Source organism: Aureobasidium pullulans, assembly GCF_000721785.1.
Source record: "Aureobasidium pullulans EXF-150 unplaced genomic scaffold scaffold_5, whole genome shotgun sequence".
Taxonomy (NCBI): domain Eukaryota; kingdom Fungi; phylum Ascomycota; class Dothideomycetes; order Dothideales; family Saccotheciaceae; genus Aureobasidium; species Aureobasidium pullulans.
This window is the reverse complement of record NW_021941025.1, coordinates 1-1,015,714: the sequence shown is the minus strand read 5'-3', so window position 1 is coordinate 1,015,714 and position 1,015,714 is coordinate 1. Positions and strand designations below refer to the sequence as shown.

At 50.1% G+C, this 1,015,714-nt stretch overlaps 421 protein-coding genes across 421 annotated transcripts; 219 read left to right on the top strand and 202 right to left on the bottom strand.

Annotated features, from left to right (window-relative positions):
* Positions 1-3,498: 3,498 nt before the first annotated feature.
* M438DRAFT_333512 (uncharacterized protein) lies at positions 3,499-6,348 on the top strand (the record flags this gene model as incomplete). Its single annotated transcript, XM_029903614.1, has 1 exon — positions 3,499-6,348. The coding sequence occupies one exon, from the start codon at positions 3,499-3,501 to the stop codon at positions 6,346-6,348; it is 2,850 nt and encodes a 949-aa protein (XP_029762812.1).
* Positions 6,349-8,035: 1,687 nt separating this feature from the next.
* On the bottom strand, positions 8,036-9,130 carry M438DRAFT_353730 (uncharacterized protein; the record flags this gene model as incomplete). The annotated part of the gene is made up of 1 exon (XM_029906900.1): positions 8,036-9,130. One exon carries the CDS (start codon positions 9,128-9,130, stop codon positions 8,036-8,038), a length of 1,095 nt encoding a protein of 364 aa, XP_029762811.1.
* A 1,202-nt stretch (positions 9,131-10,332) lies between these two features.
* Positions 10,333-11,507, top strand: M438DRAFT_269113 (putative translation initiation factor eIF4E3; the record flags this gene model as incomplete). Its single annotated transcript, XM_029900308.1, has 3 exons — positions 10,333-10,373; positions 10,428-11,255; positions 11,309-11,507. 3 exons carry the CDS (start codon positions 10,333-10,335, stop codon positions 11,505-11,507), a joined length of 1,068 nt encoding a protein of 355 aa, XP_029762810.1.
* Positions 11,508-12,012: 505 nt separating this feature from the next.
* On the top strand, positions 12,013-14,149 carry M438DRAFT_269227 (methylenetetrahydrofolate reductase-like protein; the record flags this gene model as incomplete). Its single annotated transcript, XM_029900314.1, has 4 exons — positions 12,013-12,105; positions 12,164-13,657; positions 13,714-13,880; positions 13,936-14,149. The coding sequence occupies 4 exons, from the start codon at positions 12,013-12,015 to the stop codon at positions 14,147-14,149; spliced, it is 1,968 nt and encodes a 655-aa protein (XP_029762809.1).
* An 852-nt stretch (positions 14,150-15,001) lies between these two features.
* Positions 15,002-17,293, bottom strand: M438DRAFT_344047 (uncharacterized protein). The gene has a single exon (XM_029905130.1). It carries the CDS (start codon positions 17,176-17,178, stop codon positions 15,265-15,267), a length of 1,914 nt encoding a protein of 637 aa, XP_029762808.1. The 5' UTR covers positions 17,179-17,293; the 3' UTR covers positions 15,002-15,264.
* Positions 17,294-17,563: 270 nt separating this feature from the next.
* On the top strand, positions 17,564-18,490 carry M438DRAFT_353726 (uncharacterized protein; the record flags this gene model as incomplete). The annotated part of the gene is made up of 3 exons (XM_029906899.1): positions 17,564-17,598; positions 17,674-18,302; positions 18,414-18,490. 3 exons carry the CDS (start codon positions 17,564-17,566, stop codon positions 18,488-18,490), a joined length of 741 nt encoding a protein of 246 aa, XP_029762807.1.
* Positions 18,491-21,764: 3,274 nt separating this feature from the next.
* On the top strand, positions 21,765-22,524 carry M438DRAFT_344045 (uncharacterized protein). Its single transcript, XM_029905129.1, has one exon. It carries the CDS (start codon positions 21,932-21,934, stop codon positions 22,202-22,204), a length of 273 nt encoding a protein of 90 aa, XP_029762806.1. The 5' UTR covers positions 21,765-21,931; the 3' UTR covers positions 22,205-22,524.
* Positions 22,525-23,453: 929 nt separating this feature from the next.
* M438DRAFT_344044 (uncharacterized protein) lies at positions 23,454-24,695 on the top strand. Its single transcript, XM_029905128.1, has 2 exons — positions 23,454-23,803; positions 23,871-24,695. Exons 1-2 carry the CDS (start codon positions 23,791-23,793, stop codon positions 24,365-24,367), a joined length of 510 nt encoding a protein of 169 aa, XP_029762805.1. The 5' UTR covers positions 23,454-23,790; the 3' UTR covers positions 24,368-24,695.
* Positions 24,696-25,466: 771 nt separating this feature from the next.
* Positions 25,467-26,925, bottom strand: M438DRAFT_269532 (uncharacterized protein; the record flags this gene model as incomplete). Its single annotated transcript, XM_029900332.1, has 3 exons — positions 25,467-26,262; positions 26,313-26,674; positions 26,878-26,925. The coding sequence occupies 3 exons, from the start codon at positions 26,923-26,925 to the stop codon at positions 25,467-25,469; spliced, it is 1,206 nt and encodes a 401-aa protein (XP_029762804.1).
* A 2,587-nt stretch (positions 26,926-29,512) lies between these two features.
* Positions 29,513-31,159, top strand: M438DRAFT_179720 (uncharacterized protein). Its single transcript, XM_029899180.1, has 3 exons — positions 29,513-30,047; positions 30,109-31,086; positions 31,135-31,159. The coding sequence occupies exons 1-2, from the start codon at positions 29,890-29,892 to the stop codon at positions 31,004-31,006; spliced, it is 1,056 nt and encodes a 351-aa protein (XP_029762803.1). The 5' UTR covers positions 29,513-29,889; the 3' UTR covers positions 31,007-31,086; positions 31,135-31,159.
* Positions 31,160-32,160: 1,001 nt separating this feature from the next.
* M438DRAFT_269817 (uncharacterized protein) lies at positions 32,161-33,233 on the bottom strand (the record flags this gene model as incomplete). Its single annotated transcript, XM_029900347.1, has 3 exons — positions 32,161-32,286; positions 32,341-32,889; positions 32,973-33,233. The coding sequence occupies 3 exons, from the start codon at positions 33,231-33,233 to the stop codon at positions 32,161-32,163; spliced, it is 936 nt and encodes a 311-aa protein (XP_029762802.1).
* Positions 33,234-34,261: 1,028 nt separating this feature from the next.
* On the top strand, positions 34,262-35,504 carry M438DRAFT_344040 (uncharacterized protein). The gene is made up of 6 exons (XM_029905127.1): positions 34,262-34,616; positions 34,677-34,738; positions 34,794-34,871; positions 34,926-35,003; positions 35,054-35,232; positions 35,307-35,504. The coding sequence occupies exons 1-5, from the start codon at positions 34,536-34,538 to the stop codon at positions 35,124-35,126; spliced, it is 372 nt and encodes a 123-aa protein (XP_029762801.1). The 5' UTR covers positions 34,262-34,535; the 3' UTR covers positions 35,127-35,232; positions 35,307-35,504.
* Positions 35,491-38,765, top strand: M438DRAFT_353721 (cysteine proteinase; the record flags this gene model as incomplete). The annotated part of the gene is made up of 3 exons (XM_029906898.1): positions 35,491-36,803; positions 36,852-37,895; positions 37,949-38,765. The coding sequence occupies 3 exons, from the start codon at positions 35,491-35,493 to the stop codon at positions 38,763-38,765; spliced, it is 3,174 nt and encodes a 1,057-aa protein (XP_029762800.1).
* A 1,273-nt stretch (positions 38,766-40,038) lies between these two features.
* Positions 40,039-40,581, bottom strand: M438DRAFT_269336 (uncharacterized protein; the record flags this gene model as incomplete). Its single annotated transcript, XM_029900319.1, has 2 exons — positions 40,039-40,493; positions 40,554-40,581. 2 exons carry the CDS (start codon positions 40,579-40,581, stop codon positions 40,039-40,041), a joined length of 483 nt encoding a protein of 160 aa, XP_029762799.1.
* Positions 40,582-41,095: 514 nt separating this feature from the next.
* On the top strand, positions 41,096-42,390 carry M438DRAFT_315275 (uncharacterized protein). The gene is made up of 2 exons (XM_029902648.1): positions 41,096-41,545; positions 41,621-42,390. Exons 1-2 carry the CDS (start codon positions 41,382-41,384, stop codon positions 42,219-42,221), a joined length of 765 nt encoding a protein of 254 aa, XP_029762798.1. The 5' UTR covers positions 41,096-41,381; the 3' UTR covers positions 42,222-42,390.
* A 62-nt stretch (positions 42,391-42,452) lies between these two features.
* M438DRAFT_344036 (uncharacterized protein) lies at positions 42,453-43,371 on the top strand. The gene has a single exon (XM_029905126.1). The coding sequence runs from the start codon at positions 42,728-42,730 to the stop codon at positions 43,298-43,300; it is 573 nt and encodes a 190-aa protein (XP_029762797.1). The 5' UTR covers positions 42,453-42,727; the 3' UTR covers positions 43,301-43,371.
* A 169-nt stretch (positions 43,372-43,540) lies between these two features.
* Positions 43,541-45,614, top strand: M438DRAFT_344035 (uncharacterized protein). Its single transcript, XM_029905125.1, has 4 exons — positions 43,541-43,712; positions 43,789-44,234; positions 44,361-44,404; positions 44,461-45,614. Exons 1-4 carry the CDS (start codon positions 43,573-43,575, stop codon positions 45,142-45,144), a joined length of 1,314 nt encoding a protein of 437 aa, XP_029762796.1. The 5' UTR covers positions 43,541-43,572; the 3' UTR covers positions 45,145-45,614.
* Positions 45,615-48,177: 2,563 nt separating this feature from the next.
* M438DRAFT_269226 (ferredoxin) lies at positions 48,178-48,801 on the bottom strand (the record flags this gene model as incomplete). Its single annotated transcript, XM_029900313.1, has 2 exons — positions 48,178-48,446; positions 48,501-48,801. 2 exons carry the CDS (start codon positions 48,799-48,801, stop codon positions 48,178-48,180), a joined length of 570 nt encoding a protein of 189 aa, XP_029762795.1.
* A 157-nt stretch (positions 48,802-48,958) lies between these two features.
* M438DRAFT_344033 (mitochondrial carrier) lies at positions 48,959-50,729 on the top strand. The gene is made up of 2 exons (XM_029905124.1): positions 48,959-49,869; positions 49,921-50,729. Exons 1-2 carry the CDS (start codon positions 48,995-48,997, stop codon positions 50,552-50,554), a joined length of 1,509 nt encoding a protein of 502 aa, XP_029762794.1. The 5' UTR covers positions 48,959-48,994; the 3' UTR covers positions 50,555-50,729.
* A 1,519-nt stretch (positions 50,730-52,248) lies between these two features.
* On the bottom strand, positions 52,249-53,559 carry M438DRAFT_344031 (L domain-like protein). The gene has a single exon (XM_029905123.1). It carries the CDS (start codon positions 53,343-53,345, stop codon positions 52,302-52,304), a length of 1,044 nt encoding a protein of 347 aa, XP_029762793.1. The 5' UTR covers positions 53,346-53,559; the 3' UTR covers positions 52,249-52,301.
* A 278-nt stretch (positions 53,560-53,837) lies between these two features.
* M438DRAFT_353716 (arylsulfatase) lies at positions 53,838-55,643 on the top strand (the record flags this gene model as incomplete). The annotated part of the gene is made up of 1 exon (XM_029906897.1): positions 53,838-55,643. One exon carries the CDS (start codon positions 53,838-53,840, stop codon positions 55,641-55,643), a length of 1,806 nt encoding a protein of 601 aa, XP_029762792.1.
* A 504-nt stretch (positions 55,644-56,147) lies between these two features.
* Positions 56,148-56,543, bottom strand: M438DRAFT_333493 (uncharacterized protein; the record flags this gene model as incomplete). The annotated part of the gene is made up of 1 exon (XM_029903613.1): positions 56,148-56,543. One exon carries the CDS (start codon positions 56,541-56,543, stop codon positions 56,148-56,150), a length of 396 nt encoding a protein of 131 aa, XP_029762791.1.
* Positions 56,544-56,716: 173 nt separating this feature from the next.
* Positions 56,717-57,937, top strand: M438DRAFT_344029 (uncharacterized protein). The gene is made up of 3 exons (XM_029905122.1): positions 56,717-57,115; positions 57,341-57,679; positions 57,735-57,937. The coding sequence occupies exons 1-2, from the start codon at positions 56,993-56,995 to the stop codon at positions 57,662-57,664; spliced, it is 447 nt and encodes a 148-aa protein (XP_029762790.1). The 5' UTR covers positions 56,717-56,992; the 3' UTR covers positions 57,665-57,679; positions 57,735-57,937.
* Positions 57,821-59,906, top strand: M438DRAFT_179515 (glycosyl hydrolase). Its single transcript, XM_029899179.1, has 5 exons — positions 57,821-58,069; positions 58,133-58,444; positions 58,499-58,973; positions 59,025-59,198; positions 59,247-59,906. The coding sequence occupies exons 1-5, from the start codon at positions 57,977-57,979 to the stop codon at positions 59,801-59,803; spliced, it is 1,611 nt and encodes a 536-aa protein (XP_029762789.1). The 5' UTR covers positions 57,821-57,976; the 3' UTR covers positions 59,804-59,906.
* A 1,043-nt stretch (positions 59,907-60,949) lies between these two features.
* Positions 60,950-62,054, bottom strand: M438DRAFT_353714 (uncharacterized protein; the record flags this gene model as incomplete). Its single annotated transcript, XM_029906896.1, has 2 exons — positions 60,950-61,934; positions 61,990-62,054. 2 exons carry the CDS (start codon positions 62,052-62,054, stop codon positions 60,950-60,952), a joined length of 1,050 nt encoding a protein of 349 aa, XP_029762788.1.
* A 1,555-nt stretch (positions 62,055-63,609) lies between these two features.
* On the top strand, positions 63,610-65,434 carry M438DRAFT_363766 (4-coumarate-CoA ligase). Its single transcript, XM_029907671.1, has 2 exons — positions 63,610-64,221; positions 64,328-65,434. The coding sequence occupies exons 1-2, from the start codon at positions 63,641-63,643 to the stop codon at positions 65,409-65,411; spliced, it is 1,665 nt and encodes a 554-aa protein (XP_029762787.1). The 5' UTR covers positions 63,610-63,640; the 3' UTR covers positions 65,412-65,434.
* A 9-nt stretch (positions 65,435-65,443) lies between these two features.
* On the bottom strand, positions 65,444-67,364 carry M438DRAFT_344025 (uncharacterized protein). The gene is made up of 2 exons (XM_029905121.1): positions 66,966-67,364; positions 65,444-66,912 (listed from the first exon to the last, which is right to left on the bottom strand). Exons 1-2 carry the CDS (start codon positions 67,146-67,148, stop codon positions 65,725-65,727), a joined length of 1,371 nt encoding a protein of 456 aa, XP_029762786.1. The 5' UTR covers positions 67,149-67,364; the 3' UTR covers positions 65,444-65,724.
* A 303-nt stretch (positions 67,365-67,667) lies between these two features.
* On the top strand, positions 67,668-70,469 carry M438DRAFT_269967 (uncharacterized protein; the record flags this gene model as incomplete). Its single annotated transcript, XM_029900353.1, has 5 exons — positions 67,668-67,763; positions 67,824-69,128; positions 69,179-69,431; positions 69,483-69,940; positions 69,990-70,469. The coding sequence occupies 5 exons, from the start codon at positions 67,668-67,670 to the stop codon at positions 70,467-70,469; spliced, it is 2,592 nt and encodes an 863-aa protein (XP_029762785.1).
* Positions 70,470-70,699: 230 nt separating this feature from the next.
* M438DRAFT_395799 (nucleoside diphosphate kinase) lies at positions 70,700-71,380 on the bottom strand (the record flags this gene model as incomplete). The annotated part of the gene is made up of 3 exons (XM_029909236.1): positions 70,700-70,965; positions 71,022-71,192; positions 71,353-71,380. The coding sequence occupies 3 exons, from the start codon at positions 71,378-71,380 to the stop codon at positions 70,700-70,702; spliced, it is 465 nt and encodes a 154-aa protein (XP_029762784.1).
* A 3,730-nt stretch (positions 71,381-75,110) lies between these two features.
* M438DRAFT_363762 (putative alpha glucosidase II, alpha subunit) lies at positions 75,111-78,439 on the top strand. The gene is made up of 3 exons (XM_029907670.1): positions 75,111-75,263; positions 75,316-76,093; positions 76,152-78,439. The coding sequence occupies exons 1-3, from the start codon at positions 75,176-75,178 to the stop codon at positions 78,241-78,243; spliced, it is 2,958 nt and encodes a 985-aa protein (XP_029762783.1). The 5' UTR covers positions 75,111-75,175; the 3' UTR covers positions 78,244-78,439.
* A 155-nt stretch (positions 78,440-78,594) lies between these two features.
* M438DRAFT_333486 (vacuolar sorting protein 1) lies at positions 78,595-80,875 on the top strand (the record flags this gene model as incomplete). The annotated part of the gene is made up of 4 exons (XM_029903612.1): positions 78,595-78,614; positions 78,677-78,749; positions 78,805-80,651; positions 80,707-80,875. 4 exons carry the CDS (start codon positions 78,595-78,597, stop codon positions 80,873-80,875), a joined length of 2,109 nt encoding a protein of 702 aa, XP_029762782.1.
* Positions 80,876-81,188: 313 nt separating this feature from the next.
* M438DRAFT_404182 (DNA replication licensing factor mcm5) lies at positions 81,189-83,720 on the bottom strand. The gene is made up of 2 exons (XM_029909714.1): positions 83,504-83,720; positions 81,189-83,451 (listed from the first exon to the last, which is right to left on the bottom strand). The coding sequence occupies exons 1-2, from the start codon at positions 83,641-83,643 to the stop codon at positions 81,396-81,398; spliced, it is 2,196 nt and encodes a 731-aa protein (XP_029762781.1). The 5' UTR covers positions 83,644-83,720; the 3' UTR covers positions 81,189-81,395.
* Positions 83,721-83,811: 91 nt separating this feature from the next.
* On the top strand, positions 83,812-87,462 carry M438DRAFT_293228 (Vps54-domain-containing protein). The gene is made up of 2 exons (XM_029901812.1): positions 83,812-84,058; positions 84,118-87,462. The coding sequence occupies exons 1-2, from the start codon at positions 83,863-83,865 to the stop codon at positions 87,153-87,155; spliced, it is 3,234 nt and encodes a 1,077-aa protein (XP_029762780.1). The 5' UTR covers positions 83,812-83,862; the 3' UTR covers positions 87,156-87,462.
* Positions 87,463-88,307: 845 nt separating this feature from the next.
* M438DRAFT_363758 (DNA mismatch repair protein MutL) lies at positions 88,308-91,380 on the bottom strand. Its single transcript, XM_029907669.1, has 3 exons — positions 91,156-91,380; positions 90,717-91,095; positions 88,308-90,665 (listed from the first exon to the last, which is right to left on the bottom strand). Exons 1-3 carry the CDS (start codon positions 91,370-91,372, stop codon positions 88,436-88,438), a joined length of 2,826 nt encoding a protein of 941 aa, XP_029762779.1. The 5' UTR covers positions 91,373-91,380; the 3' UTR covers positions 88,308-88,435.
* A 193-nt stretch (positions 91,381-91,573) lies between these two features.
* On the bottom strand, positions 91,574-93,403 carry M438DRAFT_315233 (MFS hexose transporter). Its single transcript, XM_029902647.1, has 2 exons — positions 91,947-93,403; positions 91,574-91,897 (listed from the first exon to the last, which is right to left on the bottom strand). The coding sequence occupies exons 1-2, from the start codon at positions 93,267-93,269 to the stop codon at positions 91,628-91,630; spliced, it is 1,593 nt and encodes a 530-aa protein (XP_029762778.1). The 5' UTR covers positions 93,270-93,403; the 3' UTR covers positions 91,574-91,627.
* Positions 93,404-93,865: 462 nt separating this feature from the next.
* On the bottom strand, positions 93,866-95,491 carry M438DRAFT_363756 (FAD-binding domain-containing protein; the record flags this gene model as incomplete). Its single annotated transcript, XM_029907668.1, has 1 exon — positions 93,866-95,491. The coding sequence occupies one exon, from the start codon at positions 95,489-95,491 to the stop codon at positions 93,866-93,868; it is 1,626 nt and encodes a 541-aa protein (XP_029762777.1).
* Positions 95,492-96,131: 640 nt separating this feature from the next.
* Positions 96,132-98,018, bottom strand: M438DRAFT_178913 (kinase isozyme 4). The gene is made up of 2 exons (XM_029899178.1): positions 97,516-98,018; positions 96,132-97,457 (listed from the first exon to the last, which is right to left on the bottom strand). The coding sequence occupies exons 1-2, from the start codon at positions 97,710-97,712 to the stop codon at positions 96,287-96,289; spliced, it is 1,368 nt and encodes a 455-aa protein (XP_029762776.1). The 5' UTR covers positions 97,713-98,018; the 3' UTR covers positions 96,132-96,286.
* A 144-nt stretch (positions 98,019-98,162) lies between these two features.
* M438DRAFT_333479 (uncharacterized protein) lies at positions 98,163-98,541 on the bottom strand (the record flags this gene model as incomplete). Its single annotated transcript, XM_029903611.1, has 4 exons — positions 98,163-98,250; positions 98,313-98,381; positions 98,431-98,471; positions 98,527-98,541. 4 exons carry the CDS (start codon positions 98,539-98,541, stop codon positions 98,163-98,165), a joined length of 213 nt encoding a protein of 70 aa, XP_029762775.1.
* A 390-nt stretch (positions 98,542-98,931) lies between these two features.
* Positions 98,932-102,789, top strand: M438DRAFT_293212 (putative ribosome biogenesis protein). The gene is made up of 2 exons (XM_029901811.1): positions 98,932-99,264; positions 99,314-102,789. Exons 1-2 carry the CDS (start codon positions 99,127-99,129, stop codon positions 102,653-102,655), a joined length of 3,480 nt encoding a protein of 1,159 aa, XP_029762774.1. The 5' UTR covers positions 98,932-99,126; the 3' UTR covers positions 102,656-102,789.
* Positions 102,790-102,930: 141 nt separating this feature from the next.
* M438DRAFT_363752 (amino acid transporter) lies at positions 102,931-104,904 on the bottom strand. Its single transcript, XM_029907667.1, has 4 exons — positions 104,322-104,904; positions 104,092-104,272; positions 103,214-104,042; positions 102,931-103,164 (listed from the first exon to the last, which is right to left on the bottom strand). The coding sequence occupies exons 1-4, from the start codon at positions 104,733-104,735 to the stop codon at positions 102,975-102,977; spliced, it is 1,614 nt and encodes a 537-aa protein (XP_029762773.1). The 5' UTR covers positions 104,736-104,904; the 3' UTR covers positions 102,931-102,974.
* A 1,735-nt stretch (positions 104,905-106,639) lies between these two features.
* M438DRAFT_333476 (uncharacterized protein) lies at positions 106,640-107,385 on the top strand (the record flags this gene model as incomplete). The annotated part of the gene is made up of 2 exons (XM_029903610.1): positions 106,640-106,747; positions 106,804-107,385. The coding sequence occupies 2 exons, from the start codon at positions 106,640-106,642 to the stop codon at positions 107,383-107,385; spliced, it is 690 nt and encodes a 229-aa protein (XP_029762772.1).
* Positions 107,386-107,947: 562 nt separating this feature from the next.
* M438DRAFT_333475 (Pkinase-domain-containing protein) lies at positions 107,948-110,904 on the bottom strand (the record flags this gene model as incomplete). Its single annotated transcript, XM_029903609.1, has 2 exons — positions 107,948-109,664; positions 109,718-110,904. The coding sequence occupies 2 exons, from the start codon at positions 110,902-110,904 to the stop codon at positions 107,948-107,950; spliced, it is 2,904 nt and encodes a 967-aa protein (XP_029762771.1).
* A 1,504-nt stretch (positions 110,905-112,408) lies between these two features.
* Positions 112,409-113,764, top strand: M438DRAFT_344011 (putative GTP cyclohydrolase I). Its single transcript, XM_029905120.1, has 3 exons — positions 112,409-112,906; positions 112,958-113,262; positions 113,310-113,764. Exons 1-3 carry the CDS (start codon positions 112,552-112,554, stop codon positions 113,610-113,612), a joined length of 963 nt encoding a protein of 320 aa, XP_029762770.1. The 5' UTR covers positions 112,409-112,551; the 3' UTR covers positions 113,613-113,764.
* Positions 113,765-113,827: 63 nt separating this feature from the next.
* Positions 113,828-115,737, top strand: M438DRAFT_404171 (uncharacterized protein; the record flags this gene model as incomplete). The annotated part of the gene is made up of 2 exons (XM_029909713.1): positions 113,828-114,956; positions 115,009-115,737. Exons 1-2 carry the CDS (start codon positions 114,108-114,110, stop codon positions 115,735-115,737), a joined length of 1,578 nt encoding a protein of 525 aa, XP_029762769.1. The 5' UTR covers positions 113,828-114,107.
* A 136-nt stretch (positions 115,738-115,873) lies between these two features.
* M438DRAFT_353696 (glycoside hydrolase) lies at positions 115,874-117,862 on the bottom strand (the record flags this gene model as incomplete). The annotated part of the gene is made up of 5 exons (XM_029906895.1): positions 115,874-115,954; positions 116,009-116,134; positions 116,183-116,771; positions 116,822-117,399; positions 117,446-117,862. The coding sequence occupies 5 exons, from the start codon at positions 117,860-117,862 to the stop codon at positions 115,874-115,876; spliced, it is 1,791 nt and encodes a 596-aa protein (XP_029762768.1).
* Positions 117,863-118,076: 214 nt separating this feature from the next.
* Positions 118,077-119,505, bottom strand: M438DRAFT_344007 (nucleosome assembly protein family; the record flags this gene model as incomplete). Its single annotated transcript, XM_029905119.1, has 3 exons — positions 118,077-118,543; positions 118,596-119,354; positions 119,422-119,505. Coding segments are annotated over 3 exons (1,007 nt in total), but the record flags the coding sequence as incomplete, so codon positions are not given.
* Positions 119,506-119,731: 226 nt separating this feature from the next.
* On the top strand, positions 119,732-121,734 carry M438DRAFT_344006 (pyruvate dehydrogenase kinase). The gene is made up of 3 exons (XM_029905118.1): positions 119,732-120,006; positions 120,055-120,174; positions 120,228-121,734. Exons 1-3 carry the CDS (start codon positions 119,873-119,875, stop codon positions 121,309-121,311), a joined length of 1,338 nt encoding a protein of 445 aa, XP_029762766.1. The 5' UTR covers positions 119,732-119,872; the 3' UTR covers positions 121,312-121,734.
* A 289-nt stretch (positions 121,735-122,023) lies between these two features.
* On the top strand, positions 122,024-122,886 carry M438DRAFT_269515 (signal peptidase 22 kDa subunit; the record flags this gene model as incomplete). Its single annotated transcript, XM_029900331.1, has 3 exons — positions 122,024-122,166; positions 122,216-122,289; positions 122,351-122,886. The coding sequence occupies 3 exons, from the start codon at positions 122,024-122,026 to the stop codon at positions 122,884-122,886; spliced, it is 753 nt and encodes a 250-aa protein (XP_029762765.1).
* Positions 122,887-123,264: 378 nt separating this feature from the next.
* On the bottom strand, positions 123,265-125,361 carry M438DRAFT_269996 (glutaminyl-tRNA synthetase; the record flags this gene model as incomplete). Its single annotated transcript, XM_029900356.1, has 2 exons — positions 123,265-124,170; positions 124,297-125,361. 2 exons carry the CDS (start codon positions 125,359-125,361, stop codon positions 123,265-123,267), a joined length of 1,971 nt encoding a protein of 656 aa, XP_029762764.1.
* A 173-nt stretch (positions 125,362-125,534) lies between these two features.
* Positions 125,535-129,730, top strand: M438DRAFT_404166 (putative cation transporting ATPase). Its single transcript, XM_029909712.1, has 3 exons — positions 125,535-125,586; positions 125,651-128,969; positions 129,022-129,730. Coding segments are annotated over exons 1-3 (3,933 nt in total). The 5' UTR covers positions 125,535-125,584; the 3' UTR covers positions 129,634-129,730.
* A 776-nt stretch (positions 129,731-130,506) lies between these two features.
* Positions 130,507-132,346, bottom strand: M438DRAFT_333466 (WD domain-containing protein; the record flags this gene model as incomplete). The annotated part of the gene is made up of 4 exons (XM_029903608.1): positions 130,507-130,564; positions 130,618-130,765; positions 130,820-131,734; positions 131,791-132,346. 4 exons carry the CDS (start codon positions 132,344-132,346, stop codon positions 130,507-130,509), a joined length of 1,677 nt encoding a protein of 558 aa, XP_029762762.1.
* A 240-nt stretch (positions 132,347-132,586) lies between these two features.
* On the bottom strand, positions 132,587-133,822 carry M438DRAFT_344002 (starch-binding domain-like protein). The gene is made up of 2 exons (XM_029905117.1): positions 133,301-133,822; positions 132,587-133,244 (listed from the first exon to the last, which is right to left on the bottom strand). The coding sequence occupies exons 1-2, from the start codon at positions 133,651-133,653 to the stop codon at positions 132,716-132,718; spliced, it is 882 nt and encodes a 293-aa protein (XP_029762761.1). The 5' UTR covers positions 133,654-133,822; the 3' UTR covers positions 132,587-132,715.
* Positions 133,823-135,017: 1,195 nt separating this feature from the next.
* On the bottom strand, positions 135,018-137,743 carry M438DRAFT_333464 (uncharacterized protein; the record flags this gene model as incomplete). Its single annotated transcript, XM_029903607.1, has 3 exons — positions 135,018-135,761; positions 135,813-137,621; positions 137,672-137,743. The coding sequence occupies 3 exons, from the start codon at positions 137,741-137,743 to the stop codon at positions 135,018-135,020; spliced, it is 2,625 nt and encodes an 874-aa protein (XP_029762760.1).
* A 253-nt stretch (positions 137,744-137,996) lies between these two features.
* On the top strand, positions 137,997-139,325 carry M438DRAFT_373121 (glycosyltransferase family 15 protein; the record flags this gene model as incomplete). The annotated part of the gene is made up of 3 exons (XM_029908397.1): positions 137,997-138,153; positions 138,209-139,091; positions 139,145-139,325. 3 exons carry the CDS (start codon positions 137,997-137,999, stop codon positions 139,323-139,325), a joined length of 1,221 nt encoding a protein of 406 aa, XP_029762759.1.
* A 258-nt stretch (positions 139,326-139,583) lies between these two features.
* M438DRAFT_178549 (uncharacterized protein) lies at positions 139,584-140,363 on the bottom strand. The gene has a single exon (XM_029899177.1). It carries the CDS (start codon positions 140,234-140,236, stop codon positions 139,841-139,843), a length of 396 nt encoding a protein of 131 aa, XP_029762758.1. The 5' UTR covers positions 140,237-140,363; the 3' UTR covers positions 139,584-139,840.
* A 532-nt stretch (positions 140,364-140,895) lies between these two features.
* On the bottom strand, positions 140,896-141,319 carry M438DRAFT_353686 (uncharacterized protein; the record flags this gene model as incomplete). The annotated part of the gene is made up of 2 exons (XM_029906894.1): positions 140,896-140,917; positions 140,979-141,319. 2 exons carry the CDS (start codon positions 141,317-141,319, stop codon positions 140,896-140,898), a joined length of 363 nt encoding a protein of 120 aa, XP_029762757.1.
* A 1,229-nt stretch (positions 141,320-142,548) lies between these two features.
* Positions 142,549-143,123, bottom strand: M438DRAFT_293176 (uncharacterized protein). The gene is made up of 2 exons (XM_029901810.1): positions 142,775-143,123; positions 142,549-142,716 (listed from the first exon to the last, which is right to left on the bottom strand). Exons 1-2 carry the CDS (start codon positions 143,110-143,112, stop codon positions 142,695-142,697), a joined length of 360 nt encoding a protein of 119 aa, XP_029762756.1. The 5' UTR covers positions 143,113-143,123; the 3' UTR covers positions 142,549-142,694.
* A 1,188-nt stretch (positions 143,124-144,311) lies between these two features.
* On the bottom strand, positions 144,312-146,000 carry M438DRAFT_343997 (CoA-transferase family III). The gene is made up of 3 exons (XM_029905116.1): positions 145,807-146,000; positions 145,070-145,745; positions 144,312-145,020 (listed from the first exon to the last, which is right to left on the bottom strand). The coding sequence occupies exons 1-3, from the start codon at positions 145,865-145,867 to the stop codon at positions 144,543-144,545; spliced, it is 1,215 nt and encodes a 404-aa protein (XP_029762755.1). The 5' UTR covers positions 145,868-146,000; the 3' UTR covers positions 144,312-144,542.
* A 58-nt stretch (positions 146,001-146,058) lies between these two features.
* M438DRAFT_343995 (ATP synthase alpha subunit vacuolar) lies at positions 146,059-148,385 on the bottom strand. Its single transcript, XM_029905115.1, has 6 exons — positions 148,152-148,385; positions 148,075-148,096; positions 147,971-148,019; positions 147,834-147,918; positions 146,215-147,782; positions 146,059-146,159 (listed from the first exon to the last, which is right to left on the bottom strand). Exons 1-6 carry the CDS (start codon positions 148,354-148,356, stop codon positions 146,103-146,105), a joined length of 1,986 nt encoding a protein of 661 aa, XP_029762754.1. The 5' UTR covers positions 148,357-148,385; the 3' UTR covers positions 146,059-146,102.
* Positions 148,386-148,470: 85 nt separating this feature from the next.
* Positions 148,471-149,725, bottom strand: M438DRAFT_315181 (sulfite oxidase-like protein). The gene is made up of 2 exons (XM_029902646.1): positions 149,146-149,725; positions 148,471-149,099 (listed from the first exon to the last, which is right to left on the bottom strand). Exons 1-2 carry the CDS (start codon positions 149,644-149,646, stop codon positions 148,509-148,511), a joined length of 1,092 nt encoding a protein of 363 aa, XP_029762753.1. The 5' UTR covers positions 149,647-149,725; the 3' UTR covers positions 148,471-148,508.
* A 625-nt stretch (positions 149,726-150,350) lies between these two features.
* On the top strand, positions 150,351-152,803 carry M438DRAFT_404157 (glycoside hydrolase family 31 protein; the record flags this gene model as incomplete). Its single annotated transcript, XM_029909711.1, has 4 exons — positions 150,351-150,366; positions 150,419-150,573; positions 150,625-151,315; positions 151,383-152,803. 4 exons carry the CDS (start codon positions 150,351-150,353, stop codon positions 152,801-152,803), a joined length of 2,283 nt encoding a protein of 760 aa, XP_029762752.1.
* On the bottom strand, positions 152,787-153,671 carry M438DRAFT_395768 (uncharacterized protein). Its single transcript, XM_029909235.1, has 3 exons — positions 153,343-153,671; positions 152,954-153,260; positions 152,787-152,902 (listed from the first exon to the last, which is right to left on the bottom strand). The coding sequence occupies exons 1-3, from the start codon at positions 153,588-153,590 to the stop codon at positions 152,876-152,878; spliced, it is 582 nt and encodes a 193-aa protein (XP_029762751.1). The 5' UTR covers positions 153,591-153,671; the 3' UTR covers positions 152,787-152,875.
* A 498-nt stretch (positions 153,672-154,169) lies between these two features.
* On the top strand, positions 154,170-154,646 carry M438DRAFT_333456 (uncharacterized protein; the record flags this gene model as incomplete). The annotated part of the gene is made up of 2 exons (XM_029903606.1): positions 154,170-154,303; positions 154,355-154,646. 2 exons carry the CDS (start codon positions 154,170-154,172, stop codon positions 154,644-154,646), a joined length of 426 nt encoding a protein of 141 aa, XP_029762750.1.
* A 499-nt stretch (positions 154,647-155,145) lies between these two features.
* Positions 155,146-156,084, bottom strand: M438DRAFT_333455 (cleavage and polyadenylation specificity factor, 25 kDa subunit; the record flags this gene model as incomplete). The annotated part of the gene is made up of 3 exons (XM_029903605.1): positions 155,146-155,432; positions 155,485-155,984; positions 156,044-156,084. 3 exons carry the CDS (start codon positions 156,082-156,084, stop codon positions 155,146-155,148), a joined length of 828 nt encoding a protein of 275 aa, XP_029762749.1.
* Positions 156,085-156,337: 253 nt separating this feature from the next.
* M438DRAFT_343990 (N-terminal nucleophile aminohydrolase) lies at positions 156,338-158,129 on the top strand. Its single transcript, XM_029905114.1, has 3 exons — positions 156,338-156,493; positions 156,549-156,556; positions 156,606-158,129. Exons 2-3 carry the CDS (start codon positions 156,549-156,551, stop codon positions 157,663-157,665), a joined length of 1,068 nt encoding a protein of 355 aa, XP_029762748.1. The 5' UTR covers positions 156,338-156,493; the 3' UTR covers positions 157,666-158,129.
* Positions 158,130-158,425: 296 nt separating this feature from the next.
* On the top strand, positions 158,426-160,005 carry M438DRAFT_293153 (Rhamnogalacturonase A). The gene is made up of 3 exons (XM_029901809.1): positions 158,426-158,855; positions 158,906-159,198; positions 159,251-160,005. The coding sequence occupies exons 1-3, from the start codon at positions 158,497-158,499 to the stop codon at positions 159,937-159,939; spliced, it is 1,341 nt and encodes a 446-aa protein (XP_029762747.1). The 5' UTR covers positions 158,426-158,496; the 3' UTR covers positions 159,940-160,005.
* A 92-nt stretch (positions 160,006-160,097) lies between these two features.
* On the top strand, positions 160,098-160,528 carry M438DRAFT_178379 (uncharacterized protein). The gene has a single exon (XM_029899176.1). The coding sequence runs from the start codon at positions 160,148-160,150 to the stop codon at positions 160,439-160,441; it is 294 nt and encodes a 97-aa protein (XP_029762746.1). The 5' UTR covers positions 160,098-160,147; the 3' UTR covers positions 160,442-160,528.
* Positions 160,529-161,664: 1,136 nt separating this feature from the next.
* On the bottom strand, positions 161,665-163,204 carry M438DRAFT_178376 (uncharacterized protein). Its single transcript, XM_029899175.1, has 2 exons — positions 162,748-163,204; positions 161,665-162,691 (listed from the first exon to the last, which is right to left on the bottom strand). Exons 1-2 carry the CDS (start codon positions 162,955-162,957, stop codon positions 161,891-161,893), a joined length of 1,011 nt encoding a protein of 336 aa, XP_029762745.1. The 5' UTR covers positions 162,958-163,204; the 3' UTR covers positions 161,665-161,890.
* Positions 163,205-163,338: 134 nt separating this feature from the next.
* On the bottom strand, positions 163,339-163,946 carry M438DRAFT_260527 (uncharacterized protein; the record flags this gene model as incomplete). The annotated part of the gene is made up of 2 exons (XM_029899772.1): positions 163,339-163,495; positions 163,561-163,946. Coding segments are annotated over 2 exons (543 nt in total), but the record flags the coding sequence as incomplete, so codon positions are not given.
* Positions 163,947-166,844: 2,898 nt separating this feature from the next.
* On the bottom strand, positions 166,845-170,391 carry M438DRAFT_343987 (uncharacterized protein). The gene is made up of 4 exons (XM_029905113.1): positions 169,403-170,391; positions 169,269-169,352; positions 168,344-169,220; positions 166,845-168,296 (listed from the first exon to the last, which is right to left on the bottom strand). Exons 1-4 carry the CDS (start codon positions 170,284-170,286, stop codon positions 167,310-167,312), a joined length of 2,832 nt encoding a protein of 943 aa, XP_029762743.1. The 5' UTR covers positions 170,287-170,391; the 3' UTR covers positions 166,845-167,309.
* A 1,909-nt stretch (positions 170,392-172,300) lies between these two features.
* On the top strand, positions 172,301-172,638 carry M438DRAFT_178278 (uncharacterized protein). The gene has a single exon (XM_029899174.1). It carries the CDS (start codon positions 172,368-172,370, stop codon positions 172,545-172,547), a length of 180 nt encoding a protein of 59 aa, XP_029762742.1. The 5' UTR covers positions 172,301-172,367; the 3' UTR covers positions 172,548-172,638.
* Positions 172,639-174,669: 2,031 nt separating this feature from the next.
* M438DRAFT_363726 (mitochondrial succinate dehydrogenase subunit C) lies at positions 174,670-175,438 on the top strand (the record flags this gene model as incomplete). The annotated part of the gene is made up of 3 exons (XM_029907666.1): positions 174,670-174,709; positions 174,760-174,835; positions 174,900-175,438. The coding sequence occupies 3 exons, from the start codon at positions 174,670-174,672 to the stop codon at positions 175,339-175,341; spliced, it is 558 nt and encodes a 185-aa protein (XP_029762741.1). The 3' UTR covers positions 175,342-175,438.
* Positions 175,439-175,577: 139 nt separating this feature from the next.
* On the bottom strand, positions 175,578-178,049 carry M438DRAFT_343986 (TPR-like protein). Its single transcript, XM_029905112.1, has 4 exons — positions 177,734-178,049; positions 177,007-177,679; positions 176,767-176,950; positions 175,578-176,714 (listed from the first exon to the last, which is right to left on the bottom strand). Exons 1-4 carry the CDS (start codon positions 177,832-177,834, stop codon positions 175,729-175,731), a joined length of 1,944 nt encoding a protein of 647 aa, XP_029762740.1. The 5' UTR covers positions 177,835-178,049; the 3' UTR covers positions 175,578-175,728.
* Positions 178,050-178,318: 269 nt separating this feature from the next.
* M438DRAFT_269366 (ERG20 farnesyl diphosphate synthase) lies at positions 178,319-179,356 on the top strand (the record flags this gene model as incomplete). Its single annotated transcript, XM_029900322.1, has 1 exon — positions 178,319-179,356. The coding sequence occupies one exon, from the start codon at positions 178,319-178,321 to the stop codon at positions 179,354-179,356; it is 1,038 nt and encodes a 345-aa protein (XP_029762739.1).
* A 331-nt stretch (positions 179,357-179,687) lies between these two features.
* Positions 179,688-180,533, bottom strand: M438DRAFT_353671 (uncharacterized protein; the record flags this gene model as incomplete). The annotated part of the gene is made up of 2 exons (XM_029906893.1): positions 179,688-179,753; positions 179,805-180,533. The coding sequence occupies 2 exons, from the start codon at positions 180,531-180,533 to the stop codon at positions 179,688-179,690; spliced, it is 795 nt and encodes a 264-aa protein (XP_029762738.1).
* A 321-nt stretch (positions 180,534-180,854) lies between these two features.
* Positions 180,855-182,843, top strand: M438DRAFT_259768 (DNA ligase/mRNA capping enzyme; the record flags this gene model as incomplete). Its single annotated transcript, XM_029899756.1, has 1 exon — positions 180,855-182,843. A coding segment is annotated over one exon (1,989 nt), but the record flags the coding sequence as incomplete, so codon positions are not given.
* Positions 182,844-184,149: 1,306 nt separating this feature from the next.
* On the top strand, positions 184,150-185,640 carry M438DRAFT_373105 (uncharacterized protein; the record flags this gene model as incomplete). Its single annotated transcript, XM_029908396.1, has 2 exons — positions 184,150-185,381; positions 185,433-185,640. 2 exons carry the CDS (start codon positions 184,150-184,152, stop codon positions 185,638-185,640), a joined length of 1,440 nt encoding a protein of 479 aa, XP_029762736.1.
* A 610-nt stretch (positions 185,641-186,250) lies between these two features.
* Positions 186,251-186,989, top strand: M438DRAFT_333444 (putative mitochondrial import inner membrane translocase subunit; the record flags this gene model as incomplete). The annotated part of the gene is made up of 4 exons (XM_029903604.1): positions 186,251-186,340; positions 186,397-186,492; positions 186,574-186,744; positions 186,804-186,989. The coding sequence occupies 4 exons, from the start codon at positions 186,251-186,253 to the stop codon at positions 186,987-186,989; spliced, it is 543 nt and encodes a 180-aa protein (XP_029762735.1).
* Positions 186,990-188,268: 1,279 nt separating this feature from the next.
* On the top strand, positions 188,269-189,707 carry M438DRAFT_395757 (glycoside hydrolase; the record flags this gene model as incomplete). Its single annotated transcript, XM_029909234.1, has 4 exons — positions 188,269-188,377; positions 188,546-188,717; positions 188,777-189,632; positions 189,693-189,707. 4 exons carry the CDS (start codon positions 188,269-188,271, stop codon positions 189,705-189,707), a joined length of 1,152 nt encoding a protein of 383 aa, XP_029762734.1.
* A 1,488-nt stretch (positions 189,708-191,195) lies between these two features.
* M438DRAFT_333442 (NmrA-domain-containing protein) lies at positions 191,196-192,389 on the bottom strand (the record flags this gene model as incomplete). The annotated part of the gene is made up of 2 exons (XM_029903603.1): positions 191,196-191,673; positions 191,731-192,389. The coding sequence occupies 2 exons, from the start codon at positions 192,387-192,389 to the stop codon at positions 191,196-191,198; spliced, it is 1,137 nt and encodes a 378-aa protein (XP_029762733.1).
* Positions 192,390-195,940: 3,551 nt separating this feature from the next.
* M438DRAFT_404142 (Pkinase-domain-containing protein) lies at positions 195,941-198,570 on the bottom strand. Its single transcript, XM_029909710.1, has 3 exons — positions 198,265-198,570; positions 198,039-198,206; positions 195,941-197,986 (listed from the first exon to the last, which is right to left on the bottom strand). Exons 1-3 carry the CDS (start codon positions 198,394-198,396, stop codon positions 196,328-196,330), a joined length of 1,959 nt encoding a protein of 652 aa, XP_029762732.1. The 5' UTR covers positions 198,397-198,570; the 3' UTR covers positions 195,941-196,327.
* Positions 198,571-200,570: 2,000 nt separating this feature from the next.
* On the top strand, positions 200,571-202,565 carry M438DRAFT_353664 (uncharacterized protein; the record flags this gene model as incomplete). Its single annotated transcript, XM_029906892.1, has 1 exon — positions 200,571-202,565. The coding sequence occupies one exon, from the start codon at positions 200,571-200,573 to the stop codon at positions 202,563-202,565; it is 1,995 nt and encodes a 664-aa protein (XP_029762731.1).
* A 9-nt stretch (positions 202,566-202,574) lies between these two features.
* Positions 202,575-203,935, bottom strand: M438DRAFT_395753 (WD40 repeat-like protein; the record flags this gene model as incomplete). Its single annotated transcript, XM_029909233.1, has 3 exons — positions 202,575-203,724; positions 203,785-203,828; positions 203,884-203,935. The coding sequence occupies 3 exons, from the start codon at positions 203,933-203,935 to the stop codon at positions 202,861-202,863; spliced, it is 960 nt and encodes a 319-aa protein (XP_029762730.1). The 3' UTR covers positions 202,575-202,860.
* A 452-nt stretch (positions 203,936-204,387) lies between these two features.
* On the bottom strand, positions 204,388-206,960 carry M438DRAFT_333438 (uncharacterized protein; the record flags this gene model as incomplete). Its single annotated transcript, XM_029903602.1, has 2 exons — positions 204,388-206,258; positions 206,312-206,960. 2 exons carry the CDS (start codon positions 206,958-206,960, stop codon positions 204,388-204,390), a joined length of 2,520 nt encoding a protein of 839 aa, XP_029762729.1.
* Positions 206,961-207,226: 266 nt separating this feature from the next.
* M438DRAFT_269970 (CoaE-domain-containing protein) lies at positions 207,227-208,048 on the bottom strand (the record flags this gene model as incomplete). The annotated part of the gene is made up of 1 exon (XM_029900354.1): positions 207,227-208,048. One exon carries the CDS (start codon positions 208,046-208,048, stop codon positions 207,227-207,229), a length of 822 nt encoding a protein of 273 aa, XP_029762728.1.
* Positions 208,049-208,278: 230 nt separating this feature from the next.
* Positions 208,279-209,337, top strand: M438DRAFT_353661 (ribokinase-like protein; the record flags this gene model as incomplete). Its single annotated transcript, XM_029906891.1, has 3 exons — positions 208,279-208,791; positions 208,841-209,041; positions 209,095-209,337. 3 exons carry the CDS (start codon positions 208,279-208,281, stop codon positions 209,335-209,337), a joined length of 957 nt encoding a protein of 318 aa, XP_029762727.1.
* Positions 209,338-210,069: 732 nt separating this feature from the next.
* M438DRAFT_177876 (uncharacterized protein) lies at positions 210,070-211,194 on the top strand. The gene is made up of 4 exons (XM_029899172.1): positions 210,070-210,257; positions 210,306-210,901; positions 210,953-211,128; positions 211,180-211,194. The coding sequence occupies exons 1-3, from the start codon at positions 210,205-210,207 to the stop codon at positions 211,015-211,017; spliced, it is 714 nt and encodes a 237-aa protein (XP_029762726.1). The 5' UTR covers positions 210,070-210,204; the 3' UTR covers positions 211,018-211,128; positions 211,180-211,194.
* Positions 211,195-212,033: 839 nt separating this feature from the next.
* M438DRAFT_395749 (uncharacterized protein) lies at positions 212,034-213,011 on the top strand (the record flags this gene model as incomplete). The annotated part of the gene is made up of 3 exons (XM_029909232.1): positions 212,034-212,091; positions 212,198-212,755; positions 212,809-213,011. The coding sequence occupies 3 exons, from the start codon at positions 212,034-212,036 to the stop codon at positions 212,853-212,855; spliced, it is 663 nt and encodes a 220-aa protein (XP_029762725.1). The 3' UTR covers positions 212,856-213,011.
* On the bottom strand, positions 212,991-213,692 carry M438DRAFT_177869 (uncharacterized protein; the record flags this gene model as incomplete). Its single annotated transcript, XM_029899171.1, has 2 exons — positions 212,991-213,258; positions 213,310-213,692. A coding segment is annotated over one exon (219 nt), but the record flags the coding sequence as incomplete, so codon positions are not given.
* Positions 213,693-216,241: 2,549 nt separating this feature from the next.
* On the top strand, positions 216,242-218,135 carry M438DRAFT_343973 (GPI-anchored cell wall organization protein Ecm33). The gene is made up of 3 exons (XM_029905111.1): positions 216,242-216,409; positions 216,604-217,530; positions 217,585-218,135. The coding sequence occupies exons 2-3, from the start codon at positions 216,620-216,622 to the stop codon at positions 217,874-217,876; spliced, it is 1,203 nt and encodes a 400-aa protein (XP_029762723.1). The 5' UTR covers positions 216,242-216,409; positions 216,604-216,619; the 3' UTR covers positions 217,877-218,135.
* Positions 218,136-219,496: 1,361 nt separating this feature from the next.
* On the top strand, positions 219,497-220,070 carry M438DRAFT_177706 (uncharacterized protein). The gene has a single exon (XM_029899170.1). It carries the CDS (start codon positions 219,618-219,620, stop codon positions 219,960-219,962), a length of 345 nt encoding a protein of 114 aa, XP_029762722.1. The 5' UTR covers positions 219,497-219,617; the 3' UTR covers positions 219,963-220,070.
* A 520-nt stretch (positions 220,071-220,590) lies between these two features.
* M438DRAFT_373093 (uncharacterized protein) lies at positions 220,591-221,872 on the top strand (the record flags this gene model as incomplete). The annotated part of the gene is made up of 2 exons (XM_029908395.1): positions 220,591-220,604; positions 220,654-221,872. The coding sequence occupies 2 exons, from the start codon at positions 220,591-220,593 to the stop codon at positions 221,870-221,872; spliced, it is 1,233 nt and encodes a 410-aa protein (XP_029762721.1).
* Positions 221,873-222,265: 393 nt separating this feature from the next.
* M438DRAFT_363708 (uncharacterized protein) lies at positions 222,266-224,049 on the top strand. The gene is made up of 4 exons (XM_029907665.1): positions 222,266-222,703; positions 222,842-223,470; positions 223,528-223,656; positions 223,712-224,049. The coding sequence occupies exons 1-4, from the start codon at positions 222,531-222,533 to the stop codon at positions 223,993-223,995; spliced, it is 1,215 nt and encodes a 404-aa protein (XP_029762720.1). The 5' UTR covers positions 222,266-222,530; the 3' UTR covers positions 223,996-224,049.
* A 583-nt stretch (positions 224,050-224,632) lies between these two features.
* M438DRAFT_315111 (uncharacterized protein) lies at positions 224,633-227,580 on the bottom strand. Its single transcript, XM_029902645.1, has 3 exons — positions 227,297-227,580; positions 227,151-227,244; positions 224,633-227,099 (listed from the first exon to the last, which is right to left on the bottom strand). The coding sequence occupies exons 1-3, from the start codon at positions 227,521-227,523 to the stop codon at positions 224,829-224,831; spliced, it is 2,592 nt and encodes an 863-aa protein (XP_029762719.1). The 5' UTR covers positions 227,524-227,580; the 3' UTR covers positions 224,633-224,828.
* Positions 227,581-227,679: 99 nt separating this feature from the next.
* Positions 227,680-230,036, top strand: M438DRAFT_315110 (uncharacterized protein; the record flags this gene model as incomplete). Its single annotated transcript, XM_029902644.1, has 2 exons — positions 227,680-227,885; positions 227,938-230,036. Exons 1-2 carry the CDS (start codon positions 227,771-227,773, stop codon positions 230,034-230,036), a joined length of 2,214 nt encoding a protein of 737 aa, XP_029762718.1. The 5' UTR covers positions 227,680-227,770.
* A 558-nt stretch (positions 230,037-230,594) lies between these two features.
* On the bottom strand, positions 230,595-231,606 carry M438DRAFT_343969 (ribosomal protein S12/S23). Its single transcript, XM_029905110.1, has 3 exons — positions 231,585-231,606; positions 231,162-231,425; positions 230,595-231,094 (listed from the first exon to the last, which is right to left on the bottom strand). Exons 2-3 carry the CDS (start codon positions 231,418-231,420, stop codon positions 230,916-230,918), a joined length of 438 nt encoding a protein of 145 aa, XP_029762717.1. The 5' UTR covers positions 231,421-231,425; positions 231,585-231,606; the 3' UTR covers positions 230,595-230,915.
* Positions 231,607-231,841: 235 nt separating this feature from the next.
* Positions 231,842-233,866, top strand: M438DRAFT_363704 (uncharacterized protein). Its single transcript, XM_029907664.1, has 2 exons — positions 231,842-232,710; positions 232,764-233,866. Exons 1-2 carry the CDS (start codon positions 232,032-232,034, stop codon positions 233,687-233,689), a joined length of 1,605 nt encoding a protein of 534 aa, XP_029762716.1. The 5' UTR covers positions 231,842-232,031; the 3' UTR covers positions 233,690-233,866.
* Positions 233,867-234,479: 613 nt separating this feature from the next.
* M438DRAFT_353651 (mitochondrial carrier) lies at positions 234,480-235,911 on the top strand (the record flags this gene model as incomplete). The annotated part of the gene is made up of 8 exons (XM_029906890.1): positions 234,480-234,656; positions 234,732-234,766; positions 234,817-234,887; positions 234,943-235,161; positions 235,210-235,389; positions 235,449-235,594; positions 235,647-235,758; positions 235,811-235,911. 8 exons carry the CDS (start codon positions 234,480-234,482, stop codon positions 235,909-235,911), a joined length of 1,041 nt encoding a protein of 346 aa, XP_029762715.1.
* Positions 235,912-237,210: 1,299 nt separating this feature from the next.
* On the top strand, positions 237,211-240,767 carry M438DRAFT_315098 (uncharacterized protein; the record flags this gene model as incomplete). The annotated part of the gene is made up of 3 exons (XM_029902643.1): positions 237,211-239,192; positions 239,592-239,748; positions 239,959-240,767. 3 exons carry the CDS (start codon positions 237,211-237,213, stop codon positions 240,502-240,504), a joined length of 2,685 nt encoding a protein of 894 aa, XP_029762714.1. The 3' UTR covers positions 240,505-240,767.
* A 221-nt stretch (positions 240,768-240,988) lies between these two features.
* On the top strand, positions 240,989-242,280 carry M438DRAFT_343965 (NAD(P)-binding protein). Its single transcript, XM_029905109.1, has one exon. It carries the CDS (start codon positions 241,162-241,164, stop codon positions 241,951-241,953), a length of 792 nt encoding a protein of 263 aa, XP_029762713.1. The 5' UTR covers positions 240,989-241,161; the 3' UTR covers positions 241,954-242,280.
* Positions 242,281-242,710: 430 nt separating this feature from the next.
* On the bottom strand, positions 242,711-243,804 carry M438DRAFT_343964 (uncharacterized protein). Its single transcript, XM_029905108.1, has 2 exons — positions 243,440-243,804; positions 242,711-243,387 (listed from the first exon to the last, which is right to left on the bottom strand). Exons 1-2 carry the CDS (start codon positions 243,706-243,708, stop codon positions 242,826-242,828), a joined length of 831 nt encoding a protein of 276 aa, XP_029762712.1. The 5' UTR covers positions 243,709-243,804; the 3' UTR covers positions 242,711-242,825.
* Positions 243,805-244,050: 246 nt separating this feature from the next.
* M438DRAFT_343963 (acetyl-CoA synthetase-like protein) lies at positions 244,051-246,315 on the top strand. The gene is made up of 4 exons (XM_029905107.1): positions 244,051-244,687; positions 244,741-245,132; positions 245,184-245,867; positions 245,925-246,315. The coding sequence occupies exons 1-4, from the start codon at positions 244,159-244,161 to the stop codon at positions 246,015-246,017; spliced, it is 1,698 nt and encodes a 565-aa protein (XP_029762711.1). The 5' UTR covers positions 244,051-244,158; the 3' UTR covers positions 246,018-246,315.
* A 224-nt stretch (positions 246,316-246,539) lies between these two features.
* Positions 246,540-248,085, top strand: M438DRAFT_353646 (S-adenosylmethionine decarboxylase proenzyme; the record flags this gene model as incomplete). Its single annotated transcript, XM_029906889.1, has 2 exons — positions 246,540-246,654; positions 246,707-248,085. 2 exons carry the CDS (start codon positions 246,540-246,542, stop codon positions 248,083-248,085), a joined length of 1,494 nt encoding a protein of 497 aa, XP_029762710.1.
* A 2,026-nt stretch (positions 248,086-250,111) lies between these two features.
* M438DRAFT_343961 (uncharacterized protein) lies at positions 250,112-251,811 on the top strand. Its single transcript, XM_029905106.1, has one exon. It carries the CDS (start codon positions 250,512-250,514, stop codon positions 251,538-251,540), a length of 1,029 nt encoding a protein of 342 aa, XP_029762709.1. The 5' UTR covers positions 250,112-250,511; the 3' UTR covers positions 251,541-251,811.
* A 61-nt stretch (positions 251,812-251,872) lies between these two features.
* M438DRAFT_177369 (acetoacetate-CoA ligase) lies at positions 251,873-254,582 on the top strand. Its single transcript, XM_029899169.1, has 5 exons — positions 251,873-252,234; positions 252,306-253,089; positions 253,138-253,848; positions 253,906-254,246; positions 254,297-254,582. Exons 1-5 carry the CDS (start codon positions 252,121-252,123, stop codon positions 254,453-254,455), a joined length of 2,109 nt encoding a protein of 702 aa, XP_029762708.1. The 5' UTR covers positions 251,873-252,120; the 3' UTR covers positions 254,456-254,582.
* Positions 254,583-257,951: 3,369 nt separating this feature from the next.
* Positions 257,952-259,161, bottom strand: M438DRAFT_373079 (uncharacterized protein; the record flags this gene model as incomplete). The annotated part of the gene is made up of 3 exons (XM_029908394.1): positions 257,952-258,136; positions 258,191-258,851; positions 258,892-259,161. The coding sequence occupies 3 exons, from the start codon at positions 259,159-259,161 to the stop codon at positions 257,952-257,954; spliced, it is 1,116 nt and encodes a 371-aa protein (XP_029762707.1).
* A 714-nt stretch (positions 259,162-259,875) lies between these two features.
* On the top strand, positions 259,876-261,709 carry M438DRAFT_293068 (MFS general substrate transporter). Its single transcript, XM_029901808.1, has 8 exons — positions 259,876-260,176; positions 260,232-260,422; positions 260,472-260,509; positions 260,563-260,636; positions 260,687-260,837; positions 260,888-261,029; positions 261,078-261,292; positions 261,351-261,709. Exons 1-8 carry the CDS (start codon positions 259,919-259,921, stop codon positions 261,626-261,628), a joined length of 1,347 nt encoding a protein of 448 aa, XP_029762706.1. The 5' UTR covers positions 259,876-259,918; the 3' UTR covers positions 261,629-261,709.
* A 295-nt stretch (positions 261,710-262,004) lies between these two features.
* M438DRAFT_404117 (RmlC-like cupin) lies at positions 262,005-263,033 on the top strand (the record flags this gene model as incomplete). Its single annotated transcript, XM_029909709.1, has 1 exon — positions 262,005-263,033. Exon 1 carries the CDS (start codon positions 262,056-262,058, stop codon positions 263,031-263,033), a length of 978 nt encoding a protein of 325 aa, XP_029762705.1. The 5' UTR covers positions 262,005-262,055.
* An 83-nt stretch (positions 263,034-263,116) lies between these two features.
* Positions 263,117-264,483, bottom strand: M438DRAFT_373076 (uncharacterized protein; the record flags this gene model as incomplete). Its single annotated transcript, XM_029908393.1, has 4 exons — positions 263,117-263,460; positions 263,511-263,970; positions 264,024-264,131; positions 264,190-264,483. 4 exons carry the CDS (start codon positions 264,481-264,483, stop codon positions 263,117-263,119), a joined length of 1,206 nt encoding a protein of 401 aa, XP_029762704.1.
* A 3,544-nt stretch (positions 264,484-268,027) lies between these two features.
* On the top strand, positions 268,028-269,575 carry M438DRAFT_293061 (alpha/beta-hydrolase). The gene is made up of 2 exons (XM_029901807.1): positions 268,028-268,570; positions 268,623-269,575. The coding sequence occupies exons 1-2, from the start codon at positions 268,298-268,300 to the stop codon at positions 269,505-269,507; spliced, it is 1,158 nt and encodes a 385-aa protein (XP_029762703.1). The 5' UTR covers positions 268,028-268,297; the 3' UTR covers positions 269,508-269,575.
* A 126-nt stretch (positions 269,576-269,701) lies between these two features.
* M438DRAFT_293057 (MFS general substrate transporter) lies at positions 269,702-271,462 on the top strand. Its single transcript, XM_029901806.1, has 4 exons — positions 269,702-270,049; positions 270,100-270,918; positions 270,968-271,040; positions 271,093-271,462. Exons 1-4 carry the CDS (start codon positions 269,820-269,822, stop codon positions 271,330-271,332), a joined length of 1,362 nt encoding a protein of 453 aa, XP_029762702.1. The 5' UTR covers positions 269,702-269,819; the 3' UTR covers positions 271,333-271,462.
* M438DRAFT_257047 (MFS general substrate transporter) lies at positions 271,437-272,801 on the bottom strand (the record flags this gene model as incomplete). Its single annotated transcript, XM_029899727.1, has 4 exons — positions 271,437-271,778; positions 271,832-271,975; positions 272,029-272,238; positions 272,292-272,801. Coding segments are annotated over 4 exons (1,206 nt in total), but the record flags the coding sequence as incomplete, so codon positions are not given.
* A 986-nt stretch (positions 272,802-273,787) lies between these two features.
* M438DRAFT_177256 (uncharacterized protein) lies at positions 273,788-274,703 on the top strand. The gene is made up of 2 exons (XM_029899168.1): positions 273,788-274,120; positions 274,177-274,703. The coding sequence occupies exons 1-2, from the start codon at positions 273,980-273,982 to the stop codon at positions 274,585-274,587; spliced, it is 552 nt and encodes a 183-aa protein (XP_029762700.1). The 5' UTR covers positions 273,788-273,979; the 3' UTR covers positions 274,588-274,703.
* Positions 274,690-279,120, bottom strand: M438DRAFT_343954 (phosphoribosylformylglycinamidine synthase-like protein). The gene has a single exon (XM_029905105.1). The coding sequence runs from the start codon at positions 279,046-279,048 to the stop codon at positions 274,936-274,938; it is 4,113 nt and encodes a 1,370-aa protein (XP_029762699.1). The 5' UTR covers positions 279,049-279,120; the 3' UTR covers positions 274,690-274,935.
* Positions 279,121-279,185: 65 nt separating this feature from the next.
* On the bottom strand, positions 279,186-281,224 carry M438DRAFT_293048 (uncharacterized protein). The gene is made up of 2 exons (XM_029901805.1): positions 281,053-281,224; positions 279,186-281,003 (listed from the first exon to the last, which is right to left on the bottom strand). The coding sequence occupies exons 1-2, from the start codon at positions 281,205-281,207 to the stop codon at positions 279,545-279,547; spliced, it is 1,614 nt and encodes a 537-aa protein (XP_029762698.1). The 5' UTR covers positions 281,208-281,224; the 3' UTR covers positions 279,186-279,544.
* A 572-nt stretch (positions 281,225-281,796) lies between these two features.
* Positions 281,797-284,258, bottom strand: M438DRAFT_343952 (uncharacterized protein). The gene is made up of 4 exons (XM_029905104.1): positions 283,687-284,258; positions 282,724-283,633; positions 282,336-282,675; positions 281,797-282,285 (listed from the first exon to the last, which is right to left on the bottom strand). The coding sequence occupies exons 1-4, from the start codon at positions 284,137-284,139 to the stop codon at positions 282,180-282,182; spliced, it is 1,809 nt and encodes a 602-aa protein (XP_029762697.1). The 5' UTR covers positions 284,140-284,258; the 3' UTR covers positions 281,797-282,179.
* Positions 284,259-284,413: 155 nt separating this feature from the next.
* Positions 284,414-286,039, top strand: M438DRAFT_395723 (DNA topoisomerase IV, alpha subunit; the record flags this gene model as incomplete). The annotated part of the gene is made up of 6 exons (XM_029909231.1): positions 284,414-284,717; positions 284,769-284,835; positions 284,890-284,998; positions 285,046-285,213; positions 285,263-285,331; positions 285,387-286,039. 6 exons carry the CDS (start codon positions 284,414-284,416, stop codon positions 285,849-285,851), a joined length of 1,182 nt encoding a protein of 393 aa, XP_029762696.1. The 3' UTR covers positions 285,852-286,039.
* A 1,804-nt stretch (positions 286,040-287,843) lies between these two features.
* M438DRAFT_363683 (uncharacterized protein) lies at positions 287,844-290,770 on the top strand. Its single transcript, XM_029907663.1, has 2 exons — positions 287,844-290,527; positions 290,600-290,770. The coding sequence occupies exons 1-2, from the start codon at positions 287,909-287,911 to the stop codon at positions 290,699-290,701; spliced, it is 2,721 nt and encodes a 906-aa protein (XP_029762695.1). The 5' UTR covers positions 287,844-287,908; the 3' UTR covers positions 290,702-290,770.
* Positions 290,771-291,326: 556 nt separating this feature from the next.
* On the top strand, positions 291,327-292,090 carry M438DRAFT_353630 (uncharacterized protein; the record flags this gene model as incomplete). Its single annotated transcript, XM_029906888.1, has 2 exons — positions 291,327-291,555; positions 291,618-292,090. The coding sequence occupies 2 exons, from the start codon at positions 291,327-291,329 to the stop codon at positions 292,088-292,090; spliced, it is 702 nt and encodes a 233-aa protein (XP_029762694.1).
* A 396-nt stretch (positions 292,091-292,486) lies between these two features.
* On the top strand, positions 292,487-293,515 carry M438DRAFT_353629 (uncharacterized protein; the record flags this gene model as incomplete). The annotated part of the gene is made up of 1 exon (XM_029906887.1): positions 292,487-293,515. The coding sequence occupies one exon, from the start codon at positions 292,487-292,489 to the stop codon at positions 293,513-293,515; it is 1,029 nt and encodes a 342-aa protein (XP_029762693.1).
* Positions 293,516-294,178: 663 nt separating this feature from the next.
* Positions 294,179-295,311, top strand: M438DRAFT_353628 (uncharacterized protein; the record flags this gene model as incomplete). The annotated part of the gene is made up of 3 exons (XM_029906886.1): positions 294,179-294,703; positions 294,913-294,958; positions 295,142-295,311. 3 exons carry the CDS (start codon positions 294,179-294,181, stop codon positions 295,309-295,311), a joined length of 741 nt encoding a protein of 246 aa, XP_029762692.1.
* Positions 295,312-295,744: 433 nt separating this feature from the next.
* Positions 295,745-296,557, top strand: M438DRAFT_404108 (uncharacterized protein; the record flags this gene model as incomplete). Its single annotated transcript, XM_029909708.1, has 1 exon — positions 295,745-296,557. The coding sequence occupies one exon, from the start codon at positions 295,745-295,747 to the stop codon at positions 296,555-296,557; it is 813 nt and encodes a 270-aa protein (XP_029762691.1).
* A 347-nt stretch (positions 296,558-296,904) lies between these two features.
* On the top strand, positions 296,905-297,774 carry M438DRAFT_333401 (uncharacterized protein; the record flags this gene model as incomplete). Its single annotated transcript, XM_029903601.1, has 1 exon — positions 296,905-297,774. One exon carries the CDS (start codon positions 296,905-296,907, stop codon positions 297,772-297,774), a length of 870 nt encoding a protein of 289 aa, XP_029762690.1.
* Positions 297,775-299,731: 1,957 nt separating this feature from the next.
* Positions 299,732-301,366, bottom strand: M438DRAFT_343948 (putative monocarboxylate transporter). The gene has a single exon (XM_029905103.1). The coding sequence runs from the start codon at positions 301,187-301,189 to the stop codon at positions 299,798-299,800; it is 1,392 nt and encodes a 463-aa protein (XP_029762689.1). The 5' UTR covers positions 301,190-301,366; the 3' UTR covers positions 299,732-299,797.
* Positions 301,367-301,742: 376 nt separating this feature from the next.
* On the bottom strand, positions 301,743-303,125 carry M438DRAFT_333399 (uncharacterized protein; the record flags this gene model as incomplete). The annotated part of the gene is made up of 1 exon (XM_029903600.1): positions 301,743-303,125. The coding sequence occupies one exon, from the start codon at positions 303,123-303,125 to the stop codon at positions 301,743-301,745; it is 1,383 nt and encodes a 460-aa protein (XP_029762688.1).
* An 882-nt stretch (positions 303,126-304,007) lies between these two features.
* Positions 304,008-305,306, bottom strand: M438DRAFT_353624 (CDC73-domain-containing protein; the record flags this gene model as incomplete). Its single annotated transcript, XM_029906885.1, has 2 exons — positions 304,008-304,652; positions 304,707-305,306. 2 exons carry the CDS (start codon positions 305,304-305,306, stop codon positions 304,008-304,010), a joined length of 1,245 nt encoding a protein of 414 aa, XP_029762687.1.
* A 519-nt stretch (positions 305,307-305,825) lies between these two features.
* M438DRAFT_269960 (uncharacterized protein) lies at positions 305,826-307,542 on the bottom strand (the record flags this gene model as incomplete). The annotated part of the gene is made up of 2 exons (XM_029900352.1): positions 305,826-307,104; positions 307,160-307,542. 2 exons carry the CDS (start codon positions 307,540-307,542, stop codon positions 305,826-305,828), a joined length of 1,662 nt encoding a protein of 553 aa, XP_029762686.1.
* A 1,026-nt stretch (positions 307,543-308,568) lies between these two features.
* M438DRAFT_315044 (uncharacterized protein) lies at positions 308,569-309,808 on the top strand (the record flags this gene model as incomplete). The annotated part of the gene is made up of 3 exons (XM_029902642.1): positions 308,569-308,879; positions 308,926-309,185; positions 309,243-309,808. The coding sequence occupies 3 exons, from the start codon at positions 308,569-308,571 to the stop codon at positions 309,362-309,364; spliced, it is 693 nt and encodes a 230-aa protein (XP_029762685.1). The 3' UTR covers positions 309,365-309,808.
* Positions 309,245-310,298, bottom strand: M438DRAFT_343946 (uncharacterized protein). The gene is made up of 2 exons (XM_029905102.1): positions 309,685-310,298; positions 309,245-309,622 (listed from the first exon to the last, which is right to left on the bottom strand). The coding sequence occupies exons 1-2, from the start codon at positions 310,163-310,165 to the stop codon at positions 309,501-309,503; spliced, it is 603 nt and encodes a 200-aa protein (XP_029762684.1). The 5' UTR covers positions 310,166-310,298; the 3' UTR covers positions 309,245-309,500.
* Positions 310,299-311,336: 1,038 nt separating this feature from the next.
* On the bottom strand, positions 311,337-316,046 carry M438DRAFT_293028 (uncharacterized protein). Its single transcript, XM_029901804.1, has 2 exons — positions 315,713-316,046; positions 311,337-315,656 (listed from the first exon to the last, which is right to left on the bottom strand). The coding sequence occupies exons 1-2, from the start codon at positions 315,779-315,781 to the stop codon at positions 311,523-311,525; spliced, it is 4,203 nt and encodes a 1,400-aa protein (XP_029762683.1). The 5' UTR covers positions 315,782-316,046; the 3' UTR covers positions 311,337-311,522.
* Positions 316,047-316,756: 710 nt separating this feature from the next.
* M438DRAFT_269959 (DUF1546-domain-containing protein) lies at positions 316,757-318,159 on the bottom strand (the record flags this gene model as incomplete). The annotated part of the gene is made up of 2 exons (XM_029900351.1): positions 316,757-317,733; positions 317,784-318,159. 2 exons carry the CDS (start codon positions 318,157-318,159, stop codon positions 316,757-316,759), a joined length of 1,353 nt encoding a protein of 450 aa, XP_029762682.1.
* Positions 318,160-319,056: 897 nt separating this feature from the next.
* M438DRAFT_404100 (alpha/beta-hydrolase) lies at positions 319,057-321,106 on the top strand. Its single transcript, XM_029909707.1, has 3 exons — positions 319,057-320,071; positions 320,124-320,840; positions 320,906-321,106. Exons 1-3 carry the CDS (start codon positions 319,519-319,521, stop codon positions 320,965-320,967), a joined length of 1,332 nt encoding a protein of 443 aa, XP_029762681.1. The 5' UTR covers positions 319,057-319,518; the 3' UTR covers positions 320,968-321,106.
* A 722-nt stretch (positions 321,107-321,828) lies between these two features.
* M438DRAFT_177099 (uncharacterized protein) lies at positions 321,829-322,367 on the bottom strand. Its single transcript, XM_029899167.1, has one exon. The coding sequence runs from the start codon at positions 322,199-322,201 to the stop codon at positions 321,863-321,865; it is 339 nt and encodes a 112-aa protein (XP_029762680.1). The 5' UTR covers positions 322,202-322,367; the 3' UTR covers positions 321,829-321,862.
* A 1,023-nt stretch (positions 322,368-323,390) lies between these two features.
* Positions 323,391-325,067, bottom strand: M438DRAFT_315033 (Formate/nitrite transporter). The gene is made up of 2 exons (XM_029902641.1): positions 324,445-325,067; positions 323,391-324,388 (listed from the first exon to the last, which is right to left on the bottom strand). Exons 1-2 carry the CDS (start codon positions 324,726-324,728, stop codon positions 323,809-323,811), a joined length of 864 nt encoding a protein of 287 aa, XP_029762679.1. The 5' UTR covers positions 324,729-325,067; the 3' UTR covers positions 323,391-323,808.
* A 1,255-nt stretch (positions 325,068-326,322) lies between these two features.
* Positions 326,323-327,225, bottom strand: M438DRAFT_177058 (uncharacterized protein). The gene is made up of 3 exons (XM_029899166.1): positions 326,997-327,225; positions 326,929-326,942; positions 326,323-326,864 (listed from the first exon to the last, which is right to left on the bottom strand). The coding sequence occupies exons 1-3, from the start codon at positions 327,003-327,005 to the stop codon at positions 326,567-326,569; spliced, it is 321 nt and encodes a 106-aa protein (XP_029762950.1). The 5' UTR covers positions 327,006-327,225; the 3' UTR covers positions 326,323-326,566.
* A 19-nt stretch (positions 327,226-327,244) lies between these two features.
* Positions 327,245-330,374, top strand: M438DRAFT_343940 (DNA repair helicase rad25). The gene has a single exon (XM_029905101.1). It carries the CDS (start codon positions 327,498-327,500, stop codon positions 330,030-330,032), a length of 2,535 nt encoding a protein of 844 aa, XP_029762678.1. The 5' UTR covers positions 327,245-327,497; the 3' UTR covers positions 330,033-330,374.
* Positions 330,375-330,548: 174 nt separating this feature from the next.
* M438DRAFT_343939 (uncharacterized protein) lies at positions 330,549-332,282 on the top strand. The gene has a single exon (XM_029905100.1). It carries the CDS (start codon positions 330,557-330,559, stop codon positions 332,090-332,092), a length of 1,536 nt encoding a protein of 511 aa, XP_029762677.1. The 5' UTR covers positions 330,549-330,556; the 3' UTR covers positions 332,093-332,282.
* Positions 332,283-333,254: 972 nt separating this feature from the next.
* M438DRAFT_353612 (uncharacterized protein) lies at positions 333,255-333,674 on the top strand (the record flags this gene model as incomplete). The annotated part of the gene is made up of 1 exon (XM_029906884.1): positions 333,255-333,674. One exon carries the CDS (start codon positions 333,255-333,257, stop codon positions 333,672-333,674), a length of 420 nt encoding a protein of 139 aa, XP_029762676.1.
* Positions 333,675-335,505: 1,831 nt separating this feature from the next.
* M438DRAFT_269374 (ubiquitinyl hydrolase) lies at positions 335,506-336,591 on the bottom strand (the record flags this gene model as incomplete). The annotated part of the gene is made up of 3 exons (XM_029900323.1): positions 335,506-336,075; positions 336,126-336,503; positions 336,556-336,591. The coding sequence occupies 3 exons, from the start codon at positions 336,589-336,591 to the stop codon at positions 335,506-335,508; spliced, it is 984 nt and encodes a 327-aa protein (XP_029762675.1).
* On the bottom strand, positions 336,589-338,493 carry M438DRAFT_343936 (uncharacterized protein). The gene has a single exon (XM_029905099.1). The coding sequence runs from the start codon at positions 338,281-338,283 to the stop codon at positions 336,958-336,960; it is 1,326 nt and encodes a 441-aa protein (XP_029762674.1). The 5' UTR covers positions 338,284-338,493; the 3' UTR covers positions 336,589-336,957.
* A 164-nt stretch (positions 338,494-338,657) lies between these two features.
* On the bottom strand, positions 338,658-340,218 carry M438DRAFT_404092 (alcohol dehydrogenase). The gene is made up of 2 exons (XM_029909706.1): positions 339,303-340,218; positions 338,658-339,253 (listed from the first exon to the last, which is right to left on the bottom strand). The coding sequence occupies exons 1-2, from the start codon at positions 340,092-340,094 to the stop codon at positions 338,957-338,959; spliced, it is 1,089 nt and encodes a 362-aa protein (XP_029762673.1). The 5' UTR covers positions 340,095-340,218; the 3' UTR covers positions 338,658-338,956.
* An 845-nt stretch (positions 340,219-341,063) lies between these two features.
* M438DRAFT_176916 (uncharacterized protein) lies at positions 341,064-341,760 on the top strand. The gene has a single exon (XM_029899165.1). The coding sequence runs from the start codon at positions 341,288-341,290 to the stop codon at positions 341,654-341,656; it is 369 nt and encodes a 122-aa protein (XP_029762672.1). The 5' UTR covers positions 341,064-341,287; the 3' UTR covers positions 341,657-341,760.
* Positions 341,761-344,010: 2,250 nt separating this feature from the next.
* M438DRAFT_176912 (uncharacterized protein) lies at positions 344,011-346,294 on the top strand. The gene is made up of 2 exons (XM_029899164.1): positions 344,011-344,655; positions 344,707-346,294. The coding sequence occupies exons 1-2, from the start codon at positions 344,137-344,139 to the stop codon at positions 346,153-346,155; spliced, it is 1,968 nt and encodes a 655-aa protein (XP_029762671.1). The 5' UTR covers positions 344,011-344,136; the 3' UTR covers positions 346,156-346,294.
* Positions 346,295-347,070: 776 nt separating this feature from the next.
* M438DRAFT_363664 (uncharacterized protein) lies at positions 347,071-348,781 on the top strand (the record flags this gene model as incomplete). The annotated part of the gene is made up of 3 exons (XM_029907662.1): positions 347,071-347,244; positions 347,301-347,495; positions 347,556-348,781. 3 exons carry the CDS (start codon positions 347,071-347,073, stop codon positions 348,486-348,488), a joined length of 1,302 nt encoding a protein of 433 aa, XP_029762670.1. The 3' UTR covers positions 348,489-348,781.
* Positions 348,782-350,138: 1,357 nt separating this feature from the next.
* Positions 350,139-351,470, top strand: M438DRAFT_293003 (uncharacterized protein; the record flags this gene model as incomplete). The annotated part of the gene is made up of 4 exons (XM_029901803.1): positions 350,139-350,286; positions 350,345-350,626; positions 350,681-351,147; positions 351,216-351,470. 4 exons carry the CDS (start codon positions 350,139-350,141, stop codon positions 351,414-351,416), a joined length of 1,098 nt encoding a protein of 365 aa, XP_029762669.1. The 3' UTR covers positions 351,417-351,470.
* A 1,532-nt stretch (positions 351,471-353,002) lies between these two features.
* M438DRAFT_404088 (uncharacterized protein) lies at positions 353,003-354,392 on the bottom strand. Its single transcript, XM_029909705.1, has 2 exons — positions 354,128-354,392; positions 353,003-353,717 (listed from the first exon to the last, which is right to left on the bottom strand). Exons 1-2 carry the CDS (start codon positions 354,325-354,327, stop codon positions 353,021-353,023), a joined length of 897 nt encoding a protein of 298 aa, XP_029762668.1. The 5' UTR covers positions 354,328-354,392; the 3' UTR covers positions 353,003-353,020.
* Positions 354,393-354,946: 554 nt separating this feature from the next.
* M438DRAFT_343932 (acyltransferase ChoActase/COT/CPT) lies at positions 354,947-357,336 on the bottom strand. The gene is made up of 3 exons (XM_029905098.1): positions 357,043-357,336; positions 356,275-356,990; positions 354,947-356,225 (listed from the first exon to the last, which is right to left on the bottom strand). The coding sequence occupies exons 1-3, from the start codon at positions 357,077-357,079 to the stop codon at positions 355,155-355,157; spliced, it is 1,824 nt and encodes a 607-aa protein (XP_029762667.1). The 5' UTR covers positions 357,080-357,336; the 3' UTR covers positions 354,947-355,154.
* A 483-nt stretch (positions 357,337-357,819) lies between these two features.
* M438DRAFT_315011 (malate dehydrogenase) lies at positions 357,820-359,085 on the bottom strand (the record flags this gene model as incomplete). The annotated part of the gene is made up of 5 exons (XM_029902640.1): positions 357,820-358,505; positions 358,558-358,660; positions 358,716-358,756; positions 358,817-358,934; positions 359,020-359,085. The coding sequence occupies 5 exons, from the start codon at positions 359,083-359,085 to the stop codon at positions 357,820-357,822; spliced, it is 1,014 nt and encodes a 337-aa protein (XP_029762666.1).
* An 883-nt stretch (positions 359,086-359,968) lies between these two features.
* On the top strand, positions 359,969-360,618 carry M438DRAFT_343931 (NAD(P)-binding protein). The gene has a single exon (XM_029905097.1). The coding sequence runs from the start codon at positions 359,988-359,990 to the stop codon at positions 360,507-360,509; it is 522 nt and encodes a 173-aa protein (XP_029762665.1). The 5' UTR covers positions 359,969-359,987; the 3' UTR covers positions 360,510-360,618.
* Positions 360,619-360,940: 322 nt separating this feature from the next.
* Positions 360,941-363,090, bottom strand: M438DRAFT_343929 (phosphatases II). The gene has a single exon (XM_029905096.1). It carries the CDS (start codon positions 362,883-362,885, stop codon positions 361,344-361,346), a length of 1,542 nt encoding a protein of 513 aa, XP_029762664.1. The 5' UTR covers positions 362,886-363,090; the 3' UTR covers positions 360,941-361,343.
* Positions 363,091-363,300: 210 nt separating this feature from the next.
* Positions 363,301-363,987, top strand: M438DRAFT_253417 (uncharacterized protein; the record flags this gene model as incomplete). Its single annotated transcript, XM_029899676.1, has 1 exon — positions 363,301-363,987. A coding segment is annotated over one exon (687 nt), but the record flags the coding sequence as incomplete, so codon positions are not given.
* A 99-nt stretch (positions 363,988-364,086) lies between these two features.
* M438DRAFT_333376 (uncharacterized protein) lies at positions 364,087-366,918 on the bottom strand (the record flags this gene model as incomplete). Its single annotated transcript, XM_029903599.1, has 1 exon — positions 364,087-366,918. One exon carries the CDS (start codon positions 366,916-366,918, stop codon positions 364,087-364,089), a length of 2,832 nt encoding a protein of 943 aa, XP_029762662.1.
* A 180-nt stretch (positions 366,919-367,098) lies between these two features.
* On the top strand, positions 367,099-369,175 carry M438DRAFT_176764 (DEAD/DEAH box helicase-like protein). Its single transcript, XM_029899162.1, has one exon. The coding sequence runs from the start codon at positions 367,119-367,121 to the stop codon at positions 369,141-369,143; it is 2,025 nt and encodes a 674-aa protein (XP_029762661.1). The 5' UTR covers positions 367,099-367,118; the 3' UTR covers positions 369,144-369,175.
* A 484-nt stretch (positions 369,176-369,659) lies between these two features.
* Positions 369,660-370,388, top strand: M438DRAFT_176776 (uncharacterized protein). The gene has a single exon (XM_029899163.1). The coding sequence runs from the start codon at positions 369,949-369,951 to the stop codon at positions 370,339-370,341; it is 393 nt and encodes a 130-aa protein (XP_029762660.1). The 5' UTR covers positions 369,660-369,948; the 3' UTR covers positions 370,342-370,388.
* A 4,069-nt stretch (positions 370,389-374,457) lies between these two features.
* On the top strand, positions 374,458-377,771 carry M438DRAFT_269048 (PGAP1-domain-containing protein; the record flags this gene model as incomplete). The annotated part of the gene is made up of 5 exons (XM_029900303.1): positions 374,458-374,736; positions 374,787-376,623; positions 376,675-377,029; positions 377,084-377,252; positions 377,307-377,771. 5 exons carry the CDS (start codon positions 374,458-374,460, stop codon positions 377,769-377,771), a joined length of 3,105 nt encoding a protein of 1,034 aa, XP_029762659.1.
* Positions 377,772-378,368: 597 nt separating this feature from the next.
* M438DRAFT_314995 (uncharacterized protein) lies at positions 378,369-381,356 on the bottom strand. The gene is made up of 9 exons (XM_029902639.1): positions 381,125-381,356; positions 381,021-381,066; positions 380,847-380,964; positions 380,604-380,793; positions 379,991-380,546; positions 379,898-379,936; positions 379,778-379,843; positions 379,473-379,723; positions 378,369-379,401 (listed from the first exon to the last, which is right to left on the bottom strand). The coding sequence occupies exons 1-9, from the start codon at positions 381,220-381,222 to the stop codon at positions 378,738-378,740; spliced, it is 2,028 nt and encodes a 675-aa protein (XP_029762658.1). The 5' UTR covers positions 381,223-381,356; the 3' UTR covers positions 378,369-378,737.
* Positions 381,357-381,529: 173 nt separating this feature from the next.
* On the bottom strand, positions 381,530-384,115 carry M438DRAFT_395694 (uncharacterized protein). The gene has a single exon (XM_029909230.1). It carries the CDS (start codon positions 384,064-384,066, stop codon positions 381,790-381,792), a length of 2,277 nt encoding a protein of 758 aa, XP_029762657.1. The 5' UTR covers positions 384,067-384,115; the 3' UTR covers positions 381,530-381,789.
* Positions 384,116-385,865: 1,750 nt separating this feature from the next.
* M438DRAFT_269349 (uncharacterized protein) lies at positions 385,866-386,342 on the top strand (the record flags this gene model as incomplete). The annotated part of the gene is made up of 1 exon (XM_029900320.1): positions 385,866-386,342. The coding sequence occupies one exon, from the start codon at positions 385,866-385,868 to the stop codon at positions 386,340-386,342; it is 477 nt and encodes a 158-aa protein (XP_029762656.1).
* Positions 386,343-387,432: 1,090 nt separating this feature from the next.
* On the top strand, positions 387,433-389,153 carry M438DRAFT_373037 (uncharacterized protein; the record flags this gene model as incomplete). Its single annotated transcript, XM_029908392.1, has 2 exons — positions 387,433-387,496; positions 387,550-389,153. The coding sequence occupies 2 exons, from the start codon at positions 387,433-387,435 to the stop codon at positions 389,151-389,153; spliced, it is 1,668 nt and encodes a 555-aa protein (XP_029762655.1).
* Positions 389,154-389,553: 400 nt separating this feature from the next.
* On the top strand, positions 389,554-390,745 carry M438DRAFT_343918 (palmitoyl-protein thioesterase 1 precursor). The gene has a single exon (XM_029905095.1). It carries the CDS (start codon positions 389,667-389,669, stop codon positions 390,690-390,692), a length of 1,026 nt encoding a protein of 341 aa, XP_029762654.1. The 5' UTR covers positions 389,554-389,666; the 3' UTR covers positions 390,693-390,745.
* Positions 390,746-393,917: 3,172 nt separating this feature from the next.
* Positions 393,918-395,641, top strand: M438DRAFT_363650 (uncharacterized protein; the record flags this gene model as incomplete). The annotated part of the gene is made up of 1 exon (XM_029907661.1): positions 393,918-395,641. One exon carries the CDS (start codon positions 393,918-393,920, stop codon positions 395,400-395,402), a length of 1,485 nt encoding a protein of 494 aa, XP_029762653.1. The 3' UTR covers positions 395,403-395,641.
* A 3,553-nt stretch (positions 395,642-399,194) lies between these two features.
* Positions 399,195-401,728, top strand: M438DRAFT_390137 (uncharacterized protein; the record flags this gene model as incomplete). The annotated part of the gene is made up of 2 exons (XM_029909051.1): positions 399,195-399,847; positions 400,058-401,728. Exons 1-2 carry the CDS (start codon positions 399,398-399,400, stop codon positions 401,726-401,728), a joined length of 2,121 nt encoding a protein of 706 aa, XP_029762652.1. The 5' UTR covers positions 399,195-399,397.
* Positions 401,729-402,811: 1,083 nt separating this feature from the next.
* Positions 402,812-404,816, bottom strand: M438DRAFT_395690 (nucleotide-binding domain-containing protein). Its single transcript, XM_029909229.1, has 2 exons — positions 403,355-404,816; positions 402,812-403,288 (listed from the first exon to the last, which is right to left on the bottom strand). The coding sequence occupies exons 1-2, from the start codon at positions 404,487-404,489 to the stop codon at positions 403,065-403,067; spliced, it is 1,359 nt and encodes a 452-aa protein (XP_029762651.1). The 5' UTR covers positions 404,490-404,816; the 3' UTR covers positions 402,812-403,064.
* Positions 404,817-405,235: 419 nt separating this feature from the next.
* Positions 405,236-409,578, top strand: M438DRAFT_343914 (uncharacterized protein). Its single transcript, XM_029905094.1, has one exon. The coding sequence runs from the start codon at positions 405,571-405,573 to the stop codon at positions 409,492-409,494; it is 3,924 nt and encodes a 1,307-aa protein (XP_029762650.1). The 5' UTR covers positions 405,236-405,570; the 3' UTR covers positions 409,495-409,578.
* A 731-nt stretch (positions 409,579-410,309) lies between these two features.
* M438DRAFT_353590 (uncharacterized protein) lies at positions 410,310-411,944 on the bottom strand (the record flags this gene model as incomplete). Its single annotated transcript, XM_029906883.1, has 1 exon — positions 410,310-411,944. One exon carries the CDS (start codon positions 411,942-411,944, stop codon positions 410,310-410,312), a length of 1,635 nt encoding a protein of 544 aa, XP_029762649.1.
* A 689-nt stretch (positions 411,945-412,633) lies between these two features.
* Positions 412,634-418,654, bottom strand: M438DRAFT_363645 (chitin synthase). The gene is made up of 3 exons (XM_029907660.1): positions 418,085-418,654; positions 414,412-418,029; positions 412,634-414,357 (listed from the first exon to the last, which is right to left on the bottom strand). The coding sequence occupies exons 1-3, from the start codon at positions 418,378-418,380 to the stop codon at positions 412,974-412,976; spliced, it is 5,298 nt and encodes a 1,765-aa protein (XP_029762648.1). The 5' UTR covers positions 418,381-418,654; the 3' UTR covers positions 412,634-412,973.
* Positions 418,655-419,746: 1,092 nt separating this feature from the next.
* On the top strand, positions 419,747-425,914 carry M438DRAFT_343911 (CHS5 chitin synthase, class V). Its single transcript, XM_029905093.1, has 2 exons — positions 419,747-420,341; positions 420,402-425,914. Exons 1-2 carry the CDS (start codon positions 420,061-420,063, stop codon positions 425,689-425,691), a joined length of 5,571 nt encoding a protein of 1,856 aa, XP_029762647.1. The 5' UTR covers positions 419,747-420,060; the 3' UTR covers positions 425,692-425,914.
* Positions 425,915-426,151: 237 nt separating this feature from the next.
* Positions 426,152-428,154, top strand: M438DRAFT_314972 (uncharacterized protein). Its single transcript, XM_029902638.1, has 3 exons — positions 426,152-426,682; positions 426,736-427,227; positions 427,285-428,154. The coding sequence occupies exons 1-3, from the start codon at positions 426,368-426,370 to the stop codon at positions 427,735-427,737; spliced, it is 1,260 nt and encodes a 419-aa protein (XP_029762646.1). The 5' UTR covers positions 426,152-426,367; the 3' UTR covers positions 427,738-428,154.
* A 1,310-nt stretch (positions 428,155-429,464) lies between these two features.
* M438DRAFT_255555 (uncharacterized protein) lies at positions 429,465-430,145 on the top strand (the record flags this gene model as incomplete). Its single annotated transcript, XM_029899713.1, has 1 exon — positions 429,465-430,145. A coding segment is annotated over one exon (681 nt), but the record flags the coding sequence as incomplete, so codon positions are not given.
* A 1,546-nt stretch (positions 430,146-431,691) lies between these two features.
* On the top strand, positions 431,692-433,758 carry M438DRAFT_353585 (uncharacterized protein; the record flags this gene model as incomplete). The annotated part of the gene is made up of 3 exons (XM_029906882.1): positions 431,692-432,852; positions 432,906-433,001; positions 433,057-433,758. 3 exons carry the CDS (start codon positions 431,692-431,694, stop codon positions 433,756-433,758), a joined length of 1,959 nt encoding a protein of 652 aa, XP_029762644.1.
* Positions 433,759-435,238: 1,480 nt separating this feature from the next.
* M438DRAFT_353584 (uncharacterized protein) lies at positions 435,239-435,908 on the bottom strand (the record flags this gene model as incomplete). The annotated part of the gene is made up of 2 exons (XM_029906881.1): positions 435,239-435,562; positions 435,849-435,908. 2 exons carry the CDS (start codon positions 435,906-435,908, stop codon positions 435,239-435,241), a joined length of 384 nt encoding a protein of 127 aa, XP_029762643.1.
* A 5,825-nt stretch (positions 435,909-441,733) lies between these two features.
* On the top strand, positions 441,734-444,247 carry M438DRAFT_333357 (uncharacterized protein; the record flags this gene model as incomplete). The annotated part of the gene is made up of 5 exons (XM_029903598.1): positions 441,734-441,745; positions 441,833-441,995; positions 442,100-443,214; positions 443,285-443,626; positions 443,684-444,247. 5 exons carry the CDS (start codon positions 441,734-441,736, stop codon positions 444,245-444,247), a joined length of 2,196 nt encoding a protein of 731 aa, XP_029762642.1.
* Positions 444,248-446,133: 1,886 nt separating this feature from the next.
* On the bottom strand, positions 446,134-448,612 carry M438DRAFT_343903 (uncharacterized protein). The gene is made up of 4 exons (XM_029905092.1): positions 448,092-448,612; positions 447,869-447,960; positions 447,240-447,808; positions 446,134-447,187 (listed from the first exon to the last, which is right to left on the bottom strand). The coding sequence occupies exons 1-4, from the start codon at positions 448,389-448,391 to the stop codon at positions 446,163-446,165; spliced, it is 1,986 nt and encodes a 661-aa protein (XP_029762641.1). The 5' UTR covers positions 448,392-448,612; the 3' UTR covers positions 446,134-446,162.
* Positions 448,613-449,107: 495 nt separating this feature from the next.
* Positions 449,108-450,998, top strand: M438DRAFT_343902 (uncharacterized protein). Its single transcript, XM_029905091.1, has one exon. The coding sequence runs from the start codon at positions 449,444-449,446 to the stop codon at positions 450,845-450,847; it is 1,404 nt and encodes a 467-aa protein (XP_029762640.1). The 5' UTR covers positions 449,108-449,443; the 3' UTR covers positions 450,848-450,998.
* A 201-nt stretch (positions 450,999-451,199) lies between these two features.
* Positions 451,200-452,050, bottom strand: M438DRAFT_314962 (putative glutathione S-transferase; the record flags this gene model as incomplete). Its single annotated transcript, XM_029902637.1, has 3 exons — positions 451,200-451,607; positions 451,693-451,944; positions 452,001-452,050. The coding sequence occupies 3 exons, from the start codon at positions 452,048-452,050 to the stop codon at positions 451,229-451,231; spliced, it is 681 nt and encodes a 226-aa protein (XP_029762639.1). The 3' UTR covers positions 451,200-451,228.
* Positions 452,051-452,483: 433 nt separating this feature from the next.
* Positions 452,484-453,919, bottom strand: M438DRAFT_343900 (uncharacterized protein). The gene is made up of 2 exons (XM_029905090.1): positions 453,080-453,919; positions 452,484-452,990 (listed from the first exon to the last, which is right to left on the bottom strand). Exons 1-2 carry the CDS (start codon positions 453,762-453,764, stop codon positions 452,674-452,676), a joined length of 1,002 nt encoding a protein of 333 aa, XP_029762638.1. The 5' UTR covers positions 453,765-453,919; the 3' UTR covers positions 452,484-452,673.
* A 111-nt stretch (positions 453,920-454,030) lies between these two features.
* Positions 454,031-456,600, top strand: M438DRAFT_404062 (uncharacterized protein; the record flags this gene model as incomplete). The annotated part of the gene is made up of 3 exons (XM_029909704.1): positions 454,031-454,144; positions 454,349-454,534; positions 455,099-456,600. 3 exons carry the CDS (start codon positions 454,031-454,033, stop codon positions 456,536-456,538), a joined length of 1,740 nt encoding a protein of 579 aa, XP_029762637.1. The 3' UTR covers positions 456,539-456,600.
* A 264-nt stretch (positions 456,601-456,864) lies between these two features.
* M438DRAFT_314958 (uncharacterized protein) lies at positions 456,865-460,212 on the top strand. Its single transcript, XM_029902636.1, has 2 exons — positions 456,865-457,055; positions 457,105-460,212. Exons 1-2 carry the CDS (start codon positions 456,893-456,895, stop codon positions 460,014-460,016), a joined length of 3,075 nt encoding a protein of 1,024 aa, XP_029762636.1. The 5' UTR covers positions 456,865-456,892; the 3' UTR covers positions 460,017-460,212.
* Positions 460,213-460,349: 137 nt separating this feature from the next.
* Positions 460,350-462,802, bottom strand: M438DRAFT_314956 (acyl-CoA oxidase). Its single transcript, XM_029902635.1, has 2 exons — positions 462,381-462,802; positions 460,350-462,326 (listed from the first exon to the last, which is right to left on the bottom strand). The coding sequence occupies exons 1-2, from the start codon at positions 462,741-462,743 to the stop codon at positions 460,590-460,592; spliced, it is 2,100 nt and encodes a 699-aa protein (XP_029762635.1). The 5' UTR covers positions 462,744-462,802; the 3' UTR covers positions 460,350-460,589.
* A 960-nt stretch (positions 462,803-463,762) lies between these two features.
* M438DRAFT_314952 (3-methyladenine DNA glycosidase) lies at positions 463,763-464,763 on the bottom strand (the record flags this gene model as incomplete). Its single annotated transcript, XM_029902634.1, has 3 exons — positions 463,763-463,847; positions 463,903-464,028; positions 464,084-464,763. The coding sequence occupies 3 exons, from the start codon at positions 464,761-464,763 to the stop codon at positions 463,763-463,765; spliced, it is 891 nt and encodes a 296-aa protein (XP_029762634.1).
* A 780-nt stretch (positions 464,764-465,543) lies between these two features.
* Positions 465,544-466,287, bottom strand: M438DRAFT_292934 (ubiquinol-cytochrome c reductase complex 14 kDa protein). Its single transcript, XM_029901802.1, has 4 exons — positions 466,165-466,287; positions 465,988-466,096; positions 465,873-465,926; positions 465,544-465,813 (listed from the first exon to the last, which is right to left on the bottom strand). Exons 1-4 carry the CDS (start codon positions 466,278-466,280, stop codon positions 465,724-465,726), a joined length of 369 nt encoding a protein of 122 aa, XP_029762633.1. The 5' UTR covers positions 466,281-466,287; the 3' UTR covers positions 465,544-465,723.
* Positions 466,288-466,503: 216 nt separating this feature from the next.
* M438DRAFT_404057 (mitochondrial carrier) lies at positions 466,504-468,301 on the top strand. Its single transcript, XM_029909703.1, has 2 exons — positions 466,504-467,234; positions 467,283-468,301. The coding sequence occupies exons 1-2, from the start codon at positions 466,835-466,837 to the stop codon at positions 467,951-467,953; spliced, it is 1,071 nt and encodes a 356-aa protein (XP_029762632.1). The 5' UTR covers positions 466,504-466,834; the 3' UTR covers positions 467,954-468,301.
* Positions 468,302-469,396: 1,095 nt separating this feature from the next.
* Positions 469,397-481,410, top strand: M438DRAFT_363629 (uncharacterized protein). Its single transcript, XM_029907659.1, has 3 exons — positions 469,397-469,792; positions 469,854-480,439; positions 480,494-481,410. Exons 1-3 carry the CDS (start codon positions 469,738-469,740, stop codon positions 481,271-481,273), a joined length of 11,421 nt encoding a protein of 3,806 aa, XP_029762631.1. The 5' UTR covers positions 469,397-469,737; the 3' UTR covers positions 481,274-481,410.
* Positions 481,411-481,827: 417 nt separating this feature from the next.
* Positions 481,828-484,040, top strand: M438DRAFT_292926 (glutamyl-tRNA synthetase). The gene has a single exon (XM_029901801.1). The coding sequence runs from the start codon at positions 481,833-481,835 to the stop codon at positions 483,756-483,758; it is 1,926 nt and encodes a 641-aa protein (XP_029762630.1). The 5' UTR covers positions 481,828-481,832; the 3' UTR covers positions 483,759-484,040.
* M438DRAFT_404054 (uncharacterized protein) lies at positions 484,010-486,401 on the top strand. The gene is made up of 6 exons (XM_029909702.1): positions 484,010-484,065; positions 484,121-484,838; positions 484,891-484,934; positions 484,995-485,362; positions 485,415-485,894; positions 485,951-486,401. The coding sequence occupies exons 2-6, from the start codon at positions 484,501-484,503 to the stop codon at positions 486,311-486,313; spliced, it is 1,593 nt and encodes a 530-aa protein (XP_029762629.1). The 5' UTR covers positions 484,010-484,065; positions 484,121-484,500; the 3' UTR covers positions 486,314-486,401.
* Positions 486,402-487,565: 1,164 nt separating this feature from the next.
* M438DRAFT_176113 (uncharacterized protein) lies at positions 487,566-488,984 on the top strand. Its single transcript, XM_029899161.1, has one exon. It carries the CDS (start codon positions 487,858-487,860, stop codon positions 488,944-488,946), a length of 1,089 nt encoding a protein of 362 aa, XP_029762628.1. The 5' UTR covers positions 487,566-487,857; the 3' UTR covers positions 488,947-488,984.
* Positions 488,985-489,022: 38 nt separating this feature from the next.
* On the bottom strand, positions 489,023-490,383 carry M438DRAFT_363625 (uncharacterized protein; the record flags this gene model as incomplete). Its single annotated transcript, XM_029907658.1, has 5 exons — positions 490,133-490,383; positions 489,933-490,006; positions 489,801-489,864; positions 489,613-489,748; positions 489,023-489,562 (listed from the first exon to the last, which is right to left on the bottom strand). Exons 1-5 carry the CDS (start codon positions 490,147-490,149, stop codon positions 489,023-489,025), a joined length of 831 nt encoding a protein of 276 aa, XP_029762627.1. The 5' UTR covers positions 490,150-490,383.
* A 907-nt stretch (positions 490,384-491,290) lies between these two features.
* M438DRAFT_343890 (uncharacterized protein) lies at positions 491,291-493,465 on the bottom strand. The gene has a single exon (XM_029905089.1). The coding sequence runs from the start codon at positions 493,135-493,137 to the stop codon at positions 491,506-491,508; it is 1,632 nt and encodes a 543-aa protein (XP_029762626.1). The 5' UTR covers positions 493,138-493,465; the 3' UTR covers positions 491,291-491,505.
* A 2,628-nt stretch (positions 493,466-496,093) lies between these two features.
* M438DRAFT_353566 (uncharacterized protein) lies at positions 496,094-497,036 on the bottom strand (the record flags this gene model as incomplete). Its single annotated transcript, XM_029906880.1, has 3 exons — positions 496,094-496,768; positions 496,822-496,948; positions 496,999-497,036. 3 exons carry the CDS (start codon positions 497,034-497,036, stop codon positions 496,094-496,096), a joined length of 840 nt encoding a protein of 279 aa, XP_029762625.1.
* Positions 497,037-498,118: 1,082 nt separating this feature from the next.
* On the bottom strand, positions 498,119-499,013 carry M438DRAFT_333338 (uncharacterized protein; the record flags this gene model as incomplete). The annotated part of the gene is made up of 2 exons (XM_029903597.1): positions 498,119-498,775; positions 498,831-499,013. The coding sequence occupies 2 exons, from the start codon at positions 499,011-499,013 to the stop codon at positions 498,119-498,121; spliced, it is 840 nt and encodes a 279-aa protein (XP_029762624.1).
* A 576-nt stretch (positions 499,014-499,589) lies between these two features.
* On the top strand, positions 499,590-500,860 carry M438DRAFT_343886 (uncharacterized protein). Its single transcript, XM_029905088.1, has 2 exons — positions 499,590-499,726; positions 499,781-500,860. Exons 1-2 carry the CDS (start codon positions 499,645-499,647, stop codon positions 500,737-500,739), a joined length of 1,041 nt encoding a protein of 346 aa, XP_029762623.1. The 5' UTR covers positions 499,590-499,644; the 3' UTR covers positions 500,740-500,860.
* A 322-nt stretch (positions 500,861-501,182) lies between these two features.
* Positions 501,183-502,430, top strand: M438DRAFT_314933 (LexA/Signal peptidase). The gene is made up of 2 exons (XM_029902633.1): positions 501,183-501,941; positions 502,002-502,430. Exons 1-2 carry the CDS (start codon positions 501,435-501,437, stop codon positions 502,152-502,154), a joined length of 660 nt encoding a protein of 219 aa, XP_029762622.1. The 5' UTR covers positions 501,183-501,434; the 3' UTR covers positions 502,155-502,430.
* Positions 501,779-503,557, bottom strand: M438DRAFT_343883 (tartrate dehydrogenase). Its single transcript, XM_029905087.1, has 5 exons — positions 503,279-503,557; positions 502,776-503,227; positions 502,299-502,601; positions 502,002-502,179; positions 501,779-501,941 (listed from the first exon to the last, which is right to left on the bottom strand). The coding sequence occupies exons 1-4, from the start codon at positions 503,521-503,523 to the stop codon at positions 502,148-502,150; spliced, it is 1,032 nt and encodes a 343-aa protein (XP_029762621.1). The 5' UTR covers positions 503,524-503,557; the 3' UTR covers positions 501,779-501,941; positions 502,002-502,147.
* Positions 503,558-503,925: 368 nt separating this feature from the next.
* Positions 503,926-506,177, top strand: M438DRAFT_292910 (TPR-like protein). Its single transcript, XM_029901800.1, has 2 exons — positions 503,926-504,152; positions 504,209-506,177. Exons 1-2 carry the CDS (start codon positions 504,056-504,058, stop codon positions 506,011-506,013), a joined length of 1,902 nt encoding a protein of 633 aa, XP_029762620.1. The 5' UTR covers positions 503,926-504,055; the 3' UTR covers positions 506,014-506,177.
* Positions 506,178-507,160: 983 nt separating this feature from the next.
* M438DRAFT_333333 (uncharacterized protein) lies at positions 507,161-508,781 on the top strand (the record flags this gene model as incomplete). Its single annotated transcript, XM_029903596.1, has 5 exons — positions 507,161-507,207; positions 507,264-507,307; positions 507,366-507,733; positions 507,795-508,298; positions 508,416-508,781. The coding sequence occupies 5 exons, from the start codon at positions 507,161-507,163 to the stop codon at positions 508,779-508,781; spliced, it is 1,329 nt and encodes a 442-aa protein (XP_029762619.1).
* A 717-nt stretch (positions 508,782-509,498) lies between these two features.
* Positions 509,499-511,089, bottom strand: M438DRAFT_363616 (uncharacterized protein). The gene is made up of 2 exons (XM_029907657.1): positions 510,853-511,089; positions 509,499-510,791 (listed from the first exon to the last, which is right to left on the bottom strand). The coding sequence occupies exon 2, from the start codon at positions 510,605-510,607 to the stop codon at positions 509,867-509,869; it is 741 nt and encodes a 246-aa protein (XP_029762618.1). The 5' UTR covers positions 510,608-510,791; positions 510,853-511,089; the 3' UTR covers positions 509,499-509,866.
* A 177-nt stretch (positions 511,090-511,266) lies between these two features.
* M438DRAFT_343876 (sulfide,quinone oxidoreductase/flavo-binding protein) lies at positions 511,267-512,808 on the top strand. The gene has a single exon (XM_029905086.1). The coding sequence runs from the start codon at positions 511,337-511,339 to the stop codon at positions 512,672-512,674; it is 1,338 nt and encodes a 445-aa protein (XP_029762617.1). The 5' UTR covers positions 511,267-511,336; the 3' UTR covers positions 512,675-512,808.
* A 228-nt stretch (positions 512,809-513,036) lies between these two features.
* On the top strand, positions 513,037-517,792 carry M438DRAFT_314920 (uncharacterized protein). Its single transcript, XM_029902632.1, has 2 exons — positions 513,037-513,125; positions 513,214-517,792. The coding sequence occupies exons 1-2, from the start codon at positions 513,057-513,059 to the stop codon at positions 517,600-517,602; spliced, it is 4,458 nt and encodes a 1,485-aa protein (XP_029762616.1). The 5' UTR covers positions 513,037-513,056; the 3' UTR covers positions 517,603-517,792.
* Positions 517,793-518,422: 630 nt separating this feature from the next.
* M438DRAFT_404044 (uncharacterized protein) lies at positions 518,423-519,355 on the top strand. Its single transcript, XM_029909701.1, has 3 exons — positions 518,423-518,795; positions 518,861-518,940; positions 519,015-519,355. The coding sequence occupies exons 1-3, from the start codon at positions 518,497-518,499 to the stop codon at positions 519,101-519,103; spliced, it is 468 nt and encodes a 155-aa protein (XP_029762615.1). The 5' UTR covers positions 518,423-518,496; the 3' UTR covers positions 519,104-519,355.
* A 1,168-nt stretch (positions 519,356-520,523) lies between these two features.
* M438DRAFT_404043 (uncharacterized protein) lies at positions 520,524-521,969 on the bottom strand (the record flags this gene model as incomplete). The annotated part of the gene is made up of 1 exon (XM_029909700.1): positions 520,524-521,969. Exon 1 carries the CDS (start codon positions 521,958-521,960, stop codon positions 520,527-520,529), a length of 1,434 nt encoding a protein of 477 aa, XP_029762614.1. The 5' UTR covers positions 521,961-521,969.
* Positions 521,970-523,339: 1,370 nt separating this feature from the next.
* On the top strand, positions 523,340-523,934 carry M438DRAFT_175909 (uncharacterized protein). The gene is made up of 2 exons (XM_029899159.1): positions 523,340-523,828; positions 523,897-523,934. The coding sequence occupies exon 1, from the start codon at positions 523,458-523,460 to the stop codon at positions 523,779-523,781; it is 324 nt and encodes a 107-aa protein (XP_029762613.1). The 5' UTR covers positions 523,340-523,457; the 3' UTR covers positions 523,782-523,828; positions 523,897-523,934.
* An 84-nt stretch (positions 523,935-524,018) lies between these two features.
* Positions 524,019-524,978, bottom strand: M438DRAFT_353555 (uncharacterized protein; the record flags this gene model as incomplete). Its single annotated transcript, XM_029906879.1, has 1 exon — positions 524,019-524,978. The coding sequence occupies one exon, from the start codon at positions 524,976-524,978 to the stop codon at positions 524,019-524,021; it is 960 nt and encodes a 319-aa protein (XP_029762612.1).
* A 382-nt stretch (positions 524,979-525,360) lies between these two features.
* On the bottom strand, positions 525,361-526,389 carry M438DRAFT_333325 (uncharacterized protein; the record flags this gene model as incomplete). Its single annotated transcript, XM_029903595.1, has 1 exon — positions 525,361-526,389. One exon carries the CDS (start codon positions 526,387-526,389, stop codon positions 525,361-525,363), a length of 1,029 nt encoding a protein of 342 aa, XP_029762611.1.
* A 427-nt stretch (positions 526,390-526,816) lies between these two features.
* On the bottom strand, positions 526,817-527,557 carry M438DRAFT_353553 (uncharacterized protein; the record flags this gene model as incomplete). Its single annotated transcript, XM_029906878.1, has 1 exon — positions 526,817-527,557. The coding sequence occupies one exon, from the start codon at positions 527,555-527,557 to the stop codon at positions 526,817-526,819; it is 741 nt and encodes a 246-aa protein (XP_029762610.1).
* A 1,282-nt stretch (positions 527,558-528,839) lies between these two features.
* Positions 528,840-530,978, top strand: M438DRAFT_404040 (uncharacterized protein; the record flags this gene model as incomplete). The annotated part of the gene is made up of 4 exons (XM_029909699.1): positions 528,840-529,570; positions 529,970-530,030; positions 530,080-530,540; positions 530,645-530,978. 4 exons carry the CDS (start codon positions 528,840-528,842, stop codon positions 530,976-530,978), a joined length of 1,587 nt encoding a protein of 528 aa, XP_029762609.1.
* Positions 530,979-531,358: 380 nt separating this feature from the next.
* On the bottom strand, positions 531,359-532,465 carry M438DRAFT_343873 (uncharacterized protein). The gene has a single exon (XM_029905085.1). It carries the CDS (start codon positions 532,344-532,346, stop codon positions 531,423-531,425), a length of 924 nt encoding a protein of 307 aa, XP_029762608.1. The 5' UTR covers positions 532,347-532,465; the 3' UTR covers positions 531,359-531,422.
* An 822-nt stretch (positions 532,466-533,287) lies between these two features.
* M438DRAFT_292899 (uncharacterized protein) lies at positions 533,288-535,222 on the bottom strand. The gene is made up of 2 exons (XM_029901799.1): positions 534,775-535,222; positions 533,288-534,722 (listed from the first exon to the last, which is right to left on the bottom strand). The coding sequence occupies exons 1-2, from the start codon at positions 534,950-534,952 to the stop codon at positions 533,362-533,364; spliced, it is 1,539 nt and encodes a 512-aa protein (XP_029762607.1). The 5' UTR covers positions 534,953-535,222; the 3' UTR covers positions 533,288-533,361.
* A 1,464-nt stretch (positions 535,223-536,686) lies between these two features.
* On the bottom strand, positions 536,687-538,311 carry M438DRAFT_269780 (cytochrome P450 6A1; the record flags this gene model as incomplete). Its single annotated transcript, XM_029900343.1, has 3 exons — positions 536,687-537,744; positions 537,796-537,923; positions 537,986-538,311. 3 exons carry the CDS (start codon positions 538,309-538,311, stop codon positions 536,687-536,689), a joined length of 1,512 nt encoding a protein of 503 aa, XP_029762606.1.
* An 835-nt stretch (positions 538,312-539,146) lies between these two features.
* Positions 539,147-539,986, bottom strand: M438DRAFT_343869 (uncharacterized protein). Its single transcript, XM_029905084.1, has one exon. The coding sequence runs from the start codon at positions 539,877-539,879 to the stop codon at positions 539,553-539,555; it is 327 nt and encodes a 108-aa protein (XP_029762605.1). The 5' UTR covers positions 539,880-539,986; the 3' UTR covers positions 539,147-539,552.
* A 458-nt stretch (positions 539,987-540,444) lies between these two features.
* M438DRAFT_292893 (ribosomal protein L1) lies at positions 540,445-541,574 on the top strand. Its single transcript, XM_029901798.1, has 3 exons — positions 540,445-540,711; positions 540,798-541,362; positions 541,443-541,574. The coding sequence occupies exons 1-3, from the start codon at positions 540,479-540,481 to the stop codon at positions 541,536-541,538; spliced, it is 894 nt and encodes a 297-aa protein (XP_029762604.1). The 5' UTR covers positions 540,445-540,478; the 3' UTR covers positions 541,539-541,574.
* A 1,270-nt stretch (positions 541,575-542,844) lies between these two features.
* M438DRAFT_343865 (uncharacterized protein) lies at positions 542,845-543,765 on the top strand. The gene has a single exon (XM_029905083.1). It carries the CDS (start codon positions 542,866-542,868, stop codon positions 543,658-543,660), a length of 795 nt encoding a protein of 264 aa, XP_029762603.1. The 5' UTR covers positions 542,845-542,865; the 3' UTR covers positions 543,661-543,765.
* Positions 543,766-544,027: 262 nt separating this feature from the next.
* On the bottom strand, positions 544,028-545,487 carry M438DRAFT_292887 (uncharacterized protein). The gene is made up of 2 exons (XM_029901797.1): positions 545,430-545,487; positions 544,028-545,374 (listed from the first exon to the last, which is right to left on the bottom strand). Exons 1-2 carry the CDS (start codon positions 545,442-545,444, stop codon positions 544,430-544,432), a joined length of 960 nt encoding a protein of 319 aa, XP_029762602.1. The 5' UTR covers positions 545,445-545,487; the 3' UTR covers positions 544,028-544,429.
* A 137-nt stretch (positions 545,488-545,624) lies between these two features.
* On the top strand, positions 545,625-547,057 carry M438DRAFT_314898 (uncharacterized protein; the record flags this gene model as incomplete). The annotated part of the gene is made up of 2 exons (XM_029902631.1): positions 545,625-545,808; positions 545,883-547,057. Exons 1-2 carry the CDS (start codon positions 545,715-545,717, stop codon positions 547,055-547,057), a joined length of 1,269 nt encoding a protein of 422 aa, XP_029762601.1. The 5' UTR covers positions 545,625-545,714.
* A 239-nt stretch (positions 547,058-547,296) lies between these two features.
* M438DRAFT_404031 (splicing factor 3A subunit 3) lies at positions 547,297-549,062 on the bottom strand. Its single transcript, XM_029909698.1, has 2 exons — positions 548,951-549,062; positions 547,297-548,791 (listed from the first exon to the last, which is right to left on the bottom strand). The coding sequence occupies exons 1-2, from the start codon at positions 549,038-549,040 to the stop codon at positions 547,373-547,375; spliced, it is 1,509 nt and encodes a 502-aa protein (XP_029762600.1). The 5' UTR covers positions 549,041-549,062; the 3' UTR covers positions 547,297-547,372.
* A 224-nt stretch (positions 549,063-549,286) lies between these two features.
* M438DRAFT_333316 (ATP-dependent RNA helicase fal1) lies at positions 549,287-550,594 on the top strand (the record flags this gene model as incomplete). Its single annotated transcript, XM_029903594.1, has 3 exons — positions 549,287-549,575; positions 549,629-550,522; positions 550,575-550,594. The coding sequence occupies 3 exons, from the start codon at positions 549,287-549,289 to the stop codon at positions 550,592-550,594; spliced, it is 1,203 nt and encodes a 400-aa protein (XP_029762599.1).
* Positions 550,595-551,597: 1,003 nt separating this feature from the next.
* M438DRAFT_333315 (uncharacterized protein) lies at positions 551,598-553,178 on the top strand (the record flags this gene model as incomplete). The annotated part of the gene is made up of 1 exon (XM_029903593.1): positions 551,598-553,178. One exon carries the CDS (start codon positions 551,598-551,600, stop codon positions 553,176-553,178), a length of 1,581 nt encoding a protein of 526 aa, XP_029762598.1.
* Positions 553,179-554,170: 992 nt separating this feature from the next.
* M438DRAFT_242760 (uncharacterized protein) lies at positions 554,171-554,389 on the top strand (the record flags this gene model as incomplete). The annotated part of the gene is made up of 1 exon (XM_029899563.1): positions 554,171-554,389. A coding segment is annotated over one exon (219 nt), but the record flags the coding sequence as incomplete, so codon positions are not given.
* A 489-nt stretch (positions 554,390-554,878) lies between these two features.
* M438DRAFT_343860 (uncharacterized protein) lies at positions 554,879-555,554 on the top strand (the record flags this gene model as incomplete). The annotated part of the gene is made up of 1 exon (XM_029905082.1): positions 554,879-555,554. A coding segment is annotated over exon 1 (533 nt), but the record flags the coding sequence as incomplete, so codon positions are not given.
* A 1,904-nt stretch (positions 555,555-557,458) lies between these two features.
* On the bottom strand, positions 557,459-557,695 carry M438DRAFT_242763 (uncharacterized protein; the record flags this gene model as incomplete). Its single annotated transcript, XM_029899564.1, has 1 exon — positions 557,459-557,695. A coding segment is annotated over one exon (237 nt), but the record flags the coding sequence as incomplete, so codon positions are not given.
* A 498-nt stretch (positions 557,696-558,193) lies between these two features.
* M438DRAFT_314888 (uncharacterized protein) lies at positions 558,194-560,348 on the bottom strand. Its single transcript, XM_029902630.1, has 4 exons — positions 559,994-560,348; positions 559,521-559,932; positions 558,738-559,468; positions 558,194-558,690 (listed from the first exon to the last, which is right to left on the bottom strand). The coding sequence occupies exons 1-4, from the start codon at positions 560,150-560,152 to the stop codon at positions 558,292-558,294; spliced, it is 1,701 nt and encodes a 566-aa protein (XP_029762594.1). The 5' UTR covers positions 560,153-560,348; the 3' UTR covers positions 558,194-558,291.
* Positions 560,349-560,674: 326 nt separating this feature from the next.
* Positions 560,675-563,159, top strand: M438DRAFT_175624 (protein phosphatase 2A regulatory beta sub-unit 2). Its single transcript, XM_029899158.1, has 5 exons — positions 560,675-560,832; positions 560,907-561,209; positions 561,263-562,399; positions 562,453-562,580; positions 562,632-563,159. Exons 1-5 carry the CDS (start codon positions 560,806-560,808, stop codon positions 562,966-562,968), a joined length of 1,932 nt encoding a protein of 643 aa, XP_029762593.1. The 5' UTR covers positions 560,675-560,805; the 3' UTR covers positions 562,969-563,159.
* Positions 563,160-564,516: 1,357 nt separating this feature from the next.
* On the bottom strand, positions 564,517-565,617 carry M438DRAFT_292868 (COX5A-domain-containing protein; the record flags this gene model as incomplete). The annotated part of the gene is made up of 4 exons (XM_029901796.1): positions 564,517-564,996; positions 565,052-565,169; positions 565,234-565,279; positions 565,436-565,617. The coding sequence occupies 4 exons, from the start codon at positions 565,615-565,617 to the stop codon at positions 564,878-564,880; spliced, it is 465 nt and encodes a 154-aa protein (XP_029762592.1). The 3' UTR covers positions 564,517-564,877.
* A 585-nt stretch (positions 565,618-566,202) lies between these two features.
* Positions 566,203-567,985, top strand: M438DRAFT_363594 (elongation of fatty acids protein 3). The gene is made up of 3 exons (XM_029907656.1): positions 566,203-566,830; positions 566,883-566,952; positions 567,006-567,985. The coding sequence occupies exons 1-3, from the start codon at positions 566,420-566,422 to the stop codon at positions 567,554-567,556; spliced, it is 1,032 nt and encodes a 343-aa protein (XP_029762591.1). The 5' UTR covers positions 566,203-566,419; the 3' UTR covers positions 567,557-567,985.
* Positions 567,986-569,124: 1,139 nt separating this feature from the next.
* On the top strand, positions 569,125-570,967 carry M438DRAFT_314878 (uncharacterized protein; the record flags this gene model as incomplete). The annotated part of the gene is made up of 2 exons (XM_029902629.1): positions 569,125-570,137; positions 570,903-570,967. Exons 1-2 carry the CDS (start codon positions 569,282-569,284, stop codon positions 570,965-570,967), a joined length of 921 nt encoding a protein of 306 aa, XP_029762590.1. The 5' UTR covers positions 569,125-569,281.
* Positions 570,968-571,866: 899 nt separating this feature from the next.
* Positions 571,867-573,540, top strand: M438DRAFT_269175 (DUF1688-domain-containing protein; the record flags this gene model as incomplete). Its single annotated transcript, XM_029900311.1, has 4 exons — positions 571,867-572,190; positions 572,262-572,751; positions 572,810-573,399; positions 573,457-573,540. The coding sequence occupies 4 exons, from the start codon at positions 571,867-571,869 to the stop codon at positions 573,538-573,540; spliced, it is 1,488 nt and encodes a 495-aa protein (XP_029762589.1).
* Positions 573,541-574,574: 1,034 nt separating this feature from the next.
* On the top strand, positions 574,575-575,660 carry M438DRAFT_269330 (GTP-binding protein GTR1; the record flags this gene model as incomplete). The annotated part of the gene is made up of 2 exons (XM_029900318.1): positions 574,575-574,783; positions 574,847-575,660. 2 exons carry the CDS (start codon positions 574,575-574,577, stop codon positions 575,658-575,660), a joined length of 1,023 nt encoding a protein of 340 aa, XP_029762588.1.
* Positions 575,661-576,747: 1,087 nt separating this feature from the next.
* Positions 576,748-577,959, top strand: M438DRAFT_395650 (uncharacterized protein; the record flags this gene model as incomplete). Its single annotated transcript, XM_029909228.1, has 1 exon — positions 576,748-577,959. The coding sequence occupies one exon, from the start codon at positions 576,748-576,750 to the stop codon at positions 577,957-577,959; it is 1,212 nt and encodes a 403-aa protein (XP_029762587.1).
* A 764-nt stretch (positions 577,960-578,723) lies between these two features.
* Positions 578,724-579,574, bottom strand: M438DRAFT_390059 (uncharacterized protein; the record flags this gene model as incomplete). The annotated part of the gene is made up of 1 exon (XM_029909050.1): positions 578,724-579,574. The coding sequence occupies exon 1, from the start codon at positions 579,261-579,263 to the stop codon at positions 578,724-578,726; it is 540 nt and encodes a 179-aa protein (XP_029762586.1). The 5' UTR covers positions 579,264-579,574.
* Positions 579,383-580,132, bottom strand: M438DRAFT_333303 (uncharacterized protein; the record flags this gene model as incomplete). Its single annotated transcript, XM_029903592.1, has 1 exon — positions 579,383-580,132. The coding sequence occupies one exon, from the start codon at positions 580,130-580,132 to the stop codon at positions 579,383-579,385; it is 750 nt and encodes a 249-aa protein (XP_029762585.1).
* Positions 580,133-580,961: 829 nt separating this feature from the next.
* On the bottom strand, positions 580,962-582,676 carry M438DRAFT_269456 (sugar porter family MFS transporter; the record flags this gene model as incomplete). Its single annotated transcript, XM_029900328.1, has 4 exons — positions 580,962-581,346; positions 581,404-582,189; positions 582,244-582,551; positions 582,602-582,676. The coding sequence occupies 4 exons, from the start codon at positions 582,674-582,676 to the stop codon at positions 580,962-580,964; spliced, it is 1,554 nt and encodes a 517-aa protein (XP_029762584.1).
* An 868-nt stretch (positions 582,677-583,544) lies between these two features.
* Positions 583,545-585,394, top strand: M438DRAFT_269255 (alpha-glucosidase; the record flags this gene model as incomplete). Its single annotated transcript, XM_029900316.1, has 2 exons — positions 583,545-583,747; positions 583,804-585,394. 2 exons carry the CDS (start codon positions 583,545-583,547, stop codon positions 585,392-585,394), a joined length of 1,794 nt encoding a protein of 597 aa, XP_029762583.1.
* A 190-nt stretch (positions 585,395-585,584) lies between these two features.
* Positions 585,585-587,478, bottom strand: M438DRAFT_269351 (uncharacterized protein; the record flags this gene model as incomplete). Its single annotated transcript, XM_029900321.1, has 2 exons — positions 585,585-585,878; positions 585,958-587,478. The coding sequence occupies 2 exons, from the start codon at positions 587,476-587,478 to the stop codon at positions 585,585-585,587; spliced, it is 1,815 nt and encodes a 604-aa protein (XP_029762582.1).
* A 307-nt stretch (positions 587,479-587,785) lies between these two features.
* M438DRAFT_343849 (uncharacterized protein) lies at positions 587,786-588,285 on the bottom strand. Its single transcript, XM_029905081.1, has one exon. It carries the CDS (start codon positions 588,266-588,268, stop codon positions 588,050-588,052), a length of 219 nt encoding a protein of 72 aa, XP_029762581.1. The 5' UTR covers positions 588,269-588,285; the 3' UTR covers positions 587,786-588,049.
* A 138-nt stretch (positions 588,286-588,423) lies between these two features.
* M438DRAFT_343848 (ankyrin) lies at positions 588,424-589,464 on the bottom strand. The gene is made up of 2 exons (XM_029905080.1): positions 589,164-589,464; positions 588,424-589,105 (listed from the first exon to the last, which is right to left on the bottom strand). The coding sequence occupies exons 1-2, from the start codon at positions 589,378-589,380 to the stop codon at positions 588,747-588,749; spliced, it is 576 nt and encodes a 191-aa protein (XP_029762580.1). The 5' UTR covers positions 589,381-589,464; the 3' UTR covers positions 588,424-588,746.
* Positions 589,465-589,892: 428 nt separating this feature from the next.
* M438DRAFT_292842 (PQ-loop-domain-containing protein) lies at positions 589,893-591,328 on the top strand. Its single transcript, XM_029901795.1, has 3 exons — positions 589,893-590,082; positions 590,152-590,303; positions 590,358-591,328. The coding sequence occupies exons 1-3, from the start codon at positions 590,010-590,012 to the stop codon at positions 591,189-591,191; spliced, it is 1,059 nt and encodes a 352-aa protein (XP_029762579.1). The 5' UTR covers positions 589,893-590,009; the 3' UTR covers positions 591,192-591,328.
* Positions 591,329-591,419: 91 nt separating this feature from the next.
* M438DRAFT_363583 (uncharacterized protein) lies at positions 591,420-592,127 on the bottom strand (the record flags this gene model as incomplete). Its single annotated transcript, XM_029907655.1, has 2 exons — positions 591,687-592,127; positions 591,420-591,613 (listed from the first exon to the last, which is right to left on the bottom strand). The coding sequence occupies exons 1-2, from the start codon at positions 592,081-592,083 to the stop codon at positions 591,420-591,422; spliced, it is 591 nt and encodes a 196-aa protein (XP_029762578.1). The 5' UTR covers positions 592,084-592,127.
* Positions 592,128-592,627: 500 nt separating this feature from the next.
* M438DRAFT_333297 (uncharacterized protein) lies at positions 592,628-593,431 on the top strand (the record flags this gene model as incomplete). Its single annotated transcript, XM_029903591.1, has 1 exon — positions 592,628-593,431. One exon carries the CDS (start codon positions 592,628-592,630, stop codon positions 593,429-593,431), a length of 804 nt encoding a protein of 267 aa, XP_029762577.1.
* On the bottom strand, positions 593,262-594,849 carry M438DRAFT_390047 (uncharacterized protein). Its single transcript, XM_029909049.1, has 2 exons — positions 594,533-594,849; positions 593,262-594,481 (listed from the first exon to the last, which is right to left on the bottom strand). Exon 2 carries the CDS (start codon positions 594,465-594,467, stop codon positions 593,532-593,534), a length of 936 nt encoding a protein of 311 aa, XP_029762576.1. The 5' UTR covers positions 594,468-594,481; positions 594,533-594,849; the 3' UTR covers positions 593,262-593,531.
* A 1,241-nt stretch (positions 594,850-596,090) lies between these two features.
* On the top strand, positions 596,091-597,406 carry M438DRAFT_363582 (GDSL lipase/acylhydrolase family protein). The gene is made up of 2 exons (XM_029907654.1): positions 596,091-597,019; positions 597,087-597,406. Exons 1-2 carry the CDS (start codon positions 596,153-596,155, stop codon positions 597,321-597,323), a joined length of 1,104 nt encoding a protein of 367 aa, XP_029762575.1. The 5' UTR covers positions 596,091-596,152; the 3' UTR covers positions 597,324-597,406.
* A 983-nt stretch (positions 597,407-598,389) lies between these two features.
* On the bottom strand, positions 598,390-598,851 carry M438DRAFT_353521 (uncharacterized protein; the record flags this gene model as incomplete). Its single annotated transcript, XM_029906877.1, has 1 exon — positions 598,390-598,851. One exon carries the CDS (start codon positions 598,849-598,851, stop codon positions 598,390-598,392), a length of 462 nt encoding a protein of 153 aa, XP_029762574.1.
* Positions 598,852-599,482: 631 nt separating this feature from the next.
* Positions 599,483-600,789, bottom strand: M438DRAFT_269594 (Formyltransferase; the record flags this gene model as incomplete). Its single annotated transcript, XM_029900334.1, has 3 exons — positions 599,483-600,209; positions 600,266-600,467; positions 600,519-600,789. 3 exons carry the CDS (start codon positions 600,787-600,789, stop codon positions 599,483-599,485), a joined length of 1,200 nt encoding a protein of 399 aa, XP_029762573.1.
* Positions 600,790-600,992: 203 nt separating this feature from the next.
* Positions 600,993-601,797, top strand: M438DRAFT_343844 (uncharacterized protein). Its single transcript, XM_029905079.1, has 3 exons — positions 600,993-601,114; positions 601,206-601,280; positions 601,416-601,797. The coding sequence occupies exons 1-3, from the start codon at positions 601,019-601,021 to the stop codon at positions 601,620-601,622; spliced, it is 378 nt and encodes a 125-aa protein (XP_029762572.1). The 5' UTR covers positions 600,993-601,018; the 3' UTR covers positions 601,623-601,797.
* M438DRAFT_175387 (uncharacterized protein) lies at positions 601,561-602,552 on the top strand. The gene is made up of 2 exons (XM_029899157.1): positions 601,561-601,980; positions 602,072-602,552. The coding sequence occupies exons 1-2, from the start codon at positions 601,730-601,732 to the stop codon at positions 602,292-602,294; spliced, it is 474 nt and encodes a 157-aa protein (XP_029762571.1). The 5' UTR covers positions 601,561-601,729; the 3' UTR covers positions 602,295-602,552.
* On the top strand, positions 602,424-605,477 carry M438DRAFT_175320 (uncharacterized protein). Its single transcript, XM_029899156.1, has 2 exons — positions 602,424-603,451; positions 603,500-605,477. The coding sequence occupies exons 1-2, from the start codon at positions 602,810-602,812 to the stop codon at positions 605,135-605,137; spliced, it is 2,280 nt and encodes a 759-aa protein (XP_029762570.1). The 5' UTR covers positions 602,424-602,809; the 3' UTR covers positions 605,138-605,477.
* A 170-nt stretch (positions 605,478-605,647) lies between these two features.
* M438DRAFT_343842 (major facilitator superfamily transporter) lies at positions 605,648-607,372 on the bottom strand. The gene is made up of 3 exons (XM_029905078.1): positions 607,235-607,372; positions 606,117-607,174; positions 605,648-606,031 (listed from the first exon to the last, which is right to left on the bottom strand). Exons 1-3 carry the CDS (start codon positions 607,354-607,356, stop codon positions 605,802-605,804), a joined length of 1,410 nt encoding a protein of 469 aa, XP_029762569.1. The 5' UTR covers positions 607,357-607,372; the 3' UTR covers positions 605,648-605,801.
* A 614-nt stretch (positions 607,373-607,986) lies between these two features.
* Positions 607,987-610,305, top strand: M438DRAFT_175303 (uncharacterized protein). The gene is made up of 6 exons (XM_029899155.1): positions 607,987-608,063; positions 608,125-608,518; positions 608,571-609,206; positions 609,257-609,667; positions 609,718-610,007; positions 610,062-610,305. The coding sequence occupies exons 2-6, from the start codon at positions 608,403-608,405 to the stop codon at positions 610,136-610,138; spliced, it is 1,530 nt and encodes a 509-aa protein (XP_029762568.1). The 5' UTR covers positions 607,987-608,063; positions 608,125-608,402; the 3' UTR covers positions 610,139-610,305.
* Positions 610,306-610,727: 422 nt separating this feature from the next.
* On the top strand, positions 610,728-612,066 carry M438DRAFT_292828 (NAD dependent epimerase/dehydratase family protein). The gene has a single exon (XM_029901794.1). It carries the CDS (start codon positions 610,837-610,839, stop codon positions 611,791-611,793), a length of 957 nt encoding a protein of 318 aa, XP_029762567.1. The 5' UTR covers positions 610,728-610,836; the 3' UTR covers positions 611,794-612,066.
* Positions 612,067-613,051: 985 nt separating this feature from the next.
* On the top strand, positions 613,052-614,492 carry M438DRAFT_343838 (putative cytochrome c peroxidase Ccp1). Its single transcript, XM_029905077.1, has one exon. It carries the CDS (start codon positions 613,145-613,147, stop codon positions 614,222-614,224), a length of 1,080 nt encoding a protein of 359 aa, XP_029762566.1. The 5' UTR covers positions 613,052-613,144; the 3' UTR covers positions 614,225-614,492.
* A 378-nt stretch (positions 614,493-614,870) lies between these two features.
* M438DRAFT_343836 (acyl-CoA N-acyltransferase) lies at positions 614,871-616,043 on the bottom strand. The gene has a single exon (XM_029905076.1). It carries the CDS (start codon positions 615,836-615,838, stop codon positions 615,098-615,100), a length of 741 nt encoding a protein of 246 aa, XP_029762565.1. The 5' UTR covers positions 615,839-616,043; the 3' UTR covers positions 614,871-615,097.
* A 95-nt stretch (positions 616,044-616,138) lies between these two features.
* Positions 616,139-617,845, bottom strand: M438DRAFT_372981 (uncharacterized protein; the record flags this gene model as incomplete). Its single annotated transcript, XM_029908391.1, has 2 exons — positions 616,139-617,613; positions 617,665-617,845. 2 exons carry the CDS (start codon positions 617,843-617,845, stop codon positions 616,139-616,141), a joined length of 1,656 nt encoding a protein of 551 aa, XP_029762564.1.
* A 701-nt stretch (positions 617,846-618,546) lies between these two features.
* M438DRAFT_404001 (glycoside hydrolase/deacetylase) lies at positions 618,547-619,779 on the bottom strand (the record flags this gene model as incomplete). The annotated part of the gene is made up of 5 exons (XM_029909697.1): positions 618,547-618,839; positions 618,890-619,173; positions 619,223-619,434; positions 619,488-619,550; positions 619,606-619,779. The coding sequence occupies 5 exons, from the start codon at positions 619,777-619,779 to the stop codon at positions 618,547-618,549; spliced, it is 1,026 nt and encodes a 341-aa protein (XP_029762563.1).
* Positions 619,780-620,076: 297 nt separating this feature from the next.
* On the top strand, positions 620,077-621,907 carry M438DRAFT_404000 (putative amidase). The gene is made up of 3 exons (XM_029909696.1): positions 620,077-620,203; positions 620,261-621,390; positions 621,462-621,907. The coding sequence occupies exons 1-3, from the start codon at positions 620,175-620,177 to the stop codon at positions 621,875-621,877; spliced, it is 1,575 nt and encodes a 524-aa protein (XP_029762562.1). The 5' UTR covers positions 620,077-620,174; the 3' UTR covers positions 621,878-621,907.
* M438DRAFT_314829 (P-loop containing nucleoside triphosphate hydrolase protein) lies at positions 621,898-624,346 on the bottom strand. The gene is made up of 3 exons (XM_029902628.1): positions 622,794-624,346; positions 622,589-622,708; positions 621,898-622,493 (listed from the first exon to the last, which is right to left on the bottom strand). Exons 1-3 carry the CDS (start codon positions 624,117-624,119, stop codon positions 621,960-621,962), a joined length of 1,980 nt encoding a protein of 659 aa, XP_029762561.1. The 5' UTR covers positions 624,120-624,346; the 3' UTR covers positions 621,898-621,959.
* A 628-nt stretch (positions 624,347-624,974) lies between these two features.
* On the bottom strand, positions 624,975-629,984 carry M438DRAFT_343833 (uncharacterized protein). The gene has a single exon (XM_029905075.1). The coding sequence runs from the start codon at positions 629,796-629,798 to the stop codon at positions 625,170-625,172; it is 4,629 nt and encodes a 1,542-aa protein (XP_029762560.1). The 5' UTR covers positions 629,799-629,984; the 3' UTR covers positions 624,975-625,169.
* Positions 629,985-632,986: 3,002 nt separating this feature from the next.
* On the top strand, positions 632,987-634,121 carry M438DRAFT_353507 (Aldo/keto reductase; the record flags this gene model as incomplete). Its single annotated transcript, XM_029906876.1, has 2 exons — positions 632,987-633,651; positions 633,707-634,121. The coding sequence occupies 2 exons, from the start codon at positions 632,987-632,989 to the stop codon at positions 634,119-634,121; spliced, it is 1,080 nt and encodes a 359-aa protein (XP_029762559.1).
* A 318-nt stretch (positions 634,122-634,439) lies between these two features.
* M438DRAFT_269992 (tRNA ligase) lies at positions 634,440-636,887 on the bottom strand (the record flags this gene model as incomplete). Its single annotated transcript, XM_029900355.1, has 1 exon — positions 634,440-636,887. One exon carries the CDS (start codon positions 636,885-636,887, stop codon positions 634,440-634,442), a length of 2,448 nt encoding a protein of 815 aa, XP_029762558.1.
* Positions 636,888-637,386: 499 nt separating this feature from the next.
* On the top strand, positions 637,387-638,097 carry M438DRAFT_333279 (uncharacterized protein; the record flags this gene model as incomplete). The annotated part of the gene is made up of 1 exon (XM_029903590.1): positions 637,387-638,097. One exon carries the CDS (start codon positions 637,387-637,389, stop codon positions 638,095-638,097), a length of 711 nt encoding a protein of 236 aa, XP_029762557.1.
* Positions 638,098-638,993: 896 nt separating this feature from the next.
* M438DRAFT_314816 (uncharacterized protein) lies at positions 638,994-641,671 on the bottom strand (the record flags this gene model as incomplete). The annotated part of the gene is made up of 2 exons (XM_029902627.1): positions 641,157-641,671; positions 638,994-641,039 (listed from the first exon to the last, which is right to left on the bottom strand). Exons 1-2 carry the CDS (start codon positions 641,529-641,531, stop codon positions 638,994-638,996), a joined length of 2,421 nt encoding a protein of 806 aa, XP_029762556.1. The 5' UTR covers positions 641,532-641,671.
* Positions 641,672-643,451: 1,780 nt separating this feature from the next.
* Positions 643,452-645,597, bottom strand: M438DRAFT_363565 (uncharacterized protein). Its single transcript, XM_029907653.1, has 3 exons — positions 645,127-645,597; positions 644,465-645,075; positions 643,452-644,148 (listed from the first exon to the last, which is right to left on the bottom strand). Exons 1-3 carry the CDS (start codon positions 645,219-645,221, stop codon positions 643,655-643,657), a joined length of 1,200 nt encoding a protein of 399 aa, XP_029762555.1. The 5' UTR covers positions 645,222-645,597; the 3' UTR covers positions 643,452-643,654.
* A 1,468-nt stretch (positions 645,598-647,065) lies between these two features.
* Positions 647,066-648,289, bottom strand: M438DRAFT_363564 (putative mitochondrial 2-oxodicarboxylate carrier protein; the record flags this gene model as incomplete). The annotated part of the gene is made up of 4 exons (XM_029907652.1): positions 647,066-647,875; positions 647,926-648,096; positions 648,153-648,163; positions 648,218-648,289. The coding sequence occupies 4 exons, from the start codon at positions 648,287-648,289 to the stop codon at positions 647,224-647,226; spliced, it is 906 nt and encodes a 301-aa protein (XP_029762554.1). The 3' UTR covers positions 647,066-647,223.
* A 708-nt stretch (positions 648,290-648,997) lies between these two features.
* M438DRAFT_372970 (uncharacterized protein) lies at positions 648,998-650,266 on the top strand (the record flags this gene model as incomplete). Its single annotated transcript, XM_029908390.1, has 2 exons — positions 648,998-649,019; positions 649,086-650,266. The coding sequence occupies 2 exons, from the start codon at positions 648,998-649,000 to the stop codon at positions 650,264-650,266; spliced, it is 1,203 nt and encodes a 400-aa protein (XP_029762553.1).
* Positions 650,267-651,389: 1,123 nt separating this feature from the next.
* Positions 651,390-653,322, bottom strand: M438DRAFT_343826 (acetyl-CoA synthetase-like protein). Its single transcript, XM_029905074.1, has one exon. It carries the CDS (start codon positions 653,135-653,137, stop codon positions 651,599-651,601), a length of 1,539 nt encoding a protein of 512 aa, XP_029762552.1. The 5' UTR covers positions 653,138-653,322; the 3' UTR covers positions 651,390-651,598.
* A 227-nt stretch (positions 653,323-653,549) lies between these two features.
* Positions 653,550-655,589, top strand: M438DRAFT_363561 (uncharacterized protein; the record flags this gene model as incomplete). The annotated part of the gene is made up of 3 exons (XM_029907651.1): positions 653,550-653,569; positions 653,619-655,005; positions 655,057-655,589. The coding sequence occupies 3 exons, from the start codon at positions 653,550-653,552 to the stop codon at positions 655,156-655,158; spliced, it is 1,509 nt and encodes a 502-aa protein (XP_029762551.1). The 3' UTR covers positions 655,159-655,589.
* A 74-nt stretch (positions 655,590-655,663) lies between these two features.
* M438DRAFT_403989 (uncharacterized protein) lies at positions 655,664-657,035 on the bottom strand (the record flags this gene model as incomplete). Its single annotated transcript, XM_029909695.1, has 3 exons — positions 655,664-655,902; positions 655,954-656,839; positions 656,916-657,035. 3 exons carry the CDS (start codon positions 657,033-657,035, stop codon positions 655,664-655,666), a joined length of 1,245 nt encoding a protein of 414 aa, XP_029762550.1.
* A 666-nt stretch (positions 657,036-657,701) lies between these two features.
* M438DRAFT_333271 (uncharacterized protein) lies at positions 657,702-658,404 on the bottom strand (the record flags this gene model as incomplete). Its single annotated transcript, XM_029903589.1, has 2 exons — positions 657,702-658,241; positions 658,306-658,404. 2 exons carry the CDS (start codon positions 658,402-658,404, stop codon positions 657,702-657,704), a joined length of 639 nt encoding a protein of 212 aa, XP_029762549.1.
* Positions 658,405-658,823: 419 nt separating this feature from the next.
* On the bottom strand, positions 658,824-659,506 carry M438DRAFT_314802 (P-loop containing nucleoside triphosphate hydrolase protein; the record flags this gene model as incomplete). Its single annotated transcript, XM_029902626.1, has 1 exon — positions 658,824-659,506. Exon 1 carries the CDS (start codon positions 659,442-659,444, stop codon positions 658,824-658,826), a length of 621 nt encoding a protein of 206 aa, XP_029762548.1. The 5' UTR covers positions 659,445-659,506.
* A 6,025-nt stretch (positions 659,507-665,531) lies between these two features.
* On the bottom strand, positions 665,532-666,643 carry M438DRAFT_174974 (uncharacterized protein). The gene is made up of 3 exons (XM_029899153.1): positions 666,309-666,643; positions 665,760-666,255; positions 665,532-665,703 (listed from the first exon to the last, which is right to left on the bottom strand). The coding sequence occupies exons 1-3, from the start codon at positions 666,485-666,487 to the stop codon at positions 665,668-665,670; spliced, it is 711 nt and encodes a 236-aa protein (XP_029762547.1). The 5' UTR covers positions 666,488-666,643; the 3' UTR covers positions 665,532-665,667.
* Positions 666,644-667,326: 683 nt separating this feature from the next.
* M438DRAFT_333268 (uncharacterized protein) lies at positions 667,327-670,576 on the bottom strand (the record flags this gene model as incomplete). Its single annotated transcript, XM_029903588.1, has 4 exons — positions 667,327-667,986; positions 668,038-668,485; positions 669,203-669,585; positions 669,662-670,576. The coding sequence occupies 4 exons, from the start codon at positions 670,574-670,576 to the stop codon at positions 667,327-667,329; spliced, it is 2,406 nt and encodes an 801-aa protein (XP_029762546.1).
* Positions 670,389-672,314, bottom strand: M438DRAFT_343821 (Metallo-dependent hydrolase). Its single transcript, XM_029905073.1, has 2 exons — positions 671,910-672,314; positions 670,389-671,819 (listed from the first exon to the last, which is right to left on the bottom strand). The coding sequence occupies exons 1-2, from the start codon at positions 672,119-672,121 to the stop codon at positions 670,865-670,867; spliced, it is 1,167 nt and encodes a 388-aa protein (XP_029762545.1). The 5' UTR covers positions 672,122-672,314; the 3' UTR covers positions 670,389-670,864.
* A 285-nt stretch (positions 672,315-672,599) lies between these two features.
* On the top strand, positions 672,600-674,637 carry M438DRAFT_395622 (sterol C-22 desaturase). The gene is made up of 3 exons (XM_029909227.1): positions 672,600-672,947; positions 673,001-674,400; positions 674,457-674,637. Exons 1-3 carry the CDS (start codon positions 672,785-672,787, stop codon positions 674,490-674,492), a joined length of 1,599 nt encoding a protein of 532 aa, XP_029762544.1. The 5' UTR covers positions 672,600-672,784; the 3' UTR covers positions 674,493-674,637.
* A 416-nt stretch (positions 674,638-675,053) lies between these two features.
* On the top strand, positions 675,054-675,492 carry M438DRAFT_257909 (Rhodanese-like protein; the record flags this gene model as incomplete). Its single annotated transcript, XM_029899735.1, has 2 exons — positions 675,054-675,123; positions 675,221-675,492. Coding segments are annotated over 2 exons (342 nt in total), but the record flags the coding sequence as incomplete, so codon positions are not given.
* Positions 675,493-676,197: 705 nt separating this feature from the next.
* M438DRAFT_314789 (putative copper amine oxidase) lies at positions 676,198-678,526 on the top strand. The gene is made up of 2 exons (XM_029902625.1): positions 676,198-676,580; positions 676,629-678,526. The coding sequence occupies exons 1-2, from the start codon at positions 676,246-676,248 to the stop codon at positions 678,316-678,318; spliced, it is 2,025 nt and encodes a 674-aa protein (XP_029762542.1). The 5' UTR covers positions 676,198-676,245; the 3' UTR covers positions 678,319-678,526.
* Positions 678,527-679,076: 550 nt separating this feature from the next.
* M438DRAFT_395619 (zincin) lies at positions 679,077-680,668 on the bottom strand. The gene is made up of 3 exons (XM_029909226.1): positions 679,915-680,668; positions 679,344-679,849; positions 679,077-679,294 (listed from the first exon to the last, which is right to left on the bottom strand). Exons 1-3 carry the CDS (start codon positions 680,309-680,311, stop codon positions 679,253-679,255), a joined length of 945 nt encoding a protein of 314 aa, XP_029762541.1. The 5' UTR covers positions 680,312-680,668; the 3' UTR covers positions 679,077-679,252.
* On the top strand, positions 680,203-680,956 carry M438DRAFT_174800 (uncharacterized protein). Its single transcript, XM_029899152.1, has one exon. It carries the CDS (start codon positions 680,398-680,400, stop codon positions 680,797-680,799), a length of 402 nt encoding a protein of 133 aa, XP_029762540.1. The 5' UTR covers positions 680,203-680,397; the 3' UTR covers positions 680,800-680,956.
* M438DRAFT_343815 (Zip-domain-containing protein) lies at positions 680,833-683,345 on the top strand. The gene is made up of 8 exons (XM_029905072.1): positions 680,833-681,219; positions 681,268-681,423; positions 681,478-681,582; positions 681,632-681,928; positions 681,976-682,095; positions 682,146-682,377; positions 682,427-682,757; positions 682,805-683,345. Exons 1-8 carry the CDS (start codon positions 681,113-681,115, stop codon positions 683,224-683,226), a joined length of 1,770 nt encoding a protein of 589 aa, XP_029762539.1. The 5' UTR covers positions 680,833-681,112; the 3' UTR covers positions 683,227-683,345.
* Positions 683,346-685,198: 1,853 nt separating this feature from the next.
* On the top strand, positions 685,199-685,927 carry M438DRAFT_333261 (uncharacterized protein; the record flags this gene model as incomplete). The annotated part of the gene is made up of 1 exon (XM_029903587.1): positions 685,199-685,927. The coding sequence occupies one exon, from the start codon at positions 685,199-685,201 to the stop codon at positions 685,925-685,927; it is 729 nt and encodes a 242-aa protein (XP_029762538.1).
* Positions 685,928-686,992: 1,065 nt separating this feature from the next.
* On the bottom strand, positions 686,993-687,661 carry M438DRAFT_333260 (uncharacterized protein; the record flags this gene model as incomplete). Its single annotated transcript, XM_029903586.1, has 1 exon — positions 686,993-687,661. One exon carries the CDS (start codon positions 687,659-687,661, stop codon positions 686,993-686,995), a length of 669 nt encoding a protein of 222 aa, XP_029762537.1.
* A 256-nt stretch (positions 687,662-687,917) lies between these two features.
* Positions 687,918-690,431, top strand: M438DRAFT_314781 (uncharacterized protein; the record flags this gene model as incomplete). Its single annotated transcript, XM_029902624.1, has 1 exon — positions 687,918-690,431. Exon 1 carries the CDS (start codon positions 687,933-687,935, stop codon positions 690,429-690,431), a length of 2,499 nt encoding a protein of 832 aa, XP_029762536.1. The 5' UTR covers positions 687,918-687,932.
* Positions 690,432-691,209: 778 nt separating this feature from the next.
* M438DRAFT_269445 (uncharacterized protein) lies at positions 691,210-692,323 on the bottom strand (the record flags this gene model as incomplete). Its single annotated transcript, XM_029900327.1, has 2 exons — positions 691,210-691,972; positions 692,031-692,323. The coding sequence occupies 2 exons, from the start codon at positions 692,321-692,323 to the stop codon at positions 691,210-691,212; spliced, it is 1,056 nt and encodes a 351-aa protein (XP_029762535.1).
* Positions 692,324-693,335: 1,012 nt separating this feature from the next.
* On the bottom strand, positions 693,336-694,773 carry M438DRAFT_343811 (uncharacterized protein). The gene is made up of 2 exons (XM_029905071.1): positions 694,557-694,773; positions 693,336-694,477 (listed from the first exon to the last, which is right to left on the bottom strand). The coding sequence occupies exons 1-2, from the start codon at positions 694,643-694,645 to the stop codon at positions 693,514-693,516; spliced, it is 1,053 nt and encodes a 350-aa protein (XP_029762534.1). The 5' UTR covers positions 694,646-694,773; the 3' UTR covers positions 693,336-693,513.
* Positions 694,774-695,137: 364 nt separating this feature from the next.
* Positions 695,138-695,857, bottom strand: M438DRAFT_353484 (uncharacterized protein; the record flags this gene model as incomplete). The annotated part of the gene is made up of 1 exon (XM_029906875.1): positions 695,138-695,857. The coding sequence occupies one exon, from the start codon at positions 695,855-695,857 to the stop codon at positions 695,138-695,140; it is 720 nt and encodes a 239-aa protein (XP_029762533.1).
* A 637-nt stretch (positions 695,858-696,494) lies between these two features.
* On the top strand, positions 696,495-697,819 carry M438DRAFT_343809 (uncharacterized protein). Its single transcript, XM_029905070.1, has one exon. It carries the CDS (start codon positions 696,695-696,697, stop codon positions 697,733-697,735), a length of 1,041 nt encoding a protein of 346 aa, XP_029762532.1. The 5' UTR covers positions 696,495-696,694; the 3' UTR covers positions 697,736-697,819.
* Positions 697,820-697,961: 142 nt separating this feature from the next.
* Positions 697,962-698,647, bottom strand: M438DRAFT_363544 (uncharacterized protein; the record flags this gene model as incomplete). Its single annotated transcript, XM_029907650.1, has 1 exon — positions 697,962-698,647. The coding sequence occupies one exon, from the start codon at positions 698,645-698,647 to the stop codon at positions 697,967-697,969; it is 681 nt and encodes a 226-aa protein (XP_029762531.1). The 3' UTR covers positions 697,962-697,966.
* Positions 698,648-698,992: 345 nt separating this feature from the next.
* Positions 698,993-699,744, bottom strand: M438DRAFT_269733 (putative glycolipid transfer protein HET-C2; the record flags this gene model as incomplete). The annotated part of the gene is made up of 4 exons (XM_029900341.1): positions 698,993-699,287; positions 699,339-699,457; positions 699,507-699,565; positions 699,615-699,744. The coding sequence occupies 4 exons, from the start codon at positions 699,742-699,744 to the stop codon at positions 698,993-698,995; spliced, it is 603 nt and encodes a 200-aa protein (XP_029762530.1).
* A 424-nt stretch (positions 699,745-700,168) lies between these two features.
* On the bottom strand, positions 700,169-700,589 carry M438DRAFT_333253 (uncharacterized protein; the record flags this gene model as incomplete). Its single annotated transcript, XM_029903585.1, has 2 exons — positions 700,169-700,363; positions 700,413-700,589. The coding sequence occupies 2 exons, from the start codon at positions 700,587-700,589 to the stop codon at positions 700,169-700,171; spliced, it is 372 nt and encodes a 123-aa protein (XP_029762529.1).
* Positions 700,590-700,820: 231 nt separating this feature from the next.
* M438DRAFT_314768 (SGS-domain-containing protein) lies at positions 700,821-702,219 on the top strand (the record flags this gene model as incomplete). The annotated part of the gene is made up of 1 exon (XM_029902623.1): positions 700,821-702,219. The coding sequence occupies one exon, from the start codon at positions 700,821-700,823 to the stop codon at positions 702,012-702,014; it is 1,194 nt and encodes a 397-aa protein (XP_029762528.1). The 3' UTR covers positions 702,015-702,219.
* Positions 702,220-702,889: 670 nt separating this feature from the next.
* M438DRAFT_343807 (Scramblase-domain-containing protein) lies at positions 702,890-704,702 on the bottom strand. The gene has a single exon (XM_029905069.1). It carries the CDS (start codon positions 704,656-704,658, stop codon positions 702,988-702,990), a length of 1,671 nt encoding a protein of 556 aa, XP_029762527.1. The 5' UTR covers positions 704,659-704,702; the 3' UTR covers positions 702,890-702,987.
* A 143-nt stretch (positions 704,703-704,845) lies between these two features.
* Positions 704,846-706,897, top strand: M438DRAFT_403970 (uncharacterized protein). Its single transcript, XM_029909694.1, has 2 exons — positions 704,846-704,912; positions 705,280-706,897. The coding sequence occupies exon 2, from the start codon at positions 705,313-705,315 to the stop codon at positions 706,723-706,725; it is 1,413 nt and encodes a 470-aa protein (XP_029762526.1). The 5' UTR covers positions 704,846-704,912; positions 705,280-705,312; the 3' UTR covers positions 706,726-706,897.
* M438DRAFT_403969 (DDE-domain-containing protein) lies at positions 706,838-708,781 on the bottom strand (the record flags this gene model as incomplete). The annotated part of the gene is made up of 1 exon (XM_029909693.1): positions 706,838-708,781. One exon carries the CDS (start codon positions 708,779-708,781, stop codon positions 706,838-706,840), a length of 1,944 nt encoding a protein of 647 aa, XP_029762525.1.
* Positions 708,782-708,837: 56 nt separating this feature from the next.
* On the top strand, positions 708,838-709,896 carry M438DRAFT_343805 (ubiquitin-conjugating enzyme E2-18 kDa). The gene is made up of 2 exons (XM_029905068.1): positions 708,838-709,483; positions 709,543-709,896. Exons 1-2 carry the CDS (start codon positions 709,237-709,239, stop codon positions 709,794-709,796), a joined length of 501 nt encoding a protein of 166 aa, XP_029762524.1. The 5' UTR covers positions 708,838-709,236; the 3' UTR covers positions 709,797-709,896.
* A 1,192-nt stretch (positions 709,897-711,088) lies between these two features.
* M438DRAFT_353476 (UPF0029-domain-containing protein) lies at positions 711,089-712,218 on the bottom strand (the record flags this gene model as incomplete). Its single annotated transcript, XM_029906874.1, has 2 exons — positions 711,089-712,092; positions 712,212-712,218. 2 exons carry the CDS (start codon positions 712,216-712,218, stop codon positions 711,089-711,091), a joined length of 1,011 nt encoding a protein of 336 aa, XP_029762523.1.
* Positions 712,219-712,272: 54 nt separating this feature from the next.
* M438DRAFT_395607 (pre-mRNA-processing protein 45) lies at positions 712,273-714,446 on the top strand (the record flags this gene model as incomplete). Its single annotated transcript, XM_029909225.1, has 3 exons — positions 712,273-712,559; positions 712,602-714,188; positions 714,309-714,446. The coding sequence occupies exons 1-3, from the start codon at positions 712,494-712,496 to the stop codon at positions 714,444-714,446; spliced, it is 1,791 nt and encodes a 596-aa protein (XP_029762522.1). The 5' UTR covers positions 712,273-712,493.
* On the bottom strand, positions 714,405-716,596 carry M438DRAFT_292735 (kinesin-domain-containing protein). The gene is made up of 2 exons (XM_029901793.1): positions 716,331-716,596; positions 714,405-716,275 (listed from the first exon to the last, which is right to left on the bottom strand). Exons 1-2 carry the CDS (start codon positions 716,512-716,514, stop codon positions 714,672-714,674), a joined length of 1,788 nt encoding a protein of 595 aa, XP_029762521.1. The 5' UTR covers positions 716,515-716,596; the 3' UTR covers positions 714,405-714,671.
* Positions 716,597-717,403: 807 nt separating this feature from the next.
* Positions 717,404-718,465, top strand: M438DRAFT_333244 (uncharacterized protein; the record flags this gene model as incomplete). Its single annotated transcript, XM_029903584.1, has 1 exon — positions 717,404-718,465. One exon carries the CDS (start codon positions 717,404-717,406, stop codon positions 718,463-718,465), a length of 1,062 nt encoding a protein of 353 aa, XP_029762520.1.
* Positions 718,466-719,103: 638 nt separating this feature from the next.
* On the top strand, positions 719,104-723,144 carry M438DRAFT_314746 (uncharacterized protein). Its single transcript, XM_029902622.1, has 2 exons — positions 719,104-720,153; positions 720,269-723,144. The coding sequence occupies exons 1-2, from the start codon at positions 719,184-719,186 to the stop codon at positions 723,088-723,090; spliced, it is 3,792 nt and encodes a 1,263-aa protein (XP_029762519.1). The 5' UTR covers positions 719,104-719,183; the 3' UTR covers positions 723,091-723,144.
* An 18-nt stretch (positions 723,145-723,162) lies between these two features.
* On the bottom strand, positions 723,163-725,612 carry M438DRAFT_343800 (uncharacterized protein). The gene has a single exon (XM_029905067.1). The coding sequence runs from the start codon at positions 725,482-725,484 to the stop codon at positions 723,445-723,447; it is 2,040 nt and encodes a 679-aa protein (XP_029762518.1). The 5' UTR covers positions 725,485-725,612; the 3' UTR covers positions 723,163-723,444.
* A 1,355-nt stretch (positions 725,613-726,967) lies between these two features.
* On the top strand, positions 726,968-728,255 carry M438DRAFT_343798 (uncharacterized protein). Its single transcript, XM_029905066.1, has one exon. It carries the CDS (start codon positions 726,996-726,998, stop codon positions 728,178-728,180), a length of 1,185 nt encoding a protein of 394 aa, XP_029762517.1. The 5' UTR covers positions 726,968-726,995; the 3' UTR covers positions 728,181-728,255.
* Positions 728,256-728,560: 305 nt separating this feature from the next.
* Positions 728,561-729,823, bottom strand: M438DRAFT_239364 (uncharacterized protein; the record flags this gene model as incomplete). Its single annotated transcript, XM_029899508.1, has 1 exon — positions 728,561-729,823. A coding segment is annotated over one exon (1,263 nt), but the record flags the coding sequence as incomplete, so codon positions are not given.
* Positions 729,824-730,427: 604 nt separating this feature from the next.
* M438DRAFT_363528 (Sm-like ribonucleo protein) lies at positions 730,428-731,300 on the bottom strand. Its single transcript, XM_029907649.1, has 3 exons — positions 731,137-731,300; positions 730,864-731,055; positions 730,428-730,796 (listed from the first exon to the last, which is right to left on the bottom strand). The coding sequence occupies exons 1-3, from the start codon at positions 731,137-731,139 to the stop codon at positions 730,605-730,607; spliced, it is 387 nt and encodes a 128-aa protein (XP_029762515.1). The 5' UTR covers positions 731,140-731,300; the 3' UTR covers positions 730,428-730,604.
* A 137-nt stretch (positions 731,301-731,437) lies between these two features.
* On the top strand, positions 731,438-733,619 carry M438DRAFT_314739 (uncharacterized protein). The gene is made up of 3 exons (XM_029902621.1): positions 731,438-731,693; positions 731,749-731,822; positions 731,911-733,619. The coding sequence occupies exons 1-3, from the start codon at positions 731,570-731,572 to the stop codon at positions 733,333-733,335; spliced, it is 1,623 nt and encodes a 540-aa protein (XP_029762514.1). The 5' UTR covers positions 731,438-731,569; the 3' UTR covers positions 733,336-733,619.
* A 71-nt stretch (positions 733,620-733,690) lies between these two features.
* Positions 733,691-734,828, bottom strand: M438DRAFT_403958 (uncharacterized protein). Its single transcript, XM_029909692.1, has one exon. The coding sequence runs from the start codon at positions 734,817-734,819 to the stop codon at positions 733,869-733,871; it is 951 nt and encodes a 316-aa protein (XP_029762513.1). The 5' UTR covers positions 734,820-734,828; the 3' UTR covers positions 733,691-733,868.
* Positions 734,829-735,185: 357 nt separating this feature from the next.
* Positions 735,186-739,232, bottom strand: M438DRAFT_403957 (uncharacterized protein). Its single transcript, XM_029909691.1, has 2 exons — positions 738,836-739,232; positions 735,186-738,779 (listed from the first exon to the last, which is right to left on the bottom strand). The coding sequence occupies exons 1-2, from the start codon at positions 738,894-738,896 to the stop codon at positions 735,463-735,465; spliced, it is 3,378 nt and encodes a 1,125-aa protein (XP_029762512.1). The 5' UTR covers positions 738,897-739,232; the 3' UTR covers positions 735,186-735,462.
* A 743-nt stretch (positions 739,233-739,975) lies between these two features.
* On the top strand, positions 739,976-741,709 carry M438DRAFT_343794 (protein disulfide-isomerase tigA precursor). The gene is made up of 2 exons (XM_029905065.1): positions 739,976-740,970; positions 741,025-741,709. The coding sequence occupies exons 1-2, from the start codon at positions 740,463-740,465 to the stop codon at positions 741,603-741,605; spliced, it is 1,089 nt and encodes a 362-aa protein (XP_029762511.1). The 5' UTR covers positions 739,976-740,462; the 3' UTR covers positions 741,606-741,709.
* On the bottom strand, positions 741,659-742,971 carry M438DRAFT_314730 (tRNA pseudouridine synthase B; the record flags this gene model as incomplete). The annotated part of the gene is made up of 2 exons (XM_029902620.1): positions 741,659-742,875; positions 742,935-742,971. 2 exons carry the CDS (start codon positions 742,969-742,971, stop codon positions 741,713-741,715), a joined length of 1,200 nt encoding a protein of 399 aa, XP_029762510.1. The 3' UTR covers positions 741,659-741,712.
* Positions 742,972-743,294: 323 nt separating this feature from the next.
* Positions 743,295-744,897, top strand: M438DRAFT_372942 (uncharacterized protein; the record flags this gene model as incomplete). The annotated part of the gene is made up of 3 exons (XM_029908389.1): positions 743,295-743,762; positions 743,814-743,972; positions 744,025-744,897. The coding sequence occupies 3 exons, from the start codon at positions 743,295-743,297 to the stop codon at positions 744,895-744,897; spliced, it is 1,500 nt and encodes a 499-aa protein (XP_029762509.1).
* A 235-nt stretch (positions 744,898-745,132) lies between these two features.
* Positions 745,133-745,474, bottom strand: M438DRAFT_269651 (uncharacterized protein; the record flags this gene model as incomplete). The annotated part of the gene is made up of 3 exons (XM_029900338.1): positions 745,133-745,215; positions 745,266-745,368; positions 745,421-745,474. The coding sequence occupies 3 exons, from the start codon at positions 745,472-745,474 to the stop codon at positions 745,133-745,135; spliced, it is 240 nt and encodes a 79-aa protein (XP_029762508.1).
* Positions 745,475-745,786: 312 nt separating this feature from the next.
* M438DRAFT_269438 (Ebp2-domain-containing protein) lies at positions 745,787-747,151 on the top strand (the record flags this gene model as incomplete). The annotated part of the gene is made up of 3 exons (XM_029900326.1): positions 745,787-746,086; positions 746,142-746,775; positions 746,838-747,151. The coding sequence occupies 3 exons, from the start codon at positions 745,787-745,789 to the stop codon at positions 747,149-747,151; spliced, it is 1,248 nt and encodes a 415-aa protein (XP_029762507.1).
* Positions 747,152-747,499: 348 nt separating this feature from the next.
* On the bottom strand, positions 747,500-748,101 carry M438DRAFT_292705 (mitochondrial import translocase, subunit Tom22; the record flags this gene model as incomplete). The annotated part of the gene is made up of 3 exons (XM_029901792.1): positions 747,500-747,572; positions 747,640-747,929; positions 748,014-748,101. 3 exons carry the CDS (start codon positions 748,099-748,101, stop codon positions 747,528-747,530), a joined length of 423 nt encoding a protein of 140 aa, XP_029762506.1. The 3' UTR covers positions 747,500-747,527.
* Positions 748,102-748,892: 791 nt separating this feature from the next.
* On the top strand, positions 748,893-751,888 carry M438DRAFT_333229 (uncharacterized protein; the record flags this gene model as incomplete). The annotated part of the gene is made up of 4 exons (XM_029903582.1): positions 748,893-748,976; positions 749,032-750,715; positions 750,767-751,077; positions 751,130-751,888. The coding sequence occupies 4 exons, from the start codon at positions 748,893-748,895 to the stop codon at positions 751,886-751,888; spliced, it is 2,838 nt and encodes a 945-aa protein (XP_029762505.1).
* Positions 751,889-752,688: 800 nt separating this feature from the next.
* M438DRAFT_343791 (aromatic amino acid aminotransferas-like protein) lies at positions 752,689-754,680 on the bottom strand. The gene has a single exon (XM_029905064.1). The coding sequence runs from the start codon at positions 754,620-754,622 to the stop codon at positions 752,811-752,813; it is 1,812 nt and encodes a 603-aa protein (XP_029762504.1). The 5' UTR covers positions 754,623-754,680; the 3' UTR covers positions 752,689-752,810.
* Positions 754,681-755,046: 366 nt separating this feature from the next.
* On the top strand, positions 755,047-757,241 carry M438DRAFT_343790 (uncharacterized protein). The gene has a single exon (XM_029905063.1). The coding sequence runs from the start codon at positions 755,202-755,204 to the stop codon at positions 757,107-757,109; it is 1,908 nt and encodes a 635-aa protein (XP_029762503.1). The 5' UTR covers positions 755,047-755,201; the 3' UTR covers positions 757,110-757,241.
* A 1,290-nt stretch (positions 757,242-758,531) lies between these two features.
* M438DRAFT_403948 (uncharacterized protein) lies at positions 758,532-759,168 on the top strand (the record flags this gene model as incomplete). Its single annotated transcript, XM_029909690.1, has 2 exons — positions 758,532-758,597; positions 758,646-759,168. The coding sequence occupies 2 exons, from the start codon at positions 758,532-758,534 to the stop codon at positions 758,904-758,906; spliced, it is 327 nt and encodes a 108-aa protein (XP_029762502.1). The 3' UTR covers positions 758,907-759,168.
* Positions 759,169-759,498: 330 nt separating this feature from the next.
* On the top strand, positions 759,499-760,878 carry M438DRAFT_333225 (uncharacterized protein; the record flags this gene model as incomplete). Its single annotated transcript, XM_029903581.1, has 4 exons — positions 759,499-759,504; positions 759,556-759,821; positions 760,361-760,415; positions 760,480-760,878. The coding sequence occupies 4 exons, from the start codon at positions 759,499-759,501 to the stop codon at positions 760,876-760,878; spliced, it is 726 nt and encodes a 241-aa protein (XP_029762501.1).
* A 180-nt stretch (positions 760,879-761,058) lies between these two features.
* M438DRAFT_363514 (MFS general substrate transporter) lies at positions 761,059-763,024 on the bottom strand. Its single transcript, XM_029907648.1, has 4 exons — positions 762,372-763,024; positions 761,799-762,319; positions 761,382-761,748; positions 761,059-761,332 (listed from the first exon to the last, which is right to left on the bottom strand). The coding sequence occupies exons 1-4, from the start codon at positions 762,760-762,762 to the stop codon at positions 761,091-761,093; spliced, it is 1,521 nt and encodes a 506-aa protein (XP_029762500.1). The 5' UTR covers positions 762,763-763,024; the 3' UTR covers positions 761,059-761,090.
* Positions 763,025-763,225: 201 nt separating this feature from the next.
* On the bottom strand, positions 763,226-764,524 carry M438DRAFT_395591 (alpha/beta-hydrolase). Its single transcript, XM_029909224.1, has 3 exons — positions 764,382-764,524; positions 763,884-764,237; positions 763,226-763,830 (listed from the first exon to the last, which is right to left on the bottom strand). Exons 1-3 carry the CDS (start codon positions 764,449-764,451, stop codon positions 763,517-763,519), a joined length of 738 nt encoding a protein of 245 aa, XP_029762499.1. The 5' UTR covers positions 764,452-764,524; the 3' UTR covers positions 763,226-763,516.
* Positions 764,525-765,016: 492 nt separating this feature from the next.
* Positions 765,017-765,993, top strand: M438DRAFT_292687 (uncharacterized protein). Its single transcript, XM_029901791.1, has 3 exons — positions 765,017-765,391; positions 765,447-765,733; positions 765,789-765,993. The coding sequence occupies exons 1-3, from the start codon at positions 765,379-765,381 to the stop codon at positions 765,873-765,875; spliced, it is 387 nt and encodes a 128-aa protein (XP_029762498.1). The 5' UTR covers positions 765,017-765,378; the 3' UTR covers positions 765,876-765,993.
* A 2,803-nt stretch (positions 765,994-768,796) lies between these two features.
* On the bottom strand, positions 768,797-769,081 carry M438DRAFT_269727 (uncharacterized protein; the record flags this gene model as incomplete). The annotated part of the gene is made up of 1 exon (XM_029900340.1): positions 768,797-769,081. A coding segment is annotated over one exon (285 nt), but the record flags the coding sequence as incomplete, so codon positions are not given.
* Positions 769,082-770,258: 1,177 nt separating this feature from the next.
* Positions 770,259-772,164, top strand: M438DRAFT_270057 (uncharacterized protein; the record flags this gene model as incomplete). Its single annotated transcript, XM_029900359.1, has 2 exons — positions 770,259-770,554; positions 770,610-772,164. The coding sequence occupies 2 exons, from the start codon at positions 770,259-770,261 to the stop codon at positions 772,162-772,164; spliced, it is 1,851 nt and encodes a 616-aa protein (XP_029762496.1).
* A 1,248-nt stretch (positions 772,165-773,412) lies between these two features.
* M438DRAFT_333219 (MFS general substrate transporter) lies at positions 773,413-775,045 on the top strand (the record flags this gene model as incomplete). The annotated part of the gene is made up of 4 exons (XM_029903580.1): positions 773,413-773,534; positions 773,595-774,730; positions 774,793-774,877; positions 774,928-775,045. 4 exons carry the CDS (start codon positions 773,413-773,415, stop codon positions 775,043-775,045), a joined length of 1,461 nt encoding a protein of 486 aa, XP_029762495.1.
* Positions 775,046-775,178: 133 nt separating this feature from the next.
* M438DRAFT_353449 (uncharacterized protein) lies at positions 775,179-777,794 on the bottom strand (the record flags this gene model as incomplete). Its single annotated transcript, XM_029906873.1, has 1 exon — positions 775,179-777,794. The coding sequence occupies one exon, from the start codon at positions 777,792-777,794 to the stop codon at positions 775,179-775,181; it is 2,616 nt and encodes an 871-aa protein (XP_029762494.1).
* Positions 777,795-778,198: 404 nt separating this feature from the next.
* Positions 778,199-779,311, bottom strand: M438DRAFT_395586 (uncharacterized protein). Its single transcript, XM_029909223.1, has 3 exons — positions 779,205-779,311; positions 778,429-779,142; positions 778,199-778,379 (listed from the first exon to the last, which is right to left on the bottom strand). The coding sequence occupies exons 1-3, from the start codon at positions 779,296-779,298 to the stop codon at positions 778,297-778,299; spliced, it is 891 nt and encodes a 296-aa protein (XP_029762493.1). The 5' UTR covers positions 779,299-779,311; the 3' UTR covers positions 778,199-778,296.
* Positions 779,312-779,348: 37 nt separating this feature from the next.
* On the bottom strand, positions 779,349-780,300 carry M438DRAFT_343783 (Sm-like ribonucleo protein). Its single transcript, XM_029905062.1, has 4 exons — positions 780,134-780,300; positions 780,011-780,071; positions 779,806-779,935; positions 779,349-779,752 (listed from the first exon to the last, which is right to left on the bottom strand). The coding sequence occupies exons 1-4, from the start codon at positions 780,188-780,190 to the stop codon at positions 779,641-779,643; spliced, it is 360 nt and encodes a 119-aa protein (XP_029762492.1). The 5' UTR covers positions 780,191-780,300; the 3' UTR covers positions 779,349-779,640.
* Positions 780,301-780,440: 140 nt separating this feature from the next.
* Positions 780,441-781,227, top strand: M438DRAFT_372928 (HAD-superfamily phosphatase; the record flags this gene model as incomplete). Its single annotated transcript, XM_029908388.1, has 4 exons — positions 780,441-780,662; positions 780,716-780,865; positions 780,913-781,092; positions 781,144-781,227. 4 exons carry the CDS (start codon positions 780,441-780,443, stop codon positions 781,225-781,227), a joined length of 636 nt encoding a protein of 211 aa, XP_029762491.1.
* Positions 780,821-781,976, bottom strand: M438DRAFT_343780 (uncharacterized protein). Its single transcript, XM_029905061.1, has 3 exons — positions 781,556-781,976; positions 781,144-781,506; positions 780,821-781,092 (listed from the first exon to the last, which is right to left on the bottom strand). The coding sequence occupies exons 1-2, from the start codon at positions 781,815-781,817 to the stop codon at positions 781,235-781,237; spliced, it is 534 nt and encodes a 177-aa protein (XP_029762490.1). The 5' UTR covers positions 781,818-781,976; the 3' UTR covers positions 780,821-781,092; positions 781,144-781,234.
* Positions 781,977-782,321: 345 nt separating this feature from the next.
* On the top strand, positions 782,322-784,131 carry M438DRAFT_314683 (uncharacterized protein). Its single transcript, XM_029902619.1, has 3 exons — positions 782,322-782,543; positions 782,600-782,788; positions 782,999-784,131. The coding sequence occupies exons 1-3, from the start codon at positions 782,343-782,345 to the stop codon at positions 783,935-783,937; spliced, it is 1,329 nt and encodes a 442-aa protein (XP_029762489.1). The 5' UTR covers positions 782,322-782,342; the 3' UTR covers positions 783,938-784,131.
* Positions 784,005-785,786, bottom strand: M438DRAFT_314680 (alpha/beta-hydrolase). The gene is made up of 5 exons (XM_029902618.1): positions 785,536-785,786; positions 785,052-785,476; positions 784,984-784,992; positions 784,618-784,925; positions 784,005-784,518 (listed from the first exon to the last, which is right to left on the bottom strand). Exons 1-5 carry the CDS (start codon positions 785,751-785,753, stop codon positions 784,288-784,290), a joined length of 1,191 nt encoding a protein of 396 aa, XP_029762488.1. The 5' UTR covers positions 785,754-785,786; the 3' UTR covers positions 784,005-784,287.
* A 356-nt stretch (positions 785,787-786,142) lies between these two features.
* M438DRAFT_403938 (uncharacterized protein) lies at positions 786,143-788,418 on the top strand (the record flags this gene model as incomplete). Its single annotated transcript, XM_029909689.1, has 1 exon — positions 786,143-788,418. The coding sequence occupies exon 1, from the start codon at positions 786,373-786,375 to the stop codon at positions 788,416-788,418; it is 2,046 nt and encodes a 681-aa protein (XP_029762487.1). The 5' UTR covers positions 786,143-786,372.
* A 411-nt stretch (positions 788,419-788,829) lies between these two features.
* Positions 788,830-793,016, bottom strand: M438DRAFT_353443 (TIP120-domain-containing protein; the record flags this gene model as incomplete). The annotated part of the gene is made up of 2 exons (XM_029906872.1): positions 788,830-789,552; positions 789,753-793,016. 2 exons carry the CDS (start codon positions 793,014-793,016, stop codon positions 788,830-788,832), a joined length of 3,987 nt encoding a protein of 1,328 aa, XP_029762486.1.
* A 603-nt stretch (positions 793,017-793,619) lies between these two features.
* On the top strand, positions 793,620-794,772 carry M438DRAFT_343774 (uncharacterized protein). Its single transcript, XM_029905060.1, has 3 exons — positions 793,620-793,809; positions 793,873-794,437; positions 794,487-794,772. Exons 1-3 carry the CDS (start codon positions 793,667-793,669, stop codon positions 794,742-794,744), a joined length of 966 nt encoding a protein of 321 aa, XP_029762485.1. The 5' UTR covers positions 793,620-793,666; the 3' UTR covers positions 794,745-794,772.
* Positions 794,773-795,020: 248 nt separating this feature from the next.
* On the bottom strand, positions 795,021-796,602 carry M438DRAFT_173949 (uncharacterized protein). Its single transcript, XM_029899151.1, has 2 exons — positions 796,458-796,602; positions 795,021-796,135 (listed from the first exon to the last, which is right to left on the bottom strand). Exon 2 carries the CDS (start codon positions 796,131-796,133, stop codon positions 795,060-795,062), a length of 1,074 nt encoding a protein of 357 aa, XP_029762484.1. The 5' UTR covers positions 796,134-796,135; positions 796,458-796,602; the 3' UTR covers positions 795,021-795,059.
* Positions 796,603-797,346: 744 nt separating this feature from the next.
* On the top strand, positions 797,347-800,298 carry M438DRAFT_403934 (AAA ATPase). Its single transcript, XM_029909688.1, has 5 exons — positions 797,347-797,515; positions 797,572-797,599; positions 797,660-797,718; positions 797,772-798,021; positions 798,075-800,298. Exons 1-5 carry the CDS (start codon positions 797,463-797,465, stop codon positions 800,154-800,156), a joined length of 2,472 nt encoding a protein of 823 aa, XP_029762483.1. The 5' UTR covers positions 797,347-797,462; the 3' UTR covers positions 800,157-800,298.
* Positions 800,299-803,548: 3,250 nt separating this feature from the next.
* On the bottom strand, positions 803,549-804,408 carry M438DRAFT_314671 (uncharacterized protein). Its single transcript, XM_029902617.1, has 2 exons — positions 803,754-804,408; positions 803,549-803,696 (listed from the first exon to the last, which is right to left on the bottom strand). The coding sequence occupies exon 1, from the start codon at positions 804,178-804,180 to the stop codon at positions 803,812-803,814; it is 369 nt and encodes a 122-aa protein (XP_029762482.1). The 5' UTR covers positions 804,181-804,408; the 3' UTR covers positions 803,549-803,696; positions 803,754-803,811.
* On the top strand, positions 804,369-806,592 carry M438DRAFT_314670 (uncharacterized protein). The gene is made up of 2 exons (XM_029902616.1): positions 804,369-804,975; positions 805,030-806,592. Exons 1-2 carry the CDS (start codon positions 804,519-804,521, stop codon positions 806,094-806,096), a joined length of 1,524 nt encoding a protein of 507 aa, XP_029762481.1. The 5' UTR covers positions 804,369-804,518; the 3' UTR covers positions 806,097-806,592.
* A 539-nt stretch (positions 806,593-807,131) lies between these two features.
* M438DRAFT_269636 (Rhodanese-like protein) lies at positions 807,132-807,663 on the top strand (the record flags this gene model as incomplete). The annotated part of the gene is made up of 3 exons (XM_029900337.1): positions 807,132-807,440; positions 807,483-807,538; positions 807,600-807,663. 3 exons carry the CDS (start codon positions 807,132-807,134, stop codon positions 807,661-807,663), a joined length of 429 nt encoding a protein of 142 aa, XP_029762480.1.
* A 363-nt stretch (positions 807,664-808,026) lies between these two features.
* Positions 808,027-808,617, top strand: M438DRAFT_333205 (uncharacterized protein; the record flags this gene model as incomplete). The annotated part of the gene is made up of 2 exons (XM_029903579.1): positions 808,027-808,083; positions 808,138-808,617. 2 exons carry the CDS (start codon positions 808,027-808,029, stop codon positions 808,615-808,617), a joined length of 537 nt encoding a protein of 178 aa, XP_029762479.1.
* Positions 808,618-809,228: 611 nt separating this feature from the next.
* M438DRAFT_314664 (putative RTA1 domain protein) lies at positions 809,229-810,285 on the top strand (the record flags this gene model as incomplete). The annotated part of the gene is made up of 2 exons (XM_029902615.1): positions 809,229-809,409; positions 809,464-810,285. 2 exons carry the CDS (start codon positions 809,229-809,231, stop codon positions 810,159-810,161), a joined length of 879 nt encoding a protein of 292 aa, XP_029762478.1. The 3' UTR covers positions 810,162-810,285.
* A 283-nt stretch (positions 810,286-810,568) lies between these two features.
* On the top strand, positions 810,569-812,699 carry M438DRAFT_333203 (xylosidase : arabinofuranosidase; the record flags this gene model as incomplete). Its single annotated transcript, XM_029903578.1, has 2 exons — positions 810,569-811,148; positions 811,624-812,699. The coding sequence occupies 2 exons, from the start codon at positions 810,569-810,571 to the stop codon at positions 812,697-812,699; spliced, it is 1,656 nt and encodes a 551-aa protein (XP_029762477.1).
* A 194-nt stretch (positions 812,700-812,893) lies between these two features.
* M438DRAFT_292644 (glycoside hydrolase family 62 protein) lies at positions 812,894-814,091 on the bottom strand. The gene has a single exon (XM_029901790.1). It carries the CDS (start codon positions 813,978-813,980, stop codon positions 812,994-812,996), a length of 987 nt encoding a protein of 328 aa, XP_029762476.1. The 5' UTR covers positions 813,981-814,091; the 3' UTR covers positions 812,894-812,993.
* A 3,644-nt stretch (positions 814,092-817,735) lies between these two features.
* On the top strand, positions 817,736-819,712 carry M438DRAFT_314658 (alpha/beta-hydrolase). The gene is made up of 3 exons (XM_029902614.1): positions 817,736-818,305; positions 818,355-818,408; positions 818,460-819,712. The coding sequence occupies exons 1-3, from the start codon at positions 817,914-817,916 to the stop codon at positions 819,454-819,456; spliced, it is 1,443 nt and encodes a 480-aa protein (XP_029762475.1). The 5' UTR covers positions 817,736-817,913; the 3' UTR covers positions 819,457-819,712.
* Positions 819,713-820,155: 443 nt separating this feature from the next.
* M438DRAFT_292640 (uncharacterized protein) lies at positions 820,156-821,430 on the top strand (the record flags this gene model as incomplete). The annotated part of the gene is made up of 1 exon (XM_029901789.1): positions 820,156-821,430. The coding sequence occupies one exon, from the start codon at positions 820,156-820,158 to the stop codon at positions 821,395-821,397; it is 1,242 nt and encodes a 413-aa protein (XP_029762474.1). The 3' UTR covers positions 821,398-821,430.
* Positions 821,431-823,716: 2,286 nt separating this feature from the next.
* On the bottom strand, positions 823,717-825,674 carry M438DRAFT_389965 (uncharacterized protein; the record flags this gene model as incomplete). The annotated part of the gene is made up of 2 exons (XM_029909048.1): positions 823,717-824,332; positions 824,453-825,674. 2 exons carry the CDS (start codon positions 825,672-825,674, stop codon positions 823,764-823,766), a joined length of 1,791 nt encoding a protein of 596 aa, XP_029762473.1. The 3' UTR covers positions 823,717-823,763.
* A 450-nt stretch (positions 825,675-826,124) lies between these two features.
* M438DRAFT_403925 (general substrate transporter) lies at positions 826,125-828,226 on the bottom strand. The gene is made up of 2 exons (XM_029909687.1): positions 827,268-828,226; positions 826,125-827,218 (listed from the first exon to the last, which is right to left on the bottom strand). The coding sequence occupies exons 1-2, from the start codon at positions 827,789-827,791 to the stop codon at positions 826,210-826,212; spliced, it is 1,533 nt and encodes a 510-aa protein (XP_029762472.1). The 5' UTR covers positions 827,792-828,226; the 3' UTR covers positions 826,125-826,209.
* A 1,098-nt stretch (positions 828,227-829,324) lies between these two features.
* Positions 829,325-829,804, top strand: M438DRAFT_242743 (uncharacterized protein; the record flags this gene model as incomplete). The annotated part of the gene is made up of 1 exon (XM_029899562.1): positions 829,325-829,804. A coding segment is annotated over one exon (480 nt), but the record flags the coding sequence as incomplete, so codon positions are not given.
* Positions 829,805-830,463: 659 nt separating this feature from the next.
* On the bottom strand, positions 830,464-830,835 carry M438DRAFT_261463 (uncharacterized protein; the record flags this gene model as incomplete). The annotated part of the gene is made up of 1 exon (XM_029899782.1): positions 830,464-830,835. A coding segment is annotated over one exon (372 nt), but the record flags the coding sequence as incomplete, so codon positions are not given.
* A 1,376-nt stretch (positions 830,836-832,211) lies between these two features.
* On the top strand, positions 832,212-832,880 carry M438DRAFT_343763 (uncharacterized protein). The gene is made up of 2 exons (XM_029905059.1): positions 832,212-832,286; positions 832,339-832,880. Exons 1-2 carry the CDS (start codon positions 832,225-832,227, stop codon positions 832,820-832,822), a joined length of 546 nt encoding a protein of 181 aa, XP_029762469.1. The 5' UTR covers positions 832,212-832,224; the 3' UTR covers positions 832,823-832,880.
* A 608-nt stretch (positions 832,881-833,488) lies between these two features.
* M438DRAFT_395567 (uncharacterized protein) lies at positions 833,489-834,360 on the top strand (the record flags this gene model as incomplete). Its single annotated transcript, XM_029909222.1, has 3 exons — positions 833,489-834,083; positions 834,131-834,207; positions 834,257-834,360. The coding sequence occupies 3 exons, from the start codon at positions 833,489-833,491 to the stop codon at positions 834,353-834,355; spliced, it is 771 nt and encodes a 256-aa protein (XP_029762468.1). The 3' UTR covers positions 834,356-834,360.
* An 881-nt stretch (positions 834,361-835,241) lies between these two features.
* On the top strand, positions 835,242-836,096 carry M438DRAFT_333194 (uncharacterized protein; the record flags this gene model as incomplete). Its single annotated transcript, XM_029903577.1, has 1 exon — positions 835,242-836,096. One exon carries the CDS (start codon positions 835,242-835,244, stop codon positions 836,094-836,096), a length of 855 nt encoding a protein of 284 aa, XP_029762467.1.
* Positions 836,097-836,135: 39 nt separating this feature from the next.
* On the top strand, positions 836,136-837,498 carry M438DRAFT_333193 (uncharacterized protein; the record flags this gene model as incomplete). The annotated part of the gene is made up of 2 exons (XM_029903576.1): positions 836,136-836,374; positions 836,667-837,498. 2 exons carry the CDS (start codon positions 836,136-836,138, stop codon positions 837,496-837,498), a joined length of 1,071 nt encoding a protein of 356 aa, XP_029762466.1.
* Positions 837,499-837,716: 218 nt separating this feature from the next.
* M438DRAFT_333192 (NAD(P)-binding protein) lies at positions 837,717-838,731 on the top strand (the record flags this gene model as incomplete). The annotated part of the gene is made up of 2 exons (XM_029903575.1): positions 837,717-837,989; positions 838,042-838,731. The coding sequence occupies 2 exons, from the start codon at positions 837,717-837,719 to the stop codon at positions 838,729-838,731; spliced, it is 963 nt and encodes a 320-aa protein (XP_029762465.1).
* Positions 838,732-838,735: 4 nt separating this feature from the next.
* M438DRAFT_314645 (acetyl-CoA synthetase-like protein) lies at positions 838,736-840,968 on the bottom strand. Its single transcript, XM_029902613.1, has 4 exons — positions 840,581-840,968; positions 840,394-840,531; positions 840,014-840,342; positions 838,736-839,954 (listed from the first exon to the last, which is right to left on the bottom strand). Exons 1-4 carry the CDS (start codon positions 840,674-840,676, stop codon positions 838,874-838,876), a joined length of 1,644 nt encoding a protein of 547 aa, XP_029762464.1. The 5' UTR covers positions 840,677-840,968; the 3' UTR covers positions 838,736-838,873.
* A 745-nt stretch (positions 840,969-841,713) lies between these two features.
* Positions 841,714-843,707, bottom strand: M438DRAFT_395565 (steroid monooxygenase; the record flags this gene model as incomplete). Its single annotated transcript, XM_029909221.1, has 4 exons — positions 841,714-842,189; positions 842,242-842,608; positions 842,661-843,509; positions 843,585-843,707. 4 exons carry the CDS (start codon positions 843,705-843,707, stop codon positions 841,714-841,716), a joined length of 1,815 nt encoding a protein of 604 aa, XP_029762463.1.
* Positions 843,708-843,718: 11 nt separating this feature from the next.
* Positions 843,719-848,268, top strand: M438DRAFT_395564 (putative 5-oxoprolinase). The gene is made up of 6 exons (XM_029909220.1): positions 843,719-844,112; positions 844,161-844,346; positions 844,404-846,763; positions 846,814-847,092; positions 847,142-847,343; positions 847,400-848,268. The coding sequence occupies exons 1-6, from the start codon at positions 844,070-844,072 to the stop codon at positions 848,215-848,217; spliced, it is 3,888 nt and encodes a 1,295-aa protein (XP_029762462.1). The 5' UTR covers positions 843,719-844,069; the 3' UTR covers positions 848,218-848,268.
* Positions 848,269-848,420: 152 nt separating this feature from the next.
* Positions 848,421-851,214, top strand: M438DRAFT_173748 (uncharacterized protein). Its single transcript, XM_029899150.1, has 6 exons — positions 848,421-848,505; positions 848,557-848,584; positions 848,640-848,706; positions 848,758-849,595; positions 849,650-849,784; positions 849,837-851,214. Exons 1-6 carry the CDS (start codon positions 848,452-848,454, stop codon positions 851,106-851,108), a joined length of 2,394 nt encoding a protein of 797 aa, XP_029762461.1. The 5' UTR covers positions 848,421-848,451; the 3' UTR covers positions 851,109-851,214.
* A 201-nt stretch (positions 851,215-851,415) lies between these two features.
* On the top strand, positions 851,416-852,482 carry M438DRAFT_292619 (NAD(P)-binding protein; the record flags this gene model as incomplete). Its single annotated transcript, XM_029901788.1, has 4 exons — positions 851,416-851,604; positions 851,656-851,984; positions 852,033-852,170; positions 852,230-852,482. Coding segments are annotated over exons 1-4 (894 nt in total), but the record flags the coding sequence as incomplete, so codon positions are not given.
* Positions 852,483-852,764: 282 nt separating this feature from the next.
* Positions 852,765-853,744, bottom strand: M438DRAFT_372904 (dihydrodipicolinate synthetase family protein; the record flags this gene model as incomplete). Its single annotated transcript, XM_029908387.1, has 2 exons — positions 852,765-853,304; positions 853,355-853,744. 2 exons carry the CDS (start codon positions 853,742-853,744, stop codon positions 852,765-852,767), a joined length of 930 nt encoding a protein of 309 aa, XP_029762459.1.
* Positions 853,745-854,042: 298 nt separating this feature from the next.
* Positions 854,043-855,766, top strand: M438DRAFT_372903 (MFS general substrate transporter; the record flags this gene model as incomplete). Its single annotated transcript, XM_029908386.1, has 3 exons — positions 854,043-854,078; positions 854,252-854,502; positions 854,569-855,766. 3 exons carry the CDS (start codon positions 854,043-854,045, stop codon positions 855,764-855,766), a joined length of 1,485 nt encoding a protein of 494 aa, XP_029762458.1.
* A 93-nt stretch (positions 855,767-855,859) lies between these two features.
* M438DRAFT_372902 (uncharacterized protein) lies at positions 855,860-856,946 on the bottom strand (the record flags this gene model as incomplete). The annotated part of the gene is made up of 3 exons (XM_029908385.1): positions 855,860-856,303; positions 856,363-856,629; positions 856,689-856,946. 3 exons carry the CDS (start codon positions 856,944-856,946, stop codon positions 855,860-855,862), a joined length of 969 nt encoding a protein of 322 aa, XP_029762457.1.
* Positions 856,947-857,346: 400 nt separating this feature from the next.
* On the bottom strand, positions 857,347-858,684 carry M438DRAFT_372901 (Six-hairpin glycosidase; the record flags this gene model as incomplete). The annotated part of the gene is made up of 2 exons (XM_029908384.1): positions 857,347-857,439; positions 857,500-858,684. 2 exons carry the CDS (start codon positions 858,682-858,684, stop codon positions 857,347-857,349), a joined length of 1,278 nt encoding a protein of 425 aa, XP_029762456.1.
* Positions 858,685-858,888: 204 nt separating this feature from the next.
* On the bottom strand, positions 858,889-860,211 carry M438DRAFT_292617 (uncharacterized protein). Its single transcript, XM_029901787.1, has 2 exons — positions 859,224-860,211; positions 858,889-859,176 (listed from the first exon to the last, which is right to left on the bottom strand). The coding sequence occupies exons 1-2, from the start codon at positions 859,779-859,781 to the stop codon at positions 858,934-858,936; spliced, it is 801 nt and encodes a 266-aa protein (XP_029762455.1). The 5' UTR covers positions 859,782-860,211; the 3' UTR covers positions 858,889-858,933.
* Positions 860,212-860,421: 210 nt separating this feature from the next.
* M438DRAFT_343756 (uncharacterized protein) lies at positions 860,422-861,452 on the bottom strand. Its single transcript, XM_029905058.1, has one exon. It carries the CDS (start codon positions 861,292-861,294, stop codon positions 860,572-860,574), a length of 723 nt encoding a protein of 240 aa, XP_029762454.1. The 5' UTR covers positions 861,295-861,452; the 3' UTR covers positions 860,422-860,571.
* A 220-nt stretch (positions 861,453-861,672) lies between these two features.
* Positions 861,673-862,397, top strand: M438DRAFT_395558 (uncharacterized protein; the record flags this gene model as incomplete). The annotated part of the gene is made up of 2 exons (XM_029909219.1): positions 861,673-862,191; positions 862,248-862,397. The coding sequence occupies exons 1-2, from the start codon at positions 861,847-861,849 to the stop codon at positions 862,395-862,397; spliced, it is 495 nt and encodes a 164-aa protein (XP_029762949.1). The 5' UTR covers positions 861,673-861,846.
* A 335-nt stretch (positions 862,398-862,732) lies between these two features.
* On the bottom strand, positions 862,733-864,441 carry M438DRAFT_343754 (UDP-glucoronosyl and UDP-glucosyl transferase family protein). Its single transcript, XM_029905057.1, has 3 exons — positions 863,785-864,441; positions 863,121-863,738; positions 862,733-863,073 (listed from the first exon to the last, which is right to left on the bottom strand). The coding sequence occupies exons 1-3, from the start codon at positions 864,330-864,332 to the stop codon at positions 862,803-862,805; spliced, it is 1,437 nt and encodes a 478-aa protein (XP_029762453.1). The 5' UTR covers positions 864,333-864,441; the 3' UTR covers positions 862,733-862,802.
* Positions 864,442-864,609: 168 nt separating this feature from the next.
* M438DRAFT_395556 (MFS general substrate transporter) lies at positions 864,610-867,124 on the top strand. Its single transcript, XM_029909218.1, has 7 exons — positions 864,610-864,949; positions 864,999-865,256; positions 865,308-865,497; positions 865,543-865,619; positions 865,746-865,901; positions 865,955-866,319; positions 866,370-867,124. The coding sequence occupies exons 1-7, from the start codon at positions 864,699-864,701 to the stop codon at positions 866,873-866,875; spliced, it is 1,803 nt and encodes a 600-aa protein (XP_029762452.1). The 5' UTR covers positions 864,610-864,698; the 3' UTR covers positions 866,876-867,124.
* Positions 867,125-867,473: 349 nt separating this feature from the next.
* Positions 867,474-868,967, top strand: M438DRAFT_269825 (DUF1479-domain-containing protein; the record flags this gene model as incomplete). The annotated part of the gene is made up of 4 exons (XM_029900348.1): positions 867,474-867,846; positions 867,904-868,125; positions 868,184-868,650; positions 868,719-868,967. The coding sequence occupies 4 exons, from the start codon at positions 867,474-867,476 to the stop codon at positions 868,965-868,967; spliced, it is 1,311 nt and encodes a 436-aa protein (XP_029762451.1).
* Positions 868,968-869,465: 498 nt separating this feature from the next.
* On the bottom strand, positions 869,466-870,952 carry M438DRAFT_314626 (uncharacterized protein). Its single transcript, XM_029902612.1, has 3 exons — positions 870,662-870,952; positions 870,186-870,608; positions 869,466-870,131 (listed from the first exon to the last, which is right to left on the bottom strand). The coding sequence occupies exons 1-3, from the start codon at positions 870,777-870,779 to the stop codon at positions 869,938-869,940; spliced, it is 735 nt and encodes a 244-aa protein (XP_029762450.1). The 5' UTR covers positions 870,780-870,952; the 3' UTR covers positions 869,466-869,937.
* Positions 870,953-871,910: 958 nt separating this feature from the next.
* M438DRAFT_343751 (uncharacterized protein) lies at positions 871,911-873,623 on the bottom strand. Its single transcript, XM_029905056.1, has 4 exons — positions 872,914-873,623; positions 872,502-872,862; positions 872,137-872,451; positions 871,911-872,087 (listed from the first exon to the last, which is right to left on the bottom strand). Exons 1-4 carry the CDS (start codon positions 873,555-873,557, stop codon positions 872,010-872,012), a joined length of 1,398 nt encoding a protein of 465 aa, XP_029762449.1. The 5' UTR covers positions 873,558-873,623; the 3' UTR covers positions 871,911-872,009.
* A 299-nt stretch (positions 873,624-873,922) lies between these two features.
* M438DRAFT_314623 (cytochrome P450) lies at positions 873,923-875,871 on the top strand (the record flags this gene model as incomplete). Its single annotated transcript, XM_029902611.1, has 2 exons — positions 873,923-875,382; positions 875,435-875,871. The coding sequence occupies exons 1-2, from the start codon at positions 874,299-874,301 to the stop codon at positions 875,869-875,871; spliced, it is 1,521 nt and encodes a 506-aa protein (XP_029762448.1). The 5' UTR covers positions 873,923-874,298.
* Positions 875,872-877,232: 1,361 nt separating this feature from the next.
* M438DRAFT_372892 (putative alcohol dehydrogenase) lies at positions 877,233-878,376 on the bottom strand (the record flags this gene model as incomplete). Its single annotated transcript, XM_029908383.1, has 2 exons — positions 877,233-877,770; positions 877,823-878,376. The coding sequence occupies 2 exons, from the start codon at positions 878,374-878,376 to the stop codon at positions 877,233-877,235; spliced, it is 1,092 nt and encodes a 363-aa protein (XP_029762447.1).
* A 1,003-nt stretch (positions 878,377-879,379) lies between these two features.
* On the top strand, positions 879,380-887,326 carry M438DRAFT_343749 (uncharacterized protein). Its single transcript, XM_029905055.1, has one exon. The coding sequence runs from the start codon at positions 879,693-879,695 to the stop codon at positions 887,256-887,258; it is 7,566 nt and encodes a 2,521-aa protein (XP_029762446.1). The 5' UTR covers positions 879,380-879,692; the 3' UTR covers positions 887,259-887,326.
* Positions 887,294-889,089, bottom strand: M438DRAFT_292599 (alpha/beta-hydrolase). Its single transcript, XM_029901786.1, has one exon. It carries the CDS (start codon positions 888,895-888,897, stop codon positions 887,494-887,496), a length of 1,404 nt encoding a protein of 467 aa, XP_029762445.1. The 5' UTR covers positions 888,898-889,089; the 3' UTR covers positions 887,294-887,493.
* Positions 889,090-890,118: 1,029 nt separating this feature from the next.
* On the top strand, positions 890,119-891,048 carry M438DRAFT_269271 (uncharacterized protein; the record flags this gene model as incomplete). Its single annotated transcript, XM_029900317.1, has 1 exon — positions 890,119-891,048. A coding segment is annotated over one exon (930 nt), but the record flags the coding sequence as incomplete, so codon positions are not given.
* A 101-nt stretch (positions 891,049-891,149) lies between these two features.
* Positions 891,150-893,321, bottom strand: M438DRAFT_269480 (uncharacterized protein; the record flags this gene model as incomplete). The annotated part of the gene is made up of 2 exons (XM_029900329.1): positions 891,150-891,285; positions 891,367-893,321. The coding sequence occupies 2 exons, from the start codon at positions 893,319-893,321 to the stop codon at positions 891,150-891,152; spliced, it is 2,091 nt and encodes a 696-aa protein (XP_029762443.1).
* Positions 893,322-895,095: 1,774 nt separating this feature from the next.
* On the bottom strand, positions 895,096-895,675 carry M438DRAFT_343747 (uncharacterized protein). Its single transcript, XM_029905054.1, has one exon. It carries the CDS (start codon positions 895,603-895,605, stop codon positions 895,108-895,110), a length of 498 nt encoding a protein of 165 aa, XP_029762442.1. The 5' UTR covers positions 895,606-895,675; the 3' UTR covers positions 895,096-895,107.
* Positions 895,676-899,460: 3,785 nt separating this feature from the next.
* On the bottom strand, positions 899,461-900,564 carry M438DRAFT_269428 (uncharacterized protein; the record flags this gene model as incomplete). The annotated part of the gene is made up of 2 exons (XM_029900325.1): positions 899,461-900,205; positions 900,275-900,564. The coding sequence occupies 2 exons, from the start codon at positions 900,562-900,564 to the stop codon at positions 899,461-899,463; spliced, it is 1,035 nt and encodes a 344-aa protein (XP_029762441.1).
* Positions 900,565-900,901: 337 nt separating this feature from the next.
* Positions 900,902-903,243, bottom strand: M438DRAFT_333166 (uncharacterized protein; the record flags this gene model as incomplete). Its single annotated transcript, XM_029903574.1, has 3 exons — positions 900,902-902,248; positions 902,300-903,104; positions 903,161-903,243. 3 exons carry the CDS (start codon positions 903,241-903,243, stop codon positions 900,902-900,904), a joined length of 2,235 nt encoding a protein of 744 aa, XP_029762440.1.
* Positions 903,244-903,579: 336 nt separating this feature from the next.
* Positions 903,580-905,364, bottom strand: M438DRAFT_292581 (high-affinity nicotinic acid transporter). Its single transcript, XM_029901785.1, has 5 exons — positions 905,323-905,364; positions 905,205-905,268; positions 904,513-905,152; positions 904,181-904,458; positions 903,580-904,131 (listed from the first exon to the last, which is right to left on the bottom strand). Exons 1-5 carry the CDS (start codon positions 905,338-905,340, stop codon positions 903,770-903,772), a joined length of 1,362 nt encoding a protein of 453 aa, XP_029762439.1. The 5' UTR covers positions 905,341-905,364; the 3' UTR covers positions 903,580-903,769.
* A 619-nt stretch (positions 905,365-905,983) lies between these two features.
* M438DRAFT_269810 (putative 5-oxoprolinase) lies at positions 905,984-909,972 on the top strand (the record flags this gene model as incomplete). Its single annotated transcript, XM_029900346.1, has 2 exons — positions 905,984-907,167; positions 907,218-909,972. 2 exons carry the CDS (start codon positions 905,984-905,986, stop codon positions 909,970-909,972), a joined length of 3,939 nt encoding a protein of 1,312 aa, XP_029762438.1.
* A 979-nt stretch (positions 909,973-910,951) lies between these two features.
* M438DRAFT_372883 (uncharacterized protein) lies at positions 910,952-911,509 on the top strand (the record flags this gene model as incomplete). The annotated part of the gene is made up of 2 exons (XM_029908382.1): positions 910,952-911,115; positions 911,161-911,509. 2 exons carry the CDS (start codon positions 910,952-910,954, stop codon positions 911,507-911,509), a joined length of 513 nt encoding a protein of 170 aa, XP_029762437.1.
* Positions 911,322-912,671, bottom strand: M438DRAFT_343743 (alpha/beta-hydrolase). Its single transcript, XM_029905053.1, has one exon. It carries the CDS (start codon positions 912,598-912,600, stop codon positions 911,608-911,610), a length of 993 nt encoding a protein of 330 aa, XP_029762436.1. The 5' UTR covers positions 912,601-912,671; the 3' UTR covers positions 911,322-911,607.
* A 147-nt stretch (positions 912,672-912,818) lies between these two features.
* Positions 912,819-915,460, bottom strand: M438DRAFT_343742 (catalase/peroxidase HPI). Its single transcript, XM_029905052.1, has one exon. It carries the CDS (start codon positions 915,180-915,182, stop codon positions 912,909-912,911), a length of 2,274 nt encoding a protein of 757 aa, XP_029762435.1. The 5' UTR covers positions 915,183-915,460; the 3' UTR covers positions 912,819-912,908.
* A 623-nt stretch (positions 915,461-916,083) lies between these two features.
* Positions 916,084-918,273, bottom strand: M438DRAFT_333161 (uncharacterized protein; the record flags this gene model as incomplete). The annotated part of the gene is made up of 1 exon (XM_029903573.1): positions 916,084-918,273. One exon carries the CDS (start codon positions 918,271-918,273, stop codon positions 916,084-916,086), a length of 2,190 nt encoding a protein of 729 aa, XP_029762434.1.
* A 260-nt stretch (positions 918,274-918,533) lies between these two features.
* M438DRAFT_314586 (uncharacterized protein) lies at positions 918,534-920,037 on the bottom strand. Its single transcript, XM_029902610.1, has 2 exons — positions 919,753-920,037; positions 918,534-919,691 (listed from the first exon to the last, which is right to left on the bottom strand). Exons 1-2 carry the CDS (start codon positions 920,005-920,007, stop codon positions 918,588-918,590), a joined length of 1,359 nt encoding a protein of 452 aa, XP_029762433.1. The 5' UTR covers positions 920,008-920,037; the 3' UTR covers positions 918,534-918,587.
* Positions 920,038-920,163: 126 nt separating this feature from the next.
* Positions 920,164-920,725, top strand: M438DRAFT_403892 (vacuolar ATP synthase; the record flags this gene model as incomplete). Its single annotated transcript, XM_029909686.1, has 3 exons — positions 920,164-920,242; positions 920,302-920,337; positions 920,390-920,725. Exons 1-3 carry the CDS (start codon positions 920,183-920,185, stop codon positions 920,723-920,725), a joined length of 432 nt encoding a protein of 143 aa, XP_029762432.1. The 5' UTR covers positions 920,164-920,182.
* M438DRAFT_363456 (uncharacterized protein) lies at positions 920,440-921,575 on the bottom strand (the record flags this gene model as incomplete). Its single annotated transcript, XM_029907647.1, has 3 exons — positions 920,440-921,041; positions 921,098-921,314; positions 921,373-921,575. 3 exons carry the CDS (start codon positions 921,573-921,575, stop codon positions 920,931-920,933), a joined length of 531 nt encoding a protein of 176 aa, XP_029762431.1. The 3' UTR covers positions 920,440-920,930.
* Positions 921,576-921,924: 349 nt separating this feature from the next.
* On the bottom strand, positions 921,925-923,640 carry M438DRAFT_353391 (HAD-like protein; the record flags this gene model as incomplete). The annotated part of the gene is made up of 4 exons (XM_029906871.1): positions 921,925-922,698; positions 922,884-922,980; positions 923,185-923,512; positions 923,568-923,640. 4 exons carry the CDS (start codon positions 923,638-923,640, stop codon positions 921,925-921,927), a joined length of 1,272 nt encoding a protein of 423 aa, XP_029762430.1.
* Positions 923,641-923,926: 286 nt separating this feature from the next.
* M438DRAFT_173321 (uncharacterized protein) lies at positions 923,927-924,675 on the top strand. Its single transcript, XM_029899146.1, has one exon. The coding sequence runs from the start codon at positions 924,169-924,171 to the stop codon at positions 924,589-924,591; it is 423 nt and encodes a 140-aa protein (XP_029762429.1). The 5' UTR covers positions 923,927-924,168; the 3' UTR covers positions 924,592-924,675.
* Positions 924,357-925,478, top strand: M438DRAFT_343739 (uncharacterized protein). The gene is made up of 2 exons (XM_029905051.1): positions 924,357-924,546; positions 924,604-925,478. Exon 2 carries the CDS (start codon positions 924,769-924,771, stop codon positions 925,102-925,104), a length of 336 nt encoding a protein of 111 aa, XP_029762428.1. The 5' UTR covers positions 924,357-924,546; positions 924,604-924,768; the 3' UTR covers positions 925,105-925,478.
* Positions 925,479-925,831: 353 nt separating this feature from the next.
* M438DRAFT_403889 (uncharacterized protein) lies at positions 925,832-927,110 on the top strand (the record flags this gene model as incomplete). The annotated part of the gene is made up of 2 exons (XM_029909685.1): positions 925,832-926,299; positions 926,354-927,110. The coding sequence occupies 2 exons, from the start codon at positions 925,832-925,834 to the stop codon at positions 926,642-926,644; spliced, it is 759 nt and encodes a 252-aa protein (XP_029762427.1). The 3' UTR covers positions 926,645-927,110.
* A 19-nt stretch (positions 927,111-927,129) lies between these two features.
* On the top strand, positions 927,130-927,755 carry M438DRAFT_343738 (acetyltransferase). Its single transcript, XM_029905050.1, has one exon. It carries the CDS (start codon positions 927,198-927,200, stop codon positions 927,702-927,704), a length of 507 nt encoding a protein of 168 aa, XP_029762426.1. The 5' UTR covers positions 927,130-927,197; the 3' UTR covers positions 927,705-927,755.
* Positions 927,756-927,807: 52 nt separating this feature from the next.
* M438DRAFT_395538 (alpha/beta-hydrolase) lies at positions 927,808-929,552 on the bottom strand (the record flags this gene model as incomplete). The annotated part of the gene is made up of 3 exons (XM_029909217.1): positions 927,808-928,860; positions 928,934-929,275; positions 929,328-929,552. The coding sequence occupies 3 exons, from the start codon at positions 929,550-929,552 to the stop codon at positions 927,808-927,810; spliced, it is 1,620 nt and encodes a 539-aa protein (XP_029762425.1).
* Positions 929,553-929,991: 439 nt separating this feature from the next.
* Positions 929,992-930,747, top strand: M438DRAFT_353387 (uncharacterized protein; the record flags this gene model as incomplete). The annotated part of the gene is made up of 1 exon (XM_029906870.1): positions 929,992-930,747. One exon carries the CDS (start codon positions 929,992-929,994, stop codon positions 930,745-930,747), a length of 756 nt encoding a protein of 251 aa, XP_029762424.1.
* Positions 930,748-931,292: 545 nt separating this feature from the next.
* Positions 931,293-931,723, top strand: M438DRAFT_372874 (uncharacterized protein; the record flags this gene model as incomplete). Its single annotated transcript, XM_029908381.1, has 2 exons — positions 931,293-931,451; positions 931,508-931,723. 2 exons carry the CDS (start codon positions 931,293-931,295, stop codon positions 931,721-931,723), a joined length of 375 nt encoding a protein of 124 aa, XP_029762423.1.
* On the bottom strand, positions 931,541-932,940 carry M438DRAFT_343735 (NAD(P)-binding protein). Its single transcript, XM_029905049.1, has 3 exons — positions 932,860-932,940; positions 932,395-932,811; positions 931,541-932,339 (listed from the first exon to the last, which is right to left on the bottom strand). The coding sequence occupies exons 1-3, from the start codon at positions 932,890-932,892 to the stop codon at positions 931,887-931,889; spliced, it is 903 nt and encodes a 300-aa protein (XP_029762422.1). The 5' UTR covers positions 932,893-932,940; the 3' UTR covers positions 931,541-931,886.
* Positions 932,941-933,402: 462 nt separating this feature from the next.
* On the top strand, positions 933,403-934,762 carry M438DRAFT_363447 (PLP-dependent transferase; the record flags this gene model as incomplete). Its single annotated transcript, XM_029907646.1, has 2 exons — positions 933,403-933,409; positions 933,462-934,762. The coding sequence occupies 2 exons, from the start codon at positions 933,403-933,405 to the stop codon at positions 934,760-934,762; spliced, it is 1,308 nt and encodes a 435-aa protein (XP_029762421.1).
* A 212-nt stretch (positions 934,763-934,974) lies between these two features.
* M438DRAFT_333148 (acetyl-CoA synthetase-like protein) lies at positions 934,975-936,819 on the bottom strand (the record flags this gene model as incomplete). Its single annotated transcript, XM_029903572.1, has 4 exons — positions 934,975-935,304; positions 935,367-935,568; positions 935,621-936,698; positions 936,753-936,819. The coding sequence occupies 4 exons, from the start codon at positions 936,817-936,819 to the stop codon at positions 934,975-934,977; spliced, it is 1,677 nt and encodes a 558-aa protein (XP_029762420.1).
* An 829-nt stretch (positions 936,820-937,648) lies between these two features.
* Positions 937,649-940,209, bottom strand: M438DRAFT_314557 (GMC oxidoreductase). The gene is made up of 3 exons (XM_029902609.1): positions 939,813-940,209; positions 939,022-939,760; positions 937,649-938,969 (listed from the first exon to the last, which is right to left on the bottom strand). Exons 1-3 carry the CDS (start codon positions 939,857-939,859, stop codon positions 937,731-937,733), a joined length of 2,025 nt encoding a protein of 674 aa, XP_029762419.1. The 5' UTR covers positions 939,860-940,209; the 3' UTR covers positions 937,649-937,730.
* Positions 940,210-940,671: 462 nt separating this feature from the next.
* Positions 940,672-943,104, bottom strand: M438DRAFT_292539 (uncharacterized protein). Its single transcript, XM_029901784.1, has 7 exons — positions 942,690-943,104; positions 942,493-942,628; positions 942,206-942,427; positions 942,081-942,148; positions 941,647-942,029; positions 941,527-941,594; positions 940,672-941,467 (listed from the first exon to the last, which is right to left on the bottom strand). The coding sequence occupies exons 1-7, from the start codon at positions 942,804-942,806 to the stop codon at positions 941,169-941,171; spliced, it is 1,293 nt and encodes a 430-aa protein (XP_029762418.1). The 5' UTR covers positions 942,807-943,104; the 3' UTR covers positions 940,672-941,168.
* A 1,070-nt stretch (positions 943,105-944,174) lies between these two features.
* On the top strand, positions 944,175-945,644 carry M438DRAFT_314549 (Cloroperoxidase; the record flags this gene model as incomplete). Its single annotated transcript, XM_029902608.1, has 6 exons — positions 944,175-944,244; positions 944,298-944,416; positions 944,476-944,506; positions 944,559-944,708; positions 944,761-945,084; positions 945,139-945,644. 6 exons carry the CDS (start codon positions 944,175-944,177, stop codon positions 945,642-945,644), a joined length of 1,200 nt encoding a protein of 399 aa, XP_029762417.1.
* Positions 945,645-946,235: 591 nt separating this feature from the next.
* On the bottom strand, positions 946,236-946,910 carry M438DRAFT_353379 (uncharacterized protein; the record flags this gene model as incomplete). Its single annotated transcript, XM_029906869.1, has 1 exon — positions 946,236-946,910. The coding sequence occupies one exon, from the start codon at positions 946,908-946,910 to the stop codon at positions 946,236-946,238; it is 675 nt and encodes a 224-aa protein (XP_029762416.1).
* Positions 946,911-947,922: 1,012 nt separating this feature from the next.
* On the top strand, positions 947,923-948,818 carry M438DRAFT_333143 (putative NADP(+)-dependent dehydrogenase; the record flags this gene model as incomplete). The annotated part of the gene is made up of 3 exons (XM_029903571.1): positions 947,923-948,494; positions 948,566-948,680; positions 948,747-948,818. 3 exons carry the CDS (start codon positions 947,923-947,925, stop codon positions 948,816-948,818), a joined length of 759 nt encoding a protein of 252 aa, XP_029762415.1.
* On the bottom strand, positions 948,765-950,296 carry M438DRAFT_343729 (uncharacterized protein). The gene is made up of 6 exons (XM_029905048.1): positions 949,938-950,296; positions 949,789-949,865; positions 949,672-949,728; positions 949,544-949,621; positions 949,411-949,491; positions 948,765-949,355 (listed from the first exon to the last, which is right to left on the bottom strand). The coding sequence occupies exons 1-6, from the start codon at positions 950,183-950,185 to the stop codon at positions 948,922-948,924; spliced, it is 975 nt and encodes a 324-aa protein (XP_029762414.1). The 5' UTR covers positions 950,186-950,296; the 3' UTR covers positions 948,765-948,921.
* A 413-nt stretch (positions 950,297-950,709) lies between these two features.
* Positions 950,710-952,347, bottom strand: M438DRAFT_372868 (Dak phosphatase; the record flags this gene model as incomplete). Its single annotated transcript, XM_029908380.1, has 3 exons — positions 950,710-951,485; positions 951,533-951,828; positions 951,881-952,347. The coding sequence occupies 3 exons, from the start codon at positions 952,345-952,347 to the stop codon at positions 950,710-950,712; spliced, it is 1,539 nt and encodes a 512-aa protein (XP_029762413.1).
* Positions 952,348-952,877: 530 nt separating this feature from the next.
* Positions 952,878-954,125, top strand: M438DRAFT_353375 (Dak kinase; the record flags this gene model as incomplete). The annotated part of the gene is made up of 3 exons (XM_029906868.1): positions 952,878-952,941; positions 952,995-953,568; positions 953,618-954,125. 3 exons carry the CDS (start codon positions 952,878-952,880, stop codon positions 954,123-954,125), a joined length of 1,146 nt encoding a protein of 381 aa, XP_029762412.1.
* A 500-nt stretch (positions 954,126-954,625) lies between these two features.
* Positions 954,626-955,337, top strand: M438DRAFT_173062 (uncharacterized protein). Its single transcript, XM_029899145.1, has one exon. The coding sequence runs from the start codon at positions 954,819-954,821 to the stop codon at positions 955,224-955,226; it is 408 nt and encodes a 135-aa protein (XP_029762411.1). The 5' UTR covers positions 954,626-954,818; the 3' UTR covers positions 955,227-955,337.
* Positions 955,338-960,341: 5,004 nt separating this feature from the next.
* On the top strand, positions 960,342-961,024 carry M438DRAFT_389887 (uncharacterized protein). Its single transcript, XM_029909047.1, has one exon. It carries the CDS (start codon positions 960,361-960,363, stop codon positions 960,796-960,798), a length of 438 nt encoding a protein of 145 aa, XP_029762410.1. The 5' UTR covers positions 960,342-960,360; the 3' UTR covers positions 960,799-961,024.
* A 1,651-nt stretch (positions 961,025-962,675) lies between these two features.
* M438DRAFT_333137 (uncharacterized protein) lies at positions 962,676-963,613 on the bottom strand (the record flags this gene model as incomplete). Its single annotated transcript, XM_029903570.1, has 2 exons — positions 962,676-963,169; positions 963,235-963,613. The coding sequence occupies 2 exons, from the start codon at positions 963,611-963,613 to the stop codon at positions 962,676-962,678; spliced, it is 873 nt and encodes a 290-aa protein (XP_029762409.1).
* A 485-nt stretch (positions 963,614-964,098) lies between these two features.
* M438DRAFT_389881 (uncharacterized protein) lies at positions 964,099-965,281 on the top strand (the record flags this gene model as incomplete). Its single annotated transcript, XM_029909046.1, has 1 exon — positions 964,099-965,281. Exon 1 carries the CDS (start codon positions 964,184-964,186, stop codon positions 965,279-965,281), a length of 1,098 nt encoding a protein of 365 aa, XP_029762408.1. The 5' UTR covers positions 964,099-964,183.
* Positions 965,282-966,749: 1,468 nt separating this feature from the next.
* M438DRAFT_333135 (uncharacterized protein) lies at positions 966,750-967,112 on the bottom strand (the record flags this gene model as incomplete). The annotated part of the gene is made up of 2 exons (XM_029903569.1): positions 966,750-966,960; positions 967,027-967,112. 2 exons carry the CDS (start codon positions 967,110-967,112, stop codon positions 966,750-966,752), a joined length of 297 nt encoding a protein of 98 aa, XP_029762407.1.
* Positions 967,113-967,494: 382 nt separating this feature from the next.
* Positions 967,495-968,386, bottom strand: M438DRAFT_173046 (uncharacterized protein). The gene has a single exon (XM_029899143.1). The coding sequence runs from the start codon at positions 968,246-968,248 to the stop codon at positions 967,601-967,603; it is 648 nt and encodes a 215-aa protein (XP_029762406.1). The 5' UTR covers positions 968,249-968,386; the 3' UTR covers positions 967,495-967,600.
* A 1,256-nt stretch (positions 968,387-969,642) lies between these two features.
* On the top strand, positions 969,643-970,547 carry M438DRAFT_173015 (uncharacterized protein). Its single transcript, XM_029899141.1, has one exon. The coding sequence runs from the start codon at positions 969,879-969,881 to the stop codon at positions 970,431-970,433; it is 555 nt and encodes a 184-aa protein (XP_029762405.1). The 5' UTR covers positions 969,643-969,878; the 3' UTR covers positions 970,434-970,547.
* Positions 970,548-971,231, top strand: M438DRAFT_173016 (uncharacterized protein). Its single transcript, XM_029899142.1, has one exon. The coding sequence runs from the start codon at positions 970,662-970,664 to the stop codon at positions 971,127-971,129; it is 468 nt and encodes a 155-aa protein (XP_029762404.1). The 5' UTR covers positions 970,548-970,661; the 3' UTR covers positions 971,130-971,231.
* Positions 971,232-972,688: 1,457 nt separating this feature from the next.
* M438DRAFT_314541 (multidrug resistance protein 3) lies at positions 972,689-977,074 on the bottom strand. The gene is made up of 7 exons (XM_029902607.1): positions 976,869-977,074; positions 975,972-976,816; positions 975,488-975,920; positions 974,726-975,437; positions 974,081-974,672; positions 973,910-974,026; positions 972,689-973,854 (listed from the first exon to the last, which is right to left on the bottom strand). Exons 1-7 carry the CDS (start codon positions 976,947-976,949, stop codon positions 972,879-972,881), a joined length of 3,756 nt encoding a protein of 1,251 aa, XP_029762403.1. The 5' UTR covers positions 976,950-977,074; the 3' UTR covers positions 972,689-972,878.
* Positions 977,075-977,340: 266 nt separating this feature from the next.
* M438DRAFT_353368 (uncharacterized protein) lies at positions 977,341-979,556 on the top strand (the record flags this gene model as incomplete). Its single annotated transcript, XM_029906867.1, has 4 exons — positions 977,341-977,397; positions 977,461-977,484; positions 977,541-977,656; positions 977,708-979,556. The coding sequence occupies 4 exons, from the start codon at positions 977,341-977,343 to the stop codon at positions 979,554-979,556; spliced, it is 2,046 nt and encodes a 681-aa protein (XP_029762402.1).
* An 83-nt stretch (positions 979,557-979,639) lies between these two features.
* Positions 979,640-981,184, bottom strand: M438DRAFT_269072 (cytochrome P450; the record flags this gene model as incomplete). The annotated part of the gene is made up of 3 exons (XM_029900306.1): positions 979,640-979,914; positions 979,969-980,402; positions 980,454-981,184. The coding sequence occupies 3 exons, from the start codon at positions 981,182-981,184 to the stop codon at positions 979,640-979,642; spliced, it is 1,440 nt and encodes a 479-aa protein (XP_029762401.1).
* A 1,403-nt stretch (positions 981,185-982,587) lies between these two features.
* On the top strand, positions 982,588-983,664 carry M438DRAFT_353366 (NAD(P)-binding protein; the record flags this gene model as incomplete). The annotated part of the gene is made up of 1 exon (XM_029906866.1): positions 982,588-983,664. The coding sequence occupies one exon, from the start codon at positions 982,588-982,590 to the stop codon at positions 983,662-983,664; it is 1,077 nt and encodes a 358-aa protein (XP_029762400.1).
* A 1,304-nt stretch (positions 983,665-984,968) lies between these two features.
* On the top strand, positions 984,969-986,771 carry M438DRAFT_353365 (cytochrome P450; the record flags this gene model as incomplete). Its single annotated transcript, XM_029906865.1, has 4 exons — positions 984,969-985,153; positions 985,202-985,692; positions 985,746-986,583; positions 986,654-986,771. 4 exons carry the CDS (start codon positions 984,969-984,971, stop codon positions 986,769-986,771), a joined length of 1,632 nt encoding a protein of 543 aa, XP_029762399.1.
* Positions 986,772-986,876: 105 nt separating this feature from the next.
* Positions 986,877-988,356, bottom strand: M438DRAFT_172894 (uncharacterized protein). The gene is made up of 2 exons (XM_029899140.1): positions 988,026-988,356; positions 986,877-987,935 (listed from the first exon to the last, which is right to left on the bottom strand). Exons 1-2 carry the CDS (start codon positions 988,174-988,176, stop codon positions 987,181-987,183), a joined length of 906 nt encoding a protein of 301 aa, XP_029762398.1. The 5' UTR covers positions 988,177-988,356; the 3' UTR covers positions 986,877-987,180.
* Positions 988,357-988,615: 259 nt separating this feature from the next.
* M438DRAFT_353363 (uncharacterized protein) lies at positions 988,616-989,372 on the top strand (the record flags this gene model as incomplete). Its single annotated transcript, XM_029906864.1, has 3 exons — positions 988,616-988,783; positions 988,873-989,044; positions 989,182-989,372. The coding sequence occupies 3 exons, from the start codon at positions 988,616-988,618 to the stop codon at positions 989,370-989,372; spliced, it is 531 nt and encodes a 176-aa protein (XP_029762397.1).
* Positions 989,373-991,279: 1,907 nt separating this feature from the next.
* M438DRAFT_389868 (uncharacterized protein) lies at positions 991,280-993,024 on the top strand. Its single transcript, XM_029909045.1, has 2 exons — positions 991,280-991,904; positions 992,082-993,024. The coding sequence occupies exons 1-2, from the start codon at positions 991,414-991,416 to the stop codon at positions 992,602-992,604; spliced, it is 1,014 nt and encodes a 337-aa protein (XP_029762396.1). The 5' UTR covers positions 991,280-991,413; the 3' UTR covers positions 992,605-993,024.
* A 1,302-nt stretch (positions 993,025-994,326) lies between these two features.
* M438DRAFT_403865 (uncharacterized protein) lies at positions 994,327-995,676 on the top strand (the record flags this gene model as incomplete). Its single annotated transcript, XM_029909684.1, has 2 exons — positions 994,327-994,665; positions 994,865-995,676. The coding sequence occupies exons 1-2, from the start codon at positions 994,491-994,493 to the stop codon at positions 995,674-995,676; spliced, it is 987 nt and encodes a 328-aa protein (XP_029762395.1). The 5' UTR covers positions 994,327-994,490.
* A 5,887-nt stretch (positions 995,677-1,001,563) lies between these two features.
* Positions 1,001,564-1,002,601, top strand: M438DRAFT_172858 (uncharacterized protein). The gene is made up of 2 exons (XM_029899139.1): positions 1,001,564-1,002,320; positions 1,002,376-1,002,601. The coding sequence occupies exon 1, from the start codon at positions 1,001,716-1,001,718 to the stop codon at positions 1,002,298-1,002,300; it is 585 nt and encodes a 194-aa protein (XP_029762394.1). The 5' UTR covers positions 1,001,564-1,001,715; the 3' UTR covers positions 1,002,301-1,002,320; positions 1,002,376-1,002,601.
* Positions 1,002,602-1,015,714: the final 13,113 nt, after the last annotated feature.

Genomic DNA, 1,015,714 nt, shown 5'->3' with positions numbered 1-1,015,714 from the left:
TTAGTCATGTGTAAACTTACACTAGAATCTAATATCCATTTGTCCTAGAGGATAGTACTAACATTCTCTTTGTAGAAGGTTGCTATCTCCTTAACTTCTTCTTTATCGTCTTCTAATAAGACTAAAGTGTTATCTAAGATTATGTCTTTACTAGTAGATTTAGCTAGGTATGCCTTCTTAGATCTCTTTTCTACTCTAAGGGATTTGATCTCCCTAGCTAGGTTGCTAATCTAGGATTCTAGCTAAGAGATCTTAGTAGACTAGGTACTAATTTGATTAGTAGATTTCCTTAACTTAGTCTAGCTTCTCCTTTCCTAGTTAGTAGTCCTCTTAGCTGTAGACATGTAAGGACATGATCTTATCTAATAGTCTAATCCATTACAAAGGAAACAGTTCTAGCCATCCCTTTAAATAGGGGATCTAGGTCTCTCTTCTTAAGGTCTAGGCCTTAGCTTTCTATATANAAGAACACTTTAACTACTAGTAGGGCAAGCTCCTTAAGTAGACAGAGATTCTACTTAAGCCCTCTTTAAGCTCCTCCTATGTTACATAACCCTAACATCTCTTATTAAGACATCTTACTTAACCCTAACCTAACTGGCCGTCACATTAGAATCCTAGTTCTTAATCCATTTAAGGCTACCCTTCCTTACTTAAACGACTTAATTACTAGAGTTACTACCTACTTAACTGCCCTTTATAACCTTTAAAACCGCGTAACCCGTAGTAAAGTTCTTTAAGTTAAGGAGCTGCCTAAGACATTTGTTAATGATAAGGAGTCCTTTAAAGGTTTTGATTAATGGATTTAAGAGGATGGAACTTAAGGAACAACTTAGAGAAACTTAGGTTAGTTAGAAAGGATATAAGGGATAGCTAGGAGGATTTCTTATGTTTTTAAAGGCTTAAGAAAGTTTAATGCTAATGGAGAGAGAGATAGTACTACCTAACAAGGCTTAAGAATGCTTAAGGCTAGTTAAACCTTGTGTAATAACTCTTTAATTAAACAACTTAATAGGAGTTAATTTATCACCATCTTGCTATTCTAAACTTGATACTCTTAACTTAAGTTGTTCAAATATCTTAAAGTTAGCAAGACCTTCTCTTAACTAGCTTCGAAGGCATTAAGAAGTAGTAATACTTCTTAAAGATAGTGATGATCTATAAGGTGTAATCATTAAGCTACAAGAGCTAAAAACTCTTTTAGGTTCATCGGACATTGTAGGAATAGTAAAGACATTAAGTGCAAGCCTATAAAGACGTAGATATGAGTTAATAATAGCCCTACTTATCTAATACTTAAGTAGTAGCCTCTTAATTATAGACTAATCTCTTAGCCGGCGGCACTAACGCTTATAATCATCTTTAGCTTAATTTTCAATAAGATGCCTAAGGCTAAAAAGCTTAGACTTGTGCCAGCAGTTTGTTAATGAAGAACTTAAAGAATGATTTGAGGTTACTAGCATGTCCTTATACTCTCCCTAGAGCTTTAACATCTTAAACTTAGAGTGTTAAAGCTAAATAGGCTTATGTGCCTAGAGACTCTTAATGTTAACCTAAGTAAATGCAGGATATAGAATAAGGCTTATAACATATGCAGTTAAATGGTCCGTCAACTTATAATATTTGTTAAGCTTTAACTAACCTTAGTTAATCTAAACATAGAGAGTTGCATAGTAGTCTAGCTAGCTACTTAAAGCTTAAGTATATGCTTTAGTAGCAGCTTAAGACTATAGCGGTTAAGAGACAACTAGCTGTTAAGATAGGGCTTCGAGGTTTTGTTAAGATAGTTCTTAAACTTGTGGAGTAGGGGGTGTTAGCAATGGTCGAGAATTAGCTCCCCTATTACGGGTAGCTCGTTAACCCCTTCTTAAAGGCATAGCTAGAGGTAGCATCTTAGATGTTGCTATTAAGGAGGCAGGTTCAACTAGTGGTTAATAGGCACTAATAGGATTTGAAGGTGCAATAACAAACTTTTCCTTAAGATCTTTAAAGTGCTTAAGAAGACCTTCCATTATAGGGATAGTCTGCTAGATTAAGCCCTAAGCTCTACCTTTGCTATAGCCTTAAAGGATTGTTATTACCTTATTAAGAGGTTAAAGGATATCCTGGTATTCCTTTAAGACAGCCTAGTCTAAGGGGTGCAACCAGTCATTAAGTACTAAGGGTCGTTCCTTAAGTTTTAATTAAGGCATTACCTTNCTAGGATTATTGCGATGCTACTAGGCCTTAAGAACATCCCATTTCTTAGCAATTTCTTCTATAAGAGCTTAAATTGGTCCTTGCTGTTTAACACCTCTTTTAAGTAAGTTAAAGAAGGCATTCTATCTTATGTTATTATTAGGAATAAGCTTATAAGTATTCTCCCTTTTAAGGTTAGTATCTTAATTAACTAGAGGATGATTTGCTTAATGAAATCTAAATCTCATTCGGCGTTGTAGAGAACCTCGAATATAGGTGTTAATGTTATNTGCACAGCTTGGCACGCTATGCAAGGCCTTATCCACCAGTTATGAAACGAGTATAATCATTTAGTCGCCTGCATATCTAAAAATCGTCTAGAGGTCAGACAAATTTGCCACAGGCTACCAACTCCAAACTGGAGTACCAGTTCCAACTTTCTTGTGCAAAATGCTGTTAACAGGCTAACTTCACATCCTAATTCGATTGCGCGGCTGATGACAAGCATGGAACCGTGGTAATGGCGCACAACATCCTACGGAAAATATTGACATCTCCCTGCAGCTGCAAACACTGCACTCTACGGCGAACGGTTGGAATCTTGCTGGTCTGCAGGACCTCTCCCTTTGAGCGGATATCATGCGTAGGCGCGCACCCATTACCGATCTCCCCTTGTCAAGGCTTCGTGTTGGTTGGATGTATTGTTTCGTGTCAAATGCCTTCCCTAGCCGCTGATGTATCACTCTGGCATATGCTCTTCCTGAGACTTTCATCCAATAAGACCGTCAACCTGCCTTCGGATACGAGCAATGTAGACCTGTCGTATTGCGTCTTTTTGTCATCTAGGGAAGTGTGTGGCATCCTCTCAACTAAGATGTGCTTGAAAGAGTCCTGACAGCTTGTGTCTGTATCATAATATACCACGGCAACACACAGTGCCGGTCAAATGACGGAAATCAAGAGACTGTTTGCCCGAACATTCTAGCTTACAAAACAGAAAGGTTGACGGCGCAATCTATGCATGAGCAAACGTAGGCAACAAACGATATTCTGACCGCCATGCGGGTCTTGGAATCATCAATGTCATGATCGCGGATCATCTTTCAAGATGCGGCTAATGTAGGCATCAACTTGTTTGACCATCCGGTCACTGAAAGGCTCAGGGTTTGCTGATCAATGTACAGTCGCTACATTTAGCAATCCTTTTTCGATTGCATGTCATTTAAAACCATCCTCCAGCCTCGTAAATTCACACTCATCCACTCAACCTTTCTGGATTTTGTTGATCAGCTTCTACAAGGTAGCAGCGAGAAAGACGATATGCAGCCTCTCCCTCCAGGCGAAACCGCTCAGTCCCAGGAACACTCTCGAGAGCATACTCAAGACCATCTCCAGCGCCCTCATCAGGATGTCCGCGAGGAATCTCCTCAGAACACGCACCTGGACCAGGAACCTCGCGAGAACCTTCCTGTGGTTCCTGTGGTTCCCTTGACTCCTGCCGCACTTACCCATTTAGCATGGCTCGCGTATTTCATCTCGATCATCCTCCCTGTGCTATGGTTCACCACCTCGTACTTGGCTTCAGCTACTATCTTTGCAAATGTTAGCCTCCCTTTGGTCAACAGTACTGCACTCAACACGACTCTGGGGTTCTTCCACCACGAGCCTTCTCTGGAACATACATTCACCAACAGGCAAGTCAACGCTATCAGCGCTGCTCTCTTTGCCCCCAATGTTGTTTTCGCTTTCCTTTTCATCCCTGTGAGCATGGCGTCGGACAATACCAATGCTTTCCTATGGGCTTTCTTCGGCAACTTGCTCACGATTACGGCCTCGATCCTTTTCTTGTGCATACGGACTCCAGTATCTGTTTTGGTTTCGAGGAACATCATGGCGCTTGGCGAGACCATGGTATTGCCACAAGGTCTTCGTTTCGCGGCCTCTCTTACCACTGGAAACACCGAAAAGCCGCACAGTGCAGGCATGCGTACGCTCGCCACGCGTCTCTATTCCGTGTCCAACATCGAACTCAATATCGTCGGCGTTATCGCAGGCGGTGTACTGTTGACTCAGCACCCTAACATCGGCTACATCATCTGTACAGCTCTTTCATGTCTCTCACTTGTTTGTCTTGTTGTTTACGGGCTCACCAATCAACTGGAAAATGCTGCTTGGAGCCCGTTTTTCAATGTCCTTGAGCCCATGGTTCCGATCAGCGCTGAGGAGGAGGCTTTTAGGCTTCGAATCCGCACTGAAGGCCCCACCATAGCACAATGGCAGGCCTTACGCAGAGGAGAATTCCAAACGACCCTCCTCGGTCTATTTGCCCCTGGGATTCTGGACAGATTCAGCGTCATAAAGTTTGATTATGCGGCCGCTCTGCTTGCGGGCCTGTCAATCTCCTTGTTTGCCATGGCTCTTGGGCCGATTGCTTTCGCAGGTGTCGGCCTGCTAGGCCAGGATACACCTCTTCCTTTGCACTTTCAAAGCCTTTCTGCTTTTGCATACTTTGGTGCTGTGTGTGCTGGAGCCTGCGGTCTCAGAGTCATTCAATTCAACAACCACCCTCGAACACGTGAGCTGGTTCGTGTGCCTCACGCCGGTGATGATTCCCCTGCAGTTTACTATCGAGAGAACTCACTGGTCCCTCCTACCCTCTTCAGCCAGCCTACGGCTGTCACCATTGTACGCAGGGAGCAACGTAGGTCCGTCCCAGCACCCGTCACCAACACTGAGCAGGGTGTCCAGCCTCAGCTAGAGACTCAACAGGAGGCTCAGCAGGAGGCTCAGCAGGAGGCTCATCAGGATCATGGACAGCACGATGCTTGGGTACTACCCCAGGAACAGCATGCCAGGGAGAATCAGACCTACCAAGCCTTGTTCGCCTCCCTCTTGTCCCTGATGCTTAGCATGGTAGCGTTCCTTAGCTGCTTGCCCCTGTTCTTGAGGCTTCTATCTGAAACCGGCAACAGCCATGCCCACCTCATGTGGCTCATGTTCGTGGCCCCTTTGATCTACCTCCTTTTTGGCACTTTCACGCAAACTCGAGTATTCCCACACTCCCGGGATATGTGCTTTTACCAAAGACCTCATTTCTGGCTTTGCACACTGTCAACCCAGCCCCACAATCATCTTGCCGTTCTGAACATGCTCTCTGCGACCATCTCTTTACTCATTGCATCTTTCAAGGAGATTCCCCTGAGCACCCCTGGCCTGACCTTTCTTCTATCGATATGGAGCCTCAACGTCTTCGGCAATTTCTCCTTTGTCGTCTGGCTCATCAGCAACAGACTACAAACGCTGGTAGGGTTATCGACCGCGCTCTTGGATGGCGTCTTACAGTTGTCTCTCGAGCTATCCTTGACCCTGAGCAAGGTCATGGATAAGTCCATCGCCTCGGCGGCCGGACCTACCCCTATCTTTGATCTTATCACTACCTTTTTCGTGTCCATCCCACGCTTAGATGTTATTGACAGCACTCAGCGTGCATTTGGTATCATTATGTGCCTCCAACTTCTTGCTACCGCCGTGGTGTTCACTGGCCTCAGACTCCCTGCGGAGGCAGGCTCAGAGATACAGATCGAAGACCAACAGGGTTCCCAGGGTACCCAGGATGTCCACGGTGTTCAGAGTGTTCAGGATGTTCAGGGTGTTCAGGGTGCTAATCAGGATGCTCAAGATACTCCGGCTGTTAGTCAAGGTGCCCATAACGCTCAGGGGGCCAGTCAGAGTGTTCAGGATGCCCAGGGTGCTCAGAGTGCCCAGGGTGCTCAGAATTCTCAGGATACCAGTCAGGGTGTTCAGGATGCCCAGGATTCTCGGAATACTAGTCAAGGCACCCAGAACGCTCAGAGTGCTGCTCAAGGCACCATTCAGCAGGTTACTCAGCAGGGTACCCAGCAGGGCGCTCAGAGCGACATGAGGATCCGAGTACTCGAGCCACAAGTGGGAGACCTTCAGCAGCAACAACCCCGCGGTCAACTCTCGACCGCACTCGCTCCTGATCCTATCGTCGATACCAGCAACCGTTCCGCAATCGCTCATGAGCTGATCCCTGTCACGCCCAAGACCGCTCAAGGCTTGACTCGTCAAGGCGAATCGCCCCAGTCTACCCGTGAACAGCACAGTACCCCTGGTGGCGGCTCAGCTGTCAATCCCCGCGAGTTTTAACTCTGACACCTGACACAGTTCGATTCATCATTCACGGCCTGTCACGAGAGAGAGCAACTTTTTCGGCATACTTACACAGCATTGATACCCATATTGCGATAGCGTACCTTACGACTTGATTGAACTTCCATTTCTTTTACTTCGGTTTCTCAGCGTGATCATACTCGCCGAGTGGTGATTAGACTAACTCGTATACAATCTTTGTTCAACCATTCCACTTGTATGCGTGACTGATGTGGCATATGTTTTAATGATGTAACTTGCTTAGAACTCACCGAGCTCTCAGACCGTCGGGTCACAGAATAGCCAGGCAAAGCCACGATGCTTTCGGCCTTGGTCCAACTTTCCAATGAGATGCTGGAAATGGTGGCGCTTCCGTGGACAAGGAGGTGGTTGTCAAAAACCTCTTGCCTTTTGACAGTTAAGTTGTCAATGAATGTCTAGTGAGAGAGAGAGCAGGGAGTTCGAGCTCTCAGCGATCCATCCCTCATTCTTGAATATCTTTGCGCATCTTTATAGCTAGCAACAGAGCAACAGTACTCCAATGGGAGGCAGGAAGAAGAGTTGGCAGAAATACCTGAGTACCCCCCAGCAACAGTCAGGGGCAGAATTTGACAGTGAAAAGACACCAGCGTTCTGTGAGTCTAGCACGTATCCAGTGTGAGAGAGCAGATAATTTAGCATCGGATTGAATTATCTCCTTGTTTGCGAGCTAAAAGTAGATATTGATAGCGCTGTGACCAAGAGTCTGAATTCTGCTTCAGATCCCATCATCATCTGTCTCATCAGTGCCAGTTATTGAGGTACTGTGCCGATCAGTACCAATCTGTTCCGCAACTCTCTTGTTTTCAAGTCCCAGCTTGTTGTAGACACGTATCCCATTTGTCACAGGTTCCCCTCTGGGGCTTGCTGAAGGATCGGGACGCTTCCAGACCCAAGTACGCTTCACTTGAAACTTGGTCAGGAACAGACCATCCGCCCACTGTAATTTTCCCACAACTGAAGACAGCCCGAGTTGAAGCACATGACAACGAAGACTCTTGTGGCAACGTCAGCCAATGTTTGCCATTGCGATCCACGGTGGCATGTTGATTCGAGAGACCGGACTTAAGTGCCATCAGAGATTCATATGAGGACGCCATGGTCAATCGCTGCAGAATGGGACATTCTCTACCATCATCCGACGTACAGACTTACAGGCTCCCACAAAGCATACTTGAAGAATATACAAAGCTCTTGACAATTGGTAATTTGTTCACCATGTTTACCAGAAGCCTTGAACGGACACCTCTGTGGAGATCAGATTACTCGTGCATTTTGACAGCTACATCGGAACAGTAGGAAGAACGTGGGAAGACGAAATTCCTGGATAGATGCCAAGTGGCTTCTCACCGCTGAAATTGGTCCTTTACAGGAGGGCGAAATGACAAAATGGTGTGCAACTGGAACAGTGTGCTCTGGGTGGGGTTGAATAGAAGTCGATAAGATGAACCAGTCGAGTATACTGCTTGGGTCTATGTACATAATCGTCTTGATCACAACCTTGCACAATGATTCCACTATGCCGTTTAGATACATAGCTTTTCCCTCTATTGCCAACTCATCATATAGTCACTGTATCTGCGAACAAAACAGTTTCGCGACCTAATTGAGGTTTGGTTCATTGTACGTATGCATTGAGTATCCGCTACGACAAAACCTCCTTGCGCTCTGGTCCAAGTACTGTCAGTTTCTCATTATTGCTTTTCAATGAGGACAGATTCCGTTCGGCTTCAAGTCGCTTGCCGATTGTCTTGTTCTCAAGTTCGACGTTGTCATAGACATGTATGCCGTCCATTACAGAATCTCCTCTAGGCTTTCTTGGGAACTCGGGAGGTTTGCCAGCCCACTGGAATCTTGGTTTGCAGGGTCTAAGCCCGTGAACAAACCAACCCGGATGAGGATAGAAACCGTCCAGAAAACGGAGCCGAGGTCGATTGCCCCCAAGGGCTTCGCGTAAGATTGTTCGACAAGCATAGTGCGGTCGGGCAGCAAGTGCCTCCCTAGCACCCGCTGCCATGGCCTTTGCAACATCGGGTTGAGCTTCCATGAGTGAAAAAAGCCTCCAGAATCTGAAACTAAATCGGGTTCTTAGGGCAACGGCCTTGTCGTAGTACTGCCATTGGAACTCGTTCCAGTCCAATTCGGCTCCTAACATATGCTTAACGAAGGCTCGAATCCTGGCATTGTTCGTAGGTCTAGAGCAATCCGCTTCTTCAGGGTACGCCAAAGCCCAGAATTCATCGCAGGCCATGACACAATGGTGGTCACAACGCTCTTCGGGATCATAGATATCGTAGCTCCAGAAATGTAACACCTCCCAAAGATGATGGTCACTGCCAAATTTGCACCAAAGATGTTCGACGGAGCTCAAACGATCCTTCGGGTCGGCAAATGAACTTGTTTCAGAATCATCAACTCGAACTGCGAGAATGAGCTGAGGTCCTATTTCGAGGTCGCGGCTCTTGTAGTGTAACATTTTCTGTATGGTAACCAGAAAATCCGGAAAGACGTGTTGTTCAAAGACCCTTGGACCCTTAAGATATCGTGTTCTGCCTTTGAGCTCGGGAGGAAACTGTATCTCATAGAGGACTTTCGCGAAGAAGAGTGATGTGTCAAGGCGAGCCACCCTTAAGTGTTTGGCTTCCCTAGCAGAGATTTCGCATGTCTCCAACGAGTTGACATCGAGATATCTGATGCTAGCCTCGCGACGCCCGTGAGTCTGGGAGGCTTTCGATTCCATTCTTGAGAAAGGTAAAGTAGAGGAAGTGGGAGAAAAGAAAAAAGTGACAGAAGGCAGGCTTTGTACCTCGAGCTTGTAAAACTTGCGTCAATTCCCCGCCAACTAACTCGTCCGAAGTAGTCATGTGGTCGTACCACCGTGTTCCCGATGACTGTTGAAACAATCTATTCAGTGATAGAGTACCCATCTATGAATGGGGTTTCACGAGCTTTTGAGAGAACCCCCTGGAGTCGACAGAACCTACCACATGTCTTGCGCACCGAGGGCGCCGGATCTAATGAGAGTACAGATCTTCGTACTCTTAGTCACCTAAGCATGATATATGTTGGATCTCTTTCAACTGTGCAGGAGTCAGTAACACTGATAAATACGTAGAGTATATCGCGCCCTTCTCGACGTGTGCTCAGTCAAGCCATTTCTCGCCATGCACAACCAGCAAGGGCATCCATTACAGAGCGTCGCGGCTGCGCTAGTAGTGCGATTACCAATTTCAATATTGATCATCATTGCGATTGCGAGGGAGAGGAAGCGGTAGTAAATCGAAACATACATTCACTATTCTATTCTATTTGAGTCGAGGTGTCCCATCTTGTAGGTCGTCGCCATGTCCTGGGAGCCACCACGAAGGGGCCCTCGTGAAGACGGTTTTAAAAGTGGGGTAGAATCAATCTCGACACACGCATCGGAGTCGCCAACCAGGTAGAGTGTATAACCGGCCGGCGAAGATTTGAGTTGGTGGTCTTGGTTGAGAAAGAAAAGAAGAGGGAGACTCGGACGAGGTTTCTTGTAGTGAAAAAGTGACGATGGGGCCCGTGCAGGGCTTGGCGCGAGCTGGGACAGTTCTGCTTCTGCTTCGACGGCGACTTGTCTAGGGCATCATGCAAATACTCGATCCCACCACCAATCACCCCTCCACGCGCCATTAATCACCTTCCAATTCTGCTTCCCATTCAGCTTCAATCTGGTCTTCGAACATCGCCGCATCTAGAGCTACATCGCAAACACAGTCAACCGCATCTCGCAACATAGCATACTCCGCAGCGCCAGCTTGCCCATCACAATTTTCTCCACCTTGCCTTTGTCCACCTGAGAAACACGCCCACTACGCCCTTCCGTCCTTGTCCAGCCTGCCTAGCTAGCCCTCTCCTCCACTCGAAGCTCCTCCCTGTTCCTGCATCCCTTCCACGCTAGCAGTCGCCGCAATGGACAAGGACACAAACAACCTTTGGTCCCGTCGCACAAAGTATTTCTTGACCATCTCCTCTTGCTGTACAGAGCTAACCATGTTTTCGCGCAGTGTTGGAAAGCTTTCCCTGTCAATGGACAAGTCAGACCGTCAAGATGGACAAACATCATCAAGACGTTTTGGTCCCAATTCCTCCCATGGGCGCAACAACCCTTTCAATACAGTCACACCATTGAGTACTAGCGGGATCTCGTCGCCTACCACAGGTGCTGCCTCGGGCGCTTTCGCCCTAGGTACTGGCGCCTTTGCTTCATTTGGTTCTGCGACAAAGACACCCAAGACCCCAGGAACTGCCTTTGACTTTGCCAAAGCTGTCGTTGGCACATCTTCGATCACCAACTCTGCTGAGAAGAAGGACGGTGACGAGAAGAAGAGCTTTGCTAGAAAGGTCGCGCCTGTCACTACACCCCGCCCCACGACTTCACAATCAATAGAACCGGCACCAAGAGGCAATGACAGCCCCTGGCCGCTCAAGTACACCTGGGTCATCTGGTACAGACCCCCCACGTCCAAGAACTCGGACTACGAGAAATCTACCAGGCCTATGTGCAAGATTTCGACAGCGCAACAGTTCTGGCAGGTCTATTCGCATCTGAAACACCCGTCAGGACTTCCTACCGTTTCGGACTACCATTTCTTCCGTGACGGCATCAGACCTGTTTGGGAGGATGAGGAGAACAAGAAGGGAGGAAAATGGATTTTGCGATTGAAGAAGGGAGTCGCAGACCGCTACTGGGAGGACTTGCTCATGGCCATGATTGGAGACCAGTTCGCCGAGGCTGGCGAGGAGGTCTGTGGTGCAGTTGTCAGTGTGCGCAGCGGTGAGGATGTTTTCAGCATCTGGACCAAGAACGATGGCGGCAGGAACGTGAAGATTCGGTAAGTCTTGGACGCGACGCGATTGTGGAGAAAGCTGCTAATATTCAAACTAGGGAAACCATCAAGCGCGTCCTGTCTCTGCCGGCAGACACCAACATGGTTTGGAAAAGCCATGATGACAGCATCACTCAACGCAGCGCCATTGACCAGGCTCGTCAAGAAAAGACGGGCCACCACGGTGAAAGACGCCGCAACCAAAACCAGAGCTCGACCAACAACAACGGAACGAGCGAGGAGAAGGTCGCAGCCTAATGAAGTGGTATATGAGCAACGATATGGCAGTAATTTCAGCTGCATGTATTTTAACGCATTGATTACCTGATACCTGAGTGGAGCGTTTGGGAATTGGCGAGGACATAGTGCTTTTTCGGCGATGCAGGCGACGGCATGCTTGGGGATAGCAGGTATGCATTGGCACCTCCGACGCGGGGTCGCGTTGTCGAAGCCGCAGATGAGGTGGGGGATAATGGACAAGCTACCTATGTAAAAGTAGCTAGCCGTCCACGCCTGGAAAGCGGAAAGCCATCACGGTCGTTGAAAGACAGACCGCATTGAATGAACAAAAGCAGTAAAGAAGCGCGCACGACTTTGTCCGGGTGGACTTAATGACGAAAGTCCGTGACTCTCCACGAATTGGCGGTATCGGGGGGACCCTTAAAGAGAGCAACTGCCGAATTAGACGCAATCTTGACATTGCCCTTTCATTTTTTCGAAGCTCGCAGTCACACGAGCAACCATGCACGCAACAACATCAGAAATGCCTTCAGACAGGATTGTCGACAAGATCGCCGCGCTGCCCGAGGACAGCACCTATTTCTCCCTCGAGTTCTTCCCGCCAAAGACTCAGCAGGTGGGGCCGCCATGAGTGAAGAAGCATGCACCAAGAACATGGCTGACTTGTTTCGCAGGGTTTCGCAAATCTCCACGCCCGTCTTTCTCGCATGGCACACTCATTACGGCCATTATTCGTCAATGTAACATGGGGTGCTGGTGGCAGCACTTCGACAAAATCGCTGGCTCTCGCCGACATGACGCAGCGCCAATTGGGTCTCACTACTTGTCTGCATTTGACATGTACGAACATGTCGCGGAAGCTCATTGATGAAGCTCTGGAACAAGCAAAAGCATTGGGAATCAGGAACATTCTTGCCCTGAGAGGCGACCCTCCACGAAGTGACGAGTACCGCTCGAACGAGCTGGAGAACGAGGAAGAGGACGACAGCAACAAGGAATTCACATGGGCCGTAGATCTGGTACGCTACATTCGCAAGGAGTACGGCCAGTACTTCTGCATTGGTGTTGCTGCATACCCCGAAGGCCACTCCGATCAATCACATCCCGAGCATCAGCATGCCACCTACGACCTGCCATTCCTGGTCGAAAAAGTCGAGGCTGGCGCCGACTTCCTTATGACCCAACTTTTCTACGACGTTCACGCATACCAAGATTACGAGAAGCTGCTCAGACAGCACGAGAGCGGTGCTTTCAAGACTATCCCCATCATCCCTGGCCTTATGCCCATTCAGAGCTACCAGATCTTGAAGAGAACCACCAAGCTCAGCCACGCCAACCTTCCCTCCGAGCTCTCCAACAGACTCGAGCCCATCAAGAACGACGACGAGGCTGTTAAGCGCGCTGGTGTCGACATCCTGAGTGAGATGGTTGAAACGCTCAAGAAGAACTCCTACTCCGGACCTAAAGGATTCCACTTCTACACTCTCAACCTCGAAAAGGCTGTCGCACACATCGTTGAACGTTGTAAGTTGATCGGTGCAGTCAACAACGTAGCTGTGGAGGACGATGACACACCAGTTGCAAACGGAAACGGTGACAAGAAAGCAAAGGCTCGTCGCAGATCCTCAATCGCAAACTCGGCACCTCAAAACCGTGTTGTCATCGACAAGACCTCAAGGTCGGCGTCAAGTGGAAGCGCGACCTTCGAGGCATTCGACGATGAAGCTGGTGTGCCAGGCGAGGACCCACCATCGCGCAAGGATGCTCTGGCGATCTCAGAAGGTGAGGGTGCTTTGGGACGAGAGGCCACATGGGATGACTTCCCCAACGGAAGATGGGGTGACGCTCGCAGTCCTGCATATGGTGAGATCGATGGTTATGGTGTCAGTCTGCATGTGTCTATCCCGAGCGCACTGAAGCTGTGGGGCTACCCAGTCGACACAAAGGACATCACAAGCATTTTCGCGCGCCATGTGCGTGGCGAACTCGATGCCATCCCTTGGAGCGAGGAAGGTCTCAACCCTGAGACAGAAACGATCAGAGAAGAGTTGGCTGGCTTGATCTCGAAGGGCTGGTGGACCGTAGCTTCCCAGCCTGGTGTCAACGGCTTCCGCAGCGACCATGAGATCTTCGGATGGGGTCCGCCCAACGGCTTCGTCTTCCAGAAGGTATGTTTGAATTTATCTGGAACCATGATGAGCGCCTTTGCTAACAAGTCTTGTAGCCATTCGTTGAATTCTTCTGCTCACACGAAGACTGGACACGACTACGCACCAAGCTCGACAAGGATGATCAAGTTACATATTTCGCATGCAACGGCAAGGGCGACTTCCAAGCAGCCGACGAAGAGAGCTTGAACCCAGTGACATGGGGCTGCTTCACTGGCAAAGAGTGCGTGTTGACATTACCTTTACACAGAGAAGCTCAATGCTAACATAACCATCAGAATCGTCACACCCACCATGATCGAAGCAGTCTCCTTCCGCGCCTGGGCCGAAGAGGCTTTTGGCATCTGGACAGAATGGCGTCACGTATACCCCCCTCGCTCGCCATCTGCCAAACTGCTACGCGAGATCAGAGATAACTACTGGCTTGTTAACATCATCCATCACGACTTTACCGAAAACAACGGCTTGTGGAAGATGCTCTTGGAAGCATAGAAAACACTACTATGAACGAGGTGGGAGTTTTTGGATATGCATGATGCATTGGTTGCGGCGTTTCGCTTCGAGTTTGTACATATTGAACGTTATCGTTTGAAGGCATGCTAGCCTCTCCATCTCCAGCAGCGCGTTGCCAATCGAAAACTTGCGCATCAAAAGGCACGATGATTTTTGAATATGAAGAAATGTCCACTGAGAGCTCAAGTTTTTTTGACCTCTCATTGGACAAGCACTCTGTTATGAATACAACCTTGCATTTTGACAGGCTGGGGGAGAGACATGTGTGTTGGATAAGAGAGCCTCCTCTTCCGCTGACCCCTTTTATCCTTACCTCCCCCTGGTTTATTACTTTCACAGAAGTTGAAATGCACGATATCTTGTTGTTATCAGAACCAGGTCCAGAAATTTCTCACCTGGAGCTCTCTCTCTCTTTGAACATCGTGCTGTCTCAAACACCCGCTATGTGTTTTCGATGATAGGTGTATTGCCACGCATCGTGCGGATGCGAGAGAGCCCCATGATGACAAATTTCACATGGACCTGTGGTGGTCATACATAGGTGGAACACCCTAGACTAGACTTCATTGGACAGCTATATTCATATCTAAACAGTCCTAGCCCTGCCGCTCTGGCCTGGGGGTTTTATTAGTGGTGCTTGTGTTTAAGGGCAGCGAAAGCTAAGAGGATGGCATATGGCTTAGAAGGTGATATTTAGTGCTATATAGTACATCTGAGACAGATGTTTGCTTGTTCCACGGGTGCTGGTGGGGAAGATTTCTTGTCAGGAAATAATAGAAACTACATCTTGTAAGAGGAACATTGTCGAGGAGAGGAGTCAGTGTCTGAGACGGCTTAGGACGGGTTGTACAATTTTCTACAGAGGTTTTTCGATGGTTGGAAATGCTGTTGTATGTTCGTAGATGTGCTTTGCGATGTGAGGTTGGAAAGTGAGGTACGAGCCAGGGTGGCCCAGCTGACTAGTCGGACTTCGGTCAGAGATATCCTTTCAAAATCTGCTCCTCGACAACAACACCCATACGTCGAGAACAGCCATCAAGTATCGAATTGTATACAAGCAGAGAAATCCATCGTCGCGCAATCTAGATCGGTGCTCACTTCTTCACACCCACCACCACCAAGTTCCTGGGACTATGCTTGAACTCAAACACCGCTTCCACCCAAGCCTCCTTCACCTCCTCTTGCTCTTTAAGCCACAACCATCTATCCACCACAACAGCAGCTTCTATAACGCCCGCACTGAAAGCCATCAAACTCCACATGACACTCAACTCCTTACCTCTTTCCTTGAATTCTTGTTCATAGCGACTGATTTCCTCATCGCTGATATCAGACATTTTGGCAGCGAAATCGGGGCCGCGGATGGGATCGAGGAGAAGTTTTTCCAGCGCCCCTCGCACGTAGGTTAGGAAAGAAGTATAGCAGCTTTTGCGCAAGGAGCCTAAGATGATGGGAGCAGTGCCCCCGCCAGCAGACCAACCAAGAGGACTCCCATTATTCCCCTGCACATCCTCCACCTGCGGCTGTTGCACAACACCTTTATCCATAAACATCTTTTGCAGCAGAGCACGGTAGAAATGGCGCTTGAAGAAACTTTCAGAATCTTTCTTGCCCCAGTTTTGGGGAGCTTGGACGGCCATCATGCGGGCTGTGATGTTTAGGCGTAATCCTTTGCCCGTGGCGGTTTGGGCATTGCAGAGGCGTGAGGACATGGGGAAACCGTGGGGGTCGTGGGAGGATGAGGTTGAGTCGAGGCGGGGGTGGTTGCTGCGGAGGGAGGGCAGTTTGTAGGTTGCTGGGCCTAAGCGTTCGGTTATGAGGTTGTAGCAACATCCTACTAATGCGACTGCGGAGACGGAGGGGTTGAGGAGGAGAGAGCGGATGCCGTGGTGAACTAGGTTGCCGCAGCTGTGAAGGGAGATGACGAGGAGTTTTGGGTCGAGGGCGCGGATGTCGGAGTTGAGGGAGAGGTTTCCTTCGACGAAATTGTCGGGGATTTGTTTCGAGCATGGTTGGGCAGAGGTGGAGGATGTGAGGTCGGAGATCACTTTTTCGCGGACGACGGATTGGTCGACGATCTGAGGCACTACTCGCGACAAGTCTCCGTCTTTGATGTAGTGTTCGACGTATTGAATGCTTCCGACGCCTTCGTTTGAGATCTTGAGGGTGGCTTGTTGGGTAGGCTCTTCTTCCCGTGTTGGCTCTTCTGCGTGGAATCCTCTTTCACCTTTGAGGTCCAGTTTTGAAAACTCCTTTTCAGAGATTCCTTGTTCGGCCATGGCGTCTCGTTGAGTCCTCCATTCCTTTTTGTTTCTCATGATTTGTTGCTTTGGCGCTAGTTTGGCAAGCACGTCCCAGTTTCTGGCTCCTTCGATGTTGTGTTGTTTGCTTTCTAGAGCGATAATATGTTTGTTGTATGGTTCTGAGGCCAATGCTCTACCCAAGTAATTCTGACCTGCTCCAAAGTCTACCAGATGTGTGATTTCTTGATCTGCCAATTCCGCAATCTCGGTTGTAAGTTTATCCAGGTAACGGCAAAAGTTGTCGACTTCGTGAATTTTCTTCACGTTCATACCTACTGCTACTTGACGAGCTAAGGTGTGTGTTGTCTTTGGTCCATTCGATCCTTTCTCGTCTTTTCTGTTGATGGGAGTGTGCTCACGTCGTAGAGACAACTTTCTAATTTGCTTAATGTATTGCAATAGAGTCTCCGGTGGGACAGGGCCTTCTCTCCAAGACTCTGGCCTCTGATCAAATATTTGCAAGTCCTCTCGCATGAGTAAATCCAAGATGTCCATTATATCGTGTGCTCGGAAGAAAGATCGCCATTCTGGAGCTATCACGAGAGTGTAGAGATCCGGCTTTCGTGTGAAGAAGTCCAGCACATGGACTCCACCGCAGAGAGTGTGTAATAATTCATTTGATCCGATAAAGTCCAGTAAAGAATCGACATATTGCTCCGAGCTCTCAAACTCTGGCGAGCATGGGAGGGCGCTCTCCGGACCCATTGTCGCGTGAACTTTGACGTTCAGATATTCTGTTGATAATGAGAGACCTCTTCTTTTCCTCTCCTCAGGATATCTTCCAGCTCCTGGCTCCTCTATCCTGTGGCATATGCAGATGTATAAAAATGATGGACGTGGAGAAAAATCACCAAAAATGCGGCTCCCAAAGTTTAAACGCCGCGGCTAAAAGCCGACACCTTGCCGGCGACGACACAGCTGTTCCTGGGGAAAGCACTTCAACGAAACAACATCCAACTTGGAAGCCTTGCAAAGCAGCTTCTCCCTTTCTCCCTCTTCTGCTTTTCAGTCACAAACAATGAGCTAGATTGTCATTGCGGCATAGGCGGGCCGCATGTTAGCAACACCAACACACACTTAACACACCATCATGGCATCCGAAGACCCCTTTCTACAGGTGCAAGCGTATGTTGACTTCCTCCCTCACACTCTTGCACACCATTGCGCAAACGATCTTATCACTAACTTGTGTGTATCTAGTGACGTGCTATCACTCCTAAACACAACACGACCACTCTTCAACAGCTACATACGCATCCGCTCCTCAGCCTCCTCAGCGACCTCCCCAGAACTCGTCGAGTCCCGCGCCGAACTCGAATCCACACTCACAGACCTATCCGCCGACCTGCGCGATCTCATCGACAGCGTAAAAGCCGTAGAACACGACCCTTACCGCTATGGCCTCGAAATCGACGAAGTGGAGAGACGCCGCACATTAGTGGAAGATGTAGGCAAGGAGGTGGAAGATATGCATGCGGAATTGGAAAAGACGGTGGAGCAGGCACAGATACATGGGAAGGGGAAGGGCAAGGAAGCACTACCGCATCCGAGTGCGTTTGATAGTGAGGATGAGGATGGGAGGGATGGGGATGGGGATTATGCGCAGTTTGAGCAGCAGAGGCAAGAGCAGATTATGCAAGAGCAGGATGAAGCGTTGGATGATGTCTTCAAGACTGTGGGCACGCTGCGACAACAGGCAGATACTATGGGACGTGAATTGGAGGAGCAAGCGGATTTGCTCGATGATGTCGATAATATCGCCGATCGCGTTGGAGGGAAGCTTCAAAATGGCATCAAGAAGATTGGCTGGGTCATCAGGAAGAATGAGGGTTTGTTTTCTCCTCCCTTTTTTTCCTTTTCCCTATTTTTCCACTCCAATCATTGGCTGTTTTGTCGACGAGATCGATTGTTGTGACATGTGCTGACGCGCTTTCTTCCAGACACCTACTCCAGCTGTTGTATCGCTGTTCTGATTGTCGTCTTGATCATTCTGTTGATCTTCTTGTTGGCGGCTTGAAGCAGCTCCAAACTCGCCACCTCCGTAACGATCATCACCGTAATGTATCCAAAATATCTTACACCACTTGACCGTGGTTCTGCATCAGGTTGTCTCTGTCATGGATGGGCGGTCTCAGAGTATCTCTCGTCGTCAACCCAGGGGAATATAGTCACAAGAAACTTGTGATCATTGATCATCGCCATTGTGGCGAATGACGCAGTTTCGTGACCCATCTTCGTCATTTCTGCTTGTTTTCTTTTCGCAGACAGAAAAGTGGCATCGATGGAGTCGACTCCACCAGCTCTCCATCGTGTTGGGTGGATTGGAAAGTCAAGAGGATGAAATCATGTTCATTGTCATAAAAATGTGTTATTGCTTTTTTTTCCCGGAGAAAATAATGTCATAGGTGATCTGGCGAAACGGGTATTTCCAAGTTGTTCTATGAGGAGAGCATCACTATGAGGTTATGGTTGAAATGTCACTGCCAACCGCCATCTGACGCGGTGGTGGTGGTGTTTATCCCGATATTGTGGTTGTGTATTGCGACCCGCAAGTCAGTAGACGAGCCGCAATCAATTAGTGTGTTATATAGGCGCGGCAAGTAGGCAGGTACATCTATTCTGAGCAAAAGTAGGCGTCCTCAACGAAGAGGCTCAAGCAAGGAAACATGCAAGCCTCAAGTGACACACCAATGCATGGCTTTCGAAACAGTGAAACTCTATCCAACATACCATACCGTTTGGAAACGTGATTGCAGAGACGCACGATGACGGAGCTGACGGGAGAAACGATGAACGGGAGAGCAGGGAAAATCCCCCTCAGGCTGGCGATGGACAGGATGCCCCAGGTTTCAAGGGCATGAACGAGGAGCCCGATGTCCTCCAAGATGGTGATCGAGACAAAAAAGGCGTCGGAGTACATCCCGTATGCGGTTTGGGAGGCTGGAATCTCACCCTTTCTGGTAGGGGTCAATTGTTGAGGATCATGAAGCTCATAAACCGCTCATGATGCGGGGATCATGAGCCGACTTCATGATGTTTCCTCTTTAAGATTTCAAGCAAAAATTTACGTAAAATCTCGGGCATGCCCCGAACTAGCATAGATACGATAGTATACTGCCAAGTGTAGGGTAGTAGTGGTGTTTAGCACTCTTGGCAAGTGCTAAGACTACCTACTAGCTATGTTATCACAAATCTTGGCGGACTTCATGAGCTACCGCATTGGTTAGCGTAAATGAGGATCATGAAGCAGCCAGGTCCCTACTTTCTGGCCAATTGGACTCTCATGTATGGGAAGTACTCCGTCCATCGGGGCATCGAGCGATGCCGATGGTATGGGTCAAGTCCGCAGAAAAGGTGTGCCTTTGAAAAGAATTCGCTGATGTAAGATCGATCTAACGATGTGCTTGCGATTGTACTCGATGGTCTAAAGGACTGCGATTGCGACCTGGTAAGAGAAATCAATCGACGATACGATGGATATGGGTGCGAAAACGATAGGAACTTCTGTGTACGTAGCCAAAGTGAGACGATTGATGATGTGTGGACAGTGGATCAGAGGAACTCGTGAGAGGAGCGTGAGGCAAGCATCACAAGCGAGTTTCTCCGATGTCCAGGGCATGTTCTGATTCCTGAAGCTGTGTGTGACGTCTGGTCTCGAGCCGCATACGTAGCTCAACACCGAGCAGATTGACGGGGATGACGACCTTGTCCGACGGTACGAGACTTGTCACCTTTGTTCAGTGTCAGGAATCAGATTAGATCAGCAAGTCCTTGAGCGAGGTCTCGAGATTGGCAACAGATTAATGCGATGAGTTCGTCTATGTCCTGGTGCTGCAGTTGAGAATTGATGGCCTCAGGGATGCGGGATGCCCTAAACACGGCCTATCCATGCGGCTGGAAGTGTCAGAAACACTCATGCATAAGCCCAGCCAAAAAGCATGTAAATAGATGAACATACCCATTTGTGGTACGAAAGTAGGTAGCGATGGTGATTGATCTTGAGAGTCCTTTACTTTTTCGATGGACCAATGATCGTGAGCTTCGACGGACTCCGAACTAATCAACTGGCTCGCGTGCTTCGATTACAGAAATGAGTGGGTTTCATCAGAGCACTGGGTGATATGACGAAGTATTACGCAGTGCGTGCCCCATACTTCGCTACTTCCAACCCTTTGCACCTATAAAGGTGGCCGAATGAGGAAATAGATAGGTGATCGTCCTGTTCATCCTGCTGATGTCAATCCTCCTCCACAGATTGAATAGGAGGATGAGGTAGACAGTGGAGTGCAGCACAAAAGTAATACAGAGGCAAACAGCATCATAGTGTGCCAGACTGTGCATCCACTTTGCATCTTTCAGGAATTTCCGAGAGCATGGTTCCAGCGACGTCAGAAGAGAGCAATTCGCAAAGACAGTTCGAGGCTGGGAAAGGTCGTTGCCCCGACTCCCCAACTCTGTGCGTGCCATGCGTGAGTGACATGAGACCCGAATCTACGTCATTCGGCATCTCCAAGGCGTCTCTCCCTGCGAACGGTGGTGGCGGCGGCGGCGGTGACGGTTCGACTGCCCGTGGTGGTTTTATGTATCGGCTCACTGACTCTGTGACGCGCGGGTGTGTTCACGGTGTGCCTGACAGAAGTCACGGATGCTTGTCAGCGGTGTACATCTCGATTCATGAAGTCCCGACCAAAGGGTCACGGCGGACTCGGCGAGGTCTGGAAAGCACATCAACATCAATTCATAGGTCAAAGGAATCTGGTAAATTAAACACCAGCGCAGGGTAAATGCGGAGGATAGTCGTTGAGCAGTTCGTAAGCAAAAACAACGCGAGGGTTATGATGCATCCAACCGAGGAGGAGCGACACGCGACGTCGTCGTTGCTCTTCCCTCCCTCTCAGCGACAGACCCGACGTCTGAGAGCTGCCCGTATGAACCGCCGGAAATTTTGCCAGCTACATCATGATCAACAGGGTCCTCTCTGGTCACGGTCTAGCCTCCTCGGGGCCGTTGTTGCACACAGAGCGATGAGCTAATTGCGGGCTGGCACGATCCAATGAACAATTTCCGATACTCGCAGCTTCCCGCCTCCGTGACAGGGAAGCTCTAATCGAAGCCTTGGACACGGGAATAGACTGGTTTTGCTTGCGGGCGTCTTTGACCTTGCGCCGTTGCGCTGCCGATCTTAGCGCCAACGACCACAGTCTAGAGGCGCAGGGTCTGACGTTGATCCAATCCTCTGCCTAGCCGTCATACTTTCGGTCTCTGCTCACTCTGAAGAACCACTCCCACTGTACTGTTTTGACATATAAGGAACCTGGTTCTTCCTCTCCGTCCAGCCTCCTTCCATCAACACATTCCCACTTCAACAAACATCTTTCAAGCCTTCAAACTTCCACTCGAAGCATCTTTCAAGCATCTTCTATCAACGACTTTAAACCAAACAACCAATATCTTCACAATGGCCGCTCCATCCGAGATCCAGCAAGTCTACATCGCTGAGGACTTCTCCGAACCTACTGCTCCTCAGTATGAGTTCCCTCAGCACTACGACCTGAACGACCCAGACTCTGCTCGTCTTTCCTACCAGAGATTGATGCACGAGCACACCAAGCAACAGTTTGAGCTTGCCACATCATCTGCTCGTCGTCGCGGTTCTCCCCCAGAGCACGACATCTCAAGCCTGCGCAAGGAGACCTCCGGCATGAGCATCGATTCTACCTCATCATCATAAACACTTCGGTCTGCGACCAAGTCACGACAACATCTACCTTCAGCGCACTGTCTCTTGTAGCGGCGCGACTGGCATAACGACTTTCATGGAACGGAGTTTGATTTTTGTATTATTGGGAATGGCGGGTCTCGCATAGAGGCAGGAGTTTTGTTTTAGATGATCGTTCAGCCGGTTGGACGTTTTGGTGTTCATAATCTCTGGCATTTTCAAGTCATGCATTGTCGATATTAGTCGACCGGATCCTCAGAGTATTTGGAGCCCCAGTCTTTGCTATCAGCGCAAGATTTTCAGAATTGAATGAACTATTCTCTCTTCACCTCACTTTCGATCATGATTTCCAACCGTGCCTCTTTGTCTAACAGACTCTCATGGCTCTTGGCTTGTTTCATCTTCATACAGCTCAGCCTCCATGTCTTTTTGGCTTTCCTTCGTCGCCGGCCAGGTTTTCCGGGCGCCAGAGTCGTGGCACTCCTCGGTTGTATGCAAGAGCGGATCTTAACCGTGAGTGAGATAGGCTTACAGCAGATCTATGGTTGAGGTGTGCGAACATGGGGGGCTGATTGAAGCGAGACTCTGCAAGCCACGAAAGCAGACCCTTGCCAATCCCCCGGAGACGGCACGAACAGCCAAGGTCAATCACCACCTCCACTCTCCTTCCCCTCCTACTTGACGACCATTCACGGCGCGTTCCTTGCAGATCGACAGCGAGTGAATCAAAAGTCCATACCTGCTCATCCGGGCTTCAATCAACGTGTCTCTAGGACTGAGGATGAGTTTCTGACAAGTGCCGAGTACCACACGTTGCAAGAAGTCAAAAGCCAAAAAGATTGGGCGGCAGGATTTGACCTCGTCCGGCAGCAGCTGAAGTTGTTGAAGTTGATGCAAGGCACACGGGTCGAGGCCGTGAGGGCCGGGAGTCAAGTCGGAAACTCCAGGTTTGCATCTCCTAGGAAATTGCTGTGGTGAGAGATCTGCAAACAGCACAACAGGATGTCCTCTCTGCGGAGGAAGAAGGAGGTCAGCCTAGACAACGCCATCTACGTGGTACATGGAGCCGCTTCCGTGACAGACAGGTGGAAATTGGCTTGACGAAGACGGTCAATCGGGTCACGGGTGTAAGACTGGACTCTCGGAGTGGTCTCCTTGACGAGCAAAGTTCCTCAACGAGGCATCCACGTCGTCATGACTGTTTCGTCTTCACGAGCAGTTCCGTTTCGCTAGTAAAGTTGTTTCGCCGGAGCATGGGCCGGCAAAGGAGGCGCACGCGGACGGGTGGCTTTTTCTGGTCAAGGCTCGACCCTTGGAGGTTGGTCCCATCCATGATCTGCAGCTGTGCGGGGCGGCTATCTCTGTTCCGGTCAAGACTCAAGAGGGCTGCGCGACTCAAGCTCACCGAGACACACGACAACAAGGTGGAAGTTGGCACCCAAACGGCTCGGATCCGAAGCCTCCTTTAGACCCTGTGAGGCTGTGAGAGAGTCATCCAGCGACAAGCACGGATACCATCAGCCACAAACCGAACCTCAGCGCCATACACACCCACCTCCACAGGCGCCATCCACGTCTAGACGTCACGACTCGACATCATGCCCTCGGAACGTAAGTCTCTCTCTAGACCCTGATGACTCTACGACCAGCGCGCCTAACCAGCGTGCGCCGACAACAGAGAACGCACTATTGGCCCAAGTCCCATTGACGGTATCCCCGTTCGTCACCCTACCAAAGGCCCCGACCTTGCCACACAATTACGCCAGTATACCATCTACCTTACCGCCATCCATCCTCAACACCGACAGCGATGACCCATCCGCACCTCCTACCTACGTGACCTCTGGCACAGGCTTTCGCGCCCACCCCTCCACAATCATCACCCAAAACAAAGCCCTCTGCGATCAACTAGACACCGCTGCCTCTGACAGCAGAAAGAAGATACACGATTGGAGACAAGCCATCGATGAGCGCGAGTTGGCAGAGAAGAGAAGGAAAGCTCCTGGCTGGTTGGACAGCGATGCCAAGATCTTGAGGCCTGCGACGACGGTACCGCCGCCTGATACTAAGCCTGGCGCAAGTTTGCTGGATGCTGATGAGCAGAACACTGACGCGCTGCGGCCGCAAGAGTCTGCCAATGACATGGGCTCGCAGATGGATCGTGCTTTTGGTTGAGCATTTGTGTCTGTGAAAGACACATTTCTCTTCCGACACGCATCTCTTGCGCCCAGGACATCGTATACGCGCTGTAACAGCATGATGCTAGAGCATGCTGGCCTATAGTGCAGTCCAAGCACGCAATGCTATGGTTCTACTTAGATCCTAGAGCATGGTAGCAGCCATAGCACAATCCAGTCAGCGACTTGCCATTGCTGCAAGATCAGATACAGTAGGAGGCCTTACGCTGTGAAGCAGACAATGCCTACCCATGATGGCTATATGAATTACGAAGCTAAATAATACCACGAAACACCAGCTTAAATTACATCATCCCAATCTCGTCATGTCAACATCACTCCCCTGACACCCTGTCTCTCATTGACCAAATCACTCAACCTCCAAAACGTCTTGCCTCTCTAACACTCATCACTGATATCGGAATACTACAAAAACCCACTTCCCACTTCCCACTTCTCACTCGTTATCGTTATCGACCCCTTGATGGTTACCTTGACTCACCTGATGAATGTTCTGCTTTCCCATGACTGCTTATCGCACTTTACAACACCATCGAGACTCAATGCCTACTCTTCATTACATTGCTCACAATGTAAATCTTTTCCCGCAAATCACGTCGAGATCCCAAAAAGTATCACAAGAAGCCTTATGAGCTGGTCAGCAACATTACAGATCATGCGAATGTGATGCTGAAAAATAGCTGTTTCTCTGCACAATGATATTTGACTGCACGACTCAGGTTCTGGACAGCTGTCAAGAATAATGGGTGTATCTCATGTTCTAGACGATGTTGACCACAGATGGGGAGGGACGCATAAGGGCAGTTCCACAGGGCGTGACAGTATCCGAGGATACAAATTTGTCCCCACGCCTGGTTGCTGCACTGGATGATACGAGTTACCGCACTGAGACACAATCGATTTGGAAAGATCAGAATAGAAGACAAGTAGACAACCGAAAAGTATATTCATTATCACCACCACCACCATCCAAAGAGTCATCCAACAACCAACATACAAACAAAGAAGCGAAAAGTTATAAACACAAGAACTTTTTAATCCATGATCGGCCGTTAACCATTTCTTCCAGCTCCTTGTCAATGTCCATTCATACCATCAATGCCATCCATGCGATGAAGACTATCCACACTCAGTGCCTCCTCCTCCAACAACGCTTCCAAAGCATCATGCACCTCATCTTCCTGCACAATAACGTTACCCGTCCTCGCCGTGGACAAATAACTCATATTGAACGCCGCTCCCTCTCCCGCTCCACCATCATCTCCTAATCTTTCAAGTAACCTGCCAGCAACACCGCAAATAATACCCGTACTTTCCTCAGGGAGCTTGCGCAGATCAAACACGATGGCGAAATAAGTCTGGTCGTTTTGAAGTAGTATGCCTTCGCCGGACTCGGGGAAGTTGGAGAGGAGTTGTTGGTCGAGCGTGATGGAGACGGTGTCGGTCTGGGTCAGTGTGATGGACATGAAGCGGGGGTTTGTGAGTAGGCATCTGAATACGCCTAACATGATTGCATCGTGGACGTCGTTGCTGTCACTGCGATAGCCTGCACATGTCCTCAGCTCTAACGTCTCGTCTACCAGCGGTAAGATGTCATTTCGATGCAGTGTGCTGAACGTCTTGGTTTGCCATTCTGCGACCGTGGCTGGAGGGGGTGTACCGGGAGGTTGAGAGTCGAGAGAGGAAGAGGAGCTGCTGTTGCGGTTGTGGGAGTGGAGAGGTGAGGAGATGTTGGTCATGTTTGCGCCATGGCCGTTGGAGATGGGCTCGAAGGCGAAACCACGTTCTTCCAAGGCAGAGATGACAGTGGATTTTGAGTTGTAGGGGACGAGGACGAAGTCACTGTAGTAGCTGGTGATGAAGAAGATGGAACTGGGCTTGTTAGCTTGTGATACCCGAGAACGTTGGATTGTTGTACTCACATTCCGGCGAGCGCAAGAGGTGCAGTGAGGTCTAGCACTCTTTGTCCGGCTTCCATACCTTCGCCTCCGACTTGTATGACGACAAAATCATCATTGCTGATAATAACAGCTTGCTTTGCTTTCGCGTCCAGTCTCTCAATCAAGGGTCTGAACAGCTCGTCGACCAACGGCCGAGGGCAGACAACCGAACACTCGATGGTCGTGACCGAGATGTTGGTAAAGGCGTTGGGGTATGCCCACTTCCTACGTGGGAGACCGTCCACCTCATCTGTGCTGTCCGACAGCGTCAAGAGACGTAGAATAGGCTGGATAAAGTGAGGGTATAAGTGTAATGGTATGTGCACGATTGCTAGTTTGGTTTCCTGTACAAGGGGACCGAGGTCAGTACAGGCATAGATGGATGGCCAACAATGAGAAGAAGAACAAATGACCATTCTGTTGTACGGGAATTCAAAACTAATGTGTATAGACCCCTGAATCTACCAAACCAGACAGAGGAGCCAAACGCAAGTAGTCCCGTATAAAAGAGTGAGCATTTCCGAGGAACATCAAGACTTTTACGTACCAGAAATTGGACCTGAGCATTTAGGAGTACCATGGAGTGATCCATCATGGTGGAAATCCCGACTGCGGGGTCGAGATGTGTGGAGCGGTTTGCTGCTGCCTCTGCGACGTACACAGAAGAAGCAAGCTTCCGAGACCAAAGGGTTAGTGTGAAACAACGATTGACGTAGTTTGTGGATGGTGTTGAAAATGTCGATATCAAAGTAAAAGGCTCAGCGGTTGATGTGTTCCTGTCCGGCGGGCCAATGAGAATAATCGTTTTTGAAGTTCATAATCCGAGTCCAAAGGTCAAGTAGAAGGCGAGTCTGGGGATGTCCCCGAGTTAAGGAAGTAAAGGTGATCGAGGGGAAGAAGCGTGGACCGTGGAGATTTCAAAGAATAGAGAGGAGGAGCTCAAGGTATATATAACACGGACCGGTATAAAGCGGAGAAGAAGACGTCTTCACGAGAGTTGGTCCTTGCTGTCCGGTACTTTGCTAGCTTGGAGTACTCGTATAGAAGAGACGACGGGTTCGAGGATCCTGCAAGTCTAAAAGTCAAGTTTCGAGTGTCACGACCTCCAATGTCGCAAAGCTGTCCTGCGGCTCGAGTCAATGCTTTCAAGGAACCTGACGAAAGCGCGGGGGTGTGCTGGTGATTATATGTGCGTGATCGAGCGGATCAATATGCGTGACCAGATGAAGTCGCAACCGATAGGACGTGGGGGTGTGAAGCAGAATTCCTGCTTGCACCGGATTGGCCTGAATTAATCGCTGCACGCGCGCAAGCTCCGATAGCGTGGGATTGGTGAAGATGGTGATGGCTCCTGTAGACAGCGAAAAAAGATTTGAGAAATGTCAGAGACGATCTTTTGCGTGACTTGTCGGGGACCGCCGACACGAACAAAGAGACGTGAAAAAGGAAGCCTCGATTGCGGCGGATGCGGCTACCTCTATTCTAATATGCGATCACAATGAGGATTACAGAATAGGTGGAGGCTGGCAAAAAAAGTGTGTTATCTTTCTTTACTATTTCTTTTACATTCGGCGTGACTCATGAGGGTGAGGACGGAGTTGTGTCGATGAGTTGTTTGGCTTGCCCTCGCCAAATCTCCGTTTCTTGCCGGGCGCGACGAGGGACGAGGCTCCACCAAGCTCTCAACCGTCGGGAGTTTCTTTCCCCTCAGGAACCACTTGCTCTCGATCGACTCTCGCGCAACACTGTGAATCCCTCGCGCATCGACAAGGGTGCTTGCTGCGCGTGCATTGAAGCTTGAGACAGCGTGAAGCCAAGCGAAATGCTTGCTCGCAGCTCAGCTGCCATCCCACGCAGAACGCGACTGCATGATTCGCACTTCAACAGCAGCGTCAACATCGCATATCTTGCCCTTCCCCACCTTACCCTGGAGTTTCGTGTTGTTTTTAGCGGCAGCGGCAGCAACAGAGCCACGGGTCTTCAGGTTTCTGCAGGTTATGCGCCACCAGATATGGCCTGGTGACTTTGGATTTTGTACCTGCTCAACACCTTCAGCAGAATTGTTCCGATTCGCCTGATGTCGGCTTTTGCAATCTGGAAGCCAGATCCCGCTCTCGCCTGGCCTCAAATTATCTTTCTAGATCGCAATGGCTTGCGGATGACGGACATTGAGGCGCGTCCTTGTGTGTCTGTTGTTCATGCGAAAAGACATCCCACTCACGAGTCGCACCCCTGGGTCGTTCCCGCCGGTTGATTTGCATGCACGCCGCACGGTGGCTGTTCGGCTCTCTGCTGCACGGGCTCATCCTTGACGACATGCCTCCGCGTGGCTCTTATCTCTTGCGCCATGTATAGTACGCAATGCCATTTGATAAGCGGCAGTAAGCTCGACTGCAAGCGCCATCAACTGTGTGAGTGGAGAAGAGACGAGGAGAATCCTACGCTGAATATGATCAGTCAATCTTCAATCAAAAGTACAAAATCCATGGCTTGAATCTGATATTGCTTTCGATATCGTGGCGCATTGCCAGATGACCCTGTCTGCTTCTTGGCCTCTTTGCCGTACAGGATGTTCAGGTACGCAGAAGCTCTTCATCAATTCCTTTTTGCTTGGGCAACGCCACACATCAATCATCGCGCATGCGCACTGCAAGAAAGTCGAGTGTAAAGAGGGGTGCATGCATGGCGCAGCGACGAGTGGGGTAGTCAATCAGAACTCCTGCTGCCTCAAGACAGCTGGGACGCTCGGCAGCCAGGGGCCGCTCCAGCGGGCCAGGAGCTCTAATGATCATTCATTATACTAAAGAGGACAAACTCGCATTCTTCAACCGTCAGAAGGACATGGCGAATCACACAAACCTGGCGAACATCGTGTGTCATCCCACGTGAGAGGTACCTGTGGTACATCACTTCTCATCGGCCATCGGGAATGTTAGAGGTGACCTCCGTAACGACTACGCTTCCGTCGTGATACAACAGAGTCTCTTGAAGACGCTAGATACGACCGGCGTTTGTCGTCGGGTCGCTAGTTCTCCGCTGTCACGCCGTGTAGCAGAGCGTCGGACTTCTCGATGTCATGATTTCAGCATCGGCTTCCTATCTTTCGTCAAGCGAGCTCAGCTTGTTAGGCCGTTTGCTCCCGACTAGCACTCTGCGAGCGGAGTCTCTTCGCAATCTGCTGAGTTACGAGGTTCGTCGGTAGACATCGCATGAGTGTTCTCTACGAGAGATGCACGTTCGACACATGCAAATTCTAGCAGCGCCATCTCAGAAGGAGATTCTTAAGAGATCTGTGTGAACAATGACCTCCTGGAAATCTTGCTGGCATTCTGTCGAAAGCGGCGCGGCAGATCCTCTTCCAAAATGCTCACTTTTGGAAGTGAAGCGATATGTCGATGTTCCTCGCCTCTTACGATAGTCTGTCCGAGATACAATAGAATTGTCTCGCTCAAAAGTAGGAAGTGAGTATGACTTGATCGAGACTCATAACCATCCAGAATGTGAGTCGAACAATAGCAGAAATAGAGTGAGGTTGTCCACAAGTTCCATCAATTCCTTCATGCACGAGGTGAACCATAGCTTCTCTCGATTTGAAAGAGTTCACTTTTGCCTGACTCTCTACCTTCTCTTCAAGATTCATCGACCTCGAGCCTTTTGTCCTCTCAAGCCGCACTATTTATGTTACCCTTTCTATCCAGTCCGATACTGCATCACAAGGTTGTTATGTTCCCTTTACTGCTCGAGCTACGAACAAAGTTGCTGACAGAAGCGAGACCAGAACCATGTGCAGCCGTGCTCCCCACCCCACAGCCTTGCGCACCAAGAAGAAGCAAGGCTTCAGACAACCTCCTGGTTTGAACCTGCTCAAGTCTACTCCGCTTATTCGTTCTTCTCCTCAATTTCTCAACATGGACGGCATGGGAGACGTGTGGGACTTGGGAGGCTATGGCGACAAGGCACTTCAACCCGGCACAGACATTGAGCCTGACACAGGTGGTCAGCTTGACAAAGATGTCATGGACGACTCCGATGATGGCGACGGTCCTGACGACCTGGACGAAGTGAGGCACATCTCATACACTGCAGGACTCCGCACAAAGGCTTTCCAATCCGAGAAGGTTCGTCTGGCCAAGAAGTTTCTCCGCGAACTCGATGATGAGATCACTGGAGGCGAGCTTAGCAGAATGACAAGCTCTTCTGGTGGCATCAAGATCGTCTGGAACAAGAGATACTCCAAGAAGGCTGGCAATGCTAGCACAAAGATCACTCGCGGCGTGGTGACATACAGCGCCACAATCAGCTTGTCCGAGAAGTTCCTCACCAACAGAACCCGCCTACTCAACACTCTCGCCCACGAGTTCTATCACGTTGCAGACAACTTCATCAGCAACAAGCATGGCCATGGTACATCGTTCGAGTCATGGGGTCGCAAGTGCACCCAGGCTTTCGGACACCGCGGCATTGGCAGGATCGAGACTTACCACAAGTACGACATGGAGTTCGATTACATCTGGACTTGCACCAACGACGATTGCGGCAAGGAGTTTGGTCGTCATTCCAAGAGCATTGATCCAGACAAGGTTCTCTGTGATGACTGTGGTGGTGCTATCGTACAGACGAACCCTATCGCTAGAGCTCTTCGCAACCGCCGCGACTGGAAGGGAGGCAATCTCTAAGTCGCATCGAGAACGTTCTCTGTCGCATAGACAATGAAGGCACGGTATAATTCTGCGTAGCATCAAGACAAACAGCACCCGTAAGCATTAACAGCATCGACTCATCTGCCCTCCGCTAACAGCAGAAGGAGTGCGTAAATCACCTCCCTTCGTAAGCTTAGCATCCATCGAAACAACATTTACAATCAAAGCACAACATGGAAGTATCGGCGAATATTCATTAGACTGTCACCCTGGAGGTCATCAAGAACAGCAACATGCCGCCGATACAAATCGAGGAGGGAAATTCAAGAAGAAGAAGAAGGAGAAGGGGAAAATCCCAACATCAAGTACATCCCAACACAGCACATATCAAACACGAAGAAGTCAAAAGCAGGACTTCTGGCCTCAAACCAGAGATATCAAGTATGGGCGGATAAATATATTATAATCCGACAGCACAATTCAATGGAGCTGGGCCGTCGTTGTTGCCATTTCACGATGGTTGTGTATCTTTGTGTAGTGTTGTTGTGGCGAAAGAAGACAGGGGCTTTTTGGAGTTTCGTTTGTCTCCGCCCTCTGGTTCCCATAACGAAGTATGCTTGGCCATCCTCCCTGTGCTAGCTGTGCTTTGGATGAGCTTTACATGGCAACTCGGTCCTGAACGAAAACAGAGTGCCGTCTACCATGCTATTGGTGCCCCGGTGAAATCGATGATAAACGAGTAATAACGCATCTCTGCTAGTTCACAATGTCATACATCTCTGCAGCCAATAGAGGATCGATAGACCAATAATTGTCTAGTGATTGATCTTTGACATGCCCAACTCTTGCCTGCTTATGCATGGGATGCCGGGTAACTTATTGTGTTCTTCCGGTTGAGAAGTTTTGATGATCGATATGATTCATATACAAGCAGAGCAAACACGTGCAGCCGCTAATAACGTGGTAGCAAAAAGGCAAAAGAAGATGTCGCAGCCGTGAATCGAACACGGGGCTCGTGCATGGCAAGCACGAATTTTACCACTAAACCACTGCGACTTGTATGATCATCACGTGATGTGTCGTGCTTGCGCTTGAGGCTACAAGACCAAATCACAAACGCTAGATTTCAGTTCCATGTCCAAGGCGATATGAAGTTAATAGATGCTCGATATATCAATTCTACCTATGTTTTACAGATCTCCATCCCAGAAGTTGGCAATTCCCGCAAGATCGTCTGCATTGATGAGTGTGGCACCCTCGTTGTAAAGCAGACGCCAAATGGCATTTCTGTTACCAATAGGCCAGTTGGGAGTTTCCTGAGCAGAGATGTCAGTGTGATTTTCAAGTACGACAAGATGAGCATGACTTACCCAATAACGTGTGCCAATGCCTCTCGCACTGGCAGACGCAATCTGTCCGCGCAGCTTGGCCAATGCAGTTTCATTGAGCTTGCCGTCCCTAGGCCATCCGAATGAAGCCTTGAAACTGGTGCTGGCAATAGGGCTAAGGAATTGAGTAATGTTGGTGTTTGCCGTGCCATTCAAGGTCGACAAGGGTCCATCGAAGAAGTAGTCACGCTCATTCAGGCTCTCGACTTGTGCCCTGGGAGTGTTACCAGTTCCGATGACTGTAACAGTGCCATTGGTAATTCCGGTTCCGTTGTACTTGGTAAGCCAGCCACCAGCGCGAAGAGGTTCGAGCGCACGGACGACGTAGGGCCAGGTAGAAGGACCATCGGTCTTTACGTCGACCCAAAGGTAGAGAGTTTGGCCAGCGTCCGTATCGAAGACGCCATTCTTCGTAGGTGCAGTTACGACAGGAGAGCTGGGGTTCTGCTTCTTGAGAACAGAAAGAATGGGTTGAATATAAAGAGAGTCAAAAGTGCGGGCGTGTGTAAGTGCAGATTGCTCATGGCCAACCTGAGATGTATGAGTAGGCGTTCGCAGAAGTATGAGACGATTGCTGCTATGCAGGCAATTGGATCTCATCAACAATTACTTACATATAGCGTGCCATTATATAACCAAACATCAGCTTCGACTGAGATTACTCCATTCGAGAGAGCGCTGTAAAATGGCTTGGGTCTCCAATAATCGTTGTGAGAATGTACGGTCTTGGGCATAATGCCTTGAGTGAAATCTGTTGGGTATGTATATAGGTCATTGTTGTTCGTAGCAAGGACACCCTGAATTGGCTGGGATAGAGGAATGTCTGACTGGCCAAGAGCGAAGGGGGCCGCCAGAAGCCATAGTGTGGCGAGCATGATTGATAGCGATAGTAAAACGATCAATGAAATCTTCGCGAAACGAGACATAATCAAGAGGAAGTAGTTTGCATCTTATATCGCCATACGGCGTCGAGATGGACGGGAAGAACGATGGGAAGGTGAATTGACCAGGCGTATGACGCTTTCTCGAGGAAAGACGTGCTCGGAGGTTCCTGCTGCAGCCAATGACAGTCTCCACGTGCCTGGCAAGGAAGGAGCACCGACAAGTGTGAGACCCGACGTGGCTGAGGGTTTGATTCGTTTGACTGCCACGGGTCTGAAGAAACGGCTTTGAGTGGAACAAACCACGAAGCGTCGGCTTGCTCGGCTGTCGATCATAGACTCGAAAACCACTTCGACCCATGCCTTGCAATTTTCTTGCACGTACCCTTGTGACTGCTTCGAATCGCAAGTATGAATTAGCATAGTAGTGCTGGTATCCCTAGATGCGACTCGCGAGAGACCCATTCGGATCGATATGTAGTCGGGGACTCTGTGTGCAATTGTTTCCGATCGCGACGAGATAGCCCGGGTTGCCTTCGGATACTGACACTTGTCATGGCTTTCAGTCAATGTCGGAATTATTGGGTCCTCCGAGCACAGTCGCTACACCTCACGAGGTTTGTTCTTGCCAAGCTGCCTTTTTGAAGCAATAGTTGTTTTCGACTCTGTCTATTGTACCGCACACCGTTGTGAGACTCCCCGAGTCCTTGACCTCGAAGAAGAGCCTATGACGTAGTGGTAGATGAATCCAGCTGAATGTCCCGAAGACCACATTCTCGATGAGGCATAAACTCTTGAATATAAGTAGAGATTGACTTGATCTTCAGGTGACCTTATACACGTCGAATATATCTCATGAGACTCTGGTACTTGTTGTCGCAAAGTTGAGCCATTCTTGTTGCTTCCAGTCGCATCCGAGTCATTCCATGCCATCGACTGCTTTGCACATGACTAGTGAAGATCAACAACTTCCGCATCTGGATAGCAACGGCCCGAGGTGTCGGAAGATACCAAAGGAAACAACGAAGGTACGAGTAGCGATGTCGAGATATGTGTGAAATTGGAGAAGGAACATGTGCTCACTTCGAAGAGTACACAAACAGATAGCATCAATCACAAGTCGATCATCAAGCTCAAACAAAGAAGTCGAAGGCGAAATTGCAGCTTCGGGCACATTAGATTGATCCACGACGACGCCAAAAGTTTGCCAGTGCGGGCAGTCACAGACACAGCGCTTTCCCGACAAGATTCTCTGCGACAACTGTATACACATGTCCTTGTCTAGCACTATGCTCGATGGAGGGACTTGTTAAATCCATCGGGGGAGGGTTCAAGCGAACCATCAGCACACTTATCGGCAACGACTCGAACACCAAGGTGGGATGATATGGACGTCAGTGAAGTGACGGCATGAATGCTGACTCGAACGTCGAACAGGGCGATGCTCATGAAAGCGAAGACACCAACACACATTCGACACATCAACTTTCGCCAACGAGGTAGATCACCCCCGATAATCTTGTCGACCCGCGCAATCTGACAAAGTTTCGACAGCCCAGACAGCCAGCCCCGATACAAACGTGCACGCACGCAATACGATACCGATCCAAGACGAATCGCGTCCCCGAGACAGTATGCCACATTTGGAGGAAGAGAGCTGCACAGAATCTGACCATATCTTGTCAGCCCAGAGGAACGCCCACGAGCCAGACAAGCGCACAACCAACCCAGTCCTCACCAAGAACCTGTCGCATCACCGATAGAGTATGCCACATCCACTTCTCCCGGACATGCACCATCTGATAGTCTTCTAGTCGCCCAGAAGGAGAGCCCAGAGCCGGACAACCAAGTGCTAGCCAAAGAAGAGGCCTTTCGCCAACAGAGTAGGCCGTCCCGGGTCCCCGTCGAGCCACGTTATCTTATCATATCCCAGGCACTTGGAACAACGGCGTCGAACTGCACAGTCACGCACACGATTGACTGCTGGAGAGAGGCAAGTCCCTTCGCGAGCAGACTCGAATACCCGGGCACCCGTCGAACTACATGATCTGACTTGTGTTTCAATAGCTTTCAGAGCAGCCAGCGAGCCACAAACCAAGGCAGGAAGCCAAGTGCCGATGAAATCAGACTGTTTCCAGGAACATATCCGTACGCGACTCCGACTGTTACCCGAGAGCCGCGACGACTGACACCCTCCAGCCAAACAGAAGATTCCAATCCCATCCACGTGCCCAAGGAAGATTGGATCAGCATGAACAACACAAGAAGAAAGCCCTTAGGCAGTAAGATCAAGCCAGCAAACACCCTGAATCGAGCAGGCCCGGGTGCAAGTTCTCTATCGACATACAGCTCTCGTGGGATGAACGTTGAAGAGCCGTCCATTAAACGCCAAAAGACAAGCCACGGCGAATCCGACGAAGACTTTTTCAACCGCAGCGTACAGGAACAACCATCGGCCACATTCGGAAGACAGTCAAGCATCACAAGTCTCAACAGTCAAAGCCAGGAGGCTTCCAGTCAGCGATCCAACGCTTTCCAGCACAACGAGTCCCGGAATGTGTACGGGGTCCTGAATGTGAACAGGAAGAAAGCGCGCAAGTCCAAGGCTAGTGCAACGCAAGCAAGCTCGCCTTTCTTCCACGGCACCGATGACGATCCAGTCACCGTAGAAGACGACGATGACCTTCAAATCGTCGGCGAACAGACTGCCACACCTCGATCAGCCCGCAAGGTAGCCACCAGACAGATGCCTCTTCCGAACGCAGCTCAGATTACCTCGAACCAAGTCCGCTCCAACAACACCCGAGATACCATCGAAGTCGACAGTGCGTTTCATAGAAACCACAGGGCAGAGGAGAAGAGGAAATCCGCACTAACGCTAGACCACGTCGAGATCCTGGTACAGCCGCGCAAGGCCTCTGTCGCGACACCAGTGAAACGCAACTTGTCTCCGCGTATGGGTGAGAGCTTTGTGAGAGATCGAGGAGCATCCCCGACGCCGCAACAGAATCAAGCAAAAATCAGGGAAAAGATGCAGTCAACATCGAACACCACTCGTTTAGTCCAACCTCGACAAGTTGATGTAGAGTCAAGCGAAGACGAGTTATCTCGAGAACCCGCCGCTTCAAAGTCAGCGCGAAGGTCTGGTCGTGCCAAGCGGTCACCATCTCCAGATCATATAATTGCTTCAGAGTTCTTCGCTGGCGGCCGGGAAAAGGCTGCAGGCCCTGGAGCCATCGACATTCCTCTATCATACCTTCGGATGAAGGGTGGTAATTGGAAGAACGTGCACCTTCTTTACTCCTATCGATACAAGATCATTCAGTTTACTCAGAACGAGGAAAACCTTCACAGCGATGCAAGGATGATTCAGCTAGGAAGTCAACACGCACATAGAGTCATCTGCAGTGTCGAGAGCTCAAACGGTATCATTTTGATCGGAGCCATCGGAAACGCAACAGCCGGTCGGATATGGCTGGCACTCGCCAACGCAAAAGACCTTGACAGGTTCATAGAGGCCATCAAGCACATGAACGAGAAATGCAACGTCAAGCAATACGATGAGTAAGCATCTTCGTCCTCTTTCGACCTTCAACGCTAACAATCTTACAGGCGTCAATTTGAAAACGCTCGTGATTCTACTGAAACGTTCCTCACCCCAGTCAGTGACACAGATCATCCGAAGTTGCAAGCCATGAAACTTCGCCAAGGCATAGTCTCCAAGCCTATGACCGAGCGAGAGCGTAACATAGCCATGCAGAAGGCTACTCTGCTTCCCGAGTCCGATGATCGATCGCCGACACCAAGAAAGACTCGAATGAGATCGGAATTCACCAATCGACCTGCTACGGACAATGCTGTGGACTATTCATTGCCACCACCAACACCCCGCGCCGAGCGAGTCACAACTACTAGAAGCAGTCAACGACTACAGACCAAAGTTGGTGGCAAGGCCGCACAACCCTCAGAGCCAGAGCTTGTTAGATGGACCCACGTAAATGGCATCCCTGATTGGGACGGACCTTTAACCTATCCTTTCACTGGAACAAACAGGACTACGGTGGATGCTGAAGACATTGCGCGCCTGGATGACGGAGAGCTGCTCAACGACAACCTCATCTCATTCTGTCTGCGAGACATGGAGGAAAACAACCCAGAGCTAAAGGACAAAGCACACATCTTCAACAGCTTTTTCTACGAACGTCTCACCACTCTGGGAACGGGGAAGAAGGGGTTCAACTACGAGGCTGTCAGTAGATGGACAAGAACCAAGGATCTATTCAGCCTGCCTTTTGTTGCTGTACCAATCAACACACAATTCCACTGGTTTTTGGTCATCATCTGCAATCTCGATCAACTGGAACGCAAACTTTCATTGGACGGGCTGGAGAACGATCAAGAAGAGAAACCCGAGTCCGAGTCATCGTTAACTGCTCAGGAGCCCGCGCAGTCTCAATCAACAGTGCAAAATGAGATTGAGATTCCAGAATCCCCACAAGAGCCCAAGGACATCGATCTCTCGCAGGGAGTAAAACGCATCTCTTTAGATGCATCTCAGGATCAAGAGGGGGAACTCCCCGCTGCTAGCAAGTTGAAGGCAACACAACGCAGAGTGAAAAAACAGGGTCCCCCACCACAGAAGATAGACCCGGCCACGTACGTTCTGACACCTAACATTTATCCAGTGCACGAGAACTAACCAAAAATAGTCCCGCGCTTCTCCTGCTTGATTCTCTGGGCGGCTCCCATCCCCAAGAGATCAGAAATCTCAAGCAATACGCTGTTCACGAAGGCCGTGAAAAGCGAGGTCTGGAATTCGAGTACACCGAACTCAAAGGCATGACGGCTCGCGGCCTCCCCCAGCAGACGAACTTTTGTGATTGTGGTGTTTACCTGATTGGGTATATGGAGGCTTTCCTCCGCGATCCTCATGGGTTCGCCCGTAAGGTCATGTCTCGAGAGCTTGATCACAACAACGATTTTGCCGACTTCGACCCTTCGAAGAAAAGAGCAGAGATTCGAGAAAGACTCATCAAGCTTCACGAAGAGCAGACTCTTGAGAAGAAGCGAAAGAAGAAAGAGACTCACCTTGCGAAGATGGCAGCGAAGCGAAACAGCGAGACCAAGAGCGCAGCTGTCACTCCTGCGCAGATGAGTTCACCCATGAAACCTCCAGCGGCATACGACAACTCCAGAATGGTTCAGAGCTCGCCCATGAAGCCGCGGCCGAAGCAGATACAGACGCAGAAATCAAGTCCTCCTGTTCCGCCGTCGACTGGTAAGACACCAGCAACAAGCGACCGCGATGCTGATGAGGATATGTTGTTCAATCCAGCGTTCGAACGTGGTAATTACGACAGCACGAGCACTGCACCCAGCAGTCGCGGCAGCCATAGTCATACTCAACATGACTTCGATAGCCGCAGCAACAATCAGCCCAGCAACATCAGATCAGGGCCATCGTTCATCGACGAGCTCAACCAGGCCATCCGGGAAGCCGGCCAGGTAGAGGAGATTGAGGAATAGGACCTATCACGGTAGTAATGCGTAAGCAAGCATGGACGAAACGTCGTCTACTTATTTTTTGGACCTCATGGAAATTACATATATCTTTGCTCCTCACACCCAAAGCTGGGATTACTTTTGCTGCAAAACACAAATATAACTTTTCTACTCTCATATCGTGTGTACTCGGGTCCCTAACACGAAACGCCTCGGGCACGTAACGTCGACTGCTAATCCTTGTAGTCGCAGAGTCGTGACGCTCTCGAAATCGATCGGTCGTGCTGTCATTCCGTGATATATATGTATGGCGAGGGAGTGGGAAGGTACAATGAGACGGGCGGATGCGACGAAAAAAACCGGGCTCGTGGCAATTTTCATAGATTTCCACACTGTATATGATTGGTATACTCGCTTTGGATGTATGCAGCACCGCACGACGGACATATATGAAGCATGGAAGCACCGAAAACATGTATCAAAGTCCTTTGGGCCACTATACATATCTATACCTTTGCACCTCTCTCAAACATATGAGTACAGTATGCTCAAAAACGTTGTGCATTTCTACCACTACAGTTTCCCTGTCACTGATTAAAGAGATAGCGAACATTGTTACCCAGCGAACGGAAATGGTCGGGTCTATGTCACAGGAGCAGCATGCCAGGTCACTGTACTCCATCCTTATCTTATAGCATCCCTCCGTCAGGGAGACCTTCTTTGATTTCTATCAACATGCAGAAGGCTTTGTGGACGGGGCGATTTGTCCGGTGAGATGATGGTTGAAGTTGGTGGAAGGTGGCTCTCACCGGACTCCATGGGAGGTTGAATTCAATTGTGCATTTTTACGTGGGTGTTTGGGAAGGGTACAGGGGAGCAGGGGAGCAGGGAGCAGTGAGATGGAATCACAATATTGAGCTCTCAGTGGACAGATTGAGGTTTATGAATTCAATTGTGCATTTTGATAGGGGAATAGGGAGGAAGACAAAGGTGGTGGGAGTCATGGTTTCTGTAATCTAGTGCATCTTGTGTATCATCATGTTTTCATGTCCTGCTTTCATGTCCTGCTTTCAAGTCCTACTTCGTAATGGTCATTCGCTAAACAGCACTCTTGAGAGGCTCACCCTCATTGCCGGACTCTTGCTTGAGCTTCTCGTGCTCTTCTGCGAGTTTCTGGGCGATGTGGCCGTTGCCTCCTCTGCCTCCGGTAGGGTCGATGTTCTCGTCAGTCTTGACATCGTCGTCCCAGCCTTGCTCTGCGTATTTTCAGCTCTGATTTATGATCCAAGTGGAGCGTTTAGAACTCACCTTCAGGCTCGCCGCCAGCCCATCTGTGCAGCTTTTCCTTTCTGAATGTAGCATAGTCCCACTCTTTGTCCTCAAGACGCTCCTTATCATCGATCCAGATGTATGTCTGAGTTTCCATCTCTTCACCTTCAACATTGCCTTCTCCTGTGGCTTCATCTCCTTCTGTCTTGAGCAGACGCACGCGGACGGTCTTGAGTTCGTACTGGCTGCCTTCGAACATGTCGAGACGGTAGATGTCGCCATCGGTGAGGCCAGTGACATAGGTGCCGCGGACAGAGTGACCTTCACTGGGGATAACGCCGGGGTAGTCGCAGTGCTGGACGCGAGAACGCTTGTGGTTGTGGAGGATGGCGGGGGTCTGGGTGACGGTCTGGATGTTGTATTTGCTGACTGTGGAGGTGCCGAAGATGACTTGGAAGAGGACTTCCTTGGCCATTAATGTACCTAGTTAGATGTTGGTCACTGGCTCTCGGACTAACAGCAGGCACATGTGGGATTTATTACCATAGAAGAAGGCGGTACGGGAACCCATGCTGGTCTGGGCGCGCTTGATGCGATCGGCAAAGGAGTAATCCCAAACGGAATAGTCTTCTTCAGTCTCAGTGAAAGTGTCCGTCATTGCGCTTGACTTGAGAGATTCGGATTGATGTGTAAAGTGGGTTGCGATTGATGAGAGAATGTGGGAAGATGCACCTACCTTGATGTATATAGAAGGAGGTGATTGATCGATGGATCTAGAAGGTGCCACTGAGAGACAGCAAGCAGACCAATCCAAAGACACAAGGAACTACGATCAAAGAAAAGACCTACTGTGTTGTTCCTCAATTCATTGTTGACAGTGAGGTAGCTGCGACTGAAGCCTCTCCGTTATCGCCGCGATAAGCTTGCCCGCACATGTGGCTGCAGCTGTGGCTTCTTTGTCTGTGGCTGATAAATTGAGGCTCTGCTGAGTCTTGGTCAACGCAGGGTTCGTCGTAGGGCTGAAGACGATCTCGACTTCCAACAACGGGCAACCTTTCTCTAACGACCCCTGATAAATTTGCAAGACTTCGTGTCCTCCTTTCTTCTCTTGTGAATCTTTGCTCACGGCCACTTGTTCAGATCTTCATTCAAGAATTCAATGACGACCATCTGACGACCCTTCCTTCGACATTTTTCCAATCCCATCTTCTGACAACAATTGACGACAAGCTCTCCTGCCAAGCGCCGGTTTCTTGGACCCACGGATCGATTGGGATCGATTTGCTGAAACAAGCGCAATCATCTCAAAGCCTACGAGGAATCGGACAATAAAGCAGACTACCTCTTTCTCCTCAGAAAAGACTAGCTACTATGGGATTCATTTCTTGGCTGATCACGCATCTTGCGCCGGTCTTTCTTGCTACGTCGCCTGTCACCAGCTATGCCGATCAAATCTACTCGATTCATCGTTCGAGGTCGTCGGCCGGTTTCTCGCTCGACATACCCCTCATCATGCTGGTAGCGTCAATCTTGAAGTGAGTCAATTACCTGTCAATGTTAAGCTTAAACACCTCCTTCATCGAAGCTCGGTAACTCAACGCGACTCGCAGATTGTTTTACTGGCTTGGAGCGCGCTTCGATTTGTCTCTTCTCTTGCAAGCTGGTCTGATGGTGACTGTGCAATTGGTACTTCTGCGAGTCGCTTTGCAGAACCGCCCTCTTGCCAGCGCTGCCAGCAACATCCACCAGCCATTTGCAGGATCCAGGGAAGGCGACACTCATGTCAAACGACCTTTCGAGTTCTGGCAATGGAGACAAGCAAAGCCATACTGGATGTTCCTAGCATACTTCAGCGCTACTCTCTCGGTCTTGCAGATTCTGTTTGGTCGCTTGGACTCGTACGTCGCCCTGCAAGGTTACGTTGCTCTCGGGATTGAGGCAACGCTGCCCCTCCCGCAAATCTTGTCAAACCAGAGAAACCGTAGCTGCAAAGGCTTCCGTCTCAGTGTTCTTGCCAACTGGCTGTTGGGTGATGCCATGAAGATGTCGTTCTTCTTCCTCGCCGAGAGCACAATCCCTTGGTCGTTCAAACTATGTGGTATCTTTCAGGCATGCTGCGATTCTTACTTGGGTGTGCAGTACTTGATGTTCGGTGAGGGACCGGTCGATAGCATTGATGGTCTTGCAAAGGAGTTGAAGAATTTAAGTTGAGCTACGATCAGATGACGACAGCTTTCACGGACGAGAGCGACAGGCGCGTTGAGGCCAAGGCCTCGCAAGGTCTGGCATGGCGGACTCATTCGAAGGGGTTTTGACATGTGATACGCAATGTTGGATCATGAAACATAAAACATACAATGAAAGATTTCCTTTTCCATCAAACGGATATTCCCAACTACTCAGAGCATTTATGGCAGTATCGATTGGCCGTACGGTATATTTGCAAGGACGTAGGATCTTTTTCTACAGAGAAATGGACAGCTTTAGAAAACTAAAACTGTGTGCTGCAAAGGCTTCGACAATATGGATATCGTTGACCGGCGTTGTGCCTTCAATGATCTCAAACTCAATCCGTCCTAAGGTGCGTGTGCAAGGCTTTCACTCGCACACTCTCTCCGTGAAGCTCCACTGCGTGCACAGGCAAGCTTGTTAACTAAGCTTGGAGCTTCTCTCTCCTCCTCTTGAACCCTTCATTACGGTCATCATTGTACAGCAAAATGCAGCTCCCAGAGCATTCTTACCCTACGCCTGTTGATGGTGATGAGGCGGAGTGTGCTGATGTGGACTACTCAATTGATGTCCATCAACATGATACAGCCAAATTCCTGTCTGAATATTCAATGGATAGACGCTGGCATTCAGCTTCTAGTCTTCCTCCGCAGCCAGATCGAGGCGTAAGCTCGTTTGGCCCCTACACGACACCTCTAGTGTGGGATCAGCTGCCTGCTAGCACCACCAGGATCGACGGCTACCTAGAAGATTTCGGTTTTGGCCAGAGAGGCAACGTCGGTGCTTTTGATGTGCATTCAGGTCCAGGAGCTCGCGAGGTCAATGGATGGCCACGTCCTACTTCCAACGACTTGGCTTTCAGTGAATACACAAACCCACAGTCTGCCTATCCCGGAGTGATTCCTGGACTACTCTATGGTTCTTCCAGCGGGTGCTCCCCGAAGAACGTTTCGATGTACGAACCAGTCTGCAACAACGTGTTGATGGCTCAACATGGGTCCGCACCGGGTGATGGGAACAATTACTTTTCAGAGGCCGAGTTGAAGATTTTAGAGTACTGAACCATGATGACTGAGCAACAAGCTCAACACGATCAGGGTAAGATATATAAGAGAGGGTTTGAAGCATCTTGGTTAACGGCAGAGCAGTCTATCAGCATCCACAGCAGCAGTTCCTGGCAGCAGAGAGTTGGCCGAGGGCGGCGATCGCGCATGGACCAACAGGAGCGATTTCGGCCGCCAAGGCGCAAATCACGACAGACCACAATCTCTATCAATCAGATAAGATCCATCTTCCCTCATCTATCCTCGGTCATCCAAACCACTACTACAACATGACGTCCCTTGCATCTTCCCAACCACAAAACACCGGCTTCCAGTCCGGCTCTTCACCAGACGTTTCGCTTGCCCGGTTTCGGTCGGCTGACGGCGCTCATCCGACATTGAAGAGAAGCCTCGGCTCATTCGACGAGCAGTAAGTTGCGCCTTCCTCGAGTCAATCATCGTAGTCGCCATGGGGTAGTCCAAGGATACTGACATGATGGTTGCAGGTCGCCCGTCTCAGCAGCATCACCAGACGCACCTCCTGGCAAGGTGGCAATCCCGGCTCTACCGCCTCCAAAGCGACCTCGCAACGACTCGGCTGTCAACAATGGCCCGCTCAGCAAGGAAGTCAAGCTCATGGCTCGACCGAAGCCTGGCCGTAAGCCCATGAACGACCCAGACGACTCACAAGATAAGCGCAAGACACAGAATCGTGTCGCCCAACGAAACTTCAGGGATCGTCGCGCTCAGAAATGTGCCGAGCTCGAGGTTGCAAACAAAGAGTTGGACGACAGATATAACAGAGACATGCATGTAAAGAATGAGCAGCTCATGGCTCAAGGTGCCCGAATTGCACAACTGGAGGCCGAGAAGGCTCAGTCCGAAACCGAGAAGACTGCCCTTGCGCTCGAGAACGATAAGCTGAAGGTGCAACTGCAGCAGAGGGAGCTTGGTACGTCTTATATCTCTCAATTACCATCCCCTCATACCCGTCTATGCGTCATCATGTCGCGCTCATGTCGTCGTATCGACAAAACTTGCTCAAATCCCACGTTCAATCATACTGACTTACACTCAGATATCGCCAAGCTTCAGTCAGCCTCTTCTACTGCTCAATCACAGGTTTGTGTTTTGTCATCAACCACTCCATCTTGATGCTTTTGCTAACTTGATTACAGCGTTCCATGCTCGCGCCAAGCTCGGTGTCTTCTGTTCATCAAATCTTGACTCCACCCTCCGACAGCTACCATGATGAACTGGAGATGGATTTCACCAACCTGTACTCGAGAAGCAAGCCATCTGTCTTCACAGTAGATCCAGAAGAGCACTGCGGCTTCTGTAGCGATGTGGAGAACTGCATTTGCCGCCAGCAAGAAGAACTCAACAAGAGCCTCCCTCCTATTGACTCATCGCGTGCTACTTCACAACCCAAATTGCCCATCGACGTCTCTACCCCAAGCTTTCTCGAGGCTCCGACAAACGCCTCCGGTCCAGGCACTTGCGATATGTGTCTAGCTGATCCCGAGAAAGCAAGGCAGTGCAGAGAACTCGCCGAAGCTACTGGCCTTGATGAAAAGAACAAGCCCATCGGCACTGTAACTCTTCGACGACTCAAGGATCTTGATACGGCAAAGCACAGTGCGCGAACCTCATGCTCTGACTTCTTCCAACTTGCACAGCAGAAGAATGTCAAGCTTGGTCCCGCCGACTACAAGCCCATCAAGCATGTCTACCGCTATCAACACCCCGATGGCCGACCTGAGCATTCTCCTTACATGGAGATGGACGCTCAGGACGCTGCCCATGCATTGGCTGCCCTCTCAAGGCAGGATACGAGGTCTGGCATGGACCGTCATGCTTGATTACGCTAATATTGTTCATGATCAACGTTTACACGATAGATTGTTGGCGGCGTTTCTGGGATGTTTGTGTTCTTTCGCTATCCACAGGAGTTTATCGGGTCCGGCTGTCTCAATACTGCTTTCGTCAGGCTTCCGCCTTTGATCACATCGTTTTTCCTCTCGATGTCAGATTATGCTTTCTTGTCTATTGCTTTTTCCAACTAGTGTCTATATCACGTCTAATCAAAAGCTCTCAAATCTAGATGAAGGCTGTGCAACGCATGGCACTTGCTCGACACAGGGACTGATACTCAAAGTCAACCATCAAGGTACACGTTCTTGTCTCTCGACGTCGCAACCGAGACTCAAATGGCCGTCTACCATTTCATCCAACCTTGGACGTCTCATCTCGACGTACCAAGTTGTTGGGAACAGCGAGATCTTCGGCGCCAAGTACACATTCGATCACACTCCATGATTTTCTCATCGAGACTTGCTGTGCATCAAAGCTCGCTCGAGAAAGCAAAATGTACCCCAAGCAGAGATTTGACCATCCGAACCACTCTCTTCCGCAGACGGAGCTAACAAACGTGCAGGAAACTTGAGCGCATTTCTGCTAGCCGAGCATTTCGAGTCACGCACACCGCCTACGATGCTTCTGGATTCGTCAATATGGAGGGTTTTCAACATTGACAGGCCAGTGGTCTGTTCTCAGTCTGAAGTTACCGATGTAGGTTCTGCGGCTCCGTGTGTACATCCTTTGGTGTTTCGCTTACCACGTGGGACTGACAAACTCTCTGGACTGTTAACTTTATTGGGAAGGTGCAACCACACGATCTTCATCTCGCATCTCTGATAGAGAGGCTTGGTATCAGGCAATCACAATCCCGCCTCCACATATCGAGGCTTGGGTGTACCAAAGGTTGATTCCTTGATGCCCCATCACTCGCCTCCGAACTCAGCACGCCCGATTGATGACCACGATCGTTTCTGACACGTCTGCCTTGAAACTGGCACTCCTGTCAGCTAGTCTCTACCGTGATTCATTTGAACTCACTGTCTCAGTTATACGGTGGAAAAGTCCAACATGAACTATCGTTCCATAGCATGCTCCAACCCAGGGCCCACGTCAACCAAAGGATCACACTCATCTCACAGTCCCTTTTTCTCCTCGCACGCCATCATCAGCCAGCGCTTCAAAGGCAGCAGGCGAGAAACACCTGATACCATGACATGACTTTAAGGATGATCATCTATTTCTTCCCGTCCCTATTGGATGATTCAGAAAGTGACGGGAACCCGTGTCGTGCTGGAGAAAGAGCAAGTTAGGATATACAGGAGGCAGGTACGATGCACCTCGTACTTCGTATTCTTTTAGGTATTTCTGGGTTTCCTCTGACACTGCTTTGTTCCTTTTCATAGCTCTTGAAATGAGAAGTCCCTCTCAATCTCGCCGTCTTTCCCTGTGGAAGGCCGAGTCTTTGACAAACACCGGTCTTTCCCTTCTCCTTCCATCTTCTCCATCGTCGAGAGTATCCTTTATGATCACGTCAGAATGCTAAGAAAAATTCACCTTACTAGATCTCATCTTGGAAACACATACTGCTCTTGTCCCTCCAGCATAGTTTCGACGCAATACCAAGTCATCGGAATGCAAAAGGATTCCATGTAGTCTGATATATCCATGGACAAAGCTTTGCTGACATGACAGAAACCCCTTCCCTTTTATGCTCCCGGGACAATGACCGTCGTCATATACATTCATCACGATGCGCAACTCCATATCGTCAATTTACGATGGCTATTGGAGCCCTCCCAATCTGTTTTCCCGTCGTCGTCTCCACACTCGACTGTCAAAAAGCACGATGCTTCGTCGTCCATATAAAATGGCCGTTCAGTGTGTACTACCATAACCAACACAATGTCAAGTGTTGGACACAAGAGTTCTGGCTACTCTGCTCTTACTAACAGCAGAACATCGGCCGTCCACAGGAAGCGGCAGAGAGCAGGGTCAGTAATCCGTATAAAAGACGCAAAGACTTTTTCAGTCGATACAAAAGGTGCTAGAGGTACAGAAGCAATGCAGCATGTTGTTCTGAAATAAAGGTCTAGTACGGGCACATGGTAGATCTTTGTCAAAGATAGGGGTAACAGACTTGGAAAGCGAGGTCAGGATAAGTGACAAGGACACAACGATCCCTGAGGTCAATTAAAAGCTTGCTAAACGTACTGAAGCAATGCAACATATCGTGTTGAATCAGGATACGAATATGGGGATGTACCAATATGTGTAGAAACGTGTTGGTAAAGGGGGGGTAGCAAATCGGGTCTCGAACGCACAAGGGCGCTTTCTGCGGACAAATTGCATCAACACAAATCTTTCTTGCATTTTCACAGGGGTACAAGCATAGTGATCTAAGCCGGAGAGGGCGATATAACAGGAGAAAACATAGGGATACTGCGGCCAAGACAAGGGGGTTTGCTCTATCCCAGGCTTCAACTGCAGAAATACAAACCCTCGTGCCTATACGCATGAACAGGAGACTACATGGTCATGGGTAGTGGGTACACTTCTCACACGTCTGAATTTCGGGTACCGGATGTTCGAAGGTGGGTCGCAGAGTCGGCGTCCGATTTGCGAGAGAGGGCAGGACGACACACTTGAAGTTGTCTCCCATTGCTCTTCCGAGCTACAAGCTCTTCGTCCGTCAGATGGATGAGAAAGAGAAGTGGCTGAGGCGAAGGTAGAGGCTTTATAGGTGTTATGGAGTGATATTCTGCCATGGTTGACTCTATGGTTCATTTGTTGGTTGATCTCGAGGACCGAGCGCTGCGGCTGAGTAGCATGTCAGAATGCAGAGTGATTTTGTGAACTTCTGGAGGGTCCATAGAGAGCCACGAGAGAGAAAGGCAGAGAAGTTAGGTTGATTGCGTATGGTTGAAAGATGGGAATATAATGGTTGTGTTAATACAGAAGAGGAAGATTTATATACAAACTTGGCCTGGGATATTTTGGGTGTGCTGTAGCATCTGTACAGCAATTCGATGTGGCGTCTATTTCTTAGCGAAATCGCTGGCTTGAAGGTTCCTGGTCATGGTAGGGAGCTTGACGACCAAGCCATCCAGTTCCTTGGACATCTTGACCTGGCAACCCAGACGACTTGTTTCGGTCAAACCGAAGGCCAAGTCGAGCATGTCGTTCTCATCATCATCGGGCTCCTCCATCTTGTCAAACATGTCCGGGTCCGAGACGATAACGTGGCAGGTCGAACAGGCGCATGAGCCGCCGCATGCGCCCTCCATTTCGAGATCATTGGCTTGTGCTGCGAGGTGTTAGTCGGATGAAAGGTCTCGCGGAATTGTGTCTAGCAACACACCGATATCGAGAAGGTTGTCGCCGTCGGCTACTTCATAGGTGAACTCGTCGCCATCCTTGTCGATAAAAGTGACCTTGCGCTCCTCGCCAGGCTTGGGAGGGTCCAAATGGGCGTGCAAGAGAGATGAAGAGGAAGAGAAGGGCCGCCTTGAGGGCAAAATTGTGGAGGAAGCGACCGAGAGACGACTAGATTGACATGATGATTGCGGGATGGCGGATCTAAGCGGCGACGAGGTCGAAACGGTTGAGCGCAGCGAGCGCTGTATTAATCTGACGGCAGATCTGGAAGCGGCGACGGACATTTTGTGGTGGAGGAAGGTGCTATGCGAGACGATAGACAGGAAAGGAAAGAAGCCAAAAGATGGCAATGTCAATGACGGAAACGCGGTGGAAAAGTGGTCAGCATGGGAATTGCGGAGGAAGCTGCTTCTCCGACGACGGCGGACTTTGGACCTTCCTGGAATCACTTTCTGTCTATACCAACAAGACTCAGATATGGCGCATCCGGTACAATTGACGACATCGCGCGACACGCCGAACCCTCTACGACCATACTATCGCCCTCCCTCTATAGGCCTCCCGCCGTCGGACGCAAACGCGACAAGCTCGGCCACTGGAGCAAGCAGCAGCCTGGGAAGCTCAGCACGCGATGCCTTCAACGACCTCGACTACTCTTCGTTTTTGAGCGATGGCGACTCTGCTTCCGTCGCCGACATGGGCCGCAAGGTCCTCGACCAAGCCCTGTGGAAATACACTTCGGTCCTCCTAGCACAACCCTTCGATGTCGCAAAGACCATTCTACAAGTTCGCCTGGCTACACAACTCGACGCCGAATCCACCTTGAGGCGAAGAACTTCTGCCCGTTTCGCTGTCGACCAGTACCCTCCGAGCGAAGATGAGTCGGACCCGGATGAGCCAAGCTACTTTACGCCTACGAAGCCTACGAGAGCGAACGAGTCGGACAGGTCTCGCTCTCGTCGTCCTCGTACCCCGCCATCACGCGATTCAAGAGACCAGTCGCCAGCTCCCCATGTCCTGCAGCTGCGCCGGCCAGACTCCATCATGGAGACTCTGTCTCAGCTGTGGCAGCAAGCCGGTGCTGCTGCCATGTGGAAGGCTACAAATGCCACCTTCATCTACAATGTCCTGGTCAAGGCTGTCGAAGGTTGGACACGGAATCTGTTGTCTGCTCTGTTCGACTTGCCAGACCCATCTTCGCTAGCATCTGTGCCTGCAGAGGTTGTTGCTGGCGCAATGGGCGGTCTTGATGTTGCCGACAGCCCCTCTCCATTGGCTTCGTTGGGCATCGCAGTTGCTGCTTCTGCTATTGCTGCTTTGCTGCTTGCCCCGCTTGATCTTGTCCGCACAAGGTGTGTATTGTCTAGTACTCCCATCTTGTCCTCTCACTGACCATCACCCAGACTCATCCTCACACCCACCACATCGCAACCTCGCGCAATCCTACCAAACCTCCGCTCGCTCTCTAGCCTGACCATTCCTACCTCGCTCTTCCCCATCACCCTCCTCCACTCGACTCTTCCAACGCTTCTGAGCACCAGCACTCCTCTCGTCCTCCGCCAATACCTCCGCATTGACCCTCTCTCAACACCAGCCACCTACTCTCTCGCTACATTCCTTACTTCCACAACCGAGCTCTTCATCAAACTACCCCTTGAGACCGTCCTTCGCCGCGCCCAAATCGCCCACCTCAAATCTGGCCACAAGCACGCCTACAACAAGGCTGCCCTGAACTCTTTCCGCGGAAGCAAAAATGTCTCCAGTCCTGACATGGACACCATCGTTCCCGTCGGCCCCTACAAAGGCATCTTCGGCACTGCTTGGAGTATCGTCTCTGAAGAAGGTATTCGCGAGCAACCGCCCCAATCTCGTCTCAGCACTCCCGCCAGACCTGGTCTTGTCGCCAAAAACAAGGAAAAGAAGGGACAAGGTGTCGGTGGTCTATGGAGAGGTTGGAGAGTTGGCATGTGGGGTTTGGTTGGTGTCTGGGGTGCTTCCGCTCTTGGAGGCGGTGGCAGGACTGGTGGTGAGTTCTAGAAGAACGCTTTTCGTCCCTGAGACCATCCCTTTGCGTGGTCAATTTTGTACTCTACTCTTTGGTTTGATGGTTTGATGGTTTGCATGTCTGTTACTGGCGAGGCGTTTGGGAGGTGTCTTGCTCTTTTTTCACGAAAATACATCATCATGCTACTCTTCTTCGAACACTGTACTCTTCTCAACATCTCCGTCTTGTTGTCATTTCCACAACGTTTTCATTGAACACTTTTACAAGCTCTACATATCTGTTGTCCTGCGATCCTAGAACTTTCACCGGCTCCAATATCAAAAAGTCTGGTTAGAGGGAGACAGGCATTGGCTTAAGACCTGAACAGCATCTGTAAAGTATCTCCTCCATCTGGCATAACACTCTTTCTTCTCTTCTAACCAAACATTGATATCTGGAAGTTCATTGTTCGACGAGTTAAAGAGCCAAGCTACTCGAGCAACGACAAGGAGCATACAACATCATAGATATCTAAGGCAGGTGTACGAGGCATGATCAACCCAGTTTCCATACTCTTGCTCGAAAGAGACAGAGCACAGGTCACTACCACGCATGGACAAAACTCTTCATAAACGAATCTGAGCTTTCAAGAAATATTCTTGCATTCTGATAAAACTATATACGCAAGTAATCTGCTTGTTAAGAGTATTGTGATATCTGAAAGCGCAATGTCAGCACTTAAATCCTCATCATGAACGTGTTTGTATGATTGAAAAGGACGGTTGTAAAAAGTCATGTCAGATTATTCCAAGTTATCCGTCATCAAGGATCGGAACAGGTCTCCAAACCGGATATTCATCATGTAGACTTTTGTGTTGCGAGGGTAGAGGGGAGGGATGTGCTTACCATAAAAGAGGTGGACTGTGAGAGTTGCTGGGTCATTAGTCGTTGGCGTCGAAAAGTCAATGGAGGTTGTTAGATGCTTGTCATCGTAGCGAGAGCAGCTATCTTCGGGGCGTCAATCATGGCCGAAGAGCATCACTGATGCATATATCGAGTGTGTTCAGTGACCACGATTGACACGCGTGGAAGATGTTGCTGGTCGCATGTTGTGATGTTGATGGTCGAAAGTGTTGCGAAGACTTTTCCTTTTTTTTGGCAGAGCGAGTGTCGGGCCGATGTTTTACCGATGATGAAATGCCCGCAACCCTGTCTCTCTCTTCACTTCACATCTTTTGGAGACGTACTCGAGTATGGCAAGCAATTTGTATGGTGTGTCGTAGAGAAGGCTCGTAGGTAAGTGATCCACCATATGAGTGGCCAACATACAAGTATGGAACATGGCATTGATAAATGAGATGATCAAAAGCGAAGACTGAGTACGTAATGCTGCTTGAAAGATGGAAACCATGCATTCACTTGAGGAGAAAGACGTCCGATAGAAAACAAAACACAAATGCAAAAAACCTATGAGCGAGCGTTGCCTTCCAGATGATGTCCAGCGCCACGTTGTTGGCGCCAAATATCTACTCAATCATGAAATCATCTCAATCGAGCTCAGTGGCCGAGATCCCTGAAAACCGTAATAGAATTAGGCTAGACACCCAGTGATCGGAGTTCAATAGGTAAAGAAGCATCTGCGAAGGTTTCGAAGGCCTTGTTTGCACTCATGTCGAGAAATACCATTCCTTCAGGAAATACAACATCACACGTAGATCGAATACGATTATCATCTAGATGGAGAGTCCTTAGATTTGTTGGTAATATCGTGACAACTCCAAGAACAGAAGATACCTGTAATTACTCCTCAATTGTCGACAGAACCGTTAGGGTGAAGGCCTCTTCTTGGTTCATGTCATCTTCGATCTTCCATTCACCTAGTAGACTTTCTTTCGAGGTGTACTCTCTAAAGGGGCCGAAACAGACACATTCCAGTGTTGGTGGCCATTGTTTCGCGAACTTTCTCGAAGATTTCTCCTTCCACATGTGCTCGTTCAACGTTAGCTTTCTCAGGTTCCGAGGCAAATTGGCGGCTACCAAGAACTCAGGACGGCAGGACAATGACAAGTCTTTTAAGCGCGTCAAGTCGCATAGTGACGAATCTTTCAAGGAGATGAGGTTTCTGACATCCAGTCTCAGCGTTTCGAGACCGGAAGGCCACCTGATGTCCCTCAACGTTCGGATGAGATTGTAACCGATGTCCAGTGCCAGGAGGCTATCGGGAAAGATGTACCCCTCAAGATCCTCAATCTTGTTACTCCACAAGCCGAGTTTCTTGAGACCATCAGGCAGTACCAGATCCCTCAGAGAACTTACTTGACAATTCCGCAATTCAAGTTCCTCGAGACTTGCCGGCAGTGCTATCATCCGCAGTATCTCTGGACTCAGTCCAATCGACGTAAGACTCAAAGTGCGGGGATTGCGCGGAAGATTGTGCGTTCGAAGACTGTCCATATTGAAAATACAATCGAATGCACCGAGATGCATATGCTCCAGGTGTTCGAGGTGGCTAAGGCCTTCGAACGAAATTATCATGTTGTCTGAAGCGTCCAGAAATCGTAGCATGGCAGGCAGGATTGCGTCTGAGAAGTCATGCATGACATTCCAACGAACGTTCAGGTGTGTCAAGTTAGGCGGAAATGATATGCCTGCCAGGGAGCTGAGTTGATTCCATTCCAGGTCAAGATACTCCAGGCTTGAAGGAAGGACCGTGATGATCGACTCCAGACGCTCTTGCTGTTTGGACAGGACCAGACGAGTGAGCTTCTTGAGATGAAATGCATCGAGGCACAGCTCGACAGCTATACTCACAGCCAAGCTCTTTCGAGCGGGGATTGCGTCCATTACGACAAACCATTTTCGAAACTTTGGCAAGAGTTGGTATGTTCTGGTAGAGTTTCGTGAATGCGGCAGTTAGGAGTGGAGCTGTCGCGAGCTGCACGCGCCTTGTTTAGGACGCCGTGCAGACAAAATCTACCTCGCATCAGTCTGCTAGATCTCGGCGAGAAGATCGGACTCGTGACAAACGTCCTTCCCCTATGGATATCTATGTTCCACTGGAGACGAGAATGATTATAATTGCAAAAGCGCCGACAACGACTTTGGCAATGGAGAAGCCGGAGTCGTTACTAACGTTTATTCCACGATTACGCCATAGACTCGGAAGAGTGATGGACTTGACAATTCTTCTTGCGAGACTCGCCAAGACGAATGGCATCTTCTGAGTGAAGCATTGGCACAGACATTTATAACTCGCAGACCTGAAGCACGTTGTCGTGATAATTCATCGACGTACATCGGACGTCTGCGGACAAGAGCGCTGCGCAATCAACAAGGATGAAGACCAGTCTCCTCAATTGGCTGGCATGGGCTGCTTTGTGCACTTGCGCTCTGGCTAAGCAGCCTAACATTCTTTTCATCATCACCGACGACCAAGATGGGCACATGGGATCTGTCGAGCACATGCCTCTACTCAAGAAACACATCATCGACCAAGGAACTTCTTACGAAAACCATTTCTGCACCATCGCCATCTGTTGCCCTTCAAGAGTAAACCTCTGGACTGGACGCGCAGCTCACAACACCAATGTCACTGATGTTGGTCCTCCGTACGGAGGCTACCCGAAGATTGTGAAGGAGGGCATCAACGACGACTATCTTCCCGTGTGGATGCAATCTGCCGGTTACAGCACATACTACACTGGCAAGCTCTGGAACGCTCACACGATTAACAATTACAACCAGCCTTTTGTCAAGGGCTATAATGGCTCTGACTTCTTGCTTGACCCCTTCACCTACGACTACTGGCATGCCAGAATGTCGCGCAACGGAGAGGCACCTAGGGACTACTCTGGCCAATACTCGCCTGATGTCGTGGCTGACAAAGCTTACGGCTTCCTGGAAGAGGCCATCGAGGGTGATGCTCCATTCTTTGTCACAGTCGCTCCCATCGCTCCCCACAGCAACATCGTTGCAAACCCTCCTAGCGGCCCTCTGAACGAGCTGGAAGTACTTGCACCAGGACCTGTCAACAAGTTCGCCATTCCAGAATATGCCCCACGTCACGCACACCTCTTCAAAGACTACAAGATTCCAAGAACCGAGAACTTCAATCCTGAGCAGGCAAGCGGCGCAAGCTGGGTGGCTCAACTGCCGAGACTCAACGACACCATGATTGATTACAACGACGAATTCCAACGCGCCAGACTCCGCTCACTGCAGTCGGTTGACGAGATGATCGAGCGCTTGATCAACCTGCTTGAGGAGAAAGGTGTCCTGGAAGACACTTTCGTCTTCTTCACCACCGACAACGGCTTCCATGCTAGTCAACATCGCATGCATCCCGGCAAAGAGTGTGGCTATGACACCGACATCCACATTCCTCTTGTGATCCGAGGACCTGGTATTGCTGCAGGAGCCACAAAGAACATCGTCACTTCACACACCGATATGGCTCCTACTTTGATGTCTCTTGCTGGTGCGAGCCGAGACGACTTTGACGGTTCGGCAATCCCCCTGCTTGAAGATCATGAATCTACTGAGGTGTCTCGCGGCGAGCACGTCAATGTCGAATTCTGGGGCATCGGCTTACCCGAAGGGAAGTTTGGCATTGCTGAGCCCTTCGGCGGACTATCATACCCCAACAACACATACAAGGCTCTGCGTCTCGTCGGTCACAACTACAGCCTGTACTACTCCGTCTGGTGCACCGGCGAACGCGAGTTCTACGACCTGCACCGCGATCCTGGACAGATGCACAACTTCTTCGCCGACCCTCAACTGGCAAAGGACTACACAATCGCTGGACGGTCGTGGCAGCAACTCATCTACAGACTCGATGCTCTTCTGGTAGTTCTCAAGACCTGCAAGGGCAATACCTGTGTAAAGCCATGGAACTCGCACCACAAGAATGGTAGCGTTGAGACACTCACCGAAGCTCTGAACCCAAGATTTGACAATTACTACATGAAACACCCCAAGGTCGGCTTCTCTTCTTGTGAATTGGGCTACATCAAGGAAGCGGAGGGAAATCGCGAGCGTATTTCACATGCCGGCGTGCAATGGCAGACCGGATTGGAGGCACCTACACCGGAAGGCCAACAGCCTTTCCAGTACAGAGGTAGCTGGAGCGACTGGGTCTGAGCATGTCGATTTGGAAATCTTGGGCGTGATGGAACTTCTTTGTATATATTGGCTTCCATCGCTCATAGACTTTTACATGAGCACAGTAGCGCAAGCTATAACGTATACACAGTCGTGCACGACAGAGATCACTCGTCAACTATACGCTTAGATTATTGCCGAGGATCTTACAGCTTGAGCGCAAGATCGAGGATCGTTAGGATGTGGGGGTCGACGCTTAACCAGAGTGAGATGTGTCACTACCCGTCAATGAATACCCATGTTTGCCTATGACATGGCCGATGGTGGTAAAAAGATGGGGGTTGCAAAAAGTCAGTCAAGTGTTGCAAGAAGAGGAATAAAAGAGATGCGGAGTTCGGAGAAGTGGTCCGATATGATCAGTGGAACATGGCTCAATGAGCCATTCGTGAGAGAGAAAATTCCGCTGATATCGGTGTTACAAAGAGGAGAGGTGTGTACGAATAGCCAAATAGTCACCAACGCGAGAAGGTAGGTCGCGACCGATCAGTCAAAGTAACCCAACAGACCTGCTGCCAAAGCTGTTGTGACTGGCGTGATCCCCAGAAAGATCCATCCCATCTTCCTGCTCTGCTTCTGTGCTATCCAAGCATCACCAACAGTGATTGCACCCAACGACATCACAGCCCAACCTAAAGTCTTCGGGCTGCCATAGCGGGATGCAGCAACCATGGAGATGCCGAGCGAGATCTCGCGGAAGCCGTAGAGTGGGATGAGCAAGTCGACCAGCCTCTGAGATTCGGGTGCTGTGGGAACTGTGAGGCCGAATGCTCCAAGTGCACTGCGCGGACTGATGATTGCGACGGAACCGCCTAGGAGGAATAGGTGACCGAGGACTGCAGCAGCATTGATGAGATGTGTTGATTCTGATAGCAAAGACATTGTGGACGGTGTTTGAGATTGAGATTAGAGGTTGAGTCGTGTCGTGATCTCCTCGGACCGAATAATGGCGTTTTCGTAATTGAAAGTCGGCGAGGCCCGTGGGTGGTGAGCTCACCTCCTCATATACAAACCTCGTCGGTGCAAAGTTAGACCGCGCTCAAAACTCCCAGCTTGACTTGACCAGATCTGTCTCATCAAATAATAACAAACGAACTAAGGCGCGCAACACAGCTCTTCAGAATTGGGTAGCAGACTTACAAAATCACATCATCTCGATTCTGTTGGCGTTTATTAACACCAAGCAACCTTCACGCGACGGAGAACGTCTCCGATGCCAAAGCCGTGATGTCATCATCGACAAAGACTTGGACGTGAACCAGCGCATCACATCTTGACGACCACTTCTTTGGCACATTTTCTTCCCAATTATACATCTAATCCAGCCGATCATGGACCAGCAATCTGTTATGGACGACATCAACCGTATGACAGGTAGGGAGAAAGGCTGTTGGCGCATTCAGGATTGCGGCAGTTGCTTGAAGAGCAAGCACCGATGTGGATGGTGTCCTAGCGTAAGTGATGCATACTGCTTTGGCAATCCACCATGTATTCGGGCTGTCATGAGGTTGGGATCATGGCTCCACTCCAGCTCCTCTTCTCCCATGACCTGGTAGTTCCTGTCTGAACTTGTCTACCCTGTTGGTCGTCATGATAATCCTTTACCTTTCTTCCACTGCCATACAGTTCCGAAACCGTAACATATGCTCGATTTCTCCAATATCTGACTATACCTACAGTCATCCACATGCGTCCCTGCAACCAACCTTCTCTCCCCAATCAACCATCCTGTATGCCCTCTCGCTTCTGAGCGTTATGAGCTTCGCACAAGCGCTCTTGGTTGTGATTGCAGCACTACAACCTTGCTCAGCGTTATCGTCGCAGTCTTTAGCACGATTGCTGCGATCTTGTTGTTGTCACTTGTACTGTGGCTTCTGAAATGGTGGGGCCGAACAATGAGATCTGGAGGGTGGGAGATTGTAGTTCAAGAGGACGGTACGGTCAGGGAGGGTACTTGGAGAAGAGGGAGCTTGTGGCCCAGGTTCCTGCTTGCTAGGAGATGATAGAGATGCTTGCAGGTAAGTGGACTGGTCTGTCACGATACAGTGTTGGTGTAAATTAAAACCTCCGTAGGGACCTAGAAGCAACGTTGGATGTACTAGTCGTTCTAATCCTTCCTAAACAATTTGTTGACGACTGACAGCTATCCTAAACATATCGTAGAAACGAAGCATCTAGCCAAACAAAGACTGCTCGATCTTATTGGCGGAATAATCATTTGCCAAGGAACTGCAACGAGGCTCTACAACAGGAACAACCATCATCGGTCCTCTGCCAGACCCTTTGAAGAATTGTATGAACTTATCGGAATCATTATGCCCCTACATCAGAATCCCATACTGCCTGGATTCAACCCTGATCCAAGCATTGTCAGGGTGAAAGATGACTTCTTCCTAGTCACGTCCACGGTCTGCCACCCCGCGTTTCCTCCACTCTCAACATTCATCGATGGCTGACGACACACTGGATAGTTTGAGTACTTCCCTGGTCTACCAATATATCATAGCAAAGATCTGATAAAGTGGACACTTGTTGGACATGCCTTGACAAGGCCATCGCAGTTGAATCTCAGGACAGGGGAGCCTGGATCCGGCATCTGGGCACCAACAATCCGCTACAAGGACAATGTCTTCTACATTACTTCCTGCCTTTGGACCGCTTACTCACCCCAGCAAAACGTGAGAGTATGGCCTCGAGGATTCTATGTCTCGAGTATAGACCCGTGGAAAGCAGATAGCTGGTCTGAACCTGTCTACTTCGACCAACCAGGTTTCGATCAAGATGTTTGTGCTCAGCCCGATGTATGCGTACGTTGAATGTTCTGCTAATAGTTGCAGCTTTTTTGGGACGACGATGGGACGGTATACCTCTCGACATGCCACAGAATGCTGGATCACGACATGAGCAGTGGTCTGAAAGGCTTTGCAGTACATGTGTCCAAAATCGACTTGAGCACAGGAACCTCACTGGATACATCTCAAGTTGTCCGCAAATCCCCCTCGGGAGTAGCAGAAGGTTCACACATCATCAAGAGAGGGGAGTACTATTATCTCTTCGTTGCTGAAGGCGGGACTGAGAGCGGTCACCGCGAGATGGTATTTCGAAGTGGAAATTGTCCCTATGGTCCTTGGGTAGCTGGACCAAACAACCCCTTGATCAGCGCTACCACCCAAGATGATGTTCAGAATACGGGACATGCCGATCTGGTAGAGGACGCAGCAGGACAGTGGTGGGCCGTATGTCTTGCGGTCAGGCCACACCGACAGAATACAAGTGGCCAGGGCCACGATCATTTCCTCCCTTCTCCATTTGGTATCCACTGCCGAGCAACTGCCAAGTGAGATCCTCGCTGACAGTCACCAGGCCGAGAAACTTTCTTGATGAAGGTAGACTGGCACGATGAGTGGCCAGTGTTCAACAAGAACGAGAAGCTCCGGCTCACAATCGAGGCTGACCCAGAGCCTCTCCAGGCTGCCTTCGAGTGGCAGGACAACTTTGCGAATAGTAAAGATCTTGATTTAGGATGGTACCACAAAAGTATCAACTGCCCTGGCCCTCGTCCTAGCCATTACTGACACGTCTAAGATACGCCTCTGAAACGTGAATACTCTCTGGCCGAACGAAACCACCATTTGCGGCTCTGGGGAGGACCGTACGACCTGCGATCACTCGAAAGTCCGACCGTGGTCCTCCGCGGACAGACCTTCGCACGCGGCATATGGGAGACCAGATTGGACTTCCTCCCACATCAACCGCACTGCGAAGCTGGCACTGTCGTCTACTGGAACCCTTACACTTTCTCCAGCATCGGCATCCGTAAAGGACCTAATGGAGAGAGTCGAGTCATCCGACTGACACGTCCAACTGCGCCAGGGGAGTTCACACATGTAACTCGACTCCTTCGATACATGGGATCCGTCAGACTGGCTGTCAGGTGCTCTGAGATGGGGTTCACTCTTGGATATGCAGAGCTGGATGAAGACTATACATGGCTCGAGCCAGTAAGCATGGATCTCATGACAGCGAATCCACCTAGAGGCATGGCATTTACAGGTATGATGCTTGGGCTGTATGCTTTTGGAGAGCTTCAAAAGTGTCTCACGCCTGCGGACTTTGCCTTTGCTTCGTTCAAGGCTGAGTAAAGTCGACGAGCTAGTGAGCGGCGGTGGACAAGGATAGACTTGAACACGTAGTGCTCCGGATAGATCTCGACATCCAGTGAAGAACTGCCTCTCGTGACGGAACCGGGTCTTAAGAACACTTGATCATCTGGAGATGTTCAGCAGTCTCTCAGTACAAGATCATCTCAGCTCTACAGAATATCACGACTCGATCGAACACTTCTTTGATGTCACAGGCTGTCAGCGAAAGTAAATATTCCTTTTGTCAAGATTTCGTATTCAAAGGACTTGTCTCCAAGATTGATTTACAGTCTTCTCGCACTTCTCTTGCGTTTTACACCTCTCGACAGGCGGATCGACTAGAAGAGCTAGCTTGATCAGGCAAGCGTCAGCCAAGTCGAGTTCAAATCACATGACGGCCCGATAAAATCGATCATTCCACGTGACCCGGAAACTCACTTTTGGGACGGTGCTACTGTCTTCCAATTAGCCTACTAGTACACTGCATCAAGAGCAACCATACCTGCTTCTAATGATTAACTGCATATCTGGCACAAGGGACTCTATCCAGATGAGTCAACAGGCAAATTGGTTTTAGTGATTAGCTCAGTGTCCAAAGAGAGCGGCACCATCATACGGCCTCTTGGGAGAAGCACACTGGGATGTATAAAATCGTGCCTTTTAATATCACAGAAGGGGTTTCGCCAGGGTGATGAAGGCAGGTTCACTTCGCCGCGAATCCATAGACCCGGCAGGGTGTGTCACTGCGTGGCATTAACCAAGCTTCCGATTGCTCACCAGTCAAACGGATAATCTAGGGTATGGAAGGATAAGGGTGATGAATTCAATCGGAAGGTTTTGGATAACCTGATCATGAGGATGTACCACGTGCAGACTGGGCATGTCACTTTGACATTCGTGTTGGCTGTTGAGACAAATCGTGTCTGCGAAAGCGAGGAGTGTTGCAACGGCGTGGCGAAGAAGTTGATGAGAACTTTTGTGCGTTATGCTTAGCGGCGCCATCTACGCGAGCAATGGCTTGTTTAACGTTAACGAAGGTAATCACAATGGGCTGAAAGCGAATAATGTCCGATGAGAGCTGTTCCACGAGTTTCTGCTGTATACGAAATCAGAGTGAAGATAAACTCATTATATTCAAATACGTTTTCATTTATCATCGCCCACATGTCGACTATATATACTGCTTGTGTTGGAAGCGTAGCTAACACCACGACGTGCCGAGTTAAGCTGTCTAATGGAGGGTGGAGGAGCGAGTAACGCCGAAGGGAGTCGGTTTGATTGACTCGGAGGCGTAAGTACCACTGGGAACCGTCTTGGAGCTGGACCGTTTCCTTGTATAGCTGGAGTGTATGGTGTAGGGGCTCGCCTCATTGAGTATAGATTGGTTGGTCGGGTGAGAGGCATGTGTACAGGGGGCGAGACTGGCATTGTCTCGGGGACACCTCTTCTAGGCGAGGAAAAGTTCATCGGTGCAGGTGGTCCCATGTGCGATGTAGGAGTTAGGAATGTGGATGAGACACGCCTGGATGAGTATAAACTCGTTGTCTGGATCGGAGGCAGATCGAAAGATTGTTTTGGTGGGTACGCATCACCTAGCGAAGCTGATTGCGTAGCTATCGCAGGTGCAGAAGCCGAAATTGTTTTAGGAAGATGCTTTGGCGAGTATAGATGGGTGCCATGGGGTGAAGGCACATATGCTGTGGGTACCCTTGATGGTAAGTACGTGTGGACCGACGGCACGTAGGCTGTCGAAGCCTTATGCAAGCTTTGCATAGTGCCACTGGAGCTGACCGAGTGTGAAGACGAATGCGAGGGGCTCTTAGAGAGCAAGGGAGACTTCTCGATAGAAGGACGACTTGATGAAATGCCGAGACCATTAGGCTTCTCGTCGCCAGCGTTCATTGCCATACGTAATGGCGAAGATATTCGTAGGGGCGACGAAGCAGCGATTGGGGATAGCAATGCCGAACGGCACTTGAAGGAAAGTGTCGAGTGTCTCTTGACCATCTGAGGGGTTCTTTGGAGATCCGATGGTGACAAGCAGACACTCGTCTTCTTCGATCCAAACAGTCCTGCTGTAAAAGGATCGTACGACACATTGTACGTGAAGCATAACACAAAAGAGACGATGCTATGTGAAACCCAGTTAGTCGCGTGCGCATTAGGGTAGCATAAGAATTGCTTACAAGGCTAGCATGCTCACCACAAGAGCAATGCGCTGCAGAACACAGACGCGACCCTTCCTCCACATTTCATGTGTACCCGAACTGGCTGGCCGACATGTCGGCTGTCTTGCAAGAGTAAAGATGATTCCTAGTCCGACTGTTGTTATCCATAGCAACACCGCTGTGCACGAAACGAACAGTATGATGACTTTGAAGACTGTTGCTGCAGTTTTGGCCCATCTGCTGAAGACGCTCCCCTGGAGCCGTACAATCAGACTATGAATAAGGATAACGAGAAGCGAGGTGCCAGCCTATTAGGTGAGTTAGTCTATACTTTGTCCGCAATGCTTCAATTCTGAACGCTTACTGCTGCAATGCAGATGATGTTGGTCAAAAACAACGACGAGTCAACCTCGGAGAGAGCGAAAAAAGAAATTTGTATTGATAGAGGAAAAAGACTGGACCAGAGCAGAAGTTGAAGCGAAATCGTGATAAGGTTGTTCGTAAAAGAGTGTCGTTTGGATTGCTGTGTTGTAGATGCCTCCATGTTCTGGCAATAGCTAGGCAGTATTGAGATTATTCAGAGGACGGAAAGAAAAGGATCATCCAAGGCATGTCATTTTTCCAAGATCTACCGCCCTGCTCTAGGAAGTGGCGGACATGCGAAAGGGAGGAGAGAGGCTTGAATTCCTCGAGGGACGCGTCGCGTGCTTGCTTTTTGTCAAAGAGCTGATCCAGGTTCGGAATGCTACGTATCAAGCTAACACTGCGTTTCGGCGAGAAAATCCATGGCCGGCCTTTTTCGAGAAGGTTTGGCAGATGGATGAAGGCGATCCTGTGGGTAGAGTCGACGCCACTGTCAGAGCTGCGTTTCACCACGGGAACCCGTCAAACTAGGTGTTAGGACCTTGTATGAGGGTTAAAGAAAGTAAAGAAGTCCACAGAAAACAAAGTCTACAGCCTTCGGGTTCGGGATCAGAAGCAATGGCGTCGAATTACTGTAGTAGTCAATTCTGTTTGCTTCGCAGCAGAGGTCCAGTTGTCGCTGTTGTCGCTGTTGTATGACCCACCTGCCCAGCATGTTTCGTTATTGCAATTGTGACAATCATCCATGTCCCACTCTAGCCTTCTGCATCTTATCTAAGCAACTTGTTGAAACACAAGTCCGCAAGGTGCGTGCTGGTATACAAACAAGATACAAACGCGATGCTGAGCGCCTCGATGCGGCTCTTCCTTCTCCCCGCATGTCCGGCACTTGGAGGCGTGGAGATCGATACCAAGCACATCAGGCTTTCTTATCCGACGTATGCATATCTTCATCGTCAATGAACATTACTTTGGACTCTGGGATGCCATCGAAATAAACAAAGGTATCGAGAACCCTGAGATTATTTGTCAAAAAAGGAAGCAACTTAGGCTCCTCACAGTGGAATTTGTGGAAGAAATATTCTCGTGTCGATTTAGAGGTCGTGCACTAGCCTGCCAGAGCGTTCGCTAAGATATTCGAAACCACTGGTTACCAACCCGCGTGGAGGAGTCGATCATTGAAGTCAAACCCGTCTTCCTCGGTCTTTGATGTAGCAACGACTTGTACCCCTCACTAGACAGCGACACAAAATGGCAGTCGAAAGGCATTGGACAATGTCTCATCTACATCATCAGCACTATTATCATGCCGCAACAATCGCCGTATCAGATTGACATCCCAGCAACTGACATACTGTCCTATGTCTATCCTGAAGGAAAAGCACCGTACGAGAAACCGATATGGATAGATGCCGCAAACCCGGAGAGGTCCTTGTCGCCAAAGCAAGCCTTGGCCTGGATTAAAAGACTCGGTCTTGGACTTGATCATCTCAACATCGGCCGCAACGATGTAGTAATGATGTTTTCTACCAACCATATATTCTGTCCAGTTGCCTACCTAGGAGTCGCGGGCAGTGGTAGGGTATTCAGCGGTTGCAATCCAGCTTACACTGTCAAGGAAATCGCATTCCAGATCACAAACACAGGAGCTAAACTCATTCTGGTGGATCCCAGTCTTCTGGACAATGCCTTGAAGGCTGCAGAGCAAGTCGGATTTCCTCATGACAAGATCTTCCTCTTCTTGGATGAGCCATGTGAGACGCAGAGAGGAATCAGAGACTGGAGCTCTTTCCTTGCAACAGAAGAAGCTGCAGAGAGCTGGCAGTGGCATCAAATGTCGGCTGATGAATCAAAATCCAACACGGCAGTTTTGAACTATTCTTCGGGGTAAGTAGAGCCTGACTCGAAGCCTCCGATGTTGAGTACTATCGAACCTTCATTGGAGACTCTGCATCGCAGTAACACTGTAATATTATGCTGACTGGGACAACAGCACCACCGGTCTACCCAAGGGAGTAAAAATATCGCACCAGAACATCATCGCGAATGTCTGCCAATCTCTATACATGAGGGAGCTCGAGCAGTCTTACCCCTCAGGTCAGAAACCACCTGAAAGGTTTTTGGGGTTCTTACCACTTTATCATGCTTATGGACAGCTGTGGAGTATCACGGCCGCTGCCATCACCCAAACACCGTGTTATTACATGCGAGTGTTCAACTTCGAACCTTTCCTGTCGCATATTCAACGTCACCGGATTACCCACATCCAGACCGCACCTCCGGTTTTGGTCATGTTGGCCAAGCGACCGGAGACCGAAAAGTATGATTTATCATCCTTGATAAATATTTTGTGTGGTGCCGCACCCCTCAGTAAAGAGCTGCAGAACGAAGTCAGTACGAAGTTCAACCTCAAGGTTGTTCAGACTTGGGGCATGACTGAGGTCACTTGCTCATGTTTACACGTTCCTGGCGGGCTGGATGATCGCAGTGGAAGTGTAGGTCAAGTCGACCCCGGCGCGGAGATCAAGCTTATCGACGACAACGGAAACGAAGTCACACAGCCAGGCCAACGTGGAGAGATATTCGTAAAAGGGAAAAATATCTGCTTAGGGTATTGGAAAAATGAGAGCGCTACCAAGGCTACCTTCGACAGCGACGGTTTTCTCAAGACCGGTGATGTTGCAATTTTCGACGAAAAGGGCTGGTTTTGGATTGTTGATCGTGCGAAGGAGATCTTCAAGGTCAATGGATTCCAAGTTGCTCCGGCCGAACTTGAAGCAGTACTGCTAGAGAATGACGACGTTGCTGATGCTGCTGTCTGCGCATTGAACAGAGATCACGAAGACTATCCTAGAGCGTACGTCGTGCTTAAGGAGCAGGCTAAAGGGAAGGTGACCGAGAAGGACGTGGTGGAGTGGATGGCTTCAAAGGTCGCGAAGCACAAGAGACTCTCAGGGGGTGTCAAGTTCATTGATGAAGTCCCGAAGAGCCCGAGCGGCAAAATCCAACGAGTCACGCTACGTGAATGGGCTAAGAGGGATGCGGATCAGGTCACGGAAATCAAGGCTAGACTGTAGAGATGTAAAATGATGTAAGAATGATAACATTGCATATGTTCTTCATTTTTCAGATTGCAATCGAGCTGTTTGGCTGAGTGGTCGACTAGATAAGAGAAGTGTTTGTGATGAACACAATCTATGCGCGTATCTTGATCTACTTGCTGTACTTGCAATGCCGTTGATCGTGCATGATGATAGTATTACAAGCCGGGTGTTCTGCCGTTGCTAGGACCCCAAACGATCTTGCTCGATGCTTATAGTGACCCCAAACAAGCAAAGTGATTGCAAACGATCTGTCGCTCTCGATCCAGCGCATGACCGGTTCGTCTGCTTAATATGGTCGGTACCCATTTGCACCACCTCCTCCCCAACCCCGGCCTCTTCCGCGCCAATTTGCCCCTCCACCTCCACCACGCGTTTGTTCACCTCGCCAACCTGCACCGCTGCCGCGTCCGTACTCGCCCTGTCTATAGCTACCTCCGCCCATCTGCAGTGTGTCTCTACTCGGCGGTGGCGGAGGCGCGTTAGGTAAGAAGCTGTTATGGAAGGGTGGAGGCTGAACGAACTCCGGTGGTGGCGGGGGCATCCAGTTTTGTGGGCGCTCCGGTCCAGTAGGCGAGTTCTTCTCTATGTTCTGGAAGATCTTCATGAAAGGTACGCTGAACCCATAATAGCCCTCGACTACTTTGAGTTTCGGTCTATCGTCACGGTTCATAGGATCTCTCGTTAATCGAAGGCCAAGGCCATTGAGGATGAATTCATTCCCGTCGTCTGTCGTAGGCACATTGGGTATTGCGTTGATGTCTTTGCACTCTTCAATGTGCTCGAGCACCGATTCCATCATGTCGGGATCGACTGATCCGTTTGGCATGTCAAGTGGTTTGATGCGTCCAACTTTTACGGGATGGCCAGGCTTTGTCGCTTTCATTGCTTGTACCATGGTTCCAACGGGAAGATCGAACCACGCATCCTCAGCCAGTCCATGGGTATCAGGAAACGTGTTTTGAACATCTTCGGATTGAATTCTGGTCATCAGTTTGTAGTGATATGACTGGTGATTCCGCCTCAGCCAGTCCAGCCAGTCGATGTAGGCCTTGCGCGCAATATTGCGGAGACCGAGACGTATGCGATTGGTGAACAACCGCTCCTGAGTCCAGCTCTGCAGCAGGCAAGCCAGATCTTGGTGGAGACGAAGGGCCTGGACACCATGAGAAGGGGCAGCCATCTCAACAAGCTGGGCGACATTCATCCCGATAGTCTTTGCAAATATCGCGTAGGTCTCGAGCGGCTTTCGGAGTAGTCGGCCTGGATTCTCGCGAATGCGAAGGAAGATGGCGTCTAGCAAGCGAAGTAGATCGAGGCCGACCTGAGCTTGAAGCAGAGGCAACTGGTCGGGGCTGGCTTGAGATGTCGCTGATAGCAGAGAATCCGAGAGCTTAAGTAGGTAGTCTCCAAAAGCAGCAACCCTACGCCGAGACTTTGCTACATGGCACACAATCCAGGCAACGCATTTTTTGAACTGACATCAGTTTAGCGAAGGATGCATGGAAAAGATTGAAGCTCAGGAAAGACCTCTTTGGTGGAGCGGGTAGTGTCTCGAATGGCGATTTGTAAGAGGTTGTGAAAGTTGTTAATGTCTGACGAGTCAAGAGTAGACCTCTTGGATTGGCCGGTGGTCAGACAGCCAACGAGCTTTCCCTTTGCGAGAAGTAGTCCGACATCAGCCTTTGATGTCTGCGCGGTCCTGGAATCCATTTCCGAACGTGATGGTCGAGGTCGAATGTGTTGTCAAAGTTTGACCGAAGGGCAGATTCAAGGAGGGGTGGAGCGTGCAGCAAGCTGTTCCTGACGCCGGCCGTCTTGCAGACTTCGTTCTAGACCGTTGTGCGCCGGTTACACAGTGTTTACACGCCGAGTGGAAGCAATTTTCTACAACAATCCTCGGAACATCAGCATTGGATACGGAGAGCTTGCATGGGTGAGGGTACTGTAACGAGGTGCTGCTGAATAGATTCAAAGCCAACCCTCGGGCGCCCGGGCCGGATCCACCTTCGTCGGGATAACCGAAGACCCTTGATCCCTAGACTGGCAGGCACGCCGACGTCACTGCTCAGTGCTGATTGCTGGCCCTAGCCTTTCGCTGAATCTCTCGACAAACACGCACAAAGTCCAGCTACCTACTTTCCGTCGCTCTACCAAGAGCCGTCACTGTGCATCCGGACAGTTGCTCCATCAGCCTGTCAAGAGACATCCGTCTCGCGCTCGCGCCGCATCATGGGCGCCGTCCAGAGTGATCTCAAGTCAAACATCGTCCAGGCCTCGTCTGGTGATGTCGCTATTCCCTCCACTCTGACCGACTTTTGGCAAACCGTAACCACCTTCTGTACTCTGCATCGCATGTGAATTACTGCTGACACGTGCCCAATTCAGTTCTGGCAGAGACCAGAAACAGCCGAACATGTCTTCGAGACCATCACTCCGTCCGATCTCCGCACCATGCGCGACAACCCCAATTCTTTCAAAAACTTCGAGACCCTAATACTGACCCTTTCACTCCATCTGATCGACCTGCGCTGGTCCGAAGACTCTCTCTTCGAAAGAGATGCCAATGCTTTCATCCGCGAGGCCCTAAACTGCGTCCGGACTCTCACACGAGTCCTTCCCTTCGTCTACGAGTGTGACCGCCTGTGTGCCTGGGAGCAATCTTTCTTCTGGGAACCTTCAGACAGAGTTCCTCCTCCCACCATTACTCGCAACATCTCTGGCGAATCAACTACCGCCGAGAACCTGGTCCATTCTGGAGCAAGTTCACGTCCTGAACCCTCTACATGCCTTGGTGTTGAGCTGATCGATGCTCTTCTGGATTTGGCCTTCTGGTCGGGCTTCACACTTCCGATCAACATGAACGGCAAAAATGGCCCTACCTATGGCTTCTGGCAGAGCGGAATTGCTTACGAGCGACGCTTGGAGACAAGTAAAGAGTTCGAGAGCAGGAGGACAGAAATCATGCAGCTTCTCTTAGTCTTGGAGAGCAAGTGCATCTACAAACCCGCAAACGCCTTCACCACTTTTGGTAGTGAGGCCGTCGACTTCATCTCCAACCACCGCGATCGTAAAAAGGTCCAATACCTGTTGTGTTCGTTGCTGAACACCGTCTTGAAATATCAGCCCGACGCGCGTTATCTGTCTCCCTCGCCCAGAGAGGTCCACGAAACTCATGTCCGGACTTGTCTGCATTTCCTACAGGTCAACTTATTGAATAGGTCACCTTGGAGTGAGGGCTCCGCTCCACCTGACAACCGTTTCCGTGACCTATTCTCTCACCTACACAAGGCTACCCATCTCCAATTCCTAGCCGATGGTATCCTCAAGATTCTGCGCCAACCACTTGAAGCAAACAGTAATGGATTGAACATTGTACAGAGGCCGCTTGTCTGGGCGCATGAGATCATTCCACTCCTGTGGGAGTCTCTTTACTCAAACAAGTACTTTCGCGCCTTCATCTGCGAGACCGGTCGCCAGTTTGAACTTACTGTATTCCTCTTGTTCTACATTTTGGACCCGAACAAGAATGTAGAAGGAGTCAAACGGGTGAGTCTGTTGTGCGTGCAGACAATGAGCGAGAATCCCGAATGTGCCATTTCCTTGAACAAGCAGTTCGAAGGACATGACAATCTCCCTTCGTTCATGCAGATCAAGAATTTCCACGGATCGTATGCCGACTATCTGTTCACCGTGAGTCAACATTGGTAATGTGGTTTGTGATCTTCGCTAACGTCCTGCAGTGGTTGCTCACTCTTCTGAAACCTAAGAAGAATGGCCATTTGGACGCGATGGCTGCTGCCTTGGTCGGGATAATTGTTAACGTTTCTCCGTACATATCTCACCTCGGCCGGGCGACTAGTCTAAAACTTATCCAGCTGGTGGACCTATACACACGAAACTCTTTGTCTACTAGTGTTGAGGTGAATGCCATGGTTCTCACTCATATGGTTCGCGCCGTCAACTCGATGCTGGAAGAACACAAACCTGGAACCGGTTCGTCATCTGTGATGAGTAACCAAGACAATGCTGACATTTGTATCTCAGAGAATGAAAACCTGCTCTGGGCGATATGGAAGTACGGAACCACATTCGAGCATTTGGCAGATCTCAGGATGGAGGTCGACCCGAGCTTCAAACAAGTGGTCGAGCAGATTCGTGAATCTGGCATCACAGAGCCTACTGTGTGCCCAGATGGCACAGTATTGCATCCCTTGGTCGCAGCTAGTGATATTGCCAACATGGACAAGGACAAAGCACCTAGACCACGTCTTGGAAGAGGACGTACATGGTTGGAGCTCCGTGACATCTACAACCCGGCGACATCTCCAGTAGTGCCCCCAGTGGATGATGTGCCACCACCCAGTGGCGATGGTGCAGATGAGAAACAGCCTTCAGTGTCTTCGAGGGCCATGGGCAAGCAACCCGAGAAGAGCAAAGACTCTGCAGATTTTGAAGAAGAAAGAGCCAGAGCACTGACCTCACCATCAACAGATATGGAAATAGTACGTTTTTGATGCCGTCTATGAGACGTCACCTACTGACTACATACAGGTCCGAACATGGCTTCCTCAAATGCCCCTCCTGACGACTCTCTCGCTGTTCTTGGCGCTACAAGCGTGGACTGCAAAACTGTTGGAAGAGAGAGGCATGGAGAGCAGCCAAGAAGCTGTAGACGGGTTAGGCATGGACGAAGTGCTGCAGCCAGTACGAAACATGGGCCGCATCTGTGTTGAAACGACAACTCGCAACATCCATACATTCCCCATGACGGCACCCTTCTCGGAGGCATACGCAGCGTTCTATTGGGGTCTCGTAATTTCGCAAGACTTGCAGCATGCATCAACATCCGGAAGCGGTATCTGGAGCAGCACCAACGTCAAGTTGTTCAAAATCCGGGCAGGTGAAGTGGTGCCACCCAGCCTGTTGAGCCCAAAAGGAGCAGTGGATGCTCTTGGAGAGAGCTTGGTAAGTGGCGTACAAAATCTGGCGTTGAAGTTCCGGCAGCAGCTGAATGGCGGCCCTGAAGCATGATCATAGGCGGGCAGGTGGTATTTCGGCAATGCATTGACGGTCGGACAGTTGCGAAATGGATACCCAGGAGTTTAATTGGCGTAACACGGTAGTGGAATGAGTTTTTATGCTGTACTTATTAGGCATCTAGATTCGCTGGCACGTTGAGGGATACAATGTGAGACAAGACCATGAAGTTTTGATTCTATGTGTTGTATCTCAACCGCTGTATCTACAGACTTGAGAGACGTTTAAGGCTTCTCGTAGATCCAGTCGTTCTGGGCAGACTTCCAGCTGGTGACCTCGTCCTTCTTGAACCAGAGAGCGATCTCCTTCTGGGCGTTCTCGACAGTGTCGGAACCGTGGCAGACGTTGCGGCCGACGTCAATGGCGAAGTCGCCACGGATGGTGCCAGGAGCGGAGGCAGCGGGGTTGGTGGCACCGAGAAGGGTACGGCCAGTCTTGACGGCGTCACGGCCCTCCCAGACCATGGCGCAGATGGGGCCAGAGTTCATGTCTGTCGTGAGATTGTAAGCAGCTGCTTCGGAGCCTGCAGGAAAGTGATTGACGTACAAGAGATCAAACCGCGGAAGAAGGGCTTGTCGCTGAGGTCGGAGTAGTGCTTCTCGAGGTGCTCCTGTCCGGGCTGGGTCATCTTGATGGCAGACAACTTGAAGCCCTTGTTCTCGAAACGGGAGATGATGGGGCCGACAAGGCCTCTTTGAACCCCGTCAGGTTTGATAGCTTGGCGTTCGTTAGCAGACGGTATAGGTCGAGAGACGGTATAGGGTAGAGGTCGAAAGATGGTATAGGTAGAGCTCGAAAAGTGGTATGGGGGGTCAAAATCGAAAGGCGCGGCGGGGCGTCTGGGGCAGCGCCCAATCGAAGCGATAGCGACACTCACCGATGAAGGTTTGCTCGTTGGAAGACATTGTGTATGAGTTGACGATGGTGAGATGTGATCGGTCTTTGGCGGTCAAGAATTTGTGGATGGATGGGGATGAAGACATGCAAGCAAGCTGAATTAAGATCTTGGCAGGTCTGGAGGTCCAGCCAATGAAGGGCCAGTTCACGTGACGAGATTATCGAAGTCGAGACTCGACACCAGTGAAGGGACAGCTGTTGAGTAATGGGTTGTGCTCGGTTGACAGGATAGGTACCTTTGAGAACCGCTCACGACAATCTTTCACCGCCAGGTTTCGCGTGTTCCTGAGTGCACCAGATAATTCCAGTATGAGTTGAACAACGTTTGATCATTGGGAAGCTCAATGAAGAGCCTTGGAGTAAGGTCTTGCATATGAAAACAACGATAGTCTCTTTTTCTCTGACTGACAGCCGCATTGGCAACAGACCTTGACCGACAGTCCATACCGCTACTCGGGTATACACTCCACGATCACGACCAGAAGAAAAGTGCGCTTCAGTTGTCTCGCGTTCGTTGGGATCTTCAAGAGAGTAATTCTCTGGACGATGGGACCAGGTTTGAATTATGTTGTAAGGCTGTCGATCATCTAGCTACTACAGGTTGCCGACAACCTTTCGATGAGAGAAGTCCTTGACCGGGCGCTAATGTTGTTGAACTCATACTGGCAAGCGCTTTTCGGAATTCGCATCATCATCGTGTATGATGCCACTCGGCAGTCTTACTTCCAATGATCAGGTTCAGCCTCTTGTCATCTGGTAGAGATTCAACTGGTTAGCGAAACATGTCCAAAAACCCATTCGACACGTGAATCAGAAACAGGATATTATCGCGAAATGGTCAGAAACCAAAGCGCTCTGTCCCAGCGAACTAGACTAGCTGCGAACTGGCACGACTGTCAGCCAAACTCAAACGCAGCAAAAGAGGATCGACTTACCCTGAGAGAACTCACTTCCCGGACGCTATCGAACAGTTAAGCTGACGATAGAATTGAAAGAACTAGACGCCAGATGATCCATCCTCTTGGAAGTTGATCACATTTGCGTCAAGAGACCACGTCGTTTCACCATGCGATTGCAGTCGTTGTCAAATGAGAGCAAGGTTGGCGCACTTAGTGTGTTGAAGCAGTGTTGCAATTGCGGGTTGAAGATTGGATCGGTGTAGGAAAGGCAGCGCCGTCTCTAGTGTGGTCAATCGGAATCACGAATAGATATATCGGAACATGCATCTTGTGGAATTCAAAGACGCCGGTAGAAATCTCGGTTAAGGTTTCGAAGACTCAGAAAGTGATCTCTTCTTGGAAGGCACGATCAAGGTTTCGTTCCTTCCTGAGTCGGTGCACTGCAGTCTTGGGTCAAACAGAACTAGATTTGAGCTGACATTTACGTGAAGACAAGGAAGCAACCACCGACTCCAGCGAACTCTGAGCTGCCTCGAAATTGCTACTGAGTCGACCCTGGTCAATGGTTTGCAACCACGACGACGGCGGCGACGACGAGGTAGTTACTGCTGGCATATAGGAAATTTGACTCGATCTGCTGTCTCCATTCCATGCCGATAGAGTAGAACATCCTACTCAAGATCTGTGGAATATTCGAATATCCTACTAGCTATTGCATGCCACAACGTCCACACTGGTCTGATCTCACTCGTCGTCCTCGTCCCTATCTCCTTCATCGAGTTCCACCGAATCCTGGTTGTCCTGCTCTACTGGAGATGCAGCTTGCCGAAACGTCACTCTTGTATGCGCTGTTCTCAGATCTGCACGTTCATGGAATTATCTGTGGTCTTGTACCCAGCTTTGCATTAGCCTGATGGCATACTCTGAACTGCTGCCGCCATTGTGGAGAGCAATCCCGGTAAGCTCAAAATCAGTGTACGCGCGGAATATGAAGCGACCTCCGATGTCATGAACATGCCTCTCCGTCCAACACCCTCTCCGCCTGAACGGAACGTGCATGCTGGGTTTTGTATCGGCAACGAACGAACCGACTTGGGATATGTACATCGATCAAGTTACCACAGACTTATTAGTTCATACCTCTAGACTCGTTCGTTACGAACCGTCGACAGCTTTTGCCCCTTTGGACATACTAGCTCTGGCTGGAACCACCAGAGTCGTGTCCGTCCTGCATTTCCCAGGCCATTGGACGATATTTTCAATCGATCCAGTATCAGGACATGTAACCTTCGTAGACTCAATGCCATACGGTCCACGTAGGGCATTTGCAAGCTCCGCTCTTCTGCAATTTGCCCGGCTCCTCGAGGTCACCCTTGGCTTATCCATCGGCGAATGGACTTTTGAACGCCTCGCGCCATCTCACCAATACAACGGTGAAGACTGCGGGTTCTTCGCGATCGCAAACGCCATCAAGCTGCTCCGGGCCTGGCTCCGGAACGAGTCCGCTTCAACAGAGTGAGTTCGGAGCGATACGCCACAAGGTACAGGTGGTCGATGCTTAGGATGTTCCATACACGCCTCGGCGGTACGTCTCCTGTCCAGCATTCCCGATGCCAATGCCTGGAAACATCGTCGACGACCCGATGCCTAGTCTTAAGGTACCTTTAACCATTCCCTTGCTCGTTAAGAGCACTCGGTTAACTAAGCGCAAGCGCTCGATGCATTAACAGGAACAGCGTACCCGATTGCGAGCAGGAGCCAAGACTCGTGATCTCTCTAGCGAGGTCTATCCCGGCTCGATCTACTGTCCGCATCTTGTCGCAGGCGTGAAATCATCTAAAACATATTTTCGTCTGACATATACGCGGCCGGTTCAACAATTCAAAAGCTGGCCTCGACTATCGAAGTTTCTCTTGTTACCGCGCACCGCGACGTTCCGGACGACTTAGTTGATGTTCTAAATTATCTGCTTCATGATTCGCTCCATCATTTTACATATTCCGGGGTGACTCTAAGATGGTCAGTTGTACAACTGCAAGGCAGAACCCTTAACACTGCCTTCTACAACCTTATGCGTTCATCCGAGTTAACTACCCTACTCTATACTAGCATTAACCCTATCAGTAGTCATCCAATGCTAACCATCATTATTGCGAGATACAGCGGTATGCTTAAGAAGAGATAAAAACCCAAATTTTTAGAGATTCGAGCGCACCATGGATGCGGTGGACGCGTGCTTTAATCTATCGCCTTCATACTTAACTCGACAGTATCATTCGGATCAACCGCGCTAGCCAAGCTATGTTAGACTTCTTTTACCTAACGTGAAGGGAACTAAGTCGCTCCTCTCGATGCTCTAGTCGGATCCTATAGTGACCAAGGCGTTGCAACAACTGACGGCTTAAGCGGCCTTCTAAAGAAGCAAACCAATCTATCGAGTTGTCACGTTTGGTCTATCTATTAATCTAGTTAATGGTGAAGCACGATAACTAGGAGTCGATGGAACTCTATTAAGGCGGAATGGGTAAGGACCACGAACAAGATTAGACAGGTGCCTAGAAGGGTGAGGTCGATGCCGGCGAAAGTCAATATTTAGCTTAAGCTAGGTCTCCATTAAAGTATTGATAACTTTGAATCAAACGAAATAGCGATGTTTGCTGTTTGGAAGACATGGCCGTAGAGGTGATTGCTTGATCAACAGTGTAAAGCAAAGATCTATTTTTGGCAGGCAAGATTTTGGAATTCATGAGGAGCGGTCGGGGCGGAAACTGCCGATTGTTCCTGGCGGGGTTTACGTTTCACTTCCAGTTGGCCAAAGCTTCTGCATCACTGCCCCGGACTCTTCAACTAATGGAGAGTCGAGAAGTGTAAAGTGTCAATTGGCAGCAACTGCATCGGCGAATCATGGCTACTGCAATTGCAGTATCTCCGTCCAGATGGACACAACTGCTTCTTCTGCTTGCAGCCTTGTGCTGTCTCTTTTCACCAGCTGGTAAGTCCCCATTCGATGCACCTTAGAAGGGCTATAGCTAAAACCACCCAAGTGTCTGTGAAACACGAGAACTTCAAGACGTGTGACCAGTCTGGCTTCTGTAAACGCAACAGAGCCTACGCCGACTCTGCCGCTTCACTCGCTTCCTCGTGGACTAGTCCTTATGCCCTCGACTCCGCCTCCCTTACTTTCTCCAAGGGCCAGTTGTCAGGAACCATCCTCAAGACCATTGCAACTTCCGATCAAACTATTCGCCTACCCGTCACCATCTCGTTCTTCGAATCCGGCTCTGCCAGAGTTATTGTCGATGAAGAGAAGCGTCAGAAGGGTGATATCGAGCTCCGCCATGGCTCAAAGGCCCGTAAAGAGCGTTACAACGAGGCCGAGAAATGGGCTATTGTTGGCGGGACTAAGCTCAGCTCTGGTGCTGCAGCTGCCAAAGATGCTCAGCCCGGTACCACCAAGATCTCGTATGGTCCTGGCAGCAAGTTCGAGGCCATCGTTAGTCACTCCCCATTTGGTATTGAGTTCAAGAGAGATGGAGAGACACACATCAAGTTGAACGATAGAGGCTTGTTGAACGTCGAGCACTGGCGTGCCAAGGTTGACAAGCCGCAACAAGAGAAGAAGGAGGGAGAAGCTGAAGGCGATGAAGTCAAGAAGGATGTGGGTGAGGATGAAAGTACTTGGTGGGATGAAGCCTTTGGTGGAAACACCGACACCAAGCCTCGCGGCCCTGAGAGTGTAGCCCTCGACGTTACTTTCCCAGGCTACGAGCACGTCTTTGGTGTTCCCGAGCACACTGGCCCTCTTTCATTGAGACAAACTCGGTACGTGCGAACTATCTGTAGTTTGCTACAGTCACTAGGATGCTAACCTGCTCAACAGTGGTGGTGAGGGCAATTTCAACGACCCATACCGTCTCTACAACGCCGATGTCTTCGAGTATGAGATGAACAGCCCCATGACTCTCTATGGCGCCATTCCCTTTATGCAAGCTCATAAGAAGGATTCAACCGTCGGTGTCTTCTGGCTCAACGCTGCAGAGACTTGGATCGATATTGTCAAGTCCAAGTCAAGTGCCAATCCTCTGAGTCTTGGTATTGGATCTCACACTGACACTCAGACTCACTGGTTTTCTGAATCTGGCCTGCTTGATATCTTTGTCTTCCTCGGTCCTACGCCCAAGGATGTTGTCTCATCCTTCTCTGAGCTTACCGGCTACACTCAACTCCCTCAGCAGTTCGCCATCGCTCATCACCAGTGCCGATGGAACTATGTCACCGACGAGGATGTCAAAGACGTTGACCGCAAGTTTGACAAATCTCAAATTCCTTACGATGTTATCTGGCTTGACATCGAATATACCGATGGCAAGAAGTATTTCACCTGGGATCCTCTGACCTTCCCCAATCCTCTTGGAATGCAAAAGCAGCTTGATGATCACGAGAGGAAGCTTGTTGCTATTATTGATCCTCACATCAAGAACGAGGGTGGATACTCTGTCGTCGACGAGCTCAAGTCTAAAGATCTTGCCACCCATAACAAGGATGGCAACATCTATGAAGGTTGGTGCTGGCCCGGTTCTTCATACTGGGTTGACTGTTTCTCTCCTGCTGCCCGCAAGTGGTGGGGACAATTGTTCCAGTATGCAAAGTTCAAGGGCTCGGCTCACAATCTCTGGTTATGGAACGACATGAACGAGCCTTCAGTCTTCAACGGTCCCGAGACTACCATGCCCAAGGACAACTTGCACCATGGCAACTGGGAGCACAGAGATGTACACAATCTCAACGGACTCACATTGGTCAATGCCACTTTCGAAGGTCTGGTGTCGCGTAACAAGGAAGAGGAGAAGGCTGGAGGAGTCAGACCTTTCGTCTTGACCCGTTCATTCTACGCTGGCTCGCAGCGCATGGGAGCCATGTGGACTGGTGACAACCAAGCAAACTGGGAGCACCTTGAGGCATCTCTTCCCATGATATTGTCTCTAGGCGTCTCAGGCTTCCCTTTCGCTGGTGCTGATGTCGGTGGTTTCTTCGGCAACCCATCCCGAGAGCTACTCACTCGCTGGTATCAAGCAGGCGCTTTCTACCCCTTCTTCCGTGCCCACGCTCACATCGATACTCGCCGCCGCGAACCTTACCTTCTGCCCGATCTTGAAAAGGGCATCGTCACACAAGCCTTGAGACTTCGCTATGCTCTGCTTCCTGCATGGTACACAGCGTTCCACACGGCAAGCAAGAACGGAGCACCAATTGTGCAGCCTATGTACTATGCACACCCAGGTGATGAGAAGGGTTTCGCTATCGACGATCAGATGTACCTCGGGTCGACTGGTCTGTTGGTCAAGCCCGTCACCAAAGAAGGAGCTACCAGTGTCGAGATGTACCTGCCCGATGGTGAGAAGTACTTTGACTACTCGGACTACACCGTTTACAGTGGTCCTGGCCACGTCAAGATAAATGCTCCTCTCGACAAGATCCCACTTCTCATGAGAGGTGGTCACATTGTCCCTAGACGTGATCGCCCAAGAAGATCCAGTGGACTGATGAAGTTTGACCCTTTCACGCTTGTTGTGGTGCTTGGCAACGACGGAAATGCAGAAGGCGAGCTGTACCTGGACGATGGCGAGACGTACGATTACGAGCAAGGCGCATATATCCATCGTCGCTTCACATACACTGGTGCTACATGGTCGCTCGCCTCCGAGGACCTAAGCAGCAAGGGCAAAAAGACGGCCCAATATCTCCAGCAGATGAAGGATGTTAGAGTAGAGAAGATTGTGATTGTCAACGCGCCTTCATCTTGGAAGGGCAAGACAGAGGTTGATGTGTCAGAAGAGGGAACAAGTAGCAGCGGTGAGAGCAAAAAGGCCGGATTCGAATTTGTTGGTGGAGAATCAGGCAAGGCAGATTGGGCTGTAGTCAGAAACCCTCAGGTTAGCATCGGCGGAGGTTGGAAGATTGGGTTTGCATAGACAAAACGTAGAGGCTAGATAGACTGCTACAAGTATGAGTGACTGTTTTCTTTGTTTGGTGTAATTCGGCAGGCTCGAGAAAAGAGAGCCTCGGAGGCTGTGTTTGAGGCAGCATGATAAGGGACTCGAATTGTGGAGAGTGCTTGGAGCAACCAAACGTCACGCCCGCCTTGGCAAGGTGGTCAATCAATCCAAGAAGCTAACTGAACATTGACCCTAATCACACCGCAACTACCTTCTTTCGCCTTTTTCGTTTCGTATAACAGCAGGACGCTCCAAAAGCCTCTGCTAGGCTCCCTGTTCATCATCTAACACTTGCGCAACAAGCACACACGCAGCTCGCCGCCGAAGATGGCTACAAATGCGTCCGCGTAAGTCGGATTCAGGAGGCAGCAACTCTCACTTGACGTGTAGCTCTAACACGTCTGAATAGAAGTATCAACGTCAACGACCCCGGTCTCATCACACTGGTGAACAAGCTTCAGGATGTCTTCACCACAGTTGGCGTACGACTCTACCCCACTGCGTGCCCGGACTCGATGTTAACAATGCGCCTCGCAGGTCCAAAACCCCATCGATCTCCCCCAAATCGCCGTCGTAGGATCGCAATCAAGCGGAAAGAGCTCGGTCTTGGAAAACATAGTGGGCAGGGACTTCCTGCCGCGAGGAACTGGTATCGTGACAAGACGGCCGCTCATCCTGCAACTCATCAACCGAGCCCCTCTGCCCAAGCAAGAGAATGGCGCAGCTGCCGAGGCTGTCGATGGAGCCGCCGACAAGGAGTCCAACGTGGACGAGTGGGGCGAGTTCCTGCACATTCCCGGCCAAAAATTCTACGATTTCAACAAGATCCGCGATGAGATCGTGCGCGAAACCGAGTCCAAGACTGGTCGCAATGCCGGCATCTCACCTGCACCCATCAACTTGCGCATCTACTCGCCCAATGTCTTGACCCTGACGCTGGTCGATTTGCCCGGTCTCACAAAGGTGCCCGTGGGTGACCAGCCCCGCGACATTGAGCGCCAGATTCGCGAGATGGTCCTCAAGCAGATCAGCAAGCCCAACGCCATCATCCTCGCTGTCACTGCTGCCAACACCGATCTGGCCAACTCGGACGGTCTTAAGCTGGCCCGTGAAGTCGACCCCGAAGGTCAGCGCACCATTGGTGTTTTGACAAAGGTTGATCTGATGGACGACGGTACTGACGTCGTCGACATTCTTGCTGGTAGAATCATTCCTCTGCGACTGGGCTACGTCCCTGTGGTCAACCGTGGCCAACGCGATATTGAGAACAAAAAGGCCATTTCATACGCTCTCGAGCACGAGCGCGCTTTCTTCGAAAACCACAAGGCCTACCGCAACAAGAGCAGCTACTGCGGTACTCCTTACCTTGCCCGCAAGCTGAACCTCATTCTCATGATGCACATCAAGCAGACACTTCCTGACATCAAGGCCAGGATCTCTGCCTCATTGCAAAAGTACACGGCCGAACTCGGGACTCTCGGCGATTCCATCCTCGGCAACAGCGCAAACATTGTCCTCAACATCATTACCGAGTTCTCCAACGAGTACAGAACCGTCCTCGAGGGAAACAACCAAGAGCTGTCCAGCATCGAACTTTCTGGTGGTGCCAGAATCTCTTTCGTCTTCCACGAGCTCTACGCCAACGGTGTCAAGGCTGTTGACCCCTTCGACCAGGTCAAAGATATTGACATCCGTACCATCCTCTACAACTCCTCTGGCTCTTCGCCCGCTCTGTTTGTCGGTACTACCGCATTCGAGCTCATCGTCAAGCAACAGATCAAGAGGCTAGAAGATCCCAGTTTGAAGTGTGTTTCTCTCGTCCACGACGAACTTGTGCGTATTCTAGGTCAACTCTTGAACAAGCCTCTTTTCAGAAGATATCCTGGATTGAAGGAGAAGCTCTACCAGACTGTCATCACCTTCTTCAAGAAGTCCATGGAGCCGTCCAACAAGCTCGTCAAGGACCTTGTTGCCATGGAAGCCTGCTACGTCAACACCGGTCACCCTGACTTCCTCAACGGCCATAGAGCTATGGCTATCGTCAACGAGCGTCGCCATGCCGCCAGACCCACCCAAGTAGATCCCAAGACTGGCAAGCCTCTGCCACCATCTGCCGTGCCGCCGCGTGCTGCCAGCCCCTCATTGTCTCTTGATGGCAACGAGGCGTCGGGCGGTTTCTTTGGCAGTTTCTTCGCCAGCAAGAACAAGAAGAAGATGGCTGCCATGGAGGCACCCCCACCTACTCTCAAGGCCAGCGGTACACTCAGCGAGAAGGAGAGCGAAGAGGTGGAAGTCATCAAGCTTCTGATCACCAGCTACTTCAACATTGTGCGCCGTACAATGATCGACATGGTCCCCAAAGCCATCATGTTGACTCTGGTGCAGTAAGTTGAACCCTTCGCATTCCTTATAAAGCTTGACTAACCATTCTCTAAACAGGTTCTCAAAAGAAGAGATGCAGCGCGAGCTTCTGGAACAAATGTACCGCACACAAGAATTCGACGACCTACTCAAAGAGAGCGACTACACCGTCCGCAGGCGCAAGGAGTGCCAGCAAATGGTTGAGAGTTTGGGCAAGGCCAACGAGATTGTCAGTCAGGTGCAGTAGTTTGTTCCTTGCTTGCCAATTGTATTCTGTTCTGGTTTCTGTCCATTTTGGTTCACCGGCGTAATAGTTTGCTCTTCTTTTCCCCCCAAATCACGGAGCATAGACGAGGATGAGACAAGTGAGCATGAAAGGGGTGACGGGAATGGAGGCAAAACGTCTGTTCTTTGGTTCTCTTTGCCGCAGAGTGGCGCTTGGTGTATCAATGGTCTATGTAAGAGAGAGAGAGAGAGAGAGAGAGAGAGAGAGAGAGAGAGAGAGAGAGAGAGACATTTGACCATTCCCAGATGTGTGCACTTTGTGGGGTTACGGCAGCATCTACAGAATACTTCTGCCGTCAAATGAGAAAGCATTGAGGTGAACGTTTGTTTATCAAGTTTAGGAAACAAAATGGTATCTGATTGAACTTGCATGTAACATGGCTTCTGAGCCTTCCTAGACCACACCTCAACGCCCATAAACAACCTGGCCAAGACCTCATATCCCATCACTCTGAACATACGCCGTATATCGCACTGGGTCATTAAACACCGCTTCTGTACACTTGGGCACCACCCTTTCGGAGTTGAAGACTGTCTCTCTTCTGCAATGCCCAGATGGCTCTGTTGAGAGATTGTTCAGAGTACTTTTTCCTTTCCACGAACTCGCGCCTCAAGGTGGCCAGACTTGCTGTGTAACCGATAGGCAAGCGCTTTCGCAACTCGTCTTCGACCTTTGAAATTTCATCAACGAGCTCACGATTGCCAGAGATTCCGGCGGCGTTGGCAGCATTAGACTCGCCATTTTGTGACAAGACGGCATCCATGGTACTGCCCAAGAACAGGCGGATGGCTTCATCAACATGGTGTTCTGTTGCGATGGGGGAGAGAGAGATTTTGGCCAAAGCTTCGGTGATACGGACGAGCGACTCCAACTGTCTCACAGTGATAGGGATACTCGAACGTTGGTTGGCAGACGCTTCGGCTTGGGCGACTTGTCTTCTGATGCTGACGAAGTGCGAGGACAGCTTCTCGGCGGCTTCAGGTGATAGACGGGGCGCGCATCGCGTCTTGCAGTAGCTAATGTAGCGCTTCATTTTCTCGACCGGAATTGAGGGAGCAGCTTGTTGTTGATCTTGGTTTCCGTTGCCACCCATATGAATGCCCATGACGTGCTTTGCGATGCGCTCATCACGGCCGCGGTCGTGCTCGTCTCTTACGATGAAGATGAGATCGAATCTACTGAGAATGGTTGTCTGGAAGTCAATGTTCTCACCAGGAGACTTGAGGTCATCGTAACGGCCGAAGATAGGATTGGCAGCCGCAAGGACAGAAGTACGGGCGTTGAGGATGGTTGTGATACCGGCCTTTGCGATCGAGATGGTCTGTTGTTCCATGGCTTCGTGGATGGCAACACGATCTTCATCGCGCATCTTGTCGAACTCATCGATACAGACAACACCACCGTCTGCAAGAACCATGGCACCACCTTCCAGGTAGAATTCACGGGAATTTTGGTCACGTTGTACTGAGGCCGTCAAACCCGCAGCAGATGAACCTTTGCCGGAGGTGTAAATGGCAATGGGAGCGGCTTTCTCGACAAACTTGAGAAGTTGAGATTTGGCGGTACCAGGATCACCAAGGAGCAGAACGTTGATATCACCACGAAGCTTCATGCCGTCGGGTAGAATCTTCTTGCTACCACCCATGAGCAAACATGTGATGGCCTTTTTAATGTCCTTGTTCCCGTAGATGGATGGGGCAATGCACTCTGCGAAGCGCTCGTATAGATCGGGCCTCCTGCTCATTTCCAGGAAGTCTTGTTCCTCCTCTTCTGTGAAGTGAGCGCCACCTTTTGCGGTGTGGTCGACGTCAGTTTGGATACCGACGGCGCGCAGGTAAGGAGTGCGGATGGCGACAGCGGCTCCTGAGCCCTTTGTCTTTGACTGGTATGTGCTGAAGACGCCCATGACGGTGCATCGTGAACCGGGCACGACGCGATTGGTCAAGTAGCGGTCTGCTGAGATGTGGATGTGGCGGGGCAGTTCACCAACGGGGACGTCGTCGGGAGCCTCTTGCAGCTTGATGACCTGCTGGTCGATGAACTGACACTTTTCGTGGACAACAAAATAGGGATCCAGGGGACACTTGGCCGAGTCTTCACCAGGTTGTGTTGAGCGAGCACAAGTGCGAGGCAGGGTCAGGCCGGAGAAGCCACCCAGTACTGAGATGTTTTGCGAGTGTTGACAATTGCGACATTGGATGTGCAAGACTGTGGCCTTTGAGGAGAGAGTGCTAGCGCCAATGACGATTCCGGGGATGCGGACCAGATGGGAAACGTGCATAGCTGTCAGGCCACGGATCAGGGTCTGGGTGACGGACGAATGCAACAAGAGCTGGTGTGCAGGGAGGTTGATGTTCCGTTGTGAGGGGTAGACGATTCGTTGGGCGCAGTGCTTGATGGCAGCTTCGAACAGGGGGATCATGTCGCCGGGCTCGTTGTTCAGGCGGTGGGCGAGTTGCTCGTCGTAAGCAATGAGGTGGGCCATGTCGACGTCGCAGTAGTACTGTTTGGAGAGGACGTTTTCTCGGATCTGATCTCTGGTCGGACTTTGTCAGAATTGCGACAGACGTACGACGCAAGCCAACACACCTGTATAGGAAGGCATTTTGGATGTTAAAGTCCAAGATGAAATTGACAAGTTGTTCTTGAATAGCACCGCGAGAATCGGGACCGCTTTGGCTGCGGTCCTCAGGGAAGACACTCAAGGTGTAGACTGAAGCTCTGTCCATTGTTGCGATGTGAAGGTGATATTTGGGGGGGTAAACACGCAGGAGAAAGTCGAAGGAAACAAGGCCCGAGTCGCGGTCGCGCGGCAATCAATTAGCGCCTGATCGGGCATAGCGTCGGGTCGTCTACAGAATAGCGCTGGCGTCGGTGGATTCACTTGATGATGATTGCGGAGGGAGCTTCAACTCTTGACATCGACTTGGTGATAGAATGTTCATGACATGTCGGAAGACGGTGCCGATCTGCTCGACTCGCCCTCGTCGCTCCACTCGGCCTATCCCTTTCCCTCGTCCTACCAGCGCCGTCCTTCGCGCCGCCTGTCCAATGACAGTACCATCTCGATAGCCTCAATAGGCGGCTCCCTAGATATCAATGCTCAAAGAGGCAGTCATTCACTCAGGGAGGCCGGTCAGAACGGTGCGCTTCCTGTCAATCCACACACACCGTCTACCATGCCTGTCCTAAACGTGATACAGCCATCTCGACCCTCCTGCAACCTCCCATAATCCGCACTGGCCTCCTGACTCCGGCCGCCTCGACTTCCTCCACCTACCGTGCTCCCACCACTCGCGACATTCCTCCCGTTACTCTGACCAACATACCCAACGTCGACCCGTCTGCCTTCAAGCACTACATCTCCCGCCTCGGTCCCCTGTTCGACAACCTCCATCGTCTACGTCGCGACACAAAGTCCACCCAACAGACCCATGTCCCGACGAGCCCCGTACTTAGTCGCCATAACTCGGCCGCCTCTCTACTCTCTCCCACCGACTCTCCCCAGCCGACTCGTCGTTCTAGCGCCTATGCGAGACGACGACTGAACGAGCCTACCCCCTTGTCCACCATCCCCTCCGTTTACTTCGATGAGAACTTCCAACTTGAGAACCCCAGGACCTTCGATGTCGTCAGCGAACGCGCCGAAATCGCCCCCGGATCCGCAAAGCAAGAGCAGTCTGCAAATGGTCTCCCTCTCCCTCCGCGAAAGGCTCTGGCTAGTAACGCCATCCTGCAAGAGAAGCTGTCATGGTACTTGGATACCGTAGAGGTCCACCTCATTCAGTCTATTTCGTCCGCCTCGACTTCTTTCTTCGCTGCACTTGGCTCTTTGCGCGATTTGGAACAAGAGGCTTCGGATTCTGTCGCAAGGATACAAAAGCTAAGGGCTGGTTTGGCCAAGTTGGATCAAGATATGGCAATCCGTGGTTTGGACGTCGCAAACTTGCGCAGGAGATACCAAAATATGCAAAAGCTCGCCAATGCTGTCGACCAAGTTGCCCGTGTTGTTCAGGATGCAAAGGATTGTGAAGAGCTGGTCGAGAAGGGTGAATACGATGCTGCTGCAAGTGCAATGTTACGTCTCGATCGCTTGATCGCCGGACAACCGAATCTCTCGTCAGATGCTCCTGCCGCAGAGTTGCATGATTTGCGCTCCCTCCATGCTCTCCAAGGTCTTTCTGACTCTATGAACCAACTGCGCTTCCGCATAGGCCGAGGCTTCGAGTCTCGCTTCCTCGAAACATTACTATCAGATCTACGAAGGCATATCGATCACGTTCCACCGAAAGACACTATGCGCCGCTGGGCCAGTACATCAATGCGTTTACGAGGCTTGCAATCTGGTCCGACGGCTTACATGGAGATTGACGAACAATTCCGAAAAGATCTGCTGGCTTCATTGCACGGCTTGAGCAATTCTGGCCAGACTGCACAAGCGACGGCTGATTTCAGAGAGGCCATCATGAGGGAGATGAAGCATCTGATACGGAAACACCTCCCTAGTTCCAATGACGACGACAACGAGTCTGTCACGTCAGTTGCTACCCGCACTAGTAAAGCTGCGAGCCAACAAGAGAAGTCCATAATTCTCGCCAGAAACCTACGTGCCATGGATGAGGAGACTGCTGAAGATATGGTGGTCAACATTTACACCGATATCAGTGAAGCTTTGCGACGTCTAAGTATCCAGATAAAGGTGCTACTAGATGTCACGAGTACTATGGACGCTCCGGACTCGCTGAAGTCACCTTTGAGTCCCAGTGTGAGGCCAGCCGATCGATCACGAAGTCCAGCACCTCGCATAAGCGGGATACAAGAAGAGTTGAGTCAAGCTCTGGACATGTCTAGTCTGTTGGGTCAGGCAGTCGATGTCGCGCATACTCAGGTCACGAGAATCCTCAAGGTCCGTACTGAGCAGGTGAACCAATTACCTCTGGAGCGCTTCCTTCGGTACTTCACCATCAACCGCTTGTTTGCCGACGAGTGCGAGGCCATCTCAGGTCGCTCTGGCACTCAGCTCAAGGCTTTAGTGAACACGCAGATCAACACTTTCGTGCGGGCATTTGGCGATGCCGAAAACCAGCGTATTGCGCAGACTCTGGACTCGGATCAATGGGAGGCTAAGGACTTCAAAGAGCCAGACCAGGCATTGCTCTCTCGCATATTGGAAGGCATGTCCTCAGATCCGGCTGTATGGCTTCGAGGGACGCGTGTCTGGGAAGACCCATCGCAACCAGAGTCCACTAATGGCACCCCTGCACCAAATGGCGAGAATAATGATACAAAACCAGCTAATCGTCCTGCTTACGTTGATGAAACACGCTACATCTTAGTTTCGTCTGCTATTTCTCTGCTTCGCCCGATCGACAACTTCCTTGCTCTGATGGCCAGCATACCATCCATCACCTCGGCCGCGGTGCCCGCTCTGATCGATGTTCTGCGAACTTTCAACTCTCGGACGTCGCAACTCATTCTTGGCGCTGGCGCCACACGTATTGCTGGCTTGAAGAACATCACCACCAAGCATCTAGCTCTCGCATCGCAGGCGCTCAGCTTCGTTATTGCCATGTCACCATACCTCCGTGAATCGGTACGGAGACACGCAAGCTCGGCCAACAAGGGCGAAGTGCTTGGCGAGTTCGACAAGCTGAAGCGACTATACCAAGATCACCAAATGGCCATCCACGACAAGCTGGTTGAAATTATGACGGCCAGAGCAACATCCCATGTCAATGCTATGAAGAAGCTCGACTTCGACGCAGAGGCGAAGAAGAATGCAGATGGCACAAGCGCATACATGGAGACCTTGACGAAAGAAACAGGCACATTACATCGCGTGCTGAGTAGACACCTGGCGGACATGGATGTAACAGTCATCCTGAGTCAAATCTTTTCCAGTTACAAAGAACAATGGCTCAAGGCTTTCCAAGGGGTGGAGATCAAGACGGCGGCTGGCAAGCAGAGGCTTCTCAAAGATGCACAATTGTTCGACTCCAAGCTAAGCAAGATCGATGGCTTCGGAGACATGGGTAAAACTCTCATCGATGCCGTAAGTGCAAAGACCGTTGTTCAGGAGAAAGCAGTTGTCCCACCGCCGCCACCGCCGTCCAAAGACGCAGACTTGAAGACAATCGAGGTTGCAAAGGAGAAGCCATTACCTGTAACGCCTGAGCCTGTCGAGAAGGAGAGTGAGAAGACAACGACTGAGCACCAGGAGGAAGACGATGCGAAAACTTAGAGGATATAGATATGAAGATACTCGACCACTATTATCGCATTTTGTGCGAGAAACGACTTTTTGATCAGACGAGAGCTCTCGCGAAGTTTATGGCCAGAAACAGCTAGCTCGTTTGAAGAAATTGTAGTGAAGGCAGGTGCCATGCATGGTTGGTATACTTGCACTCAGGCAATCAGGCAGCCGAGGCCAGGGTGATATGTTCAACGACCACTTTTTGCCATCATCATGCGATTTTGCCACCGACACCAATGCTAACTAGTTGATACTCGGTTGAGACTATAACTCGGTGTACTTTCCAAACTTCCTGCCTTTTTTAGATGCTGAAAGGTCGCCGTCGCCTGGCAATCTGCACATGTCATCTTTCTAACCACTAATTATTCAACCCGACCCTGAGCCACATATGTCTCGTAATGTCCTTCGAGACATGGTCAATCCAAAACTCTGATGTTGTGCAAGGGCTCCAAAACACTCCAAGAGTCCATCGAATCAGAACCACAGACCTGAAATTGTACCTTCGTGCTGACGGTGTCTTCAATGTGATGCCGCCGCGGTTACTCGTCTTGGTGGCCCACACCAGTGAAATATATTTTAACCTGATCAGGAATCAAGCACGTACGGCCACAGTCAGCTGAAAACTGGGCATCCCGTCCGCTCTGCCATACATAAGCAGTTGAACGGCAGATTAGTACTACGGTGGGTGACCACGTGGGAATCCCTGCTGCTGTACGTTTTGTTCGTATGTATACTCATTTTGTTTTTGCCATCCCAATGCAAAGTATCCGAGACGTCATCGTTCATTCTCATCACAATTTTCATTTTTCGCGTTGTATCTCGCTTCGATTACGGAGACACTGTGAACATGATGTAGGCCTGTCCTGTTGGATATCAGTCAAGACAATGGACATCGACTATTTGGGTAACAGAGAAGTTCGCTTTGCACTCTACAGTGATACGGTTGGTGGTGAGTGGTCGTTGGGAAGGCCTCGCACTTGCTTTCGGTGTTGATCTACTATTGTGCCATCCAATGTAGGTGCGAGCTGTGAATGAACAAGCGGCTTGTGCAACCCTCACCTGACGATTGACTTTGAAAAACCAGTATTATCGATAGACAAGCATATCGCTCTAGAGAGGAGCGTGAGCAGAAAAGAAAAACATGTCTTGTTGATTGTATGCTTCTGCTAAAGTATGTAAGTAATTTCTTAAGCTCTAAAAGAATGTATCACAAGGGTATCATTAAGCGTCGCAAAAGCATCATTCCTCATCACTCCTCATCCTCTGGATCACTTGCAAGCATCATCATCTTCCGCCTTCGCCTTCTTGACCCATGCCTTCCAATCCGTCTTCGGTTCCTCCTCGTCCTCGAAGCCCCAAGCTCCCAAATTCGCAAGGTGCCTCATCGTGGGTCTTCCATGGGGACAGTTCCAGGGTTTGTCCATTTCGCCCAGATTCCTCACGACCTTGAGCATTTGATTACCCGTCAGAGAATTGCCAACCATGATGCTTGCGCGACACGCTCTCGAAGCCAGAACTTTTCTCACTCTACTTGGGCGTGGAATATCCCCGCCCGCATAATCAGAGAGCAGATGGAGGAGCTCTTCCAAGTCGCTGAGATCAAATACGACAGACTTGCTCATGGGTAAAGCAAGAAGCTTGCAACGAAAACCCACATCGCTTTCGCCAGAGACGTCTGTTTCAATTATGAATCCATTGGCGGTAAGTGCTTTTTTGTTTTCGAGAATGATCTCTTCCTCTATAGCTGTAAGCTCTAGCTGTTTGGGCTGTGCCAAAGGCTGCGCTTCTAAGGTCGAGCTGGCGGTAAAGCGTTCGAAATTAAATTTCTCGTCTGCTGCGTGCTGATCAATGATGAATAGATCAGAGGACTTGACCGCTTCGCTAGAAGGTCGAACTGCGAGGACAAAACCCAAGTTGAACTGTCCGATGACGTTCATTTGTGCAAAATCGGATTTTAACACGGTCAGAGAAAGGCGGGCTTCCGCGTCCACTTGCTCGATGTCATCAGCGACAGGTTTGTCCGGCTGCAAAGCTTCTTGAGACGTCGGTAAGGACTGTGAGAGGAGTGCCACCTGTTCTGCGATTGAGGCTGTAGAGATGTCAAAGGCTTGAGTGAGGTTCAAAGTAGTGTGCTTTGATACTTTTAGAGCTTGAGCAGCACGTTTGATGCTGTCTTGGACGGGACGAGCGGCTTCATTCTCTGCATCTTGGATCATTCGAGCCACCTTAGCGTCTTCTTGGATGCGTCTCTCATCCTCGTCAACAAACTCCGGATCAGAGTCAGCCTCGCTTTCGCCGGCTCTTTGTAGATGGTCATCGAACTCCTTCGTGCTATGCAGAAACTCGTCGATTGGACTTGTATGCGAGCTCTCCAGAGCCTGAGAAGTGAGTTGAGGAGTCTCATGTCTTGCGCGATTAATTTCACGTTTGTCGTTTTGAGGAACGAAAAGCATTTCCTCGTCGCTGTCTTCGACAGCCTCTTGTCCATCTTGTTCCTCTCTTTCACCAGATTCGCTCTCCTGTTCAGGGCGTTCGTCGTCGCTTTCCATTTGAGTGCCAGGCATAGCGAACTGACTGAACTTCTTTGCAGCAGAATCTTTGGGTATGTGAATCCTGCGTCTTTTCGGAGTGAAGCTTCCACCGCCAACAACAGTTCTCGTAGTCTTATCTCCTATTGTGATCTCGGCTACCTGCTGAGGTGTACGCTGAGGACGCATACGGTCGAAAGCGTTCTGCACCGGTGGTTTCTGTTGTACTTTGGGAACGTCGTCCCGATCTTGAGCACCTCGACCTACCCAATCGTGAATCAGACGTTCAGGAGAGGCTTTCCGAGCTTGCTCCCCAAGTAATTCATCAACCGCGGCTGGGTCTTCTTGGCTTGATGATGGTTCTGGAATAGCTGATTCAGGTTCAAGCTCAAGCTCAAGCTCAAGCTCAGACTCAGGCTCTGTACGGCGGGCGATAGTGAGTGGTTTGTATCCAGGCAACTTTGGCTGAGTGGGAACACTTGTCTGTGGTACTGTCTGTTCGTGAGACTCGAACAATTCCATGAGGGACACCCTCAGAGATTCAAGCAACGCTCCCTGGTCATGCAGGAGGATGGTCCGCTTGTCAGGAGAGACGTTGACATCGTACGAGTTCGTGTCCATGATCAGATTTGCAAAGACAAAAGGAGATTGCGAAATGTTGAAAGCCTTGTATACCTCATTGAAGATCTTGGCGACTTGAGGGAGGCCGCAAGGACGTGAGTTGACATAGAACATTTGGCGGTCTGGTGCTGAGCGCCCCTCCCCTGTCACAGGACGGGATATATGTCCTTCCACCTTGACCGCACGACAAGAGCCACCGTCTTGAGTCGAAAGCCCAGAGGTGGTCGCTTGCATCTCGAACTTCAAATCAAGCGCTACCAGATCTCGTAAGCTTTTGGAGCCAAAGACTTTGATGATGTTGTCCTTGGTGGCTGCGCTGCCTGGAGTGGTGAAAGATGTGGTTTTAGTTCTGTGATACTGTAAGTTATAATGATCTTGCTACTCGACGCTCGATACATACCCTTTCGGCATCTGGTTGCTGACAGTGAATCTGACGCCAGTGCTTATACAAGCATATGCTTGCAAAAGCGTCAGAACTTTGCTGTATTCACGCTTGATGTTTTTCTCCAGCTCTTTCTTCCGTACAGGCAGGTTATGGAAGATCTTCTCGACAACGACTTTCGTACCTCGCGGCGTAGCAACGGTGCTTGTATTCTTGAGTCTTCCAGAAACTTCAAAGTCCAGACGCGTTCCTCTTGGGCGATCGACCTCGCGAGCTGTGATTACATAGAGCTGGGACAGGGCACATAGTGAAGCGAGTGCTTCGCCTCTGAAGCCAAATGTGTCCAGATTTTCTAGATCATCGTAACTACGTAGCTTGGACGTGTGATGCTTGAGTGCTGAGTAGCAGGCGTCAGACAGTGACAGGCAGGCAGTCAAGATAGTAAGGCAGGACATACCAACAGACTCAAAATCCTCAGGTGCGATGCCGGTACCGTTGTCAATTACCTCGATGGCTTCGAGACCATGGTTGCGGAAGCGGACTTCGATCGAAGTGGATCCAGCATCCAGGCTGTTTTCAACAAGTTCTTTGACGACGGAGTTGTGATCTACAATGACTTGACCTGACTGAATTTGATGCACCGAAGTTTGCTCGATTGCCTGAATCGAGGCCATGATGATGCACGAAATAGAGAGGCGACCATGATCCAGATGGCTGGAAGACGCGTCAGGCGTAAAGTGGCATCGCGCCTTCCCGTGCTGAGGCTTGGCATTTATCCGTCCAGGGTCACCCTTTACTGCGTAGATTATCTCTGAGTGCTACGCCATTCATCGATCCTCACATGCTTTCTCAAGGTAGGTGAGTTGCATATCCAAGTCAGGTTTATCGACATTCAACAGAGTATGGGTCATTTAATCGTAAATTCGCTATTATGGCATGGGCGCGTTATAACCTGCGAGAACGCTCAAACGAAGACCATTCTCGGCTTCTGTTTTGTACACCTTAAAACCCCGTGCTGGCACTTTCTTGACAAACATCTCATCCAATTCTGCAAATGACCGGCCTGAAGTTTCTGGCTGACACGACCATAGATAAATCGTCGACACGACTGCGAAAGCACCAAATATAAAGGCAACTCGAGCTCCAAGATTTGCTTGATCGGGGTTGAACAGATATGGGATCACAAAAGCCCACATTGCCTGCCAGGTTGTTAGACTGATTTGTAGATCTCCTATATGCTGAACTTACAAAGAGCCCGTTTTGAAGCGTCAGTCCAATTGCGGCTGTCTTGGTGCGTAATCGACTTGTGGGTGTTTCGATCAAAATAGGATAGGCAGTAGCTCCAATCGTGATCGAATAGAGCCAGTTGTACAACAGAAGTAAGCCTACTGTCCCTTTTGTGGCCGACTTGGTCCCGATGCAAGCAAGCCCTCCTGTGAGCAAGAGCAAAACAGTCAAAAGTAACATGCCATAGCAAGACAAAGGCCTCCGACCGACCCGGTCGATCAAGAACCAAGAGCAAGCATTTCCCGTCATGGCAAGTATGTTTTGAACAATGTTGAGACTGAAGGTGGTTGAGGTGTTGTACCCGGCCAATTGCTGGTAATAAGTCGAGTACGATGAGACAAAGAACAGACCACTCAAAGCTTGAATAGATAGAGGTGCCGCTGCAATGATGGTCCGTCGAAGATTTGTTTTCTGGAAGCATTCAAGGTACGTCGCACCTTTGGTTTCCTCTCTAGCGTGATCAAGTGCTGTAATAGCAGCCGTCATATAATCCTGTGCCTGGTCGACAGTGTATCCGAAATGAGAGAGTGCAACACTAGCCTCATGTTTTCGGCCTTTACTAAGCAGCCACCACGGTGACTCGGGCATACATGGAAGAAGAAAGGCACCTGTCGCGCTGAATCCATACTGGGCCAGGAAAACTGATCGGTAGGCCCACCGATTTGGTTCGTCGCCTGTAGCTCGAACGACAATCGACACGATGAAAGGACCGACTGTCAAAGCCATGCCGGCTGCTGCAGTGAGTATGCCCCTCGCTGGACGAGGAGCAACTTCACCTAGGTAGGTAAGAGCGGTCGTTGTGAAGGCGCCTATAGCAAAGCCAGCAACAAACTTGCCAATAAAGAAGACTAGGTTTGAAGTTGACAAGGTCTCGATCGTGATGGAAACGAAGACAATCAGATAACCAATTGCGAACATCCATTTCCTGCCAATTTTGTCCGCAAGCCAACCAGAGACTAGTAGACCAACGATCGAGCTGAGGACCGGTGCGCCGCTGTAAGCAGATTGCCATTCGGCCGACAAGACATAATTGCCATCATAAGGTGAGCCAAAGTCTTTCCGAAATTGTGGGATCGAAAGAACGACCCCGCCAGCCTGATTATCGAAACTGCTCAGGACCAGTACAAATATGGCGTAGATACACCATAATAACTCGCGCGGATGTCGTTTGGTCGCCTCCGAAGGAGCCTGGGGACGCGAGCTGCCCACCTCGATGTCTCTGTTGCTTCCGCTGTCGTCCGTTTCGTCGGTCGTGATAATGCTGATTTTAGGAGAGTCGGCCATAGAAGGCAGTGGTAGTCGTCGCGTCGCGATCAATAGGCACACATGCTGAATGAGCTCTAGGCTTCAGTTGTCTAATGACAGGAGGTCTCCAGATGCATACAGGACGCACCAAAACCAGTCTGCTCGGTGTGTCGGGCGAAAGAAGGTATCATGTCCACCGAGCGCGAAGCCGTTCGCGCCTTCCCGCCATCTGGATCGGATGCGGGCCATCACTGATCCGTGCTTTCAGAGCATCATGCGGGAAGTCTGTGGAGTTTATTTTTCCTACCATAGAGTCGTTCAGCAGTTGATCTACTCGCCATAAATCAAAGGAACACGGTAGCAATTGCTCACAATTGTCTCATCACTAGTCACTGTCGAGGCACCATGATTGTAATTATTTACGATGTTCTCAAATATAAAGGTTGTTCAAAAACAACGGCTAAGCTCCGTCGATCAGTATGGCTCAATATCTGTCGATCAGGGGCACTGTCCTCCACGATGAAGTCAACCATGAAACGCGAAGTGCTTCGTGGAAACATGTGATGCCTCTTACAACCAAAATCGCAACTCACCAAGAGATGGTCTTTGAACGTTCAACACAGCTAAATAATCTATTAATCATGATCTGCTACGGAGTAGCCCTTGCGAGGGTAGATATTTGCCCAGCCATGTGCGATACAGGTGTCAGAGGCAAAGACCCTCCCTTGATGGATCCGACATTCAGGATCGTATTTGGCTTTGATCTTGATTAGTCTCTTGACATTGTGTCCCCACACCCGGTAACCATCTGCTTTTGGTGAGATGTAATTCGGATAGTCCGCGACGAAAGTCCCGAATGACGCTTGGTGATCGTGTGTGATCTTGTTGAGGGCATCATTCTGCTGGACTACGAAACCATCATTGGAGGCAGATTTCCAAGCGGGCGAGAAAAGTGTTTGATGAGCGGTTTGTGCATGTGGCCATGCAGTAGCGCTGTCTGATACTGGACCATGGCCATTCTGACCAGGATACATGTACTGTAAGACCCAAACGGCGCTATGCGGGACGTCCCCTCGGTCAAGTGACTGGTTGATATAGGCCTCCATTCTATTCGATGCAGCAGTTATGTATGGCTTTGTGACCATGGAGATTTGAGGGCCCCAAAAGCCTCTTCGGAAACCATATGGGAAGAAAGGTGTGCTTAGCTCGGTCGCTTGTCCATACGGTACGTTGTATTTTGAGGCTTGCTTTAAGACGAGCCCATCGAGGAGATTGGAGAATGTCGAGTTGAAGCTCCTCTGCTTTGACATCTTGGAAGACATTCCGTGTGAGTTTCCAAATCTCAGTCCCACAATTACCATAACGGTGGTCAAATTTCCAGTCGTAACGTACTCAGGATAATACCCGAGTGAGTAGTACATGAGCGAGAATGGATCATCGTTAGTCTCGAAGAATTCGACAGTATTCTGCCGCGCCCTGTCCCACGAATCTTTGGCAACAACCCAGATCCCGAACTCGGAGGATGTTGGTTCTGGTACCGCCTCTTGATAGAAAGTTGTCACAATGCCGAATTGGCCGCCTCCGCCTTGTATTGCCCAGAACAGATCCGAGTATCTGTTAGTCTTGGTAGCAAGTACAATCTCTCCAGACATCAAGACCACCTCAACTGCTCTTAGACGATCGATGGCGTATCCATATGCGCCAGCCAGAAATCCAATGCCACCTCCCGTCGAGAATCCTCCCACACCGACTTCCCCGACTCGAGCGCCGACTGCTGTGAAGCCTGTTCCGTTTGTGTTGTCGGCGACGTGCTTCCAGAGTGCGCCTCCTTGATATGCCACGGCGATAGATACCTTGGTATCTCCTAGCTTGATGTTGTGCAAGACCTTTGTCGAGTTCATCCAAGAGAGGTCAATGAGAAAACCCGACGAGCTCGACGCATTGGTTTGTCCATGACCTCCGCCGACGAAAGCGAGGTCCCAACCAAATCTCGAGGATGCGGCAGCCCGTACGGCATGGCTAACATCGATTTTGGTAATCGGAAACACCACGACCGCGGAGTTCTTGGAGTATTGCTCGCCCCAATATCGACCAGCGGTATGTTCTTGTAGTGGGAAATATTGACAAGATATTGCTGCCCCAGGAGAAAGCTGCGAAGCCAGTATTGTCAAGGCAGCATCGTGCTTGATACAGTCACCCTGTACAAAGGCATGAGCAACATGTGCGGTGAGAAGAAGAACGGAACCAAATGATGGATACATTGGAGTGATGGTGGGTATAATACCAATGGGAGGAAGGAATTTATATTCCTGTTACGTGACCATGTTGTCAATAGACCAGTAACAAATATGGTTGGCGTATTTGTCAAGCCTTTACTTCGAGCGGGCAACGCTCATCACCTGTGATGAGATCTGCGAGAGCATACAAGTTGAGCCTCGTAGGGATTGGCACCGCAAGATCGCCCTATGCTAGCGTGATCATGTACGATCAACCGGGGGATGTAACCGGGTTGTTGGGAAGAGGGTTTATTGAGAGATTGGATAGTGAGACAGATATGAGAACGCCATGACAGCCGAATGTCCGAACAGCATAAGCTTGATTGCAAGGCATTGAAAACGGAACGAGCTGCAGAAAGTGGAGGCCGCCATGGCCTGCTCCACAGCCACGCCGTCTTCTGTTTGCCATCTTCGGTGCTTTCCACACTTTGCAATAGTCGAATACCAGATTGAACGTGACGTGCCAACATGCGCACTATGCAAACCAGTTGAGGCTTGATCGTGTTTTCGGTCAAAGTTGTGTCGCTCGAGCGCTCACTGTCGCTTGGTGAGGCTAAAAGCGACTTTGACCATGAGGTCCGAGTGTTATTCAGTAAGCCTGAAATCTGGCCCAGATGCTTCTGTTTGCTTGGAGTAGATCCTCTGGTGTCGCACTAGAATTAGATAGAACTCGATAGGTTTCGCTGGCACGTTTTCCCGTCATATGACAGCTGTCGTACTCCGATGACTTTCGATCACGTCCCCATATATCCCCTTACCATTCAAAGTCGTCAAAAAAGTCTACTTGATGTTTCCTACACCACGCAAGCTGAGGTAGACATCTGTACCCCAGCCAAGCAAGCTCTGTACTCTGATACCGCCACCAAAGTACTCAGCATACGCTCTGCCTAGCTTCAAGCCATAACCCAAACCCGCCAGGCTGTTTTCAGCACCGCCAGCATTTGAGAGAGCATTCAAGCCGTCGCCGTCATTAGTGCCTCCGCTGGTTATGTCGACGATCTCTTGCTCGTTGAAAGTGGTGAAGCCGAACTCCCAAAGTTTGGCATAAGCCGCGGGGGGTATACCGCCCCCTCGATCACGAATGCGGATAGTGACGCCTGGAGTGGACTTGTCCAGTGGGCGGATGTTTGCTGAGGCGGCGTTGGCAGGCCTCTGTGATGCACTAGCCGCATCCACAGAACCTTGGTCATAGTTGGTAATGCCATCAGGCTTCCCCTTTGATTCTTCTGGGGTTGGAGCAATCGTCACTTCAATTGGGTGGCGTTCGTTTCCCTTCTCGATGGTTGCTCTGAAGGCGTTCTTCAAGAGCTCTGTGATGATGTACTCCAGATGCATTGGAATGTGGGCCAGAGTCGTTTCCGCCTCGCCACGAATGACGACAGAGGGCCGTACGCCATATTTGAACTCGCAGATATCGCCGACAAGGCCTTCGCAATGTCTAATGATATCTACAGGCTTCAGCTTCGTATCGATTACACCAATATATGTTGAGTCGATGTGCGAGTCCTGTTCCGAGAGGTCAAGATGAGGCTTGGAGGAGAAGTGCAGAGCGATGTGCTGCTCGGCAATCAGGCGGGTGCCTATTCTCGCGCGCAAGTGTTCGTCGAGGAACTTTGTCACCTCGTTTGGGCTGATGTATTTCCTCGCTTCGAGGAAGCCACGTGCGAGGATGGAAATGGTGTTGGAGTGCGTCTGGACCAGATCGGCCATGACACTTGTGAACTGTATTTCCTCCTCGAGTGTCTTGATCTCCTTCGAGGCATAGGGCAAGAGTGTGGACAAGGAGTGGACGTAGTTGTTGTGGATCTTGGACACGTTTGGGTTGGCGACTACGATGAAGGGCAGGTTGCGAAGAGACTGGATGCGATGGGCGAGTCGCGATGGTAGGATTGAGAGGGTGAAGTTGGCCGAGTCGAGTAATTGCTCGGTCGAGAGAGGTGGCCGGCCGGACCTAGAAGGTGCCTTGTCAGTCATAAGGTACTTGGAGCTCTCGTCGACGACCGACTCACTTGGCCAGGTCTGCTAAAGTCAATGGGTGTAAGGGCCTACCAGCCAGCCGAGCGACTTCGCCGTCTGTGACCTTCTTCTTCTTGAGTCCGTTGTCGGGTATTCGGAGCGTCCTTGTCGCGGATAGCCGTCTTGTGGTATTGGGACCCGAGAAGCAGGAGGACCTCCACCAGCGGCTTCCTATACCTATACGGTTCATTGCGACGACCAAGATGCGCGATGATCCGTTGGCTTCATGTTACGGAGTGTCAACTTGCAAGTGCATTTTATCTGGGCCCACAAGGCTATGACGCAGGGCTGCGATACATCGTCACGCCTCACGTGCTTGATGGGGAGGCCTGATGAGAAGCATACCAACCCCTTAGGGCGCAACATGACTGTGTATCTGGTGATTACTAGGCCATCTGTCACAGAGAATACCATGTCTGCATTGGTGTTTCGAGCTGTTGGGCACAATCTGTGAGGCCATATGGCCACATCACACGACTCCGGCCTTATCGCACTGCATAGCGCCGGCCATATCGCCGAGTGCAACCGAGAGGTCGTGTTTGGGTATGGTATATTGTTTATCGTATCCTAAAGGTTCCCTCCCATATCTATGTCATATTCGTCGTCGATCAAAAGCACGGCATGTCTTGGTCGGCCCGCTCTACTGGGTTCTGACCTCTCCGTCGTTCTCAACGTTGATATGGTCGTTGGACGAGAGGGTGTGGACCTTGTCTTCAGGGAACTCGGCACTGTTGTGTGTCAACTAATGTGTATGCAAAGCCAGGAAGGTTCTTGTAGAAGAGAGACATACGTGAAGCCCTTGATCAGCTTGAACTCGGTGGTAATCTTGCCGCCCTGCTCGGTGACTTGCTTCTTGGCGCTGCCATGGTCAATATAGGTAGGCTGAACTTGGATATGGGCACTCTTACGAGTCGAGCTGGGAGGCATCGGCACCTTCCTTGAGGGAAACCTAGGCAGGTTAGCTACGCGTCTGCCTGGTTAAGCTTGTTCACTGGTGGGCTTACGTTGATCGAAGGCATGTTGATTTGAGGAGTATGAGTGAAGCGTGAGCTTGATGTGGTAGAAAGGGTATGTCGGAGAGAAGAATGCAGAAGATAGTTGAGAGAGTTGGCTTTCAAGAAGAAGGTGGGCATGAAGCAGCGGACAGTTGCCAATCTCACTTCTAAACCCGCTTCGACCCCTCCGCTGCGCGTTGACGTAGCTTCCTCTATTTACCATGAGCACGTGAAGAACGCCGCCGAAGTGCACGGTCGATCTTGATTTGTGCCCGTTGGACACAAACTCACCAACAGCGCTCTATTGGCTAACCATGCAGACGATCACCTTCTGCCACTTGTGACGAGGCTGTTCCCAGCATATACACAGAGATCAAGCCGGCATCATGCGTGCTGGCAGCTGCTTTGTTGACAAGGACCCCTCAAATGGGCTGGGGAAGCCGCGGCAGGGCGTCTGAGCACGGAGAGCAGATAAGATAAGGGCAAGAACGCCAAGAGTGCGGCCGCCTTCCGATCGAGGGTCCCGGGCCAGGGCTTTCTTCGAAAAGTTCAGGTCTTTAACATTTTCTGAGCTTTGCCGCCGTCAGCAGTCTTGTTACGCCGTACAAGATGTCGGAAAACCAAACCAACCGGCCGCATCGCGCGACCAAGGAGAAGAAGGCAGCACATACCGGCGACCGTAATCCGAAAGCCTTTGCCTTTTCGCGTCCTGGAAAATTGCAGAAGCAGGCCGCTCGTTCTCACGATGTACGACTAAGACGAGGCTCATTATTCGTCACTTTCTAACACAAGCCAGGTCAAAGAGAAGCGATTGCACGTTCCCTTGGTCGATCGTTTGCCCGAAGAGGCCCCTCCCATTGTCGTCGGTGTCGTTGGTCCGCCAGGAGTAGGCAAGACAACTCTCATCAAGTCACTCGTCCGAAGATACACCAAGCAACCCATCACTCAGCCCGTCGGTCCCATTACTGTTGTCACATCCAAGAGGAGGCGACTCACGTTTATGGAATGCCCGGCTGATTCCCTGGCCGCTATGATGGACGTGGCCAAGGTCGTCGACATTGTCCTGCTCATGATCGATGGAAACTATGGATTCGAGATGGAGACAATGGAGTTCTTGAACGTCCTCTCTTCCAGTGGTATGCCTGGTAACGTTTTTGGCATTCTGACCCATCTGGATCTTTTCCGCAAGCAGGAAGCCCTCAAGGCACAGAAGAAGCGCCTGAAGCACCGTTTCTGGAGCGAACTGTACTCGGGAGCCAAACTCTTCTACCTTTCCGGTGTCGTCAACGGTAGATACCCCGACCGCGAAGTCCTCAATCTCTCACGTTTCTTGTCCGTCATGAAGAACCCCCGTCCTCTTGTTTGGCGTAACAGCCATCCCTACGCTCTAGCCGACCGCTTCCTCGACATCACTCCTCCTACAAAGATTGAAGAAGACCCTAAATGCGACCGTACCGTCGCTCTATATGGCTACCTCCGTGGCACCAACTTTCCCGCCAACGGTGCCAGAGTTCACGTGCCTGGTGTTGGTGATCTCAGTGTCTCCAATATTGAGGCTCTGCCCGATCCATGTCCCACCCCATTCCTCGACCAAGCAATCGCCAAGGCTACGGGCAAGTCCGGAAGAAGAAGGCTAGGAGAAAAGCAAAAGCTCATCTACGCTCCCATGTCCGATGTTGGTGGTGTACTTGTCGACAAGGACGCTGTATATGTCGACATCAAAAGCCAGACATTTGACCCTGAAGATGACGAGCAAGAGCGAGGACTAGGAGAACAAATGGTCGTTGGTTTGCAAGGAGGTCGCAGACTGCTTGGACAGGCCGAGGGCGGTTTACAACTTTTCGGCGATGGCGAGAGGTTGACTGGCGAAGACCTTGGTCGCAAATCTGCCCGTGTCTTATCAAGAAGAATCGATGACGATGAGGCAAGCCCAGAAGACGAGGGCTTCGAGAGCGGCGAGGACGAAGACGAAGAGTTCCAGAGTGGAGACTCCGATGCTGACGAGGACGCCGAAGAAGACATGCTTGTTCCCGCGCCCAAGCGTAGAGAGGCCAGCCCTGACGCGACCGGCGAGGAGATTGCTTTTGCCGACAGTGATTCTGATCTTGGTTCCATGTCCGAAGCCGAAGATGTCAGCGACCCAGAAGACTACGATGAGGACGCCGAATACAGTGAAGATGAAGATGGAAATCTCCGCTGGAAGAAAAACATGACCGAACGTGCCGCTGCTTTGCACCAACGCAAGATGCCCTACCGCACCGTCGAGCTCGCCCGTCTCTTGTATAACGATATGCTGTCCACAGCCCAGGTTTTGCGACAATGGCGTGGCGAAGAAGACGAGGAGGACGATATTGAAAATGAGGATGAGGAGGATTTGTTCGAGAGAAAGAAGCCTACAGAGTCCGAAGCTGCCCTCGACCGCCACATCCCAGTATACAACAGGGCGGAGCTCGAAGAGAAATGGACAGACGAAGAAAACCTGGAAGCCATCCGGTCCCGATTTGCATCCGGTCATATGCTCAATGGAGGAGAAGACGATGATGACTCTGAAGCCGAGTTCAATGGCATCGAAGACGACGACGATGAGGGCGACGGTGCTTTCCAGGATCTAGAGACTGGCGAAGTCCATGGCGATGATAACGAGGCTCCAACGAATGGCGCCGATGGCGAGGAGGAGCCGGATCTGGACGCCGAGCGTGAGCGCAACGCCAGAAGGAAGGAAGAGCTCAAGCTTCGTTTCGAAGAGGAAGACAAAGAGGGCTTCGCAAACGACAAGGGCAACGCAAAACGCGAGACTGCCGGTGATGATGAGTTCGGCGAAGATGACTGGTACGACGCACAAAAGGCGCTTATTCAGAAACAGCTCGATATCAACCGCGCCGAATTCGACGCATTAGATGAGCAATCTCGAGTCCGGGTTGAGGGTCACAAAGCAGGCACATACGCTCGCATCGTTCTGGAGAACGTACCTTGCGAATTCGTGGAAAAGTTCAACCCTCGCTTCCCTGTTCTCATCGGTGGTCTGGCTCCTACGGAAGACCGTTTCGGTTACGTTCAGATCCGTATCAAGCGTCACAGATGGCACAAGAAGATTCTCAAGACGAATGATCCTCTGATCTTCTCTCTTGGCTGGAGACGCTTCCAGAGCATGCCAATGTACAGTATTTCGGACTCAAGAACAAGGAACCGCATGCTCAAATACACACCGGAGCACATGCATTGTTTCGGAACCTTCTACGGACCGCTAATTGCACCCAACACTGGTTTCTGTTGCGTTCAGTCCTTCTCCAACAAGAACCCTGGATTCAGAATTGCCGCAACCGGTGTGGTCTTGAATGTCGACGAGTCGACCGAGATTGTCAAGAAGCTGAAGTTGACTGGTCATCCATACAAGATCTTCAAGAACACCGCCTTCATCAAGGACATGTTCAGCACTTCTCTCGAAATTGCCAAATTTGAAGGCGCTAGCGTACGCACTGTCTCCGGTATCCGTGGTCAAATCAAGAAGGCGCTCAGCAAGCCCGAGGGCAACTTCCGTGCCACTTTCGAAGACAAAATCCTCATGTCAGACATTGTGTTCTTGAGAGCATGGTACCCTGTCAAGCCTCACCGTTATTACAACCCGGTGACCAACTTGCTGGATGCCGACGTGAACAGCGAAGGTTGGCAAGGAATGCGCCTTACCGGTCAAGTCCGCCACGCCCTCGACATCGCCACACCCAAGGACAAAAACTCAGCCTACCGCACCATCGAGCGTCAAGAACGTCACTTCAACCCTCTACGTGTACCTCGCAAGGTCGCTGCTGAGCTCCCATTCAAGTCCCAGATCGTCCAAATGAAGCCGCAGAAGAAGGAGACATACATGCAGAAGCGTGCTGTGGTCGCCGGCAAGGATGAGAAGGAGGCCAGAAGACTCTTGCAACAAGTTCAGACGTTGAGAAACGAGAAGGTCGCGAAGCGCCGTGCTAAGCAGGAAGAGCGCAAGCAGCCTTACCGTGCCAAGGTTGCCGAGAACATTGAGAAGAGAGCGGAGAGAGAGAAGAAGGAGAAGGAAGAATACTGGCGCAGAGAAGGCAAAAAGAGAAAGGGCTGGAATGATGGCGAGGGTGGTGGTGGCGGTAAGAGAAGAAAGGGATGAGCATATGTTTTGTAATCTGTTCAAAAGCGAGTCCATATATAAGCATTTGTTAGGCGTCAAAGAAAGGTGTTTTCCTCCAATTCGCATGCTCGTGTACGTTTTAGGATAGAGACCGCACCAAAACCGAAGCCCCCACCCGAGAAAGTGCTGCTGGCATGCTAGCTATGGAAATGCAAGATGTTTTCGTTAGCTGATCACATGCACCACTCAGGTCTTCGTTAATACCCAGTTTGGAAACCATACGTTGCGTGAACACCATCTTGCATCTCGATAGCCGAGAGGCCAAGGTAAGAATCGGAAGCTTGCAGACCTGAGCACTTCAAGTGAAGATGCTCTTGACTGCCTTCTTCACCAAATCGTCCTCTTTCTTTTCCATATCTTGAGCATCAGTGTAGAAGCGCCGTCCGAAGTCGAGGTCGATCTTGGAGATGTCAACCCACCAGGGGCCGCGATAGTACAAGCGAGCGCCCAGATACAGCACAACGATTGCCACAACCGATACATAGTTTCTGCTACAGTCAGGTTGGTGCAAAGATTCCAGAGTGGCATGGAACTTACGCGAAGAATGTCTTTGCGGACGAGGACTCGCCGAGGGGCCAGACAGAGAGATAAAACTCAACGACAAGAAGGATTATGCACCAAGCCAACCCCCACCATGCAGCATAAGGATACGTCCAGGACTTCCAGGGTAGTTCATCCACCGAACGACCTTGGGTCTTCCAGGCGAGACGGAAGCGAATATGAGATAAGCATATTGAACCCCAGCAGAAAAGGGTGAAAAGCGAAGTCAGGTCGGAGAACCAAGTGAAGACCTCAGCGCCAGAGTTATTGACATTAAGATACGCTAGGCCACCACCTATGATTAGCGTAGGTACGATACCATACCATGGACGACCAGTCTTATCTGCCTTGGCAAATCGCTTAGGTGCCATACCCAACTGAGCCAGGCCCATAAGAGTGCGTGCCCCCGCATAACAGGAGATACTGCCAGTCGAGACAACCGAAAGGAAGATGATTGCATTCATGATATGTGCCAAAACTGGGATGCCCGCGTTGCGGTAAGCGATGACAAAGGGCGAGGCATTGGTGCCTGAGCCTCCAAATAAGTTTTCGTCATATGGAGAGACACATATGGTTATCATCAACGATCCAAGGATATAGAAGAGCGAAAGGCGTAGCCAGATGGACCCAACAGCTTTGGGCACAGATTTTCGTGGATTTGCTGTCTCGGCTGCAACAAGGCCACAGTTCTCGGATCCTGACATAGCAAAGATACAAGTAGGCATGACACTCAAGAAGCCTTTGAATCCATTGGTAAATCCTCCAGTTTGGTTCCAGTACCGGAAGCCGATAGCGTCGCCCGTGGGTGCTCCACCAGCTGATATGACTAGTAGATTTTAGCTCACGACTACAGGGTACGGTAGTTCCTTTCTTACCGATCATTGAAATGATGACTACGAAGATCCATCCAAACTTGATGAGCGAGCAAACTACTTCGATCTCGCCGAAAACAGTCACCGCACCAACATTGATCAAGATGATGACGATCCAGAAAACTGTGATCCAAACAGCAACTGGCACTTTGTCGGTCCAGAACGACAAGACCGTGACCACTCCCTGGTACGTCAAATTAGTGAGAGGCTGCGGGTGGCGACAATGTACCCACTTGGAGCTCGTTCGCGATGGTAATCCAGTATGAAATCCAGTAAGCCCAACCAAGAGCAAAGGCCATGCTAGGACAGACGAACTTGCCAGCCCACTGTACGTACGCAGAAGGTAAAGGATACATAACGGCCATCTCTCCTATTGAATGGGTTACAGACCAAATCATAGATCCTGACAATAAGTAGCCGATGAAGATAGCCGCGGGTCCTCCGTTGGTAAGTGATGTACCGCTTCCAAGCCATAGACCCATGCCGATAGAAGACCCAAGAGCAATCATGGTGATATGGCGTGTACTCAGACTTCGCTGCAGCTCCGAGTCGGCTCCATGATCCAGAGTGTCGAAGATATTGCCATGCTCGATCTCTGGCGAACGTGAGATCGGCTCGGCTACGAGAGGGTACTTGTTTTCGCCCATGCTATCAAACGAGGATGAACAGTACGTATAGTGTACTTGAAGGAACTTGAAGAGATGGGTCGGCTTTTATAACATGAGGTATCAACCAGGAGAGCCAGATGCCTCGAGACAGGCACTGACCTGCCTATGTCCTTATCGAAGAGAACCCCGATCCGGGCGACACGCCGTGAGGCCAAGAGATAGGCATTCCTATTCGAAGTTCGTGCCACAGGACCATTGTTGGGATCCTGTAATAATTCAGCTGGCTTTCGCCAATGGTAGACGCGCAATCTATCATCGAACCGGATGGCTTCGACGCCTAGCTTCGGGACCCGACATGAGAGTTAGTTACCCTAGTACATACAGAATCTCTTGTCAGGGCGGAAAAGATTGTGCAAGAACTCACTTGTTGGACACCTACAGAACACTCAGACAGTTCATGTGTTGCCAGACGCGGATGTTGAAGGCATCAGAAGGTAACGGACAACGATCACATTCAAACAAAGCAATGCCTGATAGGTTAAGCTGAGACCGAACAAAATTCGCCTGATAACAAGGGTACTATCCTGACTTCTGTTTGGTGAGGATCCTTCGATATGCACAGATAAGCCTCTGTGACCAGATAACAAGCATTCACGATGGAGTCTTAAACATCCAAGGCGTAGCAGCTCGGATTACCTCCCACCAGCCAATTCGAGCTTACAGATGAGTAACGATTATTGTAGTTACACGGACTGGATTTGTCCGAGAATGAGGACTGGAGCTGATGTACTCTAGCAGATATGGATATGTTTGAGGTGTGAGGAAAGAGCGACGATAAGTTGCGTTGCGCTTGATCCCAAGAGTGGGAGCGCGGCTCTTGGCAACACCATCTCCAGTCAACCTCCTGCCTGACTCCCCACTGCTCATTCACATACCGCATACCACATACTATGCTCACCTCATTGCTCCCTCGGTTGACCAGTGCTTTGCTTGATATGCGCCGTCTCTAGGCTTGCAGTTCTGCCCCATACGCATCGCACGAAAAGGCTCGCTTTCGCCGTCGATCGGATCTTCTTACACGCAATATCACAGGGCTGTGAAGGCGTTAGTCGACAGCAGGCCTGCTTAGCAACAGACAGATAGACAGCAACCAGGAAAACAACGAGGGCTTCGGCCGAAGAGATGCAAGGGTAGGTAATAAGGCCTTCGCAACTACTGATACCACCACATCATCAAGAGGCTGAGCCAATGGGTTGGACGGGTCGGTGATGAGGATGTACAAAAGACTTGCGAGTCACCAACGAGAAGCAACGACTTCTGCAGAAACAGTAAAGCAAGTCCTGTTACATCGTGCTACTCCAGACATGCTTGAAGCAAACGAGTTCACAAGAAGGTCAACAACAAACAACACGTACAGGATTGACCATCTGGTTTGGGAACCTAGCTAAGCATGTCTGTTCAGAGTCGTTCCAGGCATCGGACCATATACTGGTCTACCACAATGGATCAGGGGAAGTCGGAAACCTGGGCTGCAGATGTGTCATCGGCCAGGATACGCCGCTGCCACGGTGAAGCGACTCGCATGCGCCACTGTTGAGCCCGGGATTCAAGCAAAACCCAGTGAGTGTGATCTTCAAGGCACAATTTGTGTGAAGGATGAACGCGTGGATATGTCTGCTTTAGTGTGCACGTGAAACAACTCGTTTGAGTTTCATGATTGCCCCACAATTCGATCGACCTTCGCCCAAAGCTCGACCACTTGACAAGCAACTAACATATTTCGATCGACTACGTGTTGCAGTACAAAAGGTTCACATCCTGGGCCCATTCTCCAAACGCACATCTCTCATTCTTTCTCCTTTCACCACACACTCACTCACTTCCAAAACAAATTCTTTGCGAATTTCCACCTTTCGTTTACCATCAACAACCGCCATATCACCATGCGTTACACTACTGCCACTGTTGCTCTCGCACTTGCAGCCGGTGCAGTTGCCGCTCCTCAGGGTGTTGTCTATGTCACCAGCGTCGTCGAGCAGACTACTACTTGGGTAAGCGTTGAACGAACGTCCTTGTGTCGGGATTGGAAGCTGATTCGTTGTGTTAGTGTCCTGCTGGAGCCACTATCACCCACGCAAGCGGTACCACCGTTCTGACTGCTGCCACCATGATGACACTTCCTGTGGTTTCCACAACTGCAACTGCTCCTGTTTCTTCTGCATCTGCCTCTTCGGTATCTTCAGTCCCTACTGCTGGCTCATACGAGTCTGCACCCGTCTCGTCTGCTGTGGTTCTCTCGACTTCTTCCGTGGTCACTGGCGCTATCATCTCGTCCATTCCTGCTTCAAGCCCCGTCTCGCCTGAGGAAACCTCCAGCATGCCTGTCGCAGTCTCATCAAACTCTGTTTCCGTCCCATCGGTCGCAACTGCGACCCCTATCATCCCCGGCGCTGCCTATGGTTCTTCTGCCCCTTACCCCGTCTCATCGGCTACTGGCGCAGTTGGCTACGCTCAGCCCTCCGGTGTGGCTGGTGCTTCTGGTAACGCTCAGCCTTCTGGTATTGCTGGCGCCACTGGCTCTTCGTCGGGCGCCAACCCTTCCTCGACATACACTGGCGCTGCCTCGCGCAACTTGGCTGGTGCCACTGGCCTCTTCGCTGTTGCCGCTGCCTTTCTTGCTCTCGCTTAAGTGCCCTGAGCATATATTCCCGTCGTTCAGCGTTTTCCGCTAAGAACATGAGATGTGGAAGTGTGTTTTGTTTTACGCCAATGATACCATCAAGCGCTGCTGGGAAAGCAGTGTCTTTTCTTCTTTCGACCCATCGGGGGTCTGTTCTTGTCCTTCAACTGCGCATAATGTGTAAAGAGGGGTTTTGTAGTTTGGCCAACTCGAGTCGTCTGCTCGACGTCGGGCTGCACATACATGTTAAAATTAAATTTCCGGAGACCGATTGTACATCATACCACTCTTCTGATTTCAATCGCGTTTTTCGCTGGCTTCTGTAATGATCTCTATTTCTTGACCCTTCTTGACTGACATCTCGAGCTAATATGGACGATACTAGCAATTGCGTGATGTGCTTGATAGGGTTTCCATTGTGAACGAATGCAAGGACTTTCCGAGCTCCATGCATCTAAATATCATGAACCACGTCTTCAGAAACTCAGCACGGAAGGCGAATGTTAGAAAGCTTCACGCGGGAAATGTGTTTCGATCTTAATCATTGATTTTGGTCCATGCTCGCTGTTCATCAAGCCTGCGCATCGGTCGTCTTCACTCTCTTCAACTCTCTCTCATCACCTATCGGGCCCTCAAGCTTCCGCTTCTCTGCGTTCTCCTTGTCTCTTCTTCTCGCTTCACGTTCTTTCTCCTTCCGTAAAGCTTTACTCTCAAACTCATGCCAGTCGCCTTCCAGATTCTTCAACTCTATCACCTTTTGTGCCTTGGGTTCTTCAGTTGCAAAGTACGGATGCTCCAAGACTTCGCTGGCAGTAGGCCTCTTTTCGGGATCGAAGATGAACATGGCGCTCAGGAGTTCAAATGCTGCTGTCGACACACGCTCTTGATATTTCTCGGTGAACGTGGATGGCACTTTGTGCATCGGCCGCAGGAGCTCATACCAAGCAAGGTCCACGATTCCGGGCCAGTCTGATCGCGAGGGCGTGCCGAGAACGTTATAGATCTTGTCAAGTTGATTGATCTCACCACCATCTCCTGGGAAGATGGCATGTTTGGTAAAGATTTCGACCAAGACACAAGCTGCCGACCAAATATCGACAGCTGGCCCGTACTGCGTCTCTCCCAGCAACAACTCTGGTGATCGGTACCAGATTGTGATGACTCGGTTGGTGTAATCCTGCTTTCGTTTTGCGTTCTTGTTATAGAAACGCGCAAGTCCAAAGTCTGCCAACTTCAGCTCGCCGTTACGAGACACAAGGATATTGGCCGCCTTGATGTCGCGATGGAGTACACCGCGCTTGTGAAGATAATCAAGTCCCTCGAAGAGCTGTTTTGCCAGGTCCTTTTTATGTCCCTCAGTGAGCACAAATGACGGATGGTTCAACAAGCCCGTCAAGTCGTGAGAGAGATACTCGAAAATCATGAAACAGTCATTTCGTTCGACCATAACTTCCTGCAACTTCACTACGTTTGTGTGGTTGAGAGATTGTAGAAGTTTGATCTCGCGAATCGCCGTGACTGGGAAGCCGTCGCGCTCTCCTTCCATTCTTATTTTCTTGAGAGCAACCTTGTCACCAGTATAGACGTGGACGGCCTTGTATACTTTTCCGTAGGTTCCAGATCCGACGACTGATTCGTTACCAGTCTTGCGGTAGTAGACCGAGTCTGAGGCAGCAAAATCTGTCGTCAACTTTGGCTTAGGCTTCAGTCGTTTGCGCATGACTATCTCTTTTCTGGTGCGCGGCGCAGCTAGGGGTGCTGGCCTGTGAGGAGCTGAGGGATCTGTTCTCCCTGCCATACCCTTGATGGAAAAGCTAATGCCCGACTTCCTCTTCTCGGTTTCATCCTCAGCTCGAAGATCCTTGGGCGGCCTGAAAGGATTGTCGTCATCATCAACAGAATCTGTCGTTGACCTAGGCGCAAGAGGAGTCTCGGTGCCAGATATCGAGTTCTCACGCTTGGATACTACTTTTCCGCCTCTGCTGCCGCTTGAGGGAGTCCAAGAAAGATTTGAGAAGTGGCCACCACGACCACCTCTACTAGCAGGAGGCGCAGGCGCCGGGGCGGGAACTGGAGGCCGTTGAGAATTGTTGTATCCCCTGGAGGGAGGTTGGCCACGGTATGTGTGCTGAGGCGGATATGCCGACATCGGTGGCTGGGCGACATAATGCTGTGGTGGTGGCGGTTGTTGTTGTTGAGCTTGGTAATAAGGACTTGCAGCGGGAGGCGGATAGTTCTGTTGATAATAGGGAGAAGGAGCAGCCGAATAAGCGGCATGTGTAGGAGAACTAATTTTTTTTCAATCAGCTTTAGTCAGTGAGCATGCAAGATCCAAACATACCCGTGGTAGCTCGCATAGGCGGCCTGTGGGGGATATGTACGGCCATAAGGAGACTGAGCATGAGGCGGAGAAGGTCCAGCGGGTGGGTATTGCGGCGACTGAGAGTAGCGCGGGTCTACGTACGAGCGAGGAGGGATTGGCTGGCGAGGAGGGCCACCTCTGCCGTACATGGCGTCTGGTTCACGCCCGTCGCGATAACGTTCTCTTCTGTCGTGGTAATCGCGTCGACCTCCTCGGTCGTAGTCTCGGCTGCGACCGTAATCTCCGTCGTAATCTCTTCCGTAGTCTCTATCTCTGTCTCTATCTCTTTCTCTTTCTCTTTCGCTCTCGCGGTAACGAGGCGGGTCCTGTCTGTAAGGCCGACGGCTATCTGGTCGAGGTGACCTGGAAGAGCGACGAGAATGCGCCGATGGGCCCCGACGTCTGCTAGACTTTGCTTCTTCGGGACGAGCAGTGGTCGCAAGCTGCGAGATCAGGTCGTCCGACGGGGAGTCAGAACGTCGGGCGTCACGAGGGGGTGAGCGTGTTGGAGGTTTGCTATGACGAGAGGCGTAATTATTGGCAGGACGACCACGAGCCGAATGGCCTGAATGGCGATACTCTCTGGTTGGTGGGGGCGAGTATCTGCGACGGTCGTTGTAGCGGTCTCTTTCAGATGGATATCTCGGTTGGCGTGAGCTGTAGCGAGATTCGATTGAACGGGAACGTCGTCTTGTCGGATATGTGCCCGGCGACTGTGGTCTACGAGCTGGTTGAGCTCGATCGGAATATGGCCGCTGAGCGTATGAGCGTGGAGGTCGAGGGGAATAATCTCGAGCTGAACGCTTGGCGTATCTCGAGCTGGTGGATGGAGCTGGCGAGGGACTTGCACGTCTCGTGTTCAGCGACGACGGCACAGCAGGATCGTCGGCCAGTGGAGGCGGTGGTTGGGTGCGAGCCGAGTCGTGATGGTGATGTTGATGATGGTGGTGACGATGGCGGTAATGAGCAGGTCGTTCGTGGTTGGGGTCTTGGGCCCTGTGTGCAGATGTTGAGCGAGGGCGGTGGTTATGCGATGTGGAAGGATATGGTGCGCGGCCTCGACCAGCGGGTGCAGTGGGCGACGGTGATAGCTTACTATCACGCTCTCTGCTTCTGCTTGGAAAATCACGTCCACGTCGCCCGTGCTCTGTTTCGTTGCCTGCCATGGGGAAAGGACATAAATTCAAGTCCGACAGCGAACGCGGCCACCGAGACAGCCTTGAAGCCCACGCGCCAATGACACGGCAGTGACAGCAATCCTCTTGACTCAGATACGACGTGCCAACGGCGACAGCAGTAGCATTTGCGCAAGCGGTACAGGTGCAGAAGGGGAAAGGGGCTTAAGAATGAATGGAGTGATCAAGTTTCCCTCACCTGTCGAATTGATCAGAGCGACAACTCTTGCTTCAGACGCGCTCTCTTGCCCAACATGGCCGAGCGAGGCGTTCCCCGCCGCTTACGCCTACCCGAAGCTTAAGCGACCTCCATCGACACCAATTGAAGCTGCTCAGTCTAGAGTGATTATTAGTATATCTTCACTTGCGGGCTCCTTGTCAAGTGAGCCAGCCATGTTACCTGCTTGGGGTGCTCCTGCAGACCGACCTCGTCTGGCTTCCGTCATGGTCGTGATCCGAATCTAATATTCACCCGCAATGCCAGTCACTCAAATCCAATATCCAAACTTCCCTTTCATGTCACTCGCCATGACTAGAAGAATGCTGCAACCTGGCCCCGTACCCTGAAAGGGCATCTTGTTAGCTTCTGAACAAAGCCAGGTCAATCTATGGTCGTTGTGCGGGTGATCAGATCTCGGTGCTCCAATTGCCTTCTAGCAAGGAAATGATGGGATCAATTCCAGAGTATCATACTGTCGAGTGCAAGCTTCGTCCTCATAAAGTGAATTATGATCAGTGAGTGTTGCGAAGCAGTATTGCTGATGTTCCTGCTGCATTCAAAAATGCAAGGAAACTGGCGCAGCGAGAGGCCAGACAGATGGTCCTGCCGAGCAGATGGAACAGGTGGTCAAGAGAGGCTAAGCCAGATCACAGACTCAACGTGTTAGCTGGATGAAGGACGTGGCCTCCAGAGGAAAGTGTTGCAAGCGAAGCCATCACGTCTCTTGAGCGACGTCAGAAACACGAGTTAGTTGCGGCTCGGAGGACAAGAAGATCTAACTAGGTAGGTGGTTGGGCGCAGGCACGGCAACAAGAGGCGCGGGTTGCACGAGTCAAGACGGAGGGGAGGATACAAAGGGCTGAAAAGAGCAAAAGTCAAGATAGAACAGAGAACAGCTTGTCGGGCAGGATGTGATGGTCGCTTTGGTGCGGCGTGGTGTCAAGCAGGCTGGCTGGTTGACAAGTTGGAAGGGCACTGGAGCGGCTGCCTGTGTTGGCCCTGTTGGGCGGTGGAATGCGTGCGCACGAGCCATGTGTGCTCTAGCTTGTTTAGCTCCAGGGCTTCGGGAAGGCGTGACTCAAAGAGAAAAAGTTTGGCGAGACCGGCGGGGCTCATGATGCAGCAGGAAGAATACTCGTACTGATGCCCGCTGCCTCTCAATCGCAGCCATGTCTCTGTAAATCTAGACAGACCGTAATGGACTTTCTCTTCTACCACATACAAGCTTCGCATTCAAACTACTTCCTCTAGGACGTGAACAATCATCTAGGCTCAATCTTCTTTCTACACCATCCACTACCTCGTGGACCGCCAGCACAATCACAAGCTCATATCCATAACTCTGGACAACCACAAGCTCATACCCACAACTCTGGACAATCGCAAGCTCATATCCACAACTCTCGACCGTCGCCGCCATGGACCAACAACCAAACTCGCCCATCAGGCCCAAGCACATCCCTTCGCACATGATCAACGGCTCTTCTCCCCTCGTCTCGCAGGAGAACCGGGATGCGCGTGAGAGGGAGAACGCCTTCAAGTCCATCAAGTCCTCGATGGGCCCCAAGAAAGAGCCTCTCGATCTCGAGGGCAACTACTTCCAACCTCAGACCCACGCTCAGCCGCGCGACAAGCGCCCTTCGAGGCTGGCAAACCTGGACGAGGTTGACGCCAGAGACCCGCGTGACGACTGGGCTTCCCAGCAGACTAGCCGAGCCAGCAGCCCCTACACCCTCGCTCCTACCATCGATTTCGATGGTCTCAGTTGGCCCAGTATGCTTTAGTCAGCTTCCCATCGCTTTTCCACATCTGACAACTCTCTAGGCACTGGCACTCGCGAAAGACTCGAGTCCACCCCCGAAGAGGCCGCCGCCCGCCTAGAGAAGCTCTCGGGAGCAGTCCGTACACTTCTCGAATGCATCGGAGAGGACCCTGAAAGAGAAGGTCTCCATGGCACACCCATGCGTTATGCAAAGGCCATGATGTACTTCACCAAGGGCTACGAGGAGAACCTGAGAGACATTGTTAATGGCGCAGTCTTCCACGAGGACCACGACGAGCTCGTCATTGTAAAGGACATTGAAGTCTTCAGCCTTTGCGAGCATCACTTGGTCCCCTTCACCGGAAAGGTAAGATTGAAAGCAGACACGGTCGAGAAGCTCTCTGACTTGTCTAGATGCACATCGGCTATATTCCTAATGGTCGTGTTATCGGCCTTTCCAAACTCGCACGTATCGCCGAGATGTTCTCCCGCCGCTTACAGGTCCAAGAGCGCCTGACCAAGCAAGTCGCCCTCGCCCTCTCCGAGGTCCTTCAGCCTCAAGGTGTCGCCGTTGTCATGGAATCAAGCCATTTGTGCATGGTAATGCGTGGTGTTCAGAAGACCAGCGCTACAACCACCACCAGCTGTATGCTCGGTAGAATGAGATCTACCGCCAAGACGAGAGAGGAGTTCTTGAATTTGATCAACAGAAAGTAGACAAGCAAACAAGGGTCAGCATTCGGTGATAGACAGGCGCAGGCGTTCCTCGGAGTACATGGATTTCAGATGAAGGATGAATGGCCACTCAACAGCCAGGTTACGGAATGATACCACTCAACGATCGTAAGTAAATGAACGAATTTTGCATATTTTTCTCTTTCTCAAGTCATGTCGATGCGCATATACGTCTTACGAAATCAATCATCGCTTAGAGCTCACTTCCTTCTCTCACTGTGGAACTCGTTCGTGGTTCTGATGAGAACCCACTTCACTCACTACTGAAAAGTGAAGCGCCAAATCATTCACACCGTTTTCTTGCTGCTATTGTCGAGAGCTGCACCGTGTGACAACAGCTCTCCAATATCCCGACGCTTCTTATTGTCGACTTGTAATCCATAAATCGAGTCACGACCGCACTTCGCATTTGCGCGCTTACGAAAAACATTCCTGATCAAACATTCGACAACGAGATCGAATCTAGCATCCACCACGATGACAGACGATAACAGAGCTACTCGAAAGCGCGAATTGAGCGAATCTCCTGAACCAGCAAAAGACGGTGGCTTTGGTGCTCTTTCCAACAAGAGGCGCTTCATCCTTGATAACGAACCGCTGCAGACCACGAACGATCGCAAACATCTGGAGGGCGAAACATTCAACGCGCTCGATGTGCTCGCCCAAGTCGCTGCTGCAGCTCCGCGTCTTCCAATCGTCAGAAATCGCAAACGCGTAATTCTCAAGACACCGACTCCACCTCCTCAAGTCAAGACATTCAACCTTCTGACTGGTCTTGTTTCGCATGTCGATATCTTGCTTCAAGTCACAAGCTATCTTCCACCACAGACGCTGCTTAATCTATACAGCATCTCCGCGCCCTTCCACTATGTCATGGATAGTCACTTTACAGCGTTCATCAAGGCCGCCACGCACACATGGGCTCCCGATGCAGACCGATACTTCCCTTGGTGGTGTTACCGTCAGCTCTGCATCGAAGATCCTGCTTTGCGTCGCGCTAGACCCGACCGCCGAAGCGTGAGTTGGAACGATTTCACTCCCAAGCCGGAGTCGGACACGTCTTCTCAGGACAAGTTCGATGGATCTGACACCCACACTTCCAATTCTGGAGACAGTCCAAACAGCATCAAGTCTGAGAGCCAAGCCGAAACAAAGGCAAGAGTCAGCAAGCTGGTCAAACATCGTCAGACAATCGCCGCACCAGTGCCAGGCTTTCGATGGCTGAAGATGGTGGTGTATCGTGAATCAGTTTGTCGAGAAATTGTAGGTTGGCTCGCAGCCCACGGCCATCGCATCCCGCGTCTGGAAGGTGTTGATGCTCTCAAGGTAAGCTGTCATCGACCTTGTCTGGATTTTTCAGATCTGACCGCTTTCACAGAAAATGTGGTTTCTTCTCGATGTTCCTGTCAACGGGCCGCGCATAGCCTTGATACACAACACTATCTACTTCACCAAGGAGACGCTCGCCGTGTTGCAACTCTTTTTCATCAAACTCGACATGCTTTATTGCAATCCAGTACACTTCTATGGCGGTGAGGCATCTATGCGTGAGATGCTGCTCGCCGAGAGAAGCCTCACCACCCTTTGGAACTATCTGCGCGGTGCGGATGGCACTTCAAAGCTTGACACCATGCGCCTCTGGATCAGACATCGCTACAAGAGACCACAGCCCATCAGACCGATGACTAGCGAGGCGCACGAGGAGCATCTGGCAAAGTTGAGCATGCCGATCATGGGCGTTCCTGCACAACTCGTCGGTCGCTGGGGCTACGAATGTTGGGGCCTAGGACAGACCAAGTTGTTGCGCCCTGACGAATTGGTATTGAAGGAAGCTGTCAGACGTCGTGCTGGTCTCCAGAGAATGTTCCTGTCTTATCTTTCCTACGGATATCTCGATGCAGACCTCAATCCTCTGCCGACCAATGTCAAACCTGAAGATGTCGTTCTCAGTATGATTCGCAGAAAGAAGCACAGGGAGCTGAAGGCAAAAGAGTCCGATGGTATGGACATTGACAAGAAAGAGGAGGACGAGAAACCTGCTCGGGGCCAAGGCTCTACATCGTTGGAAGACAGAATTAGGGCCATGCTCGCTGAGAGACACGGCTGATGGCAGCCAAAACAGGTTTACCAGAAGAAACTTAGTTATGTAATGACGCGGATTTGTACAAGTCATCGCTGCATCCTAAACATGTCTCATAGACCGAGCGAGTCATCCATCGTCAATGTTTGCCATGTTCCATTGTTCAAATGTGCTGGCTGAACCAGTTCAGGAAGGTGAACATACTTGCCTTTGGAGTTCTCTCGAGACTCGTGTAGTTAACATACTGTAAATATGTTAGTAAATTTGCCTTCCCTCGATGATAGAACGGATGTCTCACCTGGAGTCCAAATCGTGTGTTGAGACCAGATCCCCACTCAAAGTTGTCAAAGATGGCCCAGCCAAATGCTCCTGTCACATTGACACCGTCGTAATGAATCGACGCAAGGATGTTGTCGAGGTATGACTATAGGCAATCAGTACCGAACGTGTGTTATGTGGTGAACAGACTTACCTGGTAATAGTCTGCGCGTCTCAGGTCCCACAAAATCGTGTTGAGTGACGATAGCGCTGCTTCCCCTGGCTCAGCAAAACCGAACTCAGTAACCATAATATCAGGCACACTCGGAAACAACTCAGTCGTGATCTTCTTCAGGAAGCGACGGAGACCAACAGGAGCACTGTACAACCAATTGGCACCCCCATCTGCAGAGGGCCCAATAGGGAAACCATCTGGGGCTGTGGACTGCGAGCCAGCACACTCAGGGTATCCGGGATACGAGCTGTTGCTAGTGCAAGCCTCGAGATCATCGATGCCAGAGGCGTAGAAAGACGTATACCCGTCCAAGGCGAAGAAGTCACATGAACCCTTCACCAGTGCCTTTTCTTCGTCTGTGAATGTGGGAAGAGTATCACCTAAGGTCTGGCGAAGACTTTCTGGGTAGTCGCCATCTTTCCAGACTGGGTCATTGAACCAACCAAGAACAAAGTCGTAGTTTCTCTGCACAGCCACCGCATCAGCTGACGAGGTTGTGTTTGGCTCGAAGTAGTTGGCCGAATTCTTGAATGTGATTCGACCTCGGCCTTTGAAGTCCTCGTGATACCTGTAGGTAAAATGAATTAAAACCTGTTTCAATGATGGGGACCTTCTTACCATTTGGCTACGCGAGCATGAGCAAGCAGGGTGTAGTGCCCACAAAGGAACCTTGCTTCCAGGCCTCCAGTGACATTGTTGTAAGCAGGATAGTATTTTCCAGCCGGGTATGAAGCATACTGCCAGTTACAATACTGCGGTTCGTTGATGGTGAACCACGTTTCCACGTACTGGTCGTATCTTTGTATGATGAACGTTGCGAAGTTGAAGAAGTCGTCAACAATTTGTGGGTCGGTCCAAGCACCGTACTCGTTGAACAACGCCAATGGTGTGTCCCAATGGAAAAGTGTGATGGCTGGCTTTATACCGTTCTTGACTAGCTCGGCAACCACGTCGTCGTAGTGGTGAACTCCTTCCCCGTTGATCGGTCCCTTTCCGAACGGGAAGATTCGAGGCCAGGAAATGGAAGGACTGAAGACGGGAACGCCCAGTGTTTTCAGACGAGCAAAATCCTGCTTATATAGATAGTAGTGCTCGGCTACGACATCACCTGTGGTATTGTCGGCGACTTGATTAGGTACCCTATGAGCCAGTAAGTCCCAGATCGATGGGCCTTTTCCCTCGGCATTTGCTGCACCCTATGTTACGTAAGTAGGTGTCCTCTAGCGATACTGACTGGCATACCTCGATCTGATATGCAGACGAAGCAACACCCCAAATAAAGTTTTCAGGCAGTTTCGCATTGCTCAAATTTGCTTCGTAGCTTGGTATGTAAGGATGCATAACACCTGGCCTTGCCAAGGGTGACGACTCAGGGGTAGGCGAGACGGTCGTAGTCACAGGCCCAGCCGCAATTGGGCCGACTTGTTGCCAGAGAGCAGCCAGACGTTCGTTCGAGAAATCGGTCTGGACCGAGTACGTGCTTGCCAGGGAGTAATTGAATGAGTTGGTTGCAAAGGTTGTCGAAACACCAGTAGGATCATGGAAGCTGATGGTAGAAGCGTTGGCGGATGCGGTAGCATTGCCATATTGAGCAGCCACCACAGATGGCACACAGGCCAATGCTGCGAAGAGTGACCTCTTGCTGCTGATACTTATCATGGTGTTGTTCGGGATGTGATAACCAACGCTATAACCATAGTGAGTGGTACGGTACCATCAACTTATATGTTTGACCATCTTGCAGCACGTCAGTCGATACTGTGCAAGGATCCGTTCTTCATGCATGGCGTTTGCGGAGTAGATGCTCCATACGAAGCGAGTGAGGGGAACTGAGGGGAATGAAGTAGATCGACTTCAATCCATTGGTGGAACTCAGATCACACTCGCAACATGGTCAAGGATATCTCTTTGGTTTTTGGCCGATGCTCTGTCACGAGATCTTCGGGCCAGATTGGGAGTGGTGGTCGATGCGGCATTCTTGGCAACAAGGAATGGTCGTGAGTTTAGCCTGATTGTTGAAAGGGAAACAGCAGCCAAAAAAACGAGAATCGAAATAAAAGACTTTAATTCTTACAGCATAACCTTTTGCCGGGGCCAATACCCAGGGTATATTATTGGCTTCCTCTCAGTACATCACCAAATTCGTCATAAACATACAGGTTGTTGACAGAGTCATCTATTTCTTCTGCTTCTTCTTGGGTGGCTCATCGTTGGAAGGCTTGCTCTTGGGCTTACCCTTACCGACCAGTGCTCTCAGATCGATAGGCTCGTCGTCATCGTCTTCGTCGGACATGTCTTCGAAATCCATCTCAGACATGTCTTCCATCTCTTGGGCTTGGGCTGTGTGGTGGTTAGTAAGGTCCGTAGTTGGAGATGGATAGTGGAGTCTTACTGAAGTACTTGATGGCGTTAGGCCACACGTCCTCGGCGATAAGCTGGGCGAGCTCATCGCCCTCTGGGTGGACTTCATCGTCTCCCGACATGTCGGCCATGTCCTCCTCTTCGGGTTCGGGGCTCTCGACTCTCTCGCCCTTTGATCTTCTGTCCTGGCGCTGCTTGTACTCCTTGTTGGCCTGTGCTGACTCGTCGGCAGAAATGTAGCGGGTGGCAGAGACGAAACCAAACCAGGTGAAGAAAGAAGTGTTGTCAGCATTCCAGTTCTCGATCATGTCAACGAGCTTGTTGTGAGCGGGGAAATCCTTCTTCTTCATGTTTCCAGCCTTCTTGCGAGCCTCGAAGACGGCATAGGCGGCGTCGGTAAGACCCTCGGTGGGATCCTTGGCGTCCTTCCAATCAATCTTGACGGGCTCAGAGACGAGACCAGACCAGCCATCGTTGGATCTTCTGTACCAGAACTTCTTCTCGAGGACGGAGTTGGTGAAGTAGTCATTGTCATCGAATTCGAAGCGGATGACAATGCTGCGGGGGTCACCAGCCTCGGCATCAATCTTCTCGGGGCCCATGGGGATCTCGAAGCGCTTGACATCGAGGCTCTTCAGCTTGGCGAAGATGTTTGCATCGTTGGGAGTGATGTAGCGATCAACATCGGGGGGAGACTGCTCGAAGACGAGAGGCCAGAAGTTCTCGATCTTGGAGATGACCTCTTGACGCTTAGCGTAGAGGGGAGCGGTGCTAATATATTGCTTGGCCACTGCATGAATGCTTGTCAGACCACGTTCCAACGACGAGCTACTCGTAGTCAGTCTTGAAGAACGTACAGATTTCGCGGTCGACCTCGTCGAATTGAGTCTCGAGCAGAGCGAGGTCCTCGTAGTATACAGGTACTTGATCTTCGGCCATTGTGATATGAACGAAAGGATTTCGAGTATGTGTGTAAAAGTCGAGTCGAGGTCAGGCAAGAGGTCACAAAATTTTGGAGGCCTCGGTCGCGCAAGCTCCACACACACGTCAGTCAGGGTCCAGCGTGCAGGTGCAGTCGTGCTCTTTTCCTGGGGCTTGTCGGACGACCAAAACGTCGCTTTCGAGGAGGGCCGACTCGACCTCTCCTGCATCACACAACTCACCTGATGTCGCCGCATCTACATCGTGACTTGCACACTGTCCGGTAGGGAAGCTGTTTGTTGGCCGCATGTTCACGATAATATATTTCTCGTATATATAGTTTCGTAAACATCCATTTCCATCAAGATGTTGAACCACTCATTCAGAATGAAGGCCTCGCAGCCCTTGCTTTGTAGGGCTGTATCGTCAATACGCCCGATGACTCGCACAACATGGATGTCAAAACGAAGAAGCATCTCAATAGTCCCACCTCCGTGGCGCCCTGCTTCCGTCCTGGATAAGTACGGAATGCAAAACCTTCACTACTTTCTCGTGCTAATGTTTTGCAGATGGGTTGAACGAGAAGCGAGGCCTATTAGTCTACGCCAGCTCACCTTCTTCGGCCGACTCTTGACTGATACGCGGTTACTTGGATCAGCCAACTATGTTCGACTCGAGCTGCCTACTAGGTGACTATGCTTCCGAACCACGTATCCACACCACTTTATTGACTGTCGGCTAGAATCGCACACAGACTCCGAGACATGCAAACATTACCTTACGCTGCTCTGGTCAACCCACACATTAGCCATGTGTACGAACTTTATTACTCGGCATTCGAAAAGCTACGAAAAGTTCCAGAAATAAAGACTCTGGAAGATAACGATAGGTTTTGTGACGTTGTTCGAGAACAACTAAGGGATCATCTCAGCGTTATCCCGCGTCTGGCCATGGGAGTCTTGGAGATATCCGAAGCCATCCCTAGCGACCAATGCGACAAGTTGGTGAACTCGCTTTTGAGATCGAGAATCAGCCGTCGTGTCATTGCTGAACAACATTGTGCCCTGACGAAAGCCTACCACTCGCCCGATCATCTCCCGCCCGCGGCAAAGCTTCACCCCGAGCATGGTGATGAATTTGTGGGTGAGATCTTCCTCCGGTGTAATGCGAAGGAGATCGTCCAGGACTGCGCAGATACGATCAGTGATCTCGCAAGACAGGCATACGGCTCAGATGTTGCGCTACCCGAGGTCGTCATTCAAGGAGCCGAGGACATATTCTTCCCTTACATCCCCAGTCACTTGGAATACATCATTGGCGAACTATTGCGAAACTCCTTCCAAGCTACCGTCGAACGACATGGTCACAAGCCTCCTCCGATTGAGGTACTGATATGCGAGGCTGCACAACATGTCATTATCCGGGTATCGGACCAAGGAGGTGGTATTGACAGGGAGGGCCTTCCAAATTTGTGGTCGTTCAGCAAAGGTCCGGAACGAAACAGAAGACTACGGAATCTAGAGCAAGTCCCCAAATTGGCGGCTACACTTCAGGACCTGAAAGTGCCCGACTCAGAGTCATCCGACGAGCTACACGACCAAAGGCAAACACGATTTGATCACTCTCTGGGGTCACTCTCTGGCAGACACCCCGACCTCCGTCTGGGGATTGGCCTTCCCATGAGCCGTATCTTTGCCGAATACTGGGCTGGTAGCCTCGAAATCCATAACTTGGAAGGATATGGTGTAGATGCTTTCCTGCAGATCAGCAAACTCGGCAACAAGAACGAAACCTTGAGCACAAGAACTAGCATGGACGCGCTATAAGATCAATCGCCTTGTCGCACGAACATATTCATCTTGCGGTCCCGCATTGATCCACATGGAGTAGACGAAGAACTCGTGGCGATCAAGTATGCACAGAAGTTCCCTTACAACAACCGCCCCTGAGAAGGGGCGCACGACCGGGAGCCTCGCTGTGGCTCCAAAAAAGCCAACAAAACTCAAGACAAGCCCGTTTCGGGTTCAGAGAAATCGATATCTACATCATCGTCTCCCACGCTATCAGGTCCAACCACATATTCTTACGAGATCTCGAGGAGCCTCCAGCAACAGTGACTAAGGACACTTACTCGCACTCAGCAAAGGCTACAACAGTATTGTCGCAGCACAAGTATTATCGTAACGAGACTATGATCAAAGGAGTTTTATAGACAGAAATAGAAGCATGCTAGAACTTTGACACACGCACTCTCACTCTCTCTTTCTCTCTCCTGCCGGTGTCAACATTATGGAGGCCTAGAACTCGGTAAAAGTAGACTGTTCAGTTTGCACCCCAGCTGTGACTGTCAGACGAACGAAGGGTTTGGAGCGTATATTGAGGTGAGGAGTGTATTGCATAACTATGAATCAGAGTTGCATAAATCCCCAGATTCAGGGTGCGGGACGGCCACCTAAGTGACCTTGAGGCTTGTACCTTGACGCTGATAGTATTGCTGGCTTCAAGCTCTCTCAGTCTGCCGAACAAATCACAAACAAAATGCATTCGTCACTGGTGCGGATACAGAATGTCTTCGGCTTCTTCACGACCGTTGCCTTCAGTCTGGGCATGCTGATAGCGCTGAGTGTGGTTGCGTCGCATCAGAACCCATCAGCAGAGCTCGAGTTGCGCAACGTTCAAGTGTAAGCACCGATTTTATCACTGTTCTAGCACTATCTGACGAGTACAAAGTGTCAAGGGCCGTCCCCACTACTACAGCACCAAGAAGGAGGAATATGCGCACATCAAGTTCGACCTCGAGACTGGTATGCGACACCCTTCCCCTTACTGAAGACACGAGCCTCTAACATTACGACTCTTTTGCAGATCTCACATCCCTCTTCTCCTGGAACACCAAGCAAGTCTTTGTCTACGTGACTGCGACCTTCCCTTCCAAGTCTCCTCTTTCTCCTCCCTCGGAAGCAATCATCTGGGACGCCATCATCCCAGCCCCTTCGGAGCCCTGGCACGAGAACACCTACATCCACCCGCAGAAGAACCGCAAGCAACCCAGCCGTCGCCAAAACACCGCCGCAGCAAACCACAAGGCCTACCCTGAGGGCGCCGCTCCCGGCATCCTGAAGCTGTCAAACCAAAAGCCCAAATACCAAATCACGACTCCGTGGTCAAAGATTGGTGGTGCGGAAAACTGTACGTTACAGTTGAAGTACAATGTGCAGCCTTGGGTGGGTGCTCTGTATTGGAGTTCGCCTAGACCGTTTGGAATGTGGGAGGGTCTGCAGGGTGCTATGAGTGATGTCTTCCAGATGCCTTTTGTCAAGAACTCTGCTCAGGCTTCCAAGAGCAGAGAGGAGCTCAAGACCGAAACTGGTGGCGAGAGGAACAGAGGAAGCCCCGCTTGAATGTGTGGACAAAAGGGATGCCCTCTTTGCAGCAACCTACTTCTACATTGTTAATGAAGCAACCTTATTTTCTGACCCGTGTTCTTGGTCAACATTTGCACTTCACACGTGGAGAAGGTTCTGGATGGTTTGAGATGCTCCGTAAAGAGGGCGCTTGCTTTGCATTGTGCTCCCTGCGAACAAACAAACAAAAAAGCAAGCCAACAAGAGTAGTTCTGACACAATTAAAGGGTGGAAAGAAAAGATTGGGTATTTTGAGCATCTCTGAAACAACTCCTTTCTTTATTGGCAAACCCCGTCGTGATTCTCATAACTCAAGTTTCCCAGACGCCATCCTTATGCTACGCTTCAATCGTCCAAAACGACACATGGTGTCCTTCATTTCTTAGCAGTGTCCTCCTTCAAGCTGACAATGCGGTTGAGGATGATGTTATCAGCCGAGCTGTCCTTGTCGACGCAGAAATAGGCGGTGCGCAAGCCCTGGAAGCGAACGGCCTCGGGACCGGTGTTACCCTTGGCCTCACCCTCCTCCTTAGGCCAGGGTGCACGCTGCTGAATGTCAAAGAAGCCAGCCTCGATCATAGCGTTCTTGTGCACAATCTCGCTGTCGGGGTTGACATTGTCGTAGTAGCCACCCTTCTTCCAGTCGAGCTCGTTAGGACGAGGGTTCTTGAAGAGCGAGTTGAAAATGCGAGCTTCAGCTCGGATAGGCGACTTGTGTGCTGCCGACTCACCGATCCAGTGGATGCGGGCCTTGCCAGCCGGCACATCAGCACCGTATTCGGCGCGGATCTCGTTGACCTTACCGTCTTCGCCCTTGGTGAATGACTTGCAGCGGAGAGGGTGCTCGGCATAGAGAAGACCAACAGACTTTCCAGGGGCGAGACGGAAGAAGTCTGGGTCGTCGACCTCGCGGAAGTCGTCGCGGTCGATGTAGATGGTCTTTGTGAACGGGAGCTTGTGCATGCCCTTCTCCTTGTCCTTGGGATCAAATGGCACTTCGCGCTCCTCAAGGTAGTCCTCGGGAAGGTTGTCGATGATGACCTTGATGGGGTCGAGGACCACGATCAGACGAGGCACAGTGCGCTCGAGGTAAGTACGAATAGAGGCATCAAGCATGTGCATCTTGGTGTCGGCGTTGGCCTTTGTCACACCAAGATCGAGAACGAACTTCTTCAGAGCACCAGGTGGTACACCACGACGGCGAAGAGCGACAAGAGTGAAGAGACGAGGGTCGTCCCAACCACGGACGACAGGAGGAATCGATTGAGCACCAGCGACAGGCTTGGAGACAGCAGTTTCCGCACCAGCCTCTTCCTCGCCAGTCTCGGCGATCTGAAGCTCATCGGCAGCTCCAACGAGCTCGTCTTCCTCAGACGGCTGCTGACCACCAGTGTTCACACCCTCGACCAGCATCTGGATTCTACGCTTGGAAAGAATAGTACCCTCAACATTGAGTCTTCCGTACTCGCGCTGCATGGGACCCTTCTCCTCTGAGGCGAGAACCTTGTGATCAAGAGCCTCCAGAAGCCAGTTATAAGCAGGACGGAGAGTCTCGAACTCGACAGTGCACAAGGAATGAGTGATGCCCTCGAAGCTATCACATAGACAGTGGGTGAACTCGTAGGTGGGGTAGATTTTCCAGGTGTAGTGGGTGCGGTGGTGGTAGTTCTGGTCCTTGACTCTGTAGGCGGCCACATCCCACATGGAGGGGTTCTCGGCCAGAGTCTTCAGCTTCGATTTCTCCTTCTTGGTCTCTGGTGTGTCTTCTTCGGTGATAGCGTACTCCTCGGGCTTTGTTCCGAGGTACTGCTTCATGCGCAGGACAGCCTGGCCAGCCTTGTATTTTCCATCCTTCATGGCGCGGAACTCCTCCAACGACTCTTCAGCGGGTCTGCTCCAGTGGCTGCAGACAGAACGAGGGCCATGCTCAGAGCCTCCTCTTCCCTTCTGGACTTCCTCGGCGGTACAATGGCAGACGTAGGCCTTGTTGCGGTTGATCAGTTCCTCGGCCAGACGGTACAGTTCATCGAAGTTATCGCTGCTGTAGGTAATCTTGGCGGGCTCGAAACCAAGCCAGCTGACCATGTCCTTGATGCTGGTGAAGTAGCGCTCCTCCTCCTTGGCCGGATTGGTGTCATCGAAACGGAGGTTGCACTTGCCGCCATAGGCTCTGGCGAAACCAAAGTTGACGGTAATGGCCTTCGCGTGACCGATATGGAGGTAGCCATTGGGTTCGGGAGGGAAGCGAGTCTGGACTTCCTGGACGGGCTTCTCGTTGTAAACACCCTTCAACCAGCCCTGCTTGAAGTTGGCATTGGGGTCGGCAGGTGCGGCGGGCGTGCTTGGGGCGGCTTGTTTGGCAGGAGCTGCTTCCTTGTGCTTCTCCTTTGCCGCCTTTGCAGCTGCCTTCTTGGCTGCCTTTTCGGCGGCGCGCTTGGAGATCTTCGGTTCTTCGGGTGCTGCGTCGGCCATGGTTGCGTTGTGTGTTTTGGCGTGTTTCCGGGCAGGGAAGAATAATTATTGCTCACTCGCGCGACGGCTTGCGAGTCACTCAGTCGGCCAAGACCGAGGGGTCGCGATAAGCTGATAAGCTCCGAACCATGAATTGTGCCAAGCGAGCTCCCCGAACTTCTTGAGCCTTCGATGCTTCCATGAGGCGACGTGTAAACCACCATCTCCCGTGACAATCGCCAACATGTATGTTTCTGTCCCTCCCTTTGGCTCTCTCTGCCTCTCATCACTGACTCATGGCTTCTCTCAGGGCGCCACTCGTGGATAATGCGCAGGTCAAGTCTGCCTCGCTTCACAACCCGCTGCCTCTGGCACTGCATACCTACATTTGGCCCTTCCTGATCGTCTGGCCCGTCTTCTTCGCCTTCTACCTGTCCGAGGAGCGCTATGAGAAACACTTCGGCGCTCAGGAATGGACCTTCGTCTGGTCTGGTAGTATTGTCACTATTCAGTCCCTCTTCTGGCTTTCCACTTTCTGGAACATCAATATCCGCTCCCTCTTTACCACAACCCCCGCCTCCGATGTGCGCAGTGCTGGTTTGATCAAGGTCCTCCCTGCTGAAAATGCTGGCTCCGCCGACATCTGCCCGATCGAGCGCGAAACCGTCGACGGCAAGACCAACGTCTCCTTCCTCTTTCAAAAGCGCCGCTTCCTGTACTCTCAGGAGACCGGTACCTTTGCACCTCTCTCATACCCTCTGGACCAGGAAATCAAGCCTACCATTGGAGAATTCCAGAAGTCAAAGGGTCTCACTACCGCACAAGAAGTCGCTCGTCTCCAGCAATACTATGGCCCCAACACCTTTGATATCCCTGTTCCCTCCTTCACCGAGCTGTTCAAGGAGCACGCCGTTGCGCCCTTCTTCGTCTTCCAGATTTTCTGTGTTGGTCTCTGGATGCTCGACGAGTACTGGTACTACTCGCTCTTCACTCTCTTCATGCTCGTCGTTTTCGAAAGCACTGTCGTTTGGCAGAGACAACGTACCCTGACCGAATTCCGCGGAATGAGCATCAAGCCTTACGATATCTGGGTGTACAGAGAAAAGAAGTGGATTGAGGTTCAGAGTGACGCCCTTCTGCCTGGTGATCTCGTCTCGGTTGGCCGTACCAAGGAAGACAGTGGTGTCGCATGCGACATGCTTCTCGTCGAGGGCTCGGCTATCGTCAACGAGGCCATGCTTTCCGGAGAAAGTACCCCTGTACTCAAGGATTCCGTTCAACTCCGTCCCACTGATGCTCGCATCGAACCCGAGGGTATTGACAAGCTTGCTTTCTTATACGGAGGTACCAAGGTTCTCCAGGTCACACACGGTAATACTGGCTCGGACGATTCTGATAAGATCCGTCCCGTTGTTTCGGGCGTTCCTGCAGCTCCTGACAATGGTGCGATGGCCATCGTCGTCAGAACCGGTTTCGAGACCAGCCAGGGCAGCCTTGTCCGCACCATGATTTACTCTACCGAGCGTGTCTCAGCCAACAACGTTGAAGCTCTTCTCTTCATCCTCTTCCTTACTGTTTTCGCCATTGCCGCCTCCTGGTATGTCTGGACCGAGGGTGTCGCCAAGGACAGAAAACGCTCCAAGCTTCTCCTGGACTGTGTCCTCATCGTCACCAGTGTCGTTCCCCCCGAGCTGCCCATGGAGCTGAGCTTGGCTGTCAACACCTCGCTTGCTGCCCTCAGCAAATATGCCATCTTTTGTACAGAACCTTTCCGTATTCCCTTTGCCGGTCGTGTCGACATCGCCTGCTTTGACAAGACAGGAACTCTTACTGGAGAGGACCTTGTCGTTGATGGTGTAGCCGGCCTTACTCTTGGCCAGGAAGGTGCGCCTGCCGAAGCCGATGGTGCTCAGACTCAACTTGTTCCCCTCAACGATACTGGCGTTTGCACCACTCTGGTCCTCGCTACTGCCCACGCCCTTGTTAAGCTCGAGGACGGAGATGTCGTTGGTGAACCTATGGAAAAGGCTACTCTCGCTTCTCTTGGCTGGACTGTTGGCCGCAACGATACCCTTACTAGCAAGACTGCTGTCGCCGCAAAGGGTACCGGCCAGTCTGCAGCTGACTTGGTTCAGATCAAGCGCAGATTCCAGTTTTCATCTACTCTCAAGCGTCAGAGCTCTGTCGCTACTGTCGTTACCACTCAACGCGATTCCGGGAGAAAGACCAGAAGCACCTTTGTCGGTGTCAAGGGAGCTCCCGAGACCATCAGAAACATGCTTGTCGATGTTCCTCCCAAGTACGAGGAGACCTTCAAGTACTTCTCCAGAAACGGTGCCCGTGTTCTTGCCCTTGCCTACAAGTTCATGTCCACAAGCGATGAAATTGGTCAGAACAAGATCAACGACATGAAGCGTGAGGAAGCCGAGTGCGACCTCCAGTTTGCTGGTTTCCTTGTCTTGCAATGCCCCCTCAAGGATGATGCTATCAAAGCTGTCCGCATGTTGAACGAGAGCAGTCACCGTTGCATCATGATTACCGGTGACAACCCCCTTACAGCTATTCACGTTGCTAGAAAGGTCGAGATTGTCGACCGCGAAACTTTGATTCTTGACGCCCCTGAACACGACAACTCTGGCCAAAATCTTGTCTGGAGAAGCATTGACGACAAAATCAGCATCCCCGTCAACCCTGCTGAGCCAATTGATCCCGAAATCATCAAGACCAAGGATCTTTGTGTTACTGGGTATGCGCTCTCCAAGTTTACTGGTCAACAGGCTCTGAAGCAGATTATTCGACACACCTGGGTCTACGCTCGTGTCTCGCCCAAGCAGAAAGAAGAAATTCTTCTCGGTCTTAGAGATGCCGGATATGTTACTTTGATGGCTGGTGACGGTACCAACGATGTTGGTGCGCTCAAGCAAGCCCATATCGGTGTTGCTCTCCTCAACGGAACCGAGGATGATCTCAAGAAGATTGCCCAGAACTTCAGAGAGACCAAGATGAAGGATGTCTATGAAAAGCAGTGTGCTATGATGAAGCGCTTCAACCAGCCTTCTCCTCCTGTCCCTGTCCACATCGCTCACCTTTACCCTCCCGGTCCTACCAACCCTCACTACGAGAAGGCTATTGAGCGTGAAGCTGCCAACAAGGGTACCACTAGCGAAGTCCTCAAGGCTGTCACCGAAGCCAAGCACAAGGCTGAGGTTGCTACTGCTACCGCCAAGGACGGTGAGACTGGTTCAAGCGCTCCCCTTACCGTCCAGGAAGAGCGCAGAAAGAAGGCTCAGAATGCTGCAAGTGCCATGGCTGAGAAGATGTCAATCTCTATGATGGAAGACGCTCTCACCGATGATGAACCTCCTACTATCAAACTCGGTGACGCCTCGGTCGCTGCTCCTTTCACCAGTAAGCTTGCCAACGTCATTGCCATCCCCAACATCATCCGTCAGGGTCGCTGCACTCTCGTTGCCACTATTCAGATGTACAAGATCTTGGCTTTGAACTGTTTGATCTCAGCCTACAGTTTGAGTGTCTTGTACCTTGACGGAATCAAGTTTGGCGATGGTCAAGTCACTATCAGCGGTATGCTCATGAGTGTCTGCTTCCTCTCCATCTCTCGTGCTAAGGTATGTCGATTGCTACTTTTCATTTCCTGAACATTGCTAATTCGTCTCACAGACGGTTGAAACTCTTTCTAAGGAAAGACCCCAACCTAATATCTTCAACCCTTACATCATCGGCTCCGTTCTTGGACAATTCGCTGTCCACATTGTCACCCTGATCTACATTTCTCGTTACGTGCAACGCACTGAGCCCAAGAAATCTGACATCGATCTTGAGGGTGAATTCGAACCTTCGCTCCTTAACTCTGCCATCTACCTTTTGCAGCTTATCCAGCAAATCTCCACGTTTGCCATCAACTACCAAGGTCGTCCCTTCCGCGAGTCCATCAAGGAGAACAAGGGTATGTACTATGGTATCGTCATGGTCACTGGTGTCGCTTTCTCCTGTGCCACCGAGTTCATCCCTGAGATCAACGAACAACTGAAGCTTGTCCCATTTACCACCGAATTCAAGATCACCATGACCACCATCATGATTCTCGATTACTGTGGTTGCTGGATCATTGAAAAGGTGCTCAAGCAAATGTTCAGCGACTTCCGACCCAAGGATATCGCCGAGAGACGTCCTGACCAGCTTGCCATTGAATTCTCTCGTAAGAAGGAGGAAGAGGAGAAGATTGAAGCTGAGAAGATTGCAGCGCTTGAGAAGCAGCTTGGCAAGGCATAGACGAATCGAAAGTTAGATGGCAGATTTTGTACAAATACAGGTGTAGGAAGTTTTAGATGCATACCTTTACAAAAGAATTATTGTTCACCTTACCGGATCTTGTCACCCTTGAATAGTGGTAGTAGGATTGATCGCCCTCCATGCTGAGAGTGTGGCGAGGTTGAAGTGACTGGCAATATCCACTACACTCAATGGTAGAGCCGCTCTTTCAAATCGTCACTGTTCTCCCAAGCGTTCGGCTGTAGGTATTCCACCCATCTCATGGTTCGTTTTCCCATACACTATTCGTACCATCCTGACAATGGGAGTCTCGACTTCTCTGTAAATTAAAAGCACGCCTTCCCCTGGGCTCTTGATTTGAAGAGGCTCTTGTCACCAATATGCTTGTCTGGGGGACGACCCTGGCCTTTTGTATCTCTACCTCTCAATTCCACTACAAAGTTGAATACGATCTACAATGATTACGAACCGAGCTCATAAACACTAAACATGTCAAGTGTCTTGCGTCGCAACATTGCGACACGCAGATGCACTGTGATTTATGATGAAGCGCAAGTTGATCACATGTCCATGCCTGGGAGACAGTGACTTGAGCGACGGGCATTGATTGATATGATCACAATATCGAAAGTCCATCATTCATCTACCTCATCCCCAACCTCAAAGCCAAAAAGCGAAGGCAGCAAAGAAGAGAAAGAGAAAAAAGCTAATACTGATGCACGGGAACCGCGCCCCAAACTCCGTTGCGTGCAATAAGCTGTGCCGCCCCAGGAAGAAAAGTACGATCAAAAGAACACTCATACAATATTTGAGGTGGAGTGTGAGCCAGCGCCGGAATGCGTGTGGGTAATGATAAAGGACGTGCCGTCCTTGCTAAGGAATAGAAGCCATAAAGGATGAACGACGACGGTCGGTGGGTCGATTTGACCATCTGTGAAAGAGTCAGTAGGTAATCATGATGGCGAGATACAGGTGATAACTCACATCCTGACTCTTCTGTCATCGCCAGCAGAAGCGAATATGGCTGGGTTGGTGGGATGCCATGCCACCGAGTTGACGGTGCCAGGGGGGTGCGCTTCTAGCGCGACGACAAGCTGACCGGTATGTTTTCGCCAGACATAGACTCGTGAATCTGGCAGTCGGTTAGCAAACTATGAGGCATCAAGCTGTGAGGTTGAGTTATCACCTTCGCTGCCGCTAATGACAAAGTTCTCACCGGCACCACCAAAACCACTTCTAATAACGAATTCACTTTGGGTCAAGCCGGTGTAGCGTTGCAAGACTTCGCCAGTGTCCAAGTTAAGAAGTACCAGACGACCTTCGTTCATACTGACGAGCAGCGATTTGCCATCGCGACTGAGACTGACACAAGTTAGTCTGTCCTCCATGACCCACTCTTGGACTTTTAGACGAGTCTTGAAGTCGTAGACGATGACACGGTTGTCGTTGCTTATAGCGACAAGCCTTGATCCGTCGGCCGAGATGGCACAGTCATTGACGCGGAGACTCTGAGCATCATGGCTGATCCACGAATGCAGTATGGACAGGTCAGATAGCTGGAAGAGAGCGAGAGGCCTTCTGGAGTCTTGAGAACCAACGACGAAGCTTTGGCCGTCAGGAGCCCATGCAGCAGTGGTGACAGGGTAGTGGAAGTGATCGACAAGGCCCACCCGGGTACCTGTGCGAGCTTGATGGATGGCAAGCTCTCTGGACTGGGAGCAGGTGAGAATATAGGTATCGTCCGGACTCCAAGAAACATAGCAGACGCCAGTATCTTGGTCGTTCTTTTTTTGCTGACCGAGACGGCAGATGGGCATCCACGAAGTGGTATCGTAGATGACAACAGTGTTGTCTTTGGAAGCGGTAGCTAGCATTGAACCATTGTGGGAGAACTCGAGATGCCAGACTTCATCCGAATGATGTTGCAACTCGTGGAAGATGTGCAAGGGGAACTGTTCGCGTTCGCAGACGTGGTCATGTAATAGTGAAGGTGGTTGTGTAGTGTTGTGATACAAACACTGGTCGATGTGCTGCTGTTGGACATGATCTAGGAGGACGGCGAGACGGTGTTCGGGAATCATGACGGAGGGCGAGATTGACCCTGAGACTTTGTCAGTAAAAGAGGGCTACAGAGAGAGAGACGTCGGTGGAGCCTACTCGACAGTTCGGACAAGAGGTCCTTTCTCGAGCTGCCGTTGGCGCCATCCCATCTCGCTTGTTGCCTCAAGTCGTCGGCTCCACGACACATGATCAGACTGGATAGAGCGTGCAGACGAGAAACATCATGATGCAGAGGCGTCAACTCTTGTCGGAGGACCATCAAGGCCTTGGAGAGGTCCCTTAGTTCGAGTAGCTCGAGGTACTTTTGTTGGCGCATCAGAAACACCATGTCGTCCCTCTTGGCTCCTTCGCATAACGGTAGACCCTCTCGACCACTGCTTCCGAACAGCAAGGCTTCGGCCTCGACCCAGTTGCCACTCTGTACTGCAGTGCGGAAGGCGGCCACATTCGGTACCTCGAGCTCGAAGCCACTCTCTTGACTCAGTTGGTTGGCGGTGGATTGGTAGCCTAGGTCCGACAGGCTCTGGATGATGATGCGCGTCACTTCTTGTCTATTGTGGCCGTAGAAGTCGTTGATCTCGTGGGCGTCCTTGTCCGAGGCGCCGTTCGAGGCGTGCTTGGTCTTGTCGTCATCTTCTGGCTGGAGGTGCATTCTGCCTCTCTTGTGGGCTGCCGATGCCTCTGACGGCGACGCACTGCGCGGACGCTTGGCGGTCAAGGATGCAGCCACGGTTTACGACGACGAGAGTGAGTGCAGGTCGTGGTGAGCGATGTACCACGGTGTCGGGTAGCGTAGATGGCGTGTTTGCCGTTATCGAAGGCCTGCTTGCTAGAGTGACTTGGACATGGTCAGGTTCCCCCACTCCGACCGACATCAAGCATGTCCATCGGAGGACCGAAGCTCACTCCGCAAAATGACGTGCCAAATCTTCACATGTCACGGCTTTCACTATTCTCCATGCATACTTATTACTCGTGCTTATCCATATCATACACTCGTACATGTCTTTGTCCATCTCCTCTACTTGTAGACAGCCGTCCCCCCACCCCTGAACCACCCAACGTCTACGCTCTGCTCGCTGCATGCAGAGTCGGCCGGAACCGTAAACTCTCTGTTCTCGCAGCACTCCCAACTTCTGCTACCATCTGCTTCTTGCATAATATACTTGTACTCGAAAGTCGTGCCCTCAGCAATATCGAAGCGTCCGCCAAACGACGGTGCCCCGGCACTCTCGGCATCAAGATTCGAGAGGGCAATTGCTTTGGACGTATCCCAACCACCAAGTTCTGGGATACTGCCAATCAAGAGAATACTCTCGCCCGCATTCTCAAACGATCCGCTGACCTCGAAGATGATCGTGGCTTTGCCTGAGGTACACGCTTCTGCAGACTCCACTGGGATCGAGTAGGCACTAGCGTTGCTAGCCATGTTGCAGTCGCCCTGGGCATGCTGGAGATACATTATTTCAATCGGGTTGATCTTGCAATTGAACCAAGACGTCGAGTTGCTGATGTGCGTCGTTCCATTGGCAGTGATTTCTTGCTTGATCCTGCCTAATAGTTAGAACGACCATGTTCATGTCTCGCTCAAGAATCCCGGACTTACGCTGTGTCGGTAAAATTTTGCTGGATGGCTAGACTGAAGTTGCCAATGCTGAAATAAGGGAACAGCTTGAACCGGAAGTCGCTTGAGTCGCAATCAATCCATTTCCCTGTTGGCACTGCAACCGAATACGCTTCTGGTTCTGTCCAAGAGTTGTCTCCCCAGAATGTCTGGCAGGTTGCCGACGAGTTGGCTCCACCGTTGGATGACGAAACATCAAATGCGATACGATAGTAGTTTGTTTGACCTTCATTGTTGCCGATTGGTTGATGAGTGGACAGAGAGTTGACAAGGAACGGCGAGTATGCTGTTGCTACAGTGCACAAGGCAGCCGCTGAAGCAAAGGTCTTCAACATGATGGCCAGGTATAGAGGAAATGACCGGAACAACGAGAATGAAAGATCGTGACAGAAGAGAAGGAGGAGCAAAGAACTTATCTTGGTGTGGCCTACTTACCCTATGAGGTCGGCTTGCATGGCTTTAGTCAAACGCAAGAGAGATCCTCCTGCAGATCTCCTTCATTACACACCAGATGCAGAGAGGCACGGCACGGCAACAGACAGAGATATGCTTGCTCGCTCAACAATCGAATGTTTCACGGACCAACTCGCGCGCCGGATGTGCAAAGAGTCAAGGACTTGTCAACTTTTCATGCCGTGCAGCACGAACGCTCGAGCACTGCGGACGCTGCCGCGTGCCGGTCCATGGATTTGACTTTTGCCGAAGTTCCATCCTTGAACTTTCCTTTCGTTTGGCGTATCTTTGCCTCCGGAATCCGAATCCGCGAGTCTGAACACGCATCCGACAGTCGCCTTGTGCGGCTCCTTTATTTGGAAATCGATTGCCTGGGAGCTTACAACTATGAAATTGTGAGGTCTGTTCTCGCTCTGGGAGAATCTAGTCTGCATTGAGCCATTGATCTATCGAATTCCAATGCCACAGGCCATGCACCCCGCGCCATATTGGCTGTGTAACCCATGCCCCCAGACTGCTAAATATACGTTTTACAAGCAACCATCCCACGTTTGTCCATTCCGGTCAGTGAACGAGCGGTGAGCTGCATGAATCGATCAGAAAAGGCAGTTCTCAGTCACAAGCATGCACCACAGTCTTTGCAACACTATCGTGACAGGCAGATCCCCAACGCTTCACGGGTCACTCGAGTCCATCCACGCACACGATGCAAATTTAGACTTTTATCAAACATTGTATCGCAGGATGAGTTATTCCTGGGCTGTCTAGCTGTGTGATAACCGAGGCGTAGAGTCCAAATCTCGTAGATTGAACAGTGCTACTGGCACGACAGATATCAATTTATTGTTTTTGCCGACCCATCCCGTGACGCAACACGTGTTCCGGGCGCTAGCCAGATCCGACCAGCGTGAGGATCACGAGAGGTACGAGCAGTACGAGAAGGCAGCAAGATTGTGATCTGTGTTACCAGGAGCGTCTCAAGATTACCAGGTTCCTATGACAGCAGCAAGAAAAAAGTGGATGTCTGCCTGTCACTCTCCTTCTCTCCTCCATTGGCAAGGTCCGTGGGAGCGGAACAAGGAGTATGCTCTGAATCTCAGTCGAGGAGACGTTCATAGTTTTGGCACAGAAAAGAGTTGCAATGCACGTTCGGAGATATTCGCTACTGTCACGACTACAGTGTTCATTGTAGGCCACGACAACGTGGAAGTTGAGGGCAGTGAAGTGAGCAAGTGAACGTTCGGTGCTATCGTCTTTCTGTTGCTGTAATACCCCATTGCAGTCTCTCAGATAGCATGATCCATGCTGGCTCGCCCTCTATCCTGCTCACACTGCGTAGTCCGGCTAGCAAGAAGGAGAGCTGCCGGTTGTACTCTTTGGAAAGGCTGGGGACACTTAAGACGGACCTTTGATCATACTGTCCAGAGTTCGCTTCTTCCTCACCTTCCGAGAGGTCTGCTGTATCGTCGATCTCGGGTCTGCTGCGGCGAGCAGAGTAGTTTTGCTGTATGACGAGTTGTCGGGGTGTAGGTCGAGATGTGTGGTTGCTGACCTGCTTGACTGCATCTCGCCATTCAAGAGCCAGGTCCTCGTAGAGATCGAACATTGCAAGTAAAGACCCTCGGATAGGCGCCAGATCTTCGTGCAGGAGCAACTTACTGATCAAGTTGGACTGGAACGTGTCAAATGCCGCGACCATACCATCCACGTCTGCCGTAGCTTCGAGATCGGTGTTGAGTTGCTTCATGACAACTGAGAGCATCTCACAGACATAACCTCTGAAAGTTGTCGCGAACCATGATAAACGCTGTCGCAGGGCCATAAGTTCTTTGACTCTACGTTCATTCGAACGATCACTTATGATGTTGAGTGTCCACTCTTGTTGATTCAGCAGATATTGAGCCCGATACAACCTTAGCAAAATCGTGAGTGCTTCTTGGCAAGCTGCCAGCGTAGCTCTCGTTAGAACATTTTGTAAGGCCCAGGTGATCTAATAAAATGTCAGAAAATGGTTAGAGCATGAGCTTTGACATATACTCACAGAATAATCGAGGATGATTCGACCCATCACGTCTGGTCGCCGCTGATGTGCACCATGGCCGTGGTCACTGCGCGGCTTAACTCGAACCGTGATATGGTCGGAGTCCACGGCTCTAATAGCCTTGAACGCTGTTTGAGCTAACTCTGTTAGCAGGAACCGGTCATCCCAGCCATTGCCTCGATCCATGCGTTGGAAGACAGCGTAAGCAAAATCCTGGAAACATGCGCCGTTGGCAGCGAAGTACAGGTGGTTGATCGCTTCGATGGCTGTTTGCAGACCACATTGCGACACTAGAACCTTGCGCAGTGTTGTGATCTCTGATCCTTCCAAGGCGTCAGCCCATTGCGTCAAGGCGATCGTGAAAACCTCCGAGAATGGTAATAGGGTATTGTCTATGGACTGCATGATTTGGGAGATTGTCAAACTTCGTGCGCTGCGTTCAGACACATCAGGCTTACGGCCAAGAGCTTCGAGGAACATGACACTCTTGCCAGCTCTAAAGATCCTCTCTGTTATGCTTTGCATGAAGCTGGGAGCGAATATGGAACCGTCGGCATTTTTCAAGAGCGTGTAACGCGAATGCCAGATAGACCCACGATCAGAGTGCTGGTCATCGGATCGCACGAAGAACAGTTCGTTTGAAGCAATCAGCTTGCCATCGATCATCCATAGCTTGACAGGACGAAGATATGGGCTCAAGCAATCTAACAAAAGACGAGAGACGCTTGCGCTTTCGTCATCTTCGCCAATGAGCTGGAGGCTACAAGCTTGCTCAAAAAGCCTGTTGAGCAGTTGCAATGCCTGGACGTTGTGCCTGAGAGAGTTGTCTGGTATCAAACTAGCGAGATGAACGAGTGGCGCTGATGTTCGATCGATCTCAGCGTGCATGCTTATTAGGCTGACAACTGCTGAGTTGTGTGGTTGGAGAAAGCCTTGCTCGATTTTTGAGAGCACTTTTCCCAGTTCATGCAGACGAGCTTGAACTGCAGCTTGGAAGCTTTGCAATACCACACTTTGCTGACTTGATGCGACGAACTGTCGTACAATCATGATCTGAGAGCCGAGCAATGCAAACTCTTGTAAAACACGATCTGATGTTGATGGTGCGACGTTTTGTATACGACACGAGTATTTTGCTCGGATGCGGTCGCTACTGCCATGGCTGAACAAATCTGTTGGCGTTCCATGAAGCATCGCCAGTACCTGACGAGCGGCTTGCAGCTCAGTGACTTCCGAGTCCGAATGCATGCCTGTCATACGATCACGCAAATCTTTGACCTTGTTCAGAGCCTGGGAATCCTTGGGCACAACGAAAGCACGGGCAAACGAAACAACATCTTGCGCGTCAAGAGATGAGGAGTGAGTCGATGTAGTAGGCTCTCCAACGGACTCATCGCTAAGACTCGGTGCACAATGTTCGGAGTAGTCTGACTCGATGTCGACGTCGTCCCAGATGCCCTCCTCGGTCAATGGGTCGTCGGCGATAATGTCAGCCCATGTCAGCTGTTCGACTGGCTCATCAGGGATTACTTCCAGTGCTTTATTGATGTCCGTCTTCTCGGCTGGGCGGTCTGAGAGAGCTAGCAGAAGAGCCAATGTTTCAGGTCTCCATTTGTTGGGTATAGCAGCCAGTTCATCAAGACGGGGTTTCAAAGCGTCGGCCAGTGGCTCATTGTTGAGAACATGGAACTTTTCGAGCAAGCCTTCAAGACGGGCGTCAATCTCGAATTGATTGACACGAACGTGCTGTTGTGATTTGAAAGTTCTGAGGGCAGAATCCTTGGAATGTCTGAATTGACGAGCATCTTTCTGTATCTTGTCAAAATATTGCGGATCATGGAAAGAACAAGACAGCGTACACGAGGAGTTGATGCAGCGATGGCATTGATCAGGTCATCGGTAAGGGTACCAAGTTTCGCAGCTTGAGCCATGTTGAGCCTATCAGGTACATGGTTGCATTGAGACTATTCCATCAGATGATTGACTAGACGTTGACTGTAGAGTTTGGACAAAGGCCGTGAGGGTGTGGCATGGAGACGCGTTCAAAGGCGGTGAGGGCGGGGACTTGGCCGAAAGTCGGGGCGTCGTCATGGCTGGCTATGAGCTCCCCGTTAACGTTTGGCACTTGTCGAGTTGTGCTTTTGAAACTTGGTGTAGCAAAGACAAGCACCAGACATCGCAGTCATGGCATTGCCTCCGGCGGTCCGCTTCATGGCGATTGGCACTATGGTTGTCTTTTGCTATCTATGTGTACAGATATTCCGAGCGCCGACGAGCCTGTCGGCGGGCGGCAAGGATGCTGTCAAGTTCAGCGACATGCCCAGGGACCCCAATCTTGACCGTACGTGGGCCATCTTCTGCTTCTGACGTGCTCGAAGTCTAACGCAGCCTTGCAGCCACTGGAGAGCCGCCGGAGCCACTGCACAGAGTGTCGGGCAATAACTATGCGCCGGACAACGCAAACTCGAACCGCATCAACGCTACCATCTTGTCGCTTGTACGCAACGAAGAGCTGGACGGAATCTTACAATCAATGCGCGACTTGGAGCGTACATGGAACCACAAGTTCAACTACCCTTGGACCTTCTTCAACGACGTACCTTTCACCGAAAAGTTCAAGGACGCTACCCGTGCCATGACCAAGGCCGAAGTCCGCTACGAGCTCATCCCTACAGAGCACTGGGAAGTCCCCAGCTGGATCAACCATGACCTGTTTGTCGAGAGCGCAAACGTCCTCAAGGAGCACGATGTCCAATACTCGCACATGTTGAGCTACCACCAAATGTGCCGCTGGAACTCGGGCCTGTTCTACAAGCACCCTGCTCTCAAGGACATGCAATACTACTGGCGTGTCGAGCCAAAGGTCCACTTCTTCTGCGATGTCGACTACGATGTTTTCCGCTTCATGCAGGACCGCAACAAGACATACGGCTTTACCATCAACCTCTACGACTCTCCCCAATCCGTCGCAACCCTCTGGCCCGAGACTGTCAAGTTCCTGGCTAACAACGGTCACCATCAGCATCCTAATAATGCCATGAAATGGCTCACCGACAAGGATCGTAGACCAGAAAACTACAAAGAGGCCAATGGCTACAGCACCTGCCACTTTTGGAGCAACTTCGAGATCGCCGACATGAACTTCTGGCGTTCCTCAGCCTACGAGGAGTATTTCGAACATCTCGATCGTGCCGGTGGCTTCTTCTACGAGAGATGGGGTGACGCTCCCGTGCATAGCATTGCACTTGGTCTCTTCGAAGACAGTCGCAAGATTCATTGGTAAGTCCTCTGTCTTCAAACTGCTCTTGGCTTTTCTAATTTTGTCTCTACAGGTTCAAGGACATCGGATACCAACATATTCCCTTCTTCAATTGCCCCAACTCACCCAAATGCCGAGGCTGCGTTACTGGTCGCTTCGCCGACGGTGAGAAATGGCTCAACAGAGAAGACTGCCGGCCCAACTGGTTCAAATATGTTGGTATGAGTCCTGAATGGGCTGTCCAGAAAGACTAGAAGCCGGAACAACTCGATGCATTTCTATACGGCGTTGGAGCGTGGTCACTTTTCTTCATATATACCTCTTGTCTGACCATCTCTTATGAACACGGGATGTTGCATATACCAGAACATCATGCTTATACACTTCTTCCTCAGGCTCTTGTGCCACACCCATATCTCCAGTATCATCACAGCTTCTCGATGCCGCCTGTTACCTGGAACCGGTCTGCACAAAATTTGCTCTGTCACGAACTAACTCAAACCACCTTGGCCTCGCCACCAACAAGCTCGCTGCCGCCCACAATCCCACTAGCCTTTATATTCGAGCTTTTCTGGTCCCTTTTTAACAAGCAAAAAGCCGTGGTGGTGTAGTGGTATCACACCCGAGGTCTTAACACGTGCGCAGTCATTCGTTGTTACTCAACGCCGTGTCAGTCTAGATCCGAGGAGGTCGCAGCCTCGATTCCTGCCCATGGTGCTTATTCTTTTTTTGTTCTTCCAATCATCAGTTTGTATTGTCGATGGTGATGTCAGTTTTTTACAGAGTTGCGAATTACAGATTCACTTGTGAGTCTTGTGCGAACAGTTTTCCCTACTGCTCTTTTACACCTGCACCTGTCTTCGGCGGAGTCGCGTTGCAACATGTTGTAAGTACCAATTTTTGCCTCAAGATTGAGTTCAGTATTTGAGACCACGAACCTCAAGACAAGGTATGAGCGATGATGTTCCCCTTTCTCAGACCTCATGACAAGCTGCGCACAAATATCGGCCAGGGATAAAGAATGATAGCTGAACTCGCTGTCCAACAGGGCTCTGTCGCGCGATTGGTATGTTTCCGCGCCGTGACTTTGGTCAAAAGCGCAAAACAAAACAGTCCAAAATGTCCACCCCCTGAATCGAACACCAGCCCCCTCCTTCAAGTGCATATATTCCTACCAAATTCACTTGACCACAACAATCCGCTGAGTTGGTGTAGCGGCTAACAACCCTACTCAAGATTGACGATAAAACACTCGTTCAAATCTCCGCCGTGTAGTCTTAATTTGGTACCAATTAAATCCAAGCCAGAAGAGCCGCTGCTCTGGTGATATTGATCAAGGAGATTTGAGAGGTTTTCCCAAGCAGTGAAAGCTCTGGTTTTTTTGCTGTTTTTGTTTTGTGTGATGGTGATGGAAGAGGATGATGGAACGACTGAGAGGCGTTGTGCGCCTTCCTTTTGAGTCCGTTACTGTTTGCTCTCATCGAATCATGGTTGGCAGGGTCGTCCTGAAGAAGTTGTTATTAGCGAGTGCAGCTTCCGCTTCGTCACTCGCGGATGCTCTTTCCATCTTCATCAGTCACTCAGCTCCACTCTGCTTCTCCTTAATGTCAAAACTTGCTTGACTGACAGAACCCTCAAGGAATCATAAATTGCATACATATCTTAAGGACGGTCGATATTCTCGTGTTCACTGACACGTTGAAAACCCCAAAAGCCATCTTCACTACCGCTACCACCCATCTTGGTCATCTGTGTTCTCGGTCTCTTCAATACTTCCAGACATCTTGAATCTTGTTGAGCTTCGAGATTGGGCCAAACAACCATTTAACAGCCACCAGGCTTTGCACTATCCGACTATCAGTACACGCCCACAATGTCATCGCGTCTTCAAACTCCCTGAAACTCACCGGAAGAACCATCCAGCAGCAGTCGTCTCACCACCATGCGGACATTTGCTGATCTCACTGTTCAGTCTATCATAGCAATCCTTATCGGCCAAGTCGAAACCAGTATTTCCATATAGATTCTGGACCACGAAGTCGATGTTCTGGCCTTGACCGCGAGGACACATAGCCTTCAATTGACGTGGCGCATAGTTGCCGGTAAACATGCCACCGGACTTGTAGCAGGCATCATTAATGAAGGTACGGGCTTGTTCGCGGTTGTTCCACGTCGCGCCGTCGGGAAAGCAGCGGGCTGAGGTGGTCATGGCCAGCGCAAGGGTAGTGAGAATGATAGTAGTCTTCATGTTGGAGTGGTAAGGTCGGGTTTCGGTTGGTAAGAGATTCGTTGCTTTGGATCTTTGTGGCTGGAATGATGAGGACTCAAAGGTGGGCAAGAAGCATCATTTTATATCTTTTCAACCTGACCATCTGCCTCCTAAAGCCCTGCAGTATGACGATTGAGCTCATGTGGCTTGGAGGATTTGAGAGATTGTTCCCCAAATAAGGGTAATGTCTGTAGCGACTGCGAGTCTCGACCGTTCAGCGAATTTATCCAAAGTGCGTTTGGGAGTAGTGATCATGCGCTCTGAAGGATTGAGAAGATAGTTTTTCGAACTCAGAAAGTCTATACGACTAACCACAGCGCTTGACCGGTTGATGAAGGCCGGCATGGCATCTCTCGAGTCTAGACGCACTGTGGAACGTCAACACTGGTTCCACCGCCAAGGAGGCAGGGACGGTCATACGCTCCGACTGGAATCCGCGGCCTTCATTAAAGAACGAAGCTTGGAACATCTGGCGTGGTCTCTCGTATTCATGTGAGTAAGGTCTGGTCAGGAGGTAAAGCCATAAGGCGATCTGGAACAGTTCGTTGGGAGGCTGTGTATACGGTCCTACTTGGTTGGCTCATGAATCAATCCTTATGATGTTAACGACAGAAGCGAGAACGCAGCTATATGAATTTGCTGTGGAGCCGCGGTATGTAATAGGCCTATCCTGATTCCATAAATAGAGCACTGTAGAGTGCCAAGCTCATCTGATGTGGTTAGTATAATGTATCAACTAGTGTATCAGATAGCCTTATACTGTAGCTTAGCTACGTGTCGAAAATATCTGTAAGCTTTCGTGTAGTCAACAATGATTTTGACGCGGAGACTGTGGTGCTCTTCATGAACAATAGTTGCAAGATTACAGCCACACCACTAGTTAGTTTTTACCAAGTTACAACTTTACTTAAACTCTGTTTCCATTGGGTTGGGTTAGTCAAGGTACTCAATCTGTTAGGTCTATGGAGTGTGAGTTGAGCAACACCAAAGATTGAACTGGGCAAGCGTACATTTTCTCGGCTTTTCCTCACAGATCACTCACACGAGTTCAACATAGCAACGGCAAAACATCCAGCCCATACTTCAGGCCTTGAAACTCAGATCTTGCTTCTGATACAGAACATATCTCTCCCCTCATCACTGTTTCTGATTTCTGTCGTCGACATTGTATGTTTTTCAACGCTGGCTTTTTTATTGTCTTCCCGAACACTAAACACTTTTGACACTACTGCTATGATCTGGTACCATATAATCATCATTAGGATAGATCATATTGCTGTCACTATCCGTCATCTCGAAGTCAGGTTCTCCATCTCTCTCCTAGGCTTTTGCCGATGCTGAAGATCACTGTCCTCTAGCAGGTACCGGGTCTGGCACTGTTCACATCGTCAGCGTTTCATCCTCATGGTTATCACTTCGTTGTTGGTAGCTTACCGGAAGAACCATCCAGAAATCGTACTCTCACCACCATGATCGCAAGAAATCTCATTGCTCAATCTGTCATAGCAATCTCCGTTTCCCAGATCAAAACCAGTGTTGGTGTTCAGGTTCTGAACCACAAACTCGAGACCGGTATTTCCAGAGCGGGGGCACATGGATTTGGATTGGCGGGCTGCGAAGTTGCCGGTGAACATGCCGCCGTTGTTGTAGCAGGCGTCGTGGACGAAGGAGAGGGCTTCGTCGCGGTTGGGGAAGGTCGATCCGGAGGAGTAGCATCCGGCCGAGGCCAGAGCGACAAAGGAGGTGAGGGTGGTGAGGATGGTGATCTGCATTTCGATGGATGTCTTTGTAGGTTGGGTTGATGTTTTTTGTTATGGAAGTGATTGAGGTGATGGTGAGAACTCAATGGGTGAGCCAGAAGCACTCTCTTTATAGTCTTTCTTTTTCGCATTTCTGATCATGGCTCTTCTTTTTTTCTCGAGTCCGTGTAGCACAAGATTAGCGCTTATAATATGTTGAAGGAGCCAGGATTCGATCCTTCTCAAACTCCTGTGGTATCTGTGACAAACTGCAGGCCTCTACCGGTCAAGAGCATCACTACACGGTAACCTTGAGCATCAAGGTAATACACGTATAGGAAAGTGTAGTTAGTCCGCAGCGGTTTGACAAGTCCAAATTCGGAGAAAAGTTGGCTCGCTGAGTGTGTGCTAAGGACCGGATCTCAGTGAGCCTCTATCACAGCTCTTTTCTGCAAGTGTTGCGGCTTTAGATAGTGCTTCAAACGCCTGTCAATCCTGGGCTCTCCTGTACCAATGATGACAGGCCATCGCTGCGGTAGCTCCATTGGGCAAGAAGTAGATGCGCAGAAAAGTCTTTAGTGCAAGAGTATGGATACGATGAAAAGGCCAACTAAGTTGTGTGCTTGAAGTTTCCACTACACTAGACATTCATAGTAAGCAATGTCATGCCATGGTGGGACGGGACGGGGAAGTTGCAGCAGTCAGGAGGGATTCTATACGTTGACCGAGTGTGCCTTCCTGTTTGAGCAATTGATGGAATTCAGGAGAAGATGGGCCCCTGCATGTTTTCTCTAGAATCTGTAAGCTCACTGTTGGTTGTCAGTTGACTGCCAATCACGCTGTCCCTGCCAAGCCGGGATCTTGTGCTCCTGCTGGAGTTCGTGCTACAGTCTCGAAGAGGGCGCTCTGGAGGCAGAAAGGATCCGGTGTGATGCTCCGCTCTTTTCTGAACAATTGACGACGGCTTTGTGATGGTATTTCTGCTGGAAGAGCGCTGAATCCTTCGGCCCCTCAACCCTCCTGCTGTTTTGTGCCTCGTGTTTTTGGTGTAGGACACCTGGAGAAACGGTGTGAGCCAGGTTCTACGGCAGTCCAGAACAGCCTTGATCAGATGGTTGTGTACCCGAGTTTACTTGGTTACTGGTAGATCTGGCCTTGCTCCTGATCGTCCGACTCCTGATCTTCCGACTTTCAGATTGCCACACTCCGCCATGCTACACTTCGAAATCATGTGGGGAGCACGATAGATGGCATGATATTCAGAATCCAGCGTCCTGTGGCACCAGAGACTACACACCTGTCTCGAGAAAGGTCCAATCAGCACACATCGTGATGCTGTCTCACTTACGAATTCGCTCTGACATTCAATCTCATAAGCCCACCTTCCACGAGATCAGTACTTTCTCCATTGCTTTCTCAACCACTATTCCCAGCACCAATTTCTTGTCCCCTCTTGCACTCTCTCACAGTTTTGATCCGGCTTTCAATCTCACAAGCCCACCATCGACCAGATCGTACTGCCTTCCCCTCTTCCAGCCCATCCATCTGGCCAGCACCTCCTCACCACCGACACCTGGTGCTAGTCCCTTACTCTCCCAACCACTGCCCTCAACGCCGATACCTTGTCCTTCATGTGCAGGTCGTGTATCGGCCTCAGCTTCTGAGATCGCTTTGCTGGGCGAATCCTTCAATGTCACGATTGGTCGTTGGTCGTATCCGTTGTTTTCCAGCTCGTCTTGCGTAAGCACAGGAGTGCAGCATGCATCTGTGTCATCGAAGATCTTCTCCCACTCAGCTCGAGACTTCGACTTGAATCTTGTGGTGAAGAGTTGTCGCAGAGCTGGCCATGTCGTGCGGTTTTCTCTGGGACCAGGTAGATCGGCTGCTTCGATGTCAAGACCCTTGAGCAATTGAGCGAAAAACTGCGGCTCCAAAGCTCCTCTACTCCATTGTCAGCAACGTTCCAGCAAACAACTTGACACATACTCACACGGCCATATACCCTCCACGTTCACACTCATAAGTATCATAATAAGGACACCCACCATCCAACAAATTCTCCCCCCTCTCACCTCCCCACATCTGAGTCTTCCTTCCCAACCTCGGCATAACACCCAAATAAGCAGCCCCATCAACCATGTTCGCCTCGACGACCTGCCCCATCCCCGTCTTCTGGCGCTGCAAAACTGCCATCACAATCCCCAAAAAACAAACCAATCCCCCACCTCCAAAATCTCCTAAAAGGTTCGCAGGTGGATATGGTGTCTGCCCCGCCCGTCCAAGTTGAGATAGTACACCAGATACGGAGAGGTAGTTAACGTCATGACCGGCCATGGAAGCATATTTGCCATCGCGACGAAATCCGGTCATCCGTGCAACTATGATCCTAGGATTCAATCTTAGCAAGACTTTTTCCGGGGAGAGGCCTGCTTTCTCGAGGACGCCGGGGCGGAAAGGGTCGATAAGGACATCTGTGTTTGGGATTAGAGAGAGGATGAGGGCGACTCCGGAGGGTGATTTGATGTCGACAGTTATGGAGGATTTGTGCCGGGTTAGTAGGTCCGCGGTGGGTGGTGGCGAATTATTGGTGTGAGCTCCTCGGACAGCCCGATCAATGCGGAGGACGGAAGCCCCCCAGTCTGCTAATAGAAGGCCTGCAAACGGTCCTGTGGGATTGTTAACACAAAAGACGTAGTTTAGACGGTGAAGATGATTTTCGATATTCACCTGGAGCTAGGCCAGCAAACTCAAGGACCCGAAGGCCCGTCAATGGTGGCGACTGTGACATTTGACAAGTTGATCTAAGTCAATGCTACGATTACGAATGTTGTTGTTTTGTCAAGCTGTCAAAAGTTGATGTGAGGTCGTCCTTGATCAACCTCGGATGCGGAGAGATGGCCGAGTCACAGAGATGCGGGGAAATCATGTCGAATGTAACAACGCTTTCAAAATGAAATTATATACAGTCTCGAAGGACCATGGGAACGCCCTAAAACAATCAAAACATGTGTCTATTGTCTTCTTTACTCGTCCATGACGGAAGCGAACTTCTCGTTCATCTTCTGCAGAAGCTCCTCGTACTGTACAAATTGTTAGTATACAGACTTTCATAAGAACACTGAAATTTTGACTTACCTTCTTGGTGATCTTCTCCTCACCATCATCCGGAACCTCGAACTTCATACTTCTCAATTCACTCTGGATCTCAGAGGTTGACTCTCTGACCTTGCTCCAGGCGTGACCTTGAGAGATGGCCTTCTGAGCCTCGTCGTGGAAGCCCATCATGTTCTTCATCATCCAGAAGGTCTTCCAGAGAGGGCAGAACTGGTCGTAGTCACTGTAACCGTTTTGTTGCAAGAAGTCCTCCTTGAGTAGAGTAGCGACATCAAGAGTAATCTTGTCACTGTCACCGAGTGCAGACTTTCCGACCAGTTGGACGACCTGTTCGAGATCCTCGGAAGTGGTCAAAAGCTCCTTGATGCGGTCACGCAGACGAGGGAACTCGGGGTTGTTTTCTTGGTAGTACTTCTCCAGAGAAGTGGTGTACTTGGAGTAAGAGAGCGACGTATTGATCGAAGGGAAATGCTTGCGCTGGGCAAGCTTCTTATCCAGACCCCAGAAGACCTGCACAATACCAAGAGTAGAACTGGTAACAGGGTCTGAGAAATCACCACCGGGAGGAGAGACGGCACCGACAATGGAAACACTGCCCTTGCGGTCAGGGCTACCAAGAGCGGTGACGCGACCAGCACGCTCGTAGAAAGAGGCGAGCTTGGCACCGAGGTAAGCAGGGAAACCTTGGTCAGCAGGCATCTCTCCGAGGCGACCGGAAATCTCACGAAGAGCCTCGGCCCAACGAGAAGAGGAGTCAGCCATCATGGCAACATCCTTACCCTGGTCACGGAAGTACTCGGCGACAGTGATACCAGTGTAGATGGAAGCCTCACGTGCAGCGACGGGCATGTTGGAGGTGTTGGCGATAAGGGTGGTACGCTTCATGATAGGCTCCTTCTTGCCGTTGACATCAATGGTAAGCTCAGGGAAGTCCATCAAGACTTCGGCCATCTCGTTGCCGCGCTCACCACAACCGACATAGACGATAATGTCGGAGTTGGAGAACTTGGAGACAGACTGGGAAATAACAGTCTTGCCGCAACCGAAAGCACCAGGGATACAGACGGTGCCACCCTGGACACTGGGGAAGAGGGCGTCCAGAACACGTTGACCGACGATGAAGGGCGAGTCGGAGCCGAGCTTGTCGTTGACGGGACGAGGGACACGGACAGGCCACTCCTGCATCATGCTGTATTCGAATTTCTTGCCCTCGAATTCAACCTCGAGGATCTTGTGGTCGACGGTGTAGCTGCCAGCCTCTGCGATACGGGTGATGGTACCGCGAGCTCTGGGGGGAAGAAGGATCTTGTGGTCGCTGAGTAGCGAGTTTTCCCAAACGGAACCGAAAACGTCACCACCAGTGATGTGGTCGCCAACCTTGTAGCCGGCGGGCTTGAAGTCCCACTTTCTCTTGCGGTCCAGGGCGGGCACATCGATACCACGGGGAATGTAGATGCTGTTGGAGACGTCCGAGATGCCCTTGAGGGGGCGCTGAATACCATCGTAAATGGTCTCCATCAAACCGGGACCGAGCTCGACTGACAAGGGCTTGCCAGTTCTGTAGACGGGGTCACCAACGGTGACACCAGCTTTCATAAATCAGCGGACTGTGTGTGATCAGTGTCCTTGTACCAACATACCAGTCTCCTCGTAGACCTGAATGGTGGCCTTGTCGTTGTCGATTCTGATGACTTCACCGACCAGACCGTCCTTTCCAACTTTGACCTGCATCTCTTAGTATGACGCATTGTGTATCCGAGGCAGAAGCGGTACGTACGAGTTCGTACATGGCAACACCGATCATGTTCTCTGCGATAATGACGGGACTGGACAGGCATTAGCAGCCGCTGGGTGGTGCTGGGCGGCGACGACACGACATACCCTGATACGGAGAAGATGGAGCCTGCGCCATGGTTAGCTCGAGTTTGGTAGCGTAACGGATTGCACGATTCACTCACCCTGCTGGGACTCGACATCTCTTGAAGGGGCCATGTTGACTGGCTTGTGGTTCGTTGAGCTGTCTGGTATGGGGCTCTCTGGGAGGTCGATGGACAGCGAGTCCTGTTCTACGGGCGATAAGGCGGCGGCGCGATCTATGTCCTTCGTGGTGACTAGATCGATTAGGGAGGGTCGCGTTTGTAGTCTGGGTCGCAATCCTAGCATACAATTGTCTAGGCACGAATGGGGGAGTTGTCCAGGTCGTCCGCCTGTCGCTGAGAACTGACGTCGCAACCGCACAGACCACTCTTCCCGCTCTTGGGGCTTCATGAAACAGACGCCTGCCAATTCTTATCATTAATTCTCCTTTTTCTACTCTACACGACCTCAACATCTGTCGTCTCTCCGAATCCGTTGTACGCTACACCTCTCAGGTTCCACTGAGATCTCTCTGGCTGTACCTGTCCAGCCTCGTCGGTGGCTTTACTCAAAATCTTCAATCCCTTACCTGTCGACATCTCGATGTTCGCTCTCCACAGTCTCCAGGACCACTTGCTTTCATCAGCATCGTGCTCAATCTCTGCCTCCGTCCATGTTTTGCCTCCATCTCCAGATACCTCCACCTTGACAACAGCTCCACCGTCACCACTAGGCAATGCAAATCCTTTCACCCTCACTTTGCCTTCTGCCGATCTTTCTACTCTTGAGCCAGGTTCGGGGACAGCGATGGCACTGTTGACAGGCATGGTCTGGAGTGCCGGTGTTATATCCCAGAACTTCTCGGCTGACTCGGTATCAACTGCCTCTGGTGGAAGGATCTTGTAATCATGTTGCTGGTAGAAGTTGGAGCTCTCCATCGTCTGTACCGTGATACGATCCAACCACTTGACACTTCTTGCACCGGCAATTCCAGGCACCACAACACGTACTGGAAACCCGTGCTCTTTCGTAAGTGCTTCTCCGTTCATCTGCACCTATCAGTCGCAGCCTGTCATTGTATCCATACAATCATACCTCAAGTGCCAAAATCACGTCTTTGTCTTCATCCATAGCTCTCTCGAGGTCGATCGAAGCTCCGTACCAGTCATCTTCCTGGCAAGGCTGTATATGGCTTGCAAAAGCAACATGTCCCTTTTCTTCCTTGCTAAGAGTAACCTTTGCTCTTTCCAAAATATCCTTCAGCTTCGGTCCACTCCATTTGCAGTTCATCACAGCTCCATCAAACCAATCGATGCCTTGAACTTCCTTGATCGCCGTGCGCATTGTATGTCTTCTGATGCCAGCGCACTGCAGTGCAGACACGACCGTGTGTTGGGACAGGCTTTGCAGATCCGACACTGAAAGATCAAGTATGTTTTCAACTGCTCCATCTATCCGAACATGATGCTTCGAGGCGTCAATCTCTGGTATGCCTCCATGGTTGCGATCGTAAGCATCTTTTGTTGTAAGAAATGATGACACCAATTCGGTAGTCTTTGGCTCGCGATTAAGAGGGTCGAAGCCGAGATCAGGCATGGCATATACTTGATCGAGACAGTGCTTGTGTTAGGATGTGCGGACGGAAACCGTGAATTCAAAGACAAGTAAGACCTACTTACGAGAACTTACAATGTGTCGAGAAGGAAAGCTGCCTTTGGTGTTTGGAGAGCTCTGCTGCATCAAGCGATGACGAAATGGCTTGGCGGAATGAAGCTCCTCTTCCAGTTTGCTCAGACTTCCTGACTTTCTTCATGAATGAGATCTCTTGACTCTCGCTACTTACCTTGACGAAACACTCTCGGGTGCTCAGCCGTGTAGTGTCGCAGAAGCACCATCTTGGCAACAATTGCTTGTGATCTGCACCGAAGGATGATCGCGACACAGAGCTTCACACCTCGAACCACAAGAACACAACAGACAGTCAGATACACAAAGATTATCTTCGTACCACCTGCAATTATGCTTGCTGGATTCTACTACTCCAACAGTAATTCTTCCGGTCAATTCACCACTGCTGCAGTGTTTCAGCCTATATGCACTGCTCGGCAACACCTTTCCCACCTGGGACGATTTCTCCGTGACCCCTCCAACATCAGATAGACCCCGCGCCGGTTCAAACTGGTGATCTTCGTGTAAGCCCTGAGCAATAGATTGTGTATAGGTGTTGTCGTCTTGACAGGTAGGTATCTCGTTTCTTCCGCATCTTTTCCTCTTGTGTCTCCTACCTCCAAGCAGCCAAGATGAAGTTCCGTGATGGTAAGTCAATAGATTGTATGGATGCTATGTCTTGGTCTGATAATGTGACCAGGCATGTGGCTTGTCGCCGAGGGCAAGCGATTGGAGTATGCTGAAGAAGTGTATTCTATCAACGAAACTGAAGATGGCAAGAAACTCACTCTGCTCTGCCCTACCATGCAAATCCGCAGCAGAGGTGATACCTTGAACCGCCCCACTCTGACAGTGGTATGTACTGCCCGCTCGACTCATTGAGTAAACAAAACCAACATTTTCTAGGAACTGGAAGCCGCAATGGACGACGTCCTCTCAGTTCAAATAACCCACTGGCACGGCGCCCTGAACAAAGGCCCCCATTTCGACCTCTTCCCCTCCGGAAGACCGACCGTGAACGCCAATATCCAAAAGACAGAGAAAGGAACTACGCTTTCGGCAGGAAACCTTTCAGCAACCGTCTCTTCAACCCCCCACACCTTCGACATACGCTTCCACAACAAGACCAACACTCACAAACTCACCTCCCTTCAAAACCGCAGTGTTGGCCTCTCCTACTCCCCCGCCACCTCCTCTCCAATGCAAACCTCAGACATGCGCAACATAAATCACCACATTCTAACTCAATCCACCCTGAGCGTCGGCGAACAAATCTACGGCCTAGGTGAACGTTTCGGCGCCTTGAATAAAGTCGGCCAAGCGATTTCCCTCTGGAACGCAGATGGAGGAACTTCTTCCGAGCAAGCTTACAAGAACATTCCATTTTGGATGAGTAACAGGGGATATGGTGTCTTCATCGATGCGCCGGAGAGAGTGGAGTTGGAGGTGGGGAGTGAAAGATGTTGTAGGGTGCAGACTTCTGTGGAGGGACAGAGGTTGAAGTGGTATATCATCTATGGACCTTCGCCGAAGGAGATTCTGGACAAGTATACTACGTTGACGGGAAAGCCCGGAAAAGTGCCCAGTTGGAGCTTTGGTGAGTCTTTGCTTTCTTCTCTTGTCTGCCTTTATGGTATTGGTGGTATACTGACAGCGGATATCAGGTCTTTGGCTCAGCACATCTTTCACAACAGAATACGACGACGCCACCGTTCTTTCCTTCCTCGAAGGCATGCGCGCCCGCTCCATCCCCCTAGAAGTCTTCCACTACGACTGCTTCTGGCTCCGCGCCTTCCACTGGTGCGATTTTATCTTCTCTCCCGCCCACTTCCCCGACCCTGCCTCTTCCATTTCCAAACTCAAAGCTTCCGGCTTGATGAACAAAGTCTGCGTCTGGATAAACCCTTACCTTGGTCAAGCATCTCCTGTTTTCAAGGAAGCGGCGGAAAAAGGATATCTGTTGAAGAGAAAGAATGGGGATATCTTTCAGTGGGATCTGTGGCAGAGTGGGATGGGTATTGTGGATTTTACTAACCCTGCTGCTGTGGAGTGGTATGTGGGATGTCTCAACAAACTCTTCGATATCGGGGTCGACAGCATCAAGACCGATTTCGGAGAACGCATCCCTAGTAAAGATGTGGTTTGGTTTGACAGCAGTCTGGATCCTGAAAAGATGCATAATTATTACGCGTTCATTTACAACAAGGTTGTCTACGAGGCATTGCAAAAGAGATTTGGAAAAGATGAGGCTGTGTTGTTTGCCAGAGCTGCGACGGCTGGTACTCAGCGGTTCCCATTGCAATGGGGAGGTGACTGCGAAAGCACTTTTGAAGCTATGGCTGAGAGTCTGCGTGGTGGGCTTTCGCTGGGCATGTGTGGATTCTCCTTCTGGAGTGTCGACATTGGCGGATTCGAAGGTACACCTGACGCTTCGATCTACAAACGCTGGGTCCAATTCGGTCTACTTTGCTCGCACTCGCGACTCCACGGTAGCAACTCCTACCGCGTTCCCTGGCTGGTCGACAACGACGACGAGACCGAACAAGGCTGCAGTGCGGTACTCAGAAAGTTTACGCAGTTAAAGTGTAGATTGATGCCGTATTTGTACAGTACGGCTATGGAGAGCATCAAGCATGGTTTGCCTGTCAGTGTGAGGGCCATGGCGATTGAGTTCCCAGAGGACAAGACAGCTTGGTTGTGCGATCAGCAATTCATGCTTGGGGAGAGTCTGCTGGTTGCTCCTGTGTTCGATGAGAGCGGAGGGGTTGAGTTTTATCTGCCTGCAGGCAAGTGGACTAGCTTCTGGAACGATGAGGTTGTGGAGGGGCCAAAGTGGGTCAAGGAGACGCACAAGTTTGATACTTTGCCGTTGTATGTCAGGGAGGGAAGTATCCTGATTCTTGGCAAGGAAGGAGAAATGAGGACAACTTGGGACTGGACCAAGGATGTCGAGGTCAAGACATTCTTCCCCAACGAGAAGTCGAGTTTCAAGCTCGTGGACCCGGACAACAAGAATCTGGCTACTATCACCGCAGTCAAGGAAGGGGATGAATGGAAGGTCAAGGGCACTGATGCTTTGGCTTGATTACGCAAGGTTTAAAGAAGGTAGATTCAACATTTCTAGAGTACGCTTATTTCACTTATTCATGTATGTCATCTACAAAGTCTCCGGCGGCTGGGTGATCTGCAAATCAGATTAGCGTGAGCTCATCCTCTCGGAGTCGGATGGGCATACCTTTGTCAAATGGTCACCATTCAGCGTCTTCATAACCTTGCCCAAGCCCTCGTGCGAGTAGTCGTTGTGATTCCACATGTCCTTGTGGTACTTGACCTTTCCTTGGTCATCCAACGTCAAGGTGATCAAGCTGTTCACGGGCTTCGAGAAGTGAACGACTCTGGGTGTGTATTCTTGTTGAAGCTTGAAAATGATGCGATCGGGTTTCGACTCGACGACTTCGGTCTTGAGGGTTTGCGACTTGGCCATGACTTTGGGGATGCCGTACCATTGACCGGCAATCTTGTATCGGGTGTCGCAGTATGACCTGTGTTCAGTCAGGACATGGTTTCCTATGTGCCAATGATGTGGATGCTCCTAGAGAAACAGAAGGGCCGCCTCAAACATACCAAGGATCGTCGTATACCGCCTTCTCGGCATAAACCTGCATATCCTCCTCACTTGCACTACCAGAGTACAAAGCACAGATGGACTTCACAATCTTTTCTCTTTCTGGCTCGAGCTTGATGCTCTTCTCGGGATGAGGTTCATAGTCGACACCGGTGGATGCGTTCTGGCTGGGATCTTCTTTGTTTCCAGTCAAGGCTTGAGGATCGGGTCTGATTTCGTAGGATTGAGGAACCGATGGGTCAGGCATTGTTGCGGTATTGGGGATGCAAGTATGGTAGTCAGGTTATGAGGCTCTAGGAGGAAGGTTTGTTGATGGGGTTGTTCGCAGGATATAAATCAATAGCTTGAGAACGGAACTATGCCGTCACTATTTCACATGAAGGGGTCATTGGGGAAACTGCTACCAGACGCACAGACTCTCTTAACGGCAGCCGTCTCTTTCTCTACCAATGTTCCCGAGATGCCTGCGCTCCACGAAAGTGTCGGGCGTTCGTTATTCGAGGAAGCTGCAGCCCACCTATGACGCGCGCAGCAACCCTGGTGGTTCCTTCCATCAATGTTTTCGAACGACAACACTCGAGTGCAACCATCTTCGTACAGGCTTCAGCTTGCTCTCTTCTTCGTCCACGTCCAACTCCATCACTGTCCTTGACAAAAGACGCTTCATTCCTTCGCGTCTATCAATCTCCATTCCATCTATTTCTCTTTTCCATCAGTACATTCTTCGCTATCGCCGGCCGATACGCATTCTCATCGTCCACCTACCGAATCAGCAACTTCTCTTCAGCGGTGCTCATCTAAGCCACCAGTCAATTTATCAGTCAAGATGCCGGAAAAGGCGGTTGACCTCGAGCTTGTCGGCCTCACCATTCTCGCTATCCTCTCACCGATCGTCTGCGTCTTCTTGATCAAAGGCTGCTGTGGAACACTTTTCATCACTTTTCTGTTGACCGCACTAATGTTTGTCTCCCCGCAGCCATTTACTGTGTATCCTCTGACCCAATGTGACAGGGTTTTTCCCGGCATCTGGCACGCTCTCTACATCGTCAGCAAGCATCACAAGAGACAGCAGGCAGACAGGGCCACCAGCAGCGTGCAGGTCATCCAGACCGTCCCTCAGAACTCCGGCTCCGGCATGACTCCTGCTCCAATGGTCCGCGTCATTACATCTCCACCCGCAAACCAGACCATCCAACCCGCACCTGCCACTCAGACCTCAACTCAGACCATTCAAGCTGCTCCTTCACCCGTTGAGCAGGTTGTCGTTACAGCACCAGTCGTTCCGATCCCTGCCCCACGTTGAGCACAAGCACAAGGAATTGTTTCAACACCTGCTGTTCGACTCCACTGAGCCCTGATAGTAAGCATGAAGGACGGAAACATGAATAACGATACCACGACCCTCTGAAAGATACCTACTTCCATATCACATCTAATAAACCTCTGCCTCCACCATGATTGTCTCTCAAGCTTTCTCGTTATCTGCATCCCATGACTGACTGTAGCCATGTTTGTTCACTCAGTAGTAACGTTACGGTCAGCGTGCTCTCGAGGTCCAAGTAGAAAGTGCAAGATGAGTGGAAACTTCTCATTGTGGTCCCGATAAAGTCAGTAGTGAGTCTTGAGTCTGGAATGAATGCCATTCACTGCCATCAAATATGTCTCAGACCAGTTCCAGGTATATGTTGCCAAAACCGGCAATCCTTAGACTTCTGCTCCCCCTTCAATGCAAAGTAACCAAATCCCCCAAACCAACGCCCGCTCAAATGCAAGAGCAAGATAAAGTCCTCTCCACGATCCAGTTATGCCTGAGTGTTGTCCATTTTCAAGTCTTGCTGGGCTCCATTTTCTTGTTGCATGGATTCATCGCCGCCTGCAAGGACCTTTGTTCTGGGTACACTGCCCTCGTTGGGGTTGCCTCCGGGGGTGACAGCTGAGACCTTCCCTTGCTCGTCGACGAATTCGAAGTTGTAGCGGGATAGCAGATGAGGTATGGCCGAAAGCTGGGGACCGTAACGCTGGGCATTATCGTAGAGCTCGAACAGTGGAACCGCGAGTAGCTTCATGTTCTTGGGGACACTCAGGACCTCTGTAGTCGACTGTCAGTGTTGGAGCAGTATTTAGGGTGTCCTGGCACATACTGCTACTGGGAAGCTGGATGAAGTACAGCTTCTTGCATTCTTTCGGACGAGAGACGTGCGGCGGGATGAAAGGGTACATGAAGGTCTCGAAGTTCGGTCTCCACCATTGCGCCAAAGTCTCGCCAATCTCCCATTCACCCTCGTTGCCGTCGTTTGAGAATTGGTTACCAGAAGGAGCCAATCTCTCGTTCAGACGGGTCTTGAAGCCTGAGATCTCGTCGGCGTCGTGTGGAAGGTAGTCTCCGGGCAGCTTGAAAAAGGCGTTTGCGATTTGCAGCATGAGGACGTGTGGGTGATTGTGGTCGTGGCAGACAAGAATGCCCTCACAGGTTCTTCTCATGCCGTATTCGTCGTAGTGCTCTTCCAAGCGCTTCAGACGAGCGAGTACTGACGGATCTTCTTCCGGTTGTGTCTCTTTCGTGCCGAATGTGTAGTTGCTCAATGGGTATAGTCTGACTGTCTTTGGCTGGTGTGAATTAAAGTCTGGAGGAGCTATCGGACTGTGGGATGGTCCTTGTCGTCAGTCGTGTATGCGGTAGGTGGATGGATCATGGCATACGGATATGAGCTCTGCTGAGCATCTTTTGAGATTGTCGTCATGGTCTAACCAGTGGGAGCTGTGTGGACTTGTGGGAATGAGAGGAGGGCGTCGAGGTTGCGAAGTAAGATTTGAGCGCAACAGGATTGAAGGAGTGCTTTTCGATGGAAGTAAAAGTGATTGGCAGCAAGTCGACGACGAGACTCCAAGCTTGACGCCGACTCGGCCCAAGATGCGCGACTCGCGACAGACCGTGGATCTTTTGTGGGGAAACTCGTTCCTGCCAAGTTGGGCTCGGTGCCTTCACTCCGATCACTCGCCCTTCTCGACCGCTCGTTCGCTCCTTCCTTTCTTCTGACCAAAAGAAGGGTAATCGCAGCTATTGGCCTTATCCGGCATGTGACAGCATCGCGAGCTAGTGCCACGCAAGCACATCTCACACCTAGACATACGGCCAAGTAACCTGTTTCCATTGTTCCTATCATCTCTCGCAACCACTTACAACAGTACTCATCTACAGCTCACAATGTGCCGGTAAGTATCACACAACGAGACTACAGCTTCGGAGACCAATTCCTCGCAGTTGGTTCGCCTATCTCTCACCTACAGAGCCCTGTCTGCTCTCAGACGTCCTCATAACACCTAAACACGCTCTTACCAACCAAGTAAACGACCACTACCTACCTCGCCTTATCGCCCATCTGCCCGACAAAATCACTGCAGAACACGAAGCTAATGCGCGAAACCGCATTCTCAACGCCGATGGTCTGGGAGTAGCTTGGTACACGACCTCCTACAGCGACTTCGAAAAAGGCATCACTGGCGAGAGCGAAGATGGGAAGCCTCATGAAGGTCTCAGACCTGCTGTATACAAGACGATACAACCTCCAAAGGGAGACATGAACTATCGTTCCATCTGCGCCAACACTGAGACTCGCTGCTGTTTCGCTCACATCCGTGCTACCTCAGCATCCGCCGTCACTCAGGTGAACAACCATCCTTTTCTGTTCGGAAGAATCACTTTCATGCACAACGGTGCAGTCTCGGACTTCATCGACATCAGACGTGGTATTTGCGACATCCTGGATCCCGACACGTACGCCAATATTGAGGGAAGCACCGATAGCGAGCACATCGGTGCGTTATTTGTCCACTATTTGTCTGAGGGTCGAGGCAAGGACAGCTGGGATGAGGATTACTCAGTGCACGCCATGGCAACTGCCATCCGTATAGCCGTCAAAACAATCATCGACTTGCAGAAGGAGATCCTCGGTGCAAAGAGAAAGCCCAACTCGTTGAACCTGGCTGCAACCGATGGCACCAAGATGATCGCATGCCGCTTCCGCAATCACGCTATTGAGCAGCCTCCGAGTCTGTACTACTCGACCAGAGCCGGTGTGACTCTGAACCGCAAATACCCAGACCATGCCGATGGAAAGAATATATCCGATGAGGGCCCAAAGAAGTCAGAGGACGAGCACGGAAACCACGTCATTGTCGCCAGCGAGCCAAGCACATACATAGACGAGGATTGGGAGTTGATCGGCAAAAACCAGTACCTGCTTGTAAACAAGGATGGCAAGGCTATCATACAGAACATGATGTACGGTCAGACATGGGATGCAGATGATGAAGAAGCTTAGAAGGCAATCTTGGCGGAGGCCGCTTCACGTCGTTCATCCGAGGCATGATGAGAGGGACGTGTCTCAGCCAGCAGCTTAAACAAGACTCATAATCGCCAATAGCAATCGCCCTAATCTAGGCTCAGATGCACCTACCGACCGGCTTGGTCCCTTCTAATGCCCCGTCACATTGATAGAAAGTTCCATCTCACTATCACAAGATTGAGCAAAGCGGTGCGACCGTATTATTGTCCGTATGTACAATTGCCGTGAAATCCGGAGGTCTTGATGTTGTTAGGGCTCTTTTAGGAGACAAGCTTCTTCATGGCGTTTCAAGCATTAAGTGTTTCATCGCATTGTCGTTCGTGGTTGACTTTAAGCGAAGCCAGTCAAACTTCCACCCCGGCCCTAAACTTCAACTCTTGACACTGGTCCCTATACCTGGGCCTATAAAGAGTCCACTCGTTTCTATATTTGAGCTCTTAATTGGTGGCTTTTCTCTGCAAATCTTTCCTTCTTGGATATTGTTGTTCGAGATGCGGCATCGGCGGGCACCAGTTTCATGTTGATCATCCGCCCCAGGCTCGACGCCCAGCCCTTTTGCGGAAGGTCTTTTGGATCCGTTTCATCGAAATATAGAGGCGTCGTCAACCTTACACCTTCATCGAGTGTATTTAGGAACCAAACTTGGCTAACCAAGGATCTATCGGTTGTGCCCTAGAGAGGGTAGGGTTGTTCAGGTAGGATATCAGTCGAGTCTCGTCCGCTCAACTTCTCCTTCGTTCTCTTGTGCCCTTTTCATCTCTAACCACCAGTCTTTCGTTAAACATTTCCTGTCATTCTTTCTCAACCATGCGTTCGTTTTCTACTCTTTTGGCTTTCGCTGTCGCTCTACCTGCGCTGGTCGCAGGTGAGCTTTCCGGCAAAGTCGGTCCTACCACTTCCCACGCCACCAAGGCTGCAAAGAAGACTTGCGATATCACCAAGTATGGTGCTGTTGCTGACGGCAAGACTGATATCAGTATTGCTCTGAACAGCGCTTTCACTGCTTGCAAGGCTGGTGGTGTAGTTGTTATCCCCTCTGGCAACTTTGCCATGAGCAAGTGGGTCAAGCTTGCTAATGGCAATAACTGGGCTCTGCAACTTGATGGTATCATCACTCGCACTGGCACTGATGCCGGTAACATGATTATGATTGAGCATAGTGATAAGTAAGACACCCTAGATGTCTGCTTGACAGGCGTTTACTGACTAGGTGCAGCTTCGAGATGTTCTCGTCTACTGGAAAGGGTGCCATTCAAGGTAATGGCTACCAGATCCACAAGACCGGCAGTACATCTGGTCCCCGCCTGCTGCGTGTTTGGGACATTACCAACTGGTCTGTTCACGACATTACCCTGGTCGACTCTCCTTCCTTCCACTTCTCCATCGACACCTGCACGAACGGTGAAGTTTACAACATGGCTATTCGTGGTGGTAACGAGGGCGGTCTCGACGGCATCGACGTCTGGAGCAACAACATCTGGATTCACGATGTCATGGTCACCAACAAAGGTAGGAGTTATCCTTGTGCCAAGACAAACAATCATGCTAACCAAAATCTCAGATGAGTGTGTCACCGTCAAATCACCCTCCAAGAACATTCTTGTCGAGAACGTCTACTGCAACTGGTCAGGCGGTTGTGGCATGGGTTCTTTCGGCACTGATACTGCTGTCTCTGACATCACATACAAGAATATTTACACCTGGTCCAGCAACCAAATGTTCATGCTCAAATCCAACGGCGGTTCGGGCACAGTATCCAACGTCGTCCTCGAGAACTTCATTGGGCATGGCAATGCGTACAGCCTAACGTTAGACGAGGCATGGAGCTCAATGAAGACAATTGCCGGCAATGGTGTCCAACTTTCCAATTTCAAAATTTCAAACTGGACCGGCACCGAACTCAAAGGCACCGCCCGCGGTCCCATCAAAGTCGCCTGCGCAGCCAACGCTCCCTGCCACGACATTTCCATCACTGACTTCGCCATGTGGACCGAGCAAGGCAGCTCTCAATTCTACTCTTGCGAAAACGCATATGGAAGTGGATTCTGCTTGAAGTCTGGAACCAGCTACAAGTCTTATGCTGCTACTACCCAGTGGGTCAGCAGTGCTCCTACTGGATATGCTGCACCTACTATGGCTGCGGATTTGAAGACGGCCTTTGGTACTACGCAGAGTATCCCGATTCCTACTATGCCTGCCAGCTTTTTCCCTGGTGTGCAGCCTTATACTAAGTTGGCTGGTAGCAAGTAAGTGCGATGATGGCTCATAGGGACTCTGGAAACAACGGGTGATTGGAGGGAACGTAGTCTTCTATTCATCGTATTGTCAAGCTGTTCCCAAACTTTTAGTTTCTATGCGATAGGGGTGATTCAGGGGTAAAACCATCGCCCTCCTATCGCGATTGTTGTGATTTCGTCTTCATGGAGCGCCTTCCTCAGTAGCTTTGTCCTAAGGCACAATGCTTTGTCGGAACGCCTCAGCCTCCAAGGAAGCCAACACTACCACCGGCATCCGATCCGATCCGATCCATATGAACTATTTTTCATTCTCATGTTCTCGTACTCTCGTGCTCTCTGATGGTTCCATACTCCCACTATCTCAAGTCCATGATCATTGTAAGCATAGTAGTAGTGCTTACAGATGCGATGCTTGTCAGCGTCATCATGGGGGTTTCTGCACATATTTTACGAAGAGAGGCCACTCGGTCGCAGACTTATTTGCTACTTCAAAGCCCTACGCATCTTCCTATTAGATTCATCGCTCTTTTCTACTTACCAAACTCCATTACAAAATCTCATGGCTACCAGGATACACAACACAATCACATCTTACAAGAGGCAATATCAAGCATAATATCCACATCAATTCAGAAATCACACTACATCTCTACAGGAGGCGAACGACCCAGCTCACTAGATTAGGAAACAACAATCTGGCCTACCAAATTGAGAAGGGTCAATTCAAGTCACCAGATTAGGAAAGGGTGAACTATCAATGAATCATGGAAGGACCAATCGACTAAAAGAAATTGACGAACAGGAAAAGAGCGACTTGAAGGGAAAGACCGACAGGGTTTGTGAGGATGAAACAAGAAGAGACTCCTCGCGGGTGCACCGAGAAGAGAGACATAGGAAACTTTGACAGATGCACATACTTAGAAAGAACGATAAAACTTAGCAAGCAGAGAACAAGCAGTCTAGTTAACGAAGCACAAAAGAGCTATACGGCTAGGGGTAGTGGCAGGGCCAACGGATATTGCGAAATTACACATAAAAAAAGCCTAGCCGACAAAACACAGATGCAAGACAGGTTACAAGAAAATAGAGAAGTAAACATTTAGCTCCATATAATCACAGAACAAGCGATCGAATCAAAGGCTAGTACGGAAACGCATGAGCAAAAAGATAAACAAGAACAGGTCTACGGAAAGAGAAGAATATAGAGATAGTGAATGACGAATCCAAGAAAGGAAGGATCGACTTACAGATACAAAAAGGAAAGGAATGATTGATTACCTAGCGTACGAGAAAAGAGCGACCCAACTGACAAATAAGGAAGTAACGACCCAATCGCGAGAATAGGAAGGCACGAAAACGGAAGGAGCAACCTAATTGACGGAATAGGAAGCAACGATTGGGTTTATGGGTTAGGGAGGAACTATTAGGGGCTAAAGATAGAAAATGAGAGAGCGACTTCCTGGCAAAGGAGGAAACAACGACCAGCTTTTAATAACAGGGAAGGGATTTGAGATGCTGCACAAGGAAGGAGCGATCAATACTCACGGCAATTATAGCTTTCACTGACAATTCATCATCTCACCACGCGCATGCAGTAGAAATGCAGTGTTTTTGAGATTAGTATAGCCCTCCACTGAGAGCGTAATAGTTAGCGGCTTTCCACGGACGACTAGAGCGATTTTGAGAACATTGTGCATTTCTACAGACCAAACAATATTAGGCATGGCCATGAGGGATGGCTAGAAGTGACAGAACTTAGCACACGGGGATGATTGCAGCAACAGGTCAATATCGGTACATGGGCGCGTCGGGAGTCTCAGATACGTCTGGACATCCCGATCTCGTCTTGAAGCACATTTGAAGGTATGCGATCTGGTGAAAGCCACAGAGTGAAATTTGGTTTGTATTCATCTACGCTGCGCACGTCTCATACCAACCCCTCAGTGCGCACTGTTCGTTGTGTTTCAAACCAATAGATACTCTTGCATCGTGTCGTCCTTAGCGGCAGCTCCGAACTTGCGGGTTAGACGCTCAATGACCTCGCCAGGAAGATCGCCGTAGACCTCGAAGTTCTCGACAGGAATTCCAAGACCCGCGAAAGCATCGGCCAGATCAAACCCAGAAGTGTGAAAGCGTCTAACATTGTTGTGGGTGAAGGTGAAGATGGTGTTGTCCATACGCATCATCTGAACAGGATGAGCAGTGGGCTGCGTAAGAAGAGGGTCAATGTCTCCGCGCATCTCCTCAACTCTGCCGGCGAAGCAAGTGATAAAGCGTATCTTGAGTGATTCCAGGTTGTTGCCGAGCTTGTTGAGACTTTTGACGATGTGGTTGAAGTTGTGCTTCAGAGCGGCGACACCATTGCTGTGGCGAGGGTGTTTGATATCCAGCTGTGTTGACACGCTGATGACCAAATGCTTGATCTGGGACAGAGATTCAAGATCGAGCTTACGGGTGAACAATTGGCCGGTGATCTGGTAGCGGAAATACTCCCCAACAGGGATGATGAAGGTGTTCTGGGTGAAGAGGGTACTGGTGAGCTCGGCGCTGATCTGCTTGTTTGCATGAAGGAGACCTCTAGCATTGACAAGAGGCTGGTAGCCCTCAGTTCCCCACAGAGGAGTGCCGGGGCTGATCATCAGACGCTCTTCCACGCTGTCCTTGAGATTTCTGATGCTGAAGGGGTCGCCAGTAGCGTTGATGAGGGAATCATGCTCTGCCTGTTGGGCGGGCGTGTAGCGAGCGACAAGGAGATCTTCGTAGACCTGTTTCGTTCAGTCAGTGGTTGAAACGAATGAGATTTAACGGAGGACGGGCTTGCCTTGTTGCGAGCCTCACGACTGAGGTTCAGAAATTCGAGAATGCCTCCAGGCATAGGCACATAAAGAGAGCAGTGCTGCTTGTGCTTGGCCCAATGCTCCTTCTGGCAGGTCTTGCTGCAGTAGAATATGACCTTGCACTTGCCGCATTGAAGGGTGCCATCCTCACGGCAAGAGCTAGATGCACATCGCTTAGTCTGAGCAGTTGTCATGATCCAAGAATTGTACGATGTGGATGATGGGTGTGATGGAAAGAGAGCTTAAAGCAAGGAGAAGGGAACGGGTAAATAAGCAAGATGTGCGTGTTGTAGCAAGCGACGGTGAACGACACAAATGGCAGACGCGGAAGACAAACAACACCAGGTCCGGCACGATGAATGAGACACACGCAAGGCTTTCATGTTCTTCAGACTTCTTCGCACAGGCAACATGCCGAGAGCCGTGTCGTATGGCATGGTTCCTTGTCACGTTCTGTAGAATACTCTTGAGCCAATGCTAAATCCTCCTGGTGTCTCGCAGTAAGGCCTTCAATAACATGTTCCTTACTTGACGGCCTTTCCACCCACGGCATTGGTTCCATTGGCAGGAGAAGTTGCGACCTTGCTAACCGGAGCAGCAATCGCCGCCTTCCTCTTGAACAGCCTCTTCACAGGCAAGGTCGAAATTCTGGCAAAGTTAGGAGTAAGCCAAAGACTCAAACCCAATCTCAGCGGCAACAAGGCTTTCGTAATCGCATATGCAGTCGCAAACCTGTATCACTTGTGTCAGCTTCCCTCCGCATACACGTCTCTTGTTCTTCTGGCAGAGGAACTCACTCAACAAGCAATCTCACACCCCCCTCACCCCTGGGCCACCACTTCGCCAACCCCTTTCTGTTCTTCTCCTGCTCAAATCCTTCTCCATCGGCGTCTCTGATCCATCCCTTCTTCCTGAAATATCTTCCGAACTTTTCCACTCCCTCTTTAACGTAGTAGCCCTCTGAGAAGAACGGTGGTAACCAGTTGAACTTGTGGAATGCAGCGGTGAGCGCGAATAGTGGTAGGATAGCAGTGAGCTCGTGGAGGATCAGGAAAGCGGTGATGTGGGAGATCGGTGCATTGCGGAGCGGTTGGACGTAGCGGGCTAGGAAGCGTGGAAGACGGGCCTCGAGGCGCGAGATGCGTGAGTGTTTTGACGCTTCGCCCGTCGGCTTGGTGGATTGATGGCGTATCTGTTGTTGAAATGTACTGCGGCTATTACGGAAGAGCGGTGACACTCGCGATAGAAGCCTAGACGGCGGCATCATGGGAGGTATCTATCTCGATGGTTTTGTATTGATGTGGACGCGAAGTTGCTCGAGAACCTGATATGTGGCTACGTCATACTTGCTTCAGGCATCACCCTGTCTGACAGCTGTCATCCCAGCATCGTTCTATCGATAGCATTCCGCGCTGTAGCATGGTATGACTCTCGAACATCTAAGCTGAAGTAATAGAATGGTAGAGCAAATCAGTCGCCCCCAGTGGACAGCGTGCACAATTTGAAAAGGATCATGCATTTTGATAGACATTTCCCAAGGGCGTCGTTGCGGCAGGAGCAGCCAGCAATTCCATTGTGACCAACGACCATAATTCGTACGATGTTCATTTTCAGTCAAGTCCTTTACTGACAGTTCCAAACCCTTATATACTCACCGCCTTTCAATTTTGCTGGCCACTGGCCCCGGAAGAGACCAGTCACAGACGAAAATCCCCATTCCAAAAAAAAACTACAAAACAATCGTATGAGTAGCTGAGGTGGTGGCTGGGTGACTGGACCAGTGGCCGACTTTTTTTTTGTTACGATTGTTACGGCAGGTTGGGGTTCAATCCAGTCGAGCCACGTTCCTTTTCGCCTTTGTTTTTGATGGTGTTGATTGAGTTGGGCAGAAGAGAATAGAGATGGGGTCTATCGGTACAGTAACAAGAATGACCATCATGTCAAAGGTGACCCTGCTTCTGACCTTTTCTCGCCAAACCTTCCACCAGATAACCACGATACGCAACTTCCAATTTGGGGCTAAAGCAGGGCTCATAGATCCTCCATCGCTCGGTGGGGTTTACCTATCGCGTCAGTGAGAATCGGCTACTCGGTTTGAGCTCTCAACCTCGGGATTTGGGCATTTGCATTTGCAGTAGTTCGAGACCCCGAATCCATTTCGCTAAATCAATGCACGCAATGATAATGCTCTTATACATACCCGACAGTCGGGCAGCCAATCACTTCAGTTACGGAGAAGTGTTGTGGTGTGCACAGAGCCTCATCAATTAGTGTTTTGCGGTTTATTGTGAGTCGTCACGATTTCTGCATGTCGATATATCGATAAAATCTTTTGATATTGAATGAGGTAGTTATTTAGCATGGCCGACGGCATAGATTTCTGGCTCTTGAGAGTCAGGGCACTCTAGGGCCACGGCTACGGACTCTTTTCCGAAAGCATGTCGGGCATGCTCAGGGCTAAGTTGACTCAACATCAGAGCCTCTCCATCGTGAAGTCGCACTTGAAGTGGATATATCAATGTCAGAAGTCAAGTCTCTACTCCGTATCACCGTATGCTCAAGCACAGTGAACGCGATTGCACCGAGGCTCACCATCTCATCTCCGAGATGAGCTATTGCCAAGCGGGTCTTCTCTTTGATGCGATCTGCCCTGCTTTGTTTTGGCCAGTATTTGCTCATCGATACGGAGTCCACAAATGCACATCATGATCCTTCGCGAGGGCATGAAGAGGGGGGCGAAGTTGTCCAGGGCGTCGTCGTTGAAAGTCCGCCAATGAATCCTCAGGACGAGGATTCGTGAGAGGGTCAGCATACAGCATGATTATGCGGAATTGTGCCGCGGAGTGGACTCCTTGTGTCATTTGAAGCAGGTCTGCAGTTTGCTTCATGTACACACACCCTCTTCGATGTACAATACTCATCTCCCTTCCGAGATGGGGGTTACATGTTCCTCATCACGGTCATGTTTCGCGTGTCGAGCAAAGCTCTCATTCGAGGCTCAAGATGCGCAGCGATTCGCTTACCACGAAGATCACATTAAATTGATCCAGAAATCTGCGACTGTGAATCTTGTCATGTGTCATGTCCAAGGGCCACTCGGATAGAGGTCGGCGAGGTACAAGCGCGTCACACAAGCCCTTAATAAGGTTTGCTAGCGTATATGCACTCATGATCCGGTAGGACTCAGGCACGGCCCGCTCGCTCGCTCGTCGTGATTTTTCTTAAATGGACAGTTTTGCGAAGTCATGCTGGTGCTGCTGGCTGTTGGCAAAGTGTGGGACTGGCTCGTTTTCGTTTCTTTGGGACGCCTACTGCCGGACAGGTTTCAACGCTTTTCCTTGCTCTGCCATATTGCAGACCTGATATTGGGGCATGCTCTGTGCGCAGGACGATAGCCGTGTAAGAGTGCGCAAGACTGGCGGTTGCAACTAACGACAAATCATGAGCGAGCATCTCCGCAGCAGTTAACTCGATCTGCAGATCGGTGTGGTTTCTCGGCTTATAGGGGGGGGTTGAATGTGTTTAGCAAGCGTTGTGGGTTGTAAACGAGACATTTTGTCTGATCTTCCCAAGACACGCATGGCTGGTAGCGGTGGGCTGAGGAGTGGGACTTTCTCCTCCTGCATATGCAGGTCGAGACACGAGTATCTCGAGGAACTCCATGTGGTAACATAGCGGCGAACGATATGTCATTACCGACGCATTGCTGGCTGGCTATTGCCTCGTCGGCCATGCATTTCCGGCCACGCGCACTGTCGACAGCAAGGGTTTCCGAGGGGGTCGCAATTGACAACGTTACAGTTCGCTTTGCATCTACGAGTACCATCAGAGGTATCCGACCAAGTTCGATCCCATGAAGCACCTCGCGGCATCTTATGCGGCAGTGTAGTCAGCAGCTTGCATGCCGAGCTGGCCTTCCCCATGTTCGTGGAGGTCTCTCCTTGCCTATGGTCTTGCTATCCCGGATTACGAACACCGAAAAGCCATTGTATTACGACTACCGTACGGTCCGTACCCGTATTTCTATGGCGGTACAACTGTCACCAGGAGGAGTCAGCTCCGTCGAATATATCCTCATCATGTTTGATATATGCATTAAGTTACGTACTCTACCAAGTTACAACCTTGCCCTGCACATCTCCCAACCAACAACATGGTCCGACGAACGTTCAAACCAATGTTCATGCAATACGGCTTCGGTACTTAGTATCCGCATCTCGGCTCTCACGTACTGTATATTGTACATGAGTACTGTAGAACAAAACAAAAATGACTTTTGGTAGTTTTTTCTGCTGGGGCAGAACCACGAACTACACCGCTTGAAGGAAATGGCTCAGTATGACCAATTAACAGCCCGTCCCCAATCTTGAGAACCATTGTGAGATGTGTACAAGCCGGTAAGAGTAATACACCCGAGATACACAAAGCAAACGTCCTCGGAGGTCGCGTCAACCACGTTCGCCAAACTCCTCGCTGTTGTAAAATACAGTTTGTTCATAGTCATTCATGCGTGGCTCATTTCAAAGTCTAATAACTTGGGTATCCTTCAACGACCTTCTCTTAGCGCCGCGAAATAGATCGTGGGAGAAGTTCCGTAGCTCACGTCTTGCTGCAACGTGAACACCTTTTCCATCGGTTCATTGATCCTCCAACAGTCCTGATTCTCTCTGCCGTTGATTGCACGAGGCGCTGCTACCACTGCCGTTGACTCGAAGCTTTCAGCTGCTCGTACCTCGATTAGTGCCATCCTCTTGCTTGTTTGCCTCGCCTGTATTTTGGCACTAGCACAGAACTGAGAGAGGTCGTGCAAGGTGGCTATACCATCGTTCATGAGCATTATAGTGCGTCCAAAGTCTTCTCTCAGGCCACCTGCGCTGAGTGTGTCGATAGCTGCAGTTATTCCGTAGGCGAAGAAAGGTGACAAGAGATTGATCGGATCCTGGTCTTTGCCTGATCCAGGAGACTTTGTGCTTCGCACGTCGCACACCATCTCCAAAAGCTGGATAGCATGTGAGTGTGCAACATTGATCTGTCGCGCCATAGTACGGGGAGACAGGAGCTCATGGTGTGCGTTCCGTGCTGCTTTTAGTTGCGAAATGTGATACAAGGCATGCATGGCAATGAGGCTGCCGGCGTACCCATGCTGATTTGCCTCAACGAGCTTTTGTCGGCTGTATTGCAGGTGAGACGGCAACGCGTTTCTCCAGTCAAAGAGCTTGCGTTGAACATCGTCTAGTAACGATTCGTGGCTCTTCACGTAGGATCCGGGACCTGCAGTCTGACGAGGTCGGCGGAATATGAGCTTCGTCACGTCAGTCCAGAGAGAAGCGACGACCATTGTGTATGCTGCAGGGCTTGGTGCGCTTGAGTGAGGGTCCAGAGATTGTATACCCATGCCTGGCTGGAAACAATCAAACAGTGGTGCATCGGAGGCTAAGCCTTCTTCGTATAATCGCTCATTACAAGGGAGTCGAAGCTGAATGTCCTCAAGCTGGATGGCACAAAGTAACCCTCCGCAGAATCCATGGTAACGCTGGCTCAAATTAGTCCACACTCTTCCAATGTTTCGGAAATACTCACATCGACAAGAAAAGCGGTCCAGAAGGTTCGCCTGCGACACTCTTTAAGCTGCTCCCGCGAGAAGCTGTAATATCGGCGGGTGTATTCATCCAAGTCTTCCGCACATCCATCTTCGCTGTTCAGTCGCATTGCACTGATGACTCTGAGAGCAGAGCCGCTCAAGTCCCAGCCTGTGCTGTCTTTTCCGACCAGATGGTTGTATCCAGCTACAAGCAATCTTGCTTGTACCATAGCCATGCTGAACTTGCCATCGATACGCGAAACTGCTTGACCAGCTTTCTCCGCACAGGTTTTGGCAAAGGAAGAGAATTCGTTCTCGGCGAAGATGGAACCCAGAGCAAGGACTGCGTATAGTACCATACATTCCCGTTGACATTTCTCGCGACATTGCTGTACCCAGCGGGTGAAAGCATCCCGAGGAAACATGATGCTTATCTCGCGAGCAGACTGGGCAAAGAATAATTCGAGGAAGCGCATTGTAGCTTCAGGGTCGTGGAGGTACGGGTCCTCATCCCACGATGAAAGACTCTGCTTTTCTGGTCGGGAGAGTGGGTGAATCATATCTTCGAGGTCGACTCTTTTGCTGTCTTTGCGTTGTCTCTCATCAGTGGCGCCATCGAAAGAGGATGCAGAGCCGTCGGACTTGCGTCTCTTTACACTTTGAGGGGATCTGTCGCGGCTCCAGGTAGGCGGAAGATTAAGCACGTCTTGTTGTGCTGCTTGTGCTGAACGCCTGCGTTTCTGGTTCGGCACCTCTGCCATGACAATGCTGCCGGAAGATTGACTCGACCACTCAGCTCGCCCCAAAGGAACATTGGGGATGGTCAGAGTCGGATTGTTGGCAAGCTCAACCTGTGACTGTGGAGCTGGTGGCCTGCTTTCATTCCTTAGTAGACAGTCCGCGACTGATCTTGGAGACGCAAACCTGTGGCATTCTCGCTTGGCCTTTTCGCATTGGAGGCAACTCTTCTCACCAGGTTCACATTTGATTTTCTTTTCACGACAGTTCCTGACCTTCGTTAGTCGCAGCTTCATGCGGATTTATTTTGCTCAACCTACAGGCATGCCTGTGCAAGTCTTTTTCGAGCCTTGCCTGCCTTGGTAGTCCCCCAAAGCGGGTTTACCGGCTCTCCGTCAATTATAGTTGGACAAGTGCTACCGTCTTTGAAGACGTAGCACATCCCTTCTCCAGGTATGTGGCGTTGACCAACACATTGCAGGCTGTAATTACTAGCAGGAGGCGCATTTCGCATCCCTTGAGTCGCGTTCAGACGTCTGGCCATGTCGCCATCAGAAATTTCTTCGTGGTAGGGAGAGGCCACCTGTGATTGAGGGGGGCACGCAATCTCAACGACCTGTGTAGATTGGGACAGTTGGTCTGCAGCGCGCGAGCTTTGATAATCCGAAGGCCTGCGAAGCGGGGGTGGTGGAGGGGCGGGCAAAGAGGGCCTCGCACCCAGGGGAATATTAGATGAATGTTGAGGAAACCTGTCGATTGGAGAAACATCTAAAGACAGGCGATGGAAAGGTGGAGGAGTAGGGTTGAATGGGATTGATCCAATTTGTGGTGGTCTGTTGGCTGGCGGAAGCTGCACATTGGCCGAAGAGGCAGGGCCATCCGACCATTTAGGTTGTGAGTTGTTGACCGATGGCCAATTGGGAGAATATGACGGGGGGCCAGTTCTCAAAGGCGGACTTAATAGTTCCTGGAGGCCAGGTAGTTGTTGTCGTGGCTGGTTTGGGTCATTAATCCGAGCGGGCAAGTAAGGCCTTGGTGCATTTCCCATGCTGGCGGGCTCCATGGGTCTCAAAGCCTCTGGTTGCATCATGGATGGCCTGCGGTGATCTGGCAGCGGGTAAGGGCTACTCTTGTCGTCATGCGTCCAGGATTGCAATTGCCTAGAGGGCGTAAAAGCCGATGGACGGTCCTGGATAGATGGCATTGTAGTTTGGAGGACAGAGGGTCATGGGAATCAAGACAATTGCAGGGCCCTGGGGTTGTATGTAATGGTGGAAGGAGCGATACGTGCGAAGCTTGACCCGCGGCCCACAGGGACGAGATTGGAGCTAGGAACAACGATAGGGAGCAACGGTGACAATGAAATAATACCGTGCGCAAGAAGCCGGTCAGAAATAGCCGGAGCTGACGTTAAGAGGACATGCGCCACCTGGGAGATTAAAGTTTGCGGGACCAAACAACCGATAGGGACAAGTTCGCTAGACGGGAGTGATGCTGATCTCTGGCTGGTGTGGAGAGGATTTAGATCCTTCAAGATGCAGGATCAAGAAACCAAGACCGTACCGTGCGATCCGTCAGATTGTGCAATTGGGGGCGAAAACGTGGGCTCGATCTATGCTTGTGACGGAAAAAAACATATCCCATATATCGCGTGAATCGAGTTTGCAAAATATGCAACAGATCCGCAGAGCCCAACAATAGCTGCAAGAAGAGACGATCCGGTCGTCGTCTTGTACCGACCACACCAGGGTTGAGCAAAAGTCACGACGCCGGCAATAGCTTAGGGCAGGTACAGCGAGCGGTACTCTTCCCGGCTCACAACAACGGACGGATCCTGGTGAGACTGTCCAGGCAGTTGGTGATACTCCCGAGACCGATCGAACAAACGCCTCACGCGGGTGTAAAGCTAATAATCGAGATCATTTTCGTTTTGCGGATACAAGATCTGGGCAGGCAATTCAAAGCGACGGCGGGCGGCGACGGCGAATGGATACCGAAGTAAATTTGCTAAAGCACCGAAGTCACCACCTCGGCGGCGGACTCAATTTTCAGCACCTCTCACAGGAACAGGACATGGTGGGCGACAGAAGTCGTCAGGCGAGTCAGGTTCAGCACCCCGTCGCCGGCCAGGTTCCGAATGGCTAAAACGCGTTTGCACGTTGAGACTGATTCGCGCTTCTTCCTCCACACTATTATCGACTCACTACTTGGCCCAACAGAGACAGGGTATAGCAAGATACGGATTAGGATGGCTTGCATGTGGCTCTCTGCAGACCGCCAACCCAGCATTCGCAGAATGCTCGTCACCGCGGATGCGGTGCCGCGATGGCTCTGGTTCTAGGCCATGGCCCATCAACCAACAAGACGTGTCGGTCCGTCCAAAGATGCACCCCAATCAAGCGAGGAAAAAGCATACGCAAACCTGCCCTAGACAGCCTATTATCCTGTTACCGACCAAGAGATTGCGCAAACGAGCTTTGCTAAAGAGGGCCAGCTCACCACTACTACCTGAGTACATCACGATCGATTAGGTACATCATTTTCTTGGATCCTCCGTAACACGGAGGCGGCCCGAGCTTTGAATGTATCTCTCCTACTAACAGCCCTCCTTCTTGATGTGGTATGCATCTGATAATGCTGCACGGAACCGGCGGTCCTCCACCTCATGTATTGGCGACGACCATGCTAACAGGCCTGCATCTACTCTATTGGTTCCCCTCGGCGGCAAACAATAATCCTTCTGCATGACGAACGGAGCTGGCTCCTGACCGATTTATACCCTGCCAATGTCTTTCCAGAAACCTTCACTGACGGCATTTGTTGTATGGGTTTCTCCCCTAACGTCAATGACTGATCTACATGGCGATCGGCCAAGCACACCAATTGCTGTTGCAGATGTATGCAGAACAGCGTCCTGTACGTGCGTAACAAATATATTTGAGTTGACTAGCGGGGTTAGATGTACATGCGAGCCTGTGACGGATCCGCACCAAGACCAACGCCGTTTCTATCGAGTAGCACTCGACGAAACCGGCGGCCGTCGGCTCTGCAACCCATGGCCGTCGGGGAACGCAAGCAGAATCCATCGGTATCCACGCAGCATGGTGAGTCGCAGGTCGTGACAGGAATCAAGAATCACTCTTGGCTTTTAGGGTTGACCTAATTAACGAAACGACGGTTGACCCGGCGCCGGTCTCCGGGGGCTGAGATCTCATGAGGCCTGCAGTGTGTGCTTGCATTTCTGTGCCGCCAGTGCACGATTCCGACGACCTGGATAAGTCTGTCATGATTTCCCCATCGCTGGTACTATCCAAAGTGGCTAGTCCCTCGCCATCTGTTTCCACAAACATGACTAGCTGTCTTGCAGTCCCTTCGATTGCCATGTCATCTCGCTACGTAACCCGTCATTTGCCTATGGACAGACAGAAAAGTCGGCATCATCATGCTTGGGGTTTCGTCACGTAAGAAGCGCCAGCACACGCCACTGCCAGTTGGAAAACGGAGCTGTCAAGCAGCAAGGGCTACAAACAACGTGCAAAAGTTAAGCTGACAGCAGTCAAAGAGGGAACACATTGGGGAGGCTCAAGTTAAGGTGAGGTCATTGCCTTAGACTCACGGCGCCTTGAAGACTATTTGGAATCATGGATTCATACTCGGCGGTAGCGAACAAACTCAAGTGTTCCCTCATGTATTTGACGAACGGTCAAGGGGTTCTGGCAGGGTATGTACACAGGTACCGCACATCCGTTGTGACCTAATTCTGACTCGAGAGAGTGCCGTTGGCGACTCCACGAGCTCGGCTCCATGCCTGGAGCGTGAATCAGCCAGGGATGGCAGTAAGAAAGTCAATTCTGGTTAAAGTTTCGGTTTTTCAGATATAGAAAATGGTCGATGTAGAGAAATAAGAACGGAGATGCAAAGGTGTGGTTGGCTGAGATGGAGAAAAACATATGCTACGCCTCTGTTGACTAACAAGTACGGATTCAGATGCGAACCTGACTGACTTAACCGCTTAACCTTGTGGCAGATAATGGCTCGATCATGCCTACAGAATGTCAGCCGAAGTCGCCCGTGAAGAGGTTATCGTTTCAACAACCGCAGGATGCAGCCCTGGGCTGGAATAGGATTGCTTAAACCACGGTAGTCCGAAAAGGAGATCAGCAAGGTTAGCTAGCCAACATCTCCTAAATCCTCGTACTCCATGGGACCACGGCATGGCATCACAATCGATCAGACGGCTCAACAGAGCAACATGGTGCGATGGTGGATCTGGGAGGATGCAACGATTCGGCCAAGCCGAGACACACGCGCTTGAAGACAAATATCTTCGACCTGCACATGCTCAACGATGAAGTGTGACACGGCCGACGAAGAGATCGTTGTTGCAAGAAGAAAATTGCACCAGACCAATGAATAGACGCCAATCATCTATCATCCCTGTGAGATGACACAGAAGCCGTCAGTCCGGCATTGTATAGCAATACCGTACTTATATTAGTGTGAACCACATGATGGCTATGCCGACCAGCAGCAACAAACATTGCGGCATAGTAAAGTTTGGACGAACGGATGGTTGATATTGGGCGACGGCTTACTGGCCGACTTGTACAGCCGGCGAGAGTTTCGGCAGCCAGCAGTGGGGACATGCGCGGTGTAAAGCCCTTCAGGGGCCAGTTAAGGACTCGAGAGTTACGGCATAGCTTGTCCGCAACACTTCGTTTCCGATGGCTAATGAGGCTCCGTTGAGGCTGTAAATTGCTTGTAAAAAGACTTCCGGCATTAGCTACGTAGCGTGAACGTCCTTGTTGTGCATTTGATGGCAGACGTCGGGTACTTTCTCATAATTATGACGAGGGATATCGGCGAATAGTCTGGAGGCCTCTGTCTGCATCCGTACATTCCAAAGATGAAAGAAAGATGACCACGGAAAAGTGTTGACAGGGACAGACAGGGTTGCCCAGTTGATTCGCAGAACCGCGGAAATACCTCGGGACACGAAACAGAGGAATTGGGACCCCGTAGACAGTGCGTCGCATTTCCGCTGCACAAGGCAACATCATGATCATCGCCAGCGATTGTTGCTCAAAGCAAGAGAAAGCATAGGAACATGGACGCGAAGCAGGAAGGACTGCAGAGACATCCCAATCGAGGCAGGATTGTGCAAATTGTGATAGAAGACGAAAGAGATGTGGCCCTGAATATGAAACCCACCGAGCCATAGGTCACGGCAATAATGGGCGATTAACGACGGGCAGTTCGGTCTAGAGACCTGGAATGGGGTCTGACAGAATGTCAGACAAAAAACACCGGTATATCATACTGAGATAGTCCAAGCGGTGGGTGCCAGGTCCCATGTTGAAAGAAAGGAAGAAAAGAATTCGGAAAGCAGGAGTTTTGTGCTGCGCGTGCTGCTCGCCAAGCTTCCGAACGTGGAAATTTGGCCAATCACAGTCAGCCAAATTACAGGCTAGCCTCGGCCATCGGGCAGAGGGTGCGACTTCGATCCAAGGAAGCCGGGGATTCGATGTTGCTACAGCACTTGTAGTTATCTGCACTTGACGACGAAGACGTAGACGCGATAATCACAATGCTTGCTCAGAGACTTGGCCTTCAATCAGCGCGCCGCTGTGCGTATACCCATGTCCTCCTTCAGCTTCATTGACTAACACAACAACAGTGGCGGTCCGCCAGCCTGCGCTCCTCTCATCGCGCGCTCCTCAACTTCTCGCAACCACCGGCTTGACTCAGTTCAGGTACGAACAGTCTTCACTTGTGCCGCTCTAGCTTCCACGAAACTTACATATCTCCCACTTGCAGAGGTGCCGCCTTCCAGACCGTCTCCGACAACGAGGCCTCGCAACAGATCTTGGCCAAGCAGCGCCTGAACCGCCCCGTCTCGCCTCACTTGGGTATCTACAAGCCTCAGATCACCTGGTACGGCTCCGCCCTCAACCGTGTCACTGGTGTCGCCCTGTCCGGTACCTTCTACCTCTTCGGCCTCTCATACCTGATTGCTCCCGCCTTCGGCTGGCACGTCGAGAGCGCCAGCATTGCCGCTGCCTTCGCCGCATGGCCTGCTGCCCTCGCCATCCTGGCTAAGCTCGTCGCCAGCTTCCCCTTCACCTACCACAGTTTCAATGGCCTGCGACACTTGATGTGGGACATGGGCAAGGGTATTACCAACAAGCAGGTCCAGGTCACCGGCTGGTCCGTCGTTGGACTGAGCGTCTTCACCAGCTTGGTTCTGGCCCTTTTGTAGATGTCCCATTCTCTCTCCTGGCATGATGTTGTTTTTGTTCTTTACCCAAGTTCTGTCTTTCTCATGAATATATTTCCTCCTGAGTTGTTCCGACAACAAAAACTTTATTCTTGACTTGAGCTTCTCTCCACTTCGAATATCCCGCTCTCGAGGCTTCAGCTTGCCTTCCTTGCGCGATCATACTCGTTCTCTGTGAACGTGACTATGTGTCAGTGACAGTGTTATTGAAATCGGCATGTGGAATACTAGTTGCATGTGAAGCATAGGGCCTAGTATGTGTATCTGCTTTGACGCAACGACTACGTTTGAGACAAGGGTAATGTTCGCTACTGCTAATCATCTGGAGACTCCCAAGCTAATCTCTCTAGCCTTCAAATGTTGCTTTTCTCATCCGCCTATATGTCCTTCGGCTTCCAATCGCGCTCTCACATCTCTCACCAGAGCTTTGGCCTCTTCTACTTCAACTCCATCTTGACACAGTTCATTCGCCAGTTCTGACGCCCGCTGCCAATCTTGCTTGACAAAACTCCATTTGGCCAACCATAGTCTTGCCTTGCTTGTCGTTTGTGTAATGCCAATGCCTCCCCCAGCGCTGGACAATGGTGCTCCTGGAGGTAGGTCATCCTCATCCGGCCCCTCCTCTTGAGCCAGCGTAAGCTCCATGTATGCCGATGCCTCGTCCATGTTGTTATCTCTTTCAAACAGCAAAGCAATCTGATACAGTATCTCGGGATCCAAAGCACCGCCAACAGCTCCAGCAAGAGGGTCAGCCGAAGACGTGAAACTTACCGCACCGCCGCCATTGTCAAGATAGCTGCCAGCGACCAAAGCGCGCTTGTATGACCTTATCGCATTCTGCAATCTACCGCAATTGGCAAAGGAATTTGCAACAGCCATCCACATTTTAGGATCCCAGGGTTGCAAGGCCACCGCGCGTTGGAAGTAGAACAGAGCATACGAGTGCATGTCCAAGAGTTCATAGCCCTGACCCAGACCGTACCATGCTCTGTAATCCTTTCTGTTTGCATCGACAGCGCGTCTGTAACTTTCGATGGCGGCTTGTGTGTTTTTGAGTTCGATGTATTCGTGGCCCATCAGAGTCCAAGCGGAGAGGAATTGTCGGTCCAAGGTGAGCGCGCGGCGGAAGTACATGACTGCTTTCTCGTGTTCGGAACATTGTGAATAGTAGTTTCCGATGATGCAGCAGGTTTCGGGGCGGAATTTGTCGATTGCTGATGCCACAGATGCGAGGTAGGCTAGTTTCGGCCTTGATGGCATCACGTACAAGATGTTCGAATATGAGTCCATCGAGTCAAGTCGATAGGGGTGTCGCGAGAGAAGGTCAGCGAACAGCCCATCGGCCTCCTCAAATTCTGCAGGATGTCAACAAAATCGTACGAGAAGGTTCAGAATGCAAAGACATACCTTTCGAGTGGTAATGCAGCAGAGCGCGCTGAGTTTGTAAGAAGGCAGAATTGGGGAATATACTGCTGATTTGATTGATCTCGTTATGGACCTTTTCCGTGGATTGAAACAGCTCCTGACTACAGTAGATGTGAAACATGAAGGTCATGATGTTCTGCGGCAGGTGATCAGTTATCTCGTTGAGCTGCAACTACTTGTTAGCAAAACGTATAACTGCATTTCGGTCACGAATACACTGACCTCCTCGGCAGAGCTCAGGAGGTCTGCAAGCTCTTGCCATGCGCCCCAATTCCATGGACAGTGGTTTACGCTTTTCAGAAGCCACGCTTTTGCAAGCACATCGTTCTTGCCTTTCAACAGAACGATGCCATATAGGTATTCCAGGAAGCCTTGTGATTCATTTGTGCTCTGGAGGCCTCCACGAGCACTTAGATGTTCATCGAGAATGTTAGATATTCTGCTTAGCTCCTTGTTCAAGGTCACAGAGCCATCGGTAGGGCCTAAGATCATTTCACTGTCCTCTTCCTTTCGCTTCTCACCAGCCATGTACTTTGCGTATAAGGCGAGGAAGAGTGAACGTTGGCTCAGCTGTGGTATACCAGGTAAGGAATTCGTTGACTTCGGCTTGCTTTTCGTCGTAACGTTTGATGGATCTCGTGTGATAGGCTCCTGGGGCACCAGACTGGGTAGTAAAGTGGCAGCACACCTATCAAACTCTCGACAATCGAAGAAAGATTTGGCCATGAGGAACTTGGGATACTCTCTGCGTTCCAGACGGGCCTCGTGTCCATCTTGTGAAAATTGAAAGTTGGACCAAGGATCGCCTTCACCGGTTGGGGAGTTAGGCTCTGTGTCCGAGGCAATATCCAAGTCGTGGTCTGGTTCTGGGAACGAATTGAGAAGTTCTGCGGCCCTATTGTCACTTGATCAGAAGGGGTACGAATTGGCGATTTCTCGGAGTACGCACCATTTTGCAGAACGATATAAGCAGCGATCGTTACATGCTATTACAGCTTGATGCAACTGAGTGCGTAATTGTAGTGTTTGCTCGGCAGATAATGTAGCCATGTCGGAGATGTCGGATTGATGGTCGGCTTGCCCAGAATTGTTTTGTTGATGTTTATGTTTCACAAACGCAACATCGGAATAGCTCCCACTCGTGACAGCAGTATATTCTATGACCAGCGACGTGCAGACTGGTGTGGTCGATGATGACTAGCTGTGCAGTGATTATGGCGAATTGTTAATTTCGACTGAGTCGCGACAGTCTGTCGAGATTGGTGGGGCTCAAAGGGTCTTGCGGCGCAAGGGGAAAGAGAGCGGGCTGTCAAGGTCGCTCAATTTACTTTGCGCCAACAAATCGGACGACTTTTGATTCTGCACCACACTCTTTAGTATTGTCGCCATTCCACCTCTCGCTCGCTCCTTGTCACTACTGCGCTCTGCAGGTCATCGCCGTATCCTGAATTGCCAATCCATCGTCCCACTGCGACTCGACCTCCACACCCCGTCCCCTATACCCTCTTTGCGCCTCGCTACCACTGCCACCATCATGCCTACCACTCTCAAGCAGTTCGAGTCGGTCTTTCCTCAGCTCATCCAGGACCTCAGCGACCACTGCAAGCAATACAAGCTCCCCCAGCAGGCTCTCAAATGGTTCGAGGAGTCCCTTCAGCACAACACAGTTGGCGGCAAGTGCAACCGCGGCATGTCAGTCGTCGACACATCGTCTCTGCTTCTCAAGCGTGACCTCACCGAGGAGGAGTACTTCCGCTCTGCCACCCTCGGCTGGATGATTGAACTGCTCCAGGCCTTCTTCCTCGTTTCAGACGATATCATGGACTCGTCCAAGACACGCCGCGGTTCTCCTTGCTGGTACCTAATGCCCAATGTCGGCATGATCGCTATCAACGATGCTTTCATGCTCGAGAGCGCCATCTACATCCTTCTCAAGAAGTACTTCCGTCAAGAGAAGAACTACGTCGACCTGATGGAGCTGTTCCACGAAGTATCCTTCCAGACCGAGCTGGGCCAGGCCTGTGACTTGCTCACTGCCCCTGAGGACAACGTTGACCTCGACAACTTCAGTCTGGAGAAGTACACCTTCATTGTCATCTACAAGACCGCATACTACTCCTTCTACCTCCCCGTCGCTCTCGCCCTGCACTTCTGCGGTTTGGCCACCGAGAAGAACCTGAAGCAGGCACACGATATCCTCATCCCCATGGGCGAGTACTTCCAGGTTCAGGACGACTACCTCGACAACTACGCCGACCCCGAGACTCTGGGCAAGATTGGCACCGACATTCAGGACAACAAGTGCAGTTGGCTCGTCAACCAGGCTCTGAAGCGTGCCTCCAAGGACCAACGCGCTGTTCTCGAGCAGCACTACGGAAGAAAGAACAAGGACGACGAGGCCAAGGTCAAGGCTCTCTTCAACGAGCTGCAGCTTGACCAGGTATACCACGCATACGAGGAGGAGAAGGTCGGTGACATTAGAAAACACATTGCAGAGGTGGACGAGAGCGACGGCCTCAAGAAGGAGGTGTTTGAGGAGTTCCTCCGCAAGATTTACAAGAGAAGCAAGTAAACATTTGGTCGACAGTACGGGCAAGCTATGCTGCAAAAGATACCTCTAGAGCCATTATAATATATCCGTTCAATTTCCTCTCCCACCAGGGGAAACATCAAATTAGCCTCAAGTCATGCCTCGCCTCATGTATGCGAGCCTTTGTCGCATTTCTGCAATCATCTCGGGAGATGATCGAGCTGTAACGATGCACAACGCTTTCTGTTTCAGTGGCACCGTCAAAAGAGATGGGCCTTGTGAAGCTCTCTGACTGACTTGGGCACCACTCTAGGAAGATTCGTGCATTTCCACATCTACCTACAGTGACCGGTTCCGGAGTCGGAGACCTCGCTCAGTAAACGTATGGGAAGAGCTTGTAGGGCGTCTGCTTCCTGTAGTTCTGCCATTGTTCACCATACTGGACGCAACATTAGCTCAGCCGCAACATGCAAGATCAGAACAAACTCACCCTCTCCTGACAATATCTGTTGAGCTCTGGTATACCATCGGAAATGAAATTGTACGAAAAGAAGGCGCCAACAATGGCGCCCCAAGTCCAGCCGCCAGCGGCCAAGGCGTATCCGGCGCGCCAGAGGGTGTATCCAGCGTAGTTGATGTGTCTTGCGAAGCGGAACAGACCACCGGTGTAGACCTTCCCCTTGTTCGCGGTATTCTTCTTGAATTGCAGTCTCTGCCATTCCGAGAAGGTCTCGGTGAAGATGCCGACGACGTAGAGTGCCGAGCCGACTATCAACGGAGTCTGCGGGAAGTGTTCGCCGTTGACCGAGGCAGAGGTGAGTGAGCAGGTGAAGAGCAACGAGTTGACCGAGTTGAAGACAGTGTTGAAGACGGAGACCTCAATGGCAGAGAGAGGGGGAAACTCCTCTTGACAGATGCCGACAAGCCAGTAATTCTGCTTGATGGCACTGCCTGCTGCCATGGCAAGCAGGATCAAGCGGTAGGGCGACATGGCGAGTCGATCGATGAGAGTATTTGTGACGACTGGCGGACCTTGAGCCAGAGTCTTTCCTCCCAGCCTGTGAATGGCGGGAGCTGCGATGCCCTTGGCCAGGAAGGCATACTGAAGCACCGGGTCGATGCTACGGAGGCCTATGAAGAGACCAGTGCCCAGAGGGCTACTCTGCTTGCTGCCACGAAGGATCAACTTATTCTTGTGCACGTTCTCGTCCGAACTCATACTGGATGTGTGGTTAGGAGAGGGAGAGTAGTCGACTATCGTCGTCAGGCAACCAAGCCTCAACATCAACAGAGGGGTCCCCCACACAATCACATGCACAAAATCGGACCATGTTTTCCCGTTGAGCCGACGCGCAGTCTTTAACGCGTCTTCCTCAGCATTCAGACAAAGCACTCTGTACCATTAACAAACATCTTTTTTTTCTCGTTGTTCGACTCCATTGTTGTGTATTACTGCTTGGTTATTCGCCACTTATCATATTGGTTACTTGGGCATCACCGGTGCTCCTCGCCGTCTGACATACCCGTCATGCTGTAGCAAATGTCCTTCAAATTTGCTCATCTCTGCGACTATCTGGAGAGATGCGAAGAGATAGTACATCACAACCCTCCTCTGGCTCCGGCTGAACAAAAGTCAAGACATTATCGTCAACATGCTTCCTGGTTTGCCTCTCACCGCCAGGCCATTGATGCCCTGGATCAATTCGGCACTTCCGCATTACTATCAACGTTTCTCCCTTGCAGAAGAAAAGACCGTATCTATAGCTTACAGCCTGCTTCGCTTTTCAAGTTACTCGGCAGATGTCTTGGTTTGAGCGCTTCTGCTAGACAGGAACTTGCCACCTTCAAGACTCCAGGGAATGGCGACCTTGGAGAATGTTTACAGCGCCTTCTGCGGACTCGTGGCCCGCCGCCTCTCCCTACTGTCACTTTGCAAGAGGTAGATGACGCATTACACGCTCTTGCCGCCGCTAACAGGTTCTCTGGACCGTCGGTCCGCCAATCCTTTCGCCCTCCTGCAACGAACGACCCCTCGCTCGCCGATGTTCTTCTTCGCCTTCATGCTGTCGAGGCAAAATGGTTTGTGCGACTCGTTCTCAAGGACTTTTCTCCTGTCACTGTGAACGAGCGCTCGATATTATCATCTGTTCACTTCTTGCTACCCGATCTGCTGTGGATGCAGGACGATTTTGAAAGCGCGTGTACCGCCTTGAGATCGACTTTTGGCGCCTATCCGAGTCGTCCAGACATGCAGTCTTTGCATATTCTTAGACAAACAGCGCTTCCATCACTGAAACCAATTCCTGGTATCAAGGTTAGTCGTCCTGAATACACCAAGGCTCGGTCCATAAAACACTGCCTACAAATGACTTCCGGAGAAAGGTGGTTACTGGAAAGAAAGTACGACGGGGAATATTGCCAGGTTCATGTTGATCTTACCAAAGGAGAGGACTGGCTGAGAATCTACTCGAAAAGTGGTAGAGACTCGACTGAAGATCGGGCAGGTCTACGAGAAACCATCAGAAAATGCCTACGAATTGGCAGCGATAAGTGCAAGTTTGAACGCGCATGTATCCTGGTCGGAGAACTTGTGGTCTTCTCAGATACGGAGAACAGCATCCAGGGGTTTGACAAGATACGCAAACACGTGTCCCGTGCAGGCGTGTTCCTCGGAAACGAGAATGATTCACCACGCCAATCAGGTGAGCATTTGATGATCATTCTGTTCGACCTCCTGTTGTTCGATGACGAGGCCGTCCTGTCGCGGTCTGTTGAGGAACGCAAAGCGAAACTCAGCAGCGTCTATAAAAAGATCCACGGTCGAGCCGCGCCAGCCGAATCATGTGTGATCGATTTCTCTCAACCAAAAGCCGAACACAGGCTTATGAACCAATTCGCTGCGTCAATCGCATGTCGTCATGAAGGTCTTGTCCTCAAGCCATGCGGTGTTCCATATTTCGCCCCTGGCTCAGTAGCTGGTATCAAGCTTAAAAAAGACTACATCACCGGTCTTGGAGACGAAGCTGACTTTGCTGTCGTCGGCGCATCATACAATGCTCAAGAAGCCAAGAAACGACCAGGGCTACATTTGAAATTCACTCACTTCTATCTTGGATGCTTACTGAACAGAGAGGCTATCGACAACGATGGTGTTAGGCCTATTTTCAAGATCGTTGCGACAATGTCATATGACCATTGCATGTCGACAGAGATTTTAGAGAGGGTCAACATCGAGGGCAGCTTGCTGTCAGAGCCTTACAGCAAGTCAGGCTCCTCAACGTTTGACATTGAATCAGACGAGACGCCACGAATGGACTTTTGCTTTCGAGATCCCTTGGTATTCGAAGTTTTAGGAAGCTCGTTCAGCAAATCGCCTGGAGGTTACTTCATGTTACGGCACCCCCGTGTCAAGAAGTTACATCAAGATCGTACATGGAGAAATTGCATTACTCTCGACGATTTGCAACTGGCGGCTGCAAAAGCTTTGGAAACTCCTCAAGAGTCTGAAACACAAGAGAATATCACTTGGATCACGAAATTGGAAAATAGCCACAAGAGAAGGTATGCCAGGCATAGTCTGAACACTACACCTCGATCGAGCACCACTTGTACCACTCCACGATCGAATCGTAGCGATTCCGCTCGTACACCGCATACCGGGAGCGTATCAAGAATTAGGCCGCTTGCTATATTGGAGAGCGGGAAGAACTCGAAAGCGTCACATCTCACTCACATTACTCCTGAAAAGCAGAACGCACCACTGCCTACACCGCCAGATTCGTCTCCTTTGGATGAACACCGTTCGGATGGGTCATCTACCGCAGTGGCCAAGCGTAAATCGGATGACGGCAAATACGACGTCTCCAAGAGACTCTGCATCCAAACAGCATTCACACCTTCAGCGATAGGGCAACCACAAGGAAAGCACGTTGTCGAGCAGAGTGTCAATTTGCTTCAGCGCACGCCACTTGCAGACATCACTCCGACAGCCATACAGAGACTAGTCGAGTCGAATTTGAACAGCCTTGCGACGCGTCAACCGGGCTGGACTGAAGGGCGCTGCAAGTTCGAGGAAACTGCGCCGCCGGCGAAAAGAGACACATGCATCTTCGCTCAATCGGTTGTCTTTATAACAGATCTACAAGACGCAGAGAAGGAGAGAGTCAGACAAAAAGTGCTCGACCATGGAGCGTTGGTAATTCAAGACTTGGTGCATTGGGACCGTGATAGCCACGGATATGCCAACCGCACAGATACGGTGTGTGAAAGTCAGGCGTACAAAGGGATGCGAAAGATGGTGCTCGTGGATCCTCGAGAGAAGCAACAATACCACACTTGTTACGCAGAGGTTGAGAGGCTGGGCTTGCAAAGAGTCGAGATCTTTGACTACCGGATAGTTGACGCCATGTGTAGCGCAGCAGATAGATAGGCAGACAAGGGCTACGCGAACGGATGTCCTGTGCCGGATTCAGAGCATGGGCATTGGATTGGGTACACAGACCAAATAGAACATCTTGACATCAGTTCGAGTTGCACAAAGATCATGCACAGAAGCGAACTGTAGAACAAGACGAGGAGCGTTGAAGGGAATTAAAAGACGTTGTAGATTAGCCGGCAGGAAAACAAACAATCATGACGGTATTGAGGTGCGGAAGAGGAAGGCGCGAGTCAGTGGAGGGGTCGCCCCCTGTTTGATTGGCCGAATGAAACATCAGGGTCGTCGGATGCCCTTAATTCCAGACCGACCATGTTACGTGGGCAGCGGCGGAGAACAGAACGTCGACCATTTCAATGCAAGAGTTGAATGTAGACCTTTGCTCATGAGCAACCCGAGCATGGAACCACAACGGCCATGGAGCAGATCTGGCGTCAGTCCTCATTCGCGCTCCATGTCAGAGCGCAAGGCGAAGCGCTTCAGCCTCACATTCCCTATCCAAACATCCTTGTCGCCGACATCCGCAACACTCTCGCCAGTGCTACCGTATACACCTCTGTTGGCTGAGAAGCCAGCTCCTCCTGCAGGACCAACAGATTCGGCCTTCCTTACCGCTCTTGCCGCCCACGAACGACGCGTGCTGGAGTTAAGAGAGGAGCTGGTCAAGGCCGAGCACGAATTGCACCGTCTCAAGCAGACATGGGCTGCTCACGAGGCCCACAAGAAGCGCCAACACGATCCTCGCAAAGTACACAAGCTTCAGTCCTTCCGCACAACAACAGAAGCACCCGAAGTCATACCAGTCTCCCGACAACAGGATATGGAGCGGCGAAGAGCACTGCTCAATGGCAATAAGACCTCGAATCGTACCGTCTTCTCAGGATCTCGCCATGCTCGTACCTTGTCGTTGCTATCACCAGAGGCCATGCGCCCACCGCCACCTCGCCCACAAGAGATCCCACGTCCCGAACAAGACTCCCGTCCTCCACACCCTTCTCGCGTACCGACCGATGCCGATCTGACTACCGAGGTTGCGCGCACAGCAGACGATGCAATCGATTTGGGCTTACCTCGTGAGGTTCTGCTCAAGACAGGCAAACAAATGGCTTCCGACTTCCGAGACGGCCTATGGACTTTTATCGAGGACTTGAGACAGGCCACTGTTGGTGACGAGGGCGTCAATGGAACTACTTCGCGAACACAATCCCAATCTCCAAACCTCTCGAGGTCTCCTGCACCTCACTCTGGTAGAGGCAGCCTCAAGCCATCTCCAAACCCGCAGCCACTGAAAAGAAGTGCTACGACTGGCAGCAGACGGACTACTTCTCGCTCACCAGCTCCATCTGCTGCTGAGGAAATTGCTTATCTCGATATTGGTAACTCTTTCTGGAAAGAACATGGATTGGAAGAACCCAAGCCTGCCAATCCCCCTATCGTCCGTAAATCTTCAAAGAAGGGAGCGCATCCTCCCGCCAAAGCGAATCGTGCCTCAACCACATCTCTTGACACTTGGGAAAACTGGGAGGCTACTATCCCAGAACCAGAACCGAAACCTTCGCGATCAAATTCATCGGTATCTGAACCACGAACCTCTCCAAGTCCTGATGGCACCAGTCCCAGGACTAGCATGAGGTCGGTCGTACCCGTCCCAGTCACAACATCACACGCTGACCCTTTACTCAGTTCAGTCAGAGACCCTAAGCGAGACTCGCTCCCATGGCCAGCATTAAACAAGCTAGCGCCGAGTAATCTTCGACGCACTGCTTCGCATCTCATGAATGAATGGGAGAAGAGTCTTACGCCTTCTCCTGGTGATGGTGAAAGACAAGGCGATTATTTGGGAAGAGCCATCTCTCCGGCAGGATCCTTCAAGGAGACCAAGAATGATTGAAATTGAGTGTGGATACGATCACATATCATTGGCTACGAGGCAATTTTCACGGCATGTATGTAGCAGGACATTTACAGTAGATTTCAGACGATGCAACTTGCATTCGTCTATGGACATATTCCAATTTTAACCTCTATTTCGATACCAGCATGGCACGATAGCCATGTTGACGGTGATTGCAACACGTTTTCCTTCCTGTGGCTAGCTAGTGCAATCAAGGTCTGGCAAGACGAATGGTGCTTTGAGGTGTTTTCAAGACTGAGTTCAATTGACAAGGACTCATCGCCATAACTTTTCTGCATGATGTTCAGATGGCCTGGATCTGCCATGTAGGTAGCATCTTCGCCATGGTCATCGAACGATGTAGAATCCAGGTCCATCGAGCTTGAGGCGGTGCTGTCGTCGACGATAACAAAGTTTATGAGCATGTCTCCGGGATGACCCTGGCAATACCATCTCGGTGATTACCTAAGCTCCTCCGCAAGCTTCGCCGCAACTTTCAGAAATCTTGGCGCTGATCAAGGTCGTCGCCGTTGGTCGCAAACACCTTGTCAGTGCTTTTGTCCTCTCGTTGCGCGCGCAAAGTCCCGTACACCAACTTTACGAAACCATGGCTTTCCCTGGCATGTCGGCTCCTGGCCTGAGCGGTGACGCCAGCTTGGACGAGCAGAAGTTGAAGGAGCAGCAGATGATCAAATACGTACGCATGCGCATTCTCGCCTGGTACTTGTGAGCAAGAGACTAACAAGAGGGTAGATGCAACAAGCGATGGAGTCGTGCCCTGCTAAGACTGCCATGTCTGGTGTCATGGGTTTCGGTCTTGGTGGTCTGTTTGGTCTTTTCATGTCGAGTGTGAGTATCTCTGCCAATGACAATCATCACTCAAAAAGCACACCAAGGTTGGACATAGGCTGACAGATATCTTGAATTTAGATGCGCTACGATGCACCCATGACGGCTGGAACAGACGCCATTACGAAACTGCCAGTAAAAGACCAACTACGACAAGGATTCAAAGAGATGGGCAAAGCGAGTTGGAGCAGCGCAAAGAACTTCGGCCTCGTCGGCTCCATCTTCGCAGGAACAGAATGTTGTATTGAGGGCGTACGTTGGATCTTCATCACCAAAGTGCATAGGTCTATGCTGACAAAACAACTACACAGTTCCGCGCCAAGAACGATCTCTACAATGGTGTGGCAGCTGGCTGCATCACAGGCGGCGCTCTCGCTGCCAAAGCCGGTCCTCAGGCCGCTGCTCTCGGTTGCGCTGGGTTTGCCGGTTTCAGTGCCGCTATCGATTACTACATGCGCATGCCGAACGACGACACCTCCGCCGATCCGATCGCTTAGATATCCTGGACGTCCGGTCCCTTCTGTAATACTAGGAGCATTTTGGGTTTTGAGAAAAATGGCGTTAAAGGGCATTGTTGGTCTTACCGACCATATGGAGTATTTGTGGCGTACAAAGAGAGAAATCTTGACTCTTGTCCTGTTTTGGTGGAAGATATCTGCCTGTTCTGGTTGTTCCGAGTATGCATATACCACGTTACCTACGGCATACCGCTCTCCAACCACGTCTGCAGTATTGACGCGTTCCAGCTGTATCCGTCCAGCATCGGCTCAGAGTTGAGCCTCCGTCCATCCGATCGCAAGCATCTCGGCACGGCTAAACGAACACGCTTTCTATATTGTCCTATGAGACGATTTGCCCCTGCTTCTTTGCATCGGGGCAGAGCCGGCAGATCAGATCGAATATCCGCAAGGCGTACGCATGCTTCGATGGTTCTAGACATTTAATGTCATGCGGCCGCTTGGATAGAAGAGAAAATGGCCCCTCTTGAATTTAGCCAACTCGAAATTTCACGATTCTGGGTTCTGGGTTAAGGTCACGAAGGGCATTTTGCATACGCAAGCGAGATTCGGCGTATGATGCGTCGATAGTATATGCATCTTGGAGGCTCATGTGTTGTATGCCACTGCCACAGTTGCTTGGTATTGCTTGATAGTATGCGTTGTGTAAAGTCAAGCCTTCCCATCAACCGGTGTCTTGGTATACTAAATGTCTTGGGAGAAACGATCATGTTGAAACACCAACTATCGCAGCCACATATCCTGACAGAAGCCGAGGCCTCTTCAAACCTCAAAACCTCATTTTACAAAAATCCACCAATACATATATCATATTTAACCGCCCCGCTTCTCCGCATAGATTGTACGAGGAGAGATGCGGGTGCGGGAGCGGGTATGGAGAAGAGCAGGGCAAGATGCGCTCTTGCCTGTTCGTCTGCCGCTTGGTGGGGCCCCGAAGGCCAGTGCTCTCCACAGTCCACTCACTCTCCTGCCTTCTACTCGAGAGAAGGCGAAAGCGAAGCTTTTGGCAATCTGCCACTGCCAGCCAAAAGCCTTGTCCTTTTAGCCTGTTCGTACGCACGCAATGGAAGCTCTTGGATAGAGAGTCTGGCATGCAGGAACTCAAGCATACTATGGCAGGTACAGATTATCCGGCCAACTGAGGAGTGTCAAGGGTCTTTGAAAGCAGTATATATATGTAGGTGGATGGATCCTGTGTTAGTCTTCTCATCAAGCCAGCAATCAGCAACTTCCTTCGTTTCAACTACTGCTCTTCACGATGTCTATCCGTTCGCTACTCAGCTTTGGCTTGTTGGCTGCACCTCTGGTGTCTGCCCTGCCTGCTGCTGATTACAAGTCAACTTCTTGCAGCACCAGCACTTCCCACAGTACTTCGCACTCGACTTCTCACTCTACCTCTCATTCTTCTACTCATACTTCTACTCACACTTCCACTTCCACCCATACTTCTGCCCACAGCTCTTCTGCAACTTCTGCAGTTGTCACCACGACCACCAGCTCTGCTTCCAACACTGTGCAGACTACAACTCTTGTAGCTACAGCTACTGGAAAGAAGGGTCTGAATACTTATGCCAAAAAGGCTGGCAAGCTCTACTTTGGCACAGCAGCAGATGTCCCTGGAACCAATGAGACCACCGACAAGTACTACCGTGCCGAGCTCGCCAACAACGCAGATTGGGGATCAGTCACTCCCGCCAACGCCATGAAGTAAGAGAAAACGTCAAGATATCTACTTATTTGGAATCGGATGACTAACCTTCTCCCAGGTGGGTCTTTACCGAGCCTGAACAAGGCGTCTTCAACTACACCGAAGCAGAACTCTTCCTCGCCGCCGCAAACCCCGACGGCAAGAGAAAAGTCCGCTGCCACAACCTGAACTGGTACAACCAACTCCCCAACTGGGTCACTTCAGGCACCTGGACAAACGAGACTTTAACCGCTGTGCTGATCAACCACGTCACCCACCTCGTCGAGTACTTCGGCGACCGCTGCTACGCCTGGGATGTCGTAAACGAAGCCCTCAGCGACAGCGGCACGGGCAACCTCGCCGACAACAGCACCTGGAGATCGGACATCTGGTACAACACCATCGGCCCCAACTACGTCGCCGTCGCCTTCAAAGCCGCCGAAGCCGCCGTCAAAGCCAACAAACTGAAGGTCAAGCTTTACTACAATGATTACAACATCGAAAGCGCTGGCAACAAGGCCACTGCCGCTCAAGCTCTAGTCAAGAGCCTCAAGGATGCTGGAATCCAAATTGATGGCGCTGGTCTGCAGTCTCACTTTATCGTCGGAAGTACTCCTTCCAGAGCTGCTCAAACTGCAAACATGAATGCATTCGCTGCTCTGGGTGTCGATGTCGCCATCACAGAATTAGATATCCGCACTACCGTTCCTGCAACCGCTGCCGCTCAACAACAACAAGTTGTCGACTACGCCAGCTCTGTAGGCGCTTGCGCAGACGTTAATGCTTGTGTAGGCGTCACAGCCTGGGACTTTGACGATGCTTACAGTTGGATCCCATCCACTTTCCCTGGCCAAGGCTATGGAGATCTTTTCTTCCAGCCTGGTGGTTATGGTACTCCTCTGGTCCGCAAGGCTGCTTATGATGGTTGTATCCAGGTAAGTCTTTGACATGATTCCTTTGACTTTTGAGTTTAGGTGCTAATATATCCACAATAGGGTCTCACCAGCTAGATGTCTTTGTTGGTGATATGACAAGCTGCCAAAAGCCCAGCAAAATCAAATCCATGGTTCGCATTGATTTCTGGAAGAATCGCAAAAACAGATGGATATGTACGCGTGTAGTTTACCAGTTCCGAAGCAACTTCCTTCACATCCATCAATTGCTCCTTCCCCAATGTGTCTTCTTCGCTCATTTCTGATGAATAGGTATCTGTAGGAAACCATGCTGTAGAGACGCATGATGTGGTTCGATATTGGCAGTCGCCCGCGATAGTGCGCCAAACTGACAAGCTTCTCGCTATAGATTCCTCTAAGGTGGCGAAAGTCATACCTAAAAGGCTTTACCGCACCAAAGGCAAAAGGCACGATTGAATGTTTTAGGAAAAATGACAAGCAAGGAAGAAATCCGGAAGGAACGACGGCAACAAACTGGAAACAGCGGTCGAGTTTTGAGACCTGGAAAGGACGATCAAGCGGAGAAACGAAAAGTAGCGAACCGGAGCAAGAAGAAAGAGCATAGCATGGCCAGAGCGGAGAGAGTCACAAGGGACGATTGGAAAAAAAAAAGAGAAATAGAAGGTAAGGAGCAGCCAGATTGAGGGAAATCACCAGTGTGTAACCAGGAAGAGAGTATCAAGGGGAGGGTGTATAGGAAGAAGTATAGAAAAGAGAGTATAGGGAGAAGATTTAGAGAGAAGTACGTAGAGAGAAATGCGTAGAGGCGGTAGAAGGACATACTTAGAGTTATACAGAGAGAGAGGGGTAAAGCGAAGCCTCTACATCCTAGACGCATAGTTACAATGATTCAACGAGGCTCGACGATGTCCTAGACAAGTAGGCAGAATGACACAGCTGTGCTCTAGCGAAAGTCATTATAAGATTTGACGGCCATGTGTTCTCTTAAAGTACTTCATCTCTCTCTTGTCACATGCGATGGACCGGATGTTTTGCTTTCAGGAACTGTATATTCTTCGGTTGTTACCTGCAGTCGAACAAAACAAACAGTATGCTCGCCGAAAGTCAGAATAACCTATGCGCTGTTACGCCGTCGCTGTGATTTGAGTAAAAAGGAACAAATGAACACAACAAAGTCCCCCATAACAATATGAAGAAGCAAAGCTCAAATCCGAGAAGATGGATGTTGGCCGAAAATAGCCAAGAATTTGGCTAGAAGGTAGAAATATACCTCCGATGTATATGCTTTCTGTTGGCCAATGGTATGGCCACGGAAATCAAACCAGGTGACCACAAAATTTGTGGTCGATAATCAGATTTGTGTCGATAACTTTTTTATGCCGTATAACGCCGAAAATGCTTGCTTGTTGCAAAGCAGAAGACCCCCCTCCCAGAAAACACCTTTTCAATGCACTTTTGATAGTCCTTGCGTCCTTGATTGGACGGGACAAGAGGATCTCGTATTCGCGTGTTCGTTCAATTGCGGAGTCACAATTATCCGAGGGAAGCGAGTTGAAGGAATGCGGAGAGAAAGGAAGGAAGCGGTCAACAGCTTCCTACGAAGAAGTTGTGGGCATCGGCTTCTGGGTGGTTGAATGGCGTTCGCATACCAGGTGTCCACGAGGGCGTGATATTAGTGGTGCTGGAGACACTGCTTTCGTCTCTATCCTCATCAGGGTCTTCATTGCTCTCGGCGTATTCGGGGAATTCTTTGTCGTCGTCCATCCAAGTCAATCCATTGGCAGCTTCTTCGTCCGGGAAAACTTCGCGAGCGTATTCTTCCAGTGAACGGTAGCCTTCCCAAAGACTTCTGGCTTCTTGAGGATATTCGAGGGGACCGAAGTAGGGGGCTCTTTTCTCGCCGAGAGTTTCCTGAAGCGATTCCAAGTGTTCCCGGTAGCCGCTAGGAATGGAGACTTCGATGTCTATCGGTCCGTGGATGTACTTGACGGGTCTACCTACGCCGCGCGAAAACTTGACACAAGCCTGAATTGGACTAAGGCGTTCAAAAGCAAGTGTGACCCTATTGAGGAGCATTAGCATAGTCGCGCGATACTCGCAAGGTTATAATTTGCCCTACCTTTGGCCTTTCCAGGCATTTGGACCCATCTTGAATATTTGCAAGAGGGCTGGGCCGACATCATGCTCGGCGTCTAGCCAAGGCAATGGGTCGTGAGGGTGGAAAGGAGCCTGCCAGACGAAGCTGCCGTCTTCTTGGAGTTCCATGCGGAAGAGCGGGTAGGGTAGTGATGTGAAGTTGTTGTTGTAGATTCCAGTGTAGGTAAAGGTAGCCGGGATTCCAAGCTGGCGAACATAGTTTTCTATCGTAAATTTCTGCGACCACAAGGGGAGCGGTCTCCAGTCCGGGTTGTAGACAGAATGATCTGGCATGGATGAGTAGATGTAATGAGTTACACCCGCCCTTTTGGCGGCGTCCGCGCAAGCTTTGCCGATAGCGACCTCATCACCCCAATGAGTAGTGTTGATGAAGGCGAGTTTAGCACCTTCGAAAAGGTGATTTAAGAAGGGGATCAAATCGGCCTTTGGTTGGCACAAATCTCCTTCAACGATTTCGACATTGGGTAGAGCGGCAAGTTCCTCGGCGACCAAACCATCGCAAGTTCGGACCTGGGCTCTAACGCGCCAGCCCACAGCAGAGGCGACACGGACAAAGGAGGCCGTCTGACGGCCAGTCGAGTTGATTGTAACTACGGTCTTCGTAGGCATCATCAATGGCATTATACCAGGAGTGTCGGGCAAGCCACCACACGTGATATGGCGACCGTGCCCAGATTTAGAGGAACCGTTTTTTTCTTTTGAAGAAAAGAGAGGGGCGAAAAGAGGACTCTTCGAGCAAGTAGCAGCTGGAGGAAAAGTTTGCAAAAGTTCCAAGGGTCCGGTGAGTGGTTTGGCGACACTGGTGCTGCGAGTGCTGTGTGTGCGAGGGAAATAAATTTAGACGATCAACCAAACAGACCAAAGAAGCTTCTGCAAACTGACGCGAGACAGGACGCAGAAGGGGGAACGCTCGGATGATTCGCCGGCTTCGTTCACCGCAGGGAGCAAGGTTTCGATCTGAGCGCAGGGCGAGGAGACGTAATTTTGTACTTTGGGCGGCAGCTCCCCAAAACAAGGGCTCTCTAGTGCAAGGTACGAATTTGTGGGAAAACGTGCGGGGCAGCGACCAGTGGACAGTTGAGAGGCGAGGCAAGGAGACGGAAGGAAGGATGAAACAAGCTGGCAACACGTTGCTGCTGATGCTGACAACCGGCTCTTGTCGTCAGTGGTAGATGTGCTTTTCGATGGTAGCTGGGAAGTCGTGACTATGTGGCTTCGCGAAATGGACGAAGCCGTGCATTTTGGGTACAACATCACTCGCCCGGTGAGATTCGACCTCGTGGTGATTTCCTGCACCGTCTGTCGAGCACATTTTCATCCTTTTCGGACTAGGCTTTTGCAGAGTTACATAATCGTCCCTGATGGCACTTTTTGGTAGGCCCGGGATCGGAACGATCGATAGCGCTACGAAACAGTACCTGGCTCTCTTGTCAGTCAAACATTCCAATGAAATTGCATGCTGTCATGGTCAGTGGCCTGCCGCGTAGCTTTGCTATAGCCAAGAAACACCGCGTGACCAGTGCGATTTGCTTACACCTTCCTTATTCGTGGTGAGTTTACTCAAGCCAAGACAACAGAGGTGCAGCATCTCCGTTCATCTCCTCTCCAAGCCACTGGAAGCCACAGTTCCTGCTGTGAGTCGTCCGCCAAAAGATCGAGCGGCATCACCGACCTGTGAACCACGAGAGTGTCGACATCGGCCGTTGATCGATCGTCCCGGACCATTTCCCTCGTGCGTTCAGAGCCGAAACCTACCGCTTGCCGGCAGTCTCAACTTCACATCGGCGTGCGGCTCCGGAGCGGCATCGCACTCTTGAAGAGCAGTCGGCGTGAACCCACCGGGGTGGCTCCTCCGAGGCTCCTTCGTGTGGCCTCATTCCCGTGAAGCATCACGAGATCATGTTATACCTTTCCAAGGATCAAGTGATGAGCTCAACCACATATAACTAGTCACACACGTCCCACCCGATTCGATGACGCGAGCACAGAGAATAAAGACATCATGGAGACACAAAATCCTGATGTACCTGTCAAACATCCAGTTGTACTCCCGGACTTGCACGTGGCATCTTCTAGGCGAAGACGACCTCACAAGAGGGTTACATTCAGGCACGATTACTTGCAAGTTACCTCGACTCGGTGAACGAGAGCAGAATTACCAAAGGTCACTCGTCTTCACGTTTTTACCTATCGGAATCGTTCCCGATGCCACAACACTGGGATTGCAATTACGGCAGAATACGCCGATACTGACCCGCCAGTTCAATCTCCCAGACCACCAACCTCGCCACGTGCTTTCAACATAAATCGCGCTCGAATTTCGCCCATTTACGAATCGAAGAATTGCAAAAGCACACAGATCTTTGCCAGGGTCCAAGATGCCCGGAGTAGCGTCTCTCTTGGATCAAGAAGAAGAACACGTATTGACGGACCGCATGGCTACCAAGTATGAACTGTCGTGGCTCCAAGACTTGTGTCCTTTCATGCGACTGAAAGTCGTTGTTTGTCTGGTCTTCTCTGTATTGGAGTTCGGGGGATTTCTCGGTGGACAAATTCAACCAAACGGATGTTGATCTCTGATCGTACATGGTCTTCGAGCTTCAGAAACACCCCAGCCTCGTCGGCCGCAACAAGACACCAGTATCGACCAGGATCGAGACAGTTCATTCCCAGGTCCGAAATGTTGGGTGCCTTTTGCGGTATCTGTCAGTGACAGATGCGTACATGCATACCTGTCGCTCACCATACAAGACCAATCTGAAGGCATACTGCTAGTAGAGGCTGAGAAAGGAACAAGATCTTCATCCACTGCGCTACGTCGAACGCCTGTCTGGTCGACCGAACGACTCGACAAGAACACAAGACCCCACGTGCACCCTCTCCGTCCATCGTGGCAGATCGTGCTGCTTTTCTGACCGGTTTTGCAGAGTAGAGTATTGCAGCTGGACCCTCATTATTGACTACCCCAATTGTGCTTCATGGGTCGTCTCACCCTGATCTTTTGGAGGTCTGACCAATTTTTGGTGCCAGAATTTTAACACCTGGCTGCCTCAGTAACAAACTCACTCAATACCCCTTTCCTCCCGCCGTCACCCGCCTGATCTTTCTAACCTTTATATACGAGCTTTTCTAGGTCCTTTTAATAAGTCAAATCAGCCGTGGTAGTGTAGTGGTTAACATACCCGTGGTCTTAACACGTGCGCAGTCATTCGTTGTTACTCAACGCCGTGTCAGTCTAGATCCGAGGAGGTCGGGGGTTCGATTCCTTCCCATGGTGCTTATATCTTTTTTTGTTCAAGCCTTGACATGAACGATTTGCTTTTGGTCGCGTACCGGTGTTGACTCATTTGGAAAAGACAACTTTGGCATTTTCTTTTAGTGCGCATGGTGTGAAGGTCTTGCAAGAGACAGGGATCGCCCATCTCAATCTCGCCTTGTCTTTTCAAAGAGCCAGAGTCGACATGCAATATTTGAGAAAATGTCGTGCGCTCGATTTTTAGGAGTTCATCAAAGGATCCTTTGATATCCAGCTGGTTTCGGCAACATCGTATTTAAAAGCTATGCTCCACCGTCAGAGCTAAGTTGACTTGTTGCTCAACTGCTCAACGTTACCGACTTGCCAAAATTCTAGCTTTCCTTCCTAAGATCGCTGCACACTGCATACATCAGAGCTCTCACGACGCTACGACTCCGAAGAAGCTAACGCTTCGACCTCTCGCAATTTTCGAATACGGGATTCGAGGTCATTTAAATGTCTCATCCTGTAGAAGTCATCTTTTCCTATAAGCCAAAATTTATTTTGCTATCTTCTCTTATCTTTGTAGCAACGACAACGACACTTTCCTCGAAATGACTATGATATATGATTGGTAATTTATCTGCAAGAAATGAAAATTAGGTACTGCACACTTTTGTATGATCTGGCAGGTGAGCCTCTGTAAAGCCAGCACTCGATAACAAGCTCGATGATATTCGAGACGGAGATGATTATGCGACAACTCAAGAGAGGCTCAGCTGGAGAACTCAACCCAACTTTTCCTAATCCCCAGATAGCCTCTGAGTCGTCAACAAACATAACCAGACTTCCAAGAACATTCGGTGCCTTGGAAGAGTTGCACGTATTTGAGAATAACATCACTCGGGAAGCAGCTTTGCAAGTCAAAGGTAAGAGTAGAAGAAAAGCAAATGATCGCTCGTTTCGCAATATAGATCTATCAACAAGAATCAAAACCCATCCGCCAGAACCAAGCCCTTAGACCAGGCCGTCCAAACCACGCTATCCCGGAAAACTCCAACAAGAAGAAAGTGTACAAGTCCAACCAAATGACAACCAGAACCCGGTCCCTCAGATAAGGGGGTATCAAACTTAAAAGACAGAGCATCGCAAGAAGAAAAAAGGAGGAGGAAAAGCGATAAAGAGGTTCCGGCCTCGCTCGCTCAAAAACGCCATCCCAAGACAAACGCACGCTATGCTATATAGGTATTAGAGGAAAAACATTAGAGGATGAGAAGAAACCGCCAAAGCATTTTTGTAGAGATTGTTGTTGTTGCTCGGCGGCTTATGCGTTGGGCCATCGCATGCGCAGACCCTCGCTCCAGCGGCCATATAAGGCGTCAGCAAGCATGCCGATGTGTTCGAGGCCAGTCTCGACTTTGCCGGGCATCTTGTCTTCTAAGATGGCGGTGCGAAGAACCTTTTCGCGTTCACTGTCGACAAAAGCGCTCTGGCGACGCATGGAGCGAGAATGAGGAGCGGGCTCCAATTTGTAAGGTGAGGTGGGAGGAGTAATGGTGGTTTCCTTTTCGGTCACGAGGGGTGTCTTCTTGACGGATGGGTTGCTGCGGAGGGTGGCGAGTTGAGAGGCGGGCATGATTTGAGCGGCGAGTCTAGGGTCTTTCTGGACTCGCTCGAAGATGGCTTTGAGTAGGAGTAGTTCGCCTTCGGGGTCTGTTTCGTCCAGGACATTCCAGGCTTCTGCCATTCTGGCTAGAGCAGTCTGCTTGGGGCCAGGGGCTGTGGAGGCGTACAGCTCTTGCAGTGCCGGATCGATACACTTGACGTAGGCACGTCTGCCAAGAATAGCTTCCTTAGTGTCGGGCATCATGACGGCGGCGGCAGGAGGTTGGTTCTCGGAATCGTCGACAGCTGTCTGTGATGAGCCAGAGCTCGAGGGTCGGGTTCCACCAGATGGGACGCGCTTGAATTGGCGGACAGTGGAAGCCCCGTTACCGAAAGACATGTCGAGACCAAGAGGCTGCTTGGCTTGAACGGAGTGATGGCGTGTGGTGCGGTTAGAGGTCGAGCTTTGTCTGCTTACGCGACGCGCTGTAGGAGTTGAACCGGACACTTTACGAGTCGTGGCCGAAGGGTCAATCTGGTGTGATGGGGAGCTAGACGTGTGCTTGGAGGTACGGATGGTGGCAGAGGGATCGTATGAGGGCGAGTCTCCTAGTGAAGCGTCAAGCTTCTCCATGGCAGCGAAAGCCTCATCGGCGTCACTGTCCCATGCAATCATTTGCGACGGATCGCGTTGCTTGATAGTCTGTGATTGATATGCTCCTGGTCTGACGGTATCGAAGACCCAATCATCCTCCTCGGTTGGGGGGTGCAGCGCGTGCAGGGTCTGTTCGTAGTATCTCATGCGGTCCTTCTTATCGTTGGCAATGCGGTTGCGTGCTCTGTCGACCAACAACTTGAGGGAGTCAACTCTTCCTGCACGCTGGATGAACTTGTGCTTGAGCAGAGTCTTTGCTGTAGGTCGTGTGTCGGCGTCCTTGTTGAGGCAGAGAGCGACAAAGTCGCGGAATTCTTTAGACCACGTTCCACCTTCGAGTCTGGGAGCCCTCTCTTTCGGGATCAGGAACAGAACCTTCATGGGATGGACTTGGCTGTGAGGGGGCTCGCCGTTGGCCAGCTCCATGGCGGTGATGCCCAAACTCCAAATATCGGCTTTGAAATCGTAGCCGGCTTCTTGGATAACTTCGGGGGCCATCCAGAAGGGGGTGCCGACGAAGGTCAAACGCTGAGATTGAATGTTGGTCAATTGGGCGGCGACTCCAAAGTCGGCGATCTTGACTCTGCCAGAGCTAGACAAGAGGACATTAGCAGCTTTGATGTCTCTGTGGATTTTGCCAGTGTTGTGCAGGTAGTCGAGGCCTAGCAGCAGTTCGCGCATAATGATGGCGATCTGAGCCTCGTTGATGGGGCCGGATTTAAGCTGCTTGTGTGTTAGAATGTATGTCAAGTATCCGACGAGCTGGTCGACATACCAGGTCCAGACACGAGCCTCCGCCAAGGTATTCCATAACGATCCATAGTTTGACGCCTCGCACGAAGCTGGCCTTGTATCTTGTAACGTGTTCGCTGGAACATGTGCTCAAGAGCGCGATCTCTTGTTGGATTTCTTGAATGTCGTCGTCGCTGCCTTCGAGATCGATCTGTTGCAATTGCATTAGTCGAGAGATCTTTGGCATAGGGGTGTGGGGGAAGACATACGTGTTTGATGGCGACCAAATCACCCGTGGCCTTCTCGACGGCCTTGTATACGACACCGAAACTGCCGCTTCCCAGCTCCTCCAGCATGTGATAGTCGTCGGCCATGGCGGCTTCTCCGAGAGCAGGGTGCATTGTTGTTATTGTTGTGCAGCCTGGGTCAAGTGTGGAGTGGGCGTTGCAGCAAGCTGTGATGGACACAGCAGAGAGAGGATGAGCTTGCTAACAATTGAGGTCGAAGCATAAATGCGAGCGAAACATGTTGGCTTTTTGTATCAAAATGCTGCCCGAGTTGCAAAGAAAGCACAGATTCAGAACGACGCATTGGCCCGTTGGAGATGATATGGCCTTCTCGGAACATGGCCGTTGCTGCGGCGACCAAATGGCCAAGCAAGATGCCCGTCCGGGGTTCTTTCCCTGCGGCTTTCTTCTAGAAACTAGGATCTCCCTGTGCGTGCCGCTGCAAGCAATCTATATATTATGAGCCGCTTGCTTGCATCGACTCTACTTCAACTGCACTCGTTGTCACCTATCCGACATCTGCTCGACTCGTCCTTGTGTGCTTCTTCTCAGCTCCCCTTTGGGCCTCCAGAAATGCCGGAACACCGCCTACGCACTGATAGCTAATCTAACGTCGCAGCCAAGGAGCCTTTTCTATGACGATTGTCTACTAACCATGGTACCAGCACGACCGCCAGAGGGTCAATGAGTCAAAGGGAGCCTCAACTCGAGACCTTCCAACCGTCACCGCAGCAATCTTACTGTAGCCGTACCCGTTGCCAGTCAAGTCCACCGCTCGAGAGCCCTGTATTGGTTCAATCGTATGCCTACCCGCCAGCTGCCGTCACGAGTCTGCTGCTATCATTACTCGTTACCGGTCTAACCCTACACACCATCTTCCTCCGCACCATTGCTCTGACTCTAGCTCGCTGACCGTAAGACCATTGTTCGGCCAATGTTTCCCGACGTCGCTTCTGCTAAACATGTTTCCGTGACAGCGGCAGTCACTGCTCGACATGCCCGTGTGTTGACACTCTTCTCTGCCTTCAAAACAACACGAGCGTCCATGATCAATGATGCCTGTTCATCTGTCTCTCGGCCGATACGGTCAGGCCGCCTTCTGTGAACTGTACCTTTGACCGTTCTACAGCCCATCCAGGCAGGGGTCTAATCGGTCTGTTCAGTGCGCCCACGGGACCAGATGGTCGACGTTTTCAACAGCTCCCTCTTACTAGACGTTGCAAGATGTTGTACACCCCTTTCTCCTATATCACGAGCCGACCTTGACTCGCTCGCCAGACATCAAGGTATGCTATGTGGCAGTCATGTTCGAAAGATCGATCTCGATAACTGTTGTTATCTTGTTCCTTGATTTTGATAGCGTCAAGCCGGAGATTGTTCCACCGTGCAGTCACATGGTTGCCAAACCGCCATTGCATCGGGCCGCCATGGCTTTCCGCACCTTGACGAGAGTTAGGCGGCAACAATTGTATGGATATGAAGTCATCAGCAAAGCACAAGCCGGCGGTCAAGGATCTTCTTTGACAGGAGACTAGACTCCTGTGTTACGAGATTAGTGAGAAGAGAATTTTTCGCGTCCAGACGGCGGCGAAATGAGGTTGGAAGGTGAGCGGTCAGTGTGTACGAATATATCACCGATATGTACAGTAAGCGCGTGACGACAGCAGTGTACCTTCGTCCTTAGGGAGATCGGCTCGGGTATCGGGGCCAGGAAGTGTGCATAAATGAAACGAACTTTCTTTCCAGCCCTGCAGCGTCCACACCTGATAAATCGGAAGGTCATTAACCGACATGTCAGCGTCAGTGCTTGCGACGAGGCGGCAAGGCTCAAGCGGCTTCCTGATTTCTTCTCGAAGTTTCAAAAGCAAGCTCAGACTTGACATGCGACCTCGGGTGAGTCAGTAGGCGGGCATACGAGGTGTCATCAAGTTGTTCAAGTACTCAGCACTCCCATGAGCTAAAACAAAAGGCACAGGAGTGCCATGGCCGAGCATCGATGCTTGTTGTTGCAAAATGCGGAGGTGAGCCGCAGACCAAAAGCAATCGAGCGGCTGCCAGCTTTTGAGGTGTGGAGCAACGATTGAGGCGCATGCCAGCCAAGTGACGTGAAGAGAACGGCTACAAAGAAACTGCCGACACGTCTTCGAACTTGCTCACTACGAGTGGCACCGTCGTAGGCACACCGTCATGCCTCACCTGATCTTCCTTCTTCGCACATGTCAGACGACCTTCAGCTAACACGGCCATACCAACATGCCAATGCAACGCGCCTCAGCCCACAATCAACCATGAACGCGCAACACACAGCCGATGCTTCTCCACAGCGTGCTCTCTCGACCAAAGAAAAAGTAAAGAGCTTGGGACGTGAAACAAAGGCGAAGACGAAGAACTTGCTGCACCTCAACAAGCACTCTCTCACTCGAGAAGAAGAAGCCACAGAGGGCCAGGAAGATGATCCCTATGGTGACATTCGCCATGATCCCGCCTTCGACCCATCTCAGTTGGTCACGCAGAAGCCCAGTCTCTCAACGCGCATCGCTGGCGGTTTCACCAACGGCGTGAAGATTATCATCCACCCTCAAGACGCTGCCAAGAAGTTGGCTGCCTCCAAAGCAGCTGTACAGGACCGACCTTATCTGTCCGAGGAAGCCGATAAGGAGTTTCTCGATGCTCACGACAGTCTCTCAAGAGCCAAGACGTCGGCCTCGAGATCAAACAAGTCTGGTGACCATGAAGCTGTCGATGATCAACGTGAGCGCGTCAAGAAGATAGAAGCTCTACGTCAAAGCAGAAAGGTCGCTTGGACCACAAGTCGACACTTCAGACGCGCTCTTGTCTTTCCTAAACGTGACTTCCCTCCACCTGCAAAGGAGGACTTCTACTATGTCGATGAGAAGACAGGTACGCGCCGTCTCGATTACATAGCATGGATGCAGGCGCGCCAGCAGAATTCGATGAAAAGCTTCGCTGTGAATCGTTTGGGTCATGTTGATTATACTGGCCAGCCTCCGTTCGACAGGGATACAACTTCACGCTTCGTAGAGCGTATCCTTATTGCTTCTGCACCTTGGCAGACATTCTTCCTCTCACTTCGCAGCCTCTACCTATGGGAGGACCCGGCACGAACCAAGAAGTGGCTGGCAATCTGGTTATTCGTATGGTACATGGACTACTGTGTCTGTTTCGTTCTAGCCTACTCTGCTGTGGCTGTGCTACGAAACAGATTCCAGCACAAACAAGTCGAGGAGATGCGCGAACAATATCAAAGTGCACTGCAGAAAGGAAGTTCCGCCTACAAGTTCAGCGCCCTTCTGCAACAGCACGGTTCAGATTGGGTCGACCCTGTGCTTGAGAGCGCTGGGCCCAAGATCCAGCTTCATCTGGGTGACTTTGCTGATTTGCTCGAGGTACTAAACAACTTCTATGATTGGCGCGTCCCCAAGCTCACATGGGCTACTCTTTTCTGGTTCTTGTGTGCCATTTTACTTGGCGTCTTCACTCATTCGGAATACTCTATCAAAATCTGCACCATGTGTTGCATCGTCATGTTTTTCGGATCCCGCTTCGTTGCTCACAACCACCCTGAGTACAGACACGTTACCAATTCGTTCAATTACATCTTCTGGGGTATTCCAAATGATGCAGAATGGTCAATGATGTACCTGAGGGAAAAGGCTCAAGAGACCAGAGCAGAATTGATCGGAAAGAAGGTCCAGGAAGAGTGGGACAGGGATCTTGGTCACTCTAGCAGAAGCGTAGTTGCTGGCAGCCTCGACCTCCCTCAGGTTACCAGAACAACTTCCTTAGAAGTCGATGGCCAGCTTTCGGACAGTGATGATGACGATGACGCTGCCAGCTTCCACACTATGGATTCCGCAACAAGCATCCTGGGCAGTCTCGACATCCTATCCTTCCGCTGCTCCATGCACAACATGCCAGGCCGTCTTATCATCTATTCAGACGGCCTCCGTTTTCAAAGAACATCTCCACTCGCATCCATGCGCAAAGAAGTCTGGAATCGCCTTTGGTCAGAACTCGTCGAGATCGAGAAGATGGACTACAAGACTGCCGGCTTGATAAAGTCAGATGGCCTTCACTTCGGCTTCACGGATGGGAAAGAGGTTAAGCTTGAGCATGTGCGCCAGCGCGACAAGGCTTTCAATTGCGTGATTGGATTCTCAGGCTTGCGTTTCCAGGTCGTGCAACCCGCTGCAAAGACTGGCACGGATGACGACAGATTTGGCCAAGATGGCGAGGCATTCGGTCATGGCAACCAGCAATGATTTCTCTTTCCCTTTTTCTTTTCTTTTCTTGTTTATTCTCATTCTTGCTTTCTTGCTTTATTTTTATGATACCCATCCAGCCAGTCGTTCGATTATGATTATCACTTCATTCCTTCCTATGACCATCATTCTTATGATCATTCAACTTTCACCCGAGTCAAGTGTGCGTAACAATCATGTCAGAGTAGAAAGATGTTTCCTCCAAACAGGGTCAGCATTACGTAGCAAGTGGCATAGACACCACTGTAGAATAGTCTTGGAAGCGTGTACTTTCAGCCATAGTCATGCTCTTCTATCAAATGCCCCAGACGGTTACAGTGCCATCTCCACCGGCGCTCGCCCATTCCTTTCTCAATTGGTTCCAGACCACCGAGTTGACCACATCCCTCTTGGAAGACATGGAGACGAAACTCTTGGAGCCATCCGTCAATGCAGGAGCAGAATGCTTGAGCTTATGGTTGAGGCCTCCCGTAAGCAAGTCCCAGACATAAATATACCCGTCCTCCGATCCAGAGATCGCCACGCTGTCTCCAGCAGCCAATGTAGACCTCAGTCTATAGTTCGTGTTCTTGAATCCTTCATCCCTGAACGCCTGCAACAATTTCCCATCTCTTTTGTCCATAAGTCGTAATGTCGAGTCCAATGTGCTGGCAAGGTAGGAATCGTTAAGCACAGTAGGTGTGACGGAAGTGACTGGATGGCCCAACACATCTTGCTCCACCACACCCATCCTAATATCATAACACCTGACCCTACCATCCACACTTCCAGCAATAATCTCCGCTCCCCTCACCGCTAAACTGGAAACCGCATCTTTGGCCTCTGTAAACGTCATCACCGGTTTCTCCCCCCTCTGCTTGCAATCCCAAATCTTGACCGTGGAGTCGAAACTCCCGCTTATGACAAGCGCATCTCCTTCTCCGGCGAACGCGCAACAGTTTACTCTTCCTGCGTGTCCTGTCCAGCGGCGTAGGGTTTGATGCGTGCTCACGTCCCAGAGGAAAACGATCTTGTCGCCGCCGACGGAGATGAAGCGGTCGTTGTCTTCTGCGACTGCTATGTCATGGATTTCGTAGCCGTGGGCCGAGTATTTTTGGACCTCGAGGGAGGTGGTGGGATTGAAGAGGCGGATATGGCGGTCGGTGCTGCCGGTCAGGAGCTGCGGAAGCGGTCAGGTCGTGGATAGAGGTGGGGAGGGTGGTGGGATGGAAGATCGTACGTATTGGCCTGTTCCGGCGCTGTAGCAGAGTGCGAGGACTTGGCCTAGGTGTGTGTCAGCAAGGCTTTCAGTTCGAGAGGGTAGGGGAAGGGAAGATACCATTGTGACCTGTGAGGCGTGATATTGGACGGGTTGGAAATTGTGCGCTCATCACATTGTTGTGTTGTGTGATAGGAAAGATGGATGGCATGGTTGCGCCGGACTTGTGTTCCGCTGATGTTGCACGTCACGGCTGTCACCGCGGTGTAACCCTGTCTCCAACGAGCAACACCAATAACAGTAGCCTCCCCGTCACGTCTGCCCTCATATGCTGTTCAATATTTTCTGAGTAGATCCAGATATGCTCTGTATAGGTGGATTTACGTATGACTATGATCACAGAAACCCACATGTTCGTCGAACTTCATATTCTCAATCATAAACACCGGGTATCTTCACCATGTTTCCATTTGGTGAGACATAGAGGCACAAACATAAAGTAACTCACAATTTGAATTGTGATTATCTGATCTCATCAGCATGGTCCAAGCAAAGATACAAGAAGCTCAAAGGAGCAAGCAAAAAGCAAAATCATCCCCTCCGTTCCCCTGCGAGAGCCATCGTTCACCACAACTTCCATCCTCCAACAAGTCCCTTCTTGGCGGGAGTCTTTGACTTTCTCTCTCTACGAGCACCGTCCAACACTCCTTCTCTACTTCCATGACCACGACCATCTTCTTGTGCAGATTGATAGACTTGTTCATCCGATATCTTTGTTCTTGAGCTTCGACGACTATGGCCATTCCTGACTGCACCCGAAGATCCACTCGTAGTGGAGTCGCTCTCAACGTATGGTCTCTGATACTCGAGTCGGTGAGGTTCAATTGTAGGTGGCTTACGAGCTGTCACGGCAGACGAAACAGAACTCAATGGGTGAGGTGAGATGGCACCTGGTCTTGCGAAGCGCGTGACGTTCTCTTGGGTGAGCATGGTTTGAGCATGGCTGAAATTGCTAGGCTCTGGCTCTTCATAGATGGTAGTGAGCATTGGCATAGGTGGAGGAAGTCGGCCATCGTCTGAAGGCGACGGCAGGTATTCGAGTAGTTCTTCCTGGATGTTAATGGCTGATGAAGGATTGGAAGTTCTGTTTGAGCCCTTCTCTGTCGTTTCTGCTGCTTCCCAGTCTACGTAGCTCTGTTCAGAGTCTTCTCTAGAGTAATGGCGAGAGGATCTGGATCTGTGTGATCGGCTGCGGCGCGACGTCGATTCCCGAGAGACTTTCGAGGTCCTTGAGCGATGTGAGGATGGTAACGCTTCCCATTCTGCGGTCACCTCTGATTCTGTATCTTCTTGAATTGTTTGGCGCGACGTGTTCTCCGAAGGTGCTTTGTCTTCCCATTCTGAGATGAAAGGCGCCGAAATTTCATCCCACGTCTGCTCATCTTGTATCGACTTTCGAGACGCCGAGCGGGAAGGCCGTCGAGAATGTGTCAACGATGATCGAATTTTGCTTTCTTCGGAGGGAGATTTGCGAGAAGAAGGCGATTGGGTGTGGTGAGTTGACTGGCTCTTGTGGGTGGATTGTTGAGTTGTTTCTGATGTGATCTCCTCGAATCGATTCTCGATGATGTGTCCTTCTTCGGGAAAAGGAGAGAAGGCTGAAGGTATGGCCGAAAGCGATTGATCCCAGAAAGCATCATCTTCTGAAGTGTCTATGTGCTGTAAGAGCACACCGCCAGAATGGCTGGAGTATCCGGACGGCGGAGACGCACTCTTCACAGTAGAGTCGGAGTACAGAGAGTCATTTGGCACCTTCCAATCGTAGTAGGCATCTGGGTTCGACCACTCTGGCTTGGAATGCGACAAGCTGGCTGGCCACGGCTCTGTCAGGCGAGGTGTTGGTGGTATAGAAGGTTTTGGGGATGTCACGACAGAGTGCTGGGATGCCGTAGCAGCTTGCTGAGGTGGCATGATTGATTGGGTTGGAGTCGAGGCATAAGAGGAGGCTGATTGACGGGCTGATGGGTTGCTGGATAACTTGCTGACCGAGTCGCTGGAAGAGCTTCGCGATGAGGGAGCACTAGTGCAAGAAACAGGTGACATAGGCCTTGACGACACAATGGCATGAGTCGACAGGGCTGAGATAGATCTTGCTGTGACGGAGCCCTCGAGGGAGTCATCCGGAACTATAACAACCGCCTTCTGTGAAGGAGTATGGAATGAGTGCTTCGAAGGAGTGTAGCGAGATAGATCCTTACTGGATTGTCTGCTGTTATAGCGCGGGGAATAAGAAGAAATAATAGAATCATGGATAGAGCTGGCTGGCTTCTCGGGAGGAAGGAGTCGGGATCTCGAGGAGTCGGGAGTTGGAGCAGGTGACGAGTCTGGAAGAGCTCCTGACATCTTGACAGAACTGCCTATTGACGATGGCGCAACACCCGGAGTAGCGTCGGTGACAAAGTCAGTGAGTGTAGTGGGTCCTGCTATGAGTCCTGCTGTGAGTGCTGGTCAGCGCGGCTCATGTAACCGAGTTTCAAGTCTTGCGTACATTTACTCTTGACTCCCTGCTCACGTTGAGGAGACGAGTGTGATGAGCTGGCGGACCAGTACTTGACCTCCTCCGCATCGGCTTGGTCTCCAGCGACAGTCGTACGAGCACGACCGGATTGAGAGGCGAAGTGCAAGGGCCTCTTGATCTCCTGTATGGCTTCCTCGCCATTCTTGCCTCTGATACGGATCTGGAAAGTGCGCGAGCGAGCGGCTGATGAAGAAGAATGCTGGCTTGCCTCCTCCGTCTGTTCGGACGGGGCAGCTTCGCTGGGCGGAGGGCGACATGTTTTGCGCAGCACAAATGGGTTGCTAACAACAACACTATCTCCATCCTTGCTGCGAATGCGGAAGCTAGGCGACGGACGGCGCTTTCCATGGGCTGCTGTCTTGGTCGATGATCGGTGGCGCTTCTGATCACTCTCCGCTGGTCTGGTCATGTTATTGTTGTTGTGGTGGGGATATTCGACTGCCCCAAACTCCGTAAAGCACCTGTCATCAACAGCACTGCGTCCATCTCCTGGCTCGACGTAGTGTTGATAGTCGACTGGGATAGGCGCCGCATTGTGACCAGATGCCCATGCATCCGGCGCATTTGTGAGGGTTTCGAAACTGTCGTCGATTGCGGACCCTTGGACACTGCCAGCCATCTTGACGTCTATTTGGTGATCTTGGTGGAAGCAGGATAGTGAAGAATGGGAAGGCGCAACTAGATGTGTGTTGTTGCCTAGGGCGGGGAATTGGGTGTGTAAGCGACGAAGATGGAAAGCGCACAACACAAGAAGTGAGTGAGAATTGAACAGTGAGAATCGAGAGCAACGATCTGCTCAGCACCGCGCAAATGAACTTGAAGTCGTGATGAACATTAGGGTGCCTCAGATGTGTAGGAAAGTCGTGAATGTGAATAAAAAGAAATTTAGAGCTTTGCCTTTTCTCTCAGCTTTTCCTTCTCCCAGCTCTTCTTTACCCACACCCCATTGAGATAACTCCAAGTTCCCGATGCAACTGCCAATGGCGGGCAGAGTAAGAGCAACCAAGACCACCAGGACGGAGAACCGGTTCTAACAACCTCCATGACCCTATCAAGTTCGCGTTTCAGCTCTTCCTGATCGCCGTCGTTCCAAATGACAACTCCGCTCTTCTCGCCTCTGCGTAAACATCTGGCAGCCTTATCTCTAACGTCCCACTGACTTGCGACTCTGTTTTTTGCGTCCTCTTCTGTCAAGTGGGCATCTCTGGCCAGTAGTCTTTGCATTTGGATTTGGGCGTCTTTGACTGCGACTACCATGATGGTTCCACAGAGCGGCTCCCAGCCACTCTCAAAGAGCAAGGGTATATCCAGCACACAAGCCCAGTGGCCCTTCAAGTATGCCTGGAGCATCTGCTTGTACATCTCGCGACGCACAGCCGGATGAACAATGCTGTTTAGAACCTTCCTATCCGACTCTTTACCCTCACCAAATACCCGACGTCCCAGAGCCGGCCGGTTGAGCGGTCTGCCTTTGCCATTGGGTCCATTTTCACCACCTGAAGAGGGGTCGACCGGTACAAGGAGATCAGGCGTTGATGGTCCGAAATGTGAGACGATTTTGCTATAACCAGCGGTTCCTGGTTCGACGACCTGACGTGCAATCTGATCGGCGTCGACGATCGGAAGTGAATAAGGATGCGCCGACAGCAGTCTTGACACGGTAGACTTGCCGGTGGCGATACTGCCCGTGAGACCTAGCAGAAGCATGTTGATGTCTGTTTGCGATGAGGCCCCGAGCTGTCAACAAGGACTGTCAGTGAAGGTGTCAAGGGCAGGAAGGTGGCCGGGAATCGGTCTTGGCTTACGTAGCTTCTTTGTTGCAACTCACTCGGCCTTCCTTCCGTCTTTGGCTTCCAAGAACCAATAATTATCTTGAACGTGGCATTTATTCAATAATCTTTGAACAGACATTCGATCCGTCTTGTCAATATACCAAAATGCCGGGCTCTATCGCTGTCGTCGGTTCTTTGAACATTGACTTCATCACTCGCACCCCTCGTGTACCAGCAGGAGGTGAAACTCTTGAAGCCAGCTCTTCGGATACTGGCTTTGGAGGTAAGGGTGCAAACCAAGCAGTGGCATGCGCTAGACTGTCCCGCAACAGTGATGGCTCGACTCCTGCCGACAGCAAACCCATCAAGGTCAGCATGGTCGGCTTTGTTGGTGAAGACTCGTTCGGATCAGATTTCATCTCAGCCATGAAAGAGACCTTCATCGACACCGCGCATATTCAAAAAGTGCCTGGTCAGAAGACTGGTATCGCAAACATCATTGTCGAGGAAAAGACCGGAGAAAATCGCATTCTCTTCTGCCCAAACGCAAACTTCTCAGGAGGGGATCAGGTCAAGGACCTAGTGCCCGAGGATGCAGACGTTGTTGTCTTCCAATTGGAGATGCCCCTTGCTCAGGTAGTACACAACATCAAGCTCGCACACTCCAAGGGCAAATACGTACGATCCCCTGCTACTAATGCTGTGTTTGCTGCTGACCTTGAGCTAGGTCATCATGAACCCAGCACCCGCACAGAAACTGCCTGATGATCTATACCAATACATTGACTGCCTGATCATGAACGAGAGTGAAGCCGATATCCTTCGCGAGGCCAAGGAAGAATTGAAGAATGAAGATCTACCACAAATCTGCGAGGACTTCTTCAAACGTGGTGTTCCTGACCTAGTCGTTATCACTCTTGGAGCCAAGGTAGGTGGATCATGCATGCCATGTCTGGCGCCGATGAGCTAATATTAGAGCAGGGCGTCTACCACTCTGCCAAGTCGAGAAGCTCAGGACACACACCTGGTCGCAAGGCGAAGGTTGTCGACACCACGGCTGCTGGCGATACTTTTGTCGGAGGCCTCGCTGTCGAGATTGCAAAGAACGGAGGCAAGACTCCTCAGTCACCAGAAAGCATGATTCAGTTTGCCAACTCAGCTGCGGCCCGCACGGTAGAGAAACCTGGAGCCATGGCTGCTATTCCCTGGGTCAACGAGCTGTAAACTATTCCCTGAGACTCTAAGATCATGCCGACATCACATCAAACTAAATAATAATGAATCTCAACATCTGAGCTGGATTCTCCGATCCGGATGCCAGTGCACTGTTCTGGTGAGTGTGTAAGTGAAGGTGATGGCCTGTTCTTTTATGCGCCAAGGCAAACTCGTCAAAGTCAAGCCATATATACTGGAAAGATCGGATTGACCTCCAAGAGGAAAGATGGCAGTTTAGCACAATCGGCAAATCACCTCTTCTGGTAGGACCCTTGTTTGTAACCAACAACCCGAACAGGCGCAACTGGAATCATGTGGCCCTACCAAACCGAAGACTCCTATTTCTAACCAACAACCCGAACAGGCGCAACTGGTATTAGGCAGTCTTCAACTTCTTTTTTGGTTCTTTACCCAGAGGAGTGGTTGAGTGTTGATGTTTTGTCACAATGGATACGATGTTTGTATTCACACCAAAGGTCAGGGGTTCAATTCAGAGCATGGTTTTGGTCAGACTTTTGCGAATTTCCCTATCTCATACTCTTGACATACCCATGTTCAGAGACTCTCTCACGTCGCCGAGACATGGCATGATCAGTCTCACCCGCACCAAGTCTCGTAGCCTCAACAAAGCTGAGACTGATCTTACTGGTATTGACAAAGCGACGTGAGACATCGACCAGCACACCATTTTCACACCAGCACACTATACTCACACCAGCAAGATCCCGGAACTTACGATTTCAGAGCAGCCTCTTATATATGGCTTCCTCTATCTTCTGAGCATTCGATTCTTCGTGCTCTCCTGCAAACACAAATTTGTTGCTTGAGGTCAAATTTGTGTCCACGGCTTGACGATTTTGTTTTACCAACGAAAGAATGGATCAACACGATGACTGTCAAAGGCACATCTGGACCAAGAAAACGGTGGAGTAAGTCTTCTGCGGACGCTGCTGTGACGTCCTGCTAATATCATCAAGTCAGCTCGTAGCCACACCTTGCGAGACGATTCAACTATGCTCTTCGCAGGGCTCAATACAAACTATCAACAAGGAACTTCTGTGCTACTTCTCCAAGTACTATCGTGCCGCTCTGAACGGTCGATTCGCTGAGGCTCACCAACAACTATTCAACGTTGATCTTTCAGGACAGCAACTCAGAGTGTTCACAGCTTGGATCTACACAGGCCAGCTCGAACTTCTGAAATGGAACCGCGAAGATCGTCTGATGCTTTACGTGTTCGCCGACTTCGCAGAGATTCTCGCACTTCGTCGCCAGATCATGACCGAGGAAGGAAGAATGGAGAGATACAAAGAAGTGGGTCTGGCAATCACCCACCTCCCAGATAACTCTCCATATCGCAGGCGAATCGTCGATCACTACGCCCGCCACTGGAAGACCGCAGATGATCGGTACGACGGTTGGCATCCGAAAGATGACGCTATATACCGAGGTTTCTGGTACCAGGTGTGGGATGTCCAAGCCCAAGAAGGATGGTTCAAACAACCCAAATGTCCTTGCTGTCGCAACCCGTGCAACTATCACGAACACGTGAACGAAGAGGAATGGGAAGCAAGTAAGTGACATCCCTCTCTGTCCGTTTAGCAGTCGCTAACTGGTCGGACAGCTTGCGGACAGCTGGCAAGATCGAAAAAGCCAGAGGAAAAGTTCTTCCTCCGCAGTGATCATTAGGTCAGGAGGAACGGCGAACAAGAAAGAAGGCGATCAAAGTAGGCCAATTTGCATACCGCAACTCTCCCTGCAACTACAATGAGCACAAGACTATGAAAGAATGGCAAGGCAGTAAGTGATCTGAAGCTTGATTAGAATTTTTCGTGTATTAATCCGAGTCAGCTTGCGGAATTTCAAAGGGCCAACTCAAAGCCTTTTGAGAGATACTTGGGCAAGACCCTTCTCTGACTGAGCGGCACAGCCACTTCTGCTTTCTGGGCTTAGTGAGAGGTGACTGATCGCTTGAACCGTGAATGATCATAATCAGTCGATCATTGTCGAATCGCCGGTGAAGACAGACTTGAGGACCTTTTGAAAGAAACTTAGCGAATATGGATGAAAATGGAGAGCAAGAAGAGAAAGAAGGGCAGTTGCGATCGGGAGATTGGTCACTGACATCCGCAGTTGCCCAACATCGATTGGAACTTGGGGTATTGGTTCGCAATGACGCTTGACATCCAGATTGGCATCACGGCGGATAGCGACAGGCAAGAGTGATAGACAAGTGATATTGAATTTCTTAGCAAGACAATAACCCTCACTCGGATACATGTTGTGCTTCACTTTTTGCTCTCTATTCAACTGGTCTCATACCCCAATTCAGATCAAATCCTCAGCGGCGATGGCTTATTCAACCAGTGAGATACTAAATATTGACCACATGATCACTCACAACCGCAGTCGTCGATGATCGGTCACTCTCGGTGTGTGAACAGTAAGAAGTCCGCAGTGTCTCTGAGCCTTTGTTACGTGGTTCATGCACAGTGAACTCTCTAAGGACGATAACAAACTTTGAGTTTCACTGCAGATATTCAAGTCGGGCTTTCACACTTACACTCTCACTCTCACTCATCGTCACTCCGGATCCTTCTCTTTCTCTCAACTCGACACCGCTTCTCTCTTGTTCTACACGGCATCTGCCCCCATACCCACCTTGCATCTTGCATCGCACAGTATGGCAACCCAAGCTGAGAAGAATGACACGGGCTCTTCAACCGATTGGTCGAGTCACATGTGGTCTCCTGGAGAAGTCTAGTAAGTCTTACGGAGAAGTGGTATGCTCACGACTAATGTCTTAGTGCTGCTGTCACCAAATCTCCAGAGACCATCAAACTCGTATCGAAGAAAGGCAAAACAACAGTCTCTGTTCACAAAGAGCTGCTTTGTTTCTTCTCACCTTACTACAAAGCCGCTCTCAAGGGCAACTTCACCGAAGCAACAACAGATTCACTTCAAGTTGATTTGACTGACAAGGGTCTCAAAATGTTCGTAAGATGGATCTATACTGGTGAAGTTGCCAGCCCGAGATGTTTTCCTCGTTACTTCAGTCTGTACATCTTCGCCGACCTTGTCGACATCGTTGCACTTCGCCGTATGATCATGACTCGGATCCAGGGCTATAGTGAGGACCTACCTGAGTACAGTACGGTCAAGCTTGCTTTGATGAATCTTCCGGAGTCCTCGCCATTGCGTGCGTGGATTCTGGATGTCTACATCAGCCATTGGGAGCCGGCCTACGACGATTGTGATCCCTACCCAACTGATACGGCCAGCGATCCGGACAATACGCTAGCAGCATTCATGTACCAAGTCGCAAGAGGCCTGGCGGTTCGTGAAAGTGTAAACACCGCCGGTTGTTTGTGTTGCTATAGCGACTGCAAATACCACGAGCACGAGAGCAAGGAGGAATGGGAAGCAAGTATGTTGAATCGTCCATGATCAACCAGAATCTTATCACTGACCACCGACCAGCATGTGGACAGATCGAGGACATGGAGATGCCAGACCATCTGAAGTAGCCGAACACCAGCAAATCCGACGATGCGATACGGGGGACAAGCTGGCGGTCTCGTTGCCAGAGCAAGACGCAAGACACCGCTCAGAATGGAAAGGTCCAAGCCATATCAGCCTCGCAGTCCAAGACTATCGAAGAGGTTGTAATTTTGGCACAGCAATAAGATTTGATCTTGCTGCATAACATCAAGTAATCAGACCGAAGATCAATACCAACTATCCTCTATCAGAACCCCTCATAATACTACATTGTTCATCGCGCTAGTAGCTGCATTCAGTCGTGACCGTCGAGATATGAGAGATCGAAGTGGTGGATCCTGAGAGCGTGTCGAGATAGTCAAGCTGAGTACTGTAGATGCACAATGCTTTTCTTCTCCTACGATCGCCCACTGAGACTATAAGCTCTCTCTGGACATGGCATCAGCTGAAAACCCATAATGTCTTGCGACAGCTACTTACGGGACAGACTTTGGCACTTGGGAGAGCTGACTTTGGTCGCTCCTTCCCAAAGTCATACTCACGTTCTCTTCTCTCGTGCGAGCTTCTGCTCTACCGCATCGCTCTTTTCCATCGTCGACCGTTAGCTTTGCTGCTAGATCTCAACGCCGATCTTCACGCTATGCTCAGAGACAATATCGAGAACACATAAGGACCGACAAAAAGAACATAAGATGGTGCTCCCAGGAAGGCAAAGCCAAAAGGAAGGTACAAAACAAAACGTACAGCAGCAGGGATTCCCACGTGGTCACCCACCGTAGTACTAATCTGCCGTTCAACTGCTTATGTATGGCAGAGCGGACGGGATGCCCAGTTTTCAGCTGACTGTGGCCGTACGTGCTGAAGTTGTGGTTTGTTGAAAATATCAAGGTAAATTGTCTGAGAGACAGGGTGGCCCAGCTCTGCATGACAGGTCTTGGTGCCAACCCGTGTATTGCCTGTGTAGAAGGATGGCTAAGGGTTGTCTGTACTGTCTGGCGTGTGAGACAGAGTAATGGTCTGCCGACTTCTTGCTATACCATCTAGTCCTCCAGGTTGCTGTGTGATACCGTTTCATCCGCGTGTCGTCCTAAGGCTCATGAGCGGCAGAGGAAGCTGACTATGTAAGGCCACTTCGCTGGTAATGCAGAAGATCCATTAAGCTCGAAAGTGGTATTAGCATCCAGATGTTGCTGGTCTTCCGGCCTATAAACCTAGTGTGCAGCTGTGTGACCAGAGTGGAGGCCATTGTAGATGCTAGAAAGTAAGTCATATCGAAACTTGCTCTTCTGGAGACTGTTTCGGCCGGTTCATGTCAGCGAACGGTGTGAACTGTTTACATCTATACAGCTTTGCCTATCCGCATGCGAAACGGTGGTCCGAAGAACAAATCTCCGTGGCTTCGGCCGTGTATTTATATTCTTGATTGCTTGGTGATGGTGAGGTCGATTTCTGAAGAACCGTCGCGGGCAGCCGAGAGCGATGATTGCCTTTTCCTTTTCGGTGGGTGTATTTTTAAATCACTCTATTGGTTGTGTCAACATGAAACGAAGCTTCAGGTCATGAGTTGGGCTTGAATGAATCAGAGCAACGGCAGCCAAGGATAACATCCCGCAGACCTGACTCTCTGAAATGCTTCCAACAATTGTCAAGTTGCTTGGCTGATGATGATGATATCAAAGTCCTGTTCTCTGCATGCCATGACAAGCTTGTTGGTCTGTGGGAGAGAAAGCCCACAAATATTTGGTGATCATGGAGTTGGCTGCGGATGATCTTCTGGAGAGCCAATTTGGCGACCAGGGGGCTTGACAGCTTCTTGTCCCGGACCTTGCAAGTCTTGTTGAAGTCTTCTTCATGTAGCCTTGTACAAAGTCCGGCGCTGACATATTCGACTCGCAATCATGTCCGAAGGTCGCGGAGTAGATACCACTGCATTTTGAGTACAATGTACATCGAGCAAGTAGTGCATCTCAATGAACTCTAGCGAGGTGTGCAATGTACAATATAAACTTGCATGAGAGGCTGATACTCCGAAAGCGTCGCACAACATGTTATCGGCTGGGAGACGTGAACTTGCCAGCGAGTTGCTCCTTGGAAGCAAGGACTGTGAAGCACGCTGGACTTCCAATATTATTGCGACATGAATTGTGATGAGCAGCTAACGTTTCTGTGCGAGAGGTAGTCATGCACCAAATCTGCTGAAAACACCGGACAAGCCGGCGATAGGGTACGATCGTCGCCAAGTGCAAATTGATTCCTGTCGAGCCGCAGCTAGAACGAAGACGATTTTGGCAACCTGAAACATAACTCCCAACAGGCAAGCACACCGAGCAGAGGTTGTTTAACTTTTTAGAGGGATGCAGCACTGTTTCCTGCCACGGAAGCTGGAGTTGATCTTTTCTTGACGGAGATGCCAAGTCGGAGGGTTCGATCGAGCGGCCGAGGAAGCAGCCACATTTTCATGACGATCATGTATGTTCGAAAGGCTTTAACAACGGGTATCACGGGACCCGCTGAGCTTGAGTCGAAGAGAAATCGGTCGTTGAAAGCATGATGTCAAAAGAGCAAGCTTTTGCGAGGTGATTCGTATTGCCGGAACCTTGACGCGACATCCAGCAATCGGAGGCTGGGTGTCAGCCTTTTTGAGCATACAGCATGCAAGTCTGGTCGAGAGGGCAACACCTTCGGCGAGCTGGAATGGTTGGTGTGCTCCACATCAATCGCGAACTCGCCACCACAACCAAGCACGAAAGCAGTTTAGGGCAAATCTTGTTTGTTTGGGGACGGGAAGGCATCCCGACCGTTGATCTGAGCCACGACGGAGGAGAGAAATAGAACAAGAATCTCCTCCTGATGCAAAAGAAATACAGGTAGCTATCAAGATTGGGAGGAGTACGAGAGCAATTTGGGGAGCTTTAGTTGAGCAATCAAATCGTTGCTGATAACGGACATGTAATGGACCAAAAGAACGATGCGAGATTGCGGTGGCTGCAGGGATGACATCCAGCCGAAACAGTTCGAGCACCGGGACATGTCAAAGCGTCTGGCCAACGACAGAGCGAAATCAAGAGATCGACCATTCGGTTGGCGACGGATTGTGGATGGGCAAAGAGGTCGGATTTGATATCAGAGTTGTGTTGAAGACCTAGAGGCTTGGATTTGGGTGGAGCTGGATGCCGACCAAGACACGTTCGCCACGCAGTCTGGTTGCTAAAGAAAGAGAAGAGTTTCATTCCGCGGCGCTTCAGAGCGGCCAGAGCCTGGGGAAACCTGATGTTTGGTGGTGGTGTTTGTGCAGGAAATAGCCGCGTAACGATGTTTGCCACTAAAATGGCACTAAGGACTTGGCTAAAGCTCAACCCAGGGCGGACATCTTTCAAAACAACCCCCTGCCCGGCCCTCTCTTTTTGAAAGCACCTTCGCACCTTCCTCTCGTTGATTTCATTACGAGTGCTTTTATACCGCAAAAGGCCGCTTCTCTTTTCTCACATTCGCTCTCCATTACTGTTGCTTCTGGACTTTTCCACTTGCACTACACTTATCCCAGCGCTTTCTCACCTGCAACAGTTTATACACTTTCAAGGTACGTTTCCAACGAGCATCTGAATTTTTCGACATCAATCCGCCTGTCTGCGCCGCCCATCCACGCGATCCTCCTTGTGACTCCAGGATTGAGTCGCACTTGGAGTCCGGTCAACTTGCGCAGTCGCACATCAACCCCTCTTCTGTACACATTACAGCAAGCCTTATCATCCATACTGACGCGCGGCCTCACAGTTAATTCCCTCTCACAATGTCGATGAAGTACCTCGTCCCCGCACTCGCCGCTGTTGGCGGTGCCTACGCCCAGAGCTCTTGCAGCGTTTCTGGTACCACCACCATCAACGCTGCTGCTGATGCTTCGGCTCTCTCTGGCTGCTCCACCTTCTCCGGCTCTATTGCCATTGCCACTGGTCTCGGTGAGGCTGTCTCAATCCCTGGTGTTAGAAGAATCACAGGTGATCTTGTCGCAACCAACAACTCCCTGATTCCCTCCATCTCGGCCGACAGCCTCCAGATCATCGGCGGTGCTTTCCACCTCGACGACCTGCAGATTCTTTCGACCCTGTCGTTCCCCCAGCTCACCCAGGTTGACGCCATCCAATGGAACGCCCTCGCTGGTCTCCAGCTGCTCTCCTTCACCACTGGTGTTCAGCAGGCCAACGAGCTCAACATCCAGAACACTCAGCTCCAGACCCTTGACGGTATTAACCTTGCTGTTGTCGACACCGTTTTCATCACCAACAACAACTACTTGAACGACATCTCTATGCAGCTCGGCAACATCTCCACCTCGCTGACCATCGAGTCCAACGGTGGCAACGTCTCTGCCATCTTCCCCAACTTGATCTGGGCCAACAACATGACCTTCCGCAACGTCTCCCAGATTGCCTTGAACTCGCTCGTTTCCGTCAACGGTTCCCTCGGCTTCTACGCCAACGAGTTCGAGTCGCTGCAGTGCGCCAACCTTACCACTGTCGGTTCCAACAAGGGTGACTTGACCATCGTCTCCAACCAGAACCTTAACAACGTCTCCTTCCCCCAGCTCACCAAGGTTGGCGGTGGTCTCTCCATTCAGAACAACACCGACCTCATGACCGTCAACGGCTTCCCCAAGCTTGCCACTATCACTGGCGCTTTCGACCTGTACGGCGACTTTGCCAAGTAAGTCCCCCTTGAACAACTTCCTGCTCGTTTCACATGACTGACATGCTCTAGCGTCACCATGCCCGCTCTCAAGGAGGTTGACGGTGCTTTCAACATCCAGTCCTCAAGCGTCCTCGGCGGCTGCGACGCCTTCCAGAAGCTGAAGTCTGGCGGTGAGATCCGCGGAAAGTTCTTCTGCAACGGTACCGTCGCCAAGCCCTCCGGTGTTGGCTCCAACCCCAGCGTCACTGGCTCCGGCAGCTCTTCCAAGTCCACCGCCTCCGGTGCTGCCAACGCCATGTACGTCCCCACTGCCGCCGCTGGTGTCATGGGTGTCGTCGCCGCTCTCTTCGGTCTTCTGTAAACGGGTCAGTTCTTGACTTGGTGTTGATCAAATTGCATGGCGTTCGATTTCATTTTCTTTGTCTTGCGTAGACTAATCGACGGGACATTCTCAATCTATTCAATTCCCCGAAGGTTTACTCTACCCACATACCGGCTTCGGGTTTCACTTGAGCGAAAGCATTCTTTTAAAATACAGGATAGCGTGCATCGAATGGTCCTTTTACTCACAAAGTTTATTTCCTTTTTTCTTCTAATGGCTTCTAACGAGTTAGGCGGACGGGGTTTATTGTAATAACTCTCTTATCGTATGAGATTCTTCATGTTCATACTTTTCTCAAACAATTGTTCATCTCAACACCTCTTTTCCTCAGAAATGATGAGTGTGTCGCTTGGTGGTAGGTTGTCGTCAACCTGAGACGCTCGGTGCATAATTAGCCGACAAGATGTCTCAAGCGTGGAACTCTGATTTTGACACAATGCAGACCACACTCTGAGGCTCTGAGCTTTTCTGAACGTCACGCCGTGTCATGAATAACATGACCTCTCGAGTTTTCATGGTACAAGATCCATGAAGTGAGTCGATTGGATGACGGGCAATCTCCATCGACTCTAATTCACTGATGCTACTCGTATATTCTGTGCATATATTCGGGGACCTTCGACACGAGGTCGGCGAATAACTGCGTCTGCAACATCTCGATATAGCAAGGACGGGACAATTGTCGACTCATGACAACATGCATCATGTGGTATACCGCGCGGAACTTGTTTCATCGGTCTTCAATACTTGCACGACACAACGTCCTGGCATTATCCTCCGCGCCTGTTCAATTGACTGTCGCACAGCATTCGCCGCATGAGCTTGTTGATTGGGAAAGTGGAGCCAAGTCTTTCGCGACCTGCATGAGCAGAACGCCTCCTCTGCGAAGCTGCGGCTGCGAACCAACCGGGGCTTGCGGATGCAAAGAGCCGATTCTCAGAGAGTCAGTCAAGGTCGTGTAACCTGAGTCCAGCATCCAGCAGCCGCTCTCGTAGACCGACGATTGACTTCCGGCAGTCAGATCTTTCGCGCATCAACTGACCGTTACCCGTTGATGATTGGGGCAGCCATACCTGCACGCTCCCGCACTGTAAGCAACTTACATCGCGAATCAATCGTATGGTCCTCGCTCGCCCAAAGCACTACTCATCCGATCATGTTCCCACAATTCGGTCAGGCAGCTGCTGCATATCTCCCGACTCATCTCAGGCTCTCTATCTCAATCTCGACCAACAGAGGACGCCTTGTGGATATCATTTGATGCCCATCAATCTAGGGTGTGCTCGTCTGATGCTCTCGAACTGGTGCACGCACCCGCTGTAGGACAATCAACCTGGTGTGCATTTCCGCTTGCCGCTCACATGGCAGATTGACAATGAAGCAGCTATCCGTTGAACAATGTGATGATATGCAAAAGAGCGGTATACACTGTCTGTTTGCCATGACATCTGCCAGACAAGGGATAACCGCATGATACATACATACATACAGCACGCAGTTACAGGTGTATCAAAGGTGTCAGTCTGCGCTCACGGAAGTATTTCCGATCGATGCGGCGCAGAGTCCCCACTCTAGCATCAACAAGAGCCTCGGAGTGGGCATCGGATCTTCCCCGCGCGCGCAAGGGAGTCAGAACCTGGATGCCGGACCCTCACGTCGACAACTGCCTAATGAAAGCCGTGCAGCTTGAAATCTGGTAGAGCTACTCTAACAACTCGGGATGGCGCTCGTTCTTGTTTCAAGCCACCAACTAATCAGCTTTCTCGGTCTTCCTCGATCCTTCAAGACTTTGATATATCAGTTTTTCCTTACTGCTCGTGCCCTGCTAGCATGCTTCGGTGCCCCGGCTGCGCCGCTTAAACAGACGAATCAGAGGGATAGATCTGTCCATCTCATCGGCTTGGACCCGCTATCTTTACCGCCGGATGCCGGTATTCTTCTGCCGATACTAGTTGCGTCTTCAGACACGACATACCCCTTGACACTTTTGTTCGCAATCGGGATGCAGAAGAAGCGCCTCACCTTGATCTTCATGTCTGTTTCTGTAGAGCCTACAGATTTCTGAATGAGAGTATATTGTCCAAGAAGCAGCGGTGAAGGATATGACGCATGCCACTGGTGCTCAAACTGGAAGATTCTGGGCGGTTGCGTGACTGGAAGAAGATCTGGAAGGGAGCTGACCAGGTTTGCGAACGCTGTCCCTGCAGACAGGCTCAAGCGTCTGACGCTCGCACCAGTAAATTCCTCCTGTTGGACACAATCTGTAACTGCCTTGAGCGGCAATGGCTGCGGTACTAACACTAGCGTTCATGTTGTGCACAGTTCCCCGGCGGCCGGAAAAATGTCATGATCGAGGGTGTAATACTGACCATGCCTGGAGATGCTCTGGTTATATATCAGGTCGGCAGATACCTCCCTTCTCACTTTCATTCTTCTTCCATCTCACTTCACAACTGCGTTACGTTCCTTGGCTTGGTTCTTGTTGTTCATCTTTCATATCATCTGGGTTGGGCTTTTTGACTTTTGCATCTTTGGAACGAATCTTCTGTCAGGTCAACAAGAGTCAACATAAGGCATCATCAGCCGACAGACAGCAAACCAGAAGATCTCAACCATCAATCCATTCACCAGAAACTCGGATATCTTCGTCGAAATTTGCTCTCCAATTCTACACCAATACTGAGCAGTTCAAGATGGCTCCTCAGGTGTAAGTACTTAATATGGGTTTGCAAAGACAGAAAGTTAATTCGATATAGACACAACCACACAGCTGCTACACAAACAGCAAGAAATCGCGTCGAGCATTTCAGCAACCACTTACCACCGTACCCTGTGCAAGCCCGGCACAACGTGATTGGGTCACAAATACAGCACGTGGTCGGCTCTCCTGCCATGCTGCATCACCAAACTGGTCTTCCCCCGAGACAGGCACCGACACCTTGGCATAGTCCTGCTCATGCAACAGTGTCTCTTCCGCCATTCAGTTGTTTCGCTGAAGTTGCCGATCAGTCGAACTTGCACTATATGCGGTCTCCTTCGGTCGGGTCGGAGTACATCCCGGTACCGCTCATCAAGATGGAGTCGACTTACAACTCACCTCCTGAGTCTGTGGTTTCCTTGAGCCGGTCTGGGTCTGTCTCACCCACCATCTCCGCAGCTACTCTCTCCAGTTGCAATACCACGAAGCGACGTGCCCCACTTCCTTCAAGATCTCGAATCGAGAAGAAGACCAAGTGCACAAAACGGAAGGATATGTCGGCCATGGCTGAAGCGCTGGACGAGAGTATCAACCGACGCGTTGATGAAGTCCACCGTCCTTACCGAGATGGCAACATTCCCGGTACCGCTTCAAGCCGAGTCAACGCTAGCCAGTCGTTCCCTCGGTTTGACCATGCGCATATCCCTCGTGGAGCCAAACGTGCCAAGTCAACGACTGGAAGCAGCGACCCAAGTACTAGACACAATGTCGCTCAAACCTACCTTCGAGCTGAGAAGGGAGGGTCCAGGATGACACTTCAGCGTCTTCTTGTGAATGGCATCAATTGGAGAGGTCAAAAGCTTCAGACCAAGGTCAATGCAAGAAGCAGTGGTATGCTGTACGAGGAGAAGGAACTCCTCCAAGCCAGTACACAGTTCAACGCATTCGCCATCCTCATTTTGCAACAGCTTTTTGGACCAGAAGGCATGCAGCACATTGGCAGTATACTTGAGTGTTTCGAGCCCGAAGAGGTGCATCCTATGCAGGTGGCGAGGGATCCGCAAGACGACGACAAGACGTATGAATTCAAGCGTCAGGCAGCAAGGGTCGAGGTGATTGCAGAGGCATCACAGCCGCTTGGTTTGAAGAACGTGCAGAGCATGGACGAGCTTCTCCACATCATCGAGGAGAAAGTGATGCCTATCGCCAACAACATCGGCAAACAGGTACTGCACCAAATGTGCTACAGACCTAGGGAATCTCAGGCCAAGTTTTGAGCGAGAAAAGGAAAGGCGAATTGTTTCATGGGATGGTTTAATGATTGTGACGAATACCCTCTGTTTTTTGTTATGTTTTGTATGGTCTGGAGAGTTTCGAAAAGTTGTTTCATCTAGACGAAGGACAAGAGATTCCGGCAGCATATTTATCAAACTCTACAGCATATATTGTATGTTAATTAATGAATAGACGATCAGATCGAGGAAGCACGTTGGAATATTGGCAGAAAGTCGTGATGGATGCTTGACTCAGGGGTCGGTTCCTCCAGGCTGGACATGTTCGCAATAAATAGGTGGCTTTCGGGATGCTGGGGTCGGTCCATCATTTCCGAATGGGGAAAGCTCGACTATGTGGCAGAGACGAGAGGCCAGCCGTCGCAACAGAAACAACGACTCCAGACGAAACTCGCAATCCTCTTGTGACAAGGCAGAAGAGGCTGATATCCGAACGAGCAAAACATCCCTTCCCACGACCGACGACAGATCTTGGCAAGCCAAGCAGAACTCCAGCGTATTGAAGCAGCGTGCACGCCAACGCTCCACGGGTTCATACCAAGCGCCAGCCAGCGCGGAGCAGGTTGCTGTCATCTCGACTTTCCCGCGACATCAGATTGCTTCAGGGCCGCCTGGCGTTCACTGGTCATAGTTGCACATCACCATGCTGTTGCCCAAGAGCGGCGTATCATGGAAGGCGGCTAAGGCCAGGCTGCCCCCGACCAGAGCCGTCTGGACTTTTCTCACGCGCACCCGCTTCCTGCTGGTCGTCGCCATAGTCGGCCTCGTCATCTTATTATGGAGAGGTGTCACAGGCACGGCAGAAGACCTGCAAAAGTAAGCCGCTCTCTTGCCTTCCCTTCTCTTATCTTCTTCCGATGCGACATGCCATGTACCGTCTGTACAATCGCTGTCTGCCGTCGGCTGTAGCCCCAGCTCTCTCGCTCAACTCAATGCACCATGCTGACCCGTCAGGTTCTACTGCTTCGGTCCGGCCAAGTCGCCCATGCAAATGACGCCAAATGAGCAGATGCTATGGACCGGCAGCCTGCAGACTCCCGTCATCTTCAACCACCACGCTCCCGTCGAGGTCAACCACACCACCATTACCACCGTCGACCTCAATCCCATAAAGAGCACAAGGCAGGCCATTGACAACAAGGAGCGCGTACTCCTTCTCACTCCTCTGCGCGACGCCGCTCCCTATATCAACGACTACTTCGACTTGATCTCGCAATTGACCTACCCTCACGAGTTAATCGATCTCGCTTTCCTTGTCGGTGACAGCACCGACGATACTCTGGCCGTCCTTGCAAAAGAGCTCGAGCGCATTCAGACTCGTTCCGACTCGATTCCCTTCCGCAGCGCTACCGTCGTTCAGAAAGATTTCGGTGTTCATTTGAGCCAGAGTGTTGAGGATAGACATGGTTTCGCTGCCCAAGGTCCTCGCAGAAAGGCTATGGGCAAGGCTAGAAATTACCTTCTCAGCTCCGCCATGAAGCCTGAGCACAGCTGGGTCTACTGGCGTGACGTCGACATCAAGGACAGCCCTTCGAAGATTATCGAGGACTTCATCGCTCATGATCGCGACGTCCTTGTTCCTAGTACGTTCACTCCATGAATTTGGGTTTACTCGACCAGACTGCTAATTGCGATTACAGACGTCTGGTTCCACCGTTACGAGAACGGTCGCGACATTGAGGGTAGATTCGACTACAACTCATGGCAAGAGTCTGAAAAGGGCCTCAAACTAGCCGCCACCCTTGACAAAGACACCGTCCTGGCAGAAGGTATGTTGCCTCCTCATCTCGCCTACCCCAGCTCAACACTAACAAACATACCCAGGCTACAAAGAGTACGACACCGGTCGTGTCTACATGGCCAAGATGGGCGACTGGCGCGAGGACAAGGACGTCGAGATCCCACTCGACGGCATCGGTGGTGTCAACATCCTCGTCAAAGCAGACGTCCACCGCTCCGGCATCAACTTCCCCTCCTACTCTTTCGAAAACCAAGCCGAAACAGAAGGATTTGCAAAGATGGCCAAGAGAGCAGGGTATGGTGTTTACGGATTGCCGAATTATATTGTGTGGCATATCGATACGGATGAGAAGCCCGGAAACGCGTAAAAGATGAGATGTTTGAGTTTTTTGTGTCGTCTTTTTGAAGAATTGTATTTTTTTCTTTCTGGTTTTCGTTTTCCTCGTCCTCATTGTCCTTCGTCATCGTTCTTGTTCTTTTTCTTCTCGGGTGTTGTTGGGCTTAGACTTGGTCTGTTGGGGCATTGATTGTTTCTCTTTTGTTTCGAACACTGCAAAGATAGCAGAAGAAAGCATATAATGAGAGGGGTTCTTGAATATTGTTCATCATTATTGGCTATCTGTGTGTGTGCATTAATCTGTTGTTCGTTGGCTTTGTTTTCTGAAGTCTCTTGCGATTTTCCGTATCCCATCCATCCCTATTTCCTCTTTCCTGGTATTGCAGAATTGTTGTTTTGTCAGTTGGTCGAGTTGCATGTGTGTCCTTTGTGAGGTGTTTCAGTCATAGGACTTTTTGTTGGGGTGATTGATTGGAAATGGACTTGAGGAGGTTTGTTTGCTCGTGGTGTGGTTTTTGTGTCAAAAGTCCATGAAAAGGCGAGGATTCAATATTCAAGTCTATTTCACGATTAGGCACACCGGTCATCCTATTGCTTTTAGAGGGTATTTGCGAGACTGGATAAGATCAATGAGTAGAGAACATATACATGACATGGTCTCTACAGGTGTTGTTTCGACATGGTGTGGTGAAGATCAGGGTGATACCATCAGCCAGAATGACTTGGTGACGAAAGAACCCACGTATCCTCAGCTTGACTACAACAGAGGAGAGAGAGAGAGCAAACAGCGTAAATCACGAGATATGAAGCAAAGCAGCATATTGTCAGCAACGACGACTCAACGTTTCAAATTCCTTCTCTGCTCTACCTGTTCAGACTCAACAGATTCTCGACATACTTCCTCGCATCAATTCCAATACCTCCAGCCAATGCGGCAGCACTACCCCATCCATTGCCAGAATTGTCTTCTCCTGCACTACCACTACCGCTTTCCTGCCCACCTCCTCCCCTGGCCCCGACAAGATTATACATGCCACTGCTAACGCGACTAGCCATCCCCTTAGCGCCACCCATATTCCTCTTCTCCACAACATGATCGCGAGCTTTGCGGACGAGGAAGGCAGTACGGCAATGTTCGGGACGGGGATGTTTGCCATCCTCCTGACCGGGTTGAGGTACGCGAAGCCATACTATCCACCAATGCCTGCTGGTTTTTGAAGTGCGTTCGGTTTCTTGCGGGTTGCGGAAAGAGTGCTGGAGTGTGAAGAGGATGTGAGAATGCACGTTCAGGGCTTCCAATCTCGTCCATTGGGGAGGTGCATCCCTGCCACTGGATGTGGTGCCGATACTTCCATGTTGTGGTGTTATTTGCCCTGGCTCGGGGATATTGGGGAGGGAAGTGTGGCAGGTCAAGTTCACGGGGTCGAATACGAGGTCGAATACAGGGCTGTTGCGGGGAGGTGCGTAAGGTGGGTTTTGCGGGTTGACGGATAAGGGTTCGGGGGGAGAGGTATGTGCTGCTGCTATCCGTTCTGCTACTTTTTGTGCAGAGGTGCTGTTGAGGAGGGATTTGTGCAGTGGTCGGAGGTGTTTGTGTAGGTCGCGGTAGAAGCCTGTCATGGTGAGGGAAGGTGTTCTCTGCTCGAAGAGGAAAACGTGAATGAAAGGTCTATGCACATAGACCAGGACGCGGAAGCGCGAGGACGTGTCGTTGTTCATAAAGCTGGCGCGAGAATCCATTTCTTCCATCTGCGACGCACTTTCTGTGAGGTCGACTTTGATGGTGCGCAAGAGGTTGCGTTCAGCTTCGGGAACTTCGGAGCCGCCGATTGTTGTGTCGCTGTCGTCGTCGTTTTCGGCTGGTTCTTTATCGAGGTCGCCTTGGTAGCCGATCAGGAATTGGCCCTTATTTTCTCGGTTGCGCTGACGCTGGACTGCAGCCATTGCTTCATAGCCGTCAGGATTAGGGTCGAGGTGCCGCATAGGAGGTTCGTCCTTATCCTCTTTGGACTTTGAAAACGGAACTCCTTTGACGGTCCTTGAGCTGGATGTCGATGTACGGCGTGGACCCTCAGGTCGTTTTGGTGATTCAGATCGCTTTCCTCCTGATGCTAAACCAAAGCTAAGATACTTAACCCACTTGTCGGAGCTTCCTAGACCCCATCCTGACGACTGTTCAGGAGGTGGTGCAGGTTGATCAGAAGTGTGGGAGTCAGCCGAAGCGCTGGCTCGATTGAGTGAGGCCTCCACAGCGCTGACGATAGGAGGAGGGATGCCAGGATGCGAAGCGACTTGAGTTCCTGCATCACCAGTCGCATGGTCGTGAGAAGCGACTCTATCGTGCATCTGCGGACGAGGATCAGGTGGAAGCTGGATGCCCTTCAACTGCTTGATGGCTTTCTTCTTGAGATCCTCTTCAGTAGCGATCGGGGTCTCAGACTCGGGATCTGGGTTGCCCACAGGTTGACGCCTACGCCTCTTACGACGTTGACGGTGTGGATTATCTTTTACACCATAAGCATGCTCGCCATAGGCATATATATCACGGACCCAAACAGAGATGTCGCGAATGGAGGGACGTATGATGGCACCCACACCACTGAAGATAAGACCATCGGGAGCCTGAGGTTCGTGTCCGCAGCCTAGCCAGGGGAGACCGTGTCGAGCATCATCGATTGTGTCTTGAGACGGGTCGTCGTTCCGGAAGTCATTCTCGGGAGGAGCGGCCTCGCCGAAGCGATGGACAAGCAGATCGACCAGTCCTTCGGTACGGTGAACCAGGTCCTCGAGCACTTCCCTGTCTCCACTGCCCCAGTCTTCCTCACCGACACCGTAGCCCAGTTCACCTCCCGCTGCAAGCTTCAAGCCTCCGAAGATATCAATGGCGGGGTTTCCGTGTAACAGGACGTCCCAGTTGCGGCAGAAGCGACTCCAGAAGCGATCGAGGACGCCCGTGAACTTGTCTCTGGTGAGCTTGACATACATGTCGCTGATTGACGGGCCATGGTGCAGGGTAAAGACGCGATATGCGGCAAGGACCTGTTGTAGGAGGAGTGGTGCCGGGCTGACTTCTCGCGACGAGTATTCATATTCCTGCTCTTTGTTTGACGACGGGAGACGAGTGAGGTCGACGGACTGCACGACATAGGTAAGCTACCGGTCAAGCAGATGACAAACATTACATACTGCCAGCACCCACCAGTCCTTCTCCAATTCGTGTATCAAGATACGCGACTTCTCCGTCTCGACGGCTTCGATGGGCTCTCCGTCGGAAAAGTTCCTTGACCATGTTTAACACGCATCTCTCTCAGTCAAGCGTTTGCTGGTTGTACCTGGCAAAGCCCGCCATGCCTTGAGCAAGGCCAATCTGTCGTAGCTTCTCATTCTCGGATAGTCGGTCTTCGTCTGCTGTTGCTTTGGCCTTCAGACGCGCATCCCGGACGGATCGCGAATAGTAGAAGACGACCTGGTCGCCGAACGTCTCGTCGGTCGGTCCCAGCGGCGGACTGTATATGGCAAAGAAGGACAGTTGCGCCGGCGAGAACTGTTCCTTCTCCATGATCGTCTCTAGTCCATACGCGACGTTGATGTCGGTGCTCTGTTGCTTCCAAATGAGGCTCTGCTGCTGCAAAGGTGCTCGTGCCCGACACGCTTCAAAGGTGACGTCGATGCATCTAGATTCGATTCACGCTCGAGATCGTGCAACATGAGACCACCACTTTTCGTGTTTCTCCTTTTCGCATCTCGACATTGCTGTCGAGTTGAGCTGTCTTTTCTTCCAATTCTGTATTGTTCATGTTCTACCAATGTCGTTGTCTTCTATTCCAAACACTGGTGTTGCCATCACCAATCCTCTCGTCCTGTACCGTGCCCTAGTCGCGACCAACCGCATAACTCAAGATCCTGCTCAACATCGACTTGGTAAGCAAACTTCAGATACATTTTGCAACCTTCCTGTACCAATGTGTTTCAGCAATCCATTTGCAAAAACTGTACGATCGGTTGAAAGATTATGAACCCACAATCGAGTACAAGCACAAACTTGATCAGATAACACGGGCCGTCGGTCCTTCGACAAACACCAATGTAGAGGCAGATGGTTCTAAGCGAGGAGTATGGCAAAGTCTCCTCGCTCAAAGAGAGAAGCGGGACAGTCTGGCTCTGACCAGAGTCCTTACCAGCCATGAAGCCGCCATGAACCTCGACTCACCTCGAGGGCTAATGCTTCATGGTGAAGTAGGCACTGGCAAGAGTATGCTTATTGATCTTTTCGCCGACTGCTTGCCAAACCGGAAGAAGGCCCGATGGCACTTTAACACTTTCATGCTCGATACTTTCGCCAAACTTGAGCAATTAAGACGGGATCGTCTGTCGAGGCTACCTCCTCACATTGCCAACGCGGATGTGGAAGAGCACTCACTACTATGGCTTGCTCGTGATATGATCAACAACTCTCCAATCCTCTTCCTGGACGAATTTCAACTACCCGATAGAGCGGCCTCGAAGATTATGACCAACCTGATGACCTCCTTCTTCCAGCTTGGTGGCGTGCTCATTGCAACTAGTAATCGCATGCCCGAGGAGTTGCACAAAGCTGCTGGTATGGCTTTCCCACCTCCTTCACGACTGCAGTCAATCACCCAAAGACTGGGTATGGGACGAGCTAGCAAAGGTAGAAGCAAGAACATGTTTGCGGGACAAGGCGAATTCGCTGGCTTCCTCGAGGTTCTCAAGGCTCGGTGTGAAATCTGGGAGATGAGCAGCGGAAAAGACTACCGCAGATATGAAGCTAGCTCACAGGCACCACCTCCAATTGCTGAAGAAGATAGATTCATGGATGTCACAGACACAGAAGCTTTTGAGAGTGACACTGCTGTCTCTGATGCTCCAGTCGTAAGTGCTGAGGAGGCCTTGGAAACACCGAATGATGCTGTAAAGGCACCCACGTACTTCCTGATCAACCCCGGACCCACGGCTTCGCAAGAAGAACAAGCAGACTTCCTGAGTCAGGTCTCAGAAGCAGAGAAAGAATTACTTGGTGCTGATGCCTCGACTCTCGAATGGTCACCCTCAAGCATCCGTGTCTACGGTCGCACCGTCCCCATCCCTCGAACATCCAACGGCATAACTTCCTGGACCTTCGCCGAACTCTGTGCTTCCAACCTCGGACCCGCCGACTACATATCCCTCGCCTCAACCTTCCACACGATAATCCTCCGCGACGTACCAACCCTATCTCTGCTCCAAAAGAACGAAGCCCGTCGCTTCATCACCCTCCTCGACGCCCTCTACGAAGCCCGCTGCAAACTCCTCATCACCGCCTCCGCCGGCCCCGATGACCTCTTCTTCCCCGAAAGAGCCTCAGGCGCAGAGGGTGTAAACCAAGATGCCGTATACGCCGAAACCTTCGCCGAAGCCTACCAAGACGCCACCGCACCTTTCCGCCCCAACATCTCCTCTTCCACCCCAGACTACCAGGAACCAGACTACACACACTCACGCCTGCAAGGTATGCTCGCCGCAGATTCCCTAGAAGACGACCCACCGAACCGTATTCGAAGACTCTCCGAACGCGAACGTGGTCCCATAGATCCAGACGACGACATGCGGATGCGAGGATTGCGACAAGGAAACTCCGGCCCCGACTTCAGCAACACTAGATCTTTCACCGGCGAAGACGAACGTTTCGCTTACCGTCGCGCTCAATCCCGTCTTTGGGAAATGTGTGGTCGGAAATGGTGGGCCAGAAATGAGGACGGTTGGCATAAACCCCTCCCCTCTTCCATCCGCTCTTGGGAAGTTTCAAAACCATTGCCTGTCATGGGGGCGGCTGCGACTGCTGTATTTTCCGAGGGAGTAGGAGATGCTAGAATGGGAGCGAGTAGAGGTGTGGATGAGGTCAACGATGAAGTCATGTTCCGCCACGGCGCCAGTCCCTTCAGAAGGAGTGAAGAGCCACCGCCAAAGTTTTCCTGGACGCATATCTGGGGCACCATGAAGTGGGGCAAAAAAGCCGGTGCTTGGGGCCAAGGTGTCGAAGGGTTAAAGGATAGGAAGAAGGAAGGAAAGTAAGAGTGTTTTAGACATTGTATATAAAGTGTTTTTGGATTATAGATGTCAATCTTTTCGAAGTTATGATGTGATCTGATGCTTAAGAGGTGATGTGTGGATACAAGGACACGAAAGACACAACAGGCACAAGTAAGGTAATATCGATCAAGGAAACAATAATACGGGAAACTGAGCAATGAAAAAGGACAATGTATGTATGTTGATAAAATATGGGAAGCTGCAAGGTATGTTGACCTTAAACATGGACCGATATGCCCACGCTCCGAAAGAGGAGACATGCCGGTGAGTAGTAGGACAGAAGATGTAATCTTCTTTGCACTGAAAATTGGACAGGGCCACGGTAAATATGGGCAGAGTCCAGAGTGTGGCAAAGTGAGGAATGGGTAGGGGAGAATAGTCAGAAGATGACACAGGTCAGGATAACCGGGACCTGGGAAAGCTTTACCTTTACAAGTCTACGTTAGGAAAGCTGTTGGTTAGCAAGATTGACACATTGGTACTCGTGTGAGGAAGAGGCAAGTGGACAGAAGAGAGAATGCGGGTATCTTTCGTTCATCAGCCAGAGCTGGACAAGTGCATTCCGTAACTATGTCACAAGACGCTGGGTAGGATCTGATGCCAGAAAAAAAGAGGAAGCAGAGCAGGGCAGGGCGGAAAAAGAGGTGCTCGCAGCAGCGGGGAGAAGAGACGTCGTTGTTGGGTGTTTTTGGAAACTGTTTTTCATTTTTGTTCGCAAAGTCCCATTTTCGCCAGCCGAATCAACCCGCAAGCATGATGATGTTGACACCAGGTGATGTGAAAAGAGAATCTTTTGTTGTTGCTTGTTTCCGCCCGCGAAGAAAGAAAGCGTAAGAGTCGTACAACGCAGAGACGAGTTGTTTACGATCTGGGCTTCTCCTTCTTCTCCTTCCAGAGAGCGGAAAGACCGACACCGGAGACCTTAACGACCTTGAAACGGACACCGGGAATATCACCCTTGGCCTTGCCCTTACGACCGAAACCGGCGAGGAGGACCTCGTCGTTCTCGTCGACGAAGTTCAAACAACCATCGTTGGGGACTGGTGGGTGAGAGTTAGAATTGCTTGTCCTGTGGTGTGCGCCCTTGATCCAGCGTCTTTTACGTACCGAAAGCCGTGACCTTCTTGCCGTTCTTGATGAGCTGAACACGGACACACTTGCGAATGGCCGAGTTGGGCTGCTTGGCCTCGACACCGACCTTCTCGAGGACGATACCCTTGGCGTGCGACGAACCACCGAAGGGAGAGGACTTGTAGGCGGTACCGAGCAGACGCTTCTTGTAGTTGAGATCGGCCCAGCGACCCTCGCGGCGGGTGTTCTGGAGCTTGCGGGCGGCGTTGAGACCTCTTGGCTTTCCTTTACCCATGATTGCTGCAGGCGGAGGATGTTAGTTGACGAGTTCGAGATGTATGAGGGTTGGGACGGCGGTGCGCGCGCGTTTCGAGGCGAGAAGTTGTCGGCGCGGCGAAATAGAGAATCGTGACGGTGCTGTTGACGGGCTTCTGGAGAGGGTGAGGAATTTGAACGTACCGGTTGTTGGTCGTCAAAGGTTGTCGATGAAAGGTCGCGGACAAGGAATCAAGAGACGCTGGAAGATGGCGACGAATTCTGGCTGGTGGACCAAAAGTGTCTGTGCGTACAAGCGAGAAGCTGGACATTTTCTCCCGTGGGCGGCGCCAAGCAATCCGACGGGCCAAGCTAGCAGGCCATTGGCTTTCCAACTCCAGCTTTTGGGCTCGCTCACTCGTTGCTCACTCTGCGCCAGCATCCTGCTTGTTGCGCTGTAGCTCTGGCAACGCTAAGTAGGTATCACTGCAATGCCAATCTATTTTCCTTTCCGTCTCACTCTGCGATATATGCTTGGTTATGCGCCTTCACTCCTGAGTAAAAGATAACCCTTTCTACATTTCCCATTGTTCTCTACGTTGGAGTTGATGTGATTGCGCCGAGCTTACGAGATCCTTACTTCGAGCACAAATGCGTACTTCAGTGGTAGGGCTGTTTGCCTTGCCTGCTACTTTGTTCACTGTAATTTTTATTACTCCAGTCAATGGTCAAGATTGGCCCTATAACCTACCAGCAGGCGCAAAATATTTTCCCGAACATGAGCACCACATCAGACGGGATCTGGAAATCCAACAAAGACTCAATGTAGCTTCACCATCCGGCATCCGCAAAATGAGCGAAGACGAAGGCGAAAAGTTCTTCCTGGACTACTGGCAGTTCGGCGAGCAAGATTTCAATTCCTTTGAGATAGGCAGTCCCCTGAACCTCCGGCGTTCGGTCAATCCTGCAGCACTGTTGGCAAATATGACCAACGTTGAAGAACTGCTTCCACCGCTGCTTCTGCATGCTGAGTCTCAACAATTTCCAAGCCTCTACAGATTTCTTGGTCGTGGTTTGTCCGAACGGGCATATCAGTGTCCGACCGGAACTGACAGCTGTGCATCGATTGGGTATCCCAACAGCTGCTGTGCTACAGGCGAAACCTGCATCTCCCTTCCAGAAAACGATGGGGCAACTATAGGCTGCTGCCCTGATGGAGCAAGCTGTGGGGGAGAGATTGGATTGTGTGATACTGCTGCCGGATACACGAGCTGTGACAATGAAAATGGCGGTTGCTGCGTTCCTGGGTACTCATGCCAGGGTATTGGATGTGAGCCGACCACCATTTCCATCCTGAAGATCTGTTACTAACACAAGAGCTAGGCGTATATGCATCGACCGCTACAACCACTACTACACTACCAACAATTACCGTGACTACTGGAGCTTCCTGGTCAACGTTGTCTGACAGCACCACTACTCAAACACTCGTCGTTCCAGGGAACCCTACGTCACAGACAGCTTCAATCTGTACGACTATAACGACATTGGTGGTAATAACGTCCGGAACTGCTGCTACAAATACAGTCATCCAGACGACAACAGTAATCCCTGGCTCGAGTGCGTCAATAACGTCGTCAAGCCTGTCAACACCAATCAGCCCTTCATCTTCCGGCCAGGGCCCATTGACATGCAGTCCTGGTTTCCGAACTTGTCCTGCGAGCCTCGGAGGTGGCTGCTGCCATACTGATAGGGCTTGTGGCTCTCAAACTTGTCCGCCGCTGTCAACAGCTGCTCCGCCCGTTCTGCCAACAAGCGGATCTGGATCAGTCTCGACCTCGACGTCAATATCAAGTTCCTCATCACGCACGCGCACATCAACACGCGCAACCACATCGCCCTCCAGCACAGTCACCTACTCTGGGTGCCCTACTGGCTTCTATATGTGCAGTGCATATTATCTTGGCGGATGCTGTCGAGTTGGGAGGAACTGTGATACAACCAGCTGCCCTACCTCTGCAAGTACTGCTGTGGTCACCAACTCAGACTTGACTGTGATAGCTCCTAGCGGTGCCACTTCTGCAGCTCTCACTGGAAGTTGTGCTAATGGATGGTTTAGCTGCGCGGCCAGTGTAGGCGGAGGCTGCTGTCCTTCTGGCTATGGCTGTGGAACCAGCTGTACGGCCATGGCTAGCGGACAAAGTAATGTTGGCAAAGGAGCGCCCAGCGAGGCAGCCAAAGCGAGAATATGTGGATGGGTGCTTCTGAGCCTAGGAATCATTTCGGGAGCAGGGATGATCTTTTTGTGATCTGCCAATATAATGTCCAGATTGGAAAAGCTCGCTCGTTCTTTTTTGCACCAAGACATGCATGCTTTTAGGATCATGGGCGCGGGTGTGAAAGGGGGAATGGTAATGGACTCGACATGCTGCAACGTAATATATACGACTCAGGAATTAGCATGAACAGACAGCCAAAGATGCCGGTGTCATGCTCTTTCACATGTGGCCAATCCAAGCAAAAAAGCAGCCGCGTGATGTCCACAGCAAGACAGTATAGAGGTTAACTCTAAGCGGGTGGCTTGAGAGAAGGTGCGGCGCGGGGTAGCGGCCAATCAAACGTCAGTGCAGCAAGAGTGACTTTCACGCTGCTTCTTGCTGCTGTTACAAAAGTCGACCTCTGCCCAGTCTTTCTGCCACGCCGCCGTCGCTGACTTTGTCGAAATATCATTCAACCTTCTCCTGCCGAATAGCTGTATACAAGATTCATCCTCGACAGGCGACGGCGTGCCCGCCCGAATCGTCGTCCGTAGCTCTGACCTGCGCCTGGTCCCCGCATATCTAAAATCGCTCACGAGCAAACGGAGCCTTCTCCCCGTGCTGTTGGTAGCCTTGAAACAACTCGAAGTCCGCCGAGTCCTCCGTATCTCGCTGCCTTGATTAGTCGTCGAAAACGCCGAGAGCCATTGATTAATCGTCGAATACACCGAGAGCCAATGGAGCAAAGCTCGCCGCTTGTTTAACAGCGCGCGAACTGAAAGACATTCTTGTCTTCAGCAACAATTCCTCTGCGAACCATTTGGATCACGCACCACCCAGTATGAGAGATCCAAACTCCGACTCGGACAAGTCACACAATGAGCAACAGACGCCTACACAGCCACCTAGGCTCGGCATCTTGGAGTACGAGGCCAGTGATGATGTCAAGAGATGGGCTAGAAGATACAGAACTGAGTTGGCTTCCATGTCATCCAGCGTGCTCTCGACATTCATAGCGGTATGTCTACTCGGACGACTCGGCCATTGGCCTTCGGGCCTGCTTATGCTCCCAATGCTTACGGTCCTTGTGCAGTTTCCGCTGGACTTCGCCAAAACTCGCATGCAATCGTGGGTAGACATCGACAACAACTTGCGTACCACTGCTTACCCGATCCCAGTTACGACACTCGTTTCATCGCAACAGTCAAGGATGCCTACCAAGTTGAAGGCCTGCGTGGCTTCTGGAGAGGTATGTACAAGGTTCGTCTAGCATCGCTAGGACATTAGCTAAGCTCAGCTCCCAGGTGTCGGAACCCCCATGGCGAGTGTCACGCTCGTGCGCACCATATCTTTTGGTCTGTATCAACGCTCCAAGCACGCCATTGATCGCTACATGACCCAGATGACTGGTCAATCTCCGCTCGACTTGGCCAACCAGAAGGGACAGTATCCCACACTCTCTACAATTGCCTGTTTCAGTAGCGCAGGTGCAACGGCAGGAGCTGCTATAACATTCATCTCTTGTAAGTCCAATCCTTGAGCCGACATGGATGATTGCTAATTCTCGCAAGGTCCTTTCGAGCTTATCAAGCTCAATGCCCAGCTTGCTGGTAAAATGAAGAGAGAGGTAAACCCTTCAGATCGCCCTCAACCTATTAGCGATCTTCGCACTGGTGCTTTCAGAACTGCGCAGCAGCTGGTCCGGGATCGCGGAATCCGTGGCCTGTACTGTGGCTATCGCTTGCATCTTGGTAAGTCACATACATCGAGAATCAAAGTCCCGCACAGCTACTGACGTATCATCTTACAGTTCGTGATACTATCGGCACTGCTATATACTTCGGTACCTACGAGACCGTGAAGCAGGTTCTCTCGAACGGTCGCGGAAACGAACCCGCCGAGCCAGCAGCAGTAGCTCTTGCTGGAGCAACCTGCGGTATCGTCAGCTGGGTATTGGTATGTTCAATGCAGCTCTAACGTCTTCATGCAATTCCTAACAATCTTGCAGATCTACCCTATCGACGTTGTCAAGACCCAATTCCAAAAGCATCAGCTGGAGACTGGCCGCACACAAGTCACGCGTCCGGACATCAAGTTCTTCCAGCCTGGTTCATATAGAGGTAAACAGAGCCGGAAAAAAACATGCATGAGCAGTAACTGATATGAAAGCAGGTCTTGGAGTGAGCGTCATGCGCTCCGCACTTATCAACATGATCTTCTTCTCCTCATTTGAGCAGATCAAGAAGCGCATCAACAATGCGGGAGACATATAATTGAGTTTCTGGGAATGTACATGTGTAGCGAGGCGTCATCTGGGAGGGAGGGATTACTGATTTACGCATGAACGATTGCGCACGAACTTGCATGGAAGGAGTTTTTTCGTGGTGGCATAAGGTGTTATTCTGGCTTCTTCAAAACGGCGTTTATCCGAGGGCACGAGCTGTATCATATCCGGAAGGGTCCTGGACACGAGAGAATAACGCTATCGCTAAATGTTAGACATTGCTCTCTTTTTCACAGATGGAAGAATTTGAGACAGCACAATCTCAACATGCTGTTTGACCGTTCGTTGCTCGTGATCTTTTGATATGTCAACGGTGGTTGCTGTAGCTGTGAGATTGCGGCATGCCGGACTTGTCTATAACGGCTCGTTTATCCTCGTGGTTGAGCGACCGTCTTTTGTCCAGTAATACTTGGCGGAACACAGAAACCGACTACTAGACAACAGTTCGGTCCTACAGTTGTATGAAGTAATCAGAGTCTGCAATGCTTACCGCTGCTTTAGATCAAGATATCTCATGATAGCCGATGGGTCCGAGAAGTGGCTGGTCGGCTTGCGGCTGTGCAAGCAAGCGTCAGAGCCCTAGTATCTTATCGTCATCCAACAAGGGTGGACACGCTCGTACTTGAATATAGCCTTTCCCTCGACCCTCAGATTTACGGGATGGCTGTCGCAATGCAAGATTGAGTCAAGCGAAGACGTGTTTTCGAGTAAGAACCAAGTTCTGATCCGAGTCGGAGGGGCAGAAGCTAGCGAACAAGGGTTCGGGTTTGGGGGGTTGCTGCAGCAACTGGGTTGATAAACTTCTCCAGGGAAGGAAAAAAGTGCCACAATCGCGAGAAGGAGCTGTGGCTGCCAATTTATCCAAGCATGCCTTTCCACTGCTGCCCAGCGACGCGTCAATGTAAGCAGGGCCCAGACGTTGGTATCGAACGGTGGCTGGTGCCTCTTGATGCAGTGGGTATCAAAGTGCGTGACGAGCTTTGTTTACTCTAAGGACCGGAATGACCGGGCGGTCGCATGTGCGAGGCCCTTGTCCAGCTGCAGAAGAGGCCTGTGGCCCTCGATTGATTGGATTGCTTCCTTTGTTCGTTCCCCGCCATCTATTTACCTTGAAGGTACCTACCTAGCCACTTCTTGTCTCACCCCGACACTACTATCTCGCACTTCCGCGTCCGCTCTTTCTGTGAAGCATTGCACCCGCGACAAATCGATCAAAGACGCGACGATCACGACGGTAATGATGTATATGGGTTGAGAAATCCGAGTTGTGATATTCTGTCTCGCAAACATGTCGAGGACAGCTCTCCCGAGACACGTATTTGGATATCTCGCGCTCACGGCCGCCCAAGTCATTGCACTGGACTTACCATACAACCCGACACACATTGTCATACCTGAACAAAACGACGAAGACGACCAAACGATATCTTACGCATATATTCTACAACCCAAAACCAATGGCCAGGCCAGCTTACTCTCGCTCGATCTCACGAAATCATTAGAGACTTCAAAACTTTCCTTAACAACACTTTACGACTCACTACCGTTCTTGGGCACGACATCAAACCGAGCATACACACCACTCAAAGGCAGCGAACAGAATATCACTGTTGTCGCCGGCGACTGCGCCACTGACGGTGACGCTCCGGAAGTATGGACATTCATTCCAGCAGCTGGTGGCAAGAATGGCAATGGAACTTGGTCACAAAGCACACCTGCAGCAGCAACGAAAAGCAAGGTCCACGGGCCTGATTTCCTGAGCTCTGGAATTGCTTTCTCCGACTTGGCCAAGGGCAATGCATCGACGACAAGCTTGTATGTGTTTGGAGGAATGTGCCCGTTGCCCAACTCTACCGATGAAACCTGGATGTCTGCGGCCAACTATACCAACCAGATGATGACATTTTCCCCGAAACTGGATAGCTCGAAGCAGGTGGCCTACACCTCCGCGTTCCTATCAAGCAAAGGTCCACCCGTCGCTGAGGCAGGCTTCAGTATGACACCCTTGGCCCCAGCCTTCTCGGACAACTCCAGCAGCACACAAAGTGCAAGACAGAGCTTCGTACTTGTCGGAGGACACACCGGAGCCGCCTTCATAAACATGTCATCAGTAGCTGTGTTCTCTCTTCCTGAAGAGACTTGGACGTATCAGCCTGTGGATCAACCTTCATCAGCCAGTTCAGAATCGCCAGTAGAGCCAAGGTCAGGCCATACTGCAATTCTGACCGAAGATGGCAAGAGCTTGGTTGTCTTTGGTGGATGGGTTGGAGACGTGACAAACGCTGCCTCTCCTCAGTTGGCCGTCTTGGAACTCGGCTCTGGCTATGGTGGCGATGGTGATTGGGAGTGGACAGTACCTCTACAAACAGCTTCTGGTCTACCTGGAGCAGGTATTTACGGACATGGTGCAGCTATGCTTCCTGGTGGCGTCATGATGATCATGGGTGGTAACAACATCCCCACCAGCTCGTCAAAGCGTCTCATACGACGCTCTTCAGCTACAACAAACTCAGAGACACTCTTCTACAACGTCACATCGAGATCTTGGATAACCTCCTACAGTCCTCCACCCGCTGTAACATCAGGTAGCAGCGCATCAGCGCAAGATCAAAGGAAAGGTGCTCTTACCACAACATCCCAGAAAGCTGGCCTCGGCGTCGGCTTGACTATCGGTGCGATTGTCGTTGGCCTTCTCATCATTTTTTACTTCTGGTACAAACGTCATCTCAAGCAGAGACGAGAAGCTCGTGAAAGCGACAGAGAACGTCTTTACAAGAACGGAGGCAATGGTTACGAGCAAGCTTGGTTTGGCAACGCTACCTACGAGCCCTACCACAGCGACTACGCCTCTGGTGGAAACTGGCAGGAAAAGGATGAGGAGATGCACGATGGATTCACCACCTGGACTCCTCACGGTGTTGAGAACAGCCCTGCGCAGATGAAAGAAGGAAACAAGGAGGTCGAGAGATCTGGGTTGTCGATCAACGCCCCAAGCCCGACAAGAGGACTCAGAAAGAATGGTCTGACGCGCAGCCAATACCAGTATCATGCCGCTCCTCGATATGATGACGGCAGGTTGAGTAGAACTAGCGGCCACATCCATCCGATCCAAGAGAGGGATGAAGAGGAGGAAAGACTATCATCCCGTCACAGCAACCGCTCCTTCAGGGGGCTTGGAAACATGATTGGCTTGAAGGGCAGTGAGCAGGATCCTTTCAAAGATCCTCTACCCAACCCTCTTCGCAGTCACCCTGTTACCCCTGAACTTGGGTCTGCAGTCGAAGGCTCTCCTATCCACCGCCAACCCACAAACACCAGTGTTATGACAAGCACAACTAATGGCACAGATCAAGTCAGCAGCTGGATCAACCACTGGACAAACTCTTATGCCGCATCTCTACGTCGTACAATGTCAGACTACCCCACCAGTAGATCTGGATCTCCTGACAAAACTGACGAGAGAACTTCCTCTGGTCTCAGCGAGAATTCGGAGCGATCCGGTTTGTCGGGCGATGGCCGCTCTGTCGCCCGAACGTCATCGACTCGTTCTGGTCTATTCTTTGGTCTGTCAGGTCATCCATCAATCACTCCATCGCAAGCACCTAGTGCATCAGTCATGTCACGTAGCATGTCACCTGCATACTGGGAGAATCGCCCCAAACATGCAAGCAGTCTGCATCCGCCGAGTTTGCGTCCTGGACTTGAGAGAGCACCCGACTCTTCCTCAACTCAGTGCACGACCTTCGGCCAGCTGATTGCCGAAAGTGAAATCCTTCTTGGGAACCCAAGCAGCAACCAACCTACAACAGCACCGCTCAGCTACAAGGTGAGACCAACCTCGACAGAGCTGATAGCAGCTGCCGTTGGAAAGACACCCCCACTTCCTCCTCGACGTCGTGGATGGATGGGCAGCATTCGTCAAGTTTTCAGCGGTGATCGCAGCATGAGCGCCTCTCATGCTCAACGACGTGTTGGTGCTCCCATGGTACCGATTCCTCCACAACAATATAGAGATCGCAGCAACAGCCCGGTCAAGGGTCACGCTCGTACCGGATCATCCATGTCAACATCTGCCCCTCGTCGTGCAGCTAGTGACAGTTCCCAGTTCTTGGGAGCTAGACGTGGCAAACGCGACTGGGAGGGTGACGAGAACGATCCGCGCTGGCAACCCTACCGAGATGACCCCGATACTGGTGACTGGGGCGACGTACCAGAAGCAGAAGCAGCAAAGGACGCTGCTAAGAAACCGAACTCTGATGACGAGCGTGAAGACTGGGACATCGAAGAGGCTGCCGCCAACCGTGACGTTCAAGTCATGTTCACGGTCCCAAAGGCCCGTCTACGTGTGGTCAACGCCGATGTCGACAAAGCCAGTCTGAGAAGCATCAGCGATGGCGCGAAGAGCATCCGCGCTAGACAGATACTCAAAGAACAAGAGGCAGAAGAGGCCAAAGAAGAAGCAACCGAGGCAGGCGCTCAGCGCAAGCCGTCCAACTACGGCATCCAGATACAAGACTGGGAGAGAGAAGCTCTAGAGAAAAGAGATGCGGAGGAGGCACAGACGAGCAAGAAGCTCGAGTGATGATGCTTCGACGATTGATATGAATATGGGCGGATCTTTGTGGATATACTGAGGAGGTTACCTGTTGATTATAACTTGGGCAAGGGTGTTTTTGGGAGTATTCTCTCTGCCGATTGGGAAGCCATCGAGCATGACTGTTTTGTTTTTGGATGCACTTGCATCTCTTCTATTCTTCTTGTCAATCATTCATTAGACTTTTTGATTTTGGCTGAAAACAGCTATTTTATTTCTCTGGACTTCTTCAATCAAATCTTGATTATCATGAATAACTCCACATTTCCTTGGACAGAGCAGCGATTTTGAAAAGCATCTTGCATTTTTACAGATGTATAGCTGACCCTACCTGCTGTCAGGGATGGCGGATTCTCATGTACTGTAGATCAGATGACGTGACGTGATTTGCAGTATCGATTGCACCTTATCTATTTCTATATATCTATCTTGCAACCTCCGTTAGTCCTTCTACTTCTCTACCAAATATCATCATGGACTTGGGCCTCGGACTCGAAGATACGCATGTGCTAGTCACCGGGGGTAACCGCCTCTTATGTCTATGCCAATGATCCTACAGCTAAAGCATTCACAGGCGACGGCATCATAGGCAGCATAATAGTCTCTGCTTTCCTCTCCGCCGGCGCAAACGTATCATCTCTAGATATGACCCACCCACAAGATAGCCAACCATCTGTCGAATCCCTCTCACCCGGAAAACTCCTAAACCTCCACGCTGACATCACATCTACTTCTTCCCTAACCACAGCTTGGGACTCTGCAACTTCTGCATTCGGGACGGTAGAATGTTGTATAGCAGCAGCAGGACTAGACCTAAGCGTCCTCCCCCAAAGCGGAATCACCGACATGGATCCCTCCACCTGGAACCGCATCTTCACTACCAACATCCACGGAACCTTTCTAACCACACAATTCTGGCTCCGCGGTCTCCGCGACCATATTTCCTCCTCCACCTCTTCTTCTTCTTCTTCTTCTTCTGCAAACACAGAGATCAAAAATCCAGGATTGATCGTCATAGGCTCAGAAGCAGGTCATTTCGGAGTAGAGACACAAGCCGCGTACTCTGCGTCCAAATCCGCTGTTCAGTATGGTTTGCTCTCATCCTTGCGTGTTGAAGTACCTAAAATTCACGCGAGAGCAAGGAGTAATGCTATTGCGCCTGGTGCTGTAGACACGCCTCGGTTTCGGGAAGAAACTAATGGGGCGGGGACGAGACGGTGGTGGAAAGAATGTGAAGCCACCACTGGGCTTAAGAAACCGGTGGATGTCGAGGCGGTGGCGAGAAGTGTGTTGTTTTTGGCTAGTGAGAGGTGGAGTGGAAACATACATGGACAGTGTTTGAATGTAGATTCGGGGAAACAGGGGGTGGTCGTTTGGGAATACGAGGGTGATGATGGGGGAAAGGAGGAGGAGGAGAAGGTTTTGATGGATGGGTAGTGTTTTTGGCGGTAGAGAGGTGCTGTGGTGTGTTTGTGGAGTTGCAGGATGGAGTTTCAGAGTCATGGCTTTGTTCATGCAGACTCTGAGCACTCATCTGCTCTCTATGGACGTCTATTCATCTCCGAATAACTTGTTGCATTCCTACCGTTACTTCCCTGACTCTACCGGCAGACAGAGACATCAGGCATTCAACAGCAGGGCGCACATCGAGCTCATATAGATAGACCATCTCTAACAGCTGGTAGCGTCAACAACAATCCCCCATCAAAATACAAGAAGTTTCAAGATGTTGTCAGATGGAAAAGAAAAGGGGAAGGAAAAGAAAAGAACGTCTCGATATAAGGGGCGTAGCTCCCTTATATCAAGAGACTACTCTTCTAAAAATGAACACTGCTATTCCTTCTAGAGCTTATCCTAATAGGCCATGTTTTAGAGTTTCCCCTAGAGTAATTGATTCTACTAGGCACTTAGCTCTACTAGCAATAGCAGCGTTCATTTATGGAGGAGAAGTTTTAGACCCTACTATTAACCGGTAGACCTACTTGACTAAAATTGAACGCTNGAGATACTATCGCAGATAGTCAATATGCTACATGCGTCCAGTACCATAGAGGCTGTAACACATTCGATAAAATGCACAATGCTTTTCTCATTTGTTGAAATGTTCACCAGGGAGAGGTCGAGCAAAAGCGCTTCTTTTTAGTGGCACACCGATGTGGAAATGTATGTGTGCATTTTAATGTGGTAGCAAGTGGCCGCATTGGGTGAATGAGATACTGCTCAAGCGACATGTCACAAGTGAGGAGTTCGGATAGTATAGAAACGTGTATTTTCTGTATGTTAGCCTAGGGTATAAGATATGGATACAATCATGCAAAGACGGCTCTTCCGTTGGGACTACCCTTTCCTCTCTCGTACAGCCACTTGCTGTTCAGCGACACACTTGCCTTTCCAGTGGCCAGACCCGACGAGCTGCTTCCCAAGCTGTTGTCCAAGGGGGAAGAAGTTCTTGCGGCCGAAGCACCTCCTACAGCCTTTTGCATCAATGGGCTGACAGAGAAAGGGCTTCCGGAGGGACCTTTGCTGACACCAAGAGTGCTCTGGTCGAAGGATGACGGGCTGCCCTTACGTGTCATTGGCGAACCCGAAGCATGTCTCTGAGCGCTGGAGCGTGGTGTAGAAGAACGCGAGTATCTTGGAGGAGTGATGTAACCAGGAGAACCAGTGGGCAGGGGAGCATCTTGAGGAGTCAGGCCGAGGAGTTGGCGCTGTTCTCTGGTCAAGGCGATGTCGGTCATGTCATCAGTGGGACGGGCGAGCGGCATCAGAGCGAGTGCGATGTTGATGACGGGTACGCAGCGGACGAGGATGGATGCCCAGCTGGCGTATGGGTCCATTGAGTGGAAGAAGGAGATTAACGCCGAGGGAGTGCTGTGGTATGATAAGCTCCAGGGAACGTTCGGGGAGGATGGTCGAGTCTTACTAGCTGTAGAGCATGGCTGGAGCCAGCAGGAAGGACAGCAGAGCGACGAGATTGATCAGGATGCTGTGGACATTGTCCGAATTGAAGGTCGAGGCATTCTTGCGACGGTTGATCTCATCCATGTTGGGGTGACGCCAGGTTCCGGGAGTTTCGACCTTGGTGGGAGACTTTTGTGGTGTAGAGGGAGCCGACGAGGGTCTCATTGGCGTTGTAGGAGCGACAAAGCGCGAAGCAGCCGGACTCGGCTTCAAGACTGCCGTCGAAGACATGCTGCGATGTGTTGTGTGTGTTGCGAGGTGAGGCGGGAGTAGACGATGGAATTGTCTGTTGTCGAGTGCTGCAGGGGTTAGTATCAGATGCGGAATTGCGCTTTTAGCAGACAAAGCGCATCGCGTGACAATCAAATCTCTCAATCGATGTATGCTATCGTCGCTATTGCTGGTGTGTTTGTCGTCGGTTATTAAAGTGACTTGATCTTGTAGAGAGCAAGCGACTGTGACAGTCGATCGGATTCAATTGTTGATTTCTTGAGCTTGGACCCCCGAGGCTCGTTTCCACGACGGCGGCGGCTGCGACTGCTGTGGCTGTGCTTGTCCAACACCCCGCCATGGCTCTGCTGACATCCGATATTGCCAGTTGTATGCACGGAGAAGGCCAATCTTCTTTCTCTACTTCCAGATCTTGGTCTTGCCGGACAAGTCCTGAACACTACTGACACCATGGCCGGTTTGATTGAGCAGCTGGATGCTCTCATTGCAGACACCTTGTCCGCTTGGAACCTCTATACCACTCTGATCGCTTTGGGTTTGTTTGCCTTTGTAGCATATCCACTGGTCTTCTGGGCTGAACCTGATACTCATCCTCTACTTCTCGCCCGTCAGGCTGCCGCTTCTCCTATTCGTCAGCCTCGCGAATCTGCTGTCTACCGCTCAACTGAAGTTCCTCATGGCTACGGTCTGAAGTCCGGTCTATCCGTCCGTCCTCCCGGTGCTCCCAAGTGGACTGCCGGTAAAGATGGGGATCTCAGAGATATCTGGCGTGAGGTTATCAACCCATCGTCTACTACTGCTACTGCCCCTCCCAAGGCAAGAATCTTTTCCGTCCATGGAACCGATGCCGTCTTCGAATACGACTTTGCCGAGCTCTCCAAACTCATCAATATTATCGGCTCTCATCTGCAAAAGTCTGGTCTACAGAGAGTCGCTATCTACGCACCCAACTCTGTGCAGTACCTTGTTACTATCTTTGGTAAGACATCTGTCGTTTCTGCACAATACTTCGCCCTGACTGTCTGAATTCAGCTTGCTCATTCTATGGCCTGACTCCAATCCTCATCCCTTACAACCAAGACCATGCCACTATCTGCAAGCTTCTTGAGGAAACTGAGGCTCATGGTGTCGTCGCTACTGCCGGTTCTTTGCCCCTAGCCGGTCTTACTGAAAGTGTCCCCTCATTGCGTCAAGTCATCTGGATTGCAGATTCTGCCAACAAGCATATGGACTGGCAGGGTGCTCCCGAGAACGAGACCAACGGTAAGCTCGGAGTATCTGTCTGGCACAATCTCGTAAAGGAAGCCTCTTCGACAAGTAGTGAGCTACCTAAGGACGATCAAGGCATAGTACCCGGTAACTTGATCTTCTTGTGGCAGAAGAGCCCCAACTCTCCCGCAAAGATTGTGGAGTTCACTCAAAAGGTAAGACTTATATGCTCCGTCATTAGCAACACCTCTCGCTAAGAACAATAGAACATGGTCGCAGCTATTGCTGCCTTGATCTCGGCATTGCCTCTTCGCCAGCGTCTCGGCCCTTCAGATCTTGTCTTGCCAGCGGACTCATTCAGCCACTCTTACGCCTTTTGTCTGACAATGGCTGCACTGTTCAGTCACAGTTCTCTCTCCATCAACTCGGTTGCTGGTACTGGTGTTGACCTGGCTCTCGCTTCTCGTGGTGTGGCCCCTACCGTTATTGTCGCCTCATCTCAATCTCTTTCGAAGCTACATCAGAACCACATCTCGGGAGGATCTTCTGGCCTTCACAAGCTGGTGCACGCAAACCACAGTCGCGCTCTTGCCTCTGGTCGCATGCCCGGAGAGAGTTTGTTGTACCGTCTTGTCGCTCCCAAGAGCAGCGCCATTGGTACAGCGCCTGGCAAACTACGTCTCATTCTTGCTTCAGAGAGAGCAGGCACTGAGGCCGAGCCCTTGAGCAGTGCTGCTCTTAGAGACCTTCGTATCGTTACACGCTCTAGAATCTGCTGTGCCCTGACCGCTCCTTCGGTGGCCGGTGCTGTCGCACAAAGCAACATCTACGATTACAGACACAGTGACCGTCCAGGACATAGCCACTTTGGTGCGCCTCTGAGCAGTGTCGAAATCAAGCTCGTGGACAAGGACGACACAAAGGTCGATGGTAGCACTCCATCAGGAGAAGTAAGTTTCTTGCTTAATCCCCACCTCTGTATAACTGATACTGACAACTTCCTGCAGATTGTCGTGTCTGGTCCCGCAGTTGCTGGAGATGAGAGCAACCTTGGTGTGAGGGGTATCTTCCGCGAAGACTGCACCTTGGGTTATGCATAAGCGTGGTTACATTGTCGAAAAAGCATTGATTGTCAATAAACATCTGTCTGACAGCATGTCCTGGGGGCTTTTCCGGGCTCTATACGAATGTCCTATTAGAGAGATCGCATGCCTCATGTCGCGTGTCCAATCGGAAGAGAAATGGTTGGGATTCCGCGCATTGACGTAGGCAATTGTAGTTAATTGTAGTGTGGGGGAGGGGATCAGCGATGAGCGGCGGTGACATCGCCAAGGCCTTGATATATGCCGCAGTGAAAAAAATAACAGCGACGCGTTTGTGTGGTCCAGCGACAGCACGCTTCCTCCAACCTGCGACCTTATTGTTCCTGAGGCTTACAGTCTCGCTCACCTTTCTGACCCGGTACTTGAACAGGGTATCCGGGCTTCTCATAGTCGCCCAAAATTCCGCGGCAACAGTCTTCTTTCATCCCCCTCTCGGCCAGGCCACCATAACGTCCCTTCAAGGCATCTTATAATACCCGCTTGTTGCTGGCGCAAGCCAGCCTCCCCCGAAAAGAAGTCATGGTCAACATCGATATCCCTAATGACTACACTGTCTCGCCCTCTTCGGCCACCCCCCACTTGACTATCAACCGCGATGTCACCATCGACCTCGACTCTACCAACGCCTTTGAAGGTCAGCTGCTCTTGAAGACTGTATATCGAGCCTTTGTCTGATTGTAGTACAGGTCCCGAGAAGCTCCTCGAAGTATGGTTCAGCCCTTCAGCCAGCTCCCTGCCCGATGGGGCCAAGCCCTACGGTCTGAAGGCCGTCTCGTCAGACACATGGAAAGAGATGCTTGATCTTGTAAACTGCAAGGTTCTCTCGATTATTGGACATGGACACATGGACGCCTACCTCCTCTCCGAGTCCAGCATGTTTGTCTTCCCCCACAAGCTCGTGCTCAAGACCTGCGGTACCACCACTCTGCTGTACGGCCTGCCGAGAATGCTTGAAATTGCTGCCCTCGAGGCCGGTTTCCCTGGTGTCAAGGCCAACCTCTCTGCCGCCATTCCTGCCGCCGCCACTCCTCATCGCGTCTTCTACAGTCGCAAGAACTTCCTCTACCCTGACCAGCAGCGTGGTCCTCACCGCAGCTGGCGCGACGAGGTCAAGTTCCTTGACCAGAGATTCATGGGAGGCAGTGCCTACATGATCGGAAAGATGAACGGCGAGCACTGGTACCTCTATATTACTGGTCCCAACACCCAGCTCACTCCTCCTGCCACTCCCGAGAGAGAGACCCCAACCAAGATTTTGGATTACCCGGAGCAGCTCGCTGCTGACCTTGCAAACGCTGAAATCGACGAGTCCCAGGATGAGACTTTGGAGGTCCTCATGACTGATCTCGATGAGCAGAACGCACGCCAGTTCTACCTGGAAGACGCTAGTGCTATTGCCGAGAGCAAGTACCTCAAGCAGTCTCAGGAGGCTCGCAAGGACGCCATCGCGCACTTGGGCAACATCACCGAGACCGGTACTGAAGATGTCGACGTGTTCGCCAATACTACCTCAGACGCGTCTGAGAAGCTCACTTTCCCCGAAGAGCTGACCACCGAAGGTCACACTCTTGGTTCTGTTGTTTCTGAAGCATGTGGACTGGCCGATGTCTACCCGGTGTCTAAGTACCCTGAGGCCAAGATAGACTCTTACCTCTTCACACCTTGCGGTTACTCTGCTAACGGTGTTGTCCCTTCGACTGGAGAGTCTGGCTCAGCCCACTACTTCACCGTCCACGTCACCCCCGAGCCCCAATGCTCCTACGCATCCTTCGAGACCAACGTCCCTGCTCGCCAGACCGGGCGTGAGACTCACGACATCGTCATGCAGGTTGTCAACATCTTCAAGCCCGGTCGCTTCAGCGTCACCATCTTCGAAGCTAAGACCGACGAAGACGGTTACGGCAGAGCAAGAGTCAAGAAGGACAAGAACATGGACAACATCCCCGGCTACAGACGTGTCGATCGCATTGTCCACGACCTCGAGGGCTACGAGTTGGTCTTCAGATACTTTGAGCGTCTGGACTGGAAGGGTGGCGCTCCTAGATTGGGCGAATACATGCTGTAAGCAAAGGCTCCATCTATGATCGGTGACGCCTATGAACTGCTTGTTTACACCTAACAGCAGAAGTCTCCCCGACCTGACCACCAGCCAATCCACACTTGGATGATGTCAACATTTATGATGCGCCAGCCATATGTTTGACATGCGTTTGTACTTTGGTGACGGTAACGCACATGGAATGACAGAGCGATTTGGAGATGATGATGTTGTGTATACGGCCGCAGATAAAAATTCCTGTCTTTTCCTCTTGCCTATCGAGCGTTTCTTTGTTATCGTTGAGCAGTATCTAAAGATCAACCTAATAGATAACCGGTGGCTCCCAAGCAATCCGGATATGCTGATCCCACATCGTTGATCCTGGCAAAAGTGTTCGCAGCATGTTCAACGTGAGTTCGTGAGCTTCTCAAGATTGCTTTGAGTCAGGGGGGTGGTAGAGTTGTAACCGTCTCGTATGACTGACCTCCACCTCGTGTGGCTCGATGTCGACATGTTGTATCAGGCAAATCCGACTCGGGACGACAGGTCTCGCACCTTGTCCAAACATGAAGTTATGCTCGGATGATCGGTATTGGCAGTAGTACCATGACTGCCGTAGATCTATACCTGGTGACCCCATGAGTCGACTCCGAGACCTGCCCACCACGGATGTTCCAGCCTCACGCCGGCAAGACGTTGCTGATCCAATGCCCAGTCATGCGTCGAAACCGGAGCCACACCGTGTCTTACCACGGCATACGGCACTCGCAAACTCCCATCTGAGACCGAAATGTCTCTGCTGTGAACACCGACATCATGATTTCACCACCTCTTTTGCTTACCTAAAATCGTCCTGTTTTTGTTCGCAAAACAACGACATTGCAGCTGGGGAGATTGAACAGCTGCTATTTACGAGCTTGATAACTCGCGTGCAGCACTGTTATACGTTTTGATAGGGGGTTGCGTATCGATGGCAACAGCTAAAAACCGTTTGCACGCGTGCGTTGTCGATTGTGAGGAGATTGCTGCAAAGCGTTTTGGGGGCAGGGGAAGGGGAGAGAGAGGCTGGATAAACAGGAGACACGAAACGGTGATCGTACGAAACAGAGACTCCCAAACCATTGCGATAGTCGAAACAAGACAGGCATCAAGGGCAAGAAAAAAAAACATGTCTAGATGATGCAGTTCGCAAACAGTGGTTCGCTGTCTCGGCAGCTCAGATTGAGTACATGGGCGGCATCGAGCCTTTTTCTCTCTTCCAAATCTCGAGTGATCCCACCGAGTCAAGCCGCAGATTCCGTGCATGATGCTTGACGGTTGCGTCTACTGCACCGGGTCTGACGTGCGAGTGAGGAAAAAGGCTGAGAGCAAAGCTCCTCGGCGGCGGGAGCCAGCAAGCAACCAAGCAGGAGCAAGGAGGAGCAAAGCTCGATCCAGAACTGTTCTCGAAGCCGCACAATCGATAATATGACAGCTGGCGGGAAGAAAACATGGCATCACCTCACCCGTTCGATAAGGTAAGATAGCATGCGTGCCCCATCAACGCAAGCAAGGGTGCTAATGCTGGTAGAGGTTCATGCATGGCAGAATTTTCATCGCTGAGAGTCAGGACGTCAAGATTGTGTCGTCGCTTTGGGGACCTGAACACCCTTGCAAACAACGAGATAAACTCGAGGTAGGCGCGTAGAAATGCCTCTTCTCTGCCAATCGGAGTCGAGGCGTGCCTTTCGATACCCAATACTTTGGGACGATGCACCATGATGATCGACTCTCCCACGCAACATCTTCGATTAAGCTCGGCTTCCCGCTGAAACCGTTGGATAGGCGCGGTTAGTGCCAACGACATTGTGCACTCTGTAGGAGGCTCCTACACGCTGATTGCTCGTTCCTATTCTTGCGTGCGGGACAGAGACGTAGTGTAGGAGTGGAGCAGACGTGGTTGGGTTGTACGTACGTTTGTACCGTTTTCGACAAACGCATGGTACATTCAAAAAGCGTCGCGTAGCCGCATCCACGAGCGCAAACAAGGCCATCTCATTCATTTTGTGTGCACCGCTCGAACAACCACACACCCAAGCCATTCTTTACCCGCCAACTGCTGACCGTCGTTTGATTGCCATAACGTTTTCCGACCCTGCCATTCTTTCAAAAATCTATTCCTGTCATTTATTCATATCTACGCGCTCCTGCCGCTACTTTTGCAAACCCAACCCCGCCCAACACTCTGGACGCTCCGACAGGCGAATAACCCGAGATCTCCAACTAAGAACAAGCCACTGCTTCACTGCAGGATCGATATTCACAACAACCCAATTAACGTTTCAGGACCCCTTTGCTGGGCACTGCTCCTCCACCTTCTCAATTCAAGTGTGCCCACTTCCCTCCAACAACACTCACACTCCCTTTCGCTGTTGGTCAGATCCAGTCAGCCTGGTCACACTGCCAACGTAAACATGTCAGCCGAGCCTGTGATATCTACTGGGGATGTGGAGCTACTGCTACACGCAACGTGCGTCAGGGGCGTACCTAAATCTGGACCCGCACCTGCACCCCTTCAGGAGAGGACGATTGACTTCAGAATACTTGTCGAGCCTCCTCTTCTATCAGCTACCATCACGGATCTTTGCAACGAGCCTCTTTTCTATTCAGGATACCTATCAGAAGAAGAAACCATGTCGTCGTCGTCTTCCGATAACTCAAGTCTGTCGTCCATCAGCACCGTTGCTGACGAGTTCCTCGACGAACTCGAAACAAACTTTCCGGAACTATTGGCCGAGGACTGCACTTTCGTCGAACAAGCTCAATGCAATCAGGCTGAGGTCGTGACTCTTGTCTCGCCTGGCAAGGCAAGAGTAGTTCGCGTATCCCGAGTCAACTTGAGTGCCTCATCGTCGCCAATCATCAAACGTCCTGCAACCTCGTCAAGCCTGACACCTAGTGGTAGCTCATCACGTCTGAGCATTATATCAATCCGAGCCCACAGCCATGACGGCTCTGTTGCTTCTCCCAAGATGGTCTCCCCCAAGATGCCATCAACACCGGAACTTGAGCCCGGATCACAGACACCGGAATCCAGCCACGGGCCCCCGACCCCAGGCTCTCCAGCCTCCGCATACTTCGACGCCCTCACCAGCCCCACATACGCATGCCCACCCAAGCATCGCATGTCACGAAATGGCTATCACTTGAAGCTACCTGGCATGACCAAGCAGCGTCCTGGCTCTTCCCAGTCGATGATGGCAGCGCCTCTTTCCGCCCCGCTCGTAGCACCCGCCTCATTCTTCAAACCTAAGATGATGGCCCGCGGTGCTGGTGAGCGCATGGCATCTCTCGACCTGCCACCCTACCCTCGGGACTTCATTCAACAGCCTCCCAAAAGCCGATGGACCGTCCGCAAGGACTCCGTCAGTTCCATATCCTCAAAAGAGGTGCCCAGATTCAGGCTCAAGCGGGCCGAAAGCGGCATCCTGCCGACTTGGTGATGATCCTTCTACCACCAACTCAACTGATTAATGTTACTACGAATATTGCGCATATCATGAACCATTGGAAAATTTAGCGTTGCTTTTTATAGCTCTCGGGATGGTTGTCTTCAATACCATAGTCTTCAGCTCTTGGAGAGAGTTCGGCTTTTGTACCTTTCTTTCAGCCCTCACATACCTTACCCTTTGGCTTCGGGTCACTGCTGATTTTTTGGCTTTCGAACGATGGAAGGAGATTTATTCTTGTCAAGTAACTAGAGAAAAAACAAACTCTCGGAGAAAATGTATTCTTATCCAAACAAGCTCATCGCTATCCGCCTGCTTCGTTGATGTTCTCGTTCTTGAATAGGTATCGGATCGTGTTTAGGCTTCCCCGCTTCCGTAGCCGAGGGATCTCAATTGATCGACAATGGAGGAACCGCCTCCCCACCTCGTCACGACCTTTGATGGGAGACATCATGTTCTCTGTTCGTACATCCGCTTGTATAGCCTTGGTATCGTTTGACTGGAGCTCTAGAAGTTGATTTGTAGCTTCTGTCTGATTGATTAGCTCTTTGGCAATCACATCTTTCATCCCATCATGGCTTCCCCGTCAATCATGCCTCGCAAACTGTGGGAGCATCCCAATCCAGATGCTACCAACATGGCCCAATTCATCAGAGATGTTAACAAAAAGAGAGGCTTGAACATGAAAGTATGTCGCTTATCGAATGATCAATCTTTGGTCAAAAATGACATAACCGATAGCACGATTAACAATACCAGACATTCCAAGACCTTCACAAATTCTCCATCGACCAACGTACAGACTTCTGGTCTGATCTCTTCCAACTGCATCCCCTGATTCATACTGGAAGCTATACTCATGTCGTGGATCCCAACGCCAGGATGGATTCTGTACCTTCCTGGTTCTCTGGTGTCAAGCTCAACTTTGCAGAAAATATCTTGTATACTGCAGATCCAAGGAACCCTTCCATCCGGACTCTCGCTGGGAAAGAAAGCGAAAAAGTTGCTTTGACTGAGGTTCGCGAAGGATGTACCGAGATCAAGCACTATACCTGGAAACAGCTCCGCTCCAAGGTTGGGCTACTAGCTCAAACCATGAAAGCACATGGTGTTGCAAAAGGCGATAGAGTCGCTGTGGTCGCTTCCAATTCTACAGATACATTGACTGTATTTTTAGCAGTAACGACTTTGGGCGGAATCTTCAGTTCGAGCTCCACTGATATGGGAAGCCAAGGTGTTCTGCAGAGGCTTACACAAATTGAGCCCAAGTGGATCTTTGTCGACGATTGGGCTGTGTATAATGGCAAGACTATCGACTTGAAGCCGAAGATGCAGGAGATCGTGCAGGGTATGAGAAAGAGCAAAGCCAAGGGCTTCCAAGGTGTTGTTAGTATGCCTAGGTTTCAGGAAAAGCCGGCGGATGTCAGTGATGTTGCTCAGACTATGAGCTTGGCAGCTTTTCTTTCGAGAGCGGGTGGTAATTCGGAGTTACCATTTGAGAAGGTCGATTTCAAGGATGCTTTCTTGATCGTTTATTCTTCTGGTAAGTCCGACTCAGTCTGACTTTCATGCGCTCGCTGACGAGTTGTAGGCACTACCGGTGTACCAAAATGTATCGTACATGGCTGCGGACCAGTTCTGATCAGCAGCAAGAAGGAAGGTATACTACACGTGGATTCTGGTCCTACGACTGTCAATCTGCAATACACAACAACAGGCTGGATCATGTACCTCATGTCCACGATGGCACTTCAGCACGGAGCTCGGTCAGTGCTATACGATGGTTCGCCATTCCTACCAGATCTCAAAGCCTTCATTCGCCTTGTGGGAGAGCAGAAAGTCACGGACCTAGGTATCTCGCCCCGATACCTGCAAACTCTTGCTTCGGCGTCACCTCCAGTTATCCCTAAAGAAGTTACGGACCTTTCAAACTTGCGTCGTGTATCGAGTACAGGCATGGTTCTGCCAGAATCTCTCTTCTACTGGTTCTACGACTCTGGCTTCCCTCCTTCTGTCCATCTCAACAACATCAGTGGAGGTACTGATGTCGCCTCATCATTCGCCATGGGTAACCTACTCACGCCTCTATACGCTGGTGGCTGTCAAGGACCAGGTCTAGCCATGAATCTCCAAGTCTACGACCAGACCATCGAAGGCGGAAAGGGCATCAAAGGGAAGCCCCTTCCCATCGGTGAAGCAGGCGAACTGGTCGTGACTTCCGCTTTCCCTAACCAACCAGTCAAGTTCTGGGGCGACACTTCAGGTCAAAAGTATTTCGATGCATACTATGCTCGCTTCGACAGTAATTCACCCTCTCCTTCCTCCTTAACCGCTCAACCATTACTAATCTCCTCCACAGACGTCTGGACCCACGGCGACTACATCTTCATCCACCCCAAAACCGGAGGCGTCTACTTCCTCGGCCGCGCCGACGGCGTCCTAAACCCCTCTGGCGTCCGCTTCGGCTCGGCAGAAATCTACAACGTGCTCGAAACCTTCTTCGCCGACGACATCCAAGACAGCATTTGCGTTGGCCAACGCCGCCCTTCCGATAATGATGAAAGTGTAATGTTGTTTTTGCTCATGAAGCCCGGGAAGAAGTTCCACGAGCAATTGGTAAAGGAAGTCAAGCGGAGGATTGGAAAGGAATGTTCGCCGAGACATGTGCCGAGGTTCGTATTTGAGACGAAGGAGATACCTGTGAGTGAAGTGTTACAGAATGTGAGGGAAATGATACTGATATTGTGTAGACGACGGTCAATCTCAAGAAAGTGGAATTGCCGGTCAAGAGGATTGTTTCTGGCGAAAAGGTCACGCCGTCGGGAACACTGCTTAATCCGCAGAGTTTGGAGTATTACTACAAATTCGCCAAGGTGGAAGAATTGGTCGGTGTCAAGAGTAAGCTGTAAGATCGAGATCTTGGTGGGAGCTTCGATAGAAGAGGAAGGTAGAAGGAAGAAGGTCTTGCGACTTCACAACTATAGCTACAGTATACAATCACTGATGCCAACAAATGAACTACACTTGTTTCAGAGATGATCGTGGTTGGTCGGTCGTTTCTCCTAGTCGACTGCTTCCTGCTCGAGGCTTCCTTCCCCTTCTTACTAACCTCGAGTCTCCTCGGTCACTCTTTCCTCATCAGTCGCACCTTCCTCATTTCGGTGTTTTGCCATCCGGTCCCGGTCGCTCCTTCTGTGTTTCGCTGCTCTTTCCCTTTCTGTCCTCGTTCATCGCTCCTTCCTATGTCTTCGGTAATCGCTCTTTTCTTTTTCGAATATCATTGTCTCCTCGATCGCTCTTTGCTTTTTCTCTTGGAAATCTTTGTGGGCCGTTCTGTTCTAGATTTATCTCCCACAAGATGTTTTGGATGTTATGCCTCTCTATCTCTGTAACGTGTCTCTTATCTCACCGCGCCTTCTGCAGAAATACGTCTTACAAATCGACAATGAAGTAGTTAACAAGATAGGAGGTGTAACTAGGAAGATACATATATAATAGGGTAGAGGTAATAGAAACAGGAAAGAGCTTTAGATTGATAAAATAGGGGAGATTGTAGATGAGAATAGAGCATATAATAGGAAAGATCGTAGACTAAGAAGAGCGTATAATAGGAAAGAGTAAAGTAATAATTAGAGAAGGAGCAATCCATCCATCGGTCCTTCTTCTTGCATATTCATATAGATTACTCCTTCCTTTCTCGTCATCTTCCGTGTTCAAACGACATAAGCATCCAATCCTACAGTTCACTCTTCCCTGTCATGGATCTGTCACAGCATCAAGTTGTGTTGAGAACAATATCATAATCGTCTATTCTTACAATTCTGCTTTCTACATAGCTTATTATCCTCGTTTATCACATAGCTCCTCATGCTTCCTAAAACGTTCCAATCGTTGGTGCATCCTGGAGTATAGTCCTTTGTGAAGAAGAAAAAAAAAGAGAGAAGGAAGGAATGATCCCTAAGCAGAACAAGAAAAGAGCGATCGACTCGACGAGGAAGCTATGTTGGGCAGGTCGCTGCTTCCGTCGCAACTCCCTTCTTCAATAAGACGAGAACATAATGTCGAACATCAAAACAGATTTATATTCATTTTCTCTGCTACTTGTTTGTATGAAACACCACTATTAGAACAATGTGATCTTCTTTTCCCTCCACTCTTCTTCTAAACATCTGTTTCTATTTCAACATTATATCCGTATACACACTCTTTGTTTTTCTGACATGATTAGGAACGATGAGGTAGACTCTACTTTGACTCGTCGTCGGGCTCATCGGTCTCCTTGGTGGTAGGATGAGCTTTGGTTTTGGTACCGGAAGCGGCAACCTTGGTCTTGGTACTGGAGACAGCAGCCTTGGTCTTGCTGCCAGAAGCTCCACTCTTAGTCTTGTGACCACAAGAACCCTTAGTCTTGCTGCTGCTGCCATAAGGCACAGTCTTGTTACCAAGAGATCCATTCTTGGTTGCCGAAAGCATCGAGGACACGGTATCGTCTACAACCTTAGGATCAGTGGTTGGTTTGGCGACCGCACGAGCTTTGGTGCCAGAAGGGTGGATGGTCCTGTATGAGATAGGCATGCCGTTGGATCCAGTAGGCTCAAGTGAGGTAGCTTCCATGGTCTTGGAGCTGTGATGGGTCTTCGATGCCCTGTGGGTCTTGGATTGGACGGCACCCTCTGACTCGACATCATCTTTTTCAGTCTGCTTGGGCTTGGAGCTCTGATGCGTCTTTGAAGCTTTGTGAGTCTTGGATTGAGAAGAACTTTCTGGATCGGCGTCTTCTTCGTCAGTCTGTTTGGGCTTGGAACTCTGGTGGGTCTTGGAAGCTTTTTGGGTCCTGAATCGAGAAGGGGTCGCCGACTCAGTGTCTTCTTCCTCGGTCTGCTTGGGCTTCGGGCTGTGGTACGTCTTCGAGGCTGTGCCGCTCATGGGTCGAGAAGATTTTTCCGACGCAGGATCTTCCATTTCAGTCTGCTTGGGCTTAGTGCTGCTGCGACATTTCGAGGCTTTCCTAGTCTTGGACTGAGCAGAATTCTCAGCTTCCATATTCGAGGACTTTGCTGGAGCGGCGGTTTCTCTGGCAGCCAAAGTGACAGCAGCCCACTCATCGGTAGGCCGGATAGTCTTGATCGTTCTGTACGAGACAGACTCTTGGACCTTGATGTCTTCACTCGGTGCCGTGGGTTGTGTGGAAGGGGGAAGGGTCACCCATTGGGTAGAAGGGTAGACCGAGATGGTCGAAGGTTGACAACTCTGCTTAGGGACTTCTTGGTGGACAGTCTGCTTGGGGGCTTCTTTCCAAATGGTCTTATAAGATGTGGATAAGACTCTTTCGATCTCTTGTGGCGAATCCTTGACGGTAGTAATAGTCTCTTGTGGCGATTCCTGGGTGGTACGGGTCTTATGGCATGATTTTGTGTGGTGGTGGTGCTTCTTGGACTTTGTAGACTTCTTGTGCTTCTTGGACTTTGTGGACTTGCCAACATCGTCATCGTCGTCGTCGTCTTCATCATCATCGTCAACATCACCACCCAAGATAGCAGCATTGTTCTGCTCGTCTCTAGCGGCTAAAGCAGCGCTGAGGGTCACAATCCCAAATGGCTTGGTAGGGTAGGCTGCGTCGGCGACACTTGCTGAGTCAGTCACCATATAGGTTACGACTTCAGTCTCCTCGACAATTGTTTCTACGAAGTCGGAGTTGGTAGGAGAAGGAGATGCTGTGATATATTCCTCGGTCAAGTGGTGCTTGGTCTTGCTCTTGTGATGAGGCTTATTAGACTTGAGCGATTTCGTGACAAAAGTCGAAAACTCGGCGTCATCGGTAGCACTACAGCTCTGGGTGGCGGTTTTGGTCTTTGACTTCATGACTGCGGAGGAAAGGACACCTTTGGGGAAAGGCTCGAGCGGAGCAGCAAAGACGCCGATGCTGCTCAAGACTGGAAGAACCAGCGAAAAAGAGACGGGCCGCATGATTGGGGGCTGACACGTATGGACTGAATAACGACAGACTGAGTTGCAAGCAGAAAAGAGGAACAAGAGAAAGAAGCGTGGTTTTGTAGACACAAAGGAGAATTTTTAGTGTCCAGACGAGGACGCTCCGATCCTCCAGCCTTTGTGGATGATATACTTCTGATCAACAGGCCCAATCTCGATGGCCCTTTCGGGCATTAGTCCGCAGAGGTATGGCCATGTCCACCAAGAGTTCAATGGCCGGCTGTTTAATTCGAACGCGTCCTGCAAAGTGGAGATTGAGGCGGGCGTCAGTAACAAGCCAAGAGCAAGAACCAGAGCGTAGGTGTGATAGGCCGAAGGTAATGTGGCATTGCCTTTGTGAGGTTCATGTTGGGAGAGAGTGTTTACTGCGGGGTATTGTTGATGTTGATCAAGCTAGAGGTATTTTGCTCAAATCTACGAAGCTTTTCTTTGGAAGGCGAACAAGGCTTCGTCTTTGGCAGCGAAGCTGGGAAGAGGGATCTGGCAGACCTTTTCGAAGACGGGCATCTCTCTGGCGATCCAATCTGCGATGGTTTCTTTGGCAAAGGCAGTGTAGCCGTTTGAGTTTTGAGTGCCTGCACAAATGATCGTGTCACCCTCTGTGGGGTGGTCAGTGGATGAGTTTAGTATGTTGGGAGCTCAATGAAACATACTGTATGCTTTGAGAATCTTGGAGGTGAACTCTAGGCCGACTTGAGGGTAGACAAGTAACAAGACTTGGTCCTTTCCATGGGCATTCTTCTTGAGGTAATCAACACCATCGGTCTGGATGGTATCACCGACCCAGACTGTTCTCCACTCGCTGATGCCGTTGTCTACGGGAACGACAGTCAGAGGCTTCTGCTTGTTGAAAACTCTCAGCATGTATGACCAATAACCATTTCCACTACCAAGGTCGAGGACAGTTCGACCCTTGGCGAGCTGGTAGATGATAGACAGCGACTCGTAAGACGGGCAGACGCAGCCGAAGTGGTGATACAGAATCGGCAGTATGGCATGCGAGAAGCGGACCTTGCTCGTGGCATCTTCGGGACCAGCCCATTCGAGGTTCTGGCATGACCAAGCCCAGACGTCAAAGTAGGGATTTGTGTGTTCCTTCTTCAGCTTTGATATGACAATCTTGCGATCGGGCGACGGGGGTTGGTATAAGGCCTGCAGATGTTGACCGACTGAAGCACGGATCGAATCCTTTTTCGCGTTCGAAGCCAGTCCGACTAGGGCCTTTTGAGTGGCAGTCGTGCTCTTGAAGATGTTGGTATAGGCAGCAATGTCGACAGCGGGCGGCGGCGGTCTCTGAACAGAAGATAGTGTTGGCTTATGCGTACGGGTTGGTGGTGCTTTATGGCGGGCTTACTGGCTTGCCTTCATCGTCTCTGTACCAGGCGTGCAATCCACCTTGGCCACCAAACTCGACGTATGTCTGAGCTTGGAGAAGCGAGACCTCTGCTACGGCAGCATATGTGTATGTGTCGTCGTGAGGCAGTCCGAAGGTGCTGAGGATGAACTTGCGAAAGTCATTGTCGTATGGTGCTGTGATGTCGCCCTTTTCCCACGCCTCGAAGTATGCATCCGGACTGAAGCTTGTCGAGTCCTCCGTCTGCGCCCTATTCGGTATCTCAGGCATTTTGATCGTACCTTCCTATGGAAATCGTGTAGACAGCAGTGAGATGGTTGAGCATCCCACTTTCCGACTCGGTTTCGCATGTGAATGTCTGTCTTGGCATGACGTTTGAGAAGTCAATTCATGAACTTCCATCGTCGACGCCCGAGTCTTCCTCGGCACACTCGTTCATCCATCTCTTCTTCTCGTCCACAGAAGTCTCGGATGCCCTAATCACAAGGCTCTCAACTGTTTGTCAGAACTAGACCACTGTCTACGGGAGGAGCAGAAGCTGTCACCACCAAAGTCCTTCACACGAGCTTCAATTGGTCAAAAAGGACAAGAAGGATTCTCTGGGCAAATCACACCATCGCTCTTGACAGGAGAACCATCCTATTTGACCCATCTTTTCGCCGATCACCCCATTCAACGCGCTGTCATACAATACAATTGCCTAAACACCTTCCATTTCCCATGTATTCCACTGTCGCTTGCGCCCGCTTCAAATTATCCGCTGTCAAACAAAGTGGATACTCACGCTGGCGACATATGGCACAATCGTATCTGACATGAGAATTTTTTCAATGCTGCATACACATGTAACATCACCGATCTTGTATATAGAACGAGTAGCATGAGGTAGGTATGGCTCTTTGTTCTATTGTATTGCATCTCTTCGCATTCTCCTGTTGCAAAAATGTCGGCCTCGACCAACTCCGACCTGGCTGAGAGCCATGAGGAACATACCACAACCGAGACCAAGAAATGGTACCGATCAAGCATGTTTAATGCATGTGTCATTGGTATGGTGGGCTTCATGGCACCAGGCCTCTGGAATGCTATGAATTCACTAGGAGCTGGTGGCGCACAGAAGCCATTCTTGGTGAACGCAGCCAATGCCTTGGTCTTTGGCCTGATGGGCTTCTTCTGTTTGTTCGGTGGTCCCATCGCAAACCGCATTGGTCTCAAATGGACCCTCGTTCTTGGAGCCGTGGGCTACCCAGTCTACAGTGCTGGACTCTACACCAACAATCGCTACGTAGGTTCTTATCCATATTCACAATACTACTAACTGGGACTGACCGATCTCGTAGGGCAACGTTTGGTTTGTTCTAGTCGGTGCAGTTGCATGCGGTGTTTCCGCTGGTCTTTTCTGGGCTTCAGAAGGAGCCGTTGCTCTGGGCTATCCGCCGCCAGGCAAGCGTGGCCAATACATGAACATTTGGCTTGTTTTCAGAACAGGAGGACCTATCTTGGGAGGTGCCATCCTTCTTGGCCTCAACCAGTATGTTGAAACAACATGAACCATCCACTGGCGACGCTGACTCTTGTAGCTCTCCCAACCAGAAAGCAAAAGGCAAAGTTGGCTACCGTAAGTTCAGCATCATTGAGAGTGCACTGATTCCTTACTAAGCTTTGTTGCAGAAACCTATCTTGTCTTTATCGCTTTGCAATGTCTCGCTGTACCTGTTGGACTCTTGTTGTCACCACCCGAAAAGGTATGAGATCTTCTTGACGCGTTCTGTAACACATGACTCACGGGTTCCAGGTCCAACGCTCTGATGGTAGCAAAGTCAAGATTGTTCAAGAAAAGTCATTCGCTGCTGAGATGCGTGCTCTGATTGCAGCCTCGAAAAGACGCGACATCCTTCTCTTGCTTCCTGTCTTCTGGGCTGCGTACTTCAACCAGTACTCTGGAAGTAAGTAAAAATGTTGCATCAAAATCAGACATGCCTAACACCTCTTTCAGACTTCCAGACCTACTATTTCGGCCTTCGCGCGAGATGTCTTATCGGCTTCCTGACCAATTTCAGTGGTATCTTGTCTTCATTCATTGTCAGCACCTTGCTTGATTACAAGCCATGGCCTGTCAAGAAGAGACTGAACATATGGTAAGCCTTCTGTGTTTGCAGTGTTGAAACATATCTGACATTACATAGCTTCTTCTATGTCCTCTTCTGGCACCTTTTGGCATGGTCCTACGGCTGGGCCATTCAGGAAAAGTACACAAAGCACGAGCCTGTCTGGGACTGGACCGACCCTGGCTTTGTCGAAGGCTTCTTCGTACTGGTGTTTTGGGGCTTTGCACAGCAGTCTCTTCAGAACTTCCTTTACTACTTCTTGTCCACCAAGACTGATAACATCTCCGAACTCTGTAAGTCTACACCATGGAAGCATCATATGTGTGAAAGACTGCTAACACGTCTTTACAGCCCGATTCTCTGGTATCCTCCGTGGCCAGGAAAGTTTCTCTCAGGCAGTCTCATTCGGTATTAACACCAGAGATTGGAAGGGTGGTAGAGTCCCTCTTGCTGTCAATACTATTCTTTTGGGTCTTGCTGTCGTCCCTACGTGGATCGCTCTGCAAGAACACGTCCCTCTTGAAGGCCCCAAAAAGTATGATGATGCGGCGACTGAGCTCGCCGAGGAGCTTCCTTCTGAGGAGGATAAGAAGAAGTATTCAGTCAGACAGACTGCTACAGAAGTATAATGCTCACACTGCACAACATGAAAGGAGGACAACGCACATTGATAAATTTAGTTCGTAATACAAACACTGAAGTTTAACAACTGTTTCGAGACATTATTTCTCTGCTCACGAAATATTGCTGGTCGCTGCAATTCAGAAGGAAGCAGCTGTTCGTTCGTTCAGTTATGCTCTCTATTGTTCATAATGTTGATTGTGTCAAGATGTTCGTTAAGCATGCGCCAGGAAGCTTGTGCAAATTTTTGACCAATGAAAATGCGCACTAATTAATGGTCAGCCCACATCTTCTTATCCCACTTAACACGAATTTCGGAGCTCGATAACGGCATGACAAACCTTCGGCATGGAAGCTGTGGAATAAATATCATAATCAACGTCCCTTCCATTCCAAGTATAAGTATTTTTCAATTCTGCGTTTTTACTTTTTCGCATGTCTTCTCAAGCGCCTGAAACCAATAACACCACACAATCTCCTTCGTCTGCACTCAACCTTAAAGCTCTAGCCGTTCTTGTAGGCATAGCAGCGATCACCGTGGCTTTCTTTACACCTTTGCGAAACAGTCTTCCAACTCTCTTCTCCAAATCGACACCGGCAATTCAACGCAACATGTCTTCTGCCACCAACAACTCTCTCAAGATTGTCAAGCGTCCATGCCATCAAAGAGGCCACGCTGACCATGGCTGGCTGTACACCTTCCACACCTTCTCCTTCGCCTCCTACTACGACCCCCGCCACGAGTCCTTCGGCCCCCTCCGCGTGATCAACGAAGACCGCGTAGAAAAAGGCACGGGCTTCGGCACCCACTCGCACGCCGAATTCCTCATCTGGTCCTACATCGTCAACGGCGAACTCGAACACAAAGACAGCATGGGCAATCTGGAAAACCTCAAACGTGGAGAAGTTCAATTCACCTCTGCGGGCACGGGAATCAGACATTCCGAGTACAATCGCAACAAGAAGGAAGATGTGCATTTCTTGCAGATCTGGGCTAAACCTTACACCAGGGGTTTGCAGCCTAGTTATGTTACCAGGAAGTTTACGGATGAGATGAAGGAGAACAAGTTGGTGAGGATCATGGAGGATTTGAAGAGGCATTCTGGCAAGGATGCGGAGGATCAGCCTATTCCTTTGCATGCGGATTTGAGTATGGATGCTAGTATCTTGGCGCCGGGCAAGAAGGTTGTGCATGATATTGTTGCTGAGGGAAAGAGGAATGTGTTTGTGCATCTTATCATGGGTGGCAGGACACAGCCAAAGTCTGGAGGTGCCAAGATCAAGGTCGGCGATGTTGAGTTGGGTGAGGGTGATGGTGCCTACATCACCAACGCTACTGGACCTGGCAAAATCGAGGTGGAGAGCGTGGGAGACAAGCCTGCCGAGTTCTTGTTGTTCGACATGGGTCTCTAGATTTTGATATCATTACAATTCATAACCCTATCTGCGAAATCTTATTAATACATGATGTCTTGCCATAGCATTGACCCAAATCATTATATGGCATGCCCAGTCTTGTGACTTCCAAAAGATGATGCTTGAGATACTTCTCGAGGCTCGGCACGTTTGGAATTGCGAGCAAAGGATAACTCGATGTGATCCTCACGCAGGATCCCATCTGACTCCGAGTCGATGGTGTTGCGGCGACCTCTTCCAATCACAGACTGTCCTTGTGTTCCCTTGGACGTTCCCTGACCCAAAGTGGTCCTGCGGATCCGCGAAGATTGAGTGATCTCGCCCCAAGCTTTGGGGATGAGAGCACTGATGACAGGCAGTGATGCTACTACTACCGCAAGAGTGAGATCGACCACAGTCCATGCCAGCAGACTTGTGTAGCCATCTGTTGATAGTCAGTACATGTGGCCTGATTACATGTGGTTGTTGACTTACAAGTGATATCTTTGCTAATGCTTTTCTGTGCAAGCTCTCGCAAAACACTGGCCACGCATGACAGCGAACCCATGGAAAACACAATGAACAATCTTATCTTTGTGCCCTTGTTCAGTCGCACTTTCCATAGCACAACGATGGGGGTAAGGAGCAGGACAAAGTCCATGACGACATGGATGATACTTAGTGCGTTGGCGACAACCAATGTAGACCAACACTTTGCCGGTCTTGCGAGTTGTCCGGAGTATATCTTGTCCCACATGGCAGGTGCAGGTGAGCATTGGAAGCAGGACCAGAATAAGGCGAGCAAGGTATAGCCTACAAGTAGAAAGAGGAAGAAGTCATTAGCGAGTCGAGGATATTTCGATGTGGCCTCCGAGATGCGGCGAAGGAAGAGACAAATCGATATCTTAATAATGCCAACAGTCGTGAAGAAAATGATCTTGCAGACAATGGCAAGCTGCGTTCGATTGAGTCAGTCGTATTCTTGACCTCATAGGAGTTCTCACGAACCTTGTTGAAGATATAGTATTCAGCATAGGTGACATCCCATGTGTGCTTTCCGCCCCCACCGTGCGTGACCATTGCGATCTGTAGTGCCGGATACAATATGGCCATGATCTGCAGTCGCACGTCAGCAACTGGGGGATCTGCTTTGTGGTAAGACATTGCCCCATACCGCTCCAGGTATTAGTACCCAGTCGTCCGCTCCCCATCGCACACCGGTCTTGAATTGTCGAAGAGCGAGTCGCAGAACTGTGGTGAGAAACATGATGGCTATCGCCACTGACATGCCAGCAATGATACCGGCTTGCTTGTCGTTGTATTCATAATGGGTGGGTCTTTTAGGTACGAATAGGTAACCTTTGCTCGGATCTTTGTCGAAAGCGTAAGCAGCTCTGTACATGCCCTTGATTGTCCAAAAGTCATCCTGGTTAGCTGGAGGCTGCCCGAGAAAGGCCGAGCTCGACATTTCTCCTCTATACAGATGTACAGTGAGAGGCGTAAGCAGAAGGAATGGAAGGAAGCTAGAAATCGGTGTCTCACAGGTGCAAGAGGACTCAGACCATATGTTTATGAAGATCATTCACGGACCTTTGATTTCTGCCGATATCTGGGCTCGTAAGTTGAAGCATAGGCGAACCTTTGCTCTAGGGTCAGAAAGTCTGGATGGCAGATGTTTATTGAGGACTGAGTTCATCTCCCAATCTTGGGGATTTGCCATTGGTTCAAGATGAAACTCATCGCGACACACACGAGTTTGCTCAGAGCGATGAGTTGCTCGACATGTGTTGTTTCGAAGGAGTAGCGTTTTGTAGGCTCCTTCCTCTTGTCGCGATCTTACAGTGCTCTGGAACACACGCTTGAGCCCTGGAGCGACCCATGAAATGTGCTGGCTAGAAGCGAGGGTTCCCAAACGATGGTCCGTTCATTTGACAAGGGTAGCTCCGCATTGACACACCATCACGCTCTCTTCGAAGTTGCGCTTTGCTGAGCTGAGGCAGGGTTCCTCATCTAATTCGGTTACTATTCATCTGGGATAGAGATGTTGTATCGGTAGAAAGCTTCCAGATTGAGAGTGCCCCGATGGAGCAAGACAAGCGAAGTCGTGAGGTTGTCGCGAGTGCCAAGCCTGGTGTCATCACGCGTCGGCTAAAAAGACAGACCATGTGTTTGAGCTCTTGAAACTCTAACCTCTACACCGCTCGACTAGGCATGATGTCTGGTTTTTTTCGTTTTGTTTTAAACGGTTTAAAACTTCTTGGCGTTTGTTTTATTGCTTAATAAAACGTTCAAAAAAACCGGATGGTATAGCCGGCAGTTGGCGGAGGAGGGGGAGGTGGCGCACGTGACAACTTTAAGTGGTAGTCTATAGGGACCCCCGTAGACTAACATTTCGACCCCCTCTAACAACACTAACATAAGCTATTAATTTATACTCTTCTGTAGGAAGTCAGATAATGGTATTACAATGATATTAGAGTAATAATTAATTGATTTAGACTAAAGGTAGTAGTATTATAGCCATTAAGTAGATCGGTTTCGGGTTAAATGTGTAAGCTTCCCCTACTAGTCGCAAAAGTTTTAATAAGTCTAAATCGTTCAAATTAGCAATAATAATTAGAGACCTGTAACTATTAAGGTGTTTGCTTTGTTTGCTAGACCTATTATAACTACGAGGGCTCTAACATCGAGCTAATGTCGTCGTAGCCGACGTATTGCTACGAGTCGCCTTAGGTCTCTACTTAACATAGATAGCTATTACTAGAGCAGATGTGTGTATCGTAACTAATTAGCTTAGCAGCAGCAGGCTCGTAAATAGGTAGCTCTACTAGATAGACCTCCGAGGTGGAGGTAAATTAGCCCTCCTCGGGATCATTAAATTCCTAATCCTCTAACTCTGCTACGAGGTTAGTAATATCTAGCTCTAGTTGTTCCTCGACCTCTTTAGAAACGTTCTACTAGCTTACTGTCGGCTAGCTAGGAGCTCTTCGGAAGAGACGTACGTTTATGCTAATTATTACGAGCTTATTAAGTCGGTCGATCGTAAGGTTCCCTCTAAAGTCGTTCTTAATAAGATTTATAGCTAAGAAGGAGCGCTTATTAGGAACTAAGTTTATAATAGTTAAGAAGATGCGTATAGTAAGGGCAGTAAGGGGTCCCCCTTCGCATCGTACATATCGCTAAAAGTTAATAGGACTAGCGACTATGTCGTCGCTCTAAAGCTCTTCGTTTAATCGAGAGAATAGATGCTCGCACTCGCGGAACGACTAGAATAAGGTTAGCGCTTGCCTAGTAAGCTTTAGGTCGCTAATATAATACCTAATAACTCTTATAACTCGCTGCTATATAGGCATAGTTATGGTCATTATTTAAGTAGCTAGATCGAGTGCCTAGGCGGCCTAATAGAGATCGTCGTGCTAGCGCTAATAACGGTAATAAAACATACCCCTAGGCTTAAATATCTCTATAACTTCCGCACTAAGTAATAACTTAGATAGAGCCTTAATCTAGTTCTGTACGTTAATCTATCTACTATTAACCTTACCTAGGTAAGCTCGCTTAGATTTAGACATCTTTTACGCCTCGTAGATAGGAAGTAATAGCGCCTTTAAGTCTCTAATGCCTATCTAAAACGACGAGTCTCTAAGGACTGCTATTACCTTAGTTAGCGACCCTAGATTTGCTTGTTTAGTAGCTCGTTTTAATGTTGCTTAATAGGCGCTTATAACCCTTAGATCTCGTAGCTATATTAGCAATGCTTCTTCGTTTCTAAGGACCGATACGACGACTCCTATTTATAATCCCTATCGGGTAATAACGCTTAAAATAAAGGCTCGGACTCGGCCGTAATAACGGATCTAATGCTCGCGTAGATATACGAGATAGAGGCGCGAGCGCTTAAAGAACTTTAAGATAGTCTAACACTATACGAAGAGGTGTTTAATGCGAGGGATCGAAGCAATATCCTTAACTAAAAGCTAGAGCCTATACGAGTCGCATAGAATAAAGAACATATGGCGGAACCGGTTATCCTTAAGCATCTCGGCATGCGTTACGCGCATAGTAGAGTAGGTGTCTATTACGACTAAGTTAATACGAGTATAGTCGCCTTCGTAGAACTCTAAGATATGCTTAATGGCCTATTAGGATAGATTCTTAGCATTTGCTGCTATGCTTCTAAGGCTCTCGATGCTAAGCTAAATAGTACTAACCCTATTAATATGTATAGCGAGGGAGATAACTCGTATGCTACTAATATCGTCGCTCTTATCTATCGAGAAGTTAAGGAAGTTCTTACTAGTTGTAAGGGTCTAAATACGACGTTTTATGTAGTCGTATTCTATATCGAGAAGCGGTCCGGTAATGGTTATACGGTTAGGAGGTATATACGTAGGATTTAGAGCGTAGATGAAGTCCTATGTCGTAGGTTTTATGGCCTTATCGAAGTTATTAAAGGGACGGTAGTCCTCGTAGATGCTCCTATAGAGTAGGGCATCTAGTCGTTATTTCTTAGTTGTTAATACCTAGGTAGCGAAGCCTACGAGGACGGTATTCGCGTCCCCTTAACGGACGATATAAGCATTATAGTTAGCGCATTTGCTAAGGTGTTCGGCCTTGCGAGAGGCGGCATTAGAGAACCGCTTATTGCACTACCTATATACTACTCTATCGGTCTTCTCTAGCTCGATCTTCGGACTATAGGTAAATTGTGCGTGTACCGAGGTAAGAGGCGGTCTTATAGCGACGACGAGGGTTAGGATAGCGAGGGCGACGAGGTAATGACTAGAGAAGGTAGTTAGCAAGGGGAATAGAAGGAATAAAACCAATAAAACATAAAAAAACGGTGTTTTAAACGTACGTTTTAATAAAACCGGTTTTTTGGGAAAAAAACATTAAAACATCAACCCTACGCTCGACACGATGTTGATCATTGCACATATAACAGTCAGAATCGCTGCGTGCACAGCGACGCGAGGCAGCGAAAAGTGGGATTGTCGCGGCTGCTCAATCGGCAATCATCAGGCAGCCCACGCTGCAGCACATCGTCCTGTTCTTATCAATTGTATTGCTTTCGGAAATCACAAGGGTCGAGCTCAAGTCAGTCTCTATTGTGGATCTTCGCGATATGAAGGTTGGCTATGATTGCACTACTTTGGGCGGACGGATGTTCGGATTGACAGCCAGGTGAGGAATACAAAAGCAACTGACTTCCGCAACCCTGCCGACACCCATTTCTTCTTGGCTTGTTTCAAGTATCGTGAATTTACATCTCTCCACGCAAAATGATCTCCTCAACCCTGCTCAGTGTTGCCACATTGGCAGGCGCTGCTCTGGCCGCCGTCGACTGTACTGGTGTCAATGCTATTGCACCAGGATGCGCCTCTCAAGAATCGCTGCACTATCGTGACTTCTTCTACATCGGAGGACGATACGTGGCAGGTGCTGCTGGCAACCTCACATACGATCAAGTTTACGTTGAGAAGTTGACTCCCGCAAGTGGAGTAAACCAGAGTCATCCTGTCGTCTTGTATCATGGCGGAGGAACTTCCGGGGTGGTGGGTTTTAGTACAAGCTCGTCTTTCTCGAATTAGGCTGATCAGAATCTAGACATGGTTGAACACCCCTGATAATCGCAAAGGTTTCGCCTCCCACCTTTTGGACTATGGCTATCAAGTCTATATTGTCGATCAGACTAGCGTCGGAAGAGGCAGCTCAGAGAACCTTAACGATTATGTTATGCGCATTGGCTCAACCGCCGAGATCACCGAGAAGGGTTTTACTGCTCCTGAGCTCACCAACGCCTATCCCCAGTCCCAAGAGCACACTCAATGGCCTGGTACTGGTGTCAGGGGCGATCCTATCTTTGATGCATTCGAGTCGACATTCATTCCTCTGACCAGCAACTTGACCGTTCAAGAACTCTCTATGCGCTCAGCAGGCTGCCAACTTCTCTCATTGATCGGTCCCTCGTTCTTGGTTTCTCACTCCATTGGTGCTTTGCACCCTCTGCTCCTCTCCAATGATTGCCCCCAATTGGTTGCGGGCAACATCAACCTGGAGCCTGGAAACATTCCCTTCCAGTCATATGTTGGAAACGCCACTTCTTCAGTCGGCCGTACTTCTGCTCGTCCCTGGGGCATGACAAACACCTATGTCACCTACGAGCCTGCCATCAGCAGCTCTTCAGAGCTTACTTACGAACTCGTCGGCGACGACACTCCTGCCAACCGCAGCTGTTACATGCAGACTGGAACAATCCACAAGCTCACTGAAATTGCCAAGGTCAAGTACGTTGCTCTTACAGGCAGTGCCAGCCCTCATATCACCTACGAGCATTGTGTCATTGATTTCCTGCAACAAGCTGGTGTCGCTGCTGAATGGATCAAGCTTGCCGACAAGGGAATTACTGGTAACGGCCACTTCGGCTATCTCGAGAAGAACAGTCCTCAAATTGCTGGTGTTGTCCATGATTGGATTCAAGCGAACTGTTAATATGTATGAATTGGTCGAGAACTACACAATGTATAATAATACCACACAATGTTTGTTGATTTCTCAATGCAGTATTTTTGTGCCTGGCAGCCAAGGAAGGAAGCTTGGAGATGGCCGGCGCAGCGGCCCGACGAGCCGCGACTGCCTCTTCCGACTTCCACCCCTCTTGCTCGGATGACTTTACAGTCTGCCTTCCCATTTCCTATAAGATGATGTTGCTTGACCGATGCTCATCTCACCCATCATTTTAGCGACTAGAAAGCCACCACCGCGATTGCTTTGTAATAATCTACGAAGCCTAGCATCAAGAACATGTCTACAACTTCCGAACAATCACCAATTGAACTGTCAGAGGTTGTGGCAGAGACCGAGACGAGCAACGAGACTGCTGCGAGCTCCCGTATTGACAGGCGCACGCTTCTGAGACTGCTAAGTGCTGGCTTTTCCTTCTTTGTCGCCGGCGTCAACGACGGCAGCCTCGGTGTATTGATTCCTTGGGTGATTCGTGACTATGGCATCAACACAGCGATTCTTTCCAGCGTGTAAGTAACCACAAACGCGATGATTCGCGACGATGACTGAACCGTCTCAGCTACGGAGCAAGTTTTCTGGGCTGGTTCACGGCCGCATTGACAAATACACATCTGAGCCAATACCTCGATCTGGGTTCGATACTTGTGCTTGGAGCAGTTTTGCAGGTGATCGCTCAAGCTCTACGTGTTTGGTCGACACCTTTTGGTCTCTATGTCACGACATTCTGGCTCACCTGCCTTGGTCAAGCATACCAGGACACTCATGCCAATGCATATGTTGCGGTTGCTGCTAAAGGTGCCCATCGATGGCTCGGTTTTATTCATGCTATGTATATGGCTGGCTGCCTGATTGGACCTTTCGCTGCATCACCTATTGCCTCTTCCAAAGGATCGACTAGCCCGGCTTCTCCCTGGTACTTATTTTACACTATACCACTAGGCCTAGGTGCTGTGAATGTTGCCCTTTGCTTGATTGCGTTCAGTGACACATTGCGTTTGAAGCCAAAAATACCCGAGCCTGAAGCTCAAAACCGAGAGACTGTTGGCCGCCAACCTGATACCAATCAACAAGCACCAGACAGCAAGACAGCGATTGAACTCATCAAGAAGACGCTCGGCCAAAAAAGCTTCTGGAATCTGAGTGTCTTCTATTTCTTCTACCTAGGAGCCACAATCACAGCAAGTGGATGGGTCGTCGAGTATCTGGTCAATGTCCGAAATGGCGATATAGTTGCAATGGGATATGTTCCGGCTGGCTTCAGTGGAGGTGCCTTACTGGGTAGACTGCTTCTTCCGGAACCAACTCGCCGCTTCGGAGAGAGGCTGATGGTCAGTATCTACTGTATCATCTGCATCGGTCTCCAAGTGATATTTTGGCTGTAAGTCTGATACTACAAAGACTTGGTGCGGATGCTAATATGCTATCAGTGTACCCAACACAATTGCAGCAGCCGTCGCGATCAGTTTGGTCGGCTTCTTCTCTGGCCCTCTGTTTGCCACAGTAAGTCAGACGATACAGCTCTGATCTCCAAGATGTGCTAATTCCCCTGCAGGGCATATCCGTCGGCTCACGACTCTTCCCGGCCGATATTCGAGCAACGGCACTTTCACTCGTCTTCGTGTTTGCGCAGATTGGTGGTTCTTTATTCCCTATCATCACAGGGCTTGTCAGTTCTCACAAAGGTGTATGGGTACTCCAACCTATGCTAGTAGGATTGATCTCAGCGACGGCGATCAGTTGGCTGCTCGTGCCTCAGCCGAAATCTTCGAATCTCGAATTGCATCAGGAGTAAACAGAATGGGCCGGAGTTGGAGCAAATCAGGCTCTTGAAATGTATGCAAATTGATATTCTGTATTTACTTCTCTATATGGTCCTTCCCAAGACGTTAAGCTTTCTTAATCCTTCTTGCGACCAATTCTGGGAAGGCACAGCCACAAGACCAGCTGCACGGCGAACAAGGAAAGAATGATCGGCTGCAAAACCTGAACGCCTTTCGCTTGCGCCAATGCACCGATGGCAAAAGGGAAAATAGCACCTCCAGAGCCACCAAACGCTGCCGCAAAACCAACAGCAGGCACATGCAAATGCTTTGGCAGCAATTTCGTCGTCACCACAATGATGGCCGGGAACATTGGGCCCAAGAAGAATCCTTGGAAACTGACTGCGACTGCTGAGACATAGAATGACGGTACCAGCCAGAAGAGAAGTTCCAGACCCATCGCAATAGGAAGGTAGATCTAAACTTGTCAGACATGATCTCGTGCCGTTTTGATATGTGTTTGAGGCTTACCGAAACTGCTAGCTTTTCACCTATGCGAGGTGTGATGAAGCCAAGCACGATACGACCCAGAGTGATGCCGAGCCAGAAGCCGACAGACACCATACCACTAGCGAATTCAGTGCCATCTCGAACTTTGAGCATGAATTGCACGATCTGAGACGAAAAATTTAGCAGGAGATTCTTGCCATGCCAGGCACTTTACTTACCCAGCCACCCAAAGCGACTTCGCTTCCAACGTAGCAGAGGAGGAAGGCTGCACAGAGCCAGGTGATTCGAGCTGCCGGCATCTTCAGGGTCACCTGCGCCAGTCCACCCTTACTTTGCTCTTCTGCAGAAGTGGCTGAACGATATACGGTCTCGTTGGCGCCCCAAAACGCGTGCACGGAGGTTGCAAGCTCAATAAGAGCAACACCGATCTGTGATTGTTCTTAGCATTCTATTTCAGTCCGAGACACTGCTGGGTAGATACCATGACATAGTACCAGGAGTACCAGGGAAGGCCGGCTTTCGAGATCATCGAAGTGGCGATCAAAGGCGCGATGGTAGCACCAGCGCCGTAGGAACCATGAAGCAGTCCCAATATTTCATTCGCATTCTGCATAGCACCAATCCAAGCGTTCCATGCTGAATCAACCAATCCGTTGCCAAAGCCGGCAAGAATGAAGGCGACCACGAGGACTGGGTATGGCGGGTGAAGACAGATGATTATGTATGCGATCAGGTGAGCAGTAGGTGCGATGAATGCAACACCTCGTTGTCCAAACTTCATATGAATTGAATTGTTGATGAGAGCGGAAAGGGTGTATCCGACAAATGGTGAAAGAAAGACCAAAGAGACGATGACATAGCTCAAGTCGTAGTATGACTCCAGATATGGAAGCAGCGGACCGTAAGACGCATCGTTCATGCCCGTGACTGCCAATGACCAGAAAGTGACCGGGACTCGGTATTTGTTTATCGAAGGCTCCTTCCATGTTTGCTGCGAGTTGATGATTGCGCTATCCGACTGGTCGTCTCTTGAAAGATTTGTAGTCTCTGTCTGTGGTTGCAGTTCGATTGTTTCCGTCATGGTAGCCATGTTGGCAACGAGATGATTGTTCCAATGGACGCCGAGTTGTTAGGCAATTTGTTCCAAGATGTGTCTTCACAAAGCACGCAAAGACTGGAGTTTGGAGTCGAGGTGCTGCCGCTTTTATATCGATCACGAGCTGACATCGACACGTTGCATGGCTTGCATAGGATGTGTCAATGATATACTGTTATGGCATTCCGGAGCGCCTGTTCCAAGCTCATTGGCAGGAAGCGAGCTTGGCTTCAACGAGCCCTAAGTTCATCGCATGGATCGGAATGGTACATCGTCACCGGTTTACTTCCAAAAGAAACTCTTGCGATGTTTGTCAGACCGATCATCTTCAGTGAGCAAAATAGCAGACAGATTGCATTGAGAACTGGCAGTGTTGCATCGTGACGAGGTCCTCGGTCCGAGGACGTCCCGCGCGTCGCGAATTTGAAATCCACCTCCACCGAGTCCACTCCACTCTTGGCGCCGGGCAAGAGAAGCTGAACATCCTTCGGTATTTCGTACCGCAATCCCGTCGACACCTCAGCTCGACGGACATGTTGTCCCGCTTCTCTCGAGGTGTTCCATCATGATCTGGCAGTCGCAGAACGTGGCAGGAGCGCACGGCAGTTTCGAAGACTCGCGTGTGAGGTTGGGCGCTAACGCCGGGGACCTCCGGGTCTTGCAGCAACCAGCTTGACCAAAGACCCATACAGACGCAGGCGGCCAGAATCTGTCAATTCAACAGGAGACCTGTCGTTATCTGTCAAGAGATAGGATGTGATGGAATACTCTGCAAGGATTATGCTTGTTGTGGTTGTAAGCTTTGAGCGGTAACTGACCAAGCTATGGAGTACATGAAGCAGAGTAAAGGTTAGGGCGGCTGGCAACATAAAGTGCCCATCCTCTCTGCTCTTGAAGTTGGTTCGAATGTCGCTTCGCTCCTATTGACAAAGACGTTCATCGGGCTTGGACTTCACCTTTGCGTTCGAAATGAACCAGCTGACTAAAATACCCAAAGGCAAGCATGGCAAGAAACGCGGAAGCAAGGACTGCCCTACTTCAACACGTGAACAGTTACTCGAGCGTTTCTCGGTATGAGCCCTCCATATATCTCCCGTCAACCAACGTCTGGCTTTAAGACACAGAAGGAGAAGTCCTTCCTCACCGCGTTCGAGAAACCTCTCAAACCAGATCCTTACCCACCTTGTGCAGTACCGCTGAAGAAGCTCAAGCGTGTGAGTGTCATCCTGTGAAATGGCTCCTCAAGAGCTGACTTATCTGTTCTTGCAAGATCTACCTCAAGGATCTCAAGAGTAACACTCACAATCATGGCTGCTATGTTGTTCTTCGAGCGTTCGGTGAGCCTGTCATCAAGCCTATCGTCATCAATGCAGTCGAAGACCAAAGTGGTGAAGTCGATCGACTAGCCATCCACGATATGTGCGAACCGTCTCGTGGTTATTTGGTGATGGTGTATATCTCTTTACAACACTCCTTTGTCTCTTGGTGTCGAGTGAACAATAGTCTTCTCACATCTCGGTTGGTAAACATGAATTACATCCTCACTTTACCTATGAATCGCTTCCAGAGTCCAGGTGATTTAGTAGCTAATCTGGATAGACGGTCGATGGATACCCTAAGGGCTTTGACATCGCGTCAGGCATTTCTTACTTGTCGTTCGGCGAGAAAGGAAGTTTATTGAGTGTTTCATCATCGTGCAAACTGCGAAGTCACATCTGATGTGAACCATCGTCATGATAAACCGAAATCATCATGTTAACCATCACCATCAGACACTGGTAACTTCTTCAAATAAAAACTTCAATTGCAAAACTGTCAAGGCAAAAAACTGCATCGCTGCTTATCTTCTTCTTTAGCTAATTTGTTTACTCCTCTATCTTAGAGAATCTGCCTCCATCCCTCAAAAATTTCATCAAACGCCATTTGCCCGTTTCCCCAATATCTGCCCGTAGTATAATTTCCTCGTGAATGTCCTTTAATATAAGCAGCAGCAACCGCTCATTTGTATACAGTGCGCTTCCCTTTCCTTCTAACCAACCCACTTTCTGGCGCTCTTGAACATTCTGACCCAAGGGCCGAATTCGCCCCAAGTGTCGGATTGCTCTCTGGGCATCCAGCTGCCGACTTCCTTGAGAATAGTACGCTCAGGGTGGGGCATCATGGCCAGGACGCGACCGTCAGGGGTTCTGACACCAGTGATGCCTTGAGGAGAACCGTTAGGGTTGTAAGGGTACTTCTCGGTGGGCTTGAGGTAGTTGTCGACGTAGCGCATGGAGACAAGACCCTCGTTCATCAGGGCTTGCGGGCTTGCTGATGAAGCGGCGGAGGTGTCGAAGGTAGCTTGACCTTCGCCGTGGGCGGTGATGATGGGGATGTAAGAGCCGTTCATGCCGTGCAAGAACACACTGGGTTGTTTAGGCTGGTCCATGACCTCGACCATGCAGACGCGGGCCTCGTATTGCTCGCTGACGTTGGTTTCAAAGGTGGGCCATGTCTCGGCACCAGGAATTATGTCTGTGAGACGCGACAGGAATTGACAGCCGTTGCAGACACCAAGGGTGAAAGTATCCTTTCTCTCGAAGAAGTCCTTGAACTCCTTACGGGCACCTGAGTGGAGCAGGATGCTCTTGGCCCAACCTTGACCGGCACCGAGGACATCACCGTATGAGAAGCCACCACAGGCTGCCATACCAACGAATGATGCGAGCGAGACGCGACCAGAGAGGATATCACTCATGTGCACATCGACGGCAGAGAAGCCAGCAACGCTGAAGGCGAAAGCCATCTCGGACTGACCGTTGACACCCTGCTCACGCAAAATGGCGACGCGAGGCTTGGCGCTGATGGCCGAAGAGATGGTTGTGGTCAGGGGCAAGATGTTGTCCTTGGGGTTGAAGGTGAGCTTGTATGAAAGACCGGGGTCCTGGTTGTCGGAGGTGTTCTTCATCTCAACATCGGCACACTCGGGGTTGTCTCTGAGGCGCTGCATAGCCACAGATGTAGCTTGCCAGGTTTGTTGCAGGTTTTGGCGGGTCTCTCTGTAGATGACGTCGGTCTTGTAGTGGAAAGAGATTTCTTGCTTGGTGACTGCAGGAACTCTACCGATCTTCTTGATCATGCCAGGAGGAGGACCGCAGCTTGAGAAGCAACGGTTGAACTCAATCTCGTCCTTCTTCCTGACCTGGAAGACGGCACCAATCTCCTCGTTGAACAGAGCCTCAATGACATCTTCGGTCTTGTCTGACTGTGAGATGCCGTCAAGCATAATCTCGAGACCAGTACGGCCAGCGAACATCATCTCGACGAGGGTGGTGAAGAGACCACCATCGGAACGGTCGTGGTATGCAAGAACAATGCCAGACTCGTGAAGCGACTCGACAGCGTCGTAGAAGTCCTTGAGCACCTCTGCATCACGAACATCGGGAGCCTCATTGCCGATCTTGCCGAAGACTTGAGCAAGAGCAGAGCCACCCATTGCCTTCTTACCGGCAGCAAGATCAACGAAAAGAAGGACAGTCTCGCCGACATCTTCGAGTCTGGAGAGAGTAGGAGTCCAGGTTCTGTCAATGTGGTCGACAGGGGCGAAGGCAGAGATGACCAGCGAAAGAGGTGCAGTGACCTCCTTGGCTTCCTTGGTCTTCTCGTCTTGCCACTTCATCTTCATGGACATGGAGTCCTTGCCTACGGGAATGGAAATACCAAGCTCGGGGCAAAGCTCCATACCGATGGCCTCCACAGCCTCGTAGAGAGCGGCACCCTCACCAGGGTGACCACTGGCGGCCATCCAGTTGGCGGAAAGGCGAATGCGCTTGAGTCTGTCAGGGATGCTGGCAGCAGCCAAGTTCATCAAAGACTCAGCCACCGACATACGAGCGGAAGCAGCAGCCGAGATCAGAGCAAGCGAAGGACGCTCACCCATAGCCATAGCCTCACCGGTCTTGACACCAGCCATGAGCGAGGTGGCAGTGACTGAAACATCAGCGACGGGAGTCTGCCAAGGGCCGACCATCTGGTCACGGACAACGAGACCACCAACGGATCTGTCGGCGATGGTAATCAAGAACGACTTGGAGCCGACCGAGGGCAACGAGAGGACACGCTTGACGGCCTCGCCGAAGACATCCTTGGTGGAAACTTTGGGGAGGTAAGTAGCAAGAGTGGTGTCGAATTGGGGCAGCTTGAGTTTTCTAGACTCGACAATTCTTGACATCTTGGGAGGCTTGCCGAAGAGGATCGACATGGGGAGGTCGATAGGGCTGGGGTACTTCTCGGAGTTGCGGTCCATGAGGATCAGACGCTTCTCCTCTTTCGAGGCGCGGTCGCTGGCTTGACCAACGACAGAGAAACCACATCTCTCACGCTTGCAGATCTTCTTAAACAGCTCCAAGCCCTCGGGAGAGACGGCCATAACGTATCGCTCTTGTGCTTCACAGCACCAGATTTGAAGAGGGCTGAGGCTGCGATCAGCGTTATCGATCTCTCTCAGCTCGAACTTGGCACCGAGTCCAGCATCGTGGACAATCTCGGGCAGGGCGTTTGACAGACCACCAGCGCCGACATCGTGGATAAGCTGGATGGGGTTGTTGGAGCCAAGCGAAGTGCAGGTGTTGATGACTTCCTGAGCACGTCTCTGGACTTCGGCGTTGCCTCTTTGAACACTGGCAAAGTCGAGCTCAACGTTGCTCTCGCCGGACTGAACACTTGAAGCTGCACCACCTCCGAGACCAATAAGCATAGCAGGTCCACCAAGAACGATAAGGTGAGCTCCAGCGCTGACAAAGTCCTCTGACTTGAGAGCGTGCTGGGGACGGACAGTGCCGACACCACCAGCAAGCATGATGGGCTTGTGGTAACCTCTGATCTCAGTAGTGTTCTCGTCAATGGGAACTTCGGTGGTCAGAGTACGGAAGTAACCAGTAGTGCAAGGTCTTCCGAATTCGTTGTTGAATGCTGCGCTACCGATGGGAGCTTCAAGCATGATGTCAAGAGCACTGGCAATGTGGCCAGGTCTTCCAACGTCCAGTTCCCAAGGCTGTTCGTGGCCAGGAATGAGAAGGTCGGAAACGGTGAAACCAGAAAGACCAGCCTTGGGTTTTGAACCCTGTCCAACAGCACCTTCGTCACGAATTTCACCTCCAGATCCGGTGGCTGCTCCAGGGTAGGGAGAAACTGCAGTGGGGTGGTTGTGGGTCTCGACCTTGGCCAAGAAGTGGACGACTTCCTTAGTTTGCTTCCATTCACCAGTAGAGTGCTCAGGGGCCCAGAGACTGGCATTTTCACCCTGAAGAACGGCTGCATTATCGCTGTAGGCACTGACGACGTACTCGGGGTGCTTCTTGTGGGTGTTTCTGATCATGCCGAACAAGCTGTGAGGCTTGCGCATGCCATCGATGGTCCAGTCAGCGTTGAACTGCTTGTGTCTGCAGTGCTCAGAGTTGACCTGAGCAAACATGAAAAGCTCAACATCCATGGGGTTGCGCTTGAGCTGGTTTGAGTAGGCCTCGACCAGGTAGTCGATCTCTGAGGCGTCAAGAGCCAGACCGAGAGTACGGTTGGCCTTTTGGAGGGCATCCTTGGGCGAGCTACCTTCAGCGAAGAGTTCAATTTCTTGAGCTTCGGCGGGCTCGTGCTCGGCAAACATCAGATTGAGATCCGGAGCTCCAGATTCGATGGTCTGAGTCATACGGTCGTGAAGCATGTCAGGGTTTGGGATATCGTCCTTGGCAGGAGCGTCCTTGAAGCTTGCGGCAATAACCATACCGCGCTCAATACGCTTGATCTGCTTCTCGAGACCACAAACGTGGGCGATACTGGTGGCCTTTGAGCTCCATGGTGAGATAGTTCCGGCTCTGGGAGAAACGTAGTAAAGACGAGTGTTGTCGTCTCTGGCGTCACCTCCACGGTGGACGGCATCCAGAAGAAGTTGTGAAAGTTTGTCTTGAGTAGAGAGTTGAGTACCATACTTCAAAAGTTGGTCCAGAATCTTCGAGTCCTCTTCACTGAGCTCCTGCTTGGGGTTGACATAGTGCATCCATACTGCGCGCACTTCAGTGGCGCCGATTGCGGCAGCGATGCGAGCAGTGCGGAAACCAGAGAATGCAGAGGAACCTGGCAAAGCCAAGTAGGGTGTTTGTGAAACCATTGTGTTATGTGTTGAGCGACCGAGGCTCACACCAGAAGGAAGTGAGATGGATAAAGAAGCGTTAAAATAATGGTCGGCGCGAGATTTTTTGGAAGGGACGAGTGGAGGGGCTGCTTAAAACGGCTAGCGTCGTTTGAACCCTGATAACCTTTTGGCCTTACTGAGCCTCTTCCTTCAGTTTTGAGCAAGGTTGTTCTTGCAAGCACATGTAACTTGGCTTCATGTCTCGATTGGAGCCTTGAAGCCTTCACAGTGAAGAACGTATTTCTTCTATACTACAGCTTTCACCTCACGCTGCTTCACCCACATTGCTCACTTATGATGTAGCAAAACGCGCACTGACTCACGAACCCCAACCTCCCCGGCGTTTGACATGGGGTTTTATCTAAATCGCCGTCAGGATGAGCAATACCATAGAAAATTTTCAGACGAAGTGGATTCTCGAGGCCGATATCGTGCGATTGGGAGAATACTGTAAGATTGTTTGCTCGAACTATCAATCCGTCCTTGCCTTGAAAGCATCGATTGTACTTGTGGCAGAAGTGTTGTCGGACTTGATTTCGTGAACTTTCATGTCCATGCCAACCCACAATTTCTTGCCTCTCCACACTACAGTGACACCTCCGTAAACTGCCCATGTCCAGATGGGTAGTGCCAACGTTTCGCGCGCAAGCCAAGCAAACAGCCAGACATGGAAAGGTCGTCGCTTGCCATCCTTTGGTGGACGTGCAAATGCTGGCGTGTTCTCGTCGACTTGGACTGACGCGCAAGAGTGCAGCTTGCAATATAATGTCCAGTCAACATAACACCACATGCACACGCTGAACATCCAGAACAAAGCAAAAGCGGTCCATGTCTGTGGTACACCGAGCTTGTTGTGGAAGAATGGCAGTGTTGTGAATGCAAAAGCACCGTAGAGTGAGCAGAGGAAAGCCTCTGTACCCGGCTCGACAAAAGTCGCCAGAGTGACTGTGAACTTCCTTACTCTGAGCCATCTGCTTCGGCGAGCGATATACTCGGCCACACTCATGCCAGCCATTGGCTGAATGGCCAAATCACCAAAGACCTGTGCATGCTTGCCCCATTTCTCACCACGCTCTTCTTCCGGAATCTTTCCCTTCCAAAGCAGGTCACCGATCAGATGATCCTCGCAGATGTTCTCCGAGAAGTAGTCGATGCCTTGTCCGCCGGTAAGACTGTTAAGATGCGATTTCCGGAACATGGTGGATTTGCCGACAATGCAAGGTGCGATGAGGACGGTATTGATGGCGGTGTAGAACTTTGCATGTGCCGATGACATGAAGAGTTCTTCGATTCTTCCGCCGCCTTCGCTCAAAACGTCCAGTGAGGCACTGTCAGATGCACGCAATTGGTGACCAGCAGTGCTCGTAGAGACGACTCGGAAGTTGTTGTCTGGATCGTGGCCCTCGAGGAGACCCTGTGCACTCTCAGGAACAGGAGTGCCTGCAATATCCACGACTAGCGGTAGCAGGTGGACGAATTTGTTCTTGATGCCTCTATTGCCGATCAAGGTATCGACCATTCTGCCGCAAGCCCCCCTATTGACCCAGACATTGCAGTCGATGATCCAAATAACGTCGCCTTTGGCCTCTCTGTACGCACGGCTCATGTTTCTGACTTTAGGGTTGGGTCCAAGTCTTGTGTCTGCCGCATCTCCCTGAAGTTCTGGGTCTTCCTCTTCAACAAGCACATGAGCGTCGAAGGTTGGATTGTCTTTGATGAGTTGCTGGAGAATGGGAAAGGCCGGATCTTCGCGATCAGCCACGCAGAGGAAGACAGTCAATTTGTGTTTTGGGTACTCCTGGAGGAACGTCGACTCCAGACATTGGTACAGACTGGGCTCGAGGCCTTTTACAGGTCGGATGATTGTGACATGCGGCGCATCAGAGTCGGAGACTTGCGGTTTCGGTGGTGGACGAGAATAGTGACGCCTCCTATATAGTGTCAGTACCATTCAGCAGTGATGCAGCATCACGTACTCACACTTGGGTATAGCCCACGGCGCAAACTAAGGAGACTGCGGCGTACCACACGGTGCAGACTACCGCGGCTCCCAGTGCAATCGACGAGACATGAGCGGCATGACTTTCGTCACTTCGAGACACCAACGTCTCTGTGATAGCACTCAATCGGTTCATGCGCTGCGAATGTTGTGTTCTGACAATGTCAACAATAACTTCCGACTTGTTGATCGGGAGAGACATCTCTCGGCCCGAAACTAAAATAGATTGACCATGACCTCATCTTGCAAATGGGATGACCCTGTCGCTGATATCTTCCCTTTCGGCATCCAACCACAAGGTGTGTGACACTTTTCTAATAGTTCAAGGACGTGTCAGGCACACAGAGGTAGGCACTCAGATAGAACCGATGTCTTTAGGGGGTGCATTAGCGTCACACTGTAGAAGCTGATGTTGATCATCAATTGTCCTGACAGTCCATTGCGTTTCAGATCATTTTCTGGGAAGTCGATATTGAAATAAGTGTTTTGCACATTTCGCAGCGACAAGGTACTTCAGAGACAGGACATGAGTACACGAGATGCCCGAAGGTACTCAGGATGGTCTAGCATCGTCAAATACTGAGGAAGTCGTGTGGTGCTGCTTCAATATCGTCAACAACCTCAGCAAGGCATGTCAGGAGTACCACCCTGACTCCCAGCCACCTCCAAACAAGATGTTATGAGTAGTCGCGCGTGCACAGATTCGGATAGGCAGGTCATAATATAGGGTTGTGAGCACTTTGAATTATGTGATCGTCTATGAACATGCTTTCCCAGAGAGCATGCTATCGGAAACTAACTTGGTCCCTTGTCCGTTCCACAAACAGCCATCGAATGAGTAACAATAACCTCTCGACATGCCCATAACAGGTGTGTCGGAATCGGTCAGAAAGCTCGAGCAGTGAATTCGGCCTCTTAGTGGATGGTGACAGTCCTCGTACCAGTACACCAACCAGTAAACAAAGTATACCGTCTCGATACAGGTATGTCGCTCCAAAAACAACGCTCCAGTGTTAAAAGCAAATGCGGCATTGTAATGTGTCGTTGAAGAAGAAGAGAAAAGCAAAGAAAGGCGATGAGCAAAAGGTCGTTATAGGGGTATGGTAGTTCATGAAGCAACGGCTTTCCAGACTTTGTCGGCTTCGTGTTGACCGACTCGGGCGAAGCAACTTGACAAGGTTGCCTTGATGGTATCGTTGGTGTGTTTTGGGAATCTGTACATTGTTAGAGATAGCTGGACGGTGCTGTGAGCATAACCACATACCTCTTCTTCAGAGCCTTCGAGAGCTCGATCTTGTTGAGATTGCTGCCGTCGACAGCTTCCTTAAACTCTGCCAGGTCTGAGCCTTGTAGAGGCTTAGGGGCTGGTTTTGCGGCCTTGCCAGAGATCACGCTCATGATGGGCCCCTTCATGCCAGTTGAGGCACCGACGATGGTCATGGTGTCGTTGGTGTTCGATCTTTGCATCAGAGGGAGCTTGGGTGGTTTCATCTTGCCATCCAACTGCGTCTGAGCACCGATGACTTTGGAAGCCACAACGGCTGATGTTAGTGGAGTCTGCCAGTAAGCAGTCGAGAAGGGATTGATGGATGGTTGAGTGAGAGCTGCGATATGTTAGAAACAGTATGTCACACGCAGGATCATCGACTTACGGATGAGGAAGTCGATCTTCATGCTGTCGAGATCGACAGGTGACTCCTCAGTCGATGGAACGACTACGCCCTGAGCGTTTTCCCAGCAAAGACCTGTGCTGACAGGCTTAAGGTCGCCGGTGATCATGTGCCTCTTGTTGTCGGCAGCATCATCGTCCAGGAACTCATCCATCTCTTCGGCATCACCCACACTCTCTTCATCTTCCTCGCCATCAGAGCCAATATCTTCACCCTCCTCAGGCTCTTCCCATTCTGCTTCCGAGTCATAGTCGTAGTCAGTGTCCTGGCGGAGCTTGCTGAACGGGTTCTTGCGTAGCTTAGTAGCGTTTGTCGAAGAGACCTTCCGTGAGTAGGTACCGAAGTACGCCGGTCTCACGTCCTCGCCGAAGTGGAGATGGCGGACAATCAAAGAGTCGAGAAGGTCTGTGGGACGATAGTGCTCGCCCGATTCGTCGGTCAAGTCAATGGGAGCTTGTGACGAGCCTTGTAATGACTCGATGACCTCACGTGCAGTTGGTTGCCAGAGTCCACGTGAACGCGTTCGCTCCTTGGAGAAGAGAGACTGTAGAGAGGAAGCGGGCGACATGGCGGAGCGTTCCTTCTTGGAGATGCGTTGTAGAAGCTTGTCCATCTCTTTGTGTGAAGACTCGAGCTCACCGGCGTTAAGCAACGGCAGTTGAGGGGCACATTTAGTATGAGCCTTCAACTGAAAGGCCAGGAACATCTTCTGGTAATCAGTCTGTTTCGGTGACGTTTGAGGTGTGGGAGATGTCATGGGAACATCGGAGGATTCGGGAGGTTGCGATGCAGTGCTTTCCTGTCTGACAGGAGTAGGCGGGACTTTTGTAGGGGTTGCTGGAGACTTCTGCGAGGAAGGCATCTTGAAAAAGGACGCGATTTTGGGTTGCGCCTGGAGGGAGTTAGAATGCAATCGAGAGACTGAAACGGACAGACGAAACCGACCTTTGCTTTCTTCAACTTCTCTTCCTCCTCTTTCGCTTTCTTCAAGTCCTTCTCCCTTTGCTTTGCTTCCTTCTCCTCATTTTTGCGACGTCTTTCCTCGTCCTTCTTTTGCTTCTCCTCTTCTCTTTTGAGCTTGGCCTCGGCCTTGACCTTGTCGCTCTCTTCCTTCTTCAAACGCTTCTCTTCTTTCTCAGCAGGTGTGAGCTTTACTCTTTTCTTTGGCGGAGCATTGGGGTCTGCAGGTTGATCGCCAGCTGCCGATGCAGCACTGCTCAGGGCCGAACTGCTTGGAGCAGGACTGGCTCGACGAATTGTGTCCTGGTTGGCGGGACTAGCGGTGAGCGGCGGTGTCGGTACCTGACTCTCTGACTTGGACACGGAGGTCTGGTCGTCGTCGGGTAGAGAGCGTTTACGCGACGGCTCTGGTGAAGTGATGTCCATGGCGTCGGTCATGGTTCGTGATGACAGAGAGACAATGTGATGGTGAAGAAGATCAGAATCGGTTATACGTAAATTAGACGGCGACAGGTCAATGCCCGGCGGGTTGCAGGTGTTGTGTCGAAGAAAGTGTGATAGCGGGCTGGAGGTTGACGCGAGACGCGGAACGCGCCAAATTGAACTGCATCAAGAAGGAGCTGCACAAGCCACTCTCCGCCTTCCCCGCCAACTCGCGCTCCATCTTCGAACCCTGACAACCTGCTCGCCGTCCTTCACAATTGTGAATGAAATGGACGACGAATTCGATCATGACATGCTATTCGAGTTCGAGAGCCCCGTAGCATCTCCTGGCAGTCGAGATGCTTTCCTTCTAGACGCCCCTCAACTCAGCCGTCAGACCAAGCACAACGACGTAATTGCTCAGATTGAAGCAGTCTTTGAGACTGTAGCAGATGCTCTACTCAACGAAAGGGCTGACATAACTGTATCATTGGCTGCTCATTCAACGAGCAGTCAAGATGACCCGTCGACCCGAGGTCCTAAAGCGACCTTCACTTTCCCTGGAAAGAACGCCAGTGATGCTTGGAGATTCTGTTGGTAACATGGAGATATCTAATAACTCATAAACTGATAAGCAGATTTAGCTGTGGTTATCAGGATTCTTGAGCTTATTCACGAGTCACTCTCCGACGGCGTCATCTTGACCAAACGGCATGTGAGCTAAGACTGAGTGCAAGAGGCCGCCATCTGACTTTCCTTCTCTAGAGATCTGTACTATCGCGATCCAGCTTTGTTCGGTAAGCAAGCAACTGTCGACCGCTATGTCGACCAGATTGCCGCCGCTTTTGCCGTACCTAGGTCATCTCTCAATGTGGTTCGTACGCTACTATCACAGCGATCGCAACTTACTAAGCATTGTAGACTGCCGGAGTCAAAGGCTTGATGGCCGGAGCCGCTGTGATCCATCGACGAGATGGTTCAAAGATTGGCCTTACCAATGTGCAGAATGGTGTTCTTGTACCAAGCATGGAAGAAGTCTTGTCTGTAGACCTGAGTCGAGTCAGGTGGATACTTGTCGTTGAGAAAGAGGTAAGGTAAACAGGAGCTTGGAGGCCTATAAGATACTGATTTAAACTAGGCGACATTCCAATCAATCATCTCGTCCGAATTCTGGCAGGAGATGATGTGGCATGCCGTAATTGTCACCGTGAGCTCGCAGCCTTGACGCTTCCTAAACGTCAATCTGACAACCTCGATATTAGGGCAAGGGTTATCCAGATATAGCGACTAGAGCGATAGCTCGCTTCATGAGTATTGCCTCGCCTCAGAACGGCTTCGCAGAACCTCCAGTCTTTGGCCTTGTGGACTACGACCCCGACGGCATGGCGATATTACACACATACAAGCACGGCTCGAAGAAAATGTCTGAAGATAATGCTGCACTTATCGTGCCGACAACACAATGGATGGGTTTGCGCAGTCGGGATATTACGGACGAAGACCACACCCATCGGAACCAAGGACTAATGCCCTTGACTCGGCGAGACCGCCACAAAGCCAGGAAAATGCTCGAGTGGGAACAGTTCAGTGATCTCGAAGAAGCGGCACAGTGGCGGCGTGAGTTGCAGGTCATGCTGATGCTCAATCTGAAGGCAGAAATACAGATTATCGATTCCGACCCATCTGGTCTCGCAAAGATGATAAAGTATGCTGTAAAAGACACATGAGCCCGCTACACTTCAGACTTCAGAGGGAAATCCAACTTTCTACAAGGCGGCACGTCGATGCGAGGACGCATTGTCCAAGGAATTGAGTCGGACACGATTAGAAAATATTCCGAGGGTTGCTGACTATGCTCGATATGTAGCCGGAATGACTGGCTACAAATTCAACATCACTCTGCTTACATGCGGGGGTTTTATGCTGCATTACAAATGCCTATAAGCACATGTGATGGTGTTTCACGTTGCCTTATGTCTGAACGTTCCTGACATTCATGCAAGGCCAATCCTAGTAGATCCATGTCTACTGGGTGTGGTGACATCTCACTGGCGCAAAGCCACACTTTCCACGAAACAGGTCAAGAACCAAATCTTCCAACATGACGCGGCCAGCCTTCGAAAAAGACAGTAAGAATCTTCTTTGTCGCATTGCATCCAAGTGCCGCACCAATAGAGGGTGAACGAAGATGGTGAGGGGTCAAATGCACCCGCTTGACAGGGGAACGAGTGGTTCAAGAGAAACAGCGCTGCATGTCGAGACCACCAACACGCTTTTCTATTCCGGAGTGATACAGCAGTTCGTCACATCGGGACCTTTGTATCAACTGGAAGAATTTTCATTTGCTACGTCGTATGCGGAAGTACTTGTAATGTGGGTAGAAGGTAAGATGAAGGGTGCTGGTGGCGCATCCTTTTCATATTCCTTAGACTGTCGAACTTGCCTCTTCTTTTCTATATCACGATACGAGATCCATCGACAGATTTGCCGCTGATCAAGACTATTTCTTATAATCTCTCCAAGATGCAGCAAGCGCTCCTCACAATTGCGATAGTTTTGTCGGCGTCAGCAAATGCAGCAAGCTGTCAGCTTTCAGCTTACTCTTGCTTGGCCTCAAACGCGGCGGCCTCTGCATACTGTACCTCAGCACTCGGTGTTGCGGCACAGGCAGTTGTCACTTCGATGGCCATTGTCTCGAAAACGAAAACACTGTCCGACGTTCCTACCAGCACGGTCACTGTCACTTCGATCAAGTCGATCGTATCCCACAGCACTGCAACGACATTCACGACATCCTCGGTGAAAGCAACTCGCAGAAGGCGCAGAAGAGCAGCATCATGCAATGAGCCTGAGGATATTCTGTCTGGTCTAGACGACTCAGCACTTTCAGAAGCATGCTCTTGTATTGGTGCTCTGCCGACTGGCGAAGGCGACTTGCTCAAGGCTGAGCCATCAACGACGACCATCACCGGAGAAGTATGGTTTACCGTCGCTCCTCAAGTCACAGTCTCAATCACTAAGACTGTATCAACCTTGTCCGTTGAGACAGTCAAATTGGCAGCTCCCTCTTTTACTCAAGTCTGGGGGCCCACAGCCGGCTGTGATGATATCGGCATGGCATCTGCGCAGTCCTACATAAGTGGAGACATGGACGAAGAACAAGTCACTACCATCTGCAAGGCGACTTGTACGAGTATGTTGGCGGATCTAATATGTTTAGGATGATGCTGACTCTAGATCAGAACAAGACGACTGTGATTTCTTGTATGTGCAGTCGATCTATCCAGCAAACAACTTCTGGAACTGCTATTTCAACAATCATACTTTCGACGAAACTAAGGATCTCAATTGTAGCAAGGACAAATCGATCTGGGGTATGGCAAAAGGTCACAGGTAAGCTTGACGGGACCAAAAACAAGAGCAATGGCTGACCAATTTTCAGTGTGATCGGACGAGGCTAGGATTGATGGACGATAAGTACCAAGATGTTCAGAGCACTGTAGCAGGACTAGCTGCTCGGAAGACATTTCGTGAAAACATGTTCAATCAGCAAGGAGGAAGAGACAGATTCAGGATTTAGGTAGAAAAAAGTATCGAGTACAAGCTGGTGGGGAAGGTTTGGCGAGCTCCCCCAGATTCATGTCAACACGGACCCCCTTTGTCTGGACCAATGACGCCGATTTAACGGCGGCCATGTGTTTCGTAGCAACCTGAAATAGCAAAGCAATTCCCATCAAACATCAATTTCCTATGTCTGAAGACTTCCGACAGTGACGCGCTTAGTATGGACGATCTTCTGAATACGGACTGGAAGGCTCCGCCGCCGCCGGCAAAGCAGAATGCCCCTCGGCCAGCATTCGGCATGCCCATGTCCATCCCTAGTGCACCGTCTAGCTCGCGTGCAAGTCCGGCTCCCTCACCCTTTGGCAACAACCTGCCTGCTCCGAAAGCCCCTACAAAAGCCCCATCGCCTGGCAATGACATCTTCGCCAATCTGGTGTCCACAAATGCAAACAAGAACCAAGGCAACCTCAGTCTCCTGGAACGTCAGAAGCAGTTGTTGCAAGAGAAGAGCAAGCAAGAGCAGGAACAACGCCAGAGATATGCCCAGCAGTATGGCAACGAGGCAAGCTTCTGGGACAATCTAGGAAGTGGAAAGGGCACGCCTCAGCCAACCGCACAGCGCGTCGCACCTCCTGCCCAGGACGATGAAGACGACCTGCTTGCTGCTTTCAATTCGGCTGCCCCTGTGGACAAGTCATCACATTTCCCTGTGCCTGCTGCCTCTACTGTCACTAGTGGACGCAACACTCCGGCCGTCGCCAACTCGACCAACTCTACTTCTCTGCTCGCAGATGACGATGATGATCCGTTCGGTCTGGGAGCAGCCCCTCAAAGAAAACCCAGCCCTTATCAGCCTCCTCCTTCGAACACAAACGACGACGATGACGATATCCTTGGCGACCTTGGAAAGCCTGTAACGGCCAAACCACCTCGACGCGAACCTCCCAGACGAGAGCCTGTTGATGAAGCCTTCGCTGTCAATGATCGCCGCTCTCCTGCACCTTCGGATCCTCTCGACCGTCAGATTGCCGAACTGGTTGATATGGGCTTCCCCGCCGACCGATCCCGGGCTGCCTTGCAAGAGACAGGAGGTGATGTTCAGTCAGCTGTGGGGTGCTTGCTCAACCAGGCGCATCAAGAGTCAAAAGAGAGAACACAAGCCCGTGGTAGCGCTCGTGCGAGTCCAGCTCCTCAAGCTCGTGATGAGTCAAGACGTGGGAGAGGTCCCTCAGACGATGCGTTGCCTCCTTGGATGCGACAGGAGTCCCGTCCGAGCTCGAGTCAACGCAAGCAGGACAACGGAACTCCCTCTTCGGACAAGGATGTGGCTGCCTATGCACAAGAGTTTGGCACATCCTTCTTGAAATCTGCTGGCTCTCTCTGGAAGACGGGCCAGAAGAACTTGAAGAAGGCCGTTGCAGAGTTCCAGCAACCAGAGGGCGACCTAAACACACCCAAGTGGATGAGAGATGTAAGCGCTGATAGAGCACCTTCGAGACCCGGACGCTCCTCGACTCCCCGCGCAGCTACGTCTGCACCTGCTCAGACTGCCGAGGAGTTGACCAATGAAGCCATGCTGCTAGAGGCCAGGGATGAAAGACCACGACCAACAAATTCGCGTACTCCTGAGATACGTGAGTCTGTATCGAGACCTGATTCTAGAGTGCGATCTCCAGCCCAGGATTTACCTGTACGCACTCAGCCGCAATCGCGATTTGCACAGCAAGCACCACCCCCGCAGGCTCAGCGTCCCAACACCAAAGTTAGTCGCTTTGATGTCGAGGAAGAGTCATCACAGGCATATGTCAGCTCTGCAAGACGGAGGAGACCCGCCAAACCAGAGCCTCAGCCAGAACCCGAAGTCGACTTGTTCAGCCCAGCACCCGTCCAGCCTCCTTCACAACCCACCTCTACCAGGGCCACGCCTGCGCCGCGACCAGTCGCAGCCAAGGCTTCCACTCCAGTACCCCAAGCCCCACGACCGAAAGCACCTCCACGAAACGTTCCCGCCATCTCTCCCTCTGCGCTTTCAACATCCAGCAACCATCGCCGCGCAGGTACGGAAGCCTTCAAGAGAGGAGACTTCGATGCTGCACACAATTCATACTCTGCTGCGCTTACTCCCCTACCTCCCACTCATCCCTTGATAATCATTGTCCTCTCAAACAGAGCTTTGACGGCCATCAAGACCGGTGACCCAAAAGCAGCAATCATCGATGCCGACCGTGCGTTAACCCTCATCGGCTCCAGCAAAGGCGAAAACGAAAAAATCGACCTCGGCAGCGGCGAAGGTGAAAAAGATATGAAAGAATTCTACGGCAAAGCCCTCATGCGCAAAGCAGAAGCTCTAGAGAATATGGAGAAGTGGTCAGATGCCGCTCTCGTCTGGAAAGATGCCATTGCAGCAGGCGTAGGAGGTGCCGTAAGCTTACGAGCTCGCGACCGCTGCGAGAAAGCCGCTACTGGAGGAACAGCAAAACCAGCCACTCCTCGACCTGCTGCCGCTGCTACCAAAACACCAGCGGGTAGACTCGCCCAACCCAAACGTCCTGCAGTCTCTCAAGTACAGTCGCAAGAAGCAGTTCGCAAATTGCGCGAAGCAAACGCCGCAGCCGATAAAGCTGACGATGAGAAATTCGCCCTTTCCGATCAAGTTGAAGCCAAAGTCATCGCGTGGAAAGGCGGAAAAGCTGATAATCTACGCGCTCTGCTGCAGAGTCTGGATACAGTGCTTTGGGCTGAAGCTGGGTGGAAGAAGGTCAGCATGAGTGATTTGATTATGCCCAATAAGGTCAAGATTGTGTATATGAAGGCGATTGCCAAGGTGCATCCTGATAAGGTATGTTTGTAATCTTCTCTTGGACACATGTTGTGTGATTTGAGGACATGAAGTGCTGACTGGTACAAATAGATACCGCAGACTGCTACTACGGAGCAGAAGATGATTAGTGGATCAGTCTTTAGTACATTGAATGAGGCTTGGGATAAGTTCAAGAAGGACAACGGGTTGTGATCGCACGACTGTGTTCAGGTAACAACATTATTGCCAGATGATTGGAAATTATAGACATCTTTTTCTTTTCTTTTTCTTTTTCTTCTGCTTGATCAGAAATTCATGACTGTATTCTGTGCATCGGGGCTGTGAAAACTATGCAGAAATTCACAAATTATGCGTGATGGTGCAGCTTCCGAAGCCTTGTTCACGGAAGAGTTGAGGACGACGTTTCCTTCGTGCTTGCCTTCGTCATGAATGTCCAGCCGCGAAAGAATTTCAGCTACTGCGATATAAACGTCAAGGTCCAAGTTGTCGCGATACAGCATACTGAAGCCTGTTGAGCCTCGAGAGCTTCGCCTTATTCAGGACGTCGTTGATTCGGGTGGCTTCTCCTTTCTAATGACAGTAGGCACCGGTAGTCTTGTTCAAGGTCTCAGCAGCTCCTATCTCTTGTTCAGTAGCCTGTATTCATTTCAGGCCATAGGCGGGTTTGCAACGTGGCGATGCGTGACTTTACGGTGCTATCAAGCTCCAGACCAGTCATGAGAAATCGTTACACTCCATAAAGATCCATGCAAATTCTCATCGCTACTTGGTCGCAAAAATCTGCAACTCTAATAATTCCCAGGCCACTCCAAACAACATGGACGACTCGCAAACAAATCAACACCTTTCCACCAACTCACAACTCCCGGATGTCGTGTTGACTTTCGGTGATGAGAGGGTTGATGCACACAAGGACATCCTGCGCTCAAAATCAGAAGTGTTCGTCGCAGCATTCTCCGGCAAGTTCGGCGAAGTCAACGAATATGCCATTGAAGGCCATTCCGACGCTGCAATCCACGCTATGATCCAGCATATCTACGGCTTCGGTATCGCACCGGAATATTATCCCAACCGAACTACACAACCTACGAAAGAAACAAGACCGTAGCCGCAATCGTCGCCAAGTGTGAGCTCTTTCTCGGTGTCTATCTTCTCGCCAACGAATACGACATTGTTGGACTCACTGTTGATGTGACTGAAGCGATCATCTATTGCATGGAATACTTGCTGTGTGTCCAGAGATTCGAGGAACCGTCACCGCGCGCTCTGGACTCTGTCATATCGAGCGTAATCTCGCTCTTTGAAGAGTATGTCATAATAGACGAGACCCTAATCGATGCCACAGCCCTTTTCTGCCTTCAAAGGCGTTACAACGTTATGCAGAAGTGCAGTTGCTCGGCGGCACAGTGCATCAAACGTCCGACCGAGCTCGGTGCGGGCTACACCATGCGCTACAAATACTCAACCACAGATCCGAGCTTGGAGCTGCTTGTCGAAAAGATGTCCGTAATCGATCTCGATATCGACGCTGACGACCTTGGATTTTTGAAATCAGGAGCTTGGCATGGGTTCGAAAGATAGTGTCGTGGTTGGAGGGACGAATGGTATGAGCTCAAGAGGCTCAGGGCACTGCAGAGCGCCAGAATATGTTCTTGCTTAGATGTAGTTACTTCCTTCGAGACTTGTTGTGCAGTTGTGTATTCAATGAGTAGACGCCTCGCCCCCATTTCACTCTGAGCAACTTTGAGAGAACCTGTCCCTGTGGAAGAGATCAAGCAGACACTTATTAGAAATGGTATCTTAAGGTGAGTCATGCGGTCGAGCACTAACCTCTATTCAACATTTTCTTTCTGCTTCTCTCTCCATCCGTTCGTCCACGATCCCGCTCGGAAACTCTGCAAATCTCGTCAACCCACTTCAAAGAGTATATGCAAAACTATTCAACCTACACAACCACAGACCATGGCTTCTTCAAACATGTATTCATCAAGCATTCCTCTCCCAAGCATGTCTCCCTCGCACATCTCCCCGAGCATCTCTTCCCTGAGCATCTCTTCCTCGAGCATCTCTACCTCGAGCAGCTCTTCTCCGGGCGAGTTTTCCTCAAGCGACTCTTTCTCAAGCGAGCCTTCCTCGAACGGATTTTTCTCAAGCGACTCTTCTATAACGACTACCTCAACCCCTGCTCCGAACAAAACTACTACCTACAAGGATGAGATTGCCAACGGAATCATGCTGACCTTTGACGGTAAGGTCAAGCTGGTTGACAGGGAGCTTCTGCGAAGCGCCTCTGAAGTCTTCCGCAAGGCGTTCGACGGCGAGTTCTCCGAGGCCACTACCAACAGCTACAAGATCCAAGACCACAGTCAGGAAGCAGTGCTGATGATGATACAATGTATCCAACGTGACCAGCTTGACCGCGAGAACACCAAGCGTTACTTCGAGAACCCAGATGACCACGACGCATCGGAGCAGGCCAGAAACTTTGGTTATGACTGGAGCATCGAGCTGGATACCTCAGACCCGCACAGCTTCTCACGCAACGTGGACTTTTGCCTGGAGGTCTTCCTTCTCGCCAACGAATACGATATTCCTACATTATCCATAGAAGCCATAAAGCTCCTCATCGACCTTAGAAAAGAACTTTTGATGCATGGCCTCCCCCTTTCCACCGACGAGATTGTCGACAAAGTCGTCGAACTCTACGACACCAACCATGTTTCGACTTCATCACTGATGCAGAGGTTGGCATCGGAGAGCGTCTGGAACCCAGACGAAGTCTCAGAAATATATTGCAAGGTCGAGGCCAGATATGGATTCATCGAGGGAATCTGGCAGCACATCGGGCGAAGATGGGGTGTGAAGGATCAATACCATGCTTCTTTCGTGCTGGAAATGAACAAGGTTCAGGAGGAGAAAGAACTTGCCGAGAACTCGTATTACTATTATGATGATTACGAAGGTGGTTGTGAGCTGGAGGACTACTACTATGGTAATGATGACTAAATGGATTTGGAACTTTGGATTTGCCTTTGGGTAGCATTGCGTCGCGTTGTCCCCTTACATCATCTTGCGCTCTTTCTTGTTCGCATCAACGCAAGGTGTTGATTGACACCGGTCAGTACTCAATAAAAGCTTGCACTACACTCGACATTTGTGCATCCCGTCTAAACACACATAATACACCGGAGAAGTGCAGAAGCTCCGCTCACTCTTTGGTGAAGCATATCCATGCCTTCCATCGCGTCGTTGTTTGATGAAGCTGGGCAGACCTTTGCAACGTCCCGTCATTGCGTGATTGAGATGATCGAACTGAGCATAGAGCGACGACAGACTGAACGCCCTACTCTGATGCAAAACTGGATTACTATGCGCAGAAGTTGACATAACCTTGCAGTGCTTTTAAAACTCCAGGTGCTTGTTTTTTTCATTCGCTGCTAGAGGTGTTCAAGACATATCGAGCTACAAATTGCTGTGACTAACATACAGAGAGAAAGAGAGACTTGTCGAAGACTCATAACATGCATTGCATACGGAAAGAGTCATCATACAGAGGCAGTGGCCTACACCTCCTTCAGAAATAGACCGAACTTCTTTGTCTGCACCAAAAAATTAACAACGTCTTTCCAACAGCGGTAAAATCGTCCTTTGTCCGCTTTACATTTCACCATGAATGCACCTTCCAGATATACGACGTTTGCGACTTCTTCAACTGGATCAGCGGTGCGAACTTCGAATTGGGCCAAGGACCATACATTGTACGAAAATCCTCACAATCACGGTGATGTGGTGCTTGTCGTAGGAGGGAAAAGATTTAGAGCGCACAAAAAGGTCCTAGGTGCGATGTCTGAAGTCTTTCATGCCGCCTTTACCAACCCAGAGTCCGAGAACAACATCGAACTAGAAGTCACCGGTCACTCCCCCGAAGCAGTCAAAACCATGCTGAAGCATTGTCACGGCATCAGACTTAACCCTCATCTTGAAATCGACCGTCTGGAACAACAAACCGACATACGCTACTACTCGGACGAAAATGACTATGCAACAAGGAAGATGATCAGAGATCGAGTGATGGCTCGTCGCACCGCGGTCCAGGATCATACCATCGAAAAACGACTGCATCATCTCTTTGAGGTCTATCTGATTGCAGACGAGTACCGCATCACTTCTCTGACCACTTACATCACACAGAAGGTACACTGTCTATTGAACACGACGATACACAGATATCTCAAGAACCAGAAGAGGTTCGATTTCTTGTTCGCCAAGATCATGGAATTCTTGGAGAACAGCAATCTATGTGATTGGTCGCTGCTGCATGTTACGAATGCCTTTGTGGAGGGAAGTTTTGGCTCGGGGGAATGCGGAACTATGAGAGGGCCTACACTGGCTTCGATGTATAGGTGGAGAAAATTGGTTGCGAGTCTGGCTCCTCTAATGGTGAGGAATGTAAGTGAACAAGGGAAGAATTAGATCGATGAGGACGAGCGATGGTACGTCTGACCACAGTTGGCATCTGCAGTCTTTTCAATGACATGTTTGAATCTTGATGACTCGGAAGACGACAGCCTGATAAATCATGCTGTCTCATGCTCCTCGTTCCTCTTTGTTCTCTTCAACTTGTCTATTCAGTGTTTTCGACAACACAACCAGAAGCGTTCGGTACCAACAACGGCGTACACATTGCCGTGACCTCACTGACTATTAGCCGACTATTCACTCGGATGGAAGGACAACGGCAAGATTCGGTTTTGAGGCCCTATCAATTTCTTGCCAAAGTCATGTCGGAGCAAGTGGTCTAGTGATCGTCCGTGTATAAGAGTCTTGCCTAAAGCTTTGAGAAAATAAGACCGGGAGGGCTGTAGTAAATGCCCACGAAGTAGCATTAGTATGTACGGCTAGAATGAGCGGCTATTAGGGATAAAAAAATGACAATCCCGTTCAAAAGATCATCCCCGATGACCTTGACGCAAATCGTATATAGTTTCTCGATGACTAAGCCATTCTTTGTACAGTCTACTCTATTGTTATTCGTTAGTATCGCGAGGCAAACTGCTTAAAATGTTACTTACTCGATAAATACAGAATGCTAGGACCTATTGCAGCAGGTAACTATCAGTTAGGCAGCCGCCGTGACTCATTCAAGAGACCATAACTTGTATGCTTCGCTCTACTCCAGTCTTTCACTCCCATCTACACTTGCAACTCAAATATCGGAATCCAACTACACCAACCATGTCTTCCACCAGCCACGTGCCGAATATCAACCCTACCAACATGGATCGCACCTCAGTCCTTGTCTCCCATACAGAGCCCAGACTCTATCACAATGGCGTTGCCTCCGAAGGGGTCAGACTGAGCTTCGATGGCGAGAGCATAGTAGTCAACAAGACGGTACTGACGAATGCCTCGGAAGTGTTCGCCGCCGCTTTCAACGGCAACTTCTCAAACACTGCTACCCAAGAATATACCATCGAGGGTTATAGCAAGTCCACGGTCCTCGAACTACTGAACCATATATACGACACCAATACCGACTTTGGCATCATATGGTGGGAGAGTCTTGACAATGCAGTCAAAAAAGATGCTTGCTACCATTTGAGAGAGGTCCTACTCATCGCAGATGAATACGGCCTCCCTGAGCTTGGAGAACAAGTTCGCATGGCAATAGTTGAGATCAGAGAGAACGCCTACAGCAAATTAGGCTACTCCGGTAGAGATCGTACCCATGACGCCGCGCACGAAATCGCAGTCAACACAATGCGCGACATGGTCATTGATCTCTACAAGAACAACTACATTCCAGACATGTCCTTGATGGAAGACGTGGCCTGGCAATGCGCTTACAACTCTCTCTACGAGGACCACTCCGCGATGTACCAAAAAGCTGATGTTGAAGGTCCAGACCAGGTCACACGCAATCAGTGGGTTGCCAAAGCTCCTGAATATGAAGAGTTGGTGCGAGTTATGCACCTGGTCGAGGATAGGCACATTGACTTTGATGATGATTACGACTATTCTGAGGACTCTGGTTTTGGCAGGGATTGATCGCATCTGGCATCTCAGAATGGTATAGATAGACGCATATTTCAAAAGCCCATCTTTGCCGCACATTTCTGCAGCACTTCAAGTTTGTGTGACGCATCGGATAGGTACTCAGAAGAAAGACTTGCGCAACTTATGACACACCTTTTATCTTCTGCTTCTGCGTTCAGGTGAGCAGAAACTTCGCGGTGACTGGTTGCGGTGACTGAAAAATAAGAAGGAGCGACCATAGAATCTGATGCCCATCTCATTCTCGACGCTACTTCTTCCTTAGCTCTCAGAAAAATACAGATTCACAAGTAACAAATTTCATCGCCCATCAAACAACATCCTTCAGCTTCGACAAAACCATGGCTCCAATTATCACCAAATATTTGACTGAAGCCGAGCTACCACATTACTACAACAACGAGAGCCTATCCAACGTTGTACTTCACTTTGGCAACAAGACAATATTCGCGCACAAGAAGTTGCTCGCTGCAAGAGGCAGAGGTTCCCGCGTCTTGCGCAACGAGTTCAAGGAGAATTCGCCGTTCGCGAAGGCTGTCGAGTACACAATCGAAGGACATGATGAGGAGATCGTAGAGGTTATGATAAGGCACATCTATGGGTTCCAGTACGATAACACACTGGTGCGCAGAAACTTCGATACTGAATTGGCCAAAACAGAACGCCTAGAATGGCTTATCAGCGTTTACCTTGTCGCTGTGGAATACAGAGTCCCGTCTCTGAGCATTCTCGTCACTGACAAGCTTGTTGGAATGCTATCCGAAGGCTTCCATACTTACAGATCTCGGCATGGAGACAAACTCAACAAGGAGCAGAAAGCAAGGATAGCCGAGAGCAAGCAAGTCCTGGAGAGAATCGTCGCTCTGTACGAGCAGAACGCTCTGCCCGACAAGTTGACATGGAAGATCAAACCGTACGAGCTATTCCACAAGGCTGCTCGACAGATGGTGCAATACAGATCTTTCTGGGTGGCTGAACTCTGCGGTGGCTCCGATGAACGATACACTCCATTTGCCATACGAATGGCTTGGTGGTTCGCGAGGATAAAATTTGACAACATGCAGTGTGTGGACTGTGGTTTTGACGAGGAACCCCACTATCACTACCTCTACTACGGAGAGTGGCCTGTGGAGTTCAGGGATTTGCTGTGGCGTGGCTTCCATGAACATATTGTGAAGCAAGATTACCGTGTAGGAGAAAACATGTTCTGAGAAAGCATGCTCTGAGAAACAGGATACACCGGCATCGCAAATCACATTCAAGACCCGCAGTTTATTTCGATTCAGCTCCCTGTTACTAGCAATTATAGTAAACAGAAACTTACGTCGCGTTTTATACCTTAGGCCTTCTCAGAAAAAGGAGTCGTTGTTTAATAATACGTGCTATTCTTGAAGAATGATGACTGCCATTGAAGCCTCAAATCAGGTCAAAGAAATATCATATCATCCGGCTTGGGTTTGTATCGCGGCCAATAACCCGCACACCTGTCATCTGTGAAATCGCTCAAGTTCTTGCGGCATCGTTTGACTGTTGCCACAAGCAGTGTCGTACATCAAGGTATGTGTGTCAAAAAGTGTGATAATTAGCTCGAAAGGAGAACATAGGTCGTTCTGCGATGCTATCTTGCCGTTTGCAGAAGGCCAGTACTAATGCAACCGCATTGGCAAGAGATAGTGTATGATAGAAGTTTGCAAGAAGATATACACACATGTGAAAGTCAACTTGTCGAGTGTCCATGGAATCAAAGCCGTAGATATGCTTTATTGTTGCCTCCTAGGAGATTCCGTGTTTGGCAAGGGAGATAAGCTTAGCACAGAAAGCAAGGACATAAACGGAAAACTCGCCTTTTTCTCCCAGGACCAATCACAGAGGATGCTCCACGGTTGCGGAAAGCGGCTGGCTAGGTGGATGTGATTACAAAGTCCGAACTCCTATTTTTGCACACTAACAGTCCATGGTTCGACTCATGGACTCACGTGTCAAGATCATTTTGCCTGGATGCTGTAGGTAGTCACATAAGACCCAAAAGCCATTGAAATCAAGTATAACGTATAGCAACACCTATTACCTTTCTAAGATCGTGAAGCATAGTGCATACTGACAAACATCGAAAACGTCCACAGCATCATGTCATCATCTTCTACCGCTCACCATCGGCCGTTGATGGCGAGAAGAGGAAAAAGGCGAGATTTGTCGAGGGACGAGTCACTCCTAGTAAGATGTAGTGGAATTCAGTGAATAGCACGACCAGTGTGCGAGAAGGCAAGCGTCGCTCCTTCCGTAACATGTCATTGAATTTATGTGTTATATGGAAGCACAAATTGGCTAAGATTGCCCAACAGACCGGAGAAATGGCATCCTATTCAAACGCATCATAGTCCCATCTACGCTCCGCCTCTGTTCGCTTCCCCTTCATCATGGCAAATACTCGTCTGTTTCTGTTTTCATTGTTAAAAAGCTCTGTATCCACATAATCTCCTTCCTCGACTGCTCTTCATTATAGCATTCAATCAAAGTATAAAAATAATCCTCTATCAAAACACTATCCAATATCATGATCCTTGTTCGTATATCTAGAGTCGTCAGAACCACTTGCGAATCTCGCCACTGAATATACTGTACCGTCTATTAAGAGAAACGCCTTTTTCCGCAACATAGGCTGGGCGGTATCGAACGCAAAATCAAGCCGCCTTTACAGTAAGAGTAGCTTTCTCCGTTCCTCTCTTATTCGCCAGGCTTAGCAAAGTCTGTGAACCCGAAAGTCGTGATCAATGAGCATATTCAACACATCTACGACATGAACTATCTGTATGGTTTTTGCAGCGCGGCGATCGTTTACTATGTTCTCAATCTGGTGTTTTCGGCTCACGAAACCCTGCTCGAGAGCCCTGTCTATGATGATATTGTCGTCCAAGATGGTGTTGAGATAGTCAACGATGGGGTCCAGCTGAGCAGCGATATCAAACTCAAGAACCATCCCGAGATTGCTATTGTGTCAGACCTTTGCTCGCCCTGAAAGCTCTGGAGAAGATTCTCAAATGATTGCGACAGGTGGGTGGGATTGCATAATTCCCAGAGCGCGAACTACGGCGGATGCGTGTTCGGGACGGTGCTTCCGGAAATGGAGTGATGATATTTCTGCCTGTGTAAGAATTCATAGTACTTTTTGACCAACCAAGCAAACGTCCGAAGAAACACTTTTCTCAATTCTTTTTTTTAAAAAAAAACGCCATTCTAGATGATGACTCTCAAACTCCAACCCCCGGTCAACCCTCTAGCAACCACAAAAGCAACACTAGCAGCAACATACAACCCCCCAGCAAAGATGATCAACCCATCATAATCCTGTCCACTCCCAAGAATAGCCCCAGCAATGGGAATACCCATCAGTGTTCCAAAACTACTAATCGTAAATGTGGTCCCTGTCCTTTTGCCAATGTCCTCAGTCTTGCAGACTTGTTGGATGCACACCGGAGTCAGAGAAATAGCAGCGCCAGACCAGAAGCCGAAGAGTACTGTATAAGCGATTATACAGGCGTGAGAGGATGAGCCGATCAGCCACAGGAGAAAAGTGAGGAGCGTGCAGATGATTGCTGTAACAGTCATTGTGTTAAGCCGACCATACTTATCAGCAATGTATCCAGGAAGCAGTCGTCCAGGAATAGCAGCAGCGTTGAGGATAGGGATAAGTGCATAAGCCAGCTCCCTTCCCATCCCAGCATGCAACGCCTGATCCACCAAGAAAGTATACGGGATAAACACTGCGAACTCTACCAAAAAGATAGCAGCAGTTGTGGCGGCGTACTTCGGATCCCTGAGCGCCAGGATATCGATTTTTGCCCCTTTGGTCTTGTTGGGGGGAAGTCGTCCGCGCAGAAGCAAACAAGCCACCACACAAAGTGCGGCGCAAATGAACCCGATGATGCGGATTGCCCAGCCGAACCCAATTTTAGGAGCGAGGAAGAGAATAATGAGTGAGAATGCAAGACCACCGGTGCCGCCGGCTGTACATGCAATACCCATAGCAAAACCTCTGCGCTTGTTGAACCAATGCCCCACGCAGGAAACAGCGGTGGTGAATAAACAACACGTACTCAATCCTCCCAGTACTCCAAAACTCAGAATCAACTGATAATACTCCGTGCTAACAGACAATGTCATAAGACTAACCACAAGGCCCAAGCTCCCCGTGCAAACCAAGACCTTTGCACCATAAACATCGAACAGCGGACCTATCTGGACGCCAGCGAAGTATAAAAAGAACGGAAATGTAGAGAAGATCCAACCAACACTCGAGGATGAATAAGATTGTAATTGATGCGTTGATATCCAAGCGTGGAGGGTGCCGAGGGTATTTAGAATGCCCATGCCGGCGGTCATGGCGCACCAGGAGCCGAGAACTACTAGCCAAGCTTGTGCGCCGCCTTCGGGGTATTTTGTGAGGTCGTCATCGCTGGATGAAGAATCCAAGTCGTCCTGAGTTGATGGATCCGGATTCGATCGTTTCTCGGAAGTGGTTTGGTGGGATTGGGAGGATGTATCCAATGTTTGTGATTCTACTCCCTGAAGTGATTCCTCGTCCAAAGATCGAACATTTTTCGACGTGTTGATATTTTCATCTTGCATTTTTCGAATCTTTCCAGATAAGAAGTCGTCTCGAGATGTTGTGGTCAAGTCGGCGTCTCCAGTGTCGCGGGCTTCAATTCGCCTCCTCAGAAAAAAGTCGTCAATTGCGCGCGAACGATAGTTTTCCTATCCATCGATGCTTATAGACAGACAAAAACATGCGAGTGTATCTCAAAAAATTGTTCAATGACCTTATCGTCGCTGACAAACATCGTTGACGGTTCGGAAAAGGAAAGAATGTCCGTAGCCGATCTCCGACGCAGCTGATCCGATCTACATTTTTTTTTTCGAACATAAAGGGCAGAAAAATTAGAGACCGAGGAATCTCACATTGAGCATTGGATGGAAGTCCAACTGTCAAGTTGCCGAGCCCTATTCTCGAGTTCAAGCCTTGGTGATAGTAGTGCCTGATTTTGATTCGATTTGGGAATACTTTCGTGCATTGTTATTGAGTAAATATTGTTGTCGCTAAGTGGAGTACAAATGGTTGTCATGAGAAAGCAGTTTTCCTTCGCTCCTGCCGCATGCATTTCATAGACTTGTCGTTTTCTGTTCATCGATAGAACCGTGAGATATCCTCGTCTTCATCAGACTCACTTTCGCTGTCGCTGTCGCTGTCGCTGTCGCTGTCGACTTTCTGCTGCTGATCCGGCTCCGGCTCCTGTTCCTGTTCTACTCTCTCGCGCTTGATGACAGGGTCAAGATCAGTTTTCTGTGCGATCGCCTCATCGTCGAGTCTCGACTTCTCTCCTTCGAAGCTGCCTCCGTCTCTGGAACCATAAGCTGAGTCGACTCTAGACGGTTTCTCTGACCCTTCGTCCTTGTCATCATCTCCATCGTCAATTTCAAGCTCGAAGCTGTCATGCTCTGCAAAATCAGTCGTGCGGTTGACTTCGTGAGCGGGTAACAATCCTGCTGTATCGCTATCCAGAGCATCGAACAACTGGATTGCCTCGGCTCCTGCTCTCACTGCGCGTGCTTTCAGCAAAATTATAGCAGCTTCAGCATTGGGCCTGTTTCTTATGGCTCTAGGCTTGTCGTTCGTGCTTCCGTGAAAGAACCAGAGGAACAAGGGGCTGTCGTCTAGAGGATAACCAAAGAGAAGTTCGTCGAGACGCGCCTCGTCTAGCCGATTTTGATCGAAGAGATTCTCGACAATGCCAAAGCGTTGACGGTTGACCAAAAGCTGTTGATCGACGATCATGACGCGAGTGATGTATAGTATCAAACATGACGGGTTAATTTGACTCAAAGATGTGATAGCCTGTCCGACTCCCATCCTGTCCCGGTTGAGTAGTTTCGATCTCTCAAATGGCTGTCCTATTTCACTGGCTTGTGAGCCGGTTGCTGTGGCGGATGGGCTAGGAGGCATAGACATGGAGGAGATCACAGGGAATGGTGTGGCTCTTTCTGTCATAGTGGTCCGTTGCCGTTTAGTCTGAGGCTGGTCGTTGCGATCTTCGTCTTCGTCTTCATCATTTTCGTGATTGTGTTGGAATTCGTTCCTCTTTTGGGCCTTCCTGTGCAAGTTCATAGCTGCTATGAACTGCTGAGTAACATTCTTGCTGTTGTATGGCTGGTCTGAGATGGGTTCGGCACTGATGAATTCGGGCACAAACCACGTAGGCGGGTCCGAGCCATGTCGTTCGACGAAAAGATCGGGGTGTTCGCGGACTAGCTTCTTCTGTATCACATGGCGTAGTCTGGCCTTAGGACCGGCAGTGGGGAAACCTGCGGTGTTACCGAAAGGTTGTGTCTCCAGCTCAGTGATGGTGTATTCCCTTGCTTGGACGTATTCCTCGTACGACCAACCGAAGAAGCTTAGAAAGTAACACTTCGGTTTCTTGCTCCTGTTTTGTCCCACATAAACCTTGAGCGCCTCGTATGTCCAGGTAGTCACGTTTGTAACCGCGAATGGAATGGCGGCGCGGGCCATGATGCTTCGGGGTTTTGGTAGAGAGGGCGAATGCAGAAGATGGAGTTTGTCCCAAGACGTGATGGGGATATGCCGTAGAGAGGATGTTTCAAGGCGCTCGAAGACCAATCAAAGATCTAGAGCAGATTTTGTGACCGAAAGCAAGATAGTTCGCTCCGAGAAGAGAGATAAGTGGAAGGTTATGTGAGTCTTCTGTAGACCAAGCTGGTCAGTGTGATGTAGGGTGGTCGCAGATTCTGTTCTGAAGCCTCTTTAGGCCTTCAACACTTCTCGAGAAACGAAGGTTCAAGTGAACAGAGGTGTACCTAGGAGCTGCTAGAATAAGCCTAGGTGAGGCTTGAATCGATGAACAGCTTAGATGCAAGACAACCTCACGAGAGTCGATTGTGGTTGTGGGAATCCGGCACAGCGAGAAGTGACTCCAGAAATGCCAACGCTCACTCAAAAGCTCGTGATGAGTGAACCTTCGATGAATGTATCCATCAAGGATGATGACGAGTATTCGAAGGATTGTGTTCCACAGATGGAAGAGGGATGAACGCCAGGCTTCGGTCTCTCGGCTGCATACGAATGAACACACTGAAGCAGTCTTTCGCGGATGGAAGGAGTGTGAGCTCTCACTCGAATGTGTGCTGGGATGAAAGACTTGGCTCTCTCACAAGGAGCTGACCAGTCGACAAGCCGCAATGGAAGTCCCAGGATGGCGAATGCCTAAAATTTCAAAATTTGTAAATTTGAGAGAGGCATATCATAGTTGACGATCATTCTACCATTTCCGACCTCTGATGCTTTTTCTTCCAGTTTTCCCCTCCTGGTGACTGATAATGAACCAAAGATCCCGCTTGAACGCACGACAAAAATACACAAAAGCAGAGCACTAGCTTATCTTCCCTCTCTGGTGAAGCCACGAGCTCTCATCGAGGCTTCAATGGCACTCCAGATCTCCTCAACAGTTTCACGGTCTCTCCATCTCTGCTGAGCGGTCTGACCCTCGCGGTATGCATCGATGCCGACGTTCAGAACACCTCTACCCCAGCCCTTGATGGTATCAGGCAGTAGCTCGTTGCGCCAACCAACATAGACACCCAGAGCATGGCTGAAAAGTTCGGCAGGCTGACTCCACTTGTAGCCCTTGAACTGCCAAGCTTGACCGGTGGTGAAGACAGCAACAACGCGATTCCAGTAGTCGGGCTTGAAGTTATCAGGCGACTCGACGAGAATAAAACGCAGAGGGCGGGTGGGGTCGATCGAAGGCATGACACGGTTGACGTGAAGGATGTTCAAGGCGGTCGAAGTTGTGGATGTGGGAGGAGTGTAGACACCATCCATAAGGAATGACTTGACGTTGGACAGGCGGAGTAGAGACGAGGCGGAAGGTGAGAGAAGGATGATGGGCTCAGGGCGACGGCCGCCGGACGGCTTAGCAGGACGAATGGCAGGAGCAGGTGCGACGAGGGCTGGAGTAGGAGCAGAGGCCTTCGAGCGGCCAAGGAAGGTTTCGGCGTGTTTGCGAACATGCGAGAAGTCCTGTGAGACTGGATTAGTTTGACTAGTTGCAGAAGAGGTACATGGCCAACGTACGATGGGCTTGCTGCCTCTGAGGAGGGTATTGCGGTCGCCAGTCTTGCGCTCTAGTGCGTAGATGTCACGCAGCTTGTCATCCTCGGCCCTGGCATCTTGCATAACGACATCACCGTCTCCGCTAGCCATCTTAGCAGCATCGTGGGCTTGGGCGCGTGTCTGACGGTTGTCGTCCAGGCTCTTGATGAATTCGCTGTCGTTCTCGCCAGACAACCAATTGATCAAATCCAGCTTTTCGGCAAAGACCAGGTTGCGAACTTCGCTGAGGCCATGCGATGTACGGGCTGTGTTCAACTCTTGTGTAGCAGCAATGTAGTCTCCAGTGCTCTTGTCCTTGTTCTGCCAACACCAGAAAACACTGGCCAAGTCGAGGGCGCCATTTGTTTGCGACACGAATCTCGTAGTTGTTGTGAGCGGAAGGGCGGTATGTTGAGCGCCATCGGCAGCGGATTGTGTGTTGAAGAGTAGGTGTGATGCTTCGGTCAAAGGCGCAATGTCGCTCGCTGATGATACATCGGCGCTGCGTGTTGGCAGAGGCGACGACGTGGCGGCCACACTGGTCCGGAACAATGTCAGAGCGTCAATGTCTCCTGCGCTCATGTTGACTTGGTATGTTTGTCGAGATGATTAAATCGTGTCACCGTGTCTGGCCAGCTTGATCGCATCCAAGTCGAGCTGCTTCCCACGGGGAAGGTTTGCCGCGCCTTGGCATTTCACCTGTCAAGCATTCATCGACCAAGAACATTTTACTTCTTGCCTTCACACTTCCTGTCGAATCATCTGGTGACCAGCATTCTCTCATGCAGTCTCAATAAGATACAGTAGCTAGGTATCCTTATCGAACTCGCTAGCAAAAGCCATTCATATTCCATCAGCCAAGCCATGTCAAAGCCTCATCAGCATCTTTTTGAATGTTGTCGTCCTGCCATCCCTACTCGTTCGTCGCTCTGCTACAATACTTCCTTTGCCGTGTATCGGGCACAACAAATTCCTTTTCGCGATGTTCTTGGGGTGAAGAGGACAAAGCGGACTGTTGGGAAGATGTTCTGGCACATCGCTTGCCAACTCTTCTTCATCCATGTCCTCTTCTGCCTCAGCTTCCACCTGTTTCATCTTTTGCTAGAAGTAGTCCGGTTTTTGCATGGCTCCCTTTGCGTTACCCATACCATTTGCTTTCGCTTCCCATGGAGTATTGAATGTCCAGGGTACATGCTCCATCGATCCTGCCACCGAGTCGCGCCGAGTCTCGGGTTCATCGCCTACTCCTGGAGGATTCGTGTAATCGAAGAAGAATCCTCGTGACTTTGATCCTGGGCTCATCAGCGCTCCCCCCATCGGTGGAGTATTGACTCGCTGCATCTCTGATGGTAGGAAACTCAGTCCAGGTACAGCTCGGCTCGGATATTCTCGTCCGTCCGAAGCAACATATGATTCCTTGCGCTTCGAGGATTTACCTTTGCCGGTATCTGATGTCTGAATTGATGAATGCGTGCCTCTTCGACGAGATCGAGAGCTGAAAAGGCCGAAACATCTTGGCTCGGGTGATGGTGGTCTCGACACAGCTGACGCTTGTTTTGACTGGCGTCTGTGAGGACTTTCGTTCTGCATCAACTTGGTTGCCTCTCTTCTGATAGGACCTGGAACGATGCTGTGCACCGTCAAGACTCGTAGGAAACCTTGTTTCGGTGGCTCTTCGGGTGGAGGAGACGGCTTTGCTTCTTCTTGACCTTGCTCAAGTGATTCTCCGACCGAGCCGACTGTGCTGACAAAAGATACAGGATTTCCTGGATGCCCAGGTCTTCGACGTATGTCTCGTATGGGGATGGCGTCGCTCGATCTTTGGGGTGTGATTGCAGGTGGACTGAGTTCACGAGATACTGAACTTCGGTAGCGTCCTCTGAATGGGCCACTGTTGGCTGGTCTTGGAATTGAAGTGGCGACAGAGGCGCCTAGTCCGATGGATGCTCTCACACGGCGATTCTTGAGCTTTGAATTACGAAAGGATATATGTCCATGGTCTGCGTCATGATGATGAGGAGAAGCATGGCGTGTCTTGTTTACGGCTTCAGAAAAGGTCATTGATTTAGCGATTGGTTGGAAGCCAGGACTCGGGGGAGCAGATTGCATAACAATAGCGGGTGAAGATACGATTGAGCGAGGTGGAGCAGGTCGAGCGGGCGTAGCTAAGGATAGATGCGGTGGCGATACCATGACCTTTTTGAAGGTCTTCTTACTCGTGCGCTCTCTTCTCAGGCAATAAGCAAAACTGCTGGCTTCGGAATACGAATCTTTTTCGCTGGAGGAAGGAGTCGGAGTAGGTGCAGGTGGGAGTGGTGATGGTCCTCGGACTGGAGTGGGAACTGGTCCTTGTGCTGGTTTGGTCGGTGCAGGGTGTAATCTGGACATGGTTAGTGATTGAACTTCGACAGTCCATGAAACTTCCATAGACTGACTCAATAGTTGGAGTTCGGCTCAAAGCAAATTCATGGTTGGTTTCAGGTTTGGCCAAAGCAAAGAAGTCATCGTCGTCATTGGTGTTGGTTGGAAGCCTCAAATTCCCTTGAGGGTATTCTCCCAAGCGAACGGGTCTTCTGCTCTCGAATGGATTGCTTGGGGAGAGTTGTGTCTTTGGTGATGGCTGTGGTGATGGTGCGTGTGGTGGGCGTAGTCCTGAGCCGGAGGGTAGGGATAGCGAGCCCGCATTCCATCCCTCGAAGTAGTGGGATACTGAGCTCTTCTCGAAGGAAGGGGTTCGTCTAGGCTGCTCTGACTGCTGCTGCTGCCACTGCTGCTTGACGACTCCGACTCCGACAGGCTTCTGCGGTGGCGACCACATGCTCTGTTCGTAGGCTCGTCGGCTTTCTTCTCCGATCTGAAGATGCCGCCTGGGTTGGCAAAGCACAGTCCTGCAAGTGCCACTGCAAAGAATGAGAAGATGCCGCGCTGAAAGGTTCTCTTGTCATCAAGGTAGTCGTAGTAAGGCATTGTCATTTGGAATGGGCGGTGGGGGACAATTGAAGTAGGGAGGATGAAGAACAACTCAATAGCAGCTCAGCATCGGGTGTAGAGATGAGGTTGAGAAAGGAATCTAGGTGTGCGCAGAACCAATTTCAGGCTGCCACGTTTTTCCCTTTCAGACACGATGTCCTGCTTTTTTTCACTGCAAGAGGAAGGTTCGGCCAGGTCGTGACTGCCATAATCGTGCCGTCGACTGAACTTGACCTACCAAGCTTCGAAATAATGGCGTTTGCCTCAGCATCAAACATGCATCAACACTAGACGCTCTTCTTTCTCGCCATCCTGCATTCGGAAGCTATGGTTGTTTGTTGTGCGATGAGATACACTGGAGATGGTTCTGGGGTCATGACTCCAGGCATTGGGCACTTTACAGATATCTGTAGGTACCGGTGATTCTTCCAGGCATCCCTGCATAGGTCAGCCATTAATTTTCATCGTCTCTGCAGAGCATCAAGGTAGCCGTCATTGCCAGATCACACGCGATTGGCTTTGGACAAGTAACTAGAGCGAAACGACTGCTTGTGTTGCAACATCAGCATCGTCCTCTCGATAGGTCTGGACACCTATCACTCCAAAGTCAAGACATTGCTGCCGCCGACATTGGAGGTTTGACGTCCAGTAAACTTCAAAGATCGACTTGCGGTGAGCAAGAAAGAAACGCCACCAACCGGAATGTCTTAAGATTAAGGGGTCACGAGACTGGCGCAATCAACCGCCAATTGATCCTCTCTCATCAGATAACATATCAGTTTCAACATCGCAACAAAAAACAACGCGTTTTGGTACGCGTCTTCATCTCACATCAAGTGCACAAGGTTGGAAGAAGAAGGAAACACACGCCAAAATGTCGACACAAGCGCCCGCGCCAACGGCCCCGCAGCAGCCACTCTCGGACCCGAACACAATTCAGATCCCAGAGTGGGACTCAAACGCAGTGCACACCTCGAAAGATGGAGTTGCGACAACATCACAACCTGGAGCTCATCATGGAGGGAAGGCAGTACTCCAAGAGAAGTTCAATGCAGTCCTCCCAAGATCGCGATCATATTTCGGTCTCAAAAGACGCACCTTCCTGATCGTCGTCGCTTGCGCATTTCTTGCATTGCTCGCTCTCATTATTGGTCTCGCTGTTGGTTTGACCAAGCATTCAAAAGGGTGGGTTAGATTCAATATAAAGTGGCTTTGACTGACGTTCTTCTAGTGGACAGAATCTGCCACTCCCGACAAACAGCGAGCAGCATGAAGGAGATCTTACCTACTACGGTACTGGTCTAGGCTCTTGTGGCCTTACATCCACTGACAGCGACATGATCGTTGCTGTCTCCCACTACGTCTTTGACGCTGCGTCAAGAAGTTCGGATCCGAATCAGAATCCATTGTGTGGTCTGAAGCTCAGAGCCTCGAGATATGATGAACAAGTCGGAGAGAGGAGAAGCGTTGATCTTAAGGTTGTTGATCGCTGTAAGTCCTACCTCTGCGTGATTAGATATTTAGGTTGAGACTGACATAATCCTGTAGGTGTGGGATGTGCCGCTACGGACATTGATGTGTCTCCGGCTGCCTTCGACAAGCTTGCAGCTAGAGCCAGCGGCAGAGTCGACGTGACTTGGGCATGGCTTTCTCCACAGGCCACTGCTTGAGCAGTCCATCATCTAGGAACCACGACCGCACATGGGATATGGACGAGAACTGGTGATCGACGAACGTTGATGAAGACATGATTAATTCGTTTCGCGCATCGAAGTGCTCTTTTCTCTGCAGAACCAGCCTGCAACTCTAATTTGAAGAAACAAACTCCGCAATCAACTGAATATCGACACAGTTGCGAGGAGTAGTAACGTTCATCCACCTGTACCAAATGGCAGTAGCTCTGCCCCATTCCAATGCCTGATCGCAGGCTATTTATCAAAGTCAGCATCTCACATCCCACAACTCTTAAGGATCGGGGAACGAAACTCACCATACCAAGCCACTCTCTGAGAAGCCCAATCGACGATTCCACCCTCGTTGACAAACACGCCCTTGGTACCCTGTTGACCAGAGAAGATCTGCGCAATCGAAGCATTCGAGTACGACAGCAAGTTGTACAACACAAACCCTTGAGGGTACTCCCCATCACCGAATACTAAACTGCTGTTGCTAGCATTTGTGGTATCGGTAAGGTGACCAACAATAGCTTCAGTCTTGTTGGGTCGCAGAGTTGCGTAGTAGCCGGGAGGGTATGCGTATTCGGCGTACATGTAACCCAAAGTCTTTGAAGTGTCGTTGAATTGTTGTGCGCGGATGATGAAGTTGTCGGAGTTGAGATCAAGAGGAGGAAGAGTGTAGTTGGATGTTGATGTGGTGTTGGTGATTGTGCCATTGGCCTGTCTAGGCAGGACAGCTGCAGTGGCAGCGTTGACGCTGAGGACCAGCGAGGTGATTGCTCTTGCGAAATGCATTTCGGACGACGAAAATGTTAATGAAGGATTGGGATAGGAATGATAATGCGATTTCAACAGTAGATGGTATTATTTTATATCCTTCTCCATCTTGCTGAGTTGTAGTTGGAGAAGGGAAAAATCTCAACAGACCTGCTGGATGACGATCTCGAAGGCGGGTCTGACTTGCATGGTTTTTTCCCATCTCGTAAACCCGGACCCATGTGCGGCCTGTACGATATGCAGTGCTACATATGCCAAGAAAGAATGCTTCGATACCTGTTTTCGGTGTCGTCTTTCGCTTTCTTCGCGGTCTGTGTTGTCGACTTCTCGAAGCTGCTTAGATTTTCTAGAAGTCGCTGCTTTTCTCGGACTGGCCAGCTCACTTGGATTTCCTTCGTTTCCAAACGACTATGCTTTGACTGCACACAGCAATTTTCCATCCTCGTATGTTAGGTATTTTCCTTGTCTCACTTCGCGACGTCAGGACCGTCGAAGAACAAGCTCAGAGTTCTTCGCAACGCTTTCACGTTTCGGCTCTCCTGTCGATCTTTTCTGGACCGTTGCATGACGACTTTTTGCAAGCATGACGGCTTCGCGGTTTGTTCTCAGCCACAGTCAGTGAGAACAAACACACTGAGAAGATGATAATAATGTCTTTAGCTGGTGCTTGAGGTCTATATATCGCACAATTGCATAGAGAAGATCTGATGGGACAATAGCAGAAGCAAAATTGTTGTTTCGACAATTTTGCTCCAGGGCTGTTTTGGACGTTCTAGTCGGTCATCTTGGTTCACGCACAGCAAAAGCACGTGACCATCGGGATACCCATGAGCCTCTTGTCATATGTCACTACAATTTTGAAGCATTTGGAGACCAAGACCAATGTTCCCACCACCGTCCTCGTCGAAAGGTGATATGGATAGATCAGAGACAGGGTCGCCCCAATTCTCAAATCGCCAAAACTTCGGCTCTTCCCTTGCTCGAGGAAAACCTTTCGACTGGTCCTTGGTGCATAACATGCATTTGGCTTCATGTCCGTCTCAAGCATCTTCAAATGACTGTCCGAGACACTGTCTGAAGATCAAAGAAAATGCATCAACGAAACATACATGAAAAGAAAGCATGCTTCGTGTGTAGATTTAGCACTTTCTCACGAGCAAGAGCATGTTCAAAAAGTGTAACAGCTCTTCTCGAGCATTTATAAGAACGAAAAAAAAGCATTATAAAGTAACAATCGCTATGCTACCATCAGTACAACATGAAACTCCTACAACCTGTTCCAGTAAAACCCGAAACCTCAAACTCTACTGATATCGTACAACATAAAACTCCGGCGTACAATTGTCAAGTGCAAAAAACAGTCCAATCATAACGATCAAACACATTCCCACTCGGCAAAAACACACCATCTGGCACTTCTATCCGCCAGTACAAGACCACGATAAACTCCCCTCTCTCCAACCTTGATGACAGTCTCCCACGTACTCCCCATCCCTTCATCTTCATCTCTAGAACTGTTTCCACTGCCCGAACCTCCATATTCTTGCTTTCTGGTAAACCTTATGATCTTCCCACTCGGAGATTGAATGGCGAGTTTGGCAGGTTTGGATTGCTTGTCTGTGAGCACAGAGGAGGATTCGGAGTACGTGGAGCCGGTGTGGGAGAGACCTGCTGAGGAGGAGGCGATGGACATGGCGGAGGAGGGGCGGGCGTAGGGGGCTGGAGAAGTGGAGCGGAGGCCTAGAGCGCTGTTGCTGCGGCCGCGGCTGGACGATGAAGCGTTGTTGGAGCTGCCTCCCCATGTGTCTGGTGAGAAACGAGATAGGGAGGAAGGATGTTGGCGCACGCAAAAGACGAAGGTATTGTTGATGACCAATCTTGCGCATTGAGGTTGCGCGACATAAAGATCATGGCGCTGAGCGTGAGGGGTGGGGTGGCGTGTCAGGAAAGTATAGGGTGGGTTCTGTCCTGTATGCAACAATGATATGGCGAGGGCGAGAGCATGCGGGTTGTCCTTGATAGAGTGCATGAGCCCGCGTTTGCCTGCGTATACTTTCAAAACACCTTCGCCTTCATCGCCGGGGAGGAGTGCTTTCACAACGTAACTCTTTCTGCCGCCAATCCAGGTTGGTTGGGCAAGAGCGATCTTGCGAGTCACGTCGCCGGATTCAAAAAGGTCACCATCCATGTCGCGGGCGAAGGCGCGGGCTTCGACTTCAGCAACTATCTCCACGTCTTCGGGGACTGTGAGTTGGATGTGTGCCATCTCCAGATTCTCGAGGTAGGCTACTGATGTGTCGTAGTTTGCGAGCTCCACATGGTGGCGGAAGTAAGGCGGACAAGCGCATGGAAGTGAGATGAGGACTTCGTGAGGAACAGGAGGGACGATGTGCTGTTGCTCGGGAAGAAGAGGAATGTGAGTGTAGCAGATCTCCATGGGTCGGGTAAGGAAGAACCAGTGGTCGGCTACTGTGTTGTTTGCAGAACTGTACATGTTTCGTTTTGGGTTGGTAGGATTGGCCAGAGAACAGTCCATGATACGCCACTCGCCGTCAATGATGACTGCGTTCCAGAAATGATTGGCTCTTGCGATCGTCTCCAGGTCCAGTCTTTCTCCAGGCCCCTTTAGGTATCCACGAACGACTTCGGCATGTAGACCGACAGCTGAGCAAAGGTCGCGTACGAGAACAGCGATCTCTTCGCTGCAACCCCGTTTTGTCTGCAGTACTCGTCTCGTGTCGACCTGACCCTCGAAGTCTTCCTCCCAGGTGATTTTCTCAGCCACCCAAGTAAAGATCGCACGTAGACGTTGCACGTCGCTACGATACGGTCTGCACAGATAGCTCTGTGCCAAGGATGTCGGAGTGACCATTTGAGGAAGAGCTGAGATGAATCGCGTGCCCTTGTCTACCAGTCCTAGGCTCGGAGCAACAAAATCGGTTGGTTCAGTGATGGCCAGCCCATCGAGACCCTCGTCGCCTTCAGTTCGCTCAAGCAGCTCTTCGACAGGGTTGAGAACAAGAACATCCATCATCTCGCAACGTTCAATACGCTCAACCCTCTCATTTCTACTGAGCGAGTTGGATCGATTGACGTCTCTTCTGACCTGCATCCAGCCATCACCACCTCCAAGTCCCATATCGCGATGAGCGGTCGATGTGAGCGCAGAAGGCGAAGTAGGTGTGCCACCGGAGATTGAATTGACACCATCGGGTATGGTGTTCTTTCTCGGTGAGCCTGCTCTACTGGGCGGCCTGCCAGATGCGATGCTACTTCTTGCATTGGCTGCTCCAGTCTTTGCAGTTGTCTTTGCTGTGTCGATCATCTTCCTGAAAAAGCCGCTCTTTTTGGCCTTGGGAGCAGAAAGTCCTCCAAGTACACCAGCAGTCTCGAAAGGGTTAGTAGTCCAGTCAGCGACGGGTGTAGGAGCAGGCTGTGTAGCATGGCTTGAGTGGAAGCTGATACCTGTTTCGGGCGATTGTGGTCTTGATTGCATGGCCGTCTTGGGTCGTTCCTCCTTTCCGAACTCTCCACGAAGATCTCCGTACGATCTCGAGCTCAAAGCGCTCAGCGGACGTCTGCCCTTCACACTTCCAGTCAAACCCCACTTTCGCCTGGCAAAGCTACCAGCACTAGTGGCACTGAAGGCACCTGCAGAATGGCCACTCATGATACTTGTGCTAGTAATCTGGGTGCTCGTAGTGCTGGCTGTGGATGTACTGTTGGTACCTGAGGATGAGCTGGTCTTGCTTGTTTGGGTCCGGCGGAGTTGTTGGGGCCTGCTTGCAAGGTCGTAGACGGACTTTCTGGGGCTAGGAACCTGTGTGCTGAAACGAACACTACCGGTACTGCCTTGGCTACTAGATGTGGTGGGTCTGTTGTCATACTGAACAGCGCCTCCTGCAGTCTGGAGCTCGCTGCCGGATGATTTTGTTCGTCTCAAGCGTGTTTCCATGCGCGAAACGTATTCATCCAGTGCGGGTGGGCCGTCTCTTGAAGGCGGAAGTGATGGGATGGAATCGTGGTCTTCTTGCACATCATCTAGCCGATTCGGGCTTGCTTCTCTTCGGTACATATCCATGGCCGACTTCGCTCTGGCTTGGTGGGCTGATCGGGAGCGGATGAGATCGAATGCGTCAGGCGACCAGATTCCATTGGGACTTTCGGGACCGGGGGCAGGTGAGGATCTGCCTGCAACACTGCTCATATCGTGTAATGAAGACATGACATCGTTCATAGCGTCACGCAAAGGAGAAGGAGTCATGCCAGAAGATTGGCCGTCTCTGGAATGACCTCCAGGGGTCGCGTAGCCATTGTTGTGGTCGGAAGAGTCGTAGGACGGACGCGGAGAAACTGGCCTGTTCTGTTGGTGGAGGATACGATGAGGTGGCGGTGCAGGAGGTGGAGGAGAAGAAGCATCGTCTTGCGGTATCGGCGAAGGCTGTCTTGAGATGTGGTGCATAGGAGCTGGGGGAGCGGGAGAAGCGGCTCTGAAGTAATCATAATCCTGTTGAGGTCTGTAGGCTTGGTATCCACCTACTCCGGGCATAGGCGTGGGTGTGGGTGAGGGAGACGGTGTGTGATGGAACTGAGAAGCAGCAGGAGATGGACCGCGGTATGGTGAATTGCCTTGGTTCAAAGGAGCGGGCGATACGGCTCGGTATGGGTTTGGAGAAGCAGCTCGGTTGTATAGATCAGAGTTCATGTTGGGGTTTGGTGAAGCGGCTCGACTGTATAGATCGGAGTTCATGTTTGGATTGGGAGAAGCAGCACGATACATGGCAGCGTTGGGCGAAGCGTGTCCACTATACATCGCTGTTGGATTAGGAGAAGAAGGGCGATAAACATCTTGTGGATTGGGTGAAACAGGACGATACATGGCTGAAGGAGCAGGCGAAGCGGCTCTGTACATGGTCGAGGGAGCTGGTGACGATGTTCTGTACATGGCTGACGGAGCTGGCGAAGTGGCGCGGTAGAAAGCCGAAGGAGCAGGAGATACTGAGCGGTGCAACATGGTGGGTGCTGGAGAGGAAGCTCTATACATGTCGACGGGCGAGGAAGCCCTGCTGGGTGTTCGGCGCGGGAGTGGTGATGGGACACGGAAGGTCGACTCTTCCTTCAGCGGTGATGATTGTGGTTTCTTGTCTGAGCCAGGAGCCTTTGCTGTCTTCATACTCGAGTATGGGCTGAACTTCTTCTTGACCGGCCTGTCCTCTGGTGTACTGCCACGCGAATTGCAGCCGTCATCGCGGTATCCAAACTCTTTATATCCTTGGAAGGGTTTGCGGAAGACGCTCTTCGACTTTTGCGGCGCTGCGACGGTGGGTGGTGAGACATTTCGGCGAATGGGTGCTGGTTGGAACTTCTCGTCGAGCACTTGGACGAAGTTGGATGGAAAGAGGCCGACCATGCGCCTGTCGCGTCGTAGACGACCCATCCACCATGATCCATCTCCTGCGTTCAGACACTCGATCAAATCTCCCTCGATGAATCCCAGGTCTTTCTTGGTCTGCAAAGTTGGTCAGCTCGTGTTGCGCTCCTGACCACGTTTGAGTGATGACCCACCTCTCCACCCCATGAGTATACAGCCTTGCACCAGCAGGGGAATTTCGTAGGTATCGATTGTCCAGCCATGTTGCGCAATCACGTCGTTGCGCCGAGTTGTGCGAAAGTCCAGACAAGAGAGCGGCTTGTTTACGTTGGTAATCCAGCAACCAGAAACGCGCTCCTCCAGAATAACAAGTGCCAACCTCCACACGGAATGACAGAAAACAAGAAACGCTCAAGAGGAATTATTATCAAGACTCGACATGCGACCGCTTGGAAGGCCTTATGTTGTGTGGCCTGTCGCTGTCCAATTAGCTATATGTTTCGTCGTCGGTTGTCAAGGGCCGCTTTTGTTGATTTGTTTACAAAACTACCCAGGAAGATGGAGACGGCCAGCCGTGTGCGACATCCACATCCAACAAACGCACCCTGGCCAAGCTGCTGCTTGCCGTGCCCCATCCAAAGCTTTAGACTCCATAATCCGGATATATAACAACATGGGTCTGTATTCTCGTCGACCTGTCCCTTGCGACCTTTTTCTCACTTTTGTTTATACTTTTCCATGCCCCTTACAGGGCTCGCTGTCATAACAAACCATGTCCCTTACTGCAACTGCCCTGGATTCATCAGATAGACTATCATCACAACCACGGTCCTCGCGTGAACCGTATCCTCGTGCACAAGGTTTGCTCCACATGCGAGCATTGGCATGCGCCGAGATACTCCACTTGACTACTGCATGCCCACACTCTTCCTGCCCTGGTTGAGCGACAGACTCCATGCAGCTCATCGCCAGCCACTTGTTTTCCATGCATCAACAAGACCCGTCATTTTTTCCGACTATCACAGCAGATCGCAAATCATCCGAACCTTGTTTCATCGATGCTTCATCCTCAATTGGGAGAGCCTGCTTCTTTTGTACACATCGAGTGCGTCGTCCTGGTATCATATCTATTTAGAATCTCAAACCCCTCCCCGAACTCCATTTTTCTTTTGCCTAATCAGCCCCACGCCGCTATGCATTAACTAAAAAAGAGAGGCGCCAATCCTACTCGCCTTATTCTACACCGCCATGTCTTTGTCAAGCACCACGGATACAAGCCCTGCTCTTCCGCTCTCATATACCCGTGCGCCGAGTACTTCGCCGATGGCTTCTGTCAAGCGTTCCTTCAATTCTGCACCTTCGGGGTGTCCGTTGGTCATGTTTGCCGAGTGTTGCTCGAGAAGCTCCAACGACTGAAGCAGCACCAATGCGACGCGTTCAGCTTGGTCCTTCTTCTGTTCATCCGCCAGGCCCTGCTTAAGCACCTGGTCGTAAGCCTGAAGGTTGGGAAGAATAAGCGTCCGGACACCTGCAGCACCAGCGATGCCTCGTAGCCCGAGAATGGCTCCATAGTGTGTGCCGAAGGGCTTGTGTGAGTCCAAGAAATCCTTCAGACATGAACGTGCGATACGAGGCTTGAGAGTGCCTGAGGTTTGGCCATATTGCTTAGCAATAGCTGACAGTAACGAGGCGGAGAAGTCGCGAAGCGCGAAATGTGCTTCTGGTCCGTCTGCGGATATAGATCCGAGGTGCTTTCCGATGAGACATGTAAGGACCGGAGGGATCAGAGAAGCGACGTATGGAGCAATGTACAGACTTGGGTTCTCCAAGAGAGCAGCTAGCAATTGCATCATTTGCCTGAGAACGAACAGACTCTTGAGGTTGTGTGTGACCTTGTCAGCGACGAACTGAACAAAGTAGGGGACCAGTTGGTGAAGCCCAGGATCGGTGCGCAAGCTGGCGAAGGCGGAAATGCGGAACTCTTCGTTGGTCTCGTCGAGAATGGCGCTGCAGATTCGTTCGAAGTAAAGTTGTAATTCTTTCGAGATGACGTGTTTGACCAGAGGCTTGACAGCGACATTGTCGTTTCCACCGATAGCAGCCAGATTGGGATTGGCGCCAGGACCCTTGGGAAGAAGTTCTTGGTGTCTCTGGTCGGCAGAGGTGGGGTTTTGAGGGATCGAAGGTTGAACACCTTCTACGGCGAGCCAATGTGCTGTCAAAACTGTCAGCTGAGAATAAAAGAGTAAGAGACGATCAACAAACCTGTGAGGGAGATCTCGCGAGGGACCTTTGGTAGTGGAGCGTTTATGAACTTCTCAAAGTCGATCTCCTCATCTTCAACATAGTATAGCGGTTGTCCAGGGCCTATTGAGGCTTCTCCGAATCGCAGAGGTCTGGTTGCTTCGTAACCGTATAGAGGCTCAACGTCAAGCAGGCGCAATGCCTGAGAGATGTCCTGTGTGCTCAAAGTGGTCCTCTTTGCATTGCGCATGAATTTGAGGGCTTCTTCCAGAATCTGACTGACGCGGTATTCAACATCCTGAGCCAGCTGAGTAACGACTTCGTTGTTGAGGGCACCAACGCCAACGGACTCGGCGACGTCGGTGATGTTTTCTACATTCCAGACTGGGTTCGACATGGCGGCAGGCGCGGCAGTGATGCGCAATCAAAAGACCGGACCACGTGTGATAAACACTTCTCAGGGGTCTTCGAGATACGATGGGCTAGCCAGTGAAGTGGAGTCGTGGTATGGTGTTCGGTTTGCGCGTGGTCGTGTCCAGGTCGAGGCTGCGATGATATGCAGCTCACGGCAGCGGCGTCGTACGTCCGTAATATCGAGTGAGATTCAATCTCGCTTGTACTGTGAGAGAGGGTAAAAGCGCCGACTTAGTTGGTGAAGTGTTAGTAGAGCCAGCTAGCACTGAGTGGAGTTGAATAGTGCTATGTACAGTAAAGTGCTCAGTTCCAGCCCGCATCAAACGCGCCAGCTCGGAAGACGCAACTCCTTCCTCCTTCCAAGACTGCGGTCTTTCCCGCGCTTTGCGACGCCAAGCTTTGCCCTTCTTGCCTTTTAGCTCCAAAGCTCTCCTCGGTTACGCCTTCTGCCCCTCGTTTCGCCCTCTAGCTTGTGTCTTTGCTTCCTTTTCGCTGCTCCATCACGGACTTTTGACCCGCCGAGCCCTCTCGATCTTCTGGTGAAGGCTTGATCAAACTGACGCGAGCCATCTTTACGTGCCGCCCGCAATTGCGCTATTGACACGCCATCAAGTTCAAACATGTCAATCTGCCTGGGCATGATTGTCATCTGTCATAACCATTAATTGTCATCATCTGAGCCTAACAAGTACTCTGTTGCTTGGTGATCTCTTAGGTGAGCACACTCGCTATCAAAGCGCCCATAGCGCCGAGACTCGGCATGTACACCTGCTTTGGCGAGAGACACTTGTGTCGACTATCCGTCCATGCAGCTGCATGTCTCTAGATACCCACGTTGCATCCTTGTCTGTAAGGTAGTCAGCAGGCGCTACCATGGTGAGCTTTGTCCTTCCCATGACTTTTGTGCTTAGAAGCTCGTGGTCAAGGCCCGACCCTTTCAGAGTTCAACAGCCCGTGCCGTGGTATTGTCCCCTCTCTCCAACGATTGACATGACGTCCGCAAAGACCCCTTCACTATGCTTAAGTTCGAGCCGCTTGAGCACCGGCTGAAGGGACTCTTATGACATTTGGAACGCTAGCGGTCTTGACTGCAACCAGTGCATCCACAATTGCGCTCCTTCCACACCTGCATGTCCGATCATATGCTTGTGCCGTATTCTCGTCTGCCAATCTATGATTCTCATCTCTTCGGAAGACTAGAACTTCGTGACCATCTATTTGACGTCACGTCTTCTTCCATGACTTTTGGTTGACAGTCCTCAGCGAAGAATAAATACCTCGTGGTCTCCCGCGAAGAACCAACGCCTATCCATCATCAGTCCTTCATCCATCTTACTTCGCCATGTCATCCATCGCCATTCTTGCCCTGCTCGGCACTGTGGCCTCAGCAGCCAAGGTCTGCACCAATGTCACTGTCCCAGTCTACATCAACGCAAGACAGGCCGTCTTCAATGTCCCTACCCTTGAGTCGAACCTTGATGCCACCACTTTTGCCCTCAATTTCACCAACATTGGCATGAACTTCACCGATGTTGTCACTACTGGCTTCCAAACCGTCACTGGACACTACAACATCAGCGCCAAATACTGCAAGCCTCAAGGTGACAACAAGGCCAACCCCGTTGTTCAAGTCTTGACACACGGTATTGGTTTCGACAAGAGCTACTGGGACTTGTCATACGACAACTACGCCTACTCCTATGTTGATGTAGCTGTTGCTGCTGGCTACCACACTGTCTCAATTGACAGATTTGGAATTGGCAACTCTTCTCACGCCGATCCTCTCAACATCGTTCAAGCCCCCGCCGAGGTTTCTGCCCTGCACGAGATCACCACAATGCTCCGTAACGGTACTTTCCCTTCGGTCAGCCACAAGTTTGGCAAGGTTGTACACGGTAAGTCTCCTCATCTCAAACTGTGAGATTCCATCAAACTGACAATTTTCAGTTGGTCACTCTTTCGGTTCTCTTCAGAGCTATCTTTTGACCGCTCTCTACCCTGGCTCTTCTGACGGTGTTGCTCTTACTGGCTTTTCTATGAACGCCACTTGGCTCGGCCAGACCCTTGCTGACTGGAACCTGCACCTCGCTCGTCTCAACCAGCCTCTCCGTTTCGGCAACCAGGCTATTTCACGCACCAAGACCAACACTGCTTGGCTCGGACAGAACGTCATCTCTATCCTTCAATCTGCTCTTGGTGCTGTCGGTATCGACCTTTCAAGCTACGAGCTTTGGGAAGAAATCGCCACTACCGAAGTTGGTGACATTATTAACGGCTGGAATGCTACCGTGGCTCCTGTTGCACAAAACTTGCCCACTGGCTACCTCACTTGGAGCGACCTTACATCAAACATTTTTGCCTTCCTGTTCCCTGGCCACTTCGATATTGGCGCCGCTGTCTACGCTGAGATGACCAAGCAGCCCGTCGCTCTCGGAGAGATTTTCACCCTCGGAAATGGTGCTCCCGCATCTTCTCCCCACACCGGCCCTGCTCTTGTCCTGACCGGTCGCCAAGACACCATCTACTGCGGTGGTGACTGTCTCGCTACTGGTGGTGCCGCTGCTAGCATTCCCGCTGGAGTTGCCAAAGCTTTCCCTAATGCCAGCAAGTTCGAGGCTTACATTCACCCAAACACTGGCCATGGAATTAACTTCCACAAGAATGGTATGTCGTCTCAGACGTACGAACGTTGGAATGCGTGGGATATGCTAACGTCTTTTGTGTTTCAGCCACCGGTGCCTACCAGGTCATTCAAAACTTCTTCTCCTCCAACGGTCTCCAGAGCTCATAGGTGCAAGACCAATTGTGATTCCTCCATCTTTCGTCTAATTGCTACTTGGACTCTGACCGACTGTATTTGTCATATCAGCATGATCAGCGACCCGATGGAGCATCTTTAATGTATTATGTATAGACATTGTTTTTATTCCTATCAACAACTTTTTCTTCTTTTACTTGCCGCATATTATCGCGCATCTGAACTATCGAATATCCCCATTACGGACGTATCATGTCGTATGGGGAAAGCTTGCGGCTTGAGGTTATGGATGCTGTTAATATATTTTAGCCTCGTGGCACAGAAACTGGACTGCAGCTTTCTCATGCATGGCGGCTGTCGGTCAGGTACCCAACCCGACACATCTCTCTCCCTTGCTTCCATGATACGGATGTCACCTCATCTCACTGCAAGAGGTTCTGGAAGAAGGGGCTTGCATGGAAGCATCAATGTTGTGTTTGTCTTGAACATTCTCGTCAATCTTCCATGGATCGAACTTCGGGAGCAAATTTCGTGATGAGAGTTCCAGGGTGAAGTTTGTCGTAACTGCAACCGAAGGTAGTGGTGGCTAACCTCAGACAAGAACTTGATGTTCATCAATTAATATATTCAGGGCTGCACGCCGCACGTTCTCGGCTGGTTTGTTCGCGACGGGGCGTGCGCGCCAGTTGCCGTCTCCCGAAAGAGCCGTCCGTCCCTGCCGCAGAGGCCCGCTCCCTTTGCCTCCCTTGCCGACCCGTTTGACAGTGAGACTCGCTCATACCAATACCGACAACTCGAACATCAGCTCACTGGTAGTCCACATCTGCGGGTTCTTCCACTGACACTGCTCCTTCCCAGTCAGCTTAACATGCAGTTACGGTCTTTTGCTGTCGAAAGAGGATGGCATGTCGTTGGAAAGCCATGATCTTCATTGCTTCACACGCCTCTCCACTCTTTGCACTCGGTTAATAGAGTGGTGAAAGTGGAGTCTGATTTCTGGATCTGCAGAAACACCAAGACACGTTTCGGCCCTTGCGTTTTGCTCTCTTTCTCTTCGCGTGCAATATATTAATTTACGCAGCTGCCCCTTTTTCCTCGTTCGCAACAAGGTCTGGAAGGAAAGAGGAAGGTGGGTTAAGTGGTCAGATGTCTTGGTTTGTTGCTGCATGATGGGAGTGCTTATTTCCGGCATGTGGTATGGTGGTGTTTTCTGCTTTGCTTTTGAGGTGTGAAGAAGCAGGACAAAACTACTTACTCGGAACAGCATCTCTACAACGGTCTCTTACCCTGCTGAAACCCCGGCTCTGCTTGAACTCGACAGCCTGGCTGTGTGACTCTCTCGACTACAAGATGATTTTAGGGCTCGACATCTGGATCTTTCGACCAAGCCCACCCACTCAGCTAAGCATTCAATAGCGCACTCATCGGCCACCAAACACCACTATACCAACAACCTTATCTTCTACTCTCCCTATTCATGATCGCGCCTTTTCCGTGTGGCGTAAACAACCAAGGAAAATGGCGCAGATACTTTGATCGCGCAATTGCCTTTGCGGACAAGCGAGACCATGAGCACCGGACTTTTACGCAGGTGGGAAGTCAGTGGATTTCGGTCCTGGATCGTGCTGCTATGGGGCTTGATACTAACTCGAGCTTGCGTATATTTCGTTTGTATGTATGTACTCCGTACGCGCATCGGAGATCTAGACATGAGAAAGTGACGAGAACCAGGTCTGCAATGCAAGGTGGGAAGGAGGGCAAGAAGAGACGAGGGATGATTAGGCTGTGTGTAGCAAAGTGATTGTGACATGCATCTTCCTTGTGTCGTGTTTGAGTGTCTTGTCTCCTTTTTTTTTCTATTCCTTTCAATTATTGTCTGGAGATGAGAGATACCTTGATGTGCTTGATGTTTCTCAGTCCATACACTTATCCCTGAAGACTGGCTGTTGACTGCACTGTTATTGTTGACATGTCTGACTTGGATTACATGTTGTGACTGCATGGCCTAATCGGCCAAGGCGCAAAGTTGGGTGTATCACATCTCTGCGTCTCCACCAAGTACTTTTTCCACCACACTCTCAGCGACGAACACTATTTCGCTATCACTAGAGCTCCTTTCTGTTCGCTTTGATACGTGTAGATATCGAGGTCGCTACGACCATTTTGTTCGGCCCTCGTTCCAGTCGTCAATCTCGTCGCACTCAATTGGAAGCGTTCTGTTTGCGTTTCCTGGCAAAGACCATCTCAAAACACATATTTCAATTCCACGCCACCAATCCTTCTTACATTAGATAACCGACAGTAAGCCTCACTCAAGTATCCATCACCTACTAGCAAAAAGTGTTTTCTGTACAATAGACCTTCTCGTCGACACGTAAAGACCAATTTCGTCCCCAAAACCATTGCTGCGGGTATCACCCTGTCGATTTCTCAACCATTGATATCACGACAATGATCTGGCAATGGACTCTATTCTTCTGAAGACGAGTAGAGATATGTTACTAGGGGGACAAATGATGCTTAGAGAGATGGGATGTGTAGTTTGATAGGTAGGAAGTGCGGGTGAGTGTGCCTGAACGAGCACGGGTTGTGGAAAGCTACACGACCGAGCAGTACGTCAAGGGAAGTGATCCAAGGACGGCATAGTCAGTGGCTTGTACAGTGCTTTATAAAGAGAATATCCTAGACCTGATGGGTCTGACAGAAGGACCGAGAGAACGGAAGCAGCGATTGAGAATATAGAAGGAGCACTAGTCCAAGCGCTCTTTCCTTCGTATGCTGGGAACAGTCCAAAATGTGTGATCTTCGTCGTTGCGGTGATTCGTGATGCTTGTGGCTATCGTTGACATGTGGTAGGCAGAGAACGCTACAGGTCTACTCGTCGTCGTCAAGTCTGACGCTTCCCCAACCGTTTCCATTTGCATCTCCGTGTTTGACTCCCTTGTCATCGCAGTAAAGATGCACCCACCACGAGTACGCTCCGGTGAAGATGCCTCCACCAATTGTGTTGCCAAGTGTGACCGGAATGAGACATTTCCAAATGAACATGGCAACCGACATTGGGCTGCCCAAAAACATAGCCGTGGATCCAAGATACATGTATTCGACCGTGTGCGGACACTTCGCCGCTGTCGAGATGAAGAATGGCAGATGCAAAGCTAGAGCTTTACTAATACCATCTTGATTCTGGGATCCCAGCATCATGGAAAAGGTGACCAGCCAGCCGCAGAGAATCGAGCGGAGGAAAATGATGTGCCATTGGGACTCGATAATGTCCTCGGAAATCATGGAGATGGTGCCGCTGCGGAAGGGTTCTTCGGAGAGGATGTCTGTGAGGTGGGTGAAGAGGCCAGCGAAGAGCAGGGAGCCAAGGAGGTTGCCGGTCCATGAGGCTATGGCGCCGCGAATGTATTGGAGGGGCTTTCCTTTGCGCTCAAGGGCGGTCATCACAAACCTTGAAAAGATCATCAGGGCACACATCTTCTAAGAATGTTGGTATGGAGAACTCACCACATCGGGTAACCAGTGTACAGTTCTGCTCCTACCAGATAGACCAGAACAAGACCAATTGGGAATGTGAGTCCTTGCAAAATGCGAGGTAAACCTGGGTTGGACTCTGATAAACCCGGACTTCCAGTCGTTATGGTCAAGGACAGCAGTCCTCCTGCAGACACCAACAAAGCACCATAGACATTCTTGAGAAAGGTCAATTGGAGGTCCTCTTCCAAATGATGCACACCAGTCTCCAAAGTCTTCTCAGCAGCCTTTCGCGGCGTCAAAGCTCCAGTAGACATCGTTGAGGCTCAATTCACTGACGATGATAAGTGATACGCGTATCGAGTAAGTTGTCTTGGCCAATGTCAAGGAAGATGGTGTCAACCTACGACCCAAACGCGAGTCGAGGTCAAGGGCAGACCCAGAATGATGACGCAGTTCTGATACGATGAACCCTGATGATCTTATCTGATCCAACCTCCTCTGACTCCATCATCCTCAACGGTGGGTGGATATCCTCAGACCATTTTTCTCACCGCCAGACGCGTCTGCTCGTCGCTCGAGTGGAAGTGACGCGTTGCCGGCGAGGATGGAGTGGAGATTGACGTGTCTTGGTTTGAACAGCGAGTCAACATAAACTTACGGATCCGTTATCGGTGTATGTGTGCTATGCAGACAGCATGATTGTCGGAGAGAAACTTGAGCTCTCAGTTCTCGAGTGGCTCGAATACAACTGCCAGAGAGAATACTGCCAGAGACAGGTGTCAATGTGGTGAACATCAAGGTGTACGAGCAAATATCCATTTCAATCGAATCAGGAAATTGTAACCCCGCGAATCGAACAACAAAGCAGTCAGGGTCACTTCGGGCGTGTCCGGGCGTAGAATCGGCCCCGCGTTTCTCTCTCCCTCTCCAAACATGCCGACCACAACTTCCGCCCTGCAAACACCGCAACCGAAAAGCAGTCACAAGTACTTCCTCTTGCCAAGTACGATTGAAACCTGCCGAAACAAGACTCCGAAACTCTGAATATTATCGGGTTCTATTTGCGGTAAGAAAATCTGGTAGGCAAGCAAGCAACGGAGAACAATTTCCCTGCGGGCAGAGGGGACAAGCGCTGGAAGCAATGGCGTGACCTTTTGTCATTTTGGCGGAATCGCTCCACATGTCATGCCAATGGAACAGTCGAAAGTGGGGCTGGTTGCTTGAGGATATGGTATGATTTAGGCACGCCATAAGGCAGCACTGCATGTGCGTTAGTTTTTGAGTTGTCGAAGGTAGGATCAGGTCGGGTATATAAGGGAGGAGCTCCTCCCTGCTCCAGAAGGATTGAAGGTATTTTAGACACTGCGGAAGAAACATCTACTACTTATATCCTGTTGCTCGCACCCATTGATACTGGAGACTACCAACACGTTCATCCTCAACGACTCGTAAGTACTCGTGTTAGCATTACTGCTGGAATTCACGTACTGACAACAAGGCTAAAGACCACAATCGACCCCACCTACCATCATGACATCTCCCTCAGCAGCCCTTATGCAGAGCATTCGCTCAGGCACTACACACTTCAACGCCATGAGCCCCAAGGACCGCGTCAAGTTTGTCGGAATCATGGGATACTGCACACTCGCCTTCAGCGCACCCTTCGCGGGGGCAGCAGAGATGAGCAGACGTACACGCGACGACACAACATACGCGAAAATGTGAGTCTTGGTCACAGCTAGGATATGTCTTCAATGATACTGATAGTCCATCAGGCGTCCCCTCAGCTACAGAGATTGCCTCGCAAATGGCTCTCGTCTCGAAGACTATGCTGGACTGGCACGCAGATCCTGAGGAAAGGACGAATTGGTTGTACATGACATGATGTTTGCTTTTGAGGATTGGCGTTCTGGGAACAGCCTGGTATGGCTTTGCATGGAACAGGGCGTTTGCAACAGATGAACCTTTCGCAAGGACATTCGTATTGAGAGAGGAGAATGGTCGGTGTTGTTGTTATTCATGATATCCAGGAAACAGGAAACGCATCCCTTAGTAGGACAGCGGTTTGCGCTTTATGCGCAGCAATAGAAGAAAGTGCCAAATGAACTCCATGACGATGCTTTATAGTACAACTCTTTCTTTGATGACATGTTCAGCTGAAGCGATCGCCCTTCTTGCTCCTGTATGGCGCGGAGCTCTCGAATGGACTCTGACCTCCGCTCTCTGCGGCGTGACCAGAGGCGGGAGACATGTCTTCGGTGGCCTCTTTACTCGGGTTTGCGTGGCTGTCTTCCTTCTGGGCAGGGACGGGGTATCTGTTTTGGAGTTCGCGCATTTGCATGCGTCTCTTGTTGTCTGCTTCTGCGCGCTCGGCACGATCTGCGTTGATGCTCTTCTTGGCGAAGTAGTATGCGCCGCCACCTGCGACGATGAGGACACCCCAGCCGTAGCTGTGAAGGGAGGTAAGTTAGGCGAATTGAATTGCGAATCTTGAGAATTGGAGACGAAGCGTACCCGACAGATCTGACCTGTGGGGCAAGTTAGTCTTCGGAACAATGCGCTGTGACGTCCAGCGAGCTTACAGTGTTCATGATTGTAGGATTGATGCGTGAAGTGGAAGTTGCAATAGAAAGTAAAAAGTTACAAACAAGAGGATGCCTGAATGTCGAAGAATCGGGCAAAGTCGTGGCAGACGAATGGTTGCATCACCTGAGATCTACGAGGGACGGAAGCCGCAGCCGCATCTTTCCTACCAAACAAGCAATCGCAACCGACCATCTTCTTTTCACATGTTATTGGAGCATGCTGTCAAGTATCTCTACGAAGTCAACTCAAAAGTCCCTTCACTAGTCATATCGACAAGCCAGCGCATACTGCTGCCTTGCCTCAAAAACGAACAAGGCGGTGTTAGCGGAAATAAGGGCCTTCCAACCATCACCGAAGCTTCTCCGCCTCTTGAACAATTCCGTCATCCATCACTATTCAAAGCAACAAGCACGTGGAGCCAAGAGTAGAGAGTCACTCAAGGCAGACACTTCCATACCTTCGACACTTTCTCGACTCACTCTTCACATTCCATCGCCATGCCGCCCAAGAGGAAAGCCCCTGCCGCCGGCGCCGGTCGCGCAACCAAGCGGGTGGCGTCTGGTGTGAACACTCCGGTTTCCATGGGCAGCAGCGACGATGAGTACATGAGTGACGATGGTGACGACTACGTGGCCGAGGATCACAACTACGACGATGTTGTGAAGAAGTTCCAGGCTTCCTCATACCGCACCAAGAATGCGAAGCCCCAGGAGTCTGATCAAGCCACTCGTCTCTTCCGCAACGATCGCGACCTGTCCGCCCTTGAACTGAAACCCGACCACTCCGTGCGTCCGCTTTGGCTCGACCCTGAAAAGGGCAGGATCGTTGTCGAAACCTTCTCTCCTTCCTTCAAACAAGCTCAAAACTTCCTGATCAACATCGCCGAACCCCAATCGCGAACGACCAACGTACATGAATACACCATCACCGCGCACAGTCTGTTCGCCGCTGTCTCGGTCGGCTTGACTACCGACGATATCATCCGCCAACTCGAAGTCTTCTCAAAGACGAAGCTGCCCGATGGCTTGAAAGATTTCATCTACACTGCCACTCAGTCTTTTGGAAAAGTCCGTCTGGTCTTGAAACACAACAGGTACTATATCGAAAGTCAAGATGCTTCGGTACTGCAAATGCTGTTGCGTGATCCAGTCATCGGTCCGGCCAGAGTTCATGAGACGGATGAGTTGATTCAGGAAAAGGCTCCACAAATGGGCGGGCTGGTCATTCCAGGAACAAAGGATGCCGCTGGCGTAAAGCAAGCTGAGGCACAAGCAAAAAAGAAGGCTGCCAGGAATGATGATAGTGATGATGAAGACGAGGATGAGAAAAAGGACGATGCCGAGCAAGACATGACTGCCTACCTGAGAGATGAGGACGACGATGATGACGAGACGGACCAGGTCCATTCATTCCAAATCGATGGTGAGAAGATTCAAGCCGTCCAAGAACAGTGTAACGTCAAGCTACAACTGCCTCTGACGGAAGAATACGATTTCCGAAACGACGAGATCAACGCAAACCTGGATATTGATCTACGCCCTATGGCTCAAATTCGATACTACCAGGAACACGCACTTAGTAAAATGTTCGGTAACGGTCGTGCCAGAAGTGGAATCATCGTTCTACCCTGCGGTGCCGGTAAAACTCTGGTCGGTATTACAGCTGCTTGCACTGTCAAGAAGTCTGCCATCGTCTTGTGCACATCTGCCATGAGTGCATACCAATGGAAGAATGAGTTTTTGAAGTGGTCAAACATCAATCCTGACGACATTGCCATCTTCACCTCTGGTGAGAAGGAGAAGCTGAATCAAAGGGCAGGAATCATCGTCTGCACATACAGTATGGTTACTCAAAACACCCGAAGAGCCCACGACAGTCAGCAAGTCATGGATTTTATCACCAACAGAGAATGGGGTCTCATGGTTCTGGATGAGGTTCACGTCGTGCCAGCTGAGATGTTCAGACGTGTCACTTCCAAGATCAAGACTCATTCCAAGCTTGGGCTGACTGCTACTCTGTTACGTGAAGACGACAAGATCAAGGATCTGAACTTTCTCATTGGTCCGAAATTGTACGAGGCCAACTGGCTGCAGCTGTCAGAGGAAGGTCACATCGCCCGTGTCCAATGCGCTGAGGTGTGGTGTCCCATGACGACCGAGTTCTATGGTGAATATCTGAAAGCGCGTACTACTAATAAGCGCTCTCTTCTCTCGACCATGAACCCCAGAAAATTTCAAGCCTGTCAATTCTTGATTAACTATCACGAAAAACGAGGCGACAAGATTATCGTCTTCTCTGATAACGTTTACGCGCTCGAGAAGTACGCGAAACGACTCAAGAAGCCATACATCTACGGAGACACACCTCAAAGAGAACGCGAGATGGTGTTGCAGAACTTCCAGCAAAACGAATCTGTGCGAACAATTTTCCTGTCCAAGATTGGAGACACCAGTCTGGATTTACCAGAGGCCACTTGCTTGATTCAAGTGTCCAGTCATTACGGATCACGTCGTCAGGAAGCGCAGCGTCTAGGTCGTATCCTCCGTGCTAAACGTAGGAATGACGAAGGTTTCAATGCCTTCTTCTACTCTCTGGTGTCGAAAGACACAAACGAGATGTACTACTCGTCAAAGCGTCAAGCTTTCCTGGTCGATCAAGGCTATTCTTTCAAAGTCATCACCCATCTGACAGGTATCGATGAAGTCGAGGGTCTCCACTTCCGCGACACTTCTTCACGCATGGAACTTCTCGAAGACGTTCTGATGGCTGGCGAGGACAGCGGTAGCGTCGAGAATATCCAGGATGATCTCTTCAGTGGTCGACAAACGCACAAGGGTCCCAGAGGCAAACCTGGTGTCCGTCGCACTGCTGGTGCTCTCTCCGAATACGCCGGTGGCAAAGACATGGCCTACATCGAGTACAACAAGAGCAGAAACAAGGAACTCAAGAAGAACAAACCTGCGAGTAAATTCTTCAAGGACATTCAAAGGACGAATGAGAAAAGAAAAGCGGCTTCGAAAGCGGATTTGTGAGCCTTTTCTTCTTGCATTCTCCTTTTGTCCTTACAGAACATTGCGGCGTTCATGATTATGATACGGAGGGCGTCTTGGTTTTCATAGGCGCACGGTGGTATTACTATCACTTCTTTTTGCGAGGGATTACAAAGAATCAATGACAAGAGCTATGATTATTCTTATCCAACTCAACATTTCACCACTGTCTTTCTCGAAGCTCCAACTTTGAAGCATTTTCGCTCATGGCGTGGAAAAAGACCATTTTTTTCTCTGTCAAAATGTCCATTCACGATCAAATTTCAAATCATGTTGTTCTGATCATCATCCAATGCCATTCCTCCCTTTTCTCCAACTTCCCGTGAAATTTGAGAGGGTACCTTTGCTAAGTTAAGTGATTACGACTTCTAAATAAGAGAATATCCTTGGCTTCCTCCGTTACACGAACGAGCGGGGCAGTGCAAGGGTCACTAACATGCAATCTTCTGCTTCTCCTTTCCTCTCTTTCCTTCCTACTTCCATATAGATAATTTTGTACTGCAATCATGGCTTATAATTTCGGGATGCAAGAAAGATTCGAACTCGCAGAGGCGCAATGCGGATTCCTGCCTCTTATCACCATTATAGGCTTTTTGTCTGTCGCCGGAACACACGAGCTCAGGATGACCCTCGAAGAAAACATACAGACTTTGACCACAACACATCCGATACTACGTGCCATCATTATCAACAGATTGACCAGAAGACCGGAGTGGAAGGAAATGGACGTGGTGCCCACCACTCAGGAGATCCTCGATGCAGACACGTCTATAGCGATGTCTGTCGAGGAGGTCATTGTCCAAGAAGACAAAAAGGGAGCACTGCTCAATCTGGACACTGGACCGCTCTGGCGTGTCGCGATCTACGAGCAGGAATCCTCTGGTGTTGGAAGAGGATGCTACATTGCGTTGAGTATATGTCACATAGTCACGGACGGCAGCGGTGCATTGGAGCTCTATCGCCAGCTCTTCCGGACCAGGAAAGGATCTGATACGAACATGGTCAAGGATCTTGTCCCGATACCACCTAGGGCGGAAGATACAGTGGACTTGCGACCCTCTCTAGTGACAGCGTTGAAGGCGTTCGTACAGGAGATTGGCGTGAAGGTACTACCTTCAGCTCTCCAACGCTATGTTGAGAAAATCCCGGCTTGGCCGGCACAGAACACTTCGCCCATTGATCCGATTTCTCCAAAGGTAAATCGTATTGCTCTCGAGCTCGGGTCAAACAAATCGCTGGTTCGTGAACTGAAATCATTCGGCAAGATTGGCGGAACAGGGACGCTCCAATCGGTGCTAAACACTGCTGCGATTATCGCTTTGACAGCAGCTATTGATACGAGCGACGGTCTGACAGCACTTGGGACAGAAACCCCAATATCACTCCGTTCTCGCGATCTTGGGCACCCGCCTTTTGGGGGCAACTATACCGCCCTTGCAGAGTTTATCTTGTCTCCGGAAGCAATTCGAAGCCAAAGCGTTTCAGATGTGCTCTCTGCGTACGGGGAGTGCTTGCACACCCCTCATGGTCTGGAAGAAGCCCGGTCGAGAGCCGGGATGCTGCAGCTTATTCCAGACATCCCATATCTGGTCAGCCCCACATTCAAGATACAAAATCAGAGGGTGCAGCCACCTCCGACAGGCTGGGAGTCGTTCTTGAATCAACAGGCGGCATCGAGGAATCCCTACCGTAACTCTTTCGCCATTTCTAACCTTGGACTATTCGACTCAACGGCCCATCCGGAGTTGGCGGGTGTTTGGTTTTGTCAATCCCCAATGCCTTGGGGTGTTGCATTGTATCTTGACGTCGTTGGTTATACCGTGCGCGGCCCTCCAGAAATAGATGGAGGTGTAGAAACCGAACTCGGCATAATCATTTCATACTTCGAAGGCGCTGTCAGCGGCAATACCATCGACAACTTCTGCAAATATTTCGTACGCGCGCTCGAGCTTTTTGCTGCCGCCGGAAATTCTGGCGTCGAACAGACAAACGCATTGAAAGCCTCTAGGCTCGCCGAGCTGGTTCGAGTAGTTAGGTGTTGAGAAATAACAGATAGGTATAGAAAGGGTACCGTGGTCTCATTGGTTCCTGCAGGATTTTTTCGTGATCAACTGCTTGATTAACACCTCTGATGGTACACAGCTTGGTGTAATCCATTCCAGTATCTCGGTATATCCATCAATGTTAGATCCCCAAGCAAGATACCTTCATCTCTCATTCCTCTTACGTGTCCTCACGTTTATGCTGTTGAGAAACCTGACAACCAGCCTTAGCAAAAGAAATACATCCGCTACTTTTTCCCCTTCGTGTACATTTGTACTATTCCCCTCAACTACCAGACTTTCCATGATCATCTCTCTCTTCTCTCATACATAGTGGTGTGTGACCTGGGAATTTCCATACAATCAACCCCTTGGAAAGATGGTAATGTTAGAACGGGAAGAGAGAGAGCACTACTCCAAAGCAGAAACCACATTCACTCCAGTACAGAAGGAGGCACTTTGACCGTGAAAATCTTTTTCGCACTTGTAACGAATAGCGATTTGCACGTGCTGGGTGGTTCGGAGAACGAAGGTTCTCGGACCTGGTCGGTTGTTGTTGTAAAGAGACGGGGGCATGACGCATCAGCAGAATCAGGCAACAAAACACTCGTTGTAACCAGTGTCAGGAGAAAAGCGACGAAAGGTGTGACCGAAGCAGGAAACCACCACGACTTGAAATAGTTGTTTCCACGTTTTGTGTTTAGTCATAATCAGGCAACTGCAATCCACCAGGAGCAGATGGAAGGCCCGCTTGGTGTAATTCTTCAGGTCAGGTTCGATAGCAAACGGCTTGTGTGTTCATACGACGAGAATTCGTATGGCTGGACGAAACCCGATAGCGGAGAGTCGAAATAGAATGCAAATGCAAGTATAACTACAGCTAGCAACATTAAACGTCCTTTAGTACCTACCGTTTACAACAGGGCAAACACTCCAGATACTTGTAATCAAGAAAGTGGTAGATGGCGCAGTCTTCAAAGAACAAACCCAGAATCTCTTCTGTCAATACACTTCTTGTCAGTGACTCAAAAAAATCAGCGAGGTGACTCGGAACAAATCTGCATCCATCAGTCACCAGTCTCTCAAGCCTGCATGAATATTCCAAACGCAAAGTCCCCAACTCGGCTACCAAACTCGAGAAGCAAACGCTCACACTGCAACAATGTGCGGCTACAATGAACTTCTCACCCCGTGCTGCCACGAAAAGACCGGCTTCTCCCCAACCATAAAATGCACCCTCTACTTCCAAAACAACCGCTACTGCCGCACCGGCTCCATCCACAGCTGGATACTGTCCTCTCCCCCATTAACTTCACGCATCCTCTGCGACAACTGCAAAAAGATCGACGATCACGAGATCAAGGAGATCGAGAGGGAGATTGAGGAGAGAAAGAAGGCTGAGGAGGTGAAAAAAAGAGGTGAAGAGGCTAGAGAGTTGAGAGCGTTGGACAAGGAGATCAAGAGGCGTAGTGATGGGAGAAGGGAGGAGAGACAGAGTGCGGCTGCGGCGTTGAGGAGTCAATTTGCTGGATTGAATATTGAAGATGGTGGCGAGGGATCTTCTTCTTCGTCGAGGAAGTGATGCTGTGATCGGAATTGATACAATGTTATCGGACTGGCGATCGATCGGTTGCGTTTCAGAGAATTGTTCATGTGCCATGTAAGAAGTGTAGCTCACATTTAACACCGAAGAGTTGCGATCCCCCAAGGCACGCTCTGTCTGAAATCAAGCCATCGAAATGCATGATGTTTTTGCAATCTATAGAGATGTCCGATGAAGGCCCCAAGGAGAAGCCGTGCGGGTGGATTAAAACCAACTCCTTAAACCGGATCGAGAGCCTTCTCACCAACAATCGACATTCCTCGTGAGCCAAGCAGGCGTTGACGGGCGCACAACTATCGTGTGGTGTGTGGTGCTCGACCATACCGGTAGACCGAGCACGGTACCGTCCTTCGATACTCGGGTCGACGATAAAGTAACAGCGAGCCCCCGTTCCCGATGCCTCGTCGTAGGATTGTAAGCCGAAACGGATAGCACGCACGAGGTGCCACAATTAAGGAGGCCGAGGAGGAGCAAGATTGATGGTACGTCGACTACCCGGTACGGTCGTCGAAGTGTACCGCTAAGGCAGGCAGTGAGCACTCGATCGGTGCTTAATACTCCATGTGATTAGGCTTCATGGCGGAACAGACTGGCAAACATCAGAAGTGTCTGCTCAGGATACCATAGAGCTGCATCAAACATGTGTGTCGGCGACCCGATGCGTACAGCGGAGTGTGCGAGCCTTGGAACGAGGGCGCTGAAAGGTCTAGAGAGAACCGCTTATTGCTTGAGCGAACAAGAAAGCTGCGACGCTGCCATTGATCAGTGTTCAAAGAGCCTTATGATTATTCCAAGGGTCTCTGTTGTCGAGGATAGTCGTTGACAACCTAGTATCGCAAGGATCGGGGGCTTTAGCGTAAAAACGATCAAAGACATTCCTCTGACGCCTGACTGATACCGTCTGCATATGCTGATGTTGTTCAGCAACAGAACCAGAAAGAAGCGAGATTGATTAAAGACATCGGTGACGCCAACAGCCAGACAAACGCAGAAGATCAAAGACGTCGGCTATACGCTTCAAGTTTCTTACAGGCGTTAGTCATATCCATGAACACAAGCAGACCGAAAGATCATCGACTGGAAGGGCAAAGAGGAAACAACGACTCACCGTGCTGAACGTCAAACCATGGCAACCGTCTCGTGTAACCTGCAGGCATCAATCGATTTCACGGACGGAAGCAGAAAGAACCACCCAACCAACAAACACGCCGAGAACGACGACTAAGCTAACTCAAACATCAACCGCCCGCCTCTTCTTCTTCAAGTGACCTGACCTACCAAGCACACCGAACTCAACTACTTCTAGCATCCCATCCAACCACCACATTCTCACACATCACCACTCATCACAATGTGCTCCAAACGCGTCAGCCCCTACCACGAATGCCCCTACAGCCACAAGGAGGTCACAGACGAGAAGTTCTGCTTCAGAGACGGCGTCATCGTTCCCTGCGTCAACTGGGAATGGCTCATCATCAAAGAGCTTCCCACCCCTGGACCTTGCCCTTGTGCCGACTGTCAGGCTTGGAAGCGTAGGCAGAATATGCAGAACGGTACCGTTGGCTCAAGATCGAACGATATCTCCCAGTAACGCAAGCCCGGTAAGTGGATTCGATTGTGCATTTCGATGGGCGGAAAACTGATGATGAATAGCTGTCGAGATGTCAACAAGAACGCCAATCCAGGCACGATAGACACAAACATGGCCCAGAAAGGCAGGAGATCGCTAAAGAGTCATGAGCGTAGCGGAGTAGCGGAGGATTGGAGGAGTGTTCTTAAAATTCGTCAATTGGTGGCATGCATCGCATAATCACATCTCCATCTCATCAGGATTGTATCCCTTCTTCTTGCTCTCTTCGAGCTTCTTCTTCGTCTTTGTTTTCGAGTCCTCGATCCAGGCATCGTAAGAGCCGTCTGCAATCTTGGCAGCAGTGACACCCTTCATCAATTCACCTACGAAACCGACAAAGTTGTGTCTGCGCAGAGCATTCTCCCACTGCCATGCACGTCTCTTCTCTTCTTCACGGTACACCATGTCTTCATCTCCGAATTCTCTTGCTTTTACGCGGAGGTCTTGGCACATGGCGAGTAGGTTGAAGCGGATCTCGTTGGAGGGGTAGCGTTCGATGCGGCGTTGGAGGACGGGAATGACTTTGTCGGCAAAGTCTGTGGGGGCACAAGGGCCGTGACTGATGGGAGCTTCTTGGAGACCGTCGAGTTCGTACAATGTGCCGTTGATGCTGGTGTATGCGATGAAGTGGAAGAGGTCGTCGTCTTGAGTGGCCATACGGGTCTCGTCTGAGACGAAGGGCGAGCTGCGGGCGAAGGAGTTGTGCGTGTCGCGGATAAGGTCGCTGTTGCTGAGAGCCTCACCACGGATCTGAGATGGTCAATATCTAATTGACATGCTCTCGAATTGATTAGACATACATCCGGTGGGAAGGCAGCTGTGAAGTCCTTGAAGTCTGTCAAATGAGGACCCAACTCAACACCATCCTTGTTGTCCTTGTTCATCAAGACACTGAGCAATGCCTGTGTGCCGCAAGCATTTTGAATTGTCTGAGCGGCGAACCACACCTTGCCCTTGCCATCACCTCCACTGCCAGCGTCGTCCAGGTTGTAAGTTGCTTCAAAGTCGAATTGACCGTCTAGCGGACCATCTGATTTGCGGCCATCGTTGTTGTACTTGAAGAGGAAGATGACGCCTAGCGGCGACAGTCGACCGAGCGATTGTGAGTCTAATGAGATGAGCTCTTCGAACTGGACGTTCTTGACACCGAGGTTCTCGAGTAGGTATGTGAAGACGCCCTGCAGATTGTTAGTATGCGCAGACTGAGGTTCTGTCAAGAAGGCTACTGACAGCGTCTGACTCGATTGTGTTCCAGCCTCCCGACATGTTTGCTGGTTCAAGTAGTTGATGTTGACTGCTCAAGCTTTGATTGTCGCCGCGCAAACATTCATGTCAAGCGCGGACGTCATGAGCTGCACAAGCTACCGCCAAGCCCGCTCGGTGATCGGCAATCCGGTTCGAGTGACCTTCACAAGTTCGCTCAGAATCCTTCTTTGATACTTTGCTATGATAATCTATCAATTTCTAAAGGTGATGTATACTCGATTGAGTAGCTAGTCTTTCCCAAAGGCTGGATTTTCAAACGCACGAAGCTTTCCAGAATCGATGAAGGTCCAGTGAGTAATGAGAGAGCAAAGTTCGGACATATGGTGGACACCCGTCGTTCTTAATACTGTTGTACATGTCTTCCATTTAGCATGAGCTGGAGGAGCCCGACGATCCTTCAGATGGCCGATAATCCGGATCCGACCGTCGTCCACTTGAATCTGACCCTTCATCAGAAAGATATGGTGCAGGGCTCGAACTAGCTAGGAACTTCGTGGTCTGGGAAACTGGGGTGTCATTCTCGTTTACAGGGCGGTATAGCGGTGTGTTCTCTCGTGAGTCGTTTATTTGACCTGCAAGCCTTCGAGCGATCGAAAAAAGACTGGCAAAATTTATTACGCAGACAGGGGACGGCGTGTTGTCAGGTAGATGGGCATTCTTACAGAAGTCTGACCAGGTGCCACATTTAATGTCTGCCCATCCGATATCGAAGGTCTGATTTGGGACAGACAAGGGACTAGGAAAGACTGGCAGCCTGTCTATGACTTGTTTGCCGGTCAGAGTGCGATGTGGCCGAGATTCAGACGCCGGCTGTATGACAGATTTGTACACATGTACATGTACAGTGTCGTGGTCCGCAGATAGATTCTCATCGCCATTCTCAGACGGGCGTGTCGTGGGTGGGTCAGCCTTATTCGGCTTCTTTCTAGGCCTCTTCTTGACTATGACAAGCACCACGAAGATAACTTTACCCTTGGAGAGCAGGATGTAGTCTTGAGCCTTGCGTTGCGCGTGTTCTTCTTTCTCCGAATACGCGATTTCGAGCACCAGGAATGGATCGCGCGAGCCGAAGAAAGAAACACTTGCATCTGGTGCCATGATCACAGACCCGTAGTCGAATTCGACACTACCAGTCTGCAAAATTTCGTTTCGCTTATAACGAGTTGGCAAAAATCCTGAGTTGTACAATTGATCGCAGATATTTGTGCCGAAGGTGACGAAGGCTTCATGTATGCGTGAAGGCATGGTGATAACCAGGCGGCCTCGCTTGCTACGTGAGGCAGTGGCATGTGCAGATGTTTGACGACGGAAGAATTCACACTTCCAAGCAGAAGTCCGAGGATCCGAGCGAAGCAAAGGACAAGTGATTTTGAAGATGGATAAAGGAACTCTGGGAACAGATATACAGTCCGCCAAGATCGAGGCAGTGGGATGAATAGCGGAGGCGCATAGAAAAGGGGGCTCTACAGCGCGTAAGACAAGACGCCGAATCTCTGATTCGTCCCAGGTCCTGATTTTGTTGCTCATGGCTGGTATCTGGTCAACAGAAGTTGGGTCTTGTCCATGGAAGAGGCGTGATCTTTTAGGTTGCTGCAGGCTGCGTTGGTCACTTGCACCACTACCTTCCGAGTCGTCTTGTCTGTCATCATCTCTCTGCCGTTTCCATGAAACCTTGCGAGATTTGTGTGCCATCTGTTGGTATTTGATAGGGTGTCGCTGACGTTGACGTGAGCAGACGTGCTGTTGGCGATGTTGGAGCTGTTGCTAGAGCGCCCGTGAGTGGATGGATGGTATCCATACGTGTTGACCAGACTTCGTACTGGGAGCTCAGCCAGAACTATTTTTGCTCATCATGGGGTCTTTTGTTTACTTGTTCTCAAAGTTTGATGTTGTCTCGAGCAGTTGACAATCACTTCTTTGAACGTTGTGGGTTCCTCATATGTATTCATTCGCTACAACCCACCGCCAAGCCCGCTCGGTCATCGGCTTTTCGGCTTCAACAAGCGCTCGCTTCCCCATACCGTTTTCGCAAAAAGGAGGTTGCACTTTGTAAATTTTTCATTTCTGCCAGCAAAAGGTAGTGTACATCTACAGCACACAGGAAAACAAAAGGATGGAGTAGCTGGGAATCGAACCCAGAACCTTCTCCACTCAGTAATGCTCGAAGAGCAATGCTAAGAAGATGTCATACCACTAGACCACAACCCCATTTGATGAGAAAAAGTGTTTCAAGAGGGTATACAAACTAACTTGTGGTGAGTAGTTTCGCCTGGTCACGGCTGATGAATGCCTGAAGCTTGTGCGTGGAGCGCTTGGAGTATAGAATTGAAGTATACATGATTCGTGATTCATGAAGCCTACTGATCTACAGCTTGCTAGCTTCTGTTGCCTTCTCAAGCTCAATGACCAGTTTGCCGAATTGGCTAGCATTCTTCATGTCCTCGAACAAGCCGTTGATCTCTTCAAGGTTGTCGAGTCCGGAGACGCTCCTCGATACAATGGGTCGGATGTTCTTGGTGGAAACAAAGCTGACCATGTCGGCGAACTCTTTTCTGGAGCCCATTGTAGATCCACGGAGGTCAATGTTTTTGAGAACAGCGGCCATGGTGAAGGGCATCTTGGGGCCTACTGTCATGCCATAGGAAACAATGACACCACCAGGCTATGTCATGTTAGTGGAAGACAACACTGAACGAATGCAAGATGCTCACCTTCATAATTTTGAAAGCCTTCTCAACGATGTCACCGCCGGCACCGTCAATGACAGCATCGAGGAATTTTCTGTCCTTTGGCAATTGTTCCAACAGCTTCTTCTCCCATCCCTCCTCCTTGTAGATTGCACCCCCTGCAGCACCAAGCTTCTTTGCCTTGTCCAGCTTTTCCTGGCTTCCACTTGTCACGAAGACGTTGGCACCAGCTGCGCTTGCAAATAGCAGGGCCATGAGCGCGACACCACCACCAATACCAGTGATGAGTATGTTGCGACCAGGCTTGCAGTTACCACTCTTGGTGACAGTCGCTCTCCAGGCAGTAAGACCCGTGAGAGGGAAAGCGGCAGCCTCAGCGTTCGTGAGATGCTTAGGTGCCTCCTCCAGTTCAGACGCATCAATGACCAAGCTCTCAGTCAATGTGCCTAGAGGGTTGAGCTTTGTTCCTCCAAGTATAGCATACCCCTTGGGATCTTCAGGACCATCAGGGTCATCTTTCCATCCACTACCGGGGTTGAGAATGACGCGCTTGTTCAGCCATTTCTTTGCTTCGGGTGACGATCCGGTCGAGGTTACAATGCCGGTGCCATCTGCGAGTAATGGTACACCGAATGTGGTGCCAGGGTATAGATGCTGGCGAATGAACAGGTCTCGATGATTCAATGCGGCAGCGGTGATTTTGACGACGACTTGATTGTCTTTGGGCGTGCTTTCGGGAACATTGATCTTCTCTAGAGGGTAGTAAACTTGACCGGGCTTGCCGTCAACCTTGCGAATCGAGATTGCAGCAGGCATTTCGAAGATGTGTGTATAGTACAGTTGAATACAACAGAGCGAATATGCAGCGCTTGACTTGTCTTCAAAGGTTACAAATCAACATTGAGAGGGCTCCTTTGCCCCAGTTCACGCGGTTATTGCGGGGATTGGTCGAGGTGGGGAGAGCTTGCGAAGGGTCAACTTGAGCCGAGGCTTCTTGTTCTCTGCTGAGTCAGCTTTGTGCAACTTCACGTCCTGCCTTTGAGGCTTCAGTGCTTTGTATGTCCAAGGACGGTCACCGTGATGCCATCAAGTTTTCATTGTGTTGGACACCAAATATTTCAATCATAGATATGGACGCAAGGACTAGCGTTAAACCTTCTTGCCGCACCCAATACCGCAGAGTCGAGGCCTCAGCTCTGAACCTGGATGTTTGATCCTGACCACGGTAACTCCTTCCGATGCCCGACATGATCATTCAATCTCAACCCATGCGATGGCGAGTAGCATCGGTCAGATTTCTCTCAAGAGCTTCTTGACGCATCTCAGCAAGACGACGATTCCACTTGACACAGTCGGCATGCTCGCAAGGGATGTTTGTTCCTCCGAAGTACTCCAGCCTCTCATAGGACCACTTATCAGCAGGACAAGCCGAGCCAGTACGTCTGGCTTTGTCACAAACACCTCTGTCGACGGTTTCATGGCGACATTGGTACCAGACCTTTCGCTTTGTCCAGCACATCTTGACGGTTCTGGAATGCTTGTCTATCGCTTCTGTCAGTAAATGGCAAACGACCAAAGCCCACGGAAATCTCACCTAGGAGGCTTCGTGATTTTTCTCTTTCACGCAGTTGGGATAGTACCGCCTTCCTGGTGTTGAGAAGCATTCCTTATACCACCATTCGTCCAGCAAACTGGCATTACAACCATTGGAAGATCTGACAGCCACGCTACTCCGCAAGATATCCTACTTTGACCTCCACTCCATCGCGAGGCATCCATGCATGGAACTTGTAGGCTTTCAAATCTGGATTTCGAGTACTCATTCCGTTGTCCTTGCAAGTTGGACACTCGTTGCGGTGTGGAACAACCTCGTGCTGACACTGTAACCACTCGCAAGCTCTTCTCTTCTCTAATGCAACTTTGCATGGCTTAATAAGCGTCTCGCTTTCGTGTCGGCAGCCTGGCCAAACCATTTTCTCGTATCGACACATGGCGGCAAGACTTGTTTGATGAGCTACAATTTCGGAACGAACAAGCTTCAAGGACGGAAAAGATGTCGATCAGGATCAGCAGGAAAGATAGGATCAGCAAGAAAGAGTGGCTGCATTGTTCGTCTTGAGCATGCTCTCAGACTTCTATTCCACTGCCAGAAGCCTGTGCATCTCCCTCTCCCCAGACTGTGGCGCTCTGTACCACGTCTGTCATGCTTTGTGTTACACGTCAAAAGCAGGTCCGTTGAAATCGAGCCCTGTGTGCTGACAGCAGGCTTTGGGATACAAGCGGCTTTGTTCCAGCTATATTATGCCATGCACCATTTGGTATCAATTGAGGCTCGCTTGCATGCCTCGGTTTGCATCGACCCAGTTTCGGAAATGTGACTCAGCAACCCTTTCAACATCTCGGAGCTCAAAGTCTCAGGTACCCCTTCTCACAGGTCACATGAAAGATGACCAGTCGCTTTTTTGACCTGCTCGATTGATCCGCAGAGTCAGCTTCTGTAACACCCTTGCTGCTGAGTACTCTCAACAACAGCTTGCCGCTTCTTGCTTTGTTCAACTCACCCCAGATCTTTGATGCGGACCCCAACTATACACCCCACAGAGACCGTACATTGTTGCGCATCTTCGCTGCTGATTCGTCGGCTCGCTTCTTGGCTGCACATTGCGAGCACTCCTTTGTCTTTGATGGTGATTGTACAACACGCCAGTATCTTTCTCCGCAAGACTGTCCCCGCTCGCGAGCTCCATCGCATTGGTTGAATGTACGTGTCTCGGGATGCCCGCAAGCAGAGCATGTCGGCTGCTTATAATGACACATCGTCATGGCATGTCCGAGCTTTGAGAGTGGAAGAAGAGAAGACAATCATGCCTGGGTGTCTATTCCGGTGATCTTATGTCAAGGATTGTCGTACCCTCTGCTTGACGTTCCCGAAAGACCTCGTCGAAATCCGGCTACAAGAGCTTATTCTGGTCACACAGTCGAATGTCCAATTCCAGGTGGCTGAGGTATGGTTCGAGCTCTACCTTTTATCCGGCTCCATTTGAGCCATGTGATTGTCAGCCAGTGCAAATTATCTCTTTGATGAGGCTGTTGCTGAAATCAGGGAAGCAAGACACTGGTGATCGTCCACCTAGTCATCGAGCCTACTAGATCTATCTTGGTGCCTTCACAAAGACGATTTCCGGAGAATGACCAGTGATTCGATTCAGGACTTGGACGTCAGACACTTCCGAGGAATGCGCGAGCTTTCGATAGATTCCTAAAGTCCTTATCAGCATTGGCTCTTTCCTGTCATGCTTGTACCGGTTCGACGCCCGACCGTGGAGGAAACCACGCATTCACAGACATTGCTTGGAAGATTGTTGGCGCAGACTAACAGTGGCCGTCATGGTTGGAAACCAGTCGTTGCGTCCCTCGCGGTGGTGTGCCGACCCATGAGATCGGCACACTGGCTGGAGCTTTGAGTGTCAAATCTTGCAGCTTGAAGGCGCGACTGTATAGCATCGCGAGCAAGTCCATGCCGACGACCTACCTTCTCTGAACATGAAAGCAGTTTGTGGAGCGCGTCAAGGGGATCACAACACGCCAAGACTCAAACTCGACCAGGCTTTATATTGAGTGCTGCCTCAGAATTTCCAATCCGCACAACGGACCAGTCGGACCCTCCGTATCCGGGACCCAGCCCAGCTGTGGTACATCCTTAGTACGAGGGTCGGGCGCCCAATTTCCTTTTTGAAGGTCTTCCTTCTTGAAGGTTGCGAGTTCGATTCACCTCGCGATCAAAATTTTACTTTTTTGCAACTTTCGAATGCGTTGCGTTCTTTGTGGACTGAAGGCGAGACCATGCCAACGGCATTCTCTGGAAGCGAGTCTCGACTCTCGAGCACGTCAGAGGCAACAAAATACACCAAGGCCCATGTTTGCCCAAGCTTTATATTCAGCGTTGGCTCAGAATTCCCAATCCGCACAACGGACCAGTCGGACCTTCCGTATCCGGGACCCAGCTCAGCTGTGGTACATCCTTAGTACGAGGGTCGGGCGCTCAACTTCCTTTTTGAAGGTTGCGAGTTCGATTCACCTCGCGATCAAAGGTTTACTTCCTTTTTGCAACTATCGATGGTACCCGCGCTCTTCACCGCCTATCGCTCCATCTTACTCTAACAAAAGCTGCCGCATGCTCTGTTGAAATATCTCCCTGTCACTTTTTGTCGAGTTAGTCAAAGATTCTCAACGAGCGCGCTTTCGTGACTTAGTCTATCGCTGATCCCTTGACATCACGATGCGTCGCTGCTGCCGGCCTTTATACCTTGCTGGAATATGAGGTCAAGCTTGGACTCTGGCTCTCTATGGGTGGCTCTCAATTCGACCTATCGTGACATAGCTGGCAAGAGTGCAGCAGTCGGCAAGTGCATTTCGTGAGTCGAATACGCCACAATGTTTCGAAGACATGCGTAGAGTAAACAGCTCTTCTTTGCCGGTGACGAGTTTGATTCTCACCATGCTCCCGCTAGACAGCACTGCTTCGTAGACGGATGTGTATGCCTGTGCAATGTCTTCGTCCTGCAGCATGGCCATCATGGCGTGATTGTGTGGCATAATATCCATTCACCCAAGGCTACAGGAACAACTACCCTCACTGCATGGAAGGTAATGTTCGCAACATAATTTTCTATCATGTTCGATACCCCTAGCGGAGGCCAAGAGAGACAAAGCATCTGGAAGAAAAATACAACTCGCAAAGATCGAAAGCGTATGATCGGAGCTCTTTTCAATGGACCTCTCAGCAGCCTGAAAAGCATCGTGCATTTTTAGAGCAATAATTCGGCATGTCGCCGGAACAGGGGGCTGGTTTGCAAAAATGAAAGCCGTCCAGCTTCTCATCACTTGGAGTCCCACTTTCACACCACGAGCGAAATTCCTAAAACTCTTCGCCAAAATTTGTCAAGATTGCAAGTCTTGTCATCCAACCTGCCTAATGTCGACCTCGCAGCACACATTCATGCATCCCGCGCGCTTAGCTAGGATGGCGCCATCCCACTCTCCATCTGCCCCTGTGAAGCGCGAACCGGATCCCACTGACCAGGATGCAGAACTTGAAGTGGAGGCACAGCGCCAACAAGATTTACACTTTTGTGATCAAGCTAGATACACTGAAGCTGCCGAAAAGGCTACAGTGGACGGCATCTTCTACCAGGAATTCTTCCACAGGCGCCTAGGTATTCCGGACACTCCGTTTGACACAGATGCACAGGGCCGTCGCCTGTATCATGCGTGTGACCCAGCTCTATACTACAGAGCTATTGACGAGGCAAGCTTCGAGGGCGCCATCTCCACAGGATTCTTCAACAACATTGTTGCGCACATCACCTACCGTATCGTGAGTTCGAATTGTGTTGTCTGTCTCCCTCAGAATGCTAAACCCGCACAGGTCCCAGGACCTCTACGCCAGGCAACCCACGCTACGCACGGTCAGGCATCCTCGCCCTCCCGCTGCGATCGCAAACTGTCGACCCAGGCCCCTTCCCCTGCACCAGGTCGTCCTTCTCAACTCACACAGTCTCAAGACGACCAGGATAACCATGAGTGCCCTCAATCGCCTGTCGTCTTGTCGATCGAGCCCCGTGGGAACACTCAGAACCTTACCCGCTCTCCTGATGCTCAGGCCAACTACAATCACGCCCCTCTTTCACTTCGGCAGTCAACAGAGCCACGAGAAATGTACTCTCGCGCCGGCTCATTCCGAGTCTGCACTCCCCAGCCTCCACAGCCCTCAGAGTTCACACAACACTCTCGACCTGCTCGTCCCTCACGCCCCCGTCGCGGCTCACACACTCCTCGTCTCCCCCAAATTTCTCCATCTGACGCGCTTCAGCCTGGTCGAGCCCTGAGCGATCTTGCTCCTCGTGCACAGCAGAAGCTTAGCCCTGGTAACGGACCATGTCTTGACCCGGCCCTCGCAGGGCCTTCTCGATCCCACTTTACTCAGAGAAACCAACCTCGATCTGAAGACGCTCAAGATGGTAGTCGCGCACCTCAGCACCCTGGCATTGGTGCCAGCTTTGGCTCCGACTCTGGTTCCGAGCCACTCGGCCTAGAAGTAATTCCTGCTGCACGTCCTGCTCGACTCGGTGGCTCATCAAACCAGGATGTTCACTCTCCCTACAGCCGCAGAAGCCGCAGTCCAGACGTCGCCATGAGCCTCGCTCTGACTGACCGCAATGGCTACAGATCTCGCAGCCCGCTCGACTACGGTGATGCAGAGACTCCTGCAAGCAACAGCTGCAGGGGCAGAGAACATCACCACCTTCCTGAGGTCAATGACCACGAAGCATCAGGTGCAGCACCTCCTATGCACGACCACGTCGGACTATCAAATTCTGAGCTACAGAAGACGAAGAACCAGCATATCGTTTGCGTCCAGTGCTGGGTCAAAGACCTCTCATGCGATCACAGCTGGCCATGTCATTCGTGCGTCAGTAAAGGCAAGGTCTGTGCCTATGTCTTGTGCCCTCTCTACGACTGTTCGCTTAACACCAAGTGCCCGGCATACCATGTATTCCCAGGGCTCGCAAGAGAGCCTGACGAGAAGGTCGGCTCTTCGATGCACCTCGTGGCATTGCTGAATCTTAAGTGCGACTTCATTCGTTCTTACGACTTGCGCCAGATTCGAGAGCTCCACGATGACACGAAATCTGCACAGCACATTTATCTGATGCTCCAGAAAGAGATCGACGACATTGTCCAGCAAAAGAAGGGATTCGGCGACTCGGCTGCCAGAAAGCTGCTCAGAGATTCGGAAAAAGTGCCTGACATAGATGGACCGTCGTTGAGCTTCAAGGCTTGCATGATTGCTAAGCTGGTTCAACAGAAGAAGTAAGCACTTTCTCTTGTTTTTGAGCACGTTGCTGACCCTTGACAGGAGACAACCTTACACTGAATTGTGGAAGTACGACCACAGACAGCGCAAATTCGCAGCTACCCGCAGAAACTCAGGCCTGGCAAGAGATCATCCAAGACTATTAGGTGAACGGTGACATGTTAAATCGCCTTGTGCATTGCAACAGGCTTTCAACAAAGCTCGCTGCTGGAGTCAAATTGAAATCAGACTGGAATCCAATTGGAGTCAAAGCATTTGCTCAGCATTCGTCTTGACAATGCTCACGAAGGCGATTAGAAGAGAATCTTGTGGCAGATGGGGGGTCTTGGGGGTTGGTCAGGAGGATTTCGGGTTTGTGTATTTCAGAAGGTCGCACATGCTCTGGCATCGGAAGGTCTGGTTCAACATTCAGGCTTTCTCTTCGTCAAGTAGTATGCCGACTGCGACAAGCTTGTCGGCCATCTTCTGTCATGAGGATCCGTAGGTACACTCTACAGCACACTCCCTCCAATCAACTTCCTTCCCCCTCTAATCCTCGGATGTAAAATCATGTTGAGATGATGCCTCTAGTCACACGAATACAGTGATCAAGCTTCAAGTTTTTGAAAGACAGCAGCTTGCTACACTGCCACCAAGAAGCCGAAAGCTTTTCGTACTGTCACATGTGTTTCAAGAAAGATATGTGGAAGTGTGAGCCCCTTGAATTTGTGTTTCATCCTCTTTTCCCCTCTTGTGTCATCCAAGACTTGTGCAAGCAAGTACAAATCTTCGAAGATACAGCTGTGGAAGTCGGATAGGCTTTCACCTGAAAAATTCCCGAACTAGCGCGACAATCAACTGTTCATCAATTTTCAAGCCAGCACGCAACAGCCACATCTTCAAATCATTGGTTGCGCGGCCATCCCTTCATCGGCAATGGCGCGCACACTTACGAATAACAGAGACTCCCCTGTAGCGCACGAGTGGATGGAGGAGTTCATTGCCTATGAGCTGGATGATTGGAAGGAGGCCACCCGCAAGGCCACTTTTGGTCAGCACGTACACAAGAGTTACTTCGACAATCTTCTAAAGTTCATGCAGCCACGCACTGTGAGTCTGAACTTGAACCGCCCACTTCCGCAGACAGCTAACACTGTACCTCATAGCGCACATGGATACACGTGGGAGAGCGAGACAGAGCTCGCCGTGCCGCTGCTCGCACAGCTGTGCAAGACCGTGGACGCAAGTTCATCGTCTACGACAAAGGCGACTGGAACGTGGCTAGCCGTGCCGCATTCTGTCAAGGAAGTCCCGTGAAGCACATGTTCGAAGAGGCGCTCACAGGGATGCAATACATTGAGGTAAGTCTTCTCTGCATCAAAGATCCTTAGATTGAGCTTTGTCCTGATTCATGTTTGCAGTACACAGTGCCTTACCCTAGACGTCGCGTAAGGCTCGACTCACACGGTAATGTCACTGAAGTCATTTGGGACCGCGACTCGGTTGAGAATGTGCCCGCACGCCGCAGGAGGAGAAGCAGAAGCCCTGCACGCCATGAGGATGCCCGCACAACTACTCCCGCCCATCTCGAACGCCGCCACGCACACGATGCCATCAGCCCTGGTTTCTACTCACCCCCTCCACGTTACACCAGCCGCCAGCCTAGTAGTGGCACTGCTAGCCACACACACTCTCCCCAACTGCCTCCTGACTTACCACCTCCGTACACCGAGCGCGCTCAGGATTCTAGAGCAAGAGAAGCCCATGGCCATGCTCGACGCCACCATGCTCCTATGATTCGTCACCAAGCTCCGGTCAACGTATCCCCACGCCGCAGAAGCAGAAGTAGATTCCGGGCTCGTATCGACAGTGCGACTGCTGCTTCTCGCCATCGTGGCGCCAGCATTGACCAACACACGGGCCGTGATCAGCTCCCCGGTGAGGCTCGAGGACTGCTGCTTGTTCGTCCACCGCGGCCGCCTCCTCCTCCACCACCAGGCGTGCCATCTCAACTCAACTCTGATCGCCGCCAAGTGTATACTACAGTTAACTCTCTACCTCGCTCTACCCCTCCGCGCCGTACCACTCGTCCTGACCGTGGTCCAGACGGTCGTCCGCATCCTAATCTATCAACCCCTTACGTTGGCCACCAAGACCGGAACGGCGCGGTCCCTCCTGTAGCTCGCCAACATCTTCGTCGCTTCGCTGTTGACGAAGGCGGGCCCCCTTTCGCAGCAGACCAACCTATTACTTGCCAGGAGGCCCGCAATCTTGTCGCTCTTGAGCAGGAGATGGCAAACCTGATGCGCATGATGCAGGAGCTTCGTCCTCGCAACCTTCTTATCCTCGACTAAAGCAAGTCTACGCTGCTCAAGCAATAATACGGTGTCTGCTTGTGGGATTGCATGACATCTTGATTGAGGCTCTTTGGTCGTGGAAATTTAGCCTCCATCACGAAGCGCAATCTCCTCGACGGCAAAATGAACGAAAGGCTTTGATTTTGTCCCGGCGGATCTGGTGGACTCTACTATGGTCTGGTAATTCTTGGGTTGCGCCATACTGTACGCAGCGCTTGGTCATTGTGTAGGCAGCCAAGGTTAGTGGTTTACGGAAATTTGGTCCATGTTGAGGTCAAGGAAGTGAGAGCAAATAAGTCAATGGATTGCATTGTCTTTAGTAATAGTATCATGCTTTGTTATTCAGTATCCGATGCCCATGCACAAGACTTCTGTCGACAAGCATGTCTAGATATGATTTGCTTGTCCTACGATGACTGGCACAACTTTTGAGATGATAGAATCCTGGTCTATCGCGAATCACGCTGTTGTTGGAAACATTACAAATATGACGGGAAGAATGTTGCTGTTCCAAGATTGAGATGGTAGTCTATATCTTTCTTTGCCAATCACTCGAGCAGAAAATGCTATGCTCAGCCATTGGTCGGTGTTTAGGAAGACGAGAAAACTGGAATGAATCGGTGGGCTGGTTTGGATGCGGATGGTCTTTTTGCATGATATTCCTTTTGCAAACATGGGACACGATCAGATGTGTCCCAAGCTCAGCAGCGGTAAGATGCCCATAACTTTTGGGGTGTTTTTGAGATGCATCCACGAGGGGCAGCTGCCTGACTTCCTCAGCAGAAACAGGATCAATGCCCAAAACTCTTTGCACTCTTGAACTGGTATCAGATAGAAAAGCTCTTGTACTCAGGAGAGCAAGCTCTGGGCCAGGGTTGGCCCCATGACGAGGCATCGGCGTTTGGAAATCTTGAACGTCAACTATCCATCGTGACTTCCTTTGCCAACGACTGCTAACACAAGTTCTGTCACAGATCAGGACACAATCACATTAAAAGCAAACGAAAAAGTCCATCAAACGGAAAGTTTTGAATGCGAATTCTTGAGCGTGGCGACCTTCGTTCCCCTGTGTGCTTCTGCCTCAGCAAGCCCCGACGCCCCGTAAACGCCCTTCATTATCCATCATCGCACGAACGTATCATCGTCACCATCTGAGGATCTTCAATTGGCCGATATCTCATGATCATCTAAGGTCACTGCGCGTTGTGAACTGCAGGGAGAAGTTCCGGAGGTGCACTGCAAGCAGAGCAAATCCCGAAACACCGCCAACGTAACACCCAAAGCCCGAATCGATCGCAGTAGATCCGAACTTGGAAACAAGCCATGACAGCACACCACAGCTTATCTCGGGATCTGGTGTATGCTGTGCTTGTGGCAGAACATAGCACATCATACGACTTCTCGAAAGTCAGGCATCTCCATCCGAGAATGCTACGACGGCAAGGTAGGCCTGAACGTTTTGCCACTGCATTGAGCAAGAGGGACGCCGAGTATCAAGCGGTGTCGGAAATGCACGGTAAGGTGACTGCGAAGGTAAGAAGATATATAAACCCGTATGCTCTGGACGATGGATAGGAGTATCACTCATCATCACAACTCGCAAACACCAAAGCAAACCCTCTCTGATTCATCAACAACATCTTTAACATGGTCGCTACTATCAAGAAGTACAAGGCTGCTGCCGTCAACGCTGAGCCTGGATGGCTCGACCTCGAACTCTCCATCCAGAAGACTATCCACTGGATCAACGAGGCTGGCCAGAATGGCTGCAAGCTGATTGCCTTCCCTGAACTGTGTATGTTCATCACTAACCAATCCTGCACTGTAATTCTACTGACAGAAGGGATAAACAGGGGTTCCTGGCTACCCTTACTGGATGTGGCGTGTCAACTACCAAGAATCTTTGCCTCTGCTGAAGAAGTACCGCGAGAACAGTCTTCCCAGCGACAGCCCTGAGATGCACCGTATCCGTGCTGCAGCAAAGGAGAACCAGATCTTTGTTTCTTTGGGATACTCCGAGGTTGACCTTAACTCGCTTTACACCACTCAGGTCTTGATCTCTCCTACTGGTGACATCTTGAACCACCGCCGCAAGATCCGCGCTACCCACGTTGAGAGACTTGTCTTTGGAGATGGTAAGCCACTTCACCCTCACTTGCATCCAGGAGACTGATGGGAATCCACAACAGGCACCGGCGACACCACCGAATCAGTCGTTGATACTGAGATCGGTCGCATCGGCCAGCTCAACTGCTGGGAAAACATGAACCCCTTCCTCAAGTCATACGCCGTCAGCAAAGGCGAACAAGTCCACATCGCCGGCTGGCCTCTTTACCCTCACGCCACAACCCTCAAGTATCCCGACCCTTACACCAACATCTCCGATGCCAACGCCGATATTGTGACTCCCGCATACGCCATCGAGACCGGCTCTTTCACCCTCGCTCCCTTCCAGATGATCTCCAAGGAGGGTGTTGATCTCCAAACTCCTCCCGGCAAGGAAAGAGAGGACCACAGAATCTACAACGGCAACACTAGAATCTACGGTCCTGATGGTCAGCTCTTGATCACCAAGCCCAGTGACGACTTTGAGGGTTTGGTATACGTCGATATCGATCTTGATGAGACACACTTGAGCAAGGCTTTGAACGATTTCGTAAGTACCTCTGCCTATCTCTCTACACTAGAAGAAGCTCAAGCTAACATGTATCTCTGAAATCACAGGGTGGTCATTACATGCGTCCCGATCTTCTCCGTCTCGTCGTCGACACCGACCGCAAGAGTCTCATCAACAAGGTCGATGGCAGTGGCAAGTTCATCGTCGAAAAGACCGTCGACCGTGTAGGCTTGAGCACTCCTTTCAAGGACCTGCCTATCGCTCGGAAGGCTGAGGCTGACTCTACTTCTACTCAAGACAAGGAGTAGGGAGTGGTATAGTGGTGGTCGGAGGTCGATGATAAGTCAGCTAGCTCTTCTTTCTTGCGGGTTTATAAAAATCTCTACTCTTTACTCTCTCTCAAACAACACTTTATCCTGAAAAATGATCAATCTTGATCCTGTGAAACATACTTCCTGGTTAACTTCGGAATCGATGTGGAATGTGCGACCAGATATTATAGCGAGTAAGGAAGGAACGCTCGAACTCGCTCTTTCCAATTTTATCGTTGTATTAATCTTCCTATTTGCTATGCTGGACTATGATACACGGTTTTCCTCTTCTCATCATTTGCTCGTTGCTTCGACCAAGTACAAGAGTTGATCCCCTGATATGCAACAAAATACACAACTGGATTGGTCTTTGAATGGACATGTAGTCACTCGTTTCCACCATTGCCCCTCCTTGTGCGCTTACAAATTCAAAAATCAACGAATGACTTTCCAAAGTGCTCCTTCCATTTTTCATACACAAACCCATTCCTCCCAAACAAAGTCAAGAAATTGTTTCTTCCTAACTCTACCAAAATCTCACCCCTTACTCACCCTATGGCATAATCACCTATTATCTTTCCTCCTTTTCGAAACTCACTTCTTCCCAAAACCGTACAAAAGGTTTATTTTCCCCCATTCTTGATCTCCATCTCTATCTCTATCTCTATACTCCTCAACAAAGAAACCTGAACAAGCAAAAACCAGCACTCATCTCCAAATAACGGCAATGCGTCGTTCGAAAATCAGGCATTCGTGTCCCTTCCAGGTCATAACCACTGACTGAACTAGAAGAAAATTGCCCAGATCTATGGAAGTCAAGTCAACCAACAACGACGTGTGGATTCGAATCGATGATTGACTCTACGTCCTTACGTACAGACAAATACCGATGCAGCGTAGCGTGCTTTTGTCCCAAGAACCCAGCGAGCTGCGGAATGTTCGGAGCAAAGAGGGAGGTATTAATACGGTACGGCTGTTGTTTATGGTTTTGATGAGGAGGTTGTTGGACAGGGTTGGATTGTTTTTTCAACACGCTGCATTTTGTGGTCATTTAGGCCGAGTCGAAAACGTTCAAGCTTGCCTTTTGACAGAGAGCTGAAGATAATAGGGTTGCTGGCTGGGATCTGTGATGGATGTTTGACGATAAGGAGACAAGATGTCATTTTTAAGGAATTGAGGGAGGATTCGGTAAGCTGCGTGAGCAGATGTGAAGCGAAAAATAGTCGAAAGAGAACAGAAGAGTGATCAATAACTTGTAAGCTATGCAAGATGAGCCTCGCGCAGTGGATCAAGAAGCAACGGCCTAGCTAGTGACACACGGAAGATTCAAGATTGTGAAGACATTCGCAGGGAAGAGCGATCAATACAGACTACTCTTACTAGTTGAAGGCTATATCAGACATAAACGATTCCAATCACAGCAGCTAGAAGACAAGGAACGAATAAGCTCAAGATGATTGAACATGAAAGGGACCATCTGCCCACTAAGATAGAAAGAACGATCTTTCCGACGGACTATGAAAGAACAATCCAGCCAATCCAATGACGATACAAAGAAACCTCCCCTTCCCACCTACCTTGCTCTCCTAACCATCGAATATCTACATCTTCGCAACAACCCACTCCACAAAACTCCAAGGCAACGGCCCCTTCAGATGCGCGCCCATCCTCACAGCAGGTCCAAACCACACAATCAACGTCGCCCCCTGGAAGCAAAACACCCACACATATCCAGCGATCCTCCAACCTCTCCCCTTCAACCCTAATCTTCTCCCCACCTCCATAACCTTTTCTTCAACCCAAAATGCAGCAACTTGAGGCACATAACGATACAAATCCGCCGTGTACCCCCCACCAGCGATCAAAGTGCCATAAGCATGCACAGCCCAAGCCCAGAAAAACGCACAAGACACTTTGACCCAATAAGTTGATTTCTGGCTGGGGTTAAGATGGAGTGTGCGGACCAGGGCGTTTGTATATGGGAGGGCGAGCGTGCGCATCATTTGATGCCAGGTGTGGGACCAAAACCCCTTGATCGTATATGCATGTCTGAAACTGCCGAAGAGAGGTGGGAAACCAGCGGGAGAAAAGATGTGCAGGGGTACGGTTATGGCGGCGAGGATGGAGTGGAGGGCATTCATTGTCCAGCGGGCTTGAAGGCGTTGAAGAGGGCTAGAGGGAGGGGTTGGGAGGTTAGGGGGCGTATGGGTAGAGAGGCGATGGGCGAATTGTGGCGGAGGTGGTAGTATGATAGATCGACTAGGAGGAGATCGATGGCTGCTGAGACTAGATGTTTTGCTACGAATGGTAGGCGCGGAGTGTCTCGAGCTGGTGTTGGAGGAACTTAGGAAGGTTGCGGAGTTGGAAGTTCCTGGCAACGAGATCTCACGTCAGTATATGACTGTGCTCGTCGATGTTCTGATGTTTCGCTGATGCGGATTGGGTACATGGACTCAACATCTCACCGTCGTCGACTTCTCAAGTACGACAACAGCGATATGCAAAGAAAAGGGCGGCAGAAAGGGTCCGAATCCTGATCCGAAGCCTGTTGAGATGACACAGAAGGCAAGCATTCCAGGAATCACTGTACCAGAAGCCACAGAAAGAGCAACGTAGTCCTCTCGTACCAAAAAGGAGACGTTCTTGACTCCAAGTCCCAGTTCGAAAGGGGAAGAGAGCAATAGAAACAGAAAAGAAACAGAACTCACCATCCAACACCCCTAGGGTTCATGAATCCCAATTCCACCGCATCTAACCCCGTCTGTACCCAACCCTTTGCCGTTTCTTCCATCTTCTCTCCCACTTCGTAAACCTCCTTCTTCTTTTCCTCCTCCTCCTCCTCGCCGCCCTTTCTCACCCGCCCCCTCCTCTCAACGCCCCCATCCTCCAAGTAATTAACGTCAATCATCCTAAACACAGCGCTAAAAATCGTACACCCAGCAATATAAACATCAGTATAACCACCCGACCTCCTATCGATCGCCAAATCAAATAACCAATAAATACCAGCCCCGATGGATAAAGTAGTAAAAGCGTGCGAGCGAGTGGTCAGGGAGAGACCAAAGAGGAGTTGAGAGAGTGGTGCTATAGAAGTCGGGAATGGCGAAGCTAAAGGCACAAGAGGTGATGGTAGTGGTGGTGGAGAGTCTATAAGTGGCGCCGGTCATAAACCAACAAGTGTTCCGAAGTGGATAACTCAGAGTCAGATCAGTGGGGATGGGAATGAAAGAGCAGTGAAAAGATGAGGCTTGGGAAGGGGGGGCATGCAGTGGCTTTTATAATGATAAGATGCAATACCACAGGATTGGGATGTGAGGTTTATCTTGCACAATCCGACCGGTGTATCAAGTCACATCTCGCGTATGTGGTTGGAAGATCGTCGTGCCTCTTCAAGCGACGGAAAGACTTCCTTGGCCTGCTGTCGGTCATGCAGGTCGAGTGTTAGCGTCGAGACGAGCAGCATGATCCAAGGCCAGGGAAGGTCAGTGCTCATGGACGATGGTGATCAACAACACGCAAAGAGCAAATTGGTCGTTAAACAAGAACTTTCATATGCTTTGCTGCTTGCAAGAGGAAAATAAAGAATCTAGCCTATCCAGCTGCTACAATGCTTGCATGCGTGCGATAAACAACAATCGGCGGTCTAAGACGTCCGGGGGCCAAATGTCCCAAACGACCTCTGTCGTCCCAAATACCCTTCTTACTTCCTCTACCATCCCCAGAAGAATAGTGTTTCTAAAGCTTGGCCTTGGTCTCGATGGAAGGAAGCATGAGTTCCTTCATCTCCTCGGCGGCCTCGTTGATGTAGTGGCTCATACGCTCGGAGCCCAACTTCTTGGATACAATGTTGAACTGCAAGCTGTTCTCGTTGATCATGTAGGCGATACCCCAGCCCTCGTCGATGACTTGGCTCCAGCCGTAGCCGTTGAAGTACTCGGAGGATAGTTGAGAAGAAGAAATGAACCAGGAAGATGAGTATGAGAAAGCAGGGTCGCTGAAGATGGAGGGAAGTTGTTCGCCTTCCTTGAGCAACTTCTTGAGACCGAAGAGGTGGCGATCGACACCCTTGCCGTCGGAGGCGTCGGAGATGTAGGCGACGTGCTGCTTGATGGCGGCCTGCAGCTTTTGTCTGCATTCTTCAGGTGTGGCGTCAGGGCTTGCCATGGCATCCGTGAAGGCGACAGATTCCTCGCTGACGGTACGGCATGTCTCAGTACGTCCCTGTTGGAAGCGGCGGGTGGCAGCTGATTCGTAGGTAGGTCTGTTCTTGCCGTAGAACTTGTGGTAGGCGAGTTGAATGATCATCTGGACGTATGCGTCGGGACTGCACTTGAACTTCTTGATCAAGCCCTTTCCGTAGCCTTGGTATGCTTGTACCTTGAGCTCGTGCTCGCCGATGACCTTTGTGAAGTGTGATTGAGCGCGACCAATATCTTCAATGTTTGAGGGAGAGAGGTCGAAGCGGATGGGAGTGGGTTCGGGGAGGTTGCTACGGACTGAGGGATTCTCGTAGTCGAGCTTGTTGTTGAAGATGAGCATGTTGATGTAATCGTTCAGACGGTGGGTGGGTGTGCCATCCATCATACTGTGCTCGCCCATGAAACCTGAGGTTCCGTTGTCGTTGATGATGAACTGGAGGGGCTTGTCGAAGAAGCGGTTGGCACCGTTGCCGTGCCAGTATTGGTGTGCACGCTCTTCGAGTGTTACAGGCTTGGCCTCGTCCAGGCAGACGACGAAGGATGAAGCCTCGATGGTTTGGAGGGCGGCCTCGTTGGCAGGGTTCTGAGCGATCAAGGCATCGCGCATCTATGGCTGTCAGTGCTTGTTCTCTCATCTCTTCATCTTCTCCACTTACCTCAGTCCAGGTGTCTCTGTTCTCGGTGGTCATGACACCAACAGCAGGAGTGTCCTCGGCCAATTGGTAGATGCGGAGGAACTGCTGCTCCAATTCCTTTGTTGTGAGCTCCTTGCCATTGACCTCGTGGAAAACCTTGAAGAACTGGTTCTTGCGAACAACAGTAATGTACTTGTGGTCGTTGGGAGCGTACTGCTTGGGGTAGTCGGCGGGCTTAGCGGGGATACGACAGCAGTTGAACATGTACTCATAACTGCTCATGGCAATAGGCAGCTTCTTCATGTACTCGGGCTCGAGGGTGCCCTCCACGACTTGCTTTCGGAAGTCAAGGACAGACGATGTGATGGCAGCGGCTCTCTTGGCGGGGTCTCTTCTCTTGCGGTCATCGCGGTGACTGTAGAAGTATGAGACGTAAGGTACGACGGGGTCACGGTAGCCAAGGTAGGCAGCGTTGTTCCACCACTCGTGAATCCAGTTCTTGATGTCGGGTGTCTCTCTTCTTGCGATCAGACGCTTCTGGAGAGTTTGACCAAGGCTGTCGGGAGAGATGAAGTCGTTGACGGCCTTCTCGGTTTGTGCGTACTCTGACTTGCTAAGAAGAGGGTGCACCGATCTCAGGTAGCGCTTGGCTGTCTCCTCGAGGGTGGGAACGGGCAGACGTGGCAGCGAGTCCTCGAAGCGCAGCATGGGACCCTTGGACGCATCCTCCCTGTAGCCTGTCGACTGGTCAGTGTGCTGGAGTGCGCAAAGATTCAAGGTTGCACCAACCTTCCGGCAGCGAACTGCTCTTGCGCGCAGGAGCCATTCTGGACTTCGCAATCGTCGAAGGGATAGTAATGCGTGGGCGGCTTAGCGGGGAGGAGATGATGCGGGCTCGGAGACCAAACATCCCAAGTGTCGTGCGTGAGGGTTTGTAGGGAAAAGAGAAGGGAGAAGGTAGGTCTCCAAAGGATGGAAAAGAAAACAAAGACGTAACGATGCAAGCTTACCGTCACAGGCTCGAGAAATAGCCTGCTGTTGCGTGTTTGCTAGCGAATGGCCGAGGGTTCCTCGGTCGAGAGCTTTTCCCCAGACTTCACTGCGGACCGAGGTTCACCAACCATGTCACTCCGCGTGAAACCCCAGAGTGGGCCCAATCCTGATAGAGAACAGTCCAACTGTTTGCTGTCTTCACTGTGGATACAACTCATGCTCTTGATAGCAATTCGGATGTTCAGAAGGATGACCCTAAGTCCTCTTTGAGAGAACTGAGTGAGCAGAAAGAAGTCTTGAACTCACCAGGAGACAGAGATACAGTCAGCTCGCATAGAAAGCGAGCTTACCACTGTTCGATACTGTGGTACAACCGCTCTCTACTGTGACATCGGCCACAACACAGCCGAGTCGCGGCCAAGATGGGCCACCGGATGTTGGAATTTCGGCCATCTGACAACAAGAACATGTGATGGGACATCAGAAACAGAATTGTAGGCATGCACATAGATTTTAGCCATGTATATACCAATTGCTACTAATACACATCATCATAAGAGATCACCTCATAATTTAAGGGTTCTCCTTGGCGAACTTGACACCCTTCTCAATGTTACCCTTGAGGTCCTTGAGGCAGGCGTCGAGGAGCTTCTGCTCGTAGTCGGTGATCTGGCCGACGGGGTGGATCTTCTCAACACCGTTGGGGCCAAGCTCGACCTGCGAGGCGAAGAAGTCAACACCCTGGTCCTTGTAGAGAGGAGAGTCGACGAAGGTGGGCTCAATGACACCCTTCTCGCCCTGGGCAGCCTTGAGGAGAGACTCGGCGAAACGGGCACCAGCCATGGCCATGGAGAGAGTGGCAGAGCCAGCACCGCCCTTGGCCTGGACGACCTCGTCACCACCGAACTGGACGCGCTTGACGTAGGCGTCGAGCTGCTCGCCCTCGAGGTTGTAGCCAGACTGGGAGAGGAGAGGGACGATGGTAGCACCGGAGTGACCACCAACAACGACAATGTTCTCAGAGGCGGGGTCGGTGCTCTTGAGCTGGGAGATGAAGCGCGAGGCACGGACAACGTCGAGAGTGGTAACACCGAACATGCGCTTGGGGTCGTAGACACCGGCAGCCTTGAAGACCTCGGCGGCAATGGGGACGGTCGAGTTGACGGGGTTGGAGATGATGAGGATGTTTGCCTTGGGGCAGTGCTCAGCAGCAGCCTTGGCCAGGTCGCGGACGATCGAGGCGTTGGTGTTGAAGAGGTCTAGGAAGTGTCAGTCTGTGTATCCTTCTCTTGACATCTCGAAAGTGCATACCATCACGGGTCATGCCAGGCTTGCGGGGGACACCAGCGGGGATGAGGACAATCTCGGAGTTCTTGAGAGCCTCGGCGACATCGGCCTGCTCGTAACCCTTGACCTGTGGAGATTGTGAGTATGGTGATGTGCGTGTATCGACAGCGGTAGCTACTTACAACAGACTTGGTGTTGACGTGGGAGCAGTCGGCAGCGACACCTGCATTGACAATTAGATTAGCGCCTCTTCAAAAAGATGAACGGAGGCGACACGACATACCGGGAGCACCACGGACGTCGTAGAGGGCAAGCTCAGTGACTCTGGGGTTGAGCTTCAGGAGAAGCGACAGAGGCTGGCCAATACCACCACCGGCACCGAGGACGGCGACCTTGGAGGCCTGCGCGCGGATAAGTTAGTATACCATTGAAATGATGAGAGACATGAACTGTCTTGAGACATTGGCAGCTAGAGTAAAGACATACATCGCGGGCAGAAGCCGAGAAGGCTCTGCGCTGAATAGTACCAACAACTTGACGAGCGGCGAACATCTTGATTGTAGCAACGAGTGTTTGTTGGACAAGAGACGGTAGAGAGACGGACACAGGAACTCAAAGATGTTGTGCTCAGCGTGCGGAAGCTCGAGCCACCCGATTGATCCTGATCCTGATCATCTCTCCGATCGTGTCCGGCGCTTGGCAGGTGCAATGGAACCCCTCCACCGAGTTTCACTTTGTTGCTCAAGTCAGCTCATGCAGGTGCTGCTTACGCCGGATCAGAGGATATCATGTCTACAACCAGGTTCAGTCTGGCTCGGCTCGTGAGGGGTACCAAAAGTCACGACAGTCTTGGATCTGCACCTTCCGCAATGAAGCTTGAAGCACGAAGCTTCTAAAATCCCATCTCAAAGCTGTAAATCCTGACACCCTGGCATGAACGTCAACTAGTAGAACAACATCGTTGAAGCTGGAAATGAGTTCAAACAAACAGGCACGAAGTTACGCATCAGGTCATGATGTTGTACAAAGATTAGCTTCAGTAAGTTTCGCTAAGGTTGATATCTCAACAATGATATTGTCTTTTTCGAGGTCTTGTAAAATTGTGGCCAATCTTCTGCGAGGCTCATGCCCTTTGCAGTGGCTGTCTACCGTAAGTCTACGTCTTAACAACCCTCTCCATCACACCGACATGATCATTCGCGTCTCCGCCGTGTGAAGCCTCTTGACCACATTACCAAACACGGAGTCTGATAGCTAAATCCGAGCCGAACCCTCGATGCTCCATGACGTCGAGCACAGTAAGCTTCCACTTCCTATATCAGAACAGCCGTCTCTTGCATTCGATACTCGAGTACTCTTTTCTCAATCATCACACAAGCTTTGCAATATCATAGCGCACCTTCTTTTATACAACAACATCATACTCTGCAGCCGTCAGACCCAATTCGCTCAACATGCCAGACTTCAACAACGATCTCATCCTCATCACATGCGCTTCAGGCAAACAGTCATCCGCCTTGATACCCCATCTCCTCAAATCATTCAAGAAACTCCGTCTGCAATGCAACAGCTCCAAATCCGAACGAATGCTCTCCTCAAAATACCCCGGAGTGGAAGTCGTCCAAGCAGACATGGCCTCCCCCTCCGACTGTCACCGCATCCTAGACGGTGTAACAACCTGCCACCTAGTAGACCCACCCTTCCACCCCCATGAAACCCAATTGGGCATAAATATGATAGACGCAGCCATCTCTCAACGGTTCTCCTCCTCCGGTCCTTTCACCCACATGATCTACAGCAGTGTCATCTTCCCCCACCTCCGCAAACTGCTGAACCACGATTGCAAACGATACACGGAAGAATACCTCATCGAGTCCGGTCTCAACTACACAATACTCCAACCAACACACATGATGGAAATGCTCCCGCTTGCCCTACTGATGTCGCAGAAAACACCCATCTATCAAGCCAATTGAAACCCCGACACGAAATTCAGTTTCGTCACCGTGTTGGATGTAGCGGAAGCCGCCGCGAAAGTAATCACACATGCGGAAGAGCATTATTTTGCCACGTATCAACTCGTCAGCACCGCGCTGCCTCTTTCGTATACGCAAGTGTGCGAGCTGGTTGGTAAACACATTGGCAAAGATGTCGCGGTAAAGCAAAAATCCTTCCAAGACGCCGTCAATATCTCGATCAAAATGATCAATGGGGGCAAAGAGCCTCCTGCTGCGACCAAGGAGATTGGCGCGAGGATGTTTTTGTATTATAATGAGAGGGGACTGGTTGGAAATAACAACGTGTTGGGATGGTTGTCGGGGAGGGAGCCCACGAGTTATGAGAGTTGGTTGAAGTTGAAGGTCGAGGAGATTAATGGGCAGAAGGCTTGAGATATGGAGAAAGGTGTCTGCGTTTGCTTTTTGAGTTGTGTTAGCAGATGTTAGGAGAAGATGCCAGAGCGAGTTTTCAGCTGCTTCATCGAGAGTGACGTTGAAAATTTGCTGTCTGCAGAGTTGTAGGATGCAAAGAGAATTACCACGATAACATCTCAGCATGAGAATGATTACAAACGGAAAGATCAGAAAGGAAAAATCATGAGACACATTAGGAGTAGCGAAAGAGACCGAAGCTTGATCCACAAGAAGAAAAAAAGAACAAGGAAAATGCTTCCATAAGAAAAGAAGAGGTATCGTGGTCTAAAGAAAAAAAAAAAAAGAAACAATGCTGTCGTGATTTCATACCAACAACTCTCGCTTTGCATCGATCAATTGCAATCAGGATTCAGCCACATCAAATCATTCTGTGAAATATCATGCATCAGCAAATTTATGTTCGGGCCCGGGGAGATCACTACTCAACGGCAACGGACCCTTTTTTCTCTCCACTTGGACTGCTTTTTCCTGCTGCACTTGGGAATGTCCCTTGACTCCTCCATCGACATAGCTTTGCACGCCTTCGGTGTCGCTGCCTATACCGTCTTCTTCTCTTGTACTGCTTGCTTGACTGACATCTCTGCTGGCGGGAGTTTCACTTCGCAAGCCTAGGTTTCTGCCTTGGCCTGGTGAGGGGTTGTTGTATTGATGGCCTCGCCAATCTGCTGCTCCGGTTTCAGGGACGTCGGTGCCTGGTGGTGGTTCGTTGATGACTACACTTGTTCTTCTGCCTCGTTCGGGTTGCTCCACCGTTTTCCAGACCACGGCGAGTTTGTCGAAGCCCTTTGTGCCCTTTTTGAGACTACCCTTGATGCCGTCCATGGCTTCCCAGTCGATCTCGAAGACGCCGGAGTTGGCGGGTGGGAGGTTTTTGGAGGCGTTTTCGGGGCCTTGGCCTTCGAAGAAACAGTTGAACCAGACGTGGGCAACGGCTGTTACCATGCTCATGCCGTAGCCTGCCTTATTCCTTCGCTCAAAGTCGATGTTAACGTCGCTGGTGGGGAGGATGAGGTCGTGGGAGGGGCGGAAGACGACGTCGCCGGTGGCATTGTGCAACTTGTCCTTGGTGACGGTGTCTGTTGTAGCCTTTGCCTTCTCTTCCTTTTCGAGCTTCTCCGCTTCCTTTAGTTGTAAATTCTTCTCGGCATTGTTCATGCCCATGACTGCGGTGACGGCGTCGGCAAAGCCGCCAGACTTCTTGATTTCGCCGCGGACGATCTCGCGCTCCTTCTTGGAGAAGGTGTGGAAGTTTTTGATGACACGGCCTTCGTCAACGAAACCTTCAACGCTGACTTTGACACCATCTCTCAAGCCCCAAACATGTACCTCCATGACTTGGATCTCACGCTCGACATAGGTCTTTTTGTGTTGTGTCCAGCGATCCACATAGCTGATCCAGCGCAATTGGCTAGGAATACTGACGCCAGCACCAAAGCCAGGACGCATTCTGCGCTCGGTAAATCTGCGAATGGCGTCTTCTGCCTTCCAGCCCTCTTCCGAGATCAAGTAGCTGCAGCTCATGGAGCCACTGCGTCCCTTGCCAGCTTTACAATGTACCACTGCGACCCTCTCTTTATCTTCCTTCAGCCAGTTGCGCATACTAGCCATGATCAACGGAATCAAGGCGAATGGCGGGGGATGGTGATCAGGCCAAGGGTAATGCTTGACGCGACCGTAGACTTCAGAGTCAGGGTATCCGGTCCCCTCGGCGCGGAACTCCCAGATGGCCCAGTTTTCACCATGTTTCTTGTCAAGGAAGGCGACGAGTTGGGATAGGGGGTTACGGTAGGCGAGTTGAGGGTAAGTGCCGCTGGGGCCGGAAGTTGCGATGATGTTGTCTGTCACGTAGCAGAGATCCAGGCCGGCTTCTGGATGTTGGGCGCGAGGGCCTGCTACGATTTGTCGTAATATTGAGGCCATTGCTGATGTGCTTGTGAATGTTGCAGAAGCTCAGTCTGCTTTGTTTGGGAGCGAGCGTGTGACGGTTGCGAAACTTGGTTGTTTGAAAGTACCGACGTCATCGCTCAATGCCTCGGAGCCCTGCACTTTGACCAATCCAGCACCTTCTTCAGCTTGGAGTCCTGACTGTTAGACGTTCTAGAGATAGAGAGCATGACCAGCAGCAATTAACGTGGAGATGTAGCTGGAAAGTTTCGTAGAGCCTTCAATTAATGGTCGTCAATGCATGCCCAGGACCTCATGCCAATCGACTTGGCTCAATTGTCCACTCGTCCGATATCTCCGATGTCGTCTCTTATCGTCATTGTACCTGTACATCAATGTCCTTTTTCTCAGGATACCGATAGCATTGTTTCTCCATCTCAACAACATATCTACAACCATGTCATCTCTACTATCACTCCCTGCTGAGCTTCGAAATCAAATCTATGACCTCCTGTTCATTGAAACATGTCCCTACACCTGCCCTACCAATGACACCTCCACCTCACAGCCGACCCTCGCCGACTTTGGCAAGTCTAGCAGCCTAGACGACGCCGTGTTGATTCGAGCACAACCACTCCTCCTGACATGTCGTCAGATGCACCGAGAAACACAGCTCCTGCATCTCCAACGCACCTCCTTTGCAATTGGCGGCAACTACGCTGATCCGGAAGCTTTCTCGCGTCTCTGCACCGCCAATCTGCCTGCCCCGCTCATCTCGCAGCTCAAACACATCACCCTCGTGGGTCGCATCAATCGTCTTCGCGCTCTGAATGAGTCTTGGAATGGTGTACCGTTTGGATGTCAACATCTCTCACTCGAAACCTTGGTTCTTGTACCGCGACGTCCTGCGCAATACGATCGCCATTACGCCGAGATTGCAGACTTGGACTCGGCACATACTCTATCATACACACTTTCCGAGACGCTGAAGAATCTACACAATGTTGAAAGAGTAGTTGTGAGGAACGAGGACGAATGCTTCAATGAAGTCGTGTGGAAGGTCATATACAGAAGCATGATAAGTCGATTGCTAAGGTGGGGTGGGAAATTGTGTAGCTGTAGATTCAGAGAGGGCGAGGGTTGGTTTGAAGTTCTGGTCGATGGTCGAGATGCAGATCCTGACGTGTATAGTGATGCTGATAAGGAGTTCCAGCGATTGGTTGGTTGAGGATGAACATTAGAATCCAGATTTCCTCTTCGGCTTCCTGCTTCGAGATCTTGTCGAACGTGCTGGTTCCTTTGATTCTGCCCGGCTTTCTTCATGAATGCTCGCTTGCTCATCCTCTTCAGCGTTCACTCCTTGGCTGATCACGTCTTCATGAACCCCGTCCTCTGGGGATCTAGACAGCTCCTGTTCCTCTTTGGGCGTGACAGTGCTTTCAGTTTCCACCGACATCTTTCCTGAGATAGACTTGCGCTTTGCTTCCTTTGCTCTCTTCTTTTCTTCTTTGACTTTTTGCTTCTCTTCTTTGATCCTCTGCTTCTCCTCTTCATCTTTTTGCTTCTTCTCTTGTTGTCTTTGCAGTCTCTTGTTCCGCTTCCGTTCCTCTTTCAGCTCTTCGTCTAACGCCTGCTTTTCTTCTGCTGACATCAACTTGCGAGCTGCTCTGGCCTTTCTCTTTTCTTCCTTTGCCAGCTTCTCAGCCTGCAGTTTTTCAGCGGCAAGTCTTTCTTCCTCGTCGACTTGCTTCGCGTTGCTTTCGATTTGCTGGGTAGGTGCTCGACTGAGTAGACGACCTGCCAGACTCAGACCTCGTGGATTAGACTTGTCGCTGCGAACAGAATCCTGTGAACTCTCCCTCATGGAGGATGCCCTGCTCTGAACTCTGCTGAGTATAGGGTTTGGATGCTTCTTTCTCGGCACTCCATCGTCGAGAGTTTCTGTTGTAGGAATGACCGCTTCTTCGTTCGGGACATCTTCCATCTCGACATCGGTGTCAGTCGGATTGGCCTTCTTCCTGACAACGATAGGTTCAGGCGCCTGCGGAGGAAGCGTAATAAGACCTTTTTGCTCAAGATATTCATAAGCCAAACGTCTTTTCTTTTTCCCCTGTTCGCCGCGTCTGCACATGTTTGCAAACTCTTCCGGCTGAACAGCCTCAAGTCCATGCTCCCATGGTGGCTGGTACTCGAGACCGCTCCTCCAGTCCACGATATCAGAGAGCCGTCTCTTGTTGACTGGTTGTCGAGGTATCTCGATTTCTTCGTTTTTAATCTCATTGGGCGGTGGCATGCCGAGAGTATCCCACATCTCCACCTCATGTATTCTACTGATCTCTTGGTCCATAGCTTCGAGGTAAGTATCATGAGCCTTCTGGAAGTTGCGCTCCATGCGTCCACGACGATGCCGTTTCCCTCGGGCAGCAGCTTGAGCTTCTTCGCTGTCCGCTGGGTCGTATGCAGCTTCATCTCCTGATTCGTTTGACTGTTCATCGTCGGGTATAGCAATTGGTACCTCGTCTTCGCTTTCAGACCCTTCGGTCCAGAGTTCGGGATCTTCGTAATAGCGGTCTGGGTCGAGAATATCATCCTCCACACCATCTTCGACGCTATGAACAACTTCGTCATCCGTTTCGACGTTGACAGTAGAGGTTTGACCAACGCCCATCCTCTTCTCCGTCTCTTCCATACTGAGCTCGGCACCAGATCTTGACTGACCTTTCGCGAATTTTGAGCCACGCTCGTACACTCGAAGTCCATGTCTTCTTGGGACGCCTGACCAGAATTCACGCGAGTTCGGTGGCAATTCCAGGATGTCGGCGGCGGTACGTACATCGTTGACTGTTATCGTAGTGCTTGGCTGGTCCTTGTCTCTTGCTCGTAAACGAGTCATTGTCTGGAAGATAGTAGCCTGTACGAGACGACGGGTCAAACTGACTGTCAAGTTGTGAAAATCTTGAAAGGCAGTGTGGTACATCGATGGCGTCTCATGACGAGACGTGACGAAGTTGGTCCAACTGTCGCCTGACTCTGGCGGTTGGTGCATGAACAGCAGAGACAATCGGAGCCACATAGGAAGATCGAGAAGTTCCGCTGCAGGTACCATGAGTTCTTCTGCGGGTTCGGCAAACTCTTGGTCAGGCTCCCCGGTCTGAGGCGCTCCTTCCCTTGCGATACTCTGTCCGCCATTGATGCCTGGTTCGAAGCCATCTTGGTCTGTCTTGACATCATTGAGATGTCCATTTAAATTGTCCTGGCCATCTACCGTGTCTTCCGGTTCCAGTTCTCGCTCCCCGTCTTCCTCTTCGTCGTATATCTTGGAATTCATGTACCACTCATCACGCGCCATAACCTCATCCTCAATTTCTTCTGCAATCTCGTCCGTAAGCAACCAGTAATCACCATGTCTCTTTTTCTCCCTCTTTTGATCGCTCTTCAGCTGGTATTTAGCAAGGCCGTCTGCGTATTCTTCAAGCAAGTCCTCTGACTGCTTGCTGATCTCAACCGCTGGTGAAACGTCGGCGGCAGAAAACACAGGCAGTGCTAGCGTCACGTTGCCCTCAACAGTTCCTTGGTCCAGGAGTGTAAGATATTGGCGCACTTCCGATTCCGACTTTGTCTTGATGGCGTCCGAGACTGCTTTGATATTGTTCTTACCCAAGGTAGAAACTTTCTGAAATAGGATTTCCTTCTCAAGAGGTGTCCAGACAGTTATTCCGATCTCTGATGCAGGCAATCCACTTGTCCTGGGAAGAAAGGGATGGGCAAGCTCTTCCACGTGATCATTGTAGTAATCACGATAGGCGTCGCTGTATGTAGCCTTCGAAGATTTGACAATTTGTGGTTGAACAGATGTTTTCATGTTTGACTTCTTCAGATATCCAGCGTTCGAAGACCTTGCACTTGTCTTGCTAGACCCGCTGCGTATAGAGTTTGCCTCATTCTCGGAATCATCGTCGTCGATTTGATCATCTTCGCTGTGATATTCGGATCCAGAGTCTTCCTGTGGTTTGAAAGCTTCGTTGTCGTCATGGTGAACCGACCCTCCGTCGGCCTCGTTGTCGCTCATCCCATAGTCTGTGTTCCGAAGATACGTTCTTCGGCGCAAGAATAAAACTTGAGATTCCGAAGCATCAAAACATTGCATGTGAAAGAGAAGCGCAGATCAGCAAAGTCTTGGCACGATTACATAATCGTCGCATCGCTGCATCGCATCCATCTTGACGAGGAAGAAACAGCAAATGCGATTCGAACATCCTTGTCAAACAGATGCTTAAAGTCTTTCAGGTCATCAGAGACTCGCGTGCACATTGTATAAGCCGCCAAAGTGTCTGGTCCCTGTCAAAATCTCAGCGGTCACACTTCTTTCGTCAATATGCCACTGTTGAGCCTGCGGTGGCAGCCCCCAAACCGCAAATCAAATTGAGATCATATCAGGAAGAATGTATCGAAGCAGTGTTACAACACTTAAACCTCGGTCAGAAGCGTCTCGGAATATCATTGGCGACAGGAAGTGGCAAGACCGTCATTTTCAGTCACTTGATCGAACGAATTCCGGAACCAACACCCGAAGCCACCCAGACCTTGATCTTGGTCCATCGTCGAGAGCTAGTAGAACAAGCCGCTCGCCATTGTCAAAATATCTACCCAAACAAGCTTATCGAGATTGAAATGGGCTCGAGACATGCTACTGGAGTCGCCGATATCACTGTTGCCTCTGTTCAGAGCATCATGTCTGGAGATCGCATTGAAAAGTTCGATCCAAGGCGCTTCAAACTCTTGCTCGTAGACGAAGCGCATCATATCGTTGCAGCAAGATACCTCGATGTTCTCAAACATTTCGGACTCGATGAAGAGTCCCAAAAGATGCCCGACAACCGAGCCCCGGCAGCTCTTGTAGGCGTTTCTGCAACATTCTCTCGACATGACGGTCTGAGACTCGGGGCTGCTATTGATCAGATTGTATATCATAAGGGCTATCTGGATATGATTGAGGGTGAGTGGTTATCTACCGCTTCGTTCACCACAGTGCGGTCAGGAGCAGATCTCAGCAAAGTGAAGTCGCTTGGAAAACAAGGAGACTTCCAGACTGGAGACTTGTCTCGAGCCGTGAACAATGACGATATCAACCAAGTCACGGTCCAGGCATGGCTTACAAAAGCAAACGACAGAAAGGCCACATTGGGGTTTTGTGTCGACCTGGCTCACGTCTCAAGTCTGACAGCAATGTTTCGCCAATTTGGTGTTGATGCTCGGTTCATCACTAGTGAGACGCCAAAGCAACTTCGAAGCGAGCGCTTGGAAGCTTTCAAAAATGGGGAATATCCTGTCTTACTGAACTGCGGCATTTTCACAGAAGGCACTGACATTCCAAACATCGACTGTGTGTTACTTGCTAGACCAACAAAATCTCGCAATCTTCTGGTACAGATGATCGGTCGAGGTCTGAGACTGTATCCGGGGAAGGAGGACTGCCATATCATTGATATGGTGGCGTCTTTAAGTACCGGAATCGTGACCACACCAACCCTGTTTGGCCTCGACCCTTCCGAAATTGTCGACCGTGCAGACGCCACCTCCATGACCAAAACACGAGAGAGACGTGAGGCGGAAAGTCAGGCGGCAAGGCAACGTGAAGAAAGTATCAGGAATGAGCCTCTTCGTCCTGATTGGAAAAGGTCTGGTCCACCCATCTCCTTCACCCACTACGATTCGGTGAACGACCTCATAGAGGACACTCGACATGATGCCTGGATCAGGCAGGTCAGTCAATTTGCTTGGGTCCAGGTCGGTACTGACCGGTATGTCTTGTCAAGCGGTAGTGGTGATACCTTGAAGATTCAACCAGACAGCTCTAATGTACAGCAACCCTGGGTTGTCACGATTGTTGTAAAGCTACCGGAAAGCTATGGCTCGTTGAGTCCGTATGCAAGGCCCCGAGAATTAGCAAGAGTTGAGACATGGGAGCAGGCTGTGAAAGCCGCTGATACCTATGCGACCAAGCACTTTCCCCAGAGAAACATCGTTACGAGAGCAGTATGGCGTAGGTTTCCCGCTACGGAAGCACAACTCGCTAGGCTGAACAAGTCGCGCCCTCGAGATCGACAACTTACGCCAGAAAACACCACCAAAGGACAAGCGGCAGACATGATAACAAAGATCTTCCATGGTGCCAAAGGGAGATTCGACAAGCTCGACCACATCCGGCGCAAAGAAGCACAAGAAACGGAAAAGCGGCAGGGTATGCAAAAGAGGTTCTCAAGACATCAAGTACAGGTCGGCCCTGTGCGATGATATGCGCGTTTGCCGCTGCCCATCTCGGTGGGAACACCTGTCATGAGGCCGAGTGACTGCACGTTCATGATCGACTGCACCTCTCAAACAAGCATGTTGTGCTTCCAGCTCTGCAGCGGGTGGCTACATGCAGACTGTCCAGCAGCCGCACGCCGCACGCCATATGTGCAACCTTCGTCTTGTTTGCATCTAGTTTGTGTGTCATGTCCTGTGGGGGAAGACGCATTGAACAAGACACCGGCAGCCACCTACAACATTTCTTTATGGATACATGCAAGGAACATCGCAAGTGTATGGTCGATGGGATTGTGCAGATCCTCCAGTTCGATGGCTGTAGAGAATTGCTCAGAGGATAAATAGAGTCTCTTCGCCGTAATCCCTAACTCACTCACCCCTCACAATAACACTGATCATGCTCTCTACCATACTACTGTTTGCTGCTCTGTCGATTGCAGTCACTGCGCAGGTTGGAAGACGCCATCCTTATGGCATCTATCCCAGCCCCAGTATCACGGCTTCTCTGAATTTTGTGAGCCGGCCTCGAGTATAGCATTAGCATAATCCCGAATATTGACGAAACGAACAGAGTAGCTTGTTAATCTCGTCCAGTGGCTATCCGACTGCTGTATCATCGATCAATACCACTTCGTCTGATGCGTCCCTCTCTACCGGAACGTCGACACCAACCTTCAACCTGACAACTTCGACAACACCCGTCACCATTTTGACCTCGACTATATCAGGACCTCCACTGAGCTGGACAACTAGCAATGGAACATTTGTCCTGGGGTCATCGACCACACTGATGGCAAGCAGCACTTCTGCAGCCGGGAACGACACTGCCGCTGGGAGCACATCCACCAGCGCAGTCTTGCCCAGAGCAACTTGCGCGTCCATCACAATCGGAGACGTTACAGCTCGAGGAGCATGCGGATGCAACTACAACATTCACACCTGCCTGGAACGTCTTTCCAACTTGAGCGAATGGTCAAACTCGCAGACGACCGAATCGTTTAATGGCTGCATGGGAGCTTGTGACTCGGAGCCAAACTGTTTCAGCTTCACGTGGCAGACAAGCAATGGGGTGTGTAGAATGTTTGGTGGCATGTTGAATGGAGGCGCGGGGGTTGTCTCTGACGCAGATTTCATCTCTGGAGAGGTTGTCAAGGGATCCTGCACCGGAAGCTGCTCTGGGTAGTGAGGGGTGGAGTTGAATGGCTTGCGACGCTGCCGTCCACGTGTTTGGTCTTTTTCTTGTGCCTTGATTCAGACAGAAGTATCTTGACGCCTTTTATGATAGTGAACCATTATGTCCAACGTTTATTGCTACTTGAGGCTTGAGGGCAGTGATGATTCGGTCTAATGCGGGGAAGCCCATGGTCAGCGAATGGTCAAGGTTTCCCGAGGCGTCTCGTCTCCAGACGCCGCTGGTACCCCCGACCGCGCGTCCCGTGTATCTTTGAAAATGAAGATGTACGACACAGCCCTTTGCAGAGTCGAGGGGGTCAGGAATCAGGATAGCGGGTGGAGCATGGGACTAGGGGAGCCGTTGAGCTTCTTGCGGAAGTCGGCGGCTGAACAAGCAATTGCAACTACATCATTGACTAGGCTTGACCAAGTTACGGAACTTACGAGTAAGTTACTTAAGGTAAGTTACTGCCGTAACTTGCTGCAGATTTTGAGTAACTTACCGGTCTCCGATATAGCCGAGCTCGGCCGAGGGTTTAACGTTAGTGGCGTAGCGGTATTGGTGAGGGGTTGTTAAGGCTATAGAGGTAGTTAAGACCGTCGTCTCGAGTCCTATATACATATTAGATAGTTAGTAATAATGTTAGCAAAGAAGGGAGGCAAGCTAACCGGTGTTATTAGTCGTTAGTTCACTAATATCGGCGACGTCTAGAAGTGCAATTAGTGTCCAGATTTTACCCTTAGGAATAATGGAAACGACCGTAAGGTAGACTACCTTCTCGAGTATATACCGTTCCTCGAAGACTTTAAGGTGCTAGTTAGATAAGGGGACCCTAAAATTAGCTAATACCCGGATGTTTATCGTTAAAAGCTCCTACGGAAGGTTAGCGTAGAAGGTACTGTTTCCTCGTCGCCTGTTTTAAACCGACATAAGTTAGATAAGATAGCTACTATAGCTATTTATCGAGGGGGTCTGCCCTTTAATACGTACTAAAAAAACCACGAGCTTAGAGTAATGTTTAAGGCTCTAAATCTAGAGCTCGATTATACACCTCCTACGCGAGGTCGACTATTAAAAGAGCTACTCTATAAGTGCTATTAGGAAGTTAAGGATTAGCTCGAACAAATCATCTTAGCTAAACGACCGCATGGAACTTACCGTCACCGCCTATACCTTAATTTTATTACCGATAAATCCGGTGCAAACAATAGAGATAGAGTCTCTAATCTTTCTCTTAATACTGCTAATAGGCAAGCATTCTTCGTCGACGTAATTAATAGAGGAGGGGCGACGATAGGTAGTAACTAGACTAAGGAGGTTCTAATCGAGAAGGTTAGTAACTTAACGGGAAATAAGCTCTTAAAATGGAACAGCATCTACACTAATATATGCTCTACTTAGCGCAATTTCTACCGCGCTCTATAGGCCGATGTTAGAACTAAGCATATGTTCTACGTGTTATACGATAAGTATAGGTTATAGCTCGGATTAAAGGATATAACTAACTAGGAAACAGCTAGGAATATTAAGTTCTATTCTTTAACTTTAAAGGAGGTAAACGTAGCCTTAACGTTCCTAAGGGCTTCTAACAAGGTCTAGTAGTTATTACTCGAGTTAGCCGACGAGGAAGGGGAGAAGTTATATGCCTTTATAATCGCCTATATAACTCGTTAGGGGTCTTACTACGCCGCGGTAATGGCGCTACTAAAGAATTAGGTAATATTAGAACGGGCATTGCAGCGAGGGTTACTATCTAATGTTAATGTCTCTACGCTCATTAAATCATTAGAATGGTAGCAGGAAGTTAAGTGCCTAGCCTTGCTAATTAAACCGTTCTACTTTACGTAGAAGCTCTCTAAGAACGATAGGTCGACGGTCGGTATAGTAATTCCTCGCTAGCGTAATCTTCGACTTAAGCTCGAGGCCCTTCTAAACCTACCTAAGAAGGAGCTAATTCTTAAGAAGTTAGACGAGCGCCTTACGATCTAAACAACTAACATCTACTATGCTGCTTACCTTTTAAACTACTAGATCGATGCCGAGGACATCGAGTAATCGCCCGAGGAGTAGGTAGCTATATACCGGTTCTTCGAGCAGCATGTTCCTACTAATAAGATAGGCGCATTCTAGCGACAACTTGCTTACTATGTCGAGCGTAAGGGAGTCTTCTTAAGAGCATAACTCTAGCGAGAGGAAGTAAGGTTTAAACTATAGAACTTCTAGAACTTTACTAGCAACTTTAGTGCGTTAGCTCTAGCTAAGTTAGCTAGTCGTCTCGCTATCACTCCGGCGAACTTAGTACCCTCTAAACGGTCCTTCTTAGTAATGAATTACATCTAGAACGCCTTCCGAGCTCGTATGTCGACTATTACGACGAAGATGTTATACGTAATCTACATAAATTCTCGAGCCTTTAACCGGCGCGAAGTCCTTTAGACTAACTAATTACGGCGCGAGCTAGTTTAAAGGCGCGTAGAGCGACATAAGGCTTACCTTAACTAGCAAAAGATCTATCGCTATTGCATTAACGAACTTAAGCGTATTAACAACGAGGAAGAAGTGCATATCGACAACCTTATCGACGACATTACTATATTAGTTAGCGCCTCTCGAATCGATTAATTAGAGGCAATAGAGGACGCTAACTTACCTCCTCTTCTAGAATCTTCCTACTAGTACGATGTTATTCCTCCTACGCCTTAGTCACTTTAAACTATAGATGTTAACCTCTTAGACACTTTATCATTACCTGTATAGGTTATAAGGCCTTATTAGCAGTTTCTTTAACATCTTTAGACCAGCGAGAACTATCTAACTAAGCGACAGTCTTAACCTAAGGCTATAAGGAAGAGGAAGAACGACGGTACGTAGTCTTAAGCATCTCGTACGTTAATACCGGCTCCGGATCCTCCTTCGAGTTAGCAGTCTATATTAACTATTAGGTCGTCTTTCCTAGGCCACTAATATTCTCGCCCTAGGACTCTATATTAGACCTATTAATATACTGGATTACCGTCGCTATAGGTCACTCTAGAGTAGCCCTAGCGAGAGCGACGACCGTTAGAAATGACTACTTAAGATGACCGCAGTTAGTCTTAAAGAACAACATAGACTTAAGGCTCTATAGCGCCGCCGGCGAGGCCAGTCCTTAGAGAGCTAAACTATAACTTAAATAGCTATAAACACCATGCTTAGCGGAAGACTTATTCATACGGAGGGGTGCCGTTGCTGCCGTCGCCGTAGTTTAACTTTATGAATTCTTCGCAATAGATATCATTAAAATATGATTTTTGAGAATCCATGACATCTGACCCGTGCTGACCCAATAAATGGCCCTTTTCCCTTACTAAATCGTCCAAAAACAGGGCCTCGGCGGGCGATCAGGTCACCGGTGCGGGGCGGTCGTACCTCGGCCGTAACTACGAGGTAAGTTACTGGGAACTTACCTGTCAGTTACCATTTGGTAAGTTACTGGATCCACCCCTATCATTGACAGACAATGCCAAGCATAGAACCGCGCAATGAAGGGTGGAAAACGCGGTGGCAGACGGGCTGTTGTATGGAAGCGCAGTGGGATGAAAAGGCTCAAGGAGGTGGCTGGAAGGGTTATCTTGTGTTAAGCAGCGAACAGAGCGTTTTTTTAATAATGACGAGGGCGCCTGTGCTTTGTTCTTTTCGAAGCAGCTCGTATTTCGTCCAAAGTTCCAAACATCTGGCAGGCACGCGGGTCCGCAGTAGCATTGAGGTTCGAGGTCCCTGAGCCCTGACTATCCTCGACTTATTTTCCTCGTCTCTACACCACCACCCCTCTGTCGCTTCTGTACCTGTGTGTGTATCCGACCAAGTCGAGGACGGACTTGTCGGCGATTTGTCTCTTTCTGCCGAAGATTGCTCATGCGAAGACGGGCCTCTCTCGCAGGCGCCGATGAAGATGACGGATTGAAGGTTAATATGCGAAGCAATGTTGAAGAGGTGGATAGCGACGACAACAACGACGGTTCACCTGCATCTGCACCTGCCTCATCACGAACCACACGATCCGTATCACGCGAAAAGGAAAGCGACGACGACATAGACTCTCAATCGACGCCCACACCCACGCCGGCGCCTTCGGCCGACACCAAGATGGAAGACTTCTATCGCAAACAGCGCCAACGCGCAAGGCTTCGAAGCCCTTGGGCCTGTTCGTTAGTGACCATGGTCTGCACAGCCTTGTCGCTGCTGCTACTGGCGACGATAGCGCAATCCTTCCTCGGACGACAACTAGATCCTAAGGGGTGCAACATGTCATACATGCTGTCGGCGTTTGCCAAGTACACAGACTTCGACACGGAGCATACGAGATTCGCGACAAAGTACTCGCTGTATCTGTATCGCGAGGCTGGTATTGATCAAGACACAAGGGTGCGTACAAGACAAAGGGACACAAAGAAGGCGGCTGACACGAGACACAGGTCAAGGGTATTCCGGTGCTCTTCATCCCAGGCAATGCAGGCAGCTACAAGCAGGTGCGCTCTCTGGCAGCAGAGGCAGCCAACTACTACCACGATGTGCTGCAACACGATGCGCAAGCCCAGCAGGACGGCAAGCGCCCCTTCGACTTCTTTTCGGTCGACTTCAATGAGGACATCACCGCTTTCCACGGCCAGACGTTACTGGACCAGGCCGAATACTTGAACGAGGCAGTCGCATACATCCTGTCGCTCTACCACAATCCCCATCGAAGCCTCCGCGACGAATCGCTACCCGATCCTAAATCAGTCATGCTCGTCGGCCACTCGATGGGCGGCATCGTTGCTCGTACAATGTTCACAATGCACAACTACCAACCTAATACCATCAACACTATAATTACTCTCTCCGCCCCTCACGCCCGTGCACCTGTGTCTTTCGATCAGGATATTGTCGACACCTACCAAAACATAAACGAATACTGGCGCAACTCCTACGCACTCGACCAGAGTCCGTTGGATCATGTTACTCTGGTATCAATCGTTGGTGGCGGTCTGGATACCGTTGTGCCTTCAGACTATGCCAGTCTGACTTCGCTCATGCCCGAATCGCATGGCTTTACAGTCTTCACCTCAACTATCCCCCATGTCTGGACTGGTATGGATCACCTGGCCATCATATGGTGTGATCAGCTCCGGAAAGCAGTCATCAAAGCTCTGTTCGACGTAGCTGACGTAAAACAACCTACCCAAACGATCCCACGCGAGGAGCGCATGCGCCACTTCCGGAGACGCTTCCTAACAGGCTTGGAACCAAGTGTGAAAAAGGCTCTCCCGGAGCAGGAGGCCAAAATGCTTCTCTCTTTGGACGACCAATCATCAGCCATACTCAGTATCGGCGAACGCTTGAGTTTACGCCAATTGGGCTCTTCTGCAAAGACTGAAGCCCATGTCTTGCCCGTACCTTCCTTGATCGAGAAGGATACACGAAAACTCTCAGTCCTGACTAACCAGCGCATCGATGAACATGGACCTGTTCAGGTTTTCCTTTGCTCGTCTCACATTCCTCAAGCCGGTGCGGGCGGCAATGCTTATGCCATCAACTTGGATCTCTCTGGCGGCTCATCGGGTTTTATGCGCTTGTCCTGCAAAGACGCAGCCTCTGATGCGATTGCTCTTCCTGCATCGACTTCAGGATCTGCATTCGCTTTCGACGATGCTTCGCCGTTCACATACATCGAGTATACGCTAAAAGACCTGTCTGACTACCAGTACGTGGCTGTCATCGACAAGGCGAGCGAACTTACAGACGGCTGGGTGGTCGCCGAGTTCAGCGATTCCGCAAAGTCAACCATCACCGTAAAGAGATCATTGCGTAGCCTGATGCTGAGTGGTATGCACCGTATTCTGCCGGCTACTCGTGCCATGGTTAACGAGATCCGCATTCCACGCGTGCATTCGAGCTTGCTGGCTTACACGCTGCACATCCGCCAAAAGTGCAAGAGCGAGCCTCTTTTCCAGCCTTTGTTGAGACAATATATTTCGGAGCCTTATGAGTCAAAGTTCTTCCCCAACGTGCGAGGGGACGTTAACATCAACTTGCACGGTGTGTCTCCCTACGTGCCACCACCAGCAAACGCAGCTCACACCAAGGACGGGCTTTCCCTCCAAATCTGGTCGGACCCAACTTGCAACGCAGAGATGGAAGTGGCTCTGGACATCGATATCCTTGGCAGCTTGGGCAAGCTTTACATGCGTTACAGAACTGTATTTGCCGCGTTCCCCTTGGTCGTGGTGGCTTTGGTGTTGAGAAAACAGTTCAAAGTCTACGATGCTACTGGTAGGTTTCATGAGATTTCCACGACCATTTGAGATGCTAACAACGTGCTAGGCATTTTCATGAGCTTTTCCGAGGGCATGGACCAGTGCATTCGCACGTCTCTGCCTGTACTATTTATCGCGTTGTCATTCTTGTCACTTGCTTTAGCGAACCATGCCACTGCAGCAGTTGGAGAAGAGATCCTCGGCCCCCAGCACGAGGCTACTGAGTCTTTTCTAGCATTCACCAAGAATGACCTGTTGCTCGGCTCTAACGATCCGTTTTTCTTCTGGTTGGTGCCATTATTTGGAGTCATCAGCGTTGGCGTCTGCATCGTCATCAACTACATCGCATTGGCTGTGACACAGATCTTCACATTCTGCTATACGAAAATAAGAAACGTGCGGCTGAGAAACGATGAGGGAAGGTGAGTTCGACATGAGTATCAATATGGAGAGTTGTCCATCTGACAACAACACAGACGAACGACAACAGCATTCGCAGTGACCAGCCCTCTACAACGTGTCATTACAACCAGCATCTTGCTCATCATGGTCGCGACCATCATTCCCTACCAATTTGCCTATCTAGTTCTCTGTCTCGTGCAACTCGCAACCTCGGTGCGCGCATTGCGACTAGCACAAGAAACAGTAAGCAATTGCCCGGCTGCTCTTTAATTTCAGGACGCTAACACAAAGATTTAGCGTTCTGGCAACAACTACAACTTCTACAATTACGTCCACAGTCTCCTCGTCCTCATGCTCTGGATCCTCCCTATCAATCTCCCTGTCCTCGTCGTCTGGATCCACAACCTTGCCGTCCACTGGCTGACTCCCTTTTCCTCCCACCACAACATTCTCTCCATCATGCCCTACATCCTCATCGTCGAAACAATGAGCACAGGTCACATCATCCCTCGCCTATCCTCACCCTGGAAGCTGGTCAACAATATCATGTTGTTCGCTTTAGCACTATACGCAGCCATCTATGGTGTCAGTTACGCGTACGTCTTGCATCATTTGGTCAACGGCGTTTGCGCATGGTTGGTAATCGTGCACTTCGCACCAGTGTTGAGAAAAAGAGGATCAGGCATGGAGGCAGAACAACGTGGTGCTGGGAGTCCACCGCCTGGACCGCCGCAGGACGGACATGTCAAGAAAATACCTTGATTGCATAGGCAGTTTACACCATCACACATCATGGCATAGGGAGAATGTGTATATAGATGTTTTTGTTTTGATGTTTTCTTCTCCCTCTCTCTCTCTCTCTCTCTCCCTCCCTCCCTCCCTCCCTCCCTCCCTACCTGTCTTGACTCTTTGGTATCGCTTTCCCTTGAGCGAAATTCTTGTTAGCTTTGGGGTGTCATATTTGTAATGATTAATCTCTTCTTTATTTCTTTTCTTTTCTTTTCCCACATTGATTGTGGTGCTATTGCATCCCGCTCATGGAAAGAAGTCTTTCTTTGTCCCCAACACTCGCAGTGTGTGGTTTTTTTGGTATTTTGACAAAGCCGATCCTTGATGTAAATACCCCCCCTCCCTTTGCCCCTCCCTCCCATGCCTTTTTTTGTTTCATCACTTGCTACTATTACTGTATGCAAATTGTGTGTTTTTTCATCGTACTTTACATACAATAGCCTTTTTTTTTTCTTGGAAATTTATTTCTCTGCAAAGTGCCAAACCCTGTCATTGGCGTTTTTTAAGGTTGTTTTGCTCATCGAGAATTTTTTCAGAGGTAAAGAAAGGGTTTAATGTCAAAAGTGTCGTGTGTACGGTACGTGTTGATGTGTTTTTGCGAAAGTAAAGGCGGTTAGGTGGGGTTGGAGGGGGAGGTTTGGTGAGGTGTACGGTGCGTGTGTTAGTTGGATTTACTATGGGATGGGATGTTGATGGGATGTAATTGGATGTGGCAAAAAGGTATAAAGATGGTCGCTTGATGGGTGGATAATAGCACGACCATTGATAGAGTAGAGCACGAGCACGTCAATCGAAGATGTGCACACAGAGAAACAATTTCAAATAAAGAGAAAAGAAAAAACACACATCAATCGCTGTTTGACGGGCAGAGAATAAAATGAATAAATTCATCATTTGTAGCAAACACCATTCGCCAATATTCTCGCGTTTTACACCTCCTCAAACTTCATCACCTAATCGCAAACAATCCACCGCCGCTTGTATCTGATCTCTCATCCCCCCCAACGCCTCGAACGCGACGGAATAATTCCCCAACGCCTCTAGAATAGCCCTCAACCCCGCCTCACATCTATCCAACAGCTGTTCGGCTTTTTCCCTGCCGTCTTCTTGTTCTTGTTGATGGCACAGCACCCAAGTTCGATGATATACCATCAACAAAGCATACGCGGATTGCATGGCACAACATGCGAAACTGGGCATGGTGCGTGGAAGCAACGGACCCGTGGCGGAGGGAAGAGGTAATACAGAGAATGCGGCGGCGATAGCGAGGGCGGAGTTCAAACACAACCGCGAAGAATCATGGCTGCTAAAGGGGAAAGGGTGGAAATATTCCGTCATTGTGGAAGCCGAGGATGTAGAATTTGGAGGCGAGACTGAAGAAGAGGTCAAGGTGGGCAATTGCAAAGGTAAAGAAGAGGAGGAACTGCAACTGCAGGATTGTGGTGATGGAGAGTTTGTCAGGGCGGTTGTGTCGAGGGGATCGGAAGTGGTGGAGGAGGAGGAGGGAGGGAGAAAAGGTTCGGATTTTTTGAGATCGCAGTGTTTTTCGCTGAAGACGGGGATGTCGAAGAAGGCGCTGTAGCGGTGGAGTTTTATCCTTGCACTGGAATCCCGATATCAGCATTGCTTTTTTCTGCTTTTGGTTCCAACCTCGATGGAGAGTTCTAAACATACCTGTTTAACTTGATCTTGGACATTTGCTTCAGCGAGTACGCGATCATGGCTTCTGGGTCAGTGGACACTGGTTTGATGTCTGTCCAGGTATTGGCCTGTGCAATCAGCGGTTCTATGGTATTGTGCAACTCCTGCATTCGAGTAGGAACGTCCGTCCAGTCTTCTCGGCCGTCCACTGCTCGTCCTACAGCAGAGACGAATTGTGTTGCCAGGAGAATGGTTTGTTGTGATTTGATGAAGAAGGGCCATGCCTTGGTAAGCTGTCAGTCGTGATTCTCCATACAGGAAGGGGGTTCTGAGCCTACCTCTGGATCTGATGCTTGTGGAAAGCTCGTTGTAAATCGAGAGTCAAACAACGGTATCGCTGGAGGCTTCGCGAATGTCAGTAACGTCCTCTCGTTGAACAAGGTGGGAGCTGGACTTACCGCGGAGCTCACAATCGAAGCCTGACATACACAGATGTACTACGCCTCAAATCAGCATACTGCCAAATTTCATTCTTGCAGCTTCAGACTTACCGTCATCCACCAGATCCTCCTTCTCGCCTCTGCGAATCCATTAAGCTCAGTTCCTCGATCATGCAACGACAAATTCATTGCCATCATCAAAGCCTGACTTGCTCGATCCCTCATCTTTGTGATATTACCCCGTTGCGCATACTCATAAACACTTAGTATGCTCAACGCAATCACACTTTCCAACCCCACCGGTACTCTTGAGTGGAAAGCCGGTCTTGAGATATGTGAGTATCCATTCACAAGAGCCTGTGCTGGTGAGATAGAAGAATCCGGCATCTCGGAGTCACTTTCTATGCTCTCAATTGTGCGTTTAGCAAAGTGGTGGGCGGCTTCTCGACGGGCTTTTATGCTTTCTTCGGAGAATGGTGCGCCCTCTTCCGGATGTGGTATTAGAGCCAAGATTGCTGAGATAGCCAGACTAGCTGGTGATCGTGGCTCAAAGGTACATGCTGAAGATTCCGGAAACCAGAGTTGTGGGTTGTCTTTTGGATGAGTAGCTTCCGATGGTGGGAGGATTGGAAAGAACGGATGTAGCCAGATGTAGTAAGCATCCAATCTGCATCATAATGTGAGTACTTAGTAGAAGATGTGCTTAGATATATGTGAGACTTACATGTCACCGTCGCAATGATATCTCCGCACTGAGCCAGCTGCTCGAGGAGTTTCATCCAACTCAATTGGTTGAGGTAAAGGTGCTGCTGTGAATATGCTGTCAAACAAGTTGTCCGTATTGTCTAGACTCAGATCCAATTGTGTTAATCCAGCCCCAGGCTTGACCATAGTAGGTACTGATTCATCGAAACCTAAATACCGTCAATTGTGTTCTACAGGAATCGCTGATTTCTGCACCACTCACATTCTTGTGCGATCTTGACATAATCCGCCTTTTCGTTGTCTTGTCTCTTACTCCTCGGCACACGAGCACCGCCTCGTCGACTTTGGACATATACACATTCTTTTCCTCGATGATTGCACTTTCCGAATGTCAGATTGTGATTCTTCTCAGGAGACAGCGAGATGAAGTACTTACACCAGAACATGGTTCTTTCCCATCACATCGAATCCGCGACGAACGACTTTACAACATTGTTAGCCACCATCAATTGACCATAAGTTGATCACTCATATACACACCATGACAAGCAAGCAACTTTGACCGGAGGAACAGCAAACGGCTTCTTCCGAATGCCAGAGATTGAAGTCTTCTGTCGCGTCTGCGTCTCCGTGCTCATGATTGACCGTGAATGTGGGGTCGTCACTGTAGAATAATCGTTGATGGAAATTTACGAATCGAGGTTTCGATAGTAAAATCACGTAAAGGAGCACGAGTAGTAGTGGCAATCAAATTCAACTCATTGGATGATTTCCAAGGATGAGTCGGGACGAAGCCTGAGGGTTTCTCGGCCGTTTCGGAGTCTAGGTTTCGAGGGTTCGAGCTTCGCGATCGAGGATGACTCGTATCACGTGGTGGCCTGATTCGAGAAAGCAAAAAAAATACCATTTCCTGCCCTCGTATGTAGCAACAGAATTGTAGTCATAGAGGAAGGCGCTATCTAGAAGAAGTTTCTACAATATTGAGAAGCAAGAGAAGAGAAACAAAGAACGCGATTTTTGTGACCCCCATATCATAATGTCCTTTCGTTAAAAACAAATTCTCCAAGAAAAGAAAAAATGCCAGCATTTGGTCGCGCCAAGAAAAAGAGATTTGTGAACACAAAGACATTACCCAAACCCATTGTATCGTGATAGTGCAAGCTTGAGAAAGGGTTATGGAAAAGAGGACTAGTAGAAGCGTGATATCAGACTGCCAAAGCCTTTGGCTGCGCACCGGGCGGCAACTTGGGCAGAGGAAGTGATGGTGGAGGTGCGGGTGGTGCTAGACCGACAATAGGCATGCCCAAGTCAAGGGGAGGTAGAGGCGATGAGGTAGGTTTTTTGACCATGGGAGCTCTGGGAAGGGTGCTCGCACCGCGAAGGCAGGGTACAGATTCGGCTTTGTATAGTTGAGGACGGCTTGAAGAGGTCTTGGGGCGAACAGAAGAGAGAAATGGAGCGTGGTTGCTGCGAATCTGGATACTAGCCGGTCGACGAAGCGGACGATCTTGGGACCGGACCATATCCTCAGCGGGAGAAGGAGGAAGAGGCTTTGCAGGAGAAGGAGCAGAAGTTGGAGCGGCCACAATATCAGCGTTGGGGAAGAGCGAGAGTTTAATCGAAGGGGTACGCTGAGGCTTGCGAGAGAAGTTCTCAACCTGTCTAGAAGGCATTGTTGGAATTGCCGGTAGTGCTCTCGTAGGTGGTGGAGTCGGTTTTTGAGGTGAATGTGAAGGCCTCTGTCGAGGTAGAGACATGCTGTTGGATGAAGGATTCACCTTCAGAGGCAGACGCTTCATCGGTGGTGATGATATTTGTTGATTGATGGATGCCAACACTGCTTCGGAGGGCTTACGTGCTGGCCAGAGCAGAGGCAAGTCGGCAACAAAAGAGTCTGGACGAGGTCTGTCGACAACGGGGTTCGGCTTTGGACGTTCAAGTTGACCAGTGGTTGCTGATCGAGGAAGAATAGGACTATCAGTACCAAATTCGTCATGCAAAGATCCTATCGACGACTTTTGAGATGCGTTCTTCTCACGGAGCATGCGCTTTCCTGCGCTCATGCCGAAACTGACAGCTGAGTCGTGGGTAGTGACAGACAAGGGTGAGTCGTGAGATCCCATCGTATCGAAAGAAGCCATCTTCTTGAGCCTTTCGATACCATCGCGCTCTGGTAACGGCTTGCGAGGGATCGTCGCATTGGAGTTTCTTCGCGGGTGCGAGATGATCTCAGTCACTTCTGGCTGACTGGTAGGTGCAACTGCAGCACTAGAGTCGCGTCTCAATCTTCCGGTGCTGCCCAACTCCGGGCTGGTCTTCGGGAATGAAAAGTTGGTGAATGATGGCTGGTCTTGTTGACTTATCGAAACCCGTTGCTTTATTCGCAGTTTAGGCGCAGTAGTGCTCTGCTTCTCGATTGCGTCTGGCTTGACACCTTCGCCAACGACGGCACCCAAGACGAGAATTTGCTTTCTCACAGCATTCATCCAAGAAGTAAGCTCTTCAGCAGTGTCAAGGATGATGAGTATGCTATGTTCGCCGACACGAGGGAGGTTGTCCTTGAGTCCAATCTTGGTGAGAAGTGATGTTTGCGAATGAAGCATGTGATGTTCGGAGACAGCATTTGGCTTTTGGTCGACCTGTAACACATATGGTCTTCCAGGCACCAAGTCACAAGCAAAAGCAACAGACTCGGGTCCCAGTTGCAGAGCTCGCTCAGGCAGTCTCTCACCACCACCTTTCTCAGGGTATTGGAGGATGAGACCATCGTTGGAAAGGGCAAAGATCTTGCGTTGGAAAGGTCCCTGGCTGAGCGAGTTTCGTCCGCTCCTGCTTTGTGCTTTGTGTTCCCCCTTGATACTATCGACACTGCCTCTTCTCTCTTCATGAATATGTGCTGGGATGATGTGGGAGGCGTTCGATTTCCGAGGTCGTGTCAAACGAGATGCGCCAGATTCGTCGATGGCTTGTGCGATGGTCACTTTGCTCGAGTCCGAGTAAATGTCGAATAGTGTAGGCAATGCAGGCGTTTCGTCTTCTTCTCTGACATCGTCTGACGTTGGTGTTCGGCTTCGTGCCAGTTTGCGAGGATCTTCACGTACTGAAAGTGAGGTACTGGGTCGTCGGTATACCGATTGCGGTCCATTAATAGAGGGAGGTGCAGGTTCGCGCACAATCAGGTCCGGGCTGGGTGTATCTCTTCCAGGCTCGATGATTGGGGTGGCAGCATAACCAGACTCATTGAATCCTCTTTGCTTCTCCACCTTTGGTCGACTGAAGAGATTAAATAGACTAGACTTGGGATTCAATCTTCGATACCCACGTCCGGTTCTGTTTGAGTTTGGTGTATCTCTGCCATTATCCTTTGGAGGCTCTTTTATGGCCGGTAAAGGTTTATCCTTGAAAGAAGTTTGAATCGGAGGCAGATCCTTGAATTTGCTCTTGTTGATAGCATCAAAAGCGTCATTCTGATCGGCCGCCATGAGGAGCTTCAATGCATCCAAAAAGTCGAGTCGTTAAGGTTCGAGGGAGGACGACTCGGAAAGAAGGATCGAAGGAAAAAAGAAGATGAGCGAATGGCTAAGAAAAGAAGCAAAAGAGCCGTGGAAGCGGCATTTGGATATGACAGGAGCGAGCGTGGAATAGAAAGAAAGAAAATGAAGGAACAACAGAATTAGATTAGCCATGTTGTATTGGGAGTTCGAGGGCTTAGTCGGCCCAAAGTTCTATCTGAAGCAAACGAGACAGTGGAGGCGGACCATGCGGACCGCGCACGCAAGCGGATTTAGTTGGGCTCATTATTGAGAGGTCGTGCTGTAGGTGGCGTGCAAGCAAGCAATAAAAGGTCGAGTCGAGAAGCGTCACAATAGCACCGAAAGAATGGTCATCGGATAGGCATTACAGCACGAAAGAGGACTTACGGGGACGGATTCCAGAGGCATCTGCAGGCAGCGCTGTGACGGGCAAGGGCTTTGTTGCAGTCTTGATGATTCCATCGACACCGGTACAATAGATTGCAGATGAAACACGGCTGAAGAAGGGGGACGAGCGTGGACGAGGGGGAATCGGGCATGCTGAAACGAAGGTAATTTGCATAGCCGGAGCGAACGCCCAGACGCCAAAGAGCAAAGCGGGTCAATAACATGGAGCGGAAGCCGCGTCAGATCTCCCGTCTACGATGCAAGCATTGACTGTAAAGAGAGTCGAGAATGTAGGTTATCGGGAGCGTACCAGAGATGGCATGAGGGGGGAGGAACGGAAAGTGGGTTGCTCGAGTAGAGGTCAAAGCAGTGCGTTGCGAAAGTGGCCGTGTGCATGCGGTCAGTGGAGGTTAAGCGAAGGATTTGTAGTTGTCGGCCAGCTACATATGTCTGGCTTCAACCTTATAGCAAAAAGTAGTCGTTTGTAGACGAGCAAGCAGATGGCTAGTCTAGAAAGTTACGAGGTCGCAAGGCGAAGGATGGAGGCTTCCAAAAGTGAGTGGATTGTGAGGGTTAAACGGCGCGATTGCGGGCAGTCGAGGGCAGGGTCGCATATTGACAAACGCAGCAGCTTCTGCATGCACGAGCTCACAAAGGGGGGGCAAAAAGCACAGAAGTGATTCTGGACACAGGCCATGTCTCTGTCGGCTGAAGCATTGTCTACTCGAGTACACAGGGTCTTCGGGTTGTCGAGGGTCTAGTTGTGCTCGCGAAGTGTCTTCGGACTCGAGCGGTGATTCCAGGACAGGCAGCTCCGCAAAAGTCCGAAGATTTGGCCAGCCTGAAGGAAGCCCTCGGAGGCCTGACTGGCGGACAACTCAAGTGAGCCGACTTTGATGTCTTGAGTCGAGCAGTGCATAGATAGTGAAGTGTATTATTGACGTGGCTAGAGAATGAGGCCAACGGCCGACATGAGATGTGATGGTCACAGGGTGCTGCTGGTCGCTATAGGTGGAGTGACTTCTCCAGAACATGTCGTGACTCGTCACGGCGGGGCACGTTTGGCAGGCAGCGGTCAACGAGTGATGGAAGCACAATTGACGCTTTAATATATCATGGCTCCAGATCTCAACTCTCTGCCTCCATCACCAACCCTAGGACGCACGCCAGACACCATGACAGGCAGCGAGAACCATCCGTCGCCGCACTCGCCGTCGCTCTCGTCGCTGCAAGCCGCTGCAGCCATCAATGCCGGCATGCGCAACTCAACCTCCCCTCGCACAAGCGCCACCCAGCGCAGAAGATCCAGTCTAATGACAAACTTGCATCTCAATGATGCCCAAATGCCCGCTCCCGGAGAGATGCAAGATTCCCACCACCACCGTGCCCCCAGCCTGGGTCAGATGCATCAAGAGCTGGAGAACGAACAAGAGGCCCAAGTCAATAGACTGCTGCACATGATAAGAGTCCAACAAGACCAGATCGATGAACTGCATGGTGATCAGCCCGCTACTGCCTCTTCGCCCGCTGTCACGGACTCCGAGAACAGGCCTCGTACTCTGTCAAGCTCGAGCAGACAGCAGCCAGCACTGCCCCAGCGCCCCGTCACATTATCGCGACACTCATCCCAAGCCATATCCGTCACCAGTGGTCCCCGAAGCAGTAGCAGATCTCCTGCCCTCCGTCCTGTAGCCTCACCGTACGACAACCAACGCGAGGATTGGCTGCTCGGTGCCAACCGTGATGAGAGTGCTTTCTACCAAGCAGAGACGCAGATGTTGACCCGAGAGAACCAGATGCTCAAGGCCCGCATCCGTGAACTTGGTAAGTTCATCTAAACATATACCTGGCAAATACTGATGCACTTCTGCAGAACGTCAATTGGCAAATCCCGAAGCTTCTCCTACTCACCATCAGCCACCCACGCCTCACAGTCCCGCCGTCATCTCTCCTCTGACTAGCCCTCCTATCGTTTCTGAGCCTGCTCGTCAACCTCAGCAACACCCATGATTTCCATTTTCTGACGCGTCACGATTCGCATCGCATCTCCAGCAAGGAAAAAGGCGTTATCAGGAGTTATCGGCCTAGGTACAACACCGCCGACTATTGCTTCCATATTCATCTCTTCATTCTCTTCTTTTCAAACTGCTTGTTGTCGTGAATCCGTATTTTCTGACCAGTTTTGGGGTTTGTGTCGTTGATCAGACAATCACAGCTGAATTGCCCCTGTCGCCTAGGGCAAGAACAGCATTTCGCTATCTCTTGCTGTGTCTGCCCTTGTCTGGTTCCGCATAGGTTCAAGAACCAAAACGACTGCTCCGCAATATGTCAGTCCAAATGAGACACTGGGGTGGGTAACAACGTCTTGTATAGGTAGACTCTCCCACTCCAGACGTCGATATAGGGCTCCAGCAACAACAACATGCAAGCCCTACACGTGTTTCGCTGCCGAACTGCAAACACCCATCAACTACCGGCGTTCGCTTCTTGCCAAGAATCAAACGTTTTCAATTTGCCTGCGTGGACTTTTGATATGGCCGTTTCGATACCCAACTGATAGGCATAACGTTCACAACGGTCACCGCAAACTGCACTTTCTGACTGGTCCTTTTCCATCTCGACAACAATCCGACCCTGGATCTTCAATCTTGTATGAGGCGAACAACGTGCCTGGGCTTGATTTGATCCAGCGAGATCAAAACGTCTACCGGCGAGAATGTCCTGGACACTCAACATGTCTTGTGTTATCTCTTTATGCTTTATCTGTTGTGGTTGTTATATAACCATGAAGCCTCCTGTCTAGTAATTCTCTTTTCTCAGGTCGTCCACTAACTAACAGTCTATCCTAAGAGCCTCGCCTGGTGCGTTGCTGTCGTCGCCAAGTTTCGAATCATCCTTAATATCTGTACCTCGCCTTAATCCTTAATCATGAAATTCTCCGCCACTGCTATTGTGGCTTCTGCCCTCCTGCTCCAAGATGCAGCCGGTCGTGGTATGTTGATCCTCTTCTCAATCGAGTCTTGTCCAATGCTAACATTCATCAAGTCATCGAACGTGCTACTGCTACTCCTGTCAAGAACACTGGCAAGCGTGGTCTGTCATACAACAACCCTGCTTACACCATGCCTTTCTCCCTGTCCGGTCAGAACTCGCAAGTCTCTTGGGCATACAACTGGTACCAAACTCCTGGTAGTGGATTCAACCCTGCGCTTGAATATGTTCCTATGCTGTGGAGCAACGCTTCCGACCTTCTCAGAGATTGGCCAACCAATGCACAGGCTGCCATCAACGCTGGTAGCAAGCATCTTCTGGGCTTCAATGAGCCTGACCTTTGCGTCGCTGGCGCTGGAGCCTCTTGCATGGAAATGGACTATGCTGTCAAGGCTTGGAAGCAATACATGGAGCCTTTTGCTGGCAAGGCACTTCTCGGCTCCCCTGCTGTGACCAACGGAGGTTCGCCCCTCGGTCTGACTTGGCTTTCGAACTTCATGGGCAACTGTACTGGCTGCCACATCGATTTCATCAACATTCACTGGTACTCGAACAAATGGGCTGGTGCCAACTACTTCAAGCAGCAGGTCCAAGCTGCTCATGCCATGTCTGGAGGTCGTCCCGTCTGGATCACCGAGTTTGGTCTTGACAACAGCGACGGCACTTACACGACTGCTGAGCTCCAATCCTTCTTGGAAGAAGTCATGACCTGGATGGACGAGACCGACTATGTCCAACGCTACGCCTACTTCATGGACACCACCGGAATGCTCATGAACTCTGCCGGTACCGACATGAGCGACACTGGCAACATGTACAACAGTTACCCCGAGGTGAGTTCTCCCTCTTCGACAGCTGTGCTGTCATCTTCCTCATCATCATCTTCGACGGCTGCGCCGTCTTCCACCTCCTCTTCCGTAACCTCACTCGCTGGTTCGACATCGACTTACGGTTCCTCAAGGATTACGAGTGCGACGACTAGTTCGTTGACAACCATTTCTACCAGCAGCAAGGGTTCTGCCGCTACATCGACTACACAGAACTCTTCCTCTTCCACCAAATCTGCCTCCCCTTCATCGACCACTACGAAATCTAGCGTCGGTACATCGACTTCATCGGCTGCTGCAACAGCTTCTGCCGGCATTCAAATTCTCAGCGCCTTTTTCGCCGACAAAGACGTCACCACCGCTGCCAGAACTGCTTTTGTACAGAGTGGCAATCTGGTCGTCAACACGTATACTCTTGCCTCTGCATTGTCAGTGTCTGACCCTTGGTGGGGCACTGTAAAGACAATCTCGGTCTTGTATTCCTACAACGGCGCCACCTACATCTTCTCCCAAGCCGAGCAGACCGGCACCTACACAATCACACCCTCCACCATCGCCGCTTCTGCAAAAACACCTTCCATCGCAGCTACCCATGGCGCAACCGTCAACATCATCGGTATGGTTTGGGGAGCACAACAAATCAAAACCGCTAGCGTGTTCGACCGCGTCGACTATGAGCAATCCACAAACTGGGGTTTCCAGATCACCACCGCACTATTCGGCGTCGACGGCTTCTGGGGCCATGCCAAAGTTGGCATCATTTGGTACAAAGATGCACAGGGTGTATTGAAATCTCTTGTCAGCAAAGAGAATGGATGGGTCAAGTTCTAAGAATGAGAAGCTTGATTTTGACACATCGTACTCGTACTCAATCAGTACAATAATGTTTAGTAAATACACACTAAAAGTAATAGAAGTAATAGAATGATAGTTTCGAAAGAAGAAAGCTAGAATTTGTCTTTCATCGATGATCTTTGCGACCCATGAATCGAGTGTGTCTAGGTCAGTCGGTGAGATGAGATTGGGTTATTGGACCAATCTAAAATAGAGCTAAGTAGAGTACCAGAAAGAAAAGGTCTTCGGAGATTCAACCCGTTGACATTGCCCCTGAATGTGTTTGCATGTGAAAGGACAGGGTGAGGGTCTTCAACAAGAATTTCCAACGGAATTGCTTCCGCGACTGGAGGCTTCAATCAATGACGCGCTTCCTGGCAACCGCGTCGTCGTTGCCAAACCACTTTGCCCTCTCTTCTTTCGAAAACCAAGATCAATGTCCTCATAGCCCAAGACCGCAAGACCATCACAATCACAGCCATTATCGCATAACGCACCACACCCGCACCAATGCGTCTTTCAGCAACCCTCCCACTACTTCCCCTCGCAGCTGCCCTCCCCACCGCCCACCCAGACGCAAACGCAAACGCAAAACCTCTCCCCTTGATCATCTGGCATGGCCTCGGTGACCGCTATGATGCCGACGGAATAGCAGATGTCGCCGCCCTAGCCAACGAATTACACCCGGGCACCCTCGTCTACCCCATCCGCGTCGCCCCAGACGGCAGCGCCGACTCTCGCGCCACCTTCTTCGGCAACCTCACCACGCAAATAAACGACGTGTGCACCACTTTATCCTCCAATACCTCTTTCTCCGCCAACAACACACGCATCGACGCCCTAGGGTTTTCACAAGGAGGTCAATTCCTCCGCGGTTTGGTGGAGAGATGTCCAGGCATAGAGGTTAGAAGTCTAGTAACTTTCGGCTCCCAACACAACGGCATTGCCAAGTTCCAAAACTGCGGCACTTGGGATTTGGTTTGCAAAGGAGCCATGGCGGCGATCAAAGGAAATGCATTCGGGGATTGGGTACAGGGCAATATCATCCCTGCTCAATATTACAAAGAGGTCAACGCAACCACCGGAAACCCCACCACCGAATACTTGGAAAAAAGCAATTTCATCGCCGATATCAATAATGAACGCGCCAACAAGACAAAGGAATACAAACACCGTTTGGCCAGGCTCGATAATTTCGCAATGTACGTTTTTGAGGACGACAAGACTGTTATCCCCAAGGAATCCGGATGGTTTTCTGAAGTCAACACGACGAGTTTGGAGGTCACTGCTTTGAGGGACAGGGAAATCTATCAGCAGGATTGGATTGGGTTGAAGCGGTTGGATCAGAAGGGTGCGCTGGTGTTCAGGAATGCTAGCGGTGGACACATGGATTTGAGCGAGAAGGTGTTGACGGAGGCTTTCTTGGATTTCTTCGGACCGGAGAGAAAGAGTTTAGTAGAGGAGGTCAAGGAGGAGGTGGACCAGGTTATGGAGAAGGTTAGGGAGGGGGCGCAGATGGTTTTTGAAGAGCTGTAGATGACCCGCCGGAAGAAAGACTCTAGTGTCATTTAATCTATCCTTGCATCACGTCCATCTTTTTCAACCGTTCCTCTCATCCATGCTCGGTCTGGTATCTTTGCATGCTTTCGGATATGCCTTTGGTCATCAGCATGAGCATTGATAATCAGCATCAAGTACTGAAACCTTCTGCAACAGTGACCCAAAAGCGACATGACTACATCTGCCGTGTCGGGATCTCATCGTCCAATACTAGTGGTCTCGGGCGCATACACTCTAACCCAAACATCACTAGAGAAAGGAGGACGTCTCTGCTGCTGTTGCTTTTCCTCAAAATCAGTATCTCTGCACCACTAACCCACCACTAAACCCTTGACCAAGGAAGGGGTAGAAGAAGATCCTCCCGTCCAACGTAAGAAAATAGGGAGGGAAGGCAGGATGAGGAAAGAGTACACCACACGACCTTCGACGCAGGAGTAGTAGGAGGGGGCAGGAGGGGGCAGGAGTGGGTCTAAGGAATAGGAGGGGAAATGTCAGGAGGTGTAGGACTCACAGCTACCGCAACATCATCAAGTTCATATGAAGAAGCCGAGTTTGTAGGCGAGGTTCCTAGACTAAAGATGTGGTCGCAGATGCGGTTGAAGAGGTGTTTGAAGAGGTGTTTGAGGGGATCGTAGAGGCACATTTTTGGTGACTGGGGAGTGATTATTAGATAAAGGAGTGTAGTAGTCGGGGATAAAGGAGGAAGAGAGGTAAGGGAATAAAGGAGTTTAGTAGTAGGGAAGGGGATAAAGGAGTGTGAGAGGGTGGAAGAGAGGTTGGAGAGTGGAAGAAGTGGAAGCAAAAAGACTTACCGGCAGAAATGTTGAGGCGTGGAATTGGATACAATGGACAAAGCCAGTAACATGGTCACGACTGTGCATTTCCTGCAGGCTCGTTCCATGATATTATAATCAACCGCTTCTTACCTTGACATTCCAAAAATTCCATCAGCTTCCACTATATCTGCTTCTTCTTTCCCTCTCCATCTCTTTCTTCTCGAAAAGCTCTAATTAAAAATCCCGGAATGCTTCTGAAGGACCCGCGCGTAAAGTCTTGCTTTGTCGTACTTGTTCTTTCTCGCTTTCAAAGCCGCGACTATCGCGAACGAGGTCGTCGTCGCCGATAGGGAGATCTCTTTGCTTCGTGATGGAAAGTGAGGGATGGTTTAGGATATTTGAAGTAATGCAACATTGTTCGAGCAGTTGCCGATTTGGGATGTGAGAGCGAAGGAAGGAGGTGATTGTGATTGCCGGCCTGTCCCTGGTTTAGGGTCTTTGAAGAAGGCACCGAGAGATGTTATACTACAACAGACCTTACTTCTGTCTCCAGAATTCGAAAGCGATAGTCTGTCAAGATGCAGGATGAATTTGAGATCGGTGTGTTTGTCCAAAGAGAGGAGGCAGAAGTGGTGCTCACAATGGATATCCAGTTATGTGTAAAGATGATGTTGCTTTTTGGCAGAGTATGTGTGGGAAGCGATTTCTGTTTGGGATGTCATATGCTACAAAACATCTCAGAACCCGGGAACAAAGGCGGAAAGCTCAGAATCCCATTAACTTACACCGACTTCCCTGGTCAAAGGACTTTTGAAGTTTGCTCATTGGTCCCGATAGTATATAATGAGCCGACGAGTGCCCAGGGCTCAAGCGTTGATGATTCCGTCCCTCTCTTCAGCAATACTACTCCGGAAAATCATCGGGCAGTGCGATACAATCGGAACGGCTCAAATGCTCGTCACCCATTTATCGAATCGGATCTCTGAGGACAAAGAGATTCGTTGTCCAGATATGGTCCTCGGTTTGGTAGCTTTTGCTGCAGTGGATGTACAATAGAGAAGGCCAGCCGAGGTTTCCCCGTTGGAGGGGTCTTCTGAAGCTTCGGACTTCATCTCTTTCCTTTTCGATCTTGAACACTTCCCTTCCAGCGAGCATAGGCTGGACTATATACGGAGCCCGGTACGAGGTGTTTGTAGTATATACATAACCATGGCCTTGGAAGTTGGAACCCATGCTGCCATTACCATCATGGCTCCCAGCAAGACAACTATGACCATCACAACCAGAATTGCCATGGCAGTCCATCTGTCAAGGCGCAAGAAGCGCGAGCAAGTCAAGCGTGTTGCATGCTAAGTTGAGATGATGGGAAGTGCAGGATTGAAGTACCGCAACAGTGTATTCGGCCGCGAGGCTCACGACGAAGGCACCGAGATTGTCGAGATTGTCGTCCCTGGCAGGAAACTGGCGATCAAGATGGCCAGAGCGCAAGAGCAGACCAGCCAGGTCACCGCATCCAGTCAAGCCCTCGATGGATCTCTCACAACCGCTAGACGCTCGGGGCCGTTGATCAGCGTGATGCTTCGTATGAACGGTGAGTGCTTCTCTTTCTTTGACATCTATCATTCATCACCCCTTTGAGAAAGAGAAGAAAGAGAAGGTACGCTATGAACGAATTTCTAGCGTGAACTCAGGTGGAGAATGGTATAAGAATACAATCGCTTGAGAGGATGGAAGTCTGCAGTCGGCATCAGGCACGTCAAGGATGGGATGAGTCTCACCGGTGTATCCAAAGGTCTTTGAGATACTCGGGAGCTCAATATGTAGGCGGCAAGCACCTCGTGGTCGATGTCGCTTCCTCATGAGATGAGCACCGGCCTTGGGGTTCTCAACGAGTCTCAAGCATGCTGCACATATCGACAGCGACATGCTCGGTATTTCAGCAGGCACAAAGACAAGCTCCAGCTAAGCCAGAATATCTGAGGCACATTGTATAGTCAGCTATAGTCTGCATCGAGGGATGAAAGGTCTCTTCTCTGGTCTCAGACTTGTCTTGCACAGGTTTCAGTCTCGGACTCAGCCGTCTCAAGGCATCGCTCTGAGGGACATCATATATGCTGGCCTTGGTCTATATTTTCAATGATACATCTCTAGGAGAATGGGTCTGTCTCGAGGGAAATTGGGATAGTGTATGTTGTTGGCCCGGACGACACCCTGCACACGGAAGCACAGACCAACCGCACAACAAGCTCGCTTTCACCACAATACTCGACTCTCACACATTCAATCTGCCATCCGATCTGATCGCGCAGATTCTCCTCTCCATATACCAACCTTCTCTCCTTGACACCTCTCAATCACCCCATCACAGCGCCCTTTCTTCACGCGCAAACACATCCACAACTATTCATCCGTTCCAACTTCCACCATGGATAGTTTCGGCTCCCACGAGGAGCAGCACAGTGTTGCTCAATTCAACCTACCCAACTCGGACTCGCGCAGCGCCAACATACACAGCCAGGTCACCGACATCGCCGTGGAGAAGTTCTCTCTCCGGTTCCATGACTTCATCGCTCCCAACCCCGCCAACTCCAACGCATCCATCTGGATCAAGGGCAGCAAGGCACCTGTCAACGATCTCGCCTCGATCGTGAGCGAGGGCGGCACAGTACAGCGCAACGTCAGAGCCGACCAGGAGGTCGTGGCTTACACCCCTCTCGTGACTGCTATCAACTCAGTCTGCGCTCGTCATGGTCTCTTCCCGATTACTGAATACGATCTCATTCATCTTCAGCGTGAGCACTGGTTCGACGCCTTCGCTAAGCAATTCTTGAAGAAGTATCGTGCGGAACGTAGCATCGACTACATGTCGTTCTACGATATGAATGCGGTGACGGGTGACCGCATGGTACTGCTACTTGAGGCTCTGGAGTTTGCCAGAAGGCTTCCCAAGGTCGCGCTCGGCGTAGTAATCCACAACAATGGCTCACAGCCATGGGTCACCTTGTACCCGTGCCCCATGTCCGAGAGCCCCATGACTGCCTGGGTTCTGGTCGAACCCAACTCCACTGGAAACAGGTACTACGGTATCGGTGTTATCACCACTCAGCAAGTCAGCGAACCCGACATGGAAGAAGAAACTGAGCATGCTGCACCCACCCCTGCCCCTAGAAAGACTGCAGCGCGTATCTTAGCCCTACAGGCACCCCTTGCCGCCGGCACCTCCATCGACGACATCCTCGACAATCACCCAGAGCTGGTACATTACGTCAACCTCTTGAAGGTTGGGCTGAGACTCAGTAACAAAGACATTGCGAAGCGTTTGGGCTTTGACTATTCCAGCGTTATCGTCAAGCGCATGACTGTCGCTGTCGATTACATCGAAAGTGAGTTCGATATCGATCAGAACTGCTTCCGCACCCTATACGACCGCGAGCGCAAGGCTGCAGAGGTAGCAACCCGTGGCAAGGATGAGGCGTCAGAAGAAGCTCTTACAGCCAACGAGGGCAAGATTGCGCAGGCCATGGCCTGGATCAAAGCCGGAGGTCCTCGCCCGACACGCACTACTGCCGGCGCTCATGCCGCTCCTTTTGGTCGGGGCGTTGCTCTACCCCCAACCATGAACCCTGGTCCTTTTCCCAGGTCCTACACTGCTCCTACCTCTCGTTCCGTGACTCGGGATGCCACTACGGCCTACCATAGTGCTCCACTCGGCTACGCTCCTGCCTCCCATCTTCCCCTCGACCACCAACATTTCTCCGATGCTCGCGGCCCTGCTGTCCAGCGCGTCTCCACCGGGGCCAACTCCACTGGTTTCGCTTATCAAGACTTCCAGGGCTCTTCAGACGCCTCTAGCCACAACCAAGGCTCGCAGATGGAGATCGATAGAAACGACCCCCGAACTCCACAATAGGACCAAGCACATCAAACGTCGTTTTCGCCATAACGTGAGAAATTCGAAGGTGGAGAGGTCGTTTCGAGATGGGTTTCAAGCAAGGACACTCTTGCTGACATGCTTACCAAGCCATTGGGTCGTGGCCAAAAGCGCCACTGCTTCCCTCCCTTCTGAAGACATCCGGCCTGTTCCTTTGATTTACTCCTCACGACTGCCCAGCGGGGAGGCAGCCTTCCTCATACCACTCTCATTGCGGCTATCTACCACATTTCTTCACCTTCTTGCACAACAACCGGCCGACACAACTCTGGTTCTTACTCAGTTTTTTCATCCTGCGTTTCATCATAGAGCGACCATCAGCTTGATGTCAAGAGAAAGACCTCGGGTGAGAGACACCTGCCTTTGCTTTCCGTACACCATACTCAGCTCAGTCAAAGATCTTGGAGCTTTTCTTGCTTTGCCCGTTCACGACACAAACACTCGACGTCGTGAGCCGAAGCTTGTGTCGATGGACATCACGGCCTTTACAACCACTTTCCTTACCACTGCTTGATGCCAAGTTTGCTTTTCTTCCCCACTAACAATTCGCATCGATGCCAGCCCATCTTGGTACCTTTGCACACATATTTTCCCACTATCACGGTTACTCGACGTTGGTCTTTTATATGGCGGCTGGTTTTTGCGTCCAAGATACCCCTATTGCAAGTGCGTTAATCAACTCTGTCTTTACCGAAGTATGTGCGTTGTGCTATGCGTTAACTATACGACCCGAGTGCTGGCTTATGCTCGACTGGACTAGTATCTCTACTACTTAGCTGCTTCCCCCTTGTGATTACTTCTTATGATCTCACGCCTTAACGCTTGCTGCAATCTAATATCATACTTGATACAAGCGGCTATCTATTATGGCATATGGGTTGTAGCGCTCATATTATAGCTACTAACTTAGTAGCATCTCGGAACTTGTTCCTGTTAACGAACACGATCTCCTCTAGATCCAGCGTTAGCCGTGATTTGCGGCGCCTTGAAAAAGCAATCCATTCAAAGTTACTACGCCGAGGCCTTTATCGACCACTTCAGCTTCGATAAGATCGACAATCTCATGGGTGGCCGCATGGTCCTTCTGTTGGAGGCTCTGGAGTTTGTAGGCAGACCGCCAAAGATCTTTCTCGTCACCAGCATGGCTCACAGCCTTGGGTTATGCATTACCCCTGCCAGGTTTCTCAGTGCGAGAAGACTGCCTGGGTGCTTGTCCAGACTAGCCCTACCGGAGACAGATACTATGGTTTCGGAGGCGCTGTTGCTAGATATATCAGTAGATTGCACACTTGCTGGAAGGAAACACATTTCTTACCGCCACGAAAAGGTGTTCACACCGGAGCACGAAGTGGGTAAATTACCCTTCCACCCGAGCCTGCCAACTAATCTCGCTTCTTTCCGAGCGTGACCAAAGGAGGTGACCATGCTTTCTGCAGTCAGACTCCAAAGACTCATCACCATTTGTGCAGCTGATATAGGAGACAAGTCTGTTGAGCAGCCTAGAGACTAGGTGCGAAGCTCTCTTGTGAGTGTTGCTTTGGCCGCTCGTCCAAGATAGGTCATAGTCGATTGGTCAACCAGAAGCTGTTTCTGTGAGCACTCGTTCCCCTGATCAGAGGTTGGCAGCAAAGGTAACAGCTCAATCGCCTCCCGCAGACCGTTTAGACCAATAAGCAGCTCACAAAAAGCATCCAGGTCACACTCACTGCTTTAAGAGAGTTCTGCCCCGCTGCAGAAGAAGCCATGGTTCCCGCCACTATCGTCTACGATCAGGAGACATACGACAAGCGCCGCAGATCAGTACTAGTGTCAGACTGCAGAGCACGCGCTTACAAGATAGATCCGCTCTACATGATGTATTTACAGATGGCCTTGTCGACTCATGTCCGTAAAGTCATCATGACCACTTGAACAAACGATTAAACGTACCCATCGAATGCCTGCTGGTCTCGACGATCACTAGATTATACAGGAAAGACTCCCTTGATACTTGACCCCATTCTCCTACCTTTATATACCCCCAATATTTTCTCTCCCTCAGCATTGCCATCATCTTATCAGCAGATGGTGGTGGCCCAGTGGTAGCGAGCGCACGCCCAAACTCTTATTTGGGAAACCCCCCACACTGAAGGTCATCGGTTCGATTCACGCCATCGAAGACAATGTTAGAGTCATGACACTCCAATTAGAAACGAAACTGGTCCGCTAGTTCCTTTCCACCTCCGAAAGGGGGCGTTTGTTTTGCTCGATGGCGTAACAATTCCGGTATAGAGTCTGTATGCTTTGCTTTTACTGAATTGGCAGGCTATTGATGTGTGTTGTTGTTTTTCCAGGTCATTAAGCCAGACCGCCATCAAAAAGGAGCAACAATAGTCTCACGCCAAAGAAGAGCCCTTAGCACACGAAAGCCTGGACTTCCATGGCAACTACGCTCAATAAGATCCTCTGGTCAAAATGAGCCTGTTCCTGAACAGAGCACCAGCGACCGCACGCTTCAATCGGTGTCCCTCAACCCACTGCTCGTCAAAACTCTTCCTCTGCTACCGCTCAGCAGGCCCGCGGCGAGGCTACTCATCACGCTGGGGCTGGGTCGTAGGAAGCCAACAAGTAAAGACGGAAACCCCTTCATGACCGCTATGGTCTATGCAAATCGACCGCCAAACTAGCAGGCGGCAAGTGAGGACGTTTACACATACAGAATTGTGTTGAACACGAGATATTAGAGCTATATTTGGAACATAATAGGTGGTTTGTTATCGGGAAGTAGTAAACACAGAGTACGCACGCTATATAAACAGAGTGCATATCTTATGCAGGGTCATCCGATCGCATAGACGAAGAAGAATTGCATCGACATCCATGTCAAGTCCCACAGCGCCGAGATAGAAGTCGGTTTTCACACTCAGTCATTTACACACTCAACTTTGCGCACATCTTTCTCTTCTCTCTTTTTAATTCTTCTGCTACCCTCTCACACAACTCCTCTCTTCGTATCATTGATCCATCTAGCCTCCAACAACAAGGAAAGCAACAACCCCTCTTCCATCGACACTTCCTATAGTCATTCAGACTCTAAAGGCTCAGGTCAACGAGCAGACCGACAGGTTCGGGGACTTTGTCACCCCAAACTTGTACGCAGACATCCTGATCACCGGGACATTGCCTTGAATCACACTTTGAGTCGAGGTTCTTTCGTTCAGCACACGACCGAGCCTTTCCCTCAGAAAATAGACAAAGACTGAACAGAGTACTATGTTATAACAAAGAGACAAAAGAAAAGATGGAAGTGACAAAAGGTGACAGAGAAGAAAAAATGAGGGAAAAGAAAGGAAAAAGGGGTAAAGTTGCTCTTCAGCATTTTTTGGGGAACGAATCTTATGTGGAGAGAAGCTCTCTTATTACTTGTATGGACGCTTCCATATCAGCATCTTAAATGTACCCAAGGCATAATGGTTCCATCTACTCTCGATGCATTGAGATGGCCGTGATCTTCAAGACTGCCGACAAGTAAGGAGCCTGTCTAGTTATGGAGAGAGGTGTAGGAAGAAGCTTTCGCACCTCTGCGGTCGGTGAAGGATGTTCTTTCTTGCCATTCGATCTATGGTAGCTCTTCAGAGTTGTGGAGAAGTGATGTGCGATTCGATGCAAGGTTATCGATGAGATAATCCTCGCTCATCTACCAGTCAAACTGACATTATTAAGCATTGGCTCTGCTTACAGCTACTTTGATGCTCGACCGCCTTCTTGTAGTTGCCTTCGCAACTAGACTTGCCCCTGCTTGTATCTTAGAGGTTCATGTGCCCCTAGAGAATAAGTTAGTATTATAATATAAGCACACGAGCGACGACCTCGTGTATCCGGCGTCTCTCGATCTCCAGCTTAGAACAGAACTTTCTCGCCTTCGGATCCGATCCATATATCCTGCTTGAGGGCCATGAGGTCACCTTAAACCTCTTATAGAAGTGTCTCCGGCAATGAACGAATACCTGCAAGCGTTGTGGTGGGTGGTTCGCATGTTTATTTGCCAGCGTGCGGACAGCGAAGACAATCACGTCAAACAGTATGGTACTGATTGGAAAGATCCGTTCTGGAGATATGAGCTCGAACACCCTGCCGACACCATGGACGTTGGATATATCAAAACGCAGCTCAAACGCCAACCCCAAGTAACTACTGACGACATTTGGATCGCTAACGAAGTCGACATCCAACTACATGAACCATGGGAGGACGACATTCTATCTCAGTCAGATGAAGCCGCAACTATTCCAGTAGGGCCGGACACACAAGATCTGATGGATGTGGATCTGCAAGATTTGAATGAAGCAACACAATCAACTTTGTCGGGAACAGAAGTTCATATAGCTCTTAGGAGCAAAGCCTCTTGGTTGTGGTTATGGTTCAGTAAGCAACTCTTTCCTCGAGTAGGTGATCATGTCTTCTTTTGAGCATGCAATCGTGCAACATCATAAGTTGGTTTATAGTAGTCAAGGGATGGGCTTGTCGTAGCGAGAGCAGCATAGGTGCAGCGATCGAGTAGATCCTGTCGCGAGCAGAAGTTCGGCGCTTCCAGGAGGTCCCTAAGGTCTCACCGTTTACGGCAATTGCAATCGCCATGAACGCTATTTGCCCAGCGTCCTGCTACACAAAGGCTCTCAATACGGTCCAATTCTCGAGCCTCGTCGATACTCGACCTCCTGAAACAATTTTGGCTTGGCGGAGGGGGTTCCGGGACGAGTGAGGAGCAATACTGCACTCTCGAAAAGAGCCATGTAAACACTTCACTTGAATTTTCCATCGACGATTGCTGTGAATTGCGAAGTCTGTTGACTCGACATCGCGCATCGAGTCCGCTTTCACAACCACACACAAAAAGCTTACCAATTCTACAACCATCTTCTATTCTCCTACGCTCAACATCACCGCCAACAGTACGACCACGCAAAACCCACAAAATGTCCAACCTGAACAGTGGCAACGTCTTCATGGCGTTTGAGAACTTTCTCGCCTTGGGATCGGATCCTTACATCGTGCTTCAGGGCCACGAAGCGACTTTGAACCTCCTACAGAAGTGTCTCCTGTTAGGAGCCAAAGTACAGCGCTTCCAGGAGGGCCCAAGGGTCTCGCCATTTACCCCCATGGCGACTGCACTGAACGCTGTTCGCTTAGCACTGCAGATCGCCGTCATGACTGAAGAAGTTCTCTATCGCTTGAGCCTGGAGCCATGGTTCTCGGTCCTGGTCGAAGTATACCGCCAACAAAACAAGATCGACTCCCCACTAAGTATCGAAAAGATACTCTCAGGGCACATCTGTTGCTTGGACGTACACAGCAGCTTTCTGCTGGTCAAGGCGGTTCAGATCTCATACAATTTGCCGGACCTCGACTTGGGCATTATCCAACTCAAAGACAACATGACAAGCGCATTTGTCTTCGGACAAGATGGCCTCCATGATGCTCCTACCGCATGGCTCCTCGCTGAAGGGGCACCGGGCACCCTTGTCTTCCATGGCATTGGCCCTGCTCCAGAACAGCAGGTGGAGGTCGTCGAACTGGAGACGGATCAAAAAGGCGATAGTGAGGAAGACAGTCCGGAGCGTACAAGCCCTGCCGCAAGCTCTACGCCGCGCAAGACAGCAACTCGCATCATTGCGCTACAGACTCCGCTTCCTGGAGATCTATCAGCAAAAGAAATCATCACAAACCATCCCCGAAGTCTGCACTATATAAACCTGCTCAAGGTGTGCCTCGACTACGACAACAACGAGGTCTTCAAGGTCTTAGAAAAGCTTCCAATGCTCCACCAAACAAAGGCCGGAAAGGAAATGGAGATGAAGAAGGCATCAGGAGTTGTCAAACGGCTCAAAGTGGCCATCGAGTGGCTAGAGAAGCTGTTCGAACTCACCAAGGGAGCTTTGAGGGGAACCTACGACCAAGCCAGGGTCGCCAACGGTCGTAAAGTAAGATCAAACAAGGAGGCCGAAGAGGTCAGTGATGCGGCCGAGGGTACCCTGATCGTTGCCATCATGGCATGGGTCAAACAGGGTGGCCCCATGCCTGCCGGACTTACCGCTAGTGCTCATCAACCTACTAGCACTGTCGCCGCCCCTGCAGCAACAGGTGATGCACCTACATCTCCTATTTCACGCAACGCTACCCCTGCACGTCCCGCGCTCCCTCCTCAACCCTCTGCTGAGCCGCTTTCTATCAACTACAACGCAGATGCTGCCGCCGAGGCTGACGCTCTCGCCATCTTCACACGCCAACCACGCCTCTACTACAACGATAATTACAACCACCAGTAGAGAGCGCTCCGAGTCCCTCGCCCGGGCGCCCCTGCCCCTCATCTCTGTCATCAGCATCGACCGCGATAGAGCAACACTGCCATAGAGCACCATCGTCACGTCCTCCAAGAGCAGCTACACCACCAAGAAGTACTTTCTTCGCTTGCATCCCACCCAGACCAGCACCCCTGCGACATAAGGAGAAGGAAAGACCTTGCTACACAGCTCTACAAATCAATACCTCCAAACCAACAGAATCAGGATGCTACGAGCAACATTCAACCTTTCAGCAACCCTTTGGGGCAATACATTGGCCTTTCTGGTTTTTCGGCTTTTGAGGGAAAGCAGCTCTGCACAACAGATGCATTTTAAGCAGGAGTTTTTTGGTTTTCTTTATTTCTTTTGGTTTTTTTGGTTTCCTTTATTTCTTTGGTTTCATTTCTTTTGGTTTCTTTCAGGGTCGCGAGCCTCCGCACATTGTTGCGTCGAGCAGGAGTTCTTTGCGTTTCATGATTTTTACAGAACGATACAAGTACCCGCTACGTGCGAGGGAAATTAACGATTTGATGTTTTGCTCGATGCGTGTGCCTGGTAGTTTGGGGCTTTGAGGGAGGTGTGTGATGTGCTTTTCTCGATGTACTGTGAGGGTGTTGTAGTAGGTGTTTCGGTAGAAGGCGTTGATGTGCGAAGATCGAGTTCATTTGGAGAGATATCCTGGGCAATTGCCATGGTGCTGGCGAAAGGTAATCTAGCACTCCTACATCTATCTGCTGTGAAAGAATTATCTGACCATGATAGCAATCTCACCTCTAGGCCTATTATCTCATGATTATGGTCTTTCTCCATAACGAGGAGAACGACTACCAAACGCCCCTCTTAGATTTCGCTCGCTCGCTTTCTTGATCTGCTGTATATCTACCGTCTTTCGTTGATGTACCTATTCATCTTTCTCATTCCAGATCAGGCAATTCGATCAAGAGATATCCGATGGTCAAGTCTGCGTGAAGTTGCGGACGACGCAGATGAGGTTGATACTCGAGAGCAAGGGGCTTGGAGGCTACCGGAGTTAAGAGGGCTGGAAGCAGACAGAATGGAGGGATGGCAGGGTAGTATTGGCAACAAGGGACAATGAGGAGAGATCCTTGTTCCAGGAGTCGGCGAGCGAGCCTCACTGAGCTCTTGTGGATACGAGAGGGATGGAGGCTGGGGACGGGGAGGCAATGCAGCGTCGATTGTGTAGTAAATTGCGGAGAGGACGGGTACTTTGTAAGAGATGGTTGGAAAGGCGCCCGAGGTGTGATGTTGATGGAGCCCAAGGTCAGGGATTGGTGTTAGGACTCTTGTGCAGATCCATCACTTACAGTTTCCACTCTCTACTTTGCACGAACACCTGTTTGTCCAGAGTCCTCCACCCCTTCTCTCCTTCCTCTAATCCATTCCTCTTGCCCTTAGGCACATCCCTCCAAGCGAACATCTTCGTGTACTCTGTGCTCTTCCCTTCGACAACATCAACGACATGTTTTCCTAGCACAGGCAAGAACTTGAACCCATGTCCACTACCTCCACTCGCAACCATCAAGCCTGGTTGCCCAGGAACGTGAGAAATCAAGAACGAATTATCCACACTGTCAGTATACCAACACAGACGTCCACGTTGCAACTCCAAGTCAAGCAGATTGGGCATATTTTCCGCGCAAAAGGCTTTTACGACATTGAAAGCACGTTCGGGGATTTCCTCGATGTCGGTCTTCGGGTAAGAGATTTCGGTGTTCCTAGAAGAAGCAGGAAAGGCATAATTCGTCCACTTGGCGCCACGGAAACCGAATTTGATCACTCCTTCTGGTGTACGTGGAAAGCCGTATAGGCCACCGGGGTTCTCGGAGGCGGCATCATATCCGCCCATATTCCAAGACCATACCGGGAAACTTTCTGGTGCGTATTTGTCCCAGAGATCCGGACGGGAAGGGGGAAGGTTTATTGTAAGAACTGTACCTGCTGTAGTTTCGAGCAAGGACTGTGAGGTTGGGAGAAGAGAGGGTGTCCACCCTCCTGTTGCTACGATCACCAATGCTGCCTGATGGGTTATGCCATCTGCGGTCTTGATGCCGGCTATTTTGGTGGAGGCGGTGAGCAAGGAGGTGAAAGTGCCGATGGAGGGACCGAGATGGAGGTGGACACCAGCGTGACGACAGAGGTGGAGAGCGTAGGTACAGGCTTTTGAGGCGAGAGTGTAGCCAGCTGTCATGTCTAGTATGCCGTCTGTCTTCAGCCCACGGCTTGCGCGATTGAAAGGGTCGAACTTTGAAGCTGGAATGCCGGATTGGGTGGCCTCTTGTGTCCGTTGCTGGTCTGTGATGCGATATTGTGTGTGCTTGATCTCCTTTGGAAAACTGTTCTGCGTATCGACTTCATGTTGGCCGAAAGACACCTCGATGCGCAAGAAGCCACACCTGTCCCAAAGTTTCTCTGTACCTTTCAAGGCTTCGGGAAGGTTTTTGTCAGAGGTCATGTCTGAATTCCATCTCTCCCATTCTCGCATTGCTTCGAAAGCCATGCGTTGGTAGAGTTCTTGGCCTCCATAGGATGCTCGAAGGATCTTGTTCTCATCTGCCGATGCACCATCGCTGCCGGCAGCAAAAGAATAATTTGTAGACAGGAAGTCTTGTTTGTCAAATAGATGAATGTTCGTATAGCCAGCGCGGGCAAGATGAAGGGCACTGGACAGGCCAAAAACGCCGGCGCCAACGATAATGATGGATTCGTCTCTCTTGGGTCCAGGCATGGTATGCGTCTATCGAGACTTTCGTTTGAGGTACCTTAGCTGATGGACAGTTCTTGAAGAATGTTCAAAGAGGTACTGTAAGTTCGGCCTCCCAGATAGGCGTGCGTGATGTTGGCCGATAAGCACGAATGACGTGCCGCATCCTTCGGGCGGAATGATCGTTATGCCATATCACGCTCCAACGCAAGCTATATGAGCAAAGGGTAAGCAGCTGTCAAGCGAGACTGACCATACCAAGTAAATCTCTCTAGAGTTATTGTATAGTATGTCAGTATCATCTGATGATTGCTTAGATGGCACTTTCATGGCCACCTAAGTTCTTTTGGCAATGCACAAGGCGTCAAGGAAAGCATTCTCGTAACGAGTTCATATATATATTGCCCTGATATTGACTTGCTGACGCGTCTTGCTCTGATGGCGTGCAGGGCGATCTGACATTCCAATGTCTTGCGGCAAGCTCGACCCGGAGGCTCTTCTTGAGCAAGAAGGTTGTCGTTTTGGGAACGCTTAGGAGCCGAGGGAGGCAGTTTGACGCGCGGTCGAGAGCAGAGTTGATAAAGAGCAGTGGAAGGCGTGCCTATTGAACAGCGCTTGGCATAATATTCCGTGCTTTGGAAGCTTGGACCGTTCTAGAAAAGCTAGCCAATGTTCGCTATGAGATTGTCGACATGCCAAGCCGGAGTCATGACCACTGTTTTGCAAGCTTCCAGGTTTTTTGACTTCTTCCAACTCGATTCCAAGGGCGCCGAGACAAAAGGCGCTCGCGAGCCGGTGGGCGATCCGTTCAAATCCGTACCCAAGACGTCAGTCCTCCCAAGGGTAACGTGAGGGGCACGCGGGTGCGTAACTCAAGTCGCGAAAGCAGGAAAAAATAGCTACCAAGGCCTCCGTCAATCCTCGTCAATGGGTTAGGTAGTAATCAATCCTCCTCCTATCTTTGCATTCCTTTTCCTTCCTTCCCTAGAGCAAGACTCGGGAGGTATTCCGTGCTATTCTTTGCATATATATACGCGTCCTTTATACCCAACGCCAACAAGGGCTGGACCCCTCGCACCTTGACGGTCGCGCATTGGCAAATCAGATGACGGTCCAAGACGAAGACCTCGAACGGCGTCGATACAAGGCGCCGTACAGCAACCACCGACCTATACCAACCATTCAAAAGTACCAGCAAGAGAAGGAGAAACGGCAAGCAAAGGCTGGCGCTGGCGATGGCTACCCACCACCAAAAGGGCAAGAGGGGGAGCAGGAGGATACGGATACCGCGAATCGATACCTATACTCGAGAGAGCATAGCGATGTCGACTCGGACAACTCGGACCTCGACAACCCTGCCCACGAGAAAAAGGACCGCACCCAGCACTTCAAAAAGAAGCTTGTCGGTGGTGGCGCCCATGACCCTTCAGACTTGATGAACGACACATCCGAAGCTCCCATCCAAGACCAGGATCCCAAGCAACGACGCAAAGCTTTGGGTAAAAGACAACGTAAAGGCGAACGCGCCTACCGAGAGGTCACCGACCCCGTCACCCATCTTCCTGTACGCATCCACGACTTACAACCTGGAGACTTGAAGAGAGTACCTGAGAATCTGGGGCCACCTGGCTCCGAGTCAAGGTCGGCGACAGGCTTGCAGAACAAAAGAAAGACCGATGACATGCTGGCTGAGGAAACAGAAGAAAGTGGACGACATCACGCCGCGCTCGAGAATCTCTTCCCACCACCAGACTTTGACGAGATTAAGAATCGGCTGAACAAGATTCAAAAGCTAGGAATCACAATTGGTGTCGTCGCCGTCTTTGTCGCCATTGGAGCTTACAAGGCTATGGGGGCTTTCTTCTTTGCGCGGAATGATGCTCGCCCTGGCGTTTCGTGGTCATTCCTTTGGCCGTACATCTCCAGTGGCTTTGGTACCATCTCGCTACTCGCTCTTACGGTGGCTGTCATATTCTGGATTCAGAAATGGACCGATAGACAAGTCAATAGGCTGTGGGAGGAAGAGATCTGGCACGCCGATAAGCACACGGCGAAGGATCACGACGGTAAAGAAGAGACGACTCAATGGCTCAACAACATCCTGACTTCGCTTTGGCCGCTTGTGAATCCCGACCTTTTTGTTTCGCTAGCAGACACTGTCGAGGATGTCATGCAGGCTTCGCTTCCGTCAGTTGTCCGCATGGTCAGCATTGAGGATATCGGTCAGGGTAGCGAATCTATGCGCATCCTGGGTGTCAGATGGCTACCCACCGGTGCTGCTGCCCGTTCAGTCGGCGCAGATGGAAAACTCAGCTCAAGGCCGCAGGAAGAACAGCACAACGATCGCAGTGTACCTGGTGAATGGCAGGTCGACGAAAACGCATCTCCCGAGCAGGCCCAGAATCAGGATCAAACCTTGGACAACGCTCAAGGACCCAAGAAGAACCGAGAACAAGAAGAATCGGATGACAAGCAGATCGCCGAAGGCATGGAAGCAGAGGAGGGCGACTTCATCAACATTGAAGTTGCATTCGCCTACCGAACTCGTTCTACCTCGAAGAAATTCAAGGATCGAGCAAAGCATGCGCACTTATACATCTCTTTCTACTTGCCCGGCAACATCAAGATTCCCGTATATGTCGACTTGCGAGGTTTCGTTGGCATCATGCGTTGTAGGTTGCAGCTCACGCCGGACCCGCCGTTCTTCGCCCTTTGCACGTTCACTCTTCTTGGACAGCCCAACGTCGACGTTGCTTGTACGCCTTTGACAAGAAAAGGTCTGAATATCATGAATCTGCCAGTCATATCGCATTTCGTCCAGACTGCGGTTGATGCTGCTGTGGCTGAATATGTCGCTCCCAAGAGCATGACCATCAACCTTCAAGACATGATTGCTGGTGAGGATTTCAAAAAGGATACCAGAGCTCGAGGTGTGATTGTCGCCAAGATCAAGCGCGCTTTCGATTTCAAGGAAGGAGATCCTGCCATTCCCATGATCAGAGAAGGCTCGGCTGACCCGTACGTTTCGGTCGGATGGGCCAAGTTCGTCAAGCCATTGTGGTCGACTCGTGTCATTCTTTCTGAGATGAACCCGCACTGGGAGGAGACTGCGTTCATCCTGGTCACACCTGATGAGCTGAACGTGGATGAAAGACTCCGCGTACAGCTTTGGGATTCTGATCGCTTTACTGCAGATGATGATCTTGGTCGCATCGAAATGGACCTTAAGGAGTTGATCCGCAACAAGGAAACCAGAGGCAGAATGTCCGACCGTGTTGATGGATTCAAGGCTCTACATGCTGGTGAAGGTCTTCCTGGAAAACTCGAATGGAGCGTTGGCTACTTCCCCAAGGCCCACATTGTCGAGGAGCAGCTCAAGCGACAAACCGAGGAACCCGAAATCAGATCCAGGGACGCACTGGAGAAGATGGTCGAAGAATCTGCCAACCGGAAGCTTCGTGAAGCTAAAAAGGATGAAAGCAGAGAGACGGAACAGCTCAAGCTACAACAGTACAAAGAGGTGGAGGATGCGATGATCATCTCCGCACCGCCCCTTCACGACTACCCCAGCGGCATTCTGGCCATCCAAATTCATGAAGCTACTGGTTTGGAAGTACGTGCACACCACAACGCTGCTCGCTACAACGACGATCCAGAGCCAAGCGGCTTCGAAGAGCAGGGCGATGAACTCCCATCCTGCTACTGCAACATTATTCTCAACCACCAAAAGATCTACCGAACACGAGTCAAGCCCAAGAACGCAAAACCCTTCTTCAACGCAGGCACCGAGCGCTTCGTTCGTGACTGGAGAACCGCCGAAGTCTATGTCACCGTCCGAGATGCTCGCGTCCACGAAGACGATCCAGTCATGGGAATCGTCCGACTCCCTCTGATCGATATAATGAAGAAGCGCTCGCAAGTCAACAACACATATCCCCTCTACGGTGGCGTAGGCTACGGTCGCATCCGTATCAGCATGGTCTTCCGTAGTGTTGAAAGCCAATTTCCCAAGGAACTACTTGGTTGGGATTGGGGCACGCTTATCATCGACCCACGCATTACCTCCTCCGCCTCTTTCCCTTCTGACCTTCAATCCTGCCGCCTGAAGGTCCAAACTGCGATCACGGTGGCGCATATGAAAGCGCACAAAGATGAGCATGCATGGGCTAGTCGGCATAACAATGGCATTCATCTAGGCGTCCGCCGCCGCTACGCCAGTTGCCTCATCATCCAATTCCGCAAAGATGCCTCTCTGCGTGACAAAACCGCCGCCTTTGCCGTGCTTTGGCTCTGCGAGATCCCCGACAACGAAGACGTTTCTCTCTCCCTTCCAGTCTGGAAAGGCGACTTGAAGCGCGCTACAACTTGTAAATTGGACTCCTACGGCGACAAAATGGGCGAGATAAACATCAAGCTCAAATTCTGCAGAGGCTTGAGCAGATATCACAAGAGATTGGCCAAACACGATAAACACCTCGCCGACGTCATGGAAGTTGTGGAAACGGCAAGATTCCAAATGACCAACAGTGAAGCCGACGACCCCGGCGCCGTCAAGAACAACATTGCCAAAAATGGGGACGGCGAGGCTAAAGGCCTTCAAGACTCCACAGGCGCAAATAACGGCAGTTGCCCGCACGCCGAAGGCGACAGTTCCGACCACTCCTCCTCCTCCGACTCTTCCTCCTCCGACTCCGACTCGTCCTCCACAACCACAGAATCCCTCTCCCACCGCGAAAGAATTAAACGAAAACTATCCCACCACCGCCACTCCAGTATTTCGAAACTCACCACTGGCACCTCTGAAGACAAGACACAAAGAGGGGAAAACGGAAGTAGAAATGTGGTGGACTCGTATCATGAGTACAGGGAACACAGTAAACAGATCAATAGGAGGCACAGAGGTGTCATGCAGTTCAAAAGTGCGAGGACCATGTGGTGGATGAAGCACAAGGCTGAGCATTTGCAAGATAAAGTGCAGGGGATTTTTGAACATCATGAGAGAGCTACGGGGATAGAGAGTGAGGCGTAGGGAAAGGGAGAGGAAGTGGAGGGTGATAGGGGTGTAGATGGAGATGGAAGTGGAGGGTGAAGCACCTAATAGTGGTAGAGGTGGAGAAGAAGGAAGAAGATGCTCTATACGATATATGACTTGAAAAGAACCAAAAAGCTTAATAATGCAATCTCTTTCTCAACTGATCCTCGGAAGGTTGTGTCCCTTTGATCAACATGTGGTGCCGAATATGCCAACATCCCGATCTCATCTTTCTCCTATTTATACCTTTCTTGTCCACCAAACCGAGGTGAATTGTCTTGGTCTTGGATACATTCGTTCATTACCGATCTTGCTCTAGACTCCTACAGGCCCTCAAAAGGGCATTTTCATCTCCCTTCCTTTTGCATCTCAAGTCAAGCCCGGGCATCATCGATCAGATCGAGTTCGTTTTGCCTTCAATATTCCTTTACAACTCATCCTGAAGATCCCGCAGATCGCAGTGCATACTCGGTCCTCAGGCTTTAAACTGAGCTAGATCAAAAGAGGTATATACGCTGTTGGGCAGTCCTCCATGCATCTCGACTGGCTGCCGCTGCCCGCCGGCTACTACGCGACATGCGGCGGGGGATCTACCTTTCCACCCCTTTACAGCGAATCCGCTCGTTGTTTTCCTTTTCTTCGGCAAGGTCAAGTAGAAAAGGTGTCTCGAACAAAGAACTCCATCTCGATTGTCCAAGAAGTTGCGTCCCCAAAATCCAACTTCCCATCAACATCACACATACAAGCTTGATATGCCCTCAACATCCCTGCTCAAACCCCCCAACTCCGTCCCAATCGACATTTATCCCAAATCAAGCCTCAGCCTCATCCTTCAAAACCTCATCCCAATCCTTATCAGGACACTCCCCAAATATCTCCACCTCAGGCTGGATATTATACTTATTAATCGAATACTCCACCGGATCCATTTCCAAATAATGCTTCAAATTCCCAGTACTCTCCACATATCTCTGCAAAGATTTATCTTTCAATTCGACCACGCCGTTGTTCTTTGTAATTGTTTGTGGCTTCTTGTCGAGTTGGCGGAGGAAGAAATACTTGGTATATCCGCATTGGCGATCTGTGCGGTGGTCTGGGTGGAGGGAGAAGATTGTGCGTTTGGCTATCCAGTTCATGAAATCTTTGGGGGTGTAGTGTGTGTTTGCGATGCCATTGAGGTAGCGGGTCCAGTGTTGCAGTGCTCTTGCGATGGCGATTTGGTAGATTTGCTGGATACCTGTTTGGGGATCGATTTCTTTCTTTGTGGAAGGGTCTTTGTTGAAGTAGTCATTTATACCGTCGTCGTTGGCAATGAACTTGGGGTTTTCCTTGACCATGGAAGATTCGTCGCCGTTTTTGAAAACATAGGTTACACGAATACGGTCATGGTTGGCCGGTTTGTTACATTCCAGCATTTGCCAGAGACGAAGCAGGACGACGAGTGCGCTATGAGTAGGCAGCGGGAAGTCTTTTTCTTCACGTTCCTCCTGCGAGGGAAACGATGGATTGGTGAGGATGATCTCAAAGTTTATTTGTTGGCGACATGCGGGTACTGCTGCGCGAGACTCACGTATGAAAGTTGTGAGTCTGGCTGGGTGTGGGTTCTCTGGATCATAGAAGATTTGGAAAAAGTCTCGTACGATGGCCAAGAAGTCACGCCATGGTTGCTCGGCTCCAGCAGGCAATACACCTTTGGGGACACGCCCCCAGACTTCGCCAGGGATGAAGAGGTTTGAGTATCGCCAATAAGTGATCGAGGCGGCTTGCCCTTGGTCCGCAATGAACTGGGGCACTTGATGGGAGCTCCTTAACGTGAGGTCTAGTGGTGAGGTTTTGGCGACCATCTCTTCGAGAGCGCGTAATGTGATCGAGTCACTCAGAGGTTCATCATTCTCCAAGATTTTCTTTTCGAATACCTGCACGTCCAATTCCTGCACGTCGATTTCCATGGCGTCCGGATGTGCAGCGGGAGTCGTGCCGGATGAAGGAGGCCTAATGGCAGCGGGATGGACTGGTCCAGGGGTTACCGACTTCCTCGCCGCTGTCCTTTTCAGTAGACCTGGCCCAGGAGGTGCCGATTTCCTCGCAGTCATCTTTGTCCGTGGAGCTATCTTTATTGGTGGAGCTGGTCTCCCCTCAGGCGAAGGCTCATCGAATAAAGAATTAGGCTCGGATGAAGATGAAGATGAGGATGAAGATGGGGCTGGCGACGAAGACCCAGAAGACACCTCCATCCCCATATCCCTTCTGTCACCTTTCCCCATTCTGTGTCCTCTTGCTTTATCCTCTTCCGTGTAGGGTTTTCCTTTTGGAGCCATTTTTCTTGCAGCTCTTGAAGGTGGCTTTGGCGGCTTTGGCTTCTTTACTTTCTTTGCCTTTTTGGCTGGTGGTGGGCCATCGTTGCCTGCCGGGTCTTGGCTATGTGGACGTTTTCTTTCGTCAGTCATGATGTCTACTATTTTTTTGGAAACATATTACCGAGTAGAGTGGACGTCAAGATGAGTGCTTTATGTTGATGGTTGACAATGGGTACAAAGAAGTGGTGAGTTCGCCGGATCCGGACGTGAAGTCGTAGAAGGTAATCTAAGGGAAAATCGACTCATGGCAAACGGCGCATTGTCAGTTCCATCGAGAGATAGCATGATTCGATGGAACAAGACAGATAAGTGCTGCTTGCGGTCGGTGGTAGAAGTCAACAAAGAAAAGTCGAAAGGTAATGATGTGGCCTCGACATCTCTCAACCACAACTCGAGAACAAAGGGAAGCTACGACTCTCAAGCATGCATGCACTCTTTTCAAGTTGGCTCGACGAGAACAAGGAGACCCCACGCCCCTCATCATACCTGCCTAACAATCGCTCCTGTGCTCAAGCTAAAAACTATTGCAACGAGTAGGATTCGGAACCCACAATTTCCTCAAGGCTCATCATTACAACACACCTCTCACCTCCCAGTCCATGCCGTCAGCAACCAGGCTCAGGCCAGGTAGGTTTGGGCGAAGATCACAGCGACTAGACCATCATTGCTTTGAGGGTTGGAAGTTTGATAATCTAAAAGGTTGAGACGTGGAGAGATGTGGTATGGAGAAGAGTCGAGGAAGCCGCGTAGCGAAATTGCGGTTGCCGGACTTACGAAATGCGTTGTCTGTTTTCCGTCAGTTGTTTTGGATTGGGAAGTTGTGCCTTCAGACTTACCTCGTTTGACGGCGAGGATGAGATGGTCAGACGGGATTGTCCTGTGGTCGAATTGTACTGCGCTCATCTGGGCTTGAAGCAGCAGCGATGGTATGAACCGAACTATTGAGAACACTGTATAAGACAAGAGCATAGTTATAGACAATTCTTTGGCATTGATCCATTAAGGTGAAAATGATTGACAGATAATAAATTCCACCAAAACTCCCCAAAATATGTGATCCCATTGAAAAAAACAAAAAGACTCCAAGATATGCACCTTCTCCCTTTTTCTTTCCTCCTTCTACATGTTGGCCAGTTCAAAGTCAATTTGCTGGTCGAGGAAAGCTCTCTTTTGAGGGTCAAGCTGGACCTTTAGTCTCTGCTCTGTGAGTACCTTGAGTTGCTTCTTTGTCACGTTGTCCAAGTCAACTTCTCTCAAGCAGTCTCTGACGGCATCAACGATTTGACCATCGGTGACTCCTTGGGTTTGGAAGCCAGGTAGGCCGAATGTGCTGGCCGGACGAGATGCGGTCTGCGAAAGCGGGCTGCGAGAACGAGGAGGGAAGCCGGCAGAGGGGGGTGGCGAGAGCTTGGGTGCAAGCAGGTCGGGTTGAGACGACAGGTATTGGCCGCTTGGGTTGCGGGTGAGGTGTGGTGAGGCATCGCTCATGTTGCCCATGGACATGAGGCGAGAGTTCTCGTTGGCACCAGGCATAGCGTCTGTGAAGCGAGAGTAGCTCGACATACGGTTGTATGCGTTGTAGGGGCCAGGAGATTGGGTAGGAGGGCGGTAGGGCATGTTGTTGTTGGGAAGACCAGTGAGGATGGTGGAGGCCGGGTGAACAGACGAGTAGACTGAGCGGATTTCATCCATCTCGTAACCACCGTTATCCTGGAAAGGCGAGAAGCCCATCTCCTTCTCCTGTGCAACCATACCACGACGACCAGGAAGTTGGTTGACATAGGCATAGTCGTCCCAGCGTTGGAGAGGAATGCTGCGAGGGTCGAACGTTTCGGCATCTACAGCAATGACTTGCTTGGTACCTGTCTCTCCGATTACAACACGAGTATTACCCCATGAGAAATCATCCTGCTTCCAGAAAGAGTAGACAGGCAAGACAAACGAGTACAGGGGGTAGGCAGCCAGGTAGCAGATCATCCATCCAATGTGCTGCCATTGTCTCTTCGCAATGAAGATAATTGCTTGCAGACCGTACACACCAGCCAACATAATGATGGAAATCAGAGGAAACTGACCACCAGTGGATGCGGTGACGATGAGGTAGACTAGGTATACGACAGTGGCGGGAAGGATGACAGTACCGAACAGATCGATGAACACGACGAAGCGCATGGAGAAACAACAGAAACCACACATGTCCTTGATGAGCATGAGTTCAGCCAAGTTGTGAATGGTCGAGTTAATCCAGCGACGTCTCTGAGAGAGAAGAATACTCCAAGTCTCTGGAGCAGCAGTTTGAGCGTATGCATCGGGAATAAACTTGAAAGACATTGTGGGGAAGTTCTTGGTCATCAACGTGGTCAACCAACGATCTTCACCAAGAGACAACAAGTTCTTCTTGTGCAGGGTGTCAACGTTGCAGTCACTGTACTCTTCGATGACGGCATCGGCGATAATAAGAGGTTTGCCCTTATCTGCTGTTCGGAGACGGTACATGGTGAAACTAGAACGATGTTAGCAATGCAAGAGCATTGTGTAGCGTGTGCATATAACTCACCATCCAGGAAGACAGGTGACACTGCCGAACAAACTCTCGAAGGCCTTTGACAAGTGATGGGAAATGTAGTACTCGTAAACCTGAATCATGGTAGTCCAAGATTGTTCTTCGTTTTCGAGACTGGTTTCACCACAGATACCGGCGATCTTGGAATCGTTGGTACAAGCGGCAACGAGGCGAGTAAGAGCGTCTTCCTTGACCAGAGTATCGGCGTCGACCATGAGCAGGTATTCGTAGAGTTCAGGATCCACACCAATAACGTTGTTGATTTGATGGAACATCTCCAGCTCGAGCGGCGACATAGGAGAGCGGTGGTGGACTCTGTTGAGGAAGCTCATGAGCAGAATTTGAGAGTCACGCTTACCACGGTTACCAGGTTTGGCCTTGACTTGTTCAGACTCTTTGCCGCACTTGACGACAACGATGTATGGGACGACGTTGCCTTCAAATTCATACAGACCAGAGTAGACCTTGCCGTAGTTCAGTTGTTCGGCACCAGCACCAATAGACTTGAATGGGAGAGCAGGAGGATCGATCTTGGGATCGACACCGAGAATATCCAGAACGATCTTGGGTGTTGGGCGGTCGTTACCCCCTCCAACAATCATGCCGTCGCAAATAACACAAATGAGCTTTCTTTTATTGTCGTATGCCAATGACGTGAGCGAATCGAGACCCTTCCTAAGGTGATCTTCGCCCTCAGTATAGGCAGGTACTTGACAGATGACGAATTTGTCTTGCGGTGCTGGTCGAGGCTTGGAACCAAACTGAAGGGCAGCCAGGAACTTGACCACAATGACGGTACAGAGGATGATGGTGAAACTCAACAAGATGTAGTTGTTTACCTGGCAGCGGGCAGACTTTCTGAAATCGACCTTTCCAGCATAGAACATATTGTCCAAGCAGTTGGTGATTGCGGACTGTTGGGTCACGTTGCCACCAAACTTTTCGTTGAATTCTTTCTTGATATTGAGACCAGGATTGCTCTGAACCATGGATGAGAATGTATCGGGGAAGAACTCGTAAGTGTCGAGGTTGTTCATCAAATCCAGAGTATGGAAGTAATCAGTCATATCGTAGAGCTTGTTGTCCATGGTGAACCAATAGTGATTGAGATCTTGGCCGTCGCTTTTGATTTTGCTCTGCTTGACAACTAGATCACCCTTGTAGAACTCCTTCATCTTAGGCAAGAAATCATCTCTGTACCAGTTGATGCTGTTCAGTTTCGAATCCGTATCGGGGGCGGCGACAGGGCCTGAACTGTGTGTGGCTTGGGGGTATTCCAAAGTCGTGTTTGAGGTAAGTGAAATGGTTGATGAAGATCCTACCAATCCGGGACAAGCGACGGTAAGAGGAGGAACAATGTATTCGCTGACATCAGTGCCACCAAAAGGCTCCATGTTAGTAGTAGTCGTGGTAGTGGTGGAGTCACTGTGCTGGGTCTTGTGGAATTTGGTAAGATCGTAGACATGACCGCGGAAACTGACATAGTAGTCATTGGATGCCGCGTGGTAGCCGACTTCCTTAGCATTCCAAGCTTTGTCGAAGTTCGGGCAAAGTAAACGACCAAATGCGACGATGTAGAAAACGACGACGGCGTTGATGATGAAGATGATGATCATGAGGGCAAACTTCTCTCTCCACGCTTGACGAACGTCAGGTCTCTTCATGCGACCAAGGTAACGAAGAGCAAACGAGGGAATGTAGAAGGTCAAAGCCCATACAGCCCAAATCCAAGCCTTGCGACTGAAGGTGATGGGAACCTCGGTGACAACTTTGGCGTCACCATCTTCAATCTCGCCATAGTAGGTCACATCACCGTACTTGTCGTCGCCCTTAGTACCAAGACCGTAGTCTCCAGGGCGGCCTTGCTGAGTTGGTGCTTTTGAAGGCGCAATTGATTTGGCTCCGAGCTGACTTCTGCTTGCGAAACTCTGGTTGCGACTCAAGAAAGGGTTGCTAGGGTTATCGTGGTAGGGTTGTTGGTAGAAACCGTCCTCGACCATGGGAGTAGACACCTGGTATTGACCACCAAATGGCCCAGCGTCCATTGAAGGATCCATAGGCTTCAGATCAAGCATGCTTTCGGCTTCCCACCAAGGTGCCTCACGGATCCAGATTCTTTCGTGGCCGATGACGACTTCGCCATTGCTCCAACCACGTTCCATAACCCAACTTTCAACACCATCGCGGCCGAACTGACAGCCAAGACGCGCATAACGCTCCTGGAATTCGTTGATGTCGAAATCGGCAGTGTAATCAAGCTTCTTGTTACGGTGGTTGGCCCACTCGGGAAGTCTCCATGAGCGAATCTGGCTAGACACAGATCCTGCAGACCATGGGAAAGTGTTGGGCGAGTGGTTTGCCAAAGATGCTGGTGATTCATCGGTGGGGTGGAGAGCGAGTTGGAACCAAACACGACTGCTTCCCAGAAGGTTTGTAAGGCTGAACCGGCCAGTCTTACCAAGTTGAATACCTTCGCCTTCGATAGGATACAAAAGGCGTCTCAAAAAGCTGTCGGCCTCGGTCTCAAGTCCCACTTTCTCAAGCAGAGCCTCGCGACGGTCGAGGATCTCCTCACGTTCCCTTGTCGCAACAGAATTCTGGACCTCGAGTTCGGCTTCGTTCTCGGCAACAGCGTTATTCATCTCTTTGATGACCGAGGATCCGGCTTGATATGAGGGCACGCCATCTTCTTTCATCTCGAGGTTGATACCCGTCGAGTCATCAAAGACAGTACGAAGGGCCATGGCCTTACCCAGCGTCACACTAGGCAAATCCAGGATAGTAAGGCTGACAGTATCTGCGCCCTCCTCGCCTGGAGGGGGGGTCAGAACACCGCCGGAGTTCTCAGTGTCGCTTCCACTGGACGAGTTGACGACACCTCCGTTACGGAGCTCCATGCGGATGGCCTCGTTGGCACGAGCAATGACCCAGTCGACCAGAGCCTCGTAGATGGCAGCCATCAAAGTTTGACGCTCCATCGTGTCGCACTTCTTGGTCAAGACGGCAGTGTCTAAATCCAGCAAATCGGCCACTTCTTCGCAAACGTTCTCGAGAACATCTTCGTCAACCAAGAAACCCATAGTCTCTCCCAGCTTGAGAATGGCGGCGACGACAGAAAGCATGTTCCTGAGAGCAGCTCCTTTGATGCCAATTTCCTTGAGCGAGGCGCGGAAGTCGTCCGCAGCGGCAGCATCATCGGCTGTTGGGAGATATAGCGGAGGAGTGTAAGTGTCGGTCTTTTTCAAGAGAGAATAAGCCTTGGGTTCTTGCAGGTTCAAGAACTCCTTCTCGGCTGGCGAAGCGCTCGAGAGAAGATAGTAAAAGACATCAAAGGCACGGTATCCAATCTCAGCAGGCACATCAGTAAGGCCTCTTGCGACATTGATGCCAGATGAAGACAGGCTCAAAGAAGCGCCCGTCAGCTCGCCCTCCAAGTTGAGGTTGAGTACAGCGGCAAGACCGTTGTGCTGCGCTGCCGAGGGATTGCGCGGTGTGACTGAGTAAAGGAATGGGCGGACGGCGTTGAGGGCGGTGTAAAGAGTTGAGGGTACCGCAATAGGTAGCGAGGAGAGAAAAGGGACGAGAAGCGAGGGTGTCGACTCATGGAGAGAGCTGTGGCATGAATTTTAGCAGGCTGAACAACTGGCCTAGTAGTATATCGACTTACCCCAGAACAACACAGCCATCTTCGGCTCTTCTCCTGGCGTGTTCCCAGGCACGTCGACCCAGCTCGGCGTCCACAGTACCACCTTGCCTTCCATCAGGGCCGACGATTAGGCTAGTGACCCATGTGTTGACGACCAGACTAGTGCTGGATTCAAGAGCGTACGGCTGACTGCTGGTCCATACAGAGTGCAGCGCATTGAGCAGTGTTGTAGTTGAGACTTGTGCAGAAGGTTGGGCCGGTCGAGGAGCGTTCGAATGATTCGAGTAGACCGACATGCGGCTGCCAGGTCCCGCCATGATGAATTCCGGGCAGAGGAACAACCTCTGTGTCTAATTTGTGGTTGTAACGAGTGCTAGGAGCGTGGCAATAGGAGTTTGTCTCGTCGGTAAGCAGGAGAACGGGAGGTTCCTGATTTCGAGGGGTGAATTTAAGGCAACGATCGAGTTTCTGTTTGTGTCGTGCAAGCGAATGTCGAGAGAAGAGGAGAAAGCACCAGACACGACGACGACAACAGCACAATGTGAGAGCAGAAAAGATGAGAGGCAACTATGCAACACGAGAGAGCCAGCCTTCCCGATACAAGCGGCGAAGCGGGAAAGGAAAGGGTTCCAACTTCCCAGTCTGTGCACCAACCAGCCAGGCTAGCACGACCACCAGCGGATTTTCCATTTCGAAACAACACCATAGACCATCGCCACTTTAGTCACGACAATAATTTCAAGTTGTAGTTCTAGTCAATTCAAGCTACAATAATTTCTGCACTCATCTCATCAATTGCCAATCTTGCTAAACCACGAGTAAGTAGTCCTCGAAATCCGTGGGGACTGTTGCTATTGTTGATTGTGCCGTGTTTACCTATGGTTGCTAATTCGGGGACACGGGGCTATTTTTGGTGGTTGGGAAGGAGCGGCCGGCCAGTGACCATTAACCCTTCGCCTTCGTACTCTATTGCTCCTGCCCTGCAGACAACAAAAATTCTATGAGCCTCACACCACACGCTTCCAGTTGACATGTCACCTCTGCAATCATTGCGTGTTATCGACAAGGACAGTTGCTCTGGCGGAACGCTGGCTAGTCATGTGGGAAGGGAAACATCTCACACCGCGAAACGTTTGTTTCAATGTCTCACTCTCGGCGAGATTCAAGATTCAGGAGAGATTTGCCAAGTAGATCCCCATGGGCCCAACAATGCTTTGCATCGAGTAGATGGCGTCTCGAACGCCCACTCTCTCAGGTTTCTGACGGCGTTATCTTTGAGCGTCGCCCTCTCGACGAACGCTGTCTGAGGTCATGAATATGGTAAGGATGTTCGTCTGACACGCGTTCTCGGCGGCAGGAAACTGATGAACGGAAGAAGAAAGCAAAAAGCCATCCGGTGGTTGGCTTGAAATCTTAGCGTGTCTGCCCCGCGTCCGCCGCTGACCTCGTATTTTGTATTGTGCCAAACACACGAATGGCAAAGATGCGGTGCCTGGATTTGTTTTGGTCATTGATCGATGGGACAACAGAAGGTGTCAGTTGCATAACATAGAGCTCATAGTGAGCAACGATAAAACAGAAAATCAAACAGTGACCAGGCATGCAAAACTCACAGTTCTTGAGATTGTCATTATTCTGCTCGCGGGGCTGAAACGCACTGCAAGAAGGCAAGAACGGTCCGTCCGCGATGGAACTTGCTGCACGGATGGCGACTGCTTAAAATAATACGGTACCGCTAAAGGAGGCACCGGAGGCTTCGCGCTCTACGCCGTCCGTGTCTGAGCATTCCATCGACCACTTCCATTTGCTCGCCGCCACAGACTGTTTTTCACGTCGCGACAAGACATAATTTTGGGCTTTTTGTTGTTTTATCACAGCCCACCAACAACCACGCATCACCACACTCGCTTCTGTCTCGTCTTTCGTTCAAAGGGGTCGACTGATAATCCGACTCAGCGTCTGCTAGGAACAGGAGAGCAAAGCAGCACAAGGCCAAAATGGCTGTTCCTGCTCACGCTCAGGCTTCGTTGCCTGCGCTTCCTGCTCATCTTCAGGATGATACCCACTTGACAGCACACCTGGCCAGCAGATTCCACGTCTCGCTGCCCACGGCCCAGTTGTCATCACACGCCATCATCGCCCTCAACACATACACATCTTCAGCAAAGGGTCCAGATGGCTCAAAAGAAGGCAGCGCTATGGGCGCGGCCGAAGATCTGGCTTCAAGGGCGTGGACTCGTCTAGGAGCCAGACAGGAGAATCAGGCTGTCGTCTTTCTGTATGTGTCGTTCCGTCGCTGTGTCACCAATGCCCACGTTCTTTTCTAATCATGTCACAGCGGTGAAACCGGTTCAGGCAAAACAACCCTACGTTCCCATGTTCTGTCTGCCTTGCTCAACTACACATCGACTCCCTTGTCCAACAAGCTGTCCTACGCCGCCTTTGTTTTCGACACTTTGACCACTACCAAATCCGTCACCACCCCTACCGCCTCCAAAGCCGGTCTCTTCTTCGAACTCCAGTACGACACATCTTCAAGTCTGCATCCGACACTGGTTGGTGGAAAGCTGCTCGACCACCGTCTCGAACGCAGCAGAGTCGCCACTATTCCTCCTGGCGAGCGCAACTTCCACGTCCTTTATTACCTACTCGCCGGTACCAGCCCCGCAGAGAAGGAGCATCTCGGTCTTGACCAGGCCGGCCCTGCAACCAACAGACATTCGTTAGGCACGGGCGGTGCGAAAAGGTGGAGATACTTAGGACACCCCAGTCAGCTCAAGGTTGGCATCAACGATGCAGAGGGTTTCCAACACTTCAAGACGGCATTGCGCAAGCTTGAGTTCCCTCGTGATGAAATTGCTCACATGTGCGAGATGCTCGCTTGTATCTTGCACATCGGTCAGCTTGAATTTGTCACAACCCAATCGACCACTCCTTCGGCCGATGACAGCGGCGGTTACTCGCACGAGGGAGGTGAGGACGTAACCTCCGTCAAAAACAGAGAAACTCTGCACATCGTTGCGGCTTTCCTTGGTGTCTCCGAGAGACACTTGGAGGAGAGTCTAGGATACCGCACAAAGAAGCTGCACCGTGAGCGTGTCACTGTCATGCTGGACCCTAAGGGAGCTAGAGACAATGCTGATGAGCTCGCACGCACTCTATACTCGCTCTTTGTCGCATACATCATGGAGCGCATTAACCAGAAGATCTGCTCGTCAGAGGAAGCCATCGCCAACACTATTTCTATTGTTGATTTCCCGGGTTTCGCTCAATCTTCTTCGACAGGCTCCATTCTGGATCAGCTGTTGAACAACGCAGCATCTGAGTCTTTGTACAACTTCTGTCTCCAAAGCTTCTTCGAGCGCAAGGCCGATCTTCTCGAGACCGAAGAAGTCAGTGTACCCGCAACCAGCTACTTCGACAACACCGATGCCGTCAAGGGTCTCCTCAAGTCTGGCAATGGTCTCCTTAGCATTTTGGACGATCAAATGCGCCGCGGCAAGACCGACCAGCAATTCCTCGAGAGCATCAGGAAGCGTTTCGAGGGAAAGAACCCTGCTATCGAGGTTGGTGCTGCCACTCAGACCCTTCCTGGCAACAACTTCGCTACTCGCAACGCCAATGCTGCCTTTACCGTCAAACATTACGCTGGTGAAGTTGACTACCCCGTTGAGAACCTCATCGAAGCCAATGGTGAGATCATCTCTGGCGATCTGATGAACCTCATCAGCTCTACTTCAAACTCGTTTGTTAGCGACCTGTTCGGTCAGGAGGCTTTGAGCAAGGTTGTTCATCCTAAGGATCGTTCTGCAGTCATGCAGGCATCGGTTGCCTCGAAGCCTTCGAGAATGCCCAGTATGGCCAAGCGCAACGGCGAGCGCCCTGCAAGACTTGGTGCTATGAGGCAGGACAGTGATAATGGCAAGAGAAGTGTTTCTCGTAATCGTAAGGGCGAGCCCGAACAACAACAAGGCGCCGCCGCCCAATTCTTGTCCTCTTTGGACAATATTACCAAGTCCCTGTCGGATCCTCGCACCAATCCATACTTTGTATTCTGTCTGAAGCCCAACGATCGTAGAATCGCCAACCAATTCGACAGCAAATGCGTTCGCACTCAAATGCAGACTCTTGGTGTTGCCGAGATCAGTCAGCGCCTGCGCAATGCTGATTTCAGCGTCTTCATGCCTTTCAGCGAGTTCTTGGGAGTTGCCGAGGGTGACGTCTCCGTCGTAGGAACTGACAAGGAGAAGGCAGAGATGATTCTGGATGAGAAGATCTGGCCTGGCAACGAAGCAAGAGTTGGCAGCACCGGAGTCTTCCTCAGTGAGCGCTGCTGGCGTCAGATCGCACGAGTCAGCGATCTTGACGTAGCTCCCGCAGGCATGCACGACCAGACGCCTTACGGAGAGCAGGAGGGTATGCTGTCTCCCGAACATGCACGCAACGGTCGCAATGATTCAAACCTAAATCTTCTTGGAGGTGTCACTCCTTCTCCCGGCGCTTTCTACCACGATGACAAGGTCGCGGGCTACTTTGGAAGCCGCGACCTCGACGCAAAATCAGAAGCAGGTCATTCGGCGTTCCACGGAGGCGATATGTTCCAAAATCTTGAGACCGTCTCGCAGCTCGCTGAGAAAGGTAACGAAGCCAAGGTGGCAGCGATTGATGAGGTGCCCACCACAGGTGAACGTAAGCGTTGGTTGTTCCTTGTCTACTTCTTTACCTGGTGGATTCCCGACGTCTTTGTTCGCATCATCGGCCGTATGCCTCGTCCCGACATCCGCATGGCCTGGAGAGAAAAGGTGGCCATCAACTTTATGATCTGGCTCGCTTGTGGCAGTTTCTTGTTCCTCATGATTGGTTTCCCTGCACTCATTTGTCCGACGCAACACGTTTACTCGGCTGCTGAGTTGCAGTCGCACAACGGAAAGGATGGTGCTTCTTCTTACATTGCAATTCGTGGTGTCGTTTTCAATCTCGGAAACTTCGAGTCCATCCATTACCCTAACATCGTCCCGACGACCGCTCTCGATAAGTATGCTGGTACTGATGCGACCGCCCTTTTCCCTGTTCAAGTGTCCGCTCTCTGCCAAGGCAAGGACGAGGACGGCATTGACCCTGCTGTTCAACTCAACTACAAGAACACTAACTACACTGGACAAGCTTCAGCTGTCAGTGGCTCTGATGCTCATGCTGTCTACCACGACTTCCGCTGGGCCACAAACGACTCTCGTCCAGACTGGTTCTCACAGCAAATGAACTTCTTGAACCAGAACTACAGAAAGGGTGCTATGGGTTACACCTCCCATTATGTCAAGTCCCAGGGCAAGAAGCAGCAGTCAATTGCTATCCTCAACGGAAAGATCTATGACTTCACTGACTACATTGTCGGTGGTCGTGTGCCTCAGTATCCTCCTGGTACCGATGCGCCTGAATCTCTGCCTGACTCCAACTTCATGGATCAGCGTGTTGTCAGTCTCTGGCAGCAACATGCTGGTAGCGATGTGACCGAGCGATGGAACAAGCTTGGCATGACTGTCGATCTGAAGAACCGCATGCAAGTCTGTCTCGATAACCTCTTCTACGTGGCCGACGTCGACACCAGAAACTCGACCAAGTGTCAATTCGCAACCTACCTCTTGCTCGGAATCTCGATGTTCTTGATTGCGGTCATCGGTGTTAAGTTCCTTGCTGCTCTGCAATTCGGTGGTAAGAACGTTCCCGAGAACCTCGACAAGTTCATTATCTGCACTGTACCAGCCTACACTGAAGATGAAGACTCCTTGCGTCGTGCCATCGATTCAGCCGCCAGAATGAAGTACGACGACAAGCGTAAACTCTTGCTCATTGTCTGCGATGGTATGATTATTGGTCAAGGCAACGACCGTCCTACTCCTCGCATCGTTCTTGACATTCTTGGTGTTCCTGAGACTGTCGACCCTGAGCCTTTGAGTTTCGAGAGTTTGGGCGAAGGTCAGAAGCAGCACAACATGGGCAAAATCTACTCTGGTCTTTACGAAGTCCAAGGTCACATTGTTCCTTTCATGGTCATTGTCAAAATTGGCAGACCTGCTGAGGTCGGAAGACCTGGTAATCGTGGTAAGCGTGATTCCCAAATGGTTTTGATGAGATTCTTGAACAGAATCCATTACAACCTGCCAATGGCTCCCATGGAACTCGAGATGTATCATCACATCCGCAACATCATCGGTGTCAACCCAACCTTTTACGAGTTCTTGCTGCAAATTGATGCCGATACTGTCGTTGCTCCGGATTCAGCCACTCGTTTCGTCGCTTCTTTCCTCCACGATACACGTCTCATTGGTGTTTGTGGTGAGACGGCTCTTACCAATGCCAAATCCTCCATCGTCACCATGATGCAAGTTTACGAGTACTACATTTCGCACAACCTGATCAAGGCTTTCGAATCGCTCTTTGGCTCGGTTACTTGTTTGCCTGGTTGTTTCTCCATGTACCGCATTCGTGACTCGGCTTCCGGCAAGCCTCTCTTCGTTTCTAAGGAAGTCGTTGAGATGTACGCTGAAATCCGTGTCGACACACTCCACACCAAAAACTTGCTGCATCTGGGAGAAGACAGATACCTGACGACTCTACTAATGAAGTGGCATCCTTCTTACAAGACCAAGTTCATTATGCGCGCTCATGCCTGGACCATTGCACCTGATAGCTGGACTGTCTTCATGTCTCAACGTCGTCGCTGGATCAACTCTACCGTTCACAACCTTGTCGAGCTCACATCTCTGTCTCAGCTTTGCGGTTTCTGCTGTTTCAGTATGCGCTTCGTTGTCTTCCTTGACTTGCTCTCGACCATCATTCAGCCTGTTTTGGTCGGATACCTGGTTTACATCTTTGTTCGCATTGGACAAGATCCCGGTGGTGTCTCGACAATCGCTATTATCATGCTGGTCGCCGTTTACGGTATGCAAGCATTGGTCTTCATCATTCGTCGTAAGTGGGAAATGGTTGGTTGGATGATCATCTACCTCATTGCCACTCCGGTCTTCTCCATGGCCCTTCCTCTTTACTCTTTCTGGCACATGGACGACTTCTCATGGGGTAACACTCGTGTCGTCACTGGAGAAAAGGGCAAGCAACTTGTTGTTTCTGACGAGGGCAAATTTGACCCAGCCAGTATCCCAAAGAAGAAGTGGGAAGAATACCAGGCCGAGCTTTGGGAAGCGCAGACTTCGCGTGATGACGACGCCCGTTCTGCAATCTCCGGCGTTACCGGCGTTTCGTACGCAACCAAGTCAGCTTACCCTGGTATGGGTGGCTCTGTCTATGATTACCCACCTTCGCGCCCCATGTCCACGTTGGGTGTGCCTCAAGGACCATTCGCCAACCCTTCGCGCCTCAGTCTTGCACCAAGCGAGATGGGTATGGGTGGTGGCTACAGCCCTAACTCAGTGGAGATGACCGACATGCCTCTTCCCAGTGACGACGCCATCCTTGCCGAGATTCGTGACATCTTGAGCACAGCCGACCTTATGAGTATCACGAAGAAGAGCGTCAAGCTCGAATTGGAGAGACGTTTCGGCGTACCGCTGGATGCTAAGAGGGTGTACATTGGCTCCGCTACGGAGGCGATTCTTAGTGGACAGCTTTAGGAGGAAGAAATGTGGTGGTAGCATTTGCATCTGACGGCGTTGAGCATTCTTGCATTTTTTGGGTTCATTCATTGTAACGGGCCATCTTTTATTTAGCTTGGGTATGTGGGCGCTTTTGCATATAAAATGTTTGATTGTCTTCTTCTTTACCAAGTCAGAAATATGATATGTATGAAGGTAATTGGCCCTCACTATAACTCTTCCGGCATATTGAATCCTGCAGAATCGACATGACCCGCCTATCGAAAGTACACGCATATCCGCCAATCCAGAATCTAGAGTAAGTGCGTGGCAGCGCTGTGTGATCGATTAGGATCAGATGCTAAAAGCCGTCACCAGGGTTATCAGGTCAAGTCAACGCATTTATCTAAGAATTATGCGCATGATGATGACATTCACATGACGACCGAAGAGCTAAGTTGTTGAAAAGTACGAGATTCGCTTCACTTGGTTGCTGTTGCTCGGGAGTTTGGTCAACGTTCGTGCCTCCGCGCAACCCTGCAACGGGCATCCAACAGCCAGCCCACGCAACGCTCACAGACCCTTCTTGATTTTTATATCACCCATCCACGCTCATTTTCAACCCTCCTTCTCTTCTTCATTGTGCTCTGCGCATTCTTTTCCCAAACCACACTTGCTCATCAATCTTCATCAAATCCACATTCGCTATCACACGATGAAGACCGCTAACATCGCACTCTTCGCGTTAACCGCCGGCAGTGCTTCCGCGCAGTTCTTCGTCCTTTACGGCAGAGACACTGTCGTTTCGCGTATCGATCCCATTGTCTCGCCTGGAGGCATTGGCATGCACGCTCACGAGTTCATGGGTGCCGGTAACGTCGACCAGAACACCGACTACGATTCGCTTCAGAAGTCAACCTGCTCGAGCATGGGACGCGCCAACGGCAACCCCATCATCGAGGACAAGAGCGTCTACTGGCACCCTACTCTCTACGTCAAGGCCAACAATGGCACCTATCTCAGAGTTCCTGTAAGGCACGCCCTTTTTTGCACGCAAGATTCCATGGCTGACAGACATGCAAGACCAACGGACACCAGATCTACTACATCAACGCCGGCACTGGCCAGATGCGTGAGCCCTTCGAGTTCCCTAAGGGCTTCCGCATGACTGCTGGAAACGCCTACATCCGTGCCGCGCAAGAGCACACTCCTACTAACAAGGATGACATCACTCAGTGGATCTGCCATGAGACTCCTTCATGGAACGAGGGCGCTCAGGGTGGCTTCCCCAAGGGTGTCACTTCCTGCTCGCAGTATCCTTACTTCAACGGTGCCATCGAGTTCCCCCACTGCTGGAACGGAAAGGACTTCAATCTCAACTCTCCTTACTCGCACGTCGCTTACCCCGTCGGCGACATCAGAAACGGAGCTTGTCCCGACACTCACCCTATCAAGCTTCCTCACATCTTCATGGAGAACAACTATGATTTGTCGAGCCTTCAGGGAGAGTTTGAGGTTGACTCGTTCGTGCTCTCTAACGGAGATCCCACCGGCTTCGGGTTCCACGCCGACTTCGTAAGTGGAGCACCCATTCATAGACCATCACTCAAGTAGAGGCTAACATTCCGACAGTACAACGGCTGGCAAGAAGGCGTCCTGCCCAACTTGCTTACTGGCTCTAGCGCCTGTGATTCTCACGACGTTGGCGACTGCTCAGGCGTCACCTTCGACTCCAGCATGAACTGGGCTCAGTGCACTACTACTAACAACTTCTCTGAAGATCTCGACGGTCCGCTTTCTGCCTTGCCCGGTTGCAACCCCATCACCACCGTCAACCCTGCCCCGCAGTGTAAGGCTTGTGCCGCTGGTGTGGTGGGTGGACAGTGCAATGTTGCCGGCAGCTCTATGACCACCAGCACTAGAAAGGCCACTTCTTCAACCCTGAAGACCAGCACCAAGCCTGCCACTTCAACCATGCAGACGACCACTACCACAACCACCAGAACTGTGACTTCGACCACCACTCAGCAATCGACCACCACCGTGACCGGCAGCGCTCCCACGAGCACCGAATGCGACGACTAAAAACCTCACTGTTCTGACTTCATGACGGCGTCCCTTTGAACACGAATACATGAACCTGGCCGCTGGACGGACAGGTGAGTAAGGCATGCATCGCGCTCGCTAACTTTCTTTCTTCTAGGCCGTTGAGACTGCGTTTCAAGTAAGAGCCCATACACCATTACCACTTTCCGATACACGATGCAAGACGTCGCTTGCTATTTCGAGCCCGATTCGAACACGAATGCCCTCGCTACCGTATCGATTCCGAAAAGGAGAAGACTGGTCTCCACCAAAAACAAATCGCACGAACCACGATCACGACTGAGACATGAATGCATGGAGGTCCACTTCGGAAGGAAGGAAAATGCTTTTTTTTTAATGTTGATGAGTTGCTGAGCAACATTCTCTTCTATAACACAATTCACTTCTGTCAAACTCAAAACAAATGCTCTTTCCCGTCGCACATCAACATCAAATTCCTACGTATCTTTTCGTGTGCTTCTGATTTTTACTTTGTGTGCTCCATTTTGTGTGCTGCAAGTCGTGTTGCTGAGGCTGGTAACCCTGCTCATGCCAAGCACTTTCCATCTGCAATCACTATCCGCCGAGAGCTGCTGTCTTCAACCTTTGGGGGCACTGTTTGACTTATCTCAAGGTCCTGTTGCTTCGTTTGCTCTTCTGTTTATAGCCATCTAGTTTTGGTCTTTCGAATGTTGTCCTTCGTTTGGTGGTCACAATCCGTCTGGTTTCGACACATTTTCTGACGGAAGGATGTTTCCAACACAAAAGTACACTCAGCTCCGAGACTACCCAATATTTCAGCACGACACTACGTTCTGTCCTTAAAAATAAGTCAAAGAGTAGATTATAACATAGAGTATTCGGATAGGTCAAGTGTTGAGAGGTAAAGGTCAAGATATATGCTGTCGAGGCTTGTTTTGGGTATCACCCTGGCCACATGGTCCTTGCGCTGTGTCTCGCCTCAAGTCTTCCGGCGTAGCGACGTGCAGTCTGCATCCACCAAGATGCGGAATGTGTTTATATAGCGATGTACTGTCCACTGAGAGCGAGCATCTGATCCTATCTCACTAGACGGAGGTCTACTTTTGGAAACGATGGATACGTTGGAAGGAAAGAAGTGGTATCGGGGATTGCGGACATAACTCAATGAAGCAGTTGAAGGCCGAGCCGGCGTGTAAGAGACCACATGATTCATCACGCCATCTGACAACCTCCTATGCTTCATCTTCTCCTATGTCAGACTCCTGTACCACAAGACAACGAACAATAGAACAAATATGGAGATGATCCAGCAGCAGCTGACTCCTCCGCCAGAGAAGAGCAGCCCCTCTGAGAAGGCACTGCATCATGACCCCGCAATCTCCCAGCCACCGCCGGTTGCAGGCAGCTGCAACCAACCATCTATGATATCAGCAATTTCCCACTTTGACCAACTTCCGCTGGAGCTATTGACGCTCATTGTTTCTGAAGTCGAACGGAGCGATCTAGCTACAACCAAATCATTGCGATGTGTTTCCAGGAGATGTGCCGACGTTTGTACTGGCTTGGTCTTCCGCAGCTCGACACTGCTGTTGCGACAGAAGAGTATCAACAATTTGAGAAGCCTGCTCGATAAACCGGGTCTCTGCTCCGCTGTCACGCATCTAACCATCGATACGGCCGAGTACACGGACACCTGCATGGATACTTATGACTGGGAGTATCGCGATGAAGAGTTGTTACAATCCTTCCTGGCTGTCTTGAAGAAACTAGGGCGACTCCGAAACTTACGGTCTGTCAAGCTGAAAAGCAGTAGTGAGTGCGTCGGTCCGCAGCAACGACGACACTGGTGGGCTCGTAACGTTCCCGAAAGTATCAAGTTCAGGGCGGATGTGCTGCAGAGCCTCTTTGCAGGCCTGAACGCCGAGTACGCTTCGCCGAAGCTTGATCAACTTTGCATCGAGAACCTGCAAGGCTGTGGAAATGAGATGTTGGTTCGATCCAAGGACTTTGGGGCTGTTCTCTCTCGAGTCCAGAAGCTGGAACTCCAAATCACCACCGAAGATGTCGATGGCGATGGCTCTTTGCCTGCTAACCTTGGAAAGAAGGAGCTTCATTCTTTCTTTGGACAACAGCTTGTGCAAGGCTGGCTTGAACCCGTCCGCGAGCACTTGACGCATCTCAAGCTGTACTCGAGAGACATGTACTTTGGATATCTTCCCAAGTGTCATCTTCCCACCTTTCCAGCTTTGAGGTCTCTAATCCTCGGCGGCTTGAGCTTCAGCCACGAAGAGCAGCTGACCTGGGTACTGACACATGGAAACACTCTTGAAGAGCTCGTCCTCGACAATTGCCCTATTGTCATCGGTGTTCGCATACCATCGACGCTGGACTCGAACAATTTCCCCATCGAGCCGCTTTTCAACTCCAGCAGCACAGGATCTATACTCGCACCGTCCAGCTTCTTGTATCCAGCACGCTGGCACGACTATTTCTCTCGCTTTGCAGTCGGTCTCAATAAGTTGCGGTCTATTCGCTGCGGCTTTGGCGACTGGTATGCCAATGCCGCTTTTCCGAAGTCCAGAGAGCTTGGTGTCGGTCTATGGGCGCAGAGATACAGAATCCTCGATGATGGAGAGTGGAGAAGGCCACCATTTGAAGGAGGTTCGTATGATGGTGTCTGGAACAATCCACCCGAATATCCTGACTGTACGGACGAAGACTGGATTGCACTCTGTGAGGTCAAGGCTGCAATCGAATCGCGAGTCGGTACTTGGTAAGCCTCTCTCGCGAGGAGTGAACCATGAAAACTGACTGTCAAAATGCAATGCTCTCTTGAGATCACTCACACTGTCTATTGAGAGCGGTTGCTCGATGGCGTCTCACATGAGGTGTATCCGCTTTCCAAAAACATCGTGCAAGTTTACAAACTCGACCGCGCCACCATGCGAGTGGAGGAGAGGGGCACCTTGGAGAGTAATCCCTGCAGCCACTAACCCGTGAAAAGTGTCTGTCAGGACGCAAGATACTTTTGAGATCACCCACTCTGACCACTGAGAGCCACTGCTTGAATGTCTCTCACTAGGGATATCTCTGGTTCTCAAAAGCATCGTGCAGTGCATGTCTGTAGGTCATCAATGGAAGAGCGTAGAGAAATATCGTTCCTTTCATCTCGGATCGTACCATCGTTCAAAGCCCAGCACATTTCGAGATTTTCGTTTGGAGTCATCCCGAGTACTCTGGTCGACATCTCGAATGGTCGCCGGTACCCTTCACTCTAATTCACGACAGTGACAACGTTTAGTAGCTTAGCTTATTCCGGGAGCTTCCATCCACAGTCATCGCCAATCACCCGGTCGACACTTTCAATCTTCCTATGTTGTTGCCTCGGGTCGACAGCAACTCTTGCTACAACGTCTTCCAACGCGCCGTGTCAAGAAGATCGATATCGTTTCTGAAGCTCCTCCAAAGGTTCTGCACCTTGAAGCGACCGTAAAGCATAGAAGCAACTCAATCCAGACTCAAACCTTTCTCTGTTTACTTTGTCAACAACCAAACGGAAGTCACGCACGACATCTCTTGTCGACCTCGATCGAGTCGAGAAACAAACAAACAAACAGTGAACAACCCGTGTTGTCACTTGGCCGACCATCACTTAGCCTCGATACCTCGTCGTCCGGAGCCCGCGCTAGACATCTCTTGATCCTTCACCAATAGACATAACTCTCTCGTGTCTTTCGACCGCTTCACAGAGTCGCCAACCGCTTTCACATCCGTTGCGTCGCTGTCGAAGCCCCTTCATCGACTCTCACTCAGCCTCGATATTGCGTCGTCCCAAGCCGTGTCCGACATCTCTTCAACCATTCTCAACACGCGACATCCCTTCGTGCATTGAGCATCTCTCTTTTCAAGGACTTGATCACCAACGAAGCAATCGCGCATAGCAATTCATACAAGCAGACACAGACGCGTAACATGAGCGCCTCAAACCCCGCCGCTCCAATGGCTACCCACAACAACAGTCACCAAGTCGAAAAGACAGGATGGCCCATCCAGACAGCAAAAGAGATCAGTACGGACACTGGACCATCGTTCGATGCCGCCGCCTTGGATCAGAACTTCGCAGCCGCAGCACTCGCTGAGGACTTTGATTTTGCAACCGCAGATTTTGGAACTCTTCCCGACCTCTTCACAATGGAAGGCCAGCCGACGGAAAACAACCACAGCCACAACAACCACATGATTATCAGCAACAACAACCATTTCGACGGTGACTACGACGAGGCCCGTACAGCAAAGACTCCCGGCTGGAGCTTCGGTCACGGCAACGCCGACAACATGTCCTACCAAACCGCTGTCCATGCCAACGAGGGCTACCAGTCTTACGGCGGCCAGATACCTTTTCAGCCATCCTCTGACGCATATGGAGTCCAGACCCCCTATGTCAACCGCAACTCATTCTCCCCACGTTACGAGTCGCCTACCGACAACTACGACCGTGTCCCTGAGCACAGCTTCAACATTGACGACAGCACAAGGACCGCCGAGGACTTTGTCCCGCCCGAGAGTCCTCTGGCTGCCAACTTTGCCGCTTCGACCGTAGCCCTTCCTACCACCAAGCCAGGCTCTGCCAAGAAGACAACCAACAAGGTGCCCAAGAAGACCCCCGCCCCTCGTACCAAGAGCTTGGCCAAGTCGAAGTCAAAGGCCCCCTTGATTGAGGATGACAGTGGCGCAGATGACGACGAAGAAGGACGCAAGGTTGTTCCAACTACTCGTCCCAAGGGAAAGGGTAAGGCGGTTGTGGTCGAAGAAGATGATGCCGGTGACAACGAAGAAGAAGCACCCAAGTCTCGCGCCTCAACTCTTTCCAAGGGCAAGGAAAGAGCCAGACCGTTCGTGACCGCCGATGATGGTGAAGACGAGGATGAGGACGAAGATGGCGACAGTCGCATGAAGACTGCGCTAACTGCTGCCTCGGCCAAAAAGGGAAAGGGACGCAAGCGTCCCGCCGCCGGCCAGGCGCCTGTCGGCGCGCCATCGAAGAAGCCCAAGTCCAGCACTCCCAGAAAGTCTTCCCTGAAGAAGACCACAACAGGCGCACAGAACACCATGGGACACCAGCGCAAACGCGGAGTAGGTCTTCACCATATCTTGAACGGGAAGAGTATCAACTAATGTGTTATCAGGCTGCCAAAAACGGAGTAATTGTCAGCACCAAACCCATCCCCAACAGCTTTGAGGACTGTAGCGAAGGTGACAAGGTGCTGATCACCACTCGCGATGTAAGTTTGTGCTTTTCTCTTGACCACATTTCTTCTCTGACAACCCTCTTCCTAGGCTGGCGGTTCTTGGGCCGAGTGCAAGGCCGCCTACTTCAAGGCCACTGGCATCCAGCACGGCAACTCTACCCTTCCCAACCGTTACGAAAGACTCAAGACTGCATTCATCGACATGCGTGACGAAGATAACCTCCACCTTTTCGACGCCAAGAAGAACATCGAAGAAGAGTTCAACAAAACCAAGTGGGCCATGATCTCCAAGGCCATCGAGGACAAGTCTGGCAGCCGCATTGATCCCATGGACCTCAAGCGCCGCTTCAAGCAGTTGATGGAGAAGACCGGCTTCGCCGTCGACGAAGGTTTCGCTCGCAAGGACGTCGACTTCATAGGAGAAGGCGATGACTTCGAGGAAGATGTCGACGTTGAGGATACCCCCGAGCCCTCTCGCAAGTTGCCCAACATCGAATGGGATCCCTCTTATGAGGATGAGGAGGACGCTGTCGGTGGTGCTGAGCTGGAACACTACGACGGCAACGAAGATGCTAGAGACTTTGATGACTCCCACTTCGAAGACTCTCGTTTCGACGACACCCACTTCGATGACTCCCGCTTCGACGACTCTCACTTCGACGACTCTCGTTTCGAGCAGTACGGCGAGCAGTATGGCGAGCAGTATGGCCAGCAGTATGGCGAGCAGGATCAGGAGCAGATGGATGTCGACGATGACGATGAGGAGGCTGACCGCGGTCCCGCCTGGTAGATGTTGACCTTCTCTTCTACAAAAACTCGATCATCAAAATCTGCAGAGCGCAGAACAATTGACCGCTGAAGGATCAGCGGCACTGGATGGAATGACATACCAGGAGAAGCAACTCTGGAAGCATGGACATGCCAGGAAAAGACTTTGAAAGCAAAGCACACACACACAGATACTCTTTTTACACAATGCATAGTGGTTCTTCATATAAGAGACCGAGAAAACTTGATTTTCCACACAACTTTGACACCCGCTGCCTTGTACGTGAACATCGTGTTTTTCATCCTAACTATTCAACAGGCCAATTTCTTCGACCTAGCTAACCTGCAGCTGCCAAAACAGCGCTGTAGAAATGCAGCTTACTTTTCGCAGTAGCTTAGATGTCCACTAAGAGTATGCAAAAGCACTCGCTCTCAGTGGTCATCTGAACGGAAGAGAAAAACAATCTTGCATTTTGATGGGCGTGGAATTGTCGACCTCGTGGGCGAAGAGAGCGCGGGTATCTTGTCACAAGCAGAACAGTGTTGGAAGTAGATACAACACTCTTCGCTTCCACAAAATGGGTCCACTGAACGGTAACAAGAACTCTCGTCTTCAGTGGGGTATCTTGGTTGAGGGAAAAAGAGAAACATGTTGCAGTGTTTGAGGGCTACCTTTTATATCAACGCAATCGCAAAGCAAGGGGGTCTTTGACGTGTATCTTTCTTTCTTTCTTCCGATGACAAAAATACTTCTCCCTTGCATCTTTTTAGCAGAAAGATTTGGCATTCTAGCCATCGACGAATGAAACTTGTAGAGCTGGAAAAAGGCTTGAGAAGCAGAGAGAAATAGAGAGAATGTGTATTCACACACCTTCCACAGACAACTCTACTATATTTAACCCTTTATATACCCTCCCAGCACTACCACCCCTGTCCTAAAATGTTGATGTTGTGGTGAGGTCCAATGACTATCACCTATCTCCACCCCCCTTCACACGGGGCGAATGGTGTAGTTGGCGGCTCCCCCATCACAGCATCAGCATTTTAGGTCAAATTTTTGGTGCGCGTGCGCGGTTCAAATCTCTCGCTCGCTGATTGGGAATATTGCTTTTCGCCCTTTTTCTTGGTGGTTGGTTGGACTTGAGGTATGGTTGATGGTCATTTGTCACTTTTGTTCAGGGATTGTAGAGGGTAGAGTTGTGTGGATAGAAGACAAATATTGTGCCAATTGTGCTAATTACGTGTAGAGGTAAGAGCTGGATCGTGTTGGGCTTCGCGAGGCGTCTCTGTAGACTCGTCTTGTTGCCAGTTCTCATCTGTGCGTGTGAGCTATGTACCGGTGAATCACCGTGTGGGATAGGTAAGGAAGAGGGTAGTTGGGCTCAAGAATAACTTTCATCTGTATATAAGGCAGACCTTGGTTGTTCTCCATATCGCACATGTTGAAGAGGTGGCAATTCGTCATGGTAAGATGTCTTATCGCTGCCGTAGCCATGTTTTTTTCAGGTCGTCGTAGCGAGTGGGTAGAAGTCTTGATTGTTCGTCGCGGCGAGGACACCTATCCTCGCGATAGCCTTGCCTTTGAGAGTTGTAGTAGCCAGAGCGTTCATTCCTGTGACTGCCAGGCCTTTGACAATCCTCGTAGCGGTTAGGTATTCGGCGCCGAGGAGGTTCATCGCAGTGAGAGCGGTCGTTCGTGCGAGAGCCAGACCTTTGGCAGTCGGCGTGACGAGAAAGCTCATTCCTCCGATGATCATACCTCTGCAACTCCTTGTAGTCAATGGATGATTGATGCCGAGCTGGAGGCTGCCCTTTACTGCGGTAACCTGATTGTGTCAATTCATGAGATACAAGAGCAATTGATTCGAGGAAGGTACGATCATGCAGCCTGGAGAGACTCTCCTTCCTCTTGTCATGCTTTCTTCATCTCATCTTTCTTTATCTGCCGTCCTTATCTCTCTCTGTCACAGTGGAATTTCGCAGGCGTAGACAGTAGATCTTCAGGTACAAAAGATACAGTTTCTCGGACCAGGCGATGGTTCTACTCTTTCGAACGTCACTCGGAGTCTCAAGCAGCGAGAATAGTTACGATGGCACGGAACTGCAGCGTACCTTCCCAATTCGACCACATTTCACAGTGAGACATGTGGTTGTGATCAGCATGGACGTCATTGTCCGCCGACGACTGCTTTATGCTGATGGACAGGAGACAGAGGAGAAAAGGAAGGTAATCAGACCAAGGAGAGTACAACCGGGCACCATAACCACCTTGCTATCTTCCGCTTGCCCGGTCCTCTCGCTCGCGGTCCTGTTGTCGCTCATATCCACGAGCTGATCTGTAACACATAAACCACAATCCGACGATCTCAACACAGAAGGCTCGTCCCCAGAAAATACTGATATACCGACGATCCCAAGTATGATCTCCTGGGCTTCCTTGTTTGAGAGTCCTACATTCGATCAACATTGCCAAAAACGTCAGAGGCAGAGGTTGGAAAGATCCCGCAAACACTTGCCGCTGTTGAGAAAAGCACCTAACCATTTTATATTGCCCGAGCACACCCACCAACTAGATTGGGCTTTTTAATCTATTATACTCAGCAAATGACACCTGCCACGCAAAGTCACGGGGCGGTCAATATGGAAATCTTGTTCCGAATGCGGCAGTGCTCCTCAAAATGACCGAATAGGTAAATTGAAATTGAAAAATGTACGCACGCGATTTTGATGAAAGGTTGGTGTGGTTGATGGTGGTGAACCGATTTTCAGGCCTGGCGTCGTCGCCGATGTTCGGGGGTTGGCGTTTGGTAAAAGCCGAGTCCCTGGTTCGCCGCTGTGCACTGGCTGGCAGATCTGCTCAGATAGATGGATCAGACGTAAGCATTTTCGAAGATCGCATCCAACAGTAAAATGGTGATTATGGTTGTTATCAGCTTATGCGATAAGTGACCAGATAGAAAGTCGACGGCGTTGTCGCTGGCCGCTGCTTTCAAGCCTGCTGCAGGAACAACCCGTAGACGTTGTTGGCGGCTTCACAGCCGAGCCGCACCACCCACCACCAAAATGCAAAATGGCACCAGAAATAAAAGCTCGCTGTCAGAAAACGTAGATGCTGCGGCAAGAGTGCGGGAAGGAAGGAAGGTAAAGCGGACCAACAGCGAAGGAAAGCCAAGAAGGAGAGGAAAATATGCAGGGTACTCTAATACTTGACCTGTACGAGTAAGGTGTCGCCGAGAAGTCCGACGACATGTCTTCTTTGTATCCTGCGATACCTTTGTTCAATGTATCTTCTCCTTTTTGTCGCAGATGTTGGTTGTGTGGCTAGCGATGGTAATTGCATATTTGCGTTCATCTCATCTCACGTCGAGATTTGTATCGGTAATTGAGATTTTGACAGCAAGTGGCACGGCCATCCAACCGGAGATATAATCCGGGCGAGAAAGGGCGGGCGTTGTACGAGTCGGGCACCACACCTTGCCGTCGACTCGTATCTCGACTCGCGGATGACGAACCGCAAAGTGCCGGACTTTCTTTCGGAATCTCAACTGAGTTTTTCTAGGTGTGAGATTGGCGTGTTTTGGTGTACGGAAGGGCGCGTGCATGTGCGGACCCGTGTTTGATGGGTGTGGAGAAGGAACAGATATAGGGAGGCTTGTGGGAGAAGAACCGAACCGTCATTGGGAGTTCTGGTGTGGTATTGGGAGTTGATGTTGTTGGAGATCGAGGTGCTTCATGCCCGTAGCCAGACTCCAAGGATTGCTGAACGGTGTGATTGCAACAGAAAAACCATTGGCCTTTGAGAATCCAAGCTGTGGGCTGTAAGTGAAAGCTTCAATCAGTTCAGGACATGGAATGTCAGAGCTGTAAACATGTATCCTGTACTCACGAAGGCTACCGAATCATGTAGAGGCCACCGATACAGTCATACGTGTGCCAGAACTTCATCTTGGAAAGTTGAACATGGCGAAGAAAGGCCACAGCCAGAGAAGCATAGCTGACTGTTCACGAACGATGAGTGCGAGCGGTGGTTCAGAGGCTGTGCAGCGAAAACATTGGCAGAGTACCCACCCCTGATCCAACCCCCTCTTCTGGTCTGGACGTGACGCGTAGAGACGTGAATATGATGATGTTATGGAGTGGATATCTTATCAGGATATAGTGAGACAACACAAATGTCGCCAGATTGCAAATACAAGGCTGGACGAAGGATCGAGCTATGAGAAGAAGAGGTTGGTTTGTTTTTATTTGAAGGCCGGTGGTCACCTGGCCATTTCGGAAGTGCGGCGATAGTCCAACGGCAGACTGCCTTGATATCCTAAGGCATAGAGATGAGTTGGTAAACAGGCGGACTTACCGACATACCGAGACAGGAGGCAGGTTAACCTTCTCCATCATGTCTAGAACATGTTACTCAGATGCGACAACGTGGAGGTTGATGGATATCGTCGTGGGAGATGGACGTGTTTCTGAGCGGGTAGGGATAGACAAACTCAAGCAGGGAGAGACATGGCAGACAGAGTTCGAACTCATGTGCAATAGAAGACAAGTTGCTCAGAGGGTTGCTCCCGAGTCTCACAAATCGCGTGCGGACGACTTGACCGTGAGACCAAGACATACCTTCGCATCTAAGACAGATGTCTACTGGTTGCAACTGACCGAGATTGTAGCCCTTGGTGACTCGAGCTGACAACGGACAACAGGACTGAATTGCCAACCTCCTCCCGACTCTGCTTCGCGCGTATAAGCGGACCTTTTTCGCTCTGCCCCCGCTCCACTGAGACAAAGCGTTGCCTGATACGCAGCCCTTGGCTCTTCGTAGCGAAGTGCGACCGACGATCTCTTTGTGGATTTCCTCGCGATGGTCACGAGAGAGTATTGGGAGAAACGGTCGCTCAAAGAAAAGTATGGTAGATACTCGGGTGTGCCGAGTAGTCCAACCGACGCGTAAACGGGGTGTGAAGAGGGGGTTGAGGGAGATAGAGTTCTGGAAGCAAAGAGAAGAAGCATGAGGCTCCTGATGGTACCAACTCTGATGATCCGGATAAACCGACACCATTATGTTACCTACTGACATACTCTTCCGGGTGTGAGATACCCGTCCGCCATTTCCGAGATCTGAAGGCCGCTCTGCTTCGAAGGACCAAGGCCGGTGTGGCTGATAGCCATTACTTTTGCTAACATGCCGTTATCCCAGATGGCTAGCAATCAGCCTGCTGAGACAAAGGCTCCTCCTGTAGGATCAAGACCAGTTGATTGGGTGATGTTCATGTGGTTACTCAGAAGAGTAGGTACATGGATGAAGTCTTCCTATGGGCCTGGAGTTGTCATCCTGATCCGGAAAGGCCTGTCCAGAGAAAGATCGTTGTCTGTATGGTGGAGCAGTAACAGACTCCATTGGCCGGAAGTCAGTAGCTCCTGGAAATACGCGTGACTGAATAGAGATTTCTTCACGTTTCTCGCGAAGTATAACCGCACTTACCATACACGTGTTAGAAAAAAGTAGGACGGTTGTCTGAATAGAGTCGTCCATAGTCCACAATTGCTGTCGGATAGTTGCGATATAGGTATTGGAGCAAACGTGTGCAGTGGAGGGTATGAAGACGTCAATGATCCCTGGCTGTAGGGCTCCCGGTACCGTTTTCATGTCAGACGTTGCGATAAAGCAGCAACGGCGTTATCGATATTGGCTTGCGAGTGGAAGAAGCTGCAGAAGGCCGAGCGAACCTATCACCAATATCGATAGAAGGATTACAACGGCGATTCTTCGTGCTATCGAAGGCCGTTTGGCACATACAATGACCGTTGTTTTTGCAAAACAAGCGTGCGCGACTCAAGAAATGATGGCTTCAATTCGGCGTTTGTAGGGAAGCCTCGAAAGTTGCGAGAGTCAGCGCCTGTTTGCGACCTCTTGTGCTTGGGAAATGAGAAAGGAAATAAAAAAGGAGAAGGTCGTGTAGAGTTGCGATCGGCCAAGGCAGTGCGCCCATCTGCTTACGCCGCAGGCACATACCGCGGTTGAAATGAGTTTGTGGAGATACCAAGCCAATCCCAGCTAGCGAAGCGGGTAAGTTGAAGCGGTCGATCTGCCAGCTTGAGTCGATCGTTGATCGAAGCGGTTAGACGCAAAAAATCAGTCTAAACCTCTTCCATCGTCAATTCTCCTTGCTGGTGCTTGGCCAGTCCGATTCTGTGTCAGAGGCAAGGGTCAGATGAAAAAGCACTCAGGGTTCTCTGCGGCGGACGAACCGTGCAGATCTGTATGCAGGAACCAGCTCTTCTACAACATCTGCTTCCCAGTTTTCCAGTTGCCGCCGCTGATCGAGGTGTGCAGAAAATGCCTCCGGCTGCGTCAAGCAAGGTCCACTCGAATCGTCAATTGCGCAGCGCTTCTTGTCAAGGGTAAAAGATGCTTCTTTGGCCAAGGGAAGGCCTTTACTTTGGGCCCGACCAATGCCGTTTGTCCGCCGACGAACCACATCTGATATAGCTAATGACCAGAGCGCGCCCGTTAGCGCTCGCGTCCGAGAATGGCCGAGGGTTGTGTCAACTGCCAACGCCGTGGTCCTTTTTGTATTGCGAAAGCTCGCAGCAGTTGAGCAGAACGTTTGCAGCCCACAACCGTCGTGATAGAGTTGCTTAAGGTTTCTGCTCAAATGCAAGGGCAGACCGGCGCACCGGCGCGCGGACCCAGAATAGGCGGCGCCCACAGTTGCGCCCACAGTTGCGGAAAGCTCCTGCCTGCTTCTCGCTCTAGCGTTCCATCTGTCACCGTTTAGAACGATTGCGGGAGCTGCTCCAAGCTCCTTGTCATCCACTCAGCGGTCGATGATGCGCTTCAATGGCTTCCACAAAATGCACTGATACCGTTCGGTGCCCTTCTTTTTAACATATCACTATCCCTCCTCTCCACCTAAACCCTCCTCTCTCTACCCGACTCGCTGCTTTCCCCCCTCTTGTGTGCAGCATCCAACCGGCAAAGGGAGGCACACTCACACTCACACAGCAGCGTCTCTCTCCACATATCTCAGAGAGTCACGCCCCCACGCTGTCAACCAACCTTTTTTCGATTCGCACCTGCCTCTTGCGAGACCTGTTGAAACACCTTGACTCAGATCCGGATCACGGCTGCGCGCATAGCGACCCAATCATCCATCCTTCCAGCTACTTCCTATTCGGCTTTGCATATACTTGGAGGGCCAACTTTCACCCAATAATCTATCGACCCAAGACATCAAACTAATACACACCCATACTACTGTCTTCATCTTGCGCATTACTGTCGCACCTAATACCACAGGACCGGATCCATTCAGCCTCTACTTGAAATAATGTGAGTGCTATCCTGGATGTCGGGACCTGCTTCTTCAACCTCCTTGCATGCTTGCAACGGTCCGACAGACTTGGTCAATCGTGCAAAAAGCTAATCGCAGGCAAGCCTAGACTTTAATATTCATCGCGCCATCCGGTTCACTCCAGCTCGACTATTTCTTTGTCAACACGAAACGATAGTGAGTATTTCCTTTCTTCAGTAGGCTTGGACTCTTGCTCCATCCTACATGTTGTCTTGACGACATTGCCCAACATCGTCAAAGTCGGACGGGAGCTTACCTTAGCCGTGTACCAGAGCCTTGGGACCATCTTCGGAAGACACCTGCAATCTCCTGCGAACGCCCTCTCCGAGTATTCTCATCGACAATCCTTCCAACTTCAGCTGGACTGTCTCTTTTAATAATCCAATTGCAAGACCTGGCTGGATCTACGGACTGTACCTTGTTTTGGCCTGTATATCCATTAATCATCAACCATCGCATTTTACGCGTGCAAGCCATCGACGGGTTCTTGCTTTATTACTCCAGCAAAAGCGTTCGTCAGGTTTCTGATTCCCAGCCCACCTGACGCAAGTCGACCTTCACCGCGGTGTGCATTCTTGAGGTCGCTCCGTGCCTCATTTTGACTCTGTTCTCCGCTACTTTGCAAACCTGGCGGTCAGCACACTTATGCGCCTTCAGGTTCGTCGCCATCCCTTCTTTCTCAATTATTCTTTCCTTAGCATTTTATCCTGACTTTCATTTCTCTTCACGCAGTCTCCTCCACAGTTGAGAACTGCACCTGTCATCGTCGACGAAGAATCGGCTGTCCCGGAGTCCGTTATCATTGCCTGTCAGGAGGCCCAAAAGGGTGGCCTCCTGGCCTCGTCAGATTACGGAAATCTGCTCGCATCAATGTCGGGTTACGAAAAACCCCCTTCCTATGGCTACGGTATGTTATTGGTGCTTCCAAGGAAGACCTTCGGCCGCTTAGCGGATCTACCCGAGGGTGCGAGGCTTTATCATGGCTCAGATGACTGACCAGTACCGAACTAGGCTACGGCATTGCCACACGACCTGATCAGGCACCTGGCTATCCCGCTTACAACCAATCATCATATGGCCTCTCCTACTCAAATTCCCACGCGCAGGTCCCATCTGGCCTACCTGATGCTGCTCAAATCCCCCTTCTCACTGAAGAGTCATACCAATCCCATGACTCCTCTTTTGCTCAACAGAATGCATCATCCTATCCCTCTTACATGGCTGCAGGATCCCGTACCTTGCCTGACATCGTCTCGATTACGCCACAAAGAGGCCCTGCAGGTGGTAGATTTATCATTTACATGAACGCCACGGAGGATCTAGAAAGCAACGGAGTCTCTTTCATCGTCTCATTTGGTACCAAGCGCTGCGAAGGTCGTCTCACCACTTTGCCCGGTTCAGGTCAACAACCCAACTTTGCCATTATTGTTGACGTTCCCGCATTCGAGTCCACTGCATCATCAAGCACTGCTGTCAACATCTACCTGGAGATGACAGATGGTAATAAGCAGGCTCTGAGCATGCCCATCGAAGTCGGTCAGTACACGTACACAGACGCGACACCTTACGCCATTTCGAGTCCGTCGCAAGGCAGCACGCGCAAGAGAAAGATGTCAGAAGACGCTCAGTCACCATCAAAGCGTCCTTCATCGCAAAATCTCCGCGACTCTCCGCTGCACAACCCTACCGACGTCAAGTTCTCGCCGCCTTCGTCCACTATTGTCGACCCGTATTCGTCGCGTCCTCAAACGGCTTCGAGCGCAATGTCCTATGCCCGTTCGTTCAACGCTCCCGCGCCTACTCAGTACTCACAGACCATGCAACAAGCTCCGACATACAGGCTGGCTCCTACGCCTATCGGCATGCCTCAACCGCAGCCTTTCAACTCTTACCCTTCGACCTACATGACTGGCGACCGCGCAGCACCTACCTCCCAGGTCAGCAATGTCTCATCCACCGGCGCAAACCCACCTCTGATCCGTACCACTGCTCTGCAGCCATCGCCTACTGGAATGTCTCCAAGTCAGCCTTTCAACCCATACGCCATGTACCCTTCCAACATCAAAGCTGTCCTCAAGCTAGAGGGTGACTTGAACGGCATGGCTAGCGACTGGAACGCCGACGAAGTCTGCAAGACGTCGCATCGTCCGCTTCCGTCGCAGTCAAAATGGCAGTGTCATCTCTGCTTCATTCCAGCCCGTCACACCCGAAGAGCATGCACAAGCGCCTGGCTGCATCTACGTCAACTGCATTTGGTGGGAAGAGGAGAACGGCTGCTACATCACCAGTGTTGATACTATCCAACTTCTGGAGTCTCTGGTCGCTGTCCGCTTCACCGTAGAAGAGAAGAACCGCATTCGTCGCAATCTTGAAGGCTTCAGACCTCAGACCGTGTCCAAGACCAAGACGAAGTGCGAAGAGTTCTTCAAGATCATCATGGGCTTCCCAAGTCCTAAGCCGCGCAACATTGAGAAGGATGTCAAGGTCTTCCCATGGAGAATCCTTGCAGGCGCCCTCAAGAAGATCATTGGCAAATACGTGAGTTTTACATTCCTGTTGTCTGGATGCCCATACCCTATGCTAACGCACTCGCAGTCTGCAAGTTACTCTTCGACTGCTGGCGCTCTTCCTTCCCCAAGCTCGGTCGCACCGCCCAGGCATCAGCTGCACAGCTCGTCCCCTCCTTCAGTCACAAGCAACACCTCGATGACCTTCCCCACCAGCATGACTGCAACAAGCATGCCCATGCATCAGTCAAATGTATCAGCAGGTATGGGTGCTATGTCAGCAGGGCTCGGCGATTCACGCCTCATGATGCAGCAACAGCAGCCGCATGCGCAGCAGCAACAACATCATCAACATCAATACCAGCAGCAGCATCAATATCAACACCAAGGTCAACAGCCGCCGCCACATCAAGCTCACGCTCATCAGGCACCTCAGCCTGGTATTTCATGGCACCAACCGTCGAACAATTACACGACCGAGCCAATCATGCCAAATCGTACCGGCAGCATAGACTTTGCCACGTTGTGGGAGACTACCAACCCACAAGCGCCCCAGGGCCACCAACAGCAGCGTATCCCGTCTATCAGCCAGTCGTTGCCTCACCTGTGGCCGCAGCAAGACTGGAAAGACTTTCGCACAACACAAGCCTAGGCGAATTAGACTGTGATTGAAGCAACTTGTTGCGATGCATGCCGCAGTGTATCAAGTTTCGCATGCATGATGGTCGGTCATGTGGTCGAACAACGCTAATCAATTCCCGGATCTCTCTACACCTATTTGCTACTCCCCTTTTTTCCTTGGCGTTGCGCCCTGCTGTTGGTCACACTTGCAGATGATCGTCATGGCTTGTGACTCCCCTTTTGCGAACCACACGCCTTGACTGCATCATCCACCAAATATTCCTATCGCCTTGCTCTCTCGACCAAGCGCATCATCGACCACAATTATCTATCCCTGGTCACATCACCCTTCTCGGAGTTCTTTTCCTTGGCTTGCTGGAAATACATCTTGCGATCTAGATTTCTCAAAGACATGTCTCTCGCGAGACTACGGCGGGCGTTTGATACCACACTTGATTTTCTTGTCCGCGGCGTTTTTCGCCACAATCATCACCATCACTATCACCACACAGTCATTCTTAATCCACCACCACCATCACCACCCACACCTTACACTTAATTTTAAACCAACACAACAAGACAAACAGGCTTTGATCAAAGGGGACTGGGACGGTGCATTTGGGCGTTTTTCCTTTTCTGGTTTCGATTCTCACAAGGGTTTTTGAATTTCGTTTTCGGCTTATCGCTTCTTTCGCCTTGGAGGTTTGAAAGAAGAATGCATAACTTTACTGTCCGGCTTTGAGATACCCCCCCTTCTTATTTAGTTAACAACGCTCGCTTCAAATACCTTCTTTAGTCTAGATAGGTCTTTATCTTTTTTTTACTATTTTCGGAGCGTTCGCTTTGGTCGGCTCTTTTTTGATATATCTCTCCTTCTCAATTTCTCTTTGGAGATGTGGCTTGGCTGTGTAGTGATCCCAACCCTATATCTGACAAACACTAGATCAAGAGGCTAAAAGACTCTTGTGAATTCTTCGTCTACTAGACAATCTGGAAATTCCACCAAGGACATGTAGTCACTTTTAAGCACATCCACGACCGCAACCCAAGTTACCCGACTTTTTCAACTCCCCACCGCCAAAACTAATGCACCCACGCTGCACGAGAGGCCCGAACCCGAACCTTTTTTTTTTTTTTGTCTCTTCCTCTTCCTGTGATGGTGCGATGGGGAGTCGAAAAGGAAAAAGGGAAGGGAAGGGAGCGGGGGAAACAGCGGGCCGTGCCGAAGTTTATCTTTGAGAGTGGGTGGAGGTGGTCTGGAATACTTTTGTTGAGCGCTCGGATGTGGCGAGTAGGGAGGAAAGGGATTGATAGAACGCAAGGATAGGTATGAGGCTGGAGATAGAGTAGAATCAAACTCGAGGAGTAAGTGGTAGTATGAATGTACAGCGATTTCGGCAAAGAATAAAAAGGTGTAAGCGAGGACGATAGTTTTTCGTATGTACAGTTCAGCAGTGACGAGAGTAATATACAAGAACGCAAGAACAGTGATGGTGATGATCGAGAAACGTGCGATGCAAAAAAGAAAAGGCAATTAACGAAAAGATAATGTGTACAAGATGCTCGAAATATGCGCAAGAGAGGGTGGGTCTAGTGTGGTTGAGATGAGGGCGGCTTCTGTATACCGCCGGGAAACGTTGTTGAAGATATGCAAGAAGGCAGACAAGATTGATGGTGGAAGGAAGGAAACTGTGGTTAGTAAAGAGGAAAAAAGGGGAAATCTGCCGGATGAGTGAGCATCGAGGTTGCCAATAGCAGAGTGTTGATGCCGAGATCGAAATCCACGCAGCCGCTGTGTTCAGATGGCCACATGCTCGTAAGCGGCAAGCAGTGCTCCGTGTCTGTGCTTATTCATCTCTTGAGATCCTCCTTGACGCTGCAAGAGGTCGATCATTTGCCGAACGGCTTCTTTGCACTTGGTGTATAGAGGATCTCTTGAGTTTTGTTCACTCGCCTGGAGGGTTGCAAGAAGATCGGTCATGGTGAGCTAAGATGTCAACATTAGCAATCGTTAGAAAATCAACAGCTGATATGGCGCTTACGGCTTCTTCGAAAGCACGGTGTTGGAACACCCACCAGACACCAGCATCACCTCCGAAGAAATCATTCAGCTTAAAGTAGGTCCAGATAGCTTCGTGAGCGGCCTCTAGCGCACCACGGAAGTTGAGCTCGACACCGGTCTCTGCATCTTCGAATGCTTGAATGATCATGAGACAGTGGTAGTAATTGCTGGTGAAGAACAAGTTCTGACGAACTGCTCTGCCACTATTCTGTGCCATTTGGCGCAGTGTCTCGTAGTCCGAGGTCGTGAGGAAGGAAGGTGCGTTCTTCCAGATCTCACGGAAGGAATTTACGAGTGTTGTCTTTGCTCGAGGGTTCTTGGCTATTGGGATAGAGAGCGATACTGGAGAGCAGAGATTCTCTTGGACCTTCAATGCCAGTCGCCACAGTGACTTGACGTATAAGACATCGGCTTTGTCGACATCCTCAGTAATTCTTTGGTGGGGAAGAATGTGTGGTTCGGGCTGCTTGGGCACTTCCTGTGGAGGCGCGATAACGCTAATGCTCATCAAATTCTCGATACGAGCACTGCTTCCTGTGTATCTCGTCGAGTCCTGTGCCTCAGCCTCTGTCTCATTGGCTAGCGAATCGATGGACACATCGCTGTGAGTGGCTGTCGGCGGCAATTTGAGGAGCACTGTAAGGAAAGTGTCTTGATGCAGAATAGCTTGCCAAAATCTGCGACGAGTGTGCTTCTCGACAGGCGAGATGTTTGGTAGGATGATGTCAGGATCGCGGTGAAGTCGTAGAGCATATGCTTGTCGCACAATAATGCCAGACCAGGCATAAGCATCTGATGCGTGATTGTCGTTCATCAAGAAATAGCACAGCAGAATCTGCGCACCTAGAGCTCTGAGCGAGGATCGGTTGAGATATGAGTAGATACGAAGTGCCTGGTTGGCAGCAGATGCTGTTGCTCCGTTAGTGATCGTGGTTGTCATATTGTACTTAGGTGGACCTACCTAAGAATTCTGCACTCGAACTCTTCGCATCGTAAGCTGGAAATTGCATGAACTGAGTTCCCATGGCATAGAGAGCAAAATGCAACGCAATCAAATCAGCATCTGCTGTCTCTCGCTCCTTCTCCGGCAGTTGCCAGAAGCGTTCATACGCCACGTAGAATGTTCGGCGATGCAGGAATGGATAGACAGGAGCGACGCATTCAAAGTACTTGGCGATCAAGATATCAGCCTGCTGCTTGCTCGGCAGCACTGCCAAAACTTCCGGTAGACCACCCTGACATGTCCAATAGTTCGTGAAAGGATGGGAAGAGCCGATGCCGAATATGTTGGATGGTGTCTGTTTCGAGAATGGGACTTGCGATTGCAAGAAAGGTGAGCCGAAACCAACAGAGGTTTCCCGTGGAGACCGATGATGGAATTTCGAAAACAGATCTGTCCGTACTTGCTTGATGCCAGAAGCGCTTGAGGGAGAAGATGAAGAGCCATCGAAAGACCCCGTAAGTTTCCTGATCTTGGCTGGTGGTGGCTTCACCATGTGTCTTTGCCTGTCAGCTCCGCCATCTTTTTGGCTTTGTTCGGCGTTAGCATCACTCGATACAATCAGCTTCGTGATGTACACGTTCGCTTACCTAGCATCAGCGATTAGATTCGCGACATGAGTGTATTTGCATGTCGATTGCCGTTTGATGCAAGCCAAGCATCCCGGACGTCCTCGGTCGCACTAGAAATGTTTCGTCAGTACTTATTGGTCACAGCCAAGTTTTTGAGCTAGGCAGATGTTGTTTTGTGTGTTCGCAATCGGGAATAGCAGTGCTCACTGTTGATAAAAGATAATAAAAAGAACAAACTGACCTTTGTCTTACGTTCGACACATTCCTCACAGCTCAAAGTTGGCTTGTTTCGCTTCTGCTTAGGCTTAGCGCGTTCGCCATCAGGTGTGTATGTACGTGAATCCCCAGCTGGTGACTGGCTGGCACTAGTATTGAGTGGTGGGAGTGGTGGCGCAAATGCATTAACAGGCGTCACAGGTACTGATCCGTAAGTCGCGGCATGGTATGGCGACTGTTGCTGGGCGAACTGTTGGACTGGTGGGAGGTGACCTGATTGATGTGGTGTGAATACCGACGATTCAGAGATGGGTAACCCCGACATTCTTATCGACTCGGGTTCCTGCAGTGGTTAGGCGGCTGAGAATGGTCGTGTTTCTTGACCCCACGTTATTGCGCGTCCTTTGGAGAGATGGAACGTGGAGGAGGTGGGCCGATCTGCGTCTTGTCAGAAGATGCCTCTTGGTGGAAATAATCTGATATGAGCAGTTGCCGCCGGGAATAGAGATTGAACGCGACTTCGTGGGAGGCATCCGGGGCGACCGGGGATGTCATGACTGGAGGAAAAAAAGCCAAGCCCTTTTTCCCAACATCGGCCGTTTTTCATGTCGTTGAATCAAGCAAAACACTAACAAACTCAATGGTGGCTAGCCTCTATTCGACCAGATGCATCCGAAAATGTACCACGGCGATGGTATCGAGGCCAGAGTGGCAGTGCAATCCTTTGGAGGTCGCGATGAGTCCGCGGCACCGGAAGAAGCTGGGGAAACAAAGTCCGCGACCGGCGCTTCGCCAGCGAAAAGTGGACATCTCTACGCCAAAAATGGATAGCCCCAGTCGACGACCGTATATCGACCGTCTTCAGTGCAGTAAAGATCAAATCTGTAGGTCAAAGCTAAATAACCCGTTGATTTGGCTCTTGATCGCCGGAATCTACGATATCTACTGCCAAGACACACCGTTTGCAACTGCTCTTCGGAACCTGTTGAGCATTTCCGACGTTCATTATCGGATGTCCATCTCGCATACCTACCTTTTGTAGACACTGTCCCATGCCTTGAAACGCGAGTGAGGGCTCAGAAACCACGATTCCCCTGTGAAGACAGTCTACAGCAATCTTCCGGAAATATTGCACCACTCAGTCAGCGATAGGGAAAAAAAAAGGAAGAAACAAGAAGGAAGAAAAGAAAATCGCCTTTGTCAAAGCAAGATTGACATCTAATATCAGCTTGTTTCTCATCTTGCGAGATATGCCAGCGTAAAACCAGCGCACTCCTCTGTGCGGATTCATGCTAGATCCGTTGCCTGGATAGTGTCTGGACATTCGCAACCAACTTATCTCGAACACGCTTTCGAGCGTGGTCTTTCGGACTATCAATGTCTCGACTTGCAGTCCAGACTGCATGTCCCGAGTCTTCTATCTGGCGTGACGTCCCCGAGGCAGCTTTTCGTCAACATCTTGTTGATCTCGAGAAGCAATGCAATGCCGTTCCCATCGCATCCGAAGTTTTCACATCCTCTTCATGGACGCACGTATCAAGTCAACATAAGCTGTCTGTTGAAGAAGAGCAACAGACTGCAGATGATTTTGCGTTCCTAGTAGCGGTCAATGAAGGTGCTCAGAGCGTCTCGGCAGTTTGTATCGAAGAAAATACAATACTCTCAGAGGGTCTGACTCTACGGATTGCGGCACTGGATACGACCCTCGGAGATGACGTGACTCAAGCACTCAAGAGTATATGCGGTCACCTCACAAAGATTGCAAACAAGACGACCCAAACACCAGAGGATGTTGAGGAAGTTTTCCATGACATCGTCGCGCTACACCAATATCGACTCAAGGGATATATGCGATCATGCAAATGGACGAAACCGAAACATCTCGCTCTAAGCCACAAGAAGCCACTGTGGAAAGACTTCCCTTCCTTGTTACATCGCGCACAACATTTATACACTAAAAAAGAGAAGCAGATGCGTCAACAGATGGAGTCTTCTATCTCGTCTCTAGCGCTTCTCTATACCATGTACGAACAACAAGAGGGCGATGAAATCATGCAATTGAAGCATCTGGTCAGAGCCACCTACCACTTTTGCATCAATCACAGTACGAAAGACTTTGTCGAAAGACTATTGAACAGTGTTGGAGCAACACCAACATCGCAAGTCCAAGCGGCGATCAACCAGTACAGACAATTGGAGAAGATTGCTGCTTACTATCGCATCGCCACCTTTCTCGCTCGCATCGCTGTCAAACACTCTAGTCTGTTCAAAAGTGGAATTGCCATTGACTATCTCAAACCATATGAGAGCACTCCAACGACAATTGCTCATGAGTCTTGGGCACATACCTGTCACGTCCACGCAGAAGTCCAACTCGCCGTCCACTACGACTTGAAAGCATCATCAGCCGTGACACTCCGACCCAGATGCATCGGGACTTCAAAATGGCTCTGCTTCCTCTGTTACTCATTCTTGGAAGCCCACGGCAAATTCTTCCCCTCAAAAACGCATGGAAAATTGTACGACCAATGGACGATACCGGACTTGGTGGAATTCGACGATGAGACGGTAGCAAGATACCGGGACGTGATCGCAAGAATCGACTCTCGAGTTTTGGAACTGGATGGCAATGTTTTCTGGAGACCAGAGCCTTTGACGAGTCGTCAAGACTTTGCCTTGATTCACACGGACGACGGGTTAGTGACAGGAAAATTGAACACGGGTCTATCGAAATTGGCCCTTTCAGACTCCGTCGAGCCAACAAAGGAGATGGCTATGTAAGAAATAGAATATTGATCCAAGTGATCTGAGCGTTCAGTATCAACATGGTCCGAACCACTCATTCCAAACTGGTGTTTAGACACTGCTCTATAATCGACTACGCATCTTTTCATATCGTGTAGTGTCTATGAATGCCATGATCTTGCTGAGAATGAAAGCACATATGATGTCTGTCTTTCATTACCTCGAGAATCCGTTGCTGGTGTTGCGTTGCAGTCACTCCGTAAGGGACATATGTCCTCATCACACTCTCATTGAACAGAACATAGCCTGCAGAACCCAGTCACTATTCTCACGATAGGTTCACAAGCACAGTGGGCATGGGTTGACGGGTCTGTCGTGTTTTGAATACGTCTCGAGCTATCTCATTCAGATCCCACTCTACTCCTTCTTCTCAAAGTTCTTCTCCCTCTCCTTCTTCATCTCCTGACTAGCAGGTCTCGCCATAATTCTCTCGAACCAAGCATGATATGTCGGCAACTCCTTCTTCACCTCCGCATGGAAAGCCTCAGACTCTTCACCAAAGATGAACGGCAACAGCAAGTTCCAAGGAATGAAGGCCAGATCTGCGTAGGTGTATTTGTCGCCGACCAGGTAATCGGTACCTTGGTCTTTGAGGTGCTTGTCCAGCACGGTAAGCACACGCTTTATTTCCTTGCTGTAGCGGTCGATGGCAGAGGGGATCTTGTCCGCATGGTAAATGTTAAACCACACACGTTGGCCAAAGTAAGGACCTTGACCGGAAACTTGGAAGTGCAGCCTATTTCAAGTCCTTCTTATCAGCATAACCATCCAAAAAACCAAAAAACTTTCATCCACACATTTGCATTGCTGCTCTTCCTTACCATTGCTTCAATTGATACTTTTCCGGAGAAGAGGTGTATGTGAATTTATTCTCCTTGTCGTATTCTTCGATGAGGTATTCGAGGATGGCGCCGGATTCCCACAATGTGATGCCGGTGTTGGGGTCTTCGATGGTGGGGGTGCGGCCGTTGGGGCACAGCTTCTCGTACTCGGGCTTCTTGAGGTCGGGGAAGTCCCAGAGCTTGTGCTCGTAGGGGATGTTGAGCTCCTTGAGGAGGAGGACGACCTTCCAGCTGAGGGAGAGAAGGTTAGTATGGGTTCTCGCAATAGGAGGGGGCGGAGAACTTACGGGTTGGGGCCGCCAGCGTGGCCGTGGAGAAGAATGGGCTTGAGAGACATGTTGTGTGGTGTAATTGATGTCAAGAAGTATGGAATAAACAGTCAATGGCTGCGTTGGAGCTGCACTGAGCTACCTTATATACCCTATCTACACCTCTTAGTGATAGTCTGGCCTCTTGCCCCACTTACCGTTGTTCGAAGGTTCCATGATGTCGATGCGGGAGGTAGCGTTTCGGCATTTTCGGTGTTAAGCTTGCATGTCTGGTACGCTGCTTAGAAACCCCATACCCCTCCTCGAAGAACTTTATTAAGCTCTGAACAACAGTGACAATCTTGCAGAAAAGCGGTGTGAGAAGCGCACAGGATAGTGGCGATATGATGGCTGATAAACATAAAAACCACATTGATGGTGGTACCTGATCCTTCGAGGCACCCGATTCAAGTGGAGACTCTCAAGATGATTGCGGGGAAATGTTTAGTTAACATGAAAAAAGACGGTAAATTAAGCTGCATTAAAATAGAAATAGAACTATTAGATGTTTCTGGAACTGGGTATCTCGCAGGAATGTAGCAAAAAAAAAGGACAAGTAGCAGAAAACAAACGTAGATCGTTGAATCATCAGTTGACACCCATGGCCATGTTGTTCCAGTAGTCCCAAAGACCACGAGAATCGAGTTGTCCTCTATCTTTTCGGCGACGGAGGGCCTCCACGTATGACAAGCTTCTTTGGCTTTTTTCGCGAGGGACTCTCTGCGTCTCCGTTGACGTTGTGAGGTTCGACTCTTTCTCCTGTGATCGGACTCTTGGCAATGGTTCTGCTGGTTCCGTTGAATCGTCGGACTCCGTATCCGTTGTTTCGTCGAGCTGAGTCTGGGGGTGTTGGGGGACCAGACTCTCTTTCTGATGACTGTCCGGAGTCTCGTCTTCGTTCGGCGCCTGAGGCTGCAGAGGGAGATGTTGGTCGTCTGGGAGATGTTGGCGTCAACATGGATGCAGGACCTTGAACTCTTTGTTATTCGAGTTCTGATGCGCGTAGAACGGCAGAAACAGGAGCTGAGTTGGGTAGGAATAGGCGTGGGGCTAAATACCTTTGCCTTTGCTGTTCAGACGTGGAGTGGTATCCTCGTGATATGCGTCCTCATCACCGTCGGTCGGGTCGTCGAATAGTATACCTCCAGTACCCTCCTTGATGGCATTGACCATGTCGACAGCAAAATCTGGATTGTCTTTGAAGCAGTTTCGGTAGCTCTCTGCATTCTTATCACTGTCCGGATCCATGATCTGTCGAGCAGCAATTTGAGCCATGAGCTTTCGGAAAGGCGAGCCTGTAGGAGAGCTGCGGTAGATGTCGTTGATCTCATCGGCGTCTGGAACAAGTTGGGCTTCGAGTAGTCCTTGTCTGTAGCGATCGATAGACTCGTTCTTCAGGTTGGGAATGTCGAACTTGTTGCAGAGCAGATATAGCTTGTGGCAAGCGACTGAGTAGTCGTACTTTTTCTCATCCGTCATATCAGACGTGTCGTCCAACGTCCCTTGGTATAGCCATTTTACAAGCAACTCAAACCCGGCAGGGTCCTGGTCAGGTAGGTCGAGTTCCGATCTTTTGGAAGCCTTCGGCGGTGCGGTGTCAAGAAACTCGGACTCGAAGTAGGGCGAGTGGTGACATAGTAGATTTCGGTGCAGCGACCAATGCCGGCGCTCTTCACCGACATAAAAGTCGATAGTCGGGCCAGAGAGGAGCCTTTTCCACAAGGTCTTAGCTTCGTCAGGCATTTGCGCCAACAGGAAACAAGCAGACAAAGCTCAAGTGGAAGCGATGCAGTGCAGTGTAACGTACTCGGCAAAGGTCTTTGCAGTTATCTCGCTGACGTTAGCTCTGGCCATGCGAAGTACTACGGGCGCGTTGTTGGCATACGCAAAGTCGCGCGAGTAGATTGGTGGCAGGTATCGATAGGCGTGCTGATACAGTCTTTCAGACCATGAACCCATGCGATGAAGCGAGTATTAAGTAGACGTGATGAAAGGCAAGGGAGCAGAACATGGCATTCCAGAGACGATGCGACAGGATTGAAAGGGGGGTTCAACAGGGCGCAGGAGAAGAATTGGAACAAGGATGGCTGGCTCCGTCATCATCGAGGGGTGACAAGGTTTCGGTACATTCTGCTCGACCTCCCGCCTGTCAACCCGCTGCCACCACGATTCCCCTTTTCGGTAATGATCTTCTGCTTACACCCATGACACGGAAAAGCACTCATCGCGTGATTGTTGAAGACTCGAGGACCTCTTGTACTGTACCTTATAAAGCGCGTGCATACATTTTGTTGGTTCCTCGAATCATACTATTGATTGCTTGGTAGGCAATCAACACTGCTTGTTGGTCCTCTGGAGTTCACGGCCCATCGTTTGAAAGCTGGGCTGGCGCGACGCGTGATAAGCTTGGCAAACTCGAGAGCGCTTCTGCCTTGCGACAGCAAATCCATATCAACTCTTTCGTTCGCGACACCATTTCTTTTCTTTCCATACCCACTATTTTCGCATCGTTTGTACGTGTCGCCGCTCATGACAATCCTTGTCGCTCTTACACATTCCCATCGCTCCTACGCTCGCCCGTAAGCATTTCTGCTGTTTTGCGCATTATCCTTCTGCACTCGCTCATACACATACAACACATAGGTGACGTCCCCATTTCTTTGAATCCTTGAGTCAGGGCTGCTCTCAAAGCCCGGTCGGGAGGTTGGGACCGGCTACGGTCAGCTTCAGAGTTAAGATGCCTAGGCGTTGACCACCAACATGGCAGAGTTCAATGGCAGGCCATTCTACTAGTCGCACTTCCGAGTGTTGCTAGGGTCTGTAGGGTCCGTTGGTCACCGATCGTCATCGTCTAACAGCTCATGAGCTGCAGACTTTACGAGCAGGTCAGCTGGTCTGATCTGTTAGGAGCCGTGAGAAACCCGACATTCGATCTCTAACCATGATGCTGGTCCGCTGCGGTACTATCTCTGTTGAGTCAGGGCTGCTCTATCACAAAGCCCGGGTGGGAGGGTCACGCTTACGCTTGCGTGGGGTTCTCATTTCTACTAATTCTCATTATTGCTTTTGACTGACAGGTCCATCTATCCAGTCGTATCTCAATAGATCAAATGGAACCAGACTTTTCTGTTGCATCGAATGCTTTCGTGCAAGTTTATGCAAACCTTCAAGATGACTCGATATCGCGACCATATCTCCTGGACATTGCTTTTGAAAAGGAAAAATTCCACCTCAAGCTTCGTGCTCAGGCAAGGCTTTGGAGCTCGCTCAGGAAGACAATCGTCTACCTGTTTCTTGACGCCAGCCACGTCGAAAGTCTTGTAGTATGCGATGAGGTCGCCCCACCCGACATCGCAAGTACCCTTATCAAGCAGGGCCGCTGCACGACGACATCCAAAATCACATGTTTGCAAATATTACTCAAACAACACGGGACTATCCTTGCTCCCAGAGCTACGCTGCAGAAAAAGCCGGCCATACGCGAAGATATGAAAGCCTTGATGCGGTTGAGCCGATGCAAAACGTTCAAAATATACATACCATCAGACTCTATTGACAAAGAGAAACTGTCGGGCCTCTGCAATGCGCTGGCGAGTAGCTCTGTCAGACCGGCACCGGACGTGGTGAAGACCTTATACGAAGGCAGGGGCAGCAATATTGTGACGAATGTCGACGACCTATGGACACTGGCGCCGGTCGAGGGTCCACCTTCGTACGATGCAGCAACGGCTGCTGGGGCAAGCGCCCATGGGTCGTCAGGTCACTCAGACACCGAACCATCGAGGGGTCCCAGAGCCCCTGGTAAGAGACAGATGTCTCCGGAACCAAGTCAGACACCTACGAAACGCCATGCTTTGATGCAGAAAGTTGCACCAGTGGCATGGGAGGCCGTAATCGCTGCTCAAGCCGCGCAGCTGGCCATGCTCAACGAACAGGTCACAGCGCAAGCAGTTCAAATGACTGCTTACAACACACAGCTTGCCGCTCTACGTGAAGAGATGCAGCATTCCCGGCGCCCCCCTATGGTCGACGCAGGGAGTCAAACCGAGCCAGCAGTTCCTGTGTCTGAGCATCACTCATCGCCAGCAACTCCTGTGTCTCAACAGCACTCGTCGCCAACGTTTTTTCCTAATTCAGCTAGCCAAGCTAGCACGATTGAGAACAGTATCGAAGACCGTCTCATAATGCTTGAGGATGGCTTGATCGACGAGCAAAGGATACGGAGATCATTAAACGAGAAGATAGATAACAACGACGAGCGAATCAAGCGAACACTCGATGTAGAGTGTAGCGGATTAGAGCACGCGGTCACGGAACTTGAATCTCGAGTCGAGGATATAGAGAACGACTTCAAAGAGGATTTACGGCAGGAGTTGTCGCTTGAGCTACAGACTAAGCTCGAGGAATTTATCGAGTTCCGACTAGAGGATGTAGAGGAAGTAGTCAAGCACGACGTGCGAATGGCAATGGAGAATGCGTCGTACAATTTCAAGATGGATCTAGGCTGGGTAGAATAATGTATATACAGCATAGGCATCTCATCCATGTCAATTCTCACCATTTCCAGCTGCTTCAAGACACTATGCCTGTCCGTTTAAGAGTTTCTAGTGGGAACAATCCCTATGACAAGCTCTCACTGGGACTTGCTCTATTTCTCAAAGACAGCGTGCATTTTGCTGGGCATATGGCGGAGTTCAGAGCATGTAGGATCTGTGTACATAGTAATGTCTATGCTCGGATAGCGTGAGATATGTAGATGTTATGCATATTTGTGAAAAGACAATCAAACGCGCTATGTCGCGCTTCGCGTCCACTCGGAAAGCGCTTCATGTTTGTCCGGAACCAAAGCACGATACGAACAAGATGAATCAATGAATGCAGATATTGAAGAACCGACGTTCTCAGATGATCTTGCAGCCCTCTACGAACAAGAAGCAGAAACACGCGCAGACAAGAAACGACGAGGAATTGTGATACAGCACCGAAGCTGGCCTTTGGCAGACGCTTTCCGCAGCGAAGACGACCGATCTAATTGTAGGATTGAAGACTGATATTTGATGACCTGTTTCTGATCAAGAGCCAGATCCACCTTCGAGTCAGGTTCTCTACAAACGCAATCACGACCCACCGTCTTCACCACCTGCGATGCCCTTCATGTCCTCGGCCATCGCACCACCACCCGCACCAGTCACAATGTCGCCCAAAGCAAAAGAGATGACGAACAATGTCTTCATGGAAGACTCTGATAGTGATGAAGAGATGCCTTTACCCCAGAAACAACCGAGCCCGGAGCAAAGTCAACCACAGGAGCAACCCGCTTCGAACAGCCAACAACCCACCTCGGCACCTACACAGTCGCAAGCCAGTCAACAGCCGACGAGTCAAAGTCAGAGCCAATCTCACGACCTAGGCTTGTCTCTCTTCGCCAAACGTACTATTCACAACCCGCTCCTCTCATCAAACAAGACTCCTTCGACGGCAAGAGTCGCTATCCGCACATCCTCTGGCAAGTCGTTTTCTGTCAGAAAGAAGCAGAATGCCGAAGCCTTGTCTACCGAAAGACTAGCAGCATCACGCTCCGAAGTCGTTGAAGGAAGAGCTCAGAGAAATTACTATGGCGTCGATATCCACAACCTGGTCAAGGAAGCAAAGGCCCAACAAGTCATCGACCAAGCAGAAGCAGAAAGAAAGGCTGCCCTGCCATCGATAGAGCCTGCTATTCTTACCGAGGGTACAAGCAAGAGCCAGAGAACATTGATGTGGACGGAAAAGTACAGAGCCCGCAAGTTCACCGAGCTTGTGGGAGACGACCGCACTCATCGGTCTGTCATGCATTGGCTCAAGCGATGGGATGAGATTGTGTTCCCTGGCTCGAGCAGAAAACCCAAACATCGCAAAAATGCAGAAAACCCTATCGAAGAACGACCGCATCGCAAAGTCTTGCTTCTTACCAGCCCTCCTGGTCTAGGAAAGACTACACTGGCTCATGTATGCGCTAGACAGGCAGGCTACGAAGTTCAAGAAATCAATGCTAGTGATGAAAGAAGCAGAGATGTTGTCAAAGGTCGTATCAGGGATATGGTCGGCACTGAGAACGTCAGAGGTGTGGATCAGAAGACTGCTGCAGGCAAGATTCGCAAAGCCGGCCGTCCTGTCTGTGTCATTGTTGATGAAGTCGACGGTGTTGTTGGTGGCAGTGGTGGTTCTGGTGAAGGAGGTTTCGTCAAGGCACTTCTCGACTTGGTTGCTCTCGACTCGAGGAATTCGAACAAGACGCGCTCGCAACAGCCACCTGGAAAGAAAAAGGGAGACAACTTCCGCCTACTACGACCTCTCATTTTGATCTGCAACGATGTCTATCACCCTTCGCTACGACCGCTTCGACAAAGTACTGCTGCTGAGATCATTCATGTCCGCAAACCAGCAATCAATTCCGTCGTTGCAAGAATGCAATCCATCTTCGACAAGGAGAACATTCCTTACGATGGCGATGGTGTGCGAAAGCTTTGTGAAGCCTCTTGGGGTATGACCAACCGCAAAGAAGGTGGTTCGGGCAGCAGTACAGGCGAGGGTGATATTCGAGGGATTTTGGTCGTGGGCGAGTGGATCGCAGGCAGACTACGAGCTACCCACGACCCACTCGCAAACTCGATGCAAAGACTAACTCGACGATGGATCGAAGCCAACATCCTAGCAGATCTCTCCCATGGAGGAGGTTCAGCAAGAGGAGTGGGCCGAGGCGGACCAAAAGAAGTAGTCGAACGTGTCTTTAAAGAAGGCGCTGGCTTCTCGAAACCTACAATGCTAGCCGCACCGTCAACTTCAACCACTGGCATGAAGGGTGTAGCTGAATCAGCAAAACGACAAGCCATGGACCGCCTGCGCGAGATGGTAAACACATCTGGTGACATTGACCGCATAATGACCGATTGCTTTTCCGCATTCCCGGATCAACCCTATCAAGATGACAACTACCTCAGCAAACCATCTGCAGCCTACGAATGGCTATACTTCCACGATCTTCTTTCCTCCGCCGTCTTCAGCCACAGTGAATGGGAATTGGCCACCTATCTCAGTCAACCAATCCTCGCTTTCCACCATCTTTTCGCCACACCCAATCGATCTCACGGTATGACTGGTAAATACAACGATGCGGAAAACGCAGAAGATGCGGAAACACCGATCCCATTTTCCGGCCCTCAAGCCTCCTTCCAAGCCCTTGAAGCTCAGAAATCAAACAAGGAGATCTTGCAAACGCTGCAATCTTCGCTATCACTGCCTCTGCTGCGTATGTTCCCTGCTCCAGCGGCTATGGCGACGGATTTCGTGCCCTACCTCACGAGAATGATAAATCCAAATGTCACTCCCGTGGTTGTGCAGAACAGTGGTACTTCTACCGCTTCCGTCCGTAAGGCTTCTGAGAAGACATTGGTGGCTAGAGCGGTCAATGCCATGACGGCATCTGGTGTGCGATTCGACCGTGTCCGCTTGGACTCGGAAACCTCCTCCTCCTCCACGATGCACACGTCTGGCCCGCAAACGTGGGTCTATCGTATGGAACCCGCTATTGATGATTTGGCTGTATACGAGACCCTTGACCTGAAAGCTGCGGGAATGGCTGCGGTGGATAAAACACGATTCGCCGTACGTCAAGTCTTGGATCAAGAATTCAACATCGCGACCAAGAAATCTGCGGAGGCGGCGAGGGTTACCAGAGGTGGTGGTGGTGCTATCACTTCTCTCACCGATGTCGTTGCTGGTGCTACTTTGCCCGCTGAGCAAGGCAAGGGCTTGAAGCTCAAACGAGACTTCTTCGGAAGAGTTGTTGAGAAAGCGGAAACAGCAGAGGAGGAAGACCAGGATGAGGGATCTAAGAAAAAGAGGAAAGTCGAGGAACAAGATGCGGAAAAGAGGGTTTGGGTCACTTTCCACGAAGGCTATTCCAATGCTGTGAGGAAACCTGTTTCGTTGAAGGAGTTGATTGGGGCGTTGTAGAAAGAGTAGGATGGGATGTTACAGAAGCTAGTATCAAGTTTTTTTCTGGTTTGATGGCTCCTTTTCTTGTTTTTTTCCGTCTTTCACTTGTTGTGTGTTCGATATCTTTGCTTTTGCTTCTCTTTACACGTTCATATGTCGTGTATGCGGTCGCTGTTTACCTAGAGATTGATCCAATGCTTTCTTTCTTTGCTGCATGTGGATGTCGTTCTTTCCTTCTCAATTCCCTTTTCCGTCATGTGTCCAACTTCTAGACGTGCGTCCTTGCTAATTCTTATGAGCACTGTCTTGTTTGCCACATACAATTCAAATACTCGATGGAAAACACAGGAAGAGATGGAGAAAAGGAAAGATTTGACAAGGGAGGAGAAGTATTTTGTTCAAAATTTCATTTCATTCTTTGCAGGTTTGTCGCGCGAGCTATAATCGTGATGAAAAGGTAGTACATTTGTCGGGAGGAAAAGAAAAATCATCATGAAAAGAGCAGGGAGAGGGAGAAAGAGCGTCATTTCTAAAACCTCCATCCAAATCCCTTTTGTTTTTGTTACATACCCTCTGGATATTTATTTCTTCTCAAAGCTTGCTCTTGAACTTATCGCTGTCGTTGGTCTTGAACAGAACCTCACTGTTCGGGTACGGGTCCACTGTGATTGCGTTCAAAGGGTTCAACTCGCTGGCACGGTAGAACATATCCTCATACACTTTGCCGTCGTAGCGACCGAGTGATGAATCGAGCTGCCAATCGGGGAAAGCCCATGCGTCAACCAATCTCACGGCGTGAGGGCGGATCTCGGCCAACAATTTCATAACGGCATTTGTGCGAGCAAGTTGGATCTGACGGACTGTGACGGCGGCGGAAGTGTAGAATTCGGAAGCCTCGGATTCGAGGGTGTGCAGGGCGTAGAGGCGGAAGAGCTTGTGCATGAGTTCTCTGGTTTCGGGGTCCAGCTCGGAGTTTACAGAAGACGAGTTGAGGGCTTCGTAGAAGTTCTTGACGACCATGTATTGCGAGTGTGCGCGAGACAGACGGTAAAAGTCAACGAGCAAGTCATTCCAGGCCTTCTTGTTCTCATCTCTGTGCTTGAGAGCTTCGAAAGTTAGGAAGGCTGATCTCCATGCGAAAGCGGAAACCAAATCTTCGTCCTTGTCCATGATGTTGAAGGCGGCGCCGGTTTCGGACTTGGCGAGGAAGTTTGCGAGGATGGCGGTCGTGTCGTTTGTGGGTTCGTTGCCCTTGAGGACGCTGCGGGCGGCCTTGAGTAGGTAGCGGGCTACTTGTTGGGTCAACATGTAGTTGTCGCCTTCCCAGGTGGCGGTGGGGAGGTAGTCGGCGTACCAGGGGCCGATACCTGAGAAGTTGCTGTAACCGTGACCACCGCAAGCGCGACGGCAGACCTCGAGGCCGTCGACGGCGGTGGATGAGGCGAGTGACTTGAGACCGCAGGAAGTGGCGTGGAGGTCGGCGAGCAGGTCGCTGCCAGGAGTGACTTCCTCGGGGCCTGCACCCCGCTTGGAGGTGCTAGCCTTGCCAGCATCCTGGCTCATCTTCTTCTGGTTGGCCTCGTAAAGCTGCATCATACCGCGACCTGTGAAGTGCAGGGCGTAGCAGGTTGCGAGCAGAGTCAGAAGTCTGATCTGAACAGTTGTGTAGTTGAGAACTTGGTTCTCGTCCGACTTTGGATCTTGAGCATCACGGTCCTGGAATTGACGACGGACGGCAGCGTAACGAGTGGCGATGGTAACACCACGAGCGAGGACACTACCAGACTGCAAGACGATGGTGCTACGAACCCAGGTGAGGGTACCGTAGATGAGCGAAGGCGAGGCAGGACGCAAGTACTTGCTGGTGCTAGGGTCGACGCTGGAGAAGCGAGCCAACATGCTGATGTGAGGCACCTTGACCTCGTTGAACAGCAGGAAACCGTTGTCCATGGTGTTGTAACCGAACTTGGGACCAATGTCACCAATGTGGATGTTCTCGAGCGGCTGGTGTGTCTTGAGATCACGGATCTGGACGACGAAGGGGTGGGGGCCGTAGGGCTTGTTGTTGATGTACAGCTGAGCCATGACGACGGCGTGGTTGGCAGTGCGGCCGAGAGAGCCGATCCACCACTTGCTGGCAGTCAGGGTGGGCGAGTTGATGATGAAAGTCTTGTCCTCGGCACTCCATGTTGCTGTTGTCTCGAGTCCTCGTACGTTTGAGCCATGGCCGAGCTCGGTCTGGGCGTAACAACCAATGTATTCGTAGTTTTGTGCTTTCTTCAGGAACTTCTCGTGCTGCTCGGGTGTGCCTTGGTCGCGAAGGGTGATCTGTGGAGCTTGTTAGCAGCTGTCTGGAGTGTCCATCATCGAGATACGACATACCAAGAACATGCTCTCGTGCAGGCCGTACGGACCAGGCTCACTGATCAGGTCATTGGCGACCGTCTTGTCCTGGTCGGTCCAGCCGTGCTTGACCTGCAGCTGTCGGAGTCTCTTTGCTCTGGCCAGTGCCGTCTCGAATCTGTCAATGCGTCCAGCAAAGTAGTTCTGCGACTTGTCAAAGACCTTCTCGTTCTGCAGGATCTTGAGGATCTTCTGCTTTCGGTCGAGTCCTTCTTGTGTGAACAGGAACGTCGACAGTGCCTCGACATTGACGTTGGACTTTGCTCGCTCTTGCGACAACAGCTCGGTGCCTTGGGGGCCCGCAGGCTTGAGGTCTTTGACCCATGAAGGTGTAGGTGCCATGATGTGTGATGATGTGAAGGGTTTGAGAGTGTGAGGAAACAATCAAGGTGATGATCGCTGCATTGTACTTAACACTGCGCCTTCGGCTGTTTGACTTCGACCCTGTCTCCCTGCCTCGGTGCCTCGGTTACGATACACTTTCTGGGGCAACCTGTGACTAGAGAACGCTGACGTGAACCATTTCACAACCTCTTGACAAGCCGGATTTCGCCTGTCCTCGCCGGACATCCTTTCACTGCAAAATTACTCGACTTTGCAAGGAACCGATCTTTATGCCTGTTCTCTGTCGAAAGAAAGCATCTTCGCCGGACTCCCTTGCTCGCATCTCTTACCCGAAGAAGCCGGTCACGTCCTCGAAGCCAATCTTCTCTGTTCGCTAACTAGTCTCGACGGCCCCATACTGTCGTTTTGTGGAGACGCCTTTGTCTGGGGCAAAACCACCTTCAAGTCTGTGCTCTCTCTCCATTTGCTTGTGAAAACGGCGAATCGTCCGACGAAGACGTGCACATGAAAGATGATGAATGATTGCATGATTCATGGACACGGATTTGTGTTAGGAGGTGCACATGAAAGCGGTAAAGGAGGTTATGTCGCTAAAAGTGCGTCTCACGGGAGACGGTGATTTTGCCGCTCGCTTCTCTCATGGCAACATCTTGGTGACTGGCCGAGCAATGTTATTAGCAATAGCAGTCGACCGTCTGAACAGATTAAATGGCAATGCTTGAATTGTGCTTTCTACTTTTTCCATCGAGCTAGACAGCTCGAGCTGTAGGGGCATGCTTGCCACGGATGATGGAGGCTATTTTTTGGTTTCGACCTTCGGAATATACCAAAATCCATTTCACCCTTGGTTGATGCCCACGATCGTACCAACCACCGCTCAGCGGTATCTTGAGATTAGAATGGACGCTTTTGTGCATTACAGCGCTAGTCAAGTGCCTTGTGGACCGTCCGATTGAGTGCCGATGCAAAATCGAACTTGTTAATGGTATGACCCTGTCAACTATCATGAAAGGGAATCACTCTGCTTCAGTACGCTCCATCTTCTCAAGCGCTGATACGTCAACGTCGCTGAGACGCCACATATACCACATGAACAAGCTCCTGTAAGAAACTTTAGACTCGAATCACAAGGGGTGCAGATCATGGCAAGATTTACCTGTATGGTGAGAACTTCTCTGCAGCTTCCAACATGGCTTGCTCAGAGCCCATGTACTTCCACTTACCTCCTCCTTTGGCCTTGAGTTTGTTGACGTCTTTGCCGGTATAGACTGCCAAACCACGTCTGAATATAGAGTCAGCACACTTTTCCGATCGACATGTGTTCAATCACGACTCACTGTACACCAAGATCTCCTGTAGAGAAGACGTTCATCCTCTTGAGATCGAAGCAGGCGAACATCTCAACACTCCACTTGCCCAAGCCTCTGACCGCTATCAGCTTCTCCATGACCTCTTCATCCGAAGCCTTTGCCAACATCTCAGCGCTCAGCCTGCCAGAGTCGAAGTGCTCGGCCAAGCCTTGAATATATTCCGCTTTCCTCTGACTCAATCCAGCAGTTCTGAGGGTCGGAATAGGCATCACAGCAACCAATGCAGGTGGCGGGAAATCAGGCGATCCAGCATAATTATGCGCTTCAGAAGCTTCAAACAGACCCACAAACTTCTTCTTGATACTGCTCGCTGCCGCACCTGAAACTTGCTGAGAAATGATACCAGAAGCCAGAGAACGGAAAGGATCAATTGGTTGTGCCAGTCCTTCGGCGTCAAAGACCTTGCAGTGGAACTTCTCAATGTATGGAGTCAGTCTTCCGTTTTCGTCCATGCGCTTGAGGTGGGCTACGGCGTCATCCAATATTGAATTGGTCGTGCCTGTTGGAGCAGGTCCGGCGATACCGCTACTCCAGGTCGAGTAGGCAGTAACCACCTTATTGGAATCGGGTGACTTGATTGGCGCATTTGCGACGTGAGGTTCTGCAGGTCTAGGAAGTGGATCTTGAAGTGGGACAGTTCCATTCATCTTCACCGCACTGTCTGGCAAGGCGGATTCTGTCTTCACAGCACTGATGTCCGCAGGCGTTGCAGTGTCATGTTCAACTTTCGTGCGCTTACGAGGTATTTCTCGTTTGGCAGGTGTGACTGATGTGGAGGTTTCTTCACCATTGATTATTGGAATTGCTTCGGCAGCAGATTTTGATAGGTCCGAATCTGCAGTAGATGCCTTGCGCTTTGTGACTTTGAGTTGGGCAGTAAGCGTAGGTGCCGCTTTCGGTAGCGCCTGCACTCGAGTAGAGCGTCTGAGAGCCATCCTAAGAAGGTTTGTAGATAACGAGACAGAAGCCAGTGTCAGAGTCAATCGAAGAGATGTGATGGAAGAATCGATTGGTAAGATTGGTTGATGGTTTGCAGAGTCACGGGAGGTGGTCGAGAGTTCTCAGGTCTGACGCAATGACGCATGCAAGTTGGTCGCTTTCACTCGCTACAACTGAAGATAGAGATGCAACACGAGTCACAAAGCAAGTAGATGCGTAAAATCTGCAAGTTTCGAGTGAGCAATTCGAATTGTAACAATGAATCACGTACGGGCACGTAGAATGGATATCAGATTAGGCAGTCGTGAGAGAAGCACAGACCATGCATGAAACGCGTGAGGCAAAATGGTTCGCCGAGTCCAGTTGCATGCATGCATATGGTGCATTTATAGGATAACTCTCGACCGCGACCGATATGTTGCCAATCGCAGACCCAATGTCAAATCCAGTATTGTCCATGTACTCGCGTATGTTATGATCGGTAGAGGATAGCGCGATGCAACTATGCGAGGTACACAAGAGAGTTGTAGAAACAGAGTAAGAATTGGCTCTTCTTGTATAATCTTTTCGAGTCAAAGGAAAAAGCGGTTTTGGACATTCTAAAGGTATAGAGTACATGAAAGCGGCGGCGACTCGGGGAATGCGAGCAGATGAAAGGGTTGGGGCGATTATTTCTTGATGACCATGGCGTCAAGGTCCATTCTCTCTCTGCGCTCGGCCTCGATCTCCTTGATGATAGGGCTCAGGTATGGGATATCCTGGTGCACGTGTAAGCAATTGGCCATCGGGAAGCAGGATATGTTGTAGAAAGACGCACCTCGTCGGGCTTGGTCTGCTCGTTCTTGGGGAGGAGCTGGTGTGAGATGGAGCACTGCAGTCGTATGTCAGTCGTGTATCCGGGTTGAGGTGGACGTTGGTCGAGTTGGGCGAACCTGGAAAGCGCGGCGCATGCGGAAGACACGGTCGTAGGCCTCCTTGGGCGGGAGACGCTTGAGGGCGAGGAGGACGGTCTCGGACTCCTCAGGAATCAGGTCGTCGGCTCTGCAAGGCACAAGCGACGTCAGCAATTGGGTCGGAATGGGCGATTGAATACGGGAGGGGCGGCGGACCTCAAGCCCAACTTTCTGTAGCCAGCGGCGTCGGTGTACCAGTTGGCGAGAGGGGTCATCCAGCGCTTCAACCAGGGGCGCTTGACAATGAAGTTGGTGAGCGAAGGCTGCGACATGGTGGCGGTATGTGTTGTGTGCGGAAGGAGGGAGCTTCAATGTCGACTGTCTTCACGTCGATAGACTTGAACTTGTCGTCCAACTTGCAAGCCCAGCCCAGTGCGAAGGGCGGACGCTGATTGGCTGCTTACGTCGACAGCGCTGATTGGCTGATCTCGGTCGTCTTGTCCCCCGCTCTTTCCGCCGACCGAAGCGGTTGTTCCCTTTGATGCTCCACGCCGACCGGGCCAAGGTTATTGCGCTATCTGCCTGCTTTCTGGACACGCTGCCACCTCAAACAATCCACTCAACTTTTGCTTAGCTGTGCCTTTCGCAAACATCCTCGCTCTTGGCCTTTTTGTGCAGATTCATGGAGACTTGCAATCGCTAACGAATCCTTTCTGGCGGTGCCGGGCCGCGCGCGCATACAACCTCCCGTAACTGCTCGACGACAATCAGTGACGGATCTTTCCTCACCGTCACTTCTATACCAACAATCTCCACTCAGTCCGACCTTTCCGAATCCGCCTCTGGCCTGAATATGCGAAGCTATTGAGGAATATACCCCGATACAATGTCAGCCCCGGCATCCGACTCCCACGATCTAACCATCCACAAATCCCCGCCATCTACTGCGACTCTCCTTGCTCAACGGCTGCCCAAGCCATATATCAATAGCTTCTGTGGTGCCGCTGCTGGTGTTGCTTCGGGTATCGTCACTTGCCCACTTGATGTTATCAAGACCAAGTTGCAGGCACAGGGCTCTTTCCGTCACCAACAACATTTACAAGGCTCTCCCTCAACCACCCAAGTCTACCGTGGTCTCGTTGGTACCGCAAGAACAATCGTTCGCCAGGATGGTCTCAAGGGCATGTATAGAGGTCTTGGACCCATGATACTTGGTTATCTGCCCACCTGGGCCGTCTACATGAGCATATACGACATAGCAAAGAGCTCATACTCGGAGCGTATTGGTGCGTTGTTCATGCTGTATTCAATCGTCCTATACTGACCTCTCCAAGAACCACAATGGTTTGCTCACGTATGCTCATCTGTCACGGCCGGCGCCTGCTCTACTCTCGCGACCAACCCAATCTGGGTCATCAAGACTCGTCTCATGTCCCAAATATCTACAAAAGCCGTCGAGGGTCACCGCACCCCCTGGCACTATAACAACACCTGGGATGCTGCTCGCCAGATGTACAAAGGCGAGGGCATCAAGGCTTTCTATTCTGGCCTGGCTCCTGCTCTTCTTGGTCTTACACACGTTGCTATTCAATTTCCTCTATATGAGTTCCTGAAACTCAAGTTTACCGGAGTCGAGATGGGTGCTGCTCCTTCGAGCCAAGGTACCAACTCGGTTGGTGTGCTCGCTGCCACCTGTATCAGCAAAATCTGCGCTACAACTGCCACATACCCCCACGAAGTCCTCCGTACTCGCCTGCAAACTCAGCAACGAGGCATTCCCAGCTCTGACGGAATGATCAACAAGCCTCGCTACCAAGGTGTGCTCAAAACCTGTCGACTCATCTTGTACGAAGAAGGCTGGAGAGCCTTTTACAGCGGCATGGGTACCAATCTTATCCGAGCCGTTCCTGCTGCCATGACCACGATGCTCACGTTCGAAACGCTCAAGAGCGTCATCGTTCGCATGCAGGCCGAGGACGAGCAAGGGCACCCTCAACCTCTTTAGATCGATGTTACATCCGACACAGCTTTTCTCATCCTCCATCTTACGAGCTACGCCCAAATGTATAGAAGCTTCTTTTACGTCTTGCCCGGACTGTTATCCTCATCTCGCTTTACCGACCAACTCCTCTGGGGCCTCTTTCAATTTTACACACGGCATTGCTTTGCATTTAAACCCCGGCTAGGGTGTTCACAGCAAGGCGTTCTGGCGTTTACTTTGCCCAAACAAATCTGGTGGTTCTTTTGCATGATTTCGTACTTTTTTAGTCCTGCGAAAATAAAATAACGTCAACTTCAGTCTTCATCTTACGTTTGGACGACGCGTGCGTTATAGATCACTCTATCCCTCGGCAAGCGAGTACAATGTCTCTCAGGTCGAATTTTGCTTACTAAGAAACTCTCTCATTGACGCGCTCCCTACCCAGCTGACACCTCGCCGCCGCCCGTACAGTCTAACCTTTATATTTTATAGATTCTGTGCCCTTGTAAGTTCTCAGCCGTGGTAGTGTAGTGGTTCAACACACCCGTGGTCTTAACACGTGCGCAGTCATTCGTTGTTACTCAACGCCGTGTCAGTCTAGATCCGAGGAGGTCGGGGGTTCGATTCCTTCCCATGGTGCTTATTCTTTTTTCATTTTTGCTTTTTGCTGTTTGTCCAAGCCACCTCGTTAGTTATGGCGTAGGTTCTTTGCTATCACGTTGGTGTTCTGAAACAATCAGCCCTTTGCTTGCACACCTTTCGGCAATGCCATTGTTGAGGTGGACGAAGGTAAGGCATATCGATGATTGATCGACATGATGAGCGTTCCCGTGGTAGTGATTTGAAGGTGGCAACTCGTTATTACCTACGACTGTAACTTTTAATCGATTGCACGCAAGTACATAAGAGAGCAGCGGCTGGACAACGTTTGTCATGGTAAATTCACGAAGAAGCAACAGACGCCGCCGTTGTTATGATATCTTACTTCCCTGAAGAAGGAGCGAGCGACGTGGTCTGTAGTGCCCGTCAATGTGAGGCAAAGTGGCTATGGCAGGGAATAATGAGCCAGGCACTGCGCGATAACTCATTGTAAGAGCTGCAATAAGTGAGCGGTAAAGCACATAGACGTAATCATGTATCAGAAGCAATGCGTGAGATATCCGGCCGGCTTCGACATCTAGCCAAGCCTTGAGCAATCCCGTCACCACTTGGGAGTGTGAGAAGTGCAGTAACTAAGCAAGCCTGCACAGCCAACATGTCAAAAGATGTCGGACAAAGCTGTGATGGAATTCATGAATTCAAGTGACGAACTGAGACGGAGATGGGAAAAGCCGGCGGACGAATCGGGAGCTGAGCGGGAGCGGGAAGACTAGATGGTAAAAGGCTAGCGTGGTTTGATTCGCGACCTGTCGCGCCCTCCTCTTTGGACTGGCGATTCCTCGCGGCGAAGCTCTCCAGACTTGCAACACTTGACGCTCTTAACGATTATCTCTTTTACGGCAGCTTGTTCTTTCTTGGGTCACAGTCGATCGGCGCATTCGATTCTTGTCTTTACCACCCTTAATTAACGACCTTGGTGTCTAGTCACACGACTGGATACACTGTAAACCATCAAAAGTCGCAAACCAGACTCGCTTTCCACCCCGCGTGTCTTCTCTACAGCACCTCTTTGCGCGCCCGACATTCACCACCACGTCAATCACTCGCACCCGAGCAACGTCCTTTAACGGCGCCCCATTGATGGAAGGCACATACTAGGTTATTGTTGAACGTTCTCATCGCTCGCTGTCGTGCGACACGGCGCAGCCATGACGGAGCGAAACCTTGACATCTTCGAGAGCAAACTCTCCGATCCGAACACAGGTATCCTTGAACCCCACTACAATTACCCCGTCGCCGGGACATTTGCTGACCATCTATCTAGACCTCCGGACAAAATGTAACTTCCTCATCGAGATCCGTGATGGCATGGACCATTGGTGCCAGGGCACCACCTACCCTGTCTTTCTGCAAAAGTTCGTCCCCATATTACTGGACATTCTCAGCGGCTCTCCGGTCTTCGTTAGTACATCGCCAGAGCAGCGGCTACGAAACTGCGCCCTCGAAATCCTACATCGTCTGCCCATGTCCACCCCGGACGTCACCGATCAGTATGCTCCACAGATTGTCGACAAGTTGCTGGAACTGGCACGAATTGAGAACGAGGATAATGCTGTGCTTTGCATGAAGATCATAATGGAGTTTGAGAGAAACCACCTGAACTCATGCGCAAGCAAAGTCCAGCCTTTCCTGGACCTCATCCTGGAGCTTTTCCAGACAATGGACCAGACCGTCAAGGATACTTTCGACACCCCAGCCGCGATAGGCTCATCTTCCGCCGTCGCCCCAGGCACGCCCCAATACAACTCGCCCAGGCCAGCTTCACCGGTCGCATCAACCACTTCTCTCACAGCCGACGTGGGTAGCGATCAGCCTCAGACCAGACAACTCCAGAAGGGAACACAGTCGTTCAAGCTTGTCGCAGAATGCCCCATCATCGTTGTTAGTATCTTCCAGGCGCATCGCAGCATGGTGGCCAAGAATGTCGAGGCCTTTGTTCATCGTATCAAGGCAATCCTGTCACTCCAAGCTGGACCGCAGAAGAGAGCACACGAAGAGGCTAGAGAAAGGGGCGTGGCTTTCGTGGGAGTAGCAAAGGACATCAAGAACCGTGCCGCTTTCGGAGAGCTTGTCACTGCTCAAGTCAAAACCATGAGTTTCTTGGCATACCTGCTGCGCGTTTACCAAAAATTGCTGGCAGACTTCCTTCACGAACTTCCGGAGATTGTCGTGCGTCTTCTGCAGGACTGTCCAAGAGAAAAGTCCAGCGCGAGAAAAGAGCTCTTGGTCGCTATCAGGCATATTGTGAACTTTAACATCAGAACTATATTCCTCCCGAAGCTTGACGAGTTGCTGGATGAGCGCACACTGATTGGTGACGGCTTGACGGTATACGAAACATTGCGCCCTTTGGCCTTCACTATGCTGGCCGATTTGATCCATCATGTCAGGGAAAATCTAAAGCCAGCACAGATCGAGAAGAGCATATTCGTCTACACCAAGAACCTACATGACGACTACCCGGGAACAAGCTTCCAGACCATGAGTGCGAAATTGCTCCTGAACATGGCGGAATGCATGGCAAAAGTCGAGGACAAGCAAGACGCTCGCTACTTCCTCACCTTAGTCTTGAACGCAATCGCCCAGAAGTTTGCGTCAATGAATCGTCAGTACCACAACGCCGTCAAGGCCTCCGCGCAGTATGCAGAGACGACGATGGAGGCGGGAGCCGAGAACTACCTCGCAGATGTCAACCAGAAGCCGGAATGGGACGAGATTGACATCTTCAACGCAACACCAGTCAAGACAAACAACCTTCGAGACCGCGGATCTGACCCTGTGGCCGACAACAAGTTCCTTTTCAAGAACCTCTTGCATGGCTTGAAGACGCTCTTCTATTCATTGCGCGCCTCGAACCCTACTCGTATTCGCGATGAAATGGATGCAGCCAACGTACCTCCGAACTGGCAAGACGTCTCGTATGGTTTCAACGCGGAAGAAGTCAACGTTCTGATCAAGCTCTTCCACGAGGGTGCCCAAGTCTTCCGCTACTACAACGCAGAGAAGACCCCCACTGAGACACCCATGATGAACCCTGTTGAGTTTCTCGCCAACAATCATATGATGAGCAGCGGAAAGGAGGAGAAAGACCTTCTCGAGACCTTTGCAACCATCTTCCATCACATCGACCCTGCCACATTCCACGAGGTCTTTCAAGCTGAAATTCCGCATCTCTACGAGATGATTTTTGATCATCCTGCTCTTCTGCACATCGCACAATTCTTGCTTGCTAGTGAGGCTACGTCTCCTGCGTTCTGCGGCATGATGTTGCAATTTTTGATGGGCAGACTTGAGGAAGTTGGCACTTCTGATGTTCAAAAGTCGAGCGTGCTGCTTAGACTTTTCAAGTTGTCTTTTATGGCGGTCACCCTATTCTCTGCGCAGAACGAACAAGTCCTCCTGCCTCATGTCACCAAACTCATCACCAGATCTATCGAGCTATCAGTGACAGCTGAAGACCCCACAAATTACTTCCTCCTTCTCCGATCACTCTTCAGAAGTATTGGAGGTGGTAGGTTCGAGAACTTATACAAGGAAATTTTGCCTCTGCTTGAGATGCTGCTGGAAGTGTTAAACAACCTCCTTATCTCGGCACGCAAACCGCAAGACAGAGACCTCTTCGTCGAATTGTCTCTTACAGTACCAGCTCGCCTCAGCCACCTGCTTCCTCACCTAAGTTACTTGATGAGACCTCTGGTTGTGGCTCTCCGTGCTGGCTCTGAACTGATTGCTCAAGGCCTTCGCACGCTAGAACTCTGCGTCGATAACCTCACTGCTGATTACCTCGACCCTATCATGGCGCCTGTGATTGATGAGCTGATGGCAGCTTTGTGGGATCACCTCAAGCCTCAGCCTTACAGTCACTTCCATGCTCACACAACGATGCGTATCCTAGGCAAGCTCGGAGGCCGTAATCGCAAGTTCCTCACCTCACCACCTGCTCTGGTTTACAAGCCATACGCCGATGACGAAGCAAGCTACGACATCAAGCTCATCGGCTCGATGAAGGACAGAGCATTCCCTGCCGCACTCGGTATCGACGTTGCTATTGACAAGTTGCGAGAGCAACCCAAAGCAGCAGCAGCTAAGAAGTCAGACGCTTTCCACAAACAACAAGCACTTAATCTCGTCAAGGCCCAGATCAAGCTGTTGGTCGGATTCGACCACTTACCAGACGACTTTGCGAGACTTGTCCGCTTGCAAGCAAATGACTTGTTTGACAAGAACTACGACGTTGGATATGATCATTTCTCATTGTCTCAGCGTGACAAGTCTGTTGCGAAGAAAGACGCCCAGCAAGCTACTCTGCTCAAATTGATCAAGGCTGCCATGTTAGCTGCTGCAGTCCCCGAACTGAAGCAAGACGTGGTACCTTTCTTGAACGGGCTCTACAAGCATCTGACCATTCTCGAACTCGGCCGATCGCTTGGACAAGAGAAGCACACCAAAAGACCGTTCGACCCAACCTCTGGTGAAGGCCCTGTCTTTGTTGATAGTAAAGTTATCGCAGATGCCATTGCCGACACATTGTCTTCGGACTCAGCAGAGGTTCGCGATGTTGCTTTCAACGCCTTGGACACGATGTGGAAATCGGCAGCTATGATATTTGGCTCAGAGGACCGAGTTGAACGTCTGCCATTCTTCCGCGACCTCACAAAGTCTTTGATCCATCACTGCTTCGAGGAAGAGTGGTTCTCAAAGTCTGGTGGCACTGCCGGTATCAACCACATCGTCAACAAGCTCAACTTCAGTGCCGCCTGGCTGAAAGACCGACAAATTGATCTCATCAGGGCGCTTTTCTTCGTGATGAAGGACATGCCCCAAGACCTCCCTGCCAATGTCCGCGTTCAAGCCAAGGACGTATTGAAAGACATTATCAGGAAGTGCAACGAAGGCACTCCAAGTTCAGACGTCGGCACGGCAAACACCACTATAAACAACGTCTCCAACAAGCTTGTCACCGAAGTGTCGCATATGAATCGACATGTTCGCGAGGCAGCTCAAGACGGTCTTCGACTGCTCGCCGAGGTCGTTGGAGTCAAGCTTTGGGAGATCGTCAAGCCAGTCAAGGAACTGGTCCTTCAGCCTATTTTCAACAAACCGCTTCGAGCTCTTCCTTTCTCCGTGCAAATCGGTTACATCGATGCTTTGAACTTCTGCTTGGACATGGAGAATGAGGTCTTGCACTTTGAAGATCGCCTCAACCGATCGCTCTTGGAGACGTTAGCTCTGGCAGACGCAGAGGACGATACTCTTGCACCGAAGCCAATGGAGCATAGAAGTGCCGAGTCCATAGTGAACCTCAGGGTTTCTTGCCTTCGCCTTCTGACCACTGCAATCCGATTGCCGGCATTCAACACATCGCCACATGCGCAACATCGTGGCCGCATTATTACCGTTTTCTTCAAGTCTCTGTACTCTAGAAACACTGAAGTAAAGACAACGGCCAACGCTGGTCTGCAAATAGTTCTGCAAGCCACTCAGAAGCTACCGAAAGACCTTCTCCAGAGCGGCTTGAGACCGATCCTCATGAATGTCCAGGACCCTCGCAAACTGAGCGTTGAGGGCTTAGAAGGTCTCCGCACGTTGCTCCAGCTTTTGACCAACTACTTCAAGGTTGAAATTGGTTCACGCTTGCTTGACCACATGAAGCATATTGCAGACGCGCAAAGCTTGCAAAAAGTGTCTTTCTCACTCATTGAGCAAAATCCGAAGATGCGTGTGGTCACAGCAATCTTTGGTGTCTTCCATCTTCTACCTGCCGCTGCTGTGCAATTTCTCCCTACGCTGGTCGAAAGGGTGCTTGAGCTTGAGCATAGTCTGCGCAGGACTCACTTCAGTCCATTCCGTGAGCCTTTGATCAAATACCTGAACCACTACTCGAAGGAAGCCTTAATCGACTTCAGTGCAAACCTGAAGGACGAGGCAAAGGGCAGATTCTTTGCTCAGATCTTGTCTGACAAGGCAGCCGCACCACTGCGGGCAGCCGTCATTGAGTCTGATGCCTTCTGGGCCCCGCTCACGGGTGAAGGTCTGACCGATGTCGAGAAGGATCAAGCAGCAGTGAATGCGGTGCATGTCGCTTTGTCCCTTTCGGAGTTCCCTGAAAGTCGCACTTGGCTCACTACACATGACAAGACCAGATTGGCTTTGTTCGAGGCTGCTAAGTATCTCCAACAGAAGCTTCAGAACAAGACATTGGCTTCATCGCTTCGTCTGCCAGTCGAACAGGTTGGAGACCAACTCATGATCATCATCACCAGATATCTCGCGGTGAAGCCAGATGACTTGGACTTCTTCTTCGATCTTGTACAAGCCTGCGCGAATGACGAACTCCCAGAGTCGCATCGCTTGTTCCACTTTATCTACGAGTTCATCATCACCAGCACGTCTGTTGACTATCAGCGCTCGGTTGCCGTCCGTTGCATTGACATCTACACCAACCGCCAAAAGACACCGCGCATGAAGTCTTTCGTTTTCCACAACATCTTGAATCCTATCTTCGCCATGGATATCCAACGCAACTGGGAAAGCCTCTTCGGTAATAACAAGGGCACTGAGCTATTTGACAAGTCGATGACCGATATTGTGCACGCCAAGCTGTGGAAACCCCAAGCCAACAGTGACATCTCCGAAGACCCTACCCAACCTGGTGTTGACCAGTCGAGAATGGAGTTGATTCAATTGACCTCTATGCTCCTCAAGTATCATCACAACATGCTATCTGATGCTCGCAAAGACGTGATCATGTTCGGCTGGACCTACATTCGACTTGAAGATACCATCAACAAGTACGCATCCTACGCGCTCATCTCATACTTCATCGCGCATTACGACACACCTGCCAAGATTGTTGTGCAGATCTACGGCAAGCTGCTGGGAGCACATCAGGCTGAGGGCAGACCTCTCGTCATGCAAGCTCTTGAGATTCTGGAGCCTGTTCTTGTCAAGCGTACTGGTGGTGAACAAGCCAGAGCACCTGCCTGGACTCGTATTCCTCGCCGTATACTCAGCGAAGAGACGTCTAACACACCACAACTCACCAGTATCTTCCAGTTCCTTGTCAGACATCCTGACCTCTTTTACGAGGCTAGAGAGTCCTTCGCATCCATTATCATTCCTTCTCTCAACAAGGTCGCACAGCTTCCGAACCCCTCCACCGAGAACAAGAGATTGGCCATTAACCTCTTCAGTATGATCTGGCACTGGGAAGAACGTACCGTCAAGGAAAATGGATCCCTTTCTGGTCCTCAATCTCCCGATAGCGAAGCAACCGTCGCAAACAAGAAGGCTGCTTCGGTTTCCTACGCTCTTCGTACAATGATGATCAAATACATGGTCAACTTCATTGCTATTCTGCCAGAGAGGTTCCCTGTTCCTAGCTCTACCGACGAAGGTAAGGATGCTAAGGAAGGTAAGGAACGTACCGCTCCTTCTTCCAACGAGACGATAAGGAAATCTTTGGAGTTGCTCTGGCGATTCTTGTCACCAGGCTACTGGGATGATATTGATGTCGATGCCATGTTCCCCAAGGTCACTGAACAGATCCTCCTCTCTGAACCCAAGCAGGATGAGAAGATGGAGGCCTGGACCAGCCGTGTCATCAACACGTTGCAGATGTTACGTGCTCTTGTCAACGCCAAATCCGACGAGTGGATTGTTGCTCGTCTGCCTCAGCTGCAAAAGCTGCTCGCAAAGTCGTTGAAGAGTGAAAGTGCCGAAATCCAGGATTGCTTGCATTGCAACAAGTCGGTGGATGGCTTCCCCGAACTCAAACCATTGATGAAAGCCATCTTGGATGCTGTACCTCTCCAACAGTCGGAAGAAGATTTGCCTGATGCCGAAAGCCCGACTGATGATTTCGTCAATTTCCTTTCTACCCTCGCGGGTGATTGTATGTCTGCTACTGGCAAAGACACTCAAGCTCAGACCGCTGGTATCAACGTCCTCTGGACTCTGGCGCAGCGCAAGGCAGACAGTGTGGACGCCCACATCCCTGCTCTTCTCAAAGCCCTTCAAGGTAACTTGGCAAAGAACCATCTTGCGGCCCAAATGCCGCAGCCAGTGGCTACCGCCAACGGTGTCGCAGCCCAACTTCCCGCCAATCCTCAAGAGGTCGACCTTAACACTGTCTTGATCATCAGAGTGATTGAGATGCTCTCTGCTCGTATTGGCGCGCTCGGAGAACAGCGCAGACCTTACCTGAGTGTTCTTGCTTCGCTCGTCGAAAGATCCCAAAACAACATGCTTTGTGAGAAGATTTTGAGCATGGTCGAAGAATGGGTATTCAACTCCACAGAGCCGGTTCCCACTCTCAAGGAGAAGACGGCCGTGCTGCAGAAGATGCTCATGTTTGAGAACCGCTCTGATCTGACACTTTACCACAAATTCTTGGACCTCGTCATCCGTATCTACGAGGACCCGAAGATCTTCAGATCTGAATTGGCTGTTCGTATGGAGCATGCTTTCCTCATTGGACTTAGAAGCCCCGATATTCCGATGCGCACACGTTTCATGACCATCTACGACCGCAATCTCAGTCGTACTGCTGCCAATCGTTTCTTCAAACTGCTCGCTGAGCAACAATGGGACGTACTGGCTGATAGCTTCTGGCTTAGCCAAGTCATTCACCTCATGTTCGGCTCCATCGACATGAACACTTCCTTGAAGTTGCACACGGACGACTTCAAGTGTCTGGCAGCTTCGAAGCTCTACAACACGCACTCCGCGGACCCGCGACTTGCTGATCTCATGCTCGACTCCGAGTTTGAGAACTTCATCGCAGGCCACAAGCGCTTCGTGCAAGAGCTTGGCGAAGTGAAAACTAGAGACGTGCTTGAACCGCTGGCCAACCTCCAACACACCGATTCAAACCTTGCTCATGACATTTGGACTGCCTATTTCCCACTCATTTGGTCGAGCCTGTCGAGAGACGACCGTGAGGATATGGAGACGGGTTTGATCAACCTCTTGACCAAAGACTTCCACCAACGCCAGACAGACAAGCGCCCCAATTGTGTTGCTACTCTGATCGACGGCATCGTTCGTGCTAGACCACGCGTCAAGTTCCCACCCCATGTGCTCAAGTTCCAAGCTAAGAACTACAATGCTTGGTACAGTGCCGCTACATACATCGAAGAGCTGGCAATGAAGCCTATCGTCGACACTCCTGCCATCCGTGAGAGTAACCTGGACGCTCTCGTCGAGCTTTATGCGACACTGCAGGAAGACGATCTGTTCTACGGTACTTGGCGCAGAAGATGCCAGTTCGTTGAGACTAACGCCGCTCTTTCATACGAGCAGAATGGCGTTTGGGACAAGGCTCAAGCAATGTATGAGCAAGCACAAATCAAGGCTCGTACCGGTTCCATCGCATTCTCACAAGGTGAGTACATGCTGTGGGAAGATCACTGGGTGTATTGTGCTGGTAAACTCCAGCAGTGGGAGATCCTGGGAGACTTTGCCAAACACGAAAACCTTAATGACCTTTTCCTCGAGGCGACCTGGCGCAACTTCGATGCTTGGGAAGAGCCCGAAAACCGCACTCAGCTAGACACAATCATCAAGGCTGTGTCCGATGCTCCTACCCCTCGTCGTATGTTCTTCCAAGCTTTCATGTCTTTGCTCAAGCTGCACAACAAGACCGAAACTCAGCAAGACTTTAACCGCATCTGCGATGAGAACATCCAGCTATCGATCAAGAACTGGCACAAGCTTCCCAAGCAAATAACTCAGGCTCATATCGGGCTGCTTCAGAACTTCCAGAACCTAGTCGAACTGCACGATGCCAGCGTTATCTGCAGCAGTCTTGCACAGACCACCTCTGCCAATCTCGACGTCAAGAGTCAGGAGCTCAAGTTGCTACTTGGCACGTGGAGAGACAGACTGCCCAACTTCTGGGACGACATCAATTCGTGGCAGGACTTGGTCACCTGGCGTCAACATATCTTCCAGCTTATAAACAGGACATACTTGACGCTGCTACCATCTACAAATCAGGGTAACGCCACAGGTCAGTCATATGCCTACCGTGGATACCATGAAACTGCTTGGATCATCAATCGATTTGCACATGTCGCTCGCAAGCACCAGATGCCAGATGTTTGCATCACTCAGCTAAGCAGAATCTACACTCTGCCTAACATCGAGATCCAAGAGGCTTTCCTCAAGTTGCGAGAGCAGGCCAAGTGCTGCTACCAGAACCGCAATGAGCTCACCAGCGGTCTGGATGTTATCAACAACACCAACCTTAATTACTTTGGTGCTCAGCAGAAAGCCGAATTCTACACTTTGAAGGGCATGTTCTTGGCCAAGCTCAACCACAAGGAAGAAGCTAACGACGCGTTTGGTACTGCTCTCTACTTCGACATCAAGCTTCCCAAGGCTTGGAGCGAGTGGGGTAGATACAACGATAACCTCTTCAAAGAGAAGCCCGAGGAGAGCATGGATAAGGCCAGCGCCGCGATTAGTTGTTACCTCGAAGCTGCCGGTCAATACAAGAGCGCCAAGTCAAGAAAGCTCCTCAGCAGAATTCTCTGGCTGCTCAGTCTGGATGATGCGGACAATACCCTCGCAAAGGCATTCGAGAACTTTAAGGGAGAAACTCCTGTTTGGTACTGGATCACGTTCATCCCTCAGCTGCTCAACAACTTGTCTCGCACCCCAAGTGAGGCCAATATTGCCCATGGCATCTTGAGCAAGCTTGCAAAGACATACCCACAAGCACTTTACTTCCAGCTGCGTACTAGCCGTGAAGATATGTTGGTCATCAAGAGAAGTCAAGAGGCTAAAGAGGCCAAGGAACGACAGCAAAGAGCCAGACAGTCCGGAGGCACACCCGCTGAAGGTGTCAAAGCAGAGACGAAGCCAAACGGAGAGACTGCCAGCGCCACTCCTCAGCCCATGTTTGACGATCAAGTTGCGAACCAGGGTACAAAAGTCGAAGAGCCCGCGAAGCCCAAGAAGCCTTGGGATCACACTGAAGAGCTTACTCAGACGCTCAAGACTGCCTTCCCTCTCCTGGCTCTGTCAATGGAGACCATGGTCGATCAAGTCCAAAAGTACTTCAAGTGTACTCTGGATGAAGATGCATACCGTCTTATCGTCGCTCTGCTGAACGATGGTCTGGCCTATGTGGGAAGATACCCGACCTCATACGCTCAAGGCGTGAATCTGCCACCGTCAACCGAGGCTAACATCACTCGCTTCGCGGAGTCCATTCTGCCAGCCCACATTCGCAAGTCGTTCGAAGCTGACTTTGTGACCAAGAAACCATCAATGTTTGAATACATTGCTAAGCTTCGCAGGTGGAGAGACAGATTCGAAGAGAAGCTCGACCGTAGAATGTCGAAGTGGCACCTCGAACAGACCACTCATCTGGCCGAGTTCCGTTTCTTAAAGTTTGATGAAGTCGAGGTGCCCGGGCAATATTTGCAGCATCGTGACAAGAACCAAGACTTCGTCAGGATTGAGCGCTTCTTGCCTGATGTTGAGCTCGTTAGAGGTGTTACTGGCTGTCATCGCAGACTGACAATTCGTGGTCATGATGGCAGTGTACATCCATTCGCCATTCAACACCCAACTGCAAGACACAGTAGGCGTGAGGAGAGAGTTTCGCAACTGTTCCGAATCTTCAACAGCACACTAGCCAAGAAGAAGGAGAGCAGACGCCGCAACTTGCAGTTCCACTTGCCTCTGATGATTCCTTTGTCTCCTGGTATCCGCATGGTCCAGGACGACGCTTCGTACATCAGTTTGCAAGGTATCTACGAAGACTACTGTCGCCGAAATGGCATCAACAAGGATGACCCGGTCTTGTTCCAAATCGACAAGCTCCGCGCCTTGACACCGGTAAGCAATCCCAACGGCATCGCCACAGAACGCGACACTGACCGATGGTTCCAGCAAAAACCCGAGCAGGCCGCAAGCATTCGCTTGGAGACCTTTAACGCCATCCAGGAGAAGTATGTGCCCAATGATGTCGTTCAAGACTACTTCCAGCAGACCTACCCTTCGTACGACTCGTTGTGGTTGTTCCGCCGCCAGTTCTCTTCGCAATTGGCTGCTCTCACGTTCATCACTTTCACCATGCACATGACTATGCGCTATCCTCACAAGATGTCGATCTCACGCGGCACTGGTAACATTTGGGGCTCAGAATTGGTGCCTGCAATGGCTGCTGCCAAGCCGTACTTCCACAACCCGGAAGCAGTGCCCTTCCGTCTGACACCCAACTTGCAGACCTTGATGGGCCCGATCCACACCGAGGGTATCTTCGTCGCCGCATTGATGGCGATTGCGCGCTGCCTGACAGACTCGTCTTCTTCACCCGCAAACTCGACTCCACCTGCCATTCCTACACCTACCAACTCGACCAATGGAGGTAACAACCAAGAGGAGTCTGAGACCAACACATCGGATCTTGAAGGCCAACTCAGTATCTTTATTCGTGATGAGATGAACTTCTGGTCGCTGCAGCAGCACAAGCAAAGCATCAAGGATGGAGAACTGCGCGAGCACGTCCACCGCAATGCTACCGGCATTGTCAAGAAGGCAGTTGCCATGGCCAAGGAACCGGACGCAAAGAACTTGCCTGCTAGTCAGAGCGTGCTGGACTTGGTGGCTAAGGCTACTGAGCCTAAGAACCTGTGCACGACTGATGCACTCTGGCAGGCTTGGCTCTAGATAGAGGAGGAGAAGGATGATGGTTCTTTTGAAGTTTTTCTGGTGTGCTTTCAAAATCCGTTGCTTTTATGCATAGCGCTAGGCGAAAAGGATAGGGGAAGGATCCTAGCGATTTGCTGTTTTGGCTCATGATTGAGATTCGATTCTTTCTATGTACTTATATACTTATCACTGTTTCACTTCACCGCTTTCCTCTCTTCGCTCTTTAGTTCCGTGAATCAAAGCGTTCGCTTCAACCAATGGTCAACGTGATAAAACTTGGCGGAGATTCGGATTGATCTCTGATCTCCAGCAATTAATCGCACAGCTTGGACTAATATCGAAAATGAAACTGTCATATCTTAGGTTCAGCGGGTCTCATCATGTAAATTGTACACAATGGCATCTCTTTGTTCGTTGCCATCTTCGCTGATCTCTACAAGCGGCCAGAGTGACGCTCCGAACAGTGGTTATCATAGACGCGATAAGAAAGCTTGGCGCATGAGTCAAGCACGCGGCGGGGTTGAGCTTCTGCGAGTGAAATTCACAATTGACCTTGTTTCGTCACACAACATCAATCATGGCAGCAGCACAAATCGCCGAATGGCAGAAGCGCGCAGAGGCCTTCAAGCCTCTTAACCTCAAGCAGATCGAGGGACCTATCGCCGAACTCGACGCACACCTCACCCTCCGCTCATACATTGTTGGCTACTCGGTCACCGACGCCGACCTTGATGTGTGGAAGGCCATTCGCGGCAACCGCATCGCCCACTCGTCCGTCATCAAGCAGGGTCTCTACATCAATGTCAGCCGCTGGTTCAACTTCATCGAGGAGAGCGAGCGTCCCGTCGTCGAGCTCGCCAGCCGTGGCAAGGAGATGGCTAAGAAGGCCGAGGGCAAGTCGGACCAGGGCAACTACGACATTGGTCTGCAGGGCACCGAGAAGGGCGTCGTCACTCGTTTCCCTCCGGAGCCTTCAGGCTACCTCCACATTGGCCACGCAAAGGCCGCTCTTCTCAACGACTACTTTGCCCACAAGAAGTACCAGGGCAAGATGATCCTCCGATTCGACGACACCAACCCCACCAACGAGAAGCAGGAGTTCGAAGACTCGATCGTTAAGGACCTCGAGCTCATGGGTATCAAGCCTGACCAGGTCACTCACACTTCCGACTACTTCCAGGAGCTCTACGAAGCCGCTGTCAAGATGATCAAGAACGGCAAGGCCTACGCCGACAACACTCCCCAGGAAATCCTCCGTGATGAGCGCATGAACAACGTCGACTCCAAGCACCGCAACGACTCGATCGAGGACAACCTTGCCCATTTCGAGGAGATGAAGAAGGGCACCCCCGAGGGTACCACCTGGTTCATCCGCGCAAAGATCAACATGCAGGACCCCAACGGTGCCATGCGCGATCCCGTCATCTACCGCTGCAGCCCTCAGGTTCACCACCGCACCGGTGACGCCTGGAAGATCTACCCCACCTACGACTTTGCCTGCCCTGTTGTCGACGCTGTTGAGGGCGTCACCCACGCCCTTCGTACCACTGAGTACAACGACCGCGATGCTCAGTTCCAGTGGATGCTCAAGGCCATGGACTTGCGCCATGTCTACAACTGGAACTTCGCCCGCATGGCCTTCGTTCGCACTTTCTTGTCCAAGCGCAAGCTGACCAAGATCGTCGACAAGGGTGATGTCTGGGGCTGGGACGACCCTCGTATGCCTACCGTCAGAGGTATCCGTCGTCGCGGCATGACTGTCCCTGCCCTACAGGAGTTCATTCTGTCTCAAGGTCCTTCAAAGTCCATCACTTTGATGGACTGGACCAAGATTTGGGCAACCAACAAGAAGCACATCGACCCCATCGCTGGTCGTTACACTGCCATCGACACCAAGGACAAGGTCACTGTCACCGTGACCGGCGCCCCTGCTACTCACACTGACATGAAGGACTTGCACGCCAAGAACCCCGCTGTCGGCCAAAAGAAGGTCGTCTTCAGCAAGAACATCATCCTCGACCAGACCGATGTCGCCTCGTTCGCCGAGGGCGAGGAGATCACCCTCATGAACTGGGGTAACGCCATTGTCAAGTCCAAGTCCACCACTGTCGTCGACGCACTCAAGTCTCCCCTCGCAACCCTCAGCGGCAACGCTCCCATCTCCAGCCTTGAGCTCGAGCTGCACCTCCAGGGTGATGTCAAGAAGACCTCCAAGAAGGTTACATGGCTCTCCACTGACCAGGAGCTCATCCCCGTCAAGCTCTACGAGTTCGACTACCTGCTCACCAAGGACAAGCTCGAGGAGGAGGACGATTTCGAGAAGTTCCTCAACCCTACCACTTCTGTCCTCACCGAGTGCTTGGCCGACTGCAACGTCGCCGACTTGAAGGAGGACGACATTATGCAGTTCGACCGCAAGGGCTTCTTCAGAGTGGACAAGGCTTTCAAGAATGGCGAGCCTGCCGTCTTGTTCCAGATCCCTACCGGAAAGGGCGGTAAATAGATGATTTCTCTTATGACGATGGAACGAAAAAGGAGCGCGATGTGGAAAAGTATGTAGGTGTAGATGAAAACAAACCAAAAATCTGCCATGGACGATCGCTCCTTCCGATGTTATTGATGATGCTAAATTTGTTCGTCGAATGGCAGGCAGTGTGTTGGCCCAGTAGGCTGTGACTTCCCTGCAGGCGCTTAGACCTTCTCAAATCCTTCGCCAGCGTGGATGTGATCGCTCTTGCATCTTCTCACGAGTCACCAAAATATCCTCCACTCGAACCGATGCCAGCGAATTCCGATATGCGATCGAACCTGTTCGTTCTCAAGTGGCGTTGTCGGCCTTATCTTCTACTGACTGATATTCTACAGTGGTTTCTAAGCGACCGTCGAGATGACGCTCGAGCCTCCTGTCGCTCGAATCCTACTAATCTATACTGCATGCATCGTATATTATGTGGCTGAATTGTTCCGCATGGCAAGGCCGCCAACTCACTGACGGTCCTTGTTGTACACAAAACCCGTCTTTCCCAACCGTTGTTAAGGTGAACCGTAACACCTCTTGAACCTTTAGCACGCTGTCATCGATACACGCCAATTGACTGCCTGTAGCGAATATAGGTCACTGCTACTACCTTGATTTGCTGAAACATTTGAACGACTTGGAATTCAGACTACTTATCTTAACCAACACCTTCCGTCTCACAGTGGACGACTGACCTGATTCTGCCAACGGAGACAACAAATGCGCGATGTCCTTCGTGAGTCGCCATTGGAAGCAGTCTTCCGACAAATCCGAGCCGGAGCCTCTCGTCCAGGAGGACACTGATGACAAAACAGACGACGACTCGTTTCTTCAACCTCGGGAGTTCGACGCACCGAGTCCAGGATACAATCTCTGGTTCGGAACTGGACAGTTCGAAGCACCCAAGGCCGGCAGGAGAGCGGGCTCTTATCTCGATCTGAGATACTTCATTCCGGTATTGGCGATAGTGTGTGCTATCGCAGCCATACCATTGACCATACCAGATGCCACAGGAGAAAATCTTGCATATGACTATCGCTATGGGATGAAGGTATATGACTGCGCGTCAGTATTGCCTAAGACTTGACGGCGTTGGGAGTTTACTGAACTTTATCAGGTCGGCGAGTGTAACTTCGAGTGGTACAATGCTTGGTGACTTGGGTATGTTCACACTGACTTCTGATGTTGAATCACCGAGCTTATTTACGCGACCTACCATAGCAATTAACCTTGTAGCTTTTGACAAGCTATCATTCACAGCGGCAAAAGCCATCGATCTTGCCTGGAACGTGCTTGCGGGCCGCCTCTCTCAATTTCTTGCGGCATACCTCTGCTATCGCGTGTCGACTGGAGTATTGTATCTTACGGCCGAGCAACAGAGGGTACCTGCAGAAGCATTTGCAGCGCTATCGTTGAATCCGAACAGCATATGGAGCTGTCTACCGGTCTTCAAGTCGTTGTCTCTCACCAAGATGAGACTGTTCAATAGGCTGGCTCTTGTTTGGGTCATCGTCTCCACAATATATCTACTCTGTATTGTCACGATGGTCGATTTGATGACTGGATATCAGACGGGACAGGCGACATGGGTAAGCATCTTCATGAGAACTCAGGGAATAGCCGGCTAACCAATTCTCACAGCTCAAGCAACCGAACGGAAAGATGGTCAACACAGACGTAGGGCCTGAAGCCATATTGAAAGACCTTCCCACTACAACTCCACCTCAGAATATCACCATGCCTGGTGGTAAACTAGTCACACTACACTGGAACGAAGATACCGGAGACATCCATGTTCGCCAAGCGCCAATGCCGACCGATCCAAATACCAATGAGAGCACAATCTTCTACCAATCATGTGTTGATCGCGAGACGATGGGCATATACTACCTCAACGTCACATACACCACTCCAGATTACTGGTCCCCGTTCACAACATTCGACAATGGTACTCGCCATGGTAGTACGCCCAGTCTTATCACCAGCTATGAAGACGAGTCCTGCAATACCCTGTTCGTGACTCTGCAGTTGAGCTACTACGACCTCTCTTACGGAGTAAATCGCACATTCTGGGAAAATCCGACTAATTTCCTGTGCGTACCGGCTGACTATTATCGCTGGGTAATTTTTCGCTATACACCGCACACGGAATGCTCACATACTGACACACGATGCAGGGCTTCTCGCAGCGCTACACCATTCTCCTCACCTCCATCAACAGCGTCTGGCTCCTCATCACAGCTGCACTATGGCTATACGTCGAACTCTACAGTCAATTACTCCAAAAGCGCGGTCGCCTGGACAAGTGGCGTGCAGTTTTGGACATGGCATCCGCTCTACAACAGAGATTTGGTCACGACACTGGAGCTTATACGGAAGATGAATTGGAAAAGGAGGTTGAGAAATTGACGCCTTTGTGCTATAGTACTGTTGCGCATGAGGGGATTAATGATGAGAGGATTGTGTTGGAGGAGTGTGAGAAGGGTGAGAATTGGAGAAAAGGGAGGTTGAGGTTGAGGTGGAAGGTCAAGTATTGGTGATTAGGATGGCGCCGGTCATACGGTTCGCATGTTGTCTACTGTGTTTAGTCGAGGTTACGATAATTTCACTTCAAGCACTCCTTCGTTCAAATCAAGAGAGAAACAATCACGAGCTCCTATCCATCATAGTATATACGCAGAATGCACTCGGTATCAGCGAATGCGTGTGTCGGGGCAAGACCAATTAGAAGCAGAGCTTCCTGAAACCGATCTTCGCACCAGCCCAATAAGCAGTTTAATAGTCTTAAGGCAGGCCTTGAAGAAGTCATGTTCGCAGTTGAACTCGCCACCAAATTGATTATAGCGGTTGTAATGGGGCAGCACTGGCGCCGTGTTTTCGGTGTGACTTGATAGAGCTGGTCAATCACCCAGTTCTTCTTTAAGTTGCCTAGATTGTCGTTTCCAACAGATAGCCAGGCGTTGGAGCTTAATCCGGCATTTTTTCAGCAACACCGGTTGTGCCCTATCATGTTAATTTCTTTGTGTTTCTTTTGTTTGGTTTCTAGTCTCCTGTTCTTTGTGGCACCAACCTCTTCTCCTCACAATGGCTCGTTTGATAACCATACACGGACGGAAGAGGCTTTAAAGATATCCTCTGTCATGATTGTGTCTTTGTCACCTCGTGATCCGACGACGCTGCTTTTTTCTTTTCCTTTCTCAACATGATCACTGCCACCGAGTGGATAACAGACCATTCTCGAATGTGTCCACGGGTGATCAGGAGAGTCGCTGGGGACGTTGGTAATGGGTACAGTCGAGACTGGTTGAGGACTTGAATGCTTGCTCGGAGATCGACGGTGGCTCGGGCGAAAAGAATGATCCTGAAGTGGTTGTAAGAGGTGACGATGTAATTATCAGGAGAAGAGATGAACCAGTATGCTACCGGAAGGCTTTGCTAACAGCGATGGGTCGATGTCAGCTCTTCATCAACAGGAAAGCCACATCATCTGCCAGAAACATCCTCAGTCAGCATATCAACTCAACGACTCAATAACCATCAGCGCTGCGATCAACATCACCTCAAGATCACCTCGTATCTCCACCCATCTACCCACATCCATCAAAACCACTCAACCCAGTCTTCATTACATTAACCGGTTAACCCGCTTTTACACCGCCCCAAGACAACGACACACGCGAAGGAGCAAACTTGCAAATCGGCACGAAGGCGTCAGCAGAGGGAAGCCTAGGCGGTGGCCTTGGGTCTCGCAGCCATGGGACTGGAGTAAGGGTGTCGCGTGATGGGCCGTCGCTGGTAGAAGTGCTAGGGGAATTTGATGGAGGTGGGTAGATGGGTGGAGATGGGAGATGATGGTTGATGGTGGGAAGAACTTGACGGATGTGCGTTGAGACGGATTGGAAGGTGCAGAGGATATGACGTTGAAAAAATTTCTTGGAAGGAGGTGGGTTGGTTGCGTCTTCCTGGAATTTGACTTCAAGCACATTCATGAGGCCGGACACTCTAGCCTGTCAACAACTGCAACACCTTAGCCATCGACTGTCTCTTGATTCTGCAGTTTGCTGCATCTCTGGTCGCCACTTCCATGATGTATATCTGTCTGTATCAAGTTGATTCGCTCTACGCTAGTATCCCGAGTTGGCACATTGAGTGTTCATTGTTCTTCCAATTGCAAGTCGCTCCTTCCATCAAAGAACGTCAACAAAAGATATCGTCAACAAAGCGCATAAAGAGTGGAAGTTGCGAAGCCTCTCCGCCCACGGAACAACGAGCGCAACAAAGGCTAGACAATGACAATGTCAATATCAAATTTGCCATGTGTGCCACAAAAGAATTGTTCTTTGAAGCGTCTTCGACGACCAAGCCACCAAGAGAGGAGTATAAGTCTTCCATCCCCGCTCTTCTGAGTCCGCTCATACATATTTCCGTTCGCCACTTTTTTGTTTCTGTTCTCAACACGGCTGTGCCGCTGCCCACTACTTTCATCATGTCTACAACACTTAGCCAGCTGGTTCTGGATATCATCGTTTTCAGTATTACTTATTATATCATCCTTTCCCCACTAATGCAGCGTGCTTTAGAATACAGTTATGGACAGCCGATAACACCTTTGAGGTTCACAGCAAAGTTCGACAGTATCAAGAATTGGATCAGAAATCAACTCCGCGACGACCATGAGATCCAAGATTGGATCAAGCAACAAGTGCAGAGGAACCGGGATGCAGAGTCAAAGTCTGCCACAGCGTCGACAAATTTGACTGCAACAACTGAGGTGGAACCGACTGAGTGCGACAGATGCTGTGGGCTATTCGAAGATGAATCATCTATATTGAGATGGTGCTGCGGATGCACCTGGTGTGCAGAGTGCGTGGAATCATCTTTCGAAACTGCCATTAATGAGGGAGATAAAGCTGCGGACAAACCTCTGAGGGCATTGAGTAAGAGATGCCCTTTCGCCCAGAAGCACACTATTCGTGAGATGCTTCCCAGATCTGAGGCTGTGCTGTCCGAAGGCTTCTATAGACACATTCAGAGAATGATCATGGAGCAAGACACCTTGGCTAGCATCAACATGGAGAAGAACGATTGGATGCTCGAGGCTGATGAAGATGAAGAGGTTGTGAAGAGGAGGTCGCTTCTCGACTTTTCTCCCATCAAGCGCGAATCTTGGTAATTGAATAATCGATAATAGAAATTCTCATGAACCACTAGATCCGAGATATTCAATGTGTGCAATGTACAGACTGTGATCATGTGCTAGCCAGTGAGTTGTCTTCGGAAGCAAAAACCTGCGACAAATCCAAGTCTTTACTAGGACCACGCTGTCCAGTCTTGAACTGTTGAAGCCGACCTCCGACTTCAGCGAGAAGTGGCCCTGCGAATGTTGAGTGCAGTAATGTGCCATCCAGGAGTAAATCATGAAAGGTCTGGTTTTCCAGTAGAGTCTCAATGTTCTCAAGGCATAACTCGAAAGCAGTATCTTGTAGCGATGTGTCGGCAAGGAACAGAGCAGAAGGACCAAGTAGTCGTTGGAAAGCGCAAGGGACGACTCTAAAGCACATCAGGTTGCACACGTCCATGGAGAACCAATCTACGATGTCGGCACGCAAGGTTGAAACGTCGTACTGGTCCGCCAGAGCAAACAGGCTGATACCCAAGTCTAGAGTTTGGGGCATCGGCACCGAACATCGCAGGTCGGAATAGGAGGAACCATTGAGGTACCGCAGCATCAGGAGAACCAGTTCAAGATCGTCTTCATCACCAAGATCAATGATAGGGCTCGCAGCAACCTTCGCTGTCAGCTTAATGGCCCAATATCCGAGTCCTCGTGCCATCCTACCGGAAAATCTCCATAGAAAGCCCTTTCAAAATACTTTGATCCGGCTGCGAGGCGGCACTTGGTAGCCAGAAATCGGTTGTTCCTGAACTTCACTGTGACACTGAGCTTAGACTCCAGAAGACTGCGTGGATCCATGCTATGCTGTCGTCAGCATCATGGTGCACTGATGTGGTTGACATCACACAAACCTTCTCAAGACTGTGTGGTCTTCCATGAGATCTCTACCGAACGAACTGATCTGGAAGTATTTTGCTAGAAGATGGAGTGAGAGATAGAGGGCATGGTTCTGAAGGCCTACTGCGTCTTGAATTATCACATACTATCACTGAAAGCATGAAAGCCTGCGCCGAAACATCTTCCATGCAGAAGACTGCGAGCCTTGAGACAACCAAGACTATGTCAAACGATATCAGAACAGCAATAACGCTTCTGTGTTGCAGATTTTGTAAGAGTCGCCTTTCAAGATGCAAGACAATGAATTTGGTTCTTTGTCCCAAATGGTGAACCGATATCCGGATACGTGAGCTCGCGCGACATGGTTGCAGTGCCGCGGCGGATAGGACTCGTTCTTTCAGAGGTAAGATCAAGAACCCATGAAGCGCGTCTCTTATTTGCGAGATGACACGACTTTGCAAGGCAAATAGCAGGTCAAAGAAGAAGTCCAAGTCGTCGCCAACCCTAAAACCACTTTAATACGATCCTGTCGTCTAGGAGAACAACCAAGACGATCCCGAATCGGGTGTGTGTAAGAGCCCATCTGAGAGCATTGTGAAGAAGTTGCAAAGATATTGGTTGATAGCGGTAAAGTCTGTGCGACGAGATAGGGTAAGAGTGCCGCAGAATTTTGTAAGAAAGTATGGTGTAAGGAGAATGGCAAGTCCATGGAAGAGGCGGAAGTGTGGCTACAGAGTGTCAGAACTGATCGGTACATTAGTTATGTGTATTGAGTCGGCTTGGGTAAGTCAGCGATGTGTTGGATGCACGTCGCAGCTATCAATGCAGACAAGTCGTGGAAGACGAATTAAAGAAGCTTGCGGCGAGGCGTCATTGGGCTTGCAAGGTCTTGTCTCTCTAGAGCCTAAACTGCTGCTTAGGCGCGACCGATGGAAAGATAATCGCAGGCGCATGCTCTAGCAACATGTGTTAAGAAGGGAATATGTCCGTGGAAATGCACAAAGAGTTTGGAGCATTGGTGGTTGTCCATTGAGGTCTCGAGCTCGTTGCTACTTCGGATCCAACATCTTGGTGCAACCTGAAAATAACGACGGTTACTTCAAGCGTTGGGTGGCAGTCGCGTCCGAGGGGTCCATGTGGTGAGAACAATGTGGTGGAAACAACGCCAAGGCCGATGGGACCCTGGAGCGTGACAACTCGTGGGAAGCTTGGCAGAGCGCGCAGGTCAATTTTGTTTTTGGCAAAATTTGATTCATCAACTGGTTCTGTGGTGTAGTTGGTTATCACTTCTGTCTAACACACAGGCGGTCCCCGGTTCGAACCCGGGCGGAATCATCATTTTGGCTGAATTGTGCATCATTTTTGGTCTATCAAAGGTCACGGTATAGAGGTTTGGACAGGTGGTTGGAATTTTGGAATTTTATGGCGTGGAAGGTGCGGCAGTCGCGGCGTCACATTCTCCCGATTCCCCGACGGCGTGGTAAGCACGCGACAACACACCGAATTTGAAACAACGACCTTCGTTCCTTCCATTGTTCAATGCTTTTGGCTGCCCTAGCATTCGTGACTTTGTTAAGTGCGATAGTACAGTACAACAGGGGTAGATGATACTCGAATCACCTCCGACCTCTGGAACACCTTATCATCCGTTGTCCGACTTCCACGACCCAGCCCTTGCCTCCTCACTCGTTGACACCGGACTTCAGGTCGATTCTTGATTTATATCACGATGTGCAATAGCTGAGCCACCTCGTCCTCCTGCGCATACTCCAGAAGGCGCTTCAGAGCTTGTGTCTTGGTGATGACGATAGGCACAGTCTCGATCGAGAGGATGGGACTGAACTTCAGCAGAGTCAGCTCGACAGTGGCTTCGAGCGAGGCTTCTGGGTAAGAGACATCGAACTCGAACATCTGCAGCCCTCTCTCGTCTTCATTCCCGGACGACACGAGCTTGATTCTCGCTCTGCGAAGAAGCTGTCTCGCTTGATCCATTGAGATCTTACTGGACGTTTCGTGGAATATGGGTTCCATCCTTGCAATTGGGGCCGGTAGTGAAGTCTCATGGTGAGGCGCGATGGTCGGACGACCCACGAAATGCTTGCTGAGACTACCAATAGCAATTTTTTCTAAAGCGCGGATAACGCGCTCGCGACTACGGCCTACCGGTGCAGTGTTGATCGATTCCATCGCAGAGAGCTTGAGAGTTGGCGCTTGGAAAAGAGCTTTGGGTAGAGTGGCAGTGATACGCACCCGGGGTGTATTATCAGTTTCGGCGACAGAACACGAGAGTTCAATGTGTTGCATCAGATGAGCCATAACGGTTCTTGAGGCTTCGTGAGCCGAGGTGCTCTCCAATGAGACCTCGGGTCGCTCCTGAGTGCCATCCAGGGGATCCACGGAAGACTGTTGCGATCTAGACACAGTGTTCTGGCTAGAGATCCTGTTCTTGCGTGTCGAGCCATCGCTGTCACTCGTATCACTCCGCTTCCGTTTGTGTCCTTGTTTGAGTGCGCTGTGGCGAATATCGCTTTCGAGGGCGCAGGCTGAGGGTGTCACCTGGTGCCTCTTCTCGTCGTCGATGGATATGCGCCCATTCGTCGAGTCCTGTGACTGGGCTAGTAGCCGATCACGAAGCTCGGTCTCAGAGCGTCGCGATGGGATGCTATGCCGATGGAGAGACCGCTGCTCTCGCAACCACTTGGAACCGGGCAGGAAGGGAAGTTCTGGCGGCTCGGAGCTTGAGAGAGCGATACCGGGATTATCAGGATCAAGAGCCCGGCGCATCGACTTGAAGTTGGACAGAATCTCGTACACACCGATTAGGTACGTATTCTGATCCTCTCTGATAAGATTGGCAAAGTCGAAGAGTCTGGTGAAAGGTGGCCAGATTTTGTCTTCGTCCACTCTTTCAGCAGTTCCCACTGGCCTGAATGCTGTATGTTCGGGGCCGTAGCAAAACACGATCTTGCGTGCCTTTTCTTCATACAGCGGACGATATCCCACAGCGAAGACACCATCTTCAAACTTCTTGCGGCCTAGCAACACATAACCATCATCCCAAACTAAGTCAAGGTGCTGTACGAATGCGAAAAGTGCTGTTTCGCAGCGACGTTTCCTCCACTCTGCATCGACTTTGGCAAGCAGCTCGAGTTCATTCCTGATGGCGTTTGTGGGCGTCCAGCCGGCTTCTTTACAAAGGTTGTCGAATCGTGTACGAACGAGCTCTTTGACCTCTATAGAGTCTGCCTCGGAAACTCGTATAGTGTCAGGATTTATCACGTACTTGAGCGGCGACTCTCTTGTCTGGATTTTGTTGCGACTGTCTACTTGGGCGGCACTGGAAGACTCCATGATTGTCTGGATTGATCGTCAGGGACTGCTTCTGGGCGGATCGGTATCAAGACAAACCTTGGTATCAGACGTCGCGATGAGACAATTGCGATGTTGCTCCGAAAGGAACGTTTGGCTGGTAAACAAATGTGTACGCAAGCAGTCGCTGAAGAGCTGGTGATCAAGGTTATTCAACAAGTGAGATGTTGCGGCAATGAACCAAACAAAAGTATGCAGTAAATACACGTAAAAAATTGAAGGAACTTCTGCAAACAAATCGTGCTGACGATCGACGAAAACCAGTCCACGGTTTGAGCTGGATGAAACAAATCGTTTATAGGGAGCTTGAAAGGACGACGTCGGAGTCGGCGACTCTGACATGCAGAACCCGAGAGATCTCTCACGTCAGGAAGGCTGAGGAAGCAAAAGAAAAGGATAAAAACGTTCCGTTTGCTGGTGAAAATCGAAGGACGATTGTATGTACGGCACGTGATGATGTCTGTGTAACGTGAAAAACTGATAGATCACTTTTACGCATCACCAGTCTACTGTCAACCTAACAAAGCAGTTCAATCTACAAGCGAGCGATCTTATCCGCAGCATCGTCTTGAATAGATTGCAGTAGAACATGCAAAGTGCACACTTCGCGACCTCTTTCACCATCTCTCACAATCCAAAACACAACCTTCCATCGGATTCATATTTCAACAAATCCATCCCTCACCATCGAACCGGTGGTGTGGTGCAGTTGGCAGCTCGTGACTCACTGTGGACTATTGGCCACCGGTTCGATTCACACCAACGCCATTTGACTAGAGGTCCCAGTAATCCTCACCCGACAACAATTATGATGAAAATTGGTTTCTCTCCCCTCCAGAGCTAGTCTCCTGGGGGGTTTCTGTTTTGCCAAAGTTTGAGAAATCTTTGGTGATGGTTTGATTTTGCGCATTAGGGGAGATGTTGCTGGTGTGTGTGAAGATGCGAGATGAAGTCAAATATGCGGCTGCTGTGTGTTGCAACTACGCGAGGTCCGTCAGTTGTCAACAAAGATCTCCTTAGGCCGTCTATCCACATTTACAAGGAGAGACTCTGCCAACAGATGTTCTCTAGCTTTGAACACTATGGTCTCTCTTCTGTTCATTCAGAAACGCTGAGCGAGGCACCCAATCATCTTCGAGGCGCTATCACGATCATACAACTCGCATGTCGCCTGATAGCCGTGGTATTATTGATATGTGAGTCCTGACAGATACCCTCCCCATGGCACATCTCGAGCGCAGTCAGATATCCCTGAGTCTTGCACATTCAATTCAATGACATAGGCTTTCTCACTGCGAATTTTGATAGGATTGAACAACAACTTCGCAATTTCCTGGGCTACATATGAACCTTGAATGTGTTTTTATCTTTCTCCAAGGTCGTTCCAGCTCTGTCGGTCATTCTCCTCGACAAATGAACATTCACCGAGAGCAATTTTAGACTTGTGATCTCTTCGTGGGTGTTCCTTCGGTAGAACCACTAGCTCTACGCTTGTGCGAGGAGCGACGGATGCTTGAAGGTGCTTGACGAGGAGTAGAGCGTCCAATCTGTTGGATCTCTTGGGTGTAGAAGGTCCAGCTCCAGCATTGTCGAATGATTGTCCCTCCTTCTCTTCCAGAGTCTCGGAGCTATTGGTATCTCCAGTGGCGTGTTCGGCAGGTCTGATTGTTCCATCGCGCATTCAGGCAGAGTTGGGCAGAAAAGGGAGCTCTGCAGGTTGAGAAGGTGGAAGAATCATATTTCTGGTCGGATCGAAAGAGCAGCGCATGGAAGGAAACATCGCCAAGATCCAGTAGATACCCATGAGGTATGTATGCAGATCATTGGGCATTTGAGATTCGCCCAGGAGACTGATGAAGGAAGCATGGCATTCAAGAACCCTGTCCCTAGAGCCAGTGAAGGAGATCTTGTCGGCATCTTGAGCGAATCTGATTTTCGTCTGCAAAGCTTGACCACTTTGTACCAACGTGAGCGAAGCCCTCCTCAGCGTAATTTCTGCCGAGAAGAACCCATCCGTCCTCCTAGATAAAGTCGAAGTGCTGCACAAAGGCCAGAAGAGCTGGTTCAACTTCAAAGAGTCACCAAGTCATCACTGCGACCTCTTGGATCTTGTTTCTGACGGCGGTGGTAGGTGCCCATCCGGCGTTTTGGCAGAGGTGGTCGAATTGATCTTCCCATTGCCACTTGATCTTGATAGGTTGCATCTCTGTAGCACGAAGCGGAGGGTCGAAGATGTCGTGGAGGCGAACATGCTCGCCGTTATCCAGAGTTAGATCAACAGACGTCTTTCTGGTTGCCTGTGATTTGCCAATTATTTGTCGATCGCTACTAGCCTGGAGGAATGATGCAGCGAGCATCGGGATGTTGAAGGACGGCGTGGGCGCGGGTGTAGCTATGGTTGGAGATTCTGTTGGAGAATTTGGCTGCAGCCGGTGATTTTCTAAGTCGATATGAGCAGAGGTGTGGACTGACGAGCGGGGTGTGTGATCTATAGGCATATCAAGAATCCGCCCAGAGTCAGCGAGCAGTTTCTTTTCCACTCTCCCATTGAGATGCGTGTACAAAGAAAACGAGAGAAAGATTCGGGATCAGACCGTATACGCGTTCCAACAGCGCAGTGCGTCAAGATACGATACCTAGTCGAATTTCTCGAGCATTGTCGACGACGTTATACGTTGGTGAATCTGTTGCTATCAACTGTTCATTTACGGAGCTTTGTGAGAGGGAGATTATACAGAATTCACATTCGCACGTTGAAACACTGGCACCATTCAACAACGAAACCAGTACTTCTTGATTATAGAATACTCTTTCAGGTATGCGATCCCGCATCACCTGTCGCTAGAAAACAGTGCAACTCTGAGGCTACACCAAGTGGGAACCAATGCGGGCTGAATGCCTTAGTACGAGTAAGGACCATGCCCGTATCTGGCGACTCTTACTGAGATCCAGAAAATTCGGTCCAGGGGGTCAGAGAGATGTGTTCGTACATGCCATTATCATCATAGTATGGTGTGTTAGTTGTGCAATCGCAGTGCATGCAATGCTTTCTCGCATATTCTCGGACACCGCTAAGAAACGCAGGGTTCCTTTCACCAAGTTCCTTGCACTTTGACTGTTGACATCTGAAAAATGGAACAGGCGGTAGTGCAGAGATACCAGTCACAAAGCCAGTGAGAAGGCGACCACTGAAAGGCTCCTCGTCCTGGATCATCTTGACGAAGGTCTCTTTCTTGATGAGCTTGGTGAGATTCTTGGCGCAGAAAGCGGCAGCGGCGGCCTGGAGAGTGTTGTCGGCAAGGTGTCCAGCGGACGGACCGGTAAGCTTCTGAATGGCGGTGGCGAACTGGTCGCCCTCCCAGGTGGTTTCCATGAGATCCTCGAATTTCTTGACAACCAAGGGACGAAGGGTAGAAACGTCGTACTTGTCGGCAGCGGTGAAGACAGCGATGTGGAAGAGCAGATCTTCATTGGTGCTATAGGCGGCTGTGTCGTCGAAGGTGTTTGCCTCGAGCATCTGATCGTAGGGAAGATCGTAGATGTGGCGGATCATGGCGCGAACGGCTTCGGGGTCATCATCGTCGCCGAGGTCGATCTCGTTGCTTGAGGCGACCTGTGATGATGGTTAGAAATGACCAAATGAAAACATGAGATTGGGTGACATACTGGAAATTGGCCAGTGAAGGCTCTGTAGAAGTACTCAGACTTGCGCGCGAGAACCGTCTTGTGGCACAAGAGCTGCTGTCCGCCGAACTTGACCTTGACATCAGAGAGTGCCTCAGTGTCGAAGAAGCTGTTATCACGTTAGTAGGCAGGAAGTTATGATTGAAATGAAACGCGGACCTTCTATCACTGCGGATGGAGATTGTATTGGTAGCCATGTTGGATAAACTTGGATTCCCAGATCCACTTGGTAGAGGCGAAGATGTGAATGAACGTGGAGAGTCAAGAGGAGTTGAGCTGAGGCTGGAGTCAAGAGAAGTTGAGCTGAGGCTGGAGTTGCGTCTGCGATTGTATGAGCGCCTGTCCCGCGGCATCGTGCAAAGAGGAGAACTTAGTTCAAGAAACAAACAGCGCGTGCAAACAGCACACTTTTATGTTTTTCAAGAATTTCCGCGTGTTGCAGCAGTGTAAGCGAATAATGTGTTAGAAGCTACTTCACTATCAGCAGAAACCGATTCAGAGCTGCGACCAATAAAGCCAGTGAAGACCACTGACCACTCAGAAGATTCTGGCACAACGAAATGCAAAAAAGAAACCACTGGTCTGGTGATTGAGGAATTGTTTGACTCACCCTCTGTTTGTTCCGCCCCTCTTCATGTTCAAATCCTCCCGCCTCAGATGTTTGACTCGACCTCCTTCCGAGAGGCACCTTCACCCAGAGACCCTGAACCGAGATTCAGTTGTAGAGGAATTTCACCTCCAACGACCGAAGTCATTGATAAGAAAGAACAGTTTGTGCGAAATGATTAGCTGATGCTTGGATTCGAACTCGAGTGAGGGGCTTGTTGTTGAGGGTTGTGACTGGAGGATGAGGTTAGCTTGGCGTGAGTTTGATGATGCTAACCACCAGACCAGATAGGATTGTTAGTGAGGGCTTGATTATGTGGGATCAATAGGCCTCGGAAGCGGTGGTCACCATAATATGGCGAGCGGTGAGTAAAACATTGAGACGATGAGAGGAGAGCCTGACCTACTGCAAACCATCATTGGTTTGCAGTAGGTCAGGCTCTGCTCGCGCTGATCCGTAGACGCCTGGAGAGAAAGCAGGACATGGACATACGGAAAGGTGGGACTCTGTTGGGAGTTGCGAGAGAACAGGTGGTATTTATGTGCTGTATCTTTGGAGCAGTCAGAGCAATCGTTACGTGCACATATCGTTTGACCTTCATGATCACTATAGGAATGCTCTCAACTCGAGAGTGAAGACCAACATGTACCTCGAGCTGCCTTTGTATCGGCCTCAAAGCGGCAAAAAGTTCTTGTAGTGTTGAAGTGTGGTTGGTGATGCACTGCCAGGAGATCCGCCAAAACGACCACCAAAACCAGCTTCGTGGGGATATGCAGAACGTGAGACGCAACCTATGCATTTCTGGCTCAGATTGGCCTGGATAGTACTGTCTGGCAGCGATTCGCATTTGCTGCATTTGCTAGTTCGGATCACACTCCCAGAGTTGCCTCTCAGAACAGCGGTAAGGAGGCGGCCAGCGAAAGGTTCTCCCTCCTCTAGCATCGTGACAAAGCTGTCAATCTGAATCAAGTCCATGATGTGCGAAGAACAGAACGAAGCAGCTGATGCCTGGAGTGATTTATCCGCAAAGCTGACAGCACCGGGTGCACAGAGACGCTGTATAGCCTTGCCAACCTCTTCTCTTTTGGCAGACCAGATTTGTTCCATCAATCCAGTAAACTTGCCAACAACGAGTGCACGCAACGAAGGAACGTCGTACTTGTCGGCAGCCTCGAAAACATTGATATGGAACATCAAGTCCGCACTGGCCGAATTTGAGAAGAGCACGGAAGCCTGATCGTAAGGAAGGTCGTAGAGATGGCGAATCATGGCATGGATTGCTTTCGGGTCATCGTCGTCACCAAGAGAAATAGTTCCGCTGGAAGCAACCTGTGTATCACTTAGTATACCTCACAATGATTGCCCTTTCACGCATAAGACGGACTGGAAATTGACCAGTGAAGGCTCGAAAGAAGTATTCTGATTGGCGGGCTAGGATGGCCTTGTGCCCAAAGATGTGCTGATCATTGAACTCAATGCGGACATCTGAAAGAGTCTGATCATTGAAGAAAGCGTGGGAGAGGCGGGCAGCGCTATTCACGGGTGGAGCAACGCCGGGCTTAGACATGTTTGATTTTGATGTAGAGGCAGAGGGTGTGAGAGACATGTCAAGAAGAGATAGCTGTCGAGATGTGGGAAGAGACTGCAAACGAAGTAGTAGCTGATGAGCCTAATTACAAGATCAATCATGCAGCCGATGCCCTGTGCTTTCCGCCCAGACTACACGCGCCGCAACAGTAATTCGGTAACATACGAACATTTTGACGGTGAATGGACGGCAAGCTGCAGGAGTTGAGGTTGGAAGCCTTCACTCACATGAGTCATGTGGATCTTCGAGATTGCGCACGGACCGCCAGAATTTCCAGCGCGTCGCAAAAAAACCAAAAAAGGCTCAGAGCTTTCGAGCATCAGTCTTGTGTAGCTTTCGATTCCAACTTCTCTTCAATCCTATTATCAACTTCTCACCGACCGTCACTACATTGTCGCGTCGATTCACACTTTACGAAGCTCTACTTAAACGCGCATCCAACACAACCCGTCAATCACATATCACAATGTCCGACATCAAGGTCACTCCCACCGCCGAGCCCGACCCGGCCGCCACTTCCATCCAGAACGACAAGACCGTCGAGCAAACCTCAAACCCCGATCAGACCACCGAGCTCTCCGCCGCACCCACTACTTCGGAAGATGCAGTCATGGCCGAGGCAAAGACCGAGGAGAAGAACGAGGTGAAGGAAGAGAAGCCTGAGGAGAAGGCCGAGGTCAAGACCGAGGAGGGTACGACCATCCATCATGCGCAAAGACATTGCGCAAATGCTGACCAGAATCCAGCATCCAAGCCCGCCGAGGAGAACCAAGGCGAGAAGAGAGGCGGCCGTCCCCATAACAACGGTCGCGGCCCCAAGCGCGTCAGACCCAACTACGAGGAGCTCCCAGAAAGCAGCGACCCCGAGGAGATCCGTCGCCAGGTCGAATTCTACTTCTCCGACTCCAACCTCCCCTGCGATAACTACCTCCTTAAGCAGACTGGTGGCCACAAGAACAACCCCGTCGACCTCAAGGTCATCCACAACTTCAAGCGCATGCGCCACTTCCAGCCTTACTCCGCCGTCCTCGAAGCCTGCAAGGCCAGCACTCTGATCAACGTTACCGATGACGGTCAAATCACCCGCAAGGAGCCCATCAGCGAGGACTTCAGCGACAACGCCGATGAGAACCGCAAGAAGCTCGAGGACCAGACCATGGCCCGCAGCATCTACGCCAAGGGATTCGGCGAGGAGAAGCCCAGCACCCAGACCGACATTGAGGAGTTCTTCACCGTCTACGGTGCCTTCAACGCCGTGCGCCTGCGCAGAAGCCAGCAAGGCGAGTTCAAGGGAAGCGTTTTCGTCGAGTTCGCAGACGAGAAGACCGCCGAGGAGTTCCTCAAGCTTGACCCCAAGCCCGCATTCCAAGGCCAGGAGCTGAGCATCAAGAGCAAGAAGGCATACGTGGATGAGAAGCTCGAGGGCATCAAGAACGGAAGCATCAAGCCCAACGACAACTGGAAGGAGCGCAGAGACAACGACCAGCGTGGTGGCCGTGGCGGCCGCGGTGGACGTGGAGGCCGTGGCGGTCGTGGAGGTCGCGGTGGCAGAGGTGGACGTGGTGGTCGCGGAGGCCGTGGTGGTGACCGTGGCGACCGTGAGGAGCGCCCCAACACCCGCAACGCAGAGCGCGAAGACCGCAAGCGCGGCCGCGAGGATGAGGGTCAGCAGGGTGAGGCCAAGAAGGCCAAGACCGACGAGTAAACAAGACAAGAGAGGATTGTATATCCCAGGATCCACGGCAAAAGGGTGGAGATCTGATGTTGCTTGACGACCAAAAAAGATATTGCATGGGCCATGGCGTTTTCTTCTTTGAAAAGGACTGGGAGGTGGTTGTACAATTTTCGGGCTTGATACCTGTGAGTACCCCTAGAAGGAGGGGACTACTCTGAAAAAGCAATTTATTCTTTTCTGCTTCGATTTGAAACTTAGTCAATCTCCTATTATCGTGTCTTCATCTTGGTTGTGGTTTTGTACTCATATATGTCTTGTGCATGGACAAATCTCTACACGGCAGCACACGCGGAAACCATCTCTGATTCCAAGTCTTCTCTTGCTTGGTCCGTAACATCGGTTCACGATTGTTGTTCTCCATCCTTCCATCAAATTGGTTCCTGAGTCTCGAGATCAACTTGAATCGCGAATTGACAAAGTCCGCAAAGTCCGAAGCACGTCCTCCAGAAAGTTCATACCACAATCCATGCGACGTGAACAATCGACACTCAATCATTACACCCTTTCTCTCGCATTCTATATCAGCCTGTCAGGAATTGCCGCTGTGCACTGACCGAAATCATATATTACCGGTCTTGGACGGATAAACCACTCATCACGCAGACGACAACAGACCACTCGATCACCTCTCCCGACCTCATACCCTGGACACACCTGCCGCCGCCATGTTCACCAGACTCACCCGCCTATTCAACAAAATCCCCGCCGAAGCCCGCCTCTGCGGCAAAGGCGCCTTCATCGGCTGCAGCACGTGGATCGTGCTAAACGACCACGTCCTCGAACCCATAACCGTCGAAGGCGTCTCCATGTCACCGACCCTCTCCCCTACATACCACGAAACCGGCGCAAAAGACACCCTCCTCATGAACAAATGGTCACCGCTCAAAGACCTGCAAAGAGGAGATGTGGTAATGTTGGACCTACCGCATAAGCCTGAAAAGCTGGGGATTAAGAGGGTTGTGGCGTTGGAGGGGGATTGGGTTACGTTGGATTATAGGAGGAGGGATAGAGGGGGCAAGGAGGGGAGTACGGCGGAGGGAATGATTTGGGAGGGTGTTGGGGAGAAGAAGGAGTTTGGGGTGGGTAAGAAGAGGTGGAAGGTTCCGTATGGGCATGTGTGGGTTGAAGGCGATAACGTGAATCAGAGTAAGGATAGTAATTCCTACGGTCCGGTAAGTCTTGTCGCGTGGACATCTGATATTGTGTGTTCTTGCTGACATGGTGTGATTTAGATCTCAAAGTCTTTGATTGTGGGCAAGGCGATATTTCAACTACGCCCCTTCAGCAAATTTGGTGAAAAGCCATGGGAGGGATACAACATCAAGACCAAAGTCGAGAAAGATACCAACTTCGAACGCGAAGGATGGGAAGATTTGTTCTACTGAACACGATATGAAGAACTCAATCGACGTAAGCTGACGTCCCTCCCTACATCCTGAAGACAGCCTCAATCTCCTTGCACACTGCTTCCGTCACTTCTTTGGTGTTGCTGCTTCCTGCCAAGTCCTTCGTTTTGACACCAGCTTTAGTTACATTCTCAATCGCTTGCATCAGTTTGTCAGCGGTACCATCCAATCTTCCTTGACCGAGCCACCTGACCATCTCGGCCGCACTCCAGAAGGCGCCAACGGGATTAGCAACACCCTTACCAGCAATGTCCGGAGCGCTACCATGGATAGGCTCGAACATACTCGGATGCTTTCTCGTGGGATCCAGGTTACTGCTCGGAGCAATACCGATACTGCCGCTCAATGCGGCTGCCAAATCACTCAAGATGTCGGCATGCAGATTCGTTGCGACAATGGTGTCCATACTGGCAGGGTTGTTGACCACTAGGAGTATAGTCAGCAAAGCTTTATGGAAGAATGGATACGGTACTTGGTCAATGAGTCAGCGCACACATTGTGATCGAACATTGCTTAAACGGCGTCCTTGGACCCCATCTCATCAATGTCCAGACATATGTTCAACACCGGCCCGTCGACTGTACCTTCGAGCAAACGTACTGCGTACTGTCATCGCATCGACAAGCATCTTATCCCAAGTCACATCTGGATAGTCCTCGGCGACCTCATAAAACACCTTATCCCACAAGACCATACCATGTCTTTGCGCATTACTCTTGGTCACCATTGTCAACTTCTTCCTCTCTCTGGATCTTGCAGTCTCAAAGGCGAATCGCATAATACGCTCGATGCCGACACGGCTGAAGATGGCGAGCTCGGTGGCGATGGTGTGGGGGCTGTTCTCGTGTGTCGTGCCGCCCTGCCCTGCGTATTCGCCCTCGCTGTTTTCGCGGATGATGATCCAATCGAGAGTACCTGGGTTGGCCTCGCATGCAGAAAGAGGAGACTTCGTGCCTGGGAGGATTCTCGTGGGTCGGACGTTGACGTACTGGTTCATGTTTTTGCGAATGGGGAGGATGAGACTCCACAGGGAGATATGGTCGGGTACATCTATCTCGCATCAGCATGTTTCTCTTTTCCATGCCTATCATGGTGTCGTACCTGGCCAACCCACAGCGCCGAAGTAAATAGCATCATGCTTTTTCAATTGCTCCATTCCATCAGGTGGCATATACCATCCTCTCTCCAGATATGCCTTACTGCTCCAATCGAAATGTGTGTAGTCGAACTTGAAGCTGCCATCTACCGAAGCCAGTTTATCCAAGACTTGAATAGCTGCTTCTGTGATTTCAGTGCCGATACCATCGCCGGGGATCGAGGCAATCTTGAAGATTTGTGTGTCTGACATTTCGTTCACTGCTGTTTGGAACAATCGATGGAAAGTGAGAAATGGTATTACCGATTATGGAGGGGTATGGCGGGGTTTTGTGGGTTGGGCGGAGTAACGAATATGCGGATATGCCGAACTCGGAGAAGTGCATGTCCGGTGATGATCATATACCTCTGGTTGATGATATAATAGCCTCATCCTTTTGCCGTGCTATATCCCCAATTCTAAGAACAATGCTTATCGATTGTAATGACCGTATCGTCAGATCGAGATCATGGTATCAAGACAGTGCCTAGATAATCATACAGCTCGGAGGAGAGGTTGCGGAAGGCATCGGAGCTTGAGTGTTCTAAACGCCGAGGGTGACGATGTTTACCTTTGAATTGTTTTGCGACAGCTTCCAGCACATCAACAGCATCAACCATCCTCGCCATAAACAGATACTATAGTGCATTTTAACAATTCAGCTCTTATACCTTGCATCTGTTCCAATTGCATCATATCCCGCCTAGACACACCTAAAAATCAAAACAACAGAACCGCCGTGCACATGGAAAAGTTCCTCCGCGACTGGAGACAGGATGCTCTGAACAAACACCAGTACGAGTCAGCCATCTTTGTTGGTGACAAGCTGCTCGCCTTGACCAGTGTGTGCTGCATCTTTTACAGCTTGTGATTGAAGCATTTCTGACATGTGATGCAGACAATGACAAGGACGCCTTCTGGCTGGCTCAAGTCCACTTCTCGACAGCAAACTACACACGCGCCCTCGGTTTCCTATCTCGTCAAGACCTGATCGCACGCAATCCATCATGCAAATACCTCGCCGCACATTGTTACGTCAAACAGAATCGATACGATGAGGCATTACATATCCTCGGCGACAAGAACCCCGTCCACCTCATCACCTCCTCGGATCGATCGCGTCGGAAACTGCAACATCTCGATCCACGCAATGGTCTTGGGAAGCTGGCGAAACTGCCACAGTTGAGATCGGATCGAGTGGATCGCAGTGAAGAAAGAGACAAGGAAGACATGAGCAATATTCGTTTCGAGGCCGCCATGTGCTATCTACGTGGTCTTTGCTACGCCAAACAAAACGCCTTTGATCGTGCGAAAGACTGCTACAAGGATGCCGTACGGATAGATGTCTTGTGTTTCGAAGCTTTCGACCAGCTCATGAAGAACTCGCTCATGTCTCCAGCCGAAGAATGGGAGTTTCTAGACTCTCTAGACTTCGATAGTGTCAGCGCCTCCGACACTCCTACCTCGAATATGCAAGAAGCTGGAGAGTTTACAAAAATGCTCTACATGACGAGGTTGTCCAAGTACAGCAGACCCGACGACTTCAACGCCGCCGTCGAAACCCTGTCGACCCACTACAACCTCTCCAGCAACTCTTCCATCCTCCTCTCCAAGGCCGAACTCCTATTCACAAACTGCCGCTTCCGAGACGCTCTCTCCCTAACAACCCAAATCGTCGAAACGGACCCTTACAACTTCTCCGCCTTGCCCGTCCATCTAGCCGCTCTCTTCGAATTGAAAGAAACAAATGCGCTCTTCCTGTTAAGTCACGATCTAGCAGACACACATCCAGAAGAAGCCTGTACATGGCTAGCAGTAGGAACCTACTACCTCTCCATCTCCCGCATCCCCGAAGCCCGTGGCTACTTTTCCAAAGCATCACTCATGGATCCTCATTTTGGCCCCGCCTGGATCGGTTTCGCTCACACCTTTGCCGCAGAAGGTGAACACGATCAAGCCATTTCCGCCTACTCCACCGCAGCACGCTTGTTCCAGGGTACACATCTCCCTCAACTCTTCTTGGGTATGCAAAATCTGTGTTTGGGCAATTTATCGCTAGCAAAGGAGTATTTGGAAACGGCGTATACAATGTGTGAAAATGATCCGCTGGTCCTTAATGAAATGGGAGTGGCGTACTATCAAGAAAACGCGTTCGATTCTGCCATCCGGACGTTTGAATTGGCCATCAGTATCTCCTCTGAGATTTCCACTTCCTCTGCATCATCGCTGGATACGCGCACGAATTTGGCACATGCCTATCGTCGCTGTCAGCGGTTCCCCGAAGCTCTGGAGACATTCTCGGAAGTCCTCAGGTTAGGAGGGAAAGACGCGGGCATTTTCTCAGCCAAAGGGTTGGTGCTTTTGGAGATGGAAGAATGGTTTGAAGCTACGGTCGTGTTGCATGAAGCACTTGCTCTATCGCCGCAAGATCCCATCGCCACTGAACTTTTATCTCGCGCGTTGGAAGGATTGGAAGGGGAATCCAGAGCGGCGGATACAGAGGATGAAGAAATGGATAGGGTTTTAGAGCAGAAGTTGGCTCTGGCTGAGAGAAATAACAGGAGAAGAAGGAGGGGAAGGGGAGGCTTGGAGAGTGAAATCGAGATGGAGGAGTCAGGAGTAGAGATTTCAGGCGTGGAGATGACTGAGGTCTCTGGTGTTGATGGAGAAGATTGGACGGGAGCTGATGAGTCGGGGGTCTAGAACGCTGTTCTACACTTCGAGTGGGAGTGTTAGATATCCTAGGTTGTCTTTCCCTTTCTGCTTGATTATGCATATTCTTTACGATTACTGGATTCTCTTCTGATATGCATTTGTGCTGTGTCAGAGAGCTGTGTTTACCCCTTTTTCTTTTTTTTCCGCCTTTTTTCTTCTTCGAAAAGACAGAATATGGTTTCGAAAGTTTTGTCATCTGAACTCGATGAGGATGGAAGAAAACAAGGAGGTTAAGGAAGTGCAAGTGCGGAGATCATCTCGTTTCGAACTGGAAGGAGCTGCCGGCAGTGTTGCTGCCCGCAGACGCCACAACGGTTATACCTTCCCAACTTTGTGGCTCGAGACGCGTTGCACATTTGCAACGCATCGCAGGACTTTGTTTCTCTACTACTCGAGCACGTCAAGTCACGATTCGTTCCATCAAGTAGTATTGACAGCGACCATCGATTCTTCATTCGATATCACCAACCCAGTGTGCCTGAACCCGAAACTTTGCAAGCGATGTGATCCTTTAGAAATGAACACAGCCCCTCATGCACGAGCTTATTGGACTTCATAGGAATGGCAAGGATTCTAACCATGTCATCTTGCATAAGGTCTGTGACCATAAGATATCACGACCATCCCGACGTCTAAAGTTCCTGGACATAATGCTGAGATTCACTGGCTGAATACACGTGTTCACGTTTTTCTGAGCATGGACAATATTGACGTCGAGCAGTGTGCATTGTACAGCGGCTCAGATCTTTCCCTCCGAAACCCAGCTCATCATCTTCGTACCGCGGATCCTAGTTCCAGGTCCTCATCTGCTACTCGTACCAAAGATGCAAGCTCGAGACGATATCTATCATTTGACGACCATCATTACCAACAGCTCCAACCTGATTCCAAGACTGAATGTCACGTCAACCAGCAAATTGAGACAGCTTCTGCTGAAGGAACCCGCCTAAGACCCCGAAGCTTTGAAGCACCAAACTCGCGTCACACCTTCTGGCTCGGGAGCAATCCTTCTGAGACGACCGAGAGTGGGGAGACGGGCAACCATGTTGATCTGCGATACATGCTCCCAATAGCGACAGTGGTCTGTGTGGTCGCTGTTGTGCCTTTGATAGTGTTCGCTGCGACACATAATAAAATGGAGAAGATCATATACGAGTACCAATACGACACATACGAATGCTCGTGGGTACTGCCGCAAAATAGGCATAGCATCAAGCCTTGCTAACACGTGTTTTCAGTGTTGCCGCAAAGGCGTCAAGAGATATGCTCTCTGGAGATCTAGGTAAGACTATGTCAGTAATTTAGCCTAGAAGAGCAGACAACTAAGCATATTATGACAGCAATCAACCTTATTGTTTTCGAAGACATATCTTTCACAGCTGTAAAGGTCATAGATCTAGCTTGGAACATGCTTGTGGGTCGCGGTTATCAAGCTATTGCAGCATTCGCCTGCTACCGTCTCTTTACCGGAATACTATACCTCACAGCAGAGCAACAAAGTATATCCGCGAGAACTTATTCGGCTGTTGCTTTCTATGCCACGAGTTTGTGGAGCTCTGGATCGATCTTCAGAACGATACGCCTGGAGAAGTTGAGATTGTTCAACAAGCTGGCTTTTGTCTGGATGTTGATTTCAGTCATGTACCTACTTTTCGTAGTGACTATGGCTGATCTGATGACTGGTTATGTGGCAGGTCAGGCGATGTGGGTGAGTGCAATCTCTTAAGAGCGCAACACCCTTCGATAATATTTGGCTGACTACAGACCAGCTCAAATATCCCAATGGTACTATGATGGAAACAGGCCCGATCAACGAGACTGCGCTGTTCAATATCGTATTAGATGTGCAAAACGCGCATCTGCCTCCACAAAACATTACCATGCCGGACAAGATGGCCATCGAACCGAATTGGACCCTGTCAGCCGGAGGAATACACATGGCTGTCATACCGTCATCGCCAGAAAGCAAAAACGGAACTATGATTTTCGAAAGCTGCCTCAACGTCAATGAGATGGGTCTGTACTACGTCGACGCATATCTTGACCCTAGACCAGGTAACCCGTATGGACCCTATTGGTACTCATCTGGCGATTATCGGTATAACGACCCTCCTCGGCAGAAGCTATTGACCTCCTATTCTACTGAGTCGTGTTTGAATCTCTTCAACTTTGGAACTACGGACTTGTTCCAGCTACCTAATTATTCTCCTAACATGACATGGTGGCGAGATGAGAAGAACTTCCGCTGTCTGCCTTCTGAGACTTATTCCTGGGTGAGCTTTCTTCCTGCCATTTCCCCTTCTTCTTCTTCTTCTTCTTCTTCTCTCTCCCAGACAAAGTCAAGGGTAGGGGCCTGATAAAGTACAAAATCTGACAAGAGATCTCTTCAGGGCTTCTCATACCAATACACCATCCTCCTCACGTCTATCAACAGTATCTGGCTTCTCTTGACCGCATTACTATGGCTTCACGTAGAGCTTAAAAGTCAATTCCTTCAAAAGCGCGGGCCGCTTGGCACCTGGAGAGCCGTCATAGATCTAGCCAACGCTGTGCAAGAGAAACTCGGTCGCGACACTGGAGCATACACAGAGGCGCACCTGGAAAAAGAAATCGGAAAGATACAGCCATTGACGTACAGTATTGAACAAGATGCACCGGATGGTTTAGGAAGAATTAGACTTGGAACATCTGGTGAAGGTGACGAGGAATGGCCAAGAAGGGACCTCAATTTGGATTGGAAGGTCAAGTACTGTTGAAACATTATTGGCCACAACCACATCGTATGACCCGAGCCTATTCTATCCGAAAGTGGCCAAAGTAACATTGATGTAGTATCACAATGACCCAACCATGCGGGCGTCACCGGCGGAAGCGGTGTATTTGTTCAGGTAACGATGGTGCGAGATGGTGGGACCTCCGAGGTAGAGACCGTCCTCAAACTTCTGCTCCGGGGAGCAAGACTTGTAGAAGAGCAGACGTTTGACGCCATTAGATTTCTTTACGCCAACGAACAGGGCGCCGTCGATCCAGGGGAACTTAAGGTGTTGCACAAAGTCGAATCATTCAGATCATCGTGGCCAGTGTTTCTCCATCGCACGATGTCGGAAACAGAAAATGAGACCAGGCAGCCATATTCACCACGTCCACAAATGTCTCCTGTGCCATTATTCCACCTACTACACCGTTGCCCTCACCAGTGGATTTTAGAAGTCGACCCGAAACAGGATCGAACTTGTAATAAGCAACCATGACCATCTCGCCGATAGATTTGTTTCTTGGTTGTACACTGGCCAGATACTGGTTAGTGATGCCAATCATCTGTTTGCCTTGTGTGTATTCGCCGACACATTGGATATTTTGGCTTACGCAGGGCTATCATCAGTATGCTGATCAAGGAGTGATTAGTTCCACTGTAGAATACTGGTCCTACGGTAGAGACACAGAAGGCGAACGTTTTTGCAAGATTTCATTTTGTAAATGCAGCTACATGCTTTTGATCTGGATTTGAGTGCAGAAGTCGCAGCGCAGGGTTTGTAGCAATGTTGCAAATATCCCGAGCGCTCTTGTCATATCAATTTTTGCTTCAAATTCCACAAGGCCGGTGCAGTATTTTGGTCTGATTCTCATCGGGGCAGACTGTCTCTGTCCCAGGCCCATAGCTATCGATATCCTCCAGGTCCAGCCAATGATTCGCGGCTGAATGGTTCCCTTGTTTCGTAGGCATTGCACAGAAGAGCACTTGCTGTGACATGCAAAGACGTTCTGCAAGCTCTTCTGTGTAGGCGTTTTGGTAGACAGCATGAGTCGGGCTATCGACGCCTCACAAGAGCCGAGACCCCGGTCAAAAGTACCAAGAGTCAATCGCGTAACCATCAATGGCAGCAGGTAACTCAGGCAACTCGTTGGTACCGTTTCTGCGATCTCGCATTGCCGAAACAATCACTTGTCTGGTATAGGCCCATCTGTCCTCGGTGAACTCCACACTTCTGTAGTTTTGGAACCGGCTTGGCTCAAAGATACTGGCTCTGAGTCCTTGTCTGGTCGCTTCCTCGTCGCTCAGGGGATTTTGAATGGCTGTGTAGAGTTTGTAATAGTCCCGAAGTTGGTTGGCTGAGGATGTTTGAAGACGGGCATGCAGTGCTCCCCTCGCTTCAGGGTACTCGAAGGCAAGCACACACAAGCGGATGGGGTAGTAGCAAGCAAGGTGTGGAAGATCATCGCGAGGGCTCCACATAGCTCGGTATGAAACACAACCGGCGTGTGCAGTCGCAGAGAGGTCCAAGATACGAACCAAGTTTGGCAGCCAAAGATGTGATGGTGGCGGACTCTCGTGGCTGATGAGTCCACGACATCTGGTCTCCAGCACGGCGAGGTCCATTGCTTCTTTGGCTTGAGGAATCGTGGACTTAGCGATACTTCTGACGATGTAATCATTGTTGTCGAGCCAGATGTTGTGCAGAAGTTTGTGCACGCTGGAAAGACGTACTGAGGTCGGGATGTCTGGACTGTCCTCGAAGATACGGATGAGCAGCTCGGTCGGCATTGAAAGAAGACCAGTCGTAGTTGATGCAGATGGTGCCATGCCGTAAATATCTTCGATGGGGTTCGCCCTTGTTAGCCCGAGCAATCACGGCAAGTATCGATAGTCGCGTGCTCGAGATAAACTCTTTGTGATGCACTGGGAGGGCCAGGGTCTTCGACGAATTTCGAAATTTGATGATGTCGCGAATGACCGCGTTTGCGTGGGTTCGACGAATCGACTCGAACTGAGCAAGATTCGAATAGGTAAGCGATTCGACCCAGTGCTTCACAAGAAGTTTCACCTACACATTCGACACCCCTGCTATCACATTCGAACTTCGTGGAAGTGAATGATGGTATTGTTCGGCATGGTTCATCACAATGGTCGAGATGCATCTCTGTAAACAAAATGTTTGTGTGGCAGGCATCACTCCTGATTCATGTGTCTATACTGAATAGACTATTATCTGTACGACAAGGCTCATAGAACACTTGCGTACAACCTCTATCAAGCCGGCATATATCCAGACCTCATCACTTCTTTGTTGTGAGATGGTGAAAGGAATCAGGTGAGGTTGCACGAGTCGTTGAGCGAAGGCGTGATCGCAAAAATCTGGGGATGTGAAAAAAGGCCGTGCGCGACCTCCCGCGACAGCACCCTGTCCACAACGGGGAAGCCAGCACGCGCGACTTCGGCGATTTCCTTGATCTCCCTTTCTTTCCACGTTCTGCTTTCTTGTGCTTCGTTCTCTCATTTACATTTTGTCTATATCGAGGAGTTTCTGGAACTATGCACAGAGTAGCCTTTTCCGCTGGCCGTTCGGTCAACACAGCTAGCAAGATTTCGAGTTTGAGAACTTTTGCATCAGTAAGCTCCGCTTCAAAAAACCACAGAGTTGTTGTCGTTGGTGGTGGATCTGCTGGTCTGGCAATCAGTCACCAGCTCCTCCGTACCGGAAAATTTACACAGGACGACATTGCCATCGTGGATCCTGCGGCCTACCATGATTACCAGCCTGGATGGACACTGGTCGGTGGCGGCCTGAAGACCAAGGAGGAATTGAGGAAGCCTATGAGCAGTCTTGTGGACTCTAAGCTGAAGCTGTACAACCAAGGAGTCGGTAGCTTTGCTCCTGAGGAGAATCTGGTCACACTCGGCAACGGTGATAAAGTAGGGTACGAGCACTTGGTTGTGGCACCTGGAATTGGCATCAAGTACGACAACATCAAGGGACTGCCCGAAGCATTGGCAGATCAGTCAACACCAGTCTCCACCATCTACGGCTACGAGACTTGCGACAAGGTCTTCCGCAACATCAAGGAGTTCCGTGGTGGTGAAGCCCTTTTCACTCTCCCTACTGGTGTTGTGAAGTGCGCTGGTGCACCGCAAAAGGCCATGTGGCTCGCTCTGGACCACTGGAAGAAGGCCGGTCTCTATGATCCCAGTAATGTCGCCAACTCACCCATCAAGATCAGTTTCGCAACTGCTTTGCCCGTCATGTTTGGTGTGCCAAAGTACAGCGCTACTCTCGAGCAGCTGCGTAAGGAGCGTGGTGTCGAGGCCATGTTCCAGCACGATCTGGTCGAGATCAACGGCGACAAGGCCATTTTTGCCCGTCTTGACGGCAGCGAGGAGAAGGTGTCCAAGCGCTTCGATCTACTTCATGTAGTCCCTAAGATGGGACCTCACGCCTTCATCAAGGACAGCCCTTTGGCCAACGCAGCTGGGTTCGTTGATGTCGAAGACGCCACTCTTCGCCACAAGAAGTTCTCAAACGTCTGGTCAGCAGGTGATGCATCTTCATTGCCTACCGCCAAGACTGCTGCTGCTGTTACTTCTCAAGCTCCTGTACTGGTCCAGAACATGCTGCTATCCATTGAAGGCAAGGAGCTCAACGCCGCCTATGACGGATACACATCTTGCCCTCTGTTGACCGAGTACGGCAAGGTTTTGCTCGCCGAGTTCAAGTACGGTGGTCAGCCGAAGGAGACATTCGCCAAGTTCGGTGTCGATCAGGCTGTTCCCCGCCGTGCTTTCTACCACCTCAAGAAGGATTTCTTCCCTTGGGTGTACTATAACAACATGGTCAAGGGTACTTGGGGCGGTCCCAAGGGTTGGGTTTGGTAGAGAGTTCATCATGTTCAGATGAGGAGCGCTGTTCTTGATTTTGGTAACATTTGCATTTGTTGGATGGATTGATCTGGAGCGAATCATGAATGGGGTGTTATATTGTACATACATAGAGGACATAAAAGTTATAGGACACATGAAGAGAGACTTTGAATATACAAAGCTCTTGTACTCAACGTCAGACCGATCTTCGATCATGTTCCTTTCATCTCTGCTCAGAATCAACGTGCTCTTTGTTCCATGACCGAATTGAGATTCGGCGTTGTTCGTTCAGGCCGAGCCGCAACGCGTGAAAACGCGTCATCCGCCGCCAGTCGCGACTTCCACTTCCACTCAACTCAGAAGGCGCTCCCCCATGGAGCTGAATGCGGAGAAGGAAATGGCGACCCAGGATCAAAACAGTCTCGAAAGCGAGCATATATCGTTACTGCACGAGAAGATACTACAGGTGAGTTTTCTTTGAAGTTCAAGAGTCGAATGCACGACACGATCGGCGACCAGGGTATGCAGCATGGCGGCTAACAAGCGACGTGCAGGAAAACAACCACTTCTCTCTCACACAACTGTCGCAACGGATGAACGATGGTCAGAATGATCAGACACGACCTCGTCACACGTCAAACACAAAGATCCAGCGAATGAAGCCTTCATCCACCGCTCCTGCTGCGCCTACCCTGTCCGACATGGACTCGACCGACCAACAGCATGCCACGCCCTCGCTAGTAAAGCACACGACTTTCCACGGTTTTCCTCTTCCTCTCGACCTCGATGGCGACACACAGCCAATGCCTTCGCAGTTCTACAAAAACTTCACTAGCGGTCTTGGAACAGAGGAAGACACTCAATTCGGAGACGAGACGGCGCCTGAGACAGAGCAAGAGACGCCACAGATCCATCTGATGCAACACTGGCAAGAGCCAAAATACCATGAACTTTCGAGTGACGACGAGGAGGAAAAGGACGAGGGTCAATACTTCCTCAGCTCTGTTGCGAGACCTGCCTTTCCGAAAACACCTGCGACCGCCGGCCACAAGCGCACTCACCGCGGTGATGTTATCCCCTCAACTACCAGCACGAAGACACCAGGCTCGGGCGGCATGTCAGCTTTTGCGTTTGGCAATGCTGCGCCTTTGACTAGCACTCAGCTCTTCCAAGCGACACAAGCTCCCTCAAGTCCAGTACCCGACGTCCCCAGAAGCGATCCCGTCTTGAGTCGACCAAGCCCGAATATCAGACAGAGCTCACCTGGACAGAATCTGGCATACTCGTCTCCGCTCAAAGGTCTGGTGCAGAGTCCAAGTCGATCTGTCAATATGGCAGGCAGGCTAAGCAGGCCAGGTACAAGAGATGGACTTTTCCAAGGCAACACCGGCATATTGCATGGTCTAGAAGACCGAGGTGAGAATGAATGGGAATATCACGATCGTGAAGGAGTCAGTCTCGAAGACGACGAAGGCCACCTCGGTCCGGCTAGCGAGTCGATGGATGAGTACGATGAGTTCGCTCAGTCAATAAGATTCAGTCAGAGACAAGCTTCTTCCTCACCACAGCCCGCCCAGCAGTCGGATGATGAGAACGATGATGTCGACTCCTCCAGCCGTACGTCGACGCACTCCAGTCAGCACGCTCTTGAGGCTGAAATGCCGCATGCGTCTGGACCTTCAGGTCGTCAGCAAAGTTCACATCAACTGCCCACAACGCAAATGTTAGGCCGAGATGCAGAGAACGACGACTATACTATCGCCGATTCGCAACCTACCAGACAAGAAGAGACTCAACTTCCGCCACCTTTGGTCGAACCCTCGTCCATGTCGTCTTTCGTTCCTGGATCATACCCACTCAGCCAAACAACACAACGTCTGAACGTTCTCAAGCGCGATGCCGCAGACTCGTCTTCCATACCCAAACCACCTCCGACGACAAGTCAAATTGCGCCTCAAACGCAGAACCGTCTACCGAGTAGTCCTCCTCAGCTTCCTGTCGCATCTGAAGAGTCTGAACAAGGGGAGCCTCCGGATTTGAACACACAAGCACAGACCGTCGATGGCGGCGCACATTCAGGTGCATCCTCTCCACTACCAGAGACCCGACCTGCCCCGTCTCAGAGAACCAAGGAACTGAAACAAGATAACCACCAGCAAAGCTCTAACGTTCCCGATACTGATCCAGCCGATGAGGGCCGGTCCTCCAATCAAACTACAGAGCCGGTCGCGGGACCGGATATCGTTGTTGCACAACAGCAAGTTTCGAAGTCCGTTACAAGTACGCAGAGCGAAGCTTCCCCCGTCGTTCCTTCCGTTTCCCAGTTCGACAAGCATCGTGCTAGCCAACTGCAAACTCAAAGTCAAGTTCAAAACTCTCCATCAAGTACTGAAAGTCCACGCAAGGCCGCAGGCATTCTCAACTTCGCGGACATTGCCACAGACTCTACTCCACCAGGCGCTTCTAGCAAGGACCTTGACCTGAACATTGACATACTCTCGAATGACGATCACGATTTTATGGACATCATGACATCGCCACCTGCAAAGAAGATGCGCTTGTATGGCAAGAAAGGAAGAGGCTTGGAGAGGACAAGGTCGAAGATGGATGACAAGAGTCCTACCAAGCACAGGACTACCACGAACAGTCCAGACAAAACTGCAGCGAGGACTGTCACTTTTCATGACGACGTTTCCGAGCCTGTCATCACTTATGCTGCGGATGTCCCCGAGGTTGTCGTGCAGGAGCCGGAACCCTCGAAAGCAGCAGACCATCATGAAACGACGACCAAAGAGTCGCTTCAACCAGCGGCGGCAGGATCGGGAAAGTCGCCCGAGGTAGCCTATGAGCCTGCTGCAGAGGCTACAAAGACAAACACAACGCTACCGGACAGGTCCGCCGAAGCAAGGCAAGCCCAGGCGGTTGAAAATGAGGAAGACGAGGAGACACAAGAAGATGGTCTCCATCCTCAATCCATTTCGAACCTTGATCCAAAACTCCAAACTCCGCCGTCTGCAAGAAAACGAGAGCAAGCTGGTGCATCGGCAGCGACAAAGGCTCGCGAAACAACGCTCGCTCGGCGAACACTCGAAACAAGAACTCCGAATGTCAAGAGCAGCACAGGAAGACTCGTCCGACCAAAACGGAGGACATCTGAACAGAGCCCTCTACGAACACCTATCTCCAGGGGACAACATGCTGAAGCGCCAAAGTCAAAGCTTTCTCACGTCCAGCGCGTCTCGCAAGATCGCCCTCAGCAGGCAAGATCGACTGTCCAAGATGAAACTACCGCTTCCGTAGCTCCCGCACAAGAAGGAACTACCACTACTACCACTACTGAGCATGCAGACATACTCACGGATGTGTCTATGACTGACATTGCTTCCGAACAGAACGAAGCTCAAGAGGAGAATGTCGTATCAGAGTCGGAGATCACCCAACCAGACAGAGTACTGGCTCTGTTCAAAGGAACTGCACAAGCATACTACCCGGCTACTTGCCTCGGTGCGGCTACGCTTGATGGTCTTAAGCTCCGTATTCGATTCGATGACGGTACAATCACTCAACTAGATTCTTATCTCGTGCGACGTCTTGACCTGCGTCGCGGTGACCAGGTCAAAGTTGATCTGCAAGGCATGCGCAGCAAAGTGTATGTTGTCGTCGGCTTCCAAGACAAAGTCGAAGACGTGCAACCTGATTCTTATCCTAAGACCGATGTCCATGGTTTCGAGACTCTACAGTTGGTGCCCAAAGATAGAGACAGTGTCGCAGCGGTGCCCCGAGCCGACACTGCAGCATTGATCAAAGCACCTGTCACCAGCGCTTATTTTACACAAACCATGTGGGTCCGCTTCGAAGGCAGGGACTATCTTCCTTCCACGGCAAGTATGACGACTATTGCGACCGGATTCTCGTCTCGTCCACAGACGCCTGTGCCTCAGAACACTACTCTTGCCACACCAGCCTCGAGATCTAGACGAGGTACGGTGACTTCTATCCATACATCAACAATCACCTCTGTGCGCTCATTAGCACGGCCGGACTTTGCCTCACCTCTTCCAGCTGGCCGCGGTATATTCTCTGGTATGGCTTTTGCAGTGTCATACAGTGCGGATTCGCCTGAGAAGAACCGTGTTCTCGAGCTCATCCAATTGCAAGGAGGCCTGACACTTGAGAAGGGCTTCGATGAACTCTTTTCTGTCAAGGATCTTGGTGACGCTTCTGAAGAGGCAGCCACGCCTTCATCAACAGCGACGAACGATACTGATGCTTTGGTCTTGTCTGCTCGTGCTCAAACGCTAGGCTTCGTTGCCTTGATCGCCGACAAGCATTCCCGAAGGGCAAAGTATGTACAAGCTCTTGCCCTCTCCTTGCCTTGTCTATCGGGACGCTGGATCCTTGACTCGGTCGCTTGTACGGCACCACTGCCCTGGACCAAATATCTCCTACCAGCTGGCGAGTCGGCGTTCCTCTCCGGAGCCGTACGCAGTCGCACCTTGACGTCTTACCTTCCGACCACTGTTAAGCTAGCACAAACAGTGCAAGAGCGCGAAAGGCTACTCCAAGGTGGACGAGTGCTTCTCGTCAGCGCAGGAGCCGGCGGCAGAAAGTGGGAAGCCAGGCGCGCATACGCTTTCCTCACCGTTGCTCTCGGAGCTAGCGTCGTACGTAGAGTCTCTGGCCTAGATTCTGCCAAACGCATCCTCGACTCAGAAGAAGGATGGGGTTGGGTATATGTGGAAGGCACTGTTGAAGAGGCAGAGACTGTCCTTTTCCGCGATGGCAGTGTCGAGAGTACTGGAGCTGTAAAGAAAGGCAGAAAGAGAAAGAGAGATGAAGAGGGGAAGGAAAAGATGGTAGCAACTGGTCGTGATGGCAAAGTCAGGATTGTTGGTGATGAGTTCGTGGTACAGAGTCTGATTCTGGGAGACTTGATGTTATAATGGTAAGGGAGCGCGCAGTTCAGGTAAATGGTGGACTGGACAAGTAGCCTCACTAAAGGCAGGACATTGGACTAACGGGCCTCATAAATGGCATGACGAATAATATTAGCTTCTAAAGGATGTCTTGCATCACAACCTCCGACTTTTGCTGGATCCAAGCTGGCAGAACACGCATGGATAAGGTCCCCACTTGTATGTGACTATGTTGCATCCACTAATCTTAAGTATCTGCACCTGACGTTCTTACTGCTCGGTCGAACCTTGCTCAAAATCACAACAAGTCCTCCGTAATCGGTGCTGGAGTACAGGGACTATGAGTACGCCAAGGCTTTCTATACTTCGAACAGACACGAAAGATTGTGGGGCACTCCACTTCTCCGTGCTCCATGCTCCATACTACATCCTTCGCACTGTCTAGCATGAATGGCGGGGCAATGATCTACTTATACGTGACACAATGATCAACAATTGAAGCAGGTAGAAAAGCATACAAGGTGCCTTCACATCCGATGGTTAGCGTGGGAGTCCACTTTCCTGCATCACAAGGTCATTTGGCCAATGACAACAGTTACCAAGGTCGATACAAGCAGTGTTCGAAGCTCACACACTGACCGTCGGATGCAACTACACCCTGTACTGTTATGCCCTAGTGATATCCGGTCGTCTATCCACCTCCCTTTAGTGCTTCCTTCGCGCCAGAGTCGTTAGTCAGGCACAGCGGATCGATCGATGCAAGACTTTAACGTGTGGAGTGATGGTCGTAGAATCAGGAAGAGATATAAAAAAGCCACAGACCAGCCATCTCACAAGTACAGCAGCACTTCTCTTGCGTTCTCTTTACAACCCAAAAGTCTTTCATCTGAAGAAAAAGAAACACCAAATTCTTTCGCAGTAATGCTCTCTTTCTCTCTCCTCGCTTTGGCCTCTGTAGCTTCCTTCGCCACGGCCGTTCCTTCTGATCAGAGCGGCACCGCTCAATTCGCTCTCTCCTGCAGTGGAATTACAGTGCCTGACGTCGTCGCTCAGAGTGGCACGAGCTACTTTACATCCTCGCTCAAATTCTTCCCCGACGGTGGAGATGGCGATGCGATCCCGGCTACCGCTTGTACAGACGAGAGTTCAACTTGCAGCAACTGCCTATTCGAAGGCGGCGGTCTCAGCTCCCCGACCAATGTGACCGGTTGCTGGAATCCGTGAGTGTTTCACCGCACCCAAAGTTGCATTGATCTTTGCTGATGGTGACTTTTTTTTTCTCAAGTCCTGCCGGTCAAGCTGGATGTTCTGTCAGTTTCCAATACAATGGTTATGACTTTGATACTCAGAACAAACAACCTTACTGTAAGTCCCACATCACTGCACCCCAATCCCCTATTCGAGACGGGCGGTAGTGGCTTATGGGAATCATGTATCAGGTGGACATAAGAACGGATTTCAACCTTTTGCTTCTGACCTTACCGCATTGTGCTACTTCAATGTAGACCAGAACTACAGTGGAGCTTAAGGAATGGGTTGCATAAGAAGACGTGTGGTGGTTTGAGGGCTCAAGGACTGGATGTTGAAGAGTCATGGTGACTGGAACGTGGAAATCCAGCGGTAAACTCGAAACGAGAAGACGGCAGAAAAAGATGTGGTTAGCATGGCCATGTCAAAGCACAAATTCTAGAGAATGGGCAGATCAAGGATGTCTCTAGAGGCAAGATGGCGAACTACAAGACCTTAATGATGGCGTCACACATGCTGATGGCTTCTGAATGACATGTTCTATTGATTTTCTATCTATCGATTTTCTTCTATGCTCATCCTGCGTGATGATTTCTGCACAGCGCCTTCCTCTCAAGTATCACGGACTTTTAGCCAAGTGGTGCCTTCTGTGCTCTTCAACGACTCTTTCTTCCCCCATAGCCTTTTCTAACGTGGTCCTGCCACAGTGCCACTGATAAGACATCGACAGTAGTCGTCAAACACTGTGTTCTCAGCTTTCAAGCTATCGACAAATTTGTGTCGAGGCTATCAAGAACCAACTCGTTATTTCAACTGCTGTTCGAGTGCAGAAGATGCTCTTGTATTCGGGAGGTCATGTGTCACTGTGGAAATGAGAGATTGTATCTAGACACGCTTTCTCGAGAAAAACGTCGATCCTCATATCCACGATCACGTTAAACTCGCTGGTTTCTAGTTTGAGACATCAGATCAGTGTGAGTTCGAGGGTGCTGGAAATAACAGCACTAAGAACGAACAACGCTCAAACCGAACTTTGAATCGATTTCCTTTTAGCTTTGTCTTCTACTTCCTGCGCAAAAATGTCAGTTTGAGCCAACAGAGTAACTTCCATGGATGATGCCCTATGACCAAAACTGTAGAGTAAACTTGAAACGGAAAAAGGGAAGTTTTACGATAAGTGGAACATGATTACTAGTATGGAAAGGTATTAGAGAGAGGGAAGTGTTTTCTATTCTTCAACTGTAATGACTGTAAAGACTGCGTGTTGCTGAAGCCAATTTCCTGGGCTTAGAGCAAGGCATGATGTGTGCTGAGGCACGAGCCTTAAGTGATGAGAGAGAGGTCCTGAACCTGTCTCAAGTCTGATACTAAGGATGTTGAGGCGGATCAAGGCGTAAAGGACGATGAGGCTTGAGCTTTGATTGATGTGATAAGGTCGCGTCAAAATGGAAGATGGATGAGCATATTCCAGGGCAGGCCAAGGCGTAAGTGGTGCATGAGGCACAAGCCGTGAGTGACACAGAAGATGTCTTGAAGGTTACGATGAAAAGTGCTGGATGAGCAAAAAAGTGAGACATGCGCTGATGAAGGTCAAAAGCGGAAAGGAAAATGGAGAGTGGATGTCCGGCGCATTGGAGAAAGAAAAAGCGAAGACAGTGAATCCAGACTGGTCACCAGCCTAGTTCTCCGCCTTCCCTTTTCCTTTACTCTTGTCTTTCTTGCTTCTGCTCAGACTTAAACGACTCAAGCCCTTGACCAATGTTATTGTCATCGAAATCGTCAAAACTGCAGACTGGGTCGATTTTTAGAGCCTTGAGAAGATTCTCTGCTTTTTGATTGAGCTCTAGTCGATAGAGAAGCTTGTCGAACACCGCTTCCAACTCGTCGTCCTCCATAGTTTTCTCGCTGAGGACCTTTCGAACTGCAGTGTGCAGACTGGTGTTGGGACTCAGATTGTCAGGTCCAGGTCCCGAGGTAAGATATTCTTTCGCCGCACTTCGGACTTGCCTGCGTACAGCAGACATCGAAGGGCCTGCACGGATCCTTGCTGACGCAGTCAAGATCCTGTACGGACTTGCCATGTGTGAAAAGAAGTCATCATCTGTAATGGACGAGGGGCTCAATTGGCCAGCATGTCCTGATGCACCGCCACGGAGAGAGACAACATGGTCTCTGCTTAAGTTTACATGGCTGACGAAAGCATCAAGCTCCTCCAAGTAATCCTCCGAATGATAGCTACGGTCGGATAATTCGTACTTGGGTGGATCCGGCGCAGGATGTATCGGCAGGGCATGAAAGCGAGACGTGAACTCACTCAAGGGTAGATTGATCAGTTTTCTCCATGGCTCCAGGATCTGGTTCTCTTGAGCAGAAAAGGTGATTCCGTGTTCATCGTGGAATCGATCGAGCCAGGCAAGTTTGATTTTGATTCCTCTTACAAGATCCAAGAAAGACTTGTCCTTCGCCTTTTCGACAACATCCTCTTCCTTGAGGAGCTGCTCAGTGACAGCAGAGGCGTAGATGCCACCGCACCTTCTCTCAGAGATACTGCCTACTTTCTCGCCCCACGAGATTGACTTTGTTTGTGCGCCAGCAGCTGCAAGCACGGTCATTGCCGGCGAGCACCATGCCCCTGAGTAGCATGACGTGAGCAGGACATTGACAGTCAAGCCAGGGAACTTCGCAAGGATCTTCTCCACCTCCTCAGGTTCGATCTTGGCTTTCACGTTTTCTTCGTCGCCAATGACAAATGCTCCACTGTCAACACCGTGACCAACGAACACAAGCATCACTTTTGCCTTATTCTGGTGGACAATGGCAAACGTCTTCTCAACTTCGCTCAGAAAGGCTTTCTTGAGCGATGAGTGTTCGACCACTGTGATGTTTGTTGGGAGTGGATGGTCTTTGCTAAGCACAACCCGTCTATCCTGCCACGGATTTCCATGGAGAAATACTTCGTGTCGTTGTAGGAGATCATGGGGAGCACATGATGTCAACCATTTGTCCTCAAAGTCTTTTGTGTTGGCAAAAAGGTGATGGAAGAGGTAAAAGTCTGATATGAACCAGCCGTCGGCGTCAGGTCTCGACAGCTTGATATCCGTACCACACAGAGCAAGTAGATGGATCTTTGGAGCCATAGAAAAGGTTGTCGGGAAGATGGTTGAAAGTACAGGTTAAGAGCACAGGACCGGCCACTTAAATAGTAGGACGATGCGTTGGGAAGCCTACATGATTGCGTTGCCTCTGTCTTTGATGAACACATGTAGCAGCAGGTCTTCGGGATGATTGGAACATGCTGCTGGTTTCTAGAAGCTGTCGAGGTTTTCTGGTCCCTTTACTACCGGTACAAACACAAGGTAATGAACAATCAAATTCCCCTTTTTCTCATTGAGGATGGTTCCAGAACGGCAACCCGTGAAGAACAGATTTCCTTGTCAAGTCGCCGACACAACAGCGTCATATCTTTGATTAGTTTCGACTGCATCTGTGTCATATAGACCCATCTTCAAGTGAGATTCAGCTCATGGTCGTGTGAACAAAGAAACTCGAATGCAAGTCCGCGTTGTGTGGTTCGACGAATTAATGAAGGTATCAAACGGCACGCTCTGGTGTTCCACGAGCACGGCACTGGGGCATTCTTTATCGATATAGCATGTCCTTCATCACAAGAGCGCTAGTATTGGAGCAAGACCTTCTTAAAGAAAACGAATGACATCGGCAAAGAACACGTAGTCAAGTGGCCTGGATGGGGAAGCAAAAGTGATGAATTGGTGGGGCTAGGCGGTGAGGTTCTGCCGCGAATGTTATTTTCGCTCCGCGACAGGCTACAGCGCATCACAAGGTGTCCACAAATACTCGTCTAGAGCTTCTAGTCTTGTCCTTTGATGCAATCGATAATTTCCAGCTTTCTTGCGGTCGCAAACCTCTCCTCGGCGTGCGCCTTTATCAGTACAAGCTTGTTCTTGAAGGCTTCCACGTCCAGCTCCATAGCATGAACGACAATGTATTTGTTGATCTTTCGATGCAAGGCTGAATCTGGCGGCAGTATCTCTTGGGCCACAGATAGGAGTTTGTCTGCCTGAGCCTGACGTGACCTTCCTCCAGTGGTGACAAGCAATGCCCATTCGTAAGTACCAAATCTTTCAAACAGCCACATTGGCTCAAGTTCCATGGCTTCCAACACATCGTACGCATACTCATTACAGTCGTTGCGATAAGTTTGTACGTCGACCTTTGCGCGAACCACTCTTTTTTCGAACTCGAATTCCTGGTCCATGTTGCAGTTTTGCCTCAAAAGGTTCAGACAATCTCCTTCAGTCTCGTCAGAATCTCTGAGCTTCAAGGTCCGTTCTTTGAGAAATAGGAATAATGTCGATTCCCTTCCTGATATCGATTTTGCCATCTCAAGCTTTTCCTCAAATCCTTGCCCAGGCAGAAAACCAGCGGCCAAGAGGCTATGTAAGACAAACATTTGAGGCTCGTTGTGAGGCTGACCAATGGCTGTGTCCTGAAAGAATAGGTCGGCCTCGCGCATCATGCGGTATGCGTCTGTTTGGCTCGCCAAAGCCTTGAGCTTCTTGTCGCCGAGAAACTGATGATCAAATTCGTGGAAATCGCACACAGGAGCAATAGCCATGACGTCCAAGTATTTTTGTGCTAGTTCAGTGACTGCGTTACGGTACAGCAGAGCCGAAGAAAGGTTTGCCAATTCTTCAAGCGACACTTCTTCTCTGGACAGACATCTCCTAGCGCGGCTGTGCAAAGAGGTGTTGGGGCCTACACAATCTGGTCCTGGATTGCTGGAAAAGTACCTAAGAGCCTCCCTCCTAACGGCGTCGCGTGCCGAGATCTTGAAATTCCTTGATGTGGCCGGGTTGGCGCTCGGTTCGTTGCAAGTAGATGCTTGGGTCATCTTTGATGTGTTGTGGAAGTTCTTCGCTGATGCAGGAAGAAAATAAGAAGTTGGGAAGAGAGAATGGAATGAATGGGTGATGTTATATGATTAGTGAGTCACTCTCAAATTTGCTCCGTTCTATTTGATTCCTGTTGACGCTTGTCACGACAACGCTTGAGTCTTGACCAGGATCAATCCAGTACAAGAACTGTTCGACTTCTGACTTCCATTGTACTGATCGAAGATCTCTACTTGGGCTATCTGTTCTTGTCACACTGACAGGCCTTCCCCGCTCTCAGCATCATTGCATTCTCTCGACGGCTTCCTTCAAGAAAGACAACCCCTTTACCGGGCCCGCATTTAGGAACAAGAAATGACAGACAACGTATCTTTGCACCTTTCTGTCCAAAGCAGTCTCACTGGGACAGATGCCTTCGAGCAGAGAGAGGCCGCGGTCCGACAAATCCTTCGCTCTGTTATGTAAACTCCACTCATAACTACCGAATGCCTCAAACAGGTAGAAGGGCTGGACTCCAATGGCTTCGAGAATGTCATATGCTCTCTTGTTGGCGTCAGAGTAGTAGTATAACTTGCCGCAGATCTCTCGTTTCTCGTATTCAAATTCTCGGCTCATATCGCAACATAGCGGAAGCAGATTAGGATGGTCACAGACGTATGCTGCTGGACAGCTATCTCGAAGGTGCGATCTTGCTGCCGAGACTCTGTTGTAAAGCACCGTTTCCTCGTTTTTGATCGACTTTGCCATGGCCAGCTTTTTGTCAAGATCATCCCCAGGAAGAATGCCAGCAGCGAGGATGCTGCAATCCAAGAAGTCTAGCGGCTTGTTGTAAGGTCGAAAGCCTTCTCGTCTAATGCACACGAACAGGTCTGCTTTATGGACGACATGAGTCAGTCCTGCTTTTTCCCCAAGATCTAGTAGCTCTCTGCCGATCGCTAGGGGACTGTGGTACTCCGAGAAGTCGCAAATGGGCTTGTATCCCATTGCCTCGAGGTATGCTTGCGCCATATCGTTGAGAGTATTGCGACAAAATATGCCTAAACAGACTCTAGACAACTCCTCGACAGTCATCGGTTCAGTGGATAGCACTTTGCGCGCTTGATGGTGGAGACCGATATTGTTTGCGAGGCTATCTCGTCCAGGGTTGCTAGAGAAGTACTTCAGAGCTTCTCTTCTAACAGCATCGCGTGGTGATATGATACAGTCGTCAGCCAGGCTTTCGATATCCATCGTTGATGCCATCGTGGAAGCTGGTAGTCCTGTTCGCTTTGTGATCTTCGAGACGATCCAGAATCTGGTCTCTTACGAACGGAATACGGAAAGATTTCATCGGAAGAGGAAGAACGGAGAACGAAGGACCGCTAACATCCTTGTAAGCGATGATTCTCGCTCAAACTGACTCATCTACTTCTAGCGCCACTCTCCGAACATCAATTGATGGAATCGTACTCTTGAATTTTCTGCTTATTATACAGAGACAAGATGCGACTCCTCTGAGCAGTGAGGATGAACCCGGGCCGATGAGGTGATCATAAGATGAAGGTGGCGCGCGAACACCCGCCAGCGTCTTGGACATGTTACTTTCTCGAAATGTTTGCTTGCTCTCGGCTTATCTCTGACAGTTCTAGATGGTATATTCTTTGTTCTTGATGTGCTGGATCTCCATCGAGTCTTTTGCAGAAGCAATCTTCTCGGCTACTCCTTTTGTCAGCTCCAGCTTCGCGTCGATGGTCCCGGCAAGTCGCAAGACATGACACACGATGTATCTGGTAGTCTTTCTGTGCAAGGCCGTCTCGTTAGGAAGTATCTTGCGGATCAGAGAAAGACATTCCTCCGCGGCGTGTCGACATGTCGGTCCGCCAGTGACGACACAGTTCTCCCAGTCGTAAGGACCAAACTTCTCAAACAGCTCGAAAGGCGCAATCTTGATGATCTTCAGAGCGGTGTATGCATCATTGTTGATGTCACTCCAGTAGACAAGCTTGCCGCATATCTCACGTTTGTCGTATCCGAGCTCTTGGTCCATGCCGCAGCTTGCTAGCAGCAACTCCGGGTGCCCTCTTGTATCAGCCTGAGAATTTCCGATGAGAATTTGCTTCCTCGCCGCTTCAACGTCGCGGAAGACCGTGGTCTCCTTCTCCATCACTGATTTTGCGAGGCCCATTTTTCTATCGAACTTGTCACCAGGAAGGATGCCGGCCGCAAGTAGACTTTGCTCTAGGAATCTCCTTGGTTTGGTGTGCCGGCGATTACCTGCAAGGTTGACCGAAGGGAATATTCGAGCATTCAGGATTATCTGACTTGCTCCTGTCTGTATTGCGAGCTTCCAAAGATCCTTGTTAGGCGAGAAAGTGCAGTCAAACTCACTGTAATCACAGATGGGGGAGATTCCCATGGCTTCGATGTACTTTTGCGCCAACTTGATAGAAGTGTTACGGTCTAGCAGTCCCAAGGAAAGTCTTGCGAGATCTTGAACAGATATATCACGCGCTGACAGGCACGTACATGCGCTGTTGTGCAGTCCAACATTAGGTGCTGCGGTGTCCATGCCGGGGTTACTGGAGAAGTATCGGAGAGCTTCTCTTCTAACAGCATCGCGAGGTGAGATGTTGAAGTCGTCGGTTGCGCTCTCGATGTCGATTATCGACGCCATGATGCAGAGGCTAATATGAGTCGATGCTCTTGTTGGCCGTTGACTCTCAGAATTTGTTGCACTGAGGGACGTTGTTCAATGATGACTTGGGAACTGGGAGAGGGTTTTACCTGTACGTGTGGTGAGTCGCACTCAAACTTACTCATCTGCTTTCAAGATCCTTGAATGCTTGGCGTAGCAGTCACAAGATAACTACTCATGATACAGCTCCGCTGCAGCAACTGACAACTCGTGGTGGATCTGACCGTTCTACGGCTGTATTTTCACTTCTTTCATGGAAAACCGGCTGATCTTTGGCACGCTTATGTCGCCAACGCTTTGATTGTGAACTTCTCTAACCTCCCACAACGCCTGGCATTGACCTTGAGCATTTCCCGAGCACCATTTGGGGCTCTTCATAGCATATGCGTCCTCTTCCTCACTTCTTCTAGAAACAATTTCCAACTGTTCGTCCGCCATGATGATGTGGCGCGCCGCGAGTCGCACGAGGATAGTCCTGGACGAACGGACTCTTGTAACGACTCTGGATATCTGCCCGCATGCTCTTCATATCCTCAGCGAACGCCTCAATCCAATCCACCGAACAGCAGACCGTCTCGCTGCCGTTCTGCCACGAAACGAGTCGTGATTCAACATCCCGTCGAATAGTCTTGTTGAAGTGGGCCCTGACCTCCGTGAATGTAAGTATCTTTGGTGGTCCTTCTGCTTGAAAATCGACGTGGAATTCGAGACCAGCATGACTGCGAGAGAACCCGACATGCAAGTTGAGTGATCTGATGTGATGAAGCTGATTCTTTGCCAGGTTCGAGTCGCTGAAAATCTTCCACTCGTTTCTGAGGTGTGTGTCACGAGGGTCTTTTTGTAGTAGTCCCGGGTGGTAGGTCTTATGGGTCCATGGCTCGGGTGTAGCTGGGCGAAAGTCCACCGACCATGAATGTTTTGGGTGCTGAAGCCAGCCGTCGAGATGCAGCGTCAATGTGCGCATCAACACCGGTGAACTTTCTTCTCGGACTTGTTTTGACACTAGCAAAAGCGGGCAAGTCGGCATAAAAATCCTGGATCGGCTCTTTTCTTCGTTGCGGCTCTTGACGTATTCTGTATAGATCTTTAGGCGAAGTCTTTTGGGTAGATCGATCAGCCGAAACTGGCTTACGCTCGCCTGGGACATTTTGACTATGCTTTCCGACTTTCTCACTCGGGATTGCGGTTGAGGTTGTGGTGGTTTTTGGTGGTTGATGGTTGGTGATTGTTGGAGATGTTTGGTCGAGGTTGCAGCGAACTTGTTTGTTCTTGTTTGTAAGATTTGACAAAGAGTCTTGGTATGTGCACAAAATAACTGGCTTGAAAGACTGGAAGGAAATGCGAGTAGCAAGGAGAGCTCCAAGGTGAACTTGCTGACTCAATTTTATAGGCACCAATCAACGACAATTGCCTCAATCACCCTCACTATGACCGATCTGGACTCCATATGTTTCTTCCTAGAACTCACTCTTGACAACAGGTCCGCAACAGTGATTCGCCACACATCCTATCAAGAAAGGGCAAGACTTTATGAACACTCGAATCGAGGCGATCCGGATTCTCCTGTCTTGCCTTGTTGACTTCTTATTGCAACATTGATATCCTTGACAAAGGCTTCAATCCAGGCAACAGAGCAAAGAACTGCCTCAATCAAACTCTGGAGAAGAGCGATACCTTCTTGCCTTCGTCTTGGAGTTCTCGCACAAATCGAGTACGACATCCTATCTTGGTGGGTGGCCTATGCCTGGAATGCTATAGCGCGTTCGAAGACTCGGGAAGTCCGTACAGATGTCTTGGTCCACATAAGGAGTGTACACAACAAATTCTCGTGGCTAGCTTCCATGTTAGGTGCTACCTTGATGAATAATCATTTGTAAGCTTGAGATAACATGCCTTTGCCGCTGGCCAGGCGATTTGGCGTTATTATCATCTCAACCATCACGAAAATTACGGCACTTGCCCCACGATGCGGGTCATCGGTCGATAACGAGATTCAACAGCCAGAGATATTGGAGCCCACACCAATGCAGAGAATGTCAAAGAAACCATAAAGGTATGTATGAACGGCAAAAGACGGCTGAAGGTGCTCTTCGAAGCACTGAGCTATAGCGATGCGGCAGGAATTGAAGATCGTGAAAGGTTGATTTAAGCAATAGAACGGTCGCGACCGTGTTTAAGTCGTATTCAAGTAGGGCTCATCCGCGATGTTGTGTGATACGGTGGACTCGGATTCGGAGCCGGAGTAGTCACCGATAATATCAACAAGGTATCAACGGAGTTTGTCCCGTGAAAGGCTAGACCTTTAAGTCATCGAGGTTTACTCTGGAATGCCCATTGAGTATCTATCGGAATCAACAGGTTGCTAAGCCAAACGACGCTTTTTTGAAATCACGGGTCCTCGTGCTTTTTTACTGTATCCAGATTCCAGAATGTCGAGGAAGCTACGTTCCTCACTCCCAAGCATTGCCAACCCTGTTCCGGACCTTTCCGAACAAGACGACCACCGACTGGAAGGAGGAAAGAAGCGACGACTCATGAGCAAGGTTGCCGCTTGCAACGCATGCAGAAAACGGAAATCTCGCTGTGACGGAGTCCGACCTTGTTGTGGCGCGTGCAACCAGCAAACTCGAAAATGCATCTACGACGTTGAGCCAGGTGTCTCGCGACATAAATCTATACGACACAGACTGGATGTTCTTGAAACCAAGCACAAGTTTCTACAGGATGTGGTTCATAAAATCCGCGATGGCACGCCTGAGCAGGTGGACTTGTTGTTGCGGCGTCTCAAGGCAGGGGACGTTGATGGTATTGAGCCTATGGGCATCACGCCTATGCAAATGCCTGACTCGCCGCCAGATTCTTTGATAGTCCCGGATCAAGATGGAGATAGATGTGTCTGCTTGGGATCTGATACTGGAGAACGGCATCCGCTTGTCGACGACACTTCGCACGGTTGTTGTAGCATACTTCCCCCAAGGCATGTCTTCGATACCGCTGTGGCTGGTTACCTCGACTCAGTCGATGTGCTATTTCACGCTTATACGTCGGAGCAAGTCAGACACTTGCTAAATATCGTGTTTAGCTCGGATCAACTTGTACAACCTGTACAACCTAGCAGCGCTCTTACGCAGCTATGCAGCATAGCGGCTGTAGGTAGTCTGTGTGTCTTGAGTACGGCTTCCATTCAGACGACTGAGAGCTTTTACAACTTTGCTCAAGACTTTCTAAACTCGTTGGCTAAAGAAAATACTCTGGAAGCGGCCAAAGTGGCATTGATGCTTGCTTATTGTGACATCACGACGAAGACCACAATGGCACTAAATCACATCAGTAAATATTTTCTAGCAATCTCGTGCTCTGAACTAGGGATTTGGTTGACAAAGAGCTAGATTTGGGGCTGACGCTGTCGGAGAAGTGCATTTCAAAACCTAGTCAAGATCCTACTTCTGCTACTACACCTGAATGGTTGGTTCGAAGAAGACTCTGGACCACATTGATCATATTGAAAGGGTAATATGCCCTGGTCTCACATCATCAGGACATAGCTAATTTTCGATAGATGGATCTTTAGTACGACGGACCTATTCGTGGAGATCAACTGGCTTGCTTGTCACCAGATGGTGTGTAACCTTTTCACATCATTTATATCCTTACTGATCGTTAATCCAGCTCCGGGACTTCCAGTTCACAACTGATATGCACTGGCGTGATGCAATACAACTAGAAATGGCCAAGATCACAACTATCAAGGCTGACGTTCGCAGCACTTTACACAATACCAAGAATTTCCAGCCACAAATCTTTGCAGAAGCTCGCTATCAACTACAAGGATGGTGTAGGGACTTGCCTGAGTCCATGTGCCTCCACTCTCTGTTGGACAACGACTTGCTCGCCACTGAAGACCGGAGTAGAACATTGTTCACCCATTTAACATACCTTAGCGGTCTGATGTTGCTTCCACAATATCTCGCGCGGGAATGGATTACGAAAAACTTCAGCACAGCAGATCTCTCATCTGTGGAAGCAGTCAGAGGTCTCAATGCAGGATTCTCGGCCGCAGAACAATCCGCTCGTATGTTAAGTCTACTCAGACCACAGCAGGACATCATCATGAAACGGTGGTTCTGCACGTAAGTCCTTCGAATAATCGCCATTCCACAAAGATACAACATTCTAATCCCCAAGATAGATCAATAAGCTACACATCAAGCACGATGTTGCTATTCACACTCAGCCAACAACTCCTCCGTTCCAGCCCCCACATCCAAAACAAAACGACATTCAAACCAGCCTGGGAATCGTTGAAATGTCTGCAACTCTGCGCGAGCAAAGATCATGCTGCCAAAGTCCTTTATTCTCGCTTGCAACCACATATCGCTGTAATACAAGCAGAGCGGTTACGGATATCTACGCTTCCTCGACAGTTGCCAGTAGGAGATGGGCATCTATTCGCTATCCCTAGCGGTGATAGTGCGCTTTATCGTACTGCGCATGCACTTTTGGATCTTGTGGCGCAGCCGTTTCCTATCATCACTGGTGATGGGGGATATAGTGTAAGGGATGAATGAGACGGTGGACCAGGGACTTTATGGTGAAAGTGCAGAGATAAAAAAACGTTGACACTCGGCCAAACAAACTCAGACATAAGTAACGTGTATGGCAAAAGATCCCTCTGGCATACCTACAGCTGCCGTGTATGATTTCTGGCTAAGAAGTATATCTATCAAACATGAAGTTTCTCTTGCCTTTCGCATTTTCTCTTGTCCTTAATATTTTGCTTCATAGATCATCCATTCTTGAGGTCAGTCGTTCTTTCTTCTTTTGTCGACTCGATCGTTCCTTACTTCCTCGAAACGCTGTTCGCTCCTACCTTGAGTGCGAAGTATCATTTTTCCGTCTACTTCACCGCTCCTTCCCATCTTGCCAGTTCTCTACATCTGTATTCTAGCTTCGAGTAAGTTGGAATTTCATGCGCCTTTCTCCTTTTGTCTTCCACGGCAAGCAAACGAATATTACATCAATTTCGATGCTTGTAACAGCATATCCGCCAATTCACTATCGATTCTTGAATCCTCCCTAACATCTTCTAACCTCCACTTCCAAAATGCCCACCTCCTCTCATCAACTACATTCGTTCCATCTCGATCTGGCCAAAGTTGCCCTGCACTCGCTGTCCAATATCTACCCTCTTGCCCCACTTCCACAGCTTCCCAGACGGTATCTCTAGCCAAGCATATCCACGCACAAGCAGCAGGAAGATGCAAAATCATATTCCTACCCAACCGAGACTTAGGCGGGTGTTCGAGAGCCATCGCCAAAGTATCAAAAGCATGCCAAATTCGACCGCCAAAGAGAGTCGGGGAAATTGTGGCGTGGTCGCGGATGAGGATTGCGAGAAAGGCGTTCATGTTTTTCCACTTCCTTGCGGCGAGTTTGGGGGGCTCGTTGTAGCAGAGATAGGTTTCTGGTCCTTGCATCCGCTCGGTGATGTTTATGGATAGTAGAGAAAGATCGTGCCATGGATGTTGGTTGTGGCCGGGTGAAGTGGCAACGATTGAGTGATCTGGTCGGATGGTTTCTTGCTCTATCACTTCGTCATTGACAGCATTCGGGGGACTAGCTAGACTGGCCAGAAGATCTGATAGAGTTGTAAGAGTCTGGAAATCCGAGAACGATTCGACGGCGTTAAAGAAGCAACCCCAGAGGTTGTCGTAAAGGGTTTCGGTGTCTTTCGATGGCAATATCACGTCGGCTAGACGCTGAGCTGCCTCTTCTCCTCCAATCCCAGATTCAAGCAGATCTTGGAATGTCTGGACAATGTGCCATTGGGGAGATTGAGGATCAAGATTCCGCTCTGTAGGCGGTAAAACGTCTCCATGCTTCGGGTACAATTGTCCGAGCCATGCCCTCTGCTCTCTCACGTATTCTTCAACCATGTTTTATGAACAGGAGTTTCGGATTCAGTGAGTAGTCAAGGTCGCGATGTCTTGTGAATGCAAGATAATCCAACTAGCGATTTAGACGTCATCGCCAAGTACAGAGGATCTGAATCGAGACACCGCAGGGTGAGAAGTAAACTGTTAACGCACCGCCTGTGATTTTGCCACAGAGCAGGAGTTGGAGAACTGCATGAGGCTTCTGGAAAAGTCAAAGGTGCGCTCTCGAACACTTGGCTGCCTACTACGAAACGTAGCCTATTTTCGATATCCAGAAGTCATCACCAGACTGAATATTTCGTCAAGACCGCAGATCAATGTTAGATATAGGTCGATTCAATGTCTCCATCAAGTGGTCGATACTCGAAGGGGAAAGAGCGACCTACGAAAGAAGACAAGGGTCGCTACTCAAGTAAAGCAAGAACAATCAACGAAGCGAGACTCAAAGAAAGAACGACCAACGCCGCAGAGAGAGACATAAGAAAGAACGATCACCTGAAGAAGGATAGAAATCCACTCAACATAGGACACAAGCGTATGGATCTACAATCAAGCCAGCGTCGATCTTAAAAGCAATAATAATATCACATCAGAGAACGACAAGACGCAAGAGAGAGAGAAGATCAAGAGTAATGGTAAAAACGATTCTTTTATACAAAACTGCAGGAACCCGCCCGCAATGATAGTTAGAGTTCTTTAATTGGTTCGCGCGCGATCGTGTGATCATAAACTTGGCCTGATAAAAACTGCAGCATTTGTATATCGAACAAGACAGAAAAATGAAGAACAAACAACGAATCAAAAGAGGTGGGTGAATAAGAAGAAGTGTAAAAGCCAACAAGCAACAACAAAAAGGGGAATAACTTGTCGCAGAACTCTCCATAAGTAATAAAAACACAAAAAGGTTGGTTGGTTGGGGGGGTGGTCATCAAAAGGTATAAAAAAGAGTTTTTGCTACGTCCAAAACAACAGGCCTGCTAGTACCCAATCATTGATAATACAACAAAAGAGATGCTTAGCGACGAGGGTGACCGCGAACACGGCGGTGCTCCTTGCCAACGTGGCGGCGGGCGTGTGCGTTGGCGGTCTCGACGGCAGTGGCGGTGACGGTGACGTCGACCTCCTCGATCATCATCTCCATGACCTGGTTGCCAGAGGTGTACCAAGAGGTGGCGATGATGTTGCCGGCAGCGTCAGTCTCAGCATCGGCGAGCGAGGCAGCGGCAGTGACGGTGGAGGCAGAGACGGAGACGACAGCGGTGGGGCTCTGGACGTATGAAGAGGCGGTCTCGGCGAGGAGGATACCACCACCGTACTTGTCAGTGACGGAAGAAGTGCCAGGAGTGTAGCTCAAAGTGGGGACAACAGCCGAGGCGGAAGCAGCCGAGGTGGTTGCCTTCGACGAAGCCTTGGTGGAAGTGGCAGCAGCCTGAGTCTCGTCACCGGCAAGGACGACGGGATAGTTGGTGGCGTAAGAAGGACCAGACTGGATAGGAACAGCAATGGGGAGACCGTCCTCACGAGGACCAAGAGGGTTGTCGTCCTTGATGGCATCAACTTCGGCGAAGGTGCACTGACCCTGGTCGGCCTCGGATTGGATGTTGAAGAGCGCGCAGTCCTCGATCTCACCAGAGGCGTTGGTGCAGGTGTCAACGGCAGACTGGAGGAAGTCGACGCTGTCCCAACCCATCTGGAAGTCACCGTGGTATCCGTAACCGGTGGGATCACCGTTGGAGAGAACGAATTGACCGTCCATGCCCTTGAAGGCGTAGGTGTTGAAGATGGTCTCAAAGAAGAGCGAGGGGAGCTTGGTGCCGAAGCCCTCGGGGCAGGCACCGCTCATGACAAGGTCGGGGAAGGCGACGTGCGACTTGTGGTCGTCAGAGTCGACATCCTTACCGTTCCAGCACGAAGGGAACATGAGCTCGAGACGGATACCGTCAAGGCAGTTGGCATCGAGGTAGTCCTTGTCGGGCAAGAAGTGACGGTAAAGAGACGCCTCGGGGGTGGCGGCGTAGTTCAAGCAGTTGAAACCAAGAGCCTTCTGGGAGAGAGCGCTCTGGGTCTTCTGGTCGGCAGTCCAGCTCGACTTGTCGTTGTCAGGAATGGGATACGGGAAGCTGCGTTGACGCTTGTCGCCAGAGATCATCTGGAAGCCCTCAGGGAAGGCAGTGATCTTGCCGTTGGGGTTGGCAGAGTCAGTGTAGAGAAGGTAGTATGCGAGCATGCCGCCGACCTGCTCAACCATCTCGGCAGTGCCGTTGGAGTGGAGGAAGTAGATCGGAGGAGTCCAGTAGGCAGACTTGTCCTGAGTAACGGCACATGAGGTGCAGTCAGAGCTGGCAAGATCTTGAGGAGTGTTGTCGATACCGAACTCTGGGAGTGTATTAGTATGTGGCAAGTCATGATATCAATATCAAAAACATACTGTTACCACCGTGGATAACGTGAACGTGGTCAGAGACCTCGCCGGGGTCCATGATGGGGTCAAGACGGCCGACACCAGTACGGCCACGGCAAGGAAGACGCCAGAAAGCATCGGCACTGCCAGCGAGGGTGAGGGCGCTGACTGCCAGAGACAGCGCGGAAGCCTTGTTGTTCACCATATTGGCGAAAGATGTTTTTATCGATTGGAAGTTGTAGGGTTGATCAAGCTTGACAAGACTGACTGCAAGGCCGGTCAATTGTCAGGTGAAGGAGGATGGGAATTACGCAAGCCACGGACGACTCGAGTTGTTTTGCTGCTGCGACTAAGGAATGTGGGAGAGAGTCTGGATAACGAGTGAAGGTGGTGCCAAGAATTGGGCTGCAGCGGATGCAGGTAGATAATGAATGTTTTTTGACCGAAGGGAGGCCAGGTGAAAAGAGTGACGGTAAATTGAAGCAGCAACAGAAACAACAGACGAAAGTGAGGTGACCAAGGCGTGCAGGGGAGCCAGAGGGGGAAGGGTGTTTAAGGAAATGAAGCTGTTTCTAAAAGGGGCACGGTGCTCCAACACGCGCCGCCACAATTTAGAGCGTTTCATCTTGCAGTACCCCCGATGCACCCTGCGGCATCTGCGTTAAGAACCGTGTTATTGCCTTGCCTTGTGTGAGTCCGGGTCCTATCGATTGTCCGCTGCTTTCACTGTCATTGTCACCTCGCATCGCTGTCACTAGCCGTCCGCCGCGGCCCTCGTGTCGGAGCGCAGATTGTGCTCTGCGACCTGCTTTCGCCTTCTGCAAATCAGGGCCCCAAGACAGCGTGGATCATCGTGTATTCTTGGGATATCGATCTGCATGTCGGAAATGAGCCTTGTCAAACAGTCGAGCCAGTGGTTGTTGACACCGCGAGAGACGAGGTCACAACAGGTCTCAACTTTTGGTTTCGCGGCAAGCCTCAAAGCTTAGCTCACAACGGCCGGCCAGCGGCAGAAAGAGGAGCAGGAGCACCATCACACAAAGCACAAAAATGCGTGTCATCCTGCATTCTTTTCTTGTTGTGTGGGATATGATTGCAACGAATGAAACGTCTGCTAACACAACGATGCCTCCTCCACAGCAACAGTAACCGCGACAAAGTCTCTTGTCATTGCGACACCCCTTACTTCGCTCACATTCTTTGACAGGTGCACATGACACGGTCCCGCATGAATCGACCACGCTGTTTAATGCATCAAATCGCAATCTTGCCATGACGAGGCCGTGGTTATTGCCAATACGTGGCAGCCACTGCGGCCCTGGGCGCCTCTGGACATTCGCGGCACAGCGCGGGCGGGATCTCTCCTTATATCGTTTTCCAAGAGACGCAGTAAAATTATCGATATGATTGCGCACACCGTTCTTCCGGAATCTCTACCGGCCTGGCATAATGCAAACCCCTTATGCAACAGTCAAGCGACTGGCCAAGCCTGGATGTCGGAACCATTGTATGGGGAATGGTGGCGATCCCCATACAATCGCAAAGGCAATGGCCTGCTCCTGGTCACCCCTTGTGCATCTTGCCATTTTTATCCCCTAGACACGTCGATCGTTTCGTGTCAAATACCAACACAAGGAGATCTCATGGCAACTGCTTTTCTACCATGACGTTTTTGTTTTCAATCGAGGCTCCGATGCAATCGATTTCCCATCTTCCCGTACTCCTTCCAACGGGCGGTTCCCCTGGCGTTCACCTGCACTGCCCCTACTAATATACAAACCCCGCTTGTTAATTGGCAGGGGCCTTATCCACGCAAGAGTTTCACGGTGACACGGCTTTCGGCATTTCAGTATAGGGATGCATCGAGTTCAAGCCACAGGGTTTGACGTTTTGTTACAAGTATCGCACTGCGACGAACCAACATTTGCCTCTTCCTCCATTATACCCTCGATCTGTACTTGACGTAAACACGCTCCTTTGGCTTAACGGCAGCGTGGTTGTTGGAATCGCTCTGCGGCACTTTGACGCCGGTGTTGCCATTCTTGTCCGCCAACTCAAAGTCAAAGTACGCTAGGAAGAAGGCAAGAATGATGTTTTGCTCGAGTTTCGCAAAGCGCATGCCGAGGCATGGATGTCTTCCTGCGCCCCAGCCGATGAATGCATGTTTCTTCTTTTGGTCCTCTTCCTTTCCTGGTAGGTATCGTGATGGATCCCATTGGTGAGGGTTGGGGTATACCTCGGGATCGAGATGAACGTCCGCAATGGGATATGCTACGTAGCCTCCTGCTGGTACTTCGAAGTCCGCTATTTTGACAGACTTGGTGCTGTCATTCTTGCGGAACATGGAGCCAGAAGCATTCAAGCGGATACTGTCTCGTAGGCACAAGTCAATGGTAGGCAATTCATGCTCCCACGCTTCTAGAGGCACGTTTGCAAGACGTTCTGCGAATGTTTTCGACGTGTCGCGGTCGTACTTCTCAGCGACTGCTTTGACCTCCTCCCAAACGACACCGCGCCAGTAATCGTCGTTCGCCAGATAGATGATGACCCAAGCAGCATTGATACCAGAATTGAGCTGACCCGCATAGAGCGCTCCGAGCACGAACGTCAAGATCTCCTTAGTGTTGTCGCCTTGGTCAATGAGGTACTGGAGAGGATCTTCCTCTCGATGTCCGGTCTTGGCCCGTCCATCGATAATGTTCTTGAAGATCATGTAGAGCTTGCCGCCGTACCACAGTCGTCTCAGCTTTCCAGGAAATAATGGGAACCAAGGGAAGATGATCAATTCTGCAGAATTTGCAGCTTCAATCTGCTCGAACATTTCCAGTGTTTGGTCCAAAAGAACACGGTCGTTGGCGATATCATTGCATGCGACCGTTCGCATGGTGAGTTGGTAGACAATACCATATATGCTCTCGAACGGGTCCGTCAAGCCTTTGGGGTCTTTCGCGAGTTCGTCTAAACGTGTCGTCGTATCGGATATCAAGAACTGAAGACCTGGGCTTTTGTGAGTCTCTGTTTTATGAGATCCTCCGTTTGCAGCCATACCTTTCACGAAATTCTCTTTCCTGGTCATTCCCAAAAGACGTCTGAAGAACAAGTGATCGTCCATCTCTCCTTGATCTGTGTCATGCACCTTCGATACAGTCGGCGAGCCAGCAAATAGTGCAGCATATCTACAACAGACCTCATGTTTAGTACATTTGGACAGTTCACCAAAGACTAATTTCTGACTCACCCAGCCGTGGCATCTAATTGTTTGCTCTCCAAGAACACTTTTCTGCCTTCATCTCCAGTGACTCCAACAACCTTGTGTTGTCCAACGTGAAATGAGAAATGGCCATTAATCGAGTGCCTTGCTGCCTCCTGGAAGAAATCCCATCGTCTCGTCCAGAAACTCGTAGGGCCAATTATGGGCCAATTGCCCTTGACTGGTGGTGGTAGTTTGCCAGAGGAAGACCGATTGACGAATAGATAAGCGGTGATGATGCCCAGCGTCAGAGACAAGACGGTTAGCAACGTCTGAGAGGAACCGAGACCCTGAAGCACTTCCGCCAACGCCATGGTGATAGTATGTCAAGAAACCAGAGAATGTGGAAAGTTGAGATCAGAGCCGCAGGGCCTTGCAGACATGATATAGGAAGCCATGACCCTCGTGATGGGCCGCAGTTGAATCACGCTATCCACGACTATACCTTAGCGATGTAGGATCCTCTTGGAGTCGTGGTCGTGCCTCTCCAATCAGATGGCGTGGACGTCACGGCCGGTACAAGCGAGCTGCAGGTTTATCCGGCCCTTCCATTCTCCGCGCAGATCCTTTGGAGTCTATTCGTGCCCTCGGATAGGCATTTACGACATACGTGACGTGCGGCTACCAAAACTGCTACTGATTCATGCGGTTTGTATCTTCAACTATAGGATTTCTTGCTTTAGAGTCTGTTGTACAAGGTTAGAAGGTGGTTGATCGTACGTAGCAAGATCGTGGGGTCATAGTAGGCGGACCTGAGAGCCGCTGCTCTACTTCTGTTAGCGACGACGATGTACATTCTTGCGACATGACACTACTGATATCTGGTTATGACATGGCGTACAGCCACCGAAGATGTTTACCTCGGGAGGCTTTTCGTACCTTAATATTTATCATGCTTATATTCTCGTAGAGGCTGGGACAGTTTCGCAGCGTTTTTCCTGCACTTTCTCCGACTTCGCGTCTTGGATATCAAAATTTACTATTGCGCCATTGGAAGCAGTGTTTTCACAATTATGACTTGAAAATATGGTCGGAATTATCATCAAAAGCCACTATGAGCATTGAATCATATTATATATTGAGCGTGCGTGTCTCTGTGGTAGAAACACTCGCCGGAGCAGTCGTTACGGGTACGACCCTGGTATATCAGTCCAGGTGGATCTGGTGGAGCCTCACAACGGCCGTATCAACTGTAGTCGTTGCGCCTCACTCAACAAATCAGAAAAAACCTGCAGCAAGACATTCGATAAGAAGCCTCGAAGCGGCTGTTCTCAATACGAACTGCCGAATGCTTGATCGAAGAGCCAATGCGATGATGCCTGAGTCGTGTGTAGTGCATGGCTTCGCGTACTGGACAAAAGCCTCGGCAGCACGCGCGCATACCATAACGTGAAAGATGGAGACGTGGGTGGTAATAGATATGTCCAATGCTTGATATGGATACAAAAGCTCATTCGAGCAGGGTCGTAGAGTTCATTGCGATCTGTTGGTCTTTCCGTCGACGTCATGACCATGCATTTCCTCCTCATGGTATGCGTATGTCTTGCAATTCCACCTATTGCTTATCGGTCCTGGCACCTAGACCAGCCTTTCCTCCCTTAACCTCATCGACTTCTTGGAAACCGGTGCTTCTGTCGCTAGGCTTTTGAGGATCGGGCTGCTTGGCAGGATGGTCGTCGCCGCTCTTGTTTGCGGCGGAGCTCTTTGTAGAGGCAGAAGACTTTGTGTCGTGAGCTGGTGACTCAGTATGGCCCTTTTGCTGTCTGCCCGGGGGAATGTTTGGTGGTGGAGGAGCGTCCTTTTGTGCGAGGCTGGAGGTGGTGCTCAGAGGGCGCATTGAGGCGATGCGGCTGGTGCGCATGAAAGATGTTCGTAGAGACATCATGATGGTGGTGATCGTGTGAGTTGATTTGGAGATTGTGTCTGGGTGATTGAGGAACAATTCAAATGTGAGTTTGCTGAAGGTGAGGACAAGCTCTATGACAAGCAATCAAATCGACTCGTTCATGATATCATCATGATGGAGATCAGTCCGGCGGGAGAATGGATAATCTCAATCATATCAGATCTTCATTTACCTTCTTGCTGTTGAGCTCAATTGAATGGCATTGCTTGCTGCAATAATTATACATGCTGGGGAGGTGCAGCATTCTCAATCTCAACTCGAGCAGTGAGCTTCGCGTTGTATATAGAATGTTATTTCTGACATTCGAGTAAAATCAAACCAATGATCTATATGTAGTCGACATGATTGAACCTGAAAGTTCAAGAGACGTTTGTGACTGTGCCTTGCATGATTACGATCGAATCGAGCAGTCTCCGAATGTGAAAGTTATTGTCGCCGTCAAAAGATGGTATTCATAGCGGAGCGGAAACAGCCGCCATGGATCGGAAGTCTTGGCATGTCCGAAGTTCGAAGTCGAGGCCGAACAATTTAGTGGCAGCGAGCTATCGACATCTGATATACCACACACTGTCGCCATGGCCTCCACAAGAACTTGCTTGTCACAATTGACACGAACGACTCTATCACGACCAACCCTCTACGTTCCCTCTATCTCGATACAACAGCGCGGCGCTGCACAGAGTGCCAACGCGCAAAAGTACAAGCGCAAGGAACTGCCCACATCACAGCGCAAGAAGAAGAGCAGAACAACCTTTGTCAACCATGACTTGAAAGATGCCATCCAGTTCCCTCTGGTTGATGCCATGAGGTATGATTTTCTGCCCGCCCTACACCATACCCATTACATCTTTCGTCGACCCATACCATAAGATTGGTGAGACTGACAGTATGCAGATACCTTCGCGCAACAGAAGTTGGTCGTGTACCGACATCGTCCAAGTACGAAATCCATCTTCGCCTCAAATCGCTCAAGAACGGTCCCGTAGTCCGCAACCGTATCCGCCTCCCACACCCTGTAAAGACCGACCTCCGTATCGCTGTCATCTGCGATCCAAACTCTTCGGCCGCCACTGCTGCAAAGAAGGCTGGAGCAACCTTGGTCGGTGAGGAGGCCATCTTCGACGCTGTAAAGGAGGGCCGCATCGAGTTCGACCGCTGCCTCTGCCACCAGGACTCGCTCGCAAAGATGAACAAGGCTGCTTTGGGAAGAATCCTGGGTCCCCGAGGCTTGATGCCGAGCGCAAAGACCGGAACAGTCGTCAAGGACGTTGCAGCAAGTGTGCAGGACATGGTTGGTGCAAGCGAGTACAGAGAGCGTCTGGGCGTCATCAGAATGGCAATTGGACAGTTGGGCATGACTCCTGAGGAGCTTTCAAGGAATATCAGAAGCTTCATCGAGAACGTCAAGAAGGACATGGCTGGTATGAGCGACAGAATCGCCAAGGACATTCACGAGGTGGTAAGTAACATTGCTTTCCTGCGCCTCTACCGTTTCGAAGAGGTCGCACACTCTAAGAATCGCAGACTAATATGGTATAGGTCCTCTCCTCTACCAACGGACCTGGTCTCAGTCTGAACGGTGACCTCAGAGGCCCAGACTCGATACCCACAAAAGACCTCGCAACTGCTATGTAAGCAAAGCAAGCAGGTAATGCATTGTAAATATACCCGACTTTTCATGTGCCCTTCTTCTTTCTGTTCACTTTTTGTATCATTATCCCGAGTCTTCAATATGATCTGAAGAGGCAATCAAAGATGTTTTCTAAGTTTTGCTCTTTTCTAAGCCCTTGATATTAGCCCACCTTCACTTGGTGGTAGCGTTTCTCTCCTAAACCCCATCCCCAAGACTTGCTACTTACATTCGCCCTTCTACTTTCGCCCGTTACCTTCGCTTGTTCACTAGGCACCTGCTTCTTTATCACTTCGATGTTTGGTGACCGGACTTCGCTTTGATACCTTCCCTCGTTATTTCCTCTCTCTGCACTCGAGGATCCAATTGTCCGAGCACGATAACAACCGGCACAAAGCCTTGTGCGTCTGGGTTGACGCCTTCGGGTCTTTACCGTCGTTGCTCCCAATCTGAGCGGGCACAGAACCCCAGCATTGCTGTTATTAGCACCGCGAATTTCTTCGCGTAAACCATCACTAAATCAAACAACCTCGTTTCCACAACCAGCGCGTTGACGAAAACCAGAACAGCATCCGCGCAGACACCTCGATCTCGTGTCGACTCGCCGATACTTTGATAACAGCATTACCCCTACCCCGAGTGTCATTCGATATCATCGGACACGTCAAGTCTGACACTCAACTCGTTAACCACCGTCACTCTTCTTCCAAGATCTTACAACTTTTCGTGAAGATCATCGAGACGAAGCCCTTCTGTCTGTTATTGAGAAGAGATAACTGGCACACCAACCACTGTGCGCTCTACTCATAACTTTCGGACACCGACTTCAAGTTGTAAGATCCCCTTGGACCATATTCATGTTGGATCTGCACTAATGCAAGAACAGCACACGATCTTGTCTCTCATTCACAGAAACTCACAATGGACGGTCAAAAGCGTGCTCGTGAAGACGCGCTTACAGTCGAGTCCGCTGCATCTAAGTCTGACGCAAAGCGTGTGAAGACCGACCCGTCCGTTTCGGTGGTCATTCACAAAAGCTCAACTACTGCTAGGCCCAAACGAACACTCAGTCTACCTGCTCCAAGCGACTCTTCGTCAGAGCCCACGAGAAGAGAGATGGAAGCCAGTCTTAAGTTCTGTGAGCACATTCTGGAAGAGTTGCGCAAGTCTAAATACGATCGCTGGTCCGCGCCATTCCGCATTCCGGTCGACCCTGTTGCTCTCAACCTCCCAAACTACTGTGCCGTCATCAGACAACCCATGGACATCTCTACAATCACCAAGAGACTCCGGGAAGGACAGTATGCCACTGCCCTTGAGTTCAAGCATGATATGGATTTGATGTTCCATAACTGTTTCAAGTTCAACCCTCATGACAACGTCGTGAATCAGATGGGAAGAGACTTCCAGTCTGCGTTCGCATCTCTGTGGTCCAAGAAAGACGCCTGGATAAATCATTATAACGATCTCGAGTCAAACACCACGTCAATTGCTACGCTCATAAAACAGGTCGAGAAAAATCTTTTCGCCACACACGGTGAACCGAAGAAATCAAAGGTTGTGTGTCTGAAGGTCGCGCAGAAAGACAAGCTGCAGGAGATTCTGAAACGACCACCAGGAAAGCAAACCAACGAAAGGTCTGCAATAAGCGCCAATCATCTCCTTGAAGTACCTGCTCCTGCCACCTCAGAGCCCTTCAGATCACTGAAGCCAGCAGTCAAGCAAGTGGCTAAGAACTCACTCAGCCCCGAAAGCTTTGAAGTCAGGATCGCTCGCCTGGAGAAGATCAAAGCAGACGCCGAAGCGGCCGATAAGAAAACCAGAGCAAAAGCCGAAGCAAAACTCGCTGCCAACAAGAAAATCATCGAAGACGCCGAGGCCGAAATTGCCGTCAGCAAGAAGAGAAAGACACTGGAGGAGGAGAACACAGTCCTGGAACTGGAAAGAGGAGAACTCAGTAGGAAGCTCAGCGAGAAGAGGGCCGAACGCGATGATGCCGGCAAAGAGCTCGAGAAGATCAAAAAGAAGGTTTCGACTCTTGATCAAGAGATCGAAAGCATGCGCACGAGGGATGTCGAGGCTAACAACGAGCAAAACAGCATCCGGGCGAAGATCAAAAAGATTTGAGAAGATTCAAAAGGCTCGACAAGAGTGACTAGCTCGCTGCTTGAAATAGGAAGAGTTCCAGCAGAACATTTTTTGATCAGTGAGCCCCTCAAGTCCGTCGTCAACGGCGTCCATTTGCACACAATATGTAGAGTAACAAAATCTGACCTCTCTTCACCACACAAAGCTTTCAAAACACATTTCCTTGCTTCCCCCTTTTTACAATGACGCTGATCAGAAGACTTACTGATCACACTGATCACACTGATTACACTGATTATACTTCACGCTTATCACACTTGTCACACTGATCACGCTCACCTTCCTATACAGCAGGAGACTGGAAAAGAATGCCAAAATAAGCAGATCGACATCTGTCTACCAAGAGCTCTCACTATTTTCATGATGCGGACCACGACTCTTTGGTCACATCCAGATACCTTTTCGTAGTAGAAAAAGAGATGCACTCTAAACACAACATCTAGCCAGTCACTTCTGTTCTTCAGCCAGACCAACACATACGGCGAATATCAAGAAGTAGATAGATGTAATCGAAACGACAAAAGCGTGCGGATGGATCTCTTGCCAAGCATACAGCAAAATGCTTCAGAGGCAAGAGATCGGCTGGGTAAAGTGTGTCTAGCTATCCACACAGTAAGAAGGCTTCCTTCCTTCTGTGAAAAATGGGCATCAATCTTGACTTAATGCTGCCATTGCTGCCACTACACAGCATAAATCTGCCCCTCTCTGAAAATATTCCATCATACCTCTAACTCTCTTCCTCACTCTCTCAACCCTGTTTCAAAGCACCAGCACCTTCCTCCCCCTCTCCCAATTCTCTATATATGACCAAGAAATCGAGTAATTGTTTCCCGCCAACTCCAGCGGTTTGTGCTTGTTTCAAGCTCGTCCTCAAGTCCAGTAATAGTGTATTTCTGATGCGTAAAAGTCGAGATTGCTGGGCTGTGATGAATGGGTGATGGTGGAGTTTTTGGGTCAGGTGGGTGAGGAGGAGGTAGGCTTGTGCGTGTTTCCTCAATCGCGCGAGAGTGGCAGTGGTCGCGGAATCTCCGTCTCCGTCTTCGTAATCCTCGTCCTCGTCTGAGTCTGAATCCGAGTCGTCGTCATTGGCGGATGTGTTGTTTGCAGATAAAGAGTTGGAGGGTTCGACCATCAATCTGGCTTCTAGGTCTTCCAATCTCTCTTCAATCTCCAAGAGTCGTCGGCCAACCATGACGTCTTTTCTAATCCTCTTTTTCTCTTCTAGTAATGTGCCGAATTCTTGCACTTTTTCCGCGACTGCATCTCTGACGTTTCCGACTTCTCTGCTGAATCCTAGTACGCCTACGCGAACTTCTTCTATCTTCTCCTCTCCTCCTTTTAACCTTAGACCCAGGGATAGAAATTCCTCGTAATTGGCATTTACCAGATCTAACAGTTCTTTGGAGAGTAATTGAGAGCGTTGGCGTAGATCGGATCGCAAGTCCTCGAGGGTTTGGTGGCGGTTGGAGAGGGTGGAGAGGTAGGCTTCGGGTGTGAAGTTTGGGGTTAGGAAGTCGCTGCGGGGGAGAGCTGCTGGGAATGGTAGGGGGGTGTTGTCGGCGTCGGAATCAGAGTCGGAGTAGGTAGAGTAGTTGTTGGAGGAGTAGGGTTTGCGGTCCAAGGGATTTGATTTGGGAGATGGAGGGGAGGTGAGGGGGGAGGGTGTTGCTGTTGTTGCTGTCGAGTCTGGGAGCTGTAGAGGGGTATGTTAGCGTTGGCTTTGGGATTGGGAGGATAGAGAGATGTACGTAGAATTTGCTCATGGTTGCGGTATCAATGTGAGTAGGCGACAACGAGGTGAATTGCAATCATCGCAAAGTGGTTGGTTGGTTGCTACTAAAGACAAAGGTCCCGGTATACAGATGGATAAGATAAGATTGGCTTTTGCTATCTCCGCGATACATTGATTACCAATAGCCGAGGGCCCGGTGACGACATGTCATAACGAATAAAGCAAAGAAAGAGGATAACTGTGGTCCGGTTGTTCTTCTTCTTCTCTTGTAAATGCAAGATCGAAGTGCAAAGTGACAAGAATGCCTACACCTTCTCTCCCTCAACCCGCACATCCAGAGCTTGATTCAATGCTGACGCGGAAGTTTGGCAAGGAAGTCGCCAACTACTTTGCCGGTAATTGGACACCCCTCCACCTATTTTCTCAATCCAACAAGATAGCAATGATTCTGATAACGGACAAATCACAGGCTCTCCTCTGAACCGCTTTGGCTTCCTTCGTAGCGACAATGTCTTCCTCTCTGGAGCCCTGAAGCACCCGTCTGCTTCCTTCCTCCTCTGCAACAACCTGCAGCCATTGACTAAGGACAAGACCAAGCTCGCCTATGTCCAATACAAGGATGTCCAACCCATCATCGGCGAAGACCCCTACGCCACCCCGGAGTCCAAGATGATCGAAACCTACAACTCCAAAAACTTCATCCCCCAAATGATCTTCCTCGGCCTGGACGAGTCCGTCAAGGAAAACTCCTTTAGCTACGAAGCAAAGAACGCCGTACACAAGGGCGCTCCTTACTTCGCCATCGATGTCACTCCCAAAGACCCTCTGACCCAGCAATGCAACGACGTCATCAAGTCGTGCGAAGACAAGGGCCTCACATTCGCCCAAGGCAGAGCAATGGACCTCATAGCAGGCGACGCAGCGATCTACGCCGAAGCCCGCCAACTCCTCGACTGGAACATGCGCAACCCCTTCTGCGCTCAATGCGGCCACCCTACCTTATCCGTCAACGGCGGCTTCAAACGCACCTGCCCACCCACCGATTCCAGCACCTTGCCCTCCACCGCCGTATCCACCTCCAACACCGACGCCTCCAGCATCGACCGCCCCGCCTGCGCAACCAGAAAAGGCGTGTCCAACCTCTCCTTCCCCCGCACCGATCCCACCATCATCGTCGCAGTGGTCAATCACGCAGGCGACAAACTTTTACTCGGCCGCAGCAAGCGTTTCCCCAAATACTGGTATTCCACCCTCGCCGGCTTCTGCGAACCCGCAGAGTCGATCGAAGAAGCCACTCGTAGAGAAGTTTGGGAAGAAGCTGGTATCCATCTCGGTCGCGTGATCATTCACTCCACCCAACCATGGCCATATCCCGCAAACCTGATGATCGGCGCAATTGGACAATCCGTGCCCGAAGGAGAAAAGATTGATCTGGGCAATGATCCAGAATTGGAGGATGCCAAGTGGTTTACCTTTGACGAGGTCAGGACGGCGTTGAGGGTGGGGACTAGTGGGTTGGATGAGGGCCCGAAACCTGAATACAAAGAGGGAGATTTGAGATTGCCTCCGGAGACTGCTATTGCTCATCAGCTCATCAGTGCCGTCGTGGAAAAGGGCTTTTTGGCTGCAGAGTCAAAGATGTAGATGCTGCTGCTTTGGTTAGATTTGTTGATATAGTTGGATTGATGTAGATTGGAAATACAGATCCAGGATTTGGGAAGAAACTATCGCCCGCGCTCTTTTCGATGTCATGTCTTGCCGCTTTGTTGATTAGAGCAATGGTTGGAAGATCGAGCCATAGAATACAGCACAATGAGCCGAGTTTCAACATGAGTCATGAAGCAAATGAAGAAGTAGATGGAGCAATAAGTGAACAATGTCAAGGTCAAGGATATCGTCAGTTCTTTTTCTATCCATATGCCCCGTTATCCAACTCTTCCACGACCTTCATCAAGCCGTCTATAGCAACCCTTGCTTCTGCAAATCATAGTACACCTTCTCGGGCATGACATTGCCCTCTCCATCCTCCATCTGCACAACCTGATCACTAGCCGTACTCTCCACCTTCCTATCCCCCTGCAATTTCTTCCACAACTCGGTCGCCTCCTCAATACCCGTCACATCCCTAAACATACTCGAATTGGTGATGCCCAATCGCTTCAACCCGTACAAATGTCTGGCTTCTCCGAAATGCTTGTCGAATGCTCTGCGGCCCATGTAGACGTAATTGCCGCAGATTTCGCAGGGGAATTCGACGCCTAGGCCGTGCAGTTTGTAGAGCCAGAAAGGGATGGGTTTGTCGTCCCAGCCCAGGGGGAGTTTTAGCGGGTTGTAGACTTTGCCTTCTTCGTCTTGTTCGGGGTCGTCGGCCTGAGGGTCTGCGGAGGCGAGGTCCATGGACTCGGCGTAGAGGGCTGCGAGTTCTTGTTGGCGTTCCTTGTCTGTCATGCCTTGTTTGCGTTCGACGTTGGCGCGAGTGTCGGAGCGCTCGGTTTGCATGGCAGCAGCCAGTTTACGGATGCGGTGTTCGCGTTCGGCCACGGCCTTTTCTTTTAAGCGGTGCATTGAAGCTGCTGCTGTGTTGGCGCTACCATTTGTGGATGCGGCTTCTCCGTCTGCGGCGCGTTGTTTTCTTGCTTCTGCGTTTTTGATGTGCTTCTTTCCTGTCAAGTGGCCTTTGTAGACGTTGTCGTTCTTGAACTCCTTCTCACAGTCCGGGCACCACATTCCCTCGCCTGTACCTTCTGTTGCTGGTGCGTCTGATGTTGATTTTGTGTTGAGTTGCCAGCCGGGCACTTCGTCCTTTTCCCAGAGTTTCAAAAAGTCCTCGTCGAAGCTGAGGAATAGTCTATCCAGATCCTCCAAAGGCTTGATTCGGCGCATGAAGCTTTCAAGGTATGTAGCCAGGTTTCCAAGGTATTGGAAGTATTGATCCTTCAGCTTTTCCGGTCTGGACATGCCATCAAACTCGTCGAATGTGTCCAGATATTGCAGATATGTGATGCGCCTCTTTGAACCAGGCAGGTTGATGTAATCCTCGTGCAGGGCGTTCATGTCGAAGTAGCGACCAAAGGCCTCCTCTCCAGTGAACATGGTGTCGATCTCGGATGGGAAGGGGGCATCTTCTCCAACAGCTCTGCGCTTGTATGCGCGCTCGAGGTTCTCAACAGGCTCGTTTGGGTAGCGCTTGTGGAAGTCTTTAATGTGGTTTAGTTGCTTGTAGAACTCGTCGAATGTGTCGCCGGTCGAGATGGATTGGACTTCGCGTAAGCGACTGCCATCGTTGTCTTTGTACAGGTCGACTGCGCGATTTGATTGCGACTTTATGCGATCGAGGAAGGCAGCGATTTGGTGGTCTCTTTGTAGGCGGTCTCGAATCTGAGAGTGGATTAGCATCTGCACATGAATGGCATAGTATCTTCGCAAGAAAACGTCCTCATTTCCCTGGAGGCTGATGTGCGATTGAGAGCAATACAGCTCCCAAAGAACTGAAGCGTAGCTAGATGAATTAGTGAGATGCGAAAGATTGACGCTTACATGTTTGGGATCTTCAAGCGAGCGCTCGGCTATGGCCTGCTCGAGACGCTCAAGGTCCTCCCTCGTATTGCGCAAGTCTTCTAACAGCATGGTGGTTAATGTGTGTATGTGAACGTGGAAGAAAGATGATTGCTGGTATACTGATTCGGCGCGCGGCGAGAGATGGAAGAGGGTCCGTGCTTTGGATGCTTCGTTCGTTCTTGCCTTTCGAGCTTTATTCCTCTTTGACCGTCACTGCCACTTTTTATATCTTTACGACTCGTACTTTCCGGATCTTTCGGTCTATCGCGCCTGCCGCCTGCTATCTCCCGCAAACACAAAGTCACATCATCCAAGATGGCGGAAGGAGGAATCGACCGCAAGATGGAGGAGCGCATGGAGTTTTCGACATCCAAGGAAGTTCGCGTCGCGCCCACCTTTGAGGCCATGCACCTGAAGGAGAACCTGCTCCGTGGAATCTACGCATATGGATACGAATCTCCCTCTGCCGTTCAGTCGCGCGCTATCGTCCAGATCTGCAAGGGTCGCGACACCATCGCCCAAGCCCAGTCCGGTACTGGTAAAACTGCCACCTTCTCCATCTCCATTCTTCAGGTCATTGATACCGCTGTGCGCGAGACTCAGGGTGAGTCGCATCTTTCTAGTCGGATAAACCTGTTCAAATGCTGACGTCCCCAGCTCTCGTCCTGTCTCCCACCCGTGAATTGGCAACTCAGATTCAGTCCGTGGTTATGGCCCTCGGCGATTACATGAACGTCCAATGCCACGCTTGTATCGGCGGCACTAACGTTGGCGAGGATATTCGCAAGCTCGATCACGGCCAGCACGTCGTCTCTGGTACTCCTGGACGTGTCGCTGACATGATCCGTCGCCGCAACCTCCGCACTCGCAACATCAAGATGCTCGTCCTGGATGAGGCTGATGAGTTGCTCAACCGTGGTTTCCGCGAGCAGATCTACGACGTCTACCGTTACCTTCCTCCTGCCACTCAGGTCGTCGTTGTGTCAGCCACTCTCCCTTACGATGTGCTCGACATGACCACCAAGTTCATGACTGACCCCGTTCGTATCCTCGTCAAGCGTGATGAGTTGACCCTGGAAGGTCTCAAGCAATACTTCATCGCTGTTGAGAAGGAAGAATGGAAGTTCGACACTCTTTGCGATCTTTACGACACCCTCACCATCACACAAGCCGTCATTTTCTGCAACACCCGCCGCAAGGTCGACTGGCTTACCGACAAGATGCGTGAGGCCAACTTCACCGTGTCCTCCATGCACGGTGAGATGCCTCAGAAGGAGCGTGACAGCATTATGCAAGACTTCAGACAAGGCAACTCAAGAGTCCTCATCTCGACTGATGTCTGGGCTCGTGGTATCGATGTTCAGCAAGTCTCTCTTGTCATCAACTACGATTTGCCCAGCAACCGTGAGAACTACATCCACAGAATTGGTCGTAGTGGAAGATTCGGCCGCAAGGGTGTTGCCATCAACTTCGTCACCAGCGAGGACGTCAGAATTCTTCGTGACATCGAGCTTTACTACTCTACCCAGATTGATGAGATGCCCATGAACGGTAAGCCGCTAGAATCTCCTCTGACAAAATATCTTATGCTAACGTGCCATAGTCGCCGACCTGCTTACCTGAGCAACCTTTCCATCGATATGCTATATCTTTTTTCTGTGCAAGTTAATAAATTGCAAAACGCCGGATGGAGTTGAGAAGTTTGCCATTGAGAGCATAAGTAGGGGGAAATGGGCCATGTAGCCAATACGGTTAGTACTTTCTTGATCCTATTTCATCCACGAAACCATGCTAACATGACACGAGTGCAGTCAATATCACAATTGCCATTCCGCGACCCCGATCTCAGACTCTTTTTCCAAATGAAGCTCTCCTGAGAAGTTCCAGACCACTAATCCCGAAAGCCAACGAGCACAACAACGCCGGCGTCGATGGCGAAAGGCCGAGAAGGACGATGTGTGCAATGCGCAACCACCCGATCGATGGGGTCACGTCACAACAGCTTCACAATTAAGTGGAATAGTCTGCAGACGAATTTGAGAGATGAGAGGGACATGGACGAGGTGTGAAGGTAGAAATATCAGCTCTGCAAGCGAGCGAGATGAGCACCTTACGTTTAGGCTCACATTCAGAACTAGAGCTTTCGCGCTCCGTCGAGTACGGAAAGAAGCTGGCGCAATACCAATGTTTTGGATCTAGTCGAGCTGGCCGCCCAGAGGGCTCTTCACTACGATTCTCTTTGGATAAGTAAGAACTTCTGATTTTGTTTGCATTGCATCAGCAAGACTTTCAGTGGTGAGGAGAGTGAAAGCGAGATCCTAGTGAGTGACTGTTGAGATTTGCCCGCTCTTGTTGTTCTCACTGCTTTCACTGCGGCAGCCCACTTGTTCACTCAAATCCAGCCTCTACCATCACCTGCCACTCTGAAACTGCCTTATTACTTCCCAACTCGAACGCCAAAGAGAACAAGCTTGTTATCACTTCTGCTTTGTCACCTCTCACTCGGTCAATCTTGTAGATCCCGCCACACAAGCCGCACTCAACTTCATCGTCTAACTTGCAACAACTTTACTATAATCAACAACAACAAAACGTCGAATCAAGCCTTCCAGCAAACATTGTCAATATGGCCACTCCAATCACCGCCAGATCCATCTTGCCGACACTTCCACCAGAGCTGCTTGGTCGAGTGTTTGCCTTCGTCGACGACAAAGATCTGATTAGCTTGCGCCTCGTCTGTAAAGACATCTGCGCGGCCGCTAACAGACCATTCGCAATCTGTTTTTTCGCCAACAGCCACCATGTCACGACCGAGTACAGCATTCAAGCACTCGTTAAGATCACGGCACATGGGGTGTTCAGTCCTCACATCAAAACGGTGACAATCTGCTCCGCTCGCATTGCAACCCATGTTCTCGACGAGAGAGACAATACTGAAAACACGGATGAGGAGAACGTTGAATCTCACGAAGAGCCCGGGGATGAGGCAGATGGGGAAGCTGACGACAATGACGACGAGTCTGACGATGTCGAGGAACTTCTTGTCGATACTTCGTTCGTGCGTTCCGGGCAATTTGACCGCCTTCTGAAGATCGCATTTTATAACATTCGAAAGACCTCACGTTATATCACAATCGGTGTTTCATCAGATTATCGATCGAGAGGACGTTATACAATCTCCTCGCTAGCCCCCAAAAGACGACCGTACGGCTGGAGAACCATGCTCGATGCATCACGCATCATCTATCGAACTGTCGATACGCTCAATATCATTATGGCAGCCGTAGCGGACTCTGGTTGTCAGATGAATGGCCTGTCCGTTGTATGCTACACATTCCCCTCCAACGATGACGTGCACAGGATGAAGAAAACACTCGAGAAATTTTTCCTGACTCGTACTTTGCCTCTGGACCTCTATTTTGACTGGAAACGTCTTCCCGTCATGCAGTATGCCTGCTGGGAAGAATCCGTGAGACTGATTGGGCATTTCGTTTCCAGCCGCGGGGACAACGATGCTCAATTTCCTGTCGATACTGTAATTCGTTGGATCCTCAAACAACCCATGTGGCATCTCTATGCCGACAGGTTTAAGTTTTCGGACCTGTCTTTCTCGAACATCTATTTCGTAGATTCTCTGGAAGACGTTGTGCTTACCAGACTTGAGCTGCAGTCAAGTCCATTTGGCAAGGAGAGTTACAGCGATCTGTTCGTGCGACTTGCTGCCATGCCAAACCTGCAATCATGCGAGTTGTACAAATTCAGATACCAAATTCCTAGACAACGCGCTGGGTACTCCATCGGACTTCGGTCCGGTACATATCCTGCTAAGAGGGACAATCTCTATCTCCTCTTTCCCAACAACCAAATCCGTCTCAACGTATCGGGTGAAAACGTCTCTCAACAGTTACTGGGCCTGGCCGCATACACCTCGGCAGCAGAGCGCAAGAAGATACTGGCGATTGAGGCTGACGGAGAAGTCAAAGATCCCTGGGTCTCCGCGCTTGACATCAGCCATGAGCCGCGCAAATTCCGCGATAACGACTTGGGCCTAAACAGTGGTTCTGATGATGACGGCTTGTGTGAGAGCTCTGACTCAGAGGAGTACGAAGAAGAGGAGTCTCCAGAGGATTCAGAGGACTCAGAGGACTCAGAGGATTCGCAGAGTTCGGAGGACGAAGACGATTTATCAGAATTCGATATTGCATAGGCGTCGATCAATGCTCTTCCAGTGTTGTCGCTCTAGCGAATGTCGTCTGCCACAAAGCATATAACCAGCTAGGCGACTAATCGGTCACGAGAACGATCAAGCAGGCTCTCCATGAAGATATCTGTCAAGGCTTGACATTCTGCTTCACAACAGCATTCTTCAGAGCTTTTCAAGCTCAAGGACGATTTTGCAATGGTACAATTCAGTCAACATATAATATTCGAAGACGAGGAGAATTTGCGAAGGTGCAGGACGAGTTTGCTACTATGCAGATACTGAAACAGAAAGAGGATACGATGGCTTCTGGTAAGCCCCCAAGAAGTCACATGATGGGATACGAGGGTAAGATGGCAGACTAGGGGAGAGTGTGGAGGTCATGGCAAAGAGCATGGCACAACAGAAAGGAAGAACCAAAAACATCAGTAAAATGGAGAATGAGAGAGAACGCTTTACCGCACCAAAACTAGTAGGTACCACCCATGAATATGCAGAAATGTGACATGATCTCAGATCAAGCGGCTCGTATCGAGAGACTAACAAAGCGAACAATGCAATGTTGGAAAGCAGTAGAGCTCTTGAGACAGAGTTTGCTTTGCTGAGCTTTGTTCGGACTCGTGCCTTCTGGAAACAAACAAAAACAATGTGCATTGCGTCAATTCAACTTTCACGAAAGTGCGAGCCGCGCAAGGAAGTCTCACCTCCAAGTGAACTGTTCCTTCTCAATATCAGCCTTGGCGTTCACTCGTTCGACACTCATCATCACAACAACACAAAACTTCCACGCGCTTTCTACTTCTTCCTCTCCAACCAACACAACCACATAATCAATGGTAGGTCAACCATCACCTTACTGCCACCGACGTCCCTGACATTATTCTAGGCTACCTCCACAGCCAACGATCGAAGCACCAACACGGTAAGTCCATCATCAGCGTCACAAGCGCACTTTCTGACCTCTATCTCAGGCCATCTCAACTCCCAACCAGCCAAACATTATGGATCTACCACCCGAAGTCCTCGTCGAGATCTTCAACTTGATCGACAACAAAGACCTTCCCAACGTGCGCCTCACATGCAAGAAGCTGTGTGAAGCTGCCAACAGACCTTTCGGATTCGCCAATTTCACCGAAAGAGCCCACGTGGTCTCTCCCTACAGCATCAATGCGCTTGTTGACATCACGGAGCATCCTATCTTTGGAAGCTATGTCAAGTCTGTCGGAATTTGCAGCGCAAGGGCAGGCCTCGAAAAGGATTATCTTAAGTACCACCGTGTCGACATAGATACCAGCGATAAAGCGATTTTGAACGGATATGTCAAGACCGGTCGCTTCGGACGTCTGATGAAGCGAGTTTTTGACAACATCAGAATGCATTCCCAATCTGTCACGATCAGCATTTATAACGACAATCCTGATGGAACGAGATTTGACAACGAGTCCTGTTTGGCACCCGAAACGTATTTCGGCTGGGCTCAATTCATCAAACAGAGCCCTGGAACCCCTGTATCCATGCCAGCAGAGACACTAGAGCAGACTGTGTACGCAGCCAGACGTGCAGGCTGCCTTGTCAAACGTATCAGGATGGACCGCCCTTCGCCGAACCTGCGCTTCAGAGATGAAGCCCAGAAAAGACTGGACACGACCATCCAGCAAATTCTTGAATCCAGCATCACACCGCTGGACCTCCATGTTGATGGGATCCGCTATCATGATAAGTCAGCCAGTCTGGAGATATCTGAGTTCATGCCCAGGTTGAGGGAGGATAAGATTAATCAGTGTCCTTTGAACGCCTTCTACTGTTGGGTGAAGGCGAAGAAGATTGCTCGACTCAGATTTCACCACAACAGCGACTTCAACATCCGCCCTTTCCAACCACTACTCACATCCCACTTGAGGTATTTAAGGCTTGATCGACTTGGGGTTGAATGTAGGTATCTTAATGTTAATCTCTGGAGCGAGCATATTCAACCTCTCTGTGGATTACGGGGATTGAGATACTGCAGGTTCGAGCGCCTCAAATATGAATGCGACCTTGATTGGGGCGTCATAAGCGACATCAGCTACCTTTACCTGCCTGGCCAAGGTGAATACCTTTGCGACTACGATAGCTTTCAGCTTCTATTTCCTGACGGAACCAAATCTTTCGAAGCAAAAGGCGAAAGCGTGTGCACAGAACTCAAGGGGTTGGTGTGCTACTTGGAGGCATCCGAAGAGCAGAAGCGTTCGCAAATCATCAGAGAGGGACTTGTCAGCCATGACAAGATCGGAATCGTTGACTAGGGCCGCAGAACAAATTTCTGATAACCACAAGAATGTCGAGGATGTTGAGGGAAAACTATCACTCAGCTATTAGCCAGTCCCCGAATCAGGTACAGAATTGCACTCTCATTGAACCTTCCAGCAGAATTAAAAGCATCGTACATTTCTACAGTGATTGTTGAGACCCCTGGTTACCCATGAGAGCCAACATTCTGCTCTTGATGTATTAAAGACTAAAGGACGTGAATAAGATGTGATTTCTTCCAGGCTGAATTCTATGCCTTCAGTAGACATTCTGAGTAGAGCAAAATATCTTACATTTCTCCAGCATATTCTGAACCTCCGTTCATACCTGAGTAGCAGCCACGAAGTATGTTATGCTAATGCCATGTGGAGGTGCTATAACTGTGAGGAAGATGTATTCGGAACGAGAGAGAAATGGAAAGAACGACCAAGCAAGATATAATAGAGAAAATGGGAAGGTGCGACCGAGCAAGAACATGGGTTTGTAGATGTAGACCAGGAAGGAGCAACCACATGTTCCAGGAAAGAGCGATACGTGAGCTCACTCCAAGATGGAAAGAAAGAAGCAGAGTACATAGGTATCATGTGTGAAATTCATTGTGATTGGAAAAAACTATACTACGTTGAGCTTTTCGCGTGTGCTGGTTGTCGACTTTGCCCCTTTTTCCTCCCTTTGTTCTTCTTATTTTCTTCCCTCTCAGGTTCTCAATCGCTTTATTCTTTTCTCCACCATCCCTGGACCAGCGTTACGGCTCTCTGGATTATACCCAAGCTTCCAGATTGATCGGTGGTCTCAACTCCAGATTGATCAGTATTCTCAACTCCAGATTGATCAGTATTCTCAACTCCAGCCTCATCATCTCCCGAACCGGAGGAGTCAAGCAACTTCACATATCTGTCACGAACGCGTCCATGTGTTTCGATGTCGGAGATCTTGTTTGCTTCCATTTGTGCCACTTCGACTGCCAACGACTTGATTCTGGCGGGCACTTCTTCTCCACGGATCACAAACGGTTCGTCAGTATCGGAAAGAGACAAACGAAAGTTTGCGGTGTGCTTCCTGTCGTAAGCAACGTACTGACCGCTCGAGAGGATAAAGCAGTAGTCGTTATCCAGTTTAGGCTGACTGAACTCATAGAGAGCACCTTGGAGTTCGAAGTGCGCCAATCCTCGTAGACGGGAGAACTCTTCAAGGAGGCTGCTCCAAAGATTGCGGTCGAAATGCCAGGTTTCGAGGGACACCCTTCGTAGAGTGAGACGCTCGAGGGTTGGGCTGCACAGAATCATTGGATATTCTGAGCCGTCAAACCAACAGTCCTGGATGTTGATGACGGTTATTCGGAAGGTCAAGAGACAGCTCAGGACTTTTCTAAGGTAGTTGGTATAATTATAATACCGATGACCGAACTCGAGACCTGATAGGTCCATCGTGGCCGTCTTGTGATCATATCTGAGCTGTACCAAAGGGCTAGAGCGACTGTCGTAATTGAGGCTCAGATCTAGGTTTAGTGGTTTGGATAGAGAGACGACGAGGCTTTTCATCAGAGTCCTGATATCGCTCCTCAGGTCCGTATTGCTTATTTTGGACACGGCATATCCCAGAATCTCAATCTTGACTCCTTGAATCTCGCAACCAGAGTTTTGGGCTGCTTCTTGAATCGGTTGAAAAGTCTTGCTTAGAGAATAATTCGTGAAAGATTCTTCACGATCGGAATAGTACCACTGTCTCTTCAGTGAGTCTTCGACAAGATCAACACAAAGCTGGTAACTTTTGGAGCCGTAACATCCAAGCGGTTTGACACAAATTCCTATGGACACAGAGTGTGAAATGCGCGCGATGTTCGAAAAAACGTCATCCAGCTTCTCTCTGAATTGCTCCGGAGTCATGACGAGATGACGAGGAGCATGGTCCATACAATAACGATCGTGCTCTGGTCGCCAGTACGAGCCACAGTCCACAGCATAGTATCTAGCCCTTTCGACCTCAGGTCTGAAAGCACTAACAATCACCTTCTTGACGAAGATGCCAAAGAAGGCGTGGGCCGTGATCTCGACCAGGGCTTCCATGCTGTGCAGAGACTGGACATGCTTGCGCTCCGAGAAGTTCAGAATTGCAAAAGGCTTGTTCGCGATTGCGCGGAGATGTTTGTTGGTAAGACGCAGTGCAGGAAAGGCCTGTGGACCGGCATGATCGACAATCATGGAGAGAACTTCGTTGGGCATTCCGAGCAGTAACGGGTTGGCATCTTGGACGGCCACCTGTACATTGCCAGTGAGGGAAAATCGACCGTGCCGGATAGATGTGCGCACCATGATGGAACGACTGGGAGAGGATCGAGGTTTGTGAGTGATCTCGACGCTGTATGGCGCGTGGTTGACAATGTTGTGAGAGAAGACTTTCAAGTCTATGCCGTTATGGCGTGGACGAGAAAGGATTGCACGTCGTTGATGCAGATCGTTGAGAAGCCGAGTGCTGGTGTTGTCGAAATGCTTCGCGGTGGTACTGTGATACAGAGAGTGAAACTGAGGCGAGTGTTGGTAAATCGAGAGGTGTGAAGGTGATAGAGGTAAGTGAGTTACTTTCTCGATCCGATCGTCACTGGTCGTATCGCGAATAAAGCTGGTGGCCGAGTGTGTTATATTTACGCAGGTGAGTTATGCTCTTTGGCAAAAAAGCACCTGCCAAGGCAAATGCTGAAGTGAAGGAAAGAGGAAGCCGTGATCAGCGCAAGTCGGGAATATGAGAATAAGACAACAACGCGAAGATGGGCGATGCATCGTTCTTACCATTTCTCTTCACTTGGAGACACTGTCTTCCAATGGAAACATATCTAAGCTTCTGTCTCACCTCCAAAATCATCAAGGTCGCCTTCCATATCTCTGTCATCTTCCATTCCATAACCTGCATCATCTTCGTCTGCGCCATCTTGTGCATTGTCTTCAAGCACTTCCTCATCGCCTCTGAATCTGTCTCTGACTCTGGAAGCAATATCCGTCTTGACTAGGTTTCTGATTTCCATGGAAAGCTGCATCACCTTCTCCCCATGAGCATTTCTGTCGAAATAGCATTCTGCATAGCTCGACTTGTCCACTTGGTTTGGTATGACGGATACTGTCTGATATGCTGCAGTGTCCGGAGCTTGGCCTGAAAGCATCATACCGATCATGTCTCGCATGATGATACGCGCTTTTGCGACTGTACCGTTGCGGTACCAGCCATATGTTTCGAACTACCAAGTCAGAATGGGACTGCGAACAAACGAAGGTCTAGACTCACATCGAACTCGGACCGCAAATCTTCGGTAGCTAGCAAGTCTGCAAGAACAGGCTCTTTGATGTCACAGACTTGCCATGTCTTTCCGTTTGTCGTCATACTTTTGCCGTCAAAGACGTGTGAAGGCTCCTCGTCTTTCCGATATCGGTCGCTTCTGATCCATTGATTCTTGCCATCTCGCATCTTCTTGGCTGCAGCAATGACCTTGTCTTTTGCGATGAGTTGGAAGGAGAAAGTCTGGTAGCAACGGTACTTTGGATCGGTACGAGGGTCGAGACCATACTTGACAAGTGTATCCCTGAAAGGACCAGACTTGAAGCTATATCCCACATACTGCGTAGCTTCCTTGAAAAGAGCCTCGTTGCCCCAGTCTATCAGGTTGCAAGCCACACGTCTTGTGACGGCAGGTCGATTTTCAAGAAGCTCCAGTAGATTCTTGACACATTGTTGGAGAGCTTCCGATTGCTTCTCGATGGCTGGAAGGCCTTTCGGTGGCTCCGTGGGTACCTCATCAATGTCGTGAGGCACTGAGACGACTTGTCGCTTCTTCGGAGCTTGTGTGTTGACAGTCTTCACACGACCTTGCTCATCTGTCAGATGAGTAACACCAGGGTTCTGCTTGTAGAGGTAGTTCAGAGATTGCTCGAATGAGGTAAAGTTCGGAGGCGCAATAAGCTCTTCGTTTGCTGGCCGGCCAGGAGTCATGTCGAGGTGGAAGTTCTTGATACTCGACACTATTCTTGTCAGATTTTTTCCGAAGAAGGTCTGATACGACAGGCGACTCACAAGTGGGATTGACAAGGCTTTTTCCAATTTGGTCCATTACCGGCTGGGAGCCAGCTTGCAGTTGGAAATCTGGAAGGGCTCGGAACCTGTGAGTCTGTTTGATTGTCGCAACAGGCTGGACCGTGTATGCATCCGTGTTGTCAATGAGTCTACGTCTTAGCTGTTCTGCCGTCAGGGGAGGCGCGATGGGAGCGTCTTCAGCATCCTCATCTAATACCTCCCTTCCCTCACAATGATACTCGAATGGATCATCCGACCCTCTCTTTCTTTTACGGCCGGTTCGTTTTGGGACAGTCACGCGGAGAAGGACGTTCTGAACAGCCATCTCTTTCGAGACGAGCTTTTTTGCGAGAGGGTCATGTGGGCGTAGAGATAGGCCGACAGATAATGTTTGACCCGCAGGAGCAAGCAGCTATCATGACAAGTCTATCAGATGACATGGCAAGAGAAATGAAGAAATGTCATTGACCTACATGTTTGATGTGATGTTCGCCGCCAAGAGAATGAAGACCCTTGTCGATATCTTTGATAATACTCGGATGCTCTACAGAAACAACTCTGTCGGAAGAGACAGCCAGCCAGTCAGCTAGTTGGTGACGGTTGGAGGCCAGATCTGGCCGTTGATCGGTCATGATGGAAATATCTGTGTTGTGAAGGTGAATATGTCTAAGGCTGACTCGTTGTTGAAAGGGTGGAGCCGGGCATGCAAGCAATTTGTTGGTGAGTGACAGAGAAAGGGTGTTGGTGGACGAGGCTCTTTTGGCAAGCGCACTGAAACCGAAGTGTGATTTGAATGTACCGTAGAAGGAGATTTGGCGCGGATCTCTATGGCGGGAGTTGAATTTAATCAGGCTGGCGACGGGAAGCGGTTTCATTATTGGTTGCGGCGGCGGCGGGGCTTGCGCCAAGGCCCGACCTAACGGCGGGTGCTGGTTGTAGGGCAGTCCGGACAGCCATGTTGTGATGCATCTGGCATAGCTAATCGTCCTGCTACGCTCAAGTCTGCCATTGTTCACGGCCATCGCATCCTCCCTCCTAGCAGCTCAATCCCAGAGAACATAGTGTCCGCAGTACCTGGAGACGGCCGGCTCGACGCCTCGACTTGTACCGTGTCCCTAGGACGACGTCTCGCAAGCATCCACCAAGCCCGTATCATCATCCCCTGCAGGCCACCTCCTCCGCCCACCTCCCCGGCGCCTTCCTATCAATCTGCCATCTCTGCCACCCGTGACGGAGCGAGAATCAGCCAGGCCAAGGGCCATCATCTTCCCAGTTGTAGCTACCCATGATGAAGGGATTCAGACAGCGCGTGGTAGGCAATCCCACACCTAGCAATCAGGGTCCCCACACAAGACACACCATGGCTAACGACCTCAGCATGAGCAGCTCTCACGAGCCAAGGATAGCAACAAGATCTCAAAAAACAAGAACAAGGACCAACCTTCCGGCACCGCCTCTCCCCACGGCGGCGCCGCCCAATCGCCCGCTGGCACCCCCTCGTCCTCGACCCAGAATCTTGCCGAAACTCGCAAACCATCAAACGATGCTCTTACACCGGGCCAACAACAGCCAGCAATGTCGCAACACCAATACATCCAGCAAAACCAGGGTGCTAATGGTACTCAAAGCCCCAACCGCTATAATCAGCAGGGTGTAGCTCCTAGTGTCGTCATCAGCCCCAGCGCGCCCGTAAGTGAAGGCCGTCAACAACACATCACCACACAAATACTCACTAAACGCAGCACATTCCTCCTCCCGGCGCCGCCGAAACCATGCCTCACGACCTAGCTCCTCCCAAGGCCGGCCAGAAATCGCTGCTGTTCGACAGACTGCAGGCCACTCCCAAAGACACCGTGCCGGAGGGCGTGCGCACTCCCAAGCGCCAACATTCGTCGAGATTCGACATTTCAGACCAGAGACAGCGCGAGCTGGAGAAGCTGCCTGGCTTCCACGAGGTCCCTCCAAACCGTCGTCAAGAGCTTTTCATGCAGAAACTCGACCAGTGCAACATCATCTTCGACTTCAACGATGCAAGCGCCGACATGAAGTCCAAGGAGATCAAGCGTCTTGCGCTCCACGAACTGCTGGACTACGTCGCCCAGAACCGCCAGGTCATCTCCGAGCCCATGTACCCCAGAGTTGTCGAGATGTTCAGCAAGAACTTGTTCCGCCCAATTCCTCCCCCGATGAACCCTCAGGGCGACGCCTTCGACCCTGAAGAGGATGAGCCAGTCCTTGAAGTCGCCTGGCCCCATATTCAAGTGGTTTACGAGTTCTTCCTCCGTTTCATAGAAAGTCCGGATTTTAACACAAACTACGCCAAGCAATACATCGACCACAGCTTCGTCCTGTCATTGCTGGACTTGTTCGACTCGGAAGACCCTCGCGAGCGCGATTTCCTCAAGACCACCCTCCACCGCATCTACGGCAAATTCCTGAACCTGAGATCATTCATCAGACGTTCCATCAACAATGTCTTCTTCCAATTCATCTACGAGACTGAGCGCTTCAACGGAATTGCTGAGCTTCTTGAAATACTGGGATCCATTATTAACGGATTTGCCCTGCCACTCAAGGAGGAACACAAGCTTTTCCTGACCCGCGTCCTCATCCCTCTACACAAAGTGAAGAGCCTCAGCATGTACCACCCGCAGCTTGCGTACTGCATTGTGCAATTTTTGGAAAAAGACGCCGCTCTGACTGAGGAGGTCGTGCTTGGTCTCTTGCGTTACTGGCCCAAGGTCAACAGCACCAAAGAAGTCATGTTCTTGAACGAGGTTGAGGATATTTTCGAGGTTATGGACCCCGCCGAGTTCGCAAAGGTGCAAGAAGCTCTTTTCAGCCAACTTGCAAAGTCGGTTGCCAGCCCACACTTCCAGGTATGTTTACACTTTCCACTTCTCTAACACGGCCGTGTCTAACAAGTTCCCAGGTCGCTGAACGTGCCCTGTACTTCTGGAACAACGAGTACTTCTGCAACCTCGTTAGTGATAACGTAGATGTTATCTTGCCAATCATGTTTGCTCCTCTTTACGAAAACTCTAAGGGACACTGGAACAGGTACGCTGCTTCTGACTACCAATTCACGTTATCAAGACTAACAAAGCATAGAACAATTCATGGAATGGTATACAACGCTATGAAACTCTTCATGGAGGTTAACCCCCAGCTGTTCGATGATTGTTCTCACGACTACACCGAGCAACAGAACAACGCGCCCGAGGTGAAGAGAGTCAGACAAGAGAAATGGGACAGACTCGCTTCTCTTGCGCAATCAATGAAGAGTGGTCTTCCCCCATCGGCCGCCATCAACACGAGTACCGTACAGAGCGCCACACCCGCACGCACAGACGACACGGATCCGCTGCGCCTAGAACAACTCAGATTACAGGACGACTCGGAAAGGAGACCGAAAGAGTTTGAGAGACAGACCAGCTCGGTACGTTGATCAAGTGCGAGCATCTTCTCTCCCTCTCGATCATGGGTCTGTGAATGAGTATATGTTAGACTTTGAAAACACACCGTCATCCCCTTCACATGCCCCCATCACATCTTTCTTGTGTCACATCATCCTCTTTGTTTTCTGCTTGCTATCGGGTCACATCGGGGCAAATATATTCCACACAATGGCGTTGGGCGTTTTCTTCATCAATCTGTTGCCTTGAACTTCTGGAGATCTTCAAAGCTCCCATCACCTTTTGTCCCTTTCTTGATCCCTGTATCCAATCCAAGCACTTTTCTTTTCTTTTTCTTCTCTTTTCTCGTCATTCGGGCGAATCAAAACTATTTTCTCGCTACAAACAAAAATGCCATGACAAGTTCAATCTAACATGAAGGCTTTGTGGTGGATGTGCAGAAACGAGACCACCGTCACAATCGTCACAAACATGCGTCGAGCGTCGGCAACACGAGTGGTTCGAGTCACAGTCGCCGACGAAGCGGAAGTCGTACGTCGTCGAAAAGTGTTGGCTCAACCCCACAGATGTCGAGAAGCAATTCAAGAAGCAGCTCCAGCAGCACGACTCATTCGGTCGGGACGTTGGATGATGTGGAAAGGATCAGACATAGGCAGTGATGAGATGTTCGGCGTTCTGGGTTTGGAAGAATCGGTGTTGAGCTCGATGGGGAGAATGTCTGGTAGCAGAGTCCTGGCAAACTTCTTTTCTTCCTATCTTATTGTTCTTTCTTACTGGCTTGTATTGCAACCATGTGATGTCTGGAGCTTCATTGAGCGTCCTACTTGCAACCCCATCGCCGCAGTCTCATCGGACTCGGTGAATCTCACGTCGTGTTATATTGGCCGAAAAGCTGGTCCAATGACACAAGCTGCACTCCCATTTGCATACCTAGATGCTATGTACGTTATCGAACCACGCCAAACACCGCTTCATACTATGAGAAGGTGCATGTGCATGTGCATCAAGCTCTATTCCAGTAATCTCCTCCATCCATATACTTTCCAAAGGCAAGGCAAATAATTCTCATCAAACCACATGACAAAACCTCGATACCTCCAATTGCAACTCTTTGGAGGAAATCATGGCATCTATTCGAAACATCAAGCACGATTATCGCTCCTTCTACAACACAACCCTACCTCTCCGGTATCATCGGGTCTACTCTACTGTCATGTAACTGATTCTCTCAGGCCTCATCATGGAATCCCAGTTCCGGATGCAAGGTGAAGTTTCGCGATTCAGTATCTTTCTACAGGTCTCGAGACCATCATGCAGAACGCAGAGGTTTGAGCGGATGGAAGGAATGTCGAGATTTGGAAGATGCCAGTGTTTGAGTGGAAAGAAGACGGTGGGTGTTGAGGGTTACCCTAGCTATGGTGAAAGATGTCGATGTCGATGGCGAGAATGAGAGTGGGAGCAGATCAATGATGTCGTTTTATTGTGCGCAGGATTCTGGAGGTTGTGAATGTGGCATGCACAATGGGGATCAGAAATGAGATGGTGGACGCGATGTTGCTTGTTCCGAGCATTGGATGGAGATGAAGAATCAGTGGGACTGCTATTTCGGTGGCGGCTTAGCTAAGTATATACTGCTCATACATCTGTGTTTTGTGTATCCAATATTAGTAATCTGTAAGCATACATGTCCTCTCAGTATCATTGTGGCGCTTGCTTCGGGGCAAGATTGGACCAGGAAAACAAAGGCATGAGTTTGAAACAATATACATTGCTGCGGGCGAGGTACACAACGATCCAATGGGGAGCCCCTCCCGCTTTCGTCGACTGTCAAGCAAGAAAATATTACATTTCATCTTTCGTCTTGTTCGTTCTCTCGGACATGTGTAAGTGGAATGGCGTTGATGATTTCATCCTCTATCGACAGGTGGAAACGGATATAATTTACGAGGACTCGGGGTACATGGCCTCTCTGAGCTCGATGCCAAGCTCTTTCCTGAGGCTCTCGAGCTCGGTGAGGTACTCGTCGTACTGAGCCTGGTTCTCGACCTTGGCCTTGATGCCTGGATATGTGTCAGCATGCTGATGTGGTTGTCCGGTGGGTTCGAGATGACGCACCCTCAAAGACTCTGACGGCGGTAGGGAAGTCGTTGACTCTGCGGGCGGCCTTGAGAGCGGCAACGATGACCGAGGGAGCGGGGACGAGATCGTAGGCGAAGGCGTTGTTCAGGTTGCGCTGTTGGATGGGTCGGTTAGATACGGAGTTGCGAACAAGCGGGAGGTCAGTTGTGTGGAAGTACCTGGAGCTCGAAAACATCCTGGACGGCCTCGAATTCCTTCTCGTATCTGTATTGAAGAGATATGTCAGCAATTGACGAGTACGGGGCCGTGGGTCGTGGTCGGGAGTGTCGGAGATTGGGGAGCAATTGGCATCCTCAGACGGTCGAGTGTGTGCCTGGGGATTGACTGAAAAGCGAAATGTGGACCGGGAGATGAACGCACCTGGCGGTGAACTCCTCGAAGCTCTCCTCGTGGTGGGGGTCGTGTGCATCGACGTCGGCACGCTTGACGCTGGCGACGCTGAAAGTTCTGGCCTGGTTGAGACGCTGGATGCGCGATGCGACCTGGATACGGGGCTGTGCGGGGGCGCGGACGGCGCGAGCGGCGACACGGAAGAAGGACATTGTGAGTTGAGCGGAGAGCGAGTATCGAAGGAGGTGAATTGAGTCGACGATGAGCGGTGCAGCCTGTCTGGAGAGGCAGCTTTGCATGACCTGTAATCCGCTGCGCTGTGAGTGCTTGGCCCGTGCCCCCACCCAGAAGGCTCACGGCTGCCTCATCATGACCATCACCTGAGAGCCGATACCCTGACCCTGACGAACATTCCCATCTCTTGCATTACGCGAGCCTGGCCCGTAATTCATCCTTCCAGTCCTCTCAGGTCTTGTCTTCAAATGTGCCAAGTCTTCTCTCTTTATCCAATCTATCTTCGTGCCGCGTCTGCGTGAGAAACAGAGATGAGCGATGGTGCCATGTTTGTTTGGCAAGTGCAATGCTTGGACACCCATGTTACTCGGTACCTGCATATATCTGTTACATATCATCGTAGATACTTGGATATACACACATCAGCAACGTCTATCTCTCTACAAGTATCCTATATCATATCCACAAATGGAATTGCTTGCGAGAAACTCTTGGACGACAGGCTCGCTGACCATCTAGCCGCCCTCTCCCTGAGGACCTCGGCCGCCAAGACCAGCCCCAAGTTGTGTTGGAAAGAATAATTTCCCGACCTCCTTTATAATGTAACCTTCCTCCTTCTCACAATCCTCCACCCTATCTCCAGGTCCAATTCTTCTCTTCTCCACTCGGTAATCCTGTCATTACCATATCTGTCGCTCCTTTGCTGGCCGCTGGCCTCGTATCTGCCTCTACAAAGCTTCAGCTCTGAACACGTCTCAACCCTCCAGCTTACCGACAACAATGTCTACTCCCGAATGGATCCGCTACGGCGTGCCCACTCTTGACCGTCCCTTCGGTCTCGAGCTGTGGCCCATTTTTGAGAAGGCCTTCACCTCGATCAAGGGCTACAAGCCCCAGGACTTCCGCTTTGTCCCCGGAAAGACCCCTATGGCTACCTTCAAGGAGACGGCCACCATGCTCATTTGCTACTACATCATCATCTTTGGTGGCAGAGAGTTCATGCGTGGTCGCGAGCCCTTCAAGCTCAACTTCTTCTTCAAGGTCCACAACTTCTACCTGACCCTGATCAGTGGTCTTCTCCTGCTTTTGTTCGTCGAGCAGCTTCTGCCCGAGCTCGTCAGAAACGGCGTCTTCCACGCTGTCTGCGCCTACGAGGGTGGCTGGACCGACAAGCTCGTTGTTCTTTACTACGTATGTTCCGCCGAATCCGCGACCACGAGACGCGCGTACTGACAGATTGCAGCTCAACTACCTCACCAAGTACCTCGAGCTGATTGACACCTGCTTCCTTTTCCTCAAGAAGAAGCCCTTGAGTAAGCACAGATCAATCTCAATTGCCAATTGCGCCAGCTAATTGATTTCCTAGCTTTCCTCCACACCTACCACCACGGTGCCACCGCCCTCCTCTGCTTCACCCAGCTCCTCGGCCACACCGCAGTCTCATGGGTCCCCATTACCCTGAACTTGACCGTCCACGTCGTCATGTACTGGTACTACTTCCAGGCCGCACGTGGCATCCGCATCTGGTGGAAGAAGTACATCACCGTCATGCAAATTCTCCAGTTCATCATCGACCTCGGCTTCGTCTACTTCGCCTCGTACACCTACTTCACCTTCAGATACTTCCCCAACATGCCCAACATGGGTATCTGCGCCGGTGAGGAGTTTGCCGCCTTTGCTGGTATGGCCATTCTCAGCTCTTACCTCGTCCTCTTCCTCTCCTTCTACGCCGCTACCTACAAGAAGCCCACAAAGAAGGGTCGCAACCGTGCCACCAGCGCTCTGGTTGAGATGAAGGACGAGAAGGTCCCCACTGTTGGTGAGGCTAGAAGAAGATTCAGCGGTGGTGAGGCTCACTTCACTGGCCGTGACGCTCCTACCCCCAACGGCCGCGTTACCAGAAGCCGCAAGGCGTAAATGCACAAACCAGTGCATGCCAGCGCCTGAAAGTACGCAAGGTTGAACATACTCAGCCATCTCAAGATGCGTAGGTGAATATACGACATCTTGACCATTTTCCAGGGAATAGTCTGCAACGACTGTAGATTGATGGAGCGCACAGTCGCCAGGGGTTGCTGTCCTCAGGCACTTGTTGCAAACTCCTCGGCCTTTGAGGTGTTTTGGCCGCTTCTTGAGCATCTTGCTATGCAAGTACAATGCTCACTTTATTACTTCTTTGTAATTTCATTAGGGCTCGGTGTCAAAAAAGGAGTACTGGGCGGAACACAGGTCGACATGATTGTTGTAAAAAGAATCCAAGAACAAGAGAGACAGGGTCAACGCGTCATGCTCGCTGTATGATAGAATCATGTAATGAAAGAACGAGAAAAAGAGTTATAATCACACTGCTGCACATCATAATTCAGGGTCCTCTCAGGTTTACACCACTCTCGTGCCTATCAACATTTTAGCCGGGGACAAACCTCCGAGGAGCAAGTTGTCGCGTTGTTCAGTTGCTTCCCTGGCAGCAGCCACTGCATCTGGTGGCTTACAGGGGTCTGCTCGTGCGAACGTACTGGACTTCTCAGTACAGGTTGTCTCCAGGCTCTCCGTTGCCGGCATCCTTCAAATTTAATATTGTCATCAGTATAGATATGGTTCGTTCGCGGAGCCCATGACACATGTAGGTTCGACTGGCCATCTTGTTCGGTGAATCAAGCATTACCCGGGAAATGTTTTGAAAAGCCGGGATTTGGCCCACCATGAACAAGGAGGCGTACCTGTAGTATCCGGCTCACAAATAGAAGCACTTATCTCTTGGTGAGCCCTGACTGTTCGAGACGTTTACCCAGGTCAATGGAGTGCATTATCAGACCAAACTCAAAAACTTGTCTGCCGTTGAGGAATACAGATTGCCGTTCGCACCCGAATCGCAGACACCGTTTACACTGCATCAGACACGGGACGTCCTTGCCAGTACTGAGACAAGATCGCAGCACCAGAACATTTCTAGAAAATGATCACGACGGTGATGTAGGGTGTGACACACGTTGCAGTCATCACATCCTCACAAGGCGGATCATATGTCTGAGATGCAGCGTTAACTGTTCATCGAGTTTCGAGGCTTAGACATGATGATATGTCAAGCTAGAAGGGCGAGAGAAGGTTGTGGAAGGACTTGATCACGTTAGTATGGCACGGCTCAGACATGGTAGCTGAGAGAGATATCAACGCATTCAATGTGGTTGTCTGTTAGATAGCAGGTGCCGGCATTGGAGGCTGATAGATATTGACGGCCCGCTGTGGATGCTTGGATGTTTGCTTATAACATTGCTGCAGCAGTGAGTACTTGGTCAGCGATATAGCGGATAGACAAAGCCCCAATACAGTGTACTGTTGTGTAAATTAATTGCGACTGTTTGTTGTGTAGAATTGTGAGGCTGTCCAAGGCTTCAAGCCATGGGCAGCGAATCAAGTGACAAGGCCCAGATGCGGAAGTCGTTTTGACGCGGAGGCTCCGGACGCAACTTCTCGCCGCACGCACACCGGACTTGGACATTGCTTCAATCCACATCCTCGTCACACGTCCACGACAACCGTTGCACATACCTGCTGTTCGCTGATTGAATGCGCCCGTGTCAATAGCACAACCCACATCTGTCATTACTAACTCATCTATAGCAATAGCTGTCTGCACTAGTCATGGCAGAACCTCAAGGCCAAACTCCCACAGCCGATGCCGCGACGGCGCTTGAGCGCGACGACCCGCAAGAGGCGACTACTGCCGCATCAACCACCTCGCAGCCGGAGAGATCTCCATCTCAAGAAGGTTCTGAAGAAGGCGAGATGCCCGACACCGAAAGTCCCTCTGCGACTGGTGATGCGCCACCACTGCCTGACGAGCCATTGCCTGGTGATGCACCGCCTCTCCCTGACGAGCCTTTACCAGCTCAGACCGACGAGGACGATGGCTGGTCAGCTCAACTAGACCCTTCCTCTGGCTGCTGGTATTTCCTCAACCGCTTTACTGGACTGTCGCAATGGGAGAACCCGCGAATGCCCACTACGGTTCCAAGCCAGCAATACGCCCCTGGTACTGGTCCAACTTCGCGTGCCCCTGGCACATCTGAAATTGTCGCAGCGCCTCCTTCACCACCAAGAGAACCATATCTGGGCTACAATCCAAAGATACATGGCGACTTCGACCCCAACGCAGATTACGCAAAGTGGCATCAGGAACATCAAACAGAAGAGTGGGCCGCCTCAGAAGCTGCCCTGGCACAACAACCTACGACAGCATTTGAGCAGGCTGGCACTTTCAACCGCTTCACCGGAGCTTTCCAAGCTGCCGACAAGAGTGCCGAAAATCACAATGACGAGAACAAGTCAAAGCGCCAGTTGAATGCCTTCTTTGACGTAGATCGCGCCGCCAATGCTCATGAGGGTCGATCCCTCAAGGCAGAGCGCGCGAACCAAAAGTTGAGCAAGAAGCAAGTCAAGGCATTCAACGAGCAACGACGTGCCAAGAAGGAGCAAAAGCGCCGCGACTTTCTCATGAGTTGACGAGCCAACATGTGCTGAGAGGACGTAGTGAGTGTCAATTACGTGACCTATTTGTGCGTGTACAGTACTACGTACGGAGCAGATTCTGCTCGCCTATATCGGCTGTCTTCTACCAACGACTAACATTGCTACTCCGCAGGATGAATTATGGGACAGAGATTTTCCTTCTTTGCATCAAAGCAAAACGGCGTCTCGAGGCTAGGATGAGCGGACGGCGTTGAGAACCACTGGAGACATCTCTGCTTTCTCTCGCCGATGTTGCACTCGAATTTCATACTTGATTACATATCTTCCCTCGGTCGATGTATATCGCGATCCCTTGCTGCTTTGGTCGACGCTCATCTCGGTCAGAAGCGCAAAGTAGGAGGCATAATAGATTCAAGCGGGTTGGGGTAGGAAGAGCACCCACATGTCATGCGATATCCAGGCGAGCTCGAGCCTTCACCTTCACCTCGCCAAATACAAAAAAGTCCACTTCAACACCCACAATTCATCTATATCGGCTCCAAAAAGTGAAACGAGCATATCGTATCTACAAAACGCAATCCCACCCAGTTACGTGTATCACGGCGTGCCCGTCCCTCTGTACAGGTGTTCTCCCGCAGCCTCGGTAGTGCTCTCAATCCATCAGATTATATTGAGAGGCTTTCACAATTGCCCATTCGGCGCATGTGCCATTTTAGCTAGCGCCAACGGCTCGCAAGCGTGGAGAGGAAGCAAAGGGTTTCGGTCGTTAGTCTCGGCACTGAGTCAGTCTCAGAAGTCTACTGTGCTTCGTTTCGTCCAAAGCAGCTGCTACGGGTGGAGGACAGTTGCAGTCGTTAAGTGGCAGGTTGTAGGCTTATGGTGCTCCTGCAGCTGTCAAGGCTAGATCGAGAGTCTCCCTAACCCTGCGCGTGGTCATGCCTTTGATGGCATTGGGTGACCTGCATAACTAGAGATCATCAGGTACATGCAGGGAGGGCTCTGGCGGGCTTGCCGGATCGCGTTAAGCAGAGATCCGGCCCGCTGCTGCCGAGTCACTCATGGGCCCGTTCTCTCAAAAGCCAATTCTCGCTCGCTCAGAGCAACATCTGCCTCTGCACTTTCCCTGCCGAATGGTAGTGTAGCCGGGCCGTGAGCGATCAACGGGTGTGGAAATGTTTCAATGAGGATCACTGCTCCGACGTTTTCTTCTCGCGACCGAAGCTGGCTTTGGTGTCTGCTCGCTGGCAATAGATTTTTCATGGCGTGAAAGCGTTGGCAGGCTAGCTCGTGGATGGATTGGCATTGGTCGCTCGTGCAGTGGCAGATCCGGGAGCCAGGTCGTTGAAATTGTTACGGGCAGCAATAACGTGAATGCTTCCTAAAAGACGCCACTGGTGAAAAGTCCCCGCGGGCGAGGCACTTGCGACTGGGCAGCAGTAGCTCCACTGTCCACTGATTTCTCTTATCCCTACTCGTACTTTTATCCGCGAACGTCCCGTCTTCTCTTGTCCTCTTTTTTCGCTTGCTGGTGCCGTGATAGCAAGGACTCGACGCATACCTGAGATCTGACATTGAGCCTGACCTGACCTGATTCCGATTCTGATCCTGACCTTGACCTTGATCTTCGGGACTGAAACATCTCACACGCCTCGATCAAGTTTCTTCTTCCCCTCCACCAACCCGACCAAGCAAGCCACCTCGCGCCGCGACTGCACCCTCCGCCTTGACAGCAGTGTCACACAGCAACAGTCGTCGCCATGGGTCTCTTTAGTCGTAAGGACAAGAAGTCAGCAGTGGATTCGGAGAAGGGCCCCGGATCAGATGCTGGATCCATCCACAAGTCGCCAGCCAGCAAGCCCATGAATGGCAACCCCTCGGCCAATGCCTCTCTGCCACATGTCCCGCTCCCCAAGGCACCCGACCCAACTCTTAACCCCGCTGCCTACCTTCGCAGTATCTATGCTGTGCGCGAGAGATCAAAGTATGTGCTCGAGAGAGCTAAGCGCAACAAGTCGCAGCACTTCGACGTCGACATGACCAAGTTCGGTGACACAGCACGCTTCGTTGTTTCGATCATTAACGTAAGTTCCCAATGCTCAGGCAGAAAACCCAAAATCATTCGCCGAGCCTCCTCCTAACGCTTAACCGGTAGAGAGATTACGCTCCCGACTACGCTTCAATCCCCCCACACGGCCGTTGGCAGCACTTTGAGGTTGGAGGCAGACCGAGAGTTGACCAACTCATGGCAACATGGCCGAAATCAGTCAACCCCCAAGAACGTACTCGCAGACTTATCGACCTCTTTCTCGTATCTGTGCTGTTGGACGCTGGTGCTGGAACAAAATGGACCTACAAGAGCAAGGAGTCTGGCAAGATGTACAGACGCAGCGAAGGTCTCGCAGTTGCCAGTTTGGAAATGTTCAAGGCTGGTGCCTTCAGCAGCAACCCCGATGAGCCATGCCAGGTCGACGCCGCTGGTTTGAAGAAGATCAACGCACAGTACCTGGCAAAGGGCCTGCAAGTCACAGAACACAACCCTCTCGCTGGTCTGGAAGGCAGAGCAAGTCTTCTGGTCAAGCTCGGAGATGCCCTGCAAAATCAGGACATCTTTGGCATCGAGGCCAGACCTGGATACCTGCTTGGTGAGCCGCATGTGACCTCGCAACTTTCTCAAAAGTGCTAACGTTGTCTCTCTTACAGACTACCTCCTTTCGCACCCATCTACTCAAGCCTCATCAGTTCCCGTAGTTCCGTTACCCACCCTCTGGAACGCCCTTGTTGACGGCCTCGCACCTATCTGGCCCGCAACCCGCACACAAATCGACGGTGTCCCGATTGGAGATGCCTGGTACTGCTCTGCCATGCCAGCAGCAACGAATGCTCCTTGGGAGAAGATTGTTCCTTTCCACAAGCTGACGCAATGGCTTTGCTACTCTCTAATGGTACCCATGACCAAGCTCATGCACGTACACTTTGCCGGAACCGAGCTTCTCACTGGACTGCCGGAATATCGCAACGGCGGTCTCCTCATCGATACCGGTCTCCTCACACTCAAACCCGCAGATGCTAAGCGTGGTCTCGAACAATACCAAATAAACGCCATGAAGCAAGGACAACCCAACATGGAGGTTGTGCCCATGTTCAGCGTCGACGACGATGTGATTGTAGAATGGCGAGCGCTGACTGTTGGCTTTTTGGACGAGTTGTGCTTTGAGGTCAACTCTCAGTTGGGACTTGTGGGCAGTAAGAAGTTGAGTCTGGCACAGATCCTCGAGGCTGGTACCTGGAAGGTATGAATAAACGAAAGAGCATGCGATACAGGAATATCACGCTAACAACCACAATAGGCAGGCAGAGAGATCGCAGAGGTCTCGAGACCAAACACCAAGGAGCCACCGATCATGATTGTGTCAGATGGCACTGTCTTCTAATTGATACCCCCTAAAACCGCAGGCCTAATCGGTTTATTCCATTCGTTTGTGCATCATCACCATTTCTCCTTCTCACGGCGGAACATTGTATCTTTTCTCCTCTACTTTCTCTTCTAATGGTTCCCTTTGTTCTTATCTGATCACTTTTCTCTCTTTGCCTGTGCCTGTTTTCTTCTTTTTCCATCCTCGCACCAGATTCACCCAGTCTTCATACGGCAGCGCATTTTGTTCATAGACTGCTTTTTCCCACTACCGCGAACCACGCACACGAGCCCAGAAGGATGCCCACCCCCAAAAAGAAAGCAAGGAATGCCCTGGCTCTCGGCCAGCTATTCCATACGGCCAAGAAGCTTTTCGTACTCTGCATGTAGATATCGACGAAACAAAAAAAAGAAGAGAGGTTTCAGATCTGTCATACACTTTCCGTCATGAATCATCGAACTTGCCAACTTACCCATACACTGACGCATGAGAGGATCAGATGGGCTAAAGTGTATTGAGTCGGCAAGGTCAGAATAGGTAGAGTCAGACAGGGCAGGGCACAATTGATACGCAAAAAGCTTCTCTGCCTTCGGCAAACAGCTTAAACGCTTTGCAGATGTACCCTAAGAAAACAGTCCCTTAGAAAGCCCTATCCTTGAAGCAATTCTTCAATTCTTCTCCACACGGGTGAGAGTACTCCGTAGACAGTCAGTATTGAGCGTATCTCACGTGTGTGTCTGTCGGTAGAAAGAACCGAGATCGTATGGTCCAGCCCCTGATTTCTGCCTCGTGTGCGTATGTCGATCTGTCAATGCCGAAGTTGAAGAGTGGTTGAGATAAATGGGTTTGTGAAAGCTTATATCTGAGATTGCTTCTTGATTGATCTGGACGGTGATGGATTGTTTGAGGATGTCTCGAAGTACTGATAAGATATAGACGGCCTGTGCTCAAGTATGCGGTAATGGCTTGCTTCCTTATCGGACCTCTCTTGGCCGAGGCAGTTGCAGCGTTCAAGCAGCGTCACATTCAACAAACACACGACAGCAGTCAAGATGCTGAGCTCGGGGTCAGCGCGGAGGCAGAAGCAGCGCAAAGTGCTGTTGATGGGCAAGTCGGGCGCAGGCAAGTCGTCTATGCGCTCGATTGTCTTCAGCAACTACGTGGCCAAGGATGTCCGGCGATTGGGAGCGACCATCGATGTCGAGCACAGTAATATTCGCTTCATGGGCAATCTCATGCTCAACCTATGGGATTGTGGAGGGTAAGGTGCTGATGCATTGGCCAGTGTTGGGCTCTGAGTACCAAGACTGACACTATGCGACAGACAGGATGGCTTTACGGAGTCGTATCTCACCAACCAACGCTCAAGCGTCTTCGCATCCGTCGCCGTCTTGATCTTCGTCTTTGATGTTGAATCGCGCGAGTTCAATGCCGACCTCATCAACTATGCCTCGATTGTCCAAGCCCTCCGCGAGAACTCGCCGCAAGCAAAGATCTTTGTGCTGATCCACAAGATGGATCTGATCATGTCCAACATGCGCGATGTTGTCTTCGCCGAGAGAAGCGACGCAATCCGCCAGATCAGCATAGAACATGGTTTCGGCCGTGACCAACAAGATGCTGGGAAAGACGTCGACTTTTGGGGCACGAGTATCTGGGACCAGAGCTTGTACAAGGCGTGGACACAAGTCATCTACTACCTCGTGCCCAACGCCGGCGCAATCGAGAACCTGCTGCGCCAACTCGCTGAGGTCATCGATGCTCACGAGTTGATCCTCTACGAACGCACAACCTGCCTCATGGTCACCCACGTATCACGCCCTTACGAAGCAGACGGCAACCCACATCCCGACCGCTTCGAACGCCTCTCCTCCATCCTGAAATCCCACAAGCATTCAGTCGCCAAACACACAGGCATGCCCGCCGGATCAGCCAACTTTGCCGAGCTACAGATCAAGACTGGTGAATTTATGTTCTTGATCACTCGTCTTAGTGAGAATACAAACTTGGCTGTTGTCATGGGCAGCGGCGAGGCCATGTACAATGCTGCGAGAATCAACATCACCAACGCACGCGACAAGTTCGCCGAACTGGACATCGCCAGCAAAAGTCGCGAAAAGGCCGAGACCAGAGCCTAACATGACGCCGCAACGAATGCTGGCTTTGCACACTGAAGCACGGAGCGGAACGTCCATATCTGGCCTTCTCTCCGTCTTCTCCCTCTACACCTGCGTCCAGTCAGCGTCTGGACCTGCCGTCCTTTTTACCTTTTACCTTTCCGTCAGTCCTGTTTTGTTCCAAGATACCCACAAATCTTCTCATCCCACCCACCGTCGTCGGTTGCCTCTTCTCGCTACATGTAACATAGAGGAAAAGCATAACTTTACTTTAACCTTTTTTTCTCTTGTCTTTCCACGCCGTTTCCACTCCGTCTTCTGCCGCCCCGGCCATGAGGCTGCCCGAAGTTCGCTGCGAAGTTTACCTAAAAGTCTGGTTAATCTCCGGCTTTTTGAGGATTTAACCCTACGACAACTTCGAAAACTGTCGCAACCTTGATGTTGGTGCTTGACACGCGGTGCGGGTATAACACTATTTGGAATCTAGACTTTGTTTCCTCGACTCTTAGACGAGCCAGTGAGCCCCTCGAACAGTTGTTTTCTCTGCCCTGCCCCAGCGTGCAATGGGAAGTGGGACTTGGTTGACGCGCTGTCATGTCAGCAAACCAACACGCTCTCGCGTCTACCGAGCACGAGGTTGGTGGGTATATCCGGCATCCGAACCACCAACCATGATGAGTCCTATTCACGTGGCAGCACGAGACAATTGATCGCTGCGCCTTTTCTTGACAAATCTAAGCAATATGCACGTCTGACATGCCTAACATAGCTTAATTCTAACATTAATCCTGTTGCTTATTTTGGGCTTGTTACATGTCAGATCTACGCATCTTACTGGATGTCAGAGCTGAAGAATGTGAGATGCTTAGCTGATGTTATGCCAGATTATAGAAGTTGGGGACGCGACTACATGCGGTAACAGGCAAGTAACTTGTAGACATGCGACTGTGTATAAAGAGTGTGGATCTGCTGTAGAGATTGGGAACATCATCAACATTTGCAATTCAAACATCTTTACAGTCAAGCCTCCATCTTCTTCTTTACAACTATCACTTCTCCTCTTATCACAATCATTCTTCCAAGTCTACAACACACATCTCATTCAGCAATGGCATACCGTGCAACCGCTCTTTTGGCCCTTTCCGGCCTTGCTTCTCTTAGCAACGCCAAACCCATCCATCCTAAGAGCTCTGCCGCCTCTTCCTCTTGGTCAGGTTCTTCCCATACGACTTCCTCTTCCTGGTCAGATCCCTCTCACTCGACTTCTTCCTCCTACCAAAGCTTCCCCACCCAAGTCGCTTCCTCCAAAAACCTCCTCCTTAGCAACGGCTTCCCCAATCTCTCTCCAGCAGCTCTCTCGGACGTCAACAACGCAGCTCACGGCACCCTCTCCAATGCCTCTGCCGGCAACGTCACCCTCTCCAATGCCTCTGCCGGCAACGTCACCTTCCCGGCCGACTCGCTCACAAACTTCCAACTCGTCGCCTTCAACGAATTCTTCGAAGTCGCATTCTTCACCTCCCTACTCACCAACATCACCACCGGCGTCCCCGGCTTCGAAATCCCCACTCATTTGAACTCGACATTCATCCTGGACACCCTCATCGCCGTCCAAGCTCAAGAAGAACTACATGCCATCAATGCGAATACCAAATTGCCTGTTCCGCTCAGCACTTGCGAATATAAATTCCCGACGACCAAGTTTGACGATGCTATTGCTCTGGCTGCGACATTTACCGATGTGGTGTTGGGAACGCTTCAAGACATCGCTACTATTTTCGCAACCAATGGAAATGCTGGAGTCGTGAGGGGTGTGGCTGCTACGATTGGGCAAGAAGGAGAACAGAATGGTTTCTACCGAGCCATTCGGAATAAGATTCCCTCTGCCCAACCATTCCTTACCGCATCGGCTAGAGATTTCGCCTTTTCGGCGCTGAACCAAAACTTTGTGGTCGAGGGCAGCTGCGACATTTCCTCCATCCCCCTCAAAGTCTTCGACGTCCTCACTTTGAACACACCCACCATTGGCCTCGGCGATCAAACCATTTCTCTATCTTTCGACATCAGCGGTTTCCACGGCAGCGCTGAAGATTTGCAATTCGTGCTGATCTCTGGGCAAAATGTTCCCATCGTTCAAGATCTCAAGAATGTCAAGCAGGATGGCAAGATTGTTACTTTTGATGCCGACTTCCTTCAGCAGACTGACCTGCTTTTTGGACTTACTCTTGGTGCTGTTGTACGTAAGGGCGGGCCTTTGGCTACGGTCAATCAGGTTGCCAATGCTGCTGTTTTTGGCCCTGCGCTTATTGAAGTCGCTTAGATACTGTTCCCGGGTGGCTATGGAGGTGGAGGTTTGATGGGAGGAGGCGTTGAGAGCGGTGTAGAAGAGATGGACCTGCCTCACTCTTGTGCGGTGTTTTCTGTTTTTCTTGGTTGATCTGCAGCATCTTTGGTCTTGCATTTTCTGGTCTGTCGTTTCTGATATCCTGGGCCGCTTTTTCTGTTTACATTGTTTATACTTGTTGTTTTCTGCTTTTTATACATATAGAGCGTTTTATTCGGCTTTTTGAATTGGTTGATACTTTGTGGACTTGGTAGTTTGTTTAGCATTATATAGTCATAGCGATTTCTTGAATTCAAGCATATTGCTCTAAAACATGACATTCTTCTATTTCCTTCAAACCGCACCTTGCCTTGTTTCGATAGCCGTGTCGTTTATGTTAATAATGGGCTTGGCTTTGTTGTTTTGCGTATGCTCTTTCCTCCATCTTTAAGACGGCCGTCATTTGAATGAAATGACAACTTCCTTGTTGGTTTGAGATTGAACTTGATGACCAAGGCAGTCGCGTCCAAGTATATTCAGTCAAATACGATTTTCCCTTCCTGGTCGACGGTTACACCGAGTCTTTAATGTATCTTCAAGGAAAAAACACTTCCTGAGAACGTTGTCGCAGCAAAGAGTGCAGCAAAATTCTTATGCGGATAACACTCCTAGAGACAACTCCCCTCCTAGTCTCCACCATTCGATCTCTCTCGCCCCCCTTCTCTGCTCTTTGTCTTTTTTTTTTCTTTCTATATTTCTCCCTACCCAATATGAAAATATCTCTTGGATATCCACAAAAAGGGGGAGATTAGAAGGAGAGGGAGGAGCATTCCGCAGCTGAGGAGGGAGCAAAAGGAATGCGCTATCGTGACGAGCAGTGTGCTGCTGGTAGTGGTGGTGGAGGTTTGAGCGGCAGGATTTGAAGGGGAGGAGGGAGAAGGGAGTTGGGAGTCTTCGGAGGAGTCGTTTTCGGAGTGGTAGGAATCGTCGGAGTTGTAGTTTTCGGAGTCATCCTCGTCGGTATCGCTTTCCTCATCATCGCTGTATAACGAGTCTTCAAGATCTTCTAGCCAGTAGCATCTTGGACTCCAGCCACCACTGTTGTTAGGCACTTGAGCTCTACGACGAGGATGACGGTTGAGGATCTGCAGAGTGGGACGGTACTCAGGGTTCTCCATGATGGCGAAAAGTGTTGGATAGGCTTTTGGAAGTTGAGATGGCTTTTGTGAGGATACAGGTTTCTTTCCAGGATAGGAAAAGTGGGAGAGAATGTATGTTGGAGTGCGATACGACGGAGTCATTGGAATAATGAGTCAATATATCCTCAAATGTGCTCAGATGGACTCTCGAATATTCATCAGCTTGTAAACAGCACGAGAGTACCATAGCTATCTGGCTCATCGCCGAGGCACGACTTCATTCATCCCAGAAGTCCCGACCTTCTAAGCCAACGATCAAAGAGCCCCGCCATTTTGTAAGACACATTCATAGCAATAACGCATACAGGAGGGCCAATGAAGAGATGCACCATCCAGTACCCCTTCCATGTACCAGGTAGCTCCCAATCTGAAACCGGTTTTGCTACACACCACATCACTGCATTCAATGTCCAAAAAATGGCGAATTGTTGACACCATATCTTTCTTTTGTGAATGGCAAGCTCCATCTTGTTCTGAGGTGCTGCCAGGTGGAAGTGGGAAATCAAGGAAGATTCGTAGTCGATCCATTCGCGGTACGGAGAGGTATGTTTGGAGTCGTTTTCGGAAGGGTAGTCATCTTCGCTGTCGTAGTCCGAAGAATCATCGTTGCCGTTGTCAGTTTCATCGCTTCCGTCGTAGTCGCTGTCGCTGTCGTCTTCTTCGTCGCTGTCGTCTTCTTCGTCGCTGTCGTCTTCTTCGTCGCTGTCGTCTTCTTCGTCGCTGTCATCTTCTCCATTAATGTTGCTCTGATCGCTATGTTCGTTATCGTCTCCATCACTGTTGCCTCCATCATGTTGTCCAAAGCAGTCATTGCCTTCGGTTAAGCGGCCATGGTTGTCGGTAATGTTTTTCCCCTGGCAGGGCTCATGGTTGTAGATATCTCTGCTCGTTCTGAAGGTAGGTATGAAATCGACAGCTCTGCATTCAGCATGGAAGTCCAGACTATCCGGGACGACGGAAGGGCCCTCCATGGTGGGAATAGACGGATGGTGATATCTTCTTGAGTGATGACCTTGGAAGAGAAAGTGGGAATCCGGAAGTTTTTGTGTGATTCTTTCGACGCGGCTCTAATTTGCTCAATGACCAGGAAGAAATGGACAAAGAGCAGGAAAGAAGACAAATTCTCACGTGTCTGAGGAAGTACGTGGCAGAGATTCAGGCAACTGGAAACTTCAGCAAAGCACTTTGGTGATCTTATGATTTGCAGTTCAAGTCTGGCCTTGTAAGTTAGGCGACGACGAAAATCGCGATCAAGACCATCAAGCAGTCAAAATCGCTCAGGCCCACCCACTCTTCCATGACAAATTCAACGTCATGAGGAGTGTGTCTCTTCCATCGCTCCAGGCATATTCGTCTTTAACGGTCCGAGTGCGGGTTTTGATTCGAGAGTTACGCCCGCTCTTTTTATTTGATCTCTTCATGTTGATAGTTTGGGATAGATACTGTTTGCAAGAGGTATTGGCGATGAAGACCTCAACAAGAAGTGAATTGAGCGTGAATTCCATAGTCGGATGCAAATCTATAGATAGCTTTGTATGCAAACGTCAAGACATGTCATTCAACAAAGCCTTTCGAGTAAGGCAAAAAGGTGACTCAGAATAATGCAGCTTATTGCGTGTCGCCGTAGCATGCATCCAGACTGCGTGTCTCATTAATACATTCTAAAAGTCGATGGACAAGGGAAGATGTTGTACTGAGCAATGAGACTTTCATAAGGTCTTTGTGTAGAAACGTAAAAGACCGTGCCTTAGGATGGTTGTTTGATGAAATACCTCAGCAGACATACCCCAAAATTCACGCTCAGCATCCGACTTCTTCCACATGGTCCGATGTGGATTTCTCGCTCATGACTTTGTCATTCTCTAGCTTTGTCATCGAGCCAAAGGACTCGACGCTCGTCTCCTTGAACTTGCGAGCGGATGTGTGGGCGTCGAATAGCATGTCCATCTCAGCATAGGTGCGACCCTTGGGCTCTGGCACTCGGAAATATGTCCACACGGCGCATAGAGCTCCAGTGCCAGCCCAGAAGAAGCCAGCCTTCGCACCCCAGTTCCATGCGTCCGGATTGAGCATGTGAGGTGTGAGGACATTGGCGACGACACCTGTGATGTTGTAGAGATTACGGGCAAGAACGACTGTTTTGTTTCTCAGGCGAGTGGAAGGGATTTCGGCGACTAGAGAGTAGCTGTTCATCATGTCAATTTGAGGAAGACTTTATAGATTGGGTGATATCTTGACTTACCAGACTGGCCCTACCGTCATGTCGTAGATAAAGGTGTAGATCAAGATCAAAGCTCCGATACCCCAGTGTGCACCTGCTGCGGATGCTGGTGCGATACCAAGGAAGCCAACGACCATAAGTATGAAAGCCATGGCGATCTGGCCCCAGAGGTAGAGCGTGCGACGCCCGAATTTGAGCATCAACAACCACGAAAGGATAGTGCCGACAGCACCGAGACCGTACTGGCCGAGAGACATAGAAAATGCAGATGAGACGTCAAGACCAGCTTGTTCAAAGAAGTAGGTCGAATATCCTGTGAACGAGGATGCACCGCACAGCGTCTGGACAGCCCAAACCATGCACACGATCTCGGTGCGGCGGCGATCTGTGCCCCTGAAGCAGTCCCAGTAACTGGTACCAGTTGTATGTGCTTTCTCGAGTTCATCGGTGTAGATCATCATATTTACTGTTTCATCGACATTGAAGCCAGAGTCTGTCTGATTGCGAGAAGTCAGTCGGAGGACCTGCTTCTTCGCCTCGTCAGGACGTCCTTTGCGGACGAGCCACCACGGAGACTCTGGTGCCAGTGCGATGCCAATGATCAAAGGCAGTGGCCAGATCCATTGTAGACCGTAGGGAAGTTTGTAGCCGATCGGTCCGGTCTTGTTGGCAACAGACTTGAGCACTGCCGAAGATAGGAATTGACCGATGACCCAACACAAATTGACGTAGGTCGTGAGATAGGCACGGAGACTGACAGGGCATACTTCGGCAGCGTATGTTGTCGTCAAGGTTTGGAATGCGCCCCTAAAGGTCCTATTAGTCAGTACTTGAATATGCTTGAGCATGCGAGCCACCTACCAGGGGATGCCCATGAGAATTTCGCCGACAAGAAGCATCGGTAGACTTTGTGCGAAAAAGACGATGAATATGAAACCAGTAAGAGCGATGAGCGAGCCAATCATGGTTTTCTTATACCCGACACGCTCGACGATGTATCCGATGAAGAGTAGACCGATAACTTCGCCAACCAAAGCTCCATTGGACAAGCCGGATTGCCATGCAGCACTGATTTGGTATCCGCCATCAGGCGAAGGCTCTCCAAAACGCCTCTGGAAAGCAGGAAGTGCCATGAGAGAATTGATGAGCACAATATCGAACCCTTCCATCTGGGTAATCAGGTAAGTATATAACCAAAAGACACGAGGGGTTCCCTTACGATGATACATGTAGACAGCAGTACGGACCAGCCGATGGCTTTGGGATAGGTCTTGATCCCCTGCGACAGCGTCATGGAGATTTCAGACTGTGTGGCTCTTGCGGCTTCAGCAGCGATGGCGGTATCGACTCTAGCCAGGTGGTGGACATCGTCTGCCGCAATGCTCTCATTGCGTTTGGGACCATTGTGGTCAGAGATGGAGAAGGTTCGTGTGTCGGTCATTGTAGGAATGGTTCGTGACTTGGATACCAAAGAGGATCGTAGTAGACTATGACTGTTGCGTCTTGATGCTTTCTCTGAATGGGAAGTTGACGAGCTTTATATAATAACACGAGTACAAGATAGGCTGTGTCAACTCAGGGATCCGATCCGGTGCCATGGGGTAACTGGTAGTGAACCGGTCGGTAGTTCCCATTCCCCAGCAAGTTGTCAATTCCGAGAGTGCGTTCGAGTCTCGCATTTCTGCGGCGATAAATTATTAGACTTTGTGGCAGAGGCAAAACCATAGAGCGAGCGGTTCATAAACAGAAATGCGGAGAATGCAGCGAGAGAACGAGCGAGAGAACAAGCGATAGTAGTAGCTTAATCACTGTGATTGGTTCGGGATGATATCGGTACGGCCCCTCTGGGGAAAGAGAGGCGGGGTCGAATACGTGGTGGCGTTCTGCAATCGATGCCCGGCCAGAAAGCTACGAGAGAAAGAGCGAGCGAGCGAAGTCGCGATCCACTCACAGATGGTGTCTGGTGGCATATGGCGGCCACAACGCGTTTGGCCGCGAAGGATCATCATGCTAAAAGATGATAACCGTCTGATCTTGGTGCCGCTGCCCGGCCGTAAGAGACCTCCGCCGTCCTGCATTTTATGACTAGATCTCCCACTTTTGTTAGCTTTGCTCTTCTTAAAACTTGCCTGCCAACCCTCTCGAGATACTCACCCCACGATATGGGATTCACAAGTGCTCAAGCGAACGGTGAAGTCCGCTCGACAAGTCAACACCCTTGGTGGAAGGAAGCCTCTGTCTACCAGATCTATCCAGCATCCTTCAACGATAGCAATGACGACGGAATTGGTGATATCCCAGGAATTACCCAGAAGCTCGACTACATCCAGTCGTTGGGTGTTGACGTGGTCTGGGTTTGTCCGATGTTAGTGCTGTCCCATCTTTGATATGCTAGATGTAGTGTTTAATCTTCTGAAACAGGTACGACAGCCCTCAAATTGACATGGGATATGATATCTCAGACTACGAGGCTGTCTATCCCCCATACGGTACCGTTCAAGACATGGAGACCCTGATCAACGAAGTTCACGGTCGCGAAATGAAAATCATCCTTGATCTGGTCGTCAATCACACTTCAGATCAACACGCCTGGTTCAAAGAATCACGCTCTTCGAAGACGAACCCAAAGCGTGACTGGTATATTTGGAAGCCTGCCAAATACGACAACGACGGTACACGAAAGCCTCCAAACAACTGGCGAAGCAACTTCGGTGGATCTGTCTGGGAATGGGACGAATTGACCCAAGAATACTATCTGCACCTCTTCTGTCCAGAACAGCCAGACATCAATTGGGAGAATGAAGAAGCACGCAAGGCCATCTACCAAAGTGCGATGAGATTTTGGCTCGACAAAGGTGTCGATGGCTTTAGAATTGATACAGTCAACATGTACAGCAAGCCTGTAGGCCTTCCCGATGCTCCGATCAAGGACTCCGCCGCAGAATGGCAAGAAGCCGGATTGGTCTATTGCAACGGACCACGCATGGACGAGTATCTCGGCGAAATGAACGCTATCCTATCGCAATACAATGCAATGAGTGTAGGCGAGTGTCCATTCACTCCCGATCCTGCAAGAGTACTTGGATATGTCAGCGAAAAGGAAGCTAGGCTCAACATGGTCTTCCAATTCGATTCCGTGGACGTCGGCATGGGAAGTGTCTTCAAGTACATGACCAAGCCATTCAACTACACTCTGGCCGATGTCAAATCTGCGATCTGCCGCACACAAGGCCTGATCGACGGCACAGACGCTTGGACGACAAGCTTTATAGAAAATCATGACCAAGCACGCAGTATCTCCCGCTTCGGTAACGACTCACCTCAGTGGCGCTCACGCTCTGGTAAAATGCTGGCCATGCTTTTTGCATCTCTATCTGGCACACTTTTCGTATACCAAGGACAAGAGATTGGCATGATCAATATACCCAAAGAGTGGCCGATCGAGGAGTACAAGGATGTCGACACCATGAATTACTTTGCAGAAGTCGTTCGGAGAAACCCGGACGATACTAAGGCACACGATGAAGCAAAAGCAGCTCTGCAAAACCTGGCTCGCGATCATGCCCGCACACCGATGCAATGGTCATCGCAAGCAAATGCTGGATTCACTAGCAAGTCCGCAACTCCTTGGATGAAAGCCAACACCAGCGCTCAAGAGGGCATCAATGTTACTGATGAGACGAATGACCAATCCTCCGTTTTGAACTTTTGGCGCCAGATGCTCAAGCTCAGGAAGACACATGCAGAGGTCCTCATTCACGGCACCTTCAAGTTGATTGATGATGACAATCCCAGCGTCTTCTCGTTCACCAAGACCTCACCTGATGCTCAATCTCAGGCTACTGTGGTCTGTAACTTCTCGGACAACGAGAACAAGCTGCCTCTGTTCGACGAATTAAGCACGGCTGACATGTTGCTTGACAACATGTCCGAGGTCTGCACTGAGGACCAGTCGATACTACAGCCATGGGAAGGAAGAGTGTATTTTTCCGACAAGCGTGAACACTTATGATGATGAGATATAGATATCAGAAGTACTATACAGATTGACAATAGAGAGCTCTTCATACAACGTTACAGCTTCACACCCAGTCCCAAGTTCATGAACTTGTCCCACTCCGAAACACAGACCCAAACAAGTGTTTTCACTTTTGCAGATAGGAAAGTCCGCACACACTTTGAAAATGCGCTCGACCCTTCAATCAAACATATCGTGAATGCGAACTAGATTCCCTCCTCGAGTTCTGTCTCCCGCCCCGACCCTCTCTCAAAAGCTGCACATCCGCAAGATGAACATACTTCTGCTCAAACCTACTCCCTTCACTCTGATCCATCTTCCTCTGCAGAATATGCACATAGACCTCCCTCGAAGTCGGTGAAACAGACAAACTCAACAGCAGAGATCGCAGCACCTCATGATGATCACCCGGATGCGATATATTCGAAAACTTTAACGCGTCGAGCAATGAGTATGCGATTTCGAATTGTTTCTCAAACTAGAATGCGTGGGTTAATTCTCCATTCAATTTTGATGTTCTCGGGATTTAATTGGTAGGGGAGGATCTTTTGACTTACGATGCCCAAGCCGTGAACTTGTATCGATATCGGCGCCAGTGTTTTCAAAATCTCACATAGCGAAGACGCAACCTCGACCGGATATCCATATGAGAAAGCGGAATCTGCAGCGGTGGAGGATATCAAACCGAGTCTCAAAGCGGTTTGCCACACCATCAAGCGTAACCATTGTTGCGTGATGAGAATATTCGCGGATTGAACATCATTGACTCCATTGAGATGTAGTGGTTGACATAGATGTTTCTGCAGCTCTCCAAGTTTTTGGGGAGTGGTGTCGGATAGCAAAAGGTCACTCCATGCTCGAATGAAGTTTATGTCGAGAAGAGAGAAGAGGCGAAAAAGGCCACTGAGACTGAGCGATATGGCAGGGTCTTCGTTAGGCAGTGCTTCGCAGGGCAGATCCGGTGGCTCCAAAATGCTGATTGGGAATCTGTCATGTATACAAGCTCCGCGTTCGGTGATGTAGAGTATCGCACATACACGCTGGTACAGAAGCCTCTCTTTCGGATCCAGCGCAGTGTTTCTCCCACTAGAGGATATACCCACATGATGGGCCAGTGTAATAGATTCCCTGAGATAGTACCATGAAGTCTTGCGACACTTGAGATCAAAGTACGTTACAGCGATGAAGAGCGATGTCAGCACATCCTCGATTGAAGCTGTTTCGATAAAACCAACGCTCAAGCGAGTTTCCAGGCATTTTCGGATGTAGTTGCGTGCAGTGGAAACTCTCCACTCTGTGCTCATTCCAGGCCAAGAGTTCGCGGTTACGAGAGTCAACGCGCAGATGGACCATATCTGACAAGTCTCTGCCCAACTGCCTTCTCGAGAGCCTGATAGTATCGAGCGAATACTGCTCTGATCGACTATCGGATATATCGGATAAGTGTGCTTGAAGAACAAGTCAACACTACGCTCGACGACTTTGTCTATCTGCAAATGATGCGACGATGAGATCTCCGGTGATAGAAAACTCGCAGTGGCAACGGAGAAGGGACTTTGCTGCTCTGTAGCCAGTTGAGTCGCATGATTTGTTTGTGGCCATGAATAATCGGTTTTTGGGTATGGAAGCTGTCTCGAAGAAGTGGCAAGTACATTCTGAGCAAATTCGTCGAAGGTCAAATACGTGTCGTCAAGAAAGCCATCAGGTCCCGCGTCTGATTCAGTAGGGATGGTATTTCGATCTGTATCCAAGATGCCATCATAGATATTGTCGAGATCCTCGGTGTTTGGTACAACTGTGTTGTGATTGGAATGTGCAGCTCCAACTGGCTGAGTTTCCCGTACATTCTCGACTTCAGTCGTAGCTCGAAATGGCGTCGGCGTGGCTGTTGACGATTGCGCTCGCAGCCGGTCAATGACAATGCCCCTGCCGGCTTTTGGACCTTTCTTTTTTCTGATGATATCGAAAGTACAAGCTAGATTATGGCTCTGACATCGATCACAGGGCAAAGAATAATTACACCTCACTTTACGTCCACGACATTGATCGCAAGGGCGTAAGGATCCTTTCTTGGACATGTTTAGACTCTTGACTGATCTCTGACATGTTTTCCCGACTTCTGTCTCTGGTTTTCTCACAAAGCACCCTTCCCGGTTGGTTCTCTCATGTTCGTGGGAAAGTGTCGATAATCAACAGAAAATACAAGTAGTCGTTTGATGATTAATGCCCAGGTGTTAATTGAGGGCACGTCCGCCTGCTACAAACTATGGCCGCATCAAACATGACATAAAAGTTGGCCAGACGCTCTCCTTGTTCAGCTTGACACCTAAAAATATTGAAAAACACACTACGCTGCCTTGCCTCCACTGCGATTTTGGTAAGAGGATCGAGATTTGAGCTAATCGCCGTGCCTAGTCATCTCGAAGCGATCGTCCAGTATACACGCTGCCTAGCTTTCGTTACGGGTCACTCAAAGCCAATCGAGCTGTGCGAGCAACGCTATAGAGACTGTAGCTTTATAAGCCTAACCCCTTGTTTGGCTCAGTGTGCCACTATATCCATCATCTCAAAGCCTGGTTAAGTCATGCACACGCTGCTTTACTTCCGTTGCGGGTTAAGGAAGTCATCGAGCAGTGCGAGCGACGTCGCTCACACTACGGCGATGTTGACCTGGTTCGCGTACTTGGCTCGGACTTGCTCTGGAGACGAGACGATTGGCGGTCCAGGTAACGCTTTTCTTGAAATGACGAGAGACGGACGTCTGCATCGTTGAAACACCTGGCGGTAGGGAAGTCGAAGCCCTGGTCTATGGGAAGCTACTTTAGAGGCGGAGTAGCGGGAACCTGAAGCATGTGAGTGAGAGGGCATGTCATGTAAGAGAATGTGAAAATTAATTTTTGAAGTTGTGTGACAAGAGTCGTGAGGAAGACATCGCGAAATGAAAGGCTTCCAAAGCAAGTGGATGGGGCATCGCAATCCACTCCCTATTGGTAAGGTCACGAAATCAGTGGCGAGAGCGGTAATAACGTAGTCTTGTGCAAGGCGTAGCTTGCGATTCTTGATTAGTGATTCGTGATAACGTCTATGTGCTTTCCAGGTCCTTTGTATTTCTATAGCAATGGTATCCAAGACCATCGATGTACATCCTGGAAGGAGCCCCATTGCATGCTGATAGTCCAACTGGCGGTGAGTGACTTTGATCGCATAGCCTTTGGAGGCCAGCGAACGGCTGTAGAGCGGAAAGAAGGCTTTGGGATGGGTGTTGCTGTCTCAGCTGCTCAGATGTGAGCGGGCGTCCGAGGCGCATGGGCTTTGCTGTTTGTCGATCCGATCGTATCGGCTCTTCTCACTTCTCCAGGCTTGATTCGTCCATTTGGCTTGTTACGCCCTCGACATCGGCCTTATCTTCCTCAGTAGCCTCGCCCTCTTGTGCCCTTGACTTCTCCTCGTCTTCCTTTCCACCAGCGATCAACAATGTTGCGACAACCTCATCCTTTTCGGCACGCTCTGCCTCGAAGACGGGCAAGTGTCCAGCAGCGTTCTTGACCCAGACGTCTACGCCGCTGTCAATGAGGGCTTTTACTGCTTCGATGTGACCATTGACTGATGCCCAATGCAATGCTGTGTTGCCGGCTTCGTTCTTGCGGCTCAAAACTTCCGTCTTTGTCGAGGGCTCGAGTTGCGAGGAAAGTGTTTTCAAGAGGTCTATGGCGATTGTTGTTAGCGGGGAGTCTTCTCTCATCTGCTTGGGCGAGTCTCGTACCAGCATAACCGTTGGCGGCGCAGTAGTGGAAGGGTGTGTTGCCGTTGTCCTCGTCGACACTGCTCTCGAGCAGAGCAGCAATACTGCAGTTGTGTTGTTGGGAAAGCTGGCCAAGATATTGCTGGAGCTCGGTGCTCTCGTTCGTGCGGGTAAGATAGAGGATATCGTCGACCTCGTCGTCGCTGAGTTGGACTCTGGCTGCTTTTCCGGATGCCATGTTTGTGGATATGTCTTGCGCGGGAGTTTGAATAGAATGAACACCACAAGATTCGAGATTGGCGATTCTTCAAAACAACTTTGGTATAATCAATCGATGCGATATGCGACAAGGATCAAGGTGCTTCGAAGGGTAAACTTTTGGGAAGAATTTCTTTGGGAGGAACCATGCTGAAAACGCGGGGTCGATATCTGATAGAAGAAAAATAGAAAGAAATTAAAAAGTATTCAAGCAGGATCTCATGACATCTGCCCTTTTAATTTATCCCGCATGTGCATCTGCCAGTACTACATACCATATTGAACATCGAAATGTGACCCATCTTTTAATCTCCTCTGAGACTATCGTAGGACCAGATAACTTGACGACAACAAAAAGATGTCGCGCTCACGCTCAGATGATGTTCTCGACGAGCATAAACGTTACGTAAATTGTGCAAGGGCACAAACATCGTCATTTTTGTGACTCAAGACCTTGGAGCCGCGAAAGAGAATTCCCCACGACCAACCACACGGCCGGCATTGGACTTTGACTCGCTAAACATCACCACCTGACATCGCTAACAGTAAAGTTCGCTCTTTGCTGTGTACCTATCAATTCTATAGGAGCATATCGACAAATCCGCAGCCATGTTCCCGCCATCGGCAGGGTACAACCTCGATATCGAGGCCATCAGCGGCATTATGGGTTCCATCTCAATTGGTGAGTGCTGCTATATTCGGCAATTGGCCTTGTTGTGATATTTGAACCTAATCACTAACACAATAATAGCCTGCTGGGTCGTCGTGTTCTCGCCTCAAATCATTGAAAATTTCAGACGTAGCAGCGCTGAAGGTCTGAGCATAGAATTTGTGATCATATGGTTGCTTGGAGATTTCGCCAATATCATTGGTGCTGTCATGCAAAGAGTTCTTCCTACAATGGTGAGTTATGAGCTTTCCTTGTGCCTGATTGAATCAAAAACTTACGTCAAACAGATCATCCTGGCCATTTACTACACATTCGCGGATATCGTATTGCTGGCTCAATGCTTCTACTACCGCGGATTCCACTTCAGAGATCCCAAGCCTGTTAAGCCTTCGGATGTGGAAGAAGAGACTCCCACCGAGCGCTCCGGACTTCTGTCGACCAACGGTAACGGCACCAATGAGCTTCCTCGCACTCGCTCAGCATCGTCTTTCGGCGAGCGCTTCGTCAGCGATGGTGTTCACATGTCTCCTGCCAACCCCATGCATCCCACTCCCAAGGTGCAGAAGCCGAGATCCGCCAAGCGCACAATCATGCAGAAGCTGCTGTTCAACTTGACCTGCATTGTCCTCGTTGTTGCAGCTGGTATTGCTGGCTACTACCTGAGTCCTTCTTCCAACAATGCTGGCGAGACCGAGGAGCAGCAAAACGACAGTCTGCACTTCAACATTGTTGGTCAGGTCTTCGGCTACTTGTGTGCTGTGCTCTACCTTGGCAGCCGTGTCCCTCAACTCCTCCTCAACTACCGCCGCAAGAGCACTGAGGGTCTTAACGCTCTCTTCTTCCTTTTCGCCTGCATTGGTAACTTGACCTACGTTCTCAGTATTTTCGCTTTCAACCCCATCTGCCACCACGACAAGCACGGACAGAAGTGCAGACCCGGCGAGGCCAGCGCAATCTACGGCAGATATATCTTGGTCAACCTCAGCTGGTTGCTCGGCAGCTTGGGCACGCTTTTCTTGGATTTCGGCGTGTTCGCACAATTTTTCATCTACAGAAACATGGACGAGGATGAGGAAGATTTCGAAGACGTCATCGAGGACAGAGGAAGATCTATTGATTAGGGATATGACCATTTGGATTGGGCCAAAAAAGGGAGAAGGAAAAGGAGGAACGGATCATGAGATTTGATATGAACACGCGTGTATAGTAAGTAGACATCAAAATTTGATTGGTTGCAATTTTGACAACCTGACCAAACAACTCATCGAGATCTTGTGCCATTCAACAGGTCTTTGCAGGCTTATAGATCCTTACAGGCCTGTACATCCCGACCTTTGCCATAAGTACATCTATGGAGAAGCTGGCCGACCAGCGTTGGACGCACTTATCGCAATGTCGGTTCGAAAGACATACCGTGCAATTCCGAACACTTCGTCGAAATGCCTTCTCCGTCGATAGACTTCTTCCGAGTCTCTTCGCCAGCAATCGAGGAAACCATCCAGTATCCTCACACGTATCATACCGAGACTCAACATAGTATGGTCTGACTTGATTGCAATAGTCAACGACAAGATTGATCAGTGTTCTATCCCCTATAACACGAACGTCATACAAACTGACGATCGGCTCGAAAAGATCAACACATGCATCATCAACGCTCTTTTCGTCCAGCCTCTTCCAAACGATATCCGTTACTCTCTTACTCAGAGATGTAATCTGATACTCATCTGCAATCAGATAAATCTTCAACAACTCTTGTGAGGGTTTTGCTTGAAACTCTGCATCGTTGTGGGGGCCGTAGATGTGTTTGATCATCGTATACACTGTTTCGGGCTCGTGGTCTTCAATGCCGTATTCGGTGACATCTGCGAAGCCGCCGAGGAAGGCGGCTTTGAAGACTAGTGATTGTTGACTCAAGATGCGCTTGTGGGCGTATATGACCTCTCCGTTGTCAAGTCGCAGTGTCATGTCCGAGGGTCCCGGATGGGTCTCAGAGGGAGCGTTCAACATCATGGCTTTGGTGTAGGAGTTTCTTCAGTGCTCGAGGAAAATCTGGTCGTAGGTCGCTGCTGCCTTTTTTTATTCGCGACTTCTGAAGTCAGGATTTTGCTTACAAGTTACAGCAAGTTTCTGTGGGCGATGACTGTCGTCGGACGCATGACGCCGAGGAAAGTGTGCCACATGGAAGACAATGTTCAACATGATTCCTGGATGCTGTCTTCAGAAGCAAATGAAACCGGAAATAAGCAGTACGATCAATTGTGTAGTCTACGCGATGGGGATGCTTTCTGGGGGATTACAGCACTGCCAAATGCATCTTGCCGCAAACCAGCAAGAATGAGCATCAAGAAGGTTGTCAAAGCTTCGATGGACCCCCAATGGACCTTGTCAGATATTTGGACTGCATCAAAAATGACCAAAAGCGTGAATGTTTGAGCAAGTTGCTCACGCAAAGTTTTCTGACCAATTTCCCAGGTTTTGGCTCACTATAAATACTGGCAACTTGGCTCTCCGCGCCTGCCTCATCGAGTTACAAGAATTTCACCCATCAGCAAAAATGACGGATTACAAAGACGCCATCTTACGAGCTTACGAGCAGGCATGCGACAAACCAGACACTATGACTTGGGGCGACCTCATACTTAAGACGGGATCAAAGCCCGATCAGAAGATTCGAGTGATGAAGTTCGTGCTGGAGTTGTCGTCGCCTGTATTCCTTGCAGCTTTCAAGGAGAACAACTTTTCGAATGCCGCCAGCCTCGAGTACGTGATTACTGGATACTCGGAGACCGTGGTCAAATCCGCCATCAGACGTCTGAATGGATATGCTCTTGACGATATTGAGAACTTCGACGCCGAAGCAATCGAATTTTACATGGAGATCTATCTCTTTGCGAACGAGTATCAGCTGACTTCAGTCAAACGAGATATTATTGAGCGCTTGATATTCTGGATGTCTCATCTCTGGCACAACGACGGAAGCCCACTGGTGAAACACAAGGAGGATGAAAACTATCGCCACAGACCTCTTTTCGAGCAACTATTTGAGAGTATCATCACGCTTTACGACTCGAACGCGTTGTATGACTTGGACACCAGCTACAAGGACAGTCTTCTCATCAGCACGGCACGGTTCTGTGATAAGAAAAAGCCCGGATACGTGGCAGAGAAATGCAAGTCCGCGGATGAGAAGTACAGCGAGATGACAATGCATATTTCCGCCTATCGAGAAGAATTTCGGGAGCCTTGTTATCTATACAAGCGCTGTTCTTGTTATGATGGGTGTCACTGCGTATTCGGCACCACAGAGATGATAAAGGCAACTGCAGCACGCCAGTTGACACCGCTAGTATACCAATAGCGATCTCGTCGTCGTTACAAAGCTGGGACATCGAAATTGCGACCTTTTACAATCCAGTAGTCCGTACAGAGTAGAGCAGCAATGGGAGCGAGAAAGATAGCTAGCCCCGACATGAAGGTGAGAAGGGAACTCGCGGAATAAACGATTTTCCAGGTACCATGATCCAGCATGACGTAAAGGTGGTGAGAATAACGCCTCGGCGCATGTTGATGTGTTTTGGGAAAAGGCTGATCAGGTCATTCGAGCATGAGATGACGCTGGCAGACAAGTTCGTGCCAATCTGCGCGACGACCCAGCAGAAGCCGACGAAGAAAGCTCCACATCGACCACCAGGGCCGTCCCATTGCGCAGCCAGCTCCAATGGAGACCATATATACTCCCCATACACGACCTTGGCACAGGAAGTGCTGATGACTCCGAACATAGACATCAAGAGGTTGATTACAGGCAGGAAGAGTGCCTGCCAATATACACCTCTGCTTGAATGCATGTACCTAGTGAAGTCAGGGATATTGGTCGCCATGGTAGCCCAACCTCCACATTGAGATGAGAAGTTGTTGAGAATAATCCAAGAGCGGGCTGAGCCGGAGGTGGTATACTCTTGATTCCAGATATCGCCCACGCCTCCTGCCTTTCGCACCATCACAACAACAGTGGCGATGCTGACGACTGGAACGATCAAAGTCTTGAAAGCGAGGAAGTACTTGAGTTTGTGAGGAGGCGTCAACAAGATTGGAAACTGAACGCAGAAGAAGACGAAATGAGCTATCAATTCGTTAGACGTGATGCCGGCGCTCTCGGGCAAGCGGTTGGGTATGTCCAAGAAGCCTGGCCAGATAGCTCGGATGATTTGGAACATAGCGGTACTTCCGGTCCATGACTGGATGGCATGCCAGAACAATGCAGTTGCCATTCGCGTGACAACTGCAAAGCGCGAGAGGTAATAGCCGAATGACGCTCTGGCGACAATCGGATAGGGAATGTGATAGTGAGCGCCGATAGTACCGTTGAGCATAAGCGGGATTGCATCGACCATGCCTCCGGTGATTCCTATCCAGGTTAGCCATAGATTCAATACGATCTAGAGTGTATCCAACACACATAAATATATCGCTTCCCGCCATGTCAGACCGGCAGCGATAATAGCGCTTGGCCCTTCCCAGCCTTGAGCGTTGAGAGCATCACTGCACCAAAATCCCAAGAGTGATCAAGAGCCCCAAGTTCTTCTCTCGAGAGGCGTGACATCGGAGTCAATATTCGACCAAGTACCCTCATTCGCAAAAGATGTCGCTTGCCTTTCTAGGACCCAACCGTCTAGATGAGCTTTCGTTCTTAGATTGACGACTGTACGGCGCTTGGCGGTAGAAAGTGTCGCTTGAATATCTATCGCCATCGTTCTGGAAGGAGCGGTGCTATGAAAGAATAGATTGGTTTGATCTGTCTCAGCATCGCCCATGTTGTATTTATCAAACCCCGCGAAGGCGCTTCGGGCAACTCTATCATGTTCCTATCTGCAGATGTTGTCGTTAGCGTTATCGCGATTACGATGATTGTATGAGATTTCTAAGCAAAATGGTGAAGATGGGAAAGTGGTCGGGTCGATTAGCCATATCTGTCATGCAAGACCGCACATCGTTGACTTATCTGGATTCTAGCTTGCCCGCACGTTAGATAACATCGACACCACGCCTTGTATATAAGAAGTGACCCTACAGGTTTTTACAATGCTTCATGTCCGCCATAGCTATCACATACAAACCTCAGTCGGATCCTGTACAAAATGACATTTTTTCTCCTTTGCTTTCTGGTCGAAATTGACCCTTGCTGCAGAGCAGACGCCCTTTACAAGGCCTAACATCTGTCGCTTCACGCTTGCCATACCACAACACAAACTCCTCGTGCATGCACTCCGGTTCTGTAGACGTGCGGGCGTGAGCAAGCGCCCCCCACGAAACCTAACATCTCCCGCTCCAGGCTCTACGACAAACCCTTCGTACATCCGTTCCGTTTGTTTTGACATGCGAGCGTGAGAGTCGGACCCGCTAGCAGAAAATGATCTTGGTGACCCGATGCGGCCATACGCATGCTACAAGCGTGGAAAGACCCGGAGGAAGACAAGACCGGTAGGCACGCAAGGGGATGGTCTGATGAGTCCTGATGATAGGCTGATTGGGAAAGAGAAGGAGTATGAGCGAGTTGGGTTGGGTTTTATAGGTGGTGGAAGGGAAGGTTTGGGTTTGGGTTTCACTGTCTTGCAGAATCGAATTGCGCATAATCGTAGCGATATCTTGAAGGTCTACGGAGTACTCGTAACTTACATGCCGAAGAGGAAAGGTTTGTCTGCATCCCCGAAGATTCTCCGTCCAGCCACCTCTGAACGTTTAGGCTAAATTCTTCCACCCATGCTTCCATGTTTCCATCCCGCGATGATGATGCAGATCTCGAGTGGAGAAATCGCGGGGATCGTGACATCTCGACTTCTTTTCCCGTGCCCTTGGTCGAACAAAGCTTGAATGGCAGGCATACTTCCTGCCGCGTGCGAAAGCGAGGGCTGGCAGAACTAGTGGAAGTGTGCAGTTCTCATGCCGGTGCCGTAACCGAGACAGGCTGTACGATACTTCTCATAGGCTCTTGTAGATGGACTTGGAGAGGTATAAGAAGGTAGGGTCGTTCTTTCCCTCCCAGTAAGTTTCTGTCAATAATCTCTGAGATTTACACATCATGCCTACCTTTTCACTATCAGCATTGCTAGCCTTGTCCTCAGTGGCATCAGCATGGCCACACTTTGGTCCTCCTAATCCTCCTCTTCACCCGCTACCTAAGTCATCAGCTTGGAACTTGAAGAAATTCACTAGCTTGGTCGCTTTCGGAGACAGCTACACTGACGATTCTCGTCTTGGATACTTTGGCTCTCATAACGGCAGCGCACCTCCAGTCGGATGGATCAGCCCAGCAAACTACCACTCTGCAGATGGTGGTCGTCCTTGGCCTCAATACGTGGCTCAATACTCCGGTGCTAACATCTACAATTACGCTGTATCGGGAGCAGTCTGCAGCAACAATATCACTCCTCGCACATTCTCCAGCATCAATGCCCTTTTCCCTGACATTGACGGCTACGAACTCCCTGCCTACCTTGCTGACAGCAAATACGTCTATCCTAATGGCACAAAAGCATTGAACGTGCCTGTGGACTCGACTGTCTACTCCATCTTTATCGGCACCAACGACCTCGGCAACTACGCCTTCATCGACGACAGTCAAGTCGCCAACAAGACCATCCCCGACTACATCGACTGCGTATACACTCAATTCTCCCGCCTTTACGCTTCCGGCGCCAGATATTTCGTCCTTCAGAATGTTTCTCCGCTGCAATTGAGTCCTCAGTATGGTTTGCCATCTAAGGGTGGCTTGAACGCTACCCAGTACTGGCCCGAGAAGCCGGCGAACACGACAGAAGTTTCTGGCAGAATGTTGGAGACTGTCACGACGGTCAACGATGTGTTCAAGTATCGCACGCCATTCGAGATCTTGGTGAACAAGAAGTTCCCCGGTGCTCACTTTGCTCTGATGGATATGTACGGTTTGGTAAGTTCTTTTCCTACTCTCTCTTTCTACATCTTGTGAAGAAGGAAAGCTAACATGGCAATTGCAGATTACCGATATGTACAACAACCCTTCGCAATATCTCAACGGCACGAACCCCACTGTCACCGGCTATGTCAACCACTGCACCACAGCTGGAACTAACTGCGTTGCTGCTTCCAACCCTGATTCGTACCTTTGGTACGATCCTTTGCACCCCAGCGAGCAGGCCGATCGTGGCTTTGCTAAAGCTTTCATTGATGTGGTCAATGGAAACAGCAAGTGGGCCACTTACTACTCTGGTTAGAGTCGGTATATAACTACCCACAAAGATTTTTGTTATGCGAAGCCACATTATGCAATGTTGATATGAATGCACAATGAACACGGTGTCCTCTCATACGTCTTCCACAATGCCAGATCAGGCTCCACATATCTGTAAAAATGCAAGAAGGGTTTGGTCAAGATCAAATCCGCTAATGAGAGTCTTCTTAGTCTAATTTCTCAGCGGACAGTTGCGATTAATTAAAAACTTTTTGCCTTTTGATGGTAAATCATGCAGTATGACTGAGCAGAGAAAGAATCAAGATTTCCAGAGTCTAGCTTTCTCTGCCCTGACACGTTTCTCAGTTCAATCCATCCTAGAGCCCTTGTCACAATGCAGAATGGTTTTGCGCGGGACAAAAAGATACAATAAGCAGCTCTCCTCGTCTTTGAGTCCCTAGAAGTTAGCGGGATCTGGTGGGTTAAGATGATGCATTTGTCCATTGAATTTGCTTCATGGTCGAAAGCAGGGTGTCTGATTCTGTTTGAGCCCTGTCCTCTTTGTCCTTCGGTTTGATACTAGATGTAATGGGTTATTTGTTGTCTCGGATATCCAGCAATCTTCCCACATGCAGCTGTGACACTGAGTTCAACATCAGATGTGTGTCACATTGACCAGCCAACAATGAAAAGGGGTCGGATGGCAGAAAAGGATGCGGGTCTGATGTCTTGTGCTCTCATGTATAGTGAACTCGTGGGTCCATCAGCCCGTACAGTGCTGCTTTGACCCTCGACCTGCTAGAAGACATTGGAAGCGTTGTCGCGAGACAATCTTGAGCATTGGGCGCGAGAGAAACTAACATATGACCACTTCTCTGACTTGGCTTTTCCAAACCAAACACACCAGGTCGTTTACACTCCTATAATCACATTCGCTCACCATTATGAACAACCATACACACCGTCCACTTGGTGCCGGTCATGATCATCTATCTGCGATGCCAGCTGAGATCTTACACGAGATCTTCAAGCACGTTCTCCAGACCTCGTCGCAACAGGTGCTCCCTAATCCCTTGTCGCAAATATCGTCAGAGATCGCATCGCATGTGTCAAATCTCCTTTTGAAGAACTGCACAATGCAGCTTGAGTGTCGCCATAAACATTCCCACCACTTCTGGGCCACCTCGCTGTACCGCTCGTCCGCAAAAAGTGACATCCTTCGTTCCCCTGACCTCCCTACCATCAAAGGCTCGAACGCGCGCTGGAGCAAGTTCCGCCAACTCTGGAAGCATGTCGAGATGCTCAAGGGGGTGGACTCCTTGTACATCAAACTCAACCATGCCGTGGCTTTCACCATCCTCCTTCATCGCAACCAACCGCCAACCATTACCTCTCACACCCGTCGTCGTCCAGGGTTTCAACCTGATCTGAGGCACTGGAAAGAGCCTGCACATTGCTCGGTCGAATGAGTCGAGCTCTTCATCGAGGATATGCACAATCAGTGCACCGAGTACCGGAGGCCCGGCACCCGCGTCGACGATGACCGTGATGTTCACGCTGGCGTCATGCATGAGATGGATCTACGTCAACCCTGGCCTGGCCATCCCGTCCTCCTGAGACAGATAGATCGATCTGTCGCCGTACCCAAGATCCTGAGTCTCGACCAGAGAGAGTCACTAAAACACACCTTCTATGGACAGAAGTGGGTAGAGGAAAGACGTTTCAGAAAAAATCGAGAAGTGCTCTACGAGTATCGCGCAGGGTGTTTCAAAGTTTGGGTTGGTGAACAGATGAGGGAAAAGGCAGAGGATTTTAAGAGATTGGTGAGAATGGAGGAGGGCCATGGGGCATATCACAGCAAAGCCCTAAGACGCCACTCGTTCTGAATGGCCTGGATAGGCGCTGGACACCTCATTCGAGAGCGCTAGGAGAGCGAGTGACATGACAGGCGAGGATGGTCGCTTCTTTGTTTCGCATGATGCAGGCGCTGCTCTGGGTTGTTGGATCGTGCAATTGAGACCACCGCTTATTCAAGCAAATCGAGATCAGGCAGCCACGTTGAGCATTGCAATCGTCTTTATCGAAACATCCGAACATGTGTTGTTTCTGAAACCACCTTGTGAATTCTTTGTCATGATTTGCCTGTGGGACAATGATCTGAGTCCAGACAAAGCAAACTCCGGCCGTGTAAAGTTGGCTCGACTAGCAACATGTCACAGGCATCGTTTGTCTCAGCTTTTCGTAGATGACACTCGCCTTCTGCTTGGGGCTTCCCTCGAGCGTGACTTCTGTCGGACTGACCCAGCCATCCTTGGTACGGAAGTAGATGCGCTTCTCTTTATCATGCTTGAAGGCCGAAATGGCGCCAGGGTCAAGAGGATGGTTGCCAATCCTGATGATGGGACCCTTCGCTTGAACCTGTTCCCAGCAAGCATCGGTCGTGTCTTCAAATCCATGAAATGTGATTCGCTTCGTGGGTGCGAGGCCTGTATCCAAAGCGAATAATCGGCCAAGCACGCGATTCCTGAGTAGGATCTCGGAGGAAGGCCAGCGGAAGTTGACATGACGGTCTTCTGGTATGATCTTCCGGGCATGACGAGGGTACTCGGCGGACCCGTCCATTTGTCCAAACAGATCGTTCTTTGTGTTCTTAAGACTTCGGCTCGCTGAGGGCGTGATGCTGGTGTCGGTAGCGAAGTTGCCGTTCATGATGTTATTGTAGAGCATGTCAGCGCCGAGAGGACCGATCCAGCCAAGAACCGAGTCTAGGGTAGCCGTCGCTTCATCTGGTATGGATAAGCCGGAAGAAGGAGTCTGGTCAATGATTCTACCCTGGTCGAAATGCTTGGGATGTAGCGTTTGTAGAGTGACTCCAGTTTTGCTCAATCGCCGTAGTAGTGTGTGATGTAGAGGTGCTGGACCAGGTAGGCTGGGCGAATGTCAGGATCACGAATAAGGTTGCATGTTGATTTAGTGCATATTTACTCGGGAAGCATCGAGGGGTGAACGTTGAGACCGCCATACTTTGCAGCGTTCAGAATGCGCGGTGGAACAAGCAAGCCAAAGGAAACTGCGACCACCATGTTGAAAGGTTGACCATCGGTTTGAGGAGGCGTCCAACCAGTGAACGTGTCTATCTGATGTACATTGAGGCCCAACTCAGTAGCAGCTACACTTTTGATTGGTACTACATAGACTGAGCATTTGGAAAAAGACATGCGATGTGGCAAGAACTTACCTTCACGAATCTGCTTCAGTCCTCTGCCAACACGCTTGTCTTTTCTACACACGACATCAATGGAAGCAACCTTTTCAGGATTTTCTTCTCTGATCTTGTTCAGTGCCTTCAGAGAATATATGCTAAACTCGTCAGCGCCGCAGAACAGGACCCGCAGAGGATCATGCTGAGGCTTGTCTGAAAGATAGCGCCTTGACGCTACACAAGATTGACGTGTGAAGTGCCCGCTTCTGGCAGCAAGTGATGCTACGACACTCACTCGCGACAACATTGTTGATAGCTGCTTAAGGTAGTATCCTTGTGGTCGTCAGTAATGGAGTTGGTCGCTGGGCGGAACATGTCAAGCCACATCCGGGAAGCGCACGTGATCGACTTCAGCGCCAAGGCTCGCTTGTGATTTCGCCAGCTTTGTGGGAAAAGTTTGCGAAACTCCATCTTCTGTGACGACCTGAAGAGCATCTCGACAAGCAACCGCCCTCTCGCCCAACGACGACGTAAAAATGTCCACCACCCAGAAGACCCAGAAGCCCAAGGCTGGCCGTTCCGCCATCGCCGATGTTGTCGCTCGCGAGTACACCATCCACCTGCACAAGCGTGTACGTTCAGTTTGATGAAGTCCATCAATGGCCGCTCTCCAACATGAGCTGGTATCGGACGGAAGACTGATTCCGGATTTTTCTAATATAGGTCCACGGTGTTTCCTTCAAGAAGCGCGCTCCCCGCGCCATCAAGGAGATCAAGGCTTTCGCTGAGAACGCCATGGTAAGTCGAAGACCCTCTTCCCTGTCTGCGATTGTGTCTTGTATACGCGCAGAGTTTTCCGAATGCGATGCGACTACCAACTCACTTGCGACGCCGCCTTTCCAACTCCAGAGGCTAACCACTTTTCACTTGCAGGGCACTCGCGACGTCCGCCTCGACCCCCAGCTGAACAAGAAGGTCTGGGAGTGCGGTATCAAGGGTGTTCCCTTCCGTCTCCGCGTCCGCATCTCGCGCAAGCGTAACGACGAGGAGGGCGCCAAGGAGAAGCTCTACTCCTACGTCCAGGCCGTCAACGTCAAGGACCCCAAGGGTCTCCAGACCACCGTTGTCGAGGACGCATAAGCCTATCGCCACGGCATGCTGGATTGAACTTGATTGTTTTCACAAAAGGGGGCGCTGGTCAATGGATTGGGAATGAACAACTGTTTTACATTTTTTACTGAGCTGGGATGCATCGGTTTACGGCCATAAACCATCGAGTCACGATATGGCGGGAAAAGCAAAGTACTTTTCTTGTTGCTTCAAAATACCACAACAAATCAGGAAAAACAGTTCGACCCTTCCTGCATAACTTTCCTCTTGTGAATTTCCATCTTGTCTTGAAAAGTCTGCAACGATTCGACTCACGACTTCTTCTTCGTCTATCTATATCCAACAAGTCCCTATTGTCCATGTCGCTGGCATCTCGTTTCCCAAGAATGTATGTTATGTATTTCGAGTCTTTCGTCGTTGGCGATGGCTGTCACCGCTGTATGACCTATGCTCACTGATTCATACTGACAGGCCGACAGCTCTGACATGAATTGGACAGTTTTAGTGCTCTTTGTATGCCTTCGGCCGAGTGTTGATTGTTGCGAGGTCAGATCGTCCCAGCTCGATTTCGGAACCGTCGATATAACGTTCACACATAAAGATCACAGCTGCATGATTCAGCAGTACGAGGGGTCTAGATACCTGGTTATTGGTAAATCAGCCGTTGCTATATGGCTGGACTCGTCCTTGCGAAATCACTGATTCATGGGTCACCTCTTTTAAGGTGAATTTTTAGGGTTGGACACAACGTCTACTGGTCGATGACAATTCTCCGAATTGTTGGTTTTTTGAATCAGAAAAGATGAATCATCCTAACCTATCTTTGAGATCTGTTTGCTGAAAAGACAAGTTGCTGCAACTTGCACGTTTGATGCAGGCTACCCACCCTCTGCTCATAACGATTCCACCAACGACTCCCGCGGCTTGGCGGTGAGACACTTACATGCCTCGCTGCTCCATCCCAGTCTTCTCCGAGTCAGAAGATCAACGAACTCGCTTTCGCAAGTAACGGACAGCTGTACTGCAACAGTTTTGATGGCGACAGGGCAACCACTAGTCGTCATGGTTCAAGCTTGTCGGCTCATAGAGCCCATGTCCTCTGTGTTATACCTTTCTGTTCGATATCATCCATTCAAACTTAACTTCCTACCAAGCGGTTCACATCCGGTCTCCGAAACTCTGATAATACACGCAATCGATCGTTTGGAGACTCCAGGATGTCCTCTGCCAATTCCATCTTGACACGCCTTGCAGAAGTAGAAGCTGAAAAGCACCTTCTCCAATCACAACTCTCTTCTGTTCGCAAGAATAGAAGTCCAGAGAGACCCAAGAGACAGACGGCGTTCCTCCAGAGCTCAAACAACGTCAAATCTCCGGCATCCACACTTGACAAAGTCACAGGCTGGCTCAATAATGACAAGCCTGCACAAAGATCATCGCACTCACCTCTATTGGACTTCTTCACACAACACGAGCGCTATCATGTGGTCTTTGACAACATCTATCAACGACTAGAGATCAAGGACATAGTTGCTGTGAGTCGAACCTGTAAAAGGCTATCGTCCTTTTACAGCAACATGTTGCCCTGCCGCTGGAACATAAATCGACGACTTGCACGATTCGTGAATGACCCAAAAGAGTTCAGGTCACGACTAGGACAAGCTGATGCCTTGATATCTGGAACGTTCGCTCTACTATTTTTCGCGCAGCTATACTGGCTAGACTCTGGACTCGATATCTACGTACGGCAAGGAGCCAAAGCAGACACATTGATTCGATATATTGGCGAAGACAAGAGCTATGAATTTGATCACAGTTATGGATGGTCAGACAACGATCAACATCGCACCCTCACCAAGGTAAGTCTTTGTGACTCTGTTTCAGAACTCCACGCTCACAAGACAAAGGTTCTCATCTTCCGAAGGACGGTACCGCCTGGATCACCACAAATCAGATTCCACCTGACTCGAACGCTACCCTTGCACAGCATCTTGACTGATTGCGCTTTCTCAACTGCTCACGTCAACATCATCACATGGAACAAGGCGTACTGCATGTTTCCGAACGTCACCTTCATCGATCGCCGCATGTACTTTCTACACAATCCGGATGAAGCTCTTGGACAAATCTTGAGCAAATACTCGGCCCATGGGTGGCGTACATCAGAATGGGTAGACTACGATCAGACTAAGGGGTGTAACAAGCCAGGGATACGAGAGAACTTTCGAAGAGTAGGCGATTCGTCTTCGTGGGTTATACCTCTTAACCTTCACAAAATACGGACACCTGAAAGTTCGGACTCGATACTAGAGAGTTGCACCTTCCAGATCTTCCCCGATTCGGGACCCCAAAAGTCACGGCATGCTGTCACAGGACTCAAGACTTTCAGCATAGGCGCACAGATCTTCTCATGCTGCATGCTAAAGCATAATTACACATTCCACACGCCAGATGCCAGCTGGAGCAGATTTCTTCGAGAAAACCTCAGTCGAATGATTATGCTCGAGATACTCAAGACTGGAGATGCTGATCTCATTGCCAGAACAAGGCAGCCAGACTTTATGCTCGGCGATCACAAGTGTTGTCCACTGCTACGCACGAGACCACGATTCCAAAGACCCGAAGGCTGGGAGTATGTTGACCACATGATACCTTCTTGGCTCGAAGAGTGGAAATCGGCTCGGAGAAATAGAACAGGCAGTATCGACCTGACGCCACATCCCTTGACTGTCATACGTTCGAAGAAGCAGCCATGCAATGTACCCCAAACATCGGATCTATCTTCGCCACCTCCCTTGCTTCCTCCACGCGCAAGAAGTATGACAACAAGCAGGTTGCCATCCAAGACAGTACCACCTCTGAGCTCGAGAAGTGACCACTTCCCTCTGTCGCTCAGAACGACTCAACAACCTCCCCCGAGGCTCCCTCGGTCATCGTTCAGTCACATGAACATGCCACAGACTATAACAACAAAGCTACCAGCTCTGAAGCCATCGCCACGCCGTGTTGTCTCCGCTCAAATTCAATCTTCAAAATCCGAATCCATGCTCTCTCACAAAAAGTCTGCTTCAACACTTTCTTTCAATACTCGACCTAGCCACATTCCAGCTCCTGGTAATGTACGACCGACTCTACACCCACTTTACAGGACTGTAACATCACCTCAGAATACAAACTCCAGTAGATCGTCTCAGACCACCACACCGGCGACATCGCCTCAGAAGCAAAAAGGCGACTACTTTTCACTCATACACAGACGACCTAAAGCTTCCATGCCTCCACCTCTCAATTTATCTCCGACCAAACTCGGCCCTCTGATGCCTGATCTCCTGACACCGCCCCCCGACATGCCACTTCCCGACGTCCCTAGCGAGCGTCAACCAAAAAGATCTCCTCTGCATTTCCCATCACATCTACCCTGGTCGCCCTTTGAAAAGAAGTCACGCGGACTACCCAGCAAATCTGGCTGGATAAGCGCTGCCTCATTGAGTTCCAGCTCGACCGGGCCCGAGAAGATGATTCCTGGAGAGATGAATTGGATCTGAGATATCTTGGTATTCTTTGCATTTGTTTTTCTACAACTATTTATTATACAAAGGCCTTTTTCATACACTACGCACAAACACTTTTCTATCTGAGTTTTCCATATCATCTGACCTTGGTTCATCTAAACTTCGCAATCTCTGCACCGATTCATCGTGTTTGGATTCACTATTTCCTCTCTGAACATGGTAGGTAGTTGTTTCCCTTGTGAGTCGGTGGTTCTTTCCTTGTTGGTCGGTGGTTACTTCTTTCTTTTAATTCGTCGGTTAGTCGGACGCTCCTTCTGTGTTGTTGGGTCGTTCCTTTCTTTCTCTTGAATGCTTCTCAGAATGTAAATTCCTCTCTTCCTGCTCCCTGGGACATGTCATTCGGTTTTCGATCACATCTGCCTCGAGGAGATGGGATAGGTGATACGATCAAGTCATCAGGAGGTGATGAGAAAGCACCAGCAGTAACAAAAGCCAAGAAAAACAACAAAGTATCCTTGTCAAGAAAACAACACACCAAAGAAAGCAACAGCAAGCCAACAATCTCACAAAAAAGGTGCATTATAATACAGAAGAATTAGTCATAAACACATAAAAAAGCCCCCAAAAAAAAACTTCCCCATGCTTTTTTTTCCCCCCTCTCCACTTGCTCTCAACATGATCTTCATGATTGTTATATCTAAACAAGATATCTATATTCCGGATTCAAATCTCCCATTTCCGTTTTTTCGTATTCGGTGAGACCGACGTCGGTGGCGGTTTTGTCTCGTTGGCGGTTTTGGGATATGCAGGCGAAGTAGTAGGCGATGCAGCTTACGATGCTCAAGCAGGTGAAGGCGATGCAGATGCTGTAGCCGGGTTTGTACAAGGGGGCGTCTTTTTTGAGGAAGGAGAAGACGGCGATGATGCCTGTGGTGTTGAGGTTAGTGAACATGTCCGGAGAGGATAGGAGAATTTGGAAGAGGAAATGGAGGAGGATGGAGTATGCACTTACCACCAATGTTGCCGAATGCCACTTGCCATGCTGATCCGACACTTCTGCGGTGATGTCCTCCCAGGTTCATGTTGAAGCAGCACACTATAATCGGCATGGCGGAATAACAACCCATGGCCACAAGGAAGAGGGCTGCGTATTCAAGAGGCCTGTTGTCATGTACAGAGAGCAAGATGGCGAATCCAGTGATGGCTACACAGATAGCGAAGATTGCATAACCCAGGCGATGGCGTGTCTTGTCGGAAATCCAGGCCAAAATCATGGCAAAGGCGAAAGCGGCCGCCCATGGGGGTACACTGTGCAACTGTGTCTGGATCTTGCTATAGCCATAGCCGTTGACAATAGACGGCGAGAAGTACGCGTACGAATACGCAGGCACAATCAGCCCGAAGTACATAAAGCCTCCGAGCCAGATTTTGTAGTCCTTGAAGACATTGGCGACATCTTTAGCGCCCATTTTGCGTTCCACGGCCGAGGCACCTTGTTCGCTGCGGAGACGGTTTGTGACGAAGTGCTTCTCCTCCGGGGTAAGCCAGTTACTGTCTTCGGGAAAGTCGGGAAGAACGAAGAAGAATGCTGCGCTGACGACACAGGTGAGGATGCCTTCGAGGATGAAAATCCATCTCCATCCTTGGTATCCAGCAATTCCGTCCATCTTTCCAATGGCTGCAGCAAGCAGACCAGCGAATGCACCAGCAAGAGTAGTGCTCGAGAAGAAGAAGCTGTATCTTCTCTGTGCTTCCGTTCTCAGGTACCAAGTGCCCAAGAGGTAGAAGCATCCGGGAAACATGCCAGCCTCGAAAAGTCCCAGGAAGAAACGTGTAGCGAGCAAGCCAGAATAATTTTGTACCACTCCTTGCAATGTTGTAGTGAGGCCGAACAGGAACATGCAGCCCGAGAGCCAGACATGTGGCTTAAACTTCTTGAGCAGAATATTGCTGGGGATCTCGAAAAGAATATACGGTACGAAGAAGATGACGAGGGCGGTGTTGTATTCGTCACCTTCGAGATGGAGGTCCTCGGACATGCCTGCGACATTGGCGTTCGCGATGTTGACTCTGTGAGCATATCTAGTCAGGATGTGTTTTCTATTTTCCCGAGGCCTAAGCGCGACTCACCTGTCCAAGAAGGCGAGCAAGTAAAGGATACACAAGAATGGTACGACGTGAAAATCAATCTTCGACACCAGCTTGCGCTCCGTTGTGTGTGGTGGGCAGACGAGTGCATCGTCGTATGACATGCCTCGTTCGCGGTCGTCAAATGAGGCTGGCGAGCCGCCATCAATGTCCTCTGATTTCATCGAGTCAGTCATCTTCGATGCGCGTGTCGCAATGGCGAAGATAGTCTTACTCTCTCGATAACCCATGCTGGGCAAGGCTTCTTTATATATTCAATGCTTTTCAAGAGTGAGGTAGGTCCGAAAGATCAACTCGGCCGTCGACGAAATGAGTAATCGCACCGCAAAGCAGTTACGTGCGATACAGCGACTCGAGCTTATAAAGATGGAAACAAAAAGGTGAGAGAGGAGATCAGCGAGATGTGGAAAGATGACTGTACTTGTGCCCTTTCCATTCTTCCGACACCGCGCATATGAATGCGAGGTCCTCCATCCTGCCACACAAATTTGATCGTTTGACCTAGCAAAACGACACATGCAGGCCTTCAACTCGCGTCTCTAATTCGTTCCCATCTTCCAATCCATCTCCCCGCAATAATGATCGACACAGACTGTATGGGGCTATCCTTGGCGATGACGGCGGAATCCTTCCGTAAAGGGTTGTAGCAGTCGCAAATTCACCACCGTGCACTACTCAGTCGGTAAAGCGCTAAAGCAGATCTCAACGACGTTGACGCTGTGTCTTTCTGCTGGGAAAAAGTCCTTTCATCAGTTCAAATGCTGCTTGTCTTGAGGACGGGCTCTGGCGGGCTCCGTCTCTGTATATTGATGTTGTACCGAAGGATTGGATGGTGGCTTCAAGAAGAGCGATGTTCGCTGACAAAATGATAGGTTGCGCCGATCTCGGCAAGTCCGTTCGTGTAACAACACCTTCCTATTTCTGCCTCGGCATTGTGCCTTCTTTGGGTTGTACAAGATACTCAGAGACGTTCACTCCATCGTCGAAGTTAGCTGTCAGCTGAATATTCGAATGCTATCACGTATAGCGGATATACTCCGCTCAACAACGTATCGGGCAGTGGGCACTGCACTAGTCTACATGCTTGGTAGCGGCGATTCTTGTAACCTTGGACGCTCTCTAATAATCACATAATACTCCCTGCTGCAAGATGAACACATCACAAAGAACAAGTCAGCAAGGGTCGGCCACTCGAGCCTGCCTACATTGCAAGAAGCGGAAGAGGCGATGTGACAAACAGCTCCCAACATGTTCGAGCTGCAAGTGGTATGTCATCTTCTCCGCAAGCTCTTCCACGATATGCTGAAGTGTTCTCGAGGTTGTTAGCCACTTGTCAGTATGAAATGCCTATCTCTTCCGCCTCAGACTTCGTAACTCTGGGTAGCTCTCGGAGTGGCCCGTCATCATTGCCTTGGGTGTACGGCGAGCCTAATCTGGTTGCGACTACAATTCACGATTATGCGACAAAGCTATTTGCATCAGTACAGCGACTTGATGCGATCCTGTTTGATTACTTCTCGCGTGTACACCAATGGATGCCGTTTATCTCGCGACAGCGGTTCTACGGACGACTGTCAAGACTTTCACATACACCTGATCATAGCTTTGTTCTCCTGATATGTTGCATGCACTTGATACTTTGTATTCCCCCACAGGTGGAGAAGAGCCCATCTCGGTCTGTCGAATATATGGAGGTCAAACGCCTACTCGCGCTGGCTGAATCTCAAGGACCACTGACGACTGATCTCGTACAATGCGACCTGATAGTGGCGCTGTATGAGATGAACCACGGTGCATTTGACGAATCATATATGTCGCTCGGGAAATGCACTCGGGTTGGTATTGTTCTCCGCTTGAACCAGTTGCAAGAACGGGAGCATGCGTCGCAAGACAGCTTGTATGTTATGTCAGAAGAGAAAAGAAGGACTTGGTGGTCAGTCATTATCCTTGAAAGGTATGAAGGCTCCCCCACTGTCTGCAGTATGCGTTCTAATGAAGTCCAAGAGTTCTGCGACTGCAAAGACCAGAATGGCCGACCGCTGTCAGGGATCCAAACTCGAACGATCTTTTACCAATGGACGACGCCGAATGGGATCAACTTCGTCCTGATGACTCCAGCGCATCGACTCAACATATGTCGCAGAATGGTTCTCTGGAAGAATATCCCAGGGCTATGTTATCACTTTCAACGCCTTCACAGGTTCGTGTAGGATACTTTGCGCGTCTGGCGCAAGTCTCACACCTTCTCGGTCTGGTCTTGAGGAACAAGTTCGATCCCACACCCGATGAAGCTTTTAATGCACAAGAGACTCAACAGTTACGACGAACCACAGCTGTTTTCGCGGAGCTTCTGCCAAAAGAAGCCACTGCTGCAGACTGCTCCCATTGTTGTGGCCCCATCGCAATATTGCAGAGGTACTTGGTATACTGGACCTGAAGACTGTAGCTTCCGCTGACGAGCGTAGTGCGCAGCTCATCCTGGAGCAGGCCCACATCAGGAATGACCTCTTTTCTGACTTCAACCTTGCTACCAAGGTCCTCTGCGCCGAGGTCATTCGGCTGGCTGAACAGCTGAACATAGAACTCGCTGAGACGCAAGCCGATCTTCTACGCCCTCTAGCCATCTATTCTGTCTACCAGGTTGCTCAGATCTATGTCCGACAGTATCGAAGAGATCCCAACCCCGACTATGAAAATGGTATTCATACTCTCTTAAAGACACTGGGCTTCTTTGAGCAACGGTGGAGAGTCGCAGGTGAGTTGTTCCGATACTTTCAGGCCTAGTGTATCGCAACTAACGTCCAAGTAGGCCTGTACAAGGCCGAGATCACGTCAGCAATCGATCTGCTCAACATGACCGTGTGCAGTGATACAAATGAGGGCTGAGGCCCATAGCAGCACTCCTGACCTACGCCACCAGTGCTGCGAATCTCTTCCTTTGGATCGTTGCCGTGTTGTTGCTGCGAGTGCTATTATTGGGGACTGACCAGCTTGATCCAATGGAAAACAAGATGAAAGACAACGAGGAATCCTGCATCTGAGTATGATCGAATTTGGGTTTACGTACCGACATAGATTCCATAAGCTCAATGCTTGGGATAATTTGTCATCTCGACATGGACTCGGTGGATTGCTTCTAAACTCCGTCACAGACACTCGGTCCACTCGAGGTTGTAACGAGATACTATCTTCAAGCAGCTATGAGTATATCCGCCTGTCATGCATGTTGCAATGCAAGGAGCGGAGCTTGGTCGAGACAGGGAGTGGACGCTAGAGCGGAGCGTGGAGAGGGCGCTATATAGAGCGGGACTTCAAGCGGACGCTAGAGCGGACACTAGAGCGGGTCCGACGGGCATCTGCATACATCTCGAAGAGAAGTATCTCGTTTGTACCAAAATGATTCGTCTTGATGTGTGATTGCTGCGCCATCTCATAAGATGGGCCCGCACCTGGAGTCATCAGGAATCAGGTATATAAAGCAAGCATTCTCACCTCGAAAGTGATATCCTCGGAATCATCATATCTACTTAGCTTGACTTCAAGAAGGCACTCCTTGATCCAACTGTACTTCCTACCTTTGAAACATGCCGAGGATCCTTATCCTAGGAGGCACGGGCTTATTGGGTACTGCCCTCGCTCAATCCCTGCTACGCGCAGGCAACAATACCGTCTTTGTACAGACCCGTGCTGCTTCGAAGAGGGGAGCAATTGTTGCCGCCGAGATGACACCTCTGGTCTTTCCTCTCGAAGACAAGGCAGCCTTGAGATCTGCACTGGACACATACAACATCGACACAGTTGTCGACGTCTCTCAAGGCTATCAACAGGCCACCTCTATTCTTGAGACAGTCGCCTCTGTTGCCAAGGATCGACACGCTGCTATTGCCAGAGAAGGAGCCATTGGACCCAAGCTTGGTTTTGTCTACACTTCCGGCATAATGGTGCACGGCTCTCCAGCTGAGCGCGTGTCTGATCTCTCACCCGTTGGCAACAAGCTCGCATCGGACAAGCCAGCAACCATGGTATCTTGGCGGCCATTCCATGAACAGGCTGTGCTCGCCTGTCGTGACTTCCTCAACACCGTCATTCTCAGACCTGGCATGCTTTATGGCCGCAACGCCTGGAACTTCGGCGTGTGGTGGGGTCCTGTCGCTGCACTCAAGGCCAAGGGTGGTGAGAAGCTCTCTATCAGCGCTGACAAGTCTACACGTATCTGCCTTGTACATGTCGACGATGTTGCATCGGCTTTCCGCGCTGCCATTGATCGCCTGGATGGCCGTCTTGGTGATTGGCCTGTATTTGATGTTGTCGCAGAGACCATCAGCCTCGAGTCCATCATCGAGGGGACCACGGAGGCTGTTGGCCTCAAAACGAGCGTGGACTTTGCCGGGACCGGCGGAGATGTCTTTCTGGAGGCCATGGGACTACGCGCAAACGTCGACTCCTCACGCGCTCGGACAGTACTTGGATGGGAGCCGAGAAGGCGAGACTTTCTGCTCAACGTGGGAACGTACTATGCGGCTTGGGAGGTTGCCCAGTAGCTTTCAGTAGACATTTGCTTCGATAGGGCCTCAATTTGCTTCGATAGGGCCTCAAGTCCATGCTCACAGTCTGGTCAGCGCTTCAATGGTGATGTTCGGACCTCAGGCATGAACCTCGTTACCTGTGCCAACAATAGAACGTGAGGAGCATGCGAAATTCAGAGAACAAAGTGATTTGTGAATCGGCGTCAAAGGAACCGATCCGAGATTTGTACAGGGAGAGAGGTTGGCTCAGCGTCATCCGGCTTGCACATCCAGCAGCTGGGAAGGCATTTAGCTCTGCGATACTGGCGAAAAGCAGCCATACATCCGGTGAAGCGTGGATTCGTTTCGCACATCCAGATTTGGTGTTCAGGTACTGTCCAGCCCAGGGTCATCTGAGGCGTCCTCGTTGGTTGATGAATTTGCTGACCAGCATGCGGGTCGATCTCCCCACGCGAACTCGACGATCTTCTGGAGAACGAACATCCAAGATCGCTCTGAGGTCTCCAGGTCTGATGATGCTATGACAACCTCAGACTTACATGCGCTTATCGCCAGCAAGACAGAGAGCAGTTTTTGTACTCAAAGATGAGTGTTTGCAGTTGTGTTGGAACTCATGATTTTTGGTCCGATGAGAAACATGGACACTGGTATAGATGCTTGTTGCGACAAAAATATGTGATCGCGTTGTTGAAACACGCCATTCTTGACCATCCAGGTTAGGCAAGTTGTCCCGGATGACTGTGATTGCATGTCCGCATCGGAGAAAGAGATCCATCGCGAAACGCGACGATTGCCGTTGCGAATGCAGGAACGCGCGAGTCGGCGTTCACTTTTGACGGTGTTTGTCCCTGCACTGCGGAAGTTGCCAGCAGGTGGCCGACCAATCATGGCGCACACGTTGCAGCTTAACCGCTTTATCCATCAAAGTCTTTGTCAACATAAAAAATTTGTATGGCAAACGCCGCTCATCATGGACACTTTTCTGCAACAATTGCTCGTCGAATCGTAACACGAAGGAGACGGCTTCGATTCTGGTGTCTCTTGTGTTTACGCGACTTAGGGCAACACAGCAACAGGCATACCGAGGGCCGATAGCATAGATAAGGCCTCGATGGTGGGTCTGGATGTTGCCGTCCGGGAGTCCCTTATCGAATCACGGCGAAGGCTTTGACAACTTTCTGTCAGCGACAATGAGCTCTTCATGGCCCATGCGCTATCAGATCGCGGCGGTCCCATATATTATTGACAAGTCGCCGGGAAAGCTACAGCTCCTTCTCGCTCCTGTCCTTCTTTCTTCCCTTTCTTGTGATACCCTGAGTGTGTTTGTCTTTTCTCTCCTCTCTATCCTAATTCCAATACATACACAATGGCTTCCGCTGCCAGATCTTTCACCCGCGCTCTTCGCACCCCCACCGCCTCTTCCTTGAAGAGAAGCGCCACCTTCGTCCCTCGCACTACTTTTGCACAGCAGGCCCGTCGTGGTTACGCTGATGCAGCTGGTGCCAAGAAGGGCGGCAATGGCCTCCTCATCGGTGGTCTCGTTGCTGCTCTTGCCGGTGGTGCTGGTTTCTACTACATGAACGGTGCTGAGCAGGTCAAGGCCGCCGGTGTGTTCACCCCCAAGCAGGAGTACTACCAGAAGGTCTACGACAAGATCGCTCAGCTCCTTGTTGAGCACGATAACTACGATGACGGCTCTTACGGACCCGTCCTTGTCCGTCTCGCCTGGCACGCCAGTGGTACCTACGACGCTGAGACCAAGACTGGTGGCAGCAACGGTGCCACCATGAGATTCCCTCCCGAGGGTGACCACGGTGCCAACGCCGGTCTTCACGCTGCCCGCGACTTCCTCGACCCCGTCAAGAAGGAGTTCCCCTGGATCACCTACTCTGACCTCTGGACTCTTGCTGGTGTCGCTGCCATCCAGGAGATGCAAGGCCCCAAGATTCCCTGGAGACCCGGCCGTAACGACCGTGATGTCTCTTACTGCACTCCCGACGGCCGTCTCCCCGACGCTTCCAAGGAGCAGAAGCACCTTCGCGCCATCTTCAACCGTATGGGCTTCAACGATCAGGAGATCGTCGCTCTCTCCGGTGCCCACGCTCTCGGCCGCTGCCACACTGACCGCTCCGGTTTCTCTGGTCCCTGGACCTTCTCCCCCACCACTCTCACCAACGACTACTACAAGCTCCTCATGGAGGAGAAGTGGGCCTACAAGAAGTGGGACGGCCCCAAGCAGTTCGAGGATGTCTCCACCAAGTCCCTCATGATGCTTCCCACCGACATGGCCCTGATCAAGGACAAGAGCTTCAAGTCTTACGTCGAGAAGTACGCCAAGGACAACGACGCCTTCTTCAAGGACTTCTCCAACGTCGTCATGAAGCTTTTCGAGCTCGGTGTTCCCTTCGAGACTGAGGAGCGCATGACCTTCAAGCCTTCCGAGTAAACAATCTTTCGATGCCCATAAGACCATCAACCAAGGAAAATAAAAAGGAGGGAATAGAAACATACAATGGCCCGGATACACTACTAGACGCTGCTTCGGCCAGAGCGCATCACGACTACAACTACAACTACAACAATAGACCGTGCTGGATAGCATCTCTTTCTCGATGATACCTCGATTCCGCATCTAAAGAAGTGGATGCTTGATTTTTCTGTTACTTGGGTTTTGTCTTGTTCATTTAGCGCTCTTCTTTTCTTCTCATCATCACAAAATCAAAAACTTCATAACCAAAACCAAGACTTGACGTTCAGTTTGCCTTTAGCCATGCCATGCCTGCAAGGCACCATAACCTTAACTCTCTTCGGTTCTGTTCCGCGTGCCGTTGCAGGATCATGTTTATGAGGCGTTCGACCCCGCTCCTCAGGAGAGACCAATCAGTTCCGGAATAGAGATTGCGTATCGAATTAGATATCCAGAAGGCAAGATGATTTGTATGATTGGAAACTTGTGTACTGAGAGTGGGTGGTTCTCAGGCAGGATTGATTTGTGAATTTGACAAAAATATGCTCATGTCATCATGCTTCTCTGGTCACCCTGTTCACAAATATCTCGATCTTCTCTGTTGGCCTCCTTGATCGTTCTTGGTAGTTTCGAGCATTTGTGTCATACCTGTGGCCTAACGCATCTATCTCTCAATCTACTGTGAGCCTAAGTGATGTAGAGATCGAGTTGCGGTGGCGAAATTATCAATGTTCGGGTTGCTCAACCCTCACGCTCTGTTTCCTGGACTGGCACACTGCAACGAGGCTCCAATGAACTTGTTCGACCGGCAATAGGATGCAAACAACAACGGTTTCGACAACCAGGCTGTCTTCATAGTCCTAGGCCGCTCTGCCTTCCCTCTTCTCCGATACGACTCTTACTCAAGTCCCCAAACTGGGCGCGAAGTTGAGCAACCTGCTCTCCATCTACCTCAACATCACCTCCAGCATCCTCACCCAACGCTCCCATATCTCCCTCCTCCCCAGTACCAGCCAAATTCCTCTTCAACCTCTCCACCATCCCAACATCCACACCCTCCCCATCCCCATCCACCGCCTCCGCCATCTCCTTCCTCATAAACACCCTTTCAAACCCATCCTCCTTCCACCTCCCCACCTCTACATACCCAATCTTCCCATACAACCCGATATTCTCCACCATCTTGACATTAGTATACAATTCCAATTTCTTCACCCCCAAATCTCCAGCCAAATCTTCCGAAAACTTCATCAGCAGTTTTCCGAATCCTTGGCCTTGGGCACTGGGATCGATGGCTACATTGTTGATTTCCAAGGTTTGGGTTTTGGGGACGAGGCGGAAGGATATACAGCCGATGATGGTGTTGGAAGGGGTGGTGGTGGTGGTGCGGAGGATGAATAGTTTGCGGGTGGCGATTAAGAAGTCGTAATTTGCGGTCATGGGGGCTGGGGATTTGCCATTGAGGCGGGTGAGGTAGGGGTGGTAGGCCGCGTAGACGAGGTCGTTTATGCGTTGGAGGTCGCGGTATTTGGCGACTTCAACTGTGCCTTGGGGGTAGGTCTTGATTATGACGTCGGTGGTTGATTGAGACATCTTTTGACTGTAGGCTCGAAGGAAATTATGTGTCGCTTGACGGGGAAAAACTCGCAATGGGTGCATGGATCCTGCTTCCAAAAAGTTTGGACGGAAGTTGATGGTGTTATACTAAACATCAAGATGTGACTCAGAAGTCAATTCACGCCTGCATGAGATAAGCACTTTGGAAATAAGGGTCCAGATACCGAATCGAAATTGAAAGATGAAAATGTTGAATATATTGACAGTCGTGATATCGCTGATATGCTAAAACGCTAGAATGAAATTACAAAATGCTTTTCTTCGTAAGGAGTCATCTCATGACAGCCAAGACCAGAACTTGCCGAAGAAAGTTGTTGGTACTGGCTCCTCGAAGACCGCTTCGTCGATCTCCTTTCTTCCTGAGTCAATGTCGGCCTCTGACGGTCTAACAAATCTCGGTCTGACAATAGCCTTGTGGCCAATGTAGAGAACAGCGAACAAGATCAGACTGATGTACGCGATGAAGAAGGCAGATGTGTCCCAGGGAATGAAGGCGGTGAATCCTTGCGTGAAGATGATCAGGACCCAGAAGAACAGACCATAGTAGGTAAACCATGGCTGGAGCATGGCCTTGTACGGCAGTGTATCTCTTGAGATATCACGGTTCTCCAGAATCTTCATGAAAGCCAAGTGGGAGACCAAGATACATGCCCAAGCAATAAAGCCTGCAACTCCGGAAATCTGGATGAGCCAGTTGAAGGCAACACTTCCCGCCGACGAGACATTCATGAAACCGAGGAGGCCAAACAGAGAGGTGAATCCGACAGCGTAGACGGGCACTTCACCCTTGGTGAGCTGGAAAAACTTGGGAGCGAAACCTTCACCAGCAAGTCCAACCAAAATTCTCGAAGCCGAGTAAACGTTCGAATTGGCAGCGCTCAACACTGTGCAGAGCAGGACGGCGTTGATTAAACCAGGCAAGGTCTTCACGCCTGCTAGTTTAGCTGCGATGACCAGAGGCGAAGCAGTTGCATCATCACCACCAGCTCGCAATTGCTCATTGTCGTAAGGAACCAGAAGACCGATGAAGAAGATGGTGAAGACGAAGAAGAAGATGATGCGGAAGAAAGTCTTGCGAATAGCCGAGGGGATGGTCTTACGGGGGTTGTATGTCTCGCCTGCAGCTACTGCGACCAATTCTGTTCCAGAGTACGAGAAACCAGCTTGGATCAGGACGGACCAGAATCCAACGAATTTGGCCAAGGAGGTACTTCTACCGCCATCAACGAGGTATGGTGCAAAAGCACCAGGGTTTCTCCATGTCTCGAAGCCCAAATATCCTTGCTGACCAGCTCCTGCATCGATGCAGATGGCGAAGATCATAAAGCCGAGGACGGTGATGACCTTGATGAGGGCGAAGTAGAATTCAATCTCTCCGTAGAAGCGTACTGGCAAGAAGTTGAGAGCGGTAATGACGATCCAGAAGCAGCCAATGAAGATGGCTTGACTCAAATCAGGTCGCCAGTATTGAATGATGATACCACTTGCTGTGAGTTCGAGGGCGTAACACGAAGCCCAAGCCCACCAATAGATCCAACCCATAGAGAAACCCAGCGAAGGGTCGACGAAACGACTGGCGTATGCGGTGAAAGCTCCTGTGACGGGAAGGAATGCGCACATCTCTCCTAATGATACCATGACGGAGTAGACAAGTGTACCAACGAAAGCGTATGCGATCAGGGCTCCAGCTGGACCTGCATTGGCGAGGGCTGTTCCGGAACCGATGAACAATCCAGTACCGATGGTGCCGCCTGATCTATGTCAGTCGATGAGACTTGTATAAGATAATTCAATGTGCATACCAATTGCAATCATTTGCAAATGTCTAGACTTGAGCTGTCTAGAAAGCTGATGTGTAGTTCCTCGCTCGACCGCATGATCCAGAGAGCCTGAGCTCGCATCTGATTGCCAGGTGTGTTTCTCGTTGACATCGAATTCTTTCTGTGGTTGCGATGCCGCACTGTGTATAGCGTTATCCGCCATGATGGTTGTCGGCTTTCGATTGCTCAAAGTCAGGGAGCTTGTGGTATAGTATGGGACGAAACAGACACAGAAGGCAAGTGAAAAGCGACGAAATCATGGTGAGTCCGACTTGGCCAGCTCGGGCCGTAAAATTTGCCTGTGATGCAGTCAGAGGTTGCAAGTACGTAAAATTCAACGTTTATTAGCCCCAGAAAATTGAGTGTCAAGAGCTTGGGCTTCGCGAAACGACAACCCGAAGTCGCTGTCTGGACCAGAAATCGCGTGGAGGATCAAAGGGGAAAGCAGAGAAGAAGATGGTGGAGTGTGGATATGGATTCTGTTGAGGAAGGTCATATCCGAGCAGAAATGCGACGTCGAAGAGAAGTTGAGTCTCAGAATGAGTGTGAAGGAGAGGAAGCTGCTGAGTATGGAGACGAAAGCGCACTCAAAGAATCAACACCACTGCCGACGAAAGGTGCGACAACGACAACATAGCGTTGATTACTTCGCAGATGACATGTCTTCGAGCATAGAGACGGAGCGAATTGATCGTGGTGTGTCTACTGTTGGTTTCGCAGGGAGGAAGAGACACATGAGGAGAGGGCAGGACAGGGCTCAAAAGAAGGCCCGCAACCGGCTTGGCACCGCGTCGCGTCTCAGGAAAAGCATCGAAACCACTTCGTCATTGACAAACAGCAAGAGCCGCGAGCATTACAAGATTTCTAAGCAAGCTGTCCCTTCTTGTATGGGAACGTCGAGCGGAAGTGCTCGGCAATGGCAGTACGCGTCGTGACCCAGACACCTTCCTTCTGCTCAATGTACTCGACAAACTTCTTCAAGGCTGCGAAACGAGCAGGCTTGCCAATGCATCTGCAGTGAAGACCGATTGTCATCATCTTTGGCGATCCCTCAGAGCCTTCTTCGTAAAGCACGTCGAATGCGCCTTTGACATGGTCGTAGAAGTCTGTCGGGCTGCCGAAGCCTGTTGGCACGTTGAACTTGTAATCGTTGCAGTCTTGTCGAGTCAGCAAGTGTACATCTTTTCATGACTTGACCATCACTTACCATAGGAATACGGGATCATCAGCATGCCTTCAGCCTTCTCGACGCCCTTCTCTGCAGGCACATCGACCCAATACGGAACATCATCAGCGTACGAGTCTGACATCCACAGAAGTGGAATGCCCATCTCCTTGTACACATCCCAGACAAGTGCTTGCGACTTTGGACTCAGACGACCATAATACCATCCCTTCGGATACTCGCCTGTGACATCCTTGATTGCGTTGATGCCCTTGCGAATATACTCCTTTTCTTTCTCTGGAGGGAAGTCGTGGTAGTCAACCCAGCTGTAGCATGTCAGCAGACTGGTCAAGAGTAAGGAATTGTTGAAGATACCGGTATGCATGACTGGCAACATCATGACCGTTTCCAACACAGGAACGGCCAACCGCTGGATTGTCCTCTAAAGCCTTACCGACACCATAGAGGGTAAACTTCATGTCGTGCTTGTTGAAGAGTCGGAACAGACGCCAGACTCCTGCTCTTGCACCATAGTCATACTCGGACTCGACATTCACAGCACGCTCCTTGAGTCTTGGTGGACCGCCCTGCACAACTGTGTCAGCCTTGTCGTGGACTATCGCGAAGATCCAAAACTTACCGGAGCTTCCCACAGATGGTTCTCGCTGTGGATATCGCCATTCAACACACTATTCTCAGCACCCTGGGGAAGGTTTAGCGACTTGTTCCCTAGTGTCAAGGCTTCTTATGATACTGACCTCTTCATAGTTGATCACAAAGGAGACCGCGATCTTCGCGTTGTTAGGCCATTGGGGATTGTGGCTCTTCTCGCCGTAGCCAATCAAGTCTCTCGGGAAGTCGTAGTGATCGTCCCACTTCCAGTCAGCTATGCTGTCTAGGTTGTCGGGCAAGACCGAAGGCGTAAGTGACATTTTTGTTTGTATGGAAAATGTGTCAGAAGTTTGGATTACAGTGCCTACTTTTCCTCTGACCCCAGAGTGAACACTGATATATACTTTTCAAGACAGGCTGACCACAGCATTCAGCTATCATGTTAATATACAGTCGGCCTATCTCTTGCAGAGAATCGATTGATTGGAATAGTTGGAGTATGTGCCGCTCGTGGATAGCACTTGCTTGTCCTGCTTTGTAACCATCAGGGTAGGGCGATAAGCGATAAGAGCTGATAAGATAGATGAAGCTGTCACCCTATCTCAACCTCGGCGGACGATCATACCAGACCCCACCATGACCAAGCAATCATAACAAGTCTGTTGAGTATGTCAAAGATCCATGTCCGAATCAATGTCCGCGTTATCGCCCCAAGATGTCCGTTCTCTTCACATCCATCTCAGCGTCAGTGAGCCTCTCAGCCTTGCTCATCACCTCTGTTTACTGACATTCGACCACTAGTGGAAACACGGTATCTGTACAAGATGTGCGTGAGACCTTCGCCAAGCTCAATGTCAGCGTACCCGAGTCAGAAGAAGACGACTATCAAAAACTACTAGCAGCAATCCACGACTGCGCAGAAACAGTAGCTGCACTGCCAGACTCGCATCCGCCAACAGACCTCGAGCGATTTTCCAGAAACAATGTCCATCGACCAACTTTAGAAGAAAACATACTCGGGCACGCTTGGGCGCATACTTTCTCTATCAAAGACAAGAACCCTACAGGTTGTCTGACAGGCAAGACTGTCTGTCTCAAGGACTGTATCTGTGTTGCTGGCGTCCCTCAACTTCTTGGTACCGACATCATCGATCCTTGGACTCCTGAAGCAGACGCTACAGTCGTACGCTGGGCTTTGGAAGCAGGTGCAGAGATTGTTGGTACTGCACACTGTGAGAATTGGTGCCAGAGCACGAGTTCATTCTCTAGTGCTCAAGGAGTAGTCCACAATCCATATGCAGAAGGCTACTCAGCTGGTGGAAGTACCTCTGGCGCTGCAGCACTGGTAGCAGGTGGCTTCGTCGATATCGGCATCGGAGCGGACCAAGGAGGTAGTATCAGAGTACCAGCGTCTCTGTGTGGTTGTGTAGGGCTGAAACCTACTCATGGTTTGGTCCCGTACACAGGCATCGCTAGCAATGATCCGATAGACGACCACGCTGGACCGCTCGCTCGCACAGTAATGGAAGTTGCACAATGTCTAGACGCCATCAGTGGCTACGATGGTATAGACGACCGCAGTCTCGGCGCCCCAAAACACGGCACTACCACCTTCGCCTCTGACCTCCTCAGCAACCCAGGAGCAAAAGGCATGCGCATCGGTATCTTGACTGAGTCCTTCGAAATTGCCCTTCTAGACAAAGACGTGAAAGACCTTGTGCTGTCTGCAGCCCACAAATTCAAAGACCTCGGCGCCACAGTCGAAGAAGTCTCCGTCCCTATGCATCCCCTCGGTATCGCAATCTGGACAATCCAACAACGCATTTCCGGCTACCTAGCCCTCCAAGGCCATCAAACCGGTCGTCACAGCTACGGTCTCACAGGCCTAGAAGCAGCAAAACTCCCCTGGACGCAAGAGAAATTCGACAAATGTGTGTTTTCACCCCCTCCCCTCTACCCTACCTCCTCCATCTCCGCCTTCAATGCTGATAGAATAATACAGGCTTTCCAACAACCAAAAACATATTCCTGAATGGATCTTACCTCCTCACCAACTTCCCCACCTTATACCCAAAAACCATGAATCTATGCCGTCAACTCCGTGCTTCCTATGAGCATGTGTTCCAATCCTATGATATCCTCATTACACCCACTACTCCTTTCGTAGCACCCAAACATGGGAAACTGACGACGCCGATCGAGACTATTTCTCCAACGGTGGGGTTGACGAGTAATACGGTGCAATTTGACGCTACGGGACATCCGGCCATGACGATATCGGTGGGGAGGGTGGAGGTGGAGAGGGGTGTGAGGTTGCCGGTGGGTATGCAGATTATAGGGGGCATGGGAGAGGATGGGAAGGTTTTGAGGGCGGGCCATGCTTGGGAGAGGGCGATTGATTGGAAAGAGATGAGATGAGAGGTTCTGCACGTGCGGAAGAGGAGTAGTTCAAAGATTGAATTCAAAAATTTATGTAACGTCCGTAGCACTCGTGAATCATCTATGCCTTCTTTGCCTTTTTCACGACCATCTTGCTCTTTTCTTTATCTGCCATCTCAGCCAACTTTGTATCTCTCCATGCAGCAGCCTTTTCAACAGCCTCGCGAGGCTTCTTTCTGTGTAACAGTAGATATCCTTGCACATCAGAAGGTGCAAATCTACCCTCCGGCAGCAGTTCAGCAAATTGTGTGCTCAACACTTCCAACTCGGCTTCCGTGAGCGATTTCTCTGTATCGCCAGTGCTAGCTATATCTCCAAAGTTCTTCATCAAACCAATCTTGGGCAAGTGCTTGGTTCCAGCGGACAGTGCAGGGAGATTATCCACAGCATACATGCGCAAAAACAAACTTTTGATTTGCGAAGAAGTGGCATTGGTGAAGGCGATTTGCATATCCACTCTACCTGCACGAATGAGAGCTGGATCGAGCTTTTCTGGGTGGTTGGTCGTCATGATGAGGATACGACCTTCATGTGTTGCTACACCGTCTATGCAATTGAGGAGGCCAGAGAGCGAGATCTTGGATGTGGGTTCATTCTCGGTGTCCGAGGTGGATGTATTGGCCTTACGATTGCGACGGCGCTTGCGAGGGGATGGAGAGGGCGATGATGAGGTGGAGCGGGCACGTCGACTGGCGGCGATGAGGGCGCGAGCGAGAGACTCGACGGTGAGGGGATCATCCTTGTGGTGGGGGGAGGATGAAGCCGAGGTTGAGGATAGACGGGAAGCTGAAAGCGATGCAGACTCAGAGGCTAAGGACAAGCCGTCGGCGTCAGACATGTGATCCAAAGTATCGCCGTTGATTTCGAGCTTTGGGGAAGGTGCGATGGAATCGACTTTCTGAGTTGCGTCGTCATCGGTTTCGCTGTCAGAATCAAGTGCAATCGAGCTTTGTTTCACTGGCCTGGCTGCACCATTTGTGGTCGTCCGCTTTTGAACTGCAGCACGGCCTCTGCTCTTTCTACCGTTCTTGTGAGATACCTTCCTTGGCTTTTCATACTCGCTCTCCGAATTACAGTCAGACTTGGAATCAGAGTTGGAGTCCGAATCACCATCGGAATCATCCTTCCGCTTCTTGATACCTGCAGCATCAATGTCCTCGAACAAGACAATGCATCTCTTTGGCAAGTTGTTGAACAATCTCGACAACATGCTCTCACTCATCGACGGATCCATGAGATTGATGATGTGAATATCCAAGCCGAAGATACCAGCGAGGGAGAAACTGAGACTTGTCTTGCCAGTTCCAGGAGGTCCAGAGAACAGGTATCCACGACGGTATGGGATGCCACGAGATGCATACCACTTGGGACTCAGGGGATGAAGATACTCGTCCATGTCAGACAAGATGCGTGACTTTTGCTCAGGGTCAAGGATGACAGTGTCGAGAGGACGCGAGGGACGCTCTGAGCTTCTCATCCAGGCGTTCCAACGCTCAGAGCATGGTATACGAATGACAGTCTTGGAGCCTTCCTTACGTACAGACCAAGCCTTGATATCAGCGATGAGGAGTTTGATTGGAGCGGTGGTAAGGCCAATGCAAGAAATGTCAAGAGCAGACTCTGTACGTTCACCGCCATCGTTGCCCCGAACGGTGTACTCGGTTTTGCTGAACTGAAAGGTACCACGAGGAGTCGTAAACCAGAAACGACCATAGAATGGCTCATAGCGTGGAGGAATACGTGCAGCCGTCTTTGAGAAGTTGAAGTAACCGTGATCACCGATTGCGACTTTTGCAAGCATATCTGCATCTTCGCCGTCGGCGTCGCTCTCGTCGTCAGAGTCGTACTGGTTGCCGTATTGTGTGCGAGCCGTAAGCGAGCGCTTCGATAGATCGGGTCTGGTGCCTCCGATCCACTCAAGTACTGTAGTGTAGAGATCATCACTGCCATCGATGTGTACAGAGCTGCTGAAATGATCCAGAAAAGTCTTGTATGAACGAGACCAGAGAAAGTCGAAGGCACGCTTGGCGATGAAGAAGAAGGCGACGCAGGTCATGACCAGACTGATATCGAAGCCGAGCCATTGCTGTACGGTGGTTGCGAATAGACTATATCCGGGAACGACCGCCTCGAGAAGCTTAATGGGAAGGTCGCTGACCTCAGTGCCATTTCCTGAAGGTAGAGCTTCCATAATCTGCCGACCAATGTAAAGAAAGTCCATGTCGATGGTTGGAACAAGCCAATATAGTCGAGTTGAAGGTCGTACAAGCCTGGTTTGATATACTTCACGGCGGTGACGGGATTCGGCGGCGATCGAACACAGCGACCGCGTTATTGTAGCAAACGCGTCTGTTCAGGCAATAAGTTGTACACCGAGAAAACCTAGCAAACCTACACCTTATATGTCATATCACAGCGGACCAGGTACCGACTGCGGGTTAATGATCGATGACTCTACATCAGGGACTCTAGGCTGCAGTATCTCACGTTCGCAGCACGTTTCTGTGCGTTTGCAGCAAGTGAAAGCATGTTAGACGCTACAAACCTTTTAGCATAGCCATATTTCAAAGGCCATGCGGCTATGTCTCCGTAGACGCAGCGTTTAGGCGCCGTCCGCAGTGCTTTCAGTCGTGGTTGTCTAGGATTGGTCGATTGACCAAGGAGGAAAATGGTGCTGTGTGCGAGAGTCACATGTGGGGAAGCACAAAGGAGGGGCAGGAGCGAGCGTCACCAAATCAATGAGACATCTGCGAATTGAGACAGCTGCATCTTTGCCATGCATGATTATAAGATTGACAGATCCAATGAATATCACGGACTGTAAAATAAGATGATCACGGGATGGTGAAGAATTGGTCGGTGTAAAGATTAAGTACTCGAGCGAGTTTCTTCTCCGCTCCCGTCTGGATCTTCCTAAAAATTATTTCCTGTACCCGCTCGGTTCTTGATCGGGTTCCTATTTCTCAATGCCTTTGACGACTAACGAGATCCCTTAAACAAGAACGTATTGCTAAATCACGTCACCGAACGCGGACTCGGTTGAACGCAGCGTGGATGAAATGGTAGGAATGTGACGTTTAAGTGATAAAATGTCAATTTTGCAATATATATTCCTCTATGTTTTAGGGAAAGGACAGGGTATAAACAACTAGTAGTGAAATGAATCGAACATGAATCGCCAAAATGCAAAAGGCACCTCTATTGTAAAAGTGGAGAGGCAAGAAAAAGGACAAAACATCCGAAAAGGCAGAGAAGTCAAGCAACTAGTCGCTTACTCGGCCTTTGACTTCTTCTTGGGCTTCTTGGGCACACGAGCAAGCCAGTAAATACCAACAGCGGCGACAGCGTTGAAGATGATGAAGACCCAGAGAATACCGAAGTTTCTCCAGCGGTGGCTGTATGAAGAGCTGACCGAAGACAAGAAGACATTGGTGTCCGAGATCTGACAGAATTGGCAGTCCATGGTTTGGTTGTTCTGGAGATAGCCGCCATAGCTGGAGATCCAAGGCTGCATGAATGTTCCACAGTCCTGACCCTGAGGTGCGCGGAACTGAAGATACTCGTTGTCGGCGCAGATGACGTTAGTGTTTGCAACACCGACAGACAACATACCATCGACGAGGTAAGAGAAGGGCGACACGCGGTACATGAAGATCCAGAAACCAGGCATGACGGTGGGTCCAACAAGGACACCACAGAAAATCAAAGTCAAGGAGAACATCAAGTTGGCGATGTTACCACCGGTCTCAGCGAGATCAATACCAGCAATGACCATGTTGGTGAAGGTAGAGGTGAACAGAAGGAACTGCCAGACGAATAAGAAGAAGAGGCCACCGCGCTCGGTAACTTGACCATCAGGAACAGCGTTGCGATACAAACCAATGGGGTAGTAGAAGCAGAAGAAGATGATGATACCTCCAAGAGAGTTCCAAGGCAGCTCGACGAGGATGTTGCTCAACATGAAAGCCTTCCAGGAGTATGTCTTGGAAGGGCGCTCGCGAACCTCGTACAAAGCACGCTGTGTAACGAAGTGAGGCATGATCTGTTGCACAAGTTGACCGAAGATGGTAAACAGCATGAAAATGGAGAAGAGCTGGTTCTGGAGACCTTGCTGGGAGTTCGGGGCCTTGTAGAACACGAATCCGATGAAAAGAGCCGAGAAAGTACACAAAGCGAGCTTTGAGAAGATGTAACTGGGGGTTCTCCAGTACTGGATAAAGACACGCTTGGTGACTTCCATGAACTGAACACCGAAGGGAGCAGCGAATTCGCGGAAGCTGGTTTGGTCGTTAGGATCGGTCGAAGGTTGAGTTTCCTTGGGAAGCTGAGTGCGGAGTCTCTCGAGCTCAGTCTTAGTCTCGCGGTATTCAGGGCTGTCGCGCCAAGTCTGGTGCCAGTCGATGTCGGAATGAGAACCGGGAGCTGCACCAATGACTTCGAGCATCCATTCGGCAGGGTTGGCATCAGGAGGGCACTGGTGAGCACCGTTGCGTTCGAAGTAGGAGGTCAGAATGTGCGAACCCTGGCCGACTTCGCCGAAGTAAATAGTCTTACCACCTCTGGCGAGGAAGAGAAGACGATCGAAACGCTGGAACAGCATAGCAGAAGGCTGGTGAATAGTGCAGAGAATGGCCTGGCCGGACTTGGTGAGCTTCTCCATGAGATCACAGATAGCCCAAGAAGTTTGAGAGTCGAGACCGGAGGTGGGCTCATCCAAGAAGAGAAGAAGCTCCGGCTTAGCAGCGAGTTCGACACCAATAGTCAGACGCTTACGTTGCTCGACGTTGAGACCTTCACCGGGCACACCGACGACGGCATCGGCGTATTCTTCCATATCCAAGAGCTTGATGACCTCATCAACATAGTCTAGCTTTTCCTGGCGAGAGACGTGGGCAGGTTGACGAAGAAGAGCACTGAAGTTGAGAGCCTCGCGAACGGTCGAGGTCTGGAGATGAAGATCTTGCTGTTGGACGTAACCAGTCTTTCTCTGGAAGGAATCATCACGTTGGCGACCATCGACGAACATGTCACCCGAGATGACACCCATGGTGACACGAGTAGCAAGAACATCAAGCAGAGTAGTTTTTCCTGCACCAGACACACCCATGAGAGCAGTGAGAGTACCGGGCTTGACCCAACCATCGACGTGGTCAAGAATTCTGCGATCTTCCTTCTTGATCTTGATGTCGTAGCAGACATCCTCCCAGTGGAAAACGGCGGTTTGCTTCTTGATGATGTCGGTGGGGTTAGTGTCATGGTGCTGCTTCTCAGCAACAGCTTGAGCAGCACCGGCAGCCTCGAGATCGTCGGGGGTGTTCTTGGTGAGGACAGCAGGTGCGTGACCCCTACGGAACACAAGGACTTCACCCTTGGACTTCTTGGCAGAGATGAATTCAGTGGCAGCAAGGTAGAAGCACATCAGACCAATCATGAAGGCAATGACGATTCCGAAGTTGCGCCACTTGTGGCTGTGGTAGTATTCGAACGATGAGTTGATGTAGGCGTCTCCATCGACAAAGTTGTTACCGGCGACAGCACCGACAGTGGCGCAGACCTGAGTTAGCTGGTCGTAAGTTCCGTACAACGGAACAGGTGCCGAGCAAGGGAATTGTCTGCCGTGGAACTCGTTGATCATCAAGGCCTCGAAACCATAAGCCACAGGATCGAGGTAGTTGATCCACCTACTCCACCCAAGCATGTAGCGGGTAGGAATGGTGAAACCAGTAAAGATGACGATAGCCAGAATCAAGATAGCGGCAGGAGCCATAGCTTGCGAAAGGGTACGTGAGACCGAGGCGATGGTTCTGAACAACATACTCATGGTCAGGGTGAGGAAGAAAGAGACGAGCAGGAAGAAGAAGAAAGGTCCAGGTTCACGACGGAGGTTGGTCATGAAGTAGAGCGTTGTGTTGAAGATGATGGCGTTCAAAATCTTGTAGGGCATGTCTGTAAGCATAGATGCGAAAGCTTCGGCGGAGGGATGATAGAGAGCGTATCTGGAGTGCTTCTCGACAATGGGTCTTTGGGCGTAGAGGGTCAAAATTTCGAGAGCGGAACCGAAAGCGTTCATGAGGATAGCAAAGAAGAGAAGAGCACCTCTGCTGTAGAAAGAGTCGGTGCCGTTGTCGAGGTTGTAGAAGATAGAACCGATGACGAGAGACATGATGAAGTTACCGAAGAGTTGAGTAAAGGTCAGACTGGGATCTCCCTTCAGACGCTGGAAACCACGCCACAAGCACAACTTGACCTGCTGAGGGTAAGACAAGGTGTAAGGAGAAGCCTCACGCTGTCCCTTTGCCTTCTGAGCCTTGCGCGATGAAGCGAAAGTCTCGTGTGCTTCTCCACCGAAGGGGTACTTGCGGTCAAACTCGTCGATTTCTCTCAGGAGGCGCTCGCGTTGAGGACTGGCCTTCCAACAAGCAGCAAATTCGTCGGGGGTTCTAGGAGCCCTGTTCTCCCAGCCCTTGCGAATGACACGCTCTTGAGCGGAAGTCATGGAGGTAAGGAAATCGGCGTCGGTTTGACGATCAGGGCATTCGAAGCCAAGGTTCTCAAAGTATCCCTTGGCTTCAACGGCACCGCCGAAGAAGATCTGGCGTCCCTCGTAAAGGACAATGACCTTGTCGAAGAGGTCGTAAGCAGCACCGGGAGCTTGGTAGATAGCAACCATGGGAGTGGTGCCGAAGAACTCGGAGGAAAGGCGCAGAGTCTTACAGAACTCAACAGCGTTAGCACTGTCGAGACCACGAGTGGAGTTGTCCCAAGCCTGGAGAGGAGCACCGCTCAAAGCGGCCTCAGCGATCGAAACACGCTTTCTCTGACCACCAGAGACACCACGAATGAAGTCGTTTCCGACCTGAGTGTTGATGGTCTCGGAGATACCGAAAGTGGCCATGATCATGTCTCTGGAAACCTCTGCCCATCTGACCTTGGAAAGGCCGCCAGGAACTTGACGGGGAGCGCGCGCGCGAGCTGCGAAGTACAAGGTATCGCCGACAGACATGTTTGGGAAGTGGACGTCTACTTCAGCGGTGTAGATGGCTTCTCCTCTGTACTTGGTGTTGATGTCCTTGGCTTCAATACCCTGGTAGTTAAGGTGTGACTTTTCGTCAACATTGAAACCGTGGGTCTCACCAGTCAAAGTTTTGAGGAAAGTGGAGCATCCAGAACCAGGAGGACCGAGAACGACAAGCATCTCACCGGGGTTGACGACACCTTCGAAGTCGCGGAGAATATCAATTCTCCTGGGCTTCTCAAGGCCCATCAGCTTCTTGATGCCTCCAACCACCTCGAGAGCGACGTTCGAAACAGTCTTCTGGTAATCCGAGTCGGCACCGAAACCGTGAACGCTCAGGTTCTTGAAAGCAATACCGGCGGTACGTTGTTGCACGCCTTCTCTTTGGTTCAACTTGAACATGGACTTTACCCATTCGCGGGCTTTGAAGTTAGGGCCATTGGGGTTAAGGGGCGAGTCCTCGTCGTATGTGAATGGGTCGTCGGGCGCTTGTGACATGGTACGGCTCAAAGTCTTTGCGAGATCGTGAACCTTCTCTTCTCTTTCGTAGGCGGCTTCGCTCTGAGATGATGATGGTGATTCTGCGGGTTCGAGCTCGACCTTCTCGTCTGATGGCGCGATTCCGTCGGGGTAATATGTGCCGTTGTGAATACCATTGTGTGATTGGTCTTGTTGCTCGGTGGTGAAGGTCCGCGATGTCTGGCGGGATGCAGGAATGTGAGAGTGCTCGTGGCGAGAAGGGTTTAAGTGTGTATCCCGGGTCGAGTTGTCGGCCTGTTCGTGGTGCTCGTCATGGTGGAAGGCAGTGCCTCCCAGAGCACTGACTCCACTACGCTGGTTTTCACCATCGTAGTTGTTGAAGGTAAAGTTGCCTACAAGCGACATGTTGATTAATGTATTATGTCGTTGAAGCTAATTGGGGTTAAAGTCGAAGGGACAAGCCCTTGTTGCAAGCAGGTAATTGCTGCTGCTGGTCGAGGTATGTGGCGTATGCAACTGAATTTCCAAAGAAACAAAGATGCCGGCAACCAGAGCGAACGGCTTCCCTTAATATTGCCAGAGATGCTGAGGCGTTAGGCCGAAGCAGTGACAAGTTGACAACAAACCACCCGTAGATGACGGCCTCTTCGAGATGCGCTAGGGGCAATTCAAACCGACTCGGACAAACGCTAGCTCCTCTGTAAAAAGGACTTCCGTGCGGGAGGCCCACTTTCCACCCCTCCAAGCACGGAAACGACAACATCCGAACTGGAGAATAGCTGTGAGATATCGTACCATCCGCATCCCTCCGTCAAGGAGAGCACACTTCAGGCTGTCAGATCTGGGCTGACTGCATGCTTCTACTCCTATCGTTTACTGGAAATCCTCCAAGCCTTGAAATGTCCTTCATAGACGACTTGGCATGATTGTATGACGCAGTAATTCTCACCTACATTGCCCATGAACGGTTCTACCACAGACGACAGCCCAGCTTTTTCGCAAACCTTGTAGAGTCACCGGATCAGTGCCATTCCGTGCGGTGTTCAGAAACGGATTTTAGGTGCAGCAAAAGGCAACGCATCTTGAGCAATCTCTCAACAAGCTTAGCAATGTCCTCGGATGGGACCCTATCCGCGCGGGATCGCCGCACTACCTTCACGTGGCGCACCTTCCCCGGCTCTTGAATCGCGTTCTTTTTGACAGGGGCTGACGCTGTACGAATACGAGTCGTCGGATTCTTTGTTTTGCAGCCTGGAGTCCACGGACTCCGCGGTTCCTGACCCAGATGTTTCAGCATTCTGCCAAAAATTGCAGAAAGAAATTGCCGACGCTGCTTCATCGCTTTACAGTGGATGACACGAGAAACGGGGAGATTGCATCTAGAAGCCGCAAATCATCGTCGCGCCGCAATATCAACGCGTGTAAGCCTTGCTGCAGATACAATCGGCCGACAGCCAGCACGCAGCTTATGAATCCCATAAAGTGCTGAGGACGCGATTCTTCGAGGTTTGCGTGAGCTCAGAACCTTATTTGACATGCTCGTACTCGTATAGCCATGGCTCGGATTTCTGAAACCTTCTCTTCTTGGACAACGCTCAGATAAGGCTCCATCTCGTTCGATGCCCTCCACCCTTGAGCTCGCCTAATCTTGTTGACAAGGGGCAACTAATGAACCACTGGCCGGTCACCCTTGACGCTGTGACCAATCTCTTAATGAAGTCATGTTCAAACAACAATACAATTGTCGCACAGCCTGATTATGGACTTTGGATTTGCGAATTGTCGGGTTCGATTGACTGGTGCCTGCCTTGGATGCTGGGATGTCTGCATGATGTTCCTCTGCAGTTCGTAAGTCGTATTCGGAGCAATATAGAAAGATCTGTCAAGATTAGGCAAACAGTGTGGGGTTAAGGTATGCGACACAACATGCAAGATTGTCGTGCTTACAAACTAAGCCCGGAAGACACCTACTTCCTAGTTCCGATGGAAGCTTTTCTATCCGTTTTCGAACACCGGATGCCATTTGCATCCGTCAATGGCTCGATGGGTCACCGAAAACCAGGAACAAGTCGACCTTGGTGCTCGTACGATCTTCTGCAAACCCCTCTCAGGCACACGTCAACAAATGGTACGAGGTTCAGCCAGCAATACTGGATTTCAATTCCACGACCTTCCACAGCAGACCATTTTTGGAATGAAACCCATAAACACATCGCTCTGAGCAGGTTCCTGACCAAGGGAGTCTCGAGCACATACCTTGCCTCGAGCATCAAGCCAAAGACATCCGTCAATCAATACATTATTCATCCTTGACTCTGGCTTTGACCACAAGCTTTCTTCCGATAAATCTGAGGCCAGGGCTAGTACTATCGTGCAATGCACTCAGTCAGTTCTCAGGAAACTACATAATGTTATTGAGCCACGGATCCCAATCAAAACATCAACATCGCTGTCGCACTAGGTAGCACTAAACGATGGCCAACTTGAGGGGGTACTCATGTTTGTAAGTCTTGAGATATAGGCACGACGTCGAGAGCGCGGTATACGATGTGCGTTGTCCCCGGCGTCTAGTAGGGAGAAACTCGCCACAGCCCTGAGCAACGACATCTCCCTTCTAATCATTCGTGCTACGACACATACCTCTTTCGAATCGAGGCTACGAGCGTGTCGAATTTTAGACACGACGTCGGGAGCACTTTCCGCGACGTATGTGGCCGCGGCTTGTATTGGGGAAGAATAAGTCGCCGGACCACAGCACTCAGCCATCTATTGTTATAGTATTCGGGGATGAAGGAGAAGCGGGAAACGCAGAATAGGAGAAGACTATAGAGATGGAACTCATAATGGAAGAAAACCACAGAGAGTTGGTGAGGTTTATACAACGCTTGCAGGGCGGAGTTAAACCAAAGGATGAGTTGAGCCAAATGTATGGCACCACGCGATTGCCTCGATCAATTTTGTAGAGCCGGTTCAACTCCTCCTTTGGTTCAATTCGCTCTGCGTACTTTAGGCGTAAAAAAAGCATCTACCTTGCTCGAGAAGGTGTTTTGCATTCCTGTCGTGGTTGTGCTCTTTCCGTCAGGGTCATGCTCCAGACAAGACGTTCGTTGAATCGAAAATCAGCTATACCATAGCCACCCAGCGCATCCCATCTAGTACAGATTCACTAGCTCGTAGATTTTCTCACCAGTCGACTGCATTTTGGTATGAGCACAAGTTGTCGTCGGCTACACACTCTGATTGGTCATTCTCGCTATACTAGCTTTACCGGATAAACTCATGATTGCTGGATAAATGCTGAATGTGGATGGAGCTTCCTCCGCAAAAGTTAAACCCCTCCAACGTCTTCCATGCCACCTTCCAGAATACTTTCTCCTCGTTCTTTCCTCGTTCTTTGTCGTTGACTCCAGAGAAGACGTCGATCATACCAAACTTGTGGAAGGAACAATATTGAATCCAGAAAAAGCCCGGACTCGTACCTAGCAAGAAGACCAACTCGCAAGGACAACTATCAACTGGAGCGCTCCTGCATCGACAAAACTTCTCGTAACAAAAATCAAATGGCCAACCCAACCCTTCGACCCCGCGGCAATATGGCCTCGGAAATCACTCCCATAGTGATGGGCGGAGCAGCATGGTCACACCAACTCAACCACGACGCAGAAACCCGCCCCGTCATCCCCGTCATCCTCAATGCCTTCGACCACGGCATCCGCACAATCGACACATCACCCTACTACGAACCCTCTGAAAAGATCCTCGGCAAAGCGCTCGCGGACCCGCAAATTTCTTCCCTCTACAAAAGAGAGGATTACTTTTTGATGACCAAAGTTGGAAGAATCGCGAGTGAGGAGTTTAATTATTCGCCCTCGTGGATCCGCGAGTCGGTGGAACGTTCGCTGCAGAGATTTCGGACTGGGTATTTGGATGTGGTGTTTTGTCATGATGTTGAGTTTATCTCTGATGCTGGTGTTGTCGAAGCCGTCAGGACACTTTGGGAATTCGTCGAGCAGGGCAAGATCAGATATGTAGGTATCAGTGGCTACCCTATCGACAAATTAGTCAGAGTGGCGAGATTGTGCAAGGAGAAATTGGGAAGACCGTTGGATATCGTGCAGAATTGGGGACAACTGACATTGCAAAATACGAAGTTGAGGACGGAAGGGTTGAGACAGTTGGGGGAGGCTGGAGTGAAGATGGTGTGCTCATCTTCTCCGTTGAATATTGGGTTGTTGAGGGCGCAAGGTGTGCCTATTGGGTAAGTGTTCTCGTTATTTCAATCTTAACCTTCAATGATACTAACAAGCACACAGACGATTAGGCGACTGGCATCCCGCTCCCTCAGATCTCCGTCTCGCCGTCTCAAAAGCAGCAGATCTCGTTGCAGAAAAGGGAGATGATCTCGCCAGCCTAGCTCTACGCTTCGCCGTCCGAGAAACAGCAAGGAAGGAAAAGGGACTACCTGCCATGGCACTTATCATGGGACCAGGCAGTGTAGCAGAAGTCGAATCCTGTGCTGCTGCTGCCAAAAGCGTACGGGACCAAAACACTCAAGGGAAGTTTGGAGATCTGAGAGATGATACTGTGTTGGATAAGGAAGGAGTACAGAGTGATGAACCTCTTGTACAGGGCGTCAGAGAGATTCTTGGAAGGTGGATTGACTTTTCATTCGAGAGCCCACCCAAGGGGTGGGATGTTGAAGCTGGTAAGATGGGCAAAGTCGAGTGAAGGTCGAAAGCCATTACTCAAGGCTATCCTTTACCTGCGGGCTGTATGTATATTCTGCATCTTGATGGCATTCTAGCAGGGTTGCACGGGAGAAAGTTCGTTTGGGATGCAAATAATCTGCGGATGCCTCTGCATTTACAGTATGATAGCAAAAGTAGAACGATATAAGAAAGCTAGTATAGGTATCATGCTTTGCTCGGAACTTGGCTCGTCTTTCATAGTAGCGTTCAGCAATTCCTGCCTCTCTATCAATGCTTAACAGACATTCCATGCGCTAGTAGTATTCGTCAAGACATAATCGTGGCTTGTCTGAAGCAATCAATGCTTCTGCAAAACACTCTTGATAATAGCAGGCAACTCAACATGACCCTTGACTGTGATCTCATTGATGCCAGTGCTACCTCCGCTACCAGACTGCAGCCATCTCTTCAACAAATCATTGCTCTCTTTGGGCTTGATGTCAGGGCTGACAGTGCCGACAGTGATGTGAGCAGTTTCATTGACACTACGCCAATGTACGCCAGCCTGATCCTTCTCGTCAGGGATCAGACGAACGACGAAGCACATCAATCTACCATCCCAGACAAGACGCTCAAGCAACACCTTGCAGCTACCAAGAATTGGCTCGGGTGCGGCGTTGGGCTTGCTTACGGCGGATGTGTGAGCCTCTACAAGCTGCTCCCAGTACTCCTTGTTCTGAGAAGCAGATGCGCGGTGCATCAAGGTGACGTGGAACTCTGGCTGAACACGATTCTGTGTCTGTAGCACGCGATATGTCTTTGCGGTGTCAACATCTGCGTCGCGGAAGACTGCATCAAGGATGCTCAGGACACGCTTGGGATCCAACGTAGCGCTGAAGTACTCAAGCTTGGGAGCTTTCTGTGCAGGTTGACCATTGGCTCCGTTTGGACCACGCTTTAGTGCCTGGTTCTTGTACTTGTTGCTTCCACTGATCTCGTGCTTGATGTCAGGCTTGTAGTCGTTGAGAGCTGCTTCAATCGCTCTGTCGAGATCTTCACCAGAGGGCATAGCACCGAAAAGCTTGGGGAATTCTGCGTTCAGCTGAGCAACGACGGTTTCCAGGTTCTCGCGGGAAGAAGCGGTGACATCAAGATCGATGACATGTTCGAAAGCATCGTCAGGCTCACGCTCAATCCTGACTGGCTCGAAACGCTGCATGAAGCCGTCCATGATACCAATGATCTCGTGCTGTCCCTTTGAACCAGCCTGAATTGTCTGATGATTGTCTCCCCTGCTCAACACACGCTCTCTTGTTGCCTGCTTAATCTGATCGTAACTTGCGCGGTCGTGAACATAGTGGAGACCAACAAAGTGTACATCAGGAACAGTTTTTGACACGTCGTCGAAGATTTGCTTTCTCTCGCGACGCTGGTGGTTGTTCCTGTCGGCAATCATGACTGGGTAGTCAACAAGCCCATCGCAAATTGCCTGTGCAAATCTCAGGGGCTTGGGCTTCTGAGTGATGTTGTCGTTCTGAATGTGGCCCCAGCCGAACAGCTTACACAGGGCGAGAGCAACGGTAGTCTTGCCGCAACCAATGGTCGCGATGGGAATAAGCACAACATTGCGATCGATAGCCATGCCGTGCTGGTTGCCCTTCTCCATCTCCTGACGAATTATGTCGGAGCCCTTTAGGCCACGTTCCGCCAAAAAGTCGTCTCTAAGCTTGATGATGCCATGGTTGTTGTTGTAGTCCTTTCCGAGCTTGGGGTCCTCCTTCAGACGTTTGCGAGCGTAGTGAAGGTATTCTTCTGTAATGTCCTTGTGCTTCTTGAACCTGGGCTGTTTCTTAGCGATGACGGCTTTGGTACATTCTCTCCACTGTCTGTACATGAGGTAAGGCTCCTCGAATTTGTACTTGAAGAACCAGTCCTCGAATGGTGTGTCGGGAGTCTCGCGGGCCTGGCATCTGACAACGAAGCCCTCGGTCTCTCTGCCGTGATAGCTTCCAGTTTCTGCAACCTTGTCGAGGAAGGACTTGACCTTGTTGATGTCGTTCTCGATGATGAACATGGTGTGCTTAAAGCCCCATTCAGATGCGAATCTGTCGACAAGGTGGTGGGGATATGTGGCGAATTCAGGAAGATTGAGGTTGATTCCGTGAAGGTACAGACCAGCAGTCTCCGGGTTGTATGCGAGGACGTGCTCTTCGAATTCATCGTCACACAACTCTCCGACAGCAGTAGCGTTCATGGCGCGAAGCTGGGCGGCCAGATCCTTCTTAGACTTTCCTACAGAAGCGAGATGTCTTTCGACCCACTTCTCACCAGCGATTGCGTGGCTGACTTCTGTATCATCGCGAGGACCAGTCGAATGCTTGCTGCAAACCAGTAGAGTACCATCTTCGAGACCAGAAAGGAAGATGATGCAGCCGTTTTCCTTCACACTAAGTTCGTAAGGGCCTCTTGTATTCTGCTCGACGTTTGTCCATTCTGTCTTCTTGACTTCGCCGTGGTTGAAGAACTTGTCGTATCCTCTTGTGACAATCTCGGGCTGACCTTTTGAGTTTGTTGTTGTGAAAAGACCTCTGGCGTAAGTAGGAAGATTGGGCTTCTTGTAATCCCAGTCCTGCATCTTCCAAGAGTCGACTTTGATATTTGAGCCGACTACGTCGAAAGTATTCTTTTTGCATGAGAAACCGCCCTTTCCTCCGTTGCCTTTGATATGGCTGTTGAGGCCGCGGATCATCTCGGACACCTCATGGGCATCCTGAGGACGGTATGGAGCCTCATCGCGGTAGGCCATGATTGATGAATTGATTCAAGGCTTGGATGAGGAGTGCAAGAGATGAATTTATGTGTGCGATGGAAAGTTGATGGATTGTGAGAAAGTGCTTGGACCCCGACTGAAATTGTGAGTCATTAGCGCCTTTGAGATGGCAAGCTGCTTGCAATGCTCCTTCCTGTCTTGGTCACCATTGTTGCGCCGCAATCAATTCACAATCACTTCGAGTTGATCGGTAAAGAGCAGATCATTACGTTTGATTTGTGTCCAAGTTTCTGAAAAGATAGGTCCGGAATGGAATGGTTTCAATGGTTGCTTGTCAAGAAACAGACACCGAAGCATGACTCGCGCGGTGTCACGAAATGGCAACTTCTCTCGAATGAGGGGCACCAAATCTGACATCAGTCTTCGCCAAATTTCACATCACCGCCCGACGCTCTAGACTCTGTCCAGCAAAACATCCATCGCAAAGAGCCAACACAACTCAGCTTCCACCACCACCTCTCAAGGAATCACTACAATGTTGCCGCAGCAAACAATCGACAAACTCCTCAACCTCGTCGTCGACAAGCCCGACGAAGTGCTCCAACATCTTCAAAGCGCGCCACAACTAGCAAACCAACAAGACCGCCACGGCTACTCGCTCCTCCACGCCGCCGCATCCTACAACCACCCTCACGTAATCGATCAACTCCTCTCCACCTACAACGTCTCGCCCAACCTCGTAGACGAAGATGGCGAGACTGCTCTATACTCCGTCGAAACAGTAGACATGGCACGCCTGCTGGTCGAACAACACAACCTCGACACCAACCACAGGAACGACGAGGGTCAAACCGCTGCTGAGAAGTTCGAGGCTGAAGGCGATTACCCCGAGATTGCTGCATACTTGTCTTCGCTGGTCCCCGGCGGTGCTGCCGCTTCTATTCTGTCGCAAACCGGCAACCCTAGCGCAGAACAAGCAGGTGCTGGCACAGTCGCCCCTGGAGAAGCCACAAATGGTGCTGTTCCTCCACCGCCGCTTCCCCATGGTATGAGCTTGGAATTGGGCACAATGGCTGAGAGCGAGATGGGCGAGGCTCCGGATCCGGAGTTCAGAAGGAGGATTGAAGAGTTGGCTGCTAGACCCGATTTCGAGAGCGAAGAGACACAAAGAGAGTTGAGAGAACTGGTGCAGGATGCGCTGGGCGGTATGGCAGGAGAGAGTAATGTTCGCCAGAGAACTTCATGAGGAAGAAAAGAACGTGTACAAACATCATACTATACCCACAGACATGCCGATAGAACGAAAGAAGCCGCAAATTACACTTCTTACTCGAACTGCCTTTATCTCAGCAGCGCCTTACAAATTATGCAAAGCTTTGCTCACCAAAGCTCACCAAAACTCTGCAACATCTTTGCAGGTACAACCAACACCAAACCCCTACACCCTAGAAGGAAATCATCACCTCCACCAACCTCAAGTGCAGACAAAGCATGTTGTCTAAAGCATCACCCACACTGCATGCCAATCACACCACTTCATCAAACCCGCAATGGCCCGTGGAGAGAAAGCGTGGACACTCGATGAAAGATGGCCATGATACCAGACGAAAAAAAAAACACTGGGTACACGGACGAACACTCAACAGCCTAGCCGCCTCATCATACGTCAGTAATACGAGTACAAAGCTATCGGATCGATGACCCTTGGAAGGTTACGTCGAGGCCTCGCTCCAATCTTGTTCCTCCAGCCACTCCTTGCTTTCAAAGCCCCCCGGACCACCTTTTTGCAAGTGAAAGTGATATTCGTGCATTACCTTCGTAACTACACTCCCACCGAGCTATGGGACCAATGAAGTGGTAAGGCTCGATGAAGTAGTATAGAAGCCTGAGTCGCGTCCTACTAGACCAGGCATTCCTCCACAGTCTTCGAGATTGAGAAGTCTTTCGGCGGGTAAGCAGGATAAGACAAGGGACGTGCTGAAGGGAAAGATGCTGTCGAGTGTGTTGACGAAGAAGAAGGGATGGAGAGAGATGAAGAAAGTGTTGAAAGGTAATATCAAGAAAAGTCGCGGGCTTATAACTTGCATCTTTTCTTGCTGAGAATATACGAGGGCATCCATGTGAAAATATCCTATCTCAACACTACCAATGCCTAACCACATGAACAACACTCTCACCCTCCAATTTCTGCAATAGCGCTTGCACTTTACTCCTCTTCAACCCCTCTCTAGCTCCAATCTCTTCCATAGCCCTCTTGCCATCGAAATGCTTAACCAGTACACCCCAATATTCTTTTGCTTCTGCATCTTTCAGATTCGCGCCGATATAAGCAAGCCATCTACTTTCTTCAGTAGACGCTTTATGAGGCGATAGGACAAGAGTTTGTTCATAGCTTGCAGGATCGCAGGAAGGCAGGGATGCAGAGGCGATGGTGGAGGTATCGTCATCGTGGTTACTGCTGTTTGAAAGAATAGATGGAGGCGAGGGTGCTAGATCGCGAGTGGCTTGGAGATTTGGCGATGTTTCCGCTCGATGGGGTTGAGGTGGTGGTGGTATGGCCGTTCTTCCACTACCATTGCTTCCTGCATCGCTGGCAGATCTTGACAATGTGGGTGATAAAAGCTGCGAACTCGCAATCGATAATCTCGAACTGGCGACTTCGGAGATGGAGTCGAAATCTTCAGAGGTGCGTCTGTCGTTACTGCCTTGTTGACTCAATTTCGAATTCAACGCTGCTTGTTTCAGCGCACTCGGTGGTCGTTTCGCCACTTTCTCTTCAAAGTCCGCGCGCATCTTGATTCCCACAGCTGCTTTTACCTCTGCAGACACCTTCACCCAAGCAAACGTCCTGAGTTGTGTCACCCACGCTCCTCTCAACAACCAAGCCAATATCTCCATATAAGCCGGTTTATGATCTTTACTAGGAACCAAAAACCCATACTGAATAGGTTTCCCGCTCAAATTCTGCAACATCTTAGGTAAACTAGGAAGAGCAGAAAACCTCGCAGCATACAATGGCATGGCTTTGGTGAGTTGCCGCATATCGCAATTGGGAGAAACGATGTAAGTGTCTCTGATATGCAGGGGTGGGATAGCTCTAGCTCTGCGCCAATAAATCAGGTGGCGGGCTAAGAATTGTACATCTGAGAGTGGTAGGGATAGGGCGGCGGAGAGTTTGGTGAGAGATTTGGTGGGTGTCAATTCGCGGATGAAGAAGGCGAGGGGAGAGGCTGGGTCTTTGCCGTCGCCTTCGACTTCTTTGAGCATGATGTCTTTGTCTTCGAGGAGAAGGAGAGCGGCATGGGGAGATAGAGATTGACCGTCGTCGGATAAGCTATTTGCGGTAGTGAGCCATAAGCCAGGTAATTGTGGCTCTGTGGGCGTAGGCACATAGGGTGTCGAGATGGCCTGTGGAATCTGGATGCTCGCTTCGAAGCCTTGGCCGATACTAATATGGGCAATCTTATTGTTTGCAATACTGGTATACAAGATAGCAATTGCCTTTGCTAGCGAGCATTGCGTTATCAAAGTCGGCCACAACACAGACATGGGCGTCTTGTTCTCTTTTGCTTGTGCTTTCAGTGATTGCATCTTCTTCGCATCTTGATAGATGGCGTTTGAGCGAGCTTGTTCATAGCGAAGGGCTTTGGCAAATTTCTTGACGACATTGTCGTACATTTCCTGCAGACGAATGTGGTATTCTAGGGCCGGTGGATTCATAACGAAGACGACGTGGAACATGGTCATTTCGTCTTGGTTACTGTTGGCACTGCCAGTCTCTGAAGCAGCCTCAGACATGTTGGCATCAGACCGGTAACTGTGTGGCAAGTCTGAGGACTGAGGCGGTCGTCGAGGTGTGAGGGGTGACAAGGGTGGACTGAACATGTCACGGCCTTCACCTTCTTCGTCGTCGTCATTCTCATTCTCACTACCGCTGCCATTCGCATCTTCCTCCTCTTGGCCGTCACCGCCTTGACTGCTCTTCCCATCTTGTGTTGTTGCCCTCCTCTTGCTCTTCTTTTTCTTCCAAGTTCCGTCATCGCGTACAAATATTGGGTATCCGAGAAAGACCAGATCATCCAGCATAACCTCGAAGCGTTTCTTGTGCATGCTTGACGGGGGTGAGAGCATCATCTCAAGGCCCTCTACCGGATATCCTAGCAGCTTCTCCCATTCACAGACATTGCGCTTATCGGTCGTGGTGGTTTCGTGGCGTGCGTTGTTCGTTGATCGATCGTGAGTCGCATTATTGTTCGCCGCAGCTGGCGAAGGCTTGTCGGCGGGAGAAGAGTTCAGATCCAGTACATCGACATCCAAATTGTCGATGTCATCGTCGTCTTCGTCATTATCCGGTGCGTCCGAGTGCAGCGTGCGGGTCGTCCTCTTGGAAGAGATGCTTCCTACACCACGACTCTGCGATACTATACTCGGTCTTGCTGTCTGTCGCGAGGATGTCGTACTCTCGTCATCAGAGACCACAGTCTGATCATCGTCCGACGAACTGCCAGCATCCTCTGAGTCGCTGTTCGCTGATCCAAAGTGCCATGATGTGTTGCGCTGAATCGCCTCAGGGATCCCCGGGTAATGGAAGACGAGTCGCGGACCAGATCGAGTACGGATGATGAGAATTACAGCCACCAGCGAGGGATTGGGCGGTAGACTGAATGGTCGGATAGGCATTGCTGTTGTATTCCAGACACGGGTCTGTGGTTCATGTACTGTCGCGTGCCATAATAAGGAGTAACCAGCTTACTACCTACATCAACTTGATTTGGTAGAGCAGCTGAAGGTATCTGTCTGTTCAGGACATTGCAGTCAATTGCTCAAGCTGTCTTGCTATCGTACATGCTTGGAAGCTTGAGAGCTCGAATCTCAACTCCGACTTCGGCTTGAGGCTTCCCCGACCACCGGCACCCTGTCCTTCCTTGTAAAGATGTCCGATGTTGTACTTTGCTGTTAGGGCCGTCAATTGTATGAAATAACCACCAGGCCAGCTCCCTACCTTCTTGATTGCGATGAGGACGCTCGACTAGCTGCTAAAAGTCAGATGCTTTTGACATTGCTATGCCTGTCAACAAGCATGCATAAATGCATCTCCCCCATGGACTTGTTCCCCTATCAATACTCCACTAGGCACTCGAGCAACCACATCGAAACTCTGACAATAGAGACAAAGTCCGGCCTCTTTGCGGCTACGTCTGGCATGTACACCACCAAATCCTATGCTCTACATTCCTGAACAGACTAACCACACTCTGCCCCAATTCGCGATCACCATCGACGAGTCATGCCCCAAATCCTTCCACAACAACATCCCTCCCACTGTCGCACGTATAGCACGTATACCGTTCAGCTCTTCCCTCCGCAATCAAGTCACACGCTTCCTCTTTCCCCCTCGTCACCTCTTTCCCCCCAATCCAAAATACCATAGCTCTACGTTTACAGTGGCGGCAAATGGGCTTTCACTGTCGCAGTAGCCGAAACCGCCCCACCAGCACGCAACGTAGAATAGCATTTCCCAAATAGGACACAACCCCGAACTCTAAGCTACACAAACACGCATAACCCGCGGGTCTTATATCACCGCGCAACGCAACCTGTGGAGATCGATGGGAATGTCGACAGATCTAGACTCAAAGGTTATGAAACCTACGAACCAGCGTACTGTAGAAGATATAACGTTCAAAATGGTGGGATGTTGGATAAAACCCGCATGCCCGCTGGAAACGTTGTGTGATGTCTGTCTGCCACTGACTCGGTGTGCATTAACCGGCTCGGCCGACAAAAACCGTCGTAACACTCTGGTAATATTTGTTGCTTATTGCGGGTTACTGTTGATTTCAAAAAAGCTGCGAATCTTGAGCGATCCGGGGCTGCGCACACTTTAAGAATTTCACGACGTCGAAATGTTAAACTCGCTATAACACTACGGCGCCTTCCTTAAAAACAGGGCGGATAGTACGAAACTAATGCTTACACTGCGCGCTATAAGATTATCGAAACAGATTCAAGAAAATAGTGACTTTGTGATTTATTTACCTTGTAAAATAATGTAAAATAATCAGATTCGCAGCGGTAAATTTACAACAAAAAACAGCCAAACTTTGGTAGATTTCTCTGGCAAAACTACTGCGAAAATAATAATTGACTTTTTTTGATATTCGTCCATTTTCCATTTTTTTAATATCTTTAGGAAGCGCAAGATAGCAGTAACAAGATGCACCTATTTATTATATCTGAAAATCGCGCGCCGTAGTGTTATAGCAGTTTGAAGTGACGGATCGCTCAAAAAAAATCCATTTAGAAAATTTGGCGGGGATCGGCTTCGTGGAGGATTCGCAGCTATTTTGAAATCTACAGTATGCAATAGGGCAGAGACATGGTTCGAGTCATGAGTTTAGCTGAGTGGTCACGCAAAGGCTGTACGCTGCTGACGGTAGCATGAAATGATGAGAAGGATCGATAGTCCCGTAGTGGCTGTATGAGTTGCAGGTATGTGGATCAGTAGTCCTTGACCAGCTTCAGGGAGTCGCCATCTGCGAGTAATGGGTAATAGTTTAGCACGTATAGGACGAGCTGAAGCTGGAGCTGAGGAATTGAAGGAGGAAATGACTGAATATTAGGTATGTAGATAGTCTAGATCGGTTGGGGGGTATCTCTAAGGATTCTGTTCTGTCGATGCCAGTGTGAAGAGGAAAGGAAAATGCAGGAGTGCTAGAAGACGTCAAGAGTGAAAACAAACAAGGCTTTTAATGCGCTATGCAGAACGAGAGAAAGCCACCAGGGCCATCAGAATGCAAGGACTACACGCGCTCGTAAACAGCAGTGTCATCAGACAAGTAATCCTTGCCATCCTCGATCGATGCACTTGATCTCGACCCTGCATTTCTTTCCTCTGTAGTCGTGACTTGCACACTCTTACTGATTCCGTGATCCCAAGTCTTGAGGGGCATCATATCTCTGTCACTCTCGCCTGGGAAGATGTTTTCCTCGCTGCTGTTGTCATGGTTGTTTGACAGAGGCCGTGCGCCAGTGACAGTGGTGACGACAGTATGCTGGTTGCGACCGCCGTTTTCTGCGCTGTCCAGGGGGTCGCCCTTGCGGTGTGTGCGTCTGCCGAGCTTGGTTGACCATTTGAGGTTGGAGTTTGCGGGACCAGAGGAAGGAGCGTCGGGCAAGAGCTTGGGGAAGAACTTCTGGACGAGAGGGCGGAGAGTAGCCAAACTAGCTGCAGAGATACCAATGCCGACTTCGACGGTACTCCATAGTGCAATGTATGTGGATGTGTAGAGGAATTCTGAGAAGATTGTGTTAGTTGTTTGCCATCTCTGTATATGAAACGTGATCGCATTAGCACGCAAGATACACCATTACCGAGCTCTCGGGTCGCCGACTGAGCACCAAATTCACCGTCAAAAGGCAAGATGATCTCTCCTGTACTGAAGGTGTCCATCGAGGGCGCGAAAGGCTATACGCTCTCAACGGACACGTACTCTGTTACTGAAACCCTCTTGCCTTTTGATAAGTGGTTTGATGCTCGGTTGGCGACCGCAAATCTCGATTTTGGGAGTAACTTCTCTCCCGCTTCGTGCACGTCAGATGTTTGTTCTTACCTCCTTTGTACGTTCCAAGTTGCTTGACATAGGGAAGGCGGACCAGAGTTGAAAGAGATCCGATAGCAGCGAAGCCAAGAATAGCAGCAACCACGATCTTGGTGTTTCTTCTCATGTTGAGATCCTTGACGATGAAGATCGGTAGGATACCAAAGAAGAAATCGGCTGCTCCGTTGAGAACGGATGCAATATAGGAGATGACGACCAAAACCATAGGACTGATACAGTGGCCTTTGGCATTTTCCGAGAAATCCCAGTAGAATGAGATAGGCGTGCACTGGAACAATGCGACGAGGAGGTATATCGTACCGATAAGCATGGTCGCTGCCATCATAATTCGGATGATCAAAATGTGCATCTTGTTTTGGGTGATGCGTTCGAGGAAAAGGCCGACGGCAACCTTCAAAATTGATGCCGACGCGGTATAGAAGACCTCAGCGAACATCCAGGCAGCGAATCCAATGTGTAGGTCCTCATGGGGGATATCCTTGCGGTGTCGTCCAATACCATGTGTTACAGCCGCCGCTTGACATGATAAATATCCCGTGAATAGTAATAGCGCGACAATCATGGCGACATCGTCCCTGCCGAAGGATTTGATCATGACAGCACTGTCAATGTCAGTAGCTTGTATCAAGTTGAGTCATGTGGAATATATATACCGGACATATACCCTCAATCCAACGATGACCCATGTGAGGACCCAAAAGGCGATCATGACACCCATTACCTGGGGTCTCAAATCATCGGCACCCATGATGGCAATTGGTCCAATGTACTGTTCAGAAAAGGAGTGTCGAGTAAGTCTCTCCGACCAGAAGACAGAGATCCAGGTACTGTAGTCAAGGGAAAGACCGTGCGGAGGGACAACCCCGAACAAAGAACTTGAGTAAGGAATCCGAAGGAGTTGACACCCAGCATGTCAACGCGGGAGGCGTAGCAAACATATATCAGGAACAAGAACAGCAGTGCAAGGACCCCGGCGAAGTACGGACCCTCTCGTCATGTCTCTGCCCAGAGTGCACCATGGCGTACCTGAGTACCTACCACCGCTCATCGCCCTTCACCCACAAAAATCGTAGAACCCGCCGCTACTAACCTAATACCGCTTGTACCCAATGGCCCAATCTGCGGTGCTGGAGCAGCAGCACGAGAAAAAATAGTGTCCAACCGCCAGGTCTATCGAAATAAGGTGCGGTTGGCGGTAAACCCTCCGCGGACGAGCTGCGACCACGTTGGCGAGAAAAGCCAGGTCCAACGGAGGGAAGCGGGCTAGAGTAAACGTCCCAGAGCACGTACCTGGAGCAGGTCCAAAGCACATCTTGGCCACGCAAAAAAGACCAAGCCAACAAGAGGGCGTAGCTTCGAGATCTGAATCTCGAACGAGAAAGAAGCTCCTTAGATCCGTCTCAGGTTTGGAGGTTGTTTTCTCAAGCGGACACAGCGGGTCGGTGATGCCTGACTTTGCCAAACTCTATTCACATCACCACGAGTCATCAAAAGCAGACTCGTTATTCGCAACGGTTGTGCTCGTCAAGCGAATGTTCAACAAATGATTTGAGAGACACAGGCTTGTGGGAGTTTTGCTCCGCAAGCAATGGAAAAGCAGTAATAGAACCGATCAAGCGTTGGGCGCCAGAGATTGGAATCAGAGTCATAGAGTCATGGAATTGAGGTGTTGGCATCGAGAATATGGAGCTCGATGATTCACACAGAATTCGAGAACATTTTGCACCCTTTGGCTGGAAGGCCATTGAGGTTTGTTGCTTCGGTTATCCCCGGTGTATGCAAGTGGCAGTGGCAGACCGCCCTCTCACATGATCTGAAGGGTTTATCCCCGCGACGTGGAAGTCCCGGCGGAGTAGCTTTTTGCCCTCATGCATGCCCCTGCGCATCACTTCTTGATTGCCTTGATGGCGAAAAGGGTACTCCCTACAAATACTTCTTTCCTCGTTCACGCATGTCAAAAAAAGGTACGAACTTCTCTCGAAAAGCCAATCCCCAGAATGACAGTGGAGATTCGAGTTGTGATGGTTTGGCTGTGAGAGGCATCTTGATTCATGATTAGTGAGCTTTGTCGTCTGTTTAGCCCTTGATCGATGTTCGTGAAAGCAAAAAATCTGGATTCACGAAACACGCGAGATCGATGAGATTCGGATTGCGCGAGGCTGGAACCTTGTTGGAACAGGTGTACCAAAGTCGAACAAAAAGGGGTCGACGGGCTACACGGTGAACCTTGACCGTCCAGAAGCAAAAAGATCCATGACAGACGAACCTGCGGACCTCAGGGTAAAAAAACATCGTCACTCCTTCGCATGTTTCCTTGCTCTTTCGCGTCCGAACATCTCCAAGATATGCACCAAGCAGGAGTCATGAATGTTAGGGCTATGGCTGGGTACTCGTACAAGATGGAGAATTACCTTCAGCCTTTCGAGCCTATCACCCGCAACAAGCAAATGCGACTCAGGAGTCAGGACACATTCGTCAAATGGCTTGGCCTTCATTCGAGGCTCGGAGCTGGAATTGTCAATGGTAATATCGGAAAGGCATACGCCATACATCCGATCGGGGCGCCGGGCTCAACCTTTCGGGAGTCTGGGAGCTCGATTGCCAATCTTCCTTCACTTTCGAGAGTTGCATGAGTCGTGAGTAGTTTGTTCGTTGTTGGTTTTCATACAAGGGGTACTGTATATCCTGAAGACGGTCGAAGACATTTTCCAAGAAGAAACACCACGCTGCTCGATATTCACAAGCTTCACCTAAACCTCTGCCTTCATCTTTCTGAAGAAGTCCATAACGCCGGTGAAGACGACGAGCAGGATACCACCACCAGGACCCAGTCTCAAGACCTTGGGCAAGAAACCCTTGTACAGAGCGCTGAAACCTTCCTCCTTGTACACCGTGCCGAGGGCAGGCCAGGCCCAGTTGTACTTGGGCACACCTCCAGGCACTCTGGGGGAGTTTTGGATTCTGCTCTTGACAACATCCATGGGAGTGTTCAAGATTGTACCGACAGTTCCACCAACAGCACCAGAAGCCAGATCATTCAAGACTTGAGACTTCTTGTTCTCGGCCTTGGGAAGGAGCTCGCGGACTTGGAAGATACAGCCAAAGTAACCAGCGTTCCACAGAATGTGTCTCCACATTGTGCTCTCAAGACCTTGGTATAGAGTAAGAACACCCTCTTGTTGGACGACCTTGCGTACACAGTCGACCAGACCGTTGTACTTGTGTGATTGTGCCTTGTCTTGCAGACGGATCTTGACCAACTCGAAGGGAACGACGACGAAAGACTCGGTAGCACCAGCGGTGGCGCCAGTCAGGACGGAGAGACCCTGGGTCATCTTGGTGACGCCGAAGAGGTTACGGTAGAACTTGCCCCACTCGTCGTTGGCAGCGAACTTGGTAGCTCTGTGTGAGGTTAGGAAGTGTTTGCGCATGTGATAGTAGTGACGACCAACCTCTTGGGAGCTTCCATGAGGATAGGAGCCTCAATACCTCTGTACAGCCTTGAGAAGCCTTCATTGCGGACGATCTTGCGGAAGCAGTCGACCATGCTGTTGTAGGCCTCCTCACCGGTAGCGGTTGAGCTTTGGAGCTGGATTCTTGTCTTGACGACATCCAATGGGTACCTGAAAACGTGTTAGACATAAAGGTGGGTGTAAATCAGGCAGATGGTCGCGTGTACATGACAAGAATCTGGATATACGTCAGTCACGAACGGGTGAGGATTCAATGGTTGAGGTGATGTACCTCGGACACACCAGCAACGGCACCAGCGATGAACTGGTACACGAAGGGGAGGGGCTTAGGCTCTTGAGACATGATGGGCGACTGGACTGATGTGGAAAGAATGTGGTTGCAAGTCTACAATTCAATCAACGAGAGACTGTCGAGCGCGACGGATGATGGAAGTCGCGACGGCTGATTATCTGCGGGTCCGGGCCGACGTCGCTGTTGGAGGAACCTCAGCCCGCGGTTGAAGACCTGCTTGCTCAAACATGGTGATATTCGTGATAGCATTGGAGATAGTACACCAGGAGTGTACAAGTTAGCTCTATAACACTATCAGATCCACCTTGCATTCAGATGCCTCTTGTGAGACAACCGTGAATGCACCGGACATATGTGGCATTACCCCAGCCTGAGCGGTGTCGGCGATTCGTGGTCAGCAACTCGATGGAGGCTGCGATCAATACTCGAGTAGCTGTGACAATACATAAAACATTTGAGAAAGGAGTCAAGGTCAGTGAGAGCGAAAAGAAAGTCAGGCTCTCAGTAGACCCTCGCTGAGTCCTGGATATCATTATTGTGTCTTCTGATAGCAACTCGAGAAGGTACGGAGCTCGGCAGGAGTCAGACTCCGTCATTGCGTGGACCCTGCACATTCCTGGTGCGGGGAAGAGTCCGTACGGCTCGTCACGGACCCCCTTGGCCGGGACAAATTAGAAGCGGTAGCCTGTAGCCTTTCAGGCTGCTCTGGCCATTGGCAAGTCCCATAACTGCTTCAGACACGCTGCCCGCCGACTGAACATGGCAGCTGCAGACGTAGCAGGTACTTTCTACGCACTCGCGCGCCCGTCCTTCTCGCCCACGCAGCGCTGACACGTTATGCCGACAGAGCGCTCCGCTCACAAGAGGCCCTTTGCTGCCTGGGTCAAGCGTCTGACCAACCTGCATCCAAGCAGCAAGAAGGCAAAGAAGGCCTCGCAGCTCAAGAACAACCCATACCCGCAGTCCGGCCGTGTCCAGCAGTGCCGCCACGAATCAACAAGCTCTCATTCCAACTCTGCTTCGGATAATGCCAGCCTGAACGTTCACCACACTCCCAATTCGACTGCTAGCCGGAACTCGTCGCTCTCGGCCCCTCCCGTAAACAGCAACCGCTCGCAAGCGAACACCGTCGCAACCAACCCAGAGACGATCAATTCGGATGGAGGCTATTTCAAGTCGTCAACCAACGGTCGAGGCGGCGCCCTGAGCTCAGTTGACGGTGCAGGCCCGAACAGCACCTTCTCCTCGCCTAGTCAATCCCAGCAGTCGCTCACAACTACTCTTACAACCATTCAGTCGACCACCGCTCACCTCACCCCCAATCTGCCTCTCACGCACTTCTCACAGCAGCCTCCATCAGCCATTCCTGCTCATCTCGCTTCCAACACGAACACGAACAACAATCACAACGCTCACAACGACAATGCCTCCATCTTGACCCTGGCTTCCTCGTCCAAGCGTCGTCGTCGTTCTATGGATACAGATGCCTCGGTTCGCGCCATCGCTCCCAAGAGCATGTGGGGAGACAGCAGAGAGTCCCTACCTTTGAGCGTGCTAAGTGGCAACATCGAACACACATCTGCTCGCCCGTCAGTCGGTGGCCTCGTCAGTGCCGAGCGCGCCAGCATCTACTCCTCCCGCGATGTCTCTGCTCCCGCCATTGCCTCTGATCGCAACAGCTACTACGCAGCAAGCCACCGACAAGTTCGAGACCGTGAACGCGACAAGGACGGCCACCGTGATCGTGAGTATGGCGCTGACGGCAGATCCATCAACTTCGATGCCAAGTCGCTCAACTTCGATGGCAGAAGTCTTGGTGGTGATGTTGGTAGTCTGAGGGGCTACGAGGGTAGTATCCGCAGTGGAGCTCTGGGACATGGCCGCAATGATAGTATTCCTAGCGGTGCACCTAGCCCAATGGTCGGCGGTTCTCCTTTGCTGAGACGGCCTTCTGGTGCTCTAACTTTCAGTTCCGACGTTCGCGATAAGGAGGAGCATGAAGCTACCGATCACAAGACTCATGCTTAGCGGCGGGCTTTCTTACTCATCATCGAATGGGTCTACTAGGGGTTTGCGTACTTGTGCTTTACTGTGGTTTAGGGCGTTCTCGGGATGCGGTCTGCGATTTTCCTCTTTTCTACCTTTGTTATATACCCCGTCTGCAATACTCGCAGTCTCAGATTGGTCAAATCGAGAAACAATTATTATTCGTTTTCCAGGGGTCGTTTACAGCAATGTATCCCTCCGGTTCGGCTCTCACTGGACACAACCCTGATGCGAAGAAAACATCGTGCGTTTCAACAACTAGATGCGTGGATGAATCTAGCCCAGGGAGTGATGTTTTCCATATAGAGTGACCGCCATGGTCGCGGTGTCTGTTGTCGATCTCCTGGTCCTTCAAACGTCTGTACCTCCTTTTGATCTGTGGCTTCTTTCTCAAATCCATATACTACCATCCCTTGTTGCACGCTTCTGCGATAGTTTGAAAGATTCTACCGCTGTTGTTGATATCGAAATATCTATCTTGACCATCTGGATACGTCAAGCTGGGGATTCGATATGGCAGATGTGTTAGAAGGGTACGCGACATTTTCTTTTTACTTTCGGGCGAAGAATTCGATGAAAAAGGTAACGCATAAGGGTAAAAGAAATCTATGGCAAGGAGAGGGAGGAGCGAGTGTACAGCGGTGGCAGTTTTGGAAAAAGAGGGTCGAAGAGATGGCAAAAGACGAGGGGGTTGGAGAAGAGATTAGGGAGGTTGCGAGGGAGACGTTGGAGGAGATGAGGAGGGTGGATGGGAATGGATGATAGAGGAAGTGCTTTGGAATGGTTATGATGGGATAATGAGGGTGACACACTGGTCGTGAAACCTTACAACAAACAACTCAATCAACGACCACCTACGCAGTCCTTCTGCTCCCAAGTATGTGGCATGAACATGAGATCGATGGTGCTCAAACCTGAGTAGATCATTCAGGCGATGTGAAATCGATATCATCACTGTGTCTTCTGAGCTCCATTTCTTTAATCATGTAACTGCAATGCAATGCAGGACAATGACCTGTTGTCGATCAGTTCATTGTGGCATCTCGCGTGCGTTAAACCTTGATTTCTGTCTGCTGTACCGATTGGTCTTCGAAATGTGAGACTGCTTTGGGTATAAGGACAGAGCGGGTAAATAGTTTAGTGTCGTTGAGGTCTCGAGTCACTGCAACATGAGAAGACTTCCATTACGAGACTCAGCATGATCCTGCAGCGTAGAGTTTTGTAGCAAATGACAAAGTTCGTGATATGTATGATATGTACAAAAGATCTGATCCTCCACTTTTCCAATATATGCCTGTATACGAAACAGTCTCTTTAAAGCTTGGCCTTAGGACCCTCTTGCTTGAGCATGGCCTCGGCAACCATACGTCTCTGGATCTTGCCAGTAGCAGTCTTGGGCATGATGTCGGTGAAGAAAATCTTCTTCGGGAGCTTGAACTTGGCGACACGCTCGGCCATCCATGACTTCAGGTCTGCGGGTTGAAGCTTTTGGTTGTCCTTGAGAACGATGGCGACACCGACGTCTTGACCGTACATGTCATCTGCGATGGCGAAACTGACGGCTTCAGATACAGCGGGATGTTGTGCCATGACATTGTCGAGCTCGATAGGACTGATCTTTTCACCACCCTTGTTGATCAATTCCTTGATTCTGCCAGTGATGATCACATATCCATCCTTGTCCTGCTTGCCCTGGTCACCGGTGCGGAAAAAGCCCTCTGCGGTGAATGAAGTCTTGTTTGCTTCGGAGTTGTTGAGGTAGCCGGTGGTCACGTTCTCACCACGAATGCAAATCTCAGCTTCACTACCTTGAGAGACTTCCTTGCCGGCTTGATCGAGGATCTTGACCTCAACACCTTGGCCTACACCAACAGAGCCAGGTTGGCGCTTGCCCTTGTGAGGCAGAGGATTGGAAGTCATTTGATGCGCGGCCTCGGTCATGGCGTAGGCCTCAAGAACAGGAGCCTTGAAGGTCTTCTCGAGCTCGTGGAAGACCTTAGGAGACAAAGGAGAAGAGCAAGAGCGAATGAAGCGAATGTTTGGTAGAGGAGACGGAGTAGGGCTCTTGAGCAAGATCTGGTGGATGGTGGGTACCGCAGTGTACCAGTTTGCCTTGTGAGTGGTGAAGTCACGCCAGAAGTCGGAGGCCGAGAACTTGGCCGGAACGACAACAGAACCACCGGACAACAAGGGAGCCAAGAAGCCAGCAAGGAGACCGTGAACGTGGAACAAAGGCATGACCAGCATGGTACGATCAGCAGAGGTCAACTCGTAAGTTGCCTTGATGTTTGACATGGTGCGTGTCAAGTTCTTGTGGGAAAGAGGGACAGCCTTAGGACGACCAGTGGTGCCGCTAGTGTGCAGGACGAGAGCAACATCATCAGGCTGAGCGTACTCAATGGACTTTTTGCCCTTGCCCTTCAGCTTTCCCTCATCCTTGATGTCCAGAACCACCTCTTTGCCGTTCCAGTAGCATTCTGCAACAGCAGCGTTGTACTTCTGCGCGGCCTTGACAGCAGGACCGTCTGCCAAACCCTGAGGAACAAGAACAAGAGCAGACTTCAAGTCGTCAATGTAGAACTCGAACTCGGACTGCTTGTATGCAGGGTTGAGAGGGGCGGCAATTCCACGCTGCCATGCTGTTGCCAGGAAAGCGACGATGAAAGGGTATGTGTTGGGAAGAGCGATTGAGACGGCCGAGGCAGGAGTGATTCCCAATTTGGCGAGTTTCAATTGGAAGGAGAGGATGTCGGCTGTGAGTTGCTCGTACGAGACGGTCAAAGCCGGGCTTCCAGGCACGATGATGGCCGTGTCATGAGACGAATGTGAGAAGGCGTTCGTGAGGGTCGTCATTTTGGCAGATGGTTCAATTGAATGTGTCTATTAGATGGGAGTATCAAGTAGCAAGAGAATTACGACAGTAGACAGAAGGAGGAAAAAAAGAAAGCAGCGATAAGCAAGTACGCGTACAAGTGCCGCTTGATAATAGTCGGAGATGGCTGTTACTGCGGGTGATCGGGTGGGTGGACTTAACGGATGCTGTCATAGTTGTAGATCCGACCTTTCCCCGCTCCCGCAGTTTGAGAACAATCCCTGGCTTGGCGTTGACTTGGGCCATCGTCGTCGTCGAGTCGCTGTCTATTCATCGTCGCGTAACTACAAGTCGACATGCCGCCGTCACTTTATGCAAACCTGCTGGATCCAGCTGCAGCCCCTCCAGCAGCCACAATCTCCGGCGCCCCCGTAAAATACTCGTTCAAGAAAGATGATGAAGCTCCGGTCCAAGTAGAAAAGAAAACACCCGATGGTACCTTCGCAGCTCAATAATCAAAAGTCCCGCTGATGCTCAATTCGACGCAGCCTCTCTCCGTTTCCAACCTGCAATCAAGCGTCCTCAGCCTGTACAGAAGCAAAAGCCCAGGCCAAACTCGAATCCCACCCTCGCAACAAAACCTCCACCGCAGCCTGCTCCCCCTGTCGCAACTGGGCCCATTGTCCAGAAATGGCAAGACTCTCAGCAGGATGACTTTGATGTTGTCAATGAATACCACAAGTTCCAGGAAGAGCAAAAGGCTCGTCTGAAAGAGGAACGCAAGAGCAAGAAATCAAAAAAGGCTTCACTTCACATCGACGACATTGATTGGTCTGCCCCGTACAATGTCCAGGACGCCTTTACCAAGACCCGCACAAAGTTACGTCTAGATGCCTGGAAACACTCGGATTCAAAGTTCAACGCTCGCTATCAATGGAAGCAGACGCTGCATTCCTTCAAACGATCTGGCACGCCTCCGCCAGCTAGACATGAGCCCACACTCGCAACAGACGTCTCGTACAAGAACATGCCACCTCCACAAGAACTCTCAGAATCTGTCAAATCCTCTGCTGCTCCTCAACCGCTATCTGCACCACCACCGCCTGCTGTTGCTCCAGTCGCATACCCTCCTCCTGCCGCTTTCAACCACTACCCACCTCCTACCTTCGATCAATACCCACCTGCTGACTTCAACCAATATCCTCCCCCGCCTCCACCTCCACAGTTCTCTGATGTCCCTGCTCTCCCTGGTCTACAGTACTATCCGCCCCCTCCTCCCCAATTTGTGCCTCCTCCACCGCCTGTTCAGACATACCAGCCCGCGCCTTCGCCCGTTCCGACGCCGCCAGCTCCATCACAACCGTCGGGAACTATCTCACGGGAGCCTGTGCGCTATGAGAAACCAGCACAAACTGAGGACGATATCGACACTGCCCCTGAATCCATAAACATGGAGGTGTCACAGGAACCTGAAGTACGGACATCTGCCCCTGGCCAGAAAGGCTTTGCTCAGAGATACATGGAGAAGATGGGCTGGAAAAAGGGAGAAGGTCTTGGAAGAGAAGCGACTGGTATTACGACAATTCTCCGTCACGAAGCCACGAAACGAAAGCGCAAGGGAGATGCGGAAGGTGGTGGCTGGGCACAGCCTGCTGCAATGGGCCGCATTGTCGGTGGTAAAAAGACAAAGACTGATGTTCGCATAGACGAGAGCAAAGCCTTCAGTCTGGTTGCCAAATTTGAAGGCATGCTTAGGGACATGGACATCGATCAGGCCATCGAGGAGGACAATCTGATGCAAAGAATTGGTGAGAAGCTGGAAGACTACGGTCGATCAGAGCGCGTCTTCATCGATCGCGCTACTGGAAGGGTGTTTGTCAAGTTTACAAGCGCCCTGAGTGCTTTCAATGTAAGTTTGACAATAGCTGCACAAATTATTCTATACTGACCTGTATCACAGGCTATCAAAGCAAGCGACGGCACAGACTTCCTAGGCAACGGGCGTATCGTTCAAAGCACTTTTTTCAATGCTGACAAGTTTGAAGAAGGTATCTATGAATAGGCTCGAGCAATGTTGACTAGTAGATAGTTCTGGTATAACACTGACTTCATGGCCAAGCTCTCTAGGGTCGTGAATAGTGAGATCGCGTCTAGCAATCATTCTTCATGATCAACTCCTCAGTCCACAAAACCTTCTTTCCTCAGGATCATCTTCATACTCAAGAACTATCTGGAATTCATCATATAAAAAAATCCAGGCAACCCAGCATGACTCGGACGTTGAGACACGACATGCCATCACCTCACGCTGCTGCCATTTTAGAGTATGTAGGTAGAGATAAGGCAGGTCGGGGAAATCTCGTGGTTACCTGTTGTTGCGTTAGGTGTGCAAGCTGCTGGATTTACTCGTGGGTATGATAGGGGTAGGTAGGGGGATGTTTGTGGAACATCATGGGGTCAATTGGTGAATGCCTGTGGATGGGTGTGGTTGATTTAGTTTGTGCTTTGGTTCATGGTGATGAGTTGGAAAGGAGCGAAAGGGGAGAAGCTGATGCTGAATGATTTGTTCACGGACTTCCAGTGGAGAGTTGTTTTGATGGGAAAGAATTACTGCTTTGCGACGCGGCGGAACCTGGGATGATGGTTTTGGCAGTCACGTCCGCCATGACTTCCCTTAGTGCGTCCCTCGCTCTCTCTTTCCATCCTCTTACTGGTTCCTTCTCCTTGATGTTCATCCACCTGCCCACTGCTTTGAAACCCGAGATGATCCTCCCGGTAGTAGCAGTGCCCAGATAGGAAGACCTTACTGTCTGACAACAGCTTTCCACCCCACCAAGTCAGTCTCATCCCTGCACACTTCTTATCCACTTCCTCATCAACTCCTTCGACTTCTCCTTCCACCCCTCATCCCCCTCCTCATCACTCCAATAATCCTCCTCATACTCTGGCGGCTGTTCACGACTCCACCCCTCATCAATCTTCCACTCTGCCAAATTTCTCTGATTCCTCAACCTTATGGCCTTTTCCTGCCAATCATCACATTCATCCTCCAATCTCTGAATCTGCTCTTTGTAAAACACTTCTCTGTCTTTTAGTAATCCGTACATTTGCATTTTTGTGCCGTGGAGGTCTTCGATCAGTTTGACGTTTTTTAGCTTGCGGAGGTGTCGGTTTGTGGTTTTTATGCGTTCGAGACGGGTTTGCAGTGTGTAAACTTTTGCACTCCAGGTGGTTTTTTCTTCGAGGAGGAGTTGGTGGTTTTCTTCGAGATCGGCGAGTTCGCGTTTTGTGTTTGCGAGATCGGTGGATCGTTTTGCGGATAGTTTGTCACGCTCATCCAGTCTTTTGTGTAGTTCGGTGACGTAGGTGGTTTCCTCTAGTTCGAGGACGTGGATGTCTTCTTGGAGTCTTTTGATCTCTTGGCTTTGGCTTACGTTCAAGGTGTGTAGGATGTCGAGCTGTGCGGAAAGTGATTCGATTTCAGAGTTCTGAGCTTGGAGTTGATCGTTGCGGACCGTATCTGCTGCGATTTGGGAGGCGATTGTTGCTTGAAGATGAGGAACGTCGGTGGACTGGACTATGGACGAAAGGGGAGTGGCGGGTAGAAGGGGATTGTTAGGGATGACTGGATGCTTGGGCAGGATATGGTTGATGTTTTGGCCAGGGTGAATGATTGCGTGGCCAGAGTTGGACTCTTGCTCATCGATTGTGCCTCCCCTGTTGTCTTGAGACAGTTTGAGGCGCTGTACATGTCAGTCCAGGCAGTCGATTATGTTGAGAAGTACAAGTTTGGGAGGGTTGTAATCGTTTAGGACTTACCTTTGCTTCATTGGCCTCTTCTGGTGTAAGAGGTCGTCCTCGGGATGGATCAGGCACGAGTGGGTGTTCGTGGACGAAATTAGCAGCCTCGTCATCGTAATCAAGGCCCGTTAGATCCATGATGTGTTGATATGCTGTGTTATGGAGGAAGTGTCGAAGGTGTAGATTTTGAGATGATCTATCTTGTGTTGTATAGTGCTGGGATATGCTTTCACTTTCTATCGAATGCGGGAGTGTCTCGGAACTTGGAACATACAGCAAGCAAATGATGACAATGACGTTCGAGACATAAAGCAACTTTGTCGCGTGTTCTGCCGGTAACACCTAGGCGTTTCACAACGCATATCTCGAAAGCACTGGAGCCCTTTGGAAGCACCCATCAAAATGCACAATTGAGTTGGATTAGAAGTAGTTGGCCACTGAGAGTCATTATCCCCCAATTGTTTCACACTATATCACAGATATCCCAGCAGCACTGGAGCCCCTTCAAAACACCCGTCAAAATGCATAGTTGTATTGGATTAGACGCGGTTGACCACTGAGAGCGACTGTACAGATTACCCCTTTCGATGGACATGAGAGATCTCAACGGTACCGCTACCCTATGAAGATATCCATCAAAATGCAGAGTTGAATTGGGTTTCACGTAGTTGACCACTGAGAGTCACTCTTATTCACGCTCTCACTGGACAAAACACTGATGGTACAAAAAACTGTGCATTTTGACGGGCCTAAAGCTGCCCCTGGTCCGCCCGCGGAGCGAGCAATCGTTTCCATCTATTCTATCTACTGACCCCTTGATGCGAGACGGTCACAAGCCTCAGCAAGCTCGGCCTGCAGCCTGGTCGTCAATTGTGTAAGAAAGTTGTGGTTGCTGACTGCCCTCACATACGCCCTTATGGCATCGATCCTCATGCTGCGATTGTTCTGCTGCAGAGTTTCGACTCTAGCCTCGTTCTGGGCGTTTGCGGTGCGGAGCGCGTTGTTCTGCTTCTTGATTGCCTGACTCTCGGCCAGGTGCACCTTGCGTTCTTCGTGGTGACGCATCTCTTGGGAGTAGAGCTTCTCCTGGAGCTCACGGAGTTGCTGCTCGAAGTTTGCTTTTTCGAGAGTCGTGAGAGTCGTGCCATGCTTCACTGCGGCGTCGTACTGTTCTTGGGCGTGTTGGAGCCTGTCGAGGAGGTCTTCGATGGCGTTGTCCTTGAGGAGAGTGAGGTGGATGAGGCGGCCGATCTCCTGATTGCTCTTCATGCCCTGGTTGCGAAGGGTTTCGATCTCGTCGTTCTTCATGATCACCTGATCGAGCAGGTGTGTGGCAAGTTTGTCCTATCAGGTATCTATCAGAATTTGCCTTATTGATATGACAAGCAGCGCTTGACATCAAACTTACATTGACTTGCGCCTTTGCTTCCAATGCAGCATTCTGTTTTTGTAGAGCTTTAATAGCTGATCGGGTATCGTTCTTCTTGCGCTTGAGCGCATTTGTCATCTTAGACCACATGCTTAGAGATCTCGTCGCTTTCGAGACGCTATGAGCTGCTGAGGACGTTGACGAGATGATGCAGTTGTAAGGTCTGAATTTCAGCGAGTAAAGTAAAGTCTAGAATTGCAGGTTGGCAGAAGTTGGTCGGATGATTGGCTCTAGGTAGCACTCCGTCCCTCATGCAAGCCTTTGAACGTGCTTGTAGGATTGCGAGAAGTTTTTGATAGTTGGGTACAGGTCCGAAGAGAGCAGTCCGAGACGAGCGGTTCGAAGAGAGGACTTCGAGGAGAGCGTTTCGACTAGAGCACAGTAGACCATCACTCGATCACGATAGAAGTCGTGCTTTTCAATCGCAGTTTTCGAAGTTCCTTGTGGCAGACGGAGGCTTCCCTTCTTCTTTGTGGTACCTACACCTTACTCCTATGTTACTTCTCCGGTTCATGAAGACCTTTCTCATCGTTGTTCTCAATGATCAAATCCACCTTGCCCAAGTGTTCGGTGATAAAAGCATTGTTCTTGCCGTCCGACTCGTCGTATTGCTGGTAACACTTGTCCAGGTCTTTCTCAATACCCTTGTTCTGCCTCCTCTTAGCAACCCTCTTCCTGCTCAATCCAGGCTCAACATGAACGAACCACTTGTCGTCCACGAGTTCTTGGATCTCTTTCCAGGGCTCAGTATCGGACAGCAGGTAGATTCCCTCGAAGATGAGAACTTGTGTCTCCACGTCCACGATTTCGCCATGCGGGTGAGGATCCATAGCCTCCTCATCGAAATCAGGAGCTCGAATTTGTTTCTCCATCTTAGTTTGATGCCTGCACCTCCTGATGAAGTCTACCATCGCCTTGCCGTTAAACGTCCACTTAGCACTACGTCTAGCATGTGCCTTTTCCGGATCGTCCGTCTTGTCCAGGTCGGCCTTTGGAAGCATGAAGCCTTCGACTGATACAACACTGCAGCTAAGTTTGTGGTCTTTGCCAATGCGTTCGCTAATGTCTCCGCCGATGGTGGATTTGCCGCTGCCCGGGCCACTAGCAATAGCAATCATGTAGCGATGTTTGTGTTAAGGTCGTTCTTCGACAGGAGAGTCGCGGCCAGTCTTCTGTTTCGAAAGATTGGCGTAGTTGTCTGCTACACGCTGGGCGAGCTTTGTGCATACTTGCTCCATCTGCATTGTGTCGGATGTGGTATTGGAGTGGTTAACTGTTGGTGTTAAATGGTAAGTCAAGACACAGAGAGGAAACCTGCTTTTTAACACTCTCCTCCGCTCGAAGGCTTTGTTAACGTGCCATGCTCTTGACGGGATTTAGTGCCAAAAGCAAAGGATTCGAAGGTCATGACAACGTTAGTCTCCGAACACGCGAGCGACTGAGAAAGCACTAATGCTAATTAATTCTGGTCAATGTGGAGTGTCTCCGCATTTGTTATACACAATTAGGGGAGGCTCTGCTGGGGATCTGCAAGGGACCCATCTTTCTTATGTCGCATGGCCGACGTCAGATTTGATGATTAGGGACATAGTGCCAAAGTGTATGACAAGCCAGAAAATAGCAATTTGTGGTCGGACCTTATGGAGCTGAAGAAATGATAGACATGGGTTTTGAGTCGAGGAAGATTGGGTATAGTAGAGGAGTACTGCTGGAGAGACCTGTCCGCGTTTGCTACGCAACATACAAAATCATGTCAAAGATACTCATCGTGACCGAAGCATGGGCGGTTGTTTAGCTTGTACTCGTAAGTCTGGGAGCAAACAAAAAGTCGGTGCATGGCACAAATAGGCAAGTACAGAAAAATCGGGAAGGTTCAAAGATCCCGTGACGTCAATGCGACGTCGAACTTCACCTCACCTCCTCCTTTGCTCTTGCCAGAAACATTCGTGCATGAACAGAACGACTCGATGACTCGAAAATCTGGGCGAAACGTTCAGCGTAAACACATTTATGCTATTTTATATGGTGCGTTATCGTCGTGTGGCCAGCAAGAGCCATAGCAATCATGAACCGTAGATGGAATACTTATAGAGTTCCATTTAGAATCCAACTGGAGTTAGACTTGACACCAGGTTCCCTAGTGCTCCATCTCCATTCGCATGCGCCATGGATCCTAGATGTAGGTGCAATTTTGTGCAATCCACCAGCTTCGCCACAGCACCGTCCGAGATGGACAAGACTCTCAAACGATGGCTTCTACAAGACTTTCTTCGCTTTCGTCACGGACTTTAATGCTTTAGAGGATAGAAAGATCTTCTCATGTTCTGGAACGCTGGCTACTTTTTTGATTCCTCAACATCCAATTCTTCGATCTTACAGCTCTTCTGACATCCTAAGTGCATCTCGAAGAAGGTTAGCATTACTGTAGCCTAGCCCTCGATGATAGGGGTGTTGTACTTTACGTACAGTTGGGACCCTATAACAGCTTGCCGATATACGTCCTCGCCATCTCTCTCGACTACCCTCAACCATGACCGACCTCGAAATTATGTGGCAGCCCAAGAATAGTACTCGTTGGACTGATGATATCAACCAAATAACGGCAGTCATGGTGTGGACTCAATCGCTTCAAAAGATGGATATTCGTTGATGTGTTCGTGACATGGGCTGTTGCAGTTGCGAAAGGAACTAGCAAGCAATCCAGAATCAATCAGCCCGGCGGGTGTCTCTTTACCGGCTGGCGAAGAAACACAGATTGGCTGGAGAGGACTGTCTTGGTCTGCTCCAGACGCCAAATACGAGCGTAGAAGCGACACATGCCGGCCCAGGCTGTATATATCGCGCAGTACACCTTGGGCACCTCTTGTGGATTTGCATTTCCGACGGCCAGACTGTGGATAGAAAGCTCGGAAGCTGGAGGCTGCGTAAGTCACGCGCCCCGTCGTTTCTGTATCTGCGTAGAAGATCCGATACAACCAGAGGCTCAATGGCAAGTCGCGTAACTGCGCGCGAGCGGAGAGACAAGGACTTCTATGTACACGTCTTTGCCCCGGGGCTAGAAGTTTGAGTCGGCCGTGGCGCAAACACAAACCTCTGGGGGCTGTATAGACATGCAAAGAGTTGAGTCTTCTTTGTAGCGATGTTCGCTTCTCAATCATGACTTGCGCATTGCTCGCGGCTGGACACTTCCCTCGAATCTCTGCGGTCTCATGTTCGAAACCGTGAAGCAGCAGAAGAAGAAGATACGTGGCAGAAAGCCTTTTTTGCCAAAAGAGCAAATGAAGCTACGCCGTACGGTGGAGGAGAGCGTCGCTTACTCTTGTCCACTAGATGTATGGAGGGCCCAATCGATTCGATATATATGTTTGTCGTTTCATGAACTCATGGTGGAAGCCCATCCACCTCGATTGGCGAGCAAGAAGCTTTAGTCAGTCTGAGTCTTGAGTTTCTGCCATGCGACATGAACCATTCGTTTTCGCACTTGAGCTGGGGAGAGAAACCCCAGGACGCCCATGCAGTTGTCGAGAGTGCAGAGTATATAGGGCTCGTCAAATTCAGCTTCGGCAAGCATATAGGAGCTTTGAGGGGTGAGAGATTGGCAATGCCTTGCCACGCTCTCTCTGAGGAAATACTTGATCATGACTGCGCCGAGCGCTTTATGATCATGTTGACATAGGGGCAGTCGGCAGTCAATGGGTAGGCTGTGATCGCTCCACATACGCGCTTTCCGCTACATTTCGCTAGTGGATGGTCTGGCCACCATCGAAATGTTCTCAAGCGGTCAGGACCAGCCAAACTGGTGAGTCTGGTATATACAGACCTCGTCGTATTTGGTCTTTCTTCTCTTGTAGGGTACTCTCTGCTTTTTCTTTTGCTTCTTCTTCTTCTTCTTTTTGCTCCTATCCTCCATCACCATCGCCAGTTCCAGCATCATTGTGGTAGATCGTACCACAGTACCTGGTTTCCATATATCCACGTATACTCCATGCCATATGCTGTCTTCTTCTGCGACAGGATATAGCTGACGGGCTTCTGGAGGTGGCACGACATAACGTTGCAGAAATCGGAGGAGAGACCATGCTGTTGTTCCCAGCTCTGTCGGTATATAGCAGCGTATCGTTCGGCCACTAGTATCTTGGGTAGATCAAGCACTGGTTCAGCAGTTGTTGGTAGACTCTGGCTCGCTGGCCATCTCTCGAAGTCTGTCCTTCGTCGACTTCAGCGTTTCTCCCGCCATAGTTGCGGGTGTTGGACTGCGTTCAGCCCTTTGCGTTGGACTGTGCAATTTATTGACCTTGAAAGAATCATCTTCATCTGATAGAGCACCGCCGCGGTGATGGTGTCGTTCCCGAAAGCCAGGGCCAAGTTTTTTCGTGCTTCTTTCTCCTTTGCGAAAGAATGAACAAATGACGTCGAAGCTGATATATATCGAAGGATGGAGGAGTGGCCATTCACTACAGAATATCGAGGTAGGCGCGCTCTAGCTCGGAGCTAGGTCTTGCCTCGTAGCGACTCCATTATATCGGTCCCACATTTTGTGGTAGGTGTGCTCAGGTCTAATATGAGCTCAAGATTAATGCGCATGGACGATTGTTCCAAGATGTCTGTAAGCCAATGTATAGGAGCGAGAGCTCGACTATGACGAATGGCTTTGAAGATGCCGAGAACAAAATCCCGATATAGATATCGAGGCCAAATGACTGAGGCTCTGGATTATATACAGCGTAGGTGGCCGTATTTGGTGTGTAGTAGTCATTGACGAGAAGGCTCCAAGTGTCAAGCTTGAGGACGACGAGGTCGCTCCAGAATGAGGTTGATATTCGCCGTGCTCTGGGTATTTGCACATTTTCTGCGCTTCCAACAATGCATTTCTGTCGTTACACAGATAATGGATTGAACACAGGAAGCCGAATTATATCCCCCACAGGCGTATTCCGCCTCTGATGGTAGCCAACAAGTACAAAAGATCGTAGTTGTGTATCGTGAGCTTGGAGTTCTCGTTTGTAACTCCAATGGACGGACCCGACTGCCTCGAGTCTGTTCAGAATCGCGAGATGAGATGGACAGGCATGAATCCAGCCGGAGCGGAAGCTGCAGACGCAGTCGTCCGGAAATATGGCTCAGGGGATACCATAGTTGACACCACATCCCTTGTATATATGCAAGGCCTGCAGCCCGAGAGAAGAATGAAGGCGTCTTGTCGCTATCTCACAGACGGAGGCGGTGGAAGAGACCTTGCTCAAGCTCTCCGTACAAGAACTTGAAGATTGTAGGTAGGCTCCGCACTGATAGCTTTGATCCTTCGCATCTGTATCCGGTATATAATGATAGCAGAATCCTTGTGTGTTTTGGAAGGCGTGTACGGCCATCATGGTTATTGTCTTCGTGGAAGTAGATGATATAGACGTCATCGAAGGGGGAGCGAGCAGGACCGTTCCCAGGTTGGACAAGATTGTGTCAACGATTCACAGACATGCAAGCGCTGTAAACTGAAACTTTGCTGCCAGAGAGCAATGAAGGCGTCTTGCCGCTGTCTGACCACTCTCAGCCAAGATTGACGAAAGCCATACCGGGTATGCTTTTCGAGCAAAATCTCAGACAGTGGATGTTGGAGTTGCGGAGGCTGCTCCATACCGCTTATATAACGTGGAAGATAGAAGTGTGGCGAGCGAGCAGGACAGATGTGATCGCTGTTCTTCTTCTCCGCTGTCGAGCGAAGGCATCCAGGTTTGTTCGTTGTAGAAGTTGTGAGTTCGGGTAAGTTGGTCTGTTGCCTGTCCAATCCAGAGAGTCAGAAATCAAAGGTTCTGAGTTGACGCAGTCGATGTGCGGATATATCGACTTTCAAGCCAGAAGACCTCTGACCGCAGCGAGATGGATACGCTCATCCCATAAGACTCTATGATATCCTTCGAGCAGATCCAGGATGAGGAAGTCGTGACTACGTCAGGAGACCATCCCAGGTGACCACGACTCTCGTATATAGAAGATTTTTGCCGGAGTGGGAGTCAGAGCGTTCTCGACGACATCAGAATGGCTTCCAGCTGCAGAAGGTGTTGATTTCCAGCAGTGCAAAGACACAAGGCAGTGTCCAGCAGAACGGTCACCGCTCGTAATGAAGACCGAACGTAGATCCATCCAGTCTGAGGTACTGGCGACCCCAGAACAATGAGGGAAGAGAATTTGCATATAGAGATGTTCAGGAATCGAGTTGGTATATAATGATGATAGGAAAGTAGAAAGGAATGGGAAGCGAAAGAGACTACTTGTATATCGGTTGCGAAAGGATAACCTGCAACAACAAGAAACCAGGCTACACCTTCGAGTACTGCAAGAAATGGCAACGAATCTTGGTTGACGAAGAAATTGCAAGTCTTGCTGTACCTTGTGGTAGGTGATTTCATGGTTCTGTCGTGCTGTTGTCACTAGCTCGAGTAGTGTTAGAGACTCTTTCCTGCCAATCGGAAGGATGATGTGCTTGGTGAGGGGCGAAAAGTGGGTGTGATGTTCAGGCATGTGACAAAGCTAGTCTCCGTTTTTCCTGGTTCTGTGATCGTGGAGGTGCTCCAACTGGATCCTTCGACCAACGCATAGCATTGTGTCCATCAGCCAGTAGATGATTGTATGCCAACTCATAGTTCCTTACTCAAGGGCGGAGACCGCATGTGGTTCCACCATGGTCAAGCAGGCGGCGATCTCGTGTCGTCAGTAGTGGCGATGGTCTTGTGGGTGCACATGATAGACTCTGTTCCTGGTTTTGAGTATGGTGGTCATTGGCTGGAAGCGAAGGGAAGAGCTTTACAAGCGAGAGCGGGTTGTTGGTGAAACAGCTGAGGGTCGGCAGTGGCATTGGTTGGCTCGAAAGAGTACCCATAACAGTTCTGTGCCAGCAGTAATGGACAGAGGCAAGGAAACATAAGCAATGAAAGTGTGGAGTAGGACAGAGAATCGGCAGAGTGTGCTGAGACTGCAAAGGGCGAGGCTCAAGTTGGCATGATCATTCTTGGGAACGGCGGGAACTAGTTAGCGACTACCGGAGGAGCGAAAGTCGACAACATAATTGGTGGTAACACATTCAGTTGGAACATGTCATATGAGTTGGAAGCACGAAGGCGTCATTGACCTACTGCACCTCAACATGGTCGAGATGTCTTGCAATTGGATACGAATGTAGCTCAAGCCGCTACTTCGAATACTTTTTGTCCTTAGTACGCTCCCCCGTGACAGCCAGATCTCCCTCAGCAATAAGCTTAGCAGCTGCAGAAGTCAAAACTAAATCGTCCTCCTCTTGTGCGGTACTAGTAACAAAATATGCTGTGGTCTGGACACGAGAACAAGAGCTTAAGGCAAGTTGCCAACTCGAGTGCGCTCAATTACCTAGAATCGTGTCAGCGCTATCGTACAAAGATGAGCAATTATGAATGCTGACCAACCATCTGACCATTTGAGCGAGCGGCGACTTCGGAGACGTGGTAAATGCAGCGTCTGACCTGACCCCACTGGCTGCGCTCCAAGCGCTGCTCCTTGAATGCCTTGTCATCAATGGCAGCTCTGTATAGGCGCTTGACGAGGTCCGTGATGAAGTCGGGATGGAATCCTTCTCCAAAGCGTGACTGTCCGTCGATGAGTGCCTCGACATTGTCGTGAGAAAGCACAACGATATCGGTGATGAGTTTACGAAGAGAAACTCCGGAAGGAGTCAGTTCGTACACCTTGTCGATTGTTGCAGCGCGAGGGAAGGCGAATTGGTCAGTGAAAAGTGATATCATTTCGTTGATGGCGACGTTCTGCAGGCGTGGGATGCCATACTTGTTGCCAAAGATGTAGATGTCGACCATCAGATCCCAGTACGTCCAGGGATCGATAGAAGGATTGTCAGAGCCGAGGCCGTAGCCACCAACTCTGTGGTCAGTGACCCAGCGCATGAACCTGCAGGTTACGTTATCAGCCACAAGACCCATGCTATTACCAAAACCACTTACTCTCGAACAACATCAGGCGAGTCCTCAGGCATACGGACAGTGTTGTTCTTTGACTCATCGTAGCAGCTGTATTTGATGGCACCAGCGAAGAAAGGTGAGTGAAAGGAGAGAATCTCGTGGAACCAGGTAAAGTGGGTTTCCTCGGCACCGACAATCAGAGTCATGAGCTTGTCTTTCATGTCTGTACAGGTGGCTGCCTGGAGAAGGATGTTGCTGGGTAAGAGTCAGCAACGTTATGGACGTATGCAAGTTGATCAACGCACCGTGGCCAAGGACCGCCAGGCTCGTTGGAACAGCATTTCCTGTTTGTGGGCTTCTTTGGGGGACGAGCTTTGGTCTTATTGTTCTGCTGGACGTCGGCATCACTGTCTGAGACATGATCGGGGCCGGCGGCGGCGGCGGAGGCGGCGACAGGAGTCACAGTGGTAGTAGGTGCTGTAGCGGCGTTGGTATTCAAGGCAGCCATGATGGCGAGTGGGTTGTTTTGGTAGATGGAGCGCGATTGGATAAAGAACAAAAAGTGTGAGAACAAAGTTCGCAATGGAAGCAAATATCGCGCTTTCCAAAATGAAGAGCAGACACGAAACTCGAACGACACCTTGGCGTGTGTTCACCTTGTGAAAGACCCAGATGGGGAAAGAACGTTCCGTAACTCTGCGGAAGTGTCAAGTCGCCATCGGCTCTGCCTGATGAAAGTCTGTCGAATAAGGTAAGAGTGAGCTTCGACCAAAGTAGAGAGATTTTCCTACTCACCCAGCTAGTATGCTGACTATTGCCTCTGCCTTGCCTCAACATCCACTCTAGCATCACTTCACTGACTCTTGCAAACATGCTGGCACTGCTGATAGAAAACTATGCAGTACATTCATCTTACAAATAGCAAACGCCTCGCATATGCTGATATATCGGACAAACAGCCGCTCTGACACCTCAACTCCTTGAAAGGGTATCTTGTTTGCCCTCAACACCCATAATCGAAACAAGCCAATTAACCTCTACCGAACGCGAAATTATTGCTTCAAGCCGCCTCCTCGACTTCTTCCAACACCCTCTCTCTTGCTTCACGCACCTCACTGTTGGCAACACTGACCTCGGATGTACTGCTGTTATTGCGACTCAAGATGGCCGGTCGCTTGGGTGACCTGTCTATCGCAGTTGGAGAATCTGAACGGCGGCGACTGAGCGATTTTGCCGAGCCTTGACTATGCCAGTTTTGTGTTTGAGGATGCAAAGCATTCTGTGACGAAGACTGTGATGGGGGAAACTTTCCTCCATTGCCTGGACTGCCGCCCATCAACATCAAAGCGTCCATGGCGTCTTGCTCGGCTTGTTGCGTTGGCATTGTTGAGCGTACGGGTGCTGGCCGCGACTTTGGTGTTGAAGGTATGTGCACTGGCGAGGAAGCTGATGGACGTCTGAATGTGTTGCTGCTCTGCGACGAGGCATGCAAGCCTGTTCCCGAATCTGGTAATGACCAAGATACTACGCCTGAGCCAGAACGTCTTTTCGAAGGTGGTGAGCGTATGTCGATTGGAGCACTCGATGCTGGTGGTGATGCAGCCATGCTCGGATGCAAAGCAGCAGCTAGTTTCTCGACCTCGTTGATGTTGCGATGCTCCCAGCCATGCTGCACCTTGACCATGGCATATGCGAGTCGTGTCTTGAGTTGAGCTGCCACCTGTGGCGACGCGTCAGTGGACAGACTTCGACATGGACACGAGAATCTTACCTCGCCAGCCTTGCTACCAGATGAGCTCACGCTCTCGGCCCTCGGTCTTTGTTCACCAGGAGTATCCACGACCTTGAGTAACCCATTGGCAGTTCTCTTATGTCTCGTCGGGCTGCTCATAGAGTCTGTCTGAGATTGCGACCGGTCTTCCGGTGTACGTAGTCGGCTACTGGATTGCGACGCGTCATTCTCGTCATGATCTTGTGGAACCCCAGGAGAAGTGGATTGAGACGTATCGCCAGTAGCTATACCGGTTGGAGCGGCAACGCCTTCGTCCTGAGAAGCCTGCGATTGCTGTCCTTGAGGATGCGATCGTTCCTTATCGACCTGGTTGACTGATGGCGGCGGCGGCATGCGCGTCGCGGGGTTTAAGGCCGAGGCAGATGGGCCTGACGGATGCATTTCGAAATGCTTTCCTACTCCGGGAACAGGTATACTCAAGTCCGACCTTGATGTTGTTGCTGTCAGCGTCTCCATGACTTTACGTGAGAATGCTTTGGTTGTCGAGAACGGGAAAGTAAAAAGATCAATTCAACATGATGATCCAATTGGCAGCAGACGCGACGTGCTGGTGGAGACGCGCACGCGCAAGGACCAACCATCATCGACATGAAGATGCGCACCGTTGAGCCCGCCCGACTTCCGAGCGAGACCCTGCCCGCCTTCACAACCTTACCATCACCTTGGGGCGGAGTGCACTCCTATACACTTTGCCGCCGTCGATCATATCGAGCACCTAGCTTGTAGCTTGTGGAACCTCAACGCCAGCTCATCAAGGTACCACCTTGATAAATCGTCTTGCTTGCATCTCGTTCCTGATTGATGTGCTGGACGTTGTTTGAGCTCCAGCGAATACTGAGGCTGATCACTTACGACAGATACGGTGTCACCGGCTAACAACACAGCTTCATTTGTTCTAACATGATACATTTATCGCTCTGTATCGAATGGGAATCGCAAGCCACGTTGTTTATTGGAGAGAACGAAACGAAAGCATATACGGCAGAAAAGCTACCAAGGCTGAATCGCCAGAAATGTAGCCTCCCTATGTGCTGGAGTTTGATGCTATCATGAACCACCAGGCCGACACACCAGACATCCCGCGCACTTGCCCATGACGCACCAATTCCAATCATCCTCTTCATGGATACACCAATGTCCATACCTGTTCAACTCTTGATTCGGATCATGCGCCGCTGGTAGCCACAATGGATATGGCCTTCTCAGAGGGAATCCGGCGAAAGATGTAGGCTCGTAACCATCCGGACATCTTGCATGCCAGGTAGGGATTGCAGCAGGTTTCTCATGAAAAGGCAGAGGCCGGGGCGTTCTGGCGTTGAGCTCTGCCACAGGCTTGAGCCTTTCCCCCCATCGTTCTGGTGTGAGTTCTACATCGGCGACGATTTCTGCAACTTCTTTGATCGGAGGAAGCCAAGGTCGGGGAGGCTTGGGATTCTTGTTCTCAATCATGTCCGGATTACGGGCAGTCGTCGAAGTCGGATAGGGGTTCCAATAGATCTGCTTGGGCGGCCAACCATCTTTGGTCTGCTGTTTGCGATGGCTCATTAGCTTCAGTGAGTACGGGAAGGCAGTAGTTGTGTTGTGTCAAAAGGGGCAATCGTACCGAAGATGTAGGTGATTCTGGAACCAAAGTCTCATTTGAACGTTCTTTGATGTCCTTGAAAGGCGAGTCGATGGGTTCATTGATGCCATCACCTTCAATCTCGGCGGGTTCTGGCGTTCCACGTGGTTCTTTGTCACCCCCACCATCTTTGGTGACAATGGGTTCTTTCTTTGGCTTGACTGGAGGGCTCCGTGGGATAGGTTTCCACACAATAATGCCTGGTATACCCTTCCCACCACCAGTAGATACAGACTTTCTAGGTCTTTTTCCATCTTTTTTACCCCCGGCTTTGACGCCTCCTTTTCGTTGGTCATGTCCCTGATCAGGATGCGGATCAGGACTGCTCCATCTTCTGGGCCTTTTTACCTTCGGACCGTCTCCCTTATTTTGGAGATGTTCTTGCTCAACCGGACCTCCAGTACGGCGAGTACCATGCCTCTGGCTTCCAGCGCTAGGTGTGATGCCATTTGCTCTGTCTTTGGCGAGAAGCTCCGCGATGAACTCGGGGATGGTCTGACTCAATTCGCGACTACTGAGGGTGAACTGGGGATGTGCAGGATTTGGACAGCGGAAGGTGAAGTTAGCTGGTGGAGGGAAGTTTGTCGTTGCTGGGGCTTGAAGTGGCAGGTTTGTGTTGATTATAGGTAGGGGTGGAGGGTAAGGTTGCTGGATGGGTTGATATTGCTGAGGTGAGCCACATAGGTAAGGTAAATAATCCGGTAGGGGTGGGCTGTAGAGTTGTAGATTTTGGGTCGAGGGCGATGGAGCCGCTGACCCGTCGTAGATTCGATGAACATTGGAGAAAGGTGGATGAGCTTGTCGGCCGCTTCTTGGCTGAGCAGATGGATAGGGTTGATGACGATGTTGGCGAGGATTTGGTGATGGCCTCGTCGGTAGATCGGTTGACTTTGGCATTGAGTCGCGACAGAAGGGTAATTAGGTGATTGATGATCGGTCAGGGAAGGAGGGTGTGAAGGTTGGAGATGATTGACTTGACTTTGAGCAACCGCTTCTGCTCTTAACGTGTTGGAGCAACTACACGAGACATCTCAGGTGTTGGATGTCTTGGAAGCGAGATGTTGTAGAATCTTCGTGATCCATTATAACACTGAAAATGTCTCTTCTGAATTGGGATTAATGTCTCAATTCGCGGCCTCGCTAATTCATCAGCCGTAGATTCATTGCTTCTTTGCTTTGCGCTACTCAAGCATCATCACCAAAAACGAAATTCTTCCAATTCGACGCCAATTGCTTGACTCCCTCTTCCAAGCTCCAGCCTTTGATCTCACACAGCTTCCTGACAATCTCCTCCAGATACCCATCCATTCTCTCGCCTGCAGTGTGTAAGTCGCTCTCAATCAGAATCCTATCATCGGGCACGGCCTTGACAGCCTCTTCAGTCTTCTCCACCCCGGCATGTGAAAAATTAATCACGGAAGAGAAGGAAAAGAAGATTTTGGCTGGGATGCGTGGGTCCAAGTATTGTTTCACTGTTTCTGCTGGTCCGGAGTAGGAGTGGAGACATATGCGTGGGGGATAAGGTGTTGGTTTTCTTTCTTCACCCACTTGCTCGTCCTTATGTTCAGTGGCTTGATGTTGTGCATTGGCTTCCTGTTTCCGGCGTTCTCGTTTGCTGGGGACTTTTCTCTCATGTCCTTTCCAGGTTTGTTGGAGTGTGTTGAAGACGACGCCATGGGCCTGAACGCCGTGGATGGAGGTTGCGCGACCGAGCTCCCCAGCCAGGTGTAACTGAGCGAGCAGAACCTTCTTCTGGTGATCCATGGAGACGCGGTAAGGTGAGAGGGTTCTGCCTTCCCGACCACCTGGTGTCAAGGCTTCATCTCTTTCTGTCTTCTGGCCAGGAAGCCAGGCCTCAGGGATGCGGAATTGTTTGTCCAGGCCTACTTCGCCGATCAAAGCAAGTGGGTACTTCTCGAGATATTTGCGCGTTTCTGACAGGAAGACGGAGAATGGGCGAGGATCTGGCAGGCGCAAGAGGAAGTCGCGATCCTCGGGCTTGGGCGTCAGAGCGGACTGGTAGTGTTCGACCTTCTGGTCGGGTGTAAGAGTGGTGGTATCTGGGTAGGTTTCTTCGTCGAACATCTGGTGGGAGAACCAAGGGTGCCAGCCGAAACAGGGTATCACTTTCTGCTCCTTGCTGTTGGGTAGTCAGTAAGTTGGAGGTATGCCGACAATGACGATCAGGGCGGGAGAAGGGCTGAAGTGTACCTTGCTTATCTGTACCTACCTCCAATCTTCTTGCGACTTGCTTTTAACACCCAGCTTGTCGGCGGTCTCAGCTACTAGTTCTTGGTCCTGAGCACGTGTGGCCATGATTGTCAGAATTCTGGCGTGCATGTCCGGGATAGAGCTGATGTTGGCAACAGTGTCTGTCGGGTGACAATGGGCATCAAAAACACCCAAGTCCCACGGGAAGGCTTCATCTTTGTGTTCTCCCATATTGATGTCTTATTCCGATGATAGAAAGAATCAAGTGCGGTGGTCATGTTCGAAATGTTGCTTTCCCCAGCGATGACGTTCATCGTACGCGAGTCAACCTTGAAAGAGCCGCATCTTCTTTGTGTCGCAAGACCCTTTCTTCACATGCTGAAGAGTCGCACAACATTTTTCTTACGCTGAGGTACAAGATGATTGAAAGCCAGAGTCCATGACGAGTCCATGGTCTGGCCATGTCAGGTCATAGATATATCCACCACCAATCTCCTGTAAAACACTTTGCCCTCAGTGCGCCGGCAGATGCGACCAAAAAGTCATGACCAAGGGGTAAATACGATTTACGGCGGCTAAGGACGCCGGAGATTATCACTGGCAAATCGGAAACGATGGATCCGAGGGGCTCAACGGCCTTGGCGAATATCGTTCGACTTTTTGTTGATGCGTACAATTTAACGCGGCGTGGTCTTGGGTCGCCATCCTATCGTGACTTTCGCCATTGTAATCCTCTAGATTTGCATTGCGGGAGGCGTGTCTTTCATTCCTTCTTTTCAATCGCCGTTCTTTCGTTGAAGAGGATCCGTCTTTCCTTCTTCCTTTATACCCTTTTTGTTCTCTTTTCTCCCTTATCTCGTCTCTGGATTGGGATACGGCGACGGACACTTTACAATGTCTGTCATGAACGCGAGTTATGCCTCGCCCGTCGCGGATGCGGCTTTCGCAAAAATCAATGCGATTGCGCCTGAGGGATTTGTACAGCGTCTTCTCGCCGGTGTGAATGCATGGACTGTTGTCTTTACTCTACTCATTGGCGCTGTTCTCTACGATCAGGGTGAGTCCACGCGATCGCGAAATCATGAGATTCTCAGACTGACCCAATCGCAGTGTCATATCTCTACCACAAGGGCTCAATCGTGGGCCCCATGTTCAAGATTCCCTTCATTGGACCTTTCCTCGAATCGGTGAACCCAAAGTTCGAAAAGTACAACGCAAAATGGCAGAGTGGTCCCCTGAGCTGTGTTTCCGTCTTCCACAAGTTCGTCGTTATCGCCTCGACACGCGACATGGCCCGCAAGGTCTTCAACTCTCCCACCTACGTCAAGCCCTGCGTCGTTGACATCGCCTACAAACTCCTCCGTCCTACCAACTGGGTCTTCCTCGATGGCAAGGCTCACGTCGACTACCGCAAAGGTCTCAACGGCCTTTTCACCCGCCAGGCTCTCGAGCTTTACTTGCCCGGCCAAGAGGAGGTTTACGACGCATACTTCGCTCGCTTCCTCAAAGTTACCAAAGATGCCGGCAACAAGCCTGTTGCTTTCATGTCTGAGTTCAGAGAATTGCTTTGCGCCGTCTCTTGCAGAACCTTTGTTGGTCACTACATCAGCGACGAGGCCATCAAGAAGATCGCCGACGACTACTACATGATTACCGCTGCTCTCGAGCTTGTCAACTTCCCGATCATCATTCCCTTCACCAAGACCTGGTACGGCAAGAAGGCCGCTGACATGGTTCTCGATGAGTTCGCCAAGTGTGCTGCAAAGGCCAAGGTCCGCATGAACGCTGGTGGCGAGATGCACAGCATTCTCGATGCATGGGTCAAGCAGATGATTGATTCCGAAGCCTACCGCACCAAGCTTGCCAGTGGCGTCAAGATGGACGATTCCGAGAAGCCTGCCATGCTTATCCGTACATTCACCGACTACGAAATCGCCCAGACTCTTTTCACCTTCCTTTTCGCTTCTCAGGATGCCACCAGCAGTGCCGCCACTTGGCTCTTCCAGATCGTTGCTGACCGTCCCGATGTTATGGAGAAGCTGCGCGAGGAGAACATGCGCGTCCGCAAGGGCGACAAGAACGCTCGTTTGACAATGGACATGCTCGAGTCAATGCCTTACACCAGAGCAGTTGTCAAGGAGCAGCTCCGTTACCGTCCCCCCGTCCTGATGGTTCCTTACCTCGTCAAGAAGGACTTCCCCGTCACCGAGACCTACACCGCAAAGAAGGGCTCTATGATCATCCCTACAACATACCCTGCCCTTCACGACCCTGTAGCATACCCCGAACCTGAGACCTTTGACCCTGAGAGATGGATCACTGGTGATGCTGAGAAGCACCCCAAGAACTGGCTTGTGTTCGGCACAGGACCCCACTACTGTCTCGGACAGACATATGCCACACTCAATCTGATGGCCATGATTGGCAAGGCATGTGTTGAGATGGACTGGAAGCACGAAGTTACGCCCTTGTCAGAGGAGATTAAGATTTTCGCCACGATTTTCCCCCAGGTGTGTATTCTTGATGATCCTTATACCACGAAAGTATTCACTAACATAACTCGCAGGATGACTGTCTTCTTACATTCAGCAAAAGGGATTAGAGGAATGGATATCATGTGCTCCGCCTCAGAGATTACACGCAGAAAGAAAAAGTGCTGTGTGATGTTTTAGAAGTACAGGAATATTCCCCAACCCCTACAAATGATAGACTAATTTTATTTTAATGCTCTTCAACTTTATCTCTTATGACATGTCGTTCATACAAGAATGTGATACCTGTAATCTTGTACGCTGTGTGACAATCTACTTTGCTTGTGATCCGTACTCTGATTTGTAGAGTGGAAATAATGCTGATCAGGGACCTCGGTTTGCGGAGAACAAGACCGACAGTTCGGCGATGATGCAACCTCCAATCGAAATCCAACTTCAACTTCGTTCACGGGTATCTACTTGCTGTCGCACAAAACACAAGTACATCCAACATGTCGGTAAAAAGGATCTCTACTTTTACTACCAGAGCAGTTATCGCATCGGCGCGACCTGCCAGATTCCAGGCTTCGAGTCTCTTGAATACATCAACGAAGCTTCGAACCACCATCCAGCGACCGGCGACGACATGTCACGTACAGCACCGCTTCCACTCGACTGAAGGCAAACTCAACAACAAAGTCTGGGATTTCGATTCTATCAAGCAATTGACCGAACAACCATCTACCGACCGCGTCTTGATTGGTACGTTGTCCACTCTTTCTAGCTGTCTCCTGCCAATCTCTCGGACCCATCTCTTTTCCTCTTTATCATCTAGCTCAGACCTAACTCCCTACCACAGACGTCCGCGAACCCACCGAATTCGAAGCCGGCTACATCCCCACCGCCATCAACATCCCCGTCGGTTCCGCTCCAGACGCCCTTTTCATGCCCGCCCACGAATTTGAAGATAAATTTGGTTTCGAAAAGCCCACCGCAGATCAAGAGCTTGTGTTTTATTGTAAAGCTGGTGTTAGGAGTAGTGCGGCGGCTGAGCTGGCAAGGCAGGTTGGCTATAAGAACGTGGGTGAGTATAGGGGGAGTTGGTTGGAGTGGAGTAAGAAGGGTGGGAGGAGTGAGAGGGACTAAATGTCGAAGACGTGAAGAGGCGGGATAAACATCCATGCATAGAGATAAGTCTTGCAGCGAGTCGTGGTATAGCAGCATATCATCGTGATGACTGCCTCGTCATGAGAGGCTATCTCCAACGATGCTTGAATTGTGCATTTCTACAGCTATACGCGTGACAAAGTTTAGCACATAGTGAAGTGCTTCCGCTACCGACGTGCTCGCACTCGGCCTGTGAAGCGTGTCGCATGCCTCTCACTTTTTTCTCTACATGCAGTACACATACTGTAGAGACAGATAAGTGCGAGTCTCGAGTACCAATTCTGGGCCTTGCCTGTTCGGGAGAAATAATAGAGAAAGCTTATTGTTCGATAAGCAAGACGCGCGGAAACCGACCGCATAAGGCCACTTGATCGCAGAGAGGTTGATAACATATCGTATCTGCAGACTGGACCACCTTTCTTGGAGCGCAACACAGTCAAAACATTAGACAATGTATGGCGAAGGAGCCCGCGGCCACCCGTCGTGCCCTTCTCTTGCCGTGTGATGGCCCTCCCATTAGCGGTCCACCCCAGATTGGGCATCTCTATGCGACTTATCTTATCGTTCTCCCGGCTGTACATGCTTAATTGGGTATAGCGCATTTTGACAACAGTACCGCCTCTCATAGCTCCAGTAAATATAAGTAGAGGTGTCTGTCCTTGGTGACACGATTACTCCTCTGCTCATACCATCCTCGCCTTCTCCTCTTTGCCAGTCATGGCTCCCTCTCATCCTCTTTCCATCCTCTCCATCGAGGAGACCAACCTCGCAAGAGAGATTGTTCTCGCTCACCACGACAAGGAAGTCATTGACTTTAGAGAGATCTTCCTCCAAGAGCCTACTAAGGCAGAGCTTGTCAAGTACCTTCAGCTTGAGCACTCTGGTCGCTTGTCTCCTACATCTCCCCGACCTGCTCGTCTCGCTAAATGCCAGTACGATGTCATTGGTTCGGACAGAATTCCTTCCTACCAAGAATCTGTGGTAGACATTGGTTCGAAGAAGAGGACCAAGCATGAAGTTATCGGCAAGGAACACCAGGCTGCTTTGACCTTGTAAGTTGTACAAGCACCGTCTTCCTCATAATCACTAACCCCTAGCAGGAAAGAATTTGAGGTTCTTGTCAGTGTCTGCAAGGCTGACCCCAAGTTCAAGCAAGCAATTGCTGAGCTAAACATCCCTGACTACTACGAGATCGTCGTTGAGCCTTGGCCATACGGTGGTCTTGATGAGGAGGATGAGAGCCGTCGCTACTTCCAAGGCCTCATCTTTGCACAGGACACACGCAACAACAATGCCGATTCAAACTTCTACGCTTTCCCCCTACCTTTGATCCCTGTCCTCGACATCCACAAGAAGGAAATTTGCCGCATTGACAAACTTGCCACCGGAGGAAAGAACGACGCTTTGACAGCAAAGACTCATGGCGAAAAGATTCTTGAGCACTGCACTACCGCCGAATACGTTCCTGAGCTTCTGCCTCAAGGCGTTAGACAGGATCTCAAGACTCTGAATGTTCTCCAACCGGATGGTCCCTCATTCAAGGTCAGCGATGAGTCTCTGGTTGAATGGCAGAAGTGGCGTTTCCGTGTCTCTTTCAACCCTCGTGAGGGTGCCGTTATCCACGATGTTCACTACGATGGAAGAAGTGTCGCCTACAGACTTTCCGTCAGCGAGATGACTGTCCCCTACGCAGATGCTCGTCCTCCCTTCCAAAGAAAGCAAGCCTTTGACTTTGGTGATGGTGGCGCCGGAAATTGCGCCAACAATCTTTCTCTCGGATGTGACTGTCTTGGTGTTATTAAGTACTTCGACGCTGTCATTGTCGACGATGATGGTAAGGGTAAAGTCCACCCCAACGTCATCTGCCTGCACGAGCAAGACGAGGGTATCGGCTGGAAGCACACCAACTGGCGCACTGGGCGCGCAGTCGTAACTCGCAGCCGTGTTTTGGTCGTCCAATTCATCATCACTCTGGCCAACTACGAATACGTCTTCGCCTACAAGTTTGACCAATCTGGCGGCATCGACATTGAGACTAGAGCAACCGGTATCGTCAGCTGTGTCAACATCGACCCCGGCAAGACCAGCAACTACGGCAATGTCGTCAACCCTGGTGTACTCGCCCAAAACCATCAACATATCTTTGCTTTCCGCATTGATCCTGCAATCGACGGCCACAGCAATACAGTCATCACAGAAGAATCCCACGCTGTACCCATGAATCCCAAAACCAACCCTCGCGGAAACTACTACGAAGTCCGCAAAACGCCTGTCGAGAAAGCCACCTGGGCAGATGCTGAACCCCGTCTCAACCGCGTCTTCAAGATCGTCAACGAGAACATCAAAAACCCCATCTCCGGCAACAGTGTAGGCTACAAGCTGGTACCTCCCGCTACACAGCTTCTCCTCGCAGACCCAGCTTCCGTACAAGCTCAACGTGCTCAATTCGCTCAACACCACGTCTGGGTTACTAAATACAAAGATGACGAACTCTTCGCCGGTGGCCGCTTTACCATGCAATCGCGCAAGGAAGTCGACGGTGTTGCAGACGCCGTTGCCCGTGGCGACAACACCAGAGACACTGATGTGGTTGTATGGAGTGTATTCGGTCTCACCCACAACCCTCGCGTTGAAGATTGGCCAGTCATGCCTTGCGAAATCCACCAAGTGCATTTGCGTCCTACAGATTTCTTCACCGCTAATCCCAGTATCGATGTGCCGCCGAGCAGCAACAAGGCTAGTGTGGAGGTGCCGAAGAGTTGTTGTCAACCTGCTCAGGGAAAGCTCTAAGTGCCCTTCTTCGAAAAGAGCTTTGAGTTTGGGGAAGATGTGTGGAGGAAGGAATGAGAGGTGTAGGTCCCTCGGATGACTGTAATGACTTTTGATATAGGGATGTGAGTCTCCCGACATGTTCAAGATATTAATGACTTCTAGACCTGGATGCGAGTCTCCATTGTAACGACTTTAGATACCAAATTTGCAACTTTGTTTTTGCCAGTTTACCTTCTGCTTCTTATCTCTGCCTTATATGTTGCCGCATCTGATTTTATAACGTCTCGAAAGACTTTACGTTTTTAGAAAAAGTAGCTCTTGACAAAGTGGCCTGGCGTTTTGAGAAGTCACTGGTCGGGGAAGAAGAAGGAACGACCACGTCAATGAAAGTTAGACCCCTCACTGCGATGAAAAGCACGACTTTCCATGACCAGATCCATTCCAAAATAAGCTGCGTTGTGCGTCTCAGCAAGACGATCGCCAGCTAGAATTTAGTGACAGGGTCAGCCTCTCAACACCATCCTGCAACAATATCTCGACCACTTGAACGGGGAATATTCATGTCTAAGTACTTGGAAGCCATCATGTCTCAAGATAGCAAGTAGAGAACCTTGTTGCCACTTTTGATCGCTTTCGGAACAGGTATCCCCATTCAAAAAGTTATATTTTCTTCGCAAGCAATGGGGCTTCGTCGAGATCATGTTCACATGGAAACTCAAAGATGCACACATCGATCATGCATAAAGGTCTGACAACTCCAGGAGAATGAAAAGAATCTTTGAAATCATGTTTCTTCATTCCTCTCTCGCGTATATATCATAAATCCCACTTGTATCCTCCTTGAAATCATCATTACACAGCCAGTTCATATGTCAGTCATGAAAGCCCGTACACTTTCTCCTACACCCCAAAGGAATGTCATTCTTTCGCTTAGTGTTCTATTTGAATGTGCTTAGACACAGTGCACGACACCGTCAGCGTGGGTGTGGCATTCCTGTAACTTTGTCAGCGAGGAATCGCGGTCTCTAGGGAAAAGTACTTACAGCAGCAGCGCTCGATGTCTTCGAGGCGGTTTGGGAAGCAGCTTGAGCCGAAGTACTGGTGGCAGCGGCGGTAGTGCTAGCAGAAGCAGAAGACACGGCAGAAGAGGCAGCCGAAGAAGCAGTCGCAGCAGCATGTGAATCACCCTCCTCTTCTCCAACTGTACCAGTACAACCCTCCCCAGGCAACGCAACATCCATAGCATAAACGTCCAGCGCAAAATACTGCAACGTGTGCGTATTTCTTACAGCTTCGGCAGGGTTCTCTTCAGCCAACTCCAGACACTCGGTGTATGAATCAGCATAATGCTCTGCAGCACCTTCGCCAATCTTTGTGGTGTGGAAAAGTCTGTGCATCAAGTCGGCGGCGAAGTAGTGGTTTAGTTTTCCGGAAGCTACGGTGTAGCCGCCTGAGCAGAGGGCTTCGAGGGGTTGGCGGGTGGAGTAGCTGAGGGGGCAGATTACTGTTTCGTCGGTTGCGTTTTCGCCGCGCCAGTGGCCGCCCCAGCCTGTTTGATTTGTGAGTGGTTGTTCAGAGTATTGGAAGGAAGGAAGAGGGGGAGGTGGGACATACCTTCTTGGTGGCAGTTTCTGTCAATGTCGTCGCAGCGGAAGAGAACACGTTCGTGGTCACCGTGGATGAGCTTCTCATACCAGCCGATTACTTCAGCAGTAGGTGCTTGGCCAAAGTACTTGGTGTAGAGGGCAGAGTCATTGCCGTGAGCGTAGATATGCTGAGTGGCTTGTTGAGCGATCTTGATGGTATCACCGAGTGCCTTTTCGAGCTGTCTTTTTTCGGTGCCATTGCAAGATTGGTGGATAGGGAAGCCTTGAATCTCAGAGGCGGGCTGGGGATATGAGGTTGCCGTGCTACCGGAGACGGTCACAGTGGTGACTTCTCTGTTCTTGATGACAGGTGAAGCAGCAGCAGTGACAGCAAGAGCTGCACCGACAAGGAATTGAGTGCGCATAATGATAATGATATAAGAAAGCTTTGTAAGCGTTGGAAGAGGCTGTTGAACTGCTTTGCTTGCTTGATGGTTTCCAACGAACCTGCATGTCGTTGTCTCTTTATATATCTACTCTGCTTCTCAAGACATTGAGCCACGACCATCCACTGACGAAGATTCTGCATACCATTACATCCGCATTGGGCGAGTTTACCCGAAATCCCAAATGCCCAGAAACACCCGAGTGGTCGTTATATACCTCAGCCGTACCAAAATTCGGCCTTCACCGAACGTTGGGCAGGGCAAAATGTCTATACCAAGACAAAAGCATTGCATTGTGGCTTTTCAGAATCATGAATGCATGTTCGCCAAGTGTGCAAACACCAGGAAGGAACGATGCTGAGTGGGGTCCTACCTGCATGCGAAAGGTCGTAAAAACCCATACCTTGGCATTGACCATCAAGGTAGCCAAGCAACACTTTGTTTCTCAACGCAGTGAGGCAGTGTAAGTCTGGATTTGCACTGAGCATGCAGTCAAAGCATGGCTCAACACATGCTGAGGCGTTTCTACCAAGGCTCTTGGGTTGCTTTGAAGGTCTTGGTATAGGGTGTTCCCTCCCAAAGATGGCAAGAAGAAGTGGTCATCGCACCTTCTCGCCAAGTTTCCGTGGGTATAGTGGAGCTCTGCTTTGTCTTTGATCATGAAGGAATTTTAGCCGTACGGAAAGTACTGTGTGAAGGTTGAGGTTGGATATAAAGAAGCGTGGGCATCGTGTGGACTGCTTCAGCCGTCAACAATCCGTCAAAATACTCGTCGTCAAGATGCGTGCTTCTCTATTTTTGCTGACATCCGTTGGAGTCGCCGTTGTACAAGCGCAGTCTTTGAGGACATTTTCGCTTACTGCTTGCACAACACAAAGTGGCGTTGTGTGAGTATGTCGTCTTCCTCATCATGGGTTTGTCTGACCAGATACTAGGAACTGTTTGCGCGATGATACAACGGTGCCATGGACGACTCTAAGCAGTCAAGCAACTGCAGCACCCTCGACTACTGTGGCCCCCAGTACCACACAAGTAGAGGCGACTGCGGCCCCTACTGCTATCACTGGTTGCCACATGCATGGCGACACACAGTGAGTTCAGAACGCGGAACGTATATCTTCGATCCTCTTGTTAACCATCTGCAGGTTCTGCTTCGCTGGAGACGCAGAGTATGAAGTTTTGACAACCGCCACAGCTACCGAGGAACTTCCTTCAGAATATACCGGATGCCATGCTCATGGAGCGGACTTGTGGGTATAGCAATTCCCGACACTAAGAGGTCATTATTAACAATATCAGGTTCTGCTTCGATCCGCAAGGCGAAGAGGTCGAGGTCGTCGCCGAAGGTGCTTCCCACGATGAATCAGCTCATGAGGGACACGCAAGTGCAACGGCATCTCCAGCAGTAACTTCAGCCGCCGCTACAGGCGCTGCAGAGTCTGTCAAGGTGACGGCGCTCAGCGATTGTCATATGCACGAGACCCAACAGTTTTGTATGGGCCCTAGTGCTACAGAATATCTGATGAAGATTCCTGCTACAGCGACACAGGACTTACCTTCCCAATATACTGGTTGTCATGCTCATGGAGTACAGCTGTAAGTCATATCTGTGAATCTTAGCAGTCCATATCTGACAGTAACAGTTTCTGCATGTCTCCAGCCGGTGGTGAGGTCCTTGCCCAAGCACAAACGGCTGAAGGTGAAGAGGCAGCAGGCGAGGTATCGGCCGACGGAGTCAGCTGCCATTTCCACGCCGGTGTTGAGTGAGTTTGTCCCCATCATCGGTGTATCATCACACTGACCTTCTATACAGACACTGCGTTGATGGCAATGGAAACACCGTTGAAGGAACCTGTGAAGCCGTCGATCGTGATTACAACATTCCTCTACGCATCGGGCTGGTATTCGCTATTCTTGCAACAGCCTCCATTGGTGTCTTTGGTCCTATCTTCTTGTCGCTCGGAAGATTCAAGAGTGGTGGTATAGTCATGTCCATTGTCAAGCAATTTGGAACCGGTGTCATTATCTCGACTGCGCTTGTTCACGTAAGTCAAAACCATGGAATATCACGCACCAGATACTGACAATCTGCAGCTATTCACCCACGCAGAACTTATGTTCGCGAATCATTGTCTGGGCGGCTTAAAGTACGAAGCCACGACTGCTGCGATCGTAATGGCAGGCATCGTCATCTCGTTCGTCCCAGAGTATGTTGGAGCCAGAATCTTCCTTTGGCGTGTATCAAAGCACGAAGCTCCTGCCTCGCCTACACCTGACCAAAGCCATGATTCCAAAGGCGCGGCGACCAACGAGGAGCCTGTTGGACATCATCTCATCCACTCTGGAGATGCTCATGCTCAATCGCCTGCCCTGCAGAAGTTGAAGGTCAATATCATGGAAGCCGGAATTATATTCCACTCTCTCTGTAAGTTGTTCACACCACGATCGCGGTTCAGGGCTGACAGGAAACAGTGATTGGTCTTACTCTTGTCGTTGCCGGAGACTCAGGCTTCATCACCCTTTTCATCGTCATAATATTCCACCAAATGTTCGAAGGACTCGCTCTCGGCAGCAGAATTAGCGATCTCAAAATTCGCATGGTGGAAAAACTCCTCATGGCTACTGCATTCGCTCTTGTAACACCAATTGGTATGGCCATCGGTATTGGCGTTCTCAATCAATTCAACGGCAATGACCCTTCCACTATCATTGCTATTGGCACTCTTGATGCATTAAGTGCCGGCATCCTGATTTATGTGGGATTGGTCGAGATGTTGGCGCATGACTGGATGCATGGAGAGTTGAGCAGGGCGCCAATGAGACAGGTCATTCCGGCTGCTATCAGTCTGGTGGCCGGATTGGTGTTGATGAGTGTGCTGGGCAAGTGGGCGTAGGGTGGTGGAAATAAGAGCTGAGAATGAAAATGCGCCATGGATAATGACTATGAATTCCTCTAGACCGGTTAAAAGTTGTGTAGAAAGCGAAGCATGATTTTCACTCGTTTCAACCTCAGATATTGTAAAATCAGGTGAATTGGTGTAATAAAACCGATTCGAGTGCGCGGTGGTTTCGGCAGGTGCTTTCTGACAGGCAGGCGCGTTTGTCAAGATACTCTTGCCTTTTGACAAGGTTGACAGTCGTTGCTGCCTCGCCAAGGGAGAACAATATCGGTCAGCCAGTCTGCGAAGGCAATCTCGTAGCAGAATCAGGCGCGGATTCCCCTCAGCAGGCATCAATACAGGCACTCGATCATGGAACGTGATTCTTCCAGGCGGTCACGGTACTTTGAGTATATTCTGAGCGCACAAAGATATGACTTAACGAGCAGCTCCCGGACTTCCCCCAACCTCCTTTGCGCAAAGACAACCACTCCTCGTCATGGATGAAGATGGGGATGTATCTCTTGAAGAAGTGAGCAAAAGCCTACTGGACTGGCTGGAAGCGACAAAACCGCGTCGATCTAGTCGCATACAGAAGCTCCATCCAATGTCATACACGACGACTAAATCCCAAAAAAAAGAACACGGTTATGAATCAGGCTCGTAGAGATTTTGCGGTCCAGATGAGCGATGTGAAGTCTTCGATCTCTACAGCTCCGAAATCTGTGCAGGTGCGGTCTCTGTGGATAATCCATTCCCAAGCTTTCGATATCTGATTGCCACTCTAGACATGATCAACACGTTTGGTGCCGACATAATACCGGAGCACCTGCGACAAGCGGTTGGACTGAATCTCGACGCGTTTCCTGGGTCATTGAGGAGAGCCGAGCTTCTTTCCACAGTCCCCTTTTCCGCTTTGGACGAGCTAGCCAAACAATCAAACATCCATTATTCAACAGAAAACTAGGGAGACAAAAGCTGGAGGTGTGGTTTGCAAGGTCAGATCCTAGTCTTGCAATCAATCATGCTGATTTAAGGGGCAAGACCAATTATTCAGGCGTCACCAGTGCGATCGCACAGGATCCTGAGGTTGCAGAGGAGCACACGCTTGACTTTATGTTGCTCTCAAAAGTCACAGAAGCAGACATGACAGCGAGAAGAGTCAAGAGGTTGCCTGCTTTGAACCCGCTGCAATGAATGCGTTCCTCTATGCCTGACTATCATGGGTTCCTTCTCTGTCTGGTAGCAACCAAGGCTGGCTGGGGCAGAAAGTTGATCCCTGATCTGGCAAAAGCGGGCTGCCAGACTTCGTAATGGCTGAAAACGACCGCAGACGATGACTACAAGGATGATGTTCTGATGCCAACGATATTCCTGCTGGCAGAAGGCGCAAAGTAGTACTTCGCAATAGCGATCCACGTGAGCGGCAAACATTGTAACATTTACAAGATGTCTGATGGTAATCCTGACTCGCGTACATCGTTGCTCAAAGTGAATCGCGCGATTCAGAAGCTCCTTGTGTATGGCGATGGGCCTCATCTCGGATGGTTCAGAAGGTCGCATTCTCGAGTGTTAGGAGTACTTGATGCTCAGTCACAGTTGCTAAACAACTGATATGTAGTTTTGCATGCAGACGAGATATATTATTGTCGTACGTAGTAACGTCATCGTCGGCTGTGATGGCGAGTTGAACACAACCTTGAACGCGTTGTTGTCCACCGCGTCTCCCACGTGGCTACGTGATCGTTGCCTGCTGCCTCCGAAGCAGCGTAATTCCAATGGATTCTCGAATCAGGTGAGAGCTTTCATGAGTTCGTTCGAGTGCAAATCTGCAAACGAGATGATTAGCGCATTCGGGACCGAGAAACTATCCTGATGTTGTTGGATAGAATGATCCATCTCTTTCGAACGTCATCGAAACTTCGGTGACCTATATAAGCTGCAGAATGGTTCATGCTTAGGGTTTTTTACTCCAACATCAATAGAAATGGCGATGCCTTGGCCATCAACTCCGTCTCCTTCGTTTTCAGTCTCGGCCAGCGATGAACGTACACAGCTGAATCGTATGGGCCAGGAAATGGACGCCTTGAAAACACGCAATTCAGAACACTCCATGATGATGTGCGAATCGAACAAAGTCATCCAGTCACTCAGGCAGACGCTCAAACGTGCAGAGCAGCCATCGAATGTGACTCCTGCCGCCGCTTACCGTCGACAACGACTCACCTCGGCCGAACGAGCGTCCGGCTCGATCGATGAACCCACCGACTGCACTCTCGACAGCGACAACGACACCGAACCCACCGACTGCACTATCGACAGCGGCAGCGACGTCGAACCCTCTCACAAGCCCGGCCGAGCACTCGAACGAAGGAGCGCAAATTCTCGGAATCTACAACTTGCAAGTCAGAATATGACTACTCCGCAGAACAGAGTCCATAAGGTCCCAACAAAGCGCTTAAAGTGGACAGAGACAGAGGTACAGGCTTTACTGTCCTATGTCAAGCAATACGACTTGCATTACTCCAAGATCAAGAGCATAGATGATGCAGGAGATCGAAAGCTTAGAGATCGTGGTGGCGAACAGCTGCGTTCCAAAGTGAGGACTATCGTGGTCAACGTCATGATCAATGACGAGCCTATGCCTCCTGGGCTCGAGCATTGCCCCTTGCGTGACAAGGATCTTGAAGAAATAAAGCGACGAAGGAAAGGGTGAAGACGACTGGCATCGCATGACTGATAGACGAGACAGCAGGAAGCGACGGTGTTTCTTGATGCCGTGGCGCCAGCTTGGTTGCTTGGTGTGGGAGCGCTCCGATCACGAGTCTATTCTGATTTTGACCGGTGGAGGATCGTCTGTTGGTGGATCGGGCAGTACTGATTGGCGCCCTCCTTGGGGCGTGTAGCAATGTCAAACCAAAGCAAGAAGAATCGACGTCAGAATTAGAGATTACCCCAAGCATCCATCAGACGCAGACAGGCGACACAACTACGTGCAAAATTGTAAGGTGTCCATTTGGTATGAGTTCAAGTTCGTTGAGAACGATTTCTCGTTGGTGCTCTCCCTAGTCGATAGCATCGAGATCCAAATCATCTTGTGTTTTGACAGAACACCGGACTTGCAGGGTTCTATGAGTGACTTCCTCGATCCAATTGCTGGTAGCCTAACTCATTGTTGGTGCGAGTCGTATCAATCGATGGTTCTAGTCGATTGGAGTTCGCAATCAGACGCTTGATGCCGTCGCTTTGTCATATTCACATCGGCCGTCCGATCGTGATGTGCGGCACGTCGCCTGACAAGAACAGCAAGATGAAATAGCGCCGAGAAGATCATCTCTTCGCGAAGGGGGAAAAAGAAGCTCCAATATATCAAGTCGGAAAGATTGGTGCCAGTATCTCAAGATGGAGAGCATAGACGAGAAAGGCCCAAACCGTGTCGAGGCGTGGATGGTTGCCGGCTTGCGTGATAAATCAAGATATGAGGGTTAAATGCTTGAAATGAGCACGCGAGTTCCAAGCCTTGAGTTTAAGTCTAACGTGTTCGTATATTCATGCATAACCTCTTCCACCAAACCTCGACAAAGTCAAGCTAGCTCTCCCAGCCAGAAGAAAACGTTAAGGCACCACGGGGTGAATCACGCCCAACACCTCGGTCGTCGCCTTCGCCATGCTTGAAGGTCCACTGTCGCTCTGGGTATGGACCAATCGTGGCCAATGACTTGATGCTTTGCTAAGGTGCGACGTTGGGTTGTTATCGTGGTTTCGGGGTCTCATGAATCCATCAATTTTGTTCATCCTCAGTAACGTCTGGCTCAGCCGGCGTAGAGATGGACTCTGTGAAGAAAGCAGGCGGCTCTTTAGGGTATTTCTCGGGCATGTAAAGCTCCGTATCCATAATAAAACAATTGCTGCACATGTACCGACCTACAGCGTCAGGGTTCTCAACAGTGTGATCAGACTTCTCGAAGTCCTTGGTCGAGTCGTCAGGCTTCTCTAACCACCAATGAGTTAATGAACGATCCCTTTTGCAGGCTGTGCATTCATGGGCAGCCCGGTCAGGTAATATGACGAGCTGATGGGTTCTCCATGACCACTCGTTGAGGCGTCCAGATTTGTGCCACCAATAAATGAAGCTGTGCAACTTGCGCGATCGAGATGTCGCTGTATCAGCGCGATATTGAGCCTTGAGTTCTGATGTATGGATGTCGCGACGTTTTTGCCATGATTTCTGGTTGGCCAAGGCTGCTCTCTCACGAAAGTCAGGATCAGTGGCAATGCGATGGCGCCGACGAGCTCTCCGAACAGCATTGCGAGCAGCCTTGATGGGGTCCTGGGACGATACTTGACTTGAGGAATACGTCGTTCTGAGCAGCAAGAAAAGTGGAGAGACATTTGTTATCCAAGTCTGACGCCGGACAGACAGCGATATGTTGGAGAGGGTTGAAAACATTGCGATGGGTGATGTTTATCAAGGGAAGTCTAGCAAGAAGGAGTCTGTCGGGTGTTTCGCGCGCGCGTCGGGTCATGGCGTCAACTCGTTCCATGTCTGGGTCCGGGGAAGCAACAAATTCATGACAACATCAACACAAAGACCAAAGGCAGTCATCAATGGCATGGACGGCGACTATGGCCCGTTCCATGTGCCTGACTTTTGGTGCAAGTCGGCTTACAGTCTGCCGGATGCGCCTGGTCAGACTCTCTTCAGCGACACGCACTTTGGTATGCTTGACACGCTCCACCACCAGAAGCGACCTACTAAGACGACCACAGAACTGCCCTTGATCGATAGCCACTTCGACGCAGAGTTGCGACTCCCAGACATCGACACGTTCCAATTTGGCAAGCTCGACGACCTCAGCCTCCCCGAAGAGCCTGAGCAAGAGGCTAGCATCAGCCATCACAAGCCGTCGGAACCAAGCCTCTCGGGCGATATTGAAGCTCTTTGGAAACTCGATCTCAACACACCAGATAATGTCTCTCTACGTACGTGGGAAGCTTTTGCCAATGAGCATCACGTCGAATCGCGCGTCTCTTGCATCTCCGAAGCTGGTCCACGCGCATTCGATGCTCTACAGTCCCACGACACCGACGTCCTCCAGTCCGCCTTCACCCTGAAGTGCCTGGCCCTCCTAGGTCTCGGAAGGTCTTCAGCTTTGTTCCAGTGGAAGAAGGAAGAGAAGACATTCGTCCCCACACTCGCTAACGTACGCCTGTCTGGTCTAAGCAGGACTGCTTTTGACAGTATTATTGATCGGCTTTCCACCACCGGCTCTGATTTTGCCGAGCTCAGACAATTTGTGCACTCTTCATATGCCAACAAGCATCCTCTAGCCGCTCGTGTTGCTCTTGCGACAAGCGTCCAGGCTGTAGTAGAAGCTCTCGACCAGAACTTGTCTGAGTGTGTTCTGCAAGCTCCTTCAACCTTGCAGCTACTGGCTTACTTCGATGGTCCAGCCGTGCTGTTGGCTGAGATGAGGAACCTCGTCGATGCTACTTTCCATGCAAAGACTGACACAATCTTTCTGTCTGTGTGTCACGAAGTGATTGACAAATTCACAAACGCATGTTCTTCCTTCCATTCTCTCCACACAGAGATACTGAATCAAGTTTCTCGTCCTTGGTATCAGGCAATCTGCCAGAAAACTGGCCTCACCCGCGAGCGACTGGATTTACCCGATCAAGACGATATCCTGGAAAGCAGCGCTCATATCTCGCCTCATGACAGTGCGCAGATACATGAAGTCATGACTGGTACAGCAATCTTGGCCGTCTCGGCGCCTAGTCATCCTCTGTTGCATACCGCTTCCTGGGGGATTGAGCAACCTGATCTCGAGACGTCAATGATGAACACGGACATTGATCGTATCACCAAGAAAGCAGACAAGTATCAGCAGGACTTGCTTGCTGCCATCTCTAGATACGAAAGCGGAGATTCTAAGCCGCATGGTGCAGAGACTAAGGAAGACTTTGATGACTTGACATCAGAGCAGCTACCATGGAGCCTTGATCAGGCTCAGCAGACCTACTTCGAGGGCGTGGGGACCCAATTCACCCAGTATCCTCTGAATCAAGCCGACGCCTCTGAAATCCAGCTTCTGGTTGCGAACGTCCTCAAAGACGTAGACGGCAATCAAGATGTCTCGCGGCTTGATCTCCACATCCCCACAACGACAACACTGCGGCGTCTTCAACCATATCTTAATGTCCAAGCTCGGCTTCTAAATGGTACTCTTCTTCGCCTTCTCTTCCGACAATTCTCCCTTCGCGATCATTTGACCTTGAACCGTTCGTTTCACCTTCTAGGCAATGGCTTGTTCGTCCAACACCTCACGACCGCACTATTCACATCCGAAGCAAACACACATGGCTTGCGCCTAGACAATCGCTCCAAACAATGGCCACCTGCATCTTCGGAACTCAGGTTAGGATTGATGGGTGTCTTGTCTGAAGCCTACGGTTCGAACGACATACCCGGCAATCTCTCTTTCGCCATCCGAGAGCTTGGCGATGAAGAGATAGAGAAATGCTTGGACGCCGATAGTATTCACGCTTTGGACTTCTTGAGGCTGAGATATGAGGCTCCTGCGCCCTTAGATGTGATACTCGACGACGCTGCTATGTCGAAATATGACGACTGTTTTCGCGTTCTGCTAGGTGTGCTTAGGATGCTGCATTTTGTCACTCTACTTCGTACTACAGCACAGCAAAAGGACAGTCCCGCAGCGGTGCAGGCGTTTGCACATGAAGCCTGGAGCTGTGTGTCAAGTCTTGCGTCTTACTTTTTCGACATCGGGATCACTGGTCCTTGGAAAGAGTTTCAGAGGACTCTGGACGGCATCGAAGCAGATCTCCTGACCGAAGATCAGGAAGGGTGCTATGGCGAAAGAGTTCGCATTAGTGTTTCTGGCCTGAGGGACAAGCACAACGACATGTTGGACACGATTCGCTCACGTCTGTTCTTGCGGTCACGGCATAATAAGCTGCGCAGCGCTGTCGAGGACATCTTTGGCTTCATCCTTGGAGTCCAACACAACGATCTCGCGACCGACGAAAGCTTGCTCTGGCAACAGAAAAACACGCTCAGGGAGAAGATCGCGGGATTGAGGGATATATTGCATGAGCTCACAAGAAAGGTTGGCAAGAAGAAGGATCTGGCGTCACAGGATAGAGATGATGTATTTGCAGCTGAGGTCTTAGGCTTCAGACTTGGTGATGAGTAGTCATACACGGGTGCACCTATTGCATCGCAAACGTTCAACGACAAGTTCCAAAAGCCACTGTGTATTCTCAGATCCCTTCCGTCGAGACGAGTGGTGGTATAATCATTCTTTCCTGTTGCGTATATGTGATTTGACATAGACGTCTGCACGCTACTCCGTTTCCTCCTTGTCCGGTAGACATCTCTGCATCTACGCATCCATACACATCACTGCAAGCTTCCTGCACGAGACCCGATGTTCTCCGATCCGTTCGAAAAGACGACCAGGTTCATAAGTCTTCCGCCGTCTCCGACCTCTCTATGAACTCGTGACTCACTGCAGCGATGACGACTTCTCCATCATGCCGGCGACGAAGCGAGGACATTCCAGCAGTATTTTATCGACCCGATTGTCGATCATGGTGTACCGGTGCTTGCGAAAAGAGGTGCTGTCGAGTCAAACGACGAATTTCGCCGAGAGATTCGAGAACGGCCATACCAATACTGTCTAAGATGCTTGATCAGACAGAAGAGCTTTTACGGATGCCTGATGATGAGCGGCGAGGGCGTTGGAAGGTTGTGAATCTGAGGATATCCTGCTCGTGATGGTTGCTTTTGACGAGGATCTGTTAAACCAGCGTTCTCTTGGGTAATCGCTCTCTGTGAACGGAGTGTTTCTTTCCAGAAAAGCATCTTGCATTTGGATAGGTTTATGACTGGAAATTGACGCAGCCGGCGGGTCGTTGTGATGCTTCAGTCAAAATGGTTGATCTATGGTGCGATTGTGCTGGTATATCGCTTCATTCATCATCAAATAGTGCTGTCGGATGAAGCAATTCTTTCAGCTCATTCGTGTATTCCGCAATCCTGTTTGCATCGTCGGCTTCCTCGCTCAAAGCGATTCTGAGCTGCCTGATCGCGTCGACGACCTCTTTGCCAGTATCCTCTCGTTTAAAGGCTTCTCTGAGGGTAGCAACAGCTTCTCCATACATTTTCCAAAATTGTGCGGTTTCTTTGACGTAAGTTGTTTCTTCCAGAGGCAGAGCCCAGTCTTCCTGGCGATTCTCAATCATGTCGAGCCAATCTGTCATTAGAGGCTCACGATCGCCGAAGAGACCGGGAAGATGGACGATGAAATCTCCCTTTTTACCCTCGAACGCATGAGGTTCCTCGAATCCAGTAAAGTTTCTCAGTACATCAGTTCGTCCGTCTCTCATGTATCCAGGAAGCTCGTAAGCATTGAAGAGGTTTCTAGGCAGATAGACAATTCCGCGCTTGAAGCCATAACCATCTGGACCACCGGAAGATTTGAGCACTGTGCGTGCCATGGCGGCTTGATCGGCGTCGTTGCCCAATTCGACTTTGGGGTTGCAGAGAGGGAAGGCCATGCCATCTACAAACATGGAAATTGTCCAGGGGTGTACGCGGACGAAGAAGACACCAGTGTTCAGGCCTTGAATGTCTCTTGCTGCGACGATATTGATATGGGTGAATTCTCTAGGTGGGAGGAAGATGTGGGCTGGGATGTTTGGGTTGAGGATGATGGAGTCGGCATCGACCCACCTATTGATGTATGTTAGCTTCGTGTACGGGTGGGAAAGCAGGAAGTAAAAGCACTCACATCAACCATTCTGCTCGCTCATGCTCTGGCTTTGCGAGTTCCTGGGCCACTTGTTGTATCATGAAGGTCGGCTTGTTCCAGTATCCGCAGTACTCGTTTTGTCGCTTGATATAGGTGGGATATCCCCATCTTTCTCCATGGCGGGTGTGTGATTCCAGAGCTCGTTCGTATAACGAATTGTTGCCGTATAGCATAGACACTCTAGCAATCTTGTAGGGTCTGTCACCGTATATGAAGGATGGCCGGTGCCATAGTGTTCCGAGAAAAGTAAGTACGATGAGACCGCAGGACATCAAACTGATGAGTCGGTTGTTGAACCACTGTGCTCTAGTCAGTTTTCTCCGCAATTATCCTGACTTGAGAGGTATACGCACTCCCATCGTCAACAGCGGCTTCCGCGGCGAATGCATGAACATCTCAGATCTCGTCGTCTCAAACGACCGCTTCGATTCCTCGGCATCCAGTTGACTATATCGTGAATCACTCATGTTGTGTATGTGTAGATTCCAGGGAAAAAAAGAACGCTCGGAGAGCTCGGGTCGAGCCTTGCAATAAGTATCTGACCACCATGATGTTTCGACTGTTCTCGAGCGTGGCCGTTTTGTTTGTGATCCATACAACCGTTCGAAAGCTCCGGATGTTTGGCCGTTGGATGTGATTTTAGAAAACCTCGGCTAGTTTTGCCATGTGAAATAGGATCTTAGTGGCCGTACACTGATCAGACGTAGAGAGAACCTTGGCGTATGTTCGAGAATGAGAAGCCAGTGGTTCAGAATCTGTATCATGCGACACAATGCTGAGTGGTTTGCAGCAAAGAGTGCCAGAGAATGCCTATACAGACCCCTGGCCGAATCGGGTAATCAGCAACGGCCGAATATAAGAACCATAATCTTTGACATATAGAGCCTACATATCACATTAGCAACTTCCCATCTTGAGCCGAAGCTTTATTAAATAGCTTTCGTGCAAGTAGCCGAAATAAAATCAGCATGAGGAAAGAGCTTCTCGCGACTGCCAGATATTCTTTACGGTCAAATCAAGACACATTCGCTGTCAATATCGATACACAGTATGAGGTGGTATCATCAAGTTTTGGTTATCGGGCTCTATGGAGTTATTTGTGCCTTGCTGCGTGCTCAAAACTGGTACTAAACAGGAGCGTATGAGTAGCTTGCTTGTTCGTATTAGCTAGCAAACGCCAAGCCCTCAAAGGCGGTGGCCGTTCTGCCGCTTCCTCCACTCCACTCTCCATTCAAGCACACTTCGCTCCTCGCCATTATTGCATACCAAAAAATTCTCGTTGCGCCCTTCCTGGTTCTTTTCAGCATGCCAGACAATAATGGCAAATAAGCCTGTAGAGTCAGATCAACACCACACTCGCAATCATGTTTGCCCAAGAGATCCTCCGGATACGACAAGAGCACGAATTGATGTGTAACTCCACCAATCTCTGCACAGCGGCAAGAATCAGGGCGCCAATGTATCAGCGGAAGCGAACGACAAGAGAAGCTCTCTCCATCCTGCCAGCTAGAGCAGCAGCTCTCTTTTTCTCGCGTTCCTCTTTTAGCTCGTGCATCTTCTTGTGCATCATCGCATTCATCTCCTCGCCTCTGAGCCTCTTCGCCGGATGAGGACCACGGAAAGGCTGCATGACGCGGATCTTGTTGTAGTCTGGGCTTCCATTGTCCAGCACCCTCATGTCTGGAACCTTCCTCAGCTGTACACGAACTCCGGGGTAAGGCTGGCGCATGCGCAACTCTACCAACACGCGATTGAAGAGCGTCTTGTAGCTGGCACCCTGCTGGGTCATTTGCTGCTCACAGGCGTTGCGCATGTCTGTAAGGAAAGCTTTAATCCAGGAGATGTCGCAGCTACCTGGTGAAGGGGGTCCAGGAGGTGGTCCAGTGGTCCAAGCCTGTACACTAGGGTTGAAGACGAAAGTTCCAGGGCTCATTGGGTGAGCAGGATTGACAGGAGTCGTGGCATGGACTGTGATGCGAGGAGCTGCGCCTGCGGCAAACTCGATGCTGAATGCCAACTCGCGGAAGCAGGAGAATTTGATGTATAGCTTGTGCACACGACCAAGCACCTCCTCGATGTTGAGTATCTCGCGAAAATGAGGCCAGAGAGCGTTCTTGCCAACGAGGTGGGGCTGCGAAGGGCTGCGAAGAACAGGGGCGGTAGCACTCGTGAAGCTGACTTCCCAGAAGCGATTGTAGGAGGCATGATGGATGTCGAGTTGCAGAGTGATATCGTGGGTCAGCTGGCGTAAAGCAGTACGGCGAGTGTATCTGGACATCTGCAGCAGGGGGCTGGGAATGATCTGGTGAGCTTGGGCGTCAAGGATGTACGCGAGGATCTCGAGCTTGTTCTCAAGAGGCAGCAACGTAAGACCGCGGCGAGTGGCTGCCATGGCCTTTGTCTGATTGAAGGCCGGACTGATGGAGGTTGGTTGAACCATGTTGGAAGTCTCGCGTCTGGAGATCACGTCCACCTGATGAGTGTACTTTGCTAACTACCGGACAGTATAACCAGTATTGTCTACGGGTCTTCCGTCTCCCCGATGTTGTACTCGGCGCTGTACTTTGTTCATCGGCGTGGTGATCAACATGCATGCTCAACAAAGGACCCCGGGCCACCTTCACACATGCCTGAGTTACAATTATCGCTAAGCTATGCTGTGGCTTGCTATTGGCCCTCTGTGCCGACAATTTTCGATACTGCAGATCAGTACTAGATCATTAGCCATCAGGATGCTTATTTCTTTCATCCATCACGATTATCAACCGAAAATCTTGGTAACGGCATGAGGATCATTTCACATGCGAATGAAAACAGCTTCTTACGAAATTTTTTCTTAATCCGACGATTGTACGTATTCCGATGCCAGTAAGATAGGGTCTGTCACAACGATCTTCTACCGAGGACGCACCAGAGTATCGAGGCTCGACATCAACCTGCAATTTGCGTCCAGATTCGATCCAGGAAACCACATGCATTACACATAGTAGACGTTACAAGTCTTCTGCTTTTCCCTGGTTCGGACGTTCACTGCAAGCTTGCAAAGCCTGACAGCAACATACCTAATATGCTCCCGGCGAGAGATCCTAATCTCTCACGCGCGAATCTTTCCCCTTGGCCTCAGTACGCAACTTGATCCAGCTGGCTCTCAGATCATTGACAAATTCGTCAACCCATTTTACAGAACAGTCGGCTTTTCGAGTGCTCCACCTGATCGCCGTTGCATCCATCATTCGGTATGCTTCATCAACGGATACGTGAGACCTGAGGTCTGGTTTCTTCCAATGTTTATAAACTGCAATTTCGGGTGGAGAGTCGACTCGGAAATCAATGATGAAGCCCGCGGAAGGGGTTAACCAATGGATGCTGATTTGTTTAGTCCGTGCCATCATCTGCTTGCCAATGCTGCTTTGGCGGAAGACACGCCATTGCGTCCGACCGCGTCCAAGAGTGAACAATGGGGAAGCTCGTGCTTCTTTTTTCTCAGGCTGACGGAAGCGGAAAGTGTGCCTGATGCTCCAACTGGTGCGACGAGTGTTGTTGAGCTTCAGGGTAAAGTGAACCTTGGTCCCAAGTATTCGTGCTGCAGCATCCGTTGCTTCTTCTTCCAGTTGCTTGCAGGTTTGCATGAGAGGATGCGGGAGCTTCGGTTTTGCTTCTTCTGCAAAGATGTGTTCGAATATCATGTATCGCATTTCTAGCGGAAGAACTGTCAACAGTGTGCAAGTCTGGACAGGCCTGGCCAGCGCCGTAGCCAGCTCTTGAGCCAACTTCTTGGTTTGCGATCTGGTCTTGATGGTCTTCATGATGATAAGACAGCGATGTGGTCAAAGTAGAGTTGATCGAACGCTACGATTAGAAGCGCAGTTCTGGGTCGATTCTCTTCGTACGGAGGCTAGAGAGAGAACAATGTAGGTATGAAGAGTGCTATCGGAGTGGAAGTAAGTCGAATTTGCTTTGAAGTTTCTGACAGGTCACCACGTGGATAAGCCGAGCAAATTAACTCTAGTGTGAGTGCCTGTCCTTCTCTGCAGTCTCGCCATTCTCTCCACAAGAAAGGAAAGCACGAATCAAGTCGCTAAAGGATTGCGATAATTTTTTCGGACCAGCACGTGGCTTGGAGTGGATAAGCAGCCCTTCGCTCTCGCCTGGTTTTTGTTAGACGAATGGGCTATCTCGGCGTCTTTGCAACTCTACCACCCCGTGTCACATCAGCCATTGTAACATGAGCCAACTTAGGATTCACTCGATAATCAAGCCTGTACAGTCAACGCGGAAACGTACTGATGCCTGTATCAGCGTTGTTGATCAGCAGGACTTCAACGAAACAAAGTTGTAACAATCGGGCATCATTACAACGACCGATCAAATCCCATTCCGAATCTTCCAACAACGATCTCTCGAGATGTTCTCACCAACATCAGGTGGTAATTTTTAGGTAGGGGCGAGAGTGTACTTCTCGTTCCTGCCATCGCCCTTTCTTGCGTCTACTCGAGTCGATTGTCAAGATCTTTGTGAGTCATTCGATGACTGATGAACGGAAGGCCTTGACATTCTTAACCTCACTCCTCTCCTCCTTCTCGCTCTCTTCTGTACATTCAACATAATCTCAGCTGCAGTCCATCCTTCAACCGTCGAACGATATGGCGGCGTCCAAGATGATCGAGTCACAAGCTCCAGAGAACTGCACGAAGTCCAGGGATCAGACCGTTGCCTTCCTAACAAGACTCCCACAGGAGCTCCGCGATCTCATCTACGACGAAGTTTTCGCCGCAAATTCGGAGCAAAAGATCCCTCATCCGTTGACGCAGACATGTCAAAGCGTCGCCCGCGAGTCCACACTTCGCTTGCGACGCTACTTCTCCCCTCGAACGACTCTCCAAATTGAATGCAGACATGCTTCGATGCCCACAAGTTGGAACACCAGCTTCTATACATCTGCAGCAAGAGGAGATTATCTGAAACTGCCTGGATCCCCTACGCTGTCACCATACTACTCGAGATGGAGTAACTTCCGCACCTTGGCCGAACGAGAAAACAACCTTCTTGCGAACATAGGATGTGTCTACATCAGAATGGTATGCTATCGCAATCTGGCGTTGAGTATCCATTTCAGCAAGGATGCACCGACCACGATTCGTGTGCATAGGGCCCTCTACTCGTTGCCGATGCCTCTCGAGGGCGACCATACCCGATTCTACCTTGATCCCATCATCAAGAGCACACATGAGGCTCCAGCAACCTGCTCAGTAGCTTGGATCGAAACCTTGATCACCAGCATACGAATGCAATGTGACCAGATATTTGCAGAGACAAACTACTATCCGTTGCACGAAGTCCTGACTGAAATGCACACGCGAAGACCGCATCAAAGATGCATAGACACACGTGGACTTGGACTTGGACTTCAGCTCAAACCCCAAAGATCCATAGACGCAGGACTTGGTCTTGGACTTAAGCTCAGACCCCTCGGTGATGGAACATCGTATCCACCCAAACGAATCACCATGAAAAAGTTGGATAGATTGCAGAGAGAAAGAGAGATTGAGCTCAAACGATCAGAGGATGAAGAGCGGTGGAAACAGAGAGGGGGAATCACAGAGCGGAGCAGGCGACTTGCAAATGAAGATGGGGAAAGGGTTAGTAGGAGAGCGAAAAGAATTCGCCTATTCAGTATTGTGTAGATCCACCGGGATGCTGAAATATAGTTTTCCAGACTCCATGTAGCTGACCTACGACAAGTGTTTCTCGTCTATAGAGTACGATAGACATATACATGATCATACAATCAAAGAAACCCCGACTCATCTCTCGTTCATGTCTTTCGAAAAGTTGCTTGCTAGAGATGACACGTATAGCTGTGAAAAGTGTAATGTGTCTTTACAGATGAAACCAGACAATATTGTCAGAGGCTGCTAAGGGAAGTAGTGATGGCCCTGCATTGTTAGATCATGCCTCCTAGGATCCACGTAGGATTTGCTGCGCGCCTCTATCCACGCATCCCGTATAGCCAGCAAGAGCTCTTCGATCCAGGCAATTGAGCAGGCTGTAAACTGGTCTTCCCATGTTATGATTCCAGCACGGAATATTCTGTCGGCTCTGCCCTCGAACTGACGGTCACGGCAGCATAACCAGTCGGCAGCGATATGAAGCGGCGGATCGCACTCGAAGTCGATGCTCAACAAAAGACTACCCACAGGTTTTAGGGCCAGGAAGATTTGCTGCAGACGTGGGACGAATTCATGTGCGAAGTTGCTTCGGCGAAATACAGACCACCTAGAGCACAAATGCGCCTCTCGAGGTCGCCTGTTGATACTGTCTGCGCTTGGAGCTTTCCAGGTGAAGTAGCATCCGATGTTTGTGGGTTTCTTAAGGTCGCAGCCGATGTAGAGAATGGATGAGCGAGCTAGTGCTCTGATGAAAGGAACTCTTGCTTCAGCTCTGAGTTGCTTGGAAGTCCGCATGAGAGGGTGCGATGTTGCACTGTCCCCGAGCAGTTTGGCGTAGTCGACTGAGAAGACGTAGTCGTAGATCATGTCTTTGAGTTCTTGCGGAAGCTCGATCAGAAAGGAGCTGGTCTTGATGGTCGTAGCCATGATTTGACAGTCGATATATCTAGGAGGAATTTAGTAAATTGCAGTAGGAAAATTTGATATCAAGGGATGGAGAGCTCGTCGAAATGACTCTTGCATGCCACGCGACGGACCCGGAGTCTTCACGGAGTATTGTGCTCAATGAAACGCGAAGGCGAACAGTTTTCGGACAAAAGATCTTGATTAAGATCTCAGCTCACTCTGTGGTGTGTGTTTACTTGCTGGACACAAGATAGAGAATCACATAGCAGGCGATTGGTCGAGATTCGAATTGTGGAAGCAAAAACAGATCTGTTGTTTATCATATCGTGTAGCTTTTTCTGCAGGCCGCCAGGGCTCATTCGTAAATTACCACTTGGCCTCCTTTGTGGCCAAAAAGTCGTTCAATGTCTTGACAATGTTCTCGAGGCTGGTCAACCAAGCACCGAGCTCCTTCTCGACGCGAGCCTGGTCGTCACCGAGCTTGGCGTAGAAGTCCTTTCGGTAAGGGGTGGCGCTCATGGCAGCGCTGAAGACAGGCTTGATGAGGAAGCTGTGGTGCTTGCTGAGGGTGTTGCCGTATGCGGCACGGAATGAGACGCTGACTTCCTCACCACTGTTGCTGAGATTCTGGCGGAGGGCTTGGGCGGTGAAGTCGAGAGCACTACCACGATTGTCAGAACGGATGTTGTGAAAGATATTGGTGGAGACGTACCGGTTCAGCCAGACAAGACCCTCAGTTGCGACGTGCTTCTTGGTTGCGAGCTCGTTGCGAACGAGGTCTTGGAGGTTCTCTGAGTCGACGGGAGCAGCGAGTTGACGGTCACGGATTTTCTGGGATGCGTGAGATCACGATTGCAATGGGTAGAGCGGCGTGTAGTACCTTGATGTTGCCAGTCATGTCCGACTTGACAGGCTTGAAGGCGGTCGAACCGAGGACATCTGTTCTTATTAGAGCATGACCAATGGTAGAGATTCAGGAGTTACACACCGAAGAGAGTGGTCAAGCTCTCAGCAGCCTCGAGGAACTGAGAAGTGGCAATCTTGCCAGACTCGACGGGGACATCGGTGAAGCTACGCTTCAGAGTGTCGAAGAAGGTACCGCCAGGAGGGTAAGCCATTGTGTCTGTGGATGGGTTGGGAGGTAGAGTTGGTTATGATATGGGTCAAGAAGAGCGAAAGAGATAAGTTTGAAGAAGGGACGGTGTTTCTCAGGAGTTCTCTACTCTAGATTGGAAGCTACGGCCAGACCTGAATAGATTGAGGGTTTCGTTTCAACAGCGGAGCCCGCCCCTGCCTCGTCACCCCTCCATCGGCGGTGTGATGCGGCCTTGGCATATCAATACTGTGGGGTAGCTTCTCTGTTGACATGAGGGGCAGAAAAGACATCATTATTGCATGAAGCGAGCTGCGGATCTGTTGCGGTGAAAAGAAGAGATCAGAAGATAGAGGCAAGCTTGAAGAATGGCTCGCTACCATCGGTGATTGCCCTGGAAGTATCGTGAACGCCTCACATCATCGACATTAGAAGAGCTAGCCCATAGTCTACTCGTCCTTTGCGTAGCCCATAGCTTTCCGCCACCAAGCATATACACCACGATCTTGAAGCTGTTTGCCGAAATCGCTCACCGTCTCTGTCTCGTAGAGTCCAGGTCTTACTTCTGAATCTTTCGTCGGCTGATTTTCATGCTGAATGGCAGCAGGACGAGCAACTAGCTGATAATCCTTGTAACGGAGATTCTGCCAGGTGGGTCAGACTCATTTCTGAAGAACAGTAGATAAGACGTACATGAACAGTATCAACCCAATGGCGAACGCCCTTCTCTTCTCCTTCTACATACATGATACCAGGCGAGCTTCCGCTCCTCAGCATAGCAAAGACCTGTGTAGCATCGGCGGCCTGCTTCAATTTGGTCACCTTCTTTCGAGAAGTGATATGATGTGTTCGGATCAGAGCATTGAACATGAAGAAGAATGATGTTTGATAATTGGTGTCAAAGAGCGTGAAACGCAGATGTGAAACTCAAGCATGCAATGGGCTGGCTCGGTTAAACTTTCCCACGTTTTCGGGGCGCCAAAGTGAAAGTGCATTCTAGAAGCTCCACCGTCACAGTCACATGCATTACTCTTTAACACTTTCTTCCTCTTTCCCTATCGCAATCACATTCCACACATCCATCCACATAGCAACGGAATCATGGATCAAGCAAAGCTCGGCGCAGAGGCACTCAGTGCAGGCAACTACGCCGAAGCCATCAAGCTATACACAGCCGCCCTTGCAGTCTCACCCACATCACCCGACTACCTCATCAAACGATCTACCGCATACCAGAGAACCTCGCCCGCCGACTATCAGTCAGCCCTTGCTGATGCCGACAAGGCCGTGCTCAGTGCACAAAAGAGAGGCAAGCGCGAGCTCATCGTCCAGGGCCAGTTCCGACGAGCCATAGCACTCTTCGGTTTGGAACGCTACCCCGACTGCCGCTTCCTGCTTGACGTTGTCAAGCGTATGGATCCGAAAGACAAGTCTATTCCTATGTGGGAAAGCAAGGTCAACACAAAAATCTCCGCCATGGAAGGCTCGACCGATGTTACTGTCAAGGAGACACCTGAAGAGAAGGAGGACACTACAGTCGCAAGCCCTCCCAAGAAGGCTGACACAACACGCACAACCACCTCTACTCCCGCACAACCCCCTGCAGTGACTCAGACACCCGCAGACAAGATCCGTCATGACTGGTACCAGAACAACGACAAGGTCTACTTTACCCTCCTCGCAAAGGGCGTCCCCAAGGACAAGGCCATCATCGATATTCAAACTCGCTCTCTGAGCATCTCCTTCCCCCTACAGAGTTCTTCCGACTTCGACTTTTCTCTCGAGCCCCTCTTCGCCGAGATCGATCCTTCAGCATCAACCTCTTCCATCATGTCCACCAAGGTCGAAGTCGTCCTCAAGAAGTCACAACCCGGTCAAAAGTGGTCAGCTCTAGAAAGCAACGAGCCTGTCGCGAACAAGTCGACTACCACCGCATCCGTACCCTCGTCGGTTCTCCAACCTACCACCACACAAAAGGCACCTTCATACCCTACCTCATCCCGCAGCGGCCCCAAGGATTGGGACAAGCTGGCATCTGAAGCTCTCGCCAAGCCCAAGACTGGCGATTCCAAGTCAGACGGTAAGATCGAGGAAGAGGAGGAGGACGAGGGTGGTGATGCAGTCAATGGCTTTTTTAAGAAACTCTACGCCGGTGCAGACGCTGATACCCGTCGCGCAATGATGAAATCCTTCAGCGAAAGCAACGGTACCGCTTTGAGCACCAACTGGGAGGAAGTCAAGAAGGCCAAGGTCGAGACCAACCCACCTGACGGCTTGGAAGCAAAGAAGTGGTAGTCCACACCTCTTGATGGACTTCTCTTGGTTAGTTTATGGTTATTGATTTACATGGTGCCGTACGGCATAGCATGGTTTTTCTAAAATAGCAGGGTGCTTTGGAGTTATTTTTATTTGGTCAATACCAGCGCTCACTTGGAGCCAGGGTAGTTTCGGCACAGTCTAAATCAATTCATATTGACATTGATCTCACGCATCAGAGTTCGTGACATGAATAAACTGTGCATTGTGACAACGCTCGAAATTGTCAATTCAGCACAACGCAAGGTTGCCTCTTGTTGAGAAGGTTCGCTCAAGACCACAATCAAACCGAATGATCAAATTCCGGACATACGACCTGATGATCATAACCACCCATCCCATCTTCATCTTCACTGCCTTGCACATCCATCTCTCGAGAATACAATATACAACCCTCACCTCCCAACAGCACCCTTAGCAGCAATCCTCGCCAGCGCAGCACGATTCGGCAATTCTAGGATCGCCCTGATACCTTGACATACAACATAAAACGCTATACATCTCAGGAGAACAGCGAAAGCGTAGATGAGGTTTCGTATCTCGTCATGGTAGCGTTCTTCTTGTGTTGGTTTTGGTGGTGGTTGCCAGCGTGGTCGTGCTTGTTTCTGTTCTTGTGGTGTGGGTGTTGGTTCTGTGGTTGGCGATGACATGATGATTTGGTGGAGATGCGTGAAAGATTTGAGTGGCAGCGTGTTGTCTTTGGTGATGTCGAAGATGGTGGTGTTGGGGGTTGATGTTCGAGGGTCGTGGAAATTGGTATGGGCGAAGTTGTCAATAACGTGGATATTAGAGGCTTGGCTCGCGAACGACTTTCATACGTATGAGGCTAGGGCAGCAAAGGAGTTGTTGTGATGATCGGGTCTTTTGTTTCTGTGATGAACAATTGAGAGGGGTATCTATATATGCTACGCTATGCTGGAAAAATACATGAGAAGTGATGGTAGCCTGCAATCTAGAAGAAATCGTCAAAGTCGAAACCACCTCCATCGCCACCGCCAGAGTCGCCACCTCCTTGGTTTCCACCTGACCATGGATCCTGTTCTTGAGGTTGTTGTCCCCAAGGGTTCTGCTGCTCGCCCCAGGGGTTCTGCTCACCCCAAGCATCTCCTTGCGACTGGCCAACACCGCCGTCATTCTGGAAAGGCTCGACAGGGGCTTGAGGGCTAGCATCGTCGGCAGGCTGGCCACCATATCCACGGTTCATGGCTTCAACACCTGCCATAGTTCCAGCAGCTCCGATGGCGCCTTCAGTGCCAGCAGCACCTCTCGCTGCACCACCCATAGCACCGCCAACGCCCTCTGCAGCACCGACTTCACCTGCAGCTCCTCCAGCCGCTCCACCAACAGCACCTCCCTCAGCAGCACCGCCTCCCATGCCAGGGAACCATAACGGCATAAATCCACCACCACCGCCAACACCACTATGTCTACTGAAGTAATCGAAATCTATAGACACGGCTGTAGCAAGCATGACAGCCCTTTGATCCAACGTCATGGCCGTCTCTTCAACTCCTTTCCCTAGACTAGCAGAATCCATACGTAGAGCATAAACACCAGTATCGGTGAAGATCTCCCTGGCAAAGCCGACAAAATTGCGATTTACGCTGCCGATCTTGCGTTCCTCGGCATCTTTCAAGGAGAAATCCCAAGAGAGGAAAGGTTCGTTGACAAAGGCGAATTGTTGCATTCCTGCTTCTATTGCTTGTTCAGATTGCCCTTCTGAGACCTTGAGGGCTTTGGCTTCAGTGTTTGGTGCATCTCCGGAGGTTAATTTTGGGGAGGAGTCGTTCGCTGGTTCGAGAGAGCGGTAGTTGAAGAGGTTGTATTTGCGGCGGAGAGGTGCCCACTGTTGCTGTGCTTCTCCGATGATACGCATATCGGCCAGTGGGAGGGGTGACACTTGAGCTGCAGAGGTTTGGTCTATGGCTGACTGGACCGAGGTGCCTTGAAGCGTGTCTGATTGTGAGTAGTCACCATGAGCAGTAGGATCGTAGATGCGAATGCGCGATGAGATCCAGGAGAAAGGTCTGTGAATACGCAAGACTTCCCTCTCGTTCTTGTCGAAGATATGGGAGGTAAAACTTCGGTGCGTCTTGAACATCTGGCGGCCCAGCATACTGCCTACTCCGTGATCCTGCTCGGCCATGTATCCAATTGTTTCTCCTCTTCCATTCATGATGACATATCTGTTGGCTTGTTCGAATCCGAGGAAGACGTTCATCATCTCGATTTGTCGCTGAATGACCAGAGAGCTGTTGTTTAAGAGATCCCACGCCGGATGGTTTGGTGTCAGAACACCATTGGGGTCATCTGGAATTGTGACAGGCGCAACCAGATCTGAGGACTCGTTCTCTGCTAGAGCCGTGGCGACCAGAGCGTTCTTGGACGGTTCTTCGGGCGTTTGCTGAGTTTGCTCGTTCGGCTTGTTCTGCTGACTTGGCTGCTGCGAAGACTGGTGGCGGCTATTTGTAGCCAAGGGCGAAGCTCGTGATGGACGAGGCGTGATCCGGGAGGGTGTTCGTGGTTTATTGAGGATACTTCGAGGACCTTTTGGACCTCTAGAGGTCGAGACATAGCGTCTAGCTGCTCGCGATAACATTACTGGTGGTCGTAGAGCTGACATGATTGATGAGAGGATGTGAGAAACAGCTTGGAGGACGGTGGATCTTGGTGGTGAATAAGAATGACGATGGATTATTCGAGACCCGCGCTTAACTCCGCGCTTCGGTCCGCTCTTCCGGCATGTGAAGCTTTGACCATATCAAGAATAATTCGGCAACCATCGTGCATTGCTCACGCTGTCAGTCAATACCAACCTTCTCCGCTACTAACTTCACTCATTGTATATACGTATATTGGACGTTCGTATCCCACTGGGTAAGTCGTCTCGTTTTCTGCCATCTTCTGTCATCATATCGCGAAGCACAGAAAGATCATATCAATCTTCAAAGTCCAGAAAAGCAAAAGAGATATCAAGCATACATTTGTTAGTCTATTAGTTCTTACGCAACTTCTCTGGTCATGAGAAGATGTACGAGAGTATGATTCTATTTGAGCCTGATGGGTACTACATCAGACTTCTGAGCAAGACACCATACATTTCTCTCTTTGCCTTTTTTGCCGGCAGGTTTCTTAGCCAGAATCTGCTCTCTGGTGCAATCTCTTCCATTACCTTCCTACCATTCGCGTCGCATTTTATTTCCTCACTCGCATGAATTAGAAGCAGTCCTGACAATACCAACAGCATATCTGCGCGAAGAGAAGAACATCTGCAAATATGGCTTCTCCAAATACCGAGGCCAGCGGGAGCTCAAGACTGGACGTAAAGCCAGTAGCAACAGAAACAGTCCAGGCATCCGCCCCTAAGGATGTGGCCGCACCAGACAAACCCAGGCCAGCCAGGACGCGACCACAGAGACCGAACTACTTCTTGATTCACTCGAAACCTCTGCCTTTGGAGACCCATCCTCTTCCGGCATTTGTCCCACAGAATCCGCTTTCTCTACTGCGCATCGCATACATCTATCTCTCACAACTCATCTCGGCACCTTCTTCTCACCCCGATGTGCCCATCACTGGTATCTTCAGCTCGGAAACAAGGTCTGTCCACATTACAGACCAGAAGTCTATCCGCGCTCTGTGGGAGATGGGTTTCTTCGGAAAGGGAACGTTATCACGTAGTGAGCCTAGCTGGCTCGATAGAGAAAAGGCTCGTCTCAAGGCCAGCAAGCACGGCGGTGGTACAGCAGAAGAAAACACCAGAAAGCGAAGAGAGGAGAGAAAACTCTTCAAGCTGGAAAGAGCCAGACTGGAAGCTGAGCAGATCGAAGAGACGTTGAGAAAAGAGAGAGCAGCGCTAGAAGCCAAGAAGGAAGTAAAGGACGAAGAAAAAGCGACAGAGATTGCCATCTCTCACGTTTTCCCCTGGATGCAACAGGAAAGTGCAAACGCAGAGTTCACAGAGGAAACCCAAGCCGTACCTGCGGAAACCGCCGAAACCAAGGAGCCTGCCACCAACATCGTCGACGTCCCCATCCTCGAAACCGGCACCACAATCCACACAACCGGCATCCCACCCTCCACCGTCCCAGCAGAAACCCCTCTCTCAACCGACGTCGAAGCCCCCATCACAAATCAAGAACACCTCCAACTCAACCTCGAAGAATCCTTTTTCCTCTGCTACGCCCTAGGCGCCCTCACAATCCTCGACCCCTCAACCTCCCAACCCATCCCGCCGCCCTCCCTTCTAACCCTCTTCCGCCGCCACTCCCATTTCCCCACTGCTTCCCCCTCTTCCCTCCGCCCCGATGACCCATTCCTTCTAAACTACATTGTCTACCACCACTACCGCAGTCTCGGCTGGGTCGTCCGCCCCGGTGTAAAATTCTCCTGCGATTTCCTGCTCTACAACCGTGGACCTGTATTCTCGCATGCGGAATTCGCATTATTGATATTACCGGAATATGAAGAGGGGAGTGTGGAGGCCGAGCAGGGAAAGGGAAAGATGGGATGGTGGTGGTTGCATTGTGTCAATCGGGTGCAGAGTCAGGTCAAGAAGAGTTTGGTTATTGTGTATGTCAAGGTGCCGAAGGTGTTGCCTGTGGGAGAGGATATTGGGGAGGTGCTTAGGAGTTATGAGGTTAGGGAGTTTGTTATCAGGAGGTGGTTGGCTAATAGAAGCCGTGATTAGATATAGCTATGTGAGAAAGAAACAGGCTGGTGAGACGGCTAATTTTGTTTTGTCGCAGCTATTGGAAGCCATCATTCTTTAGTTTATCGAACTCCAGCTATCGAGCTCCACCTCACGAATGCAAGCTAAATAATGCACTCATGTTCTCCTGTCTTTCGATCTCCCTTTCCTTCCGCCTCAATCTCTCCTCGTGTTCATCCAACCTCTGAATCAACGTTACCTGCTCGTCAGCAGCCTGTTCCTCGAACTTCCTTAGCACCTCTAGCGCTTTCAATGCCTCTTTCACAGTCACTCTAGCCTGTGCATCTGCCTCTTCTCCAGGTTCATGGTCAGCACGAGTCACGAACGCAGGTACTAGCGGGGCGTTCGGAATGTCTTTGTAGTCTTCCTCTCGCGGATCGATGAAATCGTTGATGGTATTGTGTAGACGGATATCTGTCTGTTGGCGCAAACGATCAAGCAAGGTCTGGATCTCTAGCGTGGCTTCTAGGGTTCCTGGTATAACGAACTCTACGAATGGATCTGGTGTGATCTCATCTTCAGATGGAATCAGTGTAGAATGTGCCCAGCAAGTATGAATAGCGCTTGCAGATGTCGATTGCCATGCCTGGATGGCCCATCTGACTGCATGTAACACGTTGGTTGTGTTTAGTGGGGCTTTTCGCATGGCAATCTGATCACACATGTGGCGCAGCCACTTCTTGCGATAATGTGCCTTGAACGTCCTAATAATGCCTTTGGCGGGTGGCTGGAACTTCTCGGGGTGAGGGGAAGGTAGGCGATATACGATGGTGTTTTGAAGTGGTTGCTGAGTGGAGCGAAAGCTTTCGATGACATCTTGATGGATATTTAAATCGTCAAGGAACAGCAGAACTCGTCGGCCTGCCATCCTTTTGTCAAACCACCGAAGCCAATCGCGCATAATCACAAATTGCAGCTCAGCAGAGTTGTTCGCTCGCCATACGCAGTTCAAGGCGTTTATGTTGATGCCAGCCAGATCGAATGCTCGAGGCGACTGATGTGTGCCGATGAGCCACAGTGGGAGCTTGTCAGTTCCATCGGCGTTGCAGCAGATCATGTTGAGCATCTGAGCTGTTTCTGAGGCCAGCATACGACGATCGGGTGATTGATTCCAGTAGAGCTTTGTCTCATCGCAGATGTATATATCTGCCGGGTTGAATTGGCTGGCAATCTGGCACGCGTTAGACACTTGTTCCGCGATCTCATCATCGCTGGAAATACGTGGTAGGGCACGACGTGGCTCCGCTTGCAGCGGAGGCTGCGCTTGAGGTCGAACCTGAGGTCGAGGCAGAGTTTGGGGTTGCGATTGAGGTTGTTCGAATAGACGACGTGCTGCAGCGACTGCGGGATGAGGCGCTGGAGTATGTTGACTATTATATTGTGCGATGGAACGCTCAAGCTCAGAAACACTATAGTCAACCTCGGATTGATCCCCAACTCCGTCACTAGGTTGGGCCTCGACATGGATTGGGTCCTCAGGTTCTTGGCCAGATCGGGCCTCTGCCAGGCGTTGCAGACGAACTCCGGCTGGTACTCTGGGTACGATGCCGTGATGTTTCTTGTGAGAACGCCTGGTGAGATTGTGACGTCGCTTGAAACCATCAATCCAACCATTACTGAATTGTGGAGGGTTCTGATCTCTATATTGTTCCATCTCATGCCACAATCGAGCAGCCTGCTCAGCGAGCACGGAATAGTTGATGTTCATTGTGCCTTCATTTTGACGATACCATGTGATCAAAGCCTCTTCGAGATCGGGCCAGCTCGAAGGTCTCAACTTGACGGCATCATAGTTGATGTTGACATTTGGGTCATCAAGCCAATCGTATTTCGCTGATAGACTATCCGAAATAGTTCCTTGTGATGGTGTATGGCCAAATCGTTCAAGGAACCAAGAGCACAGGTCCTTTTGTCTACCGTGAGGCGTCAATCGAGCACGATCGCGTAAAGCTTTGCGTTGGCCATTTGTCATGGGAAAGCGTTTTCGCACATAGTCTTCTGGTTTTCCTGCTGGTTGAGGGATTGTGGGTGCCATGATGTTTAATCGTTATGGAATCGTATCGCAGGGCGAGAGTATCGTTGTGCTTGGGAAACGTCGTACCGTGTCAGAGAATTTGATAAAGAACACAAGGGATCTTGTCGTACGACGTATAGATCGGTCTCCATGCAGGATGGCAAGGAAACCACCAGCGGGATTACCCTAAGTTTTTTCAAAGACCAGGAATGAATTGGATTCTCTTTCGGCAACCGCTCTGATCGAACACCTTTGTGTCTTCTAACAGGATCTGATCTGGTAGCTTCTGGTGCTGGACAGTCGAGAACGCTTTGCAAGGAAGCGTCGTGCGTCTCGTATCATGACCCTGGAACATCCATCGGCTTCCATCGTCACCGCCTCCACCCGAACGAACACTCTTTGACTCTTGTGATCAACATACCAATACATCTCTCACTCCGGAATCCAAACCAGATCATACATACAATACAAGCAACATGACCACCTCAGTCGCATCCAAGCGACTATTCCAGGAATACAAGCACCTCACCCAAGACCCTCCGGATGGCATCACTGCTGGCCCTGTAGAAGAGGACGACCTGTTCATCTGGGAGGCTCTGATCGAAGGCCCTGAGGGCACTCCATACGAAGGCGGCATCTTTCCTGCCGAACTCAAATTCCCAAAGGACTATCCTCTCATGCCACCAACCATGAAGTTTCTCACAGACCTTTGGCACCCCAACGGTAAGCTTCCCACGTGTCTCGTATTATCTTGAGGACTGTACTGATGGACCTTGTGATAGTCTACCCCAACGGCGTCGTCTGCATCTCCATCCTCCATCCTCCCGGTGACGATCCCAACCACTACGAACACGCATCCGAACGCTGGTCGCCAATCCAGAGTGTAGAGAAGATCTTGATTAGTGTTATGAGCATGCTGGCCGAGCCCAACGACGAGTCACCCGCCAATGTCGACGCTGCAAGGATGTGGAGGGAGAGAAGACCTGAGTTTAACAAGAAGGTCAAGCAGGACGTCAGAAGATCCTTGGGACTGTGAGTGCAGTCGGTACGGGTTGATTACAAGAACAATTGCATAAGCGTGGCGTAACGGACATCGGCGTTTGGGTGACATCAAGAGCACATGGGATACAAGGAGGATATCGAGTTAGCAGGAGACCGCAGAGGTCGCGTCACTATGCTGGTATGTACACACCAATGAAGCATTCCCTACTCAACTTTGTGGTTTATCGTCAAAAGCATTGGGAACATATGGACATTGAGCCAGGAGCTGCCTGGTCGCGTCACTTTTACTGTGCCGGACTTGGTGGCAAGTGAAGGATTTCCCACCCTCTACCTTTATATACTCACACCCCGCAACTCCTGCAACATTGCCATCGCTTCCAACAAGCGGTGGTGGCCGGGTGGTAGCGAGTGTTTGTCATTAGGGGGTCTCGCTTCACTGTAGGTCATCTGTTCGATCCTCCTCGAAGACAATGCCAGAGTCTTGACACTCCAATCTTTAGAAACGAAACTGGTTCGCTAGTTGCTTTCCACCTCCGCAAGGGGGCGTTGGTTTTGCTCGTGGCGTGCTTACTTTTAAACCTTTGGCATTGCTTGCGCCTTCTATATGTCTCTTCCTCCAGCACTTCTTTTTGCAGTGTGTTGGGTGGCTCTTGATTAGACTTCGTTGCTGTATGATATAGTTTTACCCTCGTCTGAAGGAGGCGATCAAGGTCTTTTTGGTGCGAGTATGCTCGAGAGACGCACGTGAGCACCCTAGAAGTAATGGTTCTAGCCCACGTATACTACGACAGCCCTCATTCGCCTTGATCACACCCTCTTCATGCGGGTGTGTGCGAACAAGAATCACGGCATCTGAAGCAGAATACAACCTCACATTTCCAATCCATCCACCGTTCAAAGCCAAGACGGACATGTCAAGACATACAAGACTGGATGCAACAACCTGAATACATGAAGAATAGAGCACAAGTGATTTCATTGACACCTCGCGCATGAAAGACTGGTCATGACACTATGAAGAATTGTAACCAGTTGAACGAATTGAGTGTCTCGCCGATCGCATAACCCTGTCTGAATCTTGTAGAAGATATTGAACATGTCGATTCGAGGAACGCTTTATTGGATCTCTCCGTTACCTCTGCGCTAGGCTTCTGCTTGTTCACTCGTGGTGTGGCATACCACCCAGGAGTGAATTTGGCTCGTGAGGTCCTGATTCTGCTTGGGGAGTTGCTGAAGCACAACCTTAGGCGTCAACCGTAACATCGCCGGTCTTACAGTGGCCGATCTAGGAAGCAACATTTACGTACAAGTTAACATCAGTCTATACTACTTCTTGCCTTTTTTCTTATTACCAGCTTCTGGTTTTGTGGCATCTCTGACGTATCCGCCTTTCACGAAGGCATCTCGGGCGGCAGTATTGATCAACCTAAATCGATCAGGTCCTAATTGAACACCACCATACCATCTCGTGACAACCACCATCACACCCCAGATATCCATCAACTGCATGAGATGTAGTAGCCTGCCACCAGCAGCAGTCTCTCCATCATCATCGCAGTCCTGGAAAGCCGTCTCGTTAGGTCCATGAATCCGCCAAGCAGTAATGTTATGCGTAGCTTTGGCGACCTTTTTATCCGTAGCAAGTAAATGCGCCAGATACGATTTCGCTTCCCCAGGCGAACTCACAGCAGCAGCTCTAGCAACAAAGACTGATTTCTTTTCCGTAAACACATCGGACAGAATCCATGGTGGTTCCTTGTCCAGCAGATCTAACGACTGCATATCGTCAGGATCTGTGTCGTCGTCGGGGCTTTCCTCGTGCTGACCTCTCCTTTGAGCATCTTGTTGCTCTTGATGCCTTTGATTTTGGCTGGCTTCCTCTTCGTGCTGCTGAAGTCTCTGACTGACTTCTTCCACGAGGTCGAATATACATGGCGAACCGGGTTGGTATACTTCAGCGAGGACGGAACGTGCAATGTCGACGGCGTGGGTACCTTGACCTTTTGCAATGTTCTCGCCCACTGATTGCGTACCGAGGATTGAAGGAGGTGCATCTGGATAATCTGTCGGAAACTCGAGGCGTAGTGATATACCGACTTCTCCGGGAAGTTCGAGGGAGCAAATGGTGGGGCTCTGGGAAAGAACGAGTAGAGTGGACTCAGAGTAGATTGCGTTTATTGCTTGACATTCGTCTTTCAGAGCAGAGTCCATTGGAATATTTCGAAAGCCAGTCAGGATTATTGCATAAAGCACTCGAGTAGATGGTCGGATATGGTCTGGAAGACACCGATTTGAGATGGCCAATACCGAAAAATCCTGGGACCAAGGATCTGTGGAAAACCAGTGTCTGCTAAGGGTATAGAGGAGAGAAACGGTGTATCAAGAAAAAGACAAATCTGAACGATGGTGGTGATGCCTGAAGGTGTAACTTGAAGATATATCAACGCACAGACCATGTCTCTCGAACGTCACGTCCGGTGAATGCAGCTTCAACTTTCTACTTCTTCCCACGACTGCATCAACACTGACTTCCTCGGCCTCGTGGAGCTGCCCATATCGCATTCGACCACCGCTCTCACATTTGCATATTTCAACCATCAAGCGAGTACCTGGACAGGCGCCAGTCACTGGAAGTTCACGTCGTGCGCACCGCAAAACCTGCCGAGTTCACGCGCTTTCACTTTTCGCGACCTTCAATCCTGTCTACCGGTTGTCCACATCATCACCAGCCATGGCTTTATTCGCGTCTTTACCCAAGCCGAAATACACGGGAGAAGAGGAGGAACAGAAGCAGTCGGTTGGCCCTCGGATCATTGGAGCAGATCAGGCAGCATCACAGCAATTGCAAATCGCCAAGCGCACTGGCATTCCTCCGTATGGTCAGCGTAACAACTGGAGGCCCCGCGGCAATGAGGACTTTGGAGATGGAGGCGCCTACCCCGAAGTCTCGGTCGCGCAATATCCTCTGGACATGGGCAAAAAGCACACCGGCTCGTCCAACGCGCTGACATTGAGTGTCGACGCTCAAGGCCAGGTCGATTATACTGCTATCGCCAAGCGTGGTCACGCCGAGAACAGAATCGTCCACGCCTCATTCAAGGACCTTATCCCTCTGCGACACCAAGCAAATGCCGGCGAGATCTCACTTGCTCGTCCTGACGAGGAGACCGTGGCAGAAACGAAGAGAAAGACGGAAGCAGCATTGGCAACTCTTGTCGCTGGCGCAAGCGCTGCCCAGCGTCCCAAGAATGTCAAAGGTGTCGAGAAAAGAGAAGCCTCATACGTCCGCTACACACCGGCCAATCAGATGGGCAACGACAACTCCAAAAAGGGCGACCGCATCATGAAAATCATGTCCCGCCAAATCGACCCCATGGAACCACCAAAATTCAAGGCAAAGAAGATTCCTGGCCGCCCTCCATCACCTCCTCCTCCAGTCATGCACTCACCTCCACGCAAACTTACCGCCGAAGATCAAGAAGCCTGGCGCATTCCACCCACCGTCTCGAACTGGAAGAACCCCAAGGGTTACACAGTGCCCCTGGACAAGAGATTGGCAGCAGATGGCCGTGGCTTGCAAGACGTAACCATCAACGACAAGTTCGCCTCATTCGCCGAAGCCCTTCAAACAGCCGACCGCCACGCCCGCGAAGAAGTGAAATCAAGAGCACTGATGCAACAACGCCTCGCCGAAAAGGAAAAGGAGCAAAAAGAAGAAAACCTACGTCTGCTCGCTCAAAAAGCCAGAGAAGAAAAAGCCGGTGCTGCCAGAAGACCCGCCGCTCGCGACACCTCTCGCTCAAGAAGCAGAAGCGCAGACAGCTATTCCTCCCGCTCCTCCCGCTCAAGATCCGCCTCCGAAGATGAAACCGAAACCGACCGTCTCGCCCGCGAAAAACTCCGCGCCGAAAAACGCCGCGACGCACAACGCGAGATGCGCCAGAAAAACATGGGCCACGAACGCCGCATGCAAACCCTCGCGCGCAACTCCAACCGCGACATTTCCGAAAAAGTGGCCCTGGGCCTCGCGAAACCTACTCAGAGTAAAGAAACAATGTACGACAGCAGACTCTTCAACAAAGATGCAGGATTCGCTTCCGCGGGCTTCAATGAAGATCAAGCCTATGACAAACCTCTGTTTGCGGATAGAGAGGCGTTGAATAGTATCTATCGGCCTCAATTGGATGCGGATGATGGAGATGACGGTGGTGAGACTTTGGAGAATATTCAAAAGACTTCGAGGTTTGAGACGTTGGGGAGGGCACCCAAGGAAGGGATGAAGTCTGCTAGGGCTGCTGAGCAGAGGGAGGGGCCTGTGATGTTTGAGCGCGATAATGGGGATCCGTTTGGTGTGGATCAGATGATCAAGGATGCGCAGAAGGGTGGAAGTGAGAAGGTTGGGGGTGCTAGTGTTAGTGGGCAGGGGGTTAAGAGATATGGTCTCAATGAAGGTGGAGCTGAGGAAGAGGAGAGGGGCTCTAAGAGGGCGAGAATTGAAGATGATGATGAGGATTAGGATTCTGATTTTGATCTTCAAGTTATGTAGTCTCTCAGCATCATCAAGTCCAACACTGAATATCACATCTCAACTGAGTTCTTTTACAAGATCTGTCTTGGCTTGCATGTGGCAATGAGCAATAGTAAGAAGAAAAAGAATTTGCAAATCATTACGGACATAAAATAGACTGTTGCTGTGCTTGCAGAGCTGCTTCCTGTTGCCAACTCTCCTCTACATCGCATCTTACCCTCGCTGTCATTATTTTCCCGAACCAATGAAAATCAACAAAAGAAAAACTCCTCGCTCCTTCGCTCAGAAAAGATACATCCAACAATAGAAACAGAAAAACGAAAAAATGTCATAAGCCAAACCAAGCTTGTGCTCGTGATGGTGCGATACTGACAAGCAAGATCAAGCGACCACGGGTATGGTGAAGCGGCTACGGTCATCGGCGACCTTGCGCTTGAACATGCCTAGGTCCTTCATCAGCTCATCGATATCAGCCTGCCACTCTGCATGCTGGGAAGCATATCCCTCGTCATCGCTCTCGTCCTCCTCTTCCTCTTCCTCATCACTGTACACCTCAATCTCATGTACATCGGCGGCCTTCTCTTCAGCAGGAGGAAGCACGATAGGGTTCTTGAGTTCGCCAACAGCAAGTGCAAGATGACGTCTCAAAGAAGAAACCTCGTTTCTCAAGCGATCATTGATGGGACGAAGTTCTTCCAGCTCTGCATTGAGAGCACGAATCTTGACGTCGGCGACAGCACGAGATTCTTCCATGGCTCTCTGCATCTTGGTGACCTGGCGTTGGTAGTCTTCGAGCTCTTGGCCGGCACGATCGACTTCGTCGCGCTTGCGTGTGGTTGATGCGTTGACAGAGAGTTGAAGTTGGCGAATTGTCTCGGCCATCTCCTTGATCTGGGCGTCTCTTTCGGCGGCAGACACGGCATCTTGATTGACAGTGGCGCGTGTGCGGATGCGCTTGGCTTGATCGGCGTAACGTAGGGTCGAGAGGGTCTCTTCGTAGTCAGTAGGCGAGATGCAGGCTACCATAGCTGTCTTGGAGTTTCCGCCCAGACTGTCCTTCAACAGCCAGGTGAGTACCGAATCACGGTAGGGAACCACATCTGCACGACGCTTCGTCTGATTTGGGCGAGCATTGGGGCGTTGACGCTTGGGGTCTGCAAGAGCAGCAATGACACGACCGAGAGTAGTGAGAGACTGGTTGATGTTTCCTCCTTCACGTAGACGTTGGCCGGTCGCTTCGGTTCTGTTCGCTCTTTCCGAACCAGCCAGATCGACAAGACGCATGCGGGCTGTGCGTTCAATGGTGCTATCAGTGGCAATGTCATGCTGGATCTGCTTGAGTGTGAGAGTGAAGACGGCGTGTGAACGGGATGAAGTGTCGTTCATCTTTGTTGCGGCGACTGTACGGTTCAAGTCGCCTGTGTGCATGAGTCTCTGAATGTCGGCGAAAGTCTTGACGGGGCTGTCGGTCAAGTTCTGGACGTAGACGCCATCTGACTTGCTCTCGCGGATCTTGAGGTGGGTCGGCGGGTTGGTACGAGGGGTGAGAAGGTCGCGGACGTGCTCGTTGTAGATTTCGAAGTACGAGACGTGGACGTTGTATGTGATGTTGCCATTCTGCTCTTGCTCGATTCGCTGGAAAAGGTTCTCGCAGGTTCGTGGTATGAGACCTGGCTGTTCCTTTGTGCCCATCATGGTGTATGATTTACCAGAACCAGTCTGACCGTAGGCGAAGATGCAAGTGTGATAGCCGTCGAAGTTGTGGTCCAGGAAGTCCTCACCGAACGAGGCGTAGACATCTTGCTGGTGAGCAAAGTGTGGCATGGATTCATCATGGGAGTAGAAGGACTTGTCAAAGACGAAACTCTTTTCTTCGTAGACTTTGCGCGATTTGGCATCGAGGGAGGCAGCAGGAGGAGGGTGTATGGTCGTCTTCTGGGTGTTGGGGTCCATCTCGATTAGACATGGCGCTTGTCGTTCAAGCTCTGTTTTGACTTTGTTAGCCATGTGTTCACCATGTGGCAAGTGTTCTGCGCATACCTCGTGGCAAGAACTTGCGCACTCTGACCACAACCTTGACATTGCCCTGTCCCTCTTCACCTGCCAGATAAGAAGGTCTTGGAGGAGGCATGCTTGCTGCCGAATCTCTGGCGCGTAATGATGGAGCCGACGCTGTTGATGCGTAAGGAATATCAGGCGCGGATACTGTGTGAGGGACGTCCATGTTGATTTCTCCCTCGTCTAATTGCTGTTGGAGTAATATCAAAAGTTCGACAACCGTTGTCTGGAAACGGAGTCGATTGTGGGTGAACATCTGTCAGTCCGTCCAAGCGTTGTGCCTTCCTCCGCAAGAAAGTCCCCCAAAAGTCAACACTCGGCTGTTGCCACGACAATTGTTTGCGGCTCGGCGCGCCGATCTTTCGAGATCCTGTTGCAACTCTGATCACACCTTGCACACTTGTATCATCTCGGAGCAGCTTGTTCGTCTGAAGATCATGACTGATTCACGATAGCTCGACAGAAATTTCTGTGTATTCAGTCGTCTTGAACATTCCGGTAGCCACCCACGCCGAGGAATGTTTAGAAACATCAGCCCCCAAGGCTCGAAAGACAAGATCCCCGTGTCTGGAGTATGTCACGCGTGAGCTGTACGCAGTAGGGACGCAGAATGTTTCTCGGAAGGAGAGCTGGGTCTAAGGAGAGAGCTCTGAATCATTGCTCATTTGTAAATGATGTGCTTTGCTCACGACTATCATGCATCTTGACAGGTGGAAATGAGCATCGCTGTGACAAGAAGGTTAAGGTGACGCAGTTTAGCATATGGAAAGGCATCATCTACCAATCATTGCAAGTCGGGGAGCGCCCTATCCAAGCTGATCTATGAAGCTCTTAGACAACTCATATTGATCTGAGCGGTGTGTTGCTGGCATGTGGGTCGCCGTAGGATCAAACTAGCTCCTTTATGTTGCTGCCTGGAGAAGTGCGACTTTGGTGATTAGTATTCTCGTCAACTCACCTTTCACCTTACTGACCAAGCCTCTATCTATATCACAATCATCCGACATTGGCCTTATCCAGATTGATACCATCGCACGTGCAGTTACACCATCACCATGCCTCCTAGCACCAGACGTTTGAGCCGCAAGTCACGTCCTCTCGAAGCCCCTCACAACAACGCAAGCACCGTACTCAGCAAGCCATTCCCTTTTCTCGACCTTCCTGATCCAGTTCGACAACGCATCTATGAGCTTCAACTCGAATCACAGCGTGGTTTCGTCCGCTTCTATAGCAAGGCAGGGCCACAACGTTGCAAAGTGACTCCTGCCAAGCTCAAGCTCAACATCATGCTCACCTGCCGTCAAATATACCAGGAAGCTATGCCCGTACTCTATCGTGTCAACAACTTCTGCATGATTCCCATCACCACCGAGCCTGAGCAGGACACATGGTCTGAGGAAGACCTTTTTACTCTCCAGAACGACAAGTGGATCCGCTGCATGCCTCTCAAAGGACGAAATCTTATCAGGACACTTGAATTGTCCATACCTCTTCCACCAAAATCCGATAGCCATTATGATTACAAGAACATGCGCGATCTATTTCCTGGTCTGAAGAGTTTGACACTATTTTTGGACTTCGCCGGTCAGTCTTACTATGGCTGGTGGTCTTTGCCAGAGCCCGAAGAGTACCGATCTTTCTATCAAAAACTCAAAGAACATATGCCACAAGCGAGAGATGTCTTTCTGGATGCAAGAATGCTCGAAGCTCCAGAATGGCATCAACTCATCGAAACCGTCTTACAAGTGTGGAACGCCGCTCCAGGCAGAAGTGCCTTCATCACGCAAGATCTGCACCATGCAGCTCTGTACGACACCTACAAGAAGACCTTGGAAAAGGCACTGGTCGACAGACTTGGCCAGAGAGGCATGAACTATCAGCGTCTCAGCTACTGGGACATCCGAGTAAACCAAGTCAACAATCGAGAGGATTACCCAACTGACGATGACACCGACGACGAGATTGAGTGCTTCGATAAGTTCGATGCTGAGAAGATTGTCACGAGGACAAAGAAGCACTTTGACAATCTGGAACATGGCCAATTCTGGTCTATGCCCGATCAACCAGAAGAAGATACACACGACTGGTCTTATACTGATGATTGGTCGTATTGGTAGCTTTTGTAGAGACGAACTCGCCCATAACCCGTACCATGCCTGTTTCCTCTCACGCTGCATCGCATCAACCCGATTCTCGGTGTATCTTCGTCCGGTTCGTGATTTACTTTATTTGTCGATCTGCTTGTATGTTGCTTCTGCCGTTTTCAGCACAGGTCGATTCCTCCAATAGATCTGCGTCTGAAAGTCGCTTCTTTTAGAGCTTAGGACGTTGAGAGTGATGATCTTTCTTTTGTGCGGCCGATTGGCGGGTCGTCAGAGGCGGTAGAGATCGATGTTCATTGTACCCAGCATCTGTCCCGAAATGGTTAATGCAATTGAGATCTGAAACTTGACACATGCCAGGGATGCTTTCCTGTCAGACCATGGGGAGGACACTCGAGAGTTGAGGTTTTTATCAAAGCGACCATGTTCCTTTAGCTGTGATACTCAATTAATCGATTACTATGAGAAGCTCTGCCGCGGAGTGTCCACTTCAACGGGGGATGATCAGCAGGAGGATTGTCGAGGTCGGAAGTCTCTCCGTTCAGGGTTCCAAAAATTGTGATCTAGACCGACAGTTTTCTGATGCCGAAGTTACCCCGAATCGAATATCCAATTTTTGTTTGATGGGCCTGAAAGATAGAGTGAATATATGCAGACACGTCGCGGCGTTCTGAGTCGCTGCTATACACGTTCATCTACTATTCCAGGGCGTCGTTTGCGTTCTTTCAAGACAATGGTCGCTCCTTCCGTGTCAGTACACTCGACGCTGGCGGATATCTTCCTTAGCAGAATTTCGGAAAGCGAGCGCTTCACTGCCGTCCGCGACCTTGCCTCCAACATTGACAGCAACACACTGGGCCTCGTCGCTGCTCTTGCTGATAGTTGTCCGGATGAAGAAGCAAATGTATATCTGAATCAATACTTGATCAGATCGATTGAACAGGATGATGCTGCTTCAGCTGCAGCTCTCTGCGTTCAATATCCTCGCATCCGAAATGCTTTACTGCACTGGACTGATCGCGAGCTTCACATCTGTTTCTCACAACTACTTAGACAACCAGAAAACTCTGAGTTTGTCGTTCCTGTTGAGAAGGTCCTGATTGTTGATCCATTCGTTTCACACTATGATCCCGAGCTTGGTGTTGATCGCCAGCTGGATGAACTTGTCAATACGACTATTCTATACTTGAGCTTCGCCAAACAGCTTTTCAGAAGTCCAATCCTTGACAAATCATTCGTTGTCTCAAGCCCGATCGTGTGTGCCATCTTCGGCTTCCTCGCTTCATCGAACGCAGGCATTGCAGCAGCCGCCAAAGACACCTTACTCGCTTTCTTGGCATCATTCAAAGCAGGCACATTCACCTTCTCGCACTACAAGACCGATCCAGACGAGCTAGATAGACATCTCTGGCAATGCATTCGCAACCTCATCGATTACAGTGGGAAAAGCTCGTACAAGACGACTGCATACACGATCTGGCTACGATGGCTCGATCTGGACAGTCATGGCTACTCACGTCAAGTGGCTCTGCAGAAAGACCCGTACTGGAAGTATATGTTAGCAACACTCGGCCAGTCATCCCAAGGTGATACCGAGCAAAGAAAGATCTGCCTCCATGTTTTGAAGAAGTCGATCTCTATCTCTCGCAACAACATTCGCGCCAATGACATGGAGTTGACTTTGGATCAAGAAGACAAGCCAGGTAAGCATTCACAAGCTATCAATGTCTCTGAACATACAGTTGTACTCTTGCTCTACCGGACATTAAGATGGCGTAAGAATATTCACACAAGTCCAAAATACTGACCGCAGAGCAGGATCTGTTATCACCGAATCTCAGTATGCCAGATTCTGCACTGTGTACGAAACAATCGTCATTGGCAGATACCTCAACCAAGCCTTAGAATGTGTACAAGATCTGGACCATCTAGCTTCTGCAGAGACCATGGTTCAGAAATCGTGGTTATTCGCACTTCTCGAGTCGTCCCTATCTCCAGTCACACAAGACAGCATGCGCAAAATGCTGGGAAACTGGCTCATGAGCACCGATATCAGGCTGTTCAGCCATGCTGAAGAGTTTGCGACACTGTTGCAGAAGTCGTTCTTGCCTTGGGCAACTCAAGGTACCCTCTTCACCGGCAGTGTGCAAGGAAAGACCAGAGATATGAGATGTGCTCATGGTACGAGATTATCGAACTTCCTCGAAAGACTGCTACAGGCCCATCTTGGCAGAGACGACATCTACTCTAGAAAATGCATCGTCAATGCCGTCCTCACATATCTGGATGCCAACAAAAACAGGATCGTCCCGATCGCTGTCATCTATCTCCTCCAGGGTCTGGCGAAGGGCTTACAGGCAGAATCTACAGCTTGCATGGAAGGCGATTCATTGGAGTTGATCCTCAATCTATCAAGAACGACTGGCTATCCCGAGGTTGCTCGCGATGCCATGCTGGTACAGTGCTACAGACTTTCGCAACAAGTCAGCCAGGATGCAGAGACCTACGGTGAACATGGCACAGAAAAACTGACCGCATCTGATGCCAAGCTCGAGGTTCTCTCCAAGCAGATCGAAGCGTTCAAGATTAGCGCAGCCTCGCGATTTGAATCTGACGCCAGCCGCTCGTCCAGATGGCAATCACTTGATCAGTTCTTGACCGAGCTAGACACCTCGCGTCATACTAGCATCCAGGGCGATGGGTTGCTGATGGCCATTGAGTCGTTGACATCCATTCTGGATAAAGCCGGCGTCCAGAGTGTAGATGCTCAAAAGTTGGACCGCGCATTTGACGGCGTCTGGAATGAGGTCGAGAGACAAGATTATCCCAGAGATGTTCTCATATTCTTGCCACGCATGGCACTACACCCTACTTGCGTCAGCCTATGCTTCGAGGACGATACTTTGTCTGCCACGGTCCTAGAAATCTTCACCCAGCTTCAGCGATTACAGAAAGGCAGAATCTACCTCTGGACACCAATCATGAAAGCGTACAGGACAGCCATGGTCAGCTGCCCCGCCGCAGCGGAGAAATTCGGCTTGGACGAATTCATCATTCAGACCGCGAATAACCTACCAGCTGCAAGACTCGAATTTAAGTTGGAAGCTGCAGCCATTCAACTGCTGTCTGAGAGCGAAGAGATTCATCGCAGCTACAGCGACTATTACGGCGAATACGAGGAGGTTGGACATGCCGCCTTCTTTGATCTCGTCAATCGTCTCAGCGAGATCAATCATGAGATGGTCAGTGAAATCTACGACCGTCTTCTCAAGCCATGGACCAAGCAGAGAGCTCCCATCCCAATCATTAGCCGATGGAAGGCCACTACACAGCTTCAGGTCCTGCTCATACTTTCTGAACAGCGTCTTAGAGTGATCTCAACCGAGGAAGCGCAAGAGCAGCTTCGTGTATTGCTGAAAGTTGTCGCCATCGAACCGCTCCCTAGATATCGTTTCCTGCAGGAGTGGATCATTGCTCGAATTGTATTGAACCATCCTTCTACTGGCGACGTCGTACTTGATACGCTCTCATCTAAGGATCACCACTCGAACCCAAAATATCTTGGTACTCTCGTCAAGATTGCTCTGATGATTGCTTGTCAAGACACCTGCTCTCGCGATTTTGCAGCAAGAACAGCATACCGTCTGGTGGCTCTCGCATCCAGTGCCAAGATCATCATTCGTCATGAAGCACAATGGTCCTTCCCCATCTTGTGGGATTATGCCGAAAGCAGAGGCTGGACCGAGATCAAGTCGAACCCCGCCTGCGCTGCTTTGAATGAGTACATCCGCAGTCTCGAGCGATTCGCAGAACCGCCAGCAGCAAGAGAGCTGGAACGCCTCGACCCTGCTGCTGACAACACACTCACAAACTTGCTCCAAGGCAGATACCTACGTGTAGAGCCACCTGGCGAAGAGTCTATCGTATCTGGCGACTTCCAACGCTTGTGGGAACAAGACACAGTTAAACGCTCAACAACAGAAGCTCTCCCTCTCGGCCAATCTGAAGAGCCTGCTAAAAACACTGCCCTCCCCGCCCAACCAACTCAACAACAATCGAAAGAATCCGCCCGCACAGAAGCCTTCGCCGCCCTCCAAACAAAGGGCACAGCATACCTTTCCGCCTCCGATGCCTCTGACTCCACCTCAGACATCACGGCCACCCGTCCAACCCCTCTCCTTGTCGTCGGCTCCCTGGTCGACAATGCATACAACCTCGGCGGTCTCTCTCGCATCTCCGAGATTTTCGGCGCCCAAGCCCTCTATATCCAGTCCCCACACTCCGCCCTCGCGAATAGAGATTTCATCTCCGTGGCCGTGGCATCACAGAATCATCTCCCCATCATCGACCTCCACAGCGACAATCTCTCTGCTTTCCTCACAGAGAAGAAAATGGAGGGTTATACTGTAGTTGGCGTTGAACAAACTGACCGCAGCGTCCTGCTTGGCTCTGAAGCATGTAAACTGCCGGAAAAGACATTGCTTGTTATGGGAAGGGAGAAAGAAGGTGTCCCTGCTAATGTGCTCGGGGAGTGTGATCTTTTAGTCGAGATCCCGCAAAGAGGTGTCACTAGGAGTATGAATGTGCAGACTGCGGCTGGTGTGGTGTTGTTTGAATACGCCAGACAGCATCAAGGTTAGGACGAGTATATAGACGAGTGTTCAATGAAATACGTGCATGTTCCACGGTAGCAGTGCTGTTTTTGTGATTTTGTGGGTTTTCTTCATTTGAAAATTAAGCTATGTTCGTCGTTGACTCTTTCCTTTGTTCAACCTCGGTGCTGAAAAGCATCTTCGCTCCTTCTCTGTCCATCAATCTGGATCATTCTTTGGGAAACGCGTTTGACGCCCGTGAAATGCAAAACCTTTCTCCACTTGGTCCGCTCTTCCATCGAGCCCGCTTCCTTGACCTTTTCCTTGGGCAATCTCCATTGTCCGAAAATAATCTTGCATTCCCACAACCCCGATCAAGCTGCTTATTCGTTTTCAGACTGTTCAAAAATCTTCATCCTTGACCATATCCTCGTCCTTAATCTGATCGTCCTCGTCCTCCACAGAAGCAAACTCGACTGTCTCGTGGTTTGAGGGAGCAACCGGCACAGACTCGATTGTCTCATAGTTTGAGAAGGCAAAGCCCGGAGCTGCTGGTTCGGTCAAAATAACCGGTTGCTCGGGGACCGTCTCGATGGAGGGTCCAGATACGTAATCAAACTCAGACGTCGACCATGTGAAGAACTCTTCAATGGGGATCTGGAAGGTGGATTCTCGGAAGCTCTGGTTGTCTTTGTGAATGACACGAGACTTTGTGGGTGCAGTGGGAGCGGCAACCAGGTTGTCGCCCAACTCCACGTCTTGTACCGAATGGATTTGGCTGCCTTGGTCGAAAGCCAAGTCTCTATCCTCGCTTGCTTGCTGGATATCGACATGCGAGACTGCTTGACCAGACGGTTCGGTTCCGTGGGTAGAAGGTGTCATGTCGTCCTCGATGCTGGGCTTTGGCCTGGGACGCGGCTTCCTTAGTGCGGCAACCTGAGCAGGTTTCGACATACGCGAGATGGCGGTGCGGGCGCGGGTATTGTATCCCTTGACTGGCTGAGTAGGTAAAGATCCGGTCTCTCTTCTGCTTTCTTCGCCTCGACCACCGGTCTCGTCATCAGCGCGATCGAAGTATCTGGATCGGGCCATGTTCGGCCTACTCGAGGCAGTTTGGGGGGCCAATTTGCGTGCCTTCGAAGGAAGAGATGTCAAACCATCATCGTCGGTATCATACGAACCCAACCCATCCACTGCTTTGTGGTTGGAAGAACGACGCGGGTTTGCGCCGAGTTTTTGCTCCAACAACACCAAGTCCGAGGGGACGTTCAGGTTGTCAGTCGCGCTGTATGTGCCTGCTCGCCTGTCCCCAGCCTGAGGATATGACTGTGATGTTATGTTCGTTCCAGACTCGCGCGAGTCCGCCCGGAGATGTGACTCTGACGTACGCAAGCCACGAGGGGGGTTAGAAGCAACGATATTGCCATCTTGGCCTGATTTCCTTTCTGTGCTGTGGCGATTGGCCTTCGGAGAGGATGCCGCCTGATGCTCGCGTGACTTGGCGCGGGAGTTGAGATGCATTAATAGTGGACGAGACAACATACTGGAACGAGCGTGATTTTCATGTTGGCCTGGTCGTTCTTCTGTAGTCTGGGTAGTCGAAGCATCCCGCTGCAACGAAGACGTCTCCAGTGCGCGCAATTTGGCGCGGTAGTCCATTTGCATTGACACTATGCCAGAGTAGGAGTTTGAACGATCTTCGTTGACATACGAGCCTGCTCGCTCCTCCTTGATGTACTTGTTTCCACGCTGCTCCTTAGACATTTCGTTTCTTTCTCCTTCGAGGCTAGTTTCATATTCTTCATGTTCGATCTCGTTCGAATTGTCGGACTTGTCTTGCATGAACTTATGATCATCATTGAACGGATGTTCTGATATTCCAGTCTCGCGAAATGCACTTTGAACGTCTCTCGATTGTCCTTTCAAAGTTTTGTAGCGAAGGTTAGGGAACTTCTTCAGAATGAGATAGACACCAGTGAAGAACTCATGCGATCGGTCTAATCCTTGTTTGTCAATGTCAAATACGTCAACCCACGATTGCCAGTACCTTGTGACGGTTTGTTTGCCTCTGAAGTTCTCTTGAGCTGAGTTGTAGTAGCGGCCTCTTGCTATTCCTCCTTCGGCTGGGTGAGCCTTGTACCAGACGCTGTCGTTTGCTTCGTTGTATCCGAGAAGAAGCATATCTTGGACCCAGATGAAAGGGTAAAACTGGACGAATGCGAGCGGAAGCAGCTCACTTGATTGGAGTCGTGGTCCAGAAAGGCTTAGTAGATCGGCCAGCTTGTCGCGCACCTTTTCTGACGGTGTCCAATTGTGGAGAGTGCATAGTCGATTGAAGTTGGCCTTATGACTTCTCTTAACGGTGGGTGTTGATGTTGTACGAATGCGCGTCACAGCAGAGGGTGGTCTGGTTGGCGCATCCAGGGAGTGTTTGGGAGGCATTTTTGTGGTATTGAATGGAAGAACCAGCAGACAAAGCGACGATAGCGCTGCGCCCTGGATCGTAGACAAGGAATAAGCAGGAAAGAGATGTCTAGTAGTCGTGAGAGTGCACGGACCTCTCGTGCTTGCCGAATGTGAGTGAAAGAAGAGAGTGAATCGGAAGGAGGAACCAACAACCTTCAACGGACAACTAAATGATTGGAGAAGCGCTGCGCCGTGAGTCGCGCTGGAGAGCAACAAGCGGAGGACAGGCAAGAACTGGGAGTAGTCGCAAACGTGCACGGGCCTCTTGCACCTGTCTGGTGTGAGTGAAAATAGGGAGTGAATCGGAGGAAGGACTGATTTACTCTCAGCGGATCATTGAGCAATTGATAAACGCGCTCCGCCTTTTCACGCGCGGCTAAGCAGTGTGTGAGTGCTCGACTGAGACAAGTTCGAGTGCGTGGTAGCCTGAGCGATCTTCCTCTTATCCTTTACACTCTCGGTGTCAATGAGGGGCTTGAATTCACCTGTCAAAAGGCACAGATATTTTCAAGACGTCCGGTTTGACCATTGAGAGCTGATACTTGCCGACACTTGGGAATGTTTCGTCGTCGGCATCGCGATTTGAAATAGCTTTTCGCTTTCATGCAGCGAGCATTTGACTATAGCCCGGTACGGGAGCTGCTAATTACCTCTTAGGATGACATGTTGTTGTCGTCTGCAATCCTGGTGAGGTGGTTGTGACATGGTTGCTGATATTGCCATCAACAATGGTCTGAAATGGTGGGTTTGGTCCAATCCAGTCCAGTTCAGGAAGTTCCAATCGTCTGGTGTCCAGAGTCCACGTCCAGTATATCAAATGGCTATACAACGCGTCCTCCCAGAAACGACATGAGGTTGGAGCGGTGATCCTTTTCTGCGGCGAATGCCGGCGGCGGCAAGAGGACTCCATCTTGTGCCCATAGCGTTTATTAAACTATCAGACGAACTTACTTGTCTGTCACATAAATGCCAGTCCTTTGAAGATTGTAGAGCAAAGCGATGTTGAGCTGATAGTGTGGAGTACTGTCTGAGCATGTGACACAAAACGTGGTCGCCGGAAGTTTCACCCTTCTTCGGGTCCGACGCGACAAACAAACGTCCTTTCTTTGTCAAAGACCAGTGCTGACCAGACCTCTTCATTGCACAAGAACTTTCTGTATCGAGCATACCCACTCTTTATCAGATCAGTCTTACATACCGAATCGTACTGTTCTCTAATCCGGATAGAATGCCTTTACAGAAACGTGTTGCGGAACATTCAGTTAAGGCCTACTCATTTTGCGAATCATCGGCTAGAGAGGAATTGATTATATAGCATACAAGATCCCGATTCGAAGTATGTGGCCTTCATTTTGTTATCTAACCACAAACGGTGAGCCCAATCATAACTTGCTCGACTCGGGCGTGAGTCACGAGCTCTGTTCTCGTCCATTTCCCTCCTTCGTTGGCTCGTCACTAAGAAAATATCCATCAAAGTCATCACAAACATGACATTCACATACACAAACGACCAAGGCTTTCCTCATCACGTCTGCGATATTCACGGCATCCGCGTATCGCAGCTGCCAAAAGAAAGTAATCTAAGCATCATCCAGGACACAACAAACGCAACAAACACCACCCAACCTCCATCATCCACCATCAGAGAATGGCGATCTCTCGGCAAAGGCAATTGCGGCAGTGTCTGGACGGCAGGCAACGCAAACTGGGTAATAAAGCGCGAAGACTGCAGTCAAACCCGCTTCCTCTGGAAAGAATACTATATCCAAAACCGTATTCGCTCCGCTCTGTCCGACATACCCAATGCCATTCTCATACCTCAATCTTTCTGGTACACTTCTCCTCCAGATACATTGCATCTCCCAGAACTCGAGATGGAAGCTTGTAACACTATGTGCTCTGAACGAATACCACCACTTTCGAGATCATTCAGAGACAGATTGATCGACCATGCTATTCCCAAGCATGCAGAGTCCGCGAAACAATTGGAAACAGATTGTATAGCTCGTGTTTATCTGGGCAAATACCGGACAGGAGGTAATGCAGCTCACTACTCGCTCAAGAATCTGCCATTATGGTTGAACGTGCTGCAAGAGCTACAAATGCCGACGAACGAGTATGCGGCAACGATGGGACAAACTCTTGCACTGCTCCATTGGGCTGCAGAAATCGATGCAAACGATGTGGAGTTTGTCTTAGGCTCACCTCGACAGCTTTCTGAGCCAGGGTTAATGTCAAAAGTGGAGACGATAGCGAGATTGAGATATAACACATCCACTCGTCTGGGCTATGGAATGCAACAAGAACCATCGCAAGATCTCGTCATCGATGAAGGAAGCCAAATATCTTCTCTCTGGATCTTGGACTTTGACTGCTGCGATGCAATCACCATGGATGTCACCGGTGCAGAGAAAGCAGCCGTCGCCGTTGTAAGGAACGATCCTTATACGCCGAAACCATGCCAGCTTGGAGATCATGACTACGAGTTATGGAAAGCGTTTAAAGACGCATATCTCGCGAAGGGGGCACAAGTCGTCGAGTTGAGAAGACTAGACAAGGACTTGCCAGAGGTGTTCATCCAGCGCTTGGAACTGTTTTTTCAAATGAAGAAGGAAGGAAAAGAACTACCGAAGTTTCACAGAGGTCCGTTCTGTGCACCTCTTTCTCAATAGGCCAAGCAATTGCAAGAGACTCAACATATCGTACATTCCTATATCTGCAGCCAAATATATACAAATAACTCTCAGACTGATGAACTAATCTACACATCCTACTTGCTGTTCTCCTGCTTAACTTCCTCCTCCTTGCTCTCAACTTCCTTTTCAAACCCTCCAGCATGGAAAAACGCCATCTCCACCTTCTCCTTCCCGTTCTCATCAACTCTAGCCCCTCTATCCTGCATCCTCTGCAAGACATCCCAACACCTATCATCCCTCCTCTCCGCCAAACTCTTAGCCAACAATTCCGTCGTCCTAGGTCTAGGCAACAGGCCCAATTCCTCCATCTCGTCAAAATAGCGATAGGCGATGTCCAGTTTTTGATCTTGAATGCATACGACGATTAAACGATCATAGACTAGATAATCAGGACGGATGTTCAAAGCCAGCATTTCGGAGACCAGGAACATGGCTAGTGAGTATGCTTGTTGGGCGATGGGTTTCGCGGCACCACGGAGGAGGATGTTGAAGGTTTCGAGGGTGGAGAAGGGGCGAGAGCGGCGGATGGGATTGCCATTTTTGTCGGTGGGGAGGCGTTCGAAGAGGTGCATATGTTTGTATGCTACTAGTGCTTGTTCGAGTTGGTTGGTTTCCACATAGCCTTCGATGAGCACGTTTAGCGCGGCGACGGGGAGTTCTCTGCCGCTTTCGTGGAGGGAGGTTAGGATGTCGAAGACTGTTGTGCAGTCGGAAGGGTAGCGGCGGAGGTGTGTGAGGATAGGGCGGGTAGAGACGGCGGTGGGAGGAATCTTGACGCTTGCCATGATTGTGAGGACGGTCAAGGCGGCGCGAAGGTCGGGTGGTGAGGTGGACATGTATGTTGTGAGGAGTTGATCGTAATGGATTTGTTTGAAGGTTGTGCTGCGTTTGCCTAGAACGTGGAAGACGGAGGTTGCGAGGGCGGCATCACCGTTTCGGGCGGCTGTGGTGAGGACATTCAGACACGTGCCTGAGGAGGGAATCAGGTAGCCTGGGATGACTTGGCTATTCCAGACATAGACAGTGCTGGAATAGTGGAAGGCTGCTGCTGATCGATCGAGCATGTGCGTCCAGAGGTTTCTGCTGATGGTCCAGTCATCTGCGGCAATTCGATCTTTGACTAGGACCAAGGCTTCGTCGAACTCGTTCGTCTCGAGCATTGAGTACATGGCTATGTCGTAGAGCCATGTTTGTATAGGTATATTATCTCTTCGCATCGACTCGAGGTGGGTCAAACCTAGTTCGAGTTGACCTTCGCGGAACAAGGCAGCGCCAACCCAGTGATGGCCGTCATTGTTCAGTTGCAGCCATTGCCGTCGCATGTATTGTAATATGTCGATGCGCAATAGATAATCCATGTGCACGCTGAGTACACGCAGCACATCATGGCAGATCTGTACATTCATCTGTAGTCCTTCTTCCTCCATCTCTTGCAACAATCCAACCACCCTCCTTGCAGAGCCTTCCGAGGGGTGGACATTCGCGAGGATGAATATTGAGTATAGACGAAGGTTGGGTGTTTCTCGACGGTCGCGCACCAGGTATTCGACCATCGATTGTACTTCACGACTATTTCCCTTGGCTGCTGCAGCATGAGCCAGCTCATACAGCTCGGGCGTACTGAGGTTGGGATAGTCTGCCTTCTTTACTGTCGTCTTCTGCCGAATTGTTGTCCTAAGAGCAGTTTCTCGAGGCATAGATTGTTTCTTTTCATCCAGCGGAACCCACGCGTTCATGATCGGGAGGTCGCTGCGTGGCAGATCTGGCGATACGTCTACATTGCCCCTAAATTTGGCAGATGGTGCAGTTGAGTTGTGGCGCACTGCTGCTGGTGGTGGTATTCTAGTAGCGGCGCATTGTAGCGCTGGTCGGCGACGGCGGATCAAGACATTTCGGGTGGTTGATAGCGGCGCAGAGCTATACAAGGGACAGAGGCAATGCCAAAGCCCATCGGCGACAAGTTTGGGTGTGGTCGAGGACATGTGCTGCTGCGACGACCTGGGAATTTCTGATGGACATTTTGAAGCCGCATGTACGGGCTACTTCCCCGGTTTCGACTTCATACAGCTTGGTCGTGGAGAATCAGTCTACAGTCATCCAATATCATTCTTAATTCGCAACAGTTCTACCACATTTCAATGGTTTGATCAAGCATGGAGTTCGAATTCAAGTCATAAACTCAGTTTGATGTCGTGATGTTATTCTGGTTACACGGCTTTTCCGCAAGCCATGCTATGGGTATCTGATCCCCTTGTTCGTTCGCGTACGCCGATCCTGCGCTCATTACGCGGTCGCACGTATTCGCGCGTATGCCTCAATACCAGATGCCCTCCATTCTCGTCATGACTGGACTCGGCTTGAGCTGTTTGTGTCTCTCTCTTGTTCCTCAAGTCTGCTTGTTCAACCACCACGACCGCCTCTGCCACCACGACCACGACCACCGCGACCTCCTCTACCACCACGATCACCGCGTCCACTGTGGTCACCTCTGCCTCCTTGACCACCTCCACGGCCACCTCTGGCGGCTTGTTGGCTGGCTTGTTGATCCTTGACGAGGTCCACGATTTCGTCTTCCATTCTCAGGTATTTGATCTGTTGCAAGTCGTATCAGCATCTTCTTCTCTGTGATGCTTCCATTGGTTGTGTATCATGAACGTACGTTATTGCCGCGGACGTAGCATTCGGGTAGTCTGAAGAAGCGATCGCCTTCGGGACTCGTTTGAATGACCTCCTTCAGGGTGAGGTTCATGTATGTGTCGCAGCTGACCAAATGTCCGTTGAGAGTTTCGCCATTCTTGAGTTCGACCAGCATAGGGTGGCCTTGAGCGGCTGTGAGAAGTCCTAGAGGGAGCTATATTGCGACAATCAATCGTTAGTCGCCTGACTTGTGAGCAGGAGGGCTCTGTAGATGGTCAATGTCTTGTTCACTCACCATGATGTATGCGACAACGCTGTTATCGTCAATATATAATGAGTGGTTTTGGATATGGTGTTTGCGCCTGTAGCTATTCGCGCATTCGGTATCGACAACGACGTCAATCGAGAAGTGCGGGAGTTGCCGAGCTCTCACTCTCGCTCTCACAGCACAAGCATGAGTCGATCGTGTCAAGTTGCTCCGAAAGCCGCCTCCGATCTCCGTCCTTTATGCACCCCGCGGGTGCGCCTTCCTTCGAAATCCTTCGCTCAGCCTCTCTCCTTCCAAGCCTTCCTCGTCTCATAAACTGCTGCCTACGGGCTCTTTTCCACAACTTGTTCCACTTTCAAGTTGCACCTCACCGTCACGCCGACGGGTCTTTTTCGACGAACATTTCGGCCTGGATAGGCCCATGTAGATATTTCGATTTTGCAATTATATCCTTTCGACAATGTGTTCTATCAGCCTACTTTTGTTTGCTCTTGCCTTTACATGGACCCTCGTCTCTGCCGCTCCTTATCCCATCCTACCCTCGCTCACTTCCTTTTCAAAAGTCGCAAAGCAGAGCATATCTGGTACAATTCTTTCATTCCCCTTCCATCAATGACATCTACTTATTCACACGTCTAGACAGAATCGAAACAATAAACTTTAGAGTCCCGTGTACTCGCTGCCCTTCGCTATTCCAAGATGACGTGGCCCTGGTATGTATATGTCTTTGCCAAGCTCTCGTATTCCTCTTTGGATGAGTACGCGTATGCTATATAGTTCCGTGTCTGACATGTGCCTCAGGACTTTGAGCTTCAATACCCTCGTCTATCCTCTTCGACAAACCTTTGTGATGTTCCATTCGCGCTGAACGGACAGCCTGTCACTGTCGACCAGAGGAACTTGGGTCAGGTATCAACTTTCCACCTACCTGCTGGCAACGCACACGACAAGTGGGAGGTAGATATCGTCGTCCAAGGTCTTTGTGATTCAACCAAGGGGGATTCCTTCACTGCCCAACGCGCCTTCTTCTTCAACGTCACTAGTGTCGCTCAACAACCTCTCGACACTCCCGACTCCGTCACACTCGTTGTTGGCAAATCTGAGGCAGCTCAACTACTTATCGACTCCGAGATCACCGAACAAGCCGACTGTGCTGCTGATCTCAAGAGTGTCATCAACGAGACATCTTCAATTTTCACCGAACTCGAGGCTATCCCCACCGACAATGATATCAAGTCGAAATCGGATATTGATCTTGTGGAACATATCCTTCGCCGACGTCTCTACGATCAGGCGACAAGGCTTCAAAAGCTGAACCAGGACTGCCGCAAGAACACCGTTGAGAATCTTGCTGACTGCCACCACGACCTTTCTTGCATGGCTAGAGTGATGTGTCAACGCATCCACGACACTACTTTGACAAAGATCAAGGAGATCCAAGCATCACTAGAAGGCTCTGTCATGATTAGCAATGGCCGAAACATGGTTCAACAGGCAATGCCAATTGTCGATGATGGCAGTGACTCGGACTGGGATGCGACCTCTGTGGATGGTCTTCTCGCTGGAATTAACCAGGCAAAGGATCAGAAGAACGACAAGAACGATCACGACTCGCAACATCCAGTAGTACTGGCTCTGGAGATCCTCGCAGCAGCATTAGGTCTCACTGCTCTATGCGCGTTCCTTCGCCGCCGTTTCTGCTCCCTCCGCTGTCGCGTTGAACGCCTGGCTGACAAGGAAGAGCGCCGACGTGCTCGCCATTTCCGTCGTCTCGCCAGAAAGGAGGCTCTCCGCAAGAAGTGGGTTTCCTTCAAACAAGTCTTCAAGCGCTCGCCTCGAAACGGCGATTACGAAGAGAAGCGCGCCCTCGTCATTGAAGCCGCCGGAGGTGTAATCGATGACTACGCCGAAGAAGCATATAACAACAGCAACGACCCGGAAATGGGTAATGCCCTAGGTGGTCTTCGCAGCGCTCATGACTTCGTGGCTGGTCTCGTCAGAGTACGAAAGAACTCCAACGCTGGTTCAGGAACCACAACTCTACCCGAATATTCATCAGAGAAATTACCCGACTACACATCCACACCTGAAGACTGCAGTTACGCGCCTTCAGTCGCTAGCAGAGAGTCGATGAATACTCGTATGACACCTGACAGCAGTATTATCGTGACACCCAGATGCAGTCGCGAGACCCTCCGCACTGGAACCGATTTCAGCAATGAATAAGCCTCTTGCACTGAACTACTTTCTTCTTCTTTTCTTTGTAATTTTATGGGTGGGGATCACACACCGACAGACACGGGTTTTCCGGGAGGTGGGAGGAGGGAGGAGTTTTGTTTCTTGCTGGACAAGGAGTTCGACTCATTCGGTGGGATGGATTTTGGGAAGGGAGGATGTGATGGTACATATAATGGTTTGGGAGGAAGGAGAGCCGCTAGATTTGCAGGCTAGGAAGGATATACAGATGAAGACATCTGAACAATGACAACTTGAATCATCATATTTTTTACAATCTTGTTCCTAGAATTCGCTGTATCGCTTCTTCTGTGATGTACAAAGGCCTTTGGATGAGTGTTCCTTCCCAGTCTCGCTCCTGCAATTTGCCTGGTAGCTCCTTCGCCGCCTTTGCTCCTTCCTGGTATTATGCCTTCTCTGTCCAGATCAATGACACTGTAAACCCTCATCTCAGAATTTACTCTTTCGATGTCCATTCCGAAATCCACATTGTCGCCATACAGTACTCCTCTCTTCCTATTTCTTCATGAACTCAAACTCCCAAACCCACTACTCCCATCACTTCCCTTGCCATCCCCATCACCCCAGATGTCCCTACTCTGCATTTCCACCTCCCTCATGGCATCAGCCACTCCATCTAACTTCCTGACCACTTCCGCAACTCCTGATTTAACAGCCGCAAAGTATTTATCACTCGTTTCTCTGCGTTTAGCTGCCGACGTCAAGTCCAAAGTCGTAGTGGACAATTTCCTCTGCGCTTGTTCCGACATTCCCTTTTCATTCTTGTCGTGTTTATTCTGCGGTGGATTGGGTTTGCCATCCGTGTTGTCTTTCTCCTTCTTCGACTCTTTACTATTCCTCTTATCTTTCGTCTCCGTAATGTCCGAATCCGCAGCATCCGTCTGGCCCCAAGCTCTCGCCAATTCCACCTGCGCTTGTCGTAATTCCTCCAGTGCTTTTGCGTGACCTTCGCCAAACACATGTGCCGAGCTTCCTGCCGATAACTCGATATCAGAGAGTGTGGATTGCAGGGCCGCCCAATGCGCATCTAGAACTGCGGTGCCTCGGCGCGGTCGTTGGCGTTTTACTTCTTCGCTTATGGTGGTGTTTGATAAACACACTGGTCCTGTGGATCCTTCTTCTTGTTGGTTGTTTTGTGCTGTTTCTCCTCCATTTCCTCCTCCTCCTCGTACGGATAGATTTGTATTTGAGCGTGATAGTTGGTCGCGTGTGTTTTGGCGGGATAGTTGATCTCGTGTTCCTTGGCGAGAGAGGTTTGTATTCGTCCTTGAGAGATTGCCTTGGTTTAGAGATGGAGAGGCGGGACCGGGGATTTGAGAGGATGGGACGGTGGGTTTGGAGGTTTGCGATGTGTCGGTGTTTGCGCGGGTGAGGGAGGCGCTGCTGGCATTGTGAGAGGGTGGGCCTACGAATAGAGAAGGTGCTGGTAGGCGTTGTGAGGATTGTTTTGACATGATTGCGATATGGGGGTGTGAGATGGAGAAGGAAGGTGGGACTGTGAAGTTGTGGTGGTGCTAATTTGGGAATGTATGGGGGAAGACCCTGACGCTTTGCATGTGAATATGACGTCGTTGGTATCGATCGCTAGCAACGACGACGAGGGCAGATATGAAGATTGTAGTAGTACTCAGCTAAGAAGGAGCGAACTGTGACTATTCTAAAGCAGATTTGGCGCGCTACGAGTGTTTTCGTGTTCTATGAGGAAGGAACAAATATTCTACTTGATCGTTTTCAAAATCCTCTAGCAATCGACTTCTTGCACGATCTTGCGAATCAAAGTTTCACGCGCAACTTCTGAATCATCAAATACATTCACCGTTCGCAAATGCGTGACTTCGGGAGAAATCCGAGTCAATTGAATATGTGAACTGTATTGCATCGGCGACTCTGTCGCACGTAGAAAAAGCTATGTGATATAATATGTACAAGCAAAGCGCTCTCAAAGTCGTTCGATGTCATGAGTAAAATCGATCCCACACCTAGTAAACCATCCCCTGTTTTGCCTATTTAGATCCAGCCCAGAAAGCAAATATGACCGACCTGAAGAGAATATACCAATAACGCCGCGCATAGAAGGGAAAACGAAACTAAAACGCTTTAGAGGTAGATGGCAAATATAAGGGGAGAAATGAGAAGAGCGACAGTCATGAGACTAGCCTTTGTGGAGAGCTCGAATATTGATGCTGCTCCCGATGTGCCAGTTGCAGTCGCTGAGCTCTGTGTGCCTTGGTTCTGCTGTGCAGTTCTTGTTGAGCTGATCGGACCTCTATTGCTCGTAGCGTCAGATGCAGATGCAGATGCAGCAGATGTTTCGGCATCCTCGTCTGATGATCCAGAGACGGTTGTGAATGCAGAAACAGGCACGGTAGTCGAGCCTTGCTGCACCACTAACCCATCAGAACCCATGCTGACAACTTCGCCACCAGACAAAGTCACAGGAGCGCCGCCTCGTGAGACGACAGTGCCATCGATAGTTGCAACACTGGAAGCACCAGCAGCTTGGTATGCTGTCACAGGTGTGCCGTTGACAGTGAAGACTACTGCAGACGCTGGTGTAGCAATAGCAGCAGCGGATGTACCGTCTACCACAATGGTACCACCTGATGCAAGACTGACTCGCGAGCCATTTGCCAAGGTCTGGACAGCTCCGCCAGCAGTGATTGTTACTGTTCCGATAACAGCTTGATTGGTTGATCCAGGAGGGCAAGATGCAGTGACAGTCTTTGTGCCGACGATGAAGACAATAACATCAGGGCCTGCTGAAGCTGCAGGTGCGACGGTTGAGTATCTGACAATGGTCGAACCGACCTTGACACCATTACTCTCAGCACTGACGACAGAGCCATCATCGAGAGTAGCTGCTGAACCGCCAGGAGTGAGCTTTGATGATCCGATATGGACCACGCCTGAAGAGTCAGCAGAAACTGTTTGAACCTTGGTTCCGACAGTGACAACCACAGCCTTAGTGATGACTGGAAGTGCTGTGACTGCGGATGCACGGTTTGTGACGGCAGCGGCTTGAGTGCTGATGATCAGTCCAGATGTTCCCGCGCTAATCACGCAGTCAACAGGAAGTGTGACGGCAGGTCCGCCGACAGATACTGTGTCCGTGCCACAGACGTAGACCGTATTCGTCTTTGTAGCAGTGTAAGTATACGTTCCAGCAGTGAAGATATAAATATGAGGTTTGACAGGAGCTTGCGAGTTGCCGCCAGATGATCCACCTTGTGCTTGGGAGCCCTGAGTGTTCTGAGCTCCATTTGCAGTGTTGGCGCCCTGATTGTTCTGGCCTCCTTGGGTATTTTGTCCAATGGCCTGTGTAGGGTTCCAGTGCTCGCCTTGACCAGCATTTTGGGTTTGAGCACCTTGTCCGCTCTGTCCAGCCTGAGTGTTTTGAGCTCCACTCTGAGTCTGTCCAGCTTGAGTGTTCTGACCACCACTCTGGTTCTGTCCGGCCTGAGTGTTGTGACCTCCATCTTGCGTCTGGCCTCCTTGTGTATTTTGACCTCCATTTTGTGTCTGCGCTCCTTGACCGTTCTGACCACCCTGGCTGTTTTGTGCCTGAGTGTTTTGACCTCCTTGGTTCTGGCCCTGAGTGTTTTTTCCTGCTAGGTTGGTTTGTCCAGCCTGAGTATTCTGGCCGTTACCGTTGTTTCCACCCTGAGTGTTTTGCCCAGCTTGAGTACTTTGGCCATTGTTGTTATTATTGTTATTGCCGTTGTTGTTGTTATTACCTCCATTGTTCTGGTTTCCACCTTGCGTATTCTGAGCTGCTTGAGTGTTTTGACCTCCATTCTGAGACTGCGCAACCTGAGTATCCTGGTTATGGCCTTGAGTCGGTGCGGGCTGTGTAGTCTCAGCCTCGGCCTCCTTTGTGCTGGTAGCTCGCTCAGTCGTGTGATCCGCAAGAGCAGTGGCTGTGGCAGTTGTAGGAGCAACGGTAGAAGCCTCTGCGGCAGAAGTGGTCATTGGCGGCTTTGCGAATGGAACAGTAGGTGTTGCAACAGCAGTTCCTGGCTTCAAGGCATACGGCGGATCGTACAGACCTCCATACCACATCTGACAACCTTCCCATGCCGGATTGAGTTTTCTGATACCCGGCGGCATGGCCAATTGAGGGTTGTAGTCGTGCTCATAGATGACGTTACATTTGTAGTCGGCTGCTCCAGGGAATTCGCATCTGGCCTGTCCGTTCCAAGCACTGTATGGAACAGGGCTGTTGAGATCCGCAAAGTTGAATGGGTATCCAGTCACCTTGTTAGTCGTGGCAAAGTACTGGAAGTGATCTTGTGAGTAACGAAGACTCAACAAACGGTCCGAAGGGAGTGCAAGAATGGCATCAGAAACTGTTGTACCGATATTACTGCTGCATCGGTTGACAGCCCAGACTTTTTTAATCGAAATGTAGGCTGTTCCGGATGTGAATGTATGTGTACCAACAACCGCAGTCTCTGGGGCGATGCCAGATCCGTTCCAGGAAGCTGAGAGGTCAGCACCAGTATAAGGCGTGCCGTCATCTTTGCCATATGCAGTCAGTTTAGCGGATGGAGTGGTTGCACACATGTCGCGTGAGACGGTGGTAGGCTCAGGGAAGTAAACCAGTTGAACCTCGTTACCAAAAATTGTGCAAAGTCCACAACCATAGAAACTCTTGGAGAAAGCTTCGTTGGAAGCGGATTGACTAGAGTTGATGCAGGGGGGCATGGAAGGCGATGGCGTGATGGTTGGGAAGACAGCATCAACTGCATGAGTCGCGTTCGCAGCGACAGCCCATTTAGATGATGCCGTCGTGTAGGCTTTCCACAATCCATCACAATCAGAGGGGTTGATACTGCAAACAGGTGAGGAGATTGGGAACATCCATCCCATAGAGGCCGTGCCCACAGATTTGGAGGGAGCTGTTCCAACAGTCGTTATGGTGGTAGAAGACGTTGCAATGGCAGGTGAGTAGTTCACTCGTGCATGTCCATCGCAAAGTGTCGTGGCATTGGCATAGTATGTGACCGGGATCCATGACGTGCCTCCAATGACGTTGGTGTAGTTGCTGGTATAACTGTGTTTGTTGACCCAAGAGTTGGAAGCCGAGTTGTATTCAGAGCTGACACTAGAGCATGATGTCGCGTATGCAGCACCTACACCAGTCGACGCGATGGATGGCTTGGTGTAGTAGACATCGGTCCAGCATTTATTTGGGTTGTTGTCATAGCATATGGTACTACGCGTTGAGCTGCTGGTCACCTCTGATGAGCCATTGGAAGTGGCAGTGGCGTTGAGCGCAGCAGTAGCTGTCGTCGTATTGGTGTATGTGGGTGTTTGTCCTAGAGCGGCGAGAATATATGCACCTAAGCCTGGGGCAACAGTGGTCGATGTGATCCTAGGAGTGAGGTTGGTAGCCGAATAGTTGCCATTCGTTGCTGAGAGGGCGTGTTAGAAAAGGATCAAGACATAACAGAGTGCAGCCACCACTTACAAGCTTCGCATTTTACGAGGAAGGATATTAAGACAGCGAGGAAAACGGCACGGGAACTCATGTTGGCTTCAGGTCTTGACAGGCCGAACGAGAAATTTCCACAGATGCGTCTCTCTCATGACAGCACGGGAGTTGTTCAGGACCAGGAGATTTCGGGAAACAGGATCCAAAGGGTGCGACAGGAAACACTGGGGGAGTGGTCGGAGTATGAAGGAAAAGAGAAGGGAAGTGGCTGTCGCGGGTTGACGAATTGGTGGCTCGGTCGCCCGTAGCGGCCGTGTAAACTAAAAAGATGGGCGACGATTCACCGTGCATCACCCAAGCCAACTTTAAAGCGCCTTTGATCCTTGAAGGCTTTCGATTTTGATCGTCTTTCTGCCCACCAGCACTGAAACGCAAAATCTCGACTTCAAATTAGGGGCAAGCGGGCGAGGCCATGCTTGAGGACCGTGAGGCCCCAGCCTGCCCATAACCCACGTCATGCACTAACGCCCGGAGAGTCTCAACGGTTGGAGAAAAAGTCTAAGGTTTAATAGGCGTGGTGCAAAAAACACAAATCGTCTACGCCATAAACACGTTACAACGAGGAGAGGGCAGAGAACGTGTCTCATCGGTATCTCCATGGGGTGCATGAGGCCTGAGATGGTATGGACATGTGTACCATGGGATGGCATGAGTTTGTGGTTTCCATGTGATGTTGTCGAGGCTGCGGTCGTGGTGATAACCCTAAGGACTTGGGACTATTTTAAGAATGATCGACGGGCCTGTTCCGAGGAGTGAGTCTTGGCTATGGGATCACTGGCAGTTGTCCTAGCCGCAATCGCAGTGCCAGTTCTGGTCAAATACCGATCCTTCGAATCGATTCCTGATATGAGCACTGAGCAGCTGCATATGGTCGAGTATTTGGTTGCGGAGGATGGAAGAACTCAGTTTCGATTACTGGGAACTGGTGCAAATGTGATAGATCTCCAAGAGATTCGTGTCTCAAATAATCACAATCACAATCGACTTGTCTTGACTGACACGGGGCATACGCGGCCAACCTCATGCAATGCATCGTTTCTACGAGATGGATACATTACGTAGGACAAGCATTCAGCGAATACGAGAATACATGTAGCTAAGTTGGCAGCGCAGCAGCGATAGAGGTCAACGATATTTGGTAAGTTTTGATCAGTCATCAATTGTAGCCAAGAGGGGTGATACCAAGCGCAGAGGGTCTGACCCAATGTTTGCCAAATTGAGTCTTGATCAGGAAGACCATCAATAAGGTGGGTTGTTATCAGGGCATAGAGTCGAGCTTTGAGGAGTGTTTATTTGAAGCTTGGATGTTGTCACTGGTCGCTGAAAGCAGTTTGACATTTGCTGCCACTCCACTGGGCATGTCAGAAATCATACGCACCCGATACTCAACTTGCGCGAATGTCCAATGAATGGTCTTGACTGGCACAAGTGATGGTTGTCGGATGCCGGAAGATGTGGCTGTGGCATGTGAATGGCGGAGTCGGGAAACAAGCTTACTCAGCTTGGGAATATGGAGAACAGGTGGCGGTAGTTGACCCTGAAACTTGAACATTCAAGCTGCTGCCATCTTCTTGTTGAACAGTAACAGCAACATATCGCAAACATGAGATTCGGATTGATCGCATCTCTCGCCCTGGCTGGCACTTCTGCCGCCTCGGCCGTCATCGACCTCATCCCCAAGAACTTTGACGACATTGTTCTCAAGTCTGGAAAGCCCTCTCTTGTCGAGTTCTTTGCTCCCTGGTGTGGCCACTGCAAGACTCTTGCTCCCGTCTATGAAGAGCTTGCTTCTTCCTTCGAGTTTGCCAAGGACAAGGTCAACATTGCAAAGGTCGATGCCGATGCCAACAAGGAGTTGGGCCGTAGATTCGGTGTCCAAGGCTTCCCTACCCTCAAGTGGTTCGATGGAAAGAGCGATACTCCCCAGGACTACAACAGCGGCAGAGACCTCGAGAGTCTCTCTGCCTTCATCTCCGAGAAGACTGGCCTGAAGCAGAAGAAGAAGGCCGTCGCTCCCAGCAACGTCGAGATGTTGAACGACCAGACTTTCAAGACCGAGATTGGTGGTGACAAGGATGTCATTGTTGCCTTCACCGCCCCTTGGTGTGGACGTAAGCAGCGAATGCCGCTCTCAGAGCAAGGCAAATATGCTGACTTCTTTGCAGACTGCAAGACTCTTGCTCCTATCTGGGAGAAGCTCGCCAACACCTTCGCCAACGAACCCAACGTCCTCATCGCCAAGGTTGACGCCGAAGCCGAGAACGCAAAGGCCACTGCTCAGAATCAGGGCATCAAGGGCTACCCTACCATCAAATTCTTCCCCAAGGGTTCCAAGGAGCCTATCACCTATGAGAGTGCTCGTTCCGAGGAGGCCCTTGTCAAGTACCTCAACGAGAAGGCCGGTACTCACCGTACCGTTGGTGGTGGTCTTGACATCACTGCTGGCACCATCGCCGCTCTCGACAGCTTCGTCTCCAAGTATACCAGCGGTGGTGCTCTTGAGACCATTCAGAAGGAGATTTTGGCCGCTTCCGAGAACATCAAGGACACCTACGCTCAGTACTACGTCAAGGTCTTCAACAAGCTTGCCGAGAACCCTGGATACGTCGAGAAGGAGTCCAAGAGACTCAACAACCTGCTCAAGAAGGGTGGCCTTGCACCTGAGAAGGTTGACGACCTGACCAAGCGCAGCAACATTCTCAGCAAGTTTGTCGCCAAGGTCCAGAGCGTCAAGGAGGAGCTTTAAATGATCAAGCAAGTTATATCACGATAAAAGGACATGCCAGCAAATAGATGATGCAGGGTATCAAAATATGTTTATTCTAGTCATGGTGCTTTTCGTTCTTGCCGACTCTATGCTGGTGGTGATGACGAGTTTCTGCGACGTTGTTGTTCTGCGGAAGGTGATGCTTGTCTCTTAGCTGAGATGCGTCTGTGGTCTCCTTGACCCTCAGGGTGGTCCTTTTCCCATTGCGCCAACAGGCCTGTGAGCTTGGGTCCCCAAACGTCCTCGCCCTTTTCCAGATCCTCAAACTCGAGAACGTTTCTGCCAAGCTCGAATTCACCCTGTCGTGATCTTTCTAACGCGGCCATGAGGCCGAGCGAACCGACTGCCGCACCTAGATCGTGACACAAGCTGCGGACGTAGAAGCCGGATGAGACGGTCATTCTTAGACGAGCTGCTGGTGCCGGACATGGCCCTCTGTCTTCCTTAGGAGCATCTGCGTCGACTGTAGGTGCTTGGTCTGCGGCTTCTGCTCCTTCACTCTTTATCTTCTTGGCTTCCGGTCCATCAGAACCTTCTCTCTTTCTCTTCAAGTCTTCTGTGTCGGGTTGTGCCTCTTGTCCAGCAGTAGCCTGGGTATCCTCAGGAAGTTGAGGCAAGAGCTTGTCAGCTACCTTCTTCTCCTCCTCTTCAGCCTCCTTCTCAGGCCAATGGTATTTGTGTGTGCCAGGCTCCAACCATTCTACGCAGTCCAATTGCGAGACTGTGACAGGTCGCTCTTGAATCTCAATAGGAACCTCCTTGCCTTCTCTTGCGTATTCGTACAGTCTCTTGCCCTGCACTCTCAAAGCTGAGAAGATCGGAGGCTTTTGCATGATCTCGCCGCGAAACTTCTTGAGCGCTTCCTCGACCATGTCTTTGGTGACATGTTGGTATGGTGCTCTCTTGACGACCTTGCCCTCGGTGTCGTAGGTGTCACTTGCTGCGCCAAAGACGACAACAGTCTCGTACACTTTCGTGCAATCCAGGAATCCTTGCAGCTTCTTAGTTCCGCTACCGACTCCTACGACGAGCACACCAGTGGCCAGAGGATCCAGTGTACCGCCATGGCCGAGCTTGACTTGAACGGCTTGTTTCTGCTTGCGTGTTCTGCGTTTTCCATTGCCTGCGTCGGCATCACGCTTAGCCTTTTCGGCCGCGATCCAGGGAGAGAATGTTTTGGAGGGGTTCAAGTAGCCTTGCAAGTCGCGGAGAGCTTGAGCGGAGGATGTTGCGATTGGCTTGTGAACGGCTGGGAAGTAGATGGTCAGTATTTCCTCATGACATTGGCTGGAATTGATCATAAAATACCGAACACGCCTTCAAGGACGGGAGAAGCTTCACTCATAATTTTGACTGATCTCCAGATGAAACTCTTTGCCATTTGTATACAGCAAATGACAAGGAGGACGAATAAATTATTCTCGACAGCGCTCCGCAAGCTCTCTCCTCCATCAAAGTCGGGCTTGGCGTTGATAAGACTCTCGATAAGGATTCTCGGCTATAATGGAGGCACGCTTCGACGCGGTCCCGCGTCTTTCGCGAGTGAGAGGCTTCAAGGAAGTCGCTCTCAAGCCTGTTGTCACTGTCGCATCGAGTGCCTCCCTATTATTCGCTGTTAAGGTCCCCGAAGATGCCTCTCACCTCAACCATCAACACATTGATACAATCATGAGCAACGAAAGCTCCATACTACGTCCGCGCGACCCGTCGCAACTCAACTCAGATGAATGGCCCGAGTTCGGTTTGAAGAACGTCTTCATCTTTGATCCGGAAGATCCAAACAAGGAGCCTGTGAGCTTGTTACATGCTGGACACTACCGACCACTGTCCATCATTGCAAGACTCGATCCACCAAACACACGGAACCATTCGTCCTGGCTAGACACTTCCCTACATCGGAGGGTCGACATTGAACTTACCGACATCAAAGAGTTCTCATATGGCGAATATGGCGATGGCTCGTTGGACATATGGGCAGCTGGAAAGGCTGGCTGGTTCACCATCAGGCCGAGCCCTGAATACAAACGGACCTACAGCGACATGATCCAAGCCCTCAAGCTATTATACTTCATGGCCGACAGCTACAGGGCTTTGAAGAAATACGCTGACTTATCAGCTCCTTATTTCTTCCAGAAGGTGAGAATGATGATCTGCTCACTCGATGACGATGCTAACTTCTATTTCCAGTGCAGTAGGGCTCGTCTTGAGAAATGCAAGACTGTAACAGACACGGCCGCAATGTTTACAAAACATCGCCATTTCCTAATCGCATCCATGTTGACATACAAAGAAGGCTTGCAGTGGACCCGAACCCCCCTGTTCACGTGGTTCCAGGACACCTTTCCCGTGAGTCAGATTTACCCCTCTCTTCCGCGATGCTAGCTGACCCAAGTCCAAGAGTGAAGTCCAACTAGTGCGGCAAAGAATCAAACCTCCAAGGCCGAAATCATCATCGCAAAAGAGTGGTACTCAATCACCTGCTCCCTCGACTGCCAGTTCAAGGAGGAAAAAAGCAGAAGCCAAACAACAGGGCGCGACTCCAAAATCGACCGTCTCCATACGATCAGCTCGTTCTACTAGATCAACCCGGTCTCAGTCTAATGCGACGGTCGACTCTTTGCCTATGATCATGGACAACACTCCAATCCCAGAGACCCTACCTGAGGTCATGTCGACACCCGACCAGGCAAGGATTCGAGCAGACATGTCCTCTAGTGACGATGATATTCCTGGGACTGGAGGCAAAGGTAAGGGCACATCCGCTCTGAGACCTAGACCCAGCAAGTACATCCCCACAGGAACGAACAACCCTCACAAGGAATCTCCAGCTGCTCTCCACGGCAAGCAAGGGGAGCCTATGGACCAGCAAATAGAATCAGATGTCATGATGATCGACAATCCTAAGCTCGAGACCGAAGAGTCGAGCGACAAACAGACCGAAGAAGTTACGGAAGACTCAAACGAGGATGAGGACGACTCAGAAACACCAACCGTCGACTTACCGCTTCATTCCCGAGGTCCAGAAAACGAAGGGGACGTTTGGCATTGTCCTGTTGATGGATGCAATCACAAGACATACGCGGCCTCGGAACCCAGCTCTCAGATTCTTATCAAAGCACATGCACAGACTCATGATTTCGACCACGACGAGAGGGTGCAGCTCGTGCGTCGTATGGAGGCGCCATATCTGCCAGTGAACAGGCTGATGGATAGAGTCCGAGGGATGGCTGCGACAAGCAAGTTCCCACCTCCCATCACCCAACGATATTGACAGATCAGGACTTGTACTTTTAGACTTGCTATTCTATTGGCGTTATTCAGGGCAGGAACTTTGATGCTTATGATACCACGAGAGAGGGAAGGCAGAAACTTGGGATGGAAGGAGACACTCTTCTAGAATTCTAGAGCGATACGAGGAAAGACATGGCCATTTAATCAGCATCTCATTGCAAGCCTGATGACAGACGAAAGGGGTATAATATAGCTCTTAGAGAAACAAATCATCATCATTTGGACTCCTCATTTTGAGATCTTGCTGATGCTTGGATTGAAGATTCGAGGTTGTCGAGACGTCTTGACATCTCATCCACTGTGATATGCTTTAGTGATCCTTCATTCATGTGGGCATGTCAGACTCACTCTTTGTCAGAAGTTCTGATGAGATTGTTGTGAACTTGTTCGATAGTTGATTCAACAGATCGTCCACTACGGTGGCTAGGTCGTCCGAACCAGATTCGGGTCCCTGTTGTCGCGGGTCAGTACTCGTCCTAGTGAACAAATCCATGATGGCGTACATTAGAGGCATCGGCAGACGTATCGTGATCCTTGTTGATGTTCAGATCAGCCATACTGAGATTGACGTCTTTTGCTTCTTGTGATTGAGACATTGAGATAGAGTATTGTGATGCTGCTGATGGCCGCCAACAAACATCAGGGTGTTGAAGATGGCTTTCATGTACATCACCCTTCAAATTTATGCACGGACGGGCTTGAGCAATGCAAGCACAAAAGAAAGCACGAGGTTCCCTAGCCTCCGCATTTTGCGCTGCGGCGTTTTGCCCTGCTGCGCTCCGAACTTTGAGACTTTCCAAAGAAAAAAGTTGAACAAGTTGACCAACTTATCTTTCGCGACACAACACATACAATACACAACCACAACAATGGCAAAGGGAAGCAAATTGTTGTCCGCTCTGGATAACTACAAGGGCGTCAACCACAAGCTCGAACACCAGAAGAAACAGCAAAAGGCCGCCGAGAAGAGAAAGAGATCGAGAGCAGAGGATCAAGAAGATGAGGCTGTTCTTGAGGACGCGATAAAGGAGGCTGAGAAGACTGTGTTGGCTTCTGGCAAGAAGGACAAGAAGGGCGCTAAGCGCGCAAAGGTTGAGGCAGAGGAGAATGATGAGGAAGAGTCTGGTGCTGAGGAGTGGGAGACTGATGATGAAGATAAGACGCATGCCGTATGTTGCTCACTACTTGATGAATGGCGCGCGGCTATACTAACTCTAATCTCAGAGAAACATTGCAAGACTGGTCGAGGACGACTCCGAAGACGAATCCGACTCTGACGACGACGACGACATCAACGGAGGCGCCGAGCTGGACGACGAGGATGAGGAGGACGATGAAGATGAAGAGGATGTACCGCTCTCAGACTTGGAATCCGTCGCATCAGAGGACAAGGGCGACATCATCCCGCATCAACGCCTTACCATCAACAACACCGCTGCTCTCCTACGCGCCGTAAAGTCCTTCGCTCTCTCTTCCAAGCTCCCCTTCTCTGAGAACCAAGTCATCATCAGCGACGCCCCCACCGATATTCCCGACATTGACGACGACCTGAACCGCGAACTTGCCTTTTACAAGCAATCTCTGGATGCCGTTACCAAGGCTCGCGGTCTGCTCAAGAAGGAGGGTGTACCATTCTCCCGTCCCGCAGATTACTTTGCCGAAATGGTCAAGAGTGACGAGCACATGGGCAAGATCAAGTCAAAGTTGGTCGACGAAGCAGCAAGCAAAAAGGCCTCCGCCGAAGCAAGAAGACAGAGAGATCTGAAGAAGTTCGGAAAGCAAGTCCAAGTCGCCAAACTGCAAGAGAGAAGTCGCGAGAAGAAGGATACCATGGACAAGATCCAACTTCTCAAGAGAAGTATGTTGATATTCTACATCTTCCACATCTCACAGAAAACACATGCTAATAATGTTTCACAGAGAGAAAGGGCGAGGACATCGGCAACGCAAACGAAGACGACATGTTCGACGTCGCCCTCGAGGATGCTGCAGAGACGGAACGCAAGGACAAGGCTGCTCGCAAGAGCGGCGGTTCCTCAGATGCCCGCGGCGGCAAGAGCGGCTTCAAGCGTGTGAAGCGTGACGAAAAGTACGGTTTCGGAGGCAAGAAGCGCTTCTCCAAGAGCAACGATGCCAAGTCGAGCAGCGATATGAGCGGCTACTCGTCAAAGAAGATGAAGGGTGGAAAGAAGGCTTCAAGACCTGGAAAGAGCAGGCGCGCAAACAAGGCTTAAGAGGTCTTGTAAAAAGTAGTTCTTATTTTTTTGATATCACTGCATTGGGTTGGCTTGTATCGATAGCCATGAAGGCGTTCTTTTCTTTTTCGAGAATCAATCCATCTGATATAATGCCTTTTTTTAAATGTGTACCTCTTCTCTCTGTGAGATCAGTCCTTCATACGACAATATTGCCATGCACTGCCTCAAGAGTTGATCGATGTATATGGAGAAAGGGCTGATTTCGGAGAAGATGAAAAGATGGAGAAAACAATGATGGCATTCATAAACCCAGCGCCACCACCAAGAATAGTTGTACAAGGGAGGAGAAAAAGGGCATTTTTAATACATGAGCAAGCGGGGATGCAAAAAGAGGTCAGACAATGTAATCTTTTTACAGAGCGGGCTTGGCCTGCGACTGTTGCTGTTGAGTGAGGAGCTGTGAGATATCAAAGTTAGCATTATACTCCTTCGACACAGGTTCTTCCTCATCTTCCAAAACTCACCTCGTTGGCACTCTGCTGCATCTTCATCTCTCTCTCCATCTCGGCCATCTGTTGCTCCTCTGCAAAGGCCAATGCCCATGGTACACCGAGAAGCAAAACACTGGTGCTCACAACCCAAAGAGTCTTTCCGCCGTAGTTCAAAGTGGTCGACAACCAGGATGAGGTTGTGGAAACGGTGTTGGAGAGGTGCTTGCGGTATGTGGGAGGGACAATGTCCTTGAGTGCGGCGAGTCTGTCGGCAAAGGTTTCGTCGGGCATGTATTCCTCCTCATCCTCTGAAGCTTCGGACTCTGCGCGATGAGATGTGTTAGTCTTGCGATTCTCTCTTTCTTGATTCCGGCGCAGTGGCAGGTGTTGGGTGGAAGATCATGTACCATCGCTGGTGTCCCATTCGTCCTCGACCTGGGGGCCAGACTGTTCTCTGTTAAACTCCTCGTCGAGAACTTCTTCAAGCTTGACCATTTCGGCGAGTGGGTGTGTGTAGAGTGGGTGGTGTAGTAGGGATGGCGGTGGATAGTTGATTTGACTCGTTTGCTGACTTGAATTGCGGCGCGCTTCTCTTTCGCGGCGTTGCAAGATTTCTAGACGTCGAGCGTCATCCGGAGGAATCTCTAACACGTGACGCCCCGACTCGGAGGTGCTGTCTGAACACCACCAACATCTTTACCACCACCTCGAAAATTGACTATTGAACACCCTGACCTAGTTGATATTACAGAGTCACTCACTTCGAGACTGACTAGCATGCTCTTTCCTACTCATCACAATCGCGTAGCTGTCCTTAGACACAACGGCATGGTCCAGACTGCACGTGACCCATAATCGGTCAATCTGTATCGTCCACGAACATCAATCTCTAGACAGTCATACTGATAAGGGTTATAATCTTCTACTACATATCTCAGGCCCTTGCCCTCGGCCTTTCTCTCAATATTGCAGCTTGACCGTCAAGTAATTAAGGTTTATAGCACAAGAGGAGCTTCTGAGCCGCTTGGCATCTTTGATCCGGTCATTCTGCATTCATCGCGGTTTTCTTCTTTTTCCTTTCAGATCATCTCCCTCGGAATCGCGTCCGGTATCTTGTAACTCCTTTGCGAAGAAGTCCTCCCAGCAAACTCGACGCGAAATTCATTCCCATCTCATCGATATTACTCGGTCTTGGTCGTTCCGGACGCTTTGCGGGTGGCGGGGTATTCGCTCGAGTTGATACAGCCGACACAAAGCGCGGTTTGCCGTCTTCCTGGTGTGCAACTATGGATCCGATGGATGGAGGTGACGGTGTCGACAACAAACATAGTAGGACGTATCAGGCATGTATACCATGTCGGCGTCGCAAGGTAGATATACACAACGTATCGTACATATCTCAACTCAGTCGTTGACTAGCATCAGGTCCGATGCGATCTTGGTCCAGTAGATAACCCCCACGATCCACCATGCGTACGCTGTCGTCGCGAAGCAAAAGAATGTTTCTTCTCGGCCACAAGGAGGAAGAAGAGAGCTGCCGATTCTGGTACAACTGGCGATGAAGTCGACCCGAATGATTATGAGATTAGAGGAGGACGTAAGAGGTTGAAGGAAGGTGTTGCTGAATCGGTCGACTCGGATACTCGCAGTGTGCATTCGCCTGTACCTGTCGCTGCAGCGTATATACCCCGACCCTTGACGCCTGGAGGTTCTATGGGCAGGCAACAGCCTTTACGCCGACCTCATTCAACATCACAGACGCCATATCCGCATGATGAAGCCGATGATCATGTCAACAGCCATACGGCAGCTCTTCTGCAAACCGCCGAACTGCACAACGGACATGATGCATTGAACGTGCTGATCGAAGCTGCCACAACCCACCACCGCACCGGAAGTGCCAGCGATGTCAACAAGTATGCTTCATCACTACCTAGTCCTGCAGTTCTACCAGCCCCCATGACTTCCAAACCACCGCCTCCCGATTCCTCGATCGATCCTGCTATTATGCAGCAACCGCCTTCCACAGCTCGACCTTCTTCTTCAGCCGACTATGCTTCAGCGTATGCCGCCTGGGCACGCTTCCGGTTTGTTCGCAATGGCTGGTTTACGACCAAGGAAGGAATGGAGTACATTGAGTACTTTTACACATATATGTCTCCTCTGACACCGATCGCTCTTCCGGATTACCGTGGACCTGATAAACATGCCGCGCTGCTGGAGAATGAACCCATGCTTGCCGTCACCATGCTCATGATTGCATCGCGGTACATGACATTGTCTGGACCTGGTGCTCAAAGCCGTTCACACGCCATCCATTCCCGACTCTGGCCATTCGTACAACGCATGATTGATCGAATTGTTTGGGGTCGCGAATTATCTGGAACCACACTCCATCCTGATGAGACTCAACCTGGTTGTGATGTGAATCCTTTGTCGAGAAAAGGTCTTCTTACTTTAGGTACAGTCGAAAGTCTGCTGCTATTGACGGAGTGGCATCCAAGGATGATGCACTTCCCTGCAGATGAGGACGATACCCAACTCATGGCTCCTGTGGATCCAATGGCATCAATCAATGAGAGCACATCAAGCCCGGATAAGGGACAAGGAGGTCATGCATTAACTTCATGGCTCGAACCAGTCTTCAGAAGCGACCGCATGTGTTGGGTGCTTCTGAACATGGCAATGACAATAGCTTCTCAGATCGGTGTTTTTGATGCAGACTGCTCGAGACATCTTCAAGCTGTATCTCCAGTTGAACAGGAAATCTATCAGCGAAGACGGCTCCACATCAAGAGCGTCATTCTTGGATACATTACACAAACGAGTGGACGTATGGGTGTTACGGCTATGCTTCCTCAAGGGTACGCGGAACCTTCGCTGAGTGAATTGTATAACCCGAAGAGGTCGAGCTTCAAGGATACCAAGGACATTGTACTGCATTTCTGGTTACGTCTTGCGACATTGGTCAAGATCAACAATGAAGAGCTATATGCCAATCGACAACAAACTCGCGATATCATCAAGACTGGAAAGTATAGGGAATTGCTACAGCGCATCAAGCCTTCATTAGTGCAATGGCGAAGGGAGTTTGAAGCTTACAGAAACAGTGAGTTGCTTGATTCAAGTAAGACGAAACGCTGGCTAACACATCTTCCAGTTCCCATCCTCCTCCGTCATGTCCTTATAATTGAGTATGAACACACTCGCGTAATCCTCCACCAACTAGCCCTTCAAGCTGTTGTAGAGAGATGCGCAAACAACAACACCGGAGCTGCTGGCAAAATCATTCCACCCAACGTCCTCGATCAATGGTTCGGCAGCGACAGACAGCATGTCGATGAAGTAATGCAAGCATGTCGTAACGTCCTCCGCGTCGTGGTCGATGGCCTAGCACCAGGCGGATACCTCAAACACGCACCCGTGCGCACATTCTTCCGCATTGTGTCTGTGACATTGGTGCTCGTCAAGGTAAGTTCTCTCTTCCAGCCCTTGAAGTGGGTAATATTGACCACCATCCCAGACCTTTGCATTCGGCGCCTTCGAAAACGAAATGGCACTATCCCTAAACCTCATGGATCGCACAGTAGAAGTGATGCGTAACTGCGTCGTCGACGACGTACACCTCAGCAACCGCTTCTCCAACTTCCTAGAAGTGATAACAAACCGCCTCCGCCCCATGATCATACGCATGTCCAGAACCAACGGCTCTACCTCGAATCATGCGGTTTCTAGGGTTTCGTCCAGACCAGCTAGTCCTGGACAAGGTCAGCAAAACAGGACTACGGAACATATGCCTGCTTATCCCTTAAACCCTTACGATAATAGCACAGGTGGTAATGGGAATGGGAATGGTGGTAGAGAGGGTGAACAGCAGCAACAGCATAATAACCCAGCTCTATACGGCATCAGCACCCAATCCTACGATCTCACCGACAACCCTGGAAACTTTTCAATCATGCCGCCGCCGGGCTATCCGCCTGGAAACACTTCTACAACCCAACCTTCCCCATCTATGCATCATGCTTCTCTGCATCAGCAAAACATCGGATCTGATGATTATGGGTATAATGCGTTTGGCGAGGGCTTTGGCGCTGATGATGGGAGTTACGATTGGCTGGCTTTGCCGCTGGATCCTATCTTACAGGCTGGAGGGGGAGATGTCACGGCCAATTGTTTCGGGCCGGGGATTGGTGAGTTTGATATGTTGGAGGTTTTGCTGGGCGGTGGTGGGCAAGGGCAAGGGCAAGGACAAGGAAATGGACATCAAGGGCAGCATTAGAAGATTTGAATAAAGATGGCATGTCCTGGAATTCACTTGTGGTGTTGAGAGTGATGTTTTCATTGCGTTGATGAGTTTAAAGGTGGGAGAACAGATGGATGGGATCTGTTTGGAGTTGAAGGGACATTCATGGTGGAAGATGAATGGAGGGACAGATGATTGAGATCTGTCTGTTGTCAAGGGAGGCATATTCATGATGAGAGATGAATGAGGGGAACAGATGAGTTAGATCTGCTTCAAGGATGGGCAGTTGTACACATCAATCCATGTCGACGTCTTCATCCTCCTCGTCATCGTTCTCGGGCATGTTGACTTCCATGTCCACGTCCTCATTGTCCTTGTCGTTGTCCTTTTTCTTTTCCTCCTCTTGTTCACTTTCGCTCTCACTGTCATAGATCATTTGAGTAAATTGAGGCACTTCGTTGGCTGCACCCACGCCTCGAATTTCGTGATCGAGATGCCAGACTTGCAGCATTGATTTCAGAAGGAAGTCGAAAGAAAGCCCAGATCGACTATCAAGCTGTTTTGTGAGTCGTATGGGAGATCCAACCGACGCATGCCAAGCATGCACTGTTCTCTACGGGCTTCTGTCTGCTTTGAGCGTGGAATCTCTTTTAGTCACATTCATGGCAATATCCGGTTTAGAGGACGCTTAATAACACGATTGAACGAGAATTGTTTGCGAAAATCGTTCCAAAGATCGATTTTGAGTGTCTCAAGCTAGCATTATAATGACTGCAAGTGGTTGCCGGCTTGACACAGTTGATGGAAGTGGTCGTTCTGTGTAATAGTTGCGCATGTTCGGTGTCAACTTGCTTCATATATCGCCTATCCATTATATCATTCATGTACGTTTGCAATCTGTTGTATCCAACCTGCTTCCTAGCACCCGAATAACGCCTGCTTTTCCAAGCTCAATAATCTAGCAAGGACCCATGAAGCTAGCCAACTTGGCCATGTCAGCCTCTCCAGCTCTCTGCTCAACGGAAGTTCCTTCTTCTTCCAACAGTTCGTCAATCTTCTTGACACTCTTAATCTTCCAGAAATCATTGACTGCATCCACGAAGCGGTGGCTGATGGGTTCAATCTCCTTCTCGTCGCAGGCGGCGAAGCACAGACGGAAGAACTTGTAGCCATCCTTGTTACGAATCTCGTCGGTAGGTGAGAAGATGAGACCAGGAGAGACGAGGACGAGGTAAGGCTTGATGGTCCAGAAGATCCAAAGCGCACGCGAGAGGCGGGCACCGGGAACCTTGTTGATCAAAGGGTGAGTCTCGAAGTGCATCTTCACCCAGACGAACATGCCACCGACAGGCCAGTCGAAGGAGTAGGCTGTTGTGGTCTGGACGACAGCCCACTCGTCGTCAGAGTCGAGCGAGAGGTTGCTGAGAGAGCTGCGGCGGCCGACCTTGACGAGCTCACGACCAGTATCCAGAACACGGCACATGTCGTTCATACGACGTTCATAGTTACCGCGAAGGCCCTCGAGCCAGCGGACCCATCCAGCAGTACTCCAACCCTTGCCGTTGGAAGGACCCTTGCCCGGATCAACATCATCAGCCTGAGGACCAATGATCAGTTCAGCAATCATGGACTGCACGAAACCGGAGGGCTGCTGAGTGCTTGTCTCGGTTAGACGTAGGATACGCTCAATCAGGTCAGGCTGTCCGGTAATCCAACCAAGACGGCAACCAGGAGCCACAGTCTTCGAGAACGTGTCAAGACGAAGGACACGACCGTCAGTATCGATATTGATGTATGAAGGAACCAACGAGTCGAGGAAGTCGTAACCCGAGGACTTCCACTTGGATGATTGCGGAGTAAAGACTCTCTCGGAGTTGGTTGAAGAAGGGAACTGCAGGTACCAGTATGGGTCATCCTCTACAATGATAACATCATACTTGGAGCAAAGAGCATAAAGCTCACGACGACGCTGGAGGGAGAGGACACCAGATGTGGGGTTCTGTCCCATGGTGACAGTGTACATGAGGTGAGGTCTTTTTCCCTTCTTGTAGTCCCAGTTCTCAAGGACATCACGAAGACCACCAGGACCCTCAGCAAGCATACCCTCGTCATCAATCTTGACAGGGGCGATGTTGAGACCTCTGGGTCTGGCGGCTTGGATGGCGTTCATGTAGCAAAACTCCTCGACAAGCAGACCTTGACGGTCGCGAACCCAATCCTTCTCTTCACTCCATTCGTTTGACAAGGCGGCGAGAGCCTTGGAGAAACCATCGGTGCTTCCGCAGGTAAGGACGACTTCAGGACCACCCTTGTAAGGACAGTTGGGGTGGAGGTTCTCTTGGGTAAATTGGCGAATGAAGTAGTAAAGTGGTGGATATCCCTGAGCTTGACCATATTGCAAAGCGGAAGCCAGATCAATCTTCTTGAGTGGGTTCTGCTCGTGAGATGTGTGAGGGACCTTCAATGCTGATTGGGCTTGGTGAAGAGGGCTTCCATTCTTGAGAGACGAGGTGGCGGCTGACGGAGGGTCAACTGGCTTGTTGTCGGTTGGCTTCCATCTCTCAGGCAGGGCGACCTTTGCCTCTAGTGTGTCGAATGGGAAGTAGTATTGATTTGGTAGGCCACCAGCTAATTGACCGATTCCTGGGATCTGAAAGTACTTGTAGAACTGCTTGATTGAGCTAGGCTGTCTACTCTTGGCATTGCGGGAAAGATGATGCGACAAGTCTTTGGGCGGCGGGCGCGTATCCTTGGGGTTGGTGCTCGACATGATGATATATGGTGTGTTGAGTAAGTATGGAGAAGTAAAGACTCGAGATGAATAGTAGAGCTCGGACTAGGGACGAACAGATAGGCCGGCGGATATAGGCATCTTTCTCGATAAACGGCGTTAACCGGTATTAATAGATACCGATTTTGTCATCATCATTATCGGTACATCGCACCTGCCTAATAGGTCCTTTGTATGCAAGGGCAGCTTATTGCGCAAGTCACTTTTGCTGTTGCGATATTACGAACATCAAGGTAAAATCTTATCCTATACCCGCGAGCCATTCCTTGAGTAGACTGAAGGTAGGTAATTACTCGAGTGTATCTCATCAAAGTCGATCGTGCGTCATGACCAAGATGGACAAAGCGGAACCGAAGTTCCCGCAAATCCGAACGTTTGTCCATCCTGTCAAGTCCATAGCACACTGGCCATGAATCTTCCGACTTGGCATAGTGAGTTCTTGAATCATTCTTCTATCCTTCCTGTATACCCATATCCGCCTTGAAGACGTATTCAGCAGGACAACATCGCTAAGAGGAGGGCCCAAAAGTGGAGTTAGACCATATCAATCCAGCAGTCATGCGTGACGAGGGCGACCAGCTTGAGAGCTACCACGATGAGACACCACTCGCTGCTTCCGATGATGATACATTATTACGGTCGACATCAATCGATGATCCGGTAGACGATGACACTCCTCGACAATACCCATGGATGCAAAGAGTCAGCGACAACATACCATCACCATTAAAACGCATATCGAGCGCCGTCGTTACATGGGCCAAGGGGCCTCAACCTCCGAGGATATATAAAATTGAGCCCTTCTTCCCAAGCATACAACATGCGCCCCTCGCCCTGTTGGACCGCTATGCTCCGAAGAAGATGCAACGATTCTGGCTTCTGTTCGTCTTCTACATCTGCTGGATCCTCTCATTCGCCTTGATACTACACAAATCCTCCTTCGCCGCCGACGTTCAAGATTATGGTTCGCCAGTAAGATTGGGATGTACAGCAAGATATTGGAATGACGGCAACGGCTGTGGCATTAATGGTGACCAATGCCGTCCATTCTCCAATGCTTCTCTTCCATTCCGCTGTCCAGCAGGTTGCATCAAGACCCAAGTCCTATTCCCTCACGCGGTTGGAGATCAGGAAGTCGTATACAAGCCTTTGGTCATTGGTGGCCCTACAAATAAGAGCGAGCCTATTTCAAGTACCGTCTATCGAGGCGACAGCTTTATATGTGGTTCTGCCATCCATGCAGGCTTCATCAAGAGCGAACAAGGTGGATGTGGTGTCCTCAAACTTACAGGAGATCGACACTTCTTTCCCAGCGTAAAGCAACACGGTATCGACAGCATCGGTTTCGAGTCATACTTTCCGCAGTCGTTTCAATTCGTTGAGGGTACTCAATCGCAGTGTAAAGATTTGAGATGGCCTTTACTCGCCGTGTCTGTATTCTTTACAGCTATGCTATCCATCTTTACCACTTCTCCGGCCGTGTTCTTTTGGTCCATCTTTGTTGGATTGTTCTTCCAAACTGGACTGGCTTCCGATCCACCAAACCTGACCGACTATTATTCTCTCATCTCGACAGCATTAGGTCGCTTTCTTCCCGCTGCTTTCGTCATGGCAATCATTTACCGCTATGCTGTGCGCTACTCTCTCACAGGCTTGACAGCACAATTCGAAAAGACAATACTTTGGCTCGGCGCAGCATGGGTGGGTGCACTGAACAACTACACCTTTGACCGCATTCCTATTCAACGCCTTACACCCCATGATATCAAGGCCCAGCCTGGCGCCATACCAGCACTCATCTCCATCGTCCTCATCATCTTCTTCATCGCTCTCGGCCAAGCATACGCTTTCCGTGTAGAAGGCAGAATGCCACGCTACCTCGTCGTCTATGGTCTTTTCGTTGGTGGCATTCTTCTCCTTGTCGCAGTTCCCGGTATGAGTCTACGAATTCACCACTACATCCTTGCGATTTTGTTGCTGCCAGGAACGTCTTTCCAAAACCGCCCAAGTTTGCTTTATCAAGGTTTACTTTGTGGTTTGTTTATCAATGGTATTGCACGATGGGGTTTCGATTCTATCTTGCAGACGCCTGGAGAATTACTTTCCGACGCGCCGCAGAATACTATGCTTCCACCTGTTCTGCCTCCAGTGGTTGGCGCCAATAACATTACCTTCACGCTTGGTCCTGTTCCTCCAGCACACCCGAAAAAGAATACGCCAACCTACGATGGCATCTCTATACTGGTCAATGATGTAGAAAGATTTCGAGGGTATGCTGACTACGATGCGGAAGGGCTTTGGGAATCTGATGGGACTAGGCAGTGGACTTGGCAAAGGCATGATGGAGAGCTACCTGAATATTTCAGATTTGCTTACATGGCTGGCAATGGTGTGGGAGATTATACTAAAGCAGGAAGCTGGTTGACCAATGGGACTTGGATTCCTATGAAAGGTGGTCCATCGTAGGTGTTTTCTGAATTATAGCGAATGATATCTAAACAATTCCCCCTACGTCTTCACGATGGTGGTTTTGAGCTCTGCTAGGTATCGAGTATCAGTAATGGCATCTCGCGTCTTGCCATCTATCATTGACGCACATATGCTTCCAACAAGGTGAAACAGGCTTCGCACTCGCCTACTACTGCCTTGCCGCAATCTACATCACCACCCGCGGTCATACCACCACCCTCGGACGCCCCCTTTGTGATCGCAGACCACACAAATGTCGACACCGTCTTCATCAACATTCGAGCATGGGACGGATCGGCAATCTTCCCCATGGATGATCTAGACCAAGAGATAATTGAAAAGCTCAGGGCTCAAATCAAGACAATTATCTGCCCCATCCCCGCGAATAAGGCTCATCAATCCCTTACTGCCAATTGTCACGAACCTGGCATGGTCTGTCTATGGCAGAGATGTATGAGGGACTCTCCAAAGCATCCTAACGGTTACCACGCCTGCTACGAGTGTCTCAAAGCAAGAAGATTGTGTTTGCTGCGTATCAAGGACCCGTCAGGTCAGGGTGTTCCAAGAACGAGATCTCACTTGGCCCCTTTACCGGCTACGTCTTGCCCCTCAACTTCACTCTACCTGACCCCACTTCCTGAACATTGCTCCTGAGCTCTGTAGAACCCCTGGATCTCTCTGGTCCATCGGGATCTACTGAAATTACTTCAGGACTTCCTTCAAACATCCACTACGGTTCATGTTGCCTTTCTGCCTTGTTTCGACCATCTCTGGCCAAGATACACCCCTCGATCCATACATGGTACATCCGCCTTTGAGGTCCATGTATCAGGCACATCCACCTCTCTAGTCCATGTGCCATCAGTTAGTAGGTACTTTCCATGTATTAGGCACATCCACCCCTCGGGTCCATGTGCCATTACTCAGTAGGTGCTTAAGAATGACGTCAAATACATTTTATCACTCTTGAAGCTTGACACGGGTTGACTTCGCACTGCTGCAGAGATAAAGCTTGGAGACGTCAATGCAGGCAGGTTATCCCCTTTGACTCCCGTGACCCCTATCATTCTACCATAAGCCCCTTCGTCTTAGTACACCCCGTGAAAGCCCTTTAAAGCTGCCTGTTCTAAAGCAAAAACACAACTAGATGTAAGTGTCCCAAGTTACGGTATTGATTAGAAAATGAATGATTCCTTGTTTCGTGCAATTCATGATGCTACCATTGTGCGTGATCTTAGTCAGTCTGCACCAGTACGGCGTGATTCGCTCCCGACATCGGAGAGCTCATGACAGACAAAGGAACAAACGAGGTGACCAAGGTCATGGGAAGTGCGCGAAGAAGCTTGATACTTTCCTGGTAGCTATTACCACTCCTTCCCAGACAGACAGTCTCCATATCTTCCATGCCAATCAACAATCATGGCACAATCCAAGAACAACAAGACCGGAGAATCAACAGCCAGTCTTGAGCCTGAGAACTCCTCGGTATGTATAGCTACCGTCTTTCTGCTAGATGAGACTAACAGTCCAAAGCAACAGGACAACGACGCCTCCACGGAGATGCCCATTCATAACATCACTCTTGAACAACTTCATACACTCCAGAATCAGGTCTCAGCCCTTTTCTCCATCCACCAAGAGTTGCAAGAGACCATGGATCTCATCACAGAGGCAGTCAATCAGATCATTGATGATCCTGAGCGAGTTGCAATGTCCTTTGAAGAAACTCTGGTACTCATCAAAGATGTGATCGACCGTAGTGATGAATACTCCGAGCACATCAAAGATCTCTGAAAGAGATTGTCAGACCATTGCGCCATGTAGCCTCACTTGATATGGCTTTGGCCCAAGGACTTGGACACGTTCTGAGCAACGAAGTACTCCTGGAGGAGCTTCGCTTGATTTGTCGTGATTATTGAATGAGCTTGAAGAAGGAAGAGAGATCCAAAGGGCTTTTGGGTTGGATGAAATACAACATTATTTGATGCAGCTCATTTGAGGGAAATTCGTTGTGCCATACTAATCTGGATGGTATCTTGGAGGGAATATGGTGAGGAAGTCAGTGGAGGCTGATGCCAGAATCGTCTTGTTTTTGTCCGAACAAACCCATTCGGACCTCATCATTTGTTCTCAATATCAATCAAAGAGAAATCTTGTCGACAATCGAATCTGGCAATTTCTGTCCGGCTTGAAGTGGAACTCAATGGTCTTGTGAGTAGAAGCTTCCGGTACAAGACGGCAGCCCCTTCGTCGTCAGCCAACCTTCCATAAATTAGCCCACCGGAGCTGCTTCAATCTTCCCATCTTTCCAACAACTTACCTCCTAACCGAGAACTACCAACAAATCCAGTCCAACAGACCAACTCATCAACCACTCACTACCAATATGGAGGTTCGTCGCTTGCTGAAGTATGTCTTTTCCAATGCTGACCAGTCCATGTAGCTCCTCAGACAGGAGACTGAACAGGCTTCCAAAGCCCTCGAGGAGTTAAAGAAGGACATTACTGCTTTCAAAGCCCAGATCTCAAAGAAGAACAAGGAAGACGCAGAGAGCAAGATCACTGCTCTTGAGAACAAGATTACTGCCCTCGAAGCTCATATCGAAAAGCAGGACAAGATGATCATTGCTCTTCAGGATCTTGCACGCACTGTCGTCGAGAAGGGCCGCAACGTTGAGTCACTCGCAAACAGACTCAGAGAACTCTCCGAGTAGTCCAACTACCATCGCCGGAAGTGGTGTCTTGGGTCATGATTCTATGCACTGATCATTCAAGGACCCACGACTTCTTTGGGAGACACGCGTCTGCATGGGGTGTTATCAGAGCCTTCACCAACGAGCATAATTGATGGCGGCTTCTCGCTAAACAAATAACAAACATGTTCAAAACAAATGTTTCCCTTGAATGTCTGTTCCTCTTGTAGTGTGACCATCAATGAATCAACGAGATTCCCTGCTGTCAAGAAGCACCGATCTCGGCTTCGTTTACGTTTCCATGATACTGATATACTAATCAACTTTTTCGAATATCATTTGTGCGAGTCTATGTTGAGACCCTGCTTCACTTACTGATACTCACTTCCTTGACACGACGGTCAATGGCGGAATATTCAGAATGTATCGTGCTTGAGTTGTTTGCTTCTGTGCTTTCATTCTTGCTCCATCAGACGTTGCATTCTTTGTCCCATCATCTTCTCCGTCCAAAAGTCAACAGTGCAAGAAACCCACATCTGCTCATCAGCCTCGTTAGCATTATCAATATCATCACAACTACCACCACTATCGCTAAACTCATCAACATGGAGGTAGGTTATGCATTCTTTTGACTGTCTCCCGGAATTCTGTTCAATCACTAACGACTTACTACAGCACATGGAAGTGTTTGAGAAGATCTGCTCAGAGCTCGAAGCAGCACGCAAGGAAATCATCCGCCTCGACCTCGAAAACCAGGCCAAGCAGACCGAGATTCACGAACTCTCTGCCGAAAGCACCAGAAACATGAACATGTGGCAGTTCCAGAAGAATCTCGTGCATGAATTCGTGAAGGAGGCCGGGATCATTGAGCTCAAGGAGACCGTGAGCAAGCAGGAGATCAGGGAACTCGAAAACGACTTGATCGTCAAGAATGAAGAGCTCAGATCGATCCGTGGCCGTGAGCGCGAAGGTGTCCAAAAGATCAAGGAGCTCGAGCAGGTTGTCAAGAGTCTGGAGATGCAAAACAGCAGACTAGAGGAAGACATTGAAGCTCAGAGTTGCCATACTGAGTAGTTTCTGATTGGTGGAGTAAGCTCTTTCCAGCAGGAGGGATAACCCTTGAAGGCGTCCAGGCTATCGCTGTCGCGATTTGAGGAAACGGGATGAGGATGGTCGACATGGTACCAGACAAATTGAAAAACGAAATATCGAAAATTGTTCTCAATTCAAACATCTCGCCATCCTTGTGTATAACTTTGACACGTGATACTCGAATGACGTCCTCTTCAAAGCGTGTATCTAAATCCCTTGTTGTCGAGCTCGGTCTGATCATGCATACCTTGCTCAATGGCCAATCTCTCCTCCTCTGCTGAAACAACACCAGCTTCTCGGTCTCTTTTCTTGTTGACCATGAACATGTAGATGTACAATACAACAACCATGGCAAGCTTGACCATGTACCCGACCAGCATAGCGATGTAAGCACTGTGATAACCAGGGGCCTCGCTGTCTTTGAACGTTTGTGGTCCTGCGAATAAATCAGTAAGAGAAGAGTAAGGAAGAGGTGTAAAACTGACCAATGATGTTGCCAACGCAGTATCCCACGAACAGAATGGTACCTGTACACTGCTTTTTGGTGTATCCCGCCACATTACTCGATACCATGGTCAAACTCATACTAAAGCCAAGTCCTTGAAAGTAGCACAACCATAATGCTACAAGGCGTCCCCATTTGTTGTCATCGGGGAGTCCCACGAGCAAAGCGGCACCGAGGATACAAATACAGTTGGCTGTGATCATGGCGATGCACCGGGAATTGGGAAAATGTGAGCAGATGAAGCCACCGCCGAGGAGAGCTGCGAACTGAATGAAACCACCGGGGATCTGAAGGTATTGTGTTCCGAGGGTATCGAAGCCGAAGGATTTGACGATGATTGAGGTAAACTGTCTTCACATCAGTATCATTTGTGCTAGGAGATGAAGAAGAGGCTTACACTCGTGATAGCAGAGTTCGGAACTTGTGCTCCAACAGCCATGATGAACAAGATCCACGTCTTGGGATCTTGCAAGGTCTGGATTAGTTGATAGCGCTTGAAATGGCTATTCTTGACACCTTGTCTGTTACTGGCAACTCTTTCAACAGCTACGTATCTTTCTCTTTCTGTCAAGAATTTTGCAGTCGAAGGCAGATCGGGGAGGAAGATTAAGACAACGATGCCCCAGACTATGCTGACGCTACCAAAGATGATGAAGACGTACATCCAGCGTTCGAGAGAGCCGGAAGTGATATGACCGATTGCGTAACCAAGGAGACCTCCGACCATTGTTGCTATACCGTTGGTACAGTACCAAGCTTCGAGGCGTAGTGGTTGTTCAGCGGACGTGTACCACATGCCCATGATTAGGACGAATCCAGGGTTGACTACTGCTTCGAAAGTACCGAGGAGGAAACGATTCGTCGCGATGCCGGCGAAATTCGTACATGCGGGTGTGGTGATGAGAATGATGCCCCAGACTGTTTAATGTGTCAGTACTTGCGCCATATGAAGTGGAATGGTATGACTTACCGATGGTAGTTACGCCGAGGAATTTCGCAATAGGCAATTTCTGCAAGAGCCAACCGCCAGGGAACTGTGCCCATAGGTAACCAAAGTAGAATATCGAGCCCAGCCATGAGTATTGTTGTCCATGCAAATGCGTTCCATCTTTCAATCCATAGGCAGAAGCAAAGTTCAAGGAGTTTTTGTCGAGGTATTGGAGTAGGTAGACAACGAAGAGGATTGGCACGATACGCACGTCAATCTTCCGTAGGACTCTCTTCGCTTCGGCTGGGTCGATGGGCTCTCCCTCATGACTTTTGAATGCTTGGTAGCTGTCGTCTAGATCTGCAGTTGTTGCTGGAGATATACTTTCTGTGGCATAGGGATCCGGTTGGATCTTCTTGTCGAGTTCTGACATGGTTGCAGATGATGTCCAGGAACTGTGTCTATGTACACGTAACAACAAAGAAACGAAGAGGATGCAAGAAAAATATCAAGGACCTACACATATTTTCAAGTAAATCCTCATACCCGGTACTTGCGACATGTGGTCGCGTTGAATTAAGGCGTGCGGGTCCATTTACGTATTCAGCCGCCATTGCAACAGTGTCTCTAACAAGCAATTGATGAACTTGGTACATGATGCTTGAGTCGAGGCATGACATTATTGGTCGTAGTGCACTTCCGAGGGTGACGAGGAAAGTATAGATGGGTGATCACGACATCGAGGGATGGATGACGCGACGTTGGCAACACCATGATATCTGGGGACTTCAATATACTCCGCTCCTGGAATCGCTCAACAAACGTGGTGATCGATCAACTGCCGAGTGGTTCAATGTGATGGTTTCTAGATGATTTCTTTGGAAGATGTCGTTGGTGGTCCAAGTTTGTAATGTGCTGCGGACGACGAAGTGGATGGTGTTGTGGTTCGTGAACGAAGTTTGCTTTGGCTGATCAGCAACGTCAACTTTCGGCAACATCACCACCAAACCTTGTAAAGAACAATCAAACATCGGAAGCGTGATTCATATATATCTTTCCAAACCATCAAATATGCACATGACATAGCACCGCTTCGTTAAAATATCAAATGTCGTCTTTTGTTCTCGAGATGGTAGTTGTGGACGGTACCCTGACCTTCGGGTCATCATTGCACCGAAGCTTTGCTATCAAGCTGACAGCTCAACACTGCCCTCCGGAACACCTGCAGAGCTCTTGAGACGGCGAGCAAAGAACTGCATGATAGGATACATCTCATCGCGGCTTTTGGGCATCGTATCTCCAGATCTTCGGTACCGATTGAACTGGACAGATTCGAACACAGCCTTGAGTTTGTTTTCTGCTGATGAAGTGACCCACGGACTGTCACTTCCAGAGCAGACCAGAATTGGTGTCTTGCGCTTTGGAGATAAGGAGGCAACAGCTTCGCTAGGGAGAGGACCGCCGACACTGATCACACCGCCTAGCTCCTTTTCCATACTTACTGAGATATGTGTCAAGGGTGTCCAAGTATAGTGCGTGATTGAAAGAACCTACCAGCAATGCTGAGAACTACCATACCACCTTGGCCGAAGCCAAAGAGCATCAACTCGCGAGGTTGGTAACCACACTTCTTGATCAATGTGTCTTCAATGATCTCCTTGACAAGTCTTGGGACTACTTTCTTGAAGCCACCGTCAGGGTCAATAGTGCCGACAGTGTTATCAAAGATGACATCGTCACCCCAGTGAAAGGATGAAGCCTCGAACGGAAGTGGCTCCGGAGCTTTGATAGAGATGCATGCTGTCTCTGGCAGATTCATCTGCGTGCCCAGCTGAGCAAAAGGAAGATGGGCATCACCTAAGCCATGGAGTAGAATGAGGATGTTTGTTGGTCGTTGCGAGCTCGGAGCTGATAGAGAGTCAGTTCTCGGCTGAGAAGGATCTCATGTGATGTAGACATGGTCCGTGGCGCCGCTACAAGATGAAGCGGTGAATGGACGGTTCAGGGTGTGGATATCATCATCACGCCAGGAGGGCAAGGTACGAAACTTACGAGGAGACACCGTCAAGGTCCAGCTGGATGGAAAGTCTGACGTCGTTGGTAGTCTTTTGCTGGTCGACATGTTAAGGAGTTGTGATGTTGATGTGTTTACAGCAAGTATTTGTTGATACGGATTGTTAGGTTCTCCGTGGCGCTCTACTCTCCTTCAGCTCGCTTGCGTTGATCTCAAATCTTGATGCCCTGTGGCTCAGTTCCGTCTCTTCCGTGTGGCTGAAGGGCCGGGAGCCACAGAAACGCCGATCTCTGAAGTCATCTTTGGCTCGAGAGACAGGCTTGGCCCGATGCTTGGTCCGGCTTGTTTACGCCAATCCGCCTTGGCCCTGGGGATTTGACCCTGATGGACCTCGTCTCCTTCGACGGACGCGGGAGAATCAGATTGGAAACGGTTCAGGTACATGACAACACGTAAGATGACGACGATTCTTGACGCTGCTTCACTGCAGTTCCTGTTTACCCTTGAGCAACAACCCAGGGTCTGCCTTGAGATTGGCTGGGGGTATTCTTAGCAGCATGAACAGCCCCGCTTCGCGATTGGCTTTGGTTACGACAAGTCTAGACTACTCGTTTCACCTTACAAGCTCTACAAGGGGGGGACACGTACGGATTGGCCCCCTCTAGTTTCGGATCTTATATCGACCAATCTGGTGACTGGATTTCTCTCTGGGGTTAGAGCGCCTTGTCATTTTCACATACAATTTTTGAACTCACCCTAGAGGGGGGCCAACCCGTACGTGTCCCCCCCTTGTAGGAGGAATCCGCGTCATCAAGTAGCTCGGAAATAGAAGCCACATCATGGAAGCTTGTAGAGCTGTGAGCGAATAGGTGGGGCAAGTGTGTACGAGGCTTCCTTCCCAAGTGATAGCTCCTGTGTATAAAGTTCGACAACAGCCCCTCTTGTTCCTTCCTTCCTTCTTCTCATCAACTCAAGCTTCATTGCAACACTTACCTTTTACACAAAACCAAAACCTTTCACATCAAATCAATCAAAATGTTCGGCTGGGGTACGCATCACTGGGAGCCTCCTATTTAACAACCACCAGTACTGACAGCTTCCAGGTGAATCTTCCGACGCCTACGACCAGGCTTACAACGACAACCACGAGGGTAAGCTCTCTCACGAGGTCCTCGCTGGTGGTGCCTCTTTCGCTGCCATGCACGCCTTTGAGGAGAGACAGCGCAAGGAGGGCAAGCCCGTCAACCACGAGTTCGCCAAGGAGCTCATTGCTTCCTTCGCCGGTGCTGAGGTCGACAAACTCGTCGAGACCAAGGGCCTTGACTACGTCGACAAAGAGAAGGCCAAGCACCAGGCCAAGCAGAACGCCGAGCGTCTCTACGACGAGCAAGTAAGCATTGTCAATCCTGCTCCCTCAACGAAACTTGTACTAATTCAATTTCTAGTACGGCCAGTACGACCAGTACGACCCTCAGCAGCAGGGCCCTCCTGAGCACCTCCAGCGCCAGTTCGGTGGTTACGACAACTACTAAACAACTCAACTCGACCTCTTGAAGAGCTCGGGAACGACTGATGAACAAAGATCCATGACGCAGATCATGAGAATCAACGGTTGCAGCTAGGCAATACGAATGAAAACAATTATCAAGCATACTACACTTGCACCTTTCTTCTGTCGTGAATCTGACATCTGCATGAACATGTGAAAGTGTATAAGATATGGAGGGAGTGATTGGCCAATGGCAGGCTGAAACGCCGTCACGATGCCGTCAGCGGGGAAATTGGAAGTGGCTGTTGCTGCGGCCAAAAGCCCAGCGCCAAGAGGTTGAATGCTCAATCGAATCAAGGAAAAAACACAAAGAGCGGAAGATAAGTAAATTCCTGCGCGACTCTGTGCGACTCGGAGATGACATTGCTAGGAAGTTGGGGTGAAGCACACGAGCAATCATGAAGTTTGCTAAGTACGATGCTTGAATGAGCGCGCGCAATAAACAACACGAACTGACGAATCGGTAGAGAATTGGAGGCTGACTTGGTACCCGAATGGCGGGCCAAATATCTGGATTACAAGGTTTGCGCTTCCACAACCATCGCGGAGAGTGACACGAGGACTGAATTGACACATCTCGTAGCAAGGAAAGAAGAAGCTCAAGGCAGTTGCGCGCGCTCTGCAAAAGGTTGAGCGTACGACACAAGGAGACGGCCGCCGCGACTCTTCGCCGTTAGCGACATTCGGACGAGCACCCTTCTATGCTTTTCTCAACAGGACTTCGACTAGAGTGAATGAAAGAAGAGCGAGCAGTGGCGACCTAGGAGCTGTGCCTCCCACACCCCGTAACGCAGAGGACGAACGACATGGGTCTACGAGTTCGGCAGTGCCTATCCCTGGCGCAGCAGAGGCTGCAGAAAGAACACCTCTTCAGGTGCATGGAGATGGGAGACACATGACACGCTATGGTAGTATCCTCGGCACACCTCCAGATCTCGCAAGTCCTCCCAAGGCTACGCGCCAGAGCGAGGACTCGAGCAGATCTTTGAGACTGCCTGGTCCCGCTTTGGGTACTCCAGCTCGTCGTGGTCCTAGGCGTCAGGAATCTTCTGGCAGTGCATACCAAGTTGGTGAGAACACGCCAAAGCATGCCAGCTTCGCTCTTCCTTCCAGATACAGGAGCGTCTTCCAACCGAAACGAGTCAATTCCATGCCTGGTGTTCAAGACGCCCAGCCCACCAGACCACCCACTAGACGAATGTTCAGTGGCTTCCGCAGCAGTAGTCCCTCCCAAGACGACATCGCCCTCGATGCTTACCGAGAGATCGACGTTCGCCAAACACAATTCTTCCTGTTTCTGGACAAAGAGATGGTCAAGATTGAAGACTTCTACAAGGCGAAAGAGGATGAAGCCACCGAGCGACTCAAGGTGCTCCGAGAACAACTCCACGTCATGCGTGACCAGCGTATGGAGGAGATTCTGTATGCCACTACCAAGACTAAGCGTCCATCGCAAAGTACCGAGCTTTTGTCCAATGGCATGGGTTCCAGGAATAGCACTCTTGGTGGTGAAGAATCACAGCTCATCAAGAAGAATGCAAACAAGAAGAACGGCTGGGCCAAGGCTGTCAATGGCATACCTGGTAGAAAGAGAGGTCCACAAGCAGGCAAGACTTTCGAAGCCATGAAACAACTGAGCACCCCTAGTGGTCCCCGTCCGATGGATGACACCAGAGACTACACTCGCAGGGGTGGCCATCCAGATGTGCCTTATCGGACTGCTAAGCGCAAGCTGAAGATTGCTCTGGCCGAGTACTACAGAGGTCTGGAACTACTAAAGTCATACGCTCTTTTGAACAGAACCGCCTATCGCAAGATCAACAAGAAATTCGACAAGACCGTCAACGCTCGACCATCAGGCAGATACATGAGCGAAAAAGTCAACGACGCATACTTTGTCAACAGCACTGTCATTGATGGACATATTCAAGCTGTCGAGGACATGTACGCTCGCTACTTTGAGCGTGGTAATCACAAGATTGCAGTAGGTAAACTGCGTGCCAAAGTCGCAAGAGCTGGAGACTACACTGGTAGTGTGTTCCGTAATGGTATCCTCCTGGCTACTGGTACCGTCTTTGGTATCGAGGGTCTGGTATATGGAACCGAGCTCCTATGGAGTTCCGATCCGAACATCGCCTCCCATACTGCTTTCCTACTTCAGGTATATGGTGGATACTTCTTGATGTGGTTCCTTGCGCTACTCTTCTGCGGCGCATGTCGTGTCTGGTCCAGAGCCAAAGTCAACTACTCTTTCATTTTCGAATTCGATTCTAGGCATCATGTCGACTGGCGACAACTTTCAGAGGTCAGTTTTGCAGTATTCACTACGTTAACCACTTCTAACCTTTTCAGATCCCTTCTCTTCTAGGCTTCTGCCTTGGTCTTACTATGTGGCTAAACTTCAAGCGCTTCGCTGATGATTCGTTCTATATTTGGTGGCCTGTCGTCCTCGTCGCCGTCTCAGGTGTTATCCTCTTCAATCCTTTTCCGATATTCTACCACCGCAGTCGTTGGTGGTTTGCTTATTCTAATGTAAGTGACCTGTATTCAATATCTCATGCAACATCTAATGTAAGCAGTGGCGTCTTCTTCTTGCTGGACTTTTTCCCGTCGAGTTCAGGGACTTTTTCTTGGGTGACATGTTCTGTTCGCAGACGTACGCTCTTGGTGTAAGTATCACGAATCACACTCGAGGAACGGCATGCTAACTCAGGACAGAACATCGAGCTTTTCTTCTGCCTCTACGCTAATGATTGGAACAACCCTACCCAATGCAACTCATCGCATTCTAGACTTCTCGGATTCTTCACCACATTACCTGGAATCTGGCGTGCCGCCCAATGTCTTCGCAGATATGCCGATACAAGGAGTCTCTTCCCTCACATGGCTAATTTTGGAAAGTACCTATGCACCATTCTCTACTATATGAGCTTGAGTTTGTGGCGTCATAACAAGAGTCAGAAATTGCGGATTCTGTTCATCTTTTGGGCAACCATCAACGCCGTTTACGTTAGTGTCTGGGATATTGTCATGGACTGGAGTTTGATGGACCCTTACGCAAAACATCCTTTCCTGCGAAACACATTGGGCTTCAAATATGCTTGGTGGTATTATGCCGCCATAGTGATTGATCCCATCATTCGATTCAATTGGATCTTCTACGCCATCTATGGACATGACGTGCAGCACTCAACGATTGTAGCTTTCATGGTTGCATTTACTGAAGTGCTTCGACGTGGCATTTGGCAATTGTTCAGAGTTGAAAACGAACATTGCACAAAGTATGTTACACGGACCTACAAATGTGATCAATCTCTTACTAAAAATTCACAGCGTCAGTCGTTACCGCGCCTCGCGAGATGTGCCACTTCCATACGAACTCGGCAAGACTGAGACCGAAGCAGAGGCCACAGAGGAGGTCGAAGACAGACACTCATCATCAGATTTGGAAGCACAACACCCGCCGCAGCTTCCTCCTGGTGTGCCACCAATGACAGCGACTGGAGCCGATCCTGGCCGCAGACAATCCAACGCCGACCCACCATCAGGATCTATTCGCCAACGCAGAAAAGCTGGATCTCACGAAGCATCACCAATGGTCAGAGCAATCACCAGAGTCGGTACATTGTTGCGCGCATCACATGCTCAAGATTTCGAACGTCGCAGAAAGTCCGAGGTGCCCAACACACTCGAGGGCGATGAAGACGACGACGACGATACTGATGAAGATAACGGTGCTACAATTGATGAGGATGAAATGGACGGAAGTGTTCATCGAGCACAAAACAAGAAGGATAGCAACGGCAATGGTAAAGCTCCTAAGCAAACAGAAGATGATGATGATGACGACGACGACGAGGTTGATGGTGATGAGGAAGCTGTTGGATCAGGATCAGGATCAGGATCAGGTGGGGAAGGCGGAGCAAGCAGTGCATCCGACGACCAAGAAATTGCCAGGGCAAGAGTGCTGCGTCAGGGAAGCAAGTAGTAACAAACAAGAGCTTGGTAGAGCGTCGTGGAACAAGATGATCCATAACATTACCTATCATAATTCCTGCCTTTTGGCGTTCGTGTTTCAAACGTGTCGGAGAATTATCTTGTCAAGGTTTGAGGGACGGATAGGCGGGCTCGGCAGGGACCCTGCACGTTGTCTCAGGCTGACACTTCCAGCACCGAGGTGCGGGGAGGTTTCACGAGGAATGAAAAGCAGACGGATTCAGGGGCGCGTATCGGCATTTCCAAGGTGGTCGCACCTTCTTGTGGCCCGTGACTGCGCTCTTTGTATCCGAGAGAGATGTGTTTCTGTGGACGCGCTCCTTCCTAAACCTTTCAATCAACTCCAGGCTACGCGAATTAGCCAGCAATCATGGGCTTCTTCAAGCATCTTCGCGCGAAATCACATAACAAGAGCAATGAAAGCAGCAGCAACAGTCCTCGACGATCCCCAATCGCTATCAGACCTGGACGTGACTTTGCTGCCAAACTTCCCAATGACATCCTCACAAAGATCATGGTGCAAGTCGCGCCGCACACACAAGATGCAACATTCGAGCCTAGTGAGAGATCAACCATCGGCGAGGGTTGTATGCTATGCGACTTGAGAGATCTGGCCAAGGCAGGCCAAGTATGCCGACGCTGGTACAATGCTGCTGCTACTGTCTTGTGAGTTTGAGTAGCTTAAGATGTGCTGCAAGTACAGGGCTAACACATTCTCTAGGTACAGTAGCGTCCGTATCGATGCCGTCCACTACTGCGAACTGGAAGAGATCCTGGCCGAAAGAAGACAGAAAAAGACATTCCTCAAGGCGCCAATCGAGTCTGGCGATGTCCCTACAATCAGACTGGCCCTCTTCAGCCGTACCGTACGAGAGAACCCGAACCTGGCACATGGCGTGACAATGCTCAAGCTACCATACATGACGCGAGAAACCGCAAAGGCCGACCTTGCCCGTACCGTATCCGTCCTACCAAATCTGAAATACGTCGACCTGCCAGATGGTGCTTTTACTGGCGATCCGAATTGCATGCCTCTGGTACATGAGCTACAAGCGCGTTGCCCGGACATTCGCAAGATGAGCTACCGTCAAGGCTCTGAAGGATCATTCGAGCAACTTGCTCGTCGTAGCTGGCAGTCGCTTGAAATCATCGAGATCTCGGGCATTCATGTTGAGCCCAGCACATTGCGCATTGTGCTCGGTTCACTGCCCGCCCTGCGTGAGCTCACAATGACTGACCTGCCATGGCTTGACGACACCATCTTCTACCAATCTCCTATGCTTCCTGACTTCCCTGCTTTGCACACCCTAGCATTGGAGAATACACCGAGAATCACCGCCGAGGGCATGGTTGTCTACTTTGACAAGCCTCTAAACCGCAACACCTTGAAGGACCTCTCGCTTGACGGTACCGGCATCGACCCGATCGAACTCTACAGGTTCTTGTTCGACGCTTCCGCCCTACACTCTCTTTCTATCGTCGAGACCGTCTCCAAGTCGCTCGCTCTTTCGCTCAACGACCTGCCTCCACTCGAATCCATCTCCCTCAAGGTCCTCCACTTTGAACTCACAGACTCGGAAGATGCCCATGGTCTACAAAAACCCGCCGCCTCATACTATGCATACCTCGCGCAATCACTACACGCGAACGGCCTCCCTGCGCTCTCACAGCTCTACGTACGCGATCCCGATTTCGCCGAGATTATGCTTCTACCAGCTCCTCCAACACCATTCATGGACGGAGGCGGCAACCAACGACAGAGTGTAGTAGGAGCCATGAACCCGCCACGGGGTCTGCATCAGCCTCTGGAGGTCTTTTCCAAGGGTCTGGATGAGTTGGAGTGGGCGTTCACAGCATACCAACCACCTGCCGCTTCACAAGGACGACATGGCTCTGGCAGCAGTGGACGTCCTCTGAGTTCATACAGCGCTGCTCGTGGTCTTGGTCCTCAATGGGCACAAGGCGGCTTCGGCGGAGATGCACGCAAGAGTGTCATCGTCGGAAATGGCTATGGTGGCTTCCTCGCTGTACCACAGGAAGAAGCAGCGCGACCAAGATCGTCTGCTGGTCACGAGTCTCGCAGCTGGGGAAGCAACAGCAGCCCTGGCAACGGAGGTGGCGCTCTTGCTGCTCTTGCTTCCATGGGTACCAGTGTTGGCAGCAGTGCTAGCGGTATCGGTAGCCGTGGAAGCTGGCTCAAACCTCCACCAAAGATTCCTGGATCCGAAGGTCATGGCCATAAGCGAGCTGGCAGTCGACAAGACTTGTGGCGATAGGCTTCTTCTTCCCACTCCTCTTTTCATCATCACGCTTTTCGCTTGGTCACGTCTTTGAGAATCTGTACTTCGATCTCCGAGAGTGAACTTTTTTCATACTTGTTCCACGTGTTTATCGGCATTGTTACCCATGATAATGTCTTGGGTCTGGGCGTTTTACTTCTTGGAATGGGTGTTAATCTTTCTCATACCATTTGTCCCGCCGAAAACTTCAATATACCCGAAAGAGTTAGCAAATTCAATTATCAACATTCTTGCGTCCGAATTCAAGTTTGACACCTCCAATGCATCTCTGGATTATCTCCGAATCCGTGTCACAGCTGCATCTCAAACAGAATTTGACTTTCGACGACGAAACCTGTAAGGCCTTGCAACATTGGCTGTAAAAAGGCAGGATGCTTTTGATGATGAAGCACGTGTCCATTGAGAGCGATGCTGCCCCTTAATCTCTTCGGACCTACATAAAAAAATCAAAAATCATTGTTCCTTTCGACTGCTATGTTGTAAGGAGCCTTTGCTCGGCTGAGAGCTCGGTTCTGGTGCAATTCCTGTGCCCTTACATCTGCGCTAGATCTCGCAACTACTTCATCGCAGCAAGTATACCGTGGGTGCAACACTGTTGCAATGGGTCTAAATCAGCACTCGGCGATGATGAGGGGCATTATAGCGAAACTTCTTGTATCTCCCCCCACTTCGTTCCCTCGAGCGGATGTGTAGTCAACAACGCTATCGGAACGTCAGAAGTGACTAGTAGGTGATGCCGCCGGAAAAATCGTAGTCGTCGGATCGGACTTCACACCGACTCATGAAGAATCAGCCGAAGGGTTGATTTTGACGAATCGGAGAAGCCGCTTTCTGTGGAGTATGGTGTCCCATCGTGGTCGCATTTCTCTGTTTGGTGCGATCTGCTCTGTCCCTGAGTGTCCAATTGGCTGAGAACGTCCCACATGGCGGCATCACGTATCAGAATCCGAGGAGTAAAAAGATTGACGGCTCGGAAAGTGCGGAAATGGAAAGTCCTTCTCCAGAAAGTCTTGATATCCGATAGACCTTGTCAGCACAAACCTCGCCTGCTAAGCTTGTCCGCCAAGCATGATCAGTTCTTAAGAGGCTTGTTACCCCACGCACCCCAGATCTGCTCCGCACTACTTCAACTCTCTCCACGATTCTCCAGACTCCAAACGATACACCATCTCTGAGCACAGTGATCAACCCGGCACCATGGCAGCAACCTAGAAGATGGAGAAAATGGTCGATGCAGACCAAGTCGAGGACATCGATCAACTCAAGGCAGAAAGAGGTTCGAGGTTACTGGATGATGACGCTCAGAAGGCTATGGCGAGGAGGGTGTTGTGGAAACTAGACACAAGGTTTGCAGAGCCTCTTCTTTATTCGAAGTAAACCAACCTCTGATGCTAAACTCTGCCCAGAATTCTACCCGTGCTCGCTCTTCTTTTCTTGTGTTCTTTCCTCGATCGCACCAATGTTGGCAATGCCAAGATCCTGGGCCTGGAGAAGAGCATTGGCGTCAACGACCATCAATACGCTAGCGGACTCGCCATCTTCTTCGCTTTCTACATTGCCAGTGAACTACCTAGTAACTTGGTGCTGAAGAAGATATCGCCCCGTATATGGTTGCCATGTCTAACCTTTGCGTGGGGCATTGTTGGAATGTGCCTTGGCTTCGTTCAGGATTATGCTGGATTCCTTGTTGTACGTGCCTTCCTCGGTATCACTGAGGGTGGTCTACTTCCCGGTATGGTGCTGTATCTATCGAGTATGTATACGCGTGGAGAACTGGCACTCAGGATTGGTCTTTTCTACACCACTGCAAGTTTGAGTGGCGCTTTCGGAGGCCTCCTTGCTCGAGGACTTTCCTCTATCGGTGCTACTGCTGGCATCGACGCAGGCTGGAGATGGATCATGATCGTCGAGGGACTACTGACAGCTGTAGTGGGAGCTTCAGCGTACTTCCTTCTTCCCAATGATGTGTCAACAGCAAGATTCCTTACAGAGGAAGAGCGCGAGTTCGCTCTGTACCGCTTGAGCCGCGATTATTCATATGGTCTTCCTTCTCAGCGAACAACCGAGCCAGAACGCTTCTCCTGGTCTGAAGTTCGCCGTGGAGTACTTGACCCATCGCTCTGGTTTTCGGCATCTGCATATTTTGCAATTCTCTGTGGTCTTTATTCTTTCGGTCTTTTTCTTCCTACAATCATTACCGGCCTTGGCTACACTGCCAACGAAGCGCAGCTGTGGTCTGTTATTCCATACGCTGTTGCCTCGTGCCTGACAATCGTTGCCGCCTTCTTGTCTGATCGTCTCCGTCTTCGTGGGCCGATCATGCTTTGTACTCTTCCGCTAGCTATCATTGGATACGCTGTGATTGCAAATGTCACCAATCCTCATGTCAAGTTTGGTATGACATTCATGATGGCAACGGGCTTGTACGCCAGTGTACCCCCTGTCCTGGTCTGGATTTCCAACAACTCAGCCGGCCATTACAAGAGAGCCACAGCTACCGGTCTCCAGCTCGCCATCGCCAACTGCGGCGGATTTGTTTCTGGTGAGTTGTGCATGTGCTACTATCATTTTCTAGAAAAATTGTTCTGATTGATTATTCAACAGCCTTCACGTACAGCAAGGTTGAAAAACCGCAATACCACAGGTCCCACACGATTGTGCTTGGATTGCTTGTCTTTGCGTGGTTCATGTATGTATAGGAGCTTGATGATTCGAGAAGGCTTTCACTAATCATCACAGGGTACTCGCCAATATCTTGTGGTGTCACAAGGTCAATAAAGATAAGGCCGCCGGGAAATACGACAAATACATCGGCTGCGGAGATGATCGAGAGCCGGAGTTCAAGCTGATGTTGTAGTATGTCTACGAAAGAGCCTGGTCACTATAGTCGGACTGAATCTTTGCATTACTCTTACAGCAGAGGACAGAGATGTTCAATCTCAATCATAATGAATCATTAAAGCCGCCATAACATTACCACCTCTTCCTTCTCAGCTCTTAGCAAACCTATACCTAAACTTCTGACTCTTCTCCTCTCCTTTCCCATTCTCCCTCTCCACATCAACCACAAAATCAAACCCATCATCACCACCAAATTCCTCTCGTCCCCAGAATCCCATCAAAGCTTTTACCATGCCCTTTCTCTCCTCTTCCAATTTCGAAATTTGCATGTCCTTTGTGGCAAGCTCGGATTTCAATAGCTTCAATTTGGCACGCCATGAATCTTCTCTCTTTTTAAGTGTAGAAGATAGTTTGGTGTCGAAATCGAGGTTCAGTGCGTGGAGATCTGAAAGTTCTTGTGTTGTTTCTTCGAGCTTCTCAGTCGTTTCTTGCAGAGTACTCTCCAAAGTGGTTTTTGCGGAAGTCAAGTCTTCGAGCTCTGTTGTCTTTGCGGCGAGATCGGCTTCCATGAGAGTGAGTGAGTTTTGTGTTGTTTGAAGGTCGGAGGTCGTGGTTGCGAGATTGTCCTCAAGCTCATTGACGCGAAGGGAGAGTGTATCGCGGGAAGTGCGGAGGCTAGCCATTCCTTCCTCGACAAGATCGATTGTGCGTCGGTGTTCTGCTCGTACTGCTTGCAATGACGAAGAGTCGGACTGTGAAGATGGAGAGGTCCAAGATTCACGGAGTCGCTCTATCTCTTCGTGGTGTTGTTTCTGCTGAGATTCGAGTTGTGCTCGCAATGCTTGGAGATCTTTGCGGAGGTAATCTGCGAGGTATTGGGCTGATTGATCCTTGGGTGGAGGGGATCGCTTGTCTTCCATGCGGTTGAAGTGCTGGAGCATGTCTAGCTCTTCGCGTAAAGACCTTGCTTCTTCGATTGCATTTCTTCGGGCCTCTTGCTCCTTCTTCAGTTGATCGTAGACACTGGCTTGAGATTGTTGGGCTTCGCTGTCTGCCTTTGCCCAAGCCTCTTTATCGGATGTGTGTCGCTGAAGGACTGAATTAAGTTCGTCTCTCGCCTTCTGCAGCTGTGCCTCGAGTTGAGTCAATGTGGAATCTGCCTTGGTGGTCTCCTTTTCACTCTCATAAGCTGCAAGTCGTTGATTTGCTTGTTGCAATTGTTGCGCGAGTCCTCGTGTCATGTCTGCCGCCTTGGTATCGGCATCTTCGTGAGCAGATTGGACAGCCTTCTCCTTTGCTGCGAGCGCGTCTTGAGCCTGTTGCAATTGAGTCTTCAAGTTCTCACTCGACAAGTCATCCTTGATCTGAGTCTTGAGGTCTGCAATCAGCTTGTCCTTGATTTCCACTGCCTTGCGCATATTTTCGAGTTGCGTTTGGAGGCTCGCAATCTGTCTTTCGAGTTCTTCCACCCTTTCAGATGCAGCAGGTCCAGCATCTACATCGACCTTTGAATGGTTGACAGCAACATCTTCATCCTGATCATCCTTTGCTTGCTGAGCTTCTTTCCTTGCATCAGACAACTCCTGCTGCACTCTCTGCAACTCATCGCTTTTGGCTTTGCGCTGATCATCATTCCAAGTCTTCAAGTCTTGCATGTCATTCTCAGTCTCACGGAGGTTATCCTGCGATTGCTTCAACTGACCGCGCAACTCGGCAAGGAGACCATCTTTCGTCTTCAGTTCATCCTTGACTTTGTCAAGCGCATTGTGTGTCTGGCGTTCAGCATCACGAGCTTGACCAAGTTGAACGTGAAGGTTGTGTATCTCGGCATCCTCACTATCATGCATTTGGTCCAACTCTTTTGCGCGATCATCTGCAAGCTTTAATGCATCCTTCTCGGCATCTTTGGATTGGTCTAAGTCGGATTGGAGTTCTTGCAGTCGTTGTTGGTAGTCTTGCGATTCCTCGCGCATACGATCCAGATCATTCCTCAATGACTCCACCTCGTTCCCATCCTCAGAGCGACCTCTGCTGTATGATCGGTCTGATCGCTGGTATTGACGTGTCGCGCGCTCATTGTCGAGTTGTGTTTGTAGTTGTTCGTTGATCTCACGCAACTTTTGCAATTCCTGGTATAGACTGTGCGGCTTTTGATTAGGCGTACTGTCGAAGTTCTGCATGGGCGATCGTATTGATGAGATGGTAGGAGGACTCGAAGGTCTCTGATTCTGGGATTGGCGCAATCGCGATGTCGAGTATGATCGTCTTTGAGCGGGTTCAGAAGGGAGTTGAATGGAAGCAGGGCGACCAGGTGTGAGCTCGGAATAATAATCCTCGACGGTGGGTTGTAGCAAGTTCTTTCTTGGATCTTCAAACTCGGCTTGATCAGGTCGAGGAGTGGAGTCGTCGGCACCGGGTTCACTCTGGGTAGTACGATCATGTCTGGGAGAACCATTGATGGACGAGTTCGTCATCAAATCAGAAGCCTCATTGAAGTCTTGCTGCTCTTCCCAAACTGGTAGTGGTTGCTTCCTAGGCGTTCCCTTGAAATACTTGGCCAGGTTCAGAGTGAAGTCAGTAGGTCCATCAATATCATCGCTGTGGATCTTATCAACAATGCGATGCACACTGGGCGAGTCGAGTCCACTAGGTTCGTCATCGAGGTTCAAAGCATCCAAATCCAGAGAATATTGTGTATGATCGTGTTCATCATCTCGAGGGGTTCGATGCGGCGGCGGCGCTGGAGGTGGTGGTGAAGACAGCATTGTAAACTCTGTCTGATATTCTAGCAATTCAAACGCCGTCTATGAATATCTTGTCGAGTCGTGTTGGTGTAAAAACATGTTGCGTAGAACTCGTCGCGACTGTTTGTTGTTGTCCGTGCGCCACATGTCGCACAATCGTGAATGCGGGGTCGGCCATTGCACACCTAAACTCCGTGAAATGCATGTGATCCTGTGCAGTGTCATCCACGAACTGATTGACTCTCGACCAGGATCATACAGAAGGTAAGAGAGACTGTATGGAAAGTTGTTCAATGTAGCACATGGCAGGCGGGAACGCGGTAGACTATGCTATCACTAGACCGCTTCGACGACTCTGACAAGGGGACGCCTTATTCCTGAAACCACCATCATTGTCATTGTATGTTAGGAATCACTTTGTCGTGCTAGCCAAGTAAAGGCAGCACATATCGCTCATGTTATCATCTTCATTTGTATTCGGTGAAGTATATCGTGGAACTGTTTGTCGACATGAGTAACTAGCCTAGTCAAAGTTCTTCATAAGATCATCAACAGCTCGAGCAGCATACTTCTTGCGCTCATTCTCTGGCATACCAGCGGTCGTTTCTATCATCCAGTTAGCAATGTTCATCATGTCCAGAACTCCTAGACTTGCCTTTGATAGCCATCAATTGACTCATCATCTGCTCCATGCCCTCAATCTCAAGAGCACTTCCCTCTGCCTCATCACCTTCATTATCTGGATCAAGCAAAGAAGCCTTCAGACCCCAGAGCTCAGCATTCATCTGTGCTTGCTCATCATCCATACCTCCGACATTATCCTCATCATCGTCATCGTCAGCCGATGAAGCAGACCACTCATTTGCTTCCAATGCTTCTTTCGCCCTCTCCAATCCCAGGTTCTCTCCATATTCATTCTTCCCCGTTGCATCGATATGGATATACTCGAATCCAAGATCCAAACATATCTCTTCCGCATTGATTGTAGACCTACCCTTATTCGCAGGTGTAAGGTCAACAGCAAGTCTCGTCCCATCCCACATCATCCCACAAGCTTTTTCCACAACCTCAGCAACCGCCTTCATAGTAGCTTCCACATGCTCTGGTATCGTGACTTCTGCATCATCATCTGCTGACTCTTTCTTGACATCGCTGCTGTTGAAACAGTATATCCAAGCCCCCACTGCTTGAACGACTTCTTTGGCTTCGGGGTTTAGGAATTCTGATTTCCAGGCTGTGGTGTCGTTGATCTCGTCGATCCAGATGGGGATTGCGGCCGTGTAATATGCGGTTTTGACGTTCCATTCGTGTGTCATGCCCGCGAGGGAGCCGGTGGAGGCATCGGGTGTGGGTGCTGAGCCGGTGATTTCTGTTGCGATGGTGAGCCCATGCTGTGACGACGATGCGGATGCGCGGAGAAGCAGGTCCCACCTTTGACGACGCGAGAGATGTCACTGTCTGGTTTGCCTATTACGAGGATTCGGCGAGGGTGTTTGATTTCCATGATTGTTTCTGGTAGGTGCATGCTTGTCACGAAGGTTGCAAGATGATGAGGAAGTCAAGATGGAAGATGGAGGAGCTTGGAATTATTTGTTCATTCGCCAACCACATGACTAATACCTAAGGTAGAGTCGTCGTCCTTTGCCCTTGTATGTATGTCTGTCGCAAAGTGACTGCAAGGCCATGTATGAGGGTTGTCCTGCTCTGACGTCTTTTGCGCCGCGCCTTGTGGCCTTCCGCCGCGCGACTCCTAGCCGACCCCATTGTCCACGGTATGTGTTGGGCGCGAATGTTCTGCTGACATGTCACTTTTGCCATCCTCCTTTTCCTGTATTCGTAATCAAGACGTAATGCTTGTTGCTTCCATTTAACCACGGGGTCCACCTCTTTGGCCTCTGGCTCTGTTGACAGTAGCACGACCTCTGGCCAAACCGACACCTCTTCCACGGGCGTTTCTTGCTCTGAACATGGGTGCGTTCCTGTGGTATTTTTGTCAGCATTTCTCCTGCTGGATTCATTCGATCATCCTCACCTCAACATGTCCGGAACGATAAAGTATCGGACGTGCGATCCTCTAATGTAGACCTGATCCAAATGTGATACGCGACCATCTCTTGCGGTGACGGTGATGTCTCTAAGTTGGCAGTTCATGTTGTCCTCGGCTGTGAACAATCTGTCAGCTCCTTGTCCTTCCTCTTCAATGCCCTTTCAGGCTTGGGGGTATTGACGCAACGCACCTTCAAGCAGCTTTCCACGGTAGACATTTCCAGATGTGATTTCGACGGTAACAATGTGGCCCTGTAGGTATGCGTATCAGCACAAGCTCTTTTCAATGCGACAGAGGATGAATATGCGCGTACGGTTGCCTCGTTGAGTAGTTTGATCGGGATTCCGATCGTCGAAGTCATGTTGGGCATTTTGAAGTTGGAGTCGCGGGATGCGAAAGTCGTCTAGAAGGGCGAGAGAGTGGTGAGATGAATGCGCTGGAACAGTATGTCAAGGGATAATAGATCAAGAGCAAGTCGTCACTTGCGAAAGACGGCCATGCGCGCGAATCTCCAGAGCTTCTGGCGGACAGGCAGCCTTGGCGTTGTGCTTTTCTTGGCAGGAAACTTGAGGCGACCTTGACCTTTTATACCTATATCTCTTCCGATTACGATCATCAGAATGAACGTGTCAGGCACTTTGAGCTTCTTCAGGCTTTTCAGGGATCCATCTCTATGCTTGCCACACCATACCGTCTCAACTTTCAATCACCTTCCAATCCCTCTTTCTCGAGCATTCAACCAAGCCGATGGTGAGAAGAAGGTAGATATCAGAGCTGTTGTCTTAGACAAGGATAATTGCTTTGCTGTTCCCAAAGAGAACGAGGTCTACAAGTCGTACACTGTGAGCTCAATCTTCCGAATCCTTGGATTCAGCAATGTCTAACATTGTTCAAGGAACGATTTGAAGAACTCCGTAAAGCATACCCTGGATCGCGGTTGTTGATTGTCTCGAATTCTGCTGGAACTCTCTCAGATCCAACAGGAGCAGAAGCAGATCTCCTTGAGAAGAACACCGGCGTCAAGGTCCTCCGGCATAACACAAAGGTATGCAGGATGATCCCGTTAAACATGCCTTTCCTGACATTACTCAGAAACCTGGATGCCACCCGGATGTGTTATCTTATCTTCGTAATGCCCCGGATACGGGAGTCACTCATGCTTCTCAAGTCGCAATCGTAGGAGATCGACTATTCACAGATGTCATGATGGCAAACATGATGGGTTCATACGGCTTCTGGATCAAAGACGGTGTTGTGGAAGAGAAAGGACTCGTAAGTTAATTTCATGACGTTTCGTGATAGACTTCGCTAAATATCATACAGTTCGTCAAGCTAGAAAGAAGTCTTGCAGGCTTCCTCACTCGTAGGGGTTATTCTCCGCCATTTCCCCAAAGCCACTTCGAGTAGAGGCTCTTCAATGCCACAATCGATCTTCAAGCGATCTTCCTCCGATACTGCTGAAGTGACAAGCTCCCGATGATACCTTCTCATGAGCAGGAACCAATCCATCAGGGAATGGGACTGTGATCACAGATGTGTACTGCTCGGAAGGGTACTCTGTGATGTGGCCACCTCCGGTCATATCAGTCGCGATCAAGATTCCCTGGTTTCCGCCAATGAACCATGCCTCGTCCTTCGAAGATGGCAGCGAGATGTGCGCCAGGCCGGATGTATACACCACGAGCTGTCAGACAGTTAGCAGGGCACGCGATCAATGCCGACAAGTCACAAACCTGAGGAGTGGGATCGTTATGTCTGCCACCATTGAATCTGGGAGGGATGATGGTGTATGAAGCGCTACTGGCGTTGAAGTTGAATCTCAAGCTACCAGCAATTCCAGGCTCGGATGAGTCCACAAGTGGTGTCGAGAGTCGCCAACACTCCAACGCGGATTGATTTGCAGCATTTGTGACCAGAGCGGTAGCTGTGAGGTAATCGTATGCTTGAGCGCCTGCGCACAGCAGTGAGAGGATAGTGGTTGTCAGATAGTAATGCATTGCAATGGCTTAATGTGAGATGGATAGTAATGATGTTGATGTTAAGTAGAGGTAGCAGCGAGGCAGTAAGATGTTTATAATAAGAGGTGGAGCTCGTGTGAAGTGAAGTCATACCGCATGACCTACTTCTGCACCAGTTCGTCCCACCACTCATGCGTTGGAGCTTGCGGCTTACAGTGAATGCTACCGCAGCACTGCCGTTGTCTAGCGGATCTTCTCTGACCATCACTTTCTATTCCTGATTTTGCTCATGAAGTCTGTAGCACAAGACTGATGTCATCAGAGAATACCGCGGCCCCTTTTAACCTCTCAACGTGATTGCACACGCAACGCGACAAGCTCGTGAGCATCGAAGGAAACGGCGATCATACAGCAGCTACCCTGTCGGTCGTAGCCGCATGCAGAGTGCGGCCCGGCCCGCCCCCACAATTCCATCTCCGGCTTCTCTTTCCCTCTGCAACTTTCCTTCCGAAACATTTCCATCTACTCGAGTAAACATCACAGATATCACACCTTCACAACACGATGGCTGCGGAAGAGAAGCCAACGATGGATGTACCTCTGCGTACCGCACAAGGAGTCTCTCGCTTCTTTCTCTTTGAGGCCCTGCGCACTGGATACGATGAACTCCAAACCCAACACGGTGAAGTACAATCTGCGCGTGACAAAGCGGAAGGCTTGTTGGTCAAGGAAAACCCCAAGGACTTCCAATCTTTGCTTCAAGACGTGAGCTACTCTTCTCTGTAGACTGTACGAGCGCTTTACTGATACGCATCTCACAGATTCTCAAATCATGCGCAAAGAGTTTGCAGACTCACGCTTCTATTGTTGAAGCCATTGCCGAGACATTGAGTGCTGAGGCCGATGAGAGTCTCGATGATGGCGGTGTCAAGGCTTCTAATAAGTACTCGTTGCTTGTTGGACAGATCAAGGATGCTGCTGCTGGTGTTGATCAGCTGAGGAACATCAACGTAAGTCATCAATTCTTTTCCAGTATGTACTGTTATTATCTCTGCTCTCTTGCATGCTGCTCTGAGGATGAAGAAGCAAACAGTGTTCATGGACCTCGGTGTCTCGAATCGCTAGCTTGAAATGATCGTCCTCATAGCCTCGCTTCTTACACCCGCCTCCCAAAGAGCTTGACCTCACATACTTCCTCACGACGACTAACGAGTCGACAGGTCAAGAAAGAAAAGTCGCCAACACCTCCAAGTGAGAATGACGCAGCACCAGAAGTTCAATCAACAAAGAAGCCGAATGCCAGAGACCCAGAAGAACCAACTCCACGCAAGAAGGCCAAGACCAAGCACGCCTCTAATACTTCAGCCCCAGTCACGGAAGCACCTTTATCTGACTCAATTGACGAGACGACTATGAAGGGTAAAGGAAAGAAGCTCGGCAAGCCTCCTAAGCCATCGAAGGCAAACAAGACTCCCTCATCAAGAGTTTCTCCCGAATCAGGCTCGCCATCGTCGAATACTCCAGGTTCAACCGAGAAGGCAGAGCAGCGTACCAAAAATCCAGCTTCCACCGCAGCCGCTCCTCCAGAGACTCCTGTCCCAGCAACAGCCAACCGACGTAACTCTGTCGAAGACATCACTTCAGAGGTCGATGCCCGTCTTGCAGCCAAGGAACTCAAGCGTGCTCGCAAGAAGGAATCGAAGAAACGCAAGCGGGACTCTCTGGCCTCAGAAATCTTCTCTCCAGACCCCAAGGCTACTCCCGAGCAATCTGCTGCCTTACCACCCAAGAAGAAGATCCGCGTTGACACAGCTAAGAGCGACAGCAAGGGCAAGCGTCAAAATGTCGATGACGTACCTGGTGGAACGAGCAAGGGCAAGGCGAAGAAGCAGAAGACGGAGACTGCTAAGAAGATGAACGTAAAGTTTGATTCAGAGGAACTGCTCGATGCCGGAGACTACAGCAAAGCCGATGTGGAGCTCTTGATGAGCAATCTCAACGAGGGCAAGCCGCCGGGACAACTGAGCGATTCTGAGAAGAAGGCGAACAAAGCTAAGCGTAGACGTTCGTCTAACCTCACTGAGACATCGACACCCACTGCTACACAGGAAGCTGCTCCCGAAGCAAACCACCGTAAGAAGCGCAGAATTGGCTTTTAGTTGAAGGTCTGAGAGATAGACGGCGAAACATGAGTCCTGTCATCATGGACGAAACGGAATTGCATTTGCTATGGCTTGTGAAAGAATGAGCCCCTGTATGAGCGAGAAGAGATAGCTTCACACGGAACACATCGCTAGAGAGAGCATTGCTGTATTTATTGCTACACACCACAATCAAACACAACATACACTATTTAGATCTTGCTCGATTGTCTCGCTCTGGAAGAAGAAGACGGGCTATCACGAACCATAGCTCGAATTAGCCATCACATTCTAATCATATGAGAACATCGCCAACAGAAACACGCATTCTCGTCCCCTTTCCACTGTCAAAGAGAGAGATCAAAAACTCACTTCCAAGCCGCCTTGACAAATCCCTCCACATCACCCCAGAGCACCTCAGGCTTCTCCATGGCAGCGAAATGTCCACCTTCCTCATGACTAGCCGTATGCACAAAGTTTCCAGTCTCCTTGACCCAAGAAACAGGCGTGGGCGAGATTTCCTTTGGGAAATAACTATATCCTTGCGGTTTGGAAGAAGGATGGGCAAATCTCGGTTTCGCCGCTCCACCACCAAACATCTGTATAACACCAAAATCAGCATTTCCGCCTCTAAGCAGGCAACAAGCCAGTAAAACCAGAAAGAAGGGGCAAAAGCGAGCAAGCGAGAAATAACTCACAGTCCTGTACGGATAAATACATCTGGCATAAGTATCAGTCAACCAATACAAGGATACCGAATCCAATATCTCGTCCAGTGTTGGATCCGCATCCGTCCATTCCAGGAATTTCTCGCCGATCCAAGTTAACAGGGCTAGAGGGGAAGAAGATAATACGAGACCGATTGTTGCGGTGCGGGTGCCGTGTTCGCGGGCGTAGGCGGAGCCGGTTTCTGTGAATGCTTTTGCGCGGTCGAGACCGTTTTTTTCGGTTTGGGAGATTGGGAGGGAGGAGGCGTTGGAGGGGGCGGGGAGTTGGTAGAGGTTTACTGGGAGGATGCAAAGTCAGTGGTCTGTCAGACCTGCGTGGGGTATGGATGATCTTACAGTGGAACGCTAGGATCTCAAAGTTAGCGATTGTCTTTTGATGTGAGATGTGAGGATTGCAAACATACCTTTACATTCTTCATTTTCCACACCCAACTGTCTGGCAATGAAACTTCCGAGATCACCTCCTTGAGCGATATATCCACTTCCAAAGCCCAGTGCAATCATCAGAGCATTCATAACAGGCGCCATGTCATCAGCCTTGAAATCGCGATCAATCGGTGGAGAAGAGGAGAACGCATATCCAGGCAATGAAGGGACGATAATGTGATAAGGTAGGTCTTCAGGGTTGGGGTACTGCTTCTTGATCACTGTGAGCATGCCCAAGAATTCGAGGATGCTTCCTGGCCAGCCGTGGAGGAAGATGAGAGGAATCGCATCGGATTTCTTCGAGAAGAGAGCGAGGAAGTGGATTGTGAAATCCGAGCCCTTGTCGTCGGTCACGGGGATCGTGAAGTTGGGGAACGAGTTGATGTTTTTCTCGCATCTTCTCCTGTGTTGAAAGGTCTTATCAGCAAATGGAATTTTGGTTGTTGATGGGAGAGTCTGTACCAATCGTATTCGGTCTCCCAATGCTTCTTAGCATTGATGAGCCAGTCACGGTTCATGCCAAACCGACGGTCTGTTTGTTGATTCTCATAGGTAGCAAGACCAATCTTTGAATGAGCGAGCAAATGCTTCATGGAGGAAATATCATTTGCATCAATCTCAACCTTGTAAGGTTTAGGCTGAACCTTTGCAGTGGGTGGGATGGTAGAATAATCAGCCATGATGGAATAATGTGTTTCTTGGATGTGTGATCTCGATAGAATGTATGAAGAACAATGGAAGGAAAATGGAAAAGACCTGCATCTTTGGGACTAGGCACGGGGTATATATGTAATGTTTACTTGTTCTTTCATCGATGATCACTGTGCATTTGTAATTCATACCGATGATGTAGTTGCTCCCCGCTTGAGGAAGCTTATCCTCGGGATATGTCGTCCCGCCAAAAAGTGGCTGGTTATCATGGTCTGATTCAATGATTTGCAGCAGGATACCATGTGTGAATAGATGAAGTACTATACGGCAGTCGAGTATTGAAAGATCCGAAAGAGATCGGATGAGCAAGCTTCCGTAGTGAATGTGGTGTGACAGGGTGACTGCTATGTGGGAAGGTGTGAGGTCTTGGCATGTTTCTTCTCTCTTTCCCCGCAAAGTCCGCGGTTTCCCTTCGATAAATTTATCGACGAAGCTGTTTTTGTTGCTTCAGGCGCATACGACATTACGCATTACAACAAGCTTCCTGTCGCTACTTGTTCAATCAAATAGCTCTGCAATACCTGGAACTTATCAAGTGACAGCACACACCACCACTCCACCCACAAGTGAGAGTACAAAGACGACAAGATGGCACCCAGAGGTGGAACGGCCAGAGCTCGAGGAACGGGCTCAAGAGGAGGAAGAGGTGGTAGGGGAGGACAAGGAGGTGCAGCAGCTGCAACAACAGCCGACTCTACGCCAACGGAACAATCGTCAACCGACGCAGCACCAGTTCCGGAATCATCAACACCAGCACCAATCGCTCAAATGACAGCAGCTCCTGTCGCAAATATGGCACCCGAAGCCTCTGCCTCTTCCTCGACCCCAGCACCTGCACCAGCAGCTCCTACAGCAGCACCAATCAAACGTGTCGCTTCAGTCCGCCGTGGAGGCGCCTCAGCTTCACCCGCACCCTCAGCATCCCGCGGAAAGAAACCAGTCGTCCCTGCACCAAAAGCCGTCAGAAGAAGCAAAGAAGACAGAGAAGCCATTGCCAAAGAAGTGAATGCCAAAAAAGCAGAGGAAGCAAGAGCTGCACTCAGGGAAGCCAAGAGAGCTGGGCGAGGAAGAGGTGATCGTGGAAGAGGCAGAGGTGGTGGTAAAGCAAGAGGTGGTTTCATGGGTGATAGCGAGAGGACTATCAGAGACGTTGTTGCCAGTGGTCCTTTCTCTGCCGGCCAAGTTGCTGCTGATGCTGGATACCGCGGAGGAGCAAGACGAGGATTTGGAGGCGGCGGTGGAGGAGGTGGTGGTGGTGGTTACGGAGGAGGAAGTGGCGGAGGTGGTGGCGGCGGCGGCAGTGGAGGTGGTCCTCGCATCAAGAGTGAGGGAGGTCCATCATACGGCGGTGTCACTGTTGAGGACGGCGGCTACATTTCCTCGGACCTGGATGAAGCAGACGAAGGACCTCGCAAAGACATCGACTTTATCAACCTTGCCGACGACGATGATGAGGATACATCAGCCACAAACGCCAACATGGCACCCATCCGTGTCAACCGCGTTGAACATCGCGAACGAGAGAAGCCTGTGGCCTCAGACGCAACAAAATCAAAAGCAGCCATCGAACGAAAAGCCTCTATTGTTGAGGCCCAAGCAGAAGGCGATATCACAATGACAGACCGTCCAGCATCACCAGAAGTCACCCGCGGCAAACAACGCGCAAAGGAAGTCCAAGTCGTTCGCACAGAACGCAAATGGAAGGGAGCCTGGGAAGACAGCTCCGACGACGACCTAGAAATTAAGCCCGAACCTACAGACGACTCTTCCATAACAGCCGCTCCCATCACCACGGAAGACGGCACTGTCATCAAAGAATCGGCTTCTCCAGAGACAAGACGTAAGAGTAAAGGAAAAGCCGCGGCCAGAAAACATGGTCTACCCACTGAAGCACCAGCCCTTCAAACACAAGAAGAAAGACGCGAGTGGGAACGCCACCACTTGGATCTGGAAATCTTACGCCAGGAATTGGGTGAAATTACCCTCCCTTCTTCCACTCCCGCCGTGGTACCACCTGCCCAAACAGACGTCGAAGGCGATGTGAAAATGGCAGAAGAAGCAGATTTAACAGAAGGCGCCGAAGCTTCTTCATCCCTGCCCACAGCCCCTCAAACATCAACCCAACCACCACCGGACCGCCGCACCGATCGCGTCTACCTCTTCCAATTCCCACCTATCCTCCCTGCTCTAACGCCAGAGACTGTAAAACCTGAACCAGTTTCTCCAACACTATCGAAGAAAACTCCTGTATCCACACAAGCGACAGCCATAGACGTGGACGCCACTTCCTCGAAACAAAAACCTGCAACGGCGATCCCGGAATCCGCGGGTCAGCTCCATACACCTTTCCCAACAGGTCTTGTCGGTAAACTTCGTGTTCACGCTTCCGGCCGCACTACACTGGACTGGGGAGGTACTTCTCTGCAAGTGGGAATGGGTACGGATGTGCAGTTCCTTCAAGATGCAGTTGTTGCGAAATTCAATGATAAACCTGATGTGGATGGTAAAGGCAAGGGTAAGGAAGAGGAGCACGACGAGGGTAAATTTGGTGGTGAGGTTATGGGATTGGGTCAGGTCAGGGGTAAGTTTGTCGTTACGCCTGATTGGGAGGAGATTGTGGGTGTGAGGATTTGATGAGGTGTGTTGAAGATGAAGAAGAGGCAAGAGAGCATTCATAGACTTGCCCGTAAGAAAGAAATAGTCACGCTGTCAAATGAGCAGTCAGCTTGAACAGGGAAGAAACTGTGCTCTCAGTCTCCCATGCAATCCCTTGAATTGACTAGAAACGCATGGAGTTCTTCAAATACCAGTCATGTCCAGTGAAAGCTTGATGAGGTACATGATATTCATTGTTAACGTTAATTAAGCTAGTAGCAGCGCTCACCGCGCTCAGCCAGTCTTACTCTTTTTTCGCGCTGGCTCACCGCGAGCATGTCTGAGCGTGATGCGAAAAGCTGTAAGGTCGCCATCGAATGTCGGCGAGCGCCGGCCAGTGCCACCCCTTTTCTCTGAGACAAGCCGCTTTTTGGGAATTTTGACCGGCACCTAGTGGTCCTTCTCCTTGAGCTCCTCCTCTGCGCTCTTCACAATAGTGGCCATCTCCTTCTTGGCCCACTCCCAGTAGTCGTTCCACACGCGCGCGTGCTCTGCAGTCGTCTCGGCAGGGAAAGTCTTGTTGATAACCACACTGACCTTGGCAACAGCCTTGTTGTGTTCACCAAGCTTCTCAAGCTCCTGCTTGACGGCAGTATCCTTGGGCTTGAAGGCAAGGACCGCTCTGAATGCGGTTGCCAAGGACTCGAGTCGGCGGACGGTCTCCTCAGGTGCAAGAACGGCGAGCTTCGTCAGCATCAAACAGCATAGGATCTTGATTTCGTGCTCATCAGCGACACCGGCTTGTACACGGTCGTAGAAGGCAGAGATGGGGATGCGCGCGAAAGCAGTCTCCATCAAAGCGTACAAAGTCTCGTAAGCAGACTTGCGTAATTCGAGACCATCGTCGACCTTGTGCTTGAAGGGACCCATGGACACTTCACGAATAAGATCCGTGTTGATGATAGTCTCCTTCAAAGCAAGTGGCAGCAGGGTGTCGAGATGAGGCAGGATCAGGTCGGGCTTGTTGTGCGCAGCAGAATTGAAGGTGGTCAATGCGAGGCGACGGTTGTTAAGGTCCTCCTCGTTGAGCATGGTAGTGAGCATGGGCACAATGCTGGGTTGCAGGTAGACATCGTAAGATGGGTCGGTGTCGGAGAAGGTGTAGCGAAGAGCCTGTGAGATATGAGTTAGCATGATGTTTGAATTGGCTCAATCCTTGACTGCTGCAATGCAGAAACCCTTTGCAGAAAGTGAACGAGTCCAGTGAGAGCGTCAACATAGAGGCCTTCCAGTGGACACATACAGCTCCACAAATCTTCTTGCGTTTCGAAAGGTCGAAAATGAGACTGGTTCAGGGAGTAGGGATGACTTACCGAGATGACCATGCCGCGAACGGTAGGCTTAGGGTCGCTCAAATACGCCTGCAATTGAGGCAAGTATGCAGCAGGATCAATGGTGGCCAATCTTCCAATACACTCAGCTCCGACAACCCTGTTATCCTCAACTTGTGACGCTGTGATAATGTTGTCCCAGAGCTGCTTCGAGTACTTGATGACCTCGGTCTCGGCAGCAGTGTGTTGCAGGAGCTCCTTGATCGTGTGAAGAAGCAGATACTGCTTGCCCTGACCCATACTTGTCTGAATCTGAGGCAGGTAGCTTGAAACGTTACCAGCAGCAGCACGCCCAAGAGCAACCGCAGCAGCAAGGTTGACCTTCTCAGAGTTGGTTGAGAAGAACGAGCTGAACATACTAGGTCCGTACGGGAACTTCGAACCCATGCGCAAGCCAGCTTCTCCAAGGATGTAAAGAGCCAGACATCTGCGCTTCTCATCTGCAGTAGTCTTCAGCTCGGCTTCGAAGTCGGCAAGGCTCACGCCGACGGATGCACCGCCAGCCACAAGCAAGATACCGATGACTTGACCAACTAGCTCCGGGTTACCGTTAATACCCACGTCGCTGAGCAGTGCTTTCATCAGGCTCTTTCCAGCTCCCTTTTGACCGATGATTTCAAGAGAGGCAAGCAGAGCGTCGAGCGAAGCGCCAGTAAGGTCCATCTTAGCCACGAAGCAGTAGGCACGAATGACATCGGCGTCCAAGACGAGTTGAGGTCTCTCATTGGCGAACGAACCGATAATTACGAGAGCAGGGCCAATCAGGTGGAGATCAACATCAACAAGGATCAGAGGCAGAAGAAGTTGAACAATCTTTTGCACAGTCTCGTCATCCATGTTTTCGCGGCACGCAGGGTTGGCAGCGACCCTCTTGAGAGCGGTCAGACTGGCTCCGCGCAAGATTCTGCTGGATTTGCGTAACTGAGCGCCCAACTCAAGTGAAACTTCACGAACCCACTCAGGAGTGAACTCCTTGGAGCTCTGTGCCAATACAGCAATAGTCTCAATAGCTCTGACCGAAGCTAGACGAGTAAGCTCGTTGCGGAGTCTGTCGTTGATGAGCTGAAGACCGGATAGTCTGCTCTGCTGACTGAGAAGTGCCGATCCCTGAGGACCAGATGTACGGCCAATCAACAGACCTAGAGACTGCACGGCCTTCTGACGAACCTCGGTATCAGTGTCAGAAGCAGAGATACGCTGGATGACTGTGTCATAGATTTGTTGCAGGTAGGTAGCGTTCTGCTGCTTGGAACCGGCGGAACGAGGAGGAGTAAGAGCCTTGATGTAGACTTGAATAGTGTCAAAGGCTTCGGAGGAAACCTTGCTGAACTTCTCCTTGGATACAGCAGTCAAGGCTGGCATGATTTTACTGAGGTATGGGTCAATGACCTTTGACGAATGCATGTCTGCGACGGCACGAAGCAGACGAAGCGACTCAATGCGGACAGCATTGTTGGTCACAGAGGAACCACCTGAAGTGCTGCCTGTAGCCTTCATAGCGTCGAGAACAGGGTCGATTACCTGGTCAATACGTTGCGACAAACCGCCGCGCTGAGCAGTGACCATATCGGTCAAAAGGCAGATGACAGCATGTTTGGTAGGAACAGTGCTTGATTTGAGCAACTTGGCAGATCCTTGCACAATCTGAGGATTCAGGGCGGACAGGCTGACCTGAGGACCGCCTTGCGGAGGAGGTGTCGAGGGCGAGGCATAGCCGTTGGACATAGAGAGTGACGGACGCTCGCTAGAGAAGCTGCTATCGCGGCGGCGCTTGCGGCTAACAGGAGCACCAGTCGCTGAAGACAATCGGCGAAGGCTGGGAGTCGAGGTGGCCTCACCTGTCTTCCTGATGAGGAAGGCAAGGGTAGAAAGAACTTCCAAACGAACGCTCTCTTCACGTTCTTGGAATCGGGAGAGCAAGGCAGGAGCGATCTTCTCGTATAGGATACCAGTTTCGAGCAGGTCGCCGCTTCCTCTTGTGGCTATGAGGGTGTGAATCAGTTTAGCAGCACCACGACGCACCTTCCAGCTGACGTCGTCCTCATCGTCGAACCCAGTCTCCTCTTCAAAGTCCTCGTCAAGGTCGAAATCATCATCTTGATCGCTTTCAGCCCCTTCCATGTCGTCATCCTCATCGGCAGCGTAATTGGGGTCGTACTTTGCAAAGCGGAGGCATGAGTCGATCACATCACCGACGTACGGTGTCATATCTTGACTACATGATGCAAGGCACGAGTCTAGAGCCAGAAGAGCAGCCTCGCGCACCTCTTCCACCTGAGGATCACGACCTTCATCTGATTCCGCGGCTTCCTCATTCTGTTGGTCGAGTTCTTCTTCGCTCAATGGAGAAAGAATGAAGGGCGCCAGGGTTCTGAGGTAAGGGCCAAATTTGCGAGGGATAGACTTTGCCATCGAAGCGAAGATGGTCAGGTATAGACGGCGTTGTGCAGGTGTGAGGTGTGATTGGCGGAGGCTCTCGATCGCATGAGATACGACTGAAGCAAGCAGAGGGTCGGAAAAGTAGGGCGACAAGACAGATAGCGCAGTAACAGCCTTCTTCTTCATGACAGTACTGCATCGAGGGTTTTCGAGCACCTCGGTTGTGATCTTTTGGAGCGCCTCCACCTCGACATCTTGTAGCATGGGGCCAAAGCATCGACCTACCTCAACCAGGACGTCCAAAGCGTTGCTGTCAATACCATTTTCCATCTCAACCTGAATCATGCCCTTGGGGGGTGCTGGCAAGCTCTTGCCAGTGGAGATGACAGTGTAACCCACGAGACGCGGAATCAGCGCGCGACTGACTGCTGAGTATGCTTCTTGGACCTTTGCCGTGCGAGGAATAGCGGGAGCGGGACGAGGAAGTGCAACAACCATGGCTCTGACGGCTAGAGCAGGTACTGAGCTATCGACAGCGTTGTCGGTACGGAGGTTCGACACCTTGTCGAAGGTGGGGCAAAGGATGCTTTCCGGAGCCTTGTTGACGAATGGACCAAGGCATTTGATAGCCATGTTTTGTACGTCGCCATTTTGATCGTTTAGGGTGTGTAGAAGGCCTTCGACCACGCGTGCGCAACAGCTGTAGTCGTGTGAGATGAAGGTGGGGTGGCCAATCGTTAGCATCTGGTTCAGGTCGTTCAAGGACATGTATCGAATGTCAGGGTCGACGTCCTGTAGCTTTGGCAGTAGAGCGGCGACATGATGCGCCGACGGGTTGACGGGTATGGCTGGTGTTTGGGTAGCCATTATATCGATGAATCAATCAATAGTTGGGTGTGGTTTGCAGAACGAGAGCTGAGTGGTGGGGGAAGAATTAAAGCTCGCTCATACACGGTGCACTGCGGGGAGGTGAGAATGGGCGAGGTGGTATTGCGATTCGCAGGAGGAAAGATGGTTTGATGGATTTGGAAGGAGCAAATGTCTTTTTCTTCACTTCACAGCGACCGACTGACTGACAACTGCGTGTTTGTCTCGTGTTGGCGCTGTTCGGTGCCTGAGGTGCACGGACTCTTGCAGTCACAGCTTCCTACAATCTAGCTGTAGAAATGCACAAACTTATTCAGAATCAAGAATTGTCCGGTGAGATCATGATGTTTTCAGACTCTCAGTGAAGGCTCATTCTTTTGCAAAAATTAGTGTATTTTGACAGCCATGTTCTCAACCTCCAGTCTCATGAAGAACGACTGATCTATCGTGGGCTCGGCTATACTATGACGGAGCTCGAAAGGACGAAGTTATGACGGAAGCTCGAAGAAGGAAGCTGCAATTCTTGGCAATCATCCGACCCGAGCACTTTCTAACGACGCTTCGACCGGCCTCTTCTCGAGCGCGTCACGCATTGTCAATTGGTCAATTACCACATACCTCTCCCCTCAACACACCCATTCATAAACACAATGGTCCTCCCTCGCTCCGCTATGCGCGGCTTCTCAGCTGCCCGTCTTCTCCGCTCTTCGGTCCGCCCTGCTACCCGTACTGTTGCTCGCAGAGGTTACGCCAGCGGCCACGGTCACTCGGCTCCCAGCAGTGATGTGCCATGGTAAACCTCTCCACCAGACCAACATCAACCCATTGGACCGCCATTGACTTGTTTTGAACACAGGATTCTCGGCTCTGCCGGTATCACTATCCCCGGCGCTTGGTACCTCTGGCCCGACTCATCCAACGGTGATGCCCACGGTCCTGGTGATGCCCACGCCAAGCAGGTCGAGGAGCACCCCGAGATTGAGCAGCCCGAAGAGGAGGAGGAGAAGTCCGAGGACAAGTCTGAGGAGCAACCCCAAGAAGAGTCCAAGGAGGAGTCCAAGGATGATGAGTCCAAGGATGACGAGTCCAAGGATGAGCCCAAGGAGGAGTCCAAGGGTGGTGCCTTGAAGGACGGCAAGGGTGAGGCTACTCAGGAGCAGCCCCAGTCTGGCAAGGAGCCCGCCGAGGGAGAGTCCAAGTCCAAGCGCACCACCGACGGTGCCAACATGCCCGAGAACAAGGGCGATGTTGAGGGTGTCAGCTTCAAGGGCCCCACCAGCGAGGGTGACTCTGACAACAAGATGCCCGACGAGCGCAAGCGTGAGCCTGACGGCAAGGGTGCCTTTAAGAAGCGCATCGACTCCGGCTACGGCAAGAACCTCGGCGAGGGCCCTACCCATAGATCTGACGGCTCCACCAGCGTATGTTGATATGATGTGATATGTGTGCCAAGTTTTAACAATTTCCCAGGCTGCCACCTCAAAGACCGAGACTCCCGACGACCAGGGTGATATTCAGAAGAAGCAGGCTGGTCTCTCAACCACTAACACAAGACATTCGACCGACATCACCAAGGACCCTGAGATGTCCAAGAAGGGTGAGGGCTCTCCCGACACTGCCAAATCTTCCGGAACAATTTCAGTCAACCGTCCCACACCCGAGGCCCAGAAGAAGCAGGAGAAGGGCGAGGGCAAGGAGAACACTCCTAGAGAATCCAAGGACGAGTAAAAAGCACCATTATAGCTTTTAGAACTGTTTTCCTTTTTCTCTCCTAATCTTTTTCATACCACGAAGGTAACGAATACACCACGTTTGCGTATGTTTGTACATATCGAAAAATGTAACATTACCGCCGATGGGCATGAGTCTGCCTCGCCTTGAAAGATGAAGTGTAGCCGTAAGGTATCCAATATGGCTGGCTTGAAATATGATATTGAAGCTTGGAAGAAAAAAGAAAAAAAGTGCAAAATATCCAATGTCGAGCGGGCAACCCGGCTCACAATTTCCATCTCCAAAACATTGCAAGAAAAGAACCCAAAGATGTTACCACTCCATTGCTCCAAATCCTGTGATGTCCCCAGCGATGAATTCTTCCAATGTCCATCGTTCCTCCACTCCAGTCTCGTTGGAAATCCAAGCCCAAGCAGAAATTCGTTGGCGTCTCCCTCTGCTGTCTTCGATTTCCAAATGCGCTTTCTTCATCTCGCATTTCTCATGAACTTTATAAAAATCATTGATCAAAGTCGCAATCGAAATGGGCACAGCAGTGTTGCTCGAAAACGAAGGAAAAAACAACAAGCCTTGAACCTCCTGATACGCCGACATCATCCCCACCTCTACCAAAGAAGGCAGCAAACTTTGCGTATCCACAGTTGTGGTATGATCCAGCAAGACAGCAGGAGTCAGACGTCTGAGGATGGAAGGGAGGCGGATACCCAAGATGTGGGAAAGTGTTGATGGTAGTTGAAGGGTTCCGTGGAGGAAAAATGGTGTTGCGGCGGTGAGATGGTGGAATATTTTCGAGGGGGAGAGGTGGTTTGATAGGGCGAGGTGGGAGTGGAAGGGGAGGTAGGTTGATGTCAATCTGTTTGGAGATGGGAGAGGTGGGTGTGAGGGTGAGATTGTTGGTAGGGCGGTGGTGGTATCGTCTTCTATCTCTTCGTGGCAGGTGTGGAATGAAGGGGTATCTGACTCTTCTGTATCGTTTCCGGTTTCGTTGATCCAAGCTTGAACGTCTTTCGCATTGAGACCGTCGTTTTCGACGTCTTCTTCCTCTGTTGAAGAACTCTGTTTTTGCATGATCATGCCGCTCTGAGTGTTGTCTTCATCTTGCTCTTCTGCACCGGCGCTGACCTGAGCTTCTCCATGCTCAAAGGATCTCACATCGGCCGCCGGCGTCTCAAAATTGAGGCTTTGCTGTAGCTCAGAAGCAAAAGCAGGGAGCAGTCGCCCACACGCACATCTCGAAGTGCCCAGTGAGTTGTCCACCGGAGGCGTGCATTCTCGTGCGAATATAAGAGCCGTCGAATGATTCTTCGGACCCATCTTAACTTCGAACGCACCCAACGATTTGCTTCTCTGTCTGATTGTAGATATGGGAGGAGCAGGGTCGGCCATGACTGTGATTGTCGTCGATTAGCTAACTTCTCAGAACTGGTGCAGGAACATGTGATGGAAATCAAGAGAGAACGTCTACAGAGTAGTAGATATCATCGACTCTGTCCACTAGGAGCAACTACCCCTTTGTGCTCTCCTTGAAAACATTCATACTAACTTTAACGACATCTTGCGATATCAGCCCGCATGCAAGAGCAAAGAGGCTTGCTGGAGAGCAACTGACACGGAGGCAAAGGGGACAAGACATACTTTGTGACGAAATGTGGTGTACGGTGTAGAGTGCAGAGTGCAGAGTCGTCGATGTAATAGGAAAAGAAGACCTACTGGATCGCTGTTCTTGTAGGAAGATCCTTACGTGATTGCTATAAGTATGTGTGAATGCACATTGTGACAAGGTCGAGTGAACGGTATTGCGTCGTTCGATGTTGTCGTCGATGTGCTGCAAACATTGAACTTACCTTCATTCGAGGGTACAATCAAGTTTCATACCGTGTTGAGACGCAGTAGATATCGACGTTCTTTTCATGAAAGCGAATTTTTCGATTGCTCTAAGGGTGTGGAAAGACATGTGCAGAGTCTTTCATGTTCGACGCTGTTTTTAAACGGTGCAACGAAGGTCAATGTTCCTCATTCGACCCGACCTTGTTACATCTAGAGATGCAGATTGCAGGCAGAACGAATTTGGAGACTGGATAGGATCGCGAATAGCTCGAAAATGGCCAAGACGTAGCAAGCATTAGACTGCTCCTCACCCGGGTCTCATGGAGAACAGCAACATCGAATTGCATCCGAGAACGTACATGTGAGATGTAGGACATCAGATAATTCAATCTCTGATCTGAGTGAGGCGGAACCGACAGCAGTGTCTCACTACATTCTTGAAGTAGGCTCACGAACACGCTCATCACAGGTGGCGGGCGTGTTCTGGACGAATAGTCTCAAAAGGGCGTATCTACTGTAGGCAGCAGTAGATGTGCTCTGTACAACATGGGCGTATTGGCGTAGATAGGAGTAAGTATTGATGAGTCCATCAGCTTCCATGGAATTCTCTTGGGTGGCGTAGATGATTAAGTGATGGTGGTCAAAGTGAAAGCTGGCGTTTGGTGTGGAGTTCCTCCGAGATTCACAGCTTGGTCCGAGCGAGCTCTGAGTCTCAAGTTCGCAAGCGTCATAACGGGCCCTCTCACTTCGCCGACCTACAACTCGCCCTCCACCTTCCGCCATCAACATACAACACTCTGTCCATCAAAATCCCATCCGCCCTTCCTCCTGTTCATATCTTGAACATCTCCTTTTCTTTATCACATAAATCACAGATCTACCGCCATCATGTCTGGGGAGCCGGACCACGTCGAGACCAAGAACAAGGTCAAGCTCGAGCAGTACGATCATCACACGCCCCATCTTGGAGGCAACGCGCATACTGACATTGCTGTAGTGACCCTTCAGGTGCTGAGCAAAAGCATGTGAGTCGACAGCTTAACAGCGCCTTCCATCAGGAACACACAACTGACTTGCCTCCTCAGGTCGAGAACGATGTATCAACGGCTATCCTCAAGAAGAAGAAGAAGCCCAACTCTTTGATGTACGCGCCGCCACCATGTCACAACTCAAGAACCACAGCTAATCCGTCCTCAGTGTCACTGACGCCACCAACGATGACAACTCAATCATCGCCCTCTCCAACAACACCATGGAGACCCTCCAGCTCTTCCGTGGCGACACTGTCTTGGTCAAGGGAAAGAAGCGCAAGGACACTGTCCTGATTGTTCTCGCCGATGACGATCTCGAGGATGGTCAAGCCCGTATCAACCGCGTCGTCCGCCACAACCTCCGCGTCAAGCACGGCGACATCATCACCGTCCACCCCTGCCCTGACATCAAATACGTGAGTCGGCCGAAGAAACTCTCACACAAGCCCGATGCTAACAAACACAACAGGCCAAGCGTATTGCAGTCCTCCCCATCGCCGACACAATTGAGGGTATCACCGGCTCCCTCTTCGACGTCTTCCTCGCACCCTACTTCCGTGAGGCATACAGACCCGTCCGCCAAGGCGACCTCTTCACAGTCAGAGGTGGCATGAGACAAGTCGAGTTCAAGGTTGTTGAGGTGGATCCCCCAGAGTTCGGCATTGTCGCACAAGACACTGTCATCCACTGCGAAGGTGAGCCCATCCAGCGCGAGGACGAGGAGGGTAACCTCAACGAGGTCGGCTACGACGACATTGGTGGTGTTCGCAAGCAGATGGCACAAGTCCGTGAGCTTGTTGAGCTGCCCTTGAGACATCCTCAACTCTTCAAGTCGATCGGTATCAAGCCTCCTCGTGGTATCCTCATGTACGGTCCCCCCGGTACTGGTAAGACTCTGATGGCAAGAGCTGTTGCCAACGAGACTGGTGCCTTCTTCTTCCTCATCAACGGTCCTGAGATCATGTCAAAGATGGCTGGTGAATCAGAGTCCAACCTCCGCAAGGCTTTCGAAGAAGCCGAGAAGAACTCCCCCGCCATCATCTTCATCGACGAGATCGACTCCATCGCCCCAAAGCGTGACAAGACCAACGGTGAAGTCGAGCGCCGTGTTGTCTCGCAACTCCTCACCCTCATGGATGGCATGAAGGCCCGTTCCAATATTGTTGTTATGGCCGCCACCAACCGTCCCAACTCGATCGACCCTGCCCTTCGTCGTTTCGGCCGCTTCGATCGTGAAGTCGACATCGGTATCCCCGACCCAACTGGCCGTCTGGAGATTCTCCAAATCCACACCAAGAACATGAAGCTCGGTGACGAGGTCGACCTTGAAAGCATCGCTGCTGAGACTCACGGTTACGTCGGTTCAGATATCGCCGCTCTTTGTTCAGAAGCTGCCATGCAGCAGATTCGTGAAAAGATGGATCTCATCGACTTGGACGAGGACACAATTGACGCCGAGGTGCTCGACTCACTGGGCGTCACCATGGACAACTTCAGATTTGCTCTTGGTGTCTCCAACCCTTCGGCTCTCCGCGAGGTTGCCGTTGTCGAGGTTCCCAACGTTCGCTGGGAGGACATCGGTGGTCTCGAAGAGGTCAAGCGCGAACTCATCGAGTCCGTTCAATACCCTGTCGACCACCCCGAGAAGTTCCTCAAGTTCGGTCTGTCACCATCAAAGGGTGTTCTTTTCTACGGACCCCCTGGTACTGGTAAGACTCTTCTTGCCAAGGCCGTCGCCAACGAGTGTGCTGCCAACTTCATCTCCGTCAAGGGCCCCGAACTTCTCTCCATGTGGTTCGGTGAGTCTGAGAGCAACATCCGTGACATCTTCGACAAGGCTCGTGCTGCCGCACCTTGCGTTGTCTTCCTTGATGAGTTGGATTCCATTGCCAAGTCTCGTGGCGGTAGCGGTGCTGGCGGTGATGCTGGCGGTGCTTCCGACCGTGTCGTCAACCAGCTTCTGACTGAGATGGATGGTATGACCTCGAAGAAGAACGTCTTCGTCATTGGTGCTACCAACCGTCCCGAGCAGCTCGACAACGCTCTCTGCCGTCCTGGACGTCTTGACACTCTCGTCTACGTTCCTCTTCCCGACGAGTCATCTCGTGAGGGTATCCTCAGAGCCCAGCTCCGCAAGACCCCTGTCGCTCCCGACGTCGACATTGCCTACATTGCTTCCAAGACCAACGGATTCTCCGGTGCTGATCTTGGTTTCATCACCCAGCGTGCCGTCAAGCTTGCCATCAAGGAGGCCATTTCAACCGACATCGAGCGTACCAAGGCTCGTGAGGCTGCTGGTGAGGATGCTATGGAGGAGGATGCCGAGGACCCTGTCCCCGAGCTCACCCGTGCTCACTTCGAGGAGGCCATGCAGAGCGCCCGTAGATCCGTCACCGATGTTGAGATCAGAAGATACGAGAGCTTCGCCCAGCAGATGAAGCAGTCAAGTGGCAGCAACTTCTTCCGCTTCCCTGACGCTACTACTGGTGGCGAGAACGGTGGTCAAGACAACTTCGGCGAGGCCGGTGGTGATGACGACCTCTACAACTAAGGGATGTTGAGAGAAGCATATACAATGGCGGAAGAACTTTGATAGAAGCAACGGAAGTTCAAGGAGGAGTTTTTCTAATGGGAAGCCGCGATGGCACCAATTACTATGATGAATTGACGGCGTGACATGGCTTGTCTTTTTTCTAGCTATTTACCTAGTTTATGCAGAAATGTATTTCTGAACAACCTGAACCTGCATTCGTCTGTGATTGTGATTGTAGCCGTGCCTACTTCGGTGAATTTGAGCCGATGTACAGGTGGATATAACGCTTGTTTTTTGAACATAAGTTCATGTATCGCTCGTGCCTACTTCAGAGTACAAAACTGGTGTATTCAGGTGTATATCGGCCGTATTTGTACTTTTAAATGGGATTATCCAGACGCGCGTACTTTAGTGTTCAAATGTCGTCGGGTATCGTCGGATAGCTGCTGAACATGGCCTCGGCATGCTTTAGAAGCAGTATTTGAACGTATACGTCATGTTTAGAGGGGGGTCTGTTTTTGACTGTATAAGACCGATCTGAACCCTAGTATCGCACCTAATGCCTGTCGATCTAAGGCACCTCGTGGCGGCGGTATACGCCGTCGTGTTCTTTAACCTTATTAGTGTTGTTGTCATCTCTAAGGCCATTAAGGACTAGCGACTAGGCATAAGGACGCTCTACCTAAGGAAACTAGCAGGGTCGGCGAGGACGACTAACCTTCATGATTTAAACCCTACTAAGTGTCGCAATTTGCTGCGTATAGAACAGCATAACTTCTAAGGACTTGTAGCGCTGCTCGAAGAGCATAGACTTACTAATAAACGACTAATATCGGCAAGGGAACAAGTAGCGATGTTCTTATATATATGCGCTTAAGACTCTAGCTAAAGATTAGCTACTAATTACTTCTAACACTCCGGTCGAAGTGTTAGAAAGGCCTTCTACGCTATTCTCGAGTGTCTAGTTCTATGCTACTCTAACCTAGTTAAATTCATCGATATAGATCTAGATAAGATTTAAGAGCTAAAGTTTCGACCGTTTCGAGGTGCGATAGGAGTAGTAGATAGATCGCTGTTCTACGCTCGAGTACCTACTTCAAATTAAGAGGCATAGCGTATAAGGAAATAGACTATATGTTAAAACGTCCTAGTATCTATTAACTTCGAAGGACGCTTTACCTATGTTATGGCCGGTTAGGAGGGCTCTACGCATAATAGCAAGGTATTTAAAGAGGCCTATCGGCGAGGGTTCCGACTACCTTACCCTAAGTAGTACTTCCTTAGTAATTCCGGATACGCTCTATCGTTAGTAGTAATAACACCGTATCGGAAGACTAGATACTACCTCGCTAAATGGGGTCGTAACAAACCGAGGACTAAGGAAGAGCTATATAATCTACGTCACTCGAGCCTTAGAGCCATTATCGAGATAGGACTTAGTCGATTTAAGAGGAAGTAGAAGATTATACGTAAAGCACCCGAGTACCCTTTAGAGACTTAGATTATGCTAATCTACGCTCTTACTGCTATGTCGAACTTCCTTATTAATGCCGAGGACGGTGTTGTTAATTATAATAGTAGTAATGACGAGGATAGCGAGACTAACGACGACGACGAGGGCTCTAAGGACGAAGAAATCGCGCCTACTTAAGTTAGAGAGCGGTTATATAGTAATAGATAGAAGAAGGAAGCAAAGGCTAAGCGAGACCGTATTACGTAGGCCTTATAGGACAATTATATAGAAGAAATAAGAAGAAGAGGTACGATGTAAGGTGCTAGGTTAGTTAGCCCTTAGAGAGAATTATATTAGCGATTTAACTAGAGGAATTAGCTAAATAATTTCTATTAGGTCTAAAGCTCCCTGCCTAATACATTAACTAATCTTCGACCAGATTTTTCGTTAATCTACGTCCTCTCCCTCTAGTTCTTTAACCCTCGACCCTTCGATACTTAAGAACAGTTCCTCGACATCTATATTATCGTTTCCTACCGGCGGCGACGGCATATAGCTACGCGGCGCTTCCTACGCATATACTAAAGGAACCGGACTATTACCTTAAGGTCCTACGACACCTCTAGGCGATACGGTACTATCTAGTTCTTCCTTAGTAAGGTACTCCGCCTCGTATAGCTACTACTTTACCTAAAGGTACCGCATCTTATTGCTTTTAAAGTTATTAAACGTTCTCGCTATAGATTCTACCTCTAACTAACGATAGATATATAGCTGCTAGAGCGTATTAGGCGTAGGTATCTAGTAGTCGTAACTAGACGACATCTGCGCCTAAGTCGCTTAGGCCTTATCCTAAGGATGCTTAGTTCTAGGTAACATCGGTCTAGTAAGTGACCTAATAGCCTCGTTTAGCTCTTAGGAAAATCTACTAATTCTCTCGATAGCGGTATCGAGCGCGCTCTTTAGCCTCTTCTTCGAAGGCGTACCGGTCGTAGTCCTATTACGACGACGACGAGTTCCTCGCTCTCGCTTTACTCGAGGAGTCCGAGCCTCTAGCGGACTAGTCCTTTAGGTCGACTAAGTTAGCTCCTCCTCCTTAGGTTCGATTAGAGCATTACGAGCGGCCTTATCGGCCTTACGAGCGGCCTTACGCGCTTCTCTACGAGTAGCTCTGCCTTAAGTATCTTCGCTATTAGTGTCTAAGTCGACATCTATGTCGTTAAACCTATAGGCAAGTCCTTTAACTCCTAAGCTCTAAGTATTGTCCTAATCGCTTTATCTAACATTACTAGATATAGTGTCCGTATTGCCCTCCTCCTCTTCGACCTCGTCCTTAGTTACTAGTTTACCTTAGTGCCTTTATTTAAGCCGGTCTCGAAGCTCTATAGCGGTAACGGTATGTTAACCCGTCGTAATATCGAGACCCTATAGACGTTCGTAGAGTTCCTTATAGGGCATACCGCTACGGCGAAAAAGAGGCTTCGAGTTAGGGTAATCGTCCTTATATTCCTCCTCTGCCTTAGCGCCGAGACTAAAAGCGCTATTAGGTAGTCTTATTATGCTAGAGTAAGCTATTAGCTTCTTATACTTATTAAATAATGCTCGGAGGACTCCCTTCTTCGAGCGACATTACTAAGCGGTAATAGCGACATTGTGTTTATCGCGGATCTTCTAAATAGTAAGGTTCTATACCGGCACCTTATGTCCTTTACTCTTACTATTGGCCGCGAGCTTGCCACTAATTAGAGCCTCGAGCAGAGTCTCCTCTTAAGCATAGGTCTAGCTATAAGCGGGGGCACGAGGTTAGCGAGGCATAGTGTTAATGAATGCGATATACTCGAGGGTGCGAATCTGCCTAGACTTTTGGCTGTACCCGCTAACAAAAGCACGGGACTTAGGAGGACACGGAATACACGTCATTTCCAGCACATTGGACTAAACAAGCGACCCCACTGATGTTTAAGTGGATAAAATTGAATAAGGACCCCCTCTGAACATGCATATAAATTTACGCTAACATCGAAGTAGGCAGGGCCTGTCTATTCTAATGATAAGTCCCAATCCTTAAAGCAAAAGTGGTATCATTGATGTGTGTGCCCCGAACGCTGTACGGATGCGGTCAGTCAATGGCTTTGTTCTCGGAAGTCATGATATTGGCGTACCCATTGAATGTAAGAGAGAAACAGTACAGAGGTTGAGAGAGAAAGGTCAAAGAGGCGCTCAAGCAGTCTCGACTTGACAGATCTTGTCCAACTCCTTCTTGACAATCTTGACAGCTTGAGTGATTGCCTGATCGGGAATAGCCAAAGAAGGATGATCGCCGTCCTTTGCAGCATCGGCTTCCCCAAGAGCCTCTTCCAGAATACGATCCATCAGGTCATCGTATTTTGTGCATTCGCCCGAGCGCATGAGTTGAGTGACATGGTTCTTGAGATTGGTCGACCAGCCTGAAGCCTGGAGTTCGTGCAAGAGGGCGTTTTGAATGACTGGGATTGAACCGTGGTCGACGAGGGCGGTGGTGAGTTGTGTTTGAGTTGCTGGTTGGGTTGAGAAGCTTGTCGACTCATTGACGGCGAGCTTTTGTGACATTTTGATGTTTTTTGTGGTGGTAATTCGAGACGCAAGATTGGGTTGATATCGAGATGGGGAAGTTCTTGGTGTTGTGGAGTTCGAGCGAGTCAAGCAAATCAAGGTCGGGGTTGGTAGGGGCTTGGCATATGCTTTCAGGCTATGAACGACGACGGCAGGTGTACAAGAGGGGACACGATGACTTTCACGATCAAATAGACAGTCACAGTCGTTCTCGCTCGGTATAGATATCTCCAACAGACAGCTCTCTCCGTCAAGACGCCCCTCAGCCGCCACGTTTTTCACTGCAACGGTCACCCCGGTAAGCGCCGCGTCCACGCCAGGGCGCGCGCAGTGGAATGTCAATGGCGGGTTACAAGACATCGCAATACCACCATGATTCAGACCCGGAAGACGACTATCTCCATCCGTCATATCACTCGCCCACTCTGCCGCGATCTCAACTTCAGGACGACGATCTTGACGACGACGACATGACGACCAGTGCTGAGCACACGCCCACGACCTTCAGCCACTCGCTTTCGCACTCCCTCAACCCAAGTCCGACCGGTCTTATCACTCAATGGACTGCTGAACAAGTCGCCGACTGGGTCGCTGCTCTGGGCTTGACGCAGTATGCAGATGCCTTTGTCGACGAGGCCATCACCGGACTTGCTCTCGTCGAGATGCAGCACCACGACTTCAAAGAGATGGGCATTATGAGTGTCGGACACCGCTTGTCTCTGCTTAGAGGCGTATACGACATCAAGATCAAGCAGAATGTACCTTTGGACCCGGACCATTACGTGCCTTTGTGTCAGTCTGGTCTATCCTGAACCATTCCCTCCTCTCACTAACACACATGTGCAGCTGCCGGAGACAACGCCTCGGATATGACGGCTACGCAAGACGACATCGCACGTATCATCGAGTCTATCCGTATCCGCGACTCACGTATTCTATCAGCCGAGATTGAGCTCCGAACTCTGCGTGATCACTTTGACCGCATTTCAGAAGAGAACAGGAAGTTGCGCGAGGATACTCTGCCCGTGATTCGCATGGTCAAGGACCGCTCTCAACTACCACCCACTCCAGCAGACGGACTTGGCACCCCTCCAGCAGACATCAAGCCTGAGAAAAGCAGCGGCTTGTCACGCAAGTTCTCGACCAAGAAGCTATTCCTTGGAGGTGCACCCAAGAATCCTTCGCCTACAATTCACGAATCGTCTACTTTGGATCCTTCAGCTGCTGCAATGGCTGCAACATCTCACCTGAATCCCTCACTCGGCCAGAACTCGCCCAATCAACTGCTCCCACAACCATCACCCACATCTCCTGCATACACCTCTTCCGCGCAAGCAATGTCTGCTGGCAACCGCTCGTTCCCACGCGACGTACCACCCTCAGCTCGTCCCTCCTACATCGAAGACCCACGCCAGTCTCACGTTTCGCACGCTCCTTCGACAACAGCACCATCAAGCCGTAGACCAGCAGCAACATCAGCACCGACGCAGGAAGATCCGCCAAACAGTGCTCCACTCCCACGCTCAGCTCGAGAGAAAGACAATCCACAAGTGGAAATATTCAAATCCTTCCGTGTTAGCATCGAAGATCCCTGCCACAAAGTCCTACCCGTAGCTCTCCAACGCTATAACATCAACGACGATTGGCGCCAATATTCCCTTTACATTGTCTACGGCGATCAAGAACGCTGTCTAGGTCTGGAAGAAAAACCACTCATGCTGTTCAAACAACTCGAACGCGAAGGCGGGAAACCAATGTTCATGCTCCGCAAACACGCCGCGCCAGTAGGTGAAGGCTGGTCTGCCAACCGCACCGTCCCTGCCTCCGAAATGCAAAACTTAGGTCCAAGCCGTGAGAGCGTCAGGAGAGAAAACGCCGATGGTGGACGAGCGTTACCTGGAGGCGTGCTTTAGGCGAGTACACCTCTTTCTAGGTTGATGCGGGATTTTGTCGGTTTCCATCATGGTGGTGCGAAGGTCTCGGGCAGGAAATTGTGGTATTATACTACGCAGCAGATTTCTGAACATGCTTTGAAACATGGTGTGGAGCTTGATCTAGACGAGTTGATGGGGAGGAAGAAGAAGCAGAAGAAGGCGCTGTTGGAGAGAAGAGGATTGCTTGAGATGGACGTTAAAATCCCAAGATAAGGCCTTTTTCTTTTTCTTCATCGAGTCGGTTGTGTTTCTTTTTCATGTTGGAAGTAGATGTGAGAATGTTCTCGGTCTCTTGATCCTTGTACTTCAGGCGTCTTCAAGAATGGCCATGCTGGACTCTGCGGCATGTAGTGTGGCAGGAATGTTCTGTCCAGGGGTGTCTATGATATCGATCTTGTTTGATCTCTTACTTTTGATCTCTGTTCCTCCTTCTAATCTCGTATATATGTTCGTATCTGTGCGAGGCACCTACCAGTTTTTGGATCCATGGTTCTTTCCTCAGCACAGCTTTTGCTACCCATGTCTATCAAACCTCATGCGACCTCCGTCCGACAGTACTCGGGCGAGATCAACCTAATTCGAGACTGCGAACGTATCGCCATGTCCAAAGAGGTGGCAGTGACATTCCGTCTAGGGCGCTCAAATCCATGCTCATTCGGCCTTTTGTTGTCTTTTTGTTCTTGCGTGATATTGCGTGCTTTCACTTGACCTTTGATTGTCGAAGTCGACGACCTGTGGTTGCTACACGGTGACATATCATGCTGTTCGGCCGCATGGACCGTGCACCAGCACTCTTGACTTCACATTATCAGAAGCCTCCCTCACCATATTTTATCATCATTGTCAATTTCTATCAACCACCCTTCCAGTCTTCAAATTTAGGATTCAACTTTCTGAGCTTCAATCTCAAACCTCGGAACGTCTTGGTCCTCACTTGTGGAACAAATCCTATCCTCCAACCCGGAACTTCTACCAGCATTTCACTGTTTCACAACCCCACCAACATCAACAAAAATGTCCTCAATCACTATCGTCGACATCCCCCGCATCAGCCGCGAATCCCTCGCCGGCTTAATAAAGGACAAACACCCCTCGATGGCCGTCATCGACGTCCGCGACTCCGATTACATCGGCGGCCACATCGCCGGCGGCACGAACATCCCCAGCAATACTCACGACTACAAGATGCCCGAATTGGTCAGAACGCTAAAAGATAAAGAGACAGTTGTGTTTCATTGTGCGTTGAGTCAGCAGAGGGGACCTTCGGCGGCATTAAGGTATTTGAGGGAGAGGGAGAGGCTGAGCCCTGGAATGGAGGGAGAGGTTAAGATGGTGGAGGAAGTGGAAGGGGAGAAGGCGCCGGAGTCTAAGGGGCAGACTGTTTATGTGCTTGATGGTGGGTTTGTGAAGTGGCAGGAATTGTGAGTTCATTCCTTTACAGAGAAAGGATCGGAGGGGAAAGGTTTGCTGACGTGATCATAGGTATGGAGAAGACAAGGAGCTTACGGAAGGCTACGAGAAGGATATCTGGGAATTCGGCTACTAGGCAATTTCGAGAGACTACTAATTTACATCTTGGCGACCGACACAAACAAAGCCTTGGCGGTAGAGCCACTCTTTCACATGGCGACTTGATCAAAGCCACTACTTTGATCGAGACGAGTTCAGGCAGGGAAGATAGGGGCTGGACACCAATGGACATTGTGGCAGTCTCGAGGGGTAGGAGGCCTTGTTTATGTGCGGCCCGTGCACAACCTGAGACGAAATCATGAGTCGCATTTCCGGCCAGCAACTTCCACATGAACAATACCGCCAAGGTCTATATACTCATCTCATGAACCCACCTTCTTTGCTTTGACATCTGTTGTATGCTGTCGAATCCATGCAGGCTGCTTTATACCTTTCAGTCATGTCAACCATAGGGTATTACCCACTCTTCTGCACTCTTCCGCAGTTTCCGGTGGAGGTCCGTTTGGCAAGATAATGTTGGCGAACTCGACGCAACTGACGTATTTCACAGCTGAACAGCAAGCTCATCACCGAGACCAAGGACGTTGACGGTGAAGCCCAGAATTGCTTGGTTCTTGTGCTCTCATCAGACCAGCAGGAGTTCCATCGAGGCTTGACACCATTTTCAGAGCCAGCAGCCTCAGAATTCGCTGGCGCAGATATACAGCATATTGGAAATCTCTCGACGCAGCTCTTCGAGCATTTCCCCTTCGACAATCGGATGGACAAAGTCTACGAGGACATATTCGTAATTGTCGACGAGCGAACTCTACAAGACAACACCGTCCGGGTCGTTCAGAATGATGTTGGGTTTGTTTATAATGAAGACAGAGACATAATATCAGAAGAAGTTGTGGGACGGCTGGAGACTGTGAGATGCGAGATCTCGACCTTGGGATGGCTTTTGGCGTTGCTGGAGGAGGACGGGATGATTCAGGTGAAAATCAATCAAGAAGTCGTGTTGGGAGATGATGATGTTGTGGATTTGTGATGGTGTTCTGTTCAGGAAGAGGTACGGTAGAATGTTTACCGCCTTCGTGGCGTTTCGAGCGGCAAAGTCTCGGCTGGTCGCGTTTTCTATTCTCAACATCGCGCGGTCGTGTCCTTGTCGCCTTGATATGCTATCAGAGCCAGAAGCTACTCGACAAATGTGTGGAAGCAAGCAGCTCATCTGAAGCTCGCGCTACACCGTCTTCTTCGACCCCAGGAGTGGACAAGACTGAACGCCTAGACGCGCATGAGTAGGTAGGGATTTCGACAATGACCTGCTATCCGTGGAACGGCAACGCTGGGATCGCGCATTACATCCTTCGTCCTGACCCGTCTCGGGGTCTTCATTTTTATCTGCTTCTGCTGGTGAGACGATGTCTGGTTTGATGAGTCGTCGCCTGTCGTGAGCTAAGCCTCAGTCATTACATGTAACACGGGCGATAAAACCCCGTATAAGTGCGTTTACCCCGGATACATTATAGAGTGCAAACAACCCTGCCCCTGCTTGACCGAAGGACTGGAAAGACGAATGACTACAAGTACAGAGTCTCCGAACATGGGTTTTTCATCTTTAACCTCGTCTTCCAACTTCCAAGTCGCTGACGACCAGAAATGTCTAACATCACTGTCGTAACCCGTGGATTAGCTCCCTTCGACCTCTACCCGTACAACCCATCTGCAACGGCAGCATGGACCTTCCTGGTACTCTTCGCGATAGTTGGAGTGGTTCATATAGTCTATATGTTTATTCTTCGCGCCTGGTTCGCGATGCCGCTTATTCTGGGATGCGTTGGTGCGTTACCACTCTGGGAAAGATTGAAAGCCTAGCAACTAACAAGTGTATCAGGTGAAGCTTTCGGCTACTACGGACGCGCTCAGTCTCACGACAACATCCGCAATGGCGGCATGTACCTCATCCAATTGATGCTCCTCCTCGCCGCACCACCCTTCCTCGCCGCTACAATCTACATGTCACTGGGTCGAATCATTCGCAGTCTCGAAGGCGAGCGTCACGCCATGATACGTGTCACTTGGCTCACGAAGATCTACGTTGTGGTAGATATAGCCTGCTTCGTCTGTCAGATGGCAGGATCTGCTATGCAATCCAGCGGTGATCCGGCAGGCACCAAGCTGGGTATCAACATCGTTCTCGGCGGTCTCGGCTTCCAGATCTTCGCTTTTGTCATTTTCGTCCTCATGGCTTGCCGCTTCCACTACAGACTGAACAGAGAGCCAACCTGGATCTCCAGAGAGCCCTCAATCAGATGGAGGCGTTGCATGTGGGTTCTCTACGCCACAAGTTTGCTGGTCCTGGTCAGAAACTTCTATCGAATTGTTGAGTTTGGAGCTGGCAGTGACAGTGCGGTCTACAAGAGCGAGGTCTATTTGTATGTTCTTGATGGAAGCTTGATGTGGCTCTTGGTTTTGTTCCTCATCATTGTTCATCCTGGAGCTCTGTTTCGCGCTGCAAGGCGGCTGAAGAAGCTCGGGGGCATGTCTTCCGAGGAAGACGAAGAAGCAATCTCATTGACCGACCGGAAGTGAGTTGAGGACAACTTTCTTGTGGTTACCGGGAGTCATTTAGGATTTGGATACGGCGGAGGTCTTGAAAGCCAAGGATAGAAGTAGGATTTGCTGAACAATGGGCACGCTCAATTCGAATCGGCATCTCCGCCCACAATGTGACGACAGACATAAGCACAAGCGCTGGGCCTTTTGGATCATTCAGAGCATAAGATGATGCCACACAATTAGTTGTGTTCAGGTGATCATCCGCGACAGTACCATACGCATAACGTATGTCGAATACGGTACCATACGGGCTGACGTATGCGGACAATCGATCATCCCAATGCCAACCCACCTTGCTTCACAGCAGTGCGAGTCAAATAGGCACATGGGTCTCAAATCCCAGTCCGTACTCACTGTTATCATTCTGGGTCACTTTCACGATGTGGCTTGCAAGTATCATCACCCTTGTCTTGAGTACAGGTCTGGGCGTAAAACCCCATGCCGTAGCCAACACAAAAAACGCCACTTATACCAACCCCATTCTCCCCGGATTCTTCCCTGATCCGAGTTGTATATTCGTACCAGAGTTGAGCAACACATTTATCTGCGCCTCGTCAAGCTTCCTCGCCTTTCCTGGCATTCCGTTACACGCCAGCAAAGACCTCATTCACTGGAAACTGATCAGCCATGTTTTCATTCGCCGCGAACAGTATCCAAGCTTTGGGAATATCTCGAACAACCAATTTGGAGTTTATGCTCCAACTATCCGATTCCACGAAAACACGTTCTACATCTCGGTGACGATGTTTGGAAGCTCTGAATACCCTTACCTTGAGAATTTGGTTTTCAATGCCAGTGATCCTTTCGATGATCGCAGTTGGGGCATACCGATCAGTACTCAAGGTCAAGCTTACGATACCTCTTTATTCTGGGAGGACGATGGGACAATTTACGATCAAGGTGCTGCTGGTCTGGGCATTGTCCAATGGAAGGTCGACCTCCAATCAGTGTGGTCAGCGAGTGATAATGAGCTGATAATTGGTCTCGTCTTAATCGCTCGGCAGAAATTACCCTCTCACTCGCTCACGCTCGTGATAATCGTGATCGATCATGATCGCTCATTTACTGCCAAGATCCCGCCAGACTAACCATATCTAGAAGATCTGCGCATCTTATCTGATTTTGTAGGTGCGACCCTGTCAGCCCTGAATATCTAGGGGTTCGCTGAGGAGATAACCCTGCCCTCAAAATATCATGATACACTCATGATAATCTCACGGTGTTAGAGCGATCACTTGATAGAAATTGAGGCCTTGTATCAATCGGCTCATCTGATAATTATCATGATAATTATCATTAACGATCGCTCGCTGGCCACACTGCCTCCAATCTGGAAACATCACCGATCAACAATATATCTGGAATGGAACTGGTGGTGTGGCACCTGAAGGACCGCATGTTTATAAGAAAGACGGCTATTACTATCTCATAATAGCGGAAGGTGGATCTGGTGATGCTGAGGGTACTGCTGCGACCAAGCATCATGAGTCGATTGCTAGATCGAGGAACATCACTGGCCCCTATGAGTCCAAACCAGCGAACCCTGTCCTGTCGAATGTGAACACCACGCAATACTTCACTGGTACCGGTCATGTTGATCTCTTCAAGGATGCTCAAGGCAATTGGTGGGGAGTTGCTCTTGCTACACGAGGTGGTCCCAAATCAGCTGCTTATCCCATGGGACGTGAGACTGTCTTATTTCCAGTATCATGGGAGGCTGGAGAGTGGCCTGTCTTTGACCAAGTAAGGGGTATCATGTCAGGCCCTCTTCCTCCGATCGATCTTGAAATTAATGCTCACGGCCGGTTCATAGGAGGCCCGGACATCGTCGAGTTTGGTCCGGGATCTGACATCCCAATACACTTCACCTACTGGCGGTTCCCGATCTCTGGCGCTTACACAGTCTCGCCAGCCAAACATCCGCACACACTGCGCCTCGTACCTTCGGCATTGAACCTGACAGGAAGTCCCAATCATGTACTGTCAGATGGCCAAACGTTCATCTCCCGAAGACAGACTGATACTCTATTCACATATTCAGTTGACATCAACTTCCCCGCCGCTGTTGAGAACGAAGAAGTCGGCATCTCTGTATTCCTGACGCAAGATCAACATCTCGATCTCGGCCTGACGAAACTCAACAACGGAACATACCTACGCTTCAGAGGTCGTAGCAGCAAAGAAATCCCACCAGCAGAAATATTACACCGAGTAGACTCCACCTGGCTTGCGGAAAAAGTGCGTTTCCAGATTGATGCTTTCAATGCTACACACTATCGTTTCCTCGCAGGCAAGGTGGAGGAAGATGTTGATAGAGTTCCGCTGAGAGAGATAGCTGTCGCACCTGCCTCGCTGGTCAGTGGAGGGTATACTGGTACATTGGTGGGTGTCTACGCTACTACTAATGGTGGGAATGGTAGTACTCCTGCTTATGTCAGTCGTTGGAGATATCGTCCTCGAGGACAGGCTGTTGATTATGATACGTGGGTTTATCCGGACGAGTATTGTTGAGCAGAAAGATTGGAGTCCAGGAACAATGGACGCGGTGTATTTGTGGTGTAGAGCATACCAAGCCAAATGAGAAGTACAAAGTCACACTCTTAGAGGTAAAACACAAGCTCTGGGGGTTACTTCCTTTCGCATTGACAATGTCTCGAACCTGTCGAAGAAATACTGCTATGCTACTTTGATATCAGAAAGATAGAAACCCAGAAGATCCGATCCGCCAAAAGCTTTCAACCACTCAAAGATCTTTCCACAAAACAAAACACACCACGAAGGTTAAGATTCATCCACCGAAGAAATTTACTTCTTGACGGGGTTCTTGAGGGTGAGAAGACCCGGGCGGTAAGGGAGCTTGTCGTAGGTGGCAGTAGACTTGGCATCACGACCCTGGTAAAGGAACTGGAGGTTGCAAGGGTCGATGGTGAAGGTCTGATCAGCGTTGGTGCGGACGAGATCACCGTGGGAGATGTCGTTGGTCCAGGTGGCACCACTGTTGGCCTTGCCGGCGAAAGGAGCGCTCTCGGAAGTAGCGTGAGGAGTCCAGCTACCACCGAGGTTGGTGGAGGTGAAGGAGCGGAAGTAGCGACCGCCGGAACCTTGGGCCTCAACAATCATGAGGTACTTGTTCTGACCCTTGAGGGTGTAGACCTGGACGGCCTCGAACAGGTTGTTGGTGGTGTCGCTCATGACAACGGTGGAAGCAGTTCCGAAGTTGCCGGGGAAAGAGCCAATGGCCATCTGACTGCGGTAGATCTTACCGTTGTCACCGGCGAAGAACAAGTACATGTTCTTGCTGTCACCGATAACGGTCTGGTCAATGGCTCCGGTGGAAGATCCGGTGATCTTGCCAGAGAACAAAGGCTGAGGAGCAGACCAGCCGTTAGCATTGCTGGGGTCCTGAGAAGTGCGGTACGAGAAGGTGGTAGGTCCCCACTGGTGAGCAAGGATCCAGACATTCTTGGGAGCGAAGTGGAAGAGAGTAGGGGCAACAGCGGACGAGGACATGGCGTTCTGAGGAGCAGAGGCCATCTGGGACCAGTCGCTGAAGAGACCGAAGTTCATGGCACCGTAGTTGCTGTTGTCATGGTAAGAGGCGTAGACAAGGTGCTTGCCGTTGAAGAAGGTGGTGGTGAAATCCTTGATGGCGACCCATCCGCTCTTGGGCTGAGCAAGAGCAGTGGTGGAGGACCATTGAGGCTTAGCGGGAAGGTCGCAAGTCTGAGCAGATACGGAGCCGAGAAGCATGGTGGCCGACACCAGGCCGGCCTGAGCAATGGAGAACTTCATCTTGAAGAGTTGGTGAAAAAGATAGTGAGTGAATAGAAAGTGGTTGGATGGCGGATGGATTGTGTCAAGCAGTGGTGGTATTCATGCTTTATATCTTTCCATCAGCGCGTGAGTACGGGTGAGTATAGAATCTCATGTCCATTGTCGATCATTAGATTCTTTTGCTGGTTTCAGGCTGAGTGGTGGCTCGAATTCTCTTGACAAAATAGTTCTGTATAGCCGAACGAAACGTGGAGTGCATTCAGAGTGTGGGGTAAAAGACAGCTTAATGTCGACATGATGCTTAAATTTGACCTTCTTCGAATTAGTAAGAACGGTGATTGGTCTGTCAAGTCCGAAAGTCGTCTGGCTAAAGTCGTGATGAAACTATACTTTGAGTCGAGGCGAACCTAGCGCATGGTACCTTCCCGTCCTAGTAGAAGATCTCCACACGTTTGAAACGCGAGGCTCGGCTTCGAGAACTAGTGACATGCCGTCTATACACGGCGTGGCTGTGAATAGTCCTATAACGTGTGGCTTACTCCTAGATTGAGGTGCTTGCTGGGTTTTAGCCTGAGATTGCAACTATATAGACGTTGATGCTACCTGGAGTAGTCAAGATACCTGAACTTTTACGAGATACAGACGAGACAGCGGCAGAATATCCACCGGAGGTTCATCTACCTATGAACATGTGGTGACAGAGACGGACCGAAACCGTGAGGTTGTACAGGGTCTACACGCGAGACTGCTGAAACAACGAAGCGGCAGTCTCGAATGGACGTAATCTGGGGGAATTTGCTCGCCTTGATGGTTCATGAATCATCTCATCCCATGGTCGTTCGCGGCTTCCAGCAGGAGAGTCAAGCAGTCTCGTCGGTGAGTATATGCCCGAGCTCAGAAGGAAGATTGGAGGTAAAGCAAAAAGTGATTTCTCGCTTCGGGCTCGCCGCTTGAGCTGGACTGCGACGGGGCTTCTGATGGTGCATCGGTTCCACAACCGAGATCCCTGGCGTTGACTACTAACAATCCCCTCGGTCAGAATGCTCTTTGAAGGCCTGTCAGAGGTCTAGAGCGCTACTGTAGATCAGCAGCTCTATCAAGTCCTTGGAAAGCCAGCTGACATCCTTAGTGGCTGTTCAGATGCGGTGAGATCATCTTTCGTATACAACATTGTGCCTAGTTGCAACTGGTGCAGGAGAATCTTGCTTTCGGAGGTTTCCATCCACTGTCACAAAGTCGTATGTGATTTGAAAACAGTGAGTGGCTTCTTCAAGATCTCTGTCGTCTTCGCCATCTTGCTGTCGCATCGGCTCCTGAACCACGATCTAGTCCACATCGATTAGAATACCCTTGTCGAGCAATTCCAGCCTCTTCGAAATATATGCAGGGATCAAACTGACAGACGTCAATCCTGGAACGACTGCTCTTTGTCCACAACTTGAGCATCATCAAGAAATGACCCAAGAGCAAAGCAACACACCTTATGCGCTGACTTTGCCATAAGCGGCGGTCTCAAGCAGGACAGAGCGAGTGTTGACGGAGACGATTTGTTTGCATGCAGGCTAAGACGGTGCGCCTTTCATACTGATTAGTGAACTTTGTAGCGTCTTCACCATTTCGAACAATCGCAATTTATTCGAAGAGCGTCATCTGCAAGGCGACAAACTCGTCAAATTATGGAGATCAACCTCGTTTCCGCCTGCTGCACCGTTGGCGAGCGTCATCACCATATCATTGGTGGAAGTATCCCCCTCGATGAGATACAATCGTAGATTCATCGGCTGCAGCTGAAAGAAGACACTGTAGCGTGCCTGGTATGACAGGGGCGTTGGTTCAAATTATACCCAGATTGGTGGCCATGTCTGGGTGGATCATGCTTGAGCCCTTGGTGATACCAGCTAATTTGCAAGATGCGGTCGAGTTCGGGGGAGTAAAGTTGTGTGAAGCCATTTTTGGAAACATGTCGGTTGACAACAGGGCTTTGACAGCATCCGCGCCATGATCATGTGGGTTGCCTTTGTTCTCGCGTAATTTTGGTGTGCTTCGCATAACTTGTCTACGCAGGTCGAGAGTCTGGACATTTTCAGATGGTATGACTGTTTATACATTGACAGAGTTACCGTTGACCGCCTGCGCCTGCGACCATAGCGATGACTGAGGCTTCGATCGTCCGTCAAGCGAAGTACGTAGCTGCTGCGTCTACCATGATGATCGTGCTTTTAGACCAGGCTGTCCAGTGAATAGTTGCGCGCAGCCTGCAGAATCTCTGTGACTATGCTGTCTGTATTAGATTCGACTTTTGCTATGTGTTATTGGCAGAAACATCGGGCCCCTTGTACCTTTGTGTCTCACATCAAGAGATCTCGACGCGGGCAACAACGAGCCAGCTCTTGCTCTTGGAACAAAATCTCACCGGCTTGACGTTGATGTGGTTGCGGTCCGGAACCCGACGAATTTCGGAAGGAGCACCCGAGGCCGGTGCAAGCGAGGGTCTTGGCAAGGCTGTTCCCCAGGGCCGATCTTTAACACCTTCGTCTCTCTACCATTGAGTCTTATCGGTTTCCTGACTGGACCTACCTTACAGCTTCACCATTCAGCCGTCATCATTGAATGACAGCTTAGCTCGTGGCATGAGCCAGCGCCCGTGTTTCAAACGTCGGTGTGTCCTTCTTTTGGCTCTCCGGTAGGCTCCTTTGAACAGGTCGCAAAGAGAAGTCCTTGTTCCTCGTGCTTAGCTTCCATCACATGTATTCGCGCTCATCATAAGAGACGGTTCTGTCTCGTGAATTGACAAGGATTACAGTCTTTTTAACAACGCGGATGAACAGGTCGAATTCCACAGCTTGAGTCGAACACTGCCGACCTGCCATCCGACAGACAGCAGCGTCTTTCAATCATCAACAATTATGTCTTCTGAGGTTTTATGGTCCAAAAACGCTGTGGAAAAGCGTTCTGACGCGTGACATACTGCTTGGAATCCTGGTCGCAGTCCCACAGACGTCAACCGTCGCGCCGCGCTCCAAGAACTAAGCCAGCCGAAAGACAAGCCACTGAACAGGCGCTCGTTGGAAACTCTACATCGCATCTAAAGAACACTTCAGTCGTCATTGAAGTCAACAAGATCCTGTGTCTCGGTACGTTTGCCTACTACTGGACACACAGCGAAGCGCTATTCTGCCCTGGCGCAACCAAACATCCGGGGGAGCCGGGTATGAAAGCTCAAGCCATCATCAGCACCTTGTGTATGCATGGTCCTGTCAACAAGCCATCGGCCTGATTTCGTGTCCAACACCAAGCCTGTGCATCAATACCATCTCGCTGGTTCTTGCCAGCTGCTCTGCTACTGCCTCAAGACACCGAACAACTCGCTGTTGGAGACACTGAGACTTTGAAAAGCGGAAGTGATGGGGGCGAGATTGGTCAACCACCGATTGCAGTACTTACCCATAGGCGAGCTTGCAATCGCGAAATTACTGCCATGCCTCCTATACCCTGGCAGACAGGCACACTGGAATATTGACAGCCCGTTGGATTTAGGCTTTACCCTGTTGATGCATATGACAGCCCTTTTATACTAATCACTTGGCATGCCCTAATGGTCCTTCCCCCCAAGGTCACTGCTATAAAGATTGTGTATTTATCGTCCACTACGTGCGAAAGCACGAGGTGATTATAGGCGAGGAACTCATATCCGCTCCAACTCGACTGGATGCGGCTTGAACTACGTTATAGTTACCTCTGTCTATGGATTCATCTTCCTATACGCCCCCAAATCAAGAAGGCCAAGTACCAGTTCTCGAAAGGCTATTTACTAGGTGCCGAGGATGAAGATGACATACTTGAGCTCGGAGCCACCATCGATTACGTCCGGCAGTAACTGATTTGCATAAAGAGAAGCGCTGTCTTCAGTCATCATGTCTCTAGCCATATTCTCTACCCTGATTACACATCATGCGATCTCTTGCCATCCTTGCTCCTCTTTGTGGCCTCGGTCTTGCTGCTCCAGCTGCCGAGATCACTCCCACTCCGGTGCCTACCAATGTCAACAATGGCCTTCTAGGAGGTGTGGTCTCGGACCTCAGCAATGTCCTCGCCGGTGTAGGCAATGGTGACATTGCTGGCCAGGATGCCTGGTCTTCAATCTCATCTGCCGTACAAACAGTCACCGCGACCACTACACCAGTAGCTGCAGCTTCAGCTATCGAGTCTCTAGCATCAATCTATTCGGCTCGTCCATCTGCGAACGCATTTGAATATGCAGCAAGCTTGGTTGCCGAAGGTCTGACCTCCTCCGACATGTCGAGTGTTTTGGGATCGATTGACGGCAACGGTACCGCTGATGTGTAAGTTAAGAAAGTTTATGTTTGAAAGCATATATCTGACCCAAAACAGCAACAAGCGTGGTCTCCTTGACTTGGACCTGACCGCCAACAGCATGAACAATAAGTGAGTTGGACTCGTTCGTGTGTAATCTTCTAAAGCTTATCATAGTCGCAGAAATCCTAGAAATCCCAGTCGCTCTGTCTATCCCCAGAAAGCATGCGGAGATGCACCTTATACCGTTGACGAAGCAACTCTCAGAGCAGCTATTCACATTCCTTCAGGCTTTACATACGGTGCTAAACCTCCCGTAATTCTTATGCCCGGTACTGGAAACACTGGCTTCGAGACTTTCCAAGGAAACTTCATCCCCGCTCTCAAAGGTCAATCGTACGCAGATGCCGTTTGGCTCAATGTCCCTGGATCTCTTCTTGATGATTCGCAGACCAACTCTGAATTTATTGCCTATGCTATCAACTACATTAGCAGCATTGCCTCTCGTAATGTCTCAGTGATCGCTTGGTCTCAAGGCAACATCAACACTCAATGGGCTTTCAAATACTGGCCATCCGCTCGTCGAGTCACTACAACTCACATTGCTATCTCACCCGACTATGCTGGCACTACCATGGTTCCTCTTATCTGCCCTGAGGGACTGCCTTGCCCTCTTAGTGTCCTTCAGCAGCGATACCTTGGAGCCTCCAACTTCATTACGACATTGCGATCCGAGAACGGCGACTCGGCTTATGTTCCTACCACGACTCTCTATAGCTCCAACTTTGACTTGATTGTTCAGCCCCAGCAAGGCACTGGCGCGTCTGCATTTCTTCTTGACGCTCGCAATGTGGGAGTCACCAACAATGAGGTTCAGACAATTTGTGCCGGAACTGTAGCTGGCGGCTTCTGGACTCACGAGAGTATGCTCATCAACTCGCTCACATTTGCTTTGGCCAAGGATGCTCTCATCAACGGAGGCCCCGGAAGAGTTTCTCGCATTGCTCTCAAGACTGTCTGCAACCAACCTTTGACACCTGGTCTCGGTCTTGCAGAGCTACTTCTCACCGAAAATTCCCTGCTCATTGGTCTTGCCAAAATAATCACGACACCTTTGAAGGCCACTACTGAACCAGCTACCAGAGCCTACGTTAATGTGATGCCTGCTTGCGATGTTTAATGACTTCATGGTTGTTAGACGGAGGGATCAGTTAGGGAGCATCTACTTTGGAGGAAGGTATTGGCTACTCGTTGTAGCATTAAGTGGAAGATTGTGTGATGTGTCTTATCGTCTCGTGGAGACTTGCGGACAGGGCCACCACGACGACATTTATTTCCAGTATGAGTTTCGATTTGTTCTTCCACCGTCATGTATTTCGTGTTCTATATTCGCTCAGGTGTTTTGAAAGCGAAGTGTTCCATGCATGAAGAGTGACAAACATTTTTTCTAATGACCGTTGATGGGTGTTCTGAACGCGCTTGCGAAGGTCGCTCTGCCAAACATGCAGCAAAAGTCCTGATAGGACTTCCAATACTCACTCGTCACACTCTATCTTTCCTTTATGCCCCCAGAATGATGCACAAAATACAAGATCATGATGACAGGCTTCAGCAGTGGTTTCCAAGTATCGATGTTGCACTGTTGCGTTGCTGAGTCAGCGGTTCGGCGGCAAAAGAGGGGCTGAGCTCAGCTCGCAGTCGCTCAGTCCTACTTCTCTGCAAGCTACTCAGGCGACCAAAATGCAATTGGAATTTGCAAGAATCGAAGAGACATTTGAATCCCTAAGCATCTCGCGACCACAGCGATACGCAGATGTAAGGATCCAAGACATATCTGACGAAGGACGGCTCCCACCACAACCCCAAAACCAGCCAGACGATGGCGACTGCTGATACTGATCGTGTCGCGAACGAGACGATTGAGAGATTAGCCCAGTGTCTAAAATTATCGGAGCGAGCTTCTTTCAAGTCAGCATGCAAGTCTAGAGATATCCGCACGCTCGACATGACAGCGCAGCAGTTCTTCTCAACCTGGACGACTAGTCTCATGGGCGATGATCTTCAGCGTCTGAACGAATTAGCCGTACGACCAGACATCAGCAGTCATGTCAAGATCCTTTGTATCGAGGATGACACAAGAAAGTACGACCCATGGAACGTGTCAGAACCACCAGCACCTGGTTCAACAAATCTCTGGCCATGGGATGAGCTAGGAATCGTCAATTCAGCACTTCCTGGAATGAAAGTTCTCAATAACATGCTATCAGAGCACAAGTTGAAGCCTACAATCATCAAGATTCAAGAGTATTCCATGTCCGATGCTAATTCATTGGTTTTTCCTGGTGCTCTCAGTCATCATCGCACCGGAGCCATTCAAACTGTCACTGCGATTGCACGAAACATACTCGGAGACACAAACCTTACTATCATCTCGTTGATGTTGGATAAGAAAAATGTTGACTTGTCGCCTGATTCGTGGGTGTTCTTGCCGCGCGATGAATCAGTAGCCATCTCCAATCCTGACGTCAGGGAAATGATACTCGAGCTCTCGCTGCAAGACAAAGGCAAAGACTTCTCCGAACTGCGCACTGTGAGGTTAAGTTACATTGTCGAGCCTTGGTGGCTGGAACAAATCTTCAGCCAGGCTGTGATGCTCGAGGAATTGGAGCTCGTCAGTTCCAACGCTTTGGATACGGTTGTGCCTACGATATGCGCCATCTCACAGCTCAAGAAGCTCAACCTGTCCCATCTTTCTGTTCGCGCAGAAACCATTCTCAGATTGATTGCGACCTGCAAGAACCAGCTAATTACGATTAGCTTCCGATGCATCACTCTGACAAATGAATCGACTTGGAGCTTACTTCTCTCCGCTCTCGGGAATGAATGCCGAAATCTCACATCCTTCCATATCACAGTGCCGAGGGAGGAGAAAAATACAAGCACATCCGGCAAAGCCATTAATTTCTTCGGCATGATGAAAGATGCGGTGGCGGAACAGGAGGGAGAGCGGCTCAAAATCGAAGAGAGAGGTTCAGCTGAGAACAGAAGATGCAACAGAGTGTACTATGATGGTCCGCATGCTGCGAAAGTATTGCGATGTCTTGCCACTTATGCGGCCTGAAGCCGTTGCCTAGATACGATCTGTGTTGTGGGTATGGAGGAACGGGAATTTGTCGAGGTATCACTTTCTCCAAGCGTCAATCTGGATTGGCGACTGGTCTCTTCTTGTGAATCAGTGACACGTATGTCGATGTGACCTACTGCATGTTACCACCCTAGTCCAGAAGTACCAAAGTAACCAGCACTATCTCTACGAGTTTGTATGTGATCGTTATGCCGGCGCATTATGCTAGCTACCACTTCGGATGCCATATGCTTTGTTTCAACACAGGCTGCCTGTTGGGATGAAACAGCCTTGTAACCAAGCAGTCGTGGGGAAAAGTGTGCAGAGTCAACGAATAAAGTAACAATAGCAATGGAGCTAGAAGAACGATGAAACGGAAGGAAGAAACCCTCTGTTGTTTCTGAACCATTATATAGCGCTAAACTTCCCGATTCCTCAAGGAGGTGGAATCCGGTCCTGTGGTGTAGCGGGGAGCCTGTCAGGTATCCCTCGTGATTGTGAGCAGCCCCTGTCAGGCAAGCAGCTCATACTATTGGCTCAGATTCCATCTCTTTTGTTCGAATCTCTGCTAAATCTTTCTTTTTGCAGTTCAACAACAACAACCAATATCCCGAATCTCACCTGGCAACTGTAAAATTAGCTAGTCTTCTTTTGCTATTTCAAGATAACGCCAAGATCTTTCAACACACTGTTAGAATTAAGTGCGCATATCAAGTTTCCTTCAAACATTACCAAACTACTACTAATCTTCCTTTCTTCCAGGGGCGATGTCATCCCTTCAAAGCGAAGAGTCTAACACTCCTCCCACCTAGTCTATTGATCAAACGTTTGTGTGGCTTAGGCAAGATCTGGTGATTGCTGTGCTAGATCAAATCGCAAACCATGGACGCATCGACAAAACCGACTTGATCTACGCTCTGAACACCATGCCTTCCTTGATCGTTAGTGCTATATACGCAAATAATTCTTGACCAATCACTAACTTGATCGTAGACTATTAGTCGAGACACAGCTCCTTCTAACGCTGCTCCCATACCCACAACATACCCCATTGTTGCTATCGCCCCTTCGAATGTCAGCTCCCTCAATCACCACGATGCTCAATCTCTTGTTCTAGTCAAACACCATGATACTGCTAGAACTGGAGTTACTGCTGCTCCTGACTGTCAAGGCTATAGTAGCCAACGCTCTACGAGCTCGAGCACCAACAATTTTTGCGCCGCCTCAACTATACAAGAACAACATCAGAGCGTTCATGGAGCAAGTGATCAAGCGACATCCCTAAGCAAGGATTTGGAAGATGCTCCCGTCGATCAAGGCCATCCATCCAAAACACTGATCACAATCTCTTCGGAACTGTTACAGGAAAAGATCGGAAAGCTCAAAAAAATCGACCCGAGAACGACTCACGGCAAAGGCGTCGGCCCCAGAGACAAACCAATGCCAGCAACAAACCTCCGCAAAAATTCCCGTGTCACGCCAAACAACTATATCAAATTCACAAACGCACCTTCTTTGGGAGAAGCACAGAATGCCCATGCTATCTGCATCACCTGCTGGCTTCTGGACCTGGAGTGTAACCACAAATCTCCATGTTCTTGCTGCAAGGCCGCAAAGTTCAATCAATGCTACTATATACGTTGCCCTTCCAACGGCTGCAAGCTATCCAACAAGTGTCCCGCCTACCACACCACCAAAGAGACATCCATCGCCACTTTCAACTCTTTGCACTTTCTCGCACTCGTCATGATCCCTTGCAGTCAACTTCGTCCTGAGAGCCTCAAGGCATTGCGCGCTACGCTTGACGCTCAGAATGTACAGCGGCTGTTTGGCTAAATCCGCGAGAAGCTGAAGTCTCCACCTCCGGGCGTTCAGATTGACGGTGCCTATATCAAGACACTGATTGTTGGCGTACTGCCCGAACCCTCTATGACCAAGGAAAGCCTCGACAAAGATGCCAGGTTCATCATGAACTTTGTGGATGAGACGAGGTATGTCAACATCTTTGGAATGATGTTTCAAAGAACTGACACAATTGCTAGTATTGGGCCTTTCTATGAGCTCTGGATGCGCGAAGAGAAGATTCAGAAGAGGAGTGATAAGTTTGCGTCTCTTGGTTCTTCTGCTTGATATATGATCAATTCTTGGATGAACGAGACTGGCTTTGATACTGCGTTCATGGGCGGTCATTCGGAGGTTCTAGAAGTCTGAAGCGACTTTGTTTCTTGTTTCTCTCATCTTTGTTCATGCTCAACTTTGACGCAGGGTTCAGACAAGGTCGAATTTCATTGCACCGATACATAGAGTGTACGTAATGTTCCTTGTCCACAGAGACATCAACGATGTGCAACAAAGCTCGAAATTCAACCAGTTCCTCCGACACGTCGACCCACTCCAAACTTGAAAAAGGCATCAGCAATATCCTTATGCTGCTCATGAGCAATGGTCCTCATCGCAGCCTCTTTAACCTCAAAAGGTTTCTCATCGACCGCACAAGTCGTGTTGGCTGGTGGCAGCTTGCCCGTGTGGAAGTATTGCCTCACAAACTTTGCAGTACATTCACTATACGCACTCAACGAACAATGTCCCGCAGAATCTTGAATCAAGGTCGCACTACCAGCCAATCGATCAGACATTCTCAAAGCATCGTTGAGGGGTGTGACAGGATCTGCGGTATTGCCTATCAAGAGGATTGGATGCGCAGTTGTCGCTTCCCAAGGACCTGTGAATCGATGGACGGCACGTAATGGATAGTGTATACAACTCATCCGGATAGATGCCCAGATATCGCCGATAGTGGGTGAGACTTCCGCAAGCTCGTCAACGAAACTTGCGAATGTCGTTTTGTTCATTTTGGTCTGATCGTCGCCGTCAGTACATGCGATTCCGATCTCTGCATCGGGTGAGTTAGGCAGATCGTTGGTTGAAGTCGCTTTACAATTCATGGCGTGATGAGGTCATAACATTTGTGCGGCATTGGTTCCGTTGCCAGACTCCAATTCGGCAAGGGTATTCGCGAGGACGGGAAACTCTGTCATCGGCTTGTACAAACTCCGGAAGATCAACATGCGTATGTCGTTCGAGGTGATGACTTCAGGGTTTGGACCTATGACTGCCAGTGGATTCTCGTGGAGGTTTTGCATGATGTCGAAAGTTCGTTGCTTGACTTCTTCGGGCCTTGTCTTTCCATGAGAGTTTGCCAGTGCGCAGGCAGGGTAGCCTGCTTCAGCGCAGAAGCGATAAAATGAATCCATCGTCTTTTCCGTATCTACCAGGTTGGTGGCCCATGCTGCTTGTTGATAGTCGACGACATCAACAACACCATCTAGTACGAGACGCTCAACTCGTTCGGGAAACATGGCAGCAAATACTGAACCGAGGTATGTGCCATAGGAGAATCCCCAATACTGCAGGTTTGCCGTTCCGGGTTGGTATTCGAAGTGATGAGCATCAATCGCCTCGTGGTGTTGAGATGCTGACAGTCGTCTCGCTTCTTGAGCTCGCCAAGCATCATGCTTCTCAACGATCTCTAGCATGTCTCGGGCGACATAGGCCGTGGTGACATATCTCTTGATGTCAGGCTCTTCAGAGGTAATAGCACAACTCTCTACTCTTGCTTTGGACATGGCCCAGAGTCGACCAAATGCAATGTCAGAGGCATTGAAAGATCCTTCCTCCCACTCACGAACAAGCCAGGCTTGTTCAAGAATTGTATTGCCTTGGAAACACGAAAGTCTGGGTGTGGACAAACCCACTCCTCTCGGATCGAAGGAGATCAGGTCGAATTGTTTGCCATCATCACCATCGTCGCCAGGGAAGTTGAGTAGGCTGCTGAGTTGCTCTCCAACTCTGAGGATGAATCCGACACCATGACCACCAGGTCCACCGGGATTCATCAGGATAACGCCGCCGTATCGAGGATCAGTGACAGGTACAGCAGCTGGCTTTTTGACCAAGGCAAGAGTCACCATGGCGTCCGTTGTGCCGTTCCAATAGTCCATGGGGAGTTCGAGCTTCGCGCATTGATAGCCTTCATAGCAGGAAGAGTATTCCAGTGATGTCGAGGGCTCTACAGTGTCCCAACTGAATGTCTTGTTCTCCGCTGGGCTCTGCTGTTCGTCTTGGCCGACGGATGGGAGGAGGTAACTTGCCCCGCCTAGCCAATGAAATACTGTCGAGCACATCGCGAAGATCATGAGCGAATGGCGCAAGCGAGGTCGATATGAGCTGGTTGGTGCAGTGTCCACTCTAGCAAAAGAGCTATGCTCTTCCATCTCTGCCTTCTCATATGACATGATGATAGGAGCAAAAAGCACAGACAATGGCAGCGGTAGCGACAGTGAAGTCTGATTTTCCCCAAGCCGTGTGTCGAATTTCAGCAATGATTGTCTTCAAAGTGCTGATGAAAAGCACATTCAGGATTGGTGTCGCAGGTGGTGCTTTTGAAGCATGATGATGAAGTCGCAATCAGACTGCTGCCTGAGCGTACTATTTACACTACCGAACCTCATGAGCCAATCACAAGAAGACGCCCAGATGCAATCCTTCGGCACATCCATAACAGGAAGCTGTCACGATAGCTGATAAGCGAAATCGACTGGAAAGCGGATTCTGAAAGAAGAGGGGTTAGCCGAGTGGTCTGTGCAGCTTTAGCCGAGGAGCCGAAAAATCGCCTCACGTTGTCAACGAAAGTGCATAGATTTATGAGAACACAAGGTTAAACAGCAGCGACGATAATTGAACATTCCTATCGAGACTTATGTGGACACTCAGGAGCTAAAACTTGAAAGATCCCGATGCTTGGTCGCTTCACACCTTCTCAACCTCTACCAGCTGCACCGTTCCTTTCTCAACACCCCCCTCCTCAAGGAAGCTTGTCTTTGCAGCCAGGTAGTTGACATCAACCTCCACACTAGGCTGCCATGTACTTCCGGGTACAATCCACGCACTATTGGAAAACAAATCATCCATCACTTCCAAAGTCAACCCCTTGGTCTCTGGCAAAAACAGGTAAAAGAATACCGCATTTCCAACATCACAAACAATGAACAGGATGTAGAATTTCCAGCCTATAGCTGCCAGGGCGATGGGTGTGACTTGACCGATCATAGTGTTGAATGCGAATGACAACATAGTCGCCAGCGAAACACCCTTTGTTCTTGTAGCCGTGTTGAAGATCTCGGCGGGAATAATCCAAGACATTGTGCCTGAAGCACAAAAGCAGAAGTTGAAGAGCCATGTACTGGCAGCGATGAAGGCCCAATGTGCGGCATTGTTCGTGGTGGAAGGTGGATATTCCGCCAACAAAGCAGCCCCGATGATGAATGCGACTGCGCAAGCAAGATTTCCTCCAATCTGAAGTGGGCGACGGCCAACACGGTCGATGAGAAAGAAGAATATGAATTGAGCGAGCTCGCCGATGATTGAGTTGATGCCTTGGTACAGAAGCGTGTTTCCAGCGGAGATACCAATCTGTGCAAAGATGGCAGGAGAGAAGTATTGAATCGCCGAGACACCTGTCATCTGGGTAGACACCTGACATGCGCAAGCCAAGATGATCCTTCGGGTATTCGAGCGATTACGGAAGAGCTCTCTGTACGATTTTGCGGCGTGTTCATGCTCTTCACTGATTTGAGCTTGCATAATGTCGAATTCGGCGCGGACGTAGGCATCGTTGATGTCACCGTTAGAATGCAGTCTGGCAAGGTTACGAAGGCCTTCTTCTGGTCTGCCATGGTCGATAAGCCAGCGTGGACTTTCGGGAAAGGTGTAAATGAACGCGACAAGTCCAATGGCTGGAACCATTTGAAGGCCGAGACTGCATTGCGTCAGTACTTGGTGTCAAGCACGAGTCTTGGAGTGCTTACGGGATTCGCCATTGAGCGGAGTTGCCGGTATTTGCCCAGTGAGTGAAACAGCCATATCCAATCCATGAAGCACAAAGAGCTCCAATGCCGAGCATGGTTTGCTGCAGAGAAGTCAAGATACCTCTGATACTTGCATGAGCGATCTCGGCTTGAAACAGTGGGATAATCATGACCAAGATGCCAATACCAAATCCGGCGATCAGACGACCAATGTAAAGCATCTCCACAGCTTTAGCAGCAGTTTGAAGAACGCCGCCGACCAGGAACAAACATCCGCCGAGTGCAAGGGTACCACGACGACCGAGAGGATCACAGAAACCGGCAACGAAAGAACCAAAGAAGGCGCCAGCAGTAAAGAGAGAAACAATGGTGCCACTTCTGGTAGTAGCATTGGTGTGGAGGAATTCATCTTCGAAAGAGTCGGAAGCTACGACTGAGGCAATAACTGCAAGGTCAAATCCGTATAGAAAACTACCAAAGGCAGCAAAAAGAGCCAGAAAGAATTGATAGACCTTGGGTTTCATGTTTGCTGTCAACCGATCTTGTAGAGCGGCGTATCTCCACAATTCATTCGGATCAGATCCGAGTTATATATTGTTGATCAGTGAGACGTACATTTTCATCACCCTCCGGAGCAGTACCTTGTCGTATTGTCAACTCGGTTCAAATCTGGGGCCCCGCAGGGAAAATGATCGCTCCTTCCACCAATGATGGTGGTATACCCCACCTCACGTCTTGCATTGGTTTAGGGCTCGCATCCTTCCCGCTGGGATCTACCCGGTTTGTGGGACTGCCAATGCTGCTTATCATGCCTCTACCTGCGTCACACGACCTTGAACTCAACCGAGGCCAGATATCCGAAGGATCTATTTGACATCGGTAGAATTGAAAGGCTGATTGTCTGCTTGTTCACGCTGCATCGGAGAAGCTAGGCCGAGGGTATGTTTCGAGGACGCAACACAGGCAAAGACATAGGTCTGACGGTAGACAAAGCTGGTGTTATGCCAGACGTGCTTGGGATTCTTGACCGGCTTCTGAAATATGACAAGAAGGAAGTTCAGTCAGTTCGTCATCAATTTTCAGGTCAAGGCCGCAGGTCCGAAGATTATCCGCATGTACGGCATCGTTTGACACGCTTTCTTGCCGCTATCTTTCTGGGTCACTTGAACATGGAACGCAATTTTCTCGGACAGAATCGATTATGTGATGTCTCTCATACCGCAAGAAGCTTTATCTCTGATTACCCAAGCAACGGTGGCAATCGACACAAGACTGACACGATTCACGGTGGTGAACAGATCTTGGCAGGCCGCTTACACCGATATGCGTTGCAAGGCTACGTCTATGCGGAGATTCTGTGGCAGTTCTTTGCGAAGCTTTGGTGACAATGATTACATACTCAGGAGGGATAAGAGCCTCTGAACCAGGATGCAGCAACCAGTTGATGACAAGTAGGGACTATTGAAAGGATTCGAAGATCACTGAGTCCTTGCTTGGCGCCAACGGTGGAGTCTTGCCAAGCACAGTCCGTACGAGATAGAACCTCCCCATGTGCTCAGTGATTCTCATATCAGTCATAACAGAGTCGCTCATACCATTGAGAGCCCGTCAGCGGGCTTATCTCTCTGGATTGTTGCACTCTAAGAATATCCTGCCCCTCTACAGCTTTGACATCACGAAAAATGATTGCTGGAGAAGCGTGGTGTAACAAAATGTTGCACACGGGGAGAAATCAAATTCAGGGAGATCAGGGACGCTGACGTCTGAGGTCGAATACTTACGCCCGTACTTCGCCAGGGTGGACAGCTCTGATGTAACCAGGAGATGCCTGCCGAGCGTACAGTATGAAAATGTTCAACTGATACACGTCGCATCTCTTCTCCATCTTGCTTTGTCAATTCCTTGCTCAATTCACCCAAGTCATTTCTCAGAGCCCCAGACCCAGCAGCATGTCACCTACACTCTCTCTGCTCGGCATCTCATGTCTCATGCCTCTCACGGCCCTGGCTACAAACATATTCGAAAACCGTGCAACCTGCTCCACCTTCGACACCGACGGAAGATCCTACACTCGTCCAGGTCCTTCGCCATTCACAATCAGTGCTGGCATAGTCTGTACCGGTCGCTCGCCATGTGACATCCCTGTGGGCGGCTTTGTCACCGTAGACAGGTCTTTGAATATCTCGAGCCTGGCCGACGGCACCGTCTCCGACATATTTGCTTTGATCAGCTCTTCAGACACCTCTGTCACGTTCGAGGAATCAATGACCAACGACATTTCATCTACAACCCAGCGGTTCGAGAACGGCACCGCGGGATATGTAATCTTCACACCAACTCTTCGTTGCATTTCAGGCACTCTTGGAGGTTGTCCCAGCGGCAATGCAGCAGTGATGGACGGGATCATAGTTGAAGCTTGCACGCCCACTGGGTCCCCTCAGGATCCTGATGACATCGTGGGGACTATCAATATAGTGAAGGCGGATGAAGCCACGGCTGAAGCTTTGACTTGTAACCCGGCCAATGTGAGCAGCGCTGCTGAGGCACCGAACATGGCTTGCAGAAGCCAGAAGGGAGGTGAAACAAGCGGAACCATTCGAGTATCCGAGGTTGGCAGTGCTTTTGTGACGGTATCACTGATGGGAATTGTCGCTCTTGTTGCAGGCTGTATATAGCAATCATGATTCATCGGCTGATAGCTTGAATTCTCCTGGAGACCGTCGAGTCTAGGCATTTCTCACGGGCATCCCTGGGGCCGTTCGGACTGTAAAAATGCACAATATCTCTAATATCGGTCTAGTTATCCTTAGAAAGAGGCTCACTATTGTGCTCTCCGTGGAGGCTACCTCTCACAATGCTGAAATCATGCATTTCTATATTTAAGAGTGTGACAGAGTCTAGCACACGGGGAGGTAGGAAACCCCCATGGTGCCAGTAATGGTGCTCTTCCATAGAGACATGGCGAAACACGCCTGACAAGGTCAAGACACTCGAAGATAAATCATGCCTTCAGAGGAGTGCTGCAATGCCTTACTGTTCAGGCAAGTTTTCATATGATATACGGGATGCTACCCATAACAGCCACTTCAATTAGTATGCGAAGTTTCTCCTTGCGCAAGACATGCGCTACATCATGACAAGGCCATTACTCGATCTGCGCCTGACCAGAAGTCCTCTCATCCATCTTCACTCTATCAACTCTGATCTTCAAAAGGCCATTCTCCAGCTTCGCTCTCAGATTGGAGGCATCCACTTCCATCGGCAAGTGAAACTTGCGACGAAAGTGGCCGGTCTTGCGCTCGCTGACCAAAAGCGTTGGAGTCAGTCCATCTTCTTTATTGTCCTTGTCGGCGGCCTTGGTAGATCTGTCTGTATCTTCCTTTCCATTGGCATCCTGACGCTTGACGGCTGAGGGCAAGCTGGTTCGGGCAAGGTGTCCACTGATCATAATGTCGTGCTTGGAAGTCCATTCAACTTTGATGTTGCGCTTGTCTTCCAGACCTGGGAGTTCCATGTCGATGGCGTAGCCGGTGTCGTAATCCCGAACGTCGACATCTGGATAGAAAGTTTCCTGGTCGAGTCGCAAGTTGTTTTGGAATGGCCAATGTAGACCTCGGTGGCGGGCGTGGACGTGGTCGACGATAGGTAGGTCGAAGTCTGCAGGATATTGCGACATGGGAGAGGGCCAGACAAGACCCATCGTGAGTATCGGCTTGCTTGATGGTTGAGGTCTTTCTTGTTGCGTATCGCTGCGAGTGGCGACAGTGGAATCAGGGAGAACTTATGGGCGTTCGTGATGCTCACTTGTGAGGATGAAGTGAAGAGAGTTTGCGTTTCCTAAAATTGGGAAGCAGAGTAGTTCTATAGGTGCTTGGTACAATGTCCACCAGTCATACCCAAGATCAAATCAATACTCTCCATTGTACCACGTTTATCGCTCTGAAAGGAGTGGGTGGTTTTGCGTTCGTCCGAATTCATGGCGTGACATGCAGTGTTCTCATCACCAGATCTTCCAACCAATGTTGCAGGCATCACACACAAGCAGGCATCCCTGCAGTGTCGTTTGCGAGAGTGTTTGATGTTACTTGTACCCTGTCCGCAACGGCCGGTGCTGAAGTTCGCGTCATGAAGAGGGGTCACTGCAGGGTCCATTTGCCATGGACTCCAGCAGAAGTTTGCTCCGAGGTTCTGAAATGCAATCCACGCCATGTTTCTGGAGTCCAGGCATGCGAGCCCGATGTGGTGTTGTGAAGACCGTTGGTCGATTGTTCAGAACTTTGTCAAGTCCCTTTTGTCAATGCCATTCTACCATCACCAAGCTGGCTGCCTCCATCTCGGGAGAAGGTCCGTTGGAGCAAGTCGCCAGAAGTCGCTTGTCTTCGGGTGCATCCTCGGAGTTCTCCTCCGTATCACCAGGTCCTCATGAAACCAATCAAGCTATTTTGTGCTCATGTGTTGCAGGAACGAGATGAAGGGTCCTGTGGTGTGAGCTCCCAATTCAGCCATCCTGCCTTGTTTCTTCGGTTGAGATTCGGCATGCGCCAGTTGTTAGCCGACAATCTCGGACCACAGCTCCGTGGCGGAAGCCAAAGACTAATTCATCCATCTTTTACAATATTGCACAGGTAAGTACCTTGATACATAAACCTCGGGAAGCTCGACCCTTGTAAACTTGTTTGGAAAATGTACTCTCTGACCTTTCAGACCAAGACTGTCACCCCATCTATGACCTGATTCACACGCAGCTCCGGACCGATCGAGATGGCGACCCAGTGGCAGCGATCATCTCACCCACCTCATGCGAAGGTTTTGCTATCATGCCCTACTCGCTCTCCTGATCAGCGATCTACCAAAATGCTGGAAGCCGACGGTAATCGTGCCTTGATATATAAAGCCACGACTGCGGTCACAAAAAGCACAAAAGTCAAGATATATACACCTCAAAGTCCGCAAGACCATGACACCACAGATTATCGAAGACGATCATTCGGAGGTGTCCGAGATATCATGTTTCAAGCAGTGAGTTAGCTTGACAATCAATCTGGGCACTGTCTTATGGAGGAAACCTCAGGAACGACGACGCCGTCAAGCCCTCGAACCCTCCTCAAAACATCGATAGACCTGTTTTGCAATCTTGGGAAGGCAACGAATATCTCGAGCACGAAGTCGCTGCGGTATGCTTCAGCTCGTTGTCCATTCCCACCTCTCTCGCCCACAGCGACTTCATAGTACGCCCGAGCACACCTTGGCCATTTGAAAGTCCGCAAAATCGTAGATCCCAGCACGGAAGAATCAGATCAGACGATTCAGAGGAAGAGATCATCATCACGACCCACAACATCGACAGGAGCGGAAAGGCAAAAGGGAAGAGAGATTGCAATCCCAATTCACGTAACGACTTTAAGCGCAAACAGTTTTCGGATTGGTTGCAGAGTCAGCCTGATGCTCATGATGACTGGGGATTTACTTCGACGGGATGCACACCTGTGTGCTTGTCGAGATGTTCCTCGGCAGTGAACATTGTCACTGCTGATGGACAGAGTGCTGGAAAATAGCCCTGTAACACGATTGAATCTATACCAAACTTAACTTGAGAATTCGGATATATTCTGGGCTTGGAAGAGTTGAATGTGGTGTGCTCATTGTGGAGTTATGTCATCTGTTCTCACTTCGCTTGTCCCCTTGCCATAAATCGAGACGTGACTCCAACCACCTTGTGCTAAACCTGTCTCATTGTCCAAGGCCTAGTACCTCAATCGGAATCCTCACGTCATACTCTCCTTTCAATAACATTGGCATGACCTGGGCATGGTTTTACAGGGTGGAAAGTGTAACAAGAGCTGGTCCAAGCTTCTGCAACCGCGCCTCGCCAAACAAAGACACCGCAAAAGTTGCGTCCGAACGGCGTCCGCGGGAGTCTCCAAAGTCTTCTTCAACGTACTTCTGATGGAAATGGCTTGGAAAAATTGTCATTATGGTATGTTTCCACATGCTTAAATTCGTTCTTCTTTGATACACTGTATGACTGCCGAGATTCTATTCACTTCAATCCAACCCCTCGATACTTCAGTATGCTAACAACTTTTCGAAGCTCGTATGCTGTGGGAAAGACCATAGTCCTGAGGGTGAACCGTCTTGGAAGCAAAAGCGCTGTACCACAACTCAGCGACAACATCAAAGAACTCAACGTCGAGATCGTTGATATTATCCAACCATCGACAATGTCCATTGTTCTTCAGGTCAAATTGCAACAAGAAGAAAGACATCCATCGGATCCGACGATGATCCTGAAGATCTACGATCGCCAATACTCACCTGAACTGCGTGAATTCAAGCACTCAGGTCCAGCGACCGCCGAAACCGAAGATCAATTCATCGCTTTCTTGAGACAAGGCTGTATGCCTCAATTCTTGCTTGACTATGAGGAGGATGGTCCATTGGCCTATGACGAATGGGATACGCCGAAGCGAGAGGCATACTTTTACGCCAGATCCAGCCTAAGTCACGAGATCGAGCTGGACGTGTACGACAAACTCGTCGACATGCAAGGCATACACATCCCGACGCTCTTTGCAGATGTACGATTGTCTCCACAATATACTGTCATACAGCAAGATGAGGGGTTGACGGAGTACACGGAAATTAGAGCCATCCTCATGGAACACATTTCCGGTTTTCCTCCCCACGACATTGTGAAAGAAACACCAGAGTCAGATTGGGCTTCCATTTGCAATCAAGCCGTGGATATCATCAGAAAGATCGCAGAAAACAACTTCATCAATTTCGACATCAAGACGAGAAATATTCTTGTCCGACGTGGCGAACGAGAATCTTCGTATCAAATATTCTACCTCGATTTGGAGAATGTCGTTTCCGCGATCCTTCTGATAGTGATGAAGTATGGCGAGAGAGAAAGAGGCAGAAGAATGAAGAAGGAGCTGTAGGGTACATAATGATGAATGCCATCTCGTTTTGCGAAAGGGAAGAAGGGGAAGAAGTACAAGGGATCTTTGCCTCTGCCGTGGCAGTATGAGCCTTCGGGAAGGTTTGATGGCGAGTATATCGAGTTGTATGATAATGCCGAATGAACGGGATTTGTCTCAGTCAAATACCTATGTGTTTGATCGTGGATGAGGGTAGAAGGGAGAACAAACAGAAGCTACCCAAACCATGATCGACAGCTTCCTCCCTTCTCCGACCACAGCTTAATATGGAGACTGCAGAAATGCACAATCTTTTCGGAGTCAGCGCGTTCGCCCGCTAAGATGTGCCCGGCATTGAACTTCCAGTAGGGCTTACCTCCAACGCAAAACACGAAGATCCGTCATTGGCACTGCAGGAACTCACAATGATTTTTGCAAGTAGAGCTAGGCCCAAGGAGAAGACCTACAAGTGTTACTCTCTGTGGACGATAAGCTATTGCTCAACATCATCGTGCATTTCGACGCGTGAAGGCATGCGCGTCGCTGCAGTTTGAGAGTTGGAGTGATACAGTCTAGCGTACACCGAGCGACAGGAGAGCAGTAATATTAGTTATAAACTCAAACAGAAGCAGGATCTTATCCTTATTAGCCAGGAGTCATGAACACAACCACACACGCGGAACAACGTCCAAGCAGGAGCACATGCCGTGAAGACATGCGTTTTTCCGGATCGACTGTCGCTTATCTTCGAAGAGAGAGAGTCGATCTGTCCAGGTGCAAGTGCTGTGTGCAGACAAACTTTTGCGGACTACGGATGATGAATTTCTTCTTGAAGAACAGCACAATGTTTTCCAATTCACCATCGAAGGCCAACGAGCGTAGAATCTCTTTGACAAATGGGCCAGAATGTCTTGGAGTCGTTGTGGTTGGACTTTGAGAAGGAGCAAACAACGAACTTTTCCAACCAGGGAAGCCGCGATTGTTGGAGCCCTCCGCGTTCTTTCTTTGGCAATCTTCCCTCAATCTTCTACACACAACAAGCAGCAGCAACATGTTCTCGACACTCAACATCGCAGTAGCGCCAAGTACCGCTGGAGATAGAGCATGTGATCTCTGCAGACAGAAAAAGGTACGCTGCGACATGGGCAATTCTTGCAAGAGTTGCACAAGTCGAAATCTGGTTTGCACTTTCGACACGATACTCAAGAAGAGAGGTCCTCCTTCTGGCCGGTCCGCAACGACGCAACGACGCGAGTCCAAGACGAGCCCTGGAGAGAATGTTCTGCAACTTGGCGAGGACACAACATCCATGCCAAATACGCATGCTGCAACCCTAGGCGTTCCGCCGACCGCATCATACTCAGTAACCTCGCACCGTATGAGTACAGCATCGTCAGACGGTCTTGTTGTGGCTGCTATAGATTCTCTCCCATCTCTCGCAGTCTCGCCGTCAACGACTTCCTACCTCCAGAGCCCAGATGACAATGCTGCTACAAACCCTGTGCCGTCTCTCGTCTTCATTCATGAAGATCCTTCACTGTATGTGAACGGCGAGCTTGATACAACCGAGTGCACGCCACCCAGTCTGCCGATCGGATCACCATCATCAAATGACTCTTCGAATCTCGTCACCGTCAAAAGAGAACGAGACCTCTCCCCAGTCGCCGAAGCTACCGATGTATGGCCCAGGAAGATCGGTCAGGATTCACTTCTACCTTGGCTTGATGTCAACTTCCAAGAGTTGCACCCGACTGTGCCTGTCTTGAGCCGGACGATGATCTACCAGAAAATGCATCTCCAGACACATCATCACGACCCACAGTTCGGCGCAATGCTGCTCGCACTCTGCGCTTTCGCCATGACGCAGCCCGTGCAAAGCCATGAGGAAGTGTCAACACCGTCATGATCCATCCAAGCTCGAATGTTCCTGGAAGAGTCACTGAAAATGCGGATGACGGTCGACTTCGGAGAGATCCCGAACATCTACATGGTCTTGACCAGTTTCTTCATCTTTGCTTTCCTCTTCGGCAGCGGCCAACACAGAGCAGCGAATCACCGCTTGAGAGAAGCCGTTGATCTTGCGTTGTCCATGGATATGGACAAACCTCGGGCATACGACAGTCTCGACCCAGAGACAAGAGACCAGTGGTTACGAACATATCTGGTATTGTCTGTTACGGAGAGGTAAGCTTTCCCAACTTTATTTCTTCCTGATCGTATCTTCCCCTTCCTCCCCGTTTGCTCAGTTCTGCCACTTCTACCCATCTCCCACGGCCGTGCCTTGGGTTATCTGGTCTGTAGAAATGCACAATATTTCCGATATTGCTCAGGTCGTCCGCAGAGAGGCGCTAACTATCACGTTCTCAACAGAGGCTACCTCTGAAACTGTTACAATCGTGCAGCTCTACAGCTATACGCATGACAGATATTAGCACATGGGGAGGTTCTATCAACAATTCACTGACTCTCTTCACAGAACATTCGCACACCAGAAGCGCTACACCATCAAATCTCGAGGTAGCCCCACCGCCAACGCTTGTTTCATTCGCGCCTTTGGTTCTTTCACTTCCTATTCCGCACATCGCGACAAGACAGACAGCATGGGCATGATCAGTCTACTCTACCTAATGGAAGCCTACAACGCCATCGACGAAAGTGTTGTGGGATGCTGGGCTGGATATTGCAAGTACAGCCACGGACATTGCGAAGACTTTGACCGAAGACTGGCACTTCGTATGTTCAGAGCTCAAGAGCGTGCTCGAGAAGACTGGCTCGCTGGAAGCATCTCATCTGAACCTTCCACTCCGCTTCCGTCGGTCCATCAATTGCTTGAAAGCCAACAAGTAGACATTGTGGTTACTCACTTCTGGCTCCTGAACAAGATATGGGAACTCTGCATGTCGCATGGCCTTCTTCGCGACGACTCTGAGCATAGAGAGCTGCGCCTGGATTTTGCATACCATGTGGCCTACAAGTTTGGCACTTCTTGTCATGCGATGAACCTACACGCACTGGAATTTCACGGCTTTGGGATAGTCGAGAAGATAGTCGATATCACTATGGGCCTGATCAAAGCCGTCAACTCTTCGACCCAACTGTCTTTGGAATCTAGCCTGACCGACTACGATCCCCTCACCGACAAAACTACCGTTCCTGGCCCTTCAGTCAGACTGGTATTGGGAAATCTTCATCAGATTGTTCAGAATCTCCGCGGAGGTAGCCACGACTACGTGTCTCGACTTACGATGGCTCTAGAGGCAGTACCCGGGTACAGTGGCGCGGCAGAACCTCATCACTCAGTCGCTTGAATCCAAAAGGCCAATGCGAGAGTGCTCCAACGCCCAAAGCCAAACCCCAACATTTGGGGTATCTGCTTACCTGAACTTTTGTGACAAAGCAACCACGAAGACAAGGCGAGAAAAGTCCAGCAATCTTCCGCTGTCTCTCATGCGTATATATACCACAACTCCAGACAAACAAGCAAATACAAAGCGCAAAGATCATCATCATCTTCTTCATCATCATCATGTCACAATCATCCGCCAAGACTGCCATTTTCCCTGCTTCTGGAGGACTTGGGGGAAGCACTTCAAGGCACTTGCTTGACAATCTGCCAGCAACAGAAATCGTTCTCATCGCTCGTAATCCTCAGAAGATCTCCAAGGCCTGGACCGATGCTGGTGTCGAGACCCGCTACGCAGACTACGACAAAGAGGAGACACTTAAAGATGTCTTTGTCGGAATCAAACATCTAAATCTTATCTCGTATGCGAGCATTGAGCACGAGCATAGATTCAAGGTACGTCATGCTTCCGCAGTCTTGATATGCGGCGTCACTGATACAAAGATAGGTCCACAAACTTGCCATTGACGAAGCTATCCGCAACGGCGTTAGCCATATCACCTACAGTTCTCTCGCGTTTGGTGGCGACGGTAACCCAACCTCACTGGCATATGTCATGCAGGCTCACCTCGACACTGAGAAATACCTTGCGAGTATTGCCAAGGAACATTCGGCCTTTACCTACACCATAGTTCGACAGGGACTCTACTCCGAAAGCTTCCCTCTGTACACCGCATTTTTCGACCTCAAGAACCCGACCAAGGAGATTTGTATTCCTCATGATGGTAAAGGTGCTGGTATTGCTTGGGCCAAACAGGATGAGCTTGGTGAAGCTACGGCGAAGATTATTGCTCAGCATGTTCACAGCGAGGCTGGATTTCCCTACGTCAATCGTACGCTGCTGCTGTCCGGTCCCGAAGATTGGTCGCTTGAAGAGTCTGTCGCTGTTCTCGGTGAAGCTGCTAAGGTTGAGGTCAAGACAAAGTGTGTTACAAAGGAGGAATACGCTTCGCAGCCGTCCATCAATGGCGCTTCTGGTTATGGGTCTGGCGAAGCTGGTATCAAGTGGGCGACTGCATTTGATGCCATTAGGGAAGGAGAGGCATGTGTCACGCGTACCCTTCTCGGAGACCTACTAGGCCGGGAGCCGGAGTCTTTTGATCGTACCATCTTTGAGATGGGGAAGGTGTCTTCTTGAACTGATGCAGGAATTAGGAACGTACATGGACCTTAGACTAAGAGTAACTACAAGGAACGCGAATAGCTCAAGAACACCAACATTTTTCCTCGTGCAATTGGTTTAAAAACATAAAGTCGAGCCATATCTCTTTCCACGTCTGCTACAACTTGTGAGACCCGAGCGTTCGAGCTTGCTCTCGCAAGAGATTTTTCAAGATCTTTCCGCTAGCATTTCTTGGAATCTGGTCAACAAACTTTGCTCCTCCAGTAAGCCATTTATATCTCGCCAATCTTTCTGCGGACCATACTTTGAGGTCACTTTCGCTGAGGGTATTGTCCTTGCGTATGACGTACGCCCGAGGAAGCTCGCCATCTTCACCACCATCTACGCCGATCACCGCGACATCCTGAACCAAGGGATGCGAGACCAGCGCTGCCTCGATTTCTGCCGGAGAGACCTGGAAGCCGCGGACTTTGATCAACTCTTTCTTCCTGTCGACAACATACCAAAGCTCCGTTGATTGGTCTTGGTACACGATATCGCCAGTATGAAAATAGCCATCTTGATCCCAGTCTCGAGCGCGAGCTTCTGGATTGTTGACGTAGCCTCGAGTTATCGTTGGGCCACGGACGCACAATTCTCCCCGCATACCGTCAGGAACTTCCGATCCGGACTCATCGACCACTTTCGCATCTATGCCTGGTAAGAAACGCCCCACTGAGCCAGTGTTTTCGAACTCTGGCCAGTACGTGCATGAAGCTATGCAGCTTGTCTCGCTCATAGCCCAGACTTGAGTGATTGGACTTTGCTCGGGGAGAAGTGTTTGCATTCTCGCTTGTGTTTCTTTGCTCAATGGTGCTGCTCCAACAATCACACTTCGCACGGACTGAAGGGTTTGTCTAACTTGGGCTCGAAGATCTGGTCCTGACGAAGAATAGGCGATTACTGCTGTGACCATTGGAGGGACCATCATGAGGCTCGTGATACCGAAGCGTTCGATAGAACTCAGGTAGAGGGAAAGCTCGAATCGCCTCATGACGAAGACCGGGTAGCCAGCTCGAAGACTCGACAGATGGGTGTAAGGAGCTGCAGCCGCGTGGAACATGGGTAGAGACATTATTCTGGACACTGGGTACCTCTCCGGATGTTGTGGGTTCTCATGCACCAAAATATGCTGAGCGATAAGATTGTAGTGCGAGATTTGAGTAGCTTTGGGAAGACCGGTTGTGCCGCTGCTGAAGCTGTCGGGTGCAAGAAAGGTATTAGCCCTGAACACAACTTGAGAGTCCTTGACACGTACAGTAGCATAGCATTTGTAGTCTTCGATTTTTCCTCGTCGTCAAATTGTGACCAATCTTTTTGGCCATGCTCCAATAATGTACGCCAGGGTCTCATCGCACTTTGCGCATCTGTATTTTCGTGGTTCGTGAGGAAGACACGCTCCCCTGATATTCCCAGAGCAACTGCAGGCTGTTTGATGTTTTGAAGCAGCTCCGGCTCAGTGATGATAAACTTGGCCAACGAAGTCTCAAGGGCATGACCAAGCTCTGTGGGCGTGTAGGCAGGATTCGTACCCACAAAGACTCCGCCAGCACCGATGATGGCTTGCACAAGAATCGGATAATGAATCTGGAGCTGATGAGAAAAAATTTCGAGCAGATGAGAATACGCGGCATTTACGAAATTGAATGTGTGTATGCAGACACAATCGCCGGCTTTCAAACCTGCATGTCGAAAGCCGGCGATAAGAGTGCGGATTAATTTCCAAGCTTCTCTTGAAGATATGCTCTGTGTTGGATTGCGACAATCGATATAAATCTAGGTCATTGTCAACAATCGCTCGTAGTCCAGGCTTGGTATACCTCACAGGCTTGTCCTGGTCTATTTTGGACTGTGTTTCCGAGCAAAAGGAAAGCACATCTTTGAAGGGTATATCGAGTTGGTATCGCGACAGCCGAGGCATAATGGAAAATAGTGATCCTGATAGCCCGCACGACAAGGAGTTCGATCGGAAAGAATGGGAGTGACATGTCCTCTTATACCAGGATCTAGAGAAAGTAATAATGAGCTCACTGAGCCACGATCATTCCTTCAGGATACGGTCTAGCTCGAAAAAGGGCTGACCATTGTACGAACGAGGCTTGCTGCGTCAGTCAGCTTACTCAGCGCGGCAGGCAAGAAATCCTGGCTATATTTCCGCGCTCAACACCCGCTCACAATTCGAATTCAGCCTTCGAATTTTTCTTTCCGTATCCTTCATGCCTTTGAAACATGGGCGACATGAGTCGCATGATGGGATCTGTGTTTGGACTTCGAAGCTGGAAGCAAGCTCGAATATCCTGGGGCTTGGCACGGTGTTCAAAAGCGCGGGCAATCCTTCCTCGGACTAAACTTCCTCCGCTGTTTGTCAATCAGCGATGCTGCGGGGACAACCCTGGTCTCATTCCAACAGCTGGGAACCATGGATAATTCACACCTTCTCGTGTTTCTGTCACTATATGCTAGATTTTAAACGATCTGAGGACCTCTTTCTAGACTTTTTGTCTGTGTTCTACAGTCTTCGGTGTCTTATAGTCTCAAACCTGTTCTGCCGTCACACAACTCCATCACCTTCGTCTTCCTCCCGTAGCTGCTCTCCGAAAACTCAGAGCCTGTAGACATGCACAATGTTTTTGACTTTTAAGATCCGTGCATATAGATGAATTGCTCGATAGGCTTTCACCGGACCACAACTCTTGTTCGAGGTCTACCGTGCTTTCTGACGGCTATACGCACGACCAAGTTGAGCACAAGGGGATGGTTGATGACGTGACATGTGGACCATTGGATTGCAACCTTTCGTTAAAAATGAGGCTGAAACTATGTTCACTTCACAAGTCCGAGATGGTCTCTCAAAATTAGGATGAAATAGACTTCCTGATGGTCGACAGTGTCATGATGCGCAGATCGACTTCGACAACCGGATTGAAGAGATCTATCAATCTCAAAGAAAGCCATACATCAAACATCCTTCATCAAAAAGTCCAACACATCTGCCTCCGTAAATTCAGGCTGTGTGTCTTTTCCATCTAGCAACCCCAGATACCAGCTGAGATCGCGACCGTCGCTTTCCCGGCTGGCGAATCCATTAGAAAGATAGGCAAATCGATTTTTCTCCACGTGTTTCAGATCGTAATCCTCCCAGCGGACCTTTTCCAAGGTCTCAAAGAAGTGGATACGGGACCCCGGCCACATCATGGGCTCACCATCCACTGTGCCTTGTTTGAACCACGAACGGCATGGTGAGGTCCAAGCAGTGCGAGGAAGGAATGAGCGCCGGTGTTCGGCAAAGTCATTCACAGCGTCTTGAGTCGGAGCGAATGAAGATACGCGCTCTTCAGACATTTTCCTAAGCATTTGCATAAAGTGCTTTGCGATGGTCTCGGTGATTGCCAGAAAGCTTCCATGGCCATATGGGCCAAAGGGTCCATTGAATACTAATCCGTGTCAGTGAATGATTGCAGAAAGACAGCAGTGTAAGATACTCACTAAGGTAATTTGGAAAGTCGGGTACTGTGATTGAGAGGTAGGTGCTAGGGATTTGTTCCCATTCCTTCGCAAGATTTTTGGCATGACGGCCAATAGTCGGATACGCAGGGCGCCAACTGACGTCGAATCCTGTTGCGCAGATTATGATATCGACGTCGTGGTCGACGCCATCTGCTGTTTGAATGCCTGTAGATGTGATCTTGGCGATTGTGTCACTGATGACCTCGACATTAGCTTCGCAGAGCGCTTCCAAGTATCCATTACCAGGAGTAGGTCGTCGACATCCGACAGCGAAGTCCTTAGGAATCAACAAATCACCAATCTCAGGCTTGGGAGCAAGCTTTCTTCGCATCTCGGCTTCCGCAAACTGTGAGATACGTCAGTGTGTGATCTTTGTGATTAGGGCTGAGATGTGTCACCTTGCGAGCTGCTGCCTGTTCAGGAGAGCCGTTGAGAATGAATTTGAAGCGAACATTCAGCTCTGATTCAATGTTCTTGCGGTACTTGAGATATTTGACTGGATCGTTCTGGAAGATGTTCTTCTGCTCGTCAGAATAATCGAAGTTGACGCCGTCCTTGCCGGCAAATCGCTGACCGAATCCAGCAGTGACCCATGATGTACTTCGAACGAAGCATTTCATGTTCTTGACGATGGGCTGGATGTTGGGAACGATTTGTACTGCAGAAGACCCGCCACCAATTACAGCAACTCGCTTGCCCGTAAGGTCAACTGAATCATCCCAATTAGCGCTATGGAGCATTGAGCCTTGGAATTGTTCTCTTCCTTCAATGGCAGGCCACTTCCATTTGTTCAATACACCAGCTGCATTGATCAACACGTTGCATTTGTCCTCGAATATGTTTCCCGTAGCAAGATCTTCAACCCGGACGAACCATTCTTGAGCGTGATCATTCCAGGTTGCGCCGACAATCCTGTGACTTAGTCGAACGTACTTGCGCAAACCGTAATCGTCTGCCACCTTTTTGAAATACGCCAAAATGTCAGGAGCGGGAGAGTAGTACGACTTCCACACTGCGGGAGCCCAAGAGTATTGATAATTGACTGAAGGAATATCGCAAGCGCAGCCTGGGTATCTGTTTTCGTACCAAGTTCCGCCTATCTCGGGATTCTTCTCATAGCAAACAAGTTCGAGGTCGAGATCACTCGTAGCGACCTCATGAGCGAAGTTGAGCGCGCTAGCTCCAGCACCGATGGCAATTACTTTGAGAGGACGGTTGCTTCTGCTTGGAATTTCGAGCACTCCATACTTGTTGTCTTTCGCAGCATGGTTGTGAGTGTCGCCATTCGGAAGTCTGTCATTGGCGCCGTTGGTCGGGAAGACTTCTCTGGCCGCCGCGATGATACGGCGCGAATCGTCAGGGTGCTTGGCATTCTTGATGACGGTTGTTGCTGCCGTAGTTCCGCCGTTCAAAAAAGCCTCGGAAGTCGGAGAAGGAACAGCCATGATTGGAACTTGGATTGCGACGCGTCTGAAAAGGGTGATTGGGTACGAGAGCGCCCAACTCTCCCAAGACTGCCCTCGTTATAAGTCTTGATCGAGAGCACGCAGAAAGGTATTCAGCGTCGTCGTCTGATCTGCGGTGGAGGTAGTGGACAATGTCCACCGATAACGATCGGCCAGGCGGCCAAGCTTCGCCCTCCACTACAATCCTCCCCTTGTCCACTTCGCGGCCTACAACTTGTCGCCGGCCACAGGCAGATCCTTTGCGCGTTATACCGATAAGAACACATCCAACACCAGAAAGATAAACTGCAATCTTGAATTCACTGTTCACAATCACTTCCTTCCGACCCTTCCGACCCACCATGCCCGAAGCTATAGCACAGAAAGGACTCAGAATATCCATTGGTGAGGCTTGACTCTACCATGTTATCTGCAAAAGCTGATCAAATCAAGACCGCGGTGGTACTTTCACCGACTGCGTCTGCAAGGTGCCTGGCCGCGAGGATATTGTAGTCAAGATCTTGTCCGTAGATCCGTCCAATTACAATGATGCACCCACCGAAGCAATTCGAAGAGTGCTAGAGCTACACTCGGGCATCAAGATCCCCAGAGGATGTCCCATGGATTTGAGCTCGATAGGTATACCAGATTCTAATCTCGATTATGGCGGTGTGTACAAGACCTGACTGTCAACAGAATGGATCAGAATGGGAACGACAGTCGCTACGAATGCTTTGCTAGAGCGGAAAGGCGAGCCGACAGCACTTCTCATCACTAAGGGATTCAAAGATCTCTTAACCATCGGCAATCAGTCAAGACCGGCTATGTTCAATCTGGCCATAGACCGTCCCAGCGCCTTATTCACTTGTGTTGAAGAAATCTCGGAGCGTGTTGTCCTAGATTCTTGTCCTGAATCTCACCTTCGAGGCCGGAGACTCAGCTTTCCCGAAGCGATTGAATCAGTACGAACCGATTCTGGAGAGACTGTAGACGTAATCCTACCCTTGGATGTCGAAGAGGTGGAGAAGAGTTTGAACAAGATTCGTGCTTCTGGTATCACATCGTTGGCGGTCTGCCTCATGCACTCCTACATCTTCCCGAATCACGAACGCCAGATTGAGGAGATCGCAAAGCGTCTTGGATTTGAGAGAATCCGGCTCTCGAGCTCCATCTCACCCAGATCAAAGATTGTCCCCAGAGGAAACTCGACGGTCATCGACGCTTATCTCACACCAGTCATTAACCGGTACCTTTCGCAATTCTCTGACAATTTTCCTGATCTCGATTCAAGCGGCACACGTCTTGATTTCATGCAGTCTGACGGCGGCCTTGTTCCAAGTACGAAGCTCTCTGGCCTCAAGGCAATTCTCTCTGGTCCTGCTGGCGGCGTCGTCGGATACGCAAAGACCTGCTTTGACAAAGATGAAGGATCTGCAGTTGTTGGGTTTGACATGGGTGGCACCTCTACAGATGTCAGCAGATATTCTGGACATTTCGAGCATCTGTTTGAGTCTAATACCGCAGGTATTCTAGTCCAAGCGCCCCAGCTCGATATCAACACTATAGCAGCTGGAGGCGGCAGTATCCTTGGCTGGAGGGATGGGTTGTTCACAGTTGGACCTGAAAGCGCTTCTTCACATCCAGGACCGGCTTGTTACCGAAAAGGTGGCCCTTTGACAGTCACTGATGCGAATCTGGCTCTCGGAAGATTGATACCAGATCAATTTCCGTCCATCTTTGGCCCTGACGAGAATCAGCTACTCGATTCACAAATTGTTCGGGATATGTTCATCGAGCTGAGTGAAAAGATCAATCAGGAGTCCGGACAGTCATTGTCATGGCGAGAAATCGCAGCTGGCTTCATCGAGGTAGCCAACAACGCCATGTCTGGCCCCATCCGCTCTTTAACAGAGGCCAGAGGTCACGATACCAGCTCCCACAATCTAGCATCATTTGGTGGCGCTGGCGGTCAGCACGCATGCGAGATCGCCACGATTCTCGGCATCAAGCGAGTGCTGATTCACAAGTACTCTTCGGTACTATCGGCTTACGGCATCGGACTTGCAGATATCGTAGAGGATCGAGAAGAAGCTTACCTGAAGCGATACGACTTGAAAGCACTTGACTCGCTCGATGAAGACCTTAGCAATCTCACCAGAAAGGCCGAACAAGATTTGGTCTCGGATGGGTTCTTCGGACCAATCGAATCTACCAGCTACCTAAGCATGCGCTATGACGGCAGCGATACTGCCATTGTCATCCCAGTCACGCCTGAGAAAGATACGTTAAAGTCATTTGTCGAATCACACAAGCAAGAGTTTGGTTATACACCAGATCGCGATGTATACGTCGATCAAATCCGAGTCCGGTCGGTGGGCAAAGGACAAGACGAACATGGCCAGTCTTGGAATGAAGAGCTGGCATCGTATCACAAGCTCGAGCGTGTCTCTGAGCCATTCCTCTTGAGATCTGTGTTCTTCAAATCGTTTGGCTACATCAAAACTCCCATTTACAAGCTCGACGAACTCTCTACCGGATCACGAGTGCAAGGTCCATGCTTGATCGTTGATGAGACTCAGACCATCGTCATTACCCCTGCGGCCACGGCCACGGTCCTCAGCAACATCATTGTGATTGATCTTCCCTCTGCTGGTCGCCAGGAGATCAGTAGCTCAGTCATTAACCCTGTGCAACTATCCGTCTTCAAACACCGCTTCTTCGGGGTTGCCGAACAGATGGGTCGAACTCTGCAGAAGGTCAGTATCAGTGCCAATATCAAGGAGAGGTTGGACTTTAGCTGCGCAATCTTTACACCCGAAGGTGACCTCGTTGCGAACGCGCCTCATGTTCCCGCGATGATTGGCAGCATGGCCTTTGCTGTCAAATCACAAGTGAAGCATTGGTCTGGCAGACTCAAAGATGGCGATGTGATACTGTCGAACTCTCCTGTATTCGGTGGCGTGCATCTTCCAGATCTGACCGTCATCACTCCTGTCTTTGATGCGGAGGGCCGTGATATCATCTTCTGGGCTGCATCTCGAGGGCATCATGCTGATGTGAGTCAATGTACTGTTCGATTCATGCTGTTACTAATTGTTTTTTCAAGGTCGGTGGGATAGCACCAGGATCAATGCCACCCAACTCGACGGAACTATGGGAAGAAGGCGCCGTTTTCTCTTCCTTCAAACTCATTAGCGAGGGAAGAATGGACGAAGAAGGTGTTCACAAGATCTTACTGGAAGAGCCTGCCAAACATCCCGGCTGCAGCGGAAGTCGTTGCTACAAGGATAATGTCGCAGATCTGAAAGCTCAAGTTGCCGCCAATCACTGCGGAATTCGACTGATACGACAAATGATCGCTGAGTATACTATGGACGTCGTTCATGTAAGTTGATAACATCCAAGGCTTACAGAAGGTGTTCTCACTGTTGCAGGTATACATGGGAGCTATACAGGATGCCGCGGAGCTAGCAATCCGAAACCTGTTTAGGAAGATAGCGCAAGGTAACAAGTTCCGAACTGTATCTGCCACTGATTACATGGATGATGGTACCGCTGTCGTCTTGAACGTGCGCATCAACGGGGAAACTGGTTCTGCCTCTTTTGACTTTACCGGTACGGGACCGGAGGTGCTTGGTAAGTGCTTTTCTCCAAGAGGACATGCGACAGCGGTCGACTAACGGTTCGTGCAGGTAATTGGAACGCACCCCTGGCGATCACCACCTCTGCCATCATTTATGCTTTGAGATGTATGGTCAGCTCTGACATTCCTCTAAACCATGGATGCATCAAGCCCGTCGACATTGTTATACCAGACGGTTGTTTCCTACACCCATCTGCTGGAGCCGCTGTATGTGCGGGAAATGTGCTCACATCTCAGAGAATCGTGGACGTTATCTTCAGAGCTTTCGAGACCTGCGCCGCGAGCCAGGGCTGCATGAACAACTTCACTTTCGGCGTTGACGGTGAAGGAGGTTTCGGATACTATGAGACTATCTGCGGTGGAAGCGGCGCCGGACCAACCTGGCATGGCACAAGCGGCGTACACACCAATATGACCAACACGCGCATCACGGACCCGGAATCTTTGGAACGCCGCTACCCCGTGGTACTGCGCCAGTTTGCGATACGCCCAAACAGTGGAGGTCGTGGTGAATTGTGCGGAGGAGACGGTGTGGTCCGTGATGTCGAATTTCGTATCCCGATGACAGCCTCCATACTGTCAGAAAGGCGAGCCTTCCAACCCTATGGTCTCAAGGGCGGAGAGGGAGGTAGTCGGGGGCTCAATGTCTGGATCCGTGCCGACGGCAGACAGATTAATGTTGGAGGCAAGGGCTCGGTCAAAGCCAGCCCAGGCGATCGATTTTTGATTCATACCCCTGGAGGTGGTGGCTATGGGTCAAGCCAAGGTGCCTCAGTCCTACCCCAATCTCTCCGAGTCTTGCAAAACATCGTGCCAGTCGCTGGAGGTAGTGTTCAATTAGCCAAGACGCTCGGAGAGCAGAATTAGAGCAGCATACAACAGAATCCGTGACCGGAGTATCCAATTCGTAGTGTGTGCACGTGTCTGAGTTGATCCCTGAGCCTCGATTAGTGACTCATTGGTTTCTAAAGCCGCGCGCTTATCTTGTTCTTATCTCATGCGGGGTGTTGGGCGAACGTAAAAAGACAGCTTGTCCACCGTGATCTTGTCCACCGAATTGGCGGGGTATAGGCTGCTTCTCCAGCCCTCAAACATGACACTATGAGTGCACGCATTCATGATTGCCTTCACTGTGAGAAGTCATTTACTCGAACCGTGACTTACAAGCCTCCCACAAATTTGCGATAGTGCCTAATCAATAGATAGGAAAATCTGGAGCGACATAGACGAAGCCGTACGATATCTTCAAAACAACCACTAGCAAACACCGCTTATTTACGAGAAAATAGAGCATGCTGCCACTGATCGACAGCGACCTTTCAAATGTGATCATTGTGATGCAAGCTTCTCGCGCCGGTAAGAACTTCCACGGATGAGCCAAGAATGACTGCTCATGATGTACTGCAGAGACGTGTGCAAGCGTCACATGGAGCGCTGCAAACGTGGTCTGAAATCCAGAAAGCGTCGGTCTCAGGGAAGTCGACAAACAGCCCAGCTTGTTGAAAGGATGGGGAATTCAATTCCCACAACCGAGGCGGGAGCTCATCAGCACGATGAACTGAGCTATTACGATACAAACATCAACCAGCTTGGCGGAGTTGATCAACTTACGCGCCTCGAGCAACAAGATGACAATGAGGTTCAAGAAACACGGGTTGCTCAGGACGTTGAAGATTTCGAGGTGCAGCATGTCATCTCGCGCAATAATGCCGTCACGCAAATTGCTCAGGGGACCGAAGCCTATGGATACGAGACCGCTTTCGTCTCCGATACCCAGATCTCTCCAACGGATCCGAGTGGTCGTCCGGAACATGAGCCGCCTCAATCATCACTGAATCAAGATGCGCATTATCAATTCGAAGACGACATGTTCGGTATTCTGACCGATCCATGTTTCCTGAAAAACTTGCCTACATACGCTGTTGAAGCAGACCCGACGGCGCATGGCATTACAGACAACATCTCGCCTACCTCAGCTCCACGCAACAATGCAGACGTACTTGCCCGGTTTGGCGTCTCCCGTCATACTTCAATGGCTTTTGCAACAGCTTACTTTACGCACTTGCATCCCTTTTTACCAGTTGTACATCGTTACACCTTCTCATTGGCTAATGACCAACCATTGCTCGTTTCGATTGTGGTAGCTCTGGGAAGTGTCTATTCAACTAGCGATACAGACCCTCACTCTCGGTGCCGACTTGGATATTCACTCTGGGCTGCTGGCGTCAAAGAATTGAGAACACATGTAGGCTGGCGCCCTCAAAGTCCGATGTATCGTCTTCCCGCTGAAACGTGATAGGTCAATAACAAACCTTCGATGCTATGCGAGCGGTGGGTTTTGCAAGCTTGGATCCTCCACGTGATCTTTGGCTTCTATCATGGAGACACAAAGTCATCAGACGTTAGTATTAGCATGCTCCAAAAGCTGGTCAACGTAAGTGTTGTACTGGGGAAGCGACTGATACATTCCCGGCTGATTTCAGAAGAACTTGCGCTCTCGATGCGTCCTCAATCAAGACATGACTCTTCGTCGCGACAAGCTCTGGACAGCACAGCTTCATCAGACTGCCAACTGGAAAGAACAAGACCTGACACGCGCTTGGTCGAAGTTCATATCGCAAGAGACGTTTCGCATATGTGTGTATGCGCTTTCCTTGATCGATCTCCAGATCAGTTTTGTCTGTAACTCTCGGCCCTTTCTTTGGTCTACGGAATCAACTTGGTGGCTACCAGCAGCGAACAAAATATGGGAAGCATCGTCTGCAGAAGACTGGCTAGATCTTGTCCAAGGATGTCTTCAGGATGGTACCCTGACAACGGAAACCTCGGACATTGCGAGCAAAATGAGCATGACACAAATCACCCAAGCTATTTTGAATGGGAAACCCTCGGCAAAGCTGGTACAACAGATATCGGCTTGTCCTTTCGCGATCATGTGTATCGTCACCAGCGTCGAATCATTGGTACGCGACTTTTCAGCATCTTATTACCAGATGCCGCCTGTCCTACCAGATCCTTCTGCATATCACGTCTTACCTCCGACACAGAATAGATGCATCAACGCTGCAATATCTTTGATCCTAAGTCTATGCGACAAGGAAGACCTCTGCCAACCTCAAATGAGGAGATCAATCCAGCTCAACTCGTGGGCAATTCGCATATCACTTTGCGAGCCGGATGTGATGATGGTTGCAGGAGTTGTGGATACGACACTTGCTGCTGGACTTGCGACATCTACACACCTCATCTTGGGCAGCGGAGTAGCCACAAGAAGGGCTGCTGTTACGACAAGAAGAGCCTCAAGTGAAGGAGTCTCCTTGACTATGTGGGATGATTTGCTGAAGTCTGTGCCTGTCATCCTGGAGTCGGCAGAGCATAACTCAATCCAGGGACCGCCTTGGATGACAGCTCAGGCATACAGGCTGTTATTACTACTCTGGAGAACGTTACGGGTTGCTATTCAAGATCTCGAGAAGACTGGAGACAAAACGCCACTATCAGCTTTCAACCCTGCAAAGATAATGATACAATTGATACGTGAAAGCCTTGACAGTCTCGTATCGCCAGAGCGGGACTCGGATACCGGGCCTGACGAAGTGGAAGCCAGTCTCATGTTGTTGATGTCCAGGGCTTTTGGCACGACTTCGATTCCCATAAATTGTATGATACGCGACATCCTGTCGGAGACCGAAGGACTTTTGATGTCTTCGCAACGGAGTCGTAATCACACTGGCGAGCCTGAGCTTCATTCGACTTAGTCCGCATACTCATCTGATCACGTCTTGACTCTGACAAGCTTCCTGAAAAAATTGTTTGGTCGGCATGTCCCTTCCAAAAGTTGGTGGAGTTAGGTGGAGGTAGAGTGTGGAGTGATCATCGGTGGTGGAGGTCCACCCCAATCCTACAAATCAACTGCCTATTTGCCATTCATCGATAATTCCGAATCTAACCAGTCTACAATAAACTTTCAATGTTGGACAACAATTCTCAGCCGGAAGGCTTGCGACTAGGATGGGTCAGTATTTTGCCTCTACTTTGCGAATTGTACCATACTCACATTTTCAGTTCGGTCTTGGCTCTATGGGTATCGGGATGTCAGAAAACCTGCAAACCTGTCTGGGACGTCAGAGTCTGCCTCCACTTCGCTTCTCAAACAGATCTCTCGACAAAGGAAAATCGCTGGAAGCATTAGGCGCTGAATCGGTCGCGGACTTCCCTAGTTTGGTCCAACAGTCCGACATCATCTTTACAATGGTAGACTTTCCAACCTCGCGACTTCATGAATCAATCGCTGACGGACCTCAGATCTCGAATGACGAGGTGCTGCACTCTCTGGTTGATGAAGCACTTGCTGTTGGCGATTTGGAACACAAAATATTCGTGGATACTTCCACAGTCCATCCCGAGACGTCGAAAAAGGTGGCGGCGAAGCTTGCCGAGAAGAAGGCCATCTTCGTTGCATCTCCAGTCTTCGGCGCCAGCCAGATGGCCGCTTCTGGACAACTCATATTTGCAATGGCGGGGCCTTCACAAGCCATCGAGAAGATTCGACCTTATGTCATTGGCGTAATGGCAAAGCAGATTATTGACTGTGGCGAAGATGTCTCGAGATCAAGTTTGCTGAAGATCACGGGGTATGTATTGATTTGGACTCAATCTCCAGTTATGCTAATGCTTGGTAGTAATATCATGGTGATCGGCTTGCAAGAGCTGATTTCAGAAGTGCAAGTGTTTGCAGAAAAGACTGGATTGGGTACCGAAACGGCAGAAGAGTTTATCGGTAGCATGTTCGGACCTGTATTATCAAGCTACTCGAAAAGGTGGGCTTTCTATCTCATTCAAGAAGCTGGCGGCAGCATGCGCTTACAGTTCTCATTAGGCTTACCTCTGGCTCGTATGCACCGCCTCATGACAAGTCCCCGGGGTTTGCAGTATCGCTGTCCATCAAAGATAGCAAGCATGCTCTTTCGATAGCAAGTGAGGCTGGAATGCGCGTACCAGCGATTGAACTCGCTCTCAGCCATATGCTAAACGCCCGAAACTACGCTGGAGAGAATCTCGATAGCAGTTCCGTTTACGGAACTCTCAGAGTCGAGGGAGGGCTTCCCTTTTGGTCGGCAAACAGCCGTCAGGGCATCTGAGATCATACAACAAATAACATCATTTACTCGTATCGTGTTCGCTCCACAACTGAGACCTACTAATTATCATCATGCTGTTGATTTCATGCTAAGCTTTGATGCAATAGTCAAGGTCTCCATTGGATGTGCAGGCCTTCTGACAGACGTTGACTCGAGATCCACCAATATGAATAGTACGCGACTACAGCAATTCCAAACACTCTCTGCAGGATCAAGTTCGATCATCATCTGACTTGCATTCCATTATTTCACCGTCAGGACTATGTCACTGACTCAAAGACTCCTTTCGATATCTACAACACAGTCGAATGCCTGTTTTGAGTTCTCTGAGAGGGTGGCGATATCAAACACTCCCAGCGGTCTCCGACCCTTGCCCGAGCCGTAACCAAAGTATTCCGCAACCACCGCCTTCACCCCCGCGACACCAACTTTTGACAAGTGCCAATCGGCATGACTGAGCTTTGTTTGCAACTCAACCGCATCCTTCAAGCTGCCCGACGAATAGAGTTGCAGCATCTTGACATGTGCTTTTGGAGTAAGATTGGCGAGCGCAGCAATAACACCATTAGAACCTGCTACCAGACCAGGGAGGAAAAAATCAGATTTGCCGGCGAAGACTGAAAAGGCTCCAGGAAGAGGTGGATAGGCAAGACGTTGGAGTTTGCCCAGATTGCCGCAGGTTAGTTTGGCACCGACGATTTTGCCTGGAAACTTTGTCGCTAGAATTCTGATGAGATCTGAAGACATGTCGATACCCGCCGTGACGGCTGGGAAGTTGTAGATGAGGAAAGGAAGCGACGTCTCTGCGGCGACCTAACATGATGTCAGTCGATGGAAGAAATTGTTGTTGAGGATGAACTCACTGCTGAGAAGAACTTTTCCAGCACATCAGAACTCATGGCTGCTGCCCAGTAGCTCGGGGGAAGGAGCAGAGCAAAGTTTGCTCCACATTCTTTGGCTTCTCTGATGTAGACGAGGGTCTCGAAGACGCTGGGCGCGCCGCAACCAACAATGAGTGTGATGTTCTCGTGACCACTACTGTCCAGTGTCTTTCTGATACTTTTGACAAGATCTTTTCTCTCCTCGTGCATGAGGTGGGGAGCTTCGCCGTTCGAGCCCTGAAGGACAAAGCCTGTCACCCCACCATGTGCCATTCGCAAAGCGTGTTGACTAGTAATCTCAAGATCGAGAGTTTCATCGTCGTGGAAATATGTCACAAGTGGTGTGTAAACACCGAAGCCGGGCGCGGTCATGTTTTTGGCGACAGGTAGATGGTTTGAGAAATTATTCTTGAAGCGAACTTGATTCCGATTATTACGATAATTTATGCGTAGAACACATGGTCAGCGCGATAAAATTTTATGATTCAAAGGTGGACAAGTTTGGTCGCGCTCTTTGGTATGCGTGAACTGTAGTTGCGGTGGACAATATCAATGCGACATGTGGAGGCAGCGTCGGCCTATCGTGATGGACGTTATCGGCTTGAGATAAGCATAAGTGGACAGCAACACCACAACAATTTGCTGCTGGTACAATGAATTGCGTCTCTTCATGATCCATAGTACTAGTGGACAATTTGATCATAAAGTCCGTGCGACTCTCCAACAGAGATCGTGCACACCCTTCTCTCAATCACTTTTTTCTACCATCCAATGATGCAAGACAAGATGGCCGATGTGAAACGATCTGAGATGCCGAAAGACATCAGCACTCTCGAAGCAGGAGAGTTGCAAGATATATCCCACCGAGACAAAGCACAGGATCACGCTCTTGCTATCATCGGTCACGAGAGGATCGAATTCACCGCCCAAGAAAATGCAGCTGTTCTTCGTAAGATCGACTTACATCTTCTACCACTTCTGATGTGGGTGTATATGATTCAATTCGCCGACAAGACATCCTTGAACTATGCCTCGGTGATGGGAATCCGCGACGACACCCACCTTGATCCGAACTCTCAACAATACAGCTGGGTTTCGTCGATCTTCTATGCAGGTTATATACTCTGGGAGTGAGTGTCAAAAGACGTGTTACCACTGTCTAGAGATTATGCTGACTCGGATTTCCTGTTCATCAGATTTCCCACCACGTATCTCTTACGCAAACTCCCTCTTGGAAGATATACCTCAACAAACGTTATTCTTTGGGGTGTTGTTCTCACTTGCACAGCCGCTGCGCAGAGTTACTCCGGTCTACTTGCCCTCCGTTTCTTCCTTGGAGCACTAGAAGCCACAGTAACTCCCGCCTTTGTCCTGTTCTCTTCTCTTTGGTATCAACGAACAGAACAAGCAAAACGAGTGAATGCATGGCTGGCATGTAACGGTATAGCCACGCTCATCATGGCCCCATTCGCCTATGGTCTATCCGGTGCAACTTCAACAGCTCTTCCAACATGGAGAATCCTCTTCCTACTACTCGGCCTCCTGACCGTAGTCACCGGTGCTTTTCTACTCTGGTACATGCCCGACAGTCAAGCAAACGCAAAATTCCTCAATCCCAAAGAGAGGCAAATAGCCACTGAGCGCGTCCGAAGCAATTTCCAAGGCATCGGTGGTTACGGCTGGGACTGGTATCAATTCCGAGAAGCATTCCGAGACCCTCGAACCTATCTTTACGTCCTCTATTCTCTCTTGATGAACATCCCCAACGGCGGCATAACGACATTCGGATCTTTGATCATAAAGTCCTTCGGTTTCGACAACAGAATGGCTCTACTGCTACAGATGCCAGGAGGTCTGGTTGACATTGTCTGTAAGATTGGCTTTGGCGTTTTGTCAGACAAGCTGGTCGATCGTTCAATCCCTGCTGTCATTGCAATCCTGATTCCTATGATTGGCGGCATCTTGATGATCGTCATACCCTCTCACATGTCAGCGGGTCTGCTTGTCGGATACTACTGTATCAGTTGTGCCGGTGCATCTTGGGGTCTCGTCATGGTCATGATCTCCAACAACACCATCGGTCATACCAAAAAGGTCACCGTCAACGGTCTACAGATTCTTGCTTACGGAGCGGGCAATTGGATAGGGCCGCAGACTTTTCGTGCATACGACGCGCCCGACTACCTGCATGGCAAATTGATGGTGGCCATCATGTACGGAGGCGCTGCGTGTGTGCTTTTGGCCATCCGGATCGTGAATATCGTGGAGAACAAGAGGCGCGACAAGGCGCAAGATCAAGCGATATCAGGTACAGGCAGTACCATGGAAGACGCTCAAGGTGACTTCACGGATCTGACTGATTTTCAGCAGAAAGCTTTCCGATATATAGTTTGAAGAGCGAGATGGTTGATGAATTGCATATCGAATGCCACGTAATGTTTACTTTCCGTCGAATGACTTACTCAAAGCCGGTCGTGAACTTCTACATCACGCTTGCAGCCGTAAAGCTTCTGCTTCCGTCAATATTTCTGCTTCGGGCGACACAACTTCAGCATCCCACCACTCCTTGCTATCACTCCCAGATTGACTTCCAGAGCCAGCCGATTTGACTTTTACCACTTCTTTCTCGAACCCCTTCTCGGAGTCAGGAAGGCTAGCTTCGTTGCTGACAACTCCACTCCTCGATTTTCTGCTCCAATTCTTGCCCAAGTTTACTTTCTTCAACAGTGGTCGAAGCGTCGCTGCAGAAGAAGCAATGATACCAGCGCCAATCTCTATCGTAGACCACATCATTCCTTTGCGAAAGCCAGACAGTGTTCCTTTGACAAGCGCAGGCCAATATACAGCTCTCAGGATAGCAGCCACAGACCCGGCGACCGCCAAAGCGAAAATACCGGCGACGATGGCTTTCTCTCGCTTGATCATCTGCGTCTTGAGTACCACAAGATAGGCAGAATGGCGAACAGCCAATCGGTGGCTGCATTGAGAACGCCTTGGAGGATGTTTGCTGCATTGAGAGCAGGATTGGTACCCGTGCATTGCCCCATAATAGTCTTCATGGCGTATTTGGTTGGATCAGAGCACCAGAAAAGAACCAGGAAAATCGAAGAGACACTGTTGGCGATGAAGATGGCGAGAAAAACATAGATAAGAACGCGCTGCCATCGCTCAACGACGAAGCGGAGGAAGAAGAACGCCAGTGAGAGTTTGAGTGCGATGGACGCGCAGAGGTAGATGACTACGTCAGAGATGACAATCTATATACTTCCAGTCAGCAATGGGTTCACCAAGCGATTTCAGGTGTTGCAAGACTGACATTGATGATCTTTTCATAGACTTCCAGACTAGGCTTCGGCGTGGCCAGTGACGCCTCAATACCGAAAAGCAGTCCTGCATGAGCGGAGAAGAAGATCAAGGTCAGTATGCAAAGCCAGTCCTCAACCAGGAATGAACGCAACAACCCAGTTCGTACGTATACACGCAACCCTACACAACAGATAGCAAAAGAAAGGAAAACTGCAGGTACAATCAAGGCCGTCGTACTGACTGTAAAGTTGGCAGTAGGCGCAGACATGATAATATTGCGAAAGGTTGAGGTGTGCGACCAGAACAGAGCTTGATGAATTGGGCGTTGCGAGGAATAAGAAGACGCGATCTTGACGACTTTCTGAGGTGAAACAGCTGATGAATAGGCTTCGCAACGTAAACAGTTGTATCGAAGTGTTGTTCTCTCCGAATGTTTCGCCGCGGAGAGCATAACCTTGTGCGACATTTAGGCTCTGAAAGCCGTTTTGAACACCTCCGCTGGTTCGGCCGTTGATAAGGCTTTCCGACACAACTAATCCCTCTTTGCCAACGGGTAATCCTTCCTTCTTCTAACTTCTCGTCTCCCAGAAGTGAATGCAGGCTCGTATACATGTGGCGTGATGTCCGATGTATTTCTTGATGTAAATGTTCGCTCCGACATTTTCTCTTCATCCGCACAATTTCTCGAGCTCCAAGCTAGCAAGGATGAAAGCGCTGGTACCGATTAGACTGTTGTTGGCTGTCGGCCTGTCAAAGTAATACTGCGAAGATGAGTCAACATTTCCATCTGGCAGAATTAGAAAGTTCAGTTCCTATCTCACCTTTGCATTGACAATTTGCGCACTCAAACTGGCAATAGAGCTTGTTCCGCTGAGATCGAGGGTACCGTTCGCATTGCGAGTAACGTGTGTCTCAAAGATATTTTCCCAGAGTCCGACTCCTGCTTTGATGGCTTTGTTCCGAAGCTTTGTGTCTTCCAGGATGTTGAGGCGGACAGACTTGAGAAGGAAATATGCTGTCATCAAGCTCGCGCTTGTCTCGATGAAGTTCTGAGATCCATTGATTGAGGCACCCGGGAGATCCACGACTTGCCAGACACCGTATCTATCGTTGATCTGCAAAGCACGCTCGAGAGCAACGATCTGGGCTTTGATCAGACTGTTGAACAGAAGCTTCATGTTGCTGTACGAAACCTTGAGATCCAGAGTCATGACATGAGAAGTCGCGGATTGTAGAGCTTCAAGAGCTTCAAGAGCTTCGAGAACGCCAAGGGTATACCATGCTTGTGATCGGCCCCACACAGAAGGACTTGCGCCAGTCTCGGGGTCAGCCCAACCATGTGCCTTCAAAGCGTCGTATCCGTGCACAAGCAGACCTGTACCATCATCGCAGATGGCGGCCAGTATCTCGAGTTGCTTCAGCACCGCCGCAGGTCCAACAGCGTCAGACTGCCGAGTGCCATTTCCTGCACTCAGGATTGCGAAAGTCGGATACGAATACATGCCGTCGGTGTATGACAAGTTGCGGTAGGCGGTCAAGTTGTTCCGGTTGTCGTAGTACCAGAGGCCACCGTTCGTGTTTCGAGGCTGATGTGCGAGCGAGTCTTGCAACGTAGAGATGGCAGACAAGAGAGACGCGCTCTGTGTTTCGTGCGATTGACGCATCATCTCGGTGCCAATTGAGAAGCGATCAAGAGGTAATCCGATGGCAGAAGTAGCGTTCGTGAAGAGGGGAATAGCCGTTGCAGTACTGTTGTGTAGGTATGCCGTCCATGTCTGCTTGTCGGCGGTGTCGTTTGTCGCGGCGATGCTCTCTCGTAACGCTTGATAGAAGATGCCGAGTTCAATTAACCCTGTCCCGGAAGAACTTGCGGCTGCTCCTTGACTTCTTGCGATATTGCTTGCCATCATTTGAGATGCTTGTCCATGGACGTTCTGCGGGCATTGCGATGTCTGCGCTACAGCAGCAATTGCAGCAAACAGTGACAATAGCTTGGCAGGAGTCATGTTGGAAGTCACTCGTCAATTGGGAATCTCCCTCATGGAAAGTGCGTTGGAAGAGACAGAGGCAGTCGTGTTAGTCCTGAGGTGTGACGGTTTGTGCCGATCTTCAATGACGTCATGGACCCTGTTTGCAAACTTTGAACTTTTCTGGTATGCCACCCCGTCAACCACTCGGAGACGGTGTCTGTTAATTTATCCTCATGGGTGCAAGAGTAATGTAACTTCTATAAAGGAAAAGCTACATATAGCACATTACATAGACGGCGATGGAGTATGCTTTAGAAGCGTTTCCTGGTAGCATGTAGCATACATACTGCGTGTCTTGTAGCCACCAAGTACAAACAAGCTAGTACTAAGTGCCTCTGGGATGAAACTCAGAAGGATCTTCGCCGTCAACGAACTGGCAAATGCTGGGCTAGTCAGAAGAAATGCGATGATGCCGTAGACGAGTCTCATGCCGATAAATGGTAGGGCAATTGCAGCAGTACGTAAAAGCTATCGACAATCAGCGGCGAAATCAGAGAAGCAGAGACATAACTTACTACAGTTCCATCAATGAAAGTGTCATTCCTCGATCTAGCCGGATCGCGTAGCGAGATGGTCGTCCACGCAAGAAGAATGAGATATGACACCACCAACATCGCCAGTCCAGTCTTGATCAGGCCAGAGTCTTGAGTGGTGGAAAGCCCCTTGACAACATTGACAATCCCGATTACCACCAGTATAATGGCCGTCGTAATGATGCTGTGAAAGCCACCCACAAGCGTCCGCTCAACTCTTGGTTTCAGTCGCAAAAGACAAGCATTGCGTGCCTCGTGCAAGACTCCAAGTTCAGCAAGGAGGAGCGGGGAAATGGCCAAACTGTTGACGACGGTTGCGCTGGTCTCAATGTTGGGATTGTGCCTTGCAACCATGGAAAGCGCACCGCCAGCGATGCGAATGGCGCAGAACGAAAAGACGAAATTGTAGGCCAAGAAGCCAGCTCTGCCATGGCGGCGCCAGATATAGAAGGTTGGGACGATGAGGCAGGAATAGAGGACGACAGTCGCGATATAAAGACCCGCAGGGAACGCCGCAGATGAAATCCCAGGTGAGGACATGGTTTAGAACTGAACGTTTGGATGAGATGCATACTGAAGGGCAGGGCTCTGAACTTATGTACTTTGCAAAATTCATGGTGCATAGCATTGAAACAATCTCGATGTTGAAGACGGACCCGGCAATACGGTCAAGCTGACATACATGCTGACCGAGTGACAGGTCAGAATGACCCTGGAACGCTGCTTTATGTCCGTCATAATGGCTGCGAAGATTGGATACGGAAGAGACTCCGTCAAAAGATCCCCGGGTCTTCAAGATCTATGCGTGGATCCAAGGAAGATCGCCAGTGCTAAGGATCCTTCTCACGGGGGCTGTGCGACGTGGTGGGCGTGTCACGAAAAGAGAACGTCGCGCTTCGCGCCCGTCCGAGTACCAGCGTGCTAGAAAACGACCAGGTACTGATGGCTCAATTCAGGGCGCACAAGACTGTTTGCGTATAGGCAACTTGTTGCATAAAATGGTAGTTTTCTGTGATCGAACGACATCAGAATCGCCAGGCAGACTGTCGCATTCCCTTGTGAAACCAATATCGTGTTCAAGGTGGATCTTGGCTGACGTCAAAAACGTCGCCTTGTCAAATTTGCTGTGTACCAAACAAAACAAACATCTACAGAGGGTCCAACTAGACCACGCCACAACCTGTCACTCCATGTCACGGAGGACATCAGATAATGTCAGTCCTACTACACCATGACTCCAATTCTGACTCGAACGAAACCCCCCGAACGCCATTTATCTCCAGCTCGCTCCATCTCAATTCCAGACCCGGTGCAAGAACAAACAACCTCCTCATCTTCTCTTTGCCCATGCTTTCGTCTTGGTCTTCCTGTTCAGACCTCGGATCAGAGCAACCAGCCTGTCAAGATCCGCTTTGCTTCCAGGAATGTTGTGGCCACCATCAAACTCAAGCACATCCGATGAAGTGGCATGATAGATGTTGGTGTGGAGCATCCTCGCGTGCTCCAAGAAGGGATCTTGCAGACCATGCAAATGCACGCATGGCAATTGCAACTTCTTGCCCATAAACGCAGTCACGACACCATCACTGCAGGACCCTGACAGCAACGCTCCGAACCGCAGACCGGCCCATGGCACCGCGGCCAGACTGACATCCATCGATGCCCATTCAACAACGTGGTATTGAGCCAAGCCCAACAGCATGGAAGCCACGATAGTCCCCTGCGAGAAGCCCATGACGGCCGTGATGCTCGAAGGTTGAATGTCGCGTGCTAACAAGGTCTTGATAATGTGTTCGTTGCAGGTGACAAATTCTCTAGCTACACATTCCATCGAGTCATTTGCTGAGGGGGAAAACCAGCTGTAGAAGGGCCCTGAATCGACGTATGCGGGAGCGACACCAGGGCCTGGTGCTGAGGGGTGGGGTGCGTCGATGAAGACGAACTTGAATTGTGATTGTAGGGCAGCCCGCAGTTTTCGTGTTTGTGCCGCAAAGATGCTGGCCGATGTGCCCGTGCCATGCAGACAGAGGATTGTGGGGAGGAATGAAGACATGATCGACCGGAGTGCTGTTCCGCTTTGGGTTGCTTGACTCGATAGTGCTGATGATGGTTGACTGATGGTATGACCTATGATGAGTACACCTTACGCTTTATAGTTGTCCTCAATGAGTACATCTGACTGTGGTTTACTCTCCTTGACTGGGTCGGAGCAATCCATCTGTGAAGCCTGTGCCTGTCAGCTGTGAATTTCCTGTCATCTACTCCGACCGACAGACTGTCCAGTGTCATCAAGTCGGAACGCGCCTTCCAGTCTCCCCGAGCTGACCGCAACACCACGGACCACAATGTCAGACCTGTTGTCATGCCCAAGAGACGCACCGCTTCGGGCTGTCAGATTTCGGATGGGGTTATGGGGCAGAGAAGTCAGCATTGGCACTCTTCACCTCTACTCTGTCATCTTCACGCCATCTTTCCATCTGCTGAGATCTCATATCATATTCTCTGCCCTCCAGCTAAAAGTCCCTACTTGATTTTTTTCTACAATTTCCCTATCTCCTTTGCCCATCAGAGCTTCTCCATCCCCATCTCTCCTTGGGAATCCACCATGTCCTCCAACATCGATTATGAAAAAGTAGTCCCAGCGATGCTCGAGCTCACAGACTCGATCATAAAACTCCTCGATAACACAAGCCACCGCGAAATTCACGTCAAGAGCATAATCAACGGGCTGAGAGCCCTGATAATCCGCGAACGCAAGACCATCCATCGCCAAGGCAAAGTGATCATCGAGTTGAAGAAGCAATTGGCAGAAGTCGAGGAGCAACTCAATGTCCTACAAAGCCGTTTACGGAACAGAGTTGATACGGATTGGCATTCTGGAGATAGTATCCGTATCAAGGATGAAGATGTTGATTACCATGTCAATGATGATTCGAGTCCAGAAGAGGACGTGAGTTTTCCAAGCTGTATTGACATTACGTGAATTTTTGCTGAACAGAAACTCAGGATGATGTGGGATCACCGGATTCAGCTGCGGAGGTGACAACGGCAACATTGTACGGCTTGCAGAGCATTTACATCCAGATAGCAGAGCGCTATGCATCAGGCCTCAAGGTGGATGATAAGATGAAGTCTGAATGTTCGGAGGATACATGATGCATGATTGATGATTTATCGATATGGCAGGCTTCACGAGGTTGCATGAGACATATTGTTCTGGGAGGATATTCCCGTAGTTAGCTTGGCATGTCTTGCATTGGATGGGAACCTAATTTCGTAAGCGATGGAGTTATGTGGGCACACGCAGTGGTTATGATACCAAAAAGCAACCTAGCAGCATATTGCGGGACTTTCTTCGGCCGTGCGTATTGGGTTTGCGGAGCTCATCCCTTCTACGGATGATCAGCCTCAAGCAAATGCTCATTATAGCGCTAAACACAGATCCAACCAACAGCACAAAGAATATGGCAAAGGAACAACGGACACAAACGTGCTGAGCGAGCTCAAACAACATCAAGCAGTCAATACAGTGATTACTGGCAATGTCAATTCACCCGCAAATCAGAGTTCCAATATCTCGGTCATCTTCTCGAAAGCGACCTGCCGGCCAGGGTGCCCTTGAAAGGGAACCGCAATGCTCTTGGCCTTGATCACCATCCCAGCAGACTCTCGCCCATCGACCACTTTGAGAAAGGCTGTTCCAAGTTCCGATGCTCCAACATACGGTGCAGCAACACGATTACCCCACACGCCTATACCAAGATACTCGACTCGGATGGCAAAATCGTATGTATCAATCCAAACAGGCAGGACAACTTGTGGAACTCCAGCACTATTTCATATCAGCCCAGCTTCAAGCAAGAAGGGCAAGGAACATACTATATAGCCTCATGGTACGAATTGGATCCACCGTGGTGGACAGTGCAGACAACAGTGTTAGTCATCAAGATTGCGAGGGGGTGGGCGGGCAGCCAAGACTCGATCCAAACTCGCTTGGTTTTGATCTCTTCGGCAATCACATGCAGAGCATCCTCCACATTGACCTTGGTCTTCAACTTCCACAAGATCTGTACATCAGGTCGACGGTCGAGTAGAGTTTTGACGGCAGCCGCGAATTCGGCGGTGAGATGGTGGTCGACGACAACATGGGATCCGAGATTGATCAAGACAGTTGGACCTTGTTGTAACCAAGCGCTCAGCTTTGGATCAGTCTCGGCAAGAGGTTCAAAGGGGGGTATGATGGGGCCGCAAGGAGTTACGTGTGAAGGTATGGAGAAGTCATAGTCGATGGTCGATGTCGAAGGGAGCAGGATATGAGCATCGCCAAATCCCTCAAACATGGACGGAATTTTGGCTGGGAGACCACAACCTTGACGATATCGCGACAGTTGGAGAAGTCTCTCGTTTTGACGGCGCGAGCGTAAGAAGCGATAGATGAGGTATATGTTCGCCGGAATGTACGACCAAGGAACAGGGTAGGGAAAGCCTGATGCCATCCTCGAGACTGTCAGCATCATCGTTGGAAATGTCCGAGAGCACTCACGCTGGAAACTTCCACAAAGCTCCTCCGCTAGGCTGTCGGTCCAGTACAAGCTCCTTGAAGGTGTTCGGGCTGAGGATCATGCACTTCTGGCCTATCGCGTTGCAAGCATCAACGGCTTGACTAAATAACAGATCGACAACAACCAATCTGGGAGCAACATGGTTGATGATTTCGATGGTGCTGCTGTAACCGATCATGTACTCGACTCCGTGCCACGGAGCAAACGTTGCGGGGAGCACATTGTCGTAAGCAAACAGAGCTCCCCTGATGCCCGGAGGATGTAGGTCGAGGAATTCGGTACCAGGAGGTGCGGCCTCCTTCATCGACTTTCCAGACAGATGGTGGAATGTGATGGCGCTGCATGTCCCATTGCTAAGGCGAAAAGCTGTGTCGTTGAGATGATCAATGCTGCTCTGGAGAGCGGGGAAGGAGGCGATATGCACATCATACTCCCGCCGTACGAGAAACTCATATGCGACGGCGAGGATGACGCCGGCCTGGCCCAGCTCACTGTTCGTCACGAAGAGAAGAGTGCGTTGCTTTTCCATGTGGACTGTGGACGGAAAGTTGCTGAATTGTCTTCATGATGCATCGATTTTCCAACCGCCTTTTGAACTTTACTTCTCGCACGGCGGTTGTCTCCTTGCTCAAGTCATCATCTGGTCATGGTGTACACTGTAGAGAATCAAACAGAAGTGGTGAAGATGATGACGCTTCAAAAGTCAGACCAGTCCGTGCGCAGGCCGTGGCTGAGTCATTGCAGTCATGCACCAAATCCTCTTTCAACACGTTTCCCGGTCAGCAATTCCTCACTCATCCGCTCGAAGATGACTCTCGAGACGAAGCCATGACCTCGCAAGAGCCGCCAATCGGCAATTGCGAAGATCAAGGCTGATACATAAGTTGTATACAACATGTGCCACGCGATTCCCGAACCCAGCAATCGCTCCAACGTCAAACAAAGACAGCCGGCCATGTCTGGCACACTATCCAATGACGCAGTTCCTCGCGCTTCAAGCCCTCAATCCCAAGCAGGCACTGACTCGGCTTCAGCCTCTGTAAAGTCCCGAAAAGATGGCAGAAAGACCAGTTCTTATGGCGAAGAAGAGAAGGATCTGGGATTACCTGTTCTGGAAGGCTGGCCGCTTGGTTCGACTGTGTTTGCGTGAGTTCTTCCGAAGACTCATCTGGAAAGATTCCTTACACGTGATTAGGCTATGCTTAGCTCTGCTCCTTGCCACATTAGATACTACCATCATCTCGACCTCGTTGATCACGATCGCTTCCGACTTTGGCCATTTTGATCAAGCAAGCTGGATTATAGTGTCCTATCTGCTCACTTATTCTGGTTTCCTTCTCATATTCACTAGATTGAGCGATGTTTTGGGCAGAAAACCTGTCTTGATGTTTTCAATTCTCATGTTTCTTGTCTGGTCAATCGGATGCGGCTTCTCACAAACACTCAAGCAGCTGTAGGTCTCGAATTGTCATAACTATCAGGACCTGGCTAAAACTTCGTTTAGTATCGTCTTTCGGGCTTTACAAGGTATAGGCGGTGCTGGAATCTATGCGCTTGCCTATGCATCTGTTTTGGACGTGGTACCATTCAGGCTCGTTAGCGCAGCATCAGGAGCTATCTCAATGAGCACCGCTTGTGCGAGTCTCTTGGGACCTGTCCTTGGCGGAGTTATTACCTCGAATACCACTTGGAGGGTAGTGTCCCAAGATGCAATCATTGACTTCCGCTAACATTCACAGTGGGTCTTTTGGATCAACATTCCCTGTGGAGTTCTGGTCACTGTCTGCGTCGCTTTCCTGTTTCCAAATGAAACACAGTCAAGGAGACTTGGAAAGCCGGCGTTGCAACAGATTGACTGGCCTGGGATACTTCTCTCGCTCACTTGATCCTCACTGTTGGTCATCTCTCTGGAAGAAGGAGGTGTTCACTTCTCCTGGCGAAGCTTGTTTGTGGTGTTGATGCTTGTGGGATCAGTCATCTGTTTTCTAGCCTTCGGCATATGGGAGCATGTTCTGACACCCAGAGAAGCAAGCATGAAGATGCTGCCTCTCTTTCCGACAAGACTCATATCTAGCAGGGTCGTTGCAGCGACTCTTGGGTATGTTTGGCGACGCAGTAGCACAACTTCAACACAAAAGCTAACACTTGTAGAACTGTATTCTTCACTGGCTTTCCCTTTGTAGTCACCATCATGGCCCTACCACAACGCCTTCAAATTGTCAATGGCGTCAGTCCCGAGAACGCGGGTCTTCACATGCTCCCACTCATTGGTTCGACCGCTTTGGGCGCGATTCTGACTGGCACGATCACTGGCAAATTCAATATCGCCTGGCACTTATTGGTGTTTTCGAACGTACTCATGACAGTTGGTTGTGGACTCATGTCGACCTTACCCACAGACAGTGAGATCGCCAATCTCTGTTATCTTTATCAAATCATTCTCGGCTTCGGTTTTGGTCTTACCATGGCCAGTTCGATGGTTGTCATTCGCACAGAAGTGGCTATGAAAGATAACAGTAAGTCTTTCTGGTCCCTTGAACATCTCGTGGGTAACTGACTGGACTAGCTGTATCTTTGGGCGCCGTCACTCAACTACGACAACTTGGTGGTGTTATCGGTCTCGCTGTGACGCAAGCCATCCTAAATGGCGATTTCAGATCGCAACTTGCCAAGTTTTTGTCCGACGAGGAGCTGAGATCGGTCATGCTGTCAACAGCTAACATCGCAAACCTTAGTGATTCACATAGAGACTTGACTTGCCGCGCGTATGGAAGATCTTCTAACGCCCAGATGCGAGTCGTTACCGCGTTCGCGGGTGCGGCCATCTTGATGAGTATGTTTGCTCGACAGAATGCTCCACGAGACCGCAAAGCTCTCGAGGCGGAGCGTGTCGCATTTCACACTGGTCGAACCACGTCAGTCGAGCTGCATAGTGGCTCTGTCACACGCATCAACCTGGTACATGCACGACTGGTCAACAAGACTGAGACGTCCAGTGCCCCGTATCTCGTTGATTCTGGCGGTTTGATTGAGACGACACCTCGCGAAGAGAGTCTAGCCACTCGCTTCTGATTAACAGTCGTACAGCTTGATTACCACATTGAAGTTGTGTTTCTGCTTCTCAGATTATGGACGAGTCAAGGCAGTCAACCACTGGTTCAGATAGAAAAGGGAATCTAATGATTCGCGTGAAAATCATCTGAGCATATTCACAATCTTCACGTTCAGTCCAGTCAAGTCAAGCATTTTATGTTGTAGATCCGGACAGCTCTCTTTTCAACACTATACCACTGGTTGATTAAACTCGCGTCCAGAGATGTGCACTCTTCTCCCGGCCGAATTTGAAATAATAGTGAAGCCTGGTTCGCGTCAATCAACAAAGTCGGGGATGGCCTTGAGTTGGACGTCAGCCCTCCCATAAGTTTCCCGGATGATGCTGACGAGGGCTCTAGATGGGATACCGAGTTTTGTCAGACGGAACTACGCGTTACTCATGATTGCTGACATGGGATGTCATCTGTCAGCCAATGGTCAGACAAGCATATCTGACATGCCTACTATGGTTCTCTTCTTAAAATCTAGCTTGCCCACTCGCAAGACCTCTCACACTCATCAAACTCTTGATTTCTACATCTCATTTTCACCATACCAGCTTGGTACTGATCTTTCTATGCCTGGAGCCGTCGACAACACATGGTCACCATGGCCACAGCTCACTCTTGCCACAGCAAAGGGAGTGCAGACAGGAACCAATGAATACACCGAAGCTATCTACTCCAGGTATGGCGCCGAAGCTTTGAAGTCAAGCTGGGTTCAGGTTTGCAAGAGACTGGAATCTATCACGGAGAATATCGCTTCGCAAGGCAACTCTGTTATTCCAGAGCTTGATTTAGAAGACTTCCTCTCTGCCGACATGGAGACAAAGCATAAGCTAAAAGATATTGGATGCTTCATTGTGCGGCATGTTGTTTCTGAAGAGCAGGCGACTGATTGGTACAATGAGCTGAAGGACTATGTCAAAGACAACCAGGCTCAAATCACAGGTAATCAACACCACCCTTTGTCAAGTTTTAACTCTAACCTCATCGTGTCTATCAAAGGCATGCCAGCCGATACCCCTTTCATGTTCGACGTCTACCACTCGCCAGTACAGCAAGCGGCTCGCTCGCACCCCAACAGCCTAGCGGTCCAACGAGCAATCAATGCTCTGTGGCACGACAAGAGTGAGAACCAGACCACTATCCAAGAGCCACTCTCATATGCCGATGGTTTCCGGATTCGGCCTGAGAATACCATCTTCAACGCGCTACCTCCACACATTGGTATGTTGTTCTCTTCCCTGTATCAATCCGATTATGTCTCACGCCTGATAATCTGCAGATGGCGGCAGTCTCTCGCGCTGGGCAGATGATACTTATCGTGAGGTATACTCAGCCATCTGGTCGGGTAATCCCGACGCTTTCGATCCTTACGACCTCTCGATCCGCAAGGATGCAAAGCCAGGCCTCTTTCCCGGCACTGCTTCTCAAGTTTTACGCGCCTTTCAAGGATGGACTGCATTGACGTCCGCAGGCGCCAACGAAGGCTCTCTCTTACTATATCCGGATGTCAAGACCGCAATGGCATATGTGATTCTGCGACCCTTGTTTGACGCTCCCGAAGATGAATGCGATATCATGGATGCGACAAAGTGGACATTGAATGCTGAGCGAGGCTGGTTCCCGGGTACTTGGAGACAGCTGCCGCAAATTGTCAGTCCGGCATCACATCCGCATCTGAGACTTGGAAAGTGTTTGGTGAATATCCCGACCATGCGACCGGCGGATACGGTGTGGTGGCACGCCGATGTAAGATCCCTCTCTCTTTCTTGGTTCATGTAAGGTCTTGGAGGCTAATGTGTGTTTGTCAAATGTAGATGATTCACGGTGTGGATGTGCAACATACCGGCGACCACGACTCGGCGGTCCTGTATATTGCCGCTGTTCCTACCACGGAGGCGAATACAAGATATATGCGTCAGCAAGTGGTCAACTTCAAGGCCGGCGTCCCGCCGGAAGATTTTGCAAGGAATGGCACGGACGAGACAATCTTCAGAGGCTATAAGGGTGAGGAGGGTATCTTGAATGGACAAGCTGGTAGAAAGGCTGCTGGTCTGTACCTTTGATGACTTCCGGCAGTCAAATCTCCTATATTCAGTGTTTTCCTTGACTTCTTGGAACGTGTACAATTATCACATGTCCATACAATGTGGAAAGTTCGGAATGATAAAGAGATCTCATGAACTGGTGATCTGAGCTTCGGTTTGCCGGCTAAGAAATACCTGGAATCTAGAACCCAGCGCAATGGTTCCGGCGCTCCGGTAGCACAAATTGTGTGTTCGAAACTCATATGCATGCACCAGCAAACTTCCTACCACTTATGGTCAGGACCTGCAACTACACGTTCTCTTCATCCGCTCAGCTCTGTCACGCATGCAGTGGTGATCTGCACGATACTTCCAGAGTACAGTACTGTATACTATTATGGCGCTTGAGTATCTGACTGTGAGTGTGAGAGAAGTGGAAGGTGGAAAAATATCCTGTCCGAGCAGGATAGACAGGATATCTGATATGTAAAAGGCAGAAGATGGAAAGCATGAGTTTGTGTGCCATCAGACAAAAGTGTTGAACGATAAATATTCATTGTAAACGCCTGACTGCCTCGCGACCCTGGTTCCAATGTGCAAAGCGCCAAATGCAAGATCGATATGAAAGATAGATGCTTCTCCAAAGGCAAACACAAGAAAGTTACACTTCCATGATTGAACTCCAATCAAACCCATCGTCCATGGGAGCAGTGACTCCGACCTTAACCTGCGAGTCAACACCGCTTGCTAACATCAATCTGACTACATCTTCGTGGCCTGCCGATACAGCAGCGTGCAGTGCTGTCTCACCGCAGTGATTTTTCGCATTGAGACCCACGGAACGCTGGAGTAATGATTCTACCAGACTCACATCACCAATGCGAGCGGCAAGATGCAGTGATGTATCTCCACTTGAAGTCCTTCCCGAAACGTCAGCGCCCAAGCCCAAAAGGTATTGCGCAGTGGTGATGTTGGCAGAGGTGATCGCAATCTGGAGAGCAGTCATTTGTTAATTGTTGGATGAGTTGATGTCGGTGCCTGTCTCCACCAGAAGGCGGATGATGGAGTGATGACGGTCACGAGCTGCGATATGCAAAGCGGTGTTGCCATGGTCGTTATTATTGAGGGAGAAGACGTCACTTGCTCCATTCATGTTGTAGACGTCATTTCTTTGCTGCAGCCCTGAGTCACTCCTGGATGCTGCTAAATCTGTTGTCAGAGTATGTACTCTCTGTAGGCGAAGGAATAGTATCTTACAAGGTCTTGAAGAAACACTAACCGGTGGCGTCATCAGAGGTCCGAACATTGGAGTTTTTTGTCCAGCGCTATTGTTTGTCATTGCCATATCACCGAAGTAGTCCGTCGAAATGCCAATCGGGTCAGGGGATTTGATATCTGGAGTAGGCATTTGATCAAGACCCTTGAACAATTCATCCAGGTCATTTTCGTCCAGGCTTTGAATCAAACAGGGGTCCCAGATGTTGATATCTGCAGCAGGAGCTTCCGGCACAACCTTTGTTGGCTTGGAAAGATACTCTTGTAGACGAATTTTGGTTTGGTCGATATGGTTTAACAAATCTTCGATATCACGAAAAGACCTTGGGGGCTCTGGGCTTTTGGATTCTGCGGCTGGTGTCCCACGCTGGCTGTCCCGCCTCTCGAGCAGTCTCAATTTCTTCCCTGAATAGACTATTAGTCTTGGCAACTTCACAAATCTTTACCATGCCACATACTACGACTTCGCTGTGCGAGACGATTTTGTACCCGTCGCCTCTCATTGATGTCGGATAGTTTGGTCCAATCTTCGGAGTCAGAAACTTGCTCGGCGTCAGTCTTCACGGGCGGAGACATGTTTGTGAAATGTTCGATGATCGATCCAGGAGAGAAGCGCGCGGTCGAGTTGCTCTATAAATCCGGAGAGTCCACAAGCTAGACAATCTAGATTTGGGCAATCAAATATGCAGGGCCTTGCACCAACGCGGTGGGTGCAATTCCGCGAAGGGTAGAAGAAGCTGACAGCCGTATGAGGCTCGATCTGCAGTCATTGTCATGGTCATCAGTGACTGATAGACCGGTTAATCTGTTGGCGTCGAAGGATTGCGGCGTTTAACAATCCTTCCTTCGAAGAATCATCCTTCGCGTGAGTTTTGAGGTCCCGGAAAATAGTGCTATAGGGAGATAGGGTCAGTGAACGTCTAGGAGAGATAGCAACAAATTAATTGTTGCTGCAGGCTATTCCTGTGCAGATGCCAACTCCTTTGAACCGGGAGTGTTATATGGGTCTGTCAGATGTCCAGGCCTGAGAGAAAAGGCTGAGGGTGGCGTAGACAGCGCGGCTCCCTGCAAAATGCCATGTCGAGCAATATCGGATGGGTCCAGGGGGCCCACGCTCGTCAACCTCGTGAAATGCTACGCGTTGCGGCAAGATCTACGCTCTGGAACAGACATTCCTGAGCGGTGGGGGATGCATGCCTGTCGTGCAGAGCAAATTGATTGGAGGCAATGGTTAAAGCCGAAACGCGTTGATTCACGATTCAACGAGCGACGTGCGTAAAGAGTCTAAGAACGCTGCAGATCCCCTCGTGAAGCCTTTAGGCGGCATTGGCACGCTCGTTAAGCACTTGCCAGCACGGCAGGCGGCGGGTTAACCCTTTCTCCTTGAAGCTTGGTCGTGCTTGGTGGGGTTGCCGTCGGTCCGACACCACATCGTCCCGAAATTCAGGGCTCGTCTAAAGCTTCTTACGTGCTGTCGAGATTCTGGCACGCATGTAGATGTTTCAGGCTCAATACTTCCCGAGATGCCCTCAATCTTGACGCGAGTTTCCGACCTCTACGGACAAATCAGATCATCTGAGAACTATCACGCATCTCTGCAGCTGGGTCTTATCTATCTATTCAATATCTCAGCCGGGTCTCGTGTTTGACCCCGCCTCGGCGCTAATAAGCTTCGAACTGACACAGGGACATGACCTTGATGGTTTTGACCCAGTGGACCCTTTTTCATAACAGCGTACGGAGGGATGTCAGGGTCAACCCTGTGATTCAGATACGAGATTATAAGTTCGACTAATGCAACACTCCTCAGCTGTGAGTTGCGGCCCTAGCTGTTGCCATTTCTTCCTCCGATGGCATATTTACGACCATCAAATACAGTACGTTCTGTTCGTGGATCAGCAGGGTGACGGTGCGTGCGAGTGTCTGTACCTACCTTTGCCAACAGCTTCTTGTATGTGCGAATAGGATTTGGAATAATTCCACGCTTCTCCTGCCTTTGGGCGTTTTGTCTCTGCCCGACTGCATATGATTCCCACTCTGAGCCTTGCTTCTCTCCTCGAGCGGCTTGTCTGATGACTGAAGCAAAGCCTCCTATCAGGCCTCGCGAGTTGGGTCCGGGGATGAGCTTACCTCCCGAAACGAACGATATCAGCGATCCGCTGGCTGCGGCATGATTGGGGTCGGCATATCTCGAGCTGAACTCGCCTTGGGGAACCTGTGCTAGGACGCTATCCGGATTCTGCATGGACTAGAGTTGGGTCAATACCACGTGTTGAGAATCGAGAGGGGAAGACTTACATATTCTGCTGTTGCTCTCTTGTCCCAATATTTAGCAACAAAAGTCATGCCTTTTGCTACGCTACTCTTTTTCTCTGCTGCCTTTTGCCCAGTTTGCGCTGCCAGCTCATCCAGGGTGGGGAAGGTGAGCGGTGCCACTTCAGGGAATGCCATTTCTCCATATGTGGTCCCATCAGATGATCTGAACTTTTTCTGGACACCTGTAACACCATGCGGTACGTTGCTAAGGTCTGTAACAGTGTCGTTGATGTTGACCTGCTCCACCATGTTACTCGATTCTGGATTCCATACCATGATTAGGCAGTAAAGTCCCCGAGGCTGGAAGAACTCTTCGTTGAGTTTGCGCAAAGCTGTAGCAGTCCTAACGATCGTCAGAAAAAAAGAAGCTATGGAAGTGATGTCGGCAAGATACCTGAATCGGGCTTGCATCTCGATAGCAATGTTGGTGGCCTGTTGGATGGCGTATGATACAGCAATGCCGATAACGTGAGGCATGAACATGGTGCCAATAGAAGCCATGTTGATGGCATTCAGCCAAGGATCCGCAGCGCTCGACTTTTGCAGTGTATCAAGAAAGTCGAGCCAGGTCGTCTGGTCGATGCTCACATCTTGTAGCATCGGCGCGTAAGCTCGAATGAACCCACGCGAACGGTCTCTTGGGCGTCGCTGAGGAAGAACGACAGGCAGCGCGAGCTGTCCGGTCGAGAAGCGATCAGTATTTTGACAATACTTATCGAAAAAGGTGAGCTTGGGTTCTGCGTCAACGGCAGTTCGGGTCTGTCCCTCGGCAATCTGGTCCTGAGCGTCGTCCAGATTCCACTCATTCTCAAGATCCCCTCCGGCTTCATCTGCTTGTGAAGTCGATAACGATTCGCTAACTGCATCAGCGCTTTCCGAGCGCGGCGCTGTCGGACGTTCACCTTGAGGGCTTTGGCGTTCTGTTTTGCGTGATTTGATGCTCTCAGATGCCAAGCCGACGGCTCCAGAGACACTCCTTATTCCTGCTCGTACAAACCCGCCTTTGCGACCCCCGTTTTCGACATCGTGACGAACCATAGCAGATTGGTTTTGGAAGAAACTCGTTTGACTGTCTTCTCTTTGGGTTTCAAGATGGAGGGCGAGCTGGAGCAGGAGGATCCACATAAGTACAAACACAGGGTCCACCAAGCTTCTCCCGAACCAATCTAAGCCTTGGTCGAACCGCCCGTCGAACCGGATATTGTGGCTTGCACCTGACTCAAGCCATGTCAGCCTCTTACTTTCGGGTCATGTCAAAACGCTAGCTTGATGAGTTGTCCCGAACTTTGATTACGAGGATGTTAGCCGCCCCGCAGCTAATCGGCGCCACAATCGTTCGTTGCAATCCCCAGCTGCGATTTTTCCTCGCTGTGCTGATCTCTCTCACTCTACACTCGTCCCCATGATGACACAAAAGCATTATAAGACGTAGCAAGACACAGTTTGTTCTTCCATGTTCTTGGGACCAGAGACCTTCTCGCAGAGATTCGATGAGACGACGCATGTCAGCGAAGTATGCTCGATCCTTCGACTTGTCGTGCCTTGACACAGCTACAAGCGCGATAGACTTCGGCTAGGATCCTTCCAAGCTGTCTCTCATTCTTCTTTCCTGACCTTCTACACATGCTGACAGGTCAGCTTTGTGTTGTCAGACTGACATTTTATCCTTCTCGCGCTCTGATGCACCGTGACCATGTCTGTCTATACAGACGCCGTGGAATGCTCGCCTTCTATATAGGAAGCATTGGCAGACTGTTCGGCTGATCTGCGTCGGTAGCCATGGCTTTCTTCACTATCCTGTTGTCCCTCTGTGGACTCTCCACTCTCTATCTGGTTGGAGCACTCATTCTTCGCAAGTTTTCCGATTCGCGATTCAAGTCATTGCACAGATGTCTCGACCCGCCTGCGTTAGCTCAGCGTGAGCGGATCATCGGACTTGATCTGCTGAAAGACGGCGCTGCGGCCGTCAAAGCCAAGACAAGCTTGGAAGGCGCTGTCCGTCGCATCGCATCCACTGGCAATACTTTTTCCAACACCGTCGTCGGCCTCAACATCATAACTACCATCGATCCTGCCAATATCCAGACCGTCCTTGCTCACAAATTCAACGACTATGACCTGGGAGGCAGGATTTATGCCTGGGGTCCGCTTGTCGGCAAGGGCGTATTCACATCTGACGGTCCTGAGTGGGCCCACAGGCGTGCAGTCCTTCGACCAAACTTCAACAGACAACAAATCTCTAGCCTGGACATGTTCGAGCGGCATTTCAGTCATCTCTTGGCCTTATTACCTCAGGATGCATCGACTATCGACCTACAAAAGCTGTTCTTCAGCATGACCCTCGACTCGGCCACGGAATTTCTATTTGGACAAAGCGTCGGTGCTCAAGGGGCAGGTCAAGGAAGTGAAGCTGATCGCTTCCAAACTGCTTTCGACTACGCCCAACATCAGATGCCCGACCGCAATCGCCTTGGTATCATGAACCTGCTCGTCCCAAACGCCAAGTTTAACGCTGCCTGCAAAGTCGTGCACGCATGGGCCGACACATACATAGAGCAATGGCTCAAAGATAGAAACCACGACAAAAAGGAAAACTCCTCGAGTGAAGCCACAAAGTATTTCTGTCTCGAGCAAATTGCCGACGAGATCCAAGATCCGATGCAGCTTCGTGACGAAATGCTCAACGTGCTACTTGCCGGAAGAGACACTACCGCAGGACTGCTCTCCAACACATTTCATGTCTTGTCGCGACATCCTGATGTCTGGACCAAGTTGAAGGCGGAAGTCGACACTCTGCAGGGTAAACCCCCCACTTACGAAGACCTGAAAAGTCTGAAGTACCTCAAATGTGTCCTGAATGAAGGTAAGCTCCCCGTACTCTTCGCTGTCACGATCCTCCCGCCTAATGATTGTAGTTCTTCGTCTGTATCCTCCCGTGCCAACTAATGCACGCTATTCCAAAGTCGATACCGTTCTGCCCACTGGGGGTGGTCCGACTCGCACATCGCCTGTCTTCGTTTCCGCGGGTTCAATCGTCGTTTTCTCAATCTACGCTTTGCATCGACGTCACGACATATATGGCCCTACAGCTGAAGCCTTCGATCCCGAACGATGGGCTGCGGATTCGCCCGACGGCCCTCTCAGGCCGGGATGGGGCTTTATTCCCTTCAGTGGCGGCCCAAGAATTTGTGTTGGCCAGCAGTATGCTTTGACGGAAGCTAGCTATACGGTCATCAGGATGTGTCAAATCTTCAAGGAAGTGCAGTCCAGAGATGACGGTCCTTGGAGAGAAGGTCTTGGATTGACCTTGTGCAGTGGTGAAGGTACCAAGGTTGGATTGGTCCCAGTGTGAAATGTGGGTTTACATAAGAAGCGGGGAACAAGAGGATGTGCCTGATTGCATGTATTCTATAAACACTTGCTCTGGTATTCGCTTGTTTCGCGCTCTCCTCCCGTAATTATCTGCCCGAGTGACCTGTCTGGATGCAAGATTTTCCCCCAAAGCAAGGTCACTGCTCAGAAGCAGTGATGCCAATGAGTTGTGAGCACTCACTCATATAACTCATAACTCATTTAACTCATGCTATATGAGTCATGAGTTAGAAAAGTCATGAGTACTCATAACTCATGAGTGCTCATAAAGAAGACAGGGTCGCCCTCGCGAAAGACAGGGTCGCCCGCGCGGCGGACCCCTAAAATTTCCAATCTGGGGTTAACTAATTAGATCGCTCCCTGGCCGCAACCAATTTCATCACTTACTCAATAACTCATGAGTGCTCATAAGTGCTCATGGCTATGAGCACTCATAAGTTAATGAGTGAGCTTACTTACGAGTTATAGAGTTATGAGTTATCCCAAAATCCATGAGTGAGCACTCATTAGCATCACTGCTTAGAAGAGCCTGTCAAATGATGGCTTTCGATATACATCCGCTGAACAAAGGATACTGAGTCACACTAAAGCTATTGCTCATCTTAGGGATTGAGAGACTGTCTTTAGGCTTCTCGTCCACACTAATCGGATCAGCGCAGTCCGGCGTTCTAGGCGACGTAAAGGTGCACAGGTGCATCTGTTTCCAGTCTCCAATGCAGCATTGCTTTCCAGTATTAAAAGAGCGACATCATTCACAACAACACGCTACTACGCATTTAACAGGCAGTAGGCCAGTAGCGATATCTGTTTGTCCTCGTTCACGTTTTCAAGGGTTTTTAGAGTGTGGTTTGCAGGAGCACCCTGGTCTGTGCCAAGAAAAATGGAGCCGCTGCAAAACTGCCATTTCCACACGTTGACGAGTGTCAGATCCTTCTAGCGTTTTGCCATCTAACTCTATTTCGCCATAATCGCGAAGCGAATTTGATTTGTATGAAGGCACAGTTGTTTTCTGGAGCGATAAAACAGCTTGGGAGACACATCCCTTCATCTCTTAGAGCATACTGTACACGGCTTCACCTATGACAAAGTTGAGCAAACGAAGAGAGCGCGTTTGCAAACGTAACTATCGCAGAATCAAGTACCAAAAGCTATGTACTCGTATTATGGGTCCCAGATACGGAAAGGTTGCGCAAAACACACATGGAATTTAGACTTCAGTAGTAGCGCCGAGAAATGGAATACGACAATCGATGCGACGGAAAATATAAGAGAGCAACGCCTGCCTCACTGATCTCTGAACAAATGCCTTCTTCCCCAGGCGGACCCATTTCATCAGCAAGATCACTTTTCCGAGATGGTCGTGTACACCAGTTTCTCTGCGCTGATCTCCTTGCGACGCAGAAGATCAACGCCGCCAATGACCGCTTCGAGCCCGCCGTCGCTGACCTTTGCGGGATGAGTCTTTATCTGGCCATCGGCAAGCAACTTCTCCACAGAGTCGAAGAACGGAATTGCAGATTCAGACAACTCTGGATCTGCGTCGCTGGTGAAAGGTGCAGGCCAGTTGCAAGGCATACCCGTGATGCGGAATGCAACAACCCAGTCTGACTTGACAATCTTGCGAGTGGCTGCGACGTGCGCGGGGAAAGGGTCCATGCCAATATAACGGCCACCAGCGCGCCCGATGGCCCCGTAACAGATCTTCATGCTCGACTCTTCGGTAATGCAGTCAATAGCATATCCCAGGCCGTTCTTGGTGTACTTTTTGATGTCTGCCCCACATGAGGGCGAGCGGTAGTCAAAGACGGCCTCGGCGCCGAAGGATTTGACAAAGTCGAAGTTCTTAGGCGAGCATGTCGTGATAGGTCTGAGACCGGCTCTTCTCAAAAAGTCAGCTTCATCGGGTCTATAGGCTAAGAGTGTTCACGTACCTCTTGAGCATCTGGATCACCATTGTGCCCACAGAAGTACTGCCTCCGTAAACAAGGATGGGGAAAGACTTCTCGGCAGGCTTATCAATCAAAGACATGGGAATGTTCATGGACCAGAACACTGCAAGGACGGTAGTGTTGAGAGCGGTTGGAAGCGTGGCGGCATCCTCGAACGACATGTAATCAGGAATGCGAAGGGCCAATTCGCCAGGCAGTGCCGTGTATTCGGCAAAAGCACTGCCTGAAGGTCGCTCTGGATCCATACCGCATGCGCTGCCGCATACTCGCTCTCCAATCACCCAGCGCTTGCGCACGGCTGAGCCCACGGCCACGACCGTGCCGGCGCAATCAAACCCGAAAATCGCTCCAGGCGTAACAAAATCCCCGGTCAGTTTGGTGTCCACGGGGTTTAGTGCGACAGCGTGTACTTTGACTAGGATTGCATTGGGAGCGAGGTCAATGACAGGCGCATCGTGTACGACTGTGAAGTTTCTGTCGGGTCCGGCAATGATTGCCTTTTGGGTCAGAGGAATGTCAATCGTGCGTGCAATCATCTTGATAGTCGAGTTTGGTAGGGGACGAAAGAAGAATGTCAAGCGAGGTAGGAAGGGAAGACGTCTATGCGATGCGCAAGAGTAGAGATGACGAGGAGATGTGTTTGTGGGTATTGCTAGACCTATCGCACGAATGTTATTATATATCCGCGATGTTTTATGAGATGACAGTCTGACTGTACAGAGTATTCTTGCTGACGTCTTCTGGTATACTCGAGTAGGCCAGAAGGACGTGGCTTGCCCCACAGTCTGACAGACAAGAGCCGCAAGCAGACCCAAGACAAGCCGCAAAGGTTGGCAGTGCTTGACTAAAGGACGTAAGTTAACTCTCGCCTATTTGCATTTGTATGCAGGCTGAATTATAGCTTGTAATGTTTTTTCCCCGTGTGCTAAACTTTGTCACTCGAGTCCCTGCGGGTGGGTTAAGCTGTCAAGCACAGTGCATTGAGCGGGTTATCTGTCTATGAAGAGTGGCTCAATACTGTACACTTGCTTCCAGAACTCCATTGAGATAGGGGGATTAGTACTGTGCATGTCTACAAGCGAAAGCGGAGCGTCTGCGGGTGGCTTGACGCGTCGCGCAGTCGCCCGTGATACTCCAAATTGGTGCTCAGAAACCATGCCCACTGCCCAGAGATTCAAAACCCGCCACGCCAAGTTTACCCCAGATTTCAATGGAACCTTGAATACGAGAATAGAGGCGTGCTGAGTTTGGCTCGCGTATCTTCCGGGATTCACCGTACCATTTTGAAAGCGAAAAACCCTCTGCAGGGTTGTTAATTGAGATACTCTGGGTAAAGGTGGCCAGATAGAAAGACGCTGTGCATTACCACAGAGGCTCGGACACCTGGTGCCAACGAGGACAAGCGGAAATGACAAAGCTCACATCGATCCCAATATCCGTGCGCAGCTCGGTTGGCAGCGTGCGGCTCGTGTCGAAGCCTGGGCTTGCGCTGTCGCATCCTCCTCAACTTCCTTCCTGCAATCCTGCAATCCTGAGCCTCTGTCCAGACTGTCAGCGGTAGTCAGATTACTGTCATGTCACGAAGCTGCTCCAAAAGTGACGGGGTCATCATGTATACCACGAACATGAAAAAATCTATCAACATGCGACAATATATAGATGGTTATCTACCGCTGTCAGTCTCATCTCCATCATCATCACCATCATCATCACCACTGCCCAGCAGCCCAGCACTCCAGACACCATCTCAGAAGCCGAACGAACTCTGTCGCAAAGATCCTCCAATCATCAGACTCTTCTGATCTCAATCGCTAATCAATCATCTCTCTCAAACCCACACCAACAACCTACAATGTCTGGATACAAGAACGAGCCTATCGCCATCATTGGCAGCTCTTGCCGCTTCGCCGGCTCGGCCACTTCTCCCTCCAAGCTCTGGGATCTGCTCAAAGAGCCTACCGATGTCTTGACCAAGATTGATCGCTTCGATGCGGATCACTTCTACCACCCTGATGGCCATCATCACGGTACCAGTAATGTCAGGCACGCCTACATGCTTGAGCAGGATGCAAAGGCATTCGATGCTACCTTCTTCAACATCCAGGCCGGTGAGGCTGAATCCATCGACCCTCAACAGCGTCTCATGCTGGAGACCATCTACGAGGGTCTTGAGTCCGCTGGTATTGCCCTTGACGATCTGCAAGGTTCGGACACCGCCATGTTCTCCGCTGTCATGTGCGAGGATGCTTCTGGCATCGCTTTCCACGACAACGAGTCAATCCCCAAGTACGCTGCCACTGGAACCGCTCGTAGCATGCTGGCGAACCGTATGTCCTACTTCTTCAACTGGAACGGTCCTTCCATGACCATCGACACTGCTTGTTCCTCGTCCCTGGTTGCCGTCCACCAGGCCGTTCTTTCGCTGAGAGCTGGAGAGTCGCGTGTCGCCGTCGCAGCCGGTACCAACATCATCCTATCTCCTCGTAACTTCATCGCCGAGAGCAATCTCAACATGCTTTCGCCCGACGGCAGATCCCGCATGTGGGATGCCAATGCCAATGGATATGCTCGTGGCGAAGGTGTTGCCTCTGTCATATTGAAGACCTTGACCCGAGCCCTTGCTGACGGTGACACTATCGAATGCATCATCCGCGAGACAGGAGTCAACCAAGACGGCCGCACCCCTGGTATCACTATGCCTAGCTCCAAGGCTCAGGGCGATCTGATCCGCTCAACTTACCGCAAAGCTGGTCTCGATCTGACCAAGAGCTCCGATTGCTGCCAGTTCTTCGAGGCCCACGGTACTGGTACCAAGGCTGGTGACCCTCAAGAGGCTGGAGCGATCTACCGGGCATTCTTCGAAGATACTGGTATCACGGACGAGATACTCCATGTCGGATCCATCAAGACTGTCGTGGGTCATACTGAGGGTACTGCCGGTATCGCTGGTCTCATCAAGGCCTCGCTGGCCATCCAAAACAGTACCATCCCTCCTAAGCTGCTCTTCGAGACGCTCAATCCTGATCTGGAGACCTACGCCCAGAACCTGAAGGTTCCAACCAAGGCCTTGCCATGGCCCGAACTGCCCGTCGGAACACCTCGCAGAGCGAGTGTCAACAGCTTTGGATTCGGCGGTACCAACGCCCATGCCATCATTGAGGCATATGAGCCAGTCGGTAGCTCAGTGACCAAAGCTGTCGCGCTCCCTTTCACCTTTTCCGCACCTTCCGAGAAGGCGCTCGGGATGCAGCTTGACACTATGCTTTCCTTCATTCGCAAAAACCAGGATGTCAATCTTTCGCAGATGGCACTCACGCTCGCACAGCGCTCAACTCTCACCATCAGAACTGCCATATCTGCTCTTACCGTCGAGTCTCTTGCGGAGACGATTGAAGCCAAACTTGAGGGCAGAAAGTCAAACAACACACCTCTTGGTAACAGAGCCGCAAAGGACTCCACCAACATTCTCGGTGTCTTCACTGGCCAAGGTGCCCAGTGGGCTGCCATGGCTCGCGAATTGATTCTGTCCTCACCTTTCGTAGAGAGTATTGTCAATGATCTCGAGCAGTCTCTCGCTCAGCTACCCGAAGCAAGCCGTCCTGATTGGTCGCTCAAGAGTGAGATGCTGAAGCAAGGCAAGGAGTCACGCATTGGTGAAGGCCTGATGTCGCAACCTATTTGTACCGCTGTTCAGGTCATCCTGGTCAACCTCCTCACCAAAGCTGGTATCTCATTCAATGCAGTTGTCGGTCATTCCAGTGGAGAAATCGGCGCTGCATATGCCGCTGGCTTCATCTCTGCTCACGATGCAATTCGCATTGCCTACTACAGAGGATACTACGCCAAGTACGCTAAAGGAGCCAACGGTGAAAAGGGATCCATGGTTGCTGTTGGAACTTCGATGGAGGATGCCGAAGAGCTGTGCGCGCTCCCCAGTCTCGAGGGCCGTATTCAGATCGCAGCATCAAACTCCTCTTCCAGTCTTACTCTTTCCGGAGACGAGGATGCTATCGTAGAGGCCCTCGAAATCCTCAAGGACGAGAACAAATTCGCCAGGCAACTCAAGGTGGATACGGCATATCACTCTCACCACATGATCCCTGCCTCTGACAGGTATATCAAGTCATTGGAAGAGTGCGATGTCCAGATCTTGACTCCACCTGAGAATGCTCCAAGATGGTTCTCAAGCGTCTACGGCGGCGACCAGATGTCAGAGGATAACGATGATCTCACCGGCCAGTACTGGGCCGACAACATGCTGCAGCCCGTACTCTTTTCGCAGGCTCTGACAGCTGCCTTGGACGAGGCTGGTACGCCCGCTTTCGCAATGGAGGTCGGCCCTCACCCCGCGCTCAAGGGACCTGCCAGCGCTACGATTGAGGAGGTAACCGGTGGCAGCATTCCCTACACCGGTACTCTCTCACGCAACGCCAACGATATCAAGTCTCTTGCCGAATCCCTTGGCTTCATCTGGACCTATCTTGGTGCCCAGACTCCCAACTTCAAAGCGTACAATGCTTTGTTCGGCAACTCTAGACAGGAGGTCCTCAAGAATCTACCTCAGTACACTTGGGACCACGACCGCACCTATTGGTACGAATCTCGTGTTTCACGTCTCTTCCGTGCGCAGCGCCCTCAGGCCACCCATGAGATTCTGGGTGTTCGCATGGACTCTGAACTTGAAGGCGAGTACCGCTGGCACAACTTCCTCAAGCCAAGCGAAATCTCTTGGCTGCGCGGCCATACTGTGCAAGGGCAAGTTCTCTTCCCGGCTGCTGGATTCGTTGCTTTGGCTGTCGAAGGCTCCAAGACTTTCACTGCTGATGAAACGGTCGCGCTCATCGAGCTGCATGACTTTAGCATCCACAACGCTCTTGCGATCGCCGACGAGAGCTACGGTGCAGAGATCATCACTTCGATCAAGAGCATTGTCAGAGAGAATGACACTATTACTGCACAATTCAGCTGTGATGCTTGCACGAACAGAGATACTGGCAGCATGTCCAGCATGTCCACGGGCAAACTTGTGATCAGACTTGGAGAACAGTCCGAGTCGGCTCTCCCCATCAGACCTACTCCCAAGCATGAGTTGAGAAAGGTCAACGTCGAGAATCAATATGCTAGTTTCAATGACATCGGCTACAACTACAATGGTGTCTTTAAAGCCATCACTTCGCTCAAGAGAACCACCAACCTGGCCATGGGCAAGATCCTCGTACCCGAAGACGCCACAGGCTCTGATGCTTCATTCACTGTCCATCCCGCTGTTCTTGATGTTGGTCTTCAGGTTACTCTGTGTGCCATCGGTGCACCTTTCGATAGCCGCCTATGGACTCTGCATGTTCCCACTGTCATTAGAAGAATCAAGATCAATCCTATGGTCTGCCCAGCTGAGGGTGGTCGTGGATCTGAAGTTCTTGCCAACTCGGTACTTGCAAAGCAGGAAGCTGGCGATCACGGTTTCACTGGTGACCTTTCTATCTATGATCCTACAGGCGCCAACTGCTTCGTCCAGCTTGAAGGTGTCAGAGTCGAGGCTCTTGCTCGTCCCAACAAGGCGAGTGACCGTCACATGTTCGCAGAGTCTGCCTGGTCGGTTCTTGAGCCGAACGCTGCTACCTGCTTCAAGGAGACTCGCGAGACAGATGATCAGAGGAACCTATCCATGTTGGTTGAGCGTGCCTGTTTCTTCTATTTGAAGCAGCTCCATGAGACCATCACTCTCGAAGAGCGCGCAGGATGTGACGCTGACCGCTTAGCCATCTTGAACTGGGCTAAGCATCTCGTCGAGACTACTGCCGAGGGTTCGCACCCTCATCTGCAATCCGAGTGGCTGGCCGATACCGAATCCTCGCTCAAGCCTCTTCTCCTCTCAGCCGCTGAGACCTCTGACGACATGCACAAAGTGATGTTCGCTGGTGAGATATTGATCCCATTCGTCCGCGATGAAGCCAACATGCTCGAGGAGTTCAAGAACCACAGCCTGCTGGACTGGTTCTACAAGTCTTCGACTGTGATTGCGGACTACAACGCATGCATGGGTGCTGTTGTCAAACAACTGGCTCATCGTTTCCCTTACATGAAGATATTAGAGATCGGTGCTGGCACCGGAAGCGCCACTCAAAGTATCGTGGAACAGATTGGCGAGAGTTACTCTTCATACACTTACACCGACATCTCCGCTGGCTTCTTCAGCGACGCTGCTCAACTTTTCAAAGAACATGGTCACGGCTTTACCTACAAGGTCCTCGATATCGAGCAAGATGTCGTTGAGCAAGGATTCACCGAAGGCACATACGACTGTGTAGTCGCTAGCAACGTTCTCCACGCCACCAAGTCGCTTGATCAAACCTTGAGCAATGCTCGCAAACTCTTGAAGCCTGGTGGTTACCTCGTCATGCTTGAGATTACTCAAATTGAATGGCTGCGTACTGGTCTCTTCTTCTCTTGCATTCCCGGATGGTGGGCCGGTGTTGAGGATGGCCGTCCTTACACTCCCTTGGCCACCGAAACTCAATGGGACTCTGCGTTCCGTCGCACAGGCTTCTCGGGCATCGACACTGCCACTCCCTCGGACAAGACAATCATGGGACCTTACTCTGTGATGGTCACGCAGGCACTCGATACTCGTATGGAAATCATGAGAACCCCGCTCAAGTCTGTACCTGAGAAGCATCTTTGCGATAAGCTTCTTATTGTTGGAGGCAAGAAGGCATCCACTCTCCAGATCGCTCGCGAAGTTGAAGAGCTCGTCAAGCCATACTACGGCTCTGTCGCCATCGTCACAACTTTGCAGGATGTTGGCAAGCACAACTTTTCATCCAAGGATGCTCTCATGTCTCTGACTGAGCTCGATGAGCCCCTCTTCAAGTCGTTCAGCGAGAAGATGTACAAGGCAATGCAGTTCGTCCTTGACGAAGCTCGCAATGTTCTCTGGACTGTGCAAGGATCCAGAACACAGGACCCTTACGCAAGAATGATGATGGCTGTTGCCCGATGCTTGGCCGGTGAACGTAGAGATGCGCTCTACATGCAAACCATTGACTCCAACATTGATGAGTTGCCCAAGCCTCAACTCCTCGCTGAGACCATGCTGAGAATGCACCTCGCTGAGCAGTGGAGAAATGCATCAACCCCTTACGAGCCGCTCTGGTGTCTTGAGCGTGAGCTGCATGTCAACAACGGTGTCCTGGAGATTGAGCGCTTCATCCCCAGTGAAGAACTTGACAGCCGTTACAACTCTGACAAGCGTGAGATCAAGAAGGGCATGCCGCTGAGCACCACAACCGTTGCAGTCAGCCAAGCCAAGTCCGCTTACCAGCTTAAGGAAGTCTTCAATATGCCCTTCCACAAGGAAGTCGTCAGTGCCGCCGACATGGTGACCATCAACGTCCGCAAGTCGTCCATCAGTGCTGTCAAGATCAAGTCAGTCGGTACCCTGTTTGTCGTCCTTGGAACTCAGGTCGGTACTGGGAAGAAGCTGTTGGCTTTCTCGCAATGTCTGCAATCCTCAGTGGCTGTGCCCCAAGACTGGACAGTGGAGTGCGACGTTGCAGACGAGTTTGAGAGCAGCATCATTTGGGCAGCTGCAACTCACAGTGCTGCTGACGCGATCATTGGCAAGGTGAATTCCAAATCTTCCTGTCTGGTTCACGAAGCCACTCCATCCCTTGCGAGAACTCTGCTCAATGTCGCTGGCGAGAAGAAGTTACCTCTGCTTCTCACTTCGTCAAAGTCGACCAATGCCATATATCACTACATACATCCTTCGACTTCTCAGGCACTGATTGATTCACACCTTCCTCAGAATGTCTCAGTCTTCGCCGATCTGTCCGGTAGCTCCGTCGAACACGATGGTGTTGGAAGTCGCATCGCTCGCGCCCTTCCCACTGCATGCAAGCGCAGAGATGTTTCTGGTATCTTTGGGAGCGATGGCTTCGTTCATTCCGAGAACAATGTCTCTAAGGCTCTTCGAGGATACCACAGCCGCGCAATTGTGGATCTTGCATCCTTCCAGGACCCCGCAACCATCGCTCTCGCGAGCTTGCCTGACAACACAGTCGAAAGTGACAGCTTCAAGATCATCGATTGGGCTGCTGATGAGTCGGTGCCGGTCTCGACTTCATTGGTCAATGAGCAGCTTCGCTTCCGCTCTGATGGTACTTACTGGATGGTTGGTGCAACCGGTGAGCTTGGTCTCTCCACTTGCCAGTGGATGGTCAACCGTGGAGCCAAGTACTTCGCCCTGACCAGCAGAAATCCAAAGGTTGAGCAAGCTTGGATGGATACTATGACTGCCCAAGGTGTGACTGTCAAGATCCTTGCGATGGACGTCACAAGCAGAGACTCGGTCCGTGCTGGCTACAAAGACATTTCTGACACTATGCCTCGTATCGCAGGTGTCACCAACGCCGCCATGGTGCTCGATAACAATCTGCTCACTAATATGCCTTACGAGTCTTTTGTCAAGACGCTCAAGCCCAAGGTTGATGGCACTCTGTTCCTCGACGAGTTGTTCCCCGAAAACAATCTCGACTTCTTCATCGTGTATTCTTCCCTTGCTTACGTTGCTGGCAACCACGGTCAATCTCCCTATGCCGCAGCAAACGGATTCATGACGGCTCTAGCAGCTAACCGTAGAGAAAGAGGTCTGGCTGGTAGTGCCATGAGTTTCGGCGCCATCTCTGGTGTCGGCTACGTCGAGCGCCGTAGCGTGGACATCAACCTCAGCCAGATGATGAGCAACCTCGGCTACGCACCCGTCTCCGAGTGGGACTATCACCAATTCTTCGCCGAAGCCGTCCTCGCATCTCCTCCGGATTCAGGCAGAAACTTCGAGATTTCGAGTGGTTGCAAGGTCTTTGATGTCGCCAAGGAGTCCAACCTCCCTTACTGGCTTGACCTGCCCAAATTCGCTTACTACCGTCGTGTCAAGGCACATGCCTTTGCCGAGCAAAGTGATAAGCGCCAGGTCTCTGTCCGTGCCCAACTCAAGGCGCAAACAACCGAGGAAGGTGTGCAAAAGGTTCTCCTGGACCGCTTCATCTCCGGCTTGTGCACTATGCTGCACATATCTGAGGAAGACAACAGAATCACACCCGAGACCGGCTTGACCGAACTTGGTATTGACTCTTTGGTTGCTGTTGAGATCCGCTCATGGTTCCAGAGCGAAATTGATCTTGATATGCCTGTGCTCAAGATCCTAAGCGGTGCTAGCATTGAGAAGATGGTAGAAGACGCATTCGAGAGACTTTCGCATGACTTGACGCCGGAGGTCAAGAGAGAAGAAGTCAAGGTTGAGGATACGCAAGAAAAGGTTTCGCAAGAAAAGGTCCCGAGTGAGGACAATTACCAGAGTGAGGCCCTCATGTCTTCAGCTGATGTTTCGGACAACTCGAGTGCAGATGGAGAGGCATAGCCCCAGTAGATTTTAAGTTAGGAGTTTAGGATTAGGTGACTCTTCAATCAAATTTGGCTTTTACTAAGTTCTTACTGTATATGTTTGGTCCATTTTAACATATAATGTTTTTAGGGTATTGCCTCTCAGGGTATTACTCTATTTGAAGAACCGAACAAAGTGGAGCGAACGCCCTCTTCGGCTTCAATTTGTCGTGATGAAGGCAGTAATGATAGTTCACACCCCAGTTCCAAACTCACTCTCCTTTCATCAACCAACGACGGCAAACACCTTCCCACAGTATATCTGCCCCGTCCGGCCCTTCTTCTTCAGCCAAGTTCAGCAATTCTCCCAGTCTTCCCTCCAATACAGAACTAAGTGTCGTCTCTCTCGCCATTCCTTCGTTGGGTAAGACAATGATCGCTTCCTTTGCACTCTTGTCGAATTTCGCCCATGGAGCTTCACCATCAACCATGTACCGGATGTATCTTTCTCTCCACTCTCTGATCTTCTTCACATAGTCTTCAGGCAGCCTACCTTCGTATGCTCCTAGCAAAGCCACAATGTCCCAAGTATGTGATGCAAACTTCTGCTGTTCAAGAGGACCACGGAAAGGGTTTCCGAGATCAAACAGTTGGAAATACGTGGTTGATTTGTCGGCTGTTCCTTTGACCATGGACAACGCTGCCGAAAAGAAACCAATATCAGACTCGAATTGGCAGATCTTCTCAAGCGCTTCTTCGTCGCCAGTGCTCTCGTTAACGTCGTAGATCTTCAGCAATCTTTCGGGGTTGTTGAGCACTTCTTTGGCAATCTTGATGAAGCTTTTGGCGTGGTTTTTACGTTTGTCATCTCCTCTCATCATGATATTTGATATGCTGCCGTCGTAGGTGCAAGAGCTGATGATTTGAGATTCCAACCAGTCAACTTGATCGACTTTTCCAGCAGCGATGGATTTCTGATTCGCATGGTCTTTGTGCGGAATGATCTCACTGTCGACGCATGGCTGGCCGACGTAACTCAGATCTCGTATTTTGGCGATATCACAAGCGATCATCTTTTCAGCGATTTGCTTGCTAGTGAGGCTTTCGGTGCTGATCTCCAGCTTCTTTGCCTGAGCGATGAAGTTGTCCTGATGTTCTGACGGAGTCTTGTCGGGCATTGTCAAGGGTGTGCCGGAAAACATGATTGAACGCTTGTAAGGAGGATCTTTTCTTCCGCTGAGATTGTGCAGACTCAAGCTCTCTCCACCAGCTGATTGACCAATAGCAGTGATATTATCCTTGTCACCGCCGAATCCATCAATGTTCGTGCGAAGCCATTCGAATGCAGTGATCTGATCATGCAATCCATTGTTCGGAGGGATCAAGCCCTCGGACTTGGGAGAGTAGAAGAATCCCAGAGCTCCAAGGCGGTAATTGACAGAAACAAAAATCAGAGCTTTGTCCATGGCTAAAGCTTGTTTGCAGAAGGTGAGTGGGTCGTAGTATTTCCGCTGTCCAGATCCAATAAAGAAAGCTCCACCATGTAAGAACACGACCACCGGCAATTTTGACGAAGGCGTCACGTTCTCCGGAGATGTGATTGTAAGTCGCAAGCAGTTTTCATCATCTTCCTGTTCTGCGACATCATCTGGCAGCTGGTTCGATTTTGCATCCATGTGAGCAGACTTCAAAGGCTGGATGCTTTGAGGCCCTTGTCTTGTCGCATCGTATGGTTCTTTCGGAAGTGGATGAGCCAGATTCTTCTTCCTTGGGACGTCGTTGAGCACTTCAGATCTGGCGAAACGCTGTTTTATAGAACCGTAAGGTATGGCACGAAATTGTGTGAATCGCTCCGAGACAAAGACACCTTGGATTGGACCCAACAATGGGTGTTCAAGCAGACTGTTTGCCATTTTCAAAGCTTTCATCTATAGGCTACGATGATGAGGCACAAGTCAAGGGATGTTGTTTTGGAAAGATGGTGGTCGGTGGTCGATGGTCGCGATGTGGGGGTCATAGCGAAATCAAGACGTCACTGATCTCAAAACACGTGTCATGCTTCGCCGTTGCGACTTTCATTCTAGAACAACGTTATTGTACATCAGATGGTTCGCAAATATTGTGAGATGTAATTCGAAGCAGCAGAGTATGATTCCTGCCATGTATATCCTGACAGGAAAAAGTAGGGCTTACTCATATATTGAGCCCTACTTCACAACGCCAATTAACTTCCGCTTTGGGTCTAGTCGTATATATGAACCACCGTGGGTACAAAGAGGTGAGAAGGTTTCGGACAGATATATCATGACTCGAAAAGAAACGTATTGAGAGCGAAGGGCCGTTTCTATCTTCGGAATAGGGTTTGATACGAGAATGTGTGTTTGGTTAATGAATATGGCTGCCTCACGATCGGATTTGCTCAGGCGGCTTGCTATCGATGCAAGCCATTGCATATTGGAGTTGGTTGATGTTCAGTGAAGGAAGCCCTCGTCCTGAACTAAGCGATGCGACTATCCTGTCTGCGCCGCTGCATCCTACGAGCACTGCGCGAGACAGTGAACTCTTCTGCTGGTTTATCTTCTTGCTGCTTCCAGTCCAGAAACAATGACAAGGCAAGCATACATGGAATTGGCCAGAAGAGATTCTGTTGCTTCTGAGGAAGCAGCATTCGACCATCTTTCGGACACGAAACTGGAACAGAACTCTCGTCAATCAGCCGAAGCACATGCACCTCGACCGAACAGTCACAAAGTCTTACAATTGCTACGATCAAGAGCTCGTCTTTTGCAAAATCCTCTTGTTGTCATCATTCTGGTTCTTTTAACGCTGTGAGTGATATGACGCTTCTTCTTGTGGAACGAACTGACTGATACTCTCATTCCAGATGTCTGAGTCTCAGTGTATGGATAGCGTACTTGTCGGAGGGATTACATCGTATACCAGGAGACGGCCTTGATGATTTATTCAGTCCTCACATTACAAGAGAAAGCCCTTCCATATGGGATGACGAGCATCAGTCCCTCATCCACAAGGCATATCCAGTCGCTGTACATTCTCACAACGACTACTCGCAACGAATCCCCCTCTTCCAAGCTCTGGGCTCAGGCTGCATCAGTGTCGAAGCCGACGTACATCTCCGCAACTCAGATCTCCTCGTCGGCCATCATAAGTCCCAGCTGCATCCCAGCAAAATTCTGCAAACCATGTACTTGGATCCCTTGGAACGCATCATAAGAGCTCGGAACCCCCGTACAATCACCGGCGACTGGCGGAGTATCTTTGAGCTTGCAAGCAATCAAACTCTGGTTCTTCTCGTCGACCTGAAGACCGAAGGAACGAAGACACTTGCCATGCTGGTGTCGCAACTACAGCCATTGAGGGATCTTGGCTACCTCACACACTGGAACGGCACTGCAAGAGTGATGCGTCCGTTGACAGTCGTCGGAACCGGCAACACTCCATTTCTCAACGAAAACACCTATCGGGACGTCTTCTGGGATGCTGAGCTCAGTCAGCTTGTGTCCGAACAAGACACGGATGACTACTTTATCTACAACGTGTCGAATTCGTACTATGCCTCTACTCAGTGGAACAAAGCACTGTCGCGAGACGCCAAAACAAGATCTCAGAGCAATATTGCTTTGCAAATTGAGCGTGCAAAAGAGCGAGGCCTGTTAGCACGGTACTGGGACACACCAGCACAACCGCCGAATATGAGGGAGCTGGTGTGGAGGAGGTTGATCCAGAACGACGTAGGTGTGCTGAATATGGACAACATGGGCATAGTGAGAGACAGAGCCCAAGGCTGGGGAAGATTGATAAGGTGACAAAGCATCACTGCTTCTGTCAAGGCGTTGCTGCATTCTAAGTTTTCGTTTATATGCATGTCGAATAGAATCATCATGATTACTTTCTTCCAACAAAGGCTTCAGACCTGTTTCTCAAAGCTCATCCTGCTAGGCCACATCCTGTCAAAGAAGGTCATCAATAGCTCGTCGATGCGGTCGCGAAGTTTGCCAGTATCCTTCACATCGTCATTGAGACACAAGAATGCGAGCGGTCCTCTAGACCATCCCAATCGAGATCTCCAATCTTCGTACGTATGATCCTCCGACTTGGGATAGCTTGATCCAATAGTATTCAACTCCTCTTCTACCTTGAGCTCCACTTCGTCCAATTTGGTCTCCAATGTGTTGGCTCTTTCTACCTTGTAGAAGTCGCTTTCGACCGAGCCGAGGACGTAGGAATATCTCTGAATGAGTCGGGTACACCAGGTTCGAAGAGTCATGCCAGTTTCGAGAGAGCCCTTTGGTATGGCGTTTTTCATGGAGAAGTCCGTTGTCGCCCAGTCGGAGGTCAGAGGCAGATGCGGAGGGAGGGTGAGAGCGTCTGCATGAAGTCCAGGATCCCTGTCAGCCTGGTGATGCGGCAAGAACTTGTCAATACCAGATATCCCACTCGCACCGATTAGGGCAGTGATAATGCAATCGCCACATTCGGGTCTCTCAAAAGCTATGCGCTTGAAAAAGTTGTTGGCGGTCTCGTTCTGCGTATAGGATTCAAAGCAGGTTGAGCGCTTGATCACACATGCTCTAGCGGGGATGAAGCTGGGGTCTCTGAGGAGCTTGGACCCGTCGACTGTCTGGTTGTTCTCAAGAAGGCCTCTTGTGAGATCTGGGTAGCCATGCCTGGGTCGGTTCCAAGGCCAAGTTGAGTCAACATATGCTAGCGCATATCCGTCCTTGCTTGAGAAAGAGTACTCTGTCGAAGTAGGCATGCTAACGTTTGCAGCTTGGAAAACATGGCGGTCTTTCACCGGGACCCGGACAGGCATGGGAATGCTCAGACGAGACGCTGACGGTGATTCCTCATTGGCCAATTCATTCCACATGCGAGCTTTGAGCTTTGAGGACAGTGTACCGCTTCTTCCTCCCCATTTCGCTATGGTCCATGTCCATAGCAATGCTTCACGGTGTCTTTCTACAACATACCATGATCCCAAGAACACGGCCTGAACAGATGCCGGAACATCTTCTTGCGCACGGAATCGTGACAGCGCGGTATCGGTGAAGGCCTCAGGGAAGGTCTGAGCAGCTTCTCGAAGTAGTGGAAGCCAAAGAGTCCGAGGATGGTGGGTGATGTAGTAGTAAGGGCGTAATGAGAAGCGCATACCAAGAACCCACGCAGCACGTTTGATACCCGGCTCTTCGCCTGCTGGATTGATGGTTCGCCAAAATGTATCTTTCGCTGGCAAGTACATGCTCGTCAACCTCGTGAGCGTTTTGATGACCGGTCCGTACAAGGGGGTTGTGAAGTCGGACACGGAGAGTTTTCGCAGCGTGAAAAAGTCGTCATTGTAGTAGACAAGCTGGTCAGACGATGTATCCTCAATGTTCTGTATTTGTGATTCCACGGCGAGTGAATTGAAGGTGGGAATGGCGGCTTCCTTCCATTCTCCTCTTTCCCATGATGTAAAATTGGTTCCAGGCTTTTCGATTAGTTTGAAGTAGTCTGCGTCATGGTGCAGCACAATGCGACTTTTATTGGTGAGTGCCTTGTTGTTTTCCAGCCAGTAAGGAATTTGCCCAGCCATGACTTCATCACTGCCATTTGCGTGAGGGTACGCGCTGGCAAGAATGTGCAGTCTCTGCATAGTATCCTCGCCTAGGGATGTGAGGGCGGAGCGCATGGAGTAGAGCAGTTCATTGTGCTCAACATATCTGTGAGCAGCGTCCATCTTCATGGCTTTATCGGGCTTATAGCGTTGTCGTGTCGTTATCTGCAACGGATCTGAGCCATTTACCCAAGCCCACACTCCGTCAATCGAGAGTCCTGCGCTGAGATCCGTTCCAGTGCATGCGGGGCCCCATTGATGATGCGCAACCCATTCTTCCACGCACTCGTCACTCATAGAGTTGTAAGCCCGAATGAACAAAGGTGTGCGACTTGTCGGACCTCGATCTATGTTCCGGAAAATATGATGGGTGTCGTCCTCCTGTATCTGAGGTGGTCTTTCATCCAGGCTTGTGTACGGGTATGGTTCAACGACGAAATAGTACTTGCGGATGAGGAGCACCCAGAAGAAGATAGAAGTAACCATGATAGTCGCCTTGATAAAGGAGGATTTTCGTCTTGGAAGCCATGTCGATGGGAATGTGAGTCGAGTCCGAGCCTGTCGTAAGATTCCTGAGGGTGCTTGAGTTGAGTCCAGCAGGCCAGCTTGCGTCCAGTGGTCCTGTGACGGAATCGCAAGCCACCCTCGATTCCACCTTGACATATCAATGTGTTGATCTCGTGCGCAGAGGGAAGCTGCTTGAAAGTGTTCCGCGTGGTGGTGAGTGATTTGTGTCCTAAAAGCTGATAATTGCATCAAAGGAAATTCTCTGTTCGTGAATTGTCATGTTAACGGAATGTATTGAAAAGAAGGAGAGATAAGTTTGTGTTTCGGTGGTCGCGTGATCTCATGCCCTATTGTGAAATTGATCGCATATTCGATGTCTGATCTGGCTCTGAAGGGCGTTTGACATAGCGTGTGTGCGTGAAGGTAGATTAAATGCGGAGTACAAGGGGGTCCCAACTCCGGGTTGTTCGCCCTAGTTTCACTCGTTTGTTTGGACCAGTCCGACGAACAATTTCCTCTCCGGGTTTAGAGCGCACTGTCATTTCTCGCATACCGCTGTTCGCTTCCACTCCTGCTGCGGCTGTGCAAGCATTTTTCGGCGCATCTGTAGCGCCAGGGCGTCATGGCTCCAGATTTCCATGTTCCAGGGTTCATGCCGACCCGCGTGGGATTGCTCGCGTGCTCAACGGTTTCTCCAAAGCCAGCATGAGTCCTGACTCAAGCCAGTCATATTTGCCATGGCTGCACGAATCGCGTTCACCAGAGAGCGCTGGTAGAAATCTCGAAGGCTGCAAGTTTCGAGCAAACACTGCGAGTCGTCGCAAGTGAATTGAGTAAGTCTGGTCGGAGTTTGATCAATGGTTGTCGCTATTCGTGTTCTGGCAGCTGCTTATCGATGCAGGAGTCTCTTCCTTCTCGTATCGATGCGGCGATCTTCCAACAGGCAGATGAATTGAGGCACGGTAACCACGATACGAGGTGTAGGAATCTGGCTGCCTAGCCATATCAAGTTTGCGAATGCCAGCCCCTTTGGTGGAGGATCGGGCGCGCCAAGTGGCGTGCGACGTGGATGGGCTCATCGTGCACTGAATGAGGTGGACGTTGCAACTCTCGCTGTTCCGTATTACAGTATTGGTCCAAGGTCTTATGCTGCATTGAATAATTGGGAAGTTCGGCGAATAGTCTTGTTCGATACACAAGCCGAAGAGATCCTGAAGGCAACGCCTACGAGATCTTGCGTGGTTCTTGTTTGCGATGAGTGGGACGAAGCTTCCCCAGATTCAAAGCTGCACTCACAAACCCGTAGAGTAGGGGCGGCTCCCTCGATCGCGGACAGTGGCAATCGCTGATGTATGTAGAGATTGGTCTTGCAGGACTCCAGGTAGCGTGCGTGGGCGAGTCTCGTTGCCCTTGTTGTCGAGGCGAGGCATCATTTTAGAATCAAGGCTTTCCCGCAGTCTGATCCTTCCCGGAAGGAAGCCGTAGGGCAGGTATGCCTCAGAGCCACGACAGATTTGTCTCGCGACAGAAAGAACACTGATTTTGTTTGAAATCGAGTCTTCTGATATCGAGCCGAAAGAGAAAGAAGTCAGAAAAGAGGAGCAACGAGGTCCCGAGCAAGTTCTCATCAGCAGCAGCGAAGCTCGGAAGCCCCGGCTAGATCACTGAACAAAGGTTAAATCCCGGTCGTACTACGCGGTCAAATACTTCTACAGAGGAAACAGCGGCTCTTCTACAAGGTATACACGACCGAAACAATGATATTCTATCCCCAGAAAGCCTTGCCCTTCTTCCCCATCATCCAAGGCCCAGACTCTTCAGCCCTGCTCTCCAACACAACCATCCCAAGCCTCTTCTCATAAGCCTCTCGACTCTTTCCCTGCGACGTCCTCAGCATCGTCCACCGCAGATACGGTTTAGCTTCGAGATAATCATCGATGCAGTCAATCAGCCAACCTCCCAACCCAGTGCCTTGATATTCAGGAAGGACGTATAAATCTGTCACGTAGCCGAAAGTAGTGTTGTCTGTGATGAGGCGGACGAAGCCAATTTGTGTGCTGTTGTTGGTGTTGTATAGGCCCAAACAAAACGATCCTTGGATGGCTTGTTGCAGTATCTCTTCTGGGGCGCGAGTTGTCCAATATATCCAATCTTGGTCAAAAGCGTTGTTGATGGCGGTGAGATCGAGTAGAGACTTGTCGGAAGTGATGTGGTATTGACCCCGCGTCCATGTTTGGGGTTTCGACGCCGGATTCGAAGCCATTGTTGATGCAGAGAAGGAGCGACAAAGATATGGCTATCTTTTCAGTAAGCAGAAGATCGTAGTTTCCAAAGTCTTATGATTGATAGTGTCAATTCAAGAGACGGTCTGCTTGCTATATACACCTTCCAAGTCGATCTGGATATGAGTCACAGTGTGCTGCCAGAAACAAAAGAGTCATTCAATTATCAAGCACTTGCTAAGGTTCAGCGTCGCGGTTTGCAATTTCAGACAAAATAATTCCGTAGCATAGAGATTTTTGGTCAAGGTGTACTAAGCACGACAGGGGAAAGTTGATTGTAATGACGAACGAAGTGGGTTGCTAAATTATATACTACATGATCACTGCAATTCCGAGACTAAAACAACTAAGACCGATGACTGTAGAGAGTATGCTTCCCTGCAGCACTGAAGCTGAGCCTGTGTATAATACGTGGGTAGCAGAGCTGTGGATGATTGCGGATGTAGCACTGCTCTTTGCCGTGGAAGAAGCTGCGGGAGTCGCGTTCTTGTGCGGTGGAATTGTGGTGACAAAGACGTGGGAGCTGGTTGCATCAGTTTTGACATAGGGAATAGAGGCATCCGAGTGGCCAGCGGCTCGAGCTCCAGCACTCTCAGACCATGAGGCGGCAGAACCCTGACTGACAACGATGGTCGAGGCAGAAGACGAGACAAGGACCACGGGCAGACCGACGGTGCTTGTTCTCATTCTTCCGTCCACGGTGAAAAGTGGTATCGCACTTGGAATAGAGGCAGCGGCGGTATCCGAGGCTACAACAACCTTCGAACGATACATCGAAACGACTTGCGACTTGGGAGAAGTGGACTTGGAGACTGATCGGGACAATGAAGTGTTGATGGTCGCAGAGATTGAATCTGTGCTGGTGGCGGAAGTCGAGCCATTTGACAATTGGGTGGCCGCTGGATAGATTTCGGCAACGTCTGTCGCGGAAGCCAGAACAGGGCAAATAGTCGTGTACGTCTTCACAACATCGGTCACGTAAGTAGTCCTCTCCGAAGCAGGACAATTCTTCACGCCCAAAGTGCAAGCGGTGATGGTCTGAGCAGATGTGCTGTACAGAGTCGAGGTGGTGTAGGAGATGTTGCGAGATGGATGGTCCGATGCGGAATTGAGGCTCATGTCGGAATAAGTGGCCGACTGAGCAGCGTGAGTGACGGTAGCAGCACCGCTGATAGCTGCGGCGGAAACAGGGCAAATTGTGGTGTAGGCCAGGACAACATCGGTGTAGTATGTGGTCTTCTCCGAAGCCGGGCAGCTCACGACGCCTAGTGGGCAGGCGGTCACGGTTTGTATGGAAGTGCTGTACACTGTTGATGTGGTGTATTTTGTTTCTTGGCCTCCGTGCTCGGTTGTGGAGCTTGAAGATGACGCAGGAGCTGCAGTCTGGGCGATCGAGTACTCAGCGATGGTCTGCGTCGCAAGAAAAGTCGTCTTTTGCGAAGCGGGGTAGTCCTCGACGGTGGAAGGACACGCAGTGGCGCTGAAGGCTGCGGTGGTCTGTACTGTCGATGGGATGGGCCCGCTCGAGGAAGATCTCGCGATTGAGCTGAGAAAGTCACCCGTGCTGAGAGAGTTTGGAATCGTCGGAAAGGCGATAGCGACAGGAACACTACTGGTAGAAGCAGTGTGGTTGTGTTGTGGCAAGCTGAAAGTGTTCTGGAATGCAGGTGATGAAGACGTGGCTGTGGGAAAATTTGAGTTGAAGGTTGTGTTCAAGTAGATTGAAGAAGATCTTGTAATGTCTGCGAAGGTGGCGGAAGTTGTGTTCGATATGGAGGCGAGGCTAGCGCCTCTTGGATTGCCCGATTCCAATGAGGACGAAGATGGTGTGCCTGTATAGTTGGTAGATGGCGTAGCTGTGGCGCTCGTGTGGTTGTATGATGTTGCGGCAGTTATGGTCGAGTTGCTGAAAGAAGATGCAGAAGTAAATGAGGAAATAATGGTACTGTTTGCAATCACTGCAACGGGGATGATGGTGACGGTGGTTGAGTTCAAGAAGAAGACAAGGGTCGGTAGGGTGGTGTTGGTCGTTGCGTTTGCAACCGGGAGGATTACCCGAGTTGATGTGCGATGGGCAAGGACAGGAGGGAGTGTGATAGCAGGTGCGCTGGTAGTGGTGTTCGAATAAATTGAGAAAGATGTGCTTGTATTCGAAGCAATTGATGTGGTCGGGTCGGGAAGCAAAACAGTGATAGTCTCCAGGTAGCTTGTCTCATATGTTGATGTGTAAACAGCGGCCACAGTTTCGATGACAGGATAGAGACTAGTTATTGTGGCTATCGCAATGCCCTCGCAAGGATTAGTCGTGTATTTTTCGATGACCCCAAAATTCGCAGCTGCAGACTCAAGAGCCAGATCCCCATTCACCAGGTAGTATTGAGTCATGTAACCGTTCGAGTAGACATTGATTCCCGCACAAGGTGTGCCGTAGCTCGGAAGCATGCTGCATGCCATCACGGCAAGACTCAGAGGCGCGCCAATGCCTTGATTGTTGGCATAAGCGCGAATAGTTGTGCCTCCGCTCAGGCTGGAGCCAGAGCATTTGCGATTCCAGTAGACTGATCCGGATCCAAAGATACTGCTAGTGCAGGCCGATGCTGATGCAAGCAAGAATGGCATGGGGATAGCTTGATCGATCGGAGTGGCAGTCCCGACATGACATGTCGTGACGGTGGACGTGAGATCGGAGAAGCTGGTTATGGTGGATGTCGCAGTCTGGAATGAGGTCGCTGTAATGGTGGCTGTGGAAAGGCCAATTCGGGTGCTGAGAGTAGAAAGTGCGCTTGCCGATTGCGCCGAGACAGCAAACAGAGCTGCAATAGAAACGCTGTACTTCATGATTAAAGGAATGCCGAATCTGGAGATTCGTGGTATAATTAGAAGGGGATAGAAGATTGAATGAGAGGCTGAAGGAATGGACAAAGAAAGATGCAGGAAGAACTCAAGCTATTACACGAGGCATTGAACTGCGATTGAAAGGCAGAAAATGAAGCGGCAGGAAGGGAAGTTGTTCTCCGCCACAGCCGAGATACAACTTCCACTTTTGGCTTTGTGAGGCATACCTACAGAATAGTTGCTCACAAGTGGGAAAGTGCGCGGTGTATGGCTCCCGCAGTGTCGATAGCGGACGCCACCAAGGCTCGAGGCTCAGAACATCTCACGGTATATCTTGCACTTGTGCATTTCTGCAGTGACAAAGATCAACCGAGGGAAGGTGGCTGGAGACTTTGAATTATCAGGAAACGCAGCGAGTACTTCTTCCAATTTCGATCCGTTCAAGCGAACATGTCCATAGTATACAAGAAGTGTTGGGACGAGAAAGAGGAGTGTTGGTGTCGCAAAAAGCTTTGACGTCGCTCATCTCCGCCTTCAGCCACGAGCTGTCAGGATCATCTCCACTGTTTTTTGGTTGCGGGATATTCATCTCTGCTATCGACATATTGTTGATATATCAGTGGGCCAGAAGATACGATGAACAACAGAGCGACGCCTGAGTGTTTCTCACAAAGGGATAAACGATGCTATCGACGACAAAAAATTGCTGAGCTTCCATATGCTTTGCCGAAGAAATTCCGTCGCAACCATCGTCCATCGGGTCACCCTGAGCCTACATTAAACTCCTTGGTCAATGAATTTGGTCAACAAACGTACATGTAAACAATGTACTGAGAACTATTCTTGATCACCACGGTTGAGACTCGCGTCTGATGGCTAATCACACATAAGCTCGGTTGGCAGCAGTTGATTAATTCTACGTCAAGATTCTCGCGACGCGTTGGCTCGTGATTCAGACCACTGCCACGAATGAGATTGATAAAAAAGTCAGCATCTTCATTTCATTCTATAACGTTGACAGGGGTCAAAGGCTTCTTGTTTGCCGACAAAAAGAAACCATCAATGTTCTCCCAATTCCTTCGCTCAAACTCTCCCCAGCATGTCTGAGAGCACACCCCGATGTGTGGGAGAATCGTCACCATCGGATCATTTTTCAAGCGCTCGTCAACCACTGGCTCATTCTCGTATACGTCAAGTCCAACACCGCACACCTTTCCTGTGATCATAGCTGTGATCAGTGCTTCCTCATCAATAAGCTGTCCTCTCGCCACATTCACCACCCGCAATCCTTGTTTTGCAGCCGCAAACTCGGCAGTCCCCATCAGGTGATGCGTCTCCTTCGTAAGAGGACAGGCAAGGCATATGCAGTCCGCGACTTGCAACAGGCTTGACAAGCTAGTATGCCATACTGCTCCTCCAGGGATCTTAGCTTCGGCGTCAGGCTTGCGTCGTGGACCATAATAATGCACTCTCATCTCGAGTGCAGTAGCGGCTTTTTGTGCAGTCGCAAGACCAATAGATCCTAGACCGACAACGCCCAAAGTCTGTCCAATTGGATCTATAGCGACAGAGCCAAGGGCCCTTGAAGCCGACCATGCATCAATGCGCACGCAATGCTCTGCGAAACCGAAGTAGCGATGAACATTAAGGATCAGGAAAATAGCTGTGTTGGCTACCGAAGTCGTGCATGTATCTGGTGTGTTGCAGTACCATACACCACGCGCAGTAAGGGTAGGTATATCCGCTCTGGAACAACATGGGAGGTCAGCACGATTGCGGCGAGATCCAAGAAGATCTAGCGTAGGCAGGACTCACGCATCGTATCCGTGTCCAGAACAAGACACTATTTTTACACTTGAAGGGTATGCTTGTACCATGTCGCCACTGAACAGATTGTGATTCAGAAAGGGTGCGCTCTTCTTCCATCCGGTCTCCACGATGGCGTCGATTTCGGAGTACAGCCCACCTGGCATCATTCTTCGTTTACATTCATCAGTGTTGTCGCAGTCATAGTTGATAATGTGGTAGTTTGCATCGATCTGTTCTGAAAGCGAAGGTGACAAAGAGCGAACACCATGGGCGACGACAAGAACTTTTGGTTTCATGTTCGGGGAGGTGCCAATGACCTTGGGAAGTTCGTTTGGTGAGGACTGAATAGAAACAGTAACCATGTTGTGTCAGTCCATTGTGTTGATAAACTACGTATCTCTTCGATGCGAAGCGCGGGCGACGGCCGGCATGTTTATGGACCAGCCGAGAATTTCTTATCGTGGGTTATCAACGTGTGGTTCCAAAAGAAATTTCAGATAGCTAGATAAGCAATTTTGAACAGTTGATCTGGTCGGATAGCTGGACCGCCACAGTAAGTTGAAGAAGACATGGAGGAGAAGTGGTTTTGAGACTGTCCTTGTCCCCATGGAGATAGCCGGCAAACGTCAAGGATCAGAAGTGTATCAAATCGTGGTCCAGATCGACTCCCCAAGTCTCTCCGACACTGAAATTGTTGCCCAGGGTCGACGTCATGCCATTAAAACCGTCTCCGCCATCAATCTCGCTGAGAAAATTACGAATGAAAGGATTGTCGAGAGGGTCGGCTGCGAAATCCAAGGCCAAGTGCTTGTCTGTCGCTTCGTCATATGGAAATGGATTCGAGAGCCATAGCTCTTCACTTGAGTTATGCGCTGAGAAGATGTTGTGGGAAAGCAGTGTTGCCGGTGGTTCTTGACTTAGACTATTCACATTCTGGTCAACTTCCCCAGCGGACATGCCTGGACCGGTCAAGGATCTGGTAGCGGTAGCACCATCCTTTCTAGAGATGTCGCCTTTGAGCTTGGCTATACGCGTTTTGATGCAGTCCAAGCGAATATAGTAAGCTTTTGCAGAAACGTTCCCGCAGTTCTGCATGGTGTTGAGTAGATTCAGTGCGGTCTGGACTGCGTCTGAATCTCTGGGATTTGGCTCCATCACCGCGGACATGATAAGAATCAGGGTGGAGCTGAAAAGATAATGGGCGTCGAAATAGCCAAACACTGCGAGAGAGTTGTCGATAAAACACTGTGTCAATATGTTATTGCTTGCACGTGCAGCCTGCACGCAGGCTTCGCCGAGCGCGAGTGTCGTTGGGGGGAATGCTTGAGCACTCTCTGCTTGATTCGTGACGTCCAGTAGGGAAGCTGGAGATTTCGCGTTTAGTGTAGCGTTATTTGGTACGGCGTGTTGCCTGAAAGGATTTCTTCGTTTGAACATGTGCATCAGGACCGGGCGGGTGGTTTGGATAATGCACAGGTTGAAGTGTAGATGGAGGGACGACAATGATCTTGGTCCACCCAACCTCCACCTCAGACTTTCAGGCAATTCCTTGTCCCACGAGCGCAGATCCCTAAGAATTCTCCGTACTTCTGATAGGAAAGAACCATTATCATGAGAAGCAGCACCACACAAGTCATTCAGGATCTGGCCTGTGATGCGAGCAAGTCGAATGTTAGCACAAAGATGATCCGGAGCTTCGAATTTATTGCGATTAATAGGATCTAGGTGGTTCGATGAAGGCATGGGAACATCAATGTCGGTATCGTGGATTGTGACAGGACGACCAAGACGTGAGCTGTATATCCGGTCAAAGGTATAGACTGTCCACCAGACACGCCTGCTATTCTCGAGTTCTACTTCATCGTGTATCTGATCGATCTGCTTGCGGCGATGTAGTCCCAGGATCAGACTCAATCGAAGAGCGATGCCACCGTAGACATAAGCTGAATTTGTGCGTCCGAGGGCGTTGGAGTAAAAAGACTGACAGCACTGTGAGTGACTGATGAGTTGTCAGAGACCGAGCAGACTTACGAACAAGAGCAGATTCTCGATCTGCTGCACGCTAGGTTCTTCGTAAAGATCTTGTAGCAATCCGATGGCGGTCAGGAAGTAGTTGGTGCCTGGAATACTGTTCTTCGTTTCTTTGTTCCGATCTTGACTTTGGTTGGTATATAGCTCACCCAATGCAAGAACGACAAAGAATTTGCAGATCCAGACCGGATCGTTGCTTCTTTCGCCGATTGAAGCGTCCCGGTATAGCTGGTCAAGCTTTTCCATGAAAGGCTTCATCTGAAATTGATGATAATCATTGACGATGTAGCGAGAAGCAACTCGCACCAGCAGATTAGCCTGGACACGATTGGGTAATTGGTATTCTTGGCCACAGAGTCGATTGAAGCAATCGTCTCTTGCATATTCACGTGCTGGCGTGCCATCGGGGCGTATCTCCTCGTGGGCGAAACAAGAAAGCAGCTCGTCACCGAAAGAAGTACAGACCGTACTTGACTCAAATGATGTTTGTCGCTCGTGTTCGCTGGATGATCCTTTGCTGACAATCGTGACAGTAGGCTGACTTTGCATCTCATCATCCGCTTGTAACGTCCCGTCCGTAGCTTCTGGCGCATTGCGAACAGTTCGGTCAAGTGATGAACCAGCACTCTGCGCTTGCTTGAAAGCCGCATTTTCTGTTTCCAAGGTCCTGAGATAGCGCTCCATAACTGTCACTTTGCGATCACGCGAAGGATATCGGCATTCCTGCGCCTTCTTGGCGTGACTGCAACTTCCACAAGGTAGGCCCCCGCTGCACTTGATTTTTTGTGAGTGACATCGGCGGCAGCTAGAAAGTGATTATCAGCTATCAAGGACCGACTCGAGACGAGAGTCTCAACTGACGCGACGTAGTTACGCTTGACACGCTTGCGAGGCAACTCGTCACTCGGGTTCTCGGTCAGAGGTGAGGCAGTATCGTGTGCCATGTCTGCATACACGAGAAAAGCGACAATCACAAAGTCTGGATGCGTCGTTGACGGGCGCCGCCTTCGAGGATAGGCGTGGAGGATGTGAGGTTGGCCGAAAAGCGTGACTGATAAGCTGCTCGATTTCGGCTCAAAGCCGAACAATGTGTCATCGTGACGAACAGTGCCGAGAAGGCTGGTAAATCTAGGTACCTAGTCTGGCGACGACGCAGCAGCGACAACCATCATGCGGACGGCTTGAATGTCGATCCAATCTATGAGGATGAAGGGACGCTTCTACACTATTCATTGTTGGAGAGCTTACCGATCTCCGCTTAATTTGCATAACTTATGCTGGCATGGATTCACAATCCTTATGCACGCGCTCCACGCTCATCTGACACCTGCGTGGACAACCCTTTCAAATTGGAAGCAGAATACGGGACGTGTATTGTTAGTCAAGCATTCCCTATGGCAACTCCCGGTGTAGACCATCATTGCTATTTGTAAAACATGTTCCGCAAAAATCGAACAACCGAACTTGAACTCAAATACTGTACTTGAAAAACACATCGTAATCACCAAGCTCGGGGTGAGGTAGTAAAGGAGTGCCAGCCTCTTCGGCTTTTCTGATTCTCTCGGCACGTCTCTTGTTCACTACCGTCATTCCAAGCATAAGAGAAAAGACGCATACCAGAGCTACGGCTGCGAGGCCCATACTGATGGAAATCCCTGTCCGGTAGCGCGGACTATCAGCAGAGGTGAAAATCTGGCCGACGGCAACCCCGGCCGTGTTTCCGAAAGTCAAAGATAGACCGATCATAGTGGCCCGCTTGTAATGCTGTGCAACGTTGTCGCTCAGCCACATCATGGACATTCCAGTTGTAGGGTAGATGCCCATCACAATTACTTCGCTTGTTAGATGGATCTTTGACGGAGAAAAGTGGCTGAGGCTTACTGTAGCAGGCGAAATAGCGAACGCCAAGTGACTCCACGGACATGAGAATGGCATAACCAATGATCAGAAGTACCAACGGGCCTGCGATGAAGGGTCCGCGCATGCCGTAGCGGTCTGAGGCCCAGGCTACCAGAAGAAACCAGATCAAGCCCCAGGCATAAATGGGAACAGTCATCAGGTTGCTGTGATAGCTTTTGTAACCCAGTCCGGTCAGAATGGTCGGGAGAAATGTTGTGAAACCATAGAGCGAAACGTCCACCGAAAATTGGAAGATCCAGCTAGGGACTGTCAGCTTGGTCTGTCGCGATGGACAAGGAACACACCCAACTTACAAGGCATACCACTTCGGATCTCTCAGAACCTTGATGACTTCGCCCCAAGAAAACTTCTCATCGATACCCCAATGGCTATTCTGCTGGTAACGGACGGCTATCATTCGCTTTTCCTCCTCAGTCAGGAACCACGCTGTTTGTGGAGTCTTGGGAAATCCGAAGAAAAAGATAGGGACAACTACGATGGTCAATAAGCCTTCAAACAGGAACAAGATACGCCAACCATTCAGATAGCCACCTGAATGAATTTGGGTGAGGCCATAGGCAAGAAGACCGCCAAAGGCTGATGCGAACGCACTGAACGCAAATATAACTGACGATCTTTTACCTCGCTCGCTTTTCTTGTACACCATGGAAAGGTAGACGTTGATGCAAGGAATCAAGCCAGCTTCGAACAAACCAGTCAAAAGGCGGACAGTATACAATCCTCCTACATCTTCCACAAAAGCTGTGCACATACAGCAAAGACCCCATGCGAAGGCGCAGAAACTCAAGAGATACGTAGGTCCGATGATCTTGAGAAGAATTGCGGCAGGGGCTTCAAAAGGCACATATGTGGCATAGAGAAGTGTTACGGCGTTTCCATACTGGTTGCCTTTGAGATGAATGTCCACATCAAGCCCTGCTGTTTTGGCATTTCCTGTGTTCTCGGTCAATCGCAGGAGCCGTGAGTGATTGAATGTACTGCTCACCAATATTGGATCTGTCCAAGTTTGCGAGCATGTAGAATAGGCCGAGAAGACCAATGGCCACGAGCTATAAGGAAGGTCAGACTCCGCCATCATCCGTTGCATGGTGGGGACCACAGACATCAAACTTTCTCATCATCGCAGCCTCCTTTTTGGGATCGACGTAGAGCTCAGAAGTGCCAATCTCGACATCTTCACCAGTATTGATCACAGTCGATTTGTCGAAGGCCGGTGAGACAGCCATTCCTTTCTCGGATGAGTCCTGCATTGGAACGCGCTCGGAAGGCATGTTTTCAAAGGAGGAATGAAATAGGACCCCGAGCGCCTTCAGATCGGAGAATTGTGCCTGGAATTATACAAGTCGCACCAGGGTTGGTCTTGCTCGTTCGTCCTTGATAGGCAATGTCCTGACGCATTCATGGCAGCCACATGCTTAAATTCACCAACAAGATAAGCCAATCATAATACCAAATATATGCTTGATGTATGCTCGGTATGTTAGACGCGCGTGAAGAGCGTACGATAAGCAGATAACAGCGACTGATAAGAGTGCATGCTCGGCAATTCGTCCGCCTAACCGGTCACTTGGCGCCATATCACTCAAGCCAGCGGCATCTATGCATGAAAGCCGAAGCTCCACATTGCGTCAACCAGATTGCGCGTGCCTGCAATGTTCAATATAAACACAAGCTGGAGTCTGATCATCTATCCATAGCAATGTCAACTCAATCAAGATCAGTCCATTCAGTCATCTTGCTGCAACATACTCACAAATTCATAAAATGCCTCCGAGAGGTGTTCGTATTGCCATTGATCGCGGTGGCACCTTCTGCGATTTTTGGGCACAGATACCTGGTCAAGAAGAGGTCATCTTCAAACTGTTGTCCGTCTTTCCAGAGGAGTACTCAGATGCGCCGACCGAAGGCATAAGAAGAATACTGGAGCTTGCGACCAAGACAAAGATTCCGCCCGGTACTCCTCTTGACCTGGCACCCGTGGAATCCATACGCATGGGCACGACTGTTGCAACAAACGCCCTTCTCGAGAGAGCCGGAGATCCGGTGGTGCTGGTCACGACCAAAGGCTTCCGTGACTTGCTCAAAATCGGAAACCAAGCTCGCCCTTCCATCTTTGATCTCTCCGTTGAGCGATTGCAGAAGCTCTATTCGAAAGTCTTAGAAGTCGACGAGCGTGTCACGATCGAAGGCTTCGCCGAGGACCCAAATCCGCAATCCATCGACATCGCCAGCGATCCCGCTCTCACCGAAGGATTGACCGGTGAAGCTATACGTGTACTTCGAGTTCCTGACCTTGACACCGTGCGCAGAGATCTAGAGGCTATCTGGGAGGAAGGTTTCCACAGTCTTGCAATTGCTTTCGTGCATTCGTACACCTACCCCGACCATGAACGCGTAGTAGCCCAAGTCGCACGAGAGATTGGATTTAAAACGCTTGCCGTCAGCTCTGAGTTGCAACCAATGATCAAAGTCCTCTCTCGAGCCAATTCAGCAGTAGCCGACGCCTACCTGAATCCTATTACCCAGACCTACCTCGACGGTTTCCGCAAGAGTTTCAAGGGCGAGCTCAAGGACAGCGCATCCGCAAACAAGCTTCTGTTGAGCCAGAGCGATGGTGGTCTGACAACGTTCTCGAGGTTCACAGGCTTGAGAGCCATTCTCTCTGGCCCTGCTGGCGGTATTACTGGGTATGCAAAGACGTGCTATGACGAGAAGGATGGTACACCAGTGCTCGGCTTTGACATGGGTGGCACATCGACTGATGTATCGAGGTTCTCCGGAGCTTTCGAGCATGTTTTCGAGACAGCCATCGCTGAAGTCTCAATCCAATGTCCTCAACTTGATATCAATACTGTGGCAGCTGGTGGTGGGTCTATGCTGTTCTGGCGCAATCGCATGTTCGTTGTCGGCCCCGAGTCTGCTGCGGCCAATCCAGGTCCCGCATGCTAGTAAGTCATACTCAACTCGGACTTTGAGTATGGAACTAATTCTTCTTCAGTGGACGCAACGGACCCTTGACTGTCACCGACGCGAACTTCTTGCTTGGACGTATCGTTCCAGACTATTTCCCTCGCCCACTCGATTTAGCAACGGTTAAGCAGAAGTTCACCGACCTGACGGAGCTCATCAACGCGGAAAAGGAAGGCGAGACCTCTCTCACGCCAGAACAAGTCGCTTCTGGATTCCTCGCCGTGGCCAATGCCACTATGACGCGACCCATCCGCAAGCTGAGCGAGGGGCGTGGCTTTGAGACGGCAGCCCACAATCTGGCTTGCTTTGGCGGAGCTGGCGGTCAACATGCTGTTGCGGTGGCCAGAGATTTGGGCATTCGCAGAACACTCATTCCGCGTTACTCGAGTATCCTTTCTGCTTACGGTATGGCGTTAGCAGATGTCGTCGTCGAAAACCAACAGCCAGAGGCCACAACGCTTGCTCCCGAAGCATATGGTCGCATTGATGCGCGTTACGCTAAGCTTTGTGAGAAAGGCACGAGAGACTTGATCGCACAAGGTTTCAGCGCCGACCAAGTCAAGCATGAACTCTTCCTGAACCTCAGATACGCTGGTACGGACACCACTCTCACCGTCCAGAGAGAAGAGACTACCGAAGGACTCCTACAAGCCTTCGCAGACAGGCATCGCCAAGAGTTCGGATTTACACAGTCAAGAGAAGTCCTTGTCGACGACGTGAGAGTCAGGAGTGTCGGGCAGGCCATGAATATAGAACTCCCGAGCCCTTTCAGCGAATTGCAACGTATTGCTGCAAGTCCACCAGTCAGTCCAGTGGTCACTGGGAATAGCAGGAGGGTTTTTTTCGCAGACCAAGGCTGGACTGATGCAAGTCTTTACCATCTGGCTAACCTCAAGCCCGGCGTTCGAATCCGCGGTCCTGCTTTGATCATTGACAAAACTCAGACCATCGTCCTCGATGCTGCAAGCGAAGCTTCTATTCTCTCACAGCACGTCATCATCGATCTACTCGACACTGAGCGCAAAGCTGCCTCTACCGAGGTGGTCGACCCCATCCAGCTGTCGGTCTTCTCGCATAGGTTCATGTCTGTTGCAGAGCAGATGGGCCAGACCATGCAGAAGACGAGTATCAGCGTCAACATCAAGGAAAGGCTGGACTTCTCATGTGCTGTTTTCGACTCGAAAGGCTCGCTGGTATGCAATGCACCGCACATTCCTGGACATCTCGGTTCTATGTCTTATGCCATCGCTTATCAAGCTCGTCGTTACAAGCCGGGAGAGCTAAAGCCTGGCGATGTGATACTCTCGAACACGCCTTCTTCTGGAGGCACTCATCTTCCGGACCTGACAGTGACGACTCCGGTTTTCGATTCTGATACCAATCCAACAAAGATCATGTTCTTCGTTGCTAATCGTGGCCACCATGCTGATATCGGAGGAATCATCCCTGGCTCCATGCCGCCAAACTCGACTGAGCTCTGGCAAGAGGGTGCCGCGGTGGAATCATTCAAAATGGTCAAGGAAGGTGTTTTCGACGAGTCGGGCCTTGTGCATCACCTATACGATGTACCAAGCTCATACCCTGGCTGTTCCGGAACGCGTACGCTCAACGACAATCTCGCAGATCTCAGAGCCGCCGTAGCATCCAACAACCGTGGTATTCACCTTATTCAAGCGTTGGTTCGGGAATACACATGGCCGGTGGTGGAGTTCTACATGCAAGCCATCCAGACAAACGCAGCGAATGCTGTTCGAGATCTACTCAAGGGCGTCGCTCATCGCTTTGACTATCGCCAATTATCTGCCATCGACTACATGGACGATGGGTCTCCCTTCTGCCTTAGCATCAGTATCGATGGTACGACCGGTGATGCCACATTCGACTTTACAGGGTCAGGGCCGGAGGCCTACAACAATCTGAATTGTCCTCCGGCGATCATATATTCTGGGATCATGTATTGTCTTCGTTCTCTTGTACCATCCGATATGCCGCTGAACCAAGGATGCCTGGCACCACTCAAGATCGTCATTCCGCCCGAGACCATCATCTCCCCGTCCTACAAGGCGGCCACCGTGGGCTCCAATGTCGAGACCTCTCAGCGTATTGTTGACCTGATCTTCAAGGCATTCCGCGCCTGCGGTGCGTCTCAAGGCACGTGCAACAACCTGACGTTCGGCTATGGCGGCATGGACGATTCGGGAAAGGTCACAAAGGGATTCGGATATTACGAGACAATCGCAGGTGGATCTGGTGCAGGCGCGGATTGGGACGGAGAAAGCGGTGTTCATACGCACATCACAAACACCAGAATCGGCGACCCTGAAGTGTTTGAGAAGCGATATCCAGTTCTCCTCCACGAATTCAGCATACGCAAAGGTTCGGGCGGTCGTGGTTTGCATCCGGGCGGTGATGGTTGCGTGCGCGATATCGAGTTCCGTGTTCCGCTACAGGTATCGATTTTGAGTGAGCGACGCGTCATTCCACCTTACGGTATGGCTGGCGGTGAGGAAGGGAGTCGTGGCGTGAACATCTGGAAGAGACGCGATCCTGAAGATGGCACTGTTCGGACTATCAGTCTTGGAGGCAAGGCCACAGTACAGATGAATGCGGGCGATCGTATCATCATCATGACTCCAGGAGGTGGTGGGTACGGCGTGCCGCCTCAGCAGATCAAGGACGACATAGTTGCGGACTTCAGGATCAGAAGTCGAGGTGCTTTCATCGGAGGTAAGGTCGGAAGTGGCAGTGTGGGCGAGAAGCAGGCCATGGCTCAAGGCAATTGACCCCAGCGAATATAGAACATGTTCTGAAACAAACAAATTGTATAGCTCCCCAAACAGTACAGATTAGTTGTTGAGACTGGTAAAACCAAAGTGACTCTCGATGACAGTTGCGACACGAAAGATCGAGCTATCGCAGCGCACCGAAGAAACTCCGACCGTGCAGGCCACCCTGATCGAAATAGTCACGGTCAAACTCCCTTTGCTATTACAATGCTGGTGAGCAACTCTCCAGAGTTCGAGGAATAACAGCTGCCTTGATTGCGATGCTCTGCTTCAGTGCAGTTGCTTCACAGCCATGTTGCTCCCACCAGAAGAGCAGTTGTTTCAAGCACGACAGGCAGCCTAATCAACAATACTCAAATTGTTCATTGCAGTTTGATGGTGTGGAGCCTGCCTATTTCGTCGTACCCGACAACCGACAACGCGAGGAGTGTCTTGAGCAATCAGTTTTCCTCGATCAGATACACGCTTAACGATACGCACGTATGCTTCACGATACTCTCGCGCCACGGAACAGGTGCGACGAATCAACGTACGCGATGGAACATTGTGGCTCAGTCTAGCTTTGCATATTATCCGGACCTCGAAGTTGCAAGATCTAGATCAAGGACTTGATCAGGCACTGCCATAATGTTGCTGAGACGAGCCCGGTTTGTGATTGAATTTGAGAAGTATAAAGGTCGTACCCGGTCCAGTCGAGCGACAAAGGCAACTCGCCACAATGAGGCCGTCACGTCGTCTCAAATACTGCAGTGGGCTTATCGTAGGTCTAACGACCATCATCTTTCTACTAAAATCATCGACGGACTCTAGTGTCTCTTCTGGCCGATGGTATAGATCTCATCATTTCGAACAAGACACACTATCACTCAGCATCGGCACTGTGGTTGCCGCGCAGTCTAGCGACGACACGGAATGGCTTTCTACGTTGTTGCCAGCTTGGAACCACACAATCTACCTGACAGATCAACCTCGTAACATGAGTTCTACGTTCGCCGGAAAAGGTCATGAAGCCTTGGTATATCTCAACCATGTCATTGAAGAATACAATTTTCTTCCCGATATTGTCATCTTTCTGCACGCCAAACGCTATCAATGGCATAATGACGATCCACTATACGACAACGCCCGCGTCTTGTCGCGGTTGCAACTCCACTACGTCCAACGATAAGGATATGTGAACCTCAGATGCTCTTGGAGACCAGGTTGCCCTTCTGAGATCAAACCCTTCAAAGATGCCCTCGGACCTCTCTCGAATGAGTATGGCATACGTACCGCTCCTCTATACGCGCGTGCTTTCAAGCAATTGTCCCCGGAGCTCGAAGTGCCTGCGGTCGTGGGAGTACCCTGCTGTGCACAATTCGCTGTGACTAAAGCAAGAATACAACAACGGTCCAAGGACAATTACAAGACGCTTCGTCACACAGCGAAGGACTGTTATTGTCGTACCTATGGTCTCTGTAATCTTGCATGTCACAAATTAGGTGCATGTGACTCACATCCATTTCCGAAATACTCTAATCTGCCAGAGGGTTGACCATGGTACGACTGAGACGGAGAGTGGCAGAACGCGACGCTTTTGGAACAAGGATGAATAGACAAAGTCGTCAAACTGCTACGTAAAGCCGCAAAACATCATATCCTCTCCACCAATCTCTCCAATATCTTCCTTCTACAACCCAATATAACACCCAAATGTGTCCCCTCAACCCCGAAAAACCTCTTCTTGCCATCTTTCCCTCCACCCATCCTTTTATAAATCTCCTCTCCCATACTCATCGGTACATTTGTATCTTCCTTCCCATACCACAAATCCACCTGCACCTCTTCAGCAATATCTTCAATCCTGAATCCAGAATCAGAGGTAAACAACTTTCCTTCCCGCATAAACCCATCAACACCTTGGATAAAATGCTCTTGTTGAATATCAACCATCAGTTCCACAAACCCCTCGTTTGTAAGAAGCGGTATATCAGCAGGATGTGCACCTCCCAACCATACACTATTTCCCGCTTTCCGCACTGTCATCGCCACGATCTTCTCTTTCGGTATGGTAGTCATCGCCGCAAGAGCCTTTTCCTGCAACAAATTGATCAACCAAGGGAAATACCTGAACCCCTGGAAAATGCACCAATTACCCCATCCCATTCCCTTGAATCCAATATCAGTGGGTCCCAAACCAGCAACCACTACAACAGCTGCTACTTCGTTGCTAGGAATCGCAGCGGCACAAGCAAGTGCATATAACCCTCCACCAGAAACACCTAAAACTGCATACCTCTGCACTTTCAATCCCCCAGCAAAATCTCTGATATCTTGTACATGATCTAACACTGTTCTCTCCTGCTGTGGGGAAGATAGTCCTATTCCAGGTCGATCGATAGCGATGAGTTTTACTTCCAACTCCTTCGCTGGAAAGTGGAAGAATATACCGGAAAGACGAGAGCCGGGAAATCCATGGAGACAAAAGATCGTTGGTGCAGAGGGGGAGGAAGAGCCGAAAGTTGCGTAGCCGATGGTGCGACCGGAGGGTAGAGTGAAGGTTTGTGAGGTTGAGGGGGATGTGAGGATGGAGTGGATTGCTTCTTCTGATTCTGGCCAGAGGTTGTTCGTAGCAGAGTTGGGCATGTTGAGTTGCTTCATGTGTGGTGGATGTGGATGAGGAATGGTGACTGGGGATAGAGAGATGGGACGATTGATAAGATGTTGCAGTCGCAAGGTAGCCCCACTTCATTGAATCCTTTGCGGTATCACGTTACCGTCAAGATCACATGCGACGATGAGCAAGACCAAGCATGGCAAGATGCAAGACACCACACAAGACGGGCAGGAAAAGGTTGAAATGATTTGAAAAGATAACGTTACATTCATTCATATAGACTAAGCATTCATTTTACTTTGAGGTATTGTTGTGTATCATCATATCACATTTCCATCTAAAGGCGAGCCTGCAACTTCTGCTCCTTGGCAAGGTCGAAACGGTCCAACTCCATAACCTTGACCCAAGCAGCGACAAAGTCCTTGACAAGTCTGTCTTGACCGCTGGATGCGGCGTAGACCTCGGAAATGGCACGAAGCTCGGGGTGAGAACCGAAGACGAGGTCGTGACGGGTGGCTTGCCACTTCTTCTCGCCAGTCTTGCGGTCTTGACCGAAGTAGATCTCGTCGGCGCCCTTTTGCCACTCGGTCTGGGTGTCGAGAAGGTTGACGAAGAAGTCGTTGGTGAGCTGACCGGGACGCTTGGTGAGGACACCGTATGCTGAGCCGTCGTAGTTGGCGTTGAGGGCACGGAGACCACCAACAAGGACAGTCATCTGAGGGGCGGAGAGGGTCAACAGGTGAGCCTTGTCAACCAAGAATTGCTCAGTGCGGACACGCTGAGTGCCCTTGCCGTAGTTGCGGAAACCATCGACGACAGGCTCGAGGTGGTCGAAAGTTTTTGCGTCGGTCTGCTCCTCGGTGGCGTCGACACGACCGGGAGAGAAGGGAACGGTAACACCAGCAGCCTTCTCGACAGCGGCACTTCCACCAAGAACGATGAGATCGGCGAGCGAGACCTTCTTGCCACCCTTTGCAGAGCTGTTGAACTTCTCCTGGACCTTCTCGAGCGAGGCGAGGACAGACTTGAGCTGAGCAGGGTTGTTGGCCTTCCAGTTGTTCTGGGGGGCGAGGCGGATACGAGCACCGTTGGCACCACCACGCTTGTCACCACCACGGAAGGTAGATGCTGAAGCCCATGCAGTGGTGATGAGCTGGGTAGGGTCGACAGCGGAGAGAAGCTCCTTCTTGAGAGCAGCAATGTCCTGCTCGTCAATGACGGGGTGGTCGAGCTCAGGAAGAGGGTCTTCCCAGATGGAGACCTCCTTGGGGATCTCAGGGCCCAACCAGCGGGAACGAGGACCCATGTCACGGTGCAGCAGCTTGAACCAAGCACGACGGAAGGCCTCAGCGAGCTCTTCAGGGTTCTCAGCAAAGCGCTTGGAGATCTTCTCGTAAGCGGGGTCGAATCTCAGAGCGAGATCAGAGGTCAACATGCGAGGCTTGTGCTTGACGTTGGGGTCGTAGGCATCAGGAATGATGGCCTCAGAGTCCTTGGCAACCCACTGGTGAGCACCAGCGGGGGACTTCTCCTGCTCCCACTCGTACTTGAACATGTACTCGAGGTAGTGGTTGCTCCACTTGACGGGAGTCTTGGTCCAGATGACCTCGAGACCGGATGTGATGGTGTCAGGACCCTTGCCCGACTTGTACTTGTTGTTCCAACCGAAGCCCTGCTCTTCAATGGTTGCGCCCATGGGCTCGTCGCTGACGTTCTCGGTGGGACCGGCACCGTGGGTCTTGCCGAAAGCGTGACCGCCGGCAATGAGGGCGACAGTCTCTTCGTCGTTCATGGCCATGCGGCCGAAGGTGGTACGGATGTCTCTGGCAGAGGCGACGGGGTCGGGGATACCGTCGGGACCTTCAGGGTTGACGTAGATCAGACCCATGTGTGCAGCGGCCAGAGGCTCTTCCAACTCGCGAGAGTGAATGTCTGTGTGCTCCTTCTTGGACTCGTCACCGTCGATGACACCGGGCTTGTCGGGACCGGGCTGGCCAGAGGCGTAACGGACCTCGTTTCCGAGCCATGTTGATTCACCACCCCAGTAGACCGACTCATCAGCCTCGAATGTGTCGGGACGGCCACCAGCGAAACCGAAAGTGGGCAGACCCATCGACTCAATGGCGACGTTACCAGTGAGGAGGAAGAGGTCGGCCCATGAGATCTTGTCACCATACTTTTGCTTGATGGGCCACAACAGGCGGCGAGCCTTGTCGAGGGAGGCGTTGTCGGGCCATGAGTTGAGGGGAGCGAAACGTTGTTGACCGTCACCACCACCACCACGTCCATCGAAGACGCGGTAGGTACCGGCGCTGTGCCATGCCATACGGACAAACAGACCACCGTAGTGTCCGAAATCTGCGGGCCACCAGTCCTGAGAGTCAGTCATCAAGGTGGTGAGGTCCTTCTTCAGACCCTCATAGTCAAGGCTCTTGAATGCCTCGGCATAGTTGAATTGGTTGTTGTAGGGGTTTGAGACGCCAGTGTGTTGGCGGAGGATGTTGAGCTTCAAGTCATTGGGCCACCAGTCCTTGTTTCTGGTGCCACCGCCGCCAGTGTTGACGAGCTTGGAGTTGGAGTGGACAGGACATCCGCTGGGAGGAGGAGACATGGTGTCGGAGTGTGTGGGGGATGTGAGGATAGGAAAAGGAGTTTACGTGAAGAAGAGAAGCAAGGGGCAGAGGGCGAGGGTCGTCTTGTATATGTGTTGAACTATCGAGGGCCAAAGGCATGGCCGACTCGGAGGAGCTACCCCGCCCGCACCTGATGGAACTCCCCGCCGCCTCGGTTTAGACTTTGAATCTTTACCAACGGCAACCACCTCGACGGCTGTTTCCATGTGCTGACCATCGCGCCAATCTCATTACTCAAGACGTGCTACTACATATCATGCCACACCGTTCATCAGGCTCATCTATTGCTTGAAAACTACACATAGAGCTCACCGACACCTAACATACCTCTTTACCACCAACCGCGAAGACTTACCACATCCGGCAGTCGAATGATGTGCCTGGAGAAGTGGAGAGAGGAAACGGTAAGCAGTCCTCCGAGAAGCGCCCTCGGCCAACCACCGTTAATCGATTTGTCTGGGCTCCACGGCTTCCTCCGTCGAGCTTCGACACCAAAGCCCGATAAGGTGATCTCGTTCAACTCATCATGGAACTCTTAACGAGATGAGGACATCCGTCAGCGATGCGGCATATCCCGTCGTCTCGCTGACCGCGCAACCAGTTTCATATCGGGAGATGCGACGCGAGAAATCTTGGTGGACGACCCTGATGGCTGGTGTTGGCATCGTGGAAACTGTCATCCGTGTCGGCAAGTGGAGGACCTGAGGGAAAGCAGCTTGCAGACCTCGGCGACTTCGGTGCTGTTTGTGTTTATACAACGGTACTTGCCATGCTCCGAAACATCTATTTCCAATCCATGTCTCTCGTTCAGGCACGTTTCGTGAAGCCTTCGTAGTTTGATCTGAACGAGACGATGCAGTTTTGATATTCCCAACATGTTCAAATCTCTCTACACCATCTTCCCATGACTGGCCCCAACTCGACTCCATCAACCTCTCCGATTTCCTCCAACCTGACGTCGACCCTCACATTGACATTTCCTTTGCCGCCCTCAGGCAATACCAATTCTTTCCTCACCAATCCTTCCCAAGCACCTCTGGCGACTTCCTTACCCCAGACCCTTCCAATCCCAGCACCATGCGCCAATGCACCCGCAGCTGATGCCGCAATCTTTGCTTTCGACGCCAAAGAAACGTATTCGGCATAGCAAAGAGCGAAAGAAACGATATCAGTGTCGTGAATGATAGTAAGTCTGGCGGCAGAGATGAGAAGGGCGAGTTGAAGACTTGATAGCGAGGCCAGTGAAGCTAATTTTGCATCTGGTGGTGTAAGTGATGTCAAAGACCCTGGCTCTGATAGATGTGCAAGTAAGTCCGATGATGAGATTTTGGAGGAGGAAAGAGGTAATGTGCAGATGGCCATGAGCATGGATGTGTGGAACGCGGGTACGGATTTGGAGAGATAGTAGAGATGGCGGAGGTGGGTGTTGAATGTGTCGAGGGTGAAGAGGTCATTGAGGATGGCGTTCCATGCTTGCAGTCCTTGCTCGGTGATGTTGTCAGTTGAGACAGGTGATAATGCGATCTGGCAGATGTGGCGGAAGGATGAAAGATCCTTCGCGAGAGACAGATGTACATGTCGATGACTGAATCGACTCTTGACTCTCTTCTCCAGTTGCTCGGCCACATCGAAGCGTGTAGTCAGCCCGAGCACAGCAATCGGTGCTTTGCGACTTTGTGCAATGTCGAATAAATTGTACAGCAAAGTCTGTCTCGGATGTGTTGCGAACAAGTCAAACTCGTCCAGAACAAACACCACACTCTTCGTGACTTGATCAGCAGATCTTCCGAGCTCTTCCGGATGAGATAGCAAAGCCAGCAAGGTTGTCAGTGTATCGGCGTAATTCTTGGATGCGGCATCTTCCTCAACGTCCATCTCTCGGCCTAGTTGTCTCCAGATATCTCGTAGGGCTATCTTGTCGTCCGTATGGATAAAGCCGTTGAGACGTACGACATGGAAAAGGTCCGAGTTTTTGACTGCTTGTTCGTGTAGGATTGATTCAACGACCGAGGTCTTGCCTGTGCCTCTTGTACCTATGACGAGCATGCTATTGCTCTCTCCTACGACGATAGTCTGGTCGACTAGATTGGCAATCTTTGCGTGTTCATCGTCCAGACCCACAAACGCGGTGTGTGTTCGGCCTTGTAGTTGTTCCAGTACAGCCGTCTGAATAGCTTGCAGGTCTTCGGAGAGAATGCTGAGGTCGGCGGAAGCGTTTGTCTGTAGAGGCTTGACATCGAGATCAATCATAGTTTTTGGTCGTGGCTTGAGAGGGCTACCAACAGCTTTCCTTGGTGTAAACTGAGGCTGCCGTGTACCATTCATATCCAACAGCATAGGACTCATAGCACGATTCTGTAGCTTCCTGGCCGAGGCAAACTTGGAAGGACTGATAGGACCATCTTCATCTCCAGCTGTGTCCAGAACTGTGATCTGCTCTTGTAAAATCTTCCTCGGTCGACCTGGCTTCCTCTTCTCTGTGGTTGGTGGTGGTTGGACTTTGACTGGTGATGCAGTGACACTCCTTTGACCTTGGACCTCTTTCCGACTGGCGTCTTGTATATCTCTCATCTGATCTTCCAGTGTCCTCTTGGGTTTCCTCTTCGCCGCTCTTTCCAATTGCTCTTGCTCGAAAGTATCTCTCATCTTTTGTGTCAACGTCTTGACCTTCCCACTCTTCTCCAACTCTGCCAACTCCGGCTTCTGGGCGGAAGTGCCATTCGTGCCATTCGTACCATTTGTGCCAGTCTTGACTGGGGTCTTTTGCGGTGATTGTTGTTCGGCGATTCTTGCATTCAAGCGGGCCATAAGACCACCAATGTTGTTACCCTTGGTTGCTGACGATGGCGCAGGTCGTGGTGTCGGTTTTGAAGGAGTGAGATTGAGTGACGAAGGTGTAGCCACACTGGCAACTCTGATAGTGTCGCGCGTATCGTCGTTGTCTGCTGTTGTGCTTGTCGTCTTTCTCTTCGAGGCGGGAGCTGTTGTCGTTGGGGGGGCACGAGTACTCTGTGGACTTTCGGGTATTGTCTCGAGCTTTCTGCGCTTTGCTGATCGTGGCGACTCCATTGTTGCTTGAGTTTGTAATGTTGGTTACGACATTTGGTCGAGTCGAAATCTTGTGTTGATTTGTTGTCAAGAAAGTCCGTCATCCCTCGTCGAGGCCGCGGAGCTTTGTCCAAGCTCGCCGCAACACCTTTTCACATGATCAATCTACACACGTTTATACATGGAAAGGTACTCGACTTTGATTGAATAGCATGATAAGATTCAATGCTTGCACTCTTTGTCCTCTCGGACTGTCTGATGGTACAGAAAACAGCTTCAGACTCCCAATGCAATGCAGTTCCCCAGCAACGCCATGAAAACATGCTCCAGATATGCTAATACCTTGATGAATCCCGGCGATTGGCATCGCTCAGTCTCGCAAATCTCTCCGTCAATCCTCCCTCTTCAGTCACAGTCCTCTTCAACGGACTTCCTTGTGGTCTACCATCCGGTCTGAGTAGCTGCTGTCGACTTGCACTCTTGCGCAGTGGACTTGCAGCATGGCTGTACACTCCCAAGCTTCCTCCATCTCCTGGTCTCTTCATCTGACTTCCTGGCCTCTCGCGTACCAACGGCCGTATCTTACCCGGCGTGTTGAAGACGTCTGTCGGTTCGTGTGTTGCTCCGAATGAGGATGTCGCATTCGTGTTGAAGGACGAAACTGTGCTATAGCTTCCGAACGTAGGCTGAAGTAGTGGAGTCGTGGCGCTTCTCGGCAGATTCTTAGTCGGCGAAGTGGCGTACAAGGCTCGAGGGTCGTCTGTGAGATGACTGGCGTAGCTTGGGTTGGGATTGACCTTGAATCCCTTGTTGATGATGGTGTGTGGTGTGTAGACATCGACTTCTCTTGTTCTGTGTCTCAACCCTCCAGGGCTTGTGGCCGTGTCTCTTGTTTGTGTACCGACGTCTCGGACTGGGCGGTTCATGTTGGGATGCACGAATTTGGTGTCATACTCGTTCATGACTTCCTTGTGGATGAGCATCGAGTCTTTTGCCTGCTGGACGAAGAACTTCTTGAAGAAGAGCAGTTGGGCGCTCAACAGAACCGCGAGGGCAATGGTCGTGACGAGCGTGACGGAAGGACGAGGATTGCCGACGCTGGTGGGTAGGAAGAGCCAGTAGACGAAAGCGTGGCCTGGCGAGAAGAGGGCGAACAATTCAAGATTGAAGGGCTTGGGGTCCCAGACGCTGACCTCCCAGACATCATTGTGCTGATCGGGGTGTCGTCGCGAAAAGACATTGTTCGAGGTGATCATAGAGGAGAAGTATGCGAGCGGTGATGCCGATGGCGACGAGTCGACGCGGACTCTGCGAGCAGAAGGTGTTGAAGGTGCCTGGTCGATGGAGCTCTCAAAGAGGCGGTACTTGCGCGTGCGCGTAAAGGTATAGAAGGCGTTCAACAGCGATGCGGTTGCGAGGACATAGGCGATCGTGGAGACCTGGACACACAGCCAAATTAGCAGGCGCATGAGATAGAGGCAGAGTTGTCGCAAGACTCACAAACCAATGAAACCAACCGCTCTTGCCCTCGAGTTCGCCAAAGATGTCATCGTCGTAGTTACTATGCTTGGAGCTCCATCTTGCGCATGCGAAAACCACATTGGCGCCAACTCCAATGGGCATTCCCCAGTCGCGTAGAGCTTCATCGAGAGCGCTTTCGTGTAGTTCCTCGGCGATCCAGAGGAGGAGATCGTACGGATTGAGGTAGGCTTTGATGCGCTCCGACAGAGGAGCTCGGCGGATGATGGGCGGCATGTTTGCTCGTCCTCTTTCACATTGCTGGTGGGGGACGAGAGCAGTGTTTATTTTACGACTCTCGACTTCGCTCTTTCCGCAAATAGTGACGTCGTCCCGAGGTTCAGCCACTTGAGCCGCAAGTCGACCGCCATACAGCGACACCAACATTCCTCATGCTGAAGAAACAACAATCATGGCTCTTCCACAATCCGCATACAAGGACCGTCAGTTCCTGGCTGTTATTGGCGATGAGGTGAGCAGTACATATTGCCGACTGCCAGAAATCCAACCCTACTAACACGCATCTTCCAGGACTCGGTGACGGGAGTCTTGCTCGCCGGTGTTGGTGTATGCGCTGCCACCACACCTTCTTGTGGATATCTCTGACCTCTCTGAACAGCACGTTACCGACCCTCCGGACTCACAAAAGAACTACTTAGTCGTCGACCACAAGACCGAGACTTCAGCCATTGAGGAGGCCTTTGACAGCTTCACCCAGGAGCGCAAGGACATTGCCATTCTCCTCATCAACCAGCATGTAATAGATACTCAACCTGGAACAATTGCCGAAATCTTGTACTCACACTGGACACAGATCGCCGACAAGATCCGCAGCCGCGTCGACGCATACACCCAAGCATTCCCTTCCCTCCTCGAGATCCCCTCAAAGGACCACCCCTACGACCCGGAGAAGGACAGCGTCATGAAGCGCGTCAAGAAGTTGTTTGGAGAGTAATTCAATTGTTTCATCCCGTTCACGATACCCCGAATCCAAAGAAGAGTTTCCAATCAAAGTTCAAAAAGAGTCCATGATATTACTATTGTGTATAATACTGCAATGCGATATGCGCTTCAACGCGACGGTCCATGATACAATGATGCAACCTTCATCCTTCCTTCGTGTCTCATGCTTGGACATGCTTGTGGTTGAGTCGTGTTGTTTAGGCAACGACCTCGAAAGCACCACCTCTTCTGAAGACAATGGAAGCGGTCAAGCAGGTGACCTTCTCGTTGTCCTTGGTGTAGACGTCGGCGAGGACGGTGTACTTACCCTGAAGGCGATAGTCAGCAGGTGTGTCAGTGTATCTCGCGACAGAGCAAGACGTACCGGAGGAATCTCCTTGGGAAGATCAACGTCCTTGGTCAAGTCGATGGGACCCTTCTTCAGAGGGCACTCAAGGTCGACATTCTTCAGGTTCTCGCAGAGGTCGGCCTCCTGGTTGATGATGCGGATCAGACCGTACTTGACTTGAAGGTGAACCTTGGCACCCTCTTCAATGTCCTGCGACAAGACACCGGATGCCTTGATCGAGAGGGTGACGCCACTGCGATGCGTGATAAGCTTGAGAAACGAACAGAACACCAGGTGATTCCAAGACTCACGCGGAAGGAGGGTTGGGGGAAAGATCGACTCTCTCAATCTCGAGAAGGTTGTCCTTGGGAGCGGCGCAGAAGAGCAGAGGGTTGTCACCAGGAACGGGGAACTCTTCTTCGAGCGCGTGTTGCTCGCTGCCCATGAAGCTGAGACTACGCGCCGATGCGCTGGCCGAGAGAAGGGCGACGCTGAAGATGCTGAGGAGCTTCATTTTGGTGATATGGATTGGTATGTGTTGGTTGTGGAGGGAGTGGGCAGGGAAGACGGTTCTCGTTGATCAAGGTCGGCCGATTGTCTCGATGGCGCTCAGCCGTTGCGCGGTGACGATGCGTACACGTGCCAAGTTGTGGCGCAAACGCCTCCCCGCTTTCGTCCCCAGCTTTGCTTTTCTCCGATCTGACAGCTTGACACATCAGGAACATGTTCTTCTGCGTCGAACCTGCTTGACCAAGTAGCCGTCTATCTCGTAGACTGAGCATCACTTTTCCGGTCAGTCGAGTTAAGTCTGGTAGGTGATGCTTGAGTAAGATTGATTCGAGACAGCTCTCCAAACAGATATGCTAGAGACTCCCGATGACTTGATCGAGATTATCCATATTCTCTAACCACGCCTCATTCTCTTTCTTCACCACTTCCTGATTCTCCTTCACATCATCAGTCCATCGATAAACATACACAGTCTTCATTCCTACAGCTTTCGCTCCACGCAAATCATACGCATGTGCAGCTACGATGACACACTCAGAAGTATCTCTCTGCAACAACTCCAACGCTTTCAGATAATTCTCCTTCGCAGGCTTGTACACCCCGAGTAGTTGCGATGAAAATAATGCATCGAACTGCAAGCCAGAGGAGCGACACAAGTCAAGCTGTAAGCGTGTGGTGCCATTCGCATGAACCACGACCTCATAGCCTTCATCACGCAAACGCTGTAGTGCAAGAGCGACGTCTGGCCATGCTTGTTGCGAATGCCAGGCAGTTATGCATCTATCTTTGACCCCGACTGTCTGAAGTAGTGGCAGGTAGTTCGCGAAAGAGTCCTTTGTCAGCATCTGATCCCATGTCTTGGAGTGGGTAACGTCGATGTTTTCGGTCGGCAAGCCATCGGCTATGCGCTTGGTATTAGCGTCGAAGTAGGTCTGTCGCCATTGTAGAGCGAAAGAAGAACGGTCTTGTTCTGGTATGTCTTGAGGTAGAGCTGCGATGATGCTGGAGTGCCAGTCGAGGCAGGTTCCCATGAAGTCAAAGAGGACGGTTCTGATCGGCATGATGTCTTGAGCTTTGCAGGATGGATGGCGTGTACTCGTACTGCGTAGGCCTTCTTCACATTGCCGCTTGAGCCAAGAATATCAGAAAATCGTCAGATGTCAATCATGTCCTTGACTAGCGCACCTTTGCACTCAGTCTTGTATGGGCATCAATGGTTGGGATACGTCAGCACACCACGCCCTGTCGCCGACAAAGCGGGGCGATTGAGATCGAGACAATTGCATGCAATCAGCGCTTGCGTAGTACTTACCCTACCTGTATTTTGGATGTTGTCAAATATGAATATTAGCTTCAAGGATAGGTGATCCGAAGATAAATGCTTTTGAACAGCAGGATGTGCTTCTGCTCTAGACAAAACAGCAAGTTGACAGAGTAACCCTGTGCACCGTGTGTTTGGAACAATCCGTGAGGTTGACAACAGCTGATCTTCGACCGAGAGAAATCGGAGGAAGGCTTCGTTCAAGTTTCATTCATGTGCATGTTCCAGCACCTGCTACATTCATCACGACGTACAGGCTCATCATCATACAGTCCTTGAAGTATAGTCCTACTTGTCGGCAGGGTCAAGAGGACGCTGACCCTTAGCCTCGACATTCTTTCTCTTCTCGCTGGCGGGAGCGTTGGGATCCTGCTTGAAGGCCTGCTGTGTGCTGCTGTCTTCTCCCTGCTGTCCAGTGGCTGCACCCTTGGGGTTGCTGACGGGGGTCTGCACACTGGCGGTATCGGGCGAACCGGTACGGGCATCGGTGGCGCGCGACTGGTTGATCTTGTTTGACTCTGGGCTTGAGCTGACGGGGTTGCCGACGTTGGAGGCGGTGCCGGGGCTGCTCTGGCCTTGATTTGCGTCCATGTTCTGCTTGTTGGCATAGCTGCGAATGACTGGGAAATGGTCAGTAATTGCGTCGGTCACAGTTGGAGCTCGTCTCGGACTTACAGGTTGTTGAACGCAGAGGTTGCGAAACAGCGGTGCGGCTGCTGCGCATGATGGAGCTTCTCATGATTGACATTTTGTTTCTGCGATTGAACTGATTGCGATTTGGTTAGAGAAGAGGTTTGGTTCAGCATGCGCCGGCCTGCAGGTACGTCTTGCTCTCTTTAGTACCTACCCCGATGGTCATGACGTTTACATGATGTCGCGCTTGCTCATCCGCCTTCTCGACTTCGACATGCAGCCTGCATTTCCAGATGTCAAGACACAAATCCTGAACGTTTGCGATAGCTTTCACCGATTCCTCCACTGGCTCAGTGCTGATATATTGACATAATCATGCTTGGAAGGCACTGAAGCCTCAAGGTAGGTGTCTCTTTCTCTAAGTGTTGGCAGCTATCTTCTACCGGGTGAGTGGTCACGGAAGTCGCTGTCCCGCGTCTGGAACGTCCTTGTTGCTTGCCTCCGTCGCGCTCTGCAAGTCGTCTCTGCCACTACTTGGAGTTGATCTTCATTCATCGTGTGCTTTCTTTCATAATTACTATCCGACGCTTAAACATCTTCCTGTTCCGGCACCTCTGGCTAACGACAAGCTTCACTGCTCACGATGTCCAATCGAACCAACTCCACAACCTCGCCAGCTCTCATCACGCGAGAGGCGCTGTTTCATCTTATGGCTCTGTCACGCGATACCTCTTTATCTGACGATGAGATACGTGCTGTCGCACACTGCGTGAATCACCGGAATATCAATGAGGTCGTCGATTCCTTTCGTGTCGTCCATTCCATCAAGTCTTCTTTTGCACAGTCAAACTCTCGAGCCTCTTCAGAGAAGGGCGCCGCGTTGTGTGCCGAGACCTTCTACAGTCTCTGCGAAGAGGATCGCGTCAAATTACGGGAACTCAGTCTTTACTGTCCCTTTACTCTGGCATACAAGTCATGCGTGCATGGAAATAGGTGTCAGCTAAAGGACATATGTCGTTGGGTATGTGACAGACACTATTTTTATGGTGTTTCGGCCAAGTGTTGACCCCTTGTCCAGAGAACCTGCAAGCGACACAACTGCTAGAAGTCACACGATGTTCGCGGCACTTGCTATTCCGTTTTCAAAGGCCAACGCTGCAAGTGGAAGAGTCGCGACAAGGACAACAACAAGCAGCCATGTCCAAGCAATCACGATATCAAGGCACGTCTGTTCATGGGAGCAATGCGAGAACCCCATCGACTTGGCTTCTACGGTGTGAAAACTGCTACTTCGGTGACTCGGAAACCAGAAGCTTCTGTTGAACGTTCGTCCACAGGAGGTGCCATGATAGATCCCGTCGACATGCCCGTGGCTAGATGGGTCGAGCATCCAGGCGCTGATCTCGAAGAACCAGAAGCTTTCTTTGAATGTTTCTCCACAGGAGGTGCCGCGATAGATCCCGTCGATAATCCCATGGCTACACAGACCGAGCAGCAAGGCGCTGATCTCGATAATCACGACGCTATATCTCGCAGCGCTAGCAAATTATCCAACTCCGACTCGATCAAGCTCGGTTGAAGCTGCTGCCCAGCCTCGTACGGATTGTCAAGCTCGGATACCTCGGAAACTGTCTCAAATGTGCTTTCTTGCCACCGAGCTTCCCGCCGCACACTGGTTCATTCACATCTACGTTCAACCTTTATAACCAAAGAAAATCCTTCCTTGCCAACAAGTCAGAAAAGCCGTGATGGTGTAGTGGTTGCATACCTGGTTGGGTTTGGGCACGCGGTCATTCGCTTAACGTGGTCCCGCGATATCAGGAGGTGGCAGGTTCGAATCCTGCTCATGGTACTATCTTTTTGTTTTTGCCCGGCATATTTCTGCCCATTGTTTTTGTTTTGCCAGATTGTTGATAGCTGGTATTCTTTCGAGACACTGTCACTGTCCAGCTGTTTATTTCTCTTCCTAGGATTGTGTCGGTGTTTGTTCTCTCAATCATTACCAAAACTCAGAGCTCATCTGTCTTCGGTCGTGCAAAAGTTCGGCGTTGGACTGAGGGCTCGCATGTATGTTCTTTCTTGTTCATTATCTGGAGTTTCAGAGGTTTCTTCTGCTTCACAAGCTCGGCAATTCTCAGACAGGAAGCGACGATCAGCGTCGGTGCATGAACTAACTATCAGGCGACATCTGGCCATTCCCTTGTTGATCATCAGCCTCTTCGCACAATCACCCATTATTTCCACCAGCATCAGTATCAAGCATCTTCAATCCCGCTTATCGCCATCGCATCGCCTCCAATAACGACATGGCGAACACTAGACCCCCAGACCTCGCGACGTGCGAGATGCTCCGTAAACTCATGAAATCTGCTCGAGACGATCACCTTACCGACCCCCAGATACACTTCCTGAGCGGAACCGTCACTTCTGCCAACGTTGAGCACAACATCAAAACGCTTCACAAGGTCAACAAAGCCAACAAAGACAAAACCAACAAAGACAAAGCCAACAAAGACAACGCTCAGCCAAGGAACCCACGCCCTACTGTCGCTCAACATGGTTCGGCGATCAAACGTCAAGAACATTCCGCTCTATACAAGCACACGTTACCAGTCCCCGCTGAGGAAGGAGCTGTGATCTGTGCAGACACATTCGAACGACTGAATGCTGAAGATATCAGAGCACTCCACAAACTCATCAACGTCTGCCCATTCCATCTGGCTTCTCAACCGTGTGTCCACGCAAAGGAATGCTATCTCCTACGCATCTGTTATGTAAGTATGCGAATACGTTTCAGATTTACCCTCTTCTGACCCTGTTTCTCCCAGAACGACGGTTGCACATACGGTGATCGGTGCAGGGGCTCACACGACTTCAAAACTACCTGCCAATCGGTCCTGGAGAGCAAACAATGCAACCACGAAGCTGAGCACGGAACCAAGTGCCCGAAAAACCACGATTACAAAGCTCGCCTCTTCATGAGTGCAATGCGCAAACCCCACGAGCTTGGCTTCTATAGTGCGAAAGTCCAGACTCTTGCTTTTGCACTCGGGTCTGCCGAGCAGATGGAAACTAGGTCCGAGGTCACGATAATCAACGGGAATGTCCAGGACTTCTAGGAAAAGTTCCGTCAGCAGATGCAAGAGAGGCTTCTGGATATATCGGAGGCTGCGGAGGCTGCGGTCGACAATGGCGATTTAACGGATCCAAATGATGTCGATGACAGTGGCGTGGATCTCGAGGAGCTTTCTCTTGACTCATAAGTATGACTGAGATGGTTGAATGATGGGGTGATCAACTCCTCATATATGATCGAGACGAGGCTACTCCGCGCTGTCATTACTACCCAAATAGCTCTCCCTTCACTCTTTTATGCACAACAGCACTTCTAATACACATTCTTGTCACCATACCTCTTGATGACTGCTTGTTCCGGCCATTGAATTCATGTTGTCAGAAATATCACCATGATAGAGTATCTTATCTGATTCGCTGTGAGTCATCAAAGCTCTCCCCACCTTTCCACCAACCACACCTCCGCTCAAGTATTCACATCAATCATGATCTCCATTCTTTGATCCTACCAACTTTTACCACTTTATTATATCCTTTGACTTGTTATCTCTACACATTCAATCTCACCACTTCATCTCTCCGTATCTGGAAACTATCATGACGTCTACAAATCGAGAAAAGTCATCCTTCTCCATTCAACCAGCCACGACTGCAAAAGACCTTCTCGAAATCACAAATCTCTTTACGGCTTACGCGGAATCTCTGAACATCGATCTGTCTTTTCAAGATTTCACTACCGAAATGTCAAATCTTCCTGGAAAATACTCGCCACCAAATGGAATCCTCTTACTCGCCCGAAACGCAGAGGATGGAGCAATCGGTTGTGTTGGTCTTCGACCTCTGGACGACAAGGGGGTATGCGAGATGAAGCGATTGTACGTGACTCCCGAAGGTCGTGGCACAGGACTTGGGAAAGCGTTGGTGAAGGAGGTTATTCAGAGGGCGAAGGGAATGGGACACCAAGTTATGCGACTCGATACATTAGCGAGTATGAGTGCTGCGAAAGCATTGTATATGCGATTGGGGTTTGTGGGGAGAGAGGCTTATTATGATACTCCGATCGAGGGCACTGTATTCTTTGAGTTGGATTTGAAGTCTGTTTAACTCTTTACAGATGTATGGCAAGTAAACATCATGGATTCAATCGTCTCTTCACGTCTAATTTCTCAGATAGATCTTCATCTCTTGAGCCGATCTTGCCTGTTGCTCACTCGGCAAAAGAGTTGGCGATTATGTCAGTCCAGAATGCACAACGAGTCTGCTGAGTTGCAGGTACATCCTCGTAAGTCACACCAGAGTTGCGAACGACAATCCTCTGCTTGCCCCCATCCTTGTTGTAAGTCTGCCAATTCGGAGCGAACCCACTCTTATACGTATTAGGATCCTGAGTCCTGACGAACGAAATGGCATAATTCATCATGATAGGAACCACATTTGCATTCTCGCCAGCAAAGGATGAGAAGACCAAGCCATTCTCTACGATGCCCAAGAGTCCTGCCATTGGACCGGCATTGGGGCCGAAGATTGCACCGGTATCGAAAGCGTGGAGTACGCCGTATCCAGCAAGTCTCAGGGCCAGTGAGCTCTGATCGAAACGGTAGTTCCAAACCTGATTCGAAGCACCAACAGCGCTTGAGATGGTGAGGCCTGGACAGATGAATGTTGCTTCACCAAATGCTGCGGCTGCTGATGGAAAATGAGCTTTGTGAAATGGTTGTTGTGCGGCCATGAGTGGATAGAACTGGTTGATCGTCGTCAAGTTGGCTTCAGTGAGACTTGGGACATTGGCTTGAATGAACTCCGACACTTCTTCAGGAGAGCCGGCGTTTGCTGCGAAGAGCGTGCCCTCATCTGTGGCATCTCCAACAATCATAGGAACATTGACGAAATGGCCGGTCTGGAAGAGGCGAAGTGGTATGTCCTGTACGAATGTGCCATCGATGACGGGATTGGAGGTGGATTGTGCAGCAATGTCGGTGTAGTTGCCGACCACATTTGCTTTCTGGATCTTCGCGATATCGGCTTGTCGGAGGCAGGATAATCTGTCTGTTGCGGAGCCACATCCAGCAGCGGTCGCGAAGTTGTTGAATTGGAATTGCGAATATGAGTCGCTATTGACTTCTGAATAAGCAGGCGCATCGGCGTAAGCTTCTGCGAATAGTCCGTCATCTCTGCCGCCATATGCAGTCATCTGAAGTCCAACGGATCCAGCGCCAGCAGAGCCTCCGAAGACCGTGACGCGATTTGGATCTCCACCAAACTGTGCATGTCAGTGAGTTGAAGGACGGGAGAGAATTGAGCAGTGATCTGACCTGTTAGATGTACTTGCGAACCCACTGCAGTGCCTGTCGTTGGTCGAGAAGACCCGCATTCAACGCGCCCCCGGATCTCACCTCTTCGCCGGCGAGGAAGCCAAGACCACCGACTCTGTAATTGATCTGAACAGCGACGATGTTATTCCCAAAAGTCTTGACGAAGTCGGTGAAATCCAAGTTGGGGTCCGCCAGCTGAGCGAAGCCACCGCCAGGAATGTGGAACAGGACGGGTAGATGGCTCGTGTTTGTTGCACTAGATGGAGTGATGACGCTGATGTAGAGACAGTCTTCGCCGTAGTTGAAACCGCCAATGAGACCAGTTCCCACTGTCTGTTTGACTCCAATGAAAACGTCCTTGAACTGTACAAGATTCAGCATGTGAATCTGGTTCAGCGATGGCATACGAACTTACTTTTGCGGCAGACTGAACTGCTGTGGTCTGAGCAGGATCTTGAGGAGCCTTCCATCTCAGATCACCAACAGGAGGAGCGGCGTATTGCATACCCAAGAATCGGGTTATGCCATCGAAACCAGCTGTTCCCTGATATGTTGCATAATCCAGAGAGATCTTCGAAGACAACGCAGAGACACAGGATACGGAAGCAAAGACAACGGCCAGAAGGGTGACAGTCTTCATCCTGGACTGTAGTGTTTCGGTCGACTGGAGGCTTGAAAGATCAGGCGGCATTCTGGGACCAGAGGTGCCTGTGTTTTATGTTCATCATTAAGGAACCTCGGCCTGGTAGAGCATGCTTTGCCGCGGAAGCTAATTGACATTGCAACCATGAGGGGAGATGTGAGAGATCCAGCTTGTGGTGTTCTTGCACCAAATCGAGTCGATCAAGGTTCTTGTTTTCTCCGGTAGTCTCGCCGTTGACTTTTGCTGCCGGACATGGTATAGATGAGCGCGACCGGCCGGCCGGCTTGGCGGTGACTCCAGGATCGGCAGTTGGCCGGCTCGAAGGGCGTCGTCTTCATGAAGAGTTCTAGGCCTTTGCTTGTCATCTCCGTGTTTGAGTCGCGGTGTTGTCCTCCAGTGTTCATTTTGGATGGCCATCAACGAATAAGACGCGACCATGGATGCATTCGCGGAAAAAATGAGGAACTTCGTTGCGCCAAACCCTTCTCCTCGAAACCCACGCGTCAGCAGAGAGTCCAGCCATGCAGACCTAATCGAGGAAGGCTATCAAGCCGACGGCCATAAAACATGGGGCTATGTGATCTACCGCACAACATATGAGAGCGATGCAGACTGGGCCGACTTCATGGGGCGCCTACGATGGTGGACGACAGACGCTATGGACTTATTCAACGGTCAGGATGTCCTGGACCGCATGACATGGACTGTCTTTGACGACCGCGAGCGCTTTGACGGCGCAGACACGGCGGCCATCCGCCGCCACTTCCGTGCATGGGCAGAGACAGCTGTACAAATTGAGCAGCAGTCTGACGCGGTTGATGCCCCTCCAGTCAGTCAGGGCCGCTCTCCACGCTATAGATACTGCATACAAGTCGATGCGGACGCACTGAATTCCTGCGTGCACGAAGGTCCGCCACCACCTGACTGTAGGCATGAGCAAGCGTGCTGGGTGAAAGTCATTGACAAGAACTGGATCCCGCGCCATGAGAATCCGATATTTGCTGGGAAACAGCCGCATCCTCACGCGTACGACTATGAGCCCATCAATGGCGTGACAGAAGAGCACATTGGTTGGCTCAAATCTCCGCTGTCCGCCGTCATGACCGAGTACTACCATCTATTTCGCGATCCCAATGGATGGATGATTGTGTACCGACGACCGCCAAAGGTAGTCGGGTATGGATGGGACTAATTGCGCTTTCTACTGGTTGGAACCATGCGGTGGACGACAGTTGAACATTCTAAGACGTTGTCAAAAGCGCTTTCATCAACGCGGTGCTCTGTTCAGAGTTCTCTGTGCCCCTCGCACAGCTTGCAAAAAACACACCTCGAAGTGCTCTCACTTGACCGGAGCCGCTTGTGAGAAACATCGTGCTTTATTGAAAACCCATTACATCGACAGATCGGCGAACCTAGGATATGTTTCATAAAGACGTAGGTGAGTCGTCAATCTGCGCTATGCGTTGTTCTGGCATGTGAAAAGAAAACTCATAGCATTTTGTGTGGTGAGTGGCATTGGTGACAGCGAATCAAGCCCTCATGTTTGTTTCATGGCCTTGACGAAGTATCAAGCCTCGAGAAAGGCTTCACTTCCCAAATCTCATACTGTCACATCATCAGCAAAGCCTCCTTGTGACATATCTTCTTCTCCCTCCCTTCTCAAGATCTCTATCGTCACCACTACTTGAACATACTCTTTCTACACACAATCCGGAACTCTAACATCAAACCACCACCATGACACCCTCTCAAGACCCGCCAGAGCAAGACCCCCTCGACCAACTCGACTGCACCCGCCTCCCAGAACTACAATTTCTCAGTACATACTGCCCCTTCACCCTCAACGCAAAACCCTGCCCCCACGGCTCAAACTGCCTACTCAAGAAAGTGTGCTACGTAAGCACTCCCCATCTTACACACTGCTGGTCTCGAAACACTGACGATGTCAAAAGGTTCTTTGTGCTTTCCGCACCACTGGAAGTTACTGTGATGGTGATCATCAAGTTTCGGCTATCTGTCAGCAATTCTTGACTGACAAGGGGTGTCGCTATCGTAAGGAGGATGATCATCCGTTCTTGGGCAGGAGTCATGATGTTGAGTTGAGGAGGTGTATGGATGTTATGTTGAAGCCTCATCAATTGGGTCTTTATGGTGTGGAACATTTTTGATCGTGGAGAGATGGAAGTCAAAAGCTTCCGTTCTCTGGCAAGCTTTGAGGGCTCAACATACAGTCTACCTGGACCTGGAAGTTTCGCGGACGCAAGGCTTTCATGGCGATTGCACGGGATTAGAACGATGGATTGAAGCCTGCATACGAAAGGGAACAATCTCTCAGCCGAGCAGTTTCGCAACGATGTCTTCCGCGCTTTCCTCCTTCACACCCAGCAATTCCGCATCTGCCTCTTTTCTCGAAGGAGCAACCATACCTCTTCCTTGCCCGACATCGTACAGATGCGACACGGCCAGCTTCAACACCCATCCACCAACACAAGCTTTATTCTCCTCCTTGCCCTTTTCAATCAACTCTTTGCTCGTCATCCTTGCTACCTTCCACTTCTCTCCCGTAATCCTTTCGAAAGCGTCAAGCAATTCGTTTTGACATGTCTGGATGCTCTGGACTTTCAGAAAGCGGTTGGCTGTTTCTTCCGGGTGCTGTAATGTCCCCACTACGGCTTGGCCGATGCCTTCGAGAGTTGTACCGGTGAATCTCTCTTTTCCTTGGTCGTAGATGATTGCTTCATGTTTGCTGATGTCGAAGCCCATGAGAGGGAATTTCTTCATTGCCTGGTTTGTTGTCAGTCGTTTACTCTCACACTCAGGAGCCGGCAAGCTTGCTTACCCAATCAATAGGATTGCCAGTCGTGAGCCCAGTCCAAGTAAAATTCTTGTTGTCTTTTGCTTTCTTTGCAGCGTAATCCCAGCCTTCGCGTCTGATTGCATGGATGGCGTCGAACTCGGGGAAGCCGCGGGCATCAGGGCCCCATCCAAAGTCATCGATGATGAAGCGTTGTACTCCAGCAGCTTCTGCGGCATCGACAAAGGTCTTTTGGAGTGGGACGCCGCCTGGTCCAACGACACAGACAACGGCGTCTTGGTTGTTGAGGGCTTTCGTCAAAGCTTCAAGCGTGTACTCTGTCCGGACTGTGCTGATGTCTGGCGGATGAACTGTTGTTGATGTTTCGCGAGTGACGATTGTGACTTTGAAGCCAGAAGCTTGTAGAGCCTGGGTGATGGGAGTGCCGAAATTACCAGATGCCTTTGAGAGTCAGTGTGGAGAATGCCGAAGGGTTGATTGTTTGCTCACGCCAATGACGGCGACATTATTGATTGGTGACATGTTTCCAAAGACTCGTCTTTGTTGTCTTGTCCTGAGAATGGAAGAGTGGTATACCCCAAATTCAGGGTCTCGACGATGAACTTAAGTGTTTCTGAGGTGGGGCTCAACGGAGATGGTTCCGGCTGGTTTCCTGGACAACGGGCTTTGGCCGCATCCTTCGAGGCAGCAATCGTGCGGTGTCCAGAAGCGATATTTTGCAGATCCATAACATGTCCAGACATGCAGCGTCGAGATGAAGAGAGCATCTACCGATCATCTGAATCATGGCGAATTATGTCGTGGAGTGCAAGATGGAGGGTTCCAAAGCTGACCAGGAGAAGAAGCGGGCGGATTGTGGAGAGTCGATAAGAGACAGACAGCGGACGAGAGAGGAAGTGGCATTGCAGGCTGGAAAAGGCAGAGAGCAGTCACGACCACAATCTGGCGGACCTTCCACCTCGGCCACCATTGAGTGCGGCGAAGAAGCAGCTAAACATTTTGCTTTCGAATCTGGCTACATCAATCTCAATCATGGCGGGTTTTTTTCTGCTCCCACAAAACACATGGCCGTCACTAACCATCACACGCAGGATCATACGGCACTCATCCCATCGACGTCGCCGAAGTGCGTCGCAAATATCTGGACCGAGCAGAAGCAAGACCAGACACGTTTGTCCGCTACGAATACCGCTCCCATCTACTCAATCAAGCACGACAAGCAATCGCCGACTATGTCCATGCTCCTCTCGACACCTGCGTCCTGATCCCAAACGCTACTACCGGCATCGACACTGTCTTGCGTAACCTGAACTTCGCCATAGAAGATGCCGTCATCTGTTTCTCTACAACCTATCCAGCCTTCTTGAACACTCTGAACTATCTCAACGAAAGAAGCAACCTTGACTTCTGGATCATACAGCATCCTCTACCCGTCACGGATCATGATGTCTGCAGCTCCTTCGAACAAATCCTGGAACAGGTCCGGAAGGCACACCAGAAACCCAAGCTTGCCATTTTCGACACCATTTCCTCTCAACCAGGCATTCGTTGGCCATTCGAACGTTTGACCGACATATGCCGCAAGGAAGGGATCCTCTCTTGTATCGATGGAGCCCACGGTGTCGGTCAAATCCCTCTCGACCTCCCCAAACTCGATCCTGACTTCTTTGTCAGCAACTGCCACAAATGGCTGCATACCCCTCGAGGCTGCGCTCTACTTTACGTCCCGGTCCGCAATCAACATCTGATCCGCAGCACCCTTCCCACCGGTTTCGCCTTTGTCAAGAAGGGGTCCTCGGACAAAACAAACAACTTCGTCGCCAACTTTGCAGCCGTGGCGACAAGTGATGACACACCATACCTCTGCATTCCTGCTGCTCTTGCCTGGCGCAAACGTTTGACTTTCAACGGGCAGACTGGAGAAGACGCAATCATGACCTACAACAAAGATCTGGCGAGAAGAGGTGGAAAGCTGGTTGCAAATATCTTGGGCACAGAAGTCATGGACAACGCTCAAGGCACGCTTGGAGATTGCGCAATGGTCAATGTAAGACTACCCATCGACTTGGAAAACGTCACAAAAGAAAAGCCCAATCATGGAGAGGATATCGCCAGCTGTATCAACAAGACCATGAACCTGCAGTTCAACATCGCCGTCAATGCTTTCGTCTACGCGGATGAGCTATGGGTGAGATTGAGCGCACAGGTCTACCTGGAGATGAAGCATTTCGAGGCTGCCGGAAATGCTCTCAAGAGAGTCTGCTGTCGAGTCAGACTCGAAGAGTGGAATGAAGAAGCGTCGATGCAAGTCGCAGGTGGCATTGAGGACAAGATAGGCTCCACCACAGAGAAATTGCATCCGGGTTGGGCTTTGCCGTTTCAACGAGAGTAGAGACATGATGGTCGCAATAGCATACATACTTCTTTGTGCTCTCTTTGGACACACACCTGTCTTCAAAGTCACTTGCCAACTCTCCAAATGGAAATAGTAAAAAGATAAAAGAGCTGAGAGAACATGTCAACAAGATGTGTTGACTCCTGGGTTGTCTGCTACAATTCTGCTTTGTACAGTTCGATCAGCGCAACAGACGTTAATGATTAACATCACAACACCTTCCAAGAACTTGCTTCCAACTTTTCCAACTCAGCCCTCCACACCTTGCCAGACTGTAACCGAGGCACTTTTTCCACAAACACAATCCCACCACTCAACTGCTTGTGCTCCGAGATACGTTGTTTGACAAACTCTTTGATATCCTCCGCAGTCTTTGGAGTCGGGTCGACTTCTGGGCGGAGGACGATGAAGGCGCGTGGGACTTCTGTGTCGTCGGCTGCGACTCCCGCAACAGCTACATCTGCGACAAGAGGGTGTTCGGTAAGGATAGCTTCGAGCTCGGCGGGTGCGATCTTGAGGCCGTTGTAGTTGATGATTTCCTGCAGATTTGAGTGATTAGATATAGCCCGAGAAGATCAAAGGAAGAGTACAGTATTCTTACCTTTGTGCGTCCAACAACATAGAGAAGCTCGCCATTTTGTTCAAACTGCATCACGTCCCCTGTACGGTACCAGCCATCCTTGGTGAAGCCTGCAGCGTTTGCTTCGGGGTTTTTGTGGTAGCCCTGAGAGATGACTGGACCCTTGAGTAATGCTTCTCCAGGCTGACCGAGAGGAACATCATTGTCGTTCTCGTCGACCAATCTAAAAGTATAAAGTCAGTGGGAACAAGATGAAAGAGCCTCGAAAGACTCACCGCATTGTCATGCTTGGAAGCAAAGCTCCCACACTGCCGGAAGTATCCCTTCTGTTGGGTGGCATATGAGTAACAGCGCCAGTAGTCTCGCTTGCTCCCCAAGTCTGACTGAGTAATGTCCTCTCCTCTCCCTTGCCTCCAAACTTCGTGCAATGGTAGACCTCTTTGTTCAATGGTGTAGCTCCAGAGTAGGCGATACGAAGCGACTCCAACTGATCAGTCACAGCGGGATGTCTGGCAAGTCCCAGATAGACCTTCGGTAGAGTGAAGAATGTCGTGATCTTGTGCTGAGCATTATACTTCAAGAAAGCGCCGAAGTCAAAAATCGGCATCCAGTAGACGATACCACCATCGTAGAAGGCGTTGACGAAGTAACCTTGTACACCCGAGACGTGTGCTGTAGGAAGATGGGCGAGGGTGCGTATCTCGAATGGCTTTCCTTCTGCAGCCCAGTCTTTCCAAATGGGTCGATTGATGTACGCAGGTAGAAAGGCTTCTGCTACCATGTTTGTATGAGACACTATTACACCCTTGGGCAGTCCAGTGGTTCCAGAAGAGTAAAGCATGCAGATACAGCTCTGCTCCAGCTCATCAGGATTGGTGATGGTTCTCCATTGCAACTCGCGGTCGAAGGCACAGCGCACACTTCCGTCGGCGCTTTCGAGCTTGATCTGAGGCGTGGACTCGAACACGAGAACGTTGCGTTTCGGCAAAGCGACAACTTTTGCGGCTGCCTCTGCAAGAGGTTTGAGGTTGGCGCTGCAGACTACTATCTTCGCAGGTCCATCCTGGAGTTGGCGGACAAGTTCCTCAACCGTGGCTCCAGGACTGGCGCCTGAATAAACACCTTCAGCGGCAACGACACCGTAGAAGATGCAAGGAAGCGCGAATTGGCCGGTCGATACAGCAGCCACGACATCCTTGCCTGGACCGTTTTGACCGATACCATACTCGTGGCGAAGGAAATGCGCAATCTGGCGAGTGAGAGTTCGTGCTTGCGACTTGGTGATGACTTTCGAGGGGTCATCTGCTTCGGCGTGCAAGGGTGTGTCTTCTTTGGCGGGGCAATGCTCGGACTCTGTCGATGATTGTTGGTCTCACACCTTGATGGTCAATGCGAGTGGAAGCTTACCAAACAGGAAAGTCAAAAGATCCAAGCTCGGGATGTCAGCTTTGTTGTCTTTGTTGTAAATCATCATGATGTGGTGGATAGAATTTTTTTGATTTCGTCCGACGATGATGCGGATAAATGGCAGTCTTTGAGCATATGAACCTTCATGTTGCAATCGCGGGCTTCTGTAAGCCTGACTTCGATAACGGTAGCTCCTTCCGCTTCTCAACCCATTGTCTTGCTTTCTACTTTTGCTTCATCTACAACACGTTCGAAGTGGGTATTTTCTTGGCAAGAGCATCTCGCTGCCGGAGACGGACTTCTCTACGAGGGTATAGTTCATATCGCTTGGACCTTTCGAGCATGAGTCGTAAACAAGGAAGAGAATGAACGGCTCGTGGCATGCTGGACCGAACCAAATCACATTTAACCAGGATAACGGAAGGGAGGTCAATATATGACCAAAATTAAGACCACAGAATGATCTGCAGGGTGTCGTTGGAAAGAGGAAGAGCTCATTGGTGCCCTTGCACTTTAAACTCGGCCGACCTCCACCGAAGCTTTCGGAAGAACCCTGCTGCCCGAACCATACCCTTGGTTTGAGAAGCATTTTATATGGACGTAGATCTCTTTGCTTCCCAACAAGAAAAGAAGGCAAACATAGACGAAGCGGTATAACAAGTCTTTGGCTACTCATTCAAGTGAACGTGGCTGTGAAACGAATTGCTCAACATCCTTGTCTGTCGCGAGTCATTGACGTCCCGTCAAACGCCGATGGTGCTGTCGTATTGTAGCTGGCGTTCACATGTTAAAACAATAGCGAAGTCGGTAATCATCATGACATAACAAAGAGGAAGAATAGAAGAGTGGACACGACGAATAGTCTTCAACATACAAATAAAAGAGATATTAGACTAAGGTTCAACATTACTGGCGGAGAACGGCCGACCAAACTACTGGCTTTGGATAAATCCCATCGCATCAAGTTCCCTCAACGATTTATGAGGAAGCAGCTGAATTGATGATCACTTCGGCAGCCTTCTCACTGACCATGTAAATGGGCAAAGCGATGTACATGCCTGGAATCTTGGGGAAGATAGAAGCATCAACAACACGAAGCCCATCAACTCCACGGACACGGAACTCGCTGTCAAGGACAGCCATCGGGTCGTCATCAGCACCGATGGGAGCAGTGCACGAAGCGTGATGTCCCCAAGCCTCGTCCTTGATGAACTGCTTCAGGTCCTCCTCAGAGGTCATCTCAGGTGGAGGCCAGACGCGGTCAAACTTGCCGTCGAGAGGAATGAGGTCCTTGAAAGCTTTGATACCGTGTTGCACACCTTCGTAGACAGCTTGTAAATCTTTGTCGCCACCAACGCCCTCACCGAGAGAGCGGAAGACGATCTTTGGGGTGTCACGAGGGTTTGATGAAGTGAGGTTGACGGTGCCTGCATTGTTGCGAGAATGAGCCTTGAGAGTGAGCCAAGTCCAGATGCTCAAGTCTTGGGTGGCGTGGACAGAGTAACCAGGGAAGTAGCCGTTGAAGTAGGCAGGGACACCGCCCAGGAAAAGATCAGGATCGCTCTCCGAGACGGACGAGTGGTGGAGGAACCCAAAAGCAATACCATTGGTAGTGTAGCCGCCCTTGAGAGCTCCGACGTTGTTTTTCCAGTTGTCATAGCAAGGGTCGGTGCCGTTCAGGAACTTGCACTTCTTGAGCAATGAGAACTCGGAAGGTGCCTTGCCGACAACACCAACCTCGTATCTGTCCTGCATGTTGCCACCGACACCAGGAAGATCCTTGACTACAGGAATTCCGTGAGAGTGAAGTTCTTGAGCTGGGCCAACACCGCTAAGCTTGAGGATCTGGGGAGTGTTGAAAGCACCACCGGAGACGATGACTTCACGGCTGGCATGAACAGTTCCGGCTTCACCACCATCATCAGTACCAGCGCGAGGGTCGGCGCGGTACAAGCTCTGACCGAAGAGGTAGTCAACGCCAGTTGCCTTGGGCTTGGTGTTGGAGGTATCGAAGTTGACCTTGGTAACGAGAGTGTTGAGAGCGACATCGAGCTTGTACTTCTTGGAACCATCCTTGTTAGTAGCTCCAGCGACTTGGAGAACAAAGTCACGAGGAGAGCTGCGAACGTAGTCGCCATCCATGGAAAGAGGAATCTGGTAGATGAGCTCGGCACTGTCGCGAGACTTGGTAGGGTTGTTAATGTCGAGCGTCAGGATCTGCAGATTTTATTAGCGAAGCATGAGTGGTTGCTATTACTGCAAGACATACCTCAGCAAGGCCAGTGACGGTATGTAAGAGTCCTCCAATAAGGCCCTTGCCCATGGCGGTGGCTGCAGCAGTGACAAGTGACAAGACCTTGAGATCCTCAGCGATGAGAAGAACAGGGGTGACACGAGTTTCGAGCCAACCGCTGAAGCCATGTCCGACAAAACTGCTGGGTACATAACGGTTACGCTCGAGTCTCTCAAAGTATTTGCGCATGTTCTTGGCCATCCAGGAATCATCACCAGTCAGGGTGGCGATGTTGTTCCAGTCGTTCTCAGTAGGGAGTATCATAGTCAGGGCGTTGTGTTGAGCGCAGCCACCAAGCGCACCAGTTCTGGGGTAGAGGACACCCTTTCTCACCGAGCCTTCGGGTGGGTTGAGTCCAGAGTAGTACTCTCCCGACGGAGTAAGGTATGACATCTTGGAGTCGCGCTTGGCTTGCTCTTCGTCGGCGTAGTGATCCACAAAGAAGTCCCATCGGATTGGGTTGTACTCGCTAGCGTAAGGGTGAAGAGCTGGTACCTGTACTTGTCTGTCTGTCCCGTGATCCTCGCCTGCATCGATGAGTAAGACACTGTGTCCAGCAAGAGCTAGACGAGCTGCCAAAGGAGAACCTCCAGGACCAGATCCGACGACGATGTACTCGTAAGTTGAGTTGTCCACAGGTCCCTTGGTGGGCATGTTGTATCCATTGGGAGGATAGATGGGCTCGTCGGAGACCTTTGGCCATGTCCACTCAAACCTGCATAGCTCGTGAGTGGATGAATTAGATGGTTGACGGAACCATCACTTACGCATTGGCAGAGGCCGCGCAAACAGCAATGGTGCTGAGAACCTTCATGATGATAAATCAGAGCTGTATAGTAAGATGGGAATATGTCAGGGGAAGTAGGAGGCCTTCGATAGGGCGGCGGAAAAAGAGCGGGCTTGAGGAACTCAATGAGTGAGAGCTGAATGAATGACTGTGAGTGGTCCTCGTCGGGAGAGGCTGTAAGAAGGCAGACAGCGAAGAGGAGTGCCTCCAGATATAGAGGAGATCAGAGAGGATGTGGCGACTGAGATTGAGGTCAGACCGCGACGGCGGAATCGGCATACCCATTCGGTCCATGATGGTTCCGAGCGAATTGCTGATCAAAACTTTGGTTGATCTCAATGGCGAATAGGAGTGAATGTACACACTCGAAAACACAAGTTGATGAGGTCAATGGAAAAAAGGAATGGATTCGGTATAGGCAAAATATAATTGATGATAGAGATGATATATTGAGTGGGGTTCCTTGCTAGCATCCACATCACTGCCGATCGTCTGCCGACTCTGTTCTCGGCTCGACTTGATCTTCCAAAAAGGTCATCTTGGTCAAAGCGCAGTCCCGCAACGGTCAAACCACGTCTGTGTCCCATCAGAAACGCTCGCGCTACGACTTTGTCAAGTTTTCTGACTCGACATCATCAACGACTGCTGGCAGCCTGACCGACTTATTGTGCACCAGCTAGAGACAGTGCCACCGCAGTGAGTTGCCTTGTCGCTCCAAACCGCTCTTACCTACGCGTCTGGGAAGATGACTTCACCCATTTGACGGAAATCCGGCTGAGCCCCCAAGACACTCATCACCAGTGCCGACCATGGTTTCTGGTCTTCAGGCTTTCGAGATTGCGGAAAATGGGTTGAGATCACTACATACACCCAGACATTGATCCCAATATGAAGGGAGATGATGCAGTTGGGACATTGGATATCACAATAAATTAAACATACCACGATGCCTGGCGCGCAAACAGCTTTCCAACAGCTGATTTAGCACTATGCTTATACCAGTAGAAAGACTGATCATACGTCATCTGGTCAATCTTTTCAACCTTCTCTTGAGCTCCAGCGAACCGTTAGGCGTGATGCGGCGACAATCTTCTCGAGTGTATCAAAGTTTGGGATAGCCACAGAGACGGCGTACTTGCGATTCACACCTTGACCACCGGTGCGATGCTGAGAGTACAATTTGACGTCGAGCTTCTGGAAAGACTTTAGAAAGTAGTTTTGTAGAGCTGCTCTGTCATTCCGCGGCGGCGTCGGGTCTCTTTGTCTACCCATCGTGTACACGGATGTTGTGGATCTCGTCTTCTTGCATGTCCAGAGTCCAAGGCAGCGGTCCGAGTCAGTCTTTGCTGTTTCCAAGATCGACTAGTGGGATGAAATCCTCCTCATCGCCATGCTTGGGTACAGCAATCGGCTTCTCCTTGATCAATGTGCCATTCTTGCTGCCACCATGCGAACTGCTTCCCAAGCCAGAATTGTTGGATGCGCCATAGCCTGTTGCTCTGGAGGCAGCCCTGGTAGTGCCGAGCGAGGAGGCGCCGAGAGAAACGAAGAGTGCTCGGACTGAAGGCAGACAGGCGCAGATAATACCGACATGGATCTCGACGGTACTCCACCAAGCAGCGTCGTTATAGTCCCCTGGAGTTGCGATTGTCAGCTCTATGCAAAGCCGTAGGATAAGGGAGGATAAGATTCACAAGTAATGTTTTGGGAGTTGGCAAAGACAATCAAAGAGTGGAGTCGAACAACACTGACAAAGGTGACACTTGCGGCGTAGTTAGCTCTGCCGTCTGGACTACAAGTTCCTAAGCACTTACAAGATACCGAGCGAGAACATGACCATAACCATGAGCTTCTTCTTCAAGTTGGTTTGGAGAGCGTAGAGTTCCTTGAGTGGAAGTATGAGGATGATGAGATCGATGATGATGTTGAAGATTGCACTCATCCATCCTTGAAGGTGGATGTTGTTGCAGGATCCCTGGTAAGTGCTGTCCAGTTGCTTCCAGGAATAGGGAACAGGGTGGCATTGAAAGGTCGTGGCCAAGACAAAAGAAAGTCCATAGGCGACACAAATTCCGATCACGCCGTAAATGATCTTGCGGAATTGCTGCTGTGGAAAGACACGTAGGAAAAAGGCAAGAATTGAGATCTTGGTAGCAGTGAGAGAAGCAAAATAGAAGATCTCGCCTAGATAATAATACTGCAGCATGTCAGAGTTTGTTTCAAAATGTGATAGCTGTCCATCACGCACAAAGAGAACATTTTCGATGTTTGGTAACGGGAGAGTCCACATATCTTTTCCGAGGCCGTTCTTTGATACTGGAATGCTTGTGTTAGCTTTGATCGTGGCTTCAAATAACAATCTTCAAGACTTACAAAGCACGGAGAAGACAGTCGGGGGTGTTCCAAGGGCAACGGCAATACAAATTGTGTAGTCGTCCCATCCCAAAGGACGACCGCCAACAGGTAGTCCAGCACACATCCTCAAGATGAACACCAGCAAAGCTAGCCCGCCGCCGATGACTCCAACAAGAAGAGGCTTCAGCGTCTGATTTCGTACCGGAGCTCCACACATCTTGGAGGAAACATTTTTAGTCACTGGTGAATGAACGTTGTCAGTAATGCTATCGTACCAATGGGGCACGAGAAAGTTGTTCACTTACTCAAGCCTTCGTAGGTAGTGCATGATTCCAAGACGCAAACCGTCAAATTGGAGTTAAGTGGAACGTTAGTACAGAGACACTCCACGTCCGTTAAAGTGCAAGGTGACTGTGGAATAAGTTTCGCCAGGCATCCAAGCTGAGATGGCACAATGTTAGCTATGCTTGTTTCACTTCCTGACAGTAGGTGGTATACTGACTGTACACTTTGGGTAGGACGCCTGCGCCATTTCCAACGCGGAAGGCTGATCTGGAGCCGCATACGTGAAAGTTGTCAAAGCGACTAGCACTGCCAATGCACTTGTGTGGAATCTCATCTTGACTGAGCTGCTGTCCTGTCGCCGAGGAAAGGAGGTGCGAAAAGAACCCACAAAGAACGAGAGGACTGGTGACAGGACGAGCAATTTGACTGGAAGACGAAAGATGGATCCCTTATCACGAAGAACTTCGAATTGAGTGCTGCAAGAGTATTGAGAGTCCAGAAACTCTAAAATCCAAGGGTCCTACGTAGAAAGTCCGGCGAAAACTGACTGACTCAGTAGAGTCGAGATGAGAGTCAACTAGCTCGGAGAACATGGTTGGTATTTCCTTATGTACAACAAATACCTTTCGACGATGGACTCGTTGTGCAGAAAAGACGTGCTGGCTGTGTTGAGAAACTGTTGTAGCAAGCCGTGACGAGGGCCAAGAACTGGTCCCGACGAGCAGGATGCAGCACCCTTACCCCGCTTTACCTATTTCGATGATGATAGCCTGGCACGTGCCTGGGGCGCAAAACAGATCAGCTCTGCATGTACTTTCCTTGAAACTTCTTGCCTCTAAGCACCAGTCAACAAATCAACAGTCTTGTTGAAAAGGTCGTTCTTCATCGACATATGTTTAATTTGATATCAGTCACCCTAGCTGACTCACTGCGATAGCGCGTGAGCTTTCACTTGATGACGCATTCTTCGAAGGTGATATATGCTATACTTGTTGCCGGGTCGGGTTTCGGACCCTCCTCAGAGTTTCGCTGAACGACAGGTGTCAGAGCGTTAGACAGGGCACGGATGTCTCGAATGTCTTCATGACTTGACACGACCGCCCGCGAGTCAAGCCTTTCTATCCACTTGCGTCCATGCAGCCACGGAGATGATACTAGGCCACATTGCGTACCATGCTGTGCACACTCTTGAGCCTCAATGTGAGCACCGACACCAACGGGCTTCAATGCCTGCAGCGACGCCATCTCCATCCAACATAGCTCTCCTGAAACTTTGCACACTTTCTCTTGCGTTGCCACGACCGGACGATCCCAATCATGGTAGTGACTCCGTAGCTGGGAGATGACCTTAATCAACCTTCTCCTTGGGGCAATAGAGTTCACGGCTGACCTACTATTTCCAGCGTGAGTCAACCCAGCTACACGCCCCTGAATCATCATAATGCTCTCTCTCGCCTGATCCCGATCGCATAATGTCAAATCTCAGAACCATCTTCTTCCGGGGCGTGGTTGAAGGCTTTCCCCCCGTTGCAGCTCTTTCTTGATCGTACAAGACTCAATCCTGCAGGCCTTCGCCATGAAGGCGTCCATTCTTTCGTCGAGCTTCTTTGCACTTTGTTTACTCTCTGGTTTGGTACACTCTTTTCCGACCGCCCAGAACTTCGCAAAACTCGCCCGCTATGATATAAGCGCGAATCATGACATGCATGACAGTCTCCTTCGCTTGAAACACAAACGTCTGCTCTTCGACCCTATGACTGAGCCTGTTGATGGTGTGTCCCTGAATGAAGAAGAGAAGAGTGTGGACTGGACTAACATGCTCAAGTCACCGGGTTACACGCTTTTCAGCCGCCAAACTTCGACAAAGGAGACCAAAGAGGACCATGTCCCGGACTCAATGCACTTGCTAATCATGGTTATATTTCCCGTGATGGCATTGCTGGCGTAAGCAGGTTTATCTCGCCTCTCTCTATACAAATCGCTGAGTAAATCTTTTGCAACAGTTCTTCGAGGTGATTCATGCGGTCAACCATGGTAAGCTGCACAACGTCGAATCATTGAAACACGCGGCTCTAACGATACTCAGTATACGGTATGGGAGTGGACTTGATTACTGTGCTTGCAGTCATGGGCACTGTGGGTGTCGGAAATCCGCTCTCACTCAATCCTGGCTTTTCAATCGGCGGCAAGAGTCGCAAAACCAATAACGTACTCGGTAACCTCTTTGGACTTCTCGGTACGTCTGCCCTCTCTTGTTCTGGACCCGAGCTGACTTTGCGCTTCCGTAGGAACACCTCAAGGGTTGGACCACGCTCACAACTGGATCGAGTCGGACTCATCCAACACGCGCGACGATCTCTACGTTACTGGAGACGCATCTACGATGAACATGACTCTCTTCCTGGAAGCATACAACTCGTCGGAAGATTACGTTTTGACCATGGATGATATTGGTGCGCGTGCGGCCAAGAGATTTGAAGAGAGTATTGCAATCAACCCCAATTTCTACTATGGCCCATACACTGGAATGATTGCACGAAATTCGGGCTATGCTTTTACTGGACGTATTCTGAGCAACCATACGATGGAATATCCTTTTGGAGGGCATTTGAGTGAGTCTGCGATGTATGATATTCTCAAGATCAGCCTGACTAATCAATTCGCAGCTAAGGATGTTTTCTCCAGCTTCTACGCTGTTTACGAGGAGGATGGAAAGCTGGTCTACAGAAAGGGCCACGAGCAGATCCCAGCAAACTGGTACAGGATCGGTATGGACTACGGTTTGGTGCAATTAAACTTGGACCTTGTCGAATGGTTTATGAAGTATCCTATCCTGGCCAGTATCGGGGGAAACCTTGGGAAAGTCGACAACTTTGCCGGACTGGATCTCGAAGGCATTACCGGTGGAGTCTTGAATGCGACGTCGCTGTTGGAAGGCAACAATCTTGTGTGCTTTGTGTTGGAAGTCGTCAAGACATTTACGCCAAACTCTTTGTCTTCCCTGTTCAAGACACTCGAAGCTCCGTTGAAGCTTGTCAACGACGCTGTCTTGGATCCTTTGCTGGATCTGAGCTGTCCGGCGTTCAAAGACATGGCACTTGATGGCACTGACCTTCTTACTGGTCTGCTCAACAGATATCCCGGTGCAAACAAAAGTGGCTTTGCTTTCTGAGTGTCGAAATCAACCACTGTCGAAGATACAATGATGGATGCTGATTCTGTTCTCGATCTCTCACGACCTGAGGATATATCAGGTTCGAGAAATGGCAGAGTGCGTTGTTACTGTACTGACCCTGGCATAGTGGTCAAAGCACACGGCGTTTGAAATCTGGCCAATCACAGCCGACTTCTATAACAATTAATTACTCTCTTGCAAACAATTTACTTCGCGGAAAGAATTGCTGAACAGTCTTTGAGATCCCTTGTCATCCTCACCTATGGCGATGAGACGTTGATCAATTGGCTGCCAGATGCTTCTACTTATAGCTGTCGAAAGGCAAGAGGTTTTGGGAAAGAAGCACCACTCCCACAGAGAGTATCTTCAATTCCACTCTTACTGAACCTTACGCTGCTCTCGAACACTTCGTGCCTTTTGATAAACATAGATCTTCGTCAGGTGAACTCTGTTACCGAGGACTGATGGACAGAGTGGCTAGAGAATAGCCCAGTGACACGATTGAATCTATACCAAACTTGAATGGAGCATTTGGGTATCTACTGGGCTCAAAAGAGCTGAAAGTGGTGTGCTCGTTGTGGAGTTATTTCATTTGGTCGGATAAACCATCTTCGCCATCTGGAACAGAACTTGGCCATACGAATCCTTGATGAGGATGGCTTCGCCGACCGTGCCAAAGCCCCAACGAGCATACAGATCCATGCCCATGACACCTGCCTCCAAGTACGCTTTCAATCCGCTCTTGACAGCACATTCCATCCCCCATTGAACGAGCATCTTTCCAACTCCTCGTCCTCGCTGTTCCGGCAAAGTGACAAGATGAGTCAAGATCCAGCAAGGTGATTTCGCGGGCAACATCCATGACTCTCTTGATCGATCGCGCAACTCCAGGATGCGGTCATGCAGTTCCCAGTTCCAAGCAGTGGTATCAACACTGGTGTCCCAATTCGACTTCTCCCAATGACCATGTGTTTCAAACGAGTATCCTTCTGGGTAGTAGTGCCAACGAGCGATGCCAGCTATGTTAAAGTTGTCGTCGGTGTCCACCACCTTCAGATAGAAAGCTGTTTTGTCTTGGAGGAATCGTTCACGTTGTCGTTCGAGATGCCATTTTGCTCGCGCGTGGGCGCTTTCTTGATCTTTCACTGGCCAGCAAGTTGGAACGGGGTTGGCGACAAGGTCATTGCCTACGGGGGCGGTTCGTGTTTGTGCAATAATCTCGTCAAAGTCTGAGAAGACCATCGGTAGCAGAAGGAGAGGCATCGGAGCGTGGGATTTGCAGACCGCTCAAGGTAATGGAGGAGAATGTGCCAGTGTCGCTCGTCTTAACCGCGAGATGGGGGTTATCATGTGGATCGGGTAATTTGCTCTCGGTGAGTCATACGGTGTGGTCTTCGGACTCCAGCTCCGGTGTGTCGAGGGTATGACTCTGTTTCTGAATCTATCCGTGCTGCTCAAGCCTTTTTGCGGCTCTTTTGAAACCACGAGGCCGCATGAGGCGTGACGTCTCTGCTATGCCTGCACGCGTTGGATTGGGTTGTGTCTCTTCTCCGGATTGGCTATCGTTTGGCCAGCTGAGCGCCGGCGTAAAGGTTTATCATGTCGCCTGTACGGTCACTGGGAACAGCAGATGCGTTTAATGGCCCGTTGTCATCTTCTAAGTTGATCGCTGAAGGAATAAAAAGAAATCGAGAGTTTGTTCGGCGTCAACAGTGACGAGACGGGCTGAAAGCGCGCCAAAACAAGCGGCTGGACCTCGGCAGATTTGGCATCTGCTTCTTGCACAAAAGCAGATTTTGTCTTGCATGCTTTCGAGTGCTATCTGCTTTGATCATTCGAGGCAATCGTGAGCTGCGACATGTACAGACGCAAGTTATCCAAGTTGATGCGAACACATTGTGAAGGGCCGGATGCAAAATAGATCCGTTCAGAATCGATGAGCAAGCAGCCAAGCAAACACAACCACAGTCGGCGACATTACATTCTCCGCGATTCCTTCTCTCGCTGCATGAGCGGACATAACAACGTGTTATCCTCCGAGGCCAGTCTTTGGAGCACGATCTTACTGGTCGGATACACGACGAGCTTCATTCCTCCTCGTGTAAGCACAAATCTGCTTGGTCATCTTTGATCCTTCCGCTCCGACATCTCGAGAATCACGTGCGATGGTTGATATATAAATAAAGACGGGGTTGTCGCTCCGCCGCTTTTCTGGAAAACCTAGCACATCCAGCACTCTATCAAACTCAGCAAATCGATCAGCCAGAATTTAATCATGACTTACAACATCCTCATCTCTGGAACGACCAAGGGGCTCGGTCGCGCTCTTGTGGAAAAGTATCTTGGTCGTCCGAATACCCTCGTCGTAGCTACCGTCCGCGACCCTTCCACCTCCGAGGCAACGTCACTCCAAAACCTTCCCAAAGCCGAGGGAAGCGACCTCATCGTTGTCAAGATAGAAGCACGCTCCGATACCGACGCCCTCGAAGCAGTCAACACCATCTCCAGCAAACTCGCACACCTTGATCTCGTCATCGCAAATTCAGGCTTCTACACTGTTCCTGCAGCACCTCAGATCGCAAAGATTGCTCCTTCAGATCTTCTGGATCATGTCAATGTCAACACTGCAGGCACCATTCGTCTATTCCAGGCCACTCTACCACTCTTGCAGAAAGCGAAGGAGCCTATCTTCGCATACATCTCCTCAATGGCTGGCAGTATCGCCTTGACCGGAGACTTACCATTCCCCACCGGCATCTACGGAGCTTCCAAAGCAGCAATGAATTTCTTGGTCCGCAGGATTCATCAGGAACATCCCGAACTGATCAGTGTAGCATTGCATCCTGGGTAAGTCTATATTTGCACACTGAAACTTGATTCGTCGGCATGGAATATTACGCTAACGATGGGTCTCTCAGAGCTGTCATGACACCAGGAGGTACTGTGGTCTCGAAGGATTTGGGTATGGATAACCCTGATTTCGCCGGCTTCTACACCACGCTAGAGAAGAGTATTGATGGCATGGTTGGAAAGGTGAGTTGACATGCCAAAAGAACCCTTTGATTGAAATAAAACTCAAGCTAATGTCATCTTTTTTAGCTCGACAACGCAAGCCGTGAGGAAACATCAGGCAAATTCTTGTCTTTTGATGACGAGCGCTTGGAGTGGTGATCATTGCCTTTGCGTTCGAAATTGACCTTCGACCACAGACAGACTGCGGTGATGTCAGACAGCAGACGTTGATAATACTTCAGGGCCAATCCCTCCCCATCTATCATTGCAAGATTGCAGCTTGGACTCCTTGTGCTGAAACCTGCTGTCCCTTACTAGACTTCAAATGACATGTCGTGTCCTGCAACACCACGCCCACGCACCCTTCAACTTGATCGCAATACACAACGCAATCAGCAATCTTCCCACTCTTCTCTCCCACAGTCTTGATATCACTTCCTGTATATCTTATGTCACAACCCACAGTGTAGCTACGATTTGCGCGACTGGTGTAGGTGGTTGCGTTCGCTTCTGGACATATCGGAGTATCGTAGGTAATGGGGTAGTCGAAATAGACTTCATTGATGTGCAGTTTAGAGCCCGTCCAGGTTTTGCCTCCGTCGGTGGTTTTCAGTGTGCCCGTTGAACCGCCATTTCCGAAGGTGTCGGAGTAGTTGGGTTGAGCTTTTTCCAGTTCTAGAACCACGTCGACCCAATCTGATGATCTTGAGTCAGCTGTGGTAGATAGCGGCGGGAAGGAACATGAGTTTACCGTGTGCTGGTATAAGACCGCAAGGATAATCAGGTTGACATTCTTCAGCTGTGCCCCAGCCAAGTGCTTTTCCTCCTTTGGCTGAGATACAGTGTCAGTTGCTGCTCTGATCAAATGTGAAAAAGATGCTCACAAGATGTATAGTTGGAAGTCTGTACGCCATTGACATACACGTATTGATCATATGCGTCGGTGCGATCGTTGTACATATCTGCAATGTATCAGTGACATCAATGCAAGACGCTGCTGAGCAATACTTACAGCTCAAAGTAACATGATCTCCAGGTTTCGTCTTGATCTGTCTTCCTCCCAATTGTTCTTTGCACAACTCGTCAGCGGAAGATCTTGCCTTGTATCAGTACTTGGAAATAAATATACCTTGATCACATCCGACAATTTCCAACACACTGGCATAAGTGCACCAATCCCCATGCACAAGACCGCATTCTCCATCGCTGTAATCAACTTAGCCTACTCCCTTTCCTTCCTGCCTTCCAATGGTTCACAAAGATGATCATGAAACTTACGCAACACCATCATAACTTTCCACAAGCGCTTGGATGAGATCTCCATTACTCATTCCCATTCCGGCCCACAGCGATAACAGTCCCACCTGTGGGACTGGGGCTTCAGGAACAACTAAAGTGGAATTGGCGAGACGGATGAAGTTGCCATCCGCGGTTGGACCAGAACTGAATGCATTGCCCATAGCTGCGTCTGCAACAGCGGCGACTAGAGCGAGGGCGAAAGCGGTAGCGATGTGTGAAGGCGGCATTGATTACGAATGATTGCAATTGATGGGTGAGTCCAGTCAAGTCAAGAATAGAAAATGGGGATGGTTTGGTGATCGTGGGATAGAGGCAATTGTTATAGGAGAGCCGTTGTGGTGATTCAGAGTTTAGACGCAAAGTAGACGGTTTTGTACGAAGGCGTTCAGCAACGGCTATACAACCAAGATAGGTTATTTCTACGGACGGGTCGAGCTTGCTCGCCTCTAACAGAAAAAGAACACCAGCGTACTCGATTGCGAAGTATCTGCCCGGCAGCCCGGTCACCCGGTGACAATCTGGTCAGGAAAAGGTTGTCGCGCCAATGACCCTGCTCTGGACGGCCGGCCAATCACAACCGACATCCATTACAATCGCCCCACTTTTTCCAGACGCCTGGCCTCGTCGTCCTGCCGAAATCATTTCCTAACCTATCAACATCAATGAAGCAGATCTATGATGTCGCTACGCCTGATTTCATCCCAAGAAAGGCCACAGATTTGTTCTCAAAGCACGTTATTGATGTTTCTGTCTAACTCGCGCACATTCCCTTCAACAAGACAAGCAAGCCATATGCACCAGGATCAGGCACACCTCTTGTCGCACTCTCGTCCAAGTAGGTGCTCCTCCCAAGCTTCGCCTCGAGATTCTTGGTGCTCTCGACGCCCTTCTCAGCCTCTTCTAGCGCCTTCGATACGTCTCCGCCAGACTTGAGCACCTCAACGAACGGAATCAAGCAGTCCAACATGGTCCTGTCGCCCAGTCTCGCCCGCGTATAATTCAGCAACTGCTCCAGCGCAACCGCCAACGCCGCCGCCACCGAATCCGTCGCAGCAAGAGAAGAAGACAAGGATGTCAGGAAAATACAATACAAGGCGCCAGACGTGCCTCCCATGTTGACTTCCAAGTCATGCATTAGCTCGCTGAGTGTTTGAGGCAGCTCACAGAGGTCTCTGTTTGCGATGAACTTGAGCACCTGCTTTGCGCCGTCTCGCAGAGTGTACCCGCAGTCGCCGTCACCGACAATCTCGTCGTACCGTGTGATGGTTGCCTCTTCCTTGATCACCGCGTCGCAGCCGTTCTCGATGCGACTTCGGACTGCCTGGTCGGTGAATTTCATGTATCGCGAGTCGACTTTGGTCAGATTGCTGCCTTCAGTCGCCTCATCAGCCAGAGGATTCGTGGGCTCAGCCTGTGCTTCAAGATACTGCTTGGACACGGGACAGACCGAGATTGAGAAACCTCTGGCAAGATCCGCGTGCTGCAAGAGCGTTGAAGTCGACAAGCGGTACGACAAACCGGCATTTCCTGTTGATGGTCAGGTCTTGCCTCTGCTGCAACCACGATAGACTTACTCAGATACGTGGCAATCTCGAGCCCTAGGATGTAGTTCTCCAATCGCGACAGACCATTGACGTCCGAGTAATGCAAAGAGTATGTCGTGCCTTCATTCTGGTCAACATGGGGGCGCAGAACATGTTCCAGGGCTTTCTCGATAGCCTCTCGGGCTTCATCATATCCACTGGGCTTTCCCTCAGCATGCAATATCGCTGCCTGTCCGTTCTCTTTTCCTGTTCGAAACGTCGACGTCGCTGTTGTTGAGGTCTCGAGGAATACTTCCAGAACTTCACGTGTGCTCTCTATGGACGACCTTACAGACTGTCAGTGGTGGCCTGCACAGTAGGAGTAGGTTGCTCATTTACCTTGTTGACTCTGTCGCAGCACCAAGAAGATGGATCAAATGGTCTACCTCCAGATCCCCCTTGACCACGACCTCCAACAAGTCCTCCTCGATCTTGTCCATGCTCCTCTGCTTGCCAGATCTCAGGACAACTATGCCGGCATGTTGCTGGTGGCCGGCTTCATCGATCGCTTTCGCAATCTCTTTGCTCGACAGGATTTGATTGCTTCCAGCCTCGGTGACGATCGCAGTGATATGTGTGTCCGACAACAGCTTGCTCGAGAAGTTTCCAGCTCTGCCAACCACTGCCACCCTGACATACTTGTCATTTGCTAGAGATTGATCAACAAGCACTGTCTGGCCTGTTGTTGTCTCGACTGCGTTGATGGAAGGTCTGATCAAAGGGTAGAGTGTGTTCCATCTTGTAGGATTCTCGGCATCCAATTGTTCGTTCGCGAAAGGGATCGTCTGTTCGACAACAACCGCCATGGTGACTTGTGGGGTAAAATGCGGGGTCGGTATATGGCTTGGACGAGTTGTTTTCTTGTTCTTGGGCGGGAACGTCGTCTTTTTGAGAAGGGAAGCGGATAAAATATTGTCACGACCGACAAACCGGGACCACTTCTGCTCTTGTTGTTCTCCTCAATTCCTCAGCCGACATCGACACCTCCGAAAGCCGTTTCGTGTGATCAAAGAGTACGTCCACGAACCCCGCCAATCCAAGCCGTCGGACTTCCTGATTGAGCATACCGACCCCGCATTTTTCGGCGATCACGCCGATTGCTGTCGCGCTTTTCGGCGGACTCGATATCATGCACCGAGAGCTGACTGGACGAGGATGGGATGCGTTGTTTGGGCAAACCCGAGGCTGACGTCTTGGTGGTTCCCATCTGTGTACATGATGAGCTTGTCTCGCACCTTCCGTTTCTTGTCTACACCAGCGCCTACATCACCTCAACTTGCGCGCATTTTACCAAAAACAGCACAACTTCCAATCCTCATAAAGATTATCATACAACATGGCTGCGGTAGAACTCCAACAAGCCACCAAAGAAACATTTCACTTCATCAACAAGCCAGAAGGTACACTTCGAAGTCCTCTTTTCTTGGCACACAATTTGCTGACACAAAATTAGATGCCATCAACGAAGCATTGAGCGGCTTGACCCACATCCATCCGAACCTCTCCTACAACCCACCGTACAAGATCCTCTACCGCTCCGACCTAGGCACCTTCCGCAACAATCATGTCACCACCATCGGCTTCAGCGGCGGCGGCCACGAACCCATGTTCGGAGGCTTCGTAGGGTCCAACTACCTCTCCGCCTACGTGAGCGGCAACATCTTCGCCTCTCCCACCGCAGCACAAATCTACGAGGCTATCAGGATGTGTCAGCCGACTGATGGGTCTGAGAGCAAAGGCACACTGGTCGTTTGCGGCAATTACACTGGCGATATTCTCAATGCTGGATTGGCGATCACAAGAGCACAGGCTAGTGGGTATAAAGTCAGGTTCGTGCCTGTGGGTGATGATGTCGCTGTGGGAAGGAAGAAGGGAGGAAAGGTTGGGCGAAGAGGGTTGAGTGGTCATCTCATTGCTCTCAAGAGTGCTTGTGCACTTGCTGCCAAGGGTGAGAGCCTTGATCGCGTGACTGAAGTTATGGAATACATCGCTGCCAATGTCGGGACTGTGGGTGTTGCATTTGATCGGTACGTCTTGAGGTCCACACCTTCTTTGTTCTTGGCTAACCTACTACAGTGTCGCGCTTCCCAACGCCACATTGACAGACTTACAATCTCTGCCACCGGCTACCATCGAACTTGGCATGGGTGCACACGGCGAACCAGGTCTACGCCAACTCAACCCCGTCCCCACTCCTGAGGCCCTCATGTCGCAAATGCTAGACCTCCTTCTCGACATCTCCGACTCTGATCGCGCATTCATCCCTTTCTCCGCCTCTTCCTTCAAAGACAACATTTTCTCATCCAGCGCCAAAGATAATGAGGTTGTCATCTTACTCAATTCCCTCGGCAGCACGAGTGATGAAGTTCTTGCGAGGTTCGCGGAGCTTGCGATCAAGGACTTGGAGCAAAGAGGCTTTGTTGTCAAGAGACTGACACTTGGTCCATTGGTGACAAGTCTAAAGATGAGTGGGTTTGGTATCACGGTTTGGCGCCTACCGCCTGTGGGTGGTGAAGCTTTGACGAGGGAAGAAGCGCTGCATCTGTGGGATGAGAAGGTTGATGTTGCTGCTTGGAGACAATGATCTTGCGCCATGTGTACGATGGCGACTGTCGCTGATTGACATGTTGTACAAGATCTTGGAGTGACGAAGCCATCTTGGTAGCAGGCACGACTCTGCTCGGGACAACTACTTTCAATCTAAACCATTGCAAGTAAACTTTCTCAAAGGTTCTATGCAAGCATGCAAACATCTGCAACTATACACGATGCAATTCTAGAGTTCACGCTGGCCACAGAGAGTCAGTCAACTAAGACGTTTCATCGGACAGGGTTTGGATCTCAAACCCTTCGTGACTTTTGACAGAATGATGTGATTGATCAAGCAAACCCCGGCCCACAAGATACATCTACAGTTTACCCCTGTGCTGAATATGATCACGCGCATGCTGTGGAAATGCACAATGTTTTTGACATCAGTGAAGCCTTCCAGTGAGAGGCGCCGACTTTCACACTCTCAGTGGAGGGCTGCACCGGTATTCAAAGCATCGTGCATTTCTTCAGTTAGGATAATCTTTCGTGAGACGGAGCGGTTGCAGTTGTGGCTGCGGATGACGTTCATACTCTTTGAAAATATGGAAGGAAGTATCGAACCGTGGGGGAGTTTCTGTTTCTCAATTCCGCTCAAACTTGAACTTCTTTCTTTCGGCCACGACGGTTTACTGTATGGAGTCCTATCTCACTTGCAATTTCTTATGCTGATATCAATGCAGTCATCATGGCAGACCACGAGCTCGACAACTACAACTTGGCCGCCGCTCTCGAGCACCAACTAGGTCTTGGGCCTCCATACTTCTACAAACGCGATGAAGCCGGCAACATCGTACAATCTCACATTCCGCCACTACCAAGAGCTCCAAGCATGACTCTCGCTGTCGAGCCCGTCGACATGAGCATGAGCGCCCTCCGACAACTCATGAAAGAACTCGAGTTGCCTGAGTCTGCTGCCCTTGAGCCTCCGGCTGGCGTTTTCTCATCTCCGCTCTCCTCGGCCCCTGCCTCGACAGATGGAATGGACATCCCTCCCTCTTCTCCCACTCGACCACGATCGAGATCCCCTCCTGGCGAGGATCAACAACCTCCGCCCAAAAGGCTACTAAGGACTCGTAAGCTATTTCCATATTGATGCTGTATGAGTTTTGTATTGACAAGAGATAGGCCCGGTCCTCCCGGCTGCTCTTGATCCTGCTGCCGCCGCTGCACCTGCACCCGCACCTGGAGATGTCGAGGCCACTACAAACCGTAAAGCACTTACATGTCATTCGAAAACATCATTCCATCCGTTAACACTATTCATTGCAGTCGACCAAAAGCTCCAAGAGCTTGTCAAGCCACCGCCGCCAAAGGATGCTGCTGCCGCTCCACCAACATTCCTCTTCCTCTGGCAGAACAGAGACGACGTTTCACCCGACACACTCGCTACTCAAAAGCTCCTCGCCAAGCTCATCAGTACTCTCCTCTGCCCTCTCGTCTGCGATGACCATCAACATCGCCAAAAGCTTCTCCTCAACTTCAAAGGCGAGCCCAACATCACCATCCCCGAGTCCGATGAGTACAAGAAGGCCATTGACAGCAAGGATATCGTTTTGTGTGCTTGGTCACCCCTGGGCCTCGGTCTCAAGAGCAAGCCCATCGAGAAGCTACTCACTGTTGCTTTGGATGAGGGATGCAAGATAAGGCTACTATTTTGGACAATGAACTTTGAGCCATACTCCGCCTTTGAGGCTACTCAGTTTACAAACCGTTTTGTTGCTCTATCCCAAGGCAAACGGGGTAAAAGCTGGAGATGCCAATGATAGGTGCGGAGGAGGCTGCTGATTTCTGGACGAGTTTGGAGGGGTTGTTGCATGCATTTCGCCATGGAGGTCTCTCTGCTGCTGAGCAAATCCGGTGACACATGGTGACTTCGCCATCACCGCCGACCAGCTCGAGTTGTTGCAGTCGGAGTGGGTTGCTGTAACTCATCAATGAGTAAAGATTAGTTTTTCGTCGTTGCTTTCGTCAAACAAATCTTGTTTCGCTGTTCATTCAACGTCTTCAATTCAGTTCTCTCGCCAGCAAACATGAAGTCAAAGCTCTGCTTTCGACCAAAGAATTTCGCGCGTTGTCACGGCTTATTGTCCTTTCAGAAATGACTGAGACTTCGAATTCTGGGGTTTGGAGCGCGGAGTTCGCCGTTTTTTCGACGTTTGGTGACGGTACCTTAGTAAATTAGAAGACCTGTAAACATCTATTAGCATATACTGTAACTCGCTGTCCTCGTCGGTATGGGTCCAAAACGAGCTTCTAAAGCTGGCGCTAGCGGTGCTGCCACTAAGAAGGCCTCGCGCGTAAGGAAACCGACCTCGAAGGCTACTGCTACTACTGCTGCTACTGCTATAACATTAAAGGTTATAAAGGCTCCGAAGACCCCTCGAACATCGAAGACTGTTATAAAGCTAGTAACGCCCTCTAGCATTAGGATCCGACTTAAAACTCCTGCTACTAAGGCTATTATTACGAGCATTAAAGTGGCGCCCGAGGCTACTATAGTAACCGTAGTTTCTAATAATAACGAGGTCTCTACCGACGAGGCTTTTAACTAGATATACGGCGACGAGGTAGATAATAAAGAGGAGAAGGCTAATAATCGAGAAATCGCGCGCCTCGAGCATAAGAAGTTAATAATAGATATCGCTCGCGAGAACCGCGTAAGGGAAGAGGCCGCTTATGCGCTCGAGACCGCTACGCGTATAGTAATATAGGCTCTAGAGGAGGAAGCCGCTTAAGCGCTCGAGAACTGTAAGTTTGTTAGTAAATAGTAGGCTATAAGTAGTAAAGAGACATTAGATACTCGTACCTTTAACTTTAACTGCGCCGACGGTAGGATCTTTAGTCGTTTCTAGCTATAGATCGACGAGGTAATTGCTAAGCAAGTGACGCGAGTGTTCTCTAGTAAATTTAAGCTCTTCGCTACTACGATGTTCTTACTATCGAACCGTAATACGTATATATCGACGACTCTACGCGATAAGGGTAATTAGGAGGTTCTAACGAAGTAGCTAATAAAGTAGTATAAGAAGGGCAAGTTAGAACTGCGCTTGTCGGTTATTACGCATTTAACTAAGCTTAAAGAGGACTCTATCGTCGTTGCAGCTAGTTAGAAGCGTAAGGGAACTGCTACTAAGATCTAGAGGCTTAACATGCCCTTAACACTTAAGGCCGAGCGCGCGCGAGGTAACCATTATTCTAATCTTATGCTTAAGTGGATTTGTACGCTTAATAATGCCCTCTACTCTAGCGACTACTACTTTTAGAAGGGGTCGAACATTGCTTAAAACTATTACCTACTAGATGACACCGTCATTAAAGACTAGTCTAACGACATTAACTTAGGCTACTCGATAGTCGACACCCCCTCTATTAACATCGTTATAAAGCTTAAGAGCTACTTATATGCTCGAAAGGCAAGGAAGAAGCAGTAGCTAGAGGTGCCTCTAATGCCGCTAATACCCTAAACACTAAACGACATGCTTAACCTTATAGCTATAAGCATAATGTCCTAGATGTAGCAATCTTAGTAGCAATACTAGCTCCTATAGCTATAGCACCTTCTACCGCCTCGACCGCTAGTATTCGCCGCCCCGAGTACCGCCGCACTACTAGTCTTAAGTCCTATCGAAGCCGACTCTAAGGACACGTTAGTAGAGTTTTTTGTATAGTTAAAGACTAGTAGCAGGTAGCAGAGCTTAATAGATAAGGTTACTAAGGTTAAGAAGAGACTTAAAGAGGAGGACTATAACCTAGACGGCATTAGGGACATTAATATAGAGACATAGACGACTNTCTAGGAATTTAGGCGTAGTTTACTCGGTCGAGTTTAGAAGGAAGTTACGCGGTATAAGCGGACTACTAAGTCCCCCTAATTTGTCGATTTAACTAGCAGATATGGCTAGATTTAATGCTTAGCTCGCCGAGTTATACTAGCTTAACTCTTAATTAAATATCTATAGATAATGATACCCGCTATAATCAAAATGAGCTGCCGTATGCCTTCTACTAGCCCTTTGCACCGCTATACGTAGGAACACCCNAGCTAGCGGCATAGAGCGTAAGTAATTGACCTTGAACAAAATTAGGCAATGGGGGCGACATGGTACGTAGTTTCTTATGAATTACAATTTACTAAGGTACCGTCACCAAACTGACGAAATCGGTAGAAACACCGTGCTCGCGAACCCCACAGACGCCAGTCTCAGTCATTTCTGAAAGGACAATATTTCCGCGTGTTTGACCGGTGACACGTGCGAGGGCGGGCTCGATGAACACCGCGAGAGTTGCTCATATGCAACCCCCTCGCCGCTTCGCTGATGCATGGTCGCACAGCAATGTCATAACATGCCATGCTAACGTATATGGTTGCCATGAAGCGCTCGTTGCAGAATCCGCATCTAGACTGTGCAGACAAAGACATGAGACTGTGGAATCATGGAGCTCCAAAGGTTCAACCATCAAGGTGGAACTATACCCCGCATCCCCCTAACAAACCGCTCGTTGCATGCCTCCACAAAGCGTAGTCAAGGCTTTGACTCCTCCGAATAGGAGTTCAATCTTTCATTGTTGATGTTGCTACGTCGCCTTCGATTGCTTGAAGCGGGTGTTGTGCATGATCATGAGTTGGGAACGGTTCGAGAGATAAGATTGGGGATGAGTTGGGGAACAATGTTGAGTCCCTCGCAATTGGCGGCCGTGGAGATAAGCGATTTGCTCGCAGTTCATCTGTAATATCTAACTACTTCGAGGTGGCCATGCGAGAGTATGGAAAAGCGTCGACACAGAGTCGTTGTCGCCTACGTGGAAGGCTGCCCATGGTGTTCACCCGCATGAATAGAGAAAGCCGTGGTGGATAAGATAAGACACACCGATGTTCAATGCATCAAAACTCGAAACCCACAGCTAGGCTCATGTCTGTCGTACGTGGATCAGAAGATGACGGAAGTGTAGCAGTGGAGATCTTTTGCAGCCGCCCTCAGGGAGCTTAAATGTAGAAGAGAAATAATGCACGAACAAAGACAAGCCATACCGAACATAAGAAGCCAGAAGGCAACAGTGACGACATGTTTTCTCTTTGGAAACATCCGAGTTTGAGAATCAATAGAAGTATGGTAAATTCTGACGAAAACGAGACAGCATCGTTCCGTTGTGTATATCAACAGCTGAAGGCCAAAGATTATTACGGCGCAAGAGTAGAGGTGAACAACCTTAGTGTGCAACCTCTCTGACACGACGCATCACATCAATTACCGCTAGAGACCTTTGACTCGTTTGACATGTATGGAGTACTCCTACACAAATCCCGCAACGCTGGGACAACTCGAAGAGATCACACGAAAGTGCACCCTGTCTTGTAAGAATACTCCTGGTGTATGCTGAATCTCACTGATAACAGCTTCATCTACCGACACTCCTTCACTGTTCACATATGACAGAGTCGGACTCGACATTGAAGCAATATTTCCTTTTCCAAACTTTCCCCTGCCTAGTAGGAACCCTCACAAGAAGCACTTTCCGTATCAGCGACAATATTTCTTGCTGTTCGGGGTCTCCATCTTAGCTGAGTGGAACGACAAGCAATTCAAGCTCAAACACAGGCCCGACATGGAGCACGCCACAATGATCTCTGCAGGAGCACGCCTGAGCTGTTGTCTTGCGCCAGTGATGCCGCTTCATGTCAGACCTCAGCAGATCTCGAGGCTGGGTGCATCTGCCATGCATCGACATCCAGCGCAAGACTTGCAAAGCGTGGAACTTGTTACAGGGTGCAAGCGTCAACGGTCAAGATTCGATGGCCGAGACGATAGAAGATGTAGATTAAGGAAATATCCGTTGGACTGACCGCTCAATATTCCAAGGTCATCGTCATCCCGTTACTCATGAGTAGATGTGTGATGGAGAACGTGTGCGCGATCTTTTTCCTCGTGTAATTCCGATGTGTTTGAGAAGCCCAGGTATCCAGCAGTCTTTCTGTCGCCCATGTTGTAGCGATCAAAGAAGGTCTCAGGCCGAGCTGCAACTCCTGGCACTTCGTCTTCATCAGCCAATGTATCGTCGTCGACCAGTCTGATGGGCTTGGCCGGTGGAGGCTGCGGCAGGAAAGTGAGTGTTTGTCCATGTTGGGGTGACGGCTCAAGAAACAGCCAGTGGTCAGCAGCGAATAAAAGGTATGTAGCATGGCGACAGGCGCGAAAGTCGGCTTGTTGCGGTCCACCTCGCCAGCCCAGATGTCAGAGGAAATCGCTGAGAAAAATGAATCAGAAGAGGAGGTTAGTGAGAATGATAGATCAGAAGAGGAGGTTGATGAAGACGACGACGTGGAGAACGTCTCCGAGCCAGATGCCACCGAAGTTGATGTCCTCGACACCGAAGCCACCTCGGATCAAGAAGCACACCACTTTGGTGTCAAGAACCCCATTCTCATCAACTTTCAAGGCTACACGCTCACGATGGGCCTACTGAACACCATAAAGGCCAAGGCCATAAACAAAGAAGACAAGGTGCGAAGACTCGCTTCTAACAGACCGAGCGAATGGAATCACGGAGGAGACAAAGAGGAGTATGTTCGAGACCCCCGAATCCGCAGAATTTGCAGAATGTCCCGATGTGTCCAGAAGTTGCACAGGCATATCTGCCGATCGTCAGAACCGGAAAGCATGCCATGATCGCGAGTCATGATATGATCCAGAAGCGCCTTTGCTCAGACGAGTAGCCACGGCAATATATCCCTTTGCGCAGCGGTATAATAATGCGAGATACACCAAGCTTTGTGAGCCCAGGTGAACAAGGCGTCGTACTCTTGGGCTTGTGTGGTGCTGACTTTGACACTGCCTCGGTTATATGCGAGCTTCTCAACAAGATCGGTCGAGTTCAGCGAAAGCGGCGGCACAGATACCATAGTCGGGTCTTGGTTGGCAAAGAGTTTCCGGTTGCATCCTGACTCGGCCGACATTGTCAAGGATATCGTTGGATTGAGTCCGGCGCCTTGCAAAATCTCGAAAGTCCGAAAGATATGAGTGGTTACCGTGGTGCTTGACTGCAACAAATGACTGGTCAACTGCCAACACTGGTGGTCCAGGGATTGGCCCTTGATGGTGGTCTCTGCCTGCCCTGGCTCGTGGGTTCGAAAGTTGCGGTAATGTTGCTGTCATTCCCGTGCTTCCCCAACTCCCGCTGCCTGCTCTGCGGTCGATCTTATTGCTGATGGAGTGGTGTGATGCAGAAACGGACTTGGCGTAATGTCTCGAATGAAGCATAGCAATTCCTTGGTCGCGGTTCTAACTGTCATCGTAGCTTGTAGGCTTCTTGATCTGGTGGAGTCCAAACAATTGATCAGCGAGTCTTCACGTGTTTCATATTCTTAGAATAACCAAGAATCCAGCGCAGCGAGCTAATGGGGTGCTGTTGGCTGTGCACAGATATCAAGTTTGTGGAGGTCGCGATGTAGGCGTCTCATTTACGAAAGTTCCCGAGAAATGGAACCTCACAATCTTGATTGACATTTCTGACAAAAGCGGGGAGAGGAAAACACCTTGATGGGCCGAGCTTCATCGCACTCAACGCGTGAAGCGGAAGACAGACATCTTCCAGAACCTTGCACGAAACCTACTTTTGTAATCCTCGCCATCCAAAACAGTACGATAGACCAAAACAACGTGCTTTCGTATGGCCTTCCAAATCATCCGTCACGTTTCCGCCTGTCACCAACTACTCAACCTTGTTCATATTTCACTCGGATGCAACAAGAAAGAGTTGTTATATGCCGGCTCCAACTTCACAACGTCTCTGGGTTTGGGTCGTACATCGTGTCAACTCAATATCAAGACGCATCCTGTCCCCGCTGCTCATGTACATGATACCAGGCGCCTTCCATCTCAAAATTCTTATGGAAGATCGACTTTCGGGTCTTGTTGCTGTCCACACTTGCGATTTGCCCGTTTTGAGCATGTCCTGTGCCTGTGATTAACTCATCCTGCCTTGTCCGTAAGTCACTATATGCCGTCGTCCTTGATATGTGGGATTTTCAATCCCTGTAACTCCTTGCGTTCTTCGTCCTCGTTGCGTATTGTCACAAAACACACCGGGTGTGTTTTTCTACCGGCACATTGCTTGCGACCCATTCGTAGTCTGTGGTGTTGCAAATGTTCGAGCTAGAGAATAGCACGGGGTTCAGATCATCCGCAAACCCGAGGCTGTTTTTCCCCGAAGCGGGAATGTTTTCTTCTGCATGTGACGGAAACTGAGCTGCCTTGGCTTTTAGCTTGGAATAATTGGTCAGGATGATGACAGTGGTTGTCAGCCAGTGGGCCACTCTCGAGAAATCGAGCAAAGGTGAATGAGAGGTGAGATTCTTCTTCGTGTCGTGTCGTATCGCTTTGCAAAATCAGGGTCTTCCCGACATGGCATATACCAACATCGCAATAATTATGCACAAGACGAAGGACAGACTTGATAACACTCGGTAAAGATTCGAATTTCAAACAGCAAACAGCAAACAGCAAGAAACAACGACGACGGCGGCCAACACGAACACTCCGCGAGATTAACAAGTACTTCCAGCACCAACAAACAGCTCAACCCTGAATTTAAAAATACTTCTCGCCCAACAAACAGCAACAACATCTCCGGTCTTGACACCAGCAACAATGGGAATGCCTTGCAGCGTACGAGATTTGTGGACCTGGATCTTGTTGTTGACCAAAAGTCCCGTCTCACTTCCAGCTCTAATCACACAATGCAAGCCAGGCAACGAGCTCCAGTCACCACCAGAATTCATCGCATCGCGCAGTCCAATTGTTGTAAAGTCAATATACAACGCCCTCTTCGGCACGCGTTCATCCTCGAGAACTACAGTACAGTCTTGATGGCACCCAAATGTGGTGGTGTTGCTCTTGAGATCGAAAGAGAAAGCAGCAAAAGAGTCTGATGTCGTGGTCAAACGACCGAAAACGCGAGAAGAAGAGGTAGTGGCAGGTGGTGTCGAAGGAGGGGCAATGATAGTGGCAGAGGCGACAGCAACGACAGGGCTTGATTCTTCTATACGATATTGAATCAGTACACTGACAGTTAATGAATAGAACAATGCAACATACATTTTTGACGGCAAGAAGCTGGAGCATCTGCATCGGTTGACGCTTTACGCTTCAAACCAATGGGCTGAGAGGCTTCTTGTTCTCGTTCTTCTTCTCCTTTCTTCTCCACGTCCAGGCCGTTTAGCAATTGCTGAATAGTAGCCAATGCGTCAGTGGTAACGGGTAGAGCTCCCCGGGCCTTTCTGGCTGCCAAATCAAAAGGATCTTCACACCAGATTGGCATGGGTTCGTCGTCGTCGAGCACACGAGAGGTGCATATGCCGTCCTTGACGGACCAGAAGATTCGAGGGCTGAATCCAAGGATTGCGGCAGTGTTGGCCGTGGTTTGAAGTTCGAGACATGAAGAGCCAGGATGGCTGCGAGATTCGACGAACATCGGATGAGGCATGATGGCGGTCGTCGTCAAAAAAGACAAGTCAAATTCAAAGCCGAAAGAGAAGTTGTATACAGGATTGGTTTGTTTACATGAATCAGCGTCGTTGCTCTTGCCCGCTTGCTATCGAATCTGACTAACCCTATCAAATCTGACAATAGCGCCTTCTATCTTGCTTTCTTTCCCACGATCAAGCTCAACGATTCAACAATTCAACGGATGAGATGTACTTGCAGGAGCGACTATGTTTCTATTTGTTACGACTTCTCAAACAATATTCCTTTGTTTCAATCTAGAAGGATGCACCAGGAATCACCTCGTCCATTTCGGTCTCGTCGAAGAAGTCTGCAGAATGGAAAGGAATTGAACTTGCAAGAGCAATGGTGAAATTCTGACGAGGCTTCACGTCTTTGGCAAGGAGTGGTGTTGGGAGTGATTGCTGACTAGAGTGTGAAAGTCAAGCCGTGTTGGGAGCCTCCGAGCGGAAAGTGCTTCATCTTCCCTTCCACCTGCACCTTCCTCTCTTCTTCTCATCCGAACTTCTCTTCAACAATTCTCTTCCAGACTTCAACTCATCCAACAACAATGGCTCAAGACGAAGACATCCTCAACATCCTGCGCTGCCAGCACTGTGAGCAGCTCAACAGCAAGTGTGATAAGCTCTACAACCTCATGCATTCCACCGCCTCCTGCACTCGCTGCACCACGGACGGCCACGCCTGTCAAGATGGCGACAACATCACCAAGGTCTCCGTCTTTCGCAAGACCGCTGTCAACGATCTTGTTCCCTCCAATGTCCGCCCCGACTTCATCAAGATCTTCGATGATACCGCCATCCACAACCCTCTCCTCCTGCTCGTCGCAGTCGCCTTTGTCTCCGCCAGTCCTACATACAACGACATCAACCAAGTCGCCACTATCTACAAGATCATCCTCGACCGCCGTCCCAAATGGATCATTGGCAAGACCAACTCTGAACGCGAAGCCCGTCTTGTCTTCAACATAATCATGGGCCCTCTTGCTCTCCACTACGCCCACCATGTCGGTCGAGCCAGCAGCACCATCCACAAGCAAATCAACAGTGCCGCCTTCATGTTGTCATCTTGTTGGGCCATGACAACCAGCTGGGACGCCTACTTTGAATCATCCACCAATGGCGCTCCTCTCTACCTCACAGTCATGAACTCAGTCGACGTCAGTCAAGTCGCCACTCTTCCTCCTGTCAAACATTTCGAGATTCTCATAAACTCTCTCACGCTCGGCGACGGAACCAAGAATGAGCTCAAGTCTGCTGTCGAGGACTGCTACAAGATTGCCATTAACATCACCGCCGATGAGAACAACACCTCAACCAACTACTCCAACATCGCCATCTTTCGTTGGTTGAGCATTTCCACTTACGAGCCCGACCCGGAAGCTACAGTTCAAGAACAACTTATCTGGAGCTTGATCCTCTGTCATTGGGCCATGCTTTGTCAACGCAGAAAGAAAGTGTGGTACTTCGAGGACATCGCAGCACCTCTCTTCAACGAGTTCCTCGCTGATCTCCGTGAAGCTGGAATTCTCGACGACGATACCACTTGGCCTATTTGGAGAGAGGGATTGAGATACCTTGCCAATACCGCTGCTCTGAGCTTGGAGGACATGATCTTCATACCGGGTTCTGTAGATGAAGACCGGTGATTGGGTGGGGTGGTTTCTCACTCATCATATCAATACATGGAGTGAGCCTTTGCAGTCGTAGATAATCGAAGAGAATAGCTTTGATCTTGCGCTTCAATTCCAATGTGTACTTCCAACCTTCCATCGCAATCTCTCTCATCTACTTACTATTCCAATACGTACACCATCATCCGCCAAGAAGAACAAGTACCACTATCTAACAAAGCCCCTAAATAGGGTCGACGGTGTAGAAGCTACATGCGGGTTGAAATCCATGAAAATACTTCCTCCCCATGTGCTAAAATCTGTCACTCTAGCCATCTCCCGCTGCCACGTCTAGAGTCGTCTAGCCTGTAAAAATGTACAATGGTTCTCAGATCAGTATAGGCGTCCGCAGAGAGGCTATGACTACTACACTCTCAGTGGAAGCTACCCTAATAATGCTGAAACTATGCTGTTCTACAGTTGTACGCGTGACAGAGTTTAGCACATGGGGAGGTTGAACGTCAGGTGCAGGAATCAAGCAGACTCCAGAGGGTACCGGTGGCGGTGGAAGAGGTGTTGATTTTACGGTTCAATTTGCCATAATATCCCGACCGACGAACAAGGATCAAAGTACCGAAGCAAAAAGAGAGTGGCGCTGAAAAAATATGGGGAAAACACCTTGATGGCCGAAGCTTCACAGCGGACTCTGATTCGCGAACCTCTGTGATAAACGAACTATTCTCATGGACTCCCCACAGAAGCCGATGAGCTCAAGACCACTGTCCATGCCGAAATAGACCAATATAGCCTTTCCCCTTGTCACGCTGTATTTCTCGTGATCTATAAAATCTTCTTTCCCGTGAAGAGTTTTCGGTTAGAGAAGTCTTCTTCGACAACGCTCTGCTCTGCGTGTTTCTTGCGCAACCTGATCTCGGCACTTGTTTGATTTTGCGATCTGATTCCCGAGAGTGATTCTCGTGCTCAGGAGTGTCAACCCGGCCATTTCTCTTGGATGAGGTCGCTGTCCTCGGTCTACCCTAAGCCCTACTTGGATGATAGAAAAGCGTTGAAGACTTGTATACTCACGGAAGGTGCTACGAAAGTTCAGACTTACGAAATGCCAAAGAAATACTTGATTGCGATGTAGTGACGTGGAAGGCATTATCAAGGTTGATACCCGCCGTCAAAGATGTAGGAGATCGTGCGCCATGTGACTTTGGCCCGGACAGCGGGAGAGAATGATATTGTCACGATATGAGTAGTCAGCAAAAACAACCTGTTCGACCACAGTTCCAAGTCTTGAGAAGAGATATCATTTGTATTGGAGAGATGACCTGCGAATACGCGGAGCAACAATACCTCCAACGCTCATGATTGCGTGATCAAGCAGATTGCCGACTATTTGCTCGATCTGTGCAGCAGGGAGCAACATGGCATCTTCTTACGACTCCCCTCCCGGCTCTAAGGCCCGCCGTAGCCATCGGCGCAAGCAATGCATGTGCATTCAAATCCCCAGATGTATAGCCTTGTCCTCGACGTTGCTGAATGCAATGCGCAGCTCTTCTCCAGCAGCAGCAGTAGCAGCAGCAGCAGCAGATGGCTGCATGGCTTGTGCGGTAATCTCTGTATGGTGTATGGCTTGGCTGGTAGTGTTTGCGAGATGTAGGGCTTGCTCAGTGTTGTGTTTGGGTGTTGGAAACAGCGACCCGGATGAGCTTCACAGTGTGAACCTGTGTGTGTGTTAGAAGGGAGGTGGCGGGTTTCTCTTGCGAGTAACTTACTCCAGAAGGGCTGGACTCAATGTAGCATCAGGCGGACTCCAGGATGTTCGCTGCCCTGGTTGTTGTAGGCCTGAGTACTGCACCATCGAGCTTAGCTGGTGTTGGAGAGAGGGGCACCGTTGAGCTCGCCGAATGATTGAGCTCGCCGAATGAATGCGCACCCGCATCCTTATCCACGTCGTAGATAGCGTGATCGGCGTAGGTTTTCTGCTTGCGGTCGCCCTTGAGCTGGGATGGGCGAGAGATTGTTGGAGAAATGTCTGCTGAACAGTGGCTTGTTGAGTTAAGTTTTGCTGGGACTGTCTGCTGAGCAGGAGCTTGCTGGAAAGAGGCTTGGAGCACGAAACCTTGCTGGAACACCATCTATTGCTGAACATGTCGGAGCCAAGACGGATGCCATGCTGCGTGGTTGTCATAGTCCAGTCGTAAATCATCGCATCAGCTGGGATGAGCGGTGTCTGGAAGTCCTGCTCGGCAAAGTTGGTCGTGGAGTACTGCTGAGTGTTGAGCATCTCTTGAGGATTGGATAGTTGTTGGGGGAAGGCATGCAGGAGTTTGGAGCACAGAAAACGTCCTAAGAAGCGCACTGAGTGTTTCCGTAGTATTGAGCGCCGGACATTGGGTCGCTGCAAAACGCTACCTGAAGCAGTTGAAGATGACAGTTGTAAGTCGGCCGTGTTGGCCTGGCCTGAGGTTGATCACTGGGATCTTCGGTTGTTCGAGCCGGAGGGCGCTGCTTGGGTGGGAGACAGGCTGCCATGAGGGTAGTCGTCAATACCGTTGGTTGTTCGAGCCGAAGGGGGCGGCTTGGATAGGATGTGCTGCCCTGAATCTTTGGGCCTCGCTGACCCGCTCGAATGTGGCCAACTTGCCCATGTGTTCGAGACGCTATTAGACTGCGTGACCGTTTGCGTCCGGGAGGAAGAGCGGAGCCGAGCAGTTCGTTGAAGGCGTGAAGGGCGAGGATGTATAAGCCTGCAGCCAGCGAGCGCTTGTCTGACTGCTGAGAGTGGAGTGCTGTCGGCTGGAGTAGTGCTCGATTCGGTGGGCGGGTGTCTTTCAGACAGCGGGTCGCAAGGACTGGTGAGGAAGGAATGTTAGAAGGAGACGAGCAGAGTTTCACGTCATGACGGCAGTGGAACAGCAGGCAACTTGGGTGCTCGCACCTTGTTTTAAACTCCTTCTCTTGATTGTTATCCTTTCCCCTCTTCACATCTTGCATTCCTCATGGTAGCCTGTCTCTGAGAAAGAGCAGTTGCAGCGCCTGTTTCGGCATTCCGCGGCGAAGGTTTCTGGCGATGACGGGGAATGACTCTTGGAGAAGAGCCTGCAAGGGAAGGTAGTCGAGGGCTCGGGCACGGGCATGTAAGCATCTGTGACCTGAGGCCGAGTGTCGGAGAGATTCTTGGACGAGAAGGAGCGGTGGGGGACTTGGATCCGGACGGTGTTCGCAGACAAAGACCAAGAGACGGCGAGCTTGTGCCGAGGATTCGATTGTTCAGATAACGATGCGTGCAGACATAGCGGCCGAGCAGGCGCGTTCATGAGACCGAGTGCGGCGAGAGTCGGGACGCTTCATGGACATTGCGGTGAGAGTATGGGTTTCGCAAACGCAAAGAGGAAGCGAGCGAGAAATTCCGTCGGAGTCGTGGCCATCAAGGTTGATGACCGGCGGGCAAGCGCGAACCTCGGAGAATTTTTGAGCTCGGGCTTTGTTGACGCCTTGACGCCTCTCCCATGACAGAATCTCCGCGGGCGGCAGCATCAACATGCGTACATGTCCTCCTAACAAGAGGATCATGATGGAAAGCTTGTTTAGACCTCATGCACACCAACTCGCACACGCTCGGCGACACCGTCAATCGCGACCGCGCTATCACTAAACAGATCGCAGCACGCATCAGATCTTCCTTCTTCAGAGAAGCAATTCGAGGCAGATTCCCATAGCGGCGGTCCGGCTCTACCGTGATCCTGGATGCCAGGCCTACAAGAAAATGGACACGAGAGCAAGGAGAAGAGAGCAGGAACAATCGATGATCGCCCATAATATCAAAGAAGCCACCGACATCTGGCGCACAAACTCACACATGCCCGAAGCCTCGAAGTTATTCGTACAATCTGGCAAGTCTCACACTTGGGAAATCTCTTCCTTGCCGTGCGAGTTCTGACAAGAATTACAAACGTGCTCCTGCAATACAATGAAGCCGCTTTCCCAGTTGTGTGCCTCCCGTCTTTCTCTTTCCTCGACGCCGCCTGGGACTTACACTGTTCGTTTAGCTTTCGGGACTGACCATCATCTGAAGTCGCCCGAATCAGGCAATGCGCAGCGAAGCACTTGTATAAAGATTGGATCAACCAGCTTGCAATAGGTCATGCCTTTCTTGATCTTCTAGATTTGTGAATTGACGGAGAGCATCATTACAATATACAACTCCCTCTGAGGCATCGCAACCCAGGTCAGGACTTGGGATTCAGTCAAAGATCCGCGCATTTGCTGCATCCTCGATACACATCAAGGATGGGCACGGGGCAAGGGCATGAGAATCCTCATAGACAAGTTCGAGTTCGTCGTTCTACAACGTGGGAACGGTCATTTTCCTCTTGACAATGAGAAATCATCTGCGATACCAGTATCGCTTCGGTCATAGAGCACTGTCCTCATCGTTGCCTTTCCAGAGAACTCCAAGTAGCGTGTTCACTGTACCGCGAGATCTCCAACAAGTCCAACGAGTCGAGGCGTTGACCATCAAGGTGGTTCTGCGGAGAAAGCAGAGTCCGTGCGCGCGCTGTTTTGTTTGCGGCTCTCGGGATTCACATCGTCAGCGCTTCCAAGGCACGATGAATAGTCCACTATGCGACGGTTTATCGACGCGACGGTTTATCAACACTTGTATCCTCTTCATCGGCCGATCCGTCCCAGGTCCCGTGGTAGAGATCATGCCATGACAACCGCAGCCAGAAAACTCATCTGCTCCCCGAGCATCAACAACCTCGCAACATCGTCATCGCTACACGCCACTCGGGCTCCCGAAACCCCACCCGAACCTGAATATACACAGTGCAGCATACAAGCCCGCTTGTTCCACGTCGGAAGCGCCCGCTCCTGCTGTCCCACTTCGTCTTGCTCGGTCGTCTTTGCAGTGAGCCGGACTACGCCAAATCTTGGAGCCCGCAACGATTACGAGTCCGCCTGCCCGATGACACGTCCATGTCGACTACAGCTCCTACCGAGGATACTTGAGTGCTTGCAAGGGAGAGGGACAAGGAGAAGGAGAAGAGGAACAATCCTGAACACTGGTGCAAAGACTGTCGCAAGCGCCAATACCACTCAGTACCCTTCATCAGTATCCTGCTCAACCAACGGCCGTCTGCACGCCGCAAATCATACGTATCGCCACCCGCGATGATTTTGAGCCACCGCGGATGCATGCAAGAAGACAACAGCAAGCGCTCCGCTACTCACTGGTTGACGGACACTTGGGACAAGCGCTACAAGCACTGGGAGAAGAAAGAGATCAATAGATCAACAACACAGTGTATGCTTTTGCATACGTCCTACTCCGTTGCTGGATCTTGACGCTCAAGAAGCGTTCCACGACTACATGCATGGACTGGTGTTGCATTAATCGCCTGCCATGACACCACACGTCACCGACCTCGGAGTCGCCACATGCGCAGTACTCTCTATCATATTTCGGACATGGCGTGGAATATCTCGCGTTGCCCTCCAAGACATCTCGCTAGTTCTTCCAGGTTTACTCGCCCATGGGTGTTTCCACTCAGCCTACTTGTCTCTTGAGCAAGCGCAGCGCTTCCAAAGCAGCGCAAAACAACACTACACAAAATGCTGCCATTGGCAAGAGGATGACATACTTGAGCAGCAGAAGACGTTCCTGAACAAGAGAATGCTATGTCCAAGTAAGAGAACCACATCCCACAAATCTTGGCCGTATTTATCTGCCGCAGACGATAACAGATCTAATGCATTTGGTCGCAATTTTATCACTGCGCTAAAGTTCAGCGACTCTCTGTCGCAGGACAGCAAAACAAGAGCGGCATCTACAGAAGTCAATCACCTTGTCCGTAATCCTCGACCTTGTTGAGCTCCATCCTTCCAATGAACAGTCGCTGCACGGTAGGCTATCCAAAATTCAAATCGTGCCAACGACAGTTTTCAGCCAGATGACCCTTTTTCCCCTAAATGGTTTCCGGATTCCACATGAATTGTCTGCTATAGGATGAGCGAGCTACTCGTTTTTCACAGGTGAAAGGTGAATTACTTGGGCATCAGAGGCAATTCGAACATGTTATATAAGCGTAAAAGTTTTAACCTGATGAGCTGTTTCTGTTTCCAGTCTTTTGTGTAGTGCTGCCCTTATGTATATGTACTGTCGCGTCTTCGTTCGGTTTGAGTTGGCCCCATGCGAAGTTGTCATTCTCCAAACTCAAAAATGAAGATGGAAAGGCTTTGGTTTTACAACTTGTTGGATTTGTCGGCCTCACACTCCCGAACAGGTCTCTTCCTGCTACAATATTTCGCTGTCGTGGACGTGGGATCCAAGTATATCATATACCTATGGTTCATCTCTTTGTCTTTTATGGTTGACAACTTGCTTTTGTCAACATGTGTTTCTCTGCAATCTGTTTTATGCTGCCGAGGCATCCATCTTTTTTACGCATCCGGTGACACGTACATACCCAAGACCGCTTTTCAAGAGAAATAAGAGCCTCCACGGCTCTTATTTCTCTTGCATGATTCTCGAGTCGCTCGGACCGCACCGCCACACAAACGTATGCGATTAGTGATAAGCAAGGTTCTAGCTATGACACAGAATCAGACGAGTTAGCCTAAACGCGATGTGACAAGCACTCCGCCATGGATCTGTCGTATTCAATGTCATTATCAGTATGTAAGCGATGGACGAGTCAACTTTTACTACGACCAAACGCCTAAGTGCCATTGCCCCATTTTCTCTTGAAGATCAATAAGCAAATAAAAAGGTGCACCGGGGAATGGAGGAACAAGATAAGCACGAGGCATTTCTCGGCTTTTGCGATCAAAATGACTCTTGCGGTAGCCATATATCTGAGAGGCTAGACATCTTACCTAAGAAAATTTGTTGTGACCGGCAGCTGAAAACAGTGCCTAAAGCTCGCTGATTCCAATGACTTCTCGAGACGTTTCTAGTCGTAGCACCTCTGTTCGTCATGAGTTAGATAACACAAAAGGATGCGCCACTATTATGAACATTCCTATGAAAGTCGGCAGAGAGAGGATGCAACATTTGACCGGAGGACACTTGTAAAAGCGCGTTTAGAAACGTCATCGCTATAAACAGGAAATGCGCGTGGCGGCATGTATGCAAAAGTGCAGCTTCCGATATTATGCACAATCCTTGTTGGCTCCCCGACCCGGACCATTTTCCACCTCGCAATTTCTAGTCTCTTCCTGAGTCGAAAAACATATTTCGAGCACGTTAGATGTATGTCCTGGTGCAGATCGGACATCCAATGCTCTTTCAGAGACAAGGGTGGAGGAAGTCGTCGGGTAGACCTAAATTCACCTTTGCGTTACGAACGCCCACCAGATCGCTCCTTAACTAGCGTGAACTCATATCACTTTTTGCTCTGACAACAAAGTCAAGGTATTATCAAGCATGTACTGCGAAATCTCGAACAGCGAACAGTCGTTAAAACTACAGGCACGATATACAGGTCGCAGTGTTTAACTAGAAACTTGGGTGAAATCGAGAAGAAGGCGGAATGATGAATGCACACATCGTCGAAGTTTCTGGATGATACTAGTCACAAATCAAAGCAGTATAGCTGACCATCTCAACTGTCGGAGCATCCTATTCTAATGACTGACTCAGACACATATTGTAGTACATGCCTCCCAGCTGTGTCAAAGTCTTGTGGTCGCCACTCTCGACGATTTGTCCATTGCTGAACACGAATATACGGTCTGCTCCCTTGATGGTCGATAGGCGATGTGCAATTGCAACGGTGGTCATATCCTGGCGACTGGCCTTCTCGATGGCAGCTTGCACAATCCTCTCGCTCTCGGTGTCTAACGCCGACGTAGCCTCATCCAAGAGCAGCAGTCTCGGGTTTCTGATCAAAGCCCTGGCAATCGCTATTCTCTGGCGCTGACCGCCGGACAGTTGTGTGCCGCTGCTACCGCAATTTGTTGCCAGTCCGTCCGGAAGGGATGTCACAAAGTCCCAGATGTTAGCTTGTTTGCAAGCATCTTCCACCTGCTCATCCGTGGGCTCAACATCCAAACCAAATGCGATGTTCTCGCGTAGCGTCCCCGAAAGAAGCGTTGGTTCTTGTTGCACCAGTGCGATGTTATGGCGGTATTTTTTGGTGTAAAGCTCATTGATGTTCGTGGAGTTGTACTCGATCCGGCCCGAGGTCGCGTCGTAGAAGCGTTCTAACAAGCTCACCATGGTCGATTTGCCGCAGCCCGAGGCGCCAACGCATGCGACAAACTCGCCTTCCTCGATTTGCATCTGAACGCCCTCGATGACCTTGACATCTGACCTTTGTTTGTAGGCGAATTCTAGATCGATAACGTTGATTGCAGCTGGGCCACCGGCCCTCTCGTTATCCGAGTCCTCCTTGTCGTCGTTCAACGATGGCGCAGGCTTGGATCTTTGTTGACGTAACCAAAGAATGTAGTTGGCGCCAGATCTGGCGCTGCTCAGACTCGTAGTGAATGTCGACACTTGCACACAGGCTTCGCCAGAGAAGAGAACCGCGATGAAGATAATGAAGAACTGATTTTGGGTGTACTCGTTGCGGAGAACAAGCTGTGCACCGTACCTGTGGAGACGAGTTGTCAGTATATCTCGGAAAGTCGTTGAGACTTAAAACTCACCAGAAAGTCAGCGCCATCGCGGCAAAGACGATGGCTTGGGCAGCAGAGAAGAAAAAGTTGATCCACAAAAAGCTGCGACCTGATTTTTCGACAATGTCTGTGAGACAGTCGCTGTATCTGCGGCGCACAACGTCAGTAAACGTTACCCAAGTCAAATCTGGTTGTTCGTACCTTTCAACGATTTTGTCTTCAAGCGTCAAAGAAGCGACAGTACGAATTGCAGCGACAGATTCCGACGCTATCGCAGCGCTGGCTGCAAAACGTTTCTCAATGGAAGACTCCAAACGTGATTCCATAGCGAAGCGAAGCCATGCCGATATGATAATGGGAAGGAGAGCTCCAAACAAAACAACCAAAGCCAGCTTCCAACCGACAATCAGAGCAAGGATACAAGTCGACACCAGATTGACGAGCGTGATGAAGATAATTGCCACGTTGAAACCGAGTAGCTCTTGCAACTGTGTCGGTGCAGTGGAGAGTCTCGAAACAATCGCGCCAGTAGTATTCTGCTGTTCATCGAAGAAACTGATGTCTTGAGTAAGCACAGATTCGAGAATCTCGCTACGATAGCGGCGTGTCAGTCTTTGCGAAACGATGTTTGTCACGTAACCCATCGAGAAATAGGCGGCTAGATTAATCAGAGCGGTGATGAAGAGCATTAACGAGTAGAAGTTGCCGTCGTGTGTAAGCTGAGGGCTGGGGCCCTTGTTGAACGAGTTGATCAATCGGGATATCAGGATCGCCATCACAGGATAAGTAAGACCTACGTGAAATTAGTCATCGTTCCACCACAGGAGAATGAGTATGTATGCGTACCTCCAACCACACATGATATGCAGACTACCATGAATTCTGGCCATAGATTGCGCTGCTCGGCCAGAAATTTGGAGACGCAGTGAAGAATACCATAGTCCAAGCTCTGTGATACAGGGTCGGATTGCTCGGTTGGGAATTGCACCACTTCCTCGTTGATATCGTCTTGCTTTTCTGTTGTAGCAAGGCTGTCTTCTCTGCTATTCCGACCATGATTATTGCCAAGATCTTGGGCCGCGACGAGACGGTAGTATGCACCTCTAGTAGCGATGAGCTGTTCGTGCGTGCCTTGTTCAACCACGGTACCGCGTTCGATGACGGCAATGTTGTCAGCTTCTCGGACAGTCGAAAGCTTGTGTGCGATCATGATCGTGGTCCTGGATTGTCGCACGGCATCCAAGGCCGCTTGAACCTTGCCTTCTGCCACAGGATCTAGCGCACTCGTTGCTTCGTCCAAGAGCAAGATCCGCGGGTTTGAAACGATGCTGCGAGCGATCGCAATACGCTGCTTTTGACCGCCAGACAGAGTTCCGGCTCTCTCACCAACCTTGGTGTGATATCCTTGAGGCAATGCGCATATAAATTCGTGAGCGTTTGCCTTGACGCAGGCTTCTTTCACAAGACGCAGCTGTGCATCTCCTGAAAGGCTGTGATCAAAATTCGCGATGCCGTTGCGAACGTTCTCAAAAACACTAGCGTTGAACAGAACAGGTTCCTGTATGGTGTCAGATACGATCTGTCTACAGGTTTGAAAACAGCTCTCACCTGCTGAACTAAGCGGGCCTGTGTACGAAGCCACTTCACGTCCAGCTCGGTAATGTCCACTCCATCAAGTGTGATACTGCCCTCCGTGCGATCGTACCATCTCTCGAGGAGACCAACTATCGTGCTTTTCCCAGATCCACTGGCACCGACTAGTGCTGTCGTCTTGTTGGCAGGAAAGCTGATCGTCAGTCCATTGAGCACTGTAGTGTCCGGTCTGGATGGATAGGCAAAGTGAACATCGCGAAACTCGATTCGACCTTGCAGCTGAGAGTTGGGAATCGTCTGTCCAATATTGGTAAGGGCATTCAACTTTGGCTCTCGGTCGATGACCTTGAAAAGGTTCTCGGCTGCCGAGCAGGATTTGGCGACGACAGCTATCTGTGGTGCGACTTGGGTGATGGAGGTAGCGGCGACAAGGACTGCGAAGATGACTCTGTCCTTGGATCAGCAAGCTGGGCATGACCTCAATTCCAGTGGAACTCACACAATCACATCTCCAGGCTGTGTGATCTCGCCACTAGAGTAGAGCCGGATACCTTCCCAAAACGCCAACGCGTATCCCGACAGCACACAGAAGTATTGCATCGAGAAGAGGACACCGTAGTTGATTGACTTTTTCCTTCCCTCTTTCTCTGCCGCATCCAAAATGGTTTGATACTTGGCCAAGACTTTGGGTTGCCCCCAGAAGGCGTGGACCATCCGGATACTGGATAGAGCCTCGCTGGCCATCGTGCCGGCAGCGGAGTAGAACTTCAACACTCTACTTTCTTGCTTTGCGTCGATGGTGATGCAAGTAGCAGAAGTAATCACTATGGCGGGGACAACGCACATAGTGATGAGTGACAGCTTCCACTGAGTAGCCAAAGCAACTACGAAGGCGGTAATGAAGGTCGACAGAGCTTGCAAGGTCACACCCAGCTTTTCTGCTGTGCCCTGGCTGACAAGATTTCCGCTGGTGGTGACGTCCATTGCTATTGAGCCGAGATCGTTCCCATCGAAGTATGCAATTTCCTGGCGCAAAGTTTTATCAACATAGTCGATGCGAAAGGCTCTCGAAGTCCGGAGAGAAGCGACCGATATGGCGTTCATGCCGATATAGAAGAGTACCAATTTAGCGACACAGATGTACACGAGGATGAGGGCAGTATCCGAGATCTTGTTCTGGAAAGCAGTTTTGGAAATGCGGCCTATTGCAAAGTCGTTGAACTGAGTGACAAACTTGCCAAAGACAATGTCGAGGATGGGCAGAGCAGTACCGCATGCCAGCAAACAGATTGCAGCGACAACATAGAGTGCTATGCTTAGTGAATCGGCGTACGTGAAAAAGCGCTACAAGATTCATCAGCATGTCGAGTGGGTGAACAACCGGACCGAAGACTACCAGATATGCCGCAAAACCTTTGGTTGGCTTCTTGTAGGAGCTTTGTGGTTCGAGCGGCTTGCGCTCATCTTCATCGCTCATTGTCGTGGCATGTATACTGAGGGCAACGTCGAGTGTGTGAATGCAGTCGCAAGGACAGCGATAACAGACCTGGCAGCCATGTCGATAATATGGTTGTCAATTGTTCCAATGCCATGACGCGCGCATGCTTGACGGAAGGCGCGCATCCCACAGAAGAGTCGCTTCCCATTTTCCTTGGAAGGATTCGTGGATGGAAGGATTCAGAGGGCGTTGCGCTAATCGAATTAGCCGTCCTCAACAAAGCAGGCCCGTGCGACACTCGGGCGCGTCCCGCGCATCCCTTATCCCGCCGCCATCGCCATCCTCCGTTTCCATCGCTTTTGCTCTACGACTTGCTGCCCCGTGATTTTCAGACTGCGGCCCAGAGCCTCTCCGATCAAGAGCTGCCAACATGTCCGATCCCGATGATAATGTCGGAGGATCGCCAAAGGTGCACATCGGTCGCGCTGTGAGTATTCGCACTAGCCACAAATTGTTCTGCCATTCATTGTGTGTTGATCCCGTTGTATAGTGCGACCATTGTCGCTCCCGCAAAGTAGGTACACTGTACTGCGTTCGGGTTTGCCATAGCACCGACACTGACACGCACAGATCCGCTGTGACAGAGCGACTCCTTGTGCGAATTGCGTTGCCGCCGGCATACAATGCAAGACTTCCAAAGACAGACCCCAAGTGCAACGGCAAAGGGTGCTGATCTCGGGGCAATAGTGAGCCAAGCGGACCCTAAGTGTTTCCAAACCATCACTGACCAAAGACAGTGAGCGCAAGATCGATGCTATGGAGGAGCGTCTGCATAGCGTGGAGACTTTGTTGATGGAAACTAACAAGATGTTACGCTCTCTTCTGAACAAGGAGCATACCATATCGCCCTCATCAACGCTCACACCAGATGTCAGAGACACCAGGGCCAGTTTTACTGTGGACGTGAATATGGACAGGAGCGTGAATGGACCATATGATGGCGAGACATCTTTGATGGCTCACTCGAGGAACGCACGCCGCGTCATCGAGCACCTGCTACAGTCAACGCCGTCCATGTCCAGTGACCCTGAGGTCATTGATGCTCTCAAGACGTTGCATGCCGCTATGCAGGGTCCTTCGAGAACCGAGGCCAGCCTTCTACGGCCCGGCCCGACCGACGAGGACCAAGAGTCGCCTCGAACTACTCTGCCACCTCAAGAGTCTGTTTTCAACATCATTCGTGGTGCCCAGGCCGCGGATTGCCTCTTCTTTTCGATATGGTTGCCCTTCTTCACCCCGGATGAGTTCATGCATCTTTGCGATCAGCTGTACTCTGATTTCGACTCCTGCTCACTGGCAACCAAGACGACCTTGTACGGTGGATTACATTACATGTTTGCCGAGTACCTATCAGCATGCAAGACCCCCTTTGACTCGATCTATTGGGCACACGCCCAGAGCTTTAAGCTTCTGTTCGAAAGCTGTTTGCGACGCTATAGTGTCTTGTCCATACCGACTTTTGACAACGTCTTAGCTCTTGTTTTTGGCGCTGGCCATGCTATCCAGGTATCTGACTATGCTTCAGCTTGGCCGATGGTGTCAACTGCAGCCAACATGTGTCAGGCTTTGGGTTGGCACAGACTGCCAGACGGCTACGCGCGGGACGCCGAAGCTCAGAGGATCTTGTTCTGGTTGATTTACTACTTTGACAAGTGTCTCTCCTTGAGACTTGGAAGGTCGTCCAACATACAAGACTTTGACATAAGTGTTAGCTACCCCAAAGATCCTGTGGAATCAGAATATCGATCGTGGCATCTGTGGTTCCTGACCCTCATCGACATCGCAACCGCACACGGCCTGATATACGAGCAACTTTACAGCCCCGGCTCAATGCAACAATTACCAAAACAACGATCACAACGTGTACTGGAGCTTGAGTTCCGTCTTGACGCTATAGCATACAAAAGCTCCAGCATCGTAGAGTCAACAGTCTATCGGCGCCAGTATATGATATATCTTGTCAAGTCCAATGCAGTAGTCATCGGCTGCCTCCGAACCTTGACATACCGAGCTGCTTCTCCGTCAGAAGGCCGTGCTGGCTTTGACATTGATCCTCGATGTCTATCGGCTGCGCGATTGACTCTTCGTTTACACCAGGACGCCATCGAACATGTACGAGATCGGCAAGATGGAAGCGCTAACGATTATGCAAACTGGACCATCTTGAATAGCCCCTTCACACCGTTCATCGTCCTTTTCTGCCATGTCATTGTCAGTTTCGATCTGGACGATCTTAAGCTCATGGAAGCATTCACTATCTCTCTCGAAAGTCTCAATCTGCGAACGGCAAGACCTATGCTCAACTTCCGAGTACTCTGTGAAACATTTCTGTTACTTGCTACACGATACATTCGAATGTCTACCAGGGAAATGCATGTTCGGGACCAAGTCCCCGTTTTCAGCCCGGACAGTAGCCATGCGACACCTTCGTCGTCGGGCTATCCGACCGCCCAAGGTCGTCTCAATAGGATCGACTTGTCTCAAGAAGGTGGTAACAGTGGCGGCTTCAATTTCTTGCCCCCGGGTATCTTCGAGAACTGGCTTTCAGGCAGCCAGGATTTTGATCAGCTTGAGCTTGTCATGTGAAAGCTTATGCGCAAAAAAGACAATGTTTTCATCTCTGACAGTAAGATTACTGCGAGAAAGACAAACACCAGCTCATAATCTATTCAACCACCGAATCCTTCCGGAATGTTCTTTGGGGGCAGCACACCCAGACCAAAGTACCCGAGATCTGGCAGAGTCACTTCGCCCGGCTCCTGCAATATCTCGATATCGAAACAGGTGGACATGATTGCAAAAGTCATAAGCATTTCCTGTTTCGCATAGTGTCGACCGGGACACAGACTTTGGCCGCCACCATATGGCACCCAAGCGCCAGCAAGACCGTCAGTCGAGTACTTCACTTCGGGTTGTACTGCTGAGTCTTCCATCGCCGAATCGACTCTGACTGGCAGTTCGGGCCTGGTGGTGGCTGGGATGTCAACGTGCTTCTTACGATATGACTGTAGCAGTGGCCCGCTGTGGTCCGAACCCGTCTTGAGGAGGAAGCGCTCAGCCCAGAATTGGTTGAGGGGATGAGGATCGTCCACGGTGCCCTGGTTCCACACCTTAGTGTCATGATGGGCAATGTAGGAAGCCGCCACAAGGAGCCTGTCCTTCTTGAACGAGTAGTCGCCGAGCTGATAGTCTTCTCTGGCTGGCATCCTGGCGATGAGGATAGCCGTCTGCAGTCGAAGCGTCTCGGCGTATATGCTCTGTAGCAAGGGCGACTTGATGAGAGCCTCCAAGTCGAAACGCGGCGGAGCATCTGGCTCATGTGCATTCGTACGAGCCCCATCGACCTCAGATCGTACTCTACCCAACAGTTCAGGATCTCTGAAAATCTCATAGAGGAACCAATAGGCCGCAGGAATGGCATTCGAGTTTGCTCTGCACGCTGTTAGTGTTTCATTCGGTTGGTCGAACAGTTAGACAACTTACGCCCACATGATTGCAAGATCTTCGGATGCAATAGAATCTGCGTTCATGGGCTCCATCTTGTTGAAGCCCTCATGACGCTGACGAATGAATTGAGATCCGAAATGGGGGTCGAGGCCTTCGTAGAAAGTGCGACCATCAGCGTCCACAAGCTTTTCGACGTACGCCTTCCAGTGCTTGAGACTGTCGAGACATTTGCGACGTGCAGCCCAAGATCTCGGGACCATGAAGCTTGGGAAGCCTTTGACCAGAGTCGTGGTACAGTCGTCAAACTTCCAGTAGTCGTCCACGAAGTCAGGGTGCAAAGCCGTAAGATACTCGCCGAACATGGAGTTGATCGATGCGTGCAATAACTTTAATTTGCAAAAGTCGAACAGATCTTCCATCTCAAGCCACACACCGCCTATACCGCTGCTGAGCATGGTCTTTGCGATGTTTTCCATCAGCTTGTTAGTCATAGGCTTCAAGCCGGATCCAGACAAGTACTTGATGACCTGCACATGCACTGTGTGATGGATACGCAGATGAGGGGCGACATCTCGAGATCCGGAGTCTGGCTTTCCATCGTAGCCTGTATCGTCGTGGTCGTAGAAGCTCGGTACCAGATGCTTGGGCGTTCCGAACAAGCGATCGATAGCAATCATCACACTGGCTTTGGCAGAGAATTTTCGGGATTGCCTGAACAAAGAGAAAACATTCTTGGGCCCAGAGATGAACGAAAGCTCGACGTTCATACCCTTGAAGCGGATTGGACTGTAGTTGTCGAGCTCATTCGCGCACAAATGTCTGCATCGATGGTCAACGATCAGGTCAGGTGTTTGAAGAATTGCATGCGACTCACAGATTATCCTGAATGAGGTCCGCCACGCTGAAGGCGAAAGCCATGGCATGTCCAACCACGGGAATGCTGTACGGGACCAAAGGAGCTCTCCTGCCCCTGACATTGCTCCACCTAGTGGCCTTGAAGAGCAGTGATGTTATGATGTACGTCGCAGCGAACGGTAGTAAGAGCAGCATGATGAACAAGCACACTCGAGCGGGCGTACTAAAACTGCTCATGGAGAATAAGAGATAGTCATAAGACCAGAAGTCATTGGCATCTTTTGATAGGATGTAAGACTTTGGCTTAGAGGCATTGAGATGCTCGCCAAAGAGGAGTGTTTGTCCTTCAGACACAAGAGTTTGGATTGTTGCTGCCATCGCTAGAACCATGCTGCAGTAACTAGAAAGCAGGGCAGAGGTCACCGTATATGAGCGTCCTCAGGATGGTATTCTTCCAAATCTAGCAGAGTCGCCATACCCAACGCTCGATGAGATCTTTGATCTGGATACCGTCCTACCTCAACAACAATCCTACGAGAGCCTGCGACTATATCAGGGCACGGTATATGACGAGTGAAAGCATATAGTCGAAGGATGCATATCGTGAAGGAAGAACTTTGCTCACACGTTGTCAAGCACATTGGAGTAATGGTTGGCCTTGACTATAACGGCAGACGTGTAGAGCCCCCGGCTTACCACAAATGGCTTCATGTCGCGAGGCCTCGGACAACGATCTTGCTTAGTCTGGAAGATGATAGACCAGGACGGCACGACTTCCATGTGTGTTTAGGCAAAGACACGTGCTTTGGAGGAGATTGACAAGCACTGGGACCCACAGCGTCTTGGGGGCATTATCTTGATATGGTGAGACATTCCTGTACAACCACCAAAAGCCGATTCGAGCGGCAGAGGCGCTAATTTGACCGCCGAAATGTGCCTATGCTGTATATTCAGGCACCATATCTCTATATCGCTGGCTAAACTTACCCTATGGTGTTGTTGCGGGCGCTAGTGTTTGAGCCGTTGAGATCTGCAGAAGGATCTAAAGCTTGTGGCAAGCCCAATCGAAGGATCTAAGATGAACCCGCTCGAGCGGGATGCGCGGCGGGCGTCTTAGAATCACTTGAACGCAAATCCAGCTTATTAACCTTTGGTGTAATGATGAGCGCGACATGCATCTCCGGACTCTTGGAAGCCACGAGTCCACGACTGAGGAGTTACCATCACGTCATTCGCAGAGAAACACTTAGGGTTACGGTTTTCCACTTGGGTGTTTGACCCATTTTCCCTTCCAAGCTTGCATCACTCTCTCACAATGACAAAGCTTCAGTCAGTCCTCGTCGTTGGAGGATGCGGTTTCGTGGGACATCACATCGTTGACCATCTTCTGGCCAAAGACAACAACATCAAGATTTCTGTGATGGGACGGTCGAACGGACAACACCGAAGGCCTCAAGTCGAATACTTGGAGGGCGATCTGCTCTCGGAGAGCTCCGTACACTCGATCTTCCAGAAAGTCAACCCCCAAGTCGTGATCAACACAGTCGCCCCAACCACCTTCCCTCAGAAAGGGACACCCGAGTCGCATTACAAGATCAACGTGGATGGAACCTTGAACTTGCTCAGAGCTGCTGCCTCTTGCCCTGCCACTGCAGGATTCATCTACACCTCCTCAGCGCACACTGTCCTCGCGACCGACTACACCGGCGCAAAGGAGTCGGATCCTGTCGATGGGAATCGCGACAGTCGTCGATTTCCGACTTCATCCAAAGCTATCGCTGATGCTGTAACTCTGGCAGCGAACAACTCTTTGCCTATTGACGCCGGAGGTCTTCGCACAGCCACCATCAGACCCTGCGTCATCTTTGGTGAAGACGACTCGCAGCTTCTGCCGACCGTGCTTTCACAGCTGGACAACAATCAGCAGAACTTCCAAATCGGACTCAACTCTGCCCTGTATGATTTCGTCTACGTTGGGAATGTCGCGGAGGCCCACATACTGGCTGCTGAGGCGCTTGTACGTGAAGCAGCTGAGGGATCGGAGAAATGCAAGCAAGTCAGTGGCGAGTCGTTCTTCGTTACGAACGATGATCCGCAACACTTCTACGACTTCATGAAGAAGGTCTGGGCAGCCAGCGGTTATGATGTGTCCAAGCTCAAGCCTAGAGTCATTCCTACGAAGGTCGCACTGGGGTTAGGCAGCGCAAGCGATCTGGCAACGTGGGCTTTCACGCTCGGCAGAAAGTCTCCTTCTTCCTTGTCTCGAGAAAGCATTGAGCACTTGTGTCTCAACCGTACTCATGACATCTCCAAGGTGAAAGAACGCCTGCATTATACTCCGTTAGTTTCGGTCGACGAAGGAATCAGGCGTGGAGTAAAGAGTCTGTCGTAAATAGAATGCGCTATTTCTCAATCATATCTGTTCATTGTGTCACTCTGCGCTCCACGCACTCATGTCTGTAGTCGGTCATCCACGTGGCACTTATCCCCATTGGGCCACTTTCCGCGAGGTTTATGCTTTGCTATAGCAGACCTCAGTGATCAGCGCTCCTGTAGATCGAGAAGGATTTTATGAGCGATCTCAAAACGGCGTCGATGCCGAATTCTACAATTGCATTCACGCACTAGAAAAATCCTTATGCGACAGGGCACGGTTTTGCAGGATCTGACGTTTGAAAGCTTGGAGTTCCAACTCCGGAAGGTGGATCTGGTATTCTCGCATTCAAGTTCTTCTAGAATTTTGGGGTCTACTTGGCGTGGGCGCGCCTCGAAATCAGTCGGCTTAAATATTAAGTATTACACGAGATTGCGCACGACACACACTCTACTAACTTATAAGATTCATATAGGATATGTAGATAGATACTATGTATATATACATCAAGTTTTAAACTACCCTTTCTCGGTAATTAAGTAGAAAATTAGATATCTGTTGCCTTTTAGAAATTATGATGTTCTCATTTATTTACAGAGCAAAGAAAGAAGAATAATTGATCGAATCCCTAAAAATGGTAAGAATTATTTGTCTACCTATAACTTCTTAACAACACATAGTCTAAAGCTATTAGTAATATAGAAGAGACTTTAAAATATAGCGCTTCTGATAGTATAGACTATACTATAGTAGCCTAACTATAGCCTAAGATAAAGCAGATTTAGCAGTATCTTAACTATAACTCTATTAGTAGCCGATTTTAGGACTACAAAAACTTGTAGAAATACAATTTACACATTTGCGCTCTTAAGCAAACAAAAATCAGCTTACTAGCTTAATATCTCGTCGAGTTATGTCTAAATGTTGTTCGAAGCATAGTCAAAAACGCGTCGGCGGCCATCACAAACCCCGCGACGAAATTCCAGAGGAACTTGAATTCGAGAATACGCACTGGTTCCCGCTGCGGGTGGACGCGCGCATCCCGACCCAACATGCTTTAAGATCGATCCTGGGGATGAACGATGGATCAAAGCATGTGTACTTCTTCATTGGCTTCGGCTATACTCATCCTTCACGTTTGTGTACGGTTGAGACCCTACAGAGCTTCAGGACTCCGCTGTCGATTCGTACCTACGTGAGCATAAATCTGTTGAGGTACGACGGGATGCGCGGGTGAGAGACTGCGACGTGCCTTGTCGCGACACTTAATTACCATACATGCAACATATCTCGTGGAGCAGAAGCATTTTGAACATCACACTATGTTCTTGTCGAACTACACATTCTCAGCGCTTGCTGTCGCCGCAGCGCTGTATGGCTTGCTGGAACACTGGTTCGGCATCTTTCACGAAGAAACAGAGCCTCCGATCCTCCCATCGAAGATACCATGGTTTGGTCATCTGCTGGGCATTATGCAACATCGCACACAATACATGCTTCGCCTGAGGTATCGCAATATCATCATCTCCCACGGCTGCACACTAACAATTTACAGAAAAAGAAGCACACTCCCCATCTACAGCTTGCCCATGCCTGCAGGTAAACTATACGTCGTGAACACCCCACACTTGATCACTTCGGTGATGAAGAACTCGAAGACTCTGCTATTCGGTCCTTTTGCGACCAAAAATCATCGTCGACTTTTTGGCGTCAGCGCAGAAGCAGAGAGGCTCGCTCAGGACAATGTGGATCTTGCACGAGGACCCTGGGAACTCTGGCATGAAGCAGTCAACGCATCTCATGTCGCGCTCAACCCCGGCGAAGGTCTTGACGAGCTGAATCGCAAGATGCTCCAGGGAATGTCTGGCACATTCGAGAGACTGATCAGAGACACTTCGGAGGATCCAAAAGAAATTGGACTTCTTGAATGGCTCAAGCTGGAGTTGACAAACATCGTTACAGCGGCTTCATATGGCCCGGGGAACCCATTCGTGGACCCCAAAGTAGGTGAGGCATTCTGGAACTTTGAGGAGAACATGATGATGGGTACGATGGCCTCATGATGTCGCAGTAGAACCTTTGCTAATCCCTTTCGGCAGTGTTCGCCGGTATCTTCCCTACGGTCTCATGTCCCAAAGCATACTATGGTCGTGAAAAGACCATCAAAGCTTTGACAGCATACTTTGCAGCGGGCAAGCAGCATTCTGCTGGTCATCTGGTCAAGGGCATCCATGAGCATACCGCCAAGTATGGGCTTAGTCATGAAGATATGGCTCGGTTCGAACTGGCCACAGTGATCGCGATGCTCGTCAACACTCTGCCCTCCGCATTCTGGCTTCTCTACTACATCTACAAGGACGAGAAACTGCTCAAAGACTTGCGTACCGAAGTCGCCACCATCGTTCGGCCCAAGGAGTTTGAAAGTGGTGTGGTGGCCCGAACCATTCCCGTTGCTGATCTGAAGACCAAGTGCCCTCTCCTTAACTCGACCTGGCTGGAGATCCTGAGACACCATGCTGACGGATCTTCATTCCGCGAAGTGACTGCAGACACCGTTTTGGACCAGCAATACCTGTTGAAGAAGGGCAATGTAGTACAGATGCCAGCAATCGTGATTCACAACGATGTTTCGGTCTGGGGCCCCGACGCAGCACAGTTCGACGCATACCGCTTCTTGGCCGACAACGACACAAAGAGCGACAAGTCAGACGCAACAGGCGAGGAGCGCCGTCGACAAGCCAAGCGACAAAGTGTGCCGGGAGCTTTCAGAGCCTTTGGAGGCGGCCAGACACTATGTCCTGGCAGACACTTTGTCACCACTGAACTACTCTCCTTGACCGCAATGATGATCATGCGGTTTGACATCACATATGGATCAGGAAAGATAGAGTGGCCGAAGCTCGGATGGAACGATAAGGATATGAGTGCCGCAATCACGTAAGTTGTCTTATTCGTGCAGTTGTTCTTTCTCGCGAATACATGCTAATATAGTTGCTGTTGTATATAGTCATCCCGCCTCTGATATCAAGGTCACGGTCTCCCAACGGCCGAGTGCCAGGGGACTCTGGACGTTCGAGACAAGTCAAGTGCAAGGGTATCTTTCGTCAGATTCTGCTAGTCTATAGAACAATCCAAACGCTGTATTCATCCGTCATGACACTCTGATCGTATGATAGTGTTGCTTCTGTATTGAATCTGCAACTAGTAGACGTGTGTGCTTGGAGCTGGCGCCAACCAATCAAGACCAGTGTCGAAGTGCCGAAGATCCTGCATACGTGCCTGCCACGACAAACGTCCTGCAAGCCAGACCCTCAACGGCGTTATATATCTCTGCATGGGCCGGGATCTGCAAGAAATCCTCGAAGCTTGTTCTTCTGCCGACATAAGGTTGTTGTTGATCTGCGCCACGATTCGGAAAAACACTCCGCATGTAACAGGTTGCTTCTGTCAGAGTCGAATTATCCAGCTATCTCCAATCGCAAACCAACTTCTCGGCATGTGCTCGTCTAAGCCAGCTTCATGATGCAAGCCTTCCTAACAGCGCTGACTGGTGGACTTGCGCGATCGTACGATAAGATGGTGAGTTCCGACTGTGTCGAGGAATCCAGGAGGGAACTGGGAGACGGCAAGCCACTGCAGGACTTCTCTTTCGACATTGGTGGCTGGGTTGGTTTGGGACAGGGCACGGATACGTCTGTCGTCAAGCTCATAGACATCAGTGATAGCGATGCGCAGGAACTTTTTGCAATCGTCTGTGTGGTTGCCCCATGTGGTGGCGGGAATGGCGTTGATCAGACCAATCATGGCCGAGACAGGTTGACGCTGTTCGAGTACAGAAGCAGTGGCCTGATGACCGGTGCTCAGAGAGTTGCGGATGAAGGCTCTGGAGTCGAGGTTGCCGTCGAAGATTTGGTGGTAAGGGAGGATGGTGTTCTTCATGACTGCGATCAAGCGGAGCGTACCGGTAAGGTCGGCGGCAAGAGTGTCGGTGGGTCCGCTCAGGAGACATGCCATGAGGGTAGGGGCGAGGATAAGATGCATGACGAAGCCAGTGAAGCAAGAGTTGTTGTCATAGCGGAAGGTTCTCTTGAGGTCAGTCGCCTGGTCCAGGAGGCCAGGACCGAGGTTGTACTGGACCCATACAGGAGAGTAGGCGACGAGGGCAAGGGAGGCGAAGAGGAGGACAGGGTCGTTGGCGAAGTTGGCGTCGAGCAGGGCCTTGAGGTTGTTGACCAGGTGAGCAGGCACGATATCGTTGATGACTGTGCTGCGGAAGGCCAGCCACATGTCTGAGACGTAATTAGTGATCTGTTTCGGCGTGTCGGCCCAGGAGTTCAGGAGGGTGTAAGATCTTGAGAAAGGAGGAAGAGGTCACTTACCTGCATTATCACCATTGCGGCAGCCGTTGGCATGGCAAGTGCTGCAGGGTCTTTCCAGGTTGATGCTGATATCGATCTTGTTGCAGGGTACACCCTTGACGGCGCACTCGGTGCAGCGAAGAGTGTCGCGGATGATCTGATGGGATGCCATTGTTGCGAAGTTGGGTTTGTTGTTGTGGAAGAGAAGAAGAGAATATTGGCGGCGGCGCCGATCAAATAGTTCTGCGCCGGGAAATCCAAATGGTGTGAAAGCGAAACAACAATATGAATTTCTCGCGTGTGATTGTCAAGGGGCGTGTTGACGCGAATTTGAACTTCACATACTCAATCAGCCAAGACAGAGAACGGAAACTTCGAGTCAGCTGGATGGAAGTCGGTGATCATTCTGGAAAATATCAATAAGATCAGGTGAGAATATCTCAAGGACACGGGTGTGGGAATAAAGATAGTATCATTGAGAGAATCTTACAGTAAACGACAATGCTTACGCTTGACAACATGGAGACCACCGCAAGAAGTGCAGATGTTATGACATATGGACAGAGACCAGAAACAGTATGACAGAATTGCGATGTAGACCTCTCCTGACCATGCCCTCGGGGGTGATACACAACATCGTCGTCAATGACTTTGCCATGGCGGAGGTTGAGCTTTGTGCCCGAGTATTCCGACTCAATGCAGCAACGGGTCTCTTTGGAAGCGATAAGGAGGTCTTGGAATGTTGCATTGTACTTCTAGACAAGAGATCTGAAGTCGGGGTACGTACACGGTCCGCGGCGGCGGTCATGGGCTCCGTCGTCGGCTGAAGAAGACATCCAGAAGCAACGTTGATGAACAGCGAGGATAGGATGGGAGAGAGGCCAGGCATGTGCAGGCATGCGAAGAAAGAGTCAATGAAACCGCCAGTGTGAGAGAGGTTGAATTGAATCATCCGCTGTTCGGTCTTCTGAACGTTTCCGTTGTGAGGCTTGATTTCTCTTCGCGCTTGATGTCGGCAAAAGAAGTACGGGCTCTGACAAGTACGCAGCTTCAAGGCTCAGTCGAGGTAACTTCAGCCGAAAGCAGGAGCACCCAGGGCACACGAAAAGGGAAGCGTAAAGTTTTGTATCCTTGTAACTTCCATCTCTTGTCTTGGCCGGGGCCTTGTATGGTTCAGGTTTCTCTCAGACCGCACTGCCATTTGGACGGGGGTTGACGGTTCGGCAGGTATATGATTGGGGCAGAGTTGCGAAAGAGAGGCGGGCGGCGCATTGCGGTATGCCTGATCCAGAAGTGGTGCTTGGGGGCAGCTTGGGCGACGGCACGCTGGTCGAGCCCGCGACCTCTTTCAAAGCAGGGCTTGGATAAGCTCAAGCGACTGTCGCCTTTCGGTGCGGCTCAATCGCAAGCAATGCTGTGTGCTTCCAATCTCTTGAATCTGCTCCAGATGTCGGCAAATAAACGTCCATGAGGTCCATAGTCTTCCAGTATACTGAGCTGCTTCGGGCGGAACATTGCGACTGTTAGCGACCCATCTGCCAGATGTGCGTGCTGGCGTGAAGACCTCGACGTCGCTGTCGCGGTTGTAGTCGGAAGACGCAATGATGAAAGGCTGGTTCGGAGGCCTGGCGCTCAAATAAAACGGCGAGGGGGACGGTGAAGAAGCTTAGTTCCGGCTCAGCTGGATAGTCGGATATCTCGTGTCTCTGGACATAGGAGTCGACAGTCCGGCAATGCCAGAACTCAAGTCGCGAGAAGTTGAGGCTTGAAGCTTGCGGAGCTTGCGGAGCTTGCGGAGCTTTGACCAACCTCTGTTGTTGGTGTGGCCCTGTCCCACTTTGCGACACCACCCACTGTGCCTGAGACTTGAAGGAAAAGTCAGACAATACACACATACAGTTCCAAGCTACTTGAGTAGTCTTTCGCAACCGTGATTTGATGTTGAGGCAAAATGGTTGTCTTCTCCCGCCTTCTCAAAGTCCACGCTCGCCTCGCCGCGTTTGCTTCGATCCTCAGAACTTTCCTGCACATCAACAAGCCACCTCGACCACTCCAACGACAAACTGCTTCTTACTGCGGCGCCCTAGTACGGAGAACCGCGGGATAACATCGAACGCACCACGCCGGTTGTTTCATCCTTGAACCCCCCTCACCACATCCTCGAACCCTCCCACCGCGAAATCGAAATGGCCATAGCTCGACAACACCGCCAGCACTGCCGAAGGAGTGAAAATGAATGAACAGTCACATGGGGAGAAAGATAAGGATTACAAACGTCGCTCGGATTGCCCGCGTTCCAGCAATGAAGGCATCCGACGTTGGTCGTGTTGACTGAAGGCTACCACACCACGACACAGTTCTACGTCCGTGGGAACACGCCATCGCTACCGGTACCACATTGCGCTGCCCGCCTACACCTTGCGCTGCCCGCCTACACCTTGCGCTGCCCGCCTGCACCTTGCGCTGCCCGCCTGCTCGCTGGTTTGCCCCAGCTACAGCAATCCTCTGCTCGTCAATACCTACGCCCTTGAACGCCCGTTCTCTTCGCGCTCAACGCTTTGCCTTGCTTGCCACAACAGCCGCACTTGTCTGAGCCGGCACTGGAATATACTTCCCTGGAAGTCGTCCAGAGCTGGAAGTGTGGCTGCCACCCAACAATTGGCTCCGTTATCGACATGATTACGGACGACCGTGGTTTCTGCTTCGTGATTCGGCTGAACATATCACACGGAGAGCATGGCGCCGAGCTGGCCGTCACGACGGAGGTGAGCGAGGTCTGGAGAGGGACGACGGCGATGGGTTCAAGCGGTGTTGGTGGTAGACGATAAAGATACTCAACACAGAAGTGAATTGTTCAACACAATGAGATCTTCACGTCACCCTGACAATGTCTTCATTCAAACGTGCGACTGAAGATCTTGGAGCAGCAGTTTCTCGCTGTGCCCTCCTCTATGAAAAGAACGAGTAGGTCTGGTCTTTGTCTGTCTATTCTTTGTGTGCTTCCCAACTCCACAACTTCTCTTTATCTCCGTTCCCGTCTCTTCTGGTTTCTTCCCTTTCTTTCTTTCTCTCCAGTAATCTTCATTCCTGTCTCTCCTGCACTTTTGATTGTCGTGCGGCGCGTAGCACCTCGCAAGTAGAGACCAAAGCTTGCAGTCGGCATCGTATTCTCTCTGCCTTCTCGGCGCAATACATCCCTTCCAAATGTGTCCACTTGCACAAACTCCGGTTTCTTGTTGACCGAGTGAATCGAAGTTGCAGTCACTGCTTTCGGCGAAGAGAGTTCATATTGCAGGCTGTGTTATCACTCCAGGTAATTTGCAATGTTGCCTGCTCTTATCGGTATCTGCTCTAGCAGTGCTTTTTGCTGAGGATTTTCATTCTCGATCTTGTTATTTTGGCGTCGGTCATGACAAGGTCCAGTCACGAAGTGCGTCCAGGTAATTTGGCCTCCCTCATAACCTCGGCGATATCACAAGTTCAAGCAACATATTTTCTCAGCGATGAAGCGGCGGAAACAAACATGATCTGTCTGAGCGAGCAGTCTGGAAGGTGCGGTCACAACTTCGACTCGTGCTTTCCAACTGTGCGTGTCTCCTTCAGCTCAACGCTTGCACCGAGGCAAAATGTGATTTTCGAAGCTCGTGGCATTGCTACAATCTCTGCCGTCCTCCGGCGCTCACTGAACTGGTCCCCGGCAGCTTCGCCCTGTCATTCTCTTGTGCCGGTGCATCGCCTGCGTTCTGCACTCTGCGGCAACCAGCTCTCCGCTTGCGCCCTTTCTTTTTTCTTTCGTGTTGCGGTTTCATGCAAAGACGCCAAACTCAGAAGCGCAGTCACTCACGCCAAAGACACCCTCTCTGACCCCGCTCAGATCCTGTATGACCGTGTCGCCGTGGAGTGTGTTGACATTGCCGAGTAACTCTGCCCAACACTTCCATACTGTCGTACAAAGACACGGGCTACTGGGCCATCCTCTCTTCGTGAAGATCACATCTCGCAGTCGCGGCTAGGGCAACCCCCATGTTGTTCCCACCACTCCTACACCCTCTGTCCTGCTGTTTCGACCGCCGCCAGCTCCTCAGTCATCGGAGACCTTCAAGGCCAGCTCGCCATTGCACAGAACGACATCCTTTCCAGGGATACGCTATTGGAGGCCCGTGAAGCAGAGGTTCAACGCCTGAAGCAGAATATTGAATCCCAGCACGCCACCTTGACTCGCCAGAGTATCAAGATCACCGCCTTGGAAGGCCGTACTGTCGCTTTAGGACCTGATGACCCTAAGTTGACTGCCCAGCTCAAGGCCAAGAAGCTGCGCTGGAGAATCTTCAGGACAAGCTCGAGTCTCAAGACCTCCAGATCGTGGACATCGAAGCTGAGCCGGAGAACCCCAGACGTCGCACGCACCACGGAGCTGACTCGTAAGATCCACGACCAGCGCTCCGGTCAGCCTTTCAACACGGCCGGTGATTCCCTTCGACCACCAGGCAGAGACAAGCGACAGAAAAAGAGATGGGCTTTGATTTCGACAGGGGCGAAGAGAACAACGACCAAGCGGCCTTTGATGATTTTGTCGGAAGTCTGCCGCCTCACAAGATGAAAGATTGAGAGTCAGGGAAGCAGGCCGAGGCGCGTACTCATCAAGCAGATGAAGAGTATGCTGATGAAGACGAAGATGAAGACAAAGACGCCCCAACGCCGCAAGAGCGGCCCATGTCAGGACGCGTCCATGATCCAGCATCTCTCTAGTCTGGCCCTGCACCAGTGCGCAATTCCGTCCAATGGTCTGACGACACCCAAGAACAACTCGACCCTCCCGAAACACAGTCGTTGGAAATCGCGTACGCGTCCTCTCACTCACGAGAACGTTTCCGTCAAAGAACACAAGCAATCTACCATTCCGGAGCCCAACCTTTCGATCAGGACATCACACCCTCGCCCTCTAAGCTTGGGCATGCAGAAAAGAGTTGTTCCACACCATAGCAATACATCGTTCTATAGATCAAGTAACAAAGCTCTGTCCCGCGCACTCTTCCCACTCCCTTCCAAATTGTATAGACCTATGTCTGAATGGTCGTCACTGCTCATCCATGCTTCTGGGTTGCTGCGGAGGTGTTCCGAGTCTCTTTCACAAACGCGACTGAAGTTTCTCTGTTCCCCCTGATGAAAGCTCAAGGGTGGACCGAAACATCTCCGCTCGTGAGATGCCGTCCTTGTCTCTTCCGTAAGCTGTTCTGAGGTTGGGAGAGTTTCACGGTCGCTATGTCCGCATACACTTCGGAATTCCTCCAGGAATCTGGAATTTTTAAGGGCCCGCTTCTGGAGTATGTTGCCATTCCTCTTCTTGGATATATTAATACCATTTCTCTGCAACAACTTCCATGATTTTCTTTGACGGCCACAACTTTAATGTTATTCACATCAAAACTAAAATAGAATACTTATCCCGTTGATGCCGATCTGACCAACACTTCTTGAGACCTGAGGAAAGGCCGTAATTATATCTGTCGCCTATGTTGCGCTTGAAGGTCAAAGCCTCTTTTGCACTGCTACCATACATCGAGCGACATCTGGCGAAAACACCGAGGGTTTCGAATCGGCGATTCAGGTTGCATGCGTCAATTATGTCAAGCGCAAGGCAGGGGGTTTTTCTTTTGAAGGACTCTTCTGCAACGTTGGTGTGTATTTCCAGCATGATCTCGTGTCCACCGCGGTGTGTCACGATGCAATGCGGGTTGTACTTGGCTGATGGTTATGGTGCTAAGACCCACTCCAACCAACAAAGAAATGTAACTGTTCTTGTTGTCACTCTTTGTTTATTCCACTGTGCTTTTCAATATCAAACAAAGCATCGCATGGAGTCTGACTGTACAAGCCTTCGATTGCCATGATCGCGACTTCGCAAACCGTACTCGTTGATACTCGCATCCTCCAAGTGCCCCAAGCTCACGTGCGGGCGGAGTGATCTCAACTTCACCTCCTTCTCTTCTGCCGACCACAGTCAAACAAGACGATACTAATTGCCAGCGTCATGAGTAAAACGCCTTTCATGGAAGTTTGCAGTGGGTCAAAGGCATATGCATTACATGACTGCAAGCTTGATTCTTCTTGATTTAATTTCTTTGTTCCTTTGCCAATTTCGCCGATGCAGGGCTTGTTGAGACTGAGCAGCCGGCCTCACCATCTGCGAATGGTGAAAATGTAACAGGCAGCCTCGACCCTGCAGCCTCGGCGCCACTCCTGCACTCTTCCACGTTCTCACCCTTTCACTCTTGCGCATTCTATTGAGGTCCAAGCTTCGCCGGGTGCTTGCGAAGTTCGAGATGTTTCGTCCAAGGTGTGAGAATTATAACTCACTTTCAAAGACACTCTCACACCTGGCGAATTTCCCATTCTCGATTCGTAACTGGTCCCTCCCTTGTTCTCTTCCGACTTCAACACTCTCACCCTTCTTCTCGTCTTCAATTACGCCTACCACGTCTGAACATGGCCACTGTCCCGTACCTGTTCCGGGAATCCGTCCTCGAAGAGCTCAGATGCATGCAGTGCGCCGAAGAGGGCACCGCCTGCGACAAGATCAATCAAGACTTCTCTCTTAACATCACTGCACAGCATGCACTCAACAAAACAAGAACTGCGCAGCCACTCCTCTCGCCACAATGTGAGAAACCCTTTGCGCTTCTCCTCATTCTCCCGCCTTGCTCACCCGTCTTCATAGGCTCCTTGATTTCCACGACCATTGTCTCATGAGCCAGAGCGACGAGCTGGTCCCCTTCTTCCAGAAGCATGCCCTCTCTTTGGCCTTCTGTCGGCTTGATGCAGAAGAGACTCCCGCCCATCCGCGCCGCCATTCTTTACAGATCCATTCAAACTGCCAGACCCCTCGACGAAATCAAGCTTGCTCTGGAACGTTACCAACAAAGCTACAGAGTCCTGGACATCAAGAAGAATGATTCTACTTACCTCTGTCATAATTTCCACTCCCGCTCTCGTTCGCTTTCAACTTTTGAACAAGAGACCGACACTTCATCTCGCCTTGACCGATGCTCTCTGGATCACTGGTCTCCACTGGGCACAAGTCATGTTCTTTCTGAACGCTCTCAGCAAAGACCCCGAAGGCCAGATCTTGACCGCCAATCCCACCGCTTCTGGTCAATACCCCACCCAACCTCAGATCGACCAGTTCCCCTTCGTTCAACAGCTCTTCGCCTTGATTGACCTGATCCCGGATGCTGAATGGGGTGCTCGCACCGCTGAGATCAGAGGACACATGAAGCAAGTGGTGCGCGACCTCTACACTTTGGAGTCTTCCCAGAACCGTGCAATGGTCGATGCTTCTCGTGATGGCTTCCCCTCGAACAACGACAAGCAGCTTTTCGCATGGTTGTCTATGTCATCTCACCCTCCCGACTTTGCCCAAATCATCCAACAGAACCTTGTCTGGAGGGTCATTCTCTGCCAATGGGCTGTTCTCTGCCAGCGCCGCAAATCGGTCTGGTACTTCAAAGGCATCCTTCCCGTCTTGTACAACATGGCCATTACGGACATCAACGCCACCGCCAACACTACAAGAGTCGGCACATGGGCCCAGTGGAAGTTTTGTCTTCGTCCCGTCATCGAGGCTCTTGCTGCGTCGTGGATCGACTACAAGACACCTGTCGCTGAAGATTAGGTTCTTGTGTATCCCTCATACAATTCACCATCTTTTTGATGACTCTGACGACCATCCACTACTCCATGAGAAGTTTCCATGCTAATGTTGCTTTTTGCTCTTCCCTTGAGTTCTGGTATTGGTCTTGGTCTTGATTTTGGTTTTGGTTTTGGTTTTGGTTTTGGTTTTGGTTTTGGTTTTGGTTTACATTCATGCGTGCTGCTTCTTCATGGATCAAAAAAAACTTATATATTTTAGAAAAAAGTAGACTCTAATGATCACTTGTCTCCTCCACCATATCATCATGTTGCAGTGTAATGAGACTCCGTGAATGTGAGCGGTTAGTGTTGTCCATCAAGGTGTTTCTTCTTCCACGCACTTCTTTGCGGCGTTTGTATATTCGCTTCTTTCGAGCGCATGGGACAAAACAACACAAGATGTTGCATCTATATTAGTAGAGCAATAGGGAATGAGGGTTTGAATTCGTATAAGAACACATCATATTGCAGTGCTATACTGTGACATCTACGGCGACAGTGAACAGAACCCCCGTGAAGCTGTAAGCCCGGACATGCCTAACAGCCTCCTCGGTCGGAGTCTTGCGCTACTTCGAACATTCATCCGGATCTTAAGTTTCTTCTTCCTGGCTCTTAAGAGGATATCGGAGGCAAGCACAACATCTAGTATCGAGTAGACAGAAGAGAGGGCGAGACAGAAGAGTAAGAGGTGACGACAGCATTTGAGAGGCGTATGCGAGACCAGCTGAATGATTGTTTGGTGCGGAGGCGTCCTCAAAGGTTGTATTGGTAGAAGTGTACAAATGCAGAAAGCATTAGGGCAATACTGTCAGAGGGTCGCGGCGGTGAAGCTGGGAGACAAGGGAGCGACCGGCAGATCAGGCGGCGGTTAGGGGCGGTGGTGGAGTCGGGGAAAAGGTGAAAGGCTTGGACTGAGTCCATGTGCCACTGGTGGAAGTGTGCGATGGCGAGGAATGGCAGAGGTGACAACAATGCGCACGTTGCGGGTCGAACGGAGAGTCGAGAAGTGATTCAGAATACTAGAAACATATCATATCATGTGGTAAGGGAAAGGGGCTTCTTGGGGAAATGGCGCTGAGACTAGGAAAGCTTCCCGTGACGACAAGTACAGTAGTAAGAAGAAGCGCCTCGGTTGTGTTTTAATGGAGCTATCATGAACAAGCGAGCTGATCAAGGCGAGAAGCTTAACAGCATATGCGCTTAGTAGAAGTCTACAAGTTGAGCGAATCTGTCGTGCCGCGAAGCGCAAAGAGAATCGGCAGTGACGAAGTGTGGGAGAGATGGATGAGAAGTAAGTGATTCAATGACTATATACGATAACATACGTTTCTTGTCACGGCCAATGAGCACTACTCCGCAGAAGTTTCTCTTCATTTGAGCATGCAACGTCCCAGAGCCGAGAAGCGTTGACAAGCTGACATGTCCCAGGCAGAAGCGCACGAGTAGACGGTGTCAAGGATACTGGCAGAGACAATGGGAATTTCTGAAACCTGGAGCGACAGGATGCGGGCGGACTTGGTGGTCATGGCGGAGCTGCAACTCGAACTGATGGGAGAGAGAGGATCTCGCTGCTATGACAAATCGCCACAGGCGAGTTTCAAACAGGATACGATAGAGAAGGCTGAGATATGAAGTTGCTCTGACATGACCGGGGAAGCTCTGGAGAAGAGACACGGGAATGGTGTTTGTAAGGGTTGGCGATGGTGACTGATTCGCGGACCTGCAGTTCATCATCTGGGCCTTAACCGGGTAGAAGCTTGGAACATTGGAGTGTGCGCAATGAGTGCGCAGTGAGCACGTGTGCAAGTCGTACCATGCACAAGACATAGCCGAAGCAGGAGTGGCGACTGCGTTGAGGGTTGTTGTGAAGCCGAACTGTGGGCTTATCTTGCAGACCACACATTGAGTCGTGAGAGTGTTGGAGGTGACTGCAGTGGAGTGGATGCGTTCGTACGACAGGAAAGTAGTAGTCGAGAGCGCCGACTTCTGTCTGCTCACTTGTCAACAACGTGACGCAAGTATTGTGACCGCCGCGGTTATTTTTCTACATGAGTTGGCAGTAGCTTTGTCGACACAGCGAAAGACCATTACCCATGGTTGAGTAGGAGGGATGGAGGCAGCATTGTTGGAGAAGCTTTGGCTGTTGGTGCAAGTCATGCGAGCGACACATTGAGGCATGGCGGAGCGACTGTGTAGCTTCGCGTATGGACCACATTCTAGGCTGGCGGCATGCGGAGTCGGAAGGCTGACACTGGCTGGCAACAACACTGGCCGTGTGCTCTGGGGAGAAGATGAGAGGGGGTGAATGGTCGCTCGCTCGCAATCCCAGAGGTATTGTGTGACTTCTCTGTCTTCTTGATGAAGTAGGATACCATGGCGGGTCCAGCCCCAAGCCCTCAGGGCAAAGCATAGCAAAGGGTATGCTGTGAGTGTTCCTGACCCTAGACTATTCACCGCGAGACTCATCTCCTGATCAGCGGCGTTGTTGACGTGGTGGACGTATCAGAGGGCGGAAGCAGTCGACTGCTGTTGTAGGGCGGAGGACAAGGAAGAGGGATTTCTGAGGCACCGCGGCTTGCATGTTCGGAGTTGTTGTAAGTGGGCGTTCGATGAGACGAGAGCAAAGACGGCGAGGACGGCGAGGAGGGCAACAACGGCGAGGACGGGAGGGCCAGACTGAAACATTCTCAACGTGAAGCTTGTCCTCTGAGAATAAAGAAGACGCCGATCCCGTGGGGCATACTTGGTGATAGCGCCTTTGTTTCCACCTCTTGATCCTGCTGTGCCGATGGTAGTGTTTCTTGTAGCCAGAGTCGAAAGGCTGAGACTCTCCACCGAGGTCATTCCGGAACATATCCTTCGTAGGAGTGGTGTTGGTCTTAAAATAATCGAAGATCGTGTCGTAGAAGACCTTTCGTAGATGGTGGAGCGACGAGAGAGTAGTAGTCGGGTAGACGGTGCCTTCGATGGCGTGGGTGTAGGTGACGGCGGCATGTCGCAGTATGCTTCGGCGAACACGGCGCCGAGAGGTGAGGTCTCATGTACAATGGCGCCAGCGGGAAGAAGGTTGAGCGACCTCCAGCCAGAAAGTGGACTTGCTCATCGTGCGCCGTAGGCAGGTTCGGTAGGAGCGAAGAACGCAAGCAAGGTGGCGACATATAATGTGGTTGTAGATCTTGTCATAGCGTGAATGGACTGCGGTAATGCAGATGACGATGTGAAGCTCCGCCGGAATCTCTCGAGGTGGGCGAGAGCAGTACGCAAGCTCCCGTACAAGTGGTGGCGTACTTGATCCGCTGTGGAGACTCCTTCAGTGCTCTCGTAGAGCATGCGCGAGAAAGGCATCAACGAGCGCTGCGAAGGCGTTGGTCCTTCGAAGGTTCTGCGAATAGTTAGCGTGCGACTGACTGGTGGTGAGGAACATGATGATCAGACAGACCTCGCTTATTGCATTGTATCTGGTGAAGTCGCGAGAACGTTGTAAAGAGAATTATGGCACCCATCATGAGTGTGGGTGTATGAACTCTGAAGGCCGCCGCAGTAGTAGAAAGGAGCAGGTGTGTGCAGTGTCTTGGGAAACCTTATGCTTTTCCTGAGCGACGGCTTGATCCTCTGATGATTCCCGGAAATGAGGCTCAAGATCAGTCGGAGTATGAGGAAGCGGCTGTGGAAGTTGGAGTATCCTAGAGCGAAGGTATACATTGACTGACTGTCAATAGCGAGGAAAGCACAGAGATCAACAGAGAAGGATGCAGCAGAGATGAGCCAGAGATCCTAGACTGTCGTCTGCGATTGTTCATGACCGCTTCTCTGTTCTGCTTGATCCGGCAGACTTCGTTCCAGTCGGACAAGACGCCGCAAAATATTCAGGTCGCAATTCTCAGGTACGTGTTCTTCGGCTTCGGCTTCCTCGGATGCTGGCGGTGGAGGGATGGGAAGCATGTTGGAGTCGTCGATCAGGGCTGAATGCACTGCGGGCGACAACCGAGACAACATGAACATTGAAGACGTCGGGCCGCAGTACTGCGCATTTGTATCTTTGTTGATTTATTGGTTGAGCGTCCCATGGGCTTCAGGTTCACACTTCCTCTGATCCCAGAGCGTGCTGTATCAATTCTTGTGTGAAGCGCTCGTGACATGTGATTTTTGCCTTGTCTCGGTTGTGGACGCGCATTTGCAACCGACTGGCCTTCCAGAAGGCGGACGGCAGTGACGTTCGCTCGATGGACAAACAATAGAGTTTCACCTTCCCCTTTTCGTATGGCCCGCCACGAGAGGGACAGCAACTCTGAGAAATGGATCGACTTACGTCACGATACTAATCCTTGGAGCGGCAGACTTGCTGGCCGATTTTGCGACAGTCAACGCTTGGAGCAGTCGGCCCTGCTCATTGCCAACCACTTGAGCAAACTCCTGTGACTGTGATGATGGAATTGGCTTTGGCGTTGGTGGTCTACGCTGCTCGAAGAATGTTGCCTGCTTGGAGAAAAGAGTCGCAGTCGGCAATCATCCTCAGCTTCTCAATGTCTGCGGTCTCGTTGCCCCCTCTCGCAAGCTTCACGGAGGTCTTGCAGGACGCAGTGTCATTGCCGCAGCGCTCGGCCATGGCGCAGTTGAAAAGCACTCCAGCAACCGTTTATGAAATGCACGAAAGGAGTGACCTACAGTTGGTGAGCTGCTTTCTAGGCACTCCTTTCCTGCTGCGCAATGCGCTCGTTGTAGAATCTTTCACATTGATCAAAGGCAGATCGAATATTCTCATCGATCAGACCTGATCCGCAAGGCGTCTGTCGACGAAGATTATCAATAGTCTCACGGGGAAGAAAAGCGTAAGTGAAGGGATATCGCAGAGGCATACACTGGGGCAATCAAGAAAATCTTGGAATAAAGCGCGAGGTTTTGGAGACGAAGAAGGTTTGTGCAGAAGTGGAATGCGCCTAACTTTGGTGTGTGTGGATCGTTTGGTGCTCGAGAGCCACAGAAAGAATACGCTTGGAAAGAACAGCCTGAACAAGCCTTTGTACACCGCATTTTTTACCGGAACCATAACCATTTGAATTGGGGAGTGAGTAAGAAAGTGGTTGCAAGGGCTAGCAGAAAGCTCTGGCTGTGGTCGTACGGAGAATCCGTAATCTTGTGAGAACAAGAAATATCTATGAAGATATACATCTAGGGAGATGTGAGAATAAACTCAGGAAGACTTGTAGCAGCGACCCTCCGAAGAAGTACCGTGTAACCGTGATCAACATTCTGTCGTGTCCTGTAGCTGTGAGGAGACGTGAAGTCATATCGTTTTTAAAGTTGCGTTTGAGGGTGGCTCAATGTGGAGAAGACGTTTGAAGCCCGTTGCTCGAAGCTTGAGGCGCTTGCAAATTCGACGTCTGCTCCTCCTGTCCATCTTCCATGCCACAGCTCAACTCAGCAAACCAGTGGTGGAAGACATGAGATGGTACTTGAGCGAAACTCTTGCGTTCCGCTGCCCGTGACGTGGTGAGTTCCACCGCAATCTCGAATTAGGTGAGAGTTATAGGTTTCACTCGTCTTGCATTTTTGCTATCGGTATCTAGATTTCCCGTCATCCTGAATGATCCTTTTGAGATCGAGAAAGACATGTTCCATCCAGCTATCGTTGTTGGTTGGTGCCAGGAGTTGATCGCACTTTCCTTGTTGAGTAACGCAGCAAATCTTTGTCGCGCAAGCGTTTGTTTACCGTCCATGCATTTTTACATTTGGCATCTCTGAATGCTCTCCATCTCTTCCGCTATGCTGCGCGGTGTTATCGCTATGCTCCAAGATATTTCTCGAAGATCATCACTTTGGCCATCTGTTGAGAGGACCAGGATCCGAACCAGACGATCTCTTACGCTCTTTTCCGCTTCCGGGCTCTCGCAGAGATCGCAGCTCTCTTTGACTCTGAAGCTCGCACCTTGTTCAAGCATCCATCTGTCAATGACACTACGTTCGCCGAGGATGTCGCTTTACTCAACATAGCCGAGAGCGCCTTCTCTGCCGCGGGCGTCCCATGGCTTTCCCGACACTTCTCCTCTATCTACCCGCAAGCTTGCTTCTCACCCGCAAATCTGCTTCCCACCCGAGGCCGCCCCTCACCACAAGCCCGCTCCTCACCGAAGGCCCGCTCCTCACCGCAAATTTACCCCTTATCGCAAGCTACAAGTTGTGGCAGAGAACGTTGCCTCGCTGGTGTCTCTTGCTATCTTCGCCATGCCATCTGTTGCGTAGCCAATTGCTTCTGGCGGCTTCCAAACCCCAGGCACCACCGCCTTTGCCCGCTGGTTCGCCAGTTCCAGGCGCCGCCCAAACGAATCCCACTTCTGCTTCTGAGCTCCACGCCCGTTCTTTGACGACCAAGACCCTTTACATATCGAGCCCATGCATGGTTGCGCCGGAGACATGCTGCAGGATTGAGCCGGGTCCTCCATCGCCTTGCGCAAAGACCTCGACATCTGCGTGGTTCAAGCAAGACGTCAAACCGCCGGGATGGCCCAGGTCAAGCATGCTTCTGGCTGGACGCGCTTTGACGAAGCAGAGCAACATCTTCAGAGGCTTGCGCAAGGGTGAGCAGCGTGATACCGCAGAGCAACATTGACTTGAGATGCTGACTGCTGTGTGAGTTCATCTCTTCATGACAACACCGTGTTTTCCACTGACATCATCACTCTAGCGGCTTGAACCACGACGATACCTGGGGTCACTGTGCCGACTAGCCCAACATGCTGCAACATAGCCCTTGCGTGTCTGCCAGAAGCCACACCTTACGACGATCACGCTGTCTACGATACAGGTGGGGATACAAGTGCGCAGTGTTGCCTCACGATCCGCCAATTCCTCATACCCACAAGACGCCCGAAGCCACTGGCAACGAAGACAACACAGCCGAGGATACGACCACTCTCACAGCCAATTCGGAGCCTTCCTTCAACAGGTGGTTGAATCTCCACAAGAACATTACATGCAACCGAAATCTTCAAGTGCTGGCCACGCAGCTACCGCAACGAGATGGGGCCACTGCTCGACAGACATTCCACCTTCTCTGTCAACAGACACGATTTATCTACGAGACACTCCAAACGCGAAGACTCCTGGCCAAGCACAATGCCGGTCTGGATCTCAATCAGGTCAAGGACACATGATGCATGCACTCTTCGACTCCTGCCCATGAAATACAAGACACCTTAGCGTATTCGACAGTGCCCAAGTCATGGAACCATCGTGGCAATGTATCAACCTGTCCAAGCCTTCGGTCTCTCCCGAGCTTTGCTTCCGCCGGGAGCAGCTTTTCGCGAATTCAAGCAACATACAGCCTCCTAGAGCGAGTCAGAAGGCATTTCATTCTTGTCCCCAAAGAGACTTTACACACTTCGAAACTTCTATCCATTGTGGTCAGCAATTCCTGAGTTCGTGCGATGATTTGTAAGAGAATGTCTAGTCCATTTCGCTTTACAAACGATGAGGAGAAAATCACGCGACGCTGGACTAAGACGGGTTACATCACAATGTGGGGTGACCTAAGAGCGGCTTTAGGAGCCCGGCGTAGCTCGCCCCGATATAGGAGCGCAAGTTGCGCCGCGTCTGATCTATAATTAATCAAAACATGCATGACAACAAAATTGACTAACGTAAGTGTCGATCTCTGTAAGAACTTAGTAGAATTCTAGCCCTAGCGGTAACCGGCATATTTAAGCGAGTTTGCTGTCTTGCAGCAAGTTCGGCTTACTACATCGCAGGACGGCTAGAATATATGTCGCCATCGTCTTATTATACCCGTAACTACCTTCTAGGCTTAAGCCTTGTTTCTCGTCGATTTTGCTACTATCTAAAAACCGGCACTATGGCAGATAACCGCTTCTCTAGACAATTTCGCCCTAGGAGTCACGATGGCACTAATGCTAATGTAGTACGTCTAACACTATGCTTAATGCGGATTAAGCTAAAGTCCTTAAGTAGACGCTTATAGGAACGTCTATTATAATAGATCTAAGTCGACTTGTTCTTAATTACGACATATAGTAGCTTAATATAGAGGTGTCTAATTAGTACGGGTAGCTCGTCGCTAGCAAGACTTTTACTAGACCTAAAGTTATAGTAAGCTCTTACAATAAAAATCGCGGTCCTAAGCGGTAAGTTTATAATGCTTTATCGATGTCGCGGCTAGATAATTTAATCTTAGACAGAATCTAGAGTCTAGCCCTACGCGTCTAGAGCACATAATCTCGAGTACCTAATACTTTAGAAGGCTAACGCCTTACGATCTAGGCTAGTAGCTTAGTAGGAGATCTAATATTAAGCTTACGTTAGTCTAGGCCTAATAAACGTAAAAGGAAGCTCTTAGTCGTTGGAAATCATGACCTATAGTAGACTATTAACGATTCTTCGTCGGCAATGAAACCTAACATTAAGGCACTTCTATGTTACTATAGTAGTATGCTAGAGAATTTAGCAGAGAACTAGTTAAACGACCTATAGGAGTTCTTTAGAATGTATAACATTACTTCTACACTTAAAAAGGTAGGCAACTAAGCATTAGAAAAAGCTCTATGCATCTCTAAGGCTTCTAGAGGCTCTAAGAACTATAGCAAGATAATTCAAGTCATTATAGCCTACACATACTAGTAGGAATATAGTAGTAAGCATATATATGATTCTCGCCTTAAAAATCTACGCTAACGTAGAAGTAGATTTATGACTCTTATTAAGGCCTTTAGCCATAAGAGTGTATTACTACTAATGCCGTATATAAGGTAAGTTTATTTGCTTTTTATGTTAGGGACAAAATCTAACATTAATTCTTATTTAGTTTTATTAGGATAAAGAATGAACAGTTAGACGTACTACTATCTAAGATAGAAACTTAGGAAGACTTTAAAAATCTTAAAGAATAGCTAGATAGATATAAGAAACTAGCTTAGAAGTTAATCGACTTCGTAAAAATAGGTACGAGATTAAAAACATGTAGGATAGAAACTTAATAAGCTAATAAGGTAGTATTACTAGAAGGCACTATAGCTATGCGTATCTATAACATAACAGACTTAGTATAGAATCATTCTATTAGCCTAGAGGTTCTTAGCGTCACCTATAAATTAGGGTTAAATATAGTACCCCTAGAAATCATCCTTATATCCAAAGAGGTCTTATGCTCTAGACTTCTATAAGTTATGTTCCTCTTTAATAATCTTCTAATCTCGAAATCCGCTCTATTTCGTAGGGCCGAATCTTAAAAAATATGGACTAAGGACGGTAAAGTCTTAGAGGTTTATATAGGAGAAAACGGTGAGAACGAGGCTTAGATAACAATATTCTTAAGTTATGCAAGTCTATAGAGCAGTTTAGAAAGGTATATTAAGGACTAATCGATCATTTCTTTTAACTCTTAGAGTAGGGAACTAAGCTTTTCGTTAAACCTGTATTAGCAAGGTAAACTATAGGAGTCCTTCGATCTAGAAGAACTGTTCGTGCCTAGTGCTATGCTAGTAGCATATATTTTCCTAAGAGAGGAGTATCTTAATTAGAGGTATAAATAAGATTGCACATTTAGCACTCTTACTAATTCGCCATTAGTTTCTATCGTATTAGTAAGCTATTCTTGCTATACGTTCATCTAGTGTAACTCTACTAGCCTATGTCTAGGAAAGTCTTATAGAGATGTGCTTAGCTTGCTATCGTACTAGAAGTCGTTAGAAGACGTTCCTCCCTACGCTTTATTTAATGATGTCGTACAGAAATCTACTAGATTATCTTACCCTAGCCGTAACGGAAGTCTAAAGTGTTGTAGATCGAGCTAAGGGGCGCTCTTAAGAGTCTAGCGAACTAATTAAGCGAACTATCCGAAACACCTAATACGCTAGCATACGTGCTTACTATTAGAAAGGGCGCCTCCTTCTCTTGCTCGCGGAGAATTTAATTATGTACGATTTACTATAAGAAGCAGAATCGTTACTAAGCAAGTAGGAGAAGAAGAGCGAATAGGCAACTCTACTAGAGGTCTAAGTGTTATAGATAAAGAACACTATAGTTAGTAGAATCTCCTAATATAAGGGCGACTTTAAACACGTAGCAAAATGCTTAGAAACGTGTTTAAAGGGTATTTAGATAGAGGTAGCTAGATATTACGTAGAGTATTATCTAGCTAATGTGTATTACGAACTTAGAAACCCTAATACGGCATAGCGCCTCCTAGAAGGAGACGTCGCTTAACTTAAGGACGTAGAAATCCGAGTGTCTAAGCCGTTACGACGACTTTTACTACCTCTAGCTAAAACTTTTATCCTATAGGATAAGTAGAAAGAGGCCGAGTTAGAGCTAACTAGCCTCGCGCGCATATTTAATAAAGTCGCTTACTCGGATACTTCCGATTAGCTCGGGCATGTTAGATTAATTATCGGTCTAGCTCGTATTAATTACTACGATCTTAATTATGCCTCGACTATTATCTAAACGGAAAAGGCTCTTAAGCTTATATAATATTATAATACATTCGTAGCGACTTTATTCTACTTATGGTTCCTATACTAATTTTAGGCGTCTACTTACTATAAAATGCAAAACTTTAGTAAAGCTAATAAGAGTTTAGATCTTTCTAATCGGTACGTTAAGATTCCGCGCTACTATATAGCTAGGTTAGGTACTTATGCGATGAATTTACTAGAGTTTAACTAGTTAGAAGTACCTTAGCAGTATAAGTACTAACGGGATGCTTAAATTTACTAGAGCTAAAGTCTAGCGCAACCTCTTTGCCTATAGTAACTTATAATTTCTATTAGCCTATCTTCTAAGTATACTAGTTAACTACTAATGGAACTAGCTCTATAAATGTTCTTAGTGCTTAAAAGCATCTCATACTTACTAAGCCTAGCTATAGGAATTCGTTGCTAGGGCAAGACGTTACGCTATAAAGGACTAATAAGTAATTTAGAGTATCTAGTAGGATCTTAGATTGTTTATCGAACTCGAGAGACTAACTTAAACTACCTCTAGATCTAGGCTAACACTTATCCCTTACTACGTAATAGCTGTTTACACTATCTTAGTCTTCTAATCTAGGATTATAGACACTCTTACTTTCTAAAGCTTAAGGTGGTCGGATTATAAGTAACTCGTCTTAACTACATATATAAGCGCTTAAGTAAACGTTAAAAACCCTCTTTAACGTTCTAACTTAATAAAATGGAGATAAGCTCTTATATCTATAAAATATCTTGCAAGAGTCTAACAAAAGTCTAATTATACTTTTTGTCAATTATGTACTAGCGCAGGTTTATTATCGAACATTTTGCAAGGACTTAGAGATTCCTACCTCTACTATCTCTATACTAGAACTTTAATTAAAACCCTTCCCTATTCTAGGAGTTTAATTTAGATAAAGACTCCTATATCTCTATATAAAAGCTTCTGCTCTAGGATGCAATGTTACTCTTTCTACCCTATACACATTGTCTCCTACTTAGTTATATAGATTTATTCCCTTAAGATAAGTAACAGTTTCCTAAGTTGTATAGCTTAGTAGAGGATTGCTAATAGAAAAATGTTACATGCGTAGGACAAACCTAAATCCTACGATAAGTCTTTCTATTAGAAGGCTTAGTAGCGTTCTAAGTGTTAGTCTACTCTTATCTTTACTAATTATAAGTAAGAAAGTAATACTATATGCTACTTGCTATATATTTAGTATTTACCCTCGCTTGCATGTTTCCGCCTAGAGAAGCTTTCCTTGCCTAATTAAGCAGGGATTAGAAAACGTACGTGCCTATAGTAGTAATAAATTAGTCTAGATAAGCGTAATATAATAAGATACTAAGGAACGCTATTATGATCGACGAATATACATTTATAATTACATTTATTTTTGAATTAGGAGGAGTAGTATCGCGAGTGGAGGCTTATAATTTTCTCGCCTCTCTTATGCGCATAGTAAGGTTTAACAAATGTATTTAAGGCTAATCGTTCACCTAGAAACCTTAAAACTATAAGGCTAATCTTAACGAGCGTAAGCGAGATAAACACTATACAAACTTTTTAGTTTACTTTAGAATTAATGTGCCTTTAAGATAGTACATAAATTTGTAATATACGTAGGCCTTAGTAAACTAGTCATTATGTAATAACTTCTACATTATACTTAACTAGCTTAACGACGGAGCTTTTCCTAGAGCTATATACCCTAAGAACTGTGCCCCGAGTAGTTTAATCGTCGTAATGCGGTCTTCTTAGTCTATAGGACGGCCGAAAAAGAAGACTAAGCATTTACGACTAGACTAAGAATGTGCAGAATACGGATTTTATAAGCGCTCCGACTTCTATAAAGATAATCGTGTTATATCTATAGGCTATTTTCCTATATACTACGGCAATAAGCTAACTATACGATCCTTGCCGCATGTAAATTCGTAAGCTACATGCTCGTTAGTGTCGTTAGCTAAGCGAACTTTACGACACGATACCGAATAGTTTACGGACGATAGGTCCTAACAACTATATACATCGCAACCGAGCAGTGTAACCGTTAGCTTAAAGTCTAACTATAAAGCGTTACGTAGAGCGCATTCATTATAGTCTACTCGCTCGCATTTATAATAAGTTTTGCTTAAGGACTGTAGAGTGTATATGTACCTATATTAGGCAAGATAAGCATATATAGATAACTTAGTAGAAATGAAGAGGGTCTTTCCTTAGTAGGCGACTACTCTATTATTTAATATTATTACTAACGCTTATAGGACGATATCTATTAGATATTTAATAACCTCTACATACTATATAATGCACCCTATCCCTATCTTCTTAAACGTGCAAAGCTAGAGCGTAAATACTAATACTATGTACTATATAGGCTTATCGTAAATTAAGCAATTACTTAAGCTAAAAAGACTTAGACACTAACGGAGATTAGAAGTGTAATCTACTCTACGAGTACCTTAAGATTAAACAAATACTAAGACCTAACCCTACCGAATTCTTCGTAAGAGAGCTAAAATGTAATGCAAGTCTACTAAGCAAGAAATACATATATTTATAGTAGGGAGAGTAGGACATAGACCTCTTAAATACCTAAGAAAAAAGTATCTTTAGACTAGCGGAGTACGTAAGCGGGTACGTAGATTACTACTAGCTATTAGAGCGTAAGGCATTCGCGCGAGAGCTCGAATACATTTTCTGTTCTATATATCCGAAGATGCAATACTACGAACAGATAACCTAGCTCCTAGAAGGATCTTAGGAATGTATAGTAAAAGAGTGCGAGTGTAGGCTAGAAACTTTAGGATGTGTGCTAGTAGAGTTACTATAGTTAAAAACAATGATTAATGAGCGTAACAAAGTTTTATAATATGTCTTAATATAATACTAACGAGGTTTGTCGTTAGGTCTAAGGTTATAGTCCTAATCCTCGAGAGATACATTAAGGCTATCTTATTACGTAGCACTTTAGAGGTTTAGGATTCTAGTTACATAACTCCATCGCTATGTGCTTGTCCGCTTTAGAAATCGCTATAAACTACTAGTAGCGGTTAACCTCGTCGTCTCTATATAGAATGTCGTAATAAACTTAATAGAATCTACCCTTATAGATAGCCCTCTCTTAAACACATTCCTAAAAGATAAGTCTATCTTTTTGCATATAGTCTATATTAGTAGTCACCTAATCAAAAGTACTATACGATCGAGGTTTATAGGTTAGGAAGCGAGGATATATTACGGCGAATTATAGGGGTACTATCTCTACCTAGCCTAGATCGAGGATGCTATCTAAGTTAGCAAAATCGTATACGCTTTAAGTATTAGCGAGTAGTAACCTTTTAAGGTTTAAATGTTGATCTATAATGATATTATTAGCCGACAAGTCGCTATAGACAAGCACACGTTGCTTATTATTAAGATAAGGAATCTAGTATCTTTCTAGTAGGCTCGCCTACTTCTTGTAGCTTTAAACGTTACTACTACTATAGCTTCCTTTTTCTGCTCTTTCGATTTTTCGCTGTATCTTAACTATAACTTTGTCTTTTGCCGAAGTGCCTATAAAGTGTTATTCTAAGTTATCTTTTTCGGAATAGAGCACAATTCCCTTACATTTTTCTTAGATACTTATAAGATCGAGACAAATATTAGTAATCTTCTTAATTAAGTTATTTCTATTAGACCTTGCTTTAGGAACATAATCCGACTAGATTAAGGGCTCTCCCTTAGCCTAGCTTAAGCAAATGAATAGATTACGAATAAGCTAGTTCCCGGTCTTAGGAGATAAGACAATATCTTAGAAGAACTTAATCTTACGGCGCTTAATCTCTCGTCTATATTTTAGTTCCTTTAATAGAATGAATACTAACGAAGGGCCTAGTTAAAGAAATACACGCGTAGCAACATAGCGATCTAAATTGTCCTTTAAAGCAAAGACATTACACTAGCTACTAGCGTAAGGCTTATGTCTAGTTCCTTATATAAAATCGTAGGATGAACATAGGTCTTCGGGCGTACTAATCGATGCTTATTAATAGATTTGTTTTCGTATTGCGACAAGATTCTATAATTGCATCTTATATTATAAGATTATAGGTATTAGAAGAAAAAGGATTCCGCGAAAAGAACATAATTACTATAAGATATAGATATAAGACGAAAAACGTATATAAGGATAGGACTTTTACTACGCCTATACGCTAAGATAGTTAACATAAGTAGCACTAATCGCTTCGCTAACGTTAATGCTTTTTATTAGAATGATAACGTCTAAGATTCCTTACGTATTATCCTATTAATTATAGCGACGTTTAGTCTATGTTACCGAGTGCTCTAGTAACGTTTATAATACCTTACGTTACTTATACTTTGCGCGTAGCATTCACTATGTGTAGGCCGTCTATTTATAAGCGCATATATGGCTTAGGTTGCTTACGTCGCCATCTATAACTATCCGCTATAGTTAGCTATAACTATAGGGCTAATTAAGCTTACGCACTACTTTTATCTTAGTAGATGCTTGTCCCGATACATAATCGTGTCTAGTCGGTATAGCTACTACGAGTATAGTGCCGAGCTAGTAGAAAAGCATTAGATGCTAGGTCCTAAAGACACACTTACTAGTAAGGCAACCATTAGCTATATAGCGAATTAAAGAACAACCTAACCTCTCCCTATCTCTCTCTTAAATCTTCCTACAAGTGTAGCTATAGAGACTATAGCCCTACTACCTATCCTTAAAGCCCGAGTCTAGGAAGACTAATAGAAGTACTAGCTTAAAGATCTTAGCTTTGCTATACTAAGAAAATTAAGGTCGGTCCTAGCTCTCTATAACAGTTTTACTATCGAGATCCTTAGATAATGTTGTCTAATGCTTTCTAGTCTCTATATATAGCTTCTCCTCTCCTATAGACTACTAACATCTATCCCTCTAATTGTTTTAGGGCTCTACGGCCTAGGTAACTAACTAGCGACGTACGCGAGAATATCCGAGTAATCGTAAGTAAAGATATTTATAAGCGCGCTTCGCGTATCTCTATCTATTAAGCCTACCCTTCTAAAGCTAAGGAGTGTAAGAATCTAATTTTCGGAAGACCTTTTAACAAAAATTTAGCGTTTAAGGTAGTTCTGTAGTAGGCATACTTACTAATCATTGCCTACATTACTCCTTCTCTTTAGATCGGCGCTTTTCTAGCCTCCTAATTAACCGTAGGGACATAGCCTACTATACCCTATCTAATATACACTCTTACTAAGGTGACTTATCCGATGTAGTACGCTATTAATCTACGATTTAGGAGATAGTCTCTATTAAGATCCTTATTAACCGAAAAAATTACGTAATAACAGCTTTCTTACCTTTAGACTCTATGATTTAGTACTAATGGCGCCTTTATAACCGTATCTTAGAGTAATAAGATTAGAGTTAAGTAGATTCTTTACGCTTTGTCCTTGCACATATTAACACGTTATAGTACGCACATGCGTAAGGTACTATATATTGCTTACCTTCGGTATAGTATCTCTAGATTTAGCATCTATTAAGGTTATAGAATATTATATCGCTATTATCTCTAGATTTAGTGTCCTTTTTCGGTTCTAGCAACACCTCTAGAAAGATTTGGAAGGCGTTTTACAAAGTTAGACTTAGATAGAGAGCGTACTTAGAGGCAAGAGTCGCTCTACTTAAGCTATTAACACCTCGTAATAGAGTATAAGATAGTAAAATAAGTAGCTTACCCTTCCTCTATATCTAAAAGTTTAGGTCTTCCCTAGAGGAGTTCGACTCTTATAATCTATTTTAGGGTAGATAGTAAGATATAATCTACTTGTGCAATCCCTAGGAAGTTAGGTAGAGATTCTGTCGAAGTCGTTATAATATAGGACTACTCTAGTATAGGGAATCTCTTATCTAATCTTTTTTTCCTTACTATCTACACTTCTATGCCTCTAGAGCATCTAAAAGAGTTTCCCGTTCTATAAGGACGCGAAATTTATACAATATATTACCGAAATAACCCTTTTTATAGCTCTAAAGCCTAAAGCTACACGCATCTTGTTCCTACGGCAATGCGCTAGGAAAGATCTATCTACATTAGAGATTACTACGTTTGCTGTTCGAGAGTCTATATAAGAGTAGGGGAGTCGTAGTTAGTAAGCGAGCAAAGACGTAATTATTAAGATCTAAAGCTATACTCGTAGCTATAACCTATAGAACTATAGCTTTCGGTTTCATTAAGCCTAATATAGGACTTATAATTCTATATTTATCTACACCATTATATAGAATGTTAGGTGTCTTCTCTATTAGAATGCTATAGAGTTGCGAACGCTACTTCGCGCCTCTTCTAGACATTGTTAGTAGTTATCTTAGCTTTAGTAAAATGTGATTAGCAATAATCTAAAGCTTAGGAATTATATAATGTAGCACCAAGATAGCTTGTAGCTACCCTTACTTTTAAGGATTATCCTCTTTTATAAAACTACATTTTAGATGTAGTCTATAATTAGCTTCCTTAAGGGCTAACTAGTATTGTTCTATCCTACATTATTTATAGTCTCTAGCTACAAGATTTAACTTATAACAGCTTTTTTTCTACGCCTATAATCTACAAAGTTATTCGTTAGACTAGTTAGAAGATCTTAATGTCTATTATAAAGACTAACTACTTAATAATTAAGGGTGTGTAGCGAGCGATCCTAGAATACTCGCACTAATAACGTATAATCTTTCGTAAATAGCTACGATAATATCGATATTCCTAGTATCTACATATTCTACTAAGGTACGAGTAATAGTAGCGAGACTTATGCGATTTAATTAGGAACCTAGGAAATTCGAGATGCGCTTTCTTAAAGAAGAATGCTATAATAAGATGGAAGAGGTTTATTAAGTGTTATCGAGCAAGATAGTAGAGAGAGTTTTATAGTCATCTTTAAAATAGTTAATCTAAAAATATTAAGAGTAATGTCTTTATTAAGTTAGCTATATTGTAATGCACTAATTAGCCTATATTAAAGAGTTTACTAAAGCGAAAAGAAGCGAGGAATTATTTCTAGCATAATCTAGAGTAGCACTAACGCTACTCCTAAAACTGCGTCCTTAGACATCCGCGTATAAGTCTATAGGAGGTCATAATTAGAGCAGGATGCGAAATGAAGCGATGTAGTAGATCTTATACATCTTATGCGGGTTTAAATCGGCATCGACTAGAAATGAATCGAGCTTACTAGGATAAAGCTAGCATTAGATGCTTAGTAGCAACCTTTACTAGATTCTAAGCCCTAATGCATATCCTCTATACTTTAATTCGCTAAAGATGGACGCTATAGTATCTTCGCTTAAGAATAGAAAAAACGTTTCGTACTTAGGCAATGCATGTTATAGACCCCTAACTATAGTAGCCTTAGTCTACATGCATATAATAACTCTTACTAGAATACTTATGCCCTTTTATATAGCTATTAAAAGGTCTATACATTCTAAATATCCCCTCCATTACTCTACGATATTATAATACGTCATTGTACTATAGGGTTCTAATTAGCAAACTTAGTGGACCCTTAATATAAAAGGTTACCGAAGGTCTATAATAACAAGATCTAGAAGGTCTCTAGCGCAATTAGCCTAATCCCTAATATCGCAAAGGACTAAGTTCGTTAGAAAGAGGTTTAAATGGTTAGTCTTACATTATTTAATCTAAAGACTAACCGAATGGTAAAAGCAAACTTCTTCGCTACCTACTCTAACTAAATCGATCTTAAGCTACATAGCTTAATAGAAAATCATAAAAGCTAGCGGCAGATGATTTTAGCAATATAGAAGGAGAACAAAACCTAAGTAATACATTCCCTAGAAGACCTCTTCTAAATTTCTAACGCTCGTGCACGCAAAATCTCTTCGCCTAATCGCCTTTAATAGGAAAGATACTATAACATTCTAATACATGCCGAATGTACGACGGACGTCTATTTATAGATATAATGCAGCGATCGCCTTAAGAAAAGCTTACTCTTACTACGCCCTACTTAGAGTAAACTAGATACTCTAGTATATAAGATCTCTTACGAGATCATCCTTAGCTAAGCCTTTTCTATTACGAAGAGACAAAAGATAAGATGCAACATATAGAGGTCTAAACTAGTCGGCGCACTTTTAATAGTTATTATAGTTATGTTATCGTTCGCGCGGATAAAACAGTATTAGGCTTATCTTATCGTCTCGTACTAATTACTTTAGTAACTCGTTCTTCGACTACTATTCGTTGCCCTTTTTTATAAAGTATAATAAGTAGAAGAAACTATAAATTCTAGGTAAAACAATGTAATATGATAGAGATAGCGAAGCATTCATATTTAATCTCTACTTTCTATATTAATCTAGTTAATTCGCAATTAGGGATATATAAACTATATTAATGTAAAATAGATAGAGTGTAAGGCATTACTACCTAGATTTTAGATGCTTTAGAGCGAATGATTAACGCAATGAACAAGACCTAGAGCTAGCCTATAAGCTCTATACCGATTAATGACCTAGGAACGAGATTAACAACAAAGTAGTAAGTAATGCAATTTTTGTTATAGAGCAATAACTTTAACTAATCTTCGTGCAAATTTTAATTCGAAGAAAAGAAATCTTAGTTAGATTTTGCTATAACTACTATAACGTCACTTATGCGACTTCGGTACTTAGGGGGCTATAAGGGTCTCCTACTAATCCGTTATATACATAAAGTACTTTCTATAGTATATTAACAATAGATTAAACTATAAGGTTAGTGCGACTATAGATTCTTTATTATGTTAGGATATATATTTTCGAGGAAACGATGGTCTACGATTAATCCTAACCTAAAGTACCCTTAACGTTTCTCTTAGGCCTTTAGTCCGTGCGAATTGTAGCGTTAGCAGTTTTCTGTTCTCTAAGGCTAAACGAGAAGCATATAGCACTTCGTTCTATTAGTAAAGTAACCCTTAACGAGTAATCTATCTATAAAAGAGACCTAGGGATCCTAGCTTATACATATTTGTTTTATAGCGCACTTCGAAAACTAAGTTACTCTTAGTCTATAACCCGCATTTATAGCAAAATCTATGGTTATTATAAGTAACGGTATTAACCTAAGGGTTACGGTCGTATAAGAGATATACTATAAGATAGTTACTAGTGTTTATAGCAAATTTATAAGACTTCCATCTACAAATGTTCTTATACTTCTAGCTAACATGTTATATAAGATGTTAAATTATACCCGAGTTTTTGCTGTTCTAAAGGAATAAGCATAAGATGTCTATTAACAAGCGGAATCTACGTTCATCTTAAGGCGGTTTAAAACTTACTATGCTCTAAGTTCATTAAGCTCTTGTTATAGATAAGTAAGCAGGTGACGGGTAGCCTTAGCTTTTATAAGCTTAGACACGGACTTAGGGTTTAGGGTTTAGGGTTTTAGGGTTTTAGGGTTAGGGTTAGGGTTAGGGTTAGGGTTAGGGTTAGGGTTAGGGTTAGGGTTAGGGTTAGGGTTAGGGTTAGGGTTAGGGTTAGGGTTAGG

What these genes read in the sequence shown, in the direction of transcription:
- M438DRAFT_344047 (XM_029905130.1), bottom strand. Translation starts at nt 17,178, where the DNA reads ATGGGTCCGGAGAGCGCCCTCCCATGCTCGCCAGAGTTTGAGAGCTCG.
- M438DRAFT_344045 (XM_029905129.1), top strand. Translation starts at nt 21,932, where the DNA reads ATGGCCGCTCCATCCGAGATCCAGCAAGTCTACATCGCTGAGGACTTC.
- M438DRAFT_179720 (XM_029899180.1), top strand. Translation starts at nt 29,890, where the DNA reads ATGCACGAGGTGAACCATAGCTTCTCTCGATTTGAAAGAGTTCACTTT. An exon ending in GTCCGATACTGCATCACAAG is followed by an intron (nt 30,048 to 30,108) that starts GTTGTTATGTTC and finishes AAGCGAGACCAG; the next exon opens with AACCATGTGCAGCCGTGCTC.
- M438DRAFT_344040 (XM_029905127.1), top strand. Translation starts at nt 34,536, where the DNA reads ATGGAGGGACTTGTTAAATCCATCGGGGGAGGGTTCAAGCGAACCATC. An exon ending in GCAACGACTCGAACACCAAG is followed by an intron (nt 34,617 to 34,676) that starts GTGGGATGATAT and finishes AACGTCGAACAG; the next exon opens with GGCGATGCTCATGAAAGCGA. An exon ending in CGAATCGCGTCCCCGAGACA is followed by an intron (nt 34,872 to 34,925) that starts GTATGCCACATT and finishes ATATCTTGTCAG; the next exon opens with CCCAGAGGAACGCCCACGAG.
- M438DRAFT_315275 (XM_029902648.1), top strand. Translation starts at nt 41,382, where the DNA reads ATGGGATTCATTTCTTGGCTGATCACGCATCTTGCGCCGGTCTTTCTT. An exon ending in CTGGTAGCGTCAATCTTGAA is followed by an intron (nt 41,546 to 41,620) that starts GTGAGTCAATTA and finishes CGCGACTCGCAG; the next exon opens with ATTGTTTTACTGGCTTGGAG.
- M438DRAFT_344036 (XM_029905126.1), top strand. Translation starts at nt 42,728, where the DNA reads ATGCAGCTCCCAGAGCATTCTTACCCTACGCCTGTTGATGGTGATGAG.
- M438DRAFT_344035 (XM_029905125.1), top strand. Translation starts at nt 43,573, where the DNA reads ATGACGTCCCTTGCATCTTCCCAACCACAAAACACCGGCTTCCAGTCC. An exon ending in CTCGGCTCATTCGACGAGCA is followed by an intron (nt 43,713 to 43,788) that starts GTAAGTTGCGCC and finishes TGATGGTTGCAG; the next exon opens with GTCGCCCGTCTCAGCAGCAT. An exon ending in ACTGCAGCAGAGGGAGCTTG is followed by an intron (nt 44,235 to 44,360) that starts GTACGTCTTATA and finishes ACTTACACTCAG; the next exon opens with ATATCGCCAAGCTTCAGTCA.
- M438DRAFT_344033 (XM_029905124.1), top strand. Translation starts at nt 48,995, where the DNA reads ATGGCGCATCCGGTACAATTGACGACATCGCGCGACACGCCGAACCCT. An exon ending in CTTGATCTTGTCCGCACAAG is followed by an intron (nt 49,870 to 49,920) that starts GTGTGTATTGTC and finishes ACCATCACCCAG; the next exon opens with ACTCATCCTCACACCCACCA.
- M438DRAFT_344031 (XM_029905123.1), bottom strand. Translation starts at nt 53,345, where the DNA reads ATGGACGCAATCCCCGCTCGAAAGAGCTTGGCTGTGAGTATAGCTGTC.
- M438DRAFT_344029 (XM_029905122.1), top strand. Translation starts at nt 56,993, where the DNA reads ATGGACCAGCAATCTGTTATGGACGACATCAACCGTATGACAGGTAGG. An exon ending in GATGTGGATGGTGTCCTAGC is followed by an intron (nt 57,116 to 57,340) that starts GTAAGTGATGCA and finishes CTATACCTACAG; the next exon opens with TCATCCACATGCGTCCCTGC.
- M438DRAFT_179515 (XM_029899179.1), top strand. Translation starts at nt 57,977, where the DNA reads ATGCCCCTACATCAGAATCCCATACTGCCTGGATTCAACCCTGATCCA. An exon ending in TCTTCCTAGTCACGTCCACG is followed by an intron (nt 58,070 to 58,132) that starts GTCTGCCACCCC and finishes CACACTGGATAG; the next exon opens with TTTGAGTACTTCCCTGGTCT. An exon ending in TTTAGGATGGTACCACAAAA is followed by an intron (nt 59,199 to 59,246) that starts GTATCAACTGCC and finishes GACACGTCTAAG; the next exon opens with ATACGCCTCTGAAACGTGAA.
- M438DRAFT_363766 (XM_029907671.1), top strand. Translation starts at nt 63,641, where the DNA reads ATGCCGCAACAATCGCCGTATCAGATTGACATCCCAGCAACTGACATA. An exon ending in GTTTTGAACTATTCTTCGGG is followed by an intron (nt 64,222 to 64,327) that starts GTAAGTAGAGCC and finishes CTGGGACAACAG; the next exon opens with CACCACCGGTCTACCCAAGG.
- M438DRAFT_344025 (XM_029905121.1), bottom strand. Translation starts at nt 67,148, where the DNA reads ATGGATTCCAGGACCGCGCAGACATCAAAGGCTGATGTCGGACTACTT. An exon ending in CTACCCGCTCCACCAAAGAG is followed by an intron (nt 66,913 to 66,965) that starts GTCTTTCCTGAG and finishes AACTGATGTCAG; the next exon opens with TTCAAAAAATGCGTTGCCTG.
- M438DRAFT_363762 (XM_029907670.1), top strand. Translation starts at nt 75,176, where the DNA reads ATGGCTACTGCAATTGCAGTATCTCCGTCCAGATGGACACAACTGCTT. An exon ending in CTGTCTCTTTTCACCAGCTG is followed by an intron (nt 75,264 to 75,315) that starts GTAAGTCCCCAT and finishes AAACCACCCAAG; the next exon opens with TGTCTGTGAAACACGAGAAC. An exon ending in CTTTCATTGAGACAAACTCG is followed by an intron (nt 76,094 to 76,151) that starts GTACGTGCGAAC and finishes CCTGCTCAACAG; the next exon opens with TGGTGGTGAGGGCAATTTCA.
- M438DRAFT_404182 (XM_029909714.1), bottom strand. Translation starts at nt 83,643, where the DNA reads ATGGACAGAGCTTCAGTCTACACCTTGAGTGTCTTCCCTGAGGACCGC. An exon ending in CAAAATGCCTTCCTATACAG is followed by an intron (nt 83,452 to 83,503) that starts GTGTGTTGGCTT and finishes AAGTCCGACCAG; the next exon opens with AGATCAGATCCGAGAAAACG.
- M438DRAFT_293228 (XM_029901812.1), top strand. Translation starts at nt 83,863, where the DNA reads ATGTCGGAAGACGGTGCCGATCTGCTCGACTCGCCCTCGTCGCTCCAC. An exon ending in CAGGGAGGCCGGTCAGAACG is followed by an intron (nt 84,059 to 84,117) that starts GTGCGCTTCCTG and finishes AACGTGATACAG; the next exon opens with CCATCTCGACCCTCCTGCAA.
- M438DRAFT_363758 (XM_029907669.1), bottom strand. Translation starts at nt 91,372, where the DNA reads ATGGCCTCGATTCAGGCAATCGAGCAAACTTCGGTGCATCAAATTCAG. An exon ending in TGAGGATTTTGAGTCTGTTG is followed by an intron (nt 91,096 to 91,155) that starts GTATGTCCTGCC and finishes CCTGCTACTCAG; the next exon opens with CACTCAAGCATCACACGTCC. An exon ending in AGCAACCAGATGCCGAAAGG is followed by an intron (nt 90,666 to 90,716) that starts GTATGTATCGAG and finishes ACAGTATCACAG; the next exon opens with AACTAAAACCACATCTTTCA.
- M438DRAFT_315233 (XM_029902647.1), bottom strand. Translation starts at nt 93,269, where the DNA reads ATGGCCGACTCTCCTAAAATCAGCATTATCACGACCGACGAAACGGAC. An exon ending in CGCTTCAAAACGGGCTCTTT is followed by an intron (nt 91,898 to 91,946) that starts GTAAGTTCAGCA and finishes ACAACCTGGCAG; the next exon opens with GCAATGTGGGCTTTTGTGAT.
- M438DRAFT_178913 (XM_029899178.1), bottom strand. Translation starts at nt 97,712, where the DNA reads ATGAACCGTATAGGTATAGGAAGCCGCTGGTGGAGGTCCTCCTGCTTC. An exon ending in ACTTTAGCAGACCTGGCCAA is followed by an intron (nt 97,458 to 97,515) that starts GTGAGTCGGTCG and finishes GGCACCTTCTAG; the next exon opens with GTCCGGCCGGCCACCTCTCT.
- M438DRAFT_293212 (XM_029901811.1), top strand. Translation starts at nt 99,127, where the DNA reads ATGTCGGAAAACCAAACCAACCGGCCGCATCGCGCGACCAAGGAGAAG. An exon ending in AGGCCGCTCGTTCTCACGAT is followed by an intron (nt 99,265 to 99,313) that starts GTACGACTAAGA and finishes AACACAAGCCAG; the next exon opens with GTCAAAGAGAAGCGATTGCA.
- M438DRAFT_363752 (XM_029907667.1), bottom strand. Translation starts at nt 104,735, where the DNA reads ATGGGCGAAAACAAGTACCCTCTCGTAGCCGAGCCGATCTCACGTTCG. An exon ending in CCATCGCGAACGAGCTCCAA is followed by an intron (nt 104,273 to 104,321) that starts GTGGGTACATTG and finishes TTGACGTACCAG; the next exon opens with GGAGTGGTCACGGTCTTGTC. An exon ending in TCCGCAAAGACATTCTTCGC is followed by an intron (nt 103,165 to 103,213) that starts GTAAGTTCCATG and finishes TGACTGTAGCAG; the next exon opens with AAACTATGTATCGGTTGTGG.
- M438DRAFT_344011 (XM_029905120.1), top strand. Translation starts at nt 112,552, where the DNA reads ATGGACCAACAACCAAACTCGCCCATCAGGCCCAAGCACATCCCTTCG. An exon ending in CGATGGTCTCAGTTGGCCCA is followed by an intron (nt 112,907 to 112,957) that starts GTATGCTTTAGT and finishes ACAACTCTCTAG; the next exon opens with GCACTGGCACTCGCGAAAGA. An exon ending in TGGTCCCCTTCACCGGAAAG is followed by an intron (nt 113,263 to 113,309) that starts GTAAGATTGAAA and finishes TGACTTGTCTAG; the next exon opens with ATGCACATCGGCTATATTCC.
- M438DRAFT_344006 (XM_029905118.1), top strand. Translation starts at nt 119,873, where the DNA reads ATGAAGGCCTCGCAGCCCTTGCTTTGTAGGGCTGTATCGTCAATACGC. An exon ending in CCTGCTTCCGTCCTGGATAA is followed by an intron (nt 120,007 to 120,054) that starts GTACGGAATGCA and finishes AATGTTTTGCAG; the next exon opens with ATGGGTTGAACGAGAAGCGA. An exon ending in CGACTCGAGCTGCCTACTAG is followed by an intron (nt 120,175 to 120,227) that starts GTGACTATGCTT and finishes ACTGTCGGCTAG; the next exon opens with AATCGCACACAGACTCCGAG.
- M438DRAFT_404166 (XM_029909712.1), top strand. An exon ending in TCTCCATCTCTCGTGCTAAG is followed by an intron (nt 128,970 to 129,021) that starts GTATGTCGATTG and finishes TTCGTCTCACAG; the next exon opens with ACGGTTGAAACTCTTTCTAA.
- M438DRAFT_344002 (XM_029905117.1), bottom strand. Translation starts at nt 133,653, where the DNA reads ATGTTGAAGACCTTTGCTTCAGCGGCTGCCTTGTGCACTGTAGCAACA. An exon ending in CAAAATTTTACCGACACAGC is followed by an intron (nt 133,245 to 133,300) that starts GTAAGTCCGGGA and finishes ACTATTAGGCAG; the next exon opens with GATCAAGCAAGAAATCACTG.
- M438DRAFT_178549 (XM_029899177.1), bottom strand. Translation starts at nt 140,236, where the DNA reads ATGCACTTGAAGGAGGGGGCTGGTGTTCGATTCAGGGGGTGGACATTT.
- M438DRAFT_293176 (XM_029901810.1), bottom strand. Translation starts at nt 143,112, where the DNA reads ATGCAGATCACCATCCTCACCACCCTCACCTCCTTTGTCGCTCTGGCC. An exon ending in ATTTCTGGATGGTTCTTCCG is followed by an intron (nt 142,717 to 142,774) that starts GTAAGCTACCAA and finishes CGATGTGAACAG; the next exon opens with TGCCAGACCCGGTACCTGCT.
- M438DRAFT_343997 (XM_029905116.1), bottom strand. Translation starts at nt 145,867, where the DNA reads ATGTCACAGTCGCCACCATTGACGGGCCTTCGGGTCCTTGAGTTTGCT. An exon ending in GTTTGCTGGCCTAGCTCCAG is followed by an intron (nt 145,746 to 145,806) that starts GTGAATATCGAA and finishes ACAATCCCACAG; the next exon opens with GACCGTTTGCAGGCCTTCTA. An exon ending in CGTGGAGGGTATATGGCCGT is followed by an intron (nt 145,021 to 145,069) that starts GTGAGTATGTGT and finishes ACAATGGAGTAG; the next exon opens with AGGAGCTTTGGAGCCGCAGT.
- M438DRAFT_343995 (XM_029905115.1), bottom strand. Translation starts at nt 148,356, where the DNA reads ATGCTAGGATTGCGACCCAGACTACAAACGCGACCCTCCCTAATCGAT. An exon ending in GTGTTGCCATGTACGAACTC is followed by an intron (nt 147,919 to 147,970) that starts GTACGTACCGCT and finishes TAAGAGATGCAG; the next exon opens with GTCAAAGTTGGAAAGGACGG. An exon ending in TCAGGTCTACGAGGAGACTG is followed by an intron (nt 147,783 to 147,833) that starts GTATGTTGGTAC and finishes GATTTATGAAAG; the next exon opens with CTGGTGTCACCGTTGGTGAC.
- M438DRAFT_315181 (XM_029902646.1), bottom strand. Translation starts at nt 149,646, where the DNA reads ATGCCTGATCTCGGCTTCGACCCTCTTAATCGCGAGCCAAAGACTACC. An exon ending in ACGTGATTTTGGCACTTGAG is followed by an intron (nt 149,100 to 149,145) that starts GTATGATTGTAT and finishes TGATAGGTGCAG; the next exon opens with ATGAACGGAGAAGCACTTAC.
- M438DRAFT_395768 (XM_029909235.1), bottom strand. Translation starts at nt 153,590, where the DNA reads ATGCCTGACCCATCGGTTCCTCAATCCTACGAAATCAGACCCGATCCT. An exon ending in GCGGTATACGACGATCCTTG is followed by an intron (nt 153,261 to 153,342) that starts GTATGTTTGAGG and finishes GACTGAACACAG; the next exon opens with GTCATACTGCGACACCCGAT. An exon ending in ATGGTGACCATTTGACAAAG is followed by an intron (nt 152,903 to 152,953) that starts GTATGCCCATCC and finishes TCTGATTTGCAG; the next exon opens with ATCACCCAGCCGCCGGAGAC.
- M438DRAFT_293153 (XM_029901809.1), top strand. Translation starts at nt 158,497, where the DNA reads ATGCGTTCGTTTTCTACTCTTTTGGCTTTCGCTGTCGCTCTACCTGCG. An exon ending in ATGATTGAGCATAGTGATAA is followed by an intron (nt 158,856 to 158,905) that starts GTAAGACACCCT and finishes GACTAGGTGCAG; the next exon opens with CTTCGAGATGTTCTCGTCTA. An exon ending in TGTCATGGTCACCAACAAAG is followed by an intron (nt 159,199 to 159,250) that starts GTAGGAGTTATC and finishes CCAAAATCTCAG; the next exon opens with ATGAGTGTGTCACCGTCAAA.
- M438DRAFT_178379 (XM_029899176.1), top strand. Translation starts at nt 160,148, where the DNA reads ATGCTTTGTCGGAACGCCTCAGCCTCCAAGGAAGCCAACACTACCACC.
- M438DRAFT_178376 (XM_029899175.1), bottom strand. Translation starts at nt 162,957, where the DNA reads ATGACAACTGCTCAGACTAAGCGATGTGCATCTAGCTCTTGCCGTGAG. An exon ending in GTCGTGAGGCTCGCAACAAG is followed by an intron (nt 162,692 to 162,747) that starts GCAAGCCCGTCC and finishes TGAACGAAACAG; the next exon opens with GTCTACGAAGATCTCCTTGT.
- M438DRAFT_343987 (XM_029905113.1), bottom strand. Translation starts at nt 170,286, where the DNA reads ATGCCATCTATCCAGGACCGTCCATCGGCTTTTACGCCCTCTAGGCAA. An exon ending in AGACTTGCACAGGCATGCCT is followed by an intron (nt 169,353 to 169,402) that starts GTAGGTTGAGCA and finishes AACGAAGGTCAG; the next exon opens with GAACTGTCGTGAAAAGAAAA. An exon ending in GGACCGCTTTTCTTGTCGAT is followed by an intron (nt 168,297 to 168,343) that starts GTGAGTATTTCC and finishes AATTTGAGCCAG; the next exon opens with CGTTACCATGGATTCTGCGG.
- M438DRAFT_178278 (XM_029899174.1), top strand. Translation starts at nt 172,368, where the DNA reads ATGATTTCCCCATCGCTGGTACTATCCAAAGTGGCTAGTCCCTCGCCA.
- M438DRAFT_343986 (XM_029905112.1), bottom strand. Translation starts at nt 177,834, where the DNA reads ATGGCTACATTATCTGCCGAGCAAACACTACAATTACGCACTCAGTTG. An exon ending in TTATATCGTTCTGCAAAATG is followed by an intron (nt 177,680 to 177,733) that starts GTGCGTACTCCG and finishes AAGTGACAATAG; the next exon opens with GGCCGCAGAACTTCTCAATT. An exon ending in GCTGCATTACCACTCGAAAG is followed by an intron (nt 176,715 to 176,766) that starts GTATGTCTTTGC and finishes GACATCCTGCAG; the next exon opens with AATTTGAGGAGGCCGATGGG.
- M438DRAFT_404142 (XM_029909710.1), bottom strand. Translation starts at nt 198,396, where the DNA reads ATGCACCCTGCTCTCGGAGAAGCCGCCATGGCCGACGACTATCACATG. An exon ending in ATTTGGTCGCCATCAAACAC is followed by an intron (nt 198,207 to 198,264) that starts GTATGTCTTCCC and finishes CAATTGCAACAG; the next exon opens with ATCGATCTCGAAGGCAGCGA. An exon ending in GAGGCTCGTGTCTGGACCTG is followed by an intron (nt 197,987 to 198,038) that starts GTATGTCGACCA and finishes ACACACAAGCAG; the next exon opens with CTTAAATCCGGCCCCATCAA.
- M438DRAFT_177876 (XM_029899172.1), top strand. Translation starts at nt 210,205, where the DNA reads ATGGATCAACACGATGACTGTCAAAGGCACATCTGGACCAAGAAAACG. An exon ending in TGGACCAAGAAAACGGTGGA is followed by an intron (nt 210,258 to 210,305) that starts GTAAGTCTTCTG and finishes AATATCATCAAG; the next exon opens with TCAGCTCGTAGCCACACCTT. An exon ending in CGAAGAGGAATGGGAAGCAA is followed by an intron (nt 210,902 to 210,952) that starts GTAAGTGACATC and finishes CTGGTCGGACAG; the next exon opens with CTTGCGGACAGCTGGCAAGA.
- M438DRAFT_343973 (XM_029905111.1), top strand. Translation starts at nt 216,620, where the DNA reads ATGTCGATGAAGTACCTCGTCCCCGCACTCGCCGCTGTTGGCGGTGCC. An exon ending in CTGTACGGCGACTTTGCCAA is followed by an intron (nt 217,531 to 217,584) that starts GTAAGTCCCCCT and finishes GACATGCTCTAG; the next exon opens with CGTCACCATGCCCGCTCTCA.
- M438DRAFT_177706 (XM_029899170.1), top strand. Translation starts at nt 219,618, where the DNA reads ATGGCGCTCGTTCTTGTTTCAAGCCACCAACTAATCAGCTTTCTCGGT.
- M438DRAFT_363708 (XM_029907665.1), top strand. Translation starts at nt 222,531, where the DNA reads ATGCTGTTGCCCAAGAGCGGCGTATCATGGAAGGCGGCTAAGGCCAGG. An exon ending in ACGGCAGAAGACCTGCAAAA is followed by an intron (nt 222,704 to 222,841) that starts GTAAGCCGCTCT and finishes CTGACCCGTCAG; the next exon opens with GTTCTACTGCTTCGGTCCGG. An exon ending in AGACACCGTCCTGGCAGAAG is followed by an intron (nt 223,657 to 223,711) that starts GTATGTTGCCTC and finishes AAACATACCCAG; the next exon opens with GCTACAAAGAGTACGACACC.
- M438DRAFT_315111 (XM_029902645.1), bottom strand. Translation starts at nt 227,523, where the DNA reads ATGGAGAAGGAACAGTTCTCGCCGGCGCAACTGTCCTTCTTTGCCATA. An exon ending in GGCATGGCGGGCTTTGCCAG is followed by an intron (nt 227,245 to 227,296) that starts GTACAACCAGCA and finishes AACATGGTCAAG; the next exon opens with GAACTTTTCCGACGGAGAGC. An exon ending in AGGACTGGTGGGTGCTGGCA is followed by an intron (nt 227,100 to 227,150) that starts GTATGTAATGTT and finishes TATGTCGTGCAG; the next exon opens with TCCGTCGACCTCACTCGTCT.
- M438DRAFT_343969 (XM_029905110.1), bottom strand. Translation starts at nt 231,420, where the DNA reads ATGGGTAAAGGAAAGCCAAGAGGTCTCAACGCCGCCCGCAAGCTCCAG. An exon ending in CAAGAAGGTCACGGCTTTCG is followed by an intron (nt 231,095 to 231,161) that starts GTACGTAAAAGA and finishes CTCACCCACCAG; the next exon opens with TCCCCAACGATGGTTGTTTG.
- M438DRAFT_363704 (XM_029907664.1), top strand. Translation starts at nt 232,032, where the DNA reads ATGCGTACTTCAGTGGTAGGGCTGTTTGCCTTGCCTGCTACTTTGTTC. An exon ending in CTCATGCCAGGGTATTGGAT is followed by an intron (nt 232,711 to 232,763) that starts GTGAGCCGACCA and finishes CACAAGAGCTAG; the next exon opens with GCGTATATGCATCGACCGCT.
- M438DRAFT_343965 (XM_029905109.1), top strand. Translation starts at nt 241,162, where the DNA reads ATGACCCACCCACAAGATAGCCAACCATCTGTCGAATCCCTCTCACCC.
- M438DRAFT_343964 (XM_029905108.1), bottom strand. Translation starts at nt 243,708, where the DNA reads ATGTCTTCGACGGCAGTCTTGAAGCCGAGTCCGGCTGCTTCGCGCTTT. An exon ending in CCAGCCATGCTCTACAGCTA is followed by an intron (nt 243,388 to 243,439) that starts GTAAGACTCGAC and finishes ATCATACCACAG; the next exon opens with CACTCCCTCGGCGTTAATCT.
- M438DRAFT_343963 (XM_029905107.1), top strand. Translation starts at nt 244,159, where the DNA reads ATGGCCGGTTTGATTGAGCAGCTGGATGCTCTCATTGCAGACACCTTG. An exon ending in GTACCTTGTTACTATCTTTG is followed by an intron (nt 244,688 to 244,740) that starts GTAAGACATCTG and finishes GTCTGAATTCAG; the next exon opens with CTTGCTCATTCTATGGCCTG. An exon ending in TTGTGGAGTTCACTCAAAAG is followed by an intron (nt 245,133 to 245,183) that starts GTAAGACTTATA and finishes TAAGAACAATAG; the next exon opens with AACATGGTCGCAGCTATTGC.
- M438DRAFT_343961 (XM_029905106.1), top strand. Translation starts at nt 250,512, where the DNA reads ATGTCAGCCGAGCCTGTGATATCTACTGGGGATGTGGAGCTACTGCTA.
- M438DRAFT_177369 (XM_029899169.1), top strand. Translation starts at nt 252,121, where the DNA reads ATGGCTTCCCCGTCAATCATGCCTCGCAAACTGTGGGAGCATCCCAAT. An exon ending in AGAGAGGCTTGAACATGAAA is followed by an intron (nt 252,235 to 252,305) that starts GTATGTCGCTTA and finishes TAACAATACCAG; the next exon opens with ACATTCCAAGACCTTCACAA. An exon ending in CTTGATCGTTTATTCTTCTG is followed by an intron (nt 253,090 to 253,137) that starts GTAAGTCCGACT and finishes GACGAGTTGTAG; the next exon opens with GCACTACCGGTGTACCAAAA.
- M438DRAFT_293068 (XM_029901808.1), top strand. Translation starts at nt 259,919, where the DNA reads ATGTTTAATGCATGTGTCATTGGTATGGTGGGCTTCATGGCACCAGGC. An exon ending in TCTACACCAACAATCGCTAC is followed by an intron (nt 260,177 to 260,231) that starts GTAGGTTCTTAT and finishes CCGATCTCGTAG; the next exon opens with GGCAACGTTTGGTTTGTTCT. An exon ending in TGTTGTCACCACCCGAAAAG is followed by an intron (nt 260,637 to 260,686) that starts GTATGAGATCTT and finishes CACGGGTTCCAG; the next exon opens with GTCCAACGCTCTGATGGTAG.
- M438DRAFT_293061 (XM_029901807.1), top strand. Translation starts at nt 268,298, where the DNA reads ATGATCTCCTCAACCCTGCTCAGTGTTGCCACATTGGCAGGCGCTGCT. An exon ending in GCGGAGGAACTTCCGGGGTG is followed by an intron (nt 268,571 to 268,622) that starts GTGGGTTTTAGT and finishes ATCAGAATCTAG; the next exon opens with ACATGGTTGAACACCCCTGA.
- M438DRAFT_293057 (XM_029901806.1), top strand. Translation starts at nt 269,820, where the DNA reads ATGTCTACAACTTCCGAACAATCACCAATTGAACTGTCAGAGGTTGTG. An exon ending in ACAGCGATTCTTTCCAGCGT is followed by an intron (nt 270,050 to 270,099) that starts GTAAGTAACCAC and finishes GAACCGTCTCAG; the next exon opens with CTACGGAGCAAGTTTTCTGG. An exon ending in CTCCAAGTGATATTTTGGCT is followed by an intron (nt 270,919 to 270,967) that starts GTAAGTCTGATA and finishes ATATGCTATCAG; the next exon opens with TGTACCCAACACAATTGCAG.
- M438DRAFT_177256 (XM_029899168.1), top strand. Translation starts at nt 273,980, where the DNA reads ATGAGCCCTCCATATATCTCCCGTCAACCAACGTCTGGCTTTAAGACA. An exon ending in CGCTGAAGAAGCTCAAGCGT is followed by an intron (nt 274,121 to 274,176) that starts GTGAGTGTCATC and finishes TGTTCTTGCAAG; the next exon opens with ATCTACCTCAAGGATCTCAA.
- M438DRAFT_343954 (XM_029905105.1), bottom strand. Translation starts at nt 279,048, where the DNA reads ATGGTTTCACAAACACCCTACTTGGCTTTGCCAGGTTCCTCTGCATTC.
- M438DRAFT_293048 (XM_029901805.1), bottom strand. Translation starts at nt 281,207, where the DNA reads ATGAACCGATTGAGTGCTATCACAGAGACGTTGGTGTCTCGAAGTGAC. An exon ending in GCCGTGGGCTATACCCAAGT is followed by an intron (nt 281,004 to 281,052) that starts GTGAGTACGTGA and finishes GACACTATATAG; the next exon opens with GAGGCGTCACTATTCTCGTC.
- M438DRAFT_343952 (XM_029905104.1), bottom strand. Translation starts at nt 284,139, where the DNA reads ATGACCGACGCCATGGACATCACTTCACCAGAGCCGTCGCGTAAACGC. An exon ending in AGAAGTTGAAGAAAGCAAAG is followed by an intron (nt 283,634 to 283,686) that starts GTCGGTTTCGTC and finishes AACTCCCTCCAG; the next exon opens with GCGCAACCCAAAATCGCGTC. An exon ending in TCGAAGGCTCTGAAGAAGAG is followed by an intron (nt 282,286 to 282,335) that starts GTATGTGGTTAT and finishes AACAATGTACAG; the next exon opens with ATTCCCAAAACACACCAACG.
- M438DRAFT_363683 (XM_029907663.1), top strand. Translation starts at nt 287,909, where the DNA reads ATGGACGATCTTCTGAATACGGACTGGAAGGCTCCGCCGCCGCCGGCA. An exon ending in CCAAGGTGCATCCTGATAAG is followed by an intron (nt 290,528 to 290,599) that starts GTATGTTTGTAA and finishes TGGTACAAATAG; the next exon opens with ATACCGCAGACTGCTACTAC.
- M438DRAFT_343948 (XM_029905103.1), bottom strand. Translation starts at nt 301,189, where the DNA reads ATGCAAGATGAAAATATCAACACGTCGAAAAATGTTCGATCTTTGGAC.
- M438DRAFT_343946 (XM_029905102.1), bottom strand. Translation starts at nt 310,165, where the DNA reads ATGCATTTCGCAAGAGCAATCACCTCGCTGGTCCTCAGCGTCAACGCT. An exon ending in TCAGAGAGTGGCTTGGTATG is followed by an intron (nt 309,623 to 309,684) that starts GTGAGTTTCGTT and finishes TTTGATAAATAG; the next exon opens with CCTGCGATCAGGCATTGGAA.
- M438DRAFT_293028 (XM_029901804.1), bottom strand. Translation starts at nt 315,781, where the DNA reads ATGGCTGGACAATCGATACCTACGAAATTCCCCTGCTGGTGCAAGGCT. An exon ending in TATACTCATGGGGTGGAGAG is followed by an intron (nt 315,657 to 315,712) that starts GTGGGTCATCAC and finishes CCAACTTTGCAG; the next exon opens with ACCAAGAAAGACCTGGGATT.
- M438DRAFT_404100 (XM_029909707.1), top strand. Translation starts at nt 319,519, where the DNA reads ATGTCATCCATCGCCATTCTTGCCCTGCTCGGCACTGTGGCCTCAGCA. An exon ending in GTTTGGCAAGGTTGTACACG is followed by an intron (nt 320,072 to 320,123) that starts GTAAGTCTCCTC and finishes GACAATTTTCAG; the next exon opens with TTGGTCACTCTTTCGGTTCT. An exon ending in AATTAACTTCCACAAGAATG is followed by an intron (nt 320,841 to 320,905) that starts GTATGTCGTCTC and finishes TTTGTGTTTCAG; the next exon opens with CCACCGGTGCCTACCAGGTC.
- M438DRAFT_177099 (XM_029899167.1), bottom strand. Translation starts at nt 322,201, where the DNA reads ATGCTGTTCCGAGTAAGTAGTTTTGTCCTGCTTCTTCACACCTCAAAA.
- M438DRAFT_315033 (XM_029902641.1), bottom strand. Translation starts at nt 324,728, where the DNA reads ATGTCTACTGGAGCTTTGACGCCGCGAAAGGCTGCTGAGAAGACTTTG. An exon ending in TACACTGGTTACCCGATGTG is followed by an intron (nt 324,389 to 324,444) that starts GTGAGTTCTCCA and finishes GATCTTTTCAAG; the next exon opens with GTTTGTGATGACCGCCCTTG.
- M438DRAFT_343940 (XM_029905101.1), top strand. Translation starts at nt 327,498, where the DNA reads ATGCCGCCCAAGAGGAAAGCCCCTGCCGCCGGCGCCGGTCGCGCAACC.
- M438DRAFT_343939 (XM_029905100.1), top strand. Translation starts at nt 330,557, where the DNA reads ATGGCTTATAATTTCGGGATGCAAGAAAGATTCGAACTCGCAGAGGCG.
- M438DRAFT_343936 (XM_029905099.1), bottom strand. Translation starts at nt 338,283, where the DNA reads ATGGCACACAAATCTCGCAAGGTTTCATGGAAACGGCAGAGAGATGAT.
- M438DRAFT_404092 (XM_029909706.1), bottom strand. Translation starts at nt 340,094, where the DNA reads ATGCCTGCTGCAATCTCGATTCGCAAGGTTGACGGCAAGCCCGGTCAA. An exon ending in AGGCTTTCAAAATTATGAAG is followed by an intron (nt 339,254 to 339,302) that starts GTGAGCATCTTG and finishes AACATGACATAG; the next exon opens with CCTGGTGGTGTCATTGTTTC.
- M438DRAFT_176916 (XM_029899165.1), top strand. Translation starts at nt 341,288, where the DNA reads ATGAGCTACAATTTCGGAACGAACAAGCTTCAAGGACGGAAAAGATGT.
- M438DRAFT_176912 (XM_029899164.1), top strand. Translation starts at nt 344,137, where the DNA reads ATGAAAGCCGTCCAGCTTCTCATCACTTGGAGTCCCACTTTCACACCA. An exon ending in CGCACATCACCTACCGTATC is followed by an intron (nt 344,656 to 344,706) that starts GTGAGTTCGAAT and finishes AAACCCGCACAG; the next exon opens with GTCCCAGGACCTCTACGCCA.
- M438DRAFT_404088 (XM_029909705.1), bottom strand. Translation starts at nt 354,327, where the DNA reads ATGATTGACGTTAATTACTTGGAGGATGGGGGCGTTGAGAGGAGGGGG. An exon ending in AACCCTAGGGGTGTTGGATG is followed by an intron (nt 353,718 to 354,127) that starts GTGAGTTCTGTT and finishes TACCATTCGTAG; the next exon opens with CAAAACATCTAGTCTCAGCA.
- M438DRAFT_343932 (XM_029905098.1), bottom strand. Translation starts at nt 357,079, where the DNA reads ATGGCTCCTGCGCGCAAGAGCAGTTCGCTGCCGGAAG. An exon ending in GAGCAGTTCGCTGCCGGAAG is followed by an intron (nt 356,991 to 357,042) that starts GTTGGTGCAACC and finishes ACCAGTCGACAG; the next exon opens with GCTACAGGGAGGATGCGTCC. An exon ending in ACAGAGACACCTGGACTGAG is followed by an intron (nt 356,226 to 356,274) that starts GTAAGTGGAGAA and finishes TGACAGCCATAG; the next exon opens with ATGCGCGATGCCTTGATCGC.
- M438DRAFT_343931 (XM_029905097.1), top strand. Translation starts at nt 359,988, where the DNA reads ATGCCAGACTTCAACAACGATCTCATCCTCATCACATGCGCTTCAGGC.
- M438DRAFT_343929 (XM_029905096.1), bottom strand. Translation starts at nt 362,885, where the DNA reads ATGGCCTCAATATTACGACAAATCGTAGCAGGCCCTCGCGCCCAACAT.
- M438DRAFT_176764 (XM_029899162.1), top strand. Translation starts at nt 367,119, where the DNA reads ATGCTTAAAGTCTTTCAGGTCATCAGAGACTCGCGTGCACATTGTATA.
- M438DRAFT_176776 (XM_029899163.1), top strand. Translation starts at nt 369,949, where the DNA reads ATGGCAAGCAGCACTTCTGCAGCCGGGAACGACACTGCCGCTGGGAGC.
- M438DRAFT_314995 (XM_029902639.1), bottom strand. Translation starts at nt 381,222, where the DNA reads ATGAGCACGGAGACGCAGACGCGACAGAAGACTTCAATCTCTGGCATT. An exon ending in GGAGGATCTGGTGGATGACG is followed by an intron (nt 379,937 to 379,990) that starts GTAAGTCTGAAG and finishes TTTGAGGCGTAG; the next exon opens with TACATCTGTGTATGTCAGGC. An exon ending in CTTCGATTGTGAGCTCCGCG is followed by an intron (nt 379,844 to 379,897) that starts GTAAGTCCAGCT and finishes ACATTCGCGAAG; the next exon opens with CCTCCAGCGATACCGTTGTT.
- M438DRAFT_395694 (XM_029909230.1), bottom strand. Translation starts at nt 384,066, where the DNA reads ATGGCGGCCGATCAGAATGACGCTTTTGATGCTATCAACAAGAGCAAA.
- M438DRAFT_343918 (XM_029905095.1), top strand. Translation starts at nt 389,667, where the DNA reads ATGCGTCTTTCAGCAACCCTCCCACTACTTCCCCTCGCAGCTGCCCTC.
- M438DRAFT_395690 (XM_029909229.1), bottom strand. Translation starts at nt 404,489, where the DNA reads ATGCCTGGACCCAAGAGAGACGAATCCATCATTATCGTTGGCGCCGGC. An exon ending in CTTGGAGTTGCAACGTGGAC is followed by an intron (nt 403,289 to 403,354) that starts GTCTGTGTTGGT and finishes CTGGGCAACCAG; the next exon opens with GCTTGATGGTTGCGAGTGGA.
- M438DRAFT_343914 (XM_029905094.1), top strand. Translation starts at nt 405,571, where the DNA reads ATGACGGTCCAAGACGAAGACCTCGAACGGCGTCGATACAAGGCGCCG.
- M438DRAFT_363645 (XM_029907660.1), bottom strand. Translation starts at nt 418,380, where the DNA reads ATGGCGGGACCTGGCAGCCGCATGTCGGTCTACTCGAATCATTCGAAC. An exon ending in GATGGCTGTGTTGTTCTGGG is followed by an intron (nt 418,030 to 418,084) that starts GTAAGTCGATAT and finishes TTCATGCCACAG; the next exon opens with CTCTCTCCATGAGTCGACAC. An exon ending in GTCACCTGTCTTCCTGGATG is followed by an intron (nt 414,358 to 414,411) that starts GTGAGTTATATG and finishes ACATCGTTCTAG; the next exon opens with TTTCACCATGTACCGTCTCC.
- M438DRAFT_343911 (XM_029905093.1), top strand. Translation starts at nt 420,061, where the DNA reads ATGGCTGTTCCTGCTCACGCTCAGGCTTCGTTGCCTGCGCTTCCTGCT. An exon ending in AATCAGGCTGTCGTCTTTCT is followed by an intron (nt 420,342 to 420,401) that starts GTATGTGTCGTT and finishes ATCATGTCACAG; the next exon opens with CGGTGAAACCGGTTCAGGCA.
- M438DRAFT_314972 (XM_029902638.1), top strand. Translation starts at nt 426,368, where the DNA reads ATGAAGACCGCTAACATCGCACTCTTCGCGTTAACCGCCGGCAGTGCT. An exon ending in GCACCTATCTCAGAGTTCCT is followed by an intron (nt 426,683 to 426,735) that starts GTAAGGCACGCC and finishes CAGACATGCAAG; the next exon opens with ACCAACGGACACCAGATCTA. An exon ending in TCGGGTTCCACGCCGACTTC is followed by an intron (nt 427,228 to 427,284) that starts GTAAGTGGAGCA and finishes ACATTCCGACAG; the next exon opens with TACAACGGCTGGCAAGAAGG.
- M438DRAFT_343903 (XM_029905092.1), bottom strand. Translation starts at nt 448,391, where the DNA reads ATGTCGGGGTTACCCATCTCTGAATCGTCGGTATTCACACCACATCAA. An exon ending in GTGTCGAACGTAAGACAAAG is followed by an intron (nt 447,961 to 448,091) that starts GTCAGTTTGTTC and finishes AAACATTTCTAG; the next exon opens with TGCGACCGAGGACGTCCGGG. An exon ending in AATCTAATCGCTGATGCTAG is followed by an intron (nt 447,809 to 447,868) that starts GTAAGCGAACGT and finishes CGCCGAACAAAG; the next exon opens with CCAAAAAGATGGCGGAGCTG.
- M438DRAFT_343902 (XM_029905091.1), top strand. Translation starts at nt 449,444, where the DNA reads ATGTCTCGACTTGCAGTCCAGACTGCATGTCCCGAGTCTTCTATCTGG.
- M438DRAFT_343900 (XM_029905090.1), bottom strand. Translation starts at nt 453,764, where the DNA reads ATGCCTGACGAAGCTAAGACCTTGTGGAAAAGGCTCCTCTCTGGCCCG. An exon ending in TCTGAACAGCAAAGGCAAAG is followed by an intron (nt 452,991 to 453,079) that starts GTATTTAGCCCC and finishes AAAGAGTTCAAG; the next exon opens with GTCCTGCATCCATGTTGACG.
- M438DRAFT_314958 (XM_029902636.1), top strand. Translation starts at nt 456,893, where the DNA reads ATGAATGCAGATATTGAAGAACCGACGTTCTCAGATGATCTTGCAGCC. An exon ending in CGAAGACGACCGATCTAATT is followed by an intron (nt 457,056 to 457,104) that starts GTAGGATTGAAG and finishes ATCAAGAGCCAG; the next exon opens with ATCCACCTTCGAGTCAGGTT.
- M438DRAFT_314956 (XM_029902635.1), bottom strand. Translation starts at nt 462,743, where the DNA reads ATGGCACCTACACCTTCATGGGTCAAAGACCTCAAGCCTGCGGGCCCC. An exon ending in TGCACGAGAGCATGTTCTTG is followed by an intron (nt 462,327 to 462,380) that starts GTATGTCGTATC and finishes CAAGCTCCACAG; the next exon opens with ATCACCCTTCGCGACCAAGG.
- M438DRAFT_292934 (XM_029901802.1), bottom strand. Translation starts at nt 466,280, where the DNA reads ATGTCGCAGCCTTCGCTCACCAACTTCATTGTCAAGCGCCCCTGGTTG. An exon ending in TACAGAAAGTTGGGCTTGAG is followed by an intron (nt 466,097 to 466,164) that starts GTCCGCCGCCCC and finishes TGTGCCTTGCAG; the next exon opens with AGCCGACGACCTGATTCCTG. An exon ending in GCATGCGCCGCGCTTTCCAG is followed by an intron (nt 465,927 to 465,987) that starts GTTCGCCCAACT and finishes ATACGACTGCAG; the next exon opens with TGCTCCATCTCACACCAGCT.
- M438DRAFT_404057 (XM_029909703.1), top strand. Translation starts at nt 466,835, where the DNA reads ATGTCAGCCCCGGCATCCGACTCCCACGATCTAACCATCCACAAATCC. An exon ending in CTCATACTCGGAGCGTATTG is followed by an intron (nt 467,235 to 467,282) that starts GTGCGTTGTTCA and finishes GACCTCTCCAAG; the next exon opens with AACCACAATGGTTTGCTCAC.
- M438DRAFT_363629 (XM_029907659.1), top strand. Translation starts at nt 469,738, where the DNA reads ATGACGGAGCGAAACCTTGACATCTTCGAGAGCAAACTCTCCGATCCG. An exon ending in ACTCTCCGATCCGAACACAG is followed by an intron (nt 469,793 to 469,853) that starts GTATCCTTGAAC and finishes CCATCTATCTAG; the next exon opens with ACCTCCGGACAAAATGTAAC. An exon ending in AGCTCCGCGCCTTGACACCG is followed by an intron (nt 480,440 to 480,493) that starts GTAAGCAATCCC and finishes CGATGGTTCCAG; the next exon opens with CAAAAACCCGAGCAGGCCGC.
- M438DRAFT_292926 (XM_029901801.1), top strand. Translation starts at nt 481,833, where the DNA reads ATGGCAGCAGCACAAATCGCCGAATGGCAGAAGCGCGCAGAGGCCTTC.
- M438DRAFT_404054 (XM_029909702.1), top strand. Translation starts at nt 484,501, where the DNA reads ATGTCCTTCGTGAGTCGCCATTGGAAGCAGTCTTCCGACAAATCCGAG. An exon ending in AGACGGGACAGGCGACATGG is followed by an intron (nt 485,363 to 485,414) that starts GTAAGCATCTTC and finishes CAATTCTCACAG; the next exon opens with CTCAAGCAACCGAACGGAAA. An exon ending in CGGCTGACTATTATCGCTGG is followed by an intron (nt 485,895 to 485,950) that starts GTAATTTTTCGC and finishes CACACGATGCAG; the next exon opens with GGCTTCTCGCAGCGCTACAC.
- M438DRAFT_176113 (XM_029899161.1), top strand. Translation starts at nt 487,858, where the DNA reads ATGATGTATATCTGTCTGTATCAAGTTGATTCGCTCTACGCTAGTATC.
- M438DRAFT_343890 (XM_029905089.1), bottom strand. Translation starts at nt 493,137, where the DNA reads ATGGAGTCTTCCAGTGCCGCCCAAGTAGACAGTCGCAACAAAATCCAG.
- M438DRAFT_343886 (XM_029905088.1), top strand. Translation starts at nt 499,645, where the DNA reads ATGGCCGAGGCAAAGACCGAGGAGAAGAACGAGGTGAAGGAAGAGAAG. An exon ending in CGAGGTCAAGACCGAGGAGG is followed by an intron (nt 499,727 to 499,780) that starts GTACGACCATCC and finishes ACCAGAATCCAG; the next exon opens with CATCCAAGCCCGCCGAGGAG.
- M438DRAFT_314933 (XM_029902633.1), top strand. Translation starts at nt 501,435, where the DNA reads ATGTTCACCAGACTCACCCGCCTATTCAACAAAATCCCCGCCGAAGCC. An exon ending in ATAGTAATTCCTACGGTCCG is followed by an intron (nt 501,942 to 502,001) that starts GTAAGTCTTGTC and finishes GGTGTGATTTAG; the next exon opens with ATCTCAAAGTCTTTGATTGT.
- M438DRAFT_343883 (XM_029905087.1), bottom strand. Translation starts at nt 503,523, where the DNA reads ATGTCAGACACACAAATCTTCAAGATTGCCTCGATCCCCGGCGATGGT. An exon ending in TTCGGCGCTGTGGGTTGGCC is followed by an intron (nt 503,228 to 503,278) that starts AGGTACGACACC and finishes CTGATGCGAGAT; the next exon opens with AGATGTACCCGACCATATCT. An exon ending in GCAAGCGATTGAGAATGTAA is followed by an intron (nt 502,180 to 502,298) that starts CTAAAGCTGGTG and finishes ACGTCAGCTTAC; the next exon opens with GTCGATTGAGTTCTTCATAT.
- M438DRAFT_292910 (XM_029901800.1), top strand. Translation starts at nt 504,056, where the DNA reads ATGGAAAAGTTCCTCCGCGACTGGAGACAGGATGCTCTGAACAAACAC. An exon ending in CAAGCTGCTCGCCTTGACCA is followed by an intron (nt 504,153 to 504,208) that starts GTGTGTGCTGCA and finishes CATGTGATGCAG; the next exon opens with ACAATGACAAGGACGCCTTC.
- M438DRAFT_363616 (XM_029907657.1), bottom strand. Translation starts at nt 510,607, where the DNA reads ATGGCACCATCTGCATCAACTACGACTGGTCTTCTTTCAATGCCGACC.
- M438DRAFT_343876 (XM_029905086.1), top strand. Translation starts at nt 511,337, where the DNA reads ATGCACAGAGTAGCCTTTTCCGCTGGCCGTTCGGTCAACACAGCTAGC.
- M438DRAFT_314920 (XM_029902632.1), top strand. Translation starts at nt 513,057, where the DNA reads ATGGCGACCCAGGATCAAAACAGTCTCGAAAGCGAGCATATATCGTTA. An exon ending in TGCACGAGAAGATACTACAG is followed by an intron (nt 513,126 to 513,213) that starts GTGAGTTTTCTT and finishes AGCGACGTGCAG; the next exon opens with GAAAACAACCACTTCTCTCT.
- M438DRAFT_404044 (XM_029909701.1), top strand. Translation starts at nt 518,497, where the DNA reads ATGCTCTCTTTCTCTCTCCTCGCTTTGGCCTCTGTAGCTTCCTTCGCC. An exon ending in GTGACCGGTTGCTGGAATCC is followed by an intron (nt 518,796 to 518,860) that starts GTGAGTGTTTCA and finishes TTTTTTCTCAAG; the next exon opens with TCCTGCCGGTCAAGCTGGAT. An exon ending in TCAGAACAAACAACCTTACT is followed by an intron (nt 518,941 to 519,014) that starts GTAAGTCCCACA and finishes ATCATGTATCAG; the next exon opens with GTGGACATAAGAACGGATTT.
- M438DRAFT_175909 (XM_029899159.1), top strand. Translation starts at nt 523,458, where the DNA reads ATGACGTCCAAGTATTTTTGTGCTAGTTCAGTGACTGCGTTACGGTAC.
- M438DRAFT_343873 (XM_029905085.1), bottom strand. Translation starts at nt 532,346, where the DNA reads ATGGTTGAAGAATACGTGAGAGAGCAGAGGGCATGGCTCGGACAATTG.
- M438DRAFT_292899 (XM_029901799.1), bottom strand. Translation starts at nt 534,952, where the DNA reads ATGGTGAACAACAAGGCTTCCGCGCTGTCTCTGGCAGTCAGCGCCCTC. An exon ending in CGTTATCCACGGTGGTAACA is followed by an intron (nt 534,723 to 534,774) that starts GTATGTTTTTGA and finishes ATACACTCCCAG; the next exon opens with AGTTCGGTATCGACAACACT.
- M438DRAFT_343869 (XM_029905084.1), bottom strand. Translation starts at nt 539,879, where the DNA reads ATGTCTCTACGAACATCTTTCATGCGCACCAGCCGCATCGCCTCAATG.
- M438DRAFT_292893 (XM_029901798.1), top strand. Translation starts at nt 540,479, where the DNA reads ATGGCCTCCACAAGAACTTGCTTGTCACAATTGACACGAACGACTCTA. An exon ending in CCTCTGGTTGATGCCATGAG is followed by an intron (nt 540,712 to 540,797) that starts GTATGATTTTCT and finishes GACAGTATGCAG; the next exon opens with ATACCTTCGCGCAACAGAAG. An exon ending in CCAAGGACATTCACGAGGTG is followed by an intron (nt 541,363 to 541,442) that starts GTAAGTAACATT and finishes AATATGGTATAG; the next exon opens with GTCCTCTCCTCTACCAACGG.
- M438DRAFT_343865 (XM_029905083.1), top strand. Translation starts at nt 542,866, where the DNA reads ATGGATTTGATGTTCCATAACTGTTTCAAGTTCAACCCTCATGACAAC.
- M438DRAFT_404031 (XM_029909698.1), bottom strand. Translation starts at nt 549,040, where the DNA reads ATGCTGTTAGAAGACTTGCGCAATACGAGGGAGGACCTTGAGCGTCTC. An exon ending in CGCTTGAAGATCCCAAACAT is followed by an intron (nt 548,792 to 548,950) that starts GTAAGCGTCAAT and finishes ATCCACTCTCAG; the next exon opens with ATTCGAGACCGCCTACAAAG.
- M438DRAFT_314888 (XM_029902630.1), bottom strand. Translation starts at nt 560,152, where the DNA reads ATGACCGATCAACGGCCAGATCTGGCCTCCAACCGTCACCAACTAGCT. An exon ending in GCGAACATCACATCAAACAT is followed by an intron (nt 559,933 to 559,993) that starts GTAGGTCAATGA and finishes TTGTCATGATAG; the next exon opens with CTGCTTGCTCCTGCGGGTCA. An exon ending in ATTTGCGGTCCGAGTTCGAT is followed by an intron (nt 558,691 to 558,737) that starts GTGAGTCTAGAC and finishes CTGACTTGGTAG; the next exon opens with TTCGAAACATATGGCTGGTA.
- M438DRAFT_175624 (XM_029899158.1), top strand. Translation starts at nt 560,806, where the DNA reads ATGATGAAGGGATTCAGACAGCGCGTG. An exon ending in TCATCAGCCCCAGCGCGCCC is followed by an intron (nt 561,210 to 561,262) that starts GTAAGTGAAGGC and finishes CACTAAACGCAG; the next exon opens with CACATTCCTCCTCCCGGCGC. An exon ending in TTGCCAGCCCACACTTCCAG is followed by an intron (nt 562,400 to 562,452) that starts GTATGTTTACAC and finishes ACAAGTTCCCAG; the next exon opens with GTCGCTGAACGTGCCCTGTA.
- M438DRAFT_363594 (XM_029907656.1), top strand. Translation starts at nt 566,420, where the DNA reads ATGTCTACTCCCGAATGGATCCGCTACGGCGTGCCCACTCTTGACCGT. An exon ending in AGCTCGTTGTTCTTTACTAC is followed by an intron (nt 566,831 to 566,882) that starts GTATGTTCCGCC and finishes GACAGATTGCAG; the next exon opens with CTCAACTACCTCACCAAGTA. An exon ending in CCTCAAGAAGAAGCCCTTGA is followed by an intron (nt 566,953 to 567,005) that starts GTAAGCACAGAT and finishes TTGATTTCCTAG; the next exon opens with CTTTCCTCCACACCTACCAC.
- M438DRAFT_343849 (XM_029905081.1), bottom strand. Translation starts at nt 588,268, where the DNA reads ATGCCCTCTCACTCACATGCTTCAGGTTCCCGCTACTCCGCCTCTAAA.
- M438DRAFT_343848 (XM_029905080.1), bottom strand. Translation starts at nt 589,380, where the DNA reads ATGGCATCCGGAAAAGCAGCCAGAGTCCAACTCAGCGACGACGAGGTC. An exon ending in CGCCGCCAACGGTTATGCTG is followed by an intron (nt 589,106 to 589,163) that starts GTACGAGACTCG and finishes CAATCGCCATAG; the next exon opens with ACCTCTTGAAAACACTTTCC.
- M438DRAFT_292842 (XM_029901795.1), top strand. Translation starts at nt 590,010, where the DNA reads ATGTTCCCGCCATCGGCAGGGTACAACCTCGATATCGAGGCCATCAGC. An exon ending in TATGGGTTCCATCTCAATTG is followed by an intron (nt 590,083 to 590,151) that starts GTGAGTGCTGCT and finishes ACACAATAATAG; the next exon opens with CCTGCTGGGTCGTCGTGTTC. An exon ending in AAAGAGTTCTTCCTACAATG is followed by an intron (nt 590,304 to 590,357) that starts GTGAGTTATGAG and finishes TACGTCAAACAG; the next exon opens with ATCATCCTGGCCATTTACTA.
- M438DRAFT_390047 (XM_029909049.1), bottom strand. Translation starts at nt 594,467, where the DNA reads ATGGTCGATGCAATCCCGCTTATGCTCAACGGTACTATCGGCGCTCAC.
- M438DRAFT_363582 (XM_029907654.1), top strand. Translation starts at nt 596,153, where the DNA reads ATGCCTACCTTTTCACTATCAGCATTGCTAGCCTTGTCCTCAGTGGCA. An exon ending in TGATGGATATGTACGGTTTG is followed by an intron (nt 597,020 to 597,086) that starts GTAAGTTCTTTT and finishes TGGCAATTGCAG; the next exon opens with ATTACCGATATGTACAACAA.
- M438DRAFT_343844 (XM_029905079.1), top strand. Translation starts at nt 601,019, where the DNA reads ATGTCCACCACCCAGAAGACCCAGAAGCCCAAGGCTGGCCGTTCCGCC. An exon ending in CCATCCACCTGCACAAGCGT is followed by an intron (nt 601,115 to 601,205) that starts GTACGTTCAGTT and finishes TTTCTAATATAG; the next exon opens with GTCCACGGTGTTTCCTTCAA. An exon ending in CTTTCGCTGAGAACGCCATG is followed by an intron (nt 601,281 to 601,415) that starts GTAAGTCGAAGA and finishes TTTCACTTGCAG; the next exon opens with GGCACTCGCGACGTCCGCCT.
- M438DRAFT_175387 (XM_029899157.1), top strand. Translation starts at nt 601,730, where the DNA reads ATGCATCGGTTTACGGCCATAAACCATCGAGTCACGATATGGCGGGAA. An exon ending in GCATCTCGTTTCCCAAGAAT is followed by an intron (nt 601,981 to 602,071) that starts GTATGTTATGTA and finishes ACAGGCCGACAG; the next exon opens with CTCTGACATGAATTGGACAG.
- M438DRAFT_175320 (XM_029899156.1), top strand. Translation starts at nt 602,810, where the DNA reads ATGTCCTCTGCCAATTCCATCTTGACACGCCTTGCAGAAGTAGAAGCT. An exon ending in AACATCGCACCCTCACCAAG is followed by an intron (nt 603,452 to 603,499) that starts GTAAGTCTTTGT and finishes CACAAGACAAAG; the next exon opens with GTTCTCATCTTCCGAAGGAC.
- M438DRAFT_343842 (XM_029905078.1), bottom strand. Translation starts at nt 607,356, where the DNA reads ATGTCATACGACGATGCACTCGTCTGCCCACCACACACAACGGAGCGC. An exon ending in TTGCTCGCCTTCTTGGACAG is followed by an intron (nt 607,175 to 607,234) that starts GTGAGTCGCGCT and finishes ATATGCTCACAG; the next exon opens with AGTCAACATCGCGAACGCCA. An exon ending in GGCATTCGGCAACATTGGTG is followed by an intron (nt 606,032 to 606,116) that starts GTAAGTGCATAC and finishes TCAACACCACAG; the next exon opens with GCATCATCGCCGTCTTCTCC.
- M438DRAFT_175303 (XM_029899155.1), top strand. Translation starts at nt 608,403, where the DNA reads ATGAACACATCACAAAGAACAAGTCAGCAAGGGTCGGCCACTCGAGCC. An exon ending in TCAGTCATTATCCTTGAAAG is followed by an intron (nt 609,207 to 609,256) that starts GTATGAAGGCTC and finishes ATGAAGTCCAAG; the next exon opens with AGTTCTGCGACTGCAAAGAC. An exon ending in CCCATCGCAATATTGCAGAG is followed by an intron (nt 609,668 to 609,717) that starts GTACTTGGTATA and finishes TGACGAGCGTAG; the next exon opens with TGCGCAGCTCATCCTGGAGC.
- M438DRAFT_292828 (XM_029901794.1), top strand. Translation starts at nt 610,837, where the DNA reads ATGCCGAGGATCCTTATCCTAGGAGGCACGGGCTTATTGGGTACTGCC.
- M438DRAFT_343838 (XM_029905077.1), top strand. Translation starts at nt 613,145, where the DNA reads ATGGCTTCCGCTGCCAGATCTTTCACCCGCGCTCTTCGCACCCCCACC.
- M438DRAFT_343836 (XM_029905076.1), bottom strand. Translation starts at nt 615,838, where the DNA reads ATGTCTCAATCAACCACCGACGTCATAATCAAGACCTACCCCCAAGGC.
- M438DRAFT_404000 (XM_029909696.1), top strand. Translation starts at nt 620,175, where the DNA reads ATGTCCGTTCTCTTCACATCCATCTCAGC. An exon ending in CTCTTCACATCCATCTCAGC is followed by an intron (nt 620,204 to 620,260) that starts GTCAGTGAGCCT and finishes TTCGACCACTAG; the next exon opens with TGGAAACACGGTATCTGTAC. An exon ending in GCAAGAGAAATTCGACAAAT is followed by an intron (nt 621,391 to 621,461) that starts GTGTGTTTTCAC and finishes AGAATAATACAG; the next exon opens with GCTTTCCAACAACCAAAAAC.
- M438DRAFT_314829 (XM_029902628.1), bottom strand. Translation starts at nt 624,119, where the DNA reads ATGGACTTTCTTTACATTGGTCGGCAGATTATGGAAGCTCTACCTTCA. An exon ending in ATGACGACGCAACTCAGAAA is followed by an intron (nt 622,709 to 622,793) that starts GTCGATTCCATC and finishes GCTTGTCCTTAG; the next exon opens with CCTCTGAGTCTGCATCGCTT. An exon ending in TCGCGCCCTCATCGCCGCCA is followed by an intron (nt 622,494 to 622,588) that starts GTCGACGTGCCC and finishes TCGGACACCGAG; the next exon opens with AATGAACCCACATCCAAGAT.
- M438DRAFT_343833 (XM_029905075.1), bottom strand. Translation starts at nt 629,798, where the DNA reads ATGTCGCTTGTAGGCAACTTTACCTTCAACAACTACGATGGTGAAAAC.
- M438DRAFT_363565 (XM_029907653.1), bottom strand. Translation starts at nt 645,221, where the DNA reads ATGGGTGCCGATGATTTGAGACCCCAGGTAATGGGTGTCATGATCGCC. An exon ending in GGATTGAGGGTATATGTCCG is followed by an intron (nt 645,076 to 645,126) that starts GTATATATATTC and finishes TGACATTGACAG; the next exon opens with TGCTGTCATGATCAAATCCT. An exon ending in ACTTGGAACGTACAAAGGAG is followed by an intron (nt 644,149 to 644,464) that starts GTAAGAACAAAC and finishes CAATCTTCTCAG; the next exon opens with AATTCCTCTACACATCCACA.
- M438DRAFT_343826 (XM_029905074.1), bottom strand. Translation starts at nt 653,137, where the DNA reads ATGACGACCCTCACGAACGCCTTCTCACATTCGTCTCATGACACGGCC.
- M438DRAFT_174974 (XM_029899153.1), bottom strand. Translation starts at nt 666,487, where the DNA reads ATGAAAGACAAGCTCATGACTCTGATTGTCGGTGCCGAGGAAACCCAC. An exon ending in TCGCCTGATGTTGTTCGAGA is followed by an intron (nt 666,256 to 666,308) that starts GTAAGTGGTTTT and finishes CGTAACCTGCAG; the next exon opens with GTTCATGCGCTGGGTCACTG. An exon ending in CTCGCTCAAATGGTCAGATG is followed by an intron (nt 665,704 to 665,759) that starts GTTGGTCAGCAT and finishes ACACGATTCTAG; the next exon opens with GTAATTGAGCGCACTCGAGT.
- M438DRAFT_343821 (XM_029905073.1), bottom strand. Translation starts at nt 672,121, where the DNA reads ATGGGAGAACACAAAGATGAAGCCTTCCCGTGGGACTTGGGTGTTTTT. An exon ending in AAGTCGCAAGAAGATTGGAG is followed by an intron (nt 671,820 to 671,909) that starts GTAGGTACAGAT and finishes ACTACCCAACAG; the next exon opens with CAAGGAGCAGAAAGTGATAC.
- M438DRAFT_395622 (XM_029909227.1), top strand. Translation starts at nt 672,785, where the DNA reads ATGTCTGTCATGAACGCGAGTTATGCCTCGCCCGTCGCGGATGCGGCT. An exon ending in CGCTGTTCTCTACGATCAGG is followed by an intron (nt 672,948 to 673,000) that starts GTGAGTCCACGC and finishes ACCCAATCGCAG; the next exon opens with TGTCATATCTCTACCACAAG. An exon ending in TCGCCACGATTTTCCCCCAG is followed by an intron (nt 674,401 to 674,456) that starts GTGTGTATTCTT and finishes CATAACTCGCAG; the next exon opens with GATGACTGTCTTCTTACATT.
- M438DRAFT_314789 (XM_029902625.1), top strand. Translation starts at nt 676,246, where the DNA reads ATGGCTCCCTCTCATCCTCTTTCCATCCTCTCCATCGAGGAGACCAAC. An exon ending in CACCAGGCTGCTTTGACCTT is followed by an intron (nt 676,581 to 676,628) that starts GTAAGTTGTACA and finishes AACCCCTAGCAG; the next exon opens with GAAAGAATTTGAGGTTCTTG.
- M438DRAFT_395619 (XM_029909226.1), bottom strand. Translation starts at nt 680,311, where the DNA reads ATGCGCACTCAATTCCTTGTCGGTGCAGCTCTTGCTGTCACTGCTGCT. An exon ending in CAGAAACTGCCACCAAGAAG is followed by an intron (nt 679,850 to 679,914) that starts GTATGTCCCACC and finishes CAAATCAAACAG; the next exon opens with GCTGGGGCGGCCACTGGCGC. An exon ending in AGACATCGAGCGCTGCTGCT is followed by an intron (nt 679,295 to 679,343) that starts GTAAGTACTTTT and finishes ACAAAGTTACAG; the next exon opens with GAATGCCACACCCACGCTGA.
- M438DRAFT_174800 (XM_029899152.1), top strand. Translation starts at nt 680,398, where the DNA reads ATGTCGTTGTCTCTTTATATATCTACTCTGCTTCTCAAGACATTGAGC.
- M438DRAFT_343815 (XM_029905072.1), top strand. Translation starts at nt 681,113, where the DNA reads ATGCGTGCTTCTCTATTTTTGCTGACATCCGTTGGAGTCGCCGTTGTA. An exon ending in TCTCGACTGCGCTTGTTCAC is followed by an intron (nt 682,378 to 682,426) that starts GTAAGTCAAAAC and finishes GACAATCTGCAG; the next exon opens with CTATTCACCCACGCAGAACT. An exon ending in AATTATATTCCACTCTCTCT is followed by an intron (nt 682,758 to 682,804) that starts GTAAGTTGTTCA and finishes GACAGGAAACAG; the next exon opens with TGATTGGTCTTACTCTTGTC.
- M438DRAFT_343811 (XM_029905071.1), bottom strand. Translation starts at nt 694,645, where the DNA reads ATGCATGTTGATCACCACGCCGATGAACAAAGTACAGCGCCGAGTACA. An exon ending in CGTAGACAATACTGGTTATA is followed by an intron (nt 694,478 to 694,556) that starts CTGTCCGGTAGT and finishes GGTTCAACCAAC; the next exon opens with CTCCATCAGTCCGGCCTTCA.
- M438DRAFT_343809 (XM_029905070.1), top strand. Translation starts at nt 696,695, where the DNA reads ATGGCGGCGTCCAAGATGATCGAGTCACAAGCTCCAGAGAACTGCACG.
- M438DRAFT_343807 (XM_029905069.1), bottom strand. Translation starts at nt 704,658, where the DNA reads ATGTCAGCTCTACGACCACCAGTAATGTTATCGCGAGCAGCTAGACGC.
- M438DRAFT_403970 (XM_029909694.1), top strand. Translation starts at nt 705,313, where the DNA reads ATGGCTTCTCCAAATACCGAGGCCAGCGGGAGCTCAAGACTGGACGTA.
- M438DRAFT_343805 (XM_029905068.1), top strand. Translation starts at nt 709,237, where the DNA reads ATGACCACCTCAGTCGCATCCAAGCGACTATTCCAGGAATACAAGCAC. An exon ending in AGACCTTTGGCACCCCAACG is followed by an intron (nt 709,484 to 709,542) that starts GTAAGCTTCCCA and finishes ACCTTGTGATAG; the next exon opens with TCTACCCCAACGGCGTCGTC.
- M438DRAFT_292735 (XM_029901793.1), bottom strand. Translation starts at nt 716,514, where the DNA reads ATGGACGTCCCTCACACAGTATCCGCGCCTGATATTCCTTACGCATCA. An exon ending in GCGCAAGTTCTTGCCACGAG is followed by an intron (nt 716,276 to 716,330) that starts GTATGCGCAGAA and finishes AAGTCAAAACAG; the next exon opens with AGCTTGAACGACAAGCGCCA.
- M438DRAFT_314746 (XM_029902622.1), top strand. Translation starts at nt 719,184, where the DNA reads ATGGTCGCTCCTTCCGTGTCAGTACACTCGACGCTGGCGGATATCTTC. An exon ending in GGATCAAGAAGACAAGCCAG is followed by an intron (nt 720,154 to 720,268) that starts GTAAGCATTCAC and finishes ACCGCAGAGCAG; the next exon opens with GATCTGTTATCACCGAATCT.
- M438DRAFT_343800 (XM_029905067.1), bottom strand. Translation starts at nt 725,484, where the DNA reads ATGCCTCCCAAACACTCCCTGGATGCGCCAACCAGACCACCCTCTGCT.
- M438DRAFT_343798 (XM_029905066.1), top strand. Translation starts at nt 726,996, where the DNA reads ATGACATTCACATACACAAACGACCAAGGCTTTCCTCATCACGTCTGC.
- M438DRAFT_363528 (XM_029907649.1), bottom strand. An exon ending in GCTACGTCCGCGGCAATAAC is followed by an intron (nt 730,797 to 730,863) that starts GTACGTTCATGA and finishes GACTTGCAACAG; the next exon opens with ATCAAATACCTGAGAATGGA.
- M438DRAFT_314739 (XM_029902621.1), top strand. Translation starts at nt 731,570, where the DNA reads ATGTGTTCTATCAGCCTACTTTTGTTTGCTCTTGCCTTTACATGGACC. An exon ending in CGCAAAGCAGAGCATATCTG is followed by an intron (nt 731,694 to 731,748) that starts GTACAATTCTTT and finishes TCACACGTCTAG; the next exon opens with ACAGAATCGAAACAATAAAC. An exon ending in TCCAAGATGACGTGGCCCTG is followed by an intron (nt 731,823 to 731,910) that starts GTATGTATATGT and finishes CATGTGCCTCAG; the next exon opens with GACTTTGAGCTTCAATACCC.
- M438DRAFT_403958 (XM_029909692.1), bottom strand. Translation starts at nt 734,819, where the DNA reads ATGTCAAAACAATCCTCACAACGCCTACCAGCACCTTCTCTATTCGTA.
- M438DRAFT_403957 (XM_029909691.1), bottom strand. Translation starts at nt 738,896, where the DNA reads ATGAGTTCCCGTGCCGTTTTCCTCGCTGTCTTAATATCCTTCCTCGTA. An exon ending in CCTCGTAAAATGCGAAGCTT is followed by an intron (nt 738,780 to 738,835) that starts GTAAGTGGTGGC and finishes ACGCCCTCTCAG; the next exon opens with CAACGAATGGCAACTATTCG.
- M438DRAFT_343794 (XM_029905065.1), top strand. Translation starts at nt 740,463, where the DNA reads ATGAGATTCGGATTGATCGCATCTCTCGCCCTGGCTGGCACTTCTGCC. An exon ending in CACCGCCCCTTGGTGTGGAC is followed by an intron (nt 740,971 to 741,024) that starts GTAAGCAGCGAA and finishes ACTTCTTTGCAG; the next exon opens with ACTGCAAGACTCTTGCTCCT.
- M438DRAFT_343791 (XM_029905064.1), bottom strand. Translation starts at nt 754,622, where the DNA reads ATGTCGAGCACCAACCCCAAGGATACGCGCCCGCCGCCCAAAGACTTG.
- M438DRAFT_343790 (XM_029905063.1), top strand. Translation starts at nt 755,202, where the DNA reads ATGCGTGACGAGGGCGACCAGCTTGAGAGCTACCACGATGAGACACCA.
- M438DRAFT_363514 (XM_029907648.1), bottom strand. Translation starts at nt 762,762, where the DNA reads ATGTCAGAACTCGACAAGAAGATCCAACCGGATCCCTATGCCACAGAA. An exon ending in CCTCGGCGTAACTACCATCG is followed by an intron (nt 762,320 to 762,371) that starts GTAAGTCATACC and finishes CACATTAAACAG; the next exon opens with TCTGGGGCATCATTCTCATC. An exon ending in CGAACTCTGCTATCACGAGT is followed by an intron (nt 761,749 to 761,798) that starts GTAAGCCTCTTC and finishes ATGTGAAGACAG; the next exon opens with TTTACCTCAATCATCGTCAA.
- M438DRAFT_395591 (XM_029909224.1), bottom strand. Translation starts at nt 764,451, where the DNA reads ATGTCGACCAGCAAAAGACTACCAACGACGTCAGACTTTCCATCCAGC. An exon ending in GACCTTGACGGTGTCTCCTC is followed by an intron (nt 764,238 to 764,381) that starts GTAAGTTTCGTA and finishes ACTCTCTATCAG; the next exon opens with CTCCGAGCTCGCAACGACCA. An exon ending in GGTAGTTCTCAGCATTGCTG is followed by an intron (nt 763,831 to 763,883) that starts GTAGGTTCTTTC and finishes CACATATCTCAG; the next exon opens with TAAGTATGGAAAAGGAGCTA.
- M438DRAFT_292687 (XM_029901791.1), top strand. An exon ending in AGCGTCTCTACGACGAGCAA is followed by an intron (nt 765,734 to 765,788) that starts GTAAGCATTGTC and finishes TTCAATTTCTAG; the next exon opens with TACGGCCAGTACGACCAGTA.
- M438DRAFT_395586 (XM_029909223.1), bottom strand. Translation starts at nt 779,298, where the DNA reads ATGCACCTACCAGAAACAATCATGGAAATCAAACACCCTCGCCGAATC. An exon ending in CATCTCTCGCGTCGTCAAAG is followed by an intron (nt 779,143 to 779,204) that starts GTGGGACCTGCT and finishes CCATCGCAACAG; the next exon opens with AAATCACCGGCTCAGCACCC. An exon ending in TCAATTGATGGCTATCAAAG is followed by an intron (nt 778,380 to 778,428) that starts GCAAGTCTAGGA and finishes ACTGGATGATAG; the next exon opens with AAACGACCGCTGGTATGCCA.
- M438DRAFT_343783 (XM_029905062.1), bottom strand. Translation starts at nt 780,190, where the DNA reads ATGCCCAACATGACTTCGACGATCGGAATCCCGATCAAACTACTCAAC. An exon ending in AACTACTCAACGAGGCAACC is followed by an intron (nt 780,072 to 780,133) that starts GTACGCGCATAT and finishes GCATACCTACAG; the next exon opens with GGCCACATTGTTACCGTCGA. An exon ending in ATCGTTCCGGACATGTTGAG is followed by an intron (nt 779,753 to 779,805) that starts GTGAGGATGATC and finishes AAAATACCACAG; the next exon opens with GAACGCACCCATGTTCAGAG.
- M438DRAFT_343780 (XM_029905061.1), bottom strand. Translation starts at nt 781,817, where the DNA reads ATGCATTACTATCTGACAACCACTATCCTCTCACTGCTGTGCGCAGGC. An exon ending in ACATAACGATCCCACTCCTC is followed by an intron (nt 781,507 to 781,555) that starts AGGTTTGTGACT and finishes TAACTGTCTGAC; the next exon opens with AGCTCGTGGTGTATACATCC.
- M438DRAFT_314683 (XM_029902619.1), top strand. Translation starts at nt 782,343, where the DNA reads ATGGCTGCGGAAGAGAAGCCAACGATGGATGTACCTCTGCGTACCGCA. An exon ending in TCCAATCTTTGCTTCAAGAC is followed by an intron (nt 782,544 to 782,599) that starts GTGAGCTACTCT and finishes CGCATCTCACAG; the next exon opens with ATTCTCAAATCATGCGCAAA. An exon ending in ATCAGCTGAGGAACATCAAC is followed by an intron (nt 782,789 to 782,998) that starts GTAAGTCATCAA and finishes ACGAGTCGACAG; the next exon opens with GTCAAGAAAGAAAAGTCGCC.
- M438DRAFT_314680 (XM_029902618.1), bottom strand. Translation starts at nt 785,753, where the DNA reads ATGGCTGATTATTCTACCATCCCACCCACTGCAAAGGTTCAGCCTAAA. An exon ending in TGGGAGACCGAATACGATTG is followed by an intron (nt 785,477 to 785,535) that starts GTACAGACTCTC and finishes CTTTCAACACAG; the next exon opens with GAGAAGATGCGAGAAAAACA. An exon ending in GTATTTATCCGTACAGGACT is followed by an intron (nt 784,519 to 784,617) that starts GTGAGTTATTTC and finishes GGTGTTATACAG; the next exon opens with ATGTTTGGTGGTGGAGCGGC.
- M438DRAFT_343774 (XM_029905060.1), top strand. Translation starts at nt 793,667, where the DNA reads ATGGTCCTCCCTCGCTCCGCTATGCGCGGCTTCTCAGCTGCCCGTCTT. An exon ending in CCCAGCAGTGATGTGCCATG is followed by an intron (nt 793,810 to 793,872) that starts GTAAACCTCTCC and finishes TTTTGAACACAG; the next exon opens with GATTCTCGGCTCTGCCGGTA. An exon ending in GATCTGACGGCTCCACCAGC is followed by an intron (nt 794,438 to 794,486) that starts GTATGTTGATAT and finishes ACAATTTCCCAG; the next exon opens with GCTGCCACCTCAAAGACCGA.
- M438DRAFT_173949 (XM_029899151.1), bottom strand. Translation starts at nt 796,133, where the DNA reads ATGGCCGACCCTGCTCCTCCCATATCTACAATCAGACAGAGAAGCAAA.
- M438DRAFT_403934 (XM_029909688.1), top strand. Translation starts at nt 797,463, where the DNA reads ATGTCTGGGGAGCCGGACCACGTCGAGACCAAGAACAAGGTCAAGCTC. An exon ending in AACAAGGTCAAGCTCGAGCA is followed by an intron (nt 797,516 to 797,571) that starts GTACGATCATCA and finishes ACATTGCTGTAG; the next exon opens with TGACCCTTCAGGTGCTGAGC. An exon ending in CAGGTGCTGAGCAAAAGCAT is followed by an intron (nt 797,600 to 797,659) that starts GTGAGTCGACAG and finishes TTGCCTCCTCAG; the next exon opens with GTCGAGAACGATGTATCAAC.
- M438DRAFT_314671 (XM_029902617.1), bottom strand. Translation starts at nt 804,180, where the DNA reads ATGTCACAAAAGCTCGCCGTCAATGAGTCGACAAGCTTCTCAACCCAA.
- M438DRAFT_314670 (XM_029902616.1), top strand. Translation starts at nt 804,519, where the DNA reads ATGTCAATGGCGGGTTACAAGACATCGCAATACCACCATGATTCAGAC. An exon ending in GGACCATTACGTGCCTTTGT is followed by an intron (nt 804,976 to 805,029) that starts GTCAGTCTGGTC and finishes ACACATGTGCAG; the next exon opens with CTGCCGGAGACAACGCCTCG.
- M438DRAFT_292644 (XM_029901790.1), bottom strand. Translation starts at nt 813,980, where the DNA reads ATGAAGTTCTCCATTGCTCAGGCCGGCCTGGTGTCGGCCACCATGCTT.
- M438DRAFT_314658 (XM_029902614.1), top strand. Translation starts at nt 817,914, where the DNA reads ATGCGATCTCTTGCCATCCTTGCTCCTCTTTGTGGCCTCGGTCTTGCT. An exon ending in GGCAACGGTACCGCTGATGT is followed by an intron (nt 818,306 to 818,354) that starts GTAAGTTAAGAA and finishes GACCCAAAACAG; the next exon opens with CAACAAGCGTGGTCTCCTTG. An exon ending in GCCAACAGCATGAACAATAA is followed by an intron (nt 818,409 to 818,459) that starts GTGAGTTGGACT and finishes TCATAGTCGCAG; the next exon opens with AAATCCTAGAAATCCCAGTC.
- M438DRAFT_403925 (XM_029909687.1), bottom strand. Translation starts at nt 827,791, where the DNA reads ATGAAACCCAAGGTCTATCAATTCTTTCTGGCTCTTTTTGCTGCCTTT. An exon ending in TCCGCTCAATGGCGAATCCC is followed by an intron (nt 827,219 to 827,267) that starts GTAAGCACTCCA and finishes GACGCAATGCAG; the next exon opens with TCTCGGCCTTCAAATGGTTC.
- M438DRAFT_343763 (XM_029905059.1), top strand. Translation starts at nt 832,225, where the DNA reads ATGACACCACAGATTATCGAAGACGATCATTCGGAGGTGTCCGAGATA. An exon ending in GAGATATCATGTTTCAAGCA is followed by an intron (nt 832,287 to 832,338) that starts GTGAGTTAGCTT and finishes AGGAAACCTCAG; the next exon opens with GAACGACGACGCCGTCAAGC.
- M438DRAFT_314645 (XM_029902613.1), bottom strand. Translation starts at nt 840,676, where the DNA reads ATGCCTCGGCTGTCGCGATACCAACTCGATATACCCTTCAAAGATGTG. An exon ending in AAATAGACCAGGACAAGCCT is followed by an intron (nt 840,532 to 840,580) that starts GTGAGGTATACC and finishes ACAATGACCTAG; the next exon opens with ATTTATATCGATTGTCGCAA. An exon ending in ACTACAAATGCTATGCTACT is followed by an intron (nt 839,955 to 840,013) that starts GTACGTGTCAAG and finishes TGCACCCGACAG; the next exon opens with CTTCAGCAGCGGCACAACCG.
- M438DRAFT_395564 (XM_029909220.1), top strand. Translation starts at nt 844,070, where the DNA reads ATGCCCGAAGCTATAGCACAGAAAGGACTCAGAATATCCATTG. An exon ending in CTCGAGGGCATCATGCTGAT is followed by an intron (nt 846,764 to 846,813) that starts GTGAGTCAATGT and finishes TGTTTTTTCAAG; the next exon opens with GTCGGTGGGATAGCACCAGG. An exon ending in TACGGGACCGGAGGTGCTTG is followed by an intron (nt 847,344 to 847,399) that starts GTAAGTGCTTTT and finishes CGGTTCGTGCAG; the next exon opens with GTAATTGGAACGCACCCCTG.
- M438DRAFT_173748 (XM_029899150.1), top strand. Translation starts at nt 848,452, where the DNA reads ATGAGTGCACGCATTCATGATTGCCTTCACTGTGAGAAGTCATTTACT. An exon ending in AGAAGTCATTTACTCGAACC is followed by an intron (nt 848,506 to 848,556) that starts GTGACTTACAAG and finishes ATCAATAGATAG; the next exon opens with GAAAATCTGGAGCGACATAG. An exon ending in TCAAAGAATTGAGAACACAT is followed by an intron (nt 849,596 to 849,649) that starts GTAGGCTGGCGC and finishes GAAACGTGATAG; the next exon opens with GTCAATAACAAACCTTCGAT.
- M438DRAFT_292617 (XM_029901787.1), bottom strand. Translation starts at nt 859,781, where the DNA reads ATGTCCTCACCTGGGATTTCATCTGCGGCGTTCCCTGCGGGTCTTTAT. An exon ending in CTTTCATTGATGGAACTGTA is followed by an intron (nt 859,177 to 859,223) that starts GTAAGTTATGTC and finishes GATTGTCGATAG; the next exon opens with CTTTTACGTACTGCTGCAAT.
- M438DRAFT_343756 (XM_029905058.1), bottom strand. Translation starts at nt 861,294, where the DNA reads ATGTCTTCATTCCTCCCCACAATCCTCTGTCTGCATGGCACGGGCACA.
- M438DRAFT_343754 (XM_029905057.1), bottom strand. Translation starts at nt 864,332, where the DNA reads ATGGAAAAGCAACGCACTCTTCTCTTCGTGACGAACAGTGAGCTGGGC. An exon ending in GCTTTGTGGAAGTTTCCAGC is followed by an intron (nt 863,739 to 863,784) that starts GTGAGTGCTCTC and finishes GACAGTCTCGAG; the next exon opens with GATGGCATCAGGCTTTCCCT. An exon ending in TCGTACCATGAGGCTATATA is followed by an intron (nt 863,074 to 863,120) that starts GTATGTTCCTTG and finishes GATATGAAATAG; the next exon opens with TGCTGGAGTTCCACAAGTTG.
- M438DRAFT_395556 (XM_029909218.1), top strand. Translation starts at nt 864,699, where the DNA reads ATGTGCCACGCGATTCCCGAACCCAGCAATCGCTCCAACGTCAAACAA. An exon ending in CTTGGTTCGACTGTGTTTGC is followed by an intron (nt 864,950 to 864,998) that starts GTGAGTTCTTCC and finishes ACACGTGATTAG; the next exon opens with GCTATGCTTAGCTCTGCTCC. An exon ending in TCACAAACACTCAAGCAGCT is followed by an intron (nt 865,257 to 865,307) that starts GTAGGTCTCGAA and finishes AACTTCGTTTAG; the next exon opens with TATCGTCTTTCGGGCTTTAC.
- M438DRAFT_314626 (XM_029902612.1), bottom strand. Translation starts at nt 870,779, where the DNA reads ATGTCTCCGCCCGTGAAGACTGACGCCGAGCAAGTTTCTGACTCCGAA. An exon ending in TCTCGCACAGCGAAGTCGTA is followed by an intron (nt 870,609 to 870,661) that starts GTATGTGGCATG and finishes TAGTCTATTCAG; the next exon opens with GGAAGAAATTGAGACTGCTC. An exon ending in TAGTGTTTCTTCAAGACCTT is followed by an intron (nt 870,132 to 870,185) that starts GTAAGATACTAT and finishes CAACAGATTTAG; the next exon opens with CAGCATCCAGGAGTGACTCA.
- M438DRAFT_343751 (XM_029905056.1), bottom strand. Translation starts at nt 873,557, where the DNA reads ATGGTTCGTCACGATGTCGAAAACGGGGGTCGCAAAGGCGGGTTTGTA. An exon ending in GAGATGCAAGCCCGATTCAG is followed by an intron (nt 872,863 to 872,913) that starts GTATCTTGCCGA and finishes GACGATCGTTAG; the next exon opens with GACTGCTACAGCTTTGCGCA. An exon ending in ACAAGAAGCTGTTGGCAAAG is followed by an intron (nt 872,088 to 872,136) that starts GTAGGTACAGAC and finishes ATCCACGAACAG; the next exon opens with AACGTACTGTATTTGATGGT.
- M438DRAFT_343749 (XM_029905055.1), top strand. Translation starts at nt 879,693, where the DNA reads ATGTCTGGATACAAGAACGAGCCTATCGCCATCATTGGCAGCTCTTGC.
- M438DRAFT_292599 (XM_029901786.1), bottom strand. Translation starts at nt 888,897, where the DNA reads ATGGATGCAAAATCGAACCAGCTGCCAGATGATGTCGCAGAACAGGAA.
- M438DRAFT_343747 (XM_029905054.1), bottom strand. Translation starts at nt 895,605, where the DNA reads ATGGCTTCGAATCCGGCGTCGAAACCCCAAACATGGACGCGGGGTCAA.
- M438DRAFT_292581 (XM_029901785.1), bottom strand. An exon ending in CTTGGACAGATCCAATATTG is followed by an intron (nt 905,153 to 905,204) that starts GTGAGCAGTACA and finishes CCGAGAACACAG; the next exon opens with GAAATGCCAAAACAGCAGGG. An exon ending in GATCCGAAGTGGTATGCCTT is followed by an intron (nt 904,459 to 904,512) that starts GTAAGTTGGGTG and finishes GACAGTCCCTAG; the next exon opens with CTGGATCTTCCAATTTTCGG.
- M438DRAFT_343743 (XM_029905053.1), bottom strand. Translation starts at nt 912,600, where the DNA reads ATGCCCAACTCTGCTACGAACAACCTCTGGCCAGAATCAGAAGAAGCA.
- M438DRAFT_343742 (XM_029905052.1), bottom strand. Translation starts at nt 915,182, where the DNA reads ATGTCTCCTCCTCCCAGCGGATGTCCTGTCCACTCCAACTCCAAGCTC.
- M438DRAFT_314586 (XM_029902610.1), bottom strand. Translation starts at nt 920,007, where the DNA reads ATGCCGCCCATCATCCGCCGAGCTCCTCTGTCGGAGCGCATCAAAGCC. An exon ending in GCGGTTGGTTTCATTGGTTT is followed by an intron (nt 919,692 to 919,752) that starts GTGAGTCTTGCG and finishes CTGTGTGTCCAG; the next exon opens with GTCTCCACGATCGCCTATGT.
- M438DRAFT_173321 (XM_029899146.1), top strand. Translation starts at nt 924,169, where the DNA reads ATGTCCAATCGAACCAACTCCACAACCTCGCCAGCTCTCATCACGCGA.
- M438DRAFT_343739 (XM_029905051.1), top strand. Translation starts at nt 924,769, where the DNA reads ATGCGAGAACCCCATCGACTTGGCTTCTACGGTGTGAAAACTGCTACT.
- M438DRAFT_343738 (XM_029905050.1), top strand. Translation starts at nt 927,198, where the DNA reads ATGACGTCTACAAATCGAGAAAAGTCATCCTTCTCCATTCAACCAGCC.
- M438DRAFT_343735 (XM_029905049.1), bottom strand. Translation starts at nt 932,892, where the DNA reads ATGTCACCAATCAATAATGTCGCCGTCATTGGC. An exon ending in ATAATGTCGCCGTCATTGGC is followed by an intron (nt 932,812 to 932,859) that starts GTGAGCAAACAA and finishes TGACTCTCAAAG; the next exon opens with GCATCTGGTAATTTCGGCAC. An exon ending in CTGGCAATCCTATTGATTGG is followed by an intron (nt 932,340 to 932,394) that starts GTAAGCAAGCTT and finishes ACAACAAACCAG; the next exon opens with GCAATGAAGAAATTCCCTCT.
- M438DRAFT_314557 (XM_029902609.1), bottom strand. Translation starts at nt 939,859, where the DNA reads ATGAAGGTTCTCAGCACCATTGCTGTTTGCGCGGCCTCTGCCAATGC. An exon ending in TGCGCGGCCTCTGCCAATGC is followed by an intron (nt 939,761 to 939,812) that starts GTAAGTGATGGT and finishes CGAGCTATGCAG; the next exon opens with GTTTGAGTGGACATGGCCAA. An exon ending in CCGTCACTGGCCTTGCTGAG is followed by an intron (nt 938,970 to 939,021) that starts GTATGTCTTGCA and finishes TAAAATCTGCAG; the next exon opens with ATCCTGACGCTCGACATTAA.
- M438DRAFT_292539 (XM_029901784.1), bottom strand. Translation starts at nt 942,806, where the DNA reads ATGAGATTCCACACAAGTGCATTGGCAGTGCTAGTCGCTTTGACAACT. An exon ending in GACTGTCTTCTCCGTGCTTT is followed by an intron (nt 942,149 to 942,205) that starts GTAAGTCTTGAA and finishes CAAGCATTCCAG; the next exon opens with TATCAAAGAACGGCCTCGGA. An exon ending in CAACTCCCAAAACATTACTT is followed by an intron (nt 941,468 to 941,526) that starts GTGAATCTTATC and finishes TCGCAACTCCAG; the next exon opens with GGGACTATAACGACGCTGCT.
- M438DRAFT_343729 (XM_029905048.1), bottom strand. Translation starts at nt 950,185, where the DNA reads ATGCCGCCTTCACACATCGCTACCGCTTTCGCCCTCGCTCTAGTCGCC. An exon ending in GAAAGTTATGATGGTGTTGC is followed by an intron (nt 949,866 to 949,937) that starts GTAAGTTTCATG and finishes AGTTGATTACAG; the next exon opens with CGATGGAGAATGCGGTCTTG. An exon ending in AGATCATGTTACTTTGAGCT is followed by an intron (nt 949,622 to 949,671) that starts GTAAGTATTGCT and finishes GATACATTGCAG; the next exon opens with ATATGTACAACGATCGCACC.
- M438DRAFT_173062 (XM_029899145.1), top strand. Translation starts at nt 954,819, where the DNA reads ATGGCAGACCACGAGCTCGACAACTACAACTTGGCCGCCGCTCTCGAG.
- M438DRAFT_389887 (XM_029909047.1), top strand. Translation starts at nt 960,361, where the DNA reads ATGTCAGAGGAAATCGCTGAGAAAAATGAATCAGAAGAGGAGGTTAGT.
- M438DRAFT_173046 (XM_029899143.1), bottom strand. Translation starts at nt 968,248, where the DNA reads ATGCAAGATGTGAAGAGGGGAAAGGATAACAATCAAGAGAAGGAGTTT.
- M438DRAFT_173015 (XM_029899141.1), top strand. Translation starts at nt 969,879, where the DNA reads ATGCGACGGTTTATCGACGCGACGGTTTATCAACACTTGTATCCTCTT.
- M438DRAFT_173016 (XM_029899142.1), top strand. Translation starts at nt 970,662, where the DNA reads ATGACACCACACGTCACCGACCTCGGAGTCGCCACATGCGCAGTACTC.
- M438DRAFT_314541 (XM_029902607.1), bottom strand. Translation starts at nt 976,949, where the DNA reads ATGAGCGATGAAGATGAGCGCAAGCCGCTCGAACCACAAAGCTCCTAC. An exon ending in CATATCATGTGTGGTTGGAG is followed by an intron (nt 974,673 to 974,725) that starts GTACGCATACAT and finishes AATTTCACGTAG; the next exon opens with GTCTTACTTATCCTGTGATG. An exon ending in GAAGACAAAATCGTTGAAAG is followed by an intron (nt 974,027 to 974,080) that starts GTACGAACAACC and finishes TGTGCGCCGCAG; the next exon opens with ATACAGCGACTGTCTCACAG.
- M438DRAFT_172894 (XM_029899140.1), bottom strand. Translation starts at nt 988,176, where the DNA reads ATGGCATCCCATCAGATCATCCGCGACACTCTTCGCTGCACCGAGTGC. An exon ending in CCGCAATGGTGATAATGCAG is followed by an intron (nt 987,936 to 988,025) that starts GTAAGTGACCTC and finishes ATTACGTCTCAG; the next exon opens with ACATGTGGCTGGCCTTCCGC.
- M438DRAFT_389868 (XM_029909045.1), top strand. Translation starts at nt 991,414, where the DNA reads ATGACAAGGTCCAGTCACGAAGTGCGTCCAGGTAATTTGGCCTCCCTC. An exon ending in TATGACCGTGTCGCCGTGGA is followed by an intron (nt 991,905 to 992,081) that starts GTGTGTTGACAT and finishes GACCGCCGCCAG; the next exon opens with CTCCTCAGTCATCGGAGACC.
- M438DRAFT_172858 (XM_029899139.1), top strand. Translation starts at nt 1,001,716, where the DNA reads ATGGCTTTCCCGACACTTCTCCTCTATCTACCCGCAAGCTTGCTTCTC.